Source organism: Podarcis erhardii (assembly GCF_964252035.2).
Source record: "Podarcis erhardii genome assembly, chromosome: 8".
NCBI lineage: Eukaryota > Metazoa > Chordata > Lepidosauria > Squamata > Lacertidae > Podarcis > Podarcis erhardii.
Window position 1 is genome coordinate 68,548,898 of NC_138499.1, and position 944,986 is coordinate 69,493,883.

General features: G+C 43.6%; 10 protein-coding genes and 1 long non-coding RNA gene across 30 annotated transcripts; 5 read left to right on the forward strand and 6 right to left on the reverse strand.

Annotated features, from left to right (window-relative positions):
* Window positions 1–10,813: 10,813 nt before the first annotated feature.
* On the reverse strand, window positions 10,814–48,572 carry SERPINB5 (serpin family B member 5). The gene is made up of 14 exons (XM_081874976.1): window positions 48,422–48,572; window positions 40,745–40,922; window positions 39,431–39,568; window positions 38,378–38,495; window positions 35,175–35,317; window positions 32,078–32,245; window positions 29,688–30,075; window positions 23,767–23,957; window positions 22,453–22,563; window positions 21,180–21,299; window positions 18,999–19,116; window positions 16,457–16,599; window positions 13,016–13,171; window positions 10,814–11,424 (listed from the first exon to the last, which is right to left on the reverse strand). The coding sequence occupies exons 2-14, from the start codon at window positions 40,910–40,912 to the stop codon at window positions 11,020–11,022; spliced, it is 2,367 nt and encodes a 788-aa protein (XP_081731102.1). The 5' UTR covers window positions 40,913–40,922; window positions 48,422–48,572; the 3' UTR covers window positions 10,814–11,019.
* Window positions 48,573–71,442: 22,870 nt separating this feature from the next.
* On the forward strand, window positions 71,443–97,688 carry VPS4B (vacuolar protein sorting 4 homolog B). The gene is made up of 11 exons (XM_081873134.1): window positions 71,443–71,691; window positions 75,594–75,705; window positions 76,149–76,299; window positions 77,736–77,803; window positions 78,900–79,019; window positions 79,853–80,009; window positions 83,108–83,256; window positions 83,481–83,562; window positions 85,863–86,082; window positions 92,130–92,267; window positions 95,599–97,688. The coding sequence occupies exons 1-11, from the start codon at window positions 71,668–71,670 to the stop codon at window positions 95,698–95,700; spliced, it is 1,323 nt and encodes a 440-aa protein (XP_081729260.1). The 5' UTR covers window positions 71,443–71,667; the 3' UTR covers window positions 95,701–97,688.
* Window positions 97,689–103,199: 5,511 nt separating this feature from the next.
* On the forward strand, window positions 103,200–127,949 carry KDSR (3-ketodihydrosphingosine reductase). The gene is made up of 10 exons (XM_081873151.1): window positions 103,200–103,440; window positions 107,829–107,918; window positions 112,171–112,227; window positions 114,779–114,844; window positions 114,992–115,087; window positions 117,282–117,473; window positions 120,501–120,584; window positions 123,719–123,802; window positions 125,264–125,365; window positions 127,518–127,949. Exons 1-10 carry the CDS (start codon window positions 103,312–103,314, stop codon window positions 127,626–127,628), a joined length of 1,011 nt encoding a protein of 336 aa, XP_081729277.1. The 5' UTR covers window positions 103,200–103,311; the 3' UTR covers window positions 127,629–127,949.
* Window positions 127,950–143,691: 15,742 nt separating this feature from the next.
* On the forward strand, window positions 143,692–329,184 carry BCL2 (BCL2 apoptosis regulator; the record flags this gene model as incomplete). Of its 6 annotated transcripts, none has more annotated exons than XM_081873084.1 (6): window positions 143,692–143,747; window positions 144,419–144,734; window positions 145,056–145,951; window positions 313,766–313,887; window positions 317,111–317,277; window positions 328,493–329,184. In XM_081873084.1, the coding sequence occupies exons 3-6, from the start codon at window positions 145,391–145,393 to the stop codon at window positions 329,182–329,184; spliced, it is 1,542 nt and encodes a 513-aa protein (XP_081729210.1). In that variant the 5' UTR covers window positions 143,692–143,747; window positions 144,419–144,734; window positions 145,056–145,390. The 6 variants fall into 6 exon arrangements, with proteins under 6 accessions (XP_081729210.1, XP_081729211.1, XP_081729214.1 ...); XM_081873085.1 differs by lacking the exon at window positions 143,692–143,747 and adding an exon at window positions 144,037–144,054; XM_081873083.1 differs by lacking the exon at window positions 143,692–143,747 and having other exon boundaries at window positions 144,091–144,734.
* On the reverse strand, window positions 276,859–282,396 carry LOC309348154. The gene is made up of 2 exons (XR_014159243.1): window positions 281,191–282,396; window positions 276,859–280,940 (listed from the first exon to the last, which is right to left on the reverse strand). It is a non-coding gene; the product is annotated as an uncharacterized lncRNA (long non-coding RNA).
* Window positions 329,069–493,099, reverse strand: PHLPP1 (PH domain and leucine rich repeat protein phosphatase 1). Of its 4 annotated transcripts, none has more exons than XR_014159122.1 (18): window positions 491,238–493,099; window positions 407,308–407,504; window positions 402,035–402,160; window positions 389,676–389,842; window positions 380,741–380,887; window positions 379,760–379,990; window positions 377,371–377,573; window positions 374,025–374,085; window positions 371,120–371,215; window positions 366,987–367,142; window positions 356,080–356,280; window positions 354,079–354,241; window positions 351,720–351,850; window positions 347,100–347,204; window positions 343,351–343,545; window positions 340,072–340,300; window positions 336,226–337,424; window positions 329,069–329,201 (listed from the first exon to the last, which is right to left on the reverse strand). XR_014159122.1 is itself a non-coding variant. In XM_081872961.1 (17 exons), the coding sequence occupies exons 1-17, from the start codon at window positions 492,910–492,912 to the stop codon at window positions 336,279–336,281; spliced, it is 5,229 nt and encodes a 1,742-aa protein (XP_081729087.1). In that variant the 5' UTR covers window positions 492,913–493,099; the 3' UTR covers window positions 335,042–336,278. The 4 variants fall into 4 exon arrangements, 1 of the variants encoding a protein (XP_081729087.1); XR_014159123.1 differs by lacking the exon at window positions 329,069–329,201 and adding an exon at window positions 333,163–333,872; XR_014159124.1 differs by lacking the exon at window positions 329,069–329,201 and adding an exon at window positions 335,042–335,202.
* On the forward strand, window positions 457,507–793,664 carry PIGN (phosphatidylinositol glycan anchor biosynthesis class N). 4 transcript variants are annotated; one of them, XM_081872989.1, is made up of 29 exons: window positions 457,507–457,604; window positions 708,278–708,523; window positions 709,078–709,199; window positions 713,091–713,189; window positions 718,382–718,488; window positions 719,256–719,380; window positions 721,047–721,177; window positions 722,899–723,015; window positions 725,313–725,353; window positions 727,481–727,540; window positions 728,682–728,774; window positions 730,607–730,662; window positions 735,185–735,263; window positions 735,881–736,060; window positions 740,248–740,387; window positions 741,569–741,668; window positions 741,902–741,994; window positions 742,702–742,793; window positions 744,137–744,251; window positions 756,138–756,246; window positions 758,035–758,137; window positions 759,436–759,538; window positions 761,279–761,365; window positions 763,382–763,437; window positions 765,113–765,188; window positions 767,490–767,563; window positions 776,942–776,984; window positions 778,694–778,746; window positions 791,069–793,664. In XM_081872989.1, the coding sequence occupies exons 1-29, from the start codon at window positions 457,522–457,524 to the stop codon at window positions 791,190–791,192; spliced, it is 2,907 nt and encodes a 968-aa protein (XP_081729115.1). In that variant the 5' UTR covers window positions 457,507–457,521; the 3' UTR covers window positions 791,193–793,664. The 4 variants fall into 4 exon arrangements, with proteins under 4 accessions (XP_081729115.1, XP_081729118.1, XP_081729116.1 ...); XM_081872992.1 differs by lacking the exon at window positions 457,507–457,604 and adding an exon at window positions 699,947–700,142; XM_081872990.1 differs by lacking the exon at window positions 457,507–457,604 and adding an exon at window positions 700,551–701,069.
* Window positions 553,656–579,604, reverse strand: ZCCHC2 (zinc finger CCHC-type containing 2). 2 transcript variants are annotated; one of them, XM_081872985.1, is made up of 14 exons: window positions 578,519–579,602; window positions 575,913–576,018; window positions 573,486–573,562; window positions 572,607–572,678; window positions 570,831–570,943; window positions 569,286–569,380; window positions 567,833–567,916; window positions 567,570–567,627; window positions 565,115–565,244; window positions 564,174–564,238; window positions 563,246–563,337; window positions 559,633–559,761; window positions 556,485–557,936; window positions 553,656–555,528 (listed from the first exon to the last, which is right to left on the reverse strand). In XM_081872985.1, the coding sequence occupies exons 1-14, from the start codon at window positions 579,425–579,427 to the stop codon at window positions 555,461–555,463; spliced, it is 3,450 nt and encodes a 1,149-aa protein (XP_081729111.1). In that variant the 5' UTR covers window positions 579,428–579,602; the 3' UTR covers window positions 553,656–555,460. The 2 variants fall into 2 exon arrangements, with proteins under 2 accessions (XP_081729111.1, XP_081729112.1); XM_081872986.1 differs by lacking the exon at window positions 559,633–559,761 and having other exon boundaries at window positions 578,519–579,604.
* Window positions 584,128–631,637, reverse strand: TNFRSF11A (TNF receptor superfamily member 11a). The gene is made up of 10 exons (XM_081873054.1): window positions 631,165–631,637; window positions 614,510–614,591; window positions 612,569–612,694; window positions 610,653–610,796; window positions 608,692–608,785; window positions 607,713–607,801; window positions 603,866–603,970; window positions 600,760–600,812; window positions 598,943–599,738; window positions 584,128–589,433 (listed from the first exon to the last, which is right to left on the reverse strand). Exons 1-10 carry the CDS (start codon window positions 631,225–631,227, stop codon window positions 589,021–589,023), a joined length of 1,965 nt encoding a protein of 654 aa, XP_081729180.1. The 5' UTR covers window positions 631,228–631,637; the 3' UTR covers window positions 584,128–589,020.
* On the reverse strand, window positions 636,765–699,850 carry RELCH (RAB11 binding and LisH domain, coiled-coil and HEAT repeat containing). 5 transcript variants are annotated; one of them, XM_081872981.1, is made up of 29 exons: window positions 699,224–699,847; window positions 688,038–688,127; window positions 683,755–683,826; window positions 683,586–683,641; window positions 682,818–682,931; window positions 681,407–681,607; window positions 681,212–681,303; window positions 679,926–680,201; window positions 677,812–677,887; window positions 677,255–677,350; window positions 668,633–668,745; window positions 664,365–664,455; window positions 663,146–663,217; window positions 662,346–662,486; window positions 661,574–661,738; window positions 660,226–660,373; window positions 659,057–659,213; window positions 658,343–658,466; window positions 658,013–658,061; window positions 657,184–657,263; window positions 656,136–656,242; window positions 654,864–654,963; window positions 650,224–650,306; window positions 649,959–650,022; window positions 648,290–648,428; window positions 648,054–648,170; window positions 647,018–647,106; window positions 641,101–641,171; window positions 636,765–639,352 (listed from the first exon to the last, which is right to left on the reverse strand). In XM_081872981.1, the coding sequence occupies exons 1-29, from the start codon at window positions 699,741–699,743 to the stop codon at window positions 639,232–639,234; spliced, it is 3,624 nt and encodes a 1,207-aa protein (XP_081729107.1). In that variant the 5' UTR covers window positions 699,744–699,847; the 3' UTR covers window positions 636,765–639,231. The 5 variants fall into 5 exon arrangements, 4 of the variants coding, with proteins under 4 accessions (XP_081729107.1, XP_081729106.1, XP_081729108.1 ...); XM_081872980.1 differs by lacking the exon at window positions 650,224–650,306 and adding an exon at window positions 650,800–650,882; XM_081872982.1 differs by lacking the exons at window positions 650,224–650,306; window positions 683,755–683,826 and adding an exon at window positions 650,800–650,882.
* Window positions 793,665–864,766: 71,102 nt separating the features above from the next.
* Window positions 864,767–918,142, forward strand: RNF152 (ring finger protein 152). 4 transcript variants are annotated; one of them, XM_081873184.1, is made up of 4 exons: window positions 866,077–866,149; window positions 866,811–866,935; window positions 876,169–876,253; window positions 916,563–918,142. In XM_081873184.1, exon 4 carries the CDS (start codon window positions 916,735–916,737, stop codon window positions 917,344–917,346), a length of 612 nt encoding a protein of 203 aa, XP_081729310.1. In that variant the 5' UTR covers window positions 866,077–866,149; window positions 866,811–866,935; window positions 876,169–876,253; window positions 916,563–916,734; the 3' UTR covers window positions 917,347–918,142. The 4 variants fall into 4 exon arrangements, with proteins under 4 accessions (XP_081729308.1, XP_081729309.1, XP_081729310.1 ...); XM_081873182.1 differs by lacking the exons at window positions 866,077–866,149; window positions 876,169–876,253 and adding an exon at window positions 864,767–864,894; XM_081873183.1 differs by lacking the exons at window positions 866,077–866,149; window positions 876,169–876,253 and adding an exon at window positions 865,143–865,304.
* The last annotated feature ends 26,844 nt before the right edge of the window (window positions 918,143–944,986 follow it).

Here is a 944,986-nt window from a genome sequence, read left to right on the forward strand (position 1 = left end):
TGGGATCAAAGTCTAAGGAGCGCTCATCAGTTGCTCCTCATGTCTTCCATTTGCATTTCACCTCAACCCAAAGAGCCTAATCCTTTTTGTGGCACAATCACCAGACGTCGGCTACTTAGCAATTTTAGCATGGAGATGGAGATTCTGAAGTCCCCACTTCAGAATCGGTGTTCTGGAATGCAAAGCAGAAATGGGATAACCAAAGCGTAGTGCTGGGTTCTCTCAGTTACTTACCTCCTTCAAACTCAAAATGATCATAAGAAGAAGATGGAGAAGGAAGAAGCGGGGGAAGATCCACATCTGAGAGCTGTCCCTGGCAAACTGTCTTCTAGTGTGTTGCTCCCCAGGGGGTTACCAGCAGGAGAAAACAGCAGCAGTGCTCTGATTTGTCATGTGTAGCTATGACCACACCACCACCATTTTAATTGCCCACAATGTCCCAACCTAACTTTGCTCCAAGGCAGTGGAGGGATGGGGAGAGGGGTCGAAAAGAGGTTGAAAAAGTACACCAATCTGCATAATGTTTGCATGTAGTAATTTATATGTATAGGTATAAAATTAGGAGATCATTGCTATAATTTATATTGTAATACACTGCATCGCACCATGGTGGAGAAGACATCAGGTGACTTCTGTGCTTGACCAATCTGCTGACCAGGTTCTGCTAAATGTTGGTGGGCAATTTCAAGGCTCCTGGTCTCCCTTTTTATTAGGACAGCACACAAACGACCAGAATGAGTCTGTGGAGATGGGTCTACTGTTCGATTTTGTTTTTTAAATCCTAATTATAGATGCAGTCAGCATGGGGCAGAGGAAGGAGACATTGGGTCTTCTTCACACACATCCCAACTGAGAGCAGGAGGATTCAGTCTTGCTGGGGTCTGCTTCACCTTGCCTTTAAGGATCTTGTTGACAAAACGGATCCTTGCACCCTTTGCACGTAACACTCTGACCCCTGAATTCCCTGGATCTGGGCAGATCTGTGTGGTCGGACTCAGGGAAATACAGGGGTTGTTGTTGTTTAGTCGTTTAGTCGTGTCTGACCCTTCGTGACCCCATGGACCAGAGCACACCAGGCACTCCTGTCTTCCACTGCCTCCCACAGTTTGGTCAAACTCATGCTGGTTGCTTCAAGAACACTGTCCAACCATCTCGTCCTCTGCCGTCCCCTTCTCCTTGTGCCCTCCATCTTTCTCAACATCAGGGTCTTTTCCAGGGAGTCTTCTCTTCTCATGAGGTGGCCAGAGTATTGAAGCCTCAGCTTCAAGATCTGTCCTTCCAGTGAGCACTCAGGGCCGATTTCCTTAAGAATGGATAGGTTTGATCTTCTTGCAGTCCATGGGACTCTCAAGAGTCTCCTCCAGCACCATAATTCAAAAGCATCAATTCTTTGGCGATCATCCTTCTTTATGGCCCAGCTCTCACTTCCATACATCACTACTGGGAAAACCTTTGCTTTAACCATACGGACCTTTGTTAGCAAAGTGATGTCTCTGCTTTTTAAGATGCTGTCTTACAGGGGTACCTTCCCTGAATTCATCCCAAACTTAAATCTCCCACAAACTGACTCAAACCATTTCTGGAGTTGGCCAAATCTGTTGCACAGTCCCACTTTTTATCCTTCCTTATCTTTCAGCTAGATTTAGACCCTCAAAGAGAGGGCTGTCCACTGGCAACCAACCCTTTGACAACCTACATGGCTACCCTAATTTAAAACAATCACCTCTGGCACTAGGTAATCCCAAACTCAAGAATGGTGGTGACAAGGCCGGCTGGATCCAAGCATGGTGCCGATGTCAATGCTGGTAGGATGATGATGCCAGCATCCCTGCAGCTGCCTGTGGGTTCCAGACACTTGACACTATGTCCAGAGAAAATGAACAACTTGTTTATTTCAAAACCCATCAGTTAGAAATGGGAGCAGAAAGTCTGAGAGAGGGTGGAGCTGAAACCATTTTTCCTGCTTCATTTTTATGTATGTGCATACATACATGGAAACAATGCGTGCTATGTATTCATAGACCTCAGCGTATGCATTTTGCATATTCATGTAACGACTCTATGTGCAATAGGCATAAAATTCTTAAACTGTATTTCTTATTTGTGCCATTGATTCCTCTCACTTCCTGTGTCTCACTCACTGGGCAGTCTAGAATATGCAAGGTGAGAATCTGATTTCCTCATCTGATGTGGCGCTGCAGAGCGGCAGTGGGTCAAAGGTTGTGTTGAACAAAGCTTTTAGACCCAAGCTGAACAGTTTATTGTACTAGCAATGATTTCCCCCCCCCCCCCATCCCATGTGCAAATGCCTGGAGCTGGATTATTGCCATGGGGACAGACTCTCACTGCTACTCCATTGGGCAGGTTGGAACAGGATGGGGGACAGTGTAGCAATGTCACCCGGAAGAGTGCTGGCTTCTAGATAAATAGAGCCGATAAATGGCACCCAAAGAAATAGAACATCAGTGGGTACCTTTTGTATAAGTGCAGGTGTCAGGACTGAGGAATCTCTCCGTGGTGTAGTGGTTAAGAGCGGTGGATTCGTAACCTGGTGAACCGGGTTCGCTTCCCCGCTCCTCCACATGCAGCTGCTGGGTGACCTTGGGCCAGTCACACTTCTCTGAAGTCTCTCAGCCTCACTCACCTCACAGAGTGTTTGTTGTTGGGGAGGAAGGGAAAGGAGATTGTTAGCCGCTTTGAGACTCCTTAAGGGGAGTGAAAGGTGGGATATAAAGTCCAAACTCTTCTTAGCTGGGTAACAGAGGGCATGTAACTGCTTGGTCTGCTGTTTATCCAAGCACAACCGGGCCACAATTTCACCACACACCTGCACCTCCTGTGAGCAGCGCTGGCCCACCCAATGGCCAAGGTGAATCCCTTGCCTCAGAGAGCGGTTCAAGAGGAGCAGCAGATCCGTATCTCCTCGGCCTGTGATGGCTACTCTCTGCCTTCACAGTTGCAGGCAGTCCTGCTTCTGCACGCCACCTGCTGGAATCCACGGGAGGAGAGAGTGCTCTTGGGCTCGTATCCGGCTTTCGGGTTTCCCGCAAGTATCTGGTTGCCCACTGTGAGAACAGTGGCCTGAACCAGAAAGGTCATCTTATGTTCCTATATTCATTTCTTAGCAACTACACTCAAGTTTCACCTTCCATTTGGTCCACAGACTTTTTTTTTTTATGAAGCTTGTTTTAAAAAGTTATCCAATGCCCTTGACTGTACAAAAGGCAAAAAAACAACAACTTTGTAATACTAGCAGGAGAATACAAATAAATGCACTCAATGCACAGCTAGACTTTGAGCCCTGCCTTATAACTATTTGAATCTCAAACTTCAAAATGCAGTCGCATCCAGAAAATTACATGTGTGGAACTGGATGGCATTATTGCAGATTCACAAGGAGCACAAGTCTGTCTGCTTTGATCTTCCTGCAACATATTTCTTTTTTGCAGCGTAAGAGTTTGCAACCCCACACTTTGCACAACATCAACATTCTATCCCTCTTAGTTGCTTCCCCCTGAACCTCTGATGACCAGGAGGGGAAATAAAGGACCAAAGAAAATCTGGCAAGGAATGTAAACAACAGCAACCTTCTTCCCAGCTTTGTAGGTGGCTTACCCCAGTGTTTCCCAACCTTGGGCCTCCAGCTGTTTTTGGACTACAACTCCCATCATCCCTAGCTAGCAAGACCAGTGGTCAGGGATGATGGGAATTGTAGTTCAAAAACAGCTGGAGACCCAAGGTTGGGAAACACAGGCTTACCCAGACAGAATCACCATCTAATTCACAATGTAGACAAGGCGAAAGACAACAAAATGAATTAGAAGGCTTGACCTAATGGTTACATAAAACGACTGCCCATGTATGGGCTGATCCGCTTCATTTCATTAGGGGTGTTGGATCAACCGCCAAACCATCTTGTCATAGCTTCTCCACCACACTCTTTTTCCAAGAGCATGTGTGTGTTTGCTTGACTACTGCAGATGAAAAGGTGGCAGTTGTCTCCCAAGCATCACGCTTTTTTTTATTAGTCCCTTGAAGGGGAGGGAGAGGGAGAGGATAAGGGCAAATTGTCCGTTTGTCCACACTGGTGCATCATGCCCCAAAGTTCCCATTAATATTACACAGGCACTGTCACAGTACTTTTTTCAGCTCCAGCTAAGCTAAAACTCAAAGCAAAAATCGCATTACCCAGGCATGTGATTTTAGCATACAATTTTAACATGTGATTTTAGTTAATATACTTGTTTTAAAATTTGCTAAGTTTTACGTTAAGTTTTTATGTACACATTTGTGTAACTTGCTTTTAATGCTTACTTTTATTGGCATTTTAATGAAAGTTTTAGAGTGCTTTTTGTAAAGCACTTGGAGGTCTTAAGTTTGAATAAGCAGCAGTGTGGTGTAGTGGTTAAGAGCGGTGGACTCATAATCTGGTGAACTGGGTTCGCATCTCCGCTCCTCCACATGCAGCTGCTGGGTGACCTTGGGCTAGTCACACTTCTCTGAAGTCTCTCAGCCCCACTCACCTCACAGAGTGTTTGTTGTGGGGGAGGAATGGAAAGGAGAATGTTAGCCGCTCTGAGACTCCTTAGGGTAGTGATAAAGCGGGATATCAAATCCAAACTCTTTTTCATGTAATTGTGTGAAAATAACAGCAGCAGCAGCAAGTAAAAATAAGCCAGAAGTGCACTCTGGAAAAGTGTTAACATCCCAGGCTGTGCAAAAAGCCCATTCAATTCCACTTCTAGCTTAGACGAGACAGAGTAATGATTCTGTAGCACTGGGTGTTCTACATCTGGAAAAGTTATCCATTGCCAGTATATTCCTCATATGAGATTGACACTTTGGGTGACTCCGAGTAACCCTGAAAGTTAATGAAAGCTAATTGCTTCATGATCCCTAAGCTATCATTAATGGAGATTAGCAGAGCATCCGTCTCTTCAGTGCCTGCCTTGCTGGCACGTATCACTAGAAATGGCAGCAAGAAGTGTGTTTATAGAAATGTCTTCCCTGTGGGGATTGAACCAGTCTGTGCTTTCGTGAGGTTTAAATCCAGTCACTACCCTCATCTGATTCTTCGCAACTCCTGAGTCATGTCTGCACGTTAACTTGAAACGTCGGTCTTGCTTTATTTCCCTCCCAAAAAAAAAAAATCAACAAGAAAATTTCCAGATGACTAATTAAAAATAATGATAAAAACTTCATAAGGGGTCCTTTGGTTGAAGCTCCTCAAAGACTGTGAATGTAATACATTTTATAATGCTAGGTGGGCATGCAGAAAAGCTAAAGCATGTTGGATACAAATACAGTGGTACCTCGGGTTACATACGCTTCAGGTTACAGACTCCGCTAACCCAGAAATAATACCTCGGGTTAAGAACTTTGCTTCAGAATGAGAACAGAAATCGTTCTCTGGCGGCACGGCGGCAGTGGAAGGTCCCATTAGCTAAAGTGGTGCTTCAGGTTAAGAACAGTTTCAGGGTAAGAACGGACCTCCGGAATGAATTAAGTACTTAACTTCAGGTACCGCTGTACATACATTGATGCAGAAGATTTTGGTTTTGGTTTTGGTTTTTGTGGTTTTTTTAATTCATTTTTATTGATTTAAAATATCATCTTATATATATATTACAAATAGTTACATCAAAATTAAACACAAAAATATAATAGAAAAAAGATAAAGAAAATAAAAAGCAAAAAAGAGTTAACAATAAGAAATAAATATTGCTTATAACATCCTGTCTTTGCTAATAAAGTCTTCTGAAAGAAACTTCCAATCATTCTCATACTTTTTCTATTGTCTTAATTTTATCGCACAGTTTGTTTTATAACTTTTCCTGTATATATATCTAGTATATTTATTCCATTTGTTTATTATATACAAGATGCAGACGATTTTGAAGGTCTTTGCTCAGCTGAAACCAAAGCTCTTCCTGCTGGAACAGATGGATATATAACTGGAAAAAGAATTTGGAAGATTAGTGCAATATGCGATCATAGCGGCGAGACTTACATGCACAAAGATGGAGGGACTTGCCGTATTATTACCTACTATGGAATAATGGTTATTTAAATTAATGGATTTGGCTGAGATGGCAAAATTGACGTGCTTAATTAGGGAAAGATCATTGTTGACATTTATTAATGATTGGAAACCCTTTATGGACTTTTTTGCACAAAAAGGAAAATGAGCTTCTGATATCTGGCTTTGAAGACTGAACAAAAGTTTGGTTTAAGGAAAGTAGAAGAGTTGAATGTTATTATAAAGTAAGGGTTTTGTATAAGTTTTTTAAGCTGATAGTTGGAGAATTGGGAGTCTTTTCTTTCGTTTACTTTTCATGTAAAAATATGCTTGATATTTGATGTTGATTTCTGTATATATATTTTCAAGTTTTCATAAAAATTGCTTAATAAGCTGGGGAAATGCATGCTAGGAAAATGTCATTGCCCTACAATCCTTTTAAAAAAATAAATGCATACTTCAGTCATTTTCAGCTGGTAAAATAACCAGATAAGTCACCTCTCCTTGAAAACAAGATCATTATAATAGGTAATAAAGATTGCATCTAAGAGTCAGTTTAGACATACTTAATGTTCAAGCAGTTGCAGGCAGTATCAGGATCAAATTAGTCCATGATAATGATGCTTATGAATGTATTTTAAGTAACCCATGGCCACACGCAACCGATGGTGATGCTGCAAATCTTCCCTTGATTACACAGATTTCAAAGGAGCTCAGGTAGCACAGCACATTTTCCACCTGTACCTAATGCAGGAGGATGCAATAACTTCTCTTTTTAAAAATAGGTGAAGGGCAAATCTCCCTCTCACACATACCCCTGGATTGATTCGGAATTCAAAACAAAGCAGAAAATAGCTTAGTAATTCTGTATCCAGTACACCTTCAACTATTATACCTAAAAGAAAAGCTTATGTGCTTTTAACAAAAGATTTTTAGAACTTCTTTTTTCAATTCATTATATATCATCTCCCAGTAAGTCTTAACCTTTTTGTCCACCATATGTGATAGAATGTACCTTCTTTTTCTTTGCATTTCCAGCAGATATCTGATTCAGATTTATACATTTTAGCTAATTTACTCGGTGTCAATTATTTTCATGCAATCAATCTGCTCTCTCTCCTATAGAAAAGCAAGGACCCTTGAACCATACCTCCTTATGGGCCTGTCTCTCACCGTGCTTGATGATCGGGGATAATGTTCTCATGCGATGCAAAAGAGCTATTCTGCTTTTCCTCCCTTGTAGGATGTGGGGTGGAAGACTTTTAGCACCAGTGATAAAGGGAATAATGGCAAATGAGGTGTGTCAGCTTGTACTTGAATCAATGCACACATTCCCATTTCATCTCAGGCAGCAAAACGAGACCCCTGTGTCTCCTGATACTAAAAATTGTCCTTAATTGTAAAGGGAACAATTATTCTCCAATACATGCTGTAAAAAAAGAAGAAATAATCACAGATCATCTTATGACCTTATCACTTCAGTGTGCTTTTATTTCCACCTTCAGCTAAAACGAGATGCTAATCCAGCCCGTTTCAAAATGCCTTAAAAATATGCATCTTATTCCAATTACCATTTGTGCTAACTTCGGTTTCCAGCCCTTATCTCACTGCAGTGATGCTCTGTTTTCCGTGGGGGCGAGGCCTGAGCAAGCAAAAAGCTGCTCGGGTGGAAAATTAGTTGGGGCCCTTGGTTGACTCAGTCAAACATCAGAATCTCTCAAAGTGGCAAGGGGGGCAGATTCCAGATTCAGTCAGTCTACTCATGGGGACTCAGTTGTCCTCCTTTCTCCAATGTGGGGGGAGCTTATTCAGGGAGGCAGGGTAGGGCAGCATAAAATGTTCATTTGCAAGCACCCCTACTCAGTCACTTGTGATACACCAAATGCTAGTTTAAATTTCAGTAGAAGACTGGCCTTAAGTAGTGCTGTTTTTCTAGCAAAAGAGGTTCAGGAACTCACCATGTATGCCTCCCTTGTTCACTTAGAATGGCAATGGCACCCACCTGAGAGGTGCTATTGGAAGTGAGTCCTGGTAAGTTCCTGATGGAAAAAAAGTCCTGCCACTAGCCATAAATGATAGCTCAACAGGAAGCCCGACATGCCTCGGACTAGTGAGCCATGATACATGCCTGCCAAGCCTCATTTGAGGGGTTGAAAGACAAATTGAGCATTAAAATTTCTAGCCACCTGTTTGCTGAGGCCAAAGGTACGGCTCGGTTCTTTATGTTCTATGTGTAAAGTGCTCCCCCTGGTGATCATTGCTAACTTGCACTCTTTCGTGTTTGTTTGGGAGCGCTCCTAGGTAAAATGACCCCTGACCGTTAGAAGAAGAAGAAGAGTTTGGATTTGATATCCCGCTTTATCACTACCCGAAGGAGTCTCCAAGCGGCTAACAATCTCCTTTCCCTTCCTCCACCACAACAAACACTCTGTGAGGTGAGTGGGGCTGAGAGACTTCAAAGAAGTGTGACTAGCCCAAGGTCACCCAGCAGCTGCATGTGGAGGAGCGGAAACGCGAACCCGGTTCCCCAGATTACGAGACTACCACTCTTAACTACTACACCACACTGGCTCCCAGTTGTAGACGTGGGGTTGTGGCGCTCATCTTGCTTTACTGGCCAAGGGAGCCGGCGTTTGTCCGCAGACAGCTTCCAGGTCATGTGGCCAGCATGACAAAGCCACTTCTGGCAAACCAGAGCAGCACACGGAAATGCTGTTTACCTTCCACCGGAGTGGTACCTATTTATCTACTTGCACTTTGACATGTTTTCGAACTGCTAGGTTGGCAGGAGCAGGGACCGAGCAACGGGAGCTTACCCCGTCACAGGGATTCGAACCGCTGACCTTCTGAGTGCTCCTACTTTCCCTTTATTTTCCAGTATTAAGAGCATAAGAAGCTGCCTTCTTATTGGTGTGTCTACCTCAGTATTGTCTACTCTTAGTGGAAGCACCTCCCCAGGGTTTCAGACAGAAGACCTTCCCAGCCCTACTTGGACTGAACCAATCTAGGACCTGCTAGATGCGAGACAGATGAGCAAGACCCTCTCCTAGCCGCTTTTACTACAGAATGTGGTCTTTCAGTTTTAATGTAGCATCTTGTGCCTCTCCCCACCCTGCAGCAAGTCTGTTTCCTAACATGCTCTGCTGCTGCTTTCCATAATGGCAGAGAAATCTCTTGGCATTGGTTAGTGCTGGTAAAATAGTAACTCAGTGTTTCCCAAGTGTGTGATACCACCCCTTCGGGGGCGTTGGAACGGTCCAGGGGGGCTGTAGCCTCGGGTTCAATGGGAGGGGGGCATTGAATAAAAATAAGGCGTGTGGAAGCATAAAGAAAGAAGAGAAGAAAAGAAAAATGGCAAAACCATTTGTACATGTTTCATCTGCTGGGAGCCTCTGCACTAGCTGAAAACATGGCGGCCAACATCAACTTTGGTAGAAGGCAGGTGTAGGGAGCATTTTTCAGGGCCGTGTCCCTTGCTAGGAAACTTTCAGGGGCCCACTTGATGGTGGTGGTTGGAGCCAGGTGCAAAGGCAGGTGGAGCAACAAATGTTTATTTAGAGAGGCATCCATCTGCCCAAGGCATGATGGACAACAACAACCACCAGGGGAAAGAAAGACGTATCTTACAAGGACAGGAAGAAGCACCATGGACAGAATAATTGCCACACACAGGAAGAACAAGAATATACAGTGGTACCTCAGGTTAAGTACTTAATTCGTTCTGGAGGTCCGTACTTAACCTGAAACTGTTCTTAACCTGAAGCACCACTTTAGCTAATGGGGCCTCCTGCTGCTGCCGCGCCACAGGAGCCCGATTTCTGTTCTCATCCTGAAGCAAAGTTCTTAACCTGAAGCACTATTTCTGGGTTAGCGGAGTCTGTAACCTGAAGCGTATGTAACCTGAGGTACCACAGGAGCCCGATTTCTGTTCTCATCCTGAAGCAAAGTTCTTAACCTGAAGCACTATTTCTGGGTTAGCGGAGTCTGTAACCTGAAGCGTATGTAACCTGAGGTACCACTGTAGTTTGAGTTCCTCACTTGTAGTTTTGTAAATCATTTAATGTGTCAACACGAATAGAAGCTATTAATATTGCAGTTGTTGTATAAGGGATTATTATTAATACCAGAATGTAATGGAAATTAGTAAGATTTAATTTTGTTGAAATTATTTCATTTGGTTTTTCAGATTTAAAATTTACAGCCACATATCCAACATACAACATACAAACAAGAGTCCAATGAATCTCTTGAACTTCCCTTTTCCCCATTGTGGGTCCTACTGTTAAGTCATTTCCTCCTGCATCTTTTGTCATAATCCAAATCTTTTATCTCTCCATTGTATCTAAACTACAAGTGATATTCTGAAATTACCGGTAATAAGATTTTGGAATGCAGAAATAAAGCAAAGAATCAAACCATCAAATCTAGCACACAGGGAGCCATTTTTTCTAAATTATGCAATCTGGTATTTGAACAATTGGTATTAATAATTGTATTATAAATTGCTATTGTTATAACGAGGCTATTATTGCATTTGTTATGTACTGAAGTTCTCACCCTGGGCCAGCAGGGGGATACTGTAGATAGTTCAGGTCCACATATGGAAATAAGGGATCGGAAGTGATATTCAGTGATTGGATAGTTACAGAAAATGTTTACTGTTGAGTTCTAGTGGGCTGGCTGAACCCTTCAGTTCAGTTCTGTTCTGGCCTGTGAATAAACAAGAGCTGTTTGAAGAATCACTGTGTCATCTGATATGTTCACCCACAACTTAACAGCATTGTAATTCAAAACTAATAATTTTTTTAATCAAAAATAAAATAAAATAGAGAGGCATCAAGGGTCACATGCAACTCCCAGGCCAAAGTTTCCCATCCCTGGTGTAAGTGGTCCCCTATTGCAAAATAAAAATAAAAAAACAGGCCTTAATATTACATTGGACAAGGCACTTTGTTTTCAGCCCTTTTCAATAAGCTGAAAGAAGGAATCTGACTTGTGTTTTAAGGGGAGCAGAGTTTGCCAAGGAAAAGGATGGCATTGCTAGGATTGTGCTGGATGCAGAAGAGGAATGGGTGATTAGCCTCAAATAGCTTATAGGACGGCAAGGATCTGTTGGAGACCACAGCGCCTGTGGCAGCGGCTGCTTTTGTCCCCACTTCGTCAACGTCCACAAAGGCTTTGTGAAGCACTTTGGATAAGTATAGTTGATCCGAGGCAGCCATCCCAGAAAGGTCGGCTCTGGATCTGTCAAACACATCAATCATCCCCAGGGCTTGCAAAGGCGAGTTGAGGTCGAAGGACTCTTCAAGCTTGAACTGGGGGAGATACACCTCAACATTCTCCTCTGTCAAGTTTTCTGAGGCAGTCCAGCATGCTAAATTCTCACTGGTCATGGTGTTTTCAACCTGTATGGCAAAAAAAAAAAAAAGGATTAAGAAACAACATGGCTAAAATAAACATCATCAGGGCCGGATTTAGTTTTAATGAGGCCCTAAGCTACTGAAGGGACGCGGGTGGCGCTGTGGGTTAAACCACAGAGCCTAGGACTTGCCAATCAGAAGGTCGGCAGTTCGAATCCCCACGACGGGGTGAGCTCCCGTTGCTCCGTCCCTGCTCCTGCCAACCTAGCAGTTCGAAAGCATGTCAAAGTGCAAGTAGATAAATAGGTACCGCTCCGGCAGGAAGGTAAACGGTGTTTCCGTGAGCTGCTCTGGTTCGCCAGAAGTGGCTTAGTCATGCTGGCCACAGGACCCAGAAGATGTACACTGGCTCCCTCGGCCAATAAAGCCAGAGTCGGCCACGACTGGACCTAATGGTCAGGGGTCCTTTACCTTTACTTTAAGCTACTGAAGGTCATGAGGCCCTTTATATGTCCAGCTGTCCTTCGTAAACAACAAATTGCTGCTGTTTTTTGTGTTGAATATATATGGTAATTTATGGACCCAATAGGTATCTAATGCCATTTGCACATGTTGTCATGCAACCAGTCCATGCAGAATGTAGGCACCCTATATATAGAAATGAGCAAACCAGTGATATTTTAGGTAGCAGGCTAGCTACTTACATCGTAGGAGCCTACACAACACAAAACACTGTTGCTGTGTGTAGGTTTCATTTTATTTGTTTTTTATCTTATATTTTGGAAATGTACATCCAGGTTTTTTTCTTTAAATTTTTGGGGGGCCCCAAGAGAGTGGGTCCCTAACCTATAGCTTGCTTAGCTTATATGTAAATCCAGCACTGAACATCACATACAGGAAATATATGGGATACAGAACTCCTCTTGCAGAAAAATGAAATTTATTAAATGTGCCAATATGATTGGAAGTAAAAACAACTTTGTAGCTGCTGATAAGGGATCAAGATCAAGACTGAATGTAACAGGACTAATTAAGACTTCGGAAGCAGGACGAAATAAAATGATCTCACCTTGAAATCTAGCACATGGGAGGCCACACAACATTTATAATTGGCTTTATAATTAATATATATTTGAATTTGAATTGTAATTTGAGATTGATATAATGTGGTTTATATTGGATTTTAGTAAAATTAGTAAAATTATTTACAAAACCAAACATGATTCACTGTAAGTTATGAGGGCAAATCATACGAAGGAAACTCAAAACAGTTGAGTTTGTTAAAAAAAAGTAGAGATTTTTTGAAAGAGCGGGGCTTGAAAATGAGAGGTGCCCTACACTTGCGGAACACATTGAGACTCATTTTAAGGTGATCCAGATTCTTGCTTGGGTTGATCCTCACAGTGATCCTTCCTTGCTCCAGTCCTAGTAAACATAATCTCCTGGGTTTGGCCTTAATGGAAAGCAATGGTTAATTAAACCAGGAAGTCTCCAATCATGGTGTGCAAGGACAGAAAGAGGAAAAGGGAGGCATGAACAAGGTTCAGATAAATTAAGATATGTATGTCAAAACCAGACCATTATTCTGCAACTCTGTGATTTATGTTTCAAACATGGTGACTTGTTTGTGACTTACCTGTTTCAAATTGCCGATGTCGTCTGGCAATATAATGATCATGGACAACACTTTGCCATGGTATGGGAGACAAAGGATCTGTGCATGCCTCTCCATCGTGTATCCCAGCTTAAATCGACCTTTCTGGTGCATCATCTGCACACGTTTACTTTCATTCTGTTTCGAAAGGCCATAAAGAAAGACTTAGGTTTAGCAGAAACACACACACTCTGGTTGTCAATAAATATGGCAAGAAGACTTCACTTCTTTGGTCAGCCGAATGCACAAATGCTGAACAACTGTTTGATAGCATTGTACAAACCAATTCTTCAGATGGTCGTAGCTGGCAGGGGACAGGACTGGCTAAGAATGGGAGCTGTGGGACTATATGGAACTAGCAGAAATGACTGGCAGAATCCGAGACCAGGGAGAAGAGTCGGTGGAAGAAGACTGGAAAAAGTTTAAAGATTATTTACAGAAATATTGTAAAATTAATGAATGCTAGAAAAATGTTGGAATGAAGTTATATGGCTTTAGTAGAAATGTTATAAGGAATTAAGGATAAATAGATTAATAGAGTATTAAAGGAAAAATAAGGTTAGAATGTGTTAAGATAATTATAGGATTGAAAACAGAGGAAGATGGAAAGGAATTGCTGAAAAAAATAACAGAAGTGGAATACAAAAAGGGAGGTGTGAGGAGGTCGCGGAAATAAGTGAATGAAAGATAAGATATTGAAATTATTTGATGTGTTTTGAGTTGTGTTTGTTTTGTTTTGTTGGTTTAGTGTGTTGGTGTTGTGTTGTATTGTTTTTCTTTTTTGTAGTGTTTAAATTGTTGAAAAAAGTAATAAATATTATTTTTTTAAAAAAAAATGGGAGCTGTGAGGAAATATATGATTAAAATCTCAGTTCAGCCACAAATTTGCTAGGTGAGGCTACTATGCTTGTCTGCTTCACAGAGGGTGGATCAACACGCAGGAAAAAATGCTATAAATAAGTCAGAAATTAAATTGTTATAACAAAAGAAAAAAACATTATGTAAAAATCACATAGAAAAATTCTTTTTTCTCTGGTGCCATCTGGTGTTACATATTTATACTGCATTCAAAGTGGGGGGGGGTTTACAAATATCGCTGCATCCAGAGTTGCTGTTGGGTTACTGAGCTAACGTATGTGATGTGCTTTGAATATTTGAAGTGAATTCAGTATACGCTCCATTTTTCTGTCCACCAGAGATGCCCTTATTTTCTGCTACCTTTCCTTGGTGAAAACACTGCCTCTCCCCCCGCCCCTTGGTGAATTTTTTAGGAATGCCTTTTGACCTCCTTTGCAGCATTTGTGGTCAATATTGCCGAATGTTCTGCAATAAGGTGCAGGTGTTCCATGTATTTCTTTAAAAACGTAGCACTTAATATAATAAAAAAAATCTAAATGATTTAGTTGAAAACATTTAAATACAACAAATGCCTATAAAATTTCCTGAAAACAAGATAAAAATGTGACTGTGTATCATAAGTGAAACTGAGCACTGTGCAAAACAAAAAATTAAAAACAAAGAGTCAAAGTCCCAGTAAGTGAGGGGAAGCATATATATCTTCAGCTAGTGGGTCAAGACCCCATGGAAATATATGGTAAAAAATATATGGTTTTTAAAAAAGGATCCCCAAATGCATGTTTGCATTAAAAGCAGGTTCTGAGTCTGAAAGGGTTGAATATATAAATTTTCTACGATAAGTACAGCAAAATGCGTTGAGGGATTAAACATTGGCAGGGGGTTGGACTCGATGGCCCTTGAGGTCTCTTCCAACTCTATGATTCTATGATTTTACTGCGTGGTCTTAAATTTTAAATCCCTTTTGCAAGATATTCCTGTGGCAACACACAGCCTGGTAGTGGAATGGAGGTCCTGGGCGTGGAGCATACTTATTTGTTTAACCTATTTATTAAATGTATATGCTACCCTTCGCTTGAGGATCATAGGGCAGTTTACAATATAAAAATGCGAAAATGCATTATATAATGACGAATTGCACATCTGAAAACATCTCCACATGAGCTAAGCAGATGGACTACGTCGAAATGGCAAAGCTGACTGGAAAGCTCAGGAACCAAGAAGGCAAAAACTTTTTTTAAAAAATGGGGAAAATTCATAATTTATTTAAGAGACCACTGCATGCGAATGAAAACATTAGCAGGATTTTTACCTCACTTGTAATGTAGCAAACACTATGGAAAAGATGGTTAGGTATAAAATATATAATATGGCAGTTGTAAATGTTGACAATAGGACCCATAGATGGAATGGGGGGAAGTCTCAAGTCATCTCTATATATGGATATGTATTTGGATTGTTCTTTTTTTTTATTTGTAAAATCAAATAAAAATTATTTCAATTTTTTTTAAAAAAAATCTCCAAATGTAATTGTCCTCTCTGTCGCTGTAGAGATTGTTTAGTAATAGAGGAGCGCCCTCTTGTGAACCCTTGGAGTAAAATCATTTGCATTATACAGACTTTAGCTTGAGCTACACATATAGCTGGAGGAGACTCTTGAGAGTCCCATGGACTGCAAGAAGATCAAACCTATCCATTCTGAAGGAAATCAGCCCTGAGTGCTCACTGGAAGGACAGATCCTGAAGCTGAGGCTCCAATACTTTGGCCACCTCATGAGAAGAGAAGACTCCCTGGAGAAGACCCTGATGTTGGGAAAGATGGAGGGCACAAGGAGAAGAGGACGACAGAGGACGAGATGGCTGGACAGTGTTCTCAAAACTACCAACATGAGCTTGACCAATTGCAGACGACTTCACTTAAACTTAAAATAGCTTATAATAAGTCTAAACCTTAACACTAAGGATACTATTTACAGAACACCACATCAGAAGGAAAGGAGATGGAAAGAGAAAGTGAAACTCAGGCTCCTTCTGGCCTCTTATTATAAGCAGCATGACCTTGAAGAAAAGATAACAGAACCATTTTAAACCAGCTGTACTGTACACAGCTTCTCTGAAGGAATAACCCAAACTTCTGCTTGTTTCTTTCACACACATAAGCATCCAGAACCCTCTTGAATTAATTAGAATAGGAAAGATCGCAACACATCAGTTCAATATTTTTCTGCACTAAGAAATACAAATTGACATATATATATCTAGCTCAGCAGCATTTACACAGACTAGCAGGCATTCTCCAGAGCTTCTGGTAGAAGTCTTTCCTAAACACATGTAGAGATGTTGAGGACTGAAGCTTGGACCTTTTGCATGAGTTATGGCCTCTTGCCAAAGGAAGTGCAAGATCCATGGCTTGAGCAAACCAGCCAGCCAACCAAGTCCTTGACCTGTTCTGCTACTCAGCTGAGAAGGCTGGTAGAGTGCCACTGGGCCGCCATTTTGTAACATACTTGAATCAGCTTTGAACATTCACACGATTCTAAAACAATAGATTCAGTTGTGCCACGATACCTCGTTCAGCTTAAATTCTCGTTGTGTCGTAAGCTTTGGGTCAAACTGGTGTTCCCAAGTTGCTTTAAAGTAGACGGCATTTGCCAGCACCAACATAGTGTCTGGCTGAATAGTTCCGGGAGGGAAAAGGTCCTTGATGTTTCCTTAGAGAAAAGAAATTTGAATTAATGTGGATTTTTTTAAAAAAATATAACCTCATCGTCTTTCATACACAGTAAAAGCGACTGAATTGTTTTTGATTCACAGAACCGAGGAATTGTGCTTATCACACTTCCCCCAACCCCTCAATTGCTGTTTTATTTTTATTTATTTATAGACTACCCTCCATCACATTGAGGTTATCCTGGGGCAGTTTCCTGAATATAAAAATAAATACAACTGACAATAAGAACCGAATGATTAGCACAGCAGCATAAAGCTCCAATAACAGTGGCAACTCTCATTATGAGCTCCTCTAGGTTGGACGCGGGTGGCACTGTGGGTTAAACCACAGAGCCTAGGACTTGCCGATCAGAAGGTCGGCAGTTCAAATCCCCACGACGGGGTGAGCTCCCGTTGCTCGGTCCCTGCTCTTGCCAACCTAGCAGTTCGAAAGCACATCAAAGTGCAAGTAGATAAATAGGTACTGCTCCAGTGGGAAGGTAAACGGCGTTTCCATGCGCTGATCTGATTCGCCAGAAGTGGCTTAGTCATGCTGGCCACATGACCAGAAAGCTGTACGCTGGCTCCCTTGGCCAATAAAGCGAGATGAGCGCCACAACCCCAGAGTCGGTCATGACTGGACCTAATGGTCAGGGGTCCCTTTACCTTTACCTAGGTTGGGGCAGCGGGACATTGCAAGTGAATTCTGCAATATGTCATTGATGCAGTAATAATACATTAGTAGTGGATTACACATCATTTCACCTTTTTAGTAGCCCTGCAATGCTTCCTCAGTGTTACCCCATTATTGCTGTCCAGTGGGATGTCTTACACTATTGCGCAAAAAACCTGGAATTTTTAAAATATATATATGAAACAAACCAGGATATTTGTGGTTTGAAAAGTTACAGGATTTCAGCAGGAAGTTACAGGACATGCACTGATTGGGAATGAAGCCGTGAGTTGTATTCAACCAAGTCCAACTCATAGCAGAACCATTGAGATGAATGAACTGAAAGGTGGGATTCACTTTATGAACCCTGTCAACACAAGGGCTTCGACTTATGCCACGGGGCTTTCCCTCACCATTCACCAGGAAAGTCCTGTAGAATCCCCAGAACATCATGAATGGGAACGAGGATCATTCTGCCTGGCAAACAGACATATTGGTGCAGAAGGAACATTTGCAATAGCATGAGATTGAATTCCAGCCTGTTTAACAACTTCAGTTGGCCTTCCCTTAGGGCAGCGGTTCTCAACCTGTGGGTCCCCAGATGTTGTTGGACTACAACTCCCAGCATCCATGACCACTGGTCATGCTGGCTAGGAATGATGAGAGTTGTAGTCCAACAACATCTAGGGACCCACAGGTTGAGAAACATTGCCTTAGGGGAAGGACTAGCACTGAACACCACCCAGTATGGCTACCCCAAAACCTTTGCAGGTGCAAACAGTATTGAAAATTGGGGTTCTGTAAAACCACCCTGATAGCATCATGAGTACGCATAATCATGAATGCATTATAAGAAAGAGACGCCCAAAGGAACCTCTACCACCTGAAAGAACTTGATGGAGAAAGTCCAGTAAGGTTTTCTCCCATTTGCACCTCCAGAGGAAGAGGATCCCAGAGCTGGGAACCCACAACTTCAAGGGATAAAATTTAGCTTGCTGTGCAAAATGCTGTTAAAGGCCTGCGGAAAGATTTGCTCACAAATGTATTGACAGCTGCACGAATTATGATAGATAGGAAGTGGAAGGGGGAAGCAGAATGTAAGACGGAAGAGTGGTACAGTATAAAGAAATGTGGGATATAGCTATTAATGATAAATTAACAGGGAATATGCAGGAGAAATTATTTCAAGGAGATATGGAAGGTGTTTGTAGAATTTGTACCGTTAAAATGAAAACGGGTCAAACCATCACAAGAGGTGTTGAAATTTTGGGAGGTTGGATAGTTACAATGGAATGGTCTCAGTGGTGGGGCGTATATTTTTATTCTTATTTATTTATGGTTATTACTTTCTCAAAATAGAAGGAGAAGGAGAGGAGGAGGAGGAGGAGGAGGAGGAGGAGGAAGAAGAAGAAGAAGAAGAAGAAGAAGAAGAAGAAGAAGAAGAAGAAGAAGAAGAAGAAGAAGAAGAAATAATAAAGGCCTGGGATACTGAGAGAAAAATAAGGTGGTGATCTTGGTTTTGTGCTACAAATCAATGATTCCTGCAACACTGAGTGCTTCCAGGCTGTTCCTTTTCCTGAGTGGGGTGATGGGTAAATTCACTGGGAAGTGTGGAATAATACTTGATGATGTAACATGGTCTAACATCCCCACAAACAAATGAGAATGGATGCTCAGGAGGAATGCTCAATGAACACGTCGTCGGGAAGTGACCTTCAGCTTCCTTACCCTTTGTCTGCCTGGCAACTTCAAGGTTAATCTCCTGCCTTGCTTCTTCAGTAGCATTTTGAAAGTCGACCCTTTGCAGTGTAGCTCCAAAGATTTCCTTCGTGCATGTGAGATATTGCTGTGGAGTTTTTAAAAATGAAAGAGAAATATTGTGAATTCCCCAGGCGAGCCATTTGTAGATGACGGTATACAGGTACTGATCACCTCTTACCTAGTGCCTTGTTGGGTAATCATGAGACCTTCCCACAGAAAGGGAATCATCCACCCCACCAAAGCAACACTTGATATGCAGTGTAGACTGCAGCTTCCTCTTCTGGGGCATTTGGCCACAAAAGTGAGAGGCAGATAAACACTCAGCACTCATGCAAAGCGCACAGAAAATTTAGCCAACCATTAAAATATAGTCAAGGTAATTCTAGTTATACATCTGTCAGGATGCCGTCAGCGGCCCCCGGCTGGTTGCCCAGGAAAGTATAAAGACAAGGGAAAGTTTCTCACAGTCCTTTTTTATTTCAACTTTACAGAGAGAGGCCATAGAACCCAGCCTCTTGGATAATGGCGTTGTCCCGAGTGAATCTCCACCCCTCATCTCTCCCACTTCCTCATTTGTCATCAGCATCACCACCTCCTTTACAGGTGCCACTAAGTACCCTCTGCCTTCAAGCTCTTTGCTCTCCTACTTTTAAGGCTTGCCGGGTTCTGGGAGATGGTGGGTCTGGAATGCTTTCTAATGACAATGTGTCAGTCGGCCATTCTGGCTCTCCCACGATTTCCCAACTTTCCCCCAGTGTGGTGTAGTGGTTAAGAGCGGTAGTCTCCTAATCTGGCGAACCGGGTTCGTGTCTCCGCTCCTCCACATGCAGCTGCTGGGTGACCTTGGGCCAGTCACACTTCTGTGAAGTCTCTCAGCCCCACTCACCTCACAGAGTGTTTGTTGTGGGGGAGGAAGGGAAAGGAGAATGTTAGCCGCTTTGAGACTCCTTAAAGGGAGTGAAAGGCGGGATATCAAATCCAAACTCTTCTTCTTCTTCTCATTTGCCTCTGAGCTGTGACCTCCCTCAAACTACTGTTGTTAATCTATACTGTCTTCCTCTTCCTCCTCCCTGGAAGGCTCAGGATGAGGAGGCCTCCACCATTCCTCCTCTGCCCAGTCCCTGACAACACCCCTCCTTTGTGGTCACAACAGCTTTTTTGGATCTAAGGGGGCACCTTTGGCCTTCCATATGATGCTTGTCTCTCAACTCCCATCACCGTCAACTGGTATGGACAGTTGTTAGGCATGAAGGAAGTTGGAGTCCAACAACATTTGGAAAGCTACAGGTTTCCCACCCTTGATTTAATGATGAATGTAGCCTGGGTTCAGAAGACTATCATTTAAACCATTTAAAATTATTGGCAACAAGTCTTGGTGGGCTTCCACCTTCCCTTTCCTCCTCCTCCTCCTTCATGCACAAGAGGACTGTGAAAACGTCCACTTTCATTTTCTTTTTTTACTAAGCCACAATTTCCCATTTATGTACACTCTGGGATCCAATCAGAAACGAGGATGACCTTAGCCCAGTGGGGGTATATATCTCCACCCCCACTGTTCAGCCCAGCCATTGAGGTCCAGCTCCGAGGGGTTTCTGGTGGTTCTCTCACTGCGAGAAGAGAAACTACAGGGAACCAGACAGAGGGCCTTCTCAGTAGTGGCGTCTGCCATGTGGAATGCCCTCCCATAAGATGTCAAGGAAATAAACAACTACCTGACTTTTAGATGACATCTGAAGGCAGCCCTGTTTAGGGAAGTTTTTAACGCTTGATATTTTATCATGTTTTTTAATATTCTGTTGGGAGCCACCCAGAGTGGCTAGGGAAACCCAGACAGATGGGCAGAGTATAAATAATATTTTATTATTACAGTGGTACCTCAGGTTAAGTACTTAATTCGTTCCGGAGGTCAGTTCTTAACCTGAAACTGTTCTTAACCTGAAGCACCACTTTAGCTAATGGGGCCTCCTGCTGCCCCTCCTGTAACCTGAAGCGTATGTAACCCGAGGTACCACTATATTCTCATTATTATAATTCTGGGATGTCCTGCTCAAATCGGGACTGTTGACGGGTACAAGAGACCTTTTGCATGCATGTGGACAGCTCTGCAACTGAGCTACGCCTTTCCTTCCACAGTGAGAGATCACTTACCTTGAAAAATTCATATCCCTTCTGCATGAACAGATTGTTGGCCACGTTCAGCTCATAGTCGTTACTGAGATTATTCAGCTGAAACAGAAGTTTCTTGATCTCTGGAAAGATTCCTTCTTCCTGGCCGGAGTATTAAGAAAAAGATTTCAAATGGGGGAAAAACCCCAAGTAGATTAATGGATGTAGAAATGTTTGGCAGCAAGAGCTCATTGCTATCTATTATTTTTAAGGGCTTGTAATGAAAAATGACAGAGGCCAATCATTAGCAACAATTTATCAATCAGGTATCCCGAAGCTTCTAAAATTGGGATTGCCCTTCTTCAGTGAGCCTCTGGAGGTTGCTGCAGTCAGTGTATGGCTCGCCTTGTTGCGTGTATCAGCCCCTCCGTTTGGATGCTTGGCGAAAGGGCCTCTCCCTCCCCCAGTGGGTCTTCAACACTTGTCACAGGATTGCTGTATATGCTTACACTCTAAAGACTTCTTGCCTAGGGAGCTATGTGGGTGTGTTGCTGTATATGCTTTCCCCCCATTCTGTTGTGTGTTGTGCTTCAAAACAGTGCTTGAAAGGAGCATAAAGGAATCTGTTCAGAAGGATGCTCGAGGGCTTCCAGTTCACTACTGGCAGTGTCACTGGGGCTGATGGACTGGGGAAGCCATAGCAACATCGCATGTGTGGTTCAAGGGATTTGTGTTGGGGAGGGTGTCATTGTCATTGTGAATTACAGTCATACCTCAAATCCCAAACACCTTGGCTCCCAAACAAATCAACTCCTGAATGATCGAAACCCGGAAGTGAGTGTTCCAGTTTTCAAACGATTTTCAGAAGCCGAACATCCAGCGTGGCTTCCACGGCATCTGATTGGCTGCAGGAGCTTCCTGCAGCCAATCAGAAGCCGTGCTTTGGTTTCCAGACATTTTGGAAGTCCAAGATACGGCTGTGATTGACTCCCTCCAAAAGTGGGCGACATGCGGCTTATGGGTGCGATTGCTGGCACTGTTCCTGATTGGTCCATTTCCCAGGGATTCTGTGGGCCTGCCTGCCATTTTTACTTCATCTCCTGTTTTCCTGTGTTGCTTGCTTTCCAGGCTGTGCAGATGTGGCCATTCTACCAGTGTGTTGATGGTATATCTACCTACCGCCAACTCAGTGCAACTGGTGTAGAGGCTCGCTTGACCTGGGTTCCTCGCCACATTTTTGGCTACAGGTCTTGATGGTACCAAAAAAATAACCCACCGCTTAGTCCTATGGCTTTAAGAATAGTTCTGGACATACCACTGAAAACTGAGCTGCGGTATCTCTCTCGGGTTCTGACGCAAGAAGACACATTTTCCCCTCAGAAGCAGCTGGTCTTGCGCTTCCCAGAGTCCTATTGAAGTGTAGCACCTATAGCAGAAACAAGTTGTAAGCAATGCAAAGCATCCAGGATAGGAAGGGGGCAAAAAAAATCCCACTTACCTTGATTAAATAAACAAGAGACTACAACTGCTAAAAATATTGTTACTGCTGAAACAGCTGCATTGGTTTGTGGCATTAGTTGTTTTAAAAGGAAAGCAAGAAATGAATATGAAAAATGAAGTACGTAGCTTACAGGTTTGTACCAACGGCTTCTTTTAATCACTCTTACAGCTACTTTGAATATATAGTGCTTTGACACTTGTTTTCTTACAAATTTTCTGCTTTGCTAACACTAGTCAAACAAGTTCCTTTGTTAAGGCAATGTCCACAGCCTATCAACTAAGTACCCATCACCTGCATTTTAAAGAGTGAGCTCTGCTACCGTAGAGACACGTGGAAGGGCTTTTCCCCATCTCACACCATGGGAATGCCATGCCATCCTAGGATGGAGAATAATAGGCCAAGGGAAAGCTGTGTATGTGTGAGTCTTGGCTGATGCTGGAAGCTGAAGACATAGAGAGTTGTCTTACACTGTGCTGGGGCAAAAGCTGTGGCTCAGGGTTTGCCTGGAAACCTAGTGAGGAGGCAAGAACTGTGGGAATGTTAATGCTGTCAGCTCCTCCATCCTATGCTCAAGTTGTATAGGTGTGTAAAAAAAAAGCCAACCATATATCCTAATGACACCTCAGTCCCATTGACCTCCATTCCAGAGAAACCAAGTCTTAGGTAAGTGGAGGGATGTTATTGGGTTGTTGTTAATAATAATAATAATAATAATAATAATAATAATAATAATAATAATTTATTTCTACCCTGCCCATCTGGCTGGGTTTCCCCAGCCACTCTGGGCGGCTTTCAACAGAACATTAAAAACAGAATAAAACTTCAAACACTAAAAAGTTCCCTAAACAGGGCTGCCTTCAGATGTCTTCTAAAAGTTGGATAGTTGTTTATTTCCTTGACATCTGATGGGAGTATTGTTTTTATTCTGATTATATATGTATAATCAGATTATTCTGATTATATATGTAGTGGTCTTTTCTGTGAACCACCCTGAGACCTCCTCCGGGTATAGGGCGGTATATAAATTCAATGAATAGATAGAATAGAAGAAGGAGAAGAAGAAGAGCAGGAGCGCCTGCAGCCTCTTGCCGCTTAGAGATGCAATTGTATGTATTTGTTGATGCTCACCTCTTCCATCTGAGTTTTGCTGCTTCCCCTGGCACCAAGCTGTACCATGGCCAGGGCAGATGTGATACTTATTGGAGAGAAGAAGATGTTTTTGCAAGTGTCACTTCTATTCAGCTTCTTGTAAAGATCAAGACCAAAAGCAGTAATTGCTATAGGAAGGGGGTCCTTGATGAAATGCAGATCCATGATGACTAGCAGGTGAAGGGAGGGAGAGAGAGAGACAGAGAGAAAATCAATACATAGTTAGGTAAATGATTGATTGCTCAAGTTAGGAAAACTTGACTTCGTGGAACTGGTTTAGTTCTGCTGCAGATATATGACTGGAAAGCCACACACCCAAGTGGAAAGTTTTTTTCCCCACAGACCATTTTTCCTCCCAGAGCATTTCGATATTGAAAAGCTCTCTTGAGGAACACCCTTTCCAAGCCTATTCCTCAATTGTTCACTTTATATTCAAAGGATACGTGCAACTGGAAGTTATTAGTCAGCAACACAAAAGCAGAATGCAAAAAGCTATAAGATTCATAAGAAACTTTTGATGACGTTGTAGAGGAAAGTAGGGTTGGTACCAGGCAGGACATAATGTAGTTGGGACCACATTTGCATAGCAATTAAAACAAATAAGACAGGCTGAAAGGCCATGCTGCAGCTTTTCAAAAGTAGTCCTCAAGCATAACAACCACCACCACAATAATAATAATAATAATTTGTATACTGCCCTATACCCATAGATCTCAAGGCAGTTTACAACTTGAAAAGTGTGTGTTGCTTTTAATCTTTTTATCATATCTATGCACTATAATGTCAAAATGTACAAGACTGAAATATCATGTGAAATCCATGCTTGTTTTCATTGTTTCAAAAGTTAGTACCTGAGAGTAGGGATTGTTGCCAGCTTCATTAACGTATGAACCCAGAATTCTAGAGTCCCCCAAACTGATGCCAAAGTTTGGTGCTAGTTTTGTGCTAGATGGGGTATTGGTGCTAGATGGGGTATCAGTTGCAGCACCAAGTTTCCTTCCCAATTTACATATCATGTTTAGGAGGTGGGGGTGAGGCTTTTCATCTGGACCACATCAGGGGAGAAATAGTTAAACTTTCTCTCCCCACCCCCTGGAGTTCTACTGCTGCTCTGCCCATCCCTATGGCTGCTGTGTTTTTAAAATATCTATATATATGATAATTAATTGAATTCACCCAATCAACATCATGCCTAGCTTGGCCCCGTGGCTGTAGGCATGTGAACACCTTGATTTTAACAAATTAGCCTGAATTTGTATTGTATAATGAACTGAAGGTATAAGCTGACATTTCATTTGCAAACCCACAAATTTGGGCTTCGTTTACAACCCTTAATCTGTTGTAAACGAGATGCCTTGCAAAATCAACCTTTAGGCTTATTGTTATTCAAACAATAATTTTAAACATATATTTACCTCCTTGTCTTCGGGAGTCAAGAGATCAGTATATACTCAGTATTCTCTTCCTCTGTCTCCAGCTTTCTGGAGGAACTGGAATATTCAAGGTGTGGTCACGCCCACTAATAAATATTCCACATGACTTCATGATCATTCCCGACTTCTGGTCTTCCCGCACTGATTATATTTTCTCAGATTTAGATTTGATTATGCAGAAAGCTGTATATTTTAGGAGAATTCTCTTTCTTCTCAGACTACCCAAATCTGCTGCAACAAATGACATTTGTCTCAGCTTTCTTTTATCACACGGAATTAGCAAACTCATCCGAATGTACTCAAAGCAGAGAAGCAGGAGTCTGCCTATACAAATTATATCAAGTTATATGAATGAAAGGAATGAGCAGGATTCATTTTATGTTCCATTGCCTAAAGTAACTCTCCCAGTGGCTCATATGTGTATGTACGTGTGTGCGTATGCATGTACACACACACACACACACACACCCATTCAGATGTCAAGATAAAGAACTACACAACTTTTAGAAGACAGCCCTGTATTGGGATGTTTCAATGTCTGACTTTTATTGTTTTTATATGTTTTGGAAGCCGCCCAGAGTGGGATATAAATTTTATGTTTGTGTGTAATTTAATAATAGTAAGCAAAATGAATACTAAATACAAGATAAAAAATAAATAGAAAGATGGTAAAGAAAAGAGGGGATACAGCAGATTTGAAAAACACACTTTGATAGAGAATTAAAGTCAATACATTACAAGGCGACACATCATGTGCTCTTTCATTCCCATACTGAATAAAAATAAATACATTTATTTTGATAATTATTATTTGATTCCAACCAAGCAGCTCTTGGTGCAATCTCATACCCTCATAGCAGCTAAGAGTCTTATCTGAATGTCTGCTGTCTCCTCCCACATTCTGCCTTTAGGCTCTCACCAGATGCAGAATCATGGAGTTATCTCCAGCCAAATTTTGTACCTTGTCACCATCCCCGTAACATAATTTTTAGTACTGTTGTTATCTAGTCTGATGAAGAGTTCTGTAGAACTCCAGTGATAGGATTGGCCTAATAAAAGTATTGTTGTAATATGGATGTTGGGGCTGTTCTCACTTGAAATGGAATTGTTTAATTCAGACGCGTAAATAAGCTTAGGAAAGTGAGTAGCCTGCAGAAAAATTACCAGACTGCTGGTAATTCTGTCCCTCCTTTGGCAGCCTGTTTGGTGACTATGCTGAGGTTCAAGAAGGGGTGTGGTACCCAATATCCTCCTCCACAAGTTTCCTCACTTGCTTCCCTCACTCATCTGCATGCAATTTGTTGTTGCCTGTGACTACTATCTTAGTTTTTAAATACAAGGCTGCTTTAATTGGTAATATCTCTTTGTATGTTGGGACGCGGGTGGCGCTGTGGGTTAAACCACAGAGCCTAGGACTTGCTGATCAGAAGGTTGGGGGTTCGAATCCCCATGATGGGGTGAGCTCCCGTTGCTCGGTCCCTGCTCCTGCCAACCTAGCAGTTCGAAAGCACGTCAAAGTACAAGTACCACTCCGGTGGGAAGGTAAACAGCATTTCCGTGCGCTGCTCTGGTTCGCAAGAAGGGGCTTAGTCATGCTGGCCACATGACCCAGAAGCTGTACTCCCGCTCCCTCGGCCAATAAAGCGAGATGAGCGCCGCAACCCCAGAGTCGGTCACGACTGGACCTAATGGTCAGGGGTTCCTTTACCTCTTTGTATAATACCCAAAATCAAAGTCAGAATGAACAGTTTAGATATAAGATTTTTTTAAAGAAAAGGAAACAGCTTAATGACAATAGACAAGGTAGCTAAAAAGGCATTTATTCTCACCACTACAGTGGCCCCATAGTAAAATAGCAGAACTTCACTGTTATAGTTATAGTTCCTGCCTTCTGTTTTGGTTTGCAGTTCAGATTTAGTGCTTGCTTCACTGCACGGGTGCACAATAATTCTCTGGGCAGAATTATTTCCTCCTCCTTCTTGTCATGTGGGCGTTGCTGTGCGATTTCTCCATAGAGATACTATCCAGGCTCAGACCTGCTGCAACTTGTGAACTTTTCCTGAGATGAGGTGAGTTGCTGAGAACCTCAAAAGCCTAGCTATTGAAACTGGAAGGGTGTGGAAAAGTATATGCTTGGAGTGCAACTTAGTAGTTCACATGTACATGTAACGTTGCTTACAATTTAATGATTCACTGCTGACTCACCTGAAAGCGTTGAGTCTGCAATAGTTTGGAGCCATAGGGAGGCTTATTCATGTATGTACCAGCCCCATGAACGGAAAGACCAGAAAACTTGTGTAGACTTCAGTTTCTAAAAGCAACCTTCTTCTCTCTCTAGGGTGTGGTTCACACATGTATGCACAGCACTTTATTTCTCATCACTTGAAGACTTGAATACATAAACCGACTCCATTGCAAAGTTAACTGAGTTTGAGATGAAATTATATTCATTTATTTATTGCCTGCTTTTCACCCCAAGGTCCCAGGATGGGTTACAACACTAAAACATATTAAAAACAGATATAGATAGATGATAGAGAGATGATAGAGAGATAGATAGATGATAGATAGATAATAGATAGATGAGATAGATAGATGATAGATAGATAGATAGATAGATAGATAGATAGATAGATAGATGATAGATAGATGATATAGATAGATGGATGGATAGATAGATAGATAGATAGATAGATAGATAGATAGATAGATAGATGATAGTTAGATAGATGATGATATAGATAGATGATAGATAGATAGATAGATAGATGATAGATAGATAGATAGATAGATGATAGATAGATAGATAGATAGATAGATGATAGATAGATAGATGATAGAGATAGATAGATAGATAGATAGATAGATAGATAGATAGATAGATGATAGATAGATAGATAGATAGATAGATAGATAGATAGATATAGAGATATAGATAGATAGATAGATAGATAGATAGATAGATAGATAGATAGATATAGATAGATAGATAGATAGATAGATGATAGATAGATGATAGATAGATAGATAGATAGATAGATAGATAGATAGATAGATAGATAGATGATAGATAGATAGATAGATAGATAGATGATAGATAGATGATAGATAGATAGATAGATAGATAGATAGATAGATAGATAGAGATAGATAGATATTCTAAAAATATACACTTCAAGTGTCAAAAGCCAGAGTAAAGAGGTGTAGCTTCCACATTCTCTGGAAGCTGTATAATGATGGTGCCAGACACGCCTCTGTGGAGAGGCAGTTCCATAGCTTAGGGCAGGGGTAGGCAACCTAAGGCTGAGGGGCCGGATCCGGCCCAACCCCCCTCTAAATGTGGCCTGTGGACAGTCCGGGAATCAACGTATTTTTAACATGAGTCGAATGTGTCCTTTTATTTAAAATGCATCTCTGGGTTATTTGTGGGGTATGGGAATTCGTTCACACACCCCCCCCCCCAAAGAAATATAGTTTGGACCTTACTTTTCATTTCCTATATAACAAACGGTGTTGCTGATTAAATTCCCTTCTCTCCTGGTATCTGAGGCCAGATTTTATGAAGTAAAGGCAGGGCAACCAAAGAAATTTTGCTGCCTGAGGCAAAATACAAGATGGCCACTCCTCCCCATGCTATGTACAAAAGCTGACCAAGCTGGCAGCTGAATTGTATTTCAACACCCTCCACTGTTCCTGAGGGCAAAAGGTAAGAATAGGGTGCAGCATAGACTGAATGGCACACTCAACTCTGTCTACCCATCACTGCTGAGACACCTCCCTCCTTCTGTCTAATGGTAGGGCTGGGCCCTAGGTGAAGGTCAACACTTATTCCTACATAAACCATTTATCTTTGGCAATAAGAGAAGACACTCAGTTTCTGCAATGCTTTATTTGGAATGATTTAAGGTAATCTTGATTACCAAACACAGGCTGCAGGAAGGAAGTTAACAAAAGATGAAAACTTACATTTTTACTCTATTCAACTTGAATTTGGTTCAATCCCACAATAATAACTGGATTTCAATTTTAGAACAACAGAAAACAGCATCAAATCAAAGGCCATATAAACTTAAGATGTCAATGATTCCAGTAACATACTGGTATTTTACTTCCAGAGGGTTGGGTTTTTTTACATCTGAGGAGATGCTACAAGTATTTCCCAAGGCCCAAAATTCCAGAAAAGTAATTAATTACTGTAGATGAGTAAGAAATGAACCACATTATTTTGGAGACATAATACAAAGTTACATGCTATGTTGATTGCTGCCTCTGGAAAGTGCATATTGTCAATTCTGCTTCGAGTAATAACTTCATGTAGAAAGTAAGTTGTACAGCCTACTCAAAATATGAAACAACTTAGATTACCTTTTCAATACTTCATACTCAGCTTTGAAAGGTTTGCAGAAAAAATGTTGTGATAGAAATATATAAATCAGGCTTCTGGTTAATTGCTTTTTTCCATTTAAGGAGAACAGAATCTGCCAGCAAAAACAATATTGCGAGTTTTGGTGTGCCGGAAAAAGAAGAAAAATGGATGATCAGCCTTAAATTCATCTTTGTGTTGCAGGATCCGGTACCCTGGTACGTCTAGGGACTCTGCCCCTTCTTCAACGACTTCCAGAGAGACTTTGTGGATGACCTGAGACAAAACTACCCCTTTGGTCTCTGACATTTCAGAGAAATCTGACGCACTCTCATCAAACATGTTGGTCATGCCAAGGCTTTCTAAAATTGGCTTGAAATCGTATTCCCCATCCACTTTGAATTTGGGAAGAAACACGTTGACTTTCGTGTTTGCCATCATACTTGGATTTGTCCATTGTATTAGCTTCTCGGGGGTGAGTTCCTTCTCAAGCTAAAGACATAAGACAAGACAGCAAATGAATTAGAGTATCAGTGGTCACAGTGCTCTGTTAGCCAGCCCATTAGTTGCCACAATAAACTGCAACAGGGCTGCCTAATGTCTCACAGATACATAGCTGAAACCATGTGCAACAATGCTGCAGCAGTTTCTTATGCAAGAGTACAAACGTAAATCCATCTTGCAATGCTATCCACCCGGCACAACCCCCTTATGACACCATACAAGCAAGCAATTAGGATATGGTTAGAATAATAGAATCATAAGAGTTGGAAGAGACCTAAGGGTCATCTGGTCCAACCCTCTGCAATGAAGGAATCTCAGCTAAAGCATACATGATATATACCACTGGCTCCCGGTGGAGTACAGGATCAGGTTTAAGGTGCTGATTTTAACCTTTAAAGCCCTATACGGCCTAGGACCCTCGTACCTACGGGACCGCCTCTCCTGGTATGTCCCATGGAGGACCATACGGTCTTCAAACAAAAACATCTTGGAGGTCCCGGTCCACAGGGAGGTTAGGCTGGCCTCAACCAGAGCCAGGGCTTTTTCAGCCGTGGCCCCGATCTGGTGGAACGCTCTGTCACAAGAGACTAGGGCCCTGCAGGACTTGACATCTTTCCAAAGAGCCTGCAAGACAGAACTGTTCCACCAGACCTTTAGCCAAGACACAGTGTGACCCCCTCCTTTGGTAATCCTCACAGAACTCTAGCCCAATGGTTGCCATTAATTTGATTTTGAATTGATTTTAAAATGAGTTGATTTTAGAATGCTGTGTTACTTTTATTGTTGTTAGCTGCTCTGAGCCTGGCTTTGGCTGGGGAGGGCGGGATATAAATAAAAATTTATTATTATTATTATTATTTATTCATGACAGATGGTCATCGAAATCTATGGCAGACTTGTACAACAAGTTGGATGCAGCCCATCAGCCATTTATGGGAGGTTCAGGAAACCTGGTATGGCTGGCTGGTTGGGGCTGCAAAAATAGTGGGGTTGTCAAACACCTGGAAAGCCACAATATACAGAAGAAGGGGTTCATTTGGCTTGGTAAGCCACAACTTAAACAGGTCTGAGCAATGCTGGCCACACACCCTTCTGTCCCTGTGAACAATCTCTATGTCACGCTTTGAGATGGCGACTGTCAACCCCGTTGCATTGGTGCAACATTTTAGCATCACTAAAGGAATGACACTAGTTACCAGAGATGTGCATGGCCCTGCCTCCCGTGGGCTGGGCCAACCCAGGGACCACCCACCACAGGAGCCAACTCCTAGAGAGCCAGTGTGGTGTAGTGGTTAAGAGCGGTAGACTCGTAATCTGGGGAACCGGGTTCACGTCTCCGCTCCTCCACATGCAGCTGCTGGGTGACCTTGGGCTAGTCACACTTCTCTGAAGTCTCTCAGCCCCACTCACCTCACAGAGTGTTTGTTGTGGGGGAGGAATGGAAAGGAGAATGTTAGCCGCTTTGAGACTCCTTTGGGTAGTGATAAAGTGGGATATCAAATCCAAACTCTTCTTCTTCTTCACCGCCTCCAATAAAATATTTGAGGGGGCTGCCCCCCAAAGTTGATGGGCAATGCCATTCGAATGGTATGTGTGCACTGCATCATGTGATCAATTATGCAGGATGGGGCTTATCTGCACTCCCCAAAATATTTTATTCAAGTTGTCACCCCTGCTACCCCTGGATCAATGCGGGGGCAGGGCTAGTGTTTAATTGGAGCTTTTAAAACCCCAATGAAGCATACGGTCAGGAATGAGTGACCTCCCTACAGGGAACACACTGGTGAACCAGACCCCTGTATTTTTCCTGCCCAATACCCCGACTCCTGACAGTTCTGGATGACTCTGGGCAGCCTGACCCAGGGCAATTTGGAGACATATGTATTTGCTCCCTTCTCAATGGACCATTATGATGCATTTAAGGATGAGGGTGACCAACATGTAGATCTTACTTGAGCTATCAAAGAGGGCTTTCAAATGGGTTTTCTACCTGTTCGAGTCCAGTGGTATCATCCTCAATGTCTTTGGGCAGCAAGATAAGCATGCTCATGTGCTTGTTATGACAGGGCAGCTCCAGAATCTTGACTTTTAAATCGTTTACGTAACCGAGGCAAAACGTAGCTTCCAGGTTCATCATCTGTACCGGCTTGGTTTCCGTCTGTTAAGAATGAACAAAATATTTAAACGAATTTGCTTGAACGCTCATTGTGGATTATCCCACAATGGGGATCCCTGTTGAGCATGTTCACATTCGCCTTCCTGCATTCGAAATGTGCCTGGAGAATGAGTTCTCAGACAGTTTCCAGGCAAGGTTCACCACTAGATAAAATGTATTACAGTGGTACCTCAGGTTACAGATGCTTCGGGTTACAGACTCCACTAACCCAGAAATAGTACCTCGAGTTAAGAACTTTGCTTCAGGATGAGAACAGAAATCACGTAACAGCAGCGCGGTGGCAGCGGGAGGCCCCATTAGCTAAAGTGGTGCTTCAGGTTAAGAACAGTTTCAGATTAAGAATGGACCTCCAGAACGAATTAAGTTCTTAACCTGTGGTACCACTGTACTGCTCAACTATGTGAATGCATATGAGACAACCCTTTAATGGTGCAATCCTATGGTGGCCTAGAGGGCAGTCCTAAGCTGGTGGGAATTATGAAGGCTGTCAAACTCTCTCACCCAATGCCCTACCAGTTTCTCACCAGCATGGCTTGACTGAGGATGAAGGAACAGTCTTTCATTCATTTCCAGCCTGGGGGATGAAGGGGATGAAGGAACAGACTGAGGATGAAGGAACAGTCTTTCATTCATTTCCAGCCTGGGGGGAGGGGGGGCATTAATATTTTAACCCTTTCCCCCTCATATTGGAAACAAGGGGAGAGAGGGAGAAATGCTCAATTCAATATATAAATTGTATTCTGGGTTGGGGGCATGTCAGGAGAGCATCTTGGGGACTATAGGATATTTCAGGTGATCCTTTCTGATGCTGAAGAAGGAAGTCCAATGTCAGTAAGGTCAAAAGGGAAGTGTGCTAGGATATAAACCAAAACAGGTTGTAACCCAAGGCGTGCTTTCGCCAATGGGGCCTCCCCCCCCAAAAAAAAAAAATTGGTTCTAATCCCAAAAAAGGAACACACACTTCAGGGTTTGAAATTGTTGTAATCCAACACACTTCAGGGTTTGAAATGGTTGTAATCCAAAACGGTTGTAATCCAAAACTGTTGCAAACCAAGGTACCACTGTACAGATTAAGTCAAGGTTTGGGAGATGCTTTTAAAGAACACAGATCTCTCGCTGGTTTTCTGGGATTTCTGACAGAACTTTAAGTAAATCCACTCCACTTCCCAGTGGGGAGGAATTGCGGTGGACCACGTTGCCACCCACTCCCCACTGGGGGCGGGGGACTTTGTCCCCCGTTGCCTGGGGGATCCTGGCCACGTCAGAGCCCAGCCAGCCAACCCGCTGGCTGGGGGGGCATGGCCAGGGCCGTTTAAACGGAGGAGCGAGCCAGAGGACTTCCTCTTTGGCTCGCTTCCTCAATCACCCACCTGCCCTCCCTATTTTGCAGGTTAGGCAATGGCCTTGCTATGGACTTCGGTTGGTCGCCTTGGTTGTCCGAGGGGCCTGGTAGGAATTTTTCCACTTGGCAAATTGGCACTGGCCACTTGGTTTTCGCCTACCTCATAGCAATTGTCACAACTTTGTTAGGGTTTTGTGTTTTTTTTAGGGTTGTGGTTAGGCATTGTTTGACCTTGTGTGGGGGAGGGGAGGTGTGGCCATCACCTGCCCCTCCATGCTGAAGGGTATTCCGTTAAAGGAATCTGGGAGTGTTGATCTAGTCTGAAGCCCGGCTGGGGGACTAAGGCCTTGACACAACCCCGGCGGGAACACCAGGGGGAGCTTGAGTTGGTTCACATCGACAGGGCTCCCCCTACTGATGGCTTACCCTTACTGGACTTCCTGCACAATGGTCAGGAGTCAGATATAGTCAGGTCCAATCAATGCCTAAGCCAGTACTGCTCACATTCTGTAATTTCAATAAAGTTGTGGCCAAGATTTGCCCAATAACATAAACCTAATATCCCTGTCCTTGTGTGAGTTATTTCCAACGAGGGGGTAGCTGCGGGGTCTCGACGCGCAATGTGATGCTTTGTGAACAAAAAACTTGTCTTTCAAATCATAGTTGGAAGGGACAATGTAGCCACTCCATTAGTACAGCATCTCTGATATGGGGGGGCCATCTGCCCTATATTTTAAAACTTCTAATGAAGGAGAGTCCACCCCCTTCAGCCTGTTCCACCGCTGAATGGCTCGTTTTGCCAGCCTGCTCTTCCCAATGTCTGACCAGTTATTGTCATGCAAACAAGTTTGTTAATTCCTATGTTTCCAGGAATCCAGGATCAGAAGGGAAGGGAGGAGAGATGGTGGAGAATCATTAACCAACTGGATGATGGAAAAGTGGTTACAGTGGTACCTCGGGTTACATACGCTTTAGGTTACATACGCTTCAGGTTACACACTCCGCTAACCCAGAAATAGTGCTTCAGGTTAAGAACTTTGCTTCAGGATAAGAACAGAAATCGGGCTCCGGTGGCGTGGCGGCAGCGGGAGGCCCCATTAGCTAAAGTGGTGCTTCAGGTTAAGAACAGTTTCAGGTTGAGAACGGACCTCCAGAATGAATTAAGTACTTAACCTGAGGTACCACTGTACTTAGTCATGGTATCTATGTAAATAAATTACGGCTCAGTTGGCATGACCCCAAAACATCTCTCTGCTACACCATCAACTGCAGCATGCTAAGTAGTCATCTTATGGTCTATCAGCTTTAACTGCATTATAAATATCTCTATGTCTTCTAATCATGTTGCCCGTATGCTTAATACTGGTCTGTCTGTGAAACAGAGCCAAAGGGAACATTTTACCATGGAGCATTGCTTGAATTAGGTGTGTGGATAGAATCAAAGACTGCTTTAAAAGCTCAGAAGGAAGTCAGGGATTTTTGTGTAATATTTAATTTCTGTTTTGAATACGGGTTCTATCTGATAAATGAGATACCATTATTTTAAGGGGGGAATGCTTTCTTCCATACCTTGTTTATCCTAAAAGGACATTCCTTAGTTTGCGCCTCAGGAAATCTCTTCATCCAGTTGGTTACAAAATAGGCAGCATTTATCAAGAGGATCTTTGTCTGGTCATTGACAGTCCCCTCAATCAAAATGTTCTCCATTTTACCTGCAGATGCATTGGTAATAATACTTCATTAGAACGGTATCCCCCCCCCCAAAAAAAAATGTCACAGGTACAGGGTCACAGGTACATCCTGCCAAAGTTAACACTTTAGGATAATTGCAGTTCAACAATTTCCAGAATAATTGATGAGGAACAACCAATGTGGTGACTTCCAGATGTTGCTGGACTTCAACTCCCATCATCCTTGACCATTGGCCATTCTAGCTGGGGCTGATGGGAGTTGTAGTCCAACAACATTTGGAGGACACTATCTTGACTTTCCCTGGCCTAGATTCTTAAAGTGTCAACTTCATGTCATAAAACAGGCAAATTGACTGCTTGCAGAAAATATTGCCTATGGAAGGTAGATCAACAATCAGATCTTCCATCTCTTTTTTAAAAAAGAAGTGTGTGTGTGTGTGAGAGAGAGAGAGAGAGAGAGAGAGAGAGAGAGCAAACTTGATCAGGATTGCAGAACTAGGGGAAGGAGAATTAGCCTGTTTCCAGACTGTTAATTGCCTTTTTAGGAAAAAAATATGCATGCGTTCATACTTTTGCCCTAACAGGACACCTGCTATTGACACTTATAATTAAGAGCCCATTCATGCAATCGCTAATTGGATGAATGAAATCACATTTAGTTTAGTCTGCAATGTTTGCTTGCAAACAAGCACACACATGGCCTCAGGGGTGAGGTACCTCATTTACCTCCACAAAAAGGATGTTTGAGTGTTATTTCTATGTTCATGCCACATGGGGGCACTCAATACAAAAATATCATGCAGTGGTTAAGGGTTCAAGTGAACAGCCTTAGGGTTGCCTGTCGACAGCATAATTACTCTCTGCCAGTACAAGGTATGGCGAAAGCACACCTAATATCAAACATCTGTTACTCTTTTGGAATTAAAAGGAAGGTGTGCTTCCTTTTGTCTGTCCGGAACCTTCCAGTGATCGGCTTCATAGGGTGACCTGAGTTTTAGTATTGTGTGAAAGGGAGAACAACTTCTTTCTATCCACATTCTCCATAAAATGCATATTTTTATACAGTTGTGTCATGCCTCCCAATACTCACATTTTCTCCAAATTAACAAGCCCCAAGTGTTCAATCAATTTCTTTTTTTAAAATCCCGAAGTGTAGCTAAGTTAGGGTGTCAACAATACTGCAGGAAAGATCCAAGTGTATATTGTAAATTTAGGTTTGCGCAATTAGTAGATTAGAGCATTTTGTTGTCAGAGTGCAACAAATTCACTTTTTAAAATAATCAGAAATGTTTTATGGTTTAGAAGGTGATGGGGGAAATGCATTGAAAAGTGCAGCATGAAGAAGTGATAGAAGGGAAGACAAGCTGAATGCAGAATTTAGGCTCGTTGTCATATAACTGTCCTGCAAACAAATCAGAATTAAGAACTGATATCTAACCTCCATGTAAGCTTTGTGCAAGCAAATCAGGACTAGTGCTTAATGAATAGTCATCTGGAAGAGCCCTGTGTCTGTTGCGGCAACAACAACAGAGCCTTAAGGCACCTTAAGGATTTAACAAATATATTACGGCTTAAGAAACAATCATGAAATAGAGATCACTTCATCAGCTGCATGAGGTGTTATAGATCAGTTGGGAGTTAAATGAACAGATGGCCACATGTACTAACAGCTCACACAACTTCACTGAAACTACTGGGAGATTTTACGTCAAATCTAATGGAGTCAGGATTGGATTTGCTGGCTTTTTTTAAGTTGAAAACATTTCAATGCAATATGGTATCCTTGGCCTCTGCATTCACAGAATTTTCTTTACATGCATCTGTGATGTACCCAATGGTCTTCCATCAACCAAGCCTATTACTGTATTAGGTAAAGCTAAAGGGACCCCTGACCATTAGATCCAGTCGTGGCCGACTCTGGCGTTGCGGCGCTCATCTCGCTCTATAGGCCAAGGGAGCCAGCGTACAGCTTCTAGGTCATGTGGCCAGCATGTCTAAGCCGCTTCTGGCAAACCAGAGCAGTGCACGGAAATGCCATTTACCTTCCCGCCAGAAGCACTTTGACGTGCTAGGTGGGCAGGAGCGAGGACCGAGCAACGGGAGCTCACCCCATCATGGGGATTCGAACCACCAACCTTCTGATCAGCAAGTCCTAGGCTCTGTGGTTTAACCCACAGTGCCACCCGCGTCCCTGATTACTGTATTAGGGGACTTTAAACTGCAATTTTATCACAACCTGCCAGGTTTTGGGTGCTTTTGCTGCTTAAAATGATCAAAGAGGGAGAAAGGACAAACCTGGCCCTCATATATTATGGAGAGGAAAGGAAGGATCAAGCTAGCAACAGGCAGAGGGGTCGAAACAGGAAGAAGATACTCTTGAGAGGTCCAGGTGTGAGGTGCAATTGTGTGAAGAGCTCCAATCTGCCAAGGGTTTCTGAGTGCTGTGGAGAAAAGGAGTTCAGGGGTGGAAGTACATTGATGGGGGAATGAAAGAGCCATTGCTGGGGCTGATAAAATATGGAGCAAAGCAGGCTGGGAAAGAAGTCAGACCCTGTATTTTCAAAGTACAGTCCTGGATTTACAGAAGCCATCCCAAATTCTGATTTGACCCTGGAATGTCCCACTTTTCCTTAGAACATCCCTATTTTCATTGGAGAAATGTTGGAGGGTATAGTATGTGGCCCCCAAGCTGAGCAGATAAATAACTTTACAACCTTTAGAAGATATCTGAAGGCAGCCCTATATAATGAAGTGTTTTAATGTTTAATGTTTTATTATGTGTTGGAAGCCGCCCAGAGTGGCTGGGGCAACCTTGTCAGATGGGTGGGGTTTAAATTAAAAAAAAATAAATTATTATTATTATCATTATGGGACAGGACATCCCGCTTTTTGTTGGAGAAATGTTGGAGGGTATGAGAAGTTCCTCTGACGATCCCTGGCAAAGTGGAAAGTGCCATTTTAATATTTGACCTATGGTAAGCTCCGCTCTGAGAGGGACTCCTGATTCAAGGAGTTTGTTCATTGGAGTTCACTTCTGTGTTTAAGGATTTTGAACAGAGCACTCTGTTAAGATATGCTTACCATCAGTAAGATCAGAAACAGATTTGTTGATTTGCAGTCTGGTGTCTTCTGTTTTCTCTTTGAAGTCCACTAGTTCCAGTTCGGATGGGAAGGGTCTTTTCACAGAACTTACAAACTCCTGAAAGGCACGAGGAGCCAAGTTAAATTCTAATGCATAATGCTGAACCAAACTTCCTAACAGATGTGCCCAGAGGCACTGACACCATTTCAAGAAAGTGGATTTTGTATAACCATTTTTCTTCTGCTGGAAGTGAAGCTTTTTTCAGTCACTGATGAGAGTGGGGGCTTGCTCCATGTGGCAAGCTGTAATGTCTGTGCTGAGGGAAAGACCATAACAACACAAAGTTGAATTCCACCCATTATGCATTTTAATCCAGTATAAGCATGCACAAATTAAGGCAATCCCCCTTAACAAAAAATATGTGTGATTTAAACATCAATTGTAATGGTACTATAGCTGTTGTTTATGGGATTATGATTTTGAAGGGAATGTAATTGAAATTATTAGGATTTTGGAACAAATAAAATAAAATAAAATAAAAAACCAAAGAGTAAGCCATGAAATCTAACACGTGAGGAAGCCACTAAATTGTATAATTTGGTATATAAATAATTGGTTTTAATAATTGTATTAATTGGATAAAATTGGCATTGTTATAATGAGGCTGTTATTGGAATGATATTGAAAAATCAATAAAAATATTTATTTTTTTAAAAAGAAAATCTGTAAACAAAATACAATGCAACTCGTGCAATAAAACTATAAAAAGAGAAATTTATTGTAATTTCAAAGGAGGTTTTACAAAGAAAAAAGTACAGAACATGTTTGAATAAAGTGCAGGTATAATAATAACAAAGAAAAAAGTACAGAACATGTTTGAATAAAGTGCAGGTATAATAATAATAATAATAATAATAATAATAATAATAATAATTAATAATAATAATAATATCAATGCCGGCATTTAGAAACAATATTTACAGTGAGATTTAAACCACCATAGTCAACCAGTTGACCCAGACAGAAACAGCTAGAATTTCTTAGCAGCTTACCATAGTGGGGTTAAGGGATTTTTCTACAAAGAGTCGCTTGACCATTTTCAGAGGATAAAAAGAACTAAGTTTGGCAGCATCCGTTGTTATTGTCTGGAATCCGAAAGGTACATCTTTGACATCTTCTAAATGTAGGCCCTGTTAAGAAATTAGTTTAGATTTTAACATTGCTTCCATTATGCATCTCTGAAAGTACTGGTCTGTCAACACAATTGTGCCAAATATCCTGTAACACATAATGCAGTGTGTGTAGAAACTTCTTACATGCAGGCGGGGGCAAGAATTGGGTTGGTGGAGGGAAGGGGAGACTGGCTCTCAGTTGTCCGTGGCAGAGGAAGGTGTGCAGAAGTGTAGAGGGGAGCCAGCAATTGGGGAGGCCCCCCCAAAAAATATTTTGTTCAAGTTGGCACCTATGTTCCCAGGGCTGGCCCTATCATTAGGCAGAGTGAGGCAGCTGCCTTGGGTGAGAGATACTGAGGAACTTGTGTATGTATCACACAGCCTGCCCTGCGCTCTCTAAGCTAGCCCACATTCAGGTATGTGGGACGATGCTGTCCCATTGGCAGCACTGTCCGTCTCACTGACTTCTGCAGGTGGAATGGGGGAGGCATCATGTTGCCCGTTGCATCGGGCGGCAAAACGTCTTAGGCTGGTGCTGCATTTTCCTGATGAAAACCACACCGCCCCCAGCTGCTATTTGCCACTTAGGAGGAAACTTACAAGTACCAGCTGTATTTTGGAAACAACTGCAGGGGAATTGAGAATAGTGATGAACTCTTTTGTAGCAAGGCTCCCTCCCCAACACTCATTTGGAGCAAAGTTAATGCTTTGCTCCCAGCTATAGGGCATTATGATCTCATTGCATATGATTCCTGATTGGTAGGGTTCGCTCTGCCTGGGACAGCAGGAAGAAATGGCGCCGCCACAACAGCAGCAGAGGAGAACAAATATTATAAACAGAAGCAACAACATAGGTAATATTTAAGATAACTGTTTAGGTTCTCCAAACTCCCTCCTTAACCCCAAAGATGTTTACAAGCAAATATCTAGTGCAACCTCAGACTGTGTGTGTGTGTGTGTGTGTGTGTGTGTGTGGTCTCATGTTATTAAGGGGGAAATGTACGTTTTTAAATATAACACACAAGCACATTTTGCACACACAGAGAGAATTCTGGAGTTCTAGTTTAGTCCTCACAGAGCTACCCTTTGAAAAACTACAGTTCCCATTATTCTTGGGGGAGGGAATGTCCTTTGAATGTTCTTGAAATGTATGTGTTGCGTTATCCTACATCCAATTTGGAAGCGAAAACCTACCTGTTTCATTTGGGTTGCTGTGTCGCCCTTGGCAGCTTTGTATGCAAGAGCCAGTGAGGTTGAAGTGCAAAGGGGAGCGAAAATAATATTAGCAGTTTTGTCCTTTTCGGCCAGTTTCTTGATAACGTCAACCGCAAATGCAGTGTTTGCAACTTGTAGGGCATCCATTGCTTTGGTTCTGAAACAGAAAAGACACATTTACCATACCAAACAATCCTGCCTATAAAGAACTACACTGGTACCTCGGGTTAAGAACTTAATTCGTTCTGGAGGTCCGTACTTAACCTGAAACTGTTCTTAACCTGAAGCACCACTTTAGCTAATGGGGCCTCCTCTTGCTCCTCCTGTGCCGCCAGAGCACGATTTCTGTTCTCATCCTGAAGCAAAGTTCTTAACCTGAAGCACTGTTTCTGGGTTAGAGGAGTCTGTAACCTGAAACGTATGTAACCTGAAGCGTATGTAACCTGAGGTACCACTGTACTGCCTTTGCCTTCCTAGTTAAAGGTGCTTAACTTCATTGATTTCAACAGGCCGAAACACACTTCATTCAGCATTGGATTGTGGCCTTAGCATCTATTTTCCATAGGTGGTGAATTACTCATGTGGTGACTCTACCATATCACCATCTAGGACAAGGTGATTTGAAAGCATTCCCTTGTGGAAATAATGGCTCACATGGAAACTTACCATGACAGAAAGAGGGATGGGCTAGGAATGGAGAAGGAATTTCGTACAGTTCCAGGAGCGCCAACTCCTTGGGACCCAACCCTTTTGCCCCCCCCCCAGCTCCTCCCAATGCCATGATATCATGTCACACATGACACCACAAAAACAACGTTTCCCCCAGTCTCGCTCACAAGTTGGGGCCTCTGTTCAGTGCTCATTTGAAGCTGAACCAAAATTGGAGTTTCCAAAACAAGAACCGAAATGCATCTATTCTTCAGAATCTGCACTTCTCAAAATTTTGCAGTGTCGCTCTGCAGCCAAATAATGTGTACAGAAATGAATATCATGAGGTACAGTGTCCATCAAAATGCAAATATTAGTGGAAAATCACATACAAAAAGGCATTATATTATGGAAAATTGCTTATGTTATTAGGTTAATTGCATATAAACATTTATATTAGGAAAAAATTACACTCAAATGCAGATGAATCTTCATAATAACATGGGTGGTTGTTGTTGTTTTTACAAACTGTTGTAGAAATATGGAGGGCTCAACAGATGATTGGAAAAATGAGAAGCTGAGAGAAACCAAAGTTGACAGATTCAGCCATCTCTATGTCGGTCTGGAAGCATTTGCTCTGATGTGGTAAATTTTGACATAGTGCAGGGGAATATTCTTAAGTGACTTCTCCTGTGAACGCCACTGAGTTACAGGCCTCACCGGTGGAACAACTTGTACTTCTGAATCAGCCATACAGTTTTCCAACCAGACAAAGAAGTGCGTCAGAAGCCAACAGAGAGCGATCAACAGCAGGAGAAAAAGAGCTGGAGAAAACTACATTCAGAAAAGCCCAGTTTGTTCTAATGGTACACCAAATTTGCCCAGCCTTAACCTTCCCATGGGAAGCAAACAGCCATGTGAGGAGGGCTAGGACTTGTGCCGTGGGAACAGTGACGCTCTGCAGTAGACCTAGAAGCGCAATTTTAATATTGATTCACAATGAAGCAACATCTGACAATCACTACCCGCTCTTAGGCGCTGGGAAATCTCAGGCGGGGTGGAGTCAAGGAAAAACTGAAACATGAGTTAAGGAAACTGCTGCTGTACAAGCTCATACCACATTCTTTCTTCCCTACGGAGGAGAAATGTTAAGTCAGCATCTAACCAATTGCCCATGGCATAGCGGTATCCTTGAAGTACAGTTAGCTTGCAACCCGCCCACATATAATTGAAATGTCTAGGTGAGACATTACCCTTATTAAACTTTCTGTTTGGAGCTTTCTTAAGAAATCCAGGTTGTTCATGTTTAAGCACCGCTGATAACTCCCCAAGACGTCGTGGGTTGTTAACATGCATTGTTTAAAAGATTGGTGAAATAAGGAAATGTGCATATTTATACAAATACCTGGGTGAGCAAAACATGGGTAGCTCTCTGTCCTCAACTTTTTAAAGTCAGCTTAAGAGTTTTCCACATGCTAGGAAGTAACAAGTCATCCTCCACTTGTGTGTAATATGTGGTCAGTTTGACTGTAATACGTGGCAAGATAAATGTGGCATATATCTGTTGCATCACATCTCAATATGCCATTAGGTCATATTGCAGCAATGGCGGGGAACCCGTGGCATTCCTGATGTTATTGAGCTCCGATTCCCATCATCCCCAATCAGCATGGCCAATGGTAGGGATATTGGGAGTTGTAGTCCATGACAATATGAACCTTAACTGTCAAAGGGTTGCACCCTGAGAAAACCTCTCAACTGTTGTCCATGTGGTTTGATTTCAAACTACATAGGCCAGGCATGTACAAAGTCTGTTTTGGGGGCCTAGTTCAGCCCCTGTGGCAGTTTATTTATTGGGGTCAAATCCTTAAAAAAGCTAATCAACTTCAATCCTAAGAAAAGCTCAACAACTTTGGGGTAAAATTGTAAAAAAAGGTCGGCCCTCACACATGTTCACTTCATCAAATCTGGCCCTCTTTGAAAAAAGTTTGGGCACCCGTAACACAGGCAAAGGAAAATCCTTCACTTGACAACATGGTGTCATCAGGTTATTGATAGATGGGCAACTGTGTCCACTGGTCAGAAAAGCCCAAGGCAGTTGGGTGAGGTAAATAACTCACCCAGTAGCCAGATCCAGTTGCTTTGGGCTGAGTGGGTTGATGGCTGAGTGGGGAGTATCTAGTCTGACACTCCGACCACTAAACCACACTGAGGGTGACAGAAAGATTCCAGTCCATTTTCTGTGAAATGTTTGGATTTAAAATTATTTGACAATCAAAACAAATGGGGGGGCAGGGATTTATAGCTGGAAAATGCTATAACCTTAATGTCACAGCAGCCACAAAGGGACAGAGACAGAATTTCCTTAACACTCCAAAGTAAACACCGTCTACTTAATACCATTTCCTGTAACAGTTGCAGAGACAGAGATAGAGAACCAATGACTTGGAGCTTTCATATCAAACACAGATGTGAGGCAGGCCTCCGCCATTTGCAAGTCAGAAAGCTGAGCACAGCCTACAAGGTACACACTGTGGATTGCCTGGTGCTATGGCAACCTGTCTCTTTTTGCAACCCCAGGAAGGCAGTGACCAAAGCAAGAGGTTTATTAAGTCCTTCATACGGCTGGTGGGCTGGACTTGCCTTGATGGGTCCCAAATTGTACAACACCCTCCACCCAACGCTCCCAGGACTCTTGGCTGTAGATCTGCCTCAGCACCCTTCCTTTGTTCTTACCAAGGCAATGTTAAAAGCCCTGGACCATATGCAGGAACCCTGTGGCTTTCCCCGCCCCCCTTCCCATGCCAGCATCAACCAAATTTTTTAAAAGGTTTACAGTGGCTTGAAAGGAGTCACACCACAGCCTTCTCCTGTGCGGTCCATGTGATCTTGCCAGCACAGGCCATGAGGAAATATGAACACCTTGCATTTAAATGCATTCATTATACTCATATAGTGACACTATTAGGCCCTTACTACTGGACACAAGTCTTAGACCTCAAAAGACTCTGGAGAAGGCAGCAGTCTTTGAAAGCAAAGAGTAAGATTACCATAACTTCCATCATAGAGGTTCAGTATGCCGATGACAACATAGTGTGTGCACACTCGGAAGATGACCTCCAAACCATCCTAAATATCTTTGCAGAAGCTTACAAAGCTTACAGATAGCTTGGTCTATCACTCAACATCCAAAAAACCAAAGTGCTGTACCAAAAAGTACAAAACAACCACTCTGCAGTACCACCAATCCAACTCAATGGTGTAATGTTGGAAAGTGTCAATCACTTCTCCTACCTGGGCAGTTATGTCTCCACAAGGGCTGACATTGATGCCAAAATTCAGCATCGACTGAGCTCTGTGAATGCAGCTTTCTCCCAATTGAAGTGCAGAGTGTTTGAGGACTGGAACATTCACAGGGAAACCAAAATGCTTGTTTACAAAGCTATTGTACTATCAACCTTACTGTATGCTTGTGAAACATGGGACACTTTTAAATGCCATCTCCAACTCAAAAGATTCCATCAATTGTGTCTCCGGGGGGGGGGGTTTACATATTACTTGGGAAGACAGGCAAACTAATGTCAGTGTACTGGAAGAAGGAATGATCACCAGTGTGGAAGAATTGATTCTTCAACATCAACTTTGTTGGACTAGTCATGTTGTTCAGATGCCTGATGATAGTCTTCCAAAGCAACTACTCTATTCCAAACTTAAAAATGGAAAGCATAATGCTGGTGGTCAATAAAAGAGGTTTAAAGTCTCTCTCAAGGCAAATCTTTAAAAAGTAGTATAAACACCGACAACTGGGAAACACTGCAAGTGCTCCAACTGGAGAACAGCCTTTACCACAGATATCATGGACCTTGAAGACACTCGAAATCAGGACAAAAGGGAGAAACATGCTAAGAGGAAGGTACATTTGGCAAACCCTCACCACGATCAACTCTGATCTGGAAACCTATGTCCTCACTGTGGAAGGACGTGTGGATCCAGAATTGTCCTCCACAGCCACTTACGGACACACTGTTAAGACTGTGTTCATGGAAGACAATCTTACTCAACTATGAGTGATGCCAAAGAAGAGAAGAAAAAGTTCTCCCCTTGCTTTTAGAGGCCTTTAAATAGTAGTTACTGGGAATTGCAGGTGTGGAGAGTTGTTTTACTCATCTCAGGATGTTTTACTCATCTCAGGATGCTGTCAGTGGCTCCCGGCTGGTTGCCCAGGAAAGTATAAAGACAAGGAAAAGTTTCTTACAGTCCTTTTTTATTTCAAAGTTTACAGAGAGAGGCTATAGAACCCAGCCTCTTGGATAATGGCGTTGTCTTGAGTGACTCTCCACCCCTCATCTCTCCCACTTCCTCATTCTTCATCCTCATCACCTCCTCTATGGGTGCTGCTAAGTGCCCCCTGCCTTCAAGCTCTTTGCTCTCCTACTTTTAAGGCTTGCCGGGTTCTGGGAGATGGTGGGTCTGGAGTGCTTTCTAATGACAACGTGTCAGCCTGCTGCTCCAGCTTTGCCTAATCCTCTCCCATAATTTCCCAACTTTCCCCCTCATCTACCTCTGAGCTGTGACCTCCTGCAAACTCCTGTTGTAAATCCATATTGTCTTCCTCCTCCCTGGAAGGGTCAGGATGGGGAGGCGGTCGCCACCATTCCTCCTCTGCCCAGTCCCTGACATCTTGGTCCTATTTGTGGGCTTCTCATAGGCATCTGGTGGCCCTGTGATGACAATGGTGCTAGACTAGGTGGTTCTTTGGTCTGATCCAACATGGCTGTTCTTATGTTCTGGCAGCGCTCCTAGCCTGCTTTTCATCCATGAACAAAGCTCAGAGCAGCATACATGAGGTTCTCTGGTGGTCTCCCACCCAGAAAAAGGCTAGATCCAGATAAGTTTTAGCAAAGCTGCTACATCAAGCCCATGCCTTGGCATCAGAGTCCTAAATGTTCATAATTCTATCAACTGTAACTGAACTGAACAATTTCTGGAGCTCCTTGAAAACAAGGTGAATAGGATAATTTTGCCTTCAGAAAACCCACAAATTGCTGGTGAAGCACATAGGGACACAGGCGCAGTTTTGGCTGCCACTTGTTGGGTGCTGTGACAGGGTGGGGTAGAACATGTGCAAGCACTCTTGGTGACTCACTCCATCTCTTAACCCAACTATATCAAGGTGGAAGATCTAGCAGACCTTTTGTGAAGGTTTTCAGACAGACTCTTGGGTTGAGAAATAAGTTCGTGATGTAAAGAGGACCCAAATCCGGGGGTGGGTGGGTGTCTACGTCTGCATCACAACTTTTGCCAACCCGGTGGCTTTTAGATGCTGTTAGATGATGACTCCCATCAAGCTTATGGGAGATGCATTCCAAAGCAGCACACTGGCAAAGGCTGCTCTGCTGCCAGCTTTTAGCTATACAAAGCAACAGCCCAGCTATGCAGTTCCTATGGAAGGTTAGTTCTGAGTTCTTTATGGGGTAGGGATACATTTTTAAAAGTAAAGGAGAAAAAAGTTGAAGAGAGAAAACAGTTGTTTTCCCCCCTCTCTTGTGACTGTCGTTCAAATTCAGAGACACAGAATCACAGACTCTTAGAGTTGAAAGGGACCCCGAGTCCAGTTCCCCTGCAATGCAGGAATCTCAGCTAAGACATCCATGACAGATGGCAATTCAACCTCTGCTTAAAAACCTCCAAGGAAAGAGAGTCCACAAACTCCCGAGGAAGACCATTCCACTGTCAAACAGCTCTTAGTGTCAGAAAGGTTCTTCCTGTTTATTCGGAATCTCCTTTCTTGTAACTTGAAGCCATTGGTTCGAATCCTACCCTCCAGAGCAGGAGAAAACAAGCTTGTTTCCTCTTCCGTGCGGCAGCCCTTGAGAAATCTGAAGATGGCTATCACATCTCCTCTTTTCCAGGCTAAAGATACCAAGCTCCTTCAACCACCCTCACCCCCATACACTCACGCAACCAGAAATCCATGGGGTCCCACTCAGCCTCAGACTCCCACCAGCTACCTCTCCCCATTGTAGCAGCTCTTTGGGAAAGAGGAAAGATAAGAGGGAAGGGAACTCTAGGCATATGGGAGATGCCCTGTTGGTGCATGCCCAGGAATCCTCCTCTCCTCTGACCTCTACCTCAAGGGGGGGCGAGGACCACATCTCAGCAACAGAGTGGCTCTTTGCATTCAAAACAGCTCCAGGTAGGGCTGAAAGAAAGCCCTGGAGTTTCTCTACCAGTCAGTGTAGACCATACCGACCTAGCTGGACCAATTGTCAGCTTCCTATGCTCACCCTCTCAAGCTTTATATTACATCTATTTGGTTGAACAATGTGAGGTCATCACATGGGCTATTTATTTGCAGCGTCCTATTTATAGAGTCACATCGGAAGGCAGTAAACCCAGCCAGGCTGAAAGCGAAGGTTGGTTCTAGCATTCTCTTAGCTGGAGCAAGCATTAGTCATTTGATTAACTGCATAAAGAAAGCTGAGTGGGTGATCCACACCCATGCGGAAAATTCTGCCTGGAACAGAGTCTCTTCTAGCAATCTCCGATCATGAAACACACACCGTGCACAAAAGTTGCATTCAACCTACAATACAGTTGTCTGGGTAAGGAAGCTTATCATTCTTGTGTGACAACAGAAGACCTGACTTTTTTAAAAAAAATAATTTGTTTAGAAATCTCTCTGCCATCAGAAAACAAATGAACGATACAGTTCTGGGTCTTTATCTTGTTACAGCAGGAACAGTCACGAAAGTTCTTGCAACCAGGCAAGGAAGCTGCAGTAACCTAATAAAACTTTTTTATCTGCCCGGGACTGAACGATCTGAGCTCAGACTGAAAATGACACTCACATCTTACACGTGCTCAAGTTTCTCCTGTGCTAGTTCAGCTTCTACATTTTTTTCCCACCTTCTTCCTTCTCTTCTTGCTTCAGTTCCAAAGAATTTGAGGCACTTCCTAGATAGAGGCAATTAAAAAAAACCAACTGTGTACATATTGAACACTCACCTCTCTGTGCAGATAGTCCACTCACGGAAATGGCGGAAAGGAAAGAAAAAAGCTTGAAAGAGGCAGAGTAAAAAGAACGGGTGTTGGTGGTGACACTGCGGAGCAGCAAGAATGTTTCAGCTCACCTGAACTCCGACGCCACTCCCTCTTTCGTGATTGTGCTTTCTCTCTCTCTCTTAATCATCCCTCTTGGCAATTTATACGTGATAGAAAAAAATGGATTCAGGCTGAACTTGCCAACTACAAAGCTTCACAGGGCTATAACATGCTCCGGCAGGAAGCGGCCACCTTATGAAGATTCCTCTCTGAGGTGAATTTCACACAGGAGGTCTGGCACTGAGGGAGACACTCATGTGTGCCATCCCAAACCATACAAGTTAAGAGCTGTTTCAGCTGTACCTAGAAGAATTATTCCACATTTTTATCCGGGTCCGTTTTGGGAATAATTCTACAATCATAAGAGCCAGTGTGGTGTAGTGGTTAAGAGTGATAGACTCGTAATCTGGTGAACCGGGTTCGTGTCCCCGCTCCTCCACATGCAGCTGCTGGGTGAACTTGGGCCAGTCACACTTCTCTGAAGTCTCTCAGCCCCACTCATCTCACAGAGTGTTTGTTGTGGGGGAGGAAGGGAAAGGAGAATGTTAGCCGCTTTGAGACTCCTTCGGGTAGTGATAAAGCGGGATATCAAATCCAAACTCTCCTTCTTCTTCTGTCAGTGATATGCATTTTGAGGAAGTGGGAGAGATGGGGGGTGGAGAGTCACTCAAGACAACATTTTGAGAGTTTGTGGTCTCTGGTTAAAAGATTCCTGAAATGTATGTTGGGTCAACAATAGTCAATCAGCAGGACTTTGCTTAAACCTAAATGATTCTGGGTAGTGTTTCGGGATGGAGGGGGGTTTCAATTTTGCTTGCAAAGAAGTACCCTCATTAGCATTTCTTCCAACGAACATGTGAACCAAAACCCAATTATCTTTTGAAGTTTTCAGTTCTCTTAATTTTGCAACGCCGTTCTCCTTCCAATGTGTATACAAACACATGTACTGGTGAAAATGGCAAGACATTCATTATACTGGGGGTAAAATTGCTTACAAAATTGTTTACATTAGTCAAAGCTGCATAAGAAAATGTGCATACAGTGGTACCTCGGGTTAAGTACTTAATTTGTTGCAGAGGTCTGTTCTTAACCTGAAACTGTTCTTAACCTGAAGCACCACTTTAGCTAATGGGGCCTCCTGCTGCCGCTGCACCGCCAGAGCAAGATCTCTGTTCTCACCCTGAAGCAAAGTTTTTAACCTGAGGCACTATTTCTGGGTTAGCGGAGTCTGTAACCTGAAGCGTTCTTAACCTGAAGCGTATGTAACCTGAGGTACCACTGTACTTAGAAACTTTCACATTAAGATGCTGGTGAATTTTCAGGAGTTTTTTTAAAAAGGAGAAAAGAAAATGGCAGATTATGTACACAAACGCATTATATTATGGAAAAAGAAATGTGTATGTTGGGCAAAACTGCATGCAAAATTGTATGTGTTAGGAGAAATGCAACACTGAAATATTGCAGCATTCGAGGAACTTCAGTAATAGTTGCAAGTTAGACATAAGAGTTAAGATATATTAAGAAAAAGTGTGTATTTGCAATAAATAATATGAAATTGAAATAAGGAATAGATGGGAGGTCGGGTCTATAGTGTTAAGACCAACTTATGTTTGATTGTTAATAAAATTTTGTGTTTATTGTTATTCCTGTGTGTATGGTAATTCTGTATCTGTGTTTTCTCTTTTTTTTTTCCTTGCTGTATCCATAAAAAAAAATATTGCAGAAGTTTAGTGAGAACTTTTTTAAAAAGAGGAATAAACAGATGCAGAAACCAACTTCTGACTGGAAAACTGAGAAACCGAAACTGACATGTTTGCCTATATTTAAAAAAAAATAAGGTGGGGGGGGGAGAATAGAAAAAGAGGGTTACAAACAAAACACAGCCACAGAACATGATGTGCCAAATCTTTAAAAAGCAAAGCAAATGATGATGTTTCTGGGACTGAATACCCAAAGCTGCTAGACACAAAAATGTGTCACATTCCAATGTAACAAATTGTTCAGCTGGAGAGCTGGCACTGCATAAAACCTGTAGCCCTATAATCATCATGTTCAACTATAATCTTCAACTAAAGCTCTGCCACGCCCTATACAGAGCCGAAGTGGTTTGTTCAAACATGTTGTGAAATCATTCTCTTCTTCCAAAATTTGCTTTAGCAAAATCCCCAGAGTGTTCTGGATATTATACAGCATTTATTCAACGGGGCTGTCCTAAAATAGCACAGCTTTTATTTACACCAAACCTATATAGCTGTATGTTCACTCCAACGTACACGCTATTTCCAAACATACAAGACACTCTGAATTCAACCTAATCCACCTGCAACTAATCCTTGGACAGCTACTGGACCAGGCACAAGACTGGTGATTATTTTCTTATCAAGTACAACAGCTCAAGCCTGGATCCCTCACGACTGCTCTTTGCTTCTTAGACTTAGCATCGTATGCAAAAACATACGATCCTAACCCTGTTTTTATGGAGTAGATCTCGTTGAATTGAATAGGACTTAAAGGTAAAGGTACCCCTGCCCGTACGGGCCAGTCTTGCCAGACTCTAGGGTTGTGCGCTCATCTCACTCTATAGGCCGGGAGCCAGCGCTGTCCGCAGACACTTCCGGGTCACATGGCCAGCGTGACAAGCTGCATCTGGCGAGCCAGCGCAGCACACGGAACGCCATTTACCTTCCCGCTGGTAAGCGGTCCCTATTTATCTACTTGTACCCGGAGGTGCTTTCGAAATGCTAGGTTGGCAGGAGCTGGGACCGAACGACGGGAGCGCACCCCGCTGCGGGGATTCAAACCGCTGACCATGCGATCGGCAAGTCCTAGGCGCTGAGGTTTTACCCACAGCGCCACCCGCGTCCCTTTTTGAATAGGACTTACTTCTGCATAAATAGGTTTAGGGATGTGCTGTTAGGGAAGGCAGCTGGATATTAATGGGCACGTGATTATGCCTCCAGAGATTTCTGGATCTTCTTATTGCCATTCAGAATTAGATCTATTCGCAGAACAAGACTCTACAAGAGACCGAAATAAGAAGCTACAAGGTATTGCAATAAAGCACGCGTACATATTTTCCCTTGACTCGCAAATCAGTACCGTGGTACCTCAGGTTAAGTACTTAATTCATTCCGGAGGTCTGTTCTTAACCTGAAACTGTTCTTAACCTGAAGCACCACTTTAGCTAATGGGGCCTCCCGCTGCTGCCGTGCGATTTCTGTTCTCATCCTGAAGCAAGGTTCTTAACTCAAGGTACTATTTCTGGGTTAGCGGAGTCTGTAACCTGAAGCGTATGTAACCCGAGGTACCACTGTACTAATATCAAAATCTTTGGCAGTGTAAATAGTCTCTTACAAAATGATAAAATGTGTAACTTCTGTGACAGCAGTGATAAATTCTAGCCATACATTTTTGGTTGTTATGAGGGGAGTAGAAGTAACTACAACAAATTCTTCTAATTTGAATCTTGAATATATCTGAAAAGTCATTGAATTTTTCCACAGCGCTTGCTCCTTTGCTACTGAATCATTTGCCTGACTTGCGACAGATAGCAAATCTTATACAGCACTGATTTTTAAGCGCTTAGGTGTAATTTTGCATAAGATTAGGTAATATGTCACCTTGTTAGAAAAGTCCTGCTTGGGTGACTGTAGAATGAGATCCTGGCTACACAGCAGGGATGGGGAACCTGTGGCCCTCCAGATATTGCTAGACTGCAACTTCCATCATTCTTGACAATAAGCCATGTTGGATGGGGTTGAGGGAAGTTGGAGTTGTTATATTGAGGGCCTTCTCAGTAGTGGCACCCACCCTGTAGAATGCCCTCCAATCAGATGTCAAGGAGATAAGTAACCTTTAGAAGACATCTGAAGGAAGCCCTGTATAGGGAAGTTTTTAATGTTTAATGTTTTATTATGTTTTTGGCTGGGGCAACCCAGTCAGTTGGGTGGGGTACAAATAATAAAGTTGTTATTATTGTTGTTGTTGTTGTTGTTGTTATTGGAGTCTAATACCAGTTTTCCCATTCCTGGTATGTGGAATTGAATGCACTGTGTCCATTTACATCATTGGACATGGGCAAGCCATAGATCTTGGCTTGTAAGGTGACCTAGAAATTAGTAGTGCCTTCCTTCCTTTACAAAACTCATTGACTCTGATTGACTCCCATCCTGGCTTCCAGATGGATTTTGACTGGGAGCTGTGTATAAACTGATCAAACACCTAGTCCTATGCCTTCTGCAACCACTGAAGGATACTGTATCTGAATACCAGATGAGGAGAGCATTGTTGCACTCACATCCTGCTTCCGGGCTTCCCATTGGCATCTGATTGGCCACTCTGAAAACAGGATGCTTGGCCTCTTGTGTGTTCTTATGACCTGTATAATCAGAGCCTTCATTATGGAAAATGGAAAACTGGCTCTTTTAGTCAGTCCAAATGACCATTTCCATTTTTTCTTGCTTAGACTGTCTCACAGATTAACACTTTGCAAATGGTCAGCTAAAATTACACCTTCCAGTAGCCTTTGATTTTGTTGATTATATGGTGCTGGTGGTACAAATGGCACAGCTTGAAAAGTATTAAAAGTATTGCTTTAGTATGATTTATGTGGCTTTAAATATGGTAAGCAGCTGCCTATGAAATATGAGCCATTTACAATAGTAATAATCTTCCCGGCTTGTGTGGCAGTACGATGGTTGCGGGGCGAAGGAGAAAATTACTAGGATTTAAAAGATACTTATGCATCAGAGGACGCGGGTGGCGCTGTGGGTAAAACCTCAGTGCCTAGGACTTGCCGATCGTATGGTCAGTGGTTCGAATCCCCGCGGCGGGGTGAGCTCCCGTCTTCAGTCCCAGCTCCTGCACACCTAGCAGTTCGAAAGCACCCCTAAGTGCAAGTAGATAAATAGGTACCACTTTATAGCGGGAAGGTAAACAGCGTTTCCGTGTGCTGTGCTGGTGCAGGCTCGCCACAGCAGCGATGTCACACTGGCCACGTGACCCGGAAGTGTCTGCGGACGGCACCGGCTCCCGGCCTCTAGAGTGAGATGAGTGCACAACCCTAGAGTCGGACACGACTTGCCCGCACAGGCAGGGGTACCTTTACCTTTACCTTTACCTTTACCTATGCATCAGAATGTCAACCGGAGTGATCCTCCAAGCACCTCTCCATTCTGTGATGATGACACCCATTGGTCTAGTGGCACAAACATGTAGCTTGGTTATTATTACATTGATCTTATTTACATGATGACATGTCCAATTTTGCACTGTAAACAGCACACCAGCTTATTACACAGCAAAAAAATAAATAAACTACTGCAGGCTTCACAGCCTACAGTAAATATATGTATTTAAGCCACTAGTAATGGTTACTTTTAATGCAGGAAAATCACACGATGTTGTTGGATGATTTAGGGATATAAATAATAACGATCAGGTAAACTCGGTTCTCCAGGAGCAATGAGGTATGAATTGCAACTTCAGCACATCTCCAACCCTTGTGTTTCAGTGGTGTCCAAAGGATGCTCTGCCAATTACTCAGGCATATCTTCTGGGCAGGATGGGTGCATTAGCAGAGCTGTCGTCTGGCGGCATAGGAGCTTGTAGCTCGTTTGCATATCCCCCATAAGCCTCTGCTGAAGACACCAGAGATCACTGTTTAAGATGATTGGGGCCTGGGTTTCTTGCCACTATCTGCACCAGAGGGACAAAACTGCTGAGGTCTGATGACCTAGCAGTTGGTCTGCATACCCTCCAAACAGCCTCTACTGAAGAAGCGAAACAGAGGATGGCCACTTACACGAAACTAAACAGAAGGAAATGCATAACAAAAAAAGGAAGGACACCAATATGTGTAAAATCTGCACATAAATTTGCGCAAATAGATGCAAATTTATGATTTAAATAGAAACGCAATGCAATGTGACCTATATGCCCTCACAGTCCACTGTCCAGGTGCTGATTGTTATTTTTCAGTAGACCAATAGAAGTATTCATAGGTGACCTTATAAGGTTGTCCCATGTTAAAACTCATTATGGTGTCACTTCCTGTTTTTTATTAAAACAAGAACTGGGTCAGCTGATGATTTTTTAAAAGTTTTTTTATTTATACTCTTCAAATTTATATATTTCATTAGTTTCACAATCAATTTGATGCTTCAAAATTTGACTTCCTTCCCCCTCTTTCAGCGGTTCCTTAATTTTTTTTTCTTAATCTCTTCTGCATATCCAAGTTCATTTAACTTGCTCATTTAATTATCCTCTGTAAATATATACTCTTATAAAACTGCAAGTTATTACACTAATCCTGCTAATGTTTTTATCTCTTTACAATTTACCTGTCAATATTCAATAAACCATTTCCATTCTTTTATAAAAAGTTTGTTATCTTGATTTCTTATTCTTCTGGTAAGTTTCACCATTTCTGCATATTCCATGAGTTTTTGTATCTATTCTTCCTTTACTGGGACTTCTGCTTCTTTCCACTTTGGGGCAAGTAACATTCTTGCTGCTGTAGTAGCATACATAAATAAATTTCTTTTCTTTTTAAAAATATGTTTTAATTAAGAGTTTCAACACATTAATTTTAACAAAAGTACATCATCCACATTGTTCCCCCCCATTTCCCCCCTCCCCCCCGAACATATGCCCACCCTCCCATCCCCACCCCCCAACTTCCCTCAGCTCCTATGTCTGGTTTCTCAACATATATTTTTATCTGCATGTTATAAAATTGTAGAGATCCTCAATTTACCTGTCTGTATATTACCAATAAAGATTTTGTGAGTGTTTATTCAAAACCTGCCAAAGAGTCCAGTTCGTATTGTTGTTTCTTCAAATATTTCGTAAAAGGTTCCCATTCATCTTTAAAGTCACAGTTATCCTTGTCACGTAGTTTGTGTGTCAGTTTTGCCAATTCTGCATAATCCAAATCCGCATAAATCGGGGTTTCTTTGTTCTTCCATCCTTGTGCTATTAAGACTCTTACCGCCGCCGTTGTCGCATACATAAAGGTGTTTTTAAATTTCTTTGGCAGGTCTTTCCCCATAATCCCTAACAGGAAAGCTTCGGGGGGTTTTCACAAATGTTAAATGAAACTTTTTCTTTAGCTCATTATATATCATTTCCCAAAACGTTTTGATTTTACTGCAATCCCACCACATATGGTAAAAAGTCCCTTCTTTTTCCTTGCATTTCCAACATAGGTTTGAGCCTGTTTTGAACATTTTCCCTAATTGTACTGGTGTTATGTACCATCTGTACATCATTTTCATGTAATTTGCTTTCAGTAAAGAACAGTCTGTAAATTTTAAGTCAATTTTCCATAAGCTTTCCCAGCCTTCCAACATAATATTGTGTCCTACATCTTGTGCCCATTTAATCATAACTGCTTTCACCTCTTCATCTTTAGTCTCCCATTCTAACAGGATATTGTATGCACCTTTCAACAGTTTTACTTTCCCTTCTATCACTTCTTTTGGATAGATAAATAAATTTCTATACAATTTAGGTAGTTCTGTCCCTATGATTCCTAAGTGATTGGGTCACTTGCATACCCCTAACAAAGTTTTTCACCATTCACCTGCTCCTCAGTCAGTCAGTTTCCCATAAAGAAAGTAGTGGGTGGGAGAGCAAAGGGGGACAAGGCCTGTCCGTGAGGCCACTGGCATGGCTGCAAGGGGCACCAAGCGGTTACAGGCACTGAAAAGCAGTCATTACAGTCGCTTGGCTCCAGCTTCCTTTGTTTGGGTGCTGCATCTGTGTCCCTGCACCAGACTTTGAGTAGGAGCTGGGGGACTGGTATAAAATATGTCCCTATTTTCATCCGATAGATGTTGGAGGGCATGCAGATGTTTATCATCAACTGCTGCCTGGTCCTTTCAGCTGAAGACCCCCAATAACTGAACCTGGAGCCTTCTGCATTCTAACTCTGCTGTCAGGGATTGGCCAGATGCAGAGTAGAGGTGGGAAGCACCAGCTGGGGATCCCCAAGGAAACCGCCGGGGGGAAGAAGGGGGTTGGTGGTTAGATGACGATGAGGAGTCAGAGGGAGGAGAGGGAGCAGACTGGGAGGAGACAGGCGTCAGAAGCTGAAAAGGCAACAGGGTTTAGTGAGCAGGAAGAAGCTGAGGCAGAGAGCAGTGCTAATTCAGAGCTGGAGAGGAGGAGAGCCAGGAGACAGAGATGAAGTCGGCTGCTGAAGAATCTAGGGCAGGGGTCAGCAAACTTTTTCAGCAGGGGGATGGTCCACTGTCCCTCAGACCTTGGGGACAAACTCCTATGCCCCACAAGTAACCCAGAGATGCATTTTAAATAAAAGCACACATTCTACTCATGTAAAAACACCAGGCAGGCCCCACAAATAACCCAGAGATGCATTTTAAATAAAAGGACACATTCTACTCATGTAAAAACATGCTGAGTCATGGACCATCCACGGGCCAGATTTAGAAGGTGATTGGGCCGGATCCAGACCCCGGGCCTTAGTTTGCCTACCCATGATCTAGGGAGTCTCCCCTCCTGGGAGTCTCCCAGAACACATAGAAAAATAAAATGAGCAGAGGAGAATTAGGTTGTGCACAGACACAGTCTCCAATTGCTTGGAAAAAATACCCTGGGGAGCAGGAGACTTAGGCAGCTGTAAGAAGGCAGGGACCTTCAGTCCTTGCAGCTGCCTCATTGAGGCAAGACCTACAGGGAAGACTTGCTGGGACAACCAGGTCTGCACGGTTTTTGTTTCTTTGAAGTTAACTTCATTGACACCTGTGTTTTTTATTGCTGAATTACACCTGACTCCAGCTCCTGACATCGGCATTCCACCACTGAGTTTCAATCTCTTCCTTAAACAGAGCCTGTCCTTATCTGTGTCAGAGTTCAGCCATTATGGGGAAAGGATGAGGGCATAGGTGCCATCTCACACCAAAGATTGTGGATGCTTCAACTTTGCCCATTGATTTTGTGGGGGCTCAGCCCCACAAATATATTATTGTGGGAACCGAAACACCCTGGAGTTGGCCATATTCCACTATGGACAACCTTCTGGGGGCCACGTGCAATGGTGACCGGGACCAAAAGCAAACATGGACAGAGAAATGTTACCTTTGTACAGCAGGCTAATTTCTGCGCGCACACACACACAATCTATCCTCCATCAAGACAAGGACCTTTAAAAAAGTAAAGGCCAAAACCGACATTTTGATGCATTCAAAACAGAATAGCAATACATTTCCAGGTTTTAAATGAATTGCTAAAAATGAATAACAGATAACTCATATAAACTTGCCATCAGAATGTAGGTGAGGCTAAGTTCGTGCCACAACTTGCTTCTTCCCTTAGAAGTTGGCAATGCGGTTGCAAGCAACGAATACAACATTCTGCCTTTCAAAGTTTTTGCTGAAGGGACACACCCTGCATTCCCACATGCATGTCTGTTTAATCATGCCCAATGCAGCTTTCCAGATTTGAATGAACTAATAAGCCCAGTCCGCAAATGGACATGAGCCGTGGAAATGGCCACACCTTCAGTGTCAAGAGAGCCGAATACATCACAGCATCCCAAGGGTGCCTTCGCAAAAGCATCCTCCTCATCCGTGATTTGTTCACTTTGGGCAGAGCAGCCAGATGATATCGTTTCCAAATTGTTAACTTCCAGTGTTTCATTTCATGGCACCATCAAATGAAAAACATCCTCTTGGCAGAGCCAACCCTTCCTCCTGATCCCAACTGGAATAACAGCTCCCCCTTGAATACCTTCCCTGGGAATTGCCCTATGCCAGGTTTTCCCCTGGAAAAGGAGGGATGAGTCTTTGCTCAGTAACTGCTTCACATATGGAAGGTCCCAGGCAGTGGTGAAGGAACCCTCTCCATCACCCAGGGTGGTACGCCGAGGGGTGGGGACAATCAGACTGCGCACACATGACATCCCAATCGAACTACTCACGTGTGACAGCCCGTACGAACACTGTGTGAGCAGCAGTCGTACGAAAGCCTATCATAGATTCCTGTATATTTTACAAAAACTAAACCATTCAATATTCCATTAATGCATCCATCAAACCTTATATACGCTGTTGAATTTATCTTAATGCTGCCAATGTTTATACTCAATTTCCCCCCATATATTCAATAAACGTTTTCCAATCTTCTCTAAACATACGTTCTTCTTGTTCTCTAATTCTATATGTTAAATCTGCAAGCTGCGCGTATTCTGTCAGCTTAAGTTGCCATTCTTCTTTAGTTGGGACCTTGCTCGTTTTCCATTTTTTGGGCTAACAAAACAGTAGTGGCATACATAAATAACCTTTTTTGATGCCTAGGAATTTCAGTCTGAATTATCCCCAACAGAAAGGGCTCTGGTTTTTTGGAAAAGTACTTTTTAACTTTTTTTCTTTCAATTCATCATGTATTATTTCCCAATACTCTTTTACCCTTTTACAAGTCCACCAGATGTGAAAGAACATTCCCTCCACCTCTTTGCATCTCCAGCACGTGTCTGATTCAATCTTATACATCTTTGCAAGCCTACTCAGAGTCTGTAAATCATTTTCAAGTAGTTCTCCTTCAAAGAATAGCATGCTGTAAACTTCAAATCACTTTTCCAGAGGTTAAAATCTATATTGTGTCTGTGGTGGGGCGCTTTCTACCAGCTTGGGTTGGCATGCCAGCTGAGATCCTATCCAGAGGATTGAACCTTGCTAGAGTTATTCACACACTACTGACTCCCAGGCTCTATGCACAGAGAAAATTGCCTCCCCTCTTCTTATGCTAGGAAACACCTCTGCTGGGGGGGAAAAAACCATCCCACAAGCATCACCACTGTACTGGATTTCACCAAGAGCAAATCACCAGTGCTCTGTCATCACACAGAAAACCTTCCCTGTAAAAGATGGCCCTTTTAAAATATGATGCTCCTCAGGCAAACAGGGAGCCTGAAACAGTATGTTTTCTTTAAAAGGGAGGGAAAGAGAAGGAAGCCGGTGTTACTGAAACAATGAATGACAAAGATCCTAAATCTGCAGATGAGCAGAGGAATTAAGACACTGAATGAAGTCTTTAAACAAATGCCGATGAGTCAACAAAGTGCACTCACGCTGCGCTGCCTTCATCAGCCGTAGTTGTGATACTTTGCAAAGGTGCATGGTTCATTCAGTGATATTAGAATAGCTGCCAACCCTGTTTCTCTAGGGAACCGAGATTTGTAGTTTTACAAGAGCGTTGAAAGCCCCAACGCTTTCACATAATTGCAGCCCCGTAACTCCAGGGGGTAAGGGAGACAAGTTACTTAAATCAGCTGAGGTTTGGAGTGCAGGTGCAGCCAAAGGTGTTTTTCATAAGTGATGCTAAGAACTCTTATTAGCCTGGAACGTATAATCTCCTATGAATATTATTGTGCAACTTAGACAAAAAAAGAAAGCCCTATTAGAACCAAAAACGCAGTCTTGCCCATGCAGATTTTATTTTTGGTTTTTAGCTTGTATTGCAAACTGCATAAAGCAAAGAAGCATTTTAAGTGTCACTTTTGAAATCAGCACAATAATGCAATCCTCAAAGCCTCTGTGTGAATAATTGTAGGACTTTAAATGTGCAACATGATATGAAAGGATTTTGGGGACTGCTGGAGTTTGATATACAGTGGTACCTTGGGTTACGTACTTAATTCGTTCCAGAAGTCTGTTCTTAACCCGAAACTGTTCTTAACCTGAGGTGCGCTTTCGCTAATGGGGCCTCCCGCTGCCGCCACGCCACCGCCGCACGATTTCTGTTCTCATCCTGGGCAACCCGTTCTCAAGTTCTCAACTACTTCCAGGTTAGTGGAGTTTGTAACCCGAAGTATTTGTAACTCAAAGTGTTTGTAACCCAAGGTACCACTGTATGTGGTCTGGTAAGACTGCAGGTTGGAAAAAAATTACGTAAGAAACTAAAGGAATCAGTAAGGGGCAAATTGGTTGCTTTCTATCTGTCGCCCTCTACTGATCCAAGTAATTTACTGCAAATGTTATTGCTTCACTCCTAACAGGGACTAACAGTGCAATCAGAAGCAAGTCTTATTAAGTTAAATGGGACTTAGTCCTAGATAAGCAAATAGGACTGCACACTTACCTGGCAGAAAAGCTGCACTGAACTCAACAGAACTTACTTCTGAATAAACACTGTATATTTATTACCATTCGTTTAAAATGAAAAAAAAATAAGAAGCAAAAAAAATCAACCCCTCCCATGCCATCTTGCCCAGACTTCTGTTTCCAACAGACGCTGCCTAGAATTCTGGGCGCTGTCGTTTGTTAACAGTTGCAGGGAATTGTAACTCTCTGGGGATAAACTACAGTGCTCAGAATTCTTTGAGGGAAAGAAAGCACTTCAAATGTGCTTTAATAGTGTGCCATCTTCTTCTTTGCTGATCACTCGTAGCCGAGTAAGATTGTCTTCCATAAACACGGTTTCGACAGTGGGTCTGTAAGTGACTGTGGAGGCCAGTTCTGGATCCCCACGTCCTTCCACAGTGGGGACATACATTTCCAGGCAGGAGCTGATCACGGTGAGGGTTTGCCAAGCATGCCTTCCTCTTAGCATGTTTCACCCTTTCATCCTGAGTTTGAGCATCTTCAAAACCCATGACACCTTTGGTAAAGGCTGTTTTCCCATTGGAGCACTCGCAGACCAGCGTTTCCCAGTTGCTGGTGTTTATACTACATTTTTAAAGATTTGCCTTGAGAGAGTCTTTAAACCTCTTTTGTTGACCACCAGCATTACGCTTTCCATTTTTAAGCTCAGAATAGAGTAGTTGCTTTGGAAGACATCCACACAACATGACCAGTCCAATGAAGCTGATGTTGAAGAATCATCGCTACGACACTGGTTGTTGGTACTAGGACACTAGTGTGAACATAGCCAGAGTCATCTAAGCCAGGGGGCACCCCACATCTTGTGGCAATGAATTCTACAAGCTACCTGTGCAATGTTCACATTTTCAAGGTAATAAAAAACATGGTGGCAAAACAGAAATACAGTACTGACAATATGGTTTTATAACATTTTCAGTTGCAGAGACATTTGTCTTTATGTAGCCATAATCTAGATGGCTTAGGGCAGGCATAGGCAGACTTAGCCCTCCAGATGTTTTGGGACTAAAACTCCCATCATCCCTAGCTAACAGGACCAGTGGTCAGGGATGGTGCGAATTGTAGTCCCAAAACATCTGGAGGGCTGAGTTTGCTTATGCCTGGCTTAGGGACTATCACTTACAACTCGCAAGTTTTATTACAGGCTTCTCAAAGGATACATTGTTTCCGGGTGGATTTTAAAGGAAAACCTTTTTTTCTACATGGTGACAGTCAGTGGAGTCGCATGGGTTTCCAGCAAGTGTTGCACCCCCTAACATGACGCTGTGCACCCTCCCCCACCTCCTTGGAGAGGGTTCCTTCCTTCACATTGAAGATGTAGCTCACTTCTTCTCCCCAAAGAGGTTTTCTGGAGGACGGGGTCTCCCAAGGCCTGCCCCCAAGCAAATGGGCAACCGTAACAGTAGTGCAGGTAGCCATATTCAAGGAAGAGGGACCAACTCAAAGATTTTTGCCCCACATACTCCACCTCAAACCTAGAACCAGAAATGCTTCACATCCAATAAGTGTGAGAAGGGACGTGGGTGGCACTGTGGGTTAAACCACAGAGCCATGGACTTGCCGATCAGAAGGTTGGTGGTTCGAATCCCCGCGACGGGGTGAGCTCCCATTGCTCAGTCGCTGCTCCTGCCAACCTAGCAGTTCGAAAGCACGTCAAAGTGCAAGCAGATAAATAGGTACCGCTCCGGCGGGGAGGTAAACGGCGTTTCTGTGCGCTGCTCTGATTCACCAGAAGCGGCTTAGTCATGCTGGCCACATGACCTGGAAGCTGTACGCCGGCTCCCTCGGCCAATTAAGCGAGATGAGCGCCGCAACCCCAGAGTCAGCCACGACTGGACCTAATGGTCAAGGGTCCCTTTTCCTTTACATGTTTAATAAGTGTGAGAGAGGGGTGGTGGTGTAGAGAGCAATTCACTTTGCTTGAATGTTGCTCATACATTTAGCAAGCAGTTCAGAGAGGTGGTACATTATTCGATTTCACTTTTGAGCTGCTCCCATGCCAACTCGCCAAATGAGGGAGTTTAGAAAGCAATTGCGAGAGCAGGGCAATGTGGGGAATCTGTACAGGCAGCTGCTGAAAAGGAAAACACCAGAAAAATTGTGGCACATGCAGAGTCAGTGCACACACAGCATTGAGGGTTGACAGCCAATGTTCTTTTTCTTCTGTATTTGAAGATGATTGAAAACACAAGCCAAAAACACAGGAATTGTTATTCTCCTTCTGGGCACAAGATGGCATCATTACTTCACTGGAAACCCAAAGAAGGTCATATGAACTCCCTATGCAAAGTGATTAGCGCCTGTCCCAGGCAGGTATTTGCCAGTGCCCCAAAGCCAGCAGAGGGCCTCTCTTCCCCATATTTCACATGCAAACCTCAAGGCCACAGGCAGCTTGAGGGATCACTTAGCTTGCATGCCCCACCTCTTCCACCTTCCCTTGCACGAGGACCCTCATAATCTTGGTAACCCTTCACTAAAAACAAATCCTCTCAATAGGATTACATGTTTATATTCAAAGTTTTCCTCAGGCTAATTTTTAGTTTAACTTACTAAAAAGATATACAGTGGTACCTCAGGCTGCATACGCTTCAGGTTACATACGCTTCAGGTTACAGACTCCGCTAACCCAGAAATAGTACCTCGGGTTAAGTACTTTGCTTCAGGATGAGAACAGAAATTGTGCAGCGGCAGCACGGCGGCAGCAGGAGGCCCCATTAGCTAAAGTTGTGCTTCAGGTTAAGAACAGTTTCAGGTTAAGAATGGGTTAAGTACTTAATTCGTTCTGGAAGAAGCAAAGTTCTTAACCCGAGGTGCTATTTCTGGGTTAGCGGAGTCTGTAATTTGAAGCGTATGTAACCTGAAGTGTATGCAACCTGAGGTACCACTGTACCGCATATGCAGGATTGCTTCAACTGTCAAATATATTAATTCCATTAGGAAGCGGAGCTAGGCTTTGGGCAGGAGTATTCAATATGGGGCCCTCCAGACTACAATTCCCACCATTCCTGGCCAGAGTTGTAGTCAAACAACATCTAGAAGGCACCACAGCATCTATGCCTCTTCAAAGGTATTGCTGCCACCATCTTTATGACCAGGTGCTGGAACAGAGGTTTACGAGCTCTTTTAGAGACCCTGGCCATACTGTGTGAGAGATAGCTCAGTCGGTAGAGCATGGGACATTTTAACCTCAGGGTTGTGGGTTCGAGCTGCACGTTGGGTAAAAGATTGCAGGGGGTTGTGCTAGATGGCTCTCATGGTCCTTTCCAGTGCTTCCCCCCCCCCTTTAAAAATGTTTAGGAGTACTCTCATTTTCCTACCCATATTGAAATAACTGCCCCTCAATGAGGCCAAACTTAGATTCACAAAATGTCTACCCCCTGCGTTCCCCCAAGAAAAAAAAGCACTGGTCCTTTCCAATTATACCAGTCTAGGATTCTGTTAACATACAAATGCAATTTTAAACCAACAAATAATGGACCAGACCTTATTTTCCCAATCTTTGATAGGTGGGTAGGGCCCGTCTCTGTCTCCCTCCTTCCTGGCTTCCAACACCGCTGCAGTAATCCAGCAGCTCTGAGAGCCCAGTTTGTCATTGTTGTTGTTGTTATTAAGTGAATTTATATTCCGCCCTTTACCTGGAGGTCTCAGGACAGTTCACATATAAAAAAAACCCCTACATCATGATGTAGTTCAAAGTACCACCTGTTGGAGTCCTTTTGAATTTTGGTGGCATCCACACTGGGGCCTTTTGTTCTAACTCCCTGGATTTACAGCACCAAATCCTAGGATAACTTTTCAGTTTCCACTTCAGTAGAATTTTTCCTAACTCAAATATTTAGTCTGTTGTCTCTGGAAAAAACTATTCATGGACAATGGCTCTCAACTGAGATGTTCCAAGGCATGAAACTAACATTAGTTGAATCATTACAGTACCTTACGTAACACACCTATGAAAAACTTCCTTGAGTCTTTTAATCACGGGGCATGAGACTGCCACTCATGCATTTTACAACTGACTTCAAAGCACTGGAGTAGAGAAATATTTAGGAATTTAGTGACAGGAACGTTCTGCAGAAGGCAGCGATGACCAACTCAGATAAACACTGTTGTCAAGCGCTCGGAATGGAAGACAAGACGGTGCAACAGGTTGATGTTGTTTACATCTGAAATGAGGCAGCATTCATACGAAATGAAGTGTCTTGAGGAAATAATTATTTAACTCACGTTGCTCGTCACAGATAAAAATCACAGGTGATGTTAACAAAGGAAGAAGTACGGTATGTCTACAGGTAAACCCTGTTTTAGGCACAACTGATATGCACACAGTCTTGCACATGTGCTCAGGCCAAACCTGGAAGTGACCTGGAAACATCATAAAAGATGTCGCTAAAAGGGCAGAATGGAGGGGGGGCAGAGCAGGGGGGGCAGAAAGAGGTGTTTTAATTGCACACTATTTCACGCAAGTGTGCAATGACCCAGAATTCAACCCCCGCACAAATTGAGGGTTGTGTGTACATTTTTTAAAAAACGCCTCTGTACATATTTCATTAAGCACCAAATGAGCAATACACCAATACTGCAACACATGTGCTATGGGGCTTTTACATCAGCACCACAGCATCAGCCATTGCCTTCCTTCTGCCATGGATATGGAATTAGTGTATGGAGCATGGGCATATATTGGTACAATTCCCTTCAGCCCCACTGCAGAGCATTTTTGGAACCATCCTAAACCTGTGTTGTTGTTGTTGTTGTTTAGTCGTTTAGTCATGTCCGACTCTTCGTGACCCCATGGACCAGAGCACGCCAGGCACTCCTGTCTTTCACTGCCTCCCGCAGTTTGGTCAAACTCATGCTGGTAGCTTCGAGAACACTGTCCAACCATCTCGTCCTCTGTCGTCCCCTTCTCCTTGTGCCCTCCATCTTTCCCAACATCAGGGTCTTTTCCAGGGTGTCTTCTCTTCTCATGAGGTAGCCAAAGTATTGGAGCCTCAGCTTCAGGATCTGTCCTTCCAGTGAGCACTCAGGGCTGATTTCCTTCAGAATGGATAGGTTTGATCTTCTTGCAGTCCATGGGACTCTCGAGAGTCTCCTCCAGCACCCTAAACCTGTAGCCTAACCAAAAAAACAAAAAAAAACCACCGTTAGGTGCTCTTCCACTTTGCCCAGTTACATGGCGGTGCTGTTGCTAAACGCCAGGCCAATATGTGATGAGGTGATGAGGATACATGATTTAATCCTGGATGAGAGTTCCAATCCGGCATGCTGCCCTTATCAGGTACAGTATAACGTGTGGAAATAATGTGTGTGATCCTGCAGCTGCTGGTAAGAACAGCTTGCCAAAGATTATACAGATTTTATAAGCCTGAGTAAGAAGGGAAGCAAATGAGGTGACCATGAGACATTCCTTATGATGATTAAGGAAAGCAATTATACAGTACTGCAATAAAAAAACAGTTGAACTGTTTACCACATCTGACATATACTTACTGGGGTTTTTTACAAGTCTATAATTGGGCTGCCTGGCCTGAGTCATTTCCTCTACATACGGAAAGGCAGCAACCAATTCTATTGCATTTCATGGGACCCAGCTCTAGCAATGTAAAATTCTGTTATTGTTTTCCCCCTGAAACAGAGCTGATTGAATTCAAGTTCCTGTATTTGCCACTCCAAGCAGCAAATATACTATGAACGAATAATGCCTCTGGATAAGGGACTTTGTCACTTAATGAGCTTTTAGAATACCTGTAAATTATATTCGTCATCATTGGCAGCAGCATCCCCGGTGGCCCACAAAACAGCAGACGTTAACTGACTTCTGAGGTCACTGCAACATTTTGAGCATGATAAATATTAAATCGCTGGGCATTAAATAGGAGGCTACTTCAGAAATGGGATGCGGGTGGCGCTGTGGGTTAAACCACAGAGCCTAGGACTTGCCGATCAGAAGGTTGGCGGTTTGAATCCTCGTAACAGGGTGAGCTCCCGTTGCTCGACCCCTGCTCCTGCCAACCTAGCAGTTCAAAAGCACATCAAAGTGCAAGTAGATAAATAGGTACCACTCCAGCGGGAAGGTAAACGGCATTTCCGTGCACTGCTCTGATTCGCCAGAAGCGGCTTAGTCATGCTGGCCACATGACCCGGAAGCTGAACACCGGCTCCCTCGGCCAGTAAAGTGAGATGAGCGCCGCAACCCCAGAGTCAGCCACGACTGGACCTAATGGTCAGGGGTCCCTTTACCTTCACCTTTAGAGCAGAAATACATGTGGAACTCGTAACATAATGTTACAGCGTGGAAGGCTCCCTCCTCAGGATGGTGGTGAACCCATTCTATTCTCACCCCACAACACACACACACAAACATGAGAGAGAGAGAGAGAGAGAGAGAGAGAGAGAGAGAGAGAGAGAGAGAGAGACTGTCAGGAGGTGCCATCAACAGCTCACAGGTTATATGCCTAGTGAAATGAGAGACACATAGAGAGCTTTTTTCAGTCCTTTTATTTTAATCCACACAGAAACACAGCAAAACTTGGAATGTACAACCTCACGTTTGAGCCAACGTTGCTCAGAGTGCCAGTCCTGGTACTTACTTTGTGGTGCTCAGACTTCTCCAGTTGCCAATGGTAGCTATTAAGGGAATATCTCTGTCTCTGTTTGGCTTTCTGCTCTGAGACACAAAGGGCACGTCCGGTGCTGGGGGGGAAGGAGGGGGATCTAGCATATTCTGCAGAGACAGTGTGTCACTTGGCCTCACTGTTTCTAACGCATCTGACTCCTGTCTCTGTTCACTGCCATCTTACTCCTTTTTAAATTTATTGTCAATATTTGGCCTTGAGCACAGCTGCTAACCTTTGAACTCAATTGTTACTTGGGAGGAGCTTGGAGACACAGCCCCACTATTTTGGACGAAGAAGCCTAGAGCACCCTCAAGGCTGGAACCTAACCATTTTGGGCAGGGGAAGAGACAAGGTGCAGCATTTTTGACTGGGTCTGTGGGCAGAGTTTATTGGCGTTTAGCAGGGCTAGGAGCAACCGTAGCACTTCCTGATAGGTCTGTGGGTGTAACCCAAAACAAACAGTGACTGCATTCCCACTTTCGTTTATTGTGGGCTCAGGCGCTTCCAGTGTTGGGTTTTTTATCTGTGTTCACAAGATGTTATCCAAAATGCATGTACTGTACATTCTGTACTTGTGAAATTCTACTTTTTGGGGAGCTGTGGTCTAAACTACTGAGCCTCTTGGACTTGCCAATCAGAAGGTCGCCGGTTCAAATCCCCGCGACAGGGTGAGCTCCTGTTGCTCTATCCCAGCTCCTGCCAACCTAGCCGTTCGAAAGCATGCCAGTGCAAATAGATAAATAGGTACCGCAGCGGTAGGAAGGTAAACGGTGTTTCCGTGCGTTCTGGTTTCTGTCACGGTGTTCTGTTGCGCCAGAAGTGGTTTAGTCATTCATGCTGGCCACATGACCTGGAATGCTGTCTGTGGACAAACACTGGCTCCCTTGGCCTGAAAGCGAGATGAACGCCACAACCCCATAGTCACCTTTAACTGGACTTAACCGTCCAGGGGTCCTTTACCTTTTACTGTTTGATGCGTCGATTCTCAAAGCAGCTTCACACCTGATTGGCTGGAGAGAAAATAGGAATAGTTTAAGGATTCCCATGCATGGGTAAAAACACTCTCACCCTGTCAACACCCTGGTGTATACAAAAGCAGAAATGAATCTGACACAAATTAAGCCTTGTTGATGTGAACAGCTGAGGTGGGGAGAAGCACCTTGAAACTGGAAAGTACTATAGCTTCACTGCACTCTTATGATGGTAATCTGAGCACACCCGCGATTTCAAAGAAAGAGCTGATAGCCCCCAACCTTTGAAACTCCCTCCTAGGGAGATACATACGGTTACCGCTGGCTTAAAGAAAAGACCACCAAAAAAAATAACAAACCTCTGAGGACATTTTTGTTCTAGCTTGTATTTGGTTGAATTTGTGAAGCAACAATCAGGTAAGGTTGTTGTTCCAAGTAAGGACATATAGGACTGCAGCCTTAATTTTGAAGATTGCAATTGGCTGTGCAAATGTATGTGCAGTTCTCAAAGGGTGGTTCTCAAAGGGTGTGTAGCGCCACCAGTGCCGGATTTATGTATAGGCTAAGTAGGCTGAAGCCTAGGGCCTCTAAATCTAGGAAGCCTTATCAGCCTGCCCGCTCCCCAGCGGGCAGTCTCCCCTCTCCCAAAATTGCAAACCCAATACTTCATGTGATGGCAGGGCAACTCAGGCCTCTAACTCTAGGGGGCCTCACCAGCCTGCCTGCTCCCCAGTGCCGCAGTCTCCCCTCTCCCAAAATTGTAAACCCAAGACTTCATGCAAGGGCAGGGCAACTCAGGTCCAGCAACTATGAGACTCAGGGCTAGCCAGTGGGGCCCAATTTGAAGCAGTGGGGCGCAACTTGTAGGGCTCCAGTTCACAACCAAAGTCTGTAAAATCTTATAGATATAAATAAAAACCATTTACCGTAGATTGCCCTGGTGCGGATGCCCCCTTAGGAGCAGTCCATGAGGCCCAATTTGGCCAAATTGCTCCAATTGCCTTAAGGTCAGCCCTGATGAGACTGTGCAGGGGTTGGACTGACAAGCCCTTCACCATCTAGATCCCTGGTGTCACTATTCAGAGCACAGACTCAAGGACTTGTTATGGAAATAAAGGGGGGCACTTATTGGAAACCAGTTTTGTCACCTCTTCTCCCCCAAACCCTGAGACAATGAGCCCAGCCACCTTTTATTCACAGTCGCATAAGCACTACACTACAGTATGGCCATATACCTGTACATTCAACCGCTGAAATATACACCCAATATGCAGCAATGGAGATTTATGTTACTGCTTTATGAATGAACACTGTGTTTTATGAAGGGACTCTGTATTTTGTGAATTACCTAAGAGCCACCAATAGGGAGCTCTAGAATCTGACAGCCAACCAATTGGGTACTACCAAACAGTGACCCCAATTGCTGAAAGCAGGTAACCAGCAGGGAATGCTTCAGCTCAGCCTTTGCACTGTTGACTGAACACCCCCTGCTGTGCAGATAATGGAGAAAGCTCGTAAATTGTATCCTTCTGGCATCCTGGCCAACTTTATTATGCTGGTGTAAACCCTGGTGCACCAGAAGCCCAGAATAGCAGCAAATAAAATCCGCTCATACGTCAGCAACTGATAAGACTTGTCAACCAGTTCTTCCAAAGTCTTCCTAAATTATAAAGCTCCAAAATACAGGCCAAAAGAGAGCAGGTCTGGGAAGAGCGAGGCATACAATGGGCACCACCAGTGAAAAGGCCCTGCTATGTGTAGCTCCTGTCCTGTCATTTGATAAAGTGCCCACTTGCCCTCCTTCTTAACATTGAATGCTCTCTATTGGAGTCTCCAGGTCCAGTACAAACACCATAAGAAGAGAGAGCAGGGTGTGGCAGGAGAGGGTGGCAAGTGTGGCAGGAAGATTCAAGGACAATCAGAGAAACATTTAAGCATTGCAAGATAGTCTTAGTATATATAAAAACTGTTTTATTAAATTTGCTTAGTAACATAACATTAGGTATATATATTCTATAAACAAAGAATACAAAACACAATTCATTCATACTACAATGCATACCTATATAGCATTAATATATGTGGTTTCTGAAAAAGGGCTTACATAAAAAAATCCATTCAAAATACCATCCAGTTTACCTTTTTTTTTACCCTCCAGCCTTCCCACTCCAGCCCTCCCCCCCCCCCTGTCAGGCCTTCCTTCTTCATATCTTTATCCATGTACACAGTCTGTTCATTTGAGCTTGTATGTTAGGGTTGGCTTCCCTTCTTTCTATCCAGTCCCTGTAAAAAGCCCATTTATTTGTGATTCTTTGGCATTTGTTTTCCCATCTACCCTCTTCCACTATCTGTGTGAATATTTCTGATTGTAGTGTTATATATATCTGTATCTATATATATATCCAGAAGCAGTATCTATGCCTCTTCAAGAATGCCAGCTATTCTTCTACAGTTCTCAGTATCTCTTTGTGAACTGAGATTTTCAACCAACAGATATTAAAGACTGGAAATGTTTCTTTGTGTTGATGAGTTTGTCTTAAATTAGACCTAATGTATATGAGATTACCCAGCAAAAACTCACACCTCTCATTGAGTTTGTATACATACTTAATGTACACATATTAAGAGGCTCGTTCTTATTAAGCTACATTGCTTAAGGCTTCCTGGATACCCTGTGATCATATTATAAAGTGGCTGTGTTCTACGTCATAAACCAAGCACTGCTAGTTGATGTTTCTTTTTGTTTTCCAATGTATTTCTTTATCAATTAAAAAAAATAATCCAAATTTTAATTCTGAAAGCGTGGCCCAGAATTTTTTTTTTTTTTTTTTTTTGAGAACCACTGGCTTAGCATCTTCAGACCTAGATGCGTGTTAGAATTAAAATTAACGTGCTCATTGGGTTGGATCCCAAACAGTATCTGCCTTGTCATAACCAGGGTGGGGAGACGAAAAAAAACTCTCCTCTGTTGTGGACGAGCAACAGTTAAAACTATCGGCAACACAAGCCTAACCACGCCCACTCGAAGCAGGGAAGGCCCGCTGAAGTCAAAGTGTAACAGGCGTGGTGACGCTTGCCAGCACTACGACACCGCGCCGCGCATGCGTAGCAACGACTGCACCCGCCTCGCCTCGCCTCAACTTCCTCCTTCCAGCTTGGCGCCGTTCCTCGTCCTATTGGCCGTCGCGGGCGCACAGCCATGACGTCGACAGGGCGTCACGGAAGCGGAAGAGCCCTTCGCTTCCTTTCTCCAGCCGGCTGTGGGATTCGCTTGCGGAAGTAGCGTGAGGGGGTTTTTTTTTAATCGTCGTTTGGGGTCGGCTTCCTTGCGTAGCCGGTATACAGGCGAGAGCGGGGGAGAAAAGCGCGACTTGTCAACGTAACTTTGTCCTCTCTCCGTCTCCCCGGGAAAAAACCGTCCCCGTCAGCCCCCGCCCATCATGGCGGCCACATCCAACCTGCAGGTGAGCACCTGGCGCGGGGGTTGTTGGGCGCGTGACGGGGAGCCGCGCCGGAATTCCGACGTGTGTAGGGAAGGCGAGGCAGGGAGGGAAGGAGTCCTTTGGTGAGGCGGCTCACCTGGACTCGGGCTACATGGACGGTTGCCTCTTAACTGACAGGGGTCCCTGCCGCTCAAAAGGTTCTCGTAATGTCGATGTTCCTACGAGAAAGAGAGACTCCGTGTTTCCCTCCCTCTTAAGCAGCACGATGTGGGAACGAACAGCAGGGGGAGGCGCCCCGCCTCGCCTCACCTGATCTGACCTGCCAGCGCCCCGGAAGCGTCCATCTCTCTCTCTCTCTCTCTCTTGGAGCTGGTGGCTGGCTGCTGAGCTGCTACTGCTTCGGCTTTGGTTTCACACAGCGAGTCGTGGAATTGAAAGGGACCCTGAGGATCATCTAGGCCAGAGCTTTCCAAAACTAATCGTGATTATTATTACAGTGGTACCTCGGGTTACATACGCTTCAGGTTACAGACTCGGCTAACCCAGAAATAGTACCTCGGGTTAAGAACTTTGCTTCAGGATGAGAACAGAAATTGTGCTCCGGCGGCGCGGCAGCAGCAGGATGCCCCATTAGCTAAAGTAGTGCTTCAGGTTAAGAACAGTTTCAGGTTAAGTATGGACCTCTGGAATGAATTAAGTACTTAACCCGAGGTACCATTGCTTTTTAAAAAGATCTGCATCATTTCGCAACGAAGCAGTTCAGTTTGGCTAGCAAACCCAAGGTGAAACTAACCCCCTTTCCAGGAAGCGCTCGCGCGACGTGCCTGCATGCTGCAGCCAGCACACTTAACATATTGCAACACACAGTCTGGAAAGCTCCGATCTAGTCCAACCCCCTGCTGTGCAAGAATGCACAGCTGTCCCCATACAAGGATCGAACCAGCAGTATTGGCATTATCAGCACCACACTGTAACCCAGCTGAGCTATCCAGACACCACCTTGGGAGAAGCACTGGGGTGCCTCTGGACATGTGCAGAATGCATTTCTGTTGCTGCGGAGGCTATTTTGTTAGTTTCTTTACTTAGAGAATCCTGGAATTGTAGTGTTGGAAGGGGCCGCGAGTGTCATCTTGCCCAGCTCCTTGCAATGCAGGAATTTGTCACCCAACGTGGGGCTCAAGCCCACAACCCTGAGATAGAGTCTCATGCTCTACTGAGCTCAAGGTGGCATGTGATCTTCTCCCTCTCTCTTTTATACTCACAAGAACCCTGTGAGGTAGGTTAGGAGAATCACTGCTTAACCATGGTTTTAAGGCTTTGGTTATACAATCAAAACTAGCTGGACAAATAATTTTTATCTGACAGGCAGAGCAATGCAATCCTATTTGCGTCCATCTCCATGTGTGTTGCATTGAACAGACATGACTATCTGCTGGCCCTGCCACCCTTGCTATGAAATGGTGTTGGTGTGACTCCCCTGGGACAGAGCTCCCCCTGCTACTTACTGACCATGTGGGTAGAAATGATGTCAGTGAAGAGCTTTGAGCAACACTTCTCATGCCCCTGACAACTAGTTGAATGGTTGGCATTTGAGAAATACTGTGCACAGAGCTTAGGAAGCTTTTTGAACTATGTCCTCCACCTCAGTGGGTCAACTGTGGTAAGTGCCAGTCACCAGATGCCAGATGCTTGACAGATGGTTGGTCCCATGCACTACAGATAAATCTCTGCAGATAAATATCTACAGATACTGCAGATAAATATCTGGACCACTTTGCTAAAAAGGTTCCTAACCCCCTGATGTAACCTCTGCTACCTGCCCCCTTGCATAATTTGCACATAATTTGTAGGTTTCACTTCTATTGTGCAATATCATACTGCAGGAACTAGAGAGTAAATAAAATGCCATTTTGTCTTATTTGCACAGATGTTTTGTTGACATTTTCTTGCATACAACTTGAAAGAGCAGATACGTGATGGGTTGACTTTCAGGCTCTTAAATTTCTGTTTACTAATATAGTTTCTCAGTTTCATTTGTTGGGAAGTAAGTAGCTTAGGGATTCACTAGTCATTTATCCTAAATCAAGATTTCAGTTCATGTATTTTTATTTCTTGGTAACTTTGGAGAAAATCTTCTTTGTGCACTCGCAGAAAGACCATAGCTCAAAATACATGATCTTGGTATGGCTTTATTTGGATTACTTTATCCATACTTTTTCTGTACCCACCTATAGTCCTGTGTAATATACTAAGATGTTTTATTTAGTGGAAGTTTTTCTGTAATTGTGTGAGGAGTCTGAACATTTCTGAAAGCAATTTTGGGCACAGTTGTATCCACACAGACACACCCCAATTTTTTGCAGGGTTTTAAAAAAGATCTGCATTAATAAATGCTAAGAATTTCTAGCACACTTAATTTACATATGCACAGATATTGAAATACCTTGTGTGGTACATAAGCCATTTCCATTTTAGTGGGAAGCATTATGTCCATGGTAATATGTGTTGCCCATAGCTTGCCAGCTCCTTGTAACTGTCCTCTCAAAGGGAGCAACCCAACATGAAAAGCAAACAAAACACCTATCTCTAAAATGCCTACTTTCCAAGTAGCGTGTTTAAAATCTGAAATCATAATGAAGATAATAGCCTGGAGCCTAAGAGAAATAAATGGAAGAAAATTCATGGAGGAGAAGTATCACATCTGTTGCTCCCTACCTGCTGCAGTAATCAGAGCAGACCCATGGAAATTTAAGTTAATTTAAGATATTAAGTTCAATGGGTCGGCTCTGCTAGTTGGATTATTATTTTATTCTCTTTATTTATTAAATTTGTATACCGCCCTTATACCTGTAGGTCTTAGGGTGGTTCACAACACAAGTTAAAATATAAAAGCACAAAATACATAATACAAAATTAAAACAATTAACAATAGTAATGTATACAAACTAATAAAAATACACTCCCCAACAAAAGTTTCATGCAGTATCATGCTATATCTAAAGTTTCACTGGTCTCATATTTGTTTCTATTAGTATTGTGCAAATCATCTCTGTGAGATGCTTTTGGACACAGGAATGACTCCCAAGAGTGATTCTGTGGCTTTTAATTGTAATGTGATAACTGCTTAAATTGTACTGAATACAGGTAATTATCCACAGAACTGCGAAACTAGTTTGGAGCATCTAAGGGGCCTTTATTTCTCCTGTCCAATGTGGCAAAAAAAAATTGTTTTACTGTGGAGAGTTTCAAAAGCAGTGTGTAATATTGTAGGGTGAGGGTCTACTGTATATAGAGGAGGGAGTCGAAACTCCCACTGTGAGCACACAGATCATTGGGTTTGCCTACATTAGTCAACTGTGGGGATGTTCTTCAATATTTGAAATAAGAACTACTTGTGCAGCAATTTGGCATAGCACTAGAAATAAGATAAATGTCCTTGGATGTAAGTAAATGGTTAAATGCTTAAGCACTTTGGGGTGGGTGAGCCTTATTCAATGTTTCTTACAATCCCCATATTAATAGTTGGCAGAGAAATAAATAAATGGGTAACAAAGTTTCTATTTTCATCTATTGTTTTAATTGGGAGCAATTATAACAAATCACAGTCCTTGGCTTAGAGTTGATATGAAGTTGGAATCATTGTTTTTCTCGAAACAGACCATAATCTGAAGATTTATTTTTCGCCTACCTAGCAGGGAGAAGTGAAACAGAAGTGAGGTTCATAATACAGCATTAACCATGGCTTACTGTAGCATTCTAATCAAGCCAGTATAAAGCCTCTTAACTATTTGAAAATGAAGGTGTCATTTCAGCATATAATGTAGTCCTATTGTTTTCTTGCATTTCCATATTACAAACACTTAGGGTTAACTTATTTAATTGTTCTAACCTTAATCATGTTTCTTTCCTTTCCTTTTAAACAGAAAGCAATAGACCTTGCTAGCAAGGCAGCACAAGAAGATAAAGCAGGAAACTTTGAGGAAGCCCTCCGCTTGTATCAACATGCTGTACAGTATTTTCTTCACGTTGTCAAATGTAAGAATTACTGCGCTAAGTAAAAGTAGCTGAGATTTTTATGTTTTTAAACATTCCTTCACATTCTTGGAAATTACGCCAGTAGGTTCCAAATTACATGCCATGGTCTTGCTAATGACATTTTGATCATAAATTAAATCAGTTAATTGGGACTCGGAAAGGGAAATAGAGATCTTCTGGAAGACTGACCCATCAGTTTTATATAAATGGAAGGCTAATGACCGGTGATGAGTACAAAACTAGTCATACTAATTGCCTCAGAAGATAATGCATTCTGTGCACTAAAATAAAAAGGAGCCCCTGGAAAGGGTAATTGTGACTATAACATTTTTTGTTATTTATAGGGAGGGAGGGGATGTCTAATTATGGTTTGTTGTTTTGCTTCAAGACAGGTACACTGTAACTTCGATTATAACGCAAAACAAAATACTTTTCATTCTCAGATGAAGCACAGGGTGACAAAGCAAAACAAAGCATCAGAGCCAAGTGTACTGAGTATCTAGACAGAGCAGAAAAGCTGAAAGAGTATTTGAAAAAGAAAGAAAAAGCTCCCCTCAAACCAGTGAAAGAATCTGGTTCTACTGATGAAAAAGGGTATGTTAGTTTCATGTATTACAACATTCTCCAAATTTGCTCGTTTAGTATTTAATGCTTTCAGTGGTGGTGGAACAGTGTGTGGGGAAAAGACCATATTTCAAGAGCTGTGGCCCTACTGATGATTTTATGACTTGGTTATCACACATTCTATATTAGATACTAAAAGCAGTAGAGTTTTAAGCATCCATTCTCTCTTGGGATGAAACAGGAATATCAGGAAGAAAATTGTATTCAAATAGGTATCATTCAGTCCACTTCACTCACTACTTCCCCATTTTGAGGGCGGTGAAGCTCAAGACTCATACTGGGTAGGGAGCTCCCTCAGGGACATAACTTTCAATGACTGTGTGGTTCTTTCCTGCAGCAGCAGTTTCTGTGCTGTAACCACAGACTTCCTTACTGAAAAGGAAGTGCATGGAAAAATTAAAGGACTTGCCTTCCATAGCATGTTGGCGATCAGGGGTCCCAAGGACTATTGTGTGCTGACATGTCCTATATTTCTTTTGCTCTAAGTTCTCTTTCATAAAACTATTTTACAGCATGATTCCATTTTGCGCAGGGGTTATGTTCGTGGGATGGCACTTATATGGAAAAATGTGTATACTCAAGCCATCGTCTTGGAACTGTCCCTTCATGAACATCCTTACCCTATCCAGAGCCATGTGCTGAGTGGGCCTTACCAGACTCTGGGATGCTGTCATGACATCTTGTGGGGCCATCCGAGTTCCCATGAGATCTCATGAGACCCTCCTGGAGCCCAGTAAGCAAGTCTTAGAGCTTGAAAGCTCTTTCTGCAAAACAAGCTTTTTAAGCTCTCTGCCTTCCATGCATTTAACTTGTGTGAAAGTCAACCAGCTGACCTTCAGCCGCATAAAGTTGAAACTGCACATGTTAAATATGCATACGTTATACAGTGGTACCTCGGGTTACAAACATCTTGGGTTACAAACACTTCAGGTTACAGACACTGCTAACCTGGAAGTAGTACCTTGGGTTAAGAACTTTGCCCCAGGATGAGAACAGAAATCATGTGCTGGTGGCGCAACAGCAGTGGGAGGCCCCATTAGCTAAAGTGGTACCTCAGGTTAAGAACGGTTTCAGGTTAAAAATGGACCTCCGGAACGAATTAAGTTCGTAACCAGAGGTACCACTGTAATTGTATTACTTTTGAGTAATGGGAAATTACCATGAGCCAGGGTCGGACTAATAAGCTACATAAGAAAAATCTTTTTTTGTAACATCCACCTACAAAAACTCAACTATTCCCTTAATCTTTTGACAATTATATGCTTCCAAGTTTTTTGAAGTCCCAGTTTGCATGTTATGAGGATGGGTTCTTTCATTACAAATAATGTCATTTAAAGCAACAACAACTTGGCTGGAAGAGCCTGTCTTTTAGCTGTGCATTATTTTTTTCCTTATACCCAAATTAGGAATGATAGTGATGGGGAAGGAGAATCGGATGATCCTGAGAAAAAGAAATTGCAGAATCAACTCCAAGGTAGCTTTACATCAAGCGCTTAATATCTCCAATAAAGTCTTTTTATCAAATGAACAGGGCAGAAGTTGCAAGATAGATAACTTGAAACATCTAATTAATATCAGCCTAATAACGGGACAAATGTTACAGTTTAAAAGGGGGAGTGCAAATGTACCCCCCTTTTTCCTCCTAGTTGATTGCAGCCACTTTGTTCTCTTTCCCTCTGCTTCTCTGGTGTAATTGTCTTTTCTCTCTCCCTGCTTGATCCCAGACATTTCGGATTCTCTTGCAGAAGATACATAACTACATAGCTAATCAGATTGACTACTTAGCATTGCCCCTGAGGGTAAATAAAACAAGCATGATGCTCCAGGTCCGAGGGAGGTATCCCTGCTTTGCAGAGGCAATCGGTTCACATTCCCTTCCTTCTGCTGTTATGCTGCAAGGACAGTGTCACTACCAGTCTTTTTGGCCTGTAAGGGACAATAGTGCTACCCATGCAGTACAGTTTGGGTGAAGATATGGAGCTCAGCTCTGTATGGTTACATTCCCTTGCACTGCACAATATGCAGATACTTTCTTCTGTGTTCATTCCTCCCTCTTCCCAAAAGATCACCTGAAGGTCATGAGAGAGAGACTTCATGACCTGGCCACCCCAATCAAAATCATTCTACAGATCAAAGAAAATGTAAAAATTCAGATACCTTCCATTGTAGTCTGTTAAGTGAAATACTATAGTGCTGTTTTGTCCTAGGTTGAGAATAGGATAGTTTTGTCAGTGCCAGGATGTAAACTTTAGTTTTCCAGGTACTGGAGCCTTTGAAGAAGCTCTTCTGTAAACTTTAGACTAGAACTTATCAGTGCTCTACTTCAGTGGTGATTCTGTTCTTTTTTGAAACTGGAAAAGAATGAGCCGTTTAAAATGAATTGATAATTTGAGGATCTCGCAGTGGAAATAATTATAAAATATTTTAGTTGGACTATGATGTTGCTTCTAGCTGCTGCCAACGTGTCACGTTAAATCGTTGTTCGGTTTTATTCTGTTTATTTTTATTAATTGTCCATATATTGTAAGCTGCCTTGTGAGGACTTCAGTCTTAATAAATCAATTTCATAGGTGCTATTGTCATGGAGCGACCAAATGTCAAATGGAATGACGTTGCTGGGCTAGAAGGAGCGAAAGAAGCTCTCAAAGAAGCAGTAATATTGCCTATTAAATTTCCTCATCTTTTCACAGGTATTTCTTTATATATTGTCTTTCAGTTACAAAACCCTAAAACGTTTAGGCTGTAGGGCAAAGTACCCTGCTTGAACATCTATGTACACGGGTGTCCTAATCTTTCAGCTGACCAGGAATAGTTGCTGCTGTCATACCAGTCTGAGCTTCTAGGGGGCACTTTATGCCACATTTGGGCATTCCTAGTCTGTTTGCATATTTGTGCTTCCCTAAGCAGGGAATCTGAGTTGATAGATGGGAGTCCTAGACTGAAACAGAATGTCACATTTTCAACATACATGTAAAAAGGGTGCAGCAGAATTAGAAGAAGAGTTTGGATTTGATATCCCGCTTTATCACTACCCTAAGGAGTCTCAAAGCGGCTAACAATCTCCTTTTCCCTTCCTCCCCCACAACAAACACTCTGTGAGGTGAGTGAGGCTGAGAGACTTCAAAGAAGTGTGACTAGCTCAGGGTCACCCAGCAGCTGCATGTGGAAGAGCGGAGACGCGAACCCAGTTCACCAGATTACGAGTCTACCGCTCTTAACCACTACACCACACTGGCTCAATTAGTACCTTGTATTGATTTTTTTCTGGTACAATCCTGTGTGTAGCTGTTGGCAGGAATTTAATTTCCTGCTGGCAATACCATATTTTATTCTGATAATTCCAAAAACATACATATGGAAGTAATTTATAAATGATAATAAAAGCAAGAAGTACCTCTCTTAATTATGTCACAAGTGATTATTTGCAGGGGCTGGGTGTTATTTTGTAGCATAATCAATTCCAAATTGATGCTTTTTCTAATTACTTTTTCCCCATATTATATATACACTTTATATTTCTTAGGGAAGAGAACCCCCTGGAGGGGCATCCTTCTGTTTGGACCCCCAGGAACAGGAAAATCCTACTTGGCAAAAGCTGTTGCAACAGAAGCTAACAATTCTACGTTCTTCTCCGTATCTTCTTCTGACCTTGTCTCGAAATGGTTGGGGGAGAGTGAAAAGTAAGTATTAAAGCTATAAAGGGTGGAAGCTTCCAGTTCTTCAGGGATCGTGAACCCACATGCCAAGCCTTGATTTCAGTTCAAGTGACCCCTTTGCTCTTGTATGAGAACCAAGGGATAAGGTAACTGTAATATAAGTATTATAATAGGTGCTTTCCCTGTGTTATATAAAATATATTGTCTACAAAACCTACTGTAAAAAAAAAAAAAGCCTTTAACATTTTTCTAGGACGCTGCAATAGATGAATGTGGCTACCTATCAACAGTCTCACAGGTTTCAAATTCTGTGTTTAATCCCCCCATGAAACGAAAAATTATGCAACTTGGGAAAAGTGTGTTTCTGCTCTGCTTGGAGAAACAGACTGAAGGGAAGTGCATAAGAATGGGGAAATACATGGAAGGAACTGTTTGATTGGTCCTTTGAATGAGAGCTGTGTGGTTCTGTAGGAACTACCACCCTCTGCTTCCTAGTTTTTAAATTGCTCACTGGCACTCTTTGATACAGTTACTTCTTTGTGGTGTGTCTGAACCCAGTATGTCTGACTGGTTTGGAAAATGCAATATCGCTCCTGGGCTGTTCATACGTAGTTCACATATGAGACTTGGATATTAAAACGTACCTTCATGAAATAAAGATGGGGGAGTCCTATTTTGTGGGGTTGGGAGAATAAGAAAGAAAAGAGAAAGAATTGGGGGTTGAGGTATGTACCAGGACAAAATTGCTTCAGGCATAGTTGCCCATTCTAAGTGAATGAAGCCAGGTGAATTTCAGACAGATAGGTGCAGTGGTTTCTTTTAGATGCCTTTAGGTTTTTTAAAGGGGATAACTACCATATTTTTCGCTCTGTAACACGCACCTGACCATAACACGCACGTAGTTTTTAGAGGAGGAAAACAAGAAGAAAATATTCTAAACGAAACAGTGGATGTATGATTTTTGTGGTTCATGCTGTGGCCACAGACATGTGATCTGACGGTGAGTTTGGGGTAGGCCAATGCAAAAATCCTGAGGATCCATGTGGATCCGTGCTTTGTAACCACGTTTTAAGTGGGGAGGGAAGGAAAAGCACTCAAGGCACAAGGAGCATGCGTGGGGTGGGTGGAGAAGGATGCTGATAATAATGCAGGAGAGGAGTTTAAGGGGAGAAGCAACACGCGTGGGGTGTGTGGAGAAGGATGCTGCTAATAATGCAGGAGAGGCTCCTCTCCTCTCCCGCTTTGCTCCTTTAAAACAAGCAGGCTCTGCTTCTCTTGCTCCTCCCCGGCTGGGAAGCTGCCGAAACGCTCACACCCACACTTAAAGATAATTAAAAGCAACGCGCTAAGACAAACAAAGGAAACCACGATAGTAACCACTCTGAGACAAATCAAGAAAAATTGTGACCAACACTCTCCCCCAAAAAGCGCAGTGAGGTCAAAACACACACACACAGAACCGGCCCTAAAGTCGCAGGGGCGCTGGGGGAGTGAACGGGAAGCAAGAGAAGGAGGACAATCCCTCACACACACACACAGAGAGACACACAGAATATCAATCCTAAAGTTGCAGGGGCACTGGGAGAGTGAACGGGAAGCAGGAGGAGGAGAACGATAGCTCAAGCACACACACACACAGCCCCTACAGTGGCTAATCCAAAATCGGACAGCAAAAAACTGCAGGCAGGGACAGAGAGCACGGGGTTGTTTTAAAGCAGCCAACCAGACAGGAGCCACTTACACACGTGTAAGTGGCTCCTCTCCTCTCCCGCTCTGCTTTTCTCCTTCCTCCCTGGCTTGGCTCGCTGACAGGAGCCGCTCACGACTGCAGCAGATTCCCCCGCCGTAGGCATTCGCTCCATAACACGCACAGACATTTTCCCTTACTTTCTAGGAGGAAAAAACTGCGTGTTATTGGTTGAAAATTACGGTATAACATTTTAACTTCTTAGTGTTACATTTGCAGGGCATTGTCTCTTCTGAATGGAGGAAGCCTGTCACATTTCAGATAGAAAAGTTCAGAGGTTTTATTCAAAATGAGCCTTTAATATTTGAGGGTGAAGGAGTTTGCTTCTGCACCCCAACTTGGTGGTGCAATTTGTATGAAAATGGAATACATTGTAGAAGCACCTGTATGCTAAATAACCTGCAAAATTTCAGGATAAATGCAGGAGTTAGGGAACTGTCAGCAATATCAGTTGAGGGTTTGTTTGCTTTTTCCTGCTCAATTGACATGAACTGAGATTATTCCCAAAGCACCATTGTTGGAAATAAAGGTGGGACCTGGTCATTTGCTTGTTGGAAGCTAGCAATGTCAGTCAGAAAACTAAGCTCCCTCCTCCTACCTAGCATTTTCTTGTTATGGAGAGCTTGAGAGGAGGAAACAACCATTTTTAACAGACAGTCTGGGATTGCATGCACCAAATCTATGAGTTAGATCTGAGTTTGCTTTTCAGGAAGATCTACAAAGCCTGAATAGCTATGAGGCAGCCCAGTTTGGTTCTAGATTTGATCTTTGTACAAAGTAGATCCACTTTGGTCCACTGCCTCCTGACCAAACTGTGGGAGGCAGTGGAAGACAGGAGTGCCTGGCGTGCTCTGGTCCATGGGGTCACGAAGAGTCGGACACGACTAAATGACTAAACAACAACAACAACAACAACAACAACAACAACAACAACAACAAAGTAGATGCATAGTGACAGTGAGGGACTGCAATAGCATTCAGGCATGTAGGCCTTCAGACTAACTCTCAGCTACATCACCTCGAAAGTGTAATAATCTGCTCTGCAATGTACTACCCTGTGTTTCATGTTTCTCTATACTATGACATCTAGAAATGTTGTTCTCAGCTGTATTGCAAAGAGTCCTGAAATTATAGTTACTGAGCAGTTGGATAATGGAGAGATGACCAAGAACTAATAACTTTGCTGTTTAATTTCTCAAACTTTGTATGAAGCAACTGGATAAAAGGCAATTCTTATATGAAGTATATACACTTAGTTCTAGTATCTCATCATCTATGGAAGATTAACAGCTAAGAACTTTACTGAATTTCGGAAAACAGGTGAAATACTTCCGTGTTGCTGTCCTGCTGTAATGTAACTTAAATTGTTCCACAGGCTAGTGAAGAATCTGTTCCAGCTTGCCAGAGAAAACAAACCTTCAATTATCTTCATTGATGAAATAGATTCTCTCTGTGGCTCCAGAAGTGAAAATGAGAGCGAAGCTGCCAGACGAATTAAAACAGAGTTCTTAGTTCAGATGCAAGGTAAGATAATTTTTTTGGCGTGGCTACTTAAAGTAATATGATAGGTTATATAACATGATTGTCTGTGGCCTAGCATTCATTAGCCAGCCTAGGAAAATCTGTGGAGATAAAAGTTTATGGTGTTTAAAATATGCTAAGTTCAGTGTTTCTCATTCTCCATGCTATACATTGCTTAGAGGTTGTTATTATTATGGTCACTGATTAAATTCACCTGTTCTGATTAGGAGTTGGAACAGACAATGAAGGAATTTTGGTTCTGGGAGCTACTAACATACCTTGGGTTCTAGATTCTGCCATCAGAAGAAGGTAAGGTATAATAACATAAATAAATTCATTATTGTCCTGGTCAAAGTGACACTGCTTGCAGCTTAGTCAGGGTTGCAGGATTACTTGTCCACCTCTGGTATAGTAACACTTCTCTCCTGGTGCTGACAAAGCACTGCAGCCCAAGCATGTAGCAGTAGCAGTAGCAGCAATGAACACCACCTGCATCAGTATCAGAATATAGTGGGTGACAGAAAGCACTGGGCAGTTTTGCTCCACTTTGCAGGCGTATTTTTCGCTCCATAAGACACACTTTTTTCCTCCTAAAAAGTAAGGAGAAATGTGAGTGCGTCTTATGGAGTGACTGGCGCTGCGCAGAGAGGGAGAACTGCGCAGCGCCCCTTCAGCGAAGCGGAAGGAGGAACAGAGCCCCTTCTGTTCCTCCTCCCACTTCGCTGAAGGGGCGCTGTGCAGCTCTCCGTCTCTGCGCAGAGCCTGTCCTGCGAAACCGGAGGAGGAACAGAACAGTCTCCTCCTGTTCCTTCTCCAGCTTCGCTGAAGGGGCGCTGCGCAGTTCTCCCTCTCTGCGCAGCGCCTCTCCTGGCTTCTGCCTTAGCCGTGCGCAGCCTCTTTGGGCAGGGGGAGCCTTCATTCCGCTTCCCTGAAGAGGCTTGGTGCGGTTAACCCAGAAGCCAGAACAGCCACACGGTATCCCAGAAGCCAGATCCCTCTTGCTGTTCTGGCTTCTGGGATTCAGAATAATTTTTTCTTGTTTTCCTCCTCCCAAAACTAGGTGCGCCTTATGGAGCAAAAATGCGGTACTTCAGTTAACCTACGATGGCACTAGTTGTTTATGTTGGTGCAGCGACACAGTTTTATAGGATTGTGCGGCCACATATTATTTAAATGCATTGGCGCGGTTCACACACCATGTTAAGCCAATGTGTGACTTGGCCCAAGTGTGTGGGCTCCAGGTGATAGAATTGCAGCCTTTTGCTCCCCCTCTCCTCTGGTCATTCTACTGCTGTGTTGAGCTTAGCCATGGCTTTGCCTACTGTGCTATCTGAACCCAGGCTCATGGTTTAGCTCTCTCCAGGCTAACTGTGAACTGTAATTAAGGATTGCCCTACCTTATGGTTCATCCAGGAGAGCTACAGCACGAACCTGGATTCAGACGACTCGCTAAATCAAGCCATGGCTTCATGCCAAAGCGGTACAAACAGAGAGATGCAAAATGGCCACAATCTCTTTCCTGGAAGCTTGCACATTGATACTAAGCCATGGTTCGGCTTAGTGTGATGTGGAAACCAGGCTGCTGTAAACAAAATGTTTCCTCATTCTGCTCACAGAAGTAATTATAAGATCTTTGAGTGATCTTGTCAGAAGAATAAACAAACCACAAGGATTAGTTTGTACGGTGAACTTATTAGTTTGGCTTTGTTTACTAAAACTGGGAGCAAGCACTGTACCCATGCATCCTCCGCTGTCAGTTGCTAAGCAGATTCCTGTTTCTGATACAATGCACAGATTGTTAAAAGAGACCAGGAGTGAAACATCAAAGCAGAGTGCAAGGGCATGCATGCAGCCTCAGCCCTTGTGGCCAGATCATGCTTTATGAAGTCACAACTACTGCATCTAATACATCCCTTAATGGAACAAACTAATATTGTATTGTGAAACATCTGCAATACTTCTTTAATCATCCATGCAATTTTTTTGCTTTAAGAACATGAAATATGTTGGCTATGATTTAGTGCGTAAGCAGTTCTATAAATATGGCGTACAGTGCACTTTTATGGAATTTTAAAACACAAGTTCCTGAATTTTATTCAGACAACCAGTAACTTTTAGTTATTTTATTATTTCTCTAGACCATAGAAAATAATTTTGTCACGAGCGTGAAAAGAAATGGACAGCTCAAAAGGACCTGGATTCTAATACTTGCTTTTAAAACTCTCAGTCTGGGTGCTGTTAATGTTTCACAGCTTACGTTTCATGGCTGGATTTTTCAAAAACTGTAGTATAAAGATAGGGTTATAGTCAACTGTGTTTTACAGAGTAGACCCATTTAAATTAATAATTTCCTTTCTCCAGGAAACCCATTGTTTCCTCCCTAGTTGTGCTAGAAAAACAAACTTGAATTTGCATGAAATCTGTCATGGGCAGTGGTATTTTTCTAGGAAAAGAAGTGCCGGAACTTACCATAAATGCCTCCCTTATTCTTTTATAATGGCTGTGGCACCTGAGAGGTGCCATAACTGTGTTCCGCTAAGTCCTGTCTGGAAAAAAAACCCTGGTTATGGGTATGGATGACCATCACTGTTTGTGATTTTTCTAATAAGGTTTGAGAAGCGCATTTACATTCCCTTACCTGAGGATCATGCAAGAGCTGCAATGTTCAAGCTTCACCTTGGGACCACTCAGAACACCTTGACTGAATCAGATTATCGAGATCTGGGGAAGCGAACCGATGGCTACTCAGGCGCCGACATAAGCGTAATAGTACGAGACGCCCTAATGCAGCCGGTTAGGAAAGTTCAGTCGGCCACACACTTTAAAAAAGTGAGTAACTGGAACTTCTAAATTCTTCTTCTGCATGCTCATCAGAGGTCAACAGGTGGTTGTTTTCAGGACTCAACTGCAGGGTTTTGTCCCAGGTCACGTGTGGTGTCTCTGTAATGCAGCACAAAGTTTAAGGGGAAGCCTCCTGCACCTCTCGACTTGCAGCTGGGGAAGAAAGGGCGGAAAACAAAACACAACTCCAAACACTTCATAACAAGGTGCCTACTTTGGTGCCTGCAGGTGCTCTGGCAAACCAACGCATCTCTCCGTTCCAGTTACAAGCCAACAAGGAGAAAGTGCAGCACAGGTATATCAACTTGCTCGGCCTTTTCACTCAGATTCTCTGAGCCCCCATTGTGTAGAGGGAAGCCCATATACCTGTGCCTCCCTTCTCCAGTGGTGAGCTGAAAACAGGAGGTATAAGCATGGTACTGCTCTGTCTTTGTACACACAGTTGGCAAGTGCAGAGCCAAAACAAATCCCAGGCTTCAGCAGAACTCTTGTGCCTCATTGATCCAACAGGAAAATGACCACACCTGCAGGCAAGCTGTCGAGGAGAGAGCCAACACCATATCTTGGTTCTTGCTATTCTCTACCAGTGTCTTTACAGTCATCTTTAAATACTATGGTTTTAAGATTTTACTTGATGGTTGCAGTGCAGGTACTGTATATGAGGAAAGTGTCATCCCTGTCTATTTGTCTGTATCCTCTCCTATTTCATAAGCTGTATTTATATTTTAAAAGTGATCCTTGCTTTGTATAAAACTTCTATCCCAAATTTTCCAGAAGTCCTAGGATACCTTTTAAAACAACAACAGTGCTTACACACAAATGTCCTTTCCTACTATAGTTCATCATATTTGGTTTAAAAGGGCTGCAAGTCATAACATGATACCAGATTCTGCCTGAAATTCTACATGCTTGAGAATGTAGACAACCAGCTGTCTGTCCCAGAAAGGAGAATCATGAATATTGGTACTAAGCACTATGCAGAGAAAGGGGCTCCTTTTTTTTTTTTTAAGTGATGTTATCTTGGGCAAATGCTTTCTAAAATCTGGCTTGTTTGTTTAAAAATATATAAACATGTTTTCCGTATTTGGATTATATACACTGTCTTCATCAAAAAATTCTGAAAGTTTTAAAGGCGGACAGCAGAAAAAGAACTTTACTAGCAGGTCTTCTTGGCAAAGCATCAGAAGCTTATATTGCAGTTGAGTTCTGATATGCAGTTGAGTTCTGATTACTGTTTTCTAGTGGCGCTGTGGGTTAAACCACAGAGCCTAGGACTTGCCGATCAGAAGGTTGGCGGTTCGAATCCCCGCGATGGGGTGAGCTCCTGTTGCTCGGTCCCAGCTCCTGCCAACCTAGCAGTTGAAAGCACGTCAAAGTACAAGTAGATAAATAGGTACCGCTCCAGCGGGAAGGTAAACGGCATTTCCGTGTGCTACTCTGGTTCACCAGAAGTGGCTTAGTCATGCTGGCCACATGACCCGGAAGCTGTACGCCAGCTCCCTCGGCCAATAAAGCGAGATGAGCACCGCAACCCCAGAGTCAGTCACGACTGGACCTAATGGTCAGGGGTCTCTTTACCTTTACCTTATAACTCTCCGCAGAATGGATTTGGTAGTTGTTCAAATGTATCCTGAGAATGCCCCATCACAAGAACGTAACAAGCAGGACAGGATGTGCTGGTTATGATACTAAACCAAGTTTATTTCTCTCATGTGCTACATAGCATTAATGCTTTTCTTCCTGCCTGGTATGACTTGGTCTGCCAGAAAATCCACAGAACATTGCTAGCCAAGCTTTTGGGGAAGTACAGTGGTACCTCAGGTTAGATACGCTTCAGGTTACAGACTCCGCTAACCCAGAAATATTACCTTGGGTTAAGAACTTTGCTTCCTCAAGATGGCGGCGCGTGCAGACGCTGCGGCTGAGAGCTCCTTTTGGGGGAGTCAGGGTTTGTTAGGACGAATGATTTATAGTCGATACGAAATGCTGTTGTACAGGGACAGAAATAGCAGCAGATACAGATGTAGAAACTGTTCTGTGTGGGAGCAGCTACAGGCGTGCGAGATTCCAGAAATTGTAAATCATCAGGGGAGGAGGAGGAGAAGAAGAAGAAGAAGAGGAGGAGGAGAGCGGAAGCAGAAGAGAGGCTGTAGAGGACAAGGTCAAATGAAAGAGAGAAGGAAGATAGGAAACAACGATGTAAACTACATCTTCCAAGTATCTTTTATGCTAATGTGAGATTATTGGCAAATAAACTTGATGAATGGAGGCTTCGTGTAGGAGTGGAGGAAGACATCCAGGATTGTTGTGTGCTGATACTCACAGAGACATGGTTAAATTCAGCTATTCCAGACACAGCTGTTGAATTACAAGGTTTTACAACGTACTGGTGGGACGGGACACAGGATTCTGGCAAGAAACAAGGTGGGTGGGTGTGTATTTTTGTAAATCAAAACTGGTGTACGGACTCTGTCAAGTTGGATACCTACTGTTCTCCGGATGTGGAATTTCTGACAATTAAATGCAGACCTTTCTATCTTCCCTGGGAATTTACAACAGCGGTGTTAACAGTGGTGTACATAGCACCAACTGCAAATGCATGCAGGGCCATGAGTAGTATGCATGAAAACATCAATGCTAAATTGAGTAGATGTGCACCGGAGGCGGTGCACATTATTGCGGAGGACTTCAATCACACAGATGTGAGGGTAGTACTCCCAAAATTCCATCAGCACATTGAGTGTGAAACAAGGGAGAAAATACTCTTGACAAGGTGTATACGAACATTAGATGGGCATATGAGGTCAATACCTTGGCACACCTCGGTGGTTCAGATCATGTGTCCCTGCTTCTGACACCAGTATACACACCCCTCAGGAAACAAGGCCAGATACAAACACGGATGGTTATGGTGTGGCCTGAGGGAGCCTCTCAGCCACTGCAGGACTGTTTCCAGGAGACCGACTGGAATATCTTCGACCATCAAGATCTAGAAACTTATACATCAACGGTCCTGAATTATATTAGATTCTGCACAGCAAATGTCACCAGGGAAAAGTATGTTAAGTTGTATCTAAATAGGAAGCCCTGGATGACAGGGGAGGTTAGGAGATTATTGAAGGCCAGAAATTCTGCTTTTAGAACTGGGGACCGGGTATTGTATGGCATAGAAAGAGCGAACTTGAAGAGGGGTATCAGGAAAGCAACAGCGGAGTACAGAGGAAAAATTGAGGACCATCTCAGAAATCATGATACTAGACAAATGTGGCAGGGAGTCCAACATCTGACTGGTTATAAATCAAGGAATTCATCAGTGGTAGAGAGTACTGCTTCCTTGGTGGGAGAGTTGAATACCTTCTTTGCCCGATTTGAGGTGACACCAACAGTGACTCCAACAGGGATGCTACAGCTATTGGCGTCACTACCTACAGGAAATGCTGCCAGGGTGGAAGGGGGAGAAGTGAGGCGAATATTAAAGGAGGTAAACACGAGGAAGGCTATGGGCCCGGATGGGGTGGCTGGCAGGGTGCTAAGAGATTGTTCGGACCAACTGGCAGGAATATTTACAAAGAATTTTAACCAGTCTCTGGCCCAAGCCACTGTTCCACCCTGTCTGAAATCCGCTACCATTATGCCCCTGCCAAAAACATCAAAGATAGACAGTCTGAATGATTTTCGCCCTGTGGCGTTGACACCCATTATAATGAAATGTTTCAAAAAACTGGTGAGGAAGCGCATCTTATCTTGTCTGCCAGTGGGACTTGACCCTTACCAGTTTGCGTACAAGGCAAAGAGATCCACAGAGGATGCTGTGGCAATGGCTTTACATGCTGTCCTGACTCATTTGGAGAAGCAAGGGAACTACACGAGACTGTTATTTGTAGACTTTAGTTCTGCATTTAATGCTATTCTTCCGCATAGATTGATGCCCAAATTATTAGACCTGGGACTTCCACCATGCCTGTGCAGGTGGATATTAGACTTTCTATCAAACCGTTCCCAAAGGGTCAGGTTGGGTTCCCACGTCTCTGCGGATCTCATCACGAATACGGGGACGCCGCAGGGGTGCGTGTTGAGCCCGCTTTTATATACGCTCTATACAGCTGACTGTGCCCCCAAATACCCCAGTAATAAGATCATTAAGTTCGCAGATGATACAACGGTGGTTGGTTTAATTACTGCTGGAGAGGGGGAGGCGGCCTATAGGAAGGAAGTTGTGCAGTTGGGGGAGTGGTGCAGGAAAAACAACTTACTCCTTAACTTAAAGAAAACAAAAGAGATCATTGTGGACTTTAGGAAATGTAAATTGAATATTCAGCCACTTATTATTGAGGGGAAGTGCGTGGAACAGGTCTCGATGTTTCGATTTCTGGGAATGGAGTTGAGAGACGACCTAACCTGGGGAGAGAACAGCAAAGACCTGGTGAAGAGAGCACAGCAGAGGTTATATTTTCTGAGAATCCTCTGGAAAAACAATCTCTCTAAGGACCTGTTGATCGCATTTTACCATTGCACTGTGGAGAGCGTACTAACTTATGGTCTGTGTGTGTGGTTTGGGAGCTGCACGGCCAGGGAAAAAACAATGCTATCCAGGGTTGTAAAGACTGCAGAGAGAATTATTGGGTGCACTCTTCCCACCTTAGATCAAATATATGCTGCCAGGTGCCATAAGAAAGCGGCAGAGATAGCACATGATAGTACGCACCCCGGAAATGATCTCTTTCAGCTTCTGCCTTCTGGAAGAAGGTATAGGGTTATAAAGGCCAGGACTAGCCGCCCGAGAAACAGTTTCTACACTAATGCAATTCTGATTCTAAACGCAGCATATACTCTGTTGTATAGTGTATTTTTTTTATTTTATTTTTTTATTTTATAAATATATTTATTTGTTTTTCCAAAAACAAAAGAAACATCAAAACAACCCAAAACAGCAAAAACAGTACACCGAATAAAAAATAATAAAAAAGAGAAAGTTAAAAACAAAAACTCCAGTTTTCAGCCTCATGTTTACAGAACCTTCTTTCTTGACCTCCTCACGCCTCCCTTTTTCGTGTTCCTCTTTGTCCAATCAGATACAGCAAATCCTTACCCTTCTTCAAAACTCATTTCTAATTATTGTAATCACTTCTATTATGTCTCCAATCTTTCCTCCTTATAATTAAACACCTTTAACATATTATTTACTTTGACATAATATAACCTTATTTTTTCGCCCTTTTTCTATTACATTTTTTGCATATTTTTTAACACTGTACCACTGATGCCATGTTATTTCATATCCAACATCATTTTAGCATTCATACACTTTACAGTGTTTCTGCAGATAATTCTTGAACTTCTTCCAGTCCTCTTCCACCGCTTCTTCTCCCAGGTTGTAGTATAGTGTATTTTAAAATGGGGTTTTAGAGTTTTTAGGGGGTTTTGAATGTTTTATGTAGTTTTTATGTAGTTTTATGTAGTTTTTCAATTTCATTGTTCCGCAAGGGACAATGACAATAAAGATATCGTAATCGTAATCGTAATCAGGATGAGAACAGAAATCGTGCTCTGGCAGTGCAGCGACAGCAAGAGGCCCCATTAGCTAAAGTGGTGCTTCAGGTTAAGAACAGTTTCAGGTTAAGAATAGACCTCCAGAACGAATTAAGTTCTTAACCCGAGGTACCACTGTATGTCAATAGCCAAGTCTAAAGAAGTACATAGTGCTACTCTTAAGGCACACTATAAGTACAGGTGCAACCCTGCCTTTGCATAGATGTGGGTTTGGGTCTAAAACTTGGCGAAGTAAACAGGGAAAATAAGCTTAATTATGCCACATAATTACATCTATGGGTTCTCTTGTTCTTTCAAGCTTGCTATAAAGTCACATTGCCTTTGGCACAGGATGCCACTTATGTCCTAGATTCACAAAACAAAACATCCTTGTTCATTTGTTTCCTGTTAAAGATAAACAGGTATGCCTTTTACCATTGACCTTGTTTGACAGAACCTCCAAATGCATTTACTCCTGCAACTGAGAAATTTTGCTTCTTCCAAAGGTGAAAGGACCATCACTGTCTGATCCAAACGTTCAAGTAGATCTGTTCACTCCATGTTCTCCGGGAGAACCAAGTGCCATTGAAATGACGTGGATGGATGTGCCAGGGGATAAACTACTGGAGCCTGTTGTTGCAATGGTTAGTCTTTGTTTTCCTATGGATGTTTTTGCCTTGGATTAGCTCTGCCAGAGGTCACAGCCTTATAATTAAACCAGTGTCCTATTTTCTGGGCTTACTGAATACCGATATAATTCCGATGGCTTAGTGATGGGTGTACTCAATTGCTCACAAGAGAGATATGTCCCTTCTTCCTGCAACTTCTCTCCAATCAAAAAAGCTCCTCCCTGTTGTGCTTTGCCATCCTGGAAGGTATTGTGAAAGAATTCTGAGAGTGTGCCCTTGCATGCACTCCTGTCCTAAACCTTCCTGCACTAGCTGATATTCTTTATGTGGACCCTTCTTACTTTGTGCATCAAATGCTTAGGATGTGGTTGTTCCTCATAAAGATGATAAAGGTGAAGGGTTTCAGTATCTCCTCACTGCCTTGCATTAAATACTTGGAAAATGACACTCAATATAAGTTGTGTAGAATTATATATAAATGGTTTGCTGCTTTCCTCTGAAGTTCAACCACCACTATTACAAAAACATACCTACTATTGTTGTAAAAGTTCCAGACTGGATGTGGTTTATGCAGAGTGACAAAGTTGAGTATATTGATTGAAGAAGGTGGTGAGTGCACTAGAATGGGAGATGTGAACTATTTATTAGATATTTTGTAAAATTATTGAATTCAGTATACAAAACAACTGTATATAATTTTATATTTGATCAACCCTGCTGCCTCCTCCCCCTTGCCAGTGTAAGACCGTGAAGAAGTACATCCCAAAATCAGTTCAAGTACTTTATTTTACATAATTAGAATCAACAAAACCGAAAAACTACAGCTCCCCACTCTGGAGCTTTTTTCACCGTTGAAATAAATATCAGTTCCCACACAATAACAGGAGACATTTCTATAAATAAATTTGAAGTTTAGTTTAAGCCCCAATACCCCTTCCGCCACATTATTAAGGGTATTATTCATTTGTGGTAGTACAGTGGTGCCTTGCAAGACGAAAAGAATCCGTTCCGCGAGTCTCTTCGTCTAGCGGTTTTTCCGTCTTGCGAAGCAAGCCCATTAGCGGATTAGCGGATTAGCGCTATTAGCGGCTTAGCAGATAAGCGGCTTAGCGGCTTAGAAAAAGGGGGGAAAGGGGGGGAGAGTCAGAAAAACTCGCAAGACATTTTCGTCTTGCGAAGCAAGCCCATAGGGAAATTCGTCTTGCGAAGCACCTCCAAAACGGAAAACCCTTTCATCTAGCAGGTTTTTCGTCTTGCGAGGCATTCGTCTTGCGGGGCACCACTGTACAAAATTAAAACTGCTTGTACATAAATAATATTGTCTAAGGCTGAAAGGAAATATCTAATTTGGGTGTGCCCTGTGGATTTGTGCCTTCTTCCTGTATCCTAAAACTGACGTTGAAAGTATCCTCCAGTTTCAAAAACAGTTTGCCATGAGATATAATTAACAAACTTTACCCTATGAAAATACAGGATGAAAAACAATTAGTCATTAGTTGTGGCTCTTGACTACAATATTTTGTTGTCAAGTTATTCTTAAGTGATATGGAGTAGCAACATCATAATAACAATCAAACATTTAATATTATGACAGCCACCTTATTGACCTGGTTTTCCATTAATTGTAAGTCAGACAATGGCTTACTGCAAACAAGCAAGCATGCTGGTTTTATTGTTATCATTGCTTTCTTTGCTGCGAATTATTTTGTATTGTGAATTTTATTGTTACCAATCTTTTACTGCCATTTTTGTCAGGGAATGTAGGGAATAAATGGAAATCTGCTGAACTGCAAATGAGTTAAAAAAGAAAAGGCTCTAAAAGTTGCTTGCTGCTTCTAAGTATCTGTGAAGTTTTTGCATTTTCTTTCAACTCTAGCATAAAAGTTACATCCCGTATGGGGCTCACTGACAAAAATCCATGTGCCCAACAAGCTTTGTAATTTCTCTTGAGTCTTTCTTTCTGAAAAGAGGAAGGCTTGCAAGTATTTTTGAATAATGACTTCATTACATCAAAGTCTGCTTCCTACAACCTGTCCAGTGGTCAAGGGAAATGAAAGCTTGTTTATGCCCATAACACATAATTTGCTCTCATTTTCCTTCCTAAACCTTTGCTCAGCGGGCAGCCATATGGTGGATATTGTTTCTGGGATTATACCCTTTAACAAGTCTAAACTTGCTGGTGGTAACTTTTTTGGGCAAAATCTCATGGTTCCGCCTGGTACTTTTGTCATCCAATAGTAATGAATTCCTCTAACAAATCTGTGTATGTTGTGTTTACGAAAGGGTTTGTTATGTCCGTTTAAAAAATAACAAAGAACATCCTTAGGAGATAAATATAAAAATACGGTGAATGGGGGTACATTGTTGCCTACCCATGAGGCTTCAAGATTCATTGGGTATAAATAGTTATATCACTTGGAGGATCAAAACTTAATAACTTCCCCTGTACTTTAATGTGGGTTCCTAACAATTACAGGCTTCAAAAGGCAAATGCATGCTGATTCTGCAGGTGAGTGATGGCGGAATTGTTGTGATTCTGTCATGTCAAGAATTGGTGTGGCCTAGTAGCTATGGGACAGAGCTGGTACCTGGGTTGCCACAGCCATGAATTTGTTAGGTCATCACATGCCCTTAGCCCTTTTGCAATATGAGGACAATACTGATCTGCTTTACATGATTGCTCTAATAGTTGTTATATACATTAAATGCATTGAATAATGAAGTTGTTAAATACTGAATGGATTTACTGAATAACAATCTGTTCTCATATCTGTTCCCAACCCTTGGAGTGTGCGAGGAAGTGTTCATTCACTTTCTTACCATTATGCTGTCATTTCGCGAGGCCCAGAAGTCATTCTGCGAACACTTTTCATGAACACTTATTCAGGATTAGATTAGATTTGATTGATTATCAATTTATTTACCTTCCTTCATCCAAGGATCACAGGGTGATTTACATTAAACATGCTTCTGAGTAAACATGCGTAGGATCGTGTTGTCAAGCAGTAATTGACATGCATGGGTCTAACTACCTGTAATTTAAAGTAGGTGTGGTGACATAGATTTCCTGGTCTCAAGTATCATGGTTGCTTAATAATATTGGTTAGCTTCCATCTTTGTCACATGAATGATTGGTAAAATATATGTAGAAATGTGTTGGCTCTTCTGTATCTTCATGGCTGCTTCTGTATCTTCATGGCTGCTTCTTATATTTCCCCCCTCTATTGTGTAATTGAGCTGTGAAGTTGGCAAATGTATGTTGGTGACTTTTCTTTCTAATTGCACGTAGTTTGTTTACATGGAGAAATATTTGGCTCTTGACTGTTTGCTTTTCTCTATGTGGCAGGCGGATATGCTGAGGTCATTAGCCAACACAAAGCCCACTGTGAATGAACATGACCTGGAAAAACTAAAGAAGTTCACAGAAGATTTTGGACAGGAAGGCTAATCCAAAGACCATTGAGACCCTAAATTTCTTTATTTGGAATTCTTGCCTCTTTATTGCCAATAAATGAATTGCGCCTTCCTTCCTTTCCATATGAACTGATGAGCCATTTGCAAGGACCCTTGAGCTTTTATATTATCACTTTCCAGAAATATCTATTAAATGTCTTCTTCTGAGAGCATGATACTGGGATCTTGTGGCGAAGAAGGAGGAAAACGTGGTGAAAACACTTTAACATGTAACAGCCCCTTTAGCTATTGCAGTTTTTTAAGTTTGGATTTCAGGTAATTTATACTAGTCCTAGTTTATCAATATTATAAAACTCCTATAGACCAAAAACAGGGATGGGGTATTTGTGACATTCCAAATGTCATAGAACTCTCAGCTTTCATCAGACCTGGCCAATATTGGCAATGGTCAGGAATGATTAAAGTTGTGGTTCAACTATATCTGAGGGTTACAGGTTCCCCACCCCAGCCTAAAAAACAAAACAAGTTGGGCAGAAGACACATTGATTGCCTGGTGTTTTCAGCGTCAGTCAATTTTGTCTGCAAAGAAATTCTCCATTTGAAATTATGCAGCATTTGGTAATATATGTAGTTACATGGGAGTTGATTATAAAGAATAGCGAAAGAAATTGGGGTTGGGAAGTGGGAAAGAAGAACTTGCATTTTTAAAAAGGCCAGTACTTAACTGAGCATAATGTTGAACTGGTACTTTGTCTTTTGTTTTCTGCTGTGTGGTATTCAGACATTGCCTTAAAAGCAGCAAGCATTGTTTTTAACACCAATAGACACCTGTCACTGTGCAACCTACCAGAAAATAACTTGCAAAATAAATAAATATTTTGGAGAAACGTTTCCTCCCCCCTCCTGTTTTCATGGAACATTTCTGTTGGGTAAGAATCCATGGACAACCCTGCAGACCAAATTTTAGCAAGCCATTCATTGAGGGAAGGATAATTCTGGACTCATTTGCAAAGCAACTTTGGGACCAAGTAGGGAACGGCGTAGCAAACCTCTCTGAGGTGCCAAGGGAAGTTGGTCTTGTTCAGAGTCTACCTACAAATGTCTAGCTTATTAGTTCAATAACTAAATATATTGGGAATGGGTTGACATTTCTTTAAACACAGTATAGGGGTAGTGCATATGGGTTCCCCGCCTCCCAAGGCCTTTGCTAAGAATTATTCATCTTAGAGAAGTGCCTGAATGTAACTTACAACACTGCGGACACAGCACTGAGTTGTGCCTTGTAAGTTTGCCCCTGTTGTAGACAAGTGATAATCAATAATGTAACACATTGCATTATTGTTAATAGAATTGTACCTTGTAGATGCTTTGTGCTTTACAAGATTTCTGAGTTTATTAAGTACTGTATGGTTACTCTCATGAGATTTGGTTTTGTTTTTCTGTACATATTCTGTGTACTTTCTGAAATCATAGGACTGGTGGAAATTTGCTTATGAATGAAGTAAAAAGTTGCAATACAACACTAGCTTATGTTTCTTTAGTTTTTTTTTCCCTTTTGGGCAGCTTTATATGTTAAAATATTTGTTACATTAATTTTTGAATATGCTCAGAAATACAATTCAAATGATATTCTGAAATCTACTCAAAGACATTTTTGAGAACACATCTTTGAAACTGCACTTTACTTTTTATAGTTCTATATTGCAGTGCTTCATTTTTCATTTATTGACAAACATTTTTCAGAGCACTGAACTCTTTACTGTCATATGCATTGTGTAGACCCAGCATTTTCCATACCTACTTTCTTACTGCTTGCTTCTACTGCCTGCTGCATTATATCTGCTTTCAAAATCAAGTGGATTTGAGACTTGGTTTTGAGATGTTGAGCTTCACCTTGTGTTCATGTTATGATGTCTGCACTCTTAGAACATTTGGCACTTATATCATGGAGACCGTAGGTCATCAGTCAAAGCTCTTCTGTAACGGTTTAAAATCCAAAATAAAATAATGTTCATGTACTGATTCCATTTGCTTGAATAACTATTTGTTAGGGGTTTTGCAGCAATTACCAATTTCTGCAACATTTTAGTTAGGTAATTCCCAAAAGATGGTTTACGGAGAATGAAATCCAAAATCTTCTTACACCTGCAGTATTAAAGGTAAAGGTACCCCTGACCCTTAGGTCCAGTCGCAGATGACTCTGGGGTTGTGGCACTCATCTCACTCTATAGGCCGAGGGAGCCAACGTTTGTCCACAGACAGCTTCTGGGTCATGTGGCCAGCATGACTAAGCCGCTTCTGGCTAACCAGAGCAGCACACGGAAACGCTGTTTACCTTCCCGCCGTAGCAATACCTATTTATCTACTTGCACTTGACGTGCTTTCGAACTGCTGGGTGGGCAGGAGCTGAGACCGAACAACGGGAGCTCACCCTGCCATGGGGATTCCTGCAGTATTAGAATAGTATTAATTCCTTCAATTTAAGGTGGTGAACTGATTTGCTGCCATTATCGCCATGTTTTAAAAGTAATTTGACTATTCCTTCTTTCAAGGAGGAACATCACAGTTCCAGATAAAATATTGCCTGAAAAGTATATTGGAGGGGAGGGACGTTGGGTAGAGCTGTGGTCTAAACCACAGAGCCTAGGGCTTGCCAATCAGAAGGTCGGTGGTTCGAATCCCCATGATGGGGTGAGCGCCCCTGCTGCAACCCCAGAGTCGTCCACAACTGGACCTAATGGTCTGGGGTACCTTTACCTTTATATTGGAGGGGAGCTTTGGGGAAAGGAATTATAGTTATCAATAATGACAATTATTTCTTTGATATTTACTACTTTCACCAATACAGTGGTACCTTGGGTTACGAACTTAATTCATTCCAGAGGTCCGTTCTTAACCCGAAACCGTTCTTAACCTGAGGCACACTTTTACTAATGGGGCCTCCCGCTGCCGCCAACACATGATTTCCATTCTCATCCTGGGGAAAAGTTCTCAACCCAAGGTACTACTTCCGGGTTAGCGGAGTTTGTAACCCGAAGCATTTGTAACCCAAGGTACCAATGTATTTTCATTAATTTGGTATTACCACATATGGGAGTTTCATATTTCCATTTTTTTAAAAAAATTACCCTATAATATGATTTAACTGGGTTGGAAAAACAGCTGGGAGAGGTTTCGCAGCAGCAAATTGTCTACAGGGGAAAGGGTTAAGCAGCAACACCCTCTTACTCTTCATTTACTCAAACTTGCAGCTTCCTATGGCTTCCTTTGTGCCAGGTGATATCTAACTGGGCCCTTTTCCCTGGAAAGTGAGCATAGTAATTGCATCCTTAGCTTTACAGGAAGGAGAGACAACCCATTTTTTGTTTGGCTTGCCAGACTGGCTTGCCAGAACAATGGGTAGGATTTGCTTGCTTGGGCTATTTGGAATCAGGGTTGTATTAGACATGACTAGCAATGACCTGAATCTTGGAATGTGGTCCATGCCAAGCAATGGTAGAGTAGATGTGAATGCTCAGCATATCCCCATCTTGCCTCAACTTTTGGAGCTCAGAGGAGATGGAAAGGGTTTGATAAAGCCACACACCCCACCACCACTGCTCCAATTAAAATTCCTCCCTTCCACTACTTTACACAAGTTACATTCTCCTAGGCCTAGTTTAACCAAACTTTGCACCAAGTGCTAATCAAAGCCAGAGTGGCACAGGTGGCTACTACTGCCTTGCTGGCAATATTCTTATTAGTGTGGCCTATAAATATTTAAACAAATAAATACTAATTGTGGTTCAAAATGGCCAGGTGATTTTTTAAAGGTCAGGTTTCAGGTCCAGTCGCTGAAAGAAAAACCCCACTCAGTGGCTTGAAGGAATGGGTGTGTCAAATTTTGTTTTACAGGTGGAACCTGCATCTTTTTTCATTTTTCATTTATCAGGCGAAATTGGATCCTACAGCAGTTTACAATTAAAATCCTTCAAAATATAATGATATAAGCATATGGGAGTGTGGGTGTGTTTGTGTACGGGGAAGTGGGTGTTGCAGCTCACTGCCCTATTTTTATGGTCCCCCCCCCCCATGTTTTACTATCTTGCAAGTGCCTCTTGTGGTTATCATATTCATGTTTAATTAAAGCGAATTGCAGAATCTTCCAAACACATGTGCCCTCTTTCCTGATGACTACAACAGATATAAGGATAATTTTTCTTGCATAACAAAAGAAGCTATGTATGATCTAGTTGAGATTCCTGTTTTGCAGGGGGTTGAACCAGATGACCCCTTGGGGCTCCCTTCCAATTCTGATTCTATGAAGTTTCACCAAATATTCCAATGTTTGTCAGGTAGCATACTGAAAAGATGGAGCTGTCCATTGCTGGAAATGAAGATTTCAGGTGGGCAGAGATCTGATCTTCTTTGGTGATCACTCCTAGCTGAGTAAGATTGTCTTCCATAAACACGGTTTTAACAATGAGTCCGTAAGTGACTGTGGAGGCAAATTCTGGATCCACACATCTTTCCACAGTGGGGACATTGGTTTCTGGACAGGAGTTGATCATGGTGTGGATTTGCCAAGCGTGCCTTCCTCTTAGCACATTTCTCCCTTTTATCCTGAGTTCGAGTGTCTTAAAAAAACCCATGACACCTTTGGTAAAGGTTGTTCTCTAATTGGAGCGCTCACAAACAAGTGTTTCCCAATTGTTTATACTACATTTTTAAAAATTTGCCTTGAGACAGTCTTTAAACCTCTTTTGTTGATCACAAGCATTGCGCTCTCCATTTTTAAGTTCAGAATAGAGTAGTTGCTTTGGAAGATGATAATCAGGCATCCACACAACAGGACCAGTCCAACAAAGTTGATGTTGAAGAATCATTGCTTCAACACTGGTGATCTTTGCTTCTTCCAGTATACTGATATTAGTTCACCTGTCTTCCCAAGTGATGTGTAAAGTTTTTCAGAGACACCAATGATGGAATCTTTCAAGGAGTTGGAGATGGCGTTTATGAGTGGTCCATGTTTCGCAAGCATACAGTAAGATTGGTATTACAATAGCTTTATAAACAAGCATTTTGGTTTCCCTGTGAATGTCCCGGTCCTCAAACACTGCACTTCAGTCGGGAGAAAGCCGCACTTGCAGAGCTCAGGCGATGCTGGATTTTGGCACAAATTTTGGCCCTTGTGGAAAGATAACTACCCAGGTAGGAGAAGTGATTGACATTTTCCAACGTTACACCATTGCGTTGGATTTGTGGTGCTGCAGAGGGGTTATTTTGTACTTGTTGGTGCAGCACTTTGGTTTTTTGGATGTTGAGCTTCGTAAGCTTTGTAAGCTTCTGCAAAGATATTTAGGATGGTTTGGAGGCCATCCTCTGAGTGTGCACACACTACATTGTCATCAGCATACTGAATCTCTATGATGGAAATTATGGTAACCTTACTCTTTGCTTTCAGCCTGCTCAGATTAAAGAGCTTTCCATGTGTTCGATATATGATTTCTACTCTGGTGGGGAGTTTCCCTTCGACAAAGTATAGGATAACGGCAATGAAAATAATGAATAGAGTTGGGGCAATAACACCAATAACACCTGTTTAACACCTGATCCCACTGTGAATGGTTCACTTTGAGAGCCATTGTTATCTGCGATTGTTGCTGTCATATTATCATGGAGGAGCTGATTGATGTTCACAAATTTATCTGGGCAGCCAATTTTTAGAAGGACAGTCCACAGGACATTATGATTTTCAGTGCTGAAAGCCTTAGTCAGATCAATAAACGCCATATACAGGGGTTGGTTTTGCTCTCTGCATTTATCTTATTTATTTTTAAAGAGATTGATAATTTTGGCATCCCTAAAGTCTGCTGGGATCTCTTCTCTCTCCCAGATTTTTTTAATGAGCTTGTGAAGTTGTTGTGTAAGTTCAATTCCACCCATTTGAAAGACATTGGCAGGTATCCCATCAGGTCCGCTGGCTTTGTTGTTTTTCATTTGGTTAACAGCTGTACACAACTCTCCCAGATTTGGAGATACTGCAAGCTCATCTCTATCTTGGTTTTGTGGAATTTGTGAGAGGACCTCAGCAGCTACGGGGGAGTTGGGCTTAAGGAGATGTTAGTAATGTTCTTTCCAGTGCAGTGCAATAGCTTCTTTATCTTTTAGAAGTGTAGTACAGTGATTTATTGGCCCGTAGATGGTCTTTGTGGCTTTAAAGAAACTCTGTGCATCATGAGTGTCGGCTAAGTGCTGGATCTCTTGAGCTTTTTTTATCCACCATGCGTTTCTTAGTTCTCTGCTTCTTTGAACCTCAGCCTTAGCGTTGGCATAGGGTTTTTTTTTTCTTAGTGGCACAGTTTCTAACTCTTTACCACATCTGATCCGAAGCGCCCTGTGATCTTTGGACAAAGGGCACCATACAAATTTAATAAACTTATTGCCAGGGAGGAATGACAGAGATAGGAAGTTTTCTGCGCAGGTTTAGTCGTGGGTGTGCCGAGGTTGTCACCCGCTCATCGTTGTTTACACGCGTCCTTCCCTCCGTTTATTTCGGATACGAAGTAAAGCCCTAGTTAGAGGAAGTTCTGCCTGCTATTTGCTATTTGTTTAACCAGAACCACTTCGCAGGGGAATGGCGGGGGGCGGTGTGGGAAAAAGAATTCATGTGGTGGCAAAGACCTACATCAGGATCTGCTGGCCCAGTGGATCCTGCTGCCTGAGGCAGATGCCTCATCTAGCTTCATTTATGGGCTGGCTGTTAACGACCCATCATTACTGGTGACATGGCCTTCCAAGGAGGCACATGGAGACCTGGAAACCTTGGGTGCTGACTCAGAGGCAAAGCAGCTTTTTCAAGGGCATGCTGCCACCTCATGCACCTCTGACATAGGTGGCAACCTATGACGTTGTTGTTGTTTTTACTACATGAGTAAACAAGAGAATCAGTTTCAGGCTGAAGTGATTACCAAGGCCCAGTTCTGTACCTGAGTAACAGGGCTTCTATGCCCTTTTAAACGTGTTTGTGCGTGTGTTATTGGCTTTTTATTGCTTTTGTGAGGTAAACTGCGTTCCCTTTTTGCCTTCTTTTTTTTTGTTTTTACGCCCTGTAATCTTCGGGTGGAGGGCGGCATTATACAAATACCACTATTAATAATGATGATGATGCTGATGATAATAATAATTTAGCAGGGCGGGCCGCGGTCGCTTTGTAAATCTCTGCCATCTCCACCCAGCTGCGCCGGCGGGAAACCGAGCCAACAGCGAGCGGGAGAAGAAAAAGACCGTACGACCAGCGGCCGTTTCTTTCCCTCACGACCGCTCCCTCCCTACCGCGCGCGCGCGCCCCCGCCCCTCAACGGTTCGCCGGCCCATCCTTCAACCAAGGTCGCGAAGGCCAATCCCCGATGGAAGACGTCACCCGCGCGCTCTCTCCCGCCCTCCGGGCGCCAGGCAGCCAATCGTCGCCGAGCCTTCGCTCCCGGCTCTCCAATCGCGGAGCGGAGCCTGCCTCCCCTCCTCTGAATGCCTTCTCTAAAGCTCTGAAGGGTTAGCGAGTCAGTCGGCTGCAGGCTGTCGGCGGAGTAGGTTGGCGTGGTCCTTTCTCTCCTCCGTCCATCGTTTCTTTCCCGCTGTGCTCCGCTCCTCTCACTCTGTCGCAGAGATGTCCGGGGCGGTTCTACTGGCGGCGGCCGGCGGGGTCGTCGTCGTCCTGGCCTTCCTGCTGCTGCTCTACATAGTGCTGCCCGTAAGCAGCCCGAAGACCATGCCGCTTTCTGGCGCCCACGTCGTGGTGAGAGCCCAGCCGAGGTTTCCTGGGGCGGTTTGCGGGGAGGAGGGCAGCGGGTATAGAAACGCGACATCCTCCTGCCCTTCGAAACCTTTATTTCCTTACGTTGATCTGTGTATCTCAGTGTAGAGGGAAATAGCAGCTCCCCCCCCCAAAAAAAAAACCCTCTTCCCCTTTCAAACTGCGCAAGCAAAATTAACACCGTTGCTGAGGAGAGATGTTGTCTCCCCCCCCCCCCGCCAAAAAGGGGAAAAAAGGGGATTCAGGGATGTAGCGCTTGACTAGTAATTAGAAAAGGGTGTGGAAGGTCTGGGTTATATTTAGCCTGAAGCAAAAGACGTGGTTTTTTGTTTTTTGAGGGGGGGGTGCCATTGTTTACAATTAGGGAATATTAGGAACGAGCTGGGTTATCTTTTAGATTTCCCCTTCCTGTCTATAGATGCTCCTGTTTAGAAGCAGACTAGTGGCACAAAAAAAAAAAAAAAAAAGGAAATCGTTAAATAAGATCTTCCTCTCTTTCATATATCTGTTTTATCTCCTGGGAAAAGAAATGTGGGCTGGAAATCTTGAATTAAACAAGGCGTAATCTCAATTTATGGGTTTAGTAGTGTGTGCTGCAAACTGAATGGCATTTTAAAAAAGAAAAGAAAGAATGCTACTGCTTGGATTCAGTACCATATACATTTCATAGACTCATAGAGTTGGAAGGGACCTCTGAGGATCATCTAGTTCAACCCCCTGCATTGCAGAAATATGCACCCATACAGGGGTTGAACCCATGACCTTGGTCTGAGCTATACTAGTTGGTCTTAAGGTAGGGGGTGGGGAACCTGTGGCCCACACTCCAGCATCATGTGGAGGGGCACTGGTTCCTCTTTCCTGTCTTAAAGGGACACAACCACATACAAATTGTGCTGATGGTCTTAATGTGTTATTCTCAGTACTGCCTACTAACAAAAGGAGGTGGAATTCGGGAGTTTACAATATAGATATTATCTCTGTTGAGAGAATAGAGGATTAAGAACCTGTAGCTCCTGGGTTACGGTTTCCGTTGGCCATGCTGGAAGAGGCTGATGAAAGCTAAAGTCCAGCACCATTTGGAGGGCCACAGATACAGATGTCTACCCTAATGTAGTTGAAAGTCTGGGTTCAAGCCAGTTCATCCCCCCAGCAGTTGCTCTTAGTTGTGCCCTGTGCCCCTTTGGCCACCATAGAATGCGGTACATTTTATTACATTAGACCATAGCACTGCAAAGCAAGATAGCAAAATTTAAACTAGATTACAGAATTTACAGAAGTTACCTAAATTATATCTTTATATTCTCCTCCTTTAAAGTGGAGAGGATCCAAGGGGAGCTTGCCACCATAATTCATACCCCGTACAGATACGTAAGCTGGTACCTTCTCTGGACAGTAGAGAAGTGGATACATGTGACTTCACAGCAATAACATACCTAAAATGAAGCTCTATATGTGAAGCATGATTTGTACTATTTATTTTAAGAGGAACAATTCCATGAGTAGACAAATGACATCATGTTATGAAGATGGAGACATGTGCAGAGATTCTTGATGTTGGAGCAATTGCTTAATCTGAGTCAAATTCATTATTGGTTCTTTGTTTATAATCTGCACAAATGATGGTGTGAAGCATGTCGTTCATGAAACTTATGTAAATGACATAAATAGTGGACTTACAGCCAAGCAATTTAAACATTTTATAGCAGGTCTTCGCCATTTTAGGTTTGGCTGTGTCTGGACGCTTAACTGAATTTCTCCTTTCTTGTGCCTATCTTTTTATTTTCTCTTTTTCTGAGGAATTTTGTTCCATGTGTGCAATGGAAGAATCTGGTGTCAGGAGAATGTTGTCTTTGCTAAATTGAAGAATAGGGATTCTGAGTTGACCTTTGCTACTTATTGGTATGCATATAAAGTCTTGACATGGAGTTATTGCATAAGTAAGCTGATAAAGAGGGACATGGGTGGCCCTGTGGGTTAAACCACAGAGCCTAAAACTTGCTGATCAGAAGGTTGGCAGTTCGAATCCCCGCGATGGGGTGAGCTCCCGTTGCTCGGTCCCTGATCCTGCCAACCTAGCAGTTCAAAAGCACGTTGAAGTGCAAGTAGATAAATAGGTACCGCTCCAGCGGGAAGGTAAACGGCATTTCTGTGCGCTGCTCTGGTTCGCCAGAACCGGCTTAGTCATGCTGACCACATGACCCGGAAGCTGTACGCTGGCTCCCTCGTCCAGTAAAGCGAGATGAGCGCCACAACCCCAGAGTCGGTCATGACTGGACCTAATGGTCAGGGGTCCCTTTACCTTTACTTTAAGCTGATAAAAGAATATGCAAGATTTTTAGTTGATTTGAAGAATTATTTAGCATGCGGAGCAGCTTACATACTAATATCATATGTCTAATCATTTGATACTATGATTAGACATATGGTACTCAAGACGAAACATGCTAAAAGGAAGGCACGCTTGGGAAACCCTCACTGTGATCAACTCCCACCCAGAAACATGTGTCCCCACTGTGGAAGGACACGTGGATCCAGAATTGGCCTCCACAGTCACTTACGAACTCACTGTTAAGACCGTGTTCTTGGAAGACAATCCTACTCGGCTACGAGTGATTGCCAAAGAAGAAGAATCATTTGTGATAAAGTTGCCTAATAGCAAATAAGCCTTACATCTATCAGAACTTGGAGAGGTATAGCAATCATGTTTAAAGGTAATCCTTTTATCCATAATCCTTCTATCCAAAGGGTTCACAATGCAGGTCAGTTTCTCATGCACCGTCTCTCATTCCTTCATGCTATATCCTGTAATTCTTCCACTGCCTTTTGTAAGGGCTGAAACTGGCCCTGCAAGCACTTATCTTCTTTTGTGGACATAAAACTGCACTCCTTTCTTACCAGCAACATCAACACGGATATTGCCACTAGGAAGTGTGGTAGAAACAAACTGGAACTTCTTGTCTGCGTAGGAAAGAATTGCTCTGTAACAAACCTCATATTTGCGTTTTAATGGGACATTTTTTACATCCTTCTGTATCCTTGCACCAAATCACACTCACAAACCCTCCTTTGGGCTTGTGGATCTATTAACGTATCTTCCAGGGTTTCTAAATGGACATTCAATACCAAAGTATGGAAATGCAAAGCCTCATTCTCATCATTGCTGTTGCAGCAGAAGAAACCATTTTTGTTTGTTCTTCTAGCCAAGCATTCCTAATTCTGACTAATTCACCTGGTATCAACATACAAGCTCTTCTAAAGCAGTTGTACAAGTGAGATATTTCTAGTCACACAATTCTTCCCATAAGGAGGACTCCAGCAAAGGATGTCATTTGTTCTTATGGCTTTAGCCTGTGAAACCACTGGTGAATTTCCTTGAAAGTTTAAGCAGTATATACTTTTTAAATAAAATTTAAAATAACAGATGTGCTGCCTTTGAAATGAGGAAAATATTATTTTTTAGACTTGAATAGTGAGGGAGAAGAGGTCTTCTTGAGAGATGATACTGAAAGGCTGCTTGTTTACAGGAATGAAAGATTTTGCCACTTGTGCGTTTTTGATTGGATTTTCCATTGAGTAAGAACCTTTTTTATCCTAGAAGTTGTCCGTACCATGTTCTATCATGTTTTGGACATTGTACAGGAATTGATAATCTAGCATGTGAAAAACTGGATCAAGAAGTACACACTGTACTAGGAGCCTCAAATCTGGCACTGCTTGGACATTCTAAGAAACGACAACAACAACAAAATCAGCACAGTTTTGAAAGGTTCATTCTGCCATCTTATTTTAAATTGTGTCCAATTGTATGCAAACAGAGATGAGAATCTGTACATTTATCTCAGGAACCATCATGCAAAAATTGATTACAATATTTTGGGAGCTGTCCAGATGCATAGCAAACAAGTATCCAGAAGTAGTAGAAGTTATGCTGCCTGTGCTTTAACTTAGGCGAGTTCATTAAATTGCCAATTTACCTAAATTATGATCTTGGTATAGTAATATACCGGAGCTGAAGGGGTATGAGTTTGTTCATAGATGCATCTACCCCCTATTTGCCTTCCTCTACCCCCCAAAAAAGTAATCCTTACTGTGTTACCATGCTGAAAGTGAGCTGGGATGTCCATAGACAGCTTGCAGCTTTGTGATTGTGGTGGCAATTTCAAAGCAATAGTTGTGGACAGTCGTAACATTAGAAGCTGTCCACATGACACCAAGAGGCATCTCATTACTTACGAAGGGGAAACACTATTGCACACATGTGAACAGGCCCAGAGTTTGACCACTCTCTTCTCTAAAAGGCTTATAATTCTAATGTCTATGCTGTCAAGTTTATCAATTTAATCTCTATGCTTCCCCCCTTCTCTTAAAAGGTAACCGGTGGTTCCAGTGGCATTGGGAAATGCGTTGCCATCGAGTGCTTTAAGCAAGGGGCTTTTATAACACTTATTGCAAGAAATGAGGTAAATTTCTAGCATGCTTATTTAACAGTTATGATGCCCTGAAGCTGTTAATGAAAGGGTTTGAAGCAACAGTAATTATAACTAAAGCCCTAGTATTTAATTAAATAGTTAAAATCCTTGGCTCCAATCCTACTAAAGTTCACCAAATTTGAAAGCAACAGGGCTTAAATTAGTGATTACTGTACTAATTTTATCTGGATTGGGGCCTATTTGTTTCTCCAGAATAAATAAATAAATGACTGTTAGAGTTTGAATACAGTGTTTGAGTTAGCGAGAGTATTAAGCCAAAGCCAAACTGCTTATTCTATTGGCTATTCCATTTATAACCATTTACCTATGGTTGTGGGGTGTGGGGAACCTTTTCTCCTCCAGATGTAGTTGAATGACAACTCCTATTCCAGCAAGCATGGCCAGTGGCCCAGGGATAAAGGGAGGTGTCGTTCAGCAACATCTGGAGCACCAAAGTTTCCTCACACCTGGCCTGTAGATTCAGAGGCACTCTAACCATTTCTTCAGGAAAGTGGGATATGAGCAGCATTCATGTTTATAAATTGTTTTCTGCTTTGCTAGTATCTTGGATATTGCACCAAAGCAGAGAGTAATACTCCCACTTTTTGCACTCTTTTCTACTGTGAACATCTGAAAGGGGAATTTACTTGCATATCCCCTCTCTTCTGCTTAATACACTCAAAGCCATCCTTGGTTTGTTTCTAAAGTTTTCTAGTATAACAGAGTACAAAATATAGAATTCCAATCTTTGGAATTCGGAGAAGCAACAAGCTTTAAAGCAAGATTAATATTTAAGTCTTGCAGTTAGCTGATACATAAAATATTTGTTGGTAAGTAAGCTGAAATAGCTTTTTTTCTCTGTATTGTTTTGATTGAGGGTGTGCTGCTTGTAAGCTGCCATTTATTTTATTCTAAGCATCTATAACCCACCTTTCTATGATAAAATCAAATGCAAAGCAGTTTACAAATAAAATAGAAGTCATTAAAATTTAAATTGTTTTATTGTCTGGTTAGTTTTCAAGCAGCAGTAAAAGAAAAAAATAATAGAAACCAGCAGATAAGCTAAGAGCCTGTCAAGAGGCTCAACTAAAAAATTCCACCAAAGTAGAACACTTAACGGGAGTTTGGTCTTCAAGGCTGTGTGTGTGAAGTTAAAATGGTATGTGGGAAATTATCTTGAGCAGTGATAGCCAGAATTGCAGTTCTTCCATTTCTTAACAGGAGTTTGCATAGAGTCCCATGAGGGCATGGTGTCAGCAGTAGGCTGACAAATGTTTTTTGTTAAAAGAATTCAGTTACCTGCCTGAATTCTTGTAACTAGTACATGTGTGCACTGGGAAGTTTTACTAATCTTTACTTATCTTGTAATGCAATACACTTAGTATCTTGGGATGTGCTAGACTAAGAACTAAGTGTTGTATCCAGTGAAGTCATCCCATTAATGCAAGGATTCCCACCTGTGCAACAGGACTTCTGCATACAGTGGTACCTCAGGTTAAGAACTTAATTTGTTCTGGAGGTCCGTTCTTAACCTTCCAGTAGCACCTTAAAGACCAACTGAGTTAGTTCTAGGTATGAGCTTTCGTGTGCATGCACACTTCTTCAGATACACTGAAACAGAAGTCACCGGACCTTTCTATATAGTGAGAAGGTGGGGAGGGGTATTACTCAGAAGGGTGGTGGGAATGGGTGATTGGCAGATAGCTGCGATGAGCCTGTTGACGACTCTTAATGACTGCAATAGGTCTAACAGGAAAAAGCAAGGGGTGAGAAGGTGAAAAATGGCTTTGTCATGTATAATGAGATAAGAATCCAATGTCTTTGTTCAAACCAGGTCTCTCCATAGTTTTAAGTTTGGTGATAAGTTGCAATTCAGCAGCTTCTCTTTCCAGTCTATTTCTGAAATTCCTTTGTAATAGAACAGCTACTTTGAGATCTTGTATAGAATGTCCTGGGAGATTGAAGTGTTCTCCTACTGGTTTCTCTGTCTTGTGATTCCTGATGTCCGATTTATGTCCGTTTATTCTTTGGCGTAAGGTCTGGCCTGTTTGTCCAATATAGAGAGCTGAAGGACACTGTTGGCATTTTATGGCATACACAATGTTAGACGATGAGCAATTAAATAGTCCCGAGATGGTATGTGTGATGTTGTTGGGGCCAGTAATGGTGTTGTCCGGGTGTATGTGGCAGCAAAGTTGGCATCTGGGTTTATTGCAGGCTCTGGTGCCAGTGTCCGTGTTAAGTCTGGTTATAGTATTATTGTGGGTTAGGAGTTGTTTAAGATTGGGGGGCTGTCTGGAGGCAATGAAAGGTCTTCCTCCCAGAGCTTGAGAAAGAGAACTGTCATTGTCCAGGAGAGGTTGTAGATCTCTGATGATGCGTTGTACTGTTTTAACTTGGGAGCTGTATGTGATGACTAGAGGTGTTCTGTTATTTTCTTTTTTGGGTCTGTCTTGCAGCAAGTTCTCTCTGGGTATCAGTCTGGCTCTGTTGATCTGTTGTCTAACTTCATCTGCTGGGTATTTTAGTTCTAAAAAGGTTTGCTGTAGATCTCTTAGGTGAGAGTCTCTGTCTGTAGAATTGGAGAAGAAAATAATAGAAAATAAGAATTGGAGAAGAAAATAACAGAACACCTCTAGTCATCACATACAGCTCCCAAGTTAAAACAGTACAACGCATCATCAGAGATCTACAACCTCTCCTGGACAATGACAGTTCTCTTTCTCAAGCTCTGGGAGGAAGACCTTTCATTGCCTCCAGACAGCCCCCCAATCTTAAACAACTCCTAACCCACAATAATACTATAACCAGACTTAACACGGACACTGGCACCAGAGCCTGCAATAAACCCAGATGCCAACTTTGCTGCCACATACACCCGGACAACACCATTACTGGCCCCAACAACATCACACATACCATCTCGGGACTATTTAATTGCTCATCGTCTAACATTGTGTATGCCATAAAATTCCAACAGTGTCCTTCAGCTCTCTATATTGGACAAACAGGCCAGACCTTACGCCAAAGAATAAACGGACATAAATCGGACATCAGGAATCACAAGACAGAGAAACCAGTAGGAGAACACTTCAATCTCCCAAGACATTCTATACAAGATCTCAAAGTAGCTGTTCTATTACAAAGGAATTTCAGAAATAGACTGGAAAGAGAAGCTGCTGAATTGCAACTTATCACCAAACTTAAAACTATGGAGAGACCTGGTTTGAACAAAGACATTGGATTCTTATCTCATTATACATGACAAAGCCATTTTTCACCTTCTCACCCCTTGCTTTTTCCTGTTAGACCTATTGCAGTCGTTAAGAGTCGTCAACAGGCTCATCGCAGCTATCTGCCAATCACCCATTCCCACCACCCTTCTGAGTAATACCCCTCCCCACCTTCTCACTATATAGAAAGGTCCGGTGACTTCTGTTTCAGTGTATCTGAAGAAGTGTGCATGCACACGAAAGCTCATACCTAGAACTAACTCAGTTGGTCTTTAAGGTGCTACTGGAAGGAATTTTTTTATTTTGTTTTGACCATGGCAGACCAACACGGCTACCTATCTGTAACTCGTTCTTAACCTGAAAGTGTTCTTAACCTGAGGTACCACTTTAGCTAATGGGGCCTCCTGCTGCTGCCTCGCCATTGTACGATTTCTGTTCTCATCCTGAAGCAAAGTTCTTAACCCGAGGTACTATTTCTGGGTTAGCTGAGTCTGTAACCTGAAGTGTCTGTAACCCGAGGTACCACTGTATCTCTTCTGCCTCCCAGATGTGCTCTGGAGGGTTGGGGCCACCCCCCTTGCAGGGTACAGGGAGGGGGAGCAGAAGTCGCATTGTTCAGGCAGAAGTCTTTGTGCAGGATAACTGTATGGTATATAGCCTGTTGGCTACAGTCATATACACACTTCTGTAGGAGTGAGACTCACTGAATATAATAAGGCTTTAACCCTTAATTAGATATACACAGGATGGCACTGCATATGTCATATAGGCAAAGCCAAAGCAAACTTCTGAAAATAAAGTATAACAGTGGATTTAATTTATGTTGGCCGAAGCAGAATGTTGTAAATATTTATAGAATTGGCAGTAAATTGACCAAGTAAGATGGCAATTCCTAAATGCATAAAGCACCTAAATGGTTGCGCTATACTACAATTTTTTTTAGAAGGCTTTCGTTCTGTCTATCTTAATTGTTTTAGCAGAATGTTCCAAATGTGCTTGTTTAATTCCAGTGCCGGCTATTGGAAGCAAAGAAAGAAATTGAGAAGTTCTCAGTTAATGATAAGCAGGTAAGATGACTATATTCTACCAGGTCTCTCAAATGTGTTAAGAAAATGCATGTTCTTTCTCTGACTAGAGCAGCAATACTTGAATTACAAGTTATGGAGTAAATGTGTAGATAAGAAAAAATTGAGTAGCATATTGTGTAGTCATGTCATAGGTAAACTGAGAATTCTGTTTTAAAGAATTCTAAGTAATCCTAGACACATCCTGCAGTCAAAGGCCTCCTTTGGGTACTATTGTGTTGTGAGCTATAATGCTAATACTTTGATTGCAATTTAAGAAAAAGGTGGGGTCAGTTCTTTTATAGAAAAGCTTATACAAAGCATGAAAGTGACATGACTTGCAATATAGAAGGCTGAAAATGTGCTTGATGTGCAATATTTAATGGTCTCTCTTTTTTCCTAAAAGAATAATTCCTGCTTCTGAAGAAGTTTGTCTTGCCTCTAGGGTATTCTCAGTAGTCATTGGCAACAACGTAAAATCATTTCATATTACCTAAGTAGGTGTAAGAGTGTATTTTAAAGTTCTTTGTTAGCTACAGTTAAATATGACTAAAATACCATGCCAGTTTTATGAATTTGGCTCAATCTTAATTTATTCTTGAGATATCAGTATCTTCTTCTTGGTGACTTTGCTATCTGCCTTTTTAAATAAAGCTAATTTTTGCACAGGGATGATTTCATGTAAGCCCTAAAGATCAATATGTGAATGGGTCTTTGGCAATTTATTTTATGAATTTATATTCTGCTTTTCAGCTGAAGTCTTCAGAGCCATTCCTGGTACTCAATAAAATGTAATGAATGTGTCAAAAACATAACACTTAAAACAAAACAAAATTAGCCTCACAAGAGCAAGCCCCAGGCGTTGTCTTCTCCTGTGCCTCTCTCTCTTGCTTTTGTAATGTCTTGGGGTTGTTAAACATTTCACTACATCAGTCTTTCATTTTGTCTTAGGTTCTGTTTAATAGAAGCATAGGAAGCTGCCATATATGAAACCATACCATTGGTCCATCTATCTCAGTATTTCATATGCTAACTAATAGGGATCTGTTCCAGAATCTCATATAGGATTTATCTCTGCCCTGCTGGGAAATGTGAGGGACTCATGTTCTACATGCAAAGCAGATTCTATACTGCTTCTTTCCCTGGCATGTTGTGCATGCTTTATGGAAAATGAAGACTTAAGTGGCGGTAGAGAAAAGAAAAAGGATTTCATATGAGACTACAATCTGTTCTATAGCAGCCATCAACAAGGATGAACAGCGCAGTGTGGTTTCCTAATGCGCTTCTAAGCAACTTATCATTGGGAAAGTATTTTTCACTGTGTGGTGCAGTTGTTGTTTTTACAACACTACAGTGTCCATTAATGATTGCACCACTTCAATTCAAGAGGAAGAAGAACACTCTTTTAGAAAGAATTCGGTGTTGTTGAATATTCCATAAGCACTAGCTTTCCAGCTTGCCAGTTGGAGCAATCCCCACCTCCTGTGCACTTTTCTGAGGGTTCTACTTCCATACACAAGCCAATTTTAGGGGGTGCATAGCGGGGCAGGAGTGGGAGGAAAACCCCATTGCACAAGTGAATATTCTTGCACAGAACTTGTATCTGATGGGACTTGTTAGACGAGTTCCACCCATTGAGCTCAATTGAATAGGCATCCACATGGAATTATTGTTGTTATTACCTGCCCTTCACCCTAAGCTCCAACGACAGGTTACAACATTAACCATAATATGAAACATACAAAAATAAGGTGGGTCCTAAAAACATACACCTCAAATGTCAAAGGCAGGGTAAAGAGGTGCGTCTTCAGCATTCATTGGAAGCTGAATTATTAAGGACTAGACAGGTTGTTCAGGCTACAGATGTCTGCAGACCTTAGACCAGGCTTCCTCAACCTCGGGCCTCCAGATGTTTGGGGACTAGAATTCCCATCATCCCTGACCACCGGTCCTGCTAGCTAGGGATAATGGGAGTTGTAGGCCAAAAACATCTGGAGGGCTGAGGTTGAGGAAGCCTGCCTTAGACAAATTATAGCAAAGTGTCATTGCTATAGTCCAGGGGTGAAACCAGTTTAAAGTTGGCTTTTGAATCCTGACTTGTTTAAAAACCATTAACCATAATTCTGTATTTGCACATTAATGGGAATTTATGTTTAACTGCAGCTGCTAGGTTTGCTTCCCCGTTTACATGAAGTGAGGGAGCAAAGGGGCTCTTCACTGAGTGCATGAAAAAGTAATGCACATCCTGACTTATTAGGATTAAATTTGATAATTCAAAGCTCATCTGTAAAGTCTGAGCTAAATATTATTGCTTTGGAATATTAATTGGTTCTTCTCAAATGCCAAAGCAATATAATATCCCAGTACTTTATGTAGAAAACAGGAACTCTGCACTCCTCTCAACTAAAAGTGAAAGGCAGAGAAACATACAATGCACACGTTGAAATATGTCTCCTACCTGTGTTGCCAAAATAGTTTACTTGTTGAATTAAAAATTTGTCCATTTTACACTGTACATATCAAATGATATGGCCCTTCTTTTCCATTCACATAGGTTGTGCATTGTATCTCTCTTGATGTTTCCAAAGATGCTGCAAATGTGGAAAGGGCCCTTAAACAGGTAAGGAAATATTGGTTTTACCTGCCTGGCTGGCTCCCTCCCCCCCATTTTTCAATTGCAAGTGTTTATTGCAGAAATGTTCTGCTGACAGTAGTGATATTTATGGACACAAATTTGTTATCTCACCTGCTATTTTTTTCTTTCCAGGCTCAAGAGAAGTTGGGTCCAGTTGACATGCTTGTAAATTGTGCAGGAACATCAATTAATGGAAAGTTTGAAGATACTGACATCAGTATGTTTGAAGTAAGTGAGCCTGACTTCTCCTGTTTGAGTATGTACTGGTATACTAATTCAACGGCACCTAGAAAATCACACCAGATTGAGAAATGTTTTTGAATGATAAAATTATATATAAAATTTACCTAACTTGTAGCAGCACATTTTATTGTCCATTTCAAATAAATGACCCAACATTGTATATTTTTTTTTCTAATCCCCCCATAGTTTTCCACTGGGTTGAATGTTTTCTATCTGTGTCATAGACCCAATAATTCTTATTAGATATTTATTGTGTCTAAAAATGTTTGCTGCCTTTAAACATCTATTATGAAAGGCCTTTAATGTATGTTGTGAAAGAGAAGTTTGCCATACGCTATTGTTACATAACTTTCATTCCTTGGTATCTGAAGAAGTGTGCATGCACACGAAAGCTCATACCAAGAACTGACTTAGTTGGTCTTTAAGGTGCTACTGGAAGGAATTTGTTATGTTTTGACTATGGCAGACCAACACGGCTACCTATCTGTAACTGTTTCATTCCTTGGGTAATACTTGCATGAACCACCACATAAACATGAAAGGAGAGTATTTCACAGCATGCAGAGTAGACAAGCATGTGGGAATAATACTTTTTCATGAATACTTATATAACTGCAAAAGTGTATACAAATTTAATAAATAATAATAATAACAGCAAAAGTGGGGCTCCCTAATTCAGCCCGTCTCAAATGAAATGTTTGCTTCATGTTGACGTTGGTCCATAGAGTCTCTTCAGTGGCTGACTTGTAAACAGTTCACATAAAGATTAACTGGGCTATGACTCATTTTTTCCCTGGCATATCATGGACAGGGGAGATGCAAAGTGCTCATAATTTCAGCAGCATGCGCCAGCACACTGCTTATTCACATTATTAAATCATTATTTGTTCAATAATAATAATAATAGTTTCTATTCTGCCCTTCATCCAAAGATCACAGGGCAGTTTTCATTATAAACCATAATAATATAATAATAATCTATTATTTATACCCCGCGCATCTGGCTGGGTTTCCCCAGCCACTCTGGGCGGCTTCCAACTGAATATTAAAAACAATACATGGTTTAATGTAACATGTGAACCAAGCCGTTAATTAGTTTCAGAGGAAAAAAATTGAGAAGTGATTTTATAAAAGTAGAGCAGTTGCAAATGTCATTTTCTACTAGTTCTCTACTCAGTGCAGATTATGTAATTAGTAAACTGTTGTGTCTTAAATTTTTACTGGATATAATTCCATTGCTTTGTATATATTAACCGTTTGCTCCCATGCTTGCTTAGTGTTCTCTATACCAGAGAAGGCTAACTTTTGGCCTGCTGTAGGTTGTTGCCCTCCAATTACTATCATTCCTTACATGCCATGCACGCTAGCTGGGCCAGTGGAAGTGGAGTCCAGCAGCATATGGAGGGCCACAGGTTAGCCATCCCTTTTTAGTTGGGTTCAATCCTGGAGATGCTGGGGAGCAAATCTGGGATATTCTGCAGGTAAAACATGTATTTTACCACTTAGCTACAATGTTTCCCAGTTTAAAAGTTTGGCCACCCTTGTCCTCTCGGCAGGAGTTACATAGGCAATCAAAACAGCAACCACATCACAAAGGTTACTGCTCATCATCAAAGGAATCCCCAAGTGGTTGCCTTCCAGCATGTTAATGGACTATAACACAGCATTTTACAGCTTGGAAACTCCATTTGTAACGTGAAGCAACATCGTCCATAGTAGGAATTTTGCACTTGGTGGCGATGAGTATTAATATTGCTGATGCCTTGAGTTTAAAGATGCAGAGCAGCAATCACACTTCGTTATTTCATTTCATTTACATTAATATCACACTTCGTTAATACAGTGGTGCCTCGCAATACGAAAATAATCCGTTCCGCGAGTCTCTTCGTCTAGCGGTTTTTTCGTTTTGCGAAGCAAGCCCATTGACGGCTTGGCGGATTAGCGCTATTAGCGTTTTAGCGGATAAGCGGCTTAGAAAAAGGGGGGGGGAACCCGCAGGAACTCACAAGACATTTTCGTCTTGCGAAGCAAGCCCATAGGAAATTCGTTTTGCGAAGCACCTCCAAAACGGAAAACTCTTTCGTCTAGCGAGTTTTCCGTCTTGCGAGGCATTCATCTTGCAGGGCACCACTGTATAAAATATGTTAACTAGGCCTCCGACTTGTATGTTTGTCTACAGCAATTGATGGCTATCAACTATCTGGGTAGTGTCTACCCAACTCGAGCAGTAGTTACCACCATGAAGGAACGGAGGAGGGGAAGGATTGTGTTTGTGTCATCCCAGGCTGGACAAGTTGGAGTGTTTGGTTATACTGCTTATTCTTCAACAAAGTTTGCTCTTCGAGGACTAGCTGAAGCTTTGCAAATGGAGGTATGATTCTCTGTTCCTTACCTGCATGTATCTTATAGTTTCTCTGTATAACATTAACAACAACAGCAACATATAAACAAAAAGAGCTAAAACCATAGGGGGAAATAATTAAAGAATCAAGTAAACATTAATAGTATTATATAAGAATATTGTACAATATAGTGTTGCCCAAAAAGTACATAAGCAGGCTCAGCAACATTCAACGCTGTTTACAAGGCATAGACTTAGCTATTCTATTGCAATAAGTGGTACAATATTCCAGAGCGCATGACACCATTCGGCTCAGAAGGCCTGTATTGTATACGATTTGCAAAACTGTTCATTTAGTAGGGTTAGTTGTCCACTGGCTCAAAATGAGAAGTAATAGTGCAGGCAGTGTATTGAGCTGCTTTACTCTCAGATATTGTAGATCTGGTTTCGGGCAGAGCGTGCATATGCAAAATCGCATAGAGCGAAGAATCCCCAGGATCGCCACCTTCCTGCCCAGCTGGAGCTCTAGAAAGGCAGCTCCCTCTTTCCTCCTCTGGTAGCTCTTTGTCCTCCCTATGGGCGGGCCAGAAGTACAGCCTGGAGAGCAACTGCAGTGTCGCCACCGCTCCCACTGCTCCCGTGTCCCACCAGGAGTGGCTGGGCCTGCCCTTGCTAGAGAGGCACCCTCACAGTGGTTTGGATTTGCTGCAGCCCTTGCCAGCTGACAGTGTGGAGCAAGCCAGCCAAGCTGAGGGACTGGCACCTTATGCAGCTGCAGAACCACCATGCACACCTAATAGGAGGAGGAGGCAAGAGCCCGAGATGGCAGCAATGCAAGCAAGGCATGTGTTACCCAGGTTTGCTTGTTCCTCCCCCTGCTATACTTCATTCAACCCTCTTCCCGCTGCATATCTCCTGAGATCCCAATGAGAAGCTCCCTCCCAGTAGCGGCTGGTGAGGTGGCAGAGGCAGAGGGTCACTGCTCTCCTTGCTTCCAAACAACATGTAGCTTTGCAGGAAGGCCTTCATCCCCAGGGTGTTTCTTGCAGAGAAGTAGCAGGAATGCTATTTTAAAAGAGCAAGATTTCTCCTTGGCTTTCTGCTCGAGATAAAAATAGAGGCTGCAGCCAATAGTATAAAGTTGAGTTGCAGAAGCAGAGGTGTAGCAAGTTCAGGTGGTACAGATTTCTTTTTTGTCACCCCCCCCCCCAATTTAAATTATTAAAAGAAGGGAAAATAAGATACGTGCAGTTGCAAGTGTTATTTTCTGGTTTATATACTTAATATTGTAAGTATAAGCACTTAAAACCCCTGTAGACACCATGGCTTCAATATCAGCCAGAAACAAATTTCTTCTCACCCATCACCCCATTGCTCTGTTCACTATCTAGCCTGATGGTAGAACTTGAACTTTGCACACTATTTTGCGGTAAAGGTAAAGGGACCCCTGACCATTAGGTCCAGTTGTGGCCAACTCTGGGGTTGTGGCGCTCATCTCGCTTTATTGGCCGAGGGAGCTGGCGTACAGCTTCTGGGTCATGTGGCCAGTATGACGAAGCCGCTTCTGGCAAACCAGAGCAGCGCATGGAAACGCCGTTTACCTTCCCGCCGGAGCGGTACCTATTTATCTACTTGCACTTTGACGTGCTTTTGAACTGCTAGGTTGGCAGAAGCAGGGACTGAGCAACGGGAGCTCACCCCGTCGCGGGGATTTGAACCACCGACCTTCTGATCGGCAAGTCCTAGGCTCTGGTTCAACCCACAGCGCCACCCGCGTCCCTATTTTGCAGTAGATAGGCCTAATAATGGAACTGCCCTAATAAGGATGTGTGTTTTCCTTATGGTTTGGTGCAGCTCCCTTTACTTTTACAATGCCGCTTAAAACAGGTGGCTAATCTGTGTCCCTCCAGGTGTTGCTGGACTACAACTCCCATCATTCCTATTGGCCATACTAGCTGGGACCAGTGGGGGACGTAGTCCAGCAACATCTGGAGGGACACAGGCTAGCCCCTCAGCCCCCCGTTTTAAAGCTGACCGTGTAATGCACCATATCAGAAGCACAAATCCCTTTCAAGGGGCCATTTCCCTCCCCTCCCCCTTGTGTTTTTTCAAAGTATCTGCCCTGAACAACTCTGCAACTCAAACACTTGCTCATTCTTTTGAGACATTTGAGTTAGTCCTAATAAAGTATTGTTCAACTTCAGCTATTGGGCTGCTGTTGTTTTAATTAAAGGGACCATTTCAAAAAGAAACTGATGTTCATAGGCTGCAGTTCTACACCTACTTTCCTGGGATGAATTCCCATGGAACTCAGGTGCAGCTTCTAAGTAGACATGCAAAGGAGGGGACAGTTGTTTAAGCACCATCTCAGCAGCTCACTGAACAATGAGAAAAAATTTTCATGCTAACGTGAATACATTCTTATATTAATTCTCTCCTGAAATGTTGGATGTATGGATCTTAACTTGTGTTTTTTGGGGGGTGTTAGGAGGCACTGATGTATCTCTTGGCATCATCCAGCTTCTATGTTTGAAAGACATGTTTCTTTGTTTTATTATTATTATTATTATTATTATTATTATTATTATTATTATTTTATTTATTATTCGTTCCTGAATACCTGGCACACATGGACCACAATAATCATATGGACATAGAAAAGCGGGGGGGGGGGGACATCTTGGTAGCTTTATTGTAAATATCCCTGCTACATAAGAATAGGCTTGCCTGATCAAAGGGTCCTGTTCTCTCCCCTCTTGTCCATCTCTACCTAAGGCAGGGACAGTGGTGGAGTTAGCTGCATGGGTGCCCAGAGCCCATGCTGTGCACTTGGGGGGGGGGCAATCCACTGTGCATGGGGGTGGCGGGGCAAGCCCTCCCAGGGATGACACCTGGGGCCGAGCGCCCCCCTCCCTACGCCCCTGTGCGCAAGTAAAATGTCCGTAAGATACAATCCCACTATATGCCTCTTTGTTCATATTACGTTGTATATCTTTGTGAAAACAAGTAAGCTCAATATATTAAAGCGTGAACTAAATATTTTTCTCAACGTAACAGGTAAAGCCCTATAATATCTACGTAACAGTTGCCTATCCTCCCGATACAGACACACCTGGCTTTGCAGAGGAAAGTCAGACAAAGGTAATTTTATGTTCCTCTTTATTGTCATGCAAAATACTTAAAGTAAAAGGATCAATAGGTACAAAACAAAAAAGAATGATCCCATGATGTGCTTAATGCTAAATCTAAACCTTGAGTATAAGTGTGTACTCAACTTTTAGTCACAGGAAAGGAGTTATATTGTGTCACTCCTTGGTATATACAGTGTTTCAAAAATTCTTAAACAATCTTCATTCTTGTTCGCATTTGTTAGCTTTTATGTTTTCCTGGTCTAAGACAGATATACCATATGATCTTGCTCATTGTTGCCAGATCAGTTTCCAAACTCATAGGAGGGACTTCTTTTTTTTCTTCCAGTATTCAGCATCTGCCTTCCAGAACCATACTGAATATTTTTTTACTTTCATTTGGTAAAATAAATTTTATATAAATTAGCAGAAAAACTTTTAAATCTTAAGAGATGGAATATTCCAAAAAGTTAACTTATTAATATTTTATACAACATTAAGACAATACTTGCTTGTTTCTGGGCATGTCCATATTAAATTTATCCCATATGGCTTTTTATGTTTTAAAAAACAAAACCTTTTTTGAAAATATTCACATAACACTATTTTTATATAACTTTTTTCTTCTTTAACTGATTCTATACTGTCTGCTGGTTTTCATCTCTCCCCAGAGTGGCTGGGGAAACTCAGCCAGATGGGCGGGGTATAAATAAATTATTATTATTATTATTATTATTATTAATTATTCTGTAAGTTGCTTTGAGTTACTTTTTGGGTTTTTAAAAAAGCAATTAAGTGCAGTTATTATCCACTTCTGCATAATGCCACATTGAATTGGTTTAATATTCTATTCTTACTAAAATGCTGCATAAGCAAGATAGAAACCAACAGTGAAGGAGACAAATATTTAAACTCAAATCACACTTTCCATGATACAGGACTAACGTTACTAATTCCTTTGCCTAATTTCTTGTCTTATCCATCCACAGGGTAGCATTAGGTAGAACCTCAAGGAAAACCTCCAGCAGGTTCTCTGTTTCTTTTTAGTCAAATATTCTGTGCAGGAGGTGTCTCCTCAAAAGCTGTCCCCACCATCTTTTCTGATGGGCTATCAGGGGTGGCCAACTCCCAAGAGATTGCGATCTACTCACAGAATTATAAACTGGCAGTGATCTACCCCCGTTTTTGGGGGGTTCAGGTCAAAGTTGTTGACCTTTTTGGGGAAAGGAAGGCCCTGTTTTTTGGGGGAGGAGAAAAGCCCAGTTTTTTTTGGGGGGGGGGCATTGGTGAGAAAGAGAAACAGCCACTCACCAATAGATCGCTGGGGAAACAAACAACCTCACTGAGGAAACTCCGTCTTCCGTTCTGCAGATCGTGCAACAATGGAGGGCAGGGCGAGGGGCTGGGGCCGGAATGGGACCCAGCAATCAACCACGATCTACCAAATCCTCCTGGGGATCTACCAGTAGATCGCAATCGACCTGTTGGACATCCCTGGGCTATAGCAAGTTAGGGCATAAGATCACCATAGAAATCTTGCCAAGTAATTTCAGATGAGGCTTACTTGTTTGTCCTAAAATTCAGGGCTGATTAATAATCTAAACCTGGATCTCTTGCCTTTTTATAAAACGTTGTTTCTATTGCACCACCTTCATTTATTTTGATGTTATATATTTAAATTAAAACTTAATGTAGGTTGAGGTGGGTGGATGAAACAGGAAGAAAATTGTGTTAAGAGTCAACTGGTTTTGCGTTAATAATCAGTGTTGCATCAATCTTTTACTGTATTGCCCTGAGCATTCTTGTTGCACATTTAACAATCATACAGCAATAAAAGTTACCAAACAAAATCCTCCTACACTAGATCTTCGGATTATTCTTAGTTGGCCAATGTAATGAAAGTTTTTGAGTTTGCCTTTAATCTTGCTTTTGAATTGGTGGCAGGATAGCCATATGCTACTGAGCGCCACATTCTTTCACATTCCTTGTTTCAGTTCCTAATAGTTATAGAAAGTTGGTTTGAAAACATGAAAGAAGACTATCCTTTTGTAAAAAAAACAAACTTTAATGGTCTATGACCCTAAAGAATGTTGTCCCCGCCCCGAATCATTTTTAAAAATCTGTTAAATGTTTCAGAGTGAAAGTATTAACAATTGAATATGAAGCAGTTTAGGGTGGCAAAACATCTTTGCTTTTATTACTCTTGAGTGATGAATTGTCCAGAGGCCAGTTTCTGTCAACTACATCTCAGGATTTAGTCAAACAATGAGTTTCCACTTGACTTTCGGGCACGTATGAGAGGCCTACTTGTGAACCTCAAACTCCAAAATATTTCCATTTAATCCTATGTTAGCAAGTGATATTTAACAATACTAACTTAACCAAATTCCTGCCTCATAAGCCCCTTTAAGGCCTTTCTTTACTCTTCCAGAGAGGACTGAATCAGGTGAACTGCAAATGAACAAATACCTTAATCACATTGACAGATACTAATTAGCTCAGTGTTTTCTAAGAGAAAACCGTTTGACAAGATGAAAAAGGATGGAAAAGACAAACACTAGAACTCTGTGGTATCAGGCTTAATGCAAGAATGAATATAATATCACATTTTTATCTTTTCTCAACATTTCTGCAAGATCATATAGGCAACAATGCATCCCTTGAAGCGAAGATTTATAAGCAGGCTCTTTAGGTAGCAAGAATTTACAAAGTTGATCTAAGCTAATGGAAATCAGGTTTAAAAGAGTTAGAGTCAATTCTCCTGGGAGCATAATATCAATTTATTTTTCTGTAATATTTGTGTCAGAGATACCTGCTGAATATGAGAAAACTGTCTCCACATAAAGATGTGTGTTTATGATAGCGACCAGCAGAATGTTGCATCTAAAATGTTCTAGTTTCACTCTTCCTATTATTAAAGAAAACTGCATGTTCACTTAGAATTTGCATTCATTTGTAATCTAATGATAAATATAATATCAACAAATGCAACTATAAACACACCTCTTGACCTGAATATTTTTTGTAAAAAAAAATGTCCAGATGGTCTTATGTTTCTTATCAGATGTAAGGTGAACTGTGGTTGTACTTGGTAACATTTCATCTGCTGTTATATGTATGTAATCTCTTTATTTACTTTTGCTCAAGATTTTAGAGACTAAGCTTATTTCAGAAACATCATCGGTCTGCAAACCTGATCATGTGGCCAGAACAATTGTTAAAGATGCCGTTGTAAGTAAAATGCTGTATTTGTATAAAATGCTTTTGTGGGTGGAAAACATGGGTAACTTGCTAGTTTATTATAAGGTGAAAGGTTGTCTGTGTTTGTCTACTACCTTTTCTGAATACTAGAATCTTTATATAAAGAGAGCCTTTAGATACAATCCTAACCCACTTACCTGGGAATAAGTCCCATTCAATTCAGTAGGACTTATTTCTGAGTAGATATGTCTAGGATTGCACCGTTTTAAACAGTGCCATCATTATACGTGGAACCTTTGCATAGGCAAAAATAGAAAGGGCCCTTCTCCCAAGGTTAGAAATTTAAAGTAGACACCAAATAAAACTGGGGATGGGATAAATGTGGCAGTTGCCCTTACATGTAATTGGTTCTAGTTACAAATTGTCCCTCTACCTGAACTGCGTGCTTGCTTTGAAATATGGTTTGTGTTAATGGATTTTGTTTTGTTCTGACTTTTTAAAATGGATTTTCAATCGTGTTGTCATTTACTCTTTTTGTTCTTTTGTGTTTCTTAATTAAAGGTCACTTCACTTTTTTTCCCCCTTTGCAAATGTTGAAATATTATTACATGGGCGCAGGTTAAAAATGCATTTCAAATTTTAAATTAGTAGACTTGATATTCAAAAACTCAAGGTGCCCTGTTTCAACACAGGTTGACAGAAATGGCCTGATTCAAGTCTGGCACATGGTTCCTTTTAAAAATAAACTGCTTTGGGAGCCAATCTTGGCCAACAAGCACAGTATAAATAATAGTGGTGATTCCTAGGTTTCAAAAGGGTGGAATATAAAAATAGCTGTTTCTGTACCACAGGCATTTTATTTCACAATATTTTTTTAAAAAGCATGTGTCTGCCTAACCACATGTTGGAATATTAGATGATGCAATATATATATACCTATAGTCTGAATATGAATATATATATATTGCATCATCTAATATTCCAACATGTGGTTCAACAAACAATATACCGTATTTTTCGCTCTATAAGACGCACCTAGTTTTTGGAGGAGGAAAACAAGAAAAAAAAAATTCTGAATCTCAGAAGCCAGAACAGCAAGAGGGATCACTGCGCAGTGAAAGCAGCGATCCCTCTTGCTGTTCTGGCTTCTGGGATAGCTGCGCAGCCTGCATTCGCTTCATAAGACGCACACACATTTCCCCTTACTTTTTAGGAGGGGAAAAGTGAGTCTTATAGAGCAAAAAATACGGTACTTTATATATATATAAAATCTGACAGGATTTTTTAAAATTTCTGATCTTAAAGGTACGTGTTTCCATGCTTAAACAGAAACACGTACCTTTAAGATCAGAAATTTAAAAAAATCCTGTCAGATTTTTTTTATATATAAAGTATTAAACTCCTCTTTCCCCTTGGTAAGAAACACATTCTATTTTTATAAAATTGTTTGGAAACCACCTGACTTCTTTCTCCATCCCCCCCCCAATACAGCAAGGAAAATTTGCCAGTTCTATTGGCACAGATGGTCACATGTTAACAATATTGACTGGTGGAATGTCGCCTATCTCTTCTCTGGCTGAAGCCCTACAGGCGGTATGTAACAAAGTAATATCAAATGATGAAGTTTCAAAATCTGTTAGGTTCTTTTAGTGCTGTGGTACACTCACATTTATTGGTTCAATGTAATTCAAAATCTAGTCTTTGTGCAGCAGATCTCTTCAGTGCAGTAAGCTTACTAAAGTAAAGAGTGACCAAGAAGTATTCTACTTCTTGGCAGCAAAAGCTGCTCTATCCAATGAATTGTGAGATAAACCCACTGAGGTCTACATGTATTTATTTTGGTAGAGTTGAAAGTTAATAGAGTTTCAATTAATAACCTATAACTTGATCATACCCAAAATGTTTCATTGAGCAATGTCAATGATTCTTGCCCTATGGTGTTTTTTTTAATTGTGTCACATTTATCTATTAAAATAAGTAAAGCTTATTTACTATGATTAAAAGCTAGACCTGTCTGTCAAAACAGAAGGTTCTCTGACCTCACCACCTTCTTCTGCTCATTCTCTGGGTGTTTCCCCAGTCATCTTCAGGGAAGTTTTTAATCTGTGATATTTTAGTGTATTTCTGGTTTTTATGGAAGCCGCCCAGAGTGGCTGGGGAAACCCAGCCAGATGGGCGGGGTACAAATAATAAATTATTATTATTATTATTATTATCTTGGGTTCTTTTCCCAGAAAAGATAACTGGGAAGGGGGAAGAACAGCTGTGCATTTAGCTTTATGGAAAAACAGGGAGCAGAGCTATTCAGAAAGTTAGGTACACCCTGATATGCCTTGGCACACCTTGTTAATGGTGCAGTCCAAATCAGTAATAAGAGACCACCCCTAATCACCTTGTTGTTCAGTTAGACCAGAGCCAGTGCACATCCCTACTGTCTGGGAGATGGATAACTGGGGTTAGGTCCATCTTATCCAGGAAGCATTGCAACCTCCAAACAGGCTCAAGCCGGTGTGAAACAACTTCCCAGGCATAAATCCAGGTCAATAAGTACCACAAACACATGCAAGATGCACGCCTTCTGCTTCAGGATTATAGTTCCATCCAGAATGATAATCCTTTGTCAGATCATGAGAATTTCTGACCAGCAATACCTGTTTTAAGCTTCAGTATTCGGCTGCCTTTTGTTCATAGCAACATCTGTTTTGTTAACAAGAACAAATCTCTTAACGTCTTGTGAATTGGTTCACATGAAGTGCCAAACAATGGTTCTACTTCTTCCTCTCCCATGCTTTGTTTATTAATTCCTGGTTTGTGGCAAAGAATGTGCTGTTGTGTCCAAACTGAAAAACTAGTTTGTGATAGGCTTGTATCCTAGAATGGAGGTCATGTGCAAACTGGAGTGTGCCTGTTGCAGCAAACCAGGAACCATCTAAACCGAAAGTCAGATGTGAAAGGGAGAGCATGTGAGCACAGAGCTTGTTCTTATATCATCAAGCCATAGTTTGGCATATATGAATGTCTTGCATCTCCTTAATGTTTACCTGCAGAAATTGCCATGTATTTCAGAAAGGATAACCAAATGCATAGCTAAACTACTGAACTCATGCAAGTAAAGCTGGAAATCATACAATTTGGACTTGATCTTGAGATCAAGCAGCTTGCAAATGTATGCCTATGTTAAATTGGACTGCTGCTACCCATCTGGCAAATGTCTCCTCAGCCTTGCTGGGCCTGCTAAACATTCATTGAATCTGTTCATCATAAGGTTGTTTCACATTGTTTGCCTGTGACTTTTCTACTGTTTACCCATTATTATTCTCCAGGGAGCAATGCAACCCTAAATCATGTTCTCTTCTACAAATTTAAAAAAAACACTAGTCATTCTGTAGTCTTTTGCATTGTTTCTGCTTCAGGTAGATTGTTGTGCAGATACATGGGGCAGGTGATTCATTCATTAGCTTCCAAAAGGGGGGGGGGGATATTAAAATAAGGTCCCTTCCAACCATGTGACTATATTTCATAGTACTTTCAAATAACTTATTAATTTATTTTAATTAGAGAACAAAATATACATCTCAAGCTTTGTTTAAATAAGACTAATCTTTAATAGAACAGTCCTTTTTCACATAATAATTGAGTGCTTGGTGAACCACACTTCTGATCATCAAATCTGATGAGAGAAAATATTAAATGACCACTAAGCAGAAGTATGTTGAATAAGATCTCTCCTTCTCTCCCTTTACAGCTTATTTTCCTGGGCTTTTTCCGCTTGCTTGCCCTGTATTATATAGCAGGTTTTGACAGCATTGTTCGTCGTTGCATGGCAAAAAAAGAGAAATCTGAAAAGACGGACTGAAACAGAATGGGTGCTATTTAAAAAGTTGGACAGTTTGCTGCTAAATGGGACTGTATCTGTGGCCTGAGTATGTCTCACAGAAATGTGGAAGAGGTGATATCTTCGGTGGTGAAAGAAGGAAACTGAACTAGAAAAAGAGACTATGCAAAGGTGCTAATGAAGAAAACTGGGGGGGGGTTTGGGTTGTTGTTGCTTTTCTGTGATTTCAAGGAATAACCAGATTGTTGCCTTAGAAGTAAGCTTTTTGAGAAGAGTAGAACTTAAGAGTGACCTATTTTGATGGTAATTCTGGACCAATACTAATTGTCAGCAGTGATGAAAGAGTTAATTCTGTTATCCACTTCTTAATCTGAGGACTAATTTGGTAAATTCCTCCCACACAACAGTAACACCTCAACTCTCCTACAGAAGGCCCAGCTTGTGTATTATTTTGATTACATGGTTCCCGCCAGAGAGCTGGACCTTGTAGGCCCTGTTCTGCATGAGTTGGTTCAAATGGCTGGGCGAAGTCTAGTCAAAGCAGCAAAAACTATCCAAAGATGAAATATTTCAGCTCTGGGACAATACATGAATTGGGCCAAAGTCTTTTGTGAAGAGGCAGTTTTTAAATATAGCATATTAATTTATTGAGGGGAGAGTTCTCTTTAAATGAGCTGCCCCCTCCTTGAGATAGGAGGCAATATTTGCATGTGGATGTTACCAAGCTGGAGAATCAATATTTGAATTGGCTCTTGGGAAACCTCATTTGAGATTGAGTTTTCTCCCACCAGATTGTTGGATTTTGACATTCCACTCTTGACACATGTGGTGAATTGTGTTAATATTGTGTTAAATGCTATATTAAGGAATTTCTTGATGGCAGAGCTTTACGCATATGATCTCTGCAGGAGAAATGACGTATGCTTTAAATAGTTGTAGATCTTCAGCAGAGATCAAGGACCACCGACCCTTACTGAGATACTAGGGAAGGACTATAAGCAAAACAGAAGTTGTCCATTTTTTTGTTATCTGTAACACGTTCATGTTTATTTTTGCCAGCTCTGTAAAAGACAGGTGGGCTTTAACACTGTAGAAATTGAAGGAGAGAATAGGGTGCTAGAGAGAACTTAATGTAGCACAAGGAAGTGCCTAGGTCCTTACTCTGATGGTGCAGTGGAACTTGCAAAACGATATTGTCTCTAAGGTTTCATTCACAGCATGCCAATCTTATTACCTACATGGAATCTGGACTTATACAAAGTCCCTGAGTGGATTTTGGGAACCATATTTGCTGTGTATAAATTGACTGGTTCCCATTGGTTGCAGATATGCTGAACCCCAGTGTTGAACTGGTTCATAAAAATTCCTGCTACCCTTCGTCATTTTCCAAGTGCCTAAAAGACTGTTAAGAGACTCTACTTGCCAGTTTGTTGGTTAGCCAAGATTTTCTTTAAAAAATAAAATAAAATAAAATAAAAAGGGAAACACTTTTTAAACTGCCCTTTGGAGAACATTATTTAAACTGCCCTTTGGAGAACATTATTCAAATCAAGTCCAGCAGCTTCTGGTTCAATTATAGTCTTCCAATTTTAATAGATTTTTAGATTCTCAAAATAGATGAAATCACAATACCAACTGCTTGAGATTAATACTATAGTAGTTATGTTTACTTGTTTTTGGTACAGTTACCCAGCTGTTTTGTAAGTAAACCTGGAAAGTGCCAATCCAAACAAAAGCACTTGGAGCATTGGGCTTTTTGAGGGGCTGAGAGGATTGCCAGTTAGAAGGGAAGGAAGGAAATAATGTAGAAATAATAACGGATAAACTGGGCTTGGTGTTGTCGCAAAAGCATAAAAACTTGCTTCGTATCATTCCAGTTAGTAACTGAGTCACAAAAAGCATCTTTGCATGTATGTCTTGCTACTGTTTTAATGGGAACTGTTGGAAGTAGAATTTGCTCTTCCTGTTTGCCATAATGCTTTGGTTTTCTAGACCTGCTAGGATAGCCCTTCAAGCTGGCCAACACACTTAGTTCAAATAATAAATTCTAGATCCTTTAAAGCAATTTGGACATGCCAAATAATCAACAGTTGAAAGAAGAACGAATCTCTTCTACATGTGCTTAATGACATGTTAACTTTCCTGTTCATTCTGCGCCTTTACTGTGCTTATCTGTGGATGGATTATGCCCTTGGTTTCTTCAGTGTCTTGAACTAAAACAAAAAATTCTAATGTTATGGAGCATTATCACTCATTTGACTCAAATACATATAATAGTATGCTAAAGAACAAATGGAAGTGGGTAACTAGCTTACAAATGTATACTGTGAAAAACTTTAGGCACTTTTAAATGTTAATACTGAATGAAGCTAAAACTCATAGCTCATTTATGCTTGCTGTTTCATGAAGTGTTGTGCCAGAATACTAAATTTTAATATTTTGTATTCACCAAATAAATGAAAATTGCATTTAACTTTTGTCTGTATATCTCTTCAGAATGACTGTGTTCCTGGTCTTGCTGAGTAAATTTATTTCTGCTAATTTTTGTCACAGTACTAAGGATTTATAAAATATTTGTAAAATAGCTTGTACAAATTAGAAGCCTGTGAAGCTTCAAGGTGTGAGGGTGGAGGATAGAGGGTTCCTGACTTCCAATAAATGATGTTAACTCTTTGATCATTTTCCCGCTGAAAACTGCCTGACCTGAAGTTGCCTGCAAGTTATCAGAGAGGCCCACAGAATACCAGGGGACCCCACTGAGGGCACCCTTCTTGGGCCCCCCAAAGTCCATACCTCCATTAAGGGATTCATCTGAACCTTTCAAATAAAGCCACGTTAAACTTCATGGCCACTAAGACCGAATATAGCCACTGTTTGTAGGTACTTTTTAAGCATTTGGGGAAAAAGACAACATAGCTTAACAAAGATAAGCAATCCCTATCTTTGTAATAGGCTTCAATTTTAAAAAGGCAATTTAATAAGTGAAAACAAAACATAAGAGGTAGAAGAAGCAAAATCATATTGGGAAAGATGTGAGTAAATGGAGTAGTTTTCAGTTGCTTCTTGATGGTAACAAAGAGAGGGAAATGTATGGTTAAAATCTTGGCCTAAGATTGTAGTTGGTGAGTGAAGAGGGCAAGGAAGAAGAAGGTAGGAAGGGGTAAATCAATGAAGATACTTGTTATAAATTTATTTTCAACTTATGGAACCACAGAAGCAAGTAAACAATAACAAAAATTCAATAATATACTGAAGGCAGTGTATAGAAAGCCTAAATATTTTAAATAATAACGCCCAAATTAAAACAACCGTATTTCTTTAGATAGAGCAGGGAGAAAGACCTGTTAATATGAAACTAAGCTATAGGAAATAACCCCCCCTCACACTGAGTAGAAATGATTGGGGGTTTTCTGTCCTTTAGAGTTGTGTGTTATATATTATGCAATAATTTGTAATGCACAGTTATTGACTTACACTTGTGTTCATGAAAGGGTTCGCCTGAGCTCAGGTTGCAAATAGGTATGGCTTAGGAGGCTCTCAGTTGCCTCTGCTCCCCGCTTAAGTCTTTTTTGTGCTTCAATAAGCCATGTGTCCATGGTTGTTTACACATGAACTGAATCTCTAACAGAAGATTTTCAAGGCTGCATCTTTCCTAATCCAAAAATAGCATGATCCTTTTTATAAGTAAACCAAGTACTTTGCTTTTTAAGTAGTTTGGAACCTTTTTCATCTTTATTTTACTGCCAACGGATAGAGAGCTGTTTGCTGTAACTTCTGGAAACTGAGTAAAATATTCACCTATTTGTAAAGTTGTGTCTGTGATTTATTCTAGCCTACGTATTTTTGTGGAGATTCCCCCCCCCCCAGATGAGGGCAGATGTAAATCTAATCAAGTTTCAGTGTTCTTGGAGCAATCACTATTGTGCTAACTCTGCTATCAGAGATTAAGAATGTTTCCCAAACCTCTCTCCAACAAAAAGTACATTCCATAAGAATACCATAAGAATATAGACAGATTTTTTTTAAAAAACCAATTTCCACTGTTGTACTAGAGATCTTGGCAATTGCTAGCATCTATGTTAAAAGTTCCTTTCAGTGAAATGTCTTCATAGTATCTGTTCACATATTTAGTAGGGATAATTGGAGAGAATATGTGTTAATAATCTGTGATATTGGCTGACAAATTTCATTCCAGAATAATAATAATAATAAACCCCTGGCCATTTCCAGCGCAGATTGGAACTGTTTGGTGATGTGTTGGAAGTAATATGAGGAAGTAACAAAGATACTAAAAGATTCAACTGGATCAGAATATAAAATGCGAGAGAAAACAAGTGGTATCCTGTGAATCCTATGTAACCAAAGCAAAATGTTCTGGCCCCAACAAAAATGGTTTTGAGTTGTAATATGATCTACATTTAAATATTTATTAAACAATTTACTGCATTTTAAAAAAGAATCTCAAAATGGTTTTAACAAAAAAATAAACAGAAGCTTATAATGTCGTCGTCCCCCCCTTTTTGCACTGTATAAAATAAGTAAAATAGATGGTCCCCCCGCCCCAGTAGCATAATTGAGCTGTTGTTTTTTAAACCATTATATGAACTGCCCAGGAAGTTTTGTTTTTTTAAATGAAGCATGGTAGTTACAGATACAGTCGTACCTTGGATCCTGAACACCTTGGTACTCTGACGTTTTAGCTCCCAAACACCGCAAACCCGGAAGTGAGTAGTTCCGGTTTGCAAACGTTCTTCGGAACCTGAACGTCCAACGGAGCTTCTGCAGTTTCTGGTTGGCTGCAGGAGCTTCCTGCAGCCAATCAGAAGCAACACTTTGGTTTCCAAACGTTTTGGAAGTTGAACAGACTTCCGGCACAGATTCCATTTGACTTCCAAGGTACGGCTGTATTTTAAGTAAGTATTTGGCTGTAATGCTATATCTGAATCAGAATTCACATGGCAAACAAAGAATAATGAATGGATTATATCTGCTTCCACAAATTTTGTAGCAGAAGAGAAAGATAGATGATTCAAAATGTTAATGTATATGCACATTCCACAGAGAATTAAGAAGAATTTAAGATCCATTCCAAGCACCCAGGGCTTTCAATTCATGGGGCCGGATTTGTTAATCCTTCCCAGAAATTGCAAGCAATGCACGCCGTTTGCAAACCTCCTTCTTGCTTCACAGGAACTGCCCAGGCGATTAATCTCATAAGCTATCACATTGCCACTCCCTTGTATTAACAGTAATAAAATTATTCCAGTTGTGCAGTACCCATAGTTTTCTGTAAAGAAGACTTGCCATTCTAGCACAGAGAACCCAATTGTATTCCGAGTATGTACAATTCTATTGTGATACATTGTTTTACTTCCTCTTCTTTTTTCTTAAGTATCGCCTGTTGGTATGTGTCTGTTTCTACACTCCAGGCAACCTCCACTGTTTACAACAAAAAAAATGTTCCTCTTTGGACAAGATGCTTGAGAGTGCTGGTGATCCAGCTACAGGAGTGCATGGAGGGAGTGGATATCTAGACTAGGGGTGGCCAACATGGTGCCCTCCAGGTGTTTTGAACTTCGCTCATGAGCTCCAGTCAACTTGGCCAGGGATGATGGAAGTCACAACACCTGAAAGGCAGCACATTGATGTCTCACTGTGCTAGATCAGTTTTGGTCTTGCTTAAGGTCTGAACACAGCACTAAAACTGCTGTGATCACCCTGGCTGATGATCTTTATTGCAGGAGTGTAGCCTTGTCTTTATTGCAGGAGTGTAGCCACCTCTCAGTGGCTTTTGATACAATTGAATGGGTTCAGAGGTTGGGAATTGAGGGAACTGTGCTGTTAAGGCCACTTTTGAAAAGTTGCAATATCGCATGGTACCTTGAGAGTTAACCTGTGGGGTTCCTCACGTGTTGCTCTTGTTTGCTATGCTCTTTAAAATATGTGTGAAGCTTTTGGCAAATATCAGGGGATTTGGAGTGAGGTGTCAAGCTCTCCCTCCATCTTAACCAGATGAGGTAGTTCAGGTGCTTCACTGTTGCCTGGAAGAGGTAATGAGCTGGATGCGAAGCAACTGAAACTGAATTGAGACAAGATGTAGACACTGTGTTAGAGGTCCTTGTGTCTGGGAAGTAAAGGCAGCTTGTGCTGGATAAGATTGCACTGCCCTGTAAGGGCAAGGTTTACCTAGTTGCATGTTATTCCTTAGTCCATCTATTTCTCTTGAGTCCCTGTGTGTCTGTTTCCAACTTTGGCTGCTTCACCAGCTGCTACTGTTCCTGGACAGGAATATCTTGGCTACAATGTTCCACAGTTTGGTAACTTCCAGATTGGACAATGTGTTCTACGTGCAGCTGCTCTTGGAGATGGTTCAGAAGCTGCAACAAGCGCAGAACATCTACACTCTCCTAAATTGCAGAGAGTCACTCTCAGGCAGTGTAAACAATACTCAGCTAAACAGAATGGTGATCTGAAATGGCTTCGGCCCAGCATACCGGAAGGAGCGTTCCCACCCCCATCATTCTGCCCGGATGCTGAGGTCCAGCGCCGAGGGCCTTCTGGCGGTTCCCTCATTGCGAGAAGCAAAGCTACAGGGAACCAGGCAGAGGGCCTTCTCTGTAGTGGCGCCTGCCCTGTGGAATGCCCTCCCATCAGATGTCAAAGTGATAAACAACTACCCTACATTCAGAAGACATCTTAAGGCAGCCCTGTTCAGGGAAGTTTTTAATGTGTGACATTTTAGTGTATTTTTGGTCTCTGTGGAAGCCGCCCAGAGTGGCTGGGGAAACCCAGCCAGATGGGCGGGGTACAAATAAATTATTATTATTATTATTATTATTATTATTATTATTATTATTATTATTATTTTGTAAGGCAACTGCTTGAGTTCATAAATAGCAGTGTCATACCTGAAGCAGAACATTACGTGGGAGAAGAGCTGGAAGGAAACTGGAAGCATGGGCAAATCAGGTAATGCGACTGCCTCGTTTGTTGACATAAAAACAGATTTCCACTTAACACGAGTAGGAGGACAAATCCCTGAAATAATACAAGAATACACTGTTTCAGTCAGCACGTGGAATGTCTGGGTGATGTCCAGGGGTGCTGACTATTTGTCACTTAGCACAACGAAGTCTTTAAGTGACTTGCAACTGATTAAGAGCCCGCCCCCAAAGCACAGCATGTAATCAAAACAATATGTTACACTCAAACCATTTCAATAACTCATAAAGAACGCTGTGAAAAAGAACACGAACTTTAGCAGCAAGAGCATTTCTAACAAGTACGCCATCAGCCAACTTATATGTTGGGAGAAAGTGCCTGGAAGAAAGGTTTTAACTTAGCACTGAAACAGTGTTAATGATTGTGCCAAGCAGAGCTGAGAACATTCCACAGGTGGGGAGATGCAACCCAAAATATGCTTTCCTTTGTGCTCCAAATCTCCCTCAGGGCATCCAGAGAAAGTGCTCTTGCAACAGCAGTTCTTTCCCTTGCATGCTCCCAAAATCGGGGACCGGGTGGGGCAGGAAGGGAGAAGCGCCTTACCACAGCACTTAAGAAATCACCACCTGCCTTCTAGAAGCTGTTTGAAGTGTTAGATGTACAGAAACCAATTTCAGATTCTGCCACTCATTTAATTGATAATAAATTCTAGGCTTAAGCTATCTTTGGTTTGAGCAAAAGCATTTACAAATTAGTTCACACACCAAAAATAATGGGAAATTATAAATTTAAAGCACCTGACTAATGGGTCTTTCTTTCTCTCCTGGCTGGGAAAGGGCTTGCCAATTGGAAGGTTGGCAGTTCAAATCTGCACGGCGGGGTGAGCTCCTGTTGCTCTGTCCCAGCTCCTGTCAACCTAGCAGTTCGAAAGCATGCCAGCGCAAGTAGATAAAAAGTTTACCGCTGCGGTGGGGAAGGTAAACGGCATTTCCATGCACTCTGGCACTCGTCACAGTCCTCTGTGAGCCAGTAGCGGTTTAGTCATGTTGGCCACATGACCTGGAAAACTGCAGACAAACACCAGCTCCCTTGGCCTGAAAAGCAAGATGAGTGCTGCACCCCATAGTCACCTTTGACTGGACTTAACCGTCCAGGGGTCCCTTTACTTGCCTGGGAAAGCACTACATCTCAGGTCAGCAGGAGGCTAATCGTTAATAAAATACATGGGACAGGATCCAGCTAAACCGTTATGCTAGTGCATGGGTAGGCAAACTAAGGTCCAGGGGCCGGATCTGGACCTTCTAAATCCAGCCCGCAGATGGTCCGGGAATCAGCGTGTTTTTACATGAGTAGAATGTGTGTTTTTATTTAAAATGCATCTCTGGGTTATTTGTGGGGCATAGAAATGTGTTCATATTTCCTCCCAAAAATATAGTCCAGCCCCCCACAGGGTCTGAGGGACAGTGGACCGGCCCCCTGCTGAAAAAATTTGCTGACCCCTGTGCTAGTGCAAGGACTTTTAGCTGTGCACTGGAATCTCCCCACCTTCTCCTCTGGCAACCCTTTAAAATTCACTCCGGATTCCCATTTCTTGCTTGTCCCATGTAAGGGCTTGAATTTGCTAGCCGACCTAACCGGAAGAGTCCGCGACCAGAAGGAGGAGGAGTATCAGGAAGAGTGGAATAAATTTAATGATTATCTAGTTAAATTTGTTAAGTTAAATTAACTGAAAATAGCTTGCAGATACTTAATTGGCTTAGGATTTTATTTATGTTAAGTGATGAATTAATATGTTTAATTCCATAAGGTGAAGATTTAAGGATGTTAATGTTTAAGTTAAATTTCATAAGAATTGGGATTTGGAAAACCGTTAAAAGGACATGCAATGAAATTCAACCAAGGGGAAGCGGGGAAGTCACTTAACAAAGTTAGTAATTGTAATTTTCAATAAGGCTATGATTTATGTTTGTTTGTCTTGTGTGTTTGTTTGTTTGTTTATAATATTGTGAAAACTAACTAAAAAAATTGGGGGGGGGGAGAGAATTTGCAGCTGAGCTGAAGTAGTACTTCTTAATAAAGGGTGATTACTCAGAAAATGTGTTTCGTTGGCACGTAACTGATGAGTAGTAGGGGGGAAATATTTAAAGGATAGGGTTTTTAAAAAAGTAAGCTATATCCCCTACCCCAAAAAAGACTTAATGTCCTATATATAGCAATGTGAAAAGACAGGAGGAGAGTGGTTTCTTCATTCCTTCCCCACCCACCCATGGGGGCCATGACCAGGGCTTCTGGGCTCTGGTCTTTCCACTTGGGGGCTAAGGGTGCACTTTGCGGGGTGAGTCCTTGCTTATGAGTAGAAAATCCAAATCCTTGCAAACTGCAAAATTAGGAAGTGCCACTAGGTGGTAACATGTAGCAAGAGAAGGGTTTTGTAGCAATCTTAATAGGTGTGTGGGGGGGGGGGGATGCACAGCTTCAGATTTAATAAGAAAATTGCCACCATCCCTTTCTGCTTAGTAAATTTCTACAGTGAAGCACTAATAGTGGCTCAATTAGCCTAATTCAATGACACAATATCTGCTTCATTCAAATATTTCTGAGGAGGGGAGGAGGCAAGATGATCGCACTTTCTTTTAAGTCTCACCCCCCCACACACACACTTAATTTTAATACTGTTTTTAGAGGACTATCCTGTACCCAGTTGCTTGCAATTAAGCTGCACTGGGATGCAGGTGGCGCTGTGGGTTAAACCACAGAGCCTAGGACTTGCCGATCAGAAGGTCGGCAGTTCGAATCTTTGTGACGGGGTGAGCTCCCGTTGCTCGGTCCCAGCTCCTGCCAACCTAGCACCTGTTTTAAGCAGCATTGTAAAAGTAAAGGGAGTTGCACCAAACCATAAGGAAAACACACATCCTTATTAGTGCAATTCCATTATTAGTCCTATCTACTGCAAAATAGGAATGTGGGTGGCGCTGTGGGTTGAACCAGAGCCTAGGACTTGCCGATCAGAAGGTCGGCGGTTCAAATCCCCACGACAGGGTGAGCTCCCGTTGCTCAGTCCCTGCTTCTGCCAACCTAGCAGTTCCAAAGCACCTCAAAGTGCAAGTAGATAAATAGGTACCACTCCGGCAGGAAGGTAAACGGCGTTTCCGTGCGCTGCTCTGGTTTGCCAGAAGCGGCTTCGTCATGCTGGCCACATGACCCAGAAGCTGTATGCCGGCTCCCTCAGCCAATAAAGCGAGATGAGCACCGCAACCCCAGAGTTGGTCACGACTGGACCTAATGGTCAGGGGTCCCTTTACTTTTACCTAAGCTGCACTGAACTCAGTGGGACATACTGCTGAATGGGAATGCATAGGATTGCATTGTTAATTGCCTATTCACCTTATCTCTCTCTTTCTCTCTTACTTACACACACACACACACACACACACACACACACCTGTAGAATTAAAACATGTCACACTGCCCACACCCAGCTTTATGAAGCATATTTCTAACTTATTGGAACACACTTCTAAAAATGGTTTGGAGATTGCATAGATTATCAATGAATTCCTTAAATCTTAAAAACAGTTTGGCAATGAATCTTCGTCCTGATTCTAATTTCAGTGTCTGGTCAGGGCTCTGGAAAATGAGGGACAATTTCTGCTTTAATAAATTTCCCAATAGTGATGTATGGAAGTGGGAGCTGGATCATAAATAAGGCTGATCGCCAAAGAATTGATGCTTTTGAATTATGGTGCTGGGGGAGATTCTTGAGAGTCCCATGGACTGCAAGAAGATCAAACCTATCCATTCTGAAGGAAATCAGCCCTGAGTGCTCATTGGAAGGACAGATCCTGAAGCTGAGGCTCCAATACTTTGGCCACCTCATGAGAAGAGAAGACTCCATGGGAATGACCCTGATGTTGGGAAAGATGGAGGGCACAAGGAGAAGGGGACGACAGAGGATGAGATGGTTGGATACTGTTCTTGAAGCTACCAGCATGAGTTTGACCAAACTGCGAGAGGCAGTGGAAGACAGGAGTGCCTGGCGTGCTCTGGTCCATGGGGTCACGAAGAGTCGGACACAACTAAACAACAACAACAATTGGTCTGGCAGTTGTATCTTTCTTCAACACTGGTGATATGGCAGCTTTCTCTACTGAGGCTGGAGGCAAGCTGGCTAACTTAAGGGTGTGGGGGTCAGGTAGATGGCTTGGCTGTAGAATGGGTTAAAAATCTGATACAGTTTGCATTTACAGTTCCTCCAACCTAATTCATACTTTTCAGAATGGTAAATGAATCAAAATGTAACCAGCCTTTGGAATTTGCACTTTCAAATTTTGCAGTGCACTTCACCAGTCAAGTAATGTGTACCAAAAATTGCATATAGAAAGGTAACGTGCATGTAAGAATGCACATAGGTGAAAACATATTATATGTAGAGATAATTGCTTTGTAAAAATGTGAATATTAGGCAAATGTGCATGCAAACACATGTATATTAGGATAAATTTGCTGGTGAATTTTCATTAGGACTTGAACAGAATTGCAACTGATGGGCAAATGGAGAAGTGAACTTAATATCGAAGAAAAAAGAGAAACTGACATTGACAGATTTGCCCATACTTATTTGGCCCCCACAACTTTGAACGTTTAGCATTCCCTGCCCCATTGCATTAACCTCATTGATGAGAGCACCATAAACAGATAAGTGCAGAAATGGAAATGACTGGCAGATTTCCTCCCTCGGTTTTGTAGGGGTTTCATATTACTTTTTCCGGCATAGTGATCAGCATGTTAATTGGTCACTAGCAAGTTAAAAACTGTGAGAATGGCCACTCAATTTAATTTATTTCAGCTTCCTGACCAACACTGAAATGAACCCTGTCTAGAATCATCAAAAAATCATAGTTTAAATCAGCCAAGATGCATAAATTCATATGAATGTTTTCAGATGCAAACGTGTCATAGTAGGCAACCTCTTAGAAATCTATATTTTTTATTCTCTGTGAGAAAAAAGAGGGAAAATACATTAAGAAGGTTCTACCAATTGTAGTTTTATAAGTGTATGTCTGTTGCTACCCAGTTCATTGGGTGAAAGATTCTTTCCTTGCAGGGAGTTGGACTAGATGATTATCGTGGCCCCTTCCAATTCTACAATTCTATGATTCTAAGTTCCCAACTCTGATACAGCCCCAATACACCATTACAAGTTGCTCAGCCTAGTGCAGCTGGCTGGGCTGAATCTGGTTGCCCTAAGGATGGTTTTAGCCCCCAAAAGGGGCATTCTGGGTGTGGTGTGACCAGACGGAGCCTTAGGCTGAATCCTAAACCCATTCAGCTCTGTTATATGTCCCAACACAGAACAGCATTTTAAAGGCTTGTTTTCTGCGATCCAGGCTTTGGAAGAGTAGCAGTAGCCCCTTCGGATCTGGTGTAACTTTACAACAGCTTAGCTTACACTGGCTTGCTTTATGTCTGCTTATTCTTGTGCTTGATATTGCTCCTTTAATATTTGCACTACTGGAAAAACTGATTTGAAGACAAGTTTCTGAATAAAGTATCTACATACTCTTTCTGGATGCAAGTATTATTCCTGTTGCTCCCTTCTCCATCCTAGCTTTTGCCTTGATCAACATATTTTTATACTATATTTTTTATACTATCCCTGCCCATTTATTTGTTATCGTGTTGTGTCTTTTAACATGTAAGCCTGAGGGGTAAAACTTCTGATCTTTGTAAGCTACCTTGGGAACATTTGTTTTAGAGTAGGTAGATATAATGCACTGATATTCATGGGTACAAGCTATCTCATGTTCCAACAGTGCTTTGGAATCCAATCTTATTCTTTTTTTTATTCTTTTTTTTTTACAAAATCTTTCAATGTCATCTCTCTAGGATAACTGTATTAATGACAGGGATTTTGGTATGCCCTCTTTCTGGCAGTTCTTGAATGAATTGATTTTAACAATTCTGTCAGACAAGGTGAGTTACTTTCCCAGTGCTTCTAAGCCTATTACTGGAACAAAACTCCAACATTTGATTACAAATGGCTCAAAAGTTTGCTTAATGCAGCAAGCTTTTGATATTAGATTCACAACATACATTTAAAGCACACACATTTAAAACACATGACTTCCCTTAAAGAGTCATGAGAACTGCAGCTCCCCCCGCCGAGTTATGATTCCCTGCATCCTTAACAAAGCTGCATATTTTATTTCACTCATATCTTATTTTTATTAGACTCATACCTACCAGTAAAAGCAAACTTTTGAATTACACGAAACCTCATAATAGGCAAAAAATAAAAATATTTTTGAGTTTTGTGTAATAGAGAAACTAGAATTTACCATATGCTGTTTCAAGATAAGGCATTCTATTTGTTCGGTTACCAGCAGCATTATTTTAATTTAATTTATTACCTGCCCCTCAGCCTAAGGTCACAAGGCAGGTTACAGCTATTTAAAAGCTTATAATGAAAAAAATGCAATCACAGAAATATTACCTTTTAAAAATAAACATTGGAAGTGCAGGAAAACAAAGGTCAAAATCTGTTGACCCTGTACAGATGCTTGTCAAGTTCTACAAACATTAGGAATTTTGTTTTATTTTTTCAAAATGAAAGTTTGGAATCAGGATTACGGTTCATGTAGGGTGAAGTTACATGCCAGGTAGGGGGCAGCTCCACAGTTCACACAGGAACAGCCCCATGCCCCTACCATCCTCCATACTTATTTCACCCTTCATCAACCTGGTGCCCACCGGATACAGCTAGACTACAGCTGTGCTGCCTTGGGCTGATGGGAATTTGGAGTCCAGCAATATCTGGAGAGCACCAGCTTGGAGATAGCTGCCTTATTGCTTAGCTTGGGGCTTATTGTAAGGTCTTTCAGCTTGCCTTCTAGGTCAAAAGCCCTCAAAAAGGCAACTTCCACAGAACATAAATGATGCTTCTATCAAAAACAGAGCAAGACAAATGAGGCATCCTGCAGCAGAATAGAAAAGAGGCATTGGGGAGCCAGCAATATGTAATGGCGGTAAAGTCCTCAGACCCTCCAAGTGTCCCTATTTTCCAGGGACAGTCCTGGATTTACAGAAGCTCGTCCCTGTTTCTGATTTGATCCCGGAATGTCTCGCTTTCCCTTAGGGTGTTCCTATTTTCATCAAAGGTTTGTTGGAGGTTATGGTAGGATGTCCCTATTTTAAAGTAAATGATTTTGATTAAAGATTTCCACGAATTACAAAAGAACGTGCAATGTCTCTCTTTGTTGTTCAGATTATAAAGTCTTTTGGTTACGTTCAATGTAAGACAATATGGTATCCAGAGATGTTTTAGGCCGGGTATGGAGTTATGCAACCCCAGACCAGTCTGAAGGCAGCCCTGTATAGGGAAGTTTTTAAATGTTTAATTATGTTTTTATATATGTTGGAAGCTGTCCAGAGTGACTGGGGCAACCCAGTCAGATGGAAAACAACAACAACAACATAGGTGCTTTTTCTGTGGGGAAATAGGGGAACTCACCATGAAATTTGTTTTATTTCTTGTGAGCCCAGCTGCACTGCTGCATATAACCTCCACCCCCAAGCAGTGGCTAAATGTAAAATGTGATTAGTAAACTCAAGCAGACAATGATCTGGATTAGAAATGGCCACAACTTTATTGATTAAAGATAGAGGTGGATTTCTGGCTCAGAAATCTGTTCCAGACCCACCAGAAAATAATAATAATTATTTAGTTTTAACGTTCCTACTCAAAAAAACTAATAATAATAATAATAATAATAATAAAAGAAGAAGAAGAATACGGTGTCCCTATTTTCATTGGAGAAATGTTGGAGGGTGTTAAGTCCTGAGAACTGAGGAGTTTTGAGAACGGGCGTTTTGCATGTTGTAAAAAATATATATATATAATGAATGCATGATGCGCACAGACCAGGCAAAAAAGAAGCCAAAATAAACTCTTAAAAGGCAGAAAGCGGGTAAAGGAGGCCACACAGCCGACTCTCAACCTGCCCCTGACGCCGCCTGAGGAAGGGGACGGGACTTCTGAGCCGCTTCCCTTCCCTTCCCTTCCCCAGCGCGCCAAAAGCCCTCGAGTGGCGCCTTCGAGAGAAGGCGGGAATAAATCATCGTCAGGATGCCGAGCGCGGAAATTGCTCCACAAGCTCGCGTGGAGCCGCCCAAGTTGCAAGTCGGGGGTGGGGTGGGGGGATATCGATGGGAGTTTGCCGCCAGAAGTGTAAGCCCCCCCCCCTTTTCTTTTTCATTTTAAATACCCACACGCGCCACGACTTCTAAGCCTCCCTCAGACACGCTCTCAGACGCATCACCCGGGCAAGGAATGGCCTGGTGGCCCCTTCAGTTTTGACCTCCTAAGAGGAAAATTTTTATTATTATTATTATTATTTTAAAAAACCCCAGTTCTCAATTCTACAGGGGGGGGGGGGCGGGAGAGGCTCTTGGCGGGAAACAGGCTAAAACCCCCGGGCAAGTTGCCTGCTCGCCCCGCGTGGCATGAGACCTTGCAGGATGAAACTGTAGGTGACGCGGTTGCTTTTAAAACCGGCCCTGCTTCTGCCTCGAAGCATTTTCCCGGGCCGTGGGTGGACTGAAAAAACCGTCCCTCTTTTTTTATGCACAAATTCCCCTAAACCAAGGCAGAAGGGAGAAATCCAGTTTCGCGTCCTTCCCTCCCCCCCCCCAAAAAAAAGAATAAGGGGAAGAAAAGGGTACGCCATCCTGTTTCCCTTCTGCCCGCGGTTTTCACACCGCTCAATTTTATATTCTTATTTTTGTTCCGTTCCACCTCATGCATGGGCACTCTGTGTAGCCTCAGTTTCCCCATCTGTAAACGAGTTTTATTGCAAGGCGCTCCCCCCCCCCCCGTTCAGTAGGGGGAAAAAGTGCTTAGAAGCCCCTTTTCTCTCACAAAATGGCTCTTAACGGCGCCTTAAGAGCACGGGACGAGCCGCTGAATAACCTGAAATTTAAAAAGAAGCCCATGAAAACAAAAGAAGGAAAATGAATGGCGGGGAAGGAGGAAAGAAAGGAAAACCTCCAGAGAGTGCGCGCGGGGAAAAAGCAGCTTTGCCGCCTTTTCCCTCACCGTGGACCACCCACCCTCAGACCCCCCCCCCCGAAATTGCGGGTGCAAAAGCAAGACGCAAGTCGGAGGAGGCGAGCGAGTGCAAACACAAGGAGAACAAATGGGTTGGTTTGTTTCTTCTCTCTCTCTCTCTCTCTCTCTCTCTTCCCCCCCTTTTCTTGAATGAACGGCGAGGTGGGGCCAGAGGGAAGCCGCCCCATTTGCTGAGCCCCGGAGCGTGAGAGCGGCTCGCCTCGACTCTCCGCCCCCTTGGGCTTCTGCATCGAGGGCGCTTCCCCTGCCCCCGGGACCTCCCCAACAGCCGCCGGAGCGCCGAGCCGAACGCAGCTCAGCCAGCGCATCCAATCTGCAGCCCGGGCTGGAGAAGGAGGAGGCGCCTCGTGACTGGGAAGCATTGCGCGGCAGCCTGGGGTAGCAAGGGCGGTGGGGGGTGGGGTGGGGGGGGTGGCGGCCAGGACCAATTAATACCTCTGAGACACGCCCCTTTGCCTCCTGGGATCTCTTCCTCCTCTCCCTATATATTACACACGCGCGCGCAACACAAAAAAACCTGTGCTGTTTTTTTTAATGGTGGGGGGTACTGTATTTTCCTCTCCCCATCCGGAGTTTAGCAGTAGAAAAAGGTGGTTCATTCCAGATTTGCGCGCGCGCGCGTGTGTGGCATCTAAGTGGAGGGAGATCCGCGTCTGAATGAAACATTTTTTAAAATTATTTTTTAAAGAAATCTAAACAGCAGGGATTTAAACATGAGGTTTTTTTTAATGATGCTTTTCAGAAATTTCCTCGTTTTCGTCCTTGGGCTTTTCCTGAAGTTCAGCGGCAGGGATTGCTGAGACTTGGGGCATAGCTTTGGAAATGTCATTCAAACGGGAGCCTTGTGAGGCTTTCTGGAAATCATAGCAACTCAACGGTATCTGAAGATATTCCACACTCTTCCCTTATTCTTTTTCTCCCCCCCCACCCCACTTTTTTGGGGGGGAATCATCAAAGAAACTACTGCATTTCATTTTTGTAGAGGACCTGCGACTGTTTGGATTTATTTATTTATTTTCCCTGCAAGGAAACTTGACAGAAAAGTAGATTTATTTCAAGTAAGTGCTTTTTTGTTTGTTTTTTCCCCACAGGCAATTTGCTTTGGGTAACTTTATTTCATTTCATGGTGGTGGTGGTTGGTTCCCTTTAAGCACTGGTTGAGGGTCTTTAGTTGAATGTGCTTTGCATGAATTTGCATTAGAGGTTGCTCTGCTTTAGTAAATCACATATTGGATGTCAGGAGGGGTTTTTTTTTTTTGTTTGGAATGTGTGCCCAGCAGTCTCCTTCATTCATGTCCTAGTCTATAGCAGCATGTAGGAGGGGTGTATGTGTGGAAATGCACCTGACTTTGAATAAGCATCTGATTTTCTTATTTCAGATGCATTTCAACACAGAGGACGGAACGCCTCTGCAAATACGCTTCATAATAAATATTACATGTGGAATACAGTACTGGCTGCATTTTAAATCCGGTTTCCACCGTGCATCGCAAACTGAGGAGGGAAACACTGGGAAGGCGGAAATACCTTTGAGACCCTGAGGACTGCCCCATACCTCAACCAATGGAACTGCATAGAATAAAACAACTGGATTATATATAAACACTGGCACTTACTATTACTGGCTGCTTTATTTTGGGGGGGGCGGGAGGGGGGACACTCCATCCGCTTCTGCATATATTTTTCCCCTCCTTTCCCCTACTCCTTGCTATAAATGATGGCTCAGACTGGGATAAGAGGTTACGACACAAGAGAGATAGTGCAGACGTACATCCATTACAAGCTGTCGCAGAAAGGATATGACTGGGTTGCCAGTGAAGACAGAGAAGACCTTCCTTCTCCTCCTCCTCCAGATCCTGCTGCTGCAGAGACCTTCCCTAACCTTGCTAGGCTGGCATCTCATCCTTCCGAGCTGCCTGTAAGTAACGTCGCCCCGGCTGGCGGACCGCATCCTGCGCCACAGGTTGTCCACGCGACTTTACGTCAAGCTGGGGATGAGTTTTCGCGGCGTTACAGGAGGGATTTTGCTCAGATGTCTGGACAGCTGCACTTGACCCCGGTCACTGCCAGAGCTCGCTTTGCGGCAGTTGTCGAAGAGCTCTTCCGAGACGGGGTGAACTGGGGGAGGATTGTGGCGTTCTTTGAGTTTGGTGGCATGATGTGCGTGGAGAGCGTCAGCCGGGAGATGTCGCCCCTTGTGGACAATATCACAGTGTGGATGACTGACTACCTGAACAGGCACCTGGACAACTGGATCCAAGACAATGGAGGCTGGGTATGTTTCTCTCTGTGTTTCCATTATCAAATGCGTTCGTTTCCACTATTTCAATATTACAATGTACCCTTACCTATTACACCAGCTGCACTGGCTCCCGGTGGAGTACAGGATCAGGTTTAAGGTGCTGGTTTTAACCTTCAAAGCCCTATACAGCCTAGGGCCCTCGTACCTACGGGACCGCCTCTCCTGGTATGCCCCACAGAGGAACTTACGGTCTTCAAATAAAAACAACTTGAAGGTCCCAGGCCACAGAGAGGTTAGGCTGGCCTCAACTAGAGCCAGGGCTTTTTCGGCTGCGGCTCCAACCTGGTGGAACGCTCTGTCACAAGAGACAAGGGCCCTGCAGGACTTTACATCTTTCCGCAGGGCCTGCAAGACATAGCTGTTCCACCTGGCCTTTGGTCAGGGCGCAGCCTGACTCCCTCCTTTGGCAATCTTTACAAAACTTTAGTTTATGGTTGCCATCAATTTTGATTTTAATTAATTTTTATAATGTTTTTATAATGTTGTACTGTTTTAGTGTTGTTAGCCGCCCTGAGCCCGGCTTCGGCTGGGGAGGGCGGGATACAAATAAAATTAATTATTAATTATTATTATTATTATTATTATTATTATTATTATTATGTGCTTGCAATGGGGGTCAAAGCTAGCTTGCCTGGCTAGCTGTTTTCCAAGCGCCAGTAGAATTCACGGACTCCAGTACTTAATTGTTTCTGGCAATTTGCTCGTCCTGCTCCAAAATGTGATAACCGCTTACCATAGACCTGCCAGGTGTTCGATGGAAGAGGACCTACACTGTATCATTCCTATCTCCAGTGCGCCAGACTTTAAAAGTTAGTTGCCGTGTTGAAAGTAGATGTTTAAAAACTGAGGTGTTTCAGCAGTGATAAAGTTCCCATAAATCTCTCTAGCCTGTCAATGACCGTGTTGCACTTTTCTCTCTCAGGTTACAGTGAGAACTCCCCATCTTGTTTCAATCAAGGTTTAATCGCTGATGTCATTCATAGGTTGTGTGAAATTTGCTGGTAAAATGAGGTCACAGTTTAAGCATGGGAGAGGAAAACTAATGATGAGGGGGAAGCTAATTCACGTCATGTGTGGCCTATTTCTTGGTTGTGCTTGAAGAGGAAAAATGCTACTGAAACTGTATTATGACTACATAGCACAGTGGAACCCTCATTATCTGCACCTTGTTTATTTTAGACCATAGTTTGCACAAGTGTGTGTGTGTGTGTGTGTGTGTGTGTGTGTGTGTGTTTGCATGCGCGCCACAACCCTTGCAGGAACCCCTCACAACACTTCCATTGTTTCTGTTTATCTTTCTATTTGGGAGAAAAATGAAATTCTACATGGATGTCTTTGCATATGGTGCACAATCAGATTAATCAGGTGACACTTGTATTGATGGGTAAAGTTTTTACAAGAAGGAAAGCAGATATATTTACATATATATTTATAGCATCTGACATAACGAAATAAGTTTTTTGTTTATTTTCTTCTAAAAAACTTCTCTAGAGTTCTTTGAAGGGGAAAGAAGAAATGAATACCTTTTAGTAAATCTGCAAATAGGTTTTCTTTCGCGACCAGTTCTTGGAAAGTGTAGGACTTTTGTTGTGATTGAGTGTGGTTCTTAAAGAAATTGAAATCTGCGTATAGAAATTAGTGATGGCAGAGAAAGTGGAAGTGTTCTGGAACGGTGAACTCTGCCATATGAAGATCATATGCTGTCTTTTCACCTGTCTTTAACAATGTACCCTAATCCTTTTCCGTCTTGAATAAGCGTCTCTTTGCACATAATTGTTTTATGAATCAGTTAACCAGTATGTCTCATCTTTTTGCATCATTAGATTAAACCAGTGATTCTCAACTGGTGGGTTGGGCTACAGACACTAGTGAGGTGTCCTCAAGGTAGAAACAATGGAGTTGTAGACAAAGTAAAACTAGAAACACAGAGGTAAAGGAAGGGTAACGTTTGTGTATGAGACTGAGACCAAAGGGTGGGCTTACTTTGTTTATGAACTTGCGCTTCATAAAAAGTCAAGCCATGTTAATAGTATATACCCCCATTTTCTGTTGTTGAGATATATGCTCTGCAAATGTCTCCTATTATTATAAAAAAAGAAATATAAATCATTTTAAAACAGAGTAGAACCTAACATTGACCTATTTTATTCATCCAACTGTGTAGAGAGTAGTAAGCTTCCATATTACTCACAAGGCTGCCTTCACACCAAAGTATTTGGAAAGGAAGGAAAATCCATTTTTTAATCTCTGCTGTTTTTTCTTGTGGATCTGCACAACATCTTCTCTCCACCTCTTGTTGCTAATGGATGCGCCACCTTAGTTTTTACCTCAATAGATTGTTTCAGTGCCAGCAACCTAATACCATATTTTGTACCTCTTAGCAGAACTTAGGGCAAACAGATGGACATTGCCTTCAGTGCAACTTCACAGCTCTTAATGGGATGCACATTCTTTAGAGATGTTCCATGTATTTGCAGGAAGACAAGCTGGTGCACATATTTAGGCTCAGGATACATGTATGTGCTCTGCCACATCAAGCGGTGACTCTTATGTGTGAAGAGGCCACCACAGAGGAAACTTCCCTGTCTCCTCACATCACCTCAAACACAATTCTCTCTGGTTCGCACATTTAGCTGCCAGCCATCAGATGCACAGTAATCAAGTGATACACATATATGCATGTTGGACTGTGCCCTAGTTTTGAAATACGGTAAATGCCTTTTTTCAAAATAAACTCCCTTTATTCAAGGAAGCTCGATGTATTCTGGAACAAAGAACATCCTTTAAATTAAACATATCCAGAACTGCTATACTTAGTATGCCTCCACTCTATATTTTGGAAGTGTTTTTCTCCTAGAGAGCAGTTCTTCTTTTTATTCTTCCTTCCACCCCAAACTGGTTATTATTCACCAGAGGAAAGAGAAACATGTGACTCACTTTCTGGGTGGCACATGAGAACACAAATGATTTGCATGCCAGTTATAATACCGCAGTATTGCTCTTGCAAACAAGACATAAATCACAGTAGAAACTTAATATGGACTGCAAGGCACTAATATGTAGCTTTCCCTGTATTCAGTAAATGTATGTTTCCCAACCGGACAGTTTCATTTTAATTTCCAGTGTCTACCACCTCCCCCTACCCCCAAATATGCTTAGAATAAAGAATGACTTTCTTTTGAAGTGATGAAAGCAGACAAGCTGTTCATGAATTAGGAATCTGACTTGATCTGAAAGGTGATTACCTTTGGGCAAACTTGTATTTTTCTTGGAAGGCACTTTCCTCTGCAACTGAAGTGTGGAGATCCTTGAGTATACTGCATGTCGGCAGCTCTCAGAGTGCTGCTCTTCAGAGCCCAGCATGCGGCTCTTCTTAAGGGTTTGAGGTGTTCCAAAGGGGTGGGGGTGGGGAAGTAACCTTAAAACCAACAGAGAAATACATTTAAGCATATTTATGCAGTTAAGTGACAAGTCTACGTTTGTATTAGTAGCCTGTTACATGGGGGCGGGGGACTCCCTTGTTTTTGCCTGCATGCATGGCATAGTCTTTGGAACATTTCTTAGCTGGAAGATATTAGCTAGAAGATACCTGCATGCTCAGTACCTAATACTTTACTTAGGTTTCAGTGTGGGTTAAACCACAGAGCCTAGGACTTGCCAATCAGAAGGTCGGCGGTTCGAATCCCCGCAGCGGGGTGAGCTCCCATTGTTCGGTCCCAGCTCCTGCCAACCTAGCAGTTCGAAAGCACGTCAAAGTGCAAGTAGATAAATAGGTACCGCTCTGGCGGGAAGGTAAACGGCGTTTCCGTGCGCTGCTCTGGTTCGCCAGAAGCGGCTTCGTCATGCTGGCCACATGACCTGGAAGCTGTACGCCGGCTCCCTTGGCCAGTAAAGCAAGATGAGCGCCGCAACCCCAGAATCGGCCACTGCTGGACCTAATGGGCAGGGGTCCCTTTACCTTTTAGTGAGCAAACAGCCCTGCCAAATCAAACAAAAGGCATGTCGAGTCCATCACTTTTCACACAGCGACAAGCCAGATTCCTATGGGAAACCCACAAGACAGTGTTGGTTATTTGTATTGGTTTCAGATCTCATTGGGGTATCTTTTTTATCTACTGATAGTCATCTCAGTTCTTTAACTTCTCCTTAAATAGCATCATCCATGCACAAGAGGACAATGCCAGCTGGTTTGCAGGAATCCCTAAGGCTTGCAAACTTAAAACAACTCAGGTGGGAAGAAGCCCAAAGACAACTGTTGGCCAACTGTTGGGGTGTCTGTGTGTAAAACCTGGAACAGGAGATGGAATGGATTGGCTGGAAGACTGAATAGAAGCCCTCTACAGATTTTGGTGGAGTCACCACTTGTTTGCTTTCTGTAGCACTTTGGTGAATGCAAAGTTCTTTTACCAAGCAACAACTTGGTGGAATAAGTTAGGCAACAAAGCCAACATTTATACTGTGTCCAGAGCCACCATCTATTCTGTCTTTGGAACAGAATTTTGGCATGTTGAGGAGATATATCTACAGGAATTTAGGTAAGGTTTCCCCCCCAAAAAATAGTTCTGGATATTGTAGGTTGGTGAAGAATGTTAAAGATCCTTTCGAACTGCAGTTTCCTAACAGTGATTTGGGGCTTTTCCATAGAAAATTTTCAGTTTTTAATGTTTTGTTAGGAACAATGTATGGTTTAAGAAAAGTCTGGCAGCTTCCACTTGCTAAATTAGATTATTCTCCAGAACACCAGAAGATTTCCTATACATTTATGTACGGTGGGTAAAAAAATCCTATTCAAAAGTTTTCCAGAAATCACACATCACTGCTTCCAAGGTTTCCTGGGAAGAAAGTGTGACTAGTAAACCACTTGAAGATAGTACAGTGGTACCTTGGTTCTCAAACAGCTTGGCTCCTGAACAAATCGGCTCCTAAATGCCGCAAACCCAGAAATGAGTATTCCAGTTTGCAAAGGCTTTTCAGAAGCCAAATGTCCAACGCAACTTCCTCGGCTTCCGATTGAGTGCAAGGAAGCTCTTGCAGCCCATCAGAAGCCGCACCTTGGTTTTTCAAATGGTTCCGGGAGTCGAACGGACTCCCAGAATTGATTAAGTTTGACAACGAAGGTACCACTATAGTGTAGATCCACAGCAGCTAGAAGTTTTGGACACCTGCAGCCTGGATCCACAACTGGCCCTGCATCTTTTGTTTCCTGATGATTGTGCCATTTCTTTCAAGGTGACCTTTCAGCACCTCCAAAACTCATTGGAAAGCTATTGAAATGCTTCGTTCTGCAGACAGTGCTGCAACTCTATATAGAAACTATTGTTATATGTTGTGCATTTTTTGGTGTTTTTATATTGTAAACCGCCCTGTGATCCTTGGATGAAGGGCAATATAGAAATTAAATGAATAAAAGAATAGAGTAGAATACTGTACACCTATCTTTGTAACCTCTCTAGGTGGGTCATTCTGCATGGTTTGGCTTTCTCCCCAGTCTGTTTCACATGTCTTGGACAACAATTCCCATGATCCCTGATCATTTGTCATGGTGGCTGCAGCTGATGCGAGTTGTATTACAGTGGTACCTCGGGTTAAGAACTTAATTAGTTCTGGAGGTACGTTCTTAACCTGAAACTGTTCTTAACCTGAGGTACCACTTTAGCTAATGGGGCCTCCCTCTGCCGCCACGCCGCCGGAGCACGATTTCTGTTCTCATCCTGAAGCAAAGTTCCTAACCCGAGGTACTATTTCTGGGTCAGTGGAGTCTGTAACCTGAAGTGTCTGTAACCTGAGGTACCACTGTATTTATATATTATCCATAACCTTTGCAGTTCAGTCCAAAGGTTCCCAGGGCAGAGGCATGCAAACAGTTTATTGATATTAACAATTTATTGACACCACAGCAATATCACGCAAAAGGCATAGAACCAATAGATACCATAAGCTGCAGACTGGGAGCGGGGTGGGGAAGTCCAATTCTTAAACTGGCCATCTCCAAAGCCTTGAAGGAAAAAAATAGTAATGTGTTTTAACTTAGATAATGTCGGGGACAGGTACATCTCCACTGGGAGGGAGTTCCACATCCGGTGGGGAGGTCCAGCCATAGTAGAAAAGGGACCTCCTCTGCCAGACAGTAAACTGCAGCTGTCAATGGAACTACAAGCAGATCCTCTCCCACAGATCAGCACGGGTCAGCAGGTAATGGAGAGGTACTCCATTCAAACATTTGCTCCCCTTCCCTGGCTGTGTAGGGCTTTATATAGAACTGGGCGCAGTAGCAAACTCTCTACCAGTGTGGAGCTTTAAAGGCTGGTGGCAGTCAATTCCCATCTTTTCATCTCCAGCAAGTAAACTGTCTATTCTGGCTGCCACATTTTGTGGTCCAAAAAACACCTGGAGGGCACCGTGTTGGGGAAAGCCGGCTCATTCTGATCAAAGGGAATCAGGCTTTTAACAAAGACATGCATTTTTATAAGCAACGGCCGTGCTAGGATGTGCTCATGGAAGTGTGGGGGGGAGAGAGAATCTCTCTGATGGAAAAGTGCCTTTTAGAGTCATACGCTGATCCTGCTGACTTTTATGTTTGGCCTGTTTTTACATGCTTTTATTCCGCTGTTACTAAACTGTAGTTCTCTTTTTGTTCCAGTTGACTGACTGCCTAATGTGCTCTCCAACTTTCTGTTGTGCTTTCTAGTCACTGACGCACGCAGTTCCAGTCTCCTAAATGTCAGTGGTCACAGAGTACCAGAAACCCTTCAGAAACGGCAGCCGTAACATCAGTTTTCCCCTCTTCTTTTTCCCCATCTGTAGCTAGATAATTGCACACAATTGTGTGTGGGACTGCTGAGTTTAAAGACTTGAATATATATTTTAATACACTCTTCATTTGAACCCTGTATCTGAAGTTGGGCAGTCCTGCAATGCCTTTGAAAGTGTTTTAACAGTTCAAGAAAATACAGGTGCCTTTTGCAGCATTATCTTCCTTTTATCATTATTTGTTAATCACCTTCTGCGTATCTCAAGGTGAGCTACTAAATGTAATAGGAACAATGAAAGCAGTACAAAAATAGCAGAATGATATTATTATTGTTTATTATTATCAGGTTTTCTTTCAGAGGTGAATTGTATAAGGTTTTAAAGATTACTGTCAGGTATGATTAGGACTGTAATAGGTCTAACACTGGCATACAGCAGAGGAGACTTAGGCCTGAGGTCTTGTTTTAAAAGGCATGAATGCTGTTGGTTTTTTTTCTTGAATTCATCTCAGTGGTTGGAAAACACATTGCTTATAGTGGGTTCATTCTGGTGTATTTGACCAGACAATGAACCTTTCTTACTGAAGAAGAAAGTGTTTTGTTTGCAATGCAAGTGACTCTTGAAAGCAAATACTTGTTTTCAGGTAGATTATTTAAGAAGAGGAAAAGTGGACAGAGGAGCTTGGTTAAAGAGCATCTAGCCACCCGGGCATGAAGTGTCTGCTAATTATTTGTAGGCATTTACCAAACAAAAACTGAACCTGAGCGACAAATTCCTCCTTTTGTTTTCTGCAAGCTGGGACCTGAACTGTTCTACATATCCTCCTTTTCTCAGACAAATGGGGAAAGAAAGTTTATGCTTCACTTCATATCTCCATGCAGCAAATGCTGGTTCTGGAGGTCTGTGGCCAAACAGTACTAAATACTGCATCCATTAGAAGGGAGTTGAGCTTACTGGCAACACAGCACACATATTTCTGAGGGCAGTTTTGGGACAGTGTTTTTCATTCTGTGTATAACAATATGACAGATGGAGGTGCACGATGTTGTAAATCTTCACAACAGGAATAGCATATAGGAATACTTGGCAAATGCAGAATGATGTTGTTGGTGGACTGGGGATTTGTCCTTTGATTTCATTAACAATTTGATTTTTAGAACTCTGTTCCTGAGAGTGTACACAGTTTGACAATTTTTCCAAGTTGAATTAATTATTTGACTGTGATCCTAACCTCGCTTGGGAGTCATTGCCATCCAACTAGACTTACTTCTGAATGGACATGTATAGGATTTCACTGTTAGTCAGAATCCAACCTATGGTTCAAGACAACTTCATTTTCACTGAATCTGAAGAGTTCAGGGGTTGTTTTTTAAATGCCAAAAGTTTCAGAGACTAGATCTATAAGGCAGCATGCAGAAAGTAGTGTGCAGACAGTACACATATCTCTGGATCAAGGCTAGGTGATATGAATTATTTGAAATACTTGTTTCAGCTCATGTCTACTCTAGTCCATTGGCAAATGCTTCAGTATTAGTTAAAAACATTTAAGCATGCAGTACTAGCTGAATAGACTACCAAAGTCGTGACTCTTAAGATTGATTCAGGTTTCTGCAGTTGTATACATTAATCTAGCTGTAAAAGACTGGCTGTGTATACACTATATATTTTAAAACAGTTTCAGTTCTGTTTTAACTATTATAACTCCCCCAATGGGCTAAGGATAAAAAACATTTTCAGCAGTCTCCAGAAACTAGCTTTTCTCTTAGGAATCCCATATGGACAATAGTTTACATTTGTAATGTAGGTGTACCTGTGAGACAAATAATAATATTTAACTGATGTCCACGAATGGAGCAATAGATAGACTAGAGCTTTAGACTAGAGCAATGATATAATTTTTCCTACTCTCCACTAAGGGGACAATCCTATGGTGAGATCCTCTGGGATGAGGGATGAGTGGCTCAGGATGAAGAGAATTATACTAATTTTCACCCCCAGAGGCACACTCCATTGTCTCTCGAGACAGATGGATGCCAACATCATGCATGTTTCATATTATACATGCATTCCCTTTAGGGTTTCCTAAAATAACTAGCATATAAACAGGTGCATACAACAGTGTATAAAACCTGTATAAAAATACTAACACACATGTATACTAATAAAATTATGCCTCAGAAAGTATGGGACTTGGCTCTTAGGTATGTATAAAGTTTGTATTTTTTGCATACAATTTTGCATAGATTTTCACACCCCCACACCCCACCTCAGACATAAGCAAGGTGCTCAGTGAAAGAGGCAGTCTGATGTAGTCAAAGCCTGATCATGTTGGACATGCCGACCTTTATATATGAATCCATTTTAAACAGATTTCTCCTCCATCCCTATCTGCCTCTCAGTGCTGTCCAGTGAGGACTTGGGGCCTTCCTCTTCCATGGCTTCTGGCTTAACAGCGGCAGCCAAGTCCTGCCTCCCACCCAACGCCTCAGTGGCCATGTCGGCAGCTTTGAAGGGGAAAAGAGTTTTCAGGCTGCTGCTCTGACAACTCTAAAAAACAAATGTTTAGAAATCTGCCTGCTCAGAATTGTTAATAATCAAACAGTGAAGGCCGAAACAATTTCAGCCAAGCTATTCACATGAGAAATTTATTTACTGTCAGTTTCTGATCAAAGCTTACTCCCTCCCTGCTACATTCCCCCTTTGTGGGTGTAATTTGGGAGGTGAAATTACTCTCAGGGGAGATGCACATGCCATAAAGACCCTTCCTAAACTAGTTGTTCCCTTGAAAACAATCGTACTGCCATTAGATCTTAAGGGGTGGGGAGAGTTTTTCCATCTCTGGTTCAGAACATCTTCTAAGGCTAGTCGCATTACAGGGCAATAACATACAATGTAAGTCATAGATAAATGGTCATAGAGAAATAACGCATTTGACTAACACATAGCTGACATGGGGAACAGTTTTTAAGTTTTTCAGCTGCCTTATGCAGTAATATGTACCAAATGACTTTCTGTTGACAATCTTTCTCATAATTGTCTTTATGTTGATGTCAGAAACATTGCAATTGGAAACCAAAATTTTGGGGGTTTTACTGAGCGTGACATAGCCAAGTTGTCAGTTTGTGTGTGGTGCCTTTAATATGTTGAAAACCTTTACGTCAAAGTCAGGAAAGAGAAGCACTTTCTGAGTTTACCCCAACCCTCAAAACGCAATTGCTATTATTCAAACATTTTTTCTTTTTCTTTTTTAACAAATTACAAACTACAGGAACTCTGGATTTTACGTCAAATGTATCTCAACGAGTGTGGTACAATATTTAAATCTTTGTTCTTATTATCTGCTTTGAGCCCTATGGATGGGTGATGACTCAGAAGAAGTTTATATAGAGTAACTAACAGTTAACCAGTCTAACAGGATACCCAGTGTGACAATTACTAAATTTTAAATAAAAAAGTTTGCAGTGTGTAGTTATAGTCTATGATGCAAGGAAAACCAGTTGCACCTGAGGGCAGAATTACGTATTACAAAGCAAACACATTCTTACCCTTTGTAATGTTAAATCTCCCTAGGAATTGGCTTCCACACAGGGCTGGTTTTTTAAAATTGTTTGCCCCTAACCAGGCTTTGAGACCAGAAAGAGCTTGATGTGAGGAAATTGGCAATGTATAATAATAATAATAATAATATAATTGTTGTTGTTGTTGTTGTTTTAATTTATATCCCGCCCATCTGGCTGGGTTTCCCCAGCCACTCTGGGCAGCTTACAGCTTATATAAAAACACAACAAAACATCAAACATTAAAAAACAAAATAGCCTATACAATCAACAAACCAATAGATCAATAGAAAACAACAACAACAACCAGTCTAACTAAACATTTAACCAACACCAACTGGACAAAAACAAAATAGAGGAACTAAAATTAGAACCATTTAAAACATTTTAGCCAATTGCCCCAACCTAAGAGTTATTCTCTCCTGCCAACCTAGCAGTTCGAAAGCACGTCAAAGTCAAGTAGATAAATAGGTACCGCTCTGGTGGGAAGGTAAACGGCGTTTCCGTGCGCTGCTCTGGTTCGCCAGAAGCGGCTTAGTCATGCTGGCCACATGACCCGGAAGCTGTACGCTGGCTCCCTTGGCCAATAAAGCGAGATGAGCGCCGCAACCCCAGAGTCAGCCACGATTGGACCTAATGGTCAGGGGTCCTTTTACCTTTACCTTAAGAGTTATTCCAGCAATGTCCCAGTGGCCTCTCAGGAGCCTCTTTTAGCTGTTCAAAGTGAGTCTGAGCCTCGCCCCTAGGAGATGTGGAAATGGGCTTTGCAGCAGGGAGCAGGTCTTTCTTCCAGTACTCATGGCAGCAGTAATGTAATTGGAAGCTTACTGATCTCCCCTGCAGATCCTTCTAACTGATTTCCCCCTTGAGATTCCCTCCTCTCCTTCATTTTTTTTGTTAAGCAAAATACATGCCTTTGGGAAACGTGTTTGATAGTTTAACATGCAGTTCTTACCTTAGGGCAGTGGTTTTCAACCTTTTTGAGTCCATGCTGGTGCCCTTGACCGTGTGGGAGCCATTTACACTGGGGTTCCATTACAGGACACATTTAAGCAGGGATTCCCTTGTTCTGTACCGGCCCCACTTTGCTTTGCCCCCCATTCTGGCCCACAACCACCACTTTTCAGGTGCAGTTTTTGGCATGTGTGTAAGTGCGAGCAGCAGGAGGAAGAGCAGGACTCAGGTCAGGCCAGAGAAAAGAGACAGACAGATAAAGAGAGAAAGATTTGCAGATATGCAGGTCAGATAGTTGATGTGAAGAGAGAGAGAGAAGGAGAGCCCTAATTCTGACCAGTCACGACTGGCCCAATCACCCAAGGGTGCCAGGGCACACAGATGGAAAACCTCTGCCTTAGGGAATATAAGAAATCCGTGGATCATTAAGTGCTTAAGGTTGCAACCCTATACCTACTGGGTATAGGAGCTAGAAGAGGAAGATAGATGGTGAAGAAAGAGCTGTGTGTGGAGCGGGAGCCTTTCCCCTTCCTCTGGACCGCCTGGGAAACTCCACAAACCTGCTGTACCTGAAACTGGATGTGGAGAGAGCAGCTGAATGAGACACACCTGTTGGCAGCCCGAGGAAGCGCCATCCAACTTGGGTCTGGCTGTAAAAAGCAAGTCCAGAGTTAGAGACTTAAGAACCCAGAGGCTGAGATGCAGGGTGTGTCAGGAAGGGAAATGAATCAATACTGATGGCTATATTTTAGTAACTTTGTATTAGCGTAACATTTGTAAATGTAACTGTGTATTTTTGTAATATTTTGTTTTAAGTTAACTCTGTTGTAGCTTCAGTCACTTGTCAGCCACTTAGAAATGTTTTTAAATATGGAAATTAAATAATCAAAGTAGTCCAGATGTTTTGGGCTACAACTCGGATCGATCCCGGCTAGCCCATGCCGAAAGGAGTTCTTGTCCAAAGCAACTGGATGGCATCAGGATGACCAAGGGACAGTGGTGGTGGAGTGGACTGTCCTTTAGCTACAGGGCTGACTAAACACAGAATGTAGCATGTGAACACCACTACTAAACTTTTAACTTCTTTAAATTAATCCATACCATAGTGACACAGTGAAAAAGTGGAAGGGCACATCGCCAGCTGTTGTGTTCTGCATTTTTTCTTTTAATTGTCAACTTTGGATGCAGCTGTGTTGTGAGTGTGTAAAAAATTCTGCTCATGGAATGAAACAAAATGGAAAGCAGCGACTCTGATTACTTCCTACTTTTTATGTTTTGCCGGTTTGCAATCTGGCGGCTTAAAGAGTCTGATGGGTAAAAAAAAGGCAGCCTGAGAATTAGACTGAATGAAACCAAGGCAACAACGTTTCTGAGCTTCTGGAATGAAAAGCAAAACCCGGTACTGCCAACTTTTCGACGCCTGATCACTTTTACAAGTGAGGAAAGCTGCTCATGGTATTTGAATGGATCGTTGTTTTGCTTAAATGGGAATCTGTCGCTGACCTTAACACTGGAAATGGAATAATATGCAAAGGAAGAAGGACCTCAAGCTACTTAACCATCAGTAACACTATATTAGAATATTTAGTCATTTCTTTGAAAAAATTATCGCTTGCCCTTAATCTATATAATGCATAAAATAAAACAAAAATCGTATAATGCTCAGCAAATAAAAACCCTAAACCCTTATCAAACAATTGTAACAGCTGCCACAGAACACTAAGGGAGCAAAAGAGGCTGGAGTAAAGCAAGACAGTATAAGTTAAGCCAGCATAAAGTGCCCCAGATCCAAACCCCATTCAGCAGTGGGGCTGCTGCTGCTGCTGCTGCTCCTGTACCTAAGCCTGGCATTAAAAATACTGTAGTATCCTACCAGGTTTCCAGGTGGTGTGACTGAGCTGAACAACCTTAGGATGCAGTCTAAGTTCTTCCTCTGTAGTCCTGCCCAACCACACCCCCAGAATGCCCCCCTTTTAGGACTTACACTGGCCTTGACTCCGCCAGCATATAAGGCTGAGCTTAGCTGAGCAAATTGCACCGGCATATATTCGACTCCCTGGCTTAGCTGGGAGTCAGCTGGCTGAACTGGAGATCCCCTGTTATCCTTAGATGTTCATCCCATCTTGCCATAGGGTTGCCTCCTTACCAACTAAAATATTTGAATTGCCTGGGCAAGCAAATGATAATGTTGGCACCAGCTGGGCTTTCAAGGGGAGGGAATTTCACAAACATGGTGCCACTACAGAGAAGACTTTAAAACATGACTACATAATGCACCTCACCCAATGAGAATTAAGGCTAGTGATACTGAAAAGCAATCAAGAGAGAATATACAAGTAATAGTATTTTGGACGGATTGGCCTGTGGTGTACGTAGTTGCATTGGAAAAGTTGCATTGTTTGTTGTCTCTTGAAGGGATAGTTTGGATTCCTTAAAGCTCCGGGAGGGGGGGAGACACACACCACCTCCAGAAAATTATTGGTAATTATTTGCTTGTGGGATTTTAATAGAATAACTCAGATTGCTGCTTTCTTTGGGCTGGATATAGACTTCACTGCCGGCATATGAAAAGACTCCTACTATCTACAGAAGGTTTTCAATCCAGCAGAGTTTTGCTGATTCCTTTCCCCCTTGCAGCCTCTAGCATCATCCCCATACAGTTCTGGATAGCCTCCTAATCCTCTGGAGCAGTGTGGCTGGTGAAGCCAGGGCTGCAGAGAGGGCAGGGGTGATTGGGAAAAGTGTCCCTTCCACTGGCAGAAGCATCCCCAGAGGAGATATTCTTGCTGGCAGGAGCAAAGTCTGTATCCTATCCATTATATGTTCCAGACTTAACTGTGCTTGTTGTCTTCCCCCCTGTCCTTAATAATCAGCTGATGACCCTTTACCCATACTTCATGATCATGAGATAGATCCATATGACTTTCCTCCACTGCTCTGTGTTGCAAACAAGGCAGGAACATGTCAAAACAGATGCTATTTATCTTTATGTATCTACGGGTTTTCCAAGTGTCATCCCACCCACTCACAGTAATACTTTTGGGTCACAGTTCCCGCTTCCAGCAGAAAAACATTATTCTTAAAAAAAAGAAAAGAAAATTGTGATAAATTTCTGTGTCCAAGAAATTTCTGTGTCCAAGAAGAAAAGTGCAGAGGTTTTCTTCTAGAAATTGTTTTTGTGATCTGATAGAAAAAGAAAGGACAAGAATGATAAAACAAGCAAGCAAAAACAAACTGACCCCCAAACTGTAAGCCTGCCACAAATGATGTTCATGGGGAACCACATACTACTCATGAGGTGTCGGCTGAAGGATTCTTGAGCACATAAATATACTGTCTAAAAAAACAGTACAGGAGGTCCGTTTTTAACCTGAAACTGTTCTTAACCTGAAGCACCACTTTAGCTAATGGGGCCTCCCACTGTCGCCGTGCCACTGCTGCGCGATTTCTGTTCTCATCCTGAAGCAAAGTTCTTAACCCAAGGTACTATATTCTGGGTTAGCGGAGTCTGTAACCTGAAGTGTCTGTAAGCTGAAAGTACCACTGTACTTCTGATTTTATGGTGTCCAGCCTACAGAAAGATATATCAGCCAGATGTTGGTGAATGCTAATACAGTGGAACCTCGGGGTGCGAATGTGATCTGTGCAGGAGGCATGTTCACAACCTGCACCGTTTGCAAACCGCAGTGCCGCGTCTGCACACACGTAGTTTGCGATTCGGCCTTTCTGCGCATGTGCAAAGCACGATTTAGCACTTCTGCACATGCACAAGCGCCAAAACCCAGAAGTAATCTGTTCCGGTACTTCCGGGTTCGGTGCAGTGCGCAACCCGAAATCACGTAACCTGAAGTGTCTGTAACCCGAGGTACCACTGTACAGTGGTGCCTCGCAAGACGAAATTAATTCGTTCCTCAAGTTTTTTCTTCTTGCGAGTTTTTCGTCTTGCGAAGCACGGTTTCCCATAGGAATGCATTGAAAATCAATTAATGCGTTCCTAGGGAGACCGCCTTCAGACCAGGTCCGGGACAGTCTGTCCCCGGACTTCTTCTGAGGGCTGGCGGGGGGAGAAGGACTTTTCTCCCCACCGCCAGCCTTCAGAACAGCCTTCTGAAGGCTGGCGGTGGGAAGAAAAGCCCTTCTCCCGCCGCCAGCCTTCAGAAGAGTTCCTGCAGGGCTGCCTAGGCTGCGGATAGCAGCCTGCTGCCCGGCGCGAGGGGCGCTCTGCTTCAGAGCGCCCCTTGCGCGGGGCAGACATTCGCAGCTTGGGGAGCCCTGGAGGACTTCCCCGCAGGGCTCTCCAAGCTGCGGATAGGGGCAGCAGGCTGCTATCCGCAGCTTGGAGAGCCCTGCGGGGAACTCTTCTGAAGGCTGGCGGGGGAGAAGGGCTTTTCCTCCAACCGCAAGTCTTCAAGACAGGTCCGGGAACAGAGGAGAAGCGCTGCCGCCTTCCCCTCTGTTCCCGGACCTGTCCTGAAGGCTTGCGGTGGGAGGAGGGCTTTCCTCCCCACCGCCAACATTCAGAATGCTGTTCTGAATGTTGGCGGTGGGGAGGAAAAACCCTCCTCCCACCGCAAGCCCCGGGAACAGAGGAGAAGCGCTGCGCGCCTTCTCCTCTGTTTCCAGACCTCCCACCGCAAGCCTTCAGGACAGGTCCAGGAACAGAGGAGAAGGCGCGCTGCGCTTCCCCGCTGTCCCCGGAGATTTCCCTATGGGCTTTCGTCTTGCGAAGCAAGCCCATAGGGAAATTCATCTTGCGAAGCCGCTAAAAATCGGAAAACCCTTTCGTCTTGCGGGTTTTTCGTTTAGCGAGGCATTCGTCTTGCGGGGCACCACTGTAGTTAGGGTGCTTTCAACTTTAAGCCCAGTTGCCATGGTCAATGCAAAGGTGCCTTGGTTTGATTACCCTTTTCTGCTATTGCCCTGTATTGATTCTGGTGCTTTGGGGCTATAGTTAAAGTGCTAGAATTGAATTCTATTTGCTCACTTTTCATGGATGGCTTTGCCTTTGGTTGTTGGTTTTGGTTTTTTTTTTAAACTCTGTAAGGTCATTGATTTGTTTGAATGTGGTACAGTCTTCTCTTGCACTAACCCAATCAAAAGTGTCCTCCACATTAAACCTTTTTGTGATGGTAAAGCTTCTCCTGAGGTTCATGTGTTTGATGTAGAATTTATTTCAAACCAAAGCAGGTATAGATAATTCAAAGTAGTACCATCGCATGGGAAGACTGTACCATGTCAGGGACTGAATATATAAAGGAATCCTATGTTATAATGAATTCCGTGTTAGCTAGACCCTGCTAATTCTTATTCCCACTCACCCCTTCTTCCTCCTATTCAGTCAATGTCTCTACAGTTTTACAGTGATGGGGGATTTTATAAGACCATTAGATAGAACTGTGCTTTTATGTAAAGGATGAATAAAAGTATAATTGAGGAAAGAATTGCATGGATTTATAAGCTTATAAACAGTTAAACTGCATTTTCATGCTGGTGGTATGTATTTTAAATACTGCATAACTGTGCCTCAATTCTCCTCCAGAGGTTTTGAGATTCATAAGAATAGTTCTTTCAAAAGCCTGTTCAATATTTAAGACTGTGTTTAATGAATGCGTGTAAGGCCCCAAAAGCAAGTATAAGTAAAAATTGTGGTTACAGAAATTTTCCTTAATCTGGTTTTTTGAACTCTTGTCTTTCTGCTTGAAAGATTTTTTCCATGAACATGTCGCAGTATTTCTGTTTGTCCCATAAAATGCTCACGCTTTGGACAGTTTTAGAATCTGGGAATGACTTCATGCATTCCCTCGTTGTTTCTACTTGCTATAAAGGCAACTGCTAGAGTGAAAGGAAGGGCCTTCTTAGGGATGGCACCCATGCTTTGATGTGCTTTTTCACAGACTCATAGAATCATAGAGCTGGAAGGGACCACAAGGGTCATCTAGTGCAACCCTCTGCGAAGCAGGAATCTTTTTACCCATGACCATTTACCATTTTTATTCTGCTGTTTTTGTGGGTTTCCTAGCTTTTAGGTTATAGAACTTGGGTGGTTCTGTGTTATGCTGCTTCTTGACTTGATTATTGATAATAGAAATGTATTGCAAAGTTCAGAGCTTATCATATGATAAATTACAAGCAAGCACTTGGTGATTTGCATTTCAGATTTAGAGTATGGATCAAAGAAATCATCCTTTAATATTCATGAAGCATGAACTGTGCAAACTGGGAATAGAAAAGCAACAGAACAATTTGTTTTATCCTTCTACTGAGCAGAGCAATAAACTGTAAACATGAATAGATTGAATTGCTGAACTATCTTGAAGTTTTTTGGGGTGTGTATGCAAATACCATCTCAAGCAGGCTGTCATTTGTTTAAAGTTGGGGGATGTTTTTTGTTTTACCTCTAAAAGAGGCTGTTTTCTTATTTTAGACACACCCTTCATGTTCTTTCCACTGTGCATAGAGGCCCAATGACATGTTGTTCACAATATTCTGATGCCTATTTTTATCCTGCAGCTCTGTTCATAAACAAAGGCACCACATGTAATCCCCACCTATCCAGCAGAATTATTTCCATTTTGCCTGGTTTAATTTTGGTCAGAATTGGCATATAAAAGTGTGCTATTTCCATAAAATCATTTGCAGCAGGATGCCTGCAATGTTTGACATGCAGGTCGAAAGTGAGTTTAAACATTTGCCAGGAAATTAAATTGTGAAGGGAAACCTAGACACATTTTAAACAATCAAGACTTAAGGTTTGAAACATCTGCAAGTAAGCTGTTACATGCCTCATGGGTTTTCATTATATTGTTGGGTGTTTTCTCTCTCTTTGCAAACAGTACTGTCCCCACCCACTGCTTTCAGATGAGAAAAGCAGGATGCGCCGATCTTCTCAAGCCATAGACCTCAAGGTGGCAGAAAGCAAAGGTGCAGGCCACTTTTGCTTGCACCTGAATCTTGGCGCATCAGCTCTTGAGTTTAGCCCTGGAAAAGCCTGTGTGAAACCTTCCTCCTGATTTGATAAACTATGTCCCATATTTATTTTCTCAGAGGCTGTGCTTTCTCACCTATCTCCACTTTATTCAGTGATTTGCTTATTATCACTTTCTGCATATCAATTTTTAATTGCACTGTTTTATCTGATGGGATTGTATTTATATTGTGCTGTGTTTTCACCATAGGGTTTAATGCTTTGATCCAAACTTCTGCTTCTCCTCCTCCTCTTGTTGTTTCTGCTTTTTCCTTTATGTCCCATTATATCCTTAGAGTCAGACAAAAATGACCTCTTGAGTAACCTGCCAAGTATGAACAGGAAAGAACATTATTTTTTGTTCCTGCTGCTTCTGTTGCATAGCTGTGGAACTCCTTTCCCTTAGAGATTAATTTGATCATTTCCTAGAAGTCATGTTAAGACTTCTGTTTCACCTACAGCTGTTGTTCAATATGCATGCCATGGTCTTAGTTTAGAGAGTTTTGATACCTTGAGAAAATAGCATACAGAGTCTAAAAAACTCTTTTTGGACAACATCTAATTATTTCTCAGGAGTACCTATATTTCTGTCCATCTCACTGGCTCTACACAGAGTGCCCATTGTGGTCACCAACACGGTGCTGTCTAGATGTTGGAGACTACAAGTCCCATCTGTCCCAACCAGAATGGCCCAGCGTTCAAAATATGCCAGGCACATTTTGCACCTATCGGCCACTTGTGACCAAGTGAAGATGCCCAGTTGCCAGGATGGCACCTGACGCCTCCACCATCTGGAGGTGCATGCCTGGATCTTGACTGTTTTCACACACTAGCAACACATCCTGTAGTTATATTTTGTTATATTTTGTCTGCACAATCAGAATGAACCTCAGGAACTAAAAAGTTGTATTGAAAAATACAACTTTCGAGCCATCTGGCTCCAAAATGGCAACCAGGCATTCCATTTTGGCAACTGTAACCCTGGTTTAAGGAACCATTTGGTGCCTAGCTGATATACCTGAGTTTCTAACACTGAAAACGGCCAATGAGAAGGAATGATGAGAGGTGTAATCCAGTAACATCTGGCGAACCCCTCTGTTATCAACAATGAAATATTTATCAGAGGGGATACCAAAACACAGATCACTTGGCATAAGAAAGCAAGGTGGCTGGTTGACCGTGTTACAATCAGGTATATAAACAGTAAGACAACAGATATTCTTAAAATTGGGACTCAAAAGAAGTTCTAATCCATTCCATATATGAGTTTAAGTCCATAGATCTTTCTATTTTAAAGCTACATGTGTAAATCAATATTTCTGAAACAAGATGTGTGGGGATTCTTGGTTTTAGATTGTTGCATATGTGTTGTAGCAAAGTCATTCTACACTGACTGATGTATGAGAGAAGTGAGAACTGCTCTTTTAAGATGTTGCTTGCCACTGCAGGTTTTTATCATTAGTTTCATCATTAATTCTGTGTATTTCTTTTTCAAACTCTGATGTCTATTTTGGTTGTTTTTTTTTTTTTTGGTGTTGATGTCTTTATTTGGTGTTTTTAGTTGTCCCAGCCCTTCCCAGCATTTTTTACAACTCGTTTTCATATTGCTTTTATAGTTCTGCTGGATTGTACTGATTATCCTGGCTGTTGCTCCTGTGCTTTTAATGCTTTCTATGGCATTCTTACCATATCGCTTACTGTTTTTAAAGTACGTGGTACTCTACAACCCTTGCACTTGCCTATAAAAATAGATTAGAGAGATGGAGCCAGGAGTAGGTAAAATGCGTAGCTGATCTTCAGTTGGTCTTCCAGTGCTTCACCTTTTTGCTTCCACTTGTGACAAAACTCCCATTTGTTTAGGCGCATGCGTTTGGTTGGTTTGTATCCAGCACCCTGTTTTATCTTTTAGTCAGTTTGTCACAAATATAGAAGAAATGTATGCAATCTCCTGGTCCATAAGGTAAGCGGCTACATAATAAAGTCCGAGGATAAGGGATTCAGAAGACCAAAGCTGCAACTGTTCATAGCCAAGAGAGAAGTATGGGCTCTTCTGGAAGTCATCCCCCCTGCAGCCAGTGACCCAGCAAAATGGGCAAGGTGCTTTTCCATTTAAAACAGTTTTGAATGTGAATGTGAATGCAAAACAAACTACATGAAGGACTGGTTGTACAGATTATGGCAGGCCATAAGCTATGCATTTTAGTTTTTCCTGTAAGAAGTTGTTTCTTGGTAGCTTAGTTCATAGCCCACTAAATCAATGTGAACCTTTCTCTACTCTCCAAGGGATTCTGGATTAGGCCTGAAATGACTTTCAAACAGTGAATTAATTTGATCTTAATGAGAAGCCAAGTGAAATATCCTCTCCAGTCAGTTTCAACAGGATTTAAAAACAAACAAGCTGCAAAATTTATTGTTCCATTTTTGCATTTTGCTGGGGTGGAACTCAGGTTAAATTCAGTTCAGTAAGCTTGGACTACAACATTAATTTGAGTTGTCTTTCCCAATCATGTATATGTTTATTGTGCTAACGTTAGGGGCCAAATAAGAATCCAGTCCTCCAGGACTGTTTATTTTATTGAATTTGCAACAGCGGATCATATTATGGCTTGGGCTGTTAATGGATGTACTGTAGTTAAAATGCAATGATAATTACCGCCAACTGTGCATGCCCAGTCTTGCCATAGATAGGAAGATAAGCAGCCAATTAGAATCAAAACGAATAAAGCACAATAGATTTTATATGTAATGAGCTGTACATCAAGAACAGGGACATGAGGAGAGGGAAAGCTTAAAAAAAAAACTCATGCAAAGCCTAGAGACAATTGGCTGAGTGCCGTGGCCAGGAATGAAGTTGACAGGGAGGGCTGGAGGCTAGGAAGCTATGGGATTGTGGCCAAGGGAGTAGAGCCGTTGACTTAAACTAGTCATGACTAACTTGTCAATTGGTTTCAGTGGGCCTACTCTGAGTGTGACTTGGTTGGGATACACACCTCATATTAGTCCAGGATCAGGATCCACTATCAGTTCAGAACATGGTAATATCATGCTGCCTGACCCAAATAAGGAGATACATGCATGCAGGCAGACGAATGCAGTATGCAAGTACATCACTTGCTGTACTGTGTCAAAGCTCCAAGGAAAATATCACCCCCATGAGCTTTCAGGCACCAATTAAATAGCAAAGGGCTTTTTTAAAAGGGAGGGGAAAGGGAATTCCAGTTGAATTTTTCACTGGATATTCTGCTGGTCTTTGCTTATTTGAGTCTAAGTGTTGCATTTTCTTGTATTCCATTATTGTTTTAATATTTTTTTCCATGAATTTATTTTTGTGCGGGGGTTTTTTGTTTGTTTTGGTACATACCGTTTATTGAATTTTCAACATGGGCAGAAATCAGAAGGGCATTTCAGATATGCTTCGAAATGCACACCTGAGAAAGGAAAATGCAGTTTCTGCATTGTTCAGTGTGCATTCAAATGCACATCCCCATCACTTACCTAGGACACTTAGCTTACATGTCCATTAAGATCCTGTTTATCTGCAGCTACTTCTAGATCAGGGGGTCCTGGCGATTTGTCAGCAAGGGCATTTCCTCTCACTTCTGAATTCCTGAATGAGGTTACAGGACACAGTGGGGTTTCCTTCTGGAACATAGAAGAGAACTCAAACTACAGTGGTACCTCTGTTTATGAACTTAATCCATTCCGGAAGTCCGTTCTTAAACCGAAACCGTTCTTAAACCAAGGCACGCTTTCCCTAATGAGGCCTCCCACTGCTGGTGCCCTTCCACCGTTCAGCTTCCGTTCTTAAACCGAGGTAAAGTTTGCAATCTGGGACACTTGCTTCTAATTTTGTGGAGGCCGTAAACCAAATAGTTCGTAAACAGGGCTGTTCTTAAACCGAGGTACCACTGTACATTAAAATTTCAGCAAGTTTAGTCTCTGCCCTGGCCATGTAGGGCCCAGTGTAGAAGTGATGCCATGTTTAGCATAGTCCCTAGAGAAATTGAAATGCTCAGATGTGTTGAAGCAATTTAGATATACAGTGGTACCTGGGGTTAAGTACTTAATTTGTTCTGGAGGTCCGTTCTTAACCTGAAACTGTTCTTAACCTGAAGCTCCACTTTAGCTAATGGGGCCTCCTGCTGCTGCCGTGCCGCCAGAGCACAATTTCTGTTCTCATCCTGGAGCAAAGTTCTTAACCCGAGGTACTATTTCTGGGTTAGCGGAGTCTGTAACCTGAAGCGTATGTAACATGAAGCGTATTTAACCCGAGGTACCGCTGTATATGGCACTGGTACTTACTACAAGGCAGACTAGAAACAGTCAAGAGATCTCAGTGGTGCATTTTGAGGCAGTGAAATTGTAATAATTATGTAGTAAAATGTTGTGCTTATTCCCATAGTGGTGGCCTCCTAAGGGTAACCTGCGAGTGCAGTTAATGTCAAGCTCCATAGCAGGATGACTGAAATGTGTTTTTAAAAATGCACATAGGCCTCATTTTGGAACTGTATAGGAACGGCTTCTGCTAATGCAGCCCTTAACCTGGACCTTAAAGTTTGCACATGTGCCAACAAAGACAACTATTTTCCAGCCTGGGATGTTGACTAAAAGCCATTACTTTCCCACTCTTGGTACTTTTTAATTTCCTTTTGAATGTTAATGGATGAATTAAGAAAAATATTAACTAGCTGTAGCTAAACAAGGATATATGTTTTCCTCCCTCTTAGCTTTGCATGTTCCAAGTCCCAAAAGAGAGATAGAGGAAGGGGAAACAAACCGTGTCTCTGGAACGTCTTACCCGAAAGAGCACATTTGACACAGTGTGTTCTTGCCAATGTTTACAGGAAGCCCTTTTTTTCCATGCCATGTTTCAGTTAGTGCCCATGGCAGCTTTTCTGAGAGGCCTTCATTATATTGCGACTGGATGCTGGGATATTCTCAGCTGAAGAAGGCGGCACCTTGTGGAGGATGATGTTTGATCTAAGGGCTTGAGGAGCAGTCAGATTCCTTGTAAATTTAATCTGAATAAAAATGAAGGGGTGTTGAGTGATCTTTTGGTTTGGCATTTTGGTAATGACTAAGGGATATTGTTTTTATTCTGAACAGATGAAGCGGCAATTCCAGACAATTCCAGAAAGGCAGCATCTTCAGATGCTTCGTGGGATGAAATACTGTTTGTCAAAACATGCCGTGTTCTTTGCTTACTTGCTTTTTCCTAAACTTCTTCATCTTGTTATTTTGCTTTGCTGGAATCAGAGAATATGGATCGAAGGACATGGCTATTTACTGTAATGCGCCTGACACATTACAATAATCCAGAATGTCTAATACCAAGATGGAGGTCCTCCAGACTTGCGTATTGAGCACGCTGCTTTGTGGAAGTGAGTTGTGGGCAATTTACACAACTGCCAGGAGCAACAGCTCAATGACTTCCATATGTGCCGCTTCAGGAAGATTTTGGGCACCACATGGCAGGGCGAGAGTCTTAAAGATGTGCTCTCCCAAGCCCACATTCCCATCATGTTCACACTCCTTTCTCAGTGACATCTATGCTGGCTTGGCCATGTCCACCGAACAGAAAATGGCAGGATCCCCAAGGACATGTTCTACAGGCAGCTGGCTTTAGGCACCAGGCCTGTTGGTAGACCAACTCTACACACCCCAATGATTCATAATCTTGCACTCTATTCACTTCATTAAAATACACATACACACAATGCCCATTCTTAAGCCAGCTCAGCCAAAATACTGGGGTCCACACATAGTGGTCCGTGGTGGTGACAGTGGGGCTTTCAAGGCCTACCACTGATGGTAAGGTGGATGTAGGCTCTGGGTAGCTTACCCAGGCACCATTGAGGAGGAACTCACGTTGCCCTTGATAGGTCCATTCCAACTTGAGGAAGTCCGAGATCAGCCTAATGGCCAACACAGAGTCTCTCACCCCTCACAGCTGTTCCTCCGGCAGAAACTCCCTTCTGAAGGTTCCTCTGGCTGGAGGTGGGGCAACACAAGTGAAACCCACCACCCCCTTGTGGCAAGCAGAGTCTCTGTCCCATCACAGTTCACACCACTAAGTAATGCCATCATATTTGAACTTAGATATTTGAATTTAAAATGAATTTCCAGCTGTGTTAAAATAGGGCATATAATCTAGCAAAAACTAAGCTCCACTAATTTCAATCAGAGAAGACGGCTGCATTCCTATATGTGCTTACCTGGGAATGGGTTTTGTCCACGCAAATCAGAAGCTGTAACCAAGGTTTGTGCTTGTCTAGAAGAGACAAACCACAGATCTATTCTCTGGAGAATATAGGTAGCATCAACAAATCAACTTTCTCCAAACCCTGCCCCATCAAACTTTAACTGTTTGCAACCCAATTAGACAGGCCTGCTCTCATCATGTTGGCCAGGGTCCAGACGCCAGCAGGGTTCATAAATAGGGCCTGCCCTAGACCCTCCCTTTGCAGCTGGGCAGCTGGGTCTGGAGAATTAACTTTTCAATTTCCCACATTGCCCTGGAGTGATGCCATATTCGGGGGGGGGGCACTGTGGGAAATAGCAGGTGGCAGCTATAAAATGGCCCTCCTTGGTAATCCACATGAGAATAAATTAAATTTGTTTTAGTATTCTAACTGTTGTAAAAGTAGGGTTGTACATATTTCTTGATTTTGTTGTTTTATCTTTCGTAAATCACTTTGCGGGTTTGTTTTTCTACATCAAGTAGTGTATAAATTTTGTGAAATTAATAAATGTATAGATAGTAGAATGGTCAAATCGGGGGGGGGGGGGAATGACAGGGCTCCATCCCTACTAAGCAACAGTTAAAGGTGAAGGACCACTGTCCTCTTTTTTTGTCTGGCCACCCTAAAACTGGGGGAACCCAGAGCATAGGAATGACCCCTTGGAGGGCACTTTCCCAAGATAGAGAGGCAATCTGTACTGCCATTCTCTGTCCTAGTCTCCTTAGCCTTTTGTTCTAAATAGCAGCAAACACACCTGAGAAAATTACAAATATCTTGGTGCAGTATAACTGCACAAACTACGGTTTCAATGACAGTAAGGTATCATGTGTGTTCTTGTTGCCCTCTGGTGGATAGAGGTTATAGCCCCATTTTAGAGTGGTGGCGCAAGGTTGAATCATTAGTGTTAGTGGACATGCCCTATTCCAAACTGATTCTGAGACAAATAGTGTTGCTCTCTCTATTTTTATTTTAAAATTGAAGCTCTATATTGATTTCCAGACAGTAAAAATATGCACCCCATTTCATACCAGAAAGGTTTATGAATTTGGACACAACCCAACCAAGTCAAGCACTTTTAAACTCCCGTTTGATTTAGCTGGGGAGTTAAGTATGTGCTTAAAACATTCCATTAGAAATAAATGGGATTTAAAAGTGCTTTAAACTGGATGGATGGAACGCTGATTTAAACTTGATAAGTTTTTACTGTGAAATTGCTGAACATACAAACATATAAACTTTTCTTAAAAATATGCCTTTGCCTCTTTGGGTGTTAGCCATTCGCGTTAACTAATTATTTTATGTTCTACCTTTTCTATCAAAAGCTGCAAGCTTTTAAATATCAGCTGGTGGAAACCTCAATTGGGGAGAGTGCAATTGGGTCCTGTTTGTGGGGACATCTGGTTGGCCCCTGTGAGAACAGGATACTAGACTAGATGGGTCACTGGTCAGATTAAGCAGCCCTTATGGGTGGAGAGACTAAAAGTTCTGTGGTATTTTAGATGTAGAGTGACAAAACCTTTCATAGGAAACATTTCTTATTAGATGCATGAAATAGGCTGAGAAGATGATGAGGTAGAGATATACTACAGGATGAATCAGAGATACGCAGAGATATATACACTACAGGATGAACCAGATTAACAAGATGGGAGTTAACAAGAAATCTGATAATTGGCTAAATAATAAGCAGGAGTAGAGTTCCTGTAGCTTGGAATTTTGGTTTTAAAGTCTCTGAATAGAGTTAGGCCTGAATAGTGTTATAATAGGGCTTGCCTGTGCTCAGGCTCTATCATTTGTTTGGAGATCATTGCATCCTTGAATAGTGCTAAAACACTGAAATCATGTGGGAGATTCTTCCATCTGTAGAGAGGTGAGTGTCATGATCAGTTGCAGCAAAAACAGCAAAGAGTCTTCGAGACAAATACGTGTATTGCCACAAGGCTCTTTGTTGTCTTTGCGCTTTTCCTGCAGGTAGCATGATACCACTGTGGGCAATAACCACATCTTCAGCTCCCTCCCTGTAAATATGTTTTAATGTTCTACAATCCCAGGGGGTAGAGTCACGGGGGAAACAAAAAACCACACTGCCCCTTAGCCTAAAGACCAGCCAGTGAACACTCATGTCTACCCGGACACTGAGGTCCAGCGCTGAGGGCCTTCTGGCGGTTCCCTCACTGCGAGAAGCCAAGTTACAGGGAACCAGGCAGAGGGCCTTCTCGGTAGTGGCACCCGCCCTGTGGAACGCCCTCCCACCAGATGTCAAAGAGAACAACTACCAGACTTTTAGAAGACATCTGAAGGCAGCCCTGTTTAGGGAAGTTTTTAATGTTTGATGCATTACTGTATTTTAATATTTTGTTGGAAGCCACTCAGAGTGGCTGCGAAAGCCCAGCCAGATGGGCGGGGTATTATTATTAATAATAATAATTTTTGTTTTGTTTTGTTTTGTTTTGTTTTGTTTTGTGTTTTGTTTTGTTTTGTTTTGTCATGGCAGCACCCCCAGTGTGGAAATAGCTACCACCACATTTTTGTCTGTTTCTCTCCCTCTTAATTTTTTTCAAAGTACAGTGTTACCTCGGGTTACATTCGCTTCAGGTTACATACGCTTCAGGTTACAGACTTCGCTAACCCAGAAATATTGCTTCAGGTTAAGAACTTTGCTTCAGGATGAGAACAGAAATTGCGCGGTGGCAGCGCAGCAGCAGCAGGAGGCCGCATTAGCTAAAGTGGTGCTTCAGGTTAAGAACAGTTTCAGGTTAAGAACGGACCTCCGGAACGAATTAAGTACTTAACCCGAGGTACCACTGTAGTAGTAATAGCATTGAAAAACATCATTCTCCATCATTCTTCCTCCTTTGTTTTCCTTTGACTCGCTGTAATCTATATCCATAGCACCAGCTTGCTTGCTTGCTTGCTTGCTTTCTTTCTTTCTTTCTTTCTTTCTTTCTTTCTTTCTTTCTTTCTTTCTTTCTTTCTTTCTCTCTCTCTCTCTCTCTCTCTCTCTCTCTCTCTCTCTCTTTTTCTTTCTCTCTCTCTTTCTCTCTCTCTCTCTCTCTCTCTCTCTCTCTCTCTCTCTCTTTCTTAATTTCTTTCAAAAGAAGCTCCAGACTGTCACATTGAGGGACATCAGGGGATTCCAGCTTAGAACATAGACCAAGGAAGAACGTCCTGTGCCTTAATCGGAACTGGAAGGATGCCTAGCATTTTTTAAAGTCATAGTTTGGCATTCTGAAGATGTGCTTCCTGTTTTGCAGGCATCTTGTAATGAACCAGAGTACATTAAAACAGCTTTGCAATAAATAGCGAGGGAATAGTTGCCATCTCCTGTTCATATCACCTCTGTCTCTCCCTCCCTCCTGCCTCCCTTCCTCTCAGCCAGGAGAAACATAGCCCAGTACCATGAAAACTGCCATTCTGGGACTGGCTCAAGTGGGCAAGGGTCATAGGAAGAACGGACCAGCAGGCACATTTGCCTCCTAGCTGCTTGTGGAGTCAACCAGTCCTCACTCAGATTAAGAAATGGGTTGCGGCAGTTCTCATGGCTGCCATAAAAGTGCCTGTGGTCTTGAATATATTTACGTTAAAATTTGGAGTTTATATTACATGTTGGACGAGAATGTGCGCCCTCCAGTTACTCTCATAATAGTCTTGTTGTAAAATCTTTCAAATCAGATGCTTGGTGTGTTTTCCACCAGAGAGGGGAAAGGTATGCATGTAACACATGAAAATCCCACCCCTGCCCAATTTGTAAGCCATTTCTTGAAAATGTACATTCAGCTTGAAAGGCAGCTTTAAGTCATGATAAATGCATTGTTGATGAGGACAGTTGAGTCAGGAGTAGGTGTCTCATTCGTTTGCTGCAGGGAAAAGGATGGCCTGTCTTCAAAGAAACAATTAAGTTGATTGTTTTCCTCCTATTATTGAGTCAAAAATAGCTTGCAGTTGTTAGGCCTCATTCCATGCTTTTAATTCAGGAAGCCTCTGTTGTCTGATTCCATGGAAGGCTGCAGGTGAGACACTGTTTGACATTTGCCTTACCCAAGGGGGAAGGAGGGAAAAGGAAGCCCAGGGCAACCCATGCAACAAGATGAACTCTACCTTCTGTGTCACACATTTTTTGATAGATGTAGAAACAACAGGGTAAAGGAGTACTCTGCTCTTGTGATTTGCCCCCTACGTGCTTAAAGGAAATCACATGCATTAGAAGAGTTTGTTTTGGAAATACCATTCCTCTCTCACGAACACATAGCAGACTTCCTTGTCCAATCAGGCCCATTGCAAATGGCATTCTACAGTGGTACCTTGGTTTATGAACTTAATCCGTTCCGGAAGTCTGTTCTTAAACCAAAGTGTTCTTAAACCAAGGCATGCTTTCCCATAGCAGCGGGGGACTCAATTTACAAATGGAACACACTCAGCACGAAGTGAAACATGTTCTTATTCCAAGGCAAAGTTCACAAACCAAACACCTACTTCCAAGTTTGCAGCGTTCTTAATCTAAGTTTTTCATAAACTAAGCTGTTCTTAAACTGAGGTACCACTGTATTTGCTTAAGTGCTGGTGAACCCTTGTTCAGTCCTCTTTAACAGACAACATAAGCAGGAAGAAGCTGGCACTGAGCAGATAGCTATAGCCCCAAACCATAGTTTAGAGCTTCAGGGATGAGTCTGGGAAACCTATGGGCTATCACACCTTCATCTCCAGTCCTTCTCTGGCATAGCTGCGAGGAAATCAGAAGCACCCACTTTGTGTTTGTAAACTGACCATGGTGTGTTGTTAAGTCTGACAATCTCTGGTTAGTGTTTACAGTGATTTGCCCAGACAAGCCAACTTCCCAGCTCATAAACCATAGCTAACACTAACCACAGTTAAATAATGACTTGGATCCTTTGAAGACTTTGTGCTTGGAGGACAGATAATTTTCAAAGAAGGGGTGCCAAGCTAGGGGATATATGGGGGAGGTGAGGTCCAGCCTGCAGATTCCTAGCTCCTCTCAGTTGGGAAGAAGCCTGTGATTGTAAAATGACATATACACTTTTGTCTCTTTCCATGGCAGTCTAAACAGAAGCTACTCCATCTTCCTGGCTCCTGATCTCAAAGGTCCATTTTTCTTCTACCCTTCCTTCCCCTGGCCTTTTTGTATCTCCAGCCTCTCAGAGCAGTTCAGGCTGAAATATTTATTGTTTCCCTCACCTGTGTAATATCAGAGCTGAGAGGCATTAATCCCTAGGATCACTGCTATTGTTGTTGTTTAGTTGTTTAGTCGTGTCCGATTCTTCGTAACCCCATGGACCAGAGCACGCCAGGCACTGCTATAGATGGACTCTAATGGTTAGAAGCATACTTCCATTTTACTAGAGATAATCATGCACCATCGTAAAAGTGGTTTGATAGGATGGGGAGGCAAATCAGAGGTGTCATTTAAATGCATTCATAATAGTGATTTATTTGGACACCTAGTATTCCCCCCCGTCACAATCTAAATTCATAACATAGTTTATACAGGAGTAACCCTGAGATGTGTTCAGTGGGAAAGACCCCCACTGAGTTTGTTTTAAAAAGCTGGTCTCATAATAAAAAGTTGGTCTCATAATGTAAACAATATGTAGGAATTAGGAGAGAAAATATGAAAAACCCATTCCTGTGTATCAAAGCTACGATGTGTACACAACAGACTTAATTGCAGTCATTGTTGTAATGAAACAACTTGTCAGATGGCTTACAGTGATGTTTGCTAAACTGGTTTGCATATGTGCGTATTTCATTGAGCTGCCCAGTTAAAGCAAGGCAACAGTTTTGCTGATAAGTCCTAAAAAGGACAATAACAGATCTGCTAATTGTATATAGCCAGATCACGCTTGCTGAGGATGGATGGAACAAGTGGTTCATGTGATGATATTTGCATGCTAGCTTCCCTCCTTATCAATGGGCATTACATGCTCATGATGGAAAGAGTTGATGCAACGGAAGTTTCAAACAATCTTGCTCTCATGTGATGCTTGCCCATCCTTTTGTGAGAAACCAGAATCTACCCAGTTCTTCTGCCCTAATAGAACATTGGAAGTGCTCACATAATGTTCTTTTTGCCCGTAATTCCTAGATCATCAGCTTGGGTCTTTAGTGTTTCTGAAGGTTTGTAGAAGGTTTGCTTTTTTGTGCCAGATGTGCATGGAACATCAGATGTAGAATATGGAATATCATGCTCTTTGTCACGTCTGTGAATCTGTTGCCAACAAAATCACCGAGTGATTTCTCCGCTTCTAAAAGCACTCTACGGAGATTAGAATGTGAGAAGTGCTAGCCAATTTTCAAAATATAGTTGATTCTCTACAGCTTTTAACTATCATCCAAGTAAATAGAAGATTAGAGCTGCAGTCCTAAGCACGCTACCTCTGGTGTAAGCCTTATTGAACACAATGGGGCTTTCTTCCAAGCAAATGAACATAGGATTGCTCTGTAGATTATAGGTTATTTTAAAGGATTTGGTAGGAGGAAGCACCAAAATATGACGCAAATATTTTTTTTTTTATGTTTGCATTTATATTTAACCTTTCCTCCAAAGCAATGTGTACGGTTCTCCCCCCGCCCCAATTTTATCCCTGGAACAACTCTTTGAGGTTAGGCTGGGAGATATGACTGGCTCAAGGTCACTCAGTGAGAATCATGGCAGAGTGGGAATTTCATCCTTAGTCTTCAAGGTCCTAGGGGACATTCCTATGGCAAGATCCCCCTGGGTACTGCAGATCTCTGGTTCAGCCAGTGTTAAATCCCCAACCCCAGCTCAAAGATACACCAGTGTAACTGCTCATCTTGGCTCAGCTGAAGGAAAGCTGGCCAAGCCAAGGGTAGTGTAAATCCTGCCCCCCTCCAAAGGCGTGTGGCAGTCGTGGGACCAGAGCCGGCGTGGGTATAAGCAGCATCTAAACCCATTCAGCTTGGTCACTTGATGTGGAAAGTGTCGGAACAATGTGCAACAATCCACTTATCTGCAGCAAAGGGTGGAATGGAATTCCCAACAGAAACATGGCACAAATCGCAATATTAAAGGCTTCTTTTCCTTCTGCCAAGCTTAGGTAGAGCAGCAGCAGCCCCAGAGGCGTAGCTGGGGGGGGGGGACAGGGTGCACTAGGTGCCACACCATGGTGGGTGGCATTTACCGCGGGACCTGCAGTGTGCCCAAGCCACATGTCTCTCCAAGCTAGCTCCGCCACTGAGCAGCCCCACTACTGAACAGGGAATGGATTGGGTTCAACTTTACACCTGCTTAACTTAACACCAGCTTGCTTTACACCAGCTTCTTATGCATAGTGTTGCTCCCTTTAAAAGCCCAGCGCTCTGGCCACTGCTCCACGCTGGCTCTCTGAACCCTGGATGCCTTAATACGCAAATCAGTTTATAGACATTTCCAGCATAGACAATCTCATAGACATTCTTGCTTTGCAGCCACGTTTTCCTCCTTAGTTTCCAAAGTTGTGGCAATACTTGCAATTTTAACTACAGTAGTATCACGGGCACCTGTCTGAAGAAGAGCACATGGGAAACCAAGGTTGCCTGGAGTACTGATGAAACACTGCTTTTTCTGCAGTTCGTTGGGGCGCTTCACAACATTAAACAAACCACCGCATTAATTCGAAACTTTGTAGTTACAGGTTCAACCTGTTTACTTCTTCCCTTATTCCACTTATTTAGTCATGGATTGCTGGTGTGTGAGTGTGCAAGTGCAAACTATTAAATGACTCATGTCTTTCCTTTTTTTTTATCCTCTTCTGTTTCCATACCAAAAATTTGGTTAAGGGACAGTTCAGCACTGATCTCCCAACCATGCTGATCAAGGACTATAATTCAGTGGTAGTTATCTGTCTCACATGAAAAAGGTCTTGGGACCCATCCCCAGTATTTCTAGGTTGGGCTGGGAGAGATCCCTGCCTGAAATCACAGAGAGCCACTGCCTGCCAATGTAAACAAAATGGACCAATGATCTGATTCACTAGTGCTGCTGTGTACAACAGGCTTAACCTGCAGACAGGTGGACTTCAAATTAAAGGAACAATTCACTGCAGAAGTCTTAACACCATTAGTGGACAGGCTGCTGCTGTAGCTGCACTTTATTCGTGGGAAAGTGCCAGGAATCTCGTATGAAAGCACGTGAGAGGACAACCCAAAAGACATTGGAACACAGTGATTTAACAGCAACACCCTGTAAATTCCCCGCAAAAAGTGAGTGGACAAAGGATATCAGTCCCACAGAAAAGGACCAAATGTGGAAGCAACTCAAGGTTCAAATCTGCGCATAGCCAAAAATCTTGTTGAGTGCTTTTTGGCCAAGTCACCGCATATTAGCCAACGAGGATAAAGTGAGTGGATGAAATGAGATAACCTTACTACACTCCCTTGAGCTCCTTAGAGGAAGGGTGGGATGCGAACGCGATAAATATAACAAAAAGGGAACTTTGCCAAGTTTATTAAATAGATGGTGGTTTGTGCACAGTTGGGTCATTTTAGCAGAACTGGATCACGCCCCTTGACTCTACTGGTTCTATGGAGTGCATTAAATCTGATATCATAATTGTACATGAACGGAGTCTTTTATGCATAGGACAAAGTCATAGTTTAGTTTCAAGGCAAAGTGCCTGCGGACAAACATTTGTTTTTGGGAGATGGGTTCAGAATTACTGCATGGTTACATCAGCATGCCTCTCTGGCAACATCCTGACATCCCTGCTCATTTTCCTCTTCTTCTTCTTGTTGCTATTACTAACTTTTGTGAGTGGCATCAGCTGGTTGAAACTGGCCCAGCTGTTGAATTGTAATGCTGGTGGATTGTGCTGGAGCATTTGTAAGGGAGTTGCGCGTTTGTCCATCACAAACGCTGCACGGATGTGTAAAATGCATGTGATGAAAGCGGACAGAAATAAGTTTTCCTTCTCTTATAAAACTAGAGATGGCCAGGTGGGGAAGGGAAGTCACCCAGTGACTCTGAACATCGGAAGATTTAGGATAGACGAAAGGAAGTACTTCACACGGTGCATAGTTAAATTGTGGGCTTTGCTGTCACAGGATGTAGTGATGGCCAACCAACCTGAATATCTTTAAAAGAGATTTAGACCAATTCATGGAGGATAATACTATGGCTGCTAGCCACTATAGCTGTGTACTCCTTCCAGTATCAGAAGAGGTATGCCCCTGAATGACAATCACTGGCAAGCAGAAATGGTGAGAGTGCTCTTGTGCTTATGTCCTACTTGTGGCCTTCCCATTGCCATATGGCGGATGGTGCTGTGGTCTAAACCACTGAGCCTCTTGAGGTTGCCGATCAGAAGGTCGGTGGTTCGAATCCCCATGACAGGATGAGCTCCCGTTGCTCTGTCTCAGCTCCTCCAACCTAGCAGTTTGAAAGCACACCAGTGCAAGTAGATAAATAGGTACCGCTGCGGGAGGAAGGTAAACGGCATTTCTTTGCGCTCTGGTTTCCATCACGGTGTTCCGTTGCACCAGAAGTGTAGTCATGCTGGCCACATGACCTGGAAAGCTGTCTGTGGATAAACACTGGCTCCCTCGGCCTGAAAATGAGATGAGCGCTACAACCCCATAGTCGCCTTTGACTGGACGTAACCGTCCAGGGGTCCTTTACCTTTTAGCTTTTTGTGGCGTAAGGCATCTGGCTAGCTTTCCTGAAAAGGAGCAAGAGACCATGTGGAAAGGAGTGCATTACAACACAACCATATGCATGTTATAGCAGGACTTTCTGAGTAAACATGACATAAACTGACGTAAACATGACGTAAACATAAACTCCTCCTGACATCCTTTTTCTTGAGTATTCATCATAATTTGTGTCCATGATGTTATTGTGGTTATACATGACCCTCTTTCCAATACTGTTTTGTATTTGCGAAAGTTTTGGCTTCCTCCCCAATCAATGCATGTTCTACTCTCCCCAATTACTCCTCTTTTGTTGCATCCTTCAGATGGTGATACTGTGGTAACATTAGGAGAGCATTGCAAAACAGCTAAGGAAGCAGAACAATGTGTGGACAGTCCACTATAAATCCACCACTAATGCGCTTTTTGCTCCAATGACACATGACAGAATACACCCACCCCTACCCACATCAACGCAAAAACTCTATAGTTTGGAGGGGCTCTGTGTTTAATGGGGCTTAGTCTCAGGTAAGTATGTATAGCAGTGATGGGAAACATGTGGCCCTCCGTATCTTGTTGGGCTACAGCTCCTGTCATTCCTAACTACAGTGGTACTTCGGGTTACATACGCTTCAGGTTACATACGCTTCAGGTTACAAACTCCGCTAACCCAGAAATAGTACCTTGGGTTAAGAACTTTGCTTCAGAATGAGAACAGAAATCGTGCTCTGGCGGTGCGGCAGCAGCAGGAGGCCCGGTTAGCTAAAGTGGTGCTTCAGGTTAAGAACAGTTTCAGGTTAAGAACAGACCTCTGGAACGAATTAAGTACTTAACCCAAGGTACCACTGTATTAGCCATGTTGAGGAAGACTGATGGAAGTTGTGGTCCAGTAACATCTGGAAGACGCCAGATTCTCCAGTCCTAGTTCATAGGACTGAAGCAGCCTTAGTCTGTTCATTTGAGTTGACTTCTCATGTTACTGGATGCAGCTGGTGTAACATGAAAAAAGGAACTTCAGCCAGAGATGTGCAAGCTGATTCCACATCCAGATCTTGCGCACCTCTCCTCTGCATGTTCCCTTTTGGAACATTTATATGAGCCATGCAATGCCGGAAGTGCAACTCGCTCACACTTCCTACATCCAGGTAACAAAGTCTTTAAAAACTCCCCAATGGTTATAGTAAGTTCTGCTCAGATCAGTGGGACTTAACTTCTGCAGTGTCCATCCTTTCACATTTGCTTGTATTGTCTGAATATTTCAGAAAAAGGAGTTCGCAAAACTGTGTTGTTTTGTTATTGAGTCCCTAACCACTGGCTGGCCTGATTAAGCTGTATTTTCTCCTGTTATATAATAAGAAGGTTATTTTGTCAGCAGAGTTTACTTTCCAAGACTTTCCCCCCTTCTAGAACCCCAAGGCACAGTCCTACTGAATCAGTTACCATCTGCTCCAGTGTTTGCATATAGCCTGGAGTGTTTGTGATCTCAGAAATATTTCCTGTAAATGGAATCCCTCTTGCCAGGCCCGTCACACAATAGATATATAATTGGATAAATTCTAAGCTGGGAACTACAAAACAATAAGGGAAAACTACATATTGTTCTGTGCACCGTGCACAAATGTCTCCCAAATGGACTGTGTTTTGTTGTTTACATATGAAACTACTCAAGTGTATTTTTCTTTCGTTGCTTTAAATAATAATAATAATAATAATAATAATAATAATAATAATAATAATGAAATAATTTAATAACTAAACCCTGATGTAGCCCTCTCCTCTGTCCTCCTCCCCATCCCAATTTTAACAAGCTTGCTGTGCTTTAGCAGAACAGTAAAGACACAAACATAGAATCATAGAATAGGGACCCTGAGGATCATCTTAGTCCAGCCCCCTGCAATATGCAGCTGTCCCATATGGGGGATCAAACGTGCAACCTTGGCATTATCAGGACCACGCTCTAACCAACTGAGCTTTCCGACCTGGAACATATAGTAGAGGTGAGAGACCTGTGGCCCTGCAGGTGTTGGGCTTCAATTTCCATCAGCCCCAGTGAACGAGGGTGAGTGGGAGTTACAGTCCCAAGAGCCTCTGGAGGGCCACAGGTTGCCTATCCTGAACAGGATATAGAAATAGATCCATGGAGGAACCTTGTAAATGAAACCCTTCATACCTGAAGAATGATAAAGGACAAGGTGGGTTTCGGTGGGGGAAAGCGATAGGAAACAGGCTACGCTTGCGATAATTGTCTTATTTCAAAGCAATGATTGAACAGACGTAAACTTGGGGGTTACTGTGGAATTGCCTTTGCTGCATCTAGTATTTAACATGTACCTTTGCCTCTCCCCAGACGACTCTGCTTAGCACACTGAGACACTCCACCCACCCCCCGCCCCGCAATTCTGGATGTACCTTATATCACCTTTAAATGCTTTATTTTTATTTTAATAAGGCAGATGAATGAGCTTCCATGTGTTGCTTAGGCCACTGGGAGTGGAGAAGGGTCACAGCAGCAAATCCCTGCAGTTCTTCCCATTTCTATTCTTTACAGTTTCACACTTAACGCTATGCTCTGTTACTGGAAGAAGAAAAAGGAAATCTAATTTACCTGTAATAGCCACACACACACACACACACACACACACAGAGAGAGAGAGAGAGAGAGAGATCTTATATTCATTCAGAAAACTCATATTTTTCTGAAAAATAAACAAATTGAATTTGGGTCTGCATGCCCTGTCTTATGGTAACAATAGCACCAATAAATGGGCTGGATTGCATATTGTTTCCAACCAAATTAATCAATGTCAGTTAACGTACTATTCCAGACTTATTTTTAGAAAATTTAGACAGTGCACCAGACAGCCTAAACTATTTAATCCCTTTTAAATTCCAGAATAAAAGGATTAAACAATTTATCAGTGCTGCTCATCGGCCCATCCTTCCAGCTGCTTTTGTCATCTTTATTTTTTCCTGAAACTATTAAAACCTCTTAGATTGTATTTCATGCATTACATGTAATTTGGCCACCATTTTTCAAATTAGGGTTTCCCAATCCAATTTCTCATTGTCTCCTAAAAAATATTTCCTGCCTTCATCCAAGATCATAAAAAAAGTAATGAGGGCGATAATCCACCCCAAGACAGCGCAGACTCTAAAAACAAGTGGAATTTGATGAAATAGAATCAGTGAACAGCATTCATTTTGTGTGTATGCTGCAGATGCATACAAAAAAATTGAATATATCATCTTTTTCTTTTTTTTACTACCCTACAAAAAGTTGCCAGGCAGCATGGATTCATAACAAATAATATTTAACTGAGTATAATTTCAAAAAAAACCCTCTTCTGCTGAACACAAAACCAATGGAAAAGCTTCCAATACTTCAGTTACGTAAACTAATCCCTTAGTTCAGGCTCCAGTCCTATGGCTGTTGAGTTAAACCCAGTGGTGTAGCAGTTTCAGATGTTAAAAGGTTGGTCCAGTTGCTAAAGGTTGGACCAGATGCCAAAAGGTAGCCCATTTTGATACATGCCTTGATTACAATGGGAGCTCCTTTTTCTCATTAGTGCAACAGTATACTAACACCCAGGGGTGTGGGTGGCGCTGTGGGTTAAACCACAGAGCCTAGGACTTGCTGATCAGAAGGTCGGCAGTTCGAATCCCTGCGACAGGGTGAGCTCCCATTGCTCGGTCCCTGCTCCTGCCAACTTAGCAGTGCGAAAGCACGTCAAAGTGCAAGTAGATAAATAGGTACTGCTCCAGTGGGAAGGTAAACAGTGTTTCCATGAGCTGCTCTGGTTCGCCAGAAGCGGCTTAGTCATGCTGGCCACATGACCCAGAAGTTGTACGCCGGCTCCCTCGGCCAATAAAGCGAGATGAGCACCGCAACCCCAGAGTCGGTCACGACTGGACCTAATGGTCAGGGGTCCCTTTACCTTTTATCCTAACACCCACCATTTTCTTAAAGGTGGTGGTGAGAATCCTTAAAGTTCAAGGAAAATTAAAATAGGGATGCTGACCCTGTGGCCTTTCAGCTTTTGTTGGGACTCAGTGCCAGCCAATCATTAAAGACCTTCCCAGGATTCTACCCAAAGAAATATGATTCTCTCTGCGTTTGCTCATGACCTGTACATTTCTGTTTCTAGGACTTCTCTTAAAACGTCCTCCTAGATTAGTCAAAGCATTTCTTGGCGATGAGTCTTGATTTACAGCCTTAAATTAGTTTGCTCCGAAACAAGCTGACCTTGACTCACTGTGTTATAAAATGGGTTTGCATCTGCACGCTGCACCTCCTTTTCTCATTGATGTATTTTCACTCCAATTAACATCTTACCGTGTTTTCAGACGCTGACTCATTTCAGGCTTTAGTTTGATTAATAATGTGTGTTTTGAGCGCAAACGAGCAATCAGAACTGTAGACTAGTGCTTGTCATGGGACATCCCCCCCTCTATGGCTTTCCCCCTTGTTTCCCTACCATTTCCTAAATTGTACATAATTTCTTACTAAGCTGCAGTGGTAAAATATAGATTTATTAATGGTTATGGAAAGTACCCAGACATTGCACTTATTGACGTATGAGTTGCAGCAAGGTTTTCCCTACTTAATCTCCTGAAAGCTTGAGTCATGAAGCTCTGCTCTAGAGATGGTCTGGGGAACGGCTTGCTTGGGAGTACATCCTCCATTCATTCCAATGGGACTTTGTGCTGGACTTCCAGGCAAGCCCCACTGCTGTAGCTGTGCTGAGCAGGTTGAGTTTCTTGATGGCCACATTGACCCTTCAGTCGTGGTTACAGCTCATTTGGGAAAGAACTGGATCTCCTGCTATGCTCTTCTGTTTACTATATCCAAATGCTATCAGAGCAATGTGGGCAGAAGCTACATGGGCAGAGACATGGTCCCCACATTGCTGTGGTAACATAGTACAGTGGTACTTTGGTTCCCTAATGGCTTAGTTGTTGAATAAATCGGCTCCTGAACGCTGCAAACCCGGAAGTAAGTGTTCCGGTTTGCAAATGTTTTTCGGAAGCTGAATGTCCGACACCGCTTCCACCACTTCTGCCTGTGTGCAGGAAGCTCCTGCAGCGAATTGGAAGCCGCGCCTTGCTTTCCGAACGGTTTCAGGAGTCGAACGGACTCCCGAAACGGATTAACTTCAAGAGCCAAGGTACCATTGTAATCTGTCCATATTCTTGTGGATTTCAGTAGCGCTTTGCCACTCGCTTCTCTGGGAACTGAGCTTCAGAGTTACAGAGATGCTTTAAGATAACGTTTTTATTTTCGTTTTATAATTAGCATCTGCTTTAAGCACAGACTCCACCATAAGAGGTCATAAATAATTCCAGTTCAGAGTAGTATCATCTTCACTAAAGGTTTAAGTGGTGTTTTTTTTCGGGTTTTTTAAATCACTCAGATTAGAATTACCACTTATCTCATCCTTCTGGTTATTTTCACTGCCTTTCTGACTCAGAGATGTAAAATAAATTCCATAATGGCTTTTTTTTTTAAGATCCTTTATTTCCTTTTCCCATGATAATCAGATCTCCTGACAGAAGATGGGGCCAATTTTCAAGGACAGTGAATAACCAAAGAAAAGGGAAAATGTGTACTGCAGGAAAAAGAGGAGTGCACTGAAAGAGGATAAATTCGCTTGCCAAGTCTTGAGTATCAAAGGCCCCATCCTAATTAAGAAGATCTAAACATGAGTGGAAAACATACAGCACTGATGTCATGCATGAAAATATTTATAGTTTGCACTGAAATAATTGCATTATATTGAAAAACGTTTACGGGTCAGGCCAAACCTGCAAATTAAAGAGAAAATCTGTGGTAGGGAGGAAACGGGGGGGGGGGGGAGCTCTGCGGTTCTTCCAGGGCATACAATTGCAACAGTTCATTGGAGATTTCGTAAGACTGGTTCACCAGGCCAGATTGAAAAAATTGACTCTTGGAGACCTTACCATTTAAACCTCACCATCACATTTAAATTGCTCATGTTAATGATTTCTATGGCCATTTCTGTGGGAGCTGGAGAAGAGGGGTCTTTGTTCTGAATCCCAGAACCTACCAGAAAATGTTAGGGAAGCCATCATCTGCAATTGCTTGCACACTTTTGCTAGTTCTGTTCATCCATAAGGCATTGCACTCTGGATTTCTGGCAACCTTGCCATAACTCAAGAATTGTGCCCTGCATTCACGTCTCTTTACATAAGCTCCCAGGTTGCTGGTAGCTTCACACAGAAAATTCATTCTTCTGCCCATTGGGGTTTGGACTATATTCAGCAGTTTGGGAAAGGTTGGCCATTTAGGATGCATTTTCTCGATTCATTTTGAAATAATATAACTTCTCTAAAACCAGCTTCCCAACCTAAACGTTAGGCATAGGAAAGTAATTGGAAATTTAATATGCTTTGACAGACATAAGCTCTGTCTGATAGAGTCAAGGGGTTTATTTAATGGTCAAATGCTACCATGCAGAATGAGTTTGAAAGTTTTTTTGTTATTTCCTCATCTTTTACCAACCAGGTGTAGAACTGCAAACCTATGAAATTGGGTCAAAATGAACAAATTTCACCTCTGTTTGCACATTCATTTCTAAACTTTTAAAGCTCAAAACATTTTGCAAAAGCCCGTTGGACTGCCGGCTTGATCGATGCATACATATTTGATACATGAATACAGTGGTACCTCGAGTTAAGAACTTAATTCGTTCTGGAGGTCTGTTCTTAACCTGAAAATGTTCTTAACCTGAGGTACCACTTTAGCTAATGGGGCTTCCCGCTGCCGCCACCGTGCCGCCACTGCACGATTTCTGTTCTCATCCTGAAGCAAAGTTCTTAACCCGAGGTACTATTTCTGGGTTAGCGGAGTCTGTAACCTAAAGCATCTGTAACCTGAAGCGTCTGTAACCTGAGGTACCACTGTACCACAGTTTGGCGCAAGTGCTGTGGCTTATAATCTTGATTAAAAATATTTATTAAAAATACATCCTTTAAAACCCACACCCTTTAATACACAAATCTTCAGGTTAGTTTACAGGTTAGAATTATAAAATATAGACAACAAACAGTAGCATCAAAAATAGTGGATAAAAGAAGAATAAAATAATGCAGTGGAAATGTTGAAGATCGAAATGCCTTGACAGCAGAGCACCACCACAAAGAAGGCCCTCTCCTCTTCCCCCATCACCATCTTCATCAGGTCATACAAGGGGTCCTCCTAAGATGACTGCAGTATACAGAGATGCTCATGTTAGAACAAGAACCCAGGCCATGTAGAGCAGGCTTCCTCAACCTTGGCCCTCCAGATGTTTTGAGACTACAGTTGCCATCATCCCTGACCACTGGTCCTGGTAGCTAGGGATCATGGGAGTTGTAGGCCAAAAACATCTGGAGGTCCGAGGTTGAGGAAGCCTGATGTAGAGCACTGAAAGCAAGCACACAAACTTGTGCCCAGAAATATACCAGGAACCTTTCATCCTTGGTGAGATATACGTTTCCATCACCTGGTCTCAATTAGCAGCCTGGCAGCCTGTATTCTGAACAAACCATTTCTCCCGAACAGTTTTTGATAATAGAACAATAATAGAAAACAGTACAAATACATGGTAAGACTGAGCCGTGAATCAAGACATCTCTATTCATATCTTGTCTCTCTAGGTGGCCTGAGACAACTCACTCTCAGCCAGCTTCAGAGATGCTCTTACGTGACGAGGTTGCTGTTATGATTCCAATTAGATGATGTATGTGAAGCAATATGAAGGTTTGGAAAGCACCGTACAGTGTGTACCATCACTTAGGAATTGAGACATAATGGTGCTTGCTCCCTCCTAACTGTGGCTGACAAGTTGAGAGGATTGGGAATATGCTTCTGCTACCCATAGCCTGCCTTCCCCCTTAGCTGTTGTCAAACAGCTCTTCAGCATCAAGGCTTCTTGTGGGTATATGATTAACTACAAAGCTAATTTAGCCAGGATTTGAAATCAGTTAGCAGTGGGTTTCTGATCCTGGATTAGGGCTCTTGGTCTTCCTAGGCTCCTTGTAATCTTCTCACAAGCTTCTGGCTGTCCACAGAGGTTCCTGGACTGGATTCCGAGCTTGTGGTCTGACCCTACAGGGCTTTTATGCTAAGAGAAAACAAACCAGAACATCAAGGTAACCAAATGAATGATGCGTAGTGAATTTACACACACAAAAGTGGTTTTATAGAGATTCAAAAAATTAAGAATCAATTCCACGCTCCAAGAAGATACTTTTTACTAAAAATAAACAGTAAACACAAAGGAAGGATCATAATAACAACGCATTGCCAAAAAGCCACAAGTCATAATAAAAAGAGAGCTATTTTGATAAATTATTTGTAAAAGGTGCTCAGCTGGGCAAGATGGTATGAATTTGGGGGCTCCCAAGTCCTCCTTCCATTTTTACACTACTGCAGGACGCATTTATTGGGAAGTAAGCCCAATTGATTTTAGTAGAGCTGAACTTCGAAGCAAGCGGGCTTAAAAATTCAACATGTAGCAATCTTTTTGTTATTATTATTATTATTATTATTATTAATTATACTTCCCCATACCTGCAAGTCTTAGGGCTTTTTTAGCTAGCTTTTACAGGATATGCCTAAAGTCATACCCTGCTAAGCCAGACTAGGGTGCACCTACTCTAGAGTTTTGTTTCAAAGCCTGCAGCCTCTAGAAGCTCTCAGTCAGGGAATTATGATGGTAGCTGTTATCTGTTGTTTTGTACCCAGGATCTCAAATTTTTAAGTTGTGTCTTAGCTTTCATCATTGATTTTAAACCTGTCCACAGGGAATCTGCCTAGTCTACCCTACTCCAATTTAGTTGCCTCCAGATGTTGGCCATCCTGATGGGGTTGATCGGAGGTGTCGTCCAAAATATCTAGAGGGCGCTACGTTGGGAAATACCTGAGATACTGGACGCCAGCACACCTTGTGGCTTTGATGCCATAAGTTGGTTATTTTTTGAAGAAGTAGCAAAGAAAGTGAAGCTATTTCCTGCTTTGCTGTTTATGCGTGTGCAGTCCACATGCATGAAGATCAGGACCAAAATGTGTGCAAGTAAGCACCAAAGCTTGCGGTTTTAGCTTGAGGATCAGCGCACAATCCTGCTGTTTCATCCTGCAGCATGCCAGCGACACTTAAAGGGTAAAGGGCCTCCTGACTATTAGGTCCAGTTGCGGACACCTCTGGGGTTGTGGCACTCATCTCGCTTTATTGGCCGAGGGAGCTGGCGTACAGCTTCTGGGTCATGTGGCTTGAATGACTAAGCCACTTCTGGCGAACCAGAGCAGCGCACGGAAACGCCGTTTACCTTCCTGCCAGAGCAGTACCTATTTATCTACTTGCACTTTGATGTGCTTTCGAACTGCTAGGTTGGCAGGAGCAGGGACCAAGTAACGGGAGCTCACCCCGTTGCGGGCATTCGAACCGCTGACCTTCTGATTGGCAAGCCCAGGCTCAGGGTTTAACCCACAGCGCCACCTGCGTCCCTACCAGCGACACTTATTTGTATCTCAATCTGCCTGTGGGTGGGTACACTGTCTTGCCACTTGATGAAGCAGGCTGAATGGTTTACTTGCAAGTAGATCTTGTGGGTAGACATATCAACCCACACCTAAAGTGCCTACCTGTGAGAAGGCCTAGCTATGGGTAAGGATTCCTACCTGCTGTTTTAGAGAGTAAACTTGCAGGGAGCAATGTTATGCATGATATATATCCAGATCTAGACATTGTATGGAACGTTGCAGGGATGTTGACTTCCTCCAGTAAGACCAGAAATGGATAAAATGGATCTAGAGGGATGTAGATCTCATCTGGCAAGACACTCTGTTGTACGGGCATACAACCCAGAATGAGGCCAGGCTGCATTAGCTGTTCCTAATAAGTTTTGGCACATATCCCGCGTACATGGGGGGGACCATTGCAGGCACGTCTTTATACAAGAATAATTCTATAAATTTTTGTTTGAATTACTTTGCATTATGCACATTCAGAATGGAAATCACTTTGTATTTTTAGGAGGAACATTTAACTGTGGGTGTGTAAATTTAATCCAATAGAGCAGGCGTGTGATTTATTTCATACAAAATGAGAACATTTTTTGTGCTGGAGAACAGTAGCTCAGTGGGAATATTGTTCAACTACAAGAGAAAAAAATGCACTTATCTTCTAATAACCTGACTAGCTGACAGATTATAGTGCAGCTTTTTTGTAAGTAGACATGAAAAAGATGCCAAATTTATCTTTTCTGGCACTAACCATGGTGGAATGAAGTTGGCTTAGAGCAGTGAGAACTGAAGATCAAGTGGTAAAAAAAAAAGTAATTACTTATTGCTCTAATATGTAAAATTAATGCTGTATGACATTTTAATTTGATTCTATTAGCCTTCCCCACTTTGTCAGCTGCAACAACCTACGGCGAATTCTGGGCTAAATAACTGGGTGCAATTGTGCAAGCTTCCTTCAGTCACTAATAATACCTACCGTTTATATAGGAAAGCCAGCTTTTATGCAAAGGTGGGGGACCATTGGGTCTGATGCAGTCATTGAACTACAGCTCCCATCTTCCCTGGCCATTAACTTTGTTGACTGGGGCTAATGGGTATTGGAATCCAACAACATCTGGTGGCTCTCAGGTTCCTCTTCCCTGTTTTAATTTGTAAGCCACTTGGAATTCATGCTGTTTTCTAAAAGGTGTGTTATAAGGAGACTCCAGACGTTCATAGGATGGCCTTGTTCCAGACAACCTCACCAGCATCTTGTGAGGATAAAAAGGAGGAAGGGAGACTTTATCATGCTGCCCTGATCTCCTTGGAAGAAGGGTGGGGTGGTACCTCAGTTTTCGAACGTCTCCGTTAACGAACATTTTGGCTTTCGAACATTTTGGTTTCCGAACGCCGTAAACCTGGAAGTAAATACTTCGGTTTTCGAACACGCCTCGTAAGTTGGACATGCCATGTGGCTTCAGCTGAGTGTAAGATCCTGAGGCCTAGCTGTTGACTGTTGAGGTTTTGAACGTTTGAGAACTTGAACGGTCTTCTGGAACGGATTATGTTAAAAAACCAAGGTACCACTATTTAAGAAATAGCACGTTGCCTCACAAATCCTTCAAAGAGCCCAGCAAAGTAGGCCAAAATCAGAATCCTTGCATTGGGGAGGGAACACTTTTTCCTTTAGTGAGTTCATGGCTGAGGTGGGATTTGAGCACTCTTTTCAGTGTAAACACTCTTAGCTTCTAGAATCTAGACCTACACCAGCTCTCAAATCAGAAAAAGAATAATGTTCAAGTATTTTTAATTGAAAAGCATGTTCCCTATTATCTATAGTTTGTATGGCTGTGTGCTTCACTCCTCTTGAAGGGAGACAGTTCTGTGGCAGAACCCTGGACTTGGATATTGTAGTTGAAAAGTTGAAATGGGTGTTCTCCTTGTTGCACGATTTGAGCATGGGAAGCTAAAATGCCGCCCCTTGACTTCAGCCTGTTACCCATTCTCATGTCCCCCACAGCTTTTCCCTTCTCCCATTTCTGGTACCTTCTTGAAATACATTTTCAGTACCCAACTACTGTTTCCATGCCATTTAAAAAACAAATTGGGACTTCATTAACCAGTTGGATTTGGCTACATTACATTGTCATCAAGGGCAAATAGAAGCCATGGGCATATAGCTTCATTTGCCCTCAACGATGTTAGCTAGTGGCATCATGTAGGAAGTAGAAAGCCTTTTTTTTTTGGCTTTGATATAGCTTCATTTGCCCTCAATTATGTTAGCTACTGGCATCATGTAGGAGAAGTAGAAAGCCAATTTTTTAAGCAATTGGAGCTGAAGCAGAAGCTGTATTAGGGTGGTGAACACCAGGAAACTGACATTTAGAGATTAGGACTGGGGGAGTTTTGAGACAAACACTCCAAAACATCCTATTTTCATACTGAAATTCATTACAGCATTATGGGGAGGGCTGGTGCTTTTTTCCAGGGGTGGTGATACTAAAAGGTATGCAGTACTGGCACCTATTTTTGTTGTTTAAAAGTGTGGTACTTACTGTAACAACTTCATGGTGAGTACCAACGCCTATTTTTCTAGGGGGGGAAGCACTGGGGAGGGCAGTCTCTTGGGTTTGAGAACTATGAGGCTCGACAGTGCTATCCCCTGAGCTTTATCCAATAAGCATTTGGTTGGAATCCTAAGCATACTGTTACAAAAGTTGGGTGTCTCCCCCTCTCTCTGCTGAGCGGTGGCAGAGCCCATGTGGTTCCAAGCATTCACCCAGGGTCTGTGTTCCTTTGGAGAACTGAGACATGGAGAAGACTCGTAGCTTTAAGAAATATGGTTTATTCACCTATTTACACCTTCAGTCTGCATGGAGGAAGCCTAGATCTGACAGCATGGTCATTTCAAGAGGGACTTGTACCCCACAGCAGTGCAGTCCTGGAGTCCAAGGCATCTCTTCCAGTCAGCTCTGCAGCCAGCCTGCCCAAAGGTGGATCCCAGACCTTCTTCCTTCTCTTTCCCAGAACCCCTTGCTACCAGTCTCCCTTTTTCTGTTACCTCAGACACAGTTAGCCTGGCAACCTTCCAAACCCATGTCTCTGTTCACATCTCAGGGCAAGTGGGTGGGTGGGGAAGGACAGTTCCATTGCATTGCCAATGGCTCTCAATCGCCCTTTTTTGTTTCTTAATGGCCCTGGACCATAAAGAAGGCTGATCGCCAAAGAATTGATGCTTTTGAATTATGGTGCTGGAGGAGACTCTTGAGAGCCCCATGGACTGCAAGATTTCCTTAAGGAAATCAGCCCTGAGTGCTCACTGGAAGGACAGATCGTGAATCTGAGGCTCCAATACTTTGGCCACCTCATGAGAAGAGAAGACTCCCTGGAAAAGACCCTGATGTTGGGAAAGATGGAGGGCACAAGGAGAAGGGGATGACAGAGGACAAGATGGTTGGACAGTGTTCTCGAAGCTACCAGCATGAGTTTGACCAAACTGCGGGAGGCAGTGGAAGACAGGAGTGCTCTGGTCCATGGGATCACGAAGAGTCAGACACGACTAAACGACTAAACAACAACAACAACTGCCCTAGCTTGGCCAGGTCGTTTTGCATAGGCTAGTGCAGGAATTCCTCTGCAGTTTGTATTTCTCCCTTTATATCCCAAATAATGAAAAAATGCTACCATTTATTAGTTTCTAGGGTTTAGGGAGGTCTCCCCCACAATCTATAATAATACCTACTAGGAAGCAGTTTCCATTTAACTTAGCAAGACCTACTTCCACATTGAGATATTGCAGATCAGACTGTAAATTGATTAAAAACAACAACAACCTGGGCTATCTAGCCTGCCATCTGTTTTCATCCGTGGCCAATGTCTGGTGCTGCAGAGGAAGTCTGTAACTGTGTAGGGCACTAATGGAACTCTCCAATCTCCCTTGATCATTTCCAGCTTCCATCAGACTAGTGTTTAGGGATGATCTCAGAAGGAGGACATGTAAACCGATGTAGTCTGCTTAAAAGGATACATAGGCCTCTCACAAGCAGTTTTATTCACTGGCACAGGTTGCTGCCAGATGTATCCGAGGAGACTTTCATTTGAAATTTGGGATCTGGGTGATGGGACCCATCCAGGTCCCATCATGGTTTTTTAACCTTTCTAAAATCTCATGCCATAGCACAGGGATGGCAAACTGGTGTTTGGCCCAATTGCTGCTTGGTGGGCATGTTAAAATAAGCACTGAGAGCTGTGCCGAAGCTTTGGGCACTTTAATACCAGCCATTTTCTCCTGTCTTGGCACCATTTAAGACCTTCTGCATGCAAAGCACTTGCTCCCGTACCAAGCCCTGATTCCCCAGGCTGAGATGAGGCAAATGGATGTTCCAGCATCATAGCTAAAAGGACAGAGAGGGCTGGCATGGAGGCCAGAACTTGAGAGCTGAAACAAACCATACCAAACAAGTACTGATTTACAGTGGCGTACTGTTTGTTCCCTCTCTTGCTACTGCTGGCTAAAGGAAGGAAGTGTGGGAGGAATTCCATAACATTGGATCATAGTATCTTTCCATGGAAATATGACGACTTAAAACAAAGGGGGAGAAAGGAATCGAATCCAAGCACTATAGCAACACATAAAAATGTACTTGGTATGAAAGAAGCGCCTGCATTTGGTACAGAGCTGGCTGCATTTCTTATTAGTGAAGGAGAGGCAAATGCTGTATGTGATCCATCAGTTATTTTTAGCAAATTTGCTGGTGCATCACAAGTTAGAGAGACTTTTAAAAATAATTTTTGTGTGTGTCTTGGAAAAGACTGTTGTGATTCCCTTTACTTTGAGTACATTCCATTGGGCACTTCTATGTTTCTCTTTAGCTCAATGGCAGATCTTCGAGTGCATAATTCACTTTTTTATTGACATCATTGGGTCTTAAATGTGCTTATCTTTAGCGGAATTGTGACATCAAGAGAAGGGATATAGTTTGGTGTTTGACTACAGGCTGTGAAGCTTCCAGTGCAACAATTTATTGAGCAACCATGCCTATCTGTTTGCACAAAATCTGTGCAGAAGTTATACGAGGCCACCTGTTTATTGAGCATTCGTCTTGGTATGTTGTGCAGGTTATACAACACTGCCAGCTACTGGTTGTTATCTCACACTTTCCATTGCAACATTCCATCACTTTTTTTCTGGACTTTTTGCGGTTAGAAAGGTGATGGGATAATTGCACTAGAAAGTGTGAGATAAGAACCAAATTTTGCGCCAAAAAAGCAGCCTACATCTGACGATATCCACTGAGAATGCAGAAGACCCCAGATGTAAATCATGACTTCTTGACTAAAAGCAGGGCTTTTTTCAGGCGGAACTTGCCGGGAACAGAGTTCAGGCACCTCTCAGGTGAGCGCCACTGCCATTATAAGAGAACAAGGGAGGAGTTCATGGTGTTCTTTTTCTAGAAAAATAGCACTGACAAAAAGGGTTTCGGGCCCCTCTGCCTGAGATCTTTGAGAACTCCTGCTGATCAGAGTAGGTAAGACTGAACTAGATAGACCAGGGGTCTCACTCTGTATATGGCAGCTTTATAGCTTTAATAGTCTCTGAATGGTCAGTATTTTTCAACATTAATCATGTGTAAGTGGGAAAGTGCAACAAAATGTTGCAGTGTGCCCTCCTTCCAAAAGGAGTTCTCCTGCGCCATCTCTTTTGCATACCGATACCTTTCTCCAACTCTGCCTCTCTCTGTGCCCCATTTTGGCTAAATCCCATTGGCTCTCAAAATCTGCGTTCTATGTTAGAAAAAGCAAATGTGGGATATTAGTGGGGGGGTATTTTTTTTGCACAGAATAGTTCTATTAGATCACTTCTACGTGAAACTAACCACACAATTCAGTCAGAATTAAATATTTTAAAGCTCCATAGATTTCAGTAAGAGAGCTTTACGCATGTACTTTAACCCACCCACTAAAATCAGTGGGAAGTAAGGTATTTGACTTCAGCTGGATTGTTCCACTTATGTTGAAATTACCCCACATCCTTTAGACAATTTCATTGCTGTTGGTTTTCCCCACCTGTGGGGTGGATAAAAGATTATACCAAGATGACTGCTTGTGGAGTCTCTGCCAGAATCATGTACACAAAGGGTAGACTACTCTGGGGGCAAGTAATTCTTACTCTTACATACTCTGTACATAAATACAAATGCTTTATACTACTGCTTTTAAACCCAACATTCAACTCAGAGTACCACAATGGCTTATCCATTTGCATATATGAAGCATCCCCCACCGTTGTACGGGGGTTTTATATGCTTAGCTCTTTGCTGTTGGCAATTCAAACAAAATAGGCCATTATCAGCCTTTAGTTTCTTCCAGATCCACCCCCAGCAAGCCGTTGCCAGTCTGGCCTATGAAGAAGTTAGCCAATATTATTTCCAGCCCTTGTTGAATTCATGAATTTATGAGTTTGCTCCAACCCTTCACTGAATGTAGGGGTTGTGGGAGGGTTGCTTCCCCCCCAAAAAAAAACCCTTCATAAAACTGTTTACCTGTGAATAAGTCTGATTGAACTCAGTGGCGTTTAATTCTGAGTAGACGCATATGGCACTGAACTCTCAATGCATTTCAGGTTTGGGATATCGGCTGCTTTCTGTTGTGCAGCCTGCGAAACAAACTAGGCTGCAAATTTGAACCTTGCAAAATCAAGGTTTATTTTTATGTTTGTAAGAATGTTGCTAGGCAACTTGCATGGTACCTCTAGGCTTTCGTAGAAAATGACTTGCAGACTTAACAGCCATATTTGTATGTGTTTGTGTAGATGGACGCTCCCAGCGCATAGCAATCGGAACATAATTTGTACAGAACACAGTGCGTCAAATATTATCCTCTGCAACACCTCATACTCTTCCCATTGTGATGCAAAGGATGAATTTTGCAGGAGAATGTGAATTCCTGCACACAGCCCTCTGTGGCAGATAGGACAAAACAAAGTAATTACATGGTATTGTTAGTTTTCAAACAAAATCAGATGAGAAACATTGAAGCAGCTTCAAAGCATAGCTGATATACATCGTCATGTATCTTTGCTGGAACATCTGAAGCCCAAGTGTTTGATCTCCAACATCATGTATCTAAAGGTGATCTTTATTATTTTTAAAGAAGGTATCTAGTAAGAGAAAGGTAATTCTAACAATAAGAAAGCAGATGTGTGGGAGTCAGCACAGCTGTAACTGAATCCAGACTCTCTCCTGAATGGAGGGACATGAAGGGAATGTTCCAATAAAGTTCACATCATAAAAATCTGAGCTCTCTCCCTCCCCCAGCTTTGGTTAAACTTGGATTCACATGTGTAGGATTTCTTGGGGCTTTCATGTGGCTTGAGTTTAGCACCATACAAAATCAAAGTGTGGGAGAAAGTTTAAAAAAAAGAAGAAGAACAGATTTGGGGTACTAAGAGGCAGAAGTTCTTTGATGGCTTCCAGTGTGAAAGAGGAAAAATGCTTGCCTATCTTAGATTTTGGTTAGTTCGCTGGGGAGAGTACACCGGTCATATCCATACATTGTTTTAGGAGGGAAGAAAAAAAGAATTGGATCAAAAAAGGACAACATTTTAAACCTTGATGACAACCTAGCAAAATCAGAACCTTTCTCAGCCCATTGATTTTGAGCACATGCTCAAATCTCTTCCACTGAAATTGGTGGAACAAAGAGGGTCTTAAATTAATCTGCTATTGAGCAATATAACAAGCAAATTCAGAATTGCGAACGTCAGTATCTGTTAAAGCTTTCGTAGTTTGCTTTCCTCTCCAGTGATTAACAAATGGGGACTATCATATACAGATAACACTTTAGCAAAATAATAATAGTAATTCAGTTTATTAGTCGCTTGACATAAAAAGAACAATGCATTTCAATAATAGCTGTATAGTGACTTATAAGAAAACACACCAATAAAACAGCTGTAGAAACTTTAACTGCAGAAACACACCATAAATAGAAAAGGTAAGTTGTTACCTGGTGCCAAAAGGTGTTAATGATGGTGCCAAGTGGACTTCTCTGGGGAGGGCATTCTACAAGCGGGGACCACCACTGGAAAGGCCCTCTCTCCCATTGCAGTCCTTCAAACCTCCCTCAGAAAAGGCACCTGGAAGAGGGCCTCAGATGAAGATCAGGGGTCTAGGTATGTTGCAGACCTTTCTTTGTACAGATTCAGTAAGTTTCACTCTTTTGGGTCATTTGGATTGAGTAAGAACTCCAGAATTGCACCATCTGTGCATAAACGAAACATTGGCTGATGTTAATAAATTCCAAGATGGCTTCCTTTGTTGTTGTTGTTGTTTTGGGGTTGGTTCGTTTTCATTTCGTTTTGTTTTGTTTTAAGCAGATTCTGCCTTCCAGGTGTACATTTGACAGTTCAAGGAGTGCACTTAGGTCAGATATGAATTTGATTTTATGTAAGACTATTTTTCAGAGAGCTTAGTAATTTCCTGTTTGTGTGTGTGTGTGTGTGTGTGTGTGTGTGTGTGTGTATTTATTTATTTATTCACCATATTTTTATACTGTCTTTCTATAAAAAATCCTAGGGCACTCCATGTAAAATTAAAATACAAAAGGAATGTAAATGCTAATGATAGAAACCCAGAAATCACAAGTTTTAAAGCGAAACCATCATCCCTTTGGTGCGAAATGTATGAGCTGAATTCTCTTCTCTCCCTAGGCATGTTTCAACAGTGCCAGCTAGGGCTTCCCATCTGGTCTTTGTGAGCAGCTTACGTCCCCTTTGTGTACTAATAGTAGCATACTAAATTATGCGTACCTCTGGAGAATCCTGTATCATTGTCTGGGTGAGACATCTGCAGGGCTAGTTTGCTCCCTCACTTTGCATCCTGCCTCCTTCACCAGTAAGCCCATTAACACTCCACACAAACACACAACAAGGACATCGAGGTTTTGCCACAATACGTTGCAGACTGCTTGTGATCAATGCAGTTGTTATTCCCAAGGTGGGTTTGCAAAACTGCAGTGATCGCCTCATGCTGTCTGAAAGCAGATGAAACATTGGGCGCAGATAAGAATTTGTGCACTTCCATAGTGGGGGATGCAGAGAGACACTGTGTACCCATATGTTCTTTGTTTATGAGTCTTTCTCATCAGACATGAAACCGTTTAATAACATCACATTTCCTGAACGCTTAATAACAACCCACAATGAATTCTTAACATTTTAAACTTTCTAACGGTTACATACAACATGCTATACCTGGTATTTCAGACTGACCCATAGATTTCTGCTGAACTTGTATAAAACATTTTTTCATTTGCCAGGGGGAGGGAGACTTAATTCAAGCCTTGCTCTTTGAAACCATCCTATCAGATTTCCATTCCTTGAACCAGTGTGGTGTAGTGGTTAAGAGCGGTAGTCTCGTAATCTGGTGAATTGGGTTCGCTTCCCTGCTCCTCCACATGCAGCTGCTGGGTGACCTTGGGCTAGTCACACTTCTCTGAAGTCTCTTAGCCCCACTCACCTCACAGAGTGTTTGTTGTGGGGGAGGAAGGGAAAGGAGAATGTTAGCTGCTTTGAGACTCCTTCGGGTAGTGATAAAGCGGGATATCAAATCCTAAACCTTGGGTCCTCCAAATATTTTAGACTGCATTAGCCTCAGCTGGAGGAGACTCTTGAGAGTCCCATGGACTGCAAGAAGATCAAACCTCTCCATTCTTAAGGAAATCAGCCCTGAGTGCTCACTGGAAGGACAGATCCTGAAGCTGAGGCTCCAATACTTTGGCCACCTCATGAGAAGAGAAGACTCCCTGGAAAAGACCCTGATGTTGTGAAAGATGGAGGGCACAAGGAGAAGGGGACGGCAGAGGACGAGATGGTTGGACAGTGTTCTTGAAGCTACCAGCATGAGTTTGACCAAACTGCGGGAGGCAGTGGAAGACAGGAGTGCCTGGCGTGCTCTGGTCCATGGGGTCACGAAGAGTCGGACATGACTAAACGACTAAACAAGCCTCAGCCGGCATGGTTGTACTGGCTGGTGCTAATGGAAGTTTTCGTTTGAAACATCTAGGATGGGAGTGGTTGCCTCAAACTACCAGAGCATCCGTGCGAGAATGAGGTTGCATTGCCTCAGCCAACATATTAAAACTGCATGATTTAACAGAATTAGTAGCTTTGCTTGGTAGGTAAGCCTTGATCCCGCCGGGCTAGAATCTTGACTTTCATTCCCTATAAGCAGTTTATTCCGTATTACTTCCTCATGCATAAGATGTTAGTGGGAAAGGAAATGAATACAGTATTACATTCAGTGCAAGTAAGCAGACTTCTGAATACCTGTGGTTTGGTGCAGATGTACATTTGAACCAGGGTTTCGTGATTAGGATCAGCCCATGGAATTGGTTGTAGCATTCCTCCAACCATCTCCTGCTATGTAGACATTGGATCCCTCTGCCCAGGTGGGAAGTTATATGCAACTACTTCCAACTTGATTTAAAGTGAATCTAGGTATCTTTTGGAACTCTAAGATACGTAGGTATATATGTATATATGTTTATATGTGTACACCCATCATTCACACTTTTCATGTGGACTATCTCAGGTGTACCCAGTTCAAACACAGTTGTCTTGTCAAGTATGGGGGTTCTTCTTGCTTTGGAAACACTGATTAAACCTGTGAGCTTAGGAGTAATACTTTATTCCATTTTAACCTCAGCTGATGACAGAGGCACAGAAAGAAAGAAAACATTTGGGGAAAGTGTGGATGGGTGTTGAAATTCGTGCGCGAAAGGGGAGGACTGGAAAGACGGCAATCACAACCCCACAGCCAGATTTTTAAGCATTAGTTCCGTTGGGGATCTCGTTGGTTCAATGCTGTATTCTCAAAGAGTATGAGAATATGGGGGTGAGTCAGATTAACTCAAAAGCACTCTCAGTGCAGTAAGCCACCAATGGGGAGCCTATCAAAATATATATATGGCCAAAGAAGAGGTTGTGGTTATGGGGATCTTTTAGATGATTATGAACATTATGTAGGAATCATGAACACATGCCATCAAATAACTATGAACATGTATATTACTCATTTGTTGGTGCTCTTTCCCAATTGAGCATGTTTTTTGGAGCAGAGGATGGAAATGGAATGTCTTGTACTTGTGGCTCCCCCCCCCCACCTAAGTTACCAGTAATTTCACAAAATGCAAAGATCAGTAGAGCTTACCAAACACCAGGTATTGCTAAATGAATGGCTGTATGTCCTCTTCAACCTCTTGTACATGAAGTATATAACACACGTCAAGTCTAAGTAAAATGCCTCCACGTGTTCCTGATTAACACAAACACTTAGCTGCACAGAGCCTGAGGAAATTCTACACTACAAGCTTAAATCACTTTAAAATAGTCTTGATCCCTCCCTCCCTCCCCTGCCTCAGGAACCTTGGGAATTATAACCCTGTGATAGTATTGAGAACTCTCAGCAGCTACTCAAAACTGTAATTCCTAGAGTTCCTTAGGGGAAGTTAAGACTGTTAAACAAGTTTAAAAGTGGTTTAGGTCTGCCGTACAGATGTGCTTTGAGGAGTACACATTAGACGAGAGAGGTGGGAATGGAGCTGTCCTCCAAAGGAGTGAGTGGAATACAGGCAAGTGGAAAAATACAGGAATTTGCTATTAACTGAGAATTGCTACCACTTTCTCCTAATTATTTTTCTCATAATCGTTCACAAGGATAGGAAGCTGAGTCAGTAGTTCTAGGAGAATTCTCAAGGGATTGGTTTTTAGCAATAGATGATGGCAGTAAAGGAAGGGAAGCAGCAGTTGTGGCAGGACAATGCAGTACTAACCCTATAAAAAGATTCAACTGGATCAGGCCAATGTCCCATCTAGTCCAACATCTGGTTCTCACAGTGGACAATCAGATGTCTGGAGGAAGCCCACAAACACAAGCTGTGTGCAACAGCACTCTCCCCAGTTTCCAGCAACCCGCATTCAGGGGCATTTTGTCTCTGATAGTGGAAATACAACAAAGCCATCAGGTTTAGGAGCCATCAATGGCATTATCCTTCATGACGTTGTCTAATCTTCTTTTAAAGCCATCCAAATTGGTGGCCATCACTGCCTCTTATGGGAGTGAATGCAATAGAAACTCCAAACCTTTTCACTGCTGGACACCTGCCAACTCCACCTTTCGTTTCTGGGTGTTCACCAAACATTGGCTAGGATCCTAAGCTGTGCCTCTGTTCAACTAAAGAAGGAGAGCTTCCATTAACTTCTCCCTTAACTTTTTGCTCTCTGAACCATTTTCTCTGCCATTGCCAAGGTTCCCCCATCCCTCAGGAACAAGCATTTAGATGCCAAAGGGTGATACTGAGGAGGGATAGGAGAGGTGGGAAAATCTTGCACTGAGAGTGTGAACTCTGTTCTGATCACAGAAAGACAACACAACCATCTTTTGTGTTGTCAGTGCAGAATACTGGTTGGGGTCTGAATGGAAGAAACTTTGGTTTAAATCCTTACTCAGCGCCTAAGTTCAATAGGTGGTCCTGGGAAGTCCCTGTCTCTTACCCAAACCTGAGTCATAAGATTGGAGGAAGGCCATAGCTCAGTGACAGAGCATCTGCTTTGCATGCAGAAGGCCCTAGGATCAAGTCCATATCCAGGTAGAACTGGGAGAGAACACTGTCTGAAATCATGCATAGCCACTGCCAGTCAATGCTAACCAAGATGGACCACTGGTCTGACTCAGCATAAGTCAGCTTCCTATTGTTGTTGTTTAGTCGTTTAGTCGTGTCCAACTCTTTGTGACCCCATGGACCAGAGCACGCCAGGCACTCCTGTCTTCCACTGCCTCCTGCAGTTTGGTCAAACTCATGCTGGTAGCTTCGAGAACACTGTCCAACCATCACGTCCTCTGTCGTCCCCTTCTCCTTGTGCCCTCCATCTTTCCCAACATCAGGGTCTTTTCCAGGGAGTCTTCTCTAGCTTCCTATATTCCTGTGTTATTGTCAGTCCCTAGGATGCCCTCTGAGTTTCCTGGAGAAAGGACTGGATGCAAATACAGTACGCCAACAACTTTTGCGTATAGTAAAAACCCATTGGGTTCAATGGCGGGTGGGATTGCCCAAGTCATTTTTCCTGGAATCCCACCACCTATTTTTTGAAAAAAAAAAAATTGCCACACATGTAAAGCTGAATGTGCACAAGCTAAATGCGTGCAACTGGCAGGCTTACTGTATATGCATTTTGTTAGTTAATTCTATTTTAACCCTATGTTTTGGGTACAAAATAGGTAAAGGTAAAGGGACCCCTGACCATTAGATCCAGTTGTGGCCGACTCTGGGGTTGTGGCACTCATCTCGCTTTATTGGCCGAGGGAGCCGACCTACACTTCCTGGTCACGTGGCCAGCATGACTAAGCCACTTCTGGCGAACCAGAGCAGCACACGGAAATGGCATTTACCTTCCTGCTGGAGTGGTACCTATTTATCTACTTGCACTTTGACATGCTTTCAAACTGCTAGGTTGGCAGGAGCAGGGACCGAGCAACGAGAGCTCACCCCATTGTGGGGATTTGAACCGCTGACCCCCTGATCGGCAAGTCCTAGGCTCTGTGGTTTAACCCACAGCGCCAATGCCCCCCCCCTAAAAAAAAACCATGGAAAGAAGATATTCTTGTCCCACATCTGTGTGGTAAAATTGTGGAGATATGGCTATATATGCATCCTTGGTTTTGAATATAAATATAACTGTCGATTATGTTCCAAAGAATTAGTTTCTCCTTTCAGAATGTATAAAATGGAAAATTGTCTTTTACTTAGCAGAATTCATTTGTAGAAAAACTGAACTGCATCCAAGCAGAAGTTAGACTTTCTTGTTCTATATATGTCACAGAGGAAGGAAAGGAATATTCTTCTGAGGCAGAAAAGGAAGGCTGGACTGTTGAAATCTAAACTGTAAAGTACATGTTGCATTTTAAATTAATTTTATTCACTGTTGCGGCTTATATGAATGGCTAATGAGGCACAAACTGTTTACACAAAAGGCTATATTTTTGTATAGCATAGGAAATAAAGGGCGCTTGTCCCAGAAACTATTTCAACACACAAAAGAAGTAATGTTTCAATAGCTGCACCGTTTTAAAGTCCAGACAATATTGCAGAAGTTCAGACCAATTTTGGGGGGTTAACCACAAAAAGTGTGCTATTTGCTCCCTACCCACTGCATAGTAAGGATAATTTGTGTTATGCATGAGTTAGTTCCAAACGTTTGAAAATCCATAACAATGGACAGCCATTCCAGTAGATTATTTGGATCCAGAGTTTTCCTCCCACAAATGGAAGAACTCTTTCCATTCACAGAATGGGACTGTGAGTCTATTGAGGCTCCCAAGGGGGAGAGGTGATTTTTATCCAGTTCCCCCTCCCACACTGTTCTGGGCCCTCCAAAGCAGATTTTCAGCGGACACTGGAAAAGGAGGAATCAAGTGATAATTGCCTTTTCTCTCCAGCATACGCAGTGCAAAAATCTCTGGCTGCATGGCTAAAGGTTTAGAATCATGCTCCTGTGTTGTATTAAGGTTCTATTTAGTTGCAAGCCAATAGGGTTGTTGTTTTTTTAGCAGAATTCTGTACACATGAACTCTGGGTCCAAGCAATTATTTTTACTGTGGAGGCTGGTGCAGTTAGAGCACCTTTCTCTCCTTGGGGCACATGGAAATAAACACTAAAGGCCTCTCTTGTTTCCTACCTGATATATGGTCCATTGCTATAACTCGAGCTGATTCAAATAAAGTTTCCCATTTTGGATGTCATATATTTCCACATCAAGCACACATAAATACAGGCTGCTATAACACTTAGAACATATTGGCTTGCAACTAACGAGAGCCTTAATACAACATAGGAGCATGATTCTGAACCTTTAGCCATGCAGCTACATACAGTACTTTTCACACTGCATTTGGTGAGTAGAATTATAAATATCCATAATCTGAGAACTAAACACATAGCACTAAATACTGGTCAGGCAGTTGGAGACCATAGAATCAGGAGTACATGATCATTCATCTGGGCTTAGTTGATAATCTTTGCCAGGTACAGCATGGCTTCTCTTGGACATCCTAGACATCTGATGACTTTCTAGTTCCAAGGTTAAGTGAGAATTCCATGGGGTTACACAGAAAAGCAACTCAGTGTTGGATAGATCAATGGTCTTTGACTGGTGAGTTGGGATCCCACAGCCTGATCCAAGGTGGCTTGGAGCAGGAACACTACAACCATGCAAATATCTATAGTAAAGGATTAAGAGATGGCTCCTCCAATTTATGTTTGGGTTACAAGTGGGTCCTGGGTCTGGAAAGGGTGAAGATATCTCAAATGATCCAAATTTGTTATTAGTGTTGGCTTTAACATATTTGTTTTGGAATTAAGAGTCAAGTTTCCTTTTAAACCAGGTTCTTTAAAAAAGATACTTGATTTTATTTTTGTTTTTTGTTTTTGTTTTTAAAGATCCGAATAATTTGTAACAATCTGATCTGTTTGTTTGTTTTATTTTAAAAGGATGTCACGCTCCCTGTAATCTACATATAGGATTGAATGGTATCGTAGCCTGGGAGAGTTCTTTCATTCCCTGTGACAAATTATGACAGAACTGTAATGCAGTTTTCAGCTTTGTTCATGCAAAGAATCTACTTAAAAATACTTGATATGATCATAGTATTCAAAGTGGGGAAGTGTCATCCTCATGCTTGACTTTTTCCTTTTTCATCTTTGGACTTTGTTGTCTGCTAAGGTTGCAATTACTACAGCCCAGAGCTGAACTCCCAAGAAAACTACATTGGTAGAAATTCCATGTGAAGGAAGGAGATCAAGTTCAAGCTTTCGTCAGCTTGACCTACTTCTCTCTGGAAGATGTGCATGGAGGGAAAACTCTGCTAGCAAAATTGGGTGGTGGAATATATAGATATCTATTTAGCAAAATTTATATACCGCTTGCTAGTCAAAAATCTCAAAGTGGTTTACAAAAATAAGAAATTAAAACATTAAAATTATCAATTAAAAACAGTTGAAAGACTTGCATTTAAACATATTCAAAGTCAACAGTAGCAAAAAAGAAAATGCATGTACCGTATTTTTTGCTCTATAAGACTCACTTTTTCCCTCCTAAAAAGTAAGGGGAAATGTGTGTGCGTCTTATGGAGCGAATGCAGGCTGCGCAGCTATCCCAGAAGCCAGAACAGCAAGAGGGATTGCTGCTTTCACTGCGTAGCCATCCCTCTTGCTGTTCTGGCTTCTGAGATTCAGAATATTTTTTTTTTCTTGTTTTCCTCCTCCAAAAACTAGCTGCGTCTTGTGGTCTGGTGCGTCTTATAGAGCGAAAAATATGTTAATTTCTACATTTCTGTGTTACCACTAAGCTCTTTGGGCAGGATTCAACCAACAAGCCCCACCAGCTGAAGGCAACACGAAGACTTCTTCTGGCGCAACAGGGCTTTCTCCCCTCTCCTCCCCTGGAGCGCTCCCTTCAATTTTTTTTTTTTGGGGGGGGTGTCAGGAGAACCCCGGAACTGCGTGCTGGGGGAGGCGTGAGCAGATAGTTCCATCAGGCAAGCAGAAACACGTGTGCTGACAGCGCGACCTGCTTAACGCTACATTGAATTCCTCGCTTTGTTTTCATGCATGGAATCCTGCGTCAACACAGGCTATTTGTAAGCTTTATAGAAGCCATAATGGCCAGGCAGCAGGCTCCTTGCTATTAGTTCCATTACGCCAAGAAGGATTTTTGTCTCTTGGTATCCTGGACAACAGTTCCCCATGATGCATGATAAACGGAACCGTTGCGGAAAGTGACCGCAGTTTCAAAAGCAACATGCAATATAGGAAAAGATGAGGGGGTGGATCTGCTTTCAGAGGAAAAAGAATATTTCTCTAGGCACATGAAAGTCTTTGGGCTTGCTTATTCTAGCATCCAAACTGCAACTTAGGTTAGCAAAAGCACACAGAGAGAATAGAGATGCCTCACTATGAAACAGAGTGAGGCATTCTCTTGATAGAAGTTGCTATATAAGACCTAAGTCCCAGTATTGTTGTTAGATGGAAAGTATTCTTTTTCCCCTGACCAGTTTCTTTGGGAGGGAAAATCAGTAAGATTTTCCAGTCCAGGCTAGGCCTCTCTTATCACTCTTTCCACTGCACCAGTTCAGAAAGATTAAACACACTTAATCTTTGGTGCAAACATACAGAGGAGGGCTTTCAATTTAATCATTCCTTCTTCTTGCTCAATTAATCTTTACTCTTTCTCTGACTCCAGTACCTAATCGCTTCTCTTCCCTTTGGAAGTGCTCTTTTTTTCTTTTTAGATGTGAGAGTATACTGACGTCTGAGTGTGTGTGTAGTGCAGGTTTCAGGCAGAGAAGATGTATTGCTTTAAAATGGAAAAGACTGCTTAAAGCTTAAGCGCTATGAAGTTTTCATCACAATTCGTTTTACACAGACCTGGAAAATGGATTAAAACCAGAGGGCCAGACAAAAGTTGTATCTAGTTCTCACTCTCTTAAATATTGTCACGTTTCCCATATGTTAATTGTGACTTTGTATTCTGGGCTAAATAGAAAAGCTCATGGAAAGTCCAGGTTTGTTTGTTTGTTTTGCTTTATGGTCCAGATTCCCTGATTGCATGATAGATATACACAGTAAGAAAATTGATATTTTCAGAATGGTTCTATTAAGGATCGTGTTAGCATGGCGGCATAGCCATTCAGTCATGCACATTTTCAGAAAAGGAGCAAATTTACACAACTGGTTGAGGAATGCATTCGATAATTTTCAGTTATTAGGGCCTGTGGAGTTGCATACACATGATAAAGGGTGAAATTCAACAGAGCCTAATGCGAAAGTTCCTCCTCCTTCCCCTGCCCTGCAACCGCTAGAACAGATTTAGGACTGTGTAAGGAACGTGGGAGGAAGAGAAAGTGGAAAAGTCCCTGTGCACTAGTGGAACTCATGCAATTATTTAGTTGAATACTGCCCAATGTTTCATGGTATTACACAGTGATTTACATGAAGCGAGAAGTTATTATCACGGTTCATAAAAAACAAAGATAGCTTTGAACAGTAATGGAAATCATTGTAATGTGGCCACCTCATGAGAAGAGAAGACTCCTTGGAAAAGACCCTGACATTTGGAAAGATTGAGGGCACAAGGAGAAGGGGACGACAGAGGACGAGATGGTTGGACAGTGTGCTCAAAGCTACCAGCATGAGTTTGACCAAACTGTGGGAGGCAGTGGAAGACAGGAGTGCCTGGCGTGCTCTGGTCCATGGGGTCACGAAGAGTCGGACATGACTAAACGACTAAACAGCAACATATGAAGCAATGTCACATGTAACGATACGCATGATCAAAAATGTAAAAGCAGAAACTTAGACATATCTGTGTGTTATTTAAAAAAAGTGATATTTGTTTTTAATTTATCAGATATCTATGCTGGACAATATGTTTTCAGGTTAGGAAACATCATTGCTAAAGTGCAGCCCAACGCATGGAAGGTTAGCCTTTTTGCACTTTCCGTGGTTCTGATATCTGTTTGTGCAGCCATAAGATTAGCAGCTCCTTGACAAGCATGGGGAGCTTCAGAGAATGTCATTCAGAAGGGCTGCTAGCTCCAGCTTGTTGTGGAATGAGGGTGGCTCCAGACATGATCACCCTGGTAGACTGTCCTCTTTATATTTCTATACTTTCATAGCAATTATTTCTATACTTTCATAAAAATACAGCAAGGCAGTGTACATCATATTGTACATCGTATGTACAATGACATGCATAGATTCTTCTGCAGTGCTACATGGGACAAATGCCAATCATAGCAGTGGATCAGGAAGCTCTGGCAGGGCATTCCACATAGATCAGGCACATTATTTTTCCATGTTCAGCTTTAGAAGATCACATGTTCAATCCCTGGCATCTCTAGGTATGGCAGTGAAAGACTTCTTTATGAAATCCAAGAGTCACAGCCATAATACTGAGCTTACGTGGACCAGTGGTCTGGCACAGTAGAAAAACTGCTTCCTTAAATGTGTCAATTTTGAAACTGACATGTTTAATCAGAGAAAGGTCATTGTTAACATTTGTCTAAGATTGGAGACCTCTCATAGACTTTTTGTGTGAAAAAGAAACAATGATACCTGGATTTGAGGAAAGTGGCTTTTGTTGGGTGTTATAGTGGATTGGATGAAGTGAGTATTGTTTTTTATAGTGGACAGATGAAGAATTAGAAGTTCTTTGTTTTCTTTCTCTTTTAACCTCTCTTCTATTTTTTTTTATTATCTCCACCCCTTTTTATGTTTTTATTGTATCTAGATAAAAATCTTGGTTTGGTTTAAAAAGGGGGGGGAGAGATATTAAGTTTTGTATTTTTCTCTATAAACCTTTAAAACATTTATTAAAAAAGAAAAAGAAAACTGTTTCCTATCATCCTGTGGTTTAGCTTAGTGTATGTCTGAGCAGAACTGAAGTCTTACTTTAGTTTGAACTTGTCACGTTGGCTGAAATCTGTGGTGAAGTATTTGCGCCCGGGACTTCTTGGTCTAAAGTGTGAATTTTTACTCTTTCAGCCATGTTAATATTTCCTGTGATCCCGCTCTGACTGCAGGCATTGGCTAGGAAGTCATGTGAACATCACACCATTTTAAAAGATTTTCCACATCAGTCCAACGAATTTCTCCAAATTGTTAATTCTTATGGCAGACTTTGGAAACTATTAAAAATTATTGTTGGGTTGGGGATTGGGATCATATGCATTTATGAAAATGGGTGAATGAAGTCTTAAAGGTAAAGGGACCCCTGACCATTAGGTCCAGTCGTGGCCGACTCTGGGGTTGCGGCGCTCATCTCACTTTATTGGCCGAGGGAGCTGGCTTACAGCTTCCGGGTCATGTGGCCAGCATGACTAAGCCGCTTCTGGCGAAACAGAGCAGCGCACGGAAACACTGTTTACCTTCCCTCCACTGTTTACCTATTTATCTACTTGTACTTTGACATGCTTTCGAACTGCTAGGTTGGCAGGAGCAGGGATCGAGCAACGGGAGCTCACCCCGTCACAGGGATTCGAACCGCTGAATGAAGTCTTAGGATGTGTTAAATATATATGTATCATGCCCTTGCTTTAAATTATAAAACTTTACCACTTGTATGGAAACAAGGCAAAATTTCTGTCCAAGGTTAAAGACAGAATCCCATATAGACTTGGGCATGTTGATGACAATTGAACTCATGTCTAAGCACATTTGAAAATGTACCATAGCTGTTTATTGCTGAACAAAACATTCATAGGCAACATTGTTCTTCATCAGATACATGTGGAAAATATGTTTCACTCACATCAGTGGTACTTACTTCTATGTAATTGGTACACTGGTAACTTTTTCCCCTGTGTTTAGGATTGAGGTTTATGATGTGCAAATATTTCCATTTTTTATTTCATGTATCAAAAAGTAAACTGGAAATAAGTCTCCTATCTGGCAAGAGCTGTTTTGAAGATACTCTGTTCTTGTTGGGTTTTGCAACCTTTTCAGGCTTTTGCAACTTTTAATCACATGCGTTTCAGTTCTCAGTACAGTACATTGCTTTCCAGTGTGAATTCAGCTGCAGAAATGTTTTGGAACGGATTGATTTTTTAAGGCTGTTGAATTGTGGGGAAGGAGCAGCAGTTCACAAGCTTTATTTTCAGTTCTTGTTCCATATGCCCATGAGAACCAAGGTAGCGTTAGCAGTGGAAATGGAAAGCAAAATGAATTTCCAGTAATGTATGGGCGATGTAATACGGTAAAGATTATTCCACCCCCCAAAAAATGAAGGACATGATTGTAGTCTGCTTTAAGTGGATCAGATTAAAGAGAAAGAAACTAGAATGCATTTTTTCCCCAGTACACTTTTTAATATTACAGCTTTTCCTTAAACTGATCATATTTTGAAGCAACGTTTTATAATTTAATATACCACAATTTAGAATTTAATATGGCAGTGATCTGGTTTTAGCTGTCTGTGAAGAAGATTATGTTCCAGATGGTTGAAGTTATAATCTAAGCCTACTGTAGCCACCAACATGCGCCATATAAATGAGCAGCAAAGGAACTAAACTGAGATTTTGAGGAGGATCACTCAGCTTGTGTGTTAGGCCTCCAGGACTTTCCTACAAAGAGTGGCTGAAAGGCAATGGCATGGTGTCTAGTCTGAACATAATGGAAGAAAGAACAGCCATGCTTGAGTGTGGGGAGAAGGTACATGTACTGCTGTTTTGCCCTTTTACCACCAGTGTTGATGTGAGTTTGATGCTGGAGATGAGAGGCATCGAAATTCTGCAGTGTTTCTGTAACAGGGTTCTTGCTTTTGTTTTGCCACTTTGTTCCTTCCACAAGCTGAACAAGTGCTTCTCCACGGGAATGTTACTACTGCAGTAACATTGCTAGATAAATAAGGAGAACTCTCTAAAACCGACCTTGATGTGCTGTGAGCCCCAAAGAATTATGTCACTCCTCACTACTGATGTCAGAAGCACCACCTAGTACAGTGGAAGCTGCCTTGTCTGGTCAGACAGCTTGTCCATGCAGTATTGCCAGTTTTGACAGGCAGCAGCTCCCCAGGGTCTCAGGCAGATTGTCTTTTGCATCGCCTGGCTTCTGCTCCTTTTCAGTGGGACTTCCTGGGTGCAAAGCATGTATGGGGATTCCAAGCATTCCTGAAAACAGATTCAATGCAGCATTCATGACAGTAAAGGGCACACAAGTTGGGAGGGAGAATGCCATATTCCTCACAGTAGAAAATGATGATGAGTTTGCGAGTAGCACAGTAGTACTTTGATGTGGGAAAACTTCTAGACCCCACAGCCCATATATACTTTAAAGCGGTTGGGATCTCAGTATTCAAGACAGAATAAATGTAAATAAAAACTCATTTACACAGGATTACGCTGGCATATGACCCAGTTTCATGTTGCTTTTAATTTTTTACTTTTAATTTCATGGGGGTTTTATGTACACCACTTACATCAGGATGAATATTTTCTTTGATCCAGTAGAACAGCGATGTGCAAAATAAGCAAGCCAAGATATCTGACATGCATAAAAAATGCAAAGTAATAATGAAATCGGACTTGTGATATAAACATACAACAAGGGATAGGGAAGACATGGGGCACCTTGGAAAAGCTCCAGGCAGCTACCTGAGGATGCAACGGAACCTACTTTTGTGCCATAACCTGAGAGACTCGCACCATCTGTGCTCCAGTCATTCTGCTTCCTGTTTCATTGCCCACGGCTCCCTAGAGTACCAGGGAGCAAAGTGGGCAACAGCCTTGGCGGGATTGCCTCTTGTGTTATCCGTGACGCAAAGTTCAAAGAGCTTCTTTCAGTTCTCAGTAATCTAAACAGCCTAGTAGGCTCTGGGTGGCTTGTTATTATAACACTGTGCCTGCTGGCAACGCAATTTGGTAGCAAATGGTGGGCAGACAGATTGGCAGAGGTGTGGGGTGCAATTAGATGCATGCTTTCCAACCAGTGGCTCTGGTCCAGGTTTGTTAATTGTCTTACTTTAAATGTTGTGAGGATCCTATGCCGTTTTTAAAATGTTTTTTTTTGGGGGGTGAGGGGTTATTGGGTTGTTGTTTTTATTTTGATTATGTGTTTTGTGATTTTATATTTTGATTTCATTCTGTGAACCGCTCTGAGACCTCCGGGTATAGTGCAATATATAAATTCAATTGATGATGATGATGATAATAATTGATCTTCCCAAATTATAGATTGAAGTAGGACGTTTAGAGAGGCTGACTTGTCTGAGGTCATCAGGGTATATACATAGCTGTGTTGAGCTTTGTAGCAGGAACTTCCGAATTCACCGTAAGCTAACCTTCTCCACACCATGCATTCTACAATTTTCCTTCTGGTGGTCTCCTTCCACAAACACACCCTTCCAAATGCAGGTTACATAGAAACAGAACTACTTCATCTGTTCATTAGCCAGTTCGCTAAAAAGCATGGGGTTTTGTGTGTGTGTGTGTGTGTGTGTGTGCGCGCGGGGAAAATTTGGTTTATAATAACTTCTGGAGCATTTAAGTGAGGTTAAACCAGTGCTTATCCCACAGCCCTCTCTCTGGTGAGATTCCCTCCTTGGGGGGGGGGGTTGGCTTATTGACTTTTTGTTTCATTTAAAGCCGCCTGTGGCATGAACTCACTTCAGTTCCTACCCACATCACTGCATTCCTGAGATGTTTTCATAGGCTTTAAGCAAGATCATCTGACAGCAACCAGCAAGTCAATGAACTTTATACACAATTAAATACCAGAAGCTGGGAGAATTTGCTGCAGAATATTTCTTTCTCCTTCCCCTTGTGCGCACCCCCCCCAATGCCCCCACTCCTTTAGGAAACAATACCTGTTATGTTGGCCATGGACTGGTGGTGTGAATGTCACACGTAGTAATTGAGCTCGTTTCACATGATTTAATACTGAACAGACTTAAGTAAAAAGAATGATTGCATCCTTTTCATGGGCCTCACAGAACAGTCACCTCCCACACTGTTTATTCAGACTCGGAGCTCAGCCATTCACTGTTTAAGCCGGGGTGGGGGTGGGAGCCACCGGGAACAGTCTTGAAGCATGTGTTCTTTTGGTACAAAGTAGAGTTGGTTGTACTTCGCTTTTGTGTTTGCTTTTTAATTTTTAATCCAAGTGACGGATTTTGAATTGCAACCATTGCAAGGAGCTGGGTTTCTTTTCTTTTCTTTCAACGTTCAACAGCACAGATCCAAGCCACATCCCTGTTTAAAATAATAACAATAATAATAGCTGTCTGAGGATTCCTAGCCAGTAAAATTACTGGGGTGGAGGTGGAATCGCTCCTCTTCAGTGTCCTAAGATGGACTCAAAAGACAGACGTTGCAAATTAATGGAAATTTTCAAATCAAACCTAGGCGCGTATTCTGGCAGGAGCCCCTGGGATGACTAAGCGAGCTCCTGTAAGAGCCCCTCTGAGTTCTCCAAAGCCACCTTAGAAGTTTGAAGTGCAGATGTTGATTAAAACTAAACAGACATTGATTAAAACTAAAGTTTATGGGGTGAATTGCTGTGAACAGGCCTGCACCCACCAGGTTGAATGCACCCTACCAGCTATGTAATGTGCTGTTTCACAACAACAACAACAACAACACCTTTTTGTGTGTGTGTGTGTGTGTGTGTTACAATTCCAAGTAGGGGGCAAAACCATGAGGTTTATTGAGCCCCCACTGAGCTTCCATGCTGGTGGGCTTTTGCTTGGCTTGGTAGGTCACGAGTTGTACAGGTCTGGCTAAGAAGCTCAGAGCTTAATTCTATGAACAGCAGAAGCCTGGAGCTATTTTCCAGTGGAATATTTTGAGCTCCAAAATTCATTATGTGAAGGAGAGGGAGGGGGAGAATAAAAAAAGAAAGGCAGGCAGGCATTAGAATGATAGGGTTATTTGAAGGATTAACATATAATTAAGTATGGAAAATGTAAATGAGTAGTATACACGGGTGAATAAAAGGCTAATCTCTGAGACCAACAGCTGGTAGGATGTTGACCAAAATGGCCTAGACATTGGGCATACATGGAACACTTAAAGCAGGAGTGGGCAACCTTTCTTTGGGCAGTGCCAGGGTGGAAAGTGGATGGGCCACCCCTTCTCTCTCTGTCACCCCCTTCTGTCTTCCTCACCCCACAGCTGGCTATCTGAAGCAGACGAATTGCTTTCGGAGGACTTTTTGAAACAATCCTAGGGCTGCAGAGTGTCCACTCCTAACTTCAAGAGCCTTTTATTTTAGAAACCTCTATCATGTCCATCTGTGTCCCCTTCCAGTCATCTTTTTTTCTAAACTAGAAAAGCTGCAAATGATTTAGCTTTCCCTTGTGGTCAGAGTGCTCCAGTTAATTGAACATTGGCTGCCCTCTTGCTGCCCCTTTTCCAACTCTACAGCATCCTTCTTTGCAACGGCACAACCAGATATTTACACAGTATACCGTGTGTGGTTGCATCATAGATTCTGATACACAAATGACATTACGTTACCAGCTGCTTTGTTTTCGAGTCCTTTCCCTATCAACTCCTAGCAAGGAGTTTGTGTTCTCATGGAGCTGTCCATCACAATCCCAAATCTTTCCTGATCAGTTGCTGCCAGTTGGCATTTGGGAGACTGAAGTTAGGATTCCCCCCTCGCCACTCGACACACATATATACACAGTATGCATCAATTTACAATTACTTGAACCAATTTTAGATCTCACTCATCCACTTTGAAGATAAGCTTTTGGAAGAACTGTGCTGGCTGCTTAGGTTGGTCTTTAAGGTGCTACTGGAAGGAATTTTTTTATTTTGTTTTGACTATGGCAGACCAACACGGCTACCTATCTATAACTGAATAAATTGGACGTCATCTGCAGACTTTGCTTGCTCACTGCTGCCTCCAGATATATGCATTAATTTAATACCAGTCCCAAGAGGGATAAACTTAATACCAGTCCCAATACTAGCCCCAGTATAGATCCTTGGGAGATCTCAGTGCTTCCTTCCCTCCCGCTGTGAAAGCTGTCTACTCTTCCACTTTCTGCTTCCTGTTCTTTAACTACTTAACAATCCACAAGACGACCATTCCTAACTTAACAGTTATGCAATAAGTTTACTTCAATTTGAAGAAACCTTGTTGGAAGTTCAGGTGCAGAATGCCTGCCTAGCTAGCTACCTACTTGCTTGTTGACATATTCTAAAAGTTTGGGAAGGCACAAGCCATTTTTCCTTGGCTAGGTTCATTCTTTATGTTGAACAACTTGGTCTTTAAAAAATGCTTTCCACTCATTTAACCCAGGAGAGATATTGGGCTGATGGCCAGTCATATTCCAGATCACTATTTTAAAAGGCCAAACGGAAGCCACATAGTGAAATGTTGAGGATTCTGTGACCTTCAAGATATTGTTAGACTACAGTTCCCTTCATCTCTGGCCATTGGCCATGCTGGCTGGGACTGAGTCCAGTCACATCTGGAGAACCACTGGGTGTCAGTCCCTGATGTAGTGGATCTAGGCAACTTGGAGACAGGGTTCTCTAACCTCCAGCTAGTATACACCTGCAATATTAATAAATTTGTGTGTGACCTTTTTGGGGTGGTGGTTCTTGAACAGAAAATCCACATTAGCAACAGAGATGTATTGCTTTACCCTGCAGCAGTGTGCATTCAGAAAATTATGGAATTGGTTGTCAGCAACACTGCAAGCCTGTTGTCTTTGTCCATGGAGTTTTCTTGGCAGGGATACTGGAGTGGCTTGCCGGTTCCTCCTCCAGGTGGATCACGTTTGGTCAAAACTCTCCACTATGACCTGTTCATCTTGGGTGCCCTGCTCGGCATAGTTCATAGCTTCTCTGAGTTATTCAAGCCCCTTCGCCACGGCAAGGCAGTCATCCATGAAGGGGAGGCAGTGGAAGACAGAAGTGCCTGGCGTGCTTTGGTCCATGGGGTCACGAAGAGTCGGACACGACAACAACACTGCAAGCAGTTATGGTTGTGCTGATCTTTCCATTAACAGTTCGACCAGTAGGATCATGCAAAAAATCAGTGCCTCATTCAAAATTGTTTTCACAACACTTTCCCATTTATATTGCTTATTCTTGGTTTTCAGGCGTGAGTATTGTTATAAATAATCTTGACGACAGTGCTGTTAACAAAGTGTGAGTGACTTGTGTGAGTTAAAGTTATATTATGATGCACAACTCTTCTTCCAAGAAGCACTGAGCAGACCACATGTGGTCTCCAGGAAGTCTGCTACCGAGGTGCTGTTTGGGCTAGATTGACTTAGCTTCAACTAATGGGGCTTATCATGTACCTTTTGTCTATTCCCTGGGCTCTATGAAATTGGGAGCAAAAGCTTATATCTCTCTGGCTGCACGGATAGTTGTCCTCATGAGCGGGCACAGTTTATCTTATTCAGATGAATGCTGCAGTTGTTGCCTGATACCTTAGAATTGCGAGAGCAAGTTATCACTGGCTTTGAATACTAGATCTGGTCTGCATATTTATCCCTACTTGAAAGAACCCTTGAGTTTACAGGAGCTCATCCTGGGCCTTTCCTTTCAGTGCAGTGCCAGTTGCGTGCTGCTGTTCCTTTGAGCACATGGAAGTGCTGCAAACATTGCAATAAATGCAATAAATTCCATGTTTACAGTGATTTCAATGTGTTCATTGGAGTTCCATTGGGCCTTTGAGATCCTTTTAGACTGAGAACATATCCCAATGGGATTTCTCAGTGTGGTTGTTAATCAAACGGTAATGATGCTGACAAATGATGGCGGCATTAAATAGCGGAAGGACAAAACTCACATTATTGGAGTAATTGATGATGAGCCTTTTGAGAAGAAGACAGATGGGGCAAGAGTTGAATTATGGATGTAAGTTGCTCTTAGCTGATTTATGGAGGCTTAAACTGGGGGCAATAAGGGAGGGAGTATGATTTCAGACCTTGTTGTATACCAATCCCATTCTTGTGGTTTAATGTGCAGAGTAATCTAAACTCAGTAGCTGTTGTGGTTTATCAGTTTCTGAGGAGGATGCTTTTCTAAGAATATGGTCTCTTCCTGCTGCCAAAGGCCTATTTCTCTCAGTTTGTCAGCTGTGAGAGAATTACGGTTTAAAAGAACTGTTTGGTGGTAATAAGGCCAAACAGTCCCTCAATTCACACTGCAGGTGACCCGGACAGAAATTATATTGACTGAAGCAGTATTTAAGCACATGACACCAACATTACATTTGAGCGCATGCCAAGAAAAATGCAAGCGTGGCTAAAACTGGCAGCAAGGATAAGGGATTAACTTGTCCTTCTAGGTCCGTAAATGAGGCCCTCAGACAAGCTTTCCGCTTGGGAGTATGAACACCATGTGTTTATGGTACAAAATAAAATATAATAAATCCCCTTCATTTATTAAGTCAGCAAAAAATCTGTATACCTGCTATTCCCTTGTCCTATTTCCAGTAAGTGGGTCATTCCGTTTTCTGTTCTTAGCAGAAATGGGCTGTGCAGCTTCGCTTGCTTTGCAGGGAAATCGCAGAGTACTTTTTATTCTCACACACACACACACACCATATTTTCATGCGAAAATAAATTGGCTGATTTGAAACCACAGACCGAATGAAACAGTTTTAAAAATCCCTTACTCATCTTTAAAAATATACACCATTTGACTAAGAGAGAAACTGACACTGTCCCCCCCCCCCTTACTAAACTGCAAAACCAGTCGCTATTAATACTAAACAGCATTTTTGGAGGGTAAAGTTCCAGATGAGAAATCGGGAAATAAAAGGGTGTATATGCCGTTACATCATATCCATTTAAGAGAAACAAATTTGTGTTGCCAGAATGTTTGTGTTTGTTTCCAACGAGGGAAAATTAGTTTCTGATGTGTACGTGTGTGGTTGAATTGCCCACAGTGCGGTGCATTCGTCCCATGATAGTAACTGTTAGAAGAGGACTGAGATCTAACAAGTTAAATATTAAGTGGACAAAGTTTGGATCTGGGCTCGCTAAACTTTTTTTTGTAAGAACATTTAATAGGTCAACAATCTGTAACAACAGAAGCGTTTTGCCTGGTGGGGTGGAGACACAAGCAATAGCCTCTTGGGAGCATCATCTCTGTCGCTTACCAGGAGGGAAAGGGGCAAGGAGAGGTCACCGTTTAAACTTGCTTTGACTTTTTCCCCCAAAAGGGGAATTTTGAACCTCTCTTCGCATATACAGTGGTACCTCGGGTTAAGTACTTAATTCATTCCAGAGGTCCATTCTTAACCTGAAACTGTTCTTAAGCTGAAGCACCACTTTAGCTAATGGGGCCTCCCGCTGCTGTTGCACCGCCGGAGCACGATTTCTGTTCTCATCCTGAAGCAAAGTTCTTAACCCAAGGTACTATTTCTGGGTTAGTGGAGTCTGTAACCTGAAGTGTATGTAACCTCAGGTACCATTGTATAAGCCTAAGTTTCAATAGCATAGTGGCCATAAAACTAGTCTTGCTAGCCACAGAGGGCTCCAAGCTTGCTTTTCTTTTCACAGCAATTGCCACGCTTGCTGCCATACTGCACCCCTCTCTGTTCCTAGAGGCCCAGGTGGCCTCTGTGGGCAGGAGTGCCTTTTACCAGTTTGGGCTGATGAAAACTATGGCCCTTTCTGGATCTGCAAAGCCTGATTGCTGCCATCCATGCGGTGGTAACTTCGAGAATGAACTACTGCAATGCACTCATGTAGAGCTGCCCCTGAGGTTGACTTCTGGTGCAGCAAAATCCAGCGGCTCAGCTGTTCACAGGAGGAAGGATTCCATTGCTGCTGAAATCCCTCGAAGCCAATTAATTACCAGGATAGGTTCTGGTGTACAAAGATTGGTATTAGGAGACTTCAGAGATTGTCTCACTCCTTCTGTACCCAACTGACCACTGTGCTCCGCAGGAGAGGCACTCTTGCAAATGCAATCTCATCAGGAATCCCATTCCATAGGATGTAGGAATCGGACCATTAGTCTGGCAACAGCTACACTTGGAACTCCCGTTACCTGTCAAACAGATGCAGTACCATTTCCTCAGTCTTTCCAATAAGACTTTTATCCCAGTCCGTAATCTTGAACGCGTTTTACATGTGTTTTTATTCTCAAATCGCTTCAGGGTGCTTTATGGGAAGCAGCAAATAAATAAATTTACAAACAAACAAAGCTGTTTCTGAAACTTACAGTGCAAGTCTAATCCGTGTCTGCTCAGATGTAAGTTCCAGTGGACTGCATTTAATGAAGTCGTTTCATTAGTGGATGGACTTCTATTAGTGCAGTTGAACTTCCCCTGCCTTTGTTGCCCATTTCCCCTTCCCCTGCCTGCAAAATCTGTTCTGGGCCCCCCCCCCAACCTTCCAGAGCAGATTTAGGGAGGGCACGGGAAGGGTTGTTCCATTGCAGAAGCGGAATTTGTGCTAAACAGATTGTGCTAAACAGAGGTTGAATCCTGACAAGACAGCAGTACTGTTTTTGGGGGACAGCAGGAGGGCAGGTGTGGAAGACTCCCTGCATGGGGTAACTGTGCCCCTGAAGGACCAGGTGCGCAGCCTGGGAGTCATTCTGGACTCACAGCTGTCCATGGAGGCACAGGTTAATTTTGTGTCCAGGGCAGCTGTTTATCAGCTCCATCTGGTACGCAGGCTGAGACCCTATCTGCCTGCGGACTGCCTCGCCAGAGTTGTGCATGCTCTGGTTATCTCTCGCTTAGACTACTGCAATGCGCTCTATGTGGGGCTACCTTTGAAGGTGACCCGGAAACTACAATTAATCCAGAATGTGGCAGCTAGACTGGTGACTGGGAGCGGCCGCCGAGACCATATAACACCGGTCTTGAAAGACCTACACTGGCTCCCAGTACGTTTCTGAGCACAATTCAAAGTGTTGGTGCTGACCTTTAAAGCCCTAAACGGCCTCTGTCCAGTATACCTGAAGGAGCGTCTCCACCTCCATCGTTCTGCCCGGACACTGAGGTCCAGCGCCAAGGGCCCTCTGGCGGTTCCCTCGCTGCGAGAAGCCAAGTTACAGGGAACCAGGCAGAGGGCCTTCTCTGTAGTGGTGCCCGCCCTGTGGAATGCCCTCCCATCAAATGTCAAAGAGAAAAATAACTACCAAACTTTTAGAAGACATCTAAAGGCAGCCCTGTTTAGGGAAGCTTTTAATGTTTAATAGGTTATTGTATTTTAGTGTTTTGTTGGAAGCTGCCCAGAGTGGCTGGGGGGACCCAGCCAGATGGGCGGGGTATAAATAATAAATTTATTATTATTATTATTATTATTATTATTATTATTATTATTATTATTATTAATGGGACAACTTTGTTGGATACAACCCATTGGAGTTCAGTGCGGTTTGCTCTCAGGCAAGTGGGAAGAAAATTGTACCCTCAGAGGTGTTTCAAATGTGAAGCATTTAAGCATAGAGCATAAAATAATTGAATCAGAAAATTCAGATTTAGGCCTTAGCATGTCTCCTCCCTTCTGTATTTTGCTGCTTAAGAATTGTAGGCCACAGGCAGGGACATTAAATAAACAAAAACCCTGTCGCAATGAGCTCAATATTAAAAGTTTTATTTTTAATAATTTTTACTTTTTTATTGCATTCATAAATGTGCTGCATAAAAAAACTGATGAAGATACTAAACAGTAAACATATATCAGCTAAAACATCATAAATTAAAACATAGTAAAAAGTATCAGTTAATATCAGCTACTCTAAAGGATTAAATGACACACATACATACAATGTTATTTAAGTATTTTATAAATAAGGGCAATATTTCAATAAACCTCTTACTTTGATTTCCGAAATAACTCCTTGTGAAATAAGTCAATTTTACGGACAATTTTTTGCCAGATTTTTTAAACCAGTCAAAGTGTTAGGCACTTTATAAATAATAATAAAAGAAGGAGGAGGTGGAATTCTTTTTTTACTGGTTTAATGTAAGCTCTTTGCCTGACCTAAAGATGCTCCGTCTATCCAGCTATAAATTGGAAACTTGTTTCCCTCCTTCTCAGTTATATCATCGTTTATACACATTTGCCCATCATTACCTAGATTTTTCAGGTATCTTGCTTCCGCTGTCCCCTGTCTGTATTTTTTTGGCCAGCTATAGTTATTTTCTCCTTCTTTTTCCCTGTTCTTGTGACAAACCTGGAGGTTCAAACTTACAACTTTCCCTCCTGACCCCCCCCCCAGTTCTTTCCTGGCTTTCACAGAGCTCAAAACACATATAAACCTTTTTTCCTGCCACTATTATGGATATTTATCATACCCAGTAACATGTTTCATAAAAAGAAGAAATAAAAATCAATATTATCCGCGAGTGGGGGTGTCAAATTGGCAACATTAATTAAAGCAATCTGTCGAAGGAGTTCCCCCAACCCTCTAGAACAGATTTAGCCAAGTGCAAAAGGACCCAAGAATATTCAAAAGTGGTTGGTTGGTTTGCTAATTTCTAGAAATCAAGAGTATGTAGCATTGCAGTAAGGGGGGGTGGGGGGAGCCACTTCTAAAAATGGCAAAATGTATTTAAGCATCTAGATGCAAAATTCCCACATTACCTGACTCAAATTCTTACCTTTGCCAAGAAATTCCACTGCTTCCTTGGTTGCATAAATTTTTCATTTGTTTACTCCATTCTTAAAAATAAATAAATAAATGAGTCAAGCACATGTCCTCTGAGAACAGAGAAGCAAGAAGAGGCAGGTCGTTCTAGACAAAGACTCTCTTTGAAATTCCCGGGCCAATCTTTGAAGAGAGAGAAATAATCTGATAGGGAAACCCACATTTGATTTAAGCCAATCTGGGTCAGCCAAAGTGAGGTAGGCAAGGCTTATTTATACCAACCAATCAGAGAGGAGGGTTATTTCATTCTGAGCAGGAAGCTGAAGTAAGCACTGCATGGTGTTTGGCCATTTGCATCTCTCTGGACATCACTGCCAGGCAAAAAGAATTTCCATTTGCAGGGCATTTGAATGAGTTAGTATTATTTAAGTAACAGATTAATAGGGGTGGGTGGGATGATTTTGCTGTGCGACAGGCTTCAGCTCATAAGGGGGATGGATGGTGCATATACAGTGGTACCTCGGGTTAAGTACTTAATTCGTTCCAGAGGTCCGTTCTTAACCTGAAACTGTTCTTAACCTGAAGCACCACTTTAGCTAATGAGGCCTCCTGCTGCTGTTGCACAATTTCTGTTCTCATCCTGAAGCAAAGTTCTTAACCTGAAGCACTATTTCTGGGTTAGCGGAGTCTGTAACCTGAAGCGTATGTAACCTGAGGTACCACTGTACACGCATTCAAGAGACTCTCTGCAGCCCAACAGCTATGCAGACAGTGCAAATGCCTAAGAAATATTGTGTTTTATCTTTTAGAAGTCTTCTCCCCTATTACTTTTAAATCCCTTTCCTATTTCTCTTTAAGTAAATTTTTAACTTGGCTCCCTAGGCCCTTCCATACCTCGTTCTACCCATGCTTACTTTGGTCATTTGCTACCTGTATTTGGACTCCTCATAAATATTGGGGGAGCATGTAATATTTTTATAAGATGATTTGGCGACAGTTCTGTTACATTTTTTGGGGGGGGGGGTAAGTCGTGGAGCTCTGCAGAAAAGCCCCCAAATGGATCGGAGTTAGTGAGGCAGTTAAGAAATAAACCCCAGTTCTTCAGTTTTATATTTTAAAAGCTGTAATTAATCTACAACCTGTTTATCTCAGAGTACATTAGAACGAATGAGAGTGCCCTAGCGTAAATTGAATGTTGTATGTTGTATGCAGCCCAAATTAGTAAATCCCTGTGTAGCTGAATGTCTGTTGATCTCTCTCTGATACATTTCATTCCTGTCTCTAAGGAAAATGCATTAATGAGTATAAACTACAGTTCCAGGGAAAATGTGTCTTGCGTTATACGATATTTGTTCAGTGAAATACTCTGAACTCCAAGAACACCGGTAGTGGTGTATATCTACATTCTAAGAATTAAATCAAGTGGTGTATATTTACGTTCTAAGAATTAAATCATCCTGCCACATCTATTGAGGCTTCCTGCTCTTAAAAAGAAAAAGAAAAAAGGGGGGGGGGAGAAACAGAAAAAGAAAATGTCTAAGACAGAAACTGATAACACATGTCTGTACTCTGTTTCTGTACTCATAAGCCATAGACTCATTGCAAAAGTGAACCGAGTGGTGTTTAATTTCTAGAAAAAAAATAACTGATGGGACTGAAGTCTGGCTGTGACCACAAACGTTTGACCTTGAAGCCCAACCCCTTAATCTCAAATGGCCGGGCAATGCATTTAGCCATTGTTACTGGAGGGAATGCACTCTGTACCTGCTCAGGGGCACTTTCATTTATGCTTACAGTGGTACCTCTGGTTAAGAACTTAATTCGTTCCGGAGGTCTGTTCTTAACCTGAAACTGTTCTTAACTTGAGGTACCACTTTAGCTAATGGGGCCTCCCGCTGCCGCTGTGCTGCCACCACGTGATTTCTGTACTCATCCTGAGGTAAAGTTCTTAACCCGAGGTACTACTTCCGGGTTAGCGGAGTCTGTAACCCGAGGTGTCTGTAACCCGAGGTACCACTGTACTTCATAGATTCTAAGGATTGATCCCTGGCATTGGAAACAGATGAGCCCTGAGCACATTGTGCATATGTGTCATCTTCAGGGCCAACCCTATCATTAGGCAGAATGAAACAGCTGCCTCACTTTGAAAATTATAGAAGGTGGCAGCAGCCTGCTCCCTGGCTGATCCTCCTGAGGCAGTCCGGGAGCTTCCATCCTTATGAACCAGTGCCCCAGCAAAGCTATCCATGATACCTGTTACCCCCCAAGCTAGACTGCTACTTTGAGATGTGGTTTGAGGATGCTGCCTTTTAAAAATTAATAAATTTCTTTATTTGCATTTTCATACAATGTACACAAAGAAAGCAACACAAAATTGCATAACTAACTCGTATTAACCACTTCAGAACAAATTACAAGATGTGTGCATGATGCTACGAATTTACAAAGAAAACTCAGGGAAGGAAAATTCCACTAAGAAATGCCCTTTAGGGGAGTAGCAAGGGGCATCTAAACCAGAGACCAATAGTGTTTTGGTATTGTGTCATCCCCAAAGGGCTACTGAGAGATCAATGGCAATGTTAACCCACTTTGCCTAACAACATATACAATAACAGGATGCGAAGTTTCTGTGAATGCGTTCTTTAACTTGCACTCTGTGATGTGCCTGTTCGCGCTCAGTCAATTGCTTAGCTAAAGGTAAACATTCTGAAAGGTAAACAGAGTGTCATAGTAGCAGTCGTTGGCATCCATCTCCATTGTAGAAGTGAGCTTCAGCTGCTGGTCTCCAGAGGGTCATCTGGTCCTTTGGTTCAGGCAGCAAGTATCTTGCGCTGGTCTCTGCTGTGGCGCTGGTCTCTGCTGTGGAGAGAACCAGCAAGAGACAGGATGCTTGAGGAGAGAATGGAGAGCAGAGAAATAGTTCAGCAGTGGCCAAGGCTTCTTGAGCACGAGACAAGGAAGATTCCTTGGTCTGGAATGATGAATTTGCTTAGAGCAGACATATAATAACTATCTTGCCAACATGGCTTTCTAAGTTCTTGGTACGTTTTAAGTTCTGTTCCCATCTAAGCATCTCTTTCTAGGTCACCCAGAATGGTCTCCTTCTCTTGTTGGGGTTCCACCTGTATCTAATTATGTATTGGAGAACTTGGGTTTCATTGTTTTAGGACTGTCTAGGTCAATGGTCTAGGGAAACTAATCAAACTCAAGTATATGTTTCACTCCTCTCAAGCCAAGAGAAGCCAATGACATCGTATGAAGAAGAAAAAAAGGGAACAGATCCCCAACATTTCAATAAGGAACAAGCAGGAAATCTATACTGTGCGTATCTATTAGCTCAATGTGTGCATTTTTATTGCAAGGAAAAGAAAACAGTAAAATAATATAGTTCTCAGAAACGTCTATAAAAGATTATTTCCACATTGCACTTACAATTGTTTTCTTTTCCCCCCTCCCTTAGCATTTCCCCCCCATGAGTGTTTCTTGTTTCTACCCGGTTTGTCATTTGTAACACTACATATGAACAAAGGTCATCCTTGACATATGTTTAATTTTATAAAGTGTCGTGTTCCTATGTGTGAAAGTAGATTTTTCAAGAAATTTGAATTTCAGCCCCTGCTTTTCCCAGAAAAAAAATCCCTGATCCCTTATATCTTTGCCCGATCAATGTGGAGTTATTGTTAGTGGTCCCCCATGACTCTGATACATGGTTCGTTTCCACTTTGCATTCAGTATTGTGGGCCCAATTTTATGGAACTCCCTTCCAGTTGAAGTTAGAAAGGCCCCCTCCCTGTTGAACTTCTGGCACCTACTGGATACTTTTTTTTAATTCCAGCAGGCATTTTAACCGAATTCTGGTTTTATAATTTAATAACTTACAGTGTGTGTTTTTTAATTTGCATCGTTTTGAGTTTCTTGTGCACCGCTTAGAGACAACTGCAATTAAGCAGTATATAAATTGTTGGAAGAAATAAAATAATAAATAAGTAAAAATAATGAGATGTATTTTTTAGGTGTTTCAGTGCCCACTGGTGGTTGTTTTTACCCAGAAGTCCAGCAGCTGGATTTATAGGTTGGTACATTAAGCTCAACAGATGCCTTTAACTTGGTGCTTTGGCTTGTCTTAAGTTGTTAAGAATTATACCGTAACAAATGTTGGACTAAAGGGTGAAGGGTGGCGTTTGATGATACTATCAGGATGTCCAGATAATCAGTTCTGAAGATAGGTGGCTCAGAAACTTTCACATGCTGCTACTGCAGTGCTTGAACCTAAAATAGACTGTTAATGCACTGTTCTAACACATACTTAAAACTGTGTGGTGGGAGGGATAATGCATGATATCAAGTGCTGAATTGACGTTATGGGGGTGAAACTAGCCATACGTTTTGAGAATGCATAGCTAGGCTTTCAATCAATCTGGTGATGGGTTCTCTTTTTTAAAAAAATCAATAAATCGTAATAAAAAGAACAGGCTGCATTTTGTGGCAGCCATAAGAGAGCTGGATAAAAATAATGTCGATAAGTCATGCTAAGAACAGCATTTTTATAGGTGTATGGAGCAAAACAAGGAGGAAAATATAAAAAGAATTACCCAAACAGTCCTATTTCAGGGAATGAGATAGTCTTGGTTTTTCAGGGTGTTTCAGCAGGTATGCATGAAGATCATTCCCAGGGTGTTTATTAGGGCCTGAGAGTGATATTCAGAACATGCCTTCAGGATGCCTTGATGTACAGCGGTACCTCAGGTTACATATGCTTCAGGTTACATACGCTTCAGGTTACAGACTCCGCTAACCCAGAAATAGTACCTCGGGTTAAGAACTTTGCTTCAGGATAAGAACAGAAATCGTGCGGCGGCAGCGGGAGGCCCCATTAGCTAAAGTGGTGCTTCAGGTTAAGAACAGTTTCAGGTTAAGAATGGACCTCCGAAACAAATTAAGTACTTAACCCGAGGTACCACTGTATTTCTGTCTGTACCCTGAGCTGGCATTCGATTGGGCAGGATGACTGGCTTTCCTGCTTAACACATTCTCTCATTTCAGTCATATATTTTAGTCATTTTTAATATGTATAAACTCCCTTTCCTTGTTATCAAGTGCCCAAGGCAACACACAAAGTGCGCGCGCGCGCGCGCACACACACACACACACACAGAGTTTAACAACCAAAATCTTGAAATAAGAATTTCTCAACTTTGTTGTCAAGACTATAATTCTAATTCAACAAAACCCGCAGCATCATTTGTCAGGGGGACAGTCGGCTGCATTCTTAGCAGAATATTTTGGGCAATGTGTAAAATCAGAATGTTTAACTTTGACTGGATTATGCCCAAAGTTTGCCAGTACTGTTCTTTCCCGGCAATTATATTGGAAACAAATGACTATTGTTTCTTTGTTTAAAACTCCTCTGTTTGTTGCCATTGTTCTTTCAACAGCTAGTTTATATGGCTCCCATTTGGGCTGTTGAGAGGTCTCTGCCTTAGCTTTATCTATCACTTTCGGTTCTGCTCTCCTCTTCTCAGAGCCTTGTGAGGAGGGAAACAGTTGCCATAAACCACCTCTGAGGTAAACATGGAACTTTATAAAAAGGCTATTTAAAGCGATTTTTAAAAACTTTTATATAGTTCCTCTTGCTGCAGAAGCTACATAAACAACCTCAGTATCTAGATATATGCAAAATAATGAGCAGAGATATGGAGCCTATCTCATCAGAACCCAGCTCAGACCAGCCTTCTGATTTAACCACTGGACACATTCATGCCAAATAAACATAGTGAGTGTACATTTCAATACACTTAAGTGTGGTGTTCTTGGCTTAGTAAGTAGTAACGTCACCATGGATGCAAGTTAAGAGTCAAAGTTACTATGCTTCCTAAATGCACTATATTTTATTACACATTTCTACATTTCAGCCATGGTAAATGCAACTTGAGGGGCGTGTGTGGCACTGTGGTCTAAACCACTGAGCCTCTTGGGCTTGCCGATCGGAAGGTTGGCGGTTCAAATCCCCGCGACAGGGTGAGTTCCCGTTGCTCTGTCCCAGCTCCTGCCAACCTATCAGTTGGAAAGCACACCAGTGCAAGTAGATAAATAGGTACCACTGCGGCGGGAAGGTAAACGGCATTTCTCTGTGCTCTGGTTTTCGTCATGGTGTTCTGTTGCGCCAGAAGCGGTTTAGTCATGCTGGCCACATGACCCAGAAAGCTGTCTGTGGACAAATGCCAGCTCCCGCCCGGCCTGAAAGCGAGATGAGCGGCACAACCTCATAGTCACCTATGACTGGACTTAACCATCCAGAGGTCCTTTACCTTTACCTTTAAAGGTAAAGGGACCCCTGACCATTAGGTCCAGTCGTGATCGACTCTGGGGTTGCAGCGCTCATCTCGCTTTATTAGCCGAGGGAGCTGTCGTACAGCTTCCAGGTCATGTGGCCGGCATGACTAAGCCGCTTCTGGCGAACCAGAGTAGCGCACGGAAACGCCGTTTACCTTCCTGCCAGAGCGGTACCTATTTATCTACTTGCACTTTGAGGTGCTTTCGAACTGCTAGGTTGGCAGGAGCAGGGACCGAGCAATGGGAGCTCACCCCGTCACAAGGATTCCAACCGCCGACCTTCTGATCGGCAAGCCCTAGGCTCTGTGGTTTAACCCACAGCGCCACCCGTGTCCCTACCTTTACCTTTACCTTTACCATAAATGCAACTTGAAGGGAAGGTAACCACTATAAACAGACACAGTTTCAGGCTTCGCTTCAGGCCTGACTGGGTGTGTGAGCAGCAAGGGACTTTCAACAAAACTGCTGCAAGTAATGTATTTTGGGGCAGGACATAGACGTTTCTTTGCCCAGACATGATTTAATAGGTGGAGAAAATGGTTAGGGAGTCTCTCTCTAGTAGAGAAGGCTCCAACATTTGAGACAAGCTTCTTCCTGTTGCTCCCCCTCTTGAAGTCAGGCACACGGGGCAGCCATTAAAGTATCCGTTTTTGATGTGCTGCCACCTGTTTTGTTTCCTGCAAAACAATGGCACCTGGAACATAAGTTATGTATGGCAAGTAAAAGTTGCAGTTTGCCGTGTCTTGACTTTAGGCAACCCCTGACTGTAAATATAGAGAGAAAGGGCTTGTTTATAGATCCAGTCTATAAACTGCGGGAAACCTGGCTCCTAAATCATGTCACTTTTATATATTATTTATGGTAGCATTTCCAAAACAACTTATAATTGGAGGACACTTTTTTCCCTCAAGTGAAATTGGAGGCATAGCTCACTCTTATGCTAAAGACAAACCTTTTAGTGTGGGAATAGTGGTAAGACGATAGATAGATAGATGATAGATAGATAGATAGATAGATAGATAGATAGATAGATAGATAGATAGATAGATGATAGATAGATAGATAGAGAGAGCATGCTAATTTTCTAGAAAAATAGGTGCCAGAGCTCACCATGAATGTTAAGTTGTGGGTGAACATATCAGACGATGCAGCGATTCTTCAAACAGCTCTTGTTTATTCACAGGCCAGAACAGAACTGAACTGAAGGGTTCAGCCAGCCTGCTTATATAGAGCTCCACTAGAACGCAACAGTAACCACTTTCTGTAACTATCCAATCACTGAACGTCACTTTCAATCCCTTATTTGCATATGTGGACCTGAGTGAAAACTATCTACAGTATCCCCCTGCTGGCCCAGGGTGAGAACTTCAGTACATAACAATGAACTTCTTCATTGTTCTCTTAGAATGGCAGTGACGCCCACCTGAGAGGTGCTGAAGCTGAGCTCCAGCTGAAGAAAGCCGTGTGTGTGTGTGTGTGTGTGTGTGTGTAAAATATGATGAACTGTGCACAGTTCATCTTCCTTCCTATTTAATCCTCACAACAATTCTGTGAGGTAGCATAGGCTGACTGATGGTGTCTGACCCAAGGACAGTCAACAAGCTTCATGGCTGAATGGAGATCTGGATCTCCCTGGTCCTAGTCTGACACTGTAACCAGTACACCATCCTCTCTCTCTCTCTCTCTCTCTCTCTCTCTCTCTCTCTCTCTCTCTCGTTCCTGTGATTCTGCATAAGTCATGATCCTGGGCACACCTCCAGGGTGAAAGGAGGCACAATCAGTTCAGTGACTCAGGCAGAGACACAATGGACACCCTACTCTGAGGAGATTCCATGGTTCACGTGAGGAAAGAGAAGAAGTCACTAGGTTATTTTGCTTATTTCACTGCAGGACTGCTGTTGTCAAACTAGTGTTTCAGGATCCAGGGTCTGTGAGTGAAGGCTTCCCACCTTAGGTCACCATACCTGCGCATGCAAGTGGGACGAGATGGAGCCATGTGTAATTGGTGGCAGGGCTCAAGGCATGACCCCATAAGCCCCTTTCTACATACTTTGCCTCTTTGTGTGAATCATGTGTGAAAGGGGACTTAGCTACCTTAAGCACCACCCAGTGTAGTGAGACTTAATTCTGATTAAATATGCCTAGCTTTTGGGATCTGGCCTCTAGGTTCGTTCTCGGGGGTTTCTCGGGCAGCTAAGTGCATTTTTGCAAAAATACAAGACGCTGGGTAGCAACTTAAAAGCATTAAAACCTCATTGCTGGTGTACTGCTCATTGCACAGTGTGGCATTGTTGCCTGGATACATGGCGACACAAAGCAGTTGCCAGAACATTGACCAAGCTGGCAGTCATTGTTCCCTAAATGAGAATGGGACAATAGTAAAATCTCAGAGCTAATGGTCGCTCCTAAATCCAAGTGTTAGGTATTGCTGGAGGTGAGGGGAAGACTTATGGTTGTGTTGTTTCAACTTCTGTTGACTAAAAGTCATAAGGTTGGGATTTCACACCCATAGATCCAAACACATGCTGACAGTACATTTAATAACTTGTGCAAGGTCGTTAAGATAATCCCTTTTTGGTTTTGCCTTGAGCCTCTGTGAATGATGTTGTTGTGACACTTGGCAGTGCAGCTCTCCGAAGGCTAGTTCATGGTAGCCATAGGTAGATCTGAAACACTTTGAAGTTATTTGCCAAGGAATAGCAGTGTTTCCAGAGTTCATATTTTAACCTGAGTCTCATGATGCTTAATGCTATTCCTTAAGGCTTAATTCCTGGAGTTATATAATTGGGTGGAACTATGAGTTATCTTTTTTTCTTTTAAGAACCTTGACCTCATGGTTGCCAAGAAAAATTTGGAAAACCTGACTCAAGTGTAAGAGAAACATTTAAAAATGAGAAGGCAAATAAAGTCAACTCTGTGAATGCTAGGCTGCTTCCACACTCAGCATTTACAGAGGAATAGCTACTCCTTGCTCACTCACCTTTTGTGGGCACCTGCATGATATCATTAAGATAACTTCCCCGACTCACGTTTTCCCTGTTCAGCTTCCATTTCCTTTTCAAAGCTCAGAAAATCTGACTTTAGTTCTTTTGCTTTTAGCTCAATGGCATATCTGTGGACTTTCCCCGGGTATTGTTGTTGTTTAGTCGTTTAGTCGTGTCCGACTCTTCGTGACCCCATGGACCAGAGCACGCCAGGCACTCCTGTCTTCCACTGCCTCCCGCAGCTTGGTCAAACTCATGCTGGTAGCTTCGATAACACTGTCCAACCATCTCGTCCTCTGTCGTCCCCTTCTCCTTGTGCCTTCCATCTTTCACAACATCAGGGTCTTTTCCAGGGAGTCTTCTCTTCTCATGAGGTGGCCAAAGTATTGGAGCCTCAGCTTCACGATCTGTCCTTCCAGTGAGCACTCAGGGCTGATTCCCCCACAAGCAACATTTACGTGGCTGGGAAAAGGAGGACTATTTCATTTTTTAATTTGCAAAGGTACTTGTATGCCACTCCATAAAGATTGATGGGTGGCTTAAACCCGTAAAATCATAAACAGTATAAATAAAAGCAAGAAAACAAAACTCACTGCAACCCCAAAGTTAAAGCACTGACATAAATACTGAGAGGTCAATACTAAATAAGTTATTTAAAAGGCCTGGGTGAACAGAAAGTTAATCATCTGGTGCCATGAAGAACAGAACGAAGGTGCCAGGTGACCTCAGTGAAGACTTTTCAATAACCAGAATATCCCTACTGAAAAGCCCTTTTCCCTGGTGGTTAGCAAGCTTACATAATTTGGCTGGTGATTTTGGAACAGGGCCACCGAAAGTGTTCACATATAGAAGAAGGCTTTCAAGTAACCTAGCCTACTATGGGCCATTAGAAATCTGGAAATAGAGTTGATGCTCCACTTCTAGCTTAAAGTAGAACAGCAGTGATTGAGAGCTACTGAATAGTCCAGGCATAGGCAAACTCGGCCCTCCAGATGTTTTGGGACTACACCTCCCATGATCCCTAGCTAACAAGACCAGTGGTCAGGGATGATGGGAATTGTAGTCCCAAATCATCTGGAGGGCCGAGTTTGCCTGTGCCTGGAATAGTCAATGTCTGGAAGCACCCTTAATTTCCTCATTTTTGAGGAGGGAAGCTGGCTCGTGGTTTTTAAACATGTGGAGGAGGCCTGTGCCTCTGACATGATATTGACACAAACTGGTGCAACTAGAATAAGGTAAGCAATTGTGTTGCTTCTGGAGTGCATACACTTCGGGTTGGATCCAGACAAAATGAGTCGGCTCCCATTGAAATCAATGTGCCTTGGGACTAGCTCTCGACCTTGATTTCAATGGGACCTCAGTTCAACCAGCACGTAGCACAAGCCTCTTTGAATACAGAAGGGACTTAATCCACAGATAAGATTTCCGCTTTATCCTGAATCCATCGCTTTGTTTAAACATGCATGGTCTTGTGGGGAGTTTGCCACCATTCGTTCAACATTCTTTGCTGCCTCCTCTATTGCTGGCTTTCTTGCACAAGCCATGCAGGTATTTTCTCTTTAAACACACTTTTGCCCGCCCCAGTTTCTCTAGCAACACTCTTACTCTCTGATTCTGGTGGACTACAAGCTTGATGCTGGAGGAGGCTTCTCCGTTAGTGCCATTTGGATATAGATATAAAGGAGGCACTGTATGGCCCTGGACCTGGTGACCTCTGGCTATCTTCCACCTGCCCAGTTCTGTGTGAAAGTAAATCCCACCTCCAAAGCATATCAGCAAATGCTGTAACCTTTCACAGATAGCATCAGGTGAGTGTCCTATACCAAAGGACACAAATCCTTGATTTAAGAGAGAGGCCTGCAAACAAAAATTCCACTAGGTGTTTCAAATCAATACATGAACTTTAGTCCTCCTCCCCCCCTGCAGTTCCAGGTCATACACACCTCATCTCCTTTGCCTGTTTGCCCTCCCAGATTCATTTCCCCCACTGTAGCCTTCTTCTCTAGGGCCATGATCTCTCCTTCCCTTCCTCTTCTCAGATCTGTGGCTTTCTCTCCTTCCCTTTGCTTATTTTGCTTGTGTTGCCTTTAGAGGGGATTCGAACACTCAGCCACTGGCAGTCACAAGGGGTACTTTGCCTGTCTCATGTTTGCTGGGGCTAATGGGAGTTATAGTCCAATTTGTCTGGAGGGCACTATGGTAGCTACTCATGATATAGAATAGAGAAGGGTCTTAAAGCAGACCTGCATACATTTCTGTTTGCAAGATTAAAAATGAATCTTAACTCAGTAATTCTAGGTATTTTCTGTGACGTCAGCTTCTTCTTCTTTTCTTTTTTTAAAAAATGAATCCCCCCCCCTATTTTATATACACAAACATGAGGAACAGGAAAAGCTTGTTTAGATTTGCTAAGAAAAACAGACAAATGAAGCCAAGTCCAGGATACAGAACGTTCAGGTAGAGTCTAGTTTCCAGTCTCCACTAAAAACAGGCCCTCTTCTTCTATTATTTTAAACTTTTCAGCCTCTGTATGAAATAAAACACAGAGGGCAATTCAACACAGCCCTGGTAACAAAACTAGCTCCTTCATCAAAGGCTGTTTTATAACCAAACTGGTGTCCTAGTTTCCCCTGTGCTGGTGGGTATAAAGATCTCATTCATTGTTAGTGAATCTCTATTTAATGAGAGACAAGTAGGTTGGGTGATCAAAAGAGAACCATATTCATGATTGGTAGCCTTGGTAATAGGGGAACGGTTGGCTTAATCTTGCCTTTGAGTGAGGCACTAGTTTCAACGACTGCTTTTTTATTCACTTGAGGGCAGGGAGGAAGAACCTTTAGACCTCCATTTGTTGTTTTACTACAGATTCCACTATAGAATCATAGAACTGTAGAGTTGGAAGGGACCACAAGGCCTGTCTGGTCCAATCACCTGCAATGCAGGAATCTTTTGCCCAACGTGGGGCTCGAACCCACAACTCTGAGATTAAGAGTCTCATGCTCTGCTGACTGAGCTATCCATCAGGACCATTGGCTATGCTGGCGAGGCCTGAGAGGAGTTCCCAACAATGTCTGGCTACAGTTCCTCCATTCTTGACTTAGACATCCCTATTATATCCCTGCTATATCGAGCTATTTTGAAATGGCCTCACTTTGCCCTGAATTCAACAGGTTATATGAGTTGCTAAAAAGAGAAGCAAATGAAAAAAAGAGTACACCAGAATGCGTCTGTATGGTTTATACGTGCATACAAGCGAATGCTTACTTATTTATTAAAATGTTTAGAAATCACACTTTCAGATAAATATAACAAGGTGGTGTTCAACATGAATCATAATACTACAGTGGTACCTCGGGTTGGACGCGGGTGGCGCTGTGGGTAAAACCTCAGCGCCTAGGACTTGCCGATCGCATGGTTGGCGGTTGGAATCCCCGCAGCGGGGTGAGCTCCTGCCCACCCAGCAGTTCGAAAGCACCCTTAAGTGCAAGTAGATAAATAGGTACTGCTTTATAGCGGGAAGGTAAACGGCGTTTCCGTGTGCTGCTCTGGTGCCGGTTCGCCAGAGCAGCTTCATCACGCTGGCCACGTGACCCGGAAGTGTCTGCGGACAGCGCTGGCTCCCGGCCTCTAGAGTGAGATGAGTGCACAACCCTAGAGTCTGTCAAGACTGGCCCGTACGGGCAAGGGTACCTTTACCTTTTACCTCAGGTTAAGAACTTAATTCATTCTGGAGGTCCGTTCTTAACCTGAAACTGTTCTTAACCTGAAGCACCACTTTAGCTAATGGGGCCTCCTGCTGCTGCTGCACCGCCGCCATGCAATTTCTGTTCTCAATCTGAAGCAAAGTTCTTAACCTGAGGTACTATTTCTGGGCTAGGAGAGTCTGTAACCTGAAGCGTCTGTAACCCGAGGCACCACTGCATAATAATAACATCAGTAAAGACACCTGCATTTTCAAAACACGCCCCCCCCCAAAAAAAGAGCACATGTGAGTTGGGAGCAGAGCTTGGCACTGTGATCCTCTCCCCTCCTCACGCTCATTCACCGTATGCACCATAAATGTATAAAGCGTGCTAAAGCCACTTCCCCAAGGCCACTGAGTGAATTCATGGCTGAGGTGAGATTCAAAAAACCACAGACTTCCTGGCTCACAGTTCATTCTCTTTAACTCTCTGCTGTACTACGTACGTACTAAATTAAAGCAGGATGTTAACCTGCCATATATATATATATATATCCACACACACACACACACACAAACACATCCCTCCACCCCTCCTAATTCATTCATCTCCCAGGTGTTGAGAAAAGCAGAGGTTGCTAGGTTATTCTCATCATGCCCTATCTCAAGGTATTGATCAGTTCCTGCAATCTCAGCCTTATCTGTTTGCTCAGCAATGAATCTCTTTCATTCACACCAGCAACACACAGGAACTGAATGGATCCTACAGTGCAGAAAAACATCAGTCGGGCTATTTAAACCCCCCCCTTTTTTTTTTTGACACTTCGTTTGACTCCTCTTTGGTTTCCATAAGAGGAGACATGCCTGCTTTGCTTGACATCAGAAGCCATTCCCACCCAGTCATTGTGTCTGTGGGGTGGTTACAATATGAAAGATGTTAACTGTAGGAAAACGTAGTCATACAGTGAACCAGGTGGAGATGCATTTCTTTTCATGGGGGGTGAGGACAGAGCACAATAGGGGAAGAGGAAGCAAAGAGGCGCTGCCCTAGAAAAAGCATTGTACTAAATTTGATGGCCTTCTGGTCTCAGACACGGTGTGTCACATTGGTAGTTGGCTAAGGAAAGCCTTCGAGAATGGCCCACCTTTGAGTATACGTCCTTCCTCTTATGTAGTTGCCAGTTCTCCACCCTTCCATTAACTGATCTTTTCGAAATAGAAATAAAATAAAAATAGTAATAATAATACTGATGGTTCCAGGGATTGAATCAGGGTCTCTCTTGCACGCAGAAGGCTTGCAGGTTCAACCTCTGACTTCTTTTATTTCTCATTTTTGTTAAAACAAATGAAACAAACAAAAAGGGGACCAAACAGTAGACAATGGAGAAAAAAATCAGTGCCCGAGACCCTGATGAGCTGCTATCAATCAGGGTAGGCAATTCTGCCATGTGGACAAATAGTTTCGCCTGCTAAGGCAACTTTCTATGTCCCTCTAATTTAAATTCAACCCCCATTTCCTACCAGTTGTTTGTAGTGAGAAAAACATTGGATCTCCAAGGGAACTGTATGTGTGGTTTAAAATACCGTGGTACCTCGGGTTACATACGCTGCAGGTTACAGACTCCGCTAACCCAGAAATAGCACCTCGGGTTAAGAACTTTGCTTCAGGATGAGAACAGAAATTGTGCTCTGGCGGCATGGCAGCAGCAGGAGGCCCCATTAGCTAAAGTGGTGCTTCAGGTTAAGAACAGTTTCAGGTTAAGAACGGACCACCGGAACGAATTAAGTACTTAACCCAAGGTACCACTGTAAAAGCTAAAATGGGTGCAAGCTGCTAACGTGCAGTTCTTCCTCTTCCTTCTTCCTTCTTCCTTCTTCCTTCTTCCTTCTTCCTTCTTCCTTCTTCCCCGGTATCAAGACTTTGGGCAAAGAAAATGTGATTGGCTAGGAATCCACTAACACCAAGCTGATTCTAACAGAACCAGAAAAAGCAGTGCTCAGAGCAGCTTCTCCTTTTGATTTGATTTTACTCAATATAAATTCAATTAATAATAATAATAAGCATAAATCTTTGACTCCACTGACTTTAGGTATTTGGAGTATTGCAGGGGTTGTCCCTGAAGCTCATGGTATGCATTAAAGATTCTCAGTTCATTGACTTCACAGAAATGACTCCTAAATTGCACTTTTATGAAATTGAAATGTTAGGCAGTCATTCCAGTGCAGCAGCTCTGGTGTGTGTCTAGAGCACCACCCATCTGCGAAGGCTACTCTGTTCATTCCAGTGGGGGCGCAGCTATGGACGGTCCTTTGTAAGATGGAACCAGTTGCCCTTTGTTGACATAAATGGGGCACCCCATATCAAATCGCAAAATGGATAAACACGCCACAATTAGAGACTTTGGGAGAGGGTTCTCACCCGCAAATTATCTGGCTGATTTACAAATACCTAAGTACAGACACTCCTTTACCCTGGCCAGATTTAACGTTCTGCCCTCTGCCCTGCTGTTAGGCAGATATGAGGGCAAACCATATGAGTCACGTGTTTGCCCATGTGGCTCATCGGAAGTGGAAACAAGTTTGCATGTATTGCTGCACTGTAGTTATTACGAGGATCTACGCCTGACCTTTATTGCCCCAGTTCTACAAAAGCTTAAAAGCACCCCATATGTGTAAGTAGCTTCCACATGAACACAGCAGGAAGTACAGCTCATCAGAGCGGTTGACTAGATTTTACGTTCTTTGGTACTGTAAAAATTTATATCTAATCATGATTGTGAGTAAAACATTGGTCAGAAAAGACCTGCGTGGTTGTTAAATTTGTACCACATAGCATTTCTGGTTTAACGGAGTTTCTTTGGGATACTTTTGTCTACATCATGAACCAGTTGGAAAGAATTCTTTTCATGTTTAAGGATTTGATTCAATTAAAAAACATTGCTTAAGTTGGGGTTTTGCTTTAATTTATTTTATTGAGTCCAGCTGACTGGACTGAATATTGTTAACAATGGCACTTCCTCTCTTCGACATAATGTAGCATTTTAAGTAGCTAAACCACATGTGGATCCAATCAAATGTTGTCTCATTCCCATTCTTGTGGGAATGGGTATGCCCTTCTACAGAACAATACACTATATATACACTCACAATTGTCTTTGCTCCTCATTCCTACACACTTTGTATATACAAACCCACACATTCTACTGCAGCTTAGCTTGTGCATGGTTTTAGTTTAACCTTTTTTCTTTTTTTACACCAAATATGTTATGTTGTAGTAGCCACAAAATGTCCTTAGGCAAGCTGCTATCTCTGACCCAAACCCTCATTCCCTACATCAAGAATATTGGGATATTTGTACTCCAAAATTCATAGTATTCCAAAATTCATAGTAGGGCAATGCCTTTTACTAATGAGCAATCTTCTAAGTTCTTTTGAATTCTTCACAAGGGTAGATGTTAAGCAAAGCAGGGAGTGGGGAGGAGAAGAGTTATAGAGTGGTATTTAAATAGTAAGGTCTGCATTGATGGTACATTCTATCCAACCACTACCTAATTCAGATTCTATTGACTTTTCCCACTTAGTACACCACCTAAAATTAATCTCAGAGGGTGGTATTCAACTAAGTTGTACCAGGAAGTGCACCAGACAGACGGGGAGCATAGAAGAAGTACCCATCTGTAGACCCTTTAAATACTGCAGTTCTCAAAAAGGTGTGGAGCCCAGAAGACATGGACTGGATGCAGAAGCTCAAAAGGCTTCACTCCACCTCGATTCTTGGTCAGAACAAGTTGTTAACTCTGGTGCTGCCTTGCCTTTGGGTTCCTCTGGTTCCTCTGAAAGACCAGAACAGCATAATTCACCATCAAAATCTCTAACTTGTCTCTGTTCAGCTTCTGATTATTGGCCCCCATCCAATCTGTTCCTTAAGACAACTGTTCTGAACACATTGCACAATGTAGTTCAGATGAAGCTCCACTGATTTCAATGAGAGAAGTGCAAACCCATGCTTAAATTTTCATTGAAATCAGTGGGACTCAACTGCTGCAATCCTATGCACATTTACCTGGGCATGAGTCTCACTCGGCTTAGCCGAGTTACATATGAGCAATCATAGATAGCATCATGTTGAAAAGGGGCTTACATTTGCTTAGATTTTGCCCATTGTGAGATCCTTAACATTCTGTGGAATAGGTAAAGTCAATCCCCAATGATACGGTAGGTTTTTTTTTAGTTTACATTGGACCACTTTCTCCTGTGCTGAAATCCTATTTTAATTTGGGCTCTATTGTGAATTGCATGCACGCACACACACACACACACACACACACACACCCAGCACATATGGGTGAGGGTTTCATGTACTGTATTTTTCCATGTATAAGACGCCCCCTATTTTGCGGCTTAAGAAAATGGGGGGAGATTGCCCCTGTGTATAAGACTACCCTCCCTTTTTTAACATTATTTTTTAATTAAAAACAACAACCCTAGTGTTATACACAGAAAAGTATGGTATTTTTTTTCCCCTAATGCTCATTATGTTCTGAGTTTATGAACCACAAAGCAACCTCATGCCTTTCCTTCTGAAATGAAAAATAATCCTAACTTACTGAAACAAGTGAGGGAAATGTGTACTGGTCATAGACACGTCATTTGCAAATCTAGATATGTGTCTTCTGCTTCCCCGCTAATCATATGCTCTCATAAAACTACAAAGTTCCCCACGGTTAGGTGCTGTCCCCAGAGAAACAACAAGAACATCTAAGAGAATGGCTGCTTCTAGTGTTACCCTATGTTAAAGGTAAAGGTCCAGTGATGACCGACTCTGGGGTTGCGGCGCTCATCTCGCTTTATTGGCCGAGGGAGCCGGCATACAGCTTCCGGGTCATGTGGCCAGCATGACTAAGCCACTTCTGGTGAATCAGAGCAGCGCACGGAAAGCCGTTTACCTTCCTGCCAGAGCAGTACCTATTTATATACTTGCACTTTGATGTGCTTTCGAACTGCTAGGTTGGCAGGAGCAGGGACTGAGCAACAGGAGCTCACCCCATCATGGGGATTCGAACCGCCGACCTTCTGATTGGCAAGTCCTAGGTTCTGTGGTTTAACCCACAGTGCCACCCGCGTCCCTACCCTATGTTAAAATTTATAACAAATTGTTACCAGTGAGTAAAGCAATTGTATGGCTTCCTTTCCCTCCCAAAGTGAAGAAAAGTGAAACAAAACTGGACAGTATATGGCTGTACCCAACTAACTTCCACAGACAGTGGACCTATTGAACTTAATGGACCTAAGTTAGACATGTCCACGAATTTCAGTGCATCCTGCTCTGACTATGACACACAGTGGGTTTTTTCACCAGTGGGTACTCAAGGGTAGGTAGTACTGGCACCTCTTTTGTTGTTGTTGTTGTTGTTGTTAAAAAGTGTGGCACTTACTGTAACAACTTAATGGTGGGTACTGACACCTCTTTTTGTAGGGGGAAAAAGCAGATGCACTGAAATTCATGGACATGTGGGTTGTATGACATTAGATACAACCCACAGTATGTAAAACAATAAAAATAAAATGATTCAGTACTATGTATAAGACATCTAGGGCCACCTTGCCCACAATGCTTCACTCTTAGTGGCCGCTACAGCAGTGGGCATCTTTGTGGGCAGGCTAGGCAGCGGTGCACAGGCCGAGGAGATACGGATCTGCTGCTCCTCTTGAACCCCCATCTGAGGCAAGGGATTCACCTTGGCTATTGGGTGGGCCAGCGCTGCTCACAGGAGGTGCAGGTGTGTGGTGAAATTGTGGCCTGGTTGTGCTTGGATAGACAGCAGACCAAACGGTTACCCGGCTAAGAAGAGTTTGGACAATATCCCGCCTTTCACTCCCCTTAAGGAGTCTCAAAGTGGCTAACAATCTCCTTTCCTTTCCTCGCCCACAACAAACACTCTGTGATGTACGTGAGGCTGAGAGACTTTAGAGAAGTGTGACTGGCCCAAGGTCACCCAGCAGCTGCATGTGGAGGAGCGGGGAATCGAACCCAGTTCACCAGATTACGAGTCCACCGCTCTTAACCACTACACCACGCTGGCTAATAGTTGTTTGTACTGACCCTTTAGTTCAATTGGTAGGGAACCTACCGTGGATGGTCAGAGCTGTAGCAGCCGAGCAACAATTGAAGGGTCATAGGTCTCCAGCCCTGTTGTGCCCAGTTTTGGTAAATCAGTTTAGCATGAATGAAAGGCCAGCGGAGGCATCAGCTCAGTGCTCAGTATAGAGAGCTTGCAAGGATTTGTTAAAATGATGCAACAGCTGTTCCCTTGCGATTTTTTTTCAGTTAGCTTAACATCCTTCCATTACTGATTATCTGATTATATTTCCTGTTGGGAAGAGGCAAAGAAAAGAAATATACCAGAGACTAATGTCTATATGTATGTTTTATAGCTCCCTTCGTCGGAGGATCGCATGGCAGTTTACGGCATAAAAACACAAAAATTCATAATGACAAACAAAACATTACCCACTTTAAAAGGCCATTGATTGCTTAATTAGCCAAAAGCCTGGGAGAAGAGGGATGTTTTCGCCTGGCAGTTATTTGCTGCTGCTTGTCTCCCCTTCTTCTTTTTCTTCTGAGTGTCTGCTAGCCCACATGTTTATAACAGCAAAAGTCGCACCATGGATGATTTAGCAAGGCAGAATGGGGTGAGTGTTTGTTTTAGAGAAGCGCAGCAGCTGCATTTAGAAAGTACGTATTGCCTAGGGAGATAATTGGTGCGATACTTGGTTACTAAATTGGGCCCACGCAGGGATTTCACCAAATGCAAATGAGACAATGCACAATACGTATGAGTCAATGTGTGTCCTCTATGCTTTCAATGTTCAGGGGTGGAGGGTGGCTGGTGATGGAGCTGACCTTTCAAAGCAACACATTTGAAAACCACATTGTTATGATCACCAGAAGTTCCTGAGGGGCTCTTCTGAGAGACTTGGGCTAGGACATTGCCTTGCTTAGATGTGTTGCTGCAGTGTGCAGCCTTTCTTGGGAGCCAGTGTTGTGTAGTGGTTAAGAGCGGTGGATTCGTAATCTGGGGAACCGGGTTCACGTCTCAACTCCTCCACATGCAGCTGCTGGTGACCTTGGGCTAGTCACACTTCTTTGAAGTCTCTCAGCCCCACTCACCTCACAGAGTGGTTGTTGTGGGGGAGGAAGGGAAAGGAGAATGTTAGCCGCTTTGAGACGCCTTTGGGTAGTGATAAAGCAGGATATGAAATCCAAACTCTTCTTCTTCTTTCTCTGCAACAGACCTGGTCCTTGTTCTTCCCCTCAATCTAAATCTCCCCTTCACATAGAATCAATACTGGTGTCTCTCATAGAAGCACAGAAAGGTTTCTTACAGGTCAATGTTTGTTCTGTCTCACTTCTGGCAGTGGCTCTTTTGGAGCTTTAGGCAGGTTTCCCCCCCAGTCTTATCTGAAGATGCCGGGAAACTTTTTGCAGGAAATGCATATACCCTGCCGCTGATATGCAACCTTCTTCTCATAAATAAGGAGTTTTGTAAGGAAGGGAAGACTTCCTCTAGGGCAGCTGTGGGGAACCTTTGGCCCTCCAGATGTTCCTAAACTACAACTCCCATCAGCCCCGGCAAGATTCAGGGATCATGGAAGTTGTAGTTCGGCAACATATTGGGGGGAAGGCAAAATGTTCCCCACACCTGCTCTAGGGCATGCTAGGAATGAATTGTTCGTTTTTCAAATTGTGGGGCCAAATAATAGATGGTGTGCAGGTATGTGAAACAACTTGGAAGGCTGGATTTAGGAGTGGGGAAAGGAAGTGCTTAGCATGCTCATTTATGTGCAGGGGTTGGTTTGCAGCTGGGAGCATTACATCATGTCCCTCCTCTATCTGCAGTTGGGGTGATTCAGCTGGCAAAACCACATGGTGGGTTTGATGCACAGAGGATGCTTAAGCCAGTCTCCACATAGCGATTGTACTACATAGAAAGACCCTTGAGCAGCTTAAACAGAGAAGTGTGACTTGCCCAGGGCCACCCAGCAGCTGCATGTGCAGGAGCGGGGAATCGAACCCAGTTCACCAGATTACGAGTCCACTGCTCTTAACCACTACACCACGCTGGCTAATAGTTGTTTGTACTGACCCTTTAGTTCAGTTGGTAGGGAACGTACCATGGATGGTCAGAGCAACACTTGAAGGGTCATAGGTCTCCAGCCCTGTTGTGCCCAGTTTTGATAAATCAGTTTAGCAGGAATGAAAGGCCAGCAGAGGCATCAGCTCAGTGCTCAGTATAGAGAGCTTGCAAGGATTTGTTAAAATGATGCACACCTTTATCAGACCAAGGAAACATCTAGCAGTCTTCACACACCATTTCCAGCAATGTCCAACTAGATGCCTTTGGAGACCCCACAACTAGGGCATGAGGGCAACAGTCCTTCTTTGTTGTTGTGTCTCTTCCACTGCATGACTGGTGTTCAGAGGGACTCTGTCTTTGAATATTTTGCTTTTGTGGATAATGACCATCTACCCCAAGCCTTCAATGGATCCGTGTCATCTCCCTTTACATTCAGCGAAGGCAGTGACCACCACCACATCTTATGGCAACCAATTCCTTAATTGGTGGGAAAGTACCATTTTTGCTCTCCACCAAATCTACTAAAAACCAGTTTCAATGGGTGATCCTGAACTCCAGTGCTGAGTGGGAGATTGCATTCTTTCTCCCTTTCTCCCTATCAATCCCTACAATTTTATAAAGCTCTATCATATCTCCCCTTCGTCATCTTTTTCTCCACTATGGCAGTCACATTTGCCACAAAGAAATGGGCATTACAATTTTCACAGCAGAATCATAAAACCATGAACAATAGAAAAACACCCTGGAGCACTTGTGTACATGTGGAGGGGAACTATGATCGAGTCAGGGTTCCTGGGTACATGCATTTCTGGTAGTGTTCCTTTCATTCGTACTTCATGTATTCACTGTAGGAAACAGTGTGGACCTCTGGCAAACACAAGAGTTTCGCAAAGCATGGAAGTGCTCTGAGATTGATGTAAAGCTGTCCATTGAACGCCAAAAGCTTAGCTCATGAGAACAATGTAATTTCACCCATGCATATGTGATTACTGTGCCCCCACAATTCTAATTTCTCAATAAGTCTTTCTAGTCTCCTGCACATCCCAGGTGGAATACAAGCCAAAGATTTCATGCAAGGGACCCAAACAGGAACAAAATCTCCCCTCATGTTTGACATGAGTAGCCTCCAAGAATGACTTCTGCTTGCTTATTGATAGCACCCCGTTTTAAATACAGCAACTAGTTGAATTTTAAGAGAGCAAGACTCATAGCTGTGTAAATTAGGACTGGATGATTGGCCAAGGCAGTTCCAAAATATACCAGCTGCTGAATTTTGCATCAGTGCGTAAGAATGTAAAAGGCCAAAGACCCATCTAGTCCAGCTTCCTGTTCTCACAGTAGCCAACCAGATGTCTCTTGGGAAACCCAAAAGCAAGACCGGAATACAGCAGCACTCTCCCCAGTTGTGATTCCCAGCAGCTGGTATTCAGATACATGTGGCGCCCAACACTGGGAAGTTTACCAGTTCAGTGCGAATCCATCAACCGTGGATTCTAAGAGAATACCACTTCCCTCTTTGACCCAAGAAACCACAGTGGTCTCCTTGAGGTCCTTAGAACCCTTACTCATCCGTGCTTTCCCATGCCAGTTGGAAGAGTTGCAACCTTCAAATCAGTCTGGTTCAAGCAACTTAAATCAGCCCAAACATGTCAGATACACTGAAAGGGAGAGCAAGCAAACACAAGGAATCAAATTCAACAGTTCATATAGTTTGTTGTGGCAGAGGGGAGGGGGACTTTTTTTTAAGGCTTGTTTGCAGACATGGGAATCCCCTAGGTTGGTATGTGGCAATTTGCAAATTAGTTCAGGCAGTTTCATTTTTTTTTAATGACAAATCAGCCCTTTAAAATACTCTCATTTTGAAACTAGAAAGACTGCTAATATAAGTGGCTGCTGGAAATTCCCCTTTTACAGATACTCTAATTTACCGTGGTTACTTGTTGCACTGGTTTCACTACAAAAACAAATCACTTATTAACATGATCTGCTCTGGTAAAAAAAATAAATGAGCTTCTTTCTGGTGTTTCTTTCCAACATGTTGCATTTCTTTAAAACATTGTGAGCAAAGGTAAGCACTATTAAGCCCCATTGATTACAGTGGAAAGTATGCTGGCCTGTGCATCGCTTGCCTTTTGAAGCCAATGAAACTTAAAAGCACTTAATTTTGACCAGATCATATCCTTAAAAACAACAACAAGAGTAATAATGTTATAATAATGAATGCACGTTAAAGTACAAAGTGCAATGTGAAACTGGGGCAGGTTTAAAATACATCATCTTAGCATATGGCAAATGTGTTTATTGAACAAAAACACATCCATCTGGACGTGCCTGTTGTCAGCCAGTTGCTGCCTGCTACCACCCACTGTTTACTCGGAAACACTCGCCCTAGATCCTGACCCAAATCGTAAGTAAATCCAGGTTAAACAGATACATCTTCTGGCTCTTTCTCCTGTGGGTACAAAAATCAGCTTGGTGTCATACCTTCAAACCAGACTTTGGTTTTAAATTAGCTAAACAACCCAAACACCTTAGCATTAAAGCAACATCTTTTTAAACATTAAAGGCAGATACATTATCTCAGTTATGTTCAGTTAAGATGATGATGATAATAGTGATGATGCTGGATGATGATGATGCTGATGATGATGATATAATCCTTCCCACATTGATGGAGGTTCTGAGTTTGAGTTAAAAACCTGCCCAAGACCACCCAGTTAAGTTCATGTGGCTGGAATGAAAATTGAGGTAGGGATTTATTGACTCACTTGGGATGGGCAACTAAAGACCTACCTGATGCCATACCCCTCTGCTGCCCAACAACCAGAAGTCCCTAGCATAGCTCATGATCCAGTGCCACCACACATGCCATTCTGTACCTCAGCCATTTATTTATTTATTTTAGAGTAAAAGACATGGGCAAAGGGCTTTTCAATCCCCTTCCCCAGTGGTTCCATCAGAGTCCTTCCTTTACACACCTTTGCCTTTGTGCAAGCAAAGACCCAAAACATTGGTGGGAAGCTGAGGTACCTAAAGGAAGAGCTCTTCCAGGTCTCTGCTGGTGTCCACACTGGTCAAAGTGTCCTTTGGAACATAGGAGACTGTTGTCTATATGGACTCCTTGTTCTGTATAAATACCACCATGGCTAGCCAACCTGCTACCCTCCAGATGTTCTGGAGTACAATTCCCACCATCCGTTGTTTCTCAGTCTTGGGTTCTCCAGCTGTTGTTGAGTTACAACTCCCACCAGTGGTCAGGGATGATGGGAGCTGTAGTCCAACAGCAACTGGAGACCCAAGATTAGGAAACCCTGCCAGTGACCATGCTGGCTGCGGATGATGACAGTTGTGGTCCAAAATATCTGGAAGCATTGGCTACAGCATGGACACTACGATCCCTCTTAATGTCTCAGATTTTGGGAGTTCATCTATGGCAGCAGCCAATGAGGCTGCTCCTTGGCCTACTTAATTTCAAATATGGCTTCTGTTTAAAATCTGTGCTGGCCAGAGGCTCTTAGGAACTGTACAACACCTGCTCCCGTGTGCGTTCTTATTAGTCTGTATAAAATCATAAAGCACAAATAAGCATTCTTAGCATCCTGTGAAGTAACTTAGTGGCCAGATTAAAGGAACTGTAGAGAACAGCAGTGATCCAAAGATTTGCATGTATGATTGCTGACAGTTGCATCTTTGGGAAAGGAGGCAGGAGGTTTAATTCAACATATACCACCAAATTAATTAGCTGTTCTCAAGACTAACAAAGTTGGTGATCTGCCTGGCATTCTATACGCATTTTGCCTGTTCTGTAAACACAAATTAGGGAGGCATCATCTAGTCCTTTGCCTCAAGCAGCAAAACATCTTGGACTAACCCCAAACCACATACAAAGATTTGTGCATCCTGATAAATACTGTACCTATTTTCAACAGGTGATTACATGAAAATACGTTTCCATTTGGCCAGGAAGGTGAAAAGAGTTATGCCCTCAGTGGAACTGCGTCACATTTTAGAAATTCTAGAACAGTATCCCCTTCCCTTCAGCTTTTCATTTGCAACATGCAAAGCAAGTGATGAATTTAACTTTCGGAGTTCCAGTCCGCAGTAGCTTTTCCCCCTGGTGCTGCTGCTTCTGTCTGGCAAAAGCACTTGATTCACATGATACATGCCCCAGCCTGCAGTGATGCTATCGCTTTTTCTTCTGAAATTTCTCAGACTGCTGTTAAATTTGCTGCACACTTGAGCTGTTGATCTCCATGTGATCTAGCCACCTGTGAATACTGCTGTTTTCAGTGGGGGGTGGGTTTGATTCTGCAGAAATCCTGTTTAGCTTCCGTGGCATAGTTATCCCAAACTATCCTATCCTATAAGCTAATACTGCGGCTTGAGCTTTTGTAGGCACCAGATTAAAAGAAAATAAAAGTCTTTCCTAGAGTTATCCAGTTGTGTCTTGTGAAACCGTAATGATTTTTTGCTTCCCTCGCCTTCCTATCTCTATGGAAAATGTTTCAGACATGCATGGCTTTTAATGGGCAGAAATCTTTATCCAGTCTCCCAAACCGAATCTAAATTTATTGTCCATGGATGTTGCTTTCTGTCTCTACAGGTGCTTGCAGTGCAGACAGTGATATAATCATCTTTATGAATGGTTAATTAGCTGCAAAGAATGAGTGTAATGTTTTGCATTTTGCTTCCATGATTAATGCCGAACAGAGGGGGAAAGACTTGGCAGAACAAACACATCTTTTGTTGTAAGTTGTACAGAACAATGCTGCCAGGCAGATCATTTTTTCCCCTCCTTTTAAGGTATCCGCTGTTATTCCTTGTCTAAATTAGATTCTGAAGTGCTTCCATTATATCGCTGCCCATCTGAGTTCACAAATAGCTTTCTGTCCTTGTGAAATACGAAACACATTAGTTAATTGAATGGAATGCTTGATAGCGGACTGCAAAGAACAAACTTGGCATTATAATAAATTCGCAGCGATCATCAGAAACCTGAGAATCGCCTTGTTGAATCAGACTAAGGTCCTTGCAGTCCAGGGATGCGTAAACTGTGGCTCTCCAAAAGCTGGGCTCTTAATTCCATCAGCCCCAGACAATGTAGCCAGTAGAGAGGATGGGAAATTTAGAGACCGTAGGCTTCCATTCCTGATGTATGCCAATGTTCTGTTTCCACAACAATACAAACACAACACGTGGGCTAATAGTTAGCAGAAAATATATAATAGAATAATGATATCATCCAAATTACTCTTATCTAGTGAGCACTAGTAGTATCATTCCGGAGACACTGTCCTTTTGAGGCTTTTGAGACGTTTTCCGTTGAAACTTTTGAAAAACTGTTGAGAGACTTTACTTTTGAAACTTTTGAGACATCTTCTGTTGATACTTTTGAAAGACTATTGTGAGACTGTCCTTAGACATCTGTTTTGAACACATGGCTTGACGGTCCTCGCTTTGTTGTTGTTGTTGTTTAGTCATTTAGTCGTGTCTGACTCTGCGTGACCCCTATGGACCAGAGCACGCCAGGCACTCCTGTCTTCCGCTGCCTCCCACAGTTTGGTCAAACTCATGCTGGTAGCTTCAAGAACACTGTCCAACCATCTCGTCCTCTGTTGTCCCCTTCTCCTTGTGCCCTCAATCGCTACCACTGTTATATTGTATATATGAACTTTGATTGGCTTACTCCTATAATTTGAATGATATCATTATTCTATTATATATTTTCTACTAACTATTAGCCTACGTGTTGTGTTTGCATAGTTGTGATTAGTTCTTATTGCAACACAGCAGTTTGTTTTTGGTTCAATGTTCTGTTTCCAACAGTGGCCAACTAAAGAGTAATAATAAAATGCAGAATACCTCTGAAGGCTGGAGCAGATGTGATGTGGGTGGGAGATCTAGCTGCAGAATGGAACTCCTGAATCTTGTCTGTTTTCTGTATTTTATATAAACCTACACACAAAATAGGGACGCGGGTGGCGCTGTGGGTTAAATCACAGAGCCTAGGACTTGCCGATCAGAAGGTCGGCGGTTCGAATCCCCGCAACGGGGTGAACTCCCATTGCTTGGTCCCTGCTCCTGCCCACCTAGCAGTTCAAAAGCACGTCAAAGTGCAAGTAGATAAATAGGTACCGCTCCAGTGGGAAGGTAAACGGCGTTTCCGTGTGCTGCTCTGGTTTGCCAGAAGCGGCTTAGTCATGCTGGCCACATGACCCGGAAGCTGTACGGCAGCTCCCGCGGCCAATAAAGCGAGACGAGCGCCGCAACCCCAGAGTCGGTCACGACTGGACCTAATGGTCAGGAGTCCCTTTACCTTTACACACAAAATAACCCCTTTTGAAAATAGCCCCCCAGCCCCAGACACACTTGATCAAAATTTGCTTTTCTCCTGGGCCTGACTTAGATCACAAGACTCCAGCTGGCCTTTTCTGAGATACACATTCAGGTATGTGTTTGTCTTTATATATAGTATACAATATATATTGTATACTATAGAAATCAATGCAGTGGATTAGTGCCCATTATAAATTACACATTCAGAAGAGAGAGAGAGAGAGAATGAGAACAAGGTACTAAGGTTAAATATAAAGGAATTAGCTATGCAGACTTGAAGCACTTAGTGTGTGAAATCATCTTGATGGATGGCTCGAAATTGTAAAGTTGTGTTTGTTCATGTAGTATAGAAACCGCATCTGACACTATGTTGATATACATGCCATATATCTATTTCTTTAATTGCTGGGTTTTGAGCTATTCTTGGTTCTTTGTGTCTCGCCTTCTTTTTGATCCGATATCTAGTATTAAACATTTATTCACGGTGGTAGAAGCCAGACAAATGAGATAAATTATGCCGTGTTCTCTCGACAGGATAATTAAAGTCAACTGAAAGATCACAATGGCAGATTTAGATAATATTATATGTATCCACCCCTGATTTGTCTCGCCAAGGACCCCATTTCACAGTATTAAGCACAGCTAGCCTTTTTTGTCCAGCTTTGTAAAGGCCTAGTAGGGGGACACATGGTTAGAAAAGAGGAAATTCATCAACGAAAAAAGAGGGCATAGGTTGGCATAACATTTAAATATGAGGAATATCTTCCATAAAGTATAATTGGCCACTCTACGGCCTAGCTTAGGGCCCATCCATTAAGAGTCCAGGGGTCTCTTTTCCAGCAGGGGGCCAGTCCACTGTCCCTCAGACCTTGTGGGGGGCTGGACTATATTTTGAAAATAAAAATAAAAATGAACGAATGAATGCCTGGTGTTTTTACATGAGTAGAATGTGTGCTTTTATTTAAAATGCATCTCTGGGTTATTTATGGGGCATAGGAATACGTTCATTCCCCCCCCCCCAAAAAAAATATAGTCCGGCCCCCCACAAGGTCTGAAGTACGGTGGACTGGCACACAGCTGAAAAAGGTTGCTGACCCCTGAGTTAGAACGTACAGGCATCTGGAAGTGAATCCATGAAAAGATGAGCTCTAATCTGCTCTGTTCCTAAGTGGCAGGTGGGGAAAGATCAATCAGAGTTTAAAATTACCCTTTCCAATTAGGTTGGCACATAAGGCAAACCGCAGGTTACAAGGTTAAGCAGGTACAGAACAGGCAAGATTATGTGGCTAAGTGCTAGCTCAGACAGAGCTCCAACAAGCGCCACACCCTCTGTACTTTCCTTTTGAAGTTCAGGGTAGGCAACAGCTACAGTGGTGCTTCGCAAGACGAAAATAATTTGTTCCGCGAGTCTCTTCGTCTTGCGGTTTTTTCGTCTTGCGAAGCACCCCTATTAGCGGCTTAGCGGATTAGCGCTATTAGCGGCGGCTAAGCGGCTATTAGCGGCTTAGCAGCTTAGAAAAAGGGGGGGAAAGGGAAAAAACTCGCAAGATGTTTTCGTCTTGCGAAGCAAGCCCATAGGGAAATTCGTCTTGCGAAGCGCCTCGAAAAACGGAAAACCCTTTCGTCTAGCGGGTTTCTCGTCTTGCGAGGCATTCGTCTTGCGGGGCACCACTGTATTTGCATAGCAAGCATCTGGAATCCTGGGCAATCAGGTGCGCACTCCTTCACGTGCAGGGGTTTGTTTGTGCCACCACTTGGAGATGAGGGTGGAGTGAGAGCCAGCTTGCTATCAGACATGCTGCACTAAATAATAAGCACTTATTTAGGTCTTACCTGTTGGGGAAGGCTCTTTGGTGACAGGAAGTACCTCTGGAGGCCCGTGGGGTGCTTCCCTAGGATCAGGAGAATAAAAATGTCTTCATCTGATGCCAGAAGGACAACAGTGTTAATGTCAGGTAGGCCTCTTTGGGGGAAGGAATTCCACAAATGGGGCACCACCACTGAGAAGGCCCTGTCTGTGATCACCTCACCTAACCTCATCTCAGATGGGAGGGTCACATGGAAGAGAGTTTCTGAAGAGGACCTTGGCGCATCCGTAGGTTAGTACAGGAGCAGGCATCCTACAGGTACCTGGTTCCTAAGCCATATAGGACTTTAAACAGAAGCATCAGCTCATTGAATTTTGCTGAATCATGAGTGATAGGCTCCTACTGACATGGGTGCCCGCCTTATTATTCCTAGTTGGATCTGTGGATCCTTCTAACTCAGTATTGTCTCCATTGACTGGCAATGGCTTTTCAGAGTTTCATACAGGATCTTTCCCAAGCCCTACTTTGGAAAATGCCAGGCACTGAACCTGGGACCTTTTGCAAGCTAAGCACATGCTCTATGACCACTGAGCCTGAAGGAAGCACCACAGAACAAATATTCTGGCTGCAATCTTAAATTTGCTCACAAGGGCGTAGGCCTCTTTGAATTCAGCTCCTGGTTGCTTAGGGTAGCACTGTCAAATGCTAGTGTTCATCATGTGCATGTAATTACTAGTTTTGTTCTTGTTAATTTATTCTGTTTTCCGGCTACATTAATTAATCAGAATGAAGCCTGTCTAAAGCCTACAGGGTTGTTGTTGGCTGATGGTGCTTCTTCTTGTTGTTGTTGTTTTAAGAAGCAAAGGATAACAAATGTCTTTGAAATGAAACTAAAATTCCACTTGTAGGCTTAAAACCTGCATACAACCAATCCAAAAAGCAAGGTGTGTGAAGGTATCGCTGTGCCTGATGCAACAGCCTGCTCATTCAGCTGTTTCACTCCAGGCTATATAATTGTCAGAACAAATTTGGGGGATGCTCACGAGCCAAGTGAGCAACTTTGCTTTTCCACGGAGGTTGCACCAGTAACTTGGCAGGGTTTGATGATAAAAGATGAAAGATTAAAAATGCATTTGCCCCCTTGAAGCCAAAGGAGCAGCACAGGCCACAAGCTAAATAATTAAATGGTAAAGCTTCAGATGTAGATTATGCCGGTTTTTAAGGGGTGGGGAGAGTAGGAAGGATGAATATATTAATAATGAGCATGTATTTAGTTCGTATGATATTTATATTTATATAGTTCTATAGAGCACCCAAAGCACTTCACGTACATTTCTCACAATCCTCAGAATGTTGTTGTTGTTGTAGGTTAGGCTCAGAGATGGTGACTGGCCCAAGGTTATCCAGTGAGCTTTGTGGCTGAACCCTGGTCTCCCAGGTCATTGTCCAACAGCTTAACTTTTACACCACACTATGAATTAGGTTGAGGGACGCGGGTGGCGCTGTGGGTTAAACCACAGAGCCTAGGACTTGCCGATCAGAAGGTCGGCGGTTTGAATCCCCGCGACGAGGTGAGCTCCTGTTGCTCGGTCCCAGCTCCTGCCAACCTAGCAGTTCGAAAGCCCGTCAAAGTGCTTCCGGTGGGAAGGTAAACGGCGTTTCCATGTGCTGCTCTGATTCAGCCACAACTGGACCTAATGGTCAGGGGTCCCTTTACCTTTACCTTTTATGAATTAGGTTGGTGCTTTTATCCCCATATTACAGAAGAGAGGTGGGGAATGCTGAGGCCAAGAGATAGTGGCTAGCAAATTCTTCATAGCTCCTAAGATGATACGTTTATATTCCTGCATTGCCGGGGGTTGGACTACTTGTTGCTTGGGGTCCCTTCCAGCTCTACTATTCTATGATTCTATGAACCAGGGGTTTTCTAGGTTGCACTGTCAGCGTGAACCGTAAGGCACCATGCCTAGCATATAACATACCACAGCTTCAGAAAATTTGGAAATACGCTGGCTACATGACCCGGAAGCTGTACTCCAGCTCCCTCGGCCAATAAAGCGAGATGAGCACCACAACCCCAGAGTCGGCCACGACTGGACCTAATGGTCAGGGGTCCCTTTACCTTTAATACAAAAAAATACATGTCTGCCCTACAATGTATTTTTACAACTAACTAACTAACTAACTAACTAACTAACTACCTAACCATCTTGGTGTTTAAGTTAGCAGAGGACAGGCTATTACTGAAGAAATGAATATATCAGTGACAAACCTGATGCAAGAGTGGGTAGTTGTAGAGCTCCTAAAGTGATCTCTGGAATGGTCTTGGTTGTCGTCATTGCAGAGTCAGGTGGTATATTTCCAAGACAGAGATACAAGTTTTATGGTTCAACTTCCACAGGCAACAACAGAGGAGAAGCAGGATATTCTGGACCACAGTCTCAAAGCTAGTTGTGGGTTGGCCTATTGCTCAAGAGTGTTGCGGGGTGGGCTGAAGTTGTCTTTTTCACAAGGCAACTCACATTAGAGTACAAGAGGAGAAAACATTTAACTGGAGCAGCGCAGAGAATCAAGAGGCAGAGAATGCAAGGCGGGAGTTTCATGCTTCTCAGCTAATAATTCATTCCTGCTCAGGCTGTTTCTGTTCCACACTGTCCATATTGTTAGTGCTGGTTCAGAGTCCAATTTCAGCAATTTCAGATGAGGAACCAAAAAAGAGCCGCTGATTTCTTTTGCATTGATTTTGTATTTCTTCTCTTTTTGTTTTAATCAAACCTTATTCTGTGCCTGCAGACCACAAACCATTCATTAGTTGAGTAGGGATGGCACTTAAATTTTAATTATGTGTGCCCAGTTGTTGGAATGAGCAGAATCCAGAGCAGAATATATTTTGAAAATATATTGTAGGACAGTTGTGTCTTAATTGCAATAGCTTTACAAAATGAAAAGCCTGAAAGCTTTAATATTGCAGATGTGAGATGTAATACAGTGGTACCTTGGGTTAAGTACTTAATTCGTTCTGGAGGTCTGTTCTTAACCTGAAACTGTTCTTAACCTGAAGCACCACTTTAGCTAATGGGGCCTCCCGCTGCTGCTGTGCCACCGGAGCACAATTTCTGTTCTCATCCTGGAGCAAAGTTCTTAACCTGAAGCACTATTTCTGGGTTAGTGGAGTCTGTAACCTGAAGCGTATGTAACCTGAAGCATCTGTAACCCGAGGTACCACTGTAAATAGAAAGCCGGAAAGATGCATAAATAGAAGCATCTTCTGTTAAGTAGACTATTTCAAAAATTATTTGCATGGGCACACCACTAGTCCCCATGAAGGTGGCTTGCAAAGGTTTTATTTTCTTCTCTGCAGTTGAAGCCAGTGGCTTGATATAAATACTGGATGTAGTCAATGAATATTTTTCCTTTTCTGTAGAAGCAGCCTACTGGTGGCAACATCGAATCCAATCTGCCTTTGGGGCATGTGATGTTATGGATGCTTTCAGTCCCTAATTCTCAAATTGCTTTGTAAATTAAATCATTTCATGATGGTTGAAAAGTACTAGGCTCTGACACTAGGAGTTTATATATTCTGTGTTTGGTCAACAGAATGCAAGAAAGGCTCTCACACTTCACCTGCATTTCCTTGTCTAGAAAAAAGAAACCAAACTAACACTTCAACATTGATTTGGAACTTATCTTTAGTGGTGCAGCCTTAGTCCTCTCTCTCTCTCTCTCTCTCTCTCTCTCTCTCTCTGTGTGTGTGTGTGTGTGTGTGTATTATGGTAGTTGTTGTAGTTGACTCATGCAACAACACAAATAAACTTTCACAGTTTTGAGAGCACTATGCTATCTTGAGCCAACACTGGGATATCTCAGGGTAGCAAAATGTTGTTCCTGTGTGGTGTCAGAAGAGAAGTATTTAAAGGGTTCCCAGAATCAATTGTGTTTGAAAAACTCCATGAGACATTACTTTTTCTCCAATACTTCCTGTCAGGGAACTGCCATCGGAGAGACAGGTAGTGGACAGGCTACAGGAGAATAGGAGAGAATCTGCGGTAGAAGAGGGAACCAGCAGGGGGAGTGCAGGAGTCACAGCGGAGGGGAGGCTCTGGGATGCTTCCAGTGAGAGTAGTGGAGAGGTAACGGGACCCCCGTTGGGAACGCCCACCCTTCGCCGGAAACTGTCACGCAGAGAGTCTCGAAAGCGCATGTCTGTCAAAGAGCTTTTATGTTGGCGTAAATTCCGTAGACGCCCACTGTCAGATTCTACCAGCGACTGACGGAGTCATGCTTTGGGGGCTCCGTTAGTGCATCGGTTTGGATGACCAGCCAAACCCCAGAGGGATCAAGCTTTTACGCACAAGCAGCACACTATCCCACCACAGCAATCTGACAGTCTTTGAAAGCAGCTTGTGCAAGCAGAAGGCATCATGAGCGAACCATCCGGAACCGGAGGAGCAGGAGCGGGAGCTGGCGCAGATCCAAGCCTGGAACAAAGGTACAGGGCGTTGGAGGTCCAGCTGGCACTGCAAACGGCGAGGCTCGAGGAGAGGAGGGCTCAAGATGCAGATAAGGGGAAGACCACCCCACTTGCCAGACGGGTGCCTGGACTGGTGCAGAAATTTGGGGGGGATCCCCGGAACTATCAAGCCTTTAGGACAGAGATGCAATATGCACTCAATCTACTGTTTGATGACTTCCCCGACGAGAACTCTAGAGTGGCGTACGTGATTGGCCATCTAGAGGGAGGGGCGAGGGACTGGGTTTGGCCCCTGATGGCAGCCAATAATGAAATCTTAAAGGACACAATGAAGTTTTTCCGCGCCATGGACTTGATGTTTTCCAGCGAGATCGAGCAGGGAGTGGTGCGCAGGCAGTTAATGGCGTGTAAACAGGGGAGCCGATCTGTACGTGAGTACTGGACTGAGTTCACCATGCTGATTCATAGACTTGGGTGGGACCTTGCTAGTGAACCTATTCAAATGCTGTTTGAAGAAGGTCTCTCTCCGGCAGTGAAAGATGAACTTTCCCGGGCGCCTAGGGCGGAGTCTATGGATCAGCTGACTAAATCAGCGCTGTCCATTGGGGCACGCCAGGAAGCTAGAGCTATGGAAAAGCGGGAAGGAAAGGGGGAACGTTGGAAGGACTTCCGCATTCCAGAGATTCCGGAGCAGCCTTTCCCGCCAGCAGAGCCGATGGAACTTGGAACAGCGCGCGCGCGCGCAGTTTCAAACACCAGTGAAGGGCGGAAGAAGGAGGGAAAGAGCGGCAAGAGATGCTATCTCTGCCAACAGCCAGGTCACTTTGCCAGAGTCTGTCCGCAAAGGAAGGAATGGCAAGGGATGGCGGGAACTGTTGGGGGGAAGGAGGAAGAAGAAATCACGGAGCCAGTAAAAGCCAACGCCTGGTTGCCAACATCAGGGCACAGCAGCCAGGCCAGGGAGTAATGAATGTGCCCACGCCGGAACCTCCAAGACCAGCGCTTGTGATAGAGGTGTTGCTGGAACTGGCAAACGGACACCCACTGAAGATAAAGGCGCTATTGGATTCAGGTAGCTCATGTAATTTCATGAGCAAAGAGTTTGCAGCTGCACACCAAATACAGACTATCCCATTGAGTAAGCCTTTGCAGGTTACCACGATTGATGGGAGGGAGCTGTTGGGAGGAGAAGTGAGCCAACAGACTGTACCAATGATAATGAGGGTGGCACGACACACCGAACTGATAGCGTTTAACGTAGCCACCTTGGGAGGAGCTCCTATTATCTTGGGTATGAGCTGGCTGGCGCTACACGATCCGCTAGTAGGCTGGCATCAGAGAGTGGTTTCCTTTGGATCAGCACATTGCCTAGAACACTGCAAGGAGGGAGAGGCTCAGGCAGGCGCCAGGGGCACTCTAGCAGGGATGGAAGTGATGGACAAAGGGAGGGTGCCACCACAATACGCTGACTTGCTTGACGTATTCAGCGAAAAAGAAGCAGATAAACTGCCCCCGCACAGACCCTTTGATTGTCAAATTACCTTACTCCCAGGAGCACAATTGCCAGTGGGCAAGCTGTATGCAATGTCAGACAGTGAGATGCAGGAGTTAAGGGAGTTCATTGACAAGAATCTCAAGCGAGGTTTCATCAGAGAGTCACGAGCGGTGGGGGGCAGCCCAGTGTTCTTTGTGGACAAAAAAAACACAGGCAAGCCCAGGCTTGTATGTGATTTCAGGGCCCTAAATGCAGTGTCAGAACCAGTGACTTTCCCTATGCCCAGAATTGATGACATTCTAACACGGGTGAGAAAAGGGAAAATTTTTACCAAGCTGGACCTTAGGGGGGCATATAACTTGATACGTGTGAGAAAGGGGGATGAGTGGAAGACCACTATGTTCACCCCCTTGGGGGCCTTTGAGTACACCGTTATGCCTTTCGGATTACAAGGGGGCTCCGCCTGTTTTCAATCATTCATGAATCACGTCCTGGGGCCACTGCTCTACAAGAACTGCGTAGCGTTCTTAGATGACGTTCTGGTGTACTCAGACAATGAGGAGCAGCATGTGCGAGATGTAAGAGAGGTACTGAGCAAGCTGCGAGAAAACCGGCTGTGGGTGAAACTGGAGAAGTGTCAGTTTCATACCAAGGAGGTGGAATTCCTGGGGTACCGGTTGTCTGACAAGGGATTGGCCATGGATCCCAGCAAGGTTCAAGCGGTACTGGAATGGAAAACACCAAAGACCAAGAAGGACGTGCAAAGGTTCCTGGGCTTCGGAAACTTCTATAGGAAGTTCATCAAAAACTTTGCCCATTTAACAGCGCCCATCACGGATTGTCTTAGTAGCAAAAAGAAATTTGTTTGGACGGGAGAAGCGCAACAAGCGTTCGAACGCTTAAAGCAGGCGTTTGCGTCGGAAGAGCAACTCTTGCACGTGGATCTACAACAACCAATGAGAGTGGAGACTGACGCGTCAGACCGAGCGGTGGGGGCCGTTCTTCTCCAGCCGGGAAAAGATACGTCTGAATGGAGACCGTGTGCATTCTTCTCGCGGAAGTTGAACAAATCAGAGAGGAACTACACAGTGTACGACCGAGAACTGCTCGCCATTCATGAAGCATTCCGGAAATGGCGGCACTTGCTGATTGGGGCGCAGCACAAGGTTCAAGTCCGAACTGACCACAAAAATCTGGAATACTGGAGAACAGCCCGAGTGCTGAACCAGAGACAAGTGAGATGGGCCCAGGAGTTCTCCAAATTCCACTTTGAGATTCGTTACGTGCCCGGCTCCGAGAACGTGAGGGCGGACGCTCTTTCCAGGAAACCTGAGTACTTAGAGGGGGAGGGAGCGCCTGAGGCAAGGCATGTAATCCCTGAAGACCGCTGGGTGTGTGGGGCGGCATTGGTGGGGCAGAGGGAACTGATAGAGGGTACGGAGAACGATGAATACGCCCAAGAGAAACTCAGAGAGCTCCGGAGGACAGAGGAGAACACAGGGGGGTTCGAAGAAAAGAACGGGGCGTTGTATTACAAAGGGGCACTGTACATACCCGACGGGGAACTGAGGGGCAGAGTACTCAAGCAGTTGCATGACAGCCCCACAGCGGGACATTTTGGACAGCACAAAACCATGTGGTTGGTTACCAGGGAGTTTTGGTGGCCCAAGGTGAGGGAGGACGTACGGGAATATGTCAGGGGTTGCGACAGGTGCCAGCGAGCGAAAGGAGAGAGGGTGGCGCCAGCGGGGCTATTACAACCCTTACCCACGCCCGAAAGGCCATGGGAGGCAGTATCCATAGATTTTATGACGGACCTGCCAAAATCCAAAGGCAAAACAGCTGTCATGGTGGTGGTAGATCAATTAACCAAGATGTGTCATTTTATAGCTTGTTCACATGCAGTCACAGCGGAGGAAACCGCCAAGTTGTTTGTAGAACATATTTTCAAGTTGCATGGCGCCCCCTTGAGGGTGGTCAGCGACAGAGGGAAACAATTTACTTCCAGGTTCTGGAGGAAACTTATGAGCTTACTGCACGTAGAACTCAATTTCTCAACTGCCCGGCACCCAGAAACCAATGGGCAAGCGGAAAGGGCAAATGGGGTTTTACAACAATACCTGAGGTGTTATGTAAAAGACAGAGAAAATGATTGGGTGGATAAGTTACCTCTAGCAGAATTTGCCTACAACAACGCGGAGAACGTGTCCACAGGGATGAGTCCCTTCCTGGCAAATTATGGGTGTCACCCCCGGGCATTCCCAGGAGAGGGAGGGGAGAGGTGGAGCGTGCCGGCGGCGGAATATTTTTTTGAAGAGATGGAGGCGATCCACCGTCAGCTTCAACTTAACTTAGAGAAAGCCAAGGAAGAATATAAGAAGCAAGCAGACAGAAATAGGAGGGAAGGTGAAACTATAAGGGTGGGGGACCGGGTGTGGTTGTCCACCCAAGGGCTACCGTTCAAGGGCGGGAGTAAGAAATTGAGGCCCAAAAGATTGGGACCCTTTGAGGTCATACAGCAGGTCAACCCAGTGGCATTCAAACTCAGGCTGCCCAGTCACATGAAATTACACCCAGTATTTCACAGGTCATTACTGTCGCCGTACCGAGAGGGGCGCGAGTGGGGGGAGCGTGAGAGAGAGGCCACCCAAACGCCCGTGATAGAAGAGAGAGAGCGCGACATGAACGTGGCAGGAATCATTGATTCCAGGTGGAAGGGGAATCAGGTGGAATATCTGGTAGAATGGGAGGGGGAAGCAGAGTCGGAAAACACTTGGGTACCAGCAGAGGTAGTCAATGACGAGGTTTTAATAGAAACATTTCATCAGCGTTTCCCAAGAAAACCGCAACCCGTGGCTCGATTTAGAAGGGAACACTTTGGGACCACCGATGAGGAAGGAGAGTTTGAAGGGTTCCCAGAGTCAGGGGTGGGTGAAGAAGCCGACTCCGACGAAGAAGAGGAAGACGGGGAGAGAGACGGTACGCCGTGGCTGGAAGTGTTAGAATCCTCGGACGACGAGGAGAGTTCCTTCAGGGGCTTTCCGCCCTCACTGCCAGTGGGAGAGGAGGCGGGAGGGGGTGAAGGGGGCCCTGGGGGGGAGGTGGATGTCAGGGAACTGCCATCGGAGAGACAGGTAGTGGACAGGCTACAGGAGAATAGGAGAGAATCTGCGGTAGAAGAGGGAACCAGCAGGGGGAGTGCAGGAGTCACAGCGGAGGGGAGGCTCTGGGATGCTTCCAGTGAGAGTAGTGGAGAGGTAACGGGACCCCCGTTGGGAACGCCCACCCTTCGCCGGAAACTGTCACGCAGAGAGTCTCGAAAGCGCATGTCTGTCAAAGAGCTTTTATGTTGGCGTAAATTCCGTAGACGCCCACTGTCAGATTCTACCAGCGACTGACGGAGTCATGCTTTGGGGGCTCCGTTAGTGCATCGGTTTGGATGACCAGCCAAACCCCAGAGGGATCAAGCTTTTACGCACAAGCAGCACACTATCCCACCACACTTCCCATTGGCTGGGGCACAAAATCCTCCCAATGTTAAACATCAGCAGATTTATTGGGTATGTAATATGTCCTGACCTCTTTTTTGCTTTCTGAAAGAAAACTCTGTGTGGGGTACATTAATCTGCTTCCCTGGATTAGGTTATTGGTTTTTTTCTTTTGTCTCCCCCCCACACCTTTTTTTCTTACCCCAATACTTTACATTGGGACGCAGGTGGTGCTGTGGGTTAAACCACAGAGCCTAGGGCTTGCCGATTAGAAGGTTGGTGGTTCGAATCCCCTCAACGGAGTGAGCTCTCGTTGCTCGGTCCTAACTCCTGCCAACCTAGCAGTTCGAAAGCACGTGAAAGTGCAAGTAAATAAATAGGTACCGCTCCAGTGGGAAGGTAAATGTCACTTCCGTGTGCTGCTCTGGTTTCGCCAGAAGTTAGTCATGCTGGCCAGTAAGCAAGATGAGCGCCGCAACCCCAGAGTCGTCCGCAACTGGACCTAATGGTCAGGGGTCCCTTTACCTTCACTTTACATTACTCTAATGGCAAAAGGTAATGCATCTCTTAGGATGTTTTACATCCTGGGCTCTTTTTTGCTTCCAGAAAGAAAACTTAAAATGGTAAGTGGTTGAAATTTGATGGCCTTGTGTTACTACTGCGCTGGTGACAAAATGTCCTGGAAGGACTATGCTGTGGGCCTTTTCCTGTGTAAGTTCTGCGATGATACGTGCACCTGGGGTAAAACTTTGCCCCAGGGTTAATGCTGAATTCACCAAAGCGAATTTTCATCCTCGAACAACCATGATTAACTGCTGGTTTTGTAACACCACTGGCAGCTGCTATGCCGGTGTCAGATGCATAAGCCTTATTTCCCGAGTTGGCTTGTCAAAGAATGGAGACAAAAAGAAAAAAATCAACCCCCACAGGAGCTGTCTTTTGGGTTATTGCAAAACAGTGTGTAAGTGAATTAAGTCGGAGACGCCAAGACTAATTGCTATAACGTTTCCCAGGCGGGCCTAAGCTTAGCAAGCCCCAGAATGGAGTGCGTGTTCCCAGACTGCCATATAAATAGCCCCGCCTCTTAATCAAGGGAAAGTATTTCAGTCCCTGCAGACATTCCCTGCCGGTCTCGCAACCCCAGAGCCTTCCAGCATTGCTCCCAAGGAACAAGGGCAGCAGGACTTCTCTCTTGTCACGCGACCAGAGGCTTCAAATGTTTCACAGTCTATGACTTCAGCTTCCACCGCGCTGGTAATTTCTGATAGCTTCTGGGCAACATGGCGTTAGTGGGGCAAAACACCGAAATAACATCGGTGTAGCTCTGCTATGGCCCTCCTGTTAACCTCTGAATGTAGGTAAGGAGGTAGAAGCTGAAAGATGGTGGAAGCTTGTGGCTGAGGTCAAATTTCAAGTGGAGCTGGCACGCATCACACAAGGCCAGAGTAAGGCTGGAACCCACAGCTCTTGGTTCGTAATGCAGATGCACTAGAAGGAAAGACAGGAAACATGGAGACACAGCTACGCATGTAGGCTGTGTGTGTGTGTGTTTGATGCATAAAATGATGCACATGTTCTCAGCTCCTTTGTTCTAACAGTGTAGAATTTGCCAAAAGGTACTTGACTATGGCAGTGCCCTGCCAAAAAGCTATCTCCTTGCAGCAGTGCTCCAGATGTGTCACCCCACTTGGTGGGGTGGTACCCCAAGTGGTAAGGAAGTTTCAACTGTTTAAAATGTATTTTGTGGGGTAGGGGTAGAAGGATCTGTCAATTTCAGCCTTCTCAGGTTCTCATTTCCCTAAGCTTAAATTCAGTTCTGCACATTTCTGCAGCAATCTCTGATTTTTTAAAAAAAAACCCCATGAAATTTATTCAGTGTTTTAGCGTATTATTATTATTATTAGCATGCCACCCTTTATCCGTAGATCTCAGGGCAGTTTATCCTAATAAACACATTTTGTATGCATTTCTGACTATTGTACACTATTTTCTGCAAGCAATTTCTCCTGATCAAATGCATTTTGGTGTGCTAATTTTCATTGATAGATGCATTTTCTGTGGTTGGCAAATGCGTACAATTCCCTCCTAACATGGCATTTTTGTAAACCTTGTTTGGTTGGAGAACTGCAATCACAACATTTGGATGAGTGCAAAATTCAAAGAATGGATTTCACTCTTTCACCTCTGTCATAGAACACAGAATTGTAGAGTTGGAAGGAACCACGTCCAAACCCCTGTAATCTTTCACCCAACGTGGGGCCTGAACCCTCGACCCCGAGATAAATGGTCTTATGCTTTACCGACTGAGCTATCCCTCAGGTGTGTTTCAGTTTGTTGTTTTGGAAAGTGCAAATCTGATAGATTCAGCTGAACTGAATCTAATTTCTCCCCTATCCCTAGTGTGGAATAACAAAGCGTGAAAGCATTTGTTGGTTGCCACCATATGAAGCCTGTAAGGTTTTAATTAAGCCCAGAGGAGACAGAGACAAGACACTTGCTCAACACTGGAACAGCTTGTCTTTTGGAGGAGAGGTGTATCCTCCTTTATCGGAAGTATTTAAGCCAGAGATAGATGACTCTCAAGGAATCTATCCTTGGATTTCTTTGCATGTCCTGATTTGAACAGAGATGACTTCTGAGATGACAGTTAGATGACTTCTGAGATCCCTTCCAATTGTAGAATCCCATGATTCTATGGAAGTTTTGCTTTGCGTCAACCAAATAGTTAAAAATTGCCAGTTGTAGATCCCAACCATAAGGAACTTCACCTGTCTCCTCTTGATATTAATATTCTGGTTTTCTGCCAAGGGGTATAATCTCAGGAGATCTAAACCATCTTTTCCTTCTTCTTCCGAATGCATCAATCAGCCACATCAGTGACATTCTAAATATCTGGACCAATATTTAATTAAAAAGATGGATTGCGTCAAAATGCAGTTGTAAACAGAAACTGCTTCGTGGCTTTGATGCTTTGGCAGCATCCAACACAACAACAACAACAACAACAAAGGCCAGTTCGCTGAATTTCATTGCCCCAATGTATGTGAACTGCAAAGCTGCCAGTTCAAAATCTGAGCTATAAAGCAGGCACTGATATTAAGTAGAGCTACTTACCCTGTTCTATGGAGCCGCAACGTTTTGAAAAAAAGGACTTTCAAAAATCCTTTAAAGACAAGGAACATGTGTGCATACATACTTGGTACAAATACCATGTTTGTATGTCCGTGCACATGCGTGCGTGCCTCACTTACTTTCAAAGTGGATGGTGCCCAAAACACCCCCACTCCTTTCATGGTCTCCCAAGACAGACACATGCCAACAAGTAATTGAGGTGTTGGCATCCAGAGAAACTGAGGTGTGACTCAAATCAGTTCTCTGTGAATATCACAGACACCAGAGCAAGCACAACACAATGTCAGGCAGTCGGATCCTAATTGACACGAAGTCTGAGGCAAATATTCGCCTTAGAAATGCACACATACACCACGTAGGCTTTTTTAAAAAATTATTTTTAAACCAGCACGTGGCTCCCAGTACAAGTGTGTCGTTTTCAGGGTGTCACATTACCAAGGTTTTGGCCCATAAAGGCAGCGGCCTACTAAGCAAGCTTTCCCGCCTCGCAAAAGTATTTCTGAACTCAGTTACTATTTGAGGGGAGATCACGTGGGCCCACTGCTCATATTGTTTCTTTTTTGCTTCTAAAATGGCGTAACTGCAGCTCAGTGATAGGGACCACACTTGGCAGAAGGTGTCCTGCTCAGTTTTCTAGGTCTCCAATTTAAAGCATCTCTAGTAGCAAAGATTTCTGCAGGGCCCTGGAGAGCAGCTGCCAGTCAGGATAGGTGGGGGGAAGTGGCATAGATTATATTATTATTATTATTATTATTATTATTATTATTATTATTATTATTATTATTATTTGCTGCCCATCAGACTGGGTTGCCCCAGCCACTCTGGGCAGCTCCCAACAAAACAATAGTAAAAACATAATACATTACACACTGAAAACTTCCTGGCCCAGGGCATTCTAACAGTAGCTTTCAAAGAATTCAAAAATACAGCTCTGCAGAACAAAACAAATCAAAAAGGAACAAGACCATGCAGCATCTGAAGTGCAGTTACACACAATCAGAGATTCTTATTTTTTATAATTAGGCTCCTTTACGAAATTATGGAGGAAAGTGGAAGGAGACATAAGCTGTTATTCTGTCACTCACAACTAGTTCTGCCTTATTATGAAGTGAGCTAGAACCACATCACGTAAGTTTCCTCAAAAGCTGGCATTAGCATTGTTTACTTGTGTGACTGAGTCATACAGAGGGCAGCATAAAAGAGCAGCAAGGTGAGTAGCTGCTCTCCACCAAGCCTTGGGAAGACTTGCCAGCTTTTCATTCAGCGCAGTGTGGCTGAAGAGGATATCCTGTTGGACCAGTGATAACATGGGAAATAAAATCACTTCCTCACCAGCTGTTTGATTCAGGTAGAGAGAGAAAGAGAAAAAAGGAAGTCGACTTCCTCTGGGTGTGCACTCTGCCAACCACCCCCTCACTCATTAATGCAAAGTGCAGCACCAAAGAAACCACTCACTCCCCTATTTTATATGCAGCACAGATCAATAACAGAGCACTGAACTAGAGCAAATAGGAAGTTCTGGGTCTTCGCTGCATAGGAGCTGCATTTTAGTCCATGGTAGCCAATGGTACAGAACAGGGCGCTGACACTGATCTATTGTAGTGCTGCCTGTCTGTAGCGTAGTGTGGGTTGCCAGTGCCCAGGGCAAGGAAAATACCGTATTTACTTGAATCTAATGCTCACCTCAAGGGACGCGGGTGGCACTGTGGGTTAAACCACAGAGTCTGGGACTTGCTGACCAGAAGGTCAACGGTTCGAATCCCTGCGACGGGGTGTGCTCCCGTTACTCAGTTCCTTCTCCTGCCAACCTAGGAGTTTGAAAGCACGTCAAAGTGCAAGTAGATAAATAGGTACCGCTCCGGCGGGAAGGTAAACGGCGTTTCCGTGCGCTGCTCTGGTTTGCCAGAAGTGGCTTAGTCATGCTGGCCACATGACCCGGAAGCTGTATGCCGGCTCCCTCGGCCAGTAACGCAAGATGAGCACCGCAACCCTAGAGTCGTCCGCGACTGGACCTAACAATCAGGGGTCCCTTTACCTTTAATGCACACTTCAATTTGCAAAACCTTGAAGCCAAAAGAGTATTTGCTGGTGATTGTAAATGTGCCATCAAATCTAATGCGCACCCTAATTTCCAATACGTAATTTGGCCAAAAAGAGGTGCGTATTACATTCGAGTGAATACGGTATTGCACCCCCTAAGGCAAGTATTGTGCCCCCTAAAGGGTGCCTCCATTTGGCACTGCTGCTGTTGCCAGCTGTAGCAGCGGCAAGACATGCATGTGTGTCTCCTTTGGCTGGGGCACCACCATGAGTCCTGCTGTCTGCCCACCTCTCCTGCTGGTGGGGGGCACTGTGCTGCCAATGGATGCCAGGAACTGTCCTCTCCCAGCTCTTGTTTGGTGTGCTGCTCAAGTGAGGCGGGTGGGCAGGATGGGGAGAGTGCCTCCAGTTGGAGTGGCAGCTGCAGAGGTGTCCCCCTAACCAATTTTCTTTTGCGCACAAGGCAATTGCCCCAGTAACCCTCCTCACCCTATGCCTTTGCTGTCTGTTCCAATTGGCATAGGTCTTCCAAGCCTATTGCCTATTTTCAAACAGAGATGCCAGGGTTTGAATTGCATACAGAGAACATGCGCTTCTTCCTTTTTTGATTCCTCATTTAAGTGAAACTAAATCACATAGGGATGCGGGTGGCGCTGTGGGTAAAACCTCAGTGCCTAGGACTTGCCGATCGTATGGTCGGCAGTTCGAATCCCCGCGGTGGGGTGCGCTCCCGTCGTTCGGTCCCAGCGCTTGCCAACCTAGCAGTTTGAAAGCACCCCCGGGTGCAAGTAGATAAATAGGGCCTGCTTACCAGCGGGAAGGTAAATGGCGTTCCGTGTGCTGCACTGGCTCACCAGAGCAGCTTCATCACGCTGGCCACGTGACCCGGAAGTGTCTGCGGACAGCGCTGGCTCCCGGCCTATAGAGTGAGATGAGCGCACAACCCTAGAGTCTGTCAAGACTGGCCCGTACGGGCAGGGGTACTTTTACCTTTACCTTTACCTTTACCTTAAATCACATGGAAATAATTGAGGATAGGGACTAATTTTAGATGCGACACCTGCCGTGTAAAACATCCCTTCCTCAAATCCTCAAACCTGTACCGATGTAGCCCCTTCACCCTTTAAATGTCATGCTTAGCATGAGAGGGCTTCGACTGAAAACAGTTTTTTTATGAGGAAGGCACCACATCAAAATGTGCCTGTTCTTCCGAGTAAATATATTTAAGAACAGGGATGCAAATCCGTACATCAGTAAAATACAGTCTGAAAAGCTACTATCCGAAAACCAACAGCAGCTTACAAAAAGCAGCATCTCAAATAATTAAAGGTTGGGAGCTGTTGGTTTGCATACGCCTTCCAGTTGGCTCGGATTTCTCCTGTCAGGCTTAACCAAGGCTCCCTTAACCAAGACTTGATAAGTCTATTTTGATAAGCCTTGGTTAAGGCTCCCTTAACCAAGACCTGAAAGCAGGATTTGAGGCTCCTTCCATAGTGAAGAGGGAACCTCATTAATTGACCTTGACCGTAATGCCAGTGTAAAACTGAGCTAGAGGCTGGTGGCGTGGAGGGCTCCTGGGAGATAGAGGAGAGGGCTGGGTCTCTCAGAACCATGACTCAGATCTGTATTGGTTGTATAAAAAAGGTAAAGGGACCCCTGACCGTTAGGTCCAGTCGTGGACGACTCTGGGGTTGTGGCGCTCATCTCGCTTTACTGGCCGAGGGACCAAGTCAAAACAAAATAAAAAAATTCCTTCCAGTAGCACCTTAAAGACCAACCTTAGTTCTTAGCACCTTAGTTCTAGGTATGAGCTTTCGTGTGCATGCACACTTCTTCAGATACACAGATACACTGTGTATCTGTGTATACACTGTATACTGTGTATACAGATACTTCAGATACACTGTGTATTCTTCAGATACACAGATACACGAGGGACCAAGTGTACAGCTTCTGGGTCATGTGGCCAGCATGACTAAGCCACTTCTGGCGAACCAGAGCAGAGCATGGAAACACCGTTTACTTTCCCGTCGGAGCAGTACCTATTTATCTACTTGCACTTTGATGTGCTTTCGAACTGCTAGGTTGGCAGGAGCAGGGACCGAGCAACAGGAGCTCACCCCATCGCAGGGATTCGAACCACCGACCTTCTGATCGGCAGGCCCTAGGCTCTGTGGTTTAGACCACAGCACCACCCACGTCCCCCAACCACCCACATTGGTTGTATACCTTGTCCTTTTTAGTACATTCCATTTGTCAAACATATGAATTAGGTGGCCAGAGGCAATGCCGTTTCGAAACCTTTTCTCCTGGCTTTCCCAGAGCCATCGTTCAGCTGTTCCGTAACCCTTCCCTTGCAAAGCCCCTGCTGGCTTGCCAAGCCAAACTTAGGAAACAAATATGCCGTTAGCTGTTGGAGAGCTACAAATCTTTTACATCTGAAGCTGCTCCGTTGAACTCAGTGGGGCTTACTTTTGAGTAGGCAGCGTAGGACTGTACTTCACATCTCTCTCATGGGCCTTTAGGCTTTGTGCTTGCACTCAAGCCAAAGCATTTGCGCCAGATATTCCTCAGCTCTAGCAGCATAAATAGTTGTGGTGGACCACAGCTCAAGGGATGGGGGCGAAATTAGTCTCAGTTTGCATTTAAAGGCAGAGTTACCCACTCACACTTTTCAAAACAGTGTGCAAACTGTTGCACAGCCACCCTTCAAAATTCACACTTCTTTAAATCTTGCAATGCCGTTCTCCAGCCAAGAATTGTGCATGCAAAACAGAAGGCTTATATAGGGATAAAGTGTGCATAAAAATGCACACATTAGTGAAAATAACATACAAAAGTATGTTATTACTTGGATTCATACCAGTCTGGCTTCAGGTCTGACTATGGAACTGGAACTGCCCTGGTTGATGACGTTTTAGGACCTGCCTTATTTTTGCTACTGCAAACCATAAATGAATAGTTTTTATTGTTGTGTTTTAACTATTGTAACTCTCCCCAAACTCTGCCCTCCAGCTGTTTTGGGACTACAATTGCCATCATCCCTGACCACTGATCCTGTTAGCTAGGGATGATGGAAGCTGTAATCCCAAAACAGCTGGAGGGCAGAGTTTGGGGGATGCCTGCCCTAGGACTTTAGGGTGAAGGGTGGGTTATTTTTTATTATTAATTCTCTCCTATCCTATTCTTATATTATGTTTGGAGAAATTGCTTTGCAAAAATGTGCATGCATATTGGGCAAAAATGCATACAAAATTTAGGAGAAATCTGCTGATGAATTTTCTTGAGTTTGGTTTTTTAATTGCAAACTGATGTGGAAAGGTGGAGAACTGAACCTGAGAATGGAAAAAATGAGAAACAGAAACGGACAAGATTGTCAATTCCTACAGTGCTGGTACAAAAACAACAACCTTCTCTCTGCCTAAGGCCTTGGAGAACCAATGCCAGTCAGAGAAGAACAGTACCAGGTTAGATGGACCAATGACCTCACCTGGTATAAAGCATCTTCATGTGTTTTGATGGGATCAGTCTAGGAAGTCAGCAATGATTTGTGTCTGCTCATTTCCTCTCCTTCCATGGGACAGAAGAAGGAGACACCAAGTGTGTAGCTGGTTCCCAAGTGTGTAGCTGTTCCCCCAAACATGTCCCTCCTCAACCCTGCCCTCCCAAAGACTCTGCTTGCGAGACATCACCTATGCAAATCAGTGGGTCTTTTTCAGCTGCCCACCTCCCACTTCCCTGTTGGTTTAGTGCATAAAATGGGTCCGGGTGTTTGTTTAAATCAGGTTTTCAGACTTAAACAAATAGTGACAGGCTGTTCAAACAAGCTTCGGAAATAAGTCTAATCAGGATGTTTGAGAAAGCACCAAAGAGGAAAGGAAAGGACCCATAAAACAGTTACTTAGAATATATGGCGCAGTCGCCATAAGGTAGACGTTGATGTTATTGTTGTCATAGTCTCAATAAGAACAGGGATTTCCCGCTGTGCATTTTCTGCTTATGTTTCTTTACCCGTCACCATAACTCAGAGCTTTAACATTGTCTCAATGTCACTGCAGCCCACCCTCGCTCGGTCTGCCCTCTTTCATGCTTAAGCACAGACAACCCACTACCTATGAGATTAAAAGGGGGGGGGGAGGCGAAGCTGACAAATCAGAAAACAAGTCAATCTAATTTTGCAATGACTTCATCTTCTTGTTGACTTCCGTAGCTTTAGAAATCCATAGATGAGCACCAATACTTGCATTTCCTCTGTCTTTATTTTTTTTTTAAATAACCTTATTGGAATTGCATCTCAGTTGCCATTTTTAATCCAACTTGTCTACTCCATTTCCAAAGCAAAGCATTGGCTAAAATGATCAAGAGGAAAACTCTTCAGCAATGACATCAGAGTTCTGCAAGGTTTGCTTGCAATCCACATTATAGCGCTGGTATATAGTATTCAGAAGTGTTGGGGGGTTTTTTGGGGGGGGGTAACTCAATTAGTTAAATAGTGCAGGAAAGTACATGACTTACAGTCCAGCATTAGTGCAGTCAAATGTTAAGTCTATCATTACAAAAAATAAATAAATTGTGGTGGTTTCTTTAGTTGAGTAATCCTGAATAGGACTTTCTTTGGGGCAGTTTTACCCATGCCCTGTTTGTCACTAGATTGCTCAACACTTCGCTGATTGTGTATTTATTTCCCCGACTTGAATAGGGCTTTTCACAAAACAGCTCCAACGCGTTAAAAATCATAGAACAATTTAATTGGCATTAAAAAAACCACCATAAACGCAAATCAATAAACTGAAAGAACGAACAAGCAACCAAAGGCATGTTGGACGAGGAGTCCTTCACCCTGCTTGTTGAGAGGAAGGTCCATAAAAGTCTGTGGAAGAAATGGTCCATAGCTGTGCTCCTTGTAGAGGCCAGGCTCGCCTCTAAAAAGTAGGACCATAGGTCTCTTTGAATTGGAAATAACCCAGGACTCAAGGCGTTTAGGGTTTTGTGGGTCAAAGGCAACCTCTTGACTTGAACCAGGAAGCCTCCCGGTAACCAGTGATGACTTGCTCATCAATATGAGGAAAGATCCCATTGGACAGCCGGTGTCTGAGGTGATGTGGAAACCTGATCATATGCATGTCACCTCAACACCATAGCTGTCAAGTACTAAACACACATGTGTGAATGAGCTCCTTACCTCCAATAACAGCTAGAATATGTGAGGTAAAGTCCTTGGACAACTTTATGAGGAGATGCGAAGCACCTGCACACATCTAACCAAGCAAGTCCCTTCGTGGCCCAGACTTCAGCCATCATGTAGCCATTGTCCTTCAACACTGTAGCTGGTTCTCCCATGCCCAGTTGTCCCTCATCTCCCCTCCTGCCCAACATTTCAGGAGAAAGCTAGGGACCAGTGGAGTATACAAGGCCCTGTACGTTTAAAAGGCTATTTCCTTGTAACTCTAGAAGCACATGTTAAACCATTTCCCCCCTGACATCAGGTGAGGAGACCAAGGAGATGACAAGAGTCTGGTTGTTGGCTTTAGAACCATGACCTGTGCACTGCCTTGTTGATACTTGTCTGTACGTGCACAGGCAAAGAGAACTCAAGAACTCTCTGGGTTGCAACCTGACAGCAGATAAAATGAAGGGCTATTTTGGAAATGTGTTGTTTGCTCTTTCCTCTATTTTAGACATTTTCTTCTTCTGATTGTTTTATTAATGGTACATCTTAACTAACTGGAACATAATGTAACTTAACTAATTCCAAATAGAAAAGATTAACCTTTTATGCCAGTTCATTTTCCTTTGTAATCCAAAACAACAAACAAACCTTAAATTATTGCGCTTAAGTTTGCAGATGTTCGATCTCTTGGAATCACAGCTGAGAAACTGCACTTAGAGAAGCCGCAATCCAGAAAAGAAAAAAAAAAGGCAGCCTTGAAGCTGTTTCTTTCAGTGAGGATATCTAACCCTGACTTCTGCAGACTCGTGTGTAGGACTGTGGCCAATACAGTGGTACCTCAGGTTACAGACGCTTCAGGTTACAGACTCCACTAACCCAGAAATAGTACCTCAGGTTAAGAACTTTGCTTCAGGATGAGAACAGAAACTGCGCAGCGGCGGCATGGTGGCAGCAGGAGGTCCCATTAGCTAAAGTAGTACCTCAGGTTAAGAACAGTTTCAGGTTAAGAACGGACCTCCAGAACGAATTAAGTTCTTAACCTGAGGTACCATGGTAACTTTTATATTTTGTATTAAAGGCAGTTCGTGCTTGCTTCTGTTAAAAGGATAATAATAGGAACAACAGGATATAAGCCAGTCTGAATTTGTTTGTTTGTTTGTTTGTCTGTCTTTTTGTAAAAAATAAATTGTGGAAGATAACACTATTTCCCTGTTTGTCTCATTAAAAGTCTAGCTGCACACGGTTTGAGTTGCATAATGTAAGAAGCCTGATGCGCCATCTTGTGTCAGATGTTAGTTGCATCAATAATTGCTGTATCCAGAATCAGATGTCTGGCTTCAACCATTGTTCATAACAGGCACAGGCAAACTCGGCCCTCCAGACGTTTTGAGACTACAATTCCCACCATCCCTGCCCCCTGGTCCTGTTAGCTAGGGATGATGGGAGTTGTAGTTCCAAAACATCTGGAGGGCCGAGTTTGCTTATGCCTGGTTTATAACTTTGTACCTGTGATACCACCAAGCTCTGCACCTCCTAATCTTTAACCTGTCAGGTTCTGCTGGTGGGAGTAGCTTGGCAGGGTAAGCTGAATTTGTAGCACCCATCATTTTGGGGAGGCACTGTAGTGATAGACTGACATGCCCAGAGTTCTAGACTGGGAAAAGGGGAAAGGTTCTACCAAAATGCTTCATTTGCAACTTATACTGTTCATTTATTTTTTTAATTTCACAACAACAAATACAAAATGAAATCACAAAGTATAAAATGAAACCTCCCTCCCACAAACACATTTAAAAGAGCATAGATGGTTTAATCAGCCCAAGTCCTGGTTCTAGAGAAACATTTTCACCTGGTACCTAAAGATAAGTAATGAAGGTGCCGCAGAAAAAGCCCGTTTTTGTGTTGCCGCCCTCCAGACATCTTGTGGAGGAGGCACACAAAGAAGGGCTTCAGGGGATGATTGAAGGGTCCAGGTCAATTCATATGGGGAGAAGATGTCCTTGAGGTATTGTGGTCCTGAGCCATCTAAGGCTTTATAGGTCAATACCAGCACTTTGCATTGGGCCAGAAACTAATCGGCAGCCAGTGCAGTCAGGCCAGGATCAGTGTAATACTTTGCAGTGATGTAACCTAGAGGTTACCAGAACATAGACAACAGAAGTTAGGCTATCCCTGTCCAGGTAGGGGAACATCTGGGCTGAAGGCACCCTGCATCACCGAGGCCTCCTGAGCCTCAAGGCACAGCGATGGATCCAGGAGTAGCCACAAGCAGCCTACCGACTCCTTCAGAGGAAGTGTAACCCCTTCAAGAGCAGGCAACATCCCAGCCACCTGGTCTAAGGAACCACTCACTAAAAGAGTCGTACCTGGATTGAACTTCAGTTTGTTGGTTCACATCCAGTCCAATCCCTCAGGCAAGGCAACGGTCCACCTCATGACAGGTTTGGTTTTATAGTTCAGCTGATGTCGAAGAATCCCTTGGTTTGTTGTGAATGCTTGCACCATTTTCTGTTCTAGAATTCTGGCCTTCTGATCTTTGGGCCAAGTGGGGTTGGATAATGGGGATCAAGAGAATGCTTCTCCTTATGTAGAGCTGATGTTATTTCCAATTGCTTAGTTATTGCTTTAATTGAAGTTTCATGCAGTAGGTTTTAATTTGAGAGAAAGAGATAAAAACTTCAGATCAAATAATCACACATCTTTGTTTCATATATTGACTAACCACCCAAACCTCCAAAGAATTTTTATTCTAACCCATTTCTACTGCATTGTATCTCAAGCTCTTATTTATTACTAAAAATCCCTGTAATGCAACCATTTTGTCATCTTACTTCCGCTGCTCATATCCTCAATCCTGCCCGCGATTTCACTTTTCCAAATAGTCCACGGAAGGCGTCCAACTCTTCTGTTAAAAAGTTCATCATTTTGGTCTCTTGATTTTGTTGTCAGGTTTGCCATTTCTGCGTAGCTCATTACTTAATTTTCTCTGTTGTGCCTGCAGGTACCACACTCTGGGATTACAGGGTGAAAAGGCATGTTATGACTATTAATAATAAACAAATAATCCTGCCCCTCTCTCTCTTTTACTTTAGGATGCTTTTGTGGAGCTCTACAGCAACAACATGAGGCCTTTGTTCGATTTCTCGTGGCTGCCTCTGAAGACAATCCTGAGTCTGGCTGTTGTGGGTGCCTGCATCACCCTTGGAGCTTATTTGGGGCATAAGTGACTTCAACCAACTTGTGGCAAACTGATGAAAAAGTCTCTCTTTTTTTAATTGAAAAGAGAGGATCAGAAAGCATGAGAGCTTTTTTTGTTTTGTTTTTCCTGTAGCATAATGCTATTATTTTATGAGCCAAGTATCTTTCTGTCTAAATATTAAATCAGCTATTACTGCCAAAGGGAATATTCATTTATTTTTTACAGTGCAGGAGAAGAGTTATTTATTGAAGATATTTTACATTTAACCTGCTATTTTCCTGAAATTCTGCAAGTTATACCCACATGCATCTTTATAACGAAAGTTTAAGGACACTCCAAAGATCTTCAGCTTTTTGCAAAATGCCGCTCGACAAGACTATTTTTATCACATTGGACTATAGGGCACAAGAGACCGAGGTGTTTTATCTGCAGGAAAGACAGTAAATGGGCTACTTGCAGAGGTGTAAATTTGCAGTTTATTGCTCTGCCCACTGAAGGAGGAAGTAAATCGCAGCATGGATGAGATGGGAGCAATTTCAAGCCAGTAACGCCTTTGGGATATAGCAATTTGACATGGTACCTATCCAGAGCGAGAAACGACGCGAGGTTCAGGCCAGTAATAAAGCCCATGTAGCTCATCAGCTCAGGCCCAAAGCTGACGTCTGGGAATACGATTTCATCCCAACTTGTGAAGCATCCTGCTATGTACTGTTTTGTGCCACTCAACACCACCATATGTCATCGTTGGGAGGATTCCATTTGTGCATCCTCAAAGCAACGATTTGAAACGAAATAACTTCAGAACTGCAGAACAAATATTCTCTTTATAGAGTATATTCTTCAATCCTCACTTTACCATGCGGCCATCAGGAAACCGTAAGTGCCTGCCACCTGCCCTGCAGGACCTGGAGCCTGGATGTTCTGGCTCGCATCCCCACTGGAGCGAGAGTTTACCCACAGCTGATCCTGCTTTTACTCTCTGATTTCTTCTTTGCCGGGGAGGGTGGGGTGGTGGTCTTAAAAGCAATCCACGTTGGTTGCTGAATAATACATCTCGAAGCCAAGAGAGGCCCAAGAATTGAAATCAGGTGACAAGAGATTAGCTCGGATCCACCATCTTTATAAAAACGGACCACCCCCCACCCCCAAATTATGTTCTTTGCATTTTATTTTTCTCTTAAGTGGAGCTTTATTCCCCTCAATAGTATTGCGTCCTGGTTATTTCTTTTAAGACGGTCTTCAAAAGGATCAAGAATGCATCCATTGCCTCCATCTGCAGAGGCTCACAGACATCATCCCGTTCCCTAAGGTGCCTATTGCCTTTTGTATGGAAACCTGGGGAGGGAGGGGGGAATCCTTGTTTAAAATCCTTTTCAGTAAATCCTAAACACGTAGCAGGAGATAGATCACTAGGAGCACGGCTGTCATCGTGGTTGAGCATCGCTGAGAGCCTGCCATGACCCACTGCTGACCACCAGAGCCCCCAGGCCCTATACCTGGCTATTGCTGCAAGCTCACCTGTCCTCCCAGGTGTGCAAACAGCAGAAAAAGAAGCACCATTCGCTTTCTTGGCCTTCTCCTTCTGGGCAGATGTGTGGATTGTATCCAGGGAAAAGGGCAATTGAATGGGCAGTGGTGACAGCAGCAAGGAGGTGGGCTTCCCCAAAGATGTGGGTCCCTTGAGAGCTTCTTGGTGTACTGCAGCTTTGTAAATAACAGAAGTTACTAGCCTGCAAAAAAGAAGAAGCATTAGCTTACTAAGGGCCTAGTAGCCCATTTTTCCATGCTGGCTGCAGAGGGAGGGTCATATGCTACTAGCCAGTCAGCACGCTAGTAAAATGAATAGCCTTCTCCCAAGCAGACCATTGATGGAGTGAGCTGTCCTTGTTCTGCCAGGCCACTCACTTGCTTGTAGGGAATTCCTGGTCACCTACACTGACCAGGCGAACTGTTATGAGGCTGGTGTTGCAGAATCTTCATTGCTGAAGGTATTTAAGAGCAAGTTACAGCTGAATGGGGTTGGGTTGCCTGAGGTGGACTCAACCCCTAAAGTCAAAGAACTGGCAGGGTGGTCTCTTCTTCAGTGCTTCCAAGAGGGTGCTTACAGTGGGTTCAGTGCTTCTCAAACATGCGTGCAAACATGTCTGTATTCACCCCCACCTATATATATATATATATATAGAGAGAGAGAGAGAGAGAGAGAGAGAGAGATTTACCCCTTCTGAGGAAAGTCCAATAAGAGGGGGAGAAACGTGTTGGTAATGACATGTTTGTGATATCTCAATAATCTTTTACAAATTAAGCTCCCGCCTAGAAGCACCTCTGGTCATGTATTCAAATATATCGACCACTTTAACAAAGGCAACTCTAGATTGGATGCTTTGCCGTAACGGCCAGTTGTTGACCAGTGTAATACATTAAGTGGGGGAAAGGCCAAGGGGTCAAAAGAAACCCATACAACAAATGCTTCCCTGCATGCTCAGGACAGTTTTTGTCTCTAGCATCAGCCCTTATTACAGTGTAGGGCTGGATCTACACTGATCTGTTAAACGTTACTAAATATAACGTTATGTAACGTTCAGTGTTGTTTTCCATTGCCAGTGGTTCACTGCTCTGCAGTACCCTCTGGTGCTACATTTTAATAACACATTTTTAACATTATAAACCACGAGTGTAGATCTGCCCTGGGATTCTGCACAGGGCGGGGGGTGGGGGGGTGATGCCCCTCCAGCCCTCATGAGCAGTTTTGTGATGTTGCAGTGGGAAGCCAGAAAAGTCTCAGCGTATACAAATAGCCAACTCTCCATTAGTTCTTTGGATCCAGCCAGTGAGTTCCGGGCCATATTAATGCAAGGGCTTTTTATTTTTATTTTATTTAAACAATACATGCCCCAAAGGAACAAAATCTAAATTAGATGTGGTGGACATGTTTGACTTCTGTAAATTTCCATCTTTAAAAAAAACCCTCACCTTTTTATTTTATTTTTTCTGTTTATAAAACTGTACAGAAATGGATTTTATACATTAATATGCATCCAATAATAAATATCTGGACTGAAGTACAATTGCTTTAACACTTAAGATGGCATAGCTAGATAAATAAATTAAAAAATAAATAAATAAATAAAGCAAAAGAAAGAAGGAAAGAAGGCTTATCAGATCTGAGTGAAATATTTTAATTTTGTGGCATTATATGCAAAAAAATAATAAATCTAGGGAATGTAATATTTTCATTGCTTAAGGCTGTAGTTTATATCATGTCTTCAAAGCTGCTTTTTAAAAGATGGGCAGAATCCACCAAGGAGCTACTCTTGTTCAGCTCCCAGTCATTAAAATGGAGCACGTGCAAGAAAAGTTGCTTGGGGAGTGTGCCCAGTGTGTTAATGCATCTCAGCATCACTGAAGCTACTCTACAGTTATGGCACTTGTACCCGTCATTTCAGGAGCGACAGTGAACTAAGCTTTTACACTTCACGGCAGAAATAAATGTATAAAGGCATTTGTTCAAACTTATGTACCCTCGATACCGTGGGTACATAATAACTTCACCAAGCTGAAATGCTTAGCTTTGCAAAAGCTGAAATGCTTATGAGTAAATGTCAAAACTGTGCATTTATAAGGAGCAGTTCAGAGGAAGCTAGGCTGACCTTCATCCTATGGGACTCAACGGCTTTAAACGTTTCTAACATTTACTGCATTGTCCGAAGAGTAAAAAACAACAACACAACAACATATGGGGGTGGGAATTAATTGTCTAACAAACCACATCCTTCTGAGAATCCAAGTAACTATGCTGCGAAGGAGGTACCTGTGTGTTGCATAACACATAGGTTTCCATGTGCCAGTGAAGCTGCAGTATTCAATGGTTTTCATCAGTGTTGCATGCCAATAACTTCACCAAGGGCTGGTTCACTTATCACTTGATCTTTCTTCATTTGTTTGCTTAGTACTTAGCAACTCTCACAGCCCACATTTCTATGCTAGGATAGGTGTGTTTAGTGGTTTAAGCATGCCTAACTTTGCAGGCTGTCCCGTTCAATATGCAGTCTGTCTCTGCTGTAAAGTACTGTTGTTTGGGTTGGCATCAAATTATGTGAAATTTCTGTCAGTGGCGAGTATGCACATATATCGTCACAGCCCATAAGTAATGGTCATATGTGTTTGAAGTAGCCCCTTAATTCAACTCATGTGCAAACATACCCTAGGACAGCATCCTTCAATCTCGGGTCTCTAGATACTGTTGTATTACAAAACTCTCATCACTTTTGACCGTTCGCCAGCAGCATCTGGGGACCCAAGACTGAAGACACTGCCCTAGAACGATGCCCAGGAGTCCCAAGGGCATGATGAGGAACAATAGCATGGGAACAACCAGTACTGCACTAAACCTAAACCTGCTGAGACATGTTACAGTATGAAATGGGAGAAGAAAAGGCATCCTGTGCCCAAGATCTGTATCTGTATCTGTACCAAGATCTACCCTTGAACTGTTGCAACATGCTTGGCAGGCAGAGAATCTGATGCCATACTTTCCAACTTGTGCAAGGCAACCCTTATGCATGGGTCGCGACAACAGCAGGTTTCGTTGTTCTGAGCCAGCAAATAGGCTGGGCAGCCTGACCCTAAGCAGCTGCATTATCTGGAGTGGCAGAGATGGAACAAAAGCAAACATAATTCTGCCTTCCACTGTTCTGTTCTGTTCTGTGCGATGCCAATACCCTGGTGCCACTTCTTCTGTGCCACCCCAGCACAGAGGCAACGCAACGCAACATGGAGCTAGGTTCAAGCTCTCTATTTAGCACGCTTCAAATGGTAGCTGCAAACTCCTCATCGTAAAGAGTGGGTTCCGGGCCTCAGACGTTACCATCAAAGAAGAATTGGGTCTTTTTTTTTTCTTTTTTCTTTTTAGCTGAAGGTTTACAATTGTCAAAATGAAATGGTAATGAGAATGAACTATATGATATGATATGTCTGTGCTGCTATTCAACCATGCTATTCAACAAAGTTTTATTTTGTGGCATCACCCAGTTCCGAGACTTTTCAAAGCTGCTTTAGGTGTAATTTGAAGTAGTCACGTTACAAGGCATTTAGGTAGATGCTGACAATTGATGTTTTATTGTGTCTCTGTCCGCTGGGCTTCACAGTATCGTAATAGGTGTATGCCAGAGAAGGCCAGGTGTGCTGTTGATAGTCTATATTTTATGCAGGTGATCTTCAGTGTTCCCTCCTCCCATCTTTGCTGCAGAATTGTACAGTGTTGTGGCTGCACTAGCTATAAGGACAGTTGATACTGCTAATAGTCATGTTAAACATATTTAGAAAGGTTGAATGTATATAAAAGCTTGAAACTGCCCTTTCCCTGAGCTTTTTCACCGTGACTGGCAGCCTTTCCCGGTTTCACCTGGTACATTGTTTTGGTTTAGGGGTGAGTAAGCCCTGCAAAACATCGAATCAGTAGCACTTTGTCCTTGCACAAGGAACCAAGACTCAAGTGACTCTCCCTAAGCCATGCCATAATTCCACAGCAGAACTGACGTTTCCACAGGAATCTCTTGCTTGTGTGCTCATTTATACTTATGCACTCAACCAAGTTGGCTCCCGTTAACCTTGTGCGTAATAACCCAGTTCTGAGGGGCCAGTTCTAAAAAAAAATGACAGTGCTGAGAAAATAAGTGCACATAGAAGGAATCATAGAATTGCAGAGCTGGAAGGGACCCTGAGGATCATCTAGTCCAGCGCCCCGCAATGCAGGAATATGCAGCTGTCCCATACTGGGATCAAACCTGCAACCTTGGCGTTATCAGCACCATGCTCTAACCGTGCCACAGGTCCCACCATGTGAAACTGCTGGAGATCGTTAACAGTGAAGCTTTTGCGGTCTCTGTGAATGAGAAGAAGTAAGAAAATGCCTCCAGAACGGCCCTCCCTGGCCAAATACATTGTGTGCAGGCTTCCTAGGAAGCACTGAAGATTCCCTCAAGAAAGAAAGAGCCCTGGAAGATGGACCAAACTATCCTGCCCAAATACACACACACACAACACACACACACACACACACAGAGAGAGAGAGAGAGAGAGAGAGAGAGAGAGAGAGAGAGGGGAATCTTCAGTGCCTGCACACAAACCAATTTGGTTAGGTTTCGCATGTTCGTATTCCAGAGCTGTGCTGCTCCACTGGTAACACTGAGCTCCAGGCAAATACACTGGCACCCCTCTTCCCTTCTTCATCAGTTTCAGGTGTAATGAAGCCAGCATCTAAAGATGGAAGAGTGGCTCTCAACGAGAAATGGGTCAGAGTGCATTGGGTTTCAGCTTTGTTTCTGGAGGTTTTTGTTTTACCCCATATAGGCTACCAAGGACCAAACTATAAATGATCTTAACTGTTTGAATGTATTTGACATACGTATTTTTCACTGATACTGGGATGGGGAGGAAAGTGAACCATTCCCTGTTCCTCCATGGTTCTGATGGAAATAGCTAACCCACAGCTAAGGATGAGAGAGAAGCTTTTTCCATTTTAATTTGCACTTCCCCAAACAATATGCGAACTGGAACGCAAGCTATCCTTCAGAATTCACACGTCTCCAACCAAAATGTATTATGCATGGGGAATGTACGGGCTTGCAAAGCAAACAAACATGTACATTAGGAGAAGCGTGCCCTAAAATACTGCTGAATATTTGTGAGGACTTCTAAAAGTATCTCAGATGTATCAATGTGACAAAGTGAACTGAAGGTTGGAAAAAGGAGAAACGGAAATCAGAGCTGACAGCCTTGTCCCATCCCTATCTACAGCTGCTTCCCTAGGAGGAAAGCTTCCATTAAGTGCCAATGGAAGCTTCCCCGCCAAGTCTGCTAGCAGATTTTGGGGAGTGATTTCCACTGGGAACACTGCAAGTGGGAAGAGTTACCCATCACCCCTTCCCTGAGCACCACTGTCCTTCTCCTGATCACAAGGCCAGGGCTGTTATGCAGAAGAAGAAACAGCTTGACCCTGGACCTCCTGTGTGGATCAGAAGTGTTTGCTGATTTGGCACTGGAGATTCATTTCTGCAGAAATCGAATGGCTATGCAACTGTGGTTTATGTAAGCCCCTTTTCAATAGTAGTTATGGGGGCAAACCCGGTTCCATTTGACCCCAGATCATTGTGGTATGACGGGCCACTAACTACTGTCCAGTGCCAAACAACAACAGCAAATGGAAGCGGCATACATGGCTTGGGTTCTAGCGGGAAAGTTAGACAGACCTTCCATGTTCAGAGGCAGTGGATGACGCAGGAGGGCTTCATTCCACAAAGAGAACCACCAGGATTTGCATCAATAGGAAGGCTGAAACATTTCTGAAAGCGGCGATGTTTTCTTTTCTAACTGGATTGAGAGAAAACAAAAGATGAGTTAATTTAATTAGCAGGTTGGTTTTTTGTTTTTTTTTAAACTGCTTAAAGTTAATGCAGCTTCATCCATACACAACATCCAGCCACGCTGGAACACTCTCTTAATCCTGCAAAGGTGTCTATTTTTCCCTCAGTTAAACCATCAAGGAAGGGCATGGTCCACTCACAAGGGCTGCCGCAACAGTGATGCACAGATTTTCCAAGCAGGGCTCAACGGAGGCCTGCTACCACCTCCCTCCCTCCCCATCTATCCACACATGCAGGCAGCAATCATGGGACGTTATGTATGTTTCTCTCATCTCCCCACCCAGCCATCCCTCTATGCACCTTGCAAAAATTTACTTGCACTGAGCAGAGAGGAAGGCTTGCTGATGAAATTGGAGCCTCTCACACAATTGCTACTTCCCAGTGCACTGCAAGCAGGCTAGCTTTGCAGATTAGCCATGCAAGTGGGCCATGCTCCTATTTTTCTTCTGTTTGGATTTTAATTAGCACCAGCATTGCTGTAATACACAGATCTAGTTTATTTCCGTGTTTTGGATGTTGTATGTAATGGGTTTTTGGTTTTTTTAAAAAATATTGTTTGCCTGTATATTACCATTTATTAAAATAATCACATCGTTTTATTTTAAAGTCGACATCAATCATGCTGCCATTAAACGTTCCATGTCTTCAGCTAATTTTGTGAGAGAGAGAAATAAAATAAAGCACACTGTGAGATGTTGGCTTTTGGTTTGATTCCGAGTACTGGAAAATTAACGTGCTGTTTCCATAGACCGTGGCCTAATAATTAAAGCGAGGCCAAAACATCCATTTCCACTTGGCAATATCATCAGACATGTTTTTTGAACCTGTGGAAAATATATTGCATCACTAATATTGCACTCTGCTTTGGTCAGTTCTCTTCCTTACTTATACAGTGGTACCTCGGGTTACAGACACTTCAGCTTACAGACACTTCAGCTTAAAGACTCTGCTAACCCAGAAATAGTACCTCGGGTTAAGAACTTTGCTTCAGGATGAGAACAGAAATAGCACGGTTGCGGCGCAGCGGCAGTGGGAGGCCCCATTAGCTAAAGTGGTACCTCAGGTTAAGAACAGTTTCAGGTTAAGAACGGAACTCCAGAATGAATTAAGTTCTTAACCCAAGGTACCACTGTACGGGGCAAGCTGCTGGCATCTGTCTGTCTCAAGATACAATGGAGTGCCCCTCCAGGGTGAAATCAAACCACTTCAATAACAGCACCAAAGTGACCTCCCTAGGGTGCAAGCCTGGGCAGTGTGTATAGAGGTCCTGGGCTGCCAGACAAAAAGACCCCCCCTCTTGGCCTCCTCCTCCTCCTCCTCTTAGATGGGCTACCTTCCCAGGTTGAGGAGCCCCATCTGCCCCTTGCTTCCCTCTACAGCACATGCAGAAACTGCCTTCTTGACCATTGGACCCACTACTGGTCTCAATTGCTCAACCCCCCAGAGCCTGTCTTCACATGCAGGGAAAGTCCCTAACTCACTGAGGGTTTGAGATCCGTAAGCTACCCTCACCTGGTTTAGCCAGCCAGTCAAAGCTGGGGTGTGGCCACTGTCATGTACTGACAACTACTAGGAGCCACAGGTGAGAACTGAGTGCAGGATGGGGACCAAAGGTGGACAAACTACCCCAATAGGAGAATGACATGCCCCTCCCCCCATACCAGATGTGCTACCGCTCACTTGATTGTGGGCAGCAGGGCTTTGCAGGGGACTCTTGGGTAGGGATGGAAGAGAGATTTGATTTTTGTTTGTTTGTTTGCATTTTAATCAGAAACTACCTATTCACACTTCTCAAACCAATATGCCACCCGAAACACAGCTTTCCTTTGAACTCTGCACATCTCCAATCAAATATGATGTGCAAAAGTGCGTATATTAGGTGTAAGTGTGCATAAAAGAGCACATGTTAAATGAAAATAACATGTACTGGGGGAAATTGCTTGCAAAAGTACTGTACATTAGTTAAAGCTACATATGAAAAAAAATGTGTTTATTAGGATAAATTTGCACTTCAAATGCTGATGAATTTTCAATGAGGAGTTCACCAGAATCAAGTAGCTGAAAAAAACATGGAGAACTGAATTTAAGCCTGGAAAAATGGGAAACTTTGAGAACCAAAATGGACAGATTTGTCCATCAGTACTCTTGTGGAAGCTTGGAAAAACAGCAAGAGGCACAAGCCTAATTTGATCCACTCCCCTCCATCCCTGGGTGCCTTAGCTGAAGTTGAGTATCAGTTGGAGAAAGCTGGGAAAGAAGACTGAGAAAGAATGATTCACATATATATGACTCAAAGCACTAAGCAGCCCAAAACATTTCTTTTTATGATTACAGGCCTTGCGCAAATCTCATGTGAGGAGCATACAGGCCACCCATTGAAACATCACCACATGGATGACAAATGCCCCCTCCAAAAAACCCCCAAAATGTTCTCAAGAGATTCCATACCAGGAGTGACTGCAAATGTACAACTGGTTAGGCTTACTTATCAGATTTTGCATGGTAAGAGAAAATCCAGATTAAACAAAGTACGGGTGGGCATTTTGATGATCTTGTGTGGACACACTGAAAGAGTTCTGGACATAAGCAGCACAAAGTCCACAACAAGCTGCTGTGTGAAAGCACCCACTGCCTGCTGGCCAGCAACATCCCTAAATATAACTGCAGCAGCTACCCATGCGACACAATCGGGCTGAGCAAAATAATAGCATGTTAGGACATAACAAGCGTAGGAGGAGGAGAGTTTTCCATGGGAGTTACAGTGGCAGATAACCATCTCCTTTGCTAGAATATCCAGGATACCGTAGATCCAAGATCTCCTTTTAAGGCTAATTAACAGAGGTTTTTTTCATGACCCCCAGAGGTCACTAGGAATGTACAGCCAAGACATGAAGAAGACTCACTATGTGGTGGCAAAGTTCCACACAATAAATATTGCTAGACACCAGTGAGGGCTGGCTGCAGTTTTGAGGGACACCCTTTGTGGGTCTTTGCCCTATGTTAGTGGGATACCCCCTTACACATAAGCTTGCCTGGTAGCTACAAACCACCATCTTAAGTTCCCACATTATCCTGGAGCACTCGTAGTGTCCATCTGAGACATATGTTCCAGGAAAGACCCAGAGGAGGTATCAGCACAGGTGGGCCCTGACACAAGGCCCAATGTCGGGGACTATTTGTTCATTTATAAAAGTATTTATATACATGCCCTCTTACAAAATATCAGGCTGGTGTAAAATACCAGGCTAGTGTAAAAAAAAAAAATTAAACCCAGTAAAAGCTTTTACACGAGGAAGCATTTTTGTGTGTGGCATTCCCAGAATTATTTCAACCTTTGGTCATCAGGATCTGCTCTGAATAGCACAGAAAAGTGGTTTTCAAACTCTGAGGGAGCCTTTCCCATGTCAACTTGGCTGTCGGAGGGAGACTTGCGTGGCCACCTCGAAAACCTTGCCATGTTGTAAAAAGTTCTTGGGCACATTTTGGGGGCTGGCAACCCAGGACAGGACGTTCTCTTTGGCAGCCCTTAAGCTGTGGAATTCTCTCTCCACAGAGGCCCACCTGCCACCTTCATTGTTCTATACAGTGGTACCTCGGGTTACAAATACTTTGGGTTACAGACTCCGCTAACCCAGAAGTAGTACCTCGGGTTAAGAACTTTACCTCAGGATGAAAACAGAAATTGCGTGGCAGCAGTGGGAGGCCCCATTAGCTAAAGTGGTACCTCAGGTTAAGAACTGTTTCAGGTCAAGAACAGACCTCCAGAACGAATTAAGTACATAACCAGAGGTACCACTGTACTATAGCTTTCATTATATGCCAAAGACACACCTCTTTTCCCTAGCCATGGACACCTGAGGGAGAGAGAGAGATTTATGGCCCACCCTCTTTTTCTGATTATAGTTTTACCTGATTTTACCATTGTGTTTTTAAATGGTAGTAACCCGCCCTGGAGGGACGCGGGTGGCGGTGTGGGTTTAACCACAGAGCCTAGGACTTGCCGATCAGAAGGTCGGCGGTTCAAATCCCTGCAATGGGGTGAGCTCCCGTTGCTCAGTCCCTGTTCCTGCCAACCTAGCAGTTTGAAAGCACGTCAAAGTGCAAGTAGATAAATAGGTACCGCTCCAGCGGGAAGGTAAACGGCATTTCCATGAGCTGCTCATGGAAGCGGCTTAGTCATGCTGGCCACATGACCCAGAAGCTGTACGCCGGCTCCCTCGGCCAATAAAGAGAGATGAGCGCCGAAACCCCAGAGTCGGCCACGACTGGACCTAATGGTCAGGGGTCCCTTTACCTTTTTAACCTGCCCTGGGGCCTTAGGGTAGGTGAGACATCCAAATAATATTAATAATGATTGCACAACAATATAACAATTAATTGATTAATTTGAAAAAAAAGACTGCCTGGTCAGTTCTCATTGAACACTGTGCCTCCATAAATACTCCCCAGAATGCCCTTGAAAACTCCCTTGTGGCTACACACTGCCAAGGAAGTGTAATAGCAGGAGGCAATCTGTCTTACAGGAAACCTTGCCAGCTATTCCTGACCTGGTCCTTCAGGAGCCTCTTATAAAGAGTCCTCTTCTTAAAATATTGGGGCAAGATGTCCATCTATCTACTAGTCTTGCCTGCTGAGCCTTTTAAGGAGACCCCAGGGATCAAACCTGCATGCAAACTATATGTCCTTGTCACTGCGCCACCATTTCTCCCCAATATGAAAGCCACTTGCTTCAAACTGGTCCCACCTTGCCACCCATCTCCTTTAATATGGAGCCCTAAGTCAACCCCATTTTATGGGAAACTCGCTGGATGCAGGGAGAATTTTGCATTTCAGCTCCCGCCAGTGTGAGCTGACTAATCCTACCAGGCAGATGATATCTCCTAATCTCAAATCTTCCTCTGGAAGGGATTGCTTGCCTGCAAGAGATTCCCTTCCATTTGCAGTTACGCAAAGATAGAACTGGCGACGGACCAAAGTGCTCTCTCGTGTGGCTGTAAATTAACGTTACTAGTGGAAACTGACAGGAAACTCCTGCAAATTGGGGTTTTGCTCAACATCTGGAGCCCAAACTTTTGAATTCCCTCAACGTGTATGGATAAAGCAGGTGATGCCTTTTTCTCCCTTCTTAACATCCTCTCCTCATTACTGACTTCCTCCTGTCCGAGCCCTTGAATTTTACAAGGCAGGTTTTCTTTACTCGTCAGTTTTCTGTGTTCACAAAAACAGCTGTTATTTCTCCAAAAGAACATTCCCCCCCCCAAAAAAAAACCCCACCCGTTCGCCATGCACTTTCCATTGTATAATTCAGTTGTTAACAGAACACGAATGCTTCTCCCATCATCTTCCCTAGCAAAAGCTCTTAGACTTTAAACATTTAAACATGGCTTGACGTGAGAAAGGTGTATATCTGACATAATTTTGTTACAACACCATAATGGAACTTGTTTTGCAACCTTAATCATCTGAATTCTCTGTCTTTTTTCCCATGTAGCCTCCGGCACACCATCATTCGTTTGTTTAAAACAGTTACATACCACACTTCATCGTACTAGATTTCTGAGCAGTTGTACAAGCATGAAGAAATGAACAGTACAATGAAACACAACCAGAATAAAAGCACCAGATGAAGCTGACAGATAACTCCTTAACCAACAAAGCTGGCTCACAAGCCAATTAGGGCTTTGAAAGTAAATATCAAACAGCACCCCAAATGCAAACAGGTAGGGCAAACCTCTTTCAGGACTGGAATAATGTAGACAAAACCAGCTTTACCAGTCAGTTCAATGTTTGAGGGTGTATGATTCTCTTAAGCTAAGCAGATTTCCGATGTGGACTTGAACACCACCAGGTAAGTTGCATAGATATTTCCAAAGAGAGTGGAATTTCAGTGTGAAAAAAAGAATTAACCTTATGGTGACTGGCTCATCCTTCACTATGAAATATTATTGATGTTCTCCCTTTTGCTTTTGTTATCCACTCATTTTCTTCTAATATCACATCTGTGCTAAGGATTTACAATACTGCTATTTCTTATCTTCCTCTCTTTTCACTTGCCCAACTTTCTATTGTTTGCCTATTTCCCTTGAAAACTCTGCCAAAACCAATATTCCGGATTTTCAATTTCCTCAGCCTCTCTCAACAGAATCACTTAAATTTGTTTGGGGGGGGGTGTTGTTGTTCTCAAGATCAAAATATTGAGAAACTGTTTACTTCTTCTTTTCCCCCAATATGTCCATCTGGTTGCAAAGTCCTTCCACTTTCAGCTTGTCAATATAGCAAGGAGTTTGCTCTTTTCTATTTACAGAGACTCCCAACTTTTCAATACACAATTTTATTATTTCTCAAGTCGACTACTGCAGCATTCAGCCTCCCTCCTAAAGGTAAAGGGACCCCTGACTGTTAGGTCCAGTCGTGGGCAACTCTGGGGTTGTGGCGCTCATCTCGCTTTGCTGGCCGAGGGAGCCGGCGTACAGCTTCCAAGTCATGTGGCCAGCATGACTAAGCCGCTTCTGGCAAACCAGAGCAGCGCATGGAAACGCCATTTACTTTCCCGCTGAAACGGTACCTATTTATCTACTTGCACTTTGATGTGCTTTCGAACTGCTGGGTTGGCAGAAGCAGGGACCGAGCAACGGGAGCTCACCCCGTCGCGGGGATTCGAACTGCTGACCTTCTGACCGGCAAGCCCTAGGCTCTGTGGTTTAACCCCCAGTGCCACCCTTTGGACTTAGATGCTGCCACCTATTCAGGTCATTCCTGAGCTTTTCACGGGAATCTCCGCTGGAGATTGTACTTCCCAGTGCTCACAGATACGTTCTCCTCTCTAATCCTCTTATTTATTATTTCTGTGCAGTCTTAGCAGTGAGAGCTGCATAGGAACAGATCAGCTACAAAAACTTCCAAAACTCTCCCCGATTGTCATGTGGGATGTCCCATCAGGGTCATGGCTGAAAGCAGTTTTGATTTCTGCTCATGACAGGAAGATAGAAAATAAGTACAAAAGGGAAGATGGTTCCCTTTTTTTTCAACCACCCTCCATCAAACAGGAACTAAAAAAGGCAAAGATAGACATTTTGCGCATTTTATTCCTGTGGATTAAAAAGGGAAAAAACCAGAGGTTGTTGATAGGATAGCTAGTCTTCTTCAGTGTTGGCTTTTAAAAAAAATTACCAAACTACCTGACTTTTGCAGCATGGGATGGTTTTTACAGAAACACATGTCACCTTACCTGAGTTTAATGGCAAGGGACAAAAGGCAAATTGCTGAGGTTTTGCAGGATGAAGCATTAGGTTGTCTACGCAGAAAATTAATCTATCTCGTCCCCTGGAAGACTATACAGCCCATTGCTGCATTCAGTACATGGAATTCTAGATTATTGGGTGAGAGATATACTCATTAGTTTCCAATGCATAGGTTCAGATTATCAGCAAATATGACAATACTTTGGAGCAGTAGTTCCAGTTACTTTGGATTGCGCCCAATGTACGACTCAGAATAAAACCCCTGCAAATGTTGCTTGCTTGGCCACTTGACCTTTGAGGGAGGTTCCTCCTCAAAACCTTCGTTCTGTGGTTTTAACCTTTAAAGCCATTTGTGGTCTGGGACCTTCATAGCCTGGGACTCTTATCCCTAAAAGAGCTTGCCTACCAGTTGAGGCAGTCCTATCAAGCAGGCTTCACTGCCCTAAATTTACAGCCTGGTTAAGATGGTGACAACTGGAAGCAGGACCTTTTTGGTCAAGGCCCCAAAGATTCAGAATCACCTGATGAGGTTAAGAAACTACCCTTCTTATGAGGATTTCTGAAGGGCTCTAAGATCCTTTTTTCTCCCTTAGTATTTAGTTGCCTAAGACGCTTGCTCCTTGGGAGAAGGGCAATGACAGGCCTAGACAGCATCTTGAGAAGTAGAGACATCACCTTGCCAACAAAGGTTCGTATAGTTAAAGCTATGGTTTTCCCAGTAGTGATGTATGGAAGTGAGAGCTGGACCATAAAGAAGGCTGATCGCCGAAGAATTGATGCTTTTGAATTCTGGTGCTGGGGGAGACTCTTGAGAGTCCCATGGACTGCAAGAAGATCAAACCTCTCCATTCTGAAGGAAATCAGCCCTGAGTGCTCACTGGAAGGACAGATTGTGAAGCTGAGGCTCCAGTACCTTGGCCACCTCATGAGAAGAGAAGACTCCCTGGAGAAGACCCTGATGTTGGGAAAGATGGAGGGCACAAGGAGAAGGGGGCGACAGAGGACGAGATGGTTGGATAGTGTTTTCGAGGTTACCAGCATGAGTCTGACCAAACTGCGGGAGGCAGTGGAGGACAGGAGTGCCTGGCGTTCTCTGGTCCATGGGGTCACGAAGAGTCGGACACGACTAAATGACTAAACAACAACAAAAGTCCTCCTCCTTCTCTTTTAGCAGCAGATGCTATTTTTTATGTTCTATTTGTGGGATTTTGCAATCTTAAAATTGCATTATTTTATTTTTGTGCACTGCTTTCAGCTAATTTGGGGATAGGCATGTATTTTAAGTAAACAAATCTAAAATTACCTTTCCTGTTCCTGCACATTCCTTTTCTGCTGCAGCTGCCTAGCACCAGAATTTACTTCTTCTGGGCATCCAATTCCCTTCTTCTGTTATTACGTTCAAGCACCTCCTTCAGATACAAATTCTCACCTGGGCTTTCCCTGACAGGACTTCCCTTCCCCTTGCTTTCGAATCTTTCTTTGTCTTTAAATAAACCTTGGGCAGAACTGGTTTCATCTTGAATGTCAGTGTCTTGTGCTCTTGCTTGTTTTATAAATATGCCTTAAGGCCAAGTCGCTCAAATATGATCCCTTGTTTTTGGATCTGCAGCTCTGCTACTTGAAACAGAGCAATTTCGTTGTTTGGCACATTCCAAATTACATTTACATTACAAGTGTATCCATTCATTTGTTGCATTTGGAACATATGCCCCTCCGCACTAAGGGTGATAAACAGTCGTACCTTGGAAGTCAAACGGAACCCATTCCAGAAGTCCGTTCCAACTTCCAAAACATTCGGAAACTAAAGTGCGGCTTCTGATTGGCTGCAGGAAGCTACTGCAGCCAATCAGAAGCCATGGAAGCCCCGTCGGACGTTCAGGTTCCAAATGAAAGTTCACAATCACTTCCAGGTTTGCAGCATTCGGGAGCCAAAACGTGTGAGTACCAAGGCACAAACTCCCCGAAGAGGTCTCTGAAGAGGAAAACAACTTAGCAGGGTCAAAACTAGGAGAGGCAACGCAGACTTTTCAGAGTCTGAATTGGGACACATGCCACTCTTGCCAGTTTGCTTCCAAAGAAATATCCAAGGGGAAAGACAGAGAACTTTTAAGTTCTCTGCAATTTCACCAGAAGGACAGGCAAGGAAGGCCCACTCATGAGGCAAAGTGAGGCAACCGCCTCAGGCAGCAGAATCAAGAGGGGCAGCAGATCCCAATGTAGATCTTTATTCCCCAAATTGTTCATGATGTAGATCTTCGCTCACCCCTTCTTCCCTGGTGGGGTGGCATTTTGTGGTTCATCTCATGTGCCAAGATGTCTCAGGCCGTCTCTGGGCTTTGACAAGTCATCAGGCCCTACTGAGGGATGTGAGGGTTTGGCTAAGCTCTAGACGTTGCTGGATTATACCTTCACAGGGAACTCCCATAAGTCTTGGCCCTAGTCCTGAGGCCTGCTTCTGTTAACCTTTTACTCCAGAAATGATACTATGGGGCTGAAATGGAATGATTCCCATCTGATGGCCATGACCTGCCAAGCTAGGTTTTGTGCTCTCTGTGGTTTTGTAGTCTGGCTAGAATACGGCGGTTTCATTAGAGGTACTTGATAATTCTGCAAGTTGATAATGCTTCAGTCTCTCTCAGCTATATTTTCCAGCAGAGGCTGATTCTAACTTGGTTGCTATTTAATCTGATGATTAGATAAAGGTAAAGGGACCCCTGACCATTAGGTCCAGTCGTGGCCGACTCTTGGGTTGTGGTGCTCATCTTGCTTTATTGGCCGAGAGAGCCGGCGTACAGCTTCTGGGTCATGTGGCCAGCATGACTAAGCCACTTCTGGCAAACCAGAGCAGCATACGGAAACGCCCTTTACCTTCCCGCCGGAGAGGTACCTATTTATCTACTTGCACTTTGATGTGCTTTCGAACTGCTAGGTTGGCAGGAGCAAGGACCGAGCAACGGGAGCTCAGACCGTCGTCGCGGGGATTCGAACCGCTGACCACCTGATCGGCAAGTCCTAGGCTCTGTGGTTTAACCCACAGCACCACCCGCATCCCTTAATTAATTAAGATGATTAATTTCATCTTCATCTTTTTTTCTTTAAGTTTTAAAATAGTTGTTTAGTTGTGGTGGGAGGGCAGGAGAGTCAGCTACCCAGAGCAAGGAATTTAATGAAAAGGGGAGATCCAATTTATTAATGAATTAAAAAAAAAACATTGCAGTTAGGCCTACACAGCATCCCATTTTCTAGGATGGCATAAGAGAAACTACCCAGTCAGTGGCATTCTGTGCTGACATGCCTGTATGATCAGACCAAGATTCGGTGCTTTTCTTGTTTTTGTTTTATTTTATTTTATTGGAAGAACCTCCCGGTGGAAATGCAGAAAACACATGTAATTTCAAATGCAGTACAATTTCTCAGACTCGTGTCTCTTGCACCAAATCTGGTATTTAACTGGAGCTGGGAGTCATCACTGCCAATTATACTGGAGCTGCAGACGCCACATTTGTGTTTAGGTCAAAAGGCCGGTTTCTTTAACAAGAGAACAACTCTGCAACAGAAATCAGGTTGAGGTGATACCTTTTACTGGGCCAACCTGTTGGTGGATTCCACCACTCTCCAAAAAAAAACACAACTCCACCCCAGAATTGTTTCAAGCTACACAAAAAATATTAAGGCAAACAGGGCTGGAGGGAGGAAAATCATAGAATCACAGAGTTGGAAGGGATCCCAAGGATCATCTAGATTTGTTGTTGTTGTTTAGTCGTGTCTGACTCTTCATGATTCCATGGACCAGATCACGCCAGGCACTCCTGTCTTCCACTGTCTCCCACAGCTTCGTCAAACTCATGTTGGGAGCTTCAAGAACACTGTCCAGCCATCTCGTCCTCTGTTGTCCCCTTCTCCTTGTGCCCTCCATCTTTCCCAACATCTGGGTCTTTTCCAGGGAGTCTTCTCTTCTCATGAGGTGGCCAAAGTATTGGAGCCTCAGCTTCAGGATCTCTCCTTCCAGTGAGCACCCAGGGCTGATTTCCTTAAGGATGGATAGGATTGATCTTCTTGCAGTCCATGGGACTCTCAAGAGTCTCCTCCAGCACCATAATTCAAAAGCATCGATTCTTTGGCGATCAGCCTTCTTTATGGTCCAGCTCTCACTTCCATACATCACTACTGGGAAAACCATAGCTTTAACTATATGGACCTTTGTTGATAAGGTGATGTCTCTGCTTTTTAAGATGCTGTCTAGGTTTTCTCCCAAGAAGCAGGCGTCTTTACTGTTTTAGGGTAGATCAGCAAGGGGACTGTGCACAAGGCGTTATGTTGGGAGAAGTGAAACACAGCTAATTTTATTTTCCTATTTGCTTCCTCTAACCTCCCTGCACGGTGCCACCTATTGGCCCTTGTGTTTATACAACTAACACCACAATGTGCAAAGGGGTTAGGACTTGTTCACACTTCCGCTTTTCCCGTGCCTAGAAAGCCTGGGTCTGAAAGGTTTTTGGCTTGTCCCACAGTTTTCCCTAGGAAAACCCGGTCTTTCCTGCTGAATCAAAAATCAATCTGCAGAAAACCAATTGATGTTTGCTGCAATTCAGCAAAGACTGGGTTTCCCCATTGGGGAAGAGGGAAATGTCAGTGAGTCCTTAGGCTCACAACTGCTTAACAATATCAACAAGAAGATTGAAAGCTGGCTTGCCTGACCCAAGGCCAAGACCTCAGCCTTCTCAGCTTAAAGTAAAGGTAAAGGGGACCCCTGACTATTAGGTCCAGTCGTGGCCGACTCTGGGGTTGCGGCGCTCATCTCGCTTTACTGGCCGAGGGAGCCAGTGTACAGCTTCCGGGTCATGTGGCCAGCATGACTAAGCCGCTTCTGGCGAACCAGAGCAGCGCACGGAAACGCCGTTTACCTTCCCGCCGGAGCGGTACCTATTTATCTACTTGCACTTTGAGGTGCTTTCGAACTGCTAGGTTGGCAGGAGCAGGGACCGAGCAATGGGAGCTCACCCCGTCGCAGGGATTCGAACCGCCGACCTTCTGATCAGCAAGTCCTAGGCTCTGTGGTTTAACCCACAGCGCCACCCGCGTCCCCTTCTCAGCTTGCTGATCCTTAAAAATGAGTCCCTGTTAGGGGAAAAGCCAGGAAACAACAACAACAACATGTAAACAACAACAACACTTAGGTATAGATTTGTACTTACTTGTATTTGCCAGCATTTCCAGTGCAAGACTTATGAGTTGCAAAATGGCTGGCGGGGGCTAAAGGAATGAGTTGCAAGCAAGGTTGAAGGGCTTACTTCAAGGAATTGGGCTGCACAACATCGGATCCTGCATCTGTAGCCAATATAAAACCTCTGGATTGACCAGGCTTGGTGTAAATATTAGGTGATTGGCATTGCCCAGGCCCATACAGCTCAACCATCCCAGTTTGAGTGGAACATCCCAGAATTACAAAAGCCATCCTGGCTTCTGATTGGATCCTGGAATGTCCTGGTTTTTGGTCCAGCGCTCTCGGGAGAATCAGCTGGCATGCACCAGACCAAAATACCTTATTCTTTGGTCTCATACTCTTACATGTGTCAGCTGGCTCCCATGAGAGCTTGAGACCCAAAAAATGACCAATTTTGATCTGTGGGGTGGTATAGGGTATGGAGGCCTGGCCAACACAGTAGTACCTGCCAGTCATTGGATTTCCGCTCCCTCTTCTTCCAGTTCCTTCTCACCCTCCTGGCACAGATTTGGGTATGACCACCCACTTGCCTCCCTGGTCAAAAGTCGCAAAACCCATCATTTAAAACAAGCAAACAAACCCCCTTTGCACTCAGTCCTTCCCAAATGTTTACGAGGACAAAAAGCATTCAAGCCTGCTTAGGTCATTAGAGATGCAGCTAACTGATTGGAATTTATCTTTTTCCAAAAAAGGTGCTGTGCACTTTAGCTAGGCGTAGGGGTGGCGGCGTGGAATAAAAAGCTCTGTAGCTTGACAGTAAACAGGACAGCTTGCAAGGAAGGAGGGGAAAGATGGTGGATTGCCAAGGAGAGGGGAGAAAAAAACTCAACAAAAGTTGGGCACGTTTCAACCATAATCAAAGAGGTCTGAAAGATCAGAGAGAAGAAGACAGACCAGTTATTAACTTCAGACTGTTGGGTTTTGGAGTTTTTTCACTGCGGCTGCTGTTATATATTTAAGCGCAGCTGCATTTAATGAGTTTGTGCAAAAGCAGACGTCGTCCAAATTGAAGAAAGCAGGAGTTTTCCATCCAATTAGATAACCGACTTGGCTGCCAGCCTCTGGTGAATCAAAAAAGGTTTCGTCCAACTTTCGAGACAGAAGCTAATTGCAAATATATTTTCTGTGTCTATACATCTGCCTGTTTGGGTCCACACATTATTATTAAGAAATAGCATTCTGTCAGAAACCCATTTTCTGCATGCGCTAATTTGATTATTTGAGATAATGCATTTGCCAAGGGCAGAAATTGCTAGCGATAAACTTTAACGGCGAGATAGGAACTGTCATTCTGCTGGTGAGCTTCAACAAGCAGTAGGGGTTATCTCTGCACATTTCCTCCCCTTGCCTGGTTTACAAGGATTTTGATGTCTTTCTGAACCCAGATGGATTTGTTAAATGTGGTTTTACTGGAAAATGGGAGAGCAAGGTTACTCTCAACAAATCCGACTTGTTAAGATCCTAGGTCCTAGCAGTTAGCAAACGGCTTAACCCTTCACACGTTGTTATCTATCTGTTGATGTACAGGGCTTCCCACAAGTATTCAGGCATGGGAAAGTCATATACATTCAATTTGGATGAAAGTTTAGTTGTGGCTCCACTTTTTTTGGGGGGGGGGGAATGGAGCCTTCCAAGTCTGACAACATACTGCAGTTTCAGTGCTTCATAAATATACTTGTTTATCAAATAGAAATTCTTCCTTGGAAGAATGTAGCTGGCTCTCATCCAAAAGATGCAACAAATAATCAACAACTGTACTATTATCTTTTTTTCGGCATCTGTCAGGGTTTCTGGGAGAAGTGAGGAGATGGCAGAGGAGACGGAAAGCGAGTGGGAGGAGGGAGAGAGAGACGAGGAAGAAGATGACGGAATTCGAAGGGAATCTATGAGCCTAAGCAGTGAGTCAGAGGATTCCCAAAAGGGAGCTAGCATGATCAGGCGAAAAGCAGGAGAAGAGAGAAGCTGTGAAAAGTCAGGAAAGGAGGGGAGAAAGCCCAGTGAAGCACAGACGCTGTCAGAGGGGTCTCAGCCGGAACGGAGTAAAGGGGGTGGAGTTGTCAGCCTCTCGGAGGGAGGAGGAACAGGAGAAAACAGAGAGAGGGGGTTGGAGCAAGGTGTTCAGCCGGAAAGGGTAGAGAGTGGAACAGGGGGCAGTATAGAGGACGAAGGAAAGGTCAAAAGCAACGTACGCGCGCCAAGTTCAAACATAGAGGCGCGCGGAAGTGGGGAAAGCTCAGAGGAGGAGCCCGGCCCCAAAGCCAGAAGGAGGGGGCAGGAGGCGGCAGAGGATTCAGCCTCAGGCGAATCCCGGAAAGAGAGAACCCAGGGGGGCAGAAAGACCCTGCGGAAAAGAAAGGAGAGGAAGAGGTGGTCTAGAGCCAGGCTATTAAGTTGGTGTGGAGGAGGGGAGGAGTCAGAGGGGGACTTCGGCGGTCTAACGTGACAGACGTACAGCCACAATGCTGAACTGTGAAAGAAGCAATTATCTTCAATAAACTTTTCCTGTAAGTAAACTATAACGGAGTAAGGTCTCTCGTGAGCTGGGACCCACCTGGGTGGCTGTGACAGCATCATAAAATGATTTGTTAGAAAGGCTCTAAACATATGCTGCAGTTCAAGTTCTCTGTATCTCCATCTGGAAGAATCGAGAGATATGGTCAAGACATTGCAACGTGCCCAGCTCCATGGAGCTAAGTCCTGCCTGGGATTGTACAGTCCAGGCTCTGCACATGGAAATGAATATCTTATATTGAAATATCCCTGCATATGTACTGATAACACATCAAAGAGATGTGAGCCTGCATCCTACCTATGGATCAGGCAGGCTTCATACAAGACTTAGGGAAGAAATTGTGCGTGCCTTGAAAGCTAACTTTAGGAGATCTGTGGATAGACACAATGTGCAATTAGAGAATTCAATGGCCAGGGGAGAACATAACCCAAATACGGTCTTGCAGTATCTGAAATATGGGAGAACACAGTGTGGGCTACACAACTGAACCAAACAAGATCCAGTTCAGAAATTCATGCAGTGCTGCTGTTGCCCACTGAAAGTTGGATCCAGACCACCTAGTAGACCACCTGAAACCAATGGGTCTACTTGATTCTAAGCATGATTAACTCTGGATCCAATCCTGAAATCCCAGCTCAATGTTCTACCTTGAATATTACCAACCAATCAGGAAGAAGTGTCATACTTGGATGCTAAGAGGGTTGTTTTTTTTTTTGAGCTTTCTTGGTTAAAAACTGTGTGTAGGTACATCAGAGACCTAGCAACAAAAAACTCACTGGTGCAGTGCCTGGGAGCTGTGGGGGAAGCTCGTGAAAATCTTCCACAAGCCAATTTCTTTGCGCAGCATCACCAGTGTCAAAAGTTGGAGTGGAATATCAAGAGCTGGATCCTTTGCATGGCAGTCAGTGCACACAGCTAGCGGATCATGGACTGAGATCATGCATTGGTTGTCTCAAGACTTGATTATGGCAATGTGTTCCATGCGAGGCTACCCTTGAGCCTGCTCCAGAGGTTCCATATGGTATACAACACCGCAGCTAGACTATTGATGGGGATAGACTATCACCAGCACGTAACTCCAGTGCTTAAAAACTTGCACTTGTTGCCAATATGCTACCAGGCCAAGTTCTAGGTTATTGTATTTATTTGCAAGGCCCTTAACAACTTGGGTCCAGGGTACCTCAAGGGGTTGATTCCTTATATCCCCGGCTGATCACTGATGAATCAGAGGGAGTGACTGTTAGTGGTCCTCCACTCTGCTTGGATGCAGAGCTCGTGTGTTCAGCCTTGTAGGCCTCATTTTCTTGGAACTACCTTCCCATTGAGATCAGACAGTCCTTCTCTGTTGAACTTCTAGCACCAGGGGGCATAATTTTAACTGATTTTATTTATTTTTTTGCTTCCATTGCATTAAGTTTTTTGCACACCTCTTGGAGATTATTGTAACTGAGTGAAACGGTCTCCCTTGGGAGGTTATGAGAGCCAGTGTGGTGTAGTGGTTAAGAGCGGTAGACTCGTAATCTGGTGAACCGGGTTCACTTCCCCGCTCCTCCACATGCAGCTGCTGGGTGACCCTGGGCTAGTCACACTTCTTTGAAGTCTCTCAGCCCCACTCACCTCACAGAGTGTTTGTTGTGGGGGAGTAAGGGAAAGGAGAATGTTAGCCGCTTTGAGACTCCTTTGCGTAGTGATAAAGCAGGATATCAAATCCAAACTCTTCTTCTTCTTCCTCCCTTGGAGGCTTTTAAGCAGAGGTTGGATAGCGATCTGTCATGGATGCTTTAGCTGAGATTCCTGCATTGCAGAGAGTTGGGCCAGATTACCCATGGGGTCCCTTCCAGCTCTACGATTCTATGATTGGTACACAAATTGCCTAAATAAATATCATACACCTGCATGTATAAGATTTTCCTGTGACTATTGCACCCCGAAGCAGTTGAGTAAGAAGGCCCTTAAATCAAGGCAACATTTTGTGAGCAGAATTTTTTTTGTGTGTGGAGTTTTGGCAAAAGTAACAGAAGTGGACAATACCTCGCTCCCCATTGTGCAAAATCCCATTGTTCTGTTCAAGTGCTTGGGATATTAAGTCATCCCGCAAGGTTAACCTTAGTGTGAAACTGAAAAGGGAAAGCAAACAGAAGCTGCAGCTTGCCATTAAATTCAAAGTGAACTCTATTAAACCGTCATCTTGGATCACCCCTGCTCACTGCAGTCAGATCAGCACTGCTGCATTAACGTGCAAAAATCACCTGGTGCTTTTGTCCGAGAAACAATCCAGTTTTGCTTAGTGAACATGGGAACCAACTTTCCTATTGTAATGTTTTCAATAGAAGTTCAAATCACTCTGACAGGGTCTGGGGGGGAGTGGGGGGAGGGTTGTCTGTGACCCACTTTTTCTGTGTCACAGAGGAGCTTGGTGGGTGGGGGGTGATATAGTTTTTGTTTACTCTAGAGTGTCTCTTCCCTAATTTTTCTTTCATGCATGTGAACTGTTTTGTTTAAATAATCCCCAGCTGTTATAGCCTCCAGAGTAGGATTAATAGGCTCAACAGCCACATCGGCCATTCAGCTGGTAGTGTTTTAAACACAGAGGCTGTATCTCGGTGGCCAAGAAATAAAACTTGGCTAGGAAGCCACCCATCCCTGCCCCAGTTGGAAATGAGTTTTCTTCCCTTTGCTATAAAGAGATTCCAGAGGACAAAACAAAACCCAAAGCCAACCAATTATTGAATGCTATCAACAGCTACTAATCACGAGAGCTGTATATTATCTCAGAAGCAGGCATGCCTGAAGACTATTGCTCTTGTGGGCTTCCCAAGAGGACCTGGCTGCCCATGGCGGAAAAACAGGAAGCCAGACAAGACCAGTAGATGTCGAAAGGAAGTAGATCTGATTTGATACTACACAACCTGGAAAATCAGAGAAGCTCTTCATCAGCTTCACGCCATCATGAAGAGTCAGAATCAGCTAGCTAAGCAAGGGAGAGAAAGAGGGTCGATTCATACAGGAACCAGGAATGCAAACAAAGTCTTACTCTAGAGTAGTAGGGGAGCAAAGCCTTTGGCTTATGTAGACCTGTTACATGAAGGTCATCCATCCACGCATGTGCGCAACTCACATCTATCATTCACTCATCTGCCCCTGCTAATGACAGGTTATGTGAAAGTCAAAATTTTTTAAGGCTGAGGGACACATTCCCTTGTGGACAACCTTCCAGTAGCTGATGAGGCCAGATGCAAAAGAGGACAAAGCAATGGAGGTGGTTCTTGCCTTTGTACAGTAGGTTACATTCCAGCCATGAAAACCTTTGGGAAATTTCTACAAAACGCCCCATACATCTCCCCATCAGATGTATGACATTATTAGAGTTCAAAGTCACATTTTAGTCAGGCCAAAGCTCTCAAGGGCTGTTGAGCTCTCATGGTACCAAACAGTAAGGCATAAAGGACTGGGGTCCCACACCCCAGGAATACACACAGCCTTGAATACTACATGACTCCTAGATGACAAGGAGAAATGTTGAAGCCCAAGGCGTTCTTCCATGCCCTACTTCATGTAAAATCTGCAAACCAGGCTGGTGTGTGAACTGGCCTTAACTCCATGGTTGCATGAAGATTCATATCCATGCTGCATTGGGTGTGCGTACAGAAGCAATCGGGTGATGCATTCAGGTCAACTAATACTAACCATGATGCTCCTTGACTTCACTAAAGTCAATTCACTCAGAGATGTTGAAGCCAATAGCCATTATCATTTAAACCGGTCAGGAAGCTAGCCAACAACTTTATTGTCTCTTGGGAAGAAGGAAGTAACCAGAAACAACAGGCTCCATCTGGATACAAGTAAGTTCAGTGCCAACTGGTGACTAAAGCATATATTGGCACTATCAGCACGACACTTAACTCCTATCATTTAGGAGTCCTCCTACTATGACAAAGGATGAGGCACTTTTCATCCAAATCTCTTTCATATTTTTCTCCTCCAGCAGTTAACAGTGTTCTCCTGTCTCAAATCACGGACTGAATCTTACATGGGGATGAGCAACAAGCTGTGATAAGTGTACTATTAATTCTGCCCTCGCAGATATAAGCGCATTGAAGTGGATGACCAGTTTCCAAAGGTGAAAGCTGCTCCACTGATTGGCAAATGTGCAAATTTTAAGAAAATAGATCATACAGAGAAAGTCAAAGTAGAAGCAGGCCAAATATATATGTAAACCCTCATGAAATGGTAATATTCACAATTGTAGCCACCTGGTAGAAGAAAATGAACACTGCTTTCAGATGCTAATCCGTATATTTAGCTGGGTTTTTTTTTTTTATAAAAAAGACCAAGTTGCCATCATATAATAAGAGAAGAATTATGACTTTAACAGTTGTGTCTGTGCCTAGCTATCAAAAGTAAACACTGTACAGTCATACCTCGGGTTAAATACGCTTCGAGTTGAGTGCGTTCGAGTTGCACTCCTTGGCAACACGGAAGTAACGGAGCACGTTACTTCTGGGTTTCGTCGCTTGCGCATGTGCAGACGCTCAAAATGACGTCACGTGCATGCGGAGACACGGCGAAATCCGTCGCTAGTTACGTTTACCTCTAGATGCGAACGGGGCTCCGGAACGGATCCCGTTTGTATCTAGAGGTACCACTGTATACTATAGCAGCAGCACTTCGAATTTTTTACAGGAGAAGGAAACAAGTTTTTGTTTGTTAGTACGTTATTCTGAAACAATAATGTAGATGGTGTTTCCATGCGCTTGAAAGCGAGATGAGCGCCGCAACCCCATAGTTGCCTTTGACTGGACTTAACCGTCCAGGGGTCCTTTACCTTTACCTCTGAAACAATGTTAGAAACTCAGATATATGAGTTAGGTGCCACATAGCTCCTTAAACCAGGGTTGTAGCTGCCGAAATGGAATGCCTGGTTGACATTTTAGGGACAGATGGCTCAAACGTCTTTTTTTTCTCTGTATTACTTTTTGGTTCCTGAAATTCCTTGTGATTTTGCAGACAAAATATAATGGATAGAATTCTACAGGATGTGTTTCTAATATGTGAAAACAGTCAAGATCCAAGGATCCCCAGGCACATACCTCCAGATGGTGGAGATGTCAGGCAACATCCTGGTGCCCGGGCATCTTCCTTTGGTTGCAAGTGGCCAATAGCCAGGTGCAAATTGACCAGATGGCCCTTTACTATTAAGGCAGGGATAGGGGAGCAGATGTTGCTGGACTTCAGCTCCCAGCAGCCCCAGCCAGCATGGCCAATTGCCAGTTGTGGTCCTGCAACATCTGCAGAGCCAGAGGTTCCCCATCTCTGCTGTAAGATCAGGGTGTTCAACCTATGAAACCCATTTGAAACAACTTTTAAGAGAGGTAGCTGGTGGTGTTAAGATTAGGCAGACACCTTCATTATACTGTTCAAGATGTCTGGTAATACAGTCATACCTCATGTTACGTCCACTTCATGTTACATTCTTTCAGGTTACGTTCCACGGCGACCCAGAAGTACCGGAAAGGGTTACTTCCGGGTTTCGCCGCATGCGCAGACGTGCAAAATGACATCACGCATATGCACAGAAGTGGCGAATCGTAACCCACCCGTGCGCAGATGCGCCACTGCGGGTTGCACTCTTTTCATGTTGCGAACGGGCCTCCAGAACGGATCCCGTTTGGAATCAGGGGTTGTTGTTGTTGTTTAGTCGTTTAGTCGTGTCCGACTCTTCCTGACCCCATGGACCAGAGCACGCCAGGCACTCCTGTCTTCCACTGCCTCCCACAGTTTGGTCAAACTCATGCTGGTAACTTCGAGAACACTATCCAACCATCTCGTCCTCTGTCGTCCCCTTCTCCTTGTGCCCTCCATCTTTCCCAACATCAGGGTCTTTTCCAGGGAGTCTTCTCTTCTCATGAGGTGGCCAAAGTATTGGAGCCTCAGCTTCAGGATCTGTCCTTCCAGTGAGCACTCAGGGCTGATTTCATAGAATCATAGAACTGTAGAGTTGGAAGGGACCCTGAGGATCATCTAGTCCAACCCCCTGCAATGCAGGAATATGCAGCTGGTCCATACAGGGATCGAACCTGCAACCTTGGTGTTATCAGCACCATGGTCTAACCAACTGAGCTATCGAATGGAGAGGTTTGATCTTCTTGCAGTCCATGGGACTCTCAAGAGTCTCCTCCAGCACTTCTTTACAGTCCAGCTCTCACTTCCATATATCACTACTGGGAAAACCATAGCTTTAACTATATGGACCTTTGTTGGCAAGGTGATGCAACCAGAGGTACCACTGTACTTCTGCTGCTGCTACTACTACTACTACTACTACTACTACTACTATTATTATTATTACAGACATGATTTGTCATATACAGTTTTTTAAAAATTCTACTGATTGCATCTGAATATAAATTATAATTATATTACTGTTTTATGTACAGGGGTTAAGAGATTTTTTCCAATTATGTAGCTTATAATATTCATTTACTAAGTAAGCAGCTTATAATATTTATTAAACAGGCTTGTGTATAATACATATCTTTGCTAGGCATCTTACTCTTGCAAGGCTAGGAAACTGCTGCCTCCATCCAGATACAAGCCCACTGCCACCTCGTGTTGACACTATGAATGGCAGCAAATATGGAGGAAATGCTCTGCTAAGCTTTCCAGTGGGGTGGAACTGCTCCTGAACATTCGTCCACTGGTGCATGTGTCTACCCTGTGATTTGGCTGTATCGCTTCTAGAGCTGAAGTCACCATAATGACATGAGCCCCTCCACCTTCCCCAACAGCTTGACTGAGATAATTTACTTGGAGGAAAGACTGAAGCATCTAGTCATTGCCAAAGTGCAGGGGTAGGCAAACTAAGGCCGTGGGCTGGATGCGGCCCAATCGCCTTCTCAATCCGGCCCACAGACGGCTGGGAATCAGCAAGTAGAATGTGTCCTTTTATTTAAAATGCATCTCTGGGTTATTTGTGGGGCCTGCCTGGTGTTTTTACATGAGTAGAATATGTGCTTTTATTTAAAATGCATCTCTGGGTTATTTGTGGGGAATAGGAGTTTGTTCATTCCCCCCCCCAAAAAAAATATAGTCTGGCCCACCACATGGTCTGAGGGACGGTGGACCGGCCCATGGCTGAAAAAGGTTGCTGACTCCTGCCAAAGAGCATGCTGTGTTTACCCAAGCTGGATAGCTCAGTTGGTTAGAGTGTGGTGCTAATAGCACCAAGGCTGCAGGTTCGATCCCTATAAGGGACAGCTGCATTGCAAGGCGTTGGGACTAGATGATCCAAGGGGCCCTTTCAACTCTATTATTCCATGTGTGCACCCCCAGACAGCTACAACTTGTCAGAAGGGATGCCCCCAATTCAGGATACACATGTTTGGCAGCAACTGCACCCTCAGGGAACAAAGAGAAGAACTCAAAGAGACATAGGGTTGCGTACAACAGTAGTCCTGCTCAGAGGAGACCCACTGGAATTAACACACCTAACTAACTTAGGTCCATTCATTCCAATGGGTCTTCTCTTCAGTATCACATAGTTGGATGCAGCCCACAGACTTTCAGCTGTGTACCTAGTGGCGGCACAGGTACTGTGGACTTGAGGGGTCTGTTCGTATTTGGCAAACTGCTCTGCTTCTGACATTAACCCCATGGCATATCAATTTCCCAACCAAGTTTAGTATATTTAACAAGAGAACCCAGTGATCAGTTCTTAGAAAAACAGATGCTGGGGCTTCAATCTGTCTGGGTTCCAGCGTGCATAGCTCAGTCGGTACAGCATGAGACAAACATCTCAGAGTTGTGAGTTTGATTCCTGCTTGACTCAGTGATCCTCGTGGTCCCAACACAAAGGTTGGAAGCCCTCCTGGACCTAAGCCCTCGTGGACAGGTAGAATAATAATAATTATAATAAAATTTTATTTATATCCTGCCCTCCCTGGCCAAAGCCGGGCTCAGAGTGTCTAACAAATAAAAATAGCACACTGTACATAAAATCACACAGTCAATTAATTAAAATACATTCTAAAATCAATTCAGAATAAAATTAATGGCAACCATTGGGCTAGAGTTCTGTGAGGATTACAGAAGGAGAGAGGGTCAGACTATGCCTTGGTCAAAGGCCTGGTGGAACAGCTCTGTCTTGCAGGCCCTGCGGAAAGATGTCAGGTCCCACAGGGCCCTAGTCTCTTGTGACAGAGCATTCCACCAGATCGGGGCCACAGCCGAAAAAGACCTGGCTCTGGTCGAGGCCAGCCTAACCTCCCTGTGGCCTGGGATCTCCAAGATGTTTTTATTTGAAGACCGTAAGGTCCTCTGTGGGACATACCAGGAGAGGCGGTCCTGTAGATACGAGGGTCCTAGGCCGTATAGGGCTTACCAGCACCTTAAACCTGATCCTGTACTCCATCGGGAGCCAGTGCAGCTGGTATAGCACCGGATGAATATGACCCCGCGGCAAGGACCCCTTAAGGAGTCTCGCATTCTGCACCCGCTAGAGTTTCTGGGTCAGTCTCAAGGGCAGCCCCACGTAGAGTGAGTTACAATAATCAAGCCTGGAGGTGACCGTCGCGTGGATCACAGTGGCTAGGTCAGCTAGAAGAAGCGCATCACATCTGTCCATGATCACTTTTCTCATTATCTCTTTCTCATATATTCTTGGAGCTGACAGCAATGAAAAGAGAGGCTAGGGCTGGATGCAAATCTCATCCCTGCCAGAATCCAAAGCAGTTATTTTGGGCAATAGATTAGAGCGGGGTGTAATTTTCTTGCCTGTAAATCAGAAGCTGTTTAACCTAATAGCGAGTTATGAATATTATCCTTTCGGGGTTAAGTACTTCATTCTGGGAGATTAAACTTTATTGCAACATTTATCCTAACATAAAAATCTTGCCCTATTAGAATAATTGGTACATTGGTGCAAGAATTCTGGAGCTTTGTAAAAAGAAAACTATTGAATAAGCTAGTTTTTATTATGGGTTAAAGAGCTGATCTGTGCATATGCAGACATGACTGGAGCTGTCTAAACCTGATGGCTTGCAGCCCAGTGTGTTAATTTATTCCACCGAAGTGGATGTATTAGATATGTGACAGTCTTTACACACATGCAAGACATTGAAAGTGGTGAGTATGTGTGTATGAACCAAATCTAGAGACTTCCTTACAAACAGAAAGAAAAGTGGACTGATCTCATTATTGCTATGAGCAACATAAGACACTAGATGTCAGAATTGTATTTCATTTGCGTGGCAAGTTCCCTCCCCCATAAGAAATGAAGACACAGGACACATTATTTAAGGTTAATGGGCGTAAATGGCCACAACTTTATTGATTACAGAATTGAAGGTATTGGCCTTAGGCATTGGCTCCTATCAACTACCCGGCATGGTACCAAACCTAGAGACTTCCTTATAAACAGAAAGAAAAGTGGACTGATCTCATTATTGCTATGAGCAACATAAGACACTAGATGTCAGAATTGTATTTCATTTGTCTATAGTCCAAGCCAGAACGAAAGCATACTGGATTAGGAAGCCACAGAGTCTGTCTCTCTCTCCCTCCCCCCCCTCACCCCTGCTTCCTCTACAAACTATAAGGATGGGTTCATGTTTGCATTAAACTTATTAAATGCCATAGGGTTTGTTTGTTTTTTGTATCCATGAGGCACAGCAACTGCTCTAGAATAAATTGGTGATATCCAATATTAGTCATAAAGTAGCATGAGAAAGTACCGGTAACTTAAGTCCCATGACTTCATTGGGTCTACTCTGAATGCGGCTTAGTTGAATATCACCCCATTTATTTTGCATTCCTTGCACTGACCTTAGCTCAGAGCTGCATCACGTATGGACCATCTGCCGACTGTACCTCATTCTAGCTGAAGCCTCTTTCACAGAAACTCAAAATGCACAGAGTTAGCCAGTGTTTCAAAAAAATCTAAGGTCCATGTAAGATCGTTCTTAACCTAAAACTGTTCTTAACCTGAAGCACCACTTTAGCTAATGGGGCCTCCTGCTGCTGCCGCGCCGCCGGAGCACGATTTCTGTTCTCATCCTGAAGCAAAGTTCTTAACCCGAGGTACTATTTCTGGGTTAGCGGAGTCTGTAACCTGAAGCGTCTGTAACCCGAGGTACCACTGTAATGCCTGCACTGCATTAAATCATGTGAAGGGTGTGCTGTACTGTCTATACCAGGCATCCCCAAACTCAGCCCTCCAGCTGTTTTGGGACTACAACTCCTATCACCCCTAGCTAACGGGACCAGTGGTCAGGGATGATGGGAATTGTAGTCCCAAAACAGCTGGAGGGCCGAGTTTGGAGATGCCTGGTCTACAGTAATGCACTCCTCCCTAAATTGTGGCTGAGTTAGCACCAGCTTTCCCCCGCCCTTCTGAGCCCACTTGCAGCTACAGTTTCTCAAACGTGGGTCCCCAACTGTTGTTGGGGGTGGGTGGGTTATTGGGTTGTTGTTTGTATTTTGATTATGTATTTTGGGATTTCATATTCTGATTATATCCTGTGAACTGCCCTGAGACCAGCGGGGATAGGGCTGTATGTAAATTCAATTTAAAAATTAATAAAATAAAAACTCCCATCATCCCTGACCAGTGTTCCTGCTAGCTAGGGATAATGGGAGCCCTAGTCCCTATTAATGTGTGAAAAGCCAGTATTTAGAAAATAGGCTGAGAGTCAACGTGACATGTCTTTTCTGGCTAAATATCCCTTGATATAGAATCAAAGAGTTGTAGAGTTGGAAGGGACCATGAGGGTCATCTAGCCCAACCCCCAGCAATGCAGGAATCTTTTTTGCCCAACGTGGCGCTCGAACCCACAGCCCTGAGATTACAAGTCTCATGCTCAAATGAGCTATCCCGCAGGCTCGTGTATTTGACAACTGTTTGACATTAGCAAATGAATCCTGAGAAATGTGTTTATCCTTCTTCGATTTCAGTTATCCTCTACCGTTTCAGCTGAAAGATAACCACAATATTCTATTTAACTTACAGCTCTGCACTGGGACCATGGAGGAGTTGAGCATATTATCCACTATTTTTCTGATACCCTATTACAGCAAGGTTTTTTTGAGAGGGGGAGTTTATCCAGCAGCCATTGCCAGGGTTTGTGACCAGTAAAGGTAAAGGTAAAGGGACCCCTGACCATTAGGTCCAGTCGTGGCCGACTCTGGGGTTGCCAGAGAGTTACCTATTTATCTACTTGCACTTTGATGTGCTTTCAAGCTGCTAGGTTGGCAGGAGCAGGGACCAAGCAACAGGAGCTCACACCGTCGTGGGGATTTGAACCGCTGACCTTCTGATTGGCAAGTCCTAGGCTCTGTGGTTTAACCCACAGCACCACCTGTGTCCCTGTGTGACAAGTAGTCTAATTTTAAAAATATAAAGACTGTTTTAAAATGCTAATATTCTAGTAAACTGCATTTCAGAAGTGGAACTGAGGGGTCTGGAAATAGTAAAACTGGTCTACTAGCAGCTCAATCCTACACCATCAAGGGCAAGGGACCTTTTTCAGTCCAAGAGCAATAGATGTGACTCTTACCTTGGTACATTCCAGCTATGCCAAAGGGAGAAATTTCTGCACATGCATCTCTTCATCCTCCACCCAGGCAAGAAAAAGGCATTTATTTGCACAGTTCAAGGGCACATTCCAGCCAGGCATAAGCACAAAAGACGGGTGCAGAGCAGGGCCAGTGAGAAGCATGGCTCAGGGAGTGTAAACGGGCTGGATGTTTGGCCCCTGGGCTTGAAGTTCTCCACACCTGCTATATGTATTTACTCAGAAACTGGATGTATGGAGTTCAGCAGCGCTTTCTCTGGGGTTAAGTGGGTTTGGGGCTGTAGCCCTAGTGATAATTAGGAATGGTACTGTTATAAGTCAATGGGTGCAAGACACCCTAAAGTCCCTGAACCAATAGTATTAGAATTAATAAAGCCTTGGAGTATTTAAACTGGGAAATAGCCAGACTCGTGTGTATTTACGATAGACCCATGTAACTAAAATAGCCCAACTTGTGTGTATATAAGATAGATCCATGTATCTAAAATAGCCAGACTCGTGTGTATTTAAGATAGATCCATGTGTATATTTGAGCTGTGTTCTAAAGGCTTCTAATCCTTTAATTAGCATGTGTTAAAAGGTAATTAAGCCAGGCAAGCTTCCTAAGGTGTGTATTAGACAACGGTAATCCTAGAGAATCAACGTGAGTTAAGTGTTAATTGAGTCAGGCTAATTTCCTTTGAGGTAATCATCCGTTAGCACAACACAGGATCAAAGAAACCATTTGATATGCAAATGAAGGGGGTTCTCCCTCCCTCCCTCTGCAGATAAAGAGAGCTAAGCTTAGAGACTAGTGGGTTAGGAAGTAGATTAAGCTGGGCATTAGGTGAGCAACGAAGGTGCTCTGAACCCCTCCATCACAGGCTCGGGCTGAATATATGTGTAAATAAACCATATGTCACAAAGACACCACAGTCTCTGCTCTGCTTCAGCTGAGGGAGTCAGGGCTCTCTCTTTCCAGCTTCCAGCCCAGCCAAAACCACACATATACAGAATATAAAGGTAAAGGACCCCTGGACGGTTAAGTCCAGTCAAATTTGACTATGCGCTCATCTCGCTTTCAGGCCGAGGGAGCCGGCCTTTGTCCACAGAGGACTTTGGCCAGCATGACTAAACTGCTTCTGGCACAACGAAACATTGTGACGGAAGCCAGAGCGCATGGAAATGCTGTTTACCTTCCCGCTGCAGCAATACCTATTTATCTACTTGCACTGGCATGCTTTCGAACTGCTCAGTTGGCAGGAGCTTGGACAGAGCAACGGGAGCTCACCCTGTTGCGGGGATTCGAACCACCAACTTTCCAATTGGCTCAGTGGTTTAGACTACAGCGCTACCCACGTCCCTATGGTGCCACGTATCTCTAGCATCCCTTTTACAAATGCACTTGGGTCTTGAAGGTGACACGTATCAAGGGAACATAAAACCTTTCCTGAAGATCTGGACTTATGGCTTGTTGTGGAGATCCCCCAGAACAGCGTGTGTGTGAATCATTGTACCTAGCAAACTGCAATGCTTGTGCAAATGGAGCTATTGCAACGTCAAATCCCACCCCAGGTCACTACATTAAATCGTTTTATGGGAAGCAATTCATAATAATAATAATTTATTATTTATACCCCGCCCATCTGGCTGGGCTTCCCCAGCCACTCTGGACGGCTTTCAACAAAATATTAAAATACAGTAATGCATCAAACATTAAAAGCTTCCCTAAACAGGGCTGCCTTCAGGTGTCTTCTAAAAGTCTGGTAGTTGTTGTTCTCTTTTTTTGACATCTGGTGGGAGGGCGTTCCACAGGATTCATAAACCAACTCTTCGCTTTTTCGCCCTCAGACTCTCTCTCTGTCTCTGTCTCTGTCGGCCACGTTCCCTCCGCAGGTGGGCTCCCTCCTTGCATTGCCTTTCTTGCAAACTCCCCTTTCTCCACAGGAGCCTCGCCCTTTTGCTGCACCTGCTCCCTTTCCCGGGGCTGATTTCCCCGCCGCCACCCGCGCGCGCCCTCGCTCCTCAGAGCGCGTGCTCCTGGGCCCGCCCCCTCCCGCTGCTGCCCTCAGGTTCCGCAGGTCCCTCCTCTGGCCTTCGAGAGCCGGTGAAACTCCGGGCGGCGCCAAGCGAAACCCGCCTCTCCCCTGAGGAAGAAGAAGAAGAGGAGCCGAGGAGGGGCGGGACCCGGGCGAGTCCTACCTGCGCGCGCTCTCCTTCCCCCCCTCCGCCGCCCTCCTTCCTTCCTTTCTTTCTCTCTCTCTCTCCCCTTCTCTTTCTCACACACAAAGAGAAAACAAGGAAATGCCGCCCTGCTGGTCTCCGGAGAGCCTCTCGGGAGGAAACAGAGGAGACTCCTGCGCCCACTTCGAGCCCGAATTCTCTTCCGACGTGCCTCCAGCAACGGCGCAAAGGTCCTGAGCGCCTGGGCTTGTGGGGAGGGCCTTGCAGAGCGCAGAGGTGAGTCCCAGGGAAATGGGAAATAAACGCCAAACCAATAAATATAGTGTGGCTTCAGAGCAGAAGGGGGGGGGGGCTCCCCAAAAACCTTTGCCAATTCCCGCCCAGTTTGAGGTTCGGGGGTTTCATGCCGGCCTCCTCCCCGCTACTAAGGTTGCCACCTGTATTTCAGTGTGAAATGCTACGTCCTGCCTCGATATCAGTATTGTGTTTCCGAATCTCTCTTTCAATCTCTGCCAAGTTAGGGGTCCTCTCCAAACACATGTTTTTTTGAAAGGATGTGTAAAAGGTTTCAGCACAGGTGGAGCTTTATATATATATGTGTGTGTGTGTGTGTGTGTGTGTGTGTATACACTTATATATATAAAGGAGATCGCTCCCAAAATTAGGTGAGGGGTTTTTTTGGGGGGGGGAAGATCACGGGTAAAAATCCCCCATAAAAAAGGACATTAAGGGAGGCAGGTTTTTGTTTGGGGGGGGGTACAGTCTTCTGCTAGGGGGAGGGTTAGAACCTCTGTTAATTTAGTATTTTTATTGCTCCCCCTTGGCTACACCCACGGCCATCCGGTTAGGCTGCGATAGATTGTAATGGATTGCTTTGAAGTCACTTCAGAATCAGATTTTTTTGGGGGGGGGGAATCACCCCCCAACCACCCCTCCCTGTCGTGTATTTTGCCACAGCAAAGGTAGCAGCCCTACGCACCGTCAATAGACACCTGACACCTCACTCTGTCCACACAACGGGGATCTGTTTAAATATTGTGCCTCCTCTTGCTGCAAATGGGTAGAGTTTTTGGGGGAGTTTTAGGTAGGCTTTTGGATTGCAGAGAATGAGAAGGAGAGAGCAGCTCCCGCCCCCCCAAAAAATCTGGATGCTTTTTTCCCCGCTCTTGAAACTCAGCAAATCCAACTTTGCAAAGAAGTCTATTTGCAGACTGGATGGGGGAGAAAAGAGTAGCCTGCAATCTGAACTGCCAGGGCAGGGCAGCATTCCTGGAGCTCTTGCGTAGAAGGAAGAAGGCAGCTTCTCCCATCATTGTGGGAAGGGCCATAGGTCAGTGCAGAAAAAGGTCCCAGGAACTGATCTTGGAGCATCACTGCTGATCAGCTTGAACAGAATTGACTTAGATGGACCCCTGGTCTGATTCTGTATAATTAGCAGCTTCCTATTTTCTTCTCACAATTGCACATTTTTGAACCTAAGCCCTTGCTTAAAGCTGCTGCTCCATAACAGAGGCCCTTGGGTGAAATCTGTCCATCTGAGCGAGCGGTATAAGGCAAAACAGTGACAACAGGAGTAGCTGGAAGAAGACTTCATTGGTTGGAATCCTGGCTCCTCCACCCAACTCCCTTCTATCCAACTACCTCAGGGGTCAGCAAACTTTTTTAGCAGAGGGCCGGTCCATTGTCCCTCAGACCTTGTGGGGGGAGTATATTGTGGGGGGGGGGATGAACGAATTCCTATGCCCCACAAATAACTCAGAGATGCCTTTTTAATAAAAGCACACATTCTACTCATGTAAAAACATCAGGCAGGCCCTACAAATAACCCAGAGATGCATTTTAAATTTAAGGATATGCATTTTAAATAAAATTTAAGGATATGCATTTTAAATAAAAGGACACATTCTACTCATGTAAAAATATGCTGATTCCTGGACCATCCGTGGGCCGGATTTCGAAGGGGATTGGGCTGGATCCAGCCCCCGAGCCTTAAGTTTGTCTACCCATGAACTACCCTGATACAGTGCACATGCTTTTTGTTACAAATGGAAAACCCCAAAACAAACAATTCCTTAGTTTCTGCAGCAGCAAGCACAGCAGGCTTTTACTCCCCATGTGATGATGATGATGATTATGATGATGATGATGATTGATTTATACCCCACCCATCTGACTGGGTTGCCCCAGCCACTCTGGGCATCTTCCAGCATATATAAAAACATAGTAAAACATTAAGCCTTAAAAAGCTTCCCTGTACAGAGCTGCCTTCACATGTTTCCTAAATGTTATATTAATTACTCCTCTCCTTAACATCTGATGGGAAGGCGTTCCACAGGGTGGGTGCCACTACCGAGAAGGCCCTCTGCCTGGTGGAGCCCATGAGAAATAGGTTTTGACAACTGCAATATTGTTACGTATGTCTTGTGTATGAACCAGTCTGTAGAAGATTTTAGCTGGCTGTGCTGAAGAAAGTAAACTGGTGGTGAGCTGTACTTTCCGGGGGTGGTGTGTGTACAGAATTAAAGAAGCTGCATTTCTGGGAATTACCGTATTTTTCCATGTATAAGACGATGCTTTTTGCAAAAAAAAAAAAAAAAAAAAAAGGCAAAAATAGGGTGTTGTCTTATACACGGATAGTGAATGCAGAGGGGGGACATGCAATTAATGGCAGCAGCAAGCAGGAGTTTGGCAGCGGCGATTGGGCAGGTGGTTGGTGGCTGTGGCAAGGCCTGCTGGTGATTGGCTTTGGCTGCGGCAAGTGGGTGGGTGGGCTGTTGGTGGCAGTGAGTGGGCAGGCAATTGGCGGCTGCAGCGAGGTGTGCAGTCTTCAGTGGCTGTAGCAAGTGATTGGCAGTGGCAGGCAGGCAGGTGAGCAATTGGTAGAAGTGACCTTCCCTACCCCCCCCCCCAAAAAAGTTAAACAACTTAATTTCTTAATTTTGGGTTTTTTAAAAATAGGGGTCGTCTTATACATGGGGTCATCTTATGCACGGAAAAATGCGCTAGTTTTTATCATTGTTTTTGATGGTTCCACATTTTAAATGAATGATTTTGGAACTGGGTATAGAGCTCTCTATACATTTTGTTCCCATGTACAGTGGTACCTCGGGTTACATACGCTTCAAGTTACAGACTCTGCTAACCCAGAAATACAACCTCGGGTTAAGAACTTTGCTTCAGGATGAGAACAGAAATCGTGCTCCGGCAGCAGCAGGAGGCCCCATTAGCTAAAGTGGTGCTTCAGGTTAAGAACAGACCTCCAGAACAAATTAAGTTCTTAACCTGAGGTACCACTGTATGGGTTTTGCTGATGCTTAAAATAAAACAGGATTTCCCCCTCAATTTGTTTTTAGTATTTCTCTCATTTCCACCCCATTAGTGTTTTCCTAACTTTCACAGCTTCAGCCTATATGAGGGTTGTTGTTTTTTACCTTTGAGGGCTTGGTAGGTCCTCTGCTAACATACGGCACCACAAGCTTTAAAAAGACTACAGTTGCAGTTTGCTTACATAGAATTCTCCCCACCCCTACATATACCTCCTTTGTCTTCCTTACTAATAAATGTAATTTTGTTTTGCAAACGCTAGTCATTCAGCAAACTGAATCAATAGATTTTGTGTTTTCTATACCTGCAGACAACTTCAGCGAGGCAGAAGATGGCTCACTCAGAGAGACCTCATCACAATACAGATTACAGACAGAGGGAGAGCCGATATATTGAAGAAAGAAATAGGAAACCGTATCCTTCAAATGGAAGGTAAGTTTAAAAAATGAAAATGGGACACACTCAGGAAGCAGGGAGCCAAATAATGCACAGTATGCCATATTACTCCTACTCTTTTGGGTCCATCATGCCACTTTAAACAGTCGTGGCTTTCCCCCAAAGCATCCTGGGAGTTGTACTTTGTTAAGAATAGTGCAGATGGAGCTGTCTTCATGGGTGATATCCAAGCCAGAAAAGGCGTCACCGTGGGGACAGGGAGAAACAACTCATTCCAGTATCTTTCCATGCATGACATTATAATAGTTCTGCGTATTGGGAAAGGATGGCATTGTTATGAACGAAGGCGACTGAGGCTGCGGTCCTGTGCACACATATAAATTGGCACTTGCTTGTATTTTTTGCTTCCTTCTTATAAAGGAGTGGCTGAGCCATTTGAGAACATTCCAATGCAACACAATACAAAGTCCTGGCTATATTTTGCTGGCTTCTTAACATTCACGTGAGCATCCATTTAGATGTAAATAGTCTCCTTCCACGGGGGAGGGGAGGGACACTGAATTAAAAATATGTATGCCCTCCCTCTATTTACAATCCACTGAGGCTGCATTATTCTAAAGCATTAGATTTTTTAATATATTTTATTTTAATACAGTGGTACCTCGGGTTACATACGCTTCAGGTTACAGACGCTTCATGTTACAGACTCTGCTAACCCAGAAATAGTACCTCGGGTTAAGAACTTTGCTTCAGGATGAGAACAGAAAACGTGCTCCGGTGGCATGGCAGCAGCAGGAGGCCCCATTAGCTAAAGTGGTGCTTCAGGTTAAAAACAGTTTCAGGTTAAGAATGGACCTCCGGAACGGATTTAAGTACTTAACCCGAGGTACCACTATATATGGACGCAGGTGGCGCTGTGGGTTAAAACACAGAGCCTAGGACTTGCCGATCAGAAGGTCGGCAGTTCGAATCCCTGCAATGGGGTGAATTCCCGTTGCTCGGTCCCTGCTCCTGCCAACCTAGCAGTGCGAAAGCACGTCAAAGTGCAAGTAGATAAATAGGTACCGCTCTGGCGGGAAGGTAAACGGCGTTTCCGTGTGCTGCTCTGGTTTGCCAGAAGCAGCTTAGTCATGCTGGCCACATGACCTGGAAGCTGTACACCGGCTCCCTCGGCCAATAAAGCAAGATGAGTGCCGCAACCCCAGAGTCAGTCATGACTGGACCTAATGGGCAGGGGTCCCTTTACCTTTACCACCTTATATATATATATAGAGAGAGAGAGAGCGCACGCGCAAGCGTTTAAATGAGGCAATTTCAAAGTCTTCCAGGAACGCTCTTTTCTCTGGAAATACAGCTAACCACCAAGGTTGTTGGGACAGAGCTCACATTTGTGATCAACGTCACTCTTAGTGGTGCATCTTATTTTCTGGCATGTGGCTTGTTTAAAAGAGGGAGGCAGCTGCATTGCTGGTGTCCAAGTGATTGCTCTCTGTTTAGTAGAAAGACTTATAAATCACACAGCTTATGTTGCACAGCTGTTCAGTGCACAAAACACAAAACCTAAAGGTCAAGGAGGTGGGGAGGAAGTGTTACTGCCCTGCCAGACTTTAACATCTTGGCACCTATGCCTACAACCAATTGATTAATTTGTTCCTATAGATCATATTCATTAGAAGAGAAAAGCTAGCGGCAAAGTGGGTGATGCTTCTAATTGGTGACAGTGTAGCTCGTATGCAGGACCACGGTAATTAATGTCTGCTGATTACAGTTGCATTGGTGTACTTGTAATTCTGCCAATGAGAACAGATGAATGCAAAAGATGCTAGGAGTGGGAAAATCTAATTGAGTGAATAAATGATGGCTTAGGGTTGGAATAATAATTAAAATAAGAAATACGAAGAACATTAAGCGAAAGCCAATAACAGTCTGGCAGAGTTAATTCAGTAAACTTTGAAAACAAGTTTGCAGAGCTGTAGTAACCTATATGACCAAGGGCAAGCATGATAGCTATTATGGAAAGGAGCTAAAATGCTGTTAATTGTACCTTTTAAATAATGGGGAACTTCACCACCCCCCGATGCACAGAGCCTTGTTAATATTCAAGCCAAAGTGAAGACCTACAAAAAGGAAATAGCCTTTACATATTCATAACAAGGAGAGACAATTTTTTTTTCTGCTGAAGGCCTTCTTAAATCACCCAAGTGCTCATAATCTAGGATGAAGAACAGACAAGCAGGCCAGGTGGTTCAGCCCCCTCCAAGTCCCATATTATATTTTGACAGGTGGATGGGGCCACCTGCTTGTTAATAGCCTGACATCAACATCATGTCAGTCGAAGCATTTTAAATCAAACCATACAAGCAAAGGCATAGCTCTTTGCAAGGGCAGGGGACCAGCCAATTGTCAGTGCTTGCAAAGAAACAAGAATTTACAGGTACTACTTATCAGCAGTGCCTGCAAAATCATCTTTCAGTAGGGAGCCATGTCTTCAGCTGACCCACACCCGACATGTTTGCATGGCATGGCTTGCAAAAAATGGCCTCAAAGGCCAAATAGGGTCTACTAGCCCTAATTAGGTGGATTAGGGGTTGCCTACCACTATTTAAAAGGGGACACGGGTAGTGGTGTGGTCCAAACCACTGAACCTCTTGGGCTTGCTGATCAGGAAGTTGGCAGTTTGAATCCACGCAATGGGGGCTCCAGTTGCTCTGTCCCAGCTTCTGCCAACCTAGCAATTTGAAAGCACGCCAGTGCAAGTAGATAAATAGGTACCGCTGAGGTGGGAAGGTAAATGGCATTTCCGTGCGCTCTGGTTTCCATCATGGTGTTCTGTTGTGCCAGAAGCGGTTTAGTCATGCTGGCCACCTGACCCAGAAAGCTGTCTGTGGACAAACGCTGGCTCCTTCAGCCTGAAAGCGAGATGAGCGCTGCAACCCCATAGTCACTCTAGGGGCCTTTTACCCTTTTCACTATTTAAAACCATAAGAAGTGTTCGGGTGTGCCAAATCTCCACTGAAAGGGCATTCCACAGTGTGGTGCCATCACTGAGGTGTCCCCGCTCTTTGCTGCTGTCCTCTCGGTGTTGGACAGCAGAGGATTCCAGAGCAGGGTTTCAAACAATAAAGGGAGTATTTGGTGGGAGGGAACATATGGGAGAATCTATGACCTTGAAAAGTGGCGTAGAAATCACTTTTAAGTAAAATAAGTTTTAAGAAGGCGATGCGTAAGGTATCAGTTCTTTATCCTTCTCCACCTGTAGGTCACCAGAAGGAACAATGGAAAATCCTAGATATCCCACAGCTTTTGCAGACCCTCACCAAAACAACCCAGGAACAGCTCAGGAATATGTTGATTCTTCACCACCATTGTTTTATTCTCGAAAAGAGACTTTTTCTGAGAAGTGCTCAAACCTGTGTTCAAGAAGAGGTATGCAAACATTTGTCTTATTCTACTCAATCGCATCTTTGATCCACAAAGTTGTTTAAAGAGGAGTACAAGTGGGTCTTTTGTTGGGGGAGCAGAAAGAATAAGAGGTTTCAGCTTTCCCTGAACTCTTCCTCAGGCAGAACAAAGAACAGGAGGAGAACAAGTAATTTAAATTCACAGCTTGCAGCCAAATCCAATTTTATAACAAATGGGGGGGGGGAGGCACTTACTGGCCACACCTGGCTAGCAATCTCCTAGCATATCAAATAGTCATTGATAAAGGTTTAAAGAGCCGCAGGTTTTCACATACATCTTCAGTGACCCCAGGGAGTCAAATGTTTCAGTTTTTTCCATTATTTGGAGAATCCAGCATGACTGCATATTTCAGTGCCCTTGCTGAAAGGATGGTAATCATGATACTTGGCCGATTTCATTTCTTGGGATTAAATAACAGTATGTGTCCCCTTTCCCAAAGTTGTAAAGGCAATGGAAAATGATACCTTGGACATCACAGTGTTTTTTAACAGTGTTGTGTGGTTGGCTCCATTGCTTGGAGACAGGTGCTCAGTCTGAAGCTATGAAGCACACCTTTAAATGCTTACCTTGGATTACGCACAGCCGAATTTACTCAACATTCACTTTCCAGCACAGTAGCCAGATTTCATCATTTCATGACTTGTGTTTCCTTCTCAGCACACAACGCAATTTATGAGGTTGTGTCGCAAGTTGTAAGCTTGAGAGAACCTTTAGGATACTGATTCTCCACCCTGCACCTCAGCAAAATAAATTATCATGAGACTCTTACAAAATTCACCTCATATGACTATTTTAAATATCTCACTAGAGTCATTTCAGCTTTGGATTTTGCCAGTTATTTTTAGTTCATGCCTTAAATTCCAGCCTTCCACTCCCTTGGCCCTTTTTGAAGTTTCACCTCAGCCAAAGTGAAGTTCAGCTTCCGGCAGCAACTGAATGTCGGCATTTTTCGTGTGTGGCTACTCTTTCCTTGTCAGTTCGTTAATGTTATATGACATCAAGGCATCTCGAGCTGTATAGCAAAGTGAAGTTTCCTGCAGCTCATTCTGAGCTTATTACAGGCATTTGGGCATTATTTCTTGCCCTCTCCCAAAATTCTCCCCTTTGACCTTCTCAAGGGAAGCAGTCTTGGGCGTATTTATTTACATTTGTTCATTTGTTCAATGGAACTGCCAACTAAAAAGGCTTGTAGCCTTGGCTTCTACTCAGCATGCTCACTTGGCAGGAAGAAACTAAAGAGAATTACAAGCTGTTTTCTGTTTCCTGCCCCCATCCTACCCCAATCAAGCTCTCCCTTGGGCCCTCAGAAGTTGTGGTCATCTTTTTTTTAAAAGAACATATTTATCTTATTTGATATTAGTTGCCATGCGATCATCCAATACCAGGGCCTGCCCAATAAATTTTGCTGCCTGAGGCAAATGGCACCTACACCCCCAAGATCAATTGAGTTATTCTGGCACCTGATGAAAAAAAAACCCCACAAACTTCCCATCACCCCTCTCCCCCACACCCCTTGCAGCAACAATGCAGCATTAATAAATTAAATAACTACTTAAATGTACTGCCCTCGTGGCACCCAACATCAACTGCCTGGGGAAGATGCCTCACTCTGTCCAATGACAAATATTAAGCTTTACAGAAATACCCATAAGGTTGTTTACTGCAGGGTAGAGGTAGATGGTAGCTTCTCCTCTTTCTTCCTCACTTCCTGGAGAGTGGACAAGGTGGGGTGAAAGTAAGCGAGCAGGCTTCTTTTTCACTGTCAAATACTAAGAATGTAGTGGATCGGATTCCTAGAAATTCCAACCAGCTGGAGAGGACAACTCCTCTGAGTATTTAGGAATGAATGTCTAAATCAGACCTACCTGACCCTGAAGCAGAACAAAAAGCAGTTGAAGTGTGGATTTGGCAACCTTTTGCAATATAGTAGCTGCTTAGGGTGCTTCCAGACAGAAGTGGATTGTGGGACCAGTGCTCCTCTTGCATGGAAGTTTTTTGCAGCGTCCTCACAATGCTACTGGTATCCAAATACCAGCTTGTCTTTCCTTCCCCAATCCGGATTTTCCCTTATGTGGAAAATTTATCAGATATTGTCTGCTATACATTGTCTGCAATATCAAACACCTGTCTCCTGGAAGCACCCTTTATGTCATTGGAGAGCAGCTGCAACCAGAGAGGAGTTATCTGATTTGATAAGCATTATCACATTCTCATGACCATACAGAAATGTGATGTTTGTCGTAGGCTGCAGTACATGGGACTAACTTCTGAGCACACATGTATAGAATTGTGCTGTGAATCCCCATTATCCAGCTACCTAATAAATAGCTCTCCCTGTGGATATAATCACATATCAAATGGGTAAGAAGACTTCTTTGTGGTTAATATGAGACTTTCCTTGCAGGTTCAATCTCCAGTTGTTGTTGTTGTTGTTGTTGTTGCTGCTGCTGCTGCTGTTGTTAATAATACAAAAAATGCTCCTCCATTGGGCCCTTCCAGATTATTCACTCACACATACACAAGTGCCAGCTTCCTTGCCATTCTTTCTTCACAAAGCAAGTACCTTGCTTCCTTGACCACGGCTGTTCCCTGCCTTCCGTCTTCAGTGTCACCTGTGTGCCCCCAACAAGGGCACTTCCCATTTGCAAATTAGCAAGTGACTAAATTGAATCCCATCAGCAAATAAAATTAGGATATAGCTATAATGTGATTTCCCCCCCTCCTTCCCCCAGGATATGCTCATGCATTAATAAACCAGCATAAATTCATGTGTGTCTGAAAGCTACTCTTCCCCCCCCCCCCCCGCTTAACAACCAGAACATTTAATCAGAATCTTAAAGGAACTGGAACAGAGGTCACACTGCCCTAAGAAGTGGTGCATCCTTATTTTGGGGATCAAGGTGCTGTGTCAAAACTAACCAGATCTCTGCCTTGAAAAAAATAATCAAATTCTGTGACTGGCAAATATATGAGAATGAACTGTTCATATAAATACTATGTGCATGTATCTGCATTTATGGGTTTTGTTTTGTTTTTTTAATGGAGTTAGGGAAACATGCTAGCAAATCTGTATATGTAACTGAGGAGATATTTCCCTGCATGTAGAAAGCTTTTTTTATATACATGCTGTGCTTCTTCCCTTGTTTTGTTTAGTTTGTGATCCACCCTCATAGGGTACTAGATGGTTATGGAAGGTATGGAAATGTTGTTGTTGTTGATGACAGCAACAACAAATAAATAACTTTCAGAGTTCTGTATCTCACAGGCATGTAGCCTTAGCTTTCTACCCTTTGTCTCCTGCATTCCCTTTGTTGCTGATTTATGCCCCTTCTCCCTTTACAAAGCTGCAGAAATACGGCTCTTCCTCTCCCATCATCTCAGCAAAAAGCATGGTCCATGCCCTGAACATCTCTTTCCTAGATTTCTGCAGCCTTCTCCTATCTTGTATTCCATTGCACACCCACCCACCCACCCCTTCATCCCAGTACAGTGTTCAGGGGCAAAAAGATAATTCAACTAGCCTAATAATTCAACTAGCTGCTTTTTAAAAGGGAATTGAAAGGGCTCTTGGATGCAAAATTTTCTTTGTTTCCAGTGAAGAAAGTGCTCTCTCTGAGAGACCCATGAATGCTGCCTTTAGGTCTTCTGAGGAAAGCCAGGATATTGTGAAAATAAATAAATATTGCTTCCTCCATTCCTTTTTGCGCACTGCTCCTCTGGGGTCCTCCCTCAGGACCACAGCTTCAGCGCTTTCGGGTTTTCCTTTAAAATCCTCTAACTTCCACTCCTCAGAGCACACAGCATCTTTGTTACTTCTCTCTGATGAATCAGGCAAGTGTTTTGATACTGATAGAAATCGCTGTAGGGTGAATATTGGAACTATTGTTATGGCATGCTTAGGCCTTAGTTGAACTCATCTTGAGCTGGAGGAGCAAACAAGCCCTCCGTTGGATTCTGTAACCTTCAGGGAAGCCAGCTTCAGGTCTTGTATTTTAGGTCATTTCAGATTGCTTGGGATTGTAAGCATTTCTGTAAGAATACAGCTGACATAATCTTGGATCCAGACTAAGGCTGCAATCCAAATGCCCCTTAGTCTGGGCTAGTTTTGAGTGGAGACATCCTTCTGCTTGCTTCACCTGCACAGACTTTCTGGCTAAACGTGTAGGAAGATGGAAGCCTTGCCTTCTAGTAAGGGATGCTGTTCACAGTTTTGTGTTCACACTTTGGGGGATCGGCCTTGGGAGAAAAGTTACAGGAATGTGAGAAGAGGCAAGGACAAAGAGTCAGAGTGGAAGAAATCGAGGAGACCCCATAACTCTTGGGACTCCAGGTAAAAGAGAAACCGAACCACATTTCCTCTCACCTGAGGCTCAAAGAAGGGCAACACGCTGGCTGGTTGCTATTGGTAGCCTCACATCCCTTACCGCCCTCCTACAATTTATTTTAAAGATTTTCATTAAACCTTACATAATGTGAAATGCACTGGCCATCAGTGTAGGCTGTTTCAAAACAGGGGTTATGTAAGCAGCCAATAATCCGGCAGCTGCATTTTGGACCAGTTGAAGCTTCTGAAAAGTCTTCAGGGGCAGCCCGCGTAGAGTGCATTGGGATAGTCCAGCCTGGAGGCTACCAGAGCATGGAGAACAGTGGCCAAGTCACCTCTGTCCAAAGGGATCCAATAAGCCCATTGAGGGCCACGGTGGAGGAGCGGGGTGTTTGGGAGTTGACCTCAGTCGCGTGCAACAGCACATACCTGATGTCAGCTGGGTTTGCATTTAGCTAGAATGCTCACTTTAGCCTTATTCGCTTGGCTGTTTTAGAGTGGAAAAATTCCCCCTCAGTGTGCTGCTATATATAATAATAATATAATAAGTACATCAAACTTGGCTTACATTTTCATTACTGCTTTGCGACCACAGTATTGTATAGGTGTTTGCAAGTACTGCCAAGCAACTAAGGAGGATCAACAGGGACATGGGCTGAGGACCTACCCTTCTCCGTAATATTAGCACCCTGACATTCCTGCAGACCTGTCTACCCAGAATCTCTGTTTTGGACTCAAGCATATAATAAAAAAACAGCATCTTAAGGCAGTGGGCAGTGATTGAACCTGGTCTATAGGGACTCCTGACCGTTAGGTCCAGTCGTGACCAACTCTGGGGTTGCGGTGCTCATCTCGCTTTATTGGCCGAGGGAGCCAGTGTACAGCTTCCGGGTCATGTGGCCAGCAGGACTAAGCCACTTCTGGCGAACCAGAGCAGCGCACGGAAACGCCGTTGACCTTCCCGCTGGAGCGGTACCTATTTATCTACTTGCACTTTGACGTGCTTTCGAACTGCTAGGTTGGCAGGAGCAGGGACCGAGCAACGGGAGCTCACCCCCGTCATGGGGATTCGAACCACCGACCTTCTGATTGGCAAGTCCTAGGCTCTGTGGTCTATACTTAGGATAAGTATAAAAAGGAGGGTAGAAACTTAAGCTGGAGGAAAGGAGTCCGATTGGATTTTTTAAAAAAAAGTTTCACTTTTTAAAATACAAAAATAAAAATACCCATTGCTCAAGTTGTAGAGAACTCAGGCACATCTGTGAAGGTACGCAGGCAAACATTGCCCTAATATGATAAAACAAACCAAGCAACTGACTGCCTCCTCTCACTTTGTAGCAGCTCATATAAATAAAAGACAGGTTTTGCAAGCTTCCTCCACAAACAGTAGGCAGGTACAATTGGCAGTTAACTTCTAGGTGGTAGACTTTGTTAAGAATCTCTCTGCGACTGATCAAACTCTGCTGGCCTTCAGGGAACCTAGGTTTTGTATTTTGGGTCATTTCAGATTGTTGGCATCGCCTACGCATTTCTGTAAGTATACACAAGCTTGGATCCAGACTAAGCCTGCAACCCAAATGCCCCTTACTCTGGGCTACTTTTGAGTGGAGACATCCTTCTGTTTGCTTGTGTCATTCCACCTGCGCAGACTTTCTGGCCAAACGTGCAGGTATTTGGGAGCCTCGCCTGCTAGTAAGGGAGGCTTCCTCCACAGGAAGCAAAACACAAGGCAGGTACAGTCGGCAGTTAGGTGGTGCACGAGAACAAACTATGCAGCATGAAAGTGTTACTCAGGGTAGACATTTGTTTATCCTAACCTGCCCCCAAGTGGCTAAGTAATTAATTGGTATTGCTTTAGGGAAGCCTTGGTCATTTATTTGCACTATGCATAACTGCATTTAAAACTTACTTTCTGCAGCCATTGAGTCTTCCTTTACATTTAAGGAGGGGCATAGAGTTAAGTTAATTAGCTTTCCGCACGACAAATTTATAGGGACTTTCTGCTGGTTTTGCTCAGGCTTTTCCAGCTTCCAAACTGCAAGGTTGTGAAGTCTCCCTGGGCACATTTCTCCCAACATTCAGAAGATTAATCAAGACCTTTAGTGAGTGTCTCTTCTAAAGACAGTGGTAGTGATTCCTTGCCTCCCCTCCCCACTTTTTAAATGATATATATGTTATGTCTCTAACTTGGTTGCAGACCCTCCAAGTGTCCCTGTTTTCCAGGGACATCCCAGATTTAGAGAAGTCATCCTGGTTTCTGATTTGATCCTGTAATGTCCCACTTTTCCTTAGGATGTCCCTTTTTGTTGGAGGACATGGAGTTATCCAACCCTGAGCCTTCTGAAGGCAATCCTGTATAGGGAAGGGGTTTTTTTTTGTTTAACGTTTTATTATGTTTTTATGTATGTTGGAGGCTGCCCAGTGTGCAACCCAATTAAGATGTGTGGGGTATAAATAGTATAATTATCACTACAGAATGGGACATCCCTATTTTCATCACAGAAATGTTTGAGTGTATGTGGTTCCACAACAGGTAAATAGTTACATTAAGAGAGAGGCCTTTATTATACCAGACTAATGGGAAAAGATTGCACTTGTGCATATCCCTAACCCCTTCTTGACACCAGATATTGTGTCTGGAGTAACAAGCTGCATTTCTGCAACTAAACCTAAATGGAAAAATATCCAGTCAATGAACTTGGTCTGAGAGCCAGTTTGGTGTAGACATTGCAAGTGTTAGTTGAGACATGGCGAGACCAGGGCTAAATCTCCACTCAATCGTGAAGCTTAGTGAGCGAGTTTTGGCCAGTCACTCTACCCAACAGGGTGGTTTGTTCATAATGTTGTTGTTGTTTTAAAAAAAAATATTGAGGGTTTCTTTGTTACAAACAGATAAACAGGAAACAGTACATCCATTGTCTCCACTTTCAGTTCATAATCTTTTTCACAGTTTGGTGAGAGACATTTTTGTCATAGACTTCTTGCAGTTGGGGGAAAGCAGGATTGATGGAGATATTGTTCTTTTGTTCTATTGTCTATTCTTAGTGTAGGGAAGGTTGTGTCAGCATCACATGGTAGGTCCTTTGTGTGTTTGTTTGTTTGTTTGTTTGTTTGTTTATTTATTTATTTATTTATTTATTTATTTATTTATTTATTTTTATTGATATTGCAAGAGGTATGGGGTTCCCAAGCTGGGTTGGTTGTGTTTATATTACAGTGGTACCTCGGGTTACAGACGCTTCAGGTTACAGACGCTTCAGGTTACAGACTTTGCTAACCCAGAAATAGTACCTCGGGTTAAGAACTTTGCTTCAGGATGAGAACAGAAATTGCTTGCGGTGGCATGGCAGCAGTGCATTAGCTAAAGTGGTACCTCAGGTTAAGAAGAGTTTCAGGTTAAGAACGGACCTCCAGAACGAATTAAGTTCTTAACCCGAGGTACCACTGTATGTCCCAAGGTTGTGTTATATTGATTTGTATGCTGTTGCAAGGAATAGGTCATTGCCCTGTTGTGTTGCGTGTGTGTAATAAAGGGGAATTACACTGGGGTGAAGGCATCCTGTGTAGCTTGTCCCAGTGCTAGTTTGAGTTTGTTGGTTAACTTTTCTAATAGGGCAGTTTCCCATACGTGATCCATATTCACTCGTGATAGGCCCTTCCAGTGTCTAGTTATGATATTTCAGGCTGCTGAAAGTGACTTATGAGTTCCTTGTAATGTGCTTGTGTGTTGTGGCCTGGAAGGTATTTAATAGGCAGCCCTGGCCTATGTTGTACGAGCATTGCAAGGAGGCCTAAGCTATAGCACCTTCCCAAACCCCCATCGCTGATTTACTCTTTCTGGCACAGTGGTACAAAAATAACTCACTAAGAACACTCCTCAGAATAATGTAGGTCAAATGTACTCAAGGCCTGTTTTATCAGTGTTTGGTGGTGGTGGGGGGGGGGGAGAGATGGCTTAATATTTGGGCCTTACACTCTGGCCTCACTTGGAATCCCAGTGGGTGCTGATTCAGAGCTCCTGGCAGAGATTATTCACTCCACCAAAAATTGTTTTGGAAGAAGTTCTGAAATGACTTCAGAAGGTCCTCTGTGCCTCCTGGTGTACTGAAGTTCTGCCACTGCAAGGCATGGCAACCGCCTCGAGTCCCTTCCAGCACCTGGGAGGATTGTAAGCTTCATACTAAAGTCTTCCAATGGCTGTTGCAAAGGCCTGGTGTTTCAGACAGACAACACTAGACTCTTCAAATTCTGTACAGTGTGCTAGCAGCCCTAATTTGATTCCCCTTCCCTTCCCTCTCCTCTCGTCTTGTTGCATGGTAGGAGCGCACTCATTTAAGAGAATCTGGACTCTGGAAGATGTCAAGAAGTCAAACATAACAGCATTAAAACCCTAATCTGGACTCCTACGGTTGTCAAACCAATGCCTTGGGGGAATCCCACAACCATGCCATGATGAAGGCAATAACCCTTTTTTTTGTTGCTGTTCACCAGCGACTGACATGCAGCCTTGCAGCATATAGGCAATTATGGCTAGTAACCATTGATGAAGGGACGCGGGTGGCGCTGTGGTCTAAACCACAGAGCCTAGGACTTGCCGATCAGAAGGTCGGCGGTTCGAATCCCCACAATGGGGTGAGCTCCCATTGCTCGGTCCCTGCTCCTGCCAACCTAGCAGTTCGAAAGCACACCAGTGCAAGCAGACCCTTGGGGTCCCTTCCAACTCTACAATTCTATGATTTGCTCTAAATTGGTTCCTGGTTATTTCTGAGCCAGTCAGTCCCTTTAACTATCCCAGTCACAACCTGTTAAGGATTTAAAGGATTGCCTTCTCCCGCACAATACGCTGACTCCAGAGCCAGTGTGGCGTAGTGGTTAAGAGCAGTGGACTCGTAATCTGGTGAACTGGGTTCGCGTCCCCGCTCCTCCACATGCAGCTGCTGGGTGACCTTGGGCTAGTCACACTTCTTTGAAGTCTCTCAGCCCCACTCACCTCACAGAGTGTTTGTTGTGGGGGAGGAAGGGAAAGGAGAATGTTAGCCGCTTTGAGACTCCTTAAAGGGAGTGAAAGGCGGGATATCAAATCCAAACTCCTCCTCCTCTTCTTCTTCCTTCCAGTCTAAATTGCTAGCACATTTGTAAAGCTAAGCAAGGCCTGGTAAAGTTTCAAACTGGATGGGGAACTGTTGAGATTCCTGCATAGCAGGGGGTTGGACTAGATGACCCTCAAGGTCCCTTCCAACTATGATTCTATGACTGGTCAAGATCCTTGGAGAAGACCCTATTCTCTAGCCCACCAGTGGGTGGGCATATGGAGCAGCTTTTTCAGAGGCAGCAGCCACACGGTGGAACCACAAGGCAGCTTCACCTCAATGCTTTCTCTCCTTTCAACACTTGTGAAAACTTTTTAGTATTGGTTACTTTTCACATTCCAACCTGAGTTGTATGTTATTTAAGCGGCCGGGTGTGCATTCTGCGTTTTCTCTCCTGTTCCCGTGTTTAACTGTGGCAGACTAGGTTGCTTTATTTGGGCTTGTTTGTAATATGCTGCTGCTTCCCTGACCTTTTTTTGGTGGGGGGGGGAGAGTAAAGTACATAAAAACTTCTTAACAGGGTTATCCTATGGTGGAAGCTTCAAAATGGCCATGCTATGTTGTGATAACTGCAGACATTGCATGACTAAATGCAGTTGGCTGTTTATGGACGAATGAAAAATTTAGACAAGAGCTACCATTATTGTTACAGATTTGACTCAGGCGTGGGTCTCGTAGGAAGGACCCCAAGACAAAGAGTGTCTTATGTCATGAAGCTGTTCCATGGCTTGTGCAGTTTTGTATCACTGAATGGTTTCCAATAGAAAGCACCACTCTGCAGCCTGCCCTGGAAGGCAACAAACTCCCCTTCAGTGGATTATTTTAAGCAGAGGCCAGATAGTCACCTAGCAGCTGTGGTGGTGCTGTGGTCTAAACCACTGAGCCTCTTGGGCTTGCTGATCAAAAGGTCAGCGGTTTGAATCCCCGCGAGCTTCCATTGCCCTGTCCCAGCTCCTGCCAACCTAGCAGTTCAAAAGCACACCAGTGCAAGTAAATAAATAGGTACTGCTGCAGCAGGAAGGTAAATGGTGTTTCTGTGCGCTCTGGTTTCCATCATGGTTGCGCCAGAAGCGGTTTAGTCGTGCTGGCCACATGACCCGGAAAGTTGTCTATGGACAAACACCAGCTCCCTCGACCTGAAGGTGAGATGAGTGCGGGACCCCATAATTGCCTTTCACTGGATTTAACCGTCCAGGGGCCCTTTACCTTTTTTCACCTTCACCTTTTCTTATCTTCAGCCGGTTGAATTATATGCCATTGCAGGTCTCTTCTCCCATATGACGTCAGGGAGAAGGCTAGGCTAGAACCATCTTCCAAACATCTACCTTGTTTAGAATATGGGCCAGTTTTCCATTATAAAACAACCCTTCCAACTTTAGTAGTACAGGTCAGGAACAATTTTACCATGCAATGAGCTGTGAGTGCAATCCAAGCCCACAGCTACCCTGCAGATCCCAGAAACCTTTGTGCACTCCGGTAAAAGGGTGGGTTTTTATCAATCGGTAATCATAGTCTGCACGATTGTGCTGGGCTACTTGACCAAACTGGATTTATGTTTTAGTCTTATGTGTGGTTCAGATTTAGTGTTAACGTTACTGCACTGATGGCCTCGTTGCTTGCGCCCTTTATTTTACAGGAGGGTTTTGACGCTTAAAGATAGCCGATAAATAAACACAGAGACATGAGTTTTTCTGCAGCAAAACTATTCAGAGGCATGGATGGATTTATACAAGGAACATTAACTCTCCCCTCTCTTTCTCTGCAGGAATCTTGCAGTTCGTTGAAATCACACTAAACATTTTGGTGCTGGTCTGCATAGGAGCAGCTCAGGCATCAATTTCTGGCTTCACCTCCATGGGAGGCCTGGGCTCCTTCAACATCAATTCCGCCTACAGCCCCTTTGAAGGGGTAGAGTTGCAAGAGGTGAGGGACCTGGACATGCAGTTCAACCAGATGAGAGCTCCTTGCGTCTATGGCGGCGTAGCCTTCAGCCTAACGCTGCTGTGCCTTACCATCCTCTTCCTCGTCGCCGGAGGGAAGCCCATCCATCGCCTCTCGGTCCGGTTGCTCGTCACGGAATGCGTCTTTGACATCCTTGCTTGCCTGGCGTACATAGTGGCCGTGGGCCTCTACCTCCACTTTGTCCTGCAAGTCAACGCGACAGAGGTGTGCAAGAAAAGAGAGAGGCTTTACGCTAGGAGAGGCTACACATCCATGAACTGCAGCGTGCAAGGCGGAGATGCTTCCGTGGCTCTTTTTGGCCTCCTGGTGGCTTGCCTGTATTTCGCAAGCACTGTGGTCTGTTTCCTCACCATTCGGAGTGTACGGGAGTTCCAGAGGCAGGCAGCGAAGGTGCAGTACAGCCTTGAAAGGACCTACAGTGAGGGAGACCAGCACAAGGCCTACAAGAGGCCAGAAAGCATCGACGGGGCTAGGACCTTTGCCACCCTGGTGTAGCCAACGCTAGGACAACACTGTGAAGAAACACATTGGGAATGGATTGTTTTCCTGCTGCTGAAAGTTAGCCATCAATCGGAGTTGCCGAACTGCATTTTTTAAGTCGGGCAGCATAATTATATATATAGTGCAAAAAAGGAAGTGTTTGTGCAAGTAATTCTAGATTTCCTTACTTGGCTTGTTTTTAAATGGACTAATTGCATCTCTGCTGTAAGGACTGCTTCTACTAGGCTCAGTGATGCTACCACTGGTTTCCTGCGACAGGCTTCAGGACTGCACCTGCAGTGATAGGAGAAACAGGGCTTCTTCCCACAAGAGGTTGGAAATGGATCACTTAAGGAAATGGGGTTGAAGGAAGGCAGGTAAGCAGCAAGGGGCTGCCAGGGTCTACAAAGCACACTGGCCAAGAGAGAAGGAAGAATGGAGGGCTCCAATGCAAGAGTCTAAATGACATTGCTTTGACAATTGTGGGCTTCAGGTCCACTCATCAGAATCCAAATGCAGTCTCTGGCTATGGGCTCATCCTCTGTCCCAGTCTGGCCTAAGAAATGTCACAAGGAGGGGGGGGAATACTGCTTTGGGAGTTATCGCTCATTGGTATACTACTGCTCAAAAGTTTAATTAATGGGCTTTCACCTCCCCTCCCAAGATTTGCCCTTTATATATGAAAAGAAGCAGATGGCTAGCAGTCATCTCAAGATCTCGTAGCAATAAATTCCTTGAAGAGAGACATATTGCTTTCCTCTTGGGATTGAAATTCATTGCCAACAGCACACTTTTTGCCACCACCCTCACTGCTTGTTGTGGCTCCGATTTCCCCCTTCTGCCATGCTTTTTTTCAACCTGTGTTCATGGGTTTCTTATTGTTCCCTGTTGCGCTTTTGAAATCTTTTAATACTATGGGTTTTGCCAAGTTTTTTTAGCTCTGCCTATTACTATTTGCGTGTTGTTTTTGATTTCTGCTCATTGGCTGTTTTTACATTTCTATTCATTTTGTGTGTGTGTGTGTCTTGGCCAAAAAAGGATTAACTGGTGTTTGCAATAAATAAATGTACAAAAGTAAACATGCACATTTTTCTCCCTTCCCAATAAGAATGCAAACCTGTAACTAGAGAAAGGACAGGGAATCATTAAAATGGCTCGCAGAACATAGGATTCACCCATTGAGTTCAGTATTGTTGGACTATTTAGCAGTGGCTCCTCAGGAGATGAAGACCCCGGGTGTCTTTCCCAGCCCAAGCTGGGAGGTGCTGTGGATTAAATCAAAAAACCTCTTGCATGTTCTTTGCCACTGAGCTAACATCCTTCTGCCTGCCTATATAGAATTGCTCTATGTATGCATGAGGACCATTCATAGCTCAGCATGGAAGCAGTGCCTTGCAATTTGCATTTATTTCACCCTCTCCTGGACCAGATTATGCAGCAGCAGTGCCAGGCTCTGTGCTCCAGAAGGCTGACCTTTTCTGATTTTTGTTATTAAGGAAGCAGAGCCTGCCTGTGGCATATGATTTTGGGAGAGACAGGCACGGTCTGCTTGATGGCAGCGTGCATTTTAACTGGATGGCGCACACAGAAGATTTCTGAATCTTAAAAAAATCATAAAAGATTCAAGGAATCACAGGTAAGCAAGGGCAGAGAGCTGGAAACACAATTGCTCTTGACAGCCGTGATGAACATCCCTCATTAGTCAAACACTACTAGAGCATCAATGCCTGGGAACGAGACAACCTTATAAATCTATTAAACCATCTAATTCTTACACAACTTCACAAACTCTCTCTTTCTCACACACACACACACAACTGCCAGGCATAAATAAGACACAAACCCCTATTTTTGGCCTGCTTGAAGTAATAGGTTACGCCAAGGGAACAGTTACAATGAACTAGGCAAAAGATGATCCTCATTATTACATTTCAAAGAAGATGCTGTTGACACTAAGACCATACATAGACCATTGTTTTGTGGAGCAACTGTGGCAGTAGCTCCAATCACTGCCTTTGACCCAATCCACCTCCCCTGGCTGGACTTTCATATGGTGAAAATAGGAGGGAAGGGATTTGCTTTTCAGTTTCAGGAGCTGGTAAGTCAAAGGCTGATAGCAGCAGAAGCAGTTTTAGGAGAAAAACAAACAAACTGGTTTTAACAAGGAAAAATATTGAAAAGGTGAAAGAGAGTTGTTCAGCCCAAACTCTTTTTGCTGTTATTAAAAAGACATGCCTAATACCTACCTACCTACCTACCTACCTACCTACCTACTGTATTCATCCTTCACCTTATAAAAATAGGAAATAAAGTTAGAAAGTGCTCTGGGGCTGCAAAGGAAAGGGAACTAGGCAATACGTGCCTGATGCTCGAACTCAGGACGAAAGGAATAAAGGTGCTAAGAGGAAGGCACGTTTGGCAAACCCTCACCGTGATCAACTCCCGTCCGCAAACCTATGTCCCCACTGTGGAAGGATGCGTGGATCCAGAATTGGCCTCCACAGTCACTCCACAGACTCACTCTTAAGACCGTGTTCATGGAAGACAATCTTACTCGACTACGAGTGATCGCCAAAGAAACAGCAGCAGCTCCACAGATACATGCCAATTTGTGTTTCACCTCCTTACCTTGGTGAGGAATCTGCTTCCGAGTATGTAAAAAACACAGCTGCAGGGCAGAAAAATATGCACGTATTGTGAGCGAGAAGATTACAATACCATATACATTGCTACTTAAACTAATTTACAATATTTCTTGTAAACCTGCATTGCAGGGGGTAGGACTAGAACAGTGTTGGTGAACCTATGGCACACGGGCCAGAGCGGGCATCCAGAGCCCTCTTAGTTGGCATGCGCACCACCGACCCAGCAGGCAAAGTTTCTTTCCACTCCCCCCCCCACGCCAGTGTGGGTGGGAAACACTACTCTACTTGTTGCTTCGTCATTGGGAGTTCCACACCGCCCCACACTGCTGTAAGCAGGAAACCTTCCCTATAGCGCTCGCCACCCGAAGCGGCATTGTGGGGAGTTGCGCACCCGCCAACCAGCTGTCGGTCTGTAGTGACGCGAGTGACTTTCAGCATTCTTGGTTAGTGATTTTCTACCCCCCCCCCCAAAAAAAGCTCATCAACTTTGGGCAGTCCTTCCCAAAAAAAGCTCAACAACTCTGCTATACATGTGAAAAATACGGTAAATTGCCATGTTGCCACTTTGTGATAAGTGGGTTCTGGGTTGCAGTTTGGGCACTCAGTCTCTAAAAGGTTCACCACCACGGGACTAGATGATCCTCAGGGTCCTTTCTACCTTTTGATTCTATACTTAAACTTTCAGATTTTATTGTATAGTTTCTGTAAACCACTTAGGAATTCTGGCCAAAAATCTAAAGCAGCCTATACATCTTAAAAGGATATAAAATAAAGGAAAAGCCACTACACAACAACATATAACTACACCCTCCATAAAAGAAGAACCAACTGTAACCAGGTAGACTGACAAACTTCAGCATGTATAAGATAAAGTCCTGAGGGCATCACTATTTGACACCTGCCTATTCAATGTGTATGAAAATGTAGTTACAGTGGTGCCTCGCAAGACGAAATTAATTCGTTCTGCGAGTTGCTTCATCTTGCGATTTTTTCGTCTTGCGGAGCGCGGATTCCCTGGGTATTAACGGCTTTAAGAAAAAGGAAGCAAACCCACAAGACGTTTTCGTCTTGCGAAGCAAGCCCATAGGGAAAATCGTCTTGCGAAGCAACTCAAGAAACGAAAAACCCTTTCGTCTTGCGTGTTTTTCATCTAGCGAGGCATTCGTCTTGCGAGGTACCACTGTATTAAGCCTTCGCGACAAACCTGACACAAAAGTGGAAAGTGGCAAAAACCTCTGGCGCTTAGGCCAAATTAATGATCTGAAAACACTGGCAAAGGCCCAAGTCTCGACAACGTTTCTCATTAGTGCTACCGCAACGCAATGATATTAGTTCCCGTAGTCGTAGGAAAGCTAAATTCTAGGAAGATTTATTTGGCTGTTGCTGGGAGTGATAAATCATGTCAAGTGATGGAAACGACTTCATTACTTACAAGCGAAAGGCTGATGGGTTTTTAGTATGTCACATTTTTTTAGTGCGCAGGCAGGGTGCTTATGATCAATCACCCACTAAGGAATAAGAAGAATTTGCTTTAACAAATGCAACGAGTCCTCTTCCTTGTAAACAAACGAAATGAATTCAAGCACTTCGGTTTACAGCTGAGCATGCAAGTCGAGTGTCTCCACCACCTGCTTGCTTCTCTGGGCTTTTAACAGCTTGTTCCAGCTCAGCAATGCACCCCCAATGACTTCTGAAACCCAAACGCTTACGATGATGATTTAAAATACTTGTACAGCATGGGTGAAATGCTCTTCAGCTGCAGCCCAAGGCTTCATTTTAACTGGTTCATTTTCATCTGAAGGGAAACAGAATGGCAGGCTTTTTCGAAGGTTTCCAGTACAGGCAGAAGCAGGAAGCGGCTTTTCAAAGTTCATTTCTGAATCTCAAGTTGGGCCTCCGTAGTTTGTGATACAGTGAGGTAGACACAGTGCGTTCAGACACGGCATTTCTTGCTGATTATAATGGCAGCACTCGTCCAAATTTTTCATACTGTTGTGTTAGGGGACTACCGTTCTTTTGAGTGATCCACTGGTACGTCGCATCAAATTTCCTTCATACCTATGGGCACAGTGACACCCAACAAATGTCACTTTTCTATCACATGCTTTCTGCACATGTGCAGTTCTGCTCCCCCCATGATCCACGCATTGAAAAGGGAAAGGGCAGGATGCCACAGATTTCCTCACTTTAATCCTACAATCAGATTTCCACACACACGCACACCGGAAGTAATTAACAAGGGAAGTAAGCGCTGAACTTCCACCACAGTCTACTAGATTTGCAGAAACGACGTCAATGCCATGCGAACGAGCAAATAAAACGAGGAAATTATCAGGTAAGGGAACATCGGGAAATGAAAATAATCCACTGTCTGCACGTAGCCGCTGGAAACAAAATTGAATGATTGACTAAACTGTTGTGCTTAGGCTGCCATGTAGAACCAGGGCTTTTTATCCCAGCCAGAACTTTCAGTTCTCGCAGGTGGGCGCCACTGCCATTCTAAGAGAACGATCGAAGGAGGTGTTTGTGGTGAGGTTCCAGCACCTCTTTTTCTAGAAAAAAAGCACTGGGTATACAAGAGGCAGAGTCCTAATAAACCCAAGAGCAGCTTGCCTCTTTAGTACTGCAAGCAGCTGCAGTGGGAGGGAGGATGAAATGGGCAGAAACAGACTCCAGAGTGAGATGCAACTACAGACATCTCAAGAATCCTTCGCGGTGACTGTATGGTTGTCTACGAAGAACAAGCAAGACAGAACAGTGATCCTCGTTGCAAAAAGAAAAGAAGATTAAAAGCAAACTCTCCTAGTGGATATACAAGCATTTCCTAGCATACGTTACGCACACACTGTTGTACGAACTCCAGTTTCCACTGCCGAGTCTGTAGGGCTTTCACCCGTCGTTTGGGGATCATCCTAATTTTTGAAAAAACTCTTCCAGTCACTCACAACATTTTGTTCTGCCTGCAATATGCACACACTGCTTCAATATCTCTCACATCCTGCACATAATACCTTGGAAGCAAAACTTATATTAGCAATGTGGAATCCCCCCCCCCCTAATAATAATAATAATAATAATAATAATAAAAATTCAACACTGGGATCTTTTCAAGAGTTTTACAGAGGACAATGTCATGTCAGATTATATCTATTTAATGCTGCCATAAGGAATTCTGAGAACCCAACTCCGCCGGCATCGGACAGCAAGCATATACCGCAGACTTCAAGTATTTGTAAATTTTCGTATTTATTATAACAAAAATTATGACATGTTCATTTGTGCATTCTTCTTTTAATATAACTCTTGGTATGTAAATGATCTACAGTAAATGAACTCTATACAATCATGCTGGTTGTGGCAGCAGGGAGGAACACACACAAAAATGTGCCTGCGAAAGAGTTAATGGTGAAGAAGAAGACAAAAAAAAAATATTAAGTAACTCAGGTGTTTGTGGCCCAACATCCGCCTAATTCCTACACTCCTGCTAAATTTTTTATGGAGTCGTAGCCCAAAGAACCAATCACTTAGGGGCAATTCCACACATGAGCAAACATACTGTTGGTGACTTTGGCTCAGCCAGCCAATGGCGGCCATAGACACGATGGGCCAACGCTCTCCAAACCAGCTAACTCTGCTGGGAGACCCTCAGAGCTCCTACGATCTCCAAGCTTGGTTGTATCGCATGTCGGCGGAGGGAGCTTTTGACATACATGCGAAAGCACCCCGTGGGGTTGGGGATTCGGGGTGGGGGAGACAAACTATCAGTTCGTCAGGTTGCGTCCTCCTGCCGAGACTACAAAAAACGTTTGAAGCATCACTATACAACACTGAGTTATTTACAGGAATTTCCCAATCAGCTGTTCTCTCAGAGAAAATTAGTGAATCTCAGTGACTTAAAGTCACCTGAAAGAGTAAAAGCAACTCCTAGGAGTTAGTCTCCATAATTCTACAAATGTCTATCCATTTTCAAGACCAAAAAAGCCTTTTTTTTCTCTCAAAGAAATACAGTATTACAATATTACTTAATCATTTAGCACTGGCAATACTGCCCTGTGTTTTCCAAACAAACCAAGGGAGGGGGGGAAAGAACGATTTTAAAAAATATTACATCAACGTCATCCTCAGTTTTCTCTGCAATATATTAAACCTTTTATTCTTATTTTTCTTTGCTTTTTTTTACATCTGATATGTTAAGGAAGGGGAAGAGTTAAACTAGTTCAATTCTAACTGGTGAAACATCACTAGAAGAGAGGGGGGAGGGAGGGAATAATCTGTGATTATTACAGCTAACAAACAGGGAGAAGCAGCTGCAGTTCTCAGTAGAGGGGGAAGTGTCTGGAAGAGAAATTGGAATCAAAAAACCCCCCTCTCTCTTTCTCTCCCCTCCCTACCCTGCTAGTGTAATACAAACCTAATGAGCCTCCAAGCTCTCAGTGTCTGGTCAGCTTATTTTGTCGAGCTCGGTCATAGCGGCGTGTCGTAATAATCTGGCAGCTGGTCCATCTGGTATTGCCGCTGTTGTTGCTGTTGTTGTTGTTGTTGCTGCTGCTGCTGTTGTTGTTGTTCGTGGTGTTGCTTCATTATCTCCTTGACCTCCTCTTCCAGCTCCGGCGGGATAATGAACTGATCGTCGGGATCTGGCTGAGCTGGGGCTGCAAAGTACCCCCCAGTTTTCCTGAGCGGCGCGTCGGCCGCCACTTCGATGAGGTTGTGGCTCCTCTCCTGAGGGGCTACGGAGCCGTTGCCTCGCCGGCGCCCGATGGTCCCCGTGGCCAAAGGGTCGGCCTTGCGGAGGAGGCAGGTCTCGTCTTCGTTGGCGCTGATGACGATGCCCTCGTCGCTGGCCTCCACGGGGGCCTGCAGCAGCAGCAGCTTCTCCTTGGCGCGGCCACAGTGGATGTCCACCTCCACTTCCACCCGGCTGCCGTTGGAGAAGACGCCTTCGATGGGCTCCTCGTCGTCGCTGTCGAGCCCGTTGTCCGAAAAAGCGCTGGAGAAGGTGGCGCTGGACAGCTGCCTCTGGAAAGAGTTGGAGAGGCAGACCGGGTGGAGCATGCAGCGCTGCTCGCTGGGGTAGGCCGGGCTGTTCTCGTTCATGGTTACCTGAGGGGGCTCGTCAGAGGCCGTGGACCCCACCTCGCTGCTCATTTCAGAGGTCGAGATCTCGCTGCTGATCTCGGAGGCCATGCCGCTGCTGGAGGAGGGCATCCCCAGGGCGTCCGAAGGCTTGTCTTTGATGACCACGTTGACCGACTGGGGGAAGATGCCCGGGCTGGGAGGGGGGACGCCGTTGAGCTCGCAGCAGCAGAAGCTGTCCTCGGTGACGTTGAGCTGGACCACCACAGCGCTGAGGCTGTCGTTGCAGCCGTAGCTCTGGGCCAACGTGCAGAGCTTCTTGGCAGCTCCCAGAGCGTCGGGGACGTTCCTGACGGCTTCCACGGCTTCTTCGACGGAAAGGCTGTCCCAGAGGCCTTTGCTGCCCAGAATGAAGAATTCGTCCTGAGGAGTCAACGTGATGGACTGCACGTGAGGGCGAGGAACCACGCTCGGGTGAAGGAAGGTGTACCCCAAGATCCTCGTCGAGTCCGTCACGCCATTCACTTTGCCGTCCTGGAAAGGAGGAGGATACATCTCATTATGGCGAACGGTTGGATTGTTAACCATACAGGCTGGCTTGGGGTAGGGGAGCCAAGGGGGATTACCAAGTGAGCTTTTGCAAAACCTTCATCCTCCTGCCGAAGGGCATGAGAAAATACATTACTACATCAGCAAGCAATGGAACTGAGTTCAGGATCCTGGAGGTTGTATCCAACTAGGCTCTACTTGAGAGTAAACCAACTGAAATTAATGGATCCAATTGCCCACTAACTTCAGTGTATTTACTCTGAGCAGGACTAGCATTGGCCACAGCCCTGGAGCTGTCGGTTCCTCCTCTCTCGCTCATCATTTAGGCCCAGTGTGCCAATACTATCATCTGAGACAACAGATTAAAAGTTGCTATCCTATTCTGATAGTACAGAACCAATGAAGGGAACAGGGGGTGTTTGCTTCCACCTGACAAGGCCCACTTTCCTGTCGCAGGAGCCTTCATGATGGAGCACCTGCTACAAGGGGGATTTCTGGACTTGAATCCGACACCCACCCCGCCCTGGGAGGAAAAAGCCTACTGTCATCAGTTTTGGGGCTACTTTACAATAGCAACTGGCCTGTCTCTAAACTTTAGGCTCGCTTAAATTTCTTTGGTATATTTTGAATGAATGGTTAATTGTGGAACTGTCAGCGTGACAGCGATAATGTAAATTTAATTATGCATTCCATTTATGGTGTTGTCTTTCGAGTCATTTTCTGTAAACACCTCTGAGCACAAATCTGCAGGAAACTCAGCATATAATAAACCGACTACTCGGCGTCACAATGGAACAAACATGGCAGCACGTGCCTGGGCAGAGACACAGAAAAATGCTTCATCTTTCGGCCAAGGTATGCAAGGATGGTCGGCGGTTATCTGACAGGAGGCCTACAGGACAAATTTGTTTCATCTACGTGGCCTCTAAATAGCGTGGTGGAAAGGACTCCACTCACAAATGATAATCTGCTCCAACTCCCTTCGGGGGTTGACATAAAATGTGCACACACTGTAGTGTATGTGAAAAACTGAGGGATCGGTTTGGCTATATCTCCTCCTCAACCACACCAAGCCAAAATTATTCATCTTCATTGGCAAGGCGGGAAACGACACATTTCTATCAAGCCTGCAAGCTGCCACGAGAAGAAGGTGTTGGTGTGTGGAATCCTATTTGTTTTCAGTCGGCTGCCCTGGAGTGGAAATGTTTTCCGCACGCCCCAGTTCCTTAACTACATTTCCTGTTTAGATACGACATTTCCCAAAGGGAGGTGGATTAACATCTGAGGGGAGGGGTGTGTGGAGACGCCGTTAAAAATACAAGTCTTGGAGAAATCAATGCCATGTATGTATTTAAATCCCAAGCTACTGGCTGGCTTATGATCCAAGCAAGTCGAGATAAGAGGAGTTTATTAGCCCACGGGTGCTGGCTTGTTTGCTGGTGCGAGCAGACAAAAAAATGAGGATGAGAAAGCAAAAGGGAGTTGGGGGGGGGGAGAGGTATAAATGGAGGAAGTCTCTTAAAATTAAGTAGGACCTTGTATACCCGATGAGCTTTAAACGCTATAAATAGTATCACCAAGAATGTGATATACAAACAGTGGGAAGATGCAAAGTCTTGTAAGCAAAATACTATGTCACACATTGCTGGATGCAGAGTTGAATAGAAATAGAGTATTTTTGCTTGAATGGCTTGCATCCAGTGTGTGCCGCCTCTATCTCCTCAACTAATCCAGAATGCGGCAGCCAGACTGATAACTGGGAGTGGCTGCCGAGACCATATAACACCGGTCTTGAAAAACCTACATTGTTTCCAGGCACAATTCAAAGTGTTGGTGCTGACCTTTAAAGCCCTAAGCGGCCTCGGCCCAGTACACCCGAAGGAGCATCTCCACCCCCACCCCCCTGTTCAGCACAGATACTGAGGTCCAGCTCCAAGGGCCTTCTGGCGGTTTACCTCGCTGCGAGAAGTGAGGTTACAGGGAACCAGGCAGAGGGCCTTCTTGGTAGGGCCTCCCACCAGATGTCAAGGAAATAAACAACTACCTGACTTTTAGAAGACATCTGAGGGCAGCCCTGTTTAGGGAACATTTCCATGTTTGATGTTTTATCGTGTTTTAATATTCTGTTGGGAGCCGCCCAGAGTGGCTGGGAAACCCAGCCAGATGGGCGAGGTATGTATGTATGTATGTATGTATATATAAATAAATTATTAATATTACTACTACTCCTACCACAAGCTCACTCTCACACTGCTTGGGAAATGCTTTGCATGCTAAGTAAGGGCAGCGCTTCCTCTTTAAGGAAGACAGGCCGCCACGAACCTCTTCATATTTTAAGCTGCTGCTTTGGTGCAATTACCTCCCTTTCAGCTACAGCTGGAAATTTGTGCAAAAAACAGAAAGGAATCCTGTCCGGGGCATTCCGGCACAGCTTTGGAAAGCGGAGCAACCTATATGCTCATGCTCAGCACGAGACTCTGAATCTCAGGGCTGTGGGTTCGAGTTCTACGTTGGGCAAAAAGGCATTGGGAGTGGGTGGCCCCTGTGATTCCTCCCCTTCCAACCCTATGATTCTGTGATTCTATAGGTCCTCCTCCCCCCCCCACTCCAGTTTAGCAACTCGATTCCTTACTTCTGTGATGATGGCCTTATGCTGCTTGATCCTCCTCAACTCTTCTTCGCAGTTCATCATGTAAGACCTGGATAAAGGCAGAGGTTTTCCGTTCCTGCAGAGAACAGATTGGCACTTCCCCACATTTGCAGAGGTTAACGTGAAGCATCCGCCTGGGTCTATCGGGTCATGCTTGATATGGCAAAGGACAGCAGAGCCTCCAAGCTTTTGCCCAGCCGTTCCAAGTTTCCTAAGGGTTCCAAGGAAGACCACATTGGCAAAACAAGTGGAATCAGGTTCAACGCAAGTGTCGGTTCTCGCGCTTCGGCAGAGAAAGATAGGAACACACACACACCCCGCCCCCGTCCAAAACAATGCCAGCCGTGCCCATGAAGCAGTCAGGTCCTATGCCGCCGCCTTAATAATAATAATGATAATAATTTTTATTTATACCCCGCCCTCCCCAGTAAAGGCCGGGCTCAGGCCGGCTAACAACCAATAATAAAAACAAGTTGAATGAATACAACTTAAAAACAAAATTAAAATACAACATTAAAATATTAAAATGAAGCCTCATCGCAGGAGGAGAAAGGAAAAGAAAAAAGAGGGGGAGGGAATCAAATTGGCTCCAAGCCAAAGGCCAGGCGGAACAACTCTGTCTTACAGGCCCTGCGGAAAGAAATCAAATCCTGCAGGGCCCTGGTCTCATGAGGCAGAGCATTCCACCAGGCCGGAGCCAGAGTTGAAGCTAATCTAACTTCCTTAGGGCCCGGGACCACTAGGGTGTTGCTATTTATGGACCTTGAGGCTCTCCGTGGGGCATACTGGGAGAGGCGGTCCCGTAGGTACGAGGGTCCTAGGCCGTGACATAAATGGGAAGAGGATAAAAATAATAGAATGATATAGAATAATAGAATAATAGAACCGCCGCCAGAATTTCATGTGAAATTTAGGGCGCCCACTTTTAGCAAACTACAGAAGCAAATTTGCAAGTCGGAAAAAAGCATTTTGGAAAGTCTAGAATGTTTCTGGGGTGGGGGTGGGAAGCCCTGAACTTCTATTAGGTTAGGGGTGGGCAACCTCAGACTATTATGGACAAGCAAGATCACCTGACATCAGGTGTGGGCAGGTAAAAAGGAGCCTGGGTGAAAAGGGGCTTCTGATATGCCCTACAATCAGTTGACCACTGGGATTTCAAATCACAGAACAGGGCTCTTTGCATGGGGCTTCGAAGTGCATATGATCAGCTGATTGTCATGGCTTCAAAGTGCAATGTGAGATCAGATGACTGACAGGTGAGCAGCCACACACACCTGTCAGATTTGGCCCAGATCCAGTCCCCCACTGCTGTATTGTGGGGAGGGGGAGCTCAGAAAGGGAGTATTATTTTCCAGTTATTCTAGTTTTTTTTATACTCCTTTTCAAAGCAACTGGAGGCAATAAACCTTTAGAGAGTAGGAAAAAAATAAGTCTTGTTGCATGGAACTAAAGAAGAGTTGACACATGGATTTGTGAGTTGGCCCAGACAATGATTTAAGTTTCATATTAATGGCAACTCTTAAAATTTGGCCTTTTCAAGTCGTCTCAGGATTGCCAAGCCTACATTAAATCTATACAAAAGCATTTCTTTCTTTTTCTTCCCAAAAGCCACTTTGGGCTTCAATTTAAACAATTTATCTTTGATGAATCAGTCTGGGCTAATACTCAGATGGGCTGCAATGCAGTTACGCAATTGTAAATAAAGTAATTCATGTTTGATCCTTTCTGAAGTTTTATATTGCAGGGGGCGGGGGGGATACAGGAAGAAGCAAATGGCATTTATCTTTATAACGTCTTTAAAGTCCTTAGGATTAGGCTCTGGGAAATTTAATGGAGAAAGCAGGCTGGGACAAACAGCAATGGAGCAAAACTGCTGCTGACCCATTTCTGTCTCTGCTCAGCAGAAGAAGACGAAGAAGAAGAACAGTTTGGACTTGATATTCGGCCTTTCACTCCCTTTAAGGAGTCTCAAAGCAGTTAACATTCTCCTTTCCCTTCCTCCCCCACAACAAACACTCTGTGAGGTGAGTGAGGCTGAGAGACTTCAGAGAAGTGTGACTGGCCCAAGGTCACCCAGCAGCTGCATGTGGAGGAGCAGAGATGTGAACCCAGTTCACCAGATTATGAGTCTATTGCTCTTAACCACTACACCACACGGGCTCTACAGAAAGTACAGAAGCAGCAGCAAGGTAATTCCACTTGGTGGGGGAAATGGTTACCTGTTTCTGCACTGTGATATCTGTGGGTATTTGGCACTGGCAGATTAAAATGAGAGGCTCGCATCCATAGCAGTGCTAAGTAACTGTCCCATCAGAGCAAGGAATTTGACTTGTGCAATGGGGACAACCTCCTCTCCTCCTGGTGCCATCCCCTAAATCTCTTCTAGGGGAGCTCTGAATGGGAGGGCACAGAGTGAAGAGAGGGAACAGTCCCATGGCTCCCATGGAAATATTTCCACTGACGGGGTGGCTACGTTAAACACAAGCCGGTGTGTTATTTTTATCTTCCTCCCATTTATGTCACTAGGTAAAGGTAAAGGGACCCCTGACCATTAGGTCCAGTCGTGGCCGACTCTGGGGTTGTGGCGCTCATCTCGCTTTATTGGCCGAGGGAGCTGGCGTACAGCTTCCGAGTCATGTGGCCAGCATGACTAAGCCGCTTCTGGCAAACCAGAGCAGCTCATGGAAACGCCGTTTACCTTCCCGCTGGAGCAGTACCTATTTATCTACTTGCACTTTGACGTGTTTTTGAACTGCTAGGTTGGCAGGAGCTGGGACTGAGCAACGGGAGCTCACCCCGTCGCGAGGATTCAAACCACCGACCTTCTGATCGGCAAGTCCTAGGCTCTGTGGTTTAACCCACAGCGCCACCCACGTTCCTATTCATGTCACTACTCTGCAACTAAAGTGAAGGTGGTCTCAGAACCTGGGGTAGCTCTGATAAAAAAGGGAAAGTCTGGTAACAGCAGCCAAATCTTTTTGAAAAGACACCATCACTGCTGGTCTCTTCCAGAATATGTAACCACTAGGGGTTGCTGCTGCTGCTGCTACTGGGTGTTTTCCCAGATTGCATCTGCAGTCTGCGTAAGGCTACAGTGATAGATTTTTTCAGTGGCACTGCATGAAGAACTGCCAAGTCTCGAATCAGCCCTGCGGAGGTGACCAGAAAAAGTAAACAAACTTATTCAAAGGGTTTTGGGACGGCTGGGCTTGTCCAGTGTCACGAGGCAGATGCTTGCAAGCTTTGAGCCACAAAACTGACCTCTGCATTACAATGAAAGTGTTGATCATGTACTCCTCTTCGCTCTTTGTTTTTTGCAGCTCCTCGGCCAAGATGTCGCTCATGGTACACTGCAAGAGGTAAGGCACTTCCACGTTGCGGTCCCCGTCAAAGACGCCGTAGAGGGCCTCCCGGTTGTCGCAGAAGTTGTTGGCGGAAAGAGCCGCCACGCACAGCCTGTGCAAGAAAGCAAAAAGAAAATGGGGTTTAACAAAAAAAAATTCACTTCCCACGGCAAATTTCCCACATAACATTTCCATGGCCAGGTCATCAAACTCTTCAACCCTCACCCCCTTTCATGGATTATGAAAACAAATTCATTCAATACACAGGTCTGTTGAGACTCTCGTAGGGTGTGTTGAACTTCCAAATTCCAAAAATGAGGGGTGCTAAAATTTGTCGTATGACTTGGGAATCCAAAATATATTTTGGTAAAATGAATATGCTTGGTAAGTACAGTGGTACCTCGGGTTATATATGCTTCAGGTTACATACACTTCAGGTCACACACTCTGCTAACCCAGAAACAGTGCTTCAGGTTAAGAAATTTGCTTCAGGATAAGAACAGAAATTGGGCTCCGGCGGTGCGGCAGCAGCAGGAGGCCCCATTAGCTAAAGTGGTGCTTCAGGTTAAGAACAGTTTCAGGTTAAGAATGGACCCCCAGGATGAATTAAGTACTTAACCCGAGGTACCACTGTAAAACTAAAAATGATTGCCAAGTACTTGCACTTATATTATATGTTACTATTATTATTTTATTTTTTAGCATTGCCTGACATTTTCAGAAGGTAAAATTAATTTTCTTTGGTTTTCCAAATGCTGTTTGTGTGCTTCTTATCAAATGCAGACTTAGCAAGCTAAATGTTCTCCAATCACAAAAGTAATAGATTGTAATTCCTCACACCCAAAAACGTATTTTTACGACCCCTCACTAAAGAAATTAGCAAACAAATTAGTTTCATCCCCTAAAACAAGATGCCCTACTCTCACAGTCCAAAGTGAAAAGAGGCGGTTAATCTGAAACCAAGGTGGAAAATTTAGGACTTTGTGAATAATATCTGTATTCACCTACATATTATTCTCAAGGAGAACATGCACTCACAGCATGGTTTAGTGTTGGACTATGACCAGGGAGACCAGGGTTCAGATCCCAACTCAGCCATGAAGCTAATTTATACATAATTGTCTGCAACCAGTTTTATTTTTGTAATTATAAAAGTATTGTTTTGGTTTGCAGAATTTAGATAGCATATGGACACTGTTATTAAGCTCTTAACGTGCAGAGCACATTTCTTAACGGGGCTCCCTTTCAACCATTTCTGTTTCAAACCCAAGACTGGCTTAACCCAAGACTGATTCTATATCATGACCTTTTCTTTTCTACCCAAGTTACTCACAATGCCCGCCAAACGCTTCTTTGGAGAACGGGCAACACTGAGGATGCACAGGTGATACTGAGAGACACAGTTACAGAAATGAGGCCAAACAAGTGGTCAAAGACCAGGGCCGCTACCTGCAGTTTTGACCAGAGAATGGTGGGAAATGAGCTGGTTTGGACCACTGGCTCTGCAGCCTGTCTGCCCTTACTGTACTATTTGGTGTTGAGTAATACGCGGGTGGTGCTCTGGGTTAAACCACAGAGCCTAGGACTTGCCGATCAGAAGGTTGGCGGTTCGAATCCCGGCGACGGGGTGAGCTCCCGTTGCTCGGTCCCTGCTCCTGCGAACCTAGCAGTTCGAAAGCATGTCAAAGTGTGAGTAAATAAATAGGTACCTCTCTGGCAGGAAGGTAAACAGCGTCTCCATGTGCTGCTCTGGTTCGCCAGAAGTGGCTTAGTCATGCTGGCCGCATGACCCGGAAGTTGTATGCCGGCTCCCTCGGCCAATAAAGCGAGATGAGCACCGCAACCCCAGAATCGGCCACGACTGGACTTAATGGTCAGGGGTCCCTTTACCTTTACCTAATACTTTGCAAGGCAAGCAACAGCAGGCTTTGCCTACGTCTTACTACAGAGAGGATGGCGCACCTGCAAGGTGAAATTAATGCAGTAATCTTTTTACGATGGCCTCAGTGCTGCATGCACCTTGCCACCGTATCAGCTGAGGGACTGCAAGCTATTCATGCCGACTTTACTGATGGGTGTGGAACAGATTTATTTTGTTTCTAGGCATACATGGAGGTCAGATCAGCAGCTGCGATGCTACACCAGCCCCGATTGACAGAACATTAAGCGAGTCACAAACAAATGAGGAGTCCTTGCTTGGGGAGGGCAGTTGGGTGTTTTGAACACAGATAACTGAGCGGCAAGACCTGCTCCCTGACCCCCTCGCACAGGCTGCACCCCTGAGGCAGACGAGACCAGCTTTCCAGCTAATCCTCTGAGCTAAGTGGGATTGACTCTGCCGCAGATGCCTTTACGGATGGGGCGATTAAAGTGCGTGAGAGACTCGCCGCAAGCAGGTTGCATCTTTTCTACATATCCACCACACTCTGCTGCTGTAGGTTGCATAAGCAAAGAAAAACCCAAATCTCTGCGGCCAACTTGGAAGAAGATACAAGCAGAAGTACCATCCGGTGTCAGGCATGCATCATAAAATGTCTTGAACAGAGCAAGGGCTTTAATTTAAAGCAAATATTACAGGTCCAGAGGTAGAGTACATGCAGGTAAAGTAAACAGGTAAAGGACCCCTGGAAGGTGAAGTCCAGTCAAAGGCGAGTTTGGGGTTGTGGCGCTCAACTCACTTTCAGGTCAAGGGAGCCGGTGTTTGGCTATAGACAGCTTTCTGGGTCACGTGGCCAGCAGGACTAAATTGCTTCTGGTGCAACAGAACACCGTGATGGAAACCAGAGCGCACAGAAATGCCGTTTACCTTCCCACCACAGCGGTACCTATTTATCTGGTGTGCTTTCGAACTGCTAAGTTGGCAGGAGCTGGAACAGAGCAACAGGAGCTCACCCCGTCACGGGGATTCAAACTGCCGACCTTCTGATCGGTAATAGGCCCAGTAGTTTAAACCACAGCGCCACCCATGTGGCATGCACTGCATTCCAAAGGCCCTATATTCAATTCGTAGCATCTCTTGCCTGATACCCTGGAGAGCTGCTGCCTGCCAGTGCAGACAGTATTGAACTAGGTGCTTCAAGGGCCTAGCTCAATACAAGAAGCTTCTTCCTAGGTCCCAGAGAGGAGGGGATGCTTAGGATCTTGAACTGTGGGTGTAGGATGAATCAGTGGAAAACGTTGGGACTGAATAGGGATAGTTGAGAGGGCCGCTTAGATGCAAGACAAGGTTTGGGAAAAGATGGAAGAGAGGACCTCTTGCGGACAGGACATACCGTATTTTTTGCTCTATAAAACTCACTTTTTCCCTCCTAAAAAGTAAGGGGAAATGTCTTATGCAGCGTCTTATGCAGCGAATGCAGGCTGCGCAACTATCCCAGAAGCCAGAACAGCAAGAGGAATCGCTGCTTTCGCTGTGCAGCAATCCCTCTTGTTGTTCTGGCTTCTGAGATTCAGAATATTTTTTTTCTTGTTTTCATCCTCCAAAAACTAGGTGCGTCTTATAGAGCGAAAAATACGGTACATTAGTTACCCAAAAATATGCACACCATTTTTCTACTTAATTATATAGACTCTTCCATCATATACTGGATCACTTGCATAGAAGGCCCTGTGGAGAGGAAATGCACTTCTCTTTTCCATATAGACTCTCTCTCTATTTATCCTTACTTGTTCTTAACTCCCGAGGCTTCCGTGTAACCATGGCTCCACACGGCTGGGGCTCCTGAGGCATCTCCGGCTGAAGGCTGGTCAATCTTGAAACAACGGATGTTGCTGCAATGAGAAGCACACCCCGCAAAGAATTAATGCTTCAAATGCCAAGTGTATAACAGTCTGAATGTTCCTTCTCTCTTACTGCATTCTATTCCCTATACTTAAAAGTTGCTTTTTTAGGAGGTAACAGTTTTGAGTCCCTGTCTACAGAAAGGGGAAAACAGGCAGGCATTTAGTCATTACCGTGCCCTTTACTCGGTTATTTCTTTTGCAAAAGCAGTGTTGTCGAACATGCGAGAATTTTTTAAAATGGCGGGAACAAGGATTTGCCTGGATACTGCATTGCAAAAAATAATAATACAGAGATAAACATGATTTCCACCCCTAACTTTGAGATATTTGCACATTACGTTCACAGTGTAGCGTTTTGCCAAGTTTTGATTATGCTTCTGCTAAGATGTATTATCTTTGGTGTTCAGCCAACGGCGGCTCACAGACTCTCGCTTGTTCAGATAGAGATCCACTTGCCCAACAATCTTATCTCCCTGCAGGAAAAAAAACACCACCCACGGCTGCTGCAAACCTTATGTTGGTCTTATATGGCAGCAATCGCCTGACAGTCACCACTGATGGCTCCTATCACCTGCAATTTTTTCTAGGAGGAAAAGGTCTCCCTGAAACTGTGCTACTTTCACATCTACCCATTCTCCTGAACACCAAGTAGTCTTTTATTATGCATGGAAAACTGTAGATTCTTCAGCATATAGATTCTTAGAAACTGTAGATTTTTCACCCTATCAATCTTCCACTCCCTTCCTCCTCCTTTCAAATAAACTATATAACCCCAGGAGCAGTTAACCTTTGGTCTGAATTTCTGGGCATATGAAGCAGAAGGGAGGTTGACGTGGCCTTCAGACTTAATTCATTCACGTACAGTGTGTGTGTGTGTGTGTGGACACACACGTGAGACCCAAGAAGAAAAGGAGCGACAGATCTGGGCGACTGCCCAATTGCTACGTGCTCCAGCACTGCGACAGTTCAGAGGACAACACATGTCCCTTTAAAAGCTCCATAGGTGCATGAATAAAGGATATATGTGGAGAAATCAAGAGCTGCCGCTACGTCAATATTCCATTCTGACACCAACCTCCAGAAGTGGCTATGAAACTTAAGAAGGCCCCATAATGAGAAAGAAGGTTCTTTCTATCATATGCGGTGGTCTTGTAGTAAGGTCAAAGCTTACTGGGAAATGATATATAATGAAATGAAAAGGATGTTTAAAATAACCTTTGTAAAAAGACCAGAAGCTTTTCCTTCGGGAATTATAGGGACAGAACAGCCCAAAATGTATAGAAACTTATTCATGTATGCTACTACAGCGGCAAGAATGTTACTTGCCCCAAAATGGAAAGAAGCAGAAGTCCCAGTAAAGGAATAATTGATACAAAAACTTAATGGAATATGCAGAAATGGCGAAACTTACCGGAAGAATAAGAAATCTTTTTATAAAAGAATGGAAATGGTTTGTTGAATATTTACAGATAAATTATAAACAGATAAAAACATTAGCAGGATTATTGTAACAACCTGCAATTTTATAAGAGTATATATATAAAGAAGATGAATAAATGAGCAAATAAAGTTAATTTGGATATGCAAAAGATATTAAATAAAAACAAATTTAAGGAACCACAGAAAGAGGGGGATGGAAGTCAAGTTTTGAAATGTCAAAATGAATGTAAAATTAGTGAAATGTGTAAACTTTAAAACTATAAATTACATGCATACATATATATATATATACACCCACCCACCCACACCCACCCACCCACCCACACCTAAGAAGACCCCCTGCTTGATCAAACCAAAGTCTTGGACAACCATGAGACGCCCAAAAGCAAGACATGAGCGCAATAGCCCTCTCTCACTGTTGCTGCTGGGAAGCCTTTTTTCTGATCCTGGAGGCAGCATATCGCTGTCACAACAAGTATGTTAAGCTGTTGACCCACGTAACTTTATGGGGAGCCAAAGAATGTCAAGGTGTGCCTCTTCCCTGCATAGCCCTGGCCCTGGGTTCTAATTTCTTTACCCTGCAAGGGCACGATGGAACATCATGCAAAGGTGGCACATTATCTGGCCCTGAAGACAAATGGGACAGAAGTAAAGGAAGAGTACAAGAGTCAAGGAACCTGAGGCAAGGACTGGAAACAAAGGCACGACTGGCTGGCAGCAAGCAGGACTGCAGCAGGCCGAGACAGGCTTTGCAGCGGATGTGGACTTCCAGGAAGGATTTTGAGAAAAATAGCTTAGCGAATTGAACGGGAAAGGCTGTGTTCTTTGCAGTTAGCATTATGGCAACTGTAATTCACACAGGACGTGTTTTTACAAGTTTGCAAGGAGGCTCAGAGGAGGCAAGGCAGATGTTTACAAAGAGTGAGGAAAGTGATCTCTGAAAAGATTCTCCTTGCCCCCCCCCCCACCTTTAAAAGAAGATATGAACTTGCTGACAATTTCACCCTTTGGAACCTGCAGGTTACAAAGGGCATTTAAGGCTTGCTCACAGCTTCAGAGTGTTCCTAGGAGGCAGGAGGAGGAGGAGGAAGAAAGCCTCAGTATTACTTGATTGTGCCATGAGAAACTCTATTGTGCAATTTGAGAATCAATTTAAAAAAAACAGCAGCAGCAGCAGCAGCTATCTTCATCGGCATAAATGACAGCAATAAATTTCAGTGAAGGAGAACTTTGTCACGATGAGGCTTGAGGTCAGGAGTTGCTGAATTCAGATTGCACGGCAGTTAAAGAGGGACAAAAAGTGAAGAAACCTGGCTCTTTTCGTTGTTGAAAATCATACAACTTTTCAGGGTGTAAGAGACTGGGCGCACCAATCCCTCTTGCTCTTCTGGCTTCAGGGATAGCCACGCAAAGCCTCTTGAGCGAGGCAGGAGCACTCCTGCCTCTTCGCTCAATAGGCTTTGCATTGCTTTCTTGTTTTCCTCCTCTAAAAACTAGGTGCATCCTATGGTCGGGTGCATCTTATAGAGTAAAAAAAAAAACGGTAGTCGTACCTTGGTTGTTGAATGCCTTGCGACTCAAACGTTTTGGCTCCCAAACGCCACAAACCCAGAAGTGCGTTTTCCGGTTTGCGAACGTTCTTTGGAACCCGAACATCTGATGCTGCTTCCGCAGTTTCCGTTTGAGTGCAGGAAGCTCCTGCACCCAATTGGAAGCCGTGCCTTGGTTTTCGAATGTTTTTAGAAGTCGAACGGACTTCCGGAACGGATTCAATTTGAGAACCAAGGTATGACTGTATTATTATCTAAGGGCTTCTTTTGCAAGCATCTTGAGTTCTCACTGTAAACTCCTGTACGTAGAAGAAACTGCCATTTCTTGGCTTGTGGGGAAAGTACCCTCCTGATTAGTCTTAAGTTCAGCGTAACACGCCCCCCCCCCAACCCTTACCTCCTGCAACATGGCTACATATTTATGACAATCAACTGTATTCCCTCCCCAATTCTCCAACTGCAAACTTCCTTTCTACAAAAGTTCTTGGACAACTCAGTCCCTCCCTTGTCAACAAAAAGTCATGTCCTTCCCCCAAATTGCTTGGTCTCCCTGTTCGTTCTGGTATCTACGGTGGAACCAAAACAGTGTAGTGGTTAATAGCTGTGGATTAGGGTTTAGGAAGACCAGGGTTCAATCCCCACTAACTGAGTGGCCTTGGGCCAGTCGCCATTTCTCTCAGCCCAACCTACCTTGCAGGGTTGGGTTGTTTTGAGGATAAAGGGACTGGTGGGGGAGAGGAGAGGACCATGTACTCTGAGCTCCTTGAACGACAGGCAGAATATGAAATAACTATACCGTATTTTTCGCTCTATAAGACGCACCAGACCACAAGACACACCTAGTTTTTGGAGGAGGAGGAAAACAAGAAAAAAATATATTCTGAATCTCAGAAGCCAGAACAGCAAGAGGGATCGCTGCGCAGTGAAAGCAGCAATTCCTTTTTGCTGTTCTGGCTTCTGGGATAGCTGCACAGTCTGCATTCGCACACACATTTCCCCTTAATTTTTAGGAGGGAAAAAGTGAGTCTTATAGTGCAAAAAATACGGTATATTGGCAGGCATGGACGGATCAGGAGTGGGATGTTTTGAGTCTGGCATGGGGCACATTTTCTCTCCCTCCCCAGCTAGGTGGGGGAGCAGAACAGCTCTCTGGATCGAACAGAAAGATGGTAGCAGTAACAGATACAGTTGCTAGGTATGGAGAACAGGCCTTGAAACCTACCCCCAGGACATGCACCAGAGGGTAATGGAAGGGAAAAGAATGGCACTATTGGGCTTGGGTTGGAAGGAACAAGTTGAGGGTTTTGTGAGGGAGCTGCAGCAATCTGCATGACCAAAATGTGCCTGTCATTTAGCTAGTGTAGCAATAAAAGAAGGAACATTTCTCTCCCCATTCCCCAGACCAGTTTTCAAATGATGTGCACCTGATGTTTATATACTGGGTGTGTTTTCTTTCCTGAGTGCTTTGTGTACCCTTCTGCCTACTGTGTAATAAAGTTTGACTGTTCCTTACTTCAATAGCTCCAGGGTTTTGTGATCCAGGGCAAGTCTGGGGTTTCCAGTCAAGTCTAGTTCCTGCAGCTTCGGAGGCAAGTTTTCAGGTAACGTGACTTCAGTCAGCTCATTACAGCTCAGGTCCACACACTGAAGAATTGGAAAGAGAGAGCGAAGAGAAAACAATGAGTTCTCAGCCTGAATCCTCTGGCCTCGTCCATTTCTGGCTAAGTGGATGAAGTGGCAAGCCATTCTCTGGACTGTACCATGTCAGAAACCACATGTGGGAGGTCACATGATGGAAGACTCCTAGGAGAGCAGGTGTGTGACATTCTCACACAAGAGGCCATGTCTGGATGACCGTGTCACTGAGACGTGAACAAGCTGCACTGTTCTCTCTGCACAAGTGTTAAAACAAGCCTGCAAACCACGGTTTACCACCGCTTCCCACTTTGTCTGAAGCAGAAGCCTTCCGTTAATGAGCAAGTTTGGATATGAAGCCATGGTTTAAAGGTAGTTTCAAACCCTGGCTTGTTTGGGAGCTATTAACCATGGTTTCCCAGTTCTGACAACCATGGTTTAATGTTGCTTCCTGGCTTGTTTCCCTGGTAACATGAATGGAGAAGTGAAGCAGCTGCATCTGGGTGCAAGAGGCTTATTAAACTATAGAGTGCAACTAGAAGAATCCCTTTTCCATGACATCTAATTTTCTGTGTGTAAGAACGCTGCCAATTTTCACAAAGGAGCTTTATGTGTGAACCCACACTGGCAGTCTGAAGTAGCACAGCCCAAAAACAGGTTGTTTGAAAGAACTGGGCCAAAGCCTCTCCTTTCCTCTAGGGAGTTACACAGCTGCTGTAACACAAAAGCACCAGGCACCTTTCTATAGACGCCACGATGTAAATTCTTTTGCAATTATTTCACAGCACCACAAAACATTGATTAAAAATGTGTGATTTCTGTTCCCCCGACCTTCCAAACTTCACTCATGTTGCAAAACAAGCAGCGATCTAACTGCTGTCTGTGTTATCAGGGTAATTCTTCTTCTTAATTTGATGGAGCACATCCGTATTAAGGAAGTTTTAATTAAAAGTAATATGAGTACATAGATGGGGGCGAAGGAGTCCTCTTAATTTAGAGATAGCTGCTGGTGCCCACCTCTAGCCTGTAATAAAGGGAAGGCTATGCATTTAAAAGTGTGTTCAAAAGCTAGTCTGAGTTAAACAAACAAACAAAAAATTAAAGCCACAAAGTAAAGGCAATTAATGGCAAAGAGCTGGAACACTGACAAAGATATTTAACTATTTATTAGGTAGTATATTTATTTGTATTAAATTTGTATACCACCCGTCCCGTCATCCAAAAATCACAGAGTGGTTCCCAACATAAATGAGAATACTACCAAGTTGGGGGGGGGGAGAGAGGATAAAACAGGGAAATAAGTTATTAATGATAAAATCCTAAAGCCTCTCAAATGAATCCTTTATTCTCTTGCACTGCAGAGATGTGGAATGAATGAATATAGCCCATGCACGTAATTAAAGGCAATGTGACACAAATCCAAAACACACAACATAGCATTCAGAACATGAGTGGGAGAGACACAGCTTAAAAGCCACGTCCGACCTATTAAATTTTACTTTGTGGTCTTCCAACGTGAACCTTGGGAATGACTTTGTGGGTGATTTGGTGTTAAAGGTAAAGGTAAAGGAACCCCTGACCCTTAGGTCCAGTCGTGACCAACTCTGGGGTTGCAGCGCTCATCTCGCTTTATTGGCCGAGGGAGCCGGCGTACAGCTTCCGTGTGGCCAGCATGACTAAGCCGCGTCTGGCGAACCAGAGCAGCTCATGGAAACGCCGTTTACCTTCCCACCAGAGCAGTACCTATTTATCTACTTGCCCTTTGACATGCTTTTGAACTGCTAGGTTGACAGGAGCAGGGACCGAGCAACGGGAGCTCACCCCGTCGCAGGGATTCGAACCGCCAACCTTCTGATCGGCAAGTCCTAGGCTCTGTGGTTTAACCCACAGCGCCACCCGCATCGATCTGGTGTTAGAAGCTGGTAATTCTATGCAGCTAGTTGAAAAAAGATGGCTTGACCAGTTCGTTCATATCAGTGCAAAATATCCCCATTTACACCTCTTCCGCATCTGGCCACAGTGCTGGTATGTTGATAGATTTCCCCAGGGAATCTCTCTGCTTGGGTTCAGACAACATGGGAAATCAACGGTACTCTCTGAAACACTGCAGCGATCACATGACATGCTCACACCTTGACAATTTGGGCACGATGCTGTATTTCCACTGTAGGCTACCTTCAAAATACCTAAAAGGAGCTCTACGCAGGGCTCATATTTTTAAAAAACAAAACCTGTACCTTGATTTCACCAAGCTGCATGACCTCTGGGAAGACTTCGATACAATTGGAGTGTGCAATCACAGTATGCATGCGCCGACAGTTCATAATGGTTGTGGGGATAGATTTCAGTTTGTTTCCGCTAACGTCAATTTCTTCCAGCTCTTCAAGTTTGGCCATTTTACTACACACACACACACACACACACACACACACACACACACGAGAAAGGGAAGAAAAGAAAATGATAAGAAAATACACGTTTTGATTATTAGGAAGTACTCAGAAACTTTATGTTAAAAGCTGTTATTCTGAGATAAAAGGCAATTTCCTCCGAATGAATTGTTGCATGGCAACCTTTCTATGTGTGGCTGGCACAGAGAGCTCAGCAGTCTGAATTAGCATTCGACGGTGGATAAATGCATCCATTCCAGAAGGTGGCAGCAGGTCTATGGGTAGCTGGTGTGGGTCTTGAAGACAGCGGGGTCCATCTTTTGTGCATTCATGGTCTCATTTTAGAGGGCAAGGCTTTGCATTCAACATAGTTGGGTCAGCTCCACTTATCAAATGGCACTAATCAATGGACCTCAAAGGGTTTTGGTGAGAGCCCACAAAAAAAAGAAGTGCTGTAAATGCTACAGACATGGGTGGTTTCATGCTGCAGGCAAACTTAATCACAGAACTGGAAATGGCCTTGGGGAATCATCTAGTCAAAATCCCTTGCTCAGTGCAGGACGCAACACAGCTTCTCTGGAAAGATGTCCAGTGTCTGCTTAAATGCCTCAAAGGAGAGCTCATCGCCTCCCAAGGCAGCCTGCCCCACTGTTACATAGGGTGTAGCAGCAACAAATAACAAATCCAATCCATCTTCCACACGAAAGCCCTTCAGACATTTGAAGGCAGCTCTCTATCAGATCTGCCGCTAATCTTTCCTTCTCCAGGCTAAACAGACATCAGTTCTTTCAACCATTCCCCACGGGACCTGGGTTTCAAGAACCCTTGCTTGGAACCTGGGCTGCACTCCTCTGGGGCGGGGGGACAACAACACACCAGTTTGTCAATGTACTTCTTAAAATAGAAACCTTGGAACTAATGTGCTACAAGGAAGAGATGTGGGGTAGAGAGAGGAGGGATGTCACACGTTGCTGATACTCTGGAGCAGCCTTTTTCAACCTGTGGGTCCCCCAGATGATGTTGAACTACAACTCCCATCATCCCTAGCTATCAAGGCCAGAGCTCAGGGATGATGGGAGTTGTAGTCCAACAACATCTGGAGATCCACAGGTTTAGAACCACTGCATGCTTGCACATGGGCACAAGTCAGTCCAGCAGGCAAAAATATCAAGCCTCCCTCTTTTGCCCGGTCCTGGCTCCTTGGGCAGGACTGCAAACTCATCTTCCAGCTTCCTCCTTCCCTGGGGCTTTTGCAAGGTGCCACGAGGCTAGCATCCCCAACATCCTCTCCTCCTCTGATCTGCTACTGCCCGGGGTAAGCAGTGAGAATACCAATCGCCTTGCCTGCCTTTGTGTACACAATACAAAACATGTCACACTCCTCCCCTCCATAAACCCCTGATCTATTGGGTCTGACCACCCACGTTTGCCAATCACATGAAATAAATAAAAAATACCGGTATATCCCATCCGTCTCTGCCATTTTACAAATATGCACATAAAATATACAACACTTAGTAGAGAACAAAAATGCATTTTGCTCCCCAACGAAGACAAAGCTTAACTGCATTTCCTTATGCTGATCCCAAATTACCCTTTCCACTCATATTTCTCCATTTGTTTTGGTACCTCTCAGGCTCATGGCATCCCATTGTTTTGCACATCAAAGACATTTGGATGGTAAGCTATTTGGGGCAGAGACCCTGAGCTGCATTTGTGGGTCTTTCTTTCTTTTATGCTAGCTTTTCAAAGCGGCAGTGTACACAGGACTTGTGGGAGCAGTCATTGCAGCCACCTCCCTCAAGCGTTCTGAAGGCAGTCCCTGGCAATGGTGGCCTCTGCTCCTACCTTGCGGGAAAGCTCTGCAGGCGGTTGTAGGCCATATGCAAGATCTTCAGGTGCGGGTGGCCCGTTAATAAGGGCACGCATTTATCCGTGAGGTGATTGTTGGTCAAATACAGTTCCTGCAAAATGCTGTGGGTCTCTTCCGAAAGAGTGGCTGGAGGCAGCATTTCCAGTTTGTTGGCAGAAGCGTTCAGGTACCTTAAGCTGAAAAACAAAGTACATGGACATCAAATTCACACTCTTGTCCATTCCGTAATTAATTAAAATATATAATAATAATAATAATAATAATAATAATAATAATAATAATAGGCTGGGTTGCCCCAGCGACTCTTGGCAGCTTCCAGCATATATAAAAACATAGTAAAACATTGAACCTTAAAAACTTTCCCTATACAGGGCTGCCTTCAGATGTTTCATAAATGTTATATAATTACTCATCTCCTTAACATCTGATGGGAGGGCATTCCACTGGGGGTGGGGTCACGGAGCCAATACTGAGAAGGCCCTCGGCCTGGTCCCCTGTAGCTTCACTTCTTGCAGTGTGGGAACTGTCAGAAGGCCCTTGGTGAGGGACCTCAGTGTCCGGGCAGAACCATGAGGGTGAAGATGCTCCTTCAAGTATACAGGGCCAGGGCCGTTCAGGGTTTTAAAGGTCAGCACCAAGACTTTGAACTGTGCTCGGAAACGTACTGGGAGCCAATGTAGGTGTTTCAGGACTGGTGTTGTGTGGTCTCGGCGGCTGCTCCCGGTCACCAGTCTAGCTTCCGTATTAATTGTAGTTTCCGGGTCACCTTCAAAGGTAGCCCCACATAGAGCGCATAGCAGTAGTCCAAGTGAGAGATAACCAGCGCATGTACCACTCTGGCAAGACAGTGCGCAGGCAGGTAAGGTCTCAGCAGGCATACCAGGTGGAGCTGGTAGACAGCCACCCTGGACACGGAATTAACCTGTGACTCCATGGACAGCTATGAGTTCAAAATGACTCCCAGGCTGCACACCTGCTCCTTCAGGGGCACAGCTGCGCCATTCAGGACCAGGGAGTCCCCCCAACCCACCTGCCCCCTGTCCCCCCAAAATAGTACTTCTGTCTTGTCAGGATTCAACTTTAATCCATTAGCCACCATGCATCCTCCAACCACCTCCAGACACTCACACAAAAAGTGGCACATGCGGAGAAGAGAATAAGCATTTGAGCCACCACAGAAATGACAAAGGATGCCCAAATTGGCCAGGAGTTACAGATGAACCCAAAGCACCTAGTTGTTATTATCACCGGGTAGAATTTTCTGTATCAAAAGAATGCACTGTGGCATGGGAAACAGTGAAAGTACCCCACAAGTAGGAGGTAGCATGTGAGGTTTGCACACACATTGCACTACATGAACAAAATGGTTAGAAGAAGAAGAGTTTGGATTTGATATCCTGCTTTATCACTACCCGAAGGAGTGTCAAAGCGGCTAACATTCTCCTTTCCCTTCCTCCCCCACAACAAACACTCTGTGAGGTGAGTGGGGCTGAGAGACTTCAGAGAAGTGTGACTGGCCCAAGGTCACCCAGCAGCTGCATGTGGAGGAGCGGAGACGCGAACCCGGTTACCCAGATTACGAGACTACTGCTCTTAACCACTACACCACAGTGGCTTTCCAGGAAGCCATGGTTACTGTCTGTTTTCCAGCAAACATGCTGGGCAGAGGAGGAATGGTGAAGACCGCCACCCCAACCTGACCCTTCCGGAGAAGAAGACAGTTCAAAATTACAACAGGGGTTTGAGGGAGGTCACAGCTAAGAGGCAAATGAGGGCAAAAGTTGGGAAATAATGGGAGAGGAGGAGGAAGCAGCACCAGGGGACAACAGCTGACAGAAACGCATGAGGAAGAGGGAGAGATGGAGCACTTGGAGCACTCGGGACATTATTCCAAGAGGCTGGATTCCCAAGCCTCTCTCTGTGTGAACATTGAATATAAAAGCAGATGGTAAGGACTTTTCCTTGTCTTATCCTTTCCTGGCAACCTGCCGTGGGGGTTGCTTCCTCTACTGCCTGACAGATGGGTGAGGTATAAGTAAGAAAATTATTATTATTATTATTATTATTATTATTATTATTATTATTATTATTATTTAATAGGACGTCCCCATTTTCATTGGAGAAATAAATGCTGGAGGGTGTGTGCATCTAATCCACAGAATGAAAGCTTGAAAACAAGTGGGCACAGGATTCATTGCAATGGCATAATAATAATAATAATAATAATAATAATAATAATAATATACTGCCCTATACCTATAGGTCTCAGGGCAGTTCACAAGAAGCCCAGGAGACAGAGAAAGATGGTGTTTTAAAGCATTAAGTATAGAAAGTGTCTCTCCCACATCATCCCAAACTTCCTCTCTTATTATTCTAAAACTGACGATTATGCCAGGTTTTTTGTGTTTTTTAAAGCACCGTGATATCACAAGCAGAACTATTCTCACAAATGCCATCCCATTTATTTCAAGTACATAGTTGGGGTTATCTTGGTACAACATACAGATCATTTTTGCTGGGAGCAAGAGCAGTTCCTGCTTGTAGTGAACAGATTCCCTGAGGTATTTCGCGGGCGGTGTGCCAGTTCTGTTTGAATTCCAAGAAAACCGGCTGTAGTGAGAGAGAGTGTGTGTGTGTGTGTGTGTGTGCACGCAAGCACGCTTTAGTTTTAAAATTCTTAGCTGTCATGGCTGCAAGGTTACAAAGACAAACAATTAAATCAAAATTTAAAAGGAAACAGAAACAAATGCAAAATCATTTGTTCTTGCAACAAGCAAGTTTGCTCCCTCACCCCTCCTTCTCCTCCTCTCTGGCCCAAAAGTTCCCCATATTTAAAGAGAACAAGTAGTTTGACAGAAGAATATTGTGGAATAGGTACCGATCTATTTCCACAGGCCTGTCATTCTCCAGGGTGAGGAAGAATTTTGGGCTTTGTGGAAGAGCTTCAGGTTACACAATCTGGGATGACAAAAGAAACTGGCACAGTGTGAATGTTAAGCCCCAAAGTGGGTCATGTGAATCAGCTCAGAGGGGTAACTATACTTCTAAGTGTAGTTTTCATATTCTTTTGAGAAGTGAGGGTAGTCTCTTTCAATGCAATGTCACCTCCGAGACTGCGAGTGGAAACGAAATACTGGCATGGGGGTGAGGGAGGAGGGTCATTGCTGTTTCCCTCAAGCAATTTCGAAGCCGAAATTTTGCTATTATTACCCTGGACTGGTGGGGAAGGGGGGGATGGAGACATTTATTTATTTATTTATTTATTTAGCTAGCACAAGTGAGAGATAGACAAAAGCTGCTCTGGAGGAGAGATGGGAGGCAAGCAAGGCTCAGTGCTGCTTTTACAAATTTGCATTATTTTATGTATCTATAGTTCTACCTATGTCCTACAACACTGGCCATTGGCCAAACATGCACATAGCTGTCAACTTACAGATTTGAAAATAAGGGATCAGCAGCCAAAATAAGGGATCAACAATTACTTTGATAAAATACATATTTTGTTGCGTGCAAATGGCTTTAGATACCTATTAGGTCCATAAATTACCATATAGCATGTATTCCAACACAAAAAAACAGCAACAATTTGTTGTTGACAAAGGACATCTGGACATAGAAAGGGCCCCATTACCTTCTGTAGCTTATTTAAGGGACATCATCAATAAGTGACAGCAGCGGGACATGGCGCTGGGATAAGGGACTGTCCTGCCAAATAAGGGACGCTTGACAGCTATGAACATGCAGGCAAGCTGCAAGATACATTTCCTGTCAGTCAATCAACCAACCAACCAACCAACCAACCAATCAATCCTGGGCCTGGGTGAAGCTGTGGCCAAGCCAAACACTGTTGCCGAATGTTGTTGCCGTCCCACAACATGCCTGACCTGGCGGTAAGCGTCATTACACTACAGATGAAACATGTATAAATGATTCCCCCCCCCCCCAATTTTTTCTTCTTTCTTTATGCTTCCACTGTCCCCTTATTTTTATTCAATGCCCTCCCCCCAATTGCACCCATGGCTACTACCACCCCCTGGATCCACCCCCAAGGGGCAGTATCACCCACTTTGAGAAACACTGATCTAGTCCAGTTCCCTGTAATCCAGCTGTCCCTTGCGGGGATCAAACCTGAAACCCTTGAGGTTATCAGCACCACGCTCTAAGCAACTGAGCCATCCAGGATAGCAGCATTTTGTTCAGAACTTAATTTAAGTCGTGCTCTACAAGCAGAGAGGAAAGAGGGCTTGATGAAACAGTAACCGTTTTCTTATCAGAGAAAGGACAACCACACGAAATCCTGAAATTTATTAATCTGACAATTAATAAATTAAGTATTCTCTCTCCCCCCCCCAGCCTGTTGAAACTTGCCTTCTGCAGCAAAGAAAGGGCCAGACACACAACTGCGACGTCACGTGGACTTCGGCAGAGGGCTTTTGTGTGTGAGAGAGTGTGTTATAAAAGCCTTTCCATTAAAAATAAAATTGTCCAGGAGCTCAAGAGAACCGAAAGTAGGTTAGGTCTACACATTCCAGAGAAGTCATTCTCACAGGGGAAAAACAAGGCTTAATCATCAGGACCATTCATTATTTAGCGAGAGCTGTGAGCCTTCCTAGCAGGGCAGGGGAGGTGGGATTGAAATTTATGAGGTTATGAAAATGGGCAGAAGCCACTTGACTTAATCCTTCCATCTAGTAATCAAAACACATTACACGTCCATTCACAAACAACCGGGGGGAGGGGGGGAGAGAGAACTACCCAACTGTAAAACAAGGCAGAAACAAAAACAGAAACCATAAAAGAGCTGAGAAGCTGCCCTTACATTTGAAGTGACAAGAAATAACACTGGGGAATGAAATGCTATATTTTTCCAATACAAAAACAACAATATAAAACAATAAAACATAAAATATAAATATAAAAATATATAAAAATAACAAATAACTATAAAAAACAACAGAGAGTCACAAATATGCCCGAGAGCACCTCATGATTTAAACCAGGCTTCGTCAACCTCGGCCCTCCAGAGGTTTTTGGCCTACAACTCCCATGATCCTTAGCTAGCAGGACCAGTGGTCAGGGATGATGGGAATTGTAGTCCCAAACCATCTGGAGGGCAGAGGTTGAGGAAGCCTGCTTTAAACAGCAGCTTCCAGGAACCTCACTAGGGCTAGTGTTCTGAAAAGATACTCCAATTCTAAACAATATGCGTCTTTCCCCATGTAACTATTTGGACTGGAGGGCCAACCACTCGCTATCTTGGGTAATTGGGCCAAGATACACTCTTGTATCTAAGGGCAAGAGTACTTGCATGCAGGTTCTTTCACAGCCCTTTCCAGGGGTCGTTCGCAAACACACACACAACCTTAATCTCACGTGAGCGAGAACAGGGCAACCTTGGCTGCTTTCTGGCCTTATTGTGGGAGGGAAGTGTGTTTAGAATAGTGCATGAACCGGGTTCTAGATTAACCAAGAGCCTATGTGTGCACCTCACTTCAGCTTTTACAGTACGAGGGGGAGAATATCCAAAAATGACAGTTGACTTCAAAATCGTGGTGCATAGATCTATAGAACAGTCAAGACCCCAGCTGCTGCCCCTCACATGACAAACCTTTTTAGGCCATGAGGCACAACAGGGAACATGCATGCGTGAATCTGCTCTAAGGAGGATTTATTTTGAAGGTATAAGCCAGGGTTTCCCAAACTTGGGTCTCCAGCTGCTGTTGGACTACAACTCCCATGATCCCTAGCTAGCAGGACCAGTGGTCTGGGATGATGGGAAATGTAGTCTGTAAACAGCTGGAGACCCACGTTTGAAAAACCCTGGTACAGGCAGAAAGAGTCAGTGTCTTCCCTTAGGTTATGTACATCCAAGTGGAAACAGATAGCCTCCAAAACATCCTAGTTTGATTTAGGAAGCTAGCAAAATAATTCTCAAAACAGTATTATGTATCTCCTGTCACAGCAGGCCTACCAGCTTCCAAGACCCAATTCATTCAACAAGGCCATTAGACCATTTCATGGGAATCTGTAAGACACCAGGCCATTGCTTGTGCAGAAAAGCCCCAGCATTCTCGGAGGCAAATCCACTACCTTAAAGAATTCACTCTATGTGCCTGCTATAGACATATACATAACCTCTCTATTTTTATAAAGCTACACAATGTGGGAAGCTTCTGCACAGGGCTGGTCTAGGACCTTTATGTTTAGAAGTGAACCTCGTTGCAGCTGAATGTTTTATGTGTGTGTGCGCGCACACACACACTATGGGCCAATATTTCCAGGCTGCAAATACAAACCACCAAGTACCTACCCTCCCAAATGCAGGTACGCACTGAGTCTGCCGCACACTCACGTACGCACACACTGTTTGATGTCAACTCACCCAAAGGGATGCAAGCGAAAGCTCGAAGTGACAGGCTACACACAAAACATCAAACAAACAGAGGAAGGCGTAGGAGGAATCACGCCGGCTTTTATTTTTAGCCCTTGTAGCCAAGACCAAATAAACGCAAAAGACACTGGAAATGCCCCGGAAATGCCACAGATTTGCACGTTTCCTTTGGCAACTGCTACATTTGCAGTCTTGCAACGATTTAGCTTTACAACCAACTTTGTCCAAGTGAGGAAAGCCTAAGAGATTTAGGACCAGACGCAGATATTAGCGTTTCCAAATTTCTCAATCATGGTGGGGTGATCAGGAGATGTTAAGACCCCACAAAGCCAACAATTTGCTGGAGGATGCCCATTGAGTCTTCCAGTCAAATATACCTACACTAGCTTTCATCAATGCACTCGGTATCTGATCCCTTGATCTGAAAAAAAAAGCGAGCAGCTTAGAGGAGAAGCAGAGTGGAAAGAATAGTAAGAATACGATCGTTATTTTCTAGAAGGAACAACATGAGCAACCGTGAATTGCGAGGATGCAGGTGCAAGGATGAAGGTTAAAGGCACATTTCTGGTAATCCCTACCACCCAGAGGAATTCTCCATTTTCACGGTGCCATCTGCTACCCGCTAACCCAATTGATTATCTGTCGCTCCCCACTGAGTCTAGTTCGGTCAAGTTAAGTTCTCCTTCCTAGCATGGATGATGTCTCTGGCCAAATGACTAAGACCAACCTGAACACATTCAAGTGCCTTCGAGAGTAAGCACTCGGAAGAAAATTACCGTATTTTTTGCTCTATAAGACTCACTTTTTCCCTCCTAAAAAGTAAGGGGAAATGTGTGTGCATCTTATGGAGCGAATGCAGGCTGCGCAGCTATCCCAGAAGCCAGAACAGCAAGAGGGATCGCTGCTTTCACTGCGCAGTGATCCCTCTTGCTGTTCTGGCTTCTGAGATTCAGAATATTTCTTTTCTTGTTTTCCTCCTCCAAAAACTAGGTGCGTCTTGTGGTCTGGTGCGTCTTATAGAGCGAAAAATACGGTATTTATCCATGTTGGGGTGAAGCATCTTAAAGAGGACCACACAAAGATTATGGTTGCCATGGGACTGCGGCTGGGAATGATGGAGATGAACACTAAGACACACTGTCTTAGCGGTGAAACATTTGTGTATGTGTCAAAGATTATTGTGGGCCTTTACGTCTTTAACAGGGTGGGGTGGGGACACCAAAGAACAGGTTCCAAATTGGGAGGCATTTTTAAAAGTCAGACATTAAAACAAGCGACACTAGAGATATATTCCAAGTGACAGACACAGAGAGACATGAAAATTTCATAAGGCAAGAACAGAGGGAGATGTTGCAATTACGCTACCTTGAGTGTAGCCTGTGACAGGCGGCAAGACATTTAGGAGCTATAAATATTGGCCCGATTAAAATCCAACCACCGCCACCACCACCCTCCTTTGCAGCCCCAGTAAAAAGTAGGCTGGAAGATGGAAAAGTTAAGAGAAAAAAGAAACCTGTATGATAAATCCATATGCTCCATACATCCTGCCACTTGGGGCAGGCATTTGTGTGCCATATCAAGTTTGGCCCTGTAGACTGCTGGTTATTTAAACCAAAATCTCCTCTGGTGTATGGACCGTTAATAATGTGCCCACAGGTACTCAGGGGTACATAATGGGTGGGATCCAAAGTCAGCACAGAACGATGCAACGTGGTTGCTGACAGGAGTGAGGCCCTGTTAGCACATATCACCTCTCCTTGCCGATTTGTTAGCGGGCCAAGTTCAATGTGTTACTATTGGTATGGAAACCTTAATAGCTTGGGACCAGTTTGCTTTTGGGGTCAACCTTGCCCCATTTCTGCCCACTTGATCACTCTGAGCTATAGAGCTGGCATTGTTACCACGGGTTCCAGAGTTGTAAGAAATCAATCTTTTAATGTGGCAGCACCTAAGCTTCGGAACTCCCTGCCCACTGACAACAGGGAGGCAACTTCCCGCCATTTGGCATCTGCTTAAAACCTGCTTAGGGACACAGGTGGTGCTGTGGGTTAAACCACAGAGCCTACGACTTGCCGATCAGAAGGTTGGCGGTTCGAATCCCCGCGACGGGGTGAGCTCCTGTTGCTCGGTCCCTGCTCCTGCCAACCTAGCAGTTCAAAAACACGTCAAAGTGCAAGTAGATAAATAGGTACCGCTCCGGTAGGAAGGTAAATGGCGTTCCCCTGTACTGCTCTGGTTCGCCAGAAGCGGCTTAGTCATGCTGGCCACATGACCCGGAAGCTGTACGCCGGCTCCCTCGGCCAATAAAGCGAGATGAGCACCGCAACCCCAGAGTCAGCCACGACTGGACCTAATGGTCAGGGGTCCCTTTATCTTTATTTTTTAAAAACATTTTAGTTTAGGCAAGCCTATCTAGAGACATAGATGTTGGTGGATTTTAATCCTTTTTTAAAAAAATGCAAATTTTAATTACGTTTAAATGTTTTTAGTGATCATTTTATAGCAATCAAGCAGAATGTACATTTTGTTTAATAAATAAATGCTAGGTCAGAGTACACCCTTTGCAATTAATAGACAGGCTATACTACTCCGAGTATAATAGACTAGCCAATACTCAGAGAATTAATAGACTAGCTATACAGTACTACTCTGAGTACAGTGGTACCTCGGTTTTCGGAAGCCTCCATTGCTGAACGGTTCGGTTTTTGAACACTGAAAACCCGGAAGTAAATGCTTTCATTTTTCGAACGCGCCTCAGAAGTCTAACAGCTTCCGCTGTGTATATCTCTTGTTTTTCACAATTTTCTCTACTGAATTGGCAGACCGCCCTTTGCGCCTCGGTTTTCGAACGTTCCGGAAGTGGAACAGTCTTCTGGAACGGATTACCTTCGAAAACCAAGGTACCACTGTATAAGTTAGCTGGTCCCCCAAAACACTGGGCTTGAATATGTGTCCTCTGATCCACAAACACCTGATCTGCCACAAGAAGAAGAAGAGGAGTTTGGATTTGATATCCCGCCTTTCACTCCCTTTAAGGAGTCTCAAAGCGGCTAACATTCTCCTTTCCCTCCCCCCCCCCCACAGCAAACACTGTGAGGTGAGTGGGGCTGAGAGACTTCAGAGAAGTGTTACTAGCCCAAGGTCACCCAGCAGCTGCATGTGGAGGAGCGGGGAAGCGAACCCGGTTCCCCAGATTACGAGTCCACTGCTCTTAACCACTACACCACACTGTTCTTTTCAATCTAGACAAACATTGTAGGTCCCTCCAGTGAGTTGTGCTTTCTTCACATTTCGTTTTTTGCTAACGGAACCATGTACTGCTCTCATTCCAGCATGGTTGGCAAAGAAGAGATTTGAAATCTCAGAAGATGAGTCCCAGTCTCAAAAACCAAGGAGCTGAGGGCTCCTGATGTTCTCTCTCAGATCACTGATAAGGGAGATCATAATTTTCATCAAGTGGCATGAGACTTGCGGATCTCCAGATGACAATATGTAGTCAAAGAGACTGTGTGACCAAAACAAAACCTGAAGATTCCCATGCATGCTTTGAAACCCGGGGTCTGGGGCATGCTGGGAATGGATCATAATCCCTGGACTCCCAGCTTGCTTTTCATCTTTTCAAGGCCATTTGAAGAACCTGAGCTAGGACACAAAAATATCTATTTTTGCTTTTTTGAGAGGAATAGTCTGCTCCCACTTTCAGCAGTCTCCACTCCCTTCACCCCCCCCCAAAAAAGGAAGAAAAAATCCAATGGACGTCCACCCAGTAGCATGAAGCACCTTTGACCAAGATTCCTGGGAGTGTTCAAAAATTAAAAGCCAAACCTGTATCCTCACAGCCAAGGGCAACAGGTCCAAGAATTAAGACACTCCGCAAGAAACAAAACTTAAAATGTACTGACCCTAGGGAGAACAAGTGCTGGTATTCCGAACACACTCTGTTGCAACGCATGATCGGTGGAAACTTTCAAGTTTAACTTCAAGGAAGGAAAACTCGTTCTCTCTTGAAGAAAACCAGCCAATATATTTCATTTAAAAAAAAAAAAAAAACAGCTAGTACACCCCCTTCTAAACCTTGGAACCACAAGAAGAATTTCAATTTGAATGGATTAGAAAGAGCATCTGCTCCCTTCACAGATGGCTCTCAGATCGAAAGGAAAGGTAACCTTATGTAGAATCAGAAGACTGGTCACTCTGGAGCGCCATTATTTTAGGGCTGGAAGCTATGACTTCAGAAAATGGGGTGGGGAGAGGGGGAAAAAGAAGGAAGCGGTAAGCTCATCAACTAATTATGTGACCAAGACACATTGAGAACGCCAAACAGCTTGGAAATTCTCATCTCCTCAACACTTGAGAAATTTGCAATAGGATTTCAACTGAATGGGCAGTCACACAAAATTTGCTGGATTGTAAATAGAGGCAGAGAGGAGATACCGAAAGAAGGTAGGGGAGGCCACACGAACGCACACACCGCTTTTGCTTTCTGCTTACCTGTCAGCTTTCAACAGCAAATTAGATGGCAGCTCTGTAAGCAGGTTGTGTTGCACGTCCAAGACCTCGACATGTGTCCGTTCGATCCTCTCTGGTAGCCTGGCTAATTGATTGTGTCCTGCGAGCAACTTCCGCAAGCTGATATTGCAAAATAACCTGGGGGTGGGGGTGGAGAAAGGAACAAACAGTAAATGATACAATACCAATACATGTGGTATAGTCCTCTCAGGGCCTCTTCATGGACCAGAAGCCTAGGCACAGAATCCACTTTCTGGTTAAACTAACCACGGTGTGTCATAACACTCGAACAAGAAATGGTTAGTTTAAACTATGGTTTCCTGAAACACAATGGCCTGGTTCAGATGTAACATTAAACCATGGTTTGGCATTACAGAAAGCAGCCTCAGGCCTGAACAATTCCCCCTCCTCTCCCTTCCTTGCAACAACGCCAGAAGTGAGAGAAAGCATTTGCTTTGTCATTGTGTCTGAACTAGGCCAAATGTGGCTAGTTTAAACTATTGTTTCTTGAAATAATTCAAAACCTTAGTTATTGATCTGAGTTTGTTCTGAAACTTAAAAACAGTTTAGGCACACCCGTCAGGATATAATACTGTAGTCAAGAGAGCTAGGCTTTGGCTCTCTTCTGAACATACTCTGTGAGGAAACCATAGTTTGTGGCTGTGTGATGTGTGAAACACTTCTCATACACAACCCCTGAGCAGCGCCATTGTTTGAAAGTGCTGTTTGGTCAAAGTCTCTTTCTTTGTGGGGGGGGGGGACCACCCAAGGAGAATCAGTTCCTAAAATATTGCTCATCCAATATTTCCCCTCAACCAAAAATGACTCAACATCTTCTCATATTCTTCCTCTCGTCTTCCAAATTCTTCCCCTCCCCTCCTTTCCTCCCCCTTTTTAATACTAGACTAACGTAAAGCTTCCTTCCAGTTCTACAGGGAATGAAATTTATCTAATCCGCTTTACTGTCTTGAGCTTTTTACATGCTAGGGGTGGCCAACCGTTCTGTTTCCACATAGAGAAGGGGGAGGGAGATAAAGAGAGAGATGCTTTATAAGACACATTAATGGGCAATGTGGTTTCTGAAAAGCCAATTGAACTAAACAAATTTAAAGCTGGAAATCGAAACCACACCATGAATCTGCATTTTTTAAAGTTCTCAAGCTCTGATTTTGAATCAGGTGGTCTTTTGAGGGGTGGGGAGGGATATATCTTGCTGAAGATGGGAGATTATTCTCGTCTGCCACCTGCCTTGTTCTCCCTGTGGCTGCATCTGTACGTTTTAATCAGAAGGCGCCCATGCCCCATGGTTGACCCTTCTTTCAATCAAAGATTCTCAAATTACTCAGCACTGCAGATGCCTCCTCCACCCGTTTACGTATTAGAAAAGACACACACACACACACACACCCCAAGCCCTCCTCCCCACCAAAACCCATGCCTTTTCGCTTTTCTCCCTTACAAATCGAATCCACCCACTGTCATCATTAGGCCACAAACTACAGGTCACCGGGGCCATCGTGCCAAAGCAATCAATAAAAGACATTGTTTTCCCTTGGTGGATGCTGTCAGATAATCTGTGCAAGTGCCATCATTCGCAGTTATCTCAGGATGACGACTGGGCTGCATTGCACAGCTGAGGACGTAAGTCAACAACCTCCACTTCACTTGTTAAAGACAGCACCCGAGTAGGTGTGGTTGCTAAGTTTGTTGCTCCCTCTCACTTTCTCTTGGTAGCGTGCCCAATCTAGCACTGAAACAAACGTTTGTGCGCTTTCCCTTTTAATGAACTGTTGGGAATTTGCTGGAGCTTAACTTGAAGGAGGGGGTTCTCTCTCTTGCCTGCAGAGTTGTCAACAGCATAAACTTTAGTCATTTGGGGGGGGGGATGGCAGGCATCAAAACTATAGGAGCCTGTTGTTAAGCTATAGAGAAGACAGCTTTATGAATCAGCTCTTTATGGAGCAAGGGGACAAGGCTGCTGCTATGCTCATTCCTGCAATTCAAGACCTTCATCAATAAAGTATATAAAAATCAAGAAGCCTTGTTTAACGCTCGCAGGAGGCATTAAAAAAAGATGACTATGACTGCACCCCAAAGTGTGCATAACTTCGCTCTTACACCTTTGTGCTTTGTAGATTTGTGCAGAGGGACTACAGTTCATTGGAAGAAGACACACTTCCCATGAAGAACTTTTCGGGTTCAATCTCTGGCCTTCCTAGCAGATGATGAGGAAGACCTCTCCTGCCTGAGACCCTGGAGCTGCTGCCCATCGGAGGATACGTGGGCAAGATGGGCCAGTGGCCGGCCTTCTGCATAAGGCTGCTTCACATGCTGAGATGAAAATAGTATCTGCTATTCTAGTAAGCATAAATTATTCAGAACTGCCCAAGCACCCACACACTAATGCTTAGTCAACTCTGCATGTATTCTACATTTTTTCCCTCTTTTACAATCATTGTGCGAATGAACCAAGAGCATAGTACTCAACTCACTACTCCAAGTTTATTTTGCTTGGTTAACAAGGACAGCTCTTACCCCTTAGAAAAAGTCTTGGAAGCATGTGAGCAATACCTGGTGAAAACTCGGAAGCCCAGGGAAGTGGAAGCAGTTAGTGTTCTTTTTTTGACCAACAGAAACATAACAAATTGCATAAACTATGCCAGCCTTCCCTAAGCTAGTCACTGGACTCCTAGCTCCAAACATCATCACCATTATTTATTAGATTTGTAAACATTCCTGGCCACTGGTCATGCTGATGGGAGCTGGACTTTGACAGCATCTGGAAGTCACCAGTTTGGGGAAGCCGGGTCTAAGCAAATGTATGCAGAGATGCTGGGCCAGCTATAAAATAAAAATGGTCCCTGAACTTTAAAACTGTGGTTTTAGATCATTCAAAGTCCTTCAAGCAACTGCTGTCATAACAAAAACCACCAAAGAGTGCAAAATGTTCTTACACACTGGAAACCTAACCAAGATAACATTAGCTGCACTCCTTAGTGATTATAAGTGATAATCCAAAACATTTAAACAATACCATACCCCCCCACAAGGCCTTTAACCTAATTCTTCCCATCTTGCCTTTTTCAGCCTTGAATCCACATTTTCCTCTCCAAAAAACCATTTTTTCCTCATATCTACTTTTTCAACGTGTTTACACACGAAGCGCTTTGGTACTAAATCCTCTGTGTGGTGACTAGCTGTCTTTATCGCTCCATCTGCCATCCAATCCTTTTTTAAAAACATTGTTAGGTGTTAGAGCTGGGCGATATCTGGTTTTCAGCTCTGTGGCTAAACATCGTCATTAAACTGATATATCACAATGTCTGAAATAAAGATGGAGCTATGCAGAGACACTGGCTGGCTTCACTGTTTTCCCCACGGTATGATTTTTGCATAGCACGCACACACACATTTTGATTCACAATCTATTGCCTGCTTATAAACTATGAAACTGATGTCACAATATGGACTTCAAACAGGTTTGATGATATTACCGCTATATTGCCCAGGCCTATTAGGTGTTTGTTTGTTTGTTGGAGGTGAGGCAGAGATTCTGTTTACGCCATATAGCCACAGGGCAGGTTCCTAGGAAACTGCCTCATACCAGGTGAGACTATTTGCTCATCTAGTTCAGTTGTGTCGAAACCAAATAGCAGTGGATTTCATGGCTTTCAATCCCTCCTAGCCCTACCAGAAGATTATGCAGATCCTCTACCATTAAGCCATGGTCCCTTATTCCATTCACACCCTTGAGATTCGAAACGTTTTTGACTACTGAGAAGAACAACTTTAACATTTATTGAAGAAGCCAGGCATCATGATGCTGAACATCATTAGAAGGTCTGTCTACAAATTAAAGGAGTTGGGTGTTTTGTTTTTGTCCAGATTAAAGAGGAGGAGGAGGAGGAGGAGGAGGAGGAGAAGAAGAAGAAGAAGAGAGGCTGTGTTGCAGCTTACAACACAATGGCACCCTGTGAGGTTGAAAAACATCAAACAGAAGGCAAAAACAAAATACCCGTCCATCTGTAACCGAAACAAGCTAAACACTGACTCCGCAATTGTTTCTGAATTGTGCGTCCTGTTCCTACTTGTGTAACTATGTCTGCAAGACTCACCGGGCAGGCAGTTCACATATTTGATTGTGGCCCAGATCCAGAACTTCCAGCTTCCTGCTATCGCAGACCCATTCAGGGAGGCTCTCAAGGTGGTTTCTGCACAAGGGAGGCAACAAACGAACAGGTTAAGAAGCATGGAAAAACTAGCATATGTGTTTTAAACCAGGATAGGCAATGCAATGAAATGTTTGGGGCTGCAAATGCAACTTGCCCAACACTGGACCAGACACAATCACCTGTTGTTTCAACCCAGCCACTCATCTTGGAATGGAATTCACCGCACAAATCAAGGTTTCCACAAGTCTACGGCCATACTACCCTGAACACGCCCGATCTCGTCTGATCTCGGAAGCTAAGCAGGGTCAGGCCTGGCTAGTACTTGGATGGGAGACCACAATTCTCAACCCACAACCTGCAAAATGATGCCATGCAGTTCAACAACAAGAGCTTATTGTTGACCATGAGCACCACAGGTGCATCTAACAGCAACATGCGGCAATAGTGCTTTGCTTTGCTTGGGAGCAGGGAGCAAAAGCAAATGAACGCTGTAGAAAATGCTAATAGCAACTGGAACGGTAGCAATGTGCTTCCTTTCAAAAGTGTAGCTTTTCTTATACGCTCGCCTATGTTTCCATTGAATATATTTAGGATTAGCCAGTGCAGATTTTTGAATGCTCATTAAATTCAGTGCAGCCAACTGGAGGCAGCCAGATGTTGCTGGACTCCAACAACCAGCAGGTCCAGCAGTCAGCATGGTCAACGGTCAGGGATGATGTGAACTGCAATCTAACAACCTCTGGAGGGTCCTACATCGACTAGTCCTGCACTTATAGATCAATCTTGTCTTCAAAGATTTTTTACAGCACAAAGAGCGTGTGTACCAAAATTCCAAACCACTCTGCACAGAAACTTCCAAGATGGCATTTTCACAGGAACTAGAGTTTAGACAAAGGAAACAGGGGCAGTGGCCATTCAACCAGATTCAGGAGAACTCCCAAGAACCGTATTCCTTCATTACCAATATTTACTCTACAAATGAAAGTTTGTGCCCACAAATACATCCTGCTGTATGTATCCCTTTTTCTTTGGTGGGTTTTAAATAAGGCAACAGAGCAGGATGTTTAGCTGTTTTCTTATTCAGCCCAGGGGAAGTTTACACAAAATGCTGGCTTGCAGCTCTGTCCTGTTCTGTCCTTTACACTATCAACAGTGCTTTGCTTATAGTGAACTGAGTACATTTCCAGTAGAATTCTAGCTTCAAAAATAAGGGGATTTTTTTTAAAGGCTTTACTCGTCCCTAACACATTTTTAACCTGAAAGTATTTGCAGGAAGACAAATAGTACATCATTCACATTTTGGGGTTGTGCAATAAATGCCACGTTAATCAAAGATATGAGAAAAGAAAGTGAATATATAATCTTGTTATGAAAACAAGCTGTCAACATAGCTAGCCTCAGATATTGGGAAGTCAAATATTCCTCATTACGATGACTTGTGGAAAGAACGGTGGGGGGGGAGGACACACTGATTTTTCTAATAAATTACTTATCCATGCGCACATACTGATGAGATTCTGGCACGCAAATACATTGACTCATGCACTTGTATGCTTCAAGTCACTGGCAGCACCCTCAGGCAACACCCTTGTCTCTTTGGTGCTCTTGTTTAGACAAAACAGTCACTTTGCTCTTTAGGACAACTCAAGGTCTGGTGCTCTTTTTAAAACAAAAAAACAAAACAAACCACCCACAACAATGCTCAAAAACGCAAATGACCTCCCCTGCTTAGAATAATGTTGTTTTAATCCTAGTGTGCAGGCTCTTGCAGGCATCAGAAACAGCATCGCATGCATGGAATCGGAAAACTTTTCTCTTTTTAAATCTAGCTGTGTTGGTGTAAGTGCCCTCAGTGAATGTTCTGTAGGTTGGAAGGGAGACAGAGGTTCCAAGCAAAACCAAAGCACATGAGTACGCAATGGGAGTGAATCTTCCGGTCCCTGCAGATTTGTTTTAACAACCCTAGGGTCATACATTATTGTTTGTAAGGGGATTCCCCTCAGTGCTACAGATTAATCCAGGCATAGGCAAACTCGGCCCTCCAGATGTTTTTTGGGACTACAACTCCCATCATCCCTAGCTAACAGGACCAGTGGTCAGGGATGTTGGGAATTGTAGTCCCAAAACCTCTGGAGGGCCGGGTTTGCCTATGCCTGGATTAAGCACTGTGATTCGAGGGAGAGTTGACATATAAGCCAAGGCCTTTAAGATAGGGCTATTTTACTAGTGCGCTTAAAGATTTGCTCTGCAGTGTAATTTGAAAAATAACCCAGGTCCAATGCTGCAGTGTGTCTGAAACACACTCACAAACTTGCCAGATGTATTTGGCTGTGTCTTTTAAAACCCAGAAAACACTCTTCAGATGATGATGATGATTTAAATCACCAGATCTCAGAATGAACATATTGATTTGTAGAAGTCATCTTCACAACGAGGAATAAATGGAGTCTGGGCATTCCAAAGCACATTTTGACAGATCCAATTAAAATAAATAACATTTTAATTTTAAGTGAATAAAATTCTAGCATGTGCTAGAGGGGGAGGGAGGGGGGGTGCGGAGGGAGATTTCCTTGTTCCAATCTCTCTGAGGGTTGACGCAGACAGAAAATTAACCGAAGCCTTATTTCAACTTAGGCTAGTAACCGTTACATGTAATGCCAAACTACAGTAGAAGATGGAAGCAGGGAGGAGAGAATAAGTAAGGAAAGCTCATGCAAACTAATGGATCAATCCTAAACAGTAACCCCGGCTACTTGTGTGTCTCTACAAGCCCTCTTAGCAAGGCTACAGTAATTTTTGTTTCAGCCATGCTGGCACTGTATTTTCAAAAAGGTATATTAGGGCTTACCTAGAAACATCCATGTACGTCAGATAGTTCGGAACTGGATACACATCAAGGTGAACGAGTTCTGTGAAAGGAACACAATTAATATATACCAGAAACAAAGAAAAATTAGGATTGAAAATAATGTACTACTTCCCAGGTTTGTTGTTTCCCCATCATGCAAGTTGCACATCGCACACTGTAAGGAATATTTAATATGGCTTGAAGGGATCTTCAATAGACTTAGTACAGTGGTACCTTGGTACTCAAACTCAATCCGTTCCGGGAGTCCATTCGACTCCTGAAACCATTCAAAAACCAGGGCGCGGGGAAATGTAAAGAAACTGAAGGTACATTCTTTCACCTTTGGTGGACATGCCCAAGGATTAAGGGTTTCTGGGAGATGATCTATAATGAAATGAAAAAGGTATTTAAATATACCTTCCTGAAGAAACCAGAGGCCTTTCTCCTGGGCATAGTCGGCCAATTGGTGCTAAAGAAGGATAGAACTTTATGTATGCTACAGCAGCAGCAAGAATACTCATCGCAAAGCATTGGAAGACACAAGATCTACCCACCTTGGAAGAATGGCAGATGCAAGTAATGGACTATATGGAAATGGCAGAAATGACTGGCAGAATCCGAGATCAGGGAGAAGAGTTGGTGGAAGAAGATTGGAGGAAATTTAAAACTTATTTACAGAAACATTGTAAAATTTTTGAATGTTGATGACATTGAAATGAAATGAAGGGGTTCTAGTAATAAGGTAAAATAAAAATATGTAAAAATGGATTGATATTAGATGAAAATTTGAAGTTATAATATGTGAGGAAAAATAATTAAGGATAAACCAACAGGAATATGAATTTGCTGAATCAATTTTTAAATGGAATACAAAAAAGGGAGGTGTGAGGAAGTCAGGAAAATAAGTTAATGATAAGTGAGAAAACAAAAAGAAGGATTTTTATCTTTTTTATTATTTTTTCTATGTTAAATGTTTGCTTTTTTTTTACCTCTGTATTTCTGTGTTTTGTATTTTTCTTGTGTTTTTCTTATTTATTGTCTTATAACTTTTTCATTGTTAAAATTTAATAAAATATCATTTAAAAAAAACAAAAACCAAGGCGCGGCTTCAGATTGCCTGCAGGAGCTTCCTGCACTGAAGCAGAAGCTGCATCGGACATTCAGCTTCTGAAAAATGTTCGCAAACCGGAACACTTACTTCCGGGTTTGCGGCGTTCAGGAGCCGATTTGTTCGGGAGCCAAGCCGTTCGAGTACCAAGGTACCACTGTACACCGGTGGTTTCTTCCATTTCTCCTTAGCTTCCAACAGACATAGTTCTCTGTTATTTAGGAAAGTTTTCCTACTGCTGCTGCTTCCTCAAATGCAGTCTCAAATCAGTTCTGTGATTTGAACTGCAAGTCCAGTAGGTTACAAAATCTGAGAGCCCAAGGAATATTTTTATCCCCAGGACTAAGACATTCTTAAGGTTTGATTCGTGTGTTTGTGATGCACCACTTCAGACTGCCAGGAGGCAGGGAGAGAAATTCACGATTGTGGAATTCACCACACACACACACACACACACACACACCACACCATCCACACAGAGAAACATCCACAAACAATAGCTAAAGCCTCTTCCCAACGTCTAGTATTCTGCAGGGAGGAATTTTTCACTTTTCATGGTATAGAGCAGCATTCAATCACCGACCGACCCCGTCTGCAGCAATACAACCCAGACATAGGTTTATCTCCTGGGCGAGAACTAGGCTTCTGGTAAATCAATGATTCCTCACCCAATCATTTCCCAAGGCTATTCTTCACACAGCACCACCAGCAGCACTTCATTGCACTGCCTTTCGTTTGTAGACAAGAAGTCTATCCTAACACCCTCTTGACCTTACATTAAATCCTTCAACTCGTGATTAACAGACATATCCATTTTTATGCACAGAACTAACAAAGCCTAATCCTACAATTGCAACGTTCATCAGTCCAGGTCTCCATTGAAACAATGGTTTGGCAATGCTTGGATTTTGCTGCCAATTTCTGAAACCCATGCCACTGCTCAACTATAAGGTTATGCACAGGGAAATTTAGGGTGGTCTTTTCTCTCTTTTTTTAATCAAAAAGGGCTAATAGGTTACACGACATATCAATCACCATGAACTTAGGGCCTATCTGCAGTCCAGAGGTGGGAGACGGCAGAAGAAAGAATGAGAGCTACTGCTGCCTGTTCGTAACTCACTGAGCTCAGCTGCCTACTTCAATCAATTCTTCAGTGCTTCCAGCAGAGAGAGAAGACCTCAAGGTCCTATGCTCAGCAGAAACAGCTTTATGCAAAAGACAGTTGTGCAAATCCACTTTATTTGCATAATTTATACAAGTGGAATTTTTTTGGCCGGAGGGTTGTTCTCGCTGCAGAAAATGCTTAGCCCACTCTGAAAACCAGAGCAAGGGACAACAGGCTTTCCTGTTACATGGGTCATGATTAAGTCCAAAGGAAACTAAAAAAAGAAATGATACAACAAAGAGGCATGTGGCACCTTAAAAACTAACAAATGTTAATATGGCATAAGCATTCGTCAAACACATGGGGTGTGAACCTCAGTTTTCAGGCAGAGTGTGTCTATATATGCACATACAAGTGCACACAGGTGTTAAGGGGAGAGGAATGTTAACGGCTGGAGATAAATGGCAACGGGATGTGAAAATATAGCCTGTGACAGAACTTAAATGCATGCTAAATGGTCCTTCCCAGCAGCAGCAGTTGGTGGCAACACAACCATCACAGAATTGTTGAGTAAATTAACACCAATGTAAAAGGTAAAGGTAAAGGGACCATTAGGTCCAGTCGTGGCCGACTCTGGGGTTGCGGCGCTCATCTCGCTTTATTGGCCGAGGGAGCTGGCGTACAGCTTCCGGGTCATGTGGCCAGCATGACTAAGCCACTTCTGGCGAACCAGAGCAGCGCATGGAAACGCCGTTTACCTTCCCGCCTGAGCGGTACCTATTTATCTACTTGCACTTTGACATGCTTTCGAACTGCTAGGTTGGCAGGAGCAAGGACCGAGCAACGGGAGCTTACCCCGTCGCGGGGATTCAAACCGCCAACCTTCTGATCGGCAAGTCCTAGGCTCTGTGGTTTAACCCACAGCACCACCCGCATCCCTAAAATGCACAGTATGAATGCATTATTATTCATTTCTGACACTGTCATGGTGGTCCTCTAAATGGTTTGCATCGTGCTTGTGCGCTAGGGGCTGGATGAATCCTGAACCTAAACACAGCATGCAAATCCACTATAAGACGAGCAGACCAGAAAACACCTAGTCCTTGCCTGAACTGCCTTCAAAGCGAACTTACCATTTGAAGTGGCGTAAAGAGCTTTAAGCAAATATCCGCTGATTTTGAGGCTGACCAGCTGGTTTCTTTCACAGTGCAGTATTTCAACGTTGTTGAAGATGGTGGCGTCAAGTTCGCCTAGTTTATTGTCCCGAAGATCGAGCTGGGTGACGTGATGTAGGAAATCAGCGCCGTCCGCCACCAACCTCCTAATGACATTTAACCTGGAGCAAGAGAGGGAGGGGGAAAAAATATGCTGTTGATGGGCGTATGTCAGCAAGAGGTTGGAATGCCGACGTTTTGGCTCTAAAACTATCATTTTCTCAGTGTCCCAAGCAAAAATGAAATACAAGCCCAAAATCTGGTGCTCAAATGGGCCCTGTTTTTATGAAAAGCTCAGTGACTTACATGGAGGTCCCCAATGGTCTCCCTTCCAATGTTTAGTTCTAAGTAATGCTACATCTTCAAGCACTCCCCAGGTCACACACTAGACCCGTCTGCTGAAAATCTTGGAACCCACCACGATAGGTTGTGAGGCAAACAGCATAAACTGCTCCCAAGTATCTGTCCCTCATTTCGCTGGGGCATTAGAGGATGCTGAGAGATAGCTCCGTTGGTAGAGCACGAGACTCTTAGTTTCAGGGTCAAGGGTTTGAGCCCCACGGTGGGTGAAAGATTCCTGTATTGCAAGGAGTTGGAATAAATGATCCTTGTGGGCCCTTCCAACTCTGCAGTTCCATAAACTGGCAGGTTGCATTTTTATCACCATTTTCGAAGTTTTGCTACTGGAGATTGTGCCTATGCAAAAGGAAGCTTGATACTGCTCTGATTAGTTCTGAAATGGTTGCAGCCAAAGTGGGCTCCCGTTCAACTTAACCATATGCATCCTTCTTGTAATCAGGACGTATGCTGAATAATCCCAGCCAATGAAAACATGCATTTTCCAAAGTGCAGCGAACATCAACATTCACATATGAACGTCAACAATCCCAGATCACTTTACCACTGTCAACATTAATTGATGGCATATGACTGACAAAAAGGGAGATATACATCAGTGTATGCTGACAACTCTTACTTTGAGTGGATGTTAGTACTTGGTGCATTTCTGAGATTTTGCTTATACACAAAATTCTTCCAGGATTGCAGATGTTCAAATGGGAATGCGACATTCCCCAAACTTAGGACGTCCACTATAATATGTGAATACCTTCATAGACTAAAGCACTGCTTTGAATTCCTCGGAGGATAAAAAAGTGGGGAAGAGGGGTTTCTAAACATGAAGCTCTGCACATATTCCAAGTTCTCCATTTGGGAAAGGCATTATAATAAAAGTTTACATCCCACCCAAATCCCAACACTTGACAATGGTGATGTGATCCAATAGGTCAGTATTTTATATTTGGGGTGGGTCACCCAAACCCATACATGCCCATATTATAAATCATGGCAGGTCGAGACAACTTGTCCTGCCCAGTCCTTGACTTGCTGCAGAAACAAAGGTGATCTATAAAAAGCAGCCACCTGTACAATTTCATTGCACTCTGAAGAGTTCAGTTTTATTTTCAGTGCTGAGCTGACAAGATCGATTAAATCACACAATCAGTAGAATGCTTTGGGGTGCAATGAAAGCTCTGGAAGGACCAGGACTGCACTTCTTTCTTTTTCTAAGTGCTCTCATCCCTAGATTACACCATATGCCATCTTCTAGCATGCATAAGTTAACTCCTCAACCTGCTCTAACTCCTTAACCCATTAAAACACAGGCATCTCCCTGCAGCTGTATTTGGAATTATCAGGCAATGGCCACAACCTATGAGCATTTAAAGAATTTTGTATGATATGTACATTGTTTTAAATGTTGTATTTTTTAAATTTAAAAAAATTCTATTCCATTTGGATGGAGCGGAGAGAAGAGAAGGCCCCACCCATCAGCAGATGTCATTGGTGACATCAGTTGATGGGTAAAGGGGCATGGTTTAGGGAAAATGGCCTCATGGGCCAAACCAGACCTTTTGGCAGGCCAAAACTGGCCCACAGGTCCTATCCTCAAGGTAAGGGATTGAATCCCTCACGTACAAGGTCAACAGTATTTGCATGAAGACGAGTAATTATTTCTGGTTGGTTAAAACAGTCTATTTCTCAATTTTGTAGGCTAATGTAATAATATGACAACTAAACACTTCCAAACCTGCATTTACTGTAGAGGAAGTCACTCTTAATTTGATTGCTTGCGTGAAAAAAGAAGCAGAGATATTTAACAAACATCACCCCTAGCACTGAATGCCCTTGCTCGCAAGTTCAGCATCTGCATATGAAATTTGTGACCAGTCATAGCCAGTATCTTGAAACGATGCGGACAGCCATCTTCACTCTTGAGCTTCACCCGTTCTCTCACAAGGTTACGTACCTTAGATCTACATGTTTGATGTGTGGCATTCTGTTCAGCGCCTGCAAGCAGAGCGTTTCCATGCAGTTTCCAGACATACAGAGTTTGTCCATGGCAGGCAGCTTCTCTAACACCTCGGGAATGCCGCTGAACTCGTTGAAAGAAAGACCCAGGTAGTTAAGCTGGGGCATCCTTTCCAACTCAGCAGGAAGGCTCTGGAGGAAGTTCCCATCCAACAAGAAGGTCTGTAAGCTATTGAAGAGAAGAGGGGGTTGTCAAAAGCAACATTAAAAAAAAAACCCAAAACAACTCTTTATAAACATGTATTGCAGCAACTCCAAAGGACCTTCTGGCAGTTCCCCTGTTGTGAGAAGTGTTGTGGTTTACAGTAAGGTCACTCCGGATTTACAAATCAGTCCCCTGACAAAATTCTACCATTCCTATTGAAGTTGAAAAGTGTCCCCAGATTCCTTGGAAAAAATCTGGTAACCTTAGGTTACAGGGAACCAGGCAGAGGGCCTTCCTGGTAGTGGCACCCGCCCTGTGGAAACGCCCTCCCATCAGACATCAAACTGATAAATGATGACACGACTTTTAGAAGACATCTGAAGGCAGCCCTGTATTGGGAAGCTTCTAATGTGCGATGCTCTGTTGTGTTTTTGTATATCCTGTTGGAAGCCACCCAGAGTGGCTAGGGCAACTGAGTCAGATGGATGGAGTACAATCAATCAATCAAATAATAATTAATATTATTATTATTACTGTCTGTATTCTGGACCCAAGTGAAGGTGCTAGTATACAAGAGTTTTTCACAGCTTAAGTCCTCTGTACGTGAAGAAGTGAATCATACACAGGCACTTCTGCTGGCCGTTACAGATTTAGTTGTGCTTAGGCGTTTATTACACACTTTTGCCATGACTCAGGCATCATTGACCCAGGCTAACCCTCTGGGAGGAGTCGGTGCACTCAGGGTTCATGCTGCCTTTGGCCATGTGTACCTACTTGTTCATATCACCGACGGCTGCTGGAATACTTCTGAGTGCATTGCAGGACACGTTGAGCTCAGTCAAGGTTGGAATGCTGCAGACTGCCAGTGGGAACTCTCCTAAATGATTGTTGGAAAGGTTAAGGCTCCTCAGTTTGCTGAACCTACGATTGGGGCGGGGGGGGGGAGAGAAGGAGTAAAACGAAACAATAAATTGTGTATTAAATTAAGGCCATGTTATGCAGAAGAAATAAACTACCCATAGACTGTCACCAAGCGGCTGCTTAAGCCACACAAATTTATTTTCCACAGCGCTAAGAAAACAATTAGCAATAAGATGCTGAAGATCTTCAGTATTAATGGTATTCTCTACCAATGTGTTTCCTCAATGACAAAAGGTGTAGACTTAGGAGGGGAAAATATAGTTGGGGGTGATCAAGGGGTTTGCAATAGTGTCCTTAAAACCTCAGGTGTTTACAATTAGTAGACCAGTCGCAGCTCAGTATGTACAGACACCTAAGGCAACACATCTCTGAGTCGAAATGATTTTTTATTTTTTTTTTGAAGGACAGAAATTTCTCCTGGTGTTTAGTATAAATCCTACTTTCCTGCAATTCAGCCATATAGAAGTACCCTTAAAGGACTACAAAGGTGCTATTTATTTCAATATATACCATGGTAAGTTACCATTTGTATTTACCACCCCAAGTTCCAAAATGTTCTGGAAAGTTATCAGCCCTCAATAATTTTTGTTTTATCAGCAAACAAGCTGCACACACAAACACCTTTTCTGAAGATGGCAGCTGTGTTGCCCCTGCTGCAGCAAAAACAGCTAAGATTCTCACGGCACTGTAAACAAGCGTCTAAAACCAAGAAAGCAGCCATCTTCCCATTTGTGAAAGGTTGCACAGCTGGTCACATGGCGTTGATTTTTAATCACCAGAAAGTGGCATTTACAAGCTTTTGTTTTAATGCCCTGTGCTTCATTTATCCCAAAGTTTTGCTAAAAACCTGTTCAAACTTCTCCTAAGTTTCCGTCTGCAATCATGAGAGCTAGAAACCCATTCTATTTTAAAAATGCAATCTCAGTTTGTCAGCAGGTGGTGGCAGGTTCTGCAATCTGAGAAATATTCCACGATCTGCAGCACAACCATAGTCTTGAAAATCCCTACACACACACACACACACCCCCAATGTAAACCAATTGTACTAAATTATAAGTCCCATGGGAGGTGTGTGGATTTAAGGGCTTTTTGAGCAGAAAATATGCACTGCATCGCTTTGCTCTGTCTATCTGTCATGACTTTACAATCAGACAGAAAATCCTCACCAGAAGCTTTCGAATTTCAGTAAAGCCAGCAAGTGAATCACTGTTAAGTTTTCAATAAGCAGCACTTGTCAGAAAGCAGTTTCTTAGCACCTTAATTAGACTTCTCTCACCCTGGGTAACTGCTCTTTAAAAAAGCAAACTAATTCCATAAGGGGGTGTGTTGTTTTTTTGGTTTGGTTTTTTTAAAGGCTTTCCTTGGAAAGGGGAAATTATTCTTTAATTCCTCCTTGGTGATCCCAGCACCCCCAAAGCAGAACTTGCCCCTGAACTTAGGCCCATCTTGATTGCAAGAAAAAAAGGGGAGGGGGGGAAACGTGAAGTGATTACTCAAGGAAGAAACGGGAGAATCCAAGTTACCAAGACTGCATGTGCAGCCACATTGTTCAGGTTGCCTAACAACAGGGAGTAGGGTGTGTGTGCCTGCAGGCAACCAGCTAAAGGGCTGAATGCAAAGATCTGTGTCAGCTTCGGATGGATGAGAGGAAGCTCTTTTCCTGGCGAAGTTCACTAGAGAGTTTTGTTTTCCCTTCATTCAATCTCCTCCCGGTGCATGATGGGAGTGAGGGAGAGTCATGGAATATACACACCCATAAGAACAGAGGCAATGACAGTATCCATCAAGCATCAAGTTATTGATATTGTTGTTGTTTACTCATTTAGTCGTGTCCAACTCTTTGTGACCCCATGGACCAGAGCACGCCAGGCACTCCTGTCTTCCACTGCCTCCCGCAGTTTGGTCAAACTCATGCTGGTAGCTTCAAGAACACTGTCCAACCATCTCGCCCTCTGTCATCCCCTTCTCCTTGTGCCCTCCATCTTTCCCAACATCAGGGTCTTTTCCAGGGAGTCTTCTCTTCTCATGAGGCACCCAAAGTATTGGAGCCTCAGCTTCACGATCTGTCCTTCCAGTGAGCACTCAGGGCTGATTTCCTTCAGAATGGAGAGGTTTGATCTTCTTGCAGTCCATGGGACTCTCAAGTGTCTCCTCCAGCACCATAATTCAAAAGCACCACATCCCAAAAGCACCTGCAGTCCGAGGACTCCCCCAAGGATAGCATCCTTCCTCCCCACCCACCACCAACAGAACTAGGGCAAGAAATTCCTTGGAAAGAATGGAGCTCAGCATTGGTAACCAGGCTGATCCACAAAGTCCAGCTCAGGCATAACTGCTTAGATCAGCCACTGCTTATTAGTCAGAAAACAAGGGGCATTTTCTTAAAAAATAAAGAATTCCCAAAATGGTCCTGAGAACTTCTAGCACTCACAAAACATTGAAACTATAGAATTTAGAAAACACTAGAATTAGCCATTATCTAAAGAGAGAACTGTCTGGGTGGTACTGAATGCTGAACTCCTATCTTTACTGATGTAATTTGTTGTGGTGAGAAGGTCAAACAAATGAGGAAACCAAAGCTAAATAGGTTGCCATTCCTTGATGACGAACATCAACACTCCAGCCATTTTTTCCACAGTTTTTTTTTTTTTGGTTATAGTGAAAATATTAGTGCATATTGTTACAAATATGCAAAAGTTTAGTTGCGACCCTGCCTACCCAAACACTATTTGTATTTATACCATTTAATTATACCTAAAACGATGCACCACACATATTCCCAAAATGGGGAAAAATGCATTTCCTAATAGAAACTCTTAATTGTTTGCTTATGCTCTTTTCCTTCTCCACACCTTACTGCTCCAAGTAAACTTCACTATAAATACTGCAGGCCAGGTTCATTCAAACCAACTGTGCAACTGAGGACTCTCTACTGTCTTCCACATACTTGCCTACTTTAGTCTAGGCCAGTATAATCCAGTTAATTACCAATTATTGACATACCTTTAGACAGTATCTTCAACTTAACCCAAAAGTAAATGTCCTGATTCCAAGGGCAAAAGGTAAGATGTACATTGGTGACCATTTATTTCAAAAAAAACCCCCAAAAAACCCTAAGTACTCCCACAAGCATACCCCATATGGTAGTAATTTGCCCTGAGGTTCAGAGCAACACCAGCATAAATGTGGTTTGGTTTTATTATTATACTTATTAAATGTGAAAAGGGTTAGGTATTTTGGGGGGGGGAATACTTTTAAAATAGTTGTCGTCGTTCAGTCGTGTCCAGCTCTTCGTGACCCCATGTATATAAATCAAAGTTAGTAGGAATCGTATGACATATTTCATTCTGAAATATCTGGCCTTATCATTACAGTGGTACCTTGTTTTAGGAACTTAAGTCCATTCTTAAACCAAAGCATTCTTAAACCAAGGCATGCTTTCCCATAGCAGCTGGGGACTCAATTTACAAATGGAACACACTCAACAGGAAGTGGACCATGTTCTGCATCCAAGGCAAAGTTCACAAACCAAAACACCTACTTCCAGGTTTGCGGCATTCTTAATCCAAGTTGTTCATAAATTAAGCTGTTCTTAAACCAAGGTACCACTGTACTCTAAAATCTAAGCTCCATCTTTCTTTCATCTCTCTCATACCTGCTCATATACAAGATGCCCTAAAGATTTTGGGAGTAATCCCTTCATTGTGTGAACTGCACCGAGGATTCTTTTTTTTTTTTTACAGATTTGTTACCTCACGATTCACTTCATAAGGTCTTATTCATTGGCTGAAGCATTGTCTCACTTCAAAGAAGGGTAATAAAGGAGGTCTGTCCGACTCCCACAAATGAGTTGTCCACCCCGTGCAGGGCAGTGGTGCCCTCAATTCTACCACACTGAATTCATGCCTCTCTCACATGCTAAAAATTTCCAGTGTCAAGTTTATCTGGAGAACTTTTTATCTTTCACCTTTCCCCAACCTGAAAGAAGAGCTGTTACAATAGGATTGTTCTTTTCATCACAAACACACATTTCTCTTTTGAACCATAAAAGGGCCTGTAATGGAATTCCTCCACAACTCTGCTCTAAATCTCAAGCCAACTTGCATGGGGTGCCCATGAAACACGGCAGTATAGCTACCATCTGAGCTGCATAGTCGTAAACTGAGATTTTAGGAATAGCCATTCCTCCGTTTTCCGATACAAAAGAATCACCCAAGATACCGCTGAACCACGACCAGCGTTTATGAAGCTTCTAAATTTATATTGCCAACATGTCAGTGTATTCACATATAAAAAGTGGGGGGTTAGTTAAAACGATAAAGGAGTGAGGACTCCGTTCGTGGTAAGAAACATCTTAACAGCCATAATATGAGCTTCCCAAGTTTCTTAATGAACAAAATTTAGACAAAGCTGTAGGCTCAGTGGTAGAACATCTGCTTTCCATTCAGAAGGTCCCCAGATCCATCTTCTGTCATCTTCAGGAATAAAAGCGTCTCCCCAGTTATGGGGGGGTTACGTTCCTGGGTTCCGTTGTGTATATGTGAAACAGTGCAGTGAGGAACACCATCTAAAAAGCCTGTAAATACTCCTCTAAACCTCTGAAAACCCACATCCGCTCCCTCCAAACCTCCTTTCTCAAACTATCCACAGGCCTCAAAGGTCAGTGCAAAGGCTCATGGGATCACAGTTGCAAAGGCTCCTGGGACTGCTGGCCGTTTTCCTGGTCTTTTGAACCCTTTTGCCCTTTTCCTGCACTTTTCGGGCCCTCTTTGCGCCTTTGGGCAGTTTAAATAGATTTAATTTATTTCCCGGCGTTGTACAATATATGGTCATGTGTGACTCAAACACATGCAGGTAGAAAGACACCTGTATCTGCTCTCTGAAATGTTGGAGAGCTGCCGAAATTCTGTGCGCTAGATGAATCAACTGTGTAAGGCTTATCAGGTTTTTTCATTGTAGTACTTAGGGAGTTCCCTATGAACTACAATGAAAAAACCTGATATTTTAGGTTTTTCCAGCCATTCTGACCAGCAAATACAGAACAGCCAAGACGTTCAATTTTTAGTCATACAAAAAGAAAAGTGTTGTTGTTATGTCTCAATAAGTCACTAAAATGGATTGGTCAAGGGTCTCCATTTGCTTCTGGAAGGAATCAGAAGTCTGAATGGTCTGGTGGATCTGCCCATCACCATGCATACGGTCAACTGCTGATAGCTTGCTGGTGGTCCTTACTGTGGGCCACACATGCAGCTAACCATAAAGGTGGTTCTCACACAGTATAATGCTACAAACAGACTCTCAACAAGGGGAGGCCAGCGGGCAAGTTCAATTTGTAACATAGGTTGAGAGGCAAAATTACAAGGCCACTCTAATTCTCCATGGAAAAGTTCCACGGGAAGTTAATTGTGTTGTTTAAAAAGCACACTTCTCTCAAAATTAGAGGCTAACTTGTCTACATAGCCTGACTTCCCTGTAAACTTTCCATTTGGAATGTTCTACTAAAAAAGAGCTCGGTGTGGCGGGTGAAACTTGCTAATCCAAGGATTGTCAATGCGGTGACTATAAGCCCACATGTGCCCTCTGATGCCTTTTCTGCTGCTCACAGAACCCTCCCCTTGCTAGAAGTAGGCTTGAAAAAAGCATGCTCTTGTAGAAAATGGTATTCCATTTGCGATGTGTGCATGGCTGCAGTGTTTGTGGTGCCCGCAACAGCTTCTCCACTTTGCAAAGTATGCCATCGGACCCCAAAAAGTTTGGCTAACATTTTACCTTGCCTGCTAAGGACCAAGGCTATTTACGCCTTGCATCAAGGCATTCACGCAATCATGCCATGTTTTTAAGACATGTATAATGCTTTTTGAGCACATCGGCAACCTTGCCAAATGGAAAAGCTTAGCTCAATTTTGCTTGCGTGATTGAAGGATACAGGTGCCACAATCCATTCTACTCTTGATATTTCAACATAGGCTTCCTATCGGTCTCTCACGGCACAGGCCGCTGCTACGCTGCATATTAACCTGAGTGAGATTTTCCCCAATGCAGCAGGGTTATGCTTACCCGGAGATAATGCCCAAGGGATATAATGTACCTCACGCACAGCAACAAAGGCCTAATTGCTTTCTTTTCAAAGCAGACAAATGGCCGCAGATGAGAGATCAAACCAGGAGCGCGTCCAAATCGCAAGCGTTTTGCTCAACAGATATAATAGAACTTTTGTGCTCTCCACAAGGAGAGTCTAAAAGATAAGAGAGAATGGGCAGATTCAAGAGGGACTTTATTAATGCAAATAATATAAACCGAATATGAACTGCCTATATTGAGGCAGACCACTGGTACCCTTAGGTCAGTATTTTCTACTCTACACTGACTGGCAGTGGTCCTTCAGGATTTCAGATGGCAGAGATCCCCAACCTTTTATGGTTTTGGTGCAAACTGGTTCTCGGAAATGCTGTCAAGCACATACAGGGGCGATAAGCTCCCCAGTGTACATTTCACAGGAGGGTTCCGCCGCACATACAGGGAAGACACATGGTCTTAGAGTTAAACTGTGAATATCACAGCAAAGCAAGCTCTCTCCTGGCTGCATGAGGGGAAAGGCCAGAGAATGCCGGCCCTGGGGGATATTTTACACACGGACCGATTACATACTCCAACCAGAACACACTGCTCAACACACCCCTTCCTTGGAAAAAAAGGGGAAAGGAATTTTTGCTGATAAGCAGCCACAGCACAAACCGGCACCCGATAACCAGCGAGTGACAAGACACGACTGTTATCGTTGATTGAAGCCGCTGGAAACCGATAGTTCTGAGAATCACTCGGAATTATACTGAGAATTCCCAATGGAATTCCGCCGGGTCACATTTGGGGAGGCCAAAGGCACGTCTCTGTTCATGAAGGTGTTTTGTTTGATGGAGCAGCTGCTGGTTTGGTGGCTGTTCTGGCTTGAAATCTTGCCAGTTTTTTACTGTCATTTTTATTTCTTTTAATAGCTGGTAATGGCCGCAAGAACCAAGGGGTGTGTGACAGGAGATATAAGATAAAATGGGCTTGCGACTTATCCCCAACCAAAGTACTGCTGTTCAGGATAGCAGCAAGCCAGACCTGCCCTCCTCTAAGGTAATATTGAGCCAAGAAGAAGAAGAAGAAGAAGAAGAAGAAGAAGAGGAGGAGGAGGAGGAGGAGGAGGAGGAGGAGGAGGAGTAGTAGTAGTAGTTTGGATTTGATATCCCGCCTTTCTCTCCCTTTAAGGAGTCTCAAAGCGGCTAACATTCTCCTTTCCCTTCCTCCCCCACAACAAACACTCTGTGAGGTGAGTGGGGCTGAGAGACTTCAAAGAAGTGTGACTGGCCCAAGGTCACCCAGCAGCTGCATGTGGAGGAGCGGAGACGCAAACCCGGTTCCCCAGATTACGAGACTACCGCTCTTTACCACTACACCACACTGGCAAGTTCACTCTTCCTCTTCCCCAACCCAGTTTCTGATCTTTTTCCCAAATGGACCCTCAGCATTCTGTAGTTATTGGGGAGTCATGGAGCATGCTCATTGCCTAAGGCTTTTGCCTCTAATCCTTTCAACACCCAACCACCCAATTTCACCATTAGAGGAAACATTTTTTTTTTTTTTAAATGAAACAAATCCATAAACAAAACCATACTATGCTGAACTGAGATCTGCTCATGGCTATATCACATAAGGCATAATGTAAGTAGCAGAACATTTGAGTACCTGGCTTGCACACTTATAGGCAATATATGCACTTGTGTTTATTCTGCTTACTTTATTTTGGTACACGCAGGTCAGTTTTTGGACTTCCTGACATCTCATCATGTAAATATCTCCAAGTCAGACAAAGGATGAAAGCACGACTCTTCGTAGCATTTTTACTTTCTTTGGCCACCAACCCAAGCAATGTTATGAAATGCCTTCTACCCTTTATGTTCTCTTTTAACCAGTGGTGAGACATTTGGAGGCGGGCGTGAGGAACGGCAATGCCCCCTCATGGTGTTGGCGCCTTTTCACTGCCCCAATGTGTCGCTGATGCTTTTAAGCACATAACTTTCTCTCCATCCATCACAACCAAATATGCATAGCTGTATAACAGTTGTCCCCTTGTACGACAGCAGGAGAGGGCAAAGTATAATCTTTGGACCAAATGCTGCACACGTTAAGTTTCAACAGAGTTTTGACAGGTTGCTTCAGTCATCCGCTCCTGTTTTATATTATTGTGTTGGTGGGTGTTAGGTGTATAAATTGGACTATTGATAGTACCCTCAGATTTGGAACTAACCATTTGCCTGGAAAAACTGTGATATGGAAGAACTGCTTTCAAAAGTGACCACCAGGGAAGCAAGCCTTTTAAACGGGAAGAGAGTTGGTTCTTTCTCTCTTGCAAAGTGTCAGAAATGACCAACAAGCCAAGCAGGCTAGGACAAAAAAAATATTATGTGGGCCAGCAACAATTTGTCATTTTCTTTGCAATAGTGATGAAATCAAGCACCTCTAGGGAAGATTCTCCACCCACTTTTGGCAAGGCCCTGTACCCAAAGAGGAACGCACCCACTGTTAAGATACTCTTGCATCAGTGAATTCCCACGACACCATCGTGTTATGTAAAAACTGGGCAAGGCTCTTTTGAATGACAGTTGGGGACGCCCAATTAGGTCCCGTGGAATCTCAAAAGGGAACAAAGCTGGAAGCTTCTGAGGAGCTGATTCAATCCATTCTAGACAACAGTGAAAAAACGGGAACACAAATTATTTTTTTGTTTTAGCCGTTGTTAATGTACCTTTGTAGCTCGTTCAGTCCCCTGGCTGTGGACGGGCTAGGGTTCAGCCTTAGGAAGTTTTGCTTCAAATTGAGATGAGTGAGGTCCTGGCTATAGAAGAGGTTGGCAGGGAGATCCTCCAGGCTGCAACATGAGAGATCCACTGAGCTTATTCGCTGCGATGCAATCTACAACGAAACAAGGAACCACAACATTAAAATCAAGAAAACACGAGCATTTGGCTTCTTGCTTGACCTGGGGCACTTCCTGTTGTAGTGTTATCTGCTATATCTTAATAGAATACCTGTTTATGTGAGTGAGTGAGTGAGTGAGTGAGTGGGTCAGTTTGTGTGTGGTAAGCCCATGAATATAGTAATTGGTCACCCCAATTCATGCATCACGAATACAGTACATTTTGCAAAAACATGCCCCCAGGGCCTCTAAGCCAGTGGCTCCCAACCTTTTAGTTATGGCAACCCACAAGTCCAAATTTATTTACTATTGTGACCCATCAATTTTAGCTTGCATTTTAGCTGCAATTTTGCCTATGCACATTCAAGCAAAAATTTGCACAACTCTCCTATTAATGTGGAATTTGTTGAAAGATGTCTGTGCATCAGAGGCAAAGCTGTAAGAATCACTCAAAACAACTCCCTGTATGAGCACCTTGGGGCAAACCATCACTGGATCTGCCACCATTGGTCAGAGAGCATGTCCAAAGTGTTAAGATGCAAGACTCAGGCTTTTTCTGATATTCGATTACAAGTTTCAACAAAGTGTTAAAAAAAATTGTTGGCATATTATAAGAGTTGTCCATCATACGAGCACATCACATCGGTTCAAAAAAAATAACCATTCTGTTTATTTATAAAGCCCACGACCCACTTGCCCAGGCTATGTGACAAACAGGTTGGGAAACCCTGCTTTAAACCTCAGAGAAGGAAGAATACAGAGTCAGGAACATTGTACTTCCCCCTTTTTCTTCCCTTCCCCCAAATATCATTATTTTAGATTTCTAGCCTGTCTCTCAGGGTGAAAGAGAAACCTGGTGAAGAGGGAATATTCAGGGCAAAATAACAGAATCTTCAAATGCTAGCTAGTGAACTTACTAATTGCTGGACGCCTACAAGTTAGGATACAAGGATTCCATTCTCTGTGCATAATGCAAATACTGATCCAGAGAAAAAGGCTATTTTGGGAAGGTCAGCAGAGTATGTCCTGACTGGGGGAAAAGGAAACAAAGGCAGAAAAAGATAGCCCACCATGCTTGCCCCCATCGCAAGGTTATACAGATCTTTCAGCTATTCATTCCAGCACCAAATAAAGCCATGCTGCTCACTTGACGTTTTTACTGCGGCGGCTTTTTAAAACCTCAGCTAAGAATATAATCAAACGAATCATCTAAATTGGACAGAAATGAAAAGGCGAAGTAATACTAATGGCTTTGCAAGCCGTACCCAGGGAAAACAGGCAGGAGTTCATTGCTCTGGAGAACTTAATGGCTGAACATTGGCAGTGAGAGAGGCTGGCTGGGTTTGACTGGGTTATTTGAAAAACAAAGATTCCAGAGAAAACTTAATCCAAACTGCCCAAGTTAGAGAGGCATGGTCAAAGGAAAACTGGGCTCTAATATAGGGTATTTCAAGCACTTTTATATGCTTTATCCTGGTAATTCTCACAATAGACAGCAGTGTGAATCAGGTCAGCCTTGGTATTCCCACACTTTAAAGGAGGGTCTCAAAAGAGAGGTGGTGGCTTGCTTCAGGTCTGTCTAGTAATAATAATAATTATTATTATTTATACCCCACCCATCTGGCTGGGTTTCCCCAGCCACTCTGGGTGGCTTCCAACAAAATATTAAAATACAATAGTCCGTCAAACATTAAAAGCTTCCCTAAACACGGCTGCCTTCAGATGTCTTCTAAAAGTCTGGAAGTTGTTTTTCTCTTTGACATCTGGTGGGAGGGCATTCCACAGGGCGGGTGCCACTACCGAGAAGGCCCTCTGCCTGGTTCCCTGTAACTTGGCTTCTCACAGTGAGGGAACCACCAGAAGGCCCTTGGCGCTGGACCTCAGTGTCCAGGCAGAACAGTGGGGGTGGAGACGCTCCTTCAGGTATACTGGACCAAGGCCGTTTAGGGCTTTAAAGGTCAGCACCAACACTTTGAATTGTGCTCGGAAACGTACTGTAATCCTGGTCCGATAAATCATACTTATTTCAGAAGAGGGCCAAGGAATTCATGACTCAGGAGATCGGAACCAGATTCTTCTTGGCTATTGGCTACTTACACCATACTACATAAGCTTTCAAGTTACTGAGGTAGGGAGGTGGGACACTGCTACCCATTTATGGAGCAGTTGACAAAAGGAAAACCCTTCTCATTTTAGCTCCAAGGAAAAAGCAAGCAAGCAAGAACAAGAATTCAAATTTCTTAAGGACATTCCCCACCAGTATAGAGAATTTTCACACATCACACACTAAAAAGGCCCTATTTTAGTGTATGAATGAATGTTGTGAGATGATGGACCCAACTGGGACTGGGAAGCAAGATAAAAACCAAAACAGACCAACAGATAAAAACCAAAACAGACCAACAGGTTAGAAAGTAGAAAACACAGCGCCTTTCAAGTCAAATACATGTTCCAGCCAATGCACATTTTCCATTTGGCAAAGAGATAGTTATGTGAAAATAGTGCTTTTAGTGTTATATGTGAAAAGCATCCCGTGAATTTACTCCAGGTCCATTTTCCAACTAGGAACTCTCCTACTCACAATGCCAACTAATATACCGCAAAGGTCATCTCAGAACTGCTTCTCAAGTTAGCACTCTGGCAACGTAACTTACTTCGATAATTGGAATAATTTCATGTTGGAATTACCATGCAAACTATGTGCAGGCTGTTGCATGGGCCTTAATCTCAAAACCACAGCGGAATATGCATGTGAAATCAAAGTGTGATTGCACAAGCAACACAGCTAAGCATTAATTTTTTTGGGGGGTGGGTATTATTGGGTTGTGGTTTTTATTTTGATTATATATATATTGCCATATTTATGTTGATCTTTTCTGTGAAACGCCCAGGGGTATAGGGCGGTATACAAAATTCAATAAATAAATAATTAAAATAAAATAATTCATTTTGCACTTTTCAAAAGCTGCGCTCATATTTAACCACCATCAATGAAAATTTGCTCTGTACAAAGCTATATACTATTTGTGTATCACTCCGAAGGCAGCAGCTGAAAGCCCCACTTAGAAGCCAATTCTAGAGTTTTAACACGGGCAGGAATTACGTGAAATGGGAATGAAGACTCTTCTTTGCTAGCCAACAATCATAGCAGGGGGTGTGAGCTAGCGTTTAAGGCATGGGTAAGCAAAGTAAGGCTCGGGGGCCGGATCCGGCCCAGTCGCCTTCTGAATCTGGCCTGCGAACGGTCCGGGAATCAGTGTGTTTTTACATGAATGTGTCCTTTTATTTAAAATGCATCTCTGGGTTATTTGTGGAGCATAGGAATTTGTTCAATTCCCCCCCCCCAAAAAAAAATATAGTCCGGCCCCCCACAAGGTCTGAGGGGCAGTGGACCAGCCCCCTGCTGAAAAAGTTTGCTTAAACACAATAGAATCCTTCTGCTAAAAATGGTACCTGCTACCCCTGGTTTTTGGTAAGCACTGCTGGGTGTGTGTGTGTGTGTGTGTGTGTGTGTGTGTGTGTGTTTAAGTGCTGCCTAAGCAGACAGCGCTTTTGAATTTATAAACAAGGGTTTAAAAACAGTTAATCTCACAAATGAACTTGCTCGGTTTTCGGGCAAATCATGTGCCCATTTGGAAATCTGTCATTGGCATCGCAAAATACCGATTAACAAGAAGAAAAACTGGGGATTTTCAGCACCCCACCCCACCCCGACACCAATGCTATTCCAAACAGGAAATACATTTACGCATACTATAAACCAAATGAAACTCAAGCAATGTTCCAGCTAAACATCAGGAAAAACTTTCTGGCGGTAAGAACTGTTTGACAGTGAAACTGTCTCCCTTGGGAGGTTGTGGACTCTCCTCCCTTGAAGGTTCTTAAGCAGAGGTTGGGTGGCCATCTGTCATGGATGCTTTAGTTGAGATTCCTGCATTGCAGGGGGTTGGACTAGATGACCCGCAGGCTACCCCCTCAGAACAAGCCGTTGATTAAAGCCTTTACAAAATAATAATTAAAGAATGGGAGGGGCAGGGAATCCTGGTTGGAGCAAAAAGATATGACTAGTGGCCCTACAGGCAACAAAGCCAAACTCCGAGTAGTACCTTTTCATGGGGGAGAAGGATTCCTCCTGCCCCCACAACCACTTTGGAGCAGGAAGGCAGGCTCAACCATTTCAGAGTGGGTGCAACACTGCCAATCACGGTGGTCCTAAGGTGTATTTCTAAAACTACAGGAAATCTGTGTATTATGAGCACCTGGGTGGACCACTGGCAACTGCATGGGTCTCAAGAGAGCGCCATTCCTAATAAAATAATGCCGGTAAATTCTGTACGAGAAGTAAAGAGGAATTCAAGAAAGCAAGATACGCCATGCAAGTCTGATAGCAGAAAGAGGAAGCAATTGAAGCATGTTCTATTGCTAGCTTGCACTCTAAAGTGCAGAGTCTTGTAAATCATCATTATTTGAAAACCACTTGCTGTTCACCCACAGAAAGACAAAGTCATAAGTCCTCTCTAGATAATTTCTGGGTACCGAGAATTATTTTGAGGACGGTGGCAAACTAAAAGCTATCCCGCCAGCACAGAAGTAACTCCATCTCTAGTCATAAATCTCACGTGGCAAATCCAAGTTTCTTTGCATGGCGTGTAGAAGCACCAAAACAGGACAGGGAAGTGGGGCACACTTCATCTTTCCAGAACAATACAGGTGGTGGTGGGGAAAGAAGGTTTAGAATTCAGTTGGTAGAGCATGAGACTCTTAAGCTCAGGGCCGTCGGTTTGATTCCCATAGTGGGGAAAATATTCCTGAACTGCAGGGGGTTGAACAAAATGACTCTTAGGTGCCCATTTGAACCCCTGCAATTCGGTGAACTCTTAATTTTTTAAAAAAGTTGCCTCCTTCAGAAACACAGTTTGAAGCCAATGCATCCAAAAACATGGTCCACAAAAACGAAAACCGAGAAAGTGCCATTTGCAAAAAGTGCTATTTCTATACCCTTGCCTTTGTTGCTAAAGATTCCACAAGTCGTCTTCTCGGACTCCAACTCCCATTCTTTCTGACTACTTGCCATGCTGACTGAGGGAGTCTATCAATGTCTGGAGAGATTCAGGTTCCCCATCCCTGATAAAAACAATGCACCATAGCAGCTTGCCCTCCCAACCAGGAAGCTCAGGGTGGAGTACGTAGAAGTTATCCCATTTTAACAATCACTACCTGAGTTTGTGGCCAAGTGGAAAACTGAACTCGCACCTCTTTGGGTCAAGCGACTGTAGGACATTCCCCAACACAAAGTTGTGGTGGCAACAGATTTGATCTCACTGGTTTAAATTACGTAGGCTAAATAAAAAAAATGTTTTAACTGTCAAATGAAGGTATGTAGCTTTCTTGTCAGCATCGCTTTAAGAAAACATATATAAAATCTAACCGAGCAGAAAATTACAAGTTGACAAGAACATATGCATGACCTTGCTTCATCAAATCAGAACCTGTCAAGTCTTGTAAAAGCAAACGCTACAATTAAGGAATTGTATCTCACATTAAACTCTTCTTTTTACCTAAATAGCCAGGGAAACGGCCACAAAAAACACATCAGTCCTAACTTTGTCTCCACGTTTCAGGCTCCTCAATAAAAACACGTGTCTGAAGACTTCCCACATTTTGTACTATCAGTTAATGGTTTGACAGAGGACTCATGCCCTCCAAGAAACCCCTCATTAGTAACAGAGCTTCAATATGGGGGAAATTGTCTTAGTCCATTGAAGAAGAAGAAGAAGAAGAAGAAGAAGAAGAAGAAGAAGAAGAAGAAGCAGCAGCAGCAGCAGCAACTTATAGGCCCCCAGAGGACGTCTAGATGTTGAACTTACAACTCCCATTACCTCTACTGGCCCTGGTGTTATAGGAGGAGGAGGAAATCCAATTGTGGCATGTAGCCTACTACTAAATTTGACAGGTGTCAATCACATGCATGCATTGCAAAGGGAAATCCTCAAACTGATCCCATCAGCTATTATCCCAGTGACCTCCCCCTCACTACTTTCTTTAACAAACTAGAAGGGTTATTCATTTAACCTATGATCATTTTTATGGTCTGCGCCCCTGCCCAACTGTGAAACGATTTACCCTTGGGTGGGCTTTCCTCAAATTACAACGTATTGATATTCTCAGGCATGAAGGTGAACCTTCTCTCTCTCACAAAAGAAGAATTGTTTGTGTGTTCCCAATAAATTTGCTGAGATGAAAGTTCACTGTCCCCTTAACCTTGACTATCTGCAGGTAGCACAAGCAAACTCCCATCTCTGTTGCAAGTGAACATGAAGTAAAAAAAAAAAAAAAAGCACTGCACTGTTTGAAGGCAGCATGTTTGTGCAATGTAAGGAATATATATAAATTGTATGTAGCAAGAACCAAACGATTATTACATCAATGGCAGTTTGGCTGGAGAAACAGTTTCTAATCTGTGTGCCCCATCACAGAGCTTGTTAAAAGCTGGGAGTGTGGAAATGCATCTCTCAGTAGTAAGAGATTCACCATTCACCGCTTTCAAACAAGGATGGAGTCACTTCCCTATGGGGACCTTAATACCATTACATCCAGAAATCCTATGGGAGGGGCATGCCTTCAGCATAGCTCCTTAATATCCCAAAAAACCCCCGAAGATCATGGCCACTGGGCCCATCACCTCCTGGCAAATAGAAGGGGAAGAAATGGAGGCAGTGAGAGATTTTACTTTCTTGGGCTCCATGATCACTGCAGATGGTGACAGCAGTCACGAAATTAAAAGACGCCTGCTTCTTGGGAGAAAAGCAATGACAAACCTAGACAGCATCTTAAAAGCAGAGACATCACCTTGCCAACAAAGGTCCGTATATTGAAAGCTATGGTTTTCCCAGTAGTGATTTATGGAAGTGAGAGCTGGACCATAAAGAAGGCTGATCGCCGAAGAACTGATGCTTTTGAATTATGGGCTCTTCAGAGTCCAATGGACTGCAAGAAGATCAAACCTTTCCATTCTTAAGGAAATGATCCCTGAGTGCTCACTGAAAGTACAGATCATGAAGCTGAGGCTCCAATACTTTGGCCACCTCATGAGAAGAAAAGACTCCCTGGAAAAGACCCTGATGTTGGGAAAGATTGAGGGCACAAGGAGAAGGGGACGACAGAGGACGAGATGGTTGGACAGTGTTCTCGAAGCTACCAGCATGAGCTTGACTAAACTGCGGGAGGCAATGGAAGACAAGAGTGCCTGGCGTGCTTTGGTCCATGGGGTCACAAAGAGTTAGACACGACTAAACAACAAAATCCAAAGCTTGCCCAGTCAGAAGGCTGGAGGACAACTCATAAGCACCAAAACCATGTCATTGCCCATAGGCTATGCATGATGTTGTTTCAAAACATTACTGGAACAGAATGGAAAGCACCCAAAGAGAAATAGCCCTCACATGGCTGCAGATAACTTATGAATCAGCGTTCATCCTTGGTTGATTCAGCCCTGAGTGACCACGTAAAGAGCACCCATCAGTTGTCTTGAGTATAAAGAAGTGTTCAGAGTTTAGCACAAGAATCCATTACATGAACTTGCCAGTGACATCCTAAAAGGAACAGGTGGTCTGCATACCATATGGTGTTTTCTGTTGCTGTTTAAAACACCACAACTGCAATGTTATGTTCACTCTGATCCTGCCATTGGCCAATCTATTCTGGTAAATATGACTAGGCATATGGTAAATTAAAAACTCTTTAGTGTTCAAAGAGCAACATAGCTCCAAGAGCACTTCTTTTCTTCTAAGTTCCAAAGCGTTCTCCTCAAAGTTCTGCAAGAGAAACTTTGATCTATCTTCAGTAAGACTGTCGCACCAAACTAGGGAAATACAGTGGTACCTCGGGTTACATACGCTTCAGGTTAAATACGCTTCAGGTTACAGACTCAGCTAACTCAGAAATAGTACCTCAGGTTAAGAACTTTGCTTCAGGATGAGAAAAGAAATCGTGCTCCAGCACCACAGCAGGAGGCCCCATTAGCTAACGTGGTGTTTCAGGTTAAGAACAGTTTCAGGTTAAGAATGGACCTCTGGAACGAATTAAGTACTTAACCCGAAGTACCACTGTACTGATTCCAGATTCCAGCCCCCACAGAGGTCTATTAATGCAGGCTTCCCCTTTTCAGATGTCCCTCCTAAGCACGTGGTAAGTCAATCTTGCAACCACAGGCAATGGCACAGCTTTACTGCCCTTTTAATCATGTGGAGCCCCTTCACACAATTAACACATGAAGAGGGACTATAAAATAATCCTGTTCTAGTCCTGCAGTTTATAGATGTGAATACATACATGCATGTAGAACTAGATTGGGGAAGCTTCAGCTCTCTTGATTTTGTTGGACTACAAACCCCATTATCTCTGATTCTTGGCCATACTGGTTGGGGTCAATTGGAGCTGGAGCTGGAGTCCAGCAATATCTGGTCCAAACAATTCCCCACTCTGATCAAGGACATGGCAATCCAGGTCTAGAAGCTGTTCCCCCCTCCCAAAATCACTTTCCCCCCAAACACATAAGATATTTTCTTCCCATGTCCAAGCGTTCATTAAAAAGTAAATTTTAGAGATGACACAACGACACACAAATCTCAACGTTTCTCTACACAGTCCAATAGGTCTCTAAATATATATTTAGCAAGAAAAGGAACTGGTGGGGTGGGGAAGAGTTTCAATCACTGAACTGTATTCACTTACGGCACAAATGCAAATTTACACAAAGGGATGGATTCTAGAACAGGACGCATTTGCGAATAGCAAAGCCATGAACCACGAAGATATGTCAGTCACACTCATGGCAACTTGCTCAAGCTTCTTAAGTTTCATTCGCCCCCCCAAATGCATCTCAACTCATGTATACAATACATGGGCCTATGTATAATATTTGAGCACTAGGTAAGAGGAAAGCAGGGAACCTTCTTATGAGGAAAATGAAGGTGAGCAGGGCTTTTTCTCCAATTCCAGCACCTCTCAGGTGGGCGCCATTGCCATTTAAGAGGACAAGGGAGGTGTCCGTGTTGAGTTCCGGCAACCCTTTTTCTAGAAAAACAGCACTGAAGGTGAGCTTAGTGTTAACCACTGACATACAATCAAGAGGTATGTAAAATTATGAAACAAAGATGAAATAAATATATCTCAAAGCAAGTAAAATAATAAAATAAATAATGAAGAGGAACAACAAGCAACCAGCCTCATCCACAGTCAACGGCCTCAAGTTATTGGGGCTACCACTTCACTACACATTTAGGAATCCTGGTGCTGTTCAACAACAGGGCAAGAAGTGGTTCCTGTTGCCTTGCCTAAAGGTGAGCAGAAAGAGAGATTAAGAGGACACTGGGGTGTCTTGCCTTGTAAGGTAAAGGTAAAGGGACCCCTGACCATTAGGTCCAGTCGTGGCCGACTCTGGGGTTGCGGCGCTCATCTCGCTTTATTGGCTGAGGGAGCTGGCGTACAGCTTCCGGGTCATGTTGCCAGCATGACTAAGCTGCTTCTGGTGAACCAGAGCAGCGCACGGAAACGCCGTTTACCTTCCCGCTGGAGCGGTACCTATTTATCTACTTGCACTTTGACATGCTTTCGAACTGCTAGGTTGGCAGGAGCAGGGACTGAGCAACGGGAGCTCACCCCATCGCGGAGATTCGAACCGCCGACCTTCTGATCAGCAAGTCCTAGGCTCTGTGGTTTAATCCATAGTGCCACCCGCGTCCCTGTCTTGCCTTGTACTAGCCAACAAATTGCTGAATGAGTTCCCATCTCTCTCGGGAATGTGTTAGGTGGCTGCAGATGACTCATTATTGTCGTGCACTTCCTATGAACTCCCAGAACCCCTTATAACTTCCAGGCCCTGTACAAAAAGTTCAACAGTGTCTCAATACTGTAACAGGAATGGAGGGTTTCCAAGTAGCTGAATGCACACTGTAGTAAGTTACCGCTGTCTGTATTGACTCTCTATTCACCCATCACAAAAGAAAAAAACTCACGGGGCAAGAGACTGAACAGAATTACTAGACAGCCTCCCTTTTCTCCTCCTCTTTCTGCTTACAACTTAGACACCCACAAACTTAGACACCCAAATCCAACAAACCACAAACATTTCGATACTATCAAGTCATTTGTCTTAATATGTCAAGTCACACGGTCACCACACAATCCAGCAGAATTTGTGGGAAGTACAAGCGAATTGGCTTGCATGGTTTTGCCAAATCCTGGGCTCTGTTGTGGTGAGCAAGTTTATATGGCATCAGCATGCAAAGAAAAGAAGATGTCAACTGCGACTTGCATGGAGATTTGAGCTTACACTGGCAACTTTCCCAACGCAGCTGAACAAAGAGTAAGAGAAGGCACAGGGTGGTACACAGTAATCTCATGCAATCAGTATTTTTTTCTTCTTCACTCAATCTTCCCCATACTCCTAAACTTTTATTATTTTTATGCTGCTTCACTCTAATTTAGATCTGCCTTAATTTCCAAGACAAGCTGTTGGAAATAAGGAGACAACTGCTCTCCCAGAAAGAGGATAACCAGAACTAATGAGCAGCTTTCATTTTGGAGCACACAATTACAATCAAGTTGAACGCGACAGTGAGGGGAGGGGAAAACCAAGGGGGGGGGGTCTCTTGTGTGGCTGAGGTGCTTCCACCTGGCACTACTTCTACTTCTTCAGTTTGCAAAGGAAGAAAAGGAAGCAGGCAGGCAAAGTGAGAGAGGAAGAAGACGGGAAAACAGCAAGGATACACAGGCCACACAAATGTCACATTAAGACAGCTGCCACCATTGAGCTTCTGGGAGTGAGTGAGTGAGTGTGTGTGTGTGTGCGAATGCACCATTAAGTTTCCACATGTAGAAGCCTATTTCACATTGAAACAGTCTAACCGTCTTAAACGGTCAACTGTAATCCTCTTGATTACAATTACTCTCTATCACAATGTGTCATGGAAAATTATAGGAGTGTTCCATCACAAGCCGCCTCAGGTTCAGAATTTGTTTACTTTTGTACACAGTAGGCTAGTACACCCACTCATAAACCCCTCTCTGCATTCCTTCCAGGCAAACTGGAAGCATCAATGGCACATTCCAACCATTGGGGGGGGGACCACTCAGTGTGGGTGCAACTTGTATGGAACAATCCCAGTGATGTTTTTGTGCTGATTTTGTCCTCATATGTTATACACCGCCTTGAAATGTTTCAATAAAAATGCCGATTATAAATATGCAGATAAACAAACAGAATGTTGACAGGAACCACCACCTAAAGTCTGTGAGAGTGTGGCACTCCATTTGCTACTACTTCTATTATTAATAATAATATTAAATGATCAACTGCAGTCCCAAGGCCAATTGCAACTCTCTAAAATACAACATTAAAAACAACTTAGAGCAGTGTTTCTCAATTAGCTGTTTTTCAAAGCCCAAGCCATGGTCCTGTTACTTTTGAAAATTTCAATAACTCTATGGTAGTTTTTGTTATGTGGGTGGCGCCACAGACCCTCCGGGGTCCATGGACCACCAATTGGTAACCACTGACTTTGAGCAGGCATGTCCAACAGGTAGATCGTGATCTACCAGTAGATCCCTGAATGGCTGTGGTAGATCACTGGGTCCCCAAAGAAGTTCAAAAAGTTTGCCCTGCATGCTAAGAAACTGTGCTTTTCCTCCTCTCAAAAAAAAGCTCAAAATATTTGACCTGAACCCCCCAAAATGGGGTAGATCACTGCCAGTTTGAGTAGATCGCAGTCTCTTGGGAGTTGGCCACCCCTGACTTAGAGCATTTGGCCTGGGCCTATGTAAATTTTATCAAATTTGTGGCGGCAGTGGCAATAAAGAAGAATCAATCATTCTCCATTGGGGGGCGGGGAGTGATGACTACAGTCAGAGCTGCACATACAAATTGCTGCCTGGCTGGAATAAGCTGAAGTGGTACAGCAGTTAAGAGCATGAGCTGGAAAGCCCTTCCACCGTACCCCTCCTGGGTGGCCTTAAAGCAGCATTTGTCTATCAGCCTCCACCTGCTGCCTGTAATAGGAGGATAATAGTGTTGGTCAACGTTAACTTGGAATTGCCCGCGCCACACCCATTTTGTCAAGAGCGCAGGTGGTTTTTGAACAATATACTGGGTATTCTGAATAAACGGAAGAGTCCAAAGCTCGTCTTACCTTTGAAGCTTGCCGTAGCCACCGCAAGTACTCAGTGAAAGTGTCGAAACAGATGTAGTAACTCTGGCTCTGAGGTCCAGAAGAGCTAAATGCTAAACAGTGCTGGTGCTTTTTAACTTCTTCAACCTGCATTTTTAAGGGGGGGGGGGGGAAGGATTGGAAAAAATACAAAACCCAATATGAGTATATTCAACTATTTTTGATTAAAATGCTTTACTGTGTATTTCAATTAGGGGTAGTTATATTTTTAATAGATTGGTTTTATACTTGCTATTTTGCTGTTGGCTTTTGCTTGTGAACCATCCTGACTTTTCTTTTTGAAACAAAAGGCAATATTTAAATACTAACAATACTTTTAAAAGATGGAAGCGGAGCCTCTGAATTAACCAGCAGCGGTGCTAAACTAAAGGATCCTGCAAGGATTTCCTCCAATCTTCTCCCCCTGCCCTCCTCCCCAGATCTGCTCCAGAGGGTTAGGGAAACCTCAAAGAAGAGATTTAGGGGGAGCACAGAGTGAGGGAGATGGAGTCCCATCAGAGAAGCAGAAATCCTCACTCTTGAAGGACCAGAGCTGCTTTGCATGCAACCTAATCAAGACTCAAAAAAAGACTCAAAGACTTCCAGTATGAAAGAAAAGCGATGTGTACAACATTTAACGTTACACAGTTCCCAGAGTGGCTATGTTGTTGAGGCCAAAGTAAGCCGAGAACGCCATCCTAAATCATCCAGACTCCATTCATTTGGACTTGTTAAGCGTAAGAGTTTTCAAGATCCACATAATTATGCAAAAATATTTGATGCCATGCAGGCTGCTATGCTATCCATATTTACCTGGAATTAAGCCCCACTGAATACAATGGAACTTCCTTTTGGGTAAACCCTCAAAGGATTACACTTGTCAATTTAGATACCTCTATGAACCAGGAAGTATTAGGAGGCCAAGTGGGTCTGAAAGCACAAGGTCACAGTTCTTAATACCTCGTTTCAGCTTTATAGCAAGATCTTTTAATTAGCAAGTTGTCAACACCATTCTGCCTCTTAGATTCACCACACCCTTCTTGAGGGAAACAGAGCAGCTGGTATGCAAAACTGCTGGGGTGCATGAAGTATAGTGTGTGCTGCTAATGTATGGGGTGGGGAATGCTGATAAATCTGTTGCAGAGAAATCTCGATAAAAGGTTTAGTTGGTGCTTTTAAGTGCCTTTACAAGATACATTAAATACTCCTGAACATAGCTGTCAACTTACAGATTTGAAAATAAGGGACCAGCAGCCTCAAAAATAAGGGATCAGCAGCCAAAATAAGGGATTTTCCTAACACAGGTATGTTCAACTTCTGAGCCCCTCCAAGCCAAAGGCAGAAAGCCCAGCCAGCAGCCAAACGAAGTCTCAAGCGGTGGTTCCCACAGCGCAGCAACCCGGCAAAGGGGATGCAGCAAGGAAAACCACCGTCACCTCTCCGCTGGGAAGCGCTGAGCAAAGGCGAGTCCCCAGGCAACGCGGCCGATTGGATCGGCACAAGGCATGCAAGCTCCACCCCCCCAGTCATTCTTAAGACTCCTTATTGGGTGAGCAAGGCAGCCAAGCAACACAGTTGGAGCCTCCCTCCGCCCTGGCCGGCAGGGAGGGAGGGAGAGGAGCTGCTTCCTTTGAAACCCGGGAAATTTAAGGGACATCATCAATAAGGGACAGCAGCGGGACACAGAGCTGGGATAAGGGACTTTCCCACCAAATAAGGGACGGTTGACAGCTATGCTCCTGAAAGAATTCTGGCTTTCCCCCTAGTTTCCAAAACTGCATAAAGCATATCCTCTCTTAAAGCATTTGTTTAAATGAACAAGGCTTCCTGCAAGTAAGAGTTTTCTTCCTACGTCTCGTAAGACTAGAACCATTTTAATAATAATAATAATAATAATAATAATAATAATAATAACCACCACCAAATAATTTCCAGGGAAGACTCAAACGCCATGTGTAAATCTTTCCAACTAAAGCAATTTAGATCTACCCATAACTATGAAGGACTGTTTTGACAAATCACAGAGCTCCACACATTGTTAAGTGTCAGGGCACCAGAGTGGCTGGGGCAACTGAGTCAGATGGATGGAGTACATTTATTATCATTATCATTATCATTATTATTATTATTATTATTACCTATATTCTGGACCCAAGTGAAGGTGCTAGTATACAAGAGTTTGTCACAGCTTAAGTCCTCTGTATGTGAAGAAGTGAGTCATACAGTTTTGCCAGCCATTACAGAATTAGTTGTGCTTAGGCGTTTAGCACACACTTTTGCCGTGACTCAGGCATCGTTGGCCCAGGCTAACCCTCTGGGAGAAGTCAGTGCACTCAGGGTTCATTCTGCCCTTGGTCGTCTGCAGAATGTATCTGCTTGTTCATATCACCGATGGAGGGTAGAGTGACCCTGAAGAACAGTATGGGACAGGTGCTCCTGTTGCAATCCCATCATGACTTTTAGTCATTCTAACTGGGACTGGTGGGATACCAGCAAAACCTGGAGTCCGCAGGTGCCCCATCCCTGTGTTTCTAAGGAAACACTTAAGCAACTGTATTTCTAGAATGGCACCGGTGTGGATGCTGGGAGCTGTGGTTCTCATTACCAGCTGCCATCCAATAAGGGTTGTAGTTAGCTAAACCCTGCTTAGCCCTGTATACCCAAAGGAGCATCTCTACGCCCATCATTTAGCCCAGACACTGAGATCTAGCTCTGAGGGCCTTCTGGTGGTTCTGCGAGAAGTAAAGTTACAGGGAACTAGAGGGAGGGCCTTCTTGGTAGTGGTGTCTGCCCTGTGGAATGTTCTCTCATCAGATTTCAAGGAAATAAATAACTATACAACATTTAGAAGACATCTGAAGTCAATCCTGTATAGGGAAAGTTTTTAATGTTTTATTATGTTTTATATTTGCTGGGAACCGCTCAGAGTGGGTGTGGGGTATTAATAATAATAATAATCCTAGAAAGAATATGCAAGGGTATGTGAGGAGAAGGAAGAAGATGTGACCAAAGATTGGAAGTTGTTAAGCCAGATGTAGAGAATACAGTGGTACCTGGGGTTACATACGCTTCGGGTTACAGACTCCACTAACCCAGAAATAGTACCTCGGGTTAAGAACTTTGCTTCAGGATGAGAACAGAAATCGTGCTCCGGCGGCGCGGCAGCAGCAGGAGGCCCCATTAGCTAAAGTGGTGCTTCAGGTTAAGAACAGTTTCAGGTTAAGAACAGACCTCTGGAACGAATTAAGTACTTAACCTGAGGTACCACTGTACAGACTAGTAATAACAAAATGCTACTATTTAACACAGTGATTTAATGACCATTAAGGCTGCTGTGTTAAATTTCATTCAAGTCCATAGGTCTAAATCAGATTAAACACATGCATATCGGTGTAAATTGACTCATGCATTATAGCCTTTATCCAATTCAGTATGAGTTGCTGTTTACACACTGAAGCATAGAAAGTAGAATTAATTTGCCAGTGTGGGCTGCCTTGCAGTCCCTGCTAAAACTTTTAATAAATTCTATTCACGCAAATAATTTAAAAATAGCTACTACTGGGATGTGACCGCTTCTAGCGAGAAAGATGGACTATCTGAATTGTTCAGTTGTACTGAATTGGTTATTTCTGTCATTCCTGGATTTCTTTCCTTCCCCAAAACCAAAAGCAATACAAAAATTAAAAGTTGGATGAAAGGTACAAAACCTTTTTTCTTTCTTTTTTTTTTTGCCAACCTTTAAACAAACCTTTGGGCAGCTGTTTTGCAAGACTGTAATTCTGAATGCATGATTCCATTTGCCCATTAGCAGCCCACTCAACTTAGTTTGCCAGGACTGCTCAGAAACAACAATTTCACGTGCCTTTTGAAAACCAAGATCTACCCAAAGATTCAGAGAGGGTGTGCAAGGAAGGTGTGCAGAGGTATAAAGGGAAATATTAATGGCTGGAGAGCACAAGACGGACCAGCAGATACATTATGTATTTCAGGGCTTTACAACCCAATCGATAGTTGAATTCTTAAAAATTGCTTTGAAAAAATGAAACAATGCGAACATATGCAACTTGCGTGTGTAACAAGAAATGAAGTAAGCCAAAGAACGAATGAAAATAAGTATCCTCACTGCCTTCTGCACAACACTGCTTTTTTGCACTGGAACGCTTGCAATTACCACCAATTCGCTGAGCACAACCAAGACAACATTTTGCCAGCAAGCTCTTGCATTCAAGGTGATTACAATCTTGCAAAGGTGAAATGCTTATTTGAATTGCTCATCTGATTCTTTATCTAGCAATTTTAAAAAATTGACTGTGGTGGTGAATGAACTGCACAGTATGGCTGGGACACTGACCGTCAGGTTAATTTGGTAGTGTTAATGAGATCACCAGTTACTCATAACACAACCTCTCTCCTGCCATGCCTATAATACTTTAGAGCAGGCACAAGGAACATGTGGTCCTCTCTTAGGTGATGCTGGGACTCCCATTAGCCTCAGACAGCCTGGCCAACTCCCAGGGATCATGGGAGTTGTAGTCCAACAACTTCTGAGAGGGCTGCAGGCTTTAACAAGGACTTCCTTAAGATGAAGCTAGCCTAGTGACTTAACTGCTTTCTTAAGCCTCAGAGCCTCTTCAGCACAGAGAGGAACATAGTTGTCAAAGCAGTGGCAGAAAACAGGACGCCTCTGTTATTGACTAGGCATGATAAGAACACAACAATCCTCCAACTCTGTCGGGTCAACAGAGCAGTGTGTTTTGCCTGTTGCCCTTCATTGTCAGGGTCAAAGAGTTGCTTGTTCAGGTCACAGCTCAAGACCCCCCCAACCTGGAAATCAACTCAAAGATTCTGGGCTGGAAAATAACGGCGCTACCCATGACGCCAACCCATTAAACATTACATCACTAGGCCGCCGTAAGATCAGAAGGTGCCGTTTCCAAGGCACAATGATGACGCCCAGACTTTTAGACAGTATTATGGCAACAAAGCCTCTGCAACGAAGAGTCAGAGATACACAGAAAAGAAATTAAAAATGCAAAATGAACATGGCTTCTTAAAGCAATTCATGTACATAATTTAACAGAACATGAAGAGGAGAAATAGTATAGTGCAACTGAAAATCTCACCACCCCACTCCCATTAGGATCCAAATGGAAATGCTGTGTAGCCAGATCTACGCCCAATGGGAAACTTTTACAGGATCTGGTTAATTATTTCTGGTATACCATATATGCAGAGTAACCGAGTGATTCACTTGCCTTTCCACCGATTAAGGGGAGCACATGCATCTTTCCAGTCTGGCTCTCTTTCACCGATGATACAATTAGGCACGTCCCACAAAGGATAACTTGGCGTCTTGTCCATCTGTTGACCGGCAAATGCATTTTCCCTTTTCGAACATTGTACATTCCTGAGAGCTGAATCCGTTCAGAGTTGCCAATGCTGTGGGGCTTTCCTGAAATGGAAACAGCAAGCAGCTTTTATCAGTAAAAAAAAGGAAGCTTTCCTCTTTCAAACATGGCTCAAAAGGCGCAAGACAGCGAGACAAAATGAAGGCCGTCGTGAGAACCCGCAGGTTCACAGGGCCCTACAGCTTAAAAATACACAGCAGTTTATGGAGCGGCACATTTTGATTTCTACAAACCCAATCCCATGAACAATGTGGGGGGGGGAGGTAATCTATGCACACAAAATAGTCCCGTGAACTCCAGGACTTTGCACAACTGGTTTCTCAATCTGCATGAGAGGATGGATGTCTGGGACCACATCAGAACCCCAGGAGATGGCTCAAAGACTGCAGGGTCAAAGAAGCAGTCCTCTGGCTGTGATGCCTACTGTTATTATTAATTATATTTGTTACCTGCCTTCCACCACAAACTCCCAGGTCTGATAACCCAAGGCCAACCTTGAACGATTTATTGTTTTAGCTGGAAGCTACCTGGACCATATTAAGACACAGGTAGGTAGCCGTGTTGGTCTGGACATAAATCTGACGTCAGAAGCCAGTAGGAGAACACTTCAATCTCCCAGGACATTTAGAACAGGATCTCAAAGCAGCTGTCTTATTACAAAAGAAGTTCAGATATAGACTTGAAAGAGAAGTTGCTGAATTACAACTTATTACTAAACTGAACACTATGGAGAGACCTCATATGAATAGAGATATTGGATTCTTGTCTCATTACATATGCTAAAGCTTTTTTTGGTCATCTGCATACCATCCCTTGCTTTTTCCTGTAGGACTAATTACAGTCGTCAACAGATTTACCATACCCATTGAATCAATCACCCATCTCCTACTACCCTTTTGAGAAAAACCCCACCCCACCCCACCCTCACACTATATATAAGGGTCTGGTGGCTTCTGCTTCAGTGTATCTGAAGAAGTGCGCATGCACACGAAAGCTTATACCCAGAACAAGCTTAGTTGGTCTCTAAGGTGCAGGTGGCGATGTGGTCTAAACCACTGAGCCTCTTGTGCTTGCCGATCAGAAGGTTAACGCGGTTCGAATCCCCGCAACAGGGTGAGCTCCTGTTGCTCTGTCGCAGCTCCTGCCAACCTAGCAGTTCGAAAGCACGCCCCAAAAAATTAGATAAATAGGTACCACTCTGGCGGGAAGGTAAACGGCATTTCCATGCGCTGCTCTGGCTTTGGTGGTCCGATGTGCCAGAAGCGGCTTAGGCATGCTGGCCACATGACCCAGAAAAACTGTCTGTGGACGAACACCAGCTCCCTCGGCCTGTTAAGCGAGATGAGCGCCCAAACCCCAGAGTCGCCTGCAACTTGCTGCCAAACCATCATTAGCAACAGCTACAAAATTAAACATTTTGATGTTTAGAGAGCACCTATACTGCAGGTCTTGTAGGAGTCAACCAGTACAACTTAGAAAAGAAGCACAAGGGCACTGAAAACAAGCACCAGGAGCTTCAACTTCTGCACAATTTTTTCTTTTATAACACAGCATTGTGCACAGAGCACCAGAGGAGTTTCCATATGATGGAATGGCCATCAGCTAAGTTAGAGCAGCAGGACTCGGTCCACATATTGCAATGCCCAAAACACACATTGAGTGTTAAAAGTGGGGCAGCAGTGGGAAAGAGAAAAGGAAAGATGGGCAAATCTTTTATGGAGACCATAGTTTTGCCTTTTCTCGCCATAAAGAAATGAACCCCTTTAAAGTGCCCCAGGACAATACCCTGTGGGGTAAAGACCAAAGGTTGCACACACTAGAATGCAACACTGATCTGCTTTAATTGCTGTTACAGGATCTGCTGGAGATAAGGGTAAGACGCTATTGATTAACAACAGGAAGCCACCCACAGTGAATAAGTGGATTTTGTTTGGCAAGCAATTTTCACTCTCTGGTGTGGCTTAACATTCACATTCATAGAAGCCTTTGAAGCCTAACACGTGAGGGCTACTTACCCCCCTTCCCCGCCCCCCCCAAAATACTGGCAATAGTGATAGGCACAAAGAGATGCAAGCTTTTTGGGTGCATTGTTCACCCTGGCCTAGCAGTTTCCCACTAGCTTACTGTTTAAACTACTATGGGCTGTGTGTCCTCAATATTGCAGGGTTGCATATGTTCAGTTACTAAAGGGAGATAACAGCAACCATTTAATCTCTTCCCCTCCTTCAAAAAATACTAAATAAAACCAAATGCACAAAAAACAAGCAGGATAGGCAGTGAACTCTTTTTTTCCCCTCGGCCAGAAAAACTTGAGAATTGCATGTCCCATTCAAAACCAACATCCTCCACATTTCCTTATTCAAAGAAAAGCAATGACAAGTGGACAGCTCCTACTGTTATTGTTCTTTTCCAGCTTGCAGGCAAAAGTAGAGAGTTAATATCACTCGTTTTGTCTGCACTGAAGTGGTCAGAGCTGGAATACTTTATGCTGCCCAAGTTATAAAGACAGGACAGGAATGTTAGGGGTCTACTTCAGGCAATATATTTTATTTAGAGTGCTATTAAAAGAGGAGCAACTTAATTATTTCTGTTATATGCTTTTAACTAAAGGCACCAAGAGAGTTGTCTTTCCAAGCTGACCTACCCTATTTGGGGTTTTTAAATACACTCATAATTCAAGTTATTGATTCTCAAAAGGAAATTGAATATACCCACTCATGCAGCAACCAGTACCTAATCCCAACAAATCACCCTGAAGTCGTAATTCAGAGGGGGGGGAGGGGAGAGAGAAGCAGCCAATGCCAGAAACAGTAAAGGAACAATGACTCACTGAGATTTCTTACTTTCTGATGGTTAAAACAGGGCAGCCATGAAAATGAGTAAGACGTGGCTGACTCATTGTCCAGAGCACAGATGGCGCCAGAAGCAGCGTTCAAAATTTGCCAGGCACTGGGCGCATTTTGCACCAGGCTATCAGTCACTTGCGGGACGCGGGTAGCACTGTGGTCTAAACCACTGAGCCTCTACCAACTGAGCTGGCAAAGCATGAGACTGGCATGCGCTAGAGTTCTCCCACCCTACACAACAGAGTATTTATTCCTCACCACAGAACCCCAGGAGATGACTCAAAGACTGCAGGGTCAAAGAAGCAGTCCTCTGGCTGTGATGCCTACTGTTATTATTAATTAGTTACCTGCCTTTCACCACAAACTCCCAGGTCTGATAACCCAAGGCCAACCTTGAACGATTTATTGTTTTAGCTGGAAGCTACCTGGACCATATTAAGACACAGGTAGGTAGCAGTGTTGGTCTGGACATAAATGGACATAAATCTTACATCAGGAATCACAAGACAGAGAAGCCAGTAGGAGAATACTTCAATCTCCCAGGACATTCAGTACAGGATCTCTCAAACATACTCATCACTTGTGGTACAAGATGGCAAGAAACTAATTCATGTGGTGCTAGGGGGAAAGGGAGCTGAAGTTGTACCAGAAATACTGTCTTCCCCTTTATTGCTTTTTTAACCAGTAGTCTTTCTTTGCATACCACAGCAGCTACCGAACAATGAGGTCTGCCATTACAGTACTTTTAAAGCATCTTCCTCCACAGGTATGCCAACTTTAGATTGTTGTTCGTTCTCTCTCTCTCTCTCTCTCTCTCTCTCTCACACACACACACACACACACACACACACCCCTCAGGATTCAGGCAGAAGGTTATGTGAAGTTTATAATTTCTTTTCTATTCGCTCCGTTTTGAAATACAGCAAAGGGTTTGTTCCCAATACCTACACAGAGAGAAAGTGTAATTCATGTTGGCCCTATTGGGTGCTACTTGACTGAAAAGGTGAAGTATTAAGCACTTTAAAAAAAAAGTCACACAGGCATGGCAAGAAGGCTGATCTAACCCCATGGCCAGAACAAATCCTGGGCATTCAAGCAGCCAGCACCAGCCCCACTGAATTAATTGAACGGCATATGAGAAAACATTCATGTTCTGGTGGGAATTTGGTTTATTTCAGTGCCACATGCAAAAGTGACCCCAGCTGAATGGGCACTGAAAACTTTTTTACACTGCGTCACCCAACTACAATTCCCATCATTCCTAACCCTTGGCTATGCTGGATATTGCTAAGGGGAGTTGGAAGTTGAAAAACATTTGGAACTCCTGGAAATGAAAATGATGGGATTTAAACTCTGCTAATTCGCTAGCAACTAGTGCTTAGTATTGTTACAGAACTTGGGGGGGGGTGTTTCCCCTAAACGCCAAAATGAATAAATGCTAGGATTTGGGGTTATTTGTGATATGAAAGGAGAATATAAGCTGCAAAGGAATTCCTGGGTAGCCTGGCCAAACTGAGGCCATTAAGAGAGTCATTAACAAGACAATGGAACTTCTTGCACCAGGTGTGACCAGATTTCAAAGGTTGCCAGGGTAACACCTCGGGTGGGGGGAGGGCAAGGGGCTTCTGGGAAGTAGGAGGAAGAAGAAGCTGAGATCCATCTTGGAAGAAGACACAAAGAAAGGTTCCCTGTACTGATGTGAGCCATGCTGTAAGATCTGGACTCACTCCATGCAAACTGAAGGTACAAATAGGCGTATATACCCTATTTCTTAAATCACAACAGTCTCTGCTGTGTCATCTATTCTCCAAAGGGACACCTGTGATCCCATGCGCTCTAGACCCTGCTTGGCGGGGAGAAAGGGGTGAGCCCTGGGCTTTTGTAAAAGTATTAACTGTTGTGCCTTATCTGAAATGAAAGCAAACTCAAATATTTCACCTGATTTTTTCCAAAGAGCTGTCTTTTTAGAGAATTTATTAAAGCAGTTTTGTGCCTGTCGTGCTCTCTTTTCTCTAAAAAAAAAAGCTGAACTACAAACTAAAAACCAAGTTTTATTGAGACTTCACAGATCAGAGAATTGACACATGGACCGCCTTCATTTTTACATATACACATCCACTTTCACAACTGCCCTTCAGAGATTTTTTTCCCTCTTCCCTGTTGCACTGTATAGTATATGTCATAATGCAAAAGCAATCTATTTGGTCATAGAAAAACCAAGCTGCTGAAAACTGAATTGCTAAATGGTGAGAAGATGTACAGTTTGGATTCTAACACACGGTGTGTGCTCTCATAGCAGAAAAATGTCTGCTTGGAAGGGACACTTATTCTAAGAGATGCTTCATTGGATCACAATATATATTCAGATGCACAGTGTTTTGTTTTGTTTTGTTTTGTTTTGTTTTGTTTTGTTTTGTTTAAGCACTGGTGCTTGGTATACAAGACAACAGAGGGAGAGGCAACTTACTAATGGCAACTAGTTGACACCCCCCCCCCCCCCGCATAAACACACAGAGAGAACGGGGTAAACAAATGAGATGACTTGAATTAAAATAACTTAAATAGCATGAAGATCAAACTGCAAAAGGTGGCATAAGTGCCATGTAAGAGGCTTAATACAGCTTATGCTCAAATTGATCAAACAGCCATTATGGGGCGCTAATGGAAGGAAGAAGCAAGCTGGAATGCTAGTCTGCCTTGGCAATCACAGGGACAATGTTGACTTTCCCAGGAAGCATAAACAGGGCTGTATGCCTTATGATCCAGAGGCCATCAGCCATGGATGAAGTTGCACTGAAGGCTCCATATACCTCCTGGTTTTGCAGCTTTACTGGGGCTGGAAAACAAGGGGATGTCCTCTCACTTGGCAGGCTGCAACATACGGTTGATGGGCCGCATCACAAATTGACAGAACCCATATATAGCAGAAAAACACGACATAGGAACTGATAAATCTGCCTTATACCAAGACAGGCCATTGCTCCATCTAGCTCAGTAATGTTTCTGTACTGACTGACAGGGGGTTGCAGACAGGGGTGACCTGTCCCTGGAGATACCAGGATGGAACCTGGGACCTTTTGCATGCAACACATATGCTTCATCTCCAAGCCACAGCCCTTCCCCTGACTGCTTAGTCCTGGGAGACCTTCATGGGACATGACCATTTCAGCCACCTGGCAGGACTGAGAAAGGCTAAGCCAAACACTCACAAATGCAAAACTGCTTGCCAAAGAACAGGAAGCAGCACTAGGGAGTAGAAAGCTTGGGTTAAAATCCCCAGTTAGCCACATTTAACCTCCTATAAACAGGAGGTCCACTCAGCTGCTCACTTTCTGTTCTCCATCTATAAAAGAGGAAGAACAACCAGGCCTCAAGCACTTCTTAGGAGGTGTCACCTAAAATTCTTTAGCTCTATGAAACCCTTGGCCTACCCAAGAACAGCTGTGAGTTTCAGAAGATTCTGGAGCATGTTTTAGGATGCCCAGCCATATTATGTGGCCAGGATTGGTAGTTCCCTTTGGATGATGATGAGGTTTAAGGGTGAACCACAGTAGGGGTGGGTAGAAGGGAGGTTTGGGATCTACTGATAGATCATTTGCAATAGAGAGGCCTAAGGGGTCCCAACTCTTCCACAGCAGCAAAGCTATGGTGTGGTCTTGTATGTGAAAGGACTGTGAGGTCAGTTCAGTTCTGCTAATATAAACAAATTCCTGGGCTCCAAAAGTGTTCAGAGGTACTCGGTACCTTAATGCCATCTGTGTATCTTTAGCACCTGGTACTGGGTGGCAAATTCTTGGGAGTTCTAGCAAAAATGAAATAGATTCAACAAGCCTGGAGTCTCCCCACCCCTGTTCTGTGGAATGCTCTCAATATAACCCTCTGGCTATGCAATTTCAGGGTAAGATCCAGTAGGAATCCCTAAGAAGTTTTCAAGTACTCCAGGAGTTCCCTGGAACGACGAAGAAAAGAACTATGCTGGATCAAACAAAATGTCCATTTGCATGGCATCTTGTTTTCACAGCAGCCAACCAGATGGATGGTGATGATAATGATAATATTATCAATAAAAATGTAAATGGAAGATAATAAAATAATAATAATGATAATAAAATTTATTATTTATACCCCGCCCATCTGGCTGGGTTTCCCCAGCCACCCTGGGCGGCTCCCAACAGAATATTAAAAGCACAATAAAACATCAAACATTAAAGGCTTCCCTAAACAGGATTGCCTTCAGAAGTGTTCAAAAAGTCAGAGAGTTGTTTATTTCCTTGACATCTGAGAGTGTTCCACAGGGCAGGCACCACTACCGAGAAGGCCCTCTGCCTGGTTCCCTGTAACCTCACTTCTTGCAGGGAGGAAACCGCCAGAAGGCCCTCAGAGCTGGACCTCAGTGTCCAGGCTGAATGATTGGGGTGGAGACTCTCCTTTGGGTATACTGGGCTGAGGACGTTTAGGGCTTTAAAGGTCAGCACCAACACTTTGAATTGTGCTCGGAAATGTTCCGGGAGGCAATGTAGGTCTTTCAGGACCGGTGTTATATGGTCTCGGCGGCCGCTGCCAGTCACCAGTCTAGCTGCCTTTGTGAAGCTCCCAGGCAGCACCTAAGCATCAACAGCTTTACAAACACAACAGTAAGGGATTCTCCATCATATCCTGTGAGCTTTAATATTAAGAAATGTTTAAGTTAGGGAGAATGCCACTTACTTATTTTTAAATTTTTAAATGTTTCCTTTACTAAAAGACTTTCTTCCTTCCTTTAAACAGAGCTCGTGAGAAAGACTGTTCTTCACTGTCAAGACCACATCCTCACATACACTAATATGTTTTAAGACATTCTATGAACACCACATGCAGAACTATGGGCTCATTCGAGCATAAATAACTTTTTGAGATACCTCAGCCCATCCAACAACAGAGTCTTATGCGGGCATTAGCGGAGAGGCACAGAGAGAATTCTGAACCTGAGCTGAACTCTACAAATTAGCTCTGGGACTTGGATGGCTGTTCCCATGAGACATGTCTACAAACAAAGGCAAAGGAAGAAAGGTTTTGCTTCCCCCAGCTTCAGAATAAATAAAAGGCACAACTGACCCCAAAATGAACACAATGAAATGGCTGCATTATCCATCAATGCCATGGACATTCTAGACGTCTGGGAGCTAAAGTAGCAATTTTTCAATCATCTCATTAAAAAACGAATCCAAAAATAATTTTTCTGGAGCACTGAATCATAGAATTGTAGACTTGGAAGGGACCCCAAGGGTCATCTAATCCACAACCAACCCACCTTCTGGTTAACAGTCAAGCAGACTGACCCATTGGTGCCACAGATCAAATAATGAACTCTAGAATAACTCTAAACTCAGCTTAAGAGTCTCTCACCATCCAACCCCTAAGCTACTACAGTGGTACCTCTGGTTGTGAACGGGATCCGTTCCAGAGCTCCAGTCGGATCCTGAGGTTTCCACAACCTGGGGGACCGCTTTGGCACATGCACGCGCAGCGGTAGAGCGCACACATGCACCTAGGTATTGCACAAAGGAGTAACAGCTGCCTTTCTGAAAGCATTATGTGATGTGTATGTGTGAGCTGACTGACTGTTACATGCCATGGGCGAAGAAGGAAGGTGTCCCTGACTCTTAAACAATTTCAAAATAGGCTGCTGCATTTTTGCTTTGGGGGCATTTTATACTGCATCACAGTTTTCAGTTTCATTGTATAGTTTTTGCTATTTCAGTAAACCACTTAAGAGACAATTATAATATTTATATATTATATAACAATATATTAATATATTAAACACACAGCAAGTGTGTGGAGTTCTGCACCTCAACAAGAGGATATCAGGTTCTAATCTATGGTCTGCCCAGACAAAATCACAAATCTCCAATGTTTTTGGGGTGGGTGTGGAGAAATACTCTGCACATGATTAGCAGTATCCAATCTAAGATTTCAGGTTTACTTAGAACAAACAGCAGGAACTGTTCAGTAGCAAATGCTGGTGTCTGGTGTGTTGCTGTTTTAACTGCTACCACATCAAAACACAACACACCCGACACTCTCCATTTCAAACTCGGTCTCTTGCACGGCAGACATCTGGAACGGATGATGGAACCACTGGCCTATTCCGGCAGCTTTAACTAGACCTAAAATATTCCCCCTTTGCGTCTCCAACCGTTCTTTAAAAAACTCTCCAAAAGGAAATTCGGTAGGTGCGTGGCAGGACTCCAAATTATGCAAATGCATATCCATATACAAAAGAAAAAAGAAAGGGGGAAGGGGGGAAAAAAAGGAGTTCATCATCCGTTGGTCAAAAAGCAAACTTTGCTCATCTGGAAAGAATGTCTAGGCTAACAGCCGCTTGCACCAAAGTTTGCAGTGTGATTGTTTCCGGTGACATCTCAGCCCTTTCCCTCAAAAACCACCAAATGCTGAGAGTGCACATTTATTTTTGTTAAGTCATGCAAACCAGATCCTTACTTACAGGGCTTCCAGCATTTAAGGAAGCCACAAGCTGACTCAAATCCCAGGCTTCTTAAACGACGTGTTCCATATGACGTAACTGCAAATACTGGCCAAAGATCTACAGCTCGCCTGTCTGCTCGGCAAAACTGTACTTTTGTGATTATGCAATATCCACATGAAGATTTGACCAAGAAACCCGCCCTCGCGCCCCACTATTTCATTACTGCTATATTGAGGGATTGCTTTAAAAGTTCAGAGATATGGGGAAAACTCCCCGAAATGCCACAAATGCATTGCTTCACTGCATTGTTCCTGGAGCTGAATTTGAAACACAGAAAACTCTTCCCCTCAGAGCAGCGGAGAGCAACAATGGATTGGTGCCCTTGGCAATGGTGACAGGTGAGGGTTTCACAAGGTTTTTAAAAAGCAAACCTCGTTTGCCAAGTCTTAGGTTCAAAACCAAAACTACAAGATCAGGAAACATTCAGCGAAACTCCGCCTTAAAATAACTCTGATGCGCATGCATGAGAAGAGATAAATGCGCATGCGCGCGCACACAACTAAACACTTTAAAAAAACCAAAAACCTAAGATGGCTTTTAGAACAAATAGGACAGGTTTGTGGGGAAATGGTCTATCAACAGAACTCCATAAAAACAGCCGCATTTCTAGCATAAGTCAAGCCTCTTTCTCCGCCACAGAGAGAGAAATTCAGGATGGAGGGGTAGAAAGTGGCAGCAGCAAAGCGCGGCTTGGGCCTTCTGCAAAACCCCAGCAAACACTCCTGTAATGGGATTAGGGGTTGCTTGTGCGTAAGCGCCAAACCGCTCTAAGTTGAGTTGTTGGCTAAAACCTTCCCTAGCCGGACAGCCCTTACTTCGTGGCTGTCTTAATCACTGGCAGAATCCGTCAGTGGGCGTTTCCTCAACTTTTTCCAACATAAGAGCTCCTTGACAGAAAGTCTCCACCTGGATTCCCTGCGTGTCAGCTTTCTGCGCAGAGTGGGCGTCCCCAGGGGAGGTCCTGAGCTCTCTCCACTGGTCTCGCTGGAAGCGTCCCTGAGCCTTCCCTCCGACTCCGACTCCTTCCCTTCTTCCTCAGCGGAAGCTCTTCCTCTTTCCCTGCTGGTTCCCTCCCCAGCATCTTGAGAGCCTCTCCACCCCCCTGAGATCCGATGGCAGTTCCCTGACAACTCCTCCCTTTTGCAGGTTCTATGCACATACCTCGGGGAAAAGAGGGGCCAGTGGCAACCACAAATTGCTTGCTTTGTTAAGCCAAGCCAAAATTTGCGGGCCCTTATCTATTAAAAGCTATTAGAGAGGCTAGCCAAACAGAGACCTGGGTCACATCCATAGTCCTTTATCAGGGCATTGAGTTAAAGGGTGTCTTCCATGAAAGGGAGCACACATCATGGGAAATATATCCTACCAGCATTATAAAATCCAACATAGGAAGCAATATATGTTGGTATGTTGTTATTGTGGACTTCTTGGGATCCAGGCCTGTCATCACAGGCATTCACACACCCAGGCAATTCACTGAATTCAATCAGGTCATCTTGTAATTTGTGTTCCCTGTGCCACATTCAATTTTCAAAATGATGAGCAACCAAGTAGCATGGACGTTTACATTTAATCTTATATAGAAGGCAGACTGTTCCTTCTAGTAGGTATCAGTAATAGCTTCTGGGCACTCTCAGGCACTTAGTGTCCTTACCTGTGTATCAAGAGCCCAACTGACAACTGCATCCTTGTCTAAGTAAGTAACTAAGAACAGATAGGTAGCCGTGTTGGTCTGCCATAGTCAAAACAAAACAAATTCCTTCCAGTAGCACCTTAAAGACCAACTAAGTCAGTTCTTGGTATGAGCTTTCGTGTGCATGCACACTTCTTCAGATACCAAGTAACTAAGAGTTCAGGTTATGCTTCCAAATTTAAAGACTCTTAATGCAAATCACTATGCTTTAATTACTATAGCAACCAATTATTATGCAGGCTTGCTCAGGAACTACCTGAATTATCAAAAGTTAAACTTGATTTCCCCTCCCTCTACAGGGTTATTTAAAAAACCGTAGCTGCCAGACTCCCATCCCAAAACACAACGGCATTGACTCCTACTTGCATGCAAGGTAGAGGTCTTTATTCAGGCTAAAAGTGGTACAGCAAGCACCAGATCCAGATACCCAAGATTCCAAGGTCCATCAGAAAGGCAAGCATTTTCATAACTGAATGGAAGCCACGCCCTACAAGTCTGCTGAACATGCACATGCATGTTCCATTGGGGCAGATGAATTTGTTCCCACCTACGAAGGCAGTGCCAGGTTCTCGGCAACAAGGCTGTCTCCTGCCCTTCTGCTTCCATGTCTGTTGCCACCTCCTCTTGTTCAGCCTCTCCCTCTGGCTGGTCAAAAGTCCTCCACCATCCCTGGTGGAGAGAAGCCAGCAGATCTGCTCCCTCCTCTGTGACAGTTAGAGTTAATAGAGAAGGATCTCTCTCATCCCTCTCTCCTCCACCTGGAGTTGCCCCCATCAGCGCCTTCTCCTTCCTCCCACCCCCCTTGCATCTGGGGTTGCCAAATCATGCCACTAGAGGATGGAGCCAAGGGGCCACGGCAATAACTTATAAAACATACCTTACTCTTGCTGTTCTCCAGGCTCCTTAACAACATCTCAAATGCACCTTTTCCCATCTCCCCTCTTTGAGAGAAAGGGGATCTTTCAGTGCAGGGGAAATGTTCACATTTCCCATGGCTTCATTTGGTGAATGGTAGATAAACGGGACGCGGGTGGCGCTGTGGGTTAAACCACAGAGCCTAGGGCTTGCTGATCAGAAGGTCGGTGGTTCGAATCCCCACGACGGGGTGAGCTCGGTCCCTGCTCCTGCCAACCGAGCAGTTCGAAAGCACATCAAAGTGCAAGTAGATAAATAGGTACCTCTCCAGCAGGAAGGTAAATGGCGTTTCCATGCGCTGCTCTGGTTCACCAGAAGCGGCTTAGTCATGCTGGCCACATGACCCGGAAGCTGTACGCTGGCTCCCTCGGCCGACAAAGCAAGATGAGCCCCGCAACCCCAGAGTCGGCCACGACTGGACCAGGGTCGTCAGGGGTCCCTTTACCTTTACCTTTACTAGATAAGCTCTAGAATCATAGAACCATAGAGTTTCAGAGTTGGAAGGGACCCTGAGGGTCATCTAATCTCTGGGTATAGGGCGGTATATAAATTCAATAAACAACAACAACAATCCAACAACAACAACAACCCAAACCCATGCAATGCAGGAATATGCAGCTATCCCATACGGGGATTGAACCTGCAACCTTAGCATCATCAGCACCACGCTCTAACTAACTGAGCTATCCAGTCTGATCCATCTTTAGTTTGCAACGAAGAGCACTGGAAGAGGAGTCTAGGGAATGTAAGTGGTGTATTTCACTTTTACTCACAACACACGCACACAAGCAAGCCGTCAAGCAAGCACATATACCCTCAAGGAGGTGCTACTGCAAGGACAAGAGGACAAGGCTGGACATCTAGCTTGACACAGAAAGGGACTGGGTAGCTGTCAAAAAACATTTGTTCAGGCTGCCTTATGCATCTGCTATGGGGAGTGGTTGCCACAGCTGTTTGGATCCGAAGATTCTGAGCGTGGAACAAATGTCACATGCTTAACCTTGGAAAATGTCTAAAAGAAACACGAGCACAGAACGTGTGCAATCAATATAAACACAATAACATTTAAAGGGTGGTATGCAGCCAAGTCATACTCAAGAACTGATCCAATGTACTTAAGCCGGCCATGGGGAACGCAAGTCCGCCAATTTCAAAAGTCAATCCCAAATATGACTTTGTCAGCAAGCACCCACAGCGTGCATGTTTCTGGTCGTCATGGAACAACAAAATCCCAAAGAGGTGGAATGAGGATGGGAGCAGAAAGACATCATTGCACTGATATGCTTGTATTCTGCCTCTGGTACAGCTGTCAGATTCAGAGTGGACAAGACTGACTAATCGGGGGGGGGGGAGACATGCTTCAGAGAATTAACAGTCCTGTCTGTCTGGCTCATTAGGAATCTTAAATATCCTTTAAAGCACAAACTAGATAATTTATGTTAATTTAAATACTTTAGCCAGTACCAAATACCATTCCTGCTGAACCTCTTTAGGTGGAATCTTAGAAGGCTTCTGTGGCATTTGGGTGGAGCTGACATCTGTAATAGGCTCCATGAATTGTTTCTTCACCCAAGATTTTCCAAAGCAAACTGGGATACGCTTTGCCAAACCTGAGTTGCAAGACTAAAGGAGAGCCCCATGCAAGGAGCAAAGCTCCACAATGGGCTCGTGCTTGTTGTGTCAATTTAGAACAAGGATTTCAGATTCGCTAGTGTTTATAGAGAATGAAAATATACTCATTATTACCATATTTTTAAAATTTTTAAAGGGCATGGAAGTGCTTAGTTAATGCTCATGTTATTATTAATACACCCGAAAAAGAGTGAGTCATCTGACTAAATCTAAGAACTCCCTGCTGTGTTCTGCTGCTTTCAACTGCTGCTTTGAGGAATGGGGACTTCCAGGCTAGAAGCAGAGCTGCCTAGGAGTGTGCATTCACTTTATATTCAGAGAAGGAAGACTTAACTAAAATAACAGCCTCTGCCTACGCTAAACAAAGAAATCCCAGGCTGTTCCAGAAATGCCTCTTTGCTGTGTCATTCGCAGGCCACAGTGTTGGTCAGAATCATGAGCTTCCCCCCACCCCCACGAACTTTTTAAAATAGAAAGAAAAACAAACACCTTTTCCATTGTTTCTGTTATTATTAATAATTTAATTTGTATACCGCCTTTCAGGGACGTGGGTGGTGCTGTGGGTTAAACCACAGAGCCTAGGACTTGCCGATCAGAAGGTCGGCAGTTTGAATCCCCACGACGGGGTGAGCACCCGTTGCTCGGTCCCTGCTCTTGCCAACCTAGCAGTTTGAAAACACGTTGAAGTGCAAGTAGATAAATAGGTACCACTCCGGCGGGAAGGTAAACGGCATTTCCATGCGCCGCTCTGGTTCATCAGAAGCGGCTTAGTCATGCTGGCCACATGACCCGGAAGCTGTCTGCAGACAAACACTGGCTCCCTTGGTCTATAGAGCGAGATGAGCGTGCAACCCCAGAGCCGGCTATGACTAGACCTAATGGTCAGGGGTCCCTTTACCTTTATACCCCCTTTCATCCTATTATCCCAGGGTGGTTAACAAAATACAAAATGAGAACATAAAATACATAATAATAAATAACCCCACCTCCCACAAACACATTTAAAAAGCAATATAATCTTAATCAGCCCAACGTCTGGTTGAAGAGAAACGTTTTCACCTGGTGCCTAAAGGTGCATAGCAAAGGAGCCAAGTGAGCCTCCTTGGGGAGACCATTCCACAAACTGGAAACTACTGCAGAAAAGGCCAGTTCTCATGTTGCCAGCCTCCGGACCTCTTGTAGAGGAGCCACAAAAAGGCGGCCCTCAAATTATGATTCCATGGTCCAGGTTGATTCATATAGAGAGAGGCGGTCCTTGAGGTATGGCAGTCCTGAGCCGTTTAAGCCTTTATAGGCCAAAACCAGCACTTTGAATTTGGCCCAGAAACGAATTGGCCAGTTCACTCACCAGCATAGAATTGCTGGGTGCCTGTGGCAACCAGGTGAGCTTTGGAACACACGGCGGGCTTTGGAGAGAAAGAGGGCACATAGAGTAATTTACCTGCAGTCTCAAGAATCTAAATAACCCACCAAATAGGTCAGTTGTGTGCGTTGAGAAAGTGCAAGGGCTGTGTTGTGGTCTTCAATGTCTTCTGTTGCACTAACAAAGCAGGGTTCAGAAGAGAGAGAAAGGTTTGTCTCTTCAAATAACTCCAAAGTTCCAAAGCTGGCATTCTCTATATGAAGATCATACCTCAGTAACTCATGATAATACAGCGATGCAAGTCCTGCCATAACATTGAAACATTCCAAATATGCACATTTTAAGCCAAATTCACCAGTGAGCCCTGAAAGACAAAACACCACTTCCAAATCTTCTGTCCAGGGCAAGTGAGTTCCTCAGTGCCACAGTCTGTGCACCAACCTGGTGCTCTTCATGTGTTTTGGACTACAACTCTGATCAGCCCTAGCCAGCACAGATGGGATTTGTAGTCCAAAAGATAAGGATGGCACCAGCTTGAGGAAATCTGGCGCATGCCGTTCCACTACAGAACCTCTTTCAAAGGAAACTCTCTCTGTTTCAAAAAATAACCCAGTTCATTTGGATGAAAAGGAACCTCCCTAAGTGTGTTTTCCCCCTCAAGCGGAGAACACTTTTCTTTTCTTTAAGAAACAGCACACAAGTTATCTGACTGTGACACAATCCATTTATGTTTCATATTTCTTCATCTCCACCCAGGCAAGAAAAGGAAGGGAGAGGTTAAGGATATGCTCAAGACATATAAACATTTTCAGAAGAATGTCCCTGTGGGCTCGGTGTTTAAATTAGGCTGCAGTATTAAAATTAAAGAGGAAACAGAGCTACGAAGCTGCAGATTAAACTTCATAGAGTTATCACAAAAATCAACCACCAAGTAAATCATAAGACGGCTAGCTATATAAACCAAGTGCGAAGTTTTGGCAAATTTTAATCGAACTGTATCTTTACAACTAAGCAAAACAAAAGTTCCTAGCAAATTGCATATAAAAGTCAGCATTCAAAGACGTGTATAGCAAATCTGCTAACAGCACTTATTTTAACAGGTTTAAATATGACCATGCAACTAGATCATGCAACAAACCAACTGCAGGGGTACATCCTCTCAAGTTTATTTGGATGCTGGACTATCATCCTGTTTTGGGGTTGCCATGACCAAAACCCTCCTCAACCAAGCTGTCCTTGCGCAACTGCACCCATCCAAATAGAAAGAGTCCAACTGAGCTTGCCTGACTCCCTTATGCAGCCCCTTGAAACGGAAAGAGCCACAGTTAACATGACGGCCTCCCCTTCTGAGCTTGGGGAGAGTAGCGCTATGTTACTCTTTCCAAAATAGATGTTCTTCTCACTGGGCGCAAAAAGCACACCACTTTCTTGGCAAAGGGAGTAACATTACCATGTAATTCAGCAGTTCTCAACCTGTGGGTCCTCAGTTGTTGTTGGACTACAACTCCCATCATCCCTAGCTAGCAAGGCCAGAGCTCAGGGATGGTGGGAGTTGTAGTCCAACAACATCTGGGGACCCACAGGTTGAGAACCGCTGTTTCAACGTGGAGTTTTCAGGCGCAGAGAGGAAAATGCAATGGGTAATGGTCCAGCCATTCAGACAATTCACCAGGGATGTCAACATCGCTGGAGCAACCTGCCCCCATTACACCAAAGTCTAGGGGAGCCACTGCCTCAGTTTTTGGAGGCAGACCACAGGGGCAACTTAGCAATTCAGTGGCAGAGATGACTCCTCCACCCCACCCTAACCCACACCATCCCACCCCCCAAAAAACCCCAGAGGGTGTAGCCTTATGATCTCTGTCAACTGCCCAGGGGAAAGAAAACCGTAAATGAAGAGCGCTAAGGGGGGAAAGCAACACAACATTCAAAATGAAAATGAGGACATCTGTATCACAACCAACTCTCGACCATTTAATGTGCAGATATTATGAGGCACAGCATGCAATAAGACTCATGAGTGGGGACCAAGGTTTTCATTTGCCCAGGGTAGCAAAAATCTCTGGGCTGGCTCTTGCATTCTGCAGGAGTCCACCTCACTTCACGGACATAAAGGTAAACTGAGGCTTTAAAGCAGGGGTCAGCAACCTTTTTCAGCCGTGGGCCGGTCCACTATCCCTCAGACCATGTGGTGGGCCAGACTATATTTTGGGGGAAAAGAAAAAAAAGGAACGAATTCCTATGCCCCACAAATAACCCAGAGATGCATGTTAAATAAAAGCACACATTCTACTCATGTAAAAACACCAGGCAGCCACACAAATAACCCAGAGATGCATTTTAAATAAAATGACACATTCTACTCATGTAAAAACATGCTGATTCCTGGACCATCCATGGACCGGATTTAGAAGGCGATTGGGCCGGATGTGGCCCCCGGGCCTTAGGTTGCCTACCACTGCTTTAAAGTGTGGGCTTTTTCTCTCCAGAAATTACAAAAAAGGAGATTGCCCCTAAGCCCAGAAGGGGTGCCCCAAAAACTTTTGTGTGTGTGTGTGTGTGTGTGTGTGTGTGTGTGTTTGTATGTTGCAAGCCACCTTGAGCATGGTTTTAAACTTTGAAAAAGAAGCATACAAAAACACAACAATACACCAGATATTTAAAACTTCCTGACAAGAGAATCTGTTCTGGTATGCACGCTCAGTTTATGTAGGGCAAGATTTTCAAAATTTTCAAAACTCCTTTGCAACTTTCAGACCAACAGGTTATTCACCAGATGCAAGTTTGGGAAATGTTTAAAGGTATAAAGTGTTTGATGGCTGATTTGACTACCAGATTCCAGACTAAATGAGCAGAAAAATAATCTAGTTGCTGGTTCTTTATTACCCCGTATTCAAGACAACAGTCAACTTCCTGACAAATGCAAATTGGCAAAACTCTCAAGCCCCCCTGGGAAGGGGAGGGGGTAAAACAAAGAGAAAAGGCACAAATACAAGCCCGTTGTTTGAAGAGTCTATTTGCATATCTAAACATTTTTAAAAGTACCATATTCTTGGTAAAGAGAAATGAAGTGCCACTGCAGAGAGAGATTCTATAACTGCAAAGAACAATGCAGGCTCTTAATGTAAGCCATCATTTCTGGTCATCACCATTAGAAAGAGAAAGAGAGAGAACACAAAGCATATAGCCAGTAATTAGTAAGGTTGCCTGGAGACCGTTCAAATTAAAAAAAAAAAACAACTGTATAGGAGTGAAGGAGATTTATGAAGTTAAGAGCTACATGTTATAGAATCACAGAGCGGGATAAGGTATTTTTTAAGAAATATGTGGGAAAAGACACTTGCCATTTCAGCTACTTGGACAAGCTCTGATTAAACTTTAACTTTACCAGCGTTCCTAAATGCCAAGACAATGCCAAGATGGATGATGATGATGATTAATAATAATAATAATGGGGGGGGGGGGAGGCGGCAAAAGATTTGTTTCTTCCTCCTCCTTATCACTGCCATACTATGAAAACCAGTGGTCAAGAGTGGGGTGGGGCAATAAATCTCTGTCCTAGGTGCCCACAGGATCTAGCGACCCAGCATGTTAATTGGACACCTGGTATGTTTACTGAATCCAATTTTGCATGTTGTTACGGAAGCATATTGCTAGCTTTTTAAAGTGACAAAGCAGGCCTGATATCAAGGTGGGTTTAGGCATATGACTAAACATGTGAAAGGTTAAAATGGGGACAGGGCAACATGTTTTTATATATGCTGTAAGCTGCGCAGAGTGGCTGGGGAAACCCAGCCAGATGGGTGGGGTATAAATAATGATGATGATGATGATTCAGGCATGCACACACAAGCAATTAAAAATTTACTACTCTGCAGATCTTCCTGTGATTAGTGTGAAACACGGAAGTGGTTTTTTAGCAGATTCAACTGAAAATTTCCAAGTAAGCAAAAACCCAAGATGATGATGACGACGATGATAATGACAATGATGATTTGGGCTAGGCACAGGCTCGGGTTGGATCATGGATCCCAAACAAAATTGGACTGTTTCAGGTAGCCCCAGTATGTGACTAGAGTAGGTTGAGGCACCCCGGGGCAAATCTAGGGCTGCCAAATGAGGGACAGACATGGCAGCCTGCACATGCGTCCTTCCGTCCCCACTCCCAACAATATATTGAATTAGGTTTGAAAACACTGATCAAATTGTGTGCAAGATCCCCAGTTCAGTTCAGGTCCCAGATCAGGGGGGTTACGTCGGTTTTGGGTCAGATTTGCAGGGGTTGGTGGATGGAACAGATAATGCTAATAAAATAAATAATTTTACTGTTATTACTGAATAACTTGCCACAAGGCTTCTCTGATTTCAGGAAGAGTTTATAAGCTCATTCAATTAAGCGTCCTTTAAAAAAAAAAATCGCTTCAGACTGTCCCGCTAAATGCATGAAAATCTTAAGAGCAGTTTGCATGCGAAGGAACATGGGGGGGGGGGCAAGGTTGTGAGTATACTCTCCTCTCCCATCTCCAATTTAACTCTCCATGTGTTTCAGTAAATGCCCAGACGCGGTTGAACTCAACTCCATTTCAGAGTGAAATTTTCCAATGAAACTCTAAGCAGAGTGGAGCCACTCTACTTCAAAGACTATCACACCTCTGGAATGAATCTGTCCGTCCTTCCCAAGGTTTCTGCAACCGGAGGGACCGCTTCTGCACGCGCAGTGAAATACTTCCGGGTTTGCCACTTTCAGAACCCAAAGTTTACGTTACCCGAGGGCAATGTATGCCAAGGTCCTACTCTATATGCTTTAAAAGATAATAAATAAATAAATAAAACCCGCCAGAGTGACGAGAAAGGGCAAATAGAAGGGGAAGAAATGGAGGCAGTGAGAGATTTTACTTTCTTGGGCTCCATGATCACTGCAGATGGTGACAGCAGTCAGGAAATTAAAAGACGCCTGCTCCTTGGGAGAAAAGCAATGACAAACCTAGACAGCATCTTAAAAAGCAGACACATCACCTTGCCAGCAAAGATCTGTATAGTTAAAGCTATGGTTTTCCCAGAAGTGATGTATGGAAGTGAGAGCTGGACCATAAAGAAGGCTGATCGCTGAAAAATTGATGCTTTTGAATTATGGTGCTGGAGGAGACTCTTGAGAGTCCCATGGACTGCAAGAAGATCAAACCTATCCATTCTGAAGGAAATCAGCCCTGAGTGCTCACTGGAAGGACAGATCGTGAAGCTGAGGCTCCAATACTTTGGCCACCTCATGAGAAGAGAAGACTCCCTGGAAAAGACCCTGATGTTGGGAAAGATGGAGGGCACAAGGAGAAGGGGACAACAGAGGACGAGATGGCTGGACAGTGTTCTCGAAGCTACCAGCATGAGTTTGACCAAACTGCGGGAGGCAGTGGAAGACAGGAGTGCCTGGCGTGCTCTGGTCCACGGGGTCACGAAGAGTCGGACACGACTAAACGACTAAACAACAACAACAAATATTGTATAAAAGCACTTTGTAGAAGGAAAGGAAAGATAACTTAAGACACATTCTCAAGCAACAGACTAAGCCACCATCAGGAGGGCTGGTATTAAACTGAGGTTTGTCCCACATTTTGTTTCATACAATTTATATGTTGCTTGATTGTAAGGGAAACGCTCATAGCACTGCAAACAATGGGAGCTCACATGATTAGCTACTAAAAATGCCACCAAACTATGCTAACATGCAGGGTTAACCATTTAAAAATGTAGTGCTAAGCCGGACAAAGGGGGAAGGGGGGTGTTGTCAGCTGGAAACCTCCACACAAGTTGAATGTGAAGTGTTCAGTTCTCCTTTGTCATACTAAGAGGATCTATGGATCTTTGTCATACTAAGAGGATCTATGGAATGACATGATTACAGGATATTGATAATTATGGTGATAGGCTTTTATTGCAAAAACAGTATTAAGGTGCTAGGACAGATTTCTATTTTTATTTTTAAAATATCATTTCGATTTAGAGAAAGTCAGACTTTACACATCCAGCTTACCTGTTCACTAAAAATACGCATCTTTAAAATAATTATTTCAACCCCCACCCCTACCCCGTGCAGTTCACCCACCGCAGCCTTTTTGCTGTGATCCTCATCTGTGTTCTATATATCTACAGTTGACACTCCAAATAATATTTTACAGCCTTCAGCTTCAGAAAGGGCTTTTTTTTTTAATGCCTTGCCTCCAGGCTCCTTGTCCAACTGTTCTGGAACAAAAATAGCCTGCTTTTGAAGCAAACATAGCCACTTGTTCACATTTTTTTTTTTTTTTTTTGAGAGAGAGAGAGAGAGAGAGAGAGAGAGAGAGAGACTGTCATGCCAGCACAAAGGTTGTTTTTTCTAACCAACCGAGTTACTCAAGCATCGCTTAATAAGCCATTCAGAAGTTCATAGCTGCTTGTCCAAATGGATTAGTCACATTAGCGATGAAGTTACAAGCATGGTTTTTTCTTTTTCTTTAAAAAAAGCTCCTCTTCAATGTGCTTCGTTAGTTCCAAATCATATTCGTAAAAAAAGGATCCAATCACCACCACGACACAACATACAGCATGGCTACTTCAAACACCACTCAACTACTGAAAACACTTTTTTTAAAAAAAAAAAAGATTGCTCAATGTATATGCATTCATAATAGCACCAAGTGGTCAAAAGCATCCTGTAGATTTTTGTGCGGCTATTCAGATAATTTTACAGAAAGATGCTAAGCGTTGACAAAAGTGGTACCCAGGCAGCTCACTGGGTAAGGTAAAGGTGAAGGGACCCCTGACCATTAGGTCCAGTCGTGACCGACTTTGGGGTTGCGGCACTCATCTCGCTTTATTGGCCAAGGGAGCCGGCGTACAGCTTCCGGGTCATGTGGCCAGCATGACTAAGCCGCTTCTGGCAAACCAGAGCAGTGCATGGAAACGCCCTTTACCTTCCCGCTGGAGCAGTATCTATTTATCTACTTGCACTTTGATGTGCTTTCGAACTGCTAGGTTGGCAGGAGCAGGGACCGAGCAACGGGAGCTCACCCCGTTGTGGTGATTCAAACCGCCGACCTTCTGATCGGGAAGTCCTAGGCTCTGTGGTTTAACCCACAGCGCCACCCGCGACCCAGGCAGCTCGCTGGGTGGATGGAGCCAAATATTGCCTCACAGATGGGGGATTTCACCAAGCAGCCTCAGTCTCACCGCCCTGGTTCAACTTGTCATATGGTGATCATAACATGCACAAAGCCATTCTTCCCAATATGCTAGTTTTGAATATGGATGCGTGCACACACACATATATCCTTAAGAGTCTCGTGCTCTACCAACTAAGCTATCCCAACAGGATAAAGAAGGAGAATCCTACAGCCCCCAGTATACCCAAGCAGTCACCCATCCAAGTACGAACCAGGCTTAGCTTCCGAGATCAGACAAGATTAGGCATGTTCAGAGTAGTATAGCCCATTGACTTGATATAACAGTATCCTTATCTTCCTAAGCCACCACCCACAATCTGAAGAAGTGGTACAGCCCAGAAAACAATAGTCACATTCGCATGCGAATATGGAGCATGCAGTCCAACTGCTCCCAGTTCACACTTCCTGTAGCTCCACCAAGAGAAAGAACCCCATTCCAATTAAGCTTGGCTTGTCATGATTCCCATTATCGCTTACCATTAGGCCATGCTGGTTGGAGCTAATGGAAGTTCAACAAGATATTTGGGGGGGGGCACCAATGGCATCCCTGTTGTAAGCAACATGGCTGCAACAAAGTGCTCAACACTGTTTGCACATAATAAATAATATTATTATTTATACTCCACCCATCTGGCTGGGTTTCCCCAGCCAGTCTGGGCGGCTCCCAAGAGAATATTAAAAGCACAATAAAAGATTAAACATTAAAAACTTCCCTAAGGATGTCTTCTAAAAGTCAGACAGTTGTTTATTGCCTTGACATCTGGTGGGAGGGCATTCCACAGGGCGGGCGCCACTACCAAGAAGGCCCTCTGCCTGGTTCCCTGTAACCTCATTTCTCGCAGGGAGGGAACCGCCAAAAGGCCCTCGGCGCTGGACCTCAGTGTCCAGGCTGAATGATGGGGGTGGAGATGCTCCTTCGGGTATACTGGGCCAAGGCTGTTTAGGGCTTTAAAGGTCAGCACCAACACTTTGAAATGTGCTCGGAAATGTAGGCAACATTTAATGGGACTCAGGGCACCTTCCAATATGCAACTTATGTGGGAGTAAGCCCCAGGGGACGCAGCAGAATTTATTTCTCTCAACAAGAAAATACCCTGAACTCTTGATTTCTAATAAAAGAACAAGGGGAGAATCCTTCTGAGTAGACATTTGTCTTATTTGCAACAAAACGCATAGTGGAAAATACTACACACCGTTGAGGTAGGGGGATTCCCCCATCTTTAAATACACTCACCAGATGTTTTCATAAAAGGGGGGGGAGGGTGATTGCTTGCAACTTACACTGCTCTTTTACATGTACACACACCCAAAAAACCCCAACACTCTAGAGATTTTGTTGTATGTCTTCCTCTCTTGAAACTCACTTTCGCAAAATCCAAGGTTCTCTTCCAACACATCTAAACACACAGTGGCGTAGCGTGGGTTGTCAGCACGCGGGGCAAGGCAAGTAATTTGCGCCCCCTAACCCGTGGATTTGCACCCCTTAACCCATGGATTTGCGCCCCCTAACCCCCAGATGTTGCGCCCAGTGCGGCCGGGCCCCCCTCACCCCCCACGCTACGCCACTGTAAACACATGAAGTATCCTTGCAAGGCCTGTTTTAATTCATTCTCTCTTTATTCCTATTCTTGTGTAACGATACCCCTGCTGGAAAACCTCCATGCTAGATAATCTCTGGTTAATCTCTGGTTATCTCCCCTATCACTCTCATTTCAAGAACATGCAGGGAATAAGGCAGGGGTCAGTTTTTACTAGGCTGAAATGGAAGATAGATTTTGGTCTTATTTTCCCCCATGCTCACAAGTGTTACGGAGAAGTCGAGCTGCGAGGCTGCTCAGTCACCCAGCTCATTTGGCAGAGACTGCGGGTCCCTGCAGGTCCCTGCAGAATAAAGGAGACTGCGGGTCCCTGCAGAATAAAGGAAGGAGTCCAGCCACCAACCGGAGCCAATAGACCAAAGTTTATTGCGCAAGAGGTTCAAAGAGGAATTTTGAACCCTGAGGATGGGGTGACCAGGACTTTTCAAAGTTTCTATCTTATCCCAGCAGACAGTTCATTAAGCATCATCACTACACCATTGCTTCATCAGAAAAGGGGAGGGTTATAGTGATTAATATAGGAGGAATGTGTTGGGGCAACAGGCAGGAGACAGGATATGTATTGGGAAGTACATTCTAAGCACCTACTACAAAGGGACAATAGAACTTTGGTTTGCATAGTCTGCCACCTGGGCAAGTCCGGAGGAGGAGTGCCTTTGCCCAATGATTGACACCTATGAGTACCTTCCTGTGAGTATGTGACCTCCCGCTTGAGGGATTATGGTGGGGACCAAGTGGTTTCCAAGTCCTTGACCAATAAAGCAAATTGGCTGTGGAATGAAGGAAACTGGCAAATGAGTTGGTTTTATATGATTTTTAAAGCTAGGTAACTTCCCTGAGCTGTCAAGTCAAAAGGATATATATCTGTAACATTTAACAACTTTAAAGATGTGCCGCCGCCCCCCGCCCCGTAATTTCCGTAACACAAGGAATACAGTTGCCCACTTGAGAAAATAAAACACTTCAAGCCGCATTAAAGTATTTTAGAAAGTTTGAAGCTCTAAACTAATTTATATGAAATCTCTTCCGAATAACCACTAACAATATTTTTTAAAAATACAAACGTTGCTACGTAGAGGATAACGATTTATTAGGCAAGAACAGATCTAGATTGCAGACAGATCTTAGGTTATTGTTTTTCAGAGTGTTGGGTGGTGTATGAAAGAGGGATTGCTGCTTGTGGCAGGTTTGTGTGTCTTTGGAGGGTTCCAAAAACTGGGAAATCTGTTTGCTTTCAGTTGGCAGTGGAACCAAAGAATCACAGGCAGAAATCACAGGAAGCAAGCCCTCTTGAACTCACTTTGTGCACCCTGAACACTAGTGTCTCCGTCCTTGTAATCACAAGAAGGGGAATCTATTGGTCTCACTGCAAAGTTGGAAAGAAAGGATTTATTTATGCACACTCAAAAATGGTTGTCGGCAGTCACAGGGAGTTAGCACTTTGTACGTGTAAACTGCACAGTGCAAGTCGGAATCATTGTAATTAAAAATATGAATATTAAATGGCTACCATATGAGTTGACAACAGCTTAGTCAACATTACTTTCAGAACAAACAAAAATAAAACTGGGGAAATGGATGTGAAATCACTACTGTGAGGGTTAGGTAACGTTTCGAAAGTGACTCATCTGATTATAGTACAGCATGGTAAAGTGGGAATTAAAAAACGCACACACACGCGAGCATCAGAATTTGGTTATTAGCATAGCAGAAATGATTCACAACTACCGGAACAGCACGAGTGGCAATTGCAACTCAAATACAGGCCTGCTCAGAAACAGAAACACCTACAGGGAAAATCTGTGCTGCAGAGAAGTTGCACACCTAGATTCACACATAGCAATAGATGAGGCAGATGGAATGGAGGAACAAATATTGATTTCCCCTTCCAAGCATCAACTTTATCTTAGGCATATTTTGCACCACGTTATTGATTGACATTTCCTTTCTTACTTAAGACAAGCAATCTTAGCATTAAAACACACACACACATACATGATCTGCTGCCTAAGACATGGGTGGGAACTCTGTGGTACTTCAGACATGGCTGGATCTCCAGGTTCCAATCAGCATGGCAAATGGTCAGGAATGATGGGAGCTGCAATCAGACTACATCTGCAAGGCCCACACATCTTCCCCCACCCATGCCCTGATACGGAAGGGGGGGGCATGTCTTCTTTACCTTCTTCTTCGCTACAATATATCCATTTATTTCCAATTGTCAATGTCAAAAGGGACTAAAATCTATAAAATTCATAGAAACTCAACGTGCCAATTTGCTCAATTTCTCTAGGACTCCATGACACCTCCCCTGTCCTCCATAATCCCTCAAGCAAGGTGTCAAGACCCTAATCCTGTCAAATCACTCTGCCAAGCCTTTCCTCCGGGCAATGCCAGGTGGCAGACTATACATATTTGGACCATTGTCTTCTCATCACCGGTACTCAGGAAGTGTTTATCTGCGCATATCTCCAACTCTGCATATTCCCCCTCCCTCCTCCATATGTTAATCCGTGTAACCCAACCTCTTCTTAATGTATTCATGATGTAACTGGGATGTATTTTGCACTGTATTCTGGGACATGGAGGGAAGTTTCAAAAGTTCATGTCACCCCTTTCTCACTGTTCAATCTCGCCTTGAACTTGTTGCACAATAAACTTGGATCTTCTGCAGCTTGCTCCTGTCTCCGGCTAAGCTCATTTTCCTCCGCAGGGACCTGCGGACTTAGTCCGACGAGCTGGGTGGCAGAGCAGCCTCGCACCCAGATTTTACCGTAACAGCCCTAAGGCATGCCTTTCTGGAAAAGTCTGAATAATCTTTTGCACCACCAGTATTAAAGGCAATGTTGCAGAAACACACCAAGTGCTGGTTAAACCCTCCAAAAGGGTGAAGTAAACATGAGAGGGAGACCGTGAGACCAGCTTACTAGTTCAGCCACCTGTCCCTGCTGTTGCTATTCTGGTTGCCCTCCAACTTGTGGTTGAGGATTGTCTACAGTAGGGAACCTTCTCTACTCATAAGAGAGCCCAGCAGGGAAATGTGGAAAATTTCGCTTGCAAGGTGAGATCCTTTCACAGAGTAGATATCAGCGTTGCATAATTACCCGTGAAAAGACATAATGGACATTCTCTGGAGGATAACTCTCAATGTGCTTGGGAGAAGGAGTTAGCTGGTTGAGTGAAAAGCCACGTTTTACTGTCTTTATGTTTTGATTGTTTTGATTATGTGTTTTGTGCTTTGCATACTGTAACTTTGTGTTGTAAACCATCCTGAGACCTACAGGTATAGGACAGTATACAAATAATAATAATAAATAATAATACATAACAATAACAACAACAATAAAAGATGCTCTCCGCCTAGGATAGAGGCCCTTGAAGATCAGGCCTGTAAAACATCAGCATCGTATGGAAGGCTCTGAAGACAATCACCCTCCATGAGTTAGGTGGGCAAGCAGAACAGCCCCAAGACGGCAGGGCAAGCACACTCATTCCTGCTCTATCCCGTCCCCCTGCTTACTTCAATCCAATTATAGAATCCGAAAAGGGCTTCCATTTTCAACAGCAGCTAGCCGGGTACCTGAAGAAGCTCACAAGAAGCAGTTGGCCATTTCCTACTGGTGACCTTCCAAAGGTTGGTCACTACCAGAAACAAGGTGGTAGACTAAGATGGTCCTTAAACAGGGATTGGAGGCAATGCAAATTCCTAGCATGCAACACACAGAAGAAAACTGTTTCTATTGAGAGAGGTTCACTTATTTATGTTTTGCATTTATATCCTGCCCTTGCTCCAAGGAGTTCAGGGCAATGGACATAGTTCTTTCTTTCCTGCACTAATTTTGGCCTCAGATTAGCCCTGTGAGGTAGGCCTGGACTGGTTCAAGGTTGTTGTTGTTGTTGTTTAGTAGTGTCCAACTCTTCGTGACCCCATGGACCAGAGCACGCCAGGCACTCCTGTCTTCCACTGCCTCCCGCAGTTTGGTCAAACTCATGCTGGTAGCTTCAAGAACACTGTCCAACCATCTCGTCCTCATGGTTCGATGTTACTAGTGAGCCGAGTTATGCAGTCAGGATTTGAATCTCGGTCCTAACTTTTGGTGTTAAGTTTCTATTTAGCTGCCCATTAATACTGACAAACCATATCTCCCATTCATCTCTCAGATTCCCTTGTAAATCTAAAGTACTGACCTCACCACATCCTGAGGTAAAAAAATTCCTCAAGTTAATTACACATTGTGTGAAGGTAAGTGTGTGAAGCTACAGAATTCCTACTAACAGCTTAAGTGAAACATTCACTCTCACTCTCTCGCGCACACACACACACACACACACACACACATAGAGTAGAGACAGGCTCTTCATCTCTCACCTTGCATCCCTTCATAATATAACCGCCTTCAATGAGATAAGTAACTTCCATAGCTGACCTGTGATAGCAATTTCACACATTCCAAATAATCAAATTAGAGCTACAATGGTCATCATTAGACGCAAATGTGTAAACTTAATTTGTGCTTTCCTGCATCAAACTAAGTTTGCATTTTGTCTAAATGCATTCACAGTTATTGTGAGGCTTGAACGGAGAAGGCACTTGTGGAGATTCACCATTTCAGTATAGATAATGGCTGGGGGAGATTGGTCGCTAATTCAATAACACACCAAGGGCTGCCTCAATCGAATGAAGAGACTTTAGAAACCACTGATATAAACACTGAAGACAACCTTTCTGTTACAAGGATACATATTTTGGGTAGGATATTGAGGGTCTTTGCTCAGAACACTTGACATGTTCAGGCTGTTCCTTCCACGTGCATTTCTGGCTTACCCCCTGAAAACCCACACGCAAAGGCAAAAAGAGTCACTGATGGTTACAATCATGAGTAAAGATAATCATCAAACCCTCTGTGTTTGCAAGGAAGCACTCTAAGATTATGCAAGGTTATTCTTTAGATCCTGGACTTAATCTTTAAACACACAAGCCAGGTCAGAACACCACACTAATCTATCCTCTGGCTTTTTGTGAAGTGTGAACCAGGGCCAGATAAACAGCCTACCAGATGAAGTGTTCTCTTTATTATCGATATTGTGCCCTCGCTATTATCTCATGGGGAACAGCAAGACCTTAACTTCTAATCTGAAATAGAAGCATGGACAAATTCTTCAGAGAAAGAAAGTACAGAATATTCCACAACAAACCAGATTTCCCTTTTAAAAATTTAATAATACTAAGGTTTTCCTCTCCTCCTTGTGCAACTGAGTTGTTTCTTTACGCCGGAGCCAGGGAACCTGCGGTCTTCCCAGATGTTGTTGGACTCCAACTCCCATCAGCCCCAAGCCACCACAGCCAATGGGCATGGATGATGGGAGTTGGGAGTCCAGCAACATCTGGGAGAGCCACAGGTTCCCACTCCTGATTTAGGAGAAGCTGCAAACCTTGTTGGCAGATGTCATCTGTGAAACCATTATCACTTTGCATCCTATTTTCTACTACATCAGCCACATATGCCCACGGTCTCAGCAATGATCTCCTTGCTCATCATCCAGCACAGACACACTTCTTTTCTTCCTTGTGAGCGGCTGTGTTTAAACGATAGGAAGAGCCAGGCAAAAAATTGGGAACAGATTTTCCAGATAAAGGAAGGAAGGAGGGGCCCATCGTCTGGAGATCCCAAAGTGCATGAAGAAGCAGAGAAAATACACTTCGACTAATTCAAATACTTGATCTTTCCATGGAACTTTAGAGCTCATCCTTTTATGATGTAAAAGAAAAAAGCTACTCAACACTCTCATGTGCTGCCCCAGTGGAATTTCTCTTTCTCATCCGATCTTTGAACAGTTCCCTCTGCCCTGATTTCTCTCTCTGTCTCAAACACACACGCACCATATCAAAATCCATCATCTACAATGCAGCAGTGGAGAACTACGATTCGGGGGCGGGGGCGGGATCACACACAAAGCAAGTTCATTGGGCCCACTAAAACTAGTTTCAAGGTTTCTTCTATTCCTGACCATCTTCAGATTCTGCAACCATCCAACAACACCCTTCGACCTAGTAGTTCAGAATCAAGTTCTGTTGATTTTGTTCTTCTTTTCTATCCCCAGGCAATGTAACACTGAGAAGCTTCCCATTATTATTACAACCTCTTAATAAAAATGTTGGTAAGCAGAAAACCAGGGATAGGAGATCTGTTCCCTCCCTTCAAGATGTTGCTGGGACAAGAGTTCCCACCATTCCTGACCTGTTAAAATTTGGTCCACAGAGGGATGGAGAAGATCAGGGTCTACTAGCTCGTCAGCCTGACGAGTTTCCCACCCAATTTAATAAGTCATTTGATACAGTTTAAATGTTCTTCTCCCTCCCTTGTCCTTGTCAAGATGTGAAGGACCAGCAGAACTTTCCCACCAGTTCCCCACACTCTTACATCTCCCATGAGAAACTAAAGGAAGGATGGAATTCAGCACCTTTAAACAGGCCTAAAAGCACATGAGACACCAACACAAAATTCAGAAATTAGCATCTGCGTATACCTGTCATTTTGCTTCTCAAAGAAGAAGAAGAAGAAGAAGAAGAAGAAGAAAGAAAAGAAAAGAAAAGAAAAGAAAAGAAAAGAAAAGAAAAGACAAAAAGTTGAAACAACCAGGCAGAGGACCTTCTTGGTAGTGGCGCCCACCCTGTGGAATGCCCTTCCATCAGATGTCAAGGAAATAAACAACTATCTGACTTTTAGAAGACATCTGAAGGCAGCCCTGTTTAGGGAAGTTTTTAATGTTTGACGTTTTATCGTGTTTTTAATATTCTGTTGGGAGCCGCCCAGAGTAGCTGGGGAAACCCAAGCAGATGGGCAGGGTTAAATTATTACTATTACTATTGTTATTATTAGCAGCAGTAGCCAGGGCTTTTGACATAGCAGACTCAATTTCTTCTACACGTCATTGTTCTGTACTTATTACCCATTTCCATTTAAGCAGCTTTTTTTAAAAAAAAAATCCTATCCAGATGAACAATCAGCAGATCTATAAGCAGCCATTAAAAATTAAGTAGCTTTAAAAGGGTCCAACAGCTAAAGATCAGCCTGTAAATGATGCCCAAGAGACTCTTTCTCCCATTCCACAAAACTCTCTTTTGGAAGAATGCTTAGGCAAGGGGGAAGAAAACATGTCGTTCCAAGTGATGGCTGCGGTAAATACATTAATGAGAAGGAGAAGAAGAAGAAGACAGAAACTTGTTTAAGCAGAACTGGAAAATTTATGGCTTTGCTCCTTCGTACCAGGCAAGTTGGTGGGAAGGTAGCAGGACTTGGTGCAATACCAGAAGAATGGCAAAGGAGCAGAGCAAACGTTGAAACATGACATAGTTTGCAAGCACTAATTAAAAAAGGAGTAGCAACGAAGGACCAGCAAGTGCTACAAAACTCAATTCATGACATGCTCTGTGCAATGAACAGATTCCATTGTAAGTTCAGTGCATTCTTGCCGTCGCCTGCTAGTACAATGACAGCTGCCAAGAACAGTAATTTCGTGCCATATCTGCAACTCTAATGATGCCTGTGTACATGTAAGCTGCATTAGCAGTCCTCTCCCCCCCCCTTGCCTCTCACATTTCTCCCCTCCAGTGATAACAACAAAAATAATAGAATTTCTTAAATCCTCCTCTTCACTATTTACTGGATTTCTTAGCAATGTTTCATCATAAGGTTCCAGGGCAACAATATAAAAATACAGTATGGAAAACAGTTGAAACCATTTACAAGTCAGAATAATCCCTCTCTTAGGAGTCTTTTGAGTCCAGGGTAAAGAGGTGTTCCTTCAGCAAACAGTGGAAGCTATTGGATGATACACCCCTATAGAGAGGGAACACAGAGAAAGCAGTCTCCTGAACTGCCAATCCTCATAATTCTGGCAATGGTGAAAGGTTCCAAGATACACCCCTCTGTTAGGGAACGAAACAGGTTTGCTGATATCTGGGACCTAAAGTTGCTTAGGGCTTAAGTCTGCAGCCCTCGCCTCCCCCTCTGTTTCCCCACCGCATCTCAATTTAGATTCCAAGTGTCCTGCAGCAGACATTTCTCTTTTGCTTATATTGCTCTTTTTTAAAAAAAAAAAGTGCTGCGTCTATCTCCATCTAATGTGGTGCATGCATTTATAAATAGTACACGAGAAGACTAAATGGAAGTCAGCCAAAAGTAGGTGGCTTCTAACCCTGTCCTTGCAGAAAAATAGCAGCAGGGGAGGGGAATCTATTTAGGCTTACATCAGAGCCTAAATTCCCGCCCCCCCTTCCTATTTGAATACCATTTCAGTTCAGCAAGGGGTTGCCTGCCCTTTTACTTTGAAAGTGCAGGAGAGCCAAATGTAGACGTCCATTCGATAGCATAACTTTTTATGATTACCCAGAGCAGTGTCTATCATAGCACTGTCAGTATACAGCCACCTACACTGTTGTGCTTATTTAACGCAAGTTCCACCTGCCTCACGTGTTTTTGCTAAGGCAGGAAGAACCCGCTGTGCAAATGTAAGATGGGGGACACCAGGATTGCCAGTAGTACATGTGAAAAGGATCTAGGGGTGTTAGTAGACCACAAGCTTAACAGGAGTCAACAGTGTGGTGCAGCAGCAAAGAAAGAGCATTATCAGAAGTCTAGTGTCTAGGTCAAGAGAAGTCATAGTACCTGCAGTACTGTGTGTCTTGTTCTGGCCCCCACAATTTAGGAAGGATATCGACAAGTTGGAATGTGTGCAGAAGAAGCCGACCAAGATGAAACAAAGGCTTATGAGGAACGGTTGAGGGAGCTGGTTATGCTTGGTCTGGATATGAGGAGACTTGAGAGGAGATATGATAGCCATCGTCAAATATCTAAAGGGCTATCACACGGAAGGTGGAGCAAGCTTGTCTTCTCCTGCTCTAGAGGGAAGGACCCAAACCAATGGCTTCAGGATACAAGGAAGGAGATTCCGACTAAACACCAGGAAGAACTTTCTGGTGGTAAGAGCTGTTCGGCAGTGGAGCAGACTCCGTCGGAAGGTGGAGGGCTCTATTTCCTTGGAGGTGTTTAAGCAGAGGTTATACCATCTCTCAGGGATTCCTGCATTCCAAGGGGTTGGACAAGATGACCCCTGAATCCCAATCCCCAATTCTTACAATTCTATAAGTGCAAACACAACAGGCTGAAAAATGGATATAGCAGGCAGGCAGCAACGCAGGCCTGGGATCCCTATACACTGCAGCTGGGCAGCCAGGGTAAATATGTGGTTTTTCATTGTCCCTTCGGTCTTACAGATGAAAAAGTCTGCAAACTGCTTAACTAGGAGATAAACACTTTAGTTTGATTTAGCTAAGGAGTTGGGAAGGGACAACAGACAGCAAATGATAGTAGGGTAGTTTTAGGAGGAAGACCAACTTCCTTCTTAAAAAAATGTGCCTTAAACATTATCTGGGGGGGGGGAGAGATACTTGGCCTGCACTTGTACCTTGCAAGTAAAAAAGTAAAACCAAGCGCACAAAAAGGCAGAGGTTCTCTTCTCCACTGTTTCAAAATCATCTTCTGAAAGCCTGTGCCAAAAGCTTCCCTTCCAAATTTCTCGCGCCACAGTTAACATTAAAGGCTCTTTGTATAGCAGTGATTACATCACCCTTGGCAGAATGCTGCACTGTAATTAATTGTTTATTGGTAGAACGCGCTGCATGCCACTGGCATGCGATCAAAGCCCCTTGCTATCATCTAGACAATAATTTAGTGATTAATGAAAATATCGGTTAGCGATCTTTAATCAGACAGAAAAGGGAAAGCTACCAATTATCAAAATTTTCCCACGTTTTGTCAGAAGCGTTTTAAGGCATTTCACACTCGCACAGACAACCCCCTTCTACCCCCCCAAAAGAGGAAATCTAACCTGTCTTTGTTGAACACAAATGTGCCCCTGTAGGGTAAAAAAACCATTTCCCCATAAGGCTTAACTTTGTAAATAGATCTCCTGCAAGGAAGAAATTACTATGTAGGTATATTTAACGTGCTGGATTGATTTAAAGTTACCCCAGGAAAAGAATGACTTGGGGGGGGGCATCCAATGGAGTGAGTCTACCAGTGGAATGGGGACAGAGGCAACTCCCCAATATCCCTTCTAAATCTGCTCCAAAGAACAAAAAGTTTTAATCCCATCCGATTAAAAGATAAGAAGAAATTCCTTTGGAGGGCTGAAATATAGGCATGCATACAAATTCCTTGCAGACCACCATCACCCAGTATAGACCAAGATGATCTTAAAGAACTTCCAAGGAAACCCTTCATGTCATTCCAAGACCAACAGATTGTCCCTTAGTGACCACACACAAGAGATGTAGGCTCTCTTGGTGACAAGTCATCTGAAATGCCTTCCTTCAGGTAATTTGTGAGAAGGAGACAGTAATGCCCTTTAAAAGTCGCTTAAAAATGTGTGTTTATCCCACTGTCTCCTGGAATCCAATTTTTAATGCTGTGCATTATTCTGTTTCACCTACGAAATATACAGTTGCAATATGTCTTTATCTAATTTTCTGGAGGGTTTATTGTGTCTTTAATTGGCTTCTTTATGTAAGCTGCTTATAGCAGAGGTCGCGGTGTGGCACCCCCAATTTTTTCCTGGCACCCCTCCATTGCTGAAATTGCTCTTGAAAGAATGATTCTGATTTAGCCAATAGAACAGGCTGCAGAGTGTGCTTTGTTGCACTGCGTGTGATGCCCATAACAGTTACTCTGGTTTGCAAAGGTGCTTATTTATTAAGTTGAGCTTAGCCCTCTCTCCCACTGAACCCAAGGAGACTAAAAACTTTTGACATTGCTTAGAATGTTCTCTGAAGAGTTTGCAGCAAGAAGAGCGCAGGGGGAGATGAAAATAATTTTAATTAAAAAAAGAGAAGTAGACAGGAATTTAGGAGGAAAGCTCTAACTCTCATATAATCTTTGCTTCCAAGAGATGGCACCAAAGCTAGTTACCGTAGCTCTTCTGGAAAACTAGAGTTTAAAATACAAAAGCCAATTTTTTAAAACAACAACAACTTCCTGAATTGGAGACATCCCCACAAGAAAATTATAAATATCTCAACTGATTACCAGCCTTAACAATTAATTCTAAGCTTAATGTACTAAAAAGCATAAATTAAAGAATTTTGTCACCAATCACGAAAGAAGAGGGCACTTTCAAATGCAAGTTAGTTCTTTTATGTGTGAAATTTATAATTTATAGTTTCGACTTCTGAATCCTTCCCCCCACCTGCCAGATCAAACATGCCAAAACACAAGCAAGCTCAAGCCACATCTGTATTGTGAAAGATTTGGGTTTCCATCGGTAGTTGAAACCTATTTCAGTCTGAGTACTCTCAGCTTCTTCATGTGCTCAGGACTGTTTCAGAGATTCTTTCGTATTCTAAAATACACTCCTGACTACAAAATACATGCAGAGAGCATCTTTGATGAATAGCACAGTTAAATACAGCGGTGCCCCGCAAGACGAACGCCTCGCAAGACGGAAAACCCGCTAGACGAAAGGGTTTTCCGTTTTGGAGGCGCTTCGCAAAACGAATTTCCCTATGGGCTTCCTTCGCAAGACGAAAGCCCATAGGGAAATCTCCGGGACAGCGGGGAAGCGCAGCGCGTCTTCCCCACTGTCCTCGGACCTCCTCCGAAGGCTGGCGGTGGGGCGGAGAGACCTCCTCCCGCCGCCAGCCTTCGGATGGCTGCTCCGAAGGCTAGCAGTGGGGCGGAGAGACCTCCTCCCGCCGCCAGCCTTCGGAAGGCTCCTCTGAAGGCTGGCGGTGGGGCGGAGAGACCTCCTCCCTCCGCCAGCCTTCGGATGGCTGTCCTGAAGACTTGCGGTGGGAGGAGGGTTTTCCTTCCCACCGCCAACTTTCAGAATGCTGTTCTGAATGTTGGCGGTGGGGAGGAAAAACCCTCCTCCCACCGCAAGCCCCGGGAACAGAGGAGAAGCGCTGCGCGCCTTCCCCTCTGTTCCCGTACCTGTCCTGAAGGCTTGCGGTGGGGAGAAAAGCCCTTCTCCGCACCGCCAGCCTGGCAAGTGGTCTCCATAGGAACACATTAATTGATTTTCAATGCATTCCTATGGGAAACCGTGCTTCGCAAGACAAAAAACTCGCAAGAAGAAAAAACTTGCGGAACGAATTAGTTTCGTCTTGCGAGGCACCACTGTAAACTACTGCTTTGACCCGTAAGATATACTGGGGGTTTATCTATTTGGCATGCTGGACCAGTCTTCCAAGTACAAAAATGACTCAAGTGGCCGTCCTTGTTGCAAAAAGTCGTTTCACTCTGAAAGGCGAACGAAATGCTACCTTTGGACACAAGCTGAAAGGAAAATTCCCTTTTAAGCCTCTTTTGAATCAGATTCGGTTCAAGGAGAAAGATGTATGGCCTGCACCGCAATGGGCCATTCAAATGCCTGGAGTCATGAGTAAGTCTGGTTGTTCCCAGCTCTGCTGGGGTGGAATTATATAATTAACATGTTTGTTGCTTCATCACAACGAATTCCTGACTGGAGTATCTTCGGCAAAAACATTTCCCATGAACTTCCACCAGCACTTCTTAAAACGAAGCACAGCTTCAAACCACGCTAATCAGAGGCTGCTACTTTCAACTGCTCCCTCAAATCCCATGGACTTTTTGCTACTTAAAACAGGGCTTCCAAACTTGGGGTTCCATGCAGATTCAACCCTCTAACACTGTTTTGGTCTCTCAGAAGCAGTAACGCTCTGTTACGCTTGTGCAACACTTTCAGTTGTGTAATCTAGGCGTAGCTGCGTTCAGACTTGTGTGTATTTCACACGTGTCGCAAAGCCAAGCCAGGATAAGCCGAATTCTGCAAACCGTTCATATTTTTTATCTGCCCCAGAATTGGTGAAAATGCTTAGAACATTGACAATAGACCGCAATTCAATAGACAATGCATTTCTGACTGTATCAGGGTCCTGTCTTGACGTAAGTCTGCCAGATCTCCCCTTTCCCACTTTCAGATGGAATGATTTGAAGATCAGGGCAAAGGGCAATAATCTCTCCTCCTCCTCAGCTGATGCTCCTCTACTAGGCAGCCTTTCTCAACCTGTGGGTCCCCAGATGTTGTTGAACTACAACTCCCATCACCCCTAGCTAGAAAGGCCAGAGCTCAGGGATGATGGGAGTTGTAGTTCAGCAACATCTGGGGACCCACAGGTTGAGAACCGCTGCTCTAAGGGCTCTTGTATCACTAGTCTGGTCAGATGGCCAAATTCAACCTTGACTAGCCTTCTGGGGGCCACAGGTCAGAGGTTGGTGTGGCCAAACCCCCCCCCCCCAGGAACCCACAGCAACTCCCACTTCTCAGCTGATTCTTGCAGATCAGCCTAGAAGTCATCACCTCACACCCATCTCAGATGATTAATCCAATGACTGGGGAGGCAGATTTGAAGACAGACCAATCCAGTCCTGCACTGTCTACCTCCAAATTGGCCGTTGCTCTCCAGGTCTGTGCCACAAAGGTCTTGTCCGTTTCTCCTGCCAGAAATCCTTTCAACCGCAGCTGCCAAAAGAGACTAAAATTCTGGGCTCTGGGTTGGAGGAATGCCCCCTTTGCTGCCTCCCTTGTTTCCTTTCATTCCACAGCCAGTTTCTAAACTAGCGACCACGAGCAAGAAGCATTATAAATGTATGGCGACTGTCTTATTTTCTTTCCCAGCCGATTAATTCACTGCTCCTTGTTTTCTTGACAAGTGTTAAAATGCCGTCTGGCATGTTTTGCTATCCGAAGAAGGGGTGGGGATGGGGGGGAGAGGAACACACCAGCAAATCCATTTTATCCTGCCTCAGATTCTACCCTGATGAATGACGTTTGCTTGCATGCACGCACACACACACACACACACAAACACACACAGCGGGAGAGACGGCACCACAGCTTAATACACATCGATGCAAGAACAGCCTTTGAGGTCAACTCAGAATTATTTTCACATTTGCTTTCTGCAAAGTTGATGACCTATGCCATCCCTTGTCTATTTTATGGCTCAGTAGATAGTCAGGTCAATGCCTCCAAGGCTCACGATGGCTCTTCACAGTCTTGCTCATTGGCTGCTTTGTGCAGCAAAGATTCGAATCGGAGATGCAGCTCGCATCTCAGTTTTACTCGCTGGCTTCTGTTTTCATCCGGGGGGGGGGGGGACCACAGCAGGAACGCAAAGGGAAATGGATTTGTTTTGAGAAGTCGCAGGCTGAGATTTCAGCAAGTTTGATATATAAATCTTTTTTTATTTTTTAAAAAATAGCTTGGGGTTAAATTGTTCTCTTTTCCTAGTCCCTGCTGCAATTGTCCTTCAGGCAGGCAGCAATTAGACGCTCATGCTGATATTACCTGACCTGACTCTGCCTTTCATAATGAGGAACAGTTATTCCGACTCAACGTAGACGCCCATTGACCAACTGGTAACTTACAACAGTGCCGTAAGCATGTAAATATTGTACATCACTACATGAGCCACTTGCCTGCAGTTTACATTTCCACACCTGGTCGAGAAGCAGGAAGAAAACACCTGACAGGAAGCGAGATGGCTGACTCAGAAGTTTGCAAGATGCACACCTTCTTGGTAAGCTACTGTTTAAAGGTAAAGGGACCCCTGACCATTAGATCCAGTCGTGGCAGACTCTGGGGTTGCGGTGCTCATCTCGCTTTATTGGCCGAGGGAGCCGGCATACAGCTTCCGGGTCATGTGGCCAGCATGACTAAGCAGCTTCTGGCGAACCAGAGCAGCGCACGGAAACACCGTTTACCTTCCCACCGGAGTGGTACCTATTTATCTACTTGCACTTTGACGTGCTTTCTGCTAGGTTGGCAGGAGCAGGGACCGAGCAACGGGAGCTAACCCTGTCACGGGGATTCGAACCGCCAACCTTCTGATCGGCAAGTGCTAGGCTCTGTGGTTTAACCCACAGCACCACCCGTGTCCCCTTAAGCTACTGCTTAGTGCTACTTTAAACCTCACTTATAGGGGCGCAGTTACCCCATGTTTCCTACCCCCACAACAGCCTGGCTATGCAAAAGACGTACTGCGGCAGCCACATTGTTCCAGTCAATTCCAACCAAGTTCTTAAATTCATCAACATTTGCTCCAATAATCCTTGTAGGAAGCAGTAGAAATGGAGGAACGGAACAGAAAGAGGGGTAAAAGAGATAGTTTGTTCTACACACTATGGAAGTTAAAGCTGCTAAAAAAAAAGAAAAAAGAAAAAACACCTGTCAAGTGAAGCATAAATAATAGAAGTCTCATGATCCTGGTCAGAGATATTTTGCCAAGGCTGGGCAATATACGGGTCGGAAGCCTCTATCGTGATACAGTCATAGCTCAGATTACAGACACTTCAGTTTGCGCGTTTTTGGGTTGCGCATGGCGCCGAACCCAGAAGTACCAGAACAGGTTACTTCTGGGTCTTGGCGCTCATGCATGTGCAGAAGCACTAAATCGCAACCCACGCATGCGCAGACGCGGCGCTGCGGGTTGCGAACGTGCCTCCGAGCATCCACGCTATCAGTTTCAAAGTTTCTGAACTGGCGATATATCGTGAATCATTATGCGTGTTAGGGCTGGACGATATATTGTCCAAAACCACATGATACTGTTTTCATAATTTTTGACCTGGCAATATACTGCAAATCATGATGCAAGTTTGTGTGTGTGTGTGTGTGTGTGTGTGTGTGTGTGTGTGTGTGTTTGTGTTGCAAAAATCACAATGTGGGGGAAACTGCCTCTACCGAGCTCCATCCTTATTTCAGACATTGATATATCATCATATCACAATGTTTAGCTGATGATGTTTTATGAAGTTGGATACCAGATATCTCCCAGCCCTAATCTTGTCCACCTTCCTTTGGGTGGTGGGATAGAACGAAGCAGAAAAGGGAAAAAGCAGAAAGCAAAATTAACAATTCAGAAGGTAGCATCTGGTTCGAACTTCTGTCATTCACGAACAGGAAGAGTAATTGCCACGTGGTTTCGGCGACAGAATGTTGAAACAAACCGTCATACATTTTGTACGGAGCAGTGACCATGGGCCAACTTCACAGCAGGGAAGCCTTGCCCTCCTTTTAAAGCCAGGGGGCAGTTAGATGTAGCCTCAGCAGGGCTGTCTCGGCAAAATATTGTGCCATTGTACGCAACTGTCTTTCACAAGACCCAAGTGTGACCTGTTTCACTCCTCAGAATATCGCCAGATGACGGGTTTGTTTTGCGGCATGGTGAATACCAATATAACTCATTTTGTTGGAAGGACAGATTTCTGACCCCTGCAAGGCAGTGCTTCAGTCGCATGGAGAAAGTACACCCCCCCCCCAGCATTCTGAGTTAATATACAGCCGGGGGCAGTGGGCAGGGGGAGAATACATGCACATGCCTAAATTGTGACTGCAGCATTGAAAAAGGCTACTCCCAGCTATCTCAATAAGTGTCTCAAGAATTTATTATTGTAGCCAATACATGTCCTACTCAGAGTAGACCCACTGAAATTAAGATATATAACTGACACAGTTCTGTTAATTTGAATGTGTTTATTCTGAGTAGGAGTAACAACAACAACAACAACAACAACACTAATAATAATTGTACCCTGCCTGTCTGACTGGGTTGCCTAGCCACTCTGGGCGGCTTCCAATAATTATAAATGCATAACAAAGCATCAGTGAAAACTTCCCTATACAGGGCTGTCTTCAGATGTCTCCTAAAAGTTGTATAGTTATTTATTTCCTTGAAATCTGATGAGAGAGCATTCCACAGGGCAGACACCACTACCAAGAAGGCCCTCCATCTGGTTCCCTGTAACTTTACTTCTCGCAGAACCACCAGAAGGCCCACAGAGCCAGATCTCAGTGTCTGAGCTAAACGATGCGGGTAGAGATGCTCCTTCAGGTATACAGGGCCAAGCAGGGTTTAGTTAACTACAACCCTTATTGTATGGCAACTGGTAATGAGAACCACAGCTCCCAGCATTCACATCTGTGCCGTTCTAGAAATACAGTTGCTTACGTATTTCCTTAGCTAAGGATTCTGGACCCCAAAGGAACAGAGCAGGAACTGGAAAGAGAGATGGAAGGATTAGAAACAGCAGAAAAAATTGGTTGAGGAAAAACCATGGGGGAGTCACCATATGCCACAGATTACAAAGCGACTGCACATGATCATTAATGAGGAAATGGGGTTTTGTCAGACATGCAAGCTGCAGCGACAGCACAGTACTGCATTCCTGTCAATTAATGCACAGGTTGACAGAAGAGGATTGTGGGAAACAGGAGCAAAACTTTAGGAGGCGAGCAGGGTCCGCCACAGAAAAAGGAGGATGGCATCCATTTTACTCAAGCATCTGTCATGCAGCAATAGGATAAGGCTGAGAGTGAAGCTGGATTATGGGAGCATCAGCATCTGGTCCATAAATACACTAGACACTTGGCGAAGGAAGAATTTCAAGCAGGAAGGGAATGACCGGGAGAAATGGGATTAGAACACTTGCTACCAGAGGCTCACAACTCCTAAGGAAGTACGGAGGAACCTTGATTCTCAAACTTAATCCATTCCAGAAGTCCGTTGCAAAACCAAAGCATTCCAAAACCAAGGCATGCTTTCCCATAGAAAGTAATGAAAAATGGATTAATCCGTTCCAGACAAAACAACCCCTAAAACAGCAATTTAACATGAGTTTTACTATCTAACGAGACCAAGGATCCATAAAATGAAAGCAATAAACAATGCACTGCAGTCACACAATCAATCAATCAGTAGCTGAACTGGGTTCCACACAGTCACAAAAACTAAACAAAAATGCCAAATAAATAGCAAAAACAGACAGACCTCAGCATAACGCTCAAAACAGAAGTGTGGCACTCAAAACGGAACACATTTGACTTCTGAAAAAAACTTTGCAAACCAGAACACTTACTTTCAGGTTTGCAGTGTTTGGGTTCCAAGTTGTTTGAGTACCAAGGCATTTGAGAACCAAAGTACCACTGTATGTGTACAATAAGGTTAAGTTATACAGTGCCTGAGCAGAGAACCTGTGGCCACCTAGTTCTATACACTGTGGCATGAATCTGCAATCAACTGCAACCAAAAGCTACGCTCATGTCAAATGATACAGCTGGACTAGAAGGTTACAGATCTGCATACACACAGATGGAGACCATGAAAGGAAGAAAAGGACCATATTAATGAGGTTATATAGGGTTTTACACATATGAACTGGGAGCAGTTGCAACTTCAGCTGTGACAGGCCCAGAGAGAGAGAGAGAGAGAATTTAGGTATATATCACAAGAGCTATAAATTATGTGGATTTTGCAGGGGGCGGAATTCAATACCTCAGTGGTGTTTTTTGTAAATAAAGTACAAGAGACCAACACAGTCCCTGTTAAGGAAAGCAAGTGAAAGTAGTTCTTTTCTGACTTTAGTGTGCTATGCCTACCAATTTGTTCCCAGCTTTTCCTGGTTTCCCTACCAGGAGCGGAAAAGTTTTGTTGCTGGTTTTTTCTATACCAAATTTATAAGTGCCCACCCGAGTTGTTCTCAAACTACACAGAAATAAGTGAAACCAGAAAGGAAAGAGCTTGGAATTGATAGGAGAGGGCAGCTTCCAGAGAGGCCAGGGCCACATAAAATGGGGTTGCATGCAGCCCACCTGTGATATAATATTTAGGTGGGGGTGCCCAGGTATAAAATACATCAGAGTGAGGTTCTCAGTGACGTAGGACCCTGCAAAGAAACCCTGCAACAGAGCAGACAGCCCTGTCTGACACTCCACCAGGACCTCAGGCTTATTTGCTAAAAGATTTCTCTTTCCAGTTGCCACACATTTCACACTGTAAAAAAAAGGGGTGAAATGCAATGCACTAGACACACAAGTTATTATTGGAAGTCTTGCAGCTAGCCATGAGAGGGGGTGGGTAGGGTGGAAATGAAGATGAAAGCAGCAAAGGGGAAGAAAGGCAGAGACTTGGAGAAGCAGAGAATGGCCTGCTCTTAAGGACTGAAGCGTCCCCCTTTTACCCCTACTAGCAGGAGAGAACACAGGAGACATTCATTCTAAAAGAGAGAGCAGCACAATAGCTGTTTGTTGTGATCTGTTTTACAATGAAGCATTTATCTAAAAGCACAGCAAGCAATGCTGACAAAAATTGGGATGCCATGAGATGAGGGCTGGAAAAACACAGCCCACAAAAGGAGGGGCAGAGAGAGCTGGGAGAGGGGTGGTGGGATGAAACCCATTCAAGGAGATACTAGAAATACACTGGGCCATGGCCTACTTCCATTGGTTAGAGTCAACAAGTTTTGTTACGTCCTCTGCCCACCACCCAAATTCAGCCAGGAGTCACCCATTTCTTTATCACCAAAATGACACATGGAGAAGTGTAGCAAACTAGGTCTATCCCTAACCATTCAATGAGTATGCATAAAAGAGCCAGGGTAGGGCAGGGACGCGGGTGGCGCTATGGGCTAAACCACAGAGCCTAGGACTTGCCAATCAGAGGGCTGGCGGTTCGAATCCCTGCGACGGCGTGAGCTCCCGTTGCTCGGTCCCTGCTCCTGCCAACCTAGCAGTTCGAAAGCACGCCAAAAAGTGCAAGTAGATAAATAGGTACCGCTCCGGCAGGAAGGTAAACGGCGTTTCCGTGTGCTGCTCTGGTTCGCCAGAAGCGGCTTAGTCATGCTGACCTCATGACCCGGAAGCTGTACGCTGGCTCCCTCGGCCAATAAAGGAAGATGAGTGCCACAACCCCAGAGTCGGTCACGACTGGACCTAATGGTCAGGGGTCCCTTTACCTTCACCTTTAGAGCAGGCTTTAAGCACGACACTTCTTCAACCTGATCACACCTTAGATGCTGGCAGACTCCTTTCAGCCCCAGCCACCATAGGCAACAGTCAGGGACAATGGGAATTTTAATTCAACGTTTGGAAGACCACAAGACCCCTATCCCTGCTGTATGCTACCCTGAGCTCCTTGGGGGAATGGCAGGATTTAAACAAATATATAACACATCCATATAAATAATTTTTTATTTATACCCCGCCCTTCCCGGTTCAGAAAACCAGGCTCAGAGCGGCTAACAACAAATTTAAAACACTTAACTACATAGAGGCAGCATAAAATTCAGTATAAAAGCATGAATAACAATAAAATTCAAAGTTCAAAAATCAATTTGGGGGAAATCCATCCAATAAACATTAGTCACCAGGGCTAGCTGGCTGAATTAGTCCTACTTGGGCCAGCGAGGAGGCCAGGGGAGAATTAGCTGTGGGGTCCCAGAGCGGGTAATCTTCATAAAAGGGGGAGGGGGGGAAGAAAAGGGAAATAAAATTCAAATTAAAGGCCAGGCGGAATAGCTCTGTCTTACAGGCCCGGCAAAAGGAGGATTAATCCTGTAGGGCCCTAGTCCCATGGGATAGAGCATTCCACCAGGGCGGAGCCATCACTGAAAAAGTGCTGGCCCTGGTGGAGGATAGTCTGACTTCCTTAGGGCCCGGGACCTCTAAACTATGATTATTCGTGGACCTTAAAGTCCTCTGCGAGGCATACCAGGAGAGGTGGTCCCGTAAATATGAGGGCCCTAACCCACAAAGGGCTTTAAAGGTCAAAACCATAACGATTCTTATGACCATGTTACTACTGCAGATATCCCAACAACTACAGTTATTTCAATATGGGCCTCTTGTTATCAAATGACAAACAGGAATATCCAGTTTAAAAAATTCAATCACCGAAAGGCGTATAAGAGCTGCTGTATGGCTGCTAGATAGACCAGGGGTCTGATTCGGCATAAGGTTGCTTCACAGAGTTAAGTAAAGGTAAAAAGGTAAAGGACCCCTGGACGGCTAAGTCCAGTCAAAGGCGACTATGGGGTTGCGGTGCTTCAGGCTGAGGGAGCTGGCATTTGTCCACAGACAGCTTTCCGGGTCAGGTGGCCAGCATGAATAAACCGCTTCTGGTGCAATGGGGCAGCGTGACAGAAATCAGAGCACACAGAAACACTGTTTACCTTCCCGCCGCAGCGGTACCTATTTATCTCCTTGCACTGGTATGCTTTCAAACTGCTCTGTTGGCAGGAGCTAGGACTGAGAAACAGGAGCTCACCCCATCACAGGGATTCAAAACGCAGACCGGCAAACCCAAACGCGATTGGCAAACCCAAGTGGCTCAGTGGTTTAGACCATAGTGCCACCCACGTCATTTTATCATAGAGTTTTACCATAGAGTTAACCAATGGGAATATAAGAAGAGCCAATGTTTGCAAAACTAAGTGGTTTAATAAGACCAAATCCAACTCCACTGCCACAGTCACCCAATGCCACATGGTATGCTTATAGTCAAAGGCTCCACATACACATGCCTCTGGAATAAAACATGGTTAATTAAGGAGGTTAACAGAGGAGACACAGATTCCAGCATTATGCAAGAACCTTGGATGTCTTCTAAGTCAACCTCTGCTCAGTACCAGAAATTCTACCTTCTAGGCCTGGTTCCAGCCCTTTCAAGAGCAACAGAGAACAAGTCTACTTCATTTTTTTATTGCAAATGCTTTATGTTATTTATTTCAAAATGGTGGCGTAGCCAGCAGACGTTGAGCAATCCATAGCTCTTCGCTGCCTCCAACTTTCCCATCTCTTAACCCACATTACTTGGAAATGGGTCTGAAAAGTTGTGGAAATCAGGTCAGAAAGCTACATTTCCATGCACACTGAGCCAAACTTGGTTTCCTCACTCTCTCGAAAGCTGCCTCGTTACTACCCAAGTCTATTTAATACTAACAGCCTCTTCAGCCTACTTAAAGAGAAAAGGCTACACAGAAGCCAAATACTGTACCACAACATGGAACCCAGGGATAACATTATCCCCGATTACATCATGCACTTACTCAGCAGAAGGGAAACCTTAAAAAAAAAACACCCAGTGTGGCTAGAGGAAAAAGCAAAAAGATTTTCATAAGCATAGTCAATGTTTTAAAAAATTAAGCAATCCTTTGCTGGTACACATCACTAAACAGATAGCATCTCAAATTCAAGTCTTTTGCCCTACACAGCTCAAAATAGGCTGAGGAATTCACACATGCTAAATTTAAGAGTGCATGTGCAAGAGTCCCAGAGCAATAATTAACAGTCATATTGAGAAAGACTCTAAAACCCTACTACCACCCTTACTTCCAATTCACTTTAAAATATAAACCTGAAACTAAATGCAAAATAACTTCTGTGTGGTTGAGAAGTCTGTGAAAAGAAACACTGAATTTCACCTAATTGTAGCAATTGCATACACTGCATATATACAAATTGAGTGTGTGTGCGTGTGTAATGTGTTTATATCTGTGTATTTTCAATACATATTGAAAAACTATATTTACATAATATGCAGGCTTAGCTACCACTGAACTGTTCACAGGCTGTATCATTCAGAAATTGTACAGAACTGTTCCTTTTCCTTGGGGAAGAAACAGCAGGGATTAGAAAAGGAACTGTGGATTTCACAGAAAACTTGGTATTAGCGGGGTGCCTGGTGCTGTCTGGGATTTGTTAGACACCTGAAAAATATTGAGGTTCATAACCCAACGCACACAAAAAAATAATAATCGGGTGAAGTGTGTTTTCGGTCTGCCGTCCTGATTCAAAGGGGGACCTGGCATCCAAACATCAACAAATACCCCCAACCCTATCCCAGGAATCCTCGTGCCAAATTGATGACAATATCTTGAGAGTCACTTCTAAATGTGAAACACCTGCCCTGCGGCACTTGAGCCCACTCTGCTTATTCCACTGAGCCAGGGATCTGGACTTCTTCTTCAATGTCCTGCCCTCATGGCACAAGCGTTAATACATGGGGGAATGATCCTTGCCCTACACCCATGATCACTCAGTAGTTTCCTCTGTACATAATGGCTCGTTCTCACCAGATGAATGAAATGTGTGCCATTTGTCTCTGGTACAGTGGTGCCTCGCAAGACGAAATTAATTCGTTCCGCGAGTTTTTTCGTCTAGCAAGTTTTTCGTCTTGCGAAGCACGGTTTCCCATAGGAATGTATTGAAAATCAATTAATGCGTTCCTATGGAGACCGCTTGCCAGGCTGGCGGTGCGGAGAAGGGCTTTTCTCCCCACCGCAAGCCTTCAGGACAGGTACGGGAACAGAGGGGAAGGCGCGCAGCTCTTCTCCTCTGTTCCCGGGGCTTGCGGTGGGAGGAGGGTTTTTCCTCCCCACCGCCAACATTCAGAACAGCATTCTGAAAGTTGGCGGTGGGAAGGAAAACCCTCCTCCCACCGCAAGTCTTCAGGACAGCCATCCGAAGGCTGGCGCAGGGAGAAGGTCTCTCCGCCCCACCGCCAGCCTTTGGAGCAGCCATCCCAAGGCTGGCGGCGGGTGGAGGTCTCTCCGCCCCACCGCCAGCCTTTGGAGCAGCCATCCCAAGGCTGGCGGCGGGAGGAGGTCTCTCCGCCCCACCACCAGCCTTCGGAGCAGCCTTCCCAAGGCTGGTGGCGGGAGGAGGTCTCTCCGCCCCACCGCCAGCCTTCGGAGCAGCCATCCCAAAGCTGGCGCGGGGAGAAGGTCTCTCCGCCCCACCGCCAGCCTTCGGAGGAGGTCCGAGGACAGTGGGGAAGACGCGCTGCGCTTCCCCGCTTTCCTGGAGATTTCCCTATGGGCTTTCGTCTTGCGAAGGAAGCCCATAGGGAAATTCGTTTTGCGAAGCGCCTCCAAAACGGAAAACCCTTTCGTCTAGCGGGTTTTTCGTCTTGCGAGGCGTTCGTCTTGCGGGGCACCATTGTATATATATAAAAAAATTGTTGTTGTTTAGTCGTTTAGTCGTGTCCGACTCTTCGTGACCCCATGGACCAGAGCACGCCAGGCACTCCTGTCTTCCACTGCCTCCCGCAGTTTGGTCAAACTTATGCTGGTAGCTTCGAGAACACTGTCCAACCTTCTCGTTCTCTGTCGTCCCCTTCTCCTTGTGCCCTCCATCTTTCCCAACATCAGGGTGTTTTCCAGGGAGTCTTCTCTTCTCATGAGGTGGCCAAAGTATTGGAGCCTCAGCTTCACGATCTGTCCTTCCAGTGAGCACTCAGGGCTCACTGGAAGGACAAAAAATGCAGCAATGCAATTAAAAAACGAATTGGGAAGCAATATATTCTCGCCCTTTTGGCCACCAATCACTCTTCCATCTTCAACGAATGAAGAGCAGCTATGACCACCAGCTCGCAAAGCTTTCATCCAGCCAGCTAGGGAGGTACAGGCAGTGCAGAGAAACAAACCCAACAAACGTCTTTAAACTTTAGACATGAGCGCTCGGCAAAGCGATAAGCTCCGTCAGAATTTCATGCCATAAATATCCTTCCCAGCCGTCTCAACTGTTTCAGCAGTGGGATTCTCTTTGCCTTGGTTGATTCTGCATCCATCCACGTGGTTGGATGGCACTGTGCCCAGACACAAATTGGTCTGTTACCTTTTGGCATTATCCACCTTCCAGAGCAGGGAAGGGGGTGGGATGAAGACAACCAAACAGGAAACAAGAGTCCTGCCTAGAGACATTCTCCTTCGAAAGCCACACCAGGTGCAGAAGGAGAGAATATAAAAAAAGATATTTGCACATGGGAAAATACATTGAGGCACTGGAGGCTATTATATATACTAGAGAAAATGCTCTGGGAGATCTTTCCCAAAAAGTCCCCCCCCCCCAAAAAAAGCATAAACAGGTGCATAGTGTCCATGCATCTGACATGCTTACGACAGTCACTAATATCCAGAATTGGTGGTGTGACTTAATCAACCCTTATTTACATTCCTAGCAAAGGCAGATAATGTGTATTTGTGTGCATGCATGCGTTAGAGCTGACAATATATGGATACATCATCCAAAACCGGCCTGAACTCCAGATTGTGATATCCGTTTCGTAATTTTTGACCTGGTAATATATCACGAGTCATGATGTGTGATTGCATGCAAGAACATGTGTGTAACGATCTGCATGCCCACTTCAATCCTAAAAAAAAGCTCAACTTAGGGGTAAAATCATAAAAAAAAGCTCAACGGCCCTTCACTTCATCAAATCTGGCCCTCTTTGAAAAAAGTTTGGACACTACCTTCCAAAGTTAACACAGAGGAGCACAGTTTCAGTCTCCAACTACAATCCCCCCCTTCCCTGCCCTGCTGGTTGCGGTTTTTCATGAGCCAATAAAAGCCCTTGGTCAATTAATGGGAAACCACTTGAAAAGTGATATGGGAAGATCCCAAGGTTTAGCCAGCTAAAAGGCAGAAGTGGACAGAGGGACGGAGGAAGACAGACTTAAAGCTGAAATAACTAGATCACAAGGTGCTTTCAGCCTACTTCTATAATTTGACCAAAATTAATTTACCTTAGATGGCACACCTTCAGCTTTTGAGGCATTTGAGAACTGTTTGGGGACCTCTAAAGGTTTGAAAACCCATTGCTATAGCAGCCAGTCCACTCAGCAACAGCTGGCACAAGGGACGGGGGGGGGGGGGAATTGTGCCTGCTGGTCTCATTCATTCGCTTTCAGATAGGTTTTTCATACTACAGGGGTGCCGTTGCCATTTCAGGCTACACACCGGGCACCCCCAACCTGTGGCCCTCCAGATGTTTTGGCCTACAACTCCCATGATCCCTAGCTAACAGGACCAGTGGTCAGGGATGATGGGAATTGTAGTCCAAAACATCTGGAGGGCTGAAGGTTGGGGGTGTCTGCTATACACAAACACACACACACACACAACCTCCTGCATGACTCTAAGTGGAAACTGTCTATATAACAAGCATGCACAACCTACCAGGCCATGAACTACAGAACACACACACATTTATTGGCATTTAAACCTCCAGCACTGGAAAGAAAATACAGCACCTTCCATGTTACAATGATTTTTTTTTTTTAAGCGTTCGTTGTCCCTATTTGAGTCAGCTGTGCATCATCCAACATAAGAAAAAATAGGAAGGAATTTGGACAGCTTTTTTCAAGGCTCACACTCAAGTGTCATCAGCCAAGTATACATGTTATTTCCCCCAGTTCATGTGCTGGAAAACACCACAACCCACCTTGTTCTTCCTCCCTTGTTTGTAAATGCTGTCTTATCTGCATCAAATTCCCCCTCCTCCTTTTGATTTCATTCTCAACATTTGAATTAAAATCAAAAGCAAAACACTTCTGATCCACAGAGTCCACGAGGTGCTGTGCTGTTTTACAACTTGTGTACAGTGGTGCCCCGCAAGACGAATGCCTCGCAAGACGAAAAACTCGCTAGATGAAAGAGTTTTCCGTTTTTGAGGTGCTTCGCAAGACGAATTTCCCTATGGGCTTGCTTCGCAAGACGAAAACGTCTTGCGAGTTCTAGCGAGTTTTTTCCCTCCCCCCCTTTTTCTAAGCCGCTAAACCGCTAATAGCGCTAATCCACTAATGGCCGTGCTTTGCAAGACGAAAAAACCGCAAGACGAAGAGACTCGTGGAACGAATTAATTTTGTCTTGCGAGGCACCACTGTATGTTGTCAATCAAGCACATGGATTGCAATGCAAAGACCATAAGACATAGGGGCCAGTTTCTACTCAATGGTGAGAGAGTTACTGTCGTAGAGGGAATGCTGCCCACACGGTTTCTGTCTGTACTGCTTTGCTTGTGCCTCCCCCACCCTTCATGCCCCAGCATTATGCCACACAAACGTAAATCCATTCCGTAAGGCCACAGGCCTTATTATTTGTCCAGGCATGAACACCCATGAAGCTTCATGCAACCTAGTTTGGAGATTCTACCCTGCTACATACTTTCCTCCTGCAGGGTGCATGGCACAGGCCCCGAGGTGGAGACGAACTTGTTTTGCAGGTTCAAATACGCACAGACACCTCTCCTATTCTATTGTCACAAGGAGGAGTGGGCAAGCCAAGAAAGCAAGGTTTAATCCTACTTTAAAAAAACCAAACACACACACAAGAAATATCTTACCAGTGTGCTGGCTTGGACCCAAGCAATCCAACCTGCTTATCTACATCAGAGGGTGCTAGGAAGAAACTTCATTTGAGTCAGCATGCTGCCACTACATTACGACATCAACATCGAGCATAATCCCCACTATAATGAGCAGAGTTAAGTATTCTGTAAAATCCAGAACAGCTATAAATAAGGAGTCATCGGACACCAATGGAGGGAATGATGGTTCTTCACTTCCTAGTGCTCATAGAACTTTTATTTAGATGGACTATATGGAACTGGCGGAAATGATTGGCAGAATCCAAGACCAGGGAGAAGAGTCGGTGGAAGAAGACTGGGAAAAGTTTAAAGATTATTTACGGAAATATTGTAAAATTAATGAATGTTAGAAAAAAGGTGGAATGAAGCTATATGGCTTTGGCAGAAATGTTAGAAGGAACTAGGTATAGATAGATTGTTAATGCATTAAAAGGGAAAAAACTAGGTTACAATATGTTAAAATTAAATTTAAGATAGAAAATAGATGAAGATGGAAAGGACTTAATTGAAGTGGAATACAAAAAGGGAGGCGTTGAGGAAGTCAATGAAACAAGTGTATGAAAGTTAAGATTGAAAATATTGGAAGTGTTTTTTAATTGTTTTTGTTTTGTTTTGTTAATTTAATGTTTTATGTAGTGTTTTTGTTTCTGTCTTTGTATGTTCAACTTTTCTTTTTTTCTTTTTGTAATTTCCAAAATCTTAATAAATATTATATAAAAAAACCCAAAAAAATACTTTTATTTAGGAGCAAAACACTCACTCCTGCAGCTTCCCACTGCAGCTTATTCCACTACACACACACCCTGGGGGGGGGGGCGCTGACCGATTCCCCTCACTGGCATTGCAGTGTAATTGAAGAAAGGCAAGGCTGAAGAGCAGGGGACAGCAAACTTTTTCACCCGGTCCACTGTCCCTCAGACCTTGTGGGGGGGCCAGACTATATTTGGGGGAGGGAAAATAAACGAACTCCTATACCCCACAAGTAACCCAGAGGTGCATTTTAAATAAAAGGACACATTCTACTCATGTAAAAACACGCTGGTTCCTGGACCGTCCGCAGGCCGGATTTAGAAGGCAATTGGGCCGGATCCAGCCGCCGGCCCTTAGTTTGCCTACCCATACTCAAGAGGATGCGTGATACAACTGACGACCACACCAGCACAAGTTACTGGCACAGAGGAGCAATGTTAGAAATTAGCCAGGCGCATTCTGCAACCGGCACAGGTCCAATTGCAACCATGTGAAGATCTCTCTGGGCAACTGGGGAAAGCAAAATGTCACTTAGAGAAGGATCTGACATACTATCATTGAAGCTTGGTTTTGTTTTATTTTGGATTGTTTTATTTGTTATTTTCATGTAAGCCGCCTGGGTTCTTAAGAGGCAGCTAGAGGCATGAGGCAGCTGAGATGACACTGAGCTACATAAACCCACAGTATGATGGGATGTATGAAGCTGTCTTATCCTAAGTGCCCTTTAAGTGACTGCCTAGTTGTTGTGCTGGAAGCAAACAGAGACAGATACACACATTCATTATAGAAACTGACCCTCTTAGGACAAGAGACCAAATGCATTAATTTTTGACGCAGCTTCATGATGATATACACGTCTAATTAAAATGCAATATAGAGAGCTACGGGGGAACTGCTAAACCCAAATTATGGCACAGAAAATATCTCAAGTGCAACGTGTTCGCCAGCGGTGGCTCTACCACAAATCACGTGAAACATTAGAAGCATTCAAATATATGACACTTCTCTACAGCACTCTCAGCTAGCCCATAATTTGTATGCCTTCACGGCAGCTGCACACCTCTCTTCTCTCACTTTGAGAAGAGGAATACTCTCTTTCTGGATCCAGGGGGAGGAGAAAAGAAAACAGGGCAGGAAAAGATTGCAATGCTATTTTTTTTTAAAAAAATAATAAATTAATTAAAAGCATGAACCATTAGACGCAGACATTTCCACAAACAATATTTATGAAAGTTTCCTAGATGCTTAGAGAGTTATTCTCCAGTCTGCCCCGACCAAATTTTCCTAGGAAGTAGGAAGTGAGGGCTTTAAAGCAGTATTCAACGCCAGCCTTCCTGTGTTCTTTCCACCACTCCAAAAAAAAAAATCAAACACCCAATTTATCCTTGTTTTCAAGGAACGCCAGATCTAATTTCCTGGGCTGCCTGGCAACAGGGTTTATTACATTTGTAATCTCTCCTTGAATCTGCATTTCCCCTCCTCCCTGGTCCTTCTTAAATCCCCTCGTGAGTTCTGAAACAGCTGATATTGTTAGCCTTGGCTTTTTATTAATAAACCCTTCTCAGCCTCTCTTAAAAAAATTCTCCTCTTCTTAAAAAAATTCTTTCATTTAGGGAAACATCTCGCTGACCAGCCTCTGTTCTTAAACCACATAAAACATTACACTGCACTTTCACACAAAACAGTTGTAAGCAAGACTCTAATTAGCTTTTTATAAAAATACAGTTGATGTGGGTTGTTCGTTTTTTGATTTTAAAAAAGAAGAAGCCAAAAGCCGTTGCGCTTGCTTAAGTGCACAGAGAAAAAACTACTCCAGGCCAATAAATGGCAACTTTGTTTTAATGAGCAAAAACCTCCCTCAAGTCAACAACAAACAATAGTCGTCTGATGTAAAAAGAATCAGAATCACAGAATTGTACAGTTGGGAGGGGTTCCAAGGGTCATCTAGTCCAACCCCTGCAAATTCAGAATTCTCAACTAGTTCATGCATGACAGGTGGCTATCCAACCTCTGTTTAAAAACCTCCAAGGAAGGAGAGTCCAACACTCTTACCATCAGAAAGTTCTTCCTGATGTTTAGCCGGAATCTCCTTCTTTGTAACTTGAAGCCATGGGTTCGAGTCCTAACCTCCAGAGCAGGAGAAAACAAGCTTGCTCCAGCTTCCGTGTGGCAGCCTACTCTTATCCAGACTAAACATACCAAACTCCCTCAAACATTCCTCATAAGGCTTTGTTTCCAGACCCCTAATCATTCAAGGTTGCCCTCTGCAGACGTTCCAGCTTATCAATATCCTTCTTAAATTGTGGCACTGTAATGCAGCTTTGTTCTGACCATGGCAAAACAGAGTTAATACTATGGCTTCCCTTGATTGGGGATCTATATTTCTTTTGATGCAGCCTAGAATAGCATTAGCCTTTTTTGCTGCTGCATCACACTATTGACTCTTCATGGAGGACCCCCTTCAGGAAGGTCCTTTTATTCTCAAGGAGAGGCTATGGAGGTGGGGAGGGAAAGGAACAGGATAACTAACTTGGGATCCAAGACTTTTAGCTTCCCAGTAGTCAGTCCACATATTCAACTCAAATTCATCAAGTAATGGAAAGTTAAGCTCTAGCTCATTCAGTAGAGAGTGAGAGTGTTTATCTCAGGGTCCCGCGTTGGCCAAAAGATTCCTGCCTAGCAGGCATTGGGCTAGGTGACTCTTCTGTTCCCCCTTCCAACTCTGATTCTATGAAACACCCCAAGAGTGGTGCAGAAGAGTCTGCATTCTTGACACTTTTACATGAGAGCATTCACACAATAACAAGGAGAAGACTGGCTGCATGGGTCAGTGGCGTTCGCCCCTACCCTGCTTCAGTAAGTCCACTATTACCCAGCATCTGCAAATGTTAAAGAAATGACTAGTCCATCATATTAAGAGTTGCCGCCAGCAGAATCTAAACGCATTTCCTCCTGGAGGTCCCCAGAGAAACCACACACCCCACCTATTTCCTCTCTTACTTTCAAGAGTCAGAAGTGGCCTGTTGCTTTAGGCAGAGATTGCATGCAAGGCAGATAACAGGCACAGGGTGTTCCTTAGAAAGTGAAATACTGAGAGGTACAGCCCTAGATATTGCTTTCCCTTCCTCTTCCCAGCTCTGGTTTGCGTTCAGTGCAGAACACAAGAGGCAGCTCATGCTAATGTCAATTCAACATCTGTTTCTTAGGAAGTTAATCCCTCTATCATCTACTTCATATAAAAATAAAAATTATCCATTATCCTCATTAGACATCTCACACAACCCCTACAGAACTCATAAGAACAACAACAACAACAATAGTAATAATATTTATACCCCTCCCATCTGGCTGGGTTTCACCAGCCACTCTGAGCGACTCCCAACACAACATTTATAACACCCTACAACATCAAACATTAAAAACTTCCCTTAAATTCCCTAAAAATCAAATAAAAGCATAATGCAATAAAAATAATGCCATGAATCTTGGAAATGCAGCCCAGCAGAAACAAGGACAACAAAGCACAATTCACAGCAGCAAACCCAGAGGAACTTTTATGCAATGCCAGAGTGTGAACACACAATTATTACAGAGGGACAGGCTTTTAGAATTACAGTGGAACCTTGGTTCTTGAACTTAAAGCGTTCCAGAAATCCATCCGACTCCTGAAACTGTTTGAAAACCAAGGCGCGGCTTCCGATTGGCTGCAGGAGCTTCCTGCAGTCAAGCGGAAGCCACGTCGGACATTCAGCTTCCGAAAAACGTTCGAAAGCCAGAACACTCACTTCTGGGTTTTTGGTGTTTGGGAGCCGATTTGTTCCTCAACTAAGCCGTTCGAGAACCAAGGTTCCACTGTATCACGGAAAAGACAAAATCCGGCTACTGGCTCTGTAAGTGAAATAAATTTTGAAATCAAGCACAGTTAATTTTCTGCTGGTGGTTTTTGTTGCAGTTAAATATTTTATCGTAGCCCCTAAAAAGACCCCAAAATCATTTCAAAATTGTATTACAAGCTATAGAATCATATAGTCTAACCCCCTGCAATGCAGATCTTTTGCCCAATCTGAGGCTTGAACCCACAGCCCTGAGATTAAGTGTCTCATGCTCTGCTGACTGAGATGTCAAAGCCTATAATATACATACCACTGAAAACAAGGCAGAAGTTACAAAAAATAATTATTAACAAAGGGTCCAGACAGCTTTCCAACATACAGTGGTGCCTCGCAAGACGAAATTAATTCGTTCCGCGAGTTGCTTCGTCTTGCGTTTTTTTCGTCTTGCGGAGCGCGGATTCCCCGGGTATTAACGGTTTTACAAAAAAGGAAGCAAACCCGCAAGACGTTTTCGTCTTGCGAAGCAAGCCCATAGGGAAATTCGTCTTGCGAAGCACCTCGAAAAACGGAAAACCCTTTCGTCTAGCGAGTTTTTCGTCTTGCAAGGCATTCGTCTTGCGGGGCACCACTGTATATATCATTCCAAACCGTTGAAGTCTTGGAAGCGAAAGGGGAGCTTAGCGAGATCCCCAAGGTTGAGAGAGAGCAATCCAGAGCACTGCTCAAATCCTCAATCACTAGAAGCTGGATTATGCAAAGTGGTTTTAATACATGTAATTTTGGTTACTCATAATTTCACTTCGCATGGTACAGAATTGATTTTTTTTTTAAGGGAACAAGTACACATAATCCTCCTTACAAAATGCATTGAAAACACAGGTGTGTTGACAATGAACAAAAGGACTGAGGTGTATAAAATGAAAACATTACAGTCCAACTTCGCTCTACTGAAACCCTTCTCTCACTCCATTCTGTTTTACGTCATTACGAAAAACTACCCGCCATCTTGTAAAAATCTTAAACAACATAATCATAGTTTAAATGAGAAGGAACAGAGGGTTCTTGAGTTCTGGGTGACATACTGTACTGGGATCTAGGCTAGAGGAATAGAATCAGGATTTTAAAAATCAACTAACAGGCTTCCTTTTCTTGTATATCCTTCCTGTAGAATTCATTCACGGTATCAAGTGTTTGGCCTTACAGTTGAAGCAAACAGCTCACCACTTGATGTGCACGGAAGATTATATATACACACAAAACACACGTATATCTTCTAGTCAATAATCAATAATATATACAGTTATAATTACACTGTGTGATCCAATGAAGTCTTCCATACTCTCCAAAGTAATCAGTTCCCATAGGACTAGTGTAGGAAAGATCTCAACGACAGAATGTTGCACTATGGATCAAACGATGGAAGGGAGATATGCACACTAAGAAACTGGGGAGAGAATCTAAATATAAATTCTTCACTTGGCTGCAAAACCTTTCACTCAGAAGACCTGTATTCTACAGAAACAACAAAGACCACCCCACCTCTCGCAAGTTCACAGGGCAGACAAAATGTTCACAATGGCCATACCATATCCTGTACTCCATTGGGTGTGTCAAAAAATAAATAAAAATAGTCCTCTCCTTCAGAAAGAAAACCTGGAGATCTTCCAAGCGTTGGAGGTAAAGCGGGGGGGGGGGGGGGAGGAAGGCAAAGAACAGGCTTCGGAGGCCTTTTATACCATCAAACAAAGCAAATCACACAGGACAAATTCCGGGTTCAATGTTCTCTCTCAGTTTTAAACAAAACAAATTAGAACAATTGCATTCGATAATGTTATTTGGGACTTTATGTTGAAAAATTTAGAGCATATAGAAGTGGGGGAGGATTTCTTTAATGGAGTAAAAGCCATATATACAGATCAGAAAGCCAAGCTGATTATCAATAATATAGTGACAGAAGAGATAAAGATACGAAGAGGAACAAGACAGGGCTGCCCGCTCTCCCCGCTACTGTTTATAATGACCTTAGAAGTATTACTAAACTCTATAAGGCAGAATCAAAAAATAAAAGGAGTGTTAGTTGGGCAGAATGCATATAAGATTAGAGCCTATGCGGATGATGTAGTTATAATGACAGAAGAACCAACAACTGCAACAGGAGAGATATTAAAAGAATTAGACCAGTTTGGAGAGGTAGCAGGGTTCAAATTAAATAAGAGTAAAACAAAAATAATAGGTAAAAATTTGGATCAGAAACTAACAGAAACAATTCAACAGCAAACGCAAATAGAAGTGGTTAAAAAAGTGAAATATCTTGGCATTTGGATAACACCTAGGAATATAGATCTGTTTAAGAATAATTATGAATCGACGTGGAGGGAAATAAGAAAAGATTTGGAAATTTGGGGAGGGTTGAAACTGTCGTTTTGGGGAAGGATTAACACAATTAAGATGAATGTGCTGCCGAGGTTGATGTTCTTATTTCAAACTATCCCAATAATTAAAGGAAGCCGAATCTTTAAAGAGTGGCAACGAGTGTTGTCGAGATACATATGGCAGGGAAAGAAACCTAGGATTCAATTTAAACTATTAACAGACATAAAAGAAAGGGGGGGCTTCGCCTTGCCGGATGTGAAATTATATTATGAGGCGGTTTGTCTGTGTTGGGTTAAAGATTGGGTAAGGCTAGAGAACAGGGAATTATTAGACTTGGAGGGTTACGACAACAACTTCGGCTGGCACGCTTACTTATGGCAGGATAAATGGAAGATATATAAAGGATTTGGGAATCATATTTTCAGAGGACCTTTAATTGAAATATGGGATAAATATAAAAATCTGCTGGAACCAAAAACCCCACATTGGCTTTCACCTCTAGAAGTCATGTGTGTGAAGACTATTAATATGAGAAATAAATGGGCAACATATAACCAGTTAATAATTAAAGAAGATGGGAAATGGATTGTACGACCATACGATCAGGTTAAAGAACATGTCTATGACTGGTTACACCATCTCCAGGTGAACCAAATGTTCAGGAAGGATCTTAAAGAAAGAGGCTATGCAGAGAAAGAATCTAAGTTCCAGACGGAAATTATAAACAAAGAAGAAAAAATTGTTTCGAAAATGTATAGGATACTGTTGGATTGGAGTTTAGGGGATGAGGAGGTTAAGTGTGTAATGATTCGCTGGGCAAAGGATGTAGGACATAATATACTATTTGAAGATTGGGAAAAACTCTGGAAGGAAGGGCTAAATTTCACGGCGTGTGTAACGGTAAAAGAAAACATAATGAAGATGTTTTATAGATGGTATTTAACACCTATGAAACTGTCGAAAATGTATAAGGTGGATAATAAGTGCTGGAAATGTAGGGTTAGTGAGGGTTCCTTCTATCACATGTGGTGGGAGTGTGGAAAAGTTAAACAGTTTTGGGAAAAAATCTATATAGAACTGAAGAAGATTTTAAAATACACGTTTCCAAAGAAAGCAGAATTTTTCCTACTAGGTATATTGGGTTATGTGATAAGAAAAGAGGATCGTAAATTAGTATATTATGCGGTTACAGCAGCAAGAGTAATGCTGGCCCAGATGTGGAAAAAGCAGGAGACACCAACGGTGGAGGAATGGAGATTTAAGCTGTTGGATTATATGGAATTGGACAGATTTACAGGCAAAGTAAGATACATAAGAGACCAAAAGTTCACTGAGGATTGGGGAAAATATGTAGATTACTTGGAATTCATTAGTCAAGGGAAAATAACGCTAAAGGGATTTAGAGACGCACTGTGAAAGACTGTGAGTTATTGTTTAAAGAGAATAGGAGACCAAATAATATGTAAGGTTAATATACATTAAGAAATGTATATAAAAAGGTACAATGACAATATATACTAAGAAATGTGTAATTTAAAGTGTTACTTCGAATGATTTTCGGGAAAGCTAAAGGAAGTTTTGAAAACGAAGATTAAGAAATGTAACCAAAGTGAAAATTAAGTTTCTATATATTTCTCTTACTTTTATTTCTTTCTTTATTTCTATTTGTCTGTGCAACACTTTTATTTCTGTATGTTTATATGTGTGGGCGTGTACATATTCTTTACTTCTATGAAATAAAAATTTAAACGAGGAAAAAAAATTAGAACAATTGCAGATTCAGTTTGTAACCCAAGATGCAGACTTATTCCTGTCAGGACTGTGAGAGCTATACTCGCAGGAGGAACCAACAAAAAACCTAAACTGAGCAATAAATTGCAACCAATTTTATCAGGTTGCAAGTTCAATCCACACTTGCTTAATTATCAGAGTTACTCCGCTTCTGTGGAGTTATTGTAAACAGGCACCGAGTCAAAATATTAAAAGATGACATTTCCCCAACCAAGAGTGGTAGTATTTGTGTACTAAACAGCAAATCCGTGGTTTGAATTTCATATATTCAGTAGGTCACCGAAAGATTAAGGCTTGGGCAGCATTCAGCTTTTATCACGTTCTCCCTTTTTCTTCAGCCAGTTGGCCAGGTGTGCTATGAACTCTACTGCTCTAAGCCCCAGGCGTGAGTTTTCAGCACCAAACACACTGCTGAGGAAACCTCACCTGCAGCATATTTCCTGAGAGGAAGTGTTCAGATTAAAATATGAAGTTCCTGCACAGATTTGATCCTCGCCACTTATTCTGTTTACAAGCAGGGATGAGGAGCCTGAGGCCCTCTAGATATTGCTGAACTATAATACCGATCAGCCCCAGCAGGAGCAACGGGTGATGGGAGTTGAAGTCCAAGCCTATCTGGAAGTTCCCCAACTCTGGTTTATTTTCCTACTAAAACTAACCCCCCAAAAAACCCCAGACTTTCCTTACAAGACTTGCTTTCTGAACCTTAACTTTTCCACAGAACCCCTTTCCTCAGCATCCCTCTTCTCATTATTTACTCACATACTGAGCAATCTGTAAACAGGCCCCAAGGAAGCAGCGGAAGTTTTCATTTAAGCCCAATTCTCGCTACCTTCCCAGAGCACACACACATTTTCTTAAAGGCCTTCACTTGCTCACAAGCTCAGCCTGCCCTCCCCCTTGTCCACTCCTGAATGTGAGAACTTCCTGCACTCAGAACAACATGAATAGACCTGGCAGCTAGTCAAGGAGATAGTACAGGCCTATGAATGCCCCGAATTCAGCTTCTGTGCAGCCGCTAAATTAAAAGCAATTCAGAGGCTTCACAAAGGCTAGGCTATTTAATGGATTCAGCCTTTTATTTGATAATATAATTAGGCAGCATACAAATGAAAAGGGAAAAAAAGAGGGCTCTTTCCAAATGTCTGTGCCGAACAAGAATACCCAGTGACTTCTCCCGACACTCTTCCCTTTTCCCCGAGACGATGCCATTATCGCAATCCTGCAATACATTTTTAAAGTCAATATAGGGTCTGAAGAAAACCTGCAGAATGGGTTCGTGGGCATGTGTTACAACGCTGGCAGGATATTTTGAAAGGCATCCTTCCCCTGTCCCAAAAGACTGAACAAAGTCCTACAAAGGCTTTTACACACACACACACACACACACACACACACACTTGTCCATTCCTGGTTATTTGGCTAAAATGATGAACAGCCTAAAAAGAAACCCTACTTCGTACATTTTTCTGGATCAGAGAGATGACTTCTGGACTGCAGGCCCTAGATGTGATACCAGTCTTTAACACACAAACCTCAGCGAGGCAAGAGACCAAGAATTTGAGCTTCCTATTGAGAGAGAGAGAGAGGAGTGATGGCAATATCTTCAACTGGGTCAACAAGAAGAATCAGAACACCCCAGCAGCCATTTTCCACAGCAAGCCAAAAATGTGCATACATGCTATTACAATGCTGCTCTGCAAGTGACAAAACATGGCCATTTTAAACTGTCTACAAGTCAGTCACAAATGCACACTCAACCACACCCTAACCAATTCTACTTGGGATCCAACAGGACATTTCACAGCCATACCTACTCCCACCATCTGTGCGTTTAGCGTCCTGTTTTGAACTAAAAAATAAATATCACATGTAATGACAAATCTGTTTCCTCATCATGAAAGCAAAACAGGTCACTTGCTGCTGCTCTTGCGGCTCCTTCTCAAAACAGAGGTGCCACGCAGGAATCACTCAAAATGGCCTCTCTGTTGTAGCTGTGGCATGGAGCCTGCCATTCAAGTGCCACACCTTGCTGTCAGGATCAGCCCCCCATTGTGTGGTTTGTTTCCACAAAACACCCAAAGTTTCCTCAATGTGGACAGGGAGACCAAGCATGCAGTGGTGGGTTGATATGTGGTGGAAATACAGCTCCTTGTGAATATTTGGCAACAGGGAGCAGCCACCACCCGCTGGAATTTTCCGGAAGGTTTCATGAGGTAGTGGCAGCCATAATATGAGGAAAATATATTAATTGCGCTTGAAAAGGAGAGCACTGCTGTCTCAAGAACATGCCCAAGATCACATTGGGTTGATTAATTGCTTCTTTCACAATAGGCCCTACTTCAGTTGAGATGACTAAACTACATAATGCATGCTTATACATGAAGGGAACAATCTGTATTACTAGAGTACAGATGGCAGAAATTCTAACACAACACAATGGCTCAAATACTGCACATGTAGGCTCAAAGAGGCTTTGAATCATAGAACTGTAGAGCTGGAAGGGACCTGAGGACCACCTATTCCAACACCCTACAAGGCAGGAATATGCAGCTATCCCTATCAAACCTGCAACCCTGGCGTTACAACAGGTCCTGCGCTCCTCAAGATTAGGCCTGTTCCCCAGTTTAGAAGTTCAACCGCTTTTAGGCGAGCTAGACAGTAGCAAGTCTGATACAGCAATCTTTCAGAAAGTGATTTAGTGTGACATAGTTAGAAATGCAAATAGGACAGGTACATTCTTGCTCAGCGGTCCAAAAATGGGAGTCTCTCTCTCTCTCTCCCTCCCCAAACACTATGCAATTAAATAGTGACATTCAGTGCTTGCCAATTCATTACCTCCCAACTTCTCAGTGGCTGTTCACAGAGCATGCACTGCCTTCTTATTCAGCCACGTCCTCTGATAAGCTGCATAGTGGGGGAATATCTATTCACAAGACACTGTCCGCATGATTTCTAATTCCACCTGCTTCGCAGGGGGATTTTCCAAGTGCTATCACATGCAGCCCCTTGCTTACAACTTAAATATTTTTGAAAATCAGAAATAAAATGTGCAAAGGAACTAAATTACCAACTGAGTGAGGAGTGAGGAATCACAGTGAACAAAGAAGATGAACAGAGCAGGACCAGCAGGCAGGATCAAGAATTGCCTTGTGTGTTGCTAAAAGCGTACTTATAATCACTGGGTTCCCCACCCCCACCCCCGAGTTGGCCTTCACACTCACGGAAGGCTCCAATCCAAGTCAAATCCCAACAGGGCTGGGGACTCATGACATCTCCTTCCCGCCACCCCCAAATCTTCTCCAAAGGGTTGGGAGACCGTTCAGAAAGGTGTGAGAAGTGGCAAGGAGAGCTGACTCCTGTTCCACTAACAGAAACCTCCCCAGGATCAAAGAACCTTTCCCCAACACCAGAAAGGGAAACTGCGGAATACCAGTAATTGTTTTCACAGAATATTTACACTTTTGCACTTTCGTAAACCCTTCAAACAGCATACAGTGGAACCTCGTTTCTGGAGGCCCGTTCGTAACACAGAACTAACGTAAGCTGAAGCGCTGCGTCTGCGCGCAGCGCAATTTAGCATGCCTGCGCATGCGCGAGCGGCAAAACCCGCAAGTAACCCCATTCCAGTACTTCTGGGTTGCCATGGGACGCAAGACGAAAACAAACAACCTGAAGTGGACGCAACATGAGGTATGACTGTATAAGGCAGCTCATGTTCCTTAAAAGTAGTAGAGGAAGTTCAGTTAGGAGAAGGCACAAAGTAGACCTGATCAAACAGCCCTCAAGAATCTGCACTAATAGCCAAGTACAGATTAAAACATGAATATTTATCTATACACTTTTATTGGAAACACCCGGCCTCTCCAAAGCAGTGCAACATGACCCATTTGAACACTTTTCAAGCTAGTTTCTAGTTAGTCACACTTCAGTTCCATTGACTAACATGTGACTAACTTAGTTTGGATCCAATCCATAATAAAAGAGCTCTGCCACAGTGCTCTTTCCCCACACTGACCAGGCAAATACCTTCAGGAAGTGCACTAACAGAGCATGAAAGAAACAGCCATCTTTCGTTGAAAGGCCCATCAGTAGCAGATATTTAGATCATTACCATCTCTGAACCTGGGAGGCTCCGTACAGTTGACTAGTAATGACTGATGAACGTATCCTCCAAGAATTTATCCCAGGGTTTCCCAAACTTGGGTCTCCAGCTGTTGTTGGACTACAACTCCCATCATCCCAAGCAAGCAGGATCAGTGACCAGGGATGATGGGAACTGTAGTCCAACAACAGCTGGAGACCCAAGTTTGAGAAACCCTGATTTATCAGGCTTTTAAAGCAGTTTTTGTCACAAATGGTTTATTGGCTTCTTCAAAGTAGTGACAATAACAATTACATAATAAAATGTAAAGGATGTTTTCGTGTAGTCATCGAAAACATGGAATTCACAGAGAATCCATTGGCAAAACATGTTCTGACGTGTATTTCTTCTGAATAACAGAGGCTGCAAACCAGGGTCTGTGTGAGAATAAATAAATCTCCCTTAATGCAGCGCCAACCCATGGAATTTAGACTTGTGCTCGGTCACCAACCGCAGATTACCGTGAGAACATGGTTAGCATCTAAAACTTACAAGGTCCAAAACTGATCAGCATTGAGAGGAGTTAAGAGTGTTTGCACAAAGCACTGACCTCCAGATTACTGCTGGAGCCAACTCTACCATTGCAGGATTAATGGTTTACAAGTCCAATTAAAATAGAGATGTGAAGGGCGGATAGAGGGAGATATACCCAAATATACAATAGCAAAACCCTCATTTTTTGTTCATCCTTCAGGCCTAAAATGCAAATACTGTAAGTTTTGAGAGCAAAACCTTTTAGAGGTATGAAATATTTTCTCTTTCAAAATGAACTGCAAACTATTTTTGTACTTTTCTTCTTCTTATGCACTCACAAATCAAGTAACAAGCGAATGTGTGAAAGAAAGCCATAGTCTAGCTTCAACCATGCAAGCCTTCTATTTTTGGACTCCCATAGGACGTTAGAAACTACAGATCCTCCAGGCAGAGATTACAATTTAAGGAAGAAAGAGTACTTTTAGGTTTTTCAGAGGTGTATTACTGAGCAGAATGCAGCAGGGTATAATTAAAAATAAGGGTTTAGGATAATGACAGTAGATAATATTATCGCGAAAGCAGGCTGCAAGTCCCGCCAAATTAACGGGGCTTATTCATAGATTACTGTGTATAAGATCACTGTCTCACTACATACGATGATACTATTAAAGCATTTAATGTGACCTGGATAGCTGTTAATCTACAATTATTGCTACTCCTTACAGAACTTTTTATTCTTCTTCTGAGCTTTTTCTTTGCAAAAATAATGAAGTGGGTTGCCCCCCTGTTTTTACATAGACCTACAACCAACTCCTAAACCCAGATAATGCATCCTTCTATTTGTTCACTAACGCTGTTGATGGATTCTATTAAAAGTTATTCTTATATTCCCCCCCCCATCAGTAAAAAATAAGGCCTACTTAGGAGCTTCACGACACGGAAGCTTCATGAGGCATATATTGATCATTATTGTTTCTGGGAAAGGCAGTTAGACTTTTAAATGTCACCAACAATTTTACATGCCAATACATTTCAAGTTTGTGGAGAAGTTAGGGGCTTATTTGTTAAGACAGTTTTGTATGCATTTCAGGTTTCCATTTTGGTCTCCCACCCAACCAAAATCATGTCAACATGCATTATCCAAAAGAAAAATTATGGCACACCCCACACGGACACTGAAAATTGCCAATCCTTCTGGAGACGCTGGGGTTTGAACCCAAAGACTTTCTGCATGCTATACCACTGAGCTATAGGGCCTTCCCTTAAGACTCCAAGCTATGTCATTAACAGGGTGCCGAAAGGCTGGCACTCCTCATTCTTGAGTTTAGCAACACAGCATGTCCTAAGCGGAGTCACGTCAAAACCCTGCAAAATAAGAGGAGCACAGAAACACAATTTGAGTCCTGTGTGCACAGGCAAGAAGGGAGAACAGAATGCTTTCCACTCCGAAACTGCTTTTTGAGCCATTTTTTGTCCTTTACAGTGGTATCTCGGGTTAAGTACTTCATTCGTTCCAGAGAAGAAGAAGAAGAGTTTGGATTTGATATCCCACTTTATCACTACCCGAAGAAATCTCAAAGCAGCTAACATTCTCCTTTCCCTTCCTCCCCCACAACAAATACTCTGTGAGGTGAGTGAGGCTGAGAGACTTCAAAGAAGGGTGACCAGCCCAAGGTCACCCAGCAGCTGCATGTGGAGGAGCGGGGACGCGAACCCGGTTCACCAGATTACGAATCCACTGCTCTTAACCACTACACCACACTGGCTCCTCCCAGACCTCCCAGAGGTCTGTTCTTAACCTGAAACTGTTCTTAACCTGAAGCACCACTTTAGCTAATGGGGCCTCCAGCTGCTGCTGCGCCACCGGAGCACGATTTCTGTTCTCATCCTGAATGAAAGTTCTTAACCCGAGGTACCATTTCTGGGTTAGTGGAGTCTGTAACCTGAAGCGTCTGTAACCTGAAGCGTATGTAACCCGAGGTGCCACTGTATATCGCTCTCATACACACATCATAAGGATTCAGCAGCACGCAAATCCTGAAACATAATATGGAGAAATCACATATAAGTTAACACTGTCAAAGAGGACCCTGGAGCACACTTCACTTGGCAGGAAGTACCATCTGCCTCTGGGAACCAAATATGCAAGAAGCAAGCCAACAGCAGCACAAAAGATCTGCATTCCACTTTTAACCTAGGTGGATGTCCTGTAAACAAGACCTTATTCTGCAGTCACTGGATATTACTGGGCCAGATTTAGGGGCAACAGCCCAGGAAACCACCTGGAACACCAGGGTTGGAGGCAGGTGGGGTAGGGGGTTTAACACAATAGCCAAAACAAAAGATAACAAAAGATACCAACTCAATCGTTGAAACAGAATATTGCTGTCAGAGCTACTAGCATCACGGACCTACAGATATTTCACTTTGTTAAAAACAATTTTCCGCAAGCAACGCAACATTAGTGCCTACTTAGCAATGTGGGTATGAGGAATTACAATCAGGTCCATGCGTGCAAATTCATTGTTTTGTACATCAGGAATAAGTCATGCGTGCAAATTGTGCATCAAAGTCGTGAAACTGAATAGAAACGCAATAAAAAGTAAAACTATTTAGAAGTGGAATGGATGGGGCATTTGTTTGGTCTAAGGCAGTGTTTCCCCACTGTAGTTGTTTTTGGACTACAACTCCCATCATCCCTAGCTAGCAAGACCAGTGGTCACGGGTCATGGGGATTGTAGTCCAAAAGCAGCTGGAGACCCAAGTCTGGGAAACACTGGTCAAATATCAACCCAGGGATATCACATCTCCACCCCTTTCCAAATCTGTTAATTACCAGGAACATGCAGACAGAAGAAATCTGTACTTTGATATGTTCTTCTGTAGACACCTTTTTAATTCAGTGCAGCTATAATATCTCCAGGTTTTACTACAGAAGCTCAGGCCTTCTGGCATATAGTTATCTAGCCAAGTGTGGTCGCACGCGTACGGCAATCTCAGTAGCTGTTATGATGCAGGAAGGCAAAGGCATGCAACAGCCACTATCTATCACGATAATCTCTCATTCTTAACTTGGGCCAAGTCTGAAGATGAACGATAATCTACTTTAAGTGCACGGCGCATCCTCATTTTACCACAGCTCTTAAGTGCCAATCATTCGTAGCCCTTGGAGGAAGCCCTCGGAAGGAGACTCTTAACAACTCGGCTTCAGGAATTTAGTTTGTGATACTCAGCTGGCTGTAACAAGATGAACTGCAAGCGCTTGTCCCAAAATATGGGTTGCAATGTGCGGTGGCAACAGGGAAACAGCTACAGCTGTTATTCCCTTTGCAGCGTGGAAAACATGGTTTCATGCCTGCATGCAAGCAAAGACACCAATGGATCGGAATGCAGGAAACATAAAACAGGTTAACATTTCAGGATAGGCAACAAGCAGGCAGGGTTAGCGTACACTATAGTAAATGCACCGCAAATTGCAATTATTTCTGATTAGAACTGCATTTCTTTCTCGAAGCATTCAGAATTATCTACCAGCATTTTATGTAAACTGGCAACGGAATAATGGCAAAATATTCTTTGTTCAAGGGACAATGTCTGGGAGTGACCATACTCCTGACAACAACATTAGTTGGCAATGGGAGGGAAAAAAAGTTTAGTTTTCTTTCCCCCCACCCCCAGAGAAGCAGGCCTTTATAAATTCGGTTAACAAAGATAATGAGTTGTGCTGCCTACACAGTAACTCAGCCTACAGTTTTCGTTCCACTGCCTGGCCTTTAGAGAAACGCTTGAGATATGTATTTTTGCATTTGCTTTCGAGTTATACATTAATGTAGATATTTCTTCTCACCTGCCCCCCTTAATTGCGCCCCTTCTTAAGATTGCAAGATCATTTTGTGAAGAAAACAACAACAACATAACATTCAGAACAAGCATCCTGCAGAACAGTGCAAGATGTTCAGTTAAACCTCGTCTCTTGCAATCTGTGTGAGAACAAATATGTCATTTAGGTTGGACACATGCTACTAAAATAGAAGAGCTGCAGTCCTTTCTGGCTTTAGTTTTATTTTCACAGTGACCCAATCCATGAAAAACAAGAGAAAATTTATGAATGTTCAAACATGCTCAAGCTGCATTAGTAAAGGGACCCCTGACCATTAGGTCCAGTCGTGGCCGACTCTGGGGTTGCGGCGCTCATCTCGCTTTACTGGCCAAGGGAGCTGGCGTACAGCTTCCGGGTCATGTGGCCAGCATGACTAAGCCGCTTCTGGCGAACCAGAGCAGGGCACGGAAACGCCGTTTACCTTCCCGCTGGAGTAGTACTTATTCATCTACTTGCACCTGACATGCTTTCGAACTGCTAGGTTGGCAGGAGCAGGGACCGAGCAACGGGAGCTCACCCCGTTGCGGGGATTCAAACCGCCGTCCTTCTGATCGGCAAGTCCTAGGCTCTGTGGTTTAACCCACAGCGCCACCCGCGTCCCTTCCAGCTGCATTACTGATGCATTATTTTTTTAGAAAAAAGAAAAAGACATGTTGCACATCTGATGTACTGCCACGCTTGCAGGATAACACTGAGGCAATAAATGAACACTAATACAACGGCAGTAAGTAGAGCCAACATACATCCCCTGTCTCTGCCCTGGTTAGGAGTGGATTAGTTTGTGCAAAAGGAGTAAGAAAGGTGGACAGACCACTTTAGCAAACCAGGCACGGCAATATCACTCACAAAACAAATTAACTTGACTGAAGTGGCATTGATTAATATGTTCATTATTCTGAATTGCAGAAAAGCAGACTAAGTGGTCAGGAAGCCGCAAGTAATCATCCTGGCGGCAACGTAATGCATAATGGGAATTCCTATTTAGATGCAACTCACACTGCAGTCTTAATATTGTTTACTAAACATCAGGCGTCCTCTTATTACTGAAAGATTTGTTTTCAGTACTAACAATGGAGAGAGTGTCAAGGTGAGAGAGACCTACTTTTGCTTGCCTTTGAGGAGGAAAAAAACTATGAAACCGAGAAAGGACTCAGCTTTCGGTGGGCGGGGAGATCAGGAGGGTCCCCCTGTTCCATCAATAATGTTTATAACAATTTAAAGTGTCTAAGGGAGGCAGGTTAACAAGAGGAAGGAAAGAAGGCAGGCAGGCAAAATCCTCATCAGAGCCAGCTGGACAGTTCAACCCCCTAAGAAAAAAACCAGTGACCACCTACTGCCCTGTGGGAGAGATCCTGACACTTCTTATACACTGGCATAATTTACTTTTAATGTTAGTTGCAAGCTACCTTGGAAGAATCTGCACCCTGAAAGGTGGGACACAATTGTAATAAAGTAAATAAAAGGCATTTCCCATAACCAGCATGGACTTTTGGTTCTTCCTCGGCCTTCAGATGAGAAGAAAATGCTTTGCTCGTTTGTGATCAGGCATCTAAAGCCTATTTAAGCATTTCAAGTCCCCTGGAGAGAAGGCAGAAGATGGGTGCTGAATTTAGAGAGACTTCAGTTTCTGTGGCACAGATCTTGCCGAGGCTGTGGGTTGCACCAACCGATATATCACAATGTCTGAAATAAGGATGGAGATATGTAGAGGCATCGGCTGGCTTCACAGTCTTCCCCACATCGTGATTTTTGCATAGCGCGCACGCACACACAGACTAGGGCTGGGCAAGGTATCACTACATTATCAAAAAATTGGTTTTTAGACCACAACATAGTAACAGTTTCATAATATTCAACATAGCGATATGTCGCGAATCACGATGTGTGAGCGTGCTATGAAAAAAATTGTGATGTGGGGAAAACCGAGAAGCTGGTCATCGCTTCTCTCATGATTTCTTCTGCCCCTGTTGCTGCTCTGTACAGTTGCACCTTGGAAGTCAAACGGAATCAGTTCTGGAAGTCCGTTCAACTCCCAAAGCATTCAAAAACCAAAGCGCGGCTTCCGATTGGCTGCAGGAAGCTCCTGGAGCCAATCGGAAGCCACGGAAGCCCCGTCAGATGCTAGGCTTCCAAAAGAACATTTGAAAACCGGAACAGTCACTTCCGGGTTTCGATTGTTTGGGAGCCAAAACTTTCGAGAACTAGTTTGTTCGAAAACAAACGACTGTACTATAAAATAACAGTTGCAACAGTATGTTAAAAGTAAGTAAAAATGTTATCAGTTTTAGACCCGCTAAGCAGCAGCAGTTTCCAGGACATTACCCTGTTCCACTCTACATAGTTACATCCTTATTTCTGACATCATGATATATCGGTATATCGCAATGTTTAGCTTATGATATATCACAAAGTTGAAAGCCACACATTGGCTCAGCCCTAACACACAGCATGAGTCACAATATATTGCCAGGTCAAGAATTATGAAATCGGTATCGCAACATGGACTTCAAACCAGTTTTGGACGATATATCGTCCAGCCCTAGTTGTTATCCAGGAAGAACATAATTCAAGCTCTCTCCTCAGATAATTTACCCAGTGGCTTCTTGGAGAAACACTGTATTTCCTCCCCTCAGCCTTTGCTCCACATCAGATGAAAACATTAGTGAGATTACGTACATGAAGCGCTTTGGGCAACCTGTTCTATAAACACAAAGCACTGTGGCCCAATGGCTAAGAGCATTGCCCCATGACCCCTTTCCAAATTCAAGGTGAGGTGCAAGTTCAACCAGGAAAGGCTTGACTCAGTCAAACTCAACTGACCCATATCATCATCCCCCATATCATCACAGAAGGGTTCATGAAAGGAAACGGTAGCTGGAATGCTTAATTCCACCTACCCAACATCCGACTGCAATTTCAAAATTAGCACAACACCGTCGTTAGTCACTTCCTGCTCAAATAATGTTGCTACATAACACAGGGGTTTAAAGCGACAACTGTTGCATCCTCTGTGAGGAAGCTGTCGTTCTACACAGTTTAGATCAGATGCTGAAAAGTGTGTGCACCTTTCCGCACACGGAGAAGTATGAGCCACTCACAGCGAGGAAAGGACCTTGGCTGAGGGGAAGTCCAGATAGTTCTACAAGCCAGGACTTCAAGCAGGTCAGTCTAGCTGAACAGAAGCCCTGCCGGCAGTTCAGTCAAAGTCCCAAACAGGAGCCACAGCAAATTGTGTCTGGCATAGCTATACTGGTTCTTCACGAAACCTTGGCCAAATGCTCTTCCACAAAGGTTTTTGGTACATATATATTGCTGTGCAGAGTAGCTTTGGAACACACAATGGACAAGTTCAGAGAGCTCAGCTTCATAGGCATTTTCTATTTTAATTCTGAAATTTCATTTAGTATATTTCTGAAATTACCATTGGTCCACAATGGGGCTTTCCTATTGCTGTGAACAAAGCAGGAAGTCTTTCATTAGGTATCTCATTTCATCCAAACCAGGAAACCATGGATAATAGTTTTGGAACACCACAGGGTATTAAGCCACCTTCAAAACACATCTCCATAACCTGACTTGTTCTAAAGCTACGGTTTCCCATTAAGACAAAACTGGAAACTTGGTTAATGGAAGACTTACTTACTTACATGGGAGGAAGAAGCAAAGGGACCAGTTGTACAGGGTTCTTTTTAAAGCTAAAATATGATCACCTTCTTTCTTTTGAGATTGGACAGAACCATATCACAGAACCTTTCAACAGCAAAGCCAACCCACAATACATGATGAGATTGCCCCAGACTACGGAATGGAGTCAGGCTAATACTACAAGCAAGGCAAAACCGCAATTTTTTGCTGGATACTTCCTTGTGCTCCATTTCTCATTTGTAAGGAGGAGGAAAGGGAAAGGAGGACACCTTGCTACTCACAAGAAGCAGGGTGTTCTTTTAAATCGCTCATAACATTCTCTCAAAAGTTCATGTATCCATTATCTATTGTGTTCATATGCACCCCACCCTACCAACTAAAAGTTAAAATATACCACGGATACAATCTCTCTGCCCCAGTCTAAGTACAACTGTTCACACATGACAGGGAGGGATCACCACATAGTCCAACATAAGCTCACACAACACTAGGCCACAGCTAAAGCCAATAAACAAAAGGGAGGAGTGAGCAGGAAGCAAATGTTCCCAAGGAAAGCATTCAATGTGCGATCAACTGTGTGCGCACAGCCACGGGTACAAATGAACTGTGTTAAAAAAGTGTCCCCCATCACTCTTAAAGCATGCTAAGAAGGAACAAAAGAGCTGAACCATTATCCTACACGGGATACATACAGTGGTACCTCAGGTTACATACGCTTCAGGTTACAGACTCCGCTAACCCAGAAATAGTGCTTCAGGTTAAGAACTTTGCATCAGGATGAGAACAGAAATCATGCTCTGGTGGCGCAGCGGCAGCAGGAGGCACCATTAGCTAAAGTGTTGCTTCAGGTTAAGAACAGTTTTAGGTTAAGAACAGACCTCCAGAACGAATTAAGTACTTAACCCAAGGTACCACTGTACTTACCGTATTTTTCGCTCTATAACACGCACCAGACCATAACACGCACATAGTTTTTAGAGGAGGAAAACAAGAAAAAAAATATTCTAAACGAAATAGTGGATATATGATTTTTGTGGTCCATGCTGTGGCCACAGACATGTGATCTGACAGTGAGTTTGGAGTAGCCCAATGCAAAAATCCTGAGGATCCATGTGGATCCATGCTTTTTAACCACGGAGGAGGGAAGGAAGGGGAACCATGGATCCTCTGCTCACGACTGCAGCAGATCCCCCCTGCCACCCGCAGGCATTTGCTCCATAACACGCACAGACATTTCCCCTTACTTTCTAGGAGGAAAAAAGTGAGTGTTATGGTGCAAAAAATACAGTAAGTCTGGTTCATGCCATCTAAGTTATGTTTTAGATTATTGCAAAAGAGCTAAAACAAATACTGGGCTTGCACCATTCCCCTCCTCTTTCCATGTTACAAACAGACTCCAGAAAACCGTGGTTTGTTCTAAAGTCACCCAATAACCAAGACCTAAAACCACAGTTTGCTCCTCAATTAGTTTTTACTAACTTTGGTTAGAATAAACCATGGATCCCAACACTGGAATATAATGCAGAACTGCAGATGGTTCTAAAATAAAAACAAATGTTTCAAACTCCTCCTCTTATGCACAAAAGCAAGTGGATAATCTTGCAGCCTCTGGTTTGCTCACAATTATCTAAAGCAGAGATTCATAACCTTTCTTGGCAAGAGTGTCATATTCACCTTTGATCAATCTTCCAGGAACCACATGCCAACTATGGGTGAGGCTACCTTCTACTCTCTCACCTACAGACAGTGATGTGGTTTCCTGGAAAAAAAGAAGTATGCATCTAACATTGCATGCTTATTTAGTTTTATTACATAAACAAAGTTAAAAACTTTGAAACTACCAAGCTTGCTTAATGCTGTGTTTGCAATAGGCATCTATTCATTACTCAACAACTTGTGAAATGCAAAAATAAAGCACAGGGGTAAAATTTCACTCCACATTGCAGGGAACATGACCCTCTCCTCAGATATAACTCACTACCTTCTCCAAACCTGGTAACCTCTATAGATTTTTTTTTTAACTACAATTCCCATGAGCCCCAGCCAGCATGACAAATGATCATGCATGATGGGAGTTGTTGTCAAAAACATTTGGAGAGCAGCAGCTAGGGAACACAAGTTTAGGTGAACATCTGAACTGGGTCAGACAGAAACATAATTAGGGGTGTGTGATATTGTGGACTTCAAGGAAGAAGTTTGCAGAATGTCCAGATGCTAAAAAATTATAATCTCATGGGGTGGATCTAGAACACTGGCCCATTGTTTCTGAACAAAGAGAAGCGTTACTCAAGAGTGATTAGAGCGGGAACGTATTTATAAAAAATATATCTGTGCAGCTCTAGAATTTTTTTAAAACCAACAACTTGGAAAGAGAACATTTTCAGGTAACTGTGGCCTTGCAATGCTGAATCCCATCCATATTTCCTGTTTCGGGGGGACGGGGAATGAAATCCAAGGAAGTTTTTCCATTTAGCCTTTTTAAGCCAATAAGATAAGTAAACAAAAAGCAAGCAAAAAAACTGGTGAGAAACTGTTTGGATCAGAGCTTTGAATTCTCTTTCCCTGTGTTCCGAGGGCTTTCATGTGGACGTACACCACTTGACAGATTGTATGAAGCGTCTAATGTTCTAACTGGGACAGATGGATATTTTAATTGCAAAGAGCTCCAAGGTATATCAATACCGCCATCACCAAGAGAGGAGTTGTTACAAAACTTCCAAGTCACGGTGTCTGATGATGAAAGGCAAAAGAATTATCAGCAAGGCGGCCTTTCGGCTCTCAAAAGAAATGACTAACAGCCCAGGCAAAGTGAAACAGGACAAAACTGGTTGGAGAGATGAGGACTCTACCCATTTACTATGTGCGCCTCCAAGTATTGTATTAATTTATGGCTGAAATCCCTAAGCACACTTCCTAGGAAGTAAGGTCCCAGCAGAACTTGCTTTGAAGAAAATGCACTTCAATGGGCCGGCTAGGACTGAAGGGAGTTGTGCAGGCATAGGCAAACTCAGCCCTCCAGATGTTTTGGGACTACAACTCCCATCATCCCTAGCTAAAAGGACCAGTGGTCAGGGATGATGGGAACTGTAGTCTCGAAACATCTGGAGGGCTCAAGCTTGGGAGAAGCTGCTGTAGAGTCTCAGAAGATGCTCTAGCTGAGAAATGGAAACAAGAAGAAATTCCGATGAAAGAAGAATGGCAGACGAAATTAATGGACTATGCAGAATTGGACAAAATGACAGGAAGGATTTGAAACCTGCGGGACCAGAGATTTACAGAAGAATGGAAGAAGTATATGAATTATTTGAAGAACAACTGTAATCAACAAATTACGCTAGTAGGAATACAAGAAGTTTTGTAAGGAGAAATATACGAAGTGTTACAAAGTAGAAAAAGATAGAGATACTGATTATGAGTTTGAAATGTAATAGGGAAGATAAGAAATGCAGAGAGATTAGATGGGAAAATTTTCAGACAGGATTGATGGAAGTCAAAAATTTGAATAAGATGTAAAAGTATGTTTAATTACTGTTGAAAATGATATGTTAAAAAAACTAATAAAAAATTATATATATAAGAAGATGCTCTAGCTGAAAATGAAGATGTCTCTTCTGCAGCCTCATCTGCCTTTTCCAAGTCAAACCGAGACCAATTTCCTGCATTATAGGGGGTTGGACTAGATGACCCCTAGGCATCTATGATGCCATCAAGCACAAACAGCTTTCAGGAAAACTGCTTTGGAGAAATGTTCATGTAACAAAGCAACCAGATGGAATCTTCTACTATGTGCAACTGACCCTGAAGTCTTCAGCGTATAGAAATTTGTATGGAAAATCCATCCATGCTCCAAGCACTAAGGTACCATGGTTATCATCAAGTGCATTTTAATGTTAAAAAGAAAAAGGTGCTCAAAAGTCCCTGAAGTGGGTAATTTTAGGAGCACAATTCTCATTTCAGATTAAACGCTCGTTGGCAAATGTCTACCTTATTCCAAACTCTAATAAGAAGCTACAGCAAAGTATGCATTTTAAAGTCTGGTTCGCCACGGTCATATTCATCTCCATGTGATTTTTTAAGAATAATTTAAGCTGGATGGGTGAAGCTAAGAGATTATCATATTTTTACGCAGAAACAGAAGTTTATAACCTGAGTTCAAGAAGCAAATATGACTGTACGCCACTCACATGGTTTCTGGTAGTAATTCTGCAAAGCCCAACCCAACTGCTCCCCAGTTAAGAGTAAGAGGCTTGTAACGGAGCTATGAATGCTTATCAAATGCTGCTCATCCACCAACAAACCAATCCAACCACAAGGCTGGTTAAAAAGTTATGGTTAAGTTAAGCTGCAGTATTTCAAACACTGCCTCTCCTTAAAGTAAAGCAAAAAACCAAACACATCTCATCTACAACACCAATACACAGTGTTAGAAACTGAAACACACTCTCTCTCTCTCTCTCTCTATATATACAGTGATACCTCGGGATACAGCCACTTCAGGTTGCATTTTTTCAGGTTACGCACCCGCCAAAACCCGGAAGTACCAGAACAGGTTACTTCCGGGTTTTGGTGGTCGTGCATGTACAGAAATGCTAAATTGCGCTTTGCACATGTGCAGAAGCGCCGAATCGCAACTCGCGCATGCGCAGTCGCGCCGCTGCGGGTTGCGAACGTGCATCCCGCACGGATCACGTTCTCAACCCAAGCATCCATTGTGTTTGTGTTTGTGTGTGTGTGTGTAATTGCCAAATCATGCCTTAAACTTGGGTTAAAAATGAATGTCTAGGTGACCTGTTTTTGTTTTGCAGTGGACATTATTATTATTATTATTATTACCATAGAGTTATCAAAATTTTCAAAAGTAGGGAGTCTGTGGCTTGTTTTTGGAAAACAGGTGGTCCTCAGTAATTAGCTAATTGGGAACCAATGAACTAGATACTGTATTTTTTGCTCGATAAGACTCACTTTTTCCCTCCTAAAAAGTAAGGAGAAATGTGTGTGCGTCTTATGGAGCGAATGCAGGCTGTGCGGCTATCCCAGAAGCCTTGCTGTTCTGGCTTCTGAGATTCAGAATATATTTTTTCTTGCTTTCCTCCTCCAAAAACTAGGTGCGTCTTGTGGTCTGGTCTGGTGTGTCTTATAGAGCGAAAAATATTGCAATTAAATGTAAGGAACAGGATTCCATGCTGTTCCTCCTTGAAACCAATGGGAAGTCTTTTCCAGTTAGGTATCAATATGCATTACCACATCAGAGCTTCTGACTCAGGTGTTACGCCTGCAAGGTAACTCTTGTCGACTTCAGGAACACTTTCAGAGAACTTCCCCTATGCTTCGCGTGGAAGAGTCAAAATACCTGCACGGCAAGGAGAAAAGAGCAGCAGCACAATTTCTGACGGAACAAAGGTGAGGAGTGTCAAGAAGAGAATAAATGCATCAGGACGAGCAGCTGGATATTGCAGTTGAGAGCGCTCATGCTACATGAAGCAGACTTGACATTTATTGTGACAGAGGCTTCCACGGTGCTAAAATACAGGGTACTGCTAGTGACTGCGCACTCAACGTTGGAGTTTAAGAGGGCGCCTTGCCGAAAGGCTTTCTACCACACATCCAAGCATAATGCTGCGGGACAGAGAGAGAAGCAGTTAACATCTAGCAAACTTGCCTACCAGCTACCGAAAACACAGCAGGCGGGCAGTGAGGCACCGGCTCATAAGTAAAACCCATGAAGTTCCTTGTGAAATATGAAGCCATTTATCCCTAGGGCTGTGGTTTTCAACCAGTGTGCCGTGGCATCCTGGGGTGCCTTGAAGGATGGGTCAGGGGTGCCACGGGCAATACAGGCCCCTGGCCCTCTTTTCCTTCCCTACCTCCTCTGGTGCCCTCTCATGTCTCTGCCTCCCAAAGGCTTGCACGACTGTTTGTTGCAGCAGCCCCAAGCTGCGTAGACAAATGGTGCCACTGGGGCTGGCCAGGGGTGCTGGTTGCCAGGAGCTGAGGCGGCCTTGGAGTAAGCAAGCAAAGTTGGTGAGGGAGCCCAGCCAGCCCTTGCTGTTGGGAATGGACAGACAAATGGGAGGTCGGGTAGGCAGGTAGGCCTTATCTTCCTTGTGCTTGCTGTGTGCAAGGCCTGCCTGAGAGCTGAGTGCCCAGTGCTGAATGGGAACCTTTGCACCATGCAGGCCCAACACTGCCCACTGTTGCCACTGGGCCAATAAGGCTGGGGGCATCCTCTTCCCAGGCCCCTGTGGGGCAGTGTGAAAAGGCACCTCTCTCGGGAGGCAACTCAGAGACCAGGGGCAGTAGAACTGGCTGTCCAGAGGACTCCCAAGGTGAAGGGAGAGGAGGCTGAGGGATAACTCCACAATGGAGGGTGTTCGAAAAGGGGTGAGGGGCTGCCAGCTCTGCAGGCAAGGGGTGACGTAACTGGGCTCCTGAGCCCCACAGGGGTGCCGCAGAAAGAAGGGAGTTGGTCAAGGGAGCCGGGGACTCAAAAAGTTTGAAAATCTCCGCCTTTCGGGAAAGGGCTCCTCCACCTCTTCCAATCTATCCAACAATACAGAGTATCAGACTAGCATGTATTTTGATACTTCTCTACATGCTTCAGGTTCACCTACCGATAGTCCCAGCTCTGCTACTTTTATTTCAAAATCTATCAGCTTAACACCCACGCAAATAAAATAGGAACAACACGGAAATCAAACACATAAGGAAGGTGCGTGGTTTAATTCTTTCTCTTTTGACATCACCCATTCTGGCTGAGAGGATGTTGTCTGACTGGGCGACTTCAGTAGATTTTTCCATGACACATAAACCCATTGAAGATTTCATAATTAAGTCACGCCTTCCTGAAAAAAATTACAAATTTCAAAAGTGGGGGAGGGGGGGAGGAGGAGAAAAGCCTGCCCATCTTGTGAAAAACAAGACAGTTTTAAACAAAACAGTGCTGCCAAGTTTTCACACTTTGAAACTTCAATGAAATCTACAATATAAGGCATGGCATGTATTATACGGATACTGGCTATAAATAGATTTCACAATGAAAAGTTAAGCTTTGATGAGCCCTTTTCTGCTGCAAACATTACAGAGCTTGCAGAAGCCTGCAGGTTAATTTGCACATCCCTCTCTATGCTCCCCAAAGCAGAACAGTTCGTTCTAAGCATTAAAAACCAACTCATTTTTGCGGGGAAAGAAACCCACAACAACCCAGGATTAAGATTCAAGAACAAAACTGAAAAACTCCTCAAATAAAACACCATCATTACAACCTTTATTACTATAACCTTTTCCATTCTTGCAAGTGCCAGATTTTAAAAGTTTGGGTTCTGTAACTGGGAATGTGTATGTTACAGGTAGGGAGAGTTGCATGGTTAATGTGCATAAACACCTGGGCATTGTGCACATAATCCATCTATGAAAATTATGCACATTCCCTGGCCTCTCTCTCTCTCTCTCTTAAATTCTATACTGTCTTTCATCCAAAGATCACAGGGCAGTTTAAATATAAAAAACACAATACATATCATAATAACAAACAAAAACAATACCCCCCACAAAGTTATATGCATACTTGCCAACAGATGTTGGGGAATGCCCTCTCAACAGGATTTTGTAATTTATCCAGGCATTGTGCATAATTACCCCAACATATACTCATTCATGGACTATGCCAATGAAACGAATTAAAGAGTGCTCAGATTATTTTAAGACTGCCTGGATTTTTCCAGAATTAAAATTTGCTTAAGGGACGCGAGTGGCACTGTGGGTTAAACCACAGAGCCTAGGGCTTGCCGTTCAGAGGGTAGGCTGTTTGAATCCCCATGACGGGGTGAGCTCCCGTTGCTCAGTCCCTGCTCCTGCCAACCTAGCAGTTCGAAAGCATGTCAAGTGCAAGTAGATAAATAGGTACCGCTCCAGCGGGAAGGTAAATGGCGTTTCTGTGCACTGCTCTGGTTCGCCAGAAGCGGCTAAGTCATGCTGGCCACATGAGCTGTATGCAAGCTCCCTCGGCCAATAAAGCAAGATGAGCGCCACAACCAGAGTTGGTCACAACTGGACCTAATGGTCAGGGGTCCCTTTACCTTTTTAATGTGTCCTTTTATTTAAAATGCATCTCTGGGTTATTTGTGGGGCCTGCCTGGTGTTTTTACATGAGTAGAATGTGTGCTTTTATTTAAAATGCATCTCTGGGTTATTTGTGTGGCATAGGAATTCGTTCATTTATTTATTTTTTCAAGATATAGTCCGGCCCACCACATGGTCTGAGGGACGTTGGACCAGCCCATGGCTGAAAAAGGTTGCTGACCCCTGCCCTAGAGTACTTGTATTCCTCACCCCACATTCCCCCCCCAAAAAAAATAAAAACACCAGTGGAGTCTCACTTAAAATCTAGCGAATTGCCTCCAGCCACAGCTTTAAAATCCTGCTCTGAACTACCTAACGTCAAACAATAATTTGCAGCAAATTCTTTGTAGAGCAAGCAAGGGAATAAAAAAAGAGAAAGAAACCAAAAACGCTGCACACACAAGCCCCTGGGAAGCAGATATGTTAAGCAAGTTGTAAATGGGCCAGTTAAACAGCATCACCTCCACATAGAAGACTCAAATAAGAACAGGGCTTATGAACCTTCAATACACAGGTAGAGGGAATTTTGGCAGGTACAGTTACTGAAATCCAAGCTTTTTAGTACTTCAAAAGGGCACTGCCTGGATGAACTGCTTTGCGTCAGCTACCCCTACCTGCAGCCAAGGTTCCCTCTACAAGGTTTGAAAATACATGCAGTGTTAGAAACTCAGATATATAAGATAATCGCCAAATTGCACCTTAAACCTAGGTTACAGTTGCCACAATGGAATGTCTAGGTGCCTTTTTTTTGCAATGACATTTATTATTATTAATTTCATTTCTATTATTAATTTCATTTCTATTTTAAAGGAAAAACCCCTCAAAAGTGGTTTATAACACATTCAAAATCAAATAAAACAATCCAGACTAACAAAAATTCAAGCTTGAAGGAAAATATTTCAGGTGCTTCTCTAAGTGACATTTGGTTTTCCCCATATTTATTTACCTACTTAATTTATAGAGCTTAATTTACAGAAGAACTCTAGGAAGCCAGTCTGGTGCAGTGGTTAAGACTAGGACCTGGGAGATCAGGGTTCAGTCCTGAACCTCACTGGGTGACTGTGGTCCAGTAACAGCCTAGCCTATCTCACAGGGTCGCTGTAGGGGTTAACGGAGGAGGGGGAATGAACCACATGTTCCTTGGAGAAAAAAGTGTGATATAATTGCAACAAATAAGCTCATCTGATTACCTGCTTAAGAAAGCTGGAGGGACCAGCCAGATGGAGATGTCAGTTGCCAACCTGCCAACCAGTGAGCTCCATGTGGTCGCAACTGGACCTGCGCCTGGCTAATTTTGAACACGGCACCAAGGTAGTGAACATCCATTCATAACCCAGTTGATTTAACATGCTCAATTTAGGTTATTTTCGTTTCTGTGTATTTGCCCAACTATCTTCTCTTCTCCCCCAGGGCTCAATTTGGCAAGTCTTTAAGAGGCAAAGGATTTTACATACTGCACAAAAAATAATAATCACATTCAAGTCTACAATAGCTACTAAGTTAGCTTGCAAACACAACTGCTTATTATCACACCATGATTGTGACAATTGCTAGAGGAGAATTATTTGCATGACAGTGGGAACATGCCTGTTTACATGCAACAACCTTGCAAGGTAGATTAGTCTGAGAAGGCTGTTCCAAGGTCACCCAGTGAGCTTCCCTGCTAAGCAGCTATTTGAACCTGGGTGTCTCAAGTCTTAGTTCCACTGACTCTCATTACATTCAGTCGACCTTCACCAACTTAATCCGCCCCTTATGTTACAAGACTACAACTCCCATCATCCCCAACTATTGGTTACACTAGCTGGGATTGATGGGAGTTGGAGTCCAAAAGATATGGACGTCATCAGGATGAGAAATGCTGCATTAAAAATAATAATAATGCAGATTACAGAATAGCCAGTACGTTCTTTTACCTGCTTACGAAGAGAAGCAGTAACATACAAGGCCATATTTAGATTTCAAATGTATGGATTCTATCCATGCCATTCACACACAATAGAAACTTGGAACCAAGGCTGTCTTCAGCTCCTGTTCCTCTACAACTATTCTCGGCCTACACAGACCAGCAAAACATTTCCTTAGAAGCTGGCTTATACAACTGTTACGCATTCAAGCTGAAGACAGCTCAGCCAGGGTCTCATTTGGCCACCTGTCCAGGATGGCAAATGGTAGGAATGGTGATTGAACATCAGGCAGCTCACAATACGGACAAAAAGGGGCTGTTGGGCTACATTTGGCTTCTGCGATATCAGGCCTGCCTGACAGTCAAAGAAAGCAAAGCGTATTTAAAAGATGAAATGGAAAAGCTGAAAAAATGCATCTGTCTGGAGACAGCTCAGCTCACTCAGGTGGGTCCAGGCTTAGCAGCTTTCCCACATTTTGTACGGAACAAGCAATACAAGGAAAGAGAGCTTCACCCAAAACGAAACACAGGGCATCCAATTTAACCCTGAAACTACAGCGCCTTAACAGAAAGATCAATTATGGCACAGCCCAGAGCTGCTCCTCCTCATCCGAAAGGTCATTCAAAGCATGACTCACCTTCCTATGTGCACATTTTCAAGCAGTAAAGGAAATCTATATGGCAGTTAAACATGCAACACTAATATAAATGTTGTTGACAAGACAGGGACTTTCGGGTGCTGTTATTGACCGAGTCGAGGCACCAAGACAAAAAGCCTGCCTTCAGTCTATATTGAGAAGCCAATCTTAAACCATGCTAAGTGTAGATAAATCTCATAGACTTCATTGGACTCGCTCCCACAACTACGTAAAGAAACACAATCCCATACATATATCATGGAGTCCACTGGTTGTACAGACTCTGGAACTGGGCCTTAGTTCTAGACACCCACCCCATTACAAATAGTTAGAGAACCATACATTGTGTACTCAGCAGATTAAGACATGTGATATTTCATTAATATGCCGTACATGCAAATTTGCCCTGGAAAAATGATGACAATTCTTGTTAAGAGGAGATAACCCCCTCTTTCCATCTGGCAAGACTCAGCGTTTTTATTTTTGCAGGTACTTGAAAAATAGCCACTTGATCCTATCACAGGTAGCTGAACAAAACAGCTAAAAAGCACAATGATGCCTCTGTGCGTAGCTTTTTAAAGGTGAACAGAGAAGGGGGAGAAAATGCTTCTACACAATGGTATTCCAATTCCAAGCATGTTTACCCCAGCAATTTCAAAGGACCTCACCTCCAGCTTATACGTATATTGTTCTAAGACTGTAGCATAAAGGAAGACCCAGAGGCCAACCTTTCCATGTTAGCCTGAAGTACCTTAAGCAGCAAACAGGTTTCAAGGTGAGCTGAGCTAGTGTTTCCAACAGGTCCTCCCCAAACACCCCTTTTGCAACTCTTACCTGCCCCTCCCCCCCCAGGCCCTTACCCAGCTATAAAACAGACTGGGGGAAATGACTCTAGATTCAGGTAGGTAGCCTTGTTGGTCTGACGCAGTAGAAATATATTTTAAAAATTGTCCAGTAGCACCTTAGAGACCAACTAAGTTTGTTCTTGGCATGAGCTTTCGTGTGCATGCACACTTCTTCAGATAAAATGACTGGGGGAAATGACTGGTGTCAGAATCCCAAAACTTCTGACCTCCACTGGAAAGTTCCCAAAGCATGACAATGCCAAGGCCGGGAAGCATTTGCCACCACTGTGCGTTGCAAGATGTAATCACACCCCTCTCCCCAAACCTCCCACACACAGGCCTTTAATTCATGCACACACACACACACACATACACGTATGTCTATTGTTTGCTCACTCCATCAATTAACCTGCAGATAGGGAACAGAGACCAGAGTATAAGATCCAGCTCCACTTCTCATTTTCTCCATTTCTGCAGCAAACCCTCATTTCTGAGGAAGCGCACCAAGGGTGTAGTAGGTTGGATAGCATCCACACTGTCCTGTGAACACGAAAACAAGCGTGCGCGCCTTTCACACACCCACACCCCCTTCCTCACCCACCTGCATAGAAGCGGATGAGGCAGCCGGTCTCCGAGTCCATGCCCTCCTCCTGCACCCGCCACAGGTCCCGGAAGCCCAGCTGCGAGAGGTAGTCGTTTTGGACCTGCAAGGGCTGCTCGTGAGGCTCCAGCCGGCGGGCGGTCTCCCCATGTAGCTGCACGTACAAGGCCGGAGGCGGCGGCGGCGGGGAGGCGGCGGCGGCGGCATCCCCGGCGGAAGAGGGATCCCCTCCCGGCGCCTTCCCCGCGCCGGGGGACTCCCCCGCGGCTCGGCCCCCCCGGGGGTTCTCCGCGTGCGCCGGCGGCAGGCCGCCCAGGCGGGCCCGGCGGCTCCTGCCAGGCCCCGATCCGGCCCCTTCCCCCTCCGCCGTTGCCGGGCCAGGAGGAGGAGGGTCCGCCTCTAACTCCTCCGACGAAGACGAGGAGCCGCCGCCGCCGCCGCTGTAGGCGTCCAGCCGGTCCGAGGTGCTCTCCGCGCTGGGGCTGAAGCTCTCCGTGTCCGAGCCCCCCAGGAGGGACGGGCAGGAGAGCGGCGGGCCCGATAGGTAGAGCTGCGCAGGTGGCGGAGGAGGAAAGGCCCGCCCGGGGCTGCAGTCGGAGGGCGACAGGCAGGGGCGGCCACCTGCGCGGCCGTTCTCCCCGCCGCCGAGAGCCAAGCGCCCCGGTCGGGGAGCCGCCTCGCCGCCGCCCCCCAAACCGCTGGGGGTCCCCCGACGGTTTCGCGGCCTCCTCCCGGCCGGTATCGGGGTCAGGCTGCCAGCTGGGCAAGTCGAAGCCTCCGCGGGGCCGGGCAGCGCCTCTTCTGCTCCCCCGGGCTCGGCGGACGGGTCTGCCGCAAAATCGCCGTCCATTTCTCCTTCCTCCTCCTCCTCTTCTTCCTCCTCTTCCTCCCCTTCTTCTTCATGGGGGCCGCGCGCCTCTGCGGTGGTTGCTGCCGCCGCCGCCGCCTTCCCCAAGACCCGGACGGCGCTGCTGCCCGCTCCACGGTGCCCGAGCTGTAACAACCGCGACGCCACCTCGGCCGCCGTCGTCTCCAGGGTGCAAAGCACCGGCCGCAGGTAGCAGCCGCCGCCGCCGCCGCCCCCTCGCTGCTGGTGATGGTGGTGGTGGTGGTAGTAGTAGACATGGACGCATCCCCGCTGGAGGTCCCGTCGCACCCAGTCCCGCTCCGGCGGCTGCAGAGGCTGGAGCTGCCGGGGCGTCTTGGGCAGCAGGAGCAGCGCCTTCCGATCCAGGCTGCGGGTGCCCAGCGAGGCGGCAGCAGCGGCGGCGGCGGCGGCGGCCGAGGAGGAAGACGACGACGACGAGGCGGCGGCCGAGAGGTTCCTTTTCAGCCTGCCCCTCCGCAGCAGAAGCGAGTTGGCGCCGCCGCCGCCGCTGCTGGGGACGGCCGCCGCTGCCGGAGTCCCGTTGGCCGCCAGCGTGAGGGAAGCCGCGCCGCCGCCGCCAGCCGCGGCCCCTCGCCTCCTTCGCCGCTGCGGGCCGCCCCCGGCTACACCCTCTGCTGCTGCTGCGACAGCAACGGCTGCTGCTGCTGCTTCGCCGCTTCTCAGCGGGCCGGGTCCTCCGCCCTCGGTGCCGGCCTGGCCCGCGTAGCCGGGCCGCTCCCGCTTGCCGGCCGTCGGGGCCGCCGCCGCTGCCCTGCTCCCGCGCTGAGGTTGCTGCGCAGGTTCCATTGTGGAACGCGGAGACACGCCGCGTTCCAAAGCGGCGGGCGGGGGGCGGGGGGGGCGCGATTATGTAGCAACTGCGAACATTCCGTCGCTGTCGCCGCGTTCCATTCGGCTCAAGCCCGCCGCCGCCGCCGCCGCGCAGCTGCTGCCAGCGCCATTAGGGACTGGAGGGTGGGGGGAGGATCAGGAGCAGCAGCAGCAGCAAGCAAGCAAGCGGCCACCGCCTCCTCCGCCTCCTCCCACCCGGCCCGGCCTCCACCTCGGAGGCTCCTTATGAATATTAATTGCAGCAGGCCTCGTCGGAGCGGCGCGATTTTTCGTCTCTTGCACCCCGCCTCCCAGTCCCCTCTATTAGCAACGCCTTCTCAATATTCATGAGGAGGGGGGGTGACGCCATCCCTCGTGAGGTAGCAAGGGGCGGGGCTCCGGCGATAAACAAAACGTGACAACCTGCGCCGCTTTTCTCCCTTTACCCACCCGCCCACGAGGAGGAGCGTGGGAAGCCCGACGCTGCCGGGAAATGTAGTCCTCGGGCCCGGCGAGGCCTCCGCGAGGAGCTACCAGCTGAGACTACGTATCCCACAAGGCACCGCGCCCTTCCCGTCGGGCGGGAGCCGGGCCTCTCCCGCCCTTGCTTGCTCCTGCCCGCCTACTGCCCGATGTTGCAGTTGCCCTTGACCCCCCCCCCGGGCGTACCTGTCCGCCCTTAACCTTTGCATATCATTGCAGAGTGGGAACTTTTGCTTTTAAACGAGCATACGAATTAACCTTTGCAGAGAGACGCTGTCAAACGGGCTAATGCATGCAAGCAAGCTCTGCCGTTGGCTGTGTTAGCCCCACGAGTGAAACGCGGAATCAATGCACTTTGCAAGTTTTGTTTTTTAATACTGCTCTTTTGTGCGCATGCATTTCTGTGCAAAAGACCTGTTTTGATTGTAAAAATAGAAATAACAACAAATGTGCCTTCAGCGGCTGGTTGTGGGGAAAGGCAGACTGCAGCCTTTTCTTTGGGCTGATGGAAACAAAATGGAAGTAGAGGCATGGAGGGAGCAAAACATCACTACAGGCAGGTTTTGGGTTTTGTTTGTTTGTTTGTTTGTTTGTTTGTTTGTTTGTTTGTTTGTTTGTTTTTGCAACCAGAACTCAAATTATCTGTCAGGAGAGCTGAGCGGGCCTGGCCCACCTCCTTCCCAAGCTAGCAAGCCCCACCTGGCCTGGCCAGGACGCAGGCTGTTACACCTTCTGGGCTTGATGAGGCATGTGACCTGGCCTGAGCCTACTCCAGCTGAGGAATAGGGCAACTCCTCCCCAAGCTAGCGAGCCCCAGCTGGGCTGTGGGTCCTTGCCTGCCTTCCCTCAGAACTGACAGCTATAAGTTCTGGAATCCTGAGGTCAGGGGTGGTATGTCCCCTTTTGCCACTTGGGGCAAAACAGGAAGTGCCACTCTGCCACACCACCCCCACACCCCGTGGGACACTCATTCACCAAGGGTTTTCAGGAGTGATTCCCAAACCGCCACAGCACATTGGCCTACCATAAGTAAGAATAAATGTTCTTATGAGCCCACAATTATGGAGGAGGAATCATTAACTGCTCTAATTTAGTTTTCTTCTGCAGAGGATGCATTCAAACACTCTAACAAATAAATCTTTCTCAGATGTAAAAGCGAAGTGTCTCTGTTTCTAAATTTAAAAAGAATAATGCATTTCAGGCATTAAAAGTAAGGAAAACACCGGTTTACAATCAACACATGTCCTACCATTAGGCAGAGTGTTTTGGGGTACCATTGAAGGGCAGCCAAAGATTATTTACTAAGATTCTTGCTGCATTTTTCTTCAGAGAGAGAGAGAGAGAGGTACTTGGGTGATTTTGTCTCAGTAGCCAAAATGACTTGGCCAGCCCATGTTTCTCTGTGTGTGTATGTTGTGAATTGCTGCTCCTCTGCAAGCAGCAAAATGTCTAGCTGTATATGTGTTTTTTTTCCCCTTCCCAAAGCACTGACAGAGAATTGCTTGAGTTGCTGGAAGTCACCTTGCCAAAGCCATCCTCAAAAGTGCAGGGAGCTAGAGCTAGGCCTGCTCCTACGTTCACAGCTAGCATTATCCAAATGAATGTTCCAAGTTGATAATATGAATTTCAATGGGCTGGTTTTTCTGTTTCTGTTCTATTAACATATAGCCGTGGTGGTACACTCCAAGGTCGCCAGAATTGGTAACATCAGGATTTGTTTACAACATCTGCACAGGTCACTGAAACTCTGTACTGACTTCTCCACACTTTATTTTGCGATCGGGAAGTCAGCGCAAGGCTGGAAGGGAACAGAGGTGGGACAGCTAAAATCACTATGAGCCTGCCCATATTATTAGCTTGAAATGCAGTGAGGTCATTTCTCCTCCGCTGTGTTTCAAGCCATATTTGCATGGTGTTCACATCAGAGAGGGGGAACGGACGTGCAATGTCTCTTAGGGTATGTTCACATTACCACTTACTCCGCATCAAGTTTTCTAATCTGATTGAAGCTGGTTTGAGGGGGGCGCAATGTGTCACACAGCAATATTTGTTAAGCAGCTATAGGATCAATGTGTATTGTGTCTAACATCATGTGAATGGGGCTTTTAAAATTATCAGTGGGAGCACACTGGATGCAGAGAAAGTGATTTTGTGAATATACCTTGTATCTGTTTCTGTTACAAAGAGCATAGGTTGTATTTTTAATGTGTTTTCTCCAGTCAGAGTTAAGCACCACTGCCACTTACAGATTCCCTTGTGAAACACATTTGTCAAAATAATGGGTGGTTCTAGGTCCCATGGAACATGGTGGAACTTACTCCCCAGTAAACAAGCATGCAGCTTTTATTTTCAGCCCCTTAAATCAACCTGAGACTTAGATCCCATCTGCACTATACAGTTAAAGCGAAACCGTACCAATTTAAACAGTCATGACTACCCCCGATGAAACACGAGAATTGTAGCTTGCTATGGATGCTGAGAAATCTCTATTCCCCTTGCAGGGCAACAATTCCAAGTTCCCTGGGATGAGGGATTGGCTGTTGCAAATTGCGCTCGTTAAAAGATTAATCTTCAAAATGCAGTTAATTCTTTGGGTATTTATGTGCCATGAGTCCCTTTTCAAATACAGGGTTCTCAAGTTTGCAGAGGAGAACATTGAGTAATACCTTCAGTATAATAGCTCATCCACCTGAAAACCAGCAAGTAAAAAGTATGTAACTACTAACAGCTTCAAAAATCAAATCAAACAAATATAGTGTTATCCCAACATTCCCATCTTTCTCCTGTTTCGAAAACAACAACCGTAATATTTTCCCGTTATCCCCAGTAACTTATTTATCACACTTAAAACTATAAAAATATTGTCTAAACATAGAAACAATCATTATTTTTCTTTTTCATATTTAAGTGGGTTATTGCCCACAATCCTCATGTTCTTGTCCTATATCCCCTGCTTTGCTATCTCCTCCTTGTCTTATTTTTAGATTATAAGCTCCTTGGAGCAGGGAGACGTGCTTGCTTTATTTTTGTGAAATTGTCGTTTTGTGGGGCACTCTTTAAACAAGTAACGACAGCACTACAACAGTGTCATATAGGCAGATAATACTGCTAATGTTTGACATCTGGGATGGGTGTTGTGCTGAGATCTGGAATTGTCTCAATAAACCTTGCACAACCGCCCTGTGAGTTTAGGCAGTATTACTATCCCCAATAACCCAGACTGGGGAGGATTGCTGACTAAGATAATGGTGGCTCCTTTAAGACCACATTCTGTGTTTGGGTCTGAACCGAGATTTGGAATCAAGGACAAGTTTTTAACGTGTGATTTTACTGTATTTTTGGTTTTTATGGAAGCCGCCCAGAGTGGCTGGGGAGGCCCAGCCAGATGGGCGGGGTATAAATAATAAATTATTATTATTATTATTATTATTATTATTATTATTATTATTATTATAGCCGGCTCACATTCGCACACACCCGACTCAGCCTCTGCAGAGATGCTGCCAAATAGGGACCCCGCTGATGTAAGCAAGCTCTGATGTTTGTGACATTTCAGAGGTGCAACACTGGATCAGTCCACCACCAAAACAAGTTGAAGGTATTCAGTTGTGGTTTCGATTTAGTTCTGTAGCTTCAGTCATGTTATGGTAATATTAATTTCAATACAGATGATTCAAACCTGGGGTGTGTAAAGTTCAGTTGAGAATCGGAGGTGAAATACCTCTGTGGTTATTACTGCACAATCCTACATGTGTCTACTCAGACGTTAAGTCCCACAGAGTTTGGCTGTATATGCCTCATATATTAAAAGCACACAGACACACACAGAGAGAAAGAGTTTATCCCTTACAGAGCTAAAATTACCAGCATCCTTATCAAACTACAGTTCCAGTCATTATTATTATTAATTGCAGGGGAGAATGCTTTAAATGTGCTCCCAGGTAAGTGGGTGCAGGATTCCAGTCTTTGCCACCAATGAATAAATATTCCCTGTTGCTCTTTTCCCTGCACTACAGGATCAGTCTGTTATTAATGACTCTCTCAGTGCAGTCTTTCCAATACTAGCTGATGAATAAAGGAAAACTGCACAAACTGCGCCAATGCTGAAAAGAAAGGCACATAGACTTATTTAGGTTTAGCTCACAGATTAGAATAAGCCCCATGTCACATGAGCCTGAATGTTATGACAGGCTTTTTGGTGGTATGTCATATCTTTACCCAACTCTATTTTCTGTATCAGCATCACCACAAATACCCCTCAGGACTATCCCTATCATTAGGCGGAGTCAGGCCGCTGGTTTTAGATGTCATAAAAGGGCAGCAAATTCTATTCCATTCATAGTTGTTCCATTCTTACTTGCATGGTTCTTGCGCCAAACTCAGGTGCTGTGCTACTTGACTGACAAGGAATTTGCCTCAGGCAGCAAAATGTCTCAGGCATTTTGATACGTTTTGTTTCGCTTTTAAGCACCTTATTGTGTATTCACTGAGAAATCTGGCATTGATCTAGGGCAGCGGTAGGCAACCCAAGGCCCGTGGGCCAGATCACCTTCTAAATCTGCCAATCACCTTCTAAATCCGCCTCGCAGACGGTCTGGGAATCAGCGTGTTTTTACATGAGTAGAATGTGTCCTTTTATTCAAAATGCATCTCTGGGTTATTTGTGGGGCCTACCTGGTGCTTTTACATGAGTAGAATGTGTGCTTTTATTTAAAATGCATCTCTGGATTATTTGTGGGGCATAGGAATTCATTCAATCCCCCCCCCAAATATAGTCCAGCCCCCCCACATGGTCTGAGGAATGGTGGACCGGCCCATGAAAAAGGTTGCTGACCCCTGTTCTAGGGTCATTTCAACCATTCCCTTTATCCCCCCTAATCTGAAGTACAAAGCACATATCATCCCAAATTGTTTTCTGCTGTGAGACCGATGAACTCGCTCCTGGTGCTCATGCATCACACTGTAGGGAGATTCTTGTCTTCTGCCTCTGGGCAGAGTATATACCAGAAGTGCAAGAAGTGTTGAGATCCTCCACATCCCTCACCATCTGCAGAAGATTCCTATAGAATAAGTTATTCATTCATTCATTCATTCATTCATTCATTCATTCTCAGTGGAGTGTTTTTTTCGGCCCAACAGTCACATTTCCTTGTGGGCCACAGGCCACAACCTTTGTGCAGTGGAATATATTCCATCAAAACACAACAGCCAGCCATTTCTACACCAGTGGAAAGAGCAGAGATGGATGCCAGGGAAAAGACAAGCAGGTTGTCAGAGGAGAACTCAGCCCCGGTGAAACCAGATAGCCCAAGCTGGACACCACCAGATGGAGAGGCAATTCTGGTGCCTGCCTTTGTTAGCAAGGAGGCCTCCCTCCCAGAGAGGCATCTGGGGAACAGTCTGGCTTCAAGCCATCTATACTTCCAATGACGTTATGAAAACCACACCAGCCACAAACAAACTTTGCAGGGCATCCTCTACAAGAGGAGTAGCTGCTTGTTGGTCCAGTCCAGAGGTTTGGGATATAAAACCTGTGATTAGTGGTGCCCACCCTACTCTTCCAAAGGAGAGTGCATGGGGTGTGCCAGCATCTTAGCTATACCAAGTATTGCTATTCCCCTGGCTTGCTTCACCGACTTGTAACCTGCAGTCCCGCGCTGGGATGCTGTAGTGATTTGCTCAAGAAAGCTTTCAAAGCTGCTAGACGTGGTAACAAGTCCAGTTTCAAGCTGGGTGAGGAGAGCCAGGACACTTTGCCAGAACTGGTCCATGGCACCTTTCTGTATAAGATCAAACGGTGCCACCTCTCAGTCACAGCCCAACTCACGTTGCCCCATTCAGACACACAATCCTGCCTTCATCCGTTCCCCTCTCCTCCCACCTCACCTAGATGCCTTCCTGTATGGCATGTGCAGTTCTGCACACTGCCAGAGGACATTCGACCTACACAGGACTTGACTGGTGGGAGGTAGGATGAAGGCATCGCCTGTCACAGAAAATGGCTGATGCGTTAACCAAACTAAATCTGTAGACACACCAATGACAACAGGTTATCAGGTAGATGATACTGAAGAAGCATTTTCTGACACTATATTGTACAGACGTGTGCTAGGCAAACTAAACTTCATTGCCAGGTGTTCAAGACCTATCCCTCCTTGGATTTTCACACACATCCTCTCAGAGCTTTGCCACCGGTCCCTCTCTGTCCCAGAGGCAGATCTGGGCAGCAGAAAAACCTTGCTGCTCCTTGCGGGGTGCTGCCTGAGGTGGCCACCACATGTCACTTAATGGGCCTGGAGCTGATGGGAGTTGGCCTCCAATGACATGTGGAAGGCCACAGGTTCCCCATCTCTGGGGTGACCCAATTTTATGGGCTTTCCCCTTGACCAAGATACCCCTGGTTCATTAGCTCAAACTGCCTTTTGAAATACTGGAGGGCATCACAGAGCCTTTTCAGATTTTCTCCAGAGGAAGCCGGAGGGTTTCACTGTTCACAGATTGATTAATAACTGCAGCTTCTGCTTGTAGCTGCATGCATCTCCTCCTGCCGACGTTCACTGTGTAAGGCTGCAGCAAAACATTCTGCCAAATGTTTGTTCGAAAATGCTACGTTCTGTCCTAAAGTGAGAGATATTGGCAACAGGCGAGAGACATCATCATTACAGGAGACAGAAAAGAACCTTTTTCTCCAGCAAGCCTTCCGAATGCGTTTTCAGCCAGCAAAGCAAAGCTGACTGTTATAACAGTTAATGCAAAGGTTGGCTGCAAGGCTGAAGTCACTTACTTGCAGAAGTAGTAGCGACATCGAAATTGTAGGAACCTCAAAGTTTGCTGCCAAAAAGAAGAAAAATACATCACCACCTCTCCAGTTTCACACTTTGGTTATTAGCAGTGGCGTAGCGTGGGTTGTCAGCACCCGGGGCAAGGCAAGTAATTTGCGCCCCCTAACCCGTGGATTTGTGCCCCCTAACCCGTGGATTTGCGCCCCCTAACCCTAACCCCCAGATGTTGCGCCCGGTGCGGCCGGCCCCCCCTGCACCCCCCACGCTACGCCACTGGTTATTAGGGTTGCAAGCTTTATCCATCAGTTGGCTGGAGCATGGTGCTGATAGCACCAAGGTTGCAGGTTCAATCCCATAAGGGATAGCTGCATATTCTTGCATTGCAGTGGGTTCAACTAGATGATCCTCAGGGTCCCTTCCAACTCTTTGATTCTATGGCTCTATCTAAAGCTTTATTTGATTAATCACTTTTATCAGTGGGACTGAACTTTCCAAGCACACTTGTTTATATTTTGGTCTGAGTGTGTTAACATCACGAATGATTCAGAATGGTATGTTAAAACCAACCTTCTATCAACTGACCACCTAGTAATCAAAAGTTGTTCCAAAAAGGCACCGGAAACAGTTTTTATAATGACACATAAATGCATTTCGATTTAAGGATTAACTGATGAAAAGGCAATTGATTGGTGTACAGGGGGAATTAACCACAGACAACCATGGTAATTATCCTTATGTGTCCTAAACATCGAAGAGTCTCATGGCACCTTAAAGACTAACAACTTTTTAAAAATGACATATGCTTTCTCTTCAGGTCCATGAAGCATCCTCCTTAGTTGCGGGTACAGAGGACAGGGGTGGAACTGCAAGCAGTGAGGTCAGAGGGAAATGAAATGCAAAAAGTATAGACAGAGAGAATTCAATTAGAGCTTGAAGGGTGAGGAGCACAGTGAAAGTTAAGAACAGAATGAATGTTAAGTTGATTGCGCAACCACACCTTATCCACTGCTCTTGCAAAAGGTATGTGAGCTTTCTTTGCATAAATGCTAGCTCTAATTTAATTGCCACTTTCTCTATTTTTTTGCATTTCATTTCTCTCTGACCTTACTGCTTACAATCCACCTTCCAGATATATATACCTGGGACTTAAGATTATTTATATATACAGAGGCAAATTTAGAAATAATTCCTCAAATTTAAATAGAAATGGTTCTTTAAGTTGGACTTAGACCAGGAAGGCTTTCAAACAAAAGACACCTTCAAACAAAGGAATGGCATCTAAAAATTGGGACACTTGGCAACCTATGAATGTTTTGTGCACCTGTTGTGGGTTCTGTCCCCCCCCCCCAAGCATATGACACAATAAATCTGTTAGTCTTTAAGGTGTCAGTTCTGCTATAACAGACTCAAAGGCGCCTATCCACCATAACAATTAAATTTGAATAAATTCAAAAAATAAAAAATTGTCCAGTGGCACCTTAGAGACCAACTTAGTTTGTTCTGGGTATAAGCTTTCGTGTGCATGCACACTTTTTCAGATACCAAATAAATTGGTAATTAAATTGGAAATACTGATATTTAACTGGGTTTTGTGTTGATTTGTGTCCTGTCTAAATACTATGACACGCCTACTGCTAATAGCTTGACTTTTTGACCTCACTTTGTAAAATTAGTTTCTTCTTCTCTCAGGGTAGATCTATCTGTCTACCAACCCATTTTGATTATCACTTCCTATTTCTGACGAAGTGGGCTCTGGGCCCATGAAACCTGACACTCCAATAAATCTGTTAGTCTTAAAGGCGCCACAAAACTCTTTTTATTCATGTAGGCAACTGGTCAGCAATTTTCAGAATGGAAAACACACAAACGTTAAGCAAACAACTTCTAGCAGAGTAAAATAAAGATTGCAAGTATTTGTGAAAGACTCACAAAGCAATACAGAGATATAAATCCATCCAAAGATACCAATGGCCAATGCTAAGATTAGAGTTCACAGAAGGATTACTTTGCTGCCTCCATTGCATCCTTACTGTGGCACCCAGCAGAATTTCCCCAGGTAATATTCCAAAGAAGTCTATTCCAAAGAAGAAGGTAGAGGCAACAGTTGGCTCACTGTGACCTGTTGGAAAAGCAACCTGAAGATAAAAATGCCTGCATCCAACAGGACCTTGACTCCAGTTGAATCATTTGGATCTCAAGTGTCTAGTCCTGTTGTGTTGGATGCATTTCAGTCAGTAAGGCTCAAGGAAGTGGACAAGCTGCTTGATTCAGTCCAGGTGATCTTCTGTGTTCTTGCCCCTTGCCCCTCAATGCTGATAAAGACTCAGTTACTGTTATGTACTGAAGTTCTCACCCTGGGCCAGGGTGTAGATAGTTCAGGTCCACATATGCAAATAAGGGATCGAAAGTGACGTTCAGTGATTGGCTAGTTACAGAAAATTGTTACTGTTCCGTTCTAGTGGAGCTCTATATAAGCAGGCTGGCTGAACCCTTCAGTTCAGTTCTGTTCTGGCCTGTGAATAAACAAGAGCTGTTTGAAGAATCGCTGTGTCGTCTGATATGTTCACCCACAACTTAACAGTTCCAATGCTTGTTAGGTTATTATAAGTTCTCATCAATTACACACACACACACACACACACACACACACACACACACACATTCATATGTATACACACACACACACACACACACACACACACACACACAAACACTCCTATATATATATAGAGAGAGAGAGAGAGAGCAAGCTAGTATTCTCATTCCTTAGCACAGCTGAGCTTGACAACTATCCTAAGTAAGCAATTTTTGTAACCCTGGATTCCGTCCCATGGAGTAATTTTGCAAATGCGTTTTAGATGCAACTAAATATAAAACATTGCCTAGGTGCGCCATTGCCTATATGGTCAGGATGCAGCTAAATATAAAGCAGCCTTTGGCTGTGTGATCATTGGCACCAATCCTCAGGCCCACAGCTCACTGGCTTCACAACAGGATGCCTTAACTTGCCTCAGCAGCACTCTGCTCCAGGAGGCCACTTCACACCCGAGATGCAAAGAACTCTGCGGGAGTTGACCTACAGGGATTTCTCTACAAGTTGGGAGATTTTCACTGGTGTAATAATTGTATCTGCACTGTGATAGAAGTGGTGTCTGGACAGCATTGTATGTCTTTCGGTCAAAGGATTGTTCATCATGCAGTGAGTTCTGAGGGTCAGGTTGAGAGGCCACGTTCAACCTCAAGGAACTTCACCTGTGGTAATTGTTACAAGGCACTCAGTTTCTGATCCTTGTGGTTATAGGGCTAACCTGAAAAGCTTATTTGTTTCTCAAGCCAGAGGGAGAAGTCTGAGAGAGAGAAAAGGGAAAGGAAAGGAAATACAGTGGTACCTCAGGTTACAGACGCTTCAGGTTACAGACTCCATTAACCCAGAAATAGTACCTGGGGTTAAGAACTTTGCTTCAGGATGAGAACAGAAATTGTGCGGCGGCAGCGGGAGGTCCCATTAGCTAAAGTGGTACCTCAGGTTAAGAACAGTTTCAGGTTAAGAACGGACCTCCAGAACGAATTAAGTTCTTAACCCAAGGTACCACTGTAGCTAGAAAGGAGAGCTGTACATAACCAGGAACTGCAGAGATTAGGCAGTTTCATGTCTCGATTAGCAATTATCTACATCTAGGTCCGTAGGCCTCTAGTCAAAACATACATTGGGCGGAGAAAGCAAATTTGTGAAATCAGAATGATATATACTAAGGGGGTTTATGCAGATTTGCACAAACATTCAAACAGAAAACATGTATTGACTTTTATTTTATGGTCGCAAAGTATTTCTTTCTTCAAAGCACAAGATTCTAGCCCTGCTGTACGGGGCAAACAGAGGCCTGCCACCTTCTTCTAGACATACAATCTTCAACATTACCTGCAAATGCCCCCACTACACAAAGGCATAGTAAAGATTGCTATCTGTTAGGAGAGTAGTGTTGAATTATTAGGTTATTTAATCAAAAGGAGAAGCCTTCCCTGGAGATCACTTTGCTTGCTTCGTTTCCATTTGTAATCTAATGAGAGTTGGAATGGGATTGCACTCGCCCACAGCTCTGCAAATAAATGAGTTGGACAAGAAGACTCCAGCTTTTTGCAAAACATTTCAAAATTCTCTCTCTCTCTCTCTCTCTCTCTCTCTCTCACACACACACACACACACACACACACACAGGTTGTGCACTCTCAAAACTGGGGTCTGAATCCAAGCACACAGAAGCCACACAATCCATCAGTTTCTTGTAATCTCTTGAAAAATGCGGCAGATTCATGTGCTTTCCTTGAAACCAGCTTCCATCCAATTTGAAAAGGTAAGGTGCGGATAGGCAGAGGTGTGTACATTTCAGGCATCCATTGCAAATCCAGAGATGAAAGCTTCATTGAATAGGATTTTTTTTTGGGGGGGGGGGATACAGGTGAGGAAAACAAATCAGGTAGCGATGTGTACAGCAATGTAAAATGCAACTTGAAACACAGTCAGGAGCGTTAGGAGAAGAGTAGTAAAGGTAGAAAGGTAAAGGACCCCTGGACAATTAAGTCCAGTCAAAGGCGACTATGGGGTTGCGGCTCTCATTTCGCTTCAGGCTGAGTGAGCCAGCGTTTGTCCACAGACAGCTTTCCGGGTCATGTGGCCAGCATGACTAAACCACTTCTGGCGCAATGGAACACTGTAACACTGTGCAGCAGTACCTATTAATCTACTTGCACTGGTGTGCTTTCAAACTGCCAGGTTGACAGAAGCTGGGACAGAGCAACGGGAGCTCACCCCATCGAGTGGATTCGAACCACTGACATTCCGATCAGCAAGTCCAAGAGGCTCAGTTGTTTAGACCACAGCGCCACCTGCCTAGCACCCACCTAGCACAGCCTTAAGCACTGCCATAGCAGTCAGAGGCGACTGAAAATTGCTTGCAGGTGAGTCCATGGAATTCCATGCAGGCAGGGGTGGGCTTTGGTCATCTTTTGAAATATTTGTGCCCTGTGTGAGGCCAAAGTTTGCACACCCAAATGGATCTTCTCAATTTTGCGCCCCTGGGCTTGGTGCCCTGTGAGGGGAACTTCCTGAATCACCGGTGTCGGTGCACTCTAATGGAGGGGAGATGAGGTACTCTGTCTGTCATCATCACCAAGTAAAACAACAATAACTACAATAGTAGCAGCAACAAGAAGGCTACTGCAGCTGAGGCAGAGTTCTCCCCTCTTCTTCCACCAGCTCAGCAGGCTGGTAACTTTTGTAGGTTTATTTACTAGGCTGATCTAACAACGGGTTTTGTAATTACAAAGTGCATGAGTTGATGCTTTGCATATAAAATCCAAAGAGAGATTCTGAAGTGGACATAGGACAGTTCAACCACCACCCCATTTTTGTATGAGTGAAACGGCAGGGAAGCATTTATCTTCACCTTGGTTAAAATTAGGTGGAACTACCACAAGCCAAGGGGACGCAGGTGGCGCTGTGGGTTAAACCACAGAGCTTAGGACTTGCCGATCAAAAGGTCAGCAGTTCGAATCCCCGCGATGAGGTGAGCTCCTGTTGCTCGGTCCCAGTTCCTGCCAACCTAGCAGTTCGAAAGCACAAAGTGCAAGTAGATAAATAGGTACCGCTCTGGCGGGTAGGTAAACGGTGTTTCCGTGTGCTGCTCTGGTTCGCCAGAAGTGGCTTAGTCATGCTGGCCACATGACTCGGAAGCTGTCTGCGGACAAACGCCAGCTCCCTCGGCCAATAAAGCGAGATGAGTGCCGCAACCCCAGAGTCGGTCACGACTAGACCTAATGGTAAGGGGTCCTTTACCTTACCACAAGCCAAATGAAATTCCTTTGGGGTTGCAGATTTGATCCACAGACTACTGGATGACCATCCTCTTGAAAACAGAGTGAATAGATGTGGAGGCAATGAAGGAAAATATTTCACTTTCCACCAGGCTGAAACCCAATTTGAATATAGTTAATACTGTTTGCATCGGAAGCAATGCAAATGCCTTTTAAATATCGGGTAGCTACAAATAACCCATTTTTGTTACATAATCAAGTGCCAAGACTGCCAAGCTTTCATTGTGTACTCAAAGCTGAATATATTTACTTGGAGGAAAACCAGATTGATTTCATTTTCTGGCATATTTATTAATGCCTGAGCAAATGAATCTAGGGCACACCAAGTCAAGATCAATATTTATGCAGCCTACTTTAGGGAAAGAGAGATGCTTCTGAACAGCAGGGGGGTCTTAGCATTATGATTATTATTTTCCTGAATTTTTTCCCCTCTGTCTTGGATTTGGTTTCATGTGCACCATTTAAACTACTTAGGTACTCACTGTAAGCTAAAGAGAGCTCTGCTGCTGACACAGAGAAAATAGATGGGCGCTTGAACCATCAACTACTAAACCACTATTTCTTACTAGCAATATTCAATCCATTTAAGGTAAGTCGTTTCCTCTGCCGTGGACTCCAGAAAAAACCTTGCATCAGGCTTATAATACTTGGTGGCTATTTCTAAAATAGCCTGAAACCATTCCAAGTGAGGGTGGCGCTGTGGTCTAAACGACTGAGCCTCTTGGGCTTGATGATCAGGAGGTCAGCGGTTCGAATCCGTGCAATGGGGTGAGCTCCCGTTGCTCTGTTGCAGCTCCTGCCAACCTAGCAGTTGAAAAGCATGCTAGTGCAAGTAGATAAATAGGTATCACTGCGGCGGGAAGGTAAACGGCGTTTCCATGCACTCTGGTTTCCATCATGGTGTTACGTTGCACCAGAAGCGGTTTAGTCCTGCTGGCCACATGACCAGGAAAGCTGTCTGTGGATAAATGCTAGCTCCCCCGGCCTGAAAGCGAGATGAGCGCTGCAACCCCATAGTCGCCTTTGACTGGACTTAACCATGCAGGGGCCCTTTGCAGATCCTAACATGCCCATTTCCAATAATTTCCTGTGCATTTGCCAAAATACACTAGTTCCATTGGTTGCTTATTCCTTCCCCGCCCTGTCAAGAGTAAGACATCAACTTGGCCTCTGCTTTAGCTTCACCCTTAAGTCCCAGGACTGTAGTAGCTTTGTGAATGCAGATCAGACAGAGTTTGCAAATGTGGCCAGACTACAAGTTAGGTTAGTCATGTGTTTTGCTCTTGAGTGTAAGATTTTTATCTCACAGATAATGGGCACAATGAAGAGCAGGATCCTGGTGTAAGTGGGGAGGGTTTTAAGCCTCTCCCTGCCCCCATCCCAAGACAAATCAGGTCCCCACATCTGCTATTTGCACAGAGGGAGGGAAGCTCCTACTGGAGAAAATATGAGTGTTTTCCCCATGATATCTTTTATCTAGCTATTGAGCATTTGGCTACTAGACGAGGGGGCTCAGGAAGTTCCTTTCCTATTCTGTTTTATAATTCTTGTGCTAACCTATTTATTTACTTGAGAAACAGATGGAGAATATGAATATGAAATAAATGAAGAAATACATAAGCTCCCCTTTCAGCAGTGGTCTCTCACTAGACATTTCGTTTTCCAGAGGCAGAAAATCCAAATATTCACAAGGCTGCTGAAAAAGTAATGTGTGTAGCCTTTTTGAGTAAAATCAGTTCCAGAAAACTCTGATATCTTCAGATGAATTCCACTACTGTGGTGGTATACCTGTATCTGGATCATGCCACTTCAGACTGATTGAATGCCCATCTTACAAAACAAATCACAGCAGATAGAAAACTATACGTTAAGATAGAAGGCTGGGTTAGAATTCTCTCCCTTGATGTTTGGCATTCTACAAGAATGAACTCCAGCTCTGAGTAGCCTCTGCCAACATAGTCAATGTTCAGAGAGGATGTGAGTTGATATCTGACAACATCGGGGGGGGGTGGCGGCTACAGTTTCCTCATTACTTTTTTATATATAGACATTTCAAATGTTTTTCATTACCTAAGTTGCACAACAAACATAACCCATCAAAAATTGAACAGAAGAGAAAAAGGACATTACAAAATCTGGAGCATGAGCCACTGGGCAAAATCAGAAACAAAAATACCAAGAGTCTTCTATATGCAGACCCTGCAGAAAATTTTCTAATAAATGCAGTATTTGAATTAATACAAAGAGAAAAGAAACATTTAACAAATCCATACGTTGGAGCACGCCCTAAGGACTTGCCTTCTGTTATCTGAAATACTTGCATAAGCAATAAAGCTCCACCAATCTCTTGCAAATGTGCCTCTGTGCTTATTTCCTCTAGCTATTCTTTGTTTACATTTAACTTTCCCTGTCAGGGCTATCTGCCAAAACCTTTTACAGTGTGCTGTTAAATTAGCTCCTTTAAAAACCTTCCAAAAAGGGGCAACAGTTATACACACAGCTACCAGTGAGCATCATGTCAGGGGGTTCATCTGTAAAGCCCATAAAAAGGTAAAAGTAAAGGACCCCTGACAGTTAAGTCCAGTCGCGAACGACTCTGGGGTTGTGGCGCTCATCTCGCTTTTCCGGCCGAGGGAGCCAACGTTTGTCCGCAGACAGTTTTTCCGGGTCATGTCGCCAGCATGACTAAGCCGCTTCTGGCAAAACCACAGCAGTGCACGGAAATGCTGTTTACCTTCCCGCCGGAGCGGTATTTATCTACTTGCACTTTGACGTGCTTTCAAACTGCTAGGTTGGCAGGAACTGGGACCGAGCAACAGGAGCTCACCTCATCGCGGGGAATCGAACCGCCGACCTTCCGATCAGCAAGCCCAAGGCTCAGTGGTTTACACCACAGCATCACCCACGTCAAGCCCATACAGATGACAAATCTGTAAACAGTTTCCCCATTACACTGGTACACCAGCAACAGTGGGATTTGCATATGCATATGTATATGTTTGTGATGGCAGTGGTACCCTCTTGGAGCTGCAACCATTGCTCACCAGGACAGGGTGGGTGGGACTAGGCAGCAGTGAGCTCAGGGATGCTCCGGGTTGATGATGGCCTCAAAGCTGTGTGCACACCTGTGGTACAGCAAAGGCAAAAGACCCCCTGAGCTTGCCACTGCCATAATAGGGTGACACTATTGTTCCAACCCGCTCACAGACCCTCCAAGTGTCCCAGTTTTCCAGGGACAGCTCCGGATTTACAGAAACCATCCCAGTTTCTGATTTGATCCTGGAATGTCCCCTTTTTCCCTAGGGCATCCCTATTTACATCCAATAAATGTTGGAGGCTATGGAGTTATGCAACCTCCTGAGGCAAGGAGATAAGTAACCATACAACCTTTAGAAGACACCTGAAGGCTGCCACTGTATAGGGAGTTTTTCAAAATTTTTAATGTTTTGCTATGTTTTCATATACAGTGGTACCTCAGGTTACATACGCTTCAGGTTACATACGCTTCAGGTTACAGACTCTGCTAACCCAGAAATAGTACCTCAGGTTAAAAACTTTACTTCAGGATGAGAACAGAAATCGTGCTCTGGTGGCGCGGCGGCAGTGGGAGGCCCCATTAGCTAAAGTGGTACCTCAGGTTAAGAACAGTTTCAGTTTAAGAATGTACCTCTGGAATGAATTAAGTACTTAACCTGAGGTACCACTGTATGATGGAAACTGCCCAGAGTGTCTGGGGCGACCCAGTCAGAAGGGTGGGGTATAAATAATAAAAGTATTATTACAGTGGTACCTCGGGTTAAGTACTTAATTCGTTCCGGAGGTCCATTCTTAAACTGAAACTGTTCTTCACCTGAAGCAGCACTTTAGCTAATGGGGCCTCCCGCTGCCACTCAATTTCTGTTCTCATCCTGAAGCAAAGTTCTTAACCTGAGGTATTATTTCTGGGTTAGTGGAGTCTAACCTGAAGTGTCTGTAACCTGAAGCATATGTAACCCGAGGTACCACTGTATTAGGAATGGGACATCCCTATTTTCACTGGAGAAATGTTGGAGGGTATGCACCACAAAGAGGAGGCACACCTTTCTGGGTAATGAACTCAGTGCCTCATGTTGTTTTCCTTAATTCATGTGAGGGCAGTTTAATGCAACGACAGGAACAGGTAGGATCAACGAGACTCTAATGCCTGCAGAATATTTCAACACTTTGCCAACACTGTCAAAAGAGCTTCAAGCAACCACAGCCCCTTATCTAACAAAGCTGAGAAGAGGGTGAAGACTTCCCGAGGGAAAGCTGGGAGGGGAAGCTGAATGGAGCTGAATGAATTATTGTTCTTAGGTGACTCAACGGCAGTTTCATCAGAGGCTTAATTCCTCCCAGATATTAGCAATCCGGAGTTAAACCGATCTGAGTAATAACAAAAGAATTTGGTTCAGATCCAAATGCCTTTCCCCTCTGAGTCGCTCAAGTTTCCTTTAATATTAATTCTGTAACTGCGGGAAGGGAAATTGTTGGAATTCAATATGGTCCCCTTCTTAGTTGACCACTGGCTGTCCTGCACAGAGGTGGCTGGCAACCTTGGAAAATAGTGAACAGGCTTGAACCAGAAGCATCCTTCCTCCTCCCCCATCAGTGTCAGCACAGCAGCAAACTTATGAAGAGCCTGGGAAGATCTCAGAGAGGCAAAACTAGTGGACTCTCTAGGATATTCCAGCTGTTTCACGATTCTTTCCTGCAACAATTAACACCTTTTCCTAAGAGAGTGTGTGACTTCCAGAAGGAAGAGTGGTAATCCCACCTTGTTTTTCCTCCTTGCAGAACTTCCTGCAGCTGTTCTTTGCTCTTGCAGATTGCCCCATTATATTTTGTTTAATGCTGTGTGTTATGATTGGTAGGTTTCTTCGTGTAGCGGTATTATTTATTTATATTTATACCCCGCCCATCTGGCTGAGTTTCCCCAGCCACTCTGGGCGGCTTCCAATCGAGTGTTAAAAACAATACAGCATTAAATATTAAAAACTTCCCTAAACAGGGCTGCCTTCAGATGTCTTTTAAAGATAAGATATCTGTTTATTTCCTTCACATCTGAAGGGAGGGCATTCCACAGGGTGGGTGCCACTGCGAGAAGGCCCTCTGTCTGATTCCTTGTAACTTGGCTTCTCGCAATGAGGGAACCGCCAGAAGGCCCTCGGCCCTGGATCTCAGTGTCCAGGCTGAACGATGGGGGTGGAGACGCTCCTTCAGGTATACAGAATGATACCAAATTGTATGGGAAACAGTCCTACTAGAAAAATTAACCAATAAACTGAAACTGACACAGGGACAAATAGAAGAAGACACCTTCACCCCGTTACGGCTCCCCTTTATCACATACACAGCCCAACAAGACAACGACAAAAATCCACCAACAGCATACAAATCAGTATGGCTAACCTGACTCAAAATGCACACACGCCCCACTCACACATGAAAACGAAGACCACCACAGCCAACCACAAATGAATAACCACACCCTAGGCCAACCCCAACCTCTCACCACCAAAGGAACACAAGTGAACAGCAAAGAACCTGCACAAGCAACGCTGACACCAAATCCTACATATAATAAGTAAAATAGAAACATCACCACCCAACCCCCCCACCTTCCCCCCCACCTCTTTCCCCCTTTTCTTCCTAATGTCTCAACAAATGAATCTGATTTGTAAAAATGTTACATGGGGGGGGGGGAATATGAAAGAGAGACATTGCACAAACTTTTGTAAATCAAGAAAATCTTTAATTAAAAAAATAATAACCATAGAGTTGGAAGGGACCCCCAAGGGTAATCTAGGCCAACCCCCTGCAATGCAGGAATCTTAGCAAAAGCGTCCATGACAGATGGCTGTGTTAATAGTCGTGAAATGATTTGCTAGACCCCGCCCCATAATTCCGGTGACATTGTTCTTTTTGGTGTTCCCACCAAAGATCTCTCACCTGTGGCTCCTAGAAGCTGTCAGCATGTGACAGCAGCCACACCCTGGAAATGGCTGACTAAATTAGGTGAGAGTAGCTGTGGCGTTTGCCCGTTTGTTTGAAAATGTCTGTACAGGGGGAGAGAAAGAGTTAATAGGTAGACCAATAGAAAAGCCAGAGGCGGAGCCCACCTGTTTATAAAAGGGCTTAGCCCAAGGTTTGGTTGGTTGGTTAATGGCAGTTGGGAAAGCAGTTGGCAGACAGATGGAAATAGAGAGACAGTTAGTGCAGTTGGTTCTTGTGTGAGGGGAGGTAGAAGAGTTAGAGACAGGATAAAATAAGACTAAGAAGGTAAAGAGTAACAATGTTTTGAATGCAGTTGAAGTTTATTTGTGTCTGCAATAAACTACACTCTTCTTTGTTAACTTAAGAACCTGGCTGAGACTAAGTGATTTATCGGGGAGGACCTGGTTGGTGGCAGCGGATTAGTGGTGTACGGGTCAATAGTCCGTGAGACGACTGGGGGCTCCGTACGAATGCCACAGTAGCCAATGGGTCTCAAACACTGAGTTTGGGACTTCATCTACATTCAAAGACAGACCCCAGCGGACTGAGCAGACAAGACCAACAGTGGGTCCAATGATCAAGAAGGCTATTTCTGCACGTGCTGTAGAGGGAAGCATGGGGCAGATGGGACTCATCAGTCTGGGAAGGTATCTTATCTAGGATAAGGAAAATTTTGATCCTCAATTTCCGCTGCCTTAAGGGATATCTTTGGGAGAAGAAAAAGCTGAGAAGTAAACCCTGTACAAATCTGGAGTGGAATCCCTAAGAAGGTTGGATGGCGCCTTGTATGCCTCTTTTGGGCATCTCCTGCAGCAAAGCTGGTACCAAATGTACTGCTCTCATGAGCATAGCCAAGGGGGTCAGGGGGGCCAGCTGTCCTTCCGCCTACATCAAGTAAAACAATAGGAATACTTAACTAACTGACCAATCACGCCCGTGTTTTGTTAGCCCCAAAATGGAAAAGGAGTGAGGTCCCAACTAAAGAACGGCAACTGAAGTTGATGGAATATGCACAACTCGCAGACTTAACATATAGAATAAGAGAACAAGAAGAACGTATGTTTGGAGAAGATTGGAAAACGTTTATTGAATCATGGGAAATAATTGTGTACAGCTGAAAATGCTGGCAGCATTAAGATGAATTCAACAGTGTAAACAAGTTTTGATGGATGTAATAATGGAATACTGAATGGTATAAAGGTAAAGGTAAAGGGACCCCTGACCATTAGGTCCAGTCGTGACCGACTCTGGGGTTGCGGCTCTCATCTCGCTTTATTGGCCGAGGGAGCCAGAGTATAGCTTCCGGGTCATGTGGCCAGCACGACTATGCCACTTCTGGCGAACCAGAGCAGCACATGGAAACGCCGTCTACCTTCCCGCTGGAGCGGCACCTATTTATCTACTTGCGCTTTGACGTGCTTTCAAACTGCTAGGTTGGCAGGAGCAGGGACCGAGCAACGAGAGTTCACCCCGCCACGGGGATTCGAACTGCCGATCTTCTGATCAGCAAGTCCTAGGCTCTGTGGTTTAACCCACAGCGCCACCCGCATCCCACTGAATAGTATAGTTTTTGTAAAATATGCAGGGATTTATGATATGCAAAATGAACCATGGAAAGAGAAGAAGGCAAGTCACTGATATCTTAAGGATGTAAAATGGGTATTGTTCTTCTTCCTTTGGACCACATCAGCGAGTCTGGGCAGCCCAGGACCTCCATACACAGCAGTCTAAACGCCCCAAGGAGGTACCTTCGGTGCTCCTAATGCAGCTGTTTGGCTTCACCCCCCAGAAGCACACCCCATTGTCTCTTGAGACAGACGGATAGCAAAAACAATAACAGCAATTCTCATTGGGGGTCTTCTTTTACATACCATAATTTGTTAGTAGAAAGATATTGATTTTAGGATCAAACTCCTAATTACATATGACTCCGAATTTAATTCCGGTAGCCCAAGGGTAGCCAATGTGGTACCCTAGAGATGTTTCGTACTCCAACTCCCATCAACCCCAGACAGCATGGCAGGGTGGTGAGAGTCGTAGTCCCGGACACCAGGAAAGCACCGCTTTGACTATACCTGCAATAAACCACTCAGCTCCGCCCACCTTTATGGCGCAAACACAAAGGCACAGCACAATTTCAGTTGGATGTAAATGTGCACTCGATAGAGGCCATAGTGCTTGTAGGCGTGAGTCCACAGGGACCAATGCAAAGGGCTGAGTTATTAATCATTCTTGTGAAAGTGAAATTAAACACAGTGACTATGTGACAGAAAATTCGGCGCACGGTTCATTTTTTTACTTTGCAAATATGTAACTAGGAAATAACAAGCCTGTCACAGTTATGTTGACAAAGAGCTTTCCATTACAGAATAACCCGAGGACTGGCTCATTTCTGTTTGAAATAGATTATATAATGCTTCTTATTAGATACTGAAAATGTTAGGGCTCCGAGTATAATTACAGTACATAGCTCAGGTCAGCAATAGAAGATATGGCATTGTACAACCTATACGCCATGGGAAATAGCTATGCAATGTCACACAGAGGTCTTTCATTTACCTGGTGACACTATCGTAGGTGAAAGTCAAAACATGCCTTTATATAGAAGCCATATTTCCATCTCAATTATGTGAGTGAAAACACGGCTGCTAAATTATATTTAATATATAATCTGCAATGTGTTAATTTGGTTACTAACAGCTTACTGCCTCTACTGTTAGAAGAAGTATATTTCTGGAAACCACAGGAGTGAAAAATGGGACTCTGTTTTCCCAAACATATGAATAAACTAAACTAAACTAAACTGTAGCAGTCCCGAAGAGGTCTGGGCAGTTGCAGTACAGTGGTACCTCGGGTTACAGACGCTTCAGGTTACAGACTCTACTAACCCAGAAATAGTACCTTGGGTTAAGAACTTTGCTTCAGGATGAGAACAGAAATCGTGCTCCGGCGGCGCGGCGGCAGCAGGAGGCCCCATTAGCTAAAGTGATGCTTCAGGTTAAGAACAGTTTCAGGTTAAGAACGGACCTCCGGAACGAATTAAGTACTTAACCCGAGGTACCACTGTACCTTCTAATGTTGAAGAGCGAACAACTGTAGCATGAAATCAGATTCCTAACCCCAAATTATTTTATTTGTAATTTCAATATTGATATACCTCTGAACACTGAGAAGTGCTGCTTACAGGTAAGATTTAAAAACCACAAAACACAAAACAGAAACCAGAATAAAACAAGCTCCAGGAGTCTAGGCCAAGGTCTTTATTACTTCTGCTGCAGCTAAAGCCATTACCAAGAATATAGTGGCTGTGGCAAAATCTGAAAATGCTCCTGAAAGATGAATTTCATGCAGTAAAATCTGTGCAACTACTACCAGTTGGCAGGGTTAGAAATCGTGTCGATCCCAAAGGCCTAGTAATTTAAAAAATATATTAAGTAGAAGAAAGAAAAAAAGGGAGGTTATCATGAAAAAGCAAGAGAGTTAAACACCCACACACCCAAAACTAAAAAAATGAAAGAATCTCAGTGGATGTTAAGATCACCCAGGGGTGGAGGAAGGGGGGTACAGTGGGTGCGGGCCGCCCCGGGTGTCACCACTGAGGAGGGTGACAAAATGCCAGGCGGCACTCACCACAGGGGCTGCAGTGCACCCGAGCCATGTGTCTCTCCCGGGTGGCTTGAGCTCACACAGGCTCTGCGCTGCCCAGACGGTCCCCCCACTGCCTCCCCTCCCAGCTGTAGGGCAGCTGAGTGGGGGGAGGCAGGCAGACTCTGGAGGCCCCGCGGCGCACCGCGAAATCCTCTGCCGCTGAGATCACCTCTTGTATTTTTTTGATCGATATAGGAGGGCACTGTCTGTTGACACCAGATTGTAAAAGCAGAAAACGAGGAAATCTGTCCCTGAAGGGGCACATGAAACCAAGCTGCAAAAAGGTTGCATTGATTTAAATAAACTTTACCCCAGAGCTTTGCAAACTGTGTGTCGTGACATGTTAGCGTGTCGGCTGCAGTGTGTAGCTGCGTCGCACAAATGCTCTCCACGCTCCTCCCAGGGCTGGAAAGGGGTTTTTTTAACCTCCGGTTTGCTACTAAAACTGAATTACTGTGTTGCAAAATGATGCATGTCCAAAAAGTTTGCCACCAACATGAAAAGTCTGGAAAATTCTGCTTTACCTTATTCTCTTTTGAGATTCCCTCTTCTCCCTCGCCCCAAATTATATTTGGACAGGTCTACCTTCCTTTCGCTTTTTAACCCCCTTTGTTTCCTGTTGCTCCCAATGCTTTGCCTTAAATGCCGCTCATTTCACCCCTAAAAGGGTGGAATTCCTTTTTTAAAAAAATGCTTCATTATGATACATTGTTTTAAAATGTTACGCAATGTTATCACAGTTCTGATAATTCAGTGTTGGAGCAGTGTTCAAATCCCAAAATAAAGTTACAGTGGTACCTTGGGTTAAGTACTTAATTCGTTCCAGAGGTCCGTTCTTAACCTGAAACTGTTCTTAACCTGAAGCACCACTTTAGCTAATGGGGCCTCCTGCTGCCACTGCGCCGCCGGAGCACGATTTCTGTTCTCATCCTGAAGCAAAGTTCTTAACTTGAAGTACTATTTCTGGGTTAGCAGAGTCTGTAACCTGAAGCGTATGTAACCTGAAGCATATGTAACCCGAGGTACCACTGTATTCAGTGCTTATATAGATCACAGGGCAAGAATCTGAAACTGCAGTGACCCAGTTCGTACATTTAGTGCAAAGTGAGCAATAATGTCAGGTTCCTGGAGCAAAAATTGCAATCCGAAAGTGTTACTTTGGTTCCATGTTGCATCCAAACCAGGCTCATGGTTTGTCTTGCTCTGTGAAAACCACAAGCTGTAACCCAGGTTTGTTTTTGGCAAGACAAACCATGAGCCCAGGTTTGGACGCAATGCTAAGCAAACAACGTCTTAGTCTTGGCTAGTGCTGCAGCAACAGGACTAGGAGAGGGCAGCTGTGATCTTCGCTACAGGAGCCCTTCACACATGGCTTGGCTTAGTAGTACATGCAAACTGCGACATTTCTCCATGGACCACCTAGTGAAGGACACCTGTCAATGGTGGGCGGGGCCAGAGGCAAGAGTGGGTGGAGCAACAGGTATGACTCTTCCCTTTGTACTGTAGGCTACATTCCAGCTACACAAGAGTTTTTTACATATACAAAACATACACCTCTATGTTTCATGGTAGACACGTTCCAGTCAACCAAAAGCACTCCAGGGACCTAGGGGGTTGTACATTGGTACCTTGGTTCTCAAACTTAATCCGTTCCGGAAGTCTGTTCCAAAACCAAAGCATTCCAAAATCAAGGCACGCTTTCCCATAGAGAGTAATGCAAAATGGATTAATCTGTTCCAGAGTTTTAAAAACAACCCCTAAAACAGCAATTTAACATGAATTTTGCTATCTAACGAGACCATTGATCCATAAAATGAAAGCAATAAACAATGTACTGCAGTCACACAATCAATCAATTAATCAGTAGCTGAACTAGGTTCCACCCAGCTACAAAAACAAAAACACAAAATATGGTAAATAGCAAAAACAGACAGACCTCATTGTAACACTCAAAACGGAAGTGTGGCACTCAAAACAGAGCATATTTGCCTTCCGAAAAAGGTTTGCAAACCGGAACACTTACTTCCAGGTTTGCAGTGTTAGGGTTCCAAGTTGTTTGAGTACCAAGGCATTTGAGAACCAAGGTACCACTGTATTTGGCCCCCCTCAGCCTGGGGTTCCCCAGCCCTGTTATAAAGCATCTTACTGATGCTTCCAGTAGTGCAGGTATTGGCCTATCTATGAACTGTGTGGCTTGCTGTACAGCAGCAAAGAGCTGTGGCAAAAAACCAGGAACAGGTTAATGCAAGAGTAAGGAAGTAGGCTTTGGGGGTGGTGGCAAAATCATCCTGAGATGCTTTCAGCTGTTCAGTGCAATGATATTGTCACAGTCACAGCTCTTACAGCTGTGATGCTTGTCTATTCCATGGCTCCCAAGAGCTCCAAAATCCTGAGACTAAAGCCAAGCTGGCTGCAGAGAAGGGAAGGGAGTATTATTGTTCCAAGTCCGTCCTGAGGGTGGTCTTCGTGGTAGCAGGCTGCCGTTTAAAATGTGTAAGCACTGGCTCCAGTGGGGGAAATAAAGAAAAAAGCACAAAGGGGACTAGAACATCTGTTTGCGGCCTTCTCTTGGGAATTTCTGGTTGCCTAAATTGACTGGACCTGCATAGCATGATGGAGATGAACAAACACCTTCTGAAATTAATGTGCGTAAGAGTGTTGGGCTTGGACTTTATTTTATTTGTTTATTAAATTTATATACCGCCCTTCATCCAAATATCTTAGGGTGGTTCACAAGATTAAATATACAGGATAAATGCACAAAATAGATAGTTAAGACAAAAACAACAAAACAAAACAATAGCTCCCACTCCCACAAAACATTTAAAAGGCTATAGAATATTAATCAGCCCAAGGACTGTTTGAAGAGGAACGTTTTTGCCTCATGCCTAAAGGTGTATAATGAAGGCATCAGGCAAGCGTCCCTAGGGAGAGAATTCCACAAACAGGGAGCCACTGCAGAAAAGGCCCATTCTTGTGATGTCACCCTCCAGACCTCCCATGGAAGAGGCACACGAAGAAGGGCCTCAGAAGATGATGTCAGGGTCGGGGTAGCTTCATAATGGAGATTTGGATATGATCTGCTTCAAATCATCATGTAACCGTGAAGAGTAATGCTACTTATTTTATTTGCTTACTATAATCATACCCCCACATATTCACTACACTCTTCCTAAGGCACCTTACAAGTAAAATAAGGTTCCCTCAGGCTCCTAAACCATGACCAATTAGCTCTCTTATCTCACACAGCTATTTGTTCACCAGAGCTGTAAATGTAAAAACATAAAAAGTATTTTACAAAGGGAAAATAGGGACAAGCATGGGACTGATTACCTGCCATAGGTATTTACCAAATGCCATAGCAAGCAGAAATTCTGATAAAGTGTTTAGTGCGGAAAAGGCCCATTTTGCCATTAATGATATGATTTGCCCTTGAAATGCTAGGGAAAGCATTCTAGTTAAAAATCCAATGTTCTTTTCCTTCATCAGTGGCGTGTAATGCTACTACCTGGGCGGGAAGCGTCTTCCAATTTTCCCACCAATGATTCCCTTTCGGCTCTCATCACAGGCTGCAATCAGTTTCCTCACACGCAGCTCCTGCCATTTTGATTGCTTCTTTAGCTATGGTGGACCACATTATCATCCTTTCCCAACTTTCTTAGGGTCAAAACAGAGCTGGCGTTCTGTGAAGTTATCTTTCTGTGGTGAAGTGATAATGTTTTTCGCCTGAGGTCCACACTCCCTCATGGGCAACCTCATGGAGGCCACATGCTAGGGGTGGGGTGACCAGAGGCAAAAATAGGCCAAGCAATGGATGCGAATCTTGCCTTGTTACAAGTAAGCTACATTGACAAGAATGAAGCATCAGTGCCAACTGACAACCACAGAGCAAGATTATGAAGTTTAATCTTCATCATATGCTACCACCATGGGAAGGGAAGGAGCTGTGTCGTTCCATTTTACTTTTAATTTGTATACCTCCTTTCTAGTAATATGCAAGCTGAAGAAACAAAATAGACAGCAAAGATGGCTCACGTGTAATGACTGAATACAAAAAGGCGCAACAGCTTTAAAATAAACAACTTATATCAAATAAAGCAATATTCAAGAATCCAACAGAATGTAATAGTAAATGGAAAAATTTAATATCAGCAAATAATTAAACAGTTTACACTTATCAGTTACAATAAAGAATTACTAAACTATAATCAATAAAAATTTTGAATCCCCGCAACAGGGTGAGCTCTTGTTGCTCGGTGCCTGCTCCTGTCAACCTAATAATAATAATAATAATAATAATTTATTATTTGTACCCCGCCCATCTGGCTGGGTTTCCCCAGCCACTCTGGGCGGCTTCCAACAGAGATAAAAAATACACTAAAATGTCACATATTAAAAACTTCCCTGAACAGGGCTGCCTTCAGATGTCTTCTGAATGTCAGGTAGTTGTCCATCGCCTTGACATCCGATGGGAGGGCATTCCACAGGGCGGGCGCCACCACCGAGAAGGCCCTCTGCCTGGTTCCCTGCAACTTGGCCTCTCGCAGTGAGGGAACCGCCAGAAGGCCCTCGGAGCTGGACCTCAGTGTCCGGGCAGAACGATGGGGGAGGAGACGCTCCTTCAGATATACTGGACCGAGGCCATTTAGGGCTTTAAAGGTCAGCACCAACACTTTGAATTGTGCTCGGAAACGTACTGGGAGCCAATGTAGGTCTTTCAAGACCGGTGTTATATGGTCTCGGCGGCCGCTCCCAGTCACCAGTCTAGCTGCCGCATTCTGTATTAGTTGTAGTTTCCGGGTCACCTTCAAAGGTAGCCCCACGTAGAGCGCATTGCAGTAGTCCAAGCGGGAGATAACCAGAGCATGTACCACTCTGGCGAGACAGTCCGCAGGCAGATAGGGTCTCAGCCTACGTACCAGATGGAGCTGGTAAACAGCTGCCCTGGATACAGATTTGACCTGTGCCTCCATGGACAGCTGTGAGTCCAAAATGACTCCCAGGCTGCGCACCTGGTCCTTCAGGGGCACAGTTACCGCATTCAGGACCAGGGAATCCTCCACACCTGCCCGCCTCCTGTCCCCCAAAAACAGTACTTCTGTCTTGTCAGGATTCAACCTCAATCTGTTAGCCGCCATCCATCCTCCAACCGCCTCCAGACACTCACACAGGACCTTTACCGCCTTCACTGGTTCTGATTTAAAAGAGAGGTAGAGCTGGGTATCATCTGCATACTGATGAACACCCAGCCCAAACCTCCTGATGATCGCTCCCAGCGGCTGCATGTAGATGTTGAAAAGCATGGGGGAGAGGACAGAACCCTGAGGCACCCCACAAGTGAGCGGCCAGGGGTCTGAACACTCATCCCCCACCACCACTTTCTGAACACGGCCCAGGAGGAAGGAGCGGAACCACTGTATGACAGTGCCCCCAGCTCCCAGCCCCTCAAGACGGTCCAGAAGGATGTCATGGTCGATGGTATCAAACGCCGCTGAGAGATCCAGCAGAACTAGGAAACAGCTCTCACCTTTGTCCCTAGCCCGCCGGAGATCATCAACCAGTGCGACCAAGGCAGTTTCAGTCCCATGATGAGGCCTGAATCCCGACTGGAAGGGATCCAAATGGTCCGCTTCTTCCAGGCGTGCCTGGAGTTGTTCAGCAACCACTCGCTCAATCACCTTGCCCAAGAATGGGAGGTTTGAGACTGGGCGATAATTGGCCATCGTGGCCGCATCTAAAGATGGTTTTTTAAGAAGCGGTTTAATAACCGCCTCTTTCAGCGGGTCTGGGAAGGCTCCCTCACGGAGGGAAGCATTCACCACCCCACGAAGCCCATCGCCCAGTCCTTCCCGGCTAGCTTTTATAAGCCAGGATGGGCAAGGATCCAGGAGACAGGTGGTTGGCTAGCAGTTCGAAAGCACGAAGTGCAAGTAGATAAATAGGTACCACTCCGGTGGGAAGGTAAACAGCATTTCCATGCGCTGCTCTGGTTCGCCAGAAGCGGCTTAGTCATGCTGGCCACATGACCCGGAAGCTGTACACCGGCTCCCTCGGCCAATAGAATGAGATGAGCGCCGCAACCCCAGAGTCGTCCGCAACTGGACCTAACAGTCAGGGGTCCCTTTACCTTTAGTCCAGCAACATCTGGAGGGCCACAGGTTCCCCACCCCTGCTGTAGATGAAGGGTAGCTAACCTATAGCCCTCCAGATTTTCTTTGATTCCCATCAACTCCACTCAGCATGGTCAAGGGGTGAAGGGAGCTTTGGACAGCAATATCTGGCATGCTATGAGCTAACCCCCTTTGCTGTAGATGGCATGCTCACATAGCTATGGTCTAGACAGCTATCACAACCACCATGAAAATATTAGCGTGTAAAAGGGGGCAGGAGGTAGGAGACAAGCAAAATCACACTTCGCAGCAATAAAAATATTGTATTGGAGCACTGGGAAACTACTGTTCTCTCACAAGAAAAGCATTTGTGAAAAACACTCTGGATTTCCCACAATAACTGAATAAGTGCTGTATTAAAAAGAGAAACACATGGGAAGGCCTCTCTCTCTCTCTCTCTCTCTCTCTTACCTAAAGAGAGGGTGAGAGTTTCCTTCTTTGGCTGTTGAGGAACACGTTTTGTTAATAATTCAGAGAAGAAAAATGGCTGTTTACTCAGGGAACCTTAGCTCCTAACTTAAGCAGGCATTTGTTCAATTGTTTTAAAGTGTGACTTTTAAAACACACACACATCCAGAGATGCCATCGGGGCCGTTGTTTCATCTTAATAGGAGCGGCAGGTTATTGTTGTTAGAGCAAATGCTTTGGCCCAAATTCTGATAAGACCAAAACAATAGCATGACGCCGTCCGATCTGCATAATTTTTCATCCGCGAGACGGGAGAAAGGAACACTTGGCTGACCTTATGGAAGACAAAGCAACTAAAAATTCTGGCCACCTGCAATGCTTCCTGCCCTTTTACCCCCAAGAGAAGAATTATGAATTATGGATAATGAAGTAAGTTCTGTATTATTTATTGTTGGGGGGGGGGGAGTTTAGTAGACAGCCAAGCTTTCTTTTCCTGTTTTTATTTCAGCTGTGCATTCAGTTGCTGTCCAACACACCACGTGGGGTTAAAAGAATAAGCAAACTACTCCATTAAATTCACCTTAGAGGATTTGACTCATTAAACCCTCCCAAGCTCTCAGAATGGTGGGTCCACAGCTGCTCATGGCTTTAGAGCATGGGTGGAAAATCTGCTGCTATCCAGATGTGCAGGATTCCCAGCTCCCATCATTCCTGGCCATTGGCCATGCTGGCTGAGGCCAATGGGAACCGGATCCCAACAACATCTGGCGGGTGATGAGTTGTCCCCAACCCCAACCCCGCTTTGTGAGAGACACTGTTGACCAGAGGATGAGAGATTTCAGCTAGAATCTGAGCTGGGAAAACTGATGTGACATGTTAAGTGTTGGTAGAGATGGATTCAAAATATCTCCGCTCCATTAAAAAGCACAAAAGGTTCCATTCTCTCAACGTTATGCTTGAAAATCTAGGCAGGTTCCGGAGACTTCCGGGTTAGCGCCATCAGCAATGGCGGTGTTCCTCTGACTGAGAGGAACCCGCTCCGTGGAATTTGGGTCGTGCCGCCGTGGCGAAGGCGGAGACCCTTTAAAAATCCCAGGCGGAGGAAGCCTGGGAACGTGGGATTCGGCTGACACCAGGAGCGCCCCCCTACCCGCAGGGAAACCCCTTTTTGGGGTTCCGAAGTGACGTGGGGTGAGCGGCGCGGTGTTTTGAATCGACCACTATTTTTTACGGAGTGAAGCCGCGTAGCTGTTGCCGGAGAGCACTGACTTTTCTTGTGGACAATTGGATTTCAAACAACAACCCGTGAGTAGAACGGAAATTGGACTTTTAAAGTACTTTTAAATTGGTACCGATCAGGGAAGGTCTAAACAGGAAGTCCACCTCCCCTTTCTGTAAATAAACTGAAGCAAAGAACTTGTTAACTAAGGTTGTGGAGAGTCTTACCTAAAGGATTAAAACTCCACTGATTGAAATTACTATCAATACTCTTTTTGGAAGCAGGGAAGCCTGCAGGAGAAGGTCAAAATTGGGGAATTGAAGCGCCACTTCCCTAAACCCGGGAGCAGTCTGCGAGAGCCCGTGGAGGGTGAAGAGATAAATTTGACAGCTAGCTGTCAAGATACAAAAGAAGGACTTTGTTGCTATTGTCAGTTTCTGTGTTTCTGTGTTTAAAAAGAAGGAAGGCAATTGCTATAATTTTATGTTTGGGACTTTTGGGACTGTGCTAGAAGGAGTGTAAATGGAAACTGTGTCCCTCTAGAGGGAGTTTTGGGATAGTGTTGCAAGGATGCAGCTGGGAAATTGATTTTAAAGATAAAGTCTCTGAGAAACTAGCTTTGACCTTGGACATTTCAAGGATGGCGGATGAGAAGGAAGTCGCGTCTGAACTGAATAGGACATTTTATCTGCTGGGAAAGATGCAAGAACAGATAAACGTCATGGCTACCAATGTTGAAATTTTGGGAACAAAAGTGGGCATCAGTAAAGAAGTAGACTAGAACCTGGCACAGGAATCTCTTTTAACTAAACAAATTGAAAAACCAGAGAAGGAGAAAGTTGCTGTTGCTAAAGTGATGCATGGGGGAGTCGAAACCCTGTAGAGGCAAATGGTGGGTTACAACTTCAGGCCTTATACGTTTGCAACTAGGAGAAGCTAGTTTTTGGAGATGAAAGCCTGGCTTGGTTTGGAAAATGAAAGATGGAGAGATCACCCTATGTGGGGATCAAACAACTTTTGGGATTTGAATCTGAGTCAGGTGGAGATTGGAGCCTCTGGGGCCTTTGGATTTGGCAGGAGTGTGAAATAAGATTTGGAATATTCTATGGGCCCTACCTTTAACTATGGAAGTCTGGCAGACTCGCTAAGAAGGAATTTGACTACCGTTGGGTTGGAGCTACCCCGAGATTTGCTCTTTAACACCAAAGACTATCAAAAAGATCAGCAGAGGGGACATGAAAGAGAGTTAAGAGCCTCGGACTTAAGATCTCCGGGTTGATGGACTTTTGGAGAACTGTTGGCAGGGGCCGAGACCGGGGAGGGGAGATAGTGAAAGAAAAATTGGGAATTTAAAGTGTATATATTGTGATATTTAAAAAAAAATATTTTCTTTTAATGAGAGATGGGAAAAATATGGAATGGAATCTTTGTGACCCTAGGGGAAACGTCTTAAGAGAATAATTTCAGATATATAAGTTTTAAGGAGAAATAAGATTAAATAAAGTAAAAGTGGATGGCTAATAGGCGAATGAGAGAATGGAAAATTACAGTATATTAAGATAAGTTATAAAGATAAAAATAAAGATGAAGGATTTGCTGAAATATCTATTTGAATTAGAATACAAAGAGGGGAGGTGTGAGGAGGTCAAGGAGATAAGTTAAGAAAGGGAGTTATATCAAGGTTTAACTTGTTCTTTTGTCGTTTTTTGATGGTATTTTTTTCTTTTTCTTTCTTTCTTTCTTTCTTTCTTTCTTTCTTTCTTTCTTTCTTTCTTTCTTTTTAGCTGTTTTTGCTTTTTTATTTTTTTATTTTTATTTTTTTTCTTGGATATGGTTTGTTTTTATATTCTGTGTTCCTTTTTGTAAACTTTTAAAACTTGAATAAATATTATTTGAAAAAAAAAAAAATCTAGGCAGGTTCCCAGATTACGGATACTCTCATAACAATCCTGAAGGCCAGAGTTTCTTCCAAATAACATCTCTGACAACTGAAAGAGAGGCTGATGGCTAAAGAGCTTGTCCAATCTGCTCCCAGGAGCCAGAAGCTGGTTTCATACTCTAAGAGTTCATCCAGACTTCCTTTTGTGCTGCATTTTTAGGCAAAGTTCTGGATCTTCCAAGTTTGTGTCCAAGTGGATTCCCCCCTCCTTAAAGGTAAAGGTAAAGGGACCCCTGACCACTAGATCCAGTAATGATCGACTTTGGGATTGTGGCGCTCATCTTGCTTCATTGACCGAGGGAGCCGGTGTACAGCTTCCGGGTCATGTGGCCAGAATGACTAAGCCACTTCTGGCGAACCAGAGCAGCGCATGGAAACGCTGTTTACCTTCCTGACGGAGCGGTACCTATTTATCTACTTTCACTTTAACGTGCTTTCGAACTGCTAGGTTAACAGTAGCAGAGACCGAGCAACGGGAGCTCACCCCATTGCGGGGATTCAAACCGCCAACCTTCAGATGGGCAAGTCCTAGGCTCTGTGGTTTAACCCACAGCGCTACCCGTGTCCCTTTCCCCCCATCCTTAGGATTTGCCATATTTCAAAAAGTGAAAATCTGGACACAAAAATTGTTGAGCTTTTTTGGCAAAGTTGTTGGGTTGCCATACACCTTGGTTTTTCTGGACATTTTAGCCACTTGTAGAAAATTCCATCTGGACGCCATTTGCGATGGGCGAATCCCAGCTTTGTCTGGGAAATTTTGGACATTTGGCAGCCCTACCACTCCTGGCACTTTCATAGGAGCAAATGGCCATCAGGTTTTTTGCAGATTACCATTTGCTCCATTTCAGCAGTAAAAAGCAGGTTTTTCCAGGGAAGGTGTCAGGACAAAAAAACAACAGCCTGTTGGAAATGGAGCTTTGAAGTGCCGACCTGTGCCTGGAAAGCACAGCACAAAATGAATTCTGGGTGAACCATTTTTATAATAATAATAATAATAATAATAATAATAATAATAATAATAATAATAATATGCTGCCCATTTGACTGGGTTGCTCCAGCCACTCTGGATGGCTTCCAACAAATTAAAACACAATTAAGACACCAAACATTAAAACGAAAGAGTTTACTACTATATGCCACCGCTGCAGCTAGAACCTTATTGGCACAAAGGTGGAGAACAAGTATAGTACCCACTAAGGAAGAATGGCCTGGAAAATGTTCGAATATGCTGAACTGGCTGGTCTGATGAACAGGATAAGAGAAAAGATAAGGAATATGAGGAGGAATGGATGTTTATTGACTATTTCGAGAACCAGTATAGGCAAATACATAGCTTAGAAGGTCTCGTGTAAATCCAGCAGAGTTGAAATAGAGTATTAAATAGATAACCAACTGGATGATTAAAAAGATGTGGATTATGCGGAGTAGTAGAAAAGCAAAAGGAACCAGGAAAAGTGTGGAAGGGAAGTCATATGGTACATATGTATATATGCGGTATTTGGTATGAAATTGTAAGGAGGATAGGGGGAGGGAATGGGAAAGGGAAGGGGTGGTTAAATATGCTCTCTGTTCTTGTTTTTGAAATTGCAACACTTTCTCTCTCTCTCTCTCTCTCTCTCTTTATATATATATATATATATGGCACCGAACATTTTAAACTTCTCTATACAGGGCTGCCTTCAGATGTCTTCTAAAAACCAGATAGTTTATTTCCTTGACATCAGATGGGAGGGTGTTCCACTGAGAAGGACCTCTGCCAAGTCAGAATGACCATTATGAGAGAGATGCCCCCACCCCCATGCTCAGGCAATAGAAGCAGGAGCCAACTTTGGTCCTGGCGTAAAACTAGGATATTCTAGCACAGTGCTTTGGAGACGCAGGTGTGTCTGACAGATGCAGCTGACAGAGCGAAAGGGAGAAAGTAGAGATAAAGCTTTGCTATTGTTCGACAAGCAGGAAACGGCAGCTACCCATGTCAGACAGGATCCTGGCTGCCTTGCTTAGTTAACCAGCAACATTGCAAATAGTGAGCATGTGAGGGGAGTTAGGACTCAGAAAGCCACTTTGCAGGTGAAGAAGCCAGCTAATGAATCAAAATGTTGATTGGATATAACATTTTATCAGGGGTCAGCAAACTTTTTCAGCAGGGGGCTGGTCCGCTGTCCCTCAGATATTGCAGGGGGCCGGACTATATTTTGAAACAAAAAATGAACAAATTCCTATGCCCTACAAATTATCGAGAGATGCACTTCAAATAAAAGGACACATTCTACTCTTGTAAAAACATGCTAATTCCTGGACTGTCCACGGGCTGGATTTAGAAGGTGATTGGGCCGGATCCGGCCCCCGGGCCTTAGTTTGCCTACCCATGTTTTATATCAAAGAAGACGTTTTTCACCACACAGCTTAGAAGTCTGTTTGACTTCCAGAGATTATTTTTTTGTTTAAAAGGAAAAAATTTTTTTACAGATGCATGAGAAAGTAACAGGAAATTAAGATTCTGTGGCCATAGGTGAGCATCAGCTATTCTGCACCCCTGGCTTTCAGCGCAACTGTGCATGGTGTGAAGTGCAGGACCACCAAGACCTCTGCTACTGCCATCTTAATTAGCCCCGTTATTTTCCAGAAAATCTTTTACATCTAATAACTTCCCCAAGTTACCTGATCTGTACAGAGCATTCTCCTGCTTTCCACACTTGTAGCACAGGCTTCGTTGAGCTGTGGTTGGCAGATATCGTGTGTGGATGGTATTGACTTTGCTAGATGGGCCAATAGACTGATTCAGTATAAGGAAGTGCTCTTTGCATTGCAGAGTTTAGTAAAGTCCCTTCCTTGCACTCTCCAGTTTCCTGCATGCTTGTAAAGGGTGCCTACAAAAGCAGCCCATCACATAACCCCCAGGAAGCATGAAAGAAAAACCCTGAGACAAACAACTTGGCAATTTACTAAATGGAATGTGTTTTCAACGAAGGCTTTGGAACTACCCACCCTCTCGATAAACTCCCAAAAGGAGATTCAGCAAAAGAATATTCAGAATTTTCTTCCCCCTTCCATTCATAAAACCCAACAAGCATTTACGTATTTATTATGGAGCTAGTGCCTCTAGCAAGGGACGTGGCTGGCGTTGTGGGTTAAACCACAGAGCCTAGGACTTGCCAATCAGAATGTCAGTGGTTCAAATCCCTGCAACGGGATAAGCTCTCTTTGTTCAGTCCCAGTTCCTGCCTACCTAGCAGTTTGAAAGCACGTCAAAGTGCAAGTAGATAAGTAAATACCGCTCCGGCGGGAAGGTATACGATGTTTCCGTGCGCTGCTCTGGTTAGCCAGAAGCGGCTTAGTCATGCTGGCCACATGACCCGGAAGCTGTACGCCGCCTCCCTCAGCCAATAAAGCGAGATGAACGCCGCAACCCCAGAGTTGGCCATGACTGGACCTCACGGTCTGGGGTCCCTGTACCCTTTGCCTTTACTAGTGCCTCTAGCAGCAGCAACCTTTTGAGAAGAACGGTTGTGTGCAAAATAACAAGAGTAAATTTCAGTGTTCTTGTTTGCTAAGTAATTTCTTGAGATCTTGAAGCATTTCATTTCGTCCATCGTTTGCTTTTACTTTCGTCAGTTGCTTACAAAACTCATGATGACTTTGGTGCATCCAAGGCAGCAGACAAGTGTGTTTAGATGGCAAGTACACACACACTCCAGCCAGCCTTGTTCCTGTGCCTTGACTTGGCAGGATTCAGGAGATGAAACTCTTCAATGACATAGAGATCACCTTTATCCTTTGCTAAGGTCTGCGGATCAAGGTGCTGTTAGCAGGGACAAGATGAAGGGCCAATTTAAAAAAACAAAAAAGCAGAACCCTGACTGTATTAGTTACATGACTCACAGTTAAGTAAAAGTCATTTAACATGATAGCCAATATGCTGGTGACATTGTACACATTAACAAAGAACACTGCCCAAATTACAAGATGGCGAGGCTGGCCATTGTTGTTGTTGTTTGGTTGTTTAGTTGTGTCCAACTCTTCGTGACTCCATGGACCAGAGCACGCCAGGCACTCCTGTCTTCCACTGCCTCCTGCAGTTTGGTCAAACTCATGCTGGTAGCTTCGAGAACACTGTCCAACCATCTCGTCCTCTGTTGTCCCCTTCTCCTTGTGCCCTCCATCTTTCCCAACATCAGGGTCTTTTCCAGGGAGTCTTCTCTTCTCATGAGGTGGCCAAAGTATTGGAGCCTTTACCTGCTGCTGCTTTTGATGGGGGGGGGGCAGGACATAATCTGGCTAAAATTGGTGGGTTTTCTTAAGGGCTTCCTACCTTCCTCTGACCTCAAGGCCTGAAACAAAGAAACATGATAATGAAGCAGGAAGTCATCTCCCCCCTGCTGTCATGCTATGCCTAAGAGAAGGAATTTGCAGTGATCTGCACCATCATCCAAAAAAGGGATATTTGCACTCAAACCGCATTATTGATTGCTCCTAAAGAGTTGTCTACTCTGCACAATATGGGGCGGGGGGGGGGGTTGGCAAAAAGCTGCCGCAGTTTCCTCCTGATCAGAGCTGCCAGCTTTGGAAGAAGCAGCCTCTGGCTGTCCCTGTAAAGGCAGCTTGATTTGCAGCAATTAACAGGTGATAAACATCTCCGTTGGGTAAAAAAAGACCTTTCATTCCTGCATGTCTAGCTACTGCTCAATAGGCACAGCCATAAAGGTCAGTTACACTCTTTGTAATCTTGTGTCAGTGGGTCTATGGATAAGTTTTAACCATAACATCATCTCTTCACTTAATGCCTCTTTTCAGAACACATTTTCTGCACCAAGATCAATTAACATAGATCACATTTTTGCATGATCTTCATAGCACACCATTCCCATTTCACCTTCAGGCCAATGCCTGGAAATATTTTGTGATATTTTGGTTGACCTAATAATTGCATTCCTTAATATAGATTTGGGGAGTTTTCTTCCAGGCTAGTACTTTCCTTTCAGCTTCATCCTATAACTAAAACGTATTTAAGATCAACAAGCAAACGGAGTGAGCTCCCGTTGCTCGGTCCCTGCTCCTGCCAACCTAGCAGTTCGAAAGCACGTCAAGTGCAAGTAGATAAATAGGTACTGCTCCAGCGGGAAGGTAAACTGCATTTCTGTGCGCTGCTCTGGTTCGCCAGAAGCGGCTTAGTCATGCTGGCCACATGACCAGGAAGCTGTACGCCGGCTCCCTTGGCCAATAAAGCGAGATGAGCACCGTAACCCCAGAGTCAGCCACCACTGGACCTAATGCTCAGGGGTCCCTTTACCTTTATCTAATGCTAGTCCTATTCAGAGTAGACCCACTGAAGTTATTGGACATGAGTAACTTGGGCTCGTTGGGTCTGCTGTGCGTAGGACTAGTGTGAGACACAACCCAGTGCCTTTTTTTCCGAATGGTGAAAAAGTTATCCTGAAAGAAGTTCACAACTAAGGCATAGTGCAAATGGCCATTTCCTGTTGGCTTTCCACTGACTCTGATGCACAGCCTCAGAATGTTGAGACTCTGTTTTTCTAAAAAATAAAATTTATTTTTCATTTTCATGTTTTACAAATCTGTTTGAAACAAAAACCAAAGACAAAATCTTTACAATTCCAATTTACATTTCCTTCGACTCCCCTCCCCTCCTTTCTACGGTTACTTAATTTATATCTTTTTATTACTTCATATACAATTCAAATCTATTTATTAATTTCCCCTTAGCTTCTTACTTAAATTATTTCTTTCTGCGCGTGTTTATATCAATCCTGCTAATGTGTGGAGGCTCTATTTTAAATTATTTCTACTTTTAATTCAGTTAGAATTGTTTGCTCTGATGGCTTACGTTATGTTTCCTTCATACATATGTGTGTGTGTATTCAGTCCCAAGTGTGGTTTGTGGATACATAATAAAGTGTATGGGTTCAGGGATTCACCCTGCAATGGCAATGTGGGTTTGATTTTGAGGTATGTTGCATGCATAGAGGTTTGGTACATGTCCCCATTTGATGCCACTAGCATCCTCACTGTACTCTAAATACCTGTCCCCTTTTTCTCCTGGCAAATGACCTTCTGCACCTCTAATTGCAATGCGGCCAAATTCCTCATCCCTGTTATCTCTGTTGCATGAAAATGTTTACCTGCTGGGGAGAAAGTGGTTGCCCTAGAATATTTTGCGAGACACCTGTGTCTTGTCAGGTGCCCATTCCTGGTAATTCTCCCTGTTCCTCTAACCCACTGCTTCAGTTTTAAAGTGAAGCACTCCAAAAATTTGCCCCTCTTGCAGAGTTCCAAATTCTTGAAACTGAAACTCTCCAAGGGCTACAAGAGAGCAAAGCTGTTCCCAATTAGGACAGAAGTGCCTGCCAACTCACTAATCTTCTAATGGAATTACAGAAAGAAAGAAAGAAATCTTATAAAAGAAAATATTTGCCCTTGGCTTAGCAGGTATTGAACCCTCAGCTTAAGAAATGTGTTTATTGTGTTGTTCTTACACATTCATTGGCCTTAACACGAAGCAGCCAGTCTTGCAGATTCCACCAAAGGTGCCATTTTCCTGCTTTCCGACTTTTTCTTATGTGTGCCATTAAAATAAGAATGAGCTCCAGTCCAAACTGAAGCACTCTTCCCCTGGCAGAAGCCCCGTGCCTTTAAAAACCGAACAGCAGGCAGAAATTTAACAAGCATTGTTGCTTTCTTCCATTACTGTATCTTCATACTGTACTGGGATGAATTTCTGCCTGTGTTGACTCTGTTAAAGGCACAGAATCTCTCCAGCAAAGAGAAATAGTCATGTTTATTTCACCAGCTCTGAAAATATCTCAAGCAAGTACCTTTTGTGCCATAAATTGCAATAAATCAGACAGGTTGGAGGGGGATGGAATTCAGCAGCAATTGAAAACAACTCAGGCCTATGTGTGGTAGTATACAAGGCTGCATAAAAAGGTAAAGGTAAAGGACCCCTGACAGTTAAGTCCAGTCGCAGATGACTCTGGGGTTGTGGTGCTCATCTCACTTTACAGGCCGAGGGAGCCAGCGTTTGTCCGCAGACAGTTTTTCTGGGTCATGTGGCCAGCATGACTAAGCCACTTCTGGTGAAACCAGAGCAGCGCACAGAAACGCCGCTTACCTTCCCACCGGAGCGGTACCTATTTATCTACTTGCACTTTTTGGCATGCTTTTGAACTGCTAGGTTGGCAGGAGCAGGGACAGAGCATCGGGAGCTCACCCTGTTGCAGGGATTTGAATCGCCAACCTTCTGATTGGCGCTAACCCAGAATTAGTGCTTCAGGTTAAGAACTTTGCTTCAGGATAAGAACGGAAATCGGGCTTTCGCGGCGCAGCGGCAGCAGCTGGCCCCATTAGCTAAAGTGGTGCTTCAGGTTAAGAATGGACCTCCGGAACGAATTAAGTACTTAACCCGAGGTACCACTGTATTTGCATCAGACTAACATGGCGATCCCTTCCTCATTTCAATATGAACGCCTTAGCTTTAGTGCTAGCTTCTGATGTGGCAGCGATTACACTCATGTTTAATTGATTATTAGATTTTAAAAATCTAAGCATGTATGTTCCAGACCCTCCAAGTGTTCAGGGGAGCTTTTAATGTGTGGTGTTTCATGTTGTTTTTAATAGTCTGTTGGGAGCCGCCCAGGGTGGCTGGGGCTACCCAGTCAGATGGGTGGCATAAAAATAATAAAATAACAATTTATTATCATCATCATTAATGTCCCTGTTTTCCAGGGAAAGTCCTGGATTTACAGAAGTTGTCCCAGTTTCTGATTTGATCCCAGAATGTCCCGCTTTTCCTTAGGATGTCCCTATTTTCATCAGAGGAATATTGGAGTTATGCAACCCCTGAGCCTTCTGAGGGCAGCCCTATATAGAGAAATTTTAAGTTGTTTTTCTATATGTTGGAAGCCGCCCAGAGTGGCTGGGACAACCCAGTCATATGGGTGTGATATAAATAAAATTATTATTATTATTATTATTGAATAGGACGTCCCTATTTTTCATTGAAGAAATGTTGGAGGGTATGATGTTCAGGGTTTGCTACTAAAAATGAAGAAATAATATTACATAACAGTAAGCAGCTTCCTGTACTTCAGGTTCTGACATATAGGGTTGTGCTTCATAATGCTGGTGTTCAACAAAAGAGGTTTAAAAACTGTCTCAGGGCAATTTTAAAAAAATGTAGTATAAACACCGACAACTGGGAAACACTGGCCTGCGAGCGCTCCAATTGGAGAACAGCCTTTACCAAAGGTGTCATGGGCTTTGAAGACACTCAAACTCAAGACGCAAGGGAGAAATGTGCTAAGAGGAAGGCACGCTTGGCAAATCCACACCGTGATCAACTCCTGTCCAGAAACCAATGTCCCCACTGTGGAAAGATGTGTGGATCCAGAATTGGCCTCCACAGTCACTTACGGGCTCATTGTTAAAACTGTGCTTATGGAAGACAATCTTACTCGGCTACGAGTGATTGCCAAAGAAGAAGAAGATGAACAACAAGCATCTCATTCTCCAAGCAGTGGCGAAGCTCCATGCTCCGCTACCGGGGGGGGGGGTGGAGAGCAGGTGGGGGCATGGCTGGCGCCCCCGGGGCCGTGACACACTGTCCGGGGGGATGTGGCGCGCATCTCGGGGGCGTGCTATGTCGCCTGCAAGGGCGTGGTGTGCTGCCTGTGGGGGTGTGGTGCCAGGGGTGCGTGGGGCATGTCTGGGGGGGCCGTTGCGATGGCACCCTACCAGAATAGTGGTGCCGGTGGCAGTCCACTCCCTCCGCACACCCGTTCCTCCGCCAGTGTCTCCAAGACATCCTCCCTGTGCTGCAGTGTGCATACAAAAACATTCAGCAGCTCTCAAGGACGCCTGTGTGTCCTTTCAGGAGTGCAATTTTTATAGCCCCAATTCAGCAAAGGAAAGCAGACATCAACATGTACCCTGCGTGTGGCTGCTACTCCTTATCTTCATCGCAATGCGGACTGGGAACTTGAACTCGCAAAATCGGTCCTGAGATATGGATGGAGAGGTGCGCATGCGCACACACACATCCCCTTGACCAAGACCTATGCGTCGAAATCAGAAAAACCCAGGGAAAATAGATTGCAGCAACACAATTGACACTTGATGAGTAAAGTAGCCCTGGGATTTGCTGGAGAAAACTCTCGCAGCTAAGACCTTCGCCCTGAACTCAACAAAGGGAGGAGGGGAAAGGCGTGCTCAAATCATCTTGTGGATTTTCCCCCCCCCCGGGTAGCGCCTCCTCTTTCCAAGAACACCAAGTTGAGTCCTCAGTTAGTGGTCTAAAAAAAAAAAAGGAAAGGAGTAAAGAGACCAAACTAGGCAACTTATGAGACTGCTTAATGTGTTAATTTGACACAGGCTTTCCTCTGAGGGTTAATAAACAACCCACCGAAATGGCAAACATGTATTTAGCATGACCTCACACAGTATTTAACACTAAGCCCTTTATCCCAACGACTTAGGTTATCAAGCTTGTTGCATCTTTATGGCTGGGCTGTTCCTGTGTAAACTTTGTTCTTTTCGCTTTTCAAATTAGTCGGATTGTTTTTTAACCAGATAAGGTCTCTATCCAATTGACTGACGTGGGTTCTAAAGGTCCCTTTCCCCATGATGTAGCAAAAAAAAAAGGGGGGGAGGAAGTATTTGCAAAAAAAAAGACAAGGGACCCATCTGTTTCAACGCCACATTACACAAAAAATGCTTGTAACGAAGTCCCAACTTCTTTTCTCAACAAACACCAAACTCCACACACACACACACAGACACACACTCCACACCCTCCAAGTGTCCCTATTTTCCAGGGACAGTCCTGGTTTCTGATTTGATCCCAGAATGTCCCTTTTTTCATCGGAGAAATGTTGGAGGATAGGGAGTTATCCGACCCCTGAGCCAAGGAGAAAAGTCACTATACAATCTGTAGAAGACATATGAAGGCAGCCCTGTATAGGGAAGGTGGTTTTTTAAAAAAATGTTTAATGTTTTGTTCTGTTTTTATATATGTTGGAAGCTGCCCAGAGTGGCTGGGGCAAACCAGTCAGATGGGTGAGGTATAAATACAGTCATACCTCGGGCTACAGACACTTCGAGTTGCACGATTTCGGGGTGTGCACCGCGCCGAACCTGGAAGTACTGGAACGGGTTACTTCCGGGTTTTGGCGCATGCGCAGAAGCGCTAAATTACGCTTTGCGCATGCGCTGAATTGCGACCCGCGCATGCACAGGTTGCGGACGCTGCAGGTTGCGAATGTGCTTCCCGCACGGATCACGTTCACAACCCAAGCATCCACTGTAATAACATTATTATGTATCGGAAGAAGTGTGCATGCACACAAAAGCTTATACAGTGGTACCTTGGGTTAAGAACTTAATTCGTTCCAGAGGTCTGTTCTTAACCTGAAACTGTTCTTAACCTGAAGCACCACTTTAGCTAATGGGGCCGCCGGAGCACGATTTCGGTTCTCATCCTGAAGCAAAGTTCTTAACCTGAAGCACTATTTCTGGGTTAGCGAAGTCTGTAACCCGAAGCATATGTAACTTGAAGCGTATGTAACCCGAGGTACCACTGTACCCAGAACCACCTTAGTTGGCCTCTAAGGTTGCTACAGGACATTTTTTTGATTTTTTAATTTATTTCGACTGCGAAGGACCAACACAGCTACCTACCTGAACATTATTATGCTGATGGAAAAGGACATCCCTATTTGCACCCGAGAAATGTTGGATGGTCTGACACTGAAAGTTTACAATTGGGAAGGAGAAAAGCCTAGGGAGGGATGATATTGAGCAGAAAAATTGGATTTGACAGGAGGCTGCCAAGGCAACCAAGAGGATTTTCTGAGTCAATGATGTACTCTCTTAAAGTATGGCGCAAATATGACCTCCGTGTCTTCTAAGTCTGCCTTTAGTATGTGAGTGTGTGTTCACACACACATTTGGATTTCCCTCCCCTCTAGCCAGAAGGTTGGGCAAAGGAGACTGATCTGATCCGATCCTCAGCCAGTCCTTTTAACTCCCATGGAAACCAATCACCAGAACAGAGAAGGTGGCTGAGAGGAAATATTGCTAATTGTGCTTACCTCAGGACTTCTTATTTTTCATTAAAAGCTATTACACATAGTGGTAGGAATTCAGGCTGGATCCATGCAGGCTCCATTAGGAAGTGGTGTGGTGTTGGGGGTGGGAAAATGGAATGTAGCACATGAAACTGCAGGTAGGAGGATATCCTACCACATTCCCAAATACTCTGCCACATCTTCTGTCTATATGTCTGTCTGCCTGTTCACTATGGGTTTGGCCACCTCTTGAGATAGGGTTGCCATTTTTTCAAAAAGGGAAAATCCGGACACAAAACTTGAGCTTTTATTGGCCAAAGTTGTTCAGACTTTTTTTTTTTTTTTTTTTTTGCAAAATCTCAAAACAAAATGAAGTTTTTGAGCTATTTTTAAGGAGATTTGCCGAAATATACACTTCCGACATGGGTTGCCGTACATCTGAATTTTCCCAAACATTTCAGTGATTTCCAATGGCCGAATCCCACCTACGCCCAGGAAATTCCGGATGTATGGCAGCCCTACTTGAGATAACTTCTCCAAACTTGGCACAAAGGTTGCCACACAAAGGTGGTACGGTGGATATTGTCAATATTTGGACCCCGGGTGCCATTTTGAATCAAGAGCGTGGACCAAAACATCACTTCAGTGTGCCTTCACCTGTTTTTGGAATCAGTTGGTCCGCTGCTCAAGATATGACCACCAAACTCAGCACAAGGGTTCCTGCAGAGTGGGGGTGATCTTCATTGGCATTTGCATGCCAGGCACCACTTTGAACCAAGATAGTGCACCAAAATCTGACTTAGGCATGACTTTGTGGCCCAGTGGCATAGCGTGAGGGGTGCAGGGGGGCCCGGCCGCACCGGGCGCAACATCTGGGGGTTAGGGTTAGGGAGCGCAAATTACTTGCCTTGCCCCGGGTGCTGACAACCCACACTACACCACTGTTGTGGCCCCCTTCCCCACCCAATTGATTCAGGACCAGGTCAGGTTGGAGCCTTTGTTTGTGTGTCCACAACCCTCAAAGTCACACAAATGACACCATCCATTGAAATATCATAATATTTTTTGGTTTCTCCAAATTGCTGGGCAGCACTGGGTACTTCCTCCTAGCTAAGAAAATACTTCCCTGGAAGTAAGGACACATGGAAGAATGTGCATGGATATAGAAGAAGAAGAAGAAGAGTTTGGACTTGATATCCCACCTTTCACTCCCCCTTAAGGTGTCTCAAAGCGGCTAACATTCTCCTTTCCCTTCCTCCCCCGCAACAAACACTCTGTGAGGTGAGTGAGGCTGAGAGACTTCAGAGAAGTGTGACTAGCTAAGGGTCACCCAGCAGCTGCATGTGGAGGAGCGGAGACGCGAACCCGGTTCCCCAGATTACGAGTCCACCGCTCTTAACCACTACACCACGCTGGCTCTCTAGCTCAGTTGGTTAGAGCATGGTGCTGATAACGCCAAGGTTGCAGGTTTGATCCCCGTACGGGACAGCTGCATATTCCTGCATTGCAGGGGAATGGACTTAGAGTCCTTTCCAACTCCACCATTCTATTATTCAAATGCCCCGGTCACTACTGTTCTCGGTTGCTGGAGTCCCCGCCCCCCCAGCTGTGGGATTATTTTTAACATGAGGGATCATTTTATTTTTTAAAAATGTGATTCTGCATCTGAAGTGTCATTTCAAGCTTTCACCCACTTATTTTATTTTGCATGTGCACATTTGGCTTCAGGACTAAGCTGGACATTATTACCCTGAGAAGCAGGACATCTTATCAGCCCTTCTTTTAACAAGGAAAGATGCTGCCCCGGGCCAATCGGGAAAATGGTGGGAAGGAGCATTTGCTGCCACCTGAAGGTCCAAACTAGACACTACACACAGATGTGAGCAACACCGTCATTACAGACTTTCCTTCTTCCTAACGTTTTCTGGAGCGGCAAATGGGGTTGGACCAGTGCCAGATTTACGTATAAGCTAAACAAGCTATAGCTTAGGGCCCCACTCTCTTGGGGGCCCCCCAAAAAAATTGAAAGGACAAAAACACTGGGTGTACATTTTCAAAATATAAGATAAAAAACAAATAAAATAAAAGCTACATACAGCAGTAGTGTTTTGTGTTGTGTAGGCTCCTATGATGTAAGTAATGGGCCCTGCCTGCTAGCCTGATACCTCAAATATCACTGGTTTGCTCATTTCTATATCAATTACCTTGATAAAATACATACAGTTGGTACCTTGGGTTACAGACGCCTTGGGTTACAGACGCTTCGGGTTACAGACTCTCTGCTAATCCAGAAAAAGTACCTCAGGTTAAGAACTTTGCTTCCGGATGAGAACAGAAATTTCACAGTGACGGCACAGTGGCAGCAGGAGGCCCCATTAGCTAAAGTGGTGTCTCAGGTTAAGAACAGTTTCAGGTTAAGAACGGACCTCCGGAACGAATTAAGTTCTTAACCCGAGGTACCACTGTGTTTTGTTATATGCAAATGGCTTTAGATACCTATTAGGTCCATAAATTCATAAATTACCATATAGCATATATTCAACACAAAAACAGAGACAATTTGTTGTTGACAAAGGACAGCTGGACATATAAAGGGCCCCATTGCCTTCAGTAGCTTAGGGCCTCATCAAACCTAAATCCTGCCCTGGTGTTGGACAAGGGAAATTTAAAAGATGCTTCACTCTTTCCCCGGCTACCATTTCCTGGCTCTAAATCATCCATCTCAAAGTATTTCCCTCTTGAAGAGTTTTCAAATTCAACACTCATTCGGGGGGAAAAATATCACCAGGGCATGGCAGGGAGCCACAGAGGAGTTTTTAAGTGAGGAAATGGGAAATCAGGAAAAGATAGAGGGTTAGAGCTAAGCTCCTCCAAACAACCTGTTTAGCAAGCATTTGATTTGATTTGCTTACATGAAACTCTTGACTAAGCATTTATTCTGATTTATGGGGTGGTTGTATGACAAAAGCTATTAATTCTGATTCGCTTGTGGGGTGTTTACATGTCTTCCCATTCAACACTCGTCATCTCACACTTTTCAATGCATTTAATCTGTCAGTTTCGATACAGCATTTTTTTTTTTAATCCCTTTTAAGTGGATCTGTTGCACTATGGTGACAGAATCCTTTAGTCCACTTAATTGCACAAACCTAAAGTTATTGAGGGGATGCGGGTGGCGCTGTGGTGTAAACCACTGAGCCTTGGGCTTGCCAATCAGAAGGTCAGTGGTTCAAATCCTTGCGATGGAGTGAGCTCCCGTTGCTTGGTCCGTGCTCCTGCCCACCTAGCAGTTCGAAAGCACGCAGTGCAAGTAGATAAATAGGTACCATTCCGGCGGGAAGGTAAACGGCGTTTTCACGTGCTGCTCTGGTTTTGCCAGAAGCGGCTTAGTCATACTGGCCACATGACCCGGAAAAACTGTCTGCAGACAAACGCCGGCTCCCTTGGCCTGTAAAGCGAGATAAGCGCCGCAACCCCAGAGTTGTTTGCGACTGGACTTAACTGTCAGGGGTCCTTTACCTTTAAAGTTATTGAATCCCTCTCCCAAAATACTGACAAATCCAGAGGCAGCCTAAGCACCGCCCCCATTGCCACTTCTAGGAACTGAGTAGCCCAGGGGTAGTCAACCTTTTTATACCTACTGCCCACTAATGCATCTTTCTTGATGGTAAAATTTCCTTACTGCCCACCAGTGCTCAATGGAAGGAGGATTCAGCTTGTGCCATAGAGCCCACCGAGAATCCTGAAACACCCACTAGTGGACGGTAGGGACCAGGTTGATAATCCCTGGAGTAGCCTCTTCAGAATAACATCTCCCCATTTTAAAAGGATGGCTGGGGAATACTAAATGCATTTGTGCAGAAGTCCAATTTGGCTCTCTGATCACAGAAAAGTCAAGGTATACATTTTCTTTAAAAGCTCACGGAAAACCATAACAGACCCCCTCATGTAGAAGATGGACACAAATAATGTTTGTTATGTAGATAAGTCTCTCTGATCTGAGCACATCTCTGTTTTCAGACACAGAGGACTTGAGTCCTGTATGTGAAGGGCTGTACAGTCCAAGTCTAGAAATTTTAAAGGTAAGAAACCATATCCTACTGTTTGAATTTGGTTAGAAAAGTGGTGTCCATATCTGGATGAGTTTATTCATGAGGTTGGCTGGTTTCCATTCCACACAGCTAAATTTAGTGCCTTCCATTGTACTAATTTCCAGAGGGGTAGCCAGGGAGGTCTCTCAAAACTGCTTTCAAGCATTTTACAAGCCTCTTTAAATGTTCACGATTTATTATGATGATGTAGAACATTTTAGTACAAAAATGGGAGTTCCGGCATTTAAAAAAAAGTCAGATCATTAGAATTCCCAAGCCTCAAACTGATGGATGAGTCACTCTGATTGATACCTGGAAGAAAAAGTCAGACTTTTAGCAAAACTGGGCTTCTTTCCTTTTTTGTACATGAGGTTGCTGGCAGCTTTTAAACAGCTTTCTTATAATTGCACTACTTCTACACGTCAGAAGCCATGACATTTAGATCGACAAAGCTCTTCAAATGTGACATAGTATTACGCTTGCTGTGTTCGTATTAACACGGGGAACAGAACAAAGGCTAAGCCCAAACTGACGTCCATGGAACACAATTGTTTCTTTGATCCAGTAGAGCAGGTTGAGAGCCTGTGTACGTTGCCAAATTTAAAGAAGATGAGACCCTACCTATCAGCTGCTTGGCAAGGAAAGCAGAGTTGCGTCTCTCAGTCCTGCTCCCTGAACTGTGGCTGGGCACATTTAAAACACATTCTTTCCCTCAAAGAATTATGGGAACTGTAGTTGACCCATCACAGACTTACAATTCCCAGCAACGTTGAACAAACTCCAGTTCCCAGAGTCCTTTGAGGGAAAGAATGAGCTTTGATATGCTTTAAAGGTCTAGTGCATTGCTGTTGTTGTTTAGTTGTTTAGTCGTGTCTGACTCTTCGTGACCCCATGGACCAGAGCACGCCAGGCACTCCTGTCTTCCACTGCCTCCTGCAGTTTGGTCAAACTCATGCTGGTAGAAACAAAATAAAAAAATTCCTTCCAGTAGCACCTTAAAGACCAACTGAGTTAGTTCTAGGTATGAGCTTTCGTGTGCATGCACACTTCTTCAGATACTTCAGGTATCTGAAGAAGTGTGCATGCACACGAAAGCTCATACCTAGAACTAACTCAGTTGGTCTTTAAGGTGCTACTGGAAGGAATTTTTTTATTTTGTTTTGACCATGGCAGACCAACACGGCTACCTATCTGTAACTCATGCTGGTAGCTTAGAGAACACTGTCCAACCATCTCATCCTCTGTTGTCCCCTTCTCCTTGTGTCCTCCATCTTTCCCAGCATCAGGGTCTTTTCCAGGGAGTCTTCTCTTCTCATGAGGTAGCCAAAGTATTGGAGCCTCAGCTTCACGATCTGTCCTTCCAGTGAGCACTCAGGGCTGATTTCCTTAAGAATGGAGAGGTTTGTTCTTCTTGCAGTCCATGGGACTCTCAAGAGCCTCCTCCAACACCATAATTCAAAAGCATCAATTCTTCGGCGATCAGCCCTCTTTATGGTCCAGCTCTCACTTCCATACATCATTACTGGGAAAACCATAGCTTTTACTATACGGACCTTTGTTGGCAAGGTGATGTCTCTGCTTTTTAAGATGCTGTCTAGGTTTGTCATTGCTTTTCTCCCAAGAAGCAGGTATCTTTTAATTTTGTGACTGCTGTCACCATCTGCAGTCATCATGGAGCCCAAAAAAGTATAATCTCTCACTGCCTCCATTTCTTCCCCTTCTATTTGCCAGGAGGTGATGGGCCCAGTGGCCATGATCTTCGTTTTTTTGATGTTGAGCTTCAGACCATATTTTGCGCTCTCCTCTTTCACCCTCATTAAAAGGTTCTTTAATTCCTCCTCACTTTCTGCCATCAAGGTTGTGTCATCTGCATATCTGAGGCTGTTGATATTTCTTCCAGCAACTGCTCCCAGGTCCCAGTCCAACACTCTAACCACTCCACCTAGCTGACTATGTATAATACAAATTAAATGACTTCATCAGGCAATATTTGTGCTGATAAATTCCTACAGTATTGTTGCTGTGTTGTGGTGGGATTGGGCTTCACAAGCTGGCTAGTAAAAACTAACTCTTGGCTTCCAAAGCCCAGCCTATAATTCATAGGAACCCCCCCCCCCCCGTGTGTGTGTGTGTGTATGTGTGTATATGTGTGTGTGTGTGTGTATTATTGATTTCAAAATATTTAAAAATTAAAGCCAAAGGCAGAAGACAATGTCTCAGACTTGTTGGGGAAGAGCTAAAGCTGATATCTGAAGCAATTTTATACATACATTTATCGTCAAGTGTAAGTGAAAAGGCTGGAATCAGACTGTGGGTGATGAGCACATTCTGCCCTCTAACATTTTATTATTTCGGTCTTCACTCCATGAGAAACACACTGGTGCCTCTTAGCAGGAAGAGAAATCGATTCATTTACATTCTAAGTGGTCTCATTAGGTTTTAAAGTGCTCAGAGGTGAACAAGAGAAATCTATACATCATCTTTTAGCAACATCTGTTTCAAGTGGCCAGCAGACAGCAGCCATAATTATATCATATTATTGCGTTTATTGATTTCTTAGGCTATTTAAGATGAGAGCCGCTTGTTTTGCTGCGTAGCTGCGATCGTGTTACAAATTGCAGAATTTCGTTCCGCTGAAGCATATGTTCATCAATCAGCTATCTAACTCCCCTTTGAAAAGGCAGAGCATCCATTTGTCAAGTGGTAGTGGACCACGATGCTCCTATAACCATGTCATCAGCCAGTCACCTGTATTGCCTTGCCAAATGGTGGAGAGAATCTTACCACTTTGCTGGACTGACAATCTCATCACATTTCTGCAACTAGTTGACCCAATGAGCCCTTTAAGTGTTGCTGAGGCACTGCTTTTCTGCAGTCAGTTTGAACCAGAATTAAAACTGTAATAAAACAAACAAACAAACAAACAAATAAAAAAAATTATTTGTACCCTGCCCATCTGGCTTGGTTTCCCCAGCCACTCTGCGCGGCTTCCAACGAAGATGAAAAATACATTTAACTGTCACACATTAAAAACATCCCTGAACAGGGCTGCCTTCAGATGTTTTCTAAATGTTAAAGGCAAAGGTAAAGAGACCCCTGACCATTAGGTCCAGTCGTGGCCGACTCTGGGGTTGGTGCTCTCATCTCGCTTTATTGGCCGAGGGAGCCAACGTACAGCTTCCAGGTCATGTGGCTGGCATGACTAAGCCGCTTCTGGCGAACCAGAGCAGCGCACAGAAACGCCGTTTACCTTCCCACCAGAGCAGTACCTATTTATCTACTTGCACTTTGACATGCTTTCAAACTGCTAGGTTGGCAGAAGCAGGGACTGAACAACGGACGCTCACCCTGTCGCCGGGATTCGAACCACCGATCTTCTGATCGGGAAGTCCTAGGCTCAGTGGTTTAACCCACAGCGCCACCCGTGGTAGTTGTTTATCTCTTTGACATCTGGTGGGAGGACGTTCCACAGAGTGGGTGCCACTACCGAGAAGGCCAACTGCCTGGTTCCCTGTAATTTGGCTTCTTGCAGCGAGGGAACCACCAGAAGGCCCTCGGCTCTGGACCTCAGTGTCTGGGCAGAACGATGGAGGTGGAGACGCTCCTTCAGGTATACTGGACCGAGGCCGTTTAGGGCTTTAAAGGTCAGCACCAACACTTTGAATTGTGCTCGGAAACGTATTGGGAGCCAATGTAGCTCTTTCAAGACCGGTGTTATGTGATCTCGGCGGCCGCTCCCAGTCACCAGTCTAGCCGCCACATTCTGGATTAGTTGTAGTTTCCGGGTCACCTTCAAAGGTAGCCCCACGTATAGAACATTGCAGTAGTCCAAGTGGGAGATAACTGTAGTTCTGAATGACGACATGCTATCTAATATAGCACTCTGTTCCCAACGAGAGTTGGTGCTACCTGGCTCCATGGAAAAGATGCTACTATATGTTTATTCAGAGGCAAATCCTGTTAACAGTCAAGGTTCTGCTTCTTCCTGTCACCCCCTTTAATTAGTAGCTTCCTGCCTGACCCTCTTTTCAAGCTGCTTTTGCACTTGCAATTAATTCCTTCCTGTTCATTTAGTATGGTCACAGACTCCCCAAACTGACTTAGTTCACTTGGGAAATTGGAGATAGGGGTTAATTACTGGTTTACTCCCTGCAGCCAGATAATTGCTCTTTATTTCCCTTTTGTCTTGCAGTTGCAAAATACAGGAGCATTAGTCCCTTTAAGAGAAAGAGGGCAAAGAGGGAGCTACAGTACTTGTTAAATTCTGTGCTCACTGAAAGGTTGCAGAGAACACCCAGGCAAGGCTAGGGCTACAGTTGCACTTTAAGATTCAGTAACAACAACAAAAGCCCCACCACAAACCAGTTCTGTCTGAAAAATAATGGGAGAATAACAAAGAGAGCAGGGAATGCAATTATTTGGCACCCATGTCATCGGGATTGTCATTGGAAAGGGTGAACTAATGATGTCCTCTTGCTTGCGGCTTAATATGTAAGACCTTTACTTTTAATAGCTCTCTGGTGAATAGACAAAGCATCACTGCAGTATAATTGCCACTGCAATGCACAGCTGAAGAATTATTTGCCATAAAAGCGCCCCTATAAAACTCCATGCCGTTTTCTGGAAACACACAAGGGGACAGATTTGGCACAGGAGGAACTGCAGAACAGTCCGGTAGTGCTTTTGCAAAACTACAGTGTCCAAGGAGCAATCTAAAAGTACCGGTAGTTTCCCTGGAATGGTTGTGTCAGCAAAGAACAGGCCCAGATTCATGCACTGAACCAGTGGTCAAAACCAGAGACCCACCTCTGACTCCCAAGCTGCAACAGGGGAGCCAGTGTGGTGTAGTGGTTAAGAGCGGTAGTCTTGCAATCTGGGGAACAGGGTTCGCTTCCCCGCTCCTCCACATGCAGCTGCTGGGTGACCTTGGGCTAGTCACACTCCTCTGAAGTCTCTCAGCCTCTCTCACCTCACAGAGTGTTTGTTGTGGGGGAGGAAGGGAAAGGAGAATGTGAGCCGCTTTGAGACTCCTTCGGGTAGTGATAAAGCGGGATATCAAATCCAAACTCTCCTCCTTCTTCCATTTTTCTGTTTTGACTTATACTTAATAGCGCTAATAAGGTACATTAATTCCCTCATTTTTTCCCCATTTGCAAGATGTCTATGACAAAAGTGTCTCTCACTACATGTAAACAAATTGTGGGAAAGGCTCTATGTGGTTGGCCAGAAATATGTATTGTTATAGGTTTTGTGGGGTGATGCTCCTAAACCCTGCAAATTAACAAATGGTAGAATTTTGATTATTTGGCGTATTGAAGGGAAGATTGCAAGCCAGTGGAAAAATGCAGGCTAAGCTCCCTTTCCAAGCCAGCGCCTCACCTGGGATAGAGGCGTTAACATGACCAAAGCGGTTGATGGTATGTCTAAGCCAGGCATAGGCAAACTCGGCCCTCCAGATGTTTTGGGACTACAACTCCCATCACCCCTGGTCCTGGTAGCTAGGGATGATGGGAGTTGTAGTCCCAAAAACATCTGGAGGGCCGAGTTTGCTGATGCCTGATCTAAGAGGAATCTTGGGCCTGGGCAGACAGAGGTTGCCAAGGTGATGATGGGGTTTGTGAGAAGAAGTGGCCTTCGCTAAATCTTAAATTCTCCAGAGCAGCACAGACCCTGGTTAAGGGCCAAGATCCCTGGAATCCTGTGCATAATCTTGGCAGGGATTGGGGTGGCCGGGGAAGTTAATCCACAAGAAGCAGTCGTTTGTTGTTGCTGGCATCTGTCGAGTTGTGCCTTGCATTTTCTATAAATTCTTTCTTTTTTATTCTTAGTACCAAGCACCTTGTTGCACCCTTTTGCTGGGGGAGCTTTGCTAAGATCTCACACCTTCTCCTGCTCTGTTAGGAGACTCAATAAGAGTTGCCGGCTATCACACAGCTTCTGATCTCTCCCCCATCCCTTTGTCCCTCTGAACTCCCAACCAAATCCTGATATCAAAGGCGCAGCCCAGCTGTAAAAATAACATTTCGGCAGAGATGAAACAATTTCTGGGCAATATGCAAATGTTCAAACAAACACCACCAGGTTTGTGTGGAGCATAAAAGAAGCACATCTCTGAGCAGAATTAATTTTGCAGGAATCAAGGGGCTTTCCTCGCCTTCAGAGCAGCAACAAACTCAGCGTGTTAAGAGATAACCAGCTATCAAAGAGAAGCAAGACAAGCAAAATAAAAGAAAACGCACAGCTAATATTGCAGTATGTTTTCTTGGAGACAATGGAATCAAAACAGTGTGAGTTCAAAGGGAAAGCTAGATTGAAGAATGGGCAATAAAGAGGACTTTCTTTTCTTTTCTTTCTTTTTTTTAATGTTTAAATGCATTTATTAAATCACAGATAATTGTGCCCTCTACAGGCATAGTATTAGTATATTCCAATAAAAGCTCCAGCGAACCCATGGCTGCTCCCAACTTTTCAGCAGAGGACTTATCCCAGCATCTCTACTCCTCTCTCCATTCTTTTGGGGTAATTCGACCAACGGGAGACAAATTCCATTCTATCCCTGTTTGTGTCACAACATAGCTCCAAATGGAGACACAAAACAGAGCCCCACCAAGCAAAATCAAGTTGCCGTATTTGTCATGAAAATCAGGCCCGTGTTTGCTGTGAACTTGTCTTGCCACAGTCCGCTGCACGCCACGAGTCGCCAAGCCCAGAGCTCCCCTCGCCAAAGGAAAAAACATCTCTCCACCTCAGGATTGGACTCAGCCCCTCCGACTTTGTTTTCTATTGAGAAAATAACAATTGGGCTTCAGTGTGGCTTCTAAGCGAGGTAAAGTACAAGATTCAAGTTCTCGAGATATGAGAAAGGAGGTGCAAACAACACTTTTGGAAAATCAGGAGCCACAAAAGCTCAGAGGTTCTGCTCAGCCCCGTACATAGTGTCTGAGGGCCAAAGCTGAACACCAGAGGAGCACCATCTGAATTCACAGATCTAACAGTACCATTTCTCTAGGACTGCTGTAACTTTGTGCTTCCCTTACATCCACCTCTCCCCTCATCTGAATGCCTCTGTTCAAGTCATTTCCTCCACTTCTTCAGTCAATTAGTTCTCCATCTCTGCTAACTTTCTCCCACAGTTTCTGTGTCCTATCCACAGCACCACTACCAAAGACTGATTCACTCCATGCACGCATTTCTTGGTACAGAAGGATTCTCTTAAATGAAGGTAGCTTGCATGCTCAAGTCCACAACTGCATTCATAGCAAAAGGCTGCTTTGCCTGCAGTTTGGTCTGGGATAGCAACTTACAGGAGTAAAATTGTGTGCCATGGAACAACTCCCACTCACCAACTTTTTGGGGGTGGGGGGATATTAGAAGCTATCCTGGAAAGGGTGAAAATGTAGTACAGACCTTTCTAGTTTAAGTTCTATTTGGGTCCCTGCCCAAATAATAGTTATCTGCATCATGGCTGCTGCTAATGCAGCGCTTTGACTTTACCCCCAGAGGCTCATGCCATTGTCTCTCCAGACAGATGGATGCCAACCAAACATAAACACACACACACAGGATGAATCTACACATTGGGGGGGGGGGCAGAAAACCATAGGAAATTAAATTGTTATAACAAAAGAAAAAAAAACGCTATGTAAAAATCGCATAGAATTTTCTTTTGCTCTCTGGCGCCATCTGGTGTTGCATGTTTATAACAGTCAAAATGTTTTTGGTTTTTTTACTAATGTAGCTGAGTCCACACACAAATATATTTGCATATAAACACACACAGGTTACTGAGTGGGATGAACTGGCCAGTGATTCTGGCTATCAAAACAAGAATGGAAGTGTAAGGAACACTGGCACAGGACATTTCAAGCCTGCTGGCTTTTTAACTGCGCTTTTGCTTCCATGTAAAATGCATTGGTAATTAACACTGCATCCATTTAAACAACCAGACATGTTTCAGTACCTACCTTGCTTTCCGAAGGTTGTGTCCAGCTAAGTTCTTCTTACAGTTGACCCCTAAAAATAGGAATCAAATTGGTAATTTCCATCCATTTCCATGGGTCTACTAACACTGAATACAACTCTGAGAAAGCTACAGTGATGCAGAGAGTACACTTTGGGGTAGAGGGGGGAAAAGGGACTTCATATAATGATTTTAAAGCAGATTTACTTTACAGAATCCATACATTGCTTATGAAGCATAAAAAACCTCTAAAACTGACATAAACCCCTTTTTCAGCTAATGAATGTGGCATTATTCTATGAAAGGTAAGTGACCTTCAAGAGCGATTTGATTTCCGTGCCCTGCACTAGAGGAATGAAACCATGCTATCTATAGCACCATGGCAAAACGAAGACAGTAGAATGACACAACTAGGAAAGGAGGGAGAGATCTTTCATAGCTTCTCCTTCTCTGCCATACTGAGATCAGAGCACCCCACTTCCATTCCCACCCTACCGCTCTGGAATACCCTGCATTCAAAACCCCTGACCCTACAGTTCCCAGCACACTTGTGTACACATAGAAAACAGCAATACAGAACTGCTATATATTTCAAAAAACAACCACCATGTGTACGCATTTACTTACCACAAACCACTACTGGCCTTCTGTTCCAAAGTTGTGCTCCCCCACCATTTTAAAACCAGTGTCAAGCCTTTGTACTTGCACCTGAAACATCATTAGCTACAGCTTCAGGTTTTTCCAATCACTAGTAGTTTGAACTTGCAGGAGTGCAGCTGAGCATTACTAACATTTAGTTTGCTTCCTTCCAGAGCAAGCCTATTAGCTCTTGTGCAGCCCAGTCATATATACATTCAGTGCTTTTTTTCAGGGGGGGGGATGCATACCCCTAAACATTTTGTGAATCTAACAGAAGAAACTAATTTTTCTTTACTTTTTAATTTCTTCTCTAGCACAGTGAATCGTCAGTTCTGTTGTAGAAGACTTTACACAGTCGTTCATTCACCTAGATTTTAAGATCACAAGTCATTCAGCTACATCACTCACGTTAAGCAGTCCTGACCTTACATTTGGGATAATGTCGGCAATAGTGTGTAAAATCTTGGCTTGTAGACTTTGCTCTCTTCTCCAGGTGCCAAACTGTCTTGCAACAGTTTGCAAGATATGCACCTTAGAGCATATTTAGCTTAGCAAACCACTGCCATCATAAGGAAGTATATAACAAAAGCTGCAGTCAGGAGTCTTAGTACCTTCTTCTTATAGACCTAAAGTTTGCAGTAAAACATCAGGGTACTTCTGATACACCTACAAATGTCCAGTGTGAGAACTTGAGTGGGGAAACTCATAGCTTTATCCAGAGAGGATGGTCAGGTGAAAAGGAGTGAACTCCTGCAACCATGCATGCTTACCTGGAAACACCTGTCACAGGTGGAAATCACAAGCGAAGCCCAGATGAGTCTCCTGATTCTTTTCAGGTACTTCAAGGTAGCTTCTCTTTTATAATTCTCTTGCCCAATCCTCCAGTGTCTAAATGGCTGACAGCAAGGGACAAACCAAGTTGCATGGGGTCTCCTCTCCAATTGCAGAGTTAGACTGTACCTCCAATCCAGTCTGAATGGCAGTAGCTGTTTGATACGTCTGCAGGATCATTTTTCACCATAAACTGAGCAACCCTGGGCATGCACAAGGCTAAGCAGAGCATACTCCATTGATACTGCCCATCTACTGATGACTGAGTGTAGCCTTATTGGAGTTCACCGATTGGGTCTGCGTTGCTCCGGGACAGGAGGAAGGAAGTCAAAATGACACCGAGTTGGTTCAAAGAGTTTATTCTGCTCTCCAGATAGCAGAAGGCACTTGCGTGGTGAGTCCACAGCAAGTCCAAAGAAATGACAAGTTTCATGCAGTATATATATCCTCCAGGCATCCTCTCCCCCTTCCCTAGGTACGTCAGCTTGTATATGCAGGTTGACATCACATATGTTCCTGCTCTGGTACTCTCAACCATAAAAGGATCTTCCTCTTCCTACTCTTATCTGGGAAGAGGTCATGATCTCCGGGAACACGCTTTTGGCATTTTCCCCGGACATTGGTCTTGTGCGTATTTTGTGGTCAGCACATAAGATAAAGTTCTGACGTGTCTTCTCTCTGTTCTGTTCTACTACTGGTACAGTGAAGGCCATAGTTGCCGTCACAACTGATAAAGGAGAGGGCTCTGAGCACTTGTCTATACAGCCAGGCTTTTGTTTATGCATTGAGCTCAGAGCTCAAGTTAATGGATTTTAGCTAAGGAAAATAGGGATTTTGGTGCAGTTTCAAACTGCTTGCACAGTCAGTTTTGGGTTTTGGAAACCCATTCCTTCATGAGCAGGAATAAATAGGGTAGTGTGGTTAGCTGCCTATTTATTTTTGAATTTATATAATGCTTTTCCTAAGGGTCTGGATGATTTCAGCATATAACTCCCCCAAAACTTACCACAAATGTGTTTGCTGGCTAGTATCCTCACCATAAAAAGGTAAAGGGACTCCTGACCGTTAGGCCCAGTCGCAGACGACTCTGGGGTTGCGGCGCTCATCTTTCTTTATTGGCCAAGGGAGCCGGCGTACAGCTTCCGGGTCATGTGGCCAGCATGACTAAGCCGCTTTCTGGCGAACCAGAGCAGCGCACGGAAACGCCATTTACCTCCCTGCCGGAGCGGTGCCTATTTATCTATAGATTTATCTATCTATTTATCTACTTGCAGTTTGACACACTTTCAAACTGCTAGGTTGGCAGGAGCAGGGACCAAGCAACAGGAGCTCACCCCGCCGCGGGGATTCGAACCGCCGACCTTCTGATCAGCAAACCCTAGGCTCTGTGGTTTAACCCACAGCGCCACCCACGTCCCATATTGACCTCACCATACTGACCACTATATTTCTGCACGTGCTGTAGAGGTAAGTGAGGGGCAGATGGGGCTTGTCAACCTGGGAAGGGAGCTCATCCAGAAAGAAAACTCTCATTCTAAACCTCTGCTGCCTTGTGGGATATCTTCGGGAGAAGGAAAAGCTAAGGAATTAACCTTACACAAATCTGAAGTGGAGTCCCAATGATGGCTGGATGGTGCCTCCTTCTGGCAACTCCTGCAGCCAAGCTGGTGCCAAACATATCACTCTGCTTTCCTTTGGATTACACCAGCAAGGCTAAGAGGGGAGGGGGTCTTGTTCTCTGGCTAGCGCCTCCATACACACTGCCCAGGATTGCATCCTGAGATCACTTCGGTGCTGCAGTAGTTTGATTTCACCCCTGGAGGCACACTTGTCTCTCGAGACAGACAGATGCTAACAACAACAATTCAAGTTGCAAGATCAGGGCTTGGCGTAAACCACCTAGTGATTTTACCACCAATGTAAACCATGGAATTCCAAGTCACAGCTCATGCTCTTAACCAGTATGCTGCACCAGATCACTTATTCATGAAGCTGCAGGACAGTGAAGTCATCATTAACAACTACCTCACTTATTGATTTGCGTGGGAGCAATTTTTTCACGCAAACATGAAATGAGGCATTTATTCCCTGTCTAGGACATGCAACAACTACCGTATTTTTTGCTCCATAACACTCACTTTTTTCCTCCTAGAAAGTAAGGGGAAATGTCTGTGCGTGTTATGGAGCAAATGCCTACAGATGGCGGGGGGATCTGCTGCAGTCGTGAGCAGAGGATCCATGGTTCCCCTTCCTTCCCTCCTCGGTGGCTCGCTTTGCTCGCTTTGAAACAGCAAAGCGGGAGAAGAGCCACTGAGTGGGGAGAAGAGAGGGACAGAGAGCCTGGTTACAAAGCACGGATCCACATGGATCCTCAGGATTTTTGCACTGGGTCACCCCAAATTCACCATCAGATCACATAGCATGTCCATGGCTACAGCTTGCACCCAAAAAATCACGCACCCACTGTTGCCTGGGGCCGCAGTGGTGCAAAAACGTGGTTACAAAGCACGGATCCACATGGATCCTCAGGATTTTTGCATTGGGCTACCCCAAATTCACCCTCAGATCACATGTCTGTGGCCACAGCATGAACCACAAAAATCATACATCCACTGTTTCGTTTAGAATTTTTTTTCTTGTTTTCCTCCTCTAAAAACTATGTGCGTGTTATGGTTGGGTGCGTGTTATAGAGCGAAAAATACGGTATTCATTGATTTGGGCCCAATTCATACAGCCAACCACATGGTAGGTTACTCAAGTTACTGTTTAGTGGTGGTCCCACAATGTTAATCATCTGAGTAGATCAATTAGACCAAAAGGTTTTCACTATGCAAAATTTTCAGTAGTTTAGCAATGTGATAAGTTATGAGCAGAATGACATAAAGAGCTATTGCACTCAGTAACTTTCCAGCAGGGCCAGCTTTGTAGCTGAAATCATGCCTCTGTGCCTTTTTGGAAGCTCAGATACTTTCCACTTACTCTAGATTGTAAGGTACAGTAGCTATTGCTGTTTGGATGCTCCTAAGCTGCTTTAACAACATCATCATCATTATTTATACCTCACCCATCTGGCTGGGGAAACCCAGCCACTGTGTGTGGCCTACACAATATCTAAAAACATAACAATATCAAACATTTATTTTTAAAAAATGCAACTCCCAGCCACTTGTGGTTAAGGTATTCTGTATGATTGTATTACCACAGCAGTGATTAAATTCTCAGTTAATGAGTAACTGGTGTGGATCATAAGAAAATGTGAGAAAAACTGCATAAGCATTACTAGGAATAGTGTGGAAGTAAGTCCTAAGTAACTAACGCATCAATAATTGTAACCTGTAAGTGTGACTTATCCCTTTGAACGGTGAGCCACAATATATTTTCCCAGCATCTTAGTCTGATTTGAACCAGTTTTGAGTTGAGTTATGCAGTGATTTGTACCCAGCCTCTATCAGTTAAGTGTGTAACTTCTATTCAAGCTTAAGATCTTTGGAGCCTGCTGAAACAATCAACTCTCTAAACTTCAATGTAGGATATGGGTAAGACAATTCATTGCCTTGAATAAAAGTACAGTATTTTCAAACATGATTTTTTTCTCTTTTTATTGCTGTTAATTCAAGGAAAGATGCTGCATAAAATCCAATTTGTTCTAGAAATATAAGTGAGCTTTCCCATACATTAACATTTCAAATATCAAAGTATATGGTAAACATAAAAATAAAGAGAAGGCAACATACCTCCCATTTACAGTACAGTATCTGAAATCATAAAGTTCCATAAAGTAAACTGGCAGATAATTGAGAATGAAGTCCACTGGTGCTTTCAACACCCTCACTAAACTCAAAAGCAATTATTTCATTTTAATATGGTCCAACATACCCAGAGCAAATAAAAGTACTTTTTATAACGGAGATAATTTCCTATGCTAATTTTCTTTTTTAAATTAAAGCTCTCATCTACCCCTTTACTCCCTCACTTTCAAAATATATTGGTGCTATAAATATAAATGCTATCTATGAAGAAATGTAGTAAATCAAGCTTCTTCAAGTTTCTTGTTTAGCAATTAGAAATGAAATGAAAACTGTTTTGACTGCTTCCCATCTGCTGCATATCTTCTTTTTTTTTTAAAGCAAAATCTACATTTCTTCTATGAATTGTGATACCTATGGGTACACAAAGAATGGTAGTTCAGTGTTGATTTCAACAGTCAAAAGCTTTCTTCCAGATAAACTCAGTGCACTTAAGAAATCAAATATTATCTGGAAGCAATTTAGTACATCTTGGCTTTTAGAAATAAAATACAGCAGTGTTAAACTTTGTGATATAACATGATCAATCTTTACACTCATCAGAGCCTTTCACATTATATCGTGATCACACAGTGGTAAAATTGTCATAAGAAAGTGACATTGCTATTTGGTAGACTGGTTCTAGTATACAAATACCCGACGGTTCTGTAGAATACATAGATTTTTGACCAGATTGAAATAAACCAGTTACATTCTAACACAACACTGTAACAGTCTAAAGGGGAAGATGTTAAAAATCAAGTCATTTTTGTATCAACAATGTAGTGTATATGTTTAATAAAGGGATTTGCTGCCAACTGTCATTACAAATGCAGACACACAAACTAAGGCATTCATACCAGTTACACAATTCGAACCAACAGGCTTAAAAAAAATAATACTACAACAGAAGTAAAATTGTTCAATGTATTTCTATTTCAGAAATCAGTTAAAGGTCCACACACAGCTTTAAGCCTTCCCCATCCTATGTTTTATTTGTGTCTTTTAGGCAGATATAAGCTCTTTATTTTTGTCCGTTTTTGCACATGTACTATTGTGAATTTCCAAACTCTCAAAAAAAAGCAAGCAATGCCCCCATCAGATCAAAAGCATAGGAATTTACTAGTGTTACGGGCCAGAAATAAACGGCTGAACATCAATCCAGTCCCATGGAGAGAGAATGACCCAGCAAAAGGTGGGAAAGAACAATAGCAGCACGAGAAAATGAGGGCAAGGGGAAGGTGGCTTGTGAGAGCATGCTCCAATTACCCCTTTCAACCGTATAGCTGTTCAACCAGTGTAGTCAGAGGTTAAATGACCTTTTCTTTTTTTAAAAAATGCAGTAAACATTGCATATCTTCAGTGCAAAAGTCTATTCATTCAAACACTCTTTTGATTGATTGGCCGAGATAGCAACATGCTTTATGCAAGTCAGACCAGGAGCAAAACCGCTTTCTTCCTTTGTATTACAACAGACATTAACGAGCAATGAAAAAATGCAAAAGAAAAAAAAATAAACACACACAAGGAATCTCTCAAATCCAAAGAACTCCCCAGACTTCCCAACCTTCATTTTGGTATGTAGGCAATGTTTACTTGGTTTCAGTCAGCAGAATCCAACGTATCATTAGAAGGGGGTGGGGGAGGTGCATATCTCAATCTGTAAGTGCCTAGAACAGGAAAAAGAACTTACTAAGTCACTGCTTACACTTAATAATAAAGTTATAAGAAAACCTACAAAACCCCCAAATGAACATACCCTTCCTCAAATCCTTTTCTTCCATCCAAATGGAAGCTACATCTATATAACCTGCCTAGAAGACAGATTTTAGATAAAAGGAAAGTCTTAAGACAGTTTCTTCCAAACAAACAAGCAAGCATACAGTATACTGGACTTAACAACTGTAGAGCAATTCCACCTATTTCAATGGGACTACTCTAGAACACATAGCTTCAGCCTACCAAACTGATCTTCTCTGTTCAAGTTTTACCAGATATAAACACACACACACACACACACCAAAAAAACAACAACACAAAAAACCCCAAGGGGTGGAAATGGATAAATTACAGTTACAAATATTAAAAAGAATACTGCTATAAAACAGATGGCACCCTACATTTTAATGGTTTATCCACACATTTTGAAATGTCTAATCAGTCACATTAATCAGTCACATTAACAGGGAGAGGGAGAGTTGTTATGCATAGGGGTAAGTGAGTGGTTGGTTTTAAGTTCAAAGCATGTAAAGCATGTGTAAATTACCAACTTTAAAAACCATGTTTTGTTTTGTAACTGCTTTGGGATGTGCTACTAGAGATACAGAGTCACATTTTAGCAGTGCAAAAATCTAAGAAACCAGGGAGGTGCACTGCAAGTTTCATTTGCTATTCCCTTACTGGTGCTGTGTGACCCATTTTTTTGCTTTGTTATCTGTGAATGCCATTACGACAAAAATAACTTATTTGGGCCCAATTACAAGCTCTTAGATGACATTACTGACAATCATGCATGCACACGCACACAAAGTGTCATACAACCCACAGATAGCAGGATGGGAACAGCAGGGTCAAGAATAAGAAGCTAAGTGAATTCAGAAGCAACCGTGTTGGGAGTTAGGATTACCTTGTTGACTGGCCTCCAAAGATGACTGCTTACAGTCCTGTGCATAGTGCCCACTAACACCACAATTATAACAGGACACATTCCCATTCTTCTTGGGCCCTGATCCATTAGTATTGGCAACTACATTTGAAGCTTGGTACACAGGGAACAACCTCCCATATCCTGCCATTTGCTGCATACCGTAGTTGGTTTGGCTCCCCATTACGGGGTCATGCATCAGATGCCCGTTTGCATATGAGGCCCGAGGCACGAAAAAAGGAATCTGTGCTCCGTTGGTTTGATGCGGTTGGTTGAGGTAGCTACCACTGCAAAGTGATGGCAGAGGGATGAAAGATGGAACTCGGTAGAACTGTCCGTGAAGAGGATTGGTATAAATGTAACTGTTAATCTGAAGACTTCCGTTGGTCCCGCAGCTGCATCTGCGACCACAAGACCCACACGGCCCGCAAGGCCCAGACCCCAACTGCGGTGGAGACAAGAGATTCCCACTGGCATTAGTGTTTCCAACAGCGTTAATGTAGGATGTGCTGTCACTCTGGGCGGTGCTGTGTGTTAAAGCAGGGCTCGGACTGGGTGCAGGACCTGGTGTGTGGGTAGGAATTGCAGGAGGAACTGTAGGCTGGACCTGACTAGCGCACAGACCAGATGATGGAGGTGGTGGTGTTGATGCCACAGTGTTCAGCACAGTCGTACTCTGATTGGGCAACACACTGGTAGCATGAAGAGTCACTGGAACAGGAAACGGAGCTGGTGGAAGTGCTGTGGAGAGGCCAGCTGCAGGAACAACTACTTTTAGACTGGGAGGTTGAGGGATCACTCCTGCATTCCCCTCAACGTGAGGCACCATTTGATTTAAGCCCATCACATGGGGTGAAGGTTTTGAGATTGGGTCTGTAGTAGGAACTGTGGGTCCGTGGAAGTTACCTGGGTTGTGGACTGGAATAAAGGCAGTGTTTGGTGATCCAATACTTAAGTTTCCAGTTTGTTGCTGTGGTCCACTAACTGCACAATTTTCAGACGGCGCCTGCGGCGAAGGTATCTTCATTCTGTGTATTGCTAGATGCAATGCAGGGCTACCAGACTGGACTGCGGATGGGAGGAAAGTGGTAGACAAAGGCGAAGACAGAAGTTCAACGTGTTTCTCAGATTCACCAGCGGAGCCCATTCCAACAGGAGCTGCATTCGTGACCACCATTCCCAAAGTTTTCCCATCAGCAGATATGGGTGGTGGGACTACAGTTTCAGGCTTCTGTGCACCATTGTGCACCACGTAGTGCAGAGCAGGTATAATGAAACTGTGCTGAAACTGTGGATTCAAAGGATCCTCTACGATATTTCCATTGTCTGATCTCACCGAAATCTGTGCAGGTGACTTATTGAGGTCCGTAGCACCATAACCAGCAAATCTCATCACATTTTGGTTCCCAGAATCTTCAGAATTGCTATCTGTGTCTGTGGGGAAATAGAGTATAATTAAGCACTTAAACATTAAGGGTTCTATAAGCAATATTTTCCAGACCTAGCCACTTCAAATAGCTTTAAAAGGACTAATAATACTATATATATATATATATATATATATATATATATATATATGGGGGGGGGGGAGACAGACAGGTAGATTAAAGTTGCCATTTATATTGCTATTTTTCAGTTTCCCATTTCTTGCTCACAGGAAGCATCCAACTTGGTACCACAATTGAAAGCTACAAAAATCACCGTATGGCATATTATGTCATCATTTGAGCACCTTTAAAAATACACTTGCCCTGGAAAGGCACATGCTCACAATTATTCAACTGCACTGTGAAAGTAGTATCTCTTATTTAGGTTATGTTAATGAGAAGTGGGTAGTCCTTTTATCTGTGAAACAGTCATGGCATTTGTAAATAAAATTTCAGTATCTTGAATAGACACATCAAGTGGTATTCAGCTAAATAACTGTATGAGCAGAATGACTTCCTCTTGTTTAATGGTTTATTCCTATCCTCGATCACACCACCACAAAATCTGTCCAGAGCAGATTTAGGGGGCACATGGAGGAGGGAGAAGTCCTGTTGTACAAGGGAAGTTGTTCTGCTCACACAATGAGGTACTTAGCTCTACAATGAATACAACCCAGGAAATACATGCTGGTTAGAGCATGGTGCTTATAATGCCAAGGTTGCAGGTTTGATCCCTATATGGGACAGCTGTGTATTCCTGCATAGCACGGAATTGGATTAAATGATCTGCAGGGTCCATTCCAACTCTACAATTCCATGAAATACATTACTTTCTCAGTTACATTACTAAAGTGGGAAAGTAGTTATGTAAAAACATTTTAAATGACTGAAAATAAAGTCAGTGAGTTTAAGTGTTTTTGAAAAGCAAATTATATATTTAAGGTTGTAATACATAATATGCAAGTTTGGAAAATTACATCAATTCAAGAACAGATAAGGCAATTCAGATTTTGTGGGACTTGAGTAAAGCCTGAAGCCCAGCTCTGACTAAGCCTATATTTCTTTTCAAGCCTTTGCTCTCAGGAACCCACAATACATACAGGCAAAGATTACTGTATTGCAGGGGGTTGGACTAGATAGCCCTTGGGGCCACTTCCAACTCTACGATTCTGCTTAAATTAAGTCTATTTTTAATGACCAATAAAAAACAAGAGTTGTTGATGACACTAATAGAGAGTAGAGATTTGTTAGTATATGAGGCAGATGGAATGGGTGTGCAGAATAGTCACCTCCTCATCCATGGGTTCAGAAGAGGCATTTAAAGCCACCCTGAATATAGTCACAGAGGTATGAAAAAGAAGTTATTTCACAAGATTAGGTGCAGGTTACATTGTGGTATGATGTTCTGAACCTTTGCAAAGATGTCCTGCAGTTTTCACAAATACATTTATGGTTTAGTTAGACAAGTGCTCCCAAACAGGGAGGGAGAAAAGATCTAAGAGGAAGGCTGTCCCCCTCTGTGCAGAGGAATCCAGATTTTAAAACTTCAGTTAGAATGTAGAATATAATACCTAGTTATCAGTGGAGTTGCTAAGGCTATTTCTGGTGTCCTTGACCTAGGCACACCAATCCAAATGAAAGGAGAAGCACACTAAAGGAATTATATATATACTCTTATTATTTTAAAAGTACAGATATACAACCTCTGTCTTTTTCGTCTTCACTTTCAAAGCTTTCCCTTCCATCATGCCGTGGACTAGAAGGAGAACTGTAACTCTCTGAAGAGGTTTCTCCACATGTGTCATGTCCCATTGTAATGCCTAAATTTGAATCTAGAAGAGATTTCATTTCAGCAAAGGTTACCACTAGACATGGTCAATTAATTAATATGCATATTAACTTGCCATTTTCTGCAACGTTCACGTGCTACCTGAAGTCAAGTCCATAGTAAGGATCTTTTGTTTGTTATCCAATAGTAAAAAACAAGAACCTTTACACAACTGCACAATGCCACTGCCATGATCTACCAGAATCTATGGCTGAATTTCAAAGAGCTGCTTTAGACACAATGGCCATGGGCATGAACAGTGGGAGTTTTTTACTTCCTCTCTTTGAACAGTTAATCTCCCCACCATGTATGAGTGCTGCTCAAAGTCCTCTGATTCAAAAGTAAGCAACAGATGGCTGGTGTTCAATTATTTGAATTCTGGCCCATGTAATTTTGGAAGAAATACACGACCAATTCAACTTTACAAAATAAATCATCATAATAATCCTGAGCATCTCCACGATACATCCTGTCCTATCTAAACATGGGATTGCCATTGTTTAAGTAATTATCTGGGCAGTTCCAAGCAGGGTTCTGGGCCAACTCTGGGAATATTCTAGAACTTTAGGCCAGGTTGCTAACACTTATGTTTCCTCCTCTTTAGAGGACCTTATCATATGCATGTATCTTAAGCTGTACCTATGGCAACCTGAAGAACACAACTGGCTTGCTGACCCCTGTAAGAGGATGCAGGTGGCTTTAGGTCCAAAAACAGGCTATGAAAGACATGCTCTGCCAAATGCTACATCAGCTTTAGCAAGTACGCAGTGGCACACCTTTTAAAGAGGTATTTCTATCCAACACACACAAACAAAATATAGCCATTCTCCAGATACTATAATGCCCAAGTCTAGGCAGAATCTAATACTTGGCAGCTAGCCATCAAGAGAATTGGAGGTTGGCTGGAATCACAGACATCTTAAGAGTGACGTAACAAATTAAACAGATATCCTTCCAGAACTATGACTCATACAAAAGGGGGAAGACCAGAGTGACTCACAGATATGCAAGACTTTCCTGCAAACAGAAAAGTTAACCAATCAAAACCTGCGACAAATTTAAGTTGGAGATCTCCTTTGAAAGGCAAGGGCTAAGTCAGATTGCGTACAAATGCAGAGGAAAAAAATATGTGCCCCGCTAAATCCAGAGGTTTTGGCATTGGAGAAGAATGTATTAGTGCCAAATATGGTAAGGATGTTGTCACTGAAAATCTGGACCTGTTGGGACCAAGGAAGTGGTGACTATGGCTGAACCTATTCCATAGGATAGAATCAGAGATGAAGATGATGAAACTGCTGTAACAAGTGGAGTTTTATTGCTTGTTTTTTTGAGTGCATATCAAGACTTATCTTCCTTTTGCTCCAGGATGCCACTGAGGCAACCGTTCCAACTGGCTTAAGCAGAATTTCAGATTCCTGAATGTCAGTAAGATCAATAATTTCATGTAGATACTCAGTAAAGAGAAAACATAGAAGTGCTTTCCCCATACCTATCTAGTCACTTGAGAAGAAAAGGGGTATCCAGACCCCAAATCATTAATGAACGTTCAAACTAGATCCACACTCCTAGTTTCGGAAAAATTAAAAAGAATATTCCATAGCTCCTCTGCTACAGATATTTCTTAGCGATTTGAGTGTGAAAGGAAGGAAATGGTTAATTGTAACAAGTGTATGCTTGGAACAAGTGAATCTCACAGAGTATGCTGGCTCCACATCAGAAAAACAAATATTTAATTCTCAGTGCAGAGTTGAAAGCAGCATGCATAAGTACTGGTTCCAGTTGTAGATCGCGCTATGGTACCAATATATGGCTACCATTTAGGGTTTTGAAAGCATCAACAGTTTTATATGTGGGAAAGTAAGATGGTTGGCTTCTCAAGCAAGTGTGACTTCAATTTTTTCTGTGCTCTAGGGATTTATGGTCTCAATGGTAGGACAAAATACGAAAGTGAAGGCAATCTTCAGGAACACCTGTCTAAACAGAAACACTATGCACAAGGAGGACTGCATGACCTGAACATTTGATGCAACACTGCATCCAGGAGTGTGTGTTCTAAGGATATGGAGCAGGATTTTATCAAGGATCAGTTCTGGAAGGCTGGGCTTTGATGAAACAATTACTGGGGCAGAAATCAATTTCTGCCCGGAGGACACTAAGTCTACAGACTAGGAACCAAGTCTTGTCAGTGAATCTACTCAATTAGATTGGAGGAAGAGAAAGCTGGTAGAGGAGGATCAATGCAGTAGCTCGACATGGCCATATTATCCTTTTGGGCAGGCATCCCCAAACTCGGCCCTCCAGATGTTTTGGGACTATAATTCCCATCATCCCTGACCCTTGGTCCTGTTAGCTAGGGATGATGGGAGTTGTAGTCCCAAAACATCTGGAGGGCCAAGTTTGCTGATGCCTGCTTTTGGGACTCATTAAGAGGATCAAAAGAAGCAGTTTGCCATTTCAGATCTTCATCTAGACCTTACACAGGTGACTCAAGTTGGGGATGGGGGAAGAGATGAAACACAGTCCCTTTACAGTACTTGCAGCCATTTCCCCACGGCAGTCAGGACCATGTCAGGATCATTTTTATCTGTTCGCGTAGGGAACAGCCTACCATATGCCATTCACTGACACAAACCAAAGCACTGGTGGTTCCCATCTAGAATGGGTACTCTCTACTAACACCTTGATAGCCACAGAACCTTTTGAAAACCACACTCCCAACTGTGCCATAGACACGCAGGACAACTAGATTAAACCACAGATTGAAAGAAAAATGAGTTCTATCTCTTAGCTAGAATAAAGGGACAAAGCTTCTTTAATTTAATAAAAGTGAAGAACAGTTGAAAAGAGAATTCGCAGGGATCAGAGAACTGGGAGCACTCATTTTGCCCTTCAAGTTCCATAGACGGTTAAGATATCCTCTCAAGTAGAGGGGCACAAGCCTAGCTAAAGTTCTAGAATGATTCCAGAATTGACTCTGTGTAACTGCAGTATTCATACACAGAACTACCAATGGGAAAGACCATGAAGAAGACTTCTGGCAATTTTAAGAGAATCTTAATATTTTCCTGCCCTATCAGCTCATCTTGCCATACAATCATCCGTATGCAGTATGCATAAATGGATTAATGTATAAATCAAACAATTTAAGACTTGAGGGGGGAGCCTCAGGCCCAGTAGCAAATCATGACCCTCAAGGCCTGTGTCTAGCACTTGAGACTCTCCTTAGGCCATTCCCTCTCCCAGGTCACAACCCTCAAGGTCCATGCTCTGCACTCTTCCGAGTGTACTCCTTTAACTGTGATGCGGTCGCCTGATTTCCTGGACCGAGAGATAGGCGTGTATAGAAACCTCTGGAATGTAGACTACTGTACAAAGGTAAGAGCCACATCCACTGCTCCACCAGCTTTTGTCCCTGGCCCTGCCTATAACTGGCACTGACAGAGAAGCTTCTCCAACGAACTTGAAAAGTCTGCAACCACATTTCCTACCTTTTACTGTTCCTGGGTGGAGGTGAGCATCGGCGACTCTCATACAGCTAGTTCTGATGGTAAACCTGGCGTCAGTTCTCTTTATTTTATCTCTGTGTGAGAATACAAACATAGTTCATTTTTCAAATAAGTGGTCATAAAGCCTCTCATAGGACCTCGAGGTTAGTATTTTCAATTCAACTTCAAAATTATTCAAGGATATGGATTGTGCTATACAAAACTCAAAAGTTTTTAAACTTTTGGTTTAACATGACCGTAGTTACTGGTACACATGCATATATTAATATATGTTAGTACATTGCATTATATTAACAAATTGTATTTTAGGCAAACCTCTGATTAGGCTATTAGATAGTAAGTCAACATCTGCATGAAAGACCTGGTGTGAATATCACGGTAAGCCACCGTAAGGTCACATCCACACCATACACAAAGAATCTTAGGCACTGCAGTTTGTTGAAGAAGTGGGAAGCAGTTGAGAGGGGTGTATTACAATCCCCAGGATTCTTTGGGGTAAACCATGACTGTCAAAGTGGTATAAATGTGCTTTAGATATATGGTGTGGATGTGACCTAAGAAACAAACAATGACGTACTGTGAATGAGCATCGTGCTATTGCATGCTGCTCAATTGCTACTACTTTATTCTACCTTGCCTGGAGTTGGAAGAAACACACCATAAACTTGGCTAAATGTGTGTGAACCAGTGATCGTGATCTGTTTCTCTCCAAACAAACCTGCAAGCGGAAGCCACGGTTTGTACTCTGTTTACCACTCATAGTAAACAAAAACAAAAAATTCATAGCAGATTCTGAAAAAGATCAACTTTCCTCTAACAGAAGCCAATAAATTTGAATGCTATACTTAATGGCTATATTTTGATAAATGCATAAGCTATATTCTGTTTCTTTTTAATGTGTAGTACTTACTTTTCTGGTTGAAGCTTTCCTTTCTTCTTGCTCATTACAGGCAAAATTCTCTTCTCCCCTGTATACTGGAGAACGAAATAGCAGATCAAAAGCCTCCCACTTCAGAGACCGACAATTGCTACAACTGCACTTAGGCCAAAGGAACAATGTTGACACAAAGTTATTTTCCTCCCACGTAACAGCTCATCATTTGGAATGAGATGTACAAGTTCTCACAATTTTCTATGCTTATGTTCTGCTGGTGTTCCAGCACACTCAAGGAACCTCTCTGTCTTAACTGAGTCAAATAAATATTTGCATAGGATTTCCTCTTTGAAAATCCTATCTAAGCTTAAACATGAAGCATTTCCATTGCTTAAAAATGGGAATGACGTACAAGGCTTTCACTGCTTAAAATTGTGGCGAGTCAACTAGTGGCTTCTGGGTAGTACCTTGCTTGGAAGATGGGATGCAGATCATCTAACTGTCTAACACTCATCGTAAAGTGACCCAGGGAGTGGCACAATTCAATTCAAAAGCAAAAGACTATAGATAGTGGTTTCAGCTCTTTTTGCTTTTCACCCACATTCAGATGAGGAATAGCATTACCTAGGTTGTTTTTTAAAAAATGCACACATGGTATTTATGAACTGTAATGTTCCCTTCCATGAACCTTGCAAATTATGCAAAAACCTCTGGGTCATGTTTCTGCTCTCTGTAGCTTGCCCCACCCTGCCCATTGCTCTACCCCTTCCATCCCTTTGAAATGCTACTGCTGGCACCTGTCACTCAGCCTATGGGGGGGGGGGGTGTAAGAGGTCTCTTGTGAAAAGTGATGTAATTCATCACCAGGACTAACTGTCACTCCAGAGAGGTTTTTATTAAAAATAAAACACGTGAATTCAATGGGGTTCTGCTGCCACTTAAGAAATATGTGCTTTTAAGACACATCAAATAAATACCTGATCAAGTAATGTGCAATGCTCTGGATGCTGCTGAACAGCACAGCCTTTTCTTCTCCAGTCTGCCACACCATTATGCTCAGAATTTATGTTGAAGCCATCCAGTGAAGAACATTTAGTATTAACTGTGCTGTTATAAGAAATACATGAGTTTATGTCACTGAAAGTACCTCTAACATTTCAATTCATCCAGGAAAATGTCCACCCATGCACAATCCACAAGGCTAGCTCTTTTTGCTAAATTTCAGAGACTGTGTTTCTGTAGATAGACACTAATCTGCACACTTGGGACAAAGTAGCAACTGCATTTGTTAATTCACTGATTTCACCTCCCTTAGCACTGGTATGTCTGAGCCTGCTGTTGGTTGTCTTATTTTGTATGTTTTTCTTTTTATATTGTATTGCACCATTGAAAACCTTAATACAAATTATTACATAAACAAACTGGGAATCTTCCAAGCAGGCAGCACCACCCAGTCTTCTGCCAGTCTTAAAAAGCTAGGTTAGCAAGTGTCTCCAAGGTAATTATTGTGCATCAAGCTAATATGGGCTACCACACCAGAGATGGCTGAAGAGATTAGACAGTGGGAATGTGTGCAAGTAAAAAGCCAGTGAAGTGTGCTCATTCAAGAGTCCTTTTAACCTTTGCTCATGTTAATTTTTCTTCAAATGGCTCTGTGAAGAAATAAGACTGTCTGCTATTTTGTGCTGGGGTTTTTAAAATTGTAAAATGGTTTCTTTTCGCCTCAAAAGCACTTGCGCATTGGAGGTCAAATGCTCATAGGAAAGTTAAAAGTATAAGGAGATGTTTTGCTCAGCAAGTTGTTTTGCAGGAGAGTCAGAAGTTTAAGAGGGGATTTCAAGGAAGCCAGAGAAATTATTATCATCTGACAGCTGCAAGGATGTGTATTAGGAATAACATGGAAAGGAAGAAAGAAGTGTCAACAACTTTTCAACAGTTACTGAAAGTTTCGGATGTCAAAATAAGGTAAGGAAGACAGGAAGGTAGCATATTTATGGAAAAGTGGAACCTGTTATGTTATAGAATTTGGGAGTATGGAGTAATTTACAACCATGTAAATATGATTACTTTCACAACAATATCTATGCTGGCACAAACATTTCTCATTTTTATAATAATAATAATATGCACAAACTATTTTTATTGTAAATATTAATTTATTGTAATATTGTAAATATTTAAAAAGTGTGTTGCTCATTAACCTGTGCACAGGAAGATCAAATACCTACCCTAGGAACTTGGCAATTAACGGGAAATAGAAATTTAATCAAAACTCTATTCTCTAGTTGGTCTAGAGAAGGCCCATCCAACTCCCAAGGGACTGAAATCTACTTCCAGTATAAAAAAAACTGGCGGTGATCTACCCATTGTCATTGAGGATTGTGGATTGTCAAGCTTTTTGGGAGGAGAACAGAGTTGTTGAGCTTTTTTGGGGAATTGACCACAGTTGCTGAGCTTCTTAAAAGGGGAAATAACATCAATAACTCAACTCAAATGCCACAGCTGACAAGAACAGGCAGTGATAAAGGTAATCACAGTATCGTATCCACCATCGCAAATAGAAGCTGCAAAAATACGTGACGGAGGGACAGAGTGAGGGGAAAGAAACATTCATTCCAGAGGTTTTTTTAATCCCGCGATCGACAGAGATCACCAGCGGATCTACTTGTCGATCACAGTTGACTGGTTGGACATGTCTGGTCTAGAGAGATGGTCTACAGTGTCATGCTAGAAAATAGGGCAGTTAGTGACTGAATGAAAGCTGGAATTGTGGAAAGTTCAGCACTGCAGCAAAAAGGAATATGAAGAAGAGAACAATTAGGCCCAGAACTGAATTAAAGGATTCAAACTATTGGCTTAGTTAGGGGAACAACCTAGAACAGGTATAAGCTGGATGCATTTATTTCTGTTACTTACTCAAACTGTAAATATATGCTTTTTTGTCCATGGCTTACAAAAATCTTAAGTGAAAGTATAGTTTGTTTTTGAAAAACTTCATCTGAAACCTTGTTATTCACCCCACAACCAAATACTTTGCCACTCTATCCAGCGTTGGGAGTAGGCTGGATGAATTAAAGTCCAAAACTTTAAAGGACTTCTCTGTGGAAGGCAGTAAGGGAAAATAAAGATATCTACTTGGTGGCAGCAGTGAATAATAAAAAAAGGTGGTGGGTGGGTTTGGCTTAACTGGTTTGTCTCCCTTCCCATGGTACATGATTTAGCCTTTGTCTTCACAGATGCTGTTTCCTTGAATTATATGTAGAACGAAAACTGTACCGTAGCAAAATTTTCCTAATACTAAACATAAGATTTGCAATTTGCCACAAGAGGTCCCCTAGCAATTTCTTAACAACAGTATGACAGATATTTCTCCCCTCAAAAAAACCAAGCATCAAATGGATTAGTTTAAATGAGAAAATAAGAAGGACCTACTTCGTAATAGGACATTTCCCATTATGTTTCTTGTGAATCACTGTGTGCTGTATCATTTCTGGATAGGAAAGAATAGTAAAAACATTATTGATCAAGTTAATTTTAATTAACCAGAGTGGCTGGGGCAACTCAGTCAAATAATAAATAATAAAATTTCATCTTGGCCCTCTGCATTTTCACAAGAGCAAAAATACTACTATAGTAGGGGTAAAGGGGGGGGGCAGGATAATGAACTGCAAGTTCATTTTGAACTGCATGCTTACCTTCCTCCTGACTTGAAGCTTCTGAGCTGTCCTCCTTGAAATGTTCCGGTAGCTTAGATGTCTTCAGAGAAGATTGGAGATTATCTGGAAGGTAAGCATCATTGAGCAACTTCAGAAGGTATTACTCAAAAGGTTAATTTTAACAGCTACCTAGTTTTACAAAGGGCTGTAGAAAATTTGAAGTTATGGGGAGTATACCTTGCAGCTACTTGCATTAATTTGCTTCAAGACTCCATGGCAGCTTAACCAGTCTAACATTAGGAGCATTTAGAGAACTCCTGTACCGGTTTGGTGTGAGGGATAAAATTATGTATTTAAAAGCAGAACTATATACATTCCAAAGCCTCTCACACATACACTCTCCTCCTCTTGGTTTAGGAGTCCTTGTCTGCCAATACTGCAGCAAGTTAATTTTATTGTAAAACAGTAAGTTGATAATTTTAGCTGGTTATCTGTTCTTAATATGCTAATCTCTGAAATTGCTAAGGACCGGACAGGATGGCTCTGCTTACGCCATCGGTTTTCAGTCTTCATTTAATTTCATATCTTCTTTTTTACTGGCCAGCTCCCCTGGGAGGTTTGCCTGGTGCCATCATTACATATTTTGAGGTACCACGCAAAAACAGTTCTTTTCTACCAGCCCTTTGGCTTTTAACTATCTGTGGCTTCCTTTATTGAGTGGGATGTTTTAATTCTGCCCTTTCAATACACAAAATGTCTTTTAGATTTTTCTGTGATGGTTATATAATGTGTGTTATTTGTTTTAAGTCGCTCTGGGTTGCCCTGGCAAAAAAGCAACTTAATAGTAATAATAATAATAATAATAATAATAATAATAATAATAATACCAAATTCTTGTAAATGCATCACCCAGCAGCAGTACATCTACTGAAGATTTTAAATTAAAAATGCAACAATGAACCTGTTTAAAGGCAAGCATTCTTTTGTTCTTCTGAACCCTTACAGCTGGCTGCCTTAAATGAGAAGTCCACTGTACAAAAGCTATACAGTTTTCAACATACTTGGAAATAGTGTTTTCCAAGGGTTATTATCTGAAAGCCAGAACTCTAGTAAGAAATTCTAAGAACACAATAGATAGGATTAGTCGACTATGTTGATAAAGCACATGATGGCATTTCTGGAGCCTGGAATCAGATGACATCAGTTTTACAATGTTTAAAGGCTTAAGAGAGTTTATAGCTTTCTACTGAGTGTATGTTTGGACCTCAAAAGTTAAAAGGGCCAGGGGGTGGGCAGGCTGTAGCATTCAAAATTTAGTGGCTATTATCAAATCTTGATATACCCGTCTGAGACGGCACACTGTTTCAGTTACATCTATTAATCCTACTGAAGTCAATGTAAGTGTATCTTAAATATAAGTGTAAGCTTATCTGATACAAACACTTTGTATTAATTTGTAAATCAATCAGAAGTGTGTTTAGAAATTTCTTACTGTGCACGTGCAAAGACTCCGAGGACAGAGATTGAAAGAAGCTGTTTACTCTTTGATTCTGCAGAAAAGCTTGAGATGTTGTTGAAAACAGCTGCCTAAAAATAAATAGAAAGTAAACAATCCAATCAAGGTTACCTTAACCTATAAATTACTTTTTCATTCATTCAACTTAGCTTTTATTTAAACCCAAACCAAACACCCAGAATTGGAATGTGAACTAGCCCCCCCACCACAAAAAATGAGGGGCTGAGAGGACATATATTATTCTGATTGCTGCCTTGCTTTTCTCTGTTAAGATTTGTGATTTAAAAACCAAATTTAAGAATACGATTCTACCCATTACTAATTCATATCCTATTTTGGGTAGGGGTGCAGATGGAAGCTTATGTTAAAACACTAACGCTTAACCCAGAATAAGAATTGCATCACACATTACATTGTGACAAAGCCAAGTTTGGCATGACATGTATACACAATGGACAGGTACAGTTTGTCTGGTACAGGTGTCTGGTACAAGACAGATGATGTACCTATGCAACTTGGCCAGTTTGCGTTGCTAAGGTCTTATGTGTGATAGGAAGAAAGGCTCATACCCAGTTACTAGCCATGCCTCTCCTGCCCAACAGGATAAAATGATAAAGCAAGAAGCTAAGAACTACTTAAAAAGTCAGAAACAAGAGCGGCGGCTCAGTAGAATGCATAGTAATTCTCATGTCCATATCTTATGTGTTGGATGCAACACTTGCATAGGTCCTGTACTCTTATGGTCAGCAATGCACATAAGAACTAATAGCACTGGATATCATTCATATTGGCACTCTACAAATTTATCGTTCTGTTCTGCCTTTAAGGGCCAGACCTCCCAGGGCAGCTTAAAATCAAAATCAATGAAGTAAAAGATGCAATTCAGAACCCTAAACGCCAGCCTTTAGAATAGGTCAAAGGCCTAACAGGATATAAACATTTTTAGCGCTCTCTCAAAAAAAGTCAGAAGAGGCAAAACAAAATTCTTTGGAGAGGATATTCCAAAGATGCAGGAACACAAATATTTTCTCCAAGTGAGGAATGGAAAAGTTATGCTCTCCTTCCTTCCTCCTTCTACAAAAGTAACGAACTCGGCATTCTTAGGATTCTGGGGACACCAGTTTGAATATGCAGTTTAATTACAGCTATGCAGACTCAGCAATGCCTTGTTTTTCGGATTCTGAAGTTGCAGAACTATAGTTCCATGGGTGCAGATTAAGGGAAAGGAGTGAAGCTCAGTGATACAGCACATGTTTTGCATGTAAAGTGTCCCAGATTCAATTTCTGGCACCTCTATTCCTCCATTTCCTGGCATGGAAAAGATTCTCGTCTAAAAACCTGGAGCGCCACTGCCATTCAGTGTAAACAATACTGAGCTAGATATAACAATGTTCTGATTTGGTATAAGGTCCTATGTGAATCTCTAGTTTAAAAAGATTAACCACATGCATAATATAGAAGGTGAGAGACCACATCAAAATTAATATAGTGAACACCATATTAATTTCCTCAAATGATTACCTTATCATGGGTTCAAAGTCTAGGTGTCGCCTTTCTTCTTGCTTCTGGAACCCTTGATTTAATGCTCCTAAAATAGTATTGTCAAATGCTTCAGAAGAAAGTTCCTTTGGAAGCTGGTGAGAGGGATAATGTTAGTTATTGGCAGATAACAGCAATTTGTATAAAAGTAGTCATGCAAATCATCATAAGGCGGCAACAGCTCCTTTTACACGCTATCAGCAGTGGCTTATATCCAATGCAGCACTAAGCAAGCATCCCATCAGCACAAGGATTCCCACTTATACAATCTGCCCCCCCCCCCAATTCTCTACACAGCCGTACACCCTCCTCAAATCTGCTCCGAAGAGCTGACCCCCCAAACTAGAACAGCAAGGCTGGGGGCACTGTGCAAGCAGGAAATCTTGTGCTGATAGGATGTTTACTTAGCACTGCATTTGAACTTCCCCCTCCCAATAAGAGACAGAACATTGATTAATGCAATTTTTGGGGTTTGTTTTTTTAAAAAACACAACCAGTCCCTTCAGACTAGAAATAAAAGCAGGTTAATGTTAATTAAGGCTTAATCCCTTCTCTAATTAGAACTACAACTTCTTCCAGGCATGAAAAAAGCTATTACGTTGTGCCTATTTTGCAGTAGTCAATTTTACTTTGGTATCCACAGGTTTCATGGCAAATGGGATAATTTGGAAGCCAACTTGTAAAATCTTTCAGTATCTAGTATTTAGAAGTTCCCAAGCAGTTGAGGACAAATAAACTCATTTCAGTGTCTGGGCTAAAATTCTACGTATTTTACAACAGAATAACCATAAACAGCTTTAACATGTTGAAGATGCTGGAAAGCATTTTGCTATTTTTTCTTCTTAACAGCCACCATTATACTTCCCCCAACTATAAACTGACCATCAACAACATATTAATTTTTAAATTACACTTGACTTAATACATTATTTCAAATGATAGTATAGACATGATAGGTTCTTTTAAGAGAACATCAGAGCTCATGTCTTAATACAAGTCAGCCATACTGCACTGATGATTGTAAGTCAATTGACACTTTGTAGCAATCATCATCTTGCTGTCCCTAGTTCAGACGTGAAAAAGAGCTCTCACAAGGACTGTGATCCCTGCATCATAGGAAGACCCACTTCCACCCTACATTCCCAATACTGAGCTCCTCTCTTCTATAACATTCCTATGCCCTCCGATTCCCAATGCTACAATCCCTTCCTACAAATCCTAAAGCATATAGATATGTCCTCCTGGAGACAAACTCTCTAAAGCTCTAGAGGTTTAGGACATGGGAGCAAACTGCCTGGAAATTTTCCTCGCTCGGCCATGGAAGTGGCAGTTTAGCTAATCCGACACCTGCCACTTTAGATGTAGAGATTACAAAGATAGAGGACCTCAAATGGTCCCACCAAACTGACTCTAATATTAGACAGTATTGATATAGATATGTATGTATGTAGTTATTGCTGAAACAAGCAGTCCCTACTTGTTAAGTTACTTGCAGCTAACAACTTGAAATGGTTGCTTCCTAACCAATCTAAACTGTCAACATTCTGTAATAAGCACAAACTCATATTGCATATAACATCTGAACATGTTCACCGTGTGTGTGTGTCTGGTTTTTTTTTTAAGTCACTGGTAAAATAGTAGCTTTTCAGTTCTACCTTGAAGATCAAATACATAAATCTCAAGCTAGCTTTGTACCTTTGAATATAGAACTGTGATAAGCTGCTTGTGTTTATAATACAACCCCTTTCAAATACGTACTTTTAGTAGAAATTCCTGTAAATCTTGATGTGTTTTTGTTACACAGGATATAGAATGATCAGACCAGATTACCTGATGAAAAAGAAAATATAATTATATAGCCACACATTGCTTTTACAGGGTACCATGACAGATTTGATACCAGTTCCATGTAATCAAGGTAGCCTTTCCCATCCTGGTGCCTTCCAGACTAAGTTCAATCAGGCTGTTGGGGAAGCCACTTTTTAGAAACAGAAGGTATTCTAGCATTCCCAAACATGATAATAAGACAGATACAAGCATGAATCTTATCCCAAAACTGATTTCATTTAGTGTAATATCCAACCTCTAAACCATTGCCCTGACATATTACAGTAAGTTCACTGAACATGTATCAAGTACTCTTTATATATAGTACTTGATTCATGATTTCTCTATCCTCCAAATGGTATGACTAATAGAAGACAGATAAATCTTTTTATCCAAATTAGCATTTTTAGTTGGGAAATATCAACTTCACATATACTAAAATATATTATGGTGCCCCAATTAGCCAATTTCAAACTACACATTCAATTTGACCGTAAGCATTTCTGTGTTAATATAACAAGGCAGCAGTGTTTTCATAACGAATTACAATACTCATACAACCAACTGCCATTAAAAACTCTGTGAATCTATGCATAGGTAAGTGTTGCTTGAATAAGCAAGAACATCCATCTGACATTTTAACCCTTTTCTAATGTATTCTTATATTTTTAGACCACCCTCCAATCAAGCTTCTTGGCAGTGCACAAACACTGTAATGAAATACAATAGCAAAATCTCATTATTTTATACCTAAATAATTCTGAACTGCAATCAAAGCAAGTATTTGTAGCCCACAGATTGATCACTTACTTTAAAAGTATACTCCAGATGTTTGTCAGCTCTTTTCCTTGGTACTCCTTTCAGCATTATCTTTTCAATATGAACAGCTGAAAAACACAAACTGGAAATGTAAAAATGTTCAACAATTCACAAGTACTTTTCATGATTTAACCTCTCTGTATTAGGTACTTGCCCAGGTTGCTAAAACACTAGAAGGCTGGACCTGGAATTAGATATTTGGAAACACCACATCACTGCTTCTTTCTAACTACAATGGTACCTCGGGTTAAGTACTTAATTAGTTCCGGAGGTCCGTACTTAACCTGAAACTGTTCTTAACCTGAAGCACCACTTCAGCTAATGGGGCCTCCTGCTGCCACCACGCTGCCAGAGCACGATTTCTGTTCTCATCCTGAAGCAAAGTTCTTAATCTGAAGCACTATTTCTGGGTTAGCGGAGTCTGTATCCTGAAGCATATGTAACCTGAGGTGCCACTGTATATGGTTTTTCAAAGTCTTCAATTTACTACCCATCAGTACTACTGTGCAATGGGGGCTAGTCCTCTGTTGCCCAGTGTATGCTGATCCAACTATATCTGCATAGGCTACACAGCAATATCTGCCAAAATGAATTGTTAAAGGCCTATTTGCACTAATTCACTGTTTGACTTCAAACTGTATTACAGCTCAGCAACCCAAGAAACCAGCAAGTTAGAATTAATTAAATCATGAGTTATCTCTCAGTATTTCTGGAGTTATCTCAGTTATCTCCCAGTATTTCTGGAGAATTAGTGTAAAAAGAACAACTCCACAATTTTAGACAACTACTTCTGTCCTCCTACACAATGAAGACATTGACTGGAACATCTTTTATCAAATGTAACAGCTTTCAATTCCCCTTACTCATTATGAAATAAAGAACAGCAAGGAGAAGAGAGGACAGAACAGAAGCAAGGTAGTTACCACAACATGGGAACACATTTTATTTATTTATTTATTTTAAAACAGCTATAAACCACCTAATATTTTAATACCTCTAAGCAGTGTAAAACATAAAACACAGTTTGAAACATAAATACAACTTTAAAAAGTAAAATTGCAATATACCTGGCTGGACTGCACAGCAAAAGGGGCAATGAACCTTTAAAACCAAATCCAGCCATTCCTCTTTTAAATAGTGTTTTAAGTTATTTGTAGCATTACAATCCTCCTACTTAATGAAACACCACAGGCTTAGTCCCAAGACAAGAAAAAGTCAGACTTCATTAATTTTTGAACCATAGTTCCTTTTAACTTAAACAGATGCAAACACAACTACATTTATTTTTTTAATACGTGCACACTTATCCCACTTTGTGTTTAAACACTAGTCTAGCAGCAACAGGAAACAAGGAATTACATACAGGCAAGACTTAAGGCCAGTAGAAAAGGGCCTGAGTTCTTTTTCCATCCTCTGCATGCAGCACATAAATAAACTGGACTACCAGGAGGAAAGCCCTCTTTTCTACACCCTGTACAGAAATGTAGTGGGATGCCGCCGAAGGGTTCTGTCCCTCCTCTGTTAGTTCCCAGAAATTTCTAATCCATTAGCTGTACTTAAGAACTATCTTAATTAGCTCCTATTAAAAAGCTTTGCAATAGCAAAAATGGATATTCCTAGTTTGTGAATTTCATCAACTCGAATTACCAATGAAAGTTGGGGGGTGGGGGCAGGCGGGAGAGGATTCTTTTTATTTTCCACTGCCAGAGACGTGATGTAGCATATCTGTTTGATTTATATAACATAAGCAAATATACAAAAGCAGTCAAAGTAAAGTATTATCAGAAAAAAAGAATCAGTGGAGGCATACTCAGTGTAACTTAAATGTTATAATCAAACAAATTAAAAGCTTTAGGTGGAAATTATGTTATTGGTTTATAAATATTCAAATACATGGCAACTTATTAACACACATTGCCCATAGTAGCAATTTAAGAAAAAATGGAAGACATGGAAAATACATGCATTTGAGCATACCTGAGGAACTGTGCACGTAAATTTGTTTCTAAGGAATAGTCTTTTGAAAGTTAATTGTAACTTGGTTTTTACATTTGATTGATACTCTATTACAGCGTTTCCCAACCTTGGGTCTCCAGCTGGTTTTGGACTACAACTCCCATCATCCCTAGCTAGCAAGACCAGTGGTAAGGGATGATGGGAACTGTAGTCCAAAGACAGCTGGAGACCCAAGGTTGGGAAACACTGCTCTATTACAATTGCCCAATTTGACTCATTTGTTATTATACCAATTGATATTACAAAAGCTACATATTTCCAAAAATGGGATGTTTTTAATCGAACAACGTAACAGTGGAAACATTTCCACTTCACCACTAACTGAGAGCAAAAGACATAAAATGGGGATAAAACTTTGCTAATCTGTTAGCTACTCAAAATATGAGATTTTGATCTACATACCTTCTTGTTGTGGTCTGTGGGAGGCTACCATATGTTTATCATGAAGTGCTGCCCTTTGTTCAAGTAAACCGCTCTCATTCCTTGCCATGCAGTTATGAGAAAAGTTCTAAATTGAGGAAAAGAAATAAAAACATTAAATATAAAGCTGATTACATTTAGTGATATACAAGTATGACAGTAGAAAGACAACAGGAAAAAACGTGCATGTGAAAAATAATGCAAAATGCATTATATATGCAACTTAGGGTCTCTAATTAAAAATCTGTTCCTTTTCTAAATTTTAAACCAAGTCCTATAGTTGGAGCGAGAAACCTCTAGCTAGGGGTCCAATTGGGCCTATTAGGCTATTTCTCCAAACCACATTCACCAACTGACATAGCAAAGCAAAGCAAAGCAAGAGTCCACCGAGAGGTGTTTAAAAGTTTAAAAGGCCATAGATTGTTTAATTAGCCAAAGGCCTGGGAGAAGAGGAATATATTTGCCTGGCTCCTAAAAATATGTAACGAAGGTGATAGGTGAGTCTACCTGGGGAAAGCATTCCACAAGCAGGAAGCCAATGCAGAAATGTTGCTACCCTCCGGACCTCTCAAGATGATGATTGCAGAGTCTAGGTTGGTTCATATGAGAGGTAGTCCTTGAGATATTGCGGTCCTGCGCCATTTAAGGCTTTATAGGTCAAAACCAGCACTCTGAATTGGGCTCAGAAACTAACTGGCAGCCAGTGCAGCTGGGCCAGGATTGGAATTGTATGCTCAGTCTTACTCTGGTGAGCAAATTGGCCACTTAATTCTGCAACAGATGAAGTTTCCAAACCGCCTACAGAGGCAGCCCCACATACAATGCATTGCAGTAATCTAATCTAGAGGTTACTAGAGCATAGACAACAGAAGTGAGGCTATCCCTGTCCAGACAGGGACACAGCTGGGCCACGAGTCAAAGCTGATGGAAGGAACTCCACGGGACTGAGACTACCTAAGCCTAACAGATCCTGTGTACTCGCTCCTTTGGTGGGACTGTAACCCAATGAAAAGCAGGCAACCTCCCATCCATCTGGTCTAGGGAACCACTAACAGTGCCTCAGTCTTATCTGGATTAAGATTCAGTAATGGCTCTCATCCAGTCCATTACTGAGGCAAGACACCAGTCCATCATATCCACTATAAAGAAGATGTAAAGGTGCAGTAGAGCTGTGTGTCATCAGTAGATTGCTGATAACGCACTCCAAAACTCTGGATGACCCAACCCAACTCCGCAGTTTCATGTAGATGTTGAACAATATGGGAGAAAACTGAACCTTGAGGAACCCCACAATTTAACCTCTGGTTCTGCCTGAGAAGTCCATTTCAAACATGAGGGTACCTCCCCAATTCCACTTCCCTACTGTTTTCTCTGGAATTGTCACTCCCCTCATCCACCATTGCAACCTTCCCCAACCTAGAGCTACTCAAGATGTTCAATTCCAAAATGAACAGCACCATGTAATTTTGTGTATATAAGCAAAGTACATGTAATGGAACCATTTTCTTCCTCTGTCTAACCTGCCTCAATTTCCCTCCCCTTCTATGTGCCTGTAAGCCCCTGGGTTAGGAACCTGTCACATCTGTTCTTTGGAAAACAGACAGATGACGCTATATCAATGAAATATTTAAAAAGAATTTAAAAATGCATGGAGTGAAGACAAATATTTTATTTTCTCTCAAAATACTAAAATGTAGGGTCCTATGTTCAGAAACTGCATAATGAACTAATAGAGGCATTTTGGCTCTTTCACCACTGGCAACAGGAAATCCCATTTCAACTGCGCAAGGGCTTTTAAGTTACACCTGCAAATCCTTTTGCTTGTATGTTGATGCAAACTAAAAAAAACGGCACCATCGTTGTGGCCTTTCTATGCCCTCATGAAAATAGCAGGCTTGCTTTAGAAATAGAAAATGAAGTTCTAAATGGGAGTTAGTACCTCAAGCCTCCTGCAAATATGCCTCAACTTCCGATTTTCATGCTCTTCTAATTCTGTGCCACCAGGTCTATCTAAACCACAGCCGTTGCACGTACCAGTTGCACGGTCACATAACCAGCAACGTTTATTTAAACTAACCCCCCCCCCCCATATCCTGCCTTTCTGTGCAACGCACATCCGCGGCAGCTTGTACCAAAATATTTTGTGGAAAAGCAGCGGTGAGGCAATGGGAAACTCCCTTACTTCCAGGAGCAGAGGGATAAACTGGGTCAACTCATCCTGCTAAGGACAAGAGGACCTATTGCAGCAGACGGACACACTGCAGCTCACCCCCCACGGACTGAGCTCCCCCCCCCCGCCCACCAGATTCCTCCTCCGCCACTAAAGGGCCACTTTGAGGAAGGGATGGAGCGCGGAGGGCCTCTAACAGCTCATCCCCTAACTCGAGACACTGTTATGTCACAAGGAGAAGTTCTTCCGGGCGCCTGTGCAGCAGGCGAGAGCACCGGGGGGGGGAGGCTCGGGAAGACTCCATTCATGACGCGTGGGAGGGGGGATTAGCAAAAGGCGGGGGCGGGCTATGCGAGAGACGTGTGTTTCTTCCTCTCTTTTTTTTTCTCTCTCCGCGCGTTCAAAGCGGCGCCCTTACCCGACCCCCGCGGCAGGTGAGCCCGCCCGCGTCCTCCGCGACGTCGCGGCAAAGGGCCCTCCGCAGCCTCTCCAGGTGCTCCCGAAGGGTGACCCTCTGGTGGAAGGAGAAAGCGGGGTGCAGGGATGCCATGGTGAAGAGCAGCAGCAGCTCCTCCTGGGCCACCAGACCCAGGCCCTCTTCCGACGACGCCTTCTCCTCGCCTCTCCCCGCCGCCGCCTCCTCTTCCTCGCCGCCGGGCCGGCAGCTCTGCAGGATGGCGTCCACGCGAGGCAGCAGCCGGTGCAGCCGGCTGGCCGCCTCTCGGTTCTCGGAGCCCAGCAGCGCCAAGTACACGATGAGCTTGGAGCGCACGGCCGGGTCGCGGAAGTCGCTGCCCGCCGGCGAAGGAGCAGGCGCGGCCGGCGGCGGGGAAGCAGCGGCGGCGCCCGGCGGGGAAGGCGGCGTCGGCGTGCGGGGTTGCGGCTGCTGTTGGGCGGCGGGGTTGCCGGTGGCCGCCGGGGCGGCGTCTCCTCCGTTGGCCTTGGCCTCCGAGTCCCTCAGGCAGTGGTAGTCCTTTCGGGCCAGCTCCTCCAGGCAAGAGCCCAGGAAGCGCAGCTCGAGCGGGTTGAGCAGGTCCAGCAGCCCCACGGCGAACTCCAGCCGCTGAGAGGAGCCCAGCGCCAGGCCGAACCACTCGTAGACCGCCTCGCGGGCGCCGCCGGCCGAGCAGCCGCAGAGGCACCGCAGAGGCGGGCCTCCGGGGCCCGGGGAAGCCGCCGCCGCCCCTGAGGAGCCGCTTCGGCGCGGGTGGCAGGCCAGGCCGCCAACCGCCGCGCCCTCGCCGCCGCCGTCGTCCGCCTCCTGGTGGCTCATCGTCTGCCGTTGCTGCTGCTGCTGCTGCTTCACCGGCAGCTTCATCTTCAGCATCCTCGGCGCGAAGGGAGGAGGAGCGAGCGAGCGAGCGAGGCGGGCTCAGCGGCGCCGCCGTCAGGAGCCGCCGCTGCCGCTCATGGCCCTCCTTCACCGAGCAGGAAACCTGAGGCGCTCGCTGAGGAGCCTGCGATGGCGGCGGCCTGAGGGAGTGCGTGAGGGCCTGCGTGCCCGCGGAGGGCGGGGGGAGGGAGGGAGGGAGGGAAAGTCTCTACTGCGCAGGTCAAGGCGCGACGCTCCGCCCCCTCCTTCCCTCGCTCTGACTGGCGCGAACGGAAAGGAGAAGAGACGCGGGAGAGGGAGGAGCGTGTGTGGTGGGAGGAGCAAGAGGAGTAGGGCGGGCTGGCTCCGGAATGGAAGCAGAACCTTCCCCGCCCCGCGGCCAATCGGAGGGCCGCCTCGCGCCGTGACGATTCCGTCTGACCCCGCCCCGCCTGCTAAGAGGAGACCCCGGGAGAGAGGACTGCAGCGCTATCGAACCAGCGCTTGCATGGCTTCCGTAGCGGCGGGCAGAGATGGCAGGGTGTTGCTGCACAAAAATGTCGGACCTGGTATGTGTCTAAGTGGGTGGGTAATCCGGGCGGCCCACCCATGAGACAAAGTGAGGCAACTGCCTCAGGCAGCAGGAGTCACAGGGGCAGCAGATTCAGCCTTTAATAATACTACTAATAAATTTTATTTATACCCTGCCCTCCCCGGCCAGAGCCAGGCTCAGGGCGGCTAACACCAAAAACATTTCAATAAAAGCATAAGAAAAAAAAGAAAAGGAAAAAAAAATTAAAATACAGTTTAAAATGCAGCCTCATTTTAAAAGTGAAAACCATAAGGGGAGGGAAACATAAGGGTCAGACTGAGTCCAAACCAAAGGCCAGGCGGAACAGCTCTGTCTTGCAGGCCCCATGGAAAGATGTCAAGTCCAGCACGGCCCTTGTCTCTTGTGACAGAGCGTTCCACCAAGTTGGGGCCAGTACTGAAAAGGCGCTGGCAAGGGATGCTGCTGCTGCTACTGTCATGGTGGAGGTGACAGCTGTGACTTGCTCTTTAGAGCCGGATCTGTCCCCTCAGCATCCTCTCCTAATTTTTATTTACTTCTTTATTTATTTATTTGATTTATATACCACTGTTCATCACAGAATATTACTGCCTCTGGATGAATATGAGGTGCTGCTGGTATTCTCCCACCCTGATGCAGATCTTTATCTCCCCACTCTCCACTTGTTCCTGATGTAGAACTTCACTCACCCCTTCTTCCCAGGTGGGATGGGGGGGACCCCATTTGTGGTTTGCCTCGGGTGCCAAAATGTATTGGGCGTGTACAGGAGTTCGCTGCAAGGGTGTTTATTCCACATCATTTTAAGAAACACAAAGAGAACGGATCAGGTCACGCCTAATAATTGCAGCAATCAGCGCCTATGTTTTATGAAAACTGTTATCAGATTTCAGCACTAAACTGTGCATTGGATCTCGACAAAAAAACCTTCCACTTAAAAGCCTGATCCTGTTTATGCTTCCTCGGATGTTTGTTAGCTTCCCATGTTCAATACTGCTTCCTGTTTCCCTTCCTGCCCTCTGCTGGTTTCCTGTGTCTTATATTTAGATTGTAAGCCTCTTTTGGAAGGGACTTGTTGAACCTGTTCTTTGTGGGGAAAACAAGGGCATATGGATGGTGCTTATAAGGATATTAACAAATTCCGTCAGGCTTTCCCCTATCTAAATCCACAGGATTACACACCCCAAGAAGTATCTTTGGTTTCGAACAACCAAGGTGGTCCTGTCTTGTAAAGCAAATGGCTCATGATGACAAACAATAAATGCACAACCTCATGAGGGGATGTTCTTTTTTGTGTGGAAATGTTCTCTTATTAGTGCAGTCCTACATCAGCCTGTCTACCCAGAAATAATATCCAGTGAGTTTAATAGGGCTTATTCCCCATGTAGGAAAAGAATAGACTGCCAATATTATAATGCCATTTGGAATACTGTGTCCAGTTCTGGTCACCTCAACTGAAGAGGAAAGGGTGGAGATTGATAGGGAATCAATAAGGGAAAGATGGGAGGAGACTACACAGTGAAAGAGAAATGAAACTTAAAACTAAACTGCTGTGGTAAATGTGAAATGAAAGTGAAACTCAGAGCTCAGTACTTAGTTTGAAGTCCACAGCCAAAATCTCAGCCAAGGAAAGCAAGGGCGGGGGGGGGGGGGGAGTGGATCATTGTGACTGCAGTCCTGAATATCTTCCCTTGGAAATAACTTCCATATGGGTCAACAGGACTTGTATGTTCATTTATGTATATTCCTTTACAGTGCAAGCCTGTGTATGTTTGCTAAGTAGTTGAAGTCTCATTGTGTTTAGTAGCACTTGCTACTAAGTAAGTAAGTGTGCTTAGAATTGCACTCCAATGATCACGGTGCAAATAGAAGCCAAAATGCACCCGCCCACCCATCACTACTCCCAAGTAAATGTGATGCGATTTTATCCAAATAGCCTGCATATTTTCTCAGAAAACAAGCCTTACTAACAGGAAAAAGGAGTTTGCATCTGAGTAAGTGGGTACCTGGCACATGTGTGTGACATCATTTGTGTTGTGTGCATGATGTGGTGGGACCAGTGGTGCGTTTTTGGAGGGCGTGATGGGCCCTGTGAGACTCTCCTGTGGCTGTGATGAGCCCAGTCATCATTTGGCACGCCATGACATTTTGCGTGCACCATATTGGGTCGTCCAGCTGGGCACTCACAGTAAAATATTTGTGGGTACCTTGGCCCCCAGGGGCCCCCAGAGATGGTGCCTATGGCCCAGAGAAGTGTGAAAAGTCAGTTTAGTTCCTTCATGGTATTGGAAAGTGTGGATTAGGTAGTTTTTCGTTAAAATTTGAACCAGCTTTCTCCCTCATGCCTAGCAGGGAAATGCCAAGAGTGCAATTGCCTTTTATTTACTAGGGAAAAGCAGTGGAAGGGGAAAGAGTGTCCACCTTTTGCATGATCCAATGAGGGTTTGCAACACTCCGCATTATCAGCGACGCTGCCAGGTTCCAAGATGTCCTGAGAAAGGTCTCTTCCCACCACCACAGAGATGTTGATTGTTTACTCCTGGTGGTGGTCATGGAATTATTTGCACAACATTGAATTGCAGTTATGTGTGACTGAAGGAAAGACACTCTGTACATACTTAGAGGCACTCACAGAGGCTTAGAGGGAACTTCAAGTACACCACAAATAAAAGGTATAATTCAATAACAGTGAGTTGCTCAACGTGATGACACACTTTCTCACAGTTGTCTGGGTTCTTGAAACTATTTGCAAAAGCACACACCTTTTGCTCCCATGGGTGTAATTTTGTTCCAAATAGAGCTCCAAACTCATTTGTGAAATGCATATTTGGTTTTTAAAGAGAATCGGGTGTAGGTGCTAGAAACCAGGCAGATAAGCTCTGCTAGGAAATAGTTGAGGCAGTTCAGGCCAATTGCAGTATCTAGCCAAAAGTTGTTGAGTGCAGAAAAGGCGTCTCCTGAGCTCTGCAGCAGATGAAAGAAACGGCAGATGTTCCACTAACATACATGGTTTTAAATGGTGCATGCCGGGGCTGTATTCCTGAGGTAACTGGGACACAGATGTAATCCCAGTGAGGTACCAAACTCCAGCTCATCGTTATAGCTTTTGGCTTGTTAGTCATTTGCATTCATCCAGATGTCCCTGGAAATTGTATAAGTTCTTTTCATTTCTTCTCCCCAACTTAAAGAACGCTTCGAAAGATTCATGAAGTCATCTGCTTTATTAAAATGCATTTGCTCATGGGTGATTTATTTGCTCACTGTACAGCAAACATGATAGAAGTGTATAAAATTATGACTAGTGTAGAAAAGTGTGTAGAGAGAAGTTTTTCCTCCTCCAAATAGTAGAACCTAGGGCCAGGGCTTTTTTTCCAGCTAGAACTCACAGGAACTCAGTTCCGTCACACCTCAGGTGGGTGCCATTGCCATTAAAAGAGAACAAGGGAGACGTTCATGGTGAGTTCAGGCACCCCTTTTTCTAGAAAAATAGCACTGGGTAGGGTCATCCAATGCAGCTGGATGTTGAAAGAACCAAGGCAGACAAAAGAAAGTGCTTATTCGCATAGTGCATCACTAAAAAAAAAATGTACCGTATTTTTTGCTCTATAAGACTCACTTTTTCCCTCCTAAAAAGTAAGGGGAAATGTGTGCGTGTCTTATGGAGCGAATGCAGGCTGCGCAGCTATCGCAGAAGCCAGAACAGCAAGAGGGATTGCTGCTTTCACTGTGCAGCGATCCCTCTTGCTGTTCTGGCTTCTGAGATTCAGAATTCCCCCCCCCCTTGTTTTCCTCCTCCAAAAACTAGGTGGGTCTTGTGGTCTGGTGCGTCTTATAAAGCGAAAAATACGGTAATTCTCTCCCACAAGGTGTAGTTGTTATTGTTGGCATCTGTCTGCCTTGGGAGACAATGGAGGATTGTGCGCAGTGCATAGCACCCACTAATCTGGATGGCTTTAAAACAGGGTTAGGCAAAGAGGATTACATTGGCTAATTTTCATGATGCCTATATGTTCCCTCCGGGATCTGAGGCAGTGTGCTGGGAATCACAAGAGTGGAAAGTGCTTGTATCCTTATTTGTATGCTTCCCATAGGCATCTGATTGGCTGTGTTAGAACAGGATGCTGGACTAGGCAGGGGGAGGGCAATGCTTGCAGGTTTTGTTTATTACAATCAAGCAATATATAATATAAATTTTGTGAACTAAAATTTAAAAATAGATGGGTCTTTGGTCCAATCCAGCAGGGCTCTTCTTAAGTTTACAGGGATTGGATGAGAAATAAAGGTGATCCACTACTGCGCACCGTTCCTGCATCAAGTGGTAATTAAAACAACAACAACAACGTTTGCTTTTCTTCTGCTGCTGAGGAGTAGATGAGCTCATACCATCTGGTGTTAAAGACAGATGAGCGCTTAGGGCTGCCTTTCTGTTTTTACAGCCTTTTACACAGAGATTTTTTTCAGAGAGAGGTCTTAAGGTGTTTTTGTGCATGCAGTAAATGTGGACTAGGAACTTCTAAAAGAAAACCCATGCCAGCCTGTCTCAGCAAATCAAATCAAAGCACTGCTTTGCATAACCACTGAGTTCGATGCTAAACAAATCCAGCCCCCGCCCCCCCAAATCCAGTTCCAAGCGCCTTCCATTTGTTAAAGCAAAAGGTTGTAAACTGAGCAGGCAGAGACACTGTTTTCTGCACTGTGCTTTGTCCCAACCTTTCCCATAATGTTCAGATAGAGATCCCAATCTGAGCATCAATTGAGCCCAACTTCTTTGAAGATGATAGTTTTTTTAAAAGGGTGGGGTCTGTTTTTGGACACTTTAATTCCATTTTTTAACACAAAGTTTCAAAGATGCAAATTGAGAAAAATTATCAGCATCTTTGTGTGACTTTCTCTTAATATACACATTTTTGTATGCAATCCTCCCCAATATATGCATTTTTACGAAGTATGCAGTTTGCATGATCTTTCTTGTAATATATGCAACTATACACAGACTTTAGCCCCAGTATATGTATTCTTGTGCCCAGAGCGTTGCATTGCAAAATTCGGATAAGCCTGAATTTCAAAGGATGGCTGTGTCTTGATTCACAGATTCTTTTAGAAAGTGAAAAGTAGGGAAGTAGGCTTTTAAATTCAAACTGAATTTAATTCTGCCCTGCCCTCACCCCCCACCCCTGGCAGTTTACATCTGCTAAATTTAAAGATGGAGCATGAGAAGAGCTAACATTCAAAGGCAGCACTCCCATGTGCTTGGAAGTTTCATGTGGCACAAGTTTCCTGAGACAGAAAAAATGTAGCGGTTGAGGCCCCATCTCTGCAGATATCACTAGCTATTACTCGTTTCTGCCTCCATCCGTGTGAGAAATGCACAAGTTCATTGGAAAGATGACGAACAGGGAAAGATACTAGGTGGTGCTTACTTTTTCCATTTTTAGTGAAGAAGAAGAGGAAGAGACAATGTTTTTGGCCGTGTCATTGTTGTTGTTGTTTAGTTGTTTAGCCGTGTCCGACTCTTCGTGACCCCATGGACCAGAGCACGCCAGACACTCCTGTCTTCCACTGCTTCCCGCAGTTTGGTCAAACTCATGCTGGTAGCTTCGAGAACACTGTCCAGCCATCTCGTCCTCTATCATCCCCTTCTCCTTGTGCCCTCCATCTTTCCCAACATCAGGGTCTTTTCCAGGGAGTCTTCTCTTCTCATGAGGTGGCCAAAGTATTGGAGCCTCAGCTTCACGATCTGTCCTTCCAGTGAGCACTCAGGGCTGATTTCCTTCAGAATGGAGAGGTTTGATCTTCTTGCAGTCCTTGGGACTCTCAAGAGTCTCCTCCAGCACCATAATTCAAAAGCATCAATTCTTAGAAAACTGAAAATCCTTAGAATTTCACCTTCTCCCCCCCCCCCAGAAGTCCCCAAATATCTCATCTCCATCTTTTGCAGGGAACAAGTAGGTCAACGAAAACACAGAGGGGCGATTCAGCATGCTTTTTGCATGGTGCAATGGGTCAATGCCTCTGGCTGTTAACCAGAAGGTTGGTGGTTGAAGCCCACCCAGGGAGGATTCCTGCATTGCAGGGGGTGGTTCTAGATGACCCTTGGTGTCCCTGCCAGCTCTATGATTCTATGAAAACAGTATTATAAACTCCTCTTCTTGAAATGTTGTGAAGCAAGGCATAGTTTCCTCTCTAATCATTATTGATAGGCTAACTATTTCTCTTCACCCATCACCTCTTTTCTATGAAATGCTTCTTGCGTTGAGATCTGGAAAGGTATCATCATATATAACCTAGGTTTTATATCTGTTCCAGACTCTCAAAACTCCAAATATAACCTTGTTATACCACAGATACCCATGCCCTCAGCAAGGCATATTTTCCTTTTTCAGTACCTAATGCCGCTGTCTCATATTCACATGAATAGGAGGGAGGGAGGGAGGGAGGGATGGAGAGAGTCCAATGTCCTCCCTTTTATTAGGGCATTAAAGTGCATGGTGATGAGTCAGCTGCATCAGCTGAGAAGAAGAAGGCCAGCAGAGGGCAATGTGAGTAGTCTTGTGAGCATTTTTGCTCCTGACTGATGAGAGTCTGCAACGGAAGGGTTTACTTTACGCAGCCGGTGGGAGGCGACCCAGTCTTGGCAGAAAACTCTTCCTTCTCCCTGTTAAGGTCAGGGCAATTTGAGTCCTGTAATATGGGCAGTTCCTTTAGGCCTGTAGTTTGAGGTTCTTGCACAGGGACTTAAGAGGCTCCTCTTAATAATAGACCCTCCAAGTTTCCCTATTTCCCAGGGACAGTCCTGGATTTACATAAGCCGTTCCGGTTTCTGATTTGATCCCGTAATCTCCTACTTAGGACATCCCTGTTTTCATCGGCGAAATGTTGGAGGGTATGGAGTTATGTGACCCACAAGCCAAGGAGATAAGTAACTATACAAATTTTAGAAGGCAGCCCTGTATAAGGAGGTTTTTAAATGTTTAATGTTTCATAATGTTTTTATATATGTTGGAAGCCACCTGGTCTAACAGGATAGTGGTGTGGATTTGATGAGTGTTGGGTGGTTTGCTAGCAGGTGAGGCTGTACGTAAGGCTGCTGTGCACCATGGCACAGCCGTGTGTGTGTGTGTGTGTGTGTGTGTGTGTATCTATATATGTATATATCTGAAAGGAAGCAGGGATAATACCTGAAGGAGCATTTCCACAGTCAACATTTAGCCTAGACACTGAGATCTAACTCCAAGGGCCTTCTGGCAGCTCCCTCACTGCGAGAAGTGAAGCTACAGGAAGCCAGGCACAGAGCCTTCTCAGTAGTGGCACCCGCCCTGTGGAACACCCTCCCATCAGATGTCAAGGAGACAACATCTTTAGGAGACATTTGAAGGTAGCTCTGTATAGGGAAGCCTTTTAACGGGCAATGTTTTATTATGTTTTTTATATATGTTGGAAGCCACCCAGAGTGGCTGGGGCACCCTAGTCAGATGGGCAGAATATTAACAACAACAACAACAATTACTATTATTATTATGGAACAGGACGTCACTATCTTGGAGGGTATGGAATAAATCTCTTTTTATAAAATGTTTCCTCATTCTTGTTGATTGTTACTGGACCCAGCAACATGAAACCCACAGGCATTCAGAAAAGAACTGGGGCAAGGAAAAGGCTAGTGGGAATTTAAAAATAACCAAGGCTTGGGAAGAGGAGGAGTCAGAGTCAAATGCAGCTGGTAGCCCCCTTTCTTGGTTATTTGGCGCCCCACCCATCAAACTTGATGGAACGATATTAGCTACAAATAAACTATGGCTGACAGTCTGTGCTAAAACGATGTTTACAATTTTAAAATTCAAAATCCGAGGCTATGCAGCAAATGAAATATTGAGCAGTGGAGCTGTTTTGGAAAAAAAAAAACCCATTATGTTCTGCTCAAACAAACCAGACTTCTCCAAGGCTGAGCTCCTGGTACTGTAAGTTTGCACCAGAAACCAGCTGAACAGAGCAGAGATTGGCAGGAGCCTGCAATAGCCCAAAGCCAACCAAGCCCAGAGTAGCCCTTGCAAACCCCTTTAAAAACTGGATTTGCTTTTAAAGGACAAGGTGGTGAGTGGACATTTAAATAAGAAAACCTGTCTGAAGCATGGGGACAACTAAACCAGTGGCGTCTTTTCCATAGCTAAGGTTGACCTCAAGCCTATCAAATGGAAAAAAAACCATGACTTCTGTTTAAGAGACGGAAGGGTCTGTCAGTTGCGGTTCTCTGAGGTCATCATTTCTCCAGTCTTAAATTCAGTTCTCCACATTTATGCAGCAATTCATGATTTTACAAAAACAAAAAACAAAAAACAAAACCCTATAAAGATTCTTCAGCATTTTAGTGCAATCTTCTCCTAATAAACACATTTTTCTCTGCCGTTTTGACTAATCTGCCCATTTTTGCAAGCTGTTTCTCCTGATATTGTGCATTTCTATATATTTCTGCACAAAGGTATTTATTTCTATACACATTCCCTGCTGAGATATGCATTTTTGTAAACATTTGGTTGGAGAACTGAACTGAACTGCACCATTTAGGTAAGTGCGGATTTTGAAAGACGGATGTGTTTTGGTTCTCCTTTTGGTCCGGAAAGTGTAAATTTGATTAATTCAACTTTAAAAGCAAACTGAACTGAGTTTCTCCCTAACAGCCAGTCTACCGTTCTAACAAAATGCAAGGCTAGAGATGTTTGGCGGTATGTACAAGATGCTTGGGAGCTTATTTCCCGAGGCATTTGGAACAGCAGCAATGCCTCTTGCGCCTGAATCCTGAAATATTCAGCTTGTTGTGAGAGACGTACCCTATAGCACCAAAGCGTACTGAAGTTTCCTGCTTCCTTTTATAGCAGAGGGATCGTCATCCAGAAAAGACCCTGCTTCTCATCTGTCAGCCGCAGCGTTCTGACGGCGACAACGAATAGAAGATTGCTACCCAGGTGCTGTTTGATAGAACACATTCAGTCACCGTGTCCTTTTAACCAAACGCCAGAAACCAGCAATTCAGGCCTTGGTTCCATCAGTGCAATGGTTGCTTTAGAAACTGCCCTGGCTTTCCCTCCTCTTGCACGGGCGACGAGGCCTCACTAGAGAAAAGTTTCGTGTTCTGACTCTCATGCTTCTCTTCTTGAGCTATAGGCCCAGCAGTTCTCTTGTACTCTCCCACAATGCTCGGCGGTTCATCACCCACACTGTGATATGAATTCATCTCGGCACATTTTTCCTTATATTGGCGAGCGTTGCCCGCAAAGGTCTCGCAGCGGTCCAGATTTTCCTCTTGCACTGGGCTGCCCAGGCTGTCGTCACTCGATCCGGGAGACATAGACCCTTCTTGGGAATTCTGACTCACGTAGACGACGATGATTTCACCTTTGAAATTCATCACTTGCCCGCTTGAAATGAATGTAGAGTTGCCATTTCCAGTCACATTTCCTAGAGAGGGTGTTGGAACAGGAGGAGGAGAGAGAGAGACACACACATTTTCCCATTAATATATGGGCACTGTAAGGAATTTACAGTGCAGGAGTTTACAATCGCAAGCAATCAATGAAGATCCAAAGTAACACATGCAGAAGGAGAATGCTATGGACAGGCCAATGCAGCTTGAGCTAAAATGCTGTTTTCATAAGGGAATACTCAAGTTTCTGGAAAACCTCTAATTCAGATGACAACTGTACAGCTCCCGCAGATCAATGATAACAGCCTTTGCAACTGATACTGACAGAGTGGTTTACGCTGCACCAGAACTACTGAAACCAAAAATTTCCATTTAGTGTTGATCCATTAGACCAGATGTTTATATGGCAAGTGATAAGTTTAAAGGGCAGTGATAAATGTCTGATACAGAAAAAAATCAAGAGGGAGGGGGAAGCTTTGGGCACCCCACTCCTGGTCTAGACTTCTGCAATCTTCATTTTGTATATTAAGGCAGGGGTGGAAAAGCTGTGGCTTTTTCCAGATGTTATTGGACTACAACTCCCATCATCCTCAGCCAGCGTAATCTATGGTCAGCAATGATAGGAGCTATAGTCTGGTGACATCTGGTGCACCACAGGGTTCCCACCCCTGATTTAGAGGAACAGAGGGGGCAGAGAGGCTACAGGTTTCCATGAGCCATGCTCCTGTACAGAGCATCTTTAAGATGCTAAGGATCATGGGAGATGTCAATCAGCTTTACCAGATGCATCACACGTGTAGAGGGATCCAAGGTCAGGTCCCCAGAAGCCTGCATGTTTCATGCCACAAATGAGGTCCTTCCAGATGTTCCTTTCTAGCCTTTGTGGTAGAAGAACAAACTAACTGAATCTTGCACCAGACGTGACCTACAGATTGCGGTACCTAATCAGAAATGAATCCATGGATAATTCCTGTCTCTAATAGTTAGAGTCAGAGTGTACTAAAGGCACAGGACCCTTGAATGGTTAAGTCCAGTCAAAGGCGACTATGGGGTTGTGGTGCTCATCTCATTTTCATGCCAAAGGAGCTGGCGTTCGTCCACAGAAAGCTTTCTGGGTCATGTGGCCAGCATGACTAAACCGCTTCTGGCGCAACGGGACACAGTGACGGAAACCAGAGTGCAAGGAAATGCTGTTTACCTTCCCGTTGCAGTGGTACCTATTTATCTACTCACACTGGCATGCTTTCGAACTGCTAGGTTGGCAGGAGCTGGGACCGAACAATGGGTGCTCACCCTGTTGTGGGGATTTGAACCACCAGCAGGGCAAAATTACTTCCAGGTAAATGTATGTAAACTGTTTTGGATCCTAGAACTCATTTTTAATCCACTGCATCATAGGATAACTGTCAAGACATATAATGTACCAAACGATGTTATGGTTGTTTTTCAAGAGTTCACATACAGAACAAAAAAAAACAACAACTGTGACTAATGCTTTCATCTGGTGAGCTGAAAATCTCAGTTTGTAATTGGTAAAAGGATTTTCTTTTTATTCCTTCTCCTCCACCACCACCACCACCATAACATTTGGCTTGCCAGCTAGCTAGCCAGGGCTGCAGAGTGCCAGAAAATGGGTGGAGAGAAACCACTGGAACCAGCATGTGACCGTGCTGGGTCTAGACCATTTCCAGAATCTCAGGAAAAAACAAAAGTTCCTGGCTCATTCATATCATCCTTAAATTAACTGCAAGATTAATAAGCAGGGGAAGCCTTACTCTAGGCCCCTCCAGATTGTCAATGTTTTTGTAGGAGGGATTCAAGTGTGTATCTGTTATGTACTGAGTCGAATAGGATCCAAACTGCAGCAGTCTGATTGGTCCTAGAACAATAGGATCCAAAAGGCAGCAGTCTGATTGGTCCTAGAACAATGCAGCAGTATGATTGGTTGGCAGGAACCACCCAATCATGCTCCAGATTGAAGTGAATCCACAACCTGATTGGTTTACAGTACAATTCCGGAATTAGCCAATCATGTGCAGCCCATTGTGTAAATAATGTATATAAGGCAGATACTTTGAGGGGACTTTCATTCATTCCTCCTCACCACTATGAGCTGAATAAAGAGCATGAAATCACTTTGCGACTCCGAGTATATTTCACTGGCGACGAAGGTGGGATCCCGCTGAGCTGACTGCCACACACAGCACCGCAGCACCGCCACCTGCCGCACCGCTGCCTCGCACCGTGTATCCAGGCTTCAGCTCCGGGACACAAGGAACTCAGAATGGCAACTGACAGCAACTTCTCGCCGTTCAACCCAGCATCTGGAGACTGGGAAGCGTACGCCTCCCGTTTCACCTTCCTCCTAGAAGCCAAAGGGGTCACCGATGATGAAGACGCCAAGAAGAGGGCAATATTCTTCAGCGTCTGCGGAGAGGAGACATTTGAAATCGCCCGGGCTCTCCTTGCGCCTGAAGACGTTGCTACTGTTCCATACAAAACAATAATGGAACAGCTGAAGGGGCACTTTTCGCCACAGCCCTCAGTGGTGGCTCGTCGAAATGCCTTCTACGCAAAGCGGCAAGCCCCTGGGGAAACCATAACTGGGTTTGTGACCTCTCTCCGCCAAGCCGCCCGGTTCTGCAACTTCTCAGAGCTGGAGAACATGCTTCGTGACCGCCTCGTCGGTGGCCTGAGGGATGAGAAGCTGCAACGACGCCTCTACGCTAAGAAGAACCTAACGTTCCAGGTCGCTCTGGAGGAGGCCCTGGCAACGGAAGCTGCCGAGAGGTCGACACAAGAGGCACGGCCGAGCCAGCCGTCCCAACCGAGGGTCCACCATGAAGACCTCACCGACGACTCAGGATCTGACAGGGAGGAGGTGCACCGAGTACAGCAGCGCACTCAAGCAGCCCACATACCACAGCTGCCTCGACGAGAAGGAGGGAACTGCGCAAGCTGTGGAGAAAGTCATGAGAGGAGGACCTGCCGTTTCCGCAATGCAGAGTGCAGACAGTGCAGAAAATCGGGACACATCGCCCGGGTGTGTCGGGCTCGGCCCACCCGACACCAGGCATCAGACGACCAATCCAAGAACCCCAGGTCCCGGGGCCCAACGCACCAAGGCAACTTGACAGAGCTCACGGACTTCCAGGTATACCAGTTGCCCCACCCCAACATAGAGAAAATTTATGTAGAGGTACAGATAGAGGGGGCCCCATGCCGCATGGAGCTTGACACGGGTTCAACTCTATCCATAATCTCGGCAAGGACCTTAAGGAAACTGTGTCCTACTGGGGGTCCCAAACTCAGGCCGGCCCCATTCACCCTCCGGGACTTCCAGAAACGTAAGGTCCCCACAATGGGGGTGGGGACCTTCAGGGTGCAATACCGAGGGCGGACGCGGCAACTGGACTTGCTTGTGGTCAAGGGCCCCTACATTAGCTTACTGGGATTGGCATGGTTTGGACCACTGGGGCTAGCTGTCACCGGGGTGAACCACACTAGCTTACAAGTGGACGTGGACGCCATATGCAAGGAATTTCCGGGGGTTTTCGATGGGAAATTGGGACAGTATACGGGCCCCCCCATTGCTCTACAGCTTGACCCCGCAGTACGACCAGTCAGGCTCAAGGCCCGCCGGGTCCCGTTCGCTCTGAAACCCCGTATAGACGAGGAATTGGACCGGCTCGTGGAGCAAGGAGTGCTGGAACCGGTACCTAATGCCCCCTGGGAAACCCCAATCGTCACACCTGTCAAGCCTAATGGCTCAGTCCGCATCTGCGCAGACTACAAATGTACCATAAACAAGGCCCTCACGGCCCATGCATACCCAGTGCCAGTGGTCAGCCATGTCCTTGCCACCCTGGCTGGGTCGAAAATTTTTGGCAAGCTGGACTTGGCCCAAGCATATCAACAGCTTCCAGTAGATGAGGCCACAGCAGAGGCACAGACGATTGTGACGCACAGAGGAGCATTCAGGGTAAAGCGGCTGCAATTCGGTGTCAGCGTGGCACCAGGCATATTCCAGAATCTAATGGACTCTCTCCTTAAAGGGATTCCTGGCGTCACCCCCTTCTTCGATGATGTGTTGATTGCCGGGCCCACACCAGAGGAGTTTGAGGACCGCCTCCGCACCGTTCTGCACCGTTTCCAGACAGCGGGTCTCAAGGTAAAGCGGGAAAAATGTCTACTAGGAGTGCCCCAGGTGGACTTTCTGGGATTCATGGTGGACGCAGAAGGGGTCCACCCGACTGGGGACAAGGTACGGGCCATTTGTGATGCCCCAGCGCCCAGGAACAAGACTGAACTTCAGGCCTTCTTGGGACTATTGAACTTTTACCATTCCTTCCTTCCCCACAAGGCGGCGGTAGCGGAGCCCCTACACAGACTCCTGGACAAGCGGGCCCCTTGGGTGTGGGGCCATCGCCAGGAGGCCGCATTCCAGGCAGTCAAGGACTTGCTTGTCTCAAACTCGGTCTTGGCACACTTCGACGAGAAGCTGCCGGTGGTGCTAGCATGCGACGCTTCACCCTATGGCATTGGCGCTGTCCTGGGACACCAACTCCCAGATGGAAGAGAGGTACCGGTGGCATACTTTTCCCAGACACTCAACGCAACCGAGCGGAACTACTCACAAATCGACAAGGAGGGCCTGGCAATCGTGAAGGGAGTAAAAAAATTCCATGATTTCTTGTATGGGCGGCCCTTCACCGTGGTGACTGACCACAAACCGTTGCTTGGCTTGTTTGCCCCCGAAAAGCAGACCCCCCAAGTGCTGTCTCCTCGTGTCCTCAGGTGGTCAATTTTCCTTGCCAGCTACCAGTATGCACTGATTCACCGCCCTGGGAAGGCGATGGGCCATGCGGACGCCCTCAGCAGGCTACCACTACCAGAAACAGGCCCCGACCCGGCACCTGCACAAGAGGTTATGAGCCTGGAGCTGCTTCCCGACCGCCCCATTCAGGCACAAGAAGTTGCACACCATTCCAAGAAAGATAGGGTCATCTCCCGGGTCCTGGACTGGGTGTGGAGGGGATGGCCCAGCAGCAGCCCCGGGCCAGAATTCGCCAGCTACACAACCCGCAAACATGAACTGTCGGCCCACAAGGGGTGCCTGTTATGGGGAAGCAGGGTCGTTGTTCCCCAGCCCCTCCGCAAAAGGGTCCTCACAGCCCTACACGAGACACACCCAGGGGTAGTAAGAATGAAGGCCCTTGCCAGGAGTTATGTGTGGTGGCCGGGGATCGACGGAGAGATAGAGGCCTGGGTCAAACACTGCCAGGCCTGCCAAGAATCCCGCCCAGATCCCCCAAGGGCCCCAGTCCAGTCCTGGGAGTCTGCCCGAGCACCATGGTCACGCCTGCATGTGGACTTCGCTGGCCCCTTTCAGGGGAAAACATTCTTCATAGTGGTGGACTCCTACACCAAATGGCTGGAAGTCGCACTGGTACCATCCACTTCTACATCCGCAGCCATCCGGGTACTACGCAGGCTGTTTGCAACGCACGGGCTCCCTGACACTCTCGTCTCAGACAACGGGACTGCATTTACGTCAGGAGAATTCCAAACCTTCACAGCGCAGAACGCCATCCGCCACATCCGTTCGGCGCCATTCCACCCTGCCACCAATGGCCAAGCAGAACGCATGGTGCGGACCACCAAGGACACCCTTCGCCGCATGACGCAAGGGGATTGGGAGTACCGCCTTGCCACATTCCTTCTAGCACAGCACAGCACCCCCAGCTCAACGACTGGCCGGAGCCCCGCTGAACTACTAATGGGTCGGCGCCTTGCAATCAGATTGGACCGCCTTCACCCCGATAGAGCTCAGGATGAGGTAGGGGTGGGGGAAGGCAGGAACCCCCGGACCTTCGAGGCCCAGGACCCAGTGTACGCAAAGAATTTTGGGGCAGGCCCTGCATGGGTACCCGCCACAGTCACCAGGGTCACTGGCCCCGTGTCGTACGAGGTGCTAACGGATGGGGGGCAATGCTGGCGCCGCCACTGTGACCAGATACGGCGACGATTCCCGGGAGAAAACCAGGAGGAGGAGGACAGGTCAGAGGAGTCCCAGGGGAACAGTGGGGCAGTGAGGCCCATAGAGCAGCAGGGGCCAGCAGGAGAGGCAGAACCAGCAAATACAGAGAGGTCCCGGGAGGCCGAAAGGACACCGGAACCAGAACCACGACTGAGCGAGCCGGTTGCGCCAGACCAAACAGCCCCATCACAGCCAGCATCCTTGGAACACGAGCCAGAACCAGAACCCCGGACCAGGGAACACCCCAGGCCGCAACGCACACGTAGGCCGCCAGCGTACCTTGAGGACTATGAATGCGACCTCCCGGGCAGGACTGGAACTTAGAGGGGAGGGGTGTTATGTACTGAGTCGAATAGGATCCAAACTGCAGCAGTCTGATTGGTCCTAGAACAATAGGATCCAAAAGGCAGCAGTCTGATTGGTCCTAGAACAATGCAGCAGTATGATTGGTTGGCAGGAACCACCCAATCATGCTCCAGATTGAAGTGAATCCACAACCTGATTGGTTTACAGTACAATTCCGGAATTAGCCAATCATGTGCAGCCCATTGTGTAAATAATGTATATAAGGCAGATACTTTGAGGGGACTTTCATTCATTCCTCCTCACCACTATGAGCTGAATAAAGAGCATGAAATCACTTTGCGACTCCGAGTATATTTCAGTATCGGAACTTTAGATTTGCACCATTAAAGTGGATTAAAGGGCTCTGTCACCCTAGGGCAACAAATCAAACAAAACAAAAGCCGGATGCTTTTCATCTTGGAAAGCGATAGGGAAACACACTGAAAAGTGTGGAACAAATGAATGATGAACAGGAAGCCCTGTAAACACCCTGCAAGCAAATCAGAACAAATTCTCATTGTCATATAACCACCCTGTAAACAAACTGGAACAAATGCTCAATAAAGGCCTGGCATGATCTAACTATTGCATAAGCTTTGTGTAAGCAAATCAAGATGAATAAATGAACAGCCCCTCTGTAGGAGCCTTGTGAAGCATCAATAAAGGTATTTGCATTGGATGACATATCCCAGGTGGGGTTCCATTTTGTTGCTTCCATTTCTGTACGGCATTTAAACAAAAAAATAGAGCCAAGGACAAGCGCCATTTTGAAACTTCAGAGTTGAACATATCTAAGGCTCCTACTGCACAGCCTTCATGTGATTTGTCTCCCTCCTGTTATGCACTGAATTTCACATTTATCAACAAACTAAGTTAGGAGTAGGAGTGAGAGAAAATGTATGTGAGCATAGCATCTGGGTAAAAGTCAGATCCCATAGAATTAAAATGGATCCCCCTGATTTTGTATGTAATAGCCTGAGTCTCAGAACGTGGGGTTTCAGAAAACAACACAATAACATAATCAGTTAAAATTTTAAATTGGTAAACTGCATAAAATCACAGATCTGGTGCTTGCTAGAACCACAAAATCATCAACCTGTACTATCGATACTCATGGGATCTTATGAAATTTACACAGGAATGGCAATTAAACCCACCAGCAATTCACAGATCTGGGCACTCGGAGAGGAAACCTATCATTTGATGGTGGCTTTGAATGGTTCTCTTGTAAAAATCATCAGAATCCCTAAGAATCTGTATCAGATCCATGTTTTTCCCCCCACTATGGCAACACTGAAAGACACCAGAGCTTTGATTTTTACAGTTCAGTCAGTAAAGAAAAATACGATCTCTGATCTGATGAGAGTTGGGCAGGAACCTGCCCTGTGAAATAAAATTGCAGTTTGAATAGGATCCATTTTACTGGATCTGATGTGTGTTTGTGTGCATACGTGCATATATTCTCTCTCTCTGGCACTCCATTCTTGCTCTCTCTTGACCTTTATGGCATCCCAGATTGCTCTGCTTTCCCTCTCACCCTCCCCATTCCTCTTCCCTTTCTGTTTGGTTGTTCAGGTGCTGATCTCAGTCTTGAAAAGCACACTGCACTGAAAAAGGAAGTGAGGCACTCTTCCCATTTCCTCTTTTCCTCTTTATGTGCCTTTCAAGGCTCAGATCAGTAGCCTTGAAAAGCACATAATGGTGAAAGAGGAAGTGAGAAACATGTTGCTCTTTCCAACTTCCTCCTTTGCTCTACGTACTTTTTCAAGAGGAAAAATGGCAACGCACATACCTAAAGGGGCAGGGAGGGTGGCACAAAGGCTCTGGGGGTGCCAGGGGAAGTTCCCAAGGATGCCAATATGTTCATGGGCACAATGCTGGCCACTCCTGTTTTCCATTTTCTTTACACCAGAAAAAGAGGAAGATTTTACCCTTCAGTCAAGGGACTGCTGGGGGGCAGGAATTTTAATAATGATGATATGCAGGACTTTTATGGACTGGGTCACTCCATACATTAACCCCCATTGCTCACCTTAAGTCTGCTTTCAAATGAATATCCCAAAAAAGAAAAAAAGAGTGTCTGTCTTAAATGGTCCCCCCAAGTCATGATTCTTGTTTAGTTGCCATAAATATGATCTGTACAGAAGATTTTGAGAAACATTTGGGAGGAAAAACCAAAAGCAGATTAGCTGCCGGGGGCCTAAGGGGATTTGTTAATATTTGGATGTTACTTTCCAGTAGCCTACACATATTTCAAAGCTGCCCCTGTGTCCGTCATGAGTAAGAACGCAATGATGCCTTTGCCTGGTCACATTAAACATCTGTCTAGCCTGCCACATGTCTCCTACAGAGCTTTGAAAGTTGATGACCCAGGTAGGTACATGACAGAGATGGCCACTTTGATGGCCTGGGATTCGGACTCAGATGCTGAACCTGAGGGATCCCAGCCTGCACAGAATTCCCTGCCTTCAGAACCAGCTGAGCTGGGGCTGGGGCATGAGCCTGAAGGGTCCTCACCTGTGCTGGATCCTCAGGTGCAGGCAATCATCTGAGTCTGCTCTGGCTCCTGAGGTGATGGAGGACCCATTGCCTGCAGGTGCTCCACTCGCAGCCCCGTCAGAGGAAGCTGAGGTTGCCTCTGGGTCCAGTAACCCTCCAGCCTCTCCTGAGCTACAGAGGCTCAGGGCAGAGAGGCGGAGGGAACTAAGTTCCCGCAGGAGGAGTGCTTGCCTTCAGGCCAGGAGAGGCGAGTCACCAGAGGATCGGGGCCGCCCTATGCCTCGGGGCAGATAAAAGCCGGCCAGCCCCAGTCCCAAGTTGCGGGAGCAATATTGTTGGTTGGTAGTTCCTGTCTGAACACTGTCCTGCTTTTCTGCCAGAGCTCCTGACCCGCCCTGGCTTCCAGCTCGCACGCCTGTTCCTGACTTCACCCGACTCCCTGCCCTGCACCCAGCTCCAGCTACTATGGACTGCCTCCACGTTGCACCTTGACCACGGACCGGACTTGGACCTCGCCTCTTGGGTAACCCACAGGACCAGCACAGCCACTTTCCTTTGTACACCCGATTTCACAGATGAGATTGAAATGCTGATGCTACATGATGCACACCCAGCCTAAAGATTGCCATGCAAGCAACATGCATGTTGTTGTAGGCTTACCAGATGCTGCTGGGGGATCTGAAGTGCTGCTGTTTGACGACTCAGGAGCTTGTTTTGCATTATGGTCCTTTGTGCCGTTTCCGTCAGATGGATCACTTCTGACACCATTGTTGCTTGCCGAACCACACTGATCCACAGAGGGAGAGTCCAAGCAACAGGTGCACAGTGGAGAAGGCCCACTTTCTTTTAAAGAATGCATGGTGTTGCCAGCTTTGCTGGAAGATTCTCTGCAGGACACACAACAGGCAGCACACCTGACTATGCCTCGGTTATCAGCATCTCCCATGCTACTGCAGGCGGATTGATGAAAAGAGTTCTGCAGGCATTGGTGTGAGGGGGCATGAACAGGGTCCATTCCACATGAAGGGTCTGAGCAGCAGCAGTTTGCCGAGTCTATCAAACTCTCAGTCCCCGTGAAGCACTGACTCAAGCTATCATTCTCTCCTACTTCCAGTGGCTCTGAGAACGGTGACACAGGTTTGCTTTCAGGTCTACTCAGTAAAGGAAAATAGCAAGGCCCCTGGGTCGTTCTGTCCGTATACTCATCTTCTGTGGGTATCTGCCTAAACTGGTCATCTTCAGACACAGCTATGGGAGGCAGCGTTGGGAAATCATCTCCCAATTCACAGCGGATTGCATCAGGGCTTGCTTTCCTATTCAGGATGTCTCCGTGGGGGTAACATGCATCCTCCGTAAAAGAATATTCATCAAGGTCCAGCAAATATGTGCCCCCCAAAAGCCGAAGTCCAACGGGGCTTGCCACGCTTCTGTTCACAAATGTACCATGAGGAGAGTCCTGTGTAGAATCCAAAGGGAAAATGCACTTAAAAAAATAGGAAGTTTTACAATGCAACCATAACTATTCTGGCCTCTCCTCCAACAGCTGAGGAGCCTTAACATGTGTCCTCAACAAGGGAGGGAGTCAGGTTCTCTCGCCCAATACCGGGTAGGTGAATTCAGAGCAGTACAAAAGGACCTTCTCTGAATCTAAAGATATCTCTGCTTCCATAAACACCGAGGTTGCCAGCAAGCCTGCTGTTTTGGCCACATAAGCAGCAGCACGAAAACATTGGAAAGGAGCAGCAAAGCAGTACGAGATAAAGGGACCCCTGACCATTAGGTCCAGTCGTGACCGACTCTGGGGTTGCGGCACTCATCTCGCTTTATTGGCCGAGGGAGCCGATGTACAGCTTCCGGGTCATGTGGCCAGCATGACTAAGCCGCTTCTGGCGAACCAGAGCAGTGCATGGAAACGCCGTTTACCTTCCCACCGGAGTGGTACCTATTTATCTACTTGCACTTTGATGTGCTTTCGAAATGCTACCGAGTAACGGGAGCTTATCCCGTTGCAGGGTTTCGAACCACTGACCTTCTGATCGGCAAAGCCCTAGGCTCTGTGGTTTAACCCACAGCGCCACCCGCGTCCCTGCAACTTAAAATAGATAGCATGTAATAATCACTGGGTCACAGAGGTTTTGGACTGTGTATGGACTGTGAGCCCAAGGAAGCCATTGAGAAATCCACAGTGATAAGACTGTTAGTAATAGTGATCTTTTGCTTGTGTGGAAGCCTCAGAGCCATTGCACAGGCTAATCTCTGACTATCCGCGACTAAATGCCAAGCGACCCTCTTTGTGGTTCTTTGTTCCTTGCAATCTCGCCACCCCCCTCTTGCCCTTCCTTATGTGGCCTGGCAGCTACCAAATAGCTGCTGACAAACCTATGTCCTTAATTCACCACTTGGGTTCCCCAGCTGCCAAGGAAAGCAAGAGGGAGGCGGCGAAGCATAACACAGTATGTAAAGCCTTAAGACTTCACCTTTGTCCCTTTCATTTGCTTGCACATGTCATTAGCCCAGTACTGTAGATTTGCTGGAGGGGGAAACAAAGAAAAGAATGAATTAGATTTTTGCATGCTATAAGTGAGTCACAGATAGAACCACATACCCCAAAGCCAGCAATTCAAGCTGGTTTTGCTGGGATGCTTAACCCTTTAGCATGCCGGACTCCTACCAAGTTGGGGGGACGGACGGTTGTATCTGTGTCATTGACTCCAACCGTTTATTGATTTAACTATCACTTGAACGGTGTGGGAAGAGTCCAGGACCTCTAACACTCAGAGTTGCAGAAATGGTACAGAGGCTACACATGTAACAGAACCCATGCTAGCAGGGGCCACAGACTCTGAGCTTTCATTAAAAAAAAAAGTTAAGTCAATCGTACATTTCTACAAAAAAAAAAGGTTGTAAACCAAAACACAGAGACAGCACTAAGGCTTTGGAGCTCAGCAGGTTACAGTACCATTGCTAAAAGCACTTAATCACAGTTGCTAAGCTGTCAGAGGAAGAAATGTTGACTTGTGGCATATATCTGCATTTTGCTTTTTCAGCCAGGAGCTCAGGTTTGTGTACATTATCTTCCCCTTCCCCATTTTATATCTTCAACAGCCCTGTGAGGTAGGCTAGGCTAAGTTAATATATGTACATACTATAAGCAGAAGTTCTTGTCAATAGATAGGTGGTGGTGGTGGTGTAGGGGCCCCAATCCACATACAATGTACATGGGGAAATTCTGTTGGTATTCCTGCCCATACTATCACCAGTTATCTATCTATCTATCTATCTATCTATCTATCTATCTATCTATCTATCCTAACTAATCTCAAGTTCAAGTACTTTAGTCCAAATTGATTGATTTTTAGACTGTCTAGTCAATATCTATCGCAAGAGTTGGGTGCACATTAGGCAGCTGATTTTAGTAGACTGGTGCATTTAATACTGGTCAGTGTCCTTAATAGGTTAAACATTTAAAAAATTACAAGGCAGCAAGTATAGGGCTGGATCCAGACCCAGTTAATTTAAGTTTTTAAAATTAATGGGACTTAATAGTCCTGAAAAACTCAAATATCATTGGATTTCAGTGGGCCTACTATGAGACTGACAATGTCTGGCTACAAGCCACAATATTCAATTCACTAAATTAAAGTGGGATGAAGTTGTTTAATTTTAAACCAACTTTTCTCAAAAACTGAAAAAAAGTGTGTTAAAACAATCATTGCAATCTCTCTCTCTCTCTCTCTCTCTCTCTCTCTCTCTCTCTCTCTCTCTCCAAATGGAATGTGTGTCTATTGGACCATCTGTGCCAAAAATAGAACATTCTACATCCACTGTGTCTTTGTTCCATCTCATGTGCCATCCGCCTATGACTGACTTGTTAATGATCTAACTGGGGGCAAATGATTGGTTGGATCGTCTGTTGCAAGATATATCACATGAAATGACAAAGGAACAATTATATATAGCTCTGGGGAGACTTGAAAGACACACACACACAAAATCCATTAAAATAGTCTTGTTGGCTCCATTGAAAGAAATGGTGTTTCCATGAGTTATGTGCATTGCTTGGGGTCTGAGGATCAAGGATGACAGTGAAATAAACCTCCTAGAGTAGTAGCAACTTCTTGCTTCTTATGAAGAACAGAGTATCTGTTCACAACAGTCCCTTAAGGTCTGCTATGTATATGTTTAATTATTGTCTAAATATTCTGCACCTTGAGTCTCAGATAGCAAAAAAAATGCAAGAAAACAAGGTAAAATATCTGTAAAATGGGTCTCAAATGCAAACTGGCAGGTATAGAGAGGTTGAATCCAGACCATGACCTGACTGACATTTTTAAGAGTTCGTTATGCAGCAGGGGTCATTGTTATTTTCCAATCCACCCGAAGGATTCTTCCTGGAGCGTAGTACAAATTTACAGGGCTGGCCACAAAACCACTTTAACCAGTCTGACATGCTTTTAAGTTGACTCAGCAGCCGCACCCTCAAGTCACAACCCAGTAAAGTTGAAGCGCTTGGATTTAGGCCCATTTAGACCGAAGTTCATGGAATCAAACCAGCTCAGATTTCAGCTCATGAATTATACACCAGTACGCAAGTTCCATGGAAGCTAATAGTCTTGATCCAGCAACTGCTATCAAATGCACAAGCTATGATGCACAAAGGGAGTTCAAATATATATTTTAAAAAAAGTCCAGTAGAACCTTCGAGGCCTGCTAAGTTTGTTTTTGGTATAAGCTTTCGTGTGCATGGACACTTCTTCAGATACCCTTGGTATAAGAAGAAGAAGAGTTTGGATTTGATATCCCGCTTTATCACTACCCAAAGGGGTCTCAACGCGGCTAACATTCTCCTTTCCCTTCCTCCCCCACAACAAACACTCTGTGAGGTGAGTAGGGCTGAGAGACTTCAAAGAAGTGTGACTGGCCCAGGGTCACCCAGCAGCTGCATGGGGAGGAGCGGGGACGCGAACCCGGTTCACCAGATTACGAGACTACCGCTCTTAACCACTACACCACACTGGCTCCCATAAGCTTTCGTCTGCATGCACACTTCTTCAGTTAAGGTCATCTCATTCTTCTCAGTGGAGGAAGCAGACCTACGTATACAAAGGAACGTACAGGCCAGTGTGCTCCCTCCTTAGAAATAGGCAGAGATGCTCGTGTGCATGGCAATTTCTTGTGTACAATTGAGTGCTCAGGATCTAGGATGAAAATTGTATGAGTAGCAGCTCTTACATGAAAGTGCTGTTCCACAACTTCAGGTAATTTCATTGGGTTTACACAGGGTAACTTCCAGATGGATTGTGCCCATGGTGTATGAGCACATTTTGCATTCTGAGTATGTCTAAATAAATGGGTGGGATTTCATGTATGAGAGTTCTGTTTCAGATCCAGAACGTATTATTTGCGAAAGTTGCAACGTATTCACTAAAACAAAAAGCACACTAAAGATCGGTTTAAAAGATTAATGTGGTGATTTATATACTAGCTTTTACGAAGGCAAATTAGGAGGCTGAAATAGGAAGTGCACAGAGAACTCATGGCTTTCGCAACGGATCAAGAAAGACATAGTTAAATGCTACGTACCTGTCAGTGCTTTCCCTTTATTGCGATAGAGTATTGCAAAGATGGCAATGCCAACCAAGGCAATGAGGAGTGGAATAATCAGTATATAAAATAATGTGTTGGTTTCTGAAAAAAAAGGACAGATAGGTGTCAGAGCATTTTGTATATTCAGGTCGGAATATATTCCTGGAATTTGCCATTTTTGTTATTCAAAATATCCCTTTAAAGCACCGATTGTGTTATGACAGAAATCCAGCAACATGGAAGAATAACTGGAACATTTATTCCAATTATTCCTGTTAATTTCAGTGACCCAGTTCATATGGCAAAGTGTGAACACATGAGCATGCAGGTACAGTGGTACCTCGGGTTACATACACTTCAGGTTACAGACTCCACTAACCCAGAAATAGTAGCTCGGGTTAAGAACTTTGCTTCAGGATGAGAACAGAAATTGTGCTCCGCAGTGCGGTGGCAGTGAGAGGCCCCATTAGCTAAAATGGTGCTTCAGGTTAAGTACAGTTTCAGGTTAAGAATGGACCTCCGGAATGAATTAAGTACTTAACCCGAGGTACCACTGTACTTGGAATTGCAGTTGCTTTCATCCCCCCATTCCTGCTGCTGCTGTGCTGCCCACAGCTAAACCATGGTTTGGCTTTGTCTTATGTTTGACCCCAGATTCATGGTTTGTCTCCCAGAGAGAAAGCATGAGTGGTAAACCAAGAAATAGCATTGGCTATGGCTTGTGGTTTGTCTGGAGCCTTGATTAAGATGCAATGCTAAACCAAACCATAGCTGAGCTCTGGGTAGCACAGCAGCAGCACCAAGGGGAGAGCAACAGTCATGATTTCCATAGCAGCCGTAATCCATGTTTTTAATGGTTGATGTCATCTTATATTTTCATATGTGCTGGAAGCTGGCCAGAGGGGCTGGAACAACCCAACCAAATGGGTGGGGTATAAATAGTGCGATGATGATGGTGATGAATTTCCATCCTTTAAAAGTGTCTTACTAGAAGAATGATGGGAGACTAGTTGGGATTTGGAGATGGCACTCTCCCCGAAGAGCCCTTTTGGGCCTATGGAATGACTGTGAGCTCTGGAAGACCTGATCCCTGTCCTACATGCCTTTTCCTATCTGGCCTGGGAGGGTAGGGCCCTCACTATAATAATAATAATAATAATAATAATACTTTATTATTTATACCCTGCCCATCTTGATGGGCTTTCACAGCCACTCTGGGCAGCTTCCAACAAAATATTAAAATACAGTAAAAGCTTCCCTAAACAAGGGATTAGGGACGCAGATGGCGCAGTGGGTTAAACCACAGAGCCTAGGACTTGCCGATCAGAAGGTCGGTGGTTTGAATCCCCGCGATGGGGTGAGCGCCCGTTGCTCGGTCCCTCCTCCTGCCCACCCAGCCATAGCTGTCAACTTAGATTTGAAAATAAGGGACCAGCAGCCTTGAAAATAAGGGACCAGCAGCCAAAATAAGGGACCTGCAGCCTCACCTGTTCCAGGCACTCCAGTCTTCCTGTCCTCCTGCAGTCTGGTCAAACTCATGCTGGTAGCTTCGAGAACACTGTCCAACCAACTTTGTAACCAGAGGTTCAACTGACTAGAATCTGAATCACATGCACCACAAGGCCTATGCAGCCTCAACTTAAGATGGCTCCCCGGCCTGGCTTTGCACTGCAAAGTTTGCAGCAGCACGTGGAACAAAATGGTGTCCAGCATTCAACCCCCCCCCCCAGCTTGCATTAACTAGCCACACACAAGGCATGCAAGCTCCACCCCCCAGTCGTTCTTAGACTTCTTATTGGGTGAGCAACACAGCCAAGCAGCACAGTTGGAGCCTCCCTCCTCCCTGGCCAGCAGGGAGGGAGGGAGAGGAGCTACTTCCTTTGAAATTTAAGGGACATCCTTTAAGGGACATTTAAGGGACATCCATCAATAAGGGACAGCCGTGGGACATGGCACTGGAATAAGGGACTGTCTCTTCAAATAAGGGACACTTGACAGCTATGCACCCAGCAGTTCGAAAGCATGTCAAAATGAAAGTAGATAAAAAGGGAGCTCTCCAGCAGGAAGGTAAATGGCATTTCTGTGTGCTGCTCTGGTTCACCAGAAGCGGTATAGTCATGCTAGCCACATGACCCGGAAGCTGTATGCGGGCATCCTTGGCCAATAAAGCGAGATGAGCGCCGCAACCCCAGAGTCGGTCATGACTGCACCAAATGGTCAGGGGTCCCTTTAACTTTACCTTTAAACAAGGGAACTGACTCCAGCTACAAAAGCTGAGGTTGCTAAAGAGCCAAATGCCTTGGCTGTTTCTTACTGCAGATCCAGGACATTGAGCCTGAGCTTCCACAGCAACTGCCCTCCATGAACCACCACTGACAGCAACAGCAGTAGCAATGTTCTATGCTTATGATAACATTTTATTCTCTTGCTTACAATGCTGTTTAAAATGCACATTTTATATCTGACTTCCTTTAGAATGTTTTCTTTTGAAATGTTTTAGATCATTTTTTGGCTAAATGTGCATTCTGTAGCTGACCTCCTTTGCAATGTTTTATTCTGAAATCTTAAAGATAATATTTTAGTTTCCAGTTAATTATGTTGCTTTGAATGTATACTATATATTAGACTTTCTTCAGTAATGTTTTATTCTGAATTGTTTTCTTTGATGTCTTAATGTGTTGTAAACTGCTTTGAGGTTTTTTCTTAAAAATATAAAGCGGTATAGAAATGAAAATAATAATAATAATAATAATAATAATAATAATAATAATAATAATAATAATAAAAAATAATGCATCTTTACATTTAGCTATTATTTGGCATGGCATTACATGTGAAGAAGGACACTGGTTGTCATATTGGAAACTTCACTGGAAAGTGCACAGAGCACAGTTGAAAATTGCAGTTACTGTTTAGGGTCTGTGCAAAGCAAATTTTAGGTAAAGGTAAAGGGACCCCTGACTGTTAGGTCCAGTCACGGATGACTCTGGGGTTGTGGCGCTCATCTCGCTTTATTGGTGAGGGAGCTGGTGTACAGCTTCCGGGTCATGTGGCCAGCAGGACTAAGCCACTTCTGGTGAACCAGAGCAGCGCACAGAAACGCTGTTTACCTTCCCGCCGGAGTGGTACCTATTTATCTACTTGCACTGTGTGCTTTCGAACTGCTAGGTTGGCAGGAGCAGGGACTGAGCAATGGGAGCTCACCCCGTCGTGGGGATTCGAACTGCCGGCCTTCCGATCGGCAAGCCCTAGGCTCTATGGTTTAACCCACAGTGCCACCCGCGTCCCTTAAGCAAATTTTAATTCTGGAAAAATCCACTCTTGCACGAATCTTGTTTAATTATATTTGGAAAATAAAATATTAATCAATGAGATTAGCCTTTGGCCCATCAATTTTCATGTTGTGAAAATCTTGTTGAGGATAACATTTAATAAAGCCCTCAGGGTCTGAGGAACTTAAGCCTGCCCCCACAAGCCAAAATGAATGCCAACTTAAGTCCTACAAATAATACACAACTTTTCTTTAAACAATTGCAACCCTTTGTGGTCCCATCATTGTTTGTCATGTTATGAGCTTTTTTGTATGCCTGAGCCCCCTTCTAATTCCTTGATCCAACACAGATTCAATTCCTGGAATAGCCAGGCAAGCTTGCTGGTGAGGTAATGGCCCTCTAAATTTGGGCCATTAAGGTAACAAAGGAAGTGGTTCATCGTAAACACACCACAGTCTCCCTGGCCCTTATTCTGAAGAAACACGAAACTTAGTTAAGTGCCTGAAGCCCCCCAGCATCTTACAACTTCCTGGAGTTTGGGGTGGCAAGCAACCGTATATTTTTGCATTTACCATCTTGCGGCTGCTTCAGTTGCTTCTTACAAACGACATCAGCCAATCTGTTCCCAGGAATTTTTTCCTCAGTTCCTAGAGCTGTGCAGCTAAGGAAAGGAAGGAAGGAATATATTAACCCCTGTAATATACATCTAGGGTAAACAGAAACAGAGAATCATAGAACTGCAGACTTGGAAGAGACTGAGGGGGTAATCTATTCCAACCCTCTGCAATGCAGGAATCTTTTGGCCAATGTAAGGCTTGAAACCACGACCCTGAAATTATGATTGGAGAGGATGTCAGGAAACAGGGAATTATGTTCACATGTGGTGGGGCGGGGGTGTAAATATGTACAATTTTTTTTTTTGGCAAAGGGTGTTTAAGGAGATAACAGAAATCACTGGGTTAAAGCTGACCAAAAGTCCAGAGGTAGAATTATTACCAATTTACGATAGGATGGAAGGTTTGCAGGCTACGAAGGGCTGGCTCACAAATTTATTGACAGCTGCACAAATTATTATCGCTAGGAAGTGGAAGGGCCAAGCAGTATATAAAATGGAAGAATGGTATAAAGAGGTGTGGGATATAGCTATTAATGATAAATTAACATGTGCCACTAAGGTAAGATGGGGAATATGCAGGAGGAATGGTTTTGAGGAGATATGGAGGGTGCTTGTAGAATTTATACTGTTAAAATGGAAGGGGGTCAGACCATCGCAAGAGGTGTTGAAATTTTGGGAGGTTGGATAGTTACAATGGAATGGTCTCGGTGGTGGGGTGCACATTTTCATTCTTATTCATTTATTATTATTACTTTGCCGAAACAAAATAAATAAATAAAAAATAATGTATAAAATGTAAATATATGTATAAAATATAAATAAAAGAATGGAAAAGAATAAATTGTGAGTCTCATGCTCATTTCATGAGATATTTGATATTTTTTAATTGATATTTTTTTACTATTATTTTACTGCTATAGATTCGTGGCACTTACTTGGTCCACGTTCTGCATGCATCAGTTGCGGAAGAGACGTTAGAGAAGGATCCTCTTGGGCACGGCATGCACACTGTGTCCTTATTTTGTTGTACTGTGGGAAACATAACCAGTAAAAGCACTGAGAATAGAGCATCACTTTATACATGAAGACTTGTTGCTAACAATCCTATTTTGCAAATCTTAGGAGCAGGCATTTGGTGCAAGCCAACGATGAAAACCATTGACGAAAAGGCTGAGGGATGGTGGGCTGCTTCCCACATGCTGCAGAATCAAACCAACTTCTAGAAAAAATAAATAAAAGCCAAGCTGTGCCCTTCCGTGGTAGCAGGACCTGAAACAGGAGCTGCAGCGAAACCTCTGGTTCTGCACAACGGGATTTGCTGTGCTTGCATGCTTCAACATGGGATTACAGCTATGATAGACAAACACAGTGGATTTTGAAGGCTTTGAAGCATCCACATATGTGTGTATGAAAACACACAAACCCTATCCACCATACACATAGCAGAGGGACAGAGGGACGTTTTTGCCTGGTGGCCCAGATCGTTAAATCCCGCACCAAATTTGATGGGTGGGCAGGACTACCCACCTGTTGTTTATCTCATGCCAAAGGTAAAGGTAAAGGGACCCCTGACCATTAGGTCCGGTTGCGGACAACTCTGGGGTTGCAGCGCTCATCTCGCTTTATTGGCGAAGGAACCGGCGTACAGCTTCCGGGTCATGTGGCCAGCATGACTAAGTTGCTTCTGGGGAACCAGAGCAGTGCACGGAAACACCATTTACCTTCCTACCAGAGCGGTACCTATTTATCTACTTGCACTTCGTGCTTTCGAACTGCTAGGTTGGCAGGAGCAGGGACTGAGCAACGGGAGCTCACCCATTCAAACCACTGATCTTCTGATCGGCAAGCCCTAGGCTCTGTGGTTTAACCCACAGCAGCACCCGCATCCCATCTCATGCCAAACACACACCCAAATCAAACAGGATTTACTTCCTCACACACCAGCTGATAGGCAGGGGTGGTGCTGCCCGTTCCTGCTTTCTGCAGAGTTTGGGTGTGTGAGGCAGCTTCCCTGTGGGAAATTCTCTAGCGCTGCCCCTGAACCAAGCAGGACTGAACTCCCCACGCATCCGCTGATGGACAGGAGGAGGTTCAATATTTCTCTCTGCAAGGATTCATGCTCTGTAGGGAAAGCAGACCTCTATCTGCCCCACACATTAAATCACATGTGGTGTCACTGGAAAGGCAGGCAAGCGTGGTTTGGTGGAAACAGGCCGGTAGGCCAAATTTGGCCCTCGAGCCAGAGGTGCCACACTAAGGTTACCAGACATCCCTGTTTCCTGGGGACAGTTCCCGGATTTACAAATCAGCCCCCATACAAAATCCATTGAAGATGAAAAGTGTCCCCGGATTCACTGAAAAACATCTGGTAACCTTATGCCACACTCTTGACATGGCATAAAGTATGAGACAGGTGCCTCCCCATACAGTGGTACCTCGGGTTACATACGCTTCAGGTTACATACGCTTCAGGTTACAGACTCCGCTAACCCAGAAATAATACCTCGGGTTAAGAACTTTGCTTCAGGATGAGAACAGAAATCGTGCTCCAGCGGTGCGGCAGCAGCAGGAGGCCCCATTAGCTAAAGTGGTGCTTCAGGTTAAGAACAGTTTCAGGTTAAGAACGGACCTCCGGAACGAATTAAGTTCTTAACCCAAGATCCCACTGTATAGCGAATTGATTTATACTTTTTAAAAAATGAGGAGGAGAGATGATGTAAGCAATTCAGGCCTCCTCTTGGAGTGCTTTCCCACGTGTCACCTGAAGCTGGGAGGGGATCAAGTGGATCACTAGCCCAGTGAGCATCTAAAACAGGCCACTGGCATTTGCAAAAGGCTCCGTGCACAAACTGGACCAAAAGTTCCCAGGGTGGCTCAGCAAAATCAGAAATCTTACTGGGATGCTTGACTCCAGAGCCAGGGGGACATTTCTTGTTCCGCCGGCAGCAGTCGCAGTCTTCATTCCAGTGGTAGCCTGCTATGCAGGCACACTGCCGCTGGTTTGTGCTGTTTCCCGGGTTCACTTCTATCAAAGCTCTTCCTTCGAACAGAACAAAGTGGGGAAGCAGATGGAGGTTAAAGTCGTGCCTTCACAGCTTCCTTCGGAGCCCTTAGCCTGACCTCGACCCCGAGAACCCCTTCCTAGTTGGCAAGAGTGGCTTACGCCGGACTGCAAACCACGCTCCCTTGTGACTCCTGGTGGGACGCAGAAAGGGTACAACTGCCTGTTGTGCCCGTGAGTAAGGAACAGGGAAAACCCCAAGCTCTGAATCAGCAGAAGAGGAAAATTCAGGGAAAGAAGTACAAATGTCAGGGGAGGGGAGTTAGTGCGGGGTGAGGTGTGTGGATAATCAGAAGGATGGTTGTGGGAGTTTAGCAGAATGCAGTTTGTTCATGGTCGGTTGCATAAGGGAAGTCCCCCCAGAGTCCAAGTCCCAGTTAGGCACGCCATCTCTCAGCCTGCTGTGGGAGACTGTGAGGGTTGCCAATTCAGTTTCACAAGCAGGTTTAAAGGGGTGTTTGCATCCCTTCTCCACACACACACACACACACACACACACACATTATCTTGCTTTCTCCCTCCCTCCCTCCCTCCCTCCCTCTCTCTCTCTCTCTCTCTCCCCCCCCCTTCCAAAAGTCAGTTCCCTCACATATTTTAAAGGGCCTACATGGTTAAGCACCACATATACCATATTGGCCTGAATATAAGCCTCACTCACCCCACCCCCAAATTTCGACCGTGAAAAGTTAAAGTGCGGCTTAAATTCGCAACCTTACAAAAATGGGCTTTTACAATATCGCTGCTTGAAATATACTCAGAGTCGCAAAGTGATTTCATGCTCTTTATTCAGCTCATAGTGGTGAGGAGGAATGAATGAATGTCCCCTCAAAGTATCTGCTTTATATACATTATTTACACAATGGGCTGCACATGATTGGCTAATTCCAGGATTCTACTGTAGGCCAATCAGGTTGTGGATTCACTTCTATCTGGAGCATGATTGGGTGGTTCCTGCTAACCAATCATACTGCTGCATTGTTCTAGGACCAATCAGACTGCTGCCTTTTGGAGCCTATTGTTCTAGGACCAATCAGACTGCTGCAGTTTGGATCCTATTCAACTCAGTACATAACACTGCTGAATCAGACATACAGTAAAACGGAATGGGTGTGAGTGCCTGCTGAATTTTAAGGGAGTGGCTTATATTCGGGTATTGTCTTTTTTTTCTCCCCCCCCCCCACTTGAATTTTAAAGGTGTGGCTTATATTCAGGTGCTGATTATATTCATGCCAATACGTTAAGTAAACAAGGTGAGTCGTCTCTACAAGCTTTGGGTCTCTTTTCAGGACATGCTCAGAACCAACTGAGTTGGTGGTCCTTGGGGAAAGGGGCCCTCACCAGGGCCCCTTCCTGGCTGGGCTCCCTTCCTTCTTCTCAGTATCACTGGTGCCCATTAATCTTAGGGAAGTAGGAAGTTGCCTTATGCTAAGTCAGACCACAGCACCAACCAGTTCAGTATTGAAAACACGGATTGGCAGCAACTCTCCTGGGTTTCAGGTTGGGGACATTCCCAGTCCTACTTAGAGATTGCAGAGATCGGACCTAGAACCTTATGCATGCAAAGTACATGCTCTACCACTGAACTATGGGCCTTTCAGTTTACAATCTAGTACGGTACAGTATGCTTAACTGTACGGCAAGGTAAGTAGCACCTACAGTTAACAATCTAGTATTCTTCTCCTACTAATATGATAACGCAAGTCAAGGACTCAGATCAGAGGCACAGCAATGCCTTAGCTACTTTCCCTTACCTTGGTCACATATTTTATGAAGCGAGCACTTTTCTTCTTCATTCCAGGTGTCCATATACTCATTTGGGCCACAGGGCTGGCATATGGTCTCTGAAGTGCGAGTGCATTTGGCAGACATGTACTTTCCTTAACAGGGCAGGAGAAAAGGCTGGTTACACCTCAGGTTTTGCAATGCTGACAGGCTAGCACTAACAAAGGCTTTTAACTCTGGTGTGAGAATTATTTTCCTCTTCCAGGTTAAGGTATTGCTCATCAAAATACTGGAATGAGGGTTGTCAAAATCTATTTCGAAAGGACAGCTAAGTTCTACAGCCATGGTGACCCAGGTAGAACCTGCTGAATCAGGATCGGCAATTGACAGTATGGGGTCAATCATGAGTGGTCAACACACACAAGTGGTTTCTGCACGATCCACAGGGAGCCGTTTCCACAGAAGCAAATTTTTGCTGGTCACTTCTGAAGTTTACTGGCTTTGTGGATTCTATTATTATACCAATTTATAGACCGCTTCCCAGTAACAAGCCATCCAAGCTGTGTTTGATTTAAAAAAACAGAAACAAAGTAAAAACAGAAACACAAGCTTTAAAAACAATAGAATCAATTCAACAATCTCTTTAAAAAACCCATACTCATCAGAATGTAATTTAAAAATAGCACTTGATAATGTAAACTGACATATATTGTTGACTCTTGGGCTCTGTTTTGATGTCCTGGCTACTGGGCCAGCCCTGCCGTTAGGTAGACAGCAGCAGCCAGCTCAGGCAACAGATGCTGGGGGAATAAGAGTCCTGGCATGGTGCCAGAGGACAAAACTGCATGTGCCTGTCCTATGCTCTCTAATCTAGCCTGCTGTCCTCAGTGGCGGCAGAGAATGCTAGCTAACGCATTGCCAGTGTTGAAGTATGATTCGATTGCCAGTCCAATAATGGACCAATCTCCACTGTTCAACCAGTTAATTTCAACTCCCAGATATCAAGTTTCAACTTGTGGCTGAAATTTTTGGCCCTGGTCTCTGATGTTCAAGAAGAACATTCCACTAAGCTTAGCGCAAATCAAGATGATGGTTTTACAAAACGGAAAGACCTGGTTAGCTGTGGGGTCTTAGGCCTGTCATTTCCTGTGAACCACCCTTAGAGTATAGGGCAGTATAAAAACAAACAAACAAACAAACAAACAAACAAACAATAAACAACAACTACAACTACAAAGAAACTGGCACCTTCCAAAGTTTTCTTGCATGCCACATAAACCTCAAAACTAAAAGCACTGGGAGGGACATTTTATGTGAACAGGTGGCCATCTTGGTCGGACTGTGGGGAACTCGGCTCCACCTCTTCCTTTCTCCATCCCTCCATTCCTTTCACATCACAACCCACCTCCCTCCTCTCCTATTGCTCAACTTTCAACATCCCCTTTCCCCACCACCTTTTCCTTATATTACAAACCTACAAACCCCTCTGTTTCCTTTCTCTCCCTGCTCTCTATTTTGGCAAGGGAGGGAGTCTCTCAGTGCTACCATTCCTCTGAGAGATTTCTGCGCAGTTATGGGCACACGTATATGAGCCTGGCTTCATTCCACCCAAACAAAATTTCCGGGACAGGCATCAAAATGTAGTCTGTATTCAGTATCAAATGGGAGCACCCCTCAACAGAAACTAAAAAGGAGCATCTGACATGTTTTTCTTACACAAGTGCTCAATTTTTTTCATGGGGGGGGGGGCGGGAACAGCTACCTTAATACTAAGTCGGATCATCAGTCAATGCAGCTCATATTCTACACTGACTAGCAGTGCCACACAGACACACACTGCAGTTTCAGACAGGACAGGAGTCTTCTTCAGCTTCACCAGATTGAATCTGGGATCTTTTGCATGCAGAGCATGTGCTGAGAGATGGGCCCCTCCCCATTTCCTGGAAGAAGCACGTCCTATGTGTGCTTACCTGGCTCACATTTGGTGCAGCACCGTCCAGAATATTCATAATGCTGCTCGCTGCTACAGGGAGGGGTGATTTGTAAGGACAGCTGGAGAACGGGGAAAGAGAGAAATTAGGACACCGTCAGTTAAAGCCCTCATAGTTATGAAATATTTCAAGGCAATCCCAAAGCTTCGCATCCGAATGTGGATTCAGTTGGCTGGGGCTACAGTTATGATGTCTCGCAGTGATTCCATCAGGCAGTAAGAGTTAACCTGCCTGAAAAGTTAAGGGGAGGAAATAACAGCTCAAAACAAGCAAATAAATGAATAAAACTTCATTAACATAGAAAATATATCTACAATGTGTTGTTGTTGTTGTTTGTATGCCACCCATCCTCCATAGATCTCAGGGCAGTTCACAAGACCCATTGCTCATCTTCAGTCACTAAAACTGATACATAATTAAGGCCTCCTACTGCTATGCAGGGTGCCAACTTGAATAAAAGGGCTGGCACAGTGCAGCCACAGTGTCACAGCCAAGTGTGTGGTGTTGGGAAGCCAGGAGAGTGAGGCAGTCCTACCCAGGCAACCCCGCTGGCCACTACTGGTGAATTGTCAGGAGTCCAAATTCCCAGCTTGATAACACAGTAAGCGTAGCTAATTAAAAAGGTGGATTTATTGCAAAAACAAACAGATAACTCTGGACAGCTCTAACAAAGCCTCTGGCACCATTACTCAAGATGACCCTTCTGAAGACTCCTTCCGGCATCAACAGAAGATGTTGAACTTACAAACCTTACGTCTCTTGTTTTGCTTCCTATCTAGCAGCCCTCCCATTCGCCGACTCTTCAGACTTAGTTGATCAGCTCCCACCTCTTCCTTTTCTGAGAGGCTGTCTCTGAGTTCATTCGCACCTGTTTGTGCTTCCGGTGAGCTTTGGCTGTGTTCTAGCCTGCTCTCAGTTACAGCCTTATCAGCCTGCCTGTCAAGGTCAGGAAGAGCCAAAGTCTGCACCTGCTGGCTCTCCCCTGCCTGACTAACATCAAAGCCTCTCTGTTCCTCGCTGCTTTCTGCAGTTGGCTGCAAACCTTTGCTGGGAGCTGGCTCATTCCTGACACCAATTTATTAAATTTGATAGCCGCTTTATTTTAGTCATACTGTAGCCCAATATCATGAAGTGTCAGTGGAATGTATCATCATAAGTTTTTTTGGAGGGGGGCAGAACCCCATAATATCTACATTCAGTGAGCAAACCCATAAATGCATGTTCCCAGCTTAAGATGTTCTCCCCTTCCCCAGCTCATCAGGCTGAGTGGGAAGTCTGGGGCTGCCTGTTAAAGGATGAAGAGGTGGCTTGGCCAACGATATCGCAAGACCTGGAGCAGCACTATTTGGGAAACGAGGGGAAACCCTTCTGCCGGGCAACAAGCCTAGCGGCTAGGGAGTTAACACTCCCCCCACCCACCCACTGCTGCCTTCAGTTTTACAAACACACCCTGATTGGCAGTGGTGGAGCCTGAGAGAATCACAGCCAGTCTGCCTTTGCTTGCAGAAGGGTCTTCGCTTGCAAGCAAGAGAAGAGAAGTTTCAGAGATATCCCATTTCACTCCAGGGACTTTTGATTCCACATCTGAAGGCAGCCCTGTTTAGGGAAGCTTTTAATGTTTGATGTATCACAGTATTTTAATATTTTTTTGGAAGCCGCCCAGAGTGGCTGGGGAAGCCCAGCCAGATGGGCGGGGTATAAATAAATTATTATTATTATTATTATTATTATTATTATTATTACTATTATTATTATTATCATCATCATCATCATCATCATCTGTTTTGTTGTGAGCTTCCCAAACGACTCAACTGCTAGATATGAAACTGAATTATATATATATATATAATTTTAAAAACCCTGGGATATGCACATCATCAACAACAACAACAAAATCCAGGTTCAGCTTTCTGATGGTGTGCAAGTTCCACACTGCAAGAAAGAAATAAAAGAAAAGAAAAGAAAAGAAAAGAAAAGAAAAGAAAAGAAAAGAAAAGAAAAGAAAAGAAAGATTGAAATTCCATGCATAACAAGATTGTCATCTCCTTTCTCTCACCACCGAAGCAAAATTACCTTCGCAAGTGTTGTTCCTGGGAGTAAAATAGCACAGATGTTCCCAGCTGTGCCAAACCAGAACTTCGGAGGCAGGGCGGTAGAGTACTCCACACACACACCAAGAAAGGTTTCATTATAACATGTCAGAAACAAACTGCCTTCAAAAAATGGAGTAGCTCTGCTTTGAAACAGCCACTGGTGTTTTCGTGGCTTAGCAGTGCTACTTGGTTTCCACCCCCTGGTATGGGAAAATCAGCATTAACAAGCAGCAACAGGGAGATTGGGATGTATACAAGACAAGCACACCATGTGGCTGCCCCCTTCAATGTCTAGGGACACTGCAAATATGTCATAAATTACTGGTGCAGAAGTGCCCTTAATCCCATTGAATAAAACGGGGCTCACTTTTGAGTAGACATGTGTAAGCTTGTCCTGTTGATCATGTGTTACCGTTAAATCAGGTTACATTTGAGATAATGTTATCTGTTATATCTAGAGATATTTATCTTAGAGATAAATTTGGTTCCAAGTCCTATCCGCCTGGGTCCCTTGCAACTAAGTATTCGTGTTTACCTATAGATATCACACCTATTTCTCTTTAATATTCTGAGAAGGAAGCCACTGCAGCAAAACCTGCTCCTTAAAGACTGACAAATACCTTATGGTAAAACCTTTTGCGGACAAAGTCCATTTCATCAGATGCATCTGATGACGTGGACCCAACCCCATAAAAACTTCTACTGTAATAAAGTTTGTTAGCAAGTTTAAGGTGCTGCAAGTTTTTCCTTGAAATTATAACCTCAGTGCAGGAGTCCAGCAGTGAACAGGGCACAGAGAGTGAGTTGTTGCCCATGCATAACTCAATGGAAATCTCATCATGTACTCAAGACATTGATCAGTGACCCCATTTACCAAGTGGTGACTTATCACTCTATGCATCTTTAAGCTGTTCATCTCTAGTTCCCGGACAGTACCAGTTTTATGTATAAGCTAAACAAGCTATAGCTTAGGGCCCCACTCTCTTGGGGGCCCCAAAAAAATTTAAAGGGAAAAAACAACTGGATGTACATTTCCAATATATAAGATAAAAAACAAATAAAATAAAACCTACATACAGCAACAGTGTTTTGTGTTGTGTAGGCTCCTATGATGTAAGTAATGGACCCTGCCTGCTAGCCTGCTCCCTAAAATTTGCTCATTTCTATATACAGTGGTGCCCCGCAAGACGAATGCCTCGCAAGACGGAAAACCCGCTAGACGAAAGGGTTTTCCGTTTTGGAGGTGCTTCGCAAAACGAATTTCCTATGGGCTTGCTTCGCAAGACGAAAATGTATTGCGAGTTCCTGCGGGGTTTTTTTCCTTCCCCCCCTTTTTCTAAGTGCTAAGGTGCTTATCAGCTGATCCGCTAATCTAATCTCTTTAATCTAATATTAAAGAGTGCTTGTAGACTGATGATCAGGCAGCATAGACTAAGGGTATGAGTCTTATGCCTACTGATTGATTTCATGTAACACATAATTTGTTTATTTTGATCGCATTACAGCATGGGTAGGCAAACTAAGGCCCGGGGGCCAGATCCGGCCCAATCGCCTTCTAAATCCGGCCCACGGACGGTCAGGGAAGCAGTGTGTTTTAACCGTTAAAATGATATACACTGAAATTCAACCAGGGGGATACGAGGAAGTCACTTAACAATGTTACTAAGATTGGTTTAATACGGTTGAGATTTATGTTTGTTTGTTTAAATTTGGGGGGGGGAAATAAATAAAAAAAGGGGGGAAAGGGAAGCAGCGTGTTTTTACATGAGTAGAATGTGTCCTTTTATTTAAAATGCACCTCTGGGTTATTTGTGGGGCATAGGAATTTGTTCATTTCCCCCCCACAAGGTCTGAGGGACAGTGGACTGGCCCCCTGCTGAAAAAGTTTGCTGATCCCTGCATTACGGCTTTAGATACTTATTAGGTCCATAAATTACCATATAGCATATATTCAACACAGAAAACAGTGACAATTTGTTGTTGACAGAGGACAGCTGGACATATAAAGGGCCCCATTACCTTCAGTAGCTTAGGGCCTCCTCAAACCTAAATCCGGCCCTGTTCCCGGACATGTAGTGAGAGGAGAATCGTTCCACATTTGCATCCCTGGATTTAGCACTGAGTTACAAAGTGTGTTATGGCAATACAGATGAGCCACTTATCAAGTAACCACTTCATAAAATATATGGACCCAAAGACTTGTCAGAAAGTACATACACAACATGATCATAAAGAGAGTTAGTTTCTTCCTTTTCAGCCTCCGCCTGCAGGTTCCTCTTTATGCGAGGCACTTTAGCGGTGACTTAGATGGAGTTTGACAGGGGCAAAGTCCCCAGCTTTAAGGAACAGCATGCAAATCTACAAAAGCACACGGAGCCAAACTTGTAGAGAATAGCAGGAAACCTCTGCATTGTATCCGAAGGTACTTCCTCTTTTTTGAAAAAAAAGAGAAAGTAATAGTAACTCACAATACTCTAACCTTTATAACAGAAGGTTGTTTGTGGCCCTGTTTCAGCCACCCCTGCACTTTGAAGCACAGAGGTTGAGGACAATGGGAGTGCTTTGTTTAGTCCTATCATTCACCTCGCTGATAAGGAGCCAACAGTAAAGCAAGAAAAAGCCGATTCCTTCTTTGTACAGTTATGCATGTAAAAGAAAAGTAAACATTCAGCACTTTCTTATATTGGCATGGTTCCCATCTAGACTCAGTGCTTTACAGTGCAATCCTGAGGTGCCTACTTAGAAGTAAGCCTCGCTGAGTTCAGCGCAACTTACAGCACAATCTTCTAAGCGTGGTATTCAGGGCTTTTTTCAGCCGGAACTCACTGGTACTCAGTTCCAATGGCACCTCTCAGATGGGCACCATTGTCATTACAGTGGTACCTCAGGTTACAGACGCTTCAGGTTACAGATGCTTCAGGTTACAGACTCTGCTAACCCAGAAATAGTACCTCGAGTTAAGAACTTTGCTTCAGGATGAGAACAGAAATCGTGCGGCTGCAGCGGAAGACCCCATTAGCTAAAGTAGTACCTTGGGTTAAGAACAGTTTCAGGTTAAGAACGGACCTCCAGAACGAATTAAGTTCTTAACCCGAAGTACCACTGTATAAGAGAAGAAGAAGAAGAAGAGTTTGGACTTGATATCCCACCTTTCACTCCCCTTAAGGAGTCTCAAAGCGGCTAACAGTCTCCTTTCCCTTCCTCCCCAACAACAAACACTCTGTGAGGTGAGTGAGGCTGAGAGACTTCAGAGAAGTGTGACTGGCCCAAGGTCACCCAGCAGCTGCATGTGGAGGAGCGGAGACGCGAACCCGGTTCACCAGATTACGAGACTACCCCTCTTAACCACTACACCATGCTGGCAGAACAAGGGTGAATTCTGGCACCTCTTTTTCTAGAAAAAATAACACTGGTGGTATTCAATTAGATTTTACTCAGAGCAGACCCGCAGAAATTAAAGAACATGACTGAGAAATTGACTATTTTTACTTGCCTCAGTTTCTAACCCCCACATCTTAAATGTAGTTCTTCACATTTCCACATCGGGGAGGGTGATGGTTGGGGAGTGTTGTTTAGCCCCATGTATCCTTCAATGAGAGCTTCCTCCGGGTCTGATTCTATCCCCTATGCTGTTCAACATCTACATGAAACCACTGAGTGACGTCATCTGGAGTACGTTGCTGTTAATATGCTGATGACACCTGGCTCTACTTCTCCTTTTCATCTGCAGGTGAGGCGGTGGATGTGCTGGCCAGATGTCTTGCCTTGGGAACGGACTGGATGAGAGCCAACCAAGTGAAGCTAAATCCAGATAAGGCTGAGGCCCTGTCAATGGGTGGTTCCCTAGACCAGATGAATGGGAGGTTGCCTGCTCTTGGTCTGAAGAAGCAGGTCCATAGCTTGAGGATACTTCTGGATCCATTACTAATGTTTGAGGCTGAGGTGGTCTTTGTGGCTCGGAGTACCTTCCATCAGCTTTGTGCTCCTATCTGTACAGGGATAGTCTCACTTTCGTTGTCTATGCTTTGGTAACCTCTAGGTTAGGTTACTTCAACACATTATTCGTGGGGCTGCCTTGACAGTTCAGAAACTTCAGCGGGCGCAGAATTCAATGGCCAGGTCGCTCACTGGGGCAAGACAGCTTTAGCGTATCACAACAATCCTGGCTTGACTGCACTGGCTACCAATTTGTTTCTGGGCCCAGTCCAAAGTGCTGGTTTTGACCACAATACCTCAAGGACTGCCTCTCTCCATATGAACCTACCCAGACCCTGAGGCCCTTCTTTGTGTGCCTCCTCCACGAGAGGTCTGGAGGGTGGCAACGTGAGAACGGGCCTTTTCTGTGGTGGCTCCGTTTGTGGAATGCTTTCCCAAGGGAGGCTCACTTGGCACCTTCATTACATATCTTTATGGCAGGCAAAAACTTTCCCCTTTAAACCTTTAACTATCTGTAACCTTCTGGAAGTAGGTGGGATGTTTTAAATATATCCCCTCACCTTGGTTTTAATGCGCCGTTTTGTTTTTGTTTGTTGTAAGTTGCTTTGAGTTTCCTTGGGCAAGGTGAAGCGGCTAACACATTTAATAAATAATAATAATAATATATATTTTGTATGACTTCAAGAACATTCGCCAGCATTTCAGTGCAAATTTCTCCTAATAAGTACATTTTTGCTGAATATGCACATTTTTGCAGAGGACTTTCCCTGAACATATGCTATTTCCACTCATCTATGCGTTTACTTTTGCCCATTTTATCCCAGTGCACACATTTTTATACATTATTTGGCTTGAGAGCTGCATTACGAAATTCGAAGTGCAAATTTCAAAGGATAGCTTTGTTTCAATTCCTGTACAGTGGTACTTCGGGTTACATATGCCTCAGGTTACATACGCTTCAGGTTACAGACTCTGCTAACCCAGAAATATTACCTCAGGTTAAGAACTTTGCTTCAGGATGAGAACAGAAATGGTGTGGTGGCAGCGGGAGGCCCCATTAGCTAAAGTGGTGCTTTAGGTTAAGAACAGTTTCAGGTTAAGAACAGACCTCCAGAACGAATGAAGTTCTTAACCTGAGGTACCACTGTACGGTTTAACAATGTGTGTGGGTCAGTTCGCCTTTAAATGTGAACTGAATTGAATTTCCCCCCATACCTAGTTCCATATGAGTCACAGTCACACGTGCACATGATTAAAGCATGCAGGAGACCCAAAAGGCACATGAATGTGCAACATTATCCCAAGCAGTTTGTGCATATCTTTGTCCTTTGCACAATTGCAAAGAATACTGCCACCGTCTTCAATGAGATCGCTCATGTGCATTCACACACTGCCTATGTGTTTGCAACAGGTTGAGCTAAGAATCCTTGCAAGTCTCCGTCACAGCAAGACAAAGAACAACATTGGTCACATTACATCCCTCTCCTCTCCTCTTTATGCACACTTGATGCACACTCTCCATAGGTAGTAGAGAAACACATATCCACTCCAAACAAATAGAAATAGAAGAAATGGACAGAATCGGCAAAAGTCATTTAGCTACCCTTAGAGCAGCTTATTTATAATGTTATTGAGCAACCTGATTACAGAAGAAATTGTGTGTCATGGCTTGCTAAAATTGCTTTTCGCTCAAATGACTGTTCGGAGAGAAAGACACATCCCTGGCAGAAGATATAATTGCAGGGGCCCCTTTCTTTTTTTCAGAGACAATGAAACCTGGAAGAGCAACCTAGGGGGTTTCCATGGGCCTTATGACACACAAATTCTGGCCAATAACCCGAGATTATTCTATAGCAATAATCTCATTGTTTTGAAAGCTAACGTTTATTTAAAGTGCACCCACTGTGTGAAGCTAACCAAAACCATCTGGGATTAGGGGTCATGGCCTGCGCTCAACAGGTGTAACTTAGCTCAAAAACCTGGAACTTTTTTTCTTTTTCTGCAATTAATCATTCAACAGGACAAATGAGAACCAAAGTTTTCAGTTTAGCACTCTAGATGCAAAGTCCTTACAGCGACCCTTACTATTTTATTTTATATTGAAAACTGGTTATTGCAGGAACACTTTGACTAAGTCATAGAGTGGGTAGAGATCAGTTGTCATTCAAGATGCTGAGCCAGATAATTAGTTCAGAGCACAAGAAAGGGCAGTGTCACTGGTCATTTGTCTTCTTCTGAAAGATTACTATGCAAGTGTATCTGTGCCTGTGCCCATATACCTTTTAAAAATGTCCCCCACCCCTGGCAGGTGTCAGGATCAGGAGTGTGTGCAGGAGCCAGGCCCTGTGACCAGTAGGGCTTCGCAGGACTGGGGCCTTCCTAAGTTTGTTCTGGAGAGGCAAGGCACAGCCGCACAGGTGAGGCCGCTTGGTAACTCACTGCACCTGGTGGCAAGAGCCGGGAAGGGATATAAGGTCAGCATTTCACTTTGGCTCTTTGCCACAACAACACATTTCCTGCCTTGGGCTTCTTGCTTCCTGATCCCTGGACCTTGGCTTCCTGACTCCCTGCTTCTTGATCCTCAGACCCTTGACTTTATGACTCCTTGCTTCTCAACCCTCAGACCCTTGATTTCATGACTCCTTGCTTCCTGACCCTCGGAACCCCGGCTTCTGGACTCTCGTTCCTGCTCCCACCCTGCCATCTTGCCCCCGGTCCCGACGTCCTCAGCCGGAACTTCGATCACCCATAGACCGGACTGTGACACCAGGAAGGGTACAACAGCAAATATTACCAGCCTTGGTTCTCATGTTTCATAATCAACCAATGGAGGTTGTGTTTTTGGGTGAGGGGAGAGCCACCTCCATTTGTTTGTTTGTTTGGATTTTTAATACTGTACTGAGATCTTGCACAAGAATGCTATTTACCTGATTAATGCTTGCACAAGTGATAGAAGCCTTGCAAAATACCCCCCCTCTTTTAAGTCTGATGGATGTGCCACAATTAGTCTCCAATGATGAATGTCAGATGAAATGTCACCACATATCTAGCCTATTAGATTAAATCCCCATGTTCAGGTGTTAAGTATTCAGGGGTCTGTGTTTGAGTCTGCATTATGAGCTCCTGTGTTCTGATTCGATGCATGATATCCAATCACAGAATATTTCAAAATTTGGGCCACTGCCATTGGCCCTTCAACTCTGAGCTATGATTTGCAGCTTGGAACTTTAGATAGCCAATCACGTTGAAAGTGGGAGTGGCCCAGGTCTTCAGAATGTATATAAGCAGTTGCTTTGCCCCTGTTGTCTAGTTCTGTTAGTTTGATAAAGGTTCTTGGTGTTATCATTGTGTCTTGCTTCGTGGGAACCCACCTATACTGCAAGGGGATTTTTTTAAAAAAGTATGAGCTGGCATTTTGATGACAACAATATTGTGTGGACACTACCAAAAAAGAATAGAAAAAACTTAACATGCATAAGGTGTTCAGATTCCATAATTAATCCTAATCTGGAAGTATCCTAAGACTGCAAATAGGGCTGTCATCTATGCAAAGTCAGAGAAAGACCACTTAAAAAGATTAGGAGCCAGTTTGTTGTAAACAGTATCTTGAGCATGGGTAGGCAAACTAAGGCCCGTGGATCTGGCCCAATCGCCTTCTAAATCTGGCCCACGGACGGTCCGGGAATCAGCATGTTTTCACATGAGTAGAATGTGTCCTTTTATTTAAAATGCACCTCTGGATTATTTTTGGGGCATAGGAATTCGTTCATATTTCCCCCCCAAAATACAGTCTGGTCCCCCACAAGGTCTGAGGGACAGTGGACCGGCCCCCTGCTGAAAAAGTTTGCTGCCCCCTGATCTTAAGTGTTCTCAAACAGGGCACAGCAGAGCCTCTGTAGCTCCAGAAGTTCACTTCCAGGTCTTTAATTCAAAACAACTCCTAAACCGTGAAGGAAATGGTTTTCGTGATGTCGACTTTCCAATGAGACTTTTAAAACCACATCACAAAGTTTCCATCCCATAAAGCAAATACACAGTCAGGAAATGCAAAGAGCTGAAGCAAAATGAAGGGAAAACAGTATTTCTGTCTGAAAAAACACAAATCTTAAGATTGAAGAGCTTTCTATACGCTGAAGACTGAAATATAAAATGGGATAAAAATAAAAAAATAAATAAAAGATGCTCAGATCCTGTCAATAGTTCCTGGAAAAAGAGAGAGTTCTATTTCTCCAACCTCTGTGCTTCACAGTATACTTGGCTGACTTTTAAAAGGGAAGAGGTGGCCAAACTACTGGTTGGAGAATTTGCCTGATATCAGCAAACATACGAACAAGAAATATAAATCCACAAGAGTCCTTGCTGTTGGACTGGAGATTTGAAGTAGTTAAGCTACTGGCCAGTCACTGTCCATAGAGGCTGTTGTTTTACATCTAGAGAAAGGGCCATAGCTCAGTGGTAGAGACAGTACATGTACAAAGTCTGCAACATCTCCAGTTAAAAATGATATTGGTAGGAGGGCTAGGAATGCAGCTACTTGCGGCCTTTGAGGATGACTTGCAAATCTGCAGAAACTGAACCAGACAATGAAGATCAGGAGTCTGATTCAATATAAGGGAGTGCCATGTATTCATGCAGCATACAAAGAGTGGCACAGTTAACTAATTTTAGACTCTGGATATAGTGGTTTTATGGGAAGTTACTTCACATAAAGGCACATTATTTAACGTACATCCAAATGCAGTTAAGCCTGCTGCGTTTGGGGGATCCATCTGCTCATTCCTCTGAGTGGGGCCCTGGACTTGCGCCCCCAAAGACCTACCCTGATGATGCTATTGAATCCAAAGCCAATGGAAAGGAACACATGAGAAAGCCAGCTTAATACTTCTGCCTTAACTGGAAATAAAATGGCTGGTCATAATGGAGCCCTTCCAATTTCCATTGATTTAGCAAGAGTTAAGCATATCCCTCTTGGAAGTTCAGTAAGATGCATTTATTACCACAGACATTACCGGGACTTCAGGCATACTACACACTCGAGTAAGCTCCACTGAACACAGTGGGGCTTACTTCCAAGTAAAAAAAAAATGCATGGGGTTGCTCAGCTCTGCCTATTATGATGAAGATTTTCGTAGTGTCTGTAGCTTCTTCCAGCAGCGGAGGATAAATGTTACTGAGCACATAACATAAGCTTGCTACCAGTTCATCATGGAATTAAAACAGAGAACAGGAATATGCATCCAGTCCATATTTGAGAAACCACTACCATCATGTAAAGGACAATGGTTCTAGATGGCACTTGTTATTTCTTGGAATTTCAGTGGATTTCCTTGTCTCCCATTGCATTGTGAAGTAGATTTAACTGTAACTACTGTAGATGCTTTTGTTAAAAAATGTGATTTTGTTTAAAAGCAATAGGACTTGTGTACGGATTCCCCGCCCACCCCCACATGAACCATTTTAGGGCACGGGATGGAAGATAATATTCTTCCTATCCTTCGCAAAATTAGAATGAGGAACTTGTTGCCAGGATGTGGTTGAGGCTAAGGATTTCGCAAGATTCAGAGAGGAAGCAGTGATTTATAGAGCCGATAGAATTATATGCGACTTTAAATGACTAATCCTAATTTGGGGACGGGATGGATTTTTGGCCTTTCATACATACCGTACCAAAAAATAAAAAATAAAATTAAACTAGCTCACCTGGAAACCCCCGTTCTGTATGCAGCGCTAGCCAATTCAATATGCAAAATAAATTCTACAGTGCAACTTTCGCGTATGCCTATCACCCATTTATTCTGAACCAGCTGCAGGCCTGTTTGGCAGGAAGGGGGAAAAGATGGTTGCATACCACAACCACTTCCCAGCGGAAGAATAAAAGCAGATCTGCTCCTTGCTCCATCTTCTGCCACAAACTCCATGATTCTTTTGAAGAGGTGGTTCTGAAGAGCTCTTCAACCCATCCCCTCTTCTGCCAACCAATGTTGAGGCCACTGACTTGGGCAAGCCCCGGGAAAAAGGAAGGCAGGAGCCTTCCAGATGTACAAGAGAACATTCCATTGGACTTACTGAAAAGTTTTACTGTGCATTGAAGATCTCCTCCTTTGCTTTCCCCTCTCACATTTATTTTCACGGGCAAAGCGAGGCCAGCTTTAGCACAACTGCCCCCTGCCACTCCAACACAACTACAGCCTCTAGTCCTGAGAAGCAAGGAGCAGTCCCCAAGGCCCAGAAACCATTGAACATAGATTCCCTGCTCCATTTGGCTTCTGCATTTTGTGGGGTGGAGAACCTTCAGGAACATACAGCCTTATCTTCACAAGCCTAAAGGAGAAAGGATATGGCCTGCCTCAATGATGTCCTGGTCCAGGAGTACCAACTTGAATTAAAAAAAATGAAGGGGGAGCAGGTAAGCTCTGTCTCACAAGACAATGACAATGCCCATCAACGTGCCCTCCCCAAATATTGTATTGGGGGGCCAAAGGGAACACAGCCCCTAGAGGTTCTTCGTCTTGCAGCAAGACAATATAAATCTCAAAGTTAATTTTCAGAATGGCCTTTACCCTTTAATCTCACATTAGGGCTCAACCACACTTCCTTTTGTCATGCTGCTTTCCCCTAGGGAAAAACTGATCTTTAGTGTTCAATAGGAGCAAATGGCAATTTGGGTTTTCTCTGCATTGATGTTTGCTCCGATTTAGCAGTAAAGAATGGGTTTTCCCTGGGAAAGGAGCAGTGCAAGAGGGAAACTGCTCAGAACCATATCTAGAAAGTGTGGGTCAAGCAGAAAACTGCCCAGACCTGTACTTTCTAGGCACAGGACAAGCAGAAGTGTGGACAAGGTATCGGTTTCATGTAACAAACAGGCTACTAAGAACTCGCTCTAGCTCCAGGCAGCATTCAACCCATGTGTAATTTATAACTGAACAGTCTGTGTCAAACTGTTATACTATATTATATATTATGTTGCATTCACTTTTACGGCTTTATTACGGTTTTTTTTGTATTCACTTGTTTTACGTTCTCTAGCTGGCTTCCAATAAAAATATATTATTGGATTGTAAACAAGGAAACAGCCACACTAAATGGCTGTGTTCAGACACAATGCTCAAGCATGATATAGCTGCATTATGAAGGCCAGTAAAAATAGGGTTGCCATATTACCAAGGGTGAAAAATCCGGACAAAGTTGTTGAGCCTTTTTGGGGAACATCTCCCCCAAAAAACCAATTCACTCACCTTGTCTGGGTTTTCCTGGACATTTTGCCGACCCGGCGAAAATCCGCCTGGATGCCTTCTGCTGCCCGATTCTAGAATAGAATAGCAGCCCTAGAAATGAATCTCAGGCTCACATGCTTTCCCACTATCCCTCTGGCATTGCTGTTTGATGAAAATAGGAAGGTTACACTTTGGTTTTAGATTCTAGTTTAGCATGCTTTCTGAACCCTAAACTACAATCAATCTTGAGCCCGGTTTATAGAAATTGCACATAACAATGAAACAAAACCAAAATATTGTGCAAAATCTTAATGTAAATATTGTTTTCACACTTCTGAAGTTTGGTGAGAGTTGGCTAAGCACTCTTATCTGCCTCAGTCTCTATTACTGAGCCTGGTGACACCAAGAAGTGCCGGCCCACCTATGAGGCAAGCAGATGTACACAGGTCATTGTTTTATATTTGAATTCTTTTGTAGTTGTGCTGAAGAAGATTCCAGCGAAACAGTCAGATTATCCGGGATCACTGTCCTACGTTGTTCTTCACTTACTACTTTGGCACCATGAACGCCTAAAAGAAGTTTTACCGCTTAGCCCACAGAATAGCATCTATTACTTTATTTCAACCATAGACTTATTATACTTCTACGGACTTTCAAAGATTTACAGATGTGTGTTCATTCGCTTTAAAATATTAGAGAAATCACAAATGTACACATTTTGTTTTTGTTGTACTAAATCATGTATATTATGCAATAAGAATTGCAGTGCTATCTAGTAAACTGGTCTTCATGTTGCTTGTATTGTTTGTTGTGCTAAGTTTGCAATACAGTGGTACCTCAGGTTAAGTACTTAATTCGTTCCAGAGGTCTGTTCTTAACCTGAAACTGTTCTTAACTTGAAGCACCACTTTAGTGAATGGGGCCTCCTGCTGCTGCCGCGCCGCTGGAGCACGATTTCTGTTCTCATCCTGAAGCAAAGTTCTTAACCTGAAGCACTATTTCTGGGTTAGCGGAGTCTGTAACCTGAAGCGTATGTAACCGGAAGTGTATGTAACCCGAGGTATCACTGTACAGGGGTTTGTTGTTCTGTATTGCTGCAGCTGCAATGGCAACAACAGCTCCTTGGAGGCTAGATCTGCCGTCCCCCCAGCAGCCCCCTCATATTGCCGCCTCTATAACAGCCTTTTGGTGAATAGGAAGCGCTGCTGGTTAATAGGAGGTGCTGCTGGTCACCTCACATCCTTGTTCCCAATGTAGGTCTTTATTCCATCCCCTTGTGCCTGATATAGAACTTCACTCAGCCCTTCTTCCCTGGCAGAGGGCAGCCATTTTGTGGTTTACCTCAGGTGCCAAAATGGCTTGTGCCAGCCCTGGTTTCAGGCAGAAATTTCTCCCACCTGGAGATGTCAGGGGTTGAACCCGGCACCTTCTGCATGCAAAGGCCCCTCCTCAATGCAAACAAACAAATAAAGTAGACATGAGGCCTGGCGGTTCAGTGCTTTCTTAAAAAAAGAGGTGGCAGAACTCACCATGAATGCCTTCCTCGTTCTCTTAGAATGGCAATGGTGCCCACCTGAGAGGTGCTGGAACTGAATTCCAGCGAGTTCCGGCTGAAAAAAGCCCTGTGCATTTATGATGGAGGTGAGATTTAGCTTGGCTACTTCCTGACTCAAAGCCACTATGCAAGACTAACTATATATTGGTATGAACTAGTTTTCCTAAAGAGCTAGGCAGTACCGCCTGGCAACGAATGGAGCTGTACTTAATAGGAGAGCTGAATTAATGCTTTGGTTTCCTTCTGATTTTTTTGTTTCTGTTTTGGATTTTGTCTGCATTTTGCACCCAGGGCTGCTCAATATTCACTGGTTAAATATTGAAAATGGAAAAACACACACACACAAAAACCAACCAACCAAGAAAGATACCCAAGAAAGTATATAATTTGAAGAAGTCAAACATTAGGGAGATTATTTTTTTTAACAACACCAACCCTGTTTATAAAAAGCATTTTAATGTTTAAGCATGGAGTATAGCTTACAGGATAGTTTCTCAAGGGAAGTGGTGAAAGCCACATCACTGGAGACGTTTCCAGTTTGGAAGAACATGAGCGAAGGCAGAATTCAATGGAAAACCACCATTGGGTGAAACTCAATGGGTCGGTTCCAAAATGATTGGAAAACACAAAATATGAGAAATCAGATAGCCACCCTTTGCTTGAATTCTGCTGCCGGGGTTTGTTTTTTCAGCACATGCAAATTACATCCCTCGATAGTTTTCCTTGCTGGGCTCGCCTATCTCGACAGGGCTGAGGTGGCTTGTTTGCCTCTCTTACCTTTGGAACTCATTGGAATGGGGAAACTGCACTAGGATGATATTTATTTTAGATAAGGAGCCGTAAGAAATGGAAAGTATTAAAAACAAGAATTGCAAGCTGTGCTTTGCTGCTGTATCTTAGAAGAGGGCTGCATCCAAGCCACACATTTAAAGCAGCACCCCCCCCCCAAATCCTGGGAACTTTCGCTTGCTAAGGGTGCTGGGAATTATAGTTCTATAAGGGGTAAAGTAGAGCTCCAAGGATTCTTTAAGGGTGGAAATGTGTTTAAATGTATGGTGTATACGCAGACCGAGTCTCCTGCCATGTTTTCTTACATAACTTACGATCACCTGAGGAGGCCCACTTGCATCCTCCCAGTTCATGAGGATACAAACTGCGGAGGCAGGATCCTGGGTCATATCTGTAGGGGCACCTTCTCCTTAGAAACCCCCTCCCCTTTGAAGGAATCATACTTTTGGGAGCTTCTGTCGATGAGCTGAAGATTTCCTCTTTTTAAAATTACATCAGGGTTTATTTTGTGTACGCTCCGCTTTCAATTTTGCTGCTTTCCTGTAAATGCACTGTAAATTGTGTATTTGTTATTTTTTCCTGGTGGTTCCAGAAGAGCAAGATTCTCCTGCTGCATCGACAAGCAGCCCCCACACCGCAATCGCTGTGGCTACCTGTGGCAACTGGAAAACTCAGTCTGCTTACTCAAATGTTAACACTGTCAAAAATCAATCGGATTTGAACACATTTCAGGCGGCAGCATTGTTTTGCAGTAACGAGTGTTCTGCTTTCTCTTCCAGAAATCCAACAACGTATGCAGCAAAGCTCACCCTGCCTCTTCCAAAAATGGACTTTGCCCCTTCTGTGCCCTCTTCAATATTTTTTAATTGAATAGGGTTTTATGTTTGTGAAATTGCATTTTTTTTTATAGAGTGGGGGAGCTATTGCAGGAGCTTTCGAACAGAACAGTAGAACAAATTAAATTCAAACATACCTTGGGGCTCCAGGGACTGAAGGACCCATGTTATACCCTCACATCCCTCCTGCCACCCCGCCTTGCAGCCTTACCTGTTGTAGTTCAGTGATGAAAACGGTGAAAACAACAAGCCAGAAGCTTCCTGAGATAGCCATATCCAGGAGTGTTTTGCTTGCTGCTGCTGAGCAGGAATAAAGTCCTCCAAACTAAGCCTCAGGCAGAGGCACATTTAAGTGACTGATTTCTCTCCTCCTGCCTTTCAGCCACAAGGGAAGAGTGCTGGCGAGAGAGAAAGAGACAGCGCACAAGTGAGGGAGACAGAAAGTCCCTCCCCTTCTGGCTGCAGTTCCCACAGCATTTCCTCAGGACTCAACTTGCAGAGTTGCCACTTTCTCAGTATGTGTGTGTGTATTAACTCCCTCATGGTCCCTTCCTTTTCCTCGCTCCTCCTAATTCAAAACGTTTCATGGCATCTGCGAATCGAAGGGTGCCTCGTGTAAGGAAAAGGAATAAGGGGCCCGCCGGAGACATTTTGCGCCCCGAAGCAAAGCAGCTTAAGGCCTCCTCAACCCACAGAAAGGCCACATGTCATAGCACTCAAGTCCAGTCCAGGGCTTTTGGTGTTGGTGCAAAGCAGTAATCTTTTGCCCCAGCATCTTGAACCCATGACTCTGAAATTAAGAGTCTCAGAGGTATCCTTCAGGGCTCAGTCCATGGCGGGAAATGAGTAGGCTTCCTTTCAGAACACTTTAGCTCCAGTGCTGTCAAGCGTAATTTAGCCATCCTTCCCACTAAAATCAAATCAAATCAAATCTGGTAACCTTGCGTTCCCATGCTCTGCTAACAATCTTAATACACTTTGCCTTTTCTAGCTATTGCTACTCCTATTGTCCTGTTCAGGACCATCCCTGAATGTGCCAGATATTGGGATGTTGTTGTTGTTTAGTCATTTAGTCATGTCTGACTTTTCATGACCCCATGGACCAGAGCATGCCAGACACTCCTGTCTTCCACTGCCTCCCACAGTTTGGTCAAACTCATGCTGGTAGCTTCAAGAACACTGTCCAACTATCTCGTCCTCTGCTGTCCTCTTCTCCTTGTGCCTTCAATCTTTCCCAACATCAGGGTCTTTTCCAGGGAGTCTTCTCTTCTCATGAGGTGGCCAAAGTATTAGAGCCTCAGCTTCTTTTATTAATAAAGGACTAAAAGGTAAAGGTAAAGGGACCCTTGACCATTAGGTCCAGTCGTGACCGACTCTGGGGTTGCGGCGCTCATCTCGCTTTATTGGCCAAGGGAGCCGGCGTACAGCTTCCGGGTCATGTGGCCAGCATGATTAAGCCGCTTCTGGTGAACCAGAGCAGCTCACGGAAACGCCGTTTACCTTCCCGCCGGAGCAGTACCTATTTATCTATTTGCACTTTGACATGCTTTCGAACTGCTAGGTTGGCAGGAGCAAGGACCGAGCAACGGGAGCTCACCCTGTCACGGGGATTCGAACCACCGACCTTCTGATCAGCAAGTCCTAGGCTCTGTGGTTTAACCCACAGCGCCACCCGCGTCCCAATAAAGGACTGTGTGTTGCCAATTTATTATATTTTTACTACCATAGGGGAGCCATTTGGATTCTCTGCCTCAAGCACATGTGTGCACACACAAATATAGACTACTTCTGGTCCTAATTAATCTTTACTTGGTGGTTGCCATAAAGGATTTTCTTAATTCGTCTGCGGCCTCTGATATACTGTCTGTTGGGTTCAGCTGGCATTTTCCGCAGATGGAGACTGAAGAAGACCCCACCTTGCACATGTAAACATTGCATCCTCTTCACTTGCAAGAAGCACTTGGATGCTGATATTCAGGTAAAGCCCTTATGCTTGCTTTGCTTGTACTTCTGGGGTCATGTGCATGGATCTTGAAGGAGGCAAGATCTCTTCCTCCATTGCTGTTATCGGCACCGCTTACTGTATAGCTGGAACAATGCTAAGTCTCCTCTTCCCCTTTTTAGTAGTGCAGACAATTCTGTAACAGCAAGGATGTTATTTACTCATGCCTGACTCAGACTATAAATTTGTAATTCCGTCTTCAGCATAACCGTGCAGATCCATTCCAGTCAGGGTTCAGGCCCAGTTCGGGCAATGTAACATCATTAGTCACTCTTGATTGATAAACTCTGTTGGGTGCGAGACATGGGAGAGCGCAGTCCTGTAGGATCTCAACTTCTCAGTGGCTTTTGGCACTATTGACTATGGTGTTCTTCTGGAGTGACTTGGGGAGGTAGGAGTTGGAGGTACCGTGGTACTATTCCTAGCTGCAGGTTTGCTACCAGAAAGTAGCACCATTGTTGCTTGGTTCCAGTGTGGTGTAGTGGTTAAGAGCGGTAGTCTTGTAATCTGGTGAACAAGGTTCGCTTCCCCACTCCTCCACATGCAGCTGCTGGGTGACCTTGGGCCAGTCACACTTCTTTGAAGTCTCTCAGCCCCACCTCACAGAGTGTTTGTTGTGGGGGAGGAAGGGAAAGAATGTTACCTCCTTTGAGACTCCTTAAAGGGGTAAAGGGACCCCTGACCATTAGGTCCAGTCGTGGCCGACTCTGGGGTTGAGGGGCTCATCTCGCTTTATTGGCCAAGGGAGCCAGCATACAGGTTCTGGGACATGTGGCCAGCATGACTAAGCCACTTCTGGCAAACTAGAGCAGTGCACGGAAACGCCATTTACCTTCCTGCCAGAGTGGTACCTATTTATCTACTTGCACTTTGACATGCTTTCGAACTGCTAGGTTGGCAGGAGCAGGGACCGAGCAGCAGGAGCTCACCCCATCATGGGGATTCGAACCGCCGACCTTCTGATCGGCAAGTCCTAGGCTCTGTGGTTTAACCCACAGTGCCACCTGCATCCCTTGAGACTCCTTAGGGTAGTGATAAAGCAGGATATCAAATACAAACTCTTCTTCTTCTTCCATGGCTTTTGGGCTATGCAGTCTCACAAAGGTCCATTATATCGCTTATGCTATTTAATATCTACGTGAAACTGCTGGGAGCTGCCATCTAGGGATTTGGAGCACGGCAGCATTAGTATGGCAATGACATGCAGCGCTCTCTCTCTCTCTCTGTGCTCCATCTGAGCCAGGAATGGTTGTGAAGGTGTCGGGACTGGTGCCTGCTAGCTTTGGCAGGGACGCTCAATCTCTTGCAGCCAAGCACTGGCCAGAAAGCCCACACACCATCCTGATAATCTGTTTTGTAAGAAAACGTATAAAATCAATGTTGCTTCTGCTAGAAAATTATGTTTTCCCCCACAATACTAACAACGCAGAGGCAGGGCTTTTTTTCAGCCGGAACTCAGTTCCGGCGCCTTTCAGGTGGGTGCCATCGCTATTATAAGAGAACAAGGGAGGCGCTCATGGTGAGTTCTGGCACTTGTTTTTCTAGAAAAATAGCACTGAGCAGAGGCAACTCCCCATTTGCGTGCAGTTGACGATTTTTGGCACCGCAAGGGAACAGGGTGGGCTACACGCATGTAAAAGGGGAGTTGCCTGTACTGAATCCTTAAACACACACACACACACAATCGCTGCTTAACTTAAAACGACTAGATAATCTTTAATTTCTGCTACAGCTATGGAAAGTTCAGCAGGAAAATGAATGTTAAGAGCATTCTAGAGATGTAAGAATTGTTCTTGCAACTCAGTTACTGAATATTTGCTCTAAGAAAATGGCACCACTCAATGTGGCATATGATAGATTAACATTCCACTTAGAACAGCCAGATTGCAACCTGCTTCTGAACATAAATGTTTAGATTATTAATCATTAACCAGTGCTCATTAAGACTCTGCTCCAAGTTTCAATATCCTTGGCTTTTGGCCTTTTTTAAAAAGTGGCTTTAACGCTGAGAAAGTTCACTTGTGCTAGTAGGTTTTATTTCTTCCTCCGAGCCAGTATTTTAATTTTCATAGTACTGTACTATTTAGTCTATGTAGCTACTCCTTTTTCATAAAAGCAAGCTGCATAAAAGCCAGATATGGTCCAGTATACAAGCAAACTCCTTTCAATTGCAGCCATTTTCTGGAACTCAGCAGGAAATGGTATGCTTTGCGTGTTAAAATTCCAGTTAAGATTCCAGATCCCAGGAAATATTATGGTTGAAATCCTGGAGAACTGCTGTCATGAAGTACTGAACTTTGAAAATAATCTTCCTCAACACAAGGCAGTTTTCTAGGTTCTTTTATGTGTGCCGTGCCACTGCAAATTTCATTATGCACCACCTAATGGTAATTTGGCGATAGCTACTACAGTAAAATTCAGTTGCTCCAGACCTTGAACCCACCATTAGCCACTAATATGAGGCCCATTTTTTTATTGTACATGTCTATCTCCTCTTTGATCTAGGGTGACCAGATGCTAAAGAAGACAGGGCTTATGTCTTATTAATACTTGTGTAAAATAATACTGGCTGGTACAATTGGCTAGTCAATTGGGTCTCAAAAAAGCAAATCAACCAAAGTTCTTTCTTCTGCCTAGCTGTTAAGAGTAAAATGTCGTAACAAATGGTTCAAGCATATCAGGCCCCACTTCTTGAGTATTATGCCTGCCCAAGAACACCCTTTGCTTGATGACTGCCTGCCACATCCCTATTGAGAAAAAACATTGAAAACAAATGTGTGTGAGGTTATGCACAGCTGTGGGATCTTCCACAGACATCAAGTTGTCCCCTTCAAAAAATGATGGAACGCCAAGAAGCAAAATGTGAAGGCTGGAGAAGAGAGAAGACAGGATTCTGGAGAAAGAAAGAAAACCACCTATTTTATCCCACTTGAAGACCCCACACCTTGCTTTCTAACTCCAAGAGAATGTCTGCATCGCAACCCCAGGCCATTTTTACTGGGGTATTAGTTGGTAGGACTACAGCTTCATTCCAGGTCACTGTCAGTAAGTTAAGACAAAGCAGGAACTACCAGGGAGGAGAATGCACTTTCTTTTAAAATGAATGAGACTGAATGCACGGGGTGATGCTCTGATGCAAGCTTTATGGGTTTAGTCCACCACCTTTGTAACGCCGCATGTGCTGCACTCTTTACTACCCCCGTTGTTTTCAATCAAGCATTACTTTTAATTATGCATCCCTGTAAATAGTATGTGCAATTTTCAAGACCTCCCTGACCACTGCGATAAGCTAGGGCATGAGCTTAACGCTAGACACACATATTAAAATGCATATACGCAGAGCTCACTTTTCTGGGGTATAAGATCCTGTTTGCCACAATCCTGCCAATTGCTGGAAGACTTTTAGGACTGAGAATGTCTGCAGTATTTTGCCTAATATAGCAAGAGTTCATCTGACAGCAGAAATATTACTGGCTGACCAAAATTATTTGTAGCGCAGAAGATGCTGCCATGCATGGGCATGATAGTAATCTGTATATGGTTTTTACTGCAGGACAGCAGTTGAACAGTTAAGAGGGCTTCAGTTAATGGGATTGGACAATTAGCGCCCATGAAGGAAGTGCTTCAAGGGTGTGTTGCACAAGTTAATTGATCACATTCATCAAAAATACAGAAGTGGTATCAAGTTCAACGAGCTAAGCTGCATAAAGCATGATACTGTATGTTAGCTCCAGTATGAATCACGAAAATTATTTTAACCAAAACTAAACAGGTTACCTGGAAATCCTTAAACAGACATACAAAAGAGGTATGCAAAACATTTTATTTAACTCAAGAAAGGACAAGAGACACAGCCACTTCCAATTCCTCAGGAATGTCTCCAACATTTCATAATCAGGTAGTCTGTTAAGACAACAACTTGCAACAGAATCAGCACACCTGGCAGTAACCGAGATAGGGAATTGTTAAAAATGTCAGTGTATACAATTCAAAAAATGAAAGCTGCGGCGTCTGCAAAACAGGTCCTTTGTTACAGATATGACAGGTATCTGAAAAGATAAACATACTGCCCCCACCCAGTCGGATACAATAGGAGCTCTGGGAGGCCTAAAGCTGGTGACCCCTTCACTCTCTTTGCCAGTGCTCTGAACAGGAATTGCAGTGATTGCTGAAGGTACTGGTCTCACAGATCTTCCACTGAACAGTCTCTACATTTCTTATTGCAGAACATGCAGGGGATGTGACCGGGGCTTGGCAAGGCTTGAGCCCATTTGCCAGAGTGAGATTCCTGGGCTAGTGACTCCTGCATACAGAGTGCTATCAGTACAGCCGTCTCTTTGCAAAGAAATAGCAGAGGAACTGGGCCTGCGCCCACCGACACCAATCAAGTTTAACACCCCTTTCCCATTTCGCAAAAACAGAGTTTACATAACACAGCAATATTTAAACGGAATGTTTACCTCTATCTTTGTAGCTCTGTAAAGAAGCATGCCGGAGCTTTAAGAAGAGAAAGATGCAGTTGTGACAGTTTTGCATTCAGAGCACATCTCCACACAGCCATGAAACCCTGTGAGGCCTCAGGCAAATCTGGCTGCTGGCCCAATTTACTGCACAAGTATGCTGCAAGGGTGCAGCAACTGTTACATACTCAATGATGAAAGCTGTGGTAGAAGTCATCATTAAAAGTTACTGATAACAGTTCTTAAGAAATACACAGGGTTGGACCCCATTGTGCTGACAGAAGGCTCTTTGATCCCATGGAGTGCTTAGTCAGTGGAGAAGGAATCAAGGCAATCGTTGGCAAATCCCCATCCTCATCCGAAATCTGTGCTAGAGGGGGTGGGAGGTCCTCTGGCACGACCAGAGAAATCATCGAAGGTCAGATTGATTCCAGTTCCAGCTGATGGAAGGCTTTGCTCGATCCACGAACCACTCCTTAGCACAGAGACGGCTACTGGGATAGAAACCACACTGTACATTGTCTACATTAAATTTACATAATTCAAAAGGCCCTTTAAAGTTACATTGCCTCAACAACCTCACAACTTAATTGGTGTCGAAGGCGAAACAAGTTATTGCTTTTAGTCGCTGGAGTGCTGCTATGTAGTACGTCGTGGATCAAATACAATGTGCCCTTTGAATGCTGCCGCCCTGAAAACCCTAAGACCTGACTTAAACGAGATACTAGCCAAGGGAAAAGGACATGTCCATGTAGCCACTCGACATATCTAGCATCCCACTGGAGAAGGTGCTGACCCCATGCCCTGCTCAGCTTATGTCCACAGCACACGCGGCATCAGTAGCCAAGGCAGCTGTTGCTCTGGCACGTAGACACTGTACATTTATAGGGTGACACGTAGGGGGGAAGCATAGCACTGCTGTGGGGAGCATCTATGCAGATACAATGTTTTCGCACGGCAGCATCGCACTTCATGCTGCAATACTATACACACTCTGTGCTGGAAGGAAGCCCCATTGAAATCAGTAAACATGATTAGGACTGCACTGGAATAAAATTTCCCACCCACCAACCCACCTCCTGCCTCTGCTCATTGGGATGTGCTGTCTAAAGCAGGGCAGCTAATAACGAAGCTGCTTCACACACATTAAAAAATGCCAATACATGCACAAGATTTATCTCAAAAATTTGGTTTATCCATCAGTTCTAGAATAATCTGGTCCTCTTTTGAGACTTGTAGTGCAAGCAGTTCTGTTATACATTATAATCTCTAACTCTTTAATTCAAATATACAATAACTTACAAAAACAATCCAGGAATCAGACTTGTGCTGGTGGCTCTTGCCTTTCATTTTAGAAACATTAAAAAATTCTGCATTATCTTCTTATAACTTAAATACATAAGTAATCTCCACTTTTATTACTTCATGACCGTGACTTCAGATTTACATTATTTTAAGTACCACCATAACAGTTTGATGTATAATACAGATATCAGCCGAGAACCCATCAGGAAATAAAAAAAACAACCCCATTATATATATATATATATATAAACCATATATATATGCTGGAAAGACGAGAACACAGAACAGGGACTTGATACAGACTTAATTTAGTTTTATAATCAACCACATTTAACCCCAAATTAACAGATACGTAGCAATATTCAAGAGCAGTGCAAATATCTTTGTTGGTTAGAGTAAAATTATACTACAAGAACGTAAGACGGGGAAATAAAAAGGCAAGTACTTCAAGTACAAGGAACCAGTCTTAAATGAGGTCTCTTCAGTGTTTACAAGGACTTCCTTTTCTAATTTATTTCTTCCTCTGGAATACGTTGGCCAGCATGGCACCTGAAGTGGTCAACTGGCCCATTTTGTTCAGAAACTTGGTCTTTGTGTCTTCACTCACGAGGCTTGATGCAATTGACATAGAGCTAAGGGGGAGTGAAAGGAAAAGTGAGTTAACCCATCAGTTAAAACTACCTGAGATGACACAGCTACAGAATCCTGCTGTCAAACATAACAGTATGCGGTTAGAGGGACCAAGAACCTGACCTGGTCTAAGGTAGCTCCATGGGTCCTATAAGTAAGTTCAAGAGGCTGGTGTTAAAAAGTAAAACCATTTAAAACAATGGCTTTCAAAACTCTGAGCAAGCATCAAGCAAAACTCCACCCACCAACTAAACCTCCTCTAAGTTAAGAGAGCTGGCAGCCCACGATCTTAAGTGCACCTGCCTGTCCTCAAACCGAGGCTAAGAGAAAAAGGAGGGAAGCAAAAACACGCATGGAGTCAGAAGATTAAAAAAAGAAGAAACAAGTGGTTTGAAGTGCAAATATACTTGGAATTTTTGTTTCCATTCCAGGTGCTATTTAAAAGAATTGGGGGGAAGGTGAAAAACAAAACCTTTCCTTCCGTACTGAATATCCCTGTTATGCTATTGGTAGTTAAAATTTAAATTGAACCATTAATTTTTATTTCCAGCTACCTAAATTTTAACCGTCGCAGCCCCAGTTAAGTCCAGTCAAGGGCAACTATAGGGTGCGGCGCTTATCTTGCTTTCAGGACGAGGGAGCCAGCATTTGTCCACAGACAGTTTTTCAGGTTATGCGGCCAGCATGACTAAATCGCTTCTGGCACAACGGAACACTGTGACGGAAACCAGAACGCATGGAAATGTCATTTACCTTCCCGCCGCAGCGGTACCTATTTATCTACTTGCACTGGTGTGCTTTCGAACTGCTAGTTGGCAGGAGCTGGGACAGAGCAACGAGAGCTCACCACTGTCGCATGGATTCGAACCGCCGACTTTCTGATCGGAAACCCAAGAGGCTCAGTGGTTTAGACCACAGCGCTAAGTGAACGTTCTGTCAGTACAAGTACAAGCATTTCTGCTTGCACAATGGAACGATCGCACCCTCTCCTTGCATGCCCCTTAAATTTGTTAGAGGTTCCCCCAAGCTTCTGGAGCACATTTGAGTAGGGCGCAAGTCATGCATGCGGGGGGGGGGGAGGGGGAGGGGGAGGGGGGGAGGGGGAGGGGGAGGGGAGGCCTGCAAGGAGAAATCTTTGTGCTGATGGGTAGCATTCATTGAATACTGCTCTTGGTTTTGTTCCCATCATGAGTTGAGCTTCAGCAAGAAGTGCCATCTTTGTTTTATTGCTGCCTCCAGCAAGAAAAGCGTAACAGTGAAAAGACCTACAGCTTCTTTTCCACACGTATGACAGAGAATAAAAGAAGTTTCTTCATGTCACATTCGGCTGCTGCAATAGGAAGCAAGAGTCAGGTGACGCTTTCTGCAAAAGCCCCAATTTGGGTGCAAAACCACCTTTCCTTTCCTGCCCTGCCCATTTTCAGAGGAGGATTTTTTAGAAAAATAAAAATGAGTTGGGCTTTTGGAGAAAGTGCACACTGCATTTCCTTGCTGGCTTTTGCAAAAAACCAAAATAGGAAGGAAAAGGAACTGCCTCTCATTTCCTACATGAAGAAGGAAGCAAGTGTGGTTTCTAATCATTCCTGCCGGGCTTTTGCAGAAAGTAGCAGAAGTGCAGTTGGTGCTTTATATTAAAATAAAAAGCAAATTTGCCCAGGCCAAAAATCTGGTATTTCAACCTAGTTACAATTGATTAATGTTGTTTACACAATGAAGGAAGATGCCAACTTGTGATAAACCAATGCCTTACCCTTGCGGTTCTTGGACACTCCTATTTTCCACTTTCTGTTCACACTCCTTTATCATGGAGCTTAAAATAACCTAGGACAAAAGGCAGAACAATATTGCAGTTTGAACATACACTGTTTTAAATATACTTCTGGGTAATGACAATATGTGTTCTGTGAATGAAGAGGAAACCAGTTAAGCGATAAAACTTTTACTTACCTCACATTTTAAGTAATATTTGAAGACCAATGTTTGTAGGCACATCAAAATCAATAATCACTGAAAGAGTGTCTTAATATACCTTTTACTTTGTGATCACAGCTAGTGAGGTTTAACTGCTTACACTATTTCATTTAGTGATACTGTGTCATGGAAACTCTGGGATTAATATGTGCACGTATACGCATCATTCCATTCTGAGGAAAAACACGAACAGGAATGAATACCCTTCTGTACTAAAGCAGGGAGTGAAAAGCTAGAACAAAGATCTCAGTACCTGGCATGCCTAAAGGAAGCTCAACGTGCATCCTGGTTATTTGGTTTGTATAACTTTAGTTTGCTCACTATCCTGTGATATTCCGATTGATTCCTAATAAAGCTATTGCCCTATTGTATGTTTTTAATTCCAACTCCTATGGAACAACATGGTTATCCGCTACTAATTTTAAGCATTACAGTGGTACCTCAGGTTAAGAACTTAATTCGTTCTGGAGGCCTGTTCTTAACCTGAAACTATTCTTAACCTGAAGCACCACTTTAGCTAATGGGGCCTCCTGCTGCCGCTGCTGCACGATTTCTGTTCTTATCCTGAAGCAAAGTTCTTAACCTGAGGTAATATTTCTGGTTTAGCGGAGTCTGTAAACGGAAGCGTATATAACCTGAAGCGTATGTAATCCAAGGTACAACTGTATTCATTTATTTAAGCTAACAAGCAGGCACTGACTATTTCTGGCTCAGGCATTGCCCATGCTGTAGCTGAAGGGAGTTAAGTTGCATGTTTTTTTCCAGGTTATGCGGTCTGAGGCTAGCGTGTTCAACAGGGATTAATCTATGCCATGGGTCGGCACTAAGGCCCGTGGGCCAGATCAGGCCAAATTGCCTTCTGGACATAGCTGTCAAGTGTCCCTTATTTGAAGGGACAGTCCCTTATTCCAGCGCCATGTCCCGCGGCTGTCCCTTATTGATGGATGTCCCTTAAATGTCCCTTAAAGGATGTCCCTTAAATTTCAAATGAAGCAGCTCCTCTCCCTCCCTCCCTGCTGGCCAGGGAGGAGGGAGGCTCCAACTGTGTTGCTTGGCTGTGTTGCTCACCCAATAAGAAGTCTAAGAACGACTGGGGGGTGGAGCTTGCATGCCTTGTGTGTGGCTAGTTAATGCAAGCTGAGGGGGGTTTTGAATGCTGGACGCCATTTTGTTGCATGTGCTGCTGCAAACTTTGCAGTGCAAAGCCAGGCCGGGGAGCCATCTTAAGTTGAGGCTGCATAGGCCTTGTGGTACATGTGATTCAGATTCTATTCAGTTGAACCTCTGGTTACAAAGTTGGTTGGACAGTGTTCTCGAAGCTACCCAGCATGAATTTGACCAGACTGCAGGAGGACAGGAAGACTGGAGTGCCTGGAACAGGTGAGGCTGCAGGTCCCTTATTTTGGCTGCTGGTCCCTTATTTTCAAATCTGTAAGTTGACAGCTATGCTTCTGGATCTGGCCCACGGACGATCCGGGAATCACCACGTGGATCGCCAGCGCATGCGTTCTTTTCCTTTCCCCCCCTCTCCCTCCCATGGCGGTGCTTCCTCCCTCCCTCCTCCTGGCTTCTCCCTGCCCTGTCTAGAGGAGGAAGGGGGCTGGGTTTTGTTGGTGCCAGCAGCAGCAGCACTCAAGTGGCTGCCATTTTAAGCAGCCCCTCTCCGGAGCCCTTTCGTGCACCTCGCACTGTCCCACTGCCACTTGCAAGACACAGGTAAGCAGCCACTGGAGCTCGTGGTGCTCTTGTATTATTCCCCCTCCCAAAAAAATAGTCCGGCCCCCCACAAGGCCCGAGAGACAGTGGAGCAGTCCCCTGCTGAAAAAGTTTGCAAACCCCTGATCTATGCCCTATATATCTTTAGATTTGGGGCATATCAAAATGAAAGCAGGACCAGAGAGATAGGAATCTGATAGAAGGGTTACCTACGCCTCTGTAGATCCACAAAGCATCTGAACCTTATTCAGTTCCTTTTAAATGGATAGCTGAAATGCAGAACCTCATTTTTAAAACAACAGCCAGCCAAGATCTTGCCTCCACAAACATGCATGTGGATTTTTGATTTCTGGACTCTTAGTTGAATATATGGATAGAGACACACTAAAGCTGAGGTGAAATGCAAGTTCTATGTAATAATAATAATAATAATAAAGCTCTGGGGCATGGTGTGAAGAAACATATTGTGGCAACGCTGCTAAAGCTACAGAAGTCTGGGTCTTATCCGTGCCTCAGTGGGAGTCCAGTTCCACGCTCTCACCTTGAATACTCTCCCCACACTCACAATCATCTTCAAGAGGAGAAAACTGGTTTTTTGTTGGAACTATAAAAGCAGATTTGTTTAAAAAGTCCTCTATTTTAGATTGTTTGGGAACCGGTGAGAGAGCTACATCCTCTGGGTCCCTGTGGCGTTTACTAGCAGGCATAGCGTCACCGTGGGGAGTAAACAAGGAGAGGTTTCCCCAACCAAATAAGAGAGAAAAAATAGAAAGTGCTCAGTTTGTTCAATTTAAGAGCTTCTCCGTGTGGAGACTGCCAGGAGTTTCAGGAACAAAGTATAGAAGGGAGTTGGCGGTTAATAGCTAGCAGCTGGCGGCCTGCCCAGGATGCTTCACAGAAGTTGCCCAAGATATTTCTCATAGCATAGACAAGAAGGTGCTGTTAGAATCTCAGTAGGTTGGTAAGTTTAAAAGTAGAGCAGTAAAAAGGAAAATTACTTCCCTGGGTGGCAGTCAATGCTAATTACAGTCCTGTTATCTGCAGAGCTCCGAAGCCTGCTTGCTAAGCCGTCGCCATCTTGGAACCACCCCCCGGGGTGTCAAATAATTCTGTGTACATTGCGGCAGCCTTTGGCTATGTACAATAAAACTGACTGAGACTGAGACAGTGGGAGTCCAATGCATGCTTTTTCTGGAGTTGCTCTTTAACACAGTCAATCAGCTTTATGTGTATCATTAGCTTTCTCAGAAATATATGTATAAGCTGTGAGTATCCGCTACAAAGCCCAGATTGAGTGCATTCACGGCGGCTTTGCAACTTCCAAAATGGGAAGTCCAAGCAACTTTCCTACTGTCAAGTACAGCTCACTGAAGTCCTGGAATGCGGGGCTCTTAGAACGCACTATGAGGGAGAGCAGTGGGTTACTCTTATTTCCCCCTTTTATTGCCTCTTTGCAAAGTGTAAGCTCTGCCTCAGATATGGAACCAGGAGACTAAACCTCTTGTTGTAAATGTATGTGCAATATTAGCATTTACCAAGCTGATTAAAGACATTTACTGAAATCATTTTTATTAACAATTTCAGCACAGCAAATTATCAAAACAAATAATATTCCTTATCCCCCCCCATTTCCCCCCTCCCACCTCCGTAACAAACCCTCCCTCCCTCCCTCCCGACTTCCCTCAGCTCCTCCCTCTGATTTCTCATCCAATGTTAACTTCTGCATATTATAAAACTGTATACATCCTTATATTATCTATCTTCTATGTTATCCCTCAATAAATTTGTGTTTGTTTCTTCAAAACCATTTACTGAAATTATTTATCCCACTTTTCTTCTGCTCAGGATCAAATCCTGGCTTAATTAAGCCAGAGCTCTTTGGTTCAGAAGCAACAGGGGAATCTGACTTAACAGAAGCCTGAAACTAAGCTATGAAGTGGCATGTAAGGGGAGGAGCAAAGGAGGAGCGCTGGGCCCTGATGAAGCCTTGAGTGATCATCCAAACCAGGCCACTGTAGCACTGCAACCAGCACTGAGGACCTAGTAATTCTGCAATCATACATCTTTCTTCTTTTAAAAAGAGAATAGTGATGGCATATGCTTACATGCTGCAACCGTTCCAAATTTTGTGCCTGATCTGTTGCAAGCATGCTATGACGGCTGCTTGAGGGAGTGTGTTCCATTCCCATTTCTCCTCCTCTGCCTGTGGTATTTTGTTTTCCAGAATAATGTGGGTGGCATGTTTTTGGCTGTTGCTATGGAGCAGAGAGAGACTGTTCTGTTGATGGTGAGAGAAGTTTTCCTTTCCTGTAGATGTGGCATATACGTTGTGCCCTCACTGGTTTGTTGTGCAGACGGATTTAACTTCTGCGTCATGCCCTTGTGCTCTTTACCAATGCAACAGTGCACCTTTGGTGCCAGATTTGCTAGGTCATGACCAGTACAACTCCAGTTGTGGGCTACAACATGCCTAGGCTGCGCTACAAAATGTCAGAAGTATTTAATGGGTGTCCCACCTCATGGTTTCATGTGTTCCTGTGGTCTGATTGCTGACCTAGTGCAGGGACATAGAACCCTTTTTATATCAAGAAACTATTTCCAACTTTGAAACTGTTTCATGGGCAACAGCTCTGTGCATGTGTGCGTAATGAGCCCCCCCCCCCAAAAAAAACTCTCAACACATAGAATGGCATTGTTTGGTCAGATAAAAGTCTATTCAATTAACAAAGAAATCCTTTCGGTTTAACAAGCTGTATTGCTGTATTTACGCGAATCTAATATGCCATCGAATCTAATGTGCACCTCAATTTTCAAAATCTTGAAACCAAAAAAGTATTAGCCGGCGCCATCAAATCTAATGCACACCCTAATTTTCGTGACGTAATTTGGCCAAAAAAAGGGGCACATTACATATGTAAATACGGTTAAGTGCTTTCCTTGTTCACTCAAGCACCCAAAGGCCAGGAAATAAGAACTGTTGAGGGTCAACTCCCTATGGGTGTTATTTAGACAATATTGATATGGTATTGTTTGGTATCCTATTCTGTGGTTAGTTCCAGCTTCAACACTACCTTGGAGCTGGGAGACTATTAGTGGCAGAGGGATGGAACTAAGACTCAAATTTGTATGTTCATTGGAATAGACACATGGTGCCTGTGCAACTGAAGCTGCCATACTGTATTTCAGGTACTTAACTGGCAATCAGTATGCTTCTTAACAGCTCCAATTTCCTGGCATTTTTTCCTTCCAGTAAATATAGGCAACCCCTGATTTGTGCCGGGGTTGCGTTCCTAGCCCCCGTGCGTGTCGATGGAGTACACATAAGCCCACCCTGTCCTGCCGTATCCCCATTCTGCCCTCTTCCAGGTCCAAAAGGACCTTCACGCCGACAGTCACGCACCAACTGAACGTGTGCAAAACGGTCACTACTGCTGGTACTCAACATTCTGTGGCCACTGAGCATGCTCACTCACTGCTTTTGGAGTTTTTTGCCCTCATAGGCTTTTCTCATTAAAAATTTGGTGTACAGTATTTCTCCAAAGCTTTGTGTTCTCCCAAGCAATGCTGGTATCTTGTCTTGTTTGTTCAGAGGCTCCCTTTTACTCCATTCATGTTGGCACTGCCTGATTTCACTATTAGAAGGAGTGATTTATAGATGGCAGCAATTATAAATTAAACGTGAGGAACTTTAGGTATTATCTTTCCTGATGGCCTTTTGCAACTCTCACTATGGTCCCAACTACGTTGGCCCTGCACAAAGAAAGTCTTTGGGTACAGATTTTGTATTGATGGGGAAGGGATAAGAGAAAATATGCAGGTTTTACATCATTAGGTTGGGCCTCCTTGTACTAGAGCATGTAGACTACAGGATGGAAAATATTTTTACTTTTGTTGGCTATTTAATATGGAATGATGAATCACCAGATTTCTTTTGCTAGTCAAAACTCAGCTGTGCAAGAATGGCAGCTTCAATTACTCACCTCATGTTCTGGCGAGAGAGATTCCATGTCATTTCGTAAACACCTGAGTCCAGGTAAAAAGTGATTGACCATTAAATCCTCTGAAATAACTAGAAGACAGTTAAGGTCCAACATAAAATTATTGGCTTGCCATCACCTGCCTCAGTCAAAATTAGAAGATAAAGAGTATAATGATTTTTGCACATTAATTTCTGAGTTTTCCTTTCAAAGCGTTAACTCTCTGAATGCCAGTATATTGTCTCCTTGGGGTAAACACAAAGAAAGACTGGAAATGGTTACTGTCAAACACAATGGATTTCCAATATCAGAATAGTTTCAGGAGGACTTGATAACAGGCAAGACACGAGGAGAGAGAAATAGTGACAAGTTCAGAAATTTTTCAAACATTTATAAAGACTTCTTTATATCACACCTCATGTTGATGTCTTCCCAGTGCATATTTTTAAACACAGTCGTATCTTGGATCTTGAACGATCGAAACCTGAAAGTGAGTGTTCTGGTTTTTGAACGATTTTCAGAAGCCAAACGTCCGGCTGGTTTCCAATTGGTTTTGGAAGTCGAACGGACTTCCGGAACGGATTCCGTTCGACTTCCAAGGTATGACTGTATTCATTAAAAATATTCTCGTAGTAGAGAAATAATTAATAGCTTGGCACAAAATATATGACAGGGATATCATTACTGCCTAGTCTTCCTACTGCTTTCTATTTGTTCTAGCACCCCAGTTCTTAAGCATTCCTTGTCTCTCCTGCTAAGTGCCCATGTCATATCACTATTTCTTTCCCTTCCTCTACTATGGAGAGCTTCTGTCACTGGTGCTTCCTCTTTCCTTCTCTAGAAAACCTGGTGACCCCCCAGGGCAGAAGCGGAAAGGAAGAGGAAGAGATTCTGATGAACCGCTAATGCGAATTTCTACAGGGCTGGATTTTCTAGCTGCAATATTTTCAGAGTTCCGTGCAAATGGATTCATTACCAAAGCACAATGGAGTAGTCTTTTAAATGACTTGTTGCGATATTCAAAACCAAACAAGGATACAACAACAGGAGAGAGCGCTGTAGGCTTCAAAGAGATGAGTAGCAATATCCAATCTTTTTGAATCTGCAGACTGTTGGTTATTGACCAAGGCGAGTTTATGCAAGTGTGGAATAACAACTGGAAAAATAAAATTTCAGCAAGAAATTTATCATCAATACTTCAACTTACAAGAATGAGCTACAATATTTGCAGAACTGCAAGAAAATCAAGGTTTGTTTTCCATCATGACAACTTACATTCATCGCGAAATCTTGGCTCAGCGTTTGGCCCAACTCTTCCAAAGGTTTTTATGATTTCTGTGTGTAAAGAATGTTGGTCTTGGTATTGCGGATCTTCCAGAAAAGAGGCCAACTGCATTTTAACCCTTTCCAACAGCTTAAGAAGAAACGAAACAGAAGTTATGAATACTTTTGTGTAAAAGAAAAGCAAAACTAAATAAAACTAAGTAGAAAAAACACTCCATTGAGGACATCTGTGTATAATATGAGCTCCCCCCACTGCTGCAGGACTTTCTTTTGCAATTAGTATTTTGATGCCATAAACAATTAATGCTTTCATACAGCCACCTCGGCTTCAAATTTGTATTCATTTGAATATCCATCCTGACTGATGTCTTGAGTGCTCACTGTTTAATTTCTGCTCTCAATTTAAGAGCTCTGATTGCACTAAATAATGATCTCAGGGCCAGTTGTAAGAAATAGCAAGCAGTGAGTAGTAAGGAATGAGATAGGTTTTAGGTTATGCTATGCTTCTAATAGGTTGTGTTATATTCTGGATTATGTATGTTTTTAATAGATTATGTCTGAATAGGATGAGAGTGTTGGAGATACGTGCAAATGTGTATGTGAATCCGGTCTTGGGTGTTTGATTTTCGTTGTTGTGTATACTGTGTATATACGGACAATGACAATAAATTTATCTAATCTAATCTAATCTAATCTAATCTAATCTAATCTAATCTAATCACATTCCTGTTATAAATGCGAGTATATTAATTAGATTGAACTGAACCGTAGACTGTTCTGAACTTTAGCCTAGTAATTCTAATCTACTTTACTACTACTTACTCAGCTTCTGAATATAAGTATGAGTCAGTACAAAATTCTTAGTTGCATTTCCTCAAATATTTTTCTTTAGAAAATCAGGAACAAGCTAAAATTACAAGAATGCAAACTCTACAGATTTTTTACCACTCAAAACTCAGTTTCAATAATTAGACTGAAAGGTTTTAAAAGCGCTTATATATATTATATACATATGGTATCCACTGAAGCGCTCCTGCTGGTGCAAAGATTTCTGCTTGTGCAACAGAATTTCCTCTCCCAAATTGTTTTGGGGTTGGAGGAATTCCCAGAACAAATTTAGGGAGAGGAGAAGGAGGGGAATGATTCCTGAAATTTATCTTTTTTAAAAATTAATGCTTTGAATAGATTAATGCTTTGAATAAACACCTATACCCTCAGTATTATTACTTTCTGCCTAGCTGCTTCCATTGAGCTCCAATATATCAAGAGAAATGGGAAACAGTTTTATGGGACATATGCAGGCCTGCTCTGTAGCAGTTCACTGGGTCCATAATCAAAATGAGCAAGAGCTGCCTATCCATTCTAATTAATTAAGGCATGCAACTTCTCAGAACTGGTGCCTAAATTAGCTCACAGTCCTGTCCCTCCCTATCCCTCTTCTGTGTTCTGTCTAATAGACTGCAAGCTCGCAGGCAGGGACTGACTTCTGTACTGTTTCTTTTCTCTGTGGTTCACTTTAAAAAGACTTTGAGCGTCCTTTATCCACCATTCTAAGACTATGGGCTCTTTGTTAATCTGAAAGAAGTTATGATAGCCCTTACAGAGTTTAGTGGCCGATATCTGTGAACAGCTACCCTAGTACATTATGCAGGCATCTTACCTCTCTCTGGGTGACCGTTTCCATGATGGTACCAAAAGCAGGAATTGTGGCTATTCTCACAGAGCTAAGAGGAAACAAAGCAGAAGGGTTCTTCAGCCTTAAGATTAAAGCAGATTTCAATTAAAATGAATGAAATTTCAAAGTTAGTACTTGAAGATGTATTAGTTTCTAGCAATGACAAAATATAGACCAGCAAAATGCTCAAAGTGGGGTGGGGGGGAAGGAAGGAACGAGACAGACAGACAGGTCACACTCAGAAACTCACAATTCAGGATCACTGGACAAGGTAACAAGGGCCGGAGCAACCCGCTTGTCAACTAAGGCTTCACTCATGCCTCGGAGAGTCAGCTGTAAACCAGTCAACATGCAATAAAAATGATTTTAAACTGGAAGGATAACTAAGTTAGCTGTGACTGAGGATGGGCAGGCAGACTCACTGGCCTTTCTGAGTTTAGTCACCCACACAGGGCATTAACACTGTTAAGGACTCTGCTCATGCTTCAGCATTTACTGGCAATAATGTGTTAGTGAGAATAGCATCCCTCTTCAGCATTGAAGAAACAAACATCAACAAGGTGGCGCTTGGCACGTGAAAGTTGCCTACAGTTGTCTGCACCCAGGAGTGGCAACTTTTAAAGTCGCACCATTTGTTTTCCAATTATTGCATTAATTTCACCAACTTTATTTTGGAAGATTTTTTTCTAAAGAGCAAAGTAAGTGCCCATTTGTTTGTTTTTTAATACGTTCTACGGTTTCGTTATCATATATTTACCCTGATGGTTTATTTCTTGACCCGTTGGAAGAGGGATGCTAGTTGTATCAAGACAGTCGGGAAACTTACATTTCAGGGTCACTGGAGAGAGTAATGAGAGCAGGAACAACTCTCTGAGCTACCAGAGTTTCATGTACCCCCTTCACCAACAGCTGAGTGGGTAGAGCAGAGGGGTATCACAGGTGATGCACGGAAAGAGTGAGCACAGTATCATGGGAAGAACAGCACAACCAAGAGGAAGAAAAACACAAAAAGCAAACCAAAATTAGAAGCAAATACCACTAAGCTAAAAGTGCCCTTTAAAATATTTATATACAAATGTGCAGAAGGCATGATGAAAGCGCAAGTGGCCCAAGCAAGGCGGCAGAAACTAGACGAAGTGTGGAGCTGTTAAAAAAGGAACAAAAACCTGATGGCATTCGGACCATTAGTATTGCAACTTAAATGGACTTAGGTAACCGTTCTGGTTCTCTTTTTTGACTTCTACCCATGTATGTAAGTTACCGTATTTTTCGCTCTATAAGACGCACCACACCACAAGACGCACCTAGTTTTTGGAGGAGGAAAACCAGAAAAAAAATATTCTGAATCTCAGAAGCCAGAACAGCAAGAGGGATTGCTGCACAGTGAAAGCAGCAATCCCTCTTGTTGTTCTGGCTTTTGTGATAGCCGCGCAGCCTGCATTCGCTCCATAAGACACACACACATTTCACCTTACTTTTTAGGAGGGAAAAAGTGAGTCTTATAGAGCAAAAAATACAGTGTGTGTGTGTGAGAGAGAGAGAGAGAGAAGTCACATTCAGTGAAGATTTATGTAACTGACTCCATGTGACCAATAAGTACAAAAGGAGCACATGTCATTTGGAAACATAGGCTGAGCTCCAGAATAGCTGGTGTTTATTCCATTATCTGAAGGGCAGGGTAGAAATACTTATAGTAAGGTGTTAGTGAACACAACAGTGTACTACCACTAGAAGTCTTTAACAATTAAATTCCAGTGGCTTCTAAACTTTCCATTCGAAGTGGACCTGCTATTATTTTCAAAAGCGAAAATGAAGCGATGGCTCCACAAACTCTTGGCACTAGACTGTTTCCTATCCCAGTCTGCATCTGTTTTGCAACCATGTTAAACTGTTTTGATGTGTGGAATTGTTTTTAAATATCTGTATTGCTTTGTTTATAATTGCTTTCTATACTGAACTGTTTTATTTGTTTCATCATGGCATATTTTATTTTTGTAACCTTCCCTGGGCCTTAATAGTAAAGGGTGTGTAACAGGTCTTATTAATTAATATTGCTGGCAACCTAAAAATAATTCATGAATGTGTGGCACTCACTGAGGCACCAACAAGAGTTTTTACAAATTCCAAACTGGAAGCTATTGATCTATTTAATATATTCAATGTTAAGGTGAATATCTAATGGGAAGATCTAACAAAGCCAGCCAGCTTCTCGTGGTTAGCATGGAATGTTCCATGGTTAGTCACAGTGAGAACTAGTGGGCTTCCATAATTCAGTCTCCAGGAAAGGACATCAAATACGAGTTGATATGGCTGTTTAGAAATGAATAAACAGACCATTGACTTGTTGAAGTATTACTGCAACCCTATGATAATATGATATATATTGTCTAGACTTTCTATGGGTCATGTAATATATATTCTCTATTAGAATACAAAGGATGCCTAGATCAATTTAGTTTTAAAATTCCAGGTTCTTTAAAACCCCATCATGGCTTATGACACATGAGCAAATATGAACGAAAAAGAAGCTTGAGATTCACATAGCGAAAAAGATGTAACTTAATCAGATACAACCAAGATTTGAGATCCAGAATTTTCATTTTATATGTATATTTTGATTTTAAAGTGCAGAGGAAAGGCATGTTGACAGAAAGCTAAAATGTTTACTTGCTCTTGCTTGGTTTAAACCAGGGGTGGGCTGACTTCAGTTCTGCATGATGAACACCCCCCACCACACAGAAACTAGCATCTCTGAAGACCACTGATGTGTATTCAATTTATAAAACTAGAGGGCATTTTTTTGGATCCCTAACTGTTAAAGGCATAATTAATTTGTATCTAGTGATCTTAAGTATGTACTCTTGCTTAAGGACATTGTTAGCGTTTTGCTAGATTAGATCAAGTCTATTTCATCTAGCATTCTTTGAAAGAATCCAAGCAACCAGCAGGCCTCAGGTGGTCAAGCACGAGACCACTGCCTACTTTTTGCCCACCCATGGTTTCAACTGATAGACTATTATTACATAGATAACAAGTTCATATTTCTGCTGTGTATGGACAGTGTTCAAACCAGAACCAAATGCTGAAGATTATTCATACAGTTTAATATGGGCAGTTAACACACAAACATGTACACAAAAAGAGCAAAAAGGGGGGAGTCACATAAAATACAGCATGTTAGTTCATAGTAACCTCAGATGCCACCTTTTATTTGCATTTCAAGTATATACTTGAGTTAAAAAGTGGACCTATGTTAGAAAAATAAATGTTCAAAGAGTTATCTTCTGTATATCAACTTCCATGATGACATTATTTCAGTTAGAAAGAGTGCAATTTTATGGTTAGGAAGCTTATGCAAAAGCAATGGACGCTACACTGAAGGAAGACATCACTTTCCATTATAAAACCGAAACAAACATCTGTGTGGTGTAATCTGCATTTGAACACTACTTACTAAGTAGTTTGCTGTATGATTAGAGAGTGGCGTGAAGAGCACCTTATACAATCAAAACACATGCCTCAACTCCCCTTTGAACATGTGGTACTACCTTCACAGTTGCTAAAAAGACCCCAGAAACACACACCTGATACTAAGAGAGTGCTCCTAAGGGCATTCAAGTATATTGTTATTAAACTGATAGCCCACCTTTCTATTAGCATTCTCAAAGGAGCTAACAAAGCTAAGCCCAATAAAGTCGATACATTAAACCATTAGGAAAATGGGAAGGCTCTTGAGACAAGAAAATTGAAAGCATGTCTCCCCATGGCTAGTGATTGTTGTAGCATGGCTGAAGCAAACATGGTAAATGGAGGGCAGTTCCTGGCTTTTCCCTCCGCTGCAGAAGTTAATGTTCTATGTGCCAGGAGCAGCAATGGTGGCAAGTAGATCCAGAAAAACATGCTGCATTGACTGTTCTCTTCCCCCTACTTAATGTTTACATAGGTTTTATTTTTAAATCAAAATCTAGGCAATTTCAGATTTTATTACTGGAAACAACTTACTATTGTTACCAGGCAATGCTCAATTCATTATCTGACAAGGTCATTGACAACAAATATCTGGTTTGAACACTGAATTCAGCACTGAAATGGTCTCTCATAGCCAATGGAAGTTTCTAAGCATGCAATGCACTGATCTAATATTCAAGTCAGAAACAGAAGAAACCTAACTGTGCCAGTTACCATGAAAACATCTTGCAAGTAGATGCAAGCCAGCAATACTTAAATAAATGAATGCTAGAAATCTTACAACGCTTTCAAACCCAAATTACACAGTATTAATATTCTGCTCCATCACACAGTGCACAACCTCTTAGAAGTATTTTAAAGCAATACAATGCAACATTAAAACATTCACTTTTTTGGCATCTGGTCAGATTAGACAATACAAAGCCCCAGGTATCAACAAATTCTGGCTGTGGGTCACCTTACATTGACGATAGGGTAATGCAATCATTTCCTCAATCATTTCCTTTCCCTGCAGGCTGGAGGTGGAGGCAACTGGGAGGGTGTGTGTGTGTGTGTGTGTGTGTGTACCCAGAATACTATGAATATTTAGAGGGATCTCAAGGGTGCAATCCAATTTTAAGCAAGACAGTGGCATTTGACCAAAAGGCGGTATGCAAGAGTTGCGTGCCACTTTAGACACAGTTAGAATGCAGCCTGCAGTCCCATACTAAAACTGTGTGATGCTAAATCCCTTACTGATTGCCTATTGCTTCTCTTTTCCGCAACTCCCCTTGAGAAAGGAAAAAGTGACTACAACAGGCAGCTGGGGGGGGGGCGGGGATTAGAAATCCTTGAGGGTCTGGGTCTCTGGGCCACCAGTTGCCAAATCATGATACAAAGCACCTTCAAACAACATCTAAGATGCGTTCAATAAGCACTTACCTCAAACATTCTAGCAGCTGTGCACCGAACAAGTGCTGATGTATGGACAACTCCATACCACAATACAGTTAGCAGCAACTCATGGTATGCTGGGTTTGCACTGAGGACACAAAACAATCACTATTGAACTATAAATAGTCATTTGCTCTCAAACAACTCCACTCACTGTGCCATCCCACCTTCTCACCTTAAATCCCACCTTCTCTGTGAAGTCGTTGGATAATTTTAGTGATCAATCTATACCTAAACCAGCACTTTGTTCCCACTCAAACCGTTCCTCCCTTCTCTTGGTCTCTCTAGGCAACAATCTAAATTGAGGCTGTAAGCAGAGACTGGCCCTTTCTTCCATTAAGTTACACACTGAAGAAAGTATGTAAATAATTTCATCACAGGCTTCAGAATTAGTCTCCAGAATATATGGAGCATGTACATCGCACAATGCAGTTCTCCAAATATGTTTCAGGTGTTTTTTTTTTAAATTAAAGGGATGCTGATTGTTTGCAATTATTTTGTCAATATGTAACATTTTGGCTTCAAGGTGAGTCACTGCGTTAACGTGTTAATGGCTAATGAACCAACTGTAAAAAGCACGGAAAAGATGGACTTCTGTGCTATGGCAGACGCTACACACAATGGTTCCAAACATTTAGAGAAACCTCCAGAAAGGTTGATTGCTGGATAGTGATGGCCAAAATAGAAGCTGGTGATAGGATAACTATATCGAGTGTGCATGATAATGAGATCCAAGCTCTTACACAAGTGTGTGAGTCAGTGGAGGCAAGAGAATATGGGAAACATGTTGAATAAAAAATCTGGACTTATCTGATAGCTCTAATGGACTTCTTTAACAGTGAGTAGGTGCCACCCTTATTGGGATTGCCTTATCACTAGACATGGCACCTTGTATTGCTTGCTTTATGTGGATTTTAAACTTGCTGGCCCTTGGATGGTCTCTTTTTCCTTTCCCTGATACTATGTTTTTATATATGCTGTAAGCCAGCCAGATGGGTGGGGCATAAATAATAAATTTATATTATTATTATTATTATTATTATTATTATTATTATTATTATTATTATTATTATTATTATGGCTCCAAGTAAAATAGTCCAGCACTTTTGCCGACATGTCACAAAACACCAACAGTATGACTGCACTGTCCAGATGCTACAAAGTCATCATTAGGCATTCTGCTGCAAATGTTTTAAGAGAAAAATTCCAGGAACTTTTGATCCCGCTTTATGGTGATTCCAGTTATAAAACATACTTTACCCCAGTTCCACAAAAGATGCTTTCAGGCTATCAAGAGGCGCGTGGGATAATGAAAGCATGGTCATTACATCTTCTAAAAATCCAACTAACAGCTTCCGGTCTTCTTCCTGAAAGCAAATTTTAGAAGTTTTTAATCTTAGTTTTGCAACATGTATCCTAAAGGTGGCTGAAAAGCTAAGCCTGTGGCTCTCAAAGAGAGATTCAGTTTTGGGACCCAGATGTCAACTGCACTCTTTGTTCTGAAAATACTATGTCTATTCCTCAGCTACTGGCTGCCCCACTGCCAGCATGTCCCAAGACCCGATGAATAACTAAAGTCATCATTCAGAGATCGGCAATACGAGAAAAAGCGTAAATTCTGATTATGTCAACAGCAATATCTGTGCTGACTTGAGTCACTATACTCTTACAAACCTCTGAAGACAGTGGAATTACTAAAATGGTAAAAATGCCTCTCATCTCTGTCAACATGTACAAATATTTGCAGGCTGCTGAATGCTGTGTTTACTCCTGTGCCAAGTACCACACATATTTTGACTGAAATTTTTATGCAACTCTTGTTACCATGTGCATTCCATAGTCGGGTGGGATGGGGATCTTTCAAACTAGTTTCACTACCAGCAGGAATTTCTAAACACACAAATATAGTAATGTCACATATTCCTGTTTTGACCTTCATGTTGCCCCCCCCCCATTAAAATGGCCAAGCGTATCAGGAACAGTTGAACTGACTGGCTGGGCAGAGGTCCACTTTTGGTCCTCTCCAGTGGCCTCCCATACCTCATCCCACATTGTTTAGCAGGACAAACATCTGGAGATGTTTTTAGGGGTAGGAACATAAGTCTGCAGGTGGAAGAAGGGCGTGGGAAACTTTCCTTCTAGGAATTTCCTTAATTTACCTTAGGGTCCAAGGCAATGTTCACATGCTGCTATGACTGAATTTATGATTTATAAAGAAGCTTTATTAAAACAGTAATGTAACCATCCTCACTTAGGCTTGAGTGTTTCAAAGACACGTATTATTCAGTCCCGAGCAAAAGCTGCTTACCTGGATATAGCATGTAAGTACACCTGTGGCATAAATAGGAACCGTGGCTTTTGTTAGCACTCCATTTCCTGCTGTGGCATCTGAAACCATGCCGTACAAATAAAGAATAAGAAGCATAAGTATGTTGGTCATTTAAAATAAGTTCGTAGTTGCTTAATACTCTCTTAATATGCCCACTAAAACGAGGGATCCTTTTCTTGGCCCCATATCCATTGGTGTACAAGTATTTGACGCTGAGGGACACAAATATCTTCCTCAGAACTTCTTATTCTATGAAACCATTGCTTAAATCAGAAAAGAGCCAGTCCAATAAATTTACACAGGGAGCTTCCTTATACAGTACTAGTTCAGACTATTTCTACAAGTGGCCCAGTGTGGTCTACTTTAACCAAGTAGTAGCTTTCCAGTCTCATGCAGAGCTTTCTCCCATCCCTGCTTCTAAATAGTTTCTCCACAGATACAAGGAATTGAGTTTAGGAACTTCTGCTCCACCATCCATTCTCTCCTCCTTTCCCCCCAATCTTCCTAGCTATTTGGCACCTCTTTGTCAGAAATAAGAAACCATCTTCAATGTAAACTGCCTCCCAAACTTCATTTGTAGAGAACTTGGGAGTCTCAATTCAGTGTAGGGCAGGCATAGGCAAACTCGGCCCTCCAGATGTTTTGGGACTACAACTCCCATCATCCCTACCTAACAGCAACAGTGGTCAGGGATGATGGGAACTGTAGTCTCAAAACATCTGGAGGGCCAAGTTTGCCAATGCCTGGTATAGGGTGTGTTTTGTTTTTTAAAGGCTACAGTAGAAACAGTAATAACTCTGCGACTCACCAACATTCTCCTCAGACAGTCTTAAGATTTCCTGGAACTGTGGTTTTACCTAAAAAATAGTTATGAAGTAAAAGAAAACCTTTAGTTTAAAAACTGAGAAGGATATATTTCTGATGAATGTTTATTAAGTTGTTCTTAATGGGCAAGGTCTCCCTCACACTCTAAAACATGCATACACAGGGGGGAAAACCTGCATAGTAAAGGTAAGTGCTTTCCAGACCTTTAATCTGGCAGGTTAGCAACTTTTTGATCCTAACATTCCATTAGATATATGAAACACATAAATTGTTTCTATTCTGCATCATCCCGTCCAGATGTGAATATGTTTACCTTTGTATTTGTGAAGATTTTCCCAAATGTTCTGCAAAGGCGCCAGAAAAACCTTGAGAATTCATGTACACAGGCTGTTGAGGCTACATTGATTTTGCCAACTATTTCTATAAGTTGCGGCAACCTGAAAAACCAGGTTAAAAATAAGTCACTTTTCAGAAAATAGGTTTGTAATACTGTAAGCAAGCTGATCCTTTTTCCTGACAAGTCCAATATTTGGGGGGGCTTTGGCACAATACATTTAATAGTGCAAACATGAATCCTTCAACATTCAGACCAAGGCGGCTCCCAACAGAGTATTAAAAACACGATAAAACATCAAACATAAAAAACTTCTAAACAGCGCTGCCTTCAGATGTTTTCTAAAAGTCAGATAGTTATTTCCTTGACATCTGATGGGAGGGCGTTCCGCAGGGCAGGCGCCACTACTGAGAAGGCCTTCTGCCTGGTTCCCTGTAACCTCACTTCTCACACTGAAGGAACAGCCAGAAGGCCCTCGGAGCTGGACTTCAGTGTGTCAGCTGAACAATGGGGGTGGTATAATTATTGATCTATACCATTTAAAGCAAAATTTCTAAAACAATGTATGCTGTCAGTAACTGCAAAATAGTAGCATTAAAGAAAAACTCTAAAGCTGATTAAAAATATTGCGTCCCCCTCACCACACAATTATTCAGAGGAATTAGCAAGTGAAACAAGTCAGAAGGAACTCACAGTTGATTGACAACCCACAGTAAGGTATCCCAGCCTGTGGTACCCTCGTGTTCCAACTGGTAATCATAAAGTTGTAATAGCACAGCCAATTGTTCCCGGCTTCCAATTATGGTGGCTACATCCTGAAGAGGAGACGCAGGCCTTGGGAATCTAGTCACTAGCAGCAAACGACAAACCACCATGGTCAAAGTTTAAGACTCCTTGTGCATTAACACAATGAAAATTGAGAAGCAATCGACATGCCTAACTATAGGCACTTTCACCTAATAAAGTAAGTAGGGAAAAGACCTACCCATAGTCCATTAAATCATAAGGTAAAAGATGATTTGGGGATTTAGTCCCAGAGATTCTACGAGAACTAAACCAATCTAAATCCTAATTCTGTGGCTCAACTCTTGATTCCTAGGAAGTTATGTATCCTTACCTTCAAGATGCAGTTACTGTAATGGCCTTTACATGGATTTCCCTGTGAAGAGTTTTTAGAGGCTATAGCTAGTATACAAGTTGTTGGATCATTCTCTAATAAACTAGAATTCTAGAACTGGGATCCAGAACATGACACCCATGGGTTCCATAGCACCCTTTGGCAGCCCTTCCCCCCTTGGCGCCCTATTCATTTTGTTCCCATGAGTTATTCTTATCATTTTGCCTGTTGGGAAAATTGTCTATATTTTGTTTCAGGGTGTGCAGGTATTTTGCTTGGGGCTCGAGATTATCTATAATGCAAAACAGCTATGAGCCTCAAGTCAGGGGATATATAAGGAGAAGGCATTATGACCACCACCTGCCAAATCAAGGGGTCTGATTCTGCCCTTTACTTCACCAGGAGAAGTACTGGGCCTTTACATGGGTTTTGCATCTGGCAATGAATACATCAGAAACTGATAGGAATAAACCAATCTCCCTATAGATACTACTCATCTGAAGTGTCAACAATGCTTCCTACATGCAGAATTATAGGTTTTATTTGGTAGTAGTGGAAAAAAAGAGTTCACATTTCAAAGACTTCTTGAACCACAAGTCTTCAAGCTACGGAGAGAGCACGTTTGCTGCACTGCATTCACCTGCACAGCATTTCTATGGAATATTAATTTAAAGTTAATGTGAAATGAAAATAAATTTGACCCAATTTCAAAATAAACCATCACAGAGAATGATCAAGAAGTTACCTTCAATCTGTGGAATTTCACCCTGAAGCTTAGCTTTGCTTGTAAAAGGTGCATTCTGTAGCACTAGTGCAAAAAGCGAAGGAATCAAGGACTGCAAAGCAGAAAGATACATGTGCAGCTTGTGTTCATCAAGTCCATGCTCGCCTTCCTGAAATGCAAACAGGGAATCCAGGTGAAAATCTTGCTCCTTTGCTCTCAAGGTGCTTATCCATTCAAAATGAGCTTCTGAATAATTAAAAAGCCATTAACGAGAATCTATCAGAGAGAGACCAGAAAGGGGAGAACAGATAAAGGCAAAGGGGTTTCGTATCAGGTTCTTCTCCAAAAACCCAACTATCGACCCGATGCATTCATGACATTTATAATCGTCTTTCTTGCAAGGTGGAACAAAAGGTCTCACATGATCTCTTGGTTTGACTCTAGAGAGCCAGAGAAGTTTAGATTCAGCAAGGTTGCTGCACCAATGTGCCTTCAGTTCAAACCATGAAAGACTAAATGAAGCAAAACACTGTGGGCACAATACAAGACAACGTTAACCACCTCAAATCTCAATGATCCCCGTAAGAATGATTCCAGTATGTACTTAACTCAGTCCATAAGAGCCAACTCTTAGGGGTTGTGGGGGCTTCGCCCCCCATAAAATATTTGAGGGGGCCAAGCCCCCCCCCAGTTGATGGGTATTGCCAATCAAATAGTGTGCATGCACCACATCATGTGATTATGTGGAGTGGGGCTTACCTGCCCCACCCCATTTTTTAATTCAAGTCGGCACCCCTGATTCAGTTGGACTTTAAAGTGCTTAACTTTGGATTGTGCCCACTGTTATTTCTCATACAGCATCCCACTTTTACTACAGACTCCTAATCTCACAGCAACTGGCATGAGTCAGCTTACTAGAGAGAGAGAAGAATGAACTTCCAATGTGAAAATCTGAAAAAATGTCCTAGAAATGTGCAACGTATTCAGACACTTCCTACGAATACCAAGACAGCAGAGGGGAAAACACTTTCAAAAGTTTAAGAATTCCAGCATTTCTTTATAGATAGCAAAACATACAGCAAAAGACAGTCATCAGCAAGCAACCAGATGATCAAACTCTAGATATACATAGCAGCAGCAGCAGCAAGTTAACACTGTAGATAAAATGCCCTTTAAAGGACATGGAAATATGAACATTATAAAAAAGTGATCTGCAGAATAGTCCAAACAACCAGTTGTGATGGTGTTGAATGTTACCGATTCTAATAAGTGGGAGGTGGGGGGAAGATTAGAAAATTTATATGAGCTGTATCTTTGCTTATTCAAGAGGCACAAAAAACAGTGAGTATGAGACACCTTTAATATTTACCCTGAGTAGTTTTTCAATTTTACTAAGCAATGTAGGTATAAGATGAGACTGCAAATTTCCTAGTTCTGTGGTCCAGGCAGCATAGGCAGGTAAAAACACTTGATGAGTTGCACCAACTACTCGTTCTGAGGGATCACCCAACGCTGAAAGTAGTAGTTCAAAACCCTGGTAATAAAGAAACAGACCATTTAGGAGAGTTATGTTTACTTTGCTTAAGCATTCCAGGCACTCTCAAGATAAGCAAGTGTCTATCTTGAATTTGATGAAAAGGCGATTCCAGTGGTTCAAGTTAATTCAAAAAGTTCCACAACTATTTGGAATAGATGTCACAACACCATAGCAACGCCATTAGTGTCAGGGGGCTAAATTTGTTAAAGTTAAATGAGCATGCAGAAAAGTTAGGTGAACTATAAAACTGGACAATTCATTCAATACTTGCATAAGCAGCCAAGGTGCCCATAGGTATTACAACTAAAAAATTACAGATCATTGAACACTAGTTCACAGTCAAAATAATGAAAATTCTTCAGTGATTTTACAGAATGTTCCCTCTCTCTTCTGCCAGCTTGCTCTTTGTTTTGCTAACACACAACAAGATATTTTCAGAGCCCAAAAGTTAGATCACATCTCAAAATGCTGATGATGTTAAAAATAGCCCAGGGTATTTGGGGGGGATTAGTTTCGTAAATACTTCCTTGTGATTTTTCAGACTTTGTTCATAATCACATGATCTAGCAACTGCCCTGTCATGTATTATTATCAGATACAATACCTGTTGGTATTTGTCCGGATCATCAATGTACCCCATGATGATACCAAGGCTTTTGATCACAGCTTCTCGTACTAGATCTGTCTTATCTTCCATCAACATCTGCTGTAACATGGAAAGTACCAACGAACTTCGAATCTCTTTCTGAAAGAGGAAATTAGTATTTGCTGGAATTACATTACATAAACTTGGAAACGTAAGACCAATAATATCATATACATCTATGCTATCTTTTACAGTTTATTATAAAGAGAGTGATGGCAGCTAATCTTGATGGCAAAATAATCTGGTAGAATAAGTCATTTTAGGCCTAAGCCTGCAAAAATATAATATATGCATTTAGAATATAAATATAATACATGCATTATAATATATGCATCCAATATATGCATTTAGAATGCATGGGTGGTGGTGGGGAAAACATTGGCTGGGATTAGTTCTGCACATATTGTTTCCCAAAAGCCCACATTGCTTTGTTCTATGTGAACATTACCAAGTGCTAAAACTGAAGTAGTTGGCCAGGATCCAAAATGACTGGATTAATTCCTATCCTTAGGCCTTTAGACTTCTTGTTCCAGACTAGCAGTCTAAGATGCCACATGGCTAAACTATTTTTGAATAGGAGCTTCAAAAGCAGTTGGTGATATGACATGGTGTTCTGCTGCTCCAAAACAAAAACATGGTGGGCCATTAAAAACTATGAAGGGAGGAGGGATTGTACTAAGTGGCTCTTCAGAATCTGGCCATCATTTTAACCTCTTCAATGAGTCTTAAATTTAGATACATATTAACAGAACACTTACAGGAAGATAAGGTGCTAATGCTCCACAGGACTCTGCCACCAACAGCCGTCTTTCTGGATATTTGTGATTGATCTGTCGGAAGGAAAAGTTACTCCTTTCATTTTTTTTGCTTATAATTCCGTCCTGTATTTCTCTTTTTCAAATGCCAGCGTGTAAAGAATATGAGGCTGCTGCTATTACTATGCCACCAGAGGCTTTCATTCACAAACCATAGTCAGGATGCACAGTATGCCTTGAACCTGGAATTCTTATGTTTCCAGAAAGGAAAAATAGCCTTCCTGCTGAGGTCTGGTGAACAGATGGGGGCTACAAGGACATTAGACACTTTCATAACATCCCCATAAAGGGAAGAAGTCTAGGCCACACAGCAGATTTTATCAGCTCCTGACAAGCACATCAATGGTTTGGCCAAACTGTTGGGGTCAGTCTAACTCCACCTTCCCAGAGACTATTCAGCACCCTGCAGCTCCTGAGCTAAGGCAGAAGGAAGCCCAGGCCTAGCAGCTTACATCAATACAGGCAAATCCCCATTTACACATTTTTGATATGTATGCAACTGTTTATATGCGCATTGCGCCAAACCTGGAAGTGACACAGAAACGTCATAAAAGACGTCACTAAAAGAGCAGAGCAGGGGCATGGCAAAGCAGGGGTAGAACGGGGGCAGGTTTTTTCAATTACGTGCAATTTCACGGATGTGCACAATGACCCATAACGCTACCCCCGTGCAAATTGAGGGTTGCCTGTAGTCAGCATGGAAAGGACACAATTGATCTATATTTTATACCATTTATTTGTTTAGGATTTTAATACTATAAACCATCTTGGCTTTGCAACTGGCAGAAAGGTGCTATATGCATGCAAAAAATAAATAAATAATAAACTCCCATTAATAAAGCTTTGTCACTTGACCACTGCTAACCCTTAGGAGAATTTCCTGGGTTAGCACAATACATGACTTAAGAACAGTTTCTTCTTCTGTTTACTTGAACTGGCACCTTCAACCTCAGATCTTCCTAACCTACAGGTGAGATGCTCATGGATTGCTCACTCAGATTGCTCTGGGCTTCTGCTTGCCTTTACAATTACAATTCTTAGAAGTATATGCTATTTAATATATTGTAAACCACTGTTGACAAGACCACAGTTGCTGGTAAACTGCAGAATTTTTTTTTGGCCCCGGTATCCCATGAAGTAAATAAAGATTATCTCCTATTACCTGCTCCCAACATTGTGGTAAGAGTTCTGCTTCTACACGTGTTGGTCCAACATGCCGAGCAAATGCTACACATCCAGTCAGAATCATTTGCCTATAAAATAAAAATCTTCAGCCTATTACAATGAAACAGGCTTGTACAACAACCACACATATGCCTAAAAGGAGATGTAACAGACTGAATGGTCTGCACAGAAAATGGCATCTGGAGTGTGCTGCGAGCAATTAGTTACTGACAATCACGTCATTGATGGTTCATTAAACACGACATTTTCCAAGTATGAAAATAATTTCCATGAAGGGAGAAGTGTACACTTGCACTGCATTTTGTACATGGTTGTGCTTAAACATCACTATTGGGCAGTCATTGCACATAAGCGCTTCCTGGTTAGAATTCTAGTAGCAATACTCACACAACACTTCGTAAGTGACCATGTAGAGGAGGAAAAATGTCGTGTAAGAAGTGGCCCTCAATTATAAAACTAGTCAATAAAGGTGAATGTAGATTATACAGGTCAAGCAAAGTAAGAGAAGCTATATACAGTGGTACCTCGGGTTAAGTACTTAATTCGTTCCGGAGGTCCGTTCTTAACCTGAAACTGTACTTAACCTGAAGCACCACTTTAGCTAATGGGGCCTCCTGCTGCCACCGCGCCGCAGGAGCATGATTTCTGTTCTCATCCTGAAGCAAAGTTCTTAACCTGAAGCACTATTTCTGGGTTAGCGGAGTCTGTAACCTGAAGCGTACGTAACCTGAAGCATATGTAACCAGAGGTACCACTGTATTGCTTTTGTGGATAGGCAAAAGCCTTAAAAAGTACACAAACTGACTGTTATAAAACCTCTAGGGCGGAAAAATCAGTCCTTGAGAAGCCTAAATGATTTAATGAACATGCTCAATATCTGGAATTTTTGCTACAAAGACAAAGAAACTTTCAATGCAGAGTAAAGCTAATCTTCTGCTTCCTTCTAGCAGATACAGCTATACCTGCTACTTTCCTATAATTAAATTTAAAAAGAATCCACAAAATGCAGAACCTAACTACCATCCCATTAATATTAGATAGATGTCTTCACTTTACTGTTTTCAGCAGCTGCTAAAAACCTGTATTTCACCAAGCCTTCCTAGGCAGGTAATTTTATTACACATGATTGTTTTAAAATTGCTTGTTTATATTTTGAAAACATTGTAACTTTTTTTTTTAAAAAAAGAATGAATTATTAGGGAGCAATCCTATAGAGCAATCCATCAGGACGAGCGGGATTTAGAATCTCTGGCTAAACTACAAGGTTCCCGGTACAGTTGGGGTATGCCAGTGTAATTCCACATTCTTGTCTTAGCAGGAGATAGGCTGGAGTATCTGCCCCATCCTGGTTCAGCCAGGAGCCTGGTGTATCTTAAACTGGTTTATGTCCTGAAAAAGGGCTGTTCTGGAGTGGGAAACACTCCAGGGATGGGGTTTAGGGATGGGGACTAAGGCTGCATCCTAAACGCACTCAGCACTCAAAACCGGGCAGAATTTATGCCAGTTAAAAGGGTGTTGTAACTCAAACTCTTATTTAGAGGCTCAGCACAAAGGAGTATGGCTAAGGCTTATTTTATCCTTGCTTAACACCAGCTTCCAGTGCACAGGATTGCCCTGCCAGGCACAGGAGGATACTAGTCCTCCGATTTATTATTGTGTCATACTGCTTTAAAGATTAAGTTCTGTGTGAAGAGTCTGCAGATGGCTCTATACAGCAAAGCCAAGGAAACTGCTCAGTGTTTTCACTTTGACCATTCCTCAGTTAATTACAATTACAATCTCATGAGACCCAGTCTGCTGTTTCCAGTTCTTAATGCATTTCTGAACCCAGGCTCCAATTTCAACTTGCAGAGTTGTCTCCAAACTCTGTGCAAGTCAAAGGCTAGTCACACAATGGGGCTTTCGTGTTGTTCAGTGTACCCCCCTGAGGCCCTAAAAAGACACCGCTGGGGTCACAAGACCCTCAAGTAAGGTCTGTATATATGCACATGTACTGTCAGCTTGTTTTCAATAATCAGTTAGGGAAGGAGCAGGCATTGGGAGAGGTGAATGGGAATTTTGAAGTGAGTTCACCTGATCCACGTATCTCAGACTCAAGTTCAGATTTGAACACGGGTCTTGCTTGGAACCTGCACTCCCCCAGATTCTACTCCTACTTATGAGGTGTCAGAGGACTGGCTGTCTTCTTTGTACAGCACATTGTGGCATATACGGTATTCAACTCCTCCTGTGAGAGGCAGGTACAGATTGACGTCCTGTCGCTCTCAGGGAAATTGTACGAAAAAACATGGGAGGCAGCTCTGTATGTCTTTTTAAAAGTATTTTAGTGCTTTTAAAACGACTTTTGCAAATTGAAAATCTGTGCAGGTTCTAAGTATTTTTTTCCTTTAAAATCTGCACAGGAATGGATTTATCAAGGGGTCAGAACCGTACCAGGCCTGAACAGACTGGTTTGTATGCCACCAGGAGAGAGGGGGGAAAGAGTGAGAATCAGATGTCACAGCCTTAAATGGCAGGAGAATCAGGCCTAGGTCTTAACCAGGCCTGGTCTGTACCAATTCAAACTACACTTGGAGGCTCACGTGGCTGAACAACCTCAAACCCTTTCTTCAGTCTAAGACACTAAATCACTGCATGGCAAAAATATTGAGGAGAGGGGTCACTATTTTGAGCCTCAATGGCCACTGAAATCTTTGAAAATGAAAATATTATCCTTGCCTGCGCTTCCCATCCTGCCTAAGGTTCTAACAGAAGAGATCTCTGATAAAACAAGACAAGACTAAATCATGAGAAGATACGCCAAGACACGGTATGGCAAATGACTGATGGGGGAGGGGGAAAAAACTTTCCTTTCTTTCCTTATGTGATTAAACAAGAATCCCCTCCCCTCACGAGTCAGAAATGTCATTTTAAGGACTTAAGCTGTGGATTTAAGGCTGTGTGGAGATAAACTTTCGAACCAAAGCATGTTTTAAGAAGAGTGTGGAATGTATAAGAGCTTTGGAATGACGCAGTTAAAAATGCCGTCGCCATATTGGGAAGTTCTGTTGGAGGACTTAAGTCTGAGAGGAGAAATAGAGAAATAGAGCTGTTTTTATATTGTGGGTGAAACTCCTCAGTGGGACTTAAGAATGAGAGTTCTGTAATTAATGATGGAAAGAGTGCTGTTATCTATGAAGGTGATGATATATGGAAACCATCTCGATTTGAGGATTGGAAGAACGGAAAAATTCACACAGGATTATTATTGGTGTTTATCGGCTTAAGGAGACTATCAGAAGAGATCATAAAGAAAAAAGAGAAAATATATGAACAAGATGTGATGTGGAAACAGCAAGATAAGACTGGATGGAATTATGAACCCTGTTTGGACTGATTTGGATTGATTTGGACATTATCGCAGTAGCAAGAAGGTGATCAGAATCCCCCTTCGGATCTTGAAATATGGGTCCCCCCAACAAAAATTTAAAATTCGGCTTTGTAATTCAGAATTTATGTGATGTGATTTAATTTGATTTGATTGGCCAGTTAATAAAAATTTATTTAAAAAAAAAAAATTAGAGGCAAAATCTCTATTCCACCCGTGGGAATTTCCCTAAGCCATGCTTTTGCTCTGAACCTTCCTCAAGTGTTTATGCCTGGTTAGAATGTGTACTGCTTCGCTGCACGTAAAGAGGTGTGTTCAGAAACCTGACTTTTGAAGGCTAGAAGGCAGCCTATCATACATCCATTGCTCCTCTAGTTTAAAAAGGCTCCCCACCTCTGTTGTAAGAGAACAGAATGACTACTGACTGCTAATAATAATAATACAGCGGTACCTCAGGTTACATATGCTTCAGGTTACAGACGCTTCAGGTGACAGACTCCGCTAACCCTGAAATAGTACCTCAGGTTAAGAACTTTGCTTCAGGATGAGAACAGAAATCGCGTGGGAGCGGGAGGCCCCATTAGCTAAAGTGGTGCTTCAGTTTAAGAACAGTTTCAGGTTAAGAACGGACCTCCAGAATGAATTAAGTTCTTAACCCGAGGTACTACTGTAATAAACAAACAAACAAACAAACAAACAAACAAACAAACAAACAAACAATTTATACCCCACCCATATGGCTGGGTTTCACCAACCATTCTGGGCGGCTGCCCAGAGATACTATGTTCCTATTTTACTAGAAGCCTGCAACAAGAAAAGTAGTTAATAGCCTTCAAATTTCAAAAAACAAAAGTGTTTCCCACACATCAAAGACACACCTTTGCTCATCATCTGGCCTTTTGATCAAGTTGAACAATATGTGTAGGAGCTGATCTCTCTCTTTGGGTTCAGGATGGAGGCAAGCTGTACACAGTATGAGGGGTATCAATTCCTAAAGGAGCGAGTGGGAGGGAAAGGTGAAAAGCTATCAAACAACGGTCTTTAAAAAAAGCCTAGAAAACATTTAAAACCATAAAGTAAAATAAGATCTAGTTAATCTACGACCAGCATGAACACAATTAGCTTGCATATTGATTTCTCATAGAATCACAAGTTGTAAAATAACACATGTTCTGTTTATAGGTTCTAATAGCACCAATAAGACTGTGCTACAAATGCTTATGTTTATTATCTATATGTTTCCTTACTGAAATTGAAGAAAAGAAATTGGTTTAGTTTTTTGTTTTTTTAAAAAACACAAAGATGAGGCTAAGCAAACACAGAAAAAAATATTTAGTGTTATGCATTGACTTCAATCCAGTTATTCCAGGGCTGTCATGGAATACCGTGTGAACCTAGGCTGCTCCATGAATTAAGTTGATGTCCCCAGAACAAAGAGGATAGTCCCTACTAGTTCCCATAGAGAGTGAATGTACACACACACGCACACACCATTTTCTAAACACACACACGTTTTACATATTATACACACATACGCACACTATTTAAAGGAAGTTAGTGAGATAACATGAATCAAATGCTTTGAACTATCCACTGATAGCTGCCACACATTTTCCCTAACACAATTATGCCAGTTTAACACGTTTAGTCTGCTCTACAACCTACTAAGACCAGGGACGTGGGTGGCGCTGTGGTGTAAACCACTGAGCCTTGGGCTTGCCAATCAGAAGGTTGGCGGTTCAAATCCCCTGGAGCTCCTGTTGTTCGGTCCCAGCTCCTGCCAACCTAGCAGTTTGAAAGTACATCAAAGTGCAAGTAGATAAATAGGTACCGCTCTGGCGGGAAGGTAAACGGCGTTTCCGTGCGCTGCTCTGGTTTCACCAGAAGCGGCTTAGTCATGCTGGCCACATGACCCAGAAAAACTGTCTGTGGATGAATGTCAGCTCCCTTGGCCAGTAAAGCGAGATGAGCGCCGCAACCCCAGAGCCGGACTGGACTTAACGGTCAGGGGTCCTTTACCTTTACTTTTTTTACAACCTACTAAAACCAGAATTCTGAGGTTCCGGGCAATTCATATCTGTGCACAATCTGCCCACAAAAGCAACAAAGTAAATGCAAAGATTACGCAGACGTTCCTAGTTCCTGATTCCTTTTCCTAAAATGTATCTAAACATTCTGCAGCTGGAGGACTACAGTAGCTTAACACTAGCATTTACACTTAACTGAAACTGAACTGTGGCCTAGGCTTGAAATAAAATGTAAGCAGCTGTAACTTTTCTTTCCAGGCACACCTCCCAAACGGCATGGAAAAAATCCTTACAATGGAAGATTTAGTGAACCAATTTTAATTTCATGTCTTACTGGTAAAATGAAAAGAGAAAGAACCACCAATACTTCAGAAATACAAAAAGGTGACTCACACTATACTTGGAAAACGTACAACAATTTATTATAATGCTTTATTTCCCTTGTCAGCACTTCTGGGTTGACACTCATCTATGGTTGTTGCTGTTTTTATGCCATGGCACCATTCATCCCAAACCAACTAATTACGTTTTTTACTCTTTTTGATAGTTACCGCTATGCTAGCTATGACATGCAATGGCTAATCTTATCAGTAGGTTACCTTTTGCTTCAGTATTCTGACTGTTCCAAACTTTGTTATGAATGGGATTTTCACTAACAAAATGGGGAGTCACTGGCGTCTTAAGGGAAGCCCAATTATTGAGCAGGGAGGAAGGGAGAGAAAGAGAGAATCTGTCCTGTCTCAGCAGTTGTAACACAAATAATGTATACATTGAGTAAAGCCTAAAGAACCGGGTAATTTTTATAGAATTTTTCAAGAAAATCTGAGCCTTGATACAAAATGCTTGCCCGTGTTATTGTATTCTTCCTAAGATATCTGGGCTCTGAAAGACAAACCAAAAATGGAGCAGCTGCAAACAAGTGAAGTGAAGGCAATCGAAGAATGGATAATATGGTTTAAGAGAGCTAACAGAGCTTTAAAAATAAGCCAAAATGAACAAGGCCACCCTCCACCCTCTTAGGTCTGGCCAGATAAAACACACAATTATTTTACACATAGATTCGGAGAGCCAGGAAGAAGCTATGACAGATAATATAAGAACAGAGAATTGTGATGATGACTTTTGTACTAAAAAAACAGCAAGTAGATTTTTGGTGAAATATGAAGGCTTCATTGCACAAAAGAACATAAAATATGGATATTTTGGAACACAATATGAATGAGCGGCATCAGGAAAGGCCTGCTATGCAAAGAGAGTTCTACCTAGATGTGAGAAAGGTGACAGGATGTACACTATATCAGTATTAGAGACAAGGTTGATGAGTTTTGTACGTATGCTCAAGTTCTGACTGACATTCAAATTTAATTGATCCATATGGTTTTTTTAAATTGAAATTTTGAACGCCTACTGATGTTGATAAAGGGAACATAGCAATACTTAAGTCAATGGCTTTAATGTATTTTAGCTTCACCTGTTATTATCATTTTACATTTAACTTCCTGTACAAGGGGTAAGGTAATGGGTGGCAAGGAGGGCACCAAGGAGAAGTAGCAAATTTCAAAATATAAATAAAAAGTTGATCAAGTGGGAAAATATTGATCAACCATGTATTCCTGATAAAAGATGAAAAAGACAAACATTGAAACTAAATTAATTGTAAAAGCAAAGCAACTACATTATTTATTATTATTTGCCTCACATTATTGATTTTCTAAGTGACACGCACACGAACATGCAGGATAAAACACTGCATGGGAGAAAACTTATATACCAATCTTCTACTTAAGAACGCAAAAGCAACTGGTGATGCATCATGTATGACGATGCCTGTTAAAAAAACTAATAAATCCAATTGTGGCATCAGACGCCCTTATCCAAGGCAGTTTTTTGGATGCTAGCCTGCATCATGCCAGGGCTTACTATAAACCAGCATTCAGTTTCTGGCAAGTCATTTGTAATTTATGTGTCAGCCAAGAGCTTCCTATAAGGATATTTAATGTTACTGTCCAATCATTTTGAATGGGCATTGAAAAGTGTGGGGGTTTTTTAAGCATGCTGAGTAAAAAACAAATGCTAAACAGTTCTACTGATGAATCCAACAAAAGAGTCTATTTTGATGGTTAATCACTGGCACGTTGTTAAAATATTCAGCACAACAGAAGCTGCAAATGCTTGCTCAAGTTTCATTACAAGATCTAAAGAGCTATTTTAGGCACATCCATTTTGAATTTTTTTCTTCGTGACCAGCAAATCTCCTTTCCACAAACTTCTTCTGAAAGTTTTCATTGCTTTCAAAAACTATTCATGTGACATGGGAACTGCTGTTCAGTATACAAAATCAAATCCTATTTGAGTATGTGGAACTATGTGTATGCATGTATATGCTGTACAGTAATTTTTTTTAAATCAACAGTTTAAAAATTTTAAAATCGGAAGCTTTTGAAAATGAGTTTGAGTCCCTCCTCACTCAAAACTTTAAAGAGGATGACTGGATGAGACCGGTCAATCTATACCTAGGTATCAGCTTACTATTCTTTGCAAGGTTGTTTCATTTAATCCAAATTGGTAGATATGGAGCGGATACAAGGCTATTGCTTTTACCTTGCAGAAAGCTGGAAATTGTATCAGATGGAATTAGCTGTGTGTCCACGTCCATGGGTCATATTCTTTCATGTATACTATGGGATTGGAGCGTTCTCTGCATCGCTGCATCTGTGCTTCTAAACTTCCTTCTATCAATGGGAGTGGAGAGACAATGAGAAATCTTCTTGAGCAGATGTGTCCTACTGCATGTTCCATGTATTGTTAATGAAAGGGAGAGAAGAGGGAGGACAGTTGGAGGGGGACAAGGGTATTTCTCGAGCGCAGAAGGTATGGAGGGAGAGTGTAATACAGATTACCTACACTACATGAAGACTGAACAAAAGGCTTTAAGTAAATAATAATCCTTCCAAGAAAGAGATAGCATATAGCTGAACTAAGTGTGTTGCACTCCTAGGCAGCCTTACCTGGAAGCAGTTCTCAGTGGCTTGCTTAGGCTGGAAAATGCAAGAGTGTCGATCTGCTAAGAAGGATACGGATTGAGTCCTTTGGGATTTTAGGTCTAAAGATCTGGCTGGAGGTTTATTCATGAAGCTGGAATGTCTGAAGTGCATGTGCATAATAAGTACTTTAACAGAATTTCTATTTAAAATATGTATGAAACTCCAATAGTAACGGGTGCATTCTGCGATAGGGAGTTTTATTATTGTGAGCATTTTCTGAGCTCTTGTCGCAGTACACCGCGCCTAAGATTTCAATTCAAATTGGCACTGCTGGTGCTGAGGGCGGCGGCGGCGGAACTGCTTCCTGCCAGCCCCACGTTAAAGAGATCGCTGAAGCTGAACTTCAAAGAGATCCACATCTCAGCTGGCTTCCTGCCTGCCCGGTCTGTAAGGAAAGGTGGGTGAGGGCGAAGGGCTGTGAGGCTGCAGAAATCCCCCTGCCAGACCCTGCGCCATTGTGGATGCTGCCGAGGCACCGCTTGGGGCTGTTGCCCGTAGCCCCATCGGTGCAGCAGATGCGGAGCTGCTTGTAGCTCCAAACAACCCTGCAGACCCAAACAATCCTCTCATTCCACAGGGCAGCAGCAGGAGCGATCTTGATGCCACCGCCTTCTCTTCCTCCTATCCTCCCTCCCTCTGTTAGGCGAAGCTTCCCCTCTCCCCATCCCTCTACATGGCTGGGTGGGGAAGCGAAACCTCACCTCTCTCACCTCAGCAAAACTTCCCCCTTAGGGAAGGGGAAGAAAGGGAGGCTTTGCCCGACAGAGGGAGGGAGAATAGGAGGAGGAGAAGGTGGGGGCAGCAGGATCATTCCTGCCGCTGCCTTGGGAAGCGAGAGGGTCGCAGGTGGTTTTGCAGCCACACTGCCGCCGAAGTGCCAAAGCTGTTTAAGAAGTTGGAGCAGCACAACGAGCAGCTCTGCATTTGTGGCCCCGAGCCTCCCGCTGTCCCCTGCCACTGCCAGGAGCAGCCCTAGATGCGCCTCCTTTGGTGCCGCACGAGCCAGGAGATCTGTCGGGCACCGCGGCACAAATGCAACTAGGAATTGTGTTTCAGCGCCCCACAACCCAGGTTTCAGGCGCTAAGTAGCACCTTGCTTTTCTTTCCCAGTTTCTTGGAAAAAACGATGAAATAAATAACCCTGATAAGATGAAAACGATAGGTTTCAAATGGTTAAGAAAAGAGGCTTGAATTTAAAAGTCACACTTGACTTTACTGGGAAAGAATACAATGTTTGCCAAAGGAATGAAGTGTGCTTCTTCTTCAAAGCTTTACCTCAAGTACATTGTCTATTATGCGATGAAGTCTTCCTCGGCCATACCTACAATCTTCTCATTTGCCTCTGTTTCCTCAGGTTCTCTAACTACAACACACTGCAAAATTCCTCGCCAGAAGAACTAATAATTCCACAATCCACTTTGCTCTAAAGGGGAAACGTGAATAATCTAGTGGTATTTTCTTTTCTTCCACAATGCTGCTCACATGCCAGAAGATAATGGCCCAAACCACCAAAACGGGTTTTCTGATACAGTATCAACAAATCCAAGATTGCACCTAAATGGACCATTCAATTTAGTAAAGCACCCGTCTGAACAACTTCTTAAATAACTATTTACACAAAGCTGTAACGCTTTAACTATTCTTTGGTCTGGGTCACACATCATGAACCACGGCTTAGTGTGAATGTGAGGTTTCTTTCTGGGAAAGGAGATCACGGCCGCTTTGCTCCTTTCTGATTGTTTTGCTGCTGTGCTGAGCTAAGTCACAGTTCAGCTTAGTATGTCATCTGAACCTGGGCTCACGGTTTAGCTGTCCTGGAAAACCATAACCATACAGTATTGGACAAATCTTGGTTGCAGCTCATGGTTCGTCTGGAGAGAGCTAAACCCAGGTTCAGACAACATGGGGGTCCATGTCTTTGCCTTAAGCCATTGCCTTAGAGTCCTACTGAATTCACAGAACTAGTTCCATGCTACTTTTGCTCCCTGTGACCAGATCCCTGTAAATATATTGATCTATACCATTAATAATATAAAAAAGACCATTCTGCTTCTCATGAAATCAAAAACAACCTAACATATATTGTCATATTATTCATATTCTGTTAACTTTGAAGCAATACACCCATGTGGTATATTTTGAAATGGGTACTATATTGCAATAAACTCAACATTGCTCTGACTTTCTCGGGCATGTAACTAATCCGGGAAAAGTAAACATCAAGAACCTAGTTATTCAATCGTTCACTTACATAATGTACGCATGTTTACATACACAACAATTAGTATTGGAGTGTAATATAAAAACAGAAGGTATATTATTTGTTGAAATTATGCCAAATGAGGGAAACTGAAATAAAAATATGGGCCTCATGTTTGTGCACAAGTAGGCTCCAACACAAACCATTAGTATTTCTTTTCTTCTAAATTCAGCATTTTGCCAAATATATTTTACTTTTTTTAAAAAAAAAGTTTACATGCAAGCACAAGGTTCTAACGTAAGACATTTCATATCTAAAACACAGATAGTAACTTGAATGTTTATGTAGTTATTATTATTTCCACAAATTTTGCAAGGGAAAAGTAAGCAGGAGAGGTAGGCTGCAGAAATCTTACACTAACTCCAAGTGTAACTAGGAGCTGCAAAGAGAAGCTCAAGTAGCACCCCGCCAAGCCAAACGGCAAGAGTCAGAAATTAGTAACTGATCCTGGAACACATCTTACACAGTTGTTTTTCTATCACAACTTAAACAGAATCATTAGTTTAGTCCATAATGTATACAGTTTATAGAATTAAATGCTGCATGCAATTGTAGAATTTCAATGTATCTAATGAAAAGTTTATAGACACATGGAGGTTGCTAAGTCATTGTAACGGAGGGATCAGTACACATTTCTTGACTTGGTTGCCTTTTCATACAGCCCCCAAGGGCTAAAATGCCAATCGCATTACTATTTCTCTAGATTAATAAGTAAAGCCAAGCTGGCTAGAAAAGCAATTCCTAACCAAAAACAAAACACACACAACTGCCTCATCTTCAGCTCATGTCATTCTTTATAATATGCATTAGAAAGTTCTGTCAATAAGGGCCAAATCCCAGACCACTAAAAGTACCTACAAGAAGAATCATCCTGTTAGTATGATGTGACTCACATCACAGCAGGTACGGTGAACCTGCTCCCCACCAGGTGTTGGACTGTAACTTCCACCATCCCTGATCATAGGCCATTATGGCTGGGGATGATGGGAACTGGAGTCCCACAACATCTGGAAGGCACCAGGTTTCCTATCCCTGCATTATAATCTACACTGTAAAAGTGACAGCATATCAACACTTGAATCCCAAACACTGGAAGTGCCTTGCCCAATGGAGCAAAGGCGCAATGCCTAGCTTCCCAGACGTGGCGTCGCTGCTGCTTACCAGGAGGGAAAAGGGTGAAGCAGCCTGCTTGGTGACAGTACACCAGACTGGCTCTGCTGGTGCGCTCAGCTTCTCTGATTCCTACCACCCAGTAAGCAGCAGCGTCCCCACTGCCGGGAAGTTTATGTTGCAGCTCTGTCGTGCTGGGTGAGTCGCTTCTGCCAAATGCTATTCAATTCTAAGGACATTCTTCTTGTAAAAGTTGTGTAGACACAACAATAGTTGTAGCTCTATTTGCTTTTTACCAGCATATATTCTACTTTACAAGAAATAAAGCTATATAACTTATTTCCCTTACAAGGGACTTCTAACGTTTGGCTCTTTTTGCAATGAATTCTAGAGCAGAAGTATTTCCCCTTCCCCTTGAAATCTGCTGTGGTCCAGAGGTTCAGTGCCAGATGAATCAAGCGACTGGGCAGCAGCTTTTAATCTTTGCCTTCTTTCCACCCCCTGGACCTCTTATGCCTGTCGCTGGGAGCCAACAGTTGCAAGCCATGTCAATGGTAACTTGGATAAAGAATTCCTATCTAGTTAGGTTCTAACGTCCTGATTGTTTCACTGTATTTTAAACATATTGTAAGCTGCCTTGAGAACCTCTGTTAATTATATATGTATTGTTTTAAATGATACATATATAATTCTCATCGATATTAAGAGGCTAATTCACCCCAATTCAATATTATAACTCTGCTTTGACACACAGAAGCACTAGAAGTGGGTTTAGCTAACACAAGTAAGCAAACTGAAGGGCAAAACAGATGGACTCACAATAACAGCCCTGCAGAGTGCCATCAAGGATCTTAAGCAAAAGGACAAATAGTAGGATATCATGCTGTTTTGCTAAACTCACCTGGCAGAGGTGCACAACCATTCTCTAGGAGCAGAGATGCATGCACAAAAGTAATAAGATGATTGCAAGTAATCGACTTCAACATAATAAACACTACTAACTTCTCAATAAACAGAAATGTTGCATAAAATTGAAATAAAAATGTCTGGACTTCTCACCTCTCTCTTTGCAAGCAGGACATTAGGAACGATATGCGGCAAGCAACGCCCAAGCATCAGCATGACGCTTTTTTCACTATCAGCAATTCGGGACACCTGGAAGTGCAATTTTGATTTAAAAAAAGAAAGAAAAAGAAATAATATTCTGCAATGGCATTTGTGCAATTCTTAAGGTAAATTAAGAAATCAGTCACGTCTTGGTTTCCGTCCCAGAAATCAGCACACAACAGGATACTGGGTTGACATGCTCATTTTAAACGTCTTGAAACCAAAAGACACAAAAGTTATCTGTGTAGGCTAACACATGAGGAGCAGTATAATTCCATCTGAGTAATACAACTGGAGCCACCCCCATTTCAACAATGGCACTTGTTGAGGCTACTGGGTGTGGCTGCCAAAGGTAATAACCAGTCCAAGGGTTCTAAAATCTCCTCTACGGAGCTACATAAGCAACGGGCCAGAAGTCTGCTGGAGTATTAAAAATTCAGCAATATGGTCTCCTCAGTCTGGATGTTACGACTCATCAAGATTTAACATTTTCCAAAAAGGACATATACCTCTGATCCCAAACGGCTCTCTGCTGACATTTGACAGAAAGACAGCAATGCTTGATGGAACGCATGTGACAGCTTCCTGCAGTAGTTGGGGCGTGGGGAGAAATAGAAGACAGTTGGATAACTGATATTAGTAGCATGGCTCTTTGACTCACAACTGACAGCTACAGAACACAGTGTGTGTGTGTGTGTGTGTGTGTGTATGTATACATGCTGCTAAAATTCTAAACTGCTTTACAGATTAGCCAAAAACTTCTCAAATGCTACTCCTACACTATCATACAGATTATATTACTCGACCGAGAAAACTAGTTTCCACGAGAAACCAAAAGCTTGCCCACTGATGTAAACAGATTTTTAAAATAAAAAACAGCAACAACATTTCAGTTTTATCTATTTCTTGATTATTTCATTTACATCCCAACAAAGAGAAGTACACTGAGCTTGGACAAGTTACCAAGAAGGAAAGTGTAATTAACAACTGCTATCTTTTGAATTACCTGTCTTGTTTATAAATTTCATATTGCGCTTTTCTTCTTACAGTGCAACCCAACTCAGCTTACAAAGGCATTTTACTAGGGGAAGGGGGTGTTACACATGTCTGTTGAAAAGATGAAAGTTATGTTTCTCAATGCAACAGAACGTTCCAAAATGGAAACAAGAACCATTCGTAATTCATGTAAACTAGGATTAAGATTCAAATGGATTTTACTAAAATGCCACCCTAATTATGCTTGCATGTAATGTACTAGGGAGGGGGGAAGAATCAAAATCCTCAGATCTTACAATGTTGGATAGAAATGGTTATCTGCCTACTACAAACCAAATGGGGAAACTGACTTTGGTAATATTCTGAGCCAATTATATTTCAGTCTTTTGATACAAATGTAGCAATTTTCAAATTTGGGTTTTTAAAAAGAGCGTTCAGGAAGCAGTCCTGATTTCAAGGAGGTATCTCAAATTGCTTATGAGTAATTTATTCATTTCAAAAAGAAAGCTCATTATCAAGTCCCACTTAAAGCATATTCAAAACTATTATTTTGAGGCTCAGGGTGAGAAACACACATAACGAAGTCTTTTAAAAATGCTATACATGAACATTACCAGTAAGGCATGAAAACCTATAGTGTGACTGCACATTTTCTTGAGGTAAAAGATGAGCACTAGTATCTATAAGCTCATGATGTTATATGACTAGATCAGTGTTCCCCAACCTTGGGCCTCCAGCTGTTTTTGGACTACAATTCCCATCATCCTTGACCACTGGTCTTGCTAGCGAGGGATGATGGGAGTTGCAGTCCAAAAACAGCTGGAGGCCCAAGGTTGGGGAACACTGGACTAGATCACTGGTCTAACTGGTGGGTCACGACCCACTAGCGGGTCATCGCCTGATCCCAAGGGGGTCACAACAGGAGCACCATCACCATGCAAATATATGGTAAAAGATTTAAGAACTGGATCCCCAAATGCATGTTTGGGTTAAACGTGGAACCTGGGTCTGAAAAGGTCTGAAGGTACCTGGACAAGATGGAAGAACAAAAGGAACACGAGACAGCCTCATTGGGGCTGCACCCAAATGTCAAACAAACCACCTTTCATCTCAAAGCTAGGGCCTCAACATACTTGCAGCAGGCATAACCATCTGTTTTAATAGGGGTGGTGGCGGTGGCTAGGGTTCAAATCTCTGACCTGTGATACAAAGAAGCAATATGTACATGCAGGAATGAAGTGTTTATGAACCAGAGCCCCATCTTTTAATCCTGCAGCAGCAGTTTCCATGGCTGGAGAAGTGAACCATGAGCCTTTTTATTTTATTTTAATGACCGCCACAGTCAAACAGTGCTTAAATGGTAGGAATGCAAGCAAGTTGGACACACAATGCAGGAGCATGAGTGCTCAGGTCAACACTTGGAAGGTAGGCAGGAGAAATACTGTTAGCTTCACGCATGGCAGTTTCCCATGTCAGAAGGGGGGGAAACCCAAATGCTTAGGGGGTGTGCACTAAAAATTCAGATCCCTCACAAACTTGTTAAATCTGCCCCTGTACAGCAAGTGAAACATTAAAAGAATCTTACAATATTGGTATTCTTTTTCTGAGAAAAGAATAAGCCACTAACCTATTGGGTTTATCAAAGTGTATGGCAGCTTTATTTGATGGAGGACAAGATGGAAGTTTTTCTCTCTCCTTCAAAGGAAAAGAAATTCTCATATCTTCTTTAGGAGCCCTTTTCTCTTCAGTGTCACCATGTTGACCGTCATTAAGCGAACTCTGGATATCTAAATATCTCCCGTTATCGTCTGGGACTGTGAGAGGCACTTGAGCTAAAGATGACTGGACTGAATCGAATATCACTGGAACAGGAGTTTTTTCATTTCTTAAGTACTCTATCTCACTGAAAAGAGGGAGGCAGGACATAAAGGATTGGAATTAAGAAACAAGTTAGTAAGTAAACCACTTCCAGTAACCTAAAATATATATTAACAGGTTTTCCAAATCTGTTCCAGGTCATATACACAAAGCCTATTTCAGAAGCTTAGGAATTGAAACTGGAAGGTTTTCTAAAATTATTTATTAAGCCTAGGAATAGGGAACTCCTCCAAATGTTGTGTTATAATTCCCAATCTGGGAATTGGAATCTAACCTTTGGAGGACCACAGACTCCGCAACCCTTCTGTAGCCATTAAAACCCCATTTTTCCATGATAAAAATCATACTGAAGGGAGCATGTCATTGGCTTAACCCAAATGAGCAAATGCAAGGACTCCTAAATACAAGACCATGGCCACTTTCCTCCTCCCTGGTTATTTATCTGTACTGCTGAGCTAAGCCATGGTCTGAAACCAGGCTCATGGTTTAACTCTCCCAGATAAACCACAAGCTACAAGGCATAGAACAAACCTTAGTTACACTTCATAGGAATAAAACTTAGCAGTTTTCTACTGAAATAAATTTGCCATAAGAGCTTATAAGTAAGGAACAGTAATCATTCCTCCTTCTGACCAGCTGCTGTGGGAAGGCTCCCTGGAGCTTCGTGTTCTAGGATACAATGGTTGATGGTATTGAAAGCTGTTAGCTTGAAAATAGCAACTAAACCACATTGGTAAGCAAAGTGGTTTCTTAAGCAGCATAATTCAATGTCTGGCCTATTCAATGCAATTTAGGGCACAAATGAAACAAAGTTGGGCACGCTTAACTGTGCCATTAAGATCAACAAGACACAAGAAGTTACAAAGTCAAGTAAATATTGAATTGTTTACCATTTATGTTGTAAATGAGGTGACTACTGAGCATTTAAGTGATTCATTTATTTATCTGTGCCATCCGTCTTTTCTGAGACTATAAAATGCCAAGTAACTTCCCATTTCCTAAAAAGCACATAGTCTACAATGCTGGAGGGTATACCTTTCAAGCCTTCGTATTTGTTCCAGCAGAGACCACTTCTCGGTGCTTAACACATTAATTTGATCTTCCAATTTCTGCACCATTACACATTGCTAAAGGGGGAAAAAACATAAAGGGGTGGGGAAGGAAATAATTCATCAAACTGCATTTTGGTAGCAGGCTTTAAACTGACAAAAGTGAATGATGTTTGTCTACCTCTATAGATTCTGGTGTTCCAAATATAGGAATGTTTTCTAGGATAGGAGTGGTTGCGTCAAATTCATCCTCTTCCGGGCCAACTGCTACATCTACAACATCTTTTGCAGTTACTTGGTGGTTCCCAAAGTCACGGTAGAGTTGTAGCAAGTCTGGAGGCTTTGGAATGTTCAGTCCTACGTCATCCCATAATTCAAAATCCTTTAGAAGTGTAAAAGCAGAAGATTAATTGTTAACTTCCCTTCTCATCCCATCAAGTATTGTTATGAGTTGACCTTGGTTAGACATAAGCATGTGCATGCCTGTGTGTGTATGCGCAAGCTTGGTGTTCCTTTCAGAAGGCTGAAGACAGGAGCTATATGACTTCTGAGATGCAACAGACTGGAAAAACAAGACAGATGGGGGAGGGTTGAAGCAAACAGATGTCCAACATGGACCAGACAGCCAGACTCTTAAACTGAACCCCAAAATAAGCCATGCTGTGAAAATCCCCTTTATAAGCAAAAATCAGCATGGCAGATAGGATCCTGGCACCTTAGGGAAATCCCCAGTAAGAAGCAAGAGACCATGTCAACATTTGCCAAAAAAGGAGGGGGGAAATTGCTGAGTGGAAGACAGAGGGGCGAGCTGAAAAACTTGACCAGGTATGGCTTCAGAATCAGAGGGAGCAGTGGCCATCAGGCCCCATAAAAGGGATAAAGGACTCACCAACCCTACAGCAAAGTTGGAGATTGACAGAGAAGCCCAAAGCAGTGTTATAACACCTGAACTCTGGCCTTGTATCAGCTAGCTGGGTATGGCTGCCCCAAGTCTATAGGGAGGTTTCAGGAATGAGAAAAGAAAAAAAGGACAATTTCACCTGCAAATCTCCCCCACCCCCCGGTTCTAAGGTTACAGAGATGGGTGCCACCAAGTTAAAAAACCACAGAAATGTCTTCTTCCCAGGCTAATCAGGGAAGGTGGCCTTTCTCATCTTTCTTCTCCTTCTCTAGAAACCTCTAAAGAAGTCCCAGGCTGGCAGCCAGATCCACACCTGAACCTTTCAGCACTTAACAGCATAGCAATGGAATATTTTAGGAGTGAGGGGGCGAACACCTGCTCCTCCTGAAGACTTATCTCCTTCTATGAGTCCTGAACAGCACTACAAAGTTCATGTTCCAAGCTGGCTGCAGCCCTGAAGGGGGGAGCACCACTGTCAGGAGCTGGTGATAGACAGACGTATTTTGTTGTGGGCCTCCATTTGTGGTTTACTATTTCCTGCTATGACCAAAACAATAAGCCTGCACCAGTCTCTCCTACATATGAGTCACTACACAAATATTGTTTGGAAACTAGTCTCAAGAATTATCAAGTGCTTGGAAAGGTAAGTGGGGAAAAGACAAGCTGTAACGGAATTATTATTCAAACTTACCTGATCATCACTTTCATCTGAAAAAGTTATTGAAGTAAGCTTGTAGCTGTTCTTTAATAAAAATTCATTGACTAAGAAGTTTAGAGCTCTTTTTTCAAGAGGTTTAATTGGTTCCTAGGAAAAAGAAGGAAGTTATGTAAGAGGTGTAAATACTCTCATTAGAATACAGTGGTACCTCGCAAGACGAAAATAATTCGTTCCGCGAGTCTCTTCGTCTAGCGGTTTTTTCGTCTTGCGAAGCACGGCCATTAGCGGCTTAGCGGCTTAGCGCTATTAGCGGCTTAGAAAAAGGGGGGGGAAAGGGAAAGAACTCGCAAGAACTCGCAAGACGTTTTCGTCTTGCGAAGCAAGCCCATAGTGAAATTCGTCTTGCGAAGCACCTCGAAAAACGGAAAACCCTTTCGTCTAGCGAGTTTTTCGTCTTGCGAGGCATTCGTCTTGCGGGGCACCACTGTATTTATTCTATCATTATCATATGTATTAAGATAGCAGCTCAGTCATGTCTAGATATCACAGAGTAGTTTACACGGTGTACTCAACAAGCTAATTGTGTAGTGTGTCTGTCTGTCTATGTATGTATGTATCTATTTATCTATCTATCTATATCTATCTACAGGCAAACAGCCCCCACACCACCTACAAGTTTTACTGCAATCAAGGAGTATATAAATATTGCTTTTTTATTATAAAAAAGACTATTGGCTAACTGCTGGTGGACGATAACAGCAAATAATAGGGTGTCCCCCCCCCCCAGTCCAAACTACCCACCTGAATTTCAGGACTTGATTTGTAATTTCTCCGTTCCTGCAAAGGAACTTCATTTTCTGCAAACAGCAATATATAAAAAATTATTATTCTCCATTTTGTGAGGCATCACCTACTGCTATTTTGTCAAAATGAAAAAAAAAAAACTAAGGAAAAGGTTTATGTACACCACCTGCAGCCTGAGTCAGGTTGGCTCGGAGGGCCTGAATGGTCTCCTTTGCTTTCCGTAGTTCAAACTCCAGGACTGGACAAGGATTTGGATTAAACATACACAGGTATCCAACCAAGAATAGGGAAACAAAAATGAAATATAAAAAAGCAAGGATGGGTGTGAAAATAAAATACAATTTGTATTAAAGACAAAGCATGCAATCTTTATGGAACTCATGAACGCATGCAGCAGAGTTAGACTGAAGCAAACTGGTGAACATTTTCCATAATTAAAGTCTAACCTTAATGAATAACTTAAGCTGTCTGACAAGGAATGCTATAGGCTTTAAGCAGAATATTGTACCACTTTGGAAAGCTTGAAAGATTTTCCTTACAAGGCATTAATGACGACTAATACTTTAAAGTTGAAAAAGAGAAGTGTGAAGATGAGCGTGACTTGCTTTGAGGGACTGGGATGAATTTGAAATACAACTTTCATCAACAAAATGGAATTATCAGCAACTACACAGGTTATAATCTACATTTTTACAGCTACTGGAGGCAGCTCTATGTTTTTCTATGTGGCATGATGGTTTTTGGAGCAGCTTATCAGTGGGCTGGTTTTACTCCTTACACCACTTTAAATTTTGCTAGAGACACATTTAATAATTTTCCAAACAAAACATTTGTTCCATCATTTAGACAAGATGAGATAATTTAACATTTATGAATTGCTTTCTGCCACAGCACTTTGAACAATATGTAAGTAGATCCAATTTATCAAATATCTCAGAACTGGAACTTACATTGATTGAGTTAAGGGGTTAGAATTCACTCTGGACATTTGTAATTAACATGTAACACTATCAACATATAATAATCTGGGGAAAATTATAGGTGGTATTCAACTAATTTGGAGCCACTGAAATTAATCAACATATTTAAGTTAGTTCCATTAACTTCAATGGGCCTACTCTGGGTAAAACCTAGTTGACTACAGTCCTGTATTTTTTAGGTAATTACTTAAAATCTTTATAGTGGAATAACCTAGGTTGTGCCAAAAAAGCAGGTGCTGTTTTCTTGGAGCCTTTCACCCCTGGATAATGTATGGCGATAACTGTATTTTATGGATGAATTTGTGTAATATGTTGGTAGTAAGTGTGTATGGGAAAAAGATTCACTCAGTTTGCATTTTTCTTCTTTAAAAACAGAATGGGTAGTTAGAGTACGTCACATCTACTACATGGAAAGAACTTGTTTGATGCACAGAACTTTACTGCAGAACTACGAAAGCACAACTGAGGATCTGATGAGAAAGTGAAAAAAATCTGTAGGAATCAGCAATGCTGATCTGCAAATATTTCTGTGCAACAAAGTCTGAAAACAATGTTGAGACTTTCTACTGATTAATAAATTAATTCTGTAGAAGCAGCCAGCATTAGCACAATTTGGTTAACCTTGGCTTTTTGAAAAGTTACTCAACTTGTAGATGAATTGAGTTTAAATTAAAAGGTTCTTCCTTTAAAAGATATAAAAATAGTTTGTTACAGAACAATTGCAGATCAGAAATGCCCTGCAACATGATGATAAAAATGTTCAAAAAAAGATAGCAAGAACACAAATTGTAGAGAAGCTCAGGAATTCCAGTAAGGAAACTAATGTTCAACAGCAAGACATATCACCAAGGGCACAGAAAGCCAGAAAAACCATATCACATAAACCCATGTCAGACGGCAAAGTCTTTCTATTATCTAATTAACAGCTGTGAAATACACTAAACAACCAGTGTAACTTAACATTGTGTACTTAATTTTACCATTAAAACAGTTTACTCTGCTGCATGGTTTCTCTTCAGACATTTAACATTTTAATCCAGCTAGTATATATATGTATTATAGATATTCAACAATATATCAAGCATGACTGGCTGAAATAAAAACAGATGGTTGGCTCCAGACTAACAGGACAATCCTATACATGTCTACTCAGAATCAAGCACTGAGTTCAATGAGACTTACTCCCAGGAAGGTGTTATAGGATTGCACCCTAAAGTTAGATTCCGATGGGGCAAGCTAAAGCACAACTAACTTTGTCTGGTTCCAACCCACATATTCTAGTAAAAAAAAAGTCATTGTTTTTATTACAATTTTATGAGCTATTTTCATTCTTTTCAGGTAAAAATATAACAGTGACTAGACTTCCCCCCCCCCATTGATAATAATGACTTCATAACTGCAGCCCTGACTTTAGCAGAATCAAAAACAATAGAGTTTTGTTCCAGCTTTGACTAATATGTTTATTTCTCCATTAGCTTCTGAAAATTCAACTGATCAAGTTGGATGTAACCCAAAAACACTCTTGCTGCAATAAATATGTTAGGCTGGGATCCAGATGGTCTCTTGTGTGAGTAGAAAGTGCATCTGCTGCTAGCACAAGCTTCCAGTCTGCACCTATTCCCTGCTCCTTCCTCTAATATTCATGCTGCTTCAGAGGGCTCCTCTATCCTCTAGACTTCATGTGCTTCTCTGGTTCCTGTCACTTGCCTTTAAAGGTGCCCACAGGAGACTGTTAAGTCTGTTGTAGCTAAAATAACACAGCTACCTCCCTGGAATTTGTAGCATGTCAAGTCTTCACAATAAGCATAACCACCTTAGGGGGAAAGGCGTAATCTCTGCCAACAGCAGATATGGAACATGTGGTGAGGTGAACCATACTGGCATCATTGAAGCTTACCATCTCAACATTGGCATCATTGCTGCTTACCGGGCTGGGTTAGGGCTGGCCAGGAGCAGCATATTGCAACCCTGACTATGCCCTGCCCCCAACCCCATCCAGGTAAGCAGATGTTATGCCAGTACCCTGAGAGCAATTCTGACCCACCACAGGTTTTAAAATTGTTTCGTTGCAAACCAACCATAGCCAGCAAAGCAGTAGCCACCATTTCCAAACCCTTTCTGACAACTGTGTCAGAGATGGAAGGGTGGGAGGATCTGGAGGCTTCCTGTAGCTCATTCTCCTTGGCCCAGTGGAAAATCCACTAGCCTAATTTGGATGCCAACCTAAATCATAGTTCAGTGTGATAGCTAAACCAGGGCAGCGATTTCTCCGTGGAGCTGTGAAGAAATTAAAGCCCCCTCACTTTTCTTTTTCTAAAACATGTGAGGTAACACAACTATTGCAGAAGACAGGCAACCAATTGTTACACAACCACTAAGATCTTTTTATCAAGACAAAACCCATTCTTTTGTGGCTCTTAATGGTTGGCAAATTCAAGATAAAACAGCAGGACACCACAACATTCAACCCAAGAAGTATACCATATTTTTCCATGTATAAGACGACCCCATGTATAAGATGACTGATGACCCCCCTTTTTTTGAACCTAAAATTAAGAAATCAATAATTTAAGCATCAAACAGAACAACTTTGAGCTTTTGGGAGTGGGAGGTCGCCCAAAGTTGTTGAACTTTTTTGCGGAGGTTGTCCAAAGTTAGGGTTACCATATTTTAAGAGCCTGAGCCCAGGCCGCCCATACCAGTGCCTGGGGCCGAACGCCTGTGCATTCACAATCCATGTATAAGATGACCCCCAATTTTTGCCTAAATTTTTAAAGCAAAAAACATCGTTTATACATGGAAAAATATGATAATTCTGGAATGCTGACAATCTTTTTAAATGCAATATTCAACCCCAAAAGTATTACGCTAGAAGGTTGATCATATAAGGCTTTTGTCTTCACTATCAGTTTTAAGGAAATCAACTTTAAACATTTTTTATATTTGAATATTATCACAACTTCTAACCTATTTCATTTAGAATTGTACAACACAGTACACTGCTAGTCAGCCTGTTCACACTAGTCTTTCTGGACCAATAAGGAAACCATTTAGCAGAAACATAAACAGCCATTCAAAAGGTTTCATATTTAAAAGGATTTGTGTCTCTCAACAGCATTTTGTTCCTTACAAAACTAGATGCAGTAGTTGTCTTCAGCTTGACTTCAAATGCTATTGCTTTGTGACAATTATTACAGTGACAGAAAAAGACATAAAGCATAAAATGGATCAATGGGACTTTTTTAAAGAACAGTTTCTTTGTATTAAAAATAAATAAATCAACTAGCCAAAGAGGTACTGTTACAAATTTAATAAACCATTCAAAAATATTCCACGTTACTAGAAACTTTACAAAGCATTATTTAAAAGATAACTTTAAAAAATAAATGTGACACACCTAAAGACTATTTCTAAATAAAAATTCACTGAGCAACATACAATAGCTTATTTTATATGAAATTTTGCTCACCAGCCAGCCGTTCATCTGTCTCCCTGTTGCCATCATCTGAATATCTTGCAAAGTCCAGTGAGTCAAGAGTGCTAATGCTTCCAGCTCGATCTAAAAATATTTAAACAAACATTTGAGCTTTGTTTGTTCTCCCCATCCTGTACAAGGGTTTCCCAACTGAAGTTAGAGGCTGCACATGGCAAAGGACTTAAAAAAAGCTTTGGGTGGTATTCAACAAAGTTCTACTCAGAGTAGACCTACTTAAAATTAATGTATCCAAATTAGTCATGTTTCTTCACTTCAATAGGTCTACTCCAAGTAAAATCTAGTTAAACGCTACCCTGGATGATCTTTCCATAACACAGTGCCAGCTTTAAGTTATACCTGTTTTCCTCTCATTACCACAAAACGTTTCACTGCCTGTTTGCCTCAACTTTCTCTCACAAAAATGTGTTCTCTTTTAGCATGATCTTCTATTTAGAGAGGGAACAGAATGAAAAGAAGTCAATTTAGAGACAGGATAGGTGTTGTAAGCATAGTAGCAATTCCACTGAAAAGAAGAGTTTATGCCGAATACCTATATATGACAGCTGTAAAGGTCTGGATATAAATCTAACAATAATAAGAGGAGTTTCCCCAATGATCAGGAAGAGGAAGAGGAAGACAGCAAGAAAAAATATGGGGACAGGAATGTCTCAAATAGCAGCATGTTTCCTTTTAGGCTGCTTATACTACACCCATGTTTGAAACATACACAAATTCAGTGGTTAAAGAAAACACGCTAAGTGTAGAATTGCAACATAAGTTTGAAACCTATTTAAATGCGAAAAAGAAGAAAAGTCAATTCTGCACAGGAATTGTAACTCTAAACCAAGCCATGAAACAGGAGAAGGAACTGAGCTGTCTTACTACAGGGAGTAACACCTGCATAAAACTAGTTAGAAACAGTTTAACAGAACTGTAAAGAAATTAAAAAGGGTAGGGAAATAAATCTCTTTGCAGTACCGTATTGGCCCAAATATAAGCCACACCTGCAAATAAGCCGCACCTTTAAAATTCAAGGGAGAAAAAAAAGACAATACCCGAATATAAACCGCTAGCTTAAATTCTGCAGGCACTCACACCCATAAATGGCAAACGTAGAAGAAAATCCTATGGGTACCATTCTCCCGCGCTTCTGGGCTGCTTCCTGTGGGGTAGCCACGCTGCTTTGCTGGCGGCCTTCCCCCTGCTTTATTGCTGCACCCCCACTGGCCCTCATGGTGGCATTCTGGGAGGCGGGGGGTGCTCTCCATTCCAGCATTGGAAGGCAAGGCAGGAACGCGGACCTAGGGCAGTTGTTTCAGCAGCGATATCGTAAGGTTGCAAATATAAGCTGCACTATAACTTCACGGTCGGAATTTGGGGGAAAAAGTGTGGCTTATATTCTGGCTAATACGGTAAGTGTGTTTTATACTATAATGTCTGAAACACTGTTTTATACTATGCAGTTAGCATGTTTCACACTAAGGTTTGTCTAGCTCAGTGTTTCTCAAACTTGGGTCCCCAGCTGTTGTTGGACTACAACTCCCATCATCTCTGACCACTGGTCCAACAACAGCTGGGGATCCAAGTCTGAGAAACACTAGACTCTAACTAAATGAGAAACTTAAAATTAAATGATTACATGGCTGGCTTCAAGGAGATCCGCTTCTTTTACTTTACTGAGCACAGAGTAGATGCAAAATATCAACTTCCTTTCTTTAGTAATATTTTACTAAGAACTATTTATGCATTACTCTGGGGGTGGGAGAACTGGAGTACTTTATCAGGAAACTGGAAAAGAATCATAAACCGAGGGACAGACAAAACACATTATAGTAATAGAGTCGTACCTTGGATTCCGACGCTTTGCAAGTCAAACGTTTTGGCTCCTGAACACTGCAAAACCGGAAGTGAGTGTTTCGGTCTGTGAACGTTCTTTGGAACCCAAACGTCTGATGGGGCTTCCGGGGCTTCCAATTGGCTACAGGAGCTTCCTGCAGCCAATCAGAAGCTGCGCTTTGGTTTCCAAAGGTTTTAGAAGTCGAACGGAATTCCGGGACAGATTCCATTAGACTTCCAAGGTATGACTGCACTATTTCAGGGAGTGGGGGAGTATTATAGCTGTAATCATATACACTTACTTAGGAGTAAATGCCCCTGAAGTTAATGGGATGTGCCCATTGTAAATGCAAGAGCTGTATAGTCTTATAATTGTTAAGTAATCACACAGGTCTTAATACAGAACTAAATTTAAAAAATTAAAGATTTTTTTAAATATATCATTATTCTGGTGCTATCAACAGGATGCACTGAAATCATAAAATTGCTCTCCATCTAAATTGCCAATTTACTCTTCTGCTCCATCTCTCCTATTTCCTGTAATAATCTGTACTAAGTTGTTCTTTCTGCACCTTGGCCTGGCTGTAGCTTGTTTCTTAAGTCAGCCTCATGAACAGTTTCTGCCAAGCACAGAAACTCTCCAAACTTCCATATTCCTGGTCAACAGGTAGAACAAGTTTTTTTGAAATTACTTCACAAAACTCCACACCTATACTCTACACTGACTTGCTGCTATTATTCATGCCAGAGGTAACCGCTTAAAATCTGAGAAAAATAACGTGTTGATCAGTTGAGGAATATTATGTGAAGTAAAAGGCACTAAGGAGATTTGATAATTTTAATGAAATGAAAATAAGCAACTTTTCAAGAGTTTCCAAGAATGCGAACAAAACTGGCAGTAGAATTTATTTTCACAACACTTTGTCTTCCTGAAAACTTACAAGCTATCTTTATCACGTAGGGACTCCATTTGATGTTGATATAGTTGAAACAGATGTTAACATGCATTCAGTTTGCAAGATCTTTGATTACTGCAGTAGACACAAGTCTTCTGTCAGCACACAGGTGCAAAGTGCTTTTATTTTAAGACTGTGGTGGGGTACCTTTTTGTGCTGGGTCTGTATTCCTTTGGGAGTGGGAAATCTCACAGGGACCACATACGAGAGGTAGACGGAGTCAGAGCTAACAGTGGGCTATCCATCTTCTTTCAGTCTCCTCGTCTTTCCTGAAGATCTGTCATGCAGCAAAATGTTCCATTCTTTCAAATGGCTTATGTTCTCTATGATTCATTGCGGCACACAGGAGATTTTTGAGGTCATGGGTCTGGCAGTGCATGGAGAAGGCAAAAATCTCCCAAACTGCCTATTCAAAATCACTCTTACATATGCATAAATATAGTATAGGGGGGAAAGGTACTATCCGCATGAACAGGAGCTTTCTTGGCTGCTGCTGCTGCTAATTTCTGCATGAGCATGACTAAGGACAAGAGGCTGTTGGTCAGCAGTTCTCCACCCTTGATTTAATAATTTGCAACTAAGGGAATATAAATAGCAGATATCTTCTGAAATATGCTGCAATTTATAGACTTGTAAACAAGTCTGTTTGTGAATGCTCTCTTCCTCTTATCAGGAGGGAGTGACCATGAAACAAGCAGCTGTGGAGAAACATCAGGGGAGTGCAAAAGACTAAAATGACTGCTGCCAATCTGTGTATATCTTCTAGTAGGTGTACACATTTATGAAGAGCATGTGTGTAGGGGCTGAATTTGATGTGTACTGCCAGCCTATATACCGTATGTTCTCACACACACACACACACACACACACACCATCAGGAGGCAGCATTCAAAGTGAAGCGCTGCATTTTGCTTAGATAAAAATAGTGCAACACTATCGTGGTTGCCAACCTTGGCCGACAACCATTGTGAGCAAGGAGTTGACAAGTTAAGCAGGCCCAAGCATTTGCCTTTTTATTCTTTTATTGATTTATCATAAACATATGGACCAAGCATTTGCCACTCAGCTTATTACTACACTGCAAGCGATTGCTGGGACAACTGCTACTTGCCCCAGAAAAATACGCTGCTTTAGCTGTGGCTTCAGCTGAGCAAATCACTTGGCAGAAAAATCAATAATGCCAGTGTTAAGATTGGGTTGCAAGAAAAAAAAGTGACTTTCCTAGTTATTAAATTGGTAAGCATGCGCTGAGACTCAAGTTCTACAGCACTTCCTCCTCCAGTCCTTCTGTAATTCTGCATAAAATGCCATTATGGGTTTGTGGACCAACTACTGAACATTAGTGAAGAGATACTGCATTCTAATTATTCAGCACCCAATTTTATTAAAAATTATCAATCAAATATTTGATCCTCCATCAGACAATGCCTAAGTGAACTTAAAGTCTTTTCAGAAGAAACCTAAGCTTCTTGGAATGTTTTATACTGGACTTGGTGCACTGAATCAGTTTGGAAAGCGTTTTTGTGTGTGTGTGTGTGTGTGTGTGTGGTGGGACAGACCCAGAAAGTTTTATTTGAGTAGAACTTTGATTACAATAAACCAAAATTAGTCTATCATAGAGTTACGACCCTTTTTTGATGCTGCAATGAAAATGAAAATGGAATGCAAAATGATTAGCTGGCTGCATAATATGATGAACAAAAAGTAATAATTAAAACATTCAATCCTATTTAGGTGTGATGACTATGTAATAATCTAATGTCCTTCTTGAAGTACTAAGCTAGAATGATTTTAAATAAAGCCTTGTTTCTCAAGATGAAAACATAATTCTACAGTAACAGCAGATTATCATGTGCTATCCAATGCAAACTTTTTTCAGTGGTTAATTATTCAACAACAGACTTGATTTCCCTTGCTAGAGTCAATACTTCTACTTCTCTGGTTCTGTTTTAAGCTACTGTGCATATGAGGAGTAATTATATTTTCTTATTTCATGCTGGGAGTTGTTATCTGAGGCATCTCTGAGGAATATGAAGTAGTTAAGCCCATCATTTCCCAAAACTATAAATGTTCTGAAGTCCTTGAAAAAACTCAAGCCCTAGAATTGTTACAGTGCCTTTAACTCTGTTAAGCCTGGAATATAACTTTGGAGCCCTTCAGCTGTAATTGTCAGGATTAGAACAAGGGGAGGGGGGCAGAAAAGTGTCCGCCTACCCGTCTTGGGGGTTTAATAAATGAGGCTGGATTGCTGTGAACAAGAAATGGGGAGGGATAAAGAGACAACTCCTCACTTTTGTAAACACTTGTATTTCAGTAGCTCAAAGGAAGCAAGTGCTTAGTTTACTTTTCATGCTAGAATTAGAATGAGTGCAATTTTGATTAGTAATATCTGAAAGGTTATGCCCTAATCAAAATATGGACTACAAGAAGTTTCTTCCACATACATTCTTCTTAGATAGTCTTTAGCTCTGGTCAAGTACACCTGAATTACAGACCAACACGGTAAATGCTGTAGAAGCATTTACACGAGTTCATCATTCTGCTGCTAGCTGTCCTGGGACAGAGTCAAAGCGGACAGTAGCATACTAGAAGAAAATTGTCTAAAAGAAACAGAAAAGGGAACGTATGCTACTCATTAAATGACACAAACACAATACATCTGAAATCTTACAAATATTTACTAACCATTACAACCCAACTTTACAGCATTGTAAACTACTATATACTGTTCATGCCAGCAGAGTATGAGTTACAGAAATGTGACAAATGCTGGCCTTAATGAGAATGGACTTTTAATAATTCTAAGCTAAATAACCTACAAAAACACAGTAGCCACTCAACAAAAACAGCACTTTTTCTGAATATAGTCTTGTTTTCTACTATTACCACCTCGTTTCCATTCCTCATGAATAGTGCATAACTCCCAGATATCCAGACAGAACAATGCTCAACCATATACTCTCCAAGTAAGCAATTGTGGGGGCAGAGAGGGCTGAATTGAGAGATCCTGAAATCCGGGTTTCCTCCATGTCAAAAACCAATGCCTAGAGAAAGAGGCAGTAGAACTGTGCTGCTGGCTTTGCTTGCTCTGTTCAATGTCTTGCGTGTCCACACTGCCTGGACAGCCATGTGTTTCCATGGATTTACATATAACAAAATCTTAAACAAAAGCAGCTACTACCTCACTCCTTAAACACACCTGGGACCTGGAATCGCCTATAATCATAGAATTGTAGAGTTGGAAGGGATTCCAAGGGTCATCTAGTCCAACCCCCTGCAATGCAGGGATCTCAACTAAAGCATCCATGACAAATGGCCATCCAAACTCTGCTTAAAAACCTCCAAGGAAGGAGAGTCAACAACCTCTTGAAGGACCTGTTCCACTCTTGAACAGTTATTACTGTCAGAAAGTTATCCCTGATGTTTAGTCAGAATCTCCTTCCTTGTAACCTGAAGCCATTGGTTTGGTCCTACCCTCCAGAGCAGGAGAAAACCAGCTTGCTCAATCTTCCATGTGACAGCCCTTGAGATATCAGAAGATGGCTATCAGATCTCTCAGTCTCTTCTTTTTCCAGGCTAAACATACCCAGCTCCCTCAACCATTCCTCATAAGGCTTGGTTTCCAGATCCTTAATCATCTTGATTGCCCATCTCTCTACTTGTTCCAGCTTGTCAATACCACATAGGGTTTCTGGCCTTTGTTAGGCTTTCACTATGCTAGGGGTGAGGAACCTGTGGGCCAAATGCAATCCTGCAGGCCTCTCAATCTGACCTTCAGGACTCTCTCCAGGTCACACCCTTCACCAAGCTCTCCTTGAATGCTTTTACCTGGCTTGGAATATGTCCTTGAACTGTGATAATGCCTCTTGCTTGCCTGAATGGAAAGATATGTGCATGGGTGTGAGTGTAGAAACTTCTGGCTTTTGAGGGACTGGAATGTAGCCAGCTATACAAAAGTAAAGAGCCACATCCATCATTCCATCCACGACTGACACGAGGCCCCCAGAAATTTGCCCATGAGGCAATGTGGTCCTTGGGCTGAAAAAAGTCTTCAATCCCAGTGCTAAGACATAAATCCATGTCAACACAGAGAAACCCAGAGGTGTGCTCAGGGCTATGGAAAACATCAGGGGCACAATCCTGTTGTCCCTTCTCCATGCACAGAATCTACACATGGAAAATGCCTGAAGAGGATTTGAAGCTCCTGGACAGATAGGATTCTAGGATGGATTGCCCACAATATGGTACAACCTTCAGTAATCATTTCATCTAAAAGTGAATCTATGCACTAAGGCACAGTTTGGATATAACCACAAAGCATTATTAGTTGTGACAAAAAAGAGCATTCTTCCTCCTTCCTTCCTCCTGATTGCATGTGCAATGAAAATGTAAAACTTCCAGGCTCAGTCCAGAACAAACTGCAGTTCCCATGTTCCGATTTAAGAGGAAACTGAGATTTCTTCAGACCTGGGAAGTGTTACTTCTCACCCTCACATGTGGAGGGAAGGGAGAGAGTGGTGTGATTCCACCTTCTGAAGTTAGTGCCAAAACAATAAATGAAAAATTCACCCCTACTGGCATTCTTCCTATTTCAAAAGGAGCTTATAGTATAATTGAACATTTTTATAGGGTAAAATACCAAAGAACATTTCTCCTTGGCTAAACCAAGAATGCCACCATAAATTCAAAAAGATCCTGCTGCAAACACTGAATAAAACATGTCAGAAAATGTGACAGAGGTACCGTATCTATTCTTCATTAATATGGTCTCAACCAAAACAATAATTTATGTTAATAAAGCTATCAAACGATGAGAATAACTGTACTTTCAGATCAGTATCACACCTGTATTTATGCCAACATGGTGCTAAAGACTGAAAGCAAAATAGCATTCAGTATAATTAGATATGAGGCATTAGATATGCATTTGCAGCTCCTTGAGCCGTTTCCTAACCCCAAAATGTATCAAATAATAGACTGTCATTTGTGTCATACCACACTAATACTAGTGAAAAAAATATATTGGTACTACTACTAAGCATGGTTAACACCTCTAAATACTGAAAAAAACAGGAGTTATGTAACTTAAGTAGCTTCAATGACTATATGTTGTCCATACTTGCTTTAGGAACGAGTATTTTAAGACAGAGTTGGATTGGGTCCATTCTACCTATACAATTCTAAAAATAGATTCTTATAATTTGCTAGTGAACACGTGTTAAGATCTGTTCATGGGAGTAAGTCTAACTTCTGAGAAGCATAACATGGAGGCAGAGAACAGACACACAATTATAGCTTAACTTTTGTGACCTAGAAGATTTCAAGTTGCAATTTTCCAGTTTACAGAAGGAAACAATGTTCCCACCTGAGTTAGTTGATCATGAGAATGGAATAGTAACATGAACAGTGTTTCTGCAGACATCTGACCCCAGCATTTCATCAGAACTGACTAGGAGTTGTTCCCTCTTACTTCCAAGAATACAGATTAAGAGTCATAGCTGGAAAGAACAAAAATTGTTCCATATATTAATATTTTCCCTATGTACCTACACTTGTCTTCTAAGCATCTGATAATGCTTGTTGAAATGCCAATGTGGATAGTTCTGTAACTCAGGAAGTTCTGAGATATACTTGGGAAGTTCTATCACTCCAATGTGTCTTATGATTAACCCAAGTTATTTCTATTTTATCCAGAACACAACATAATCCTATTGACCCTATAGATAAAACTAATACAATGGCACATCCAACAGCTTCTGTATGAGTATCTGTTTTATCTATATCCCGGCAATGGTAGAAACATTTCAATCAAATTTGAGTTTCTGCAGATACTTGTGCATACCCGAATGCTCACTGTACCTTTCCAACAAAATACACAGAAACCAGCTAATATTCACTTCCACAGGAATACCCATTTCCCAATTCAATGCCTCAGCGTCAGCCAAGCCTCCATCATAAGACACCAACACTTATGGCAAATTATGTCAATAGCCACTTCTAGTACTTAAGGTACTGTTTCATGGGTGCAATGAAACAACATCATGCCAGTTATTTAAAGGAACTAAACACAAAGCAAGTAATATGAACACAGTGTTTTCTATTTGGCCAACTACTATTATGATATAAAGAGCAACATCCAATGATGACTGCCCACTTGCACAATGGAAATCCACTTCACAATGAGACTTCTAGTTTAGCCTTCTTCCCTGCTCCAGCACCTTGAATGCTCCCAACGTCTGCTCTGGAAAGTTCCTCAGGCCTCCAAAGCAAATTCTGGAAGCACATGAAAGCTGTAGGAGGAAGAGGAGGAAGAAGAGGCCCCATTGCAAGAGCAGGAGCCTGGATCTAACCCAATGTTAACTGGTTATGATTCCTTGGGTTTTCCTAATAACCCTGGCTTGGTGATTCAGCACCAAACTGCAAGTGACAGGGGAGTCAGTTTTCACTTTTATAAGGTAGAAAGTGATTCAGAAGCCCCTGACCCGACCCAACGTCTAGCCTTGCAAAAAGAAAGCAAAACCCACACAGATCAGGAATAGTCATGACTATCCTTGTCACCTCTGCAGATGTGTGAATAATCAGCACAGCCTGAGCTCATGATGATATGCTACTTGCAAGAATGAAAAAGATCAACATGTACATCCAATTCTATACTGTTAAAAACAGATGCTATAAGAAGATGGCAATGACTACAAGAATCTAGCATCATTAATGTTTAGAAGCAATAGCCTCTGACCTAGCAACCCTGTCGAAGTAATATACCTGCATGAAGGCTGATGACCTGCAACCCAACCTATATTTACTCAGAAGTAATTTCCATTGAGTTAAATGGGACATACCCAGGTAAGTATGCATAGGGTTCCAGTCTTAATAGTACTATCACACAACCCATCTTCCCACTAAGGCAAGCTCTTCACCTATAGCAAGATCTATTGGGATGGCTGAGCTGGGAGGGAGTTATACTCTCTTAACTACTTAATCCTTGGACTCAGCCAGGGAGTATCATCTCTCTCATCCCAGGAGAGCTGGGACCTAGCTTGCTGAGCAGAGCTCAGAGGCTCTTAAACTGGGATAAGCCCTGACAAAGCAGCATGGCAGAGGCAGGAGCACTCAGCTCAGTCATGTGACTTGGTAACCTGGCATTATGTTAAGGCATCAAAACAGGTGGTGCATCTCAAGCACTACTTTAAAAGTTTGTTTTCTCTCTGCCAGGCTTAGGTGGGCTCCGCTAGCAGTAGCCCCATTGCTAAACTGAGTAGCTTTGCACTGCCTCATTCATACCAGCTCCTTGTTTACAGGACAGCTCCCTAATTGTGGCAAACAACATGTTGACCAGGGTTTTTAAAAAGTATTTTTTAGCAGGAATACGGGGAAACTGAGTTCCCTTACCTTTAAAAAATGTAATAATTTTTTTGAGGTTTTTTTTCGGGGGGGGGGGGGGGGCTGGAATGGATATATACCCAATGCCTGAGCCAAATATCCACCTATATCTGTAATCTTGAAAGACCTTCACTGGCTCCCAGTATGTTTCTGAGCACAATTCAAAGTGTTGGTGCTGACCTTTAAAGCCCTAAACGGCCTCGGTCCAGTATACCTGAAGGAGCATCTCCACCTCCATCGTTCTGCCCGGACACTGAGGTCCAGCGCTGAGGGCCTTCTGGTGGTTCCCTCGCTGCGAAAAGCCAAGATACAGGGAACCAGGTAGAGGGCCTTCTCAGTAGTGGCACCCATCCTGTGGAATGCCCTCCCACCAGATGTCAAAGAAAAAAATAACTACAAAACTTTTAGAAGACATCTGAAGGAAGCCCTGTTTAGGGAAGCTTTTAATGTTTAATAGGTTATTGTATTTTAGTGTTTTGTTGGAAGCTGCCCAGAGTGGCTGAGGAAACCCAGCCAGATGGGCGGGGTATAAATAATAAATTATTACTATTATTATTATTAATAATAATCAATAAAGTTGTAGCCAATTCTAATCCAGGTCATTGTCTGCTTGAGTTGGGTGTGTGGGTGGCACTGCAAACAGCCCTGCAAAAAACTTCATGGTGAGTTCCCCACCCCCCTTTTCCCTAGGGAAAAAAAGCACTGATGTTGAACTATATGATGGTGCTAACTTACTGACCTAACTTAAGCAGGGCATTAGGGGGTTGGGTGCAGCGGAGTGAGCCCAACCCGGGAATTACCTTACACGTGCCAAACCCACCGCTTGCTTTCAAAAACAAACCCTGCCCACCTCGCCTCCCTCCTGCCACAGCTGACAGGTGCTCATCGGAGGCAAAAAAAGGAGGAGTGCATCGAAACCAAAACAACTCGCCAAGGTCAACCAAGGACCGAGTCGGCGGAACTGAGCTACATTTTATTTTATTTGTTTCCCTCCACAAAGAAACTTACGGAGCTGTCCTGCTGCGCCGGGCTCCTTCCCCACTCCGGCCCCCGCCAGTAGCCCCGGGGCCGCCGAGGCCGGCGGGGTGGGCGCCGTCGTCGTCGCCCCCCCTGCGCAGCCTCCCCCCTGGCGCTCGAAGTTGCCCGGGTTGGAGAAGTAATCCCTCAGGCGGGGCAGCTCCCGGCCGCTCTCTAGCAGCTCCGTGTGCAGCTCCAGCGCCGTCAGCACGAACTGGTCGCGCAGCAGCTGAGCCGCCAGGGCGTCCACGGGGACCCGAGGCGGCTCCTCGGCCTGCAGGGAGGAGGGAGGCGGCAAGGGCAGATGCTGCTGCTGCTGCTGCTGAAGGGGCGGCGGCGGCGGCGGCGGCGAAGAGCAGGCCGACGAAGGCAGCGGGAGCGGAGCGGCCGTTCCGCCGCCGGGGTCGCTGCTGCTGCTGCCTCCGCCACCGCCGGGCCGGGCCTCGTCGGGGTCCGACTCCTCGGAGTCGCTGAGGAAAGGGTTCACCCCAGCAGCGCCCGCCGCCGCCATCTTGGGAGCAGGGGAGGCGCCCCAAGCAGCGCTCCCCCCTCCCCCGACGGAGCCCCGTTACCACAGCAGCCGACGGCGCCCACCAACCGCCCGCCTCCTCCTCCTCCCTCCTCAGAGCTCACAGCTTCTTCCTGGTCTCGCCTCTCGCGAGAGTTGCCGCCCGGATGCTTCCGGTCTCCGGCGTCCTCGCCGAGCGGTATAGACTTTCGAAAGAAACAGAGGGGGCAGCTCGTCTGTTTTTCTGGGCAGACGAGAGGGTTCGTTTGGTCGGCGTGGGCGCTGTTCTCCTCTCCTTCCTCGTGGGGAGAAATCAGCAGCTCCTTGAAAACAACCACGAGCCCACGGAGGAAAAAAAAAAGCAAGGCTTTAGGGTTGCTCAGAAAAAGAAGAGGAAAAAAGGTAGAAGCAAATACATATTCATATCATATCTGTTTTAACTCGCTTGCCTGGACTACCTGACATGAGATTGCATCCTGCAATCTTATTTCAGGCGGTAGATACCCTTTTTTCTCAAAACAATGCAAAAAACCAAACAAAAAACCGAGGATGCAGAGACCGTGTTTGTTCCCCTTGTGTTGCATCGGTGTGACGGTGGTGGCCGGGATGCATTGTAGTCCATTATTATTATTATTATTTCTACATTGTAGGTCGGGCAGGTGAATGCTGCTTTTTTTTTTTTTTACAGCCCTGAAATGTCAGGACTGTGCTGAAGCGGAGACTGAGACGGGTAAAAAAAACAAAAATTCCAGCGTGTTTGTATTTAAATAAACGCAAGCTTTGGCTTGAGGTTTGAATCTCGGAAGGAATTTAATATTCAGCGGGGGAACAGGGAATGTGGCGGTTTAATTAGAATTACTTTTTGCAGCCATCACCACAAGCGCTGGTGTGTTTTATCCCTTCCTGGCCGAAATCCAGTGCGGAAATTAACCAGGTGCATATGAAGCCTTTTGGTTTCCGATCTGACAGTTGCACCAAACTGGGTTGCGGTCAACTTCAAACCCGCCCCATAGTTATGGGAGCGAGCAATAGCTTGGTTGCAAACCACTCTTTCTCCCAAAGTGCAAAACGGCTATTTCAAAAAACCCGAGCACGAGGTTTGTGAGAGTCGACGTGCGTTATACTCTTCACGTTTCTCTCTCTGGAGGCACAGGCGGTGGGCAGGATGTGCACACCTGTCCCACTGGGCTCTACCTGTGCATCATGAACATGCAAGATGCATGATTGACGGGGGAGGACACTTTTTCCCTCTTCCTCCTCCTCGCTCCCTTTCCCCGGGGATCTCGCGATGCCTTTCCCGAGGCCCTTTGACGCGCGCCGGGGTGCCTGGTAAGGGTGCAGAAGCGCCTGCTTCCGAACGTGTGAGTAGTGGAGGAGGTCGCGTGTCTGCGCGCGATACCCCGCGCCCCACCCCACTCGCAGGCGACCACGCTTTGGCTGGGGGTCGGATGTAAATGGGGCTTGTTCTCCTCGTTTCCGCATCTCCCCACCTCCCCACCCAGGAAACCCACTGATTCCTCAGACTCCCCCCTGACATCTCATGAAAGGCTGTTTGCCAGATGTTGCTGATGGGGGATGACGCCTCTTGCCAAACGAAGGATCCGGGCAGGGTCCTCTCTCCCATCACTGCCTGCTGTTGGGGGCTGGGGGATTGGGATCCTTTATCCCCTCTGAGAAAAACTGGTTCTCATCTGTAGCCTTTCTGGAATGTGTTTTGTGCGAGTTTGGTGGTTCCCTACTCGCCCACCCTCTCCCACCTTCGCCTCTGTCTTCTTGGAGCCCATGAATACTTTATCTCCTTTCTCGGGACCTCCACTCAGTTCTTTGCCCTCCATTTTCTCCCCTTTTCTGCTTCTTCTGCTTGCTCCCCAGTGCTTGTCATCCTCACCATTGCTAGCCACTGGTTGGGGGAGGGAAGAGTGTTTAGACAGTAGCAGACCTTGGGGTCAGTGGCGCCCTGTGGGGCCCCAAAATTCAGTATCCCCCCTACCTCTCACTTTCCATTCTGCAAAACAAAAAATTCCTTCCAGTAGCACCTTAAAGACCAACTAAGTTGTATCTGAAGAAGTGTGCATGCACACGAAAGCTCATACCTAGAACTAACTCAGTTGGTCTTTAAGGTGCTACTGGAAGGAATTTTTTTATTTTGTTTTGACCATGGCAGACCAACACGGCTACCTATCTGTAAGTTAGTTCTATTCTGCATCATGGTTGTGGCATCCCTGAGGTTCTGGGCCAAGTGCTACTGAACTGATTAAAGGTAAAGTGACCCCTGACCATTAGGTCCAGTCGTGACCGACTCTGGGGTTGTGGCGCTCATCTCGCTTTATTGGCCGAGGGAGCCGGCATACAGCTTCCGGGTCATGTGGCCAGCATGACTAAGCAGCTTCTGGTGAATCAGAGCAGGGCATGGAAAGATTGCACTCTCCTAAATCCACCTCTGGTTTAGATCTGCCGCATGAGGGGGTCTGAAGTATATATAAGACTACTCTGGAGGGCCCAGAACTTGGCGCACCCACCCCGCAGCTTTGAATACATCAGGGCTGCCATTTTGTGTCCTGGCAGAATAATAATAATAATAATAATAATAATAATAATTTACTTATATGCCACCCATCTGACTGGGTTGCCCCAGCCTCTCTGGGGCAAAATATAAAAACTCTAGCAAAATATAAAAACACAATAAGATATTAAGCACTCCTGTTAACAAAAGCTTTGTTCAAAGAACAGGGTTTTTTTAGCTGCAGTGGCTGCCAGCGGACTTTAAGGATCAAAACCTCATATTGTTCTGTGAACTGCCCTTTGATCTGTGAACCGCCCCAAGACCTCTGGGTATAGGGCAGTATATAAATCCAATAAATAATAATAATAATAATAATAAAAACCTCAGAGTAGTCTTATATATACTTCAAAGCAAAATAACCAAATAAATAAGAGCTTTAAGGGGAACAGAACTCACAGATCATGGAACACAGAATCACAGAATTGTAGAGTTGGAAGGGACTCTGAGGATCTCTGGTCCAACCCCCTGCAATGCAGGAATCGAAGACCTCTTGGCCCATGACCTTGGCATCATTAGCAGCATGCTCTAACACAGGAAACAGCTTTATACTAACTGAGACCATTGATCCATCTGGCCTAGCATTGTCCGCACAGACTGGCAGCAGCTATCCAGGCTTTCAGACGGGAAACATTCCCAGCCAGAGCTGCAGATGCCACTGTGGGATTGAACTTGGGAACTTCTACATGCAAGGCAGTTGCTCTACCACTGAACTATGGCCCTTCCCCAACTACACTATAGGGTAGAGTCTAAGGTTTTAGGCAATTAATAGAAAGCTTGAAATAGTAATGTTTGGACTACCTAAATGTTGGATGCTAATTTTTTAGAAAGCAATTTCTTAGCAACTGCATCCCCTAGTGGTTTTCAGTGCACACGGCAGTGTTTTCTGCACTGTTTGTATTCTATGAAGGAGACTGTTGGTAGAAATAAGTTAAGGGATATTCAGGTGGGTCAAGGCATCTGGAAGTCACTTAAATTGGAAATAGATTTATTTTTCACTCACCTGCCCAAACACCCCCTTTCCTCCTCCACCACCACCACATTACGTGAGCTCCCCCACAAGGAAAAACATGGAGAGCTCCACCCCAAGCTCATTTTCCCCCTTTGTATGATCTGGACTAGGGCAGATGGAAGAAAACAAGCAATGACTGTGGGCTGAGTTTCAAAGCAACTCTCTTCATTTGGTCTGGTGAGTATATTATCTTAACTGTACGATTATTGTCCTCAGCAGTTAAATCTCCCATCATAAAGTTATGGGAAGGCATGTGCAGAAGTGGTTACTTGAGATCCTGCGTCTAGCAGCAATTCCACTTGGGTTTCTCCCTCATAAAAAAAAAGACCAGCTTCACCAAGGTCTTGGTGTTCATCCCAACGCCACCTGTCTCTACCTAGCCACGCACCTCACCAAGCTTGGCACCTCACCTACTGTGATCAGCACCCTAGGAAAGCCTCAACCATCTTAATCTCCGAGACCATGTGGAAACCATTAGAAGGCCAGAGTCAAGGATCTTTGTATCCTACAACAGAGCCTTCACCAAGGGCTTAGGCCTAACACTCTGTAGAGGCAAGCAGTGGCAGTCTTCCGTGTTGCAACACCAAGGATTCTTGAACTCACACTCTCATGCAAAACAGAGGGGACAGCAAGGTTCAGTACTCCCATAACTACAAATCTTTGCACTTTCCACAAGGACGGGGTGGTGTTTTTGTGCTAACACTTCCTTCGTCCCTAAAGTAAATTCTCCATAGGGCTCAGTAACGGGACCTTCAGTCTTTTTTTTGCCCCAGATCTCTGCATTCGTGGGACAACTCTGGCACAGCCTAGTCATACACAGGGCTCTGAAAGACTATCCTGTCAGAACAGAGATTCTTGGCCTCTTTGACTCCATCCTTGTGTCGTCTTCTCCCACTTCTCTAGGAAAGGCAGCCTCTTCCTTTGTCAGCTGGTGGATTAAGGCATGCATTGCCCAGGCCTAGGAAGCATAGCACCTGCCCACTCTCCAGCATATCACAGCCCACTTTACCCTGTCCACAAACACATATATTGCAGATGTTTGCAAGGCCACTTGGTCCTCAGCCCTCCACACTACCAATTAGATCTTATGTCCCTTAGCTGATGGTTCCATTGGGAGATAAGTGCCACACAACATTCTCTCCTCAGAGGAACACAGTCATCCAGTTTCATCTTGTTTTCGTGTGTGTGGAGGTGGTGCCTTTATGCTTGGCCATGGATGCAACAGAAAGCAAAACTAGAGGAAAAGAATAGAAAATCTTTCAAATTTCTTAGCTCTGCCTTTGGCGTGTCCCAGCCATACAACCTGTAACATCCCTGTCCTAACCTAGAAGGTCCATTCATGGTTAGTGTTCGATATTCCTTTTTAATCTGCGGCTTTATGGACCTTTTCAGCCAGATATTGTTTCAGTCTTAGCTGAATTCAGAGTTGTGCTAATGAGAATAACTTCCAGGCCTTGCTATGCCCTGTTATCAGGGGTGCCTCAGAGGCGGAGTTGAATATCCCACCCTGCCATCTAAGAAGTGTAGCAGGAAGTTAAAAAGAGTCTTAAGACGCTTTGTGACCTGCAAGCCAGGACAGCAGATAATCATATTTATCCCTTCAAGATTTTGCATAGGGATTGCTGGTGCAGAGAATTAACTTGACAATAAAACGTTCAATTCTCGGGGGGGCGGGGAGGGGAGCTTCTTGCCTTAGGTTTGCTTCTGCATTGCTGAGCCACATTTACATCTTAAAGCAGATGACATTTGTTATTGTAATGTACAAAATGCTCATTAAAAATCTTGACTGTATGGTAATTTTAAACAGATGAACAAGTTACCAAAACACATTTAAATGGGAAAGCCTATGGAAATTATGTCTTATAAACTGCATTATACGACAGATTATTTGGATCATGCAAATTTGTTCATGCTCGTTTACCTAATCAAAGGCGGGGGGGGGGGGGAAGACCACATGATTATGCCTAGAACATTGCGGGGAGTGGGGGAAGTAGCAGTGGTACAGAATTTTAATGTTGTTGAAATGATCTGTATATGATGATGAAAGAAAGTAAATGAAAGTATTATTCTAGCTCAAAACTTGGTTAACATACAGGGGCGTCCTTAGTGCTGAACAGTATGGTTGTGTCAACTTGATAGTTTTCCATAAAACTATTCCTGTTTTCAATTTATTTATGGATGAATTGTTTTCATATCTCTCTGACAGTCTAAATTAAATACTACAGAATACATTTTTTATTTAAAAAAATCCTGTCAGCTGAAAGAATAGCTGCTAATCATACCCCTTTGTAATACACGTGCCATGACACATGCTTACTGAAAACGCATTTTCATTAGATTCTCTTAAATTATATACAACAGGCATATAATGCTCACTGGAGCACGCTCCTTTTGAAAGAAATGACTAAAGTATTTTTACTGCCATTCCTTGACGCTTTTAAATATACTTGTACACCAGCATAACATAGTCAGCTAAATAACACTTTGTATATGTTTCTCCGAATATTGAAAGCATAAATAGGAATAGGAAACAAATGGTTGCATATTTCATAAATATTTATATTTAGTTTTTTTTCTCTATTTTTTAAAAATAAAAGACAATCTCAGCATCCCAAGTATTGTGAGTTTTAAATGTTCAAAGAGCGGCAGTGTTGGATATGGTGGCTTTGGGGGGAAATAGGTCTGCATTTTGCCTCATTATGTTGACATTTCCATTCATCTTGGAGGACCTGATTCAGCAAAGGACTATAGGTTCTATAGCAGGCACAAATCTTCTTAGGCAATAGATTGGCCTATAAGCAGTGGTGTCCAAACTTTTTTCAAAGAGGGCCAGATTTGATGAAGTGAAGGGCCACGGGGGCCAACCAAAGTTGTTGACCTTTATTTAGGATTGAAGTTATTGAGTTTTTAAAAGGATCTTACCTATAAACTGCCACAGGGGCCGGATTAAACCAATCAGCAGGCCGGATTAGGCCCCCGAAACGGACTTTGGACATGCCTGGCCTATATAAATGAAAGAAATAGAAGAAAGAAGTACTCCTGTCAGGGAGTAATAGAATTGCCCGGGTAGAAGTGTCTTCTTCATACAACTTTCTTTGCTCTGTTGCTATCTCTCTCTCTCTCTCTCTCTCTCTCTCTCTCTCTCTCTTTCTCTCGCTCTTAAGTTAAATATTTTGCAAGGAATGGTGGTATGTACAATGGGGATTCAAGTCCACTGGCTGCATTCAAACATCCCACTGACGTTCACATGTGAATGAGCCTTCTCTTTTCCTATGCTTGCACATTCTATCTTTCTGCCTTCTTATGCAGCTGGGAGGAATTCAGAAGCTTCTCACTGTGCTTCTGTTTAACTGTGTCCTGCCATGTTGTCCGAACCCAGCAAACTACAGTGGTGCCTCGGGTTACAGACGCATAAGGTTACAGACGCTTCAGGTTACAGACTCCGCTAACCCAGAAATAGTACCTCGGGTTAAGAACTTTGCTTCAGGATGAGAACAGAAATTGAGCGGCGGCGGCATGGCAGCAGCGGGAGGCCCCATTAGCTAAAGTGGTGCTTCAGGTTAAGAACAGTTTCAGGTTAAGTACGGACCTCCGGAACGAATTAAGTACTTAACCCGAGGTACCACTGTATGGCTAATGTTAACGAGAGTTAGCTTAAACAAGCCACCTGCAGTAGTCGCAATGTTAAGTTTGGTTAGTTTCAATTGCGATTTCTGAAGCTGGGCTTGTTTAGATTAATCATAGTTATTGCGAACCACAGTTCTGTATTCGGATGACATAGCAAGCTGTTGTTAACCAAAAGAGAAAGTGAAAGCTTCCCAATCCCTGTTTCCAGCCATGCAGGAGGAAGTGAGGCTGGGGGAGTGTATGAGCTCATTCATATCTTGCAGGAAATGCAGCCGATGGATCTTGGACTGGTGATTTGAGAGAGATTAACTGGGTATATACAGCTTGGGTGCCTCCACCCAGCTCTGACCCAAGGTTGATGTGGCTGATTTGCTTGCAGATGGGGTTAAGTTCCACACCAGCCTTACTGAATACATTTCTCGCATAACAATGTAGTGGCTATGACTCTCTCTAGAACATAAAGAGAGGTAAAAAAAGGTAAAGGACCCCTGGACGGTTAAGTCCAGTCAAATGCAAATATGGGGTTGCGGCGCTCATCTCGCTTTCAGGCCAAGGGAGCTGGCATTTGTCTACAGACAGCTTTCCGGGTTATGCGGCCAGCATGGCTAAACCGCTTCTGGTGCAACAGAACACCGTGACAGAAACCAGAGCTTACGGAAACACCGTTTACCTTCCTGCCACAGCAGTACCTATTTATCTACTTGCACTGGCGTGCTTTTGAGCTGCTAGGTCAGCAGGCTATGGCATTTCTCTCGACTTTGCATCACCCCAAAACTAGACCATTGAGAAACAAGCCAAAGATAGTCTAAAGATAACAGATCTGAGTTATGAAGCTTTGACAGGCTTGATGTCACCACCTGTCACAGTGGGGCACATGCCAGACTTCAGAGCCTTCTGTAACTAATGCCAGGCAGAAGGAAAACAGATGCAACCATCATTATCTTCATATTCCCAGAATATCTCTGCATCCAGCGATGTCAGGATCCAGAGACATTCTGGGCAAATGAAGATAGAGGCTGCAGCCCCTTTGCCCAGCAGTTTACTTTATAGCTCTGGGCTGAGTGTTTGTCCCCACCACTGTCTATGCTGCCAACACCGGTAAACTCATTTTGGGAGGGCCCCCTGGGGAGTACAAGTTGAGAGCACCTTGCCTGGCATCACCCCAGCCCTGAGCTTGGAGAAGAGTGGGGCGAAAAGATCAATTAAACAATCAATTGATTTTTTGAAAAAGAAATCTTATCTATGAAACTGAAGAATGCACAAAACGTAGAATCAGATGCAGACTTTGAATGCAGCAAACTATCGCTTGCCTCACCTGTAACTGTTTTGCTCTTTTAGTGCTGGACAACCCATCACCATGAATATGCAGATCTTTGTAGCGACTGGTCTCCTGGTACATTGTGTGTTCCTGATTTCTATTTTTGACATTTACTTCACCTCTCCTCTGGTCCACGGCATGACTCCCCATCAGACTCCCTTGCCACCACCTGCGCAGCGCTTAGTACTTTTTGTTGCCGATGGTCTGCGTGCAGATTCGCTTTATGAAGTGGATGACCATGGCATTTCTAATGCTCCTTACCTTAGGTATGTTCCTCTTGTTATGATACTCCCCTAATCCTTCGAGATTATTATTTTTTAAAAAAATCTCATTAGCTATGGGACACGGATTTTGCACTGCTGCGCCCGAATTTTGCAACTAGAAAAGGTTATTTCTGCCATTTAAAAATGTGACTTGACCAATAAGACACTTCATATACTTGGTTATCCAGTAGTCGTTCTTATTTTAAATATTTTAAATAGCGCCAGTTACTTCCTTGTAAGATTTTTCCCCACCCCTATTTTATCTTAATCCCAACTTTTTAAGGGATCAGTGAAGGATGTGATAACCTCCCCAACGCCGGGCACATTGTGATTTGTATTGTGAAACTGTAAAAATCCGTGTAACATTTAATTAGAGTTTTTCTCTAGGAAAAGCGATAGAATCTTATAGTTTTAGAAATGGTGATTGTTGAATGTGTGGAAGTTCATTCCTTAAACTAAGCAGTGGGACCACTGTTTGTTCTTTTTCCTTTTGAGCCTTACAGGCATGGATTTGGTTTTTAAAAACTGCATGCGTTACCACTGTGTCTTATTTCCAGGAATATCATGTTAACCAAAGGCAGCTGGGGAGTATCTCATACTCACGTTCCAACAGAGTCAAGACCTGGCCATGTCGCTCTCATAGCTGGATTTTATGAAGATGTCAGTGCTGTTGCAAGAGGTAGGCTGATTATCCATAAAATATTTTGTTTGGATGAACAGGCTGAGCTTTAGAATATTTGGCCACTAACTATAAAATTATAATAACTTGTATCATAAGGTAAATTAACTTGTACCAAAAAGTATCAGTGGAGGATTGGTAGTGTCTCCTGACCAATGTGTGTTGTAGGGTATGGGGTCAGAGGTCCTCCCAATTTGGGCCAATTCTTTCAGCATACCCCTTACTATAGCCCATACTGTGTAAGATGTCCTCTGACCCTTTGGAAATGATTTTTGGTGGGTGGGTGTGTCAGTCTTTCATTCTATGGACTTTCCTGAGTTATCTTATTTTTGGATCCAGGCCTATACCCCCAAGCTCTGTAAATTTGAAAGTCTCAAATGTGAGAGTGAGATTTGTACTTTGTTACCAGGTCTCTGATTAGCGTTATGGTCACTCAAACTTTGTTTTGGCATAGTAGACAGTTGGCATATATCTGTTATTCTTCCGTTTTCTACGTGGTGCGAGAAAGTTATGGAAGCTTTTGTCCGCACTATTTGCCTAGGCTGAACTGTAATTAGTATCATTTTGAAGGCTAGTTTTCAAGGTTCATTGGCTACCTGAAACAATGAACAGTGACAACATTCATGCCTGTCTACTGAGAAGGTAATCCCATTGGGGACTTATTCCTTGTGTATAGGATTGCAACTTTTAACCATTATCAGTTTTGCATAGGTATTTGGGAATGAGCGGAGTTTAGTCTTCAGGGTCTGAGAAAAGGCAAACAAAATTTGGTTTGCTGTTTAAAGTATTTCATTGGGAAGCAAGATGCAAAGTACTTGGCGCATTGGACTTTCTGTGAGATTTACAATGGTATTTAAGTGGGTAACAGTGGTACTCCAGTTATTTGTGGAATATGTTGACATAAACCGCTTTGGACATATCCTGCGCTCTTAGGAACTGCTTCATACATGAAAATCTACTCATGCAACTTCTGTTTTGGACAGGTTGCATGTATACTGTAAGATGCAATGTCTGTATGTTTGCGTATTTTTCTGACTGTGTTATGTGTTGGAATGCTGAAGCCAATTGTCGTTTCCTTTTTTTTTTAAGATACAAATTAGCTTACATTTACTAAATAACACACAACACCAACTGACTTCCCTTCATCTCGGTTTCAGAATATATTATATGATTTTTTATCTGCAGTTTCTTTTCCTCAGAAAACTCTTTACATCACAGGTGTTACGTCGCACCTACTGTGATTTTTAGATTTTTTACCTCTGTTTCCATATATGTCATAAATTTATTCCAATCAATCACGGCAATGGGAATCTCCCCATCCAAATTACTAGAGCAGGACATAGTCCCAGCTAAAATTTTGGTTTATTACCCCTCTTAAGGCTCCTAAACTATTTGAATTCCTTAACTTCCTCAGCTCATAGATATGCCTTTGTAAAGGCAAGATTCAACACCTTCCCATCGAACGTGCTGAGAAATAGAAATAGATTCTCCAATGGACAGATATCGCTCTTATGTGATTGTAATTGTGGGGCACCGGAATCGTTACATCACATAATTTTTGACTGTGCTCTTCACTTACCAGCTAGGAGCAAGTTTATTGCTCAATATCTTAAGGGAATTGCCGATGATACGATTGAAGCCAAGCTGAAATATCTACTAATTGACGATGACCCCCTAAGATCACTCATGGTTGCCAGATTCTTGATCAGTGTCCTATCCCTAAAGAAGAGAAACGGTCTCCTGTGTGGCTCGGATAACCCCTTTAAACCATGGTCTATGTTTTAGGTGATATCACCATTGTTTTAAACCATGATCTATGTTTTAAGCGATATCAGCATTGATATCCGTGATTATTTTATGAGCAGAGGGCGATGTATAGGTTACAAATCTATTGTAATGTATGATGGTCGTCCTTGTTTTTGTTTTGCTTCGGTTCCTGTTTGTCTTTTGTAAGTTTATGCGATTTTAAATCTGGAGGTCTAAGTATAATATGTTGGTATGGGAAACTGTCGTGTAACGGGCCAATGGCCGTAATAAAGATCAATCTAAAATCCAATTTATTCCAATCTTTGTTAAACTCTATGTCTTTTTTATTTCTTATTTTCTGTGTCATTTTTACCAATTCTAAATAATCAAACAATTTATATTGCCACTCGTTTATGGTTGGGATTTTTGATGTCTTCCAATTCTGCGCTATTAGAGTTCTGGTAGCCACTGTCGCGTACTGAAAGAGTGTTTGATTTCCCTTTTTGATTTCCTCTCCAATTATTCCAAGCAGAAAGGCTTCGGGTTTTTTTTATAAAGGTATATTTGAAGATTTTTTTTTAGTTCATTGTAAATAGATTCCCAGAATTTTTTGATAGACTCACACAACCACCACATATGATAAAAATCGCCCTCCTTGATCTTGCACTTCCAGCATAATTTATCACCAGTTTTATATATTTTTTCCAATTTTACGGGCATTACGTACCACCTGTACATCATTTTATACATATTTTCCCTGAGTGTTGTGCATGCCGAGAATCTCATACCTTTATTCCATAATGCCTTCCATTTGTCAAACTCTATGTTGTGTCCGAAGTCCATTGCCCATCTCACCATTACCTCCTTTACTTCTTCATCCTTGGTGTCCCATTCAAGTAACAGGCTATACATTTTCGATAGGAGTTTTGTTTTATTTTCTAGTATTTCAATCTGGAATCTAGATTTTTTCCCACTTATCCCATTCTTTTTATCTTCAGTCCACATAGAATTAATTTGGTGAAATTGGATCCATCCTGTCAATTTGTTCTTTATTTCTTCATAAGGTCTAATCCTCCAACCGGTCTCTGTTTTTACTAGCAAGTCTTCATAGGTCCATCTTTCTCCTTCGATGTTTGTTTTCTTTATTGTCAGGATATCAATTGGCGATAGCCACCAAGGGGTCTTCTGTTCCAATAGTTTTTTGTTTCTTTCCCACACTTCCAGGAGTGGTCCTCTAAGAATGTGATTAGAAAAACCTTTATGAACCTTTCCCTTGTTGCGCCATAGGTAAGCGTGCCAACCAAATCTTAAATCGAATCCTTCTAGATCTACAGGTCTTTATTTTTAATGACAATCCAATCTTTAACCCAACAAAGACACGAGGCTTCGTAATATAACCTTAAATTTGGAACTGCGAATCCTCCCCTATCTCTTTGATCTGTGAGTAATTTAAATCTGTTTCTGGGCCTTTTCCCTTGCCAGATAAATTTAGAGAGTGTTTTCTGCCAATCTTTGAATACTGCGGTTCCCCTGATTATCGGTATGTTTTGAAATAGAAATAACAGTTTCGGTAATAAACTCATTTTAATCGCCGCCATTCTGCCCGACCAAGAAAGTTTTATTCTATTCCAAGTATCTAAGTCCTTCCTTATTTCTTTCCATGTGGTTATGTAATTGTCTTCCATCAAATTTATATTCTTCATCGTTAACCAAATTCCAAGGTATTTTACTTTCTTCGTTACTTTAATACTAGTTTGAGATTCCAGATGGTTTTTTACCTCCTCTTTCACATTTTTAATCATCATTTTAGTTTTTGTTCTATTTAATTTAAAACCAGATAATTTTCCAAATTCTTCTAACAAATCTAACACCTTAGCAAACACTCTCTTTTGGATCCTCCAAAGACAACATAAGATCGTCAGCATATTCTTTCAATTTATATTCTTTCACTCCAATTTTTATTCCGTGTATCTCTGAGGTTGTCGTTTCCCATGATGTTCTCACCTGGTGAAACAGATGTGTTTGAGTGCTCATTAAAAGTGCTGGTGTTCATTCAGAATGTGCATGCTACCTTTAATTCCATTCAACAGTGTATCCAAACTCATGTTATCGCCCTTACTACAGTAACAATTGTCTCCCTAACAGGATGGAAAGAAAACCCAGTGGAGTTTGATTCCGTTTTCAATGAAAGTACATACACGTGGAGCTGGGGAAGTCCAGATATTCTGCCCATGTTTGCTAAAGGTAAGCATGTTTTAGTCTTAGCAAGGCATCATTTACAAAGTATCAAAAGTTTTACTACAAAGTGCAATATCCAAAGTAAGTGCTTTGCAATTCTTTGTGGGGTGATTTGGAAATCACGCTTTGGTTGGTGGCAACACCGCACAGGGTCACAAACATGTTTCAAATGAAGAGCTTCTGTTCTTCAAAATGTACTGTGGTTTCTTGCTGATGTTCCAATAAATCAGGCATCCCCAAACTTTGGCCTTTCAGATGTTTTGGACTACAATTCCCATCATCCCTGACCACTGGTCCTGTTAGCTAGGGACCATGGGAGTTGTAGGCCAAAACATCTGGCGGGCCGCAGGTTGCGGATGCCTGCAATAAATCTACATATGTTGTCTGCATATGTTTGTGTATCTGTCTAAAAATAGGTAGATGTAATGTTATCTAGACCAGGGTGCTGTTGTTTTTTTTAATGCACCCTAATATACAAAGATCAAGAGATCTTGTGTGAGCAGATGGCACTGCCACTTGAGCAGAAGGGTTGACCATTTACTGCACCCTGCTTCTTTTGTTGTTGTTGTTTAGTCGTGTCCGACTCTTCGTGACCCCATGGACCAGAGCACGCCAGGCACTCCTGTCTTCCACTGCCTCCAGCAGTTTGGTCAAACTCATGCTGGTAGCTTTGAGAACACTATCCAACCATCTCTTCCTCTGTCGTCCCCTTCTCCTTGTGCCCTCCATCTTTCCCAACATCAGGGTCTTTTCCAGGGAGCCTTCTCTTCTCATGAGGTGGCCAAAGTACTGGAGCCTCAGCTTCAGGATCTGTCCTTCCAGTGAGCACTCAGGGCTGATTTCCTTCAGAATGGAGAGGTTTGATCTTCTTGCAGTCCATGGGACCCTCAAGAGTCTCCTCCAGCACCATAATTCAAAAGCATCAATTCTTCGGTGATCAGCCTTCTTTATGGTCCAGCTCTCACTTCCATACATCATTACTGGGAAAACCATAGCTTTTACTATACGTGCCTTTGTTGGCAAGGTGATGTCTCCACTTTTTAAGATGCTGTCTAGGTTTGTCATTGCTTTTCTCCCAAGAAGCAGGCGTCTTTTAATTTCGTGGCTGCTGTCACCATCTGCAGTGATCATGGAACCCAAGAAAGTAAAATCTCTCACTGCCTCCATTTCTTCCCCTTCTATTTGCCAGGAGGTGATGGGCCCAGTGGCCATGATCTTCGTTTTTTTTATGTTGAGCTTCAGACCATATTTTGCGCTCTCCTCTTTCACCCACAATAAAAGGTTCTTTAATTCCTCCTCACTTTCTGCCATCCAGGTTGTGTCATCTGCATATCTGAGGTTGTTGATATTTCTTCCGGCAATCTTAATTCCGGCTAGGGATTCCTGCTTCTTTACAGCTCTGAAATTCTGGCTTCACAAGGTTGGTGGACATTCCAGAGCAGTTTTTTTGGGGAAGGGATGGAAGAGATGGAAATTTCTGCTTATTCATAGGAGGGCACCATTGCCTTCTGCTTGTATTGTGGAATCTTGGATCCAAGTTAAATGGTTTTTGTGATGCTTGCTCTTTGGCCTCTTGAACAAAAGAAATATGGCTTCAGTAACTGGATTTAGTGTTTTCAGAAGGAGCGTAGCCATTAATTCTTTGTCCATGGTGCACTTTGTGATCTTATGTACTGGACACAATCTGACCTAGTTAGTCTGCAAAGAGCTTTTTAAATTACCATCTTATGGCTATAACATATTGCAGTCTGAACTTCTAACAGCTATGTCTCTTTCCCCCCTCCTCTTCCCCTGTTCCCCCTGGTTCTTGTTGAACATTGAGCCTGGGAAATAATTCTCCTTGCGTTTTGATGAGCCCTTGCTCTCAATATTTGTGTTTCTCTTGGGGCTTAGAAACAGAGTGTATCTGTTTCCTTGAAATGTTCCATTTTGCAAAACAGTGCATGCCAGCTAATTAAAGAAGCATCTGAATGGGAATGTCATCACTCTGGCTTCCAGAAGGGCAGTCTCTGTGCCGTGGAGACCTAAGAGTAGGAATAGTAAGTAACTGGTAGGAGATGGGAGTGGCCAATGGCGAATCCTTGAGCTGTGTAAATGATGCAGAAGAACCCAGGGGAGAAGAAAATATGTGCTGCTTTGCCTACATCTGAAATCCATGAACCAGAATAATGTGATAAACCTCAGTGCGTCTTCCCCGATGCCATTTTAGAACTGACAGAAGGGATTTAAAATATGGCATTAGTTCGAGTTTTACTGAATCTTGTCATTTTCAGCAATTGAAACTTCCCCCTTCTCTTCATATCCTCTGTTACGCATCTTGTATTTTCTGTGCTCAGCTCATTCTCCTCGGAGTATATATTTTCTTTCAGCAGGAAATTGGGAAGGATATGACAAGGGATTGCAGCCTTCCTGTTCAATTGGTTCGCTCTAGCCGTGGTTTTCACGTTTTCTAGAGTCACATTTCTTTAGTTCTACACTGTACATAGTTGCCGTTGGCTTGGGTGGGTTAATTGGCTTATTGGTGTGGAAAATCAGGGTATGGTATATCACAGGGATGTCCAACCAGTAGATCATGATCTACCGGTAGATCCCTGGCTGATCCTGGTAGATCACGGGATCCTTATCGTGTAGCTCAACAACTCTGGGCAATCCACCCACCCCACGCACACTCCTCTTCCCTCCAATGACAATGTGTAGATGACTGCCAGTTTTTTTATTCTGGGAGTAGATCACAGTCTCTTGGGAGTAATTCCATCCTAAAGCAATCCCCCAAAGTGGTCACCATATTGCTCAACCCACAGTCCAGCTGCTTGGAAAGGGACCATGTTTGTGTGGTTGCTCTTTTCTGCCTGGATAGGGGTTTTTGCAAGCATTGACATACACTAGACATTGAGAGTCCGCCCAGGGTCACCTTCCACACATGAAGATCTGAACCAATAGCGAGCCGTTTCTCCAGCATCTATGCCAAATTGCTTCTTGTTTCTATCTTTTTTTTTAAAAAAAGAAAAGGGTGGCTGTAGTTGTGTTAGAACACCAGAATGTCATCAGACTCTTCGCCGCTTAAAATAAGACGCAGGTTAAACCACAGAGCCTAGGACTTGCCGATCAGAAGGTCGGCAGTTCGAATCCTCGCGACGGGGTGAGCTCTCGTTTCTCGGTCCCAGCTCCTGCCAACCTAGCAGTTCGAAAGCACATCAAAGTGCAAGTAGATAAATAGGTAGCGCTCCGGCAGGAAGGTAAATGGCGTTTCCGTGCGTTGCTCTGGTTCGCCAGAAGCAGCTTAGTCATGCTGGCCACATGACCTGGAAGCTGTACACCGGCTATCTCAGCCAATAAAGTGAGATGAGCGCCGCAACCCCAGAGTCGGTCATGACTGGACCTAATGGTCAGGCTCCTTTTATCTTTACCTTTACCATTCTATGAATGCCAAGCAAAGTAACATTTAAAGTATTCTTCTATTTAAGTACTCACCGGGTAGGCAAGAGGTGATGAGGAATTTTATGCAAGTGAGAAGAAAAAAATAATAATGTCGGAATATGTTGTTAAAATTATAACTACCCAAATCAGGACTGGCTGAATGTTTTAAGGATTTTCAATCTCTTTAATGACATCACTGTCGCTTTAAAGGAGGTGTTGTTCGGCCCAGACACTGAGGTCCAGCTCCGAGGGCCTTCTGGCAGTTCCCTCACTGCGAAAAGTGAGGTTACAGGGAACCAGGCAGAGGTCCTTCTCAGTAGTGGTACCCGCCCTGTGGAATGCCCTCCCAGCAGATGTCAAGGAAATAAACAACTACTTGACTTTTAGAAGACATCTGAAGGCAACCCTGTTTATGGAAGTTTTTTAATGTTTGATGTTTGATACAGTGGTGCCTCGCAAGACGAAAAGAATCCGTTCCGCGAGTCTTTTTCGTCTTGCGAAGCAAGCCCATTGACGGCTTAGCGGATTAGCGCTATTAGCCTTTTAGTGGCTTTTAGCGGCTTACCGGCTTATCGGATAAGCAGATAAGCGGCTTAGCGGTTTAGAAAAAGGGGGGGGGGAGGAAAAAACCCCCGCAGGAACTCACAAGACATTTTCGTCTTGCGAAGCAAGCCCATAGGAAATTCGTTTTGCGAAGCACCTCCAAAACGGAAAACTCTTTCGTCTAGCGAGTTTTCCGTCTTGCGAGGCATTCGTCTTGCGGGGCACCACTGTATTTTGTTGGGAGCCGCCCAAAGTGGCTGGGGAAACCCAGCCAGATGGGCAGGGTATAAATAAATCATCATCATTATTATTAAATATAATTGTTCTCTGCCCCACCCCTGTACCAAACCATTACTCAAGTTACCCTTGTCCTTGTATTGCGGAATCTTGGATCCAAGTCAAATGGTTTTTGCTCCACTGTTTCAAGGTCTGCATCTGAAGTTCTCTCTCTGTGCAGGTTCTCTTCCATACAGTTATGCTAACAAGCATTTTTAAGACTTTTTTTCTTGCACAGAGACTGTTTCTTCAGGTTAACTGCCAGCTACTGGCTTTAACTGTCCTGCAGGACTACTGCTGAAGTCTCCCTCTCCCCTTGCAGACCTTCTGAGCTTCTGCCTTCAGAGATTTTAGCCTTGGGGTGTTTGCTTCTTCCTCTTCTGTCCTCTGTCTGTCCATCATCTGTCTGCTCCCACAAAGACCCCTGTCTGCGACTGCTCTTGGCTACAGTCATTCTCTCCAGGCTTGTTTCTTGCCTCTTCTTTAGTTCCTTGATTGATCTCTCCACACTCTTCCAAAGACTGTCCAACAGACTCTTAAACAGTACAGAGCTTGCCCTTTTGTTTCCTCCAGTCAGAACCTTCTAACCACTCGCCAGATTCCGATTGGAATTCTGAAACCTCGTTGACCCGTAACTCAGGATCAATAAGTTTGGATGGAATGTCCGCTGAAAAATGACAACACCCTATTGAAGTCTGACCTTTTGGATTCCACCGATTCTTATATAAGAGCTGAGTTCTACTGCCAACTATCAGTAACGGAAGCTCCTCAGCAGAAGTGTGTGTTTGTCTGCTTCTCGGCCGGCTGCCATCTGAACCCTGATACCATGTGCATTTCTGGCTTCCTTAAGAGTAAAATACCACCCACACGCTTCATATGGTTAATTGTTTTATGTTTACAAAAACAACAGCAACCTTCCTACATTTAAGCTGAGCGGTCCTTTACTTTTTTTCCCCTCGAAGGTGCAACTGGGGATCATGTTTACACTCATTGCTATGAAGCTGAAAAAGAGGACTTTGGAACAGAAGATGCCAGCTTGCTAGACACGTGGGTTTTTGACCATGTTAAGGTGAATGAACATCTTTGTTTTGCTTACCGTAACTAGTTTAGGGTTACCAGACGTCCCCGGTTCCCGGGGACAGTTCCCAGATTTGCAAATCTGTTCCCGGACAAATTGCGTCCCCGGAATGTCCCCAGATTTGCAAATCTGTCCCCGGGAAACGTGGCAGCAGCAGCCTCAGCAGCCCGGAGCCAGTCTGTTAGTGCTGCTTGCTGCCGTGGCACCCGCCATTTTTCCTGTGCCACAGCAGCGAGCATCTTTGAGCATCTCCATTCCATGGAGGTGCAGGTTACAACAACAGCCGAGGCAACATTTTTCCTCCTTCGCCGCGTCAAGCAGTTGGTCCCTTACCTTTCCCGCCCTGACCTGGCCACAGTGATCCATGCGACGGTCACCCCCAGGCTTGACTACTGTAATTTGCTCTACGCCCTTGAAGCTGTCCCAGAAACTCCAGCGGGTGCACAATGCTGTAGCGAGGCTCCTCACGGGGTCTCTGCCATGGGAGCATATTCACCCAGTGCTTTTCCAGCTGCACTGGTTCCCGGTGGAGTACAGGGTCAGATTTAAGGTGCTGGTTTTGACCTCTCTGTCTTTGCTATCAGACATCTCCACCTTGCTCTGACGCTTTCCAGCAGCAAGGATCCGGGGGACTAGGACTGCTGCAGAATTCAATTTCCTGTGTACATGCTGGTGGTATCAAACAAAAATGTGAAATTTTAGAAGTCTGGATATCTGCTTGCTCTCAGGATAATTTATAACTGTCTTTTCTTATCTAGGATTTCTTCCGCTCTGCCAGAAACAACGAAACATTGCTTTCTAAACTGCACGAGCGGAAAGTTGTTTTTTTCCTGCACTTATTGGGGATAGACACAAACGGGCATGTTCATCGGCCTCATTCGAGGTACAGTGCATTAATATCTGCATTTTAAAATATAGCAGATCCCGTCAAAGTTAAGCAGCTTTAAGTGCAATTGATAGCAACGGAAGGGAGTTAAACCAGTACTTTAGAGATGCATAATTAGAACGGGGGGTCATACTCTTTCTGAAATTTAAAGCTTTAATATTTCCGTATCATCCATGTAAATCCCTCCTGTGATATATGTATTTAAACCTGAAATGACGACTCTGGAAAAGTAGGCAAACATACTCATTTATGCTAATACAGTGTTTCAAGCATTTAGTTAACATATTTCATAGTGGCCTTTCTAATCGTAATGGCAGCAAACTTTTCAATGGTTCCCAGAGCAGAAAGTTAGGATCCAGGCCTGTGGTTAAGGGAGAAGCTTGGTGAGGTTTTCATGCGTCAGAGCACAGAAGGGAGTGGGGCAGAGACTGCTGTTTGAGAAAGGGGGTGAAGAAAAAGCTCCGCTTTACAACTTGCAGCCCCTTCCACATTTCTCAGGGCTTGCAGCCACATTTTGATGTAACTGTTGTAGGGACTCCAGCAGGCGTAGTTTAACCCTTAATTGCATTCCTAACAAAAGTCTTACGGCAATCTGTAGAACTTTAGCATCAAGCAATAACAACTGCTGAAAACCCTGCACACAATATTTTTTTACATTTGTTTTTAAAACGAGCCGTGTTGCCATTGCAGGAGATCCGCCATAACAAAAATGCCTGAAGCTGGACAATGTCTTTTTTCTGCAGAAGGTGCTACATAATTGTGGCACCGCTGTTAAGAAGGCTATATCCCAGACGATACAATACAGTGGTACCTCGGGTTAAGTACTTAATTCATTCCGGAGGTCCGTTCTTAACCTGAAACAGTTCTTAACCTGAAGCACCACTTTAGCTAATGGGGCCGCCTGCTGCCGCCGCGCCGCACAATTTCTGTTCTCATCCTGAAGCAAAGTTCTTAACCTGAAGCACTATTTCTGGGTTAGCGGAGTCTGTAACCTGAAGCGTATGTAACCTGAAGCGTATGTAACCTGAGGTACCACTGTATCTCACTTCCTCACCTTGACATCTCCCCTGCAGCTGTAAAATGTAGTTTGATAAATTCCTTTAGAGTAGGCATAGGCAAACTCGGACCTCCAGATGTTTCGAGACTACAGTTCCCACCATCCCTGACCACTGGTCCTGTTAGCTAGGGATGATGGGAGTTGTAGTCCCAAAACATCTGGAGGGCCGAGTTTGCCTATGCCTGCTTTAGAGTCCCGAGTCCCCTCTTAGAACTATGATTCCCAGGGCTCCTTGGGTTTATAGGCAAAGAGTCATTTTGCAATTTTACATTAGTGTTGGGAAAAGGAGAGAGTGCTAAAGAATCCGTCAGCTGAACTTTCAAATGCATCTCCAGTTGTATCATGGCTGCCTGTACCTCAGGAGATAACTTTTTAAAAAACTAATTGGATAGAGTGTATTGGATCCAGATTTCTCGTGTAATTTACCAAGGGGATATTATTGATATGGAAACTAAATAGAAAACTTTAATCTTTGTTCTTGCATTTCTTTTCTTTTCCGCTTTGGTCGATCACCTTGTAATTGAAGCTTCTTGCCTTAATGAATGTCTGGATTCATTTTCTATTATAATCATGTCAAAACATTCCACTCCTTTCTCTCCTCTCCAGAGAATACAAGAACAATATTAGGAAAGTCGATGAAGGTGTAAAAGAAATTGTTTCGATGGTTGAGGATTTTTATGGAAATGATGGCAGCACAGCTTTCATCTTGACTTCAGACCATGGAATGACAGACTGGGGTGAGGATTTTGCAAACATGACCTTTTTCTTCATGTTCCTTCGCTACTAAAGTGCTGATGAACACCAAGGCTGCTTTTACACCCCCCTAAAAATAATCTTTCTCATGGTGATTCTCCTCAGAAGTATTAATATAACTTCAGAATGTACCCATCCACTCAAGTAGGCTTCTTAATCCAAAAGAACCCCAGATTGCTTCCCCGGTTTTAGTTAATTTATTGAAAACTCTTTGCTTTATATACGGAAATGCCAAATATTTCCTTTTTTTTCTTGGACACATTCTGTGAAGTGATAGAAAGAGAGGTCAGAGGAGAGAGGTCAAGCAGCAAAGTCTGCTTCGGTGACCCAAGCAGTAAGAAGCGTTTGATAAAGAGAGTGTCCCACCACTCAAAATGTGTTAGGAACAGAAATACTTGTGCATCTTTCTCATGTAAGGATATTGTTTGCATTTGGTTAGAATTCTTATGATTTATTACATTTGTAATCCACAGCTCAACCCAGAGCAGTATACAATAACCTATTAAAAAGGCACACGTCAACACAACCCCCTCCCAACCCCTATAAAACAAAAATACAAAGCAAATCAGAAAATCCAGCAAAAACCTGAGACTGTGTGGTGCAGTGGTTAAAGTGCTGGACAAGGCCCTGAGAGACTGGGGTTAAAATTTCCACTCAGCCATGAAGCTCACTGGGTGACCTTTGACCAGTCACTGTCCTTCGGCCTGATCTACCTCATAGGGTTGTTGTGCAGATTAAATGGGAAGCAGAAGAAACTTGTACAGTGGTACCTCGGGTTAAGAACTTAATTCTTTCTGGAGGTCCGTTCTTAACCTGAAACTGTTCTTAACCTGAGGTATCACTTTAGCTAATGGGGCCTCCCGCTGCCACTGCACCGCTGCTGCATGATTTCTGTTCTCATCCTGAAGCAAAGTTCTTAACCTGAGGTACTATTTCTGGGTTAACGGAGTCTGTAACCTGAAGCATCTGTAACCTGAGGCGTCTGTAACCCGAGGTACCACTGTACGTCACTTTGACCTCCTTGCAGGAAAGGTGGACTCTAAATGTAATTTCCATAAATCTGATTGAATAAATGTTGGTTACTCTATGAAACCTAGAAGCAGCTAGCATAGGAGACAACGGTATTTTTGTGCTGAGGAAATTCTGCAGCCAGGGTGCCCACAATAGAAAAGATACTGCTTTACATAGGGCCACCCTTGTGTGTGTTTGTGTGTGTGTGTGGGGGGGGGGGGATAAGACAGAAGCAAACCTTCAAATATCTTGATCTCAAGCCATATAGAGTTTTACAGACTAACATTAGCACCATAAATTAGCTTTGCTTAGCAGGTAAGCAGTGCAGATCTTTTAGGAAAAGGTATCACACGTCCCTGCTTTACAGTGCTAGTCAAGTTGCCTGGCTGCTGTGTTTGGCAGCTTCTGGACTGTCTTCAAGGGAAGCCCCAAACGGAACACATTGCAGCAGTCTAGTCAAGAGCTTCCCATAAGCCACATGGGTACAGATGAATCAACCAAGTTTCCATATAGAAGTGCAGCATTTGACACATCCATTTCACATTAGGAGTCCTCTGAGGTTCCTGAGTGGGTAACACTAGACAAGTTCAAATGTTTTAAAAGGAACAATCTTAACGGTTTAATGTTCTATTTTAAGGCCCATTGCAGGGGCAGCAATTCATTATGAAGTAATTCTAACTTTGTTTTCTTTTAGGGGTTCATGGGGCTGGTCATCCGTCAGAAACATTAACACCACTCGTTGCTTGGGGAGCAGGAATCAACTCTCCACAAAAAGTCACCTCGCAACAGTATGAAGACACGTTTTTAAAAGGTAGATGTGTGGGCAAGGCTTTTCAGATGCAACTCGCCGGAACTCAGTTCTGGCACCTCTCAGGTGGCAATAAGGGAACAAGGGAGGGGTTCATAGTGAATTCCAGCACCTATTTTTCTAGAAAAAATAGCACTGTATGTGGGTCATATTTTTTCTGTATGCTTTTAAAATACAAGGGGTGTAATAACCTTTTCTCTTGGGGTAGTCTGCCTGGCACCATTAAGATGTTTGTTGGACCTCAATGCCTGTCAGCCCCAGCCAGGAAGGGCCGTGGTTGGAAATGATGGGAGTTGTAGTCCGGAGGGCACCATGTCCCTCATTTTATCTTCTTAGCTGCTACAGGTAAATTGGTATATTTATCAGAAAATGGAAGTCGCTTCATGGCTCCCCAGGGATATGAATGCAGGCATCTGATCCAAGCCCCCTGGACTTTACTGTGTACAGTGCTACCTCAGAACTCGAACGGCTCTGTTGCCAAATGTTTTGGCTCCCGAATGCCGAAAACCCGGAAGTAAGTGCTCCGGTTTTCGAATGTTCCTTGGAACACAAACGTCCGACATGGCTTCCACTGTGCAAAAACCCAGCTGTCAGAAAATTGGAAGCTACGCCTCAGAACTTGAACGTTTTGGAAGTCGAACGGTCTTCTGGAATGGATTATGTTCGAGTTCCAAGGTACCATTGGACTACCAAATGCCGTTAGTAAATCATAAGATAAATTAATTCCACATTTACTTACCAGGGACTTTTTTTTAATGAGGAAACACATTTGGAGCATCCTATATAGTAGGGCAATGCAGATGAGGGATAATTAATAAAAACAACAATAATAATTTAAGATAAATATGATAAAATGAAAAGGCAAACAATATAACCAAGGGGCTGCGGTGTTTTATTTTAAGAGCTCAAACTGCTTCACATACATTCTTATAAAACCATCCAGAAAGTCGGGTGGGTAATTTGAACTCATGTTACTGATGGAGGAGGCCTAAGGCTGAAGAAATGTGGCCTGAGGTCAAGATATGGACAGACCCAATTGTCCACACAATCTTTTCTCCCCCCAAAACCCAGAAAATTTAGTTGTAGCTTTGCTTTGTTTTTATTTCAGCTTGGAAACTGTGGTTCAAACCATGGCTTGATCCAAAGCATTTAAATTGGCTTCATAGCATAGCATCTACCTAGCCTGTTAACCATACTTTCCCAGTTGAAATAAAAATGGGAAACTAATTATTGGAAGACTTCCTGCTTGTGTGCTGCATGCACAGCCAAAGGTTTCATTGGTATCTGCTTAGAGTGGCTAGGGAAACCCAGCCAGATCTGCGGGGTAGAAATAAATTATTATTATTATTATTATTATTATTATTATTATTAAAGCCCAAGATATTATGTGACTCGGGTTGGGGTTTTCGGGTTTTTGTTGTTGTGTTGCTGTTATTGATATTAAGCTTTTATATCTTTATTTCTAGTTCTTATAATGATTTACATGGAAATTATTCGATTACAGTTGTATACCTTTTGATGTGTTTCATTTATGTGTTTATGTGTTTCATTTATGTGTTTGATTTGCTGTGTTTTTAATTATGTACAACAACAACAACAACAACAACAACAAATCTTTATTACAATCGTAGACCAGCATAAGGAGGGAGGGGTACAATCATTTAAAATCCAAAAATGTTTGTTTGTTTGTTTGTTTGTTTTTAAACTAAACTAAAAGGAGTTAAAACAGAAAGTATATATAAAAGTCTATAAGAATCCAAAAGAAGCTAAGGGAGTCTAAAAGAAGGGTTAGGGACATTAGACAAGAGTGAAAGAGTGTAAAAGGTTAGTATATATATAAGACTACAGCTATCAATCTACAGAGCACTCTTAATATGAGTGCTCATTATATCTAGTTTATGGCACAGATTTAATTATGTAAAATCTTTTGAGTATGGTTTAACGTATGGAAAAGTGGCATACAAATTAAAACTTGTGGATAGGAGCAGGGTAGGATCTTAAAGTGGCTCGAAGTTTTATGCCTCTGACTTCATTTTCAAAACTCGATACCTCGGTAAGTAGTTAAAATTTGTCTTTCTGTGGCTTTAAAAAGGTGAAATAGTTTACTTTAAGTACATTTCTTAGATTTTTGTTCTGAGGCAAAGCATGACTCTCGTTTCAGCAGCAAAAAAGTGTGTTATGGAGCAGAAGAGACCAAAAACTCATTAAGCCTCAAAGGGCTTATTTCCCCCTCAGATCTGTTCGTGTCGGTTAGGCCTGTGTCGCAAATGGTCTTTAATTCTCTGTTTACCCTTTTGTAGATTGGAAACTGGAGACCTTAAAGCGGCAAGATGTCAACCAGGTACCTTACAGCTGGTTAACATTTGTCTTTAATTTAAGCTACCACAAGACACGCAGGTGGGAGAATGATTTATGGTGATAGCAAAAACATTTTTTTAAAAATAGTCAGGTAATTTGATTTTATTTGTTCTGATCAATATGGAACTGGGCAGGCATGACAACATTTTCAATATGCTAACCGGAGGGAAGAGACTGAAAGCATGCCGAACACTTCCTTTCCCTTTTGTGGGCAAAACTCCGCCTCAGTTCCATCACACCTATGGCATAATGTTACTGTCGGCCAGCACTAACGCTATAATCAGGATCACCCTTAACACTCAGAGTTTGTAACTGGGTTTGCAAACCCTTTTAACGGGGCAACTCATGGAACATTTATTTAATGTTTTGTTGTGTTTTCTATATATGTATGTTGGCAGCTTCCCCGAGTGGCTGAGGCAGCCCAGTCAGATGGGCAGGGTACAAATTAATTATTATTATAATTATTATAAGATGGGTACATCATTCCAGTCAGAATTCTCGTTTTCCATAGTGTTTCCCCCTAACATAATGTCACAATGTATGGTTGCATAGAATTTGTTTAAACAAGCAAAAGCTCTGGAGAACTCAAGATTTGAACAAAGCTTGACTCATTGCCTAGGTTGGGCATGTTCAAAGTCCATTTTGGGGACCTCATCCGGCCCCTGTGGCAGTTTAAGCTCAACAACTTTGGTCGGTCCTCACGCATGTTCACTTCATCAAATCTGGCCCTCTTTGAAAAAAGTTTGGGCAACCCTAGCCTAGGTCATCGTATTTTATCTCTTGCTTTCTTCTTACTCTTGCAAAAACACACACAAACCTCCACTGCAATCTTTCCCTTTAACGGACTAAGCTTTTGTTCTTTATATATGACATTGATTGTCTGTTGCTGCTGTACACCTGTATTGAACCAACTGCATGGAACTGTACTAAAAGCTGGTAAAAGGTAAAGATAAAGGGACCCCTGACCATTAGGTCCAGTCGTGGCCGACTCTGGGGTTGTGGCGCTCATCTCGCTCTATAGGCTGAGGGAGCCAGCGTACAGCTTCCGGGTCATGTGGCCAGCATGACTAAGCCGCTTCTGGCAAACCAGAGCAGTGCACGGAAATGCCGTTTACCTTCCCGCTGGAGTGGTACCTATTTATCTACTTGCACTTTGATGTGCTTTTGAACTGCTAGGTTGGCAGGAGCTGCTAGTCTTTCAATTAATAAAATTCTGCTCTAATAAATTGTAAAAACGAAGAGAGAAAGATGGCTACCTCAGTGGCTCAGATCAGAAGCAGCATGCTGCTGAATGCCAGCTGCTGAGGAACGACTGTGGGCGAGAGCTATTGCCTTCACATCCTGCTTATCGTTTTTGCAGAGGCTCACTGTGGGATGCTGAATGCTGGACTGGAGAGCAGAGCCCTTGCTACTTTTCCCATTGCACAGCCACAGTTAGAAGATTGAGAACATTATGTCTGCAAAGGTCCTAGGCAGCATTCAGTCCTAGTGTGTCCTTGATCGCCTTGTGCCTGCCTCCCCCCGCCAAAAACACAAAGCCCCTCTTGTTCCAGGCATTACGTGACGTTTGTCTCCCTTCTGTACTGACCTACATTTCAATTTTCCTAAAAGCAGTAAAACATGGACAGTATTATTTCGAAGACCTAAAGTCTGCAGCAAGTTTTAAAGGACCTCACACTTTGTTTACATCAAAACGGATTTTTCGACTTTGTAATTTTACAGTCGGGATGCAGGTGGCACTGTGGGTTAAACCACAGAGCCTAGGGCTTGCTGATCAGAAGGTTGGCAGTTCGAATCCCCACGATGGGGTGAGCTCCCATTGCTCGGTCCCTGCTCCTGCCAACCTAGCAGTTCGAAAGCACATCAAAGTGCAAGTAGATAAATAGGTACCACCCTGGCGGGAAGGTAAACGGTGTTTCCGTGCGCTGCTCTGGTTCGCCAAAAGCGGCTTAGTCATGCTGGCCACATGACCCGGAAGCTGTACGCCGGCTCCCTCAGCCAGTAAAGTGAGATAAGCTCCGCAACCCTAATGGTCAGGGGTCCCTTTAACTTTACTAATTTTACAGCATTTCGCTTCACAGCCTTAAACTGAGTGTATTTTTCTCCGCAGGCTGATATAGCACCGCTGATGGCCTCTCTTATTGGAGTCCCTTTCCCCCTGAACTCTGTGGTAAGATGCATGCTAGTTGTTGGGTTTTTTCTTCTCCTGGTTATGCAATTAGAATCCTTGATTGAGGGAAGCCTCCAGTGGGGAAGGGATGCAGGAGTCGGAGGATGCTAGAGAGAGCTGCAACACCGAGCCTGAGCAAAGCGGGGAGGAGGCAGGCCCCCCTTTGCCCACGCCCTCTCTGCGCAGTTGGTTTACACGCAGAGAGGGGAGGTGTAGGATGGGGGTCAAAAGACTGCTCTGCTGGGGAAAGTTTAAAGACAGCCCACTCCCAGATTCTGCTAGTGACTGAGCAGACTTGGAATTGAGACGTTCTGCACTGTGAATGTTTTGCACAGCTAAAGCCTTGAAAAGACCAGTGGGGGTCTTGCCTGTTCGCTCTCGAGCAACCACGCCGGCACACATAAAACAACCCTTGCAAGGAAAAATGGGGGCATAAATATTTTTAATAATTAAACCTACCATATCACCAGTGGCGGAGCCAGTGTGGTGTAGTGTTCTGGTGGTGTAGGGTTCGCGTCTCCGCTCCTCCACCTGCAGCTGCTGGGTGACCTTGGGCTAGTCACACTTCTCTGAAGTCTCTCAGCCCCACTCACCTCACAGAGTGTTTGTTGTGAGGGGGGAAGGGAAAGGAGAATGTTAGCTGCTTTGAGGCTCCTTTGGGTAGTGATAAAGCGGGATATCAATTCCAAACTCTTCTTCTTCTTCTTCTTCTTCTTCTTCTTCATGCTCCGGCACCAGGGGGTGGAGAGCAGGCGGGGGCGTGGCTGGCATGCGTCCTGGGGGCGTGGTGCACTGTCAGTTAAGCATGTTGCTCTCCCTCTTTGTGATGGGTCAGCGCGATGCCAGTGGTGTGGGGTCATGGCCATGGGGCAGGGGAGAGACTGGTAGGTGAGATCCTGCTGCCCTTCGGTATATAATGACTTGGTACTGTAGAGTAGCAATCTCTGTTTCCCCGCAGAAACTGCTTACATGTTTTTCTAGTCTTGGCTTCATCTAGTCCAACTTTTTGCAATGCAGGAATATGCAGCTGTCCCTTACGGGGATCAAACCTGCAATCTTGGTGTTATCAGCACCACACTCTTAACCAACTGAGCTATCCACAATGTGTCCATAAAACATGGGTTATTGGTGCCTTTTTCAGGGGAGTCTACCTCTGGAGTACCTGAACAACACTGCTCATTTTAAAGCAGAGAGTATGTTTACAAATGCTGCTCAGATTCTTGAACAATTTAAGGTAAATGAAATATTGCTCAAATGCAAACGTTACATGTCTTTCTAAGTACATGCAGTGGAAAAATAACTTATAAAAGCTATTACAGTGGAGAGAGCGAGAGCGCGCATTTAAATACTTAAGACTGCAATTTAAAACGATAAAAGAATTTTTCTAAGATGTTGAATTTATAAATAAGATGCAGCAGCATCAAGTAATTTTAGTTTAAATCCCTGCATCTGTTTTTTACTGTAACAGCTTGATACTTTTCATTGACTTAAGGAGAAATGTAAATATTTCACGATACTTGTGGTAATGTGTATAATACTGTATAATACTGTATTAGAATGAGGAGTTTAAGGGACAAACTCTGGCTAGCCAGTGTGAATTGTTGCCACTGAAAGCAATGCATTCTACCAGCGGGGTCAGATGGGTCCTGGAATTGAATTCCAATCTCGCTAATGACTATTGCTGGCAATCCTCAAAGTGTTCTGCTGGCACGGGTCCTATTCAAGCAACTGGGACTTGAATCGCCAGCATTTGCAGAGTTGGGGTTTGCATTTCCTCTTCAGCCGGGTTTGGAACATTCCCGACACAATCTGTGCATATGGCTTCTGGTACATGCCAAAGAAAGCAGAAAAACCAAATGTTCCCAAACTCAAGCCATTCATCTGTCTCAGACCAAGAGACCAGCTCTCATAGGTGCCTATCTGCTCTTTAAGGTCATTAAAAGAGGACCTCTTACGTTTCTGAAGTATGTTTCATTGCAACGAAGGAGGGGGCCTTCTTGCAAAATGTGCCTAGATTTTGAAACTCCTCCTGAACCCGGCTAACGTTGTGCACCCTTCTTGTTTGCTTGTTGGATTTCAACTTCTATCACCCTTGGTTGACCATGTTGACCATGCTGTCTAGGGCTGATGGGAATTGCGAGTCCACCAGCACCTGTATCTAGTTTGTGGTGTGAATTTTAGCCTCTCTGAATGTTTAGGAAGCGCAGGATATAGATAGATAGATAGATAGATAGATAGATAGATAGATATACAGTCGTACCTTGGAAGTCAAACGGAATCCGTTCTGGAAGTCCATTCGACTTCCAAAGCATTTGGAAACCAAAGCACAGCTTCTGATTGGCTGCAGGAAGCTCCTGCAGCCAATCGGAAGCCCCGTCAGATGTTCGGCTTCCAAAAGAACGTTCAAAAACCGGAACACTCACTTCTGGGTTTCGATCGCAAGGCATGACTCTCTCTGTCTATCTATCTATCTATCTATCTGGATGAGAGTGGGTCCCACAAGAATAGTCTGCTCCTGGACATCTATACTGAGGGGAAGGCATAAGTTGCTGCTCCTGGTTCTTATGCCTCTCTTTGCGTACATTTTTGTACTATGTTGCTCCTAGATGTTTTCACTTGAGGAGTCAGAACCAGGTATAACACGGATTTTCTGGGACACCACCAGAGCAAATTAAACTTGGGTTTATCCATTATGGGAAAGAAAGCTGGTATAGGTGTAACCTTAGTCAATCTCTAAAGAGACCTGTAGTGATCCACTCAAAGGACCCAGCGGTAATGCTCACTGTGCCTCTCCAAGCTCCTCCCTTCTCAAACCATATATATGAATCCTTCTCCCCCACTGGCTGTGTTTAGGGCTGCACACCTACCTGGGAGTAAGCCTCACCGAACACTGAGGCTTGCGTCTGAGGAAACATGCTCAGGCTGCATTTTAAAAAAATTAAAAAATAAAAATCCTGTGTATGATAGATGCAGAAGGTTGGCATGCATCTCCATATTTTTCGTAATTCATTTCCTTAACACTATACAGTACACTGCTTTTTGTTTAAACCTGTCGTTTTTTCTCAGATTAAGATGGCACAGAAGAAGAAAAGCACACTCTCATTCCTGTTTTCACCATTCAAGTAAGGGTGTCCTCAATGTTACTGTGTTTCCTTAATGACATTTTTTAAAAAAATCTCTTTGCTTTTCTGTCAGATACTGATGATAAAGGAATAACCGGACTGATAGGGATATTTACAGAGCAGTTATGGCTGCGTGGGATCAGTGCTTGGATTGAGAAAATGTAAACACTTAAAAGCAGAGCTAGGTGGGCCCAATATGATGTAAATAATTATGACATGGTGGAGTGTTGTGAGGATAAATATTTAGAGGAGGTCATGAATATCAGTGCCAGCTGCAGGCTTACCCCAGTTTACTCCTGATTTTATTATCAATTGCCATGGAGAGTAGGAGAAGATAGACCCAAGTTGTTGGCTCAGGCGGATGGCTTGAGGAAGTGGACTGTGATACTCAGAAAAGGGAAAACTGAGCAAGCGTAATACTCACTGCTCCTGTCTCTATCCCCCTCTAGAGATGGGAGATAAATTACGAGGGGACTGTGTAGCTGACATCTGGTTCCCATTTACAGCAAACAATTTAATCCTGCTTTTTCCAAGTATTTTGCGACACCAGCCAATAAGACCATAAGAGCGTAGTACAGACGTCGTCAATTAAAACCACTCTAAATTAAAAGAACCACAGAAATGACTGAGTGCTACCAGGTCCCTGTTGGAAGAAGAGGGGTTTTGTGAACCTCTCTGAACATTTAATGATGCACTGTTCAGAAAGAAGGAAAGCTGTGGCAGCAAATGACTCTTTCCTGTTTACTGTTCTAATATGCTGCAAAGACATAACAGGGCAGCAGTGTCTGTTGGCCAGACCTCAGTTGCTGAGTGGGCTTCTTAGAATGTATGGCCATATCTATAGTAAAGCATATTCTAAAGAAGAATGGCCGGAATTACAACTCGGAATGAGTGCTCAGAATTCTCATAACAGTTCCTTTAACTCCCTCTGAGAACTGTGGTCCGCAGGACTTTTTGTGGAGAAGAAATATCGTAATTTATAAAGCAGTTTTCCTTTGTAGTGAACATATTCCCTACAGTCAGCACTTTGAGTATCTCTCTGAATTTTAATAAAGGAGGGGGGGACAAACTAAAATGTACAAAATAGCCCCACCCACATACATTCCTGATCAAGGAAGTGAAGCTGCCATAGAATTCACATTCATAGAATCCTAGAGTTAGAAGAGACCCTGAGGATCATCTAGTCTAGGATCTTTATTTATTTAATGTGTTATCTGCTGGATCCTCTCCCCCAAAGTCCCTCTGGTCCCAAAGAGATGAACAAGTAGCCTGCAGTCCACTGTTATAATAAAAACAGCGACCAATATATTTTTCTTAGCGTTATTGCATGCAGTGCTTATATCACAAGAGTGCTATGCATGCATTAGGTCAGTCAGCCTAACAATAACCTTGTAAGGTAGATCAATATTTTTATCCCCATGTTTCAGTGGAGCCAGGCTGAAAGTTTGTACTGAATGGCTTGCCTCAGGCCATCATCATCATCTAGTGCAGTGTTTCCCAACCTTGGGCCTCCAGCTGTTTTTGGACTACAACTCCCATCATCCCTAGCTAGCAAGACCAGTGGTCAGGGATGATGGGAATTGTAGTTCAAAAACAGCTGGAGGCCCAAGATTGGGAAACACTGATCTAGTGAGCTCTTCTTGTCCAAGATAGGGATTGAATTTGGGAGCGTCCCTTGTTCAACTCCCTGTCTCTTAACCACTCCATTCCTCTAGGCCATGGGTAGGCAAACTAAGGCCTGGGGGCCGGATCTGGCCCAATCGTCTTCTAAATCCGGCCCATGGACGGTCTGGGAATCAGCATGTTTTTACATGAGTAGAATGTGTCCTTTTATTTAAAATGCATCTCTGGGTTATTTGTGGGGCATAGGAATTCATTCACCCCCCCCCAATACAATCCGGCCCCCCACAAGATCTGAGGGACAGTGGACTGGCCCCCTGCTGAAAAAGTTTGCTGACCCCTGCTCTAGGCTATGTTCTTACTAAATATGCCAAAAGCCTTAACTTTCTATCCTTGATCTTTGCATAAAGGGCTAAAGCCTTAAACAGCTTGTTTTTTTTTCATTTATTTTATTTCACGAAATGTATACACCATTTGATTTTTAAAACAACAACAACCCCCAAAGTGATTTACTAAAAAAAAACAACCAATAGTGCTATTGGTAAGAACAATTAAGATAACTATTTAAGACATTCAAAAGATTAAAACCAGCAAGTAACTAAAAACAACAACACTGTACACATGTGTACCTGTTTTTCACTGGAACAGCTTTTTTATTTTTATGCATGCTTGGCCTTTGCAACATGGAGAGTTTACTTTAAATTATTATTTGTGGCAATCTTCTCCTGCTTCCCTCATTAAGCCCCGTTCAATCGAAAGTGTCTTGCATCACGTCTTTCAGACCTTGAGGCTAAAGTTGCTATTTTTAGTCCCTGCTGAATTCTTCTGACTGCTGCAATGTTGGCCAGAGGACTTGCTGTAGATTACGTATTTTCCTCCCTCTGGCCTTTAATTGACCCTGACTCTTTAATTTATTTACATGCAAAATACATAAGTGTGCAAATTCTCAGCCTTTTAAAAAATAATCTGCTTTGTTGTCATCAGCGGCTTAGATATTTCATCTCACCAATTTATGCCCATTGAGAAACTTACTTTTTTAAAACTTCTTTTAATGTGTGTGTTTTAAGTAACGGGGGGTAGAAACAGAATCATGTGTATGGGTAGTATGTGCTAAGCACAGATTTCCCACTTTAAAATTGTTGGGTTTGTTTGCTTTTACTTGTTTTATAAGGTTTAGTGACACCCCACCCCACAGGAAGAAAGCCATATCTGCAGAGATGGCCTCATTCAAAAGAGCTCAATAGCCAGACTGAACTCTTGTTATGGTTCTTCATTTTCATCACAGACTTGGTGTCTGAACTGTCAATTTCTCTTTTCTTTATTGGGAGACATGAATGATGTGGTGGAAATATTAATTTTGTCATGTATATTCCCAGTGAGAGCTACTAACTTCCCCTAAGGGACAATTTACAAGCCTTTGCACAATTAGTGCTGATGTTTAGTTACATAATTAATTGTTCTTACACAGGAACGATGTTGTTTATATTCTTGTAATGAAACAGATTCCCCTCTACCCTCCCATTGTTGACGATAAGCCTCTACAGTTTTCGAGGCTATAATCTCAAGCCTCTTGGGCTTGCTCAGTATTACATCTATGCAGTGATCTGTAAGATGCAGTGAGCATCCATTCAAACCTCCCAGATTTTCATTCTTGTTGCCTACACATACAGTGGTACCTCTACTTACATTCACCTCCGGTTACGTATCCTTTGGGATATTGTTGTTTAGTCGTTAAATCATGTCCGACTCTTCATGACCCCATGGACCAGAGCACGCCAGGCACTCCTGTCTTCCACTGCCTCCTGCAGTTTGGTCAAACTCATGCTGGTAGCTTCGAGAACACTGTCCAACCATCTCATCCTCTGTCATCCCCTTCTCCTTGTGCCCTCTATCTTTCCCAACATCAGGGTCTTTTCCAGGGAGTCTTCTCTTCTCATGAGGTGGCCAAAGTATTGGAGCCTCAGCGTCAGTATCTGTCCTTCCAGTGAGCACTCAGGGCTGATTTCCTTCAGAATGGAGAGGTTTGATCTTCTTGCAGTCCATGGGACTCTCAAGAGTCTCCTCCAGCACCATAATTCAAAAGCATCAATTCTTCGGCGGTCAGCCTTCTTTATGGCCCAGCTTTCACTTCCATACATCACTACTGGGAAAACCATAGCTTTTACTATACAGACCTTTGTTGGCAAGGTGATATCTCTACTTTTTAAGATGCTATCTAGGTTTGTCACTGCTTTTCTATCCTTTGGGATACGTACACGGCAAACCCAGAAGTATTTTTCCGGGTTTCATCCAGCGCATGCGCAGAAGCGCTTTACCGCACCACGCGCATGTGCAAAAGCGGTCCCTCTGGTTGCGAAAACCTCAGGATCCAACCAGAGCTCCGGAACAGATCCTGCCTGCAACCGGCGGTACGACTGTGCAGATGAGTATTGCGGATACAGAAGCTTGGCAATTATTAAGATTTCCTCCCCCAGCCAACCTGAATAAAAAGAAGATGAAGCTGTTCCTCTCTAACACCCTATCTAATATATCCTTTACATTGCATAACTTGCTGCTCTCTTTAGCGGATCCCCTCAGGTTCCATGGTTTTCTCCAGACGCAATAAATCTCCTTGCGTTCTGTGGTGCTTCGTAACCTAAAAACTCTCCAGGGAAAATACAGCATTTTTTTCTAAAAAAAAGTTTGCACTGGTCCCTTATAGACATGCTTTTAAGCAAGATGGCAATCTATCGACGAGGGCATTGTGTGTGTGTTTTTTAAAAAGTAACAATCACAGCTTTTATAGAGCAAAACAGATAGAACTCTATATTGCAAGAAGTTTGCCCGCTCTTATTCTTCCATCCTCAAAAGAGAAATAGAACTGAGACTAAAATAAAATAAAATTCCTCTCTCTTGTGCATAGAGCTCTCTCTGAATCAGAACAGATTGACATTCTTAGAAAAGCAAGGACTTCTATTCATCATGGGAAATACGAGGAAGCGGTAAGTGAACAGAAACAGTCCCTTCCATCTTCCCTTAGTCTTCTGTGTGGTATTTTAGCGAACTGTTAAAGAGATGGGGAAATAATTTTCAAACTGAGGGCTGCATTTCCCTCTGACTAAACTTCCGAGGGGGACGCGGGTGGCACTGTGGGTTAAACCACAGAGCTTGGACTTGCTGATCAGAAGGTTGGTAGTGCGAATCCCTGTGACAGGGTGAGCTCCCGTTGCTCAGTCCCTGCTCCTGCCAACCTAGCAGTTCAAAAGCATACCAATGCAAGTAGATAAATAGGTACTGCTGCAGCGTGAAGGTAAACGCCGTTTCTGTACACTCTGGTTTCCGTCACGGTGTTTTGTTGCGAAGAAGTGGTCTGTGGACAAACTGTCTGTGGACAAACGCCAGCTCCCTTGGTCTGAAATGAGATGAGCGCCGCAACCCCATAGTCTCCTTTGACTGAACTTAACAGTCCAGGGGTCCTTTACCTTTTACCTTTTATTTTACAATTCATTTCTAAGTTTCATCACTGCTAGTTGGGTTTGTCTATGAAAGTTGGGTTTGAGCCCAGTTGTGAGTCAGTCTTGAGAGCAATAGGGTTATATTGGTTGTTTTCTTTCTATAGGTTTCTCTTTGCAGCAAGCTGATTCGCCTTGCTTTGGAAGGACTCTCATATTATCATACGTACGACAGGTTTTTCCTGGGCTTCAGTGTCACCATGGGTTTTGTGGGCTGGACACTTTATGTCATTTTGATTATTACAAAGATGCATACTGATCTGACGAGGAGTATCACAAATAAAGAGGTAAGTTCAGCTCTGCCACTTCTGGGGTCTGCCTGCTTAATAATAATAATAATAATAATAATAATAATAATTTATTACTTATACTCCACCCATCTGGCCGGGCCTCTCCAGCCACTCTGGGCAGCTTCCAACAGGATATTAAAAACACAAAAACACATCAAACATTAAAAACATCCCTAAACAGGGCTGCTTTCAGATGTCTTCTAAAAGTCAGATAGTTGTTTATCTCCTTGACATATGAATGGAGGGCGTTCCACAGGGCAGGTGCCACTACCAAGAAGGCCCTCAGCCTGCTTCTTGCAGTGAGGGAACCGCCAGAAGGCCCTCAGAGCTGAACCTCAGTGTCTGGACTGAACAATGGGCTTGGAGACACCCCTTCAGGTATACTGGCTGAGGCTGTTTATGGCATTTTCTGTAGCATGTTAACTCAGTGTCTGGCTTGGCAGGCCAATAAATAAGGTATTGTTATTTACATTTATATCTTGCACTTTCACCCGAGTAGAGCTGAGAGTGGCAACCCCCCCCCAAAAAAAAACAAGTGTTGGGGGGGGGGGAATTCTTAAAAACAGTGCCGGATCAACCAGTGTTTTTCCAGCATTTATTCATCTGCAATAAATGTTAAACCAAGGTTAAGGAGAAGGGGGCTACCTCTTTCTCATACATCTGACACAAAAATAATCTTATGACACGTTTCCTGGTATCTCATGTGTTAGGTTTCCAAGGGGTTACTTGCGCGCAAGCAGGGCAAACCTCTCCCTGGCTGGCTGCTAATGTAAACTTTATCTGTCCAGAGAGCCACTCACCCGTGGCTGCCTCAATCGCTGGCAGAATCCGTGAGTGGGCATTTCTTAAACGTCTTCCAGCAAAGAAGCTCCTTGACGCCCAGTCTCCGCCTTCCCTCTCTGCACGAAAGCCTTCTGCGCAGAGAGGGCGTGGGCAGCGGAGGACCCCTTCCTTCCCCGCTTGTCCCAGGTAAGGAGTCGTGGGACTGCCTCACCACATCCGACTCCTGCACCCCCTCTCCACTGGAGCTGCGTTTATTCTCTTCCCCAGAAGAGGAGCTGCTTCTCCCGATCCCTGGGGGCTCTCTATAATCCCTCTGGCTTTTGCTCTCTCCCTCCGGCACTGATGGCAGTTCCCTGACATCATGCGTCTATTTAAATAGGAAGGAAAAAAGGTTTTCTCTGACAAGTGATCAAACACATATGCACAGTTGAAAAGATGAACCGAGAGCAAAGACGTTATGCTGTGGAAAAATTAAACCTCTGAAAACCTTTCATTGTGAAAGGATTTGCTTTGTTTGCTGACACGAATGAAGATCGCTGTTTTCTTAGCATTTCCCAATAAATTCATGTGAGCAGAGCCTTGACCTTTTGCAAAGTACAGTGTAAGATGAGATAAGCTGGGCTGATTAATTATTCTAAATAATTCAAAGAATACTTAGAGACAAAATGTTTCATACCTTGTGTTTAGTCTCAAATATCCTCTCCCCGTACAATTCTGAAGAATATTTAAAGATGTAATTTTAGAGCTCTGAATTTCCGGAGGTGTTTGAGAGTATTACATATTACATCTCTAAATATTTTTAAGCATCTGAGAGTAAATTATTAAAAATGTTCGGATTGCTTTTTAAACAATGGGGTTCGTATCCCTTGGAGCTCACAAGAGCAAATTGGATTTTTTTAAAAAAGGTGCCATACCACTTCTCACTACTTGTAATTATATCTGACCTTTCTTTCAAAGAACTCGAGGTAGAATATGTAGCTTCCCTGTTTTTATCCTCACAATAGCCCTGTGAGGTAGGTTAGGCTAAGATGTGGTCATTGGCCAAAGATCACCTCGTGCACTTTATGGAATGAATGGGAGATTCGAACTGTGGTCTTCCCAGTCTTGGTCTGACACGCTAACCGCCAAGCTACACTGATTCCTTAAAACATGAGTATGCCTTCATTTCCCCATAGATGAATCCTGGTAGGGTTTATATTCCTGGATGTATATGGGTGCAATTTCACAAACAAGTGTTTATTTTTAAAAAATCTGCATCGTTCGGCAGGGGGAATAATATGTGCATATATAGGAAATTGCCTAGGCCAGGCATAGGCAAACTCAGTCCTCCAGATGTTTTGGGACTACAACTCCCATCATCCCCAACCACTGGTCCTGTTAGCTAGGGATGATGGGAGTTGTAGTCCCAAAACATCTGGAGGGCTGAGTTTGCCTATGCCTGCCAAGGATAACATTAGAGATAGTAAAAGGTAGATGTTGGATTTTTCTGTGCTCTTTCCTCATATATATTGTGCCTGTTTGTATCCGCCTAGCATTGTTTTTCAAATCAGCATAAGAAATTCCCATATTATTGGTATATACCGTCATACCTGGGTTGTCGAACTCCCTAGAACTTAGACGTTTTGGCTCGCAAATGCTGCAAACCCGGAAGTGATTGTTCTGGTTTGTGAACGTTCTTTTGGAACCCAAACGTCTGACGGGGCTTCCGCAGCTTCTGATTGGCTACAGGAGCTTCCTGCAGCCGATCAGAAGCCGCGATTTGGTTTTTGAACATTTTGGAAGTTGAATGGACATCCGGAACGGATTCCATTCAACTTCCAAGGTACGACTGTATTCTCATTTAGGCAGATTTGAATCTTCAGTGATATAAATCCTTAATGGAAGAAATGTTTTTTAGAAACTTAAGTTTCCTTAAAGTTATTTACACAGATGCTGGTTTTTGTGATTTGTGGAATGTTTTGATTTACAAGTGCACTGCCAGAATAACTACTAAAAATTAATTTGTTCAAAGAGAAGGAATTCATTCTCTCTCCCCCACCCCCAACTCCCTCTCTCTGATCATGATCCCGCAAAGCTGTATATTCGGTCTGTCCCATGAATTTTGTCGAGGAAAGTGTATATGTCAGATAGATGCATGCTTCTTCTACAGATTGGAGTAGGCCTTTCAGAGAGCAGAGCTCCATGTACGCAATACACAATACTCTTGCTGCTGTAAGGATGGAACTAGACATTGCAAGACAAGAACACTTCTGAAAATGGCAACCTTATATAGAGTTCGCCTCCTCCCTAGGGTATATAAGTGAAACTTGGCAGTGTCCCTTTGTTATCACAGTGTCACTGTTGGATTGTAACACTGATTGGAAAGCCTAGCTAGGCAGATTAGCCTGTGAGCAAGCTGTGTGCTGATGCATGCAGCTCAAGCGATCCTCGCTTGGCTCCTGCCTTCCTTGAGCAGCAAAACAAAACCACGAGGTGCGGCCAGCTTAGCAATTAAATCTGAACCAAAACCTGTGGTCTGCTTCTCAACAAACCTTGAGCAGGAAGCCGAGGTTTGTTTTTCTGCTCTAGGAAGGCCAGGAGGAAAGCGCAGGGTGTTTGAGCTGTGTACATGAGTACACAGTGTGTTCACAGAATAATTTCCCTCACTATGCTTTGAAGCAAGAGTTTACAACTGAGCATGGCAACTGTTTCCCCCTGATTCTGTTCTGTATTGTCGGTGGTGGCTGATGATGCGAGAGATAGGGAAGACAGGGAAATGCGTGGCTTGGAGATGTCAGGACACAATGGCATTTCATTATGTGTTACGGAGCTGGCTAATTCAACATGACACCCCCTCCCCTTTATGATAGTATCTAGTTCCATCCTGGGACGCGGGTGATGCTGTGGGTTAAACCACAGAGCCTAGGACTTGCCGATCTGAAGGTCAGCGGTTCGAATCCCCGCGACGGGGTGAGCTCCCATTGCTCAGTCCCTGCTCCTGCCGACTTAGCAGTTGGAAAGAACGACAAAGTGCAAGTAGATAAATAGGTACCACTCTGGCGGGAAGGTAAACGGCGTTTCTGTGCACTGCTCTGGTTCGCCAAAAGTGGCTTAGTCCTGCTGGACACATGACCTGGAAGCTGTACGCTGGCTCCCTCGGCCAATAAAGCGAGATGAGCGCCGCAACCCCAGAGTCGGTCACGACTGGACCTAATGGTCTGGGGCCCCTTTACCTTTTTAGTTCCATCCTAAGAACTTTTTGATTTGGGCTTTCTGTGAACTAACCCACTTGTTGAAATTTTGCTTTGTCTGCCTTGCATTGCAAAAGCTGGCATACATTTTGCAGTAGTTTAATCTGAAACATTAAAATAAAATATTTGCAATGTGAAAGTAATATTTACAAGTATCTGTTTTATTTTCAGGGAGCTGGTTGTCTTTTCCAGTATACGTTTCTCGCTGTCGGGGTGTTAATCGCCATTTTCCTGCTCATTCAAAGCTTGCCTTGGACTTATTACATATATTGTCTGTTACCAGTCCCGATATGGTACGCAGTTTTGAAAGAGTAAGTTTTTAAAAAGGAGGGGTGGGAGGTAGGGAATCTGTATGGCTGCATTTGAAGTTGATCAAGAGGAAGCCAAAAGTCAAAGAAAGCTTTGGAACGGATGAGTAATACCTTCTAAAGTGGCCTGATATCTATCTATCTATCTATCTATTTATTTAAAGTATAATTCTGCTCCTAAGAAATATTGCAAAATGGTGTACCAAGGAAGTCAAACAACAAGATCAAATCATATGGCATATAAAGCAAAGGGGGGAAAATAGATAAAACATCAGAAGTTGTGTGATACAACTTTCAGTTGTACAGTATCCACCCAAATTCTATGTTCACTAACTCTTTCAATCACTTCAAGTTAATGCACATTAGCAAGTTCCTATTCCCTCACCCTCAGCTTGAAAACCTGTGCAGGAAAAGTTAAAATCTTGCAATATTCATGCGCCATCCACACAAAAATAAAAGCGTGATTACGCTGCTGATGAGCAAGTGCTTTTAATATGGCAGAAAGGTAGTTGAATAACACGATCCCCTACTTTCTGAGCAGCAAATTACCTGATGTGTGCTTTTTTATTTTTGATTGGGTAAATTGTTCTGTAGACTCTATGCAATAAAATTTGATCGGCATTGTTATTTATGGTTGTTTTTTGTGTGTGGCTCCTGCTGTGCAGTGAACCACATTCTGTAGGCTAGTACAATATGTATTGATTGCGGACAGAGTAGCAGTTCATTGTCAGAAGTGCCAACATTTCGTTTCATTTGGTATTCCGCCTTCGTGGAATGGTTGAGGGAAAGGGCAAACTGGACATTTGAACTATGTGTAGCGGGAGAGGATGAAGGAAGTGTTGTGTCTGGACTCTGAGTGAGCGATAGGAAAGTCTGCAGAATTTAATTCTGCTCTCTAGCTACTGAAGGCACCCCTCTGATCCAGGCTACATATGATGTCTTTCATCTTTCTAAGTTCATTGTCTTGTACACTGATGTATACGAAGCAGAAACCTGTGCCACGCAAAATTTGAACTGGCCCAAAGTAGATAATTTAAGTCATGTCGGTAAATAGTTATTCTCTCGTTTCATGCTGCACTGGAAACTGCTGTTTCCAGTTCATAGGCATTGAGGTTAGGTGACAATCTATGTACTTTCTGATCTGATAAAAAATAATAATTGCCTAATGTAATCTTTTCATACAGATACCAAGTTATTCAGAGACTAGTCACATCTTTCGTGAACTTTCAGCCAGCTCAGCTTGCTGGATTCTTACTCGTTTGTGTCCTGGGAATTGAAATATTAGTAAGTGATACACATAATTACTGATTTTCATTAATTAGCTTCCATTATTTCATTGGAAACCTTTAAAAAAATCATACATTTAAACTATAATGAAAAGGATGAATACAGAAAATGTTTTGAGAAGTTGAAACTGGGCTATGAAGATATTATTTGGGATATTATTTGTTTGAGGAGAATGTCAGTCTTGCTAACATGTCTGTATTTCTCTCCTCTATCTCCATTTCTAAATCTAGGTTTTCTCATTTTTCTATCGCTCCTCCCTTAGTTTTGGCCTGATTATCTTTTCCATGTGGCCATTGGTTACTCAGCAGTGGAAACAAGCAAAGGTATTTAATGTGCAGAGAGATTCTGATTCTTTTACTTATTTGTTTACTTAAGATATTTTTACCCCACTCTTCAGCCTAAAAGCATCCCAGGGTGGCTTATAGATCCAAAAAACATGAGACGGTCCTTTCCCTCAGGCTTGCAATCAAAAAGCCACGATCCAAAAGTGGTGGTGGGGAGAAAAACAAGCAAATTCAGGCACCAATTCTTACAAGTTGCACAATTCTCGTAGCAGCCAGCTGGTCATTACACAAAATCCATGTGGATCCTAAGTCCCTTTCTGCTTTAATGTCACAGAGCTTTAAGTACGTTCTTGAGAATGGGGTTGAAAGGCTTCTCTAATTTCAGGTTTAAGGTGATGGTTTTAACCTTTAAAGCCCTATACGGCCTAGGACCCTCGTACCTACGGGACTGCCTACCCTGGTATGTCTCATGGAGGACCTTATGGTCTCCAAACAAAAACATCTTGGAGGTCCCGGGCCACTGAGAAACATTTAAGAGTGCGAAGGATAACTCTTAAATGACGTGTGAGGGAGAAGGTTGCATTTGGTGCAGGCATATTTTTATTGAGGATTCGGAGACCTCCAAATGGCAATTTTGACATGACCTCACCTGAACCCTGCTGTTTCCACTTCGTATTTCAGTTCCCATAATTAGTTTTATTCGCACACGTGACTCATTTATTTGGTGTTTCTTTTCATTGCTGTAGACCATCGTGCTAAGCTGGATTCTTTCGTGTTTGCTTCTGGCAGTCTTCCCCTTGATGCCTGTTGTAGGAAGAAAGCCAAGCTTCTCTCTAGTGTAAGAGCACAGATAAAATTATTCCGAGATAAATAAAATTATTTCGTTTTCATTGGGCGGGGAATACATTACTGAAAACGTATCACCACTATTGTTGAATTCCAGAATTTAAATAAGGTAATTGTGGAGGAAATTCATGGGTTTTTTTGTTTTTCCCAATGAGGTTTGTTATTGAAAACTTCATTTTTGGAGCACTGCTCTCCTCTTTGCTGGAGAAAGGCATCCTAGAGTGGTTTCTCTCTATAAATGTATCCCTCCTTGGGGGAAATCCTATCCTCGTTTCAGTCTTTTTTTCAGAATAGAGTTAGATATTTCTAAGAGCTTCTACTAGTTGTAGAGCTATGAGCTCTATGGAAACCTTTCCCCCCTTTCTCTACTTCCCTGCCATGAAGAGGGAAAGCCACTGAAACAGCATTGTTGGGGTCCTGGGAGCAGAGGGGAAGAACAGAAGTTAGAGGCCTGCAATCGCAGTATTGGTGACGTGGTTTCATAGAATCATAGAGTTGGAAGAGACCACAAGGGCCATCGAGTCCAACCCCCTGCCAAGGCTCTTCTCTGCAAACAGAGGGAACAAAGGTTCCGCAAGTGGACTTGGGACCTGGTAGAGTTAGGAGATGCAGTCATTCACTGAGAAAGGAACCAATGTTTATACAACTTCCTTGCTTAGTTACTGGAAGGTAATTCTTCCTCTGTAAATTACCAAGTTAGTGGCTTTTTAAAGTTTTGGCACAATACGGGAAATTGTGAAGTTATGGTGAAACAGAGTCTTGTGAAAGGGAAGGAAGACATCGTCAAAACTTCTTGACTCTGTCGTCCTCCTAGTTCCCAAAAGCTTAGATTAATGTTTTATGCGTGTTGTGTAGTTGCCCTTCAGTAACATGATTTCAACTTCATGAAAATAATTCCTAAAGCTATATACCTGAAGGAGCGTCTCCACCCCCATCGTTCTGCCCGGATGCTGAGGTCCAGCGCCGAGGGCCTTCTGGTGGTTCCCTCATTGCGAGAAGCAAAGGTACAGGGAACCAGGCAGAGGGCCTTCTTGGTAGTGGCACCCGCCCTGTGGAATGCCCTCCCATCAGATGTCAAAGCGATAAATAACTACCTGACATTCAGAAGACATCTTAAGGCAGCCCTGTTCAGGGAAGTTTTTAATGTGTGATATTTTAGTGTATTTTTGGTTTCTATGGAAGCCGCCCAGAGTGGCTGGGGAAACCCAACCAGATGGGCGGGGTACAAATAATAAATTATTATTATTATTATTATTATTATTATTATTATTATTATTATTATTATATATTCTTTTAAAAAACCACACAACCTCACAAATGTATTATATTTTACAGAACCACAGCAGGGTTGCTGATTCTGTTGCTGGCTTCATCTTACCTGGTGACATGCCTCTGGAAACAGAAAAAGAAACACATGCCTTGGAAAGAACTCACAATATACCTCTTTCAGGTCAGTGACTTCTGTAAACATGAATTATTGAGAAGTGTAACTTTCATTTATGCAGTCACTATTTAAAAAAAAATCAGTTCTGCGTATTCTTCTGGGTCAGCTTACCTTTTACCACGAGTTTCTCCACTGATTTGATATTTCTTAAGGCACTTGTCATGATTGGCCACAACACAGCACCTCCAAGGAGCAAGCAGAACTCCAATTGTGTTTCTCTAATCTGTTGTGAATGCTAGAACGCTCCACATTTACAAAGGAGGATCTCTGTGTAACCGATTCATTTTGAGAACTTGCTGTTGAGTGAAGGGAGCCTGCGTCATGATAAACCATGAATTTGCATTTTTGGCCCATTTCTCTGCTACACCCAAACCATGATCTCCTAGTCTGCATTTAACACTAGGTCAGCGGTTGTGGTTTGTTCCCTCTGTGTGCTATTAATAGGTGGAATAGTCCACACCTATGGGAACCAATCCATGCATCGGTCTGACAGTATCTTGCACGTGCTTTTGTGATAGTCTGAGGGCTGACTGCCATCCTTCTTTTCGGGGTTTGGTAAAAACGTTTCAAAAGTGTGTGGAGCAGCTGTTCAGCTCATTGTGACCGTGTGGGTAAAAGTGGCTTTTAAAAATAATAATAAAAAAGCTCCAGGAAGTGTCTTAAGATTATTACGTGCAGCCCTTTCCTGGGCAATTGTACAGTGGTACCTCGGGTTAAGTACTTAATTTGTTCTGGAGGTCCGTTCTTAACCTGAAACTGTTCTTAACCTGAAGCACCACTTTAGCTAGTGGGGCCTCCTGCTGCCGCTGCGCCGCTGGAACACGATTTCTGTTCTCATCCTGAAGCAAAGTTCTTAACCCGAGGTACTATTTCTGGGTTAGCGGAGTCTGTAACCTGAAGCGTATGTAACCTGGAGCATAGGTAACCCGAGGTACCACTGTACAGAGAAGCAAAACAGTTCTGGTGCTGCTGCAGAAGGAAGCCAGAGATCTTAACATAGTTTTCCTGGTGCTTTTCTTCCCTTTTCCCGAGTTTCTGGAGCAGGAGATGCAGCAGAAGTTGGAAGGCGTTCATGAAGGTGGAGTTAGGCATTTGTATTGGGGAGGTATCTTGAAGCTTGGGCGGGTGGGTTGGAGGAACAGTCAGACCTTGTCGTGGCCCCATTCTAACTTGAATTGGCTCAGAATAAGCCTAACGGTTCCATGATTTTGGGGGGCGGGTAGATTGGTTTCCATTACTATTACTTACCAGGGATATATTTCAAAGCTGCATTGAAAATGCTTTTTGGAGGGAAGCGCAAACAAAACTTTTCAAAGTTGCTCACACAGATCATAAATAAAACCAATGCAGTCCTCTTTTCTTTCTCCAATTTTTCTCGTGTCTGCTTGTTTTGTAAAAAAAACTTAAAATATTCCCTCTTTGTCCTTCGTGCCAAGAATTCAGGACAAAGATGGTTGTGCAGGGCTGGCACTGGTGGCGTTGGGGGGGGGGGGGAAGAGAAGATAAAGAACATCCTTGGCTTATGGCCCCAAACCACTTTGTCAAAATAGGTTAAGCTTCATCATTATATAGAGAGTATATTTTCTGAGTATCTGTTGTGTGTTATGAAACCAGGTCATTTCAGAATGTAAACCTAGTGTTTTTGCTTAGGCATGAGATGCCATTGAAACTTCCTCCATGAGAATATACACATATCCACTTACTCTTAAAGTTCTCTTTTTCTTTTCTTAGTAGACTCAAAGAACTCCCCTCTTATGTCTTAAGTATGCACGACCTCTAAAACGTAAAAGAAGATACCCATAAAATTGTGCAAGCATGCTAGGGAATAGAGGAGAAATTGTCCCACTAATATATCAGGCCCTATCTACTGTAGATCTATGAATTGTGTACAAACCAGTGTTACACACCGGGGCACTCCTTTTCTCGTCATGCCAATAGGCTAAGCCCACTTTGCAGTGATAGGAGAAAGGGCCTTTTCTGCTGTGGTGCCTCGACTGTGAAATTCCCTCTCCCTGAAGGTGTGGATGGGATAAATTAGTTGATACTGTCGTTTCGGGGGTTTTCCCCCTGCCCCCTGTACTGCTGTAATTTTTTAATGGTTGGTTTTCTGTTGTATTTTATTACTTTATACTGGGAATGTAGTATGTTGGAAACTGGCCTGAGTTCGCTGTGCGAAGAAGGATGCTCTAGAAATCCGATAAATAAATAGCAAAACACCAAAATTCTCAGCATCAGCATGCCTGCACTTAACTGAAATTAAGTGCCATTGAACTTGACGGTGCTTGTTTCTTACTGCACAGGCTCAATTTGTATACTGAGCTTTAGCAAAAGTTCAGCCAGACGAGATGCAAACTTTGGTGTTTAATTAAAAATGCAAACCATCTTGCAAAGAAAAATTAATATTTAAACTGCTAGCTTGAAGTAGAAACCCCATCAAAGAAAAGGAAGGGAGCACCCCGCCTCTATTTGCTTATTTTATCCTTCTTCTTTTTTGACTTCTGCTAATCTGTCACATGCAGATATAAAAGCATTGTTATTTCCTGATTCACTTGCTGGAGTAAAGTGAGTCCTACAGTTATCTTGATGTACTGGCAGAAAGCGTCATCCCTTCTGCTCTGGAAAAAATCCCAGAGCTATACTTCCCTTTTATCACACCCATATGAAAATAAGAAGACTGGCTTATACCTTAACACTGATGCTGTAAGATTACTGCAACAATGTGTGTGAAGCACTTAAGCACTTAGGAAAGGTGCTCTGTTAGAAATATTTAATTATTTCCAGTTGGAGATTATGCATAAATCAGAGCTACTGTCAACATATTTCTCATGAATTCTGTTAGAAAATTTTGAAGTGTGGCTCATCACAGGGTTGAAAATGTTCCAGTTCCAGTGGATTGCACATTAATTGTTGCTACCCAGTGTACATATAAAAAGAAAAGCTGCTGTAGGCTGGCTCTAAAGGTAAAGGTAAAGGTACCCCTGCCCGTACGGGCCAGTCGTGTCCGACTCTGGGGTTGCGCGCCCATCTCGCTTAAGAGGACGGGGGCCAGCGCTGTCCGGAGACACTTCCGGGTCACGTGGCCAGCGTGATGAAGCTGCAGCTGGCGAGCCAGCACCAGCGCAGCACACGGAAACGCCGTTTACCTTCCGCTATAAAGCGGTACCTATTTATCTACTTGCACTTAGGGGTGCTTTCGAACTGCTAAGTGGGCAGGAGCTGGGACCGAACGACGGGAACTCACCCCGCCACGGGTATTCGAATCGCCGACCATACGATCGGCAAGTCCTAGGCGCTGAGGTTTTACCCACAGTGCCATACGCGCTATTAGGCTGGCTCTAATAGGTACTAAATATAATGTTTCAAGGACCACTGATATGAAGTTTACGGCATGTAATGCCTTAAGAGAAAATATTATGAAAATGATCTATAGGTGGTACATGACCCTAGTCAAGCTTGCAAAAATTTATCACCTGCCTGATAACAAATGCTGGAAATGTAAAGAAACTGAGGGAACATTCTTTCACCTTTGGTGGACATGCCCAAAGGTTAAGGCTTTCTGGGAGATGATCTATAATGAACTAAAAAAGGTATTTAAACATACCTTTCCTAAGAAACCAGAGGCCTTCCTTCTGGGCATTTTCGGCCAATTGGTGCCAAAGAAAGATAGAACACTCTTTATGTATGCAACAACCGCAGCAAGAATACTCATCGCAAAGTATTGGAAGACACAAGATTTGCCCACTCTGGAAGAATGGCAGATGCAAGTGATAGACTATATGGAATTGGCAGAAATGACTGGCAGAATCCGAGACCTGGGAGAAGAGTCGGTGGAAGAGGACTGGAAGAAGTTCAAAGAATATCTCCAAAAACATTGTAAAATGTTTGAATGTTAAAATGATGTTGGATATAAAAATCTCAAATCTCAAATATCTTTAATACGGTCAATGACCAGAAAGCAATTTATAAAAATGACATTATAAGTAGTGTTGTGCTACAAATAGCAGGATATAAATAGTTGGATATAAAGATAATATGGCATCAGTGACATAGTTAAAAGAAATATGCAAAAATGTTTTAAGAAAAAAGGGTAAGACCAGAGTAAAATTATGTCGAAACTAAACAAATGATATAAGGGATTAAGTTATAAAGAACATGTGATAAATGGATTTAAAAGGAAAGGAAAACCGAAGACATAATAGATTGAAATGTATAATATTGAATAAGATTGGAAAGAGGGTAAGGAATTGCTGAACTTGATTGTGTAAAGGGGAATACAGATAAGGGAGATGTGAGGAAGTCAGGAAAGAGGGTTATAAAGACAGTAAGCAAAAAACTAGATTTTTATTTTTTCTCTGTTGTTTTTTTCTTCTTTCTGATTACTTTTACTTTTTTTCGTTTTTGGATTGTGCTGTTTTTGATTGTCTTTCTCTTTTGTTTTGTCTGATTGTGATACTTGTTTTATTATGCAAAATCTTAATAAATATTTTATAAAAAATATATATATATATATATAATGTTTCAAAACATAGTAGTTCTCGGCAAGAGTTTAATTTCTCCCCAAAGCATGTTCTTCCTTGCCACTAGATGTCACTGCAAATGTGGTATTGATGGAAGAATTAAGGAGCTAAACTGATTAAGATAAAAAGCAAAATAGATTGCAACCATGTAATTTGCCACAACCTTGTAATGAAAGTCACCTTTTTACTTTCTTTGAAATACTTCGCTTTATCCTTGTTCCCCCCCCCCCGGTTTTCCTCTCTCTTCGTGACCTGAGTTGGCTCAGACTGATTTGGCATGCTGGCTTTGCCACAAAACAAACCTCTAGGAATGAAAACAGTTCAAATGACACCCACAAAGAATCCAAATGGGTTTCCAACCAAGCCATCTATGGGGGAATTTTATTTGGCTACAGTAAATAAGGACCGTAAATTAGGAGTCAATAAATTCCTATAAGAGAATTGTGATTAAGTTGTATAACCTTTTAAAGGAAAGCAGTCCTACCCTCAGGATTAATGTTTGCAAATCCATCTTCAGTTTAGCTAATATAATAAACTGTGTTTAGACTTATCTTTTCGCTGTTTGATGCATGCCTTGGCTAAATGCTAAACTGAGTCCATTGTAGTGTAAAAGGTAAAGGTAAAGGGACCCCTGACCATTAGGTCCAGTCGCGGCCGACTCTGGGGTTGTGGAGCTCATCTCGCTTTATTGGCCGAGGGAGCCAGCGTACAGCTTGCGGGTCATGTGGCCAGCATGACGAAGCCGCTTCTGGTGAACCAGAGCAGCGCACAGAAACGCCGTTTACCTTCCCGCCAGAGCAGTACCTATTTATCTACAGTGGTACCTCAGGTTAAGAACTTAATTCGTTCTGGAGGTCCATTCTTAACCTGAAACTGTTCTTAACCTGAGGTACCACTTTAGCTAACGGGGCCTCTTGCTGCCACCGTAATCTGGGGAACCGGGTTCGCGTCTCCGCTCCTCCACATGCAGCTGCTGGGTGAACTTGGGCCAGTCACACTTCTCTGAAGTCTCTCAGCCCCACTCACCTCACAGAGTGTTTGTTGTGGGGGAGGAAGGGAAAGGAGAATGTTAGCCGCTTTGAGACTCCTTAAGGGGAGTGAAAGGCGGGATATCAAATCCAAACTCTTCTTCTTCTTCTTCACCGTGCAATTTCTGTTCTCATCCTGAAGCAAAGTTCTTAACCCGAGGTACTATTTCGGGGTTAGCGGAGTCTGTAACCTGAAGTGTCTGTAACCTAAAGCATCTGTAACCCGAGGTACCACTGTACTTGCACTTTGATGGGCTTTTGAACTGCTAGGTTGGCAGGAGCAGGGACCGAGCAATGGGAGCTCACCCCATCGCGGGGATTCGAACCGCCGACCTTCTGATCGGCAAGCCCTAGGCCCTGTGGTTTAGACCACAGCGCCACCCACGTCCCTTATTGTAGTGTAAAGCCACAGTCATATTGAGGTCTGGCTTTGGCTAAATTATCTGGAAGCTCTCAGGTGGGAACACTCTCCTTATCCTGTTTGTTGCATTAAGAACCTTTAAAGAGCTCCCTCAGCTGACAGTATGGTGCATGAGGTTAACACTCCCAAGAAATGAAGGAATATGATGAGCTGGACAGCCACGACAGCTGTACGATGGCAGGTTTTAGTTGTGAATGAGAAGGGAAGCTGCCTCTGTTTATCTCCACGTCAAGGCCATTTCACACACTGCACAGTAGTAGCAAACTATCAGGAATATTTTACGTTATTGCTGCCAAACAAAGTGAAGTGCTGCTTGAGGGGCACATGTACTTGTGTGGCAGATACACTTGTAAACGTTTATTCACTGTTTAAATAAACATTCAAAACATCTTGGGGCATAGGTGCCAACTCCTCCCTGGGTGCCTGAGCACCCACAAAATTCCCCATGAAGGGGCCGGGCATGCACAAATTTTAGTGCCAGGGTTATGCACCCTGCATGGCATCCATGGCCCCAGGAACTCACTGTCGCGGGGCCAAGTTGGCTCTCCTTTTTGGAATATTCTAGAAACACTCCTGTCTAGTATGTCATGTGCAAAGTGGTCCTATGTTTCCTGAAAGAAGCAAAAACATGTGTGAGCTGTTGACTTCCCTCCCCACAACCCCAAGGCGATTTAGTTAGCTTTGCTATTTGGAAACTGTGAAAAATTCAAATTCTGCAGAGATAATTACATCTAACTTAAACATTAATCCTATGCCATTTTCCTGGGTTCTTGAATGAGCTCGAAACACGACTACCAAGCCATTTCTGTGAAGCCAAATAAATAGACATTTATTTAATTGTTTGCATTAATCAGGCTGCACAAAATCATACTACTTCATATTCTACATTTTGTTTCATTTTTTCACTCACAACACCTATCTCTCTTGAGCTCTGTGAAGCTTCTCAAATATATTCCTTAGGAAAGAAAGAAAGAAAGAAAGAAAGAAAGAAAGAAAGAAAGAAAGAAAAGAGAGAGGGAGAGAGAGAGAGAACCCAATAAAATGGCAAACTTCTGTAAGTTTTTTTTTTTGTTGGTACCAACATAGAACACAAATACTGTTGTAAGAACAGCCTTGATCAGCGTAAAACAGGACTGTTTTGGCTTCCACACAGCATTCCCACCCCACCCTCAGTGTGTATAGTACATTTTCATAATGGAAAAGATAAATTTAATGTTGCTCTTTATGTTTGCAGAGCAAACAGATCCACCCCATCTTCCATCTTTTTGTGGTGTTGCTGAATAAACATGTTTGGGAACAACTGAGTACAGATGGCTTCCAGGTTGGAATTACCTGGGTACATTTTTTGTGTTCCATATTTAAATGTATCTAGCCTAGTAAACTCTTCGTATTGACTTCTTCCTCTCCTTATCGGCTGTTATGGGTGAGGTCTGCCATGTAAGAAAAAGGCCTAGTGAAGCCTTCATTTTATTACTGAATTCTTCCAGCCTCCCCTCCACGGTGCCTTTAAATATTTGCCTGTTCCCAAATATTAGCTGCTATTTTCTAAAACTAGATTTAACTGATTTGCTTCTGCTGTACTTGAGGGCATTTATTGGGAATCCCTTATAATGAACAGGTCTGTTGCTGTGAAGATGGAACAAAAGAAAGAAAGCATGGTGGCTGCTGTTGTGTGCAACTTTTATAGAAATGAGCAAAATAGAAAATTGATTCAAAATATTTGGGAAGGGCTTTGTTGGCTGATGCTTGGTGACAACACAGACCCACCACCTGGAATTCCCTCCCTTGGGTTATTTGTGAGGAAGAGATTGTAATGGCCTTTAAATGCCTCTTGAAGACTTATACATTTACCTGAGCTTTCCTGGACTCTGACTCTTAATTCTCTGTTGTGTACACTGCTCAGTTTTATTTGTAATCTATAGTTTATATTTACAGTGGTACCTCCGGTTGTGGATGGGATCCGTCCCGGAGCTCCGGTCGGATCCTGAGGTTTCCGCAACTGGAGGGACCGCTTCTGTGCTAGCGCACGGCGCAGTAGAGCACTTCTGCGCATGTGCACGCAGCAAAACCCGGAAAAATACTTCCGGGTTTGCCGCATACATATCCTGAAGGATATGCAACCGAAGGTGAATGTTAGTAGAGGTACCACTGCAATTTGCAAATTTTCTTTGCTGCTTAACTGTAAATAAAATCTCTATGTGGATCTCCTCCCCCGCAAATAAATTTAAATTTTTGGTAAAAAACAATGGGGGGGGAGTTAAAAAACCCAGCCAGCTGGGCGGGGTATAAGTAATAAATTTATTGCTATTATTAAAAAAGCAAAATGAATAAAATCATTTAACAGTGTACAATAGAAACTAAAGTTACAACTTCATTAGAGATAGGTTTTGTTCTGTTTGGTCCTATTTTTTAGGATTATTGAATGACATTGTATTTATGATTTTCAGTTATATACATTTAGGTAGTTTTACAATCCTAACATTTCAAAACTTGACTTCCTTCCTCTTTCTGTGGTTCCTTAATTATTATTTTTTTTACATTTCCTGCATATTCTAAATTAACTTATTCTTTTATTCATCAACTTTAAATATACACTGTTGTGAAACTGCAGGTTATTTCAATAATCCTGCTAAAAGACGACTCTTTCGTTGCCTTTTGTGGGAGCGAATTCCATAGGGAGCAGAAAGTGCTTTCTTTTTTCTCCTGTCTTGAATCTTCCAGCATCCCATTACTACAAACTTCATCTGATGTCCCTGAGTTCTAGTATTATGAGACAGGAAGAAATACCGTATTTTTCGCTCCATAAGACACACTTTTCCCCTCCTAAAAAGTAAGGGGAAATGTGTGTGCGTCTTATGGAGCGAATGCAGGGGGGAGGCAGGCAGGAAAAGCCCCCAAGAGCGGCACACAAGCTCCGTGCGGCTCTTGCGGGCTTTTCTCCAGGATGGTCAAGGGACTGACACGGCCAGTCACTCCCTTCTCCCTCCTCATAGAAAAGCCCGCAGGAGCCGCACGCTCCTTAAAGGGTGCGCGGCTCCTGTGGGCTTTTGCGGGAGGTGGGGGTATTGGAGGTGGGGGAGAGCCGCGCACAGCCTATCCGGCCGTGGAAGCCAAGGTCCATCCTGCTCGCTGTCTTGGCTTCTTTGCTCTTTGGGACTGGGGGGGGAATAAGATTTCCCCCCTTGATTTCCCCCTCTAAAAACTAGGTGCGCCTTATGGTCCGGTGCGCCTTATGGAGCGAAAAATACGGTACTTCACTCTATCTACTTCATATATTAGATACACCTTTATCATGTCCCTTCTTACTTGTTTCCTCTCTGTCCTTAAAAGCCCTGATTTGTGTAAGGGCATTACAATACAGGCAGTTTTATCTCACGCTTGTTTGTATAGAATTAAATTTGCTGTTTTACTGCCCACGCACCCAATTTGGAGAGGCCCTTTTGGCGTGCCTTGTCTTATCCACTCCAAACAGTTCGGTATCACCAGTTTCAGTTCCCTATAGACTCCAGTGAACAGGCAAATGTGGGGCGTAGGCTTGCTGCTCTACTCTTTATGGCCATCCAGCCGCAAAGTAAGGACGAAGCTGGAAATAACTTCAGTTCCTCTGTAATAAAACTTGATTGATAGACAAACATAAAGTGGAACGGCAGGATGACTCTGGCTAGTTCCTTTACTGGCTGTTGTGGGGAAAAGGTTTGCATCAATTTTCAAGTCTGAAGTCTAAGCTGTTGTTGTGTAGGGCAGGAAAGAGAGAGAGAGAGAACCCAGCATATATTACTTAATGCCCTCTCTGTGGATTGTCACATGATGGCACGCCAGGCAAAGTTTTATTAAACCAGCATATAAACCTGTGCCAGAGATCTGCTGCTTTGTGAACTACTCTAATTACCTCTCTAATCTGTAACACTGTAAGCTTGGAAATGGACTCCTATTGACAGGTCTACCTCTTAAATAAACTTTGTTGAAAGCCTTCCTCCAAAAGTTTGTTTCGTTTCCCTGTTTATTCTGCCTAGGTGAAATCAAGCGTGAAATGCAGTTATGCAAGTATGAATCAACAGTTTGCTCTGGGAGTTGCTGAATACTTTACGGTGGCATCCAAAACATAATGGGGTTATACAATACTTAATGCCTCCAAGAAAACATGAGCAACTGAAATATGTTAAGCAGTATGTGGTTCCTAGAGCTTCTGCATTTTTAGATTTTTTTATGTAGTTCTTAACTTTTCTTGCTGTGCCCAGGCTACTTGGCAAGCTTTTTCCATAATCCTGAACAGTATTACTGAACATTTTTGCAAAAGAGCGCTGTTGCTACATTGCATTGAAACTACTGTATATATATTTTCCAAGCAAAGAAAACCAGTCTGACAAAGTGAAAGGATAGATTCTGAATTGTATGTTAAGAACCAAGAACCTTTGGGGAGAGGGAGACAGGGAGAGGGAGACATCCTACAAGCCAATTCTGCAGAAAGCTAAATTGAGATTGTGCTGAGGTTTTCCGGTATCATGTAAAACCACAGTAACTGCATAAGCAATTCAAAACAAATAACCTGACTGCCTCCATATGAGCTACTGAGCTCGTATAGAGATGGAGTTGGGGGAATTGATGCCAGCAAGAGGCTGCAAATAGTCAGGCTCCCAACTCCAGCATCACTGTGGGCAAAGCAACAGTTACCTGTGACACTGTGGTCTGACCTGCACCATTTCCCCAGTGATGCTGCTTAGGGTGCTGAATTTTTCCAGATCATGGAGCTCAGTGCAGTTTGCACTGAGTGGTAGGAACCCTTGAGGGTCTCTGGTCTTTGCCATCACCTGCTACCTAATCTTTTTTTTTAGCTGCAGGTGTTGGGGATGGGACCTTTTGCATGCAAACCATTGCTCTACCACGGGGCTATTGATGTTAGAATTCCTGCTCCATGATTGCAGTCATGGGATTTTTGTCTATCACATGACGGTATATGTTTTGACTCCACAGAGTGGGGAGTGACGGAGACAGGATGTTTGTGTTACTGTGTTCCGTGAAGCTGGACTATTGTCCTTTGTTCTTTTTCTCTTTGCTGTCTGATGCTAGAGAGAGGGAGAACCATGTTGCAGTGCTCCGTGTGTAAATAAAGTAGATTAGCCAAAATGCTGAGTTGCTGAGGTCTGATACGCAAGCTGCGAAGACTCTGCGGATCCCTAAGTGTGCCGATGTCTGTTGGCATCGGTCGCTGTGATGTTCGGGCTGAAGAAAGCTTTTGAAGCTCCCGAACGATTGACCAGGAGGGAAAGAACATGCCAGTCGGGCATGTGTCTCTGCCAGGGTCCTACTCGAGTGTAGGATGAGCTCCTGACAATTATCCCGTCCCCTAAGGGAGCAGGAGATGCAGAAAATGTGTCCTTATAGGAGCCAGCATGCTGCAAAGCTTATAGAAAAGCTGTTGTGACGGTGAACACGTGTCCCACTGCTCTTTCATACTGGGAGAGGCAATTTTTTTCCTGCTGGTTAAATGGGATAGCCAGTCGTATCTGCCCTACTCAGATCAAGAACATAAGTCATGTAGGGCAAGTGCAGATTCACACATCACATCTTGAATCCTACTGTGCATTTCAATGACAAATATCTCTGTGAAGCTGTCGGTTGTACATGCTCATTTACAGGACCAGAGTTCCCCATAATATATACGCATAGCAGGGCATGATGGGTTACATACTATTTCGTTCTTCATGGGGGCATCGGGAACCCCAGCCATTTAAACACATGTGCACAGTGGGAGAGCTGTACAAGTGTCTTGCCCTTTAAACATGGGTGCTTTTTCTAGCTAAAAGTGCCAAATCTGCTTCCGTTTTCTTTCTTTTTGACGGTTTTGGTTTATACGCTTAAGTTTTGGTGTCTTTGCAGAATAGTGGAACCACCCAGATTAATTGCTCCCTTTCCTTTCCTTTATTAGTTTCTCAGTCTGGCACTGTCAACTTACATCGTGAACAGTACTCGCAGTAGTCTTCACAACAAACAAGGCCTGCCTACAACAAATCAGATTATTAGCTGGACAACATTAGGTAAGCACTACTTTCCTGAACTGGGATTATCCTAGTCCAGCGTGTAAAGACATGTACCGTATTTTTCGCTCTATAACACGCACCCGACCATAACACGCACATAATTTTTAGAGGAGGAAAATCCGTAGGCATGCCACCCGTAGGCATTCCCTCCATAACACGCACAGACATTTCCCCTTACTTTTTAGGAGGAAAGTTACAGATAGGTAGCCGTGTTGGTCTGCCATAGTCAAAACAAAACAAATTCCTTCCAGTAGCACCTTAAAGACCAACTAAGTCAGTTCTTGGTATGAGCTTTCGTGTGCATGCACACTTCTTCAGATACCTGTGTGCATGCACACGAAAGCTCATACCAAGAACTGACTTAGTTGGTCTTTAAGGTGCTACTGGAAGGAATTTGTTTTTTTTTAGGAGGAAAAAGTGAGTGTTATGGTGCAAAAAATACGGTATATAGACACACATTTCCTGCTGTTTAAGAGTTTAACCTGAAGGGACATGTCCTTGACTGGCAGCTGCTGGTTCCAGAAAGGTAACGTTCTGTGATTATACATAAATAGAAGTATCCATAAGCACCATCCTGCAAAAAAAGAAAAAGAGAATATTAGCACCCTCTTCAAGCTCACATGAGCGATACTGATTTAGAAGTGGACTGGCGTTTGGAGATTAATAGCTCAGCCTGGCGTTAATGAGATGCATCATTAACTATTGTGGAGTTCAGATGCATAGCGTTGATGCTGCGAAAACTGGAACTGGAGGCATGCTTTTTGTTCTCTTCTTCCAGTTGATATTTTGCTCGGTGCCTCTTGCGATAAGGCAGGCTTCTTCCAGCCTCTAGGTCAGAGCTTTCCAAACTGTGTGTCACGAAACGTAAGTGTGTTGGCTGCAGGGTGTAGGTGTGTTGTGCGAATGCTGCCTGCGCTCCTCCTGGGGCTGGAAAGGGCTTAGTTTAACCTCCGGTTTGCTAGTAAAACTGAATTTCTGTGTCACGAAATGATGCATGTCTAAAAAGTGCGTCACCAGTATGAAAAGTTTGGAAGGCTCTGTTCTAGGTCTTCCAAGCTGTTTCTCTCTACAACCTAGCAGTTTGAAAGCACGCCAGTGCAAGTAGATAAATAGGTACCACTGTGGCAGGAAGGTAAACAGCGTTTCTGTGTGCTCTGGTTTCTGTCATGGTGTTCCGTTGCACCAGAAGCGATTTAGTCATGTTGGCCACATGACCCGGAAAGCTGTCTGTGGACAAACGCCGGCTCCCTCGGCCTGAAAGCGAGATGAGCGCCTCAACCCCCACAGTTGCCTTTGACTGGACTTAACTGTCCAGGGGTCCTTTACCTTTTACCTTTCAAGCGGTTTCTCTCTACATTCCGGCTTCGGCCCCGTTCATATATACATAGTCATTCCAGCAGCAAATTACTCCTTCAAGAGAAACAACTTAGGCATGCTTACTTCAATTGTCCACATAAGCACGAATGAGCCTGGTGATAGAAGGCTATTGGTTGAGTGGCGCAGAATCCTGTGAAAAAAGTTATATCCAAACTTGGCCACCTCTTTTCATGGGGTAAACTCGGAATCGTTGTAGCAGATGGTCTTTTTGTTTTGTTTTTGCTGTGTGGTGGATATTCCACGGCATTCAATTCAATGAGTGAGGAAAGAAACCATTTTCCTGCACCCTAGCTTCTAGGAATGTGAATGCAAACTACACAAGTCATACATTGCTCCCAAGCTTTGAGAGTCATTGAGGGGGGTATTCAAATATGTTGGTGTTGACAGATGATATTGTGTTTATTGCAGGTTCGTCCTTGGTAGTTCCACTGCTAAGCCCGACATTTCTCTTCCCGAGGTTGCTGAGTATATTTCTTTCCCTGATGTCAACATACCTTCTGCTTAGTACAGGGTAATTCTCTCTCTACTTTATAAATGAAATTCCAGCATATATATATATTTTTTGCTTTTCTCTTGCCTAAGCAATTTTAAAGTCATGTATTTTCATTTTGCCATATTCTTGTCATTCTTCCATTGCATTTAACCAGTAAGACACAAAGTTCCAGATGCTGTGTGTGTTTAAATCTCATTGCCGACGTTGTGGAGTAAACATTTAGCCAGTGATTTGTATGACACTGAAACATTTTTCTGTAGCTCCTTTGATTGCATTGATTCATGAGAAATCAGAAACCAGAAAGTAAAAAAGAGGAAGGAATAATCAGCACAGGGGGATCAAATAAAAACAAGTGTTTGAATCATTCAGTTTTCCCTTCTTATGATCTCCAACAGCATTTGGAGATAAACAACAATTCAATCCAAAATTTGTGAATTTGACACAGAAATTTGAAGAGATGAAATCCCTGCCCCCATTGTTTACTTTTAAACCTATGCTTTTAAATAAGGCATCTTGGGGGTTGGTTGAAATATTATTACTAAAGGAAAAGGGCGGTGAATCCAAATGTAAAAAAAAGAAGAAGTTTCCCCTAGTATTTCAAATGTAATAATAGAGTTGCATGGAATGTCACACTGAGGTTTATATTTTTAGCAAGCTGCAATCAATGCCCTTTCTTTTGTCATAGTATTTTAATACAGTAGCTCTCAAAAAGGGCTGCTGGAGGAACGACCGGTTCACTCTGTAAGTGTGTGTGTGTGTGTGTGTTTTCTGAATGCATTCATCTTTTGACCACTGTGAAATTGGCTCCCTGTAGTGGAAAAGAAGGCAGTCACCTTTGATGGCAGTAGCCATTTTGAATTTTTCAAGCATCCCGACTTTCTGGGAACAACAAAATGTGGCCATCTTGGTTCACTTCTCCCTAAAAATAATTTTGCCACATCCACAAAACGTTGCTCAAACAAAACAACTAATTTCTAAGGTGATGATAAATTTCTGAGGCTGATAAATAGTACTTGCCAGTTTACCAGAACCCGACTTGAAGGTAACAATTTCAAATGAGGGAAGAATTGCCAAGTAAGGGCAATATTTCTTCCAACTGTTTGGCATTTTCTGTATTAATCGGAACAATATGCAGGTAACATGAATATGGAGAGCTCAGCTTGACTGTGGCCAACACAGTTGTTGAACAAGTTGCCAAACCACTGTTCGCACACAAACACCCAACCTAGTAGCATTTGTTATGGAAGGGTGGTGGAGGCAAAATAAATTTGATGCCTGGGTTGCATTTTTTTTATTTGAAATGTCTTTCGACGTAGATATGAAGCACTTTTCCCCCTGGCGTTGGCTTTGTTGATGTTTGTGTGGATAAATATGGAACAAGAAGCAGTACAACGTTACGGCATTTCACCAAAGCCAAAGGTAACCCTTATTTTCACTGTAGGTAAAAACCACTTAGACATTTAGTTACTGGGCACTAACTTTGATTAGACTTCGTTGCTTCTGATATGTGTATGTGTTTAGGCATTATTTGGCTAGGCATTATTATTCTCAAATAAAAGAAAAATGGATTCTCTTTTCCCTCAACTAGGGTGGCCCAAAAGGGTCATGGACCAGGGAGTGTTGATGCAAAATCCAAAGTACCAGCAGCCATTTCCACTAGGCAGATGCAAACTGATACCCATAAGTCCTCAAATCTTACCATATGTTTAAAATTGATGGGTGGAAGTCGGAAAGGCCCAGTGATTTTAAACCCACATTTTAGGCCAGGCAATGGCAAACTCGGCCCTCCAGATGTTTTGGGACTACAACTCCCATCACCCCTGACCACTGGTCCTGTTAGCTAGGGATGATGGGAGTTGTAGTCCCACAACATCTGGAGGGCCGAGTTTGAATATGCCTGTTTTAGGCTGTAGTCATGTAGCATTCAGGTTGGCTGCAGGGGTGAAGATAGCACAGGCAGATCCCATAAAATTCAATGTAGCCCACTGGCGCAAAGGTCCTAGCAGCTACACCGAGAAACTAGAGCAGGTGTGGAGAGCCTTTGGTCCTCCTGATACTGCTGGACTACAACTCCCATCAGCCCCAGCAAGCATGATGGGAGTTGTGGTTCAGCAATATCTGTTCTTCTTCAGTAAAAGGCGGGGGGAAAGGGAGACCAGAATTTTAATACCAGCACCATCACAGAAGTGTCTGTGGAGGGAATACAGTGGTACCTCAGGTTAAGTACTTAATTTGTTCCGGAGGTCCGTTCATAACCTGAAGCTGTTCTTAACCTGAAGCACCCCTTTAGCTAATGGGGCCTCCTGCTGCTGCCGCGCCACCAGAACACGATTTCTGTTCTCATCTTGAAGCAAAGTTCTTAACCTGAGGTACTATTTCTGGGTTAACAGAGTCTGTAACCTGAAGCGTATGTAAACTGAAGCGTATGTAACCCGAGGTACCACTGTACAGTTATATTGATTGCAAATGTGTTTTATTGTCACTTTTGAATAAATGTTTTTTGAATTTTTTTCAAAGCAATATCTGGAGGGCCAAAGGTTCCCCACACCTGAACCAGCACCTAGGAGAATGACAGAAACCAAACCATGCTTACTCTCTCTGGAGGTAGCTCAGTTTGCTCTGCAGTAACCTGGCTGAGTGCTATTATCCAGTTGAGTGCTCTAATGTGGGAGCAATGGAAATAAGAAGTTATTAGGTGCTATGCTGTCAATCCACGTAAATCAACACTGCACCAGAGGGAAGGAATTAACGGCAGTCGCGAATACGGCACCTCCGTTGCTTCCTGCTGTAGCTCACTAGAGGAGAATGCTTCAGCTGCAAAAATCACCTTTTTCTGAATTATGAAAATATGTCTCCTTCCAGGACGTTTGGGGAAAAGCAGGAAGAAATAAGAGAGCAAATGGAAAGTTCGGGGAGTTATTTCCTTACCTAAGGCAGCAGAAGCATTTCCACTTGATCATCCTGCTTGAACGATAACTTTATTGAGAGTCATTAAAGTATAATAAAACTGTTGGGGAAGATGCTTTCATAGCAACAGACACGGGCTTCTCTGAAGGAATAACTCTTTAAATTCTCATTTGCTCCCCGGAAAATATACCTTTAATATCAACAGGATAGCAGCTGACATCGTGGCATTGATTTCTCTTCTCTCTTTTACAGCTTGCTGCTCTCAGCTTTTCATACACTAATGATCTAACACAGTTCCGACAACTTCATTTGGATGACGTCCGGCGATCTTTTTTCTTCGTATCCTTTTTTCCTTGAGTGAAGGCCTGGTTGCAATGCAATGGGTTGGCTTTTCGTTTTCATTCCCTTCCCCTCTAAAAAAGCAAAATCTTGGTTTCTTAGGATGGGCCCGCCTTGGAATTGCTAGTGGATAATTTTACAAGCAATGTGCTTGTCAATGGGACAGGAAGCATACATGTGGCCTAGGACCCACATACCTACGGGACCGCCTCTCCTGGTATGCCCCACAGATGACCTTAAGGTCCACAAATGACAACATTTTGGAGGTCGCAAGTCACAAGGTGGTTAGATTGGTCTCAACTAGGGCCAGGGCCTTTTCAGTACTGGCCCCAACTTGGTGGAACGCTTTGTCACAAGAGACTAGGGCCCTTGCATCTTTTTGCAGGGCCTGCAAGACACAGCTGTTCCGCCTGGCCTTTGGTTTGGATTCAGTCTGACCCTTATGTTTCCCGCCCCTTATGGTTTTGATCTACGAGCTACTTTTAAAATGAGGCTGCATTTTAAATTGCATTTTAACCTGTATTTTAAATTGTTTCCCCCTCCCCATTATGTTTTTACTGTAATTTTACTGGTGTTAGCCGTCCTGAGCCCGGTTCTGGCCGGGGAGGGCGGGGTATAAATAAAATTTATTATTTATTATTATTATTATGAGGAATGAAAGTTTACATAACAATGCTGTTGTTGCTTCATTGAGTCTATATACTGTGCCCAGTTTTTTAAATAATAATTTAAAATTTTTAAAACGATATCCAGAAACGTTTAGTAATGAAGCTTCCCAGTTAGGACTTGTGAGCTGGCCTTTGGTTAACCTGATTTTCCATGAGTTGATTCATACTGCATATATTTAGCATACTGGAACTTTTGTGGTTTTGTGCTTTTCGTCTCCTTCTTGTCTTACACAGAAATTGTAGGTATGAATCTCAGAAGAAGAGTTTTGCTCACTATATTGTTGGGCCATTAAACACTTCTGAGAAGTACATGCTTTGGATTTCTTTATTTGCAGTTATGCAGGGCTCAGCAAATTTTTTCAGCAGGGGTCCACTCAGACCTTGTGGGGGCGGCGGACTATATTTTGAAAGGAAAAAAAAGAAAGAATTCCTATGTCCCACAAATAACCCAGAGATGCATTTTAAATAAAAGGAGACATTCTAATGTAAAAACACGCTGATTCCCAGACCGTCCACAGGCCAGATTTAGAAGGCGATTGGGCCGGATCCAACCCCCGGGCCTTAGTTTGCCTACCCATGTAGTTATGCTTTCCTAACAGTGAGAAAGCTGCATTAATATATAGAGTGGGGGGACAATTTCAAAGCTTTGCAGGGATGTATATACTTGACTTCTTTATATATGCATCTAAAAACTGAGGCTTGGGATTTAGGAGAAGGCAGTAAAGATCTTTCTGATTCCTGTTTCCCTTAATTTGTTTTAGTACACATCACCTACAGGTAGAGTTTTTGGTTGTTACCTGAATGCTGAATCTAACGAGGTCTTGTTGATCAAACAAATGGGACCTGCTTTCACCCTGTTAAAATTTGAGTAGTCCTACCCCTTTTCTTACTTTTCCTATTGGACAATGGAAACTGATCGATCAGAACAGTTATGCTTTCAGAATAGTTTGGTTACCCAGCTACCGTTCACCTGACATGTTAAAAATCATGTGACTCTAACACAATGCAAGATGGGGGGGCAGGAATGAGCAGATGTTGCTATATAAAATTGGCTATTACATACACGGGCTTTGTCTTCCTGAAAGATGGGCTGCCAATAATATTTAATCTACCCATTAATTGTGATTGAGACAAAGGTATCTTTTTGGATGTCTAATCAAAAAAATATTCTAAAGCCTTTGCAAGCATCATTCCTCTCTTCTCACTTCCCATGCACAGCTTGGTGTGTTATTTTTACCATTATCTTATACCTGTGGTGCAAAGTTGTCATTGGGAACGCTAGCATGTGAAAGAAGTGTAACCATTTGCTCAATAAGGAGCTTGTTGTGTTTTCCTTAGCCCTACCCAGGTTTTCTTCCAAGTGACAGCCTTTTTCGGTACTGGAAACATAGCTTCTGTGAACAGGTAACTATTGTGAACTACGTCTAGAGAAGTTGGAAGGGGAATTCCATAAGTGGGGTGCCACAACAGAGAAGGCCCTGCCCTATGTCACTACATAATGGATTTCTCTTGGCAATCAAGTAGCGCCATCCTGTCACATCTTAACACATGAGTAGCCTGATACAGAGTGTCTGGAGGCGGTTGGAGGATGGATGGCGGCTAACAGATTGAGGTTGAATCCTGACAAGACAGAAATACTATTTTGGGGGGACAGGAGGCGGACAGGTGTGGAGGATTCCCTGGTCCTGAATGGGGTAACTGTGCCCCTGAAGCACCAGGTGCGCAGCCTGGGAATCATTTTGGACTCACAGCTGTCCATGGAGGCACAGGTCAAATCTGTGTCCAGGGCAGCTGTTTACCAGCTCCATCTGATACGCAGGCTGAGACCCCATCTGCCTGTGGACTGCCTCGCCAGAGTAGTGCATGCTCTGGTTATTTCCTGCTTGGACTACTGCAATGCGCTCTACGTGGGGCTACCTTTGAAGGTGACCTGAAAACTACAACTAATCCAGAACGCGGCAGCTAGACTGGTGACTGGGACCTACATTGGCTCCCAGTATGTTTCCAAGCACAATTCAAAGTGTTGGTGCTGACCTTTAAAGCCCCAAATGGCCTCGGTCCAGTATATCTGAAGGAGCGTCTCCACCCCCATCGTTCTGCCCGGATGCTGAGATCCAGCGCCAAGGGCCTTCTGGCGGTTCCCTCACTGCGAGAAGCCAAGTTACAAGGAACCAGGCAGAGGGCCTTCTTGGTAGTGGCTCCCTGTGGAACGCCCTCCCACCAGATGTCAAAGAGAACAACCACCACCAGACTTTTAGACGACATCTGAAGGCAGCCCTGTTTAGGGAAGCTTTTAATGTTTGATGTATTACAGTATTTTAATATTTTTTTGGAAGCCGCCCAGAGTGGCTGGGGAAGCCCAGCCAAATGGGCAGGGTATAAATAATAAATAATAAATTATTATTATTATTATTATTATTATTATTATTATTATTATTATACAGAGGGAAACTCTACTTCAGATATCTAGTTCCCAAGTTGCAAAGGACTCCACAAGTGCCTTGAATTTGGTACAGCAACATATTGGTAGCTAGTGCAGCTCCTTAAGATCCAGCGCCTCGTGAGTCTAGCATGTTGAACCACTTATCATCCCCAGCACCCGGCCGAAGCTTCTGGATCATCTCCAAGGGCAGTCTGACATGCAGGTGCATTGTAGCAATCCAGCAGAAAGGTCACCAGAACAAGGGTATCTCATGAGATACTCTTCATGAAGCAACAGCAGAAACTTGCTATGCAAGTACCAACATTTTTTGACTCTTGGCAGCCTGTTTAAAAGAACTCTTTGTCTGTCCAAGTACTGACCTGTTGTGAAAGCAAACGGAGGGTGGGAAACATTTCGTAAAACAAAAGGTGCTGCAGAAATAAAACTTTATAGCAAAAAGTAGCATCCAAGAACTGTTTGCTTGTTATGTAAAAAAATAGAGGCAGCCTATAAAACTAGAAGCCGTGTGACCTGAAAGGTTGTTGCATGATAATTCAAATGTTGATTGTAAGGGGGGGGGGACTCCTGTTTCCTAGTAGAGCATATTACTTGCAGAAAATACATAATGTTTGTTTTGGTTTTATTCTTGGTCTCTAGTTTTGATCCAACCTCAGTCCATTGCTTCTTGACTGTGTTCAGCCCTTTCCTGATGGGAGCCTTGCTGTTGTGGAAGGTTAGTAATCGCACCTTTAGGGAATGATGTGATCAGATTTATTCAATTCTAACTTAACTGTCCCTGCACAAATAACCTATCTGCTCTTGTAAGACTTCTTAAATGCAAAATGCTACACACACACAGTGGAACCTCTGTTTTCAAATGTAATCCGTTCCAAAAGACCGTTTGGCTTCACAAACATTTGAAAACCGAGGATCAACGGGCTGGCTGCAAAGTAAATGGGGAAAAATGAAAAACGCATTTTGGAAGCCGTTCGACTTCCGAGGAATGTTAAAAAATATATATTCGTGAGCTGTAAGGCAAGCTAAATAAAGTAAGTCATAGACTCATAGAATTGTAGAGTTGGAAGAGACCCTAAGGGTCATCTAAGTCCAACCCCCTGCAATGCAGGTCTACTCTGCTGTCCCATACGGGGACCAAACCTGCAACCTTGGTATTATCAACACCATGCTCTATCCAGCTGAGCTATCCAGAATGGTGGATGGTCCTACTGAAATAAGCAGAATTCCATATGAAACCTTGTTTGTTGCTGCTGCTTGTTGATAAAGATGATGATTGCCCTGGGGTGGCCATCTTTTTCTCCCACCACCCGCTATGGAAATCCCTGGGAGGAGGGTTGTTATCCATTGTGATCACATTTGAACATATGCATGGTGGTCGTGGCAGCAGTCAAGCTTTCTAGCAGCTGTGGAGCACTTGTTACTTGTGAAAAGACTTTATATTCTGAAGGCAGTCCTGGGACCACTGTGTAAACCTGTAACTTAACGGGTTGCAAATTTTATTGTTAATTTTTTATTATTTATTGAATTTATATACTGCCCTATACCTGGAGGTCACAGCACAAAATCAAAATACACTAGTACCTTAGGTTACAAACACTTTGGGTTACAAACTCCGCTAACCCGGAAGTAGTACCTTGAGTTACAAACTTTGCCCCAGGATGAGAACGAAAATCATGTGCCGGCGGCGCAGCAGCAGCGGGAGGCCCCATTAGTGAAAGTACGCCTTAGGTTAAGAACGGTTTTGGGTTAAGAATGGACCTCCGGAACGAATTAAGTTCAGAACCTGAGGTACCACTGTATAAAACCACAATACATATATATATATATATAATCAAAATAAAAACAACAACCTAATCACACACCCAAGAAGAAAAACAAACCACATTTTAAAAGGGCTTAGGATGTCAATCAAATCAACCAAAGGCCTGTTTTTGCCTGGCGCCTAAAGGTGTATAATGAAGGGACCGGGCGAACTTCCCTGGGGAGAGCATTCCACAGGCAGGGTGCCACTGCAGAGAAGGCCCCATTCTCGTGTTTTAGTGCAGTTTAAAAGAAAGCCGCAAGAAGCGAAAGGGACTGAGAATGAGATAAATTGGGAACTGACGGATCCATCCATTCCTGTTCAGGGATACAGCATGTTAAACTGTGTTGCAGAGGGGCAGCATTGTGGAACAGGTAATGGATTACCCACTATCATCATGCATGTCACAAGTCACACCTCCAGGCACAATGAGATAATAGCACTGCGCCCGCTCAGACCTCAGAGGATTGTGTTACACCAGCCTTTGCCAACCTGGTGCCCTCCAGCAAGTTCTGTCAGCGGCAGATAGGAGTTGTAGCCCTGGAGGGCACCAGGCTCGCGAAGGTTGCACACTGGAAATACCAAACATCACTGCAAACCAGCATTTACATTTGGAGAAAAACAGATTCAGCAAATTGGGAGAAACACTGTCTGGATTCTAAGGAACGAACCAATGAGTGAATTGTACCAGTCCTAGAGAAAATGGCTCAGAAAGTGGAAACACCTAGTGGTTTTCTGACTATTTCATGGGATGGCGACATTGGAAGCTGCCAAAGTTTCCTCTCTAAGAAGAGCAGTAAAGGCAGACAAAATACTGGCAATCTTTCTCGGCAATATGAAGTCGAGAACGTGCCCCAGAAGTTCCTCAGCAGGCAAATTTGTATGGGAAGTGTTCCGTGAAGGTAGAATAATTTGAAGAGCCCTGGCATAACACAGTAGTTTATTTCTAAAATATATACTGCTGTATTAGAATTGTAACAAGGACTATTAATATTCTGATTGCAATGCACAGAATCTACAGGGCCATGACTGAAGGCAACAGGTCTGTTAACTAGATAAAATGTTTGCATTCAAAACGATGAATTTTGTAAAGCCAACCTCAAGATGTGCTTGACTGTCTCTTTGAATACTAGCTATGTTAATTTGTGGCTGTTGGTTGTTTTTTGTTTTCTGCGGTATTTCAATTAGCTTAATGTAATTCCGTGTCCTCGACAGATTGTAATCCCTTTTGTTCTTGTGTCATGTGCCTTTGAAGCTGTTCAAGTCACAACGCAGCTATCATCAAAAAGGTACAGTAAACACTTTTACCGAAGTAGCAGTTGCTTGGGGGTTCATTGGGGTGCACGGAGTAAACTGTCTGCAGCTATTTCTTTGTAAATCCCTGCAGCGAGTACAGTTATTCTTCATTCACTGGGTTCAAGCTTTATCAAATCTCTGACTATATAAAAAAATGCTTTTTAAAACACTGGTAGTGATTTGAGTTCCTGTTTGCATCTATTTCACATACAGGGCAGGCCCTGCCATTCGGCAGAGTGAATTTTCAGTTTATTATTATTATTATTATTATTGTAATATTACTACAAGGGAAGAGAAGATTTATTTGGGGGAGCATTTGCTTCTGTGCCCCAGGCTGGAAAATGTCTGGACCAGCCCTGTTCCATGGATGCTGTATTTTAGATATTACGTTAAGATCTGCTCTGAGCTATAGATCTGATACTTGCAGTCCACTACCATAATTGGTATTTCCTTTACAACATTATGCTCTTTGTCTTCTATATGCTACAGCTGAGCATAGCTCTTAAGTTATGCAAAGTAAAGAATAGTTCGATGTTTATTGAAGGTTCTTGCTGCTGTCACTGCTATTGATCATGTGAACCCATAAACGATGAAGGTTCTATGGTTGACTTCCAACCGTCCTATTGTTGTCGTTTTTACTGTGGCGATCACACAGGGTCCCCGGACATTTCACCGTCTATTGATCCCTGTGCCATCACTTGATTTCTCGCTGCCACCACCCAGGCCCTTCCTGGTACAATGCTGAGTCCAGTCAGGTTTAAATTGGAACATAAACTTTTGTTTATTTATTGCAGTTTAACAAGTGTGTGGTTTCATAAACGGTATCGGTCCATTACAATCATGGGGTGCCTGTCCAGACCTATAACTTCCACTACCTGCTCTCACTCACTAAACCACCTCTCAGATATTTACTTGTCTCCCTAGCTCCTAACTATTCCTGACTTAGCTTATTTCGCTACACTAACTCAACCTACCCACAGACTCTACCCCAATTCACTCCCACTCCAACCAACCTCCCAACGACCTCTCCTTTCGCCCCTCCCAGAGCTGGTTTTATAGTCCCTCTGACTCCACCCCCCCTGGGTTCTGATTGGGTAACTTGTTTAACTAATTCACCGCCAGCACTCTCATATGTTAACATCACAGGCATCTGTCTGTCTGTAGAGATGATGGAGTGTGCCTCTGGGGGTGGAGTCAAACTGCTGCGTTTGCAGCACCGAAGTGACTTCCCTGGGGCACAAGAACCTGGGCAGTGTGTATGCAGGTATTGGGCTGCCCAGATGACAAGACCCACCCACCCCCTTGGCCCCATTGATGTGGTCCAAAGGAGAGCAGAACAATACATTTGGCAGGAGTTGCCGAAGTAGGCTACACAGCCCCATCCAACCACCTTAGGGACTCCACTCCAGACTGCCCTTTTAGTTGATGGGTATATGTATTTGCCTCTATGTAAAGGAAAGGTAAAGGGACCCCCGACCATTAGGTCCAGTCGTGACCGACTCTGGGATTTCGGTGCTCATCTCGCTTTACTGGCCGAGGGAGCCGTTGTACAGCTTCCAGGTCATGTGGCCAGCATGACTAAGCCACTTCTGGAGAACCAGAGCAGTGCACGGAAATGCCGTTTACCTTCCCGCCGGAGCGGTACCTATTTATCTACTTGCACTTTGAGGTGCTTTCGAACTGCTAGGTGGGCAGGAGCTGGGACCAAACAACGGGAGCTTACCCCGTCACGGGGATTCGAACCGCCGACCTTCTGATCGGAAAGTCCTAGGCTCTGTGGTTTAACCCACAGCGCCACCCGCATCCCATACCTCTATGTGGTCGCTGTTAAAAGTTTTGCCAGTAATTTTAATAACATGGTGATATCCAGCTGTGCATCTGCTTTTCAAAGCCAACTAAGCTTGTAAGCTAATCTGCAGGAACTGGATTTGTCAAATTCATAATGATCTTGTAAGGTATAATTAATTTACCAAGTTGACGCTTGGATCACGTGACCAGATTCTGCTTTTTTCTCGGAGGGGGGATCATTTGTTAGAAGCCACCGTAATAGTCTTGCTCTGTGCTATGGAATAGCACATTTTAATGAAATTTCACACTGTAACTGATAGCACACTTCTAATTATAATTCTTTACAATTAAATTATTATTACAGTTAATGGCCCATCTCCCTGCTACTAGGTCAGCTGTTTGCAGCGTTGTTTCAGTGCAAGTCGCTGGCAGAGCCAGTCATTAGCAATTTAGAGCGGCGTTCATGTGGCCTAATATTTCAATCACTTAATGAAAAATAAAGATAATGAAAAAGTCTTCAGCTGTATTTCACTTTGCTTGTTCATAGTCCATTTCGTTCCCTGAAATGTGCTTTCCCAAACACAAATGATCTTGTATACCAAAGACTTGGATAACTAGTTTCTTGTGCCTCTAGGCTAAGTGGAACTCAACACTCATCCATTCGTGAACTTGGTGGAGGGTGTCTCTATCAGTTATTGGGGCACAAAAGAGAGTGGCTGCCTTATCAACCTGGAACAAATATAAATGAAAAGATTTAGGGAGGCCATTAAGAACTGCCTTGGTTCTCTTGGGGAGTATTAAAGTTGTGAACAAGAGCTTGTCTCCCTGAGTGGTAGGGAGACTCAGAAAGAGTCCTTTCTGAGAGGATTTGCAAGGGCTCTGGCTCAGTTGCTTATAGGTTGAACCACTAGAGCCATTTTCGGTTGCAAATGAGAGACCTGAAAGTCAATAATAATAATAATTTTATTATTTGTACCCTACCCTTCTGACTGGGTTGCCCCAGCCACTCTGGGCAGCTTCCAGCATATATATAAACATAACAAAACATTAAAAAGCATCCCTATGCAGGGCTGCCTTCAGATAATCATCATCATCACGATAATTTTATTATTTATACCTTGCCCATCTGGCTGGGTTTCCCGTGCCTCTCTGGATGGCTTACAGCATATCTAAAAACACAGTGTCTTCTAAAGGTTATATAGTTACTCTTCTCCTTGACATCTGATGGGAGGGTGGTGCCACAGGGTGGGTGCCACTACCGAGAAGGCCCTCTGCCTGATTCCCTGTAGCTTCACTTCTCGCAGCGAGGGAACTGCTAGAAGAATCTCAGAACTGGACCGCAGTATCTGGGCTGACTTCAGGTACACAGGGCCTGAAGTCAGGCAAAATAATGCAAAGTGTTGCTCTGAAGCATTTCTAATATTTTGAGCTAAATATCCCTAGTTCAAGTCTAACATTTCATCTGCTACATTAGGCTGGATTCCTGGGTTCATTTCCTAACTTAATACAGCCCTTATTACACACACTTACTGTTAAGTTGTGGGTTGACATAGCCGACGACCAGCGATTTCTCCAACTAGCTCTTTATTTCATAAGCTGGAAAAGAACTGACTGCAAACAGCTCAGCCGGCCTGCTTTTATAGGCAGCCGGCTGTCAACATTGTAACAACAACAGCCCAGAGTTCCCGCCTAAAATAACTGACGCGGACCTGAGGGAAAACTATCTACAGACCTGAGTGAAAACTATATACAGTATCCCCCTGCTGGCCCAGGGTGAAACTTCACTACATAACACCCCTCCCCACCGAGATAAGGCGTTAGTTACAATCGTAATGGTGTCCTTATATACAGCACTACGCGTAATGGTTCAATTAGGCACAAAAGCATATTGGTTACATTTCCCATACTTAGACCAACAGTGATACATGTCCAACAACATAGTCCTTTAAATAAGTTGGGCGCTTGGAAACTCTGCCAGACCGCCGGGGACTGGTAGCCAAGTCCGGAGGGCCACACAGTTCTTGCTGAGACTGTGGTGCGACCCTAGGTGGCGTTGGAACCAAATCCCCTGGATCCGCTGCTGTGGGTGGAGCCTCCGCAAGTGGAGTGGTCTGAGTCTGTGGTAAGTCTGGCAGACCCTCTGAAGCGGCTTGGTTCGGCTCCACGCTGGCAGTTTGCGAGGGAGGTGTAGGTGGGGCCTCGCCATCTGTACGTGTCTCTTCTGGAGCCGCAAGCGCAGTTGGGGGCACCTCGGTAGTGTCCAAGTCCCCAACCCTGCGCCTAAGCTGGTCTATGTGCCGTCGCCACAAGCGTCCGTCTTCGAGTGCCACCTGGTACGAGCGAGGTCCAGTGACTCCCACTACTGTGGCTGGCACCCAAGGAATGTCCCCCACATAGTTCCGGGCAAAGACCTGGTTTCCAGGGACAAATGACTGTGGCGCATTGGCACAGCCTGGGGGTTCAGCCACGGCAAAGTCCGGGTGTAGCCGGTCGAGCGGTGACCTGAGGCGGCGGCCCATAAGCAGTTCAGCAGGACTCCTCCCTGTGGCCGCATGAGGGGTGATGTGTTGCACGAACAAGTATTCGGCGACCCGCTCATGCCAGTCTCCCCGGTCCAGGCGCGCCAGTGCCTCTTTTGCCGAGCGCACCATTCTTTCCGCTTGCCCGTTGCTGGATGGATGAAAGGGTGCCGTTAGGGCATGGCGGATGCCCAGTCCCAAAAGATACCGCTCAAACGTGCCTGACGTGAACTGTGGTCCGTTGTCAGAGACAAGGACATCAGGACACCCATGCGTTGCAAACAGGCCTCGCAGCACCCGGATGACAGCTTCGGTAGTGGTGGAGGGCATCAGGGTGACCTCCAGCCATTTGGAATAGGCGTCCACCACTACCATAAAGGTCCGGCCGTGAAAGGGGCCAGCCAGATCGATGTGCACCCTCGACCAGGGTGTCTTTGGCGTCTCCCAGGTGTGTCCCTTAGCTGCCGGTGGTGCAGGCCTCAACTCTTGGCACGCTTGACAGGCGGACACCCAGGCAGTGATGGCATCGTCCATATTAGGCCACCAGACGTAACACCGAGCCAACGCCTTCATTTTGACAATTCCCGGGTGGCCAACGTGCAGAGCCTCCAGGACGCGCTGACGGAGTCCCTGGGGAATCACGACGCGGTCTCCCCACAGCAGACAGCCGCAATGAGCTGAGAGTTCATGTTGTCTGGTTGCGAAGGGCTGGAACTCCGATGCAAAAGGCCCTTGTGGCCACCCCCTCCACACCCAGTTGAGCACCCGGCTGATGGTGTGATCCTGGGCAGACGCGGAGGCCACAGTGGCAGCTGATACAGGCGCTGCCGGAAGATCCTCAATCAGAAGGAGCGATGAAGCTGGAGCCGGGTCTTCCACAAATGCTGGAAGAGGGCAACGGCTGAGGGCGTCGGCATGGCCCATTGATTTCCCTGGGCGATGGATGAGCCGGTAGTGGTAGGCAGCCAGGAAAACAGTCCATCGCAGCATGCGTGGCGAGAGGACCGGTGGAGTTGGACGATCACCGGCGAGGAGGCCCAAGAGTGGCTTGTGGTCAGTGATGAGGTCAAAAGTCCTGCCATAGAGGTATTCATGGAACCTCTTCACTCCAGCCACAAGTGCCAATGCCTCCTTGTCGAGCTGGCTGTAATTCCGTTCCGTCAGAGATAGTGTCCTGGAAAAGTAGGCGAGTGGTGCTTCTCTTCCATCTGGAAAACGGTGACTAAGGACAGCACCGATGCCAAAAGGTGAGGCGTCGCAGGCAAGGACCAGCGGCCTGGATTCACTGTACTGTACCAGCACACTGTCTGATGAAAGGAGAGCCTTAACCGCGTTGAAGGCCGCCGTCTCCCGATGACCCCAGGCCCAAGGCGTCTTTGTACTAAGGAGTCGGTGAAGAGGCTCAGCCACTGTGGCTTTGTGGGGCAGGAACATGTTATAAAAGTTCAGCAGCCCCAGGAATGCCTGCAACTCCGTCTTGTTCTTTGGGGTGGGGGCCTGCTGGATAGCGCGGATCTTGGATGTGGTCGGGTGAAGGCCGGAGGCATCGATAAGATAGCCCAGAAACTCTACCTGTGGAACGGCGATCTGGCACTTCTCCCTCTTTACCTTGAGCCCGGCCTCTTGGAACCTGGTCAGCACGGCACGGAGGCGCTCGAACAGCTGCTGGTGTGAGTCTGCAGACACCAAGACGTCATCAAAATATGGTACCACGCCCGGAAGCCCTTGCAGGAGACGCTCCATAAGGCTTTGGAAGATGCCAGGAGCCACACTCACCCCGAACTGCAACCGGCGGCAACGGAATGCCCCCCGGTGGGTGACGATCGTCTGGGCTTCAGCAGTGGCATCATCGACTGGCAGTTGTTGATAGGCTTGGGCAAGGTCCAGCTTAGCGAAGACCTTACCCTCACCCAGGGAATGCAGCAGGTGTTGGACAACAGGAACCGGATAAGCGTGCTGCTGAAGTGCCTTGTTGATCGTGCACTTGTAGTCAGCGCAGATTCTCACCGACCCATCTGGCTTGACAGGCGTGACGATGGGGGTTTCCCACTTGGCGTGGTCAACCGGCTCCAAAACTCCTTGGGCGATCAGTTTGTCCAGTTGTTCGTCCACCTTAGCCTTGAGAGCAAAGGGAACCCGGCGTGGCTTTAGCTTGATGGGGGTGACTTGTGGATCAAGGCTAAAGGAGATGGGCGTACCTGTATATTGCCCCAAGGTGCCGTCAAAAACCTCGGCAAAGTCTTTGACCAGACCCTCAGTCTCTGCGTTAGAGATGCAGTTGATGCCGGTGACTTCCAGGCCGAGGGCATCAAACCAGTCTAGCCCTAGGAGGCTTGGCCGCTGACCTTCGACCACCACCAACCGGAGCAGGCCCGAAAAATCCTTGAAGGCAATCCGGAACCGGCCAACGCCTACCACGGGAATGTCGTTTCCCTGGTAGTCTCTCAGGTGTACGCGGTGAGAGTCGAGTTGCCTTTTGGACACTCTGGGTACCAGTCTTTTGATGGTGCTCCACGACACGATGGACAGGGCAGACCCGGTGTCGATCTCCATGTCACATGGAGCTCCTTCAATGAGCACCGTGACGTTCAGCTTGCGTCGCGTAGGCGAGTCGGTTTGGCCAATCGTGGTTCCAGACGGGCAGCGGCAGTTGGTGAGAGCGAAACAACTTTCCTTAGCAGACTGGAGTGAAGGCTTGGACTTGCGAGTCGATGAAGGGGGGGTGTCAGACGGAGCCGATCGGCAGACCTTAGCGATGTGGCCCCTTCTGGAACACTTCCTACAGATGGCGTCTCTGAATCGACACTTGGCACGGGAATGGTTGCCTCCGCAGCCGGCACATTCCGGTTGGCCCTCGGACTTCTGTTGGAACTTCCTGTGCTCCCGCTTTGTCTGGTGCACGTCATCGCCTTCACTGGAGGATGCCTCATCACTGCTGGCCTCTTCATGATGCACTGGAACTGGCTCCCTAGCAAGACGCGGGCTGCTGCACTTGCGGATCTCCTGGGCTCCTGGGCGGAGCGTTCAGCAGCTTCTGAGGCCACAGCCTCCTCAATGGCTTTCTGCAGCGTGAGGTCTGGCTTGGCGAGGAGACGCCGTTGCAGCTGCGGACCCCGCAGACGATTCGATCCATCAGGGCATCGTCTAAGTCTCGGAACTCACAGTGCATTGCAGCCTGTCGCAGGGCGGTGGTGTAGTTGTTGATTGACTCCCCCTCTGCCTGGTTCCGGTGGTAGAACGCATGGCGGGCAGCAATCTTGGACGGCTTTGGTGCGTAGTGGTTGCGGAGCTTCTCTTGGATCGTGTCCCATGGTGTTGCCTGGACTGCTTCGGGCGCAACCAATGCTCGGGCCGTCTCAAACACCTCAGGCCCACAGAGGCTGAGGAATAGGCCCCGCTTACGATCCTTTGATACTGCTGTCAGCTCGTTGGCTTGGAGGTAGCAGTCGAACCGAGCGAGGTAGGAGTCCCATGATTCAGAGGCTGGCGCAAACGGCGGTAGAGGCACAAGTGAAGCCATGATTCCGATGCCGGCGTGAAGGGCGATGGATGGAACACAGTGCTCTAGCCAGAACAGTCAGCTCTGAATTGGTTCTGTCCAGTGATTTCGCTCAGTGATTTCGCTCTGTGATTCAGCTCAGTGATTCAGCTCAGTTCAGAGGCTGGCCGCATCTGGCTGTGCTCTGATGTCCATCCATCCCATCCTCGTCGCCAGTGTTAAGTTGTGGGTTGACATAGCCGACGACCAGCGATTTCTCCAACTAGCTCTTTATTTCATAAGCTGGAAAAGAACTGACTGCAAACAGCTCAGCCGGCCTGCTTTTATAGGCAGCCGGCTGTCAACATTGTAACAACAACAGCCCAGAGTTCCCGCCTAAAATAACTGACGCGGACCTGAGGGAAAACTATCTACAGACCTGAGTGAAAACTATATACAGTATCCCCCTGCTGGCCCAGGGTGAAACTTCACTACATAACACTTACCTACCTGGAATTATAAGCATCGACTTCCACCAGGTTTTTTAAAGATATAAGCCTAAAGCTGCAGCAATAAAATAAAATGTCTTGGGTTTGTTTGGTTAATACATCATGTCAGCCAGGATGGGGTTTTGTTTTGCCCAAAGTAACTGCTTTGGTAATGGCCACAGAACTCAGCTTTGTAAGAGGAGGTTTGCTTTCAGCAAACAGGTTTCTAATCCCTAAAGCTGTGGAAATCACCTTCACAGCAGGTGTGGCGAGTGGTTAGAGCCACCTTGACCAGCCAGGCTCCTTTCAGACCTTTCGAACTACAATTCCTATCATCCACAGCCACCACAGCTGGAAGGCACCCGGCTAGCAAAGGCTGGATTTGAATGTTGGACAAGGATTAGGAATACCCCGTTTCTTACCTCACAGCAGGGCTTTTGCGAGCATAAAATGTGGCAGGTAGTGAGGGAGAAAACGATTCACACAGCCTTGAGCTCCTTGGAGGAAATGTAGGATATTACTTAGGGGGGCAGGAATAAACCTTGAAAAACGTGTGAGCAGTGCTTTGTGACATGTTGGAAATACAGAGAAGCTTAGCAGGGCCACCAGCTAAGCTCTCAGTGCTCTTCTGTTCCTCGTGAGTAGCAGATACAGAACCAAAATTTCAATAATTATCGTGGTTTCTTTTTTCTTTTAAACTTACTATGCCCTCAGCATTGCATTACATTTTTAGAAGCTGCCTTGAGAAGGCTCTGTCCTGAAAGGTGACTTCTCAATACTGCTGTTAAATACAGTAGAATAACAAAGGCTTCCACACAATTCGCTCTGTGAGCAACTGTAGGGAAATGGCCTTCCTTTTAAACTTGCCTTAATACAGAATTTTGATCCCTCCTCCTTAGTTAGCCCAGGGTATGTATATCCCTGGTAACCTAAGACACATAATTCCAAGGAAACAGATGAAAGGAGAACTGAACTGTACCTCTGTAACACTTTTTGTCATATTATTGGGATTCTACGAAGCTTTGTTGTTGCACTGTTGAACTATGAATTATGGTCTTCCTCTGACACACTGTCTCTCTCTCTCTTTCCCCCCTCCAGGCTTTTTCTCATTGTTCTTGTGATTTCAGACATCATGGCTTTGGTAAGCTACTGTCGGACATTCTGTACAAATAAGATCAAAACCCAGAGAGCTCTGCTAATTCAATCAAGAGAAATCTGAATTAGTTTCAGACTTCAAAGTTTCTGGAACTAGGGCAGGGAACTGAATTGAAACCCCACATAAATTGCAGATGGAAATCCCTCCCTCCCCCACAAACCCCCTTTTCACAATCCTTTGTACATCATCTAATGAATGCATCAGAAGAGACATCATCTTTATTACTTCAGTTCTTCCACAGAGCTATTTTTAAGTTAGCGGTGCTTGGTTTTCACGTATTTCATACTGAATGTTCAAGCCTGTGAGTGAAAAGGGAAAGCTAGATGCACCTGGGTGCCCAGTTTAATTTTCCTTCCTTTTCTTCCCTGCCTTCAGAACAAAAGAAAAATATGTCATGGTCTGCCTTAATTTTTCAAGAGAGATGCCTGAATTACCAGACAGGAAGGGACACAAACACACACACACACACACACACACACACACACACACGAGTTAAGCGTGGGGGAAGAGCATATTTCAGTATCCATCCTATAATTTCAGAACCACAGTTTATTAAAATCGAAACTGCTCTCTTTTTTTAATAGAGAAAGGGGGGGAAATGTCACGCAACTCTTCCCCGAAAGCCATTTTTGTTGGCTGTAACACAATTTACACTATGACATGGCTTGAAGGGATGTGTCTCTAAAGCAGTAAGGGGAAAGGCCTGCTATTCTTCTGAGATTTTGCTTCCCACATCTCTTACCCTTCCCTGAGGATTTACTTGAAGTGACACCACCTTCTGCTTTTGTTATGTCACAACACCTCCTGCTTTTGTTGTGTCACTTAGTTCATGGAGCTGCTGCCATCGGAAAAATGTGTCTAAGTGCTAGACATCCAAGGCAGTCATAATTTTAATTATAGAGTAGTCAATGAATGTGATTAGGAAGGGGGGAGTGTTAAAGGAAAAAAAATCTGCATTTCCAGTCTGGGTCCCATTCCGAGATGTTTTCTCTCTCCGTCATAATAAATAAATTGCCAGAATTGCATGGGGAAATTGCCTGACCTGAATCAGTTCAGTTAATTCCATGTGTTTTCTAAGGCCCAAACGACACACTGCTAAAACCAAGGCAATTACTCCTTCATATATTGCCAATTCAGAATGGGATATTTATTGTGTTGTTGTTTTGTGGGAGGAATTGCGGAAATGACCATTTGGCAGTTAGAAAACGACTCTGCAGCCCAGAGGCCTGGCTCAGAGTTGAGAAATGGTTTCGCGTCACAGTTAACAACGTTTGCCACGTGTAAAGTGTAATTAATTGTAAGAGATGTAAATAGTTTTATCGTTTTGTTCTCGGTGTCTTTTTAGTGCCCTACTATATTTTTATGTTGTAAATTGCCTTGAACGGTGTTCTCCAAATGGATAGATATTATTGCAATATATTTGCAGCTGTTGATGGGATTTTCCCTCTACAGCCTTGCAAGCCTTGCAGGAATTTGAACCTAGCCCTCCCCTCTTCAAGTCCACTTCCTTAATTGCTTGTATCCTGTCCTGTTTGTTGTTGGGTTAAACATTCTCTGATGAAGCCAGGTCACCTTTTTACTTCAAGAATTAAATGCCCCCAAATGAACGCCTGAGTTTGAGTCTTGTGATTCTCATTGTGCAACATTTATTTACCAAACAACATGGTGTTCTTTGTTTTTCTCTCTCACCTTAGCACTTCTTCTTTCTGGTCAAAGATTATGGAAGCTGGCTGGATATTGGAACAAGGTACAAAGCATTTGCTTTCCCCATCCCTCCTCCTGCACTGCCTTTTCTTCCTCTTTAGTTGTAACACTGCCTCTAAAATAAACCCAGCGATTAAGCTGTGTATTTCTTAGTTCAATCCCTATAGTTAAATGCTGTCTACAGATCAATCAAGGCAAGTGCTTCCATGCTGCTTCTACCATCTCCCTTCCTTGCCTATAAATGTTGATGGTGATATATTTTATTTATTAGTGTCCATTTCTTGCCTTGTTAAGTTGTTTAGTGTTTAACTGCTGTGAAACACTTTGCCTGATGTCCCTTCTCAGCCCAGGTCATCTTGAGAATTTTTATTTCCCATTATTCCCCTTCAGTTATTGTCTTAAAGTAAATATCATTTTTAACAGAATCGGAGGTCTTCTCGCCACTCCTCCCCAGCTTAAGAGCTTCCAGTTTGGGTTTTTTTAAGTTCACAGAGAGGAGTTTGCTGAATGTTCACAAGGCTTCTGGTTCTGGGAACTGATCCCCACCCCCGATAAATAAAAACAGAAAAGATTAGTTGGATGCGGAGTGTGTTGTTCACAATCAAGTATGGTAAAATAAGTGGTAAATGGGAAGTTTCGTTTCCGAAAATTGTGCAATTCCCTCTCCTGCTTCCATCAGTACCTTCTTCAACCAACGTGGTCTTGTTCACTTTCTCCCAGAAGTGTTTTGCCCGGAGGGAGATGCCCACAGCCCCGGCATCCGTGGTCATTTAGTTGGGTCCAGGACATGGCGGACAGTATATAGATGTTATTTCTAGTCAGGCCATTGATATCACCTGCTCCACGCCTTTTGAGTTATTTATCAGTTGGCAGCGACTTTGGCGCACATCCTGCAACTACGAAACACTTGGGACCATTCTCCTCAAAACACTTTTCTTAAGGTGCCATATAATTATTTTATTCAGTGAAGCCATTTCAGGAAACTGGTCTAAGCCCAGAAAACAACAGATACTCTTTCAGAAAGATTCTTTCCTGCCATAATTTTATTTGGCGGTTGGAAAAAGGTCAGTGTTTGTTAAAAAGGGGGTGGGGGTGGGGAATCCAATGATTATGTGTGTGGTGAATTTTCCAGAACAGCTAATGATCTCACTACTTCCTTATTATATTTTATACAGTGTATTATTGCGGCATTTATGATCTGCAATATATTTCTCTCATTACTTAACAAGCCTGCCATTTTTTCTGCTTCTCACAGTTCATAGATGGGGATGTTAAGTGATACCATACCTTGATACCAGTCTTAGTGGTACAGCTGAGTACAGCAGCCAAGCCAGTGCAAATCCCCTCCCCACATAAACCGTAAATTCTCAACTGCCTCTTCAGATATAAGGAAGTACATATCCCAATAAATATGGGGCTGTCTCATAGCGAATTCTCCTCTGTAATATGTAGTAAAACTGATATACTGCCTGTTCTCACCATGTTGTATGTTTCCCCAAACTTGCCAGCATTAGCCAGTGATAATGAACATGATGCCTTTATGACATAGGCAAAGGTTTGAGGGTGGGGTGGAGTTGTAGTTTTTTGCACATAATGGAAGGCAAAAAAGAATGCATCCATCCAGTGTCTTCCTATCCCATAGTCGTATCTTTCCAGCAAGTTCAATCCCACTGAATTATATATGTTATTACTGACCTTCAGCCAAGGAAGAAGAAGTTGTATATTTGACGTTATTGTAATTGTGAACCCCGTCAGATGTACAACATAAAAGGAAATCAAACCTTGCCAAGCTGTTATAACTAGATACTGCCTTTTTGTTCAGCAAACGTGGCTTTTTGTTTCCCTTTAAAATTACAGTGCTACTCCTGCATGAAAACTAATTTTCCAAGCAAAGCTGCCTGCAGGCATTGCAGTACTGGTTGCTGATAGCCTCAGATATATTGGCAGGCTGCCATTATGCGATAACAAATGGAGTAGGAATTGCTTTTAATTGCATTCTATTTGTAGCATGATTTCTTTCCTTCAGCAGCGTTTTTGCTGGACATTTTGTGTGTGTGTGTAACTAAATCTAGAGCAGCATATAAGGGAGGAACGAGTTCCACACAGTACCTATGACTCCTTCACTCCAGTCCTTTCCCGATGCATTGGTACTGGTTCACACTGTTCATCCACTGATGGCTGCAGCGTTAAGTGATGAGTCGGGTGTGTGAGTGAGCCGTTGCAGATTAAACACTGCCGACAGAATGATCACATCTCATAGAAATCATAGAACTGTAGAGTTGGAAGGGGCCACAAGGGTCACCTAGTGCAGTGCAGGAATCTTTTTGCCCAACGTGGGGCTCAAACCCACAAACCTGAGATTAAGAGAGCCAGTGTGGTGTAGTGGTTAAGAGCGGTGGACTCGTAATCTGGTGAATTGGGTTCGCTTCCCCGCTCCTCCACATGCAGCTGCTGGGTGACCTTGGGCTAGTCACACTTCTATGAAGTCTCTCAGCCCCACTCACCTCACAGAGTGTTTGTTGTGGGGGAGGAAGGGAAAGGAGAATGTTAGCCGCTTTGAGACTCCTTTGGGTAGTGATAAAGCGGGATATCAAATCCAAACTCCTCCTCCTCCTCTTCTTCCTGCTCTACCAACTAAGCTATCCCAGGGACAGATTTAGTTTCAGGCAGCTGGTGCCAACCCAGCACTCGGCTGTACTCCACTCAGCTGCCTCCCACATCCCCCCAAAACGAGGTCTGACGTCTCACTTAGAGAGAAAGCCTGACTAGCACCATCAGTAACACATACGCATCCTGTGGCAGAGAAAAGGGAGAGAAAACCACATCAAGGTTTTCATCATCCAAGGTGTTATAAGGCAGTGGGAGTTCTGCCACTCACTTTTGAATGATCGCACGTCATAAGAAATCATAGAATTGCAGGAAGGGACCATGAAGGTCATCCAGTTCAGTGCAGGAATCTCTTTGCCGAATGTGGGGCTTGAACCCGCAACTTTGAGATTCAGACTCTCATGCTCTACAGGCTGAGTTCTCTTGCAGGCATCTCTGCAAATGCAGCATTTTCCACTGGAACCAATTCATGATTTTAGCCATAGATCGTCATCAAATGATATGTGCAACATCTCTTACAAGAGTTTTGTTTGATGGCAGTTTTGAAGGTGGGATGTTGGAGAAAGCAAAGTGAGGTTTGTTGTTTACTGGTCATTTCTTATTTGGAATCATTGATTGTGTGTTTCGTTGCCCCATTTCCTTCACCCGTTACCTACTTTTCCCATTCAGTGCAGTATTTTTAGTAGTCACTCCTCCCTCTGTAATGTTTACTCCAAAAACTTCTAATACTTATCCATCCATCCTGCCTTTCATCAAAATGACCTTGGTGCAGGTGACAATTCAGGATACAATAAAAGCCAGCGAAGATGCATTCAATTAAAAAAGTAAAACAATACAGTATATCTCCCCATCTGTTCTAGCACAAGCCCTATAAAAAAAATCCTTGAAGTGCCTAGCATAATATAAACATCTGCAGCTAGCACCGAAAGACAGATAATATGGGTGCCAGCCAAGGCTTTAAAGCTGATGTTCTAGGGCCAATAAGACCCTCTGGTGGGTCACAACTCTTCTGATCTCATGGAGTGGGGTGTTGTAAACAACAGGAGTATGGTCCTAAGCAACTCAGGGGTTAAGACTTCAAAACCTACACCTTGCATTGATCTTGGTGGTGATCAGGCGGCCAGTACAGATCTTTAGGGACAAATGTAACATGGTCCTGGGCAGAAAGCTTGATCAGCAGCAGTTTTGCAGTCTTCAAACTATCTTCAAGAGTAGCCCTACATTGTTGTTGTTGTTTAGTCGTTTAGTCATGTCCGACTCTTCATGACCCCATGGACCAGAGCACACCAGCCACTCCTGTCTTCCACTGCCTCCCGCAGTTTGGTCAAACTCATGCTGGTAGCTTTGTGAACACTGTCCAACCATCTCGTCCTCTGTCGTCCCCTTCTCCTTGTGCCCTCCATCTTTCCCAACATCAGGGTCTTTTCCAGGGAGTCTTCTCTTCTCATGAGGTGGCCAAAGTATTCCAATACTCCAATACTTTAGCCCTACATAAAGGTTCTTAAATGTACAAGGCAAACACATACATAAGTATATAAACCACATGCCTGAAACAGTACAGGAGAGCAATCCTGAAGCCATTTTGACTCTCCCAAACCATTTTGACCTCAAATATTTCTCTGAAAGGAGGAAGCAAATTGGAAAGCCTCTCCATTGTCTTTTGCTTGTCTTAAGGGCGTATTTGTGTATGAATAGGGTGAGCCTGTGACCTGGGTTCAGGAACTAGACAGAGGGCCTTCTCAGTAGTGGCACCCGCCCTGTGGAATGCCCTCCCATCAGATGTCAAGGAAATAAGCAGCTATCCTATTTTTAAAAGACATCTGAAGGCAGCCCTGTTTAGGGACATTTTTAATATTTAATGCTGTATTGTTTTTAACACTCGATGGGGAAAATCAGCAAGGTGGGTGGGGTATAAATAATGAATTATTATTATTATTATTATTATTATTATTATTATTATTATTATTACTACTACTACTACTACTACTACTACTAAGTATTTACCATCACAAAAGAATGGCCAGGCTGCCCAGGTAAAGCAATCAGTGACCATTAACAGATATCCTGGCAGACTGCCTCCTTCTGTGATGTATGTTTGATGTTTTTGGGGGTGGTCTTGAGCTACAGGGCGGGCAATTTCAAAAGTCTATATAAGGGCTTGCGCACCATTGTTCTGGGCTCCTCCTCCCTCCTGCATGTGGTGAGTGAGCACCCTGTTGCAACAGTTAATATAGATCAGGCTTACTAGCTGCTTTGCTTCTCAATATTCTCTGGTTGGCCTCTGTTATTTTCTCCTACCGATAGGGAACCCACTGAAGGACTCTATACGGGCTCTGGGATACCCCATAAGGAAAAAGGAGCAGGTTTTTTCTTTTTTCTTTTTTTAAAAAATGCTTTTTATTAATTTTTGACATAAATATACAATTTTGATCCAAATTTTCACAAATTCCATACTTTTGGACTTCCTTCAACTTCTCTGACAATCATCCATATTTAACTCTTGCTTACGCATTTCTTCTGTTCTCTATTGCCACAAGTCCCCCCTCCAACCATCCATTTTCATTTAACAATATACCTCAGTTTTTACAGTGCTTCTTTAAACCCCACTAGCGTTGTTTGTACTTCACATGTACTTTTCAGATATTCCACAAATTTCCCCCAGTCCTCGATGAACTTTTGGTCTCGAAGATATCTAACTTTCCCTGTTAACTTGTCCAGTTCTGCATAGTCTGTTAATTTCATCCTCCATTCCTCTTTTGTCGGTATTTCCTCTTGTTTCCACTTCTGGGCCAGTAGAATTCTTGCTGCTGTAACTGTGTATTGAAAAAGTTTATAATCCTTCCTTCTTATTTCCTTTCCTGTAATGCCTAAAAGTAGGGCTTCTTGTTTCTTAACAAATGTATACTTCAACATTTTTTCATCTCATTATATATCATCTCCCAGAAGCTCTTCACTTTCTTACATTCCCACCACATATGATAAAACGTTCTTTCTTTTTCTTTACATTTCCAACATTTATTACAGGTTTTATACATTTTTGCTAAGGAGCAGTTTTATTCTGTAACAAGTCCAAGTGTCCCATCACTTGTGCATGGCTAACAACAACCAGGCTATTCCTGCCCAATAACAGCCAGAGCTGGAAAAGGGCACTTCACGACACTGAAACCACTTGGGCTTCAAGTGACTGCCTGAAATCCAGAGCCAGCACCCCTGGATTACAGACCTGATCGTTTAAGGGGGTCCAGCTCCTGTTAAATTGTGGGTGAACATATCAGATGACACAGCGATTCTTCAAACAGCTCTTGTTTATTCAGAGGCCAGAACAGAACTGAGCTGAAGGGCTCAGTCAGCCTGCTTATATAGAGCTCCAGTACAATGTTACTGTAGCAACTTTCTAAAACTATCCAATCATTGAACGTCACTTTCGATCCTTCACTTGCATAACTATCTACAGTATCTCCCTGCTGGCCCAGGGTGAGAACTTCAGTACATAACACCTCCATCCAGAACAGGCTGCCTTCATTTTTCCTGGATGTGGGAGCCATCAAGCCAGAGCACGTTCATGTTGTCAGGATTCATTTTTGGTTTATTGGCCCTAATCCGACTTGTTGCCATTGCAACAGAGGGCACATCGACTCTTCCACTCCTTGCTTCTTAAAAATTATTATTGCCTTAGGGCTGATTTACTTCCCTCTTCTCTGCAGCCAGTTTATATAATAGTAGTTCCTGCAGAGAGGGAATGTCTGCCCTGTGGGCAGCTGCAGTGCCACACATGCACAGAATTCTCACTCGCACCCTGCACTAATCAGAAGATGTAGAAACATCCGCCACGGCTGCTGTATTTCCTTGGTGTGCATGTGTGAGATAGCATCAAAGAACCCCCTCATTGACTTCACAGTCTCCTTGTTATGTCAACATTCTGGCCCACTGAGAAGGCTGAAATCCAATGAGTATTTCTCACTTCCCCTTTGAACATACTTTCTTAAACCACATTGCAGGGGCTTTTCAGGTGGCTCAGCTGTTTTTGTTCTCTTACTTCATTTCAAATTACACGTGTCACGCTCCTCTTTGCAACATGCACGATTTGTAAAGTTCCCCATTCTTCTATGTGTGTCCACAACTTTTTTTGCATAGACATTTAATCTTGTTCTTATTTTCTTTTTCTTCCTCTCTCTTCCCTTGCGTTCCTTTTGTCAGACAGTAAATACTGTTATGTACTGAAGTTCTCACTCTGGGCCAGCAGGGGGATACTGTAGATAGTTCAGGTCCACATATGCAAATAAGGGATCGAAAGTGACGTTCAGTGATTGGATAGTTACAGAAAATGGTTACTGTTGCATTGTAGTGGAGCTCTATATAAGCAGGCTGGCTGAACCCTTCAGTTCAGTTCTGTTCCAGCTTACAAATAAAGAGCTGCTTTGAAGAATCGCTGTGTCGTCTGATATGTTCACCCACAACTTAACACATACTTTTTGTTCGTTATCAAAATTAAAACCTGTTGCACGAATGATGGGTTGGATCTAGACAGCTGAGTAGGATCAGGTCTAATCTAAACAGAGTCTGGCTCCAGCCTCTATCTGGCACCTAACAGTAGTGCTGTATTTCCAGAGCATCTTCTGTAGGCGTCCAGGAACAGCTTTTTAATGTTCATCCTTTTTTGTTATGAGAAGATAACAAAAAATGTGAAAGCCACATCTTGGGGGTTCCCCACCACCAAATTTAAGGAGGTTATGGCTTACTAAGGTGTCCTTAAAATGTTACAATAGTGCTATGGGGTGTGCTTGGATGAACCCACATAAGGGGTGACAAGTTGTATGGGTCTTTCCAGTCAGTGTCGGATTTACGTATTAGATAAACAAGCGATAGCTTAGGGCCCCACTCTCTTGCCCCCCCCAAATCCCCCCCCATTAATATACTTCTTAATTGTATTTCAGTTCAACACTTACTTTTATAAAATACATATGTGCAAATAGCTTTAGATACCTATTAGGTCCATAAATTACCATTACAGCATATATTCAACACAAAAAACAGCGACAATTTGTTGTTGACAAAGGACAGCTGGACATATAAAGGGCCCCAATACCATCAGTAGCTTAGGGCCTCATCAAACCTAAATCTGGCCCTGTTTCCTACAGAAGTGGACACACATATGTGGTTGCTAGCCTTTAAATGCTAGTTTGGGCCTGTAGGATAAACCTATGGGGAAGTACCTTCCATGTCACCAGTGTGACATGTAAAATGTCCCAATTTGTGTGCTCTGTAGTACACAAGCGTTGCAGTTCCATCTCCAACAGCCTCTTACTTTCCCAACTTTGTGAGCCAGATGTCCATTTTGTCTTTGGTGGGATGAAGGTGGCCATCTTGCATTGAACCCAAGTGAAATTCTCACTCCAGAAAGAGAGTCAGTGCCTAACTGACTGCATAATTCAAGCTACTGGTTTCATGTGAATTAACAACCCTGAAGACTTAATATCTGAAAGTCTAAAATGGTGTTTCATTTGTACCTTTTGAATGAGGAATCCCGCAATGGGAATCGGAAGGTGTTTAAACTTCTAAGAAAGGTGGTTCCGTGATGCAGTAACCAGCCTTCTCAAATCCCACTGATGCTTATTCTGCAGTCCTGACTTAATGTGAGCAACCTCAAAATCACGCTGGGTCCTTTGTCCTGGTTAGCAGCTCCATTTGCAAGCTTTAATTAGCATGAGGGTAATGTCTTGTCCAGACTCTGTTAAGCAGCTATAGCTGAGCCGTAGAACAAATGCTTTGTATATATGCATCCCAGATTCAATCCCTATTCTCTAATTATTTGCCATTCCAAATAGTTCTCTTCCTCTTTTAAAGTTCAGAATTGTTGCTCTCGGTAAAAGGTGGATACCGGCAATAGATTTTCACAAATTTAAAATTACCATTAAGAGAAGAAACCTATTCTCTCAATTCATTTGGGAGGCCCAAGATTCTTACACTTTGGATCAGTCTACAGCATCTTACTTTCACTGTTAACGCCATCTCTCTTTGTAAAGACAGTTGGATAAATTGAACACTTGAATCTATAGCGCACCACAATTTCTCACAACTAGCGTGGCAGGTTTAACAAATTTTAATAGATGTTTGCTTCAGCTTGTGGTCCATCTCTGACATCCGTTGTCTTTGTAGCATTTCCTGCTACAGTTTTCAATTTTGTGTTCCGTTTTGGCAAATTTAGCCGTTAAGTACGATTGACTTGCATTCAGCGCTTGCAAAAAAAAGGAAAGCAGGTTTCACAACCAGTCTTTCCCTTTCCCTCTGCCTCCATGCAGCCACTTTTAATTCACAGAAAGCCTCTCCAGATGTGTCTATATGTGCTGATTAGCATGGGCTGTGTTGCCCAGTGCTAGGTGGAATAGCTTTAAATCAGATGGAGAGGTCTTTTCTGCAGTTCTGGAATAGAGTTCTAGACATAAGATGGAATGAACGAGAAAGGGTGGAGTTGTTTAATTTATGATTTAAAGTAATAAACCTCAATTACTACTTTCTGGGTCCATTTCAATGCTAAACGCCAAATAATCAACACAGTCAATTATGAGTAGAATAGCTATTTGTTATTGGACTTGGGAGTCTCAGTGGTGTGCCTGGCATTTAACTGAATTCTCCTGAAGACAACAGATATTTTCCATTGACTGAGTAGATTCTCTAGAGCTGTGTAGTCTGAACTTCTGGCTCCATATGAGCGAACAAACTATGAAGTCATGAACTCCTTTTAATTATTCAAAGTAATTAAAATTTCATCCAAGTTCTCAAAGGATAAAAACACTAATTAGAATATTCATCAAAGGATCTGCATTTTTTAAAACAAACAAAAACACACACACACAAAAAAACAACCCTTGATTTGTAAATGTAAAGAGTTGTGCTTTCCCCCCGGTTGGCAGCTTGTGCTTTGGGGAGGTGATGAAGGCTAAGATGCAATTCTGAGGATAAAACTCCGTAGAAAGCTTTAAACAAAAATGCAGCAACAATTCTCTTTTAAGCCATGGCGGGGAAAAAGAATTCAGCCCAACCAGCTGGGTTGCAAGATTAGCTTTTTCTCCCAAGACAGGCTCATGTTATCAGTTCATTGTAAGCATTCCTGTGAACTTCAAAGTCCAAAGGGTGCTGGCCAGGCTGTTCAAGCAATGCCTTCTGCCCTTTGACAAACCAGGTTGAATATTATCAGCCTCTGAACTTGCACCTTCTCTGTGGAATTGGAGCGATGGCAGCAGCAGGTAGTGGCAGCAGCTAGCAGTTCAATGGGCTGTTTCTTTTTAGCTGTAGCTGAGGGGAGGGAGGGAGCTCCACAGTTTTCTTAAAGAACAATGCAGCTCATCAGCTAAAAGTTCAGCTAGAGAGTTCTTCTCATGCCTGATTAGTTTGCCAGCGATTCAGATCAACTCTCATGAGGCCACCAAGCGTCCTAACGCGTCCTAACTAATAATATTGGAGCTAATGTTCTTGTTTCATTCTGGTCAGTATTCCAACTTCTCCCATTAATGACTATCTACTTTGACGAACTGTGTTTATTCCACATCTTAACCATTAGGTAATCTGCCTTTGCTCTAGGAGGACAGAGGACCGCTTAGAAGCATATATTGGCGTTAATGTCCAAAACTAGTGTTGGCTTACTTTAGGGACTTGCCACTAATAAATATAGGATCTAAACCTTTAGGCAGAAACCCATAAAATTGTGGAGTTGGAAGGGACCTCAAGGGTCATGTATTCCCACCCCCTGCAATTCAGGCATCTCAACTAAATCACACATGACGGATGGCCATCCAACCTCTGCTTAAAAACCACCAAGATCATTAAACTCTCACCTGTTAATGGAGTGCACTTCCTTCCTGCCCAGAAAATAAGCTGTTGATATTTTTGTCTGTTGAATCAGAGTTGGAAAGTGTTATGTACTGAAGTGCTCACCCTAGGCCAGCAGGGGGATACTGTAGATAGTTTTCACTCAGGTCCACATATGTAAATAAGGGGTTGAAAGTGACGTTCAGTGACTGGATAGTTACAGAAAATAGTTACAGTTGCGTTGTAGTGGAGCTCTATATAAGCAGGCTGGCTGAACCCTTCAGTTCAGTTCTGTACTGTGAATAAACAAGAGCTGTTTGAAGAATTGCTGTGTCGTCTGATATGTTCACCCGCAACTTAACAGAAAGGACCCTGAGGACCATCTTAGTCCAACCCCCTGTAATGCAGGAATATGCAGCTGTCCCATACGGGGATCGAACCTGCAGCCTTGGTGTTATCAGCACCACGCTCTAGCCCAGTGTTTCCCAACCGGTGTTCCGCGGCACACTAGTGTGCCGCGAGACGTTGCCTGGTGTGCCGTGGGAGGGAGGCGGGCGAGTCGGGCGGCGAGAGGCTAGGAAGCAAATGGATTGCGAAGTCTGCCAGGTTCAGATTCGGGTCTCGGCTGTTTCCGGCAAGTGCAGATTCGGGTCTCGGCTGTTTCCGCCGGCCCAACTCGCCGATCCCGCGCCGTACGTAAGAATTCTCGAGGAAAGGCGCAGGCGCATTCCTCCTCGGAGAGAGCGGCCGTTGGCGTCCAAGATGGCGGCTGTGCTGGCTGAGGGGAGCGCGGGCGGCGCCGAGCCCGAGGCAGCGGCTGTTCCGCCCATGGCGGGGCTGGAGATGGTCCAGCAGGGAGCCGAAGCCCGGGTCTACCGGGGCCTCTTCCTAGGCCGGCCAACTGTGGCGAAGCACCGCTTCCCGAAACGTTACCGGCACCCGCTGTTGGAGGAGCGCCTGAGCCGCAGGCGGACGGCGCAGGAGGCCCGCTCGCTGCTTCGCTGCCGGCGGGCAGGTGGGCGCGCCTCGAGACTGGACTGCGCGGGGCAGGGGCGCGGGCTGGGATTCCATCTCCTTTAAATTGCATGGCTGGCCCACCTCTTTGCAAGGAGTGCGGTTGGGAATTGCAAGCAAAGCAGCCACGCAGCTCGATTCCAGTCGTTAGTGACCGAAACTAATTCTCCCCCCCACCCCCGCTATAGGCAAGGAAGCTGAAGACTGGTTATGGAAGGCGGTGGGCTGGTGGGCTGGTTTGCGAACATTTTTCAGAAGCCAAACGTGCTCCACTTTGCGTGCCATGCTTCTGTTTTGCGGTCTGTCTGCTTTTGCTGTTTATTTTGCATTTTTGTCTTTCTGACTTTTTTGTTTTGTTTTTGTGACTGATTGATTGACTGATTGTGTGACTGCAGTACATTGTTTATTGCTTTCATTTTATGGATCAATGGTCTTTATCGATAGTAAAATTCATGTTAAATTGCTGTTTTAGGGGTTGTTTTTAAATGTCTGGAATGGATTAATCCATTTTGCATTACTTTCAGCCAAACAGGCCCAGGTTGCGCACTGAATAAAGTATTTTATAATTTTTCATATTTCTGTTTACTTACTATTTCATAATAAAGTAATTATAAAATACTATCTTTGTGTTTATTTGATTCCTATTAAAGAGAGTTACTTTATATATAGTCAATATAGGCACAGAGTTAATTTTTTAAACATTTTCTAATGGTGGTGTGCCTCGAGATTTTTTTCATGAAACAAGTGTGCCTTTGCCCAAAAAAGGTTGGGAAACACTGCTCTAGCCAACTGAGCCATCCAGGCAAAGTCTGTATTGCTATGGCTCATTATTGAACATCCTGTTTAGGAGAGCGACCAATATTGTGTCCCTCTAATGTTGTCGGTAAACTTTGTTTCCTCTTGTTGCTGTCTCACCCATAATTTTCTCTCTGTTGCAGCATTAGCCATTACGTCGTTGCAATGTCTTTCACCATCTTCCTGCTGCTTTTGAGTGGAGTGGCTCAGCTGCTCACTACGAAGAGACTAGCACTTTGGGAAGAAGCTAAGCACCATTCCTTGTGACGAATGGGGTGGAGAGGTCCGTATCATTGGAAACTGCAACCTCCCTGAGTGACAGGTGGAGTTATGAGACTGGCTGCCAGAAACAGTGAAAGAACTCGATGCCACAGGCAACAGCGCCTCAACCAACTCTTTGGAATTGTACCTTGTCTCCCTCCCCTCCCCCCTCCCATTTAAAAGAAGAGAGAAAGAGACACAGCCACAAGTCTCTTGCCAAAAACTGAATATATGGTCCGCTTCAGTGTTGGAAGATGAGTGCTGTTTATGAATTTTCCAGAGAGATTCAAATGGGTGACAAGGAAATAAACTGGCTCTGTAACTAGGCCCAAAAGGCATACGAGAGCAACCCCAAGGCCTACAGAATATTGCCCTTTGTCCACAGTCTGCTTCTGGACCAAATCTTGGACTGGTCAGCATGCTTTGAAAATTTTTTTGGTGGCTATTTCTCACTTCTGATGTTTTAAGATCAAATTTAGAGGCTTGTGTATAATGGGAGGAAACTAAAACTTGAATTTTGCTACCTTTAAAAACAACAACACCCAAAAACATATGGGTTGTATGTGCAAGTGAGAGATGAATTAATTCCTGTTTTAAAAGAAGATGCTGCACATGACTTTTTCTATAGTTAATTTTATAGGATGCACTTGAAAAGAACTCGTCTCTGTCCGCTCAAACTGAAGCTTAAATAAAAGGAGGAGGAACCACAACGACAAAAGAGAGATTTCATTTGTCGTAATCTCAGCAACAGTCCTGTGAGCCAAGTTAGGCTGAAGGACAGTGACTTGCCTAAGGCCAACTTAAGGAACTGCAGATCTGAGCAGAGATTGAAACCCAGCCCTCAGCCCCCCCCCTTCAAGCTCTGTTCATTGCACTGAGACAACATGTGCCCTCTTAAGTAGAACTGGCAAGCTGTTAAAGCTCCGGAGAATGAAAAGCTTTTGCATTTGGAATCCCACTTCACTTGGTAACCAAACCTAGGAAGCTGTATCGCATACTGGAATTCACAATGCCAGCAGGCTGAGAAATGGTATATATTTTGCACCTAATGCTTTCATGGGTAGCTGCTCAGATAAACACTTTGCCATCAGCTCGTACACAATACACCCGTTGGACAGTAGGAGCAGTTTTGTGCCTCAGCTCAACTTGCTCTTATTTTAGTGCAGGTTGGCATGATCCTATACCTGAATACTCAGAAGTCAGCCCTCATTGAGTTCAATGGGACCCGCTTGCAGACAAGTGGGTGTTGCAGTAGGAGTCTTAGAACGCATCTGTACAGTAGTACCTCAGGTTAAGTACTTAATTCGTTCCGGAGGTCCGTTCTTAACCTGAAACTGTTCTTAACCTAAAGCACCACTTTAGCTAATGGGGCCTCCTGCTGCCGCCGCACCGCCGGAGCACGATTTCTGTTCTCATCCTGAAGCAAAGTTCTTAACCTGAAGCACTATTTCTGGGTTAGCGGAGTCTGTAACCTGAAGCATATGTAACCTGAAGTGTATGTAACCCGAGGTACCACTGTATTAGGTTATCTTGCTTTCTGTGTCTAGACCTGTTTGCTTTTGCTGTGATGAACGAGTTGTGGGTATTGTTATTTAATTTCTGTGCTGCTTAAAGCCAAAATAGCCATTTACCAAGCACAGTGGTACCTCTAGATACGCACACATCTGGTTGCGTATCTTTCAGGATGTGAACTCGGCAAACCCAGAAGTATTTTTCTGGGTTTCGCGCCACGCACATACGCAGAAGCAGCACCTCTGGTTGCGAATTCCTTGGGATACAGCCGGAGCTCCGGAACGGATCCCATTCACAACCGGAGATACCACTGTATAAAAATCCCGAATCAGAATGCACAATAAAACAATCCGATTTAAGACACAGCTATTAAAATGAACAGGTGGCCCAAGTTCAAGTGATCAAAGGAATGCCTCTCTTGTATGATTTCAATCTGTCTTGGACATACGATATATGGAAATACTGTTTGTATTATAAGTGGACGTTCGCCTAACCAATCACAGCAGATGGCAGAGTCATCTGTAGGAATAGAGACTGTAGGAATAGTAGCCTGCCATAGCTCAGAGAAAGAAAGTACATATAAAATCCATCAAACATGCTTGCCATGCCGGCTGCCAGTATTGGAGCATGCCAGCAAGGGATTCATCCTGTACTGCTTTAGCCCCTTGGCTCTGTGGCATTAAAGCCATGTCACTACAGCTGTGGAACCCAGTCATCCCAGTAGAAATGTTAGCACTGCAAAACTGGATGCAGACATCCATCTGCTTGTCAGTTACCATCAATCACTTTATCATGGGAGAGCGATCATTGCTATGTTATTTAAGCCGCTGAACAGCAATGAAGCAATTGGAACAAAGTCTTCTAAAATGGTGGCTGCTAACTCATCTCTCCAGTTAACACTTGATACCAAGCTGCAGAATACCTTAAGCTATTCAAAATTATAATAAAGCAATTGACGTGTTTGAATACCGGCATTATGAGTGTCCTTGGGCGGATCGACACTCGTCATTTGTAACATTAAAAATACGTTATTAAAATGTGACACCAGAGGGTGCTGCAGAGCAGCGAGCCACCGGCAATGGAAAACTGCCATTAAACGTTCTAAACGTTATTCAATATAATGTTCTATAAGATCGGTATAGATCCAGCCCTGAATAGATAGGACCCTGAATAGATAGGATCCAGAAGAAGATCCTATTTCCTACCTAAAATAAATATTTTTTTTCTGTAAATGTGCGTGTTTGTCTTAACCATCTGGATTCCTGACAAAGTTGTATGGAGGAAACTAGTGTATGGGGGGGGGGGGAAGAATCCAAAATAGGGGAAGGGCTTTTTTGAGCCAGAACACACCAAAACTCAGTTCCGGCACCTCTCGGGTGGGCGCCATTGCCGTTACAAGAAAACATGGCAAGTTCCAGCACCTCTTTTTCTAGAAAAATAATACTGGCTACATAAGAGGTTTGACATGAACAATGACATTGATGCATCTCTTCCTATTGACTTTAACCATGCATTGGGAAAGATGGTTTTCGTTTCCACCCTGTTTCGCCTCCACTCCTGTGATATGCCCTGATAAGATTAATTTCCTAATTCCATTGGCTTTGTTCTTAGTTGGGCTGCAAGACCAGTGACCTTAGCTGACTCCCTCTTGACCGCTTTATTAACTCTGTTACTAGCAAACACCCTCTCCAGAGCTATTTTACATGTCCCCTATGGAAAGCCTGACTGGCTATGCTATTCCTGGATTTCCTCGGGGTGGGAGCAGGCAGAAATCTTTGGGCTGCCTGTTTGAATTTTCTCCAGCGCTGGAAGCTGGCAGAATTCTGCCAGTTAAGCAGTCTTATTTGATTGTGTTGTGGGATTATGTGCCTCTTTGTTCTGCACGTAAACAAGCTCCAAACACAATATTCTTTAATCCAAGGCCAAGGCAATTATTGGAGAAAGTTGGAAAGCACAGGGAAACCAGGTCCCTCGTTCTCCGTCTTTCGCAGGGAGTGGATAAGCATCCTATCAAGTTGGGCTGCCTTAATTGTGGTTGTGAAGCTCAGAAAAGCGCCGGAGCTGTTTGCATGGACATGTGCACGAAAACCTCTCAAAACCAAATCTTGCAGAAAGCTAATCTCATTAGCATCCATCACTTTGTAAATCCATCATTCAAGAGCTGCAGGCTATCCATTGGTAGCCTGATCAACAGAACATTTCCGTTGTCATTTGGGAAGGGTTTGGTCTGGGTCTTGTTCTTGTTCATATTATTGATTTTTCAGCTGTTCTTCCTTCAGTGATCCTGTTCCACGCAGAGGGTCCATGGTAGACAAACCAGTGCCAGACATTGCTGAACTGCAATTCCCATCATGCCTGACCATTGCGTTCCACAGGGTGGGTGCCACAGCCGAGAAGGCCCTCTGCCTGGTTCCCTGTAACTTCACTTTTTGCGGTCAGGTGTCCCGAACCCCTGGCCTACCTGGCAGCAAGTCACTATGCCAAGTCTGAAGTCCAGCAGTCAGGATACGGTTCAGGGGTCAAACCCAAAGCACAGTCTGTAGAGGTCCAGGAGCATCCAAATCAAGATCTGTCAACTTGGGCAGTTGAGCAAACCCAGCACCTCAGCTCTGCTGACCTTTTGCACTTTGCCTGCTAATTGCAGCACCTGAGCTTGATGAGGCTTCACCTGTTCCAGCTGAGGAATCACAACCTTCTTCAAGAGCTAGCGAGCCTCACCTGGCCAGCTAGCGAGCTGGTCTGTGGTCCCTTGCCTGCCTCAGCTTACTAGAGCGCCTTTCCTGCAGCTCCCTCTGCCCCAGAGCCTGCTGTGTCCATGGGGACAGGGGCCATCTGGTGATGGGGCCTGCTGCTCTCGTTCCTGTGTGCTGACCTCTATCTCTTCACCATTCTCTGTCAGTGAGTACTTTCTTCCCTATCCCCTGCTTGCCCCGGTGCCCCCCTGCTACACCCCTCACCAGCATCATCTTCCTCCTCCCCACCGTCCTGCCAGTTCATGACATGAGGGAATTGCCAGAAGGTCCTCAGAGCTGGACCTCAGGGTTTGGGCTGATGGGGGTGGAGACACTCCTTCAGGTATACAGGGCCAAAGCCATTTAGGGCTTCAAAAGTCAGCACCAACACTTTGAATTGTGCCCTGAAATGTACTGGGAGCTAGTGTAGATCCTTCAGGTGTTATATGCTAGCAAAGTTCCATAGTAAGTAGGAGGACTTAAGTTATGACTAATTTTGCCCTTTCTTTTGAGGGAAACTTGGTGGCAAGTAATTTCAGGTAGGGCAGATCCTTTAAGTCAGGGATGACCAAACTTTGCCCTCCTGATGTTTGGGGACTACAACTCCCATCATCCCTGACCCCTGGTCCTGTTAGCTAGGGATGATGGGCATTGTAGTCCCAAAACAGCTGGAGGGCCAAGTTTTGCCAACACTGCTTTAAGTTGTTGAACTGGGCCCTCTTTTTAAAAGCACCAAAACAAGCCCAGCCCTGTAATAGCCGAGCCAAACTTGGCAGGCTGAATTCTAAGTAAATAAAGTAGGAGGAATACTTGGAGCTATTAAGCAGGTCTTTTGTGTTTATGTTAGAGGAAGCGTTGTTGAGATGTTATGCTTACACAGAAAGTACGGTACATGGGGAAAATAAGGGGAGTGTTGCACAAACAGTGTTTCTTCCACAGAGAGCAGCATATAAACCATGGGCAGGGAAACGTGGTCCCTCTCCTGGAAAACAGGGTCATATTTACCAACTTTTAGTGAAAGTGGTTCGTCACTCTAAAAATGTTTATAGCTGATGCTCTCTGCATCATCACCAGCTTGCGGTAATTAATTTGGATAATCACCCTATTGGTGAAATCAATTTCTCTCATCATTGTTAGTGCCATTGGGGTACCCACAACTACTATTGTGGTAAGTGGGCTTACATGGGTCTGAAATTCTGCAGTGTTGAAAATTGCAGCTGAATGATTTGGCCATGTAGATGGAAGTTTTGCAGCCCGGTCCTAGCCATTTCTGTTGATTCTGGCAGGACAGCTTTCAAGCATGCATGCTTAGGACTGCAGGACATGCAAGATACTAGTAATAGTATTTGTTCATAGCTTCCTAGTGGTGTTAGTGTTTATAGCGTCTGTTCAGTATATGCATAGCTAAATGCATAGCTTGCAGCTGCCACCGTCAGTTTTTTCTTTAACTACAGGCACAGAGGGGTCTCAGGTACAAATGAGAGGCACAAATACAAGATGGGGGACACCTGGCTTGAGAGCAGTACATGTGAAAAGGATCTAGGAGTCTTGGTTGACCACAAACTTGACATGAGCCAACAGTGTGACGCGGCAGCTAAAAAAGCCAATGCAATTCTGGGCTGCATCAATAGGAGTATAGCATCTAGATCAAGGGAAGTAATAGTGCCACTGTATTCTGCTCTGGTCAGACCTCACCTGGAGTACTGTGTCCAGTTCTGGGCACCACAGTTCAAGACAAACAGTTCACTGACAAACTGGAACGTGTCCAGAGGAGGGCAACCAAAATGGTCAAAGGCCTGGAAATGATGCCTTATGAGGAACGGCTAAGGGAGCTGGGCATGTTTAGCCTGGAGAAGAGGAGGTTAAGGGGTGATATGATAGCCATGTTCAAATATATAAAAGGATGTCACATAGAGGAGGGAGAAAGGTTGTTTTCTGCTGCTCCAGAGAAGCGTACACGGAGCAATGGTTCCAAACTACAAGAAAAAAGATTCCACCTAAACATTAGGAAGAACTTCCTGACAGTAAGAGCTGTTTGACAGTGGAATTTGCTGCCAAGGAGTGTGGTGGAGTCTCCTTCTTTGGAGGTCTTTAAGCAGAGGCTTGACAACCATATGTCAGGAGTGCTCTGATGGTGTTTCCTGCTTGGCAGGGGGTTGGACTCGATGGCCCTTGTGGTCTCTTCCAATTCTATGATTCTATGATTCAGGTCTTATTGAAACTGCAGCACATTTTCAGCTCTGATATTGATATTATATCTCTCTCACACACCCACACCCACCCACACATCGCTCCCCAGAGTGTGGTAGTCCATTAGGGCAACCAAGGCTCAGCCCTACCAAGTGAAATGTCCAGCAATTATTCTATTATTATTATTATTATTATTATTATTATTATTATTATTATTATTAATAATAATAATTAAAAGGCTTCCCTCAAATCTCAAAGCCACACTCTTCCCTGTCTCACAAAATCCTTCCACAACCCATTTCAGTGTAGCAAGTTCTGGATACTTTTCTGCCAATCTCCCTTTCTCTGACCAATCGGCTCTTGGCACTGCTCAGCCAGTCTGATTGTTACTGACAGGAGATCCCATTCTTCTGTCTTCAGGAAGATAAATCGATTTTTCTCTTACTGAGTCTACTAGCTATTTGCCCTGGCCACTGTTCACCCCTGTCCCCACCCATTGTCATTACCTGACCCCACTTAGGATATATCTGAGGTTAACTTGCCTATTTTTAAAAAAGTTTTTATTAAATATTTTCTTGGGTACAACGTACGTACATCGTTTCTGTTTTCAGATGATAAAAGTCCTTTCTACAGCTCAGTTTCATTCTTTTACGTAGTCTGTGTGCATGGTTTTTGTGTCGGCGTCAGATGGGTAGGTTCTCTTTCTATTAATTTTTTTAGTTTTCATTGGTGGTGAGAGAGATTTCGGGGGGCAGGGCTTGGTTGGTTACCTATAGTGGACTGCAGTGAGTTTTGTTTGAGTGTAGGAGGGAGAGGCCTGTTGTTGGGTCGACTTAGCCATATTGATTTGTACTCGGTGGGTTGTTGTCTTGGTGGGCTGTGTGTATGTAATAAAGGGGAGCTCCTCTTTTATTTGTCCCTGTGCTAGTTCCAGTTTGTCAGTTAGCTTTCCTAGCAAAGCTGTTTCCAATACACTTCTGTACCAGTGGTCCATGTTCACTCCTGCCAGATCCCTCCTATGTTTAGTTATGATGCTCCTGGCTGCTGAGAGTAGGGACTCAGCTACATTAGTAAGGAAACAGTGATTTGGATGCAACAGATGGCGCCAGAGAGCAGGAAATTTTAAAAACGTGATTTTCCATATAGATTTTTTTCTTTTGTTATAACAATCTAATTTCTGACTTATTTATAGCATCGTTGTTGTCTTTCCTGTGTCTAGATCCACCCTAGGCGGGTTATAAGTTCTTTGTAGTGTGAGTGTGCATTATTGCCTTGTAAAATATTCCATAGGGTTCATTCTGGGGTGCCTTCTACTTTATTTGCCCTGGGAGCTGTTCTGAGCACGCTCAGAGCTGTTTTCCTTTAAAGCCACACCTTCACACAGCTCAAAGCAAGCTCTTTCCAGGCAGACGGGAGAAGGGAATGCTTGGTAGTTTGACACTCCATGCGGTAAAGTTGTTCCATATGTTTTCACCAGGGCAGGCATGTTTGCTTATTTACATATAGTCCCAAGCAGCTCAAGCTGGCATTCACACTTCTCTCCATTACCTTGTGAGGTTGGTTGTGCTGAAAGATGGGGACTAGCCAGGGTCAGCTGGTGTGTGAATTTGAACCCAGATCTCTGCAGTCCTAGTCTCATACTCTTATCACTAGACTGCATACCACACTGCTGGTAAGTTTTCGCACTGTGCTGCAAGGAAGTGGTTTGCTAAGGAAATGGAATTGGGCAAGAAATGGTCAGTTTGTCACCGTTTTGTTTTATTTATGTATGTTGTTTTGTCATTAGCCAAAAGCCTGCGATTCCTGAAATTTAGTGACAACTTCCAAGATATTAAGAATTACCATTAAATGCCAGCATCTGTCGAGTTTTACGGTAATAGTTTTGTATTTATCGTAACTACATATATAAATATGTATCAAAGTGGAGATGTCTAAAATTGGCTGCAGTGACATGTAAACTTTTTTGTTTAGCTTAGGTTTGTACTACTATAAACATATTGCTTGCTATAAGAAAGATATCTCGGCTAAAGATTTGGGGGATCAACTGACCTTCTGTTTGATGTTTCCTGCCATGACCACAAACACAAATACATTTCACTAAGTTTTCAGAAGCTCAACAGAAGCCCTGAACCCTTCAACCTCGGGTTAAGAACTTTGCTTCAGGATGAGAACAGAAATCGCGCAGCAGTGGCGCGGCGGCAGTGGGAGGGAGGCCCCATTAGCTAAAGTGGTGCTTCAGGTTAAGAACAGTTTCAGGTTAAGAACGGACCTCCGGAACGAATTAAGTACTTAACTCGAGGTACCACTGTATTTGCCTCAGCACTTGTTATATTCTACCAGAGATGTAGTAGCTTGTTTTAGTTTGTAGCAAAGGGAATTAAATTTGTTTGGGGGGTGAGATGAAAACCAAATGAGTACAGTATGTTTCATTCTTCCCTGTAAAGGGTTGTGTAGCCAGGGGAATTCTGTGCCCTAACTCAGGTCTCCAGAAGAAAACTCTATATCCTCCCCTTTTTGTAAGAGCTTGCCAAAGTACTTGTCAGGCTTCAGGGACTTGGCTTTCTCCCCGCCCCGCCCCCCACTTTGGCAATAGATAAGCAGAACAAGCGAAAGGAGTCTCTTACCGGTTAGAATTTTTTAATGATCACAGCAAAAGAACAAAGAATCCATTTCTAGGAATGAAGGTGCTCCCAAGTAAGGATTCCACCCACTTCCCCCCTAGTCACCCACGTCACTTCCGTGTCTCGAAACCTGATCTTGCAACTATTGTGCTTTCTGTGCAGCCACCTTATCTGCTCTCCTTGACCTTGGGCTGAGCGAATGGACGCTTTCCAGCAAAAGGGAGTCTGTTAGCTTTCTCTCCCCCAGTTCTTCTTCTCCTAGCTGCTCACCACCCAGTTCTTCCCAACTTCTGTCTTTTGAACTGCAGGTGAAACTCAGAAAATTAGAATATCATGGAAAAGTTCATTTATTTCAGTAATTCAACTGAAAAGGTGAAACTAATATATGAGATAGACTCATGACATGGAAAGCGAGATATGTCAAGCCGTTATTTGTTATAATTGTGATGATCATGGTGTACAGCTGATGAAAACCCCAAATTAACAATCTCAGAAAATTAGAATATTAAATGAAATGGGCAAAACAAGGATCGCAAATAGGCCAATATTGGACCTCTGAGAAGTAGAAGCATGCATATGTACTCAGTGCTTGATTTGGGCCCCTTTTGCACCAATTACTGCCTCAATGCGGCATGGCATGGATGCTATCAGCCTGTGGCACTGTTGAGGTGTTATGGAAGACCAGGATGCTTCAATAGCAGCCTTCAGCTCTTCTGCATTGCTCGGTCTCATGTCTATCATCTTTCTCTTGGCAGTGCCCCATAGATTCTCTATAAGGTTCAGGTCAGGCGTGTTTGCTGGGCAGTCAAGCACAGTAATCCCATGGGCATTGAACCAGGTTTTTGTACTTTTGACAGTGTGGGCAGGTGTCAAAGTCCTGCTGGAAAATGAAGTCAGCATCCCCATAAAGCTCATCTGCGGAAGGAAGCATGAAGTGTCCAGTTTGTGTCCAGTTCTGGGCACCACAGTTCAAGAAGGACACTGACAAACTGGAACGTGTCCAGAAGAGGGCAACCAAAATGGTCAAAGGCCTGGAAACGATGCCTTATGAAGAACGGCTAAGGGAGCTGGGCATGTTTAGCCTGGAGAAGAGGAGGTTAAGGGGTGATATGATAGCCATGTTCAAATATATAAAAGGATGTCACATAGAGGAGGGAGAAAGGTTGTTTTCTGCTGCTCCAGAGAAGCGGACACGGAGCAATGGATCCAAACTACAAGAAAGAAGATTCCACCTAAACATTAGGAAGAACTTCCTGGCAGTAAGAGCTGTTCGACAGTGGAATTTGCTGCCAAGGAGTGTGGTGGAGTCTCCTTCTTTGGAGGTCTTTAAGCAGAGGCTTGACAACCATATGTCAGGAGTGCTCTGATGGTGTTTCCTGCTTGGCAGGGGGTTGGACTTGATGGCCCTTGTGGTCTATTCCAACTCTATGATTCTATGATTCTATGATTCTAAGTGCTCCAAAATCTCCTGGTAGACAGCTGCATTGACCCTGGACTCAGTGAAGCACAGTGGACCAACACCAGCTGATGACATGGCTCCCCAAATCTACACAGACTGTGGAAACTTCACACTGGACTTCAAGCATCTGGCATTGTGTGCCTCCCCATTCTTCCTCCAGACTCTGGGTCCTTGGTTTCCAAATGAGATGCAAAAGCTGCTCTCATCAGAAAAGAGATTTGGGGAGCCACACTTGACATATCTCGCTTTGCATGTCATGAGTCTATCTCATATATTAGTTTCACCTTTTAAGTTGAATTCCTGAAATAAATGAACTTTCCCACGATAGTCTAATTTTTCGAGTTTCACCTGTATGTCCCTGTGCAAACCACTGTTCCAAATCTATACTGTCCTCCTGCTTCTGGGAAGATTCAGGATCCTGATCAGGAGGGGGGGGGGAGGTTCCCACCATTCCTCCTCAGTGCATCTCTCCTCAGCACAGCCCCTGGCAGTACTGCAGGACCGACAAAGGGGGAGAATGTCCACGAGTGTAACCAGACCAAAAATAGGACAAGCCAAAGGGCAAGAAGAACGGAGAGGTTTCCTGCAAGTTCCACAGATGAAGAGTACAGTACCCAAAGGCCCCAGGACTTATTTCCCTCCAGCAAACGTTAAGGCTGATTTTCCACCACAACTGTAGAGTAGCGCTTATGAAGATTTGGAAGGAACTCAGGGTTCCACTCAGAGAAGAAGTAGCTGATGTTGGGAAGAGGATAGATGAGGTTACAAAAATGGCGTCAGCAGCCATGGATCAATGTACCTTCAACTTAAAGACTCTGAAATGAGTGCAGAAATGAAATCTGCTGAAATGAAATCTTCCTTCTAGTAGAATTGCCTTGGTCATCTTCCCTCTGGAAATGCCCCCTGAACTGTTGGGTTTTTTAAAAAAATTATCCTCAGATACCTACCCCTAGGAGTATGATACTCCCACCCTGCATTGGTGAAAGTGAACATTTGCAGGAAACTATGGTGATTTCATGGCTTTTGAGATTTATCAATAAAATGTCTGGCAGGACTCTGTCCAATGACTTTCTCTGAGTATTTACTAGGATGCCTTGGTAAATATTGATATGTACCAATACAATAGTGCAGCATGGATCAAATTAGCACCTGTTTGGCAAAGCAGGTCTTTAGAGTGAGGTAAAATACATCCCAGCGTTAGAAATAGACCCAAGATGGCGCTTGTGCTGCTCTTTCACTTTTCCAATAGTACTTGGATTTTATGTGATCAGCACAGCAGAGCAGTGACTCTTAGCCAATTATTATATGGATCCAATCATATTAATTCAACAAAACTCTCCTCCGAGGCTGCCTTGCATGGCTTTATGCTTTCAGATGTCGAGTAAGGCTTTGTGGAAGAAGGAGAGCCTTAATCAATCTCAATAGAGAAGAAAAAATGTTTTAAAATATGAAAGAACAAGGATTTATTTTCCAGTAAATCATATCAGGCCTCATTCGGTTCCCAGCAGATTATCCTCACCTCAGTAAAATGTGACTGAACCCCTTTATCAGTATTGATCTGTTTAGGAATGGTCTGGAATGTTTCCTAGCATCTAGCAGAGATTAATTCTATTATCTGGTGTGAATACAGATAGCTGTTTCCTCCTACATTGAAGCTTCATTATACCAGTGTGGTGTAATTCTCTTTACTAGTTACTCTGGAGTAGGTTAGTCATCTGCAGCATCCTGTGAACTTTTACAGGTCGTTTGTATTCACCGAAGACTCCCCTAGACAAGCAATTTAGTTAGCATCTGTTATGATTTCCTTGCACAAAGCTTATATGGATGTTAAGACTATGTATGGTCATTTTGAATTTGGTTGCAGGGAGGTCACCTGACAATGAGCATTCACCTTGTTTTGCTTGCACCTTCCTGTTAATCATTAGCGCTTACCCATGTTTTTCAGTGTATTTTCCCATGACTTTCTTAACAGTGATGTTAAAATTGGGGTTTGGCTTTTGCTGCCCATGGGACTCTGGGTCGCCTAAGTCCATAATCAGTTGGAGAAGATTGGGTGGAGGCAGGATCCAGTGGAAAGCAAGGCAGATCTTTATTTTCTGTTGCAACAGAGTTCCCTCCCCTCTTTGCAAGGAGGTAGGAGAGACCCTGAACCAAGGTATGCAAATCCTTTTGAAAGACTTTTGAAATTGCCCACCCCATAGTCAATCCCAAAAACATCATACATACTTCACAGGAGGTGGTCTCCCATTGATAATTGAGCATGAGGCTTCTCTCCTGTCTGCCAGGATATCTGATAATGTATTTCCTGGGTGGGACGCGGGTGGCGCTGTGGTCTAAACCACAGAGCCTAGGGCTTGCCGATCAGAAGGTCGGCGGTTCAAATCCCTGTGATGGGGTGAGCTCCCGTTACTCGGTCCCTGCTCCTGCCAACCTAGCAGTTCGAAAGCACGTCAAAGTGCAAGTAGATAAATAAGTACGGCGCCGGTGGGAAGGTAAACGGCATTCCCATGTGCTGCTCTGGTTCGCCAGAAGCAGCTTAGTCATGCTGGCCACATGACCCGGAAGCTGTATGCCAGCTCCCTCGGCCAATAAAGCAAGATGAGCGCTACAACCCCAGAGTCGGCCACGACTGGACCTAATGGTCAGGGGTCCTTTACCTTTATTTCCTGGGCAGCCAGTTATTCCTTTGAGATGGTAAATACTTTAGTTTTTACAAACTAACACTTATTGGCAACTTAACATGAGGCGACGTGAGATGACTTTCTCGGGCAGCAGCATCTACAGGTGAAGCAGATCAGGCCCTGCAAGGAATGCATTGCCTGCTTCTGTTTTTGGCTCCTTGGAGGCCACACCTGCCTCTTCTCCATGCTGCCTCTACAGGTGCCATTAATTTCAAGTGTGGAAAGTTAAGCTGGTGTGAAAATTAGTAGTACTTAAAACATGCTTCCTTTCGGCGGCATCATTCTTGGCATTAGGCATTCTCAAATTTTTAAACTTCACTGTTAAGGAGAGAGATTATTTTGCAGGGGCTAACCAGAGGAAAGAAAGAGCACGTAGATGACCGAAAATGATGACTCAGGCGGTGAGTGAAAAGATAGGTGGGGGGAGTTAAAACGGGGAAGAAATGTGGGCTACAAGAGTGGGAGGAAATGACAGCTTGGGATGTAAGTGGATGAGAGCAGTACAGAGCCTTGAAGGTAAAGGGCAAGATATTTGAACTGCATGCAAACAGTGAGAGCAAACAAGGACAGGAATTCACAGGCAGGTCGGGAACAATGGAGAGAGGCAAATTAGTATGGTGCCTTGAGTTTTTGGCAAGGCTGGAGTGAAATTAGAGGTTTCTGCGACATATACGTATATATAACATCATAAACATATCAACCCTGAGTGCTCACTGGAAGGACAGATCGTGAAGCTGAGGCTCCAATACTTTGGCCACCTCATGAGAAGAGAAGACTCCCTGCAAAAGACCCTGATGTTGGGAAAGATGGAGGGCACAAGGAGAAGGGGACGACAGAGGACAAGATGGTTGGACAGTGTTCTCGAAGCTACCAGCATGAGTTTGTTTTTTGTTTTTTTAAATAATTTTTATTAATTTTCACAAACAAAAACACACAAAAAGAAACATACACAAACAACACATGACTTCCCCATACCTCCCCTTCACTGCACCCCTGTTTCCAATTTTTTAGCAATCCTTCATTCCATTTTCATGTTTAACTTCCCTCAGGTTTTCTTAACTTAAACATTTACAGCTGTAATTCTGTTTCTTATCCCTTGACATTTTATCAGTCTGAAATTTTACAACAGTTCTTAAGATATATTTTGAATTTTTCCCAGTCCTCTTCCACTGTCTCTCTCCTCTGATCACGGATTCTGCCGGTCATCTCTGCCAGTCCCATAAATTCAGTCACCTTCGTCTGCCATTCTTCCAGAGTAGGTAATTCTTGCATCTTCCAATACTTTGCCAAAAGGATTCTTGCTGCTGTAGTTGCATACATAAAAAATGTCCTATCTTTCTTTGGTACCAATTGGCCGACCATGCCCAAGAGAAAAGCCTCTGGTTTCTTTGCAAATGTCCACTTAAGGATTTTCTTAATTTCATTATAGATCATTTCCCAGTAGGCCTTAATCTTTGGGCAGGTCCACCAAAGGTGGTAGAAGGTTCCTTCACATTCGTTACATTTCCAGCATTTATTATTGGGCAAATGGTATATCTTTGCAAGCTTGACTGGGGTCATGTACCACCTATAGATCATTTTCATTATGTTTTCTTTCAAGGCACTACATGCCGTAAATTTAAGGCCTGTGGTCCATAACTGTTCCCAGTCAGCGAACATAATATCATGACCTAAGTCTTGTGCCCATTTGATCATAGCTGATTTAACCGTTTCATCCTGTGTATTCCATTTCAGCAACAAGTTATACATTTTAGACAGATTCTTAGTATTGGTCTCTAACAATTCTGTTTCCAATTTTGACCTCTCCTTCTGAAATCCTAGTTTCCTGTCCTGCTTAAAAGTCTCATTTATCTGATAATAATGTAACCAGTCTCGAACCTTGGATTTTAGTTTCTCAAAGCTCTGTAATTTAACCTTTTCACCATCATATTCTATAATTTCACAATATTTTGGCCAATTAGAGTCCATGTTAAGTTTTTTCACCGCTCTAGCTTCCATTGGTGACAACCATCTGGGTGTTTTACTTTCCAACAAATCCTTATATCGATTCCAAACATTATACAAAGCTTTCCTGACAATATGATTTTTAAAGCCTTTATAAACCTTTGCCTTGTCATACCATAAATATGCATGCCAGCCAAAATTATTATCATACCCTTCCAGGTCTAGAATGTCTGTATCCTCAAGAAGTAGCCATTGCTTCAACCAGCAGAAAGCTGCTGCTTCATAGTAAAGTCTTAAGTCCGGCAGAGCAACCCCCCCCTATCTTTTGCATCAGTCAAAATCTTAAATTTTATTCTGGGCTTTTTGCCCTGCCAGACAAATTTGGATATGTCTTTCTGCCACTTCTTGAAACAGTCCATCCTATCCAGTATTTGTAATGTCTGAAATAAAAACAACAATCTCGGCAATACATTCATCTTGATAACAGCAATTCGGCCTAACAAGGAGAGTCTCAACCTAGACCATATGTCAAGATCTTTCTTAACTTCCAACCAACATTTATCATAATTATCTTTAAATAAATTCACATTCTTAGATGTTAAATTCACCCCCAGATATTTCACTTTTTTTGTTATTTCCAAACCAGTTTCCCTTTGAAAACTATTTTTTTCCCCCATCGTTAAGTTTTTTTCCAGCACCTTTGTCTTCTGTTTATTTAATTTAAAACCTGCCACTTGACCAAATATTTCAATTATTTCTAAAACTCTTTTTGTACTGGCTTCTGGCCTTTGCAGAGTCAAAACCAGGTCATCTGCAAATGCTCTTAACTTATAATGTTTAGCTCCGAGCTGTATTCCTTCAACCAGCTGGTCCCTTCTAATCATATTCAATAACACCTCCAGGACCGATATAAACAATAGAGGGGATAATGGGCATCCCTGTCGTGTCCCTTTTTCTATTGGGATCTCATCCATAACTACACCATTCACGATTAATTTAGCTTTTTGCTCAGAGTATATTGCACCTATACCATTTTCAAAGTTTTGGCCTACCCCCTTCCCTTGGAGATTCCTCTTCATAAAGCTCCAAGAAATATTGTCAAAGGCTTTCTCCGCATCCACAAAAATCAAAACTGCTTTTCTATTTATGTCAGTCTCCAATAGTTCCAAAATGTCTATAATGTTCCTCACATTGTCTGACATATGTCTCCCTGGGAGAAAGCCTGTTTGGTCCTTATGAATCTCCTCTAGCAACACTTTTTAAAATCTTTTTGCTAAAATGTCTGCAAAAATTTTATAATCCACATTTAAGAGTGATATAGGGCGGTAGTTCTTAACTTGATGTTTCTCAGTTTCTGTCTTCGGTATAAGTGAGATGAATGCTTATTTCCACGATTCGGGAGCCTTTTTCCCCTCCAAGATTTGGTTACAAACTTCTTTCAATGGTTGTATTAGCCATTCCTTCATTGCTTTATAGTATCTCGCAGTCAGCCCGTCTGGTCCTGGTGATTTTCCCAATTGCATATCCTGGATGGCACCTCTATTTCCTGGTTTGTAATTTTCTCATTTAAAATCCTTTTGTTTTTTTCCGAAATCTTTGACAGTCCATATTTTTTAATAAATTCTTCTATCTCTTGTTCATTTTTTGGCCCTTGTGCATACAGTTTCTTAAAAAAACTTTGAAAGCAATTACTAATTTCATTTGGTTTATTAATAGATTTTCCATCTACCTCGAGAGATGTCACAGTATTCAACTTTTGTCTCTTTTTCAATTGCCATGACAGCAGTTTCCCACATTTATCTGCTGATTCAAAAGTCTTTTGCCTCATTTGTTTTATTTTCCATTCTATTTCTTGGTTCATCAGTTCCATATATTGGGTCTGATAATACTTTATTTCTCTTAAAATCTCCTGAGATTTAGGTTTTGATCTCAGTTTCTTCTCTCCTTCTTTCATTTGTTTCCAAATTTTTTCCTTCTTCTCATTCTGTTGTTTCCTCTTTATAGAATTCTGCTGGATTAGAAAACCACGCATCACGGCCTTGCTTGCATCCCATATTCTTCTTCTTTCCACATCTGTTCTTAGGTTTATCTCGAAGTAGTCTTTCAGTGTCTTTTGGGCCTTTTTATAAATTGCTTCATCTCTAAATAGGGTGTCATTCATTCTCCATCTGAAGGTTCCAGCTGTTGTCAATTTCATTTCCATCTTTACTGCATTGTGGTCAGAGCAAGTTTTTGGGCAGATTTCTGTTTTTTTAACCATTGGTGCCAGATTGCTAGAAATCCATATTTGGTCAATCCTGGTCCATGTCATTTTTGCTTCAGAGAAAAAGGTCCCCTCTCTTTCCAGAGGGTTCCTTGTTCTCCAAATGTCAATCAAGTCCATAGTGTCAGTCAGTTCGAAAAAAGTCTTTGGTAGTCTCCCATCCTTGGAAATTACTTGTCTTTGCGCTTTATCCATGTTTGTGGAGACAACTCCGTTCATGTCACCCATCATTATGATTTTAAAGTCCATAAAGTCCATTAAGGTCTCATGCAACTTCTTGAAGAACTCAGCCTTCCCCTCATTAGGTGCATAAATTCCTACAATCAAAATTTTTTCTCCTTGGGCTTGAATTTCCACTGCCAGAAATCTTCCTTGTTCATCCTTAAAAATCACTTTTGGTTCCAATTTTTCCTTAACATAAATCACCACCCCTCTTTTCTTAACTTTATCTGAAGAAATAAATTCCAGTCCTAATCTCTTATTTGTCAGAAGTTTTCTATGTATCCTGGCAATATGAGTTTCTTGCAAACATATTATATCTAAATATTCTTTCTTTAATATATGAAACACTTGAGCCCTTTTTCGGGGATGGTTAAGACCATTGCAGTTCCAACTCAGAAGTTGCAGAGACATTTTTGTTACTGGGTATCTTTTCCACCGACTGCTCCAAGTTCTTGTTCCTGATCGGTCGGTGCTGGATTCAATCCAAATGATAAGTTTGCAATATCCGGTATTTCCCTCTCTCTCACAGTTCCTTTCTGAAAGTCCTCAAAGTTTCTCTCCAAAAAGTGTTCTTTATCTTGAATTGTTTTTATTTTGATTTTCTTCCCTTTAAAATTAAAGGACAACCCTTGTGGGAACTCCCACCTGAATGGAGTGTTGTTTTGTTTCAATATATCCACTAAATCTTTGAATTGGGTCCTCACCTCCAAAAAATATTTAGGAATATCTTTAAAAATCTGTATTTGGGAGTTTTTAATAATCAAAGCCTTCTGGAAATGTAGGTTCAATATTTTGTCTCTTTCTTCCTTGGATCTCAATGTGATTAAACAATCCCTCGGTTTCTTGCCTTGCTTCCTGCCAATCCGGAAAGCTGTAGTTATTACAAATTCATCTTCTTCTCCTTCTAGCGCATCAGTCCAAAATTCTTGAAACTTGTCTGTGAGAAATTCCCCAAGATTGTCCTCTTCCTCCTCTGGTACCAATCTCAGTTTCAGATTCTTGCCTTTCCTCTCCAATTCCATAAGGGCCAAAGTTGCATCATGTTCATGTACCTTCTTTGCAATAGGCGCAAATTTTCCCTTAGTTTCCTCGGCAGTGCTCTTGGCGATCTCAGCTATTTTCCTTGTTTCCGTACTTTCTTGAATTAAACGATTTATAGAATCTGTATTAGATGATATTGTCGTTGTGTTCAAGTCCAGTCTTGTTGTCAATTCTGTCAGTTTCTTAGAGTTCTCTGTAGATTGCTTAGTAAGTGCTTCTAAAGATTGATTTATTCTGAGCAGTGCCTGTGTCATAGAATCCATTGATGCTGTTGTTACTTTTTCCTGTGCAGCTGCTGCTCCTGATATGGAGCTTCTTTTTTGAGCCTGCTTTTGAGCCTGTTTTGTTTTGCTTCTTGTTGATATTTCATCCAGTGGAGTGCTCATAACTCAAGGTCGTTCACACAGGAAGATTGCAAGTGGAAAATTCCACTTTCTTTACCTCAATGCAACTGTCTCTCTTTTAGTCCTCTAGAGGGAGAAATTGTGTCCAGGCAGGAGTAACAAAGAAGCAGGGAAGCAAATAGCGATACAAAGTCCCAAAAAGCAAAAGTCCAACCCAAAGCCCTACTTTGTTGCAATTTGAAGTATTGCAGATTCTGTCCACTAAAGTCCCGTTATTATATTTCAAATAGAGTCTTACTTTGTATCCACAGTCCTTTTTTTTTTTTTTGACAGTTCACTTCCAGGCGCTCACCGCTCAGGCAGCCTGACCAGAGGTATCGGCAGCGGAGAGTTTCCCGTTCACAACTTTCTTCTTCTAGCGGGTTAAATTAAGTCAATTTTCTTCCCCCCTTCTCCCGCTCAGTGGGGGGAGGTCCCTTTCAATGTCAGGTTTAACAGAATTTAAGAAGCGTTGCTTTAAATACAGCTTGCTCTTTTCATTGCTCAGTCAATCATGCAGTTCCGGGAGGCTGACTTCCTTAATTTTTGCCTTTCCCGTTTTCAGCCAAATCTTCTTAATTTAAAAGTCCCGTTCACTTTATTTTGCAGTTCTTACTCACGGGTATTGTTGCCAATCGGTAGTTTCAGGAAGGAATCGACACTCTCCGTCAATGGCGACACGGCTTCACTCCGTGAGCTGGGTTGCGATCCTCAGCACCGCGCCAGCATGAGTTTGACCAAACTGTGGGAGGCAGTGGAAGACAGGAGTGCCTGGCGTGCTCTGGTCCATGGGGTCACAAAGAGTCGGAAACGACTAAACAACAACAACAAGCAATATAGTCAGTGCTATTTTTCTAGAAAAAGAGAGCTCACCACAAACACCTCCCTCGTTCTCTTAGAACCTCTCACCTGAGAGGTGACGGAACAGAGTTCCAGCGAGTTCCAGCTGGAAAAAAAAGCCCTGAATATAATGAAATATGCCTCTTCTTGTTGTTCCTTTTTTTCTGACCAAGAAACAGAACACAGAGTGGGGCTAACAGGCAAAAGTGATTGCGCTCTTTTTTAACGTAGATAGATCCATTCCAACTCTTTGATGATGTGCGCCTAATCTATGGAAGGTTTTCAGAACATAATTGTAAGTGATGTGAACTTGTCAAGAGATGAGATTACTTAAAACCAATCTGAACACCTGGGAATTAATTGAATACTAAGAAGGAAATACGATACAGTTGGAAACAGAGACTGATTAAATACTGATATTTATTGATGATGGTTATAACTATTGAGAATGGGTGTGATCCAATATAGACATTGGCTTGTGTAGTGGGGCTTCTCCTTCTGCTAATCCCTCATGCAGCCCCCTTTGCAACCCAAATTATTTTAGGAATGTGCAGAGGGGCTCGAAGGGGAGATGAGATACAGGATGTCCTGTTGCCCAAGGAGATTTCTGTTGTCCAAGGGGGTGGACATCATTGGGTGTCAGCCAGTTATTTTAACTAATAGTTTATCAGGATTATTATAATACACACAAAAAACCCAGGAAGCATTGAATGGAGATGACAAAAAATGAGAATCCAACTCAAAGATCAGCATTATTGTGAACCATCAACAGCACAGCCTTCCTGTACAGATATATTCAGAAATAAGTCAAATTAAATTCATTGGGACTTACTCTCCAGTAGATGTGAGTTGTGGCCTAACCTAATAAAAAAAGACATCTGGTAATGGAAAACACCAAGAAGGTAATTAATCAAAATGAGTGCTCTGACAGAAATTAATATTAATTTCCCAATCATTACCCACCTATATATTTAAGAAAAAAATAGATGAGTGATGGAGAAGTATAATAATGTCCACATAAAACAAAAGGCAAGAATTAGCTCAAGGCAGTGTAAAAATAATTCAGGCCAACCTTGTATATGACTTTTCATGATACTAAAGGTTGGTGGACTAGTTTAAAACCTCTAATATGTGTTGTTGTACTAATAAAGCATGTTTATAATAAGACTCCCTTAGGTGCGCTTCGATTAAGGAAGTAAGAAAATCCCCAGAATAAATTTGGAAAATATAGTGCTATAGTGTTTGTGTGTGCCAGACCTCCCTAAATTCCTGGATCCAGTAAGCGTTAGAATTTAATCAAGGCTTGGGGTGTTAAGATGAGTGCTAGACACTTCCTATTCCTGGATTTGGCAAGTGTTAAAAGCTAAGCAAGTCAGGCTAACCTCCCGGGCCAATAAGAGGACAAAGCATAAAGGGCTTGAGCGAGAGAGCAAGTGATGGGAGTTATTTGTCCAAGAAGGAAGGCAGCAAACTAGAAGTAACAGAAGCAGGGGAATGTTTGAATCCAAGGCTGTGGTTATGGGAGAAGCAAGACCCCTTGTTGATGCTCTGAACCTCTCCATCATAGGCTCAGGTTGTATCTATGTGTAAATTAACCATATATCATAAAGACACTGCAGTCTCCTCTGTGCCTTGTGCCCAAAGGAAACGCAAACTATTCCTGTGGAATCTTGTGGAGCTCAGAGATTGGGGTGGCATGCAACAGTAGTTAACAGGTGGTGTTCAACATTGAAACAGCACAAGAATTGTAGCTTGCCAGACATAGCAATCCCTCCTCTCTTCCATGAGTTCTCCTGGACCCCCCCAAACCCCCCAATTTTAGGGGCTCAGGGTGAGAGAGGAGGGGAAAGTCCTCACTGACGGCAGTCGTGAGGTGAATCCCACACATGCTTTCTATACTGAAGGCTTGGTATTTGTATAAGAAAAGCATGAGCCCACAATAATGAGTGTCCTGTATGAGCTGTGTTTTTAAACTTACAAAGTAAACAGTCAATTTTTACTATTGGCAGGAAGTTTCAGATCTTGCTGATGAAAGCAATGTACCAATATCTTATAAATAAAATTAAAACTTTGATTTGATTTGAGCATGCCCATTTAAAACTCGCCTCATAAAGATTTTGAGGACAAAGCATATATGGTCCGATCAGATATATATTGAGGAAATAACAGAAGTGAAAGATGAGAACTGTAAATGTCAGTATTATATGAAATGTCACTGGAAATTGAAAGTAATGGAATGTATCTGATATAGAAAGATGAAGGCAAGATATGTGGTGCAATCATATGTCTGCTTATGTGGAAATAAGCCAAGCTATATTCACGAGAGCTTATTCCTAAATAAGTATGCAAAGGAACACATAATAGAAAATTCTCAGCGGTAGAACAGACCATTGCTGTGTATGGAAATACTTGAGAATTGCTTCAAGCTCAACAACCTTGGGCACTCCATGTCTGTTGCTATTTTTGTGGGAGATTTAATGTGTCGCACCGGCAAATTCAGGTTGTACAGTTGACTCGCAACTTACGCATGTTTAACATATTTTCTCCAAATTCAATTGCCTCTGAGAGTAGGTTTAACTCTCAAGATTCCCTCAGGAATCGACAACCCTCCAGGCCACTCTACTGGAATTTGGTTGTCAAAGCCACATGAATAACCTTTTCATTACCTAACCTAAAATTAGTAACACAATCGAAAGAGTGAGAATTGATGCCAAAACAGTAATTATTCAGCTAATAATAAATAGATGCCATGACTGTTATAAAACTCGCTGTGTGCAGTCCTCCTGTTTGAGCCGCTCTCTTTACAGCAGAGGGCTGGAGGGTTAGCAGCTGGAGACTAGCTTCAGTTGCATGTGTACAAATTTATTAGCAGCATTAAAATTCAGTGAATCACACTGAATCACATCTTCATAGTTTTCAGAGCAAAATTAGCATATAATTTCTCCAGCCGCCATTTATAGCCAATTTAGATGATAATATTTTGACATCAAATCTAACCATTTCTCCTCTGATCGTTGACATTTAATACATCCCATCGATTTCACTAAAAGAAGTTTCCAGGTGTGCTTAGAGAATCCTGTCCATGCAAAATATTTACCTCGGTCCTCCCACTCTTAAACTCAACTGAAGAAATATTGTGGGTGGGAGAAATGGTTGAAACAGCACGAGAGAATGGGGACGTGTCTCTAGATGTCTTGGGGTAGATGTAGGATAAAAATAAGCGAGGCCCCAAAATAAATGTGTGATTTTGCCTACTCCAACAAACATTGAAATAGCAACCACATATTTCATCATTGGTAGAGCTACTAAGACCAGACCCAATGGAACTTGAGCACCATAAAGTACAACTTTGCTGGGTACTGTCACGGGCTGGCTGAATCCGGATGATGCCAACCCATGACAGACACATCCCAGTGTTTCTTCTATAGGATAAGAACATCAATGTAATGTTATCATGGACTGTTGATTACAGTTGCTCTTCAAATAATTCATAGACTTCTTCCAATCTTCTATAAATCTCTGGTCCCACAGGTTTCGAATCCTTCCTGTCATTTTGTCCAATTCTGCATAGTCCATTAATTTCGTCTGCCATTCTTCTTTCGTCAGAATTTCTTTTTGTTTCCATTTCTGGGCTAACAATACTCTTGCCGCAGTTGTTGCATATAAAAACAATTTAACATCTTGCCTGTTAATGTCCTCACCTATAATACCAAGTAAAAATGCTTCTGGTTTTTTAAAGAATGTATATTTCAACATCTTTTTCATCTCATTATATATCATTTCCCAGAAGTTCTTTACGATGAGAACAGAAATCCTGGGGTGGTGGCGTGGCGGCAGTGGGAGGCCCCATTAGCTTAAGTGGTACCTCAGGTTAAGAACAGTTTCAGGTTAAGAACGGACCTCCAGAACGAATTAAGTTCTTAACCCGAGGTGCCACTGTACTCTCGTCTAACAACTCTCGTCTAACAACAGACGTGAGACATTACACAAATCTGCTGATCATGTAGCTGAGCCCTCAGCAGATATGATGGGATGTATTGCCAGTTCAGTGGGGAAGAGATTATTTGGTGAGGTTTTCTGATGCTGAGATAGGCAGTCCTCATTATTCATGCACAGGGTAGTGGTGTTAAAGACGCCTTAAATACATGAAAGGAAAACGCACTTTCCCCAGCAGCCACGTTTACACATTTGCAATATTCATTATCCACCCTTTTGTCCTGTAATGGCAAAACTGTCACCTCCCACTTCCTTCTCCAGGCACTTCTGACACATCCGTCAGCTGCCCACAGCAGGTTCATTAGAAAATGCCTTTTGACAGGAGTGGCAGTTCTTGACCCAGAGGTATGAAAGCTGTTAGGATGATCAGCATAAGGACAGCCTGTGGGGCAAATGCTGAGGTAATAACAGACATCAGGCTTTACATAATATTATCCAAGACATTCTTAAAGGGGTTGTTAATACTCCTTCAGCCACAGTGCTGGTTGACATTTTAATTTCGCAGGGTTTAGAAAAAACTGTCTTTGCATTCTGCAAAAAAACAAAACAAAACCCCTCTCTTTTGGGGCATTCCTATTCCCAGATCAACATTCACTGTATATTCACTTGCTAATAAGCACTTCCATAGTTCATCGCAAGTAGAGTAGATGACAGTTTTATCTGAGCTTTCCTTACATCATCAATTTTTTTCAAAAACAGGGTGGGGGGAATATCAGTTTAAAAGACGGAAAGAGAGAGAGGAAAGAAACGAATGTGTTGAATAATAATAGTGGGCATTACTATTATTACTTTGAGACATTGATTTATTTTAAATTGTTTATTAAGCCTTAGGTGCTGTACAATAATTTAAGTTTAAAAGGAACAAACACCCTCAGGCTGACAAATCCTCTTGCTAATAGATATATGACTTTGAAATAAAGGCTCAGTAGAATCAAATAGCAAAGGCAAGTAAAAACAAAACTGTACTGAAATTGTATATATTTTTGTGGGTGATTGAACTTTAGAAATCACACAGAGGTTGATTCTCATGGAAATGATTCTTTTCCATCACAGTAACTTTATTAGTTAGTCTGGGTTGCCTAGTCTGCAGAGGGAAGGGCTTTGACTCAGTGGTAGAACATCTGCCTTGCATTCAGAAGGTTGCAGGTTCAATCCCTGGCATCCCCAGTTAGGGCTGAGAGGGCCTTTGGGTTTCCCAAAGCTGAGTCTCCAGCTGTCTTTGGACTACAGTTCCCATCATCCCTGACCACTGGTCCTGCTAGCTAGGGATGATGGGAGTTATAGTCCAAGAACAGCTGGAGACCCAACTTTGGGAAATACTGCCCTAGGGAGTCACTGCCTGTCAGTGCGGGCAACATTGAACTAGATAGATCCAATGGTCTGACTCAGTATTCTTATGGAGGTGGTTAAGCAGTCAATTCACACATGCAGGTTCATCAGCTGGGAAAAGCAGCATCAGGTGGTGACGTCCGCCTAGGACCCATGTACCTACGGGACTGCCTCTCCTGGTATGCCCTGCAGAGGACCTTAAGGTCCATAAATGACAACCCTTTGGAGGTCCCAAGTCGCAAGGTGGTTAGATTGGTCTCAACTAGGGACAGGACCTTTTCAGTACTCGCCCCAACTTGGTGAAATACTCTGTCACAAGAGACTAGGGCCCTGCGGAACTTGACATCTTTCCGCAGGGCCTGCAAGATAGAGCTGTTCCGCCTGGCCTTTGGTTTGGACTCAGTCTGACCCTTATGTTTCCCTCCCCTTATGGTTTTGATCCATGGGCTACTTTTAAAATGAGGCTGCATTTTAAATTGCATTTTAACCTGTAATTTAAATTCCCACCACCACCTATTATATTTTTAGTGTAATTTTACTGGTGTCAGCCACCCTGAGCCCGGCTCTGGCCGGGGAGGGTGGAGTATAAATAATATCATTATTATTATTATTATATGAACCAGCCACTGCACAAGTACCACGGACAGCACTCTCATGCCATTCCACATTGCTTGGGTCAATGAGCCTTCTGTCAGCAGCCAGATTCAGCCCACTGATGACAACAGGAGAGAATTAAACATGTTCTTAATAGAGCAATCCAAAGGGAGAGCGGGTGGTGAACCCAAGGCAGAGGACTAGCCAAAGTCATGTTGGCCTCATGTGGCAGCGGAGAATGCATTTCCTCTCCCTGCCCTTTGCTTGGTGTGTGTCCTTGCATCTTCCTTCCCATTGTTCCCAATGGCATGGAAAAGGCCAGCTCTGGGGTGGCCCCTGTTCTGGGTGCGTGTCAGGGAACAGGAGAGCTCAACTCACCTAACTAAACCCCACCAATGGTGGAGGAGAGGCCGCCATGGAAACATCCACAACAGCAACAAAGAGACCTCCACGAACGAGGGAGACCCACAAAGTCCTATGGGATTTTTGGGGGATGCCCTTCTGGGCTTTGTAGGATTGCATCCTAAATCAACCACTGAATTCTGTGAGGTGTCAAGGCACTTATTCTTTCGTTTGACTGTCCCCTTAGTGTGGGTAAGAATACATAACAGCAAATGTTACAAATGTTGCTATAAGGACTGTTTTGCTTCGTAGGGATGTCCTTAGGAGAGCAGAAACACATCTAAGCAAGTTCAGAATTATGACCAATGCATTTTATTATTAAATATTTACACTGAACGTTTTCAGGCTTTAGACGTCTAACTGCCATCAGCGTAATAGCATTGCGGCTATTCAGGGCATATTTGAAGTACCCATTTGGAGTAGCTAAAGCACATCTCCAGCAGATTATTAACATTTAATTGTTGCATTCCATCCTCTTGTCTTGTCTTAACATCATGGATCATGAGGCCGGGGGGGAGGAACCGCCAGGTATTGTTAGAGTTGTGATGGCCTTTGGAAATAAATCATTCAAAAGCAAAGGGAATCTTTTACTGAAAATAGCAATAATGGTGACTAAGTGAGCTCATTCTACTTACCTGTCATGCTGTTTGCTAAATGCATGCATTTAAAAAGAAGGAAACGAAAAGCTAAGACCATCATAAATCTTCAACTGCCCAGCTAGTTAACAGGCACTCTCTCTCTCTCTCTCTCTCTCTCTCCCTCTCTCTCTCTCTCTCTCTCTCTCTCTCACACACACACACAAAAAGTGTGTTCAATGTACAACATTTAGTCACACTATCCAGACTTAAACAGGATGTGTGGATTATTCTTAACCTTTTAAGTGATGTTTAAAAATATGTACCCAAATGGGAGCCCCATTCAGATGGCCTTTGTTTCACATATTCCCATGCACTAAATACGTAATAAAACAAAAACAAACCAATAACCGCCCTCCCAACCCCCCCACATTTAAAGGGCCGTAGGATGTTAATCAACCAAAGACCTGGCTATAGAGAAACATCTTCACCCAACACCAAAAATTATGTAATGAAGGTGTCAGGCAAGCCTCCCTGGGGTAAGCATTCAACAAATGGGCTGCCATTGCTGAAAAATCCCCCCAATTTCTTTCAAGTTACTGGAAAGCAGATGTGTTCAATAGTAGACCCACTGAAAGTTATGGACTTTTAGTCAAGTTCATTAATTTCAGCAGGATTAGTATTGGGTATAACCCATAGGCTGGAGGGACGCGGGTGGTGCTGTGGGTTAAACCACAGAACCTAGGACTTGCCAATCAGAAGGTCGGTGGTTCGAATCCCTGCGACAGGATGAGCTCCCGTTGCTCTGTCCCTGCTCCTGCCAACCTAGCAGTTCGAAAGCTTGTCAAAGTGCAAGTAGATAAATAGGTACTGCTCCAGCGGGAAGGTAAACGGCGTTGACATGCCCTGCTCTGGTTCGCCAGAAGCGGCTTAGTCATGCTGGCCACATGACCTGAAAGCTGTACGCTGGCTCCCTCGGCCAATAAAGCGAGATGAGCGCCACAACCCCAGAGTCGGTCACGACCGGACCTAATGGTCAGGGGTCCCTTTACCTTTACAACCCATAGGCTAGTCTGGAGGAACAAGGAAAGAGTATTCCCTATGTGGACAAATGAACAAATGACTTCTCCAGACAAGCTAGAAAGCAGAATCACACCACTACAGCTGAGTTAACTGAATCTGCAGAAATTGGATACCAGTATCCCTTTCACAGAGAGGTGAAAAGAAGACTAATTTTTCTGACATGTATATGTAAAAAAGCGCCACGGACATAAGTGGAGGCAGACACATGGAGGCACTGCATGGCATCTGATGCACTGTTTCTATTATGAAAATGCTTCTTTCTGTTGCTGCTTTTAAATAGGTATCTGCTCAGACATTTTTAACAAGTCAGAATAAAGCATGCACGTTCCCCGCCCTCAGCACTGTGGCTCAACTGCTTGTCATGTTGTGCTAATACATTCTTGTGTATGATAAAATCCCAGAAGAACGTTTAGATGGGAGCTATCATAAAAATGAAATGGTTGAGAGAGGCTCAGAAAATGGCAGAAATGGAGAGCAGGAAGGCAAAAGTGTCTGAAGGGATTCCAGAAATAGTTACGTGGAGCAGTCGTTTGTATTACTGAGACGGGTCTGGAGGAAAGCAAGTCATCCGCCGGGGAACAAGTTCAGTTCTTCTACATCTCGATCCTGATTCCTGCAACATTCTGCTACAAAACCAGAGGCCCGTTCAAGACTTTGTCCTTCCCAGCAATACTGAGCCTGTCAGTCTGGAACTGAAACACGGCCAACCCAAACAAGGTGTTGGGTTCTGTACTCTTGAAGGACTTGCTAGGAGAGATGTCCTTGAATTTTGTAAGTGTTGAGTTTTCATTCCAACGGGGCTAAATTCGCTTGACCGCAAACATCAGGGACAAGTTGCCAAGTCAACGCCACACTCTCAGTGACTGCTTGATATTTAGAGAAACTTATTCCTGTGACCACTAAAAGAAATGAGTTGGGCTGAATTTTAGCAAACACAGCAACTCCAATCGAGCAACCAATTTCTATGTGGGATCCGTCTCCCCCCTTTGAAGTGCATTACGGCATCCATTCACATTCTTTGTTATTGTTATAAGAATTTTAAGGTCGTATATAAAAGATAAATGTTCATAGCTGTATATATAAACCACATGTCTGAAACCCCACAGAAAAAGTCCTGAAACCAGTTTGTCCCTCCCAAATTGACCTCAAATATTTCTCTGCAAGGCTGAAGGAAAATGGAAAAGCCTCCCCATTGTCTTTTTGTTCACAAATCCTGTCTTAAGGGTATGTCTGTGTATGAATAGGGTGAGCCTGTGACTGGCTCAGGAACTAAGTATTTATCATTACAAAAGACTGGCCAGGCTCCCCAGGTAAACCAATCAAGTGACCATTAATAGGTAATCTGCCAGACAGGAGATACACAACACACTCAGATTTCTGTTGTAGACCACCTTTTCTGTGATGTAGGTATGATGTATCTGGGGGGGGGGGTCTTGGGCTACACCCTTTCTGTGATGTATGTATGATGTTTTTGGGGGTGGTCTTGGACTCCAGGGCAGGCAATTTAAAATGTCTATATAAGGGCGGGCACACCTTTGTTCTGTGTCTTCCTGCGTGTGAGGGGAGCACCCTGTTGCAACAGCTTTAATAAAGATCAGGCTCACTAGCTGCTTTGCTTCTCAATATTCTCTGGTTGGCCTCTGTTATTTTCTCCTACCGATAGGGAACCCACTTAAGGACTCTATACAGGCTCTTGGATACCCCATAAGGAAAGAAGGGCATGTTTTGTTTACAACATTATCTCCTCCTTGTTGCCTTTCAAATCCTGGCTGCTAGCTAGCTGGCCATTTGCGTTGTAGATGTGCCTGGTTAGGTGGAGCTGTTGGTTAAGCGAAATGGTGTCAGCCTAGGAGCTTCATAAAGAAAACTGAGGTCATTCTGCACAGGTTTCGTTCAGCGTTCTCATCCCTCATCCTCAACTCAACATGTTTTTCATTAATTTCTAATACAGAAGAGGAAACAGTGCAGGCCCTTTTTGCCGTTGAGAAGGAATGACAGTTTATGTTTTTATTTAAAACATGAATGTTACTGAACTTTTCAAACATTTCCTTTTTTATATTGAGCAAGTAGCTTTTTTTTTTTTTAAAAAAAAAGAAAGACGCAGAATTTGTGAGGACACACCCATATCCTGTCTTGTCTCTCTGCTTTCTTGTCATTTAGACTTGTCCTCATCCATCAATTCCCATCTGTTTTTGTCTGCCTGGGTATTTATTTTATTTTATTTTATTTTATTTTTTGCAGTGGGGAAGGTTTAAATTATTATATGAATATTCATGTGGTAAAACAGGATTTCACAGTATAATAAGAAAGCATCCATGTATGACTAAAAACGTATGTTTTCCTGTGCAATCTCTTATACAAAATTGTGAACGAAAGGGGAGGAAATTGCAAGGAAAGACTGTAGTAGTTTACTATGGCACTGACAGGTAGCAGTTGTAACTTCGCACTTAGTCTGCATATCTGAACAGTAGCAGTTTGGACTTTTGTCAGGTAAGGGCAATTACTTTAAAATGCAGGGAGAGCAGCAGTACTTTAAACCAGAGTTATATTTAGTTTTATGGCCTGGCATGTGGGGGGATAGGAGGGGCTTGTCCAGGAAAGCTACTACATTGTTACAGCTGCCATCCTAAACGCATTTATGACAGAGTAATCCTCACTACATTCTGACTTACTTCTGAGTAAACACATGCTTGTGCTGTGGACAATGCGGTCCTTCAGAACATCAAGTCAGATGCAAGTTGACTAAAATCCACCTCAAGGTGGTGTAGACATTCAAACAATAAAACAATCGCTCAGTAAAATCACTGCAATGCAAATAAACTGTAACTGATATATTGGTGCCTGAAGCAGAAAAATCCCGCAAACGCCTCTTCCTCCTCCCCGGCAGTAAAAATGCAATAAACTGAATGGCGTACAAATTTGCTGCCTGGCATGATACCCCAAACCAGCTGGCAACCTTTGACCTTCTTTGTTACTTAAAGCGATCAGAACTTCTCAGTCCAAACCGGAAAGCATTCGTATTGAGTTAAGAGCCTGCAGTGGGTCTCAACAAAACGTGTTCTCCCTAGCAGAGAGCACGTGTTGCGGTGGGGGATACAAGCCACCCCAGTGTTGCTGGGCGGATTTGCAGAGTGACCCAGGCAGTGAATTGGTTAATTGGGTCGCTGGGGAGAACTGCTTGTTGCCAATTTTGAAGGAGGGGTCAGAGGTTTTAAATATTGGACGCCCAACTTTGGGCGTCCTCTTGGCTGCTTGCACCGGATCACCCGCCCACCCTCCCTGTATTGGGGGGGGGGTGTTCGCTTGACCTTGCTATGCCTGTCATGGGGTCGTCTGCTTTGAGGCAGGGGCCTGGTAGGAATTTTGTCCATTTGGCTGATTGGCTGGTGCCATTTGGTTTTTGCCTACTGCGTAGCAAATCATCACAACTTGTAAGGTTTGCGGTTAAGCATTGGTTAAAATTGGTTGGTGGAGGGGTAAGTGCCTACCCCTCCAATGGTGGTGCAGAAAGGGAATTCCATTAAAGGAATCCAGGGGCTTGCCATTCTTTTCGTCCTTGTCCCTGGCATCAGACTTGGGCCGTGCAAGCCACCAGCAGCATGAGGGTGAGAAGTGAGGGACTGAGGCCCAGCTTCATTTTCTCCCCAAAATTGTTTCCCTCACTGGCTTCTGCTGGAATCCGGAAGTCAGTTCTGTCCCCTGGGCAAGGACAGATAGTCAGAACCAATGCCTAAGCAACCACTCACTTGTGTGTATTTAAATAAAGTGGTGGCCAAAATCGTGCCAAAAACCCAAACCAAAATTGATGTGTGAATTATTGGGGGGTGGCTTGGGGACCTTGACATGCAAACACCATCTCTAGCAAGCAACTCATTTGGTCCAACAAGGAGTTCCTTGAGGTTAAGGTGTTCGAGTCAGAGGAAGGGCACTAGGCTAGGGCTCAGATTATACCTTCTTCGCTTTCGTCCCAGAAGCCATTGCTGAAGCTTCCACTAGGATAGTGGGCAAAGACTAAAAGGGAGAGTTCTTCACCCCTGTGCCCTCTTTGCTCTTCAAACTGAGGGTTCTGTCCAAACTCAGAGGAAACTCAAAGCAAAAATTTGCGGAAAAATGGGATGGTTATAGAAGATATGTTCAAAAATACAACGATAGTTTTGACTCCGTGCTAGCATTCGAGTGATAAAGGAACTAAAAGGAGGTGGACAACAATTAAGGATTTATTATGTTTTCAGAATGTATTGGAAAAATTATATAGAAAGGTCAAAGGGACTTGACAGGAAGTCAAAGTTGAAGAAAAGATTTTGGAAGATAAAAAGGGAAAAAATATTTACTTTCATTATTATCATTTTGTGTGCGGGTGTGTGGGTGTCTGCACATATGTGTGTTTTTGTATGCAATGTTTGGGAGGAAATAAGATGGTAAATAACAAATAACAAACTAAATATCGATGTATGCAATTTTTATTTCTTAATTATATTTAGTGGTAGTATGGCTGTATTGTTTTTTGCAACATAAAATCATTCAATAAAAATTATTAAAAAACAAAAAACAAACTGAGGGTTCTGTCCCCACTTGCCACATTATTGCAGCAACATTCGGTATAAGCTACTCCAAACAACTACCAAATGTTGCTCAAAGCAGAGGATCCCTGTCTAGAGTGCATCACTTAACCTGTCAAGTGTCCCTATTCAGCCGGGACATGCATAGAATTACAGAAGCAATCCTGGCTTCTGATTTCATCTGTGAATGTCTTGTTTTTCCCCTCCAGTGCTGCCATTGCTGAGCATGAACTTATGGTCTGTGTGTGTGGTTTGGGAGCTGCACGGTCAGGGGAAAAACAATGCTGTCCAGGGTTGTAAAGACTGCGGAGAGAATAATTGGATGCACTTTTCCCACCTTGGATCAAATCTATGCTTCCAGGTGCCATAAGAAAGCTGCAGAGATAGCGCATGATAGTGCGCACCCTGGAAATTATCTCTTTCAGCTTCTGTCTTCTGGAAGAAGGTACAGGGTTATAAAGACTAGGACTAGCCGCCTGAGAAACAGTTTCTATTCAAATGTGATTTTGGTTTTAAATGCAGTGTAAGGTAGTCTCTCTGGGAGTCTATTGTATTTAATTATGGGGTATCAGAGTTTTTAGTGGGCTAACCAGGCTGGGATAGCTGGGATAGCAGGCTTGTTGGCTTTTGAATATCTGATGTAGATTTTTTCAATTTCGTTGTTCTGTATGGGACAGTGACAATAAAGATTATCGTATTGTATGGGAGGAGGGTGAGCCATGGGAGGAGGAAGTGAGCGAGGAGGGAAAAGAGCAAGTTGCTGCCAGGTGGGCACTGTGGCAGGGGAGGCAGCCAACTGACTCTTGTGTTTTCTGGTGGCTGCGCTTCTGTGCAAGCCACCTGACTCGCGTGGCAGCGCAGCACTGAAAACCACATATCCTGGTTTTTTGCTGGAAAATGTTGGAAGGTATGCATCAACAATGCTTTCAATAGTAAACAACTAAAACAATTCCAGCCATTCAACAAGAAGAGTGTAAGAACAATTAAACACTGTTCCGTGTATAACAAAATTTGAAATGTACTTCCGCAAGTGAAAACAATCCAAACATTTAAATGCAGTTCCATATACAAAACCGGTTAAAAATACTGTACTTCAAGTACAGATGCATAGTGGGATAAAGATTTCTACTTAAAAGGCTTGTTGGGAAAGGATGCAAACGACCCAGAAATGCCTCATGGCTGATGTGTAATGCACTTGAGTCAACCACAGCCACAGGGAACAACACAGTGACACGCTAGGGGAACTCTGCGCAAAAGACTTTTGCTTGACTCATTGTACAGCCTAGACTGTCACGATGGGTTTTCGAGGCTGAATTAGAAAGTATCTAATGCAGGCACAATTAGGGATGGAGAAGAAACTGCATTCAGCTCTGGTTTTAAAGCCTACCAAGATTTTCACTTTCCAAAACAATATGTGCATTGAAACACAGTCGTCCTTTGAAATCTGCACCTCTCTGAATCTTGCAGTGGAATTCTCCAGCCAAATAATGTGCACCCAAAAAGCACACGCTAGGGTAAAGCATGCATAGAAATGCATATATTAGTGAAAAGAATGTAGAAAAATATTATCCCAAAACATCTGGAAGGCATTGGGTTGGGGAAGGCTGGCTTAAATGAGCAGCTCCTTACTATTCCATAGTGAGTCAGATCTGAAACACTTTGGCAAATCAAGACACTAGTGGCTGTTGGCCTGGCTGCAGTAGCTGCTCTCCAACTTCCTTGCATCCAGACTGGTCTGCCGTAGTGGAATTTGCCATACTGAAGCTCAACATCAAAAAAACGAAGATCATGGCCACTGGTCCCATCACCTCCTGGCAAACAGAAGGGGAAGAAATGGAGGCAGTGAGAGATTTTACTCTCTTGGGCTCCATGATCACTGCAGATGGTGACAGCAGTCACGAAATTAAAAGACACCTGCTTCTTGGGAGAAAAGCAATGACAAACTTAGACAGCATCTTAAAAAGCAGAGACATCACCTTCCCAACAAAGGTCCATATAGTTAAAGCTATGTTTCTCCCAGTAGTGATGTATGGAAGTGAGAGCTGGACCATAAAGAAGGCTGATCGCCGAAGAATGGATGCTTTTGAATTATGGTGCTGGAGGAGACTCTTGAGAGTCCCATGGACTGCAAGAAGATCAAACCTATCCATTCTAAAGGAAATCAGCCCTGAGTGCTCGCTGGAAGGACAGATCCTGAAGCTGAGGCTCAAATACTTTGGCCACCTCATGAGAAGAGAAGACTCCCTGGAAAAGACCCTGATGTTGGGAAAGATGGAGGGCACAAGGAGAAGGGGACGACAGAGGACGAGATGGTTGGACAGTGTTCTCAAAGCTACCAGCATGAGTTTGACCAAACTGTGGGAGGCAGTGGAAGACAGGAGTGCCTGGCGTGCTCTGGTCCATGGGGTCACGAAGAGTTGGACACAACTAAACGACTTAACAACAACAGGGCAAGATTTCCCAAAGTTGAATCTCCAGCTGTTTTTGGTCTACAACTCCCACCATCCCTAGGTAGCAGGACCAGTGGCCAGGGATGATGGGAATTGTAGTCCCAAAACAGCTGGCAACCCAAGTTTGGGGGATCCAGCTGTAGGGTATCAAGTCACATCCACACCATACATTTAAACATTATTATTATTCCACATCCACAATCCTGGGGAATCCTGCAAACTGCCGTTTCTTAAGGCTGCAGACCTCACAAAGCTTGGAATCCCAAACTTCAGTTCCCAGGATTCCCCTTGACTGTTAAAGTGGTACAATGGTGCTTTAAATACAGACACAAAGTTGTTGATCTTTTGGGGGTCAATTTTTTTTTCTTTGGTTTTTGATCTATGTTTTTAGGAAATTTGCAAAAAAAAAATATCATCACTTCTGATATGGATTTTGCTGGGCATTTTTATCAATTACTGAAAATTCCACCCAGACACTACTTTTGGTGGACGAATCCCGGGAAATTCCGGACCTTTGTCATGCTGTGGATGTGACCTCAGTCTGTAGCCATAGAGCCAATAAGAAACTACTGGGATGCTAGGCTACTGATTGCTAGTCTCCCTAGTATCTGGCTTCTTCTCTTCCTTCAGAAGAAACATAGAAACCTGCCTCATATTGAGTCAGCTCACTGGTCCATCTACTGGCATGCAGAACATGCACTCTGTCTGCAACTGAGCCATGTTCTCCTTCCTTGAAAATATGTCTGGTTGTTTCAGGCTGAAAGGAAACAGTTACATAATCCAGTGGTTAAAATATTCCCTGGCCTGTTTTGTACCTCCGTTTAAGTCAAGCTTGGGACCATATCACCCCACACCAGGGGTCTGCAACCCACAGCTCCGGAGCCGCATGTGGCTCTTTTACACCTTTGCCGCGGCTCCGGGATGGATACTAGCGAGGGGAGGAGGCGCATTGTGCGCCCCGACACTCCCTACTGTGGCGGGCGCTGTACTGGCTGTGACGTCGCATGGGGGCAGTGCGTGCATTAGTCACGCACGGTCCCAACGTCGCCTGCCCACCCGCTACATTGTAAGGGGAATGTACGCTGGTCACTGCATTGAAAGGGGGCATGTACGCTGGTCACTGTTTTGAAGGGGAGTGAAGAACACACACACAAAAAGGTAACTTGTTAATTTAACGTTTATTTATATGAGGAGGAGTAATTCTGAGGGGTCAAACAAAGAAATAATAAAAAAATGTGACAAAAAAGTTATTTTTATAATGACGAGTTTTGTGGCTCCCAGTTTTTTTTCCTTCGGAAACGGGTCCAAGTGGCTCTTTTTGTCTTAAAGGTTGCAGACCCCTGCCCCACACCAACTATTTATATCGTACACATTTGAGAAAAACAGATTTGAAAATAACACACGGATGTGATTGCATGCACAGAAACGCTGCGGAGTCAAAGCATCCTGGGTCCTCTATTTCTCTGGATCAGGGCCAATGTATTAACAGCAGCTGAAGTCCCTTGGGATACAAAGCAATCATGGGAACTGCCAGCAGAAATTTCTCTGTGCTCATAGCATTTTTCAACCTTTGATGTTGCCATTTTCCCAGGATTTCCTGCATCCCTTCCAAGAGTCTGATCGCTTCAATCCTGTCTTTTGATGATGTGCTACCCAGTTCACTGGGTTCTTTCCTCATAATCAAGCATGATGGCCTGGTCATGTCACAGAGATTAATCTCCTAGAGAAATATGCAAGTAAAGAACTCGGGAAGATTAGGGGAAATGTGCTTTAATGAGCTACAGAAATCTCCAACAGTTAAAATGTATTGCACTGAAGCAGGGCTTGCTAACTTTATTGATTAGGGATCCTCTTATCCCAGATACTAAATCCTGACTTAAGGCACTCACTCTGAAGTCCAGTAATGGCTACTAGCAATAATGGCAGCACACAGTTATTTTAAAATTTAAATCCTACCTAAGTTGACTCCATGGAGCCCTCATGGAACAGCAAAAAGACTATAAAGCAATATAAAGCACCAGTTGTTGTTGTTTTGAAAACATTAAATGTAAGCTACTAATCCCTAGCCTCGGCCCAGTATACCTGAAGGAGCATTTCCACCCCCATCGTTCTGGCCGGACCCTGAGGTCCAGTTGCCTCACTGCGAGAAGTGAGGTTACAGGGAACCAGGCAGAGGGTCTTCTTGGTAGTGGCACCCACCCTGTGGAATGCCCTCTCATCAGATGTCAAAGAAATAAAAAACTATCTGACTTTTAGAAGACATCTGAAAGCAGCCCTGTTTATGGAAGTTTTTAATGTTTGATGTTTTATCGCTTATTATTATTATTATTATCATTAATTCTGTTGGGAGCCACCCACCCACAGTGGCTGGGGAAACCCAGCCAAATGAGCAGGGTATAAATAATAAATTATTATTACAGCAGCAGAGCAAATAAAATAAAAAAACTGCCCTGGAAATTCTAGAAAATATGTGCCAGCTCAGTGATCAACAAGACCCTTGATGCTTCAGCTTCCAAGTGCCAAAAACAAAACAAAAACCACTTCAACAAACAGTACAGTGGTACCTCAGGTTACATACGCTTTAGGTTACATACGCTTCAGGTTACAGACTCTGCTAACCCCAGAAATAGTACCTCGGGTTAAGAACTTTGCTTCAGGATGAGAACAGAAATCGTGCTCCGACGGTGCGGCAGCAGCAGGAGGCCCCATTAGCTAAAGTGGTGCTTCAGGTTAAGAACAGTTTCAGGTTAAGAAAGGACCTCCGGAACGACTTAAGTAAGTAATCAGAGGTACCACTGTACATAGAGTTATATCCTCTGTAAATGATATATAGTGTTGTTTACCTTTGAGAGATTGATTACACAGAACATTAACCACTGGTTGTTGTTTTTTAAAATCTTTCTAAGATGTAAAATCAGAGGCAGCACACTTGAAACTGCATTTTCCATTTGCCTCAGGAGTGTGCAGTTCCTGAGCATGCTTAACTCGTAATTCTTTTTACCGAATATGTTCAAACCAAAAGGTAAGAAAAGAAGCCAGCCTTTTTCTCATTCTGCCTCGGGATATTCCTGAGTTCCTTCCACTTTATTCAGAAATGCTTGCGGATTTCAAGGAATTTAATTTTAACCTTGCAGAAGATGAAGGATTGCCTGACAGAGTGATTTGTATCTCTTAATACAGTTCAGGAAGCCTTTGCACAAATAATGGCGTTTTGTTTCACTGAGAAGCAGCCTTTTTATATATATATTGAAGAAGAAGAAGAAGAAAAAATATTGGCCCCTGTTTATAAGAAGACTTAGGAAACTATCTTAGCCTAAGGACCTCATCCACTTCTGGCCAATGTGCTTCAACTCTACCTGTGTTGATTGCTAGAACATAGTTTTGTAGCCCTCAGTTCAGCAGGGATCAGGAGGCATGAAAGGTCATTAGGATTCTTCCTAGTCCCCAAAACCTGTTGAGGGAAATCTGGCTCATTTTGATCAACCTGTTACCTGCTGACCTAGCAGTTTGAAAGCTCACCAGTGCAAGTAGATAAAAAGGTACTGTTGAGCCAGGAACGCAAACGGTGTCTCCGTGTGCTCTGGTTTCTGTCTCGGTGTTCTGTTGTGCCAGAAGCGGTTTAGTCATGCTGGCCACATGACCCAGAAAGCTGTCTGTGGACAAACAGCAGCTCCCTTGGCCTGAAAGCAGAGATGAGCACCACACCCCATAGTCAAATTTGACTGGACTTAACTGTCCAGGAGTCATTTAACTTACCTTTGCCCAGACAAAGTCTGAGCCCTCCCAGCCTGCCTGCTTTCAGAGACAAAGATGAAAGATAACAAGGAATGAATGTGTGTAAATGCAGTTATGCTACATGTACATAGGCTTTGCTTCACATTATTTTTTTCAGCAAAATAATTTTGCAATTTATAAACTTGTAACAAGAACAGTACAACATGAGGATAAATATGCAAAATGTTCCACATTTTTAAGCAACCGAGTAACTTTTAAAAACCAGTGCTCCACTACATTCCTCTCTCTTAAACTTTGTTTTCACAACTTTGCTGTTGTGTAACACCCATTTATGTGGCTGCCAAGCCACTTGCCCATAAAAGGCGACCAAACTGTACCGGCTTTAGAGATAGGTGACTTCAGAACATTTTGTTGTGGGTTTGCAGTCTGGCTATTGTGATCAGGTCTATCACCATGCTTTTGCCTTGAAAACAAGGTCTGATCAAAGGCTGGAGTTTGACAGAAGAATGCTAACGTTCTTTAATGGTGATCTGATGTCTCCTCTTGGGAGCTAATAATTAGAAGATTGTTTCCTGACGCAGAGATCTCTCTCTGGAATGTTTGGAGTGGGAACAGCTGTTAGAGCCTGGGGAAGGTGACAAATTCCACTTAAGAAAGTGTGTGTGTTTGTGTGAACAAATGAAACAGTTTGGAACTGCCCTTGGGATCTGTGGCGTGGGATCTGGCGCCCGGTAGGAGCACACATGGTATTTAACTCCACTTACACTCTACTTATAAATGTCACAAACCCAGTACAGTGGTACTTCTGGTTTCGAACGGGATCTGTCCGGAGCCCCATTTGCAATCTGAAGGAACGCAACTCGTGTCTGCGAGTCTGCGCATGCACGGATTGCGATTTGCTGCTTCTGTGCATGCGCGTGGTATCATTTTGCGCGTCTGCGCATGTGCGAGTGGCATAACCTGGAAGTAACCCTTTCCGGTACTTCCAGGTCGCTGCGGGACGCAACCTGAAAAAACGTATCATGAAGCAAACATAACAAGAGGTATGTGTACTCTTTCTGTCAACAGAGACCAGGTCTGGATGGAGGTTGTCTCTAAGGGTTGCCATATTCCTTTGGACGCAGGTGGTGCTGTGGTCTGAACCACTGAGCCTCTTGGGCTTGCTGATTGGAAGGTCAGCAGTTTGAATCCCCATGACAGGGTGACACCCTGTCGCTCTCTCCCAGCTCCTGCCAACCTAGCAGTTCGAAAGCACACCAGTGCAAGTAGATAAATAGGTACCGCTGCGGCAGGAAGGTAAATAGCATTTCCATGCACTCTGGTTTCCGTCATGGTGTTCTGTTGTGCCAGAAGTGGTTTAGTCATGCTGGCCACATGACCCGGAAAAATGTTTGTGGTGAAACAACGGTTCCCTCGGCCTGAAAGCAGAGATGAGCACCACAACCCATAGTCACCTTTGACTGGACTTAACTGTCCAGGGGTCCTTTATCTTTACCTTTTTGCCATATTCCCAAAAGTGAAAATCCAGTGAAAAGTGGGAATGGGGGTTGGGGGGAACATCTCCCCCCAATTAGGTTTTGGGGCTTTTTTTATTTTTAAAACATTTTTTAAAAAATCACCCTACTTGCCATACGTCTGGGTTTTCTGCCGATTCAGCAAAAATCTGCCCAGGCACCATTTTGGCAGCACGATTCCCAGATGTGTCCAGGAAAACCCAGACATATGGCAGCCCTATTGTCTCTACAACCTCTCACTACTTGGGCAAGTGCCGAGGCCACACAACAATACCAAGCAGCAAAGAAGTAGGGATCCCTCCTCTCACACACCCCCTTCCCCCCTCATCCTCAGTTCCCTTCAAGGCAAGCAAACTAGTAGATTAGGAATAGTTATGGGTAATTAAAATCACTGAGGCAGACTATGGAACAGATGCTCTTTTTCCCCCCTCGCCAGAGGTAAGGAGGGACTGTCTCGTTGGAGCTGCTTTTTGTGAGAGGAGTGAGATGCGTTCTCTGAGAGGCAGCTTTTATTCCGGTGACGTTCTAGTCCCCTCTGTGAGAGCCACTGCTTGCTGATGCATTCATAACAAATGTTATTAACGGCAAGAGACTTAACAGCAAGATGGGGATAATTTGGAAGCTGCAGCTGCGCCCAGGGAGTCCACGGCATTGTCATTTGAAGTCGCTGCCTCAACATGGCGGAAAAGATAGAAGGTCTTAATTGCAGCGGTCTGTCATCTCTGCGGGTTTGTGCTCGGTTGCAGGTCACAAGTGAAGATAAATATCATGCTACCTGCTGTTTTGCTCAAACCCCAGATGGCTCCACGATGTGTGCAGACCGCAAGGTCTGGGGGGAAAGCTGTCAAAGATCACCAGGAAGAAGTAATGGCTAAGCTGAACACACAAGTAAATACTATGATGCTTTGAAGGCCGTAGTTTTGCTTTGGGAAATGTCTGTGGTCTCATCAAGTCCGCTTCAAACCAAACATAGAGAACCCCAGGTGATTTATAGCACAATCCTAAGCTTGTTTACTCAGGTGCAAAGCCCACTGAATTCAATGGGAGTTAATTTCTAGTCAGGGTGGCTAAGATTGCAGCTGTAGAGAGTTAGAATCGTTCCAGCCCAGACACTGAGGTTCAGCTCGGAGGGCCTTCTGGCGGTTCTCTCACTGCGAGAAGTGAGGTTACAGGGAACCAGGCAGAGGGCCTTCTTGGTAGTGGCGCCTGTCAGATGTCAAGAACTATCTGACTTTTAGCAGACATCTGAAGGCAACCTTCTTTAGGGAAGTTTTTACTTTTTGATGTTTTATCATGTTTTTAATATTCAGTTGGGAGTCACCCAGAGTGGCTTGGGAAACCCAACCAGGTGGGTGGGGTATAAATAAATTATTATTATTATTATTATTATTATTATTATTATTATTATTATTATTATTATTGAAGCAGGGGTCACACATGATATGGCAAAGGATTTCCTAGCCAACCTGGGACAAGGGCGTGAGGAAGTGTGTTTTATTTGTTTTAAACACTTGTGTTATAAGAATTTAAGGTCTCAAATATATAAATGTTCATAAATGTACAAGGCAAACACATACATAAGTATATAAACTACGTGTCTGAAATAGTACAGGAGAACAACCCTGAAACCATTTTGACTCTCCTAGTGACCTCAAATATTCCTCTGCAGTAAGGAAGGAAATGGGGAAAGCCTTCCCATTGTTGTTTTTGCTTACAAATCCTGTCTTTAGGGTGTATTTGTGTATGAGTAGGGTGAGCCTGTGACCTGGATTCAGGAACTAAAGTATTCACCATCACAATAGAATGGCCAGGCTGCCCAGGTAGAGCAATCAATGACCAGTAAGGTTTCCTGGAAGACAGGATTTCTGCTGTAGACCGTCTTCTTCTGTGATGTATGTATGATGTTTTGGGGGGTGGTCTTGAGCTACAGGGTGGGCAATTTCAAGTCTATATAAGGGCTTGCGCACCATTGTTCTGGGTTCCTCCCCCCTCCTGCATTTGGGGGGGGGCTCTTGGATACGGGCTTTTGGATACCCCATAAGGGAAAAGGAGCAGTTTTCTCTTACAACACTTGATATGCCCACCTTTATCAATTATGCAGCTGCACAAAGAACAAACGAGAGGTCGCTTACAAAAGTTAATTCTTAAATAATTATATCAGTCAGTCTGGTTTGCCACATCTCATTTGTGGCTTCAGGCACCGGGCCCATTGGCAGACCAACTGTGTTGCAAAGATGTCTGCAATCGTGACATGAAGGTTGGCTGCGTCAACCCCCGCCTTGTGGGAATCCCTTGCAGACAACCGCAATGTCTGGAGACAGACAGTCAGGTTGTGTATCCACTGCAGTGACCACAGGAGGAATGACTGCCAGGAGGAGAGCAGAGAGAAGAAATGATGTGGTGCCTTTGTAGCAGCACAACCGCATACCTTCATTTGCCCCAGCTGCAACAAAACAGGTCTCTCCCGTATCCGTCTCTACAGCCACAACAGGTGCTGCAACCTTCCAACAGTTTGACTTCACCCCCAAAGGTGCACTCCTCCATTGTCTCCCGAGACAGATGGATGGCAACAACATTTATCTATTTTAAAGAAAAATCCAGAGGCACCGAACCTCTTCAGAAAGATAACCTGTCCCTTCCAGGTCCAAGGAACCATGGATTTTTTTTAGCAAATCCTAATGCAGATCTGATGGGATGCGAGTGGCGCTGTGGTCTAAACCACAGAGCCTAGGGCTTGCTGATCAGAAGGACGGCGGTTTGAATCAACGCGACGGGGTGAGCTCCCGTTGCTCAGTCCCTGCTCCTGCAAACCAAGCAGTTCGAAAGCACGTCAGAGTGCAAGTAGATAAATAGGTACTGCTCTGGCAGGAAGGTAAACGGCGTTTCCGTGCGCTGCTCTGGTTTGCTAGAAGCAGCTTAGTCATGCTGGCCACATGACCCGGAAAAACTGTCTATGGACAAATGCCGGCTCCTCGGCTTATAGAGAGAGATGAGTGTGCAACCCCAGAGTTGTCCGCGACTGGACTTAACGGTCAGGGGTCCCTTTACCTTTAGCTTTAAAGCAGATATGAGGAACCAAAATGGATGGCCAGAGTGACCAGGCTTGACTCTATATAACCTTTGTCTACAGACGAACTGCCTGTGGGTCATGGTGACCTTTGCTGAGAAGCCAAAGCTGTGTGCATGAGACCTGTTTGATACAGAGATGTGAAAGGCCTCAACGGTTATAAAAAGGGTGGAAGAGATCTTGCTGATAGGAAAGAGAATGAGAAAGAACTTGTTTGCAGTCTCTGCAGTTGGCGAAGTCATAACAAGACTGGCAGCAGTGGTATTTGTTTATGAAGCAATGCTGAAATGCAATGTGCTTGCAAGACAATTATTTGGCAAGAGATCACTTATGGGGATACTGGGAATGTTTCTCCCTGGTAAAATTTTGGCAAATGAGAAGTGGGGGGGAGGGGGGGCTCAATGAAGACAACCTTTCTATGCCCTCCTGTCAGTAACCCAGAAAGTTCTGGCCCCACCTCTGATCAATATAAAAAGCTCAGGATGGATGAAAAGGGGCACATTCCCTTTCTCTCTTCTTACGGGTCAGATGAAGGGTAATGAGCCATTGGCCCCACTGGACTGGGGTGTAGGATCTGCTTTAAAACTTAGAATGCTATGAAACTCAAAATGGGTTATACTGTTTTAAGGAGTTGTTCTGGAAGGAGTTCCGGATGATAGAGCATCATTTGCTCCAACTAGACTTCAGTTTTAATTCTTCATGGTCTTTAGTATTTGCTGTATTATATTTTCATTAGTATTTGCTGTATTATATTTTCATTTCTCTCCAATTCTTTATTGCTTCATTATTTCTTTTCCTCATGTGCTCATATGCATTTATAGGAGTAGTTTTTTTGCTGGCTCAGCCTTCCCCAGTGGGATGCAATTTTGAACCCAGGTTTATGCAGAAGATAATGGATGCTCCTTAACGCATAAAACACAGGACTGGTTCACAAATTATTGATTTCTCAGCACCTGACGGATCATAGCTGAACGTTTGACCAAACTGAAAGACACTGTGAGTGATGCACACATCAGTAATGGAATGGGTATTAAAAACTTGGGGCTCTGTGCATATGGTTAAATTAACAAACTTTGTTCGGATCAGAGAGGCTTGACGATCATGAGATAAGTTTATTGAAAACTGGAGTATTTCTTTATTATAATGCATTGGAACATGAAGGTTTCAGATTTGATAACACCATACGTAAATCTGGGTGCGATTTCTAAAAGTTGTGCAAGCTATGGTACACAACCATAGCTTAAAGTTATTTAGGGATGAATTAAGGTAACTTCTGGTTTTTCACTTGTTAGCATTTGTTCATTTTCAGATTTGTGATTTGATAGCAGATTCTACTAAGTTTAAATAGGATAAATGCATAATAGCAGTGGAATGAAAGCAGCAGGAGCGCTGATGTTCAATCTGCGATGGCTCATTCACATGTAAAATTCAACACTCAAAACTGCACTCCTCAACTGAGTGCACAAACTGGCTATTTTGCTACCCCCACCCCCCATATTAATGCAGTCTGCCTAAATAAAATCCACCCATATACTCAGCTTTTGTTCCATGTGCCAAAAAGCAGCTCAGGAGGGGATATTTTGATTGGGAAGATGGCATGGAGACAAAGGATTTAACTAACAATGCAGCCCTGATCACAAATAAACATCAATGACTGTATTTACTTTTTAAATTAAAAAAAATAAATATCACATGTGAGATCAAATCATGGATCTTCCACTATCTCATTTTGTCCTGTGGAAACTCATTTTGAAATCTTCTTCAAAATCTTTTAATGCATAAAGGTGCCAACGCTGTCAGGAAAATTTCCTGCCTTGGGCAACAACGACTGAAGTCCTTCCCTTTTATATGAAAGTAAAAAATTAAATTAAATTAAAATGTGCAGAAGCCGTGATCACAAATAAGTACTTTTTTTACATTCTGTTGAACCTCTAAGCATGTGTTTTTCATATATGGGCCTCTCTCCCACTATTCTGCTTCCAAGATAATAGGGACAGAAGTGAACTCTACCATCCAGTCTCTCTGCCTTGGGGCATATTTGCACATAACTTGCAAATTGCTGGACCAAAAATTTCTAAACCTAGCCCAGCCCTAAGGCTGGATGAGCTGGTTCCCCCAGACCGCGGAATGAATGTTATGCTGCAACTAATTTAGACCTTCCTATAACAAAGATCCGTATGGTTAAAGCTATGGTTTTCCCAGTAGTGATGTATGGAAGTGAGAGCTGGACCATAAAGAAGGCTGATCACTGAAGAATTGATGCTTTTGAATTATGGTGCTGGAGGAGACTCCTGAGAGTTCCATGGACTGCAAGAAGATCAAACCTATGCATTCTGAAGGAAATCAGCCCTGAGTGCTCACTGGAAGGACAGATCCTGAAGCTGAGACTCTAATACTTTGGCCACCTCATGAGAAGAGAAGGCTCCCTGGAAAAGACCCTGATGTTGGGAAAGATTGAGGACACAAGGAGAAGGGGACGGCAGAGGACGAGATGGTTGGACAGTGTTCTCGAAGCTACCAGCATGAGTTTGACTAAACTGCAAGAGGCAGTGGAAGACAGGAGTGCCTGGCATGCTCTGGTCCATGGGGTCACGAAGAGTCGGACACGACTAAATGACTAAACAACAAAAACAAAAATTTATTTAGGAAATTTGTACCCTCCTTAATCGAAAAGGTCTCCAAGAGGTGTGTACAAATAAAATTACAGGTTTAGCCACACATGGCTAAATCCCACAAACCATTAAAAGCAAAGATACATAAAACCATCATAATTTTTTTTAAAAAAATAAAAAGATGAAATCAGCAAAACTTTAAAAGCACATATAAGTACAGGCAATGGCCATTTTAGGTGCATCTGATATGTGAATGACTGCATCATGCTGAACATGGAAGTGACCTGGAAATGTCACAAAAAGATGTGCAAGGGTGGGTGGGGTAGGGACGAAATTGAGTGTTTGCAGGCTTTTCCAATGGGGTTTCAAATATACAGAAATTCACATAAATTTGTGGTGCCTTGGAATGTAAGCCCCATGTAAATTGGGAGTCGCCTGTAACTAAATCATGTGTCTGGATACACTTGGCACAGCAGGAGTTTTCAGCAGGTATCTAAAACAACATAGTGAGGACACTTGCTGAATGTCAATAGGTGTCAGGCTTCAGGGAATCGCCTCCCTCCCCCACCCCCCCTTTGGCAGTAGATAAGCAGAACAAAGGAAAAGGAGTCTTCTTACCAGTTAGAAACTTTAATGATCACAGTGAGAGAACAAAGAATCCAATTCCTAAGGATGGCGGTGCTCCCAGTTAAGGGTTCCACCCACTTCCTCCCTAGTCACCCATGTCACTCCCGCATCTTGTAACCTGATCTCATCACCACTGTGCTTTCTGTGCTGCTACCTTATCAGCTGTTCTTGACCTTGGGCGGAGCGGATGAACGCTTTCCAGAGACAGTGAATCTGTTAACTCCCTCTCTCCCAATGCTTCTACTCCATCCAGTATTTCCCAGCTTCTGCCTTTCTGAACTATGTCCCTCTGCAAACCACTGTTCCAAATCTATACTGTCCTCCTGCTCCTGGGAAGATTCAGGATCAGGGTGAGGGGGAGGCTCCCACCATCCCTCTTCAGTGCAGCCGTCCTCAGCACGGTCCCTGACATCAGGCAAAGGAGTTCGAGAACACAAGTGTTACCACATGAAAGCAGTTCCCCCTTGCAAATGTGGACATTGTGTGGCAGTTCCTGAAGTGAAATTATTCCTATCCCCTGCCCCCCCTTTTTCCTCCTTAACTTTCCTGAATGCTGAGTGTCAGGGAACTGACATCAGAGCGAGAGGCGGAGGCAGGGCTCCAGAGCGATGCCGGAGAGGGGACCAGCAGGGGGGAAGGAATGCAGCGTAACACCAATAGAGAAGAGAGGGAGATGGAGGAATTGGAGACAGGGCTCCAAGACCCTTCACCCGAAACTAGTGGACAGAGCGCTGGCACGCCCCTGCCTTCCCCTTACTTGCGCAGACGCGTTCCACGCAGGGAACATAGGAGGAGACTTGGCGTCAAACAGCTTTTATGCTGGAAGAGGTTCAAGAAACGCCCACTGACGGATTCTGCAAGTGACTAACAGGTCACGGAGGGCGAGCTGTGAGCCTAAGCATGGTTGGGCAAGCAATCTAACTAAACTGAAGGCAATTTACGCACAAGTAACCCCCTCACAACCATTACACTGAGGAACTCTGAAAAGGCGTATGTGAACAGGAGAAGTGGACAACACGAACAGACTGGCTATAGACATATTTATCCTGAATGACTGCATTAAACTGGGGGCCTCTGTGGATCTGTCCACACTGTGTCTGGGTTGTATCCAGTTCTGCCTGTGTGTGAGCAGAATGAACTTCCTCTCATGCAGTGGGACCCCACTTTCATTTCTTCCCCACAGCAGCCCTCTGCCTGCCCCCCAAATCTGCTCTGAAGGGTTGAGCGACCCTCTGGAGATGATTTCAGGGGCATGGAGGGCGGAGGAGAGAAAGTTGAAGCTGTGTTGTGCTGGCAGAAGTCTGCTCATGCAACACTGGATTCTACCTCCTGCCCTCTTTCAACCAGGACGTGAGATGCAAGAGAATTGGCCTTGAGCAGGGATCATCCAAAAGCAGAAGCAGGGTCCAAGTAGGGTCTAGGTTTGAGGAGGCCCTGAGTCAAGTGTCCCTAGGTGGGACCTCTCCTCTGTCAATGGGTTCTGGTAGGCTTACTTGTGTGTGGTGCCAGGCCTCTGAGAAATTTAAAGGACTCTGTGAGGATTATTTTTTATTTTTTATTTTAAGGTAGGACCTTAATTGATGCTAGCTGCTGATGTGGGCCTTGTCAATAGCAAGTGGGGCGCTCTTGCTTGGAGCCATTGTAAACAATGTCCAGCTCAGAGTACACCCACTAAAATTTCTGGAACTCAGTTTGTCATGTCCATTGATTTCAGTGGGTCTACTTTGAGCAGGAGTACAGCCCTTGAGTGTCAGTGTGGTGCAATGGTTAGAATGCTGGACAATGACCTGGGAGAACCAAGTTTTTTGAGTGTCCCCTCAGTCTTGGTCTGGTTACCATCTCTTGGCCTACTCTACCTTGTTGTTGTGAAGTAAAAATGGGGGAGGAGGAGGAGAATTATGTACACCACCTCCAGCTCCTCAGACGAAAATGTGATGTAACAAACAAACAAACAAACAAACAAACAAACAAACAAACAAATGGCCTTTAACACCCTCAGATTGTGCCTTCTGCCCTCTGTATTGGGAACCCCAGAAGGATTGGAGATATAGACGATAAGAAGTCCATGAACACAAGGAGCCAAGGAAGCAACCACTAGGTAGTAGCTCTCCCCAATAACAAGGGGAGAGGGAGAACTGAAGAGGAGAAGGTTTAGAGAGTAGAGGAATTGAAACAGATGGGTTTATTTTTTAAAAAATAAATATTTTTTATTAACAATTTCAGCATAACAAAATTTCAAAACATATCATATTCATTATTTCTCCCCCTTTCCCCCATCAACCCCCCAGAGACTTCCCTCAGCTCCTCTCTCTGATTTCTCAGCACATATTATTCTTCATGTTATAAACTTGTACATATCCTTACGTTATCTACCTATCTATCATCTATCTCTATCTATCATCTATCTATCTATCTATCTATCTATCTATCTATCTATCTATCTATCATCTATCTATCTATCTATCTATCATCTATCTATCATCTATCTATCTATCTATCTATCTATCTATCTATCTATCTAATCATGTTGTCAACCAATAAATTTGTGTATGTTTATTCAAACCCTGCCAAGGAGTCCAGTTCATTTTGTTGTCTTTTTAGATAACTTGTAAAAAGCTCCCATTCTTCTGCATACGTCATCAACTTTTCTTGCCACTCTTCTTTTGTTGGGATTTCCTCATTCTTCCATCCTTGTGCTATCAAGACTCTTGCCACTGTTGGAGCATACATAAATAAGTTCTTTATTTTTCTTGGCAGGTCTTGTCCTAGAATCCTTACAGATAGGTTTATTTTTTTTAGAGTGTTTGTTTAATAGACTATTGTATTTTAATATTCTGTTGGAAGCTGCCCAGAGTGGCTGGGGAAACCCGGCCAGATGGGTGGGGTATAAGTAATAAATTATTATTATTATTAGACCTGTAACTGGTGGCAAACACTTCTTGTGATACTCAGGTAATGGGTGAAGCAATTCAGACTCTTCACCCAAATGTTTGAGCTGTTCCTTCCAGAGCTGATTCTGACCTCTCATCCTCCAAAAGGTCTTTTGTAGTGATGAGGAATCTCCCTTGGCTTCCCAAGTCTTTTCAAACTTTTCCAAGAAAAAGAAAAATGGGTGCTCCATGCCCTTCACCTGTTGAGACTCTCCACTACTTTCCAAGCCAAAGAACAGAACAGAACAGAACGCTTACCATTGAAGGGGAGACGCTTAGCAGAGACACAAGAAGCCTTTTCCAGATTTAATCTGGAGGTAGATGAAACTCAACCATTGAAACACAAATTCACAATTTGATGGCATTCCCATCTGTGGTGCTTGTGATCCTTGCTTTGGAAATAATACGATATGATTCAGCACTGTCTAGCAGTGTATTCCCCTCTTCCCCAAAAATGGATATATATAAATTAGGATTATGTTTCTTTCTTTCTTTTAATGGGCAGAGTATCAGCCATGTAATGAGAGAGAAAGCACTTCCCAGCACCATAGGTCTATGCCGGTAGACTTCTGCTTTTAAGCCAAAGCTTCTATCAATAAAAAGGCAAACATTCAAGCACAAAGTCTCCAACACCGTTTCAAATGAAGCTTGAGGCAAACTGGAAAATCACACATATGTTGACCACTGTGTGTTGACCAGGACGCCAAAGGGCCAACAAAGACTTACGTCTTGCAAATGTAGCTGCTTACAATGTCAGCTTTTAAAGTGGCTCCTTTAATTTTGTCTTTATTTTTTTATGTATTTTTTAAAAAAGACTGCTTATCCTTTCAACATCCGGAATATGCCTTTGATGAAAAAGCACATGCTGGATGTTTATAGTCTTGGCGGCAGTTGTTGAAGGTGCGCCACCCTGCTTTTTCTAAAAATAAAGGATGCCTGCGATTTTTCTCCCCGAGGTCCAAGGTCATTGTAAATGTAACAAGGCACGTCCTCCACCCTTGTTATTTAGGCACAAAGAATGCCTGAGGTTGGCTGCTTTGCTTTAAGAGTACACTTCATATGTCATAAATTGTTGTAGGTTCCAGCTTATCTTAGTTTATGAAGTAACGCAGCAGTTGTTAACTGATATCTGAAGCTGTACAGTCTGGTTACAAATCAAGGGCACAAATCAAGAATTGACATTGTGTTGTTGGAGAGTAATGTCACGTGGAGTATACAAAATAACTGGGAATGCAAACAGTGGCAAACACACAGTCAACTCCTGCGTGGAAGAGCCCTTACAGTGCACTATAAAATGTTTTAAAATGGATTCATCTCAAAATGTCACAACCCTACAACAAATACACGGGCATAATAGAATCATATAATTGCAGAAAATAAAATTATAGCGACAGAAAATAGCCTTCATCAAGGTTACTTTTTAAATGAGGTTGCGATGGCATGAAGGGGGGAGAAAGGGAAATTATGCATTGTGTCACCCTCCCCTCATCACTGTTGAATGAATTCTCACCACACCTGTAAAGGTAGGGCAGGCATTAAGTTATCTCGTTCATGGATGGGAAAACAGAACTAGAGTAGATTAATGGCATACCCAGGGCCACAGGGAGTATCCGAGTCAGAATTTATATTCACAATTCCCCGAAGCTTCACGTTGTGCAAAAAGAATGAGTTTATAATCCATGCTAGTTCCCCCTCCATAAACAGCAAGGCATTCAAAATTTTGTTGTTTAGCAAGTGCATTGGACCCAAACGACTGGTCAAGGTATTTCTCATAAGTATGAGAGGTCTGCCAAAACCACAGAAGTTATACCAACAACAACAACAACAACTTATTATAATTATTATTATCATTATTTATACCCGCGCATCTGGCGGGGTTTCTCCAGCCTCTCTGGGCAGCTCCCAACAGAATATTAAAAATATGATAAGGCATCAAACATAAAAAACCCTCCCTTCAGATGTCTTCTAAAAGTCAGATAGTTGTTTATTTCCTTGATATCTGGTGGGAGGGCGTTCCACTACTGAGAAGGCCCTCTGCCTGGTTCCCTGTAACCTCACTTCTCACAGTGAGGGAACTGCCAGAAGGCTCTCGGAGCTGGACCTTAGGGTCTGGGCAGAACAATGTGGGTGGAGACGCTCCTTCAGGTATACTGGGCTGAGGCTGTTTAGGGCTTTAAAGGTCAGCACCAACACTTTGAATTGTGCTCAGAAACGTACTCTCGATTATCATGATATGTTCACATTTCACAGCAGGTCTTGAACTTTTAACTTGCAGACTTGTGAAGATTAAATTTAGTAACACCAGGATGTGCGGAGAGTGGGGGAGGGACCCCAACCCATTTTCCTTCATGCCCTAGCCGAGAAACATGATGAAATTACAAACTATTTGTCTTTAAATGCCCCTCTAAATCTAATCTTAGCAGAAATGTAAACAACTTGGATCTCAGAGAAAGGAATTTAGATGTCCCCCCCCTGCAGTTGTCTTCTTCATATGCCTATGTTTCTGCTATTCATGGATTGCAGTGATGTATTAGCTGAAGCTAAAACTCAATAAGAGACTCAAATTAGATTGGAAGAAAGGAGTCAATAGGTACACGGAAAGAAAAAGAGCAACTAAGTGCACACAGTCCAGGGAATGAATTCAATTGGGCTCCCGGAATTGTGTAGTGGTGAAAGCGTGGCCAATTATTCACTGCCCTCAAAAAGAGGATTTGCATTACCACAAAAGAGGACACCAACGTGCATAAAACGTCCATACGGTAATTCCATATATATATATATATATATATATATGTATATACCATCACCTCATAAAAGATCACGGAGGTCTACAGCAATATGCATGCTGTAAAATGCAGAATGCTGCATGTACAGATGCAAATTTGCAAATCGTTGCTGTAATGCGAATAGAAATACATCTCACCATAGCAGGGAAGACAAAAGGTGGCCCCTGCATGCAGGGGCGTACGAAGGGGGGGTGCCACCCTGGGGGTGTGTGTGACAAGATGGCCTGCTGCCTCCCCCCAGCTGTAGAGCGGCCAAGGGCGTGCATGGCGTCCGTACGGGCTGCCGCGCATGCGCCCCCCGCCCCCTGGGTGCTTGATCTGCAGACAAGGTTCTTCTAAGTGTGGGTGGGCAACTTCAAGGCCTCTGCTCTCCATCCTTGTGGCTTCTTATCTTTAAGCCAGACCTGGATGGGGCAGTCGTCAAACAGAAGACACCTTCCAATGTCTTCTGACAGCCCTTCAAAACAGAGGACTGTCCCCTGTAAATTCAAACCATGGCAGCTTTGAGCAGTGAGCAAACCAAATCCAGCCAGATTTGGAATTGGGCTCAACAAACTGACCTCTCCCCCAGGAACAGGATGTCAATACGATACTCTTTATTGTCATTGTCCCATACAGAACAACAAAACTGAAAATCTACAGCAGACATTCAGAAACCAACAAGCCTGCTATCCCAGCTATCCCAGCCTGGTTAGCCCCCTAAAAACTATGATATCCCATAATTAAATACAATAGACTCCCAGAGAGACTACCTTACACTGTGTTTAAAACCAAAATTGCATTTGAATAGAAACTGTTTCTCAGGTGGCTAGTCCTAGTCTTTATAACCCTGTACCTTCTTCCAGAAAGCAGAAGCTGAAAGAGATCATTTCTGGGGTGCGCACTGTCCTGCACTATCTCTGCAGCTTTCTTATGGCACCTGGAAGCATAGATTTGTTCCAAGGTGGGAAGAGTGCACCCAATTATTCTCTCTGCAGTCTTTACAACCTTGGACAACACTGTTTTTCCCCTGACCGTGTAGCTCCCAAACCACACACACAGGCCATAAGTTAATACACTCTCTGGATGAAGCTGGGAGTGCAACAGGTTTTGCACAACTCCCTCCCTCAAATCTTGCTTGCCAGCCCTGCACTCCTTCTGCATTTACCCATATTTAACACATTTACCCCTCTGAAGAACCCTGAGAACTCTAGTCTATCCCTCACAGAACTATAGTCCCCAGCACCCTTACACTACATTTCCCAGGGAAACTTGCTTTCGTTGTGCTGTAACTGTATGTGCCATGCACCCCACCAGAAGCAGAAAGGCCTGCCAGCTTTCCTTGGGCAGCAGTGTTGTGTCAGGGCTCCTTGCTAGAAGCTTCCTCGTCTCCCTCCCTGCTGGAACACAGGAAACCCACGAAAATACAAGCGCCTGAGTCTTCTGTGCGGATGTCAGGCACCCTGAAAACTATATGGTCTCAGGGCTTCAGATAAAACGATAGAATCAGTGGTAGAGCAACAAAGGAAGCTAAAGCGGAGAGGAGGTTTGCAGAATGATGTACGCAGGTGGCGGCAAGGATTTATATAGCTGGAGTGGAGGCTATCTCTACCCACAGACAAAGGTGTTAATAAATCTTCGGTTCTGCCATAACGTGAAATAAATATTGAGCGTACCAGCAGATGCACGTTCATTATCCAATTGCCAGAATTTAAACATCTAGGAACAGCTCATTTTCTTCTTAAGGAACTTTTAGGGGCAGGCAGAAAAGTTGGCTGGTTATTATTTTTTTGGGCGACATTTTGAATCTTGTGGCCCGAATTATCAAACTATAAATTGACCTATACTTATTATGTAAATAAGCTACCGCTCGCGGTAAATTGTAGGTAGAGCTCTGTATGCTCTATAATCTCTAATTTGCCTCAGCAATGTGAGCCTGATGATATAACTAATTGCAGTTTGACTGCTGAAAATAATAAAGCCATATGTACTACTGCTGTGCATATTTCATAAAACGAGGCAGCCCTGCTATAAACTGTGAAATTAAGTACATTTTCACAGAATGAGAGTGGGCTAATGTGCCAGTGCCCTGCAGGGTTTTTTCCGCTCCTCCTTCCTAGAGTTAAGCCATTGCTTCAGTCCAGCTTCCCAGTAAACATTTAGACAACGCTTATAGGATGCTGGGGACAGTGTGGGTCAAACATTTGTTTGTGCAAAAGCAGTAAGCTTTAACCCTTTTGTCAGACCAGAAGCAGGGAGCAGATTGCTCTTCACAAGAGATCTGGACTGATGGTTTGTGAAGAACTCTTGCTACTCCTTCTTCTTTGGCTTTCTCACCTGCTCTTCCTCCACCACCCCCCATGTTTCCCCTCTCTCCTTCTGGGCTCCCCCACCTCCCAGTCCCACAAAATTAGGCTGGGAGTTACGAATTGCCACCCAGATCCTTGGGCACCGAAAAGCTAGGGAAGCACAGACATCTTCCTTCTCCTAGCGGCCCCCTCAGGAGAGTTTGGCTTCTGCTTCAGGAGAAGCCATCTGCCTTGGCTTCAGCCTATCATCCAGCAGTGCAGCGTACCAGTTATAGAGACAAATATGTACACTGGCTGGGTGAAATGAGCACATTTAGGATGAACGTCCTGTTGCAGCAGATGCCTCTGAGTAAGATCCTCCTGTTAATATGGGGGTTGCTATCCACTGAAATCTGAACTAGTAACATGAGCAAAGCACACACGGACAGACAGACAGACAGACAGACAGACAGACACACACACACACACACACACACACAATTAAACTCTGAAGGGAAAATATTGGAGGGACATAATACAGTGGTACCTTGGGTTAAGTACTTAATTTGTTCCAGAGGTCCGTTCTTAACCTGAAACTGTTCTTAACCTGAAGCACCACTTTAGCTAATGGGGCCTCCCGCTGCCACTGCGCCGCCGGAGCACAATTTCTGTTCTCATCCTGAAGCAAAGTTCTTAACCTGAGGTACTATTTCTGGGTTAGCAGAGTCTGTAACCTGAAGCGTATGTAACCTGAGGTACTACTGTATTTTAAACCCCACACCAAAAAAAAAAAAAAAGAAAAGAAAAGAAAAAGAAGAAAACCTCAGAGCAAGTCATGCCTGACAGGGGGCAATGGATGTAGAAATATTCATCCTGCTGCGATGATTAAGTTCCATACTCTAAAGCAGGCTTCTTCAACCTCGGCCCTCCAGATGTTTTTGGCCTACAACTCCCATGATCCCTAGCTAGCAGGACCAGTGGTCAGGGATGATGGGAATTGTAGTCTCAAAACATCTGGAGGGCCGAGGTTGAGGAAGCCTGCTCTAAAGTAATCAGAGAATTAGAAGAAAAAATCATAGCATTATGATCTGAAGCTGCAAAAACAAAAACAAAAAAAGCTTCAAGAGAATGGTTCAAAGGCAGAACCAGCAGCGGAGCAAGCCGATCGGGCGTCTGTGGTGGCGCCCGAGCCCTGCGCCCGGAGTGTGTGTGTGTGCAGCTGCCCGTAGGGTGAGCCGGGGCAGGACGCTCCGTGAGGCCTTCAAGAAGTCTGCCTACCTCCTCCCACTCAGCCACCCTACAGCTGAGGGGAAGGCGGCGGGCGCCCAAGCCAATGCGTCCCTCCCAGGAGAGACGTGTGGCTCGGGCACGCTGCAGGGCCTGCGGTGAGTGCTGCCCGGCGTTTTGTCACCCCCCCTCAGTGTAGACCACACCCACAACCCACCCCTTCCTCCGCCCCTGGGCAGAACTTTATTAAGTGTGAATGGCTCTTGGCGCTACCTGCATGAGAAACTACCTGAGAACTAAGCTTGGCATGCTGGTCAAATGTCAGGTAGAATATTGTCAATTGACCAGCCAATGGACTGCCCATTGTTCGGCTGTAATATTGTCAAATATTCCAAGAATGCCACTGTGAATATGGCAGCTTATTTTGGCTTGCCCTATCGGTCCGCAGCAGTCAGGGACAAACTTAGCAGAATCTAGAAGTGTCTCCTACTGACTGACTATCTGCTATAGTTGCAGGCATCTCCAAAGAGGGCTGTGTACACAACACTGCCGGCTTAAAACACAAGGAAATCAGAAGAGATGAGGCCAAGGCTAGCCTTTTAGGTGGTCAGAGTAGTTGTTCCTTATCTTAGATTAGATACATGTACAAATATATAAGAAATAGCTATGGTCATTTCTACTATAATCATTACTAACATAAATGTATCAAATTAAACTATTTTAAAACAAAGGCACATGATAATTTTAAATCGTTACTAAAATGATTATCAAAAGGGAAAAAAACTAAATATTTATCTATGTACATCTCACTTCATTGCAATTTAAATTAAATTTTAACTCAATGGCCATAATAAATTTTTTTACCTTTGTATTCGTGGATATAGTGAATGATTCATACAATGACTCAACAAAAGGATTTCAATTAATAATAAAATTATCATTGTCTGTTTTCCTTCGTTCTTACACACTGAGTTAATTTAAGTATTAAGGCAAACCCTCAGAGTTTGTCTGTCTATTCTTTCGTTGAAGGGTGTATTGGTAATCTATGACCCCCCCCCCCTTTTGTGGGGCGTATAATATCTTTATTACCGTGATCATATCAGGAGCTAATTATCTGTGCTCCTGACAAACTGAGCAACACATATTGTTTCTCTCTCTCTCTCTCTCTCTCTCTCTCTCTCTCTCTCTCTCTCACACACACACACACACACACACACACACACGTGGATCCAGTGGGATCTCATATCCCCAAATCTCTTTTATCAAGTTATTAATTCTAATCCAATACATTTTACTTGTGGGCATTGTTGCTGTATAATAGATGATTAAAAGCCTCTTTCCTCCTTCCGCCTTTCAGGCATTCTCACCAGCCCTTTAAGGTGATGATACAACTTTAACAAGGGTCTGGAAACCAAGCCTTATGAGGAATGGTTGAAGGACCTGGGTGTGTTTAGCCTGGGAAGGAGGCGACTGAGAGGTGAGATGATAGGCAACTTCAAATATCTCAAGGGCTGTTGCATGGAGCAAGTTTGTCTTCTCCTGTTCTGGAGGGTAGGCCCCGAACCAATGGCTTCAACTTACAAGAAGGGAGATTCCGACTGAACATCAAGAAGAACTTTATGACAGTAAAAGCTGTTTGACTGTGGAAGGGTCTCCCTTGGGAGGTTATGGACTCTGCTTCCTTGGGGGCTTTTAAGCAGAGGTTGGATGGTCATCTGTCATGGATGCTTTAGCTGAGATTCCTGCATTGCGTTAGATGACCCTCAGGTTCCTTTCCAACTCTATGATTCTGTGAAATATCTATTTGGGCCTTTACACTTGCCAGAAGCTTGGCTCTGCCCTCGCTGGTCCTGGAAGGAGCCTTTAAAAAAGTCCCATATGCTCAGAGACTTTGTGCCTGTTCATTGGGGGAGATAGGAAGCCCAGAGCACTTAGATGTCCCTTTTATGAAGATGCACATAGTAAGACCATTGATCCCCTACTGGTGAGGCTCACTGACCTCCCGGAAAAGCAAAAATTTGACCCTTTCCTGTTAGGCAAAGATCAGAAGATGACCCGGATGGTCGCCAGATTCTGTGTACAGATCTGTAGGCGCAGACCATCCCCCGACTCAAACTAGTTCGTTAAGAAAATCCCCAAACTCGGTTCCATGGGTGACTCTGGGTAATCTCTCTGCGGTAGTTTATCTTAAAAGTTTTCAGTGTCTATACGCTTATCGCATTTATAAATTTTAAATTTATTGTTGTACATTGTTTTAATTGTTTGTTTTCCTTCTGGGACTGTACCCCCAAGTGTGTTTTATAAGCTGGTCTCCAACTGTAATACATTATCTATCTACCTATTTGGTATTAGCATCCAGTGCTGCCCTTTGCCCTCACATGTTTCCTGTTATGTACTGAAGTTCTCACCCTGGGCCAGCAGGGGGATACTGTAGATAGTTATGCAAATAAGGGATCGAAAGTGACGTTCAGTGATTGGATAGTTTTAGAAAATTGTTACAGTTACGTTGTAGTGGAGCTCTATATAAGCAGGCTGACTGAACTCTTCAGTTCAGTTCTGTTCTGGCCTGTGAATAAACAAGAGCTGTTTGAAGAATCGCTGTGTCGTCTGATATGTTCACCCACAACTTAACACTTCCCATCACCTAAGGGGAGAGAGCACAAACCTGTTCACCCTTTCCATCCCTCATGACTCGGGGCTGAATGTTCGCAGCGAGGAACAGACTCATGGAAGCATGATTTAGAACTTTGATTTTGCAGGATGCCAAATTGCAAAGGAAGCTTCCTAAAGCATGATGGGTAACAGGCAGCAGGTCCAGGCCATTGGGAATGTAAAGGAGGGGACAGGACCAGCAAGTAACAGCTGGAGGCCTAGTTTTTCACTCAGGCTTTTGGTGGACTCTGGTGCTGGTACTGATGCTATTTTAGTTTGTTGGTGGAAGGAACTGCCTTGTTTTTCCTCCTTGTACGATGCATCTAAATTTGTTTTAATATACACCCCCATCTGGAATTGCATTTGCAATGAGTAAGACACGTTTTAAATAAATACCTAAGTACATGAATGCTCTCCTTCACACAGTGGGAAAGATACAAGAGAGAACATCTGAGTTATTAAATAATACAAGAAGTTCTGTTCTTGTTGACAGGTTTCCTTTTCTGGATACCTTTATCCACGATTGCCTGCGGTCCGACATTCACTGATGGAAAACTATGGCATCCCTGAACAAAACAACCAATTCTCACACTTGTGGGATATTCCACATTGTGGAAGAACCTCCAGTTCACCTTTGGTTCAACACACATGGATAGTGTCATTATACAGTAGAGTACCTCCGTTTACGAACTTAATTCATTCCGGAAGTTCGTTCTTACACCAAACATATTCTTAAACTGAGGCTTCCCGCTGCCAGTGCCCTTCCCCCGGTCAGCTTCCGTTCATTTTCCAGGGCAAAGTTCGTTAGCCGGAACACCTACTTCCGGTTTTGCGGAGTGCGTTGCCCGAATCGTTCGTTAACAGGACTGTTCTTAGGCCGAGGTACGACTGTATAGCATTGTCATTAGGTGTCCCTGGATTTAGCTGTAGCTGGTGGAAGGCGGGAGGTCCCTGCTTGTTTCCTATCCTTTTTAAAAAAAGAAGAAGCAATAACCGAAAGAATGAGCCTTGCCCCTAAAGGAAGCCCATGTCGTAGGAGTGATGTTTTGACAAATGTGAGAGGATTATTCTTTGCTATTTCTAGTGGGCCTAACCTCTCTTTATCCTAAAAGTATATATGTAGAAGCTGGGGGACCTGCCTTTATCTAAAGAAACTGGGGCAGAATATATTTGTTTTTTCTTAAAAAAACAACCCAAAAAAACTTTTTTATTTGATTTTACAAATACAAAATTTAAACAAACCAAATACATCTCTGAATCTCACAACTCCCTTCCCTCCGTAGGTCTTATTCTCAGCTTTTATAACTGCATATTATTCCATAATCTATATTTTATATCAATCCATATTATCCATAGTATTTGTTACATCACAAGTGAAATTAAAATCCTGCTAATGTTTCCATCTGCTTGCAGTGGTCTCCTAAACAACTTATACATTTTCCCCATTCTTTTTAAAACAGTTTTGGTCTTCTTGGTTCCTGAGTTTTCCAGTCAGCTTTGCCATTTCAGCATAGTCCATCAGCTTAACTTGCCATTCCTCTCTGGTAGGGACTTTTTCTTCTTTCCATCTCTGGGCTAGTAGCATCCGAGCAGCTGTTGTCCCATACATAAAAGTCTTTTCTGATCTTTCGGAATGTTGGCACCTATAATTCCTAATAAAAATGCTTCTGGTTAAAAAACCAGAATATATTTGTCAATTTCCCCCACCAACTAAAGCAAATACCGTACTGAAGAAAATTTTGTGAGAAGACTGTATCTGAAACTACAGTGAATTGTTGGTGGTTGCCAAAACGGCTGCCAAGATGGCAAACTAGTGTTGCAGTTCGGGTGGACAGATGGACATTTATTTTTGGCAATATGTTTTGTTTTGTTTTTTAATTTTAAAAACCCTACCAGAAGCACAACGCTGATCCAAACTGTAAGGTATAATTAGGTTAAAGTTGTTTTTCTTCCCTTAAGCATCAGAAGTTAACCAGATTTTTGTCTGGTGACTTTATTTTAAACAGAGATTCAGTGACAAAAGCAACTCCAAATAGCCAAAGCCTCTGTGTGACAGAATTATCGCCGGTTGCACAGGGATGCGTCTAAATTGTGGATTTGTCTCCATAATGAGAAGGCGGCAGGGAGGTGACTTATCACCCTCAGCAATCCTTTTTGGTGTATGGTATGGCTGAACAGGTCTGAGAAATATGGGTCTCTAGCAAGCGGCAACTTGCAAGGGCAGCTGTTTTTGCAGCATAAAAATAATCTAATAGTGAAGGAAGAGAAGGCTGAGCTGGTTGAGAGCAAGAGGAGCGAGAGACTTGAGGCTGATTCCCTACTCAACAGAGGTTTACAATCTGCTCCTTTTTCAAATAATAAGCAGCATTCTGGGAAGGAAGAAAACCAAAAGAGGCCTGGACAAAGGGGTCAGCCTCTTTTCTTTGGCCTTTGCCTCACCCTCGGCCGGCTGGCCATTGTCCTCCCTGGCCGTGGGTGGGTCAAAGGCTGGCCCAAGCAGGTGGGAGGCACCTGCCCAGGTGAGCCCTCGCTCGGTGCCGCAAACCCCGCCCACTTGTGGGAAAGGGAGGGCGGAAATTATCACTGCGGTATTCTTTGTATACAAAAGGAAAGTATCTGCAAAATAATAAGTGTTTTTAAGAGATGGGCCCAATTCCCTGGCTCTTTCTACTGAGCAGGTAACACTGATGTTTTCCATGATTTTGCTGTTAAAGGACCAAACTAGATGTTGATGTTAAATGTGCGTAGCTCCCCACTTCCTAGATAAAAGTTGCGGGGGGAACCGTGATCAGAGATGAGACGGCGTGAAGGATGAGGGGTTTTAACACTCCTCCCCTGCAGTCACAATGATACATCCTTCATGCACACATACAAAGGTAAAGGTAAAGGGTAAAGGGACCCCTGACCATTAGGTCCAGTCGTGACCGACTCTGGGGTTGCGGCACTCATCTCGCTTTATTGGCCGAGGGAGCCGGCGTACAGTTTCCAGGTCATGTGGCCAGCATGACTAAGCCGCTTCTGGCGAACCAGAGCAGCGCACGGAAACACCGTTTACCTTCCCGCCAGAGCGGTACCTATTTATCTACTTGCACTTTGATGTGCTTTCGAACTGCTAGGTTGGCAGGAGCAGGGACCGAGCAACGGGAGCTCACCGACCTTCTGATCGGCAAGCCCTAGGCTCTGTGGTTTAACCCACAGCACCACCCATGTCCCTTTTTGCACACATACATGCAAAGCTCCAATTAGTCCTGAGACAAAAGCTCCCATTGACACCCATGGAAGCTTGCCTCCTGGAGCTAGCAGCATCCCTGGGGAGCAATTTCCATCTTCATGTGGTTACAGCTGATCTGCTCTACTGCAGTTACCGTTATGCGGCGCAGGGCAGAATCTAAAGATGTTGCATTGCACCCATGCATTGCATGTCACTCCTGTTTTGCGTTTTCCTCTGTGCAAGTCATGAGGCACACACACACACACACACACACACACACACACACACACACACACTGCTTTCTCTAGCAAGAAGCACTAGCAGCTCAGTGGTCCCTTCACACACACAGTCCCTGTGTAGCACACCCACTTGTGTAGCAACGGCTCAGCAGCTGGTCTACATGAAGAGGGCAGTGGGACAGGGAAGTGATTTCAAGTCTGCTGGGGGAATAACAAGTAATGGACTGGCAGTCCGCCCAATAAACTGATGTTGGGAGGGAGGGAGGAGGTGTGTCTCAATGATGGGAGCTGGTCAAAACTGAAGGTATCCTGAGCATGAGTGAGTCGCGCAGTTACCTAAAGGCAATGTGTGCTTTTTAGCGCCAATCACTCTGATTTAGAGTTCTGCAAGAGAGATCAGTCGGTAGAGCATGAGATTCTTAGGCTGGATCTAGACACATTAGGAAAGAGTGATCTGAAGTTTACAGCTTGTTAAGACCTTGAAGGAGAACTACCTGAAAATGATTTACAGATGGTCTCTAACTCCGAGTAGACTTGCTAAGATGTATAAGACTGAATCAGATAAGTGCTGGAGATGCAATGAGACTGAGGGTACATTCTATCACATGTGGTGGACCTGTAAAAGGGTAAAAGAGTATTGGGAAATAATTCATAATGAATTGAAAAAACAATTTAAACAAAGGACTTTTCAAAAAACAAAACAAAAACCAGAGTCCTTTTTGTTGGGGATAATTCAGACCGAAATTCCCAGGTGTCAAAAAAGGTTATTTATGTATGCCACTACTGCGGCCCGTGTTTTGTTAGCCCCAAAATGGAAATCGAGCGAAGTCCCAACTAAAGAAGAATGGCAGCTTAAAAAGATGGAATATGCACAGCTTGCAGACCTAACATAAAGAAGAAGAGAAGAAGAAGAATATACATTTAAAGAAGATTGGAAAATGTTTGTTAAATATATTGGGGGGGGGGAGAATTGTGTATATTTGAAAACGTGGGCAGCATGAAGATAAATTGAACTGTGTAAATAAGTTTTGGTGGATGTAATAATGGAATACTGAATGGTTCAGAAAGAAAGAAAGAAAGAAAGAAAGAAAGAAAGAAAGAAAGAAAGAAAGGACTCCATAGTGCTATCTGGTGTCACGGTGTTATAACACATATAAAACGCTTTTTCTTTACCAATGTAGCCGAGTCCTTAATCTCAGGGTTGTGAGTTCAAGCCCCACGTTGGGCGAAAGATTCCTGCATTGCAGAGGGTTGGACTAGATGATCCTAGGGCCCCTTCCAATTCCAGCCACTCTGATTTAGCCCTAGCACTGCACCATTTCAGCTTTGGGCCTCTTTCTCTGGGTAGACCACAGGCAGTGACAAAATGACTTGTATGCTAAGCTTGTGCTTGTTTCTGCTGAGCAATGGCTCCGCCTATGGTGTTTTACCCACTTTAGAAAGCTTTAGATTGTGGGTGGGTATGGCACCCTGAACACCTTTGGGAGAAAGGGCGGGATATAAACTCAATGTACAAATAGATAAATAAACGCTTGCGCCCTGCACACGAGTGAAGCACAAAGGGGCCCAAAGTGTAGCATGATTATAAGGTGGGTCATTTTCCGAGGGGTTAACCACGGAGCTTATCTCTTCACCCTGCTCTTTAACTGAAAAGACTCCCAGGGCAGCTCACGAAAATTAGTTTTGAGATAGTGCCTGCCCTCGAGTTTCGTCTAAAAGACACAACACACAAGGAAAAAGGGAGGGGGCGGGAGGAGGGGATGGGAAATGGAAGCTCAGGCACTAGTTCTTATACAGTCGTACCTTGGATCCTGAACGCCTTGCAAGTCAAACGTTTTGGCTCCCGAATGCCGCAAACCTGGAAGTTTGCAAACGTTCTTTGGAACCCAAATGTCTGATGCAGCTTACGCGGCTTCCAATTGGCTGCAGGAGCTTCCTGCAGCCAATCGGAAGCTGCGCTTTGGTTTCCGAATGTTTTGGAAGTCAAACAGATTCCATTTGACTTCCAAGGTACCACTGTAATGATGATTTAGGATGGAAACATTCAACTGAATGGAATGGCTGCTGTTAGCTGAAACCTGGAGGCAACGAGAGAGAGGGAGAGAGAGAAAGAGAGAGGGAGGGAGGGAGGGAGAGAAAGCCAACTGGTCTATCTCCCCTGCTTCTTTTCCATTGCTCTGTTCTGCAACCTGATGGAACATCTGTTGCTAGGTGACGGTTGGCAGGGGCCAAGGGTTTCTCAACTGATGCGGTAGAAAAGCCCTACTTAACTTTGCTTCCTTTGCTGAGCAGGGATTTGAATCCAAGTCTCTCTCCTCATATGAGTCTCCTGGTTCTCTCGCTACTAGCCGTCCTGGAAAGAAAAAGGAGGCGGAAGAATCGGTACCTGCTGGCATTGTTGCTTGGGTAAATAGAAATGGAGGTATCAAGCATGGATGCTGTTGCAAAAAGAGCTAAAAGCAATAGCAGCACTGCGCTGACTATTGATCAAGGGTTTTTAAAAGCTGCACATATATGTTGTCAAAAACAGAGTCAACAGTCTCATGGGTTTAGGCCTGCTCTTTATTATAAGCCACTACTTAGGCCCTTAATATGCAACATAAACAAGTCAAGGGAATGGCCTGCGGGCAAATTCCTGACTCGCTTCCTCGTTATTATAAAATGTTTATTCTCCCTGTCAAGCTATGCTGTGTGCCTAGCCCTTTTAAAGCCATACGAAGCATAAATGGGTTCTTAAACACACAGGCTGCCTCCTATTTATAACAACAAAACGGCATGTAAGAATTTATTCAGGCAGGGTTGGTTTTCATAAAAGCAGCATGCTCAGAATTCTTTCACTTTCTTATCATTTCTGGACGGCCCCGGGATCCGCATTTTGAACCGTTAACTCTTTGCAAGTCCGTACGGTTGCGCCGAACATGGTCACAATCCCCAAATATGGTCTTGTCAGTTTGCAGAACATTGCAGATGTGACCTGCATATAATTTCTGTGTCACCCATGTGGAATTTGTGCAAACTGAAATATTCCTGAGGGGGAAGTAGCTGCTTGGAGCATCCTGCAAGGAAGGCGACTAGTATAAGATACCTATCAGCAGTGGGCATTAACTCGTGAGAAAGGATTTTTTTAAAAAAGAAAAAATGATCTGTGGATTGGCGAAAGGCCTATGAACAACAATACAGTGGTACCTCAGGTTACGAACTTAATTCGTTCCAGAGGTCTGTTCTTAACCTGAAACCATTCTTAACCTGAGGTACCACTTTAGCTAATGGGGCCTCCCGCCACCGCCACTCGATTTCTGTTCTCATCCTGAGAACAGTTCTTAACCCGAGGTTACTACTTCCGGGTTAACAGAGTCTGTAACCTGAAGTGTTTGTAACCCGAGGTACCACTGTATTGTAAGAGAGCCAAATGGGCAGTGGTTTAGCCTTACGAATATGGGCACCCTGGGATAAAATAAATCATTTGCAGGGTTAAAAACCATGAGCTGAACTATCTGCTTCCTTCTCCCATCCACTGGACCATGTAGCTAGGTAGGTCCTCCTGACTGACATCCATCCTGCAGCTGGAATGGGACATCTTCCTTCAGCTCCCACTTTGTGGGCCTGTTGGTAAGAAACAAAGGGATACTTACCAGTGTTTACTCGAATGTAATGCACGATCGAATCTAATGCGCACCTTCATTTTCACGACGTACTTGGACCAAAAAAGGGGAGCATTACATTCAAATAAATATGGTACTTCTTACCACATACCTGAATGGACAGTATCTGTTCAATTCCTTCCATACAGGATGACTTATCCTTTGTAGTGGCTGTCTCAGGGTACCCCTCTCCTTCTCCTCTCAACCTCCATGGGGAGCGGCAGGTGAGCCAGGTACAGTGGTACCTCGGGTTAAGAGCTTAATTCGTTCTGGAGGTCCGTTCTTAACCCGAAACTGTTCTTAACCCTGAGGTACCACTTTAGCTAATGGGGCCTCCCACTGCTGCCAGTGCACGATTTCTGTTCTCATCCTGAAGCAAAGTTCTTAACCTGAGGTACTATTTCTGGTATGGAAGTGAGAGCTGGACCATAAAGAAGGCTGATCGCCGAAGAATTGATGCTTTAGAATTATGGTGCTGGAGGAGACTCTTGAGAGTCCCATGGACTGCAAGAAGATCAAACCTCTCCATTCTTAAGGAAATCAGCCCTGAGTGCTCACTGGAAGGACAGATCCTGAAGCTGAGGCTCCAATACTTTGGCCACCTCATGAGAAGAGAAGACTCCCTGGAAAAGACCCTGATGTTGGGAAAGATTGAGGGCACAAGGAGAAGGGGACGGCAGAGGGCGAGATGGTTGGATAGTGTTCTCGAAGCTACCAGCATGAGTTTGACCAAAATGTGGAAGACAGGAGTGCCTGGTGTTCTCTGGTCCATGGGGTCACGAAGAATCGGACACGACCAAACGACTAAACAACAACAACACCTATTTCTGGCTTAGTGGAGTCTGTAACCTGAAGCGTCTGTAACCTGAAGCATCTGTAACCCAAGGTACCACTGTATAGGGGACAGGGGACAGCTTCAGCTCTTCCAATATTGTGAGGCGGGGGCTGTGGCCCCCATATTGGGGGGCTGCCATCCTCCACTGCTGCTGGGCCCCAGCCTCCAGCAGCCCGGGAACCGGGTAGCAGCTGGGATGAGTGAGATCTTTGCTTTGCTTGTCTCAACATCCGCCCAGCATCTCGGGAGCCCAGGAGCTCAGGGCGGCAGTGCAAAGATCGCCCTCCACGCCTCCTGCCTCGCCTCAGCACATGTGGCACACGACGTCATGTGACACGTCATGTGGTTGCGCCCCCTCAATGTGGGGGGCAAGTTGGCGCCCCTGGGGAGGGGGATTCCTTCCTCTTCAGGAAAATGATCCCAGCCAAGTCGGGCTCTGAGAGCCGGTAGGTCCTGACAAGTAGCAAGAGGGACAAATGAATCCTGGGTTTGTGCTGATATAGCAGCCAGGTCTGTAAATGGTTGGTGATGTTGATTTCTTCAGCATATTTCATGGCATGCAATCATATCTGATCAATGTCAACTGATATGACTTTAGTGAACTAGTAAAAACCATGACCCTTCATTTCATGTGCAAAACTGCTCTAGCAGACGCTCGTGCTGCTGGGAAACTGTGTTGTTTTTATTTTTCCGTTGCAGCTGAAATGGAAGCAACTGTTAGGATCGCACAGAATTCATGTCCATGAGGAATGTACTGACCCGTGTTATGTGATGTCAGTTCCATAGAGCCAAGGTTTTTTTTGTCAAACTCTGCCATGTTTTTCCGAAACGAGTGCATTTCTGGACTTACAATCCTGTGTCAGGATTTACTTGTCTTTTTCTGCATGTTGAAGAAAACCCTGGCTATTTTAAAATTGTTGTTGTTGTTAAAACAAACTTCTTTGTCTTTAATCAATTAGAATTTGCCTTTTTCTATTTCAGTTTAGGGAGTTATCAACTGAATATTTTGACAAAATTAAGATTTTATTTATTTCCAGGTATTTGAATACATATTTTGTAAAGGTCTAGCATGTGCAATCCCTGCACCACAAAACACTACACAAGAGTAATTTTTGTTACCCAGATCGAGGGAAGTAATAGTACCACTCTATTCTGCCTTGGTCAGACCTCACCTGGAATACTGTGTCCTGTTCTGAGCACCACAATTTAAGAAGGATGTTGACAAGCTGGAACGTGTGCAGAGGAGGACAGCCAAGATGATCAAGAGTCTAGAAACAAATCCATATGAGGAACGGTTGAAGGAGCTGGGTATGTTTATCCTGGAAAAGAGAAGTCTGAGAGAAGATTTCATAGCCACCTTCAGTTATCTCAAGGGCTGTCTCATGGAAGAAGGGAACAACCTTGTCTTCTCCTGCTCTGGAGGCCAGGACTTGAACCAATGACTTCAAGATACAAGAAAGGAGATTCCGACTAAACACCAGGAAGAACTTTCTTACAGTCAGAGCTGTTCGACAGTGGAACGGAGTCCCTCTGGAGGGTGTTCTCTCATTCATTGGAGGTTTTTAAGCAGATGGTCACGTATGATCTAGTTGAGATTCCTGCATTGCAGGGAGTTGGACTAGATGACCATCAGGGTCCCTTCCCATTCTGCAGTTCTGTGGTTCTGTGTTGTAGGAATCAGACAACCATTCACATCTCTATTCAGAGGCATGAAGCAACTCTGATATTAAATGCATATATGAACAGTCTGATGTCGCAGAGATGAGCGGTAAATGGCCCACCCAGGTTCCAAACATATGTAGATTTCTTATATTGTGACAAACCATGTTCCGTCTAACTCCATCATCTCTGCTTGTCTGACAAAATAAACACAGCTCCTTGCAGGTAGAGATGCCAGAGACTCAACCTATGACACTGAAAGCACGCTGTATCTCACTCATCTGCCGTACCTCACCTCCCAATCTGCCTTGTTCCATGCGCACAAAGTCTTATGCATATGTAAGCGGACCTTCTCATCAGTGCAGAATCTCTGTTTTGCTGCTCACAGTGGGATCCTGCATCAGAATGCAGAACAGACACCAGCTGTTCTGAGCAAGCAATAACCTCCCGGTGTATGGCAGGATTGGATCGTTAGACCTGCCCAGAGTTTAATTTTGGAGAAGGGCGGGGGGTGGAAATTGGTGCTTATGGCTCCAAAAGTCATTTCCTCCAGTGTGGTGTAGTGGTTAAGCCAGTGTGGTGTAGTGGTTAAGAGCGGTAGTCTCGTAATCTGGGTAACCGGGTTCGTGTCTCCGCTCCTCCACATGCAGCTGCTGGGTGACCTTGGGCCAGTCACATTTCTTTGAAGTCTCTCAGCCCCACTCACCTCACAGAGTGTTTGTTGTGGGGGAGGAAGGGAAAGGAGGATGTTAGCCGCTTTGAGACTCCTTAAAGGGAGTGAAAGGCGGGATATCAAATCCAAACTCTTCTTCTTCTTCTTCTTATTTGGAAAATCGGTGAGGCTCAGGCTTGGTGATTGTTGGGTCAACTGTCAGGACACTTTAATTAGAAACCTTTCCTCTGCGGACTCAGAGGAAAGCCCCAGTGACAGAGTGTATATAGGACTGCAGCCTTAAATTACATTCTGGCCACCTTTTTCATAACAAAACAAAATATTTAGGGATGACCAAATATTCATAGGTGGCATCAAATAACAAAATAAAACAAATGGATATTTGAATCAAACATAACGAAAATCCATTCTGGAATTCAGAGACACTGCCAATGGTCAGACCTGATGATAGATCACTCCCCTTGACAATAAATACTGTGGGGGACGTGGGTGGCGCTGTGGTCTAAACCACTGAGCCTTGGGCTTGCTGATCGGAAGGTTGGCAGTTCGAATCCCCACAACGGGGTGAGTTCCTGTTGCTCGGTCCCTGCTCCTGCCCACCTAGCAGTTCGAAAGCACGTCAAAGTGCAAGTAGATAAATAGGTACCATTCTGGTGGGAAGGTAAACGCTGTTTCCATGTGCTGCTCTGGTTTCGCCAGAAGCGGCTTAGTCATGCTGGCCACATGACCCGGAAAAACTGTCTGCAGACAAACATCGGCTCCCTCAGCCAGTAAAGCGAGATGAGCACCACAACCCCACAGTCATTCGCAGCTGGACTTAACTGTCAGAGGTCCTTTACCTTTACCTTTAAGCAAGTGAGAGAAAGAATTGAGACCCTACGCAAGACACACCCAACACGAAAAATTTCACGGAATAATAAAAAATGCTTAATATTGTAGATACAGTTATTATTTTATTTTGAGAATTAGAATTTCCCAATCTACATATCTAACAGCCTTTTGAAACATGATTCCTGTATTAAGATGGGATGCTAGTAAATTTAAAATATATAATGTATGTCTAATATTTACACCACTAAAATAATGTTATTCCTATGGAAAGAATAATCACCAAACAGAAGACGTTCCCTGAATGATGTTCAAAGTCAGGCTTTGACAAATCTCGGAAAGTTCTAGAGTTGGGGCACTGCAAGTGATTATTTCTGATCACTTCTCAAAAGAAAGTGCTAGAAGAGTCAAATTCTTCCATTGTGTTGCATGGATGGATGCCCAATTGGTTTCAGTATAATGCAGGGTTAGTTCACAAATACATATTTATCATTTAGTAACTGCAATTGCAAGCAGTGACTTTGGAAGTGTGAAATTAAACTGCAATCCCAACGAAGTAAGTCTCACTGAATTCAGCAGACCTTATTTCTGAGTAGACATCATAGGCAGAACGTTCATGTTACTCAATACCAAGCAATGTTTTCAATAGTCTGTTTCACGACGCTGCCAATCATGTGAGTGACTTTTAGATTTCCAGTCATTCTGGGTAAAATATTTTTTAGAAAAATCTTCCACCTGCTACCTTGTCTTTCAGAAAGAGAATTATGCCCAAATTGCTCATGCAATATTTATTTGCAGCAGTTCTGTTGGAAATGTGAAAGCAAAAAGGAACTAAAAAACACACAAAAAAACCCTCTGTCTGGGTATGGTCAAGCCCTAGAGAAATCATTCCTCCTTTTTTCCTGGGTCACTCAAGGAAGCTCAATTCCTTGAGAAGGAACACAAAACAAACATCCAAGCTTTTATGACAAAACAAATGGTCTTAAAATTAATTCTTTAATCAACCCTCTGGCTAATGAAACTCTACAGAGAAGAAGTAGCTCTTCTCAGTACTAATTTGAATAGATATTTTTGGTATTTAGAGGTGATAATTAATGTAGCCAAAACAGTGACAGCCACACACAGGAGGGAGATATCAGCAGGGGGGGGTCTAAGGTACAACAAAAGAAAAGAAAACCCTAAGGGGGTGGGGGGAAATCTCCCAAACAGCCCGTTGAGGACTGAGGATGCATGCAGTTCAGTGTTTATTATAGAACCACATGCAGGTTTTTCCTAGCTGATGTCAAAATCCCAGTCTGCACTTGCCCCCGCCAATCCACACATTTAATCTGGATTTACCCTTTCCATAGAATATCCAGTAAATTAAACAACAACACTCTGTTGCCAGTGACCCATTAACCCCCCTGAAAGTGTGCAGGATGCTGACTGACACTTGGGGCAGACAGTGGAACAGAATGGAGTGTCCTGTAGGAAGGCATGGCTGGCTGGCACATTCCACATTCCACTTGTTCCAGGTAACCTGAATGGATAGGAGGGCAAATTATGGGATGCAAAGCAGGGCAAAGAGCAAGCTTGATTCTTCTTATGATCCAGGGCCAATTCTTATGTTGCGGCTATTACATGAAAGCTCACACACGGGTCATAAATTGCTAGAGCCACTAATCTTGCGTATTGTATGTGTGCACACATTAAAATGAGTTCAGGACAAACTAGAATATAGGATCTTGCAAGCAGGCCCTGCTGAAGCTGTTGCAAACATCCAGCATCCAAACAAACTCTTGGCAGCCCAAAACCCCCTATAGTTTTCTGAAATAGTTTTATTTTAGTAGATTAGCCCATTTACTTAAATATTTGCTGAGAGACACATATACTGTATTTATTTTGAGCATTTTTCCCTCCAAAGAATGCTGTGCTTTGTTAAGAGTGCTGGGAATGGTAGCTCTGTGAGATGTAAACTATAGTTTCCAGGATCCTTTCGGGTGTGGGTGTGTGTGTGGGTGTGTGAATGCTAGTTTATGGTGCATATGCAGGCTTCGGCTTATTATACATAACTTGCTTTGTGTTCTGCAGCTCTGCTCTTATCTGACAGGTCTGTTGCCAAGTCCACGAAACATATGGACTTGGTACCTCCAGCCTTTGTTTCTCTTCCATCTTTTCTGCTGACACAACTCCTATCTTTCCATTCTATAGTCTACTTTCATTCCCACACTGTGCGGCCAAATCCAGAATAAACAAAACCTGTAGTAGCAAGCAATGCTATATTTCTTGCATGACAGCTACCACACACTAATACTTTCCTGAGCACGGTCATTTCTGTCTCTTCCTCTCTCTCTCACGGTGCACTCAGACTGCCACTCTTTTGAGGGAGTGATTCAAGCACATACTGAATCACAGAATCATAGAATTGTTGCATTGGAAGGGGGCCTCTGGCGGTCATCTAGTCCAACCCCCTGCAATGCAGGAATCTCAGCCAAAGCATCCCAGAGAGATGGCCATCCAGCCTCTGCTTTAAAATCTCCAAAGAAGGAGAGTCCACCACCTTACGAGAGAGTTGGCTCAGTTAAAGGGCTCTATCACCCTAAGCTCAAAACAAATCTATTTTAAAAAAAACCACCCAGACGTCTTGCAGTTAGGAAAGGGACTGAGAAATTGGACTGAAAAGTGTGGGTTGAACAAATGATTAACAGCAAGACGTGTAAATCTCCCACATGCAAACAAGGACGAATGCTCATGGTACTATGACTTCCCCATATGGGCAATAAAAAGCAGACACATTCAATGAAGGTTTATTCACAGTAGACCCAATGAGCTTCCAGATAGCTCAGCTGGTTAGAGCTTGGTGCTGGTAATGCCAAGGTCGCGGGCTTGATCCCTGCAGGTTGCGTATTCCTGCATTGGACTAGATGATCCTCAGGGTCCCTTCCTACTGTATTATTCCATGAAATGACTAAACACGACTATCTTACGACCGTTACTCACACATCAGCTGTGAGTAAAACTTAGCTGCATGCCACCCCATTTAACCACCACATTGTGCAAGCAAATCAGGATGAATGCTGAATTCACAGGTTATCTGGATGAAAGCAATGCTCTGCTTGGTTACTCGGAACCAAGTTCCATTCTGTGGGGCTGGTCCACTGGGGCAAATGGGGCATGCCTCCACCAACCACAATTTGCCCATCACCAGCCCCCAACTGCCTGCCATCTCATGCCAGCACTCCTCCTCCTTAGTCTCAATGGTGACTTTCTGGAACACAGAGAGGAGCAGAGCGGAATAGACTCAGATTTAGTTGGCTCTGGCTCCACCTACTGTTGGCCTCCTTACCTTTTGCCCTACCAGTCCACGGCATTGAAAGAGAGACACACATGGGACTCTCTCTCCTTCCTCACCCCATCCTCCTTCACGGCTGGGTGGGAATTTGAACGCTGGTCTCCCCAGGTCCTTATCCAGCCACCGTAACCAACTACACTGCACAGCCACTGATTTACCACCGAATCATGGAATTGTAGAGTGGGAAGGGACCCTGAGGGTCATCTAGTCCAACCCCCCTACAATGCAGAAATCTTTTGCCCAACATGGGGCTCAAACCCACAAGCCTGAGATTAAGAGTCCCACAGTCCTTGGTACTTTTACGATCGCCCAGAATTAGCAAACTATATAACACGATGGCTTTTAGGATGGTCACAGGCTGTACATTTGCAGACGGTTGGCATTTTTGCACACACAGAAACACACATACACTACATAAAATTGTGCTTGGCAACTGAGAATAACACCTCGTGCATCCGATGAAGTGAACTCTGGCCCCTGTAAGCTTATTACGCTACAATAAACATGTTCTTAAAAAAATTTAAAAGGTGCCACATGAGCTGTTTGACAGTGGAACTGCCTGCCACAAGACTTGTTGGACTCTCTCTCTCCTTCCATGAGATTCCTGCATTGCAGGGGGTTGGACTAGATGACCCTCGGTGTCCCCTCCGACTCCACAATGCCGCGACTCGTTTGAGATGCTGCCTCTGCCTCTGTCGCTGGCAGAAGCCGGCGGAAGCTTGAGTTGGATGGGCGGGAAATGGTTCGTTAGTGGGTTTTTTTGGGAAACGGGGAGGGAAGGTGAGAGAGAGAGAGAGAGGTGCGGGGGGGTGGGAATGTCAGGAAGGGGGCGGGACGCGAAGGGAGGGGGCGGATCCTTCCCGTCCCGCCTCCAGTTTCTTGTACATTCAAGGCTCTCTCCGGCAAGCATCCCCCTCCCTCCCTCGCCTCCTCCGTCTTCAATTTGCTGCCGACGGCGGATCAGGCAAGATTTCAGAGGCTGCAGGCTGCCTGAATGGGTAGGAGCTCTGCGGAGCTGTGCAAAACGCGTGCTTGCTTTTAAAACCATTCTATATATATATTTATATCTGAAAATATATATAAATATATATTTATATCTGAAAAACCAGTCTCCAAACTCATATCCTGCCTCAGCTCCAGCTGGCTTGCTAGCGGGGGGGGGGGCACGGGGGGGGCATACGCTGCATTTGGACCAAAAAATAAAGGGGGGGATTGGCCGGGGGTGGCGGCGGCAGAGATAAGCGCACACTATACATATCTCGGACATCTATGCAGAAAAGGGCCAGCGAGCGTCGACTTTCCTCTTCCCTCCCCCAGCTTTAACCTTTTAGCCTTCCCATCCAAACTGTTGAATGCAGCAAAGGCAGCGAGAGTCTGATTTGAAAGGAGGATTTGTCATGCAAGAGGGGTGTGTGTTTTTGTGGAGGAGAGTTGTTTTGTAATTTCCAAGAAAAGCAACAGAAAAGGGTGGGGGGAAATATACATATATATTAAAAAGTCTGCTTCCTCCTTCTCAGGTTTTCTGCATATCAGGGCTTGCAGAAGCAACTAATGACCCAAACCTAGCCTTGTCTACTCGGAAGTAATTCTGTGGGGCTCACTCAGGTAAGCGGGGCGTGGGGTTGCAGCCTTACCTGGGAGTAAGCCCTACTCAGCAGGGCTTATCCCTTGAGGAGGCATGCATAGAGGGTTACTCAGCTCATAGGCATATTGGGGGGGGTCTGGGGATTGGGGGGCGCTGGGCACGTGCATTGGGGTTTGAGTGCTGGCAAGTTGCATGTGTGTGAAGAGAAGGGTTTTGGTGCGATGCAATATGTCCTTAGATGCCTTCTCTGGAGCAGTGGCCAAATCTGCGAACCAGCAAGCCTCTACTCTCCATCCACCCTGCTCACTCTCTAGAAACAGTTAAGGAGGCATATATATATATATATATATATATATATATATATATATATATATATGAAATCACTCCCTACTTTGAAAGCAAAAAAAGAAATGCAAGCGAGCTAGCTTGTAAGCCACCCAGCTGCATCTTGGGGGGGGATGGTTGTGGCTGTGTTATGTTTTCTTTTTGTACCTCCCAGCATGGATTCTCTCCCCCCCCCCAACACCTCTCAGAGGAGGGGCCAGCACAAGAAGAGACAGATGTTTGGTTTTGTGTGTCTGTGTGTGTCCCTTTCTTTTTCCATTTGGCCAGATTCTGCCTGACAGGGGTGAAGCTGGAAGGGCAAGGCAAAAGAGCAAGAGCTTAGGGTATATGAAGCATTGCGGGTCGTTTTTTGGGGGGAGGGTGTTTGTTTTTGTTTTAAAGAAAGAGACAGAAAAGGGTTTGTGTGTTATCCTTGGGAGTGGGGGTAAAAAGGCTTTTGTGCCTTGTGCCGTTCTGAAAACCCACGCGCCCTTTTCGCCTTTTATTTTATTATTTTAAAGGGGGGGGGAGCTGGTGGTGGTGAGTTGGGTTGCTAGGGAGTGGAGGTGATGGTGACAGAACAGTCTGATTATGCAAGTTGATCAGCGGCTGTATTTATATATAGCTTCATCCAGGCAGGCAACTATATTCTGTCCACATCAAGTCTAATCTGTAATAGCTACAGGCTGTCTGTTTCTCTTGCTGGCGAGGAGGGGGGGGGGGTTGCCCGAAGGGGTAGGCTGCTTCACGAAAGAGCGATGGAGAAGATTTCAACTTGCTTGCTCGTTAAATAGAGATCCGGCAAACATGCAATGGAATATTCTCCCGTCAGTCCCGTTTCGTGACTCTTCCTCCCCCCTGCCCCCCGCCCCTTTTGGTCCTCCGTCTCCCAATAGATGTGCAAATCCAGGCTGAAAAAGGGACACTTTGGTTTTTTAATTTGTTGTTGTTGCTGCTGCCTGCTGCTGCTGTTGTCTAACCCTGGCTTCCTGTAATTCACTGCAGGCAGAACAAAGCTCTGTCACAACTGTGCTTCCTGGCTGTCGCCTCCGCCTGTAAGCAGCTGAACAGTTCGCCTCCTTGATATCATCATGCAGAAAAGGATGAGCGAGACGCAATGAGAGATTCAGGTAATACCGCCGAAAATACGTTCCGTATCTGTTGCTGCGTTAATACTGCTATCTCTGGAGCAACGCCATGCGCCGAGATCTTGTTGAACTCTGTGTCTGTGGTTGCATCACCGCTGATTTTTAACTGAGCAATGCTGAGCCCTACAGTTCATTAACACATACCGTAAAACGAAGCTGGAGTAGAGACTGGTCTCTCTTCCTCTTAAAATGCCTCTCAAAGGAGGCAAACGTTCAGCAGTCTTATGGGCTGCTTTCCTCCCCCCCCCCCCGAAGCTCTTTTGCTTTGACAATGGCAAAGAAATGAAGGCAACTTGAAATCTCTCTTCCTTGCCCATCTATTTATGGAAACAAAATTCTGGTTTTGTTAAAATCGGGGAGGCGGGGTGGAGAGAGGATATACTTTGTCTCATTAGGAAAGGTTGCTGAGAGAAAGCAAACCGGATTTTAAAAGGTAAACGGATGACTCTCGCTGTGGTGTTTTGTTCCAACAGGCAATTTCACCAAAGTGACTTTCTTTGGAAACAATTCAATCTTTTGCTGGAATAGGCTTGGAAATTGGTAAAAAATTTGAATGCAGCAAAGTTGGGGTGGGGGGGTAGGGGAATGCAAGGGGTGTGTTTGGCCAATATGTGGTAAAGGAAACACAACAAAGAAAGCTGAGCTTTTATTTGTTAATTAAGCTGTCGAGCCTTTGAATTCACAAACGCGTTTCATTGTTGTCTTGGCAAATTATTTATGATTTGTTATTTCTCTTTGTCCTTCCTCAAACCGATGGTTCCAGGTTTGAAGAATCTTGCTCATGCCTTTTGAATTATCCCCTTGGCATGATTCTATAACATACATATTTTTAAATCTGCAGGCTTCACTATGTATACAGGTCTTCTGCAACCTTTGTACCCAGGTTGAGGTCACAGTCCCCTCCAAGGGATTATCACCAGATCTCCTCTCGCTGGTTTTCTTCAAGTACCATTCTTGTCATTGTGCTTCTGCACTCACTGAGTCTTGTATTGGTTTTTTTTTTTAAAATTACTGCTCTTTGTTAGGAACTTTTTGTGGGGAGAATTGAGGAGTATTGCAACATTTTTATTAAAATAAATAAATGTACCATGAATAAGATTGCAACCAGAACCTGGATCTATGCGAAACAAGCAAATAAGAAGGGGGGGGGGGGACACCAAATCCACCCTCCCCCACTCCTCTTGTGCTCCTTTCCCACCTTGTGCCTTCATTTGCAATAAAATTAAAGAACTCGGGGGAGAGCTTAGCTAAGTGGATAATTCGTAACAGCTGCCGCTTTTCCAAGGTGACATTTCTACAGCTGTCAAGGAAAGCACAGAGAGAGAGAGAGAAAACTTTGGGCGCAGTCTGTAATGCGCTGCTCCTACATAATCAGCATTTCAATAACTACGACTTGCATGGGACCTGTTCTTAGTGGATAATATGGTCCAGACAGGAATGCGTTCAGGGGAAAATATGGAGGTAGTTCGTGCAATGACCTCTCTGAAAACCAGTAGCCTTGCGCTCTGGGAATGTCTTGGTGTGACTGTTCACATCTCAGTGGCAACAATCTCAAATGGATTTTGTGAATGTCTGAAAGCAGTCTTATTTTCCTATTTCCGCCCCGGTTATCACTAGTGAATCCTGACAAAGCTCATCCGGGCGACTGGCAGCATTTCCTGGTGTGTCTCCGGGTTCTCTGAATAGTCACAAGGTCTGTGGAGAGTTCACTAAATTGTAAAAACTCACATAATGCAGAGATGTAACCCCGTACTGAAAAGGGTTGCTTTTCACAGTCCATGACGTGATTTCCATTAACTTTAATGGGATTAAAGGTCATCAAAGCACACAATGCAGCAACCTAGCTGAAGCTAATGCAATTCTGGATCTGGTCAATGCCTGGATGGGACACCACCTGGGAGCTTTGTGCATGAGCTTGCTAGAAGAAAGGTGCAAGAGAAATATTAGAGTAAGAGCTTCTATGGTTTAGTGTGAGTGCATAAGTTGTAGTCTGTGTTTGCATGTGATGCTAAACCATAGATGAGCCACAGCAGAGGTGGTTTTAGGGTGGTGCAACCAGGGCAGCCATACTGTAGGGGGCGCCACAACAACTTTGTAGAATGGAACTTGAGAGGTGGTATATGTGTATGTGGCAAATTGTAGTGTTTCACGGGGTGCTGCCAAAATTTGAGAGCCCAAAGTCTGCCACTGACCACACTCCTCCTCTTGAGGAGCTTTCACTTGAACCACAGTTGAACGCTATGTCCGTCAAGGTTGATCTTCCAGTTCGCTGAAACAAGCCAGCCGTTTTAAACTTTGGCTTGAAGTTGGCTTGTTTCAGTGAGCCATTCTTATCTGGGTTTGCATGTCACAGCAAGCTGTGGTTAATCTGATGGAGAGATCTTCTGAACTCCCTCTCTGGAGGTCCAGTGGAGTGGCCAAGGGCAGGGAAGGCATGCAACCCTATGGCTCGCTGTTAGAGATCCTCATAATACTAAAACGTGGCTTACCGTGGTACACTGGGAATGTGCTGGTGCTCAGAGAGGAGTTGGCAGCCTCCCCGGTCTGTACTTCTGCTGTGGTTGGATTATATCGTAAGCCAAATCTTGATGGTGGTGTGAGAGTGAAAAAGACCAGATAGTAGACGTAGTGGCTGTGAGCTCAATGGAATTGTGGCAACCCCTTATTTGGCTTACTGTAATGTGCAACCAAGGCCTAAGTGTAAATGAGGCCATAGCCTGTTTTCTGACTTTGTACTAACTTGATTTCAACATTTTTAGACTCCTGTGGCTTAACTGTCCCCCAGATGTGAGAAACTTTGCTTGCACAACTTGCAGGTTTTGAGCGAGGACGGAAGTCACTTTAGCACATACATAATTTCTGTTTCAGTCCTGTTTCATCACCTGTCTAAAACTTGAAATGTATGCTGGGCTGTTTTGTTGTCCAAACCACATGCGTTGGTTGTGTGTGTGTGTGTGTGTGTGTGTGTGTGTGTGTAGGCAATTGGAACTGTTTGTTATGGGGCTGGAAATGTTTGTTATGGGGTTGGAGCTGTTTGTTATGTGGCAAACACAGGCTTCCCAAGTTTGGGTTTGCCTTGTGATGCCAGTGCAGGGCAGGGAAATTTTTCAGGAGAGGATTAGCAGGTGGGAAGGAGTTCTTTTGCTTCCACCCTACCAGTTCTCCTCTGCAAGTTCCCCCTTGGGTCAGTTTACTCTTTTGCCTCCCTCCCCGTCTGTGTGTGTCTGCACAGCTTGCTGATCTGGGTGTGCTTTTTGACTGGAAAAAGGGGCAAGGCTTGAGCAGCGATACCAGCAGTCACCTCTGGGGCTGGCAGTTCTGCTCTCTATATTGAGTATGACAGAATGGTCCATTCAGCCACAAAAAAGGAAGTCGAACCATTCAGTCCAACATAGATGGGAAGCAGGCAACACAACAGCAGTAAACCCTTCAGAAATGCTGTGGGCTTTGGGCTTCCAGAAACTTCTATTTCTTGTGTTGTGCTAGGAGTTCTTTTGTAGGGTGCGCTAGCACAGAGTTTTGGAATTACATATACAGATACTTGCGCCTTCTCTCCCTTTCACTCTGTCCCCAAATTTGTGAGCAGTGTTTACACTAGATGTTGCAAAGAAATGATGTGGTCGTGGACAATGGAGACATGCAACAACTTGGAAGAATTCCAGGGAGTAGTCTTGGCAAATTGGGTGACTCCACATGGCTGCTCGGTTTCTGAAACATACCATATTTCAGAGTTCCTGTTAGTTCAGAGTATTTGCTCTTAGAGGTAAAAGTCTACCTCAGGTTGTGGCAAGTAGCTGAGTTTGGAGATTTTTGTCTCTCTCTTTTTCGTGCATGCAAATCCTACAGTCTGCAAAGACTCTGTGGCTGGTTTTGATCCCAGACTGCTCGGCTAACAGGAGCCCTTTTGCACTGTCTATCAAAGGAAATGTCATGAAGTGAAATGCATGTAAACCTCCGACTGAAAAGCTCCGACTTCTTAAACTAATTATGTAGAAAGAGATTTTAAAAGATGAGTGATGTTTTCTAAGTATTAGCTACTGTCACTCTGCTGCAGAGCTGACCTCTTTCAAATAATCTCTCACGGTGTAGAGCTTGGTACATACCGCACTAATCCTCTGGGGTAACAATTGTACCCTGTACAAGTAGACTGACTGACATTTTATACAGTCTTAAGGCGGGAAGTGTTGGGGAACGAGCAAAGTTGAAACGGGGAAAATATTTCATAGTAGCCAAAGCCTTCCGACTAATTTGGAGTCGCTGCCTCACTAGAGTACCTTAAAGTATGGTGTTTTTTTAAAAAAAATGCCAGCGAGGCAGAGAGGTGGAAGTGAGGGCAAAGAGGAAGGAAGCTGTGATGAGATGGAGGACTGGTTTTCAAAGGCACAGTTGAGAAGTTGCAGAACAAATTTGGAGGAAGTGCGGAACAATTTCTCCCAGACTTTGCAGGCAACAGGAGTTACTTCTTGCAAAGTGGGAGAAACAAGAGTGGGTACTTTTGCCTTTGCTATGTATGGTGATTATACTGTTTTCTTAATCACTTTTTGTTTGCTGCTAGATGAGCACCTCACAACTGGACGTAATGGTCAGGGGTCCCTTTGCCTTTTTATAAAGGTGGGATATAAGTAAACCCTAAGTGAAAATGTTGTGTTTGTTTGAAGACCATTACCTGTAGAGGATTCTTCTGCAGATTAGGCTGGACTGGTTTATTTATTTTTTTAAAGCAAGGCAATTTAAATCATTAATTTAGGCTTCAATCCTATGCATATTGGGGGTGGTTGAATTAATTTTGGACTTAAACTGAGTAAACCTTCACGGAATGGGCTGCAATATCACAACTGAGTTTTGAAGTGTGGTTTGTGTTTGTGTAAAAACGATCCATGGAGAAAACTTTGTTTCAGATTTAACATCTGCATAACTCTTGAACAAGTTTGCATAAAAAACCTTTTAATTTGAACTAGTTTTTTTTTTTTAAGACTATTTTTAAAAATCAGTTTTAAAACTTTATTATTTTACTTACTACTTTTGAAGTTTTTAAGCTTCAAAATGTGATTGATTTTTATCCATCTATGAAACACAAGCTGTGGTTCATATTTTGTATGGTTGGAATGTCCTCTTGTCAAACCTCAGAGCTGTTCCTACCCATAATAACTTATTATGCTGTTCTTGAATAACACCAACAGGCCACTTCAAGGAAGTTCTCTTCAAACGTTGACTCATCTTGAAAGTAAAAATTAATTGCAAGGTACAAAAGTTGCCTCTGTGAAGAAAGAACATTTGCAAGTGATAGCTCAGGGGGCGATAGCTTAGTTATTTCTCGGTCACAATTTTCACAGCAAGCTCTTTTCTTTTTACATCAGGTTAAGTGCAAATCATATTTCCGATGTACAGGCTGTGAGTGCTGCTTATTATGTAGCCGAAAGGGCACACTGCTTATACACAAGAGAGATGTACAGTCTGGCTTAGGGAAGCCTAAGTTTGCAGAACTACCAAAAAAACCAAAACAAAAAAACCACCCTTTTGGGGAAAACCCCAAGGGGGAGATCCAAAAACAGGGGCTTGAGTGTATTCAGCGACTGTAGAATATTGGAAGTGGGCAGGGGGCAGAATGGATTGGAGTGTACTGGAGTAGGGAGGACTTTGGCTCCTACACCTTTAATAATTGTGTAGAAGAGGTACAACACGACAAGCTATACCTGCTGAAGTTCCTCTTAATGGTTCAGGATGCTTGTTCTTTATTCTATGTCTGCCCTAGGAAGGCATGGCTGGCTGAAGCACAGAACAGCAGGCCTGCACAGCTGCAATGTTAAAAATTTCGGGAGCACAGAAGATTAATGTTGACCAACGCAATGTTTTGGGCGGCAGTGACCACTTGGAAGTTAGCACTTCCAGTTTTTCATGTTTGTGGTCGCCCGTTGCTCAGGGGCCCTTTCTGTGAACAGAACTTAAATGTTGTGACAGAGTGGAGGGATGCTGCATACAAACTCTAAAATTATATAAGGTCATGCCTGCATTTTCAGATTCTGATAAGATGACTTTGCATTCTTAATGCTAAACTGTTGGACTGTGCCAGGCTGACAAGCAGCCACTCTTCCTGGTTGACTATTATGGGTAAGAATTGCCCATAGGCAATCAGGAAGGGAAGCTCTTGTAAACTGGGAGAGAGTCGGTCATTTTTCCCTCCCCTTCCAGAAGGTCAGATTGACACTGATGCATGTGGGCAAGTAGGGTAGATAACTCTTTTGTTTAGAGAGTATCTTTATGGGGGGACTATTTTGGGGCTGATCTTAAACATATACCGCTGTAGGCAGAGACTCATGTGCCTGAATGCTGTCTGCATGTGGAGGAATATACATATATATATATACACCTACACAGAGAAAACAAATTGTATTGGAGAGAACATCCTAGTCTTATCCATGTAGAGATCATATATATATATATATATATATATATATAGGGGGTGTCTATAATCCAGTGGTGTCCAAACTTTTTTAAAAGAGGGCCAGATTTCATGAAGTGAAGGGCCGTGAGGGCTGACCGAAGGGACTACCACAGTTGTTAACCTTTTTTAGGATTGAAGTTGTTGAGCATTTCTTATGATTTTTCCCCAAAGTTTTTTTTAGGGTTGAGCTTTTTTTAAAAAAAAACTTACACAGGAGCCAGATTAAACTGACCGGCAGGCCGGGTTAGGCCCCAAAACGGACTAATCTGATCATTGAGAACCTTGGTCCTCCAGATATTGCTGAACTACAACTCTCATCAGCCAATAGCCAAGGATGATGGAAGTTGTAGTTAAGCAACATATGCAATGCTAGAGGTTCCCCAAACCAGATGTGGTACAGTCCAATGTTCCCCATTGAGACTTTTGGCTGAGTAAGATTTGGAACCTCTAACCATTATACCACTGCAAGTTTTTGGTTTTTTTAATCTGGACAGTAAGGATGGGTTCTTTGACTGTTCTGCAGTTAATAAATTCTTTCCCACTGAACAGAGGCAGAATATATTCCAGAAATGATACCAGGCATTTTGGTTGGCATTTGGTGAATGTTGGCTTGTTGATTCTACATTTATGCTTCCAACTTTTAAAGCTACAGTGGTACCTCGGTTTACAAACTTAATCCATTCCAGAAGTCCGTTCTTAAACCAAAGTTGTTCTTAAACTGAGGCGCGTTTTCCTTAATGAGGCCTCCCGCTGCCAGTGCCCTTCTACCGTTCGGCTTCCGTTCACAGACTGAGGTAAAGTTTGCAAACCGGAACAATACTTCCAGTTTTACGAAGTTCTTATATCAAATAGTTCATAAACAGGGCTGTTCTTAAACCGAGGTACCACTGCATTTTCTTTCTGTCTGGCTTATGTAGGTGAGAATGCAGCTTTCTGTAAGTTTATTAAAATTTTAAAATTGTTATATGATTTTTATTGTATTATGTAGAACTGTTGTAAAACATAGATAGATATAGATAGATATAGATATAGATAGATATAGATAGATAGATATAGATAGATATAGATATATAGATATATAGATATAGATAAAGATATATGGATATAGATAGATATCAGTATAGATATATAAACACTTTTACAAACAAATACGTAAAAAAATATCTAGTGAACCAGATTTGGTCATATGCCACTGGTTGGTGATGGGTACCCTGGAGATTGATAACAAATGGTTTCTTTGGGGGGTTAATATACCTCTGTGCCTTACTTTGCTTGTCCTCCTGGTCATGCTTGGTCTGACAACTATGCACACAAGAGCATGGGATAAATATGTGTGGAATGGAGGTGGGGACTGCATTCCCACGGATTGGATGGAACTGCTCAGCTCTCCTGCTTGCTCCCACTGCAGAGAACACACAGGACTCAGCTATACAGCTGCAAATAAAATGTTTTAAGTGTGTTGTAAAGCGCATTATACGAATGCGACACTAGATGGCGATGGTGAGCTATGGCAGATTCCATATATTTTTCAAAATGTTTTTTTTTATAAAGCATTTTCACAACTTTTTTTTGTACGTGTCTAGATTCCAGCATAGAGTGAGCTGATGGTATAATGTCTAGAAAGAGAGGGAAATGTGGAAGGACTGAAGCAGGGAAAATTAAGGAAACGATAAGCGAACAGGGCTAGAACTCCTGTTTTCTCCAAGCATCCTATTCCAGTCTATGAAATGTCATGTGGGCAGTATCTAGTTTTATACATTGATCATCCCCAAAGCTGTGACAGTGCAGTTCTGCTGACACAGTAGCAATTCCACTTACTTATCTTGCACATTCCCCAAATCTTATTCAGTGGTTTCTCACCTTTGGAATATTAATATTGATAATATTTTTTAATCTGGCTAGGTCTCCCCTGCCTCTTTGGCCAGCTTACAACATGTACAAAAACACAACAAAACATCAAAATATCCTATACAAGCAACAAACAGACCAATAAATCAATAAAAACCAATAACAAAAACAGCCAAAATACAAATAACAATAATAACAACAATACTCAAATTAAAATAACCGCCAGTTCCAACTAAACATTTAACCAACACCGACCCGACAAAAACAAACCAGAGGAACCAAAATTGGAATCGTTTAAAACATTTAAAACATTTTAGCTAGTCGTCCCAACCCAGCAATGTCCCAGTGGCCTTCCAGAAGCCCCTTTTAGCTGTTCAAGGTGAGTCTGAGCCCTGCCCCTAGGTCAGGTGGAAATGGGCCTTGCAGCACGGAGCAGGTCTTCCTTACAGATCTCACAGCAGCAGCAATGTTGGCCCCAGCCTCCCAGGAGCCTTTGGAAAGGCGTGTGGGGAGCTGCAAAAGAGAGACAGAGAAAGTTCTGTTTTGCAAGCACATGCGCCTTGCGCTAGCAGAATGAGATCTTTGGATACCACCCTAAGTCCTCCATCTCATTCATTCTGCTCAGTCTACCTTTGGTGAATTGATGCCTCTTCTCAAATTGAAATGGTTGGGATAATGGCAGAGTTCATGGTGAGAACATGAACACCTACCAGATCTGTGCCCCCATCTGTGTGATCTATGTTGTAATTTTAGTTATAGGGCATTTGCCTTTGGAAATACCACAGCAGAGAACTTAGACCAAGGCAGTCTTGCACATTGTTAGCTATTCAAAGACCATTTTCATGTACAAACTGTTAAGACCATTTTGTTAGTCAGGGAGATTTTTACTTATGTATCCGTTGCCTTAACGCTGTCTGTTTTGCAGCGTAGACTTGAACATTCTCTGGCTCCCCTGGGTCATGGGGTAATTTTTCTGTGCGCAGTTTCCTGCAGAGCTAGAAGGATGAAGGGTAAGCTGAAGTTTTGACTTCTATAACTTTTACATTAAAAAAGGAAACTCAGTTGTGTGTAATATTGGAAGGACGGGCCTATGTGTCTGGTAAAGGTACAGGGACCCCTGACCGTTAGGTCCAGTCGTGGCCGACTCTGGGATTGCGGCACTCATCTCACTCATGTGGCTAGCATGACTAAGCTGCTTCTGGCGTACCAGAGCAGCGCACGAAAAGAAGAAGAAGAAAAGTTTGGATTTGATATCCCGCTTTATCACTACCCAAAGGAGTCTCAAAGCGGCTAACATTCTCCTTTCCCTTCCTCCCCCACAACAAACACTCTGTGAGGTGAATGAGGCTGAGAGACTTCAAAGAAGTGTGTCTAGCCCAAGGTCACCCAGCAGCTGCATGTGGAGGAGCGGGGAAGCGAACCTGGTTCACCAGATTAACTTTAACGTGCTTTCGAACTGCTTGGTTGGCAGGAGCAGGGACCGAGCAACGGGAACTCACCCCATCACGGGGATTCAAACCGCCGACCTTCTGATCGACAAGTCCTAGGCTCTGTGGTTTAACCCACAGTGCCACCCGCGTCCCTGTGTGTCTGGTGCAGTATGATAAAAGCTAAAGGTGGCAACAACAAGAGACATACCCTCAGTTTAAATTAATGGACCTAAGTCAGTCATGCCAATGAAATTTCAATGGGTCTACTCTGTGTAGGTCTAACATTGGCTGCAGTTCTCCCTTTACACCCCCTTGTCTGAATACCTGCATTCTAAGTAGGACCTGTTTTTTCTAATGAGTAATCCGCTGGGTAATTTCTGAACAGCAACTGATTTTTATTTCCAGAAACTGATTTTTATTTCCAGAGAGTCTTGCGTGTTACTGTTTGGTACATACCCCACCAACCCTCCATTAGCAACTAAAACAAGAGAGCAGGTTTCTGTAGCTGTGAATTGGGTAGAGGCTGGCAAATTAGCACAGTTGATCCTATCTGGCAACTCTCCCAAAACCCTTGGCCCGCCAGTTAATTTGCTTTTTAATACCTAACAAATATGTACTGAAAATTAATGCTAGGCCTAGCCAGAACACCTGTAGGCATTTCTGTAGCACAAGGCTAGAAATTTGTGCGGTCTTGAGCTTACTGATAATGAGAACCTGTAGCAGCTGATCAGCTTCAACCTGCAGTAGAGAGAGAATAATTCAACATTTTAAGTAACTGAGTGGAGAAGGAAGCCTTAAAAGCAGTAGCCTTGAGAAATACGTGTTTGCTGGGATGCTTGAAGCCCGAGCCACAGTTTTGTGAAGTCTGTTACACTGTGTATGTTTTACTCGTACAGTGGTACCTCAGGTTAAGTACTTAATTCGTTCCGGAGGTCTGTTCTTAACCTGAAACTGTTCTTAACCTGAAGCACCACTTTACCTAATGGGGCCTCCTGCCGCCGCCGCACGATTTCTGTTCTCATCCTGGAGCAAAGTTCTTAACCTGAAGCACTATTTCTGGGTTAGCGGAGTCTGTAACCTGAAGCGTATGTAACCCGAGGTACCACTGTACTTCATTATAGGTCAAACACAAGTGTCATAGAATCATGGAATTGTAGAGTCGGAAGGGACCCCGAGGGTCATCTAGCCCAACCCCCTGCAATGCAGGAATCTCAACTAAAGCATCCAGGACAGATGGCCACCCAACCTCTTGCTTAAAAGCCTCCAAAGAAGGAGAGTCCACAACCTCTCCATTGTTTCTTCCATTGTTGAACAGCTCTTACTGCAAGAAGTACTCCTTCTTACTCCTTTCTTGTAACTTGAAGCCGTTGGTTCAAATCCTTCCCTCCAGAGCAGGAGAATACAAGCTTGTCCCCCTCTTCCACGCTCCCCTTGAGATCAGGAAGTCAAATACAGTGGTACCTCGGCTTACAGATGCTTCAGGTTACAGACGCTTCAGGTTACAGACTCCGCTAACCCAGAAAGAGTACCTCTGGTTAAGAACAGGATGAGAACAGAAATTGTGGCGTGGCGGCAGTGGGAGGCCCCATTAGCTAAAGTGGTGCTTCAGGTTAAGAACAGTTTCAGGTTAAGAACGGACCTCCAGAACAAATTAAGTTCTTAAGACAAGGTAAAAAGGTAAAGGGACCCCTGACCATTAGGTCCAGTTGTGACCGATTCTGGGGTTGAGGCGCTCATCTCGCTTTATTGGCCAAGGGAGCCGGCATACAACTTCCGGGTCATGTGGCCAGCATGACTAAGCTGCTTCTGGCGAACCAGAGCAGCACACGGAAATGCCGTTTACCTTCCCGCCGGAGCAGTACCTATTTATCTACTTGCACTTTGATGAGCTTTCGAACTGCTAGGTTGGCAGGAGCAGGGACCGAGCAACGGGAGCGCACCCCGTCGCAGGGATTCGAACAGCCGACCTTCTGATTAGCAAGCCCTAGGCTCTGTGGTTTAACCCACAGTGCCACCCGCGTCCCTAACCCAAGGTACCACTGTGATTATTTAGCAATATCGACTTCTAGCCTTGGGTCTGGTGTGATGGTCGCTGCAGGGTGACAAAGAATGTTGTGCCGTACTGGCTTGACGCCCTGAAGTCTGGTTCCGTTCCAGTTTGTGCAGAGAGGTTGAATATTCCTGTTGTGGTGTGGAAGGTGGAACAAGTCAATTCACCCAATCTGTTTAGTAGGCCAGTATATAAGTCCAAAGAAGACCACCACTCCTATTCTCTGCCCCCAAGATAATGGGACTGGAGAGGCGCTGCTGTTGCTGCCACCCCTTTAAATTAAGTAGAAGGGTCAGCAATTCTACTGAGCTGCTTTTACACAGGCTCAGCTGAGGAACACTGCCTTCATTTGGGGCGGACATAGATGGAAAGTTGACTTGTTTCTTTTTTCCTGTCCATAACCCATTTGCCTTGAAGCAGCTTGGAAGGTTGCACCGCTGCAACTTTTTTTATACATAACTTAATTTACCTTCTCTGGCTTCCTCTTTTTCAGGCCTTAAAAACATGTTATATTTACTGCACAGCAGCGGAGTGAATACTGCCAGCCAGTTCATAGGGTTCAAGCTATTTCATATGTTTGTTTTAGCTTTTGGAGGGTCAGGGCAAGAAGGTCTTTTTTAAAAATCCTTTTCTTTGCCATCTTTCAAAGCAGGTCTACGCTTTGTGCCCTGTTACTACTATTATTGACATTCACTGTGGTGTGTGTGTGTGTATGTTTTAAGTAAAATATGTTTAGAGCCTTAATAGTATACCATTTAATCTGCTATTGCTGGTGTTTTCCTTCCAAGGTTATTAAATTTTTATCGGTTCCTCACTGACAAATTATAAGGAGATTGGCATAATTATAGGGAGATAATCACCTTTCAACCGCAGGAAAGATTTCTCGTGAAATGCTTGGGAATGCATTTTAAGGAAGCTATAGACATGGTCTTGGGGTTAAGGGAGGCTGAATTTCTTCTCTCTGCCCCTCCCTTCTCTTAACAATTTACAGAGATTGTTTTGTTGATCACAAAGCACTGGGAGTTCTTTGGTTTCCTTTTAATCCCAGCCAATTTGCTGCACTACCTATTGTTTTGTTAATAACCGATGTTTGTTTGCTGTTCAAAAACAATACTTGAAAAAGTTTTCTTCTCCAAGAATCCCAGTCTCCCAAGGAACTTAAAGGGTAGAATTTCCTGCCAAAGATTTTGTCCCTGTTAATCACTTGAGTGATGAAAGAGAGAGAAAAAACAAGTGAAAGAATTGCAGATGCACAAGAGACCTTGGAACCATAGAATTGTAGAGTTGGATATTTTGGTCCAACCCCCTGCAATGCTGGAATATGTAGTTGTCCCATATGGGGAATCGAACCTACAACCTTGGCATTATAAACACCATTCTCTAACCGAATGAGCTATCCAGTGGTGAGAGAGCAAAGCTTCAGATAATAAAAACTTGAGAGCAACTGGTTCTAGCTGGCATATACCCACCTTGACCCCAGCCAGCCATGGTATTATCTTTAGCATTTGCATGTAGACAGGACCGCTTCATACGTTACTGCAGCAGACACGTTTCTTGTATTTATACTGGTGCCCACATCGAAAACACGTGGTGTGGAGATCCACTCCCGAGTGCAACTGGTTCCTTAGCTCAGGCCTAGTACATGGTTGGATACATGACTCCGCTTGGCTCTGTACCTGCCTGCTCAGCAACTCGTGTCCCTCTGAGGACAGTGGGCCAGCACCTAAGATTTTCACTTATCACAGTGGTACCTCAAGGTTAAGTACTTAATTCGTTCTGGAGGTCCGTACTTAACCTGAAACTGTTCTTAACCTGAAGCACCACTTTAGCTAATGGGGCCTCCTGCTGCTGCCGCGCCACTGGAGCACGATTTCTGTTCTCATCCTGAAGCAAAGTTCTTAATCCAAGGTACTATTTCTGGGTTAGCGGCGTCTGTAACCTGAAGTGTATATAACCTGAGGTAACACTGTACTTCCATGTTGCTTTTCTGTGCCTGGAGGGAACACCGGAAGTGAACCTCATACAGCACACTTAAGCCAAACCGTTGTTTAGCATGGAAGTGTGGGCTCTGAGAAAGGCAATCTGATTTGCTCTTCCCCTGTCATTCTGCTGCTTTGCTGAGTTGAGCCATAGCCCAGCTTAGTGTGCTGTTCGAACTGCCATGAGCCTTGGTTTGGGCAACTAAAGAAAGCCAAACCATGGTTTAGCTCAGCACAGCGGCAGGACAACTGAGGAGATCCCAGCCACTAAGCCTCTCCCGTCTTGGAAGCAGGAAGATGCCTCCTGAACTTCAGTTCTCTTGCACGCAAAGCAGATGTTTTACCACTGAGCTGAGGCCCTTCCTGAACTCACAACAAGCACCATCAAAATACACGACATTTGTGTATGTGTATGTGTATGTGTGGAGGGGAACAATTTGTTGCAAGACATCGCATAAGGTGAAACTCTCAATTCAGTAAATGTAATGAAAGCTTAATCTCTTTGACTAGGTTTTGTTGTTGTTGTTTAGTCATTTAGTCGTGTCCGACCCTTCGTGACCCCGTGGACCAGAGCACGCCAGGCACTCCTGTCTTCCATTGCCTCCCGCAGCTTGGTCAAACTCATGCTGGTAGCTTCAAGAACACTGTCCAACCATCTCGTCCTCTGTCATCCCCTTCTCCTTGTGTCCTCCATCTTTCTCAACATCAGGGTCTTTTCCAGGGAGTCTTCTCTTCTCATGAGGTGGCCAAAGTATTGGAGCCTCAGCTTCAGGAGCTGTCCTTCCAGTGAGCACTCAGGGCTGATTTCCTTAGGAATGGATAGGTTTGATCTTCTTGCAGTCCATGGGACTCTCAAGAGTCTCCTCCAGCACCATAATTCCTAAGCATCAATTATTTGGTGATCAGCCTTCTTTATGGTTCAGTTAGGTTTATGGTTGACTAGGTCTTTATGGTTGACTAGGTTAGTGGTCCTCAAAGGGTGTGGCAGGAGAGGATGGCAAATGTGGCAGGAAAATTCAAGGAGAAACCAGTATTATATTTGGGGAATGCTTCATGTTGTTATGTAGTGACATTGTTTTATGCCCCGCGATCATATCCTAGTTGTGTTCTGTGTTATAAATCAAGCACTGCCAGTTGCTTCTTTTTTGTTTTCCCACCCGTTTGTTATCAAAAAAAAGTTGGTGGGGCATGAGTGAATTTTTATTTGGAAAGTATGGCCGGGAGAAAAAAGCGAGAGAACCACAGGGCCTCTCCTGGTATGCCCTGCGGAGGACCTTAAGGTCCACAAATGACAACATTTGGGAGGTCCCACGTTGCAAGGTGGTTAGATTGGTTTCAACTAGGGCCAGGGCCTTTTCAGTACTGGCCCCGACTTGGTGGAACGCGCTCTGTCACAAGAGACTAGGGCACTGCGGGACTTGACATCTTTCCGCAGGGCCTGCAAGACAGAGCTGTTCCGCCTGGCCTTTGGTTTGGACTCAATCTGACCCTTATGTTTCCCTCCCCTTAGGGTTTTGATCTATGGGCTACTTTTAAAATGAGGCTGCATTTTAAATTGCATTGTAACCTGTATTTTAAATTGGTTCCCCCCACTATTATGTTTTTACCGTAATTTTACTGGTGTTAGCTGCCCTGAGCCCGGCTCTGGCCAGGGAGGGCTGGGTATAAATAAAATTTATTATTATTATTAATTATTAATTATTAATTATTAGCTCTAGTCTTCCTGCAGGAGTCCACAGCAGCTTGGCCTACATACAGTTCAGATTGGTTAAAGCTTTATCCCTGGGCTAGAAGGGGAAGGGGCAGGGATTCCTTGGGGGAAAGTCCGCCAGGCCTTCCATCTGCTTGGTGCTGTTGTTATGGTGCTTCCTAAGGCTGGCAACTGTGGAAAGTCACCTGGTGACTCTCGGGGGGGGGGGGTGTTATCCCAGAGGCTTCCAGTTGCTGATAGCTATTGTAAGAACTCCCTGTAGGGAAGTGGGGTGTAAACACAGTCTGCTGCTATAAAGTTCTCTGCAGAAGACACTGGTGTGTAAACACAGACTGGTGCCAAAATCTAATGCTGGAGCTTTGGTGATCGACCCCCCCCCCCAAGAAAGAAGATGTTTAGGCTGAAATCTTATACCAGCTTACCTAAGTCCTCTTGAACCCAAGGAGACTTGCGTCTAAGTGGAAACATATAGGATTGCACTCTTAGTTTGACAAAGTTTGAGCCCTTTGGAAATCTCCTGTCTGCTGTTGCAATGACCTTGGTTAAAAGCAAAGCACCGTAATAACATGGTCCGAAGTATGCTGAAGGGATAGCTTTAGGCATGCTGTAATTTTCTAAGGACAATACCACAGTAATAAGCCAAAGCTTATTTAAATCATCTGTCTCAATTTCCTCGGTTGATTAGCGATAAATTACCTGATTAAATGGATTTGCATATTGCTGAAGCATTTTTTTGTAGGTGGCTCTTTGATGCAGAAGGGGAGTGTGGGAACTTAGAATGTATTAAGCAAAAGCTACCCGTAATTGTTACATGGACAAAAATATAATGATAATAATAATAATAATCCTTTACATTCCACATTAGAGTAATTCATGAGAACTCAAATAGCATCTTAAAATACGCAAGTGTGCTCTTTAACACTCAGCCCTCCTTAATTAAACAAAGAAAGCTTTAGTTGATCACCGAATTAAACCTTCCGTTCTAAAACCCTACACAGTAACAGTTAAAGTAAGTCAAGTATCCGTTCATCAAGAACTGTCCATGGTTTGTTGTATAAAATGTGAGGATCACAGCAAACCTACAGAATCACATTTTTAAAACATCGACAAGCTTATGCCCCAGCAAAACCAACAGCACAGAGCCTAAGTTCGTTTCAGCTAAGACTACAGTGCAGTGCTATATAGTACATTACTCCCATATTGTCTTTGTTGTGTTTCTGTGTGCAGGCTATTCAGACAGGCCTTTAGAGGCTGATGAGGCTGACTGCTGAGTCGCTGCCAGGGCAGTTGGTACATTAATGCTGGCTCTAAATGTATTCTAATGCATTTTAACTATTGTTTACCAGTTCATTTTTATTCCTTTGTATCTTACAACAATGGTTTAAAATATTATAAGCTTCCTTGAATCCCAGCTTGGAATGTGGGATATAAATACATCAAACAACAACAACAACAACATATGTCTACTCAAAGTAAGCCCAATTGATTTCAGAGGAATTCTGTTAAGTGTGCTTACTATAGTATGTGTGTACTTAAAATGGAGTTGCGTTGAATTAATTGGATTGCACTTTAGTAATTATGTAAGACTGCACTCCTGTGTGAACTTACTGGTGGGTGAACCTATTGACTTTAGTAGGACTTATTTATGAGTCAGGTAAAGGACCCCTGGATGGTTAAGTCCAGTCAAATGTGACTATGGGGTTGCAGTGCTCATCTCGCTTTCAGGCTGAGGGAGCCAGCGTTTGTCTACAGACAGCTTTCCGCATCATGTGGCCAGCAGAACTAAATTGCTTCTGGTGCAACGGGACACCATGACGGAAGCCAGAGCGCATGGATACGCCATTTGCTTCCCCGCCACAGTGGTACCTATTTATCTACTTGCACTGGTATATTTTCGAACTGTTAGGTTGGCAGGAGCTGGGACACAGCTCACCCCGTTGTGGGGAGTTGAACTGCCAACCTTCTGATCGGCAAGCCCAAGAGGCTCAGTGGTTTAGACCACAGCGCCACCCGCATCTCTATCTATCTATCTATCTATCTATCTATCTATCTATCTATCTATTTATTTGTAAGTATGTACAGGCAACATTCCATTTGCACACAAGCCATTTGCGTGTGTCAGCGGTCACACATAGCCCGTTCCACCCCGCCTCGCCTCCTTCTGCAGACATGTCAGCAGATGCATGTCAGTTGGAACACACACAGAATGGCTTCCATCTGTGTAGATTTTATGGGGTGTGTGGTATCTCCTGTGTTAAGAGATTTAGCATTGTATAATAATAATAATAATAATAATAATAATAATAATATTTATACCCCACCCATCTGGCTGGGTTTCCCCAGCCACTCTGGGCGGCTTCCAGCAGAATATACAATGGTTCATCCTGTATTAAAAGTTTCCCTAAACAGGGCTGCCTTCAGATGTCTTCTAAAAGTCCGATAGTTGTTTATTTCTTTAGTCCCATGTGAACTTACTGGTGGGTGAGCCTGTTGACCTTAGTAGGACTTATTTATGAGTAAGGTAAAGGACCCTGGCCTGGATGGTTAAGTTCCGTCGAATGCGACCATGAGGTTGCAAGCGCTCATCTCGCTTTCAGGCCGAGGGAGCCAGCGTTTGTCCACAGACAGCTGTCTTCCAATATTCTTGATGTGCAAATGATTTCATAGAAAATTCTGATATTCCCTTTGACCTTATTATGGGACGGTGTGCCTGCACTTCCAGGAATTGTGATTTGGGCCGAGTGGCGGGAGGGTCAAGCTCTGGTCTCAGTAAAAATTCAAATCCACACTTGCCGCTGAGCGTCAGAATTCTTTTACCACCTGCGCTCTGCGTCTTGTGCGTCTGTTCTCACGATACCATTGCAGAGGCAGACTATCTGCCTTGGAGAATCACAAATAAAAATCTGAGCCATGACTCTTCAGAAACTATCGTGGATCCTGAAAGACTGTGGCAGCGAACTTCAGAAACAGCTAGCTCAGCAGATGAGGTGGGGAACAGCCAGTGTCAGTATTAATACTCTTTCAAATTTGATGGATGGGAGGATTATAAAACTGCAGAGGGAAGTGGAAGCCTAATAGAGCCCGTTTTTTAATTTGTATCCCGTATTCTTTCAGTGGCTCTATGCATCAGATAGAGAGGAAAGCGCAGGTGAGGATGCATTGCTCTGCATTAGCAATATTTGTTGTTGTTTAGTCATTTAGTCGTGTCCGACTCTTCGTGACCCCATGGACCAGAGCACGCCAGGCACTCCTGTCTTCCACTGCCTCCCGCAGTTTGGTCAGACTCATGTTTGTAGCTTCGAGAACACTGTCCAACCATCTCGTCCTCTGTCGTCCCCTTCTCCTTGTGCCCTCCATCTTTCCCAACATCAGGGTCTTTTCCATGACCCTGATGAGCATTCTCATGAGGTGGCCAAAGTACTGGAGCCTCAGCTTCCAGATCTGTCCTTCCAGTGAGCACTCAGGGCTGATTTCCTTCAGAATGGATCGGTTTGATCTTCTTGCAGTCCATGGGACTCCCAAGAGTCTCCTCCAGCACCATAATTCAAAAGCATCAATTCTTCGGCGATCAGCCTTCTTTATGGTCCATCTCTCACTTCCGTGCATCACTACTGGGAAAACCATAGCTTTTACTATACGGACCTTTGTTGGCAAGGTGATGTCTCATTATGCAGGGAGGCGATTTCTCTCTCGCACCCTTGGCTTAGCATGTTCTAATGTGCCTTATTATGCATACTTATTCCCATGCAAGAAGAGGTGAAGGAGCATGCCCAAAATTACTTTCCTCATTTTCCTTTTCCCCCCAGGGTATTCTGAAGTTGCAACCACACAAAACTTTTTTTTTGCCGCCTCTTCCACATTATACAAGGTGAAGGCTCTGAGCACCCTGCCAAATCAGAGTCCTTAGGAACATGTTCCGTTTGATCCAATCATACCTTGCAGTTGCCAACACTCCCTGCAACTATTTGGCTTTAGTTTCTTACTTCTAGTAATGTAGACAAATACTTAATTTTCCACGCGGCTAGAAAATGCATTGCATGGGCCATTTAAAAAATAAACTTTCTCTAAACTGAAACTATGACAGATGCCCAAACCGATTAGTGCTGCAACCTCCTACCGTCAATTTTCTGGTCTTTATCTGCCCTGTTGTTAGAATTTAAAGACCCTATTGCATCCAGTGTTCCTGTCCAGAGACTATTTTGGTCCTTTTCAGCCCTAGAGAAACTGAATCATTATTGATGGAAGAAGACTCAGCCTGGCGTGTCTGTTCCTGAGCAACTTTGATTCCTGAGTCTTCTGACGGCAACCCAACAACTGGTTTCCTCTGTTGACGGGGCAGGGTGCTTGTGCCACACCATCACAGTTGTCACGGAAAGTGTTTTTTGAATACAGGGTTGTATTCAACTTTTACTCAGAGTCAGCCCGTTGAAATGAATGGACCTAACGTTGTGAATTTTGATAGGTCCTAACCCGAGTAAAAGTTAATTGAATGCAACCCATGGTTTCCTAGTTTGACAGATGGAGAAGGCAGTGTGCCAAGCAAGAGTGGATTATTTTGACTTAGGTTAGGCTAACTCTGATGATAGCACATTTGACAGGCTCATTTTTTTGCCAGTGTTTATGCAGTTGCTTCCTATAACAGTAAGGAAAGATTATACAGCTTGTATACTACCTGCTGTCAGGAGCTGGTGCCAGGATTAGGTCAGCATTAACTCACACAACTTCAGTGAAGTTAACTCTTTATTCAGAGAAACCAGACAGCTCAGGAGGCCAGGCCTAATGGGCACAACAAGTCTTCCTGTTGATCTTGCCCCAGTGAGGCAGTTGTGGGGACTGTAGGTCCCTGCCTTCCCACAGTTCCCTAAGTTTCCTCCTCCCCAAGGTCCTTCCCAAGCAATCTGAGACTTCTTTGCCTCGACTGCATTTGCTCCACCCTCTTCATACCTCTTCTGGTTCTGGAAGACCAGGGAGGAGGGGAGCTGGTCGCAGCACGACGGGGAAATACTCTGACTTCTTCATCAGCCTGACTCAACTCTGTCTCTTAATCCACTTCTACCTCCGATTCTGGACTGCTCTCTTTTACCACTTCAGCTTCCGACATCTCCTCCTCCCAGTCTTCTCCCTCTTTTCCCTCTGACATCCACCACCAATCCCTTGGCTCTGAACCTTCTTCCCTTGAGGGTCTCCCAGCTGGTGCCTTCCACCATTCCTCTGCATGCAGCCAGTCCATGATACCTGAATGGTCATGCCTTGAAACAGCTACTTCAGTCACTATTTAAAAGGAAATGGTTAATTTTGTTTGTTTGTTTGTTTGTTTGTTTGTGTGTTACCGTGAGGGAGAATTTGAGCTACAAGTGCCACTACAGTACCAATCACGAGCGATTGGTACAAAAGATCTGGAAAGCTTCTTATGATGGTAAGAGAGCTTGTGATTTGGAGGTTGCTGACCCTCAGTGTTGTTGGTTGCAAGCTTGTGAGTGCCTAGAGGCAGTTGGAGGATGGATGGCGGCTAACAGATTGAGGTTGAATCCTGACAAGACAGAAGTACTGTTTTGGGGGGACAGGGGCGGGTGGGTGTGGGGGACTCCCTGGTCCTGAATGGGGTAACTGTGCCCCTGAAGGACCAGGTGCGCAGCCTGGGAGTCATTTTGGACTCAAAGCTGTCCATGGCGGCGCAGGTTAATTCTGTGTCCAGGGCGGTTGTCTACCAGCTCCACCTGGTATGCAGGCTAAGACCCTACCTGCCCACGGACTGTCTCGCCAGAGTGGTGTATGCTCTGGTTATCTCTCGCTTGGACTACTGCAATGCGCTCTACGTGGGGCTACCTTTGAAGGTGACCCGGAAACTGCAATTAATCCAGAATGCAGCAGCTAGACTGGTGACTGGGAGTGGCTGCCGGGACCACATAACACTGGTCGTGAGAGATCTGCATTGACTCCCCGTACGTTTCTGAGCACAATTCAAAGTGTTGGTGCTGACCTTTAAAGCCCTAAACGTCCTTGGTCCTGTATACCTCAAGGAGCATCTCCACCTCCATCATTCAGCCTGGACACTGAGATCCAGCTCCAATGGCCTTCTGGCAGTTCCCTCATTGCGAGAAGTGAGGTTACAGGGAACCAGACAGAGGGCCTTCTCGGTAGTGGCGCCCACTCTGTGGAACATCCTTCCTTCACATGTGAAGGAAATAAGCAGCTAAACTATCTTTAAAAGACATCTGAAGGCAGCCCTGTTTAGGGAAGTTTTTAATATTTAATGCTGTATTGTTTTCAACACTTGATTGGGAGGCGCCCAGAGTGGCTGGGGAAACTCAACCAGATGGGCAGGGTATAAATTATTATTATTATTATTATTATTATTATTATTATTATTATTATTATTATTTAGGATGCTTCCTTACTGCAATATAGGCAAACATTCAGGAACGGGGTATAAGTCATCCCTCTCTTTAGAGCCTCTTGCTCACTCCTAACAAATGGCAGAGCACGGCATCATCGCTGTTGGTGCTGAAACCTCTAGCAAAGCGAGCGACCGAGAGCACCCAAAGTGAGTGGCAGAACTCCCGCTGCCTTGTGACACCTTGGTTGATGATAACCTTGATGTGGTTTGCAGTGAAATTGCTCTCCCTTTTCTCTGCCACAGGATGCGTATGCGTTACTGATGGTGCTAGTCAGGCTTTCTCTCTAAGTGAGAAGTCAGACCTCGTTTTGGGGGGATGTGGGAGGCAGCTGAGTGGAGTACAGCCGAGTGCTGGGTTGGCACCAGCTGCCTGAAACAAAATCTGTCCCTGGGGTAGCTCAGCTGGTAGAGCAGGAGACCCTTAATCTCAGGGTCTTGGGTTTGAGCCCCACGTTGGTCAAAAAGATTCCTGCATTGGTCTAGATGACCCTCATGTTCCCTTTCAACTCTACAGTTCTATGATCTATGATTCTGTATTGGCTTAACTAAATTAATATTAAATAATCTGGGTATAATCTTACTAGCCCTGCAGCTAATTTCTAAATCAAGCCAATGCCTACAAGATGCATTGAGTTAAAAGATACATTTCGATGTAAATGGAGAATTTGGTCATTTCTCAGGTAGGGATCCTTGCACTCTACCTGCCGACGCAGGAATTTCATTTACATCTAATGAAAATAAAGTGCTCTGGTCTGCACAGTAACTATCAGACTTCACTTCTGCCGGCGCTGTGGGTTAAACCTCAACCTGTTAAACCTGTGGATTGAGCCTCGGACTTACCGATCAGAAGGTTGGCGGTTCAAATCCCTGTGGCAGGGTGAGCTCCCGTCGCTCGGTCCCTGCTCCTGCCAACCTAGCAGTTCGAAAGCACATCAAAGTGCAAGTAGATAAATAGGTGGGAAGGTAAACGCTGTTTCCGTGCGCTGTTCTGGTTTGCCAGAAGCGGCTTAGTCATGCTGGCCACATGACCCGGAAGCTGTACGCCGGCTCCCTTGGCCAATAAAGCGAGATGAGTGCCGCAACCCCAGAGTCGGTCACGACTGGACCTAATGGTCAGGGGTCCCTTTACCTTTTACCTTTATCAGTCATGAGCGTTTCAGTTTTGTTTGCGGCTTTGTTTTTGCAAGGGTGGTGCTGGGCCAAGGCAGAGTGACGTGGAAACGAGGAACACTGGAAAGGAGAGAAAACTGTCAGCAGAATGTGCATAATTCACCTCTTTTAGCCACCCTGGGAACATAAATCTTTGTCGGAGGTGTGGGATTTAAAATTTGTAAATAAATAAAACTATCCTGGGTGCATGTTGTAAAAAGAGATCCCATTTGGACATACCTTGGAAGTCGAATGGAATCCGTTCCGAAAGTCCGTTCGACTTCCAAAACGTTCAGAAACCACTGCAGGAGCTTCCTGCAGCCAATCAGAAGCTGAGGAAGCCACATTGGACGTTTGGCTTCCAAAAAAAAGTTTGAAAACCGGAACACTCATTTCTGGTTTTCGATCATTCGGGAGCCGGAACGTTCGGCAACTAAGCCATTTGAGATCTAATGTACGACTGTATTTTAAATACATTTCCCCCCCTCTAGGTAAGAAGGAGCTGCACAGCCAGCCTGGTTGTAAGAATGAAACAATAATGTAAATCAGGGCCTTCTAGCTAGGGATAATGGGAATTGTAGTCCAGAAACAGCTGGAGACCAACGTTTGGGAAACCCTGTTCTCAATAGTGCTCTAGTTGCAAACTGTCATTGTTTAGTGGCTAGATATGCACCAACCATTGTTTAGCAAGTACATGAAGAAGTTTCAATGGGAAACTTGATTCTAAATTGGCCTTCTTTTCTTGTTGATCCAAAGTGCCTTGATTTAAATCAATCCAGTGACAGGGTGCATTGCCAATTTATTTTTAACTAGTAGGACGTGAAGGCAAATGACATGTTTGTTTGAACACAGCATGGCTTTTGAGACCCCACTGAGACTACAGTGTTTCGGCCACAGATATGGCCATGAGGACACTGGACCTCTTCTCTCTGACTGTATATTTCCCCTGCCAAAACGAAGAGAGTTTATTGTAATCCAAGTGCGGCTATTTTAATCACTGATTAGCTCATTAATGGAAGTTTTGCGTTCACGATACTCGTTAAAAGACTGTGTCTAGTTACAAAAGGTTTTACAGTTACGTACTTAATTCGTTCCAGAGGTCCATTCTTAACTTGAAACTGTTCTTAACCTGAAACACCACTTTAGCTAATGAGGCTTCCCACTGCCGCCATGCCACTGCTGCACGATTTCTGTTCTCATCCTGAAGCAAAGTTCTTAACCCGAGGTAATATTTCTGGGTTAGCGGAGTCTGTAACCTGAAGTGTATGTAACCTGAAGCATATGTAACCTGAGGTACCACTGCATGCAATTTATCTTTAAAAAAATAAAAAGAGTTCTGTATTAGTGAACGGATCTATGCATCATGTATCTTTATGCTTCATGTCTTTAATAACACTCTATTTACTCATGTTCAGTGCAGTTTTTCTAGAAAATGAGGTGCTGGAACTCACCATGTTCTCCTATAATGGCAATGGCACCCACCTGAGAGGTGCCTGAACTGAGTTCCGGAGCGTTCCAGCTGAAAAAAAGCCCTGCTCCTTATGCTAAAAGACAGTAGTGAAAGCTCCAGAGACTTAATGCCCCATTTGCTTTTATACATTTAAAGCAGGCATAGGCAAACTCGGCCCTCCAGATGTTTTGGCCTACAACTCCCATGATCCTTAGCTAACAGGACCAGTGGTCAGGGATGATGGGAATTGTAGTCCAAAACATCTGGAGGGCCGAAGGTTGCCTATGCCTGATTTAAAGCATTATTATACCACTTTAAACAGTCATGGTTTACCCCCTCCCCAAGAATCCTGGAAAATGTAGTTTGTTAAAGGCGGCACTGAGACCTCTCTTCCCCTCATGGATAGTGCGGGTGGGATTTTTAAGTTTCAAGAAGAGCTTTACAGTGCAATGGGTTAAAAAAGAGAAAAGAATCACCAGACTCTTCTGGTGTTGAAAGGTTTTCTGTTTGAGCCACCTCAGTTCCTGATGCTATGTGGGAGGCCTTGCTCACGAAACTTGCTCCTTTTGTAATAAAAAGGGATGGTTACAAGGAACAGCACTTTAGGAGCACTTACATTGTAAAACTCTTTTCCGAGAAAGGTAAACAGCCTTGGAATATAAGGAGGCTGGTTAGAATTAAATCCACTTGCCTCTCTTCATGGATATTTTGTCTCTGTCTGTGTCAGGGTTTCCCAAACTTGGGTCTCCAGCTTTTTTTGGGTTTTTTTGGACTACAACTCCCATCATCCCTAGCTAGCAGGACCAGTGTTCATGGATGATGGGAATTATAGTCCAAAAAACAGCTTCAAGTTGGGGAAACCCTGGTATATGGTGGTATTCATTGCTTTCATTGTTCTATCCAATATATGGTCCTTGTACCTAATTGATTGTTGTGAGCCTATAATAGAAGATCCTTGATTGGCCATCTATACATTTGAATGAATGAAAAATGACTAGAGGTGAAAAATACAGAGGACCTTTCACTTCTCTATCTACTTGTTACAGTAAGCTGAATATGATTTTGTGAAAGCTCTGTCAAGAGAGAGGAAATGTAGAACTTCTTAAATAGACAGCTAATGGCACCTCCAAATAGTTGACCTTTCTAGTCAACCTTTCTAATGTTGACCAATATTGTATCCCACAAAGAGAGCTTTACCTTCTGTAAATCAAAGCAAGTTATAATTGGGGCAGTGGCTCTTAACCGTATTTATTTCCTTGCACTGAGAAAGCATGGGAGACCGTGCATGCCTTTGTAATATCTGTTTGGTAGCTAACTTGGTAAAGCATGAAACTCTTAATCTTAGGGTTATAGGTTCAAGTCCCACATTGGGCAAAAGATTCCTGCATTGCAGGGGGTTGGACTAATTGACCATTGTGGTCCCTTCCAACTCTGCAATGCTAGGATTCTATGAAATATAGAAGCAAACCTTGGAGAGAAGGTGGTAAGCAGATTTTTCGGCTAATACCGCATTGAATTCCCAAAGAGCAAGAGTTGCACCCTCCCCAAACTCACGGCATTCTGCCTAACATAACTGATTATCCAAGGAAGAGATGGTCAAATGAGGCCACCTAAAGTGATTTCATTTGGCGGCTGGTGATCTTATCAAACTTTAATCGAGGTATGATACACTGATTGCTAATAATTTTACTTGCAAAGAACATTTCAAATTGTGGCAAAGTCTGTACTTCAATGTTGCGTTTCGCCTTGAGATTTTGTATGAACCATGATGAAAAATTGACCCAGCTTAATTACGGAGCCTGACTTCACAAGGAGTTCAGTTAGTGCTGCAAATATACCTGGCCCTTGGATCTCTGCCTGGAGAATAGAACAGGCCACGAGAACTCTGAGGTTTGCCATTTGTGGGCTAAGTAACTCTTTAACACTAGCATGGGATTATAGCCAAAATCACTAGTAATGTCTCTGGGATTTAGCATAACCGTCCTAGGACAGCATTCTTGGGTATTCCAAATCATATAAACTTTCTGGAAGATGTCATCTGAACTACCAAATAACCTGGTCTCTTAACACGATGTTGAGTGTCCAAAAAAACACAAAACCCCTTTATTTTTCAGTAAGCAATTTGTTTGTGGAGCACGCATCAAATGTATATCGTTACTTTCCCTCCAAGCTGGCAAGATATGACTGGGGCAAAAGCCAAACACCGTTGTCAAAAGATGCTGTAACTTGTACGGTATCTGAAATACTCCCAAGAGACTGCAGATCACCTTTTTGCAAATTGGCTAGGACAGGACGATGCGAGAGGGTAACAGAGCCTCTGATGATGTTGCATGTCTCACTTGTTCTTGGTAACGGAGACTAGAAATCCATACAAACATTTTGACCAACTATATTTTCTGCGACTTAACTGTGCAACTTCTCATTTGCCAGAAATTAGGTTGTAACATGTAACTTAGATGTGCTCATTGATTGTACTGTATAAATAAGAGATCTGGAGAGAATGCATTCATGAGGGAGGTGGCACATCTTGGTATAGCCTGATGCTTTTAGCCCAAAAATGTTTCTACACCGCTTCCACTTCAGATGCTCCTTCGACAGTAAGAGGTAAAGAGACCCCTGAACATTAGGTCCAGTCGTGACCGACCCTGGGGTTGCGGCGCTCATCTCGCTTTATTGGCCAAGGGAGCCAGCGTACCGCTTCCGGGTCATGTGGCCAGCATGACTAAGCCACTTCTGGCGAACCAGAGCAGCGCACAGAAATGCCGTTTACCTTCCCGCCGGAGCGGTACCTATTTATCTACTTGCACTTTGATGTGTTTTCGAACTGCTAGGTTGGCAGGAGCAGGGACCGAGCAACAGGAGCTCACCCCGTCACAGGGATTCGAACCGCCGACCTTCTGATCGGCAAGTCCTAGGCTCTGTGGTTTAACCCACAGCGCCACCCGCATCCCAGTACATTTGGCCAAATAGGTTGCAGCTCTTCATTGCAGTGGTCTTCCTACAATATCCTCTAGAAATAAAAGCTGGCGCCAAGACAGGTATCTTATGAAAGGATGCTTCCAAATATGCATTAATACAATAAAACAATTAAATGTCTTCCCAATCCTGCTTCAGATTGCTGATGTCAAATATGCAAATGATGGGCAGTTTTTCCATTTGATTTGCTACTGATAATCAGCCAGTATATGGAGGCACAACCCATACCTCAGGCTACTTCACTATGGGTTGTATCTAATGCTCCCCATCAGATACAACCCATAGTTCTCCTGGCGCAATGAGGCTTCTTTTTCTCTCTCCCCCCACCAAAAAATCTGCTGTGATTTTGAGGATGATGGGGGGTAGGCTAGAGGTGAAGGAGGAGGAAAAATATCTGCTACATGCAACTAGTCTGCTTTAGTGGAACTGCAGTGTTGGATATGGTCCTGTGTCCTTGGTGCATACACGCAGAATTTTGCACCTCATCCACAAAGCTTTTTGAATGGATTGTCTCTTTCTCTTTCTTCCTGCCCAGACCCCTCAGCCTTCCTTACTGAAGCCTTTTAAATGCTAAACTTGCACAATCACACCCATACACTCAGCCCCTTAGCAGTGGTGTCCAAACTTTTTTCAAAGAGGGCCAGATTTCATGAAGTGAAGGGCTGTGAGGGCCGACCAAAGTTGATGATTGAAGTTATTGACCTTTTTTTTAGGATTTTATCCCAAAATTGTTGAGCTGTTTGGGGGATTGAGTTTTTTTTAGGATTTTACCCCAGGGAATAAACTGCCGAAGGGCCCGGATTAGGCCCCCGAAATGGACTTTGGACATGCCTGCCTTAGAGATTTATTTATTTATTGAGGGGCGTGCATGTCAATTTTTCTACTTAGTTTTAGTAGAAGCTGAACCTAGATACTTTATGATCATGAAGTCTATGCTACTTGACAGTACTGTTTCTAGCCCCCCCCCCCAATTTTGTTATGATAAATCATAGAAATGCAGCATTTTAAAAAGAGACCGTTGTTACAAGAGGTAGAGGAAATTTGTGGGTGCTGGTGGGGGTGAGTGTTTCTGGGGACTGTTAACTCTGCAGACAGGAAGACGAGTTCCTGTGAGTTCTAGTAGACTCTTTCAAAGACCCATGTTTTGTTCTGAATGCCTCCAACTGAAACCAACTGAAACCACCTCCCACTTAGACTGCCTGCTGTTTCCATGCAGAAACTCACTGCAATGGCTCTGGGGCTGCACCAATAGCCCATTTTGTACTACTGTATATTACCCTGAGGCTGTTGCTCATTCTTTTGCAGAACTAATGATTCTCAATGACACTTTTAAAGATACTTTATTGCCATGCAAATAGAGCAGGAGCTTTCCATCAGCCCACCTCTGCAGCAAGAGAAAGAAACTTGCATGTGGAATGCCAGCAACTAAGAAAGTTACTTTAAAAAGCATGGGTTGGGGGGAAAATAGCTTTCTAAAAATGAGGAGCCCATAATGATGAATTTTTGATAATTCTGGAGTTCTCAAATCCAGCAAGAGTGTTTTAAAGCCCATCGAAAGCAATGCCTACCAGAAACAATGCATTTTAACATGCTTAACTGCAGGATTACAAATAATTATGCAAAAGCTACTAATCTATATTGTTTTAAAAAGTCAATCTGCCTAAAATTGTATTAAATTTTGTATTGTATCAACAGGTTGAGGGGAGGTGCAGCTTACAACACACACATTACAAACTTATAACTTCCCACCCCAGCGCACACAGAGTTTACAAAAACCCATTTGTTTTGTTGTATGGACGCAGTTTTTATTTCCCGAGGGGGAGCTATTTAAATGTATGGTTTATAGTTGCCATATAGTGATAATAAATGAGTTAGAACTTTGACATCAAATAATTTCCATTTAAACTGCATGAATTGGGAGTAGAAAATGGCTTTTTGATAATTTCCTGAAAGTGTGATTCCTAAAAGGGATATGGGCTATGCATATAAAAAGAGGTTATTAGCAACTTCACTTTTACAGGAAACACCACATTCTGAGCATCAGAGAAGACAGCCAGTCTAGATTGTAGAAGGCAACTTATTACCTCTGAAAGCTGGTGTGCTCCGAGGTGATTGATATGGTTGAAGAGCAGCAAAACACCCAGAGACCTTGTTCAGAGCTCACATTCGCCTTAGTTTGGGTTTGTCTGAACCCATAGTTTGCTTTGCTGTTTAGTCGTTTAGTCGTGTCCAACTCTTCATGACCCCATGGACCAGAGCACGCCAGGCACTTCTGTCTTCCACTGCCTCCTGCAGTTTGGTCAAACTCATGCTGGTAGAGAACACTGTCCAACCATCTCGTCCTCTGTCGTCCCCTTCTCCTTGTGCCCTCCATCTTTCCCAACATCAGGGTCTTTTCCAGGGAGTCTTCTCTTCTCATGAGGTGGCCAAAGTATTGGAGTCTCAGCTTCAGGATCTGTCCTTCCAGTGAGCACTCAGGGCTGATTGGTACAGTGTAGTTTGTTTCACTGTACCAAAAAGAAGACAGGTATGTTCTGGTTTGCACGCCACATTAAACTGTAGTTTAAAGCTAAGCTGGGGTTGGGGCTTGCTTCTCTCCAAGCAAACCTCTAGTAAGCCTGAGTTTCGGATGACATGACAAGCTAGACTCCGGCTTATTTTGTCTGTGGTGCAGCAGGAGCTAGGGAGATGTCCTGTAGGAATTTTTGAGCAGCATGCACAAGCACACAGCTCATTCACATTAAGCTGTAGTTGGTTTTTAAACTGTACGTGCCACAAAAACTAAGCCAGAGCCAAATAAAATCTTGTCTACTTGTTTAGTTCAATCTATGCAATCAAACCTTTATCTTTGCCTACAGAAACAGAAGAGGACATCTGTGTGAGAGAGATAAGAACAGTCACTATTCAATTGGTGATTAAGTCAGCATTTCCAGAGTTTAGTGGATTCAGCATTGGAGAATGGTGACTAGTTGCGTGTTGTGTTCCTTTGATTTTAGGTAATTGTATTGATAAGTAGATTGTTATTTGGGGATTGCGGTTTCTTTTAACTTTTTAGAACTCGGTTTTTGACAGCGAAGATCAAGAATGCAACGCACAGTGCTTTAATGCTATTTGCATTGAGGACAGTGAGATCATATTTAGATTATATGCTTAACAGTTCCTGGAAAAGGAGTATCATTATGCAGGAGAAATACATATGCTGCTTAGAGAGGTTTGAGCCACATTGTGGATTTTTGCATCCTTGTTTTGTAACCTGCTGGTGTTGTGGATAGTAAATTTCTCCATACCTTCTTGTGCAGGTTAGATGTGTACATAGGGAGCCATTAGACAGTGCTTGGTGTTAAAAGATTGCAATAGAGTATATTAGTGCCAAGTGATTTTGAAGATCGTTTAATCGCCATAGCTATTCAAAGGTAGTAAACCAGTGCCTCTTGAAAGTTAAAAGCATATGGGAATTACTTATAGCAGACAGCCCCGTTGCATTTAGGAAACTGCGTGATCCGTACTGTGAATTGCCTCTAAAATGTAGTCAAAGGTAACCCCATTTATGTTACATAGTGGTCAAACCTAATCAGCATCTGTTACTGTTTGTTCCTTCCAATGCCCTGTCAATACTACCAATACAGTGGTACCTCAGGTTACATACACTTCAGGTTACAGACTCCACTAACCCAGAAATAGTGAAAACAAAATAAAAAAATTCCTTCCAGTAGCACCTTAAAGACCAACTGAGTTAGTTCTAGGTATGAGCTTTCGTGTGCATGCACACTTCTTCAGATACACGAAATATACAGATACAGATACAAATATTCTTCAGATACAGAAATAGTGTTTCAGGTTAAGAACTTTGCTTCAGGATGAGAACAGAAATTGTGCTGCGGCGGCGCGGCAGCAGCAGCAGGAGGCCCCATTAGCTAAAGTGGTGCTTCAGGTTAAGAACAGTTTCAGGTTAAGTACGGACCTCCGGAACAAATTAAGTACTTAACCTGAGGTACCACTGTAATAGAAGAATCCATGTAATAACTTGAAAGGTTAATCAGGACAGTTCAAGGTAGAGTTTTAAAGAATTTACCTTGCTCATGTTATGTGATGTAAAAATTGGGGTTTGCCTTCTGCTGCCCAACTCCCCACTACAGTGGTACCTTGGGTTAAGTACTTAATTCGTTCCGGAGGTCCGTACTTAACCTGAAACTGTTCTTAACCTGAAGCACCACTTTAGCTAATAGGGCCTCCTGCTGCTGATGCGCTGCCGAAGCACGATTTCTGTTCTTATCCTGAAGCAAAGTTCTTAACCTGAAGCACTATTTCTGGGTTAGCGGAGTCTGTAACCAGAAGCGTATGTAACCTGAAGTGTATGTAACCCGAGGTACCACTGTAAGTCCATGTTCGGTCAGAGAAGAATGGATGGAGGCAAGATCCAGTGGAAAGCAAAGCAGATATTTATTGTTCTGTTGCAACAGAGTTCCCTCCCCCTTTCCAAGGAGGGAGAGACTCTGAACAAAAGTGTGCAGGAAGCTTTAAAGACTTTTGACATTGCCCAACCTCCTTAGCCAAAGACCACCCCAAAATCACCATACATACATCATAGTCTATAGCAGAAATCCTGTCTACCTCATAAAGAATGTTCTCTGATTGCATTACCTGGGCAGCCTGGCCATTCTATTGTGATGGTTAATAGTTTAGTTCCTGAATCCAGGCCACAGGTTCACCCTATTCATACACAAATACGCCCTTAAGACAGGATTAGTAAGCGAAAAGACAATGGGAAGGCTTTCCCCATTTGCCTCCCCTTACTGCAGAGGATGCGGGTGGCACTGTGGCTTAAACCACAGAGCCTAGGACTTGCCGATCAGAAGGTCCGCGGTTCGAATCCCCGCCACGGGGTGAGCTCCCGTTGCTCGGTCCCTGCTCCTGCCAACCTAGCAGTTTGAAAGCACGGCAAAGTTCAAGTAGATAAATAGGGTGGGAAGGTAAACGTTTCCGTGTGCTGCTCTGGTTCGCCAGAAAGCGGCTTAGTCATGCTGGCCACATGACCTGGAAGCTCATGTGGGTCAGGGGTCCCTTTACCTTTACTGCAGAGGAATATTTGAGGTCATTGGGAGAGTCAAAATGGCTTCAGGATTGCTCTCCTGTACTATTTCAGACACATGGTTTATATATTTAAATATGTAAGCATTTATGAATATGTATTCTATATTTGAGACCTTAGAATTCCTATAACAAATGCCATTTGTAAACTATAATCAGTGAGTGCCAGACTCTGACATACAGTGGAAAATGCTTGCTGGCTCCCTTTTGCAAACCATAAGACCATGTTCATTGACCATTTTGAAGGTTTTCCCCTTGAAATCTTTCATAGATTCATAGTAGCTCGTAAAACCCGGGCTGCTTTCTGCATAAGCTCTTTGCCTATTACACAGCAGTTAAGCATCTCATTTTTGTCTTTGTCACCAGGGTGTCTCTTTGATGCATGTGTTCCACACACGACACATACCGAGTTTCTGCTTTCGCTGCTTCCCCCTCACCCCCCCCCCCGCCACTGCTTTTAGTGTTTTGGCTGTGTTTACCCATTTAAAAATAAGAATGAAAAATGCATTGACACTGTTGCTTAACACAGCACTATTGATTTATTAGCAGCAGGTTTTCCTTTCTGCAGAAAAGGTGCTTGTTGAGTTTCTGCATCCCTGCGCTTCGATACAAAAAATATATATATGCGGGAGTACCAGCAAAGATTGGTGTGCCAATCTCTTACAATCTGGCTAAAGGGAATTTACAGAGTCATTCCCTGCCCCCATAAAAAAGATAAAAGTGTACAATATAGGGTAGAATAACCCATTTATTGGTTCGGACTGGACTCAAGTAGGAAAGAAAGGAGAGGGTTGTTGGACTCTCTAACACACCCACACGGAACCTCTGTTATAAGTTGTAAGTCACACGACTGCAAATTTACGTTGCGATTTTATATCAAGTTCCTCAAGAATAGAGGCTTCTGGCTTTAAAGTGTGTGTAAGCAGTAGGTTTAGGGATGCGGGTGGCGCTGTGAGTTAAACCACAGAGCCTAGAACTTGCCGATCAGAAGGTTGGTGGTTTGAATCCCCGCGACGGGGTGAGCTCCCATTGCTTGGTCCCAGCTCCTGCCAACCAAGCAGTTCGAAAGCACGTTAAAGTGCAAGTAGATAAATAGGTACTGCTCTGGCGGGAAGGGAAACGGTGTTTCCATGCGCTGCTCTGGTTCGCCAGAAGTGGCTTAGTCATGCTGGCCACATGACCCGGAAGCTGTACGCCGACTCCCTTGGCCAATAAAGCGAGATGAGCGCCGCAACCCCAGAGTCAGCCATGACTGGACCTAATGGTCAGGGGTCCCTTTACCTTTACCTAAGCAGTAGGTTTATCTGCAGCAAAAACAGTACACGGGACTGCCAAACTTGTCTGTCCTCTTACTTGTAGCTTTTCTTTTTATTTTTAAGGAACAGTTGCCAAACCGGGGAGCTCAGGGAGCCTTCTATTATTATTATTATTATTATTATTATTATTATTATTATTATTATTATTTGTCTCCAGTCAGCGCCAATTGACTTCACGAACTGACCCTCACTCAGTTATGCCTCTCCCACTCTGGATTCTGCTCTGAGAGGCGAGGCTCTTGGGATCTGAGCTGTATCTACGGGGCTGCAAATGACAAAAGCTTTTGCATCACCCGACTCCTCAATAAACGACAAAGCGGCGGAGGCAGCCGCGCAGCAACAAACACCTTATCAGAAGCAGAGCCCTGCTTTTCAGCATTGCAGTCTGTGATTCCATTACAGTTTGATGGGCTGGATGCAGTTATGCATCAAACCGTGGGCAGAGGAGGCTTGTTTGGTTTAATACAAACGGAGAGACTTTGTAGCTGCAAAAAGGAGTGCAGACTGACTACTCCTTTGAGCCTTGTCTATATTATCTCCCTATTTCCACTGAAATAGCTGTTAGCCTACGCAAGGATTCTTAGCTGGCTCCCCCCCCCCCAATGGACCTTAACCAACAGACGTAATAATTCCACACCTTATGTGTCTCATAGGGACACAGGTGGCGCTGTGGGTTAAAGCACAGAGCCTAGGCCTTGCCGATCAGAAGGTCAGTGGTTCGAATCCCCGCGATGGGGTGAGCTCCCGTTGTTCGGTCCCTGCTCCGGCCAACCTAGCAGTTCGAAAGTACCTCAGAGTGCAAGTAGATAAATAGGTACCGCTCCGGCAGGAAGGTAAACAGTGTTTCCATGTGCTGTTCTGGTTCACCAGAAGCGGCTTAGCCATGCTGGCCACATGACCCGGAAGCTGTACGCCGGCTCCCTTGGCCAATAAAGTGAGATGAGCGCCGCAACCCCAGAGTCGGCTACGACTGGACCTAATGGCCAGGGGTCCCTTTACCTTTTATGCGTCTCATATGTGTCATTGAGCACATTAGAGCTCTTTAACCCGTACTTGCTTCCTGTCTTTGGGAATGACTCTCCTGTTGCCTAGTTCTTCCAAGCATGGCACAGTGGGTTGGTGCATCTGGCTGTTAAGCAGAAGGTTGGTGGTTCGAGCCCACCCAGGGATGACTGTGAGCAGGATTCCTGTATTTCAGGGGACTGGACTAGATGACCCTTGGGTCCCTTAGAACTCTACAATTTTATGACTCTGTGGAATAGTGGACCCTGGCCCTAACCCCAATCTATGTAGGCTACTGCCTTCACTTCCTTCTCTTTGAAATTTGGGAGCAGCTGGCTTTCCTGAACTTATTTCAGAGTGCAAGGAGAGAGATTGATAAGCCTGTTAAAGTCTCCCCAGCGACTATACGTTAAATGCAAAGATGATTTATATTTATCAAATAAAACTCACTGGGAAATGGAGATGCAGTTTGCTTTTGATCTGATATCAAATGGGCAAGGAGAAGAAATGCCATTGGATGGAGCTATTTATTAATATTTATTTATTCAAAATAATAAAGGAGGCATTTGAAAAACACCTTTGGGTCTGCTAGGAGGATTTATTGTTGCAAATTTACTGCGTTTCAAACATAAACCTCTTTAGAAGTGCTTTTCAGCCACATCCGTTTCTCTCGTTTCCTCCTTAGACCCCGTTGCCCTAAAATCCAGAGTTCAAATCTGGTTCTGTGTTTGATAACACAAGCTGAGGGGCAGGGAGTGGTTGGGGGAAATAGCCTGCAAGTGGCCTCTTTAGGTTCAGGATCAGACCTTAAATCTGGAAACCACCCATTCTTTAATTTTTTTCTTTTTTTAAATTTTGCAAATTCTTTTAAACAACCCTCAAATCATATCTCTCATATTCCTTGACTTCCCATCCACCCTTCCAGGGTGTTCTTTTCTTAGCTTATAAAGCCGCTATACTACTTATATTTTACCCATTATGCACATTAATTCTAAATTATCGAACTACCAATCCTCATTGGCTGCTCTACTTCAAATTCTGCATACGTTTTAACATAAACACGATATTCCCCCCCCAAAAAAATATTCCACAAAATAGTTCCATCCTTCAATGGACGTTCTCCTCATTCTGTTCTTTAATTCTCACAGGTAATCTAGCCATCTATGCATATTCCATCATCTTCATAAACCGATCTGGAAATGACTCATTCTAAACTATATGGGTAGCGATGTACTAGCCGTGACAATGGTGGTTTCCCTGTTGCTGACATGTGAAGAGCTATAGAATTAAGTAATTCTGTACAGAAATGAACAACCGCATTGGAATGTGATGTGTACAGTTCGAATGGCAAAAGAAACAAACCCTGAAGCTCATTTGTATTTTGACAAGCCCCTTCTCCTTGTTCCCAGCCCAATTCTGGTTCTGATCTTTATTTCCTGATTTTGATCCTAGACTTAAATAAAATAGACTGTTCCTGGTGTTACAGGAATTTTTATAATGATTGGGGAGGGGGTTGCCGTTTGTTCACACACACAATGTCTCCTCAAAGCACCACATAACACATGATGGAAATGGCTACCAAGGGGAGAGCTTGGGACATGAGTGAGGGCAGCCATAATCCCTAAAGCGTGAGCTCAGGTACTCAGCAGCCCCTCTGCCTGAGTGATAATCTCTGGCATCCTGAGTGCCAGACAGGTAGCCATTCCAGAAATAATAGCAAACCCAAATCAAGACTAAAGGATGTGATTAACTTGGCTGGGAAACAGGGACATGTAAATATCTCTTTTGGGTGTATGGTGGAGGTCAAGGGAAGGTTGGGGGGCAAGCCCTGATGCTCAGCTTTCTGTCGCCAGACCCTCCCAGCGTGTGATGTGTTTGTGATGAATGCATGATGTGATTTTTAGGGGTGTTGTGGGTATATTTGTGGGCACACGTGCTAAACCCTGTCTGTGGTGCCTACCACTTCCCTGCCAAAGAATGAGACAAGAGACCAGAGTTCAAACTTTTTTGAGCTTCAGAAGTGGGAAACTTGGCACAGGCCTTGGCAGGTAACCCTCTCAGACCACCTGGCTGAGGATATGCAGGCAGATGAGGTCCAGTGAGAGGGGACTGCAAAGCACAAACTTACACAGCATGCTCTTCCACTAACCTCAGCCTGGGAGTTTGACCTACATGCTGCCACTCTAGGGCCAGGGACTCCCGATTTTTTGCCCTTTAACAGACCCTGCAAGCGCCACCGCATGGGGGGGGGGAGCATGAATGCATCCCCCCCAGCTTGATGATAGACTAAAGGATACCTTGCCACGGCCTAAAACCGCCAAAGTTGTGACGAAATGCTACAGGGAAGGCGAAGCCTGCCAATGCAGGGAAAATTCCTGAATACAGCAACCCTCTTACGGCCACAGCAGTTCCTGCTGACCTGGAACACAAAATATTAGTCTGTAAGGAAAAAGTATTGTTAACTTGATGGCCGCTGACCTAGGATGAAATTACTGTATTTTTTGCTCTATAACTCACTTTTTCCCTCCTAAAAAGTAAGGGGAAATGTGTGTGCGTCTTATGGAGTGAATGCAGGCTGCGCAGCTATCACAGAAGCCAGAACAGCAAGAGGGATTGTTGCTTTCAGTGTGCAGCGATCCCTCTTGCTGTTCTGGCTTCTGAGATTCAGAATATTTTTTTTCTTGTTTTCCTCCTCTTGTGGTCTGGTGCGTCTTATAGAGCGAAAAATACGGTACTTGGATGCAAGAAATTATTAATTTGAGGGAGGGTGGGTGAGTGATCGTGGAAGGAAGAAAAACCAAGTGAGGCTTGGTCGAAAGGGTCAGCCTCTTTTCTTTGGCCTTAGCCCCACTCCCGGCTGGCCGTCCATTGTCCTCCCTGGCTGAGGGCAGGTCAAAGGCCAACCCAAGCAGGTGGGAGGCACCTGTCCAGGTGAGCCCCCTCTCGGTGCCACAAACTCCGCCCACCTGTAGGGAAGGGAGGACGGAAATTGTAAAACTGATAAAAGTGGGAGCCATCCTTTGTTCTGGGCTTCTTCCTGCTTCTCCCGTGTGTCGGGTTGAAGTCCTGTTGCAACAGTCCTTGGAATAAACACCAGGCCTACTGGCTGCTTTGCTCCTATATTCCTGGCTGGTGCCTTTGTTTGGTAATCCAAGTGAGCCCAAGGATTTTCCTGTAACACTGGGATAGTACAATTGCAAGATTACACAACCAAGCTGTTCCCCAACAAACTGCTCCTTGCACTTAATTTTCAAATTTAACTTTTCACTCTTCTAAGGTCCTTATTTTCTTTCCTCTTCCAGCTAACTGCTCTATCAAGATCCTGCTCATGTTCTTTCTGCTTTCTCCATCTGCTAGTCTTGTCGGGCTCCTGGAGGAGACTCCCTGGATTTGACCTTTCCTGGCTTGCTTGATCCTCTGTTCCCAGTATTGATGCAATTTGGGTCCCTAGCTTGATGCATCTCTCTCCAGTCTTGACCTCTTGGCAAGTTCTTTTGACACTGTCTTGAATTTCACCAGCTATCAGTATTAATGTTGCTCACTTAAGTCCTGAACTTTTTATTCTGCAAAGGGCTGGCCATTCCTTGGGCCCTTCAAAGACCTGTTTAGTATAAATGACTGGAGTTTCTAGGTCTTGAATGGTCTTCTGTAACAAAATGTTTCACAACCCTGTCTGAATGAGCATGCCTATAGGGAAGTCCAGGTTCACATGTTCATCCTTTAGCAATTCTCAGTGGTTGCTGGGAGCAGGATTTCTGTTTTGTCATAATCAACTAGGCCTCAGTTCTCAATTGCTTTACCTCTCTGTGAAATATAGTATGCTGCAGCTTTCCCTTAGTTTTTGCATCATTGCTTTTTCCTCCTCGCAGTGTGCTGAATACTTATGCTTACAGTGCAGTTCATTAACTATTGTCAAGCAAAGTAACATCAATGAAGTTTAAAAAGCAGAGCGATATTGATTCTGTATGGCTCAAATAAGTGTGAGGTTTACCCAGCATGCACAATAAATTCACTCCTGCCAATTCTGATGTACAGCAAACATAGCTAAAAAGTGGGTGACTCAAAAGTTTGTTTAATAATAATAATAGGAATAGGGGAAAAGCAGGGAGGTTATTTCGCTGTCAGCATGCTACTCTTAGGTGAATATTTAGTGAACTGCATGATGAGATGAATGAGAAAACCAGACTTCTCCTCGCTCCTGCTTGTATGGATAAAAAATGTTGATTGTCGCCAGCTTAATCAAGCAGTTTCCTTCAACATAAAAGCTTGAGTCTTGCTGCTAAGTTCTCTTCAACTCCTGGACACACCAAATCGCTTCCTCAGGAAATCATGTTTGCATATGATAGAGCAAGTTCATCAAACCTTGCTCGCAGACAGGAAAACTGAGCAGAGTGGCAAACAATTAAAACTCATCTTAAAAGGCATTGTTTCCTTAGGTGAGCATATATCATGGCACTATTTTTTTGAGGAAGGAAAAAAAAACATTTTACATATGGTAGTGCCTTAGTATTTTCTCCATTATTGTGTTCCATCTGGAGATTTGGATTTGTTTTCTAAATCACTTTGGCCTCAAGAATTGTGCTGTTCTCTCCTATAACAGGTTGGCCACTTCAAGAAAATTCCAGCTCAGTTATCCAGTGATTTGTACTGGTGAGAAATGTGCTTGTAAAGTGGCTTATGGAGAGAATACCAAAAGTGGATGTCAGATTAGAAGGAACACAGTGGGCTTTTCTCTGTTCTGTTCATAAAGCTATTGACCAAGTGAAGGAAAGAACTATACAGAGAACAAAATGTACCCTCCCATTATTATTTTTTTAAAGTAATGTTCTAAAAGGTATAAAATCACATTTAAACAAAAAAGAGAAGGGCAACGGTATAAAAATTCAGCTCAAAATATTAGCAAAGCAGATGAGGAAAAAACTAACCTTTGCACCATTGTTGATATAACAACGACAACAACAACAACAACCATTCATTCTTTCATTCATACCCTGCCCATCTGGTTGGGTTTCCTCAGCCGCTCTGGGTGGCTCCCAACAGAATTGATGATGATGATGATGATAATAATAATAATTAATCATAATGATAAAACATCATACATTAAAAACTTCCCTAAACAGGGCTGCCTTCAGATGTCTTCTAAAAGTCAAATAGTTGTTTATTTCCTTGACATCTGATGGGAGGGTGTTCCACAGGGCTGGCGCCACTATCGAGAAGGCCCCTCTGTCTCTTAAAAGCTTGGGCAAATAAGCCTGTTTCTACCTGGTGCCGGAATTAACATAAAAGTTCACATTAGATGGCCCTCTGTCATGGGAGGGCATTCCAAAGATGTGGTTATGACTCTAGTTACCACCCATCTCTCTTCAGATGGTGGGGGATTCAGATGATGCAAGCAGTGTTTGGCAAGCACATGATTCAGTTCAGCGCTGCCAGAGCATTCAGTAGGGCTGAGGAAACTATATCCCTACAGATATTGCTCAGATGCAACCCTGATCCCCTCTAACCATTGGCACTGCTGGTCGAGACTGATGGGAGTTGGATCAAAACAACAACCCCCCCCCCCAAATGTTTAAAATAAGCCTCCTTTCTTGTTGTTGTTTTGTGTGTTGGTTGTCATTCCTTCTACACAGGGGAATAAATTATTTCGTGTTTGTATACCGCTGAGATACTGTTGGCAGTTGGAGCCACAGGAAAATCTAAACAACGCCAGTCATTTTCTTTGCAAAGAGTACTTGAAGAAAGCAAACAGTTAACCTCTTGGAGCTGAAAGCAGCAGCAAAGCTTTTGTCGGTTTCAAAATAAATGAAACCCAAGCTCCAGCTCCAAACTCATTTGTGGAAGTGTTGGCAACATTTTAATTTACAGCATTTTCCTCCTGCTGTTAATTTGAAAAGTTCCAAACAGACACATCCTGTTTATATTTTAGTGCGGGTGATTCTGGCAATTAATTTCTCTGTTGAGAACGCATGGCACCTTCCCTCCTCGATGTTTCTCCCCCTCCTCTCGCTACCGCTGCCTTAGGGCAACAGACGCTGTCATAAATCATACATAGTCTGTAATGGTTCCTAAGGATGCTTAATGCGTTTGGGGAGTTTGCGTAATGAAACTTCCTTGGTAAAGGTGAAGCATCCTAATAGGTTGCCTAGCTGAAAGCTTGATATTAACCTTGTAGAATGATGATATATTCAAATGCATAGGCTTGTTTGCGGTTTGCAACTTCAGAACTCGTCGTGATTATGTTAGCAACCAATGTTACGGACGGAAAAGACATAGCGTGGTGGGTAGCCTTCGAAGCTCAGGGATAATATAAGCTTTCAAGCTTTTTCTTCCCCCCCAAAAAAAGAGAGAGAGAGAGTTTAATTCTTAGTTTAAGCACTTCACTATCTAGGCTGGTATTGGTATATTGGTTCCGGAACTAAAAGTATTGGAATTGATGGGGAGAAAAATTCAGCTGAGGAGGGTCAGATCACAGATTATTAGGATCAATGTGCATGACTGACCATTCTGCTGATAGAAATGGAGCCGCCGAGTTTTCTTTTAAGGTGATTTCTCCAGGGCTATCCAGTGATTCTGAGTCGGGCGTGATTTTACTTGTACTGTGAATATATTACTCATCTCAGCTGTAAGGCTCAGAGTCAGCATCGTGTATGTGTGTTGTGCTGGTGTTATTAAAGGGAAATCTATCCAGTTCAATTGGATATAATCTAATTAAGGGCTCAAGCCCACTGGATGGTTTCATGTCCCAAGAGAAAAGATCTCTTCATTTGCAGGCTGGCTCTCAGAAAGGCCTGAACTGTCTTGACTTGGTGTTCTGATAGAAAAATTAGAAGGGCACTGTTTGGACAGACCAAGGACCCATTTAGTCTAGCATCCTGCATCCTCCTGCAATAGAGGTGCTCTCTGGCTTTTGCTAAGAACAGGCCCAGTTTGTTATGAAAACTGTTTACTTTAGGATAACACAGCTGAGGCCTGGAGCCTCTACAGTAAGTACAGCTAGCCATTTCAACAACAGCACTTACCACCCTAGTTCTCTCCACAACGCCCCTGGGAAGTAGGCAGGCTCTCTTCCAAATATCAACACTCCACAGAACTGTTTTGAACGCAGCTTGCCATATCCGTGGCGGCCAGCCATGCAATTCTAGGAAGCCCACAAGTGGGACGTCCTCCAGAGGGCCTGGTTTTAAACAAAGAGCCGCTTCAGATGGTAAAACTATTCCACTTGCCAGGTGTGGGGAGGTCACGTCTGTGGATGCCAAGAAGCCTCCTCTCTCTCTTTTTCTATGCATAAAGAGTTTTGTTTGTGGGAACTTTCTGATATCCACTCACCTAGAAGCCCTGAGAAGTTGTAAATCCAGAAAAAATCCAGCTGTTTGTGCATATTAGACCCCAGTCGGGGATAATCATGGTGTACCTGGGACCATTTTTTTGAAAAAAAAAATCTCTAAGCCATGCTCAGAACAGGCAGACCATGGTTAATTGCTTGTGAACCAGGTTTTCCCTTAATATTGCACAAAAGCTTCCCTGCCTAGCTGACTCGAGAGGTGATCTTTGCTTGACACAGGTGACCAGATAAGTGGCTTCTTTGCCAGCTGGCCTGCATGCCAAAGCTAAGTTTGAATCAAGATACGCTATGGAGATACCAGACCCCCGTTGTAATGTTGTTCTCTCCTCAATAAGCATCTTGCTCTGCCTGAAGCTTCTGGAGAGGTGAAAATGGCAGCCGGCCATAGGGCTTTTCAGTGATGAACTTTAAAGTGTTATTTACTGTTCAGTGTCTAATCCTATCACACACAGAGAGCAGAGGAAAAGCATTTGTACTGGGACAGAGTAGTCTATCCAACATGTATTCACCTTATAAAACAGACAGAAGCAAATTCTGCTCTAAGTCTTGTGTATGGAAAGCAGATTCTATAGTGTTTTTCTTAGGGACGCAAATGGCGCTGTGGTCTAAACAATGGAGCCTCTTGGGCTTTCTGATTGTAATAATAATTTAATAATAATTTATTATTTATACCCCGCCCATCTGGCTGGGTTTCCCCAGCCACTCTGGGCAGCTTCCAACAAAAGACTAAAATACAACAACCTGTTAAACCTTAAAAGATTCCCTAAACAGGGCTGCCTTCAGATGTCTTCTAAAAGTTTGGTAGTTATTTTTCTCTTTGACATCTGGTGGGAGGGCATTCCACAGGGCGAGTGCCACTACCGAGAAGGCCCTCTGCCTGGTTCCCTGTAACTTGGCTTCTCGCAGCGAGGGAACCGCCAGAAGACCCTCGGCACTGGACCTCAGTGTCCGGGCAGTGTAAGGTCAGCTGTTTGAATCCCCATGACGGGGTGAGCTCCTGTTGCTTTGTCTCAGCTGCTGCCAACCTAGCAGTATGAAAGCATACCAGCACAAGTAGATAAATAGGTACCACTGCAGTGGGAAGGTAAACAACGTTTCTGTGTGCTTTGGCTTCCATCACAGTGTCCCATTGAGCCAGAAGCAGTTCAGTCATGCGGGCCACATGACCCGGAAAGCTACTGTGGACAAATGCCGGCTCCCTCGGCCTGAAAGCAGAGATGAGTGTCACACCCCATAGTCAAATTTGACTGGACTTAACTGACCAGGGATCCTTTACTTTACTCTTAGGTTCAAGAGGGGGGAAAGCCCTTTGAACTAAGTTCTAGCATATTCATCCATTTGCTGTCCTGTGCTGTGTTCTGCTGCAGAAAGGGTAGTCTTAACTGTTTTCTCTTTGTTCTGTTTTTTGTCATCTTTAAATATCGGTGTCTCTGTTTTTCTCAGCTCTCATTTATTGGAGCCATGTTAGCAATGAGCATGAGCATCAAAGAGCAGGGAGGGAAAATCTGTGTCAGGCAAGCGATTTCCCCCTCTCCACTCCCTTCTGCTGCTAATGCATCTCTTTCTATCGCTTGGTGTCTTCTGCCCATGGTTTTTCATACTCGGTTAGCTTTTATTAACATTAGTAGATATAGCTCAGCCCTGCAGAGCTTTCAGCTGCTATCAGATCTGCACTAGCCAAGGATATTAATCATGATTCTGGTTGTCTCTGTCTTTTTGGTCTCACTTGAGTGTTGCTGCCTCCCAGCCCTCTGCCCTCCCCTCTCACTGTCCTTTAAAGAGTCCTAAGGATACCCCTGGCAGTCTTCTTTAGCTCTGGGTCTTCTCTGTCAGCAACATTTTCTTGGCTGTCATCAGATAATCCAGAGTACTAATGATAAAACAATGTTTTTGACTGCTGCTGAAGTCAGCTGTGCCCTCATATGAGACCTGGCTGGCTTTCTAAAGTGTTGCGGAAACTTTGTGGTTGGAGAGAGAGGTATAATCTTCACCTCATCTTTGGAGAAGCTCTTTGCCTTGTCACTCAGGTTTTTTGCTTGTTCCTTTGGGCTTTTTATGTGTTAATTAAGAAATATATGGAGCAGCAGCTTATCTTCCATTGAACCAAATGCCTATAGTAAGTGTGTCACCAAATGTCAGTAAGGGAGAGTTATTGGGAAGTCCACTTTTCACATTAGAGCCCAAGGTGAATGAACTCGTGAAGGAGGTTAGGATTTGACATTCCAGCTCCACTCTCAACTTCTGTGTACAGTGGTACCTCGGGTTAAGTACTTAATTCGTTCTGGAGGTCCGTTCTTAACCTGAAACTGTTCTTAACCTGAAGCACCACTTTAGCTAATGGGGCCTCCTGCTGCTACCGCGCCGCCGGCGCACCATTTCTGTTCTCATCCTGAAGCAAAGTTCTTAACCTGAGGTAATATGTCTGGATTAGCGGTGTGTGTAACCTGAAGCCTGTGTAACCTGAGGTACCACTGTACTCTTCTGAATCTGCTGTACACAGAGCCTAGGCCAGGGGCTGGCAGCCTAAGGCCCATGGGCCACAAGCGGCCCATGGGAGTCTTTTAACCAGCCCATGGACCCCCGCTGCCCACTCTGTCAGCTCCCGTGTGCTGCGCTAAACTGGTACAGAGCATAGAGGGGACTGCCTTCCACGACGCTGGCCAGCTTCCCATTGGAAGCTCCTGCAGCCAATGGGAAGCTGAGCACGCCTCCTCCGCGCCGGAAGGAATGCTGGAAATAGTGTTTGCGCATGTGTGCCTGTGCGCACACACTCCAGCCCACTGCGACGTCTCCGGGACTGTGAATCGGCCCAAGCCACAACAACTTTGCCGACCCCTGGCCTAGGCAGATTGCAAGAGCAGGCTCTATTGCTATTACCTAGATCAGGCATAGGCAAACCACTGGTCCTGTTAGCTAGGGATGATGGGAGTTGTAGTCCCAAAACATCTGGAGAGCCGAGTTTGCCTATGCCTGATATAGATCCTGGGTTTTTCCAAATACCATACTGTGTGAACATAGCTGACATATGTTGGTTTGCCCTGGTTTCTTGCCTGAATAGGTCTAAAGCGTTGGACTGGGGAGGCAGGTTCAGATCAACCACTGGCCACTATTTTTCTGTCTAACCCAACTCATGGAATTGTTGGTGTTCTATTATGTATGTGTGTGTAGGCGATGGAGACCATATATAATGGTCGGAGCTCCTTGGAGGAAGGGCAGAATAATAATAAAAAGTCGTATGTTAACTTCGGCATTATGTCAAGAGAGACTTACTGGATCAGAACAAATGTCCGCCTAGTTCCTCATCTTGCTTTGTGCAGTGGCGAAATAAGTGCCTCCATGGAATAACACTGGTAGTTTAATGGTGAATTTGGGATATAATGGAGATGTAAAAGATGTGGATTATTATCAAAGATGCAGGAGGAAATGACTAACAATAGGACCCACAAAGGGGAGGAGGTTCTTTTGAATCTTGTTTTTATGATGTATGTTGGATATGTGATTGCAAAACTTTAATTTGAAAACCAAATAAATATATATATATGTATATGTATATAAAAGAAATAAATGCCTCCAAGCCTTCTGTATGAAAATGCTCCTATGGGGAGTGCCATCAGGCAGGGCATGAAGGCATTCCAAGCTCATTGAGGGGTGGTGTCTATTATTACCTATCTGCAAAATTGCTTTCTGGTTCATTACATAACAGCGTTAGAAGATGTGTTGTGGGGCTCAGTTATTTTGAGGAAACCCAGAGATGAGAGTTAATGGTTTGTATGTGGTAGCAATAATGATTCAAAGTGTTCCACGGATTATTGTACTCAGGAAAGCAGCAATGAGGGGTGCTGTGTAAGGATGCACTTTGCTTTGCAAAAGTTGCATGTCTTGGTTGAAAGTTTTATAACAACAACAACAACAACAACAACAACAACAATTTATTATTTGTACCCCACCCATCTGGCTGTGTTTCCCCAACCCCCTCTGGGTGCCTTCCAACAAAGATTAAAAATACATTAAAATGTCATACATTAAAAACTTCCCTGAACAGGGCTGCTTTCAGATGTCTTCTAAATGTCAGGTAGTTGTTTATCTCTTTGACATCTGATGGGGGATCATTCCACAGGGCGGACACCACTACTGAGAAGGCCCTCTGCCTTGTTCCCTGTAGTTTTGGTTCTCGCAATGAGGGAACTGCCAGAAGGCCCTCGGCGCTGGACCTCAGCGTCCGGGCAGAACGATGGGAGGTGGAGATGCTCCTTTAGGTATAGTGGGTCGAGGCTGTTTTGTTACAATCGTGTGCGCATAGCTTTTATAAAGTTTGCAAACATTACAGACTTAAATCCGGGGATGGCTAACTTTCATCCTCGGTTACTCCTCCAGCACCCACCTACCAGCTGTGTGTGTGGCCATGCCACAATCTTGCAGGCACACACAAACATCCCCCTTAGCTCATTTCTGCAGATCAACAATTGGGGGGGGGGGCATTTAAGTCTCTCTTTCTACTTTTTGCCACTGCCACCAAAATAATCACCATCAGTTATTAGAATTTTAAAAATTGCACATAGCCATTATTTTGCTGCTGGCTTGTTCATGTTTCTGGATTCTTTTATGTGCTGTGGCTTATGAGTGCTTAAGGTGCATGTTCCATGTAGATTTTGTTAGGTAAGGTAAGCGTAAAGGACCCCTGGACTGTCAAGTCCAGTCAAAGGCAACTATGGGGTTGCGGCACTCATCTCCCTTTCAGGCCGAGGGAACTGGCGTTTGTCCACAGACAGCTTTCTGGGTCATGTGGCCAGCATGACTAAATTGCTTCTGGCGCAATGGAACACCATGACGGAAACTAGAGCGCACGGAAATGCTGTTTACCTCCCCCCCACAGCGGTACCTATTTATCTACTTGCACTGGTGTGCTTTCGAACTGCTAGGTTGGCAGAAGCTGGGACAGAGTAATGGGAGCTCACCCTGTTGCGGGGATTCGAACCTCTGACCTTCTGATCGGCAAGCCCAGGAGGCTCAGTGGTTTAGACCACAGTGCCACCTGTGCCCCTATGATTTTATTAACACATTAAGTGTGTGATTATTCCAGGCTCACTGAATAGTGAGGAGTTACAGATAGGTAGCCGTGTTGGTCTGCCATGGTCAAAACAAAATTAAAAAATTCCTTCCAGTAGCACCTTAAAGACCAACTGAGTTAGTTCTAGGTATGAGCTTTCGTGTGCATGCACACTTGGTATCTGAAGAAGTGTGCATGCACACGAAAGCTCATACCTAGAACTAACTCAGTTGGTCTTTAAGGTGCTACTGGAAGGAATTTTTTTATTTTGTTTTGAATAGTGAGGAGTTACCCCTTTACTGCCTCCAGCTTCACTTTGTTGCATTTACAGTGGTGCCTCGCAAGACGAAATTAATCCGTTCCATGAGGCTCTTCGTATAGCAATTATTTCGTCTTGCGAAGCAAGCCCATTGACAGCTTAGCGGATTAGCGCTATTAGCGGTTTAGCGGCTTTTAGCGGATCAGCTGATAAGCGGCTTATCAGCGGATCAGCTGATAAGCGGCTTAGGGCTTAGGAAAAGGGGGGGGGGGAGGGAAAAAATCCCGCAGGAACTCGCAAGACATTTTCATCTTGCGAAGCAAGCCCATAGGGAAATTCGTTTTGCGAAGCGCCTCCAAAACGGAAAACCCTTTCGTCTAGCGGGTTTTCCGTCTTGCGAGGCGTTCGTCTTGCTGGGCACCACTGTACTTTCATACCATCCACTCTACCTATACATAATGTTTAGATCCATCCTGTGTTACCATTTTGTTAGTTATACTGCTCGCAATTTATGCCACTGCCTGTCTTGATACTTCACTACTTTCTCAACACACATTTTCCTTCTTAATAACTTTTAATGTAATTAGCCATGTGGCAGATTAAAGCCAAGCAAGAGAGATGATAACCCTACGAGCGAAACTCCAGGAGTGGACAGAGAGAAAATGAGGTCGATCCTGATGACACTTCAAAGTTCAATTGTTACAGAGGTTTTAAAACACAGGGAGATAGGAAAGCCAGCATGGTTAAAAAAATTATTTGCAGAAGTTCAGCCATTGACCTTCTCCATTATAAAAATAATTGGGATCAGATCCTTGGTGTTCGTCTTATCCATTTTGTGACTGTGTTTCAGGGCAGCGTCCTCTATTTCTTTTGCCTTGGATTTTGCACATGTACTGCTGTGTTGTTTCAGCCGATACGTTTTTCTGCAGTGGATGCAATGTAATGTTTGGGGATGGTAGAGCTACCTAGTCCTAAACCTTAGAATGTTCCTGGGAAAGTTGCTTTATCAGGCCCCATTCAGGCTTCCTGTGAGTGGTGCAGAACCGATGCCTGATTATCCTTCCCCCTGGCAGGGGGTTGGACTCGATGGCCCTTGTGGTCTCTTCCAACTCTATGATTCTATGATATGATTCTATGATATGATATGCTGCTTCAGTTGGTATTAGACTATGAGAACTCTATGGATTGGAGACAGTTGTGACACTCTTCCACCTGGTTGCTATTCTGCCCAGAAAGGAATGCAGTGGTCAGGGAGACAGAAATTGTGTGTTTGAGCCTATTCACAAAGTTTTGTAGTAACATTCTTCCTTGGAGCCACAGAAGAAGCCATCAGTAGGGAAGTGGCTCTGGAGTGCTAGCCTTAAGTGTCAACAGAGCTCTTAAGTGTCATTGTCCAAGCATTACTGTCATGAAGACAGGTACTTCATAAACCATATGCTTACTGTATAGATTAAACACTGCAATATATATACATACTTTATATGTGTTCCTGGTCACTCGCAACTGCCTAACCTGTTCCTAAAAGTGAACTCCAACATTTAAAGGTTTGCAGGGGCTTTCCCACTGAATTTGAACCAGAGGATGATTGCAATGATATATGCAATGCTGTAAATTTCAGTCAAGCTGGGAGGAAAAATTTCTAGGTTTGTGTGCTCCCACATTACCTTCAAATTGGTCTTGGGTTATTCACCATTTGTTCAAAGCCTTTATGAAGCTTTCACATGAAGTCTGTTCACGAAGCATGGAAAACGAGCGAACTGTCCTTTTGATTCCTGCATGAAAATAGCCTTATTGACCAAGTAAAAATGTGCAATTCAGATTATTAGTCTGAAATGCTTTCTTCAAAAATCATTATAATCAGCTAAAAAGACTTGGGGTGTGTGTGTTTTTTCGTTCAATGTCCCTGGTATATGAGGCTAAAACCCATGGTTTGGTAATGTTTGTGCTTAGGGGAATTTATTAGCCATAAGCATCATGCTTAAGATGCTACGGTTTTGCAAAGTTCACTTATCGTTTACTCTTCCTCTGCATCAATAAAAGGATGTCTTTAGATTTTCTCACCTCCTTCAGTATTCTAGTAGACCTTTATGATTAACTCTATTCATTTTAAATTTCCCTCTCAGATATTGACGGACTCCCAGTCAGATGCTTCGCTACGGATTCCTTGCTTCCTTTTGCCTGGTGGTAGAATACAAGCTAGTCACCGTGGGAGGCCAGGAACTGCTCCAGGCATTAGATTTGAGACCGGACTGCCAAACAACGTGATATCTCACTGCTTTCTCCAACCGGACCACGATGGAGACTCTGTCCCAGGACATTCTGCTGGAATGTCAGATTTGTTTCAATTACTACAGCCCCCGGCGGAGGCCCAAGTTGCTGGACTGCAAGCATACCTGCTGCTCTGTTTGCCTTCAGCAGATGAGGACCAGCCAGAAAGACTTGCGGTGCCCGTGGTGCCGAGGCATCACTAAACTGCCGCCAGGCTTTTCTGTCTCCCAGCTGCCCGACGACCCAGAGGTCATTGCCGTGATTGCGATACCCCACACTTCAGAGCACACTCCCGTCTTCATCAAACTTCCCAGCAATGGCTGCTACATGTTGCCCTTGCCCATCTCCAAGGAGAGGTCCCTCTTGCCAGGAGACATTGGCTGCCGCCTGCTGCCAGGCAGCCAGCAGAAGTCTCTCACTGTGGTGACAATCCCAGCCGAGCAGCAGCCCTTGCAGTCCGGCATCCCTCAGGAGGGAGGCGACGAAGATCAAGACAGGAGGGGCATTGCAAAAAGCTCCACCTGGTCGGGGGTTTGCACCGTCATCCTGGTGGCCTGCGTCCTGGTTTTCCTCCTTGGGATTGTCCTACACAACATGTCGTGCATTTCCAAGCGTTTCACTGTGATCTCCTGCGGCTGAGAGGAAGCGGCAAATACCCACGCGGGCCAATTTTGGGGGTTTGGGAGGGTGGTTATGGTGGTGGCAGGATGCCGTGACATGAAGCGCCTCGTTCCACCGTACTGAGTCATTGACACCAGGCTGGTTGCTGGTCCAGAGTCTACTTTAAAAGGAAAAACAAAGGACAGGGGCACCTGTTCGTAGAGTATGGGAAACGTCCAATGCTTATCCACTGGTAACAGTAAAGGAAGACTGCATGCATCACCATAATCACTTAACAAATGAGCTGTAATTTATAATGATTTCATCATGTTACGAGATTAAAGATGTCTATTTAGCTGGTTCTACTATACTGATATAGGACATAATCTCTCCCTTTCTCTCTGTCTCTCTTTAACAGAGTAGTCAACTTACAAATCAAAATGCTGTACGTTCAAGTAGAATTAAACATTGGCATTCAGAAAGGCAAGCTACCCAGTGCTTTTCCAGACGTAGCGAAAACCGTAACTCTTCTCTCTTTAAGCGGCAACGGAGAAACTTGTGAAAAGTTAAAAAAAAAAGTCATTTAGTCAACAAGGCTTCTTTTTGTATCTTTTAAATTGCACATTAATTGCAGCGGTTTTAAAAAATCTGTACCATAGTTATAGAAAGAGAACATTTTTCTAAAGCGTTGGAAGTATTTTGGATGTAATCTATATCTGTGTGTTTATGCGCATTCTGTTTTTCTTCTGTAGTTTTAAGTGATTTCCTCCCCCTCTCATTTAAATTGAAATGGGACACAAAAAGAAAGAAGCAATAAAGGGAACCAGGAAGGATATACAGCTGTCCAGCCAAACTGTTTGTCTGTATGCTGCCTTCTGCAAAACGCTACTTTAAAAATGTAAATCTTGGGCATGTGGTTTCACGCGCACACAGTAAATATATTTGTCAAGAACCCCGGCTGCGGAAACTAGTGGAGATGGCCTAATCTGAGATAAAGGCTGATCTTTGTACGCGAGTGGCATACTGAATGGTTTTTGAAGACTTCTCTTCAGGTTTCCTACCCTTTGAATACGAGCTGGAAGTACATCGCCAAAGGAGCCATAATCTAGGTTTTATTCATCATTGCAAGTGTGAGATACAAATGAAGGCTATATGGCCATGATACAGAATGCACAAATGCACCAGCAGTGTGGCTCTCCTTGCCCTCAAAGGTGTTCACAGGGCGGAAATGTTACAATTGCAGAAAGGAAGTGGGGGGAGAATAGGGGAAGATGGGTGAAGTGGCTGGGGACCCAGGTCAAGAAAAACATCAGAAAAAGTGACTATCTCCTAAAGGCAATTGTGGTGAGAGAAGTTGTCCCCCCCCCTTTAAAACTCGGTCAATGTGGACTGCCAAGATGAATGTTGACCCAGAAACTCCTTTCTGCGAATCACCAATAACTTTGCCAGCCATTGGCAAAAAATGTAGTGTTTCTGTAAGAGGGGGTTGAGGGGATATGGTTTTGGAAACTCGGTGGCATTTGAGCTGCTCAATCATGTTGAGAAAAGGCATGAAACTTGCTTCTGTGTTATACTGTTCAGGCAGCCAGGAGTACTCCAGGGTTTGTTGATCTTGCTATCCTGAAGGCGTAATCCCTATGTATACAGAAAAGGAGTCCCAGGGTACTTTAGCTGATTTTTATCAGGGCACGTCTGCTTGCTGGGGATTACCAAGCCTGCCCAAGAAAAGGATCGTATTCCTGTTTGTGCGGCTGCTTCTCTTGAGGCAAAACAGAGGCGAGTCTGGATTCTGTGAAGTGGGAACCATAAATTAACTCCTGGGAACCCACGGTTCTGAAAGTGACACACAGGCCTTCCCTATACAGGCATGAGCTGATGCACACGAAAGAGCTTTTCCTTCCTAAAATCCCAATTTTTGTATACATGGAAGTGGACTCTTGACACATTCTCTGTTTCCCCCCAAAATAAGTATAGTGCTAGCAGTTGCAGACTGGGCCACGTGTAATATGTTAATAAAAGCCATTGAAATGACCCCCCTTTTTGCCCCCCATTTGTGATCCATTTTTAAAATATACTTCATAAGTCCTGCTTTCACCGTCCTTTGTGTCATTCCATGTACAGTCGTACCTTGGATTCCGAATGACTTGGTACTTGGACGTTTTGACTCCCAAACGCCACAAACCCTGAAGTGACTGTTCCAGTTTGTAAACGTTATTTGGAACCTAAATGTCCAATGGGGCTTCCGATTGGCTGCAGGAGATTCCTGCAGCCAATCAGAAGCTGTGCTTTGGTTTCTGAACGTTTTGGAAGTTGAATGGACTTTGGAATGGATTCTATCCGACTTCCAAGGTATGACTGTATGAGCTTTTCCTATGGAGTAATCTTACTTGTGTTGCTCTAGAGGAGGCTCAAACAGATTGATTTCCCCCAATTGGAGGCAACTGGAAGAATTGCATGGTACCGTTCTCATTGGGCTCAAGCCACTTAGGACTGCAAGTGAGTGATCAGGTCTTTTGGGTGATCACACATCTCATTCAGTAAACTTCTTGCCTGTAACCAGTTGCCTTAATAATAATAATAATTTATTATTTATACCCCACCCATCTGGCTGGGTTTCCAGCCACTCTGGGCGACTTCCAACAGAATATTAAAATACAATAGTCTATTAAACATTAAAAGCATCCCTAAACAGGGCTGCCTTCAGATGTCTTCTAAAAGTTGAATAGTTGTTTATTTCCTTGACATCCAATGGGACGGCATTTCACAGGGTGGGTGCCACTACTGAGAAGGCCCTCTGCCTGGTTCCCTGTAACTTGGCTTCTCGCAGCGAGGGAACCGCCAGAAGGCCCTCGGCGCTGGACCTCAGTGTCCGGGCAGAATGATGGGGGTGGAGACCTTTTGTTCTCCCACCACTTCCTTGGCTATTTTCCCTTTCTATTCACCCCACTAACCATGTAAGCAATACAGCTCTCATAAGCCCCAGCCAGAGCAGCCAAGCCCCAAACCAGTTTAGCTATATGAAGCTGATTTCACAAGGACGGCTTGACATTAAACAGTCCAGGCTCAGGGTGCAATATGTAATTTAGCTATTTTGTGTAGCTGGGCTCTTAAGGGAGGTTGACTACCAAAAAGGTTAAGAACTGAGGATTCTCGTATACCCAAAGGGGTCCTAGGATAATTAAAGTTCCACAGCTCTTATCTCAGTGGTAAGAACTGCAACTCATCAACATAGTGCCTGTATGGCATAAACTGGCAAGACTAGGTGGTGAGGGATGCAGCCGGGACTGGTTGCAAGCAGGAGGTGGGGAAGTACTCACAGAGTGATGGGGGACTGCAAGGAGATGGGGCTTGGTTCACAGAAACCAGAGTAGCAGGACCCATCACTAGAGCCAGAGAGGCCCCTGTCTCCAAGAACAGGGCAGGCTCTGAGGCATAGGGAGCAGTGGGAAGCTAAGGCAGACAAAGGCCCACAGCCCAGCTCCCAAGCTGGCCACAGGTGGGGCTCGCTAACTCTGGAGTGCTGTGATTCCTTAGCTGGAATAGGTTTGGAACAGGTGAGAGTCACCTGGCTCATCAAGCCCAGGTGCTGCAATCAGCAGGCAGCAAAGTGCAAAAAGGAAGCAGAGCTGAGGGGTTGTGGCTGCTCAGCTATCCATGTTGAGGGACTTCGGCTTGCAAGCCCCAGGATCTCTTGTGGGGACTGTGTTTCACTTTGGGTACATGGATTGACTGGGGACTTGAAATACTGACTTGCTGCCAGGTAGGCCCAGAAAGCGATTAAATGGCATATTGTTTCCTTGCTTACTCTGTATAGCATTAGCAAACACAGAAATGCCCAGAGAACAGTTTCACTAGGTAAAGAGTCCTGACTATTGGGTTCTTTAATGGGAACAGTTGCATTAATATGTGCGCTATGTCTGTGGTTCACTATTGGTGGTCTGCATAATGCACCCGGGGGGTCTGTGGCACCATCCACATAACAAAAACTACCATATAGATCCCCCCCCAAAAAAGTAAGGGGTCCATTGCTTGGCTTTTGAAAAGCAGGGCCTCCTCAGTACTTAACTAAATGGGAAACCCTGCTCTATATTGGTGGGCAACTGCTCCTTATTTCAGATCATCAAGAAGTCTCTGGGGTTTGCTTGCAATGTATTTAAACTTACATTGGTTCGTAATGTATTATATGGGAATCACAGCTCTATACATCCATTCTTGAGCCTCAGTTTTGTAAACCACTACAATTCACTTTTGCTCCCTTCAAACGGTCTAATTCAGTTTGCAACCGAAACCTACAGCGGACTTTCCATAATCACGTTTGCCAGGATAGCTCCACTTATGAATGCCACACCTCATCGCTTTTCTCCACAGGCCGACGTCATTTTCAAGAGCGTGTGGTGTTAAGCAGGTTTCGTGTGTAGGCTTCTTGCCAGAGGGATTGCAATAAGGAGATGTTCTTCTAATTCCTAATGCAGCGCACATGAAATGTTAAGTTCCTTTCATGTTGAAAAAGTCATTTCCATATCCTTAAGAGAAACAACAAAAAACCTGAAAAGCACCGTCTCTTAGCTTGCATAATATTTTAAAGCATGGGTATGGAACCTTGGGTCTGATGTCTGGATACAGCTTGTCTAGGCCTCTCTAGCTGGGCTTCAGGACTGTTGCCAGCCATACACCTTATTCCCGGGCTACACCCCCCTGAGCAGCACTGCCTGGCATTCTGGGTGCTTTTTCTGGCTGGAATGTCTCCTTGAACTGTGATAACGTCTCTTGTTCGCTTGAATGGAGTAGAGATAACCTCTTGTGGTGGTAGAACCTCTGACCTGTGTAGGTGGAATACAGTCCACTGCACAGAGGGACCCAGCTCTGCAGCTTCCCCACACCTGAGTTTTGAGGGATGGATCCCGGAGAGGATTTGTGAAGCGAGGCATGCAGGTGGCGCTGTGGTCTAAACCACTGAGCCTCTTGGGCTTGCCGATTAGAAGGTCAAGCTCCTGTTGCTCTGTCCCAGCTCCTACCAACCTAGCAGTTGGACAGCACACCAGTGCGAGTAGATAAATAGGTACCACTTCGGCAGGAAGGTAAATGGTGTTTCCATGCACTCTGGCACTTGTCATGGTGTCCTGTTGCGCCAGAAGCGGTTTAGTCATGCTGGCCACATGACCCAGAAAGCTATCTGTGGACAAACACTGGCTCCCTCTGCCTGAAAGTGAGATGAGTGTCGCAACCTCATAGTCTCATTTAACTGGACTTAACTGTCCAGGGATACCTTTACTCCTGCTGAAGCTTTGCTTTGCAGTTGGCTGGAGGGAGGAAGAAGCTGGTTTGTCATTTTCTGAGGTGGAAAGATTGGTTTGAGCAATGCTTTTGCATACCTCTGTTTCTAGCCTCTTTGACATGTTGTTTCCTGCTTCAAGAATGAGCTTGGGCAAGCCTTGGAGTTGCATGCTCCCATATCTGCTGCGCACACGCCCAGAGGTTGACATCTAATGCTGTTTTTTTTAAAAAAAAAATTAAAAAACGGCTAACTAATTTCAGTTCCTCACTGGATCCAATTTTGGGGAACTGTGACCTGTTTAAACCAAGAACTGAAACTGTGACTTGATCCTGGCTTGAACTCACAAGTCATAGTTAAATCAGGTTTTATTGTACACCGCTTAGATACATATTTAATATATCAATCAATCAATCAATCAATCAATCAATCAATCGAAAGTGTGAATGCAATTGGTCAGGGGGCTGGGAATTGGCTGCGGGTTCCCTTGTTGAGTGGACCCAGTGACCAGTCTGGATTTCTTACTGTATGTAATGTGAAATTGGCTTGTTGTAACTAAACTGGTTTGGGGCTTGGCTTAAGGAAGGGATTTCACCTAGGAATCTCACCTTGGCTGCTCTGTGGTCCTCTTCCAGTGAGGGTGGGGAGCAAGAATAAAGGAATAAATGCAAAACTTGCTGCCTCCTTCCAAATCCTCGGTTAGAAGTCTGGCATCCAACTGAACCTGAAGAGTCGGAGACAGGTGTCAGGTGGTATCTCCTGCAGCTTCTCTTTTTTGACCTTTTCAGATTTTGTTTGTCAAGGCATTTCTTTGGGAGGTCAGCTGAAGAATCTACAATTTTTACTTTGTGGTGAATGAAGTCTTTTCCAAGCACAATAGGAGTGTATGCACATAATCTGGAGGTTCTAAAGAGAAGTATAGACGCCTGCCATAAAACTCTTAAGGCGACACATGGTTAGAGAAGCTTCTCCAATGCTTGCTATGGTGCAGGATTAAGCCCCCCTCCCTGCTTTGAACAAATGAGTGGGGGGTTTTCATTGTTTTTTTTTAAAAGACCCTTAAATTGAACTATGGTATTTGTATATTCTGAGAATTAAGGTATTCTGAGCTACTATGCATTCCAAGGCTGAGGCTTCGTACTGAAATAAATTGCAGGGTGTTATCTGCCAGAAATGAAGTATAAGGTAGTATAAAGGTGTGAACACACCATACATTTAAAGCACATTGCAAATAATGCTAGCAACTAGTTTATGTTCACAGAGCTATTGTTCCCAGCACCCTTAACAAACTACAACTCCCAGGATTCTTTGGGGGTAGTTGCGTATTTACAATGTATTAGTGCGAAGGCAGCTTCAAATGCATCAGAAGAACGGTGGCTCTTTACAAATGTTTATTTCCCTTGAAGCTTATAACCAGTCCCGTTGGTGTAGTGGTTAAGAGCGGTGGACTCGTAATCTGGTGAATTGGGTTCGCTTCCCCGCTCCTCCACATGCAGCTGCTGGGTGACCTTGGGCTAGTCACACTTCTCTGAAGTCTCTCAGCCCCACTCACCTCACAGAGTGTTTGTTGTGGGGGAGGAAAGGAAAGGAGAATGTTAGCCGCTTTGAGACTCCTGAAGGGGAGTGATAAAGCGGGATATCAAATCCAAACTACTACTACTACTCTTCTTCTCCCAAATATTTGACGCCTCTGTCTCCACAAAGACATATGAAAATCCTAAGTGTCTCCATTTTTGAGATACAAAACCTTCTCCCCTCTTTTCTTTGGTCCATACAACTATGGCTTTATAAGAACAGGTGCAAGCACGCGGACACACAACGTGCTCCTTTTCACTCTGTCAGACAGTGTGATAATTCCCTCCCAGAAATAAATATACTGGGATTGTAACTGCTTTTGGCCTGATTTGGTCAATTTAAGAAAATGGCTAACTAAGGAGCATGAATGTTTCAAAAATGGTGGTCCCTGGGTGATGCCAGGGGTATCTCGGTGTGGGGCAGGAGACAGAACTTCATGGAGAAGTGGGGTCTGGGACTGTTTCCCCACAAGTATGACTTCTTTGCTACCACCTATACTGCCTCTGTCTGCTAACTTGGATGGCAAGGAGGAGGTTTGCTCTGAAAAAACCTTATGCTTGCATCCTATCGGTCATATAGCGGTGCGTGAAATGTGCTGGAATGATAATAGCATGTTGCAAACTCCTGCAGGGGCGGGAGCGATTCTGACAGCTGGGCAAAAAATCTTAAGAGCCGCAGCTTAGGAAATTCAAGAGTTGGAGTATGCCTGAGGGCTCAGCTCACAGAGAGCACTATGTTCGTCTCAGATGCACAGCCATTGCATTTACTCCCCAGTGCCCTTCTGCTGTTGCCCTACCTACCCACTGCTCGTCTCATGAGCTCCTGTTCCCACCAAGATACCAGGGAGAACCAGAAAGAAAACGGAGACTGTCCCTTGAGCAGTCTCTGGCTTCCTGCCACCCCAACTGACTTGCGCTCCTTGGGGAACGCCTTGTTAAAATTTATTAGTGTGATTTGCTAACACTGTCATTCTTCAGAGTTCATCTCCCTCCCCAGGGAGTTAAATACCCAAGGGGGGAGAGGCATCTTGTCTCCCAGAAGCGCACATGCGCAGATCATTTTACGTGCTGGTGGGCTCACTCTGAATGGTTACTAACAGGCTGCTGGACAGTTTTCCTTGCTGCACCTCCTCTCTTACCTAAAGAAACGGTCTTGGATTTTCTAAGGAAAGCAGGCATGCTCCTGCAAAATATAGAAGGTGCAATACAGCCATCAAGAGTGTGTAAAAAGTGTGTGTGCGGCCACATTCACACCATAGAGCACTACGCTACTGCTTTAAACTGTCATGGCTTCCCCCAAAGAATCCTGGGAGCTGTAGTTTGTTACGGATGCTGAGATTTGTTAGGGCAGGCACAGGCAAACTCCGGCCCTCCAGATGTTTGGGACTACAATTCCCATTATCCCTGACCGCTGGACTTGTTAGCTAGGGATGATGGGAATTGTAGTTCCAAACATCTGGAGGGCCGGAGTTTGCCTATGCCTGTGTTAGGGGACCCTGTTATTCCCCTCAGAGCAACAGCTCCCAGAATTCCCTGTGAAAAGGGATTGAGTGTTGAACCACTTGGAGAATTGTAGCTTTGAGAGAGGCCGCCTTGTCTTCAGAAAGGATCCCCCCCCCACCTTGCGCTACAAACATTCCCTAGTGAGCACAACATTACAGGAAGATATACATCCTGCCATTTATAAAGGAAGCAAAACAATTTTTTATAAATTGATATAAATTGATAAATTTTTTATAATTGATATTGCTCCCAATATCAATAATGTTTTTTGCTCCCAGGGATTGCGAATGCATTTGTACCTGTGTGTGTGTGTGTGTGTGTGTGTGTGTGTGTGTGTGTGTGTCTCCCTGTGTGTGTGTGTGTAATTTAAATTTTCATGCAGTTGCATTGTTTCCTTTTTATTTCAATCAATATGTTATTGAGTTTCCTGTTTTGATTTTATATATGGTGGTGACAGTGATCCTGCAACTGCTCAAGAGTTAGAAAATACCGAGGTTAGAAAGGAAGGGGAGGGAATCTTGCCTGGTATCCATGCACAATGATTTTTAAGGAGAAGAAAAAAACAGGAATGGGAAATGAGAATCTTGGTTCTTTCCAGTGGGTTAGCTGGTAACCCTGCCCTTTGCAGAGGTAAACAGCCTCCCTAAGCCTGCACACACAACTAAATGCTGATTTTTACCCCAAAAGCATTGCATGTCTTCCTCATTTGGGGCAACGAGTACAAATTTCTGTCTTCTGTATACAAACCATGTATATAGCTGGCAACCACTATACAGTGGTACCTCGGGTTACACACGCTTCAGGTTACAGACTCTGCTAACCCAGAAATAGTGCTTCAGGTTAAGAACTCGTGCTCTGGCGGTGCAGCAGCAGCAAGAGGCCCCATTAGCTAAAGTAGTGCTTCAGGTTAAGAACAGTTTCAGGTTAAGAACGGACCTCTGGAACGAATTAAGTACTTAACCCGAGGTACCACTGTACAAAGCCTTAACTTCTGAAGCTTGAAAGGGGCTGAATGTGATGGAGATGCCTGGCCTTACCTGGCGTGTGCATCTTTATTTGAAGGATACTTCCTTCTCCAGGTGTAGGGCTAAGGCCCCAATACTCAACCAAAGGCAAAACTCCCTGAGACTGGCTCCTGAGAGCGGCCTGCAATGAGGCAGCTTCCAACGTGGGGAGGAAGCCTTGACTGAACGCTGTCTGGGATTGATACAGCCAGGATGTCCCTTCCCTGGTAAGGATGCTCAGCTTGGGGAGAGTGACCCTATGAGATGCTCATTTAGGCAACAGAACAATGATCCCCATTGCTTCCTTGGCTTAGACCTACCCTCTTTTCCCATTCGGTTGCTCCAGTTGTATTGATCCATGAATCAGAATGAGGTGGTAGACTCCTAAGGTAGTGGCATGTATTGAACCACCTTAAGAGTGAAATTGGCGTAGTGGTGTGTGTGTGTTATACCACTTATGCTCTTCTAGAGGAAAGAAAGAAACTCTGGAAGTAGAAATGCACCACTTTAGAGCCTCATTTAGTCTTCTCCCTGCTGTATTAGTTTTTCGATTTTAGGGAGGTGGGATTTTAGTGAAATGGAGAACATTTAGGATTACAGTGGTACCTTGGGCTACATACGCTTCAGGTTACATATGCTTCAGGTTACAGACTCTGCTAACCCAGAAATAGTGCTTCAGGTTAAGAACTTTGCTTCAGGATGAGAACAGAAATCATGCTCCGGTGGCGCAGCAGCAGCAGGAGGCACCATTAGCTAAAGTGGTGCTTCAGGTTAAGAACAGTTTCAGGTTAAGAACGGACCTCCGGAACTAATTAAGTACTTAACCTGAGGTACCACTGTACAGTAGGAGTGCCAACTTGAATAAAATATTGGGGGTACATAATCGAACATAAGACGCAGCATACACACAACATTTGAATGGCAATGCCCATCAATTTTTGAATGGAGGGAGGTTGGTGGTTCGCTCAGATATTTTATTGGGGAGGTGAAGGGACCTCAGCTCTAGGAGATGGCTCCTATGAATGAGTGGTACACGCCATTACTGCTCCAGGTCTCTGCTGCCTCATTGATTCCCATGCTATTGTGTTGCCTGTGTGAAGAGTCCATCTCAGAAGCTGAAAGGCAGGGCACTTTTTGTGCCAGATATGATTGGCAAGCCCTGTTTCCCTCAGCTTCTGTTACTTTATAATGCAGATGAGCACTAACTCCTGCCGCTGTTCCACACATTCTCGATGTGACCCTTTACCATCCCAGCTAGATTCGGCCCGTTAAAAAATGTGAGCTTGCTTTTTGCAAAGGATTGTACGGGAGATTCAGTGCATGACAAGAATATATATTCCAAAGTCATCATTTCTCTCTTGGCTCCCAGTTTTCTCTCTCTTTAACATGGTGCCTTTTCCGTATTGCAAGGCTTGGCAACTGAACATGTTGTACAGTGCTCATTAGTTAAGCTGTGTAAAATATTCAACATGTCTCTGTTAAAGGGGGCATGTCTACTGTCTTCATCAAATTAAAGTGAGCCTGGCTGTTGGTTACACAATATTGTCTCTTGGAAGCCAGACAGGAGGATGTGTAGCAATCTTATTTTTAGTTACTTCAGAAATGCATAGGTGCAGTTCAGTTCCTACGCCATGCAGCAGGCAACTGTAAAAATCCTTCTTCAACAAACAGCCTCTTGTTATATTGTATTTATCAGGCTATGAATCTGTTGCAGGACTGCAGTGGAATTTCAATATATTAGTGACCTTTGCTTTGATGGCATACAGTCCTTAGGCTTCACAAATGATGATGTTCTCCCGCCTTCCTCCTTCTGTGTTTCTGGCTTTTCTCTATACAAGCAAAATGCAGCAACAAAGATTTTGCAAGCTTGTATTGACCCGAGTCAGAGCAAATTGCACCACACCTCTTCCAGGTATTGGATAAGCCGACATTTCAGGTGCACTTCTTCATATCTTTATGAAGGATTTATTCCGTGTTTAAGCAACAGAAATGTAAAGCCTAATAAATATTCAATTTCCAATCATACTTGAAAGCATTTGATCAAATGCATGTGCAGTTTTCTTATTTTCAGAAATGGTTTTTTTTTTTTAAAAAAAAAAAAAGACTTTGCTCCTGTTTCTTGATCAGGAACATTTCCTGGGATTACGTATGATTTGCATCTGAAAGAAGAATGTTCTAAGGTGCCAGATATACTTCTCCCTCGCTTTTCTCCACCATAGCTGCTCCTACACTGATTGAAATTCTGAGGCCACTCTTTTACAATAATAAAAAAGAACAATGAAGCTTTTTAAAAGGGTATTATAGATAAAACACCAGACATAAGGTGACTAGTATTTACTAGTAAATTGCTTGAGGCCAGTTTGAATGCAACAAGTGCAGCTACAGGGAACCAGGCAGAGGGTCTTCCCGGTAGTGGCATCTGCCCAGTGGAAAGCCCCCCCCATCAGATGCCAGAGAGATAAATGATTATATGACTTTCCAAAGACATGTGAAGGCAGCTCCTTCAGGGATACAGGGCCGAGGCCATTTAGGGCTTCAAAGTTCAGCCTCAACACTTTGACTTGTGCTCTGAAACCTATCAAGAGCCAATGTAGATCCTTTAGGACTGGTGTTGTTCCTGGTAGCTGCTCCCAGTCAGCAGTCCAGCTGCCACATTCTGGATTAGCACTCTGTAGTTTCCAAGTCAACTTCAAAGGCAGCCCCACGTAGAGCACATTGCAGTAGTCCAAGCAGGAGGCAGGTAGCATCTCAGCCAGCATACTAGATGGGGCTGGTAGACAGCCACTATGGATGCAGAATTAACCTGTGCCACCCTGTACAGCTGTGAGTCCAAAATGACCCCCAGGCTACACACCTGCTTCTTTGGCAAAACCAGAGTCCTGAGTTTCAGTTGTGTGCCAGACAGGGAGACCCAAGACAGGTGGTTAATAGGACTGGACATATGTTGGTGAAAAGGAATGTGTGTGCATGTGGTGAAAGAGTTTGGGGTCAGCACTTTGTCACGTGATAAAGAAAGGAGGGAGGAATCAAGAGGAACCCAGTTGCTGTTTTGATACACTAGCAGCTTCTAACACACAAATGTGGTAGAACATTTTCGATGCTTGAGCTCACGAAAGGTCTGTTTCAGTTAACCTTCTGTCTGCATTATTTGTGTTTTTACTGGGTTAGAGGGGGCCGTTTGTTATTTCCACTTAGCAAGACGTCAGCAGCTGCAGAATATTTATAATGTAATGTTGGTGGCGTACAAGATAATTGCATTACTGTTTAGGAAAGCAGTCGTCCACGCAGGACAAACACAGCAACTCTGTCCAAATTTTCTCTCTGAGCACTGCTTCAGTTGTGATACAGTCTGCATTTGTTACTGCTGAGGCATCTGGCATTTTTTCTTTTTCTGTTTTTTTTTTTTTAGCATGTGTACTTCTGTCTTCCACAGCGAGGTCAGCTTCAGAAGATGCTTATATGATTCCTCATTGTGAGACGGTAGCTGCTTGTCTCCATTTCTTCTCTTGTTCTTAAAAGCCCTGATTTTGCAACTTCCTCCCTGTCATGATGAATTACACACAAATAAGCAGCAAGCTTTTTTCTTTGAAAAGCTTTGGATGCTGGAAGTTAAGCAGCCAGCAGTTCAGTGCAGAGCAGTGGATTTTTGCAAATACGTTTCACAGAGTTCATGGCTCACCAAGCTTTTATTTTGCCTTTCTTTTTTGCCATTTTCGGCGTCGCACTTCCATTATGCATTTTTATCTTTGGAATCGTACGCCCTTAATTTTACAAAGTAAACCAGAGAGCGAGAGCTATTTTTCAAAAGCTGCTAACACACAAAATGACACTTTTTAGAGAGCTGGTTGGCAAATATATATCGGTGCTCTCCAGTTTGAGTGCTTTTGGCAACTAAGAGCTAAACCAAATGTGACATTATTTGTGCAATAATAAATTGCATGGTTGGGGTGGATTTTGAAGGGGAGGTAATTGAAGCCATTGAGGGTGGGTGGGCAGAGAAATCATATTGGGGATTTGCCCCTTTCCTGTGCTGTCAGCCCAGCCCTGATAGATGTGTTCTTCCAATGGCCGCTGTTTGCTAGAATAAGCCAATCATGTAACTGATGGTTGTGTAAATACTCTCGCGTATAATCTGGCCCTGACTTAACTCCCCTTGCTTTAAATAAGGTTCAGTCACAAATAACCTTTTAGCTAAATGGTAGCCTTACCGCTGTAGGCAGGGATGGGGAAGAAATTTGATTCAGTTCGCATTCAAAGGCGGACCTACTGAAATCGTGCATTCCAAAGCAGTATGCAGACTGAAACGCAGTAAACTTTCTAAAGTCGCCCTCCTCTGAATTTTGCAGTGCACTTTTCCAGCCATGAACTGTGCACAAAAAAGGGAATGCCTTGAGTAAAGGGGTCCATAATTAGGGGAAATTGCTTTGTCAAAAGGGGAAATTGCTTCACCAAAAGATGTGTATGTTGGGGGGGAATTGCACACAGACGTGCACGTTAAAAGAAATTCGCACTGAAATGCTGGTGAATTTTCACAGGGATTTCTTGCTTTAAAAATTGCATGTGGAAATGTGGAAAACTGAACTTCAGAGTTGAAAAATGAGCAACTGAAAGAAGCTGAAATGGACTTATTTGCTCGTCCCTCACTATAGGGGATTGGGCTGAATTGTTTCGGTTGCTGACTAAATTCCAAATGTCTGTGTGGGCCTCTGTGTTCTTATCGGAAGTCAGATTCTTTGCCTGCCTAACTTAATATCTATCAGTGAATTTTCAGGCTGTTGGGCTGGGGTGTTTTCACATCACTTGCTACTTCTCATCTTTTTACCTGGAGTTGCAAAATTGAGGTACAGTTCCTTCCCCAAAGTATGTACTTATAACGATCTGGGGGGGGGGGGAGAGACTGGCATCCCAAATCACGTTGAATGAAATGAATAAAAGAACATTCCATCTTCAAATGGAACACAGAAAGGAATTCAGAGGCAGGGATGTCTAAGCCTCTGCATGATGCCGCCATAGGGTATGTCTGCCTCATATCCTTTGAAAGTGAAATGAAAAATGGGCATCTATCACTGCAGCTGCAAGTCTGCAATGGCGGTTGTGTCTGCTGACTGTTTGGACATCCAAGTTGCCCAGAAAACTCTGTTGGGAAGCCTGCATCTGAACAAGTCCCTGTGTTAGTCTGCAAATTGGCCGGCTGGTTAATGTGAACTGTGTGTTCATGAGCAGCTGAGTTATGTAAACTGCACCTTGTGGATGATAGTGGTTTGGGTGCATTGTGCCTGGTGAAGTAAATTAATGCATGGATTCTATATTTCTTAGAAGTATTTTTTCTGCACTCCGGCCAAAATAAATGAACAAATAAGGCTCCCAGAGTGGCTTACAAATAGCAACAGCAATAATACATCCCTGCCCTCAAGCTTATAATTGCAAAGACTCGTCATAAAAGGAAAAGAGGGTTGTGAAGGAGGAAGAAAAGAGCAAACTTAGGAACTAGTTCTTAGTTAAGAAATCTTGTAATGACCAGCTGGAATGGAGAGAGTTCAAGGAGAGTAGCCAAAATCTGCTAGCCTGACTGAAACTGCATCTCTGAGAAGTGTGATGCTCTCCATCAGCTGGAATGAGAGAGAGTATTACCAGTCCCTGGGTGGGGTGGGGAAACTTCAGTGCCACAACATGCAGCACTGTTTCGGCTAACCTTCACTTTTTCAGTGTAAAGGCGAGAAGGGGGATGCTAACTGCATTCACTTGGACACAATTAGAATTCTCCACATCATCAAGATTCTTGGTTGAAAGGGGATTTTGGTGAGCAGGGAGAGTCTGTGGCAGATAGAAGTCCAGAAGAAGAGATAGGAGGCCAAGAGGCAGAGATGGGTCAGGCTGTGACAAGCTCCTGCTGTGACAAGCGGCCCTCTCCTCTGGTATTCCAGGACCAGGAGAGGTATGAAGAGGGTGGAGCAGAGACAGGCCTATCAGCAGAGTCTCAGATTGCTTGGGGAAAACCCTGGAGAGAGGAGACGACTTAGGCAGCTTAGGGAAGTCTCTGCCTTATAAGGGCAAGACCTACTGAGAAGAGTTGCTATGCTTTTTAGGCCTGGCACCCCTAAGCAAGCCTTGTTTCTTCTAATAAAGAGTTAGCTTCCCTTAGTCCATGTGATTTTTATTTTTTTCTGGCTGGCTCCTTGACAGGTAGTGGCCCTCACCCCTGGTTCCACCTCTATCATCACTTGTAGGATAGGAGCTGCTCACAAAGCTGGTCTAAATCTGGGGTGGTCTTTGCTCCTCTCTGCCTCCTCCTGACACTATAGCAGCAGCAATGGGTTGGGAGAGTTTCAGGGTGGGTGAAGTTGGAAGTAGTGCCTTCTTGCATTTCACAGCAATTCTTCCTGCAGCTGCCATTGCCAGGAAGGTTGTAGGAGTGGGCTTACTAGCCCTAAACCCTCACTTTCGCTGTGGAGGCAACTATTCCAGAAGGGCAACTAAACCAGGTTCCTGGCAGATAGTGGCATTGTTGCAGGGAACAAATGCCACTTAAGGGAGCCATCTGAGGAGCCTCTTCCTCCACCTCTTCCACATGTACCCCAACCATTCCAAAAAAATGCACCAAAGAAGAAATGAAATTGGCCAACTTCCCTGACTCTATGAACTAACAGAAGTAGAGTTTGTCATGGTTTTAGAGCTGTCACTCAAGCCCTCCCAGATGTTTTGGACTGGAATGTATGGATAAGGCTCTATAGCTGCAGCCCAAACATTTGGAGGACCCTGTATTAGCAAAAGCAGACATGTCTGCATTGCAAATACACAAAGGGCCATTTTGCAACATCCCTTATGTCCCTGCATGCAAGCAGCACTCCGTCTTTGACCCTTGAACCAACGCTATGGTCTGGAATCATGGTCAACAAAGATATATGTAAACATGTTGACAAGGTATATATCTGTGATAGCATCTGTGCTTTTTGACCATCTTAACGACATCCTATGCCTAGCAAGTATGGATGCGCCATAAATGGAGCCATATTGACTCCACTGGAAGCATGTAGAACATAAGAAGAGCCTGCTGGATCAGGCCAATGGCCCATAACAGAAAGATGTTGCTTAAAGCTTTATTCATTTAAAATATCTGTTAATCACACCTTTCATCAAAAGATTCCAGGGCAGTGTATAAAAGTGTGAATAAGAGAGACTGTTTTTAGTAGTTTTCTCTCCAGTGTGTTCCCTCTGCTAGTCTTGTCTTTCTTCTTCTGCTGCTGCTGCTTGTTCCCCTCCCCTCCGTACCCAAGAAGAGAAATATGCACTGGGGAGGGAAGGGAAGGTAGAGACAAACAAAGCTATTCTTAATTCAGGTCATGCTTGTGCCATCTGCTCTGTATCTATTTAAATGCTATCTGAGGAAAGCGGCGGTGCCACATTTTCTTCGTCTGTGTTTTCAAGTGTTTCCCCCCATAGGATCTCCATTGAAATGATTGAACTCTATTTTGCGTGGGTGTTTTGGAAGTTAGAAGATTTCAGACGGCTGATTTCGGCTTTGATGACTTCACGTCTTTAAAACGGGTGTTTTGGTGTAAGGTTTGGGTGCTAACTCAGGGACATCAGAGCGCAGGCTTTGCCTGAAGAAAGATCTCGAATTCTGTCCCCGGCATTCCCAAGTAGGAGATGTTTCCAGGTGTCCATTGGACATTCATCTTGATCTATTTGCACCATGTTTGCTTTGCACTTGTATGATGCTCAGCCTTTCTTTGTCACCATACCAGCAGAAGACTGACACAACATCCTATTTCCTGCTACTTTGGGGGATGTTATTGCAAGGTGTGAACACGGAATCCCTGCTCAAAACTCCACATGCATCCCAAAGGTCCTCCATACCACAATGGAGCTGCTGGATGAAATAACTTGGCAGAACTTGGTGTATTCAAAGTTGTGTATTGGTGGTATTATTGCTGAATGAAGGAGGAGGAGGAGTTCGGACTTGATATCCCGCCTTTCACTCCCCTTAAGGAGTCTCAAAGCGGCTAATAATCACCTTGCCCTTCCTCCCCCACAACCAACACTCTGTGAGGTGAGTGAGGCTGAGAGACTTCAGAGAAGTGTGACTGGCCCCAGGTCGCCCAGCAGCTGCATGTGGAGGAGCGGGGAAGCAAACCCGGTTCACCAGATTATGAGTCCACCTTTCTTAACCACTACACCGCGCTGACTCATAAGCAACTTCAGCTAAGATAAAGTTTAGAACATGTTGGGGGACAACAGATCCATCTGTTTCTATGCCAGTGCCAGATAAGCTAAACAAGCTATAGCTCAGGGCCCCACTCTCTTGCCCCCCCCATTTTTTTTAAAAAAAACCACTGGATGTACATTTCCAAAATATAAGATAAAAATAAATGAAATAAAACCTACATACAGCAACAGTGTTTTGTGTTGTGTATGGACCTATTAGGTCCATAAATTACCATATAGCATATATTCAACACAAAAAACAGCGACAATTTGTTGTTGACAAAGGACAGCTGGACATATAAAGGGCCCCTTACCTTCAGTAGCTTAGGGCCTCACCAAACCTAAATCCGGCCCTGTTCCATGCCATTTGTGTTCACTCACAAATCCATTCTATCCTGTTTTTGCATTGATCTGTAATGTTTACAATATTTGCCTGAATATTCTTATGTACTTGCTTCATCTCAAAAGTGAACTTAATCTCTGTGTACGCATTTCTAAATGCGTTTCATTCTAACATAAGATTTTCAAAATGCATTGGGTATGCTTTTGGGGCTGAGAACCATGTTGCAAAATTCACCAATGGGTAATTATGTTCTGATCGGCACATGAGCCCAGGAAGCATGGATCTAGTTAGTTCACATTGGAATTCACAGAAACTGATTTCCTGAAGCATTCCTAGATCAGCCAAAGATAACCATTCTGTGGAATTTGGTTTTTAAACCTGTGCCTACCCTCCCATTGAAATTTATAGCACGTAAAAATGCTCAGTCTGGGCTGGATTGTGGCCCTGCATTTCAAGATGTTGACTGTGCAGTCCTAGGTATGTATTCTTTAATACAGGGATAGGCAACATGGTGCAATCCGGAAGTTGTTAGACTCTAACTCCCACAAGTCCTGTCTAACAATGCCAAAGGCCAGGGGAGATGGGAGTTGGAGACCAACAACATCTGACTGGCATCACATTAGCCAATCTTTCTCTAAATCCCACTGTCTCCTATGAAGCTTAAAGGTAAAGGGACCCCTAACTGTTAAGTCCAGTTGTGGACGACTCTGGGGTTGTGGCGCTCATCTCACTTTACTGGCCGAGGGAGCCGGCATTTGTCCACAGACAACTTTCTGCATCACGTGGCCAGCAGGACTAAACCGCATCTGGTGCAACAGGACACTGTGATGGAAGCCAGAGCGCATGGAAATGCTATTTGCCTTCCCACCGCAGTGGTGAGCCAGCAGTTGTCCACAAACAGCTTCTGGGTCATGTGGCCAGCATGACTAAGCTGCTTCTGGCGAACCAGAGCAGCGCACAGAAATGCTGTTTACCTTCCTGCTGGAGCAGTACCTATTTATCTACTTGCACTTTGACGTGCTTTCGAACTGCTAGGTGGGCAGGAGCAGGGACTGAGCAATGGGAGCTCACCCCATTGTGGGGATTCGAACCACGACCTTCCGATCGGTAAGCTCTAGGCTCTGTGGTTTAACCCACAGCGCCACCCGCATCCCTCCCTATAAAGCTTTGTTGTTGTTGTTTAGTCGTTTAGTCATGTCCGACTCTTCGTGACCCCATGGACCAGAGCACGCCAGGCACTCCTGCCTTCCACTGCCTCCTGCAGTTTGGTCAAAGCTTACTCCCTAGTAATTATGTTCTAGAACTGCAGCCTAACCCCCCCCCCCATTAATAATGGTTTCTGCCATGCTTTTTTAGCAAAACACTTTTTTAAAAATGCACTTTCTACTTTCCTCAAAAACCTTGCTTTTATGTTGACAGTTCACGTAGCCTACCCACCCTTAAAACACCTACATTTCCAAAGACCCTTTCAAGCACTGTTAGCTGGCAAATGATAAGTTGTGAAGGTTGATACTAGCTTGGGGGCACTCAAAGGATTGCTATGTGTGGCATCTCGCCTCATGTTAAAATCAGAGGACGAGTTTTCTTCCTCTCGGTTCGTATGTCTGTGTCTCTCTCACTCCTGTTCATTTCATAATAGATACAAAAGGATTAGGCTCATACTCCTGGATGGCTGTCCATTGATGTCTTTGATGTGTTTCATTTGCAATAGTGTATGTAATTTATCTTCATGTGTACCTTTTTTAAAAAAATGGTCAAGGGCTAAGTGGCCCTGCAGATATACGAGCTGTTGGACTGTCTTGACAGAATGCTGCCAAATACTGACACTGTAAAGTGTGGTGCGGAAGGGAATATATCAAATGGCTGCTTATAAATCTGAATGTCTAAAACACATTTTCTGCTTGTTCGTAGGTAGTGTCTAGAAATCCCAACAAGCTTTTTTTCTCCCAGATATTTTAAGATGATGGTATTTTTTGTATGCCTAACTCTTACGTTTCGTCCTTCATATTTGGTGAAAATGATGGCATTTCTGAGAACTGTTAGATACGTCCGTTTGTTATGATGTCTTTAGAATGAATAGACTTCTGTGAGATTGGTATTCTTTTTACAATGGAAGAATCTTAGCTCCATGTGGCCCACTTATTCCACTCGAGTGTAACAAAACTTAAATATTTCTTGTAAACCGCTTAAGGTAAAGGTAAAGGGACCCCTGACCATTAGGTCCAGTCGTGACCGACTCTGGGGTTGCGGTACTCATCTCGCTTTATTGGCCGAGGGAGCCGGCGTACAGCTTCCGGGTCATGTGGCCAGCATGACTAAGCCACTTCTGGCAAACCAGAGCAGCGCACGGAAATGCCATTTACCTTCCCGCCGGAGCGGTACCTATTTATCTACTTGCACTTTGACGTGCTTTTGAACTGCTAGGTTGGCAGGAGCAGGGACCGAGCAACAGGAGCTCACCCTGTCACGGGGATTCGAACCGCCGACCTTCTGATCAGCAAGTCCTAGGCTCTGTGGTTTAACCCACAGCGCCACCCACATCCCTTATAAACCGCTTAGAGGTTATCAATTAAAAAGTTAAAAACATGTTGTTCAAAACCAATTAAAATCAGCACTAAATTACAAAACTATCTTATGGTGGAAGGTGGAATACAAACTGTGTAAATAAAGTAACCTATTTTTTCCATACTCCCAGTTGGCCTGTTCTGACAGCTCATAGAAGGCTGCAATCGGTTTTTGACTTGAAGTATGCCTTCAACCTCATTCTTTGTACCGTTGGTGTGATGCAGCTTTCTACATTGTCACTATGTTTGCTTTTACATCACCAGTGACACATCTCCCAGTATCTGTAAATGACAGGAAAGAACAAGGTGTTTAAATTGCCAAAGAACAAAGCCCTCCTGAACAAAGGCTTTATTTATTAGCAAAGCAAACTAGCATCAGTAATCTGCCACTCATGGCTGATTAGGAGGTATGTGGTTAGCATTCAGGTAGCATGTTTTTTCCTTGGCAGAAGGATATGAGACTGATGTTTTTGGGATCTTGTTAAGGAACAAGTGGATATCTGCTGCCCTTGGCATCTTCCTAGGAACTGCCACATTCAGCAGAGGGAGAAATATTTCTAGAGTAGGTCTAGGCCCCTCTGTGTTCTCCCAGATCCCATAACTACTCTAAAAAGGTGTTAGCAAGGCACCTCTACCTCAAGGGTGGTTATGCGCCCTGCTTTACAGAGGATGGTTCTCTATTTGAGAGCTGTCCAGTCTGGTTTAAAGAAAAAAACTCCATAAAAAGTCAGAGCAGAAGCCCATCAACAGTTTGCAGCCAACAGCAGCTGGTCAGCAGACATGGGGTAGTGCCCAGTGATCTGCTTATTGAGCATTTATCCTGATTTACTCGCAGGGAGGTTAGATCGGGGTTGCCAAACAGTTTTGCTTAACTGTCTGGGAAAATCTGGACGTATGGCAATCTAGATTTTGGCGTATTTCCTTAAAAATAGCTCAAAAACTTCATTCAAGCTCAACAACTTTTGTGTCCGGATTTTCAGTTTTTGAAATATGGCAACCCTGGGTTAGATGACATTGTCTCAAAGCAGACAACATGACCCCAGCAGTCTCTAGGTAAAGGTAAAGGGACCCTTGACCATTAGGTCCAGTCGTGACCGACTCTGGGGTTGTGGCGCTCATCTCGCTTTATTGACCAAGGGAGCCGGCGTACAGCTTCCGGGTCATGTGGCCAGCATAACTAAGCCACTTCTGGAGAACCAGAGCAGTGCACGGAAACGCTGTTTACCTTACCGCCGGAGCGGTACCTATTTATCTACTTGCACTTTGATGTGTTTTCGAACTGCTAGGTTGGCAGGAGCAGGGACCGAGCAACGGGAGCTCACCCCATCGCAGGGATTCGAACCGCCGACCTTCTGATTGGCAAGTCCTAGGCTCTGTGGTTTCACCCACAGTGCCACCCGCGTCCCTATCCCAGCAGTCTCTATCTCTTGCCTATTTCACCGTTTGTGTAGCTGTGACAGTGTAAACTGTTACTCTCTTTTTATTCCATTTTGCATTGTATGTCCTCGCTGGCTGCGTGATTACTTTAAAAACATCTGTTTTTATTTGTTCCAGGAAATCTCTTCCTGGTTCCTGTATTAGTGATGTTAGATTTTTCTGGGTTCAAGGTGATTTTGACATTTTTGGATGTCAAGACACTGTTCTGATCTTTACTCCTGTGAAATGCCAGAACGAGAGGACACACTCAGTGGTTCAGCTCAGTTGCTGTGAACAAGTAGCTGCGTGAGCAAAGGAGTTTATACATGTGGAGATTTACCCTTCTGTCAACAACACCAAAAACCAGACTCTGCTGTGCCTTGATATTATATAATAGCATGCTTGGTTGCCCTATGTGATAATACCTTATTACTTACATATTGATCGGAGGGTGCTAGTCCTAAGCTGTGAGTTTGCATTGATTTGTAGCATACAGGCACCCTGAATATAGGATATTGCGCCAATCTGTTTTAGTAATGTTTACTGGGGAGTTCGTGCCAAAAATGTAACTGAAGAAATGGTAATTATTGGTATAACTCAGCAGACTGAAATAAACTAAACACCAGGAATGGATTTGGCACAGCATTTCCCCACTGCAAGGGTGAGAAGTAAATTCTGTATTACAAACCTGTTGGAAAGGGAACGGTGGTGAAGGAAGGATTGCATTGTTTTTATTGATTTGTAAAATGGGTTGGAACACTAGAACACAAATTGCTCTCAAGATGATCCTCAGCTCAGACTAATTAATTGATGGCAGGTGAGGCTGGAACATTAATTGCAAACAATATATCACTGATTCATGGTCATTCTTACTGCAGCTGCTGAAGCAAAGTGTGGTTTTCTTCCAATTCCGCAAATAGCACAAGGAAGTCAGGGTGGTGAGGTCGTTTCAGTGTGTCAGACTAGGATGTGGGAAACCTGGGTTCAAATCCCCACTCGGCCATTGGATGAAGCTCACTGAGTGACTTTGGTGAACCTTCACACCCTGACCTACTTCACAGGGTGGTTTTGAGGATAAAATGATGGTGTGTGTGTGGAGGCTGTGTGTACCACCGAGCTTCTTGGAAGAAAGAAGAAGAAGAAGAGTTTGGATTTGATATCCCGCTTTATCACTACCCAAAGGAGTCTCAAAGCAGCTAACATTCTCCTTTCCCTTCCTCCCCCAAAACAAACACTCTGTGAGGTGAGTGAAGCTGAGAGACTTCAGAGAAGTGTGACTGGCCCAAGGTCACCCAGCAGCTGCATGTGGAGGAGCGGGGAAGCGAACCCCGTTCCCCAGATTACGAGTCCACTGTTCTTAACCACCACACCACACTGGTGGGATATAAATGTTATAAGCAGTTTAAAAACACAAGTTGCCCCAACTCCTTTGTAACACTGTTTCACAATTCCCCTCTAACATTTATGCATCTAACCTAACACTTATCCAATGACCTATTTTGACCCTATTAGAAAAAGAAAATTACAGCAACAAATTTATTCTTCATGGCCAAAGACGAAAGGTTCAGGTGAAAGAAGTTGGAGTGTAATGTGCCCTAAGCCGTTTAAAGTTTTTTTAAACTTGGGACTTGCATCTGTGAAGCAAGGATCTTGCCTCAAGTACCATAAAAAGTGTCTCTCCCACTCTCTCTCTGTGTTTAATATAATCTGATACCTACTCAAATGCAATAGTTTTCTGTGGTGGTAGCTGAAAAATTTGGCCGTAACATACGGAGTGATGTGTACATATAAGCATGCCAAAGCAGCCTTTTATTTCCTTCCTTTGAATTTCCTGCTGTGTTCCAAACAGGCAGTTTGTTCTCTGGCTATAGTACGCATTATGCACACCCACTGTATACTGTAATAACACCTGTTTATCCAACTTTCATTATTTCACATGAACGTCTCGCCATGGTGTTGAAGTATGAGCCAAGGGGTTAGGGTCCCAATGCAAATATGAACAAGCAACACTTATGCTACAGTGGTGCTTTTCCAATGCCAACACCAGGCTTGGAGCCCTTGATTTATTTTTTATTTTGCACATTTCCATCCTTTTCATAATTCCTGGCACACAGTCTGGGAATCGCTGACTTAAATGGACTTTCCGCTATTGTAACTAGTCAACAAATCACTCTGTTATGATATGATTTGGTTTGCTCGTTTGTTTGAGGCGCATCACAGGTTTACAGATAAAGCAATTTGAGATGAAATCTAAGAAACCTTGCACAACTTTGGAAGAAAGAAGCCCTGCTCCTGTTCCAGTGGGGAGCACCTGCAGGATACCAGGATGAATTTTGAATGAGTTCCTTAAAAATGGTTTGAAACAGTGTCATGCATTATTTAACTCCATAAAGCATTTTTTTAAATGTGACTTTTAGAAAAGATACTAAAGAATCAAACTGTGTTTTAATGGCCTGAACTGTGCATTACCCCCACCTATGAGAACATTTTAATGCCTTGATGAATCAGTCCGAAAGCAAACAGTAGTAAAAGTCTCAGGCTAGACATGATTTTGCTATCCGCTCGGCTAATGTATGTAGCAGCCTTAATGGACTTATCTTCATCTCTGACTAGGCATATATAGAGCTATTACAGAAGACATTAGATAATCCTAGGTTGTTAACAGTTACAGCTTTGACTTTATCCTAGTAATTTTGCTAGTTATTAAACAAGCACCAGCATGGGTTCTTCCACATTTGCTGGGGTGTACATTGAGATTCATAATGATTGCCAACCAAACGGCTGCTGTAAAATCTGCAGCAACTATCTCAGAGAATATCCTTTGGAGAGAATGCATAAATCTTGATTCTTTTTTAGGAAACCTGTAGATTAAACGAATGGATTAGAGCATGATGAATAGATTGATTCACATGTGCATTCCAAAAGCCTCCATTTCAGTCTTACTCTCTCACAACCCCCTTTCTCTTCCTTCCATGAATTTGACACAAGTGTGGAATCTATTGGCTTGGGGCGTGAGCTGCGATTCATGATTGTACCACTTTAGCAGGGTGTTGGACTAGATGATCCTTCCAACTCCACAGTTCTATGATTCAAATATCACTTCAGCCATGAGCTTGGTAGTCAATCTCTCTCTCTCTCTCTCTCTCTCTCTCTCTCTCTCTCTCTCTGTGTGTGTGTGTGTGTGTGTCAGACACAGGGCTTTTCCCCCAGCCGGAACTCAGTTCCAGCACCTCTCAGGTGGGTGTCTTTCAGCAGCATAGCTAGGAGGTGAGGCAAGAGCAGGGCACATTGGTCACTGCTTCCCCAGGGGGCAGCACTTAGTGCGGGGGCCCTCAGTGTGCCCAAGCCACACGTCTCTCCTGGGAGTGACTGGGTGACTTGGGTGCCTGTAGGCACCGTGCCCCTCAAAAGGGTGGCGTAGGGCTTGTGTCTGCCTGCCACCTTCCCATCAGCTGGAGAGCGGCTGAGGGGGAGGCGGCAGGTGGACTCCATGCAGGCTCCTCCCAGAGTGCCCTGCCTGGGTTGCCCTGCCCCTCCCGAGTGCCTGAGCGGCTAGCTACACCGCTGGCGCCATTATAAGAGAACAAGGGAGGCATTCATGGTGAGTTCTGGCACCTCCTTTTCTAGAAAAATAGCATGTGTGTGTGTGTATATGTATATATGTGTGTATATAGAGAGAAAATGGGGGGGGGGGGAATCCCATCTGTGCTATAAAGTGGTATCATACCACTTTAAATAGCCACAGCTCCCCACAAAGAAACATAGAGTAGTTAGGGTGCTGAGAATTCTTGAGAGACGCCATCTTCCCCTCTCAGAGCTGCAATTCCCAGAGTGGTTTCACAATCACTCCTTCTCCCAAGGGAACTCTGGGAATTGGAGCTCTGTGGGGGGAAGAGATGTCTCCAAACAACTGTCAGAATGGAAGGAGGCAATCTTGAGCTTTTATTTTTTATTTTGACAAAGTAATAATAATGTTGTTGTTGTTTAGTCGGTTAGTCGTGTCCGACCCTTCGTGACCCCATGGACCAGAGCACGCCAGACACTCCTGTCTTCCACTGCCTCCCGCAGTTTGGTCAAACTCATGTTGGTAGCTTCAAGGATACTGTCCAGCCATCTTGTCCTCTGTCGTCCCCTTCTCCTTGTGCCCTCAATCTTTCCCAACATCAGGGAAAGATAATAATAAATAATAATAATAATAATAGTAATAGTAATAAAGACTAAAAATGTGCACCCACCCCCAAGACCATTCCATTGTAACTATCCAACCTCCCAAAATTTCAACACCTCTTTTGATGGTTTGACCCTTTTCTGCTCTAACAGTACAAATTCTACAAGCACCCTCCATATCTCCTCAAAATCATTTCTCCTGCGTATTCCCCGTCTTACCTTAATAGCACATGATAACTTATCATTAATAGCTGTATACCCCACAGCCTTTAGCTCTTGGCGAAGGCTTCTTTCTGGTGTACCTCAGCGCCATCTATTCAGAGAGTTTAGTGCAAAGTTTGCTGCCGCTCAACGCTTTTGTCTACTGAAATAACCACGGGGTGAACCCTGCTGAAGTGAAGGCCTTCTAAGCTTTCGCTGAGCATGGAGGTTATTTCTTTGGTTTGCTTTTTCCAGATTTAGCTCTATGTATGTGAAGCTCCTGTCTGTAGCTGGCTATCTCTCTCTTCTTGATTAATGTGAGCTCCTCTCTTGCCGCAGTGCTCTTGGCTCTTCTCTCCTGAGCCTGTCCAAAAGACTGCTGCTTTAGTAATTTTCCTCTTCTACTCCCCTGACGGTCACTTCTCTTCTGGTGGCCTTCCTTTTTTTTCTTTTTTTTTATCCTTGAGACAATAAAGCTCCTCTTCCACCCGCTGTGCAAAACGTTTTCCTCACAGTGATGGATGCCCTTTCCTCGGAAAGATACTTGGTACATTTCCTCCATCTTAAGAGTCAATAATAGCCCTGACCAAGTCAAAGGAGCCTGATAACATCACTCTCAGGGATTCGGCCACACCTGCCAAATTGTTGCGTACATTTATGGACCCAACATAAATATAGGACCTGAGGTAAACCACAATCATTTTCCTCATGAGACATATATTCTCAAAAAAGAATGAGAACATTGTCCTGGGTGAAATCAGAGCATCTAAACCAAGCATGTCCAAAGTCCATTTCAGTATACAGTGGTACCTCTGGTTACGAACTTAATTCGTTCCGGAGGTCTGTTCTTAACCTGAGGTACCACTCTAGCTAATGGGGCCTCCTGCTGCCACTGCCGCCACACGATTTCTGTCCTCATCCTGAGGTAAAGTTCTTAACCTGAGGTACTACTTGCGGGTTAGCTGAGTCTGTAACCCGAAGTGTTTTTAACCTGAGGTACCACTGTATGTTCTGGGGTAAAATCCTAAAAAAAAGCTCAGCAACATTGATCGGCCCTCACGCATGTTCATTTCATCAAATCTGGCCCTCTTTGAAAAAAGTTTGGGCAACCCTGATCTAAATCAAGGTTCCCCAGCTGTGGTCAGCAGGCCATGGGCGTTCTGTGAGCTTCATTCAGGTGGTCCATGGATTTGTGTTTGAAGATGGAAGGTGGCACATCTGTGGAATTAAATGTTTATATATTTTTATAGCTATTGCCTCTTTTATTTTTCTGTATTGTAATTTGAATTCCAATTGTCATGCAATATGGAAGAAGAAAAAGAAGCATCAAAAATACAATTTAAAACCAAAAACATCTAGCACAGTGCATTACGATTGCTACATAAGGCTGAAAAGCCATGGGGGGTGTCTTCCAAGACCCCCAGCAATTC

Coding starts and splice junctions, on each gene's coding strand:
- SERPINB5 (XM_081874976.1), bottom strand. CDS start 40,912: ATGGATGCCCTACAAGTTGCAAACACTGCATTTGCGGTTGACGTTATC. Junction 35,318..38,377: donor TGTTTCTGATCTTACTGATG/GTAAGCATATCT, acceptor ATGCATCTGCAG/GTAAAATGGAGAACATTTTG. Junction 19,117..21,179: donor AGGGATATGAATTTTTCAAG/GTAAGTGATCTC, acceptor AAAACTCCACAG/CAATATCTCACATGCACGAA.
- VPS4B (XM_081873134.1), top strand. CDS start 71,668: ATGGCGGCCACATCCAACCTGCAG. Junction 79,020..79,852: donor ATTTCCTCATCTTTTCACAG/GTATTTCTTTAT, acceptor TATATTTCTTAG/GGAAGAGAACCCCCTGGAGG. Junction 86,083..92,129: donor CGGCCACACACTTTAAAAAA/GTGAGTAACTGG, acceptor CTTCTTCCAAAG/GTGAAAGGACCATCACTGTC.
- KDSR (XM_081873151.1), top strand. CDS start 103,312: ATGTCCGGGGCGGTTCTACTGGCGGCGGCCGGCGGGGTCGTCGTCGTC. Junction 114,845..114,991: donor TGGAAAGGGCCCTTAAACAG/GTAAGGAAATAT, acceptor TTTTCTTTCCAG/GCTCAAGAGAAGTTGGGTCC. Junction 120,585..123,718: donor CAGAGGAAAGTCAGACAAAG/GTAATTTTATGT, acceptor CTTTTGCTCAAG/ATTTTAGAGACTAAGCTTAT.
- PIGN (XM_081872989.1), top strand. CDS start 457,522: ATGAAAGAGTTTTCCGTTTTTGAGGTGCTTCGCAAGACGAATTTCCCT. Junction 709,200..713,090: donor TGTCAGTGCTGTTGCAAGAG/GTAGGCTGATTA, acceptor TCTCCCTAACAG/GATGGAAAGAAAACCCAGTG. Junction 763,438..765,112: donor AACATAGCTTCTGTGAACAG/GTAACTATTGTG, acceptor CTTGGTCTCTAG/TTTTGATCCAACCTCAGTCC.
- PHLPP1 (XM_081872961.1), bottom strand. CDS start 492,912: ATGGAACCTGCGCAGCAACCTCAGCGCGGGAGCAGGGCAGCGGCGGCG. Junction 379,991..380,740: donor GCCGTCGGTGATATGAACAA/GTAGGTACACAT, acceptor TCTCTTCAATAG/CTTACAGACCTTCTTGTTGG. Junction 356,281..366,986: donor TTGCTGTTGAAAGCTGACAG/GTAAGCAGAAAG, acceptor TTTGTTTTTCAG/CTTAAGGTACCTGAACGCTT.
- ZCCHC2 (XM_081872985.1), bottom strand. CDS start 579,427: ATGCTGAAGATGAAGCTGCCGGTGAAGCAGCAGCAGCAGCAGCAACGG. Junction 565,245..567,569: donor GGGAAATGTCCTATTACGAA/GTAGGTCCTTCT, acceptor TTCTTATAACAG/CACAGTTAATACTAAATGTT. Junction 564,239..565,114: donor ATTGCACATTACTTGATCAG/GTATTTATTTGA, acceptor TTCGTTCTCCAG/TATACAGGGGAGAAGAGAAT.
- TNFRSF11A (XM_081873054.1), bottom strand. CDS start 631,227: ATGGCTATCTCAGGAAGCTTCTGGCTTGTTGTTTTCACCGTTTTCATC. Junction 612,695..614,509: donor CTGCACCAAATGTGAGCCAG/GTAAGCACACAT, acceptor TGCCCTGTTAAG/GAAAGTACATGTCTGCCAAA. Junction 599,739..600,759: donor AGCAAATGAAAGGGACAAAG/GTGAAGTCTTAA, acceptor GATTCTACACAG/GACTCTCCTCATGGTACATT.
- RELCH (XM_081872981.1), bottom strand. CDS start 699,743: ATGGCGGCGGCGGGCGCTGCTGGGGTGAACCCTTTCCTCAGCGACTCC. Junction 657,264..658,012: donor ACTGTCTGAGGAGAATGTTG/GTGAGTCGCAGA, acceptor GCATGGTTTCAG/ATGCCACAGCAGGAAATGGA. Junction 650,307..654,863: donor CAGCTGCTAGAATGTTTGAG/GTAAGTGCTTAT, acceptor ACTGGTTTACAG/CTGACTCTCCGAGGCATGAG.
- RNF152 (XM_081873182.1), top strand. CDS start 916,735: ATGGAGACTCTGTCCCAGGACATTCTGCTGGAATGTCAGATTTGTTTC.